Below are 1,153,433 nucleotides of genomic sequence, written 5' to 3' on the forward strand. Positions count from 1 at the left end.
ATCACACACATACTCAGGGAAGTGAAGGCCCTGCCTCAGGTTAGCAGCATGAGTTGGAATGACCTGGGTTCTGGCCCTAACTGCCGCCTCATCAGTGAATGACTGACCTTAACTTCAGTTTCCTCAGCCAGCAAGTAAAAAGAAGCCTACTTCCCACCTCAGAGTGGTGACGATTATTTTAGGAATTCACTGAAGCCCTCAGTTTAGCACTCGGCATGTTAATTACCAGTGTTCATTAAATGATGACCATTAGACATACCTACATAATTACATCTAACAAGGAAGTAAACTTAGAGTCATACCAATGACTTTTATTTAAGATTATTTGCAAGGTGGCATGGAAGAAGGGTTGGTGAAGATGTGTGGGTGGCTCATTAAATATCTTCCTTCACATTTTCGAGAATTACTTTATTCTATTAAAATATCTTTTATTCTTTGTGTTTCCATAAAAAGGCAACAGAACAAATCGCACTCTCAACCAAGATTCCAGCAGCAGTTGGAGTATGATACAGGTGTCCTGGGGAGCAGCTGAACCACCCATCTGCTTCAAGTCACTCGGTGTCTGCAGGCACATTTATAGCCACCCTCCCTCGGTACGATGTGCTGGGCCTCAAAAACACCAGCACAGCAGTGGTGATGTGGCAACAAAGTACTATTTGGGCTCTTTTTCAAACAGCAGGGCTGTGGATGCTTCCCCATGTTTCTCCTTCCTAGAGCTCCTTCTTTCCGCCACTTTCTTGTGAGATCTCATCTCCATCCTCAGGCCTATTCTTTCATTTCTCTCCTTTCTGCTCTCAGGTCCCTGAAAGAAGAAGGTCAGAAAAGGGTAGAAATGTGCAGGTTGCTGACAACATTCCACATTTCTCCTAACAATCAAAAGGAATAAAGCCCTGATCGTTTAGTAGACTTCCACATCTGAGTCCCTAGTAATAAATCAGCATAAGCCTAAGGGTGTTGCTAATGGTTTCAGCTAGAAATAAAAGAAAATAGGGGGCTTAGTCATGAGGAGATGGTCTGTGGAGGAAACGCAAGTTGCACATGACTCTTGACTCTTTGATGCTGATGAACAGAGGGATATGGTTTCACAGCACTATAAAATTAATAGTCTCTTGGTGCTTTTAGAAAAGGAATGTGGTGAGTGAATCATACATGGAATGATTCTAACCTCCCTGTGTCCACAACCTTAAATTACATTAATAGTAGGCTTTGCACTAAGTTTTAGTGTGAAGAATGAAGTGTGGAATGAGATCCAACCACAATAACATTCCCTGATAGGTTGCCCAGGGGTCCAATTCACAGATTTATTGAACACTGTGTGTTCTAGGAACTATGTGTTTTAGGGTCAGAAGATATTGCACTAACTAGAGAGACCTTATTTCCTAGATATTACATCTAGTCGAGGGAGACAATCAATCAATAAGCCTAAAAGGTGACAAGAAAATAACAGGTAAGTGCGATGATAACTATAAACAGAGTGATATGGTAGGGAAGTGGCGGTGGGTGGGGGACACTTCTTGTTTCCATGGTCAGGGAGAACCTTTTTAAGGAATAACTGACTAAAGAATGGCATTGATAAATGTGATGATGGTATCTGTTTAGACTTCCATTTTTAAAAATAAGCAAAATCATGACTCTCCTTCTTCTCCATTTGACCTGGAAACACTGGGAAACCTCTGAGCATCTATCAGGTGAACATACACAGTAGTGAGTGGTGGTCAGGTGAGAAAGGTCTTGACTCGGTCCTGCAGGCTTAGTCATGGAGGGTCTGGTTACTGTGGTTGTGTCAGCTGCTCTACAGTGCTAAATTGTTCTTGGATTGCTTCCTCTCTACCTATAATGGTCCATGGTTAAGGTCAGAAAGCAAAATAAATGATGAAGCTGAGATATGTTAAGAACTTACAAATTGTGCTAGCTCTGTAAATGTGCCTCCCAGATTATTTTCTTTAGAGCCAGTAGTTGTATTAGATCCATCAGTCTGAACAAAATTGATATCTAGCAGTTATGAATGTTTCTAATACTTATAAGAACAATATAAAAAAGAGAAAATATTGTGAATATTATTTCCAATTTGGCTTTGCCTTTATTGAGAATAAAGAATGCCTGAGAAATGCTTGTAAATAATGACCTGAAATATTTTTTCTTACCTCATCACTGAGAAACAAAATGTGAAAATTATCAAAAGAAGCCAAATAAGTTTTCAGTATCAAAATGAAAGACTGCAATGTTGTGGGTCATAATGAGGTCAGGAGAGTAGTGTCTGGCTCTTCTTGATGCTAAAGAATGTGAAATTTAAATCTATGGATTAGTATAAACAGATCCATTAGTATAAACAATACATTTGGCCCCCAAAGGATAATATATATCATTTTTAAATTTGCTGACAAACCACACTTCTTAATGTAGTTAGCCTTAGAAAAGTCTGTCAAGTGCTGAAGAGGAAAAAGTTTTAATGTATCTGTATATGTTCTGAATTTTTAATTTTGCATTAAGATAAACTTTATGATACACTCATTAAAAACTGATACAAAATAAAATATTTAATTTAAAATTATCATGTGATATGAAAAAATTTGAATAATTTTATAAATTCCTAGCAGGTTTCTAGTTATTATATATAAGTGAGTTCTTGAGTCAAAAAATTTGAAAATGCTGTCTTGGTCATCTTGGCATTCAAAAGAAAGAACTTCGGAAATAAATGAACAAATATATTTTATACCTAAGGGATAATGTGATGACTATCTCTTTAAATAAAAACACTGATTTCACATTTACACATTTTTAGGGCTTATTATAATATTAGCGAATCATTTCATATGACCGGTTATATAAGATTATATGTTGTTATGTGAAATTTTTTCTAAGGCCATCAGAATCAACAAAGAACTGTTCAGATTAAGATTTTTTTCAAAATATATTTATACCCTACCTTGTTCCAGTATGAATTTAAGGCAACTAAGCCTCCCAAATTAATATAATGAATGACTTGAATATGTAGTTTTAAAACAGGAATTCTTCCACTTGTATTTTATTCCCCTCAGAAGGTTCATAATCTTAATCTAATCACAAGGAAAAATCAGATAAACTCAAATGGAGCATCATTCTAAAAAATAATTGGCCTGCACTTCTCAGATGCTAGTGCCATGAAAGACCAGGAGAGACTAAGGAACTGCTCCAGAATGAGACAGATTAGAGGGGCATGAATATCAATTGCAGTTCATGATCTGAAGTCTCACTATACAGAATATTATGGGGTCAAATGACAAAATATGAATAAAGTCAATAGATTAGATGTAAAATATTGTATTGATGTTAATTTCCTGAGTTTAGTTATTGTATTGTGTTTATGTAAGAGAATGTTCTTGTGCCCTTGCTTGGGTTTGAGAAGGAGAGAGAGGGTATAGGTAACTATGGCAATGTGTCAACATTTACAGAGACTCTAAATGAAGGGTGTATTCTTTTTACTATTCTTGCAACATTGCTGAGTCTGAAACCATATTTTTTTAAAAAACAATATAAAGGAAAGACAAAATAGGAACGCTTACTAGGGTTTAGATATAGTAAGTGGAAGCTGCTCAGTATTTTTCATTCCTTAATCTTCTTATACCGGGTAAAGAGAGCAGGCAAATGCACACGGTGGCAGTCCCCACAGCCAACACAGCTAAGCAGAAAGCGCTGCTCTCAGGTGGACAATGAAGTAGGAAGCACTCACAGAGAACTTCCCATTGATTCACAGAGCATAGCTCAAGAACCAGGTCGGCAATAAACCTAGTCACTGCCTAGTCATACACCTAGTCATTCTGCCTACTACATGGCAGAAACATATCATTTTTCCTGTTTTGAAAAATAAAACAAAAAACCAAAGGCCCACAAAAAAAAAGTATTCTGCTCCAGGTCCACTTAGTGAGCGTGTTGCAGAGTTGAAAATGACCTCCAAATTAATTGATTTGTAGTACTTCATGCATCAAGGTTGGCATATATCATTGGAGTTTCTATTCTTCCCCCATTTCATGCCTGTTTCCTTTGTGTTTTACTTAGACTCCCAGGAGGCCATTGTGAGCTCTTGGGCTGCTCCTACTTTTGGATATTTACTAGATAAGATGGCATCCAAAAAAACTCCTTCTGTATACTTTTTAGAAGTACAGAAGAGCACAGTGCCATCATAGACTGTTTACTATTGGATTAAATATGAAAGGCCGGGAGTAGTAGTAAGGGCAGCTCTTCTGTTCTTCAAATACTGAAGAGAACAAGTCAAAATGATTTATAGTAAGGGTAACAAAAACAATCTTCAAGAATCAGGGGACTCAGGAACAAAAACATTCCACCTATGGTCCTCCAGGAATTCTTCGTACACCAGAAGTCTTCAATTGAAAAAAAGAAAAAGAAAATTTATACACCTGGGCTATCTGAAACTGAGTGTCACTTTTCAGAGATCTCATCACCAAGCTCTAAATGAAGAAGTTAGATTTGTTCTCTTTAAACTTGGGGAGGATGAGCCCTTTGGGTTTACTTTTCTAAAGTGGCCTAAATATTCAACAAGTCTACTTTAATAAGTGGTTTAAATATTCATACCAGAGAGACAGAGCGTTTAGTTCTAAAGCACAGTTGCTGTTCAGAGGACTCTGAAAATGTATGAATTCTGGAATGAGGTCTTCCTTTTGATTCCAGTGGCTCCCTGAAGGACCCATCCCCTGAGCATTTTCTGTAATCCCGCGTGTGGGTCTGGCATTGAAGCCCTTGGTCCTCATGAGGCTGCTTTCCAGGATGGCTGCCAGATGCTGGGATTCTGGGAAGCACAAGAAGCTGGGAATACAGAATAACATTTTTCACATTATGAAAAGACTGCACAGTATTGGCACAGAGACAGAAGAGCCATAAATCATAAACTAAACAGATGTTATGTTGAGCTGAACTTTATCTTCTGGATCCATAAGGCCTTTCTGCTACAATGAAGCAGTAGAGCCAATTAGTTAAAACGTTAACTAGAGCACCCCAAGGCCAGCTTTGTTATTCTTCTACCATTAGAGCAGTGTAATGAAGTGTTTCAAGCTTTAAGGTGAAATGTAAAAATAAATTCCAAAATTATCAAAAAAAAGATGTTTCATGTAGCCATAGATGTTTAAGAAATAATACCAAGGTGAAGGTTTATGTGATTTCAGTATGGAGAAGTAATTTCTAAGCAAAAGAATAATAGGAGAAGGCATAGGAAGAAAAGAGATTTAACTATGTAAAAATAAAGCTAATGTGCACCAAAAGCCACATAAACAAACGTAAATGGCGGATAAAGCTTCAAAATATTTAGTACATGTTTCTAATGTTTAATAGACAGCCTGAAAATAAGTATTTCTTACATATACCCAGGCAAACAAAGAGGTCGTATAGTACAGTGATATCAATGTCAAATCACAATTAGAAAATGATCAAAGGACTGGCAGTTCAGAGAAGCCAGGCTTCTTGGAAGAACTGTGACACTTGCTTTCTCCATTTCTCTCACTTCCCAACTCACTGAAATCTAGTTTTCACATCCACAACTGATTTTGGTCAGGATATTTGTCTCCACATCATCAAATCCTATACACCTTTTGGTCTTTAACCACTCAGTAGTAGTCAATATTGTTGCGCATAGGGCACTTCTGGAAACCCTTTCCCTTGCCTCCTGTCACTGCCCCCTCTCGGTTTCCCTTTGTTCTTTCTGCCACAGTTTTGTAGACGTTGCTCACTCCTCCCTCCAGCTGCCCATAACTGGTGGAGTTCTCCAAGGTCTGCTCTTCCTTCCCTTCCTTCCCCTTCTCACTTTACACTGTCCGCCTCAGTATCTCACCCTCAGGCTTCAGTTTCTAGCTATAGTCTGATTCCCTAATTTATGCTGTTACCCAGAACCCCCTCAGAGTTCCTGTCCACTCAGGTTCACTACTGGTGTCCCACAGACACCCGGCCTGACTTGTCCAAACTTGAACTCATCATCTCTCCTCCACAAACCTGCTCCTCAAGTGTCCCCTGACTCAGAAGATGGCAGGACCATTCATCAGCTGCTCAGAAGCCACCGTCCGCATCCTATTGCCCAGTCAGCAGATTCCACTTCTCAAGTGTCTCACAAAGCCATACACTCTTTTCCAGGGCCGCTGTTACTATGGTAATCCAAGTCTCCATGCCCTAAAAAGCACCTTTTTACAATATATATGCGTGCTGCCTGCACGGCCATGGTCTATCTCCCCCACTGTGATGCAGCCTCTGGCGCTGGAACAGAATCCCCCCTTTCCCACCACTGGCACACCAGCTGGGCTCTGAGCTCCCAGGCTACAAAGCCTGCAGCAGGTACGGATTTCCAGAGCAGTATTGTCCCTGCGCACTGACCCGAAAAACAAAGAGCACTCCTTGGCAGCCTAGCTGTTTCCACTGTGATCCCAGAAAACAATTCTGTCAAAGAAAAATCCTATGCACCCTCTGGCCCAAGTCATTGGTTCTCATTTGAAAAGAAATCGTGATATAATATCTTCACCCCAAGAACTTAACTTCTTGAGGTTCTATATCCCGGCTTTAATTGCAATGACCCTTTAGTTGTACCCAGCCTGCCCTCTGAGTAAACACAGCACCTGGGCCACCCATTGACAGCAAGATGAGAAGCAATGAGGAGGAAGTTCCAGGAGCTGGGATAAGAAGACCCATGCTGAGATTTAGTGCCCAGCGTATACCAGGCATGCCTGGACCATGTCCTTAATCTCTAGCCTCACAACAAATCCTACAAGGGAGTCACTCTTCCCCGTTTACAGATGAGGAAAATAAGTCTTAGTTTGGCCGAGAGACTTGCCTAAGATTTAGGAGATTCATGATTTTACTGGAGAGACAAAGTGGCAGGCCTAAACATGAGACATCCTAAACTTTCATCTTCAATAGCAGCCACTTCATTTTATTTCTATGTGAAACTGCCTATAAATGTGACTTTTAACAATATATCAGTTATAACAGAATTCTATTACAAAAATAATAACAATAATACGTAGGTCTTTAGGAATTAATCTAAAAGATTTTTAGGTGAGGAATATTTCATAACATAGTCTAATGCTATCAAAAGAGCCAAGAGGGTTGTAAATAACCACTCCGTTCTGCCGCCTTTCCAGATATTCTTCTACCTTAGAGTCTAGTAGAAGAGAGAAAAGGAGTCTGTAGAGCATTAGGGGAAAGTTCCTCTGCAGAGTCATCACTGATCCTGAAATCCTATCACTCATTTTGTTTCCTTGCATTAAGGCATTGTCTCCTGTCGAAATTAAACACAAACTTAATCAGAAAAACAAAAAACCTCTGTTAGTCCTAAAACCTTTGGGCATCCCCTCTCTGTTCAGGTTTGTGAGAAATCCTTTAAGACGCCACCCCTATAATGAGAAGCTGTGATATGTCGTCTCATTATAGTGTGAATGTGTAGCCAGCGTCAAGTGAATCAGGAATAAAAATACAAGTTAAAATATATTTTACTACTTTAAAGCGAGAAGGGGAAGAGAGAATATGAAATTGGTTAAAGATGCTAATTTTTAAAAGCAAAAAAAAAAAGAAAATCCCTTGGGAGCAGATAGGTAGAGGTTTATTTTATATCCTTTCAAATGATATCGTGACAGCAAGCACATATGGTTCCTACCTTGGAGCATAACGGAAGCACCAAGAAAGTCCCTTTGGAGTCAGCAAAGCTCTAGGCCAGGGAACTCAGTTCCTCCTTGAAGAGGTCTGTCTCTCATTTAGAATGATCTTCCCTTCCACTGAGCCCAAACTGTTATAGAACAATGTTAAGAGAACCTTTCAAAGGATATGGAGATGACTAGAAAGCTGAATAGACCAAAGTATTAAAAATCCAGTTTCAATGAGTAGAGTAAATAAGTTATATAAACTGTTTTACTTCAAGTTTGTACTCGTGTGATAATGGTGAGATCAGTTTAGTAATGAGAGATTTCACATTACTTACTTTTTTCTTTCCACCAAGGACATCAGGTCAGTAAAGTTAGATTGTTTCATTCACTTTACATCAACAATTACAGTTTGTAAAGAGTCCTATCATAAAGTAGAGTTCTCTGAGAGGACAAAGCTTTACCCCTCATCTATTGCATTGTTTCTGCCAAATCTGTATTTTCCCCTAGACTGGAAGTTCCACAGACACGGAGATCATGCATGTCTTCATTTACCCTGAAATCCTACTGGGCCTTGCCCAATGCCTGGTGCATAAATATGTTCAATGAATTAATGCTCCATCACTATGGTTTTGCAAGAATCATGAGGCTGAAAAGCCGTATCAGAAAACATGTTCAAATAGGAAAGAAGGGGAAAACTTCTCTGTGCATGTAATATTGATGGATATAGGTTATTAATAGGTTACAAGAGGAGAGCCTTAGACTGGAGCAATGTGGAGAGAGTAAAAAAGATAAGGCTAAGAGTCAGCTCTCCTTTTTAAGTTATTTTCATTGAGCTCAAAGCAAAGCACAAAAATTTTAAAAAACTGTATATTTTCATTATCTCTAACGTAAGGAAAATTCTAACACATTTTAGAGTTAGGAAAAGTTAAGTATCCAACTACAGATGCACTTCAGAAATACATGGCATTATGTGACCAGAGATGAAGGATCAGACTGCCAACTATTTGACTGTTTTCCATGTGGCCCTGGACGCCCAGGTCTGTGTTCAGTGTTTGTGCTCTCTCTACTCTCTCTGCTCTGCCCAGTCGGATTGTCATTTTTATTCCATTCTTTGTCTCCTTAAATATACACATGCTTTCTGTATGTTAGTCTGGTAAGTTTGGAATTCATTGTTGACTCAGAGAATCAAAACAGGTCAATTCAGTCAAGTGCCTGTAGTTGAGCCAAGCAGGAAAAGACATATGGATTCCATTTAGAAATGCTATACATAAATTCTGCTAGTCCCCAATAGTTTAAGGCAAAAAACATTGCAATCTAAAAGAGAATTCTCTAAATAAGGTGGATTATCTCAGTTTTTAAAGTCTAATAGATGATAAAATGTATTCAAGAAGCTGTATTTTATGTCAGACTTCATTTTCATATTTTCTGTGGCTCCAAAGAGCTGTTGTTAAATAGCAAATCATGATTTTTCCCTTTATTTCTTCCTGGTTCTCACTATCTTGAAACTGAAAACTAATCAGATTCTGTTCACACATGAGTACCTCACTTGATGTGGAACATAAATTATTAAAATGAGAGTGTGATAAACAGTTGTTTATTTTATAACAGAATTGCGGAAAATCACTTCTCAGAGATTGTCCAATACCACCTCTCTTCTTTTTCACTTAAGAACCTGAGCTCAAAGAAGTATTGAAATTTTCCCTTTGTCCCTGAGCACGCATTTGGTAAGAGATCTGTTTTCAAACATGTGTGTCTCAAAGTTGCTAATCACGGGGAGTAAAAGAGGTTGCCTTATACACTCTAATATCCCACACAGGAATTATGCATCTGGGAACTGTGGAGCTAAAAATAAAATAACATTACCCCCCAGATTACCGGTTCTGGGGTTGGCAGAAGCAGAGGATTGGGGAGGATTTCTCCGATAGCTGGAATTCCTAGTGACTTGTGAAGAAGTAAAGCTATCTTGTTTCTGTAAAACCATGAAGCAGAGGACAAACATGTCTACTTTGGAGCCATCTAGCACCCAAGTTGAGCAGAGAGAACTGCCGCCTGTACCTGCTGCCAAGTTCACACCTAGTCAGGCCCACCCACCCCTCTCACCCCTCTCAAGAGCTTTCCTGCTCATATCTTGCTCCCCAGACACGAAGGGCTCTGCCTCACCACAGGAATATAGTGCTAAGGGGAGAGAACTTTGCTTCCCTCTCCCCCAAGGAAACCAAATGGCAATCAGAAGGAAAAGTGTATCAGATTTATCAAAGGTAGCCACTTATTATGTGGAATCTCCAATTCTTTAATGGTCACCAAATAGTGGAGATATTTTCAGTATTTCAAAAAGACTATTGGAAACATGCATTGATCCACACCAGTGCCACAGACTACAACATCAAATTTCTTTCCTTTGGCTTGAATTATATTATCACTCAGGATTATCTCAGGTTTCTCAGGAGGTCTGAATAGCAGTTAAAGATATCTTAGGTTACTACAGATAAAGAAATCTTTACCAAAGAGATGAAAATCAGGTCCCTTGGAGGACAAGGTAAAATAATAAAAGGGATTTTGTGGGCACAAAAAAAGTTGGGAAGTACTGATTTTCAAACAAAGAAAATTTTATACCAAAGGACTCTTCAAAAATGATCCAGGAAAACTCCCCCCTCCCCTAGTCCAGCTCTCCCTTGGCTCCATCGTAAGAACTCACTGGGCAGGGCAGGGAGCTTTTCCTGTGTCAGGCATCTTGTGATCCGTGGCAGTCCCGGAGTCCTCTCCCTTCCTCTATCCAGCTGTAACCCCAGAAGCTGCTCATCCATTTGGCAAAAGATACATCATTGTTGTCATCATCCTCGTGCTCCATGTAAAGGTGATTCAGAATATGGAAGGCCTGTCCCTCAATCTGGCAGAGAGCAGTATCACCCAACACAGCTGACTTGGTGAAGCCCGGGGTCTCCCCGAAAGTCAAAATGAAACTGGTATTTCCAAATGACCTCCAATAATGAGATCCTTAACGGAGAGAGATTTACTAAACAACCATTTCACCGTTAGGCAGCCTCGGGTACTGTCTATTTATAAATTGTGCAGCCTACACTCCCTTCCCCTCCCCCTGTCTTTTTCAATTGAGAGGCTTGTTTTAATCCTTCCATTGCTAGGGCTTGAGCCTCGAAGCCTAAGGGCAGGAAAAGCGCAGAACACTGCCCAGTTTTGCCTGTGCTTTGCTGTGCATGGCAGGTGATGGCATCTCCAGCTGTCGGTGGTGGAGCACGACCCTCATGATGTGCCTGTCAGCTCCAGGCCGGCTCTGAAATGGGGCACTCACAAGAGACAGACTGACTGCAGCCTGCAAGATGGCAGGCTATTGGCATATCGAGAGCTAGGTCCTCTGCTAATAAATAACACTGATATTGATATAAAATCCAGCTCCTGGAACAAAGGGAGTACCCAACACCCACAGGCACATATGCACACACACATATGCACCCCCTACATATGTGCACATGCATCCACAACTGTACAAGAATTTCGGCGTGAATAATCCTGAGGATCAGGCCTGCTGCTGAAGGCAAGACCTGGGAACTCGAGGTGGGTGCTGCACACTGTCCCCCAGACAGCCTGACCTTTCACACTTCTCTCTATGGATCCCCAGGTACTCTTCTTGCTCACATGGCACCAGGGACAGATGTCACCCGACTAGAACCTTCAGTCTGTCGGGGACCCGTGCCATCTCCAAAGTATGTACACTTGTGTGTCCTATCTATGCCACACACTCTACACTCCCCATACGTGTTGCCTCTTGATTGGAATTGCCTGTGTTGCTCTTTGTCCCTTTTTACAACATTGACTTTTGAGACTCCTTGGAACATGGAGATGTCAAACCTGACCTCAGCCCTTGGGTTGAGGAATGGCTTTTGCTGTTTGTGGTTTCTCTTTCCAGCTGTCTACATTTTTCTTGTTTTTGTTTTGGCCATGGGAACAGCCAGCCATTTCCCTTCTGGCTTCTGGCTCTGGTGTCACACAGACTAAGGTCCCTACCCCAGATTGTGCACGTCCTTACTAAGAGAGCTTCACTTAGGTACCTAATCTTTAATTCACTGGGATGCCCCTTTCGAAACAGAAAAATGCTATTTTAAGTTAAGACAGAAATGAACTAGTTCCCTCATAAAATATGTGGGCAGACACAAAAGGCACCTGTTGTTTGATTCCATTGATAGGAAAGCTCCAGAATAGAGGAAGGAGCAGAGAGAGAAAACAGACTGGAGGCTGCTGGGGACCAGGGGAGGGGGATTGGGGAGCGAGTGCCCTGGGACAGGGTTTGCTTTGGAGAATGACACGCCCTGACCTGGCTGGTGGTGAGGGCTGCAGTACTGCACTTAGTACACTTAGTACCCATGATGCATTCAATTCAAAATGGGAAAGACACCATTGTAATTCATTTAAAATTTTAACTTAGAGAAAATCATTAACTATATAAAACAAAAATGGAAAATTCTACCAAAATCAAACACAAACACACACGGGTCAGGAAAAGATGCAGTAGGGAAGCAGGTGGACTGAGTGGTTGGGGAGTTGGTGCAGAGAACTGTTTTGGACCTGGCACTCCCTGCAGGGGTGGGCAGACCAACTGGGCTCTTGATGCCCTGCAGGTGCAAGGGCAAGAGCAGGGATCAGCTCTGCCTTCAGGAGTCTGGGGTCCTGACCCAGCCCAGATCCCCTGCAGGGACAGGAGCAGGTGCCCCGTCTCCCTGCCTGGGTATGTTGTTCTGTGCAGGCTCAGGGGTCCCCTGCAGAGGCAGGAGCAGGGGTCAGCTCATCCTCTAGTGGTCTGGGGTCCTGCACTGGCTCTGGGTGCCTCAGACAGGAGCAGGTGTCTTGTCTCCCTGACTGGGTGTAGTGTCCTGAGCTGGCTCTGAGTCCCCTGCAGAGGCAGGAGCAGGACTCAGCTCTTTGTGTTTGTCCCACTGGAGTTCATTTGAGCTTCTGAATGGGTAAGTTTATGTCTTTCATCAAATTCATGAAGTTTTCAACCATTATTTCTTCAAATACATCTGCTCCTTTCTCTTCTTTTGGACTCCCATTATGCATATGTTGTTACATTTGAGGATGTCTGCAAAGTCCCTCAGGGCCTGCTCATTTTCCTTCACTCTTTCCTTTCTGCTCCTCAGGTAGAATAATTCCATTGCTTTTTAATCAAGTTCACTGATTCTCTCTTCTGCCTGCTCTGATCTCCCATCAAAGTCCTCTAAGGAGTTTTCATTTTATTTGTACTTTACACCACCAGAATTTGTTTGGTTCCTGTCTTTTTATTCAGTTCCCTCTTTGTTTTTACCTCATTCTCTTGATTTCCTTTAGTTTTCTGTCCAAGTTTCCTCCAGCTCATGGGACATATTTAAGACAATGGACATAATGTTTTTGACTAGTAATTTCAATATCTGGGCTTCCTCCAGGATGGTTTCTGTCAAATTCTTTCCTATCCTATGAAAAAGCCACATTTTCCTGTTTCTTTGTAATTTGATGAGAACTGGATTCTGAATGTTATTATCTGGAAATTAGATTCTCCCCATTCTCAGGGATTGCACTTGTTGCTTGTTGAGGGCTGCAGTCCTCCATTTCTAAGGTGGCTTCTCCAAAACGTGTTTGCAAAGCCTGTATTCCTTGCTGTGTAGCCACTGAAGCTTCTGCCCATTGTCTTGGTGGTCAGTGTGTGACCTGGCAGAGGTTCCTCAGCCGGCAGTGTCCAGAGGCACTCCATCAAGTACTCCCATGGTTATCGTTCCTGATGAGGTTCCAGTGTCCCAAAAATGTTGATTCTGATAGTATATCTGTGACCCCCCCCCCACCGCTTTAGTGGCTGTTTCCATGGTGAGACTGACCTCTGGAGATTATGACTCCACCATTTTCCATCATAAGTATTAATTTTACAGACACCCAAGTCTGAGAGGTTGTTGCTATGCCCTGTGAAACCACCTCTGACCTCTGATGCCAGGGGCTCTGAGTGGCTGTCTCAAATTGTCCAGTACAGTGACACCCAGGTGACCATCTTCTCTGTAGAAGGTGAATTTGTATATTTCCTTACATGAGCCAGAGAAGGGTGGCTGGCTTTTCTTCCTTCCCCTGCATATCATAAAGTGATAGCCCTGCAAGAGATCCTATTTGAACATGGAAACATAGAATGTGAGACTCTATTCAAACCTAGCTTTTGCTATTTACAACAAATAAATACTGTGCTTCCCCAGCTGGTAGACATTTTTTCTTTTATACAAATATTCATCCCCCTGCTCCCCTTGCCCCAAATCCTCCTTTCCCACTAAGCCACATCTCATTTGGTCTTGTGAAGCCCAGGATGCAGTGGTGAATGGCACTGATAGTGTCATGAGGTTCAACATCAATGGGACTCAACTGAGAGCGTCCTACCCCTGGGGGGAAGAGTGTGGTCTGTGAAGAGGGTCTCTCTCCCCTCCCGGTGGGGGGGTGAGTGGGATGTGGGTGACACTCCCTCATCTCAGTTGGCCCTGACCATGAATCTTTGGTGCAGCCTGAGAAAACCTTGGTGGGAGGAGGGTCTAGAACCCTGGGAAAGGCCTGGGCCAGTAACTGTGAGCATGAGGAGAGTACTGCAGTGGTCAGACCTTGTAGGTGAGGGGTGCCATTGGGCAAGGTGGCAGTGACCCCCACCTGGGAAGTTGGACGGAAGAGCACAGAGGGCAGTGCCCTGGTAGCATGAGGGGCTCCAGGCCCATGGGCAGCACTGCTCAGCAAAATCAGGTGGTCCTCTGGTTCCAGAGAACAGAAGGCACCTGAGGCAGTGAGGGGTCCATGGGAGGCCAGGTCAGCCCATTGACAGGCAGGTGTCAATCCTGGCAGCAAGAGAGGTCAGGGTGAATGAGTCTGGAGGAAGCCTGGGCTGGCAGGTTGGGCAGAAGGCCTAGACGACTGGAGAGTCTGTAAGTGCTTAGCTGCTGGCCAGTAGACACTGGAAGAGCAGTCCCATGGCCAGACATGCTTGGGACTAATTAGAAGATGTCCTTGGTAGCCTCAAGTTCCTTCTACTTTATGTGAAGGAGGGTTATGCTGGCTCCACGCCTGACTTTTCTCCCTGTGCTGAAGGTCTGTTTCTTCAGGACAAAATCATAGTTGGCAGTAGAGTTCATGCCATAGAACACATTGGTGTTCTTAGGGATCTTCAGCTCTGGGGGGAAGGGGCAGAGATGGTCAGCAGTGTTTACAGGGGCCTCGTTGGGATGCTCACACTTGAGAGCCCCCAACAAGGACAGGCCTGAGCCAGAGACCTGAGACCCCCAACCCAACTCCAGCAATTTGCCAAGGACTCCTCTTGATGACACCTGCCTGAGGACAGCCTCTGCTGAGGCACTGATGACTCCAGAAGTCCCCACCTCTGACTGGAGCTGGCAAAGGGCCAACTATCCCTCCCCTGCTGCCCTTGCTGATCAGAATCTTGAGCTGGAACAGCCTTTCTAGAATCCAGAACCCATGCCCCACTCATGACAAAGGCTCTGGAGCCCAGCGAAGGGCAGGACCCAGGAGGCCTCCACACTCCCTGGGTACCAGGCACCCAGCAGTCCTTACTCTTGGCACCCATTTGTTCTGCTCTAGAGCAAACCCAAGCTGGCAAGAATTGGTGCTCAGGTCTCTATGGGGCTCTTATTCTAGTTTCTTAGCCTGTCTGTAAGCGGGGGTCCCACCTGCCCTGCCCATCTCACCAAAATGGTGCAAGAAGGTGAGAGAGGACTTAGTAACAACGTCTAGGGATTGTGGGAATAGCTACACACTGTCTGTGCTAAGGGCTGGGAGGTGGCAGCAAGCTCAGGAGAAAGAAAACAGAATGAGGATATTTACAGTTCACCAATGGCACATGTCCACCACAGGTGCTTCTAGATCTACACATTAACCACTGGTTACTAACCTAAAGGCAGAGAGCACCTTAGGAAGGTGCTGAGGGCTCCGAGTCTGTGCTTGTTCTTGAGTCCAATCCTTTCCATTTTTTAGAAAACTCAGCTGCTTCCTAGTAGCCTCTGCTTTGTCATTGGTGTTTGCTATGGTCTAATTGTTTGTGGTCCCAAAATTCATGTTGAAATCCCAATGCCCCCCACTACCATTAGGAGGGTGATGGCATTAGGAGGTGGGGCCTTTGAGTGGTGAATAGGTCATGAGAGCAGAGCCTCATGAATGGGATTAGCATTGTAGAAAAGAGCCCCCAGAGAGCTCTCGCACCCCTCCACCAAGTAGGGCACACAGAGAAGCTGGCCATCTGAACAGGGAAGAGGGCCTTCACTAAACCTGACCATGCTGGCTCCTGATGTTGGACTTCCACCCCAGAACTATGAGAAATAAATATTTATTGTTTATAAACCATCCAGGTGGTGGTATTTGTTAGAGCACCCAGGATGGACTAAAATAGTGTCAAGTGTAGAATTTTAACATATTTAGTGCTTAGGTCCACGGCAGTCAGATTCTTTCTGAGGCACACATTTCCCATCTTATCTAGAAAGCGTCCCTTTGAATGACCTGTGGACTTGATCATCTGGCTGCCTTATCTCAGGAAAAAAGCCTTTTCTCCTCATTCCTCAGTGCTGCTAGCTTTAAACTAGGACCCCAATGCCTGTTCACACCCAGGGAAGGGCACAGGATGGGAGCCCATCAGCCCCCGGGGGAGAGCAGACAGCCGCCATTCAGGGCTGCCCCAGGGCAGTCTGGGTCATACACAAGGCCTATCCCCCACCTGGTGGTCCTTTTCCTGTGCCTGGGCATGGTGCTGACCCCTGCTCCCCTCCCTACCTCCTCCCTCCCCACCCTCCACCCACCCCTCTACCTCCCTGGCTCTGACTTACTGTGATCATCAGAAAAACCTGCACCAGTTCATAGTCTCCTGGCGCATCCTCATCCAGGCTGTATTTGTCCATGGCCTTGCGGATTATGGCTGGCAGGGGACAGGCCATCAGGGCAAGGGTCCTGGAGTAGCTCCCTAAGAGTGCCGCAGCCAGGGGCTCTTGGATATGCCTCGGCTGCATACAGGGGCTCAGCCTCTGGCTGGGTGCTAGGTCCAAGGGGCCTCACAACCTTCTCAGGCCCCTGGGGAGACCTCCATGTGATGGTGAGAGGCCTCTCCCAACTGTCCCCATCCCCATTCTCCTACGAGCTTGCCCCCTCCTCCCTGCCCACCTAAGGTAACTGCCTGCCTCCAGGGTCTGCTCCCCTGACCCTACCCTCACAGGACAAGGGTATCAGTGAGCCCAGGGAACAGAGTCGAGGCCCAGTCCTAGAGTTAAGAGAAGAGGAGCGAGCCAGACACCCAGGGGCCGCCTACATAGTGGGCCTACATAGGGGCTGGAGGCTGCAGTGGTGGCCAGAGCACAGGCAGGCCTTAGGTACAGGGTCACACAGGTGACAGTTTAATGACACTGTGCTTGCTCCTGACTGTCAGCACAGGGTGGGTGTGGAATGGGGCACCTGACCCAGGGTGGGTGGACTAGAGGCAGGTGGGGCTTGCAGCTGGCTCCTCTGCAGCCTGTGTTCTGGGGGATAAGAGGAGTCCCCCCAGCTTACACGTCTACAGGCAAATCCCGTTGCCTGATCTCCGTCTTCAAATCACATCCAGTGTCTGAAACTGCTGGCCACCTGCCCAGTCACCAGCCTGGGGCAGCCACCAATTTCCTGCCTGGACTGCAAAGCAGCCTCCTACCCAGCCCCATGGGGAGAGCCAGGCCACGCTGCCTCTCCCCTGCTGCTCCACCTCCCTCTATGCTTCCCTGCCCCTTACCTTCACCCTGGTCCTCCTCACTGCTCCTCCAGCCCCCAGGCACCCTCCTGCCTCAGGCTTTGCAGCTCCCTCCTTCCTTCCCCATCTCCTCACACTTTCTCCCTAAAGCCCTTCCTGACCTTTGACCCAACCCTAAGGCTCCTGCCCTTGGTACTGATCCTCACCAACTGCACGGGCTGCTTTCTTTCCCTATCTGGCTGCCCACAGGTCCTTCCCAACCACTAGAAGGTCAGCTCCAAGAGGGGAACCTTACATGGTTCTCCTCAGATTTGCCATCAGGTAGAGTGAGGCAAGGGGCCCGCCATGCGGCTCACCAGGATGCTCTTGTACGTGTTCCCGTTGTCCACATCCAGCCTGATGCGGATGATGCAGCAGTCACCCACCTGCTGGTTGTAGAGGGTCTGCAGAGAACTGTGGTTGCAGATCCCTGAGGCGGAGCGCTGGTAGATGTGTGCAGCCGTCACAGGCAGGCCGCAGGCTGAGGACAAGGAGGAGCCGCTGGAGGCCAAGCTGATGCTGGAAGTCTCTGCGGATGACTGGGGTCAACACCCAGAGCAGTGGGGACAGGACAGCCTGATCAGCAGGAGCCCCAGGCTGGGCTGCAGCTCTGGGGGCTTCTGGGAGCTGGGGTTCCTGGCCCATGGTAGCTGTGGGATGGGGGACGCTGGCCATGGGAAGGGGGTCTGGGGACCATCAGAGAGTGGGGTGGGCAACCACCTTCTTTTCCTGGCCATCAGGGGACTCAGGGACAAGGCTCAATTTGTTCTTTTCCACGTCTGAGCTAGAGTAGCCAGCCGAGTGGACGCTGAGTGCATCAGCAACATCCCTGCTGCCCAGGTAGGTGCTGACCTGAGCTGGTCGCTGGACTTGGAGTGGGAGCTGCCACCAGTACTGAGCTCCGTGCTGGGGGCCTAGTGGCTTCATGGAAGGGCCGGCTTACCTGGGGGCCTTGCCTGTGACACACACACACCCCTGCCCCCTGCACTCTGAGCTCCAGGCCCTGGACCAAGTGTTCGGTCAATCACCAACACCCCATTTGCTCCAGACTTCTGATTGGTCACTTACCATCGCCCTGCTTCACAGGGAAGAAACAGAGGCCCGGAGAGGGGGAGCAAATGACCCCAGTCACAGGGCTGCTCAGCGGATACGCTGGGGTCCCTGTGCCCACTGTCTGCCCCTAAGGCCCTCACTCAACCCAAAGCTTCCTTGAGCCCCAAGGGAGCCCCCGCCCTCCCAGGCTCTCACTTGCTCCAGCGCTTGACGATGGCCATGTTCTTCTTGGACTTGAGGGTATTGCTGGATGACTCGCAGGGAGACTCCAGCTCACAGGACAGGTTGTAGCTACTGAACAGAGCGCCACTGTGAGCCACCAGGAGCCACAGTCACATATCCCTCCCCACAGCTGGAGTCAGTTGCCCAGCCGGAGCCAGGCAACAGAGTCCAGTGCTGGCCAGGAGCCAGGCACTCTGGAGCAAGCCCCCACAGACAGCCTGTCCATTCTGAGCTCAGCTCCTGCCTGGCCTAACCTCAGTCTCGCTGAGCAGCTGCAGCCCGGGAAGTGCTCCTCAGGTGCAATGCTGTAATTGTTGCAGGCCGACTGGAGCAGCCTGATCTGCGCAATCACTTCGATTTCCAGAGGGAAGGACAGGATGGTGACAGCTTTGGTCAGGAGGGCTGAGAGGGTGTGGCCTGCATGGGAAGCAGTCCTGAGAGGGGCCCCGTGAGACCTGGCTGTGGAGAGGGGCAGTCTCTGGGCCCCTCCTCCTCTCCTCCTGCCCAGGTCCCACCCTGTTCCCAGAGCTGGGTTCAAACACCCCTTCCCAGGAGGTCCGAAGTTCCAACCTCCTGTCCCACCTCCAGGGGAGAGGTTCCCCCTTCTTTCTGTATCCAACTTCCCCATAAACGGAGGGCGTGGAGCCAATAGTTCTTTCTGCACAGGTGGATCTCTGGTCCCTCTGCCTAAGCAGGGGCTGCAGGTACTCACCTTCCTCCTCTTCTAGAAGTTGATCAGTCTCCCCTGGAAGGCAGACAGCCAAGACCCACCCATCAGAGGCTGTCCTCTTGCCTACTGCCATCCTACCCACTCAGGCTGCACTACTCAAAACACACACCAGGGGGCAGGGCATAAACACACACCTGCTCCTCAGTGGGTCCGAGGTGCCAGGGGCAGTGGGCCTCAGCCAGAGCCCTTGGGCAGGAAGGCCCAGCTTGGCCACCACCTGCCTGACCTTGGAGGGCCGGGCCTCTCCATCCATGGCCACTGCCTGAGGGTGAGCTGTGTCCAGTGGGGCCAAGCCCTCCTGCAGCTCCAAGTGCCACCAGCCAGAGCCAAACTATTTCCTCCCTGATGAGTTGGGTGGGTGCTCCTGGCACACAGGTGAGGCTGGGGGCTCTCAGGTTGGCCTGAGGCTCAGGGGTGGGTGAGAGGGCACTCTCCACACAGGCTTCAGGACCCGGCCCCACCGCACCCCAGCCTCCGGGCTCACTCCCACACAGGTAGTCCTTCATGGTGGTGTCCAGCACCACCAGATCTCTGAGGAAAGTGCCCAGGTAGGAAACTACACGCTGGATGACACCCTAGGATATGGGGAGGGGCTGATGAGCAAGGCCCAAGGCCCCATCCATGAATACCCACCAGCCTCAGCCCCGCCGAGGCCCCCACCTGGAGCAGCCTGGGACCTGTAGCCATCTCCCCAAAACCCCCTCCTAGAGCCCATGGACACCAGCCAGCCATCAGTCACCTTGTGGGCCTGGTGTTTGGCAAATCCCCAAGGTGATAGGGTCCCTGGCCTATCTGCCCCAAGCCCACCATGAGCCACTCTTCCAAGCCCTGCCTCTGGTAACTGCAGCTAGTCACCCCAAGACACCAGCTGGTAGGGCCCAGCCCACCAGGGTGCCTGTCCTGCTCCAAGGCCAGACCCCTGCCCTTCCCTGGCTTCGTCACACTCACTATCTCCTCCGGCCAGTCCTGGGCTCTCTTGGGGTTCATCTCCAGGGTGGCAAGCTTGGAGGTCCCCTTCTGCCAGGGTTGAAGATGGGATCAGAAAGCCTTCCTCCCTCCCTGCTTTCCCTTCCAGGGGACCTGACCTTGGGCCTTGGTCACTGGTACAAACACTTGGGCCACCAGCGCCCTGCAGCTTCTCTGGGTGTGGGAACCAGGGCCAGCAGCCCGGCCTTCCTGGGCCTGGCTCCTTACCTGGAGAGGGCAGGCCAGGACGCCACTGCCTCTTGAGGTCCTGGACTCACTCTCACATGAAGATTCCCATTGCTCTCTGTGCTTGCCCTCTTTGTAATGGGTCTGTGCACAAATCTCCCATACATTCCTTTTCTCCCCCATCACCTCCCGTGAGGTAGGCACCCTGGGTCATCCCTCCTCCATTCCCCAGAGAGCGGCAGTGAAATGCCCAGGGTCCCAGACGGACTCAGAGGAGTGGCCTCCCACCACCTTCAACCCCCACCCCAATGCTGACCAGAGCCTCTCAGTGGTGCCAGGGACCCCAGCCTGGGCAAACCATGGAGAGAGGGACAGGGACCCTTGGGGGCCTGGTTGAGTGGCTCCTGCATTACTCAGTCCCACTGGGTTGTCTGTCCCCAAGACCGTGCCAAAGGCTGCACATCCCCAGAGCCCCTCAGGATGCCCTCTGCACAGACCTCATCCACTCAGGGGGGTCTCCTTGGTGCCATCTCAGGGTGGCAGGAGCTGTGGATGGTGACACTCTGCTTACCCTTTTATATGGAAGCTTCTGTGGAAGGTTCATGGATTCATTAGCCCCCTGTACTTCCCACAAGCCATGGGCTTTCATCATGGCTAACCTGGGGCCTGAGGGGAGAATGCAACAAGATTCATTGGGTTTGATGTGCAGCAGGTGCCCCCAGATCTGCCTCCTGGTCATGTGGACCCAGCCTGGCACCCCTTTGGGGTCTGGCCTCTGGGCATCCCCAGAGTACAGTGCCCCTGGGCAGGTGGGGTGCCATCCCTGTGGGGTGCAGTGCAGATGGAAGGAGCACCATGGGCCTGCCCTTGTGGGGACAGGCTAGTTGGGACGGAAGGGACCCCACCCCTGTTCCCAGTCATCACTAGCTGGGAGGAAGCTAACAGCCAGGGGGAGGGACCAGCCAGGAGGACCTGCTAGGGCTGCTGGCTCACCCACCCTGTGGAAACACCCCTGCTGCTTCCACTCCATCCACTACCATGCAGGTGAAGACATAGAACCTTTCCGGCACCCTAGCAGGCTCCCTCCTTCCCATTTCCAATCCAACCTTCCTCCACAATGTTACAATTTCACTTTAAGATGGACTTTTATTTTGCGGCTATTACTTCTGGATATATGATAAAAGAAAACTGCTGTGAATTATCATATGCTTGTAAATTCATAAATGCTAGAGGAAGCATCCCAATCAAGAAAGCTGCCCAATAAAAAGTATTAGTAGAACATGACCCCATGACTTTCTGCTACTGGTGCATGGGTTAAAATTTAAGCTCTTTGAACATTTGAGTATTGACATCTCCATAACTGATTGTTTTTGCTGATTTTTGCCTGTTGGAGTGTAAAGGAGTGCAGAGAGCATTAAGAGTCAGGAAAAAGAACTAATAAAACTTAGCGAAACCTTAACAGCAGACCATTCCGGAATAGTAAGAGATTCAATGTCTAAACTTAGAGAGAGACCAGATCAAAGGAAGAGAGAGCGAGAGGCCAGCCAAGGGCTATTTGAATCCTAGTTTACTAAATCCCCATGGTTTACAACCCTGATATCCACCCTGGCAGGGCCCTTGCTTATTTTTATACTGCTTCTCACTTTAGGTCCCTGTATCTTAAACCGGCTAATAGCCTTTGTTAGGGAAAGAGTGAGTGCTGTTCAGGTGCTAATGCTGAGACCGCAGTATCATTCACTCACACAGCAGGAAGAAACAAACATTCCATGATTGGAATGGTCAAAGGAAAGTGGGGAAATGTAGAATCTAAGCATTAGTAAGATTAGTAAATTAGCATAAGCATAGCCATCTTAGAAACCTAGAAACCATTTTCTGAGAGTGTGACTCAGAGGAAAAAAAAAAAACAAAAAAAACAAACCCTGGGCCTGGGTAAGGCCTTGAAAAACAAGTTAATCATGAGCACCGGGTGGTGGGCAGCTGTGACCCTTGGTCAGCTAACCTTGGTCAGTAAATCTTACATACCAAGCTTATCGTGCAGAACCTCCTCCCTAACCATTGAGGAGTAGTCTTACCCTGCCCTTGCTTAACCCCAGGATATATGTCTTGCAAGAATAATGTATAGTTATAGAAAATTGCTATGAGTTAAGTGCTTTGAAATTGCTATATAAACCCTTGGCTCTGAGTGCTCGGGGTCCTTGTTGAGACCCGCTGCATCGGGCTGACTTGGACCTCAGCTAGCTAGCTGAATAAAGACTTTGCTTGAATTTACATCTCTATGCCTGTGTAGTTTGTTCTCTGGGGAAGCCTCGGAAGCCTGGACCCTAATATTTGGGGGCTCGTCCGGGATTCAAGCGGCTTCCCTGAGAACAAAGGACAGCTGGAGGCAAGGTCTAATTGTCCGGACGGGGCAGTGTAATTCGAGGGTCGCCCCCTCGTGTCTGCATAAATCCATTATAAAGCGGGAGTCGCCATCCCGTGTATGGTCTCGGGTTAGTGGTCCCGAGTGAGGAAGTCCGGGCTGGTAGTCCCGGCCCCCAGGTTAGTGACCCTGGGTAAAAGTCCAGGTAACCAATCCTGGCCCTAGGGTCCGAGTGACTCGGCCTTAGGAAGGCAAATCCGATCGGCAGAAAACTGGCACCCGAGGAGGAAAAGATCGAGCTCGTCACCCTGCGGCAGTCCGAGTGGACGCCCTTCGGGAGAATTACGAGAGTTTTTGAGGACCCTAAAAGTGGTGAGTGTGGTGCGCACCAGAGTGAGAGAAGGACCGGTCCGAACGAGTGCGATCAGATATGGTGTGTATGTTTGGTGTTATCATTGATTGTTTTACTGTGTTTTGGTTTTGGTTTATATTTCTTTTTGCACTTCTCATTTTAAGTTTCCTTGTTCTAAGGTTCTCCTGCTCTCTCCGTTCCTCCTTTCTGCCACTACATCATTCCCCACGGGCACGGGTCGGGCAATTAAGAGCCATTAGGGCGCCCGCCGCTAGAAGACTCCCGTGACAGGATAAGGGGGTCACAGCCGCAAATCCCAGATAAATTCGCGTCCCCTGAGGAAGAAAAACTGTGCAATGACAGGCACTCGTTCACAAGCACATACAACAGTCATTTTGTTTGTCTGTTCCTCCTTTCTGCCACTACATCATTCCCTGCGGGCACGGGTCGGGCAATTAAGAGCCATTAGGGCGCCCGCCGCTAGAAGACTCCCGTGACAGGATAAGGGGGTCACAGCCACGAATCCCAGATAAATTCGCGTCCCCCGCGGAAGAAAAACTGTGCAACGACAGGCACTCGTTTATAAGCACATACAACAGTCATTTTGTTTGAAGTGGCATCTTCATCCTTCGCCTTTGTCTCCCTCATATTCTTTTTCCTTCTTCTTTCTCACCATGGGTCAGACTCAGGCTACTCCTAAGAGTCTGATCCTCTCCCATTTCCCCAAGGTCAAGGAACAGGCCTTAAGTATGAGCCTTGGCATCAAGAAGGGTAAGCTCGACACCTTTTGCTCAGTCGAGTGGCCTTCCTTCGGAGTAGGCTGGCCGGCCCAGGGGTCTCTTTCTTTGGACCTTATTGGCAAGATCAAAGCCATTATCTCCCAGCCAGGTCCTGAGGGCCACCCTGACCAACTTCCCTATATTCTTGTCTGGGAAAAATTGGCCGAGAATCCCCCTTCCTGGTTGGAGCCCTTTTTAGTGGAGAAACCTCATACTGACCCACAAAAGACCTCCGTCCTAGTTGCCCAGGAAAAATCAAAGCCCTCTGATCACAGGGCCAGAAATCCTGTGCGCCCAAGTGCGCCGCCTGTCCTCCCCGACAGTTCTCCTCTTTACCCCCTCCCACCGATTGAGCAGCCACCCCCGTATGCAGAGGAGAGGGGTGAAGCTGCCGGGGGGATAGAAAATGCGGCTAGGGAACCCAGCAGGAACCAGGCGGCTGCAGCTTCCCCAGATTCTTCAGCAGAGGGAGGCGGGAGGCCGGAAAGAGCTTCCTCACACTCCCCCACCCTGGCCCCACGCTGGGCGCCAGGTAGAACTGAAGGAATGCAGCTAAGGTCTCAAGGGGCCAGGGAACAAGAAGGGGAGGCTCCCTCCTCCACCTCAGAAGGAGCAGTGCCAGTTCTGCCTGTGCGTGCCATCGGTACCGGCATTGCTCAGCAATATTAATATTGGCCCTTTTCATCTAGTGACCTTTATAATTGGAGGACTCAGAATCCTCCCTTCTCAGAAGACCCCAAGTGTCTTATAGGTTTAGTGGAGTCCATTATGTTTACCCATCGTCCCACATGGGACGACTGCCAGCAATTACTCCGCACTTTCTTCACAATGGAAGAACGAGAGCGTATCCTCAATGAAGCCAGGAAAAATGTCCTCGGAGAAAATGGAAGACCCACTACCCTCCAGCCCATCATCGATGAGGCGTTCCCACTTACGCGCCCAGATTGGGACTTCGGAACTGCAGAAGGTAGGGAGCGTCTCCGGGTCTACCGCCAGACTCTGATGACCGGTCTCCGGGCGGCCGCCAGACGGCCCACTAACTTGGCTAAGGTAAAAACTATTGTTCAAGGGGAAATGGAAAGCCCAGCCGCGTATCTGGAAAGGCTGTTTGATGCTTACCGGCAGTATACCCCCATAAACCCGGAAGCAGAGGAACATAGGTCAGCTGTAGTCCTCTCATTCATCAACCAGGCAGCCCCCGATATCCGGAGAAAACTCCACAAGCGGGAGGACCTAGGGGAGATCTCTATTAGAGAGCTGCTGCAGCAGGCAGAGAAGGTCTTCAATGCTAGAGAAACTCCGGAAGATAGAGAAGAAAGGCTGAGGAAAGAGAAATGGGTAATGCAGGAGAAAAATAGGAAGGAAGACAGAGAATTTCAGAAAAGGGAGAACAAGAAGCAGAGGGAAGAGATGGCCAGGATATTCCTGGCCGGGGTGAAGGAGGGCCCTAGGCCACCTCAAGGAACAGGACCCCGTCAATCCCGACTAGGACAAGATCAGTGCGCCCTGTGTAAGAAATATGGACATTGGAAGAGGGAGTGCCCCCAAAGGAGGGAACAAGGGAGAGGGAACCCTGTTAAGACCCTGCACCTAGGAGAGGAGGATTGACGGGGACGGGGCTCAGCACCCCTCCCTGAGTACTGGGTAACCCTGTGCATGGAGGGGACTCCCATTGGGTTTATGGTAGATACTGGGGCACAGTATTCAGTTCTCAACCAGGCCCACGGCCCCCTAAACCCAGGACGCACAAGTATAGTCCAGGGAGCGACAGGGTCCAGGAAATGTGCCTGGACTACTAACAGAAAAGTGGACCTAGGAAGGCATCAGGTCTCTCACTCATTCCTGGTCATACCCAAAAGCCCCGCACCGTTGCTGGGCAGAGACTTACTAACCAAGGTCGGGGCTCGCATTCATTTTGAACCCGAAGGGATAAAAATCATGGACAAAGAAGGGCAGCCCCTACAACCGGCGCATGTGTTAACTCTTTCCCTGGCCGATGAACATCGTCTGTTTCAGGCGGATCAAGAAAAGGGGGGCCAGGGAGAGATAGACTCTTGGGTACAGAAGTTAGCTTCCGCATGGGCCGAGACCGGAGGAATTGGTCTCGCTAAACACCTATCCCCGGTTGTTGTTCAACTCAAAGCCGCAGCTCTACCCATCCGGGTCCGGCAATATCCAATGCCAGAAGAAGCTAGGAAAGGGATAGCACCCCATATCCATAGACTGTTAGAGACAGGAATCCTTAAGACCTGCCAATCTGCATGGAATATGCCTCTGCTTCCAGTGACGAAGCCTGGCAGTAAAGATTATAGGCCAGTGCAAGACTTGCGGAAAGTCAATGAGAGGGTAGAAGACATCCATCCTACAGTGCCTAACCCTTACACCTTACTCAGCCACCTGCCACCCACGCATGTGTAGTATACTACTCTGGACCTGAAAGATGCCTTCTTTAGTATTCCACTCTCTGAAGTTAGTCAGCCTTTGTTTGCCTTTGAGTGGCAAGAGCCAGGGGGAGGAAGAAAAGGGCAGCTTACCTGGACTAGACTGCCTCAGGGCTTCAAGAACTCTCCCACCTTATTCAATGAAGCCCTAAGCCAGGACTTGGAGCCCTTTCGCAGGAGCCACCCCCACATGACGTTGTTGCAGTATGTATATGACCTGTTGCTGGCCACAGAAACCCGTGAAGAGTGCGAAGAAGCCACGGGGAACTTGCTGGCTGAACTAGGTGAACTGAGATATCGAGCCAGCGCCAAGAAAGCCCACATCTGTCAGAGGTCAGTAGTCTACTTGGGGTACACAATATCTAATGGGGCCAGGTGGCTAACACAGGCCATGAAGCAAACTGTCCTGGCTATCCCCATCCCTTCCTCACCCCGGGGAGTGAGAGAATTTCTTGGCTCAGCCGGGTTTTGCAGGCTCTAGATTCCAGGGTACGCAGAAATAGCCCGACCACTATATGAAGCAACCAAAGAAGGGCCGGGCTGGCAATGGATGCAGGAACAACAAGAAGCGTTTGACAGACTAAAAGAAGCTCTCCTCCGGGCCCCCGCCCTATCTCTGCCAGACCCAGAAAAACCCTTTATCCTGTTTGTAGATGAAAAGAAGGGAGTGGCTAAAGGAGTTCTGGCTCAGCAGCTGGGCCCGTGGAAGAGACCTGTGGCTTATTTGTCCAAGCGGCTAGACCCAGTGGCCTCCGGGTGGCCACCTTGTCTGCGTATCCTAGCAGCCATCGCTCTACTAGGAAAAGAGGCAGACAAGCTGACTTTTGGCCAAAATCTGAGAATAACAGCCCCACATACCGTGGAAGGGATCCTCAGGCATCCTCCAGGAAAATGAATGACGAACGCAAGACTCACCCACTATCAAGGGCTCCTACTAGATTCTCCCCGAATCGCCTTCTCTGACCCGGTAACCCTAAATCCTGCCACCCTTCTGCCGGACCCAGATCTGACGACCCCCATCCATGACTGTAGAGATATCCTTTCCGAAATTATCCAGGTGCGAGCAGACCTGAAAGACACACCGTTACTGAACTGTGAGCTAAATTGGTATACGGATGGGAGCAGCTTTGTGCAGGAGGGGGTCAGGAGAGCAGGGGCAGCAGTAGTAACCCACGATGGGGAAGTTGTCTGGAGCACAGCTCTGCCCCCTGGCACCTCAGCACAGAAGGCAGAACTTATTGCTCTCTCTGAGGCCCTGGAAAGAGCAGAAGGAAAGCGGGCCAACATTTACACAGATAGCAGATACGCCTTTGGCACTGTCCATGTCCATGGTGCCATCTACCGAGAAAGAGGATTCCGTTCCGCGGAAGGGAAGGGACTGAAGAATCTGCAAGAAGTCCAAAGACTATTAGCTGCTGTTGAAAAACCTAAAGCGGTAGCAGTTATACATGTACCGGGCCACCAATCAAAGAAGACACCCGAGGCCATCGGCAACAGCCATGCAGATGCAGAAGCTAAAAGGGCAGCCCTCTCGGACTCTCTTGTGCTTGCGGCCCTCGAAATACCCATACCTGAACTGCCCGCACTGCCACCCAAACCTGAGTATTCCCCTCAAGATCTTGAGTGGATTAGGAAACAAGTCCCGGGGGATGTGTTTGGAGAGGGACATTGGGGTAGGGACCAGGAGGGTAGATTGATCTTGCCAGAAGCATTAGGACAGTACCTGCTTGCTAATCTGCATAAGTCCACCCATCTAGGTGGAAAAAAACTGCTCAGCCTTTTCCAGTCTGCGCAGTTGGTGTTTCCCCACCAGAATGAGGTGACTCGCCAGATCATGAAAGAATGCAGTAGCTGTGCAATGCTAAGACCAGCCCCAAGAGGGCTGCACCCAGCAGGTACCCGGGAAAGGGGGAGGGCTCCAGGGAGGAATTGGGAAATAGACTTCACCGAAATAAAACCAGGGAAGTATGGATACAGGTATTTGCTAGTTATGGTAGATACTTTCTCTGGGTGGGTGGAGGCCTTTCCAACCAAGCATGAGACTAGCCAGGTAGTAGCAAAAAGATTAATTGAAGAAATCATCCCCAGATATGGGGTCCCTGAAGCAATAGGTTCTGATAACAGCCCGGCTTTCGTTAGCAAAGTCCTGCAAGGACTAGCCCTAGCTTTGGGAGTAGATTGGAAGTTACATTGTGCTTATAACCCACAAAGCTCTGGGCAGGTAGAGAGAATGAATCAGACCTTGAAAGAGACCCTTTCTAAATTGGTATTGGAGACTGGTGGGGACTGGGTGAGTCTCCTTCCCTTAGCCATCTTCCGCGCTCGGAACTCCCCCTATGTACATGGTTTAACTCCATTTGAGATAATGTATGGGGCCCCTCCACCTATAACTCGACGAGTGCAGCTTCCCAATGCAGAGGACCCGGCCCCTGACTATCTGAATGTGTTGCAAGTTCTTGCTAAAGTGCAGCAAGAAATCTGGCCCCTGATCAGAGCATATTATGAGGGCGGGAAAATTCCGAGCCCGGAACATGGCATAGTCCCAGGGGATATAGTATGGGTCAAAAGATATCAAGTGAAGACTCTCGAGCCCAGGTGGAAAGGACCTTATGTTGTATTGTTTACCACCCCCACTGCTCTCAAGGTTGATGGTATCGCTCCCTGGGTACACCACACCCACGTTCGGAAAGTCCTGCCTCATAAAGACCCAGGGGCCCGTAAGGAAAAGTGGAAGGTGCAGCAGCATCCTGCCAATCCCCTAAAACTACACTTAAGCCGAAGATGAAAGAGATCCTGCTAATAAGCTCCTTAGTATGGATCTTCACGGGAGCCACATCTGTGGGGATCAGAGGCACCAACCCCCATCAACCAAGGAACCTGACCTGGATGCTGATTGATAGTGACAATGGGGAAGTCATCAACTCCACACAACACAGTGCGCCAATCGGAACCTGGTGGCCTGACCTGTATTTCTGCTTTCGACAGATCAACCCCGTTTACCGATCCATCCCTCCAAATTTGGCTCGCTCCCATGGGTTTTATGCTTGCCCAGGAACAGGTAAAGGAAGGCACTGTGGGGGGGGGCATGACTTCTTTTGTGCCAGCTGGGACTGTGTAACCTCGAACGATGGGGATTGGAGATGGACAGTTACAAAAATCGATTCTGTCAAATTTACTTATGTCAACAAGGGCATCCCTCATCACCAGCCTATGACCCTTTACAAAACCAAGGCTTGTGACAAAACGGACCAGGATTGGGTAAGAGTTCAATTCACCGAGACGGGCAAAAACACTGAGGTATCGCACTGGATAAATGGACTAGCGTGGGGAATAGTGTATTATAAATATGGGGGGCATGCTGGCTCGACCCTCATCATTAAATTAACCGTGTCAACTCCCACCGCTGCCGTAGGTCCCAACTCAGTTATAAATCCCCAGAAACCTTCAATCCAGGACAAGGGCCTGAGCAAAAAAGATAAGAAAATGCCGACCAGAACGCTTGCTCCAGAGCCCACGAGAGGACCGAGTCCATCGACCTCTGGGTTATGGGCCCAGCACACCCCCTCCGGGTTAGATAATCCCATGTGGGAAATGGTGCAGGCAGTTGTAGAGACTCTTAACCACACCACTTCCTCCCTCACCGATCCCTGTTGGCTATGCTACCCAGGTTCACCCCCCTTCTATGAGACAATCGGGATAAATGGCTCCTACACTATCAACAACTCCCATCCCACTTACTGGGACGGGAGACCGTGGGGACTTACAATCGCTCAAGTCTCAGTCGTTGGTACGTGTGTAGGCACAGTCCCGACGACCCAGAGCCAGTTATGCTCCTCCTATAATAACACTACGTGGGAGCAGGGAAAGTGGATTATACCCTCCTCGGGCTGGTGGCTCTGCTCAAAGACAGGCCTCACTCCGGCCCTATCCACCTCTGTGTTCAATGCTAACAGTGAGTTTTGTGTGCTGGTGGCCCTTCTACCTCGCCTAATGTATCATTCTCATGAATCTCTCCTTTCTTATTGGGAAGAAAGGCTGAGCCCCCACCGGAGCAAGAGAGAGGTTGTTACCGCCCTGACCATTGGAACCCTCTTCACCCTAGGGATGGCAGGGGCAAGCACGGGGGTTGCAGCCCTTGTAACTCGAGAAAAGGGGCTCACAGCCCTGAGGCTGGCAATCGACAGAGACCTAGAACAACTCCGACAGACAATATCAGACCTAGAGCAATCCCTCACCTCCTTGTCCGAGGTGGTCCTACAGAACCGAAGAGGCCTGGACCTCTTGTTCTTAAAGGAAGGTGGGTTATGCGCAGCCTTAAGAGAAGAGTGCTGTTTCTATGTAGACAAAACAGGTGCAGTCAGAGATTCCTTGGCCAAACTGAAAAAAGATTTAGAGAAGAGGCGTAAAGAATATGAAAGTAGCGAAGGCTGGTTTGAGTCTTAGTTCAAATACAAGCCTTAGTTTGCTACCCTTCTCTCGGCCGTTGCGGGGCCACTCGTCATCCTGCTGTTGCTGTTTACGATTAGCCCGTGCATAATTAACAGGCTTGTTAAGTTTGTGCAGGAAAGAATTGACACTGTCCAACTCTTAGTCCTTCGTCAAAGGTATCAAGACCCAGATGCCGCTGTGGAAGATTCCACAGTCTAATCAAGAAAAGGGGGGAAATGTAAAGGAGTGCAGAGAGCATTAAGAGTCAGGAAAAAGAACTAATAAAACTTAGCGAAACCTTAACAGCAGACCATTCCGGAATAGTAAGAGATTCAATGTCTAAACTTAGAGAGAGACCAGATCAAAGGAAGAGAGAGCGAGAGGCCAGCCAAGGGCTATTTGAATCCTAGTTTACTAAATCCCCATGGTTTACAACCCTGATATCCACCCTGGCAGGGCCCTTGCTTATTTTTATACTGCTTCTCACTTTAGGTCCCTGTATCTTAAACCGGCTAATAGCCTTTGTTAGGGAAAGAGTGAGTGCTGTTCAGGTGCTAATGCTGAGACCGCAGTATCATTCACTCACACAGCAGGAAGAAACAAACATTCCATGATTGGAATGGTCAAAGGAAAGTGGGGAAATGTAGAATCTAAGCATTAGTAAGATTAGTAAATTAGCATAAGCATAGCCATCTTAGAAACCTAGAAACCATTTTCTGAGAGTGTGACTCAGAGGAAAAAAAAAAAAACAAAAAAAACAAACCCTGGGCCTGGGTAAGGCCTTGAAAAACAAGTTAATCATGAGCACCGGGTGGTGGGCAGCTGTGACCCTTGGTCAGCTAACCTTGGTCAGTAAATCTTACATACCAAGCTTATCGTGCAGAACCTCCTCCCTAACCATTGAGGAGTAGTCTTACCCTGCCCTTGCTTAACCCCAGGATATATGTCTTGCAAGAATAATGTATAGTTATAGAAAATTGCTATGAGTTAAGTGCTTTGAAATTGCTATATAAACCCTTGGCTCTGAGTGCTCGGGGTCCTTGTTGAGACCCGCTGCATCGGGCTGACTTGGACCTCAGCTAGCTAGCTGAATAAAGACTTTGCTTGAATTTACATCTCTATGCCTGTGTAGTTTGTTCTCTGGGGAAGCCTCGGAAGCCTGGACCCTAACAGGAGCCTATGGGAAAAAGTAGACAACATAAAATGAGAGATAATTTCCACAGGAAAATACATTTTTTGAGTTTTAAAAAGCAGTTTCAGTTTGATAAGTTCTTATAAAATCAGATGTCTGATCATTAGAGGCTAATAATTTTTTAGTCCAATATGCATATTTTTGAGTGGGTCGATTTGGATTCCAAGACTCCAATATAAAAGGGGCTTGGATGAACTTGAAACCCCACTGTCTGGCTCTGTAGTCTCTTGTCCGTGCTACTGCTAAAGAAGAAAAGTCACTTGCTTTTTTGGATTCCTGAACTCAGGACCTGACAGTATCCTGAACTCAGGACCTGACAGTAAGCTAAAACCTGGTAATGTCTCTAACGGCTGTTCCAACCTCTGAAAGCAGACATGGGCTCAGGGGACAGAACGCAGACTCTAGGACTACTGCAAATATAAGACATCCCCTCTGGGGTCATAAATTACAAAAACATCATGGCTGCTAGCTGGACCACATGGTCACTTGCAGATGACCACAGGAAAAGGCTTGTTCTCTGATGGGACCATCTGAAAGAAGCTGCCAGTGGCTCTATGTTTCTAACGCAGGTACTAGTTGCATCTGAGATGACTGATCACGAAAAACCTACCTTGTGATTCCTGTCGAAACTGTAAGCTGCAAGTGAGCACATCACAGGGACCTCCCTACTCACTCTGGACAGATAAGACTCTCAATGCCTTCTCAGAAATGTCTCACTGCTGTCAGCCTTTATTTGGCTTTCAAGATTATTTGAAATTTTCAACAGTGGACTGATAGCCTGAGTCTACTTTACTCACTTTTCTCCTTAGTTAGGCAGTTTGATATTAAGTATAGCTGTCCCTGAACAGAGATTGATCTTTTCTAGGATGCTTACTGAATAAATGATGTGGATGAAAAGGGTAGGGATTATGTAAATACATCCTGAGAACTTGAAAATTCTGGACTGTTTCTTCAGCAGTTTCTGAACATGACATCTTTCTGGTTAAATTATATTAACAGTGTTTTTCTATGTAAATTCTTCTGTCCCTCTGTTATAAATGTGTTAACATCGGACTAAGTAGAGCAGAGTGTGTCAAATGGTGAGCTGCATTCAACAATACACCACAAAAGGAATTAAAATAGATAAGTTTATTACTCACAGGCCCTGGAGGAAGTACCTAGCATGCCTTGAGGGGTCACATAGGTAGGTCAAGCCAGAGAACAAAGAGAGGTAGGACATGTCTTTATTAAGAATCTATGGGTGGAGTGCTTTGGGGTTTCAAGGGCTAAGGCCAGACTGGTCAATTAAACCAAAAGAATAGGGTTTTGATAAGCCACACAGGTGCCTTCTTTAAGGAGCACATAAGGGGAAGGCCCTGGGAAGCAGGGAAGATTGTTGACCACAGGGACTGTTGAGGAAGTCATATCAGGAACTTACATCTGCTTGTAATTCTGTGGGCTGCTATATAGAGCACATGCTTGTATGAGGGGACTAGTGCCAGTTTAAGGTCACTGCCAGCTGCTTGGCCAAAAACAATGGCTGCCATGGCAGCAATACCATAAAATAGCTTAGCTAAATTCTCAACACCGTCTTTACACCCAATCCTTCCTGATAAAAGACTTAGAAGAAAATAAAAATAATTGGAGGAAAAATGTGAAGTTATGATTACTGAATGAGACACACTCATTTTTGTAAAAACACAGAAACCACCAAAACCTAGCACCTGGGAGATACAGGGGAAAGAGGGTATTAATGGTGTCTGTTTTTCAGAACTGCTCCTGAATGCCAGTATTGCCTTCCCAAGATGCTGAGAGGTCTTACCTTCAAACTGACTGCTGGGCCTGCAATTATGCTGGACAGCACTTAATGTAGGACAGCAGAGGGTAGTCCGAGATCCTATGTTTTCCATGAAGAACACCTCTAGATGTTATCCACATTCATGAGGCAAATGAACAGATGTCAAAGACAAGCAAAACTGGCTGAAACCGACTACCTTCTGTAAGTCTTCCACTAGATAGAGAGCAGTGGGGCAAAAGGACCCACTATGGGAAGCCACACTGGGGGCCCGGCTAACCTGTACTGCCTAGCTAATGTATGTCTTCATTGAGGTGACTTAATAATTGCAAACTTTTTGTTTCCAAGGGTATTCTCTGGGACCATACTTCCTGTGTGTGTACCTTGACTTTCATAGACTTCCTCAGTCCTGGAAGGTCAGCCTCAACTTACCAGTCAGAGTTGTGCTTTGGTTGAATTGATGAGTCAGACTAGGAAAAAGGTTAATCTAAGATTGACCTCTTTTGTTAGTGGGATTTGTTTAATTGGCTAAATCCATGAGCCCCAGAGGGCATAACAGAGGTCAGTATTGCAGGTTTCACCCAGCTGCATGAGTCCACTGAAAATAATTTTGTTCTAAAAATGTGTTGGCCAAAGAGGGTGGACTTTACAGAAGAGTTGAGAAAGCAGTCTGAGCCTATCCTTAGAAAGACCTCCTTGCAAGGTTGGCCCTTGGCTGGTACCTGAGAAGTTGGCTGGTAAACAATTCCCTACACTGACATAAAACTTCCCTTAACTGATGAATGGCCTAAAGGGCTTGTACAACCAATGCGATACTCAGTGAACAAGGACTTTTCTTCTAGAAATCTGGAATGTTGGAACAGAGAGTGCCTACATGGCCAGCATCCATTAAAAGCCTTGGGCTCTCAGTCTTCAATGAGATTCCCTGGTAAACAACCCTTTTTATGTGTTGTCAAATCTCATCACTGAAGGAATTAAGCATGTCCTGTGTGACTCCACTAAGAAAGGACTCTTGGAAGCTGAGACAGGTTTCCTGCAGTCTTCATCTATGCACCTTTTCACTTTACTGATTTTACCTTGTATCCATCCACTGTACTAGATCTTAGCTCTGAGTAGAACTACATGCTCAGCCTTGTGAGTCCCTTTAGCAAGTCACCAAAACTGGAGGTAGTCTTTGGGAACCCCCAATAGAGAAGGAAAGGGAAATTTTCACATCTTCAGCCAAAAATTTTCTCAAAGCAACAAGATATAAATTTACCCCTTGTGGGTAAAATTCTAATATTTCCAGAATATTCCACCTGACTTTAGTGCATCCTCAGGGGTGGAGAGAAGTATGGCTTTAGTACATCTGCATATCAATAGGCATGACCCAGGGGTGGATAGTTCATCTCCATATCAATGGGTAATTACCTGGGCAATTTAGGGCTTATCTGAACCTGAGAGGTTAGCGGAATGCTGGTTTTGCTTCTGCTTCTGCTTCTGCCCTGGCAGGAAAGAGAGACGGACCTGGACTGAAGTTTGTAAGCAATAAACGGATTTTAAACTTTATTTCTCCCTTTGATTCATTTCCATTTTAGAGGTGTTTTGCCCTGGGATTTCCTCTTCCCAGACTTATGTCTGGTAGTCAGCAGGATCTGTGAACCTGAAATCTGTCATAATGGGTGCAGCCTTTGGGAGGGCTGCTTCTAGAGATGATGAGGAGAAGTGGCACTTGTGCTAAGGGACGTGTGTCTGCACTCGTGTGGTCGTGGAGACGCCACCAACCCTGCTGGTTGCACTGACCCTAGCCCATGGCCTGAGTCAAAGCCTTGCTGCTGCTGCTGCTCCTGCTGCCAGCTGGAGCCTGGCCACAACTATGGAAAGGAGCAGAGGTCTGGTTCACCCTGATAGAGAAGCAATTGGCTGCTGTGTACCATGCCTTGCTGGCTACGGAACCCATCTCCAGAACAGCTCTAACCAATAATAACCACCTATCCCGTTGCAGGGTGAGTGCCAGACTGGACCCAAAGGCTATGGAGTGGCATGGCACAGACACCTACTGTATATCATGTGACTGGCCACTTGCCTTTGGCATCCCCAGGGAATGATGAAGCAGACACATTGGCCCAGGTGTGCTGGCTAAAAAAAAAGTCTGCTTCTGATGTGGCCCAATGGCTACATTAGTGTTTATTGCATGAGGGGCAAAAGACAATGTGGGCCCATTGGTGGGGCTTGCCATTGATCTTTGAAGAAGTCAGCCGAGCCCAGAAGGAGTGCCCTGCATGTTGTGCAGATCAGCAAAACACCAAGAAGGGCCTAGAGCATCTCTTTGCAGCCTATGGCCAGTCGCCAGTGATTGAGAGCGATCAAGGCACCCACTTTAATGGATATGCATTGCAAGTATGGGTGCAGCAATTAGGAATAAAATGGACGTGGCCCTGAACATTTTGACTCATGGACCAGCGATGGCTGGCTCTTCTGGCACCTGGGGGAAAAGGTCTGGAAGCTGGCCTTCTGTGTTGCTGGAATAACAGCAGAATCACCCCCCAAAATCATGGTTATTTGCTTCTACAGTCCTTGTGTCCTGGATGTGCCCCCTGGCTGCAGCTGTCACATGATGGATGAAATGGAAGAGCTTTGGACTTAATCTGCATGGGACTTTGAACCTAGCTGAATTCTCTGGCTTGAGAATTGTCATGATTGTGTTGCTGTTGTCAAGAAAAAAATGCTTAAAGAGAGTCTTGACTTTGTCTAATGTTTGGTAAAAGTTTTATGAGCAATCTAGCATGGTTGTTAGGAATGAGTAAACAAGTGTAAAAACATATTTTGTGCTTAATGAGAGATTGTGCTGTAAAGTACATTTACTTAATCTGCATAGGTTGAATCCTCTGACTTGAAGATTATCAAGATTTTATTGCTGTTGTTATTATATGTTATTAGATTGGTCAGAAGAGGGGGAATGAGTAAACTGTAAGGTGAGATTTCTGGAGGGGTGGCCTATGGGTAAAATCATAACATTTCCAGAATATCTTGCCTGGCTTTAGTACATCTGCATATCAGTAGGTGTTCAGAGGTGGAAAGAAGTATGGCTTTAGTGCATTTACATCATTCCTCCGGGGTGTGGAAAGAAGTTCATCTCCATATCAAAGGGTACTTACCTGGGCAAGGAGGACTTATCTGTATGTGAGAGGTTAGGGGAGGGCCGGTTTTGCTTCTGCTAGAGCAGGAAACAGAGAAGGGCCCGGACTGCAGTTTGTAAGCAATAAATGAATTTTAAACGTTATTTCTCTCTTTGACTGATTTCAGTTTTTAGAGGTATTTTGCCCTGTGATTTCCTCTCCCTGGACTTACACTATTGTGTCAATAGTCTGGTCACAATCCTTCAGTTTTCTCACCCAGGGACCATTGTGGAAGAGGGGGAATGAGTAGATTGAAAGACTAGATTTCTGAAGTGGTGGCCTGTGGGTAAAATTGTAATATTTCCAGAATATCTCCCCTGGCTTTAGTGCATCCTCAGAGGTGGAGAGAAATATGGCTTTAGTGCACCTATCAATAGGTGTTACTCAAGGGTAGAAAGAAGTTATCTCTATATCAGAGGGTAACTACCTGGCAACAGAGGGCTTTTCTGAACCTGAGAGGTTAGGGGGAGTACCAGTTTTGCTTCTGCTGGGGCAGAAAAGAGAGACAGCCCCGGACTGCAGTTTGTAAGCAATAAATGAGTTTAAAGCTTTATTTCTCCCTTTGACTGATTTTGGTTTTAGAGGTATTTTGCTCTGGGATTTCTTCGCCCCAGACTTACACCCCTGAAGGAAAAAGATCTGGTTTACATTGTTTAAAATTAGCCCATCCCTATTTCTCCCCTAGTAAAGCCCATTTCTTTAAAATTATGAAAGATGGCTCCCCACTTTGCCTGGACTAAGGTTCTTACAACAAACTTGGGGCAGTGAAGGAGCAGCAGCAGCAGGTGTCAAGTCCTGTCAGCTGAGGGAAAGCAGCTCTTCTGCACCCAGAAGCCCTGTCAGAAGGCCATTCCCCACCCTGGGAGCCCCACTGACAGCTTTTCCTGGCAGGGGCCTGGACACCTGCCTTGGGGAAAGGCTGTCAGTGGCAGCGGGCCAAAGGGAGCTGCCTTTTTGACCCTGTTCTAATGCTTTGCCTTGCCAAGCCCACAGGGTGCATCCAAAAGTTCAAGTTGCTGAGACAACTGCAGTTTTTTAGAGGATTTGAATGTGCATTTTCTTATCTCAATGTGAAAAAAATTACCTTGTCTTAGAGGGTAGGAAGCTTGTGTGTGTGTGTTTATGTGTGCATGCTCATAAAAAAAAGAAGAGTGAAATCCAATTACAATACTAAAGAAAACCATCAATAACAAGAGAAGAGTATAAGAGAGGAAGAAAGGAACTGGAAGGAGCTACAAAAAACAGCCATAAAACTATTAATGAAATGGCAATAAGTACATATCTATCAATAATCACCTTAAACGTAAATGGACTGAAAGCACTTATCAAAAAACATAGTGGCAGAATGGACAAGGAAACAAGACCCATCCATCTATATGCTGCCTACAAGAGACTCACTTCAGACCCAAAGATATGCACAGACTCAAAGTGAAGGGATGTAAAAAGATATTACACACAAATAATAGGGAGAAAAAAAGCAGGAGTAGCAGTACTTAGAATTGATTACAAAAACAAAGAAAGTAACAAGAGAAAAAGTAGGACAGTATATAATGAAAGGGGTCAGTCCAACAAGAGGCTATAACCATTGTAAATATCTATCCACCCAACATAGGAGCACCTAAATATGTAAAACAAATGCTAACAGAATTAAAGGGGGAAATAGATTGCAATACATTCACTTTAGGAGACTTTAACACACCATTCACATCAATAGACACATCACCCAGACAGAAAATAAATAAGGAAACAGACATAAATAATACATTAGATCAAATGCACTTAACAGACATCTACAGAACTCTCCATCCAAAAGCAGCAGGACACACATTTTCCCCACATTTAATGTTCTGCAGAATAGATCACATACTAGGCCACAAGAAGAGCCTCAATAAATTTTAAAAGATTCAAATTGTATCAAGCAGGTTCTCAGACCACAAGAGTATGAAGCTAGAAATAAATTACACAAAGAAAACAAAAAGACTTACAAACACCTGGAGGCTAAGCAACATGCTTCTAAATAATCAATGGATCAATGAACAAATTAAAACAGAAATCAAGGCAATATATGGAGACAAATGAAAACAAAAACACAACTGTCCAAAATCTTTGGTATGCGATAAAGGCAGTTCTAAGAGGAAAGTACATAGCAACACAGGCTTACCTCAAGAAACAAGAACAATCCCAAATGAACAGTCTAAACTTACAATTAATGAAACTAGAAAAAGAAGAACAAATGAGGCCCAAAATCAGTAGAAGGAGAGACATAATAAAGATCAGAGCAGAAATAAATAAAATTCAGAAGACTTAAACAATAGAAAGAATCAATGAAACCAGGACCTGGATCTTTGAGAAAATAAACAATAGGTAAACCCCTAGCCAGACTTATCAAGAAAAAAAGAGAGTGTACACACGTAAACAGAATCAGACATAAAGAAGGAATAATCACAATGGATACAATGGAAATACAAAGAATTATTAGAGGACATTATGAAAAATTATATGCCAACAAATTGGACAACCTAGGAGAAATGGACAATATTCTAGAAAAATACAACCTTCCATGACTGACCCAGGAAGAAACAGAAAATCTGAACAGACCAATTACCAGCAATGAAAATGAACTGGTAATCAAAAAACTCCCAAAAAACAAAATACCATTCCAGATGGCTTCACAGACAAATTCTACCAAACACTTAAGGAAGAGCTAATACCCATCCCTCTTAAAGTATTTCATAGATGAGAAGTAAGTACTTCCAAACTCATTCTGTGAGACCAGTATCACTCTAACACCAAAACCAGACAAAGTCACCACAAAAAAGAAAATGATACACCAATATGCCTGATGAACATAGATGCAAAAATCCTCAACAAAATATCAGCAAGGTAAATCCAAAAAGATCATTCATCATGACCAAGAGGGATTTATTCCATGGATGCAAGGGTGGTAAAATATTCATAAATCAATCAATATCATACATGACATTAACAAAAAGGATAAAAACCACATGATCATCTCAATAGATGCTGAAAAACGATTTGACAAAATTCAGCATCCATTCACAATAAAAATGCTCACCAACATGGGTATAGAGGATAAGTACCTCAACATAATAAAGGCCATATATGACAAACCCACAGCCAACATCATGCTGAAGAGCAAAAAGCTGAAAACTTTTCCTCTAAGCTTGGGACCAAGATAAGGATGCCCACTTTTCCGACTTTTACTCAACATAGTACTGGAGGTCTTAGCCACGACAATCAGACAACACAAAGAAATAAAAGACATCCAAATTTGTAAGGAAGAAATTAAACTGTCACTATTTGCAGATGACATGATATTGTACACAGAAAATCCTAAAGACTCCACCAAAGAACTATTAGAACTAATAACTGAATTCAGCAAAGTTGCAGGATGCAAAATTAAATCACAATAATCTGTTGCAGTCCTATATACTAACAATGAACTAGCAGAAAGAGAAATAAAAAAAACAACTTCATTTCTAATTGCATCAAAAAGAATAAAATACCTAGGAATAAACCTAACCAAGGAGGTGAAAGTCCTTTACTCAGAAAACTATAAGACACTCATGAGAGAAACTAAAGAAGACACCAATAAATGAAAATCTATCCCATGCTCATAGATGGGAAGAATTAATATTGTCATAATGGTTATCCTGCAGAAAGCAATCTACAGATTCAATGTAATCCCTATAAAAATACCAGGAGCATTCTTCGATGAACTGGAATAGTTCTAAAATTCAAACTAAACCATGAAAGATCCAGAATAGCCTAATGCCATCCTGAGAAAAAAAACAAAGCTGGGGGGATTATGCTCTCTGACTACAAGCTCTACTACAAAGCTACAGTAATCAAAACAGTTTGGTAGTGGCACAAGAAGAGATGCACAGACCAATGGAACAGAATAGAGAGCCCAGCTATAAACCCACAAATATATGGTAAATTAATATATGATAAAGGAGCCATGCATATACAATAGGGAAAAGACAACCTCTTTAACAACTGGTGTTGGAATAACTGTACAGCTACATGTAAGAGAAAGGAACTGGATTATTATCTAACTCTATACACAAAAGTAAACTTGAAATGGATCGAAGACCTGAATGTAAGTCATGAAACCACATAACTCTTAGAAGAAAACATAGGCAAACATTTCTTTAATATAAGTATGAGCGATTTTTTCCCTGAGCAAGGAAACCAAAATAAAAAATGAACAAGTGGAACTACATCAAACTAAAAACCTTCTGTACAGCAAAGGACACCATCAGCAGAACAAAAAGGCATCCTACAGAATGGGAGAATATATTTAAAAGTGACTCATTTAATAAGGGGTTAACACCCATAATATATGAAGAACTCATACACCTCAACATCCAAAAAACAGAAACCTGATTAAAAAATGGGCAGGGGACCTGAACAGACATTTCTCCAAAGAAGAAATACAAATGGCCAACAGGCACATGAAAAGATGCTTCACATCGCTAATCATCAGGGAAATACAAGTCAAAACCAAAATAAGGTATCACCTCACACTAGTTAGAATGGTCATATCCAAAACACAAGAAATAACAAATGTTGGCGAGGATACAGAGAAATGGGAACCCTCCTACCTGTTGGTGGGAATGTAAATTGGTGCAACTGCTGCGGAAAGCATTGTAGAAGTTTCCTAAAACAAAACTAAAAATAGAAATACCATTTGATCCAGTAGTTTCACTCCTAGGAATTTACCTGAAGAAAACAAAATCCCCAATTAAAAAAATATATGCACCCCTATGTTTATCACTGCACTATTTGCAGTAGCCAATATATGGTATCCATCAATAGATGAATGGATGAAGAAGATGTAGTACATATACACAATGCAATATTATTCAGCCATAGAAAGAAAATAATTCCTGTCATTTGCAACAAATGGATGGATCTATTGGATATTCTGCTCATTGAAATAAGTCAGGTGGAGAACAACAAATACCATATGATTTCACTTATTTGTGGAGTATAAAAACAAAGCAAAACAGAAGGAACAAAACAGCATTAGACTGATAGACACTGAGAAGTGACTAGTGGTTACTGAGGGGGAGTGGTTGTAGTGCTGGGAACATGAGGGGCATAAAGGGGTACAATAATTTGCAGTCACACTATAAATTGGTCACGGGGACAGTGATATAGCATGGCGAATCTTGTCGATGATTTTGTAACATCTTTCTATGGTGATAGATAGTAACCACACTAGAAGGGATGAGGATTTAATAACATGGGTAACTGTTGAACCACTGTGCTGTACATTTGAAGTCATCATAAGATTGTGTATCACAATACTTTAATATTAATAAATAAATGTACAGTAAAACTATAAGCAAAAAAAACTCCCCACAATCAGATATCACTATACACCTCTCAGAATGGATAAAAAAAGTTTTAAATAGTGTTAAACATCAAATATTGGAGAAGAAGCAAAGAAGCTGAATTGCTCATACAATAGTGGTGGGCATGAAACATGGTACACTTTGGAAAATAGTTTGCCAGTTTCTTTTAAAACTAATAATGCAACTACCACATGATCTGGCAATTTCACTCTTGGGCATTTAACCTAGAAAAATGAAAACCTATATTCATGCAAAACCTGCACATGAAGTACAGATTTGATACAATTTAGATTGATGTTGAGAATGATGCAATCACAAAAGGATACATACTATGTGATCTTAATTATATAACATTCTTTAAATAACGCAATCCTAGAGATAAAGAACAGATTAGTAGTTGCCAAGGGTTACAGACTAGGGACATGGGGTGTTGTGACTCTAAAGTTTAGTATGAAGGAACCACTCTATATTTCAATTGCAGTAGTAGTTATACAAAGCTATATATGTGTTCAACTGTACAGAACTACCACACACACACACACACACACACACACACACACACACACACACACAAATGAGTGCATGTACAGTTTGTGAAATTTGATCTCTGTGGATTGTATTAATGTCAGCTTCCTGGTTTTCATAATGTTCTATAGTTATGCAAGTTGTCAATATTGGGAGAGGTCACGTAAAGGTTACACGGGACCTCTATGTACATTTATTTGCAACTTCCTGTGAATCCATAATTATTTCATAATAAAAGTGAAAACAAAAATGACACTACAAAAAGAAATGTCTCTTAAAGGATATCTATAGGATCAAAATGCTATTGAGCTAGAGGTATTCTGGGAAAATAATAATGAAGGCAGCATGTTTTCAATCTCTGTTAATTCCCACATAAATAACCAAGATTGACTGTAGAGGAAAATACCCAAGGACAACTCTACCACAAATCGATATGACAAGAATGTCCTCCACTCCCAATTGAAGGGTGTGGGGTCAAACCACCAACAGCTACATCAGGGTAGCTGTCCATGCAGGAGGGAAAAAAAAGAAGCAATATGGCACCTACCAGACCTAAGAACAGGAGAACCACAAAATAGCTAATAGCTTGGAAAGCACAAGGGAACAATTTGAGAATAGTAGTAATCTTTTATCCAGCAACACTGCTGAAATATTTTCTCAGTTCTAGTGGATTATAAATCTGCTTGGATTTTCTATGGAGGCAGCCATATTGTCTATAAATAATGAAAAGTTACTTCTTCCTTTTCCAGTATCTTTCAATTTCCTTCTTGGCCTTATTTGTTTGGCTAATACCTCCAGTTCCAAGTTCAAGAGACTGGTTCTTGCATTTGAAAGGGCAAGCTCCCAGATTCTATTTCAGCCAATTGGGACCTGGATCCTATTTTAGCCAATCGGGACCTGGATCCTATTTCACCTAATCAGAGCTTAGTCCCTCTCTCCCCTCCAGTCAGCAAGAACACCCACCACCCCTGGACCCTGCCAACTGACCAAAGCCATGACTCATCACCCCCCAACTACCCCCAGGCCCAGCCAATCAGCCAAGGCCATGGCCATCACCCCCCCAAACCGCCCTGTAAACCCATAAAACCTTTGTTCTGGGGAAAACGCGCTCTCTTTCTCTGGCATCTTGCCACTGCGTTGGTGTAGATGAGAGATTGAGCTCGAGCTAGCTTGAATAAAGGCTCTTTGCTTTTGCATCAGTGTTGGCTCCTTGGTGGTCTTCTGGGATTCATGACTTTGGACACAACACATTCAAAGAGAAACTACTAATATTTCACTGTGAGGTATGATTTAGTTAGACTTTCAGATGATCTTTATCAAGGTTCTATAATAAAATGTTTTCCTAATTGGTCACAAGCAAATATGGCAAAATACTAATATTGGTTAAACCTTGGTAGAAGATTATGATACATTAAAAATAATTGCAAATCTTTTGCTACTTGTCCTATTGAGTGTTGGAGTCTAATTTAACTCTTCGTGAATCCATGCTGACCTTAGTAAAACGCTTGACCTGCAGAATGTAGTAGAAGTGATGTTTTGGAACAGCTTTGCAGCTTCTGCTTAGGGTCCTTGGGACACTCTCTCTAGGAACCCGGAGCTGCCACATAAGTCTGACTACCCTGACTACCATGCTGGAAAGGCCACAGAAAGGCGCTCCAGTGGATAGTTTCATTAGAGTCTAGTCTTCAAGCCATTGGATGTCAGATGCTGAGTGAAGCCGTCTTGGACCCTCCAGACCAGCCAATCCATCAGGAGAATAAACTCTGTTGACACCAGCAGAAGGGAAGAATTCATCAAGCCTTGCCCAAATTCCTGAGCAACAAAATTATAAGATATAAAAAAATAGTTGTTTGAAGCCACGACCACTTGGGATAGTTTGGTAAGTGGCAAGAGATAACTGAAACATAGATACAGAAAAAAAATTTTTTTTCATGATTTCAAAAAATTGAGTCTCCTCCATATGGTTGGAGTGAGGTTATTTTCCACTGCTTAGGAAAAACAACAGAAGGTAGAGATAGAGGAGCACAGCCTAGAGGACCTCAGGTTCAATGCTAGATTAGATCTGCATAACCAAGGCCATTAGTCTAATAGAAGTGAATTAGAAAACGGTGCCCTTTAGGGAACCATCACTTAATGATGGACCAACATCTTCACACAAATTGTCAAAAGAATGTGTCTTCAGGCAGACACAGCCTGACACCAGACTGTGATGAACAAAATGCAGGCTGGACCTCAGCCACCACTTACCTCAGCTTCCTTGTGCAGGGTACAACTAGTGTAACCTAATATGTAATATCCTTATAAATTAAAGTGCAAGGTAACATTTGCAAATGACACTAACTTTCATGGGCAATGGAACTAAGTTGATGATTAAGATGTAACTAAATGTAAATCTGTGAGTGGGCAGGAAGGTGGCAAATGAATGCATAAAGTGTACACATGAGCTATCAGTCACAGCTAAGAGGGAACTAGGGTTACTGCAGATTGTTCCCTGAAGGTAAATGCAGAGGCTCCTTCTGACAGCAAAAAGAACAGCCACTTGATTGAATTTATAAAGTGACATTCCCCTTGAGATGCTAAAAGAGTACCACCCACTCAAGGATGCTTTGGCGGAAGTTGACTAAGGTAGGAACCATCAGGAGAGACTGGAGAAAAATTCACAGTGCGATGACTCAGAGGAAACAGGGACTGCTGTATCTCACAAGTAGGATATGAGGGACAAACCAACAGGTCCCAACAGAGGCAGCTGCAGTGGGGGAGGTGGCACGGGGACTAGAGCATAGCCTAGTGGCTATGATGATGTTGGTGACGGAAGCATACTATTTCTGGAGGGTGCAGCAGTAGCAGCGATTGAGTTGGTTTTCCAGCTAAGACCAATGGTGCTGACAGCAGGGGTGCCATCAGACCATAATGCTCGCCAAAGTGATGGAAATGGAGCAGCAACAGGACACTTGAAGTGTCCAACAAACACTTGGTCAACTCTTCACTCAGCACTGACCATGTTTTGGGCATCAGACAGATGGACAAATAAGTTAATAAAAATCCATTACATGCCTAGCCCAGTGAGATATGCAGAAGTACAAAGGTGATTAGAACATGGTTCCCACCCTTCAGGGACTCAGAATTGAGTATGGGTAGCACACGTGAGAACAAATAATTATGGCACTGCAGAACTTGTGGGGAAGAAATACAGACTGATGTATGGTCCATTACAGAAAGAGAAAATATATTCCTTTGGGCTGACATATATTAGAGGAGACATTGTGTCAGGCACTGTACAAGATACAAGGTAAGTCAGACATGGCTCCTGATCTGGGATGCTTATTATCCAGCAGATGAGGCAGGACAAGTATAATTCTATAAAGCAAGGTAGAAAAGTGGTATGTTTTAAGAAAGTTCCGGAAAAGTATCTTTAGGAATTTAGAGAAAGGCTTGTATATAGCAGGCACTCAATATTAAGTAAATGAACATTCTAATTATTCCATCTTGAATGTCATTTCTTCCTTTTTCAATACTTTTCAATATCATTTACTTAAAACAGTATCTATTGAGTACCTACTATTTGCTACAAACTGAATATTTTGTGTGATCCCCAAATTCACATGCTGAAGTCATAAGCCCAGTGTGATGATGTTTATAAATAGGGCCTTTGGAAAGTAATTAAGGTTATATTAGGTAATGAGGAGGGGACTCTGGTCCCATGGGATCACTGCCCTTCTAAGAAGAGACACTAAAGAGCTTCCTTCCTCCCATCCCTCTGACTCCTTGATCTCGGACTTCCCAGCCTTCAGAATTGTGAGAAATAAATTTCAGTTGTTTAAGTCACTCAGTCTATCATGTTGGCAGAAAATCCAATCTGAGATCTCCCTGCATGCTAGGGACCTGAACCTGGGAGAGGGCTCTTGTTCCTGTTGAAAAGGAGTTCATGAGCAGGTCGAGCAGGTACAAGCAAAGAGTGTAATTAAAGCAAAGTACACACAAAAAGAGGGAGTGAAGGCATGCTCCAGAGATGAGCAGCATGGTGGGAGGCGGGGCTGGGTTGTCTTATAGCTAGAATTTAAACAGGGAGTGGAATACTCATCTGGATAGGTGGGGTTTTTTTGGAATAGGGAGGTGATTTCTGCATAATAGAGTGACAGCCTCTTTTTGTCCTTATATGGTCTGCCTCAGAACTGTCATGGTGCCAAGGAGTGTGACTTTCAGTACTCCAAGGAGCCTGTGTTTTTCTCCTCCCCCCTGCCCTGCTCATATCTGGCTATCTACCTACTGTACCAGTGGTATTTAATTATAGCAATCCTAACAGATTAATACAGATTTTTGGTAGAAGGAGTGGGGCTCTTGGTCTCCCAAAATTCATGTCCACACATACAAAATACATTAATTTCATCCCCCAAAGTCTTAATTCACTCCTGCATCCACTCTAAAATCTAAGGCTCAAAGTATCACTTAAGTGTCTAAATCAAGTATGGGTGAGACTTGAGATATAATTCATCCTGGGGCAAAATTCCTGTCTAGCTGTGAACCTGTGAAACCAGACATATCATGTGCTTCCAAATTACAATGTTGTGACAGGCATATAGCAGACATTCCTATTCTAAATGGGAGAAATGAAAGGGTATCTCTCCGTGACCCTCCTTATCCCAGAACGACTCAGGAGACACGGGCCCACGCAAGAGATATTATTACCTGAAAGAGAAAATGACTGCCCCCAGAGAGAGGGAGCAGCAGCTCGTGGGTGAGGAAGTGCGTTTTTAAGGAGTAGGGGTAGGGTGTGTTCTGTGTTGATGATTGAATCTTAGGGGGTGAGCAACCATCTGGTTGGTGGTGATTGGATCTTAAGGGGTGGGGGGGTCTTAGCGCCCCAGAATTTGCCTTCATTCCCATGTTTTTCTTTTCTTAATTGGGTCTCTGGGGAATTGGGCATAGAATCTCTTTCTCTAGCTTCCTGCTGGAAGGGGGTGCAGATTCTGGGGCTAGTGAGGCCATTGCTGTAGAGTTGGGGAAGGGCGGGCATCTTGAGATGATTTGTGATGTCATCTAGCTGGTTTCGTTATTCTTCATGAGAAGGCCTTGATAGCCCTGGAGGAGTAACTGGTTGACAGTATGGTTAGAAATTTTCAAAAGTTGATTTTGAATGAATTTTTTGAATAGATTAATGAAACAGGGAAGGAAAAGGAGAATAATAATAATAATAATAAAGGTAATAGGGGCTAGGAGGGGCAGGAGCCAATTGAAGGGGTAAGGGAATGGATTGTTAGGGGAGTTTTCTAGGCGTTTGGAGGCTTGTTCATGGAGGTGTTTTGCATCATCCTGGATGAGACTGGATTTGTTGGTGTAGAAGCAGCATTGTTCTTGGAGTAGGGCACATATGCCACCTTATGCAGCTATAAGGAGGTCCTGTTTGGGTTGTAGAGTAGATTACTGGAGGATTTGTAGCCTGTGGAGTTGAAGGTATAAGGGGTAGATTACTGGAGGATTTGTAGTCTGTGGAATTGAAGGTGGTCCCATTGGGATGGAGAATCATGAAGAATGCAATTTTTAGGTCAAGGACAGAAAAGTGAGTGGTGGAAGCAGGAATGGTAGACAATAAAGTATAGGGGCTAGAGGCTACTGGATGGATTGGAATAACAGTTGCACTAGTAATTCTTAAATCTTGAACTAGCCTATAAGAGCCATTAGGTTTTTTGATAGCCAGTATCAGGATGCTGCAAGGGGAATTGGCTGGTTTCAAAAGGCCCTTTCACAGAAGGGGTATTGAGATTGTGAGAAGGAGGTAGGGTCTTTGAGTTTGATGGTTATGGATGGCAAGTGGCGATAGAGGAGGTAGAGGTGTCCCAGACTGTGGGGTTTACTTGCCAAGGGGGTAAGGGAAAAGGGGAGGGAGGTGCATCTGGAATGGTTTGGAGAGCAAGTAGAAAAGGGATCGAAGGTGAGTCAGGGTTGAGGAGTGGGCCAAAGGTAAAGGAGATAAGAGCCCCTAGCTTGGGTAAAAGGTCTCTTCCCATAAGGGGAACCAGACAACAGGGAATCACTAAAAAGGAATGAGAGAGAGTAATGCCCTTAAAGAGGCAGGGAAGCATGGGAGTTTGTGAAGATTGATAAGGTGTGCCCTATACCCCAACTATAGAGGACTGTTGAGAGGGAGGTAGGTCTCCAAAACTCCTTCAGGACTGAGTAGGTGGCCCCAGTGTCCAAAAGGAAAAAGATGGGCCTACCCACTACCACAATGGTTACCCTGGGCTCCTGTACAGTGATGGTAGTGGTTGGGTGGAGGAGTCCCAGGCCCCCTCAATCATCAGTTGCTAGACCCAGAAGGTCTATGTGTGGAGTGTTAGAGCTGGATGGCCTGGCACCTCTCAGTGTGCGAGGACAGTCAACAACCCAGTGTCCCTCCTGATGGCACTTAGGGCATGGACCAGTGGGCTTCCGGGGATTTGGGCAGGCTTAGCCCAATGATCTGTTTGACCACATTTGAAGCATGGACCAGGAGGTCCTCCTGGCTGCTTCTTAGGAAGTGAGAATACCCGAGCACCACTGGTTCGGATAAGTTGAAAGGCCTTAGCCAGCATTTGATATTTTTGTTTACGGGCCTTTTCATCTCTTCCATTATATACTTTGAAGGCCACTGCCAGGACTTCTGCCTGAGGAGTTAAGGGTCCCTTCTCTAGACATTTAAGATTAGCTTTAATGTCGGGGAAACTCTGGGTGAAGAAGTAGGTCATTTAAAATTGTCTCCCATCTGGGGTCTCAGGGTCTAGGTTTGTATACTGTAAAAGAGCTTTGGTGAGGCGGTCTAGGAACATAGAGGGATTCTCATTTTTATTCTGAATAACCTCTTGGAGTTTTTCATAGTTAATGGCTTTATTGGCTGACTTCCTAAGACCCACCATGAGGCAGGTGATGAATTGATCTCGACTGGTGACTCCCCCTGCCATATTATAGTCCCAATTAGGGTCTCGGTCAGGAATCGCCTCAGCACCAATTGGATGAGCTGGAGTAGTTTGGTGAACCTCATCGGCATGAGTTCTAGCCTGTTCCCAGACTCGCCTACGCTCCTCAGGCAAAAGTGTGTTGGATAGGATCATGTGAATATCATGAAAAGTAAGATCATATGACTAAGTTAGGTATTGAAACTCTTTTATGTAAGTAGCTGGGTTGGAGGTGAAAGAGCCTAATCTTTTCTCAATTTGAGATAGGTTGGAGAGAAAGGGACATGGACCTGGATGACGCCCTCTGTACCCGCTACTTCCTGTAATGGGGTTAGGATCTGGGTTCAAGAGCGAATGACTGGAGGACTTGGCGTGGGACTGGGTGAGGGAAGGGGAACTGGTTGTAGAGGAGGAGGAGGTGCTGTGGCTCTTGCAATGGCACTAGGGGAGCTGGGAGGATTGGGATTTTGATCTTGCAGAGAAGGAGGCTGGGGTGGGAGAGGAACTGGTGGTGAGGGGGAGCTGTAGGGCTTGGAGATCAGTAAGGAGATTCATTAGCAGGGTCAAAGTCAGAGGACGTGGTGGGAATTGGTGGGTGGCGTGGTGAAGTTTTTTAGAGCAAGGAGAAGATGTTTAGGATTGCAAGGGAGACAGAGAGCGGGCTTGGTTCGGAGGTAGGAGAAAGCCTGGATATATGGGATCTCTTTCCATTTGCCCGTGCACTCACAGAAGCTGTGTAAGTCATGGAGAATTTTAGGATCTAAAGAGCCATTGGGAGGTCATTTAGACGGACTGTCCAAGGAATATTGTGGTCAAATCTCACTACAGTAGTGAATAAGCTTAAAAGGTTTGAGGTCTGGAGTGAGGTGGAGGGGTTTTAGATTACTGAGTAAGCACTAAGCACCCTAGCAGTGAATCTGCAGGAATGGAGGGGCCAGATTCCATGGTGAGAATGAGACCGTTCACAAGTTGCTGAGGTGTCCCAGAGTGATTGAGAAGGTTGCAGAGAAGACCAGACACAGTTTGGGGGTCGTCACAACCTCTAACCTAGCGGTCGAGGCAAAAATGCCGAGTAGGTTTGATATCTGGTACCAGGATTTTGTTAGATGAGAAGGATGTCAAACCCCAAGGGGTAGAGATTCTCACCATGGGAAAAGGCAGAAGGTGAGGAAAGGTCAACTATGGGGATCAACAGTGACTCTGAAAGTCGTGGTTGCAGGTGCCCCTGTCCCAGAGGAGCCCTTGGGGGTGCCAGACACTCAATGGTCACTTCCCAGGCTCCAAAGGGAGATTTAAGTTGACCATGAAGGGGAGACTCACCAAATTGAAGGCCAGTGTTGGGCAAGAAGATGAGCAACCAGGGAAATGGATGGTGAGCCCGTGGAGGAGGATCGGGCAGTGAGGGTTCCCAAAGCAGCTCAGATTCACGGAGGAAGAGCAAAGTCAACGGGAGAACCTCATCTGAGTCACGGCACCAATGAAAAGCTATCTCGCCGTGAACTTCCTTACCCCAGAATGACTCAGGAGACATGGGCCCATGCAAGAGATTTTATTATCTGAAAGAGAAAGTGGCTGCCCCCAGAGAGAGGGAGCAGCAGCTCGTGGGTGAGGAAGTGCATTTTTAAGGAGTAGGGGTAGGGTGTGTTCTGCGTTGGTGATTGGATCTTAAGGGGTGGGGGTCTTAGTGTGCCAGAATTTGCCTTCAAAAAACAGGAAAAAAGTAAGGGTGATGGATCATAAGCAAGTCCAGATTTTAGCAATTCCACTAGATCTTAAGGCTCAGGAATAATTCTCTGTGGTTCTACACTCTACCCTTCAGGCCCATTGTGGTGGTAGTGTCACCTTGGTAGATGCAGCTCTTTGAAGGGTGGCCCTGCCCCTGAGGCACTGGATGGAACCATCCTGGTGGGACCCACCCTTTCAAACAGAAGAGGAACAAGCCCTGACCCTTGAGTCAGTGGTGGAAATGTCAGCCCTGATTTCTGAATAGCCTCCAGGGTCATTCTTCCCGCTTCTTAAAGGAAAAAAGCATGTTCGTAGCCAAATAGCTCTATGTTCCATCCTGTAAAATCCAGTAAGTCCAACAGTCTCCATTCTGTCCTATTTTATTAGTCCTCTTTAGTCCCAGCTGGCATTGTATCTGCTGGTATAATCCCGTCTCTATTCCTGTCTTCTGCTGAGATGGCTGATTAAAGTCCAGGAGCTGCACTCAAGGTTGTTCAGCCACACCCTTCATATTCTCTTCAGAACAAGCTTTCTCTCCTTTTTTTTCCCCCAAATGGGTTAAGAATTTTCCACTTTCCAAGTTCTAGCTCCTTTTTTACTTAACAGTTCCTCCTCACCTTTCTCCTCTTGCATTTTACTATAAGCAGTAAGGATGACCCAACAGCACCTTCAATACTTTGCTTAGAAATCTACTAAATATCCAATTTCATCCCTTGCAAGTTCTCAAAAAACACTAGAACACAATTCAGCCAAGTTCTTTGCCACTTTTTAACAAGGCCCACTTTCCTCCAGTTTCCAAGAACCTGTTCCTCATTTCCATCCAAGCCCTCACTGCAATGGCCTTTAACATACATAGCTCTACCAACATTTCTGTTTGTTACTATTTATGCATTTCTATAAGAAGACAGAAGCCTTGTTTCCATCTCTACTCATTCTTTCTGAGTCCTCACCAGAATTGCCTTTAATGTCCTTATGCCTACCAACAGTTCCTCCAAAGCAATCTTGGCTTTTTCTAGCATGTGCCTCACAACTCTTCAAGACTCTACCCATCACACAGCTCCAAAGGCACTTCCATATTTTTAGGTATTCTTTGAGCAGCACTCCAACTTCTGTTACAAAAATCTGTATTACTCAAGTTTCTCCAGAGAAAGAGAACCAATAGGATACATATACATATACATATATCTCCTGTTGGACTTATATTTATAAAAAAAGATTTATTCTAAGGAATGGACTCATGAGAAGTCCCACAAGCTGCAGCTGGCAAACTGAAGACCCAGGAGAGTTGAGGGTATAAGTTCCAGTCTGAAAGCTGGCAACCTTAAGACCCAAGAGCAAATGCCTCATTCAAGTCCAAAGGCAAGAAAAACTCAATGTTGCTGCTCAATGCAGTCAGGCAGTTTGATTTCCCTCTTACTCAAGAGAGTGCCTTTCATGTGGCAATGACAATTGAGGGGACAGAATATTACAATTTTAAAGTTATAAGGACACTTAAGCAGAGGTACCCATGGTTACACACACAGTTCAGTAGTATTAAAATCTAGAACAAAAACTCAGGCCTTCTGTATCCAGTCCCACAGATATTCTATTCTTCCTCATTCAACTACCTCCTAATGCAGACCAGAGAAGACTGAAGAAACCTTCATCTACTGTGTTCCACTAATCTAGGAAGAAAAAGAAAATGTCTGGGTTAATGTAACTCCAGGGAGAGGAAATCCCAGGGCAAAATACCTCTAAAATCAAAATCAGTCAAAGGGAGAAATAAAGTTTAAAACCCATTTATTGCTTACAAACTATAGTCCAGGGCCATCTCTTGCCTGCTCTGGCAGAAGCAAGCAAGACCTCCCCCTAACCTCTCAAGTTCAGATAAGCCCGTGGTGGCCCAGGTAATTACCCACTGATATGGAGATGAACTACCATTCTCCACCCCTGAGGAACACCTGTTGATATGCAGATGCACTAAAGCCAGATATTCTGGAAATATTACAATTTTACCCAAAGTTAGCATATACAATATTTCATTTTTTTAAGAATGGAAACATTTTTTTAACTTCTCTCCTTTCAAATTTAGAAAAACAGAATTATGCATAGTGTCTACTATTTTAACAAACATTACACTAAAAATACCTTAAATATTATTTTAAATCTTTCATATAAAGATGTGAGAGGTGTGTGTTTCATTATCTCACAGGACAGAAATTTATGCATCAAGTCAGTAAGGTCACGGAGCTAGTGAAATTCTTTCATACTCAGTTTTACACTATCATCAGTCAGGAAAGGATGGAGAAAATACAAGAGGGTGAATAGGTCAGAGAATGGAAATAAGATTTTTAACAAAGTATAAAAGGAACAAGAATTAATTCATTTACTGATACACAGTCTTAAAAATAAAACCAAAGCAACACTTTAAATATAAGTTAATTAAACAAAATGTTTCAAGAAACTCTCACATTGATTGCCTTTGGAGAGAGGAACTGTTTGGCTGGGGCCAGGGTTTCAAGGGGACTTTTCACAGTAACTTTTAGATTGTGACCCTTTGTAACGTTTAGATTGCAACAGTAACAATCTATTACCTACTCCAATAAAGAATTTTTTAATTGAAATTTATCAGTTCCTACCAATAGTTTTGTACTTACTAGCATTCTACAGTCCCCTATGAGGCTGCAGAAAAAAAGAAATTTCAGGGAAGAAAAATCCTAACTGTTCTGAAAAGGGAAGGGAGACATTACGCTAAGGGAGAGGAGTTTCTTTTGGGGATGGGAATCAGGAAGGGGAGAGAAGCAGATTGCCAAAAAAAAAAATCACTATTTGATTAACTCAGTTCTGTTGCTATTATTTTTAGTTCACCATTTTAGTCCGTTGCTAAGGAACCCTATTGCTTAAAAGCAATTTACTAATAGGAACCTACATAAAGAAAGAAAAAAAGCAACGATCATGAAAATTACAATAGTCATTCTAATTAAATCAGTCTATTTTGGTTCCACTTATTTTTCAGTCTCTGTGTATCGTTATGCTAAAAATCCTGTTGTACCCCGAAGCAAAATGAGCATTTGTAAATTATTAATGTAAGGGTTTGCAAATCAGTTTACCCGAAATGGGGAGCTACAGTTCTAGATCCTGATTCTCTATTAATACTTGTCACTTTTTCTTGAAAATACTATATATTCCTTGCAGAGGAAATTTCTGTATTTTAAAAGTCTGGGTGCGGAGCATGAGGAAAGGACTTGATAAAGCTTTTAGATATATAAAAGCCATGAATTAAATATTTGACTTGGGGATGAGGCACGAGAGCCCAGATGACAGTGCAAAAGAAGCAGTGGGCGGATCAGAACATTAAGGTGGGCGCGGGTGCTCCGGGAGCATGAATGTGTCAGACGGAGTCCAGTACAAGGCATAAATACGTAGAGGAAAGCCGCAAGCAGGTGGATCTCTGCCTTTCCACCCACTCAAACGTCATCGCTTTCGTAATCGGTGCATTAGGTGGGGCACAGGGACCCCGTTCAGGCCAACCTAGATTTGTCCGTTTCCAGTCTGAATTCTGCCATCTGCTGTTGCCCTCAGTAACCCGATTCGTCCAAACTAAAATCTGCCCTTAGCAAAGAGAATCGGTGATACAACAAGTTCTCTTCAGCTTTGAACTCTTTCCTCGCATATCTTTAAAAGGCCTGCTAATCCGCTAGTTTCCAGAACACGCGGAGAGAAAACCGAACCCAACCCGGGCACCCTAAAAGCCAACGTGGCCATAAGCAGAAAACGAAGGTCCAAATTCCACCAATAATTTGGGCCGCTACCCCGCCCACCAATCCTGCCAGCCAATAATCTTCACCACTTTTCCGCCACACCCGTCCCTTCTTTCGGACGCTACCGAGGCTCTGGTCGCCTCCGCGCCGTACCACCGCTGTATATGCGCCCCTCCTACGCTCCGCTAGAGGAGAAGGCCTTCTGCCCTTTTTTCCTGAAGGCTGAGGGAACGACATCGGCTACCACTGGAAGCCCGAGACCCCAAAAGTTCGTCTCACAAATAGCGGGGCGGGGGGAAGGAAAGAGAAAGGGCTGCCCAGGACTCCCACTGATTTCGTTTTCCTTAACCCGGAAATGGTTCTCCTCTGTCTCCCCCTCTGCTGTTGAAAAGGGAAGAGAATGACGGCCAGGTCTGGCCCGTCATGCCCTGGGCTTCCGGTGACCTCTGGCCCTTTTCTGTCGTCCGCTCTCGCTTCCTAGTGTGCTCGCTAGCTCACTGTCTTCCTGCTCTCCCTCCGTTTTCTTTCGCACGCCGCCTGGTGACTGTGGCGCCCGCGACCAGGAGAGAGACGGTGGCGTAGGACACTCGTGATGGCCGCCTCTAAGCCTGTGGAGGCGGCGGTGGTCGCAGCGGCTGTGCCCGGCTCCGGGAGTGGGGTGGGCGGTGGCGGCGGCGCGACTGTGGGCCCGGGCACCGGGGGCCTGCCGCGGTGGCAGCTAGCGCTGGCTGTCGGGGCGCCCCTTCTGCTGGGCGCGGGTGCCATGTATCTATGGAGTCGGCAGCGGCGGCGCCGGGAAGCCGGGGGCCGAGGCGACGTCGGCGGCCGGAAGCGCAACAGTGAACGAAAGACCCCCGAGGGCAGGGCCAGTCCCGCCCCGGGCACCGGACACCCCGAAGGCCCCGGTACTCACTTGGAAATGGTGAGAAGCAGCCCCGGGCAATGGAGGTGGAACCCGGCGGGTGCAGCCTTTCCTGGGCTGGATGAGTTTCCTATCGGACGGAAGCTGCCAGGGTGCAGCCCATGGGTTTAGGGAAGCTAATCTCTGGCTGCCTTTATGGGGAATGGAGAACCCCGAGGGCACAGGTTGGCGATATTCTTCGACAGTTCACTTTTGGTTTCAGAAAAATAATTTGCTTTTCTTAGTGACACAGCGTTTATCCTTAGTGTTTGTGGGTACGGGGATCATTTGCAAGGTGATCATTGTGTTTAGTGAAGGAATCTAGTTCTATTAACGATTGGTACATTGTGATTGATACAACTGACTTTCATTATTTACAAAGTGTAGAACTGAATCGGCAAGAACTTTATAATAAGGAGCCACCCCATTTTTTAAAATGTTTTAGGGTGGGTGTTAGGTAAATAGAGTGACTGTTGGTTGACAGTAAAATGGTGTTCAAGTAGCATCTGTTTTTTCTTTTTTTAAATTTTTTATTAAGGTATGATTGATATACACTCTTTTGAAGGTTTCACATGAAAAAACAATGTGGTTACTACATTTACCCATATTATCAAGTCCCCACCCATACCCCAATAGCATCTGTTTTTTCATCTGTGTGAGCTCTTAAACTTTTTGGGTAGAAACATCTTATATTCATTTTTATGTTTTACCTGGACACTTATATGACCAAGACTGACAAGCATGACACAGATTCTCTGACTTGTTAGGCCAAGCATCAGAGTATCTGGTGAACTGCTTTGTATGGTTTTGTTGAACTGGCTTATTAAATCCTTTTGGTATCTGACAACTGTACCGGGAATTAGCCTGGCTGCATTAAATAATAGTGGGATAGGGTGGGGTGCAGGATTTTCTCATATTTGGGTTTGTACATTGGTAGTTTCAGAGTAAATCACAGTTCAGAGAAACCTTTAGTCAAATAACTGACAGTTATATATATTTACAAGTCATTTCCACATTATACTACTTAAGTTGAAGACATGTTTTTACCAAGTGGTGACATAAGCTTTAATGGAAGTTTCGATGTGGGAAGTGCCTACTGTATGTCAGGCATTGTGCTATGCCATGAGAGCCAGATAATCTTTCTAATGGGAGAGTAAAATATTGCCCTTTTAAGTATAGAAAAGATGCAGTACAGTATGCTGGAGGAACCCATGGACTGAGAACTAGGAGATGTGCACTGTATATTGGGCTTTCTAGCATAGTTATCATGGGAAAGTCATTTCATCTCTTTGACCTTAGTGTTATCACTGTAAGATAAGAGAATTAAAATATCAGATCTCTTATATTTCTTTCAGCCCTAAAAATTGTGATTCTGTGTGCTGCTGATGGAAATGGTAATCAGGGAGATCTTTGAATTAGTAAATCATCACTTATCTTACGTCATTTTCACATGTCTGAAATTCTGTGGTCATTTCCTATTTCATTTGTTTAATTTTAATCGCAGAAGAATAGTAGATGAATGAAAAATACATAAAAGTTCTCAGTTCCATAATAATCACCAAAAATAAGCATAATTTTTATATATGAAACTCAGTTTTGATATTTAATTGCCTTTTCAAATATCCCACATCCTCCTGTTTGGCATTTGACAGAATTTGTCAAACAGATTTTAAATTTCCTAAAATTCTGTTTTCAGTTTTTCAGCATTGTCAGGGTCAACAGTGTGATGATTTTTAAATTTCATGGTGTTTTGTAGTTTTATCAAAACAACTTTTTTATTTGCCTGACTGCCATTAAAAATTAGGCTTTAAGATTGACTTCTTTGTGTAATGTCAGCTGCTTTAAAATGATTTATTTGGCCCCAAAATAAACCAAAACACTTGTATATACTGCTGTTTATCTTGTGGAGGTTGTGGGCTTATACCTGTAATCTCCCTTTCAAATTACTAGATGATTCTTAGGTAACACAATAGTAACATTGTCTTTGCCATTTTTAGTGGAAACTGGCATTTTAACTGATTGTAACCAGTAAATGCTGAAAGACTATTTTTTATTTTCTAGGCAGCCCTTAGAATTATTATTGTACTATAAATATAACTGACCACTGATTGTAATTGACTTACTATCTATGGTTGGAGAATATGCTTTTTATTTGAATAGTACCTTTAAATTGTCAACTTAAGTGTGTTTGGTAAATAAGGGATATTTGTTTCAAGTGATAGAAAAGCTGGCACACTCCTGATGCCCTAACTGTTTTTTCTGCACCCAGGCAATAGTTATAATTTGTAAGGGAAAGGACAGACTCTGTTCAGAGTTTGATACCATTGTATAAAGTGGAAAATCAGTGGTTTTGTATGTTGGCTTATATTTGCCTTAATATAAAATGAACTAATAAAACCACTAGGCTTCTATCAAGTTTGAGATTTTCATGTGCAATGTAGACTATATCCAATTATCTTTTTTCTGTAATAGCAAACACTTGTAAAGCAAAAACAAAAAACTCATTTTTTTTTAAATTAATGGGAATTTTAGGATTTCACTAAAGAAAATCTACATTTTACAGCATTTGAGATTGAGGTACTTGAACTTTAAATCCTATTCCATTTGGGGCCATTATTTTTAAAAAATCTACCATTTTGCTTCTGGTACCTTTTAAAAAAACTTGAAGAATTACAGATTTTCAAAATTGGAAAAGTTCTTTGAACATCATCTTATCCAGAGGGCTTCTTAGTCTCTGGGCCTGAGTTATCATAAAGGCCCCCACCACCACCACCACATAACCGCTAAGCATGGTATCGAGGCTGTACAAAAGTCTCAAGTGTTCCTTTTTTTAAAATAACCTGTTTTTTTTTCTTAATGTGTGTTTATTTAAAAGTATTATTGACTTTATAGTAGCTTCTTGTCCAGTTTTTTAATCTGATTTTTTAAAATATTTATTCTAGAATTCAAATATTTTTAGGAGTTGCACAGGAGTTATACCACATGAAATATTTAGAAACCATTAATGTAAGCCTTCTAGAATGAGAATGGAGAAATATATGTAAACATTTTAATAAAGGGAATCAAAGACTGAGCAACCTGCTGCTATCAGTCATGTTTGAAATGAGATAATGCTGTCCTCCCAAATGATCGGTTTCTAGTCATTTTTAAAAATCGGGGTCATCAATGACGTTTCTATATAATTAAGTGCAATGAACACCTCATTTTTTATTTTATCCTTGGCAGTATTTCACATTGCCTTCTTTTAATTTCATAACTTTTCCTGTGGCTACTGAGACTACTTTGAATTTCTTTGCTTTTTAAGAACTTGCTGATACCTCCCCTTCTGATTCTTGTCAGTCTCCTTTCCAGGCCCTTTTCTCTGCCTCTTCTTTTTGGTGACTGTGGTTCTCATCATAGGCATTCTTATGCTCTGTACCTGCACTGGATGCTTGCTAACCGTGCGGCAGCCTTTCTTATCACTTATATACTGATGGTCCACTATCTTATTGATAGCCCAGACCTCTCAAAAGGCCCAAATTTGAAGGGGATCTTCACTTCATTGACTGCCTCACAACTATTTTATACTCAGACTCCTGTTTTTCCTGAGACTACCCCTTACCAATTATTGTGCCTCATCTAACTGATTTCTAAGCCAGAAACTTAGATATCATACTTTTTGCTCCTCTCATGTTCTCCACATCCAATCTAGAAGAATATCCAGAAAATTTTTGCCTTAAATATCTGGCCACCACATTCCTACTGCCCTTAATTCTTGACTAAATAACTGCTACTCTCATTATTGTCTTCCTTCAATTTATTTGTCACTACCAGCGTAAATTCTGACTATCACATGCTTAAAACCTTTAAGTGCTGTTCCATTCACTGCCCACAATATAAAGTTCAAACTCATCAAGACTTAAAACCCTTCACAAACTTGATCCTGCTTACCTCTTCAGCTTCATCTGTTGCCACTTGTTGTTTCTCCCTTTGGATGTTCTTTGAACAGGTGCACAATACCCCTACCTTCTCATCCTTCAAGTCACAATGTGTAGGTCATTTAGCCTTTCCTGGAACCTTTCTCAGCCTATGCACACCATTATGTGATTACATAACAATTGAACTTTCTCCTCCCATAGTAGTAATTACGTGGTACTCTTCATATTTTTCCCACTGTACTCGAATCTATGAAGTCTGGGATTGGCTGGCTCTATCTTTCTCACCACTGTATTTTTAGAACCTAATACAGTGCCTGCCACATAGCAGGTAGAGTGAATGAGCCAGTGAACCTTTATTCTTTAACATCAGGTAAGTTTATATGTGTATGTATTTTGATTTCACAAGTTGGGTATTTTTTCAAAATACTCAGTTTTTTTTTTATTCTACCAGTTGATCCTAGAAATTGGTTTGCCTCATTTAGGCATTCTTTTTATAAATCACTTGGTCTTCCATGAACTACAACCATATTACTACAGAAGCAGTATTCTTAAAAGAGAGTTCTTAGGTAAAAAGTGTTCTGTATTCTGATTTAGTAGGTGGGGCTGGTTGTAGATATAAAATCTTTCAGAACATAACATGGGAAAGGACTTTCTTACTAGGTATTTTCTTACCATTCTAGGTTTGATTCATATAAATTTAACAGTTGGTCAATTAAGTATTAAAAGATATTTCTCACTCAGTATAGGTGTTCCAGAGTTGATTGTTACTTTTATAAAGCTGGGATTCAAATTTGAAAATAAAGCTTTTGGAATTTGGTAAACTTGAGTGAATAAACTCATTTAAGAGGAACATTATTGCACCATCTTGTATATTTTTTAAGTTTTCTAAATGCAATTGTGATAATGTTAATAACTATTTTATTTTCTCATACACAGATTAATGTACCTAATTGTAGCTAATTTTCTTTCACAGTGATCATCTGAAAAATCTTTTATAAATACTTGCTAAGAATTTGTAATAATACCTTATTGCCAAATGTTTATCCTTGAAAGCTTTCTTCTGTAATGTAGGCATGTTACATTGTAGGACTTGTTTTAGAGCTCCTTTGCTGGTATCCTGAACTTCTGCGTGCTAAGCTCTGTTAGGGTTGTTTTCCTCCTTGGGGTATATTCCTGACTATCCTTTGTTAGTCATCTTTTTTCTAGAGCAGATTTTTCTAAGTAACCTTCACTGATTATCAAACCCTGATTGTTCTCCTACTTTGTATTCCACTAAATTTACTGTTATTATGCCGTAATACCTGTCATTTTGGCCTTTTAAAACTTGTTTTCCAGAGTAAATTAGCCTCTATGAGACATGGGAGGCACATGCCTAGGTTTTGCTTATTTGGCAAGTTTCAGCAGTGTTTGTTGAAGAGAGGAAGGATATGTATTTACTGTGTTTCTTACTGTTTCCTTTTAGATACATTACCTGACTTACTGTTTTGAAACCCTTGTATCTTATCCAAATAGTTTTGGATATCTGTGTGAGTGTGTGCAGTTCCTATCTTTGGACTAGTAATTTTCTAGTTATTAGCTATACAATTTGCTGATCACCTAGTGTACATTTTCTTAATGTGAACTACGGTTTCTATGCTTTGATCAGTGGTAGTTCTTTTGAGAGGCTTCCAGTTTACTTGTTTGTTTCCTATGCTGCCTCCAGTGTTTCCTTCAGGATGAAGACTCCTTTAAGTCAGTGTAGAGTGGAGTCACATCAAATATGCTTTTAACTAAAATGAATTCAAGTATATTGATTGGCAAAAAGAAAGAAAAAGATCTTATTTTGTTGATGAACTTTTGTCTTTTCACTAAATGACCTTTGCCCTGGATTCAGTAATAAGCAAGGTATTATACCTGAATCTGTTTCCTTTGTTTCAGTTCCATTGTGAATCTGGGTATGATTCTGGTGAGACTCATATTCTTCATAAAACATGGTTGACAATCCATGCAGTATAGAGATAAAATTTACAGCAATTTGGAGTTAAGATTTCTTGAATTTGAACCATGCCTTGGGCGGCAAGTTTCTCAATCTCTCTAGGCTTAAGTTGTATGTAAAATGGGGATGATAATAGTACCTACCTTGTATCTCCAGTGTGGTGCTCCTCTAACAAATTTTCAGAAATAATTTTGACAAATTTCAGGATTCCTTATAAGATTTGGTGCCAAATATTTGTTGAATTCATTGAGCACAATTACACAGAGTCATGGAATTATATGAAGAGATGGGAAGTTATTCAAATCCCGGATGAAAAAAAACTAAGTTTTCTAGTAGATGATTCTAAGTGTGTGACAGGCAGAAATGAATGTCTTTCCTAATGAATGAATTCCCTTTTTTTTTTTTTTTGGTATCATTAATGTACAATCACATGAGCAACATTATGGTTACTAAACTCCCCCCATCATCAAGTCCCCACCGCATACCCCATTACAGTCACTGTCCATCAGCATAGTAAGATGCTGTAGAATCACTACTTGTCTTCTCTGTGTTGTACAGCCCTACCGGTGACCCTACAGTATGTCTACTAATGGTAATGTCCGTTTTTCCCCCTTGTCTCTCCCTTCCCACCCATCCTCCCCAGTCCCTTTCCCTTTGGTAACTGTTAGTTCATTCGTGGGTTCTGTGATTCTGCTGCTGTTTTGTTCCTTCAGTTTTTTTCTTTGTTTTATACCCCACATATGAGTGAAGTCATTTGATACTTGTCTTTTTCCACCTGGCTTATTTCACTGAGCATAATACACTCTAGCTCCATCCATGTTGTTGTGAATGGTAGGATTTGTTTTCTTCTTATGGCTGAATAATATTCCATTGTGTATATGTACCACATCTTCTTTATCCATTCATCTACTGATGGACATTTAGGTTGCTTCCATGTCTTGGCTATTGTAAATAGTGCTGCAGTAAACATAGGGGTGCATATGTCTTTTTCAAACTGGAGTGCTGCATTCTTAGGGTAAATTCCTTGGAGTGGAATTCCTGGGTCAAATGGTATTTCTATTTTTAGTTCTTTGAGGAACCTCCATACTGCTTTCCACAATGGTTGAACTAATTTACATTCCCACTAGCAGTGTAGGAGGGTTCCCCTTTCTCCTCGCCAACGTTTGTAGTTGTCTATCTTTTGGATGGTGGCCATCCTTACTGGTATAAGGTGATATCTCATTGTGGTTTTAATTTGCATTTCTCTGATGACTAGTGATGTGGAGCATCTTTTCATATGCCTGGTGGCCATCTGAATTTCTTCTTTGGAGAAGTGTCTGTTCAGATCTTGTGCCCATTTTTTTATTGGATTATTTGCTTTTTGTTTGTTGAGGTGCATGAGCTCTATATATTTTGGATGTCAATCCTTTATTGGATGTGTCATTTATGAAAATATTCTCCCATACTGTAGGATGTCTTTTTGTTCTATTGATGGTGTCCTTTGCTGTATGGAAGCTTTTCAGCTTGATGTAGTCCCACTTGTTCATTTTTGCTTTTGTTTCCCTTGCCCAGGGAGATATTTTCATGAATATGTTGCTCATGTTTATGTCTAAGAGATTTTTGTCTATGTTTTTTTCTAAGAGTTTCATGGTTTCATGACTTACATTCAGGTCTTTGATACATTTTGAATTTACTTTTGTGTATGGAGTTAAACAATGACCCAGTTTCATTCTCTTCCATGTAGCTGTCCAGTTTTGCCAACACCAGCTGTTGAAGAGGCTGTCCTTTCCCCATTGTATATCCATGGCTCCCTTATTGTGTATTAATTGACTGTATATGTTTGGATTAATATCTGGAGTCTCTACTCTGTTCCACTGGTCTGTGGCTCTGTGCTTGTGCCAGTACCAAATTGTCTTGATTACTGTGGCTTTGTAGTAGAGCTTGAAGTTGGGAAGCAAGATCCTCCTGGCTTTATTCTTCCTTCTCAGGATTGCTTTGGCTATTCAGGGTCTTTTGTGGTTCCATATGAATTTTAGAACTATTTGTTCCAGTTCATTGAAGAATGCTGTTGGTATTTTGATACGGATTGCATTGAATCTGTAGATTGCTTTAGGCAGGATGGCCGTTTTGACAATATTAATTCTTCCTACCCAAGAGCATGGGATGAATTTCCATTTGTTAGTGTACTCTTTAATTTCTCTTAAGAGTGTCTTGTAGTTTTCAGCATATAAGTCTTTCATTCTGTTGGTTAGGTTTATTCCTAGGTATTTTATTCTTTTAGATGCAATTGTGAATGGAATTGTTCTCCTGATTTCTTTATCTGTTAGCTCATCATTAGTGTATAGGAAAACAGATTTCTGTGTATTAATTTGGTATCCTGCAACTTTGCTGAATTCAGGTATTAGTTCTAGTAGTTTTGGAGTGGATTCTTTAGGGTTTTTTATGTACAATATCATGTCATCTGCAAATAGTGACAGTTTGACTTCTTCTTTATCAATCTGGATGCCTTTAATTTCTTTGTGTTGTCTGATTGCTGTGGCTAGGACCTCCAGTACTATGTTGAATAACAGTGGGTAAAATGGGCATCACTGTCTTGTTCCTGATCTTAGGTGAAAAGCTTTCAGCTTCTTGCTGTTAAGTATGATGTTGGCTGTGGGTTTGTCATATATAGCCTTTATTATGTTGAGGTACTTGCCCTCTATAGCCATTTTGTTGAGAGTTTTTATCATGAATGGATGTTGAATTTTGTCGAATGCTTTTTCAGCATTTATGGAGATGATCATGTGGTTTTTGTCCTTCTTTTTGTTGATGTGGTGGATGATGTTGATCGATTTTCAAATGTTGTACCATCCTTGCATCCCTGAGATGAATCCCACTTGATTCTTGATGTATTTTTTAATTCAGTTTGCTAATATTTTGTTGAATATTTTTGCATCTATGTTCATCAAGGATATTGGTCTGTAATTTTCTTTTTTGATGGGGTCTTTGCCTGGTTTTGGTATTAGAGTGATGCCGGCTTCACAGAATGAGTTTGTAAGTATTCCCTCCTCTTCTATTTTTTGGAACTTTAAGGACAATGGGTATAACGTCTGATAAAATTCAGCGGTGACTCCGTCTGTCCCAGCAGTTTTGTTCTTGGGTAGTTTTTATGTTACCAATTCAATTTTGTTGCTGGTAATTGGTCTGTTTAGATTTTCTGTTCCTTCCTTGGTCAGTCTTGGAAGGTTGTATTTTTCTAGGAAGTTGTCCATTTCTTCTAGGTTTTCCAGCTTGTTAGCATATAGATTTTCATAGTATTCTCTAATAATTCTTTGTATTTCTGTGGGGTCAGTCATGATTTTTCCTTTCTCATTTCTGATTCTGTTTATGTGTGTAGATTCTCTTTTTCTCTTAATAAGTCTGGCTAGGGGTTTATCTATTTTGTTTATTTTCTCAAAGAATCAGCTCTTGGTTTCATTGATTTTTTTCTACTGCTTTATTCTTCTCAATTTTATTTATTTCTTCTCTGATCTTTATTATGTCCCTCCTTCTGCTGACTTTGGGCCTCATTTGTTCTTCTTTTTCCAGTTTCAATAATTGTAACTTTAGACTTCATTTGGGATTGTTCTTCCTTCTTTAAATAGGCCTGGATTGCAATATACTTTCCTCTTAGAACTGCCTTCACTGCATCCCACAGAAGTTGGGGCTTTATGATGTTGTTGTCATTTATCTCCATATATTGCTTGATCTCTTTTAATTTGGTCATTGATCCATTGATTATTTAGGAGCATGTTGTTAAGCCTCCATGTGTTTGTGAGCCTTTTTGCTTTCTTTGTACAATTTATTTCTAGTTTTATACCTTTGTGGTCTGAAAAGTTGGTTGGTAGGATTTCAGTCTTTTTGAATTTACTGAGGCTCTTTTTGTGGCCTAGTATGTGGTCTGTTCTGGAAAATGTTCCATGTGCACTTGAGAAGAATGTGTATCCTGCTGTTTTGGGGTGTAGCGTTCTGTAGATGTCTTTTAGGTCATCTAAAACCTGTGCCAGTTACATTAGTGTGTTGTTCAGTGCCTCTGTGTCCTTACTTATTTTCTGTCTGGTGGATCTGTCCTTTGGAGTGAGTGGTGTGTTGAAGTCCCCAAAAAGGAATGCATTGCATTCTATTTCCTCCTTTAGTTCTGTTAGTATTTGTTTCACATATGCTGGTGCTCCTGTGTTGGGTGCATATATATTTATAATGGTTATATCCTCTTGTTGGACTGCACCCTTTATCATTATGTAATGTCCTTCTTTATCTCTTGTTACTTTCCTTGTTTTGAAGTCTGTTTTGTCTGATACTAGTGCAACATCTGCTTTTTTCTCCCTGTTGTTTGCATGAAATATCTTTTTCCATCCCTTCACTTTTAGTCTGTGTATGTCTTTGGGTTTGAGGTGAGTCTCTTGTCAGCAGCATATAGATGGATCTTGCTTTTTTTTTTTTTTTAGAGGGCATCTCTCATATTTATTGATCAAATGGTTGTTAACAACAATAAAATTCAGTATAGGGGGGTTAACACTCAATGTACAATCATTAATCCATCTCAAGCCTAATTCTCGTCAGTCTCCAATCTTCTGAAGCATAACGAACTAGTTCTTACATGGTGAACGAATTCTTACATAGTGAATAAATTCTTACATGGTGAACAGTACAAGGGCATTCATCACAGAAATTTTCGGTTTTGATCATGCAATATGACCTATAAACAATCAGGTCAAATATGAATATTCGTTTGATTTTTGTACTTGATTTATATGTTGATCCCACATTTCTCCTATTGTTATTATTATTTTTATTTTTAATAAAATGCTGAAGTGGTAGGTAGATGCAAGATAAAGGTAGAAAACATAGTTTAGTGCTGTAAGAAGGCAAATGTAGATGATCAGATGATCAGGTGTGTGCCTATGGACTAAGTATTAATCCAGGCTAGACAAGGGCAGCAAGACATCCACGGATGCAGAAGATTTCTCTCAAAGCAGGGGGGGTGAGGTTCTGAGCCTCACCTCTGTTGATCCCCAAATTCTCACCTGATGGCCCCCCTGCGACTGTGCCTGTCTTAGGTTGTTCCTCCCTTGAGGAATCTTACCCGTCTCTGGCTAACCAGTCATCTTCCGGGGCCATACAGGGAAATGTAAAGTTGGTAAGTGAGAGAGAAGCCATATTGTTTGCAAAGGTTAGCTTTTTTACTTCTTTGCAGATTTATGCCTTGTGGCTTCTATGCCCAGCACTTGTCTCGAGGTATCTTTACCACCTGCAGGAATTATGATACTCGGTAAATTCGATATGAGGCACGAATTCTATTTAAGGGTTGTAATTAGGAAGGAAGAAGAAAAGCTATAGATGTAGCATATGAAGGAAACATGGGAGGATTGATTATTTCTTTGACATATCTTCTTGTATAGTACCTTAAGTATGTATAGGTTTTAAACTACTAACTAATTTGCACACACATATTAACATAATAGGAATACGGTGACATAAACAAAGCAAATCTATAATTACCATCCATCTCCAGTGAAGCCAAGAAAACCATTTAGGCACCCTAGGCATTTGTGAAAATTTATGTATGATATGATGGATATTGTCCAACTGTACTTGAACCATCAGACAAATTAAAGCAGCCCATTTCTGGGATCTGTTCACATCCCATATGTTCTTTGAACCATAGATAGTCTATAGTCATGAGATTTTGGAGTGCTACAACTTGCACCCCTCCCAACTCCTGGTTGAGTTCCAACAGTACAGATCCGGTCAAATTCGTTGTCTCACTGTATGCACATGCCAGCCTAGACATCTCCCTCCTCATTCCTATGGCAAGTCCAGGAGACGGTGGGCTGGATGCAGCCACAACCGCAGCATCGTCCGGATCCCTGTAGAGGCTTTTTGATGATCATCCCCCAGCACAAGTCCTCCAGAGAGTGCTGATGCTGGAAGCTCCTCCTCATATTGTATCTTAGTTCATTTTCTGGGTATCCAAGCTAGGCCTTGATCTTCTGCATAGAAACAAACAGACCCTTTGCCCACACTTTGACATGCCCTCTATACCACTGTGCAGAACTCATTGGAGGTCAGCACACAGTAACTGCTTTTTTTTTTTTTTTTTAATTAAGAGAAAGGAATATTATCAGAAAAGAGTACCTCTATAGCTGATAATCTGACACCCTTTAAGTGATCAACATTAAGGATATTTAAAGCATGCATTGATCTTTGATTTACCAATAGTTTTATCCTGTTAAGGAGTAATCCCCCTTTTCTTTCTTTCTTTCTTTTTTTTTTTTTTTATTTTTAATCTACACTTACATGAAGAATACTATGTTTACTATGCTCTCCCCTATATCAGGTCCCCCCTAACAACCACATTACGGTTACTGTCCATCAGCTTAGCAAAATGTGGTAGAGTCACTACTTGTCCTCTCTCTGTTGTGCAGCCCACCCTCCCCTTTCTCCCTCCCCCCCATGCATGCTAATCTTAATACCCCCCTTCTTCTTCCCCCCCCTTATCCCTCCCTGCCCACCCATCCTCCCCAGTTCCTTTCCCTTTGGTACCTGTTAGTCCATTTTTGGGTTCTGTAATTCTGCTGCTGTTTTGTTCCTTCAGTTTTTCCTTTGTTCCTATACTCCTCGGATGAGTGAAATCATTTGGTATTTCTCTTTCTCCGCTTGGCTTATTTCACTGAGCATAATACTCTCCAGCTCCATCCATGTTGCTGCAAGTGGTTGGATTTTTCCACTTCTTATGGCTGAGTAGTATTCCATTGTGTATATGTACCACATCTTCTTTATCCATTCATCTACCGATGGACATTTAGGTTGCTTCCAATTCTTGGCTATTGTAAATAGTGCTGCGATAAACATAGGAGTGCATCTGTCTTTCTCAAACTTGATTGCTGCGTTCTTAGGGTAAATTCCTAGGAGTGGAATTCCTGGGTCAAATGGTAGGTCTGTTTTGAGCATTTTGATGAACCTCCATACTGCTTTCCACAATGGTTGAACTAATTTACATTCCCACCAGCAGTGTAGGAGGGTTCCCCTTTCTCCACAGCCTCGCCAACATTTGTTGTTGTTTGTCTTTTGGATGGCAGCTATCCTTACTGGTGTGAGGTGATACCTCATTGTAGTTTTAATTTGCATTTCTCTGATAATTAGCGATGTGGAGCATCTTTTCATGTGTCTCTTGGCCATCTGTATTTCTTTTTTGGAGAACTGTCTGTTCAGTTCCTCTGCCCATTTTTTAATTGGGTTATTTGTTTTTTGTTTGTTGAGGCGTGTGAGCTCTTTATGTATTCTGGACGTCAAGCCTTTATCGGATCTGTCATTTTCAAATATATTCTCCCATACTGTAGGGTTCCTTTTTGTTCTATTGATGGTGTCTTTTGCTGTACAGAAGCTTTTCAGCTTAATGTAGTCCCACTTGCTCATTTTTGCTGTTGTTTTCCTTGCCCGGGGAGATATGTTCAAGAAGAGATCACTCATGTTTCTGTCTAAGAGGTTTTTGCCTATGTTTTTTTCCAAGAGTTTAATGGTTTCATGACTTACATTCAGGTCTTTGATCCATTTTGAGTTTATCTTTGTATATGGGGTTAGACAATGGTCCAGTTTCATTCTCCTACATGTAGCTGTCCAGTTTTGCCAGCACCATCTGTTGAAGAGACTGTCATTTTGCCATTGTATGTCCATGGCTCCTTTATCAAATATTAATTGACCATATATGTTTGGGTTAATTTCTGGGGTCTCTAATCTGTTCCACTGGTCTGTGGCTCTGTTCTTGTGCCAGTACCAAATTGTCTTGATTACTATGGCTTTGTAGTAGAGCTTGAAGTTGGGGAGTGAGATCCCCCCTACTTTATTCTTCTTTTTCAGGATTGCTTTGGCTATTCGGGGTCTTTGGTGTTTCCATATGAATTTTTGAATTATTTGTTCCAATTCATTGAAGAATGTTGCTGGTAATTTGATAGGGATTGCATCAAATCTGTATATTGCTTTGGGCAGGATGGCCATTTTGACGATATTAATTCTTCCTAGCCATGAGCATGGGATGAGTTTCCATTTATTAGTGTCCCCTTTAATTTCTCTTAAGAGTGACTTGTAGTTTTCAGAGTATAAGTCTTTCACTTATTTGGTTAGGTTTATTCCTAGGTATTTTATTCTTTTTGATGCAATGGTGAATGGAATTGTTTTCCTGATTTCTCTTTCTATTGGTTCCTCGTTAGTGTATAGGAAAGCCACAGATTTCTGTGTGTTAATTTTGTATCCTGCAACTTTGCTGTATTCCGATATCAGTTCTAGTAGTTTTGGAGTGGAGTCTTTAGGGTTTTTTATGTACAGTATCATATCATCTGCAAATAGTGACAGTTTAACTTCTTCTTTACCAATCTGGATTCCTTGTATTTCTTTGTTTTGTCTGATTGCTGTGGCTAGGACCTCCAGTACTATGTTAAATAACAATGGGGAGAGTGGGCATCCCTGTCTGGTTCCCGATCTCAGAGGAAATGCTTTCAGCTTCTCGCTGTTCAGTATAATGCTGGCTGTGGGTTTATCATATATGGCCTTTATTATGTTGAGGTACTTGCCCTCTATTCCCATTTTGCTGAGAGTTTTTATCATGAATGGATGTTGAATTTTGTCAAATGCTTTTTCAGCATCTATGGAGATGATCATGTGGTTTTTGTCTTTCTTTTTGTTGATGTGGTGGATGATGTTGATGGATTTTCGAATGTTGTACCATCCTTGCATCCCTGGGATGAATCCCACTTGGTCATGGTGTATGATCCTTTTGATATACTGTTGAATTCTGTTTGCTAATATTTTGTTGAGTATTTTTGCATCTACATTCATCAGGGATATTGGTCTGTAATTTTCTTTTTTGGTGGGGTCTTTGCCTGGTTTTGGTATTAGGGTGATGTTGGCCTCATAGAATGAGTTTGGGAGTATTCCCTCTTCTTCTATTTTGTGGAACACTTTAAGGAGAATGGGTATTATGTCTTCTCTGTGTGTCTGATAAAATTCCGAGGTAAATCCGTCCGGCCCCGGGGTTTTGTTCTTGGGTAGTTTTTTGATTACTGTTTCAATTTCTTTGCTTGTAATTGGTTTGTTTAACTTTTGTGTTTCTTCCTTGGTCAGTCTTGGGAGGTTGTATTTTTCTAGGAAGTTGTCCATTTCTTCTAGGTTTTCCAGCTTGTTGGCATATAGGTTTTCATAGTAGTCTTTAATAATTTTTTGTATTTCTGTGGAGTCTGTCATGATTTTTCCATTCTCATTTCTGATTATGTTGATTTGTGTTGACTCTCTTTTTCTCTTAATAAGTTGGGCGAGAGGCTTATCTATTTTGTTTATTTTCTCAAAGAACCAGCTCTTGGTTTCGTTGATTTTTGCTATTGTTTTATTCTTCTCAATTTTGTTTATTTCTTCTCTGATCTTTATTATGTCCCTCCTTCTGCTGACTTTAGGCCTCCTTTGTTCTTCTTTTTCCAGTTTTAATAATTGTGATGTTAGACTATTCATTTGGGATTGTTCTTCCTTCTTCAAGTGTGCCTGGATTGCTATATACTTTCCTCTTAAGACTGCTTTCGCTGCATCCCACAGAAGTTGGGGCTTAGTGTTGTTGTTGTCATCTGTTTCTATATATTCCTTGATCTCTATTTTGATTTGTTCATTGATCCATTGATTATTTAGTAGCATGTTGTTAAGCCTCCATGTGTTTGTGAGCCTTTTTGTTTTCTTTGTAGAATTTATTTCTACTTTCATACCTTTGTGGTCTGAAAAATTGGTTGGTAGAATTTCAATATTTTGGAATTTACTGAGGCTCTTTTTGTGAGCTAGTATGTGGTCTATTCTGGAGAATGTTCCATGTGCACTTGAGAAGAATGTATATCCTGTTGCTTTTGGATGTAGAGTTCTATAGATGTCTATTAGGTCCATCTGTTCTAGTGTGTTGTTCAGTGCCTGTGTGTCTTTACTTATTTTCTGCCCGGTGGATCTATCCTTTGGGGTGAGTGGTGTGTTGAAGTCTCCTACAATGAATGCATTGCAGTCTATTTCCCTCTTTAGTTCTGTTAGTATTTGCTTCACATATGCTGGTGCTCCTATATTAGGTGCATATATATTTAGAATGGTTATATCCTCTTGTTGGACTGAGCCCTTTATCATTATGTAGTGGCCTTCTTTATCTCTTGTTACTTTCTTTGTTTTGAAGTCTATTTTGTCTGATATTAGTACTGCAACCCCTGCTTTCTTCTCACTGTTGTTTGCCTGAAATATGTTTTTCCATCCCTTGACTTTTAGTCTATGCTTATCTTTGGGTTTAAGGTGAGTTTCTTGTAAGCAGCATATAGATGGGTCTTGCTTTTTTATCCATTCTATTACTCTGTGTCTTTTGATTGGTGCATTAAGTCCATTTACATTTAGGGTGACTATTGAGAGATATGTACTTATTGCCATTGCAGGCTGTAGATTTGTGGTTACCAAAGGTTCAAGGTTAGCCTCTTTAGTATCTTACTGCCTAACTTAGCTCGCTTATTGAGCTGTTCTATACACTGTCTGGAGATTCTTTTCTTCTCTCCCTTCTTATTCCTCCTCCTCCATTCTTCATATGTTGTGTGTTTTGTTCTGTGCTCTTTTTAGGGGTGCTCCCATCTAGAGCAGTCCCTGTAGGATGCCCTGTAGAGGTGGTTTGTGGGAGGCAAATTCCCTCAGCTTTTGCTTGTCTGGGAATTGTTTAATCCCACCATCATATTTAAATGATAGTCGTGCTGGATACAGTATCCTTGGTTCAAGGCCCTTCTGTTTCATTGCATTAAGTATATCATGCCATTCTCTTCTGGCCTGTAGGGTTTCTGTTGAGAAGTCTGATGTTAGCCTGATTGGTTTTCCTTTATAGGTGACCTTTTTCTCTCTAGCTGCCTTTAAAACTCTTTCCTTGTCCTTGATCCTTGCCATTTTAATTACTATGTGTCTTGGTGTTGTCCTCCTTGGATCCTTTCTGTTGGGTGTTCTGTATAATTCCATGGTCTGTTCGATTATTTCCTCCCCCAGTTTGGGGAAGTTTTCAGCAATTATTTCTTCAAAGACACTTTCTGTCCCTTTTCCTCTTTCTTCCTCTTCTGGTATCCCTATAATACGAATGTTATTCCTTTTGTATTGGTCACATATTTCTCTTAGTGTTGTTTCATTCCTGGAGATCCTTTTATCTCTCTCTATGTCAGCTTCTATACGTTCCTGTTCTCTGGCTTCTATTCCTTCAATGGCCTCTTGCATCTTATCCATTCTGCTTATAAATCCTTCCAGGGATTGTTTCACTTCTGTGATCTCTTTCCTGACATCTGTGATCTCCTTCCGGACTTCATCCCACTGCTCTTGCATTTTTCTCTGCATCTCATCCCACTGCTCTTGCATTTTTCTCTGCATCTCTGTCAGCATGTTCATGATTTTTATTTTGAATTCTTTTTCAGGAGGACTAGTTAGGTCTGTCTCCTCAGGTGTTGTCTCTGTGATCTTTGTCTGCCTGTAGTTTTGCCTTTTCATGGTGATAGATATAGTTTGCAGAGCTGGTACAAGTGACCGCTGGAAGAGCTTCCCTTCTTGTTGGTTTGTAGCCTTTTCCTGGGAGAATAGCGACCTCTAGTTGCTTGTGCTGGGCAGCTGTGCGCAGACAGGGCTTCTGCTTCCTGCCCAGTTGCTTTGGGGTTTATCTCCGCTGTTGCTGTGGGCTTGGCCTGGCTGGGGCTGTTCCTCCAAAATGGTGGAGCCCCGTTGGAGGGGGAGCGGCCAGGAGGCTATTTATCTCCGTAAGGGGTCTCTGTGCTCCCTGCTGCCCAGGGGGTTAGAGTGCCCAGAGATCCCCAGATTCCCTGCCTCTGGTCTAAGTGACCTGTCCTGCCCCTTTAAGACTTCCAAAAAGCACTCTCCAAACCAAAACAACAACAGCAACAATGAGAGAGGGAACAGAAAGAAAGAAAGAAAAAAAAAGGAAAAAAACAAGCGATTTTTTTTTTCTTTTTTTTTGTCCTCAGGTGCCGGTCCCAGGCACCCGCTCACTGGTCCTGCTGCCCTGTCTCCCTAGCACCAGGGTCCCTGTCCTTTCAAGGCTTCCAAAAAGCACCCACCCACCGGTCCCGCAGGGAAGGAACGCTCGATATTCTTTGTCCTCAGGCACTAGTCCCAGGCACCCGCTCACCAGTCCCGCCGCCCTGCCTCCCTAGCACTGGGGTCCCTGTCCCTTTTAGGCTTCCAAAAAGCACTCGCAGGAAAGAGAAAAAAAAAAGGGAGGAAACGCGCGATTTCCTCTGTCCTCAAGTGCTGGTCTCAGGCAGCCACCCACCGGTCCCGCAGGGAAAAACGTGGGATATTCTTTGTCCTCAGGCGCCGGTCCCAGGCACCGGCTCACCAGTCCCGCCACCCTGCCTCCCTAGCACTGGGGTCCCTGTCCCTTTAAGGCTTCCAAAAAGTGCTCGCCAAAAAGAGAAAAAAAAAGGGGAAAAACGTGCGATTTCCTCTGTCCTCAGGCACCGGTCTCAGGCACCCGCCCGCCGGTCCCGCAGGGAGAAACGCGGGATATTCTTTGTCCTCAGGCGCCGGTCCCAGGCACCTGCTCACCGGTCCCGCCACCCTGCCTCCCTAGCAACGGGGGTCCGTCCCTTTAAGGCTTCCAAAAAGCGCTTGCCAAAAAAAAAAAAACCGCTGCGGTTTCTTTCCACCCGCCGGGAGCCGGGGGGAGGGGCGCTCGGGTCCCACCGGGCCGGGGCTTGTATCTTACCCCCTTCGCAAGGCGCTGGGTTCTTGCAGGTGTGGATGTGGTCTGGATGTTGTCCTGTGTCCTGTGGTCTCTATTTTAGGAAGATTTTTCTTTGTTATATTTTCATAGCTCTATGTGTTTTTGGGAGGAGATTTCCACTGCTCTACTCACGCCGCCATCCTGGCTCCGCCCCGGATCTTGCTTTTTTATCCATTCCATTACTCTTGTGTGTTTTGATTGTTGCATTCAGTCCATTTACATTTAGGGTGGTTATCGATAGATAATTACTTATTGCCATTACAGGCTTTGGATTCATAGTTACCAAAGATTCAAGGGTAGCTTCTTTGCTATCTAACCATCTAACTTAACTCTCTTATTAAGCTATTTGTAAACTCAGTCTGATGATTCTTTATTTCTCTCCCTTGTTATTCTTCCTCCTCCATTCTTTATATGTTAGGTGTTATATTCTGTACTCTTTTGTGTTTCCTTTGACTGCTTTTGTGGATAGTTGATTTTATTTTTTGCCTTTAGTATTTGATTAGTCTGCTTTCTTTGGTGTGATTTTATTTTCTCTGGTGACATGTATTTAGTCTTAGGAGTGCTTCCATCTAGAGTATTCCCTTTAAAATATCCTGTAGAGGTGGTTTGTGGGATGCAAATTCCCTCAACTTTTGCTTGTCTGGGAATTGTTTAATCCCTCCTTCAAATTTAAATGATAATCATGGTAGATACAGTATTCTTGGTTCAAGCCCTTCTGTTCATTACATTAAATATATCATGCCATTCTCTTCTGGCCTGTAAGGTTTCTGTTGTGAAGTCTGATGATAGGCTGATAGGTTTTCCTTTGTAGGTGATCTTTTTTCTCTCTCTGGCTGCCTTTAATACTCTGTCCTTGTCTTTTGATCTTTGCCATTTTAATTATTATATGTCTTGGTGTTGTCCTTCTTGAGTCCCTTGTGTTGGGAGATCTGTGGACTTCCATGGTCTGAGAGACTATTTCCTTCCCCAGCTTGGGAAAGTGTTCAGCAATTATTTCTTCAAAGACACTTTCTATCCCTTTTTCTTTCTCTTCTTTTTCTGGTACTCCTACAATGCTGATATTCTTCCGTTTGGATTGGCCACACAGTTCTCTTAATATTCTTCCATTCCTAGAGATCCTTTTATCGCTCTCTGCCCAAGCATCTCTATTCCTTTTCTCTGATTTCTATTCCATTAACAGTCTCTTGCACGTCATCCAGTCTGCTCTTAAGACCTTCTATCGATTGTTTTATTTCTGTTATCTCCTTCCAGATTTCATCCCTTAGCTCTTGCATATTTCTCTGCAGGTCCATCAGCATGGTTACGACTTTTATTTTGAATTCTTTTTCAGAAAGATTGGTTATATCTATCTCACCAATCCCTCTCTCTTGCGCTGTCTGAGTGATTTTTGACTGGACCAGATTCTTTTGCCTTTTCATGGCGACAGAAGTGGTTGCAGGCAGGTAGCATGTGTGTAAGCTGGGAGTACAAAGCCCCTTCCTGCCTGTTGGTCACCTTGCCTTTCTCTGCTGCCTGTGTCGGTTACCTGCACACTGTGAGCATTCTCTGGGACAATCTCCTGAGCTACCGTGGGTGGGGCCGTGCTCAGGCTAGCGTATTGCACTGCGGGGGGTCGCTGCTGCACTGGGTGTGTTCTCCTGTGAGAACAGCGCTTCTTCATGCCTTCCGGACCTTGCTTCGGCTTCTGCTGCCTGTGCTAATTACCCGCACAGTAGGAGGCAGTCTCAGGGACAATCTCCTGAGATGCCATGGGTGGGGCCACCCTCAGGCTAGCCTAGAGCTCCGCGGAGGGTCACAGCTGTGCCAGGTGTGTTCTCTGGGGAGAACGGCGCCCCTTTGTGCCTTCCAGACCTTGCTCCGGCTTCTGCTGCCTGTGCCAGTTACCCGCACACCATGAGCAGACTCTGGGACAATCTCCTGAGCTGCCGTGGGCAGGGCAGCCCTCAGGATAGTCCAGCGCACTGTGGCTTTGGCAGACATGCCAGGTGTGTTCTCCTGTGAGAACGGTGCCCCTTCATGCTTTCTGGACCTTGCTCTGGCTTACTCCATCTGTCCCGGTTAGCTGCGTGCTGGGAGGAGACTCTGTGTGGTTGCTGTGGGCAGGGCTGTTCCCTGGCTGCTTGCAGTGCTGGCCTGGGTGAACAAATGGCAGGCTGCTTATTGCCTTGAGGAGCTTCGAGCCTGCTTTACCCCCCAGGGGGCTAGGGGGCCTGAAGTGCCTCAAGATTCCCAGCCTGCTGGGCTGAGTGTGCAGGGATGACTTTGTCCGGCTGTTGAGCCCTTGTCCCTCCAAGACTTTCAAAAAGTGCCCACTTTTCTTTTGTCCCAGGGGAGCCGGCTGTGGGGAACCGCTCGCAGTCTCCATCTCGGATTTTACTTTTCTGTTTCTCTAATATCCAATACACCATGCAATGTGTGTCTGTGCTCCGAGTGCAGATTACTAGGGCTGGATATTTAGCAGTTCTGTGCTTCCACTCCCTCCCCACTTTGACTCTTTTCCTCATGCCAGTGAGCTGGGGTGGGGGGAGTGCTCACAGATGTAGATGTAGCCTGGCTGTTGTACTGTATCTTCTGGTCTCTCTTTTAGGAATAGTTGTATTTTCAAAAATATATATGGTTTTGGGAGGAGATTTCTGTCGCCCCACTCACACCGCCATCTTGAGCCCCCTCTGTGCTTTGAATGCCCTTTTTTTTTCATAATTCATGTGTATTCTTACCAGCAGTCACAAAGTTTAAATTTATGCCCATGTGTTGTTTGTGGAAATTGAATACATAGTACCTTATCTTTTCAAACTTTTTTTTTAAGGAAGAAATTTAGTATTTTTGACCTGCTAGAGTAGCAAGAGTGGCTAGAGTGGCTTAAAGGAAGTATGAAGTTATGAGTTTGGAAGTTGGAGGATTTTGACCAGGGAATGACATAATTCAGCTTGTTAAAAAGATCTTTCAGATCATGAGAAACTAATTTGTTGTAAGAAATGTAGGGGAAAGATGCATTTCACAGAATTTTAATGTAAAGTATTATGGAGTGTTCAGAACCGTAGAAAGACTAACAAAACTAAAAGTGATTTCCAGTAACAAAAATGGCTTTGTAGTTTTTTTAATCTTCTTAGTAGATTTGAGATATGCAAATAGACCACATGAAAAGGTAACTAGCATTTCAGGCTGTTCTCCTTGTATTTTAGATTCTAGTGTCTTAATTTCTCATCTTTAAAATATGCTTTCAAAACTGTCCTTCGTCCTGTTTTCCAATTTCAACCTTTAATTCTTGAGAAAGTAGACTGAGGCTGGTGAAGTAAGTGAAAAGCAATGCAAAGGATTCTTGAAGGGTGGAATTAAAATCCCTTATAAAGAATTGATAGTTGTGTATTTTCTAATTTAAACTTTTTCTTCTAATGCATTTAATTTCTGCCTGGTCTTGGCCTCAAAGCTTGTGAAAATAGGGTCTAGTTTATGATATAGCAGAAAGCTGTTGCGGATTGACAAGCTGGTATGCTAAACAGCTTTTTGTCCTAAATTTCATCAGTTGGCCAAAATAATTAACTTTTCTATATTGCCTCTTTAGTGATGGTATTCATTCTCTGCATTTTTATTAATGAAGGGAAGTGGTTGGACCAAAAGTAATGGAGGCATGGAGAGCAGTGAGTAAAGGTGGTAAGGATATTAATTGAACATGCTGTCTGAAAATAGAGTTTGCTTACTTTCTGGAGTGGCAGTGAAGGAGCAATGGCAGAACATTTGGAATTTGGTGATTTGCCTGTGTAATTTGATCCTTTTCCGCACAGTGTCAGTCAGAGCATCATTTTTTTTTCCCATAGTACAATAACAAGGAAATTAACCAGACTCTGATTTGGCCTTGGAGTTAAAGAATTTGTAATTTTTAAAAGGAAGCCATTATAAAACTTGACTAAGTGGAGGAAAATAGCATATTTCAAGGTTCAGTTGGTTTTAGGTTGATTTATACTTTGCTGAATAAAATTAACAAATATCCATCTTTCTTCGGAGAGGAAGCCTTGTGTTCTTTATCTCCAGATTTCTCTCTGTTCTTTTACCTTGTCTGCCCGCAATGATTGCCTCTCCTTTTGTATTTTGTGTGATAATCATTTAGCCTTAAACTGCTAGTAGATAGGAAAATGTTCATTGCCTGTTGTGCTAATGAAGCAAGGTTGTTACTCTGCCCAGATAATGTTCTTTTATTTAATCTGCAAATCTTCAGTAAAAATACTAAATAAATCTTAAGTGTTTGTAGTCAAACATATTTCTCCCATGCATTTAATATGCCAGAGTATTTTTTATATAAACAGTCATTGGCATTTCATGGTATTTATTAGTCTTAATCTCAGTGATTTAGAAACATTGTAAACTTTTTGCAAAAAAGCAAAAGAATGTTTTTCTTTTCTTTATATTTAATGTAAAAATAATAGGGTTTTATCATCTTGAAGTTTTATTAGACACATGAAGCTTTGTAATAATGTTTTCTTGATGGATTGCAACTTTTATCTATAAAATTGTCCTGTGTACTGAGGCTTTTAATGATACTTTGTCTGATACTGACTTCTTTTTGTTAGTATTTTCCTTCTGTAACTCTTTTACATTCTTTTTTTAACCTGTGATTTTAAGTCATGCCCTATAGGCGGTGTGTAATTTTTTCTTTAAATAGTTTGAAAATTTCTTAATATGGAGGTTTATGCCACATTTATTGTTGTTATTGACATGTTTGATGATTCCTGCCATATGTACCCTGCTTTTTTGTTTCCTTTACCTTCTTCCTGCTTGTTGTTTTGATTTCTGCCCTGCTTCAGGATTTATTTTTAGTAGTAAGTTGTACCATCTACATTGCTGCTCTTGTGTTCAAGCTTAAAAGCTAGTTTGGCTAGGTATAAGATTTTACATTCAAGATAATCTTTCTAAAGAACTTTTAGATTGCTACTTGTTTTTTTAATACATAATGTTGGTGACAGTCTGATCCCAGTTTAATTGCTTTTCCATAAAAACTTGCAGGATTTTTGTTGTGAAATTCCAGGATATGTCAAAAAATATGCGGCATTTTTCTTCAACTCCAAGAATTTCTAATATTTCCTTAGACACTCCTTTCTGTGCCTTTCCTTCTAAACTTCAGATAGATAGATGGATGCTGGAACTTCAGGATTTTTACTCCGTGTCATTTAACTTTTCCTCCAAACTTATCTGCCTATTCTGTTTTCATTGCGCTTCATTGACAGACTTATTTGGCTCCACCTTCTACTTGTTAATTTGTCAGTAATGCCCATTCTAATATACAGTATATTATACTGTATATATAATATACAGTATATTCTAATATACAGTATATGTCAGTAATGCCCATTCTAATATACAGTCCATCCATTGAATTAATTATAATAACCCTTTTTAATTTTCAAGATGTTTGTTGGTGCTCTTTAAAAGCAGCCTTTAAAAAAAAAAAGATAGCCTGTCATTCCTCTGATGTTAAATTTTCTGTTTGGTTTATCCTACTTTTTCAAATACTAGTTTTCTATTTGGAGGCCTCTAATGGTATTAATTCTCCTTTATGCTAGGAATTTTTGACAATGTGTCTTGGAAGACAGTCAAGGTATGCCTGTCATTTGTCTCTTTGGTGTAGGGGGATCTTCACTTCTTCTGGATGACACAGCCCTACTCCAGTCTGACTTCTTCTCTCAGTGGAGTAGTAGGACTGTTGAGGTTGCTTCAACTGCAGTTTTCCAGCAGTCAACTTGACAGTCTCACCCACCACCCCAATCCACAGCTGCATAAGAGATTCTTAGTTGTCTTCTTTTATGGATGTTTTATGCCAAGAGTTTTCACTGTCAAAGTTTTTGGAAGATGATTCAAGCTGTTGACAAGTGGAAGATTTTATGTTCATCTGTTAATTTTTTTGTGCTTTATTTGGGTTCTTTCGTTCTTCCACATCCTAGTTTTACAATATGCATGTGCCTTGTTGACAATGTGTGGCTTAAATTATTCGATATTCTGAACTTGGAGTTTCCTACAAGTCCTCCTTTATACTCTGTATTTTATAAAAATAGCTATGGCTACTTGTGTGGCTTGGATTAGTGCTTGGTCTGTGGGCACACACCTGATCATCTACATTTGCCCTCTTACAGCACTGAACTATGTTTTCTGCCTTTATCTTGCATCTGCCTACCACTTCAGCATTTTGTTAAAAATAATAATAATGATAATAATAATAATGGGGGAGAAATGTGGGATTCACATATAAATCAAGTATAAAAATCAAACGAATATTCATATTTGACCTGATTGTTTATAGTTCATAATGCGTGATCGGGACCGAAAGTTTCTGTGATGACTGCCCTTGCACTGTTCACCATGTAAGAACTTATTCACTATGTAAGAATTTGTTCACCATGTAAGAGCTTGTTTGTTGTGCTTCAGAAGATTGGAGACTGTTGAGAGTTGGGCTTGGGGTTGATTAATGATTGTGCATTGAGTCCCCTATACAGAATTTTATTGTTGTTAACAACCATTTGATCAATAAATATGAGAGATGCCCTCTCAAAAAAAAAAATAGCTATGGAAAAGGAAAAGAGATAAATAAGAAGGAAAAAGGAGCAAAGAAAAATGAAGAGTAAGGGAGAAAAGAGCCAATAGAAAAAGTGTTGTCGTCTCATCTCTTTGTGACTGAGGTGCCCTGGGTCCTAATTAACTTAGCTTAAACTATTTGTGGGGGTACTTCTTCTGCTTTGCCAGTGCTTACCTGTTGGAGATACATGGATTCTTTCATAATCACATGTTTGTTAAAGCTGGATGGTGTTGACAATAAAGTTTTGGGCTAGAACATGCCACAAAGCTCTTGGACCTAGTAGCTAGAACCTGGATAACCAGATTTGTCTACAAAGTTGCCTTTTAAATATTAATTGAAATATTCACAACTGTCCCCAGTGGGTTTTAACTACCAGCTCTTCCATATTGTACACATGAAATGTGTAAGTTGGGTCTTCCACGAGGCAGGCTCTGAGACAAAGATAAGAGTGCAAAAAACACTTACCTTTATTGATGAGCAAGGAGTAATTTTGGATAACAGTTCTAATGGAGATGGCGAAGTGCTTCTAGTATCTATCCTGCATGTTCACTAACAGCCTAATAGAAAAATCGCAACACCCATGGATAAGTAGTTTTTCAGAACAAGGAAGCCACAGGGCCAGTAAACATGAAAAGATTTTCTAATTTCATTAATAGAAAAATGCAAAGTATAATAATATTGAATATTACTTTCTACCAGGGTTTTTCAGCCTTGGCACTATTGACATTTTGGATCTGAAAATTCTTTATTTTGGGGAAGGCTGTCCTGTGCATTGTAGAATGTTAGCAGCATTCCTGGTGTTTACCCACTAGACACCAGTAGCACCCCCTTCCCCACCCCCAGTTCTGACAATCAAAAATTTCTCTAGACATTGAAAAATGTACCCTAGCAGGAAAAATCACCCAATTGAGAACTATTGTGTTATACCCATTAGACTGACAAAAATTTAAACACCACCGTCCTATCTCTTGCTGGCAGGAATGGTGGGAAAGTGGTGCTTTAAAGCACTAGTTTTTTTTTTAAAGTCTTGAGTGTTTTTAAAATTAAAACTATATAAACCCTTTGGTTTAGCAATCCTCCTGATGAAGACACTTACATGAAACGACTTGCCTTGTACATAGCCATTCTACCTTCCCATCTTTGTCAGTTAATCATTTAATCACTTCAATCTGAGTATATTCCTGAGTATCAACAAGTGTTTAATAATTGTCTCCTCTCATTTCAGAACTCCCTTGATAGAGCCCAAGCAGCCAAGAACAAAGGCAACAAATATTTTAAAGCGGGAAAATATGAACAAGCTATTCAGTGCTATACTGAGGCTATCAGTTTGTGCCCCATAGAGAAGAATGCTGACCTTTCTACATTTTATCAAAACAGAGCTGCAGCCTTTGAACAGTTGGTATGTATCCTAGGTTTTTTCTGTTCTTTTTGTTTCTCTTTATTTGCATAATGTTTCAGTTAATGCCACTCAAATAAGTAATAATTATTTTGAATGTAATTACAGGAATTATTGCTTTGTTTTTATATCCTTTAATTACATAACTAACTTTCCAAGAAGAAATTTTAATTCTGGTTGTTAAAAGTATAATCCAAAGTTATATGTATAATAAAATAATCCAGATAAAGTTTCTGGTGATGCCATCCTCCTCAACAGTTTGAAGCAAATGCTTCCATTTTTTGTCTCTATATATGTAATAGTGGCATATATGGAGGGAAGAAGGCCATAGATGAATTCCTATTAAACATATTGTTTGCACCATATTTTTTCAGTTGCCACTATATCTTGGACAGCTTTTAATAGCACACACAGATCTGTTTCATTCTTTCAAAAGGCTGTATGTAGTAACTGTTGTAAAGTTGTATAATGGAAAACATATTCCTATTGATAAACATTTGGACTATTTCCTATTTTCTCTAATGCATTCAGTGTTGCAGTAAATATTTTTAAGTATTTTTTTATATACTTTTGTGGGGGGATAAAATATTACAATAAAATTCTAGAAATGGAAATACAGAGAGATAGTATCAGTACATATACCCAATTATAATATATAGAGTATGATTGTCTTCCAGTATTCTCAGGACTACTACCAGTATGAATAATAGCTGCCACTCTAGTAGGAGAAAAATACTCTCTCTTATTGTTTTAGCTTGCATTTTTTGAGATGTTAGCTAAGTTGACCATCATTTTCTATGATTATTGGACATTTGTATTCTCTGCATTTATTCAGCCAAATTTTACTGACTTTCATATGTGGAGGGTTACTATGGTAGGAGCCGGCTTTATAAAAGCAAACGGTTGTGCATAGAACTCAAGGATAGCAAAACTGAACTATTAAAAGACATTTTTGATAAATGCTTTGAAGAAGCACATGATTCTGTAATAGAGGAATTACTGGAGATGGAGTTGGTGCATAAAATAGTGAGTATTAAAGAGAGTATTAAATGGAGGACATGGTAGGTATAATTTTTTTGAGGCAGGAAAGAGTTTGGTGTGTTTAAAAATGTATAAAGAATACTGGGGTATAGAGAGATAAAATTGAAGCAGTATCAGAAACCAAATGACACAAAGCCTTGCAGTGGTAAGGAGTATGGATTTAATTCTGAGTGTAATGGGAAATACTTAAGGGTTTTAAGTAGGGCAGGAACACATCTAATACTGCTCTCACTGTTCTGTAAAGAATATATTTGAAGGAGGCAAGAGTGGAGGTAGACAAAATGAAGGGTATTGTAATGGACTTGGTGAGACATGAAGGAAAGCTTCTCTTCTGAAAACAGCTTTCTGTTGCTCTAGAAATGAAGGATAAAGAAGAACAAGAGTTTTAATATCAGTGGGGTAAGGAAGGGGTAGGCAGCTAAGTAGAAGTTGAATTGAAAAGTATCTCTTTTAAGAGAGTAGTTTAGGTTAAAGAGATAAATTTGGGAGTCATCAGATTTTAGATGTTCTATCATGTCAGGACAATAGATGTGATCACCTCGGGAGAGAGAAGAGAGAAGGCCTTGGAGGTTCCAGTGCAAGATGGGGTTAGAGAGGCAGAATTCAGTGAAGGAAACTGGGAAGTAGCAGCCAGTGAGGTAAGTGGAAATCAAGTTGCATGGCAACTCTTCGGAGGTTTGGCAATAAAGAGGAGCTGAGAAATGGGGTAGTAGCTGCAGAGAATTAAGGTATCAAAGGAGGGTTTTTAAAAGATGGAAAATACTAGAGCATGCATTTCTATGCTTATGGGTATGAATCAGTAGAGAAATAGATTGATGCAGAATGAGGAGAGCTAACAGAGTGAAGTCAAGTCGGGAGAGTGTGGATCTAGATCACAAACGGAGGGTTGGCTTTTGATGGAGAGAGGCACCTCCTTAGTTTGAATAGGAGAAAAAGAGATTATATAGACTTAGGTAGGTTTGTAGATTTGGTGGTAGAAAGGTGGCCTAAGTATGTCCTTTGCCAATTAAAAAAAAATCAGGTTGCTTACTGTTATTACAGATATTTACATAAACTATTTTAATGTATAGTGGGTATTAACTCTTTGTATGTATTGGTGATATTTTTTTTTCTACTGTGGGATTCTTAATAGTCCATGAAGTTTGGAAAACTGATTTCTGTTAAAAACAGTGCTTCCTTTAGTTTGACTTCTTTTAATACTTTCATTTACAGCAAAAATGGAAAGAGGTGGCACAAGATTGTACAAAGGCTGTTGAACTTAATCCCAAATATGTGAAAGCTCTGTTTAGACGTGCAAAAGCCCACGAGAAACTAGACAATAAGAAGGAATGTTTAGAAGGTGAGGGTATTTTTGTGTTTACATATGAAAATAACTAAAGGCTTTGTAGTTACTGGTAAATTAAACTCTGTGAGTAGAAAAATCAGTTGTATTTAAAATTTTGACTCTTCCCTAATCAACAGTTTGTTTTTTAATTTAAATGGAGATTACTAATATTTCAGTATTGTCTCTATTCCCAACTATGGAATTAAATTAGTATTAAGATTTGGAAATTAATGAGCATCTGTGTAAGTCAATGAATAAGAAATCAGAAGAGGCTTTACTAATGATAATATTTCTAAGATTCTACATATTTTCAGTTAATATCCCTTGTAAGTATGAAATAATTTTGAGATGAATCATTGAAGAAAACATTTGTTTTTTGCCCTTGGGATTTTCATACATTAGAAATTATTTAATTGGTATAAGGCACCAAGTGAATTTGTCATTCTCAGTAAAAACTATAAATATTCTATAGCCTCTAGTTGACCCTATCTGTTGCCAAAACTTCAGTTAGACTATAGGCCACTGGCTTTTAAAGTACATTCTTCTAGGTCATATGGAACAAAAGCTAAGTGTAATTTCTACAATCTAAAAGTGCCTTCCACTACAATTTTTTTCATATTACTTCCTTTCTTTATTATTAAACTTTGTTAAAACCAACTTTAGTTTTTAATTAAAAATTTCTCTTTATATTGAGGTACATGCTATAAAATGCACAAATCTTAAGTGTACAGCTTGATGAATTTTGGTGTATGTAATGTAATCATCACCCAGATCAAGGTACCAAACATTCTCACTACTTTTTTTCCCCCTCACCTATTTCCCTCATTCCCTCTGCCATCCCCCTATAGTAACCACCACTACATATTTAAATCTGCTTTAAAAGCATCAATAATCAGAAGATTTAGTCATAATCATTTTTTAAAATTTATTTTATTAAGGTATTATTGTTATACACTCTTATGAAGGTTTCACATGAAAAAACAATATGGTTACTACATTCACCTCTGTTACTGTGTTCCCCTATACCCCATTGCTGTCACTGCCCATCAGTATGGTAAGATGCCGCAGAATCACTATTTCCCTTCTCTGTGCTACACTGTCTTCCCCTTGCATAATCATTTTTTAAAAGTAACATTATTATTTAAAAGGAAAAAGCTGTTTTATTTTTTAAATCTGGATTACCAAGTAAGAGTGGTTTAGAGAACATTTTAGAAAAATTTGAGGTTTTGTGAGTCATATACTTTGGTGGTAGGTGGAAGTAGTGTTGCTTTGGAAAAGAGAATTCTGAGTTTTGAACCAGGCCTTGAACAGATCATTGTAGAGAGGAGATTAAGTGGATTTTAGATAGGCAAAGTGGGATAGGAAAAGACACTGACATTGGCACTAGCCAGGTTAACAGGGAGCATACAAATTGACTAGTTTATAGGAGCAGGGAGCTGGAATTGTGGGAAACAGAGTTCAGAAAAAAGGAATAGCCATTGTTTGACTACTTTGAATAACAGGTTGAGAAGTTAAGGGAGTACTGATCTTTTAATTTCAAACCGTTGTGCCTTGAGCTGTGGCATAACCAGATTAAATGGCTTTTTTGAAGCAGATTTAATTGCGAGATATGTGGCAAAATAGCTTTTCAGACAAAGAAGAACTCTTGAGGCCCATAAAAAAGACTGGACATGAGAGAGCCACATTATGTCAGTTTGGCCAGAAGAGAAAATTCCTGGATTCCTTACTTGCTATGTAGAATGTTAGAGTGATATAAGACATTACAAATCACAAATCATGCAGTACAGTCCCTTTCATTTCACAGGTGAGGAAAGTAAATCCCAGAGAAGTGGGGTAACTTTCTGAGATTTTAGTTTGGTCACAGAGTATAGAAAACTAAAGTGTTAAGAATCAATTTATTAGAAATGAAATTGATAGCCACATGAGGCATCAGGGTAATAAGATGCTGTGAATTCTTTTGGTAACATGCTCATTCTATGCTGGTAATCATCTTGGCAATAATGTCATCCTTACTCTTGCTTTTTCCATCATTTCTAGATGTCACTGCTGTGTGTATATTAGAAGGGTTCCAAAATCAACAAAGCATGCTGTTAGCTGATAAAGTTCTTAAACTTCTTGGAAAAGAGAAAGCCAAAGAAAAATACAAGGTAAATTAATCTGATTTGGTTAATAGAGGGAGTATACATTGTGAAAGGTCATTTCTGATTTATATTGCTTAAATTTGGGCATGATCACAATGGTAACAACTGAAATCAGATCTGGATTGTACTTCTTTTTCCTGTAATTTCTTGGGCTTTTTTGACTTATCTTTCCAAAATAAGAATGTAGGCTATGCCCAATATTGTACCTGGAGAATACTGGAAGAATATTCATCTATATAAGGGATTGCCAAACAAGTGGCCTGTGGGCCAAATCTAGTCTGCCTATTTTTATAAATTATATTTTATTGGAATGCAGCCACTCATACGTTGTATTGGGCTGCTTTTTAAGCTAAAACAGCGGAGTTGAGTGATGGTGACAGACTGGTCCATAAAGCCTGAAATATTTACTACCTAACTTTTTACAGAAAAAATATGCTAACCCCTGTTCTATATCACTGGTTTTTTTGTTTTTTGTTTTTTGTTTTTTATATCGTATACAGTCACATGAGCAACATTGTGATTACTAGATCCCCTCCATTATCAAGTCCCCACCACATACCCCATTACAGTCATTGTCCATCAGGGTAGTAAGATGCTATAGAGTCACTACTTGTCTTCTTTGTGCTATACTGCCTTCCCCATCTATCATTAGTTTTGAAAGGTATACTGTATAAATTGGCATGGGTTTTGGGCAGTTAGTAGCAGATGGTTTTAATTTAAGAAATATTTATTGAACAGTGCTCCATAGTGGGCATTTTAGAAGGCAAAGTACAACGACATGGTTCTTGCCCTTATAGATTACAATTTAGTCAGACCATTAATAGGTATAAAAGGTGAAATATGGTGAAGTGTCATGGGATATGAGTGCCCTGAGAGTACCACAGGCATCACTAAACATTCCTGTAGATTTTCTGCTAAATTTCAGAAATATGGAGGCAGTTGTTCCTTTTTTCTTTAGTAATAATTTATTCTTCTCTTAGGTTGATTTTAATAAGCTGCATGTATGTTTTATTTTGCATTTCTGAATATTAGCAGAGTTAAAACAGGTTTCTTCACTGTAGGATTTTTGTGTGCTAGGATGTGTTGTGAAACTTCAGGAGAAGTATAGCTCAGGAGTGGTTCTCAGTCCTTTTTTATTTTCCTCCTTCAAATACAAAGACATTCAATCTACCAGAGTAACATGTGACGTTCTTAAATGACATTCTTAACCTTTTTTATTTGCCTTGAGCATCTCATAGAACTGGTGTTCCTGAAAACACTTGTAAAATGTCTCACAAATTGAACCTCAACAGAACCTATTGTTTCTTGTTATTGTTGAGCTGGTTGGACTACAGCGTAGTAAGAAACTATAAGATAACCTACATTTACAAAGGTTCCAAGTCAGTTTGTATCTATATTTTCTTATCTGTTTGTATGCCACTTTGTAAATCCCCAAATTACTTTTCATATTGTTTTTATTTTTACAACAACCATGTAAGATAAATAAGGGGAGTATTTTTATTTGTCATTGTAGAGGTGAGAAAACTTCATGACCTGTGCAAGGTCACATAGTTAATAAGTGGCAGAGCTGGAATTTGTATCTTGTTCCTTTGATACTTTAGTCCATTCTTGTAACATTGTTTTCCTTTTAAATTTGTGACTGCTTGTCCAAGACAGGGAGAGATGATAGCTTCATTTTAAACTGAAATAGGAAACTAAAAGACAGTAATGAATTACTCAGCCTCCTCTAAGTGCTATTTAAATTTTTATTTATGCCTTTCCTGTAAATTGGTAAAATGATTGCCACTATCTCTTCCTACTCAGTCTTTAGTGAAATACTGAATTCAGGCATGTTTGTCATGTGATTGGTGACCATGTGATTTAAAATACTTATTTATGTAATCCTAAATTAAGACATTCAATCTCTCCCCAGAAAGAGCAAAAAATAAATAAATAATGGGTTTTCCTTAGATTTCCTCTTCGGTTTTCTTCGTTCCCAGTCTCATCTATCCTAGATTAGATCATTTATGAAGCCCGGGTTGTTTTTTTTCCCTCCTTCAAGACATTAAATCTACCAAAGCAATAGAAATTACATTTGTTATACATAAAATTGAGAATATGTATTTCCATCTTTAAATCTTTGGGTTGAATTTTGTAGATAACGGATCCACCATATATTATGAGAGTCCTTTGGCTGTGCTATTCCATCTTCCCTCTTTCAAAACTTCATCATCTTAATTGTTCTATGAGGAGAAACAAAATACTGCTATAATTATGGATTGGGTTGCCAAGACAGAAAGTAATAATTAAAACAGGAAATGTGATTTCATTCTGACTTTTAATGGCACTTACTATAATGGAGGTCTGCAGATGTAATACAACTGGAGGACAGATGAAAACCCACGGTAAATGGACTTGACGTTTCAGTACCCATGAAAGATTGGGCTTGAGTGGTAAATTAGATGCTAATCTTCTGGGATAGACACCAGAAGGAGATAATTTTAACTCAGCAGTTAACTTGCCTCCTGTGTTCCAGATTTCACTGTTTATTTTACTTTTAAGTACATCTTTGGGGAGGGGAAAGGCTCTCATTTAAACCCTGCTTTGCGCAGCTGAGACTGGCAACTTTACCATTTCTTCTCTCTCTTGTTCTGTGGTTTGGAATCTAATATTCTTCAGTTATTTGAAAATGAAATTTCAATTTTTTAAACAGTTGTTCTCAGTATTTTACAAATGTACCTGCTTCTTTGGTCAGTGTTTTCTCATTTTGGTGTGTTTAAACATGGTTAAATTTCAGAATCGTGAGCCTCTGATGCCATCTCCACAGTTCATCAAATCTTATTTCAGTTCTTTCACGGATGATATAATTTCACAGCCCATGCTTAAAGGAGAGAAGTCTGATGAAGACAAAGACAAGGAAGGGGAAGCCTCAGAAGTGAAAGAAAAGTAAGTGTGCCAGGAATGGTATCTGCTCAGTGTTTTGGGAGAGACTTTTTGGGTTATTTTTTTTGCTGCCATAGAGCCCAAGTGGGGCTCTGAGTCATCTCAAAAACAAAACTACCTATCTACAGATGAACATAAAAAATAAATGTTACATAATATTATTGTAACAAAAATACATCTCTTCTCACATGTACCTGTTACACCCTGAGAGTTAATTCTCTTGTGATTCAAGTTTTTATTGCTAGGGATCTGCCCTTCCTTTATGGTCCTGTATGATGCTCTAGAGGCTCCCATTGAGTCGAGTCTTTGACCATACTTGAATAGAGGTACTAACTTAGAAATAATTGTGTAGCTCAATCCAAATATTTTAGTGCGGGGAAGTTTATAAATTATAAAACTATGAGATATTTAGGAGTGCCTGGAAGAAGGACTTTTTAAAGTTTTCTGCTAGCCTAGGAAAATACCATATTTTGGGCTTCTTGTGTTTGCTCCTGTGGAGAGCTGAAACCAAAGTACAAGATGCTGCATTTACAACCAGAGACCAAGTGATACAATGTAGTGCAGAAGCCATCTAGTTTGCTTTTCTGTTTAAATTGATCAGTATTGTGGTTTGCTGTGAAGGCTAGCTCTCCTCTGTAAGAGAAGGTACATTATTATTACCAACATGACATTTTTGAAAGAGTTTGAAGAAAAGGGAATATTGTTCCTGTAGCAGAGCATAGTTTTACATCTATAGCATATTGAAGGTTTGGACTGCTTTTGATTTTTATGTCCCAATTTTTCTGCCATTGTTGGCCATCTTTTAAGGGAAGTACTATTCATGATTGTACCAAGATTTACAAATTTTAGTTAGTTGATGCTCAATATTTTCACAAAATTGTAGTTGGGATGTAAATATTTAAGATGATGCCAGTAATTTCTTCTGATTAGTAGATAGTCCTTGTCCCAGAAAAACTACTGTAAAAGTTAATGCCACTATTCTAAAACTTTATTGAGGAATAAGACATGGCTACTGTTCACAAGGACGCTAAGTGGAAATGGACTCAAGTTTTTGAACTCCATTTTACTCTGAGCCTTAGTTTAATCAGTTTTTTAAATGACGCTAATTATACCTTTGAGGGTTATTGTGAGATTTAGAGGTCATGTTTGTGAGCATCTTAGCATGTAAGTTCTCAGTAAGTAGGAACCTTCATTTCCGATCTGATTTAATAATATTTTTTTAGCCTGGTGAGCTGAGGAATAAAACTGGAGTGCAGAGAATATTAGAATGTGATTGTGATAAAGGTTAGCACAGAGGTCATAAGGTTTTGACCAACATAATTTTTAAGTCACTTGCTGGTTTTCTTTATCTATATTATGTAACAAATGAAATAAGAAAATATATTTTAATTTATAGTGCCTGATATTTGTAAGACCCCTTAAAGGTCATCTACTGCAAATTTTTTCCCAGTTCAAAAAAATCCCCTTCTATGAGCATCCTCAATAAAAGTCATCATCTTAGAAAAATAATATTGTGGTCACCACATTTTAAGTAGGGAAGGGTGCTTTCTTTAAAATCTTATTTGATGGAAGAATTCCTTTAAATTTGCTTTGATATTTCCACCTATTCTCTCTAAGTCTGTTCTTTTAGGTAAAACAACACAATTTCTCAGGAGAGCCCTTCAGATATTTCCCTGCCTCCAGTCTTGCTCCTTTATACTCCATTTTCCACAAGGCAGCCAGAGTGATATTTACAAAGCAGAACTCAAGTCACACCTCTTCCCTTGGCTCCTGTGACCCTAAATTTTCTTGAGTATTTCCTATTTCTCTCTTCTTTCTGTTAGTCATAAAATAACTACTGGGTGATACGAGTGTGCCATAGATAATGAAGGTGAATAAGATAGGATCTTTGCCTGTGTTACAGATCAGTATGTCGTTAGCTCATCTTTTCACATATTTGAGTAACCAAGGTTCCTGCCATTGACTCTGCTGTTTCCTTTTTTAAACTAACTCTCTGTAAGGCATTAAAAGAGCCCAGTCAAAATAAAAAATCCTAAACTGTTACCTCCCTGTCCTACTCCAGTTCCACACTAGCTGACTAACCAGTTAAGGGGAAATGGATAGTTGCTTAACCTGAGGTATACTAAATGTGGGAACTTTTAGCATTTGGTCCTTTCTTAGTAAATAAAGTCCTGTGTTCATTTTTATTTTCAGTTCTGGGTATTTAAAGGCCAAACAGTATATGGAAGAAGAAAACTATGATAAAATCATAAGTGAATGTTCAAAAGAAATAGATGCTCAAGGCAAATACATGGCAGAAGCATTGTTACTACGAGCCACCTTCTACTTGCTTATTGGCAACGCCAATGCAGCCAAACCAGATTTAGATAAGGTGATCAGTTTGAAAGAAGCTAACGTGAAGGTACATTTAAAAGTTTTGTGTGTGTGTGTGTGTGTGCATAAAAATAAAAATGAAACTTCTAAGATATGTTTTGCTAGATTTTTTTCATTTCAGTTGCCATTCTCCAAAAGGTTGCTTTTGCTTTGGAAGAAACTACACCTAATGGTGACTGAGTTGGTACAGTGAAACTGAAACATAAATATCAATGGTAGTCATCTTTAGCTATAAAAGAATTTTTTCCTAAAGCATCTAGTAGCTTAAGCTTCCCTTTATATAATCTACTGTATTACCTATGTGTGGTGAGAGCAGTGTTATAGGTAATACTGTAGCATGCAATATGGAGTACAGGATTATAGAATGCATTTAATGAAAGTAAACACACTTGATATATTCTGAAAGATTTTGTGTTATATCAAATAAAAGACAGGTTCTAAAAATAATGATATGGAAAGATATTGAAGTACACAAAAAGTTTTTGCGGTTGTATGGTTGGAACAGCTTTTCATTTTCCAAGTGTTCTTATGTGTATGTAATTATTTTCATAATTAATTAGGGGGAATCTGTTGAATTATATGGGCCTTCTACACAGTGTAACAAGAAAACAGCTTAGCCACATCCATGTATTCTGTGGAATTGAATGTTGTTTTCAAGGTTTAAGTATAAACAAATTATCTTAACTTCTTGTAAATAAAAAGATAACAATTAACTCCGTTCAAATGTTCCTTTCAAAATGAGGTTTAAAACTGAAAATACCATAGTAATATTATCTTTAATTTTATTTCCTGCTGCTTTCTTGATGATTACAAATACATACTATTATGTGTTATTGTTATAATTATGGGGACATTACTGTTCGTTTCATTAAGGAAAACATTTATATCTACTTTTGCCTTAGAAAAAGAATTCTGGAGAAGGTATTTCTTGCTTCATGATCACAACTTTTTGTTTTATGGCAAGTAGTAATGATGCATATCATATGCCCTGTACAAAAAAATTAACTCAGAATGTATCAGAGGGCTAAATGTAAGAGCTAAAACTCTTAGAAGAAAATACAGGAAGAAATTTTTATTCCTTAGTTTAGGCAGTGGTTCCTTAGATATGCCACTAAAAGTGTAATCACTCCAAAAGAAAAGATTCATCAAAATTAAAAACTTTTGTGATAGAAAGGGCATCATCAAGAGAAAATAGATTCCACAGAATGGGAGAAAATATTAATAAATTACATACTTGTTAAGGGGCTTATATCCAGAATATATGAAGAGCTTCTAACAATTCAGTAATAAAAGGACAAACCAGTTTAAAAAGAGGCCAAATACCTGAAAGACATTTCTCCAAATATATACAGTGGTCAATAACATGAAAAGTTGCTCAGCTTCATTAGCTGTTAGGGAAATACAAATCAAAATCACAGTGAGATAATCACTTTACACACACTAGGATGGCTATAATTAGAAAGATGGACAGTTGAAAGTATTGGTGAGGATGTGGAGAAATTGGAACTCTTGTATATTGCAGGTAGGAATGTAAAATGGTAAAGTCCTTTTGGAAAGTAGTTTGAGAGTCCCTTAAAAATGTTAAACATAGGGTTATCATATGACCCAGCAATTCCCCTCTTAGGTATAAGGCTAAAAGATTTGATTACACATGTCAGCATGAGAACTTGTACATGAATATCCGTAGCAGCATTATTCATAATAGCCAAAAAGTGGAAGCACTCAAATGCTGATCAAGAATGGATACATAAAAGTGGTGTATCTCTACAATGGAATATTATTCAGCCATTAAAAAGAATGATGGACCGACAAATGCTACAAAATAGATGCATCTTGAGAATGTTATGCTAAGCGAAAAAAGCAAAACACAAAAAGACCACATATGATTCCATTTATATGAAATGTCCAGAATATACGAATTCATAGATTGATGGTTTCCAGAGGCTGAGGGTTAGTGGGGGAAATGGGGAGTGACTGCTAATGTATGTCAGGTTTCTTCTGGGGATGATGAAAATGTTCTGGAATTAGGTAATAATAATGGTTGCACAACTCTGTGAATATACTAAAAGTGACTGGTACACTTTAAAAGGGTGAGTTTTATGTTAATTATAAATCAATGGAACTGTTATTTTTTTTAATTGAAATAAAAAGTAGTAATGATGAACCTTTTCTCATTTTGGGTATTCAGCTTCAAGCAAATGCTCTCATCAAAAGGGGTAGCATGTACATGCAACAGCAGCAGCCTTTGCTGTCGACGCAGGATTTTAACATGGCTGCTGACATCGATCCTCAGAATGCAGATGTTTACCATCACCGGGGACAGGTAAAGTGCTGACCCTGGATCGAGGAAGTTGCTACCAGTTTTGAGACTGTCTTAAGATTTCCTGTATCACTTCTGATAGCTGTGAACAACATATTGCAGTGGTTTACAGTTTGGGTTGTCATTTACTTAATCCCTTCTTAAACATTTGTTCAAAATCTTATAATTTTGGCATTTACTTATTAAAAAAGGAAGGCTATAAAAATGGGCTTGCCAGTTCATGTTTGTTTTTCAGATGTTTCTGGCTCATAGGTTTTCAGTGAGTAAAATATTAAAAACATTAGTGAGCATTTTGAGTTAATGGTAGAATCAACAGAATTTTTGTAGGCTTCTTGCTTAAGGAAATAATTAGCCTGGACTAGCCAAACAGTACAAAAAAAAAAAAGCAGTCCCCAATTTCATTCTCATTTGGGGCAAACATGGCTTTTTAATCTGCTTGTTTAACATGGCTTCTTGGAATGCATTTGGATAGAAAGTGTAAGCTGTCCATATACTAGCAGAAAGGCTGCAGATCTTTTTATTGAAGAGTTTTACCTAATATTTCTGTCTGAAGGGTGTTACGAAGTGTTGAGATAACCTCATAAAATCATTGACATTTTGATCTTAACTGGTCGTATCTTAAGATTAATTAGAAAGGTAATTATTTGATGCCTGATCTGCTTTGAAATCTAAAGGTACAGAGGAGCTGTTTAGTTTTCTAGAAGCAGTTTCTTAAGAGTGATCAAATTTCAGTGCGAAACTGGTGAGTTCATAGTGCTTTTTAAAAAATTGGACACTAGTTTTAAGGTTTAGAATCTTCCCTTTAAAATTGTAAGATTTTCTTCATTCAGTTTCTAGAAGGTAACTCTATATTGAGTAACTACTATATGCTTAGCATTCTGAGCTGTGATAAGGGCCACAGTGTGTACTGAACTGGTGCACCTATTATTCTGAGTTGTGTTTATGTATGTATTTTTTTCCTCAGCTGAAAATACTGCTTGATCAAGTTGAAGAAGCAGTGGCAGATTTTGATGAATGTATTAGGTTAAGACCTGAGTCTGCTTTGGCACAAGCCCAGAAATGTTTTGCATTGGTAGGTTCCACTTTCTTTTTTTATTTTCCTAGAAATCACTTTTATTTACATTGCTAACAAAGATAAATAAATCGCTGTCTACAGAAGTTATTATCCCTCCAAAGGAAGACTGCAGGAGGAAAATGTATTAGTTCAGAGAAACAAGTATATATGCTAATTGAGGTACTACTCCTATATGTCTCTAGGTCTTTTATTTGAGTTCATCTTGATAATGTTTGTCCCTGATTGAACAGCACTGTTTTTCCTGCTTCTCTATCATAAACTAGTACAAACAACAAAAGCATTTTGAGGAAATACTCAGTGATCATGGTATCACATACCTGCTCTCTCACCATCTACAAATAGCCTTTGTACAGCTATTGATATTCAGAAACAGAGCTAAAAAACAGGTGAAATAAGTCCATTTCTAGTGAACTGAGGTACTTCCAGTCAGTCCCATAGCCTGAGGCCTGAAACCACTTCCTTTTAAAGAAAGAAATTGGGTCACAAACACATTTATATTATAGATGAAAAATGTTTTTGGATGAAGGAGCTTTGTAAACACTTTCAGTAAAGTGATACGGTTTTATTAGATTTAATTTTCCCCCATTTATATGCAAAGTTAACTTCATACATGTTAGTATGCTTTCTTCTTAAGTACTGAACATCCTGAAATTGTATAGTGGCAACAAAGGTCCTAATTGTACATAGCATTTGGGTCCCTGCTCTGGAGATGTTCCTTTGGAACTCTTCCATCTGAAGCAAATTATGTTAGCAAGTCACTGCTTTTATAGAAAGATTTATGTAATTGTGTGTGACTTTTGTAATATATTAACATTCTATGGGTTTTTGAGTTCTTGATTTTACAGATCTGTTCTGATTTTTAAAATAGTATCGACAAGCATATACGGGAAATAATTCTTCACAAATCCAAGCAGCTATGAAAGGTTTTGAAGAAGTCATAAAGAAATTTCCAAAGTGTGCTGAAGGCTTTGCACTATATGCCCAGGTAAATGTGATTTTGTATATTTTATCAGTTGCCATTCCTTTTTTAATAAGCTGCATTCATATGCTGAATACCAGTAAGAAAATCAGAAAACAGTGCTTCTCTGGTTACAGCTTCTGTGGAAGTAGATGATTTCATTTCTGCTTTGATTCTCCTGACTTCCAGGATCGTCTTCAGTCAACTCAGGAGGGGCTCCTATGGTACAATAATTGAAAACCATGGCCCTAAATTCATAACAGAGAAGCTTAAGTGGATTATTTCCCTTATGTTTTCATTTGGATTCTATTTGCAAAATTTAATTATCTTAAGAAAATGCAGTTGGAGGGGAAGATGTCCATAGAAAGGGTTTTCTATTTGATCATTATCTTTTTAATGGTTAGATGTATGACAGCTCCTTTTAATTTCTAAATGGTTTGTCTAAAATTCTTGAAGTGTTTTTAGGATCGAAGCTAAGGAAAACAATTTAAGTATGAATTACTTTAACTTTTTAATTGTAGTCTGAAGTCTTTGAAAACATTAATTTTCAATCAATTTCAAAGAAAACGATTAGCTTCTTATAGCCACAGTTGTACTTCTTTCTCCAACTAAATAACGTCTGAAAGTTGCTTTCGGTATCTACATAAACTAGCCATCTCAGTATCTTTTCTGTGTATTTTTTTTTATTCCAAATGTTTTTCCCACCCAAACATCACAGAAATGCTAAATATTTGAAAATGACCATTTGTGTGGACTAACATCTCCAAACCATCCTTAAGGCTGCTTGTATTGTTTTTAATTTCCTTCATGCTCTCTTTAGTCAAGTTATAAGAAGTTCCACAGGGAGAAACTTTTTTGAGGGCTTACTGAGAAGGAACTATGAGAAGATTGGTTTGTGTTGGATCTATTCTTGAAAACCCTAAATATCATTGCATTGTTAGGGATTGAGATTCTAGGATATGAAGTACAACCCAGAAATTCTTTAACTTCAGTTTGAAATCATCTGATCTATTCAGTCTTTGTTCTTAGGACTGTGACAATAAAGAAATGAAAACTGGTTGCTGATTATACACACTAATTGTGAAACATAGACCAAATAGAAAAATTTATAGTATATATAGAAGATACAACAAATGAACATTATAACTTTATGACATTTGTACTGAATAGGCACACCCAGCTTTATGCCTTATATTAGGAATAAACCAGAAGGGTGACAACATCCTTATCACTAAAATGAAATTCTGAAGGGCTTTTTGGGGCAGAGGCAGCTAAAAGAACAAAGGCCACTGAATAGCTTTTAAAGAACCTAATACTAGGTACAATCTTGCAGAGGCTTTGTAATTGCAGTTATTTCCCTCTCACTGTGCTGCCTTCAAAATAGGTTTGAACTTACTTGACCTGTCTTCTCATTAGCACTAACATTATTAACAATCTGCACTAAAATTACTGTCTTCTGGTCTCTCTCCTGATTGATTGATTGATTGATTGATTTACTTATTTATTTATCTCTCCTGATTTTTGCTTCACTATTAGGTAGTTATATATTTACACACACACACACACACACACACACACACACACACACACACACACACACACACACACACACACACACACACACACACACACACACACACACACACACACACACACACACACACACACACACACACACACACACACACACACAGCTGTACTTAGTGACATAACTTTTCAACTCTCAAGCTTAAGCTTAGATGCTGGCCAACTCTCAGAGTTACAGTTGGAGCCTGATCTGGTATCCACACTGCCATGGGATTTGTCTTAAAATAGTTGATTGTAGCTGTTTTTTTTTTCTCTCACCACTCATTTTGAAGGAATGACTCTGGTAACAGTTAACATACTTACTTGAAATTATCATTCTAAATGAGTATTGTTTTTAAAGTTATTCCCTTAGGATGTATTATGATAAACTCTGAGTAAGTGAGAATCTAGAACTGACAGGCGTGGGATTTTTCTGTATTCTATAGTTCAGTAAATAGCTGTTGTTGCATATAACTACTTAGCAAAAAGAAACAGCGTAGCATTATTTATAATAATGCTACATAGAAAAGAAACAATTAAGGGGCAACATTTTAAATAAGTTTGTAACCCAAAAATACCACAATCTGTTAATGAATGGATAGTTTTAATAATTGATAAGCAATGTACTTTTAACTGTGTAGGTTAGCAGTTACCTTAATATAACTGAATTATATCTTCACAGGCATTAACAGATCAACAGCAGTTTGGTAAAGCTGATGAAATGTATGATAAATGTATTGATTTGGAACCAGATAATGCCACAACATATGTTCATAAAGGGTATGTATTTTTGTGGTTCTGTTTGTTCCAGTAAGAAACTGAATTTCTTAAGATGGATTCCTTTGGTCATTTAGGAAGGGGGCTGTGGCATAGTATTAGTAAGTTTTTTTTAATGCTGTGGAGCTTTTCTGTTAATTTTGTAAGTTTTACTTGTGTTTCATTCTTACACAGCAATTAGTAAGTATACTATTTTCATTCTAACTGACGGATTTTGGTCCTGAACACTCTGTTACTTGTATCGTAACAGGAAACTTGTGAAATAAGTTTTTTCTGTCCTTGTATACTTAAAATACCATTTAAAAAAAAACCTTTGCTTAAATTTATACAAAGTAAAAAATTAAGCTATGTAAGTTAGTAACAGAGTCTAGACTTTTTGGACATTTTTTTTCACCATAAGGAATTGAGACTACAAAACCAAATTGAGGGAAAAAAAGTTCTTATGTTGATTATATACTGTTTTAGATTTCATTTTTCCTTGTAAATTATGAATTCACTGAGGGCAGAAGTTGAGTCATCACTTTTATTCCTGTTGATACTGGACTGTGGTCACATCTGACTGCCTTTCTGCATTTGCAGTTTACTTCAACTTCAGTGGAAGCAAGATCTCGATAGAGGTTTGGAGCTTATCAGCAAGGCTATTGAAATTGACAATAAATGTGATTTTGCATATGAAACCATGGGAACTATTGAAGTACAAAGGTAAGTTCCAAAGTCTGTTCTTTAAAAAATTAAGGTACCTCCATAGATGATAATTTTTTCATTCTTACTATAGTATGTTATTACAGAATATCCACTAAATTTCATGTTAATGTTATGCCTTTTGAGGCAAACTTTCATCAAAACCACACAACTTTGATGTTCCTTGTTTGATTTTTCCAATTTAAAAATCATACTGACAAAAATCAAGTCAACCATATGCATTGGAAAGGGAAACTTGATCTAATACCTGTTGTCTGTGTTTCTCTTTTCACCTGCAAAGTATTGATAGCCAGTTTGCCAGCAGATCTGGATCCTGTACAAAGAAGTAACCAGTCAAGTGACAATGCAAGTTGCAGCAGCATCTCTTAGCTCCCAAGTTTTCTTAAAAGGGAGTTGAATAAGATATTTTGTGACTGATTTAACTGTAACTTTTTGTTTTGTGTAAATGTTTATCCAGAGTAACAGTTGAGATCTACCATTAACAGGTGTATGCCATAGAATTTAGTGTAGTGTACCATCTTAATACTGGCATTGTTGTCCAGTACATATACTAGGCCAAGTACTTAACTTTAGGTATCTCCCAAATATTATTTCAATTGATCTTTATCCCAGTCTTTATAGAAGTAGAGATTATATGATTCTCAGTTTAATTGAAGGGTGTAGAAACTAATGCCCAGACTGGTTAACAAGGGTACATGGTAAGCCATTAGTAGAAACAAGGTTGAGCCCATTATTTCAGATGCCAAAGCAACTGTTCTTCTCACTATCCCTTGTCAGGAGCCAGTAGGACTTGCCTTAATTCTCTGTAATGCAGCCAATCCTGGGGTCCTCTCTCTTTGCTGCCCACTAGGCAGACTATACATAGGTTGTTGATTTCTGTGATTCTTTTGAACCATTCTATATTGACAATTGCATGTAAATATTAAATTATTTAATTGCCAAATTGTTAATGTGAATAAAATGTTCTCATACTAGAATGGGATGGGATGGTAGTTTTTTTTTTTAGCAAAGCTGTGTGTTTTTCTTAGAATAATGTATGTATAAAAATACTTAGGCTATTGAAATTGACAATAATGTGATTTTGTATATGACTTCTCATGCATTTAATTTCTCATAGGACCCCTGGATTAAGGACCCCTGATCTATGGGATTTGATGGATTTTGTGTTGAATGTACTCTTAAGAAATCCATTCTAAATCCTGCCATACAAACACATAAATGAATGTGAATGAACGATACTGCCTATTATCCTAGGATTTAGCAAACCTACTGTCCAATATCTGAATGTGCACTTTGAAAGAAGTTACTATTTAAGAACAATAAGTCTGTCATGTAGCCATATATTGTATTAGGAGGTTAAATAGTTATGCCAGAGACTTACTGTAGAGTCTAATTGGCATATGTATAGTGGGGAATTGATAAATATTTAAGATTACATGCATGTATGCACATATACATAATACTGGTTATGTAACATAGTTCTTGGTTCTTAGCAAATATAAAAAGTCCAACCACCCTTATACTGTAAGAAATAAATTTTTTTGACCAAACATATTCATTCATTTACTTTAAAAAAAGGTACTAATTACAGGCATTGTGCTAGATTCTGGAGAATTGAGAGATGTCCATTAAGGATCTAATAAGACTGTGGTATAAACATATATATATATATATATATTCATTGGATTGTGCACAGAATAACAGTAGAACTATGGGAACATTGGGAGGGGGGCGGCCAATTCCCATAGGGAAGAAGGGGAAAATACATTCATGAGGATATTACATTTGAACTGGACTTTAGAAAACTGAGGATTTGACTAGAATCAGGCAGAGAGGTAACAAATAATCTGAGCATTATGTACAAGTGTGATGTATGGCATAGTCAAGGAACCTCAGACCTGTATGACTGGAGTGGAGGTATATGGCGGTAAGAGATGAGGAAAGAAGAGGGACGTATGCAGATGTGTGGAGGGAAAGCCCGAGTACTGTTAATGTTCTCTGAGGCTGTCACTACTTTCTCAGAGCCCCGTCATAGAGTAGAAACACCAGGACTTAGGAACTAGACAAGATTATGATTTTAAATAAGGCGTTTAATTTCTGTGGTCTTATATTCTTATTAGAACAAATCACTAGAGGTATAATGTAAGGAAATAATATAATGTATTTGTAGTTGTAACTAACATTCATTGAATGCTATTTTATAAAGAGTGGTCAGACTCCATGTAGCACAATTTAAAGACTTCATCACATTCTGTGAGGTGCTTATTGAAACAGACATTGAAATATTTTGTTCTTTTAGAGGAAACATGGAAAAAGCCATTGACATGTTCAACAAAGCTATTAACCTGGCCAAATCAGAAACGGAGATGGCTCATCTGTATTCACTCTGTGATGCTGCCCATGCCCAGACAGAAGTTGCAAAGAAGTACGGATTAAAACCACCAACATTATAAAATGGGGGGGTAGGTTTACCCCCTCTTCAACTGAACCCTAAGGACATTGTCATGAACTGTGTTGAATGGTGGAACTTAGTATTTCTGTTTGTGCTGTTGTCATTCGTTACATCTGTTGAAGTATTTAGGTGTTGTAGGAGTGGCTGTTGAAGGAAGTACACAGTGTTGCAGCTTTTATTCCTGTGCAACAAAAGCTTAGAACTTATTAAAGGGACATTAAAATTAAGTTGCAAAGAGTACAAATGATAATTGGCCATGCAAATAAAAACTGGTTAGTTGACTTGGCTTTTTTTTTTTTGGTGATGGGGAGATAATTTTGGCTGTGTGTGTGTGTGTGTGTGTAATATCTAAGTATTTTACAGCATGTTGGTTTTTAAATTAACATAGTAAGTGCTGTAACATAGGTTTCTTTTAGATTCAGTTTAATCCCTTTCAGCTGATTTTTTTTTAAGTGAATTGCTTAAATGGGGATTTTATTTTTAAGGCATCAAAATTAGACCCATTAAACCAGGACATGTACAATGCCTCTGACTATGCAGAATGTTAGAAAGACTCAGTGGTAACTCTTAAGCCTTTTGACACCTTTCAACTCTAATGGATAATGTACATTGTTCTTAAAGTCCACAACAGCTGATTATGCAGAAGCACAATATTTTGATACATGTGCTGGAAGGTTTGAGTATTAATGGGAGAGTGGACCAGTCAAGAGGTAAGATGAAATGGAAGTATGTTTATGATTGTTTGTGGCTAGTTTCTGTAATAGGTACTGTTTAATAGTATATGTTTTCAAAAAAGTATAGGTTGGTCCTGTGTAAAAAGATGAAATGTGGTAAGTGGAAATATTTGTTTCAAATTTCTAGTGAAGAAAATGTGGCTGAAGGTTCCAAAAGCAAGATAGTCTTGGATCTAGAAATAACATTTCCTGAAGTGACAAGTTTAGTGCCTCAACCATGCTTAAACTTTTTTGGGTAGTCTCAAAGATGCTGAGGACACATGGAGTGCTTTTTAGTGTTGAAGTAACCTTGGTTTCTAAGGCCTGACTGACTGCCCATTTCTTAGTCTTCACTAGGGATACTGAAAGCAGATTTGTTGTTTTGTCCATTTTATCTTTACCTCACTCTTTTACTTAGAAATCACTTTTTATGGTTTTCTTCCAACTGTCATTTTATAGACCATCCTTTTGCTTATATGATGTATTTTTCTGGTTGGGGGACAGGTTGTGTTCTCAAGCAGTCTTTTGAGATATATGGGGTTGGTAAAGGTTTATTTAAATCTGAGGTATAATAAAAGTACAAGTTTTCAGTTATACTTTTAAATTAAATCTAATTAAAGGAGCATTTTACCCCTCTTTAAAAGGGTGCTTTATCCTACTGAAACCAAAAATATTGTCTACAAATATTATTTTTTAGAAACTCTTAGAAGATTCCCTTCCAAAGTCAGAGACTGGAAGATATGAAGGGGCAGTTGATATAATTTAAGATGACTTGGATAATGGTAATTTTGAGAGCTCTGCATTTCAGTTTTTAAATTATATACCTACTATCATGGTCCCTGAATACAGAAATGTTCTACATCTCTGAATAACCTCTGATGTAAAGTTTTTATTTGCATGGCTGTATTTACATTAACACTGATATTTCCTTCTACTCCTCTTCCTTCCTACCCTTTAAGGTTGGGTAGAAAAACACACAAAGGAAACTGAAGCATGCGCCATTCAATACTGTCATTCCAAATCCTCATGGACTATTGCCTGTTCAAAACATATTTGAAACTGCACTGAAAGCTGCATTTGTCTGTATCGTTTCTTTTGTAAATGACCTCATGTAAATTCATCAAATAAATACTACATTCAGGCTTTCCTATCTGTTCTTTAAATAGAAAGATAGGTAGTTTATTCATTTATTGTAGTATTGGGTGAATTATAGTCATTCTCTTATGAGCTCAAACTAACTTTGAAAATAGGGACATTCTGGATATATTAGTATAAAAAGGAAACAATTTCTGGTATGAATGGTGGAGTTTGCTGAGAGCATATATTTTCCTACTAGTGAAACAAAGTTGTAAGAAAAGCTACTAGAGCTAACTTAACTTTCTAAGCCTTACCCATACTTGTGTGGCAACCTGAACCTTGTGACCTGCCTGCCAGTCAGATCCAAACCTTGTGACTAAGTTTATCTTCAACAGAGTTCATCAGTGAGTCTTGATCAGTTTTCAGTCATTCTGGAGTCTTACTGAAAGGATGCTGGAAGTAATCTATCCTTGAATAATTATGCTATAAATAGGGAATAGATCCCAAAACATCAGTAAAAAGCTTTGGTTTTAAAATACAATTCAAATAGGCTAATACTTATCCTTCTTGAAGTGTTCCAAACATTGGAGATGGAGGAATGCTTCTAAATTCATTCTATGAGAACAGCATTAACCCTGTTACAAAAACCAGAAAAAGGCACTGTAAAAAAGAAAGTTACAGACCAATATCCCTGGTGAAACACAGATAAAAATTCCTCAACAAAATATTAGCAAACCAAATTAAAAAATACATTAAAAAGATCATTTGCCATGACCAAGTGAGATTTATTCCAGGGATAAAGGATGGTTCAATATCCACAAATCAGTCAATATGATACACTACTTTAACAGGAGAAAGGAATAAAAACCATATAATCATCCTAAAAGATGATGAAAATGCATTTGACAAAACTCAGCATTCATTCCTGATAAAAACTCAACAAAGTGGGTATAGAGGGAACACAGAACATACTAAAGGCCACTTATGGCAACCCACACTTAACATCATATTTGATGGTGAAAAGCTGAAAGCTTTTCCTTTAAGATCAGGAACAAGACAAGGATGCCCATTCTCACCACTTGCATTCAACATAGTACTAGAAGTCCTAGCTATAGAAATCAGATAAAAAGAAAAGACATCCCAGTTGGCAAGAAGTAAAATTGTCACTATTTGGAGATGACTTGATACTATACATAGAAAACCCTAAACACTCCTTCAAAAAACTTTTAAGAATAAATGACCTCAGTAAAGTCACAGAATACAAAAATCAGTATACAGAAGTTTGTTGCATTTCTATATACAAATAAATTAAATCAATTGTTTTGATGTACAATTGCATCAAAAGAATAAAATACCTAGGAATAAATGTAATCAAGGAGGTGAAAGACCTGTACTCTGAAAAGCATACGACATTGATAAAATAAATAAGGCAACACAAGTAAATGGAAAAATATTCCATGCTCACAGATAGGAAGAATTAATACTGTTAAGGTGGCCATTCTATCCAAAGAAGTAAACAAATGCAATCTCTATCAACACACCTATAGCATTTTTAACTGAAGTAAAACAAATACTAAAATTTGTATGAAACCACAAAAGTTCCTAGATATCCAAAGTAATCATGAGAAAGAAGAATGAAGCTGGTGGTATCACATTCCCTGGTTTTAAACTATACTGCAAAGTTATAGTAATCAAAACAATATGGCATTAGCAGAAGAATGGACAGAGATAAATGGAACAGAATGGAGAGTCCAGAAATCCACACTTACATGGTCAGTTAACATGCCAAAGAGGACAAGAATATACAGTGGGGAAAAAATAGTCTCCTCAATATTTGGTGCTGGGAAAACTGGACCACTTCTTACACCATACACAAAAATAAACACAAAACCTGAAACCATGAAACTCCTAAGAAGAAAACAGAGGCAGTACATTTGAACACTGGCATTAACAATTTTTTTCTTGGTGTGTCTCCCCAGAAAAGGAAAACAAAAGCAAAAGTATGTGGACTACATCAAGCTAAAAAACTTACGTACAGCAAAACAAACCATCAACAAAGTGAAAAGGCAACCTATTGAATGGGAATATATTTGCAGATGATATATCCAACAAGGGGTTAATATCCAAAATATATAAAGCCATCAACACCAATGAAACAAGTAATTGATTAAAACTGGCAGAGGATCTGAACAGACATTTTTCTAAAGAAGAGTCTTATACAGATGGCCAACAGGTACATGAAAAGATGCTCAATATCACTAATCATCAGGGAAATGCAAATGAAAACCACACTGAGATACTCAGACCAGTCAGAGTAGCTACTATCAACAAGATGACAAGTGTTGGCAAGGATATGGAGAAAAGGGGAACCCTCGTGCACTGCAGATGGGACTGTAAATTGGTGCAGCCACTATGGAAAGCAGTATGGAGGTTCCTCAAAAAACAAAATAGAAATACTATTTATCCCAGCAATTCCACTGTTGGGAATTTATGCAAAGAAAAGATACATGTACTTCTATGCTTATCATGTCATTACTTGCTATAGTCAAAATATGGGAGCAACCTAAATGTTCATCAATAGATGAACAGATAAAGAGCTTGTGGCTCATATATACAATGGAATATTACTCAGCCATAAAAGAAAATGAAACCTTGCCACTTGTAACATGGATGAAGCTGAATAATATGCTAAGTGAAATAAGTCAGAGCAAGACAAATATCATGTGATTTCACTTGTGTGGAATCTAAAGGTGAACAAACAAAACAGAAACAGACTCAAACAGAGAACAGACCAGTGGTTGCCATAGGAAAGAGGGTATGGGGATGGGTGAAATAGGTGAAGGGGAGCAAAAATTATTAAGAATGTTATCTTGATCTGGATAATGGTTACTGTACCATTAGTGTACATATCAAAATTCATCTAGCTGTATATTAAGATTTGTACATATAAATATATATATACACACACACACACACACACACACATATATATATTTACAACATCAGTAAAGAAATGGAAAAGAAAGACTATCTGATAGTATTTTAAATTTGGTGAAAAGTATAAACCCAAGGACACAAGAATCACAAAGAACTCCCAAGCACAAGACACAAGAAAACATTAAAGTACATCATAAATTCTGTAAAATAAGTGATGATGAGAAAATCTTAAAAGTACATGGGAAAAATAAGACATTATAAAGAGAATTAAGGGATAAGAATGACAATACACTTTACCTCTGAGTGCAAGCCAGAAGACAGTGATGCAGCATATTGAAAGTAATATGCTGTTCAAAGGGAAAAAAATGATGAACCTAGAATTCTATAATCAGTAAAAATGTTTTTAAAAAGTAAAAACTTTCCAGATATTCAAAAGCTGAAAGACTTAATCACCAGCAGACCTGTTACCAGAAATGTTAAAGTCCTTCAAGCAGCGGGAAAATGGATCTACTCTAAATGAGGAGTACTAGAGATGGTAAATATGTTGGTAAACATAAAAGACTTTTATCTACTTTTTAAATCTCTTTAAAAGATTACTACATATAGGCACACGCCTGATCATCTACATTTGCCCTCTTAAAGCACTAAACTATGTTTTCTACCTTTATCTTGCATCTACCTACCACTTCAGCATTTTATTAATAACAATAATAATAAGGGAGAAATGTGGAAATCACATATAAATCAAGTATAAAAATCAAACAAATAATCATATTTGACCTGATTGTTTACAGTTCATGATGCTTGATCAAAACCGAAAGTTTCTGTGATATGACTGCCCTTGCACTGTTCATGTTCACCATCTAAGAATTTATTCACTATTTAAGAACTTGTTCACCATGTAAGAACTTGTTCGTTATGTTTCAGAAGATTAGAGACTTGAGAATTAGGCTTGGGGTTGATTAATGATTGCGCATTGAGTCACCTATACAGAATTTTATTGTTGTTAACAACCACTGGATCAATAAATATGAGAGATGCCCTCTCAAAAAAAAAAAGAGAGATCACTACATATTTCAAAACAAAAATAGCCATGTATGATGGGGTTCATATTTATGCTGGAGTACAATGCATGACACTACAAAGGGAGGGTCAAATATGCTGCCATAAGCCTCTTAAATGCTGAGTGATGAATTGCTTGAAGGTAGAGTGTGATATATTAAGGATGTATACTATAAACCTTAAAACAATTAAAATAGCACAGGAAAGAATTACAGTTTATAGTCCAACAAAGGAGATAGAGTCACAGAACAATATTCAGTTAATCAAAAGGAGAAAACAAGGAAAAAAGATGGTAGATTTAAATCCAACAATAACAGTTGTCATGTTAAGCATAAATGGCTTCAACATCCTAATTAAAAGGCAGAGAATGTCAAATTGGATAAAAATGCATGACACAGCTGTATGCTCTGTAATCAAAACAAATATTAAATAAAGACACAAATAGGTTTAAATTAAAAAGAATGATAGAAAAAGATCTATTATGGTAATAATCAACAGAAAGCTGCCAGTATCAGAAGGTTGCTTTAGAGCAAAAAATAACAGGTAAGGATTATTTCATAATGGAAAAAGGGTCAGTTCATCAAAATGATATATGAGAGTCCTAAATATTTAGGCATGTAATGAGAGAGCTTCAAAATACAGGAAGCAAAAACTGACAGAATGGTAATAAGAAATCCACAAATCCACAATTATACTCGGAGATATTAATACGCCTCTTATAACAATAGAAAAACGACAAAATCAGTATAGAGAAGACAAAAATACTTTAAAAAATCAGATAGAGAAGACTTAAAAATACTATCACGCAATGTGGCCTAATTGACATGTACAGAACACTCTACCTAACAACAGCAGAATACACATTCCTTTCAACCACATATGGAAGATTCACAAGATAGAGGACACTCTGGACCACAAAACAAGCCTCAACAAATTCAGAGGATTCAAATTACACAAGCTGTGTAATCTGGCCAAAATAGAATTATGCTAGAAATTAATAATGGAAAGATTTGAAAAAACCCCAAATTTTCAAAAACTAACATTAATAAATGGATCAAAAAAAGATGTCAAAATGGGACAGTATTTTACCTTGAGTGAAAATGAAAACAGCATATCAAAAATTGGGGGTGCAATTAAAGCAATATTTAGAGGGAAATTTATAGCACTGAACACCAATGTTGGAAAGGAAAAAAAGTTTTCGATCAATGACCACTAGCGCACTTCAAGGAACTGGAAAAATAAGAGAAAATGAAACTCAAAGTAGAGGAAAATAACACCAGACAACCCTAAAAAATAGATAAAATCTGCAGAATCAAAAGCTGGTTCTATGAAAAGATGAATAAAATTGATAAACCTCCAACCACAATAATCAAAATTAAGAGACAAGCTACAAGTTACCATGCAATTCTCTTAAACCACTGAAGAGAAGGAACTACTGTCCGAGTCATTTTAGAAGCCAGCAGACCCTAATACCAAAACCAGACAGGTGGTATAAGAAATCTATGGACCAATATGCCTTATGAACGAAGATGCAAAAATTCTTAAAGTGTTAGAAAATCAAATCCAAAAATGTATAAAAAAGGACTCTAATACATCATGGTCAAAGTTTACCCCAGGAACAAAAGGTTGGTTTACCATTCCAAAATCAATCAATAAAATTCACAATATAAATAGAAGAAAAAAGATACATTTATTTCAATAAAGACAAAAGACATCTAAAAAAAATACAGCATCCTTTCCTGACAACTCTCAGCACACTAGGAATATAAGGGAATTTCTCCAACCTGATAGAAGTCATCTAAAAAACAATGTTTTCTCTATGATTCAGACCAATGCAAATATGTCGTCTCAATTGTATTCAACCTTGTACAGCTGCTAGCCAGTGCCACAGGTCAGGAAAAATAAAGGAATCAGATTGGAAAGGAAGACATTTATTTTATAAGCTAATTTTATTTGCAGACATGATCTATTTAAAAAATCATAAGGATCTGCAAAAAAAAAAAGCTGCTAGAATAAGTGACATTAGCAGGGTTGGATGTAAGATCAAATACAGAAATTATATTTTGTATACTAGCAATGAGAAATTAGAGATTGAAGTTTACAAAATCAATACTACAGCACAGTCTTTGGGGATAACTTTGACAAAAGATTTGTATTACCATTACACCAAAACTAACAAACATTGCCAAGAGAAAGTCATGAAGGCCTAAATAACTGAGAAGACATCTTACGTTCATGAGTCAGTGGTTCAGTATTGTTAAGATGTCAGCTTTCCACCAAAATGCTCTATACATTCAATCAATCCCCCAAAAAATCCCATGGGCTTTTTTTCCTGTAGATATTGGCTGGCTACACAGCTCTAAGGCCCCTAACTGTGATAAACAGCCCACCGTGTCTTCCTCCCAGCTAGCCTGGACCTGGCACATAAACTGGCAGCCCCTGCTCTGGCACTAGGACAGCCACAGGGAAGCCCCGCCTACAACAGCTACAAACACAAAGCATAGAGGCTTACACCTGTGTGTTTCTGGAGATAGGCATAACAGCTGGGAAGCAGGAAACAGCTTTTTCCTCCTCCCCAGGCACCACCACTCCCCTGCAACCCCAACATCACTCCAGGGGCTGAGCAGCTCCAGAGAGTAGAGCTTCTGGGCACTAGAGGCACCACATACAAATATGAAATGTCAAAGGAACCTGGTTCACAGCAAAATCTCAACACCAGAGAAAGGACCAAATGGTACTGAATTGAGAGAGATTTCAAAATAAAAATCATAAACATGCTCCTGGAGGTAAAGAAAAATATTCAAGAAATCAGTAATGAACTTAGGATGGAGATCCAATTGTTCAAGAGCAGAATGGAGGGTATTAAAAGCAGATTAGATATATGGTGGAGAAGATAAATGAAATAGAAGTAGGAAAGAGGAATACAAAGAAGCTGAGGCAGAGAGAAAAAAGGATCTCTAGGAATGAAAGAATAGTAAGAGAACTGTGTGACCAATCTGAATGGAACAATATTTGTATTATAGGGATACCAGAAGAAAAGAGAGAAAAGGGGGATAGAAAGTGTCTTTGATGAAGTAATTGCTGAAAACTTCCCCAATATGGGGAAAGAGATAGTCTCTCAGGCCATGGGGGTGCACAAGTCTCCCAACACAAGGGGCCCAAGGAGGACAAGACATATAAAAATTAAAATGGCAAAGATCAAGGATAAGGACAGACTATTAAAAGCAGCAAGAGAGGGAGATTCTCAAGATGGCAGCATGAGTAGGGTGGTAGAAATCTCCTCCCAAAACCACATATATTTTGAAAATACAGCAAATATAACTTTTCCTAAAAGAGTTACCAGAAGGTACAGTACACCAGCCAGGCTACATCTACATCTGCGAGAATGCAACATCTCATGAAATGGGTAAGATACAAAGCGGTGACCTGGTGGAACCCGAGTATTCCCCACAGCCCAACTCACTGGCTGGAGGAAAACAGAGTGGGGAGGGAGTGGAAGCACAGGACTGCTAAATAACCAGCCCTAGTAATCTGCACTGGGAGCACAGACACACATTGCATGGTGTATTGGATATTAGAGGAATGGAAAAGCAAAATCTGAGACTAAGATTGCAAACAGGTTCCCACAGCTGACTGCCCTGGAACAAAGGAAAAGCTGGTGCTTTAAAAGTCTTAAAGGGATAAGGGTTTAACAGGTGGACAAAATCATCCTGGCACACTCAGCCCAACAGGCTGTGAACTTGACGGAACTTCAGGTGCCCTAGCCCCCTGGGTGGTAATGCACTGAAGCCCCTCATGGTGATAAGCAGCCTGCCATTCATTTCTCCCACCGGCACTGCAAGTGAACCAGCTGACCTGCCATTGCTGTGGAGCAACCAGGGAGCAGCCCTGCCCACAGCAACCACACAAAGGCTTCTCCAAGCACGTGGCTAACTGGGTCAGACCCAGAAGCTGCACCCTGTCCACAATCAGTTGACACAGACAGCAGAAACTGGTGCAGAATCCAGAAGGCACAAAGGGGCTTTATTCTCATGGAGAACATGCACTGCTCGCCTGCAAACCCGCCAGTGCCCTAGGCCATACCAAGGGCTGCCCCACCCATGGCAGCTCAGAATTAACCCAGAGGCTCCCCCCTGTGCATGGCCGACTGGGACAGGCAGAGCAAGCTGGCACAGAGTCCAGGAAGCACATAGGCCTCTGTTCTTGCAGTAAACACACACTGCTCACCTGCAACGACTGCCAGCACCCTAGGCCATCGCAAGGACCGCCCTGCCCACGGCACCTCAGGGAATTTAAGCCAGAGACTGCTCCTTGCACCCGCCTGACTTGCACAGGCAGAGGAAGCTGGCATGGAGTCCATGAAGCACATAGGGACTCTGGTCTTGGGGTGAACATGCACTAATAACCTGCAACCACTGCCAATGTCCTAGGCCATCCAGAGGGCTGCTCTGCCCACAGCAGCTCAGGGGATTAACCCAGAGGCTGCCCCCTGCAGCTGCCTGACCAGCACAGGCACAAGAAACTGGCGTGGAATCCGCAAAGCATGTAGGAGCTCTGTTCTCACGGCGGACATGTGCTGATCATGTGCAACCACATCCAGTGCCCTAGCCCTAGGCCATCCCGAGGGCTGCCCCACCAATGGCAGTTCAACGGATTAACCCGGATGCTGCCCCCTGTGTGCGGCTGATCAGCACAGGCAGAGGAAACCAGAGTGGAGTCCAGAAAGCATGTAAGGTCTCTGTTTTCCCAGTGAATATGCACTGATTGCCTGCAACCACTGCCAGTGCCAAGGCCATCCTGAGGGTCACCCCGCCCATGGCGGTTCAGGGGATCAAGCCAGGGCTTCTCCCTTTCTGCTGTTGCCTGGCACAAGCAGTGGAGACTGGCACAGAGTACTGAAAGCACAAAGGGGCACCATTCTCACTGGAGAACACAGGCAATTCGCCTGCGACCCCCACCAGTGCCCTAGGTCATCCCAAGGACTGCCCTGCCCATGGCAGTTCAAGGGATTAACCCAGAGGCTACTCCCTGTGTGCAGTTGACCAGCACAGGCAGTGGACACAGGCAACGTGACCAGCAAGCAGGAAGGGACTGTGTTCTCCCAGCTGACACATGCACCACTAGCAAGTGATCACTTCCATCACCATGAAAAAGCAGAAGAACCTGGTTCAGCCCAAAATCCCTCAAACACCAGAGAGAGGGCCTAGTGAGACTGAAATCACCAATCTTCCTGAAAAAGAATTCAAAATAAAAGTCCTAAGAATGCTGATGGACCTACAGAGAAATAGGCAAGAGCTAACAAATGAATTCTGGAGGGAGATAACAGAAATGAAACAAACAATGGAAGGACTTAAGAGCAGACTAGATGAGGTGCAAGAGACTATTATTGAAATAGAAATCAGAGAACAGCAATACAGAGAAGGTGAGGAAGAGAGAAATAAAAGGATCTCTAGAAATGAAAGAATATTAAGAGAACTGTGTGACCAATCCAAACAGAACAATATTCACATTATAGGGGTACTAGAAGAACAAGAGAGACAAAAAGGGATAACCTCAAGACAAATGCTGGGCATAGAAGCCACAGGGCATAAATCTGCAAAGAAATAAAAAGCTAACCTTTTCAAACAATATGGCTTCTCTCTCACTAGATGACTGGTTAGCCAGAGACAGGTAAGATTCCTCAAGGGAGGAACAACCTAAGACAGGCACAGTCGCAGGGGGGCCATCAGGTGAGAAATTGGGGATCAACAGTGGTGAGGCTTAGAACCTCACCCCCCCTGTTTTGAGAGAAATCTTCTGCATCCGTGGATGTTTTAATGCCCTTGTTTAGCTCGGATTAACACATACTCTACAGGCACACACCTGATCATCTACATTTGCTCTCTTACAACACTAAACTATGTTTTCTACCTTTATCTTGCATCTACCTACCACTTCAGCATTTTATTTAAAAAAAAAAAAAATAATAATAATAATAAAGGGAGAAATGTGGGATCCACATATAAATCAAGTATAAAAATCAAACAAATATTCATATTTGACCTGATTGTTTATAGTTCATAATGTGTGATCAAAACCGAAAGTTTCTGTGATGACTGCCCTTGTACTGTTCACCATGTAAGAACTTATTCACTATGTAAGAATTCGTTCACCATGTAAGAACTTGTTCGTTATGCTTCAGAAGATTGGAGACTGACGAGAATTAGGCTTGGGGTGGATTAATGATTGTGCATTGAGCATTGACTCCCCTATACAGAATTTTACTGTTGTTAACAACCATTTGATCAATAAATATGAGAGATGCCCTCTCAAAAAAAAAAAAAGGGATAGAGAGTGTCTTTGAAGAAATAATGGCTGAAAACTTCCCCAAATTGGGGGAGGAAATAATCGATCAGACCATGAAGTACACAGAACTTGCAACAGAAAGGACTCAAGGAGGACAACACCAAGACACATAATAATTAAAATGGCAAAGATCAAGGACAAGGACAGAGTTTTAAAGGCAGCTAGAGAGAGGAAAAAGGTCACCTACAAAGGAAAACCCATCAGGCTATCATCAGACTTCTCAACAGAAACCTTACAGGCCAGAAGAGAATGGCATGATATATTTAACGCAATAAAACAGAAGGGCTTTAGCTTGGACACCCAGAAAATGAACTAAGATACGATATGAGGAGGAGCTTCCGGCATCAGCACTCTCTGGAGGACTTGTGCCGGGGGATGATCATCAAAAAGCCTCCACAGGGATTTGGACGATGCTGCGGTTGTGGCTGCATCCAGCCCACCATCTCCTGGACTTGCCATAGGAATGAGGAGGGAGATGTCTAGGCTGGCATGTGCATACAGTGAGACAACGAATTTGACCGGATCTGTACTGTTGGAACTCAACCAGGAGGTGGGAGGGGTGCAAGGTGTAGCACTCCAAAATCTTATGACTATAGACTATCTACGGTTAAAAGAACATATGGGATGTGAACAGATCCCAGAAATGGGCTGCTTTAATTTGTCTGATTTCTCTCAGACTGTTCAAGCACAGTTGGACAATATCCATCATATCATAGACAAATTTTCACAAATGCCTAGGGTGCCTAAATGGTTTTCTTGGCTTCACTAGAGATGGATGGTAATTATAGATTTGCTTTGTTTATGTCACCGTATTCCTATTATGTTAATATGTGTGTGCAAATTAGTTAGTAGTTTAAAACCTATACATACTTAAGGTACTCTACAAGAAGATATGTCAAAGAAATAATCAATCCTCCCATGTTTCCTTCCATATGCTACATCTGTAGCTTTTCTTCTTTCTTCCTAATTACAACCCTTAAATAGAATTCGTGCCTCATATCGAATTTACCGAGTATCATAATTCCTCCAGGTGGTAAAGATACCTCGAGACAAGTGCTGGGCATAGTAGCCACAGGGCATAAATCTGCAAAGAAGTAAAAAGCTAACCTTTGCAAACAATATGGCTTCTCTCTCACTTACCAACTTTACATTTCCCTGTATGGCCCCGGAAGATGACTGGTTAGGCAGAGACGGGTAAGATTCCTCAAGGGAGGAACAACCTAAGACAGGCACAGTCGCAGGGGGGCCATCAGGAGAGAATTTGGGGATCAACAGAGGTGAGGCTCAGAACCTCACCCCCCCTGCTTTGAGAGAAATCTTCTGCATCCGTGGATGTTTTGCTGCCCTTGTCTAGCCTGGATTAATACTTAGTCCATAGGCACACACCTGATGATCTGATCATCTACATTTGCCCTCTTACAGCACTAAACTATGTTTTCTACCTTTATCTTGCATCTACCTACCACTTCAGCATTTTATTAAAAATAAAAATAATAATAATAATAAAGGGAGAAATGTGGGATCAACATATAAATCAAGTACAAAAATCAAACGAATATTCATATTTGACCTGATTGTTTATAGGTCATAATGCGTGATCAAAACCGAAAGTTTCTGTGATGAATGCCTTTGTACTGTTCACCATGTAAGACTTTATTCACTATGTAAGAATTCGTTCACCATGTAAGAACTTGTTCGTTATGCTTTAGACGATTGGAGACTGACGAGAATTAGGCTTGAGATGGATTAATGATTGTACATTGAGCATTGACCCCCCTATACTGAATTTTATTGTTGTTAACAACCATTTGATCAATAAATATAAGAGATGCCCTCTCAAAAAAAAAAAACAAAAAACAGAAGGGCCTTGAACCAATAATACTGTATCCAGCACGATTATCATTTAAATTTGAAGGAGGGATTAAACAATTTCCAGATAAGTAAAAGTTGAGGGAATTTACCTCCCACAAACCATCTCTACAGTATATTTTAAAGGGACTGCTCTAGATGGAAGTGCTCGTAAGGCTAACTAGATGTCACCAGAGAAAATAAAACCATAGCAAAGAAAGTAGACCAATTAAATGCAAAATGAAATCAGCTATCCACAAAATCAGTCAAAGGAAACACAAAAGAGTACAGAATAAAACACCTAACATATAAAGAGTGGAGGAGGAAGAAAAAGAAGGGAGAGCAATAAAGAATCATCAGACTGTGTTTACAATAGCATAATAAGTGAGTTAAGTTAGATGGTTAGATAGCAAAGAAGCTACCCTTAAATCTTTTGTAACCAGGAATCTAAAGCCTGCGATGGCAATATCTATCGATAATCACCATAAATGTAAATGGACTGAATGCAACAATCAAAAGACACAGAGTAATAGAATGGATAAAAAAGCAAGATCCATCCTGCCTAAAAGAGACTCATCTCAAACCCAAAGACATACACAGACTAAAAGTAAAGGGATGGAAAAAAATATTTCATGCAAACAATGGGAAGAAAAAAGGTGTTGCAGCACTTGGATCAGACAAAATAGACTTCAAAACAAAGAAAGTAACAAGAGATAAAAAGGACATTACATAATGATAAGGGGGTCAGTACAAGAGGATATAACCATTATAAATATCTATGCACCCAACAGGATAACTTACATATCTGAAACAAATACAGAATTAAAGGAAGAAATAGAATGCAATGCATTCATTTTAGGAGAGTTTAAAACACCACTCACTCCAAAGGACAGATCAACCAGACAAAAATAACAAGGGCCACAGAGGCACTGAACAACACACTAGAACAGATGGACCTAACAGACATCTACAGAACTCTACACCCAAAAGCAGCAGAATACCCATTCTTTTCAAGTGCACATGGAGCATTCTCCAGAATAGAGCACATACTAGGCCACAGAAAGAGCCTCAGTAAATTCAAAAAGATTGAAATTATACCAACCAATTTCTCAGATCACAAAGGAATAAAACTAGAAATAAATTGTACAAAGAAAACAGAAAGGCTCACAAACACATGGAGGCCTAACAACATGCTCCTAAATAATCAATGGATCAATGACCAAATTAAAACAGAGATCAAGCAACATATGGAGACAAATGAAAGCAGCAGCCCCAACTTCTGTGGGACACAGCAAAGGCAGTTCTAAGAGGAAAGTATATAGTGATCCAGGCATATTTAAGGAAGGAAGAACAATTCCAAATGAATAAAGTCACAATTATTGAAACTGGAAAAAGAACAAATGAGGCCCAAAGTCAGCAGAAGGAGGGACATAATAAAGATCAGAGAAGAAATAAATAGAATTGAGAAGAATAAAACAATAGAAAAAAATCAATGAAACCAAGAGCTGATTCTTTGAGAAAATAAACAAAATAGATAAACCCATACCCAGACTTCTTAACAGAAAAAGAGTACACACACAAACAGAATCAGAAACAACAAAGGAAAAATTACTAAGGACACCACAGAAATACAAAGAATTATTAGAGAATACTATGAAAATCTATATGCTAACAAACTGGATAACCTAGAAGAAATGGACAACTTTCTAGAAAAATAAAACCTTCCAAAACTGACCAAGGAAGAAACAGAAAATCTAAACAGACCAGTTACCAGCAGCGAAGTTGAATCAGTAATCAAAAAACTACCCAAGAACAAAACTCCTGGACCAGATGGATTCACCACTGAATTTTATCAGACATTTAGAGAAGACAAAATACCCATTCTCCTTAAAGTTTTCCAAAAAATAGAAGAGGAAGGAATATTCCGAATCTCATTCTATGAAGCCAGCATCACCCTAATACCAAAACCAGGCAAAGCACCACAAAAAAAGAAAACTATAGACCAATATCCCTGATGAACATGGATGCAAAAATACTCAACAAACAGCTACATGTAAGAGAATGAAACTGGAATATTGTCTAACCCCATACACAAAAGTAAACTCAAAATGGATCAAAGACCTGAATGTAAGTCATGAAACCATAAAACTCTTAGAAAAAAATATAGGCAAAAATCTCTTGGACATAAACATGAACAACTTCATGAACATATCTCCACGGGCAAGGGAAACAAAAGTAAAAATGAACAAGTGGGACTATATCAAACTAAAAAGCTTCTGTACAGCAAAGGATACCATCAGTAGAACAAAAAGGTATCCTACAGTGTGGGAGAATATATTCATAAATGATAGATCCGATAAAGGGTTGACATCCAAGATATATAAAAAACACACACCTCAACAAACAAAAAGCAAATAATCCAATTAAAAAATGGGCACATGATCTGAACAGACACTTCTCCAAAGTAGAAATTCAGATGGCCAACAGACACGTGAAAAGATGCTCCACATCGCCAATCATCAGGGAAATGCAAATTAAAACCACAATGAGGTATCACCTCACACCAGTTAGGATGGCCAACATTCAAGACAAACAACAAATGTTGGTGAGGATGTGGAGAAAGGGGAACCTACACTGCTGGTGGGTATGTAAACTAGTTCAACCATTGTGGAAAGCAGTATGGAGGTTCCTCAAAAAACTCAAAATAGAAATACCATTTGACCCAGGAATTCCACTCTTATGAATTTACCCTAAGAATACAGCAGGCCAGTTTGAAAAAGACGTATGTATTCCTATGTTTATTGCAACACTATTTACAATAGCCAAGAAATGGAAGCAACCTAAGTGTCCATCAGTAGATGAATGGGTAAAGAAGATATCATACATATACACAATGGAATACTACTCAGCCATAAGAAAGAAACAAATTCTACAATTTGCAGCGACATGGATTGAGCTGGAGAATATTATGCTCAGTGAAATAAGGCAGGCTGAGAAAGACAAGTACCAAATGATTTCCCTCATTTGTGGAGTATAACAACGAAACAAAACTGAAGGAACAAAACAGCAACAGACTCACAGACTCCAAGAAGGGACTGGAGGTTACCAAAAGGGAGAGTTGGGAGGAGTGGGTGGGGAGGGAGGAACAAGGGGATTCAGGGGTGTTATGATTGGCACACATGGTGTGGGGGTATCAGAGGAAGACAGTGTAGCACAGAGAAGGCAAATAGTAACTGTGGCATCTTACTACACTGATGGGCAGTGACTGCAGTGGGGTATGGGGGGGACACAATAGCAGGGGTGAATGTAGTAACCACATTGATTTTTCATGTAAAACATTCATAAGAGTGTATATCAATAATACTTTAATAAAAAAAATAGACCAATGAAATAGAAGAGTCCAGAAGTAGATTGATATGTATTTGGCCAATTCATTTTTTCACAAAGTTGTCAAGGGAATTTAATGGGAATAAGAAAATATTTTCAGCAAATGGTGCTGGATATCCATGGGGGTGGAGAGGGAAGTGGGGTGTGATTCTTACCTCACACCATATACAGAAACATTAATAATTCAAAATGGATCAAAGACCTGAATATAAGAGCTAAAACTGGAAGATTCCCAAAAGAAAACAGTGGTGACTTTGGGTTTGGCAATTTCTTAAATTCATTAAAAAGACTAATTCATTCAATTAGTCTTCATGAAAATTAAATGCTTTTCCATTTAAACAATACTTACAAGAAAATGAAAGACCTTTTTCCCCAGACTTGGAGAACATTTTTACAAAACATAATGCCTGACAAAGACTTCTTTCTAGGGTATGTAAAGAACTCTTACTTACCATGAAGAGGATAAATAACAAAAATATGAGGAAAAGTTCAACAGACACTTCACCAGAGGCTATACCATACGATGAAAAAGTACATGAAAGGATGTTCATCATTAGTTGTTAGGGAAATGCAAATTATGATACAGTGAAGTAACACACATTATGTGCACATTAAAATGGCTAAAATTAAAAGATTCATCATACCAGTGTTGGTAAGGATGTAGACAACTGGGCCTCTCACAGACTGCTGTTAATAAAGTAGAATGACACAATCACTTTGGAAAACATTTTGCAGTGAAACATAGATATAACTCCAGCATTCTAATTCTAGATATTTACTCAAGAGAAATTAACAACTTGTACACAATGTTTTTAGCACCTTTATTTGTAATAGCCAAAAACTGGAAACTCAAATTTCCAGGTGTATGGATAAATTATGGTACATCTATACATAAATTAATACTCAGGAATAAAAAAGTAATGAATTACTAATGCACACACGGACAAATCTCCAAATAATTATGATCAGTGTAAGAAGACAAAAAAGTATATGATCTGATTCCATTTTTAAGTAATTCTAAAAAATTCTAACTAGTGTAGAGCGGCAAAGCGGATCAGTGATTGCCTGGGGACAAGAGCAGCTAGAGAGGTTATAAAAGAGCACAAGAAAATTCTGTGACAAGGGGAGAGGTATGTTCATTATTTTGATTGGAGTGGTTTCATAGATGTATACATGTGTCAAATTTTATCAAACTATACATTAATTTTAAAAGGTCATTTGGCTTTTTCACTCTTGTACTCTGCTGTTTTCCAAAGATGAAATGACATGATGATGTCATCATTCTTACAGCTAATGGAATGTGTGGTCATGTATTCTTCTGCTTAAAATTTTCCTATTTTCCAATATGGTAAGTATCTATATACATGTAAACAGTGTTGTGCTAGATCAGGGATGCCGCATCTCACAAGAGCTAAGTGTGCATCTATTCCCAACTGTGTGTTTAGAGGTGTCATTGATAGCTTGAATTTGGCCATGGTGGAAGTATTTATAGCATGGAAATCGGCAAACACTAAAACAAAATCAGGGTTTTTTTCTTGGACAGGTCATTGTTAAGCATTTACTAGCCTACTACTAGCTGTAACATACATAAACAAAAGCTCACTAGAATTCTAATTTTTAATTGTGCAAAAGGATTCTGAGAACCACCAGGCCGAAAACTTGCCTTTTTCAAGCTAAAAAATGTTACTCGAGAGAAAAGAAAAAAGAAAAAGAGACTTTCTGACTCACCCTTATCCAGAAAATCTTTTGCACAGACTCACACTTCAGTTGCCTTGACCAAATGCCACCACCTGCCATTCTCACACAGACCTTACTGCTGACCCATCCTCTCCCCTACACCTACTCTGGGCTGAATAATTAGCTCCTTGAATGTGAAGGGCCTGGAGGCTGCTGGGAAGGGTGGGGCTGCCATCTCTTCTAGCAAACGCCAAGGACCCATCATCTTGCTTCCCAAAGATACACAGACCCAAAATGTAACTAAGGTACTGTACAGAAAAGCACCAGACCAAGGTTTCTACATAATGGATTCCTTCTCTGTAATAAGGGGTTCGTGACACAAATATATTCAAATCAGGTAAATCAACCACCAGGATACCAAAAGCTGATAAGTTTACCAATTGCTTTGAAGCAACTTAAATATAGATTTATTATAACCATTCCCTCTTATGCTCTGCAGTGCTAGCCTGAGCCCTCTTTGATTATTTAGTATGACATGGATAATATCGTGTGCTGATGCTCCATCGTCTCAATAAAGAGTTCCCAGGAAAGGAAAAGGCTGAAATTATTAAAACAAACAAACAAAAACTCTATTGAAGAATTTAGCAGGGAGTTGATTATGTTCTAAAAACTTATCCTGTTTCATGACACATTGGAAACATAAAGCTTAGGGCTTTTTGGCCTCCACTGCATAGAGGTCTGATCGCTTCTGGCTAAAAATGGGGATCTGCTGGCGTATTTCAGTCAACTTCTTCAGGTCTGCAAAAACAGGAAAGTGTACTATTAATAAGATGTAACTCCTCACTAACCAGTAGGAATTTCTTTCCCAAACACAGCAGGGTCTCATCAACGAATTCAGTAATACAGGCTTTGTCAAAGCACAGATGGCCTTGCATGGCCCCTGGAGTCATTTCAAACTAAACCAAGAAAACTCAACTGAGCCCCAGGGCTTGGCCAGAGAACCAAAGGAAAATTAGAAGGGGACACAAAGGAGCTCCTCCAGGTGACAGGGCTTCCCAGCTACGAAACTTGGCCTCAGAGCAGTGGGGACACCAGAGACAAACTGTGCGGGGCAAGTCTTACCTATGTCTGAATACACGATGGTTTCCTCAGTGCCTGCTTTGGCAAGGACCTCCCCCCTGAAAAAGATTCAGGAGAGAGTGAGTGAGTTCACTTATGTTTGCTGGTATTTAACCTCTCTTTCTGTTTTTTTCCTCCACAGCTCATAGACAAAAGGGAACAGAGTCTGAGATTTAAGAGAGGAAGGGCTTAAATTCCTGTTCTGCCATTTATAGCTGTGTGGCCTTGTGCCAAGTCATTTGGAATGTCCATTTCCTAAACAGTAGAAATAAGACTGTGAGGACCTAGTGAGAAAATTATGGAGTATGTTTTGTAAACTGAAAACTGATAGGAAGTTATTCTATAATTTCAAAAATCTGGGAATAGAACTACTATAACCAGCAGGACACTCCATCTGCCCCCTCCTGAATGCATGTCAGCAAGGACCGTTTGCGAGGGTGGTCAGTTTCTTCATGCCTCCTTGGACTGCTAACAACCCCTGGGGACAGCAAGCCTGGGCCTGGGCAGGGCCCAGATCTGCTGGGATCTCTGGTCTCATGCCTGTAATCCCTGCATCCCTATTTTAATGAGTTTCAGTTTTTAAAGGAAAGGTTTCAGCCTGTAAGGTCTGGGTAGAAGTGATGGGGAAACCCCACTCTTGAAAAGAGCAATAGCTCCTTCATGTATCTGGAGAAAGGCTCATCTGGGAAACAATTTCTAGTACTATGTGTCTTGGCACAAAGCAAGGCTTCGAAAACATGCCAAGTGAAATGAAATTTCTCCAAAGTAAAAAACAAAGTATTAGACATAACAAACAATCTGCCATATAACCGGGTCCATTTACCAGATGGCCACAAACACATTTTTGGCACAAATGAGCTATAAACACCATCATTAATGCCATTTAACTGAATCCTTTTCCATTCTTTTCTGTTTCCTCCCCATTTGCCCTGGGATTCAAAGATCTCTTTTTGTTTTAACCCCAAGCACTCATCCAACATCAGTATAAGCCAGAGGGCCAGAAGTCCTACAGATGGAATTCTGAAAAGGGAGAAACAGAGGTAAATCTTACACAACTACTTCATGTCAGAGGCAGCCAGCCTGATCAGCAACAAAGTTCATCAGGAGAACCAGCAGGGGAGCCGTGCTGCCCAAAGGCCAGGAAGCCTGTCACCAGCATCGGGACAGAACTTGAACCAAGGCTGAGGAAGTTTCCAAGCCAACTTAATCCTTCTAGTCTTCCAAGGTCCCCACCCCAAATCTTAACGTACAGGCTCACTGGCAATCTCTCCCTGGTCCTGTTTCACAAGGCCTCCCCCATCACACACACACTTTAAGTTTTGGGTCCTGTAAGGTCAGGAAGTCAAGAGAGCCTTTCGTGACCCCACAATGATATATAACCCTATCCAGTTTTGTCACTGGTATACTGATCCTGAAATTGTAGAAATACACATCTGTGGGTGTCTATGTGTGTAATCACAGAGATGTATGAGGAACAGTATGGAATTAATCCAAGTTCTGAGGTCAAAAGTGCTGGATCCAAACACCAATTCTAGCTACTTTAATCTGTGAACTTCAATTTCATCATCTCTAAACTGGTCTTAACATAGGCTAAGTACCTGAGCGATCAAATTGTATGAAAGTGCTATGTAAACTACAAATGCAGAACATAAGATACACAGATTAACATGACTGCACGTCTGTCTGGACTTTGGTGTTGGCTTCACTGAGTAATAAAATGCTTCCCACCCTCACAGAGGACAAATTCGTCGTTTCCCTTAATCGAATGCATTATCCCCCTCTTCTAATCATTACACAGTGGGAGCAAAATCCTCACCCTGTAACTCACTCCTGCCTAGGACCAATCACCTAGTCTAAATTTTAACCAAAAGCCAAGAATTTGGGAGCCTCTTCTACTAAAACCAGCCGCCCACCACTGCTGCTTTATTTCCCCTGTGCAATCCAAAGTCTGTCGGTTAGCGAAAGCTGCTCAGAAACTCAGGAGAGTTAAGCACAAACGCTCCAGGGCAAAATCATTTCTTCCTCACATGGCTTTCAAGTGGAAGCTGATCCCTGAGAGGCAGAGACCTGGGGGCATGTGGGGATAAGGGGTTGAGGAGGGGTAGGGCCAGTCAGGAATCAGGCAACCACAGGCCAGAGTGCCATTTCTCTCAAGCTCCCAGTGAGACTGTCCCTGCTTAACCAACTCACCAAGGAGTCACAATAGTGCTGTGTCCCCAGGCAACATAAGAGGCTTTGTCATCCCGGGCAGGAGATGCTGTGGCCACATAAACCTGATTATCAACAGCCCTATAATCAGTGGACAGAAAAGAGGTAAATCATATATTACAGATGTGTGACATTTTTCCACCCCATGTACAGATCCTTCTTTCAAAAAAAACTAGGGTAGGACATGCTGGCTTAGATGTGGATGGACACTGCCGGATCATGAGGGTAAACAACTGATACACTGACCACCATTCTGTACCTGTATGACCATTCTGTTTTCACTTTCAGTACAGTACCCAATAAATTACGTGAGATATTCAACACTTTATTATGAAACAGGTTTTGTGGTAGATGATTTTGCTCAACTATAGACATGTCCTGAGCACATTTAAGGTAGGCTAGGCTAAGCTACAATGTTCGGTAGGTTGGCTGTATTAAGTGCATTTTCAGCTTACAGGTTTGCTGGGACATAACCCCATCGTAAGTCAAGGAAGATCTGCACTGTCAGTTCAGAGACTCTGGTCTGAGCCAACCTATTACATGTAAAAGAGCAGAGCTTCTCTGGTTAGTGCAAGTCAACACAGCCAGAGAATGGAGAGGCCTTGCTGGGCCATACACTGTGAAGGCTGCATGGTACTTCCACACTGACGGTGGCAGGCCCATCACCTCAAATTAAGTAGAAATTTCAGGTGGCAGCCTGGCTACATCAAGCCACTTCATCTGGGAGCTCTCTGGGCTCAATCCACAGATCCATGCCAGGTCATCCCAGTATCTCCCTGGCTTTTCTTGTTCTCAACAAGACTATTTATTCACTCCACCTTCTACCAAGCAACCAGCCAAACACCTCTACTTTCTCCTCCAGTAAAAATCACCGTCCAATCACCGTCCTCTCTAGAAGTGAGAATAGCAGCTAGCTCTGAGTGGAGAGTGAAGAGGACTGACTGGGAAGGGGCAAAAGGAGAGTTCTGGAGGCTGGAGACATTCCACGCTGATCCAGTCAGAGGTGAACACGTGCATGAAAATTCACTGACCTACAATCAGTGCGCTTTTTAAATATATTAATACTTCAGTGAACAAAACTGTAATGAAGAAAACCATCTCCAACTAGTATTTCATGGTTTGCAGAGCACGTTACACAGACATAGTCACACCCCTTTTCCCTTCCATGTACATCACCCCTCAGCCTTAGGAGACTTAGGGGACTAAGGCAACAGCAACTGTGACAGGCCAAAGATTTTGTGCCATGCCTAGGACCTGTATGTTAGAAGAACAGGAGCTTATTCCAAGTCTGTTGCCAGAGCATCACCAGAAATAGGATGGTGTGGTGGATGGAGTAGGATAAGCACCCCAATCTAAGAAGCCCAGAGTCAGTTGGGTGATTCATCTTTTCCAGTTGCTCGTGGTTACCAGGGCCTCCTGAGTCAGGGGCAGCATTCTGTACTGGGAAGGTCTGCTGGCGATGCTTTCTTACCGGCCTCGCTGAAGCAACTCCCAGTGGGCTGGTCCAGTTGTCAGATTAAAAGCTCCAGGATATACCAAGAGCTGGCAGCCTTGAAAGAAAGGTCAGAGTGGATACAGGTGAAAGCCAGTCACATTGGACTCTCTGTTAATTCCTTACCCAGTGGGGACCAAACTCAAACTTTCCCAAGCATAAAGAGATGTCAACCAAGTCAGGCAGGGGCAGCAACATTACATTATGGCTCTGAATTACTTAGAGGCACATACATGAAACATGTACAGATGCATAAGAAAAGAGGTATTGATGACTGAAACTGTAATTTATGACTTCACTTAAAAAAGTGGAGAATGGGGGTGGGAAGTGGAGAACTGTCATTCGTATTTCTCAGCACTGCATGGTCAGCTCTGCATGCCAAGGACCTTGTCTTGTAGTGCTTTTCAAATGAAATGGAAGGCAGAGTAGGTGCTCTACTGCTTAGTGCTAAGACAACAGAGTGGGTGCCAACCCACAGCTCATGGGCCTCCATCTTCTGCTCGGAAAGCAGGCAAACTGTTTGCACCCACTTCAAGTGACAGCTGAATTGGAATCGGAGTAGTTTTGTCAGTCTGGTAGGGATGCTAATTGTTGGGAACCATATGAAGAACTCTCTAAATTCTGTCTCCTTAATGCTCACCCCATTCCTAGGGGAAAACTGAGATCCACACAGCTTCCATGATTAAGTAATTTACCCAAAGTATCGTGCCAATTAAGAGGAAGAGTTGGAACCAGAACCCAGATCTTCTGACTTGGCTCAATGCTCTTCTAGGACAGGAAGATGCTTTTATAGACCAAAATTCACTGATATCTACTGTACTGACCAGCTGGACTACCGAGTGGTAAAATCCACGAGGGCACAGAACCCATCTTCATTTCTGTTGGGCTCCAAGTGACTCCTTCTAAATACAGTGGCAGGAAGGGCTCAAAGGGTAGAGCAGATTTAGAAGTACATACCTTAGCTACAGTGTGTTAAATTACAAACAAAAACCTGTATTGCCCATACATAGCCAAAGTGGAAGAGGTCAAATGGGGGTGGAGAGATTAAGACCTTAAGACCTCTTCTCCAGTTTTTCTGCTAAGGGCTCCCTCTATCCACGAAGACCAGCACAGAATCCAACCTCCAAGCACCTACACAACTGTGTCTCACCTCTCTGTGCGTAGATTTGTGCAAGCTCTGCAAAGCGGATGTCGTAGCAGATGCCCAGGCCCACTCTGCAGTAAGCTGTTTCCCAAACAGAAAATGCATAAATGGGAAGTTAATCTCCAGCAGCAAGGTGTGGCAGGGTAAAGCCTCCCTGATCTAATGACCACAAAACACTGACAGGGACACATGAACGCAGGGCCCATGGATGGAGAAAACTTAGTAACTTGGATTTCACCTCATAAAGACATCATTTATATCAGCAAAGTGGAGATGAGAAATTCATTATAATTGAATGCCTATTATCTAAGTGGGAGGTGTTCAATCGCATCCTAATAGGTACAATCTGAATGCTATCATACTAATAGGAGGGTGTGACCAAATGGAAGAGCAAAAGCACATCAAACCCTAGTTCTCCTTTCAGCCCATGCTTTCCAGACCTTTGACCATTCTCTGTTCCTTCTCACTTCTGGTCTTTCAGTCAGGTTATGTAAAGAAGGGAGGGAAGTAAGAGAAAAGCAAAGGAATGCCTGATCCTCTTCTACTGGGACTGCTGAAAGAGGTGAACTTATCTGGTACATACGTGTATCAAACATGGAGAAACTATCACCAGGACTCAATGTTTCAGATTCTTGAAAAGTAATTTTCCCAGGAACATCAATATCAAACAGATGGAGCTGCATCACAAATAATGGATTTGGTTACCTCTTCCAAGCAGGGTTATAACAGTAATACCAAATGTCTTTCCACTGCCAGAAATGGGGGGAGCTCTAAGAACTGCACAGACAGCATCCCCAATCTACCCACAACCCACCCCACACTCTGACACCTCACCAAAACGAGTTCTAATAGCAGAAACTGAATAAATAATACTGCAGGTTTTATGATCCATCTTTCCTAGACAGTCTGCACATCAATGTCTATCTAGGTTTCTTATGGGAAGCAATTAATATGACTCCTCAGAATCAGAGGACAAGGCAGGATAGGTGGGGAGTGGGTGAGCAACGAAAAATACCTAAAACTTTGCAAACCAATTGCAGCTACAAAAAAATAGCATATCACTTCCAAATTGGATTTATTCAAGGAAAGCAAATGTGGTTAGCTTTAGAAAATCAATCAATATAATTTACAACACTAACAAAAGAGAAGTCATATGATCATCTTAAGAGGTACATGAGCATTTGGTAACCTTCTATATCCATTCTTATTTTTAAAACAAAAGAGAAAAACTCTTCCAGGAGGGAAACTTCCTTAATGTGATAAAGTGTATCTAAAAGAAAAAACAAAAACAAAAACCTAACTGAAGAAACATTGTACTTAATGGTGAATCAGTAAAAGCTTCCTATTGAGATCAGGAATAGGATGAGGACAGCAGCTCTTCAACACTGTACCAGGGGTTGCTGATGGTGTCCTTTGCTGTACAAAGTGACAAGGCAAAAGAAAGGAATAAAAAGTATAAGGATGAGAGAAAAAAAATTAAATTGGTCATTATTTTCAATGATAGAACTGCATATCTAGAAACTCTACAGGAAATCTACAGATAAACTATTAGAATTAATAAGTGAATTTAGAAAGGTTACTATGGACATCAATATTTTTTAAATTAGCTGTACTTCTATATGCTAGCAAAAAACACCAATTAGGAATAGACCCAGAAAAGGATATACAGAACTATAACCAAAAAACTACAAAAACAATTTGAGAGACATTTAAGAAAGTCTAAATAAACGGAAGGATATACACCATATTTATGGACCAGAAAACTCAATACTGAAAATACATATTTCAAAGAGTGGGGTTAATAGCTCAATGCTGGCTCCTCTTCCAGTAGTGGTAGAGTGGCTCCTATCAGACTAGCTTTCTCATAATATCAATGAACTCTGGACAAAACAAAAAGTACAAGTACTTAGAAGCACCAGAGATTGATCAAAACAAAATCAGGCAAAAACTGAAGGGAAGTCACACTGGGAAGAAGGGAATAGCTTGGGTGGGTTTCCCATTTGTTCACAGCTTTTAGTTGGAAGCAAGGCCCCAGCTGTTGCTGCAAGGGTGGTAGAACTACGCCTGATCATATTTGTTTGATGTACAGGGGATGTTTCACAGCAGCTGGAAAGTGAGGGGGAAATCCTGAAAAGGAGAAGCCAAAGAGCAAGAGCCTTAAGTTCGATATATAAAATCTGCCCAAATCTCTGGCTAACCATGAAATTAAACATATGTGGGGAAGACTCCAAGCAGCCTAGCTAAAACTAAACAACTTTATATAGAACAGAATAGCTGAAATTGTTGCCCATCTCACCAAAGAGAGTTTGGTGTTTGAGTACAGCCAAGTACTTGCTAAAACAAAAATATTCAACACTTTTCAGAGAAATACAATAGAAGGTAGAATCTCAACAACATATAATCCAAAATTACCAAACATGCAAAGAAACAAGAAAATGAGACTCAAACTCTAAGGCAGTAAATGGATCCGACACCAACAAGATCCTGATATAATTACCAGACTTTGAAGTAGCTACTGAAAGTAAGCTCAAGGGTGTAAAGAAAAATTTTCTCTTAAAGAATAAGCAAATAGGAAATAACAGTAGATAAATACAAGTGATTTTTTAAAAAATCAAAATTTTAGAACTAGAAAATTAAATATCTGAAATTTTTAAAAACTTCACTGGATTGGCTTGCATGAGACTAGATTAACAGAAGAAAGACTCAGTGAACTTGAAGATATATCAATGTAAACTTTCCAATCTGAAGAAGAGAGAAAAAAGGTTGGAAAAACAAATAACCAGAGCCTTGGTGACCTGGTTTGGTGGGATGGTGTCAAAACTGGAGCCCCATGAAAAGAGAATAGGACAGAAAAATATTTAACAAAATAATGACCCAAATTTCCCAAACAAAGACTTAAGTATACAGATTCAAGAAGTACAAAGCAGTAAAAATACAAATATCCTGGGCACATCAGAGTCAAAATACTCAGAACTACAAATTATGAAAAAAATCTTGAAGAAAGGCAGAGAAAAACACAAATTACATACAGGAAACAAGAATTAAAAATTGCCACTGACTTCTTACCAAAAAAAGAAAGAAAGAATAAAGAAGTTAGAAGATAAAGTAAATATCATCTCTCAAACTGCTGCAGGAAAAAAGAAAATTGTCAATTCAGAATTCTATTACACCAAAAATATCCTTTAAGAATGAAGGCAAAATAAAGATACACTCATGAACAAAAACTAAGAAAACTAATAGCTAGCAGATCCTCACTATAAAAATGCTTAAGGAGGTCGTTCTATTTGAAGGTAATGATACCTGATAGAATTAGGATCTTAAGGAAAAAAAGAAAATACCAGAAATGGCAAATACTTGAGTAAATTTAAAATATTTTCTCTTAATTAAAATATACTACTTAAATAAAAAACTGGTGTTTTGTGGAATTTATAACATATGCAGATGCAATATATCTGGCAACCACCATATAAAGAATGAGAAGGAGGTAGGAACTGGACCTAAATGATTGAAATGTTCTTAAATTTCATATGAAGTAGTATAATATAAACTCTAAGTAGACCATGACAAGATAAAGGGGCATACTGTAATCCCTAGGGCAACAACTTTAAAAAAAAGAAAATTCAATGCAAAAGAATGCAGAGAAAAGGAATAAAGGATAAAAATAGTAACATGTCTCTGTGCTTAAATCCAATCTCATCAATAATTACATTAAGTATAAACACTCTAGTTAAAAGGCAAAGATTATCAGCATGAATAAAAAAGCAACAAAACCTAACTGTATTCTGCCTACAAGTCAATCATTTTAGTTTTCTATTTATTGATAGTAGTTGATACACAGTATTATATTGATTTCAAATCTACAACACAGTGGTTCAACAGTTACCCATTATTATTAAATCTTCATCCCAACCAGTGCAGTTACTGTCATCAGAAAGATGAAAGAGAACTACTGGCTATTTTCTCCATGCTGTACTACCATCCCTGTGACCAACTTACATTATGATTGAGAATTTTTTGGCCCCTATATCTCCCTCATCTTCACCCACTCAAACCGCTCTCCAATGGTAACCACCAGTCACTTTTCACTGTCTATAAGTCTACTGGTCTTTTGTTCATTTTTTGTTTTTGAGATGCCACAAATAAGTGAAATTATATGGCATTTGTCTTTCTCTACCTGGCTTATTTCACTTGGCATAATACCCTCTAGGTCCATCCGTCGCAAATTGCAGGATTTGTTTTTTATGGCTGAATAATATGCCACTGTGTATACGTGCCACTTCTCTACCCTTTCATCTATTAATGGACACTTTGGTTGCTTCCATATCTATTGTAAATAATGCAGTGATAAACATAGGGGTACATATATCTTTTCAAATCATGGATTTTTGTTTTATTCAGGTAAATTCCTAGAAGTAGAATTACTGGTTCAAATGGTATTTCTATTTTTAGTTTTTTGAGGAATCTCCATACTGCTTTCCACAGTGGCTGCACCAATTCACATTCCCACCAAAAGTGTAGGAGGGTTCCCTTCTCTCCACATCCTCACCAACACTTGTTGTCTTTTGGATAGTGACCATTCTAATTGGTGTGAGCTGGTATCCCACTGTGGTTTTGATTTGCAATTCCCAGATGATTAGGGATATGGAGCACCTTTTCATGTGCCTGCTGCCATCTGAATTTCTTCTTTGGAAAAATGATCATGTCCTCCACCCATTTTTTTTAATTGGGTCATTTTTTTCTGGTGTTGAATGAGTTCTTTGTATCTTTTGAATGTTAACCCCTTATCAAATAAATCACTTAGACATATATTCTCCCATACTGTAGGTTGCCTGTTTGTCCTGTTGATGGTGTCCTTTGCTGTACAAAAGCTTTTTAGGTTGATATAGTCCACCTTGTCCATTTTTTGTTTCCCTTGCCTAAGAAGATATATCCAGGAGAAAACTGCTCATACTTATGTTCATGATATTTTTGCCTATGTTTTCTTCTAAGAGGTTTATGGTTTCACGTTGCACATGTAGGTCTTTAATCTATTCTGAATTCATTTTTTGTACAGAGTTAGACAGTAATCCAGTTTCATTCTCTTGCATGTAGCTGTCCAGTTTTCCCAACACCAGTTATTGAAGACACTGTCTTTTCCTTATTGTATATTCATGGATCTTTTATCATATATTAATTGACCATATATGTGTGGGTTTATACCTGGGCTCTCTATTCTGTTCCCTTGATCTATAGGTCTGTTCTTGTGCCAGAACCATATTGATTGCTATAGCTTTGTAGTATAGCTTGAAGTCAGGAAGCATACCACCAGCTTTGTTCTTCTTTCTCAGAATTGCTTTGGCTATTCAGGGTCTTTTGTGGTTCCATATGAATTTTAGGATTATTTGCTCTAGTTCATTGCAAAATACTGTTGGTATTTTGATAGTGATTGCATTGAATCTGTAAATTGATTTGGGCAGGATGGCCATTTTGACAATATTAATTCTTCCTATCCATGAGCACAGGATCGATTTCTACTTATTTGTATCTTCTCTCTCAGGAGTGTCTTGTTGTTTGCAGAGTACAGGTCTTCATTCCTTAATCACATTAATTCCTAGGTATTTTATTCTTCTTGATGCAATTTTGAATGAAATTATTATCCTGATTTCTCTTTCTGCTAGTTTGTTGTTAGTATATAGGAACACAATAGATTTCTGTGTATTAATTTTGTATCCTGCAGCTTTGCTGAATCCAATTATTAGGTCTATTAGTTTTTTGGTGGAGTCTTTATGGTTTTTATATATATAGTATCATATCATCTGCAAATAGTGACAGTTTTACTTCTTCCTTACCAGTTTGGATACCTTTTATCTCTGTTTTGTTTGATTGCTCTGGTGAGGATCTCCAGTACTATGTTGAATAAAAGTGGTGAGAGTGGGCAACCTTGTCTTGCTCCTATCTAAGAGGAAAAGCTTTCAGCTTTTCACCACTGAGTATGATGCTAGCTGTGGGTCTGTCATATACAGTCTTTATTATGTTGAAGTGTGGTCCCTTTAACCCCATTTTGTTGAGAGTTTTAATCATGATTGGATGTTGAATTTTGTAAAACATTTTTTATCTACTGAGATGATCATGTTTTTAGTATTCTTTTTGTTAATGTGGTGTATTGCATTGATTGATTTACAAATATTGTACCATCCTTGCATCCCTGGAAGAAATCCCACTTGGTCATGATGGATGATATTTTGATGTCATTTTTAATTTGGTTTGCTAATATTTTGTTGAGAATTTTTGCATCTATGTTCATCAGAGATATTGATTTATAGTTTTCTTTTTTTGTAGTGTCTCTCTGGTTTACGTATTAGTGATACTGGCCTCACAGAATGAGTGTGGAAGTATTCCCTCCTTTTTCTACTTTTTGTAACACTTTGAAAAGGTTGGGTATTATCTCTTCTTTAAATGTTTGGTAGAATTTGGCTGTGAAGCCATTTGGTCCTGGATTTTTGTTTGTTGGAAGTTTTTTGATTACCAATTCAATTTTGTTACTGGTAATTGGTCTGTTCAGATTTTCTGTTTCTTTCTGGGTCAGTCCTGGAAGGTTGTACTTTTCTAGAAATTTTTCCATTTCTTCTAGGTTGTCCTATTTACTGGCATATAATTTTTCATAGAATTCTCTAATAATTCTTTGAATTTCTGTGGTAAGACAATCATTTTAAATATAAAGACAAATATGGGTTGAAATTTTTGATTAGAAAAAGATGTTTCACACAAATAGTAAGTACAAGAAGCCTAGAGTGGCTATAGTAATGTCAGAGATCAACTTCAAGACAAAGAGTATTACAAGAAAAAAGACATTTCATAATGGTAAAAAGATTGATTTACCAGGAAGACTAACAAACCCCAAACATATATGCACTTACTACTGCCCAGATGTCCACTCTCCCCAAAGTGATTACAAAACCAATGCAATCTTAATGAAAAGTCCTATAGGTTTTTCCTTAGCTGAAATTGACAGGCTGACTCTAAAATTTATATGAAAATACCAACTGTCATGAAGAGCCACTTGTTCCAACTGTGAATGCCTGATATGTGCACAACATGAGGAGGAATAGGGGACTTTGTAGCATGTTCTCAAGAGGCAATGAGATGTATATTCCCTACTTACCTTTCTGTGCTTTACTAGTAAAGTTCCATCAGGCCCAAACACCGCACAGGTGTTATACAATTTTCCAGCATCTTCTTCAGGAATGGAACCTTTCATTGAGAGGAAAACACACAGGCACAGAAAACATTCTGAATAAAGCATCCTTTTATGATTAACTGGACAAAGGCTTGATAAACTGTCACTTGGGTCCAACAATGTTTACTATCTTCTAAGGGTTATCAGGTTTGTTTTTTCTTGTTGAATATAATCTTTCAGAGATAAACTCCAGAATGTAAATGAAATATAATGAGGTCAGATGTCAAAGATAGGTTTCACAAATAACCATCTGCTTCTTAATTCAGCTTTGAACTCAAGCAACACCTAATCTGTACTTTGGAGCAAAGTTGGGAATTCAGTGTTGCTCAATCTGAATTCACCAGGTCCTGCACATAAATATATCCAAAAAGGCCTTAAGATGGGAACATAAGCTGCAGGACTTTCCATCAGTAAATGCAGTTCCTGCAGTTCTCTCTCTTCTTGCCTTTTCTCCACCTCTTATTCATTTTTAATTCTTAATATGTCATAAAACAGAAATAATTTTGCTATATTTAGTAAACAGTTTTACTGTTCTGATTTATTTAAGCAAATAGAACATTTGAAAGTTAATTTCAAAACCCCACGAAGTTATCTTGATGTATGTGGCCTCTTTATTTTAAAAAAATTCTTAACCCTGCATTAGTACAATGAAAGACACCCAGATATGTTTCCTCCCCTGAGCCTCACCCCGGACTTCTACCTGCCCCTATATTCATACTCCTTTCTCCAGGGAAAATCATCATTATCAGTTTGGTATTTGTCCTTCTACAATATTTACTGCCTTACATACATAACTATAAATAGAAGTTATAACTTTTTCTGTAGGAGATTTATCTGAATGGGAACACCTGTTCATATCATATGGAACTTACTCATTTTCCATATAACATTGTGTCTTGAAAATGTTTCCACATAACTACATATAGATCTACCTCATTCTTTTCAATGGCTAATTTGTATTCCAAGGTTTAAAAATAACACCAAAAATTAGTCACATGTTTTAAATGCATAGGCCATTTCTACCTTGAGGGTAGGAAGTTACCTCCAATGAGATACAAGCTGCATTCCTTTGCTACTTCAGAAAGTTTCTGTGTTGATTCACCAGGAATATTTTCTGCATATTCAGGAAAGTATTTCGTGCCATATGGAGAATTAAAGCATTCCTAGAATAAAGTTGGCAAAGAAAAAAGGGAAAAAACACCAAAACACCCACCACATTTTAGAGTTCTGCTGTAAGAAGAAATAGCTGCTTTTTCCAGCTCTGCTCTCAGAGGGGAAAAACACAGCTGATAAGAAAAACACTGACACCCCAGGGGTACAGAGCCTGTAGCCACAGGCAAGACTCAGCAGCTGGGGCTAGAGGAAAAAAGTGTGTGTGCCCCCAGATCCTACCATTTTGGCAGAAGGCCAAACCTGCCTCTCTCCATGAGTTCCCAACCTTGGGCACCCAGGCCCCACTATAACTGGGCAAAATCACAGGACTGTGGCTTTTAGAATGAACTCACAGGTGCAAAACTATATTAGTGACTATGTAAAGCAAAAAAACCTGTGCTTGAAAAACCAGAAACTTTGAAAACCTCAGAGGTTAAGACATTTCTTCATCTGTAAAATGATCTGTGTCTAAGCTCCCTTCTAGCACTATCATTCTGATCCTGCCAAATCTCTCATTCCCCAGGATATGTTTGTCCTCTATAGCTGTCATAGAAGAAAAACAGAAACTACTAGACTTCAATTCTAATTCATTTGTTTCCCATTGAGACTGCCTGTGTACCAGGCACTGGGCTGGAACACTCAAGCCCAAGGATCACCAGCTTGTACAGGACTCATGTTATAATGAAAAGGCACATGCAGAATTCGAGGGTTTGCACTCCTGGTCTTTAGACTCTGACTCCCAGCAATTTAAACCACCAAGAAACCATGATGGGGTACAAGTACAGGTGAGCCCTGTGACTGGAGCTGCAAGGAAAACTAGATTAACATTCAGATCTGGAGCTCCCTTGGCAAAGAGTCCTATTCACTGGCCACACCTGTGATGGCTAGGAGCCTAAAACACAAGGTGGCCCCCAAAATTCTTCAGTCAGCCTAAGCAGGGTTTTGCAAAGGGTTGCCTACTACCTGTAGTGGGAAAGAGAGTGGAGGAGGGGGACTGTCTGGAATAGTTCTACCACTGACCTCAGCAGGCTTTTGCTAGTAGATACATGTCCTGACACGTGCAGGACCCTTCTCTGGGGCTAATCTCATACTTGCTGACAAACAAATGTGGTGCAGCCTTCAATTGGTTTTCTCAAAGAAATCACCAGGGAAAAAGAGGCAGCATTCCACTAGCTTACTACAGGCTATTGCATTTGGATAGATACCCCAGGCTTCCCAAAAGTTTGTAACAATTTTCAGTTTTCAACAATTTTTTGAAAATGCTGGAGGTTTAACACTAAGATCAGTTTGTCCTGGTCCTGTAAAGACTTATTACACAAGGAAAGAAGGTAAGTATACAATGTGCTGAGTATTTTAGCTTGTTCATATCATATGGAACTTAACTCATTTTCTATATAACATTGTGTCTTGAAAATGTTTCCACATAACTACATATAGATCCCTGTGGAGAAAATGGAAGTGCCTAGGGCCAGGATCCTGACCCTAAACTACTTGATATTATAACTGGCCTACTGCTAGGCTAATGTTCCCACGCCCACTGGCAATGAGCTATTATTGACTGAGTCACTCCATCAAATGCTTTGGGTGGAGGCAGAGACAGAGGTGGATTACGGACCTGCAGGCTGCTGTATCCAGATGTGTTTCTAGTACTCGACCTACTGTCATGAGAATAAAGCCAGGAATAACCCTTTTACCCCAAGAATGTTCCATTGTCATTTTTCAGTCTCACAGAATCCACAGTGAACCTGCCCAGGGCTGAAACCCGAGGGCAAGACAGTCTCTCACCTACCAGGATTCTGAACAGAGTAGATGATCCTAAAGACAAAGACCTGTAACCATGTTGGCACACATCCTGTCACAAAGAGCCTTGCTAGAGTCATCTTCCAGACAAACAGAACAATCCTGGAGTCCCACAGGGCTGTGCTGGACCCCGGGACACAAGCGGGCAACCAGGGCTAGCAGATGCAATTCTGCTGAGTCAACAGCTCCCAGAAGGGAGCAGCTGCCTCCATACTTACCGGAAGAGAAATTATTTTGGCTCCTTGCTTTGCTGCCTCCCGGACAAGGCCACAAGCTCGAGTGAGGTTATCTGATTTGATGGAAGAAACCCGAAGCTGGATGAGGGCCAGGCGGAAAGCTGAGGATGAAGATAAAAGAACACAGCTGTCCGAAGATCTGACTAAGGAATCTGAGCAGCAGCTCTCCGCGGGAGGGTCACTGGCCCCCAGGACATCCCGCACGCCTGCAGCACTGACCTTCATAACCTGTGGGCCACCACTGGCATCTGCTTAGCAGGCAGGGGCACCGCTAAACATGCCCCAACGAGGACAGTCCCTCACAACAAAGAGTTATCCAGTTCAAAGTGCCAAAAAGGCTGAGGCTGAGAGACCTGGAGCCCTGCGCCAGGCACAAAGATCTGAAGTGAACCCTGCAAAAGGTGTTCTGAGCACTAAGCCCTCTGTCCACTGCAGCTTATTTGGGACAGCCAAACCCAGAAACAGCCTTCAGCCTGTCCTTGGACAGGTGACTGGCTCACAAACTTCACACGGAAAAAAAAAAAAAGAATCTGAAGTGAAGTAGGCACGACCAGCTTCTTACATACGAATGAGAACATGGCCTGAAGACTGGGTCTGAATGTGGAACTATCCTTTCCTATTTGGTCGTGAGCCTCCACCTTCCCCGGATCCAGGTACTGGGTGCTTCTCAGCGCAGAAGTGAAATCCCTTGGAAGTCACTAACCCACCTTGAGTTGGGGCAGCTGACCCGGGGGAAGGGGAGATGCCTGTCTCAGCTTTCCCATCACCAGCTGGGACACTGTGCATTGGTCCAGATGCTGGCAGGAGGGGGAGCCTGCCAACCGGTGGGCTGTACATGTGCCTGCTCACAGGCCAGGGCCCCTGGTCTGTGCTCACCCCATGAATACCCTGTGCCCCAAGGAGCACAAAATTAAGTGCCAAATAAAAAAACAACATGAGAGGTTGAAAGAGACACTGCGGGGAAAAGCTAACACTGCTTTTTCTTGCAATCTGAATAAGAGGCTTTACATTTTCACTGGGGACTGGGTCCCACAAATTATGTAGCAGCCCCACCAACAGATAAGTTGTCAGCCACGGGACAAGGAGGTGAGGCTCTTCTAGGCTAAATCCCTCCTGGAGGTAGCAGCTACACATTACATTTGCTTTTCCTATATTTTTTAGAGTTCTCTTTTAGCTCTTGGAGTAATCACCTTTTACTGGTTGATAATTCTTTATATATACATTTCTCCTGTTCAAGTGACTGGCGTGGTTTCTGTGCCCTGCCAGGACTCTGACACATAGTTTCTGCTCATAGTCTTATGGAGGGCTGCATTAAAGGATCTAAAGCATGTCACAACTACAAAACTTGGCCAGACTTCAGGACTTATCAGTAATAGCCTGTCCTAGCTTCCCTCCCTAACCTCTGCTCTAGAGTCTAAAAACCCCACCATTAGTTTTCTCTCTGGGCATCTCCTGGACCAGTGCAGGCATCCCCAGAAGGCAACACTGATGGACCTGGCCTTTGATGAAGGCTGGTTTGGTTCAGAGTTAACTCTAAAAGCAGGAAAAGCAGATGATCCATTCCTTGGTTTATCCTAAATAAAGTGAGAAGAGCTAAATTTAACTCTGAATGCAGCTTGTTAAATAGTTTCAGAATCTGAATGAAAACAAAGGGAAGTAAAACAGGAAACAAAAGTGGAAATTATTTTGGGGCAAACAGATACCTTGAGCAGTCACCAGAACATCACACACACACCCTAAAGGTATCCACTGTCAGAAGTTGGGTTTTGTCTCTGCTCCTGAGGGAGGGACAAATGAAGTCCGCCATGGCTGTGTGATGGCTTCCCCTCTCCCATAACCTATCCAGAAAGGCAGCTGTCCTGAACCAGGCTTGGAAGTGCCTGACATTCTGCACAGAGGGGCTAAGGTAGGGAAATCGGACCACAGGGGAGTTCTTGATGCTGAAGACGAGATACTAGCTGTTAAATGAGAATACAGTGACCTCTAAGGTCCCTGGCTGCCTTATAGTCATTGTCATCAGTGAAGGACTTACCAATGGAAATAAGGAGTAAAATACCTTGAGTGAAAGGACCAACACTGAAACAGCATAAGGAACATGCCAGGTGCTTTACACGTGTTAGCATCTGTGATGTATCAGTAACACTATTTTGTAGATGAGAAAGTTAAGAGGTTTGCAGGGGGCAAGTTGTACAGAGTCACTGAACAAAGTAAGTGGCACAGCAACAGCTGATGCCAAAACCTGGAACCGTAAGGCAGGACATGAACCTTGTTTGTGTCACCTGTTTTTTTGGTGGTTTGGAGGGAGGGTCATGTAACTTGAAAACTGTCCTCAAGGGAGTCAGATTGGTAACACCTTACAGCTCTCAAGTGCATCAGCCTGTCATGGCCTGCCTCTTCAAAGATACCATTCACAGCCAGAGGGAGATGTGTAAAAGGGCTTCTATACCGCGATCCTGAACATTCCTTCAGCCATCAACTTGCCCTGCACTCCAGTAGGTTGATATGAAAAACAGAGAGCTCTCCCACAAACCTTATCATCTCACGGGAGCTTCACAAGACCCCGGAGGGGCAGTTTGTGTCTATTTTACAGGAAACCCCTGGACCAGTGCAGACGTCCCCAGAAGAGGCAACACTGATGGACCCGGCCTTTGATGAAGGCTGGTTTGGTTCAGAGAGATTAGATGACTATTGACATGGGCTATGCCAAGATTGTAATAACCCAGGTTTTCAGACTATGAGTCCAGAACACTCCACTGCCCCATATAAAAGAACTTGGCAAAGACGTGGGGACGAACACAGCTAGAAACACTCCTGGTGCTGATCCAAGAGGGGGATGTGCAGGTAACACGTAATACCTAACCTGAAAGCTCAATGTCCAGATGCAGAAACAACCTGTCCAGTTTTTTTGTTCAGATTGAGAGGGCATTTTCCAGTGAGTGTGAACAGGTTCAAATTAACCAGTCTTTTTTACCATAAAGCCCAAATCAAAGAAAACAGGAGCTTCGTTTTCTTGTGACAGGTCTCAAACCACAAATAAGTACGGTTGATGCCCGCGCAGAACCCAAGCACAAAAATGAGTGTTAAGGTGCAGACTGTGAAAAGAACCCCGCTGGACAGTCCCGCCTCTGATGCAAAACTCTAAGCGTCTCCGAGAATCCCACAGGTCGGAGGCTCCCACACTTTAATCCCTGAAGGCTTCCTCACGGCAAGTTCAGTCCTGGTCGGCGGGAGGGAAGGCGTGCAGGCGGGTGAGGAACCTGCGTTTAAAATGACCACCCCTCCCCCACCCCTCCTCGCGCCCAGGCGGATTTGGAGTGCGTGGCCTCGGAATCCAGCTTTAAGCACAGCCTCGCGGGCCTCAGGCGGGGCCCGGAGGCCGCCGGAAGCCCGAATCCCGGGGCTGTTCCGGGACGCGCTCTCCGCCTCCTTCCCGCCCCCGTCCGCCCCAGCCCCGCGAGCACCGGGTCACGGAAGACCACAGGCGCTGCGACGCGCGAGGCCGAGGCGGCGAGACCCTCCGCCGGCCCCGCCCGCGCCGCCCGGCCTCCGGCCGGAGCTCGGCCCGCCGCGTACTCACTGGCCATAGCTCTCCCGGGCAGCGGCGGCATGGCCGGCGGCGGCGGAGCGCCGGGCTGGGCCGCGCGGGGGGCGTGGCCCTGCCCCGGCTCCGCCCTCCCCGCCCGCCAGGCCCGCGGCTAGGCGGGCGGGTGCCTGCGTGTGCAGGACGGGCTCAGTAGGAGCTGCTGGTCGCTGCACAGTCCAGAGGAAGAACGCCCCGAAAGCCGAAGGAACAGGGACCGGGCGGCCGCCATCGGGGTGGTGTGCTGTCACTGCTTAACACCCCGCCTCTCCGATTCTCGGCTCGAGGACTGAACTTCTTGCTGGCGGCATCACCTTTGTGGCGGTGTTGTCACCACCTGTTGACTCCCTTGGGCTATTTGAACAAGTCGCTGTGACCGGGATGGAATTATACAGGTTGGCCTAGGCACTCAAGACTTCACTGGGCTCTGACCTCAAAGCCGCTACGTAATGGGGGAGGTGGAGAAAACAGTTCAAACTCAGTATCTTCAACAATTCAGGCCTCTAATACACTGAAATCTGTTCATTTCGCTTTAGGATTTTATGTTTATTAAGATTGCTTTTTGATTTTTGTGTTTTGTGTGCTTGTGCTTTTGTCAAGTTTGGAGATGAAAAATCAAAAAGCTTGCTACCATTTTGAATGCTCTGGAATAGCCTATGTTGAAATGGATCTTAGTTTTTAAAAGAATATTATAAAAAACATTTTGGGGACAATTAGGGATGTTTAAATATGACGTGGATATTTGATGATTTAATGAATTTTGTGTGATAATGATATTTTATGCCAATCAAGGTCTTTACTACTGAGGAGATAAATGCTGAAGGATTTAGGGGGGATGTCGGAATGTCTGACTTGAAAATGGCCAGCAAAAAGAAAATATGTGCCTAATGATAAAGCAAATATGGAAAAAAGTCAATTAAATCTAGGAGGAGGATTGTTCATGGTTCTTATTTTAAGACTTAAAAAAAGTTTTTCACATTTAAAAATTTTAATAATAAAAAGTTAGGGGGAAATGCATAACAATTATGGCATTTCCTAAGCTTTAACAGACTCTCTGGACCTGGCTGTGTAGCAGGAAGATCATGAATAACCTTTTAATTTCTGCTATGCTTATTAACCTGCTGAGGTTCCTGAGTCAATACTGGCCACATACAATTTGTAAACAAAACAACAAAACAAAACAGAAAAAGCTACCCATTTCATGTAGATTTATTTGCCAGTTTGACCCTACAACTAACAGTGTTCTAAACATGGCTGCACATGGTATTGGCACATGCAGGTGGAGATGCCCAGGGGGCAGTTAGAAGCCTCAAGCTCAGATGTCCAAGCTGGAGATTGACTTAGGAGTCATCAGTAGTTTAAGATGACGCTTTGAATGCAGATGACAATGCATGAGTGGAGTGTGAAGGGCACAGGCAGAGAAGGGGCCTGTGAAGCCTGGGAAAGAGCCATCCGGACGAACCAGGAGAAGGCCAGCAAGACCAAGAACCTGTGAGTGTTCCCCACGGTGTATATAGGGAAGCTGCTGCTTTGGATTCTAGAGAAGCAAAAGGAAATAAACATGAAAACTGTTCCTGAACTTTCCTTTAGAACTTCTGGGCAAAATGGAAAAAAGCTAGTCACTGGGTTCCACTTCTGGCTCTGTCACCAATTTGATCTTAATATGTAGGGCAAATCACCTTACTCTCAGGACCTTTTTCATTGCCTGGAACACAAAAGGATTCAGAGGCAGGGTGCTGAGTTTGTGTAGCCTCCCTGCTACCACTCCACTCCCTGCCCCTTTAACTGCAGCAGCTCTGCCTTCATGTTTCCACGTTTCCTTTCATCTGACATTCAAGAAGTAGCCAAAGAATAAAACTTTATACTAAATGGATTTCTAAGCTAAAAATCTGGTATTGCCAACCATGTCTCACAGCTTTAATGACCATTTCCAGGCTGGTACCGGTCAGGTTTCTATTTTTACTCCAGCGAGGCTTATTCCAGCATCTCCAGCTGCCTGTGAACCATCTCTGTTTAAATGTTTTGACATCAGTTCAAACTCATCTGAAACTGAATTGGTCATCTGTAAAAGAGCTTCTCCTCCCAGCTTTCCTTTTTCACTCATAGGCACCATCATTTGTGCCATTTTCTAATTCTTCCCAAATACCTAAGCTGGCAACTTGAAGGAAAAAAAGTGAATAGTGAACTGAAAAAGTCCCCTAGCTCTGGCCTACTGTTTCCAGGCGAGCATACATCAAAGTGATGGGGCCTAGTGTATCACTTATGAGCATGAACTCTGGAATTAGAATGTCTGTTTTTAAATCCTGCTCTCCCACTTATTTGCTGTATAATCTTAGAAGTCATTTATCCTCTTTGTGCTTTTATTCTTCCATCCATAATATAGGGATGATTCCACACACAGCGTAAGATTATTGTGGGGATCACAAAATACTGTAAGTGCTTAGAAACAACTTGGCAGAATAACAGCTGCATAAATGTTATCCATTAGAAGCCAAATGTCCAAATAATGCAGATCTCCTGATTTTTAAATATTGCCGCCGAGTTCAATGTCAGAAATGATGTGGGCCACACAAAATGTCATATTCTGCTTTAAGCAGCCAGCGTGCAACTTGTGCTATTCTTGTTTCCATTCATTTGCTCAGCAAATAAAGGTTGATCACCACTGCCTGTCAGGCACTAATGTAAGCATGGGGATATGATAGATACTTCACATGCACAAAAGTAAGTCTAAATTTCTTTAATCTGCTTCTTCACAAATTAGTTGGAAAGATGAAATAAGAAATGTGAAAATTCTAAGAAAATACATTTATGTTGCACTTTGAAAACAGAATCTGTTGAATTGATTTATGAGCTATTAATTTAAAAAGTTTTTTTCCATACAGTTAAACTGATCATCTTGGGGTAGTTCTATGAGTTTTAGTATGTTACAGATTTGTGTAACTAGACAACAATCAAGATACAGAACAGTTCCAGCACCCTACAAATTCCCTTGTTCTGCTTCTTCATAATCAAACCCTCTCCTTACTGGTGGCAGCCACTGATCAATTCTAATTTTGCCTTTTCCAGAATATAATATAAATGGAATCATGCAGGATTTATTTTGAGAGTGACTTCTTTCATATGGTGTTCCGCCTTTGGGATTCAGCCATATATTGATAATTCATTCCTTTTATTGCTGAGGAGCATTACACAGGATGGAAGGACTGATCTGCTTATCCATGACCTCCTGGAGGACATTTGGGTTGTTGCCTGCTTTGGGCAACTATAGGGCCTCTATAAACATTCTTGTCCAGGTTTCTGTGTGAACATGTTCTAATGTCTTTAGGGTAAATACCTAGGAGTGGGATTGCTGGGTTATTAGTTAATGTATGTTTGACTGTATAAGAAACTTGTCTAAAGTGGCTGTACTATTTTGCATTCTCATAAGTAATGTATAAATGTTGTAGCTGTTCCACATCTTCAGCAGCACTTGGTGTTGTCAGCTTTTGTTTTCAATGTTAGCCACCCAAACTAGGTATTCAGTGGCATCATTGTGGTTTTGATTTGCCTTTCCCTAGTGGTTAATGAGGTTGATTATCATTTTATGGGCTATTTGTCATTCATATATCTTTTTTGATGTGTTTGTGTTCAAATCTTTTGCCCATTTTTTAATGGGGCTTTTTAAAAATTGAATTGTAGTTGATATACATTGTCAATATTATATTGGTGTCTAATTGGGTTGTTTCTTACTGTTGAACTCTGAAGTCTTTATATATCCTCAATATGAATCCTTTGTTGGATATGCTTTCCAAGTATTTTTTCCCAGTAGGTAGCTAGTCTTTCCATTCTGTGAAAAGTGTCTTTGGCAGAGCAAAATGTTTTGATTTTGATAAGATTTAAAAAAATTTTTTTATGGATTATACTTTTCATATTTTATCTAAGAACTCAAGGTCATAAAATTCTCCATCTTCATCTACTAGGGTAATTAGGTGTAAATTTTACATTTAGCTATATGATCCATTTTGAGTTAATTTTTTATATAAGGTATGAGGTACAGGCTGAGGCTTATTTTTTTGTATGTGGATATCCACTTGTTCCATATGTTGAAAAGACAATCCTTCCTCAATTTTACCACTTTTGAACCTGTCAGAAAAAAACCCATTATTTATATGGGTTTACTTCTGAACTATATATATTGTGTTGATTTATGTACCTATCCTTTTTACCCGTACCTGTATTAATTACTGTAGCTTTATAGTAAGTCATAAAATTGGGTAGTGAGTCCTCTTTGTTCTAACTTTTCAAAATTGCTTTGGCTATTCTAGTTCCTTTTTCTTCCCATGTGAATTTTAGAATCAACTTGCCTACATTAACAAAAAATCTTGCTGGGATTTTAATTGGAATTACACCTATAGTTCATCTGGGGAGAACTTGGACCCTATATTATATTCCAATCCATGAACATGGTAGGTTCTCCATTTATTAGGTCTTTTGATTTCTTCCACAAGCATTTTGTAGTTTGCAGTATAGAGATCCTGCATGTTTTGTTAGGTTTATACATACATAGCTATTTTGTTTTGAACTACTGTAAATGGTATTTTTAAAAAAGCTTTTCATTTCCAATTGTTCACTGCTAGTATACAGATATCTTAAAAGCTTTTGTATGTTGAACATTTACCTTGTAATCTTACTAAAATGATTCAGACAGTAACATTATCTGTGAATAGGGACAATTTTATTTCTTCCTTTCCGATCTCTAATTTCTTTTCCTTGCCTTATTGCACTGGCTAGGACTTCTAGGGCAATGTTAAGGAGTAAATAGTGAAAGTAGACATCATTAAATGTTACCAATCTTTATGGGAAAGTATTCAGTATTTAATCATTAAGTCGGATGTGAGCTATAGGTTTTCAATGGACAACCTTTATCAGGTTAATGAAGTTTCCTTCTAGCCTACAAAGTAATTTAAGTTTTTGTATCATGAATTAACACATTTACAAACTCTTCCAAAATACATAAGAGGAGGGAACAATTCCCAACTCATTCTGTAAGACCTGTATTACCCTGACACCAAAGCCAAAGACATCACAAGAAAACTACAGATCAATATCCCTTATGAACAAAAAGGCAAAAATCCTCAATAAAATAATAGCAAAAGAATCTAGCAACACACAAAAAGGACTGCACACCATGACCAACTGGGATTTATCCCTAGTAATAGAAGGTTGGTTTAATATATAAAAACCAATCAATCTAATAAAGCTTATTAATACAGGAAAACACCATGTGACCATCTCTACAAATACAAATAACAAAACATCTTTTTACAAAATCTAACACCATTCATGATAAAAATGAACATTTTTGTTTTGGACAATGTTGTTCGCCCTTAAAATTTGTTGTAGCCCTAACCACTAATGTGATGATATTTGGAAATGAAGCCTTTGGGAGGTAATTAGACTGAATCATGAGAATAGAGTGAATCACGATGGGATTAACACTCATATAAGTGGGGAAGAGGGAGGGAGAGAGGGAGGGGGAGAAAGCACACAGGAACAAGCAGTCATGCATGAGCAAGCTCTGCAGGAGAACAAAAGGCAGGCTATGTGAGTCACAGTGCAAAGGTGGCCATCTGCAATCCAGGAAGAGAGCTCTCACCAGACCCTGACCAGGCTGGCACCCTTATCTTGGACTTCCAGCCTCTAGAACTGTGGGAAAATACATTTTTTGTTGTTTAAGCCCCCCAGTCTATGGTATTCTGTTATGGCAGCCTGAGCTAAAATACTCAATAAACTAGAAATAGAACTTCCTCAGCCTAATAAAGGCCATCTATGGAAAACTCGGAGCTAATATATTCACACTTAATGGTTAAATTCTAGATGCTTTCCCCCTAAGATCAGGACAAGGATGTCTGCTCTTGCCACTTCTATTTAACAGTGTACTTGAAGTTTTAGCTTAGGGCCATTATGTAAGAAAATGAAATAAAGGTACCCAGATTGGAGAGAAAGAGGTAAAACTCTGTTCATAGATTATAGGATTCTGACTGTAGAAAATCCTAGTGAATCCACACACAAAAAAACTGTTAGAACTAATTAAAAAATTCACCAAGGTTGGAGAATACAAAATCTTATACAGTAATTATATTCTCTACATTTGCAATGAACAATCTGAAAATGAAATCAAGAAAACAGTTCCATTTATAATAGCATCAAAAGGAATACTTAGGAATGTACTTAATAAAAAAAGTGCAAGACTTGTACACTGAAACACTATAACATTGAAAGAAATTTTAAAAGACTTAGAAATGGAAAGACATCCTATGTTCATAGACTAGAAGGCAGTGTTGGTGTTGTTAAGATGGCAATCCCTATCAAAATCTCTTGAAAAAGATCATAGCTGGAGGCCTCACACTTCCCAATTTCAAAAGTTACTACAAAGCTACAGTAGTCAAGACAGTGTGGTCCTGGCATAAGAAAAGATTTATAGACAATGGGATAGAAATGAGAGTACAGAAATAGAACCTCAAAGTTATGGTTCACTTGTTTTCAACATGGGTGCCAGACTGTTCAAAGTGGAAAAAAATCTTTTTAACAGATAATGCTAGGACAACTGGATATCCACATGAAAAGAATGATGTTGAACCCCTACCCTCATATTATATACAAAAATAAACTCAAAATGGATCAGTGATCTAATTTTAAAAATTAAAACTATAAAACTCTTAGAAGAAAACATAGGAATAAACCTTCATTATCTTCAATTAAATAACGGATTCCTTAGCTATATTAAAAGTACTAAGTGATAAAAGAAACAAATAAGCTGAACATCACCAAAATTATAAACTTTTATGGTTCAAAGGGCACCATCAAGAACGTGAAAAGACAACCCACAGAATGGGAGAAAATGTTAGCAAATCATGTATCTGATAAGAAATTTGTATCCAGAATACATAAAAAAAACTCCTACAACTCAGCAATAAAAAGACAAATAACTCAACTTAAAAAAGTAGGCAAGGAATCTGAATCAACAGTTCCCCAAAAAATATATACAAATGGCCAATAAACACATGAAAAGATACTCAACACCATTAGTCATTAGGGAAATTCAAATGAAAACCAGAATGAGATACCACTTCGCATCCTAGAATACCTGTAATAAAAAAAAATAATAGTAAGTGTTGGTGAGGAAGTAGAGAAATTAGAGCACTCATACATTGCCAGTGTGAATGTAAAATTATAAAGCCCATCTGGAAAATAGTTTGGAAGTTCCTTGAAAAGTTAAATGCAGAATTAACACATGACAGAGTAATTCCACTCCTAGGTAAATACCCAAGAGAACTGAAAACTTGTCAACACAAAAACTTTATTTTTGTACATTAATTTCAAAGCAGTGTTATTCATAATACCCAAAAAGTGGAAGCAACCCAAATGTCCATCAACTACTTAATGGATAAATAAAATGTGATATATCCATACTATGGAATATTATTCAGCTGAAAAAAGAGGAATAAAGTTCAGATACATGTTACATGCAATAAGCTTGAAAACATTATGCTAAGTGAAAGAAGCCAGACTTTATGATTACTTTTATCATGAAATGTCCAGAACAGGCAAATTCATAGAGACAGAAAATTAGTGGTTGCCAAGGGCTAGAGGAGGGTGGGTAAGGAGAATGACTGCTGTTAGTATGGGGTTTCTTTTTGGAGTGATGAAATATTCTGGAATTCTATAGTGGTAATGGTAGCACAACCTGTGAATATACTAAAAACCACTGAACTGTGCTCTTTAAAAAAGGTGATCCTTATGGTATGTGGATCACATTTCAATAAAAATGTAATTTAAAAAAATTCAAGATGTTAATGGCAAAGCTGGGGTATTACTTTTATAACACATTCAACCTGTGTACTTGGGTTTCCCCTCAGGTCAAACTGTCATTTTTAAATAGAACTGTCAATCTGGCTGGTTAATCTACCATGTTAGAATATCACACTAAGGAGTTAAAGGTCCTGTGTGGAATGTACCAGTGGCAAAAATGGTTGAGTATTTATCAGTACAAATTTATCATCCCTACTAGAAAACATGTTTTATTGATGGTAGGCAAGTGGCATCAAATCTATATGGAGAATTAATTTTATACCTTAATAAGCAATTACAATTCCTGGGGAGTGAGGAGAGAAAATGTAGATACTTTCCATTTTCACTCACTCAATTTCTTTGAGCCCTGGATTTCTCATCTTGAAAATACAGAAAATAATACCAATCTTACAGTGTTGAAAACTCTACAATCCTTGGGAGTCTGTGAGAGGTGGACAGTGAATTCTAGTTCTGTGGGCCGGTGAAGGGAGGATGAGATACGTAAGTCCCTAATAAAATGCATTTTCATCCTCAATATTCGTGACTAATAATGTGGTGTAATTTCAGATAAGGAAACTGAAGTTCAAGGAAGTAATTCAAGATAGTAATTTATTACATGTTGAATTTAATATTTAATTTAAAAACTTTAAACCACTTCTTTCCCCCTCTCTATCCAGATAAGCAAATAGAAATCTAACGTTCAAACCTGAAATCTAGAATTTAAATTCCATTGAAAAGCTAGCCCTTAATTTTCTAACTTTGTGGTATCTATAGATATTTACAAATGGGGCAGAAGGGTGAAAGAGAGAGAAAAACATTGTCATTAAGAACAAAGCTTTGAGCAAACTGTACTCATTTATTTACAATTGTAATTTATAAACAGTAACACAATTTCACATTAATATTATGAAAAAAGTCCCATGGCTGAAATAGGCAAAAAAAAATGAGGCTTCAGGACATTTCTAAAGGAAGTGCCAAAAAAAGGAAAAAATGCAATACAACAGTTGTGGGGAGAGTCATAAATACCAACTATTGCATCAGGTGCAATTTCATGCAAATGTCTTTAACCACTCAAGTAAATGCTTTATTTAGGTATTAGAATAAATATCTTGAACTATGTTGCCTTTTACTCACTTGATTTGCATTACGTAAGTTAAAGTAACTGTCTGTAAACAGGGTACATATAAATATTTCTCTTATCAACCCCTTAGTGATAATCCATTACATTTTAGGACATAGCAGACTGTGAGGATTTGCTACTTCCCAAACAGATTTTATAAGAAATAATTGCATGGCCCAGACTGTGTTCCTGGGTTTCTCTCACCAAATATATCTAATGTAGACCTCAATAAGTTAAACTGAGGAAGCTGTAAAAAAAAAAAAAAAGCAGATCACTTTTCAGTTTTGTCATATTGAAAATAAACATAGTTTCAAACTACTGGGACTTTAGTAAAAGACAAAACCAAAGAAGAGAAATAAAGTTCATAAAGTGATGATAAAAACAACTGTAGTTTGTACATCTCTCTGATTATTTGGCTTTTATTTAAGTGAGTATTAGTGCAGTCACCGACCATAATATCACTGGGCACTAAACAATGTGAGCTCAACACCTGTTCTGATATACCCCAAATCATATATTCAACTTGCAACAAAGACCAATGCTATTTTTTCATATATAATTCTGTCCCCAAAATATTAATTTTAATCTTAACACATCTACCTACTTAATACATTGCTTTTAACTGCTCCTTAGAAACCATTAAGATAAAGTTTAGTATCTGAAGTACTCTATTCCAATTATTAGCTGAAGGTGTAAAGATGATTTAGAAACTAATGTTTCAACATTTTACTAGTGGAACTGCATTTCTGAGTTGGCTGGAATCTTCATCCAGCACATTAAAAAGATTTTACTCTTTTTAAGAACAGAAACAGCAAGCTAATTATTAATCTATGTAGTATTTTTTAGTTTCTGATATTCAGTGGGTAAAACTAAAGGTAGTGATGAAAGGGGTCTTTTCAATTAATTCTCTTTCTAATTTTCATTGAAGACATTGCAGATCTATATGTGGGTGGGTTGTTTTTAAATCTGAAAGTGATGCATGTTCCCTTAAAACAGCTCTTCAAAACAGAACTGCATTTTGCACCCTTAGTTGAAAAGGGCACAGGGTCAGTTACTTCAAACTCATTTTAATAACTGACCTTTATAAATCATTTTACAAAACTGAAAATGCAAAAGAAAATTTTAAAAAATTTAACTTTCCAGAGATTGATTATAATAATTTACAATTTCTTAGACCTGCTATTCAAGCACCCCCATGAGTAATGAAAATTATCCGGTTAGTATTCAGTCAGGAAAATACGTTCATGTTTTTCTTGGTTGCCTTAATTTCTTGTGAAATAATTTCCTTTTGTATTAACTTTCCAAAGCATCCAAAACTTTCATGATCTGTTGTTTTATGGCTTTGGTAGCATCTCCTGCATTTGGAATCAAGTACCTATGAGGGAAAAATATATACGTATTAATATAGTGCTTTCCCTTAAGGACTCAGCTTAGATGCCACTTCCAATGGGAAGCTTTCCCTAATCTACAAAGCCAGCATAGATGCCTTCCTACATATTCCCCATAACATATCTCAACATATTTTCAAAAGTACATCTTGAAAGAAAGAAAATCTGGATGTAAAAAGCAAGGTGATTTTTTTGTACAGTGGAAGAACTGTAGATCATTAGTCGGGAAGGCTATATTTGGTTCAATCACAAGCTAGGTATGAAACTCTGGAAGTCATTCAACCCCTCTGGCCTTCACAATTTTATCTATCACATTAAAGATGGTTTAGTTTTTAGATCACTGTGATCTATGGCCCTTGGGCCAGTCCACAAACTCTTTATTAATGGTCCTCAATGAGATAAAGAGGAGCTTATATCAAATTGTAAATTAATTACATCACTCAGCACACTGCTTAGTTTACTGACACTTTCAAAACAAAAATTTTTTGATGAAGGAAAAAAACACTGGCTTACATTCTGAGACAAGCTTCTCATTTGACTGCAAACCAACATTTAGTGTGGCACTAATGTCAATTATTTTTAAAGCTGCTGTCAAAAAGTTTATAAAATTAGCTATGGCACTGCACCCATGTGCTAATGGCTAAGCACATATGTCTAAGGATTTGGAAGAAGAAAGAGAGCAAAGGATACATATAAAAGTGGTTCAATTACCCTGTTCTACCATTCATCCCCCCAAACAGAGAAACAACTGTTATTGAACTAATTCAATAGTTCAAATCACCTTATCCTAAGAAAAATCTTACCTTTCGATTGCCAAGATTTCTATTCCTGAAGTGCTGCTGTTTCCATACTTGAAGGTAATCAGCTCAGGATGTTTTTTTTTGGAAGTAATTTTAACCACAGAATTTAGTGCTTGTCGAGATTGTATGTAAGCCAGTCCTTTCCGTGAAAGAATCTCCCTTAAACAGTACATATGTGTTGCAGTAACCAACAGGTAACTTGAAAGAAGAAAAAGCATTAAAAAACAATTTTAAAGAAATGTTATTCAAAAGAACTTACGTAAACAGCCCCAGTTATAAAAAATGTTCAACTCCAGATGAAATTACTTTGGAATTAAAAAATATAGCAAAAGGATTTTCTATAAACAAGCTACCTAATAAAAGCTCTTAATTTTGCTTTAACTAAAGGAAAATCGTATTTTGCAAAATTAATGTTTTATTGACAAATAATTCTATAATGTTTAAGAGGAAAGTTTTTATTTTATGAAATAAAATGTATAATTAGAAATCATTAATAGATTTTTAGAATCTACTCTATATGGCATATGAACTATACTACCTTTCAGACTTTGAACAGTATTGTCTGTATGTCTACATTAATAAACCATTCTCATTCAACATACCATAGTATATAATTAATATCAAAGACCATTAAGCAAGAGTTGGCTGACTGACATATTTTATAATACCCTGTAACTGGATCCTGAAGGCAAATGCGCACAGAATTATTACCACCACCCCTTGTGTCTCAGCTCACTTTTATTATGTGGTAATACTCATACATTTTAAGTCACAAGTATCAAAGAAGTCCACAATGTAGGATACCTGGCAGAATAATAGGCCTACACTCAAAACACGCATTCACAATGAAGGGGGGCAGTGGTGGTGAGGGGTGTAATACTGCTGCACACAGGGTGAGGCTATAGAGAGAGATAACAAAGGCAATTTGTGAACCATGACTGGATCTGGATCAGACAGAGAAAGATAAAGACTGTAAAATACATTTTAGGGGCATGCTGAAAAAACATTTGAGTGTGGTCATTTATGTTGAACAATGTTCATTTTTAATGTTTTTTAAAATGTGATAATGCTATTGAAGTTGTGTAGGAGAATACTCATATTCTTGGGAGATTTATGGGGAAGCATTTAGGTTAAAGTGTCATGTCTGTAAGCTTCTGAATGGTCTGACAAAAAGAAAGTGAGTGTATGTGTAAATGTATATATACACACATAAATAGAGAGATGGGGTAGTGTGAAAAGAAGTGAAAAGCTGGTGAATCTAAGGCTTACCAAAATGTTCAATATACTTTTTCTCCAACTTTTCTGTTTAAAATTTTCAAAATAAACAAATGACATGAGAAATATTTTTAAAGGTCAAGGCAATTACTGCAAGTTGACAGAGGGAAATATCTTACTGTACTTGAATAAGTAAAATTTCTTCTGGAGTTCACTTTTATATTATATATATTAACATCTCTAACATATATATTAACATATATATTAACATATATATATATATATATTAACATCTCTAAATTTTATTTTACTTCTCAAGAAGCCTTTTTAAAAAGTACCTAGGAAACATGTGTCCACTTTCTTTCACTTCTTTACAAGGAAAATGATGCTTGACATCTGGCTTGTTTATCCAAGTCTGAATGTTTACAACCTCTTTTCTATCATCGTCTGACATTGACGAACTGTCAATTTCATCTGTAAAGAATTTAAAGTGTTAAAAGTGAGTATTACCAACTTTAAAATTTACACATTTCTTAACAGCCTGAAAAAAAATTCTAATTCTGCTACTGTATTTCCTTATGCTACTTTTACTAACAAAGAAATATTATTAGAAAACATCACTCAACATGGTAAGAAAATCAGGTGAAAATACTGAAAATACACTTAAGAAATGGAGTAATTTGAACTTTTTAATTTATATTACATAACTCTCATCTATGACTATCTGTAGAGAGATGGCTCAATTGTCCAGTAAGAAATACCCATCTTGAGGACAAAGATGACAATTCTTTTCTCTTGTTGGTTTCTGATTTTTAAGGAAAATAACAAAAAATCCATCCTGGGATCAATAAGTAAAAATCTATTTAGTATTTTTTTTAAGTATGTGTGAGAGAAATATAAGACATTCTAATTATTTTGTTCTTGTAATTTAAGAAAGGGGAATTACAGTCTCTAAGGTTAATAATTATATTATTCTCTTTGCTTTTTAAGAAATACTTCAAAATATAGAGACATAATAAAAAAAGGAAATCTTATGTATCTATATACTTCCAGCCTACATAAAAAAGTAAAGCCTTCATATATCTCTCCCCAACCACATTCCTCTTTCTTTTCCACTAAGAAATAGTTGACTATCTGAATTTGGTGTTACCAATTCCATATACATGTTTACTTTAATCATATATGAATATCCCTAAATAATATACAGTAGTGTTTTGCATTTTAAGTAAAATTTACAGAAATAGTAGACTGTTCAATTGTATTCTGCAATTGTTATCCAACTCCAACACTGTAAAGCTTACCCATGTTGATACACATAGCTCTAGTTTTTTAAAATTATTGTGCAGTTTTCCAGTGTAAATATATGTGTGTGTGTGTATGAATTCACCATTAAAATTTATTCATCTCTATGCCTACCTCCTTTGCTAAGTAGCTGAAATATTCAAGGAGAGATAGAGACTGATATATTACAGGAAGATGGCAATGGGGAGGGCAGAGGGAGGAAGGAAATAAATTAGAAATAGCACACAGAAAATTGCATTTACCTCAATGCAAATTTGGGAGGGTGACTTCGTAATATCTATTAAAATGTCAAATGTAATCCCTTATAATTTACTCTCTGGATATACCTGCAATATGTATGAAAATATCCATTCCATTTGAAACAGAAAAAAACTACGAGTGTCAATTGGGAAAAGAAATGATTAAATAGATTACAGTACATTTATATGATAGACAATTGAGGAGGTATATGGGCTGAGATGGGAAATACATAAAATGTATGAATATACTAAGTGGAAAAAAGCAAGGTGAAATTTAGGAGGTTTTTTTCTTATTTTGTATATTTATATACTATTTCATTTTTTACAGACTTAATAAGCATATTAATTATCATTACTTGACTAGGGTAATCTGGGAAGTTGGATTTGGAACTAAAGAAATGAATTATTTTTTAATAGTATTAAAAGACAGACAACCACAGAGGATGACAATTTTCCTGGCTAATTATCCCCATCTTGTGGCCCATTAGGATATTGCCTTAAATTTTCAAAGCCTTTTTTCAAATGTCTTAATTTTGGAATTCTCTGGCCTTTAATCTCACAACTCTCAATCTCCTAGGTGGGTGATCCTAAGGGATTTAAATCCAATCCTATGGATTTAAATACTTTTTATACACTGGTAATTCCCCATTATCACTAGCTTAGACTTCTCTCAAAGACTCATATATCAATTGCCTACTTAGTTAGCATTTCTGCTTGGATATTTAATAGGCATATTGTACGATGTTTAAAACCAAACTCAATAGAAAAACCATAGACTCTCCAATCTCCTCTACACAGTCTCTTTGTGTCCTTTTTAAAAGAAGTTACTCGGTTAGTCCCAGCATGATCTTTATAATCACTCCTGGTACCTGAGGAAAGTCTACATAGATAATGTACTACTACACCTGTGTCGTATTCTTCTTCATCCCCAATGCTGAAAACAGGCTTTACACCACGGTAAGGCTTGCCCACTCTGTCACTGCTGCTCACGTGCCTATATCAAAGAATTTTGAATCATCACTTAAGAAGTTTATCCAAGATATTCTCAAAGTGTCGTTAGAATATTCTAACAAAATGAAAATGTTCTTGTGTCTCCTCAACCCCTGTTTCACCAGTTTTAGGATAGCTTTGTTAAGGAAATTGAAACAAGATAAGGAAATTAGGTTAGCAAAAGTAGCAAAAGGTCTTCGTAGGTTAAATGCTTTCAAATCTGTAAAAACTAAATTTTAAACAATTTTAATATTCATATTAAAACCAATGCTTAGATCTGTATAGTTTCAGGGAAGTTATTTCACTTCTTTGTGCATCTGATCCCTTATTTGTAAAATAGGATAACAACATCTATCCTTCGTGGTTATTGTGAGAATTTAACCAGCTACTATTTTGTAAAGCTCTTAAACCAATGCCTAGCATAAAAAGCAAGTGCCACACACATTTGTTAAGCCAAAACAGATTATGGAACCGAATATTCAAGTTCCACTACCATAAGCCTTCTCATGGGTGCAAGCAATAGTTCTTAAAATTTTTTCTCCCATCTTTAATTACTGTTATTTTTAATAGAAACTAAGTGCTAATTCTTTTACATAAATGTAAATACACCATGAAAATTAATCTGCCATTGTTTTTCAAGTGACAAAAGCATGAACAACATATAAACACAAACTTGATTAGCTGTGCAGTAAGACCCTTCTCTTTTTAATATGAAAATGTATATACCTCATTATTTTTCACATAATCTCAAATGAAAACGTAAAATTAAAGCATTTCAACAAAATACTACTACATGTTTCTGGGGAAAAGCACTGCATTATTTGTAAGGTAAGGTTCAATTAAGATTATTTGCAATGAAGAAAAACTGTGGCTTTTTTTTTCTTTGTTACATATTGAGAGATAGTCTGACACAAAAAAATCAAGTTATACATCTTTACTTAGTCTTAGAATTCAGTTTTTCCAAAAGACAGAGATCAAATCTGTATTTTAAATAATTTCTTAATATGTATCATCAATAAATATCTTAACATGACCTAACTTTGTTGAAATAGGCTTAAATCTTTACTTCTCCCAAAACATTACTCAATAGAAAACCAGTGAGAGCTGAGTATATAACAAGTCAATCTTTGGAAATTATGAGTTAGATTAGTCAATACATAGGTTACAGTTTGATGAAGTTAAAACCATAAAATTATTTGCTTCTATGTTAAAACATATCTAATGTGTAATTATCCTGTAAATCATCAAACCTTGCTCATTAGGAACAGAAAATGAAAGAAACAATTCGAACATCTATGCAACTCAGATTCAGCTTTCTTACAAAGAAATCCAGCTTTCTTATAAAGACAAAGATAACTTTATCTAAAAATATTTTAGTGCCATCTAAATTGTAAAATCATATGAGATTAAACTACTGGTTCTCTCCTGGTTTAAAGTATAATTAAACTACTATAACATAGAAGTAACAAAGATAATGTTTATAGTAAATGCTTGAACCAGAATGCATGTGTGAATAAAGTAACAGTCCAAAAAAAATCAAGCTATCCATACTGATCTAGATTTATAATACAGTACAGTTTCTGTAAGGCTGCTAAAGATTACTGAGATATTTCTTAAAAAATCGGCTAGAAATGAATTAAATTCAAAGGCTGAACTCTTTTTAAAAAGCAGTATATATCTATACTTTTTTTTAGCCAAAGTAATAGAAACACCTACAAAACAGTTTGACCAGATTTTAACTTATTCTACTGATCTCAGAAAGAAATCCAATTCACTCTAGCTTTTCACAACATTCTATTTTCAAAATACATATATCTACCTGTGGACCAGAGAAAATAATTTAAATGTGAATTTGGGAGAAAACCTGGGAGTTAAAAATTAGACTAATTCAATGGTCCTTTAACAAGAGAAAGTAGAAAGATGATTCACAAATAGATTATATTTTTAAAAGAAGCTATTTCCTTTAAAACAGTTTATAATAGAAGCCCTATAACTGGCATTGTGCAGGAACATAGTAAGCAAAAATGTTTCTCAGCAAATTGAGAGTGAACTATTTGTTTTTAAAAATGCTCCTTCTAAGTTACTGAAAATATTGAAATGACCTGAGAAAAAGTCAGCTCCATTATCCCAAAGCTTAACTTACACTCAGAGTATGACTAGAATTTCTTTCAAAATGTTCATAAATAGATATTGCTATATTAATATTTTAATTTAAATTACAGAAAAATTCTGTGTGTAAAAACTGTAAAGTCATATAGAAATATTAAGTCAGTAAAGTTTTTTGCTCATCTTAATCGAAAAACCAGTAGATGTTGAAACTTTAAACTTATGGAATCTAATGAAAAGTACCCATCTAATTTGGGACAGAGAAGAGATGGATTACACATCGGCATGGCCACCATGACTTCATTTCTTTCAAAGAAAAGGTACAACTCTAGAACTGTGGTTCTTTGGAATTGATTTATATGTTAGCTCACCAGACTAAATACATACACCCTATCAAGAAAAATTAAAAAATATTATACATAATGTACATGAATTAACAAAAAATTTGAACCATAAACTGCACCTGTTTTCAGGTGCTGCAATTATCTCTATTGTTACGGCAGAAAACAGAAGTATAATGATCTCCAAAGCCAACTCTAACTCCGAGTCTACATATTTTCTTTGTTTCACCTTCCTCTGTCTCAGAATAAGACTGTAGGTTTTATGAAGTTCTTGAATTTTAATATACTTGATTTTTGTCTGAGGAATGGGAGATGAAAAGATGCATGCAAGAGGAAAAATTAAAATGATCAAGTGAAAAACAAAAACAAAAAGAGATCAAACAACATCACACTCTGAAAAGCAGAATGAGAAAAGTTTAGTATTTGAAATAGCTGCATGAAATTTTAGCCAAGACAACAGAAAGTGATAATAGCATGAGGCATGCTAAAGGAAAAAGATGGTCCAATAAAGCTCCTCTATTCATTGGCTTACCGCTCTGTACATGTTCTGTCTGGCCAAGGAAGATTGAAAGACATTCTATAGCAAATTGAGGCAGAGGACAAAATTATTATTAAAAAATGCAACAGCTTTAAAGCAAAAATATAGAATAATCAGTTTTTCTAACTCAGAGTGTACATTATAAAGAAAATACTTCAGTCATCCCAAGTACAAAGAAAAATGAAGCCGGTTTCAAGTGATTCTTTAACAAAGACAGATTCTTCAACTTATCATTTGTTCATTTTAAAATAAAATGAATACATTTTAAAATAAATGTAGCAATAATAGTAGCCTAATTCAGAATGCACTAAGACTGGGCTTTTGAGAGCAGACAATCTTAGTGAGAAAAAAATCTTTCAGACTTGATCAAACACTTTAATATTATTTATCAGTTGACCATTTTAGACAAGGTACAACTTCCTGGATTAGTGAGAATAACCTATTCTCTCCTTCGGTATTTAAAAATCTGGAAAAGTATACTCTTATCTGCACATGTAATATACCTAATAAAGTGACAAATATTAAATTCCTGGCATTCAGTTCTTGAAGTCAAATATTTCAATTTTCCCAGGATACTGCAAGTAAGATATGAGAGTGAAATTAAATACTGTAACATATTTAATTTCTTAGAAACAAATTTCATGATGAAATTACTAGGGTAGCTTTGACTTCTAGAACAAGAAAGATCAATTAAACTACTATATGGAGAAAAGAACATACTATGCACTCATAATCACAGTAAGAAACAATTGAATAGACATTCTTAAAACTTGCTTATCATTTGTTACCCATGTCCTTCATTGGTAATTCATGGGTTTGCTTATATTCTGTGAATGAAATTCTATAAGGATCTAAACCCTGAAAACAAGAAAATGAGTTTCTGCTTTATTTAGCATGACTATATATTCTAGGTTTTAAAATACTGGAGCAGCACTACTGCATTTAGTAGATGGTTCCCATATGGGAAGAAACTACTATTGAAGTGTGATACATATAAATGACATTTCAAAATTTCTTTTAATGAAAGGCAAGAAGAGGCAGAGTCACTATTTGTGTCTTATTCTGTGAAGTAAAACAGAGGAATCTTTGTAGTCAAATTATATGGCAATAAGGGACATCTCTGCAATTACAATAAAAACTGGAATCTAATTAAAAACTGTATGGTCCTTATCTGGAATATATTCACTTTAACTAACATTTACTGCAAGACAGTTTTCTTTAGTTTTAATTACTCAAAATAAAATGCATACTGTATAAGCAACTCACCGGTCCACAGGAGTTGATGTATTCTCAATAAAACTAATAACTTTTTCCCTGACATTAACAGATTTTGTCTTCAAAGCAACAGTCATTTTATTTACTAGTGATTTCATTCCTCTATCATTTGAGCCATTAGAAGATTCACCCTGAAAAAAAAAATAACAACTTAATCATGAATTAACTGCTCTCCAAATAATTAGCAGAGGTTACCTAGATATTATGGACTGAGTATCTGCTGCTAAAAGTTACCTAGATATTATGGACTAAATTGTGTCCCACCCTCCCAACACACACAAATTCGTATGTTAAAGTTCTAACTCCCAACACACCTGAGAAAGTGATTACGCCTTGACAATTTCTCAAGGGAAGATATCCTTTTAGGTACCTAATGTAATAGATGTGAACATAATCCCTTTTTTCATTGAAATATAGTTGATATATGATATTATAATGGTTTCAGATGTACAACATAGTGATTCCACAAGTATATACATTACTTAATGCTTACCACAGTAAGTGTAGTTACCATCTGTCACCATACAAAGGGATTACAGTATTATTGGCTATATTTCCTATGTTGTACTTCCATCCCTGTGACTAATTCATTTTATAATTTGAGTTTGTACCTCTCTATCTCCTTCACCTATTTCACCCATTCCTCTCCCTCCCTCATGGCAACCAATAGTCCATCTCTGTGTGTATCAGTCTATATATTGTTTGTTCATTTGTTTTGTGTTTTAGATTCCACATATAAGTGAAATCATATGGTATCTGTCCTTCTCTGTCTCTTATTTCACTAAGCATTATATTATCTAGCTCTATCCATGTTTTGCAAATGGCAAGATTTCATTCTTTTTTTACAGCCAAGTAATACTCCATTGTATATATGTACACCTTCTTCATCCATTCATCTATCAATGAAAACTTAGGTTGCTTATCTTGGCTATTGGAAAGAATGCTGTAAAAAACAAAAGGTGCATCTATCTTTTCAAACTGGTGATTTTGTTTTATCTGGGTAAATTCCCAGAAGTAGAAATGATGCGTTGTAAGGTATTTTTATTTTTCATTTTCTGAGAAACCTCCAAATTGCTTTCCATAGTGGCTGGGCCAATTTACATTCCCACCAGCAGTATATGAAGGTTCTCTTTTCTTCACATCTTCATCAGGTGTGAGTATCGTTCTTACACTGTTTCATGGGATCGCTCTAATATACTTTAGAGGACAAGCTGGTGCTAGATGTCATAAGTTTTAAAGTATTATGCCTTCTATCCATTAATTCCTCTTTAGAATTTATGGTAAGGAAATAATCAGAAAGTGCCGTAGCATTTAGGCATGATTTGATGGAAATTATACAGACATTAAATAAACAAAATACAAGTCTTAAAAAAAATTTTAATACTAGAAAATACTCATATGTGCAGTGAATAAGAAAACTACATGTACACTCTGATCACTATTTTAAATAAAGTATTAAAAATGCATGCATTAAAAATTATTTGAAGAAAGTATTTTAAAATATGAACAACAGTTATCTCTGAGAGGGTTACAGGAGATTTTTCTTTATACATTTCATACGTACATATGATTCTATAGTGAACATGTATTATTTTTATTTTAGAGATAAGTTATTAAATAACAAAAAATCATGTTTCTATTTCCATGTCTAATTTCAAATCCAAATTAAACCGCATATGGAAATTCTCTGAAATTTTTCAATGTAACACATCTTTAAGAGTTTCCTTAATAGCCTCAATCATTTTTTTAAAACCTGAAGATAAAAACTTTAGCAGCAAGACTATCCAATGCTGTGTGTAGGAATGAATATAAATTAGAATAATGTTTTTGGAGGGCTTTTTGATAATGCAGGATTCTAAGAATCTCTTGATCAAGTTATTCCACTTCTAGTATAATCATGGCATATGCAAACATATTACTACAAAAATTAACTGCAAAAGAAACAAATCCTACCATTTGCAACAATACAGATGGAGCTGGAGGATATTATGCTCAGTGAAATAAGCCAGGTGGAGAAAGAAAAGTGCCAAATGATTTCCCTCATTTGTGGAGTATAACAACGAAGGAAAACTGAAGGAACAAAATAGCAGCAGACTCACAGACTCCAAGGGTGGTTACCAAAGGGTAGAGGTATGGGATGGCAGGTGTGTAGGGAGGGAGAAGGGGATTGAGGGGTATTATGTTTAGTACACGTGGTGTGGGGGGTCACGGGGAAAAGAGTGTAGCACAGAGAAGGCAAACAGTGAATCTGTGGCATCTTACTACACTGATGGACAGTGACTGCATTGGGGTATGGGTGGGGACTTGATAATATGGGTAAATGTAGTAACCACATTGTTTTTTCATGTGAAACCTTCATAAGAAAGTATATCAATAACACCTTAATAAAAAGTTAAAAACTAACTGCAGTGGTGTTTATAATAGAAAATGACTGGAAGCAATGTAAATATTCAACAATAGGGGACTAACTGAATAATTTGTAATACATCCATGCAATGGAATACTACTTATTCAAAATGAAAACAGCAAATGTTTATTGCATAAATGATCTCACACAGAAAGCTTAGATACCTAGAGCTCTGATCAAGTTGCAAACATAATCAAATAAGCCTTATTTGCTGATAATTTGAAAATAATTTGCTTTAACTTACATGCCTGAAGATAAGCCTCAATCATCTAATGAATTACAATTTTTTAATAACTACTATTAAGTATGTGACAAGTATTATACTATATATTCACTTGTACATTTAATCCTCACATCATCCTATGAGAAGGTTCTGTTACTATCATCTCTACTGCACAGACAGAGAAACCCAAGCTGAAAAGATCTTGCTGAAGATCATAAATTAAGTTGTAGAGATAAAACCTGAAAATCCAGTCAGACCAGTAAACCCAAGCTAGTAACTATGACCTTGTAAACTCCAGGTTTTCCTTCTATTTTTGTTTTAAAGAATGATCATTAGGTAGATAAGGACTATAACTTGTGAGGAAATGATTTAATGACATCTACTCAACATGAAATATTTTAAAAAGCACAAAAGACTTATTGCTCAAATATTTCCAAAGTAGAACCAAAAATTAGATTTACCCACTATAGCAAAACCCTATAAAAATGTACATCTCAATAACTAAAAATCAAATATAGAGGCATACCTCAGAAAGAATGTAGGTTCAGTTACAACCTCTACAATAAAGTGAGTCAAGTGAATTTTTTTGGTTTCCCAGTGCATGTAAAAGTTTTGTTTATCATATACTGTAATCCATGAAGTGTGCAATGGCATTGTCTAAAAAACAATGTATATACCTTAATTTAAGAATACTTTATTGCTAGAAAATGCTAACCATCATCTGAGCTTTCAGCAAGTCATAATCACTGATCACAGATCACCATGACAAATATAACAGTGAAAAAGTCTGAAATATTCTAAGAATTACTAGATGTGACACAATCTGAAGTGAGCAAATGATGTTGGAAAAATGGACTTGATACAGAGTTGCCACAAACCTTCCATTTGCAAAAAAATGCAGTTATCTGCAAAGTGTAATAAATCAAAGCACAATAAAACAAGGTATGCCTGTATTGGAATTGGCAATTGGTTCCTGTCTTCCTCTGCCTGACCCATTCTCAAATATGGGTGGACTGAAGTTCTAATCATGTAAGTTTGTGGTGGGGAGTGGTACAAACCTGGCATGCAGAAGATGTGAACATGAGCCTCAGTATTCTTCCGGCCCAAACTAACTGGAAGATTCCTAGAACCAGATTACTTGAGAGTCCCAGCTAGTCATAGTACTCAGAATTTTCTCCACTATTTAAGCTGGAGCAGAAAACTGTCACTATGTAGTACCAAAGTGCAGCTGGATAGGAAAAAAGCTAATAAATTCAGCAGGTGGATCTCCAGAATTCCTGGCTAGTTTAGCTAGTAATAATGATGACCTGCTCCATCATTACTGATGGCCTGCTCCATCAGTATTAAACTTGGCAATAATGACTCCCTCATTGTCTATGAGCTTGAAATATTTTGACCCATGGTGGGGGTTTAGTAATCAATCACCCTTTCTGGGTATTTTTCCAAATTTGATGACATATTCTACACATACACTTACATCAACAGCAGAATTGATACTGCTCCTTGAGCCTGAGGTACTAGCAATCCAATGGCCATATCCGTTTTCTGGTCCATCCACATTAATGTCTGCCAAGTGCTGCTGCAGTGCTTAGGGAAAACAAGAAGGGGAAAAAAAGACACTTGTCATATCAGCCCCCTTTAGAAAGACTCATAGACTTCATAGAGAAACATAATAAACATGTCACAGCTGAAATGAAAAAGGATCCAAGGACAGAATCACAGGTATTTATTTGTACCTCTGCAAAGGGTTAGTCCAGGCTACAGAAAGCTCTCCTCTTCTTACTGTCCTTCCCTCTAAAGCCAGCTGTACACACAGAACTTTTTTTAATTGACCCTAAGAGTGACAATAATTGTATATATAGGCTTGATGTTTTCCTCTTTGAATGGTCATCTTTCAAGTATTAATAGATAATCTCAGAAACATTTTAATGACATAAAGGATTAATGGAAAACCTATGCTGGCTTTTGTTTTATCATAAGGAGACATCAATTAATCTTTCCCATAATAAAGAAGCAGTCTTTGGCATTAACTGCTATGGAAAGCGATGTTATGCTTTGAAAAGAAATAATTCATAAAAGTTTCTAAGCCTGACTATTTACAATTGCCAAGATATGGAAGCAACCTAAGTGTCCATCAGTAGATGAATGGACAAAGAAGATGTGATAAATATACACAATGGAATACTATTCAGCCATAAGAAGAAAACAAATCCTACCATTTGCAACAACATGGATGGAGCTGGAGGATATTACACTTGGTGAAATAAGCCAGGTGGTGAAAGACAAGTACCAAATGATTTCCCTCATTTGTGGAGTATAACAATGAAGCCAAACTGAAGGAACAAAATAGCAGCAGACTCACAGACTCCAAGAAGGGACTAAGTGGTTACCAAAGGGGAGAGGTGGGGGAAGGTGGGTACAGAGGGAGGGAGGGAGAAGGGGATTGAGGGGTATTATGATCGGTACACATGGTGTGGGGGGGTTCAGAGGGAAGACAGTGTAGCACAGAGAAGACAAGTAGTGACTCTGTGGCATCTTATTACACTGATGGTCAGTGACTTCAATGGGTTGTGGGGGGAACTTGATAATATGGGTGAATGTAATAACCACAATGTTTTTCATGTGAAATCTTCATAAGAATGTATATCAATGATACCTTAATAAAAACTAATTTCTAAGCCTGGACTATATATAAAAGGGTACTTTTCACTCTTGAGAGCAAGCTTAATAACCAAGAACAATATCATATTGACAGAATTCCTATACATAACATTCAGCCTAAGGCTACTGCTTGCTTAGCACCACTTATTAAAATAATCCCTTTTGTAGAGGTCTGGGTATAAGACTCAAAGAGTTTTAGCTATCAGGCCATGATACACAGAAACTAATCATAATCTTTGCTAGTATCAACAAAGACCAAGAGGAAATAGATCCTAATTTAGCAAAAATTTTAAGTAATAAAATAAGAAAATTGTATTAAGTCAGAACTTAATCTTTATAAGACTCCCATGATTTAAATTCAAGATTCTATTACCTTCAACAAATATTAATTTTATTTTATTATTATTTTTTCCCCAGTATTTACAGTTCTGTATTTTTGTAACTCTTTTCCTAATGTAAGACAGACTATTTCTTAATTGAAATACATTTTACATATAACATTGAATAAATTTAAGGGATACATGCTGACTTGATACATTTATATATTTTATATGATTTCGATTGTAGTATTAGACCTTTATCACCTCTCATAATTACCATGTCTTTTTTGTGGTGGGTAAATCTAGTCTCTTTACAAGTTTCATGATTATAATACAATATTGCCTACATTCACTGAACTGTGCATTAGTACTCTAGGGCTTATTTATTTATATTAGTTGCAAGTTTGAACCCTTAAATAACATCATTTGTAAAAAAAAAAAATTCAGGCTCTTTTATAATCTTAACTTAATCATTCATAAATTCTTGAATATTTGCCTGCAAAGATTTTGTCAATTTTACTATCCTAGATTACCAGATATTAGTCTGTACATTTGAAAACATCGGCTTATTTGTTTTATTCTATCCAGCCAAATGTTTTTAATACCTTAGAGTAGCTCAAAAGAACATGAAAATAAACGAAAAGCAAACAGTACAACAAAGGGTCTGTCATGAAAAATAGTCCTACTCTTTTTTCTAGTCCCACCTACTTCTCCATAGAGTCAAATCATGTGGACAATTTTTCACACATATTTTTTTTACAAATACAAGCTAATTAAACACTTCAATTCATATAATTCTCCATTAAATATATTCACTCATTTCAATGCCTGTTATGTTTGCCTGCTATCTGTATGTGTTGTTGGCCTTGCCTCTCCTAAAAATACTAAATGAAGAGAGAGTATAATAATTAATTGGTCACTCCAGATCAGCTCTGATGGTAATTTCCTCTGAAAAGTGCAGGCAAAGATATTATTAAATTAAAACCTTACCCATAAATCCTCCACTAGCAATGCTCACATATTCTTTGTTTTTCTGTAACAGACAATAAAATTCTAATTATTCCAAAATGTAATTTAATTAAAACCTCTGATAGCTCTGTAAACATTGATAAATGTATTATAAGGTTACATAGTACATTTCTGGACATTTTCTTTGACATTTTAGACTCTGGCACAGAGAAGTACATATATCTGCCTTATGTATTGCAAGGTCTGGTAATTGGGCAGGAAAAGGGGTTAACTTTACAGCTACCAACAAAGACTGTGATTTTCTTTGTATTATAGTTCCAGTAGTACAATAGCCAAATGAAAATCAATTGCATTTTTGGATGTAACTAGAGTTGTTTTTAGAAACCTTCAGAAAGTTTCAAAAAACCTTCATGTTGTGTCCTTTATGAAGAGGAGTTATAAAAGCAAATAATACAGCTAGTTATGAAGAAAAATGACACAATATTACTATTTTATAAACTCCTAAAAATTAAAGGCTCTATAAGCAATGATTGAAAAGAGAGAGAGAGAGACATAAAAATGAGAGATCTGGGCAGTATTTACCTCCAAATTAAAGTATACACCACAAAGAACTTCCTGCCACCCCACCCCTCCCAACCCCAAGTAATCTGATCAAGTCTCTAGATCTAATTAAAAGCTACAGGAAATACTAAACTACACCATGTGAATGTAATCAGTAAAATCCAGAATGTAGGAAATTCTATAATACAAAATAACCAGTTTTCCCAACAAATACAACAGAAAAAATTAGGAAAGGAAACCTATAAAAAACTAAAATAGAAATACCAAACAACCCAGTAATTCTACTTGTAGGAATTTACCCAAAGAAAACCAAATCCCTGATTTAAAAAGATAGATGCACCCCTTTGTTCACTGCTGCATTATTTACAATAGCCAAGATATGGAAGCAACAAAAGTGTCCATCAATAGATGAAAGCATAGAGAAGATGTGGTACATATACTCAATGGAATATTATTCAGCCATAAAAAAGAAAGGAATCCTGCCATTTGAGACAACATGAATGGACCTAGAGTGTATTACATTAAGTGAAGCCAGGGAGAGAAAGAAAAATACCATATGATTTCACTTATTTGTGGAATCTAAAAACAAAACAAAATGAACAAAATAGCAGTAGACTCAAAAAGACACTGAGGCAGGGGCAGAGCCAAGATGGCGGCATCAGTAGTTCAGTGGAAATCTCCTCCCAAAAACATATATATTTATGAAAATACAATAAATACAACTATTCCTAAAAGAGACACCAGTGGATACAGTACAACAGCTAGGATACATCTACATCTGCAAGAACTCAAGATCACATGAAGAGGGTAAGATAAAAGCCCTGGCCCAGCAGGACCCGAACGCCTCCCCGCCCCAGAACCCAGCAGGAAGAAAGGAGTCGGAACGGGGAGGGACTGAAAGCCCAGGACTGCTAAGCAAACAGCTCTAGAAATCCGCACCTGAAGCGCAGACACAAGGTGCACGGGGGGCTGGATATTAGAGAAACAGAAAAGCAAAACCTGCAGGCAGGCCCCCCGCAACCGGCACCCCTGAGACAAAAGAAAAGCGAGTGCTTTTTGCAAGTCCTAAAGAGACAGGGACCCCACAGCTGGTCGAAGTCATCCCGGCACACGTAGCCAGCAGCTGGGAATCCTGGGGAACTTCAGGCGCCCTAACCCCCTGGGTGGCAGCACAGCTCTGAAGCCCCTCACGGCACTAAGCAGCCTGACAGTCATTCCCCCAACTGGTGCGGACCCCGACAGACTGGCCCAGTAGTGGGAGAGCGGCAGCACACACCGGGGGCGGTGGCACCAGAGGGGACGGGGAATGGCCCGTGCAAGCCCACCATGGCAGTGACCGAGCGGCCTGGGAGTGGCCTGCACGCGCCAGCAGCCGTGGAGCAAGAGGGGCCTGGTAGAGGTCCATGCGAGCCCACGGTGGTGGCGTGAGAGGGGCATGGAAGAGGCCCGCGCACACCTGCAGCGGTGCCAGAGGGGCCCAAGTGTGGCCCATGAGAACCGGCGGGGGCGGCGCCAGAGGGGCCCTGGAGCGGCCCGCGGGAGCCGGCAGCGGTGGCAGAGGAGCAGCCCAGGAGCAGCCGTGCTTCCAGCAGCTGATCAGAATCCCAGCCCGACGCACAGCTGCCCGGGCGAGACCCAAAGGCTGCTGTTGGTACACAGCTGCCCGGCAGGGATGCCACTATTGCGGAGGAGCACACTCAGCGTGCCTGCCACTCCCCGCAGGGTGCTGTGCTGCTCTGACAGAGATGCCACCCACGGCAGCTTAGGGGATTAACCCGGTGGCTGCTCGAGGAGTGCGGGTAAATGACACAGGCAGCGGAGAAGGGCAAGGAGTCCATCAAGCAGGAAAGAACTTTCTTCTCCCAGCTGAAACACCTGCAACTTGCCTACAGCCACCACTATCACCATGAAAAGGCAGAAAAATTTAGTCCAGTCCAAAATAGTCCAGACAACCCCTGAGAGAGGATCTGCAGAGACAAACCTAACCAGTCTCCCTGAAAAAGAATTCAAAATAAAAATCATAAACATGCTGATGGATCTGCAGAGAAATATGCAATAGCTGAAAGAGCAAGTCAGAGGGAGACTACAGAAATAAAACAATCTCTGGAAGGACTTAAAAGCAGAATGGAGGGGATGCAAGAGGACATTAATTGAATAGAAACCAGAGAACAGGAAGGCATAGAGGCCGATGCAGAGAGAGATAAAAGGATCTCCAAGAATGAAACAATATTAAGAGAACAGTGTGACCAATCCAAAAGGAACAATATCCACATTATAGGGGTACCAGAAGAAGGGAGAGAAAAAGGGATAGAAAGTGTCTTTGAAGAAATAATTGCTGAAAATTTCCCCAAATTGGGGGAGGAAATAGTTGCTCAGACCATGAAGCACACAAAACTCCCAACAGAAGGGACCCAAAGAGGACAACACCAAGACACATCATAATTAAAATGGCAAAGATCAAGGACAAGGACAGAGTATTACAGGCAACCAGAGAGAGAAAAAAGGTCACCTACAAAGGAAAACCCATCAGGCTCTCATCAGACTTCTCAGCAGAAACCTTACAGGCCAGAAGAGAATAGCATGATATATTTAATGCAATGAAACAGAAGGGCCTTGAACCAAGGATACTGTATCCAGCATGATTATCATTTAAATATGAAGGAGGGATTAAACAATTCCCAGACAAGCAAAAGTTGAGGAATTTGCCTCCCACAAACCACCTCTACAGGGTATTTTAGAGGGACTGCTCTAGATGGGAGCACTCCTAAAAAGAGCACAGAACAAAACACCCAACATATGAAGAAAGGAGGAGGAGGAATAAGAAGGGAGAGAAATAAGGAATCGTCAGACTGTGTTTATAATAGCTCAATAAGTGAGTTACATTAGACAGTAAGGTAGTAAAGAAGCTAACCCTGAACCTTTGGTAACCGCAAACTTAAAGCCTGCAATGGAAATAAGTACATATCTTTCAACAATCATCCTAAATGTAAATGGACTGAATGCACCAATCAAAAGACACAGAGTAATAGAATGGATAAAAAAGCAAGACCCATCTATATGCTGCTTACAAGAGATTCACCTCAAACCCAAAGACATGCACAGATTAAAAGTCAAGGAATGGAAAAAGATATTTCATACAAACAACAGGGAGAAAAAGCAGGTGTTGCAGTACTAGCATCAGACAAAATAGACTTCAAAACAAAGAAAGTAACAAGAGATAAAGAAGGACATGACATAATGATAAAGGGATCAGTCGAACAGGAGGATATAACCATTATAAATATATATGCACCCAATACAGGAGCACCAACATATGTGAAACAAATACTAACAGAATTAAAGGAGGAAATAGAATGAAATGCATTCATTTTGGGAGACTTTAACACACCACTCACTCCAAAGGACAGATCCACCAGATAGAAAATAAGTAAGGACACAGAGGCACTGAACAACACACTAGAACAGGTGGACTTAACAGACATCTGTAGAACACTACATCCAAAAGCAACAGGATACACACTGTTCTCAAGTGCACATGAACATTCTCCAGAATAGACCACATACTAGGCCACAAAAAGAGCCTCAGTAAATTCAAAAAGACTGAAATCCTACCAACCAACTTTTCAGACCACAAAGGTATAAAACTAGAAATAAATTGTACAAAGAAAGCAAAAAGGCTCACAAATACATGGAGGGCTTAACAACATGCTCCTAAATAATCAATGGATCAACAACCAAATTAAAACGGAGATCCAGCAATATATGGAAACAAATGACAACAACAACACAAAGCCCCAACTTCTGTAGGACGCAGCAAAAGCAGTCTTAAGAGGAAAGTATATAGCAATCCAGGCATACTTAAAGAAGGAAGAACAATCCCAAATGAATAGTCTAATGTCACAATTATCGAAACTGGAAAAAGAAGAACAAATGAGGCCTAAGATCAGCAGATGGAGGGACATAATAAAGATCAGAGAAGAAATAAACAAAATTGAGAAGAATAAAACAATAGAAAAAATCTATGAAACCAAGAGCTGGTTCCTCAAGAAAATAAACAAAATAGATAAGCCTCTAGCCAGACTTATTAAGAGAAAAAGAGAGTCAACACACATCAACAGAATCAGAAACAAGAAAGGAAAAATCACGATGGACCCCGCAGAAATACAAAGAATTATTAGAGAGTACTATTAAAACCTATATGCTAACAAGCTGGAAAACCTAGGAGAAATGGACAACCTCCTAGAAAAATACAACCTTCCAAGACTGACCCAGAAAAAAACAGAAAATCTGAACAGACCAATTACCAGCAATGAAATTGAAGCAGTAATCAAAAAACTACCCAAGAACAAAACCCCTGGGCCAGATGGATTTACCTCAGAATTTTATCAGACATACAGAGAAGACATAATACCCATTCTCCTTAAAGTTTTCCAAAAAATAGAAGAGGAGGGAATACTCTCAAACTCATTCTATGAAGCCAACATCACCCTAATACCAAAACCAGGCAAAGACCCCACCAAAAGAGAAAACTACAGACCAATATCCCTGATGAATGTAGATGCAAAAATACTTAACAAAATATTAGCAAACCGAATTCAAAAATACATCAAAAGGATCATACACCATGACCAAATGGGATTCATCCCAGGGATGCAAGGATGGTACAACATTCAAAAATCCATCAACATCATCCACCACATCAACAAAAAGAAGGACAAAAACCACATGATCATCTCCATAGACGCTGAAAATGGCATTCAACAAAATTCAACATCCCTTCATGATAAAAACTCTCAACAAAATGTGCATAGAGGGCAAGTACCTCAACATAATAAAGGCCATATGTGATAAACCCACAGCTAACATCATACTGAACAGCGAGAGGCTGAAAGCTTTTCCTCTGAGATTGGAAACGAGACAGGGATGCCCACTCTCCCCACTGTAATTCAACATAGTACTGGAGGTTCTAGCCACAGCAATTAGACAAAACAAAGAAATACAAGGAATCCAGATTGGTAAAGAAGAAGTCAAACTGTCACTATTTGCAGATGACATGATATTGTACATAAAAAACCCTAAAGACTCCACTGCAAAACTACTAGAACTAATATTGGAATTGAGCAAAGTTGCAGGATACAAAATTAACACACAGAAATCTGTGGCTTTCCTATACATTAACAATGAACTAATAGAAAGAGAAATCAGGAAAACAATTCCATTCACAATAGCATCAAAAAGAATAAAATACCTTGGAATAAACCTAACCAAGGAATTGAAAGACCTATACCCTGAAAACTATAAGACACTCTCAAGAGAAATTAAAGAGGACACTAACAAATGGAAACTCATCCCATGCTCCTGGCTTGGAAAAATTAATATCGTCAAAATGGCCATCCTGCCCAAAGCAATATACAGATTCGATGCAATCCCTATCAAATTAACAACAGCATTCTTCAATGAACTGGAACAAATAGTTCAAAAATTCATATGGAAACACCAAAGACTGAATAGCCAAAGCAATTCTGAGAAGGAAAAATAAAGTGGGGGGGGATCTCACTTCCCAACTTTAAGCTCTACTACAAAGCCACAGTAATCAAGACAATTTGGTACTGGCACAAGAACAGAGCCACAGACCAGTGGAACAGAATAGAGACTCCAAACATATATGGTCAATTAATATACGATGAAGGAGCCATGGACATACAATGGGGAAATGACAGTCTCTTCAACAGATGGTGCTGGCAAAACTGGACAGCTACATGTAAGAGGATGAAACTGAATCACTCTCTAACCCCATACACAAAAGTAAATTCGAAATGGATCAAAGACCTAAATGTAAGCCATGAAACCATAAAACTCTTAGAAAAAAGCATAGGCAAAAATGTCTTAGACATAAACATGAGTGACTTCTTCATGAACATATCTCCCTGGGCAAGGGAAACAAAAGCAAAAATGAACAGGTGGGACTATATCAAGCTGAAAAGCTTCTGTACAGCAAAGGATACCATCAATAAAACAAAAAGGTATCCTACAGTATCGGAGAATATTTTCAAAAATGACAGATCTGATAAAGGGTTGACATTCAAAATATTTAAAGAGCTCACACACCTCAACAAACAAAAAGCAAATAATCCAATTAAAAAATGGGCAGAGGAGCTGAATAAACAGTTCTCTAAAGAAGAAATTCAGATGGCCAACAGGCACATGAAAAGATGCTCCACATCGCTTGTCATAAGAGAAATGCAAATTAAAATCACAATGAGATATCACCTCACACCAGTAAGGTTCACCACTGTCCAAAAGACAAACAACAACAAATGTTGGCGAGGTTGTGGAGAAAGGGGAACCCTCCTACACTGCTGGTGGGAATGTAAATTAGTTCAACCGTTGTGGAAAGCAGTATGGAGGTTCCTCAAAATGCTTAAAATAGAAGCACCATTTGACCCAGGAATTCCACTTCTAGGAATTTACTGTAAGAATGCAGCAGCCCAGTTTGAAAAAGACAGATGTACCCCTATGTTTATCGCAGCACTATTTACAATGGCCAAGAAATGGAAGCAATCTAAGTGTCCATCAGTAAATGAATGGATAAAGAAGATGTGGTACATATACTCAATGGAATATTATTCAGCCATAACAAGAAAACAAATCCTACCATTTGCAACAACATGGATGGAGCTAGAGGGTATTATGCTCAGTGAAATAAGCCAGGCAGAGATAGACAAATACCAAATGATTTCACCCATATGTGGAGTATAAGAACAAAGAAAAACTGAAGGAACAAAACAGCAGCAGAATCAGAACCCAAGAATGGACTAACAGTTACCAAAGGGAAATGGATTGGGGAGGATGGGTGGGAAGGGAGGGATAAGGGCAGGAAAAAGAAAGGGGGCATTACAATTAGCATGTATAATGTGGGGGGTATGGGGCGGGCTCTACAACACAGAGAGACAAATAGTGTTTTACAGCATCTTACTACGCTGATGGACAGTGACTGTGAAGGGGTATGTAGGGGGGACTTGGTGAAGGGGGGAGCCTAGTAAACATAATGTTCTTCATGTAACTGTAGATTAATGATACCAAAATAAAAACAAAAACAGAAACAACAACAAAAAAGCTAATGGTGCATGATGGTCATAATGAAAAAAAAAAAAGACACTGAGAAGTGACTGGTGGTTACTATCAGGGAAGAGTTGGGATGGCTGGATGGGAAGGGGGAGGGGGAAAGGGGCACAAAAATTCTGTCATAACTTAGGTTGATCCTGGGGATGGTAGTAGAGCATGGAGAATATAGCCAATGATAATGTAACATCTTTCTATGTTGACAGACATTAACTGTACTGGCTGGGGTGAGGATTTAATAGTTTGGGTACACTGTGTTGTATACCTAAAACCAATGTAAGATTGTGTAACAACTATTCTTCAATTTAAAAAAAAGAAACATATAAATTAAAAGACACTTCAAAGATATCAACAAAGCACAATGTCTTGTTTTGAATCCTGGGCAAATGAAGGAAACTTGAACACCAGATTTAAAAAAAATAAAGTTTGGTAATGATAATATGGTTGTATTTTATAAAGTTTACAGGGTTCAATTCTCCCTACTTTTGGGTTTGTTTGAAATTTTCCATGATAGAAACTGAGGAAAAAATTTCTGTAGCCACATCAAGAACCCAAATTACAAATGGAAAGCAAAATTTCACAATATTCCAAATTCTTGCCATCTGACAACCCTCACAATACATAGCTTATACAAGAGCATTTTTAGAGTAGTCCAATTAAATTTATAAGTAAAATGCATTTGAGTCTCCATTTTTGTTATTCTGTATGTTTCTAAAATATTTCTTTTAGTAAGGCATAAAAATTGTCTTACAATCTCTCCCCCAAACACCTTGTCCCTTTCTCCAATTTGTCTTTCAAGGATTCTGTCCTTTAGACTAATTTTCTCAATCCAGATTCCCAGTAAAACACAACATTAATGGAATGGATCCAAATTAAGTGGCAGGAAAACTATGCCTACTGTTTTCCTGATAACACAGTTCAGGGTCATAAAAAATGAGTACTTTAACGTATAAACTACTGAAAAATACCTAGTAGACAACTATTTTTATAAAGAAAGAGATATCACTGAGTGAGGCTTTGTAGAGAAGGTAAAGGAAAAGGTTGCATAAAATCATGAATACAAATTAGTTGTGCTGAAGACAACATTCAAACATGAAAGGGTGGCTAAGTGTCAATTTCATGAAGTATTATAATGAACTGTATAGCTACATAAAAAGTACTAGGGCATGAATAGGCATAAAGAGCAATGCAACAGAATAATCCAAAAACAGACCCTGATGCCTTGAGGAATTCAGTATATTAAAGAGGTGGTATTTCAGGGGGAGGAAGATGGCGGTATGAGATGTGAGGCTGAAACCTCCTCCCATAACCACATATAACATGATAATACAGCAAATACAACTAATCCTGAAAGAGCAACCCAAAGACTGCAAAACAGACTTCCTACATCTGGGGAAAAGAGAAGACCTCATAGAAAAGGGAAAAGTAGCAAAGCTGTGATCCAGCAGGACCCAAGCCCTTCCCACACTCCAGCTCATGGGTGGGAGGAAGAGAAACAGAGTGGGGAAGGAGTAGAAGTCCAGGAAACTAAACACTCAGCCCTGGAAATCTGCTCTGGGAGCACAAACCCACATTACATGGTGCTCTGGAGATTAACGGGGTTGGAAAGACAGGCAGAATATTTGGAGAGACTGAGATCCCAGCAGCTTATGGAGAACAGGTACCCACAACAGGCTGCTACAGGACAAAAGAAAGGCAGGAATTTTTAAAGACTTCTCAACAGTGAGAGGGGTGCTAAAGGGACAAGGATTACGCAGAGCTTGCTGCTCAGGAGAAAGGACAGCAGCTTGGGAACTTTCAGTAGCTTCAGATGCTCCATCACCCTGGCTGGCAGTGCATCACTGAGGCCCCCTACTGCAATACGCAGCCTGCCACTACTTCCTCCTGGCAGGCACCGGTCCACATATCCGCTGCCCCTGCCACTGTGCCAGACCAGCCGAAGGGCGGCCCTGCCTATGGCAACTACAAGAGCATAAAGAAGAGGCTCCTCCCTGTGTGCTTGGCCCACTGGACCTGGCAGTGGAGACAGATATAGCCAGGAAGCAGGAAAGAGCTCTTTCCTCCTAGCAGGCACTGGTGCCATGTGCCTGCAACCCCCACTATTGCCCCAGGTGCTGGGCAGCTCCAGAGAGTAGAGCTTCTGGGCACTACACAAAGTTATTATTTCATAGTAATCATTAGAAATATGAAACAGCAAAAATACTTTGTACAAACAAGAATCTAACAAACAAGAAAGAGGGCTAAGTGAAACTGAAGCCACCAATCTTCTTGATAAAGATTTCAAAATAAAAATCATAAACATGCTCATGGAAATACAGAAAAATATTCAAGATCTCAGGGAAGACTTCAAGAAAGACACAGAAACTTTGAAAAGTACGGTATCTGAAATGAAACATACAATGGAGAGATTTAAAAGTAGATTAGATGAGGTAGAGGAGATGGTAAATGGAATAGAAATTAGGGAACAGGAAAACAAAGAAGCTGAGGCACAGAGGGAAAAAAGGATCTCTAGGAATTAAATTATAGTAAGAGAACTGTGTGATCAATCCAAATGGAACAATACTTGCATTATAGGAGTACCAGAAGAAGAAGAGAGAGAAAAAAGGATAGAAAGTCTCTTTGAGGAAATAATTGCTGAAAACGTCCCCAACCTGGGGAAAGAAATAGTCTCTAAGGTCATGGAAGTGCAGAGATCTCCCAACACAAGAGACCCAAGGAAGACAATAAGACATATAATAATGAAAATGGCAAAGATCAAGGACAAGGAGAAAGTATTGAAAGCAGCCAGAGAAAAAAAAGATCACATACAAAGGAAAGCCCATAGAGCTATTGTGAGACTTCTCAGCAGAAACCTTACAGGCCAGAAGGGAGTGGCATGATACAGTAAATGCAATGAAACAGAAGGGCCTCCAACCAAGAACACTCTACCCAGCAAAATTATCATTTAATTTGAAGCAGGGATTAAACAATTTCCACATAAGCAAAAGATGAGGGAATTTACCAGCCACAAACTGTTTCTACAGCGTATTTTAAAGGGACTGCTATAGATGGAAGTGCTTCTAAGGCTAAATAGCTGTCACCAGAGAAAATAAAACCAAAGTAAAGGAGACCAATTAATTAATAAGCAAATACAAAATTAAATCAACTACCCACAAAGTCAGTCAAAGGATACACAAAGAGTACAGATCATGACATTTAATATATGAGTGGAAGAGGGAGAAAAAAAAAACCTTTAGATGGTGTTTGAACTAGCATAATAAGTGAGTTAAGTTAGACTGTTAGATAGTAAAAAAGCTGCCCTTGAACCTTTGGTAACCATGAATCTAAAGCCTGCAATGGCAATAAGTACATACCTATCGATAATCACCCTAAATGTAAATGGACTGAATGCACCAACCAAAAGAGAGAGTTACAGAATGGATAAAAAAGCAAGACCCATCTATATGCTGCCTATAAGAGACTCACTTCAAACCCAAAGACATACACAGACTAAAAGTGAAGGGATGGAAAAAGATTATTTCATGCAAATATTAGGGAGAAAAAAGCAGATGCTGCAGTATTAGTATCAGACAAAATAGATTTCTAAACAAAGAAAGTAACAAGAGACAAAGAAGGACATTACATAATGATAAAAGGTTCAGTCCAACAAGAGGATATAACCATTATAAATATCTATGCACCCAACACAGGAGTACCTACATGTGAAACAAATGCTAACAGAATTAAAGGGGGAAATAGAATGCAATGTAATCATTTTAGAAGACTTCAACACACCACTCACTGCAAGGGATAGATCAACGAGACAGAAAATAAGTAAGGAGACAGAGGCACTGAACAAGAGGTGGTATTTCAAATTCATAGCACAGTTGGTTATCTGGAAAAAATTTTTCTTGATTTCTACCTCACTTCTTACATGAAAAATAAATTCTAGATGGTTCAAGACTTACAAGTTTCAAAAAATTATAAGCATGTGAGAAAAATCTGGGGGAGAAGAAGACTTATCTTGGCAAGAGACAAATAAGCTGTAAAGCAAAAAATACAGACAAATTTGGCAATGTAGATAAGAGCACAAAATTACCAATAAGAATTTTTTAAAGGTAATAGCAGCAACAAAGCAAAACTGATATATGTTAGCATACCTGTAAAAAGTGTGCCAGGACCATGTTCATATACATGTCTTCTTCCTCTCTGCCACTGCCCATGAAACACAGGTGCTCTCCACCAGCAATGGAGCCAGACTCAATGGACTGCTTCTGTGCTTCCAGCAAGGATTTTACAGACTGGGCAAACTCAGAAGGATTCTGGAGCATCTAGATAATTTTTAAAAAATTTAAAACATGGCAAGCCTGTGTTTCACATGCATTTGCAAAACCTGAAATATTTTTCCAGGACAAAAACAAATATTAAATAGTCACAATGAAAACAAAGGAAAAAGAAAGAGCTCTTATAAATAAAATTCCTGGCATAAGAGAAAACAAATGTATATAAATGCAGCTATAATATATTAGAAACAAAGTTGAAAATTCACATAAAGATTAAATTATGCAAAGAAAATTCTGTACCAGAAAAAAAAAATTGCTTTTGTTACTTGTTTCTTAAACAAACTACAGTGTCCTTAGGTATCATGCCAAGAAAAGTTTAACACTGAGTAGAAAAGTCCATGACTAAAAACAGTACACCAAAACAAGCTGTATTTTTTAGTTTCTAGTCACATGGCAAACCAAGTTATTTCTTAGAAGACAGTCAGAAATAGGAGACATTTACTTATCAGGACTACTCTAGGTACTAGAGATAATAAGGATGAAAAAATTAATTTCTTACCCTGAAGAAAATAAGTATGCCAATAACTAAAAAAAATTGTTAAAACTGCTATAATGGGGCTACATACAAAGCACAGTGAAAATCCAATAGAAAAATGGACAAACCATAAACCATAGAAAAGCAAGTTTAAAAATTATATAAACAGCACACTCAAAAAAAGATGCTCAACATCACTAGTAATTACCACTATTTTTCACCTGTTTTTCTCATAAAATATAAAACTGATAATATCCAGTAATGCTGATGGTATGAAACAATCATTTTCATTTACAGATGTGAAGTGTTAGTGAATGCAGCCTTTTTAAAGGTCAATACTTAATATGGCAGTCTCTAATAACATTTTATATGTCCATGCCCCTCAACCCAACAATTCTACTTTTAGGAGTCTATTTTACAGAAATAAAAGCACAAGTTCATAAAGCATATTTAAGGATGTTAACTGCAGCATTGTTTATCATAATAAAACTGAAAACAGCCTAAATGTATACCAATTGAACAAAAAAATCATAGTATATCTATACTATGGACCACTACAGAGCCATTAAAAAGAATGTATTTAAATGGAAAGATCACTAAGAAACTGTTAAGTGAGAAAAGGTGAACAAGAAATATGTAATATATATATTAAAGGTCTGGAATATTAAACAAGCTGATAACTGGAATATCTTTGAGTTTTTTTAAAAAATCAAGTATTGATAAATCACTTGAGCAATTTTTAAGGAAGCATAAAAGAAGGACCATCTAAGTATTCCTACACAAATCAAGAAAGAAAAAGATGCAGCGTTCAATTTCAGGATGCAAACAAGTGAGGATCACCTTGCTCATCGCTCATCTAAAGCACCCCAAGCTCTCTGGGTGGTCTCATCTCCATTTTCTATGTTTCCTTCCAACACCATCAAGGCTTTCTACATGCCCTTTTAGCCTCAGCATCACCTGACAAGTTGGGAAGAAGGGCACACTGCAAGGTCAGCAAAAGGGGTTACTCCTCTTTCTGTCTTCCCATCCCTGGAGCTCTAATAACCTCAGAATGCTGTAAGAGATGTCAGTCCCAGTTCTACCAACTACTCTAGCCTCTCTGACAATATTTAATTATTTACTTCATTCACTCTTTCAATTAAAGCAACCCTAGCATAACAAACTTAAGAACTGACCACCTTTTATGCCAGACACTACCCTTATTATTAGTTTATTATACACATAAATATTCATGATAAAAAAAGGCTTATAGTAAAAACTTTTAGAATAATTACTCAATTATAAGAACTAATATGTTTAGAGTACTTACTAGGTACAAGGCACTATGCTAATAAGTGCTACATCAGATAGCTTGTAATAAGTTTAGAATTAACTGTCATAACAATGGTAAGCAACAGTAAGCCATACTTAACGGTTTTCAGCTATCCTTTATGATGCCAAAAGGGTAATGTATCCTAAGTGAAAAGGAAACCTGAGAGCAACACTTGTCTTCCAAAGGCAGAGACTCCCTCTTTAACCAGAAAGAAAAATATCCCCAGTCTAGTACATGCATATTTACTTATGGGCTAAAGAAAAACAATTTCTTCTCTTTCATTAAAAAAATCTTTAATCAGCATTTATACTAACCAGATCTGAATCTAAGTGAAAAGCAGTTGATAAATGCCCAGCATTATACTGTTCTGCAGGACGGCAATCCACCACAAAGAACCGGACTCCTTCCTAAGAGGGAAACAACATTTGACATACTGAAGTTTGCCATGAGGATCACATTTTATACACTATAATACTGACAACCAGAGGAGGGGGAACAGGTTTAGAAGACAATGGATCTCACATAGAATTAGGAGGTCTCAATCAATACACATACAAGAAAAATAACCTCAGGTTCTTACAATAATTTTATTCATTTTAAACAGTTAAGACATTTTGTAAATGTCTAGTTCTTAACTAGAAAGTCTTAAAATACGTAGCAGGAGAATGCTATAAAATACTGAGTTTGAGCTATAAAACTAATTGTATTGGAATTAAAAAACTTAAAGGGTATCATGTTAAACACTTTAAAAACTGTACAGTTATAAACAAATCTACATGCAATTCTTATTTCTGCATGTAGTTCAAATAAGGCTACAAATTTATCAACAATTCAATTCACATAAAGACTAAACATCTTTTGGGATGAGAGGTAGTTCTGCAATGCCAGTTTGAACTGAAGAAGTTCTTAAGGGTCTCTTAAACTGGATTACATGTTTTCATTTATTTTTAAATAATAGTTCTAAAACTAAAAACATATGAAATGATTACTTAAAAAATATATATTGTAAAAGGCCTGTCTTTTCATGTCCATTTCTCTTCCCTCCATCTTGGATATACACCCCACCTTCTAAATACACACAACCATTGTTAACTGTTGCCTACTAGTAATAAAGACATATACTGAAAATAAAACTGGGTCATTACATTTTTATGAAGACAGTAAAAGACAGAAAACTATGCTGTATGTTCAATTCTCCTTTGCTTTAAGTTTCATGGAATTAAACCATGTAATTCAATTAGCTGTATAACTACCCAGAATTTAACTGTTAAATACTAAATTCTCCCTCTTAAGTACTGTATACAACACTGTTGCTCTGCTAAAATAGGAAAACAGATTTGGCAATTTATAACAATTGGTGTCAAAAGTAACGGTTGACAAATAACACACACAAGCTCGTAGTTTAAAATGAGCATCTGGACAGAAGATTTAACACATTAATCATTCAAAAGAAAAACAAAAACAAAAACAAAATAGCCATGTTGTTGTAGTACATTAATTCTGTGGGAATCAGCAAACAGGGAGGAAATGTTGGTTCCTTGCATTTAAAGATGCCAAGTTCCTGACATGCTGGGTTTTCTTTACTTACCCCCTGAAGCTGATTTGCTTGAAGGATCTCTGACACTGAGATGGCCAGACAGAGAGCCTGACTCAGATCAGCATCATCATCCTTAATTCCCAACAAAGTACTTCCAAACAGATGGTGATTATCCTGTTTGAAGAGAAATTTTAAAAACATTTTGAAGGAAAAAAAATCAAACTTTCTTTCTAAAAATACTCTTGATAAACCAGGATAAAAGACACAATAATTATATAATATTCTTGATTCATATGATTTTTTTAATGTAGTAATATATCATATCTCACATCTCATGCTAAACGCTACAAAAAGGTTACAAAGTCCTTGTCAGAGTTCACAAAAAATGAAAGACTAAGAAAAAACCCATATTTTACACAGCTATTTTCTATACTACCACCTATAGTTAAAATATTAAATTTTAGGAATGATTACTCACAACTTTTCAAATTTTAATATAACAACAAAAATATGGCATCAATTCTATAATACACTGATCTATGGCCTGCTCTCATTAGCAACTGCTAGTGCAGATTATTTGCTACATATATACACACATATATATATAGTACTATATAATATATATTAAAATACACATTATATATAAAAATATGTAATTATTATACTCTGGAGAATAAAAGCTGTTTTTCTTAAAAGACTGAAAATAAAACTTCTTTTTCATTATTCTACACGACTATCCCACCATCTGACTTACTCAACATTGCTGGGAGCTGAGGTAGTCTATATAAGGCAATTATTAAAACAGCTGAAATTAGTCCCTAGAAACAAATCTCTTTTGATTAGTTTCATGGGAAAAGTTCTTAAAAGGTTTCCCTTACCTGCCTTCTGAAACAAACTGTAGTGAATATGATTTAACCTCCTCTTGATGAGTCAGTGACACCATGAGACACTATGAGAGACTACTAACAAGCAATTATGTCTTAAAAAAAAAGATAATGTTCTCATGAGCACCTAAGTCACCAAGAAACCTGTGTACTTTGTAAGTGATAGTTCTGTGCTTCCTGTTTTGCTTGAAGTTTTACTTTCTAGGAGCTCACACCTCTTATGCTTCTAATCTGGTACCCTTACTCCTAAAAGCACCATCTGGTTTGAGAAAGGTTCTACGTTTCTATAGAATTATGTGACCCCTTTCTGTTTACAAGACAGCTCTGTATCATTAAAGTTGTACAAAACTGAACTCCAGATAAAAGAGGCATAATTATACATTCTCCATCAGATTTATGTAATATTTTTAAAGTGAAGAAGGCACTAATTTAAGAAGTATCTCATAGTCAATTTCCTCTTAACCAGAAATAACTAGTAATCAACAGCAGAGGTAAAAATGATTCCTAGCATATTCGTATACTGTCTTTTTTAATCTGTCTATTCCTCCACTTGGGAGAGCATCACAGTGAGAGACCACACAAAACTAAAACACATAAAAAGACAGAAAAGAATGACAACCTAGAGTATTTTAACTGGAGTGGATATAACATAAGCAATAAAAAATGTACAAAATGTGAAATTCTGAGTTTGATCACTTGTCTTATACCTTCCTAAATGAGGTCGGTGTTTTACTGCAGTAATACTGAGCCAGAGAGAAAAGGTCTTCTATATCTTCCATATTCAAACTGGATGGAGTATTTTCCAAGAACTCTGAAACAAGAATGTAGATATGATGACTTTTTAAAAATTGTTTGTGAAGAATTAAATAATGAACATTACTTATATATCAAAGCTGGAATACCTTCCACATAATAAAAATGATATAAAGGGGGTGTCAATACTGACACCTTTAAAGCTGCTTAAGGAGAAGTAGATTTCCCCAAAGGAGCTGAAACTGTAAATCCAATTCTGCTGTTGGTGAATGATGGTGTCAGGCAATCACATTAAAGTCATTAGCCTTGGTCAGAATACTGTGATTCATTTAACAAACACATATTAAGTGCCAGGGCCCCTGGAAATGACTAAGAAATAGTTCTTGACTTAAGGAACTTTGTCCTGTATGAGAAGTGTAAAGATAACTCATTATAATGCAATGAGATAAAAACTGTAACACAGATAGCAGAAAGTGCCAGGCAACAGAAAAGAGGAAGTAACTACATCTCTGTGGGGGCTAGAGTGGGAGGAAACCAAAAGGAGAACCAAGGTTTCACAATGGAAATACTTATGAAAGCTGAGTACTCAAAGATACAGGTGTATTAAGGCTTAGAAGGAAGGAAAGGGGAAAGGGAAAGAAAGAGGAGGGCATTGTATTTGAATATAGAAACCAAACAGTACATGTAAAGGAATTGAAAGAGTGGGGGGTTTGAGGGGGGTAAGAGTGGAATAATGAATGAGGATGGCAGTATTGGGGGAAAATAGTCTTCAAGTTAGGTTTGTACCTGGAGAATATATAAGAGTTGAATGGAACTGCAGAGCTCTTCTAGACTAACCTCCTAAATTTATAGATGAGGAAACTGAGTTTTAGAAAATTAAGTAACTTGAAATGCTTTCTCTACATTAAATGATACTTACGGATAACTTCTTCTTTGCTGTCAGACTCCCGTGCTAAAATAATTTCTCTGTAAGAGAATCAAATGAAATTGAGTTAAATATTAACAAAGCACCCTAAGAATAGAGAGAGAATAATCTAACTAATTTGATACTTACTTTGCATTAACAAGGATTATTAACATTAAGAAATAAATAAAAAATGGATCTGCTTGTTGTAGATATCCATCCCATATTGCCTGCGTGGCTTCAGTGGAACAGTAACATGCAAAAAGGCTTCCAAGCTGAAATCAGGAAATGAAAAGAGACATAAACCACTGGAAATGACTTATTCTCTTAAAAGTATTTAAGTAAATGCATAAGTAACTTTACATTAAATTATCTGCACCTGATAGTTTATGTGTACCTTAATTTCACTGTTTGTAATCCAAAGGCAGAACGTGTGGATTGATTCAAGGCACAATGAAGCCACTTACTAGCTGCGTGATTTAGGGCATGACACTTAACCTCTAAAGCTTCCATTTCTACTGCTGTAAAAAAAAAAAAAGGAATACTGCTACCCATCTTTCACCATTGTTGTGAAGAGATATAATCAACCTATAATATCTAAAGTAACTAGCACATACCTGCCATAGCACAATAGTTAATCTAATTACCCTGCCATAGCATAATAGCTAATCACCCATGAGCTTTAAAAGGGTAACTAGCATAATTATTTCAGTACTTAATTCATAAGGTAATGTGAAGATCAAACATGGTAACTTAAGAGCATCTACTAAAATTTTAATGACAATATAAAGGTGAACTGCTCCCAAAGCTTAATTGTACATCATATGAAATAGATGAGATGACATTCATATGCCTCAATAGGCTTCAGGAGCTTTACGGTTTTCTATTTCAAATAAAGAGTTGTTAGTGTATACCTTTCTCTAGAGCCCAACTGTGTTTTAAATTGCATAAATTCAGTGAGATTTTCAGATCACTCAATTTTCATGATATATAAAAACAATTCCACCTAGGGGTTTAAATTTTAAACATTTTTAATGGCTAAAGGGAGCTAATGGAACACAGACATTTGGTGCATATTTTGTGCCAGATACGACTACCACATATCTTTTACTAAGTATCTCTTATCTCAAATATTCTCACAACAGGCCTTCAAAGTACACACTTTCCTCACCATCTTATAGGTGAGGAAAAGACTTGTATTAATACTCATTCCAGGCTCACAGAGCTATTATTGGTGTCTGCAGTAGAAAAAAGGCTTGAGACTCCACAGCCCATGTAACTGCCATTATACTTGAACACAAAGCTTTTTAAGTACATTAGCACATGGTACCAATTTTTGTTGTTTCAAAGTTACTTTGATAAACACAGAAGATGCAAATACAAACAGAACAGCAACATATGGTCATCATTAAACTCACTTAGCTAAAGTGAGCTTATTATTACCATCGCAATGCTCACAATTATGGGTCCTCAACATATATAGGAATTAGTTTAAATTGTTTCATCTCATGATTGAAAAAAATACTCCACTCCACAGACCTGATACTAATAGTAAGAATAAACTATTTGGGCATCGACTGAAGAAAAACCAGTTACTTTAGTATTTAGTTAAAATCTGCCATTCAGAGTTCCAGTAAAAAAAAAAAAAAAATCGCATCTCTTAGGCATCATGTGATCAGAGAGACCTCAATTAAGTATTAGAATGCTTAAAAGAAATTGTTTCTTACTTCAACACAAGTAGATTTAATGGTAACATATGAATCTCAGAGAAAGTATAATTTTATAGTATTTTGTTATCTTAACTCAAATATGACAAGACTGTAGCCAAGAGGGAACGAACAAGTAGGTTACTGCAGTTTGATTTAACATGCACGAGTTGAAACCAGTTAGGATTCTCTTACCATTTCCTCATTTTTTACTTATCCCATCATCCTCTTAGATAAGCACTAGTATTATCCCCATTTTACAAATGAAGAAATTGAAGCTCAGAAGCTAATTGTCTTAAATCACTTAATTTAATAAGTAGAAGCTATGGGACTGTATCTGAAGAAAAGTTAGGTAAGACATGATCAAGGAATATGCTTAATTTTTGAATATACACTCTTCGAGCACCCAATCATAATTTTAGAAAGATCTTCAAGTTAACCTAGAAGAGCACTCAACGTGTAGTCTGAGAAGCCTGGAAGTATCCAAGAGTATTTACAGAGGAGTTCATGTGGTTAAAACTATCCTCATAGTAAGACTTAGACTTTATTTGCCTTTTTCATACTCATTCTCTCACAAACGAACAATAGAATTTTCCAAAGGCTACATGAATTGTGCTATCATCACAAAATGAATAAACAAACATGAGAACTACCCAAATATTAATAAGATTTGAAAAAATATAAAACACCACTATTCTAATTTTCTTTTGGAAAATAGGCATTTTTCATTTAAAAAATAGGCTATTTATGTTAACACATAATTGATTTATCATTATTTCTAAATGAATTAATATATGAAGATTTAAAATTTCTTAGTTTTAATTTCTAAGCAATATAATCCATGTAAGCTACGGGACCTCAATAAATGTGTGTAAGAGGTCCTGAAGCCAAAAGGTTTGAAAACCACTGACCTAAAATAATAAAACTTCCTACTTGAAAACATAAATACAGAATATCAAGAGCACTGAGATGTACTTTATATTCTCTTATGTTCATTATTTGATAATCTCACATCATTTTCTTTGTGATTGGATATCAGTTCTTCTACATACCATCAAAAATGTAATCACATAGTTTTAAAGTGAACTGATACATGTATTTACATATATACATACATATGTAAGCATGTTATATATTTTTTTATATATATAAAACAAAAAAAGGCTAAACTTCATATTAAATAATCTAAACTAATATAAGTGAAAAGCAAAACCTATTTTTGAAGTGCCAATAATTTTACTTCTTTGGTTTAAGCAGGAATGGTTTATAATTTAGTACTTTTTTTCCTCCTTGGGGGAAAAAAACCTAATTATAGTTTTATAGAAAGCTATTTTTCATTAAGTGTTCCTACTTTCACTTTATTACCCAGTTGAGTGCATAGGAGTCTGGAGTAATTTTCTTTGTATCAAGAAAAGAACAAAGCTCAGGCTCATGGTATTGGATGAGTAATCGGAAAAGATGAAATGGTCTCCCCTTCAGTGAACAATCCCTAAAAGAGAAGCAAAGTTTCTTGCATTAATGTATCAGAAGTGATTGCATCAGTAACCGATTCCCCCCGCAAGACCCACCTCTTCTCCCCAAGCCCCCGAACCTGAACCACACAGCATTCCCAGCAAGCCTACCTGATACAACCAGGCAGAGACACCTAGTACACCTGACCTGACACAAAGTTTGTAGGAACAGCAGATCCTACAGCCAACAATAGGGAGATTCTCTCCAGGTGAACCCAGGTAGCATTTAACACAAAGGACTACAGGGACCACTGAAAATAGCAGCCCCACTTAGGTAATCTGGTCAGTTTTGGTTCCCAAAAGGAGATCTGAAGAATCCTGAAGACATTTAGCCCTTTCTCTAACAAATAAGAGGAAACTCCTAGGAAGGCTTCAGGTTAGCTCCAAAGTTACTGTGCCCAATTAGGAACATTCTTCAGCAAAGGTGCATGTCTGAAATGGCCACAGATGAGCATTTCAAAATAGTGGACCCAGAGCCTTAGAAGCTTTTGAAGTAGGCTGGGTGTAAGAATGAATTCTAGGAAGTGTGACACACACACCTTACTAAGTAACTGTACTACTTTTTGCTTTGTTTCCTTGGGTCTAATGATTTGATAAAAACATGAGCAGCTGAAAGAACAGGCCATCATAAGAAAAGTCAATATTTACTGAGGAAATACACGGTAATAGGCATTTTTTACAAAGTTACCTCATTTTACCTTTACAAGCAACACTATGAAGTAGATACTATGATCATCCTCATTTTACAAATGAGAAGAGTTAATCTTAGTAGTGGTCAATTAGCTCGCCCAAGGTCACACAGCTGAGAAGTGATGGGGCTTGTACATAGAAACTGGGCATTAAACCATTATGCCATACTACTCTCCCATATATATATATAGATATTTCAACCACATATTTTGGAAGGGGTACAGTCTCAAAGCAAACTGTAAATGAATTGAAATAAGGTAAAAAAGTTAATGAAATGAATGTCAAAGCTTTATCATAAAAGTACTGATAAACAATATTTTAAATGCTATTTCAAGTGGAAATAAACAAAAATAATTTGTACAAAACCAAGATTTGATTGAGATCAATGCCAGGATTTGGTATAATTCTCTATCTACCATTTTTTTGATACTGCAGATGACAGAGAAGTTTTGTGGAGAAGGCGGCAGGTTGGTAATTCAGATGCCCAGAGACAGAACTGGATTCAGATGGCAAGGTTACCTCCTTAGTCTGACTACTTTCCCCACTCTATAGATGCAAGACAATAGATTGCTAAGGCAAAGCACAGACACAGGCAGTGAAGCAAAGTGGGGACATTAATTGTAGAAGCAATTGCCTAGGTTGTGGTCTCATTTTCAGAAAAGTAGGACATCTCAGGGAGTCAGACACTGCAAAAGCATGTGTTCATTTAAGAGCTGTAGATAGCAGTCACTCTCCACTGCAAGGCACTGTGCTTGATGGAATTCTACCCATGTTATATATGAATCCCTAATAAGAAGATATATCGTAATGGGTTTCTTTTAGCAATACACTGTGGGGTGGTGTGCAGGGGCATTAATGCTGACCCTGGCTGATACTGTGTTACATGCAGAACTCACAGAAACAGTAACTGGAAGAATCTGACAAGACACTGTTATACAGCTCAGTGTAAAACCCCCTCCCCGTCTACTCTGACCTACCATTGCCAGTATTCTCTAGAGAGAGAGCTGGAACATCATGTCCCTTGTTTTTACTAGTTCTGTTACACTGACTCCCAAATATGAGTTCCAATCTCAGCTCTATCATGACCTTAGCTCTGTCTCTTGGCATCTCTGGGTCTGTTTTCCTTACATGAAGCACTATTGCTTCAGAGTAACATAGAGGTTCACCACCCATGTGTACACTGGAATTACCTGTGGAATTTTAAAAAAACATCTATGTCTAGGTTCTACCCAGTCTACTTATACTTGAAACTTCAAGGGCCAGTATATTTTACAAGTTCTTTGGCTGAACAGCCATTTCTCTAAAGTAGATATACAAGTTGCCACTGAGCACATGAAAAGATGCTCAGTATCATTAGCTGTTATGAAATGCAAATCAAAAACCATGAGTTACTTCACACTCACTACTCTAGCTATAATTTTAAAAAAAATTTGATGAGGATGTGGAGGAACTAGGATCTTCACTCACTGCTGGTGGGAATGTAAAATGTTGCAGCTGCTGAAAAGTCTGGCACTTCCTCAAAAGGTTAAACATAGAGTTACCGTATTATCCAGCAATTCCACTACTACGTACAAACAGAAGAGAAATGAAATGCATTTCTACACAAAAACTTGTCACAAACGTTCTTTGCAACATTATTGATAATAGCCAAAAAGTGAAAGCAATCCAAATGTCCACCAACTGTTGAATGAGTAAATAAAATGTGGTATATGCATACAATGAAATATTACCTAGCAATAAGAATAATTAAATTAAGGATATATGGTACAATATGGATGAATCTTTAAGGCATTTTGCTAAGTCAAAGACGACAGTCACAAAAGACCATGTATTCTATGATTCCATTAACATGAAATATCCGGAACAGGTAAATCCATAAGGACAGAAAAATTAGTGGTTGCCTAGGGCTGAGAGTGTTGGGGAAAAACAGAGTTGACTACTAAATGGATATGGCGTTTCTTTTTGGGGGTGATGAAAGTGTTCTAAAAATGATTGTGGTTATGGCTACACATCTCTGTGACTAGACTAAAAACCACTAAATCGTATGTACAAAAAGGATGGATTTTATGATACATGAATGATATCTTAAGCTACTGAAGAAAAAGGAAAAAAAGAAGTTCTTTATTTGATTCTGACAAGCAATCAGGTGGAGAACCATGTAGGTTAAAGTACAGGTGTCCATCCACACTTAGGTTCAAATCCTGACACAGTCACATACCAGAAGTGAATCCTGGATAAATCATTTAATCTCTCTTTCCTTCAGTGTCCGTGATTGTAAATCAGAGATCCCTATCTTATAGTGGTCATTTATACTGTTCAAAAGAGAAAATGCACCAAGCATCTACACCTAATAACTGTGTGTTATCACATAGGAAGTAGTAAAACATGCTAGTCATTTAAATACCATGCTCCAGAATAGTAGTTCTCTAGCTTGGCTGCAATTGTGTAGCTCTAAACAAACAGTGATGCCTTGGTGCCTTCCTTAGAGATTGATTTATTTAGTCAGGTATGCAAACAGGCATCAGGATTTTTAAGAGCTTCCCCAGTGATTTCAATGTACAACCAAGGCTCACTGTGCAGCCAAACCACTGATTTAGATTATGTCAAAAGTTCCTTTTGGCTCTAAAATCCTGATTTTCTGAATTCTTTCAGGCCTCATGAGTGCAGCCTCTGCTACTTGGTCTCCCACCTCCACCACAAACACCTACACATCTGTTAGTCTCAAATTAAATGTCACCTGCCCAGGGAAGCTGCCCCCGACCTCCAAAGCAAGTCAGGTTGCCCCCATCTCCACTCCCACAGCGCTCTACATTTCACCTTCCTAATACTCAGCACACTTCTAATTACTTGTTCAATGCCAGTATTCCCAGGACTATGTTCCAAGCTGTTTATCCCAGCACCTCACTTAAGGTAGCACTCCAAAAATTTTTTCACTTAGATACTATAATGTTATTTTTATTTTACAAATAAAGCAATTAGAATAGAGATACCATCGAAAATGTATGAAGAGTTATGCTGCATATATAAACTCTAAAAGGATAAATTCTTAACTACATCCTTTAAAAGATGTTTATAACCACAAGAAATAAATGCCCAAATACCAATTTTGGTTTAAACAACCTTAAAAGTTATTTGAACCTTTTACTTTACCACCAAAGTAAATCTAACGACTTCAGTGCAAAGCCAACTAGAACTTTATTTTTTAAACTATAACTAAGTCATATTTTACCTGGGAATGTATTTATTCATGATAGCATAAAAGCAGTTGTATAAATCGCTGCGTGGCAGTTGAAGATGCACCAATGGTTTGAGTAGATGTATCCAGCTAAGGGATGGGCTATATTTAATGTTACGTGATTTACAATAAAAAGTGATTACAGACTCAATATCCAAAAGTAATTCTGCTGCTTTCTCTTCTGGCACTGAGAGCTGGTCTAGAAAATAAATAACAAAATAAAGTTACAAGGGGTCTGTTAGAGGTTCAATTATTGGACATAACACTTGTTTACAAGCATACAATACTATTTTAGTGCATTTATAGCATGACAAGGGTAAAATAAAACTACATGGAAGCCCTTTTTCATTATACTTATTCATTATTTACTAGCTATTCTGTATTTACTACCTTAATATAATAATACTTACTTATACATATATATGTTAAACATAAGAATGAATAATCTGAAATAAAGGGGTATGAAAAGTAGGCATAACCTATAATCCTGGAAGGCAGAAAAGTGTTTCCTAAACAATAGATTATTATCTACCCCATGATGGGCAGCTGCAACTGTAGACTTGTCAAAGGGAGGGAAAGTGATTGATTCTCCACCACCAAATCGCCCTTCCTGTGCCCACACCAGCAATAATGTTTGTTGTGCTGAGTACACAAAAGCCGATTTAATGATTAATTTAATTAAAATATGATAGGAGGAATAAAAGGACACCAACAGACTATAGACTGTTAAAAAAAAAAGAGAGAAATATAAACTAAATTAGTTTAATCTTAAAAAAAACCTTGTCAGGTGATTAGAAACCTAGTAACCCATAATTTACAATAGTTTTTCTACAGCAGATCATAAACTATCATAGGGATCATATAGCCCCCTATAATTTGAGGACTGTATACAAGAGTATAGATCTGTAATTATACAAAAAACAGTATTAAAACTGCAAGGAAACTGTAAATATTCTTGAAAAATTGAACATATAATGCAAAAGAAACACTAACATTGGGCTTTCTTAAAATATTAGACATTATTTTGTAAGAATTTCAAAAGTTCTAAAAATATTTACTAGCCCTTTAGCAATTCAACATATCCCAAATCATAGCAAAGATAATTCTATTGAAGAGTGACTCTTCCACCCCAAAATTATTATTTTCAAGTTTTTCATTGTTTGAAAACAATTATTAAACTTACCAATAAACTCTAGACAATCTTTGTGAATAGTGTTCTGTTCTGGCAGGTCTAAAATACCATCCCATGATGCCAAACTATCGCCTTTTCCTGCAACATTTAGAGCAATCTGTACGAAAGATTAAAAAAAAGGCAACTCGCTTCATATGTTATTTTTCATTCTTAGAAAATATGCAGTGATAATGAAAGAGCCTGATCAATTCCTAAGTGGGATAATCATTCAAAGATTACAAACTAATATATTTATACTCCACTAAATGCTGAGCCCTTAGTCATATCACAATGAACACAGGAATTTTAAATCTTCATACATTAAATTTTACTACTTCATGTCATCCAGTGAATAGAATGGATTACACAAATATCTACATAATCACATGTGTAAGTTCATTTCAAGCAAACATCATTAATGCTACAGACTAAATGTGTTCCCCTCACTCCCTCCCCACACAAAATTCTTATATTGAAACCTAATTCCCAGTGTGATGGGTATTTGGAGGTGGGGCCTTTAGGAGGCAATTAGGTCATGAGGGTGGAGCCCTCATAAATAGGATTACTGACCTTATAAAAAAAATATCTTAAGAGAGCTCCCTTGCCCCCTCAGCCATGTGAGGACATATTAAGGAATTACTATTCTTTTAAGTTTTATGGGGTTATGTTTATTTAAAAAGTCTTTATCTTTTAGACTTTCATATTAAAGTACTTTAGTGTGCTAGCAAGGATTTGCTCTAGAATAATCTGGTGGTGGGGTAGGGAGAAAAGGATAGGGATACTAATAAAATGAGATTGGCCAAATGTTGATAACAGCTGAAGATGGGTACATGGGAGTTCATTACAAAAGTCTCTCTTCTTGTGCGTGTTTTGAATTTCTATTATAAAACATTCAGAATACTATCTACAGTTACATTTTACATTACAATTTTATTTCTGTTACATACATGTGAAGGGGGAAAAAATAAAAAGATATAAACTAAGACATTATTATCTGTTTTATCTATAGGTGGTAGATGACAGGTGATTTTTATGTTACACTTTAGTATGTATGTTTTAACAAAGGTAAGTATTTCTTTTGTAGTCGTGACAAATTCTCAATTCCAGATTAAGAAATGATAATATACATGCACTGGAGAACAGTGGATGAGGAAAATAAGGCAAAGGTAAATCTCCTGTAATTACAATACCTAGAGACTTATTCCCCCCCTTTTCTTAACATAGCTGAGATCATTCCATGTTCATAATTATATATCCTATTTTACTATTGGTTGCATTTTCCCATTTCATTAAACAATCTTCATAAACATCATTTTTAATGCCTACAAAAGAAAACATTGCCTTTCAAAATCTAAATTATTAAATATACCAAACACTACAAAAATACATATTTTAGTAAGTTGCTGTTTGATAAATTTTCTACATGTGGCATGCTCATAAAATAATAAATTCTTCTGAAGTGAGGCAACTGAAAATAAAAAATCTCAAATACTATTCTTAAGTGATTGCAGTTTATTTGTTTTAGTTTTCAGTTACCTTCCAAACTTTGGCCCTCAGCTTAGCAGGCAGTGGTCTCCCTTGAATTATATTTCTCAAAGTTTCAAGATCACAACCTCCTGCTTCCAGAGCTTCTTCAAGGTCTTTTTCCCTAAAAAACAATGTTTTTTATTAAGGTAAATTTTACTTCTTGTTTTTTCTTTTCGAGATTCATTTTACCATGACCTGTTAAAGGTTATGTCTAAGAAAAAAAAGGTTCTCAGCAGCCAAGATGTAATGTGAAGGCATACTCAGCACTTTTTCTTGAAAGAGAATCTCAGGTTCCTACAATCAATTAACTCTTGTTTTACATTTAGTTCTAACAAGTTTAGTTATTGGTTTTCAAAGATTAAAGAAGTTTAAAAGAAGATAGGGCAAGCAAGCTGACAGCACTGAGAATTCATAGTAACAGTAGTATTCATGGTAGTAGTAATGACTGACATTTTATACAGCACTAACTTTGTACCAGGCACTACTCCATACAGCTTATGTGTGTTTTTTTAAGTCTCACAGTAGCCCTATGAAGTAGGTTACATCATTGGCCCTAGTTTACAGATGCAAACATGGAGGCAAAGAGGGGGTTATGTAGCTTATTGTCACATGTCTAGTAGGTAGTAGAGTCAAGATTCAAATTTAAGTCTGGTTTCAGAATTTATAATCTTAACATACAATGGAAAGAGGAGAAACCATAAAATTAAGCCAAGAATTCAGAGCACTGGAAATACGTAGTGTACGTAACTATACAAATGACATGCTACAGCAGCACCTGGCTTACAGTAAGTCTAAGTGGGGAACAAAATAAGCTCTAATGGCATCATTGAACTGTATATTAAAGCAAACTAATGCCACAGGATCAAGTAAATCATCAAGCAGTTATGTTTAAGGAGAAAAGTAGGAAATTAATTTTATTTTCATTGGCATATGGTTAAAATAATAATTGCTTAAAACTTTCACAAAGGTATGAGTTGTTTTTTAGAGCAGGAAATAACCACTTAAAATTACTAATTCCCTCAGAATTCTCAAAAGCTGAGGTTTCAGTCACTGTTCATAATTTTGACATACAATATATATGAAATCTGTACAAATAAAAATCCATAACTCAGCCAGAAAATTTCTAAAATTCTTTGAAGCATCCTGAAAGACAGAGCATTCCACCAGGATCAGGAAACCAGGATTTTGTTACATTACTGTGGCTTTGAGGAAAATAAATCACTCCCATTCAACAGTCTCTCAGTAAGATAATGTAAATATTCCCTATTGATAGTATTACAAGAATATTAGTATAAGAGTATAAATTCCCCTAATTATTGCTCCCTTAAGGGAAAGGAATTAAGTGAAAATGTAATCACTTGGGATCATATTCAACAGAAAAGCAGCAAAGTTGAAAAATTTCTTAACAAAGCTACACAAATCCACATGAAGATAACTAGTAACCACATAAGAAATATCTTGTTCTTTTGGTATATAGTCACCAAAGTGCTGGACATGAAAACAAAGGAAAGAGATTTCAAGTCTACTGTTGAGAAACAGTTCAGGTCTAGAGTTGATAAAGACAGAATTATCTATTCGATTCTGTCCAAAATGTACAAGACAGCCTGTTAGAATTTGAAGGATTATTTGTAACCATGGAACAAAGAAAGTTTAATGGAATCACTGATAAACAAATGCCATATTTTTTAATGAACATATGTGTAAATGAATTGAAAACACCATCTAATGAGATGGAATGTTTACCAAATAAATTAAAAAGTAGAATTTTTCCATTTATCAGTGTAAAACCCTTGGTTTCTTTTTGAAGTAACTTTGCCAAATCCCTTACTTTTACAGACAACAAAGCTAGTATTTTGTGGCAAAACGCCAATCTTCAATGGACTTTTTAAATCATACTAATAGACAAGCACATCTTTGTTGCTACAGCTGTTGTTGGATTCTTTGATGATGTCCCAAGGGAACCACAAATAAGGTCTCTAGCAATACAACCATGAGCATGAAACCAGAAAATGCTCCACCTTAAACAGTAAAAGGTACTTCTCACAAACTAAATAATTAAAAGTAATGTTATCTTCTGACCAAGGTGTTCAAAGGCACAGTTATCAAAACTTCAACATTACAAATGTGCTTGTGAAAGTAGTAAAAGACCTGAAAAGAAGTTCTTATCAAGACATAGACACCCTTATAGCATTTAGCTCTCAAATAGAATTTTCCTCTCTCTAAACCAAATTTCTTTCTACTTCTGAACAAGCAATACCTAACAATACCTAACATTCAAAAGCAAAATGCATGTCTGGTGGGGTATGATTGGGTGGTTTGTGGTTTTTAAGTCTTCTTTGGTTACACAGGCTTCTCACTGACCTTAACAAGCTGAAGGTTGACAGAAATGTACTGGACCTTCAGACAGGTCTTAAAATAGAAAAGTACATATCCATTATCAGCTATTCTCTATTCCTCCCCACCCTGCTCTTAGCCCCTGGCCACCCCTGATTTTACTTTGTCTCTACACATTTACCTGTTCTGGACATTTTATAAATGTAAGCACATACATGTGGTCTTTGTGTCTCATTTCTTTCATTTAGAATGTTTTCAAGGTCTACCTATGTTGTAGATGGCATTCCTAATAATATTCCATTGTATGTATATACTATATTTTATGTATCTGTTCATCAGTTAATGGACATTTGAGTTGTTTTAACTTTTTGGCTATTACAACTGTTTCTTAATTTTTAACATAAAGATCAATAGTTCAATCAGTTAAAAGTATAATGCATATATATTATTTCTTTATTAATTATTTATTCTTCCTAAGAAGGTCTGGAAGAATTTAAATATCAAGTCTATTGAAACTTCACACCCATTAGGATGGCTATTATAAAAAAAAAAGAAACAAAAACAAAATAAATGTTGGCAAGGATGTGAGAAATTAGAACCCTGTTACTATTACTGGAAATGTAAAATGGTACAGCCACTATGGAAAACAATATGGCTATTTCTCAAAAAATTTAAAAAAATAGAATTACCGCTACATCTATAGCTTTTCTTCTTCCTTCCTAATTACAACCCTTAAATAGAATTCGTGCCTCATATCGAATTTACCGAGTATCATAATTCCTCCAGGTGGTAAAGATACCTCGAGACAAGTGCTGGGCATAGAAGCCACAGGGCATAAATCTGCAAAGAAGTAAAAAGCTAACCTTTGCAAACAATATGGTTTCTCTCTCACTTACCAACTTTACATTTCCCTGTATGGCCCCGGAAGATGACTGGTTAGCCAGAGACGGGTAAGATTCCTCAAGGGAGGAACAACCTAAGACAGGCACAGTCGCAGGGGGGCCATCAGGTGAGAATCTGGGGATCAACAGAGGTGAGGCTCAGAACCTCACCCCCCCTGCTTTGAGAGAAATCTTCTGCATCCGTGGATGTCTTGCTGCCCTTGTCTAGCCTGGATTAATACTTAGTCCATAGGCACACACCTGATCATCTGATCATCTACATTTGCCCTCTTACAGCACTAAACTATGTTTTCTACCTTTATCTTGCATCTACCTACCACTTCAGCATTTTATTAAAAATAAAAATAATAATAATAGGAGAAATGTGGGATCAACATATAAACCAAGTACAAAAATCAAACGAATATTCATATTTGACCTGATTGTTTATAGGTCATAATGCATGATCAAAACCAAAAGTTTCTGTGATGAATGCCCTTGTACTGTTCACCATGTAAGAATTCATTCACTATGTAAGAATTCGTTCACCTTGTAAGAACTTGTTCGTTACGCTTCAGAAGATTGGAGACTGACGAGAATTAGGTTTGAGATGGATTAATGATTGTACATTGAGCGTTGACCCCCCTATACTGAATTTTATGTTGTTAACAACCATTTGATCAATAAATATGAGAGATGCCCTCTCAAAAAAAAAAAAAATAGAATTACCATACGATCCAGCAATTTCACCTCTGGGTATATATCTAAAAGAACTTAAGCAGGAACTCAAACAAGTGTTTGCACACCATGTTTATGACAGCATTATTTACAATAACCAAAGGTGCAAGTAACCTAAATATCCTTTGATGGATGAATGGATAAACAAAATGGGTATATACATATGCAATGGAATATTCTTCAGCCTTAGAAAGAAAGGAAATTCTGACACATGCTACAACATGGGTGGAATGTTGAGAACATTATGCTAAGTGAAATTAGCCAGTCACAAAAGGAAAAAAACCATACAATTCCACTTCTGTTAGGTACCTAGAATAGTTCAATTCATAAGAGACAGAAAGTAAAATCGTGGATGCCAGGAACTGCAGGCAGGCAGGGGAATGAAGACTCAGTGTGTAATGGGCTTAAGAGTTTCAGTTTTACAATATGAGAAGAGTTCTGGAGATCAGTTGCACAACAATGGGAATATATTTAACACTGCTGAACTTATACTTAAAAATGGTTAGGATGGTAAGTTTTATATGTATTTTACCACAAATTAAAACTATCAACTCTAATCAATATATCATAGAAGGTCATGAATTTGAGCTCTATAGTCAGACCTGAGACCCAATTCAACAGCCATGTAATCTTAAGCAAGCAACATATATAGAAACACTGTGCCTACCTGATAGAGTCAGTTAACAAGTGTTGGCAATGTGTTACAGAGAAAATAGTATAAAATTTAAAATCAGAAAATGTGACATCAGACTCTACATATTTAACAGCTGTCTGACCTAGGTAGGATACAAATTCAGTTTCTTTACCTATAAAATGGAGATAGTACCAGATACCACCTAACAAAAGAGGTAGGGAATAGTCATACAGCATATGAATTAACCTCTGCTCTACCAGAATATCCCTCCCACATGTCTTTTCATTCCATCTTAATGCTTACAGCTTGTCTGAATCTGTCCTTTCCAACTTTGTCTTTCAGGACAGCTCCCATGCAAGACTCCAAAGGCAAGGAAGCCTTCACTCTTTTCCAAAGGAGGGGAGTGTCAGTTGCTGTTAACATGAACCAGTTTGGGGTGTGTGTGACACAAATCCCAAGAGACAAATGAAACAATAGTAAAATGTGGATAAAAACTAAAATTAGAGAACAAGAGAAAACATGGTATAGGAATACAAAGTCACTCTTCATTTAGTCAAGAGTGAACCTTTAAAGAGAAAATAAGCACTCAATAATTTTTTTAAGAAAGAAAGCATCTGTATGAAATAATGATGTAGCCCCAGATTTAAGTATCAGCAATCATTCCCAGCCAACTTATTAGATGGCCTGTATGATTTCCTATAGTCTATTCAACTTCAGAATAGTACTGTCACCTGTGCATACTAAGACAAATTTCTTAAACTCTCAATGATAGGATGTTTTCTGGATTAGAAAATTTTAAAAATTCATTAAGCCTTTCAGTCTATCAAGTAAGATAAATCAACTTCACTGGTTTTCAAAATTCTTAAAATCTAATCCTTTTCCATAATTATTTTAAAAAGTGAAAGATTAGTTTTAAAAGGCCACTTAAGACCTAGAACATATGTAACTGCCTAAACTTAAATGCAGAGTACAGAGAAACTAGAGAGAAAACCCAATTATTCAACTTAAAAAAATTAATTTTGTGTCTAAGAGTTGTCAAGGCCTAAGGTATATTACTGTTTGATTAAAATAAAAATTCAAAGGCTGTATTACTGGGGAAATCAATAAATGTCCAAAGCCTGCTATGTAAACATCTTAAACATGTTATTTCTACTGCATAGGGTATTGCTCAAACCTGAGTCCATGAGCAGTATTAAACAGAGCCAAGAGATAAAATGGACTCAGAAATCCTCACTGAAAGTAGTTCAAGCATTCAAAAATATAAAGAACAATATAGCTATGATTACTATTCTCCTTTCCTCAAATATTTCCATATTTGCTTATTTGAAAGGTCCTATACATGCCTACTCCCTTTCCGAAAGTCATCTCCTCTTTGCAGTTCAACTCCCTAAACAGTCGTTTCCAAGGCCTCACTCTTCATTCAAACGCTCCATTGCTCTACAAAAACTGCTCCAAGAAATCATTAATCATTTTTCTCAGTCCTCGTCCTCTTTACATACTCTGCTTAGTTAGACTCTCTCCTTAAAAACTCTGCTTCAGTTTCCAGTAATTCTCCTATACCCTCTCTAACCCATACTCTGAAGTCATTCTTTCCCTGACAAAAGTATTCTCTCATTCAAACCGTCAATAAATACATATTAAGCACCCAGTGCACTAGCCACTGCATGAAAAGCTGGAGATCTAGCAGTGAAAGAAAACGCCATGCTCTCATGTAGCTTACACTCTAGATGGCTATTCCAAGGTTTCAGCTAAAGTCATATTTTCTAAAACCCACTGAACAGGTGGGAGCAGCTTTCTAGCTGTAGTTCATTCAGATGTGTTTGGAATGTAAACCACTTTGAGCACAGATTAAACCACGACAGGCCCATGTATATATTATATACGAAGGCACAGTCTCTGATCAGTTATTTGGAAACTTGAAAATAATCAGCTAAGTAGTTGTAAGCACGTAAGCAACAGCAATTGTGTAGCAGTGAGTCATGTGGCAAGCTGCACGTGTTGAGCTGTGGTTTCACGACTTATTTGTGGCACCCTATTTCTGTACCCAGGTCATAAGACATTAGCAACAAAGCGTTGTCTGAATTTATTTTGCTACTATATTGGCATGCTGGTTACAAATTACTACTATGCCAAACTCCTTAATTAGTTCTGAGTATTTTCTGTGACATTTGGTAGAAACAGAAACAGGACAACTTTGCTACAGACTCATTTGCACAGCGGATGCTCAATGACCATAATAGGTACTATGCAACTTATTTTTAAATACCAGTTTCAAGCCAGCAAAACTTTCTAACACTGAATGGTATGATGGCACACTCATAAATGGCCATGACACCTTACAGACTGTGACAGCACAATCTGGTAATGTAAAATCTTGAAGTTATCTGGATTTTTACCAGAATCAGACGCACTCGTTACAGCATTTTAACAAGTTGTATATTTGAATGTTGAAGGGGAAACACTTCATTTCAGAGCTTTTAAAAAATACTGAAACTACAGATCCACAAAAGCTGCACTGAGAGGTTCCTTAATAAAACAATGTAATCCTCTCTAGAATTTGTGTTTAATGAAGATCTTGTGCCAAGAAGGTGTTAAAAACCTAGTCTCCTTGGCTTGATAAGCCAAACATGATAGCTAAAGCACTTCAATACTGTACACTAGGCAAGGAATACAGAGATCACAGAATGTTGCTCTGTAAACTACTAAAATTAACTACAAATGAAACAGATGCTCTAAGTCCTCATAGACTTATTTTTGATGCACAATCCATGTAGATCAAATTGCACCAGTGGTACAAATGGTGCCTGTTCCTCTGCTAGGAAAACACCCAGGAATTTCTGCTCAAGCTAAAAAACAAATGAAAAAAAAAAAAGCTTCTCATAACTCTACTGTATATGTAATGTTGCAATGCATTGTTGTAAGCCTTTATTTACAAAAGGGAAGAATATCTTCTCTACTAATGAGAAGTTAACTTTAAACAGTGCTGTAAATCCTCTTCTCTTCCATGTTTCCTCAAAATAAAAAGTCATGAACATACCATTCTTTTCTACACATATGAGAAGACTTTCCAGCACTTTTAATGCATGAAGAATTGCATCAGGTTTTCTTTTCCCCCACCAAAGTAGCTTATTTGGAAACTGAAAATAGAGTTTATTTTTTTCTCTAAGAGAAAGAATGGGATGAAAACAGGACGACTCAACACTACTACGAATTCTTGCTTTATCCAGAATGTAATGAGAAATACTACCAAATTCTTTTTCTTGAAATCATCATTTTGGAAAATAAGAAAGGAACAACTACTGCAAATGAGGTGACAACACTTTGTAATATTTAGGCAATTCTTTCCAAGGGTACTTTGGTGATCATAATTTGGCAAAGAAATACATGTAACAGATTTTTTAAAATTCCACCATTTAATCCATTTCTGGATTCTGGCCATTAATGATAATTAATTTGATAAGACAGAATCTTACTTATTTTCATGTCAGTGGTTAAATCTAAATGGAATCTACAAAGTAAAGTTCAAGAATTTCTGGTATTCAATTACACATCCATATGAGATGAATACATTCTTCTACGTGTCACTTTTATATTTCAAAACAAAGGCTAAAAACTCTTTAAAGGGGAAAATAATCACAAGGGAGTTGTTTTAAATGCAAGTTTCTTACTTTTCCAACATCAATGAATAAAAACAACAAAGTACTGAGCTGATAAAGTTACAAAAACTGTGTAATTGCTTACATATTCAAATTAAATATTACTACTGTGCTCCCATAATTTGTACATAAGTGAATGAAAATAATAATTCCATTTTTATATGATATATACACAGTATATCTTTTATTATATATTATTTTATATATTATGTATTTTATTATATATTACATATTATAAATTAATATTTTATATTTACATATGCTTAAAATTTACCAAATACATTTAGTTAAATACATAACATATATAAGGTATATATATTATCTAGATGATAGAAGTAAGCATATCTTAAGATCAAAAAATTCATTTATTTAAGTGATTTTTTTTAGCAAGATATAGGAGAATACATTATGAAAACCAGAGGTCTGAAGTTACATACAGAATATAATGCTCTCTATCACATCCTATCATATCAATATTGAATTGCCTCTTCTCAAGAATGAGAGACAATGTGGTACACAGTATACACATATCTTTCTAGCCTTTAGGTGTCAAATATACACAAAAGTTCAACATGCACACCTTTGAATATTGTGTCTTCTAAAACATATGGCTGATCAAGTATAAGTTTAGCATATTTTTAGTTGGGATCTCTTTAGGTGTCTACTAAGGTATATATATGTAAGACATATAATGTATATGCAATCAACTTTAGAAAGAGCACCATGCTTAAAGAGACATGAACTTAAAGCCCAGATTTTCCACTAACTAAGTTTGTCATCTGACATCTGACCCCTCTATGCTTGTCCTCTCATCTCTGACAAGGCAACAAGAATAATTCCTAACTTTCTTTTTTCACAGTACTGTTGTAAGAATCAAATGAGACAGCATATGTAAGCATTATATAAAGGATAAAGATCTATGCAAATACATGGTATATTCTTACATCTTCTTGCTGAAATTATTAAATACCGCCATAGTAATTAGTTCTATGTAATGGCTGCTGTAAAGTAAGAAAAACACACACTACAGCATTCCCACCCAACTACAAAATGCTATGTCAGCTTAAGGATAAGAAAAAACTCCTTTAACCCTCAAGTAAAAGGAAGACCGGAAACAAATGATTTAAGTAATCATCCTCTTCTCAGCTCAAGTGAAAAGGTTAGACAAACCCATAAAAACAAATATAAACTTAAGGAAATAGGTTTTCTTTTATTTGGCACTGAACTAACTGCTCTTGCATTTCCACAAAGAACATTTTGCTCTTGTGAGCCTAACATAAGGGACTGATTTGTTTTCCATTTGTAATTCTCGATATCTAAATAAGTCACTTCAAGCACTGCCCCTACTCAAGCTGTATAAGCCTATTCTATTCTGCTAGAGCATGTAATTTCCCAAAGCACCAATATTTAGATATCTCTGCATATTATTTATAGGGCTCAAATGTTGAAAAAATTGAAATGTCCAAGCAAGACAGAACAATTCAGTTCTGGTTTTAAATCTGTTTCAAATTTTTTCTAAATCACTACATAGCAGTTTGAATATAACCAGTATTGAATGTTTGCTGAGTGAATTATGAATGCTTTGCTAAACTCTGTTTTGCTTTTAGATACATGAAGGAGGGCTTTGTCTTTGGTTTACACCAAATAGAATGCACATTTCAGCATAAGCGGCAGAAATGATTTGCCAAGCACATTTTATCAATTCTGTTAAAAAAACACCTACTCATAAGTTGGCTGTGTATCACAGTACACTCAACTGGGTGCTCCAGAACTGCCTCAATATATAGTTAGATAGAATATGCACCTGTACTCTCTGCAGGGAGTACAAATAAATGGAAATAAATTAATTGAATACATTTCTTTAGCAATTATTAACTCATACTTGTGAATATTAAAATATTCACAGAAACTAAATCCTGGAAGTGAATTATTATTCAGGAATTACCTTTAAAAACAGTAAAATCTGAGTTATAATAAAAAACATTAATGTAAATAGTATAAATAAAATGTCTCATTTTCTTCTCTTTTCCCTCTACTTATAGTTTACAAAAATCAAACAGTTGTCACATAAAAACCCCTAATTCAAGGTTCATTTTCTCTTAATTTTTTTGTAGGGTAATATCTAATCTTCCCAGAACCACACACTGTCACAATTATTCTTAAACAACAGGTTTCTTTCACATTAAATGTATTTCATATTAAATGTGTTTCTTTATTAATTATATCATCTTAAAATAACAGTCTGAAACTGCAATCACCTAATGTCTCCTTAAATGACTAAATCTCTCCTCATATTTTGATGTTTATGAAATGGGAAGCACTGAGAGTACTAATTACAAAGTGCACAAAAATTTGAGAAAGACCCTATTAGTCTCAAAACAATTTCTATTCACTTCTCAAATTAACAATAGAAGCTTCTTGAGGACACTGATACTCTCACAATTTTAAGAAAAGTTTAAGGAAAGTTTAGCTATAAATTTTAAAGTTAAGCAATAAATTAAAATCATGACTCTAAAGTGAATATTGTACAAAAATTTTAAACAAATGCAGAATACCAACAGCTCTAACAAGATCCCCAGGTAATCCCAATGCATATTTACATTTTGAGAAGCACGGATCTAGAACATACCTGAATAACAGTGAAGTGACATCTTGTGCTCTTAAGATCTTCAAGACCCAAACTGAGCCTTTTTACAAATGTATACACAATTTTAACAAGTTTAGGTACCTAGTTTGAGAGATGAAGAACAAACTGGGAGATGCCACTAACAACAAAGAAATAAAATGGGAAAAAACGAATAAAAAGCAATCTCTAAAAGGGATGGCTGTATGGGGCCATTTACCACAGCAACAATCTAACCTATCTGCCTAGATAGGTCTCACTGTATTACAAAAGCATAACAGTAACTGATGCTCTTAAATGTGCCTTCTCTAACTAGACCACAGATTCCTTGAGGACAGGGACCTAGTTTTATTCTTATACACTTACATTTGTAAACTGAATAACGATGTCACTAAGATGAGTTAAGGTTAGGCAATGAGATGTATGACACACTTCTGGAAAATTTCCATCTGTAAAAGTTAATAAAAACATGAATGTATTTTTTAAGAAAATAATAAGCCTCCCCATTCTGTAACAACCCATTCGGCAGGCACTCTAAGAGCAGGGGCTTTACTGAATCTGTGGCTTCAAACTTGAATATCTTTCCTAACTTTGTTCAAACTCACTTCTAGGAGACCAGTCAGTGTGAAGAGAAAAGGGAGAAAGATTAGAAGAGAATGGAGAATAGAAATCACAGTACACCTCACGGTTCCTTTAATCATAAAAGTAAAAACACCAAAAATGGAAAGCCATACAAAGATACAGCAACCCTAGAAGAGAACAAATGCTACTTCTAGCAAGGATTCCATGTTCATGCACATACGTAATTTAAATTTTTCTAGTAGCTACATTAAAAACTAAAAAAGAAATGGGGAATTAATTTTAATTACCTTTTATTTAGTCATATATCCAAAATATTATTTCCACAAGTAAGTATTGTTAAAAAACGATTAGATAATTTTACATCTCTTCTTGTACCAAGTCTTCAAAATCCAATTTGTATTTTACATTTACCCTACATCTTAGTTCCATCTAGCCACATTTCAAATGTTAAATAGCCACATATGACTAGTGGCTAATGTATTGGATAGTACACTTCATGTTCCTTGCTCTTGTGGACCAGACACATGCTCACATCCTCCTAAGAACTCCTCAAAGACAGCTTAACTCTAGAAACATTTCCTCTCATGGACTTCAATAAGCTGACTACAGCCAGTTTATGACACAATTCACCCTTCCAAAACAGCAAACTTCATCAAGCTGTAGTTATTACTGTACAAGCATATCATTAGTTTTCTTGCCTATGTCCTAGCTCATGCTATTACTTCGATCCAAAGCCTTTCCTATTTGTTAATCTGACCGTACTATCCAATACATAAGCCACTAGTCATATGTGGCTATTTAACATCTGGGTAAGATGTAGGGTAAATGTAAAATACATATTAGATTTTGAAGACTTGGTACAAATAGAGATGTAAAATTATCTAATCGTTTTTTTAACAATGCTTACATGTGGAACTAATATTTTGGATATATGACTAAATAAAAGATAATTAAAATTAATTCCCCATTCCTTTTTAGTTTTTAATGTGACTACTAGAAAATTTTAAATTACGTATGTGCCTCACAATACTTCTTTTAGACACTGCTGGTCTAAATTATACTCATTTTCAAGGCCTAATTTAAACACATCTGCTTCCATGAAGCTTCCTCAGTGACTCGAAGTGGAAGTGGTTTCTGCTCCCCTGAACTCTCATAACTTTTATTCACACTCCCAAAGAATGGGATCAATTTTATGTTGTTATTGAGTGTACCTGTCACAGCTCCTCAACTCCAATACAAGGAAACTGAAGAAATTAACTAAGTAACCATAGTTTTCCTCCTACATCTCGGACAGTAAATGCACTAAGGTGATGCTTGACATCTGCTGAGAGCTGAATTCCTCAATTACTGTATTATCTATCCCTTTTATCAATTTCCATTTTTTTCTTAGGAATTAAAGTCCACGTCTACAAATGTCCTGTGTTATTTTAAAGCAAACGGCATGTCAGTGAGCTGTATAAATGTAATACTATGAAAAAGCAAATATAAAACTAGTACATATGGACAATTCGCTTAGATCTACTGCAAAAACCTCTAAAAGTTCCAATTTTTTAAATGAAGTTCCTAAAAGAGCACTGTGAAGATCAATTATTTCAAAAGTAGAAGACCTTCCCAAAGATTAACGACACTGGGTGACGAAAGTCTATCAAAAAAATTACTGGAGGTCCTACGCACACCACCAAGTACAAATCAGGTAAGCATGCAAAATGCTCAGGAGCAGCAAAAGCAAAGTCCCACATCGCATCCATAGCTGTGAAGATAGAGCGGTGGGGAAAGTGACGGGAAGGAAAAAGACGACGTGCGTGAAAGAGACGAATGGTGGAAACGTTGGAACGCAAAACGAGAAATAAAAACTAGGCTAAAAAATACCTTAACGATGTGGGTGGGATCCCCCCGGAGTTATTCTCTCAACATCTGAACCTTCAGGGAAAGGTCGCAGTGGTTACTTTCAAGTGATCTTTTCTTCAAATGGTATTCTAGTGCCTCAGATCCACAGCAACGAAACTTCCTTCCTAACTAGGCTGCCCCAACTCCCGGGACACGGACTCCGGCCAAACCCAGCCCTGAAGCCACCCTCTCCCGCACATTTTGAAAACCGGTAGACACGGTGGGAGAATCGGACTGAAACCCAGCGGCTGGCGACACCTCTCTCCCTTCGAGTCCGGCCTCGGCCACTTGCGCGGGCCGGGGGGCCGAGGGGACCGGTGTGCTGACGGGACCGGGCAGGCGGGGGGCGGGGCAGGGCGCGGGGCAGGGCGCTGGACCTCGTTGCGGACAGGTCTTCCCGTTCCACGCCCGCGCCTGCTGGTGCCTCAAGGACGGGCAGGGTGGTGAAGACGGAGGAATAAACGAGCAGTGAAAATCAGCCCCGGGTTTTCACTCACCAGCCGTCGTCGCTCGACGTTGGCAGTGGCAAGACCTCTTCTCCTTCCGCCATTGCTGTTGACGTCCACGTCACTTTGCCGAAAAGTGGACCGGGTAACGAGACAGACTCTGAGACCTAATGTCGTAAAAGATCCTCAGAAGTCTGGGCCTCAGCTTCTGAGGAACTTGGGAGGGAAAGAAAGAGGGACGAGGCAAGGGACGCGAGGAACGCAACGTCACGGCGTCCCGCGGGCGAAAAGCAGCTTGGGGGAGGAGACTTGGGTGGAGGCCGCTGCCCCTCCAAGGACTACATATCCCAAGATGCCGCAGGGCCTCAGGCGGTGTGGAGTGGGCGTAGCTTGGGGAGGAAGCGGGTCCCAGTTGGAGGTTCTTCTGAGCGCCGCGTCTGAGCGTCCAGTCAGCGTCTTCGTTCTGTAGGCGCCGTAGTAAACAAAAATAGAATAGAAAGTCCTAACTAGTGCAGAGAGGAGGGGAGGTGGGAGTTCCACTGTGAAGGTGGAGGTTGGAGGATGGCTACTTTTCAGTCATTTCCTACTCTGACAACCGAGTTAGAAGACAGAGTGGGGTGTAAGGAAAGGGCATACCCAATCCCTATCTTTTGGGTGCGGTCAAAAGTACAAATGGATGCCACATACTTAATGTCTAAATACTTAAAAGTTGTTTCAAAAAAAAAAACTGAACAGTGAAGGAACTATGTTCTGGCATCCCACCTATATAAATGTATTTTCCTAACAACCTGGAAGGTCAAGTACAAATTTAGAGTTCAGAGCTCTCAGAGTTCCAAGTGCAGAGAGCTGCCACGTTTTTGTCTTCCCACACTACTTCCCTTCCACTCCAAATGGATGTACACCTGGGCCTCCATATCCAAGCTCGGTCCACATCGCTACCACCAAAGCATGGGTCTCTTGTCTCCCCTTGACCAAGCCTGGGCCTAGGGGGTAATCACAGGCCCGGAACGATGGACCTAGAGAATAAAGAAATACTTTTTTTAACCAACACTGATGAAGTAGAGCTACATGTAACAGTATGGATAATTCTGAAAAATAATGTTAAATGAACACAATATTGCAGGGGTATAGGTAAAACTATGGTGTCGTTTACATTTGGTGTTAAAAATAGGTGAGACAATATATTTTTTATGAATAGATGCAAATGAACTTTTAAAAAATGCAGGGGAATGATATATAGAAAAATCAGAATGGCAGTTCTCAAAGATAAACATACAGACATTAGTTAAAGTAGTAAAAACAGTTTTTATTCAGAAACTACTGAAAGTAGGGGTAAGAGCTGAGCTCCCTACTGATTGGTGCACAGGTGATTAGGGGTTTTACAGGGAGAATGAGAGAGGGGAAGGAGAGTTTAAAGATGGTGGCATGAGAGATGAGACAGAGGCTTCCTCCTAAAACCGCATATAATACGAAAATATAATTAATACAACTAATCCTGAGAGAACAACAGGAAAGAGGACTGCTCCAGACTGCATACACCTGGAGAAAAGAGCAGACCTCATGGAACAGGGTAATGTACCAAAGCTGTGTCCAGGGGGACCCAAGCCCCTCCCCTATCCCAACACAGTGGCCGGAGGAAGAGAAACTGAGCAGGGAGGGAGTGGAGGCCTGGGACTGCTGAATACCTAACTCCGGAGATCTGCTCTGAGAGCACAAACATACATTTCATGGTGCTTTCATGATACTCTCGTGATTACAGGATTGGAAAGCTAACAGAGGCAGAATTCCTGGAGAGACTGAGATTCCAGCCTCTTGAAGAAAGCAGGGATCCATATCTGGCTTCTCTGGGACAAAAGCTTATACCTGTGTGACTGGCCCACTGGCTCAGGCAGTGGAGACAGGCACAGCAGCCAGGAAGCAGGAAACAGCTCTTTCCTTCCCCCAGGCACCAATCCCACTCCCCTACGACCCCCAACATTGCTTCAGCGGCTGAGCAGCTCCAGAGAGTAGAGCTTCTGGACACTAGAGAGTGCCATATACAAATGAAACGCCAAAGGAACCTGGTACAGAGTAAAATTAATATAACCCCTGAGAAAGATGATGTGGACCTCATGACTCTTCCTGAAAGGAAGTTCAAAATAAAAATCATTAACATGCTAATGGAAGTACGGAAAGATATTTAAGAACTCAGGAATGAATTCCAATCGGAGATTCAATTGTTGAAGAGCACAATGGAGGGAATTAAAAGCAGATTGGATATGGTGGAGTAGACGATAAATGAAACAGAAACTAGAGAAGAGGAATACAAAGAAACTGAGGCACAGAGAGAAAAAAGGATCTCTAAGAATGAAAGAATATTGAGAGAACTGTGTGACCAATCCAAATGAAACAACATCACATTATATGGGTACCAGAAGAAGAAGAAGAGAGAGAAAGGGATAGAAAGTGTCTTTGAGGAGGTAATTGCTGAGAACTTCCCCAATCTGGGGAAGGAGATAGTCTCTCAGGCCATGGAGATCCACAGATCTTCCAACACAAGGGACCCAAGAGAGAGGGGAAAAGAGCTCATTAGAGACAGAGAAGTGAAAAACTGCAAAGGGTTGGTCAGTGTAGTTGTGATTAGGCTAGCTGTGTGTGCTAGCTGGCAATTTTTGAAGTTAAGATTCTATACTCCCACAGAGCCTGGAAAACAGAGGCCCTATCATTCCAGATGATTACATTTCAAAGAAATGCATCTCAGGTCCTTGAGGAAGACACCTCTTAAGAGTTACATATTCAAGATTATAAGCCTGTTCTAGTAAGTGCTACAGGAAAGGGAGCTCAGGAGCCTATCACGTGTTGGCTGGAACAAACAGTAAATTGTCCTGCTAGCACTGAGCTTTCTCAGTCAGGCATTTTAATGGGGAGCTGGGGTTCACTGAGGGGGTTGAGGTCATCCTACAGACACAGCCTTATGTTGTAGAAACCATGCTAGAGATGGGTCATGTTATTTAGTGCAAGGGTATGGACAAAGCTATCATGTGCAGGAAATTCTGCAGTTCTCACATTTACGTTTGGGGGAGGGTAGAAAATAGCTTCAATTGTATTTTTTAATGCTTTGTTTTTTAAGAGCTGAGAAGTGGCTAAATAGGTGTTTAGTATTCTTTATGGAGTCAATACTTTGCTATCTAAATTGTTTCATAATTTTAAAAACTGTATGATTAAAATAAGGACAAAGCATAGTACAGCTATCTCATTTCCAACAAAAGAATACATACATTCACTCTCTTTGGGGAATAATACAGAGCCGTGTATTAATGCACCCACTCCAAGCCCAGTATCTCTGCATGATGGTCAATCCTTCTATGGGGAAATTCTTTTAACATAAAAGAATAAAAGGCATGAATCTAGGTTAAATTATCATCCGAACATTTAGGACCTCCACTGGGTCCCTTCAATTGTTGTCAGTGTGTTTTCACAAGCTTTTCTAAAATGGTTTTAAAAACTGTATGTCACTGACTTTTTAAAAACTGTAAAGTCAGTGACATGACAAGCAGTTGTTCATTGGTTAAGGTGATTCTAGTCCTCAATTGTAATTCATTTTGAGTGTAATTAAATCAGTGGTTTATACTCTGTATGGCAAAAATACTATTCTATTAAAAATATCACTTGACATTTTCAAGCAGCTCTTCATTCTTTGGGAGTAAAGTTGAAACTTCTGACCTAGATTCTCTTTAATAGGGCCAGAGTCAGCTTCACAGGTATGCAACCTGTGCTATAGGACTATCTCATGCTTAGAAGGGCCTTAGAAGGGCACTTGGTTTAGTGCCCTGCCATTCCATCTTGAAATTCTTAATAATTTTGGAACAAGGGGCCCTTTGTTTTCATTTTGCATGAAGCGCTCCACAAATTATGTAGTTAGTCCTAGAAAGGGTCATATGATATTGATATATAACCCACTGGGGACAAGATTTTAATTGAAATTGTTTAGTGATGATATCTTCTGGAGTATTTATATCATCTGTTCTTTACTCATCATCTGTTCTTTACTCAGTTCTAGATACTACTGAGTATTTACTCTGAGGTCATTCTGTTTACCTTTTCCTCCAGTGGTGATTCTAGGAATCTGATTATTAGGTCCCATTCTTGAAACTTGGAATGCCTTTGATTTCTCTTGAACTGGTTCTATTGGTTCATTCTCTACAGTGTTTGCTTAGGATTGGCTTGTTGATATCTAGGCTGCTGAGTCACTGAAGACCTCAGCGGTAAGTGAGTCTTCTGCTCATAGGCCATTTCTCCTCTTTCTCTTGCTCTGGCTCAGAGTCATCTACACTTCCCCTGACCCTGCCTCATCTTCTGCAGGGACAAATACGACAATGGCTTGTTGGTCTCCAGGCTGCTGAGTTAGTGCAGACCCCCGGTTGATGAGTTTTCTGACCATAAGCCCTTCCTCTTGCTCTGGATCTGGTTTGTCCACATTTTCCCCAACATGTCTCACTTCCTGAGATGACAAGGACCGCACTGCGCCCACAGAGCATGTTTAGTTGGCCACAAATTTTTATGAGTGTAACTTTGTATTTTTGTGCTTTAAAAATATCTCAAAGTCTTGCCATTTACCTGGATTGTTGTGTATTTTAAAATATATAAGCATGGGATTGCAAGTGGAATTATTAAATTCCAGTAGTGAATCTCTTCTTTAAGGAAAGAAAAAGAAAAATCAGCCCTTTTCAAGAGCTAGAAACTATTTTATATGAAATCACTGCCTGTATTTTCTTCTATTACTCATCTTCTAATTGTAAGAAGATTGCATCAGTGATACTAGGTACTCTCTCTGCTTTTATATTTCTTTATATCCCTCTGGAGCCGAGGGAGTTGGAATCTCTTTTTTGATAAACCTGGTGCTGTGCTAGGGTGATTACTAATAGATGCAACCATCTGGATTTGTGACTAATGCAGCCATTCCAAGATGTGTCTCCAAGAAAGTCACACCCAATCATCCATATGGCATTCCCTGCCTGAATTTGTGTAGCTAATTGTATCTCCACACGCAAACAGAAAGGTGTGGTATAATTCCATATGACCCTTAGATAAAATCAAATTGTATTTTTTATAAAGGGAAAATTGAAGTTTCTTGGTTTTGAATGAAACCATAAAAAACAAATATTTTACCTATTATTTGGTTTTCTGTGCCATATAATTATGTAATTTGTATAGTATTGTATGTACTTAATTCATATTATAAGACATAATTTATTCTCAATAAATATTTGTTAAATGAACTGAGGGATTTTTTAAAGGTATTTTAGATGAAGTCATTCACCTATATAGATAGAAATGGCTGGTTGAGATCAGGGACAGGGAGGAACTATGAACTTAACTGTGTGGTCAGTTGTTATGTTTATATGTAGTCAGTTTATTTCATTTTTCATTATAATATTATAGCATCTCTTTAAAATATGGAGAGAAATGATCAAAGCTCTTGATCTTTTTTTCACATTCAAGCAATCTTTTCTTGACTTTCATGCATTCTTGGGTGAAGATGAAGACCTCATAAGACGTAGTGATGTACATAATTAACCCAAAACATAGTTTAGTTTCTTAAAACAGTAAACATTCATTATCTCACAATTTCTGTGGGTCAGAAATTCAGAAGCAGCTTAGTTATACATTGTGGCTCAGGGTCTCTTGAGATTAAGGTCACAATATTGGCCAGGGTTGTAGTCATGCAATTGGTTGAAGGCTTCATCGGGCTGAAGGATCCCCTTCCATGTGGCTCACGCATAACAAGTTGGTGCAGGCTGTTGGCAAGAGGCCTCTGGTCCTCTCCAAATAATTCTATGCATGGGGCCTGAATGCCTTCTTATCATGGAGGCTGGCTTCCCCTAGAGTGAGAGTTCAAGAGAGGCCAAGATTGAAGCCACAGTGTTTTTTATGGTCTAGCCTCAAAAGTCATGCTCTGTCCAAGTAGTGATTCTACAGCATCTTACTACGCTGATGGACAGTGACTGTAATGGGGTGTGGGGGGGGGGACTAAGGTGAAGAGGGGAGCCCAGTAAACATAATGTTCTTCAGTGTAATTGTAGATTAATGGTAACAAAACAAAACAAAACAAAAAAGTCATGCTCTGTCATTTCTGCAATATTCTATTTCTTACGTAGATCAGCTCTATTCAGCATGAGGGAGGACTACACAAAGACTTGAATACCCAAAGGCAAGACTCACTAAGGGCCATCTTACAGGCTGACTGACATTTGAGGCAGTAGTATTTGTAGTTTCCACTATACCAAATTCAGGGCTAAAAGGACAGATGGTGCCCAAAGGTGCTTATTGAATGACAAAATATTTTTGTTTCCTCAGATATCATGGAAGAGTTTCAGAATTTTAAGCTTTCCCAGGAATTTTCCTTATAAGGACAAATGTATTCACAATTATCAAAATTACTTTAGTTACTTGTAACTTTAAGATCCCATCAGGACCTGCTTTCCAAGACTCTTTAAACTACTGAAGCCTAACATTTAATTTAATGGTGAATAAAACCAAGTTAATTCCCATTCTCGGATGACAAGTGAACGGTTGGCAGCAATTTGAACATCTGCTTTTAGTTCATTTAAAAGTGTTGAGCAAACAGTGATAAAAAGAGCTGTAAACTATAATATCTCTCCATTATCTTTCTAGCAGTTGTCTTTGTTAATTAAAGTTGACTCTTAATAGGTTATGTAGAGGGACCCAAAGTAAACATTTAGATAAGGGTTGACCCATACTTGGTTTGGGGATGGTTATGCTTTAATGTGGGAGCCCATTTCACCCTTTCCTCATTCCAAATTTGTTCCCAACTGTTTCAGACAAAAGGCTCTTATTAGGATTGAGTCACTGCTGGCTGGAAACGGATAGAGAACAGTATGTTAGCTGGAACTTAGCTTTTGCTTTGAAAACTTAAGTTTTTGCTTTTTGTGAGTACACATACACAGTCTGTAAACAGTATCCTTTAACAATTGCTGTGACATTCTTTATGTATAATCTGTCTCCATTCACCTTATACACTTGTATTCACCCTTCCTTTTAGGTATGCCTTGCCAAATAAAATAGTTAGGAACCATCTAAGGTAATTGGATGGAATCACATGATATATGCTTTTCACAATCTGTGTAAAAAATGTAGGTATGTATGACAATTTCTGTGAATATGTTATTTACAGGCTGGTTTCTCTAATACCAGTTGCTAAGTTATATAGCTTATCACTGTCATTTCACATGCTAAATCACCTAAGAATACAAAACAAAATAAAAATAATTCTTAGGATATAATGAATATGAAAATGACCACAAAAATATTTTTAAAATTGAGGTAAGGAATTTTTTCTCTGTAATGTTGCTCACACTTTTTTTTCAACCATGTCTGAAGTTTCAACCATAACTTCCACCTGTAACCTCATAAATCCTATATCTGTATTTCCAACCCTAGCCTTTCTTCTGTGCTTCACATTTGTAAACCTAGCCATCTACTGGGAGCCTGAACTTGATGACCCACAAACACTCCAAACTCAACATTTCTAAAACCAAGCTCAGTATGTTCACCTGCTCCTCAGTCCTTACCATTTCTACAGAGGTGAATGGTTTTTATCAAATATACAGTCATCTAACCCAGAAGCTTGGGAGTTATTCTAGCTTCTTTCCTTCTTCCTTCCCATAGGTCATTGGGGCCTATGGATTTTTTTCCTCACCAAATATTTTTCAAGTCAGTTCCTTCTCCACCCCTGCAGCTTTTTTTCTTTTTTCTCCTCATAGGTTTCCATGAAGGAATTTCTAATTTGTCTCTGTCTTCCACTCTCTTCCCCAAGCAGTGGGGGTTTACACAAGGTGTTCAAACTGGGAGCATTCATCCTGCATTTACTTAGCAGCCTTTATTTTGTTGTTGTTAATCACTTGGATGTTATTATACTCTTTCAGTTTTTCTCCCCATCATTTTAGATCAGCCTTCAATTTACGTATTTGTTAACTTGCTTCATCCTCAGAGGTATCAGAATTTGTGCCTCTTGCTGAGTGTTTTCTAAAATGGTAGTCTACCTAAAGTCCTTCAATTACTTGCCATCCTCTATAAAGGATGTGCAAGTTCCTTATCACTGGTGCAATATTCTCATAATCTCAAGTATTATCCCTTCTTCCATTATAGCATATACCTCAGCTATTCTGTATTTACAGAAGATATGCTCTGGTACTCCATAACTTTACATCTTTGTTAAAGTTTATTTCCTTTGCTTTGTTAAAGTGTACTAATTTCCCTCAACTGCTTACAGCCTAGCCAATGGCTTGAGCAACATTTTCTCTGTAACTCTCTCAAGTAGAATTATTCTCTTCTGACTTTGCAGCCACTTCCCCTTAAATGTACTTCAACTATTGCTTTTATCACACTTTAATTATGTGTTTATTTAGTTGTTTTCTCTGTTAGCCATGAGATCCTTGGGACTAGCTTAATGAGTCTTTACATTTCCAGTGCCTGGCATAGTACTTGGTATATAGCTATAATTTGCTATATAAATAAGTGATTCGATGGATAGTGTATATTCATATGACATTATTACTGCAAACACTTATGGAACATTTACTATGTGCTAGGCATTGTTCTAAGCATTTCTGTTATCTCATTTAATCCAACAACCCTATGAATCAGCAATGAATGAATATGGAATCTGAATTCAAGTTAAATCCAATAGGCAGGTAGTTTTCTATATTCATAACTCAATAAGCACTTCGGTGGAAGTAGAAATGATTGTTATATTTGTATTGAACAAGAAAAATAAAAAGGACACGCAAAAGATGAAGAAGAGGGAGGACGTTACTTCAGGGTCCTTATTTAGTTATCACAAGCAGGTGCGCTTGCTCAATTGGATGTTTCTACTTCAGCTTAATGAAATACTTCCTGGGAGAGGAAATGTCATCATTTTTAGCCTGAAACAAAAGAATTTCTTCCTGACTTAAAATATTATTTTAAAAATACTGTTTAGTAGCAAAGCATTTGATGATGATCTATTAGCAGAAATAAAGCCTATGACTCCTATATAATGATAATGCTTAAATTTTGCCTAGTCATAGTCTTCACAATGTCCTATGAGGCTCTTATAATCTGCAACCCCAACATTCCCTCCATCTGGGAAGCTCTTTCCCCAGATATCTTATGTCTCACTTGGCCAGGTAGTGCTCAGGTGGGCAGTGATACGGGAGGGAGCTCCAGGGAGGGACTGACATGATCAAATGCAGAAAAGCCTCGGTCATGTTAGTGGTTGGGAGAGACAGCTCAGCTAGCATTTCTCAGGGAATGGAGAGCCATTGAAAGTTTTCAAATAAGAGATGACCATATGATCCAAGGAGAGCTTTACAAAGATGAGTGTGGAAGTGAGTTCGGGTTGGATTGAAGGTGGAAGAGATCAGAGACAGGATGGTCAGGCAGGAGGCAGTACTGGGATATTAGCCACAGAGATGGAACAGAAAATGAAAGTGAGAAAGATTGTGGGAAAGCAAAGATTAAGAATGAGAGAGAGAGTTCCTGATTAGATATGAGACATAAGAAAGGGGAGGGAGCTAGTCCAAGTGACGGGGGCCACAGCAGGACCAGACCCCTCAGGAAGAAGATCTGCTGTGGATGGATGTTTGATGGCAGTGAGGTGTATTAGGCAGTTGGAAACAGTGCCCAGAAAACCAATTAGATCTAAGGATCAAATAACGTAAAGTTCTGATTCTGGTTGTTTTTATAAGATGAGAGGTAGTCAAATAGGAATGGGCACTCTCATATGTCACAATGGGAGGTAAATTGGGGCAACATTTTTTGGATGGGAATTTGGAAATACTCTTCAACATTTGCAACATGCATACTCTTTGGAACATTCTCTTTGGAATTTATCTCAAAGAGATAACTGCACAATTGAGCAAGAATATATACAAAGATGCTCATTGATACACTGGTTTGTAATGGCAAAAAAATTGGAGTCAACCCAATTGCTTGTCATTGAATGGTATATCTATATAATGAACTACCATGTCACTGCTAAAATAGAATGAGGTAAAACTTTGTATATTGACATAGAAAGACATATATATATATATAAAAGGTAAAAAAAAGCACTGCAGGACATATTAAGCAGAGGGAGGAATCCTTTAACAATGTATATGTATATCAAATCATCACCATGTATGCTTTAAATATCTTCCAAATTTTATTTGTCAGTTATGTTTCAATATAGCTAAAAAAAATTAAAAATTAAAGGATGAAACTCTTAAACAGCCCCTCCCCCCCAAACAACAAACAGCATATTTCATTGGTGTATACTCTGGTTCTACTTAGCCTTAAAAAGCTGGGTACAACAGCAAGTCTATTCCCCTCCTTGGGAATTGTGTTAAACATTTATTTATTTATTTTAAAATAAAACAACAGACTTGAAAAAAGCAAGTTGCAAGAACACTGTGTCTGCTGATTCCACCTATTCCAAAAACTTGAGACATATATTTGGACAGGCACATAAAAAGGTCTAAAATAATATGTGGAATTGTTAACTGATAGTTTTTGGTGGGTAGGTTTCTGCTGGTCTAGGGTCAGACCCAAGCACAGCAGTGTTCTAGAAGCTGGGTGATGCTACTGTGGAGGAAGCATTAGGGACCACTGGCCTTATGCCTCTATAAATTGTTGTGTATTTTTCCACTGAGCATGTGTTATATTTGTAATAGTAACAATTTGAAATTTTAGAAAAAGCATTTACAGATTTTCTTAAGGAGGTCATTCAGTCACTCCTACCAAAGGTGAGATGGTAAAAGCAGTTCAAAGCAGAAAAACTTGAGATGGACTTAATGTGTGAAAGAAAATGGTATGTGGTGTGTATGTATATGAAAACGAGTGGATAAGGCCTGCCTGGTTTGACACCTCCTCAACATTCCAGTCACCTCTCACACCGCATTCCTCACATTGGCCTCCTCTGAGGTCCTTGAATAAGCTTCTCAACTCAGGTCTCTGCACATGCGGCCTCTGCCATGAAACCCTCCTCCCCCCACAACACACACACAGACCCCAGCATGTATAAACTCTATTTGCACTTCACATAGTAGCTCAATTGTCACTTACTTGGAGAAGTGATAAGGCCCCTTTCAGAATATGATAGGTCCCTTTATTATATGTGTTTTTAGATACACTACATGTGACTTGCATGGGGGAAGCAAGAAATTAAAAATAGGAAAAGAGAAGGAAAGCAGAGAGTGAAGTATACTTTAATGGTATGTTTTAAACATTTCTTCTTGATCTATATTGTCTTGCCTACCTGCTTCTCCTGTTTTTAAGTTTACCTGTGGTTCTTTGTAGAAGTTCCCTATGCAGGGCAAAAATCATGAGTAGACTGAACTCCTTCAGTAGCATACCATTTCTGTTTGGACAATTTCCTTCAGCAGGCATTTATTGAGCATTTTAGTATATACCAAGTTCTGTCTGAGACCCTGAGTGGAATGACGCTACTACCTCTCACCTTTCCTACTTCTACCTCTTCTACTCTTATTCAGTGCAAGCTCTGCCCATTACTGTGACTTTCAATCTTCTGAGCATTGGAATAAACTGGGGAACTTTAAAAAAACCCAACAGTGTGAGAACTTTATCCCTAGGAATTCTGACTTGCTGGTCTAGGGTCAGACCCAAACACAGGGGTGTTCTAGAAGCTGGGTGACGCTACTGGGCAGGCAGCATTAGAGACCACTGGCCTAGACTGATACTGAAACAAAACTGTAATAGGAGAATTGGAGAACACTTGACTTCTAGAGATCAAAGCCTGAATGGTTCCAGTGGCACTGGTCTCCTAGATAGTTTCAGACCTGCTTTGTTCAAAAGGGTAGAGGCTGAGGGATGAACGCCTAAAAAAGGGAACAACTGAGTATTCACCCCTGATTAAGGCTGATGATTGGACCAGAACACTTGCTTGTAGGAAATAATTTGATTATTTGCACAGCTGGATTAGGAGCAGTCATTCATGGAGGAGAGGAGCAGATTACTAACTTTCAGATTCTGTTCTCTGTCACTTATATGTCTTATAGACTTTAAGAACAGGCAAATATTATTTTAGAAGTCTAAAGCTTCGAGCATAGGCCTTGGAAGGTTTATGCTTTATTCTTTGGCACAGTCCAGCTATCAGGACTTCTGGGCTCCCAAATTCCAGAGCTTACTACCAGTCAAGGAGACTGTGAAGGAGGATATCTGATTCCTAGTCTTGGCTTGGCTTCTAATCAGATAGATGTGGCCTTCTTAAGTGACCACTGTTTTCAGGGCCTCTGTTTCCTCAGATGAACTAAACTGCACTAGATGGTCTATCTAAGCCTTCTTCAGCTTTAACAAGTGACACTAGGTGGCACTCATGTAACTCCAAAGGCAAGCAGCCCGGGCACATTGGCTGCCGGGCTCCTTCTGACCCTTAAAGGACTGAGGGACTTGCTAGTGAAAACTGGGGAAATAATGCAGTTTTAGGAAGGCTGGGTCTCCTTTTTTCAAGAAGAGCTTTAGAATCTGTGAATGCCTGCTATATTTTATCAGCTACTTTGACCAATTATGTATTCTGATCTCATATTCTTCTCTTTTGTCCTCTTAAATTTTAAAATATTGTATAGAAAACTATTTCTATGGTTTAGCTACATGGGTAACATTGTCCAGACAATGTGCTTATATAACATAAAAGCATATAGCATTACCTTAGCAAGTACTAAGTTCTCCCAGTAACATGCCCCTGCACAGGCTTTGGAAGGTTTATGCTTTATTTCCAAACAAAACTGGATTAGGGGCAGTCATTCATGGAGGAGAGGAGCAGATTACTAACTTTCAGATTCTGTTCTCTGTCACTTATATGTCTCATAGACTTTAAGAACAGGCAAGTATTATTTTAAGAGTTTAAATCAGGATAGAGCCACTATCACAATACTGAACTTCAAGCAAATGAAATTCCTCCCTGCAATGAGTCACTCCTGGACAGGGTCACCGAGACATGGAAGAATCCAGTCTGGCTCAACCTGGCTTCAGAACTTGACCTCAAAGGTGGGGAAGGTAAGAGGCTCCATGATCAGGATATCCCAAAGTGAGACTTTCCTCATCAGCAAAAGTCACCCAAGTCACCTTTCAGATGCTTTTCTTTCAATCAAGAACCACAGTGGTAGGATACAAGGATTTAGCAACAAAAACAAACATGGAAGAACTGAGTTTAGGGTATAACTCTGTGACATCTGAGAAAAGATTTAAGAAATTTCATATTGTTAATTCATTCTGGGAGTAAAGGTGGATTTTAGCAACTTGATCACCTGACAACATAGGGTGCCTAGGGATTACAGGCATTTCTTGGGTTTAAGTATAGTCACAACTTTCAGACCTAGGGGTGGGGTGGGATGTGGTGTTATAGGTCAGAGTAAGGAAGTGAATGTACACATGTGTGCACATTGGTAGAAGACTAAAGATCTAAAGCCAAAATACTAATAGCAGTGGCATTATGGGTGCCCTGTATGGTCAGCTGTATACTTTTCCATATTTCTCAAATTTTATTCAATGATCATGAATTTGTTTTATTTTAAAATTCAAAAGAAAAAAGGAAGAAGGGAAAAAATAATCAGCAGGTTTGAGCAAAAATAGCCCAGTTATTTGTAAATTACTTTACTTATGGTAAAATAGCTAATGTGATGTTAAAAGGGGATTGTACTACTGCCCTTAGATGTGGAAATTACTTGACTCTGGTCTGACCCACTGAAGGCAAAGGAACATACCTGTAAGACTCTTGTTAATACTAAGATTGCCCTAAACAAAGATACAAGGAACCCTTAAAATGGGATTGGGATACAGAAAAAAATTTTAAATAATTAATAATTCTCCTCTTTCATTAAACTGTACTACTTTAAATAAGGGGTTGCTTTTCTCTACTGTGACATTTTACTTTTCAATCTCATGTTATTTCTGCAAAGTTTGACAGATACTCAGTTGTGGCTTCCTTTAGTGCTTTTTGTTGTCACTCACTAACTATACCTCTTAGCATCTCCAAGGCAAGAGCCAGGCTTGGAAAAGACTTGGAGGAAAGGTTCTGACCAACTGTGGCACCACCCAGTATCGTAAGTTGCTTAAGTGTTCTGGATTTCTGTTTCTGGGTGCTCCTATATCTCTACTGCCTTGGTTATTCCAAAGATAAAACAAGATAATGTATGTGATAGGACTCAAAATTCTATAGGTAGGTTCTTTTGGAAACAGATGATGGGATGAAGTTAGGAATACGAAAGGTTTTCTGGGGGAGTGATGGATATAAGGAAAAGGGGAGTAAGCAGGGCTGAACAGGGGAGTGACTAGACTGCCAGGCTTCCTCTGCTAGCCCAGCAGGGGGCCCCAGAACCATGGAGCCCAGTTCAAGGAGTCTGTGCTGGACTGGATGGGAATGGCTAGTTCCTCACACCACTGCCTTGCTCAGCCGTAGGTTGGGAGACACTCATGAAGAGTGTGACCTCAGCTCCACCGCAAGGCAGAGCTTGAAGGAGCTAAAGGCTAACCACACTTTTTGAACCTAAGTAGCAAGTCCTGTCTTGAAAAGGGGGATCTAAGTGGCATGTCTTGTGGCTGCCACAACTGACCCCTAAAACAACTTCACTTGGGGCTACCACGAGACAGTTATAGGTTTCATCTATAAATTATGAATTCCTGTTCTCTGACCAAAAACTTTGATATTATCCATTCCCTCTCTGAGCACGGAGCATGCTCCTCTCACCCTCTGGGACCCTTGTCCTTCTACCCCTCTCTATCTTGACAGTCACCTCTTGATTTATCTTGCCTCTCTAGCAAGTTTCATCAGCTTGGGCTTGAGTCTGGCATTTTAATGCTGGCTTCTCTTTCTCCTGTCGATTCTTTGACTACTTTTCATGTTTGTCAGACTGATTTCTAATTTCGAGTCATCCCACAATCTGCTTCCCTCCAAAATATGTGTGATAAGCCTTACTGGAGAAATTCATGTAAATCTATTGAATGGTAAACTATGCTTCCAGGACAGCCAGTGTCATCAAGGCATTTTCTATAACAATTCTCTTATCCAGTTCTTATTGTCTTCCTGTTTTACTTACATTGCATCTAACTTTTGGAGACAACTGACATTTATCCAGTACTGCCTTGTGCCAGAGAGATCTATGTACCACTAGCTTCCACTCTCCTCCTCCAACTTTTTTTTTTTGGTATCATTAATCTGCAATTACATGAAGAACATTATGTTTACTAGGCTCTCCCCTTCACTAAGTCCCCCCCCCACAAACCCCATTACAGTCACTGTCCATCAGCGTAGTAAGATGCTGTAGAATCACTATTTGTCTTCTCTGTGTTGCACAGCCCTCCCTGTGGCCCCCCCAGCATTATACATGCTAATCGTAAGGCCCCCTTTCTTTTTCCCCACCCTTATCCCTCCCTTCCCACCCATCCTCCCCAGTCCCTTTCCCTTTGGTAACTGTTAGTCCATTCTTGGGTTCTGTGATTCTGCTGCTATTTTGTTTCTTCAGTTTTGCTTTGTTCTTATTCTCCACATATGAGTGAAATCATTTGGTACTTGTCTTTCTCCGCCTGGCTTATTTCACTGAGCATTATACCCCCTAGCTCCATCCATGTTGTTGCAAATGGTAGGATTTGTTTTCTTCTTATGGCTGAATAATATTCCATTGTATACATATACCACATCTACCACATCTTCTTTATCCATTCATCTACTGATGGACACTTAGGTTGCTTCAGTTTCTTGGCTATTGTAAATAGTGCTGTGATAAACATAGGGGTGCATCTGTCTTTTTCAAACTGGGCTGCTGTATTCTTATCTCCTCCTCCAACTTTTATATGACTTGTACTACCCTGACTCTTGTTCAATACCAAGAATAGTGCCATGAACTTGTTTGACACTAAAAAAATTATTGAATAAGTAGTTGAATGAGGAAGAACTAAATTTTGTTTTATGCCTTCTGCAGCCCAAAGACAGTCAATATTTTTTATGTCATCTCATTTAATCCTTATAACAGTCCCATTTTGCAGGTTTTAATAGTCCTATATTATAGATTTATTTGTTGCCTATCTCTTGACATTAAATATTAGTTCCTTGAGGTTAAAAATCATGTCTCATTTGTTTCTGTAGCTTTGTAGCTCTATTTCCACATACAAGCTCCATTTGTATGCCTGACACATAGATGATGCTCAATAAAAGTTAGATGAGGGATCAGAGAAGTGACAGAACCAACAAAGGAGGGGTCCTTGTCAAGACTCAAACTCAAGTATATTCAAACCTGTACACTTTGTGCTATGTCATGTGACTCTTTTGTGTGGTCAACTGGCTAAAGCCTTACAACAGTTTAACGATCAAATTCAAGAGAACAAAATGATCTTGCATGCCATATTTCAATCAAAATGGTGACAAATGATAGTTGTCATTTGTTTTGTTTACTAAAGAATGTACTTAATATAGGAAGGATAATTGGCGAGTCGATGACTTTTATTTTCTCTTCAAATATCTGACTGTAATTGTTTCTTTAGCATAAGCTGAGGTCACCCAGGACTCAATAAATAGTATTGTATCTGGGTACCATTTGGGAGCCATTTGAACTCCATAAGCCTTCTATTTCTTACCACAGGAAGAAGATTAGGAATATTTGCAACTGCTCACTCTGGTGACAGAATTGTAAAGTATGAGTTAGACAAAATGCCATAGAGCAGAAAATGCTAATTAAGCTCTTAATTAATCTTCCTTTATGCTAGAATTTGGCTTGTGGTCAACTGATATTATTTCATGGTAGCATACATGGTGGCAAGCACCAAAAAGAAGCTTGTAGACAGCTTCTGGGTCCCAAAAGTATGCATATCTTTGAGCAATATATTGCAATAGAACAATAGAGTTGAGGTTCTAGAATTTCCATTTTCACTGCTCCTTACACTGGAACCAAACAACTGTGAATGCATTTTAGAGATTAATGAGGCCTTCATTCATAAAGCATTTTATGAACCTTTCAGTGTAAATGACAGTTATTTTTAAATTTTCTGATTCCATAATGAAAATTTTTCCTAGACAATTTGGACTGCTCCATAATTATTCTAATGTTTTCCCTACTTATATACCTTTCAAAAATAGTCAGGACATGTCTTTTAAAAATAGGTGAGTATTAATCAAACAGAAGCATATCTTGAAAGTTTCTGCTAAAGCAATGAAACCAAAGTAGTCTGTAAAATGAAGGAGTGAACTAAATGATCTCTAAGGTTGCTTTCAGTCATAGGGAAAAATAAATCTATGGCTCTGACCCTGTAAAAGTTTAGCCAGTGCCCAAACCTGAATACAATTCACATGTCCTGTCATTCATGCCTTACATGATAAATTCTTGCCCATTAATGTAACTTAAACCTGGACGGAAGCTAGAAACTCTATGTGAATTCCTTAATTTGTTTTTATTAACTCATCATCCCATCTACATGTATAATAAAATGGTCATAATCTAACAAGACCTTCCAGCTAAAGAGATACTTCAGAAATGTTTTTTCCTTATGTTTTTTTGCAAAGGTGATGAAAGAACTTCAAAATCCAATTTTATATCCCAGTTGTACTTTTGTGTCATATTTATATATAAAAAAAGAGCTGCTATTACAGCTCCTCTCCTGCTTATAATAATATCTTTACTTTCATATCATGCTTTACAGCCTAATAAATTTATATTCTCAGTTTTTAAATTTGCTATCACAGTTACCTCATTGGCCCCTCTAAACCTTCTCATCATTTTTTAAGTACCTGGTCTCCTTTTCCCATCATTCTTCATCTTGACCCCTCAGTGACCCTTAGGAGAGAGTTTGACAGATATTCTTATTCAAAGATAAGCAAACCAAAGCTCAGGGAAATGGAGAACCTAGTTGGTGGATGAGATGCCTCGGATTACAATTTACATTGTGTCTGTAAAGTTAATTTGACTTCAGTTTTTGAATGAAAATGGATTATTTGGGTAACTGAAAAAGGCTGAAACCATTTCAGGAAAGTGGATAATTTGATCCATTTGAAGACCATTTGCCCACCTATAAGGATCTGCGATGACTTCTGAACAGAAATTGCTCTCTTGCCATGCACTCTTGTTGCCATGACATAGACAGATCACTCAGACGGGTTTGCATTAAGCACTGTTGATTCCCTGTGTGACATGTTGGATAGATATACTGCCAGGTAGAGAGCTCAACAAATATTTGTTGAGTTAATAAATGGACTTAAAAATTTTAATAGGGCCCCATTTTTTATAAGCTATTTCTTTGGCACAATTCTTTTGGAAAACAATAAGGCAACATACAGCAAGAACCATAGGAATGTCTGGGTGATACTCTTTGATCCGGGAATTTCACTCCAAAGAATTCTTCATATAGAAAAAATCCTATTGGAGTAACATCCTTGAGGATGTTCTCAAGTTATCAATCACAGCCAAATACCGGAACAATGTCAAAGCCCAGGACTCAGGGTCTGTGAACGGTACTCCGTACTTTTGGCTGCGCAGCACTTTTTCCCTACCGCTTCTGTCACCTCTCTTGACCGGCAGGGTAGGCACGTGACCCAAGGTGACCAACCAGATTGTCCCATCTCCACAGCCAAAGCGATTACTTTAGGGACGAGCCAATGAAAGTCCTTGCCTAGGACTTTTCTTTAGAATTATTTAAGACCTCCTCTTGCTTCTACGGTCCAGGAGTAGAGAAACAGAAGCCTTCGACCGCCAGCCACACGGGGGCAGCCTGGCGGCAGTGAGACCAGGAGAGGCCAGCGCTCGCGCAGAGACTGGAGACGGAGAGCGGTGGGAGCGCTGTGCGCCCTGGACCAGCGGCCCCCGACATCCCTTCCACCCGTGCCCGCTGCAGTTCCTCGAGCTGTTCAGTCTCTATTTCTCTTAACTTAGTTTACTTTGGGTCTCTGACACTTAAAGTAAGAGCCTTGCTTACTACAGCCCCAGCAAGGATGTTATGGAGCCTTTAAAATAGTTACGCAGAGTTGTGGGAAAATGTTTACAACAAAATGTTAAGCAGTAGTAACAGAAAACAAAATAGTAGTATATGTATCAGTATAGAGGGTGGACGTTTTAACATGCTTACTCCTGGGAGGGAGTGGAAAGGTAGAACTTTTCCTTTTTCTTTATATACTTCTATTACTTGAAAATATTTCAGGGAGCATGAAATAATATTGCTATTGTCATTTAAAAAGAAATGTCACTAAACTCCCCCCCCCCCACATACTTTAGGATTTCCATGATATAAATTTACTTAGTCCCTTGGAAGATAAAATTGTTATTGTGCTAAAAGGGCAATATTTGTTTAAATATTTTTCAGAAACATCTTGAGATGATTTTACTTGTTTATTGACTTTCAGTAAGAAAAGACATTTTAAAGAATGAAATGCATAAACTCTGCCAAGTGATAATTTAAAAGATTAGAACTAACAAAGGATAACAGTAATCTCATTACTGGGAGTTTGCTTGTAAATTATAATTCCATTTCAGATTAACATTTTACTTGAACTTCACAGTACTTGTGAGGGATTCTGTGCTAGATTGTTGGCTTTCCTGGTCTTTTTTTTTTTTTTTTAACTTTATATTAGTTTTTTAACTGTATATTAGCCCTGGCAGTTAATTCCACATAAACTATTCAGCTCTCTCCTACTCAAGTTTCCTCACACAGAAGATGAGAACTTCAGATATACAATTTTGCATATAAAATGTAGATCTTACCCAAAAGATGTGATTGGTTGTTTGGTTTGGTTTATTTGGCTTTGTTTAGAAAAAAAAATACTAGTGAATAATTTTAAATGATTACCTCTTTTGGTAAATATAGAATAACAAATTCCCATATATTCCATATTTATATCTACAAAGTGAAATATACCTGTACTCCATTCTTTCTACCTATATATTGGGGTGTATGAGATAGTATAAGTAGTAACTCAGGATTCTAAAGCACTACTTCCTACAAAGAGGAAGAGCACAATTAATACCAGGCACATTTCTTTGCCTTCAATATGATAAAGCATTGTTTTAGCTCTTGCCAACGATGTGACAAGTACTTGAAAAAGTCATTTATCTTCTCCTCTTTCCCTCATTTTTTAATTTAAAAAACAAACATAATAGCTTCCTTGACAACCTTCTAGTATTTGTGTATCAACTGAGATAAAAAACATAACATTATTGGAGCATACTATAGAAAAAGTGCACATATTAAAAGTGTACAGAGTGAATTTTTACAAATGCATCATGCTCATGCAATAAACATGCAAGACAAGAAGAAGAATGTCACTATACCCCAGAAATATTCCTCATACCTTCAAGTGACTACTACATTGCCAAGAGTATTCACTGTTTTGATCTCTAATGCTATAGATTTTGCCTGTGCTTAAACTTTATATACAAGGACCCACACAGTATGTACACTTTTATTCCCACCTTGTTTCATTCAACATTATGTTTTGGGGATTCATCCATATTGGGTGCAGTTATGGATCATTCCTTTCCTTGCTGTATAGGATTCAGTTTTATAAAAATGCCACAGTTTATTTATACATTCCTCTGTTGATGGGCACTTGGATTGTTTTTGCTTCTGGCTTTATGAATTGGAGAACAAATATATTTATTTTTGGGTATAGCATAAAATTGCGATTGCTCGGTCATGTCATGTTTGGCTTCAGTAGTTACTGCCTAACAATTTTTCACAATAGTTGATGCAGTTAACACTCCCACAAGTGATGTGTGAAGGCATCTGGTTGCTACACATCATTGCTAACACTTTTCTCTGTTGAGATTAATATACATAAAATAATTTCATAAACCATAAGTCTCCTTCAAATGCAAGATGTTTCCCAGTTTTATTTTACTAGTTCGTTTGTCTTGTGATTGAAGGTGACTCGAAGGTAACGCCGAATGCGATTTCATTCCTCACAGCTTCTCTTCAGACTGTCACTGCCCTCTGGGGCAGCCTTAATGAAGCTCTGCTTTGTGAGTCCAATAAATGTAAGACCAATTACCAAACTGTATTAAATTTTCCTAATTTTACTTGAGTGTTTCTCAGAAATGCTAATTATGTCCTTTAGTTTTACAGAAATAGAAACTAATTCCTCCCAATTTCTAGAACACGGAGGAGCTCGACTTTACACACAGGCCAGGAAAACTTAGCGCACACTTGAAATGTAAATACACTCACTTGAAAAGCGAGTCTAATTTCCTATGCAAAGTTAGCAACCCAAACACTAAGAACAGACTTCAGCCAATTTCTTTTGTGCCTACTGCCTGACTTTACTTCCAACTTAGTGGGCTTTTTGGAGCAGTTCTACTAGTTTCTTTTGGAGAAAAAGAGAAATGTTGGATAGAGTAGAAGAAGGGAAAAGCTTATAGTTAACAAGGCTGTGGGTCTGAACAGACCAAGCACAATTGTTGGTCTGTTCTGTGATCTGACAAAAACAAACACTTGGGAGCCTTATTGATCAGTTGTCATCTTTCTCCTGATTTTCTGCAGTTGCTGATGCTAACCTTCCTTATTGCCTCTGTCTTCCCTTCCATTTGCTTTAAATTGATGAGGTTTTGCTCTGTTACCCACATTTATACAACACCATAGAGTGTGTGTGACTCTATCTTAAAGTGCTGTTTTAAATAGTTAATTAAAAAAACATATATTTACAAAATACCTTCTATGTGCCTGACACTGAGAACCCAGAGGTAAACAGGAGCCTTTAAATAGTTCACAGCCCAGTGAAAGAGACAGACAGACTGGCTATCAGTGTGACAGCAGCAATAATAAACAAAGCTTATGTAAACCTAAAGGACCTTACTTTGGTACACAGTGGATGCAGGACAAATGAGAAAGATAATTTATTCTCCCTCCCACTGCACTTTCTTTTACTTTGTTACATAGTCTCATGTTACAGTCACAGTAATTTATTTGAGTAGTAAAAAAACAACAACCTGGCAAATAGATGAAAGTAACATCTATGATATAAAATGCTCATATTTCATATTCTTGTTTCTCTGTTTGTGGCTTTTAGTTTTGTTTTTGGGTTTTGTTTGTTTTTCGGTTTTTGGCATCCTTTCATGGTTCTTCCTGGAAATCACTGATGACTCTTAGACTCTGAGCTCATGAGCCATTTTTCACCGGGTCATTTCTGATTGACACAGGCTAGAAGCTTCTCCAAACAAGTTGTTCATTAGCTTCACCTTGTGTCTATCCCCCCCACTCTTTCCATTTCCAGGCCCCCTCTTTGTAGGCTTGTTAAATATATATTTGCTAAGAATTTAGTGGACATTTTCTCTTTATTCCTCCATATATGCAAAAGTAAAATAAAATAGAAGACCAACAATTTAGTAGATTGGTACAGTATATACTAATGGGTCCAAACCTTAATGTGCATAGAATCACATGCATAGAATCACTGGCATGTCCTAAATGCAGACTTCCAGGTTTCATGCCAGGAGACTTTGATTCAATAGTTTGGCTCAGGGCTCAGGAATCTGCATTTAAAAGTCAACCCAGTTGATTCTGATGGAAGTGGTTCTTGGATCTCATTTTGAGAAACCTCACTTTGGTTCCCATTTAACAATCTCTACATGATTTTAGGATGCAAATCTCTGCCTGACCCCTGTCTTTATGCGTACAACCATTACTAGCCCTCTCATCAGCAGCTTTTAAAAAAAATTAATAGACTATTTTTTAGAGAAGATTTATATTTACAGAAAAATTGAGGAGGAAGTACACAGTTCCCACAGATCTCCTAAAAATCACATGCTGCACCTTGTCAACCTTTCTTCCCTTTCCCAAATCCCTGGCAACCAGTGATCTTTTCACTGTCAGCATTTGGTGGTGTCAACTGTTTTGATATGAGACATTCCAAGAGGCAGATAGTGGCATCTCATTGTTATTTTAATTTGCAATTCCCTAATGACATATGATGTTGAGCAGCCTTTCATATACTTACTTGCCATCTATATATGGAATTGACAATATCATTTAACTCCCAAGTGTTTGAATATCTCCACTGGGCCCCTAATTCCAATGTGCTGTTGGCTTCAGGCTGTCCCCAGTAGACATCTTGTTCTTTAACGTCCTCTTTATTCCTACACTTCATAGGAACTGAGGGCCCTGGAATTTTCAAACAATACACCAGTTCCTCTAGAGGCTTTGACTTGGGCTGCTGACAGAGAAATCTTTATTAAATTCTTGAAAATGAAATTCAAGAGACAAACAGGAGAAATGAGTGATGAGAAGAGGAGGTACTATTCTGAAAGTGGCCCCAGGACATTAGGTTTATCACAAAATCATTTCCGTGAGTCAGTTCATCTTTTCCACTTTAATTTCAGGGAGGATATTTGACCCCGTGGAATTAGCAGTTCTTTCCTACTTTTGCCAAACTGCTAAAGCCAATGAATATTCAACTGAAATGTTATCCAAATTTGGGGCTCTGCTGACCACAGAGGACCCTCTGTCTGAGTTATTGCTCCTGAAACTTTCACATAGCTGTCTCTGGAGAGCGCAGGATGGAGGCCAAGTTTTTTGGATGAGCTGCAGTCAGTTTTCCAAGGATGTGGTTGATCCCAGAAAGCACACAGCTAATTTATAAGAGACAAGGAAGAAGGCAGCTGCCTTGAGGATAACATACTAAGGATTCCAGAGGTCAGGAACTGACCTCAGTCCATATGGGAAATTCTCACTGGTGTGAACCAAGGAAGCCCGCATGAAGCTATAGGCTATCTAAAACCCCCGGTGATGCTATTTTATGTTTTAGACAGAAGGAGGTCATAGATGACAATCTGGAAATATAGACTCTCTCTGACTGATGGTGTCTGAGCCTGGCTGAGAGGAGGCTGGGGAGCTGGAAACTCTTTCCTGATGCTCATCCTGATCCTAGGATTTAACTATTATTTTCAGTTTAAAAGAATCCAATATATCTATATATTTTAATATATTCTTACAGGAGAGTTTTTCCAGTCTTTGAGTCTTTAGAAGCTAATAAATCACATTAAAAGAGGCCCAGATTATCTGTTTTCTTTCTTCTTAATGCCTTTGCAAGATCATGCATTATCTCATAGGATTGGTATGTGACATATTCTATTTTGGGTCTTCCAATGATTCCTTCATTTAGCCTTTCTTGAGAACCAGAGTTTAGAAGAATCTGTGCAACTGGAAGTCACCCGCCCCCCCAGTTCCATGGATCTTGCAGTCCTTATTTCAAAGAGGTCAGTGTCTTCTTAAGGGCCATGTGGAGGCTCCAGTGTTTCCCAGGAGAATGCATTCCTTGTGCTAAGAAGTTATCTACAGAGCATCTTAGAGTTCTGTTTGGTGATGTAGTGACATTAGATGTCTGTGGCTGAAGAACTTTTTGAATGGTTAAATAAAAGGACTGTTTTAGTGAACCCAATAAACCCTAGTTAAAAAAACTCCCCATTGATGCGTAGAGTATTCATTTCCAGTGAAACTAGGAAGACAGGAATCTCACACAACAAGCATGCTGTCCTAACTTGTTAGAAGGTACTGCAGCTGCAAGGCCCAGCCGCTCCACTTCGTCTTCTGTGCCGGTGTTTGGCCTGTTGCGCTTCGTACACATGTAAAACCGCTCAGAATGGCTGTTTGGTATCTCCTATTCTAAATTCCAGGCATGGCACACTGATCCTGAGAATTTCTTTTTTGTTGTGTTGGTAAAATATATATAACATAAAGTATACCTTTTTAACAATTTTCTGAGTATACAGTTCAGTGGTATTAAGCACATTCATATTGTTGTGCAACCATCACCACCATCCATTTCCATAACTTATTCATCTTCCCAAAATGAAACTCTGTACCCACTAAACAATAACTTCCCATGTTCTCCTATCCCCAGTCCCTGGAAACTACCATTCTACTTTCTGTGTCTATTAGCTTGATGACCCCAGATATTTCATGTAAGTGGAATCATACAATATTTGTCCTTTTGTGACTGGCTTGTTTAACATAAAATGTTTTTGAGGTTCACCCATGTTGTAGCATGTGTTAGAATTTCGTTGCTTTTTAAGGCTCAGTGATATACTATCGTATATAAATGATACATTTGGTTTATCCATTCATCCACTGGTGAACACTGGAGTCGCTTCCACTCTTTGGCTATTGTGAATAATGCTGCTAAACATGGATGTACAAATATCTGTACAAGTTCCTCCTTAGTTCTTCTGGTTATATACCCAGAGATGGAATTGTTGGATCATATTCTATTTTTATATTTTTGACAAGTCACTCTATCACTTCCCACAGCAATTGTAGCATTTTACATTCCAACCAGCAATGGGTTCCACTTTCTTCACATCCTTGCCAAAACTTGTTATTTATTTTTTATAATAGCCATCCTAATGGGTGTGAGGTGGAATCTTATTGTGGTTTTGATTTGAATTTCCATAATGATTAGCTACTGAGCATCTTTTCATGTACTTAGTGGCCATTTGCATCCTTTGCCCATTTTAAATCGGATTCTTTATTGTTGAGCTATAGTTTTAAAAAATACATTCTGGATATTAATTCCTTATCAGACATATGATTTGTGAATATTTTCTGCCATTCTGGGGGTTACCTTCGCTCTATTGAGAGTGTTTTTTGATGCACAGAAGCTCTTAATTTTAATGAAGTCCAATTTATTTTTCTTTTATTGCTTGTGCTTTTGGTGTCATATGCAAGAAATCATTGTCAAATCCAATGTTATGATGCTTTCCTCCTATGTTTTCTTCTAAAAGTTTTATAGTTTTAGCTCTTATCTAAGTCTTTGATCCACTTTAATTTGATCAAAAAAGTTGATCCACTTTAATGTTGTAAGGCTCCAACTTCGTTTTTTGTATGTGGAGATCCGGTTTCCTGACACCGTTTGTTGAAAAGATGTCTTTTCCCCATTGAATGGTTTTGGCACCCTTACTGAAAATCATTTGGCTATATATATGAGGGTTTATTTTTGGGTTCTCTATTCTATTGTTCTATACATTTGTCTTTATTCCAGTACCAATCTGTTTTGATTGCCATAGCTTTATAGGAAGTTTTGACATCAGGAATATGGAGCATCCAACTTTGTTTTCTTCAAGGCTGTTTTGACTATTTGGGGTCTCTTGAAATATTAATTTTAGGATGTTTTTCTGTTTCTTCAAAAAATGCTGAGATTCAGTGCAATTAGGTATTGCATTGAATCTGTGATCACTTTGGATAGTATTGACATCTTAATATTATTAAGCCTTCTAATGAACATGAGACATCTTTCCATTTATTGGTGTCTTCAATTCTTTCAACACTGCTTTGTAGTTTTCAGTATTTAAGTCTTTCACCTTCTTGGTTAAGTTTATTCTTAAGTATTTTATTCTTTTTGATGCTAATGTAGATTGAATTGTTTTCTTAATCTCCTTTTGGATGGTTTATTGTATTATATAGAAACAGAACTGATCTTTGTATGTTGATTTTGTATCCTGCAATTTTGCTGAATTCTCTTAGTAGGTCTAACAGGTATTTTTTGTGAAATCTTTAGGGTTTCCTTACATATAAGATCTTGTCCTTTGTGCAGAGAGATAATTTTACTTCTTCCTTTCCAATTTAGATGCCTTTTACTTTTTTTCTTGCCTCATTGCTCTACCTAGAACTTCTAGTACTATGTTGAATGGAAGCGGTAAAAGTGGGCATCCTTGTCAACTCCTGATCTTAGAGGAAAAGCTTTCAGTCTTTCACCAATGAGTGTGATGTTAGCTGTGGGTTTTTCATATATGGCCTTTAATACTTTGAGGTAGTTTGTTTTTATTCCTAGTTTGTTGAGTGTTTTTATTATGAAAAGCGTTGAATTTTGTGAAATGCTTTTCCTGTATCAGTTCAGACCACAGATCCTGAGATTTTATTGCCAGGGAAATAGTTCTGATGCTCAATACAGATGATATTGTGGGAAGGCTCACCAATTAAGAAATTACAGGAGGGCGGAGCCAGGATGGCGGCATGAGTAGAGCAGTGGAAATCTCCTCCCAAAAACACATAGATCTATGAAAATACAACAAAGAAAACTCTTCCTAAAATAGAGACCAGAGGACACAGGACAACATCCAGACCACATCCACACCTGCAAGAACCCAGCGCCTTGCGAAGGGGGTAAGATACAAGCCCCGGCCCGGCGGGACCTGAGTGCCCCTCCCACTGGCTCCCAGCGGGTAGAAAGAAACTGGAGCGGTTTTTTTTTTTGGCGAGTGCTTTTTGGAAGCCATAAAGGGACAGGGACCCCGGTGCTAGGGAGGCAGGGCAGCGGGACCGGTGAGCGGGTGCCTGGGACTGGTGCCTGAGGACAAAGAATATCGCGCGTTTTTCCCTGCGGGACTGGAGGGCGGGTGCCTGAGACCGGTGCCTGAGGACAGAGGAAATCGCTCGTTTTTCCCCTTTTTTTTTCTCTTTTTGGCGAGTGCTTTTTGGAAGCCTTAAAGGGACAGGGACCCCAATACCAGCGAAACAGGGCAGCAAGACTGGTGAGCGGGAGCCTGAGACCGGCGCCTGGGGACAAAGAAAATCACACGTTTTTCCTTTTTTTTTTTTTTTTTGCGAGTGCTTTTTGGAAGCCTTGGAGGGACAGGGACCCCAATACCAGGGAGGCAGGGCAGCAAGACTGGTGGGCGGGTGCCTGGGACCAGTGCCTGAGGACAAAGAAAATCGTGCATTTCTCCCATTTTTTTCTTTTTGGCAAGTGCTTTTTGGAGGCCCTAGGAGGACAGGGACCCCAGTGCCAGGGAGGCAGGGCGGCAGGGCAGCAGGACTGGTGAGCAGGTGCCTGGGACTGGCGCCTGGGGACGGAGAGGGTCGCGCGTTTCTCCCTTTTTTTTTGGCGAGTGTTTTTTGGAGGCCTTGGAGGGACGGGGACCCCAGTGCTAGGGAGGCAGGGCGGCAGGACCGGTGGGCGGGTGCCTGGGACCAGCGCCTGAGGACAATGTCCCTTTTTTTTTTTTTGGCGGGTGCTTTTTGGAAGCCTTGAAGGGACAGGAACCCCGGTGCTAGGGAGGCAGGGCAGCAGGACCAGTGAGCAGGTGCCTGGGACCGGCGCCTGAGGGACCGGCGCCTGAGGACAAAAAAAATTGCGTTTTTTCTTTTTTTTTTTTCGTTTCCTCTCTCATTGTTGCTGTTGTTGTTTTGGTTTGGAGAGTGCTTTTTGGAAGTCTTAAAGGGGCAGGACAGGACACTTAGACCAGAGGCAGGGAATCTGGGGATCTCTGGGCACTCTAACCCCTTGGGCAACAGGGAGCACAGAGGCTCCTTACAGAGATAAATAGCCTCCTGGCCGCTCCCCCTCCAACGGGACTCAACCATTTTGGAGGAGCAGCCCCAGCCAGGCCACGCCCACAGCAACAGCGGAGATAAACTCCATAGCAAACCGGCAGGTAGCAGAAGCCCTGTCTGCGCACAGCTGACAAGCATAAGCCACTAGAGGTCGCTATTCTTCCAGGAGAGGAAGGCCACAAACCAACAAGAAGGGAAGCTCTTCCAGCAGTCACTGGTACCAGCTCTGCAAACTATCTCTATCACCATGAAAAGGCAAAACTACAGGCAGACAAAGATCACAGAGACAACACCTGAGAAGGAGACAGACCTAACCAGTCTTCCTGAAAAAGAATTCAAAATAAAAATCATGAACATGCTGACACAGATGCAGAGAAAAATGCAAGACCAATGGGATGGGATGCAGAGAAAAATGCAAGAGCAATGGGATGAAGTCCGGAGGGAGATCACAGATGTCAGGAAGGAGATCACAGAAGTGACACAATCCCTGGAAAGATTTATAAGCAGAATGGATAAGATGCAAGAGGCCATTGAAGGAATGGAAGCCAGAGAACAGGAAAGTATAGAAGCTGACATAGAGAGAGATAAAAGGATCTCCAGGAATGAAACAACACTAAGAGAACTATGTGACCAATCCAAAAGGAATAATATTTGTATTATAGGGGTACCAGAAGAAGAAGAAAGAGGAAAAGGGATAGAAAGTCTTTTTGAAGAAGTAATTGCTGAAAACTTCCCCAAACTGGGGGAGGAAATAATCAAACAGACCATGGAATTACACAGAACCCCCAACAGAAAGGATCCAAGGAGGACAACACCAAGACACATAGTAATTAAAATGGCAAGGATCAAGGACAAGGCAAGAGTTTTAAAGGCAGCTAGAGAGAAAAAGGTCACCTATAAAGGAAAACCCATCAGGCTAACATCAGACTTCTCGACAGAAACCCTACAGGCCAGAAGAGAATGGCATGATATATTTAATGCAATGAAACAGAAGGGCCTTGAACCAAGGATACTGTATCCAGCATGACTATCATTTAAATAGGATGGTGGGATTAAACAATTCCCAGACAAGCAAAAGCTGAGGGAATTTGCTTCCCACAAACCACCTCTACAGGGCATCCTACAGGGACTGCTCTAGATGGGAGCACTCCTAAAAAGAGCACAGAACAAAACACACAACATATGAAGAATGGAGGAGGAGGAATAAGAAGGGAGAGAAATAAGGAATCGTCAGACTGTGTTTATAATAGCTCAATAAGCGAGTTACATTAGACAGTAAGGTAGTAAAGAAGCTAACCCTGAACCTTAGGTAATTGCAAACTTAAAGCCTGCAATGGAAATAAGTACATATCTTTCAACAATCATCCTAAATGTAAATGGACTGAATGCACCAATCAAAAGACACAGAGTAATAGAATGGATAAAAAAGCAAGACCCATCTATATGCTGCTTACAAGAGATTCACCTCAAACCCAAAGACATGCACAGATTAAAAGTCAAGGAATGGAAAAAGATATTTCATACAAACAACAGGGAGAAAAAGCAGGTGTTGCAGTACTAGCATCAGACAAAATAGACTTCAAAACAAAGAAAGTAACAAGAGATAAAGAAGGACATGACATAATGATAAAGGGATCAGCCGAACAAGAGGATATAACCATTATAAATATATATGCACCCAATACAGGAGCACCAACATATGTGAAACAAATACTAACAGAACTAAAGAGGGAAATAGACTGCAATGCATTCATTTTAGGAGACTTCAACACACCACTCACCCCAAAGGATAGATCCACTGGGCAGAAAATAAGTAAGGACACACAGGCACTGAACAACACACTAGAACAGATGGACCTAACAGACATCTATAGAACTCTACATCCAAAAGCAACAGGATATACATTCTTCTCAAGTGCACATGGAACATTCTCCAGAATAGACCACATACTAGCTCACAAAAAGAGCCTCAGTAAATTCCAAAATATTGAAATTCTACCAACCAACTTTTCAGACCACAAAGGTATAAAAGTAGAAATAAATTCTACAAAGAAAAAAAAAAGGCTAACAAACACATGGAGGCTTAATAACATGCTACTAAATAATCAATGGATCAATGAACAAATCAAAATAGAGATCAAGGAATATATAGAAACAAATGACAACAACAACGCAAAGCCCCAACTTCTGTGGGACACAGTGAAAGCAGTCTTAAGAGGAAAGTATATAGCAATCCAGGCACACTTGAAGAAGGAAGAACAATCCCAAATGAATAGTCTAACATCACAATTATCAAAACTGGAAAAAGAAGAACAAATGAGGCCTAAAGTCAGCAGAAGGAGGGACATAATAAAGATCAGAGAAGAAATAAACAAAATTGAGCAGAATAAAACAATAGCAAAAATCAACGAAACCAAGAGCTGGTTCTTTGAGAAAATAAACAAAATAGATAAGCCTCTAGCCAAACTTATTAAGAGAAAAAGAGAATCAACAGAAATCAACATAATCAGAAATGAGAATGGAAAAATCACGACAGACTCTACAGAAATACAAAGAATTATTAAAGACTACTATGAAAACCTATATGCCAACAAGCTGGAAAACCTAGAAGAAATGGACAACTTCCTAGAAAAATACAACCTCCCAAGACTGACCAAGGAAGAAACACAAAAGTTAAACAAACCAATTATGAGCAAAGAAATTGTAACGGTAATCAAAAAACTACCCAAGAACAAAACCCCGGGGCCGGACGGATTTACCTCGGAATTTTATCAGACACACAGAGAAGACATAATACCCATTCTCCTTAAAGTTTTCCAAAAAATAGAAGAAGAGGGAATACTCCCAAACTCATTCCATGAAGTCAACATCACCCTAATACCAAAACCAGGCAAAGACCCCACCAAAAAAGAAAATTACAGACCAATATCCCTGATGAATGTAGATGTAAAAATACTCAATAAAATATTAGCAAACAGAATTCAACAGTATATCAAAAGGATCATACACCATGACCAAGTGGGATTCATCCCAGGGATGCAAGGATGGTACAACATTCGAAAATCCATCAACATCATCCACCACATCAACAAAAAGAAAGACAAAAACCACATGATCATCTCCACAGATGCTGAAAAAGCATTTGACAAAATTCAACATCCATTCATGATAAAAACTCTCAGCAAAATGGGAATAGAGGGCAAGTACCTCAACATAATAAAGGCCATATATGATAAACCCACAGCCAGCATTATACTGAACAGCGAGAAGCTGAAAGCATTTCCTCTGAGATCGGGAACCAGACAGGGATGCCCACTCTCCCCACTGTTATTTAACACAGTACTGGAGGTCCTAGTCACGGCAATCATACAAAACAAAGAAATACAAGGAATCCAGATTGGTAAAGAAGAAGTTAAACTGTCACTATTTGCAGATGATATGATACTGTACATAAAAAACCCTAAAGACTCCACTCCAAAACTACTAGAACTGATATCGGAATACAGCAAAGTTGCAGGATACAAAATTAACACACAGAAATCTGTGGCTTTCCTATACACTAATGAGGAACCAATAGAAAGAGAAATCAGGAAAACAATTCCATTCACCATTGCATCAAAAAGAATAAAATACCTAGGAATAAACCTAACCAAATAAGTGAAAGACTTATACTCTGAAAACTACAAGTCACTCTTAAGAGAAATTAAAGGGGACACTAATAAATGGAAACTCATCCCATGCTCATGGCTAGGAAGAATTAATATCATCAAAATGGCCATCCTGCCCAAAGCAATATACAGATTTGATGCAATCCCTCTCAAATTACCAGCAACATTCTTCAATGAACTGGAACAAATAATTCAAAAATTCATATGGAAACACCAAAGACCCTGAATAGCCAAAGCAGTCCTGAGAAAGAAGAATAAAGTAGGGGGGATCTCACTCCCCAACTTCAAGCTCTACTACAAAGCCATAGTAATCAAGACAATTTGGTACTGGCACAAGAACAGAGCCACAGACCAGTGGAACAGATTAGAGACTCCAGAAATTAACCCAAACATATATGGTCAATTAATATTTGATAACAGAGCCATGGACATACAATGGCGAAATGACAGTCTCTTCAACAGATGGTGCTGGCAAAACTGGACAGCTACATGTAGGAGAATGAAACTGGACCATTGTCTAACCCCATATACAAAGGTAAACTCAAAATGGATCAAAGACCTGAATGTAAGTCATGAAACCATTAAACTCCTGGAAAAAAACATAGGCAAAAACCTCTTAGACATAATCATGAGTGACCTCTTCTTGAACATATCTCCTCAGGCAAGGAAAACAACAGCAAAAATGAGAAAGTGGGACTACATTAAGCTGAAAAGTTTCGGTACAGCGAAGGACACCATCAATAGAACAAAAAGGAACCCTACAGTATGGGAGAATATATTTGAAAATGACAGATCCGATAAAGGCTTGACGTCCAGAATATATAAAGAGCTCACACGCCTCAACAAACAAAAAACAAATAACCCAATTAAAAAATGGGCAGAGGAACTGAACAGACAGTTCTCTAAAAAAGAAATACAGATGGCCAACAGACACATGAAAAGATGCACCACATCGCTAATTATCAGAGAAATGCAAATTAAAACTACAATGAGGTATCACCTCACACTAGTAAGGATGGCTGCCATCCAAAAGACAAACAACAACAAATGTTGGCGAGGCTGTGGAGAAAGGGGAACCCTCCCACACTGCTAGTGGGAATATAAATTAGTTCAACCATTGTGGAAAGCAGTATGGAGGTTCATCAAAATGCTCAAAACAGACCTACCATTTGACCCGATTCCACTTCTAGGAATTTACCCTAAGAACGCAGCAATCAAGTTTGAGAAAGACAGGTGCACCCCTATGTTTATTGCAGCACTATTTACAATAGCCAAGAATTGGAAGCAACCTAAATGTCCATCGGTAGATGAATGGATAAAGAAGATGTGGTACATATACACAATGGAATACTACTCAGCCATAAGAAGCGGAAAAATCCTACCATTTGCAGCAACATGGATGGAGCTGGAGAGTATTATGCTCAGTGAAATAAGCCAAGCGGTGAAAGAGAAATACCAAATGATTTCACTCATCTGAGGAGTACAAGAACAAAGGAAAAACTGAAGGAACAAAACAGCAGTGGAATTACAGAACCCAAAAATGGACTAACAGGTACCAAAGGGAAAGGAACTGGGGAGAATGGGTGGGCAGGGAGGGATAAGGGGGGGGAAGAAGAAGGGGGGTATTAAGATTAGCATGCATGGGGGGGAGGGAGAAAGGGGAGGGTGGGCTGTACAACACAGAGAGGACAAGTAGTGATTCTACAACATTTTGCTATGCTGATGGACAGTAACCGTAATGTTGTTTTTAGGGGGGACGTGATATAGGGGAGAGCATAGTAAAGATAGTATTCTTCATGTAAGCGTAGATTAAAGATTAAAAAAAAAAAGAAAGAAAGAAAGAAAAGGGGGATTACTCCTTGATAGGATAAAACTATTGGTAAATCAAAGATTAACACATGCTTTAAATATCCTTAATGTTGATCACTTTAAGGGTGTCAGATGATCAGCTATGGAGGTAATCTTTTCTGATAATATGCCTTTCTCTTAATTAAAAAAAAAAAAAGCAGTTCCTGTGTGCTGACCTCCAATGAGTTCTACACAGTGGTATAGAGGGCATGTCAAAGTGTGGGCAAAGGGTCTGTTTGTTTCTATGCAGAAGATCAAGGCCTAGCTTGGATACCCAGAAAATGAACTAAGATACGATATGAGGAGGAGCTTCCGGCATCATCACTCTCTGGAGGACTCGTGCCGGGGGATGATCATCAAAAAGCCTCCACAGGGATCCGGGCGATGCTGCGGTTGTGGCTGCGTCCATCCCACCGTTTCCTGGACTTGCCATAGGAATGAGGAGGGAGATGTCTAGGCTGGCATGTGCATACAGTGAGACAACGAATTTGACCAGATCTGTACTGTTGGAACTCAACCACGAGTTGGGAGGGGTGCAAGTTGTAGCACTCCAAAATCTTATGACTATAGACTATCTACGGTTAAAAGCACATAAGGGATGTGCACAGATCCCAGAAATGGGTTGCTTTAATTTGTCTGATTTCTCTCAGACTGTTCAAGTACAGTTGGACAATATCCATCATATCATAGACAAATTTTCACAAATGCCTAGGGTGCCTAAATGGTTTTCTTGGCTTCACTGGAGATGGCTGGTAATTATAGATTTGCTTTGTTTGTCACCATATTCCTATTATGTTAATATGTGTGTGCAAGTTGGTTAGTAGTTTAAAACCTATACATGCTTAAGGTACTCTACAAGAAGATATGTCAAAGAAATAATCAATCCTCCCATGTTTTCTTCCATATGCTACCTCTATAGCTTTTCTTCTTCCTTCCTAATTACAACCCTTAAATAGAATTCGTGCCTCATATCGAATTTACCGAGTATCATAATTCCTCCAGGTGGTAAAGATACCTCGAGACAAGTGCTGGGCATAGAAGCCACAGGGCATAAATCTGCAAAGAAGTAAAAAGCTAACCTTTGCAAACAATATGGCTTCTCTCTCACTTACCAACTTTACATTTCCCTGTATGGCCCCAGAAGATGACTGGTTAGCCAGAGACGGGTAAGATTCCTCAAGGGAGGAACAACCTAAGACAGGCACAGTCGCAGGGGGGCCATCAGGTGAGAAATCGGGGAACAACAGTGGTGAAGCTTAGAACCTCACCACCCCCCCCTGTTTTGAGAGAAAGCTTCTGCATCCGTGGATGTTTTATTTCCCTTGTCTAGCTCAGATTAGCACATAGTCTACAGGCACACACATGATCATCTACAATTGCTCTCTTACAACACGAAACTATGTTTTCTACCTTTATCTTGCATCTACCTATCACTTCAGCATTTTATTAAAAATAAAAATAATAATAATAATAAAGGGAGAAATGTGGGATCCACATATAAATCAAGTATAAAAATCAAACGAATATTCATATTTGACCTGATTGTTTATAGTTCATAATGTGATCAAAACCGAAAGTTTCTGTGATGAATGCCCTTGTACGGTTCACCATGTAAGAATTTATTCACTATGTAAGAATCCGTTCACCATGTAAGAACTTGTTCGTTATGCTTCAGAAGATTGGAGACTGACGAGAATTAGGCTTGAGATGGATTAATGACTGTGCATTGAGCATTGACCCCCCTATACAGAATTTTATTGTTGTTAACAACCATTTGATCAATAAATATGAGAGATGCTCTCTCAAAAAAAAAAAAAAGAAATTACAATGTTATTTTATGAAACTCTGTTATCTGCCATATCTCTTCGTGAAGCCAGTCACTGTTGTCAATTGCAAGGGTCAGATATAGAGATTCCCCTTCCCCAATCTAGCTACTATTTTCTTAAGACCAGCAATAGCTAACTGTAGCACCCCCTTCTTTCTTGTTAATGATTAGAAAAGTCAATTAATTTGGACTTATCAATGGATGACTGGCTAGGAACCTGTTCTATGAGTAAAAAAGGATATAGATTTTTGTAACTACCACCACAATCAGGATTCAGAGTCCCAATACCCTAAAAAACTCCTGCATTCTATCCCTTGTCACAGCTTCTCCCTACCTTGAATTCATGGCAACCACTAATCTTTATCATTATTGTTTTGTCTTTTGAAAATGTCATATAGTATATAAATGTTATCTGTGAGTAGAAGCTTAAGTGTGACCGATGATTTTGCTAGCAACCACTCTGAACAACAGAACTGTCCTAAATCATTCTCATGGTAGGAGATCCCAGTCATAGAGTCGTGTGTTTTATCAGCCTCAGAATTTCTATCAGTCTGCTGGGAAGAGTGTTAGTCAAATTATAAGACTAATGGCTGAGAGTTGAGACCAGTCTCTTAGCAGCTGGATCACAAGAAATAATAGGAAGTAAGCCTACCATGGTCTGTGTGGTACATGGTCATTTCATGAACTGCTAAGTGCTACCATCCATACATGACGGACAGTAAGGAGGGAACGTATTAAGGGGAAAAGTACAGAACTGCACAAGAGTTGATTTCCAAAATATTATAAAGCAATTGTTTTGTTCAACTGCAATATTCAGTGAATTAATTTCCTGGTCTGTTAGATGAAAGACATCTTGGAGAATAAAATGGGAATACTCATATTTTATCTATTACAGTGCTTTTGGCCACAAGTAATGGAATAGCTAGCTAAAGTGGCTGATATAATAAGATGGGGGTTCTTATTCACATAAAATGTTCTCTGGAGGTATAGGTGGTTCTGAATCAGTGGTCTCAACAATGTCATGGAGAATCTAGCTGTTTTCATCCTTCATTCTATTCTCCACAGCATGGAAACTTTTGGCCTTCAGTTTTTTTTGTCTCTTAATTGCAAGATGGCTGCTGTGGCCTGAGGCATCATGTCCTCATACAACTGTTTTCATATGTAGGAAGCAGGGAGCAGGTAAGGTGACAAGTAAACTCTTCTCATGTGTACTTTTTTGTCTTGAAGGGAAATCTTTTCCCAGATCCCCCCAATAGACTTTCTTATGTTTCATAGTCAGAATGGGGTCCCTTGGCTGCTCCTACCTGAAGATAAAGTATGTATGTAGCATTTTGACATTTATCATGTGAAGTGGGCTTTGATAGAAGGGAAGAAGGATAAGGGAAGTGGCTCCTGGGAGGGTAACAGGTCTATCTCACCCTATAGTTGTGAGGATTAAATATACTAGGTAGGGCACGTCTAACTGGGCTGGGCATATAAAGGGCTCCATCTTCATTTCTGTTTCCTTTCTCCCTTTTCCCATTCAGGTTTCCTCCCTCATTTTCAGCTTTAGAAGAAAGATGGAAATCCAAAACTTTGGCTTACCCTTAACAAAGGCACTGGTTGTCTCTTCCACACCAACCTACTTTTTAGAGGTCTTCAGCTTTCATTTCCACAAAGTATTTGGAGTCTCCTTGAACTCTAAAGATAGTTCCTGACCTCAGACTGAAGAAAATATTTTTATGATCAGTCCTCAGAAAAAAGAAATTGAAAAACTTTAATAAACAAAAAAGAAAAATATAAATGGATTCTAAGTTATTTCTACAGTGGTAGTTAGCCTGCACTAAAAATAATCCGTTTCAGTGGAGTGAAGGTCCTTTCCTACAGAAAAGGAGCCAGAGGCGCCCCCAAGCCTGTCTGCTTTGTGAGTGCCACAAGATGTTTCTTGCCATCAGAGCAATGACTTCAGTTTTTCCGTTCCAACTGTGGTGAAAATGAGTAAGAACTGTATCCTGACTCTGGAAGCAGGATAAAGGCTCTACACTAATCAAAAAAGGAAGACTCATTATAAGACAGTATTTCATTCCTCAGACTTTGAAGAGTTCCTACATTTGTCAGAGTGGCTCTGACTCATTTCATAGGCCACCACAGGATTAGAATGGGGATATTGTACAAGCCTGACCCTTTGCAGGGAAGTTTCTTTTTTCCTCTTTCCTGAATGAGCTCCTCTTGCTGCTCTCTGAGTCACTGCACTCTAAATCTCAGCAGTTTACCTTCTTTTCTAATCATTTCACCAGATACAATTTTAAGCAGGCAAAGGGGATGGCAGAAGTGAAAAAGGGGTTGTGGTTCACCCAAAAATGCATTTAACTAAGCAGTACCAATGGAATGCTGATATGGTGAACAGGTGACAGGAGAACGCAGTTTTTAGAAACCTGGTTAATGGCGATAAAGGGATGCATTCTATCTGCCAACCCAAGGCTGATTTAGCAATGGACTCGTGAGCCAGTCCTGATGAGAGGGACCTAGAGATGAGTACCTGAGTGACTCTCCTCGCTCTGGAAAGCAGAAATGGGCTTCACTTTGTCACACTAGAAGGAGAAGCCAAAAGAAATGTCCTCTGCAGTCCTATCATTTCTGAACACCCAGAGACAAAAATGATGACAAGCAGAGGCCATGGCGTTGTGGGATTCTGTTGGACACACTGCAAAGGGAAACCATCAGCAGCTGTCTGGTGCTGGTTTTCTTTTATTAACATTTGGTTAATAAAGCCTCTATAATGAAACAAACCAGATGAGAAACAGAGCTCCATTAGGAAGACCTTAGTGCAGGCTGGGAAGGATTATGTTGTGTGTCCAAGTCAGGAGGGTTTCACCAACTTCAACACCCATCTGTGCCCGGAATGACTTAGGTGATCTTGGATTACACAGAAGCAGTTGGGAGCCTGGTGCTGCCCTGTGGGAACATACTTTCTCTTCTACTGAGGAGGCCAGGTTGACACTCAGGAAACTGAGAGAAACCTACACAAGGTGAGTGTGGCGCAAATGTGCCAGGGTTTGGAAGAACACAAGGATATGTAAGAGACGAGTCCCTTGAGAGCAGAGGCCCCCACTGTCTCATTTTGGAATCCTCAACATTGTGAATTTGTCACACAAGGTAGGTAGGGGCTTAATAGAATTAATTTCAAATAAAGATCAACCCTAACTTTTATTCACCCATGATTTCATCCTGCCCAATTTTATACCTGCTGGCCCATGTACTTAGAATAGACACCTAAATGAAAGCACCTCAAAACTCCAATATGGTTTCTAAACAGTCACATTCACAGTCACACATTCACACCCATGTGCAAATATACTCACACACTGGCCAGCTCTCACTGATTCTCATTTCTGCTCTTGTCTCTCTTGATCTCATGCTTTTTCTCATTCTATATTTTATGCCAGGAGGTGGTAAGAGTAGAGTAGCATCTAGTTTTTCCAAGCCTCTACCAACATGTACATAAAGGCACAGGAATGACGAATTAGACAAGTGGAGGAAAAAGACAAGAGCAAGATGATGAGGGAGGGTAGAGAAAGAAAAGCAGAAAAATCAAGTTTACTGTTGTGGGTGGGGAGTTACTTGTGAATGCTGATGCTCGTCCCCTAACAAGGATGAGGAGAATGGTCCCCCAATTTTATAGCAGGGTGAGTCTTGGAAAGATGAACTACTTTGTACTCGTTGACTTGTGGAGAAACAGAAAAAAGGAACTACACAGCTCCATTCTATCATAAATGCCAGCCACTTATTCTTGAATAGTGTAGCTTCTTGAGGATTGACTTATGTTTTGTGTAGGTCCTTTCCTTCGAGCCAAGTCTAGCACAAAGTGAAATGAGGAGTACTTTTTTGGAAAGTCTTGATGACTTGGTGAATGCCTCCTGTGATGGTTAATTTATGTGTATTTGATTGGGCCATGGTGCCCAGATTTTTGATAAAATGTGTTTCTATACAGGTATTTTTGGATGAGACTTACATTTAAATTGGTAAGTGGAGTAAAGCCGATTACCCTCTGCACTGCAAGGTGCGTCTCATCCAATCGGCTGAAAGCCTGAAGGAACAGAAGACTACCCTCCATGAGTGGGAGGGAGCTCTCTAGCAGACACACTCCAGGCTTCATCAGCAGCACTGACTTTCTAGCTTCCCAGCAGACTGCCTTTTGGCATGAGTGGCAACCCTTTTGTGAACCTCCAGCTAGCCAGGTGCCCCAGTTAGATTTTGGAACTTGCCAAGACTCCAGAATCTCCTGAGACAGTTACTTAAAATAAATCTGCACACATGTGCACACACACACACATGCATGCACTCATACACAATTGGTTCTGTTTCTCTGGAGAACCCTGACTGATACAGCATCCTATAAACTGGCAGAACAGGTTGAGATGTAACAAATGTGTCTGTGCCTTTTTCCAGCAGCACATTATCTGAGGAGCATGGACTTGAAGGATGAGAGCCCAGGATCTGAAGGCAGTGGCCCTGATTCATGTGTGAGCTCTGTTCCTTCTAAGCCCTCTGCCTAGGATAGGGCTCCTGTGCTTGAGGAGAAGATGCTCAGATGACTAGAGCATTGCCAACCCCCAGCATTTTAGTTTCTGTTGCTACTGCAGCAAATTATCACACATTCAGGGCTTAAAACAAGATAAATATATGCTCTTACAGTTCTGAATGTCAGAAGTCTCAAACTGAGATGCCAGGAAGGTTTCTGGAGGCTTTAGGGGAGGATCTATTTCTTGTTTTTCTTAGCTTTTAGAGGCCACCTCATTCTTTGGATCATGACCCTCCCCCACTTCCTTGCTTCACTCTAACCTCTTGCTTCCATTGCCACATCTCCTATTACTCTTCTGATCCCCTGCCTGGCTCTCTTAAAAGGATGCTTATGATTACACTGGGCCCAACCAGGTAATCCAAGATGATCTCCCCGTATCGATATCTTTAACTTAATCACACTGGTAAAGTCTCCTTTGACATTATCATGTGACATTCACAGGTTCTGTGAATTAGGACATGCATATCTTTTGGGGGAGGATGGGGCATTATTCAGCCTACCACACCTGGTCACCAGAGATTACTGGATACAGATAGAAGGGGAGATAGGGGAGAGATGCCAAGATTTCAGAGTTGGAACTTAAAAAACTATTTTACTATTTTGTTTCTTTTTTTTTTTTAAAAGTACTCAACCATTTGCTGAATGTAGAAAGTTGCAACAAAGAAATGCTTTCTTGGCTGCTGAAGAGACAAATATGTGTTGGTACTGTTATTTTTCTTCAACAATGCAAATTTTGCTCCTACAATCATCACAGAGTAAAGCTCCTCCACCTGAAAATTAAAATAACAAAAAACATGTTTTCAAAAGCATAATATTCTAGTCATTAGGTACACAAATCTAAGGAGACTCTTGTTGGCAGCTTTACCAAATATTTCATTCAGTCTCTTTTAAGTGACTTCTAGAAGGAATTCAAACCTTTGAAGATGGACCCATCAGCTCCTTGGATGCTGCCTTGATTCATCTGCCTGTTTTCTCCCTCCCTCAGTTCCATCAGGAGGATTTTTCTTTACACAGAGACCATCTCACTTTGGAAGTGGAGGGCATTTTGTGCAGCCCAGGTTCAGTTTTTGCATGTTAGCCAGGCCATGAGGCTGGTTGTCCTGATATTCACACCAGGGCTCGACATGGGTAGTACACATCAAGACTGAAGCCCAGGATTGAGGTTCTGCTTGGGAGATTCAGATTTGAGGGTCATCAGCATTAAAATACCCAAGAACTTGTACAATTCAAGTACTGCAAGTCCATATCATTTTCATTCTAGAATATGTCATCACAATATAAATTTTAGAATGGTTCTGTGCCCTCAAAGGCTGACTGTCATTTTTGAGAGAATCAGACACTTACAGGGCTTTTTTCTTGGCTGGATAGTGTTAGTGAACTTTCTCACCTCTTATTTTTTTTTTTGGTATATTGCTGTATCTCAGTTACTGTCATTTTTGCTTGGTTGATTCATAGCAGAGAAAACTTGGTTTTGACTCCATAGAAACAAAAGGACATTGAATAAAAAGCTTTTCAAAAATCTGAATGTTCAATTCAATGTTCAATAATTGTTGGGAAGTCTGTAATAATTTCTTTTTTTAGTGAAGTGTATTGATATACAATATTATATTGGTTTCAAGTATACAGCATAGTGATTTGGGAAGTCTGTAATAACTTCAACCAGCTAGCGAAGACTCATGGTTTGAGCCTGATTGATAGTTAAAAGTATTCACCCAATCTTCGGGACCTCAGACTCACTCGCTCCTGTCTGGGGATGGCACTCTCCTAGGCCCCAGCTGCCTTCAGGCACAGGGCTTCAAATAAATACTGGAGACTTGGTTTAGACCTTAAGGAGGTTTATCTTCCCCGTTCCAAGGACACTTTACTATACGTAATTATGCCTTTGCTCCTCTTCAGTCTTCCTGGCACCCTCTTTTTCACTCTGAAGCTCTCATTATTTATCTACTTGGGGTTGTCCTTGGTCAGTCAGTCCGGGGCCCCTTGATGAAATATCCCAGTCAGTTCGAGCCTTGTCGGAGATCTTCAGCTCTGTTACTTCACTGTCCATTTCTGTGTTTTCTTTTCTTTTTAAAGCTCGACTTGACTGCTGGAGGAATACTTCCCTTTCTTTCAGCATCAAGTGAACTGCCATCATGCAAAAGGAGGCCAGCCATGTCACAGCCCCTGTCATGGTGCAGGTAAGACCTAAGAAAAGGCTGCTGCCTCCACTCCATGTCAGGATGGAAAGCACAACTGATTTTTCTCCTTTGAACCTGGTTTCTGGGAAGTCTAAGAAGACTTGTTAAGGATCGGTCTCAGCACTTCTCAGCTCTACCCCTGTATATCCTAAATACATTAGGTTGACACATATAAAATTGCTGTTTTTGCAGGTCAAAAAATAGTTGACTATTCAACTTCCTATGATCTAATCTTTATCAAGCTGTACTTTGCATCTTGCTGGAATGACATTAAGAAAAAACAAGCCTACCCTCTATATTATTGTAATCTATAAAAGAAGTCTGACAAAAATGGATTTGAATGACTTACAGACAACTAAATAATTGTCAAATGTATTTAATTTCCTTGGGCAAACCTAAGGAAATGAAAAGAATACAGATAGGTTTTAAAGCAAACCTAAATTTTTGTTTATGAATCAGGAGACCCAGGGAAGGCTAAAGTCCTTCATAGGTTAATGTTTGAATTCCTACCTCTTGAAAATCTTCAAGAGAAATGAAGAATGAAAAAATAATTAGGTGGCAAAACATTTTGGTGGGAAAACTAAAGGTGATAAATTTATTTGGGTTTTGAAAAGGCCAGCATCCCTTACTGCTGGGGAGAAAGTGTTTGAAGTGGGTTTGGTATTGTTAGCATTTTAATGATGTCATTTTGATTATGCATGTAGCCTGGGGTTTTTAAACATCTGGTGCCTTTTGTAAACCAAACTAATAAACAAATAAAAGCTTCTCATAGCAACGGCACAGGACAGCGGCATTTCCCAGCAAAGCTTTTAAAAGGCCTCAAATAGCTTGGCAACATACTATTTAAAGGCACGAGAAAACTTGTTGGGAAACTAGGTTTCCCTAGTTTCTTTGACATTAAAATTCCTCATTGCCATCAGCTCCTTGGATGCTGCCTTGATTCATCTGCCTGTTTTCTCCCTCCCTCAGTTTCATCAGGAGGATTTTTCTTTACACAGAGAACGTCTCACTTTGGAAGTGGAGGGCATTTTGTGCAGCCCAGGCTCAGTTTTTGCATGTTAGCCAGGCCATGAGGCTGGTTGTCCTGATATTCACACCAGGGCTCGACATGGGTAGTACACATCAGGACTGAAGCCCAGGATTGAGGTTCTGCTTGGGAGATTCAGATTTGAGGGTCATCAGCATTAAAATACTCAAGAAGAACATGTCTCAGGAGGAGAAATAATGCATCCTTTTTTGGGAACATGCACTACCTTCCTCTATCCATCAATTCCAAACTACTGTCATACACGGTGAGGACAGTTTTATTTTTCTTTCTTGATTGCAACTATAACTGCTTTACTGGTAAGGTTATCACAGACCAAGTAGATGGGATCAGAAGGTCCAACTTGAGAGAGAATTTTCAAGCAACTTTCAATGTCAAATTTTTGTGTGGGGAGAGAGGAATTGCTAAAGTCCTACTTAAAAGTTAGTATTCTATGGCTTATTTTTTGGTCTGGATATAATGCTGCATAAGAGAACAGTTTGTGATTTTCATTTTCATAGAATGGAATCAGAGATCATGCTAAGGAATAGACTAAAGGCAAACCACTCCTGGTCAGTAAAGAGGACACAATAAGCTGAGAGGTAGAGTTAGTGTCACATCAGTAAGGGCATCTCTGCCTGAGGCCCATCTCCTCCCCTGCGGAACGGAGGTGGCCACACTCTGTGACAGCAAAGCAAAGAAGGAAAGACGGAGCCGGGAACTGGAGCACAGACAAGTCATTCTCTGATTCCCAAGAATGTCTCAAGCCCCCTGAGAGGTGAAGGAGCTAAGGAGGTAGACTGTTCTGTGTTAAGATCCTCTGGCCTGCTGGGGGTTCCATGGGTAGCAACAAGCCAGTAGCCCTGAGATGCCATAGGGACACTGACTACCTCAGAGTTGTGGACAAGCCCTGGAAAGATTCTGCCTCGGGGAGAATCAGGAAGAGACTCTAAATTTAAATCTGAAGACCAAGTTAGTGTAATTTTGAATTAAGGAAAGCATATGTGTCTTGGCCTGGAGCTCACATCCATAACCAAGGCACCAACTCCTACCAGCTGGTATCACACCCGACACGGAAGAGCACAGCCTCTTCGGGGCAGAGCTTGTGGCACCTCTCGCATGGACTGGATGCACTGCCCCTTGAGCCCAGGGCTCTGTGGTCCGGGATACTTTTGCCTAGAATAAAAGGTTCTACAGTCTCCCTCAGTTTTAGTTATTTTCAGCCCATATTCCAAATTTACTTATCAAGTCTCTCTCCCTATTTCCATGGTCCTCTATCATATTCCATCCTCCCATCCATTCCAGCCTACTGAAGTTGCAGGCTTCTCCCCACTGTTTTAGATCTCTAGGCCTAGTGCTAGTTAATCTTCCTTGGGCAACGGAAACAGTCCTTCCTTACTTATCCATACTTATTTACTGATACTGCTATCAACTGTTATTCCTTTAAAAAAGTACACTTTTGATTATATGCAGTGGAGACAAACAGCTATATGTGATAGAGTGACAGTATTGTCTGTAAGAGAACTATATTTCTTTTATAGAGAGATTAGATTGGGGAACAGAAAAAGTATTGAATGAAATAACTCAACAAGTGCCCAGATGGACTCTGATTTTCCTTCATTCCCAAAAAACACAAGTGATGTAAAAGGATACTGTAAGTTATGTTGAAACTATAGTTACCAGCAGGCAAGCCATCAATAAAATGCTGTATTCAATTGAGTCGACGGTACAGTTTCTTGAAAGTGGGAAAGGCGGCTGTCCGCATCCACACAATGAAGTCATCATTGATGAAGCCGTTGCTGCCTGGATCCTCTTCGTCCAGTTCATAGGCTTAGGCCTGGATGGGGGCTTGGTGGTTCCTGCGGGAAGAAAACAATGGATGTGGTTGAGAAAAATGATCTACCCCCCCCTCAGTCTTCCTTAGAATGTAGAGAATGAAGTAACTTCTGCATTCTTAAGGAAAGATAAATAAAAATTAGACTTTTTAAAAAAGTGTGTGTATGTGTGTAAGCTACCTGAGTATAAAAACAATGGTTATGAAGACTCTAAGGAACTGTGGGGGTGGGAGGAATGCTGACGATATTGACATAGGGCTAAAAAAAGCAGAATACTAAACTATATGTATATTTTGTGTTCAACTGTATTAAGTGCATATAAAGCACTGGAAAAATAGTCGGGCAAAATGAAAATAGTGGCTGTATTCAGTGATAGCATCACAGGGAATGTATTTTCTTTAACTTCACTAGTAGTCTAAAGAAAGGAAATTAAAGCCAGATACCAATTCATCTAAAACTTGGTTAATATTCAAAGAAGAAAAGAGTGACGACCATCAGTGATGCAGTGGAAGTGGGAACTCCCGTGGAGAGCCAGTGGGTGTGTGGATTAATAACCTCTCTGGCAATTTAGGAACATGCACCAAGAGTGTTAAAGTATTTTGCGTACCAGGAGTTCTGCTCCTAGGAATGCATTCTAAGGAAATACTCATGCGCGTGATGAAGACTGTGTTACATAGAGAGTCTCTGTAGCACTGTGCCAAAGGGCTCAGAGCTGGAAGCAGGGAGGAGGACATGGTTAGTGGGAGAGGCCTGCTCTGAAGCCAGGCCGTCTGGTAGGTGTGGGTGCTGTAGGAATGGTGGAAGCACGAGGCGGCTGGCCAGTCCCAGGAGAGGAGTCCTGTGTTTCCTCCAGTTCTCAAGCTTGATGCTTTACCGCAGTGCGCATGCCTGTCTCACTCTACAGCAGATTCTTGCTACAGTGTCTTCCCTCATCTGTTTCTCACTGGCATTTAACACAGTGCCTGGTACATAGTAGGGGGTTCAATAAATGCTTGATAGAGGGATAAGTGATTCCAATTAAAGCTGACAGAAGTTGATAATAAAAACTTCATTAAATTTTAAAGAGACAACAATAGAGAAAATTGCTTAATGAACTTTTTACTTTTATAAAACTGGTTCTACTATTTGTAGGATCCAAAATGCTAAATAGGGAATTACTTTTTCTCAACTCTGACAACCGATTAAACTATTTTCTTCTAAAAGAAACCGGTCCTGTTTTCTAAGCTTGGGCTAAGGCACTTGTAAAAGCATGTGCTAGGTTTGGGTGGATTAATCTGCTGATGTATGCATATACACTTCAACTTTTTCTGGAAATAATCCTTTGTTGGAGAAACTTCTATGCAAATACCATGCAGCTCACCTATTTGGCCTTTCCCAAGACTTCAATCACTGTTAGAATATTTTAATAAAAATTGAAATTACCTTTGATGCCTGCACTGTGAACCTTAGTTCTTCTCTACTTTAGCCAGAGCTTATGCCCCAGAGTGTCTTATGGGCCACTGGCATCCAAATCATCCAGTGAGCTGCTTAAAAATGCAGGTTCAAACATGCCCTCCCCTCCCCACCCCTGATTGCACCCCATCCCATGTCTCCAGAGAGTATGAGAAGACTGTTCTAAAGGCACCAACTTTTTTCATTCTCCAAGTTCAGCTGCATCATTTGTATTCATCCATCCATTAAACAATAAGTATTTCTTGATTGCTCACTATGCATCGAGCACCATGTATCATTTATACAAAACTGCATAAGATCTAATCCCTTTCCTGAAGGAATTCAGACTAAAGTGGAGATGCCAGGTATTCAAACAGCTAATGACAGCATAATGTCGCAGTGCTTACCATACCAGTAAGAACAGAGTGCAGAAGTAGATGAAAGCCAGGGATACCCTTTGTGTTGTTATAGGCCTGTGGTTATGTGTTAAGACGAAACAACAGAATATTACCAAATTGATTTTTAAAATTAGGAATTCAGTTTTACAGTGACCATACATGCCAGTTTGCCTAAGACAGCCCCTGTTTATGTCGATTTTCTGTCATTCCATCTGATTTAGCATTTATCCCAAACAAATAATGTACATATAAGCTCATCCTTCCAGCTTCTAGCCATGGTCTTGGCTAGTCATGTGTGAGATACCCATATGCAGTAAACGGAGGGCTTGCTTTAACATGTAAATAATGAAAGAGCAGAGACCCTTTCAGCCTAAACACCATATCCCTGTGACCCCTGCCAGCTGCTTGACACTCTGGCCAGGCCACAGCTGCTGTCCTGGCCTGTGAGATGCATGAAGCTGCCAGGCTACACGTCAGTAGGATCAGTGGGAAACATTGGAAATTATAGGTTATGCTATACGTACATGCCCTGGTGTGGGAAATAGATGCTGAGCAGTCTTGCTGAGAGTATTTGGAAATCTCTTCCAATGGTAGTTTTGTTATTTATTATATAGTATAAATATACAACTATATTATTTTTTGGTATCAATTCTTTACTTGGTAGTAAGTCCTTTTAGCTGTGAAGAGCTAAAAAATGGAACATGTGTGTTTAAAGCAAAATTAAGTACAGTTTCACAAGGAAGTTGATGAATGTGAACTTGCAATATTGGTTGACATTTACCCTCCACTGTGGGAACCATCGTGATGTCAATGACCGCATGCAAATCAAAAGACATAAATCTGCTGAAAAACTTCAGAATCTACTTCAAAAGATTGTGGCTATTTTAAAAAGAGTATATCCAAAGACAATGCTTTACCTCATGTAGTTACAGAAGGGCCACTTTTAAACCATTATGTGAGCATGACTTTTCACTTAGCTCAAACGAGTTTCCTTCTACTTTAACTTTTTTACCAGAAAGTTATTTTTGTAATCAAAGGAACATTTAATGTATTAACTCCATTAGCACAAAAGGAATTTTGTAAACAGTCAAGTGAGGCCAGTTTTATATCAGTGTCTTTGATGATTCAAATAGAAAAATCACGTAAATTAATTGTATAATGGCTTGGTTTTTTTTTTGTGTGTGTTTGATTCTTTATGGAATCAAAGTAAAGCTTTTGAATACTCAATCTTAAGAGTATTAAAACTCTGATATTATAATAAATATTATAAATTCAATTAAAAATTCAGCAATCAAGTATAAATTTCTTGGTTTTGTAGTGACAACATAAATGTAAATTTGGTAAAGTATCAGAGTAAAGATAGCTTTCTTAGTAAACTGAGAACTTTACAGAGAAATGTACTTAAAATTGGTTGTGGTACATAGATAATTCATAATTGTATCCAAACAAGCTACAATATTTTATTAATGAAAAGAAGAGCTGTAGTTGTCAAATTTAAATATTTTTGTATGTTCACAGTTAGAGAAACTGAACAGCAAAATTTTTATAACATGGATGTTAAGTTAAAGAAATGTTTCAGCCGGGTAACATATGTGATCTGTCTTTGCTAGGCATCATAAACCAGAATTTTAGAAATGTTTGAGCCTTTAAGGGACTATTTTGCATATCAAATGATATGTCCTACAGTGATTCTGAACTAGTTTTGGTAAGTGAGCCTTCTAACTTTTGGCTAAATTTTGTTTGAAATAGTTGAACATTTTTTTATGAAGTGTATGTCAATATAGAGTGCCAAAGAACTTTAGCTTTTGAAGATTCAGTGAATTGTAATTACTGAAAACCAAACTTGCAAACAAGAAAATACTGAAATTGACCCATGTAAAAGTAAGAGAATAATTGAACATATTACATAATGAGAGTTCAAAATGTGTACAAGGTTTCACTTATTTGTGGAATATAAAAACAAAATAAACAAAAAAGCAATAGACTCATAGACACTGAGAAACCAACTAGTGGCTACCATAGGGGAGGGGTTGGGTTGGGTGGGGAGGGAGAGGGGATAAAGGGGCACAAAAATTCTCAGTCATAATATAAGTTGGTCACAGCCATACCAGTACAGCACAGAGAATATAGTCAATGATTCTGTAACATCTTCCTGTGTTGACATATAGTAACTGCACTAGTTGGGGTGAGGATTTAATAATAAAGGGTAACTGGTGAACCACTGCATTGTATCCCTGAAACCAATATAAGATTGTACATCAACTTCAATAAAAAAAATTAATTTAGTAATACATTCAAAAGAATCATAGATAGAAAAAATGTAAAGTAAAAAAGTGTTTATGAAAATACTTGGGTTATACAATACTAGCATATTTCAATACAAAAAAATTGAAAATGAGAATATTCTCTATTTAATAAAATTGGCTGTGAGCGCATAGGTATACCTTCACACCTACATTTTCTCAATTAAAAGGAACATTAGAGCCAAAAGGGAATAATCTAAACGAGTCAACAATTTCAAATTGATTAACCATAAAACACAACTTTAAAAATGACTGTAGATAATTTTGTGAAAAAATTAAAAATAGTACTGTAATAAAATTTTTAAAATAATAAAAAGAATACATTCATTAGAAAAATACAGGGACATGTAATGAAGACAGATGTGGCCAAGAAACTCATTAAAGTATGTGACTATGTATCCAGAATAATTATTCTTCTTATGTTATCTTTTAATGGTTTTTTGAAAAGTTGGTTCAATGTACACAGATAAATTATTTTAATTTTTGAAAGAATTAGATTTTTTAAATAATTTGTAACAAAATTATTTTATAGGCCCACCAACATGGGAATATCTATTTATTGATCTATAAATAACAATTTCAAATAACGATATAACTAGTTATTCTAGTGCCCCTTTCACTTTCAAAAGTGCACCAGTTTGGACAATGAATCACATGGTCACCCTGATTACAGATGAAACCACAAATTTCTTAAAACACTGCCTTTTTCCTAATGGTAAACTGGAAGGAACCTGGGTACCAATCATGTTTGTTTCATGTTTCTGACAGGTATGAAATGGAGGTACCCACAGGTAGGGAAAGTTAGAACAAATGTAGGTCAACAAAGAAGTAAAGAAGAAGGAATCATAAACAACTCCCTATACATAAAACCCAAAGTTTCTATAAAAAGATAATAATATTGAGCTAATGTATGGATCTTACCTGCAAATTCACTAGAAAGATTAATGGAATTTGGATTCTGAAACTTGACATACTTATCTGTCCACCATGTAATTCCACTCCTTAGCATTGGGAATTTGATATGTATAGATGAATTAAGGTTGTATGAAAGGATAATGGTATCTGTAAGGAAATTAAAAATTGTGTGAGAGATGCAAGCAAGGAACTTTACCTTGCTGGTTGTGCTAAGTATCACACTAAGTAAATACTGGAATACATTTTAAAAACATTTTTTTGAGGGTAATTTATATTCTGAAATGTACTCAAATTGTGAGTCTACAGCTTAATGAATTGTCACAGGGGATCCATCCACCTAACTACCAGAATATATTTTTAAAAGTGTTTGCTAAAGATCATTTGGTTATCACTTTCATATAGTAATGTCAGTATGGAAAAGGCTTCTTTTTAGGTTTTCTTGCTAGCATGCTTAATATCATCTATTAAGAGTAAAATTTTGTGATCCTAGAACTGAAAGGGTATTCAATTATACCACAGCCTTTATTCAATCAAGCAGAGCCTTAAACTTGGCAATGGTCATAGACATAGAGGGAGCCAGACTGAGACAACCACTCGAGGGTTACTGTCAGAATGGTCAGTGCGTGAGGAAGAGTAACCATTTAGTTGGACCAGATTCACACCACGGCTCTGAAGAGGGAAAGTGCTCCTTTCCAACCGCAGTTATCCTGAATTCCCCGTCCCTTCAATTAATGCAGGAATGAAATGAACATTCCTATCTTGTAAATTTGAGTTTACTTTGGGCTTATTTTCCCTCTTTTAGACTGGAAGATTCGCCTAGTTTAAAAAAAAAAGAAGAGTATTTTTCCAAATTAAGGCCTTACCTTTATATCTGTACCCACTAGTTGGCTATTACTTCTGGATAAAATCTATCAATAGAGGTGCTGATGGAAGCCATATAATTTGTAGTACATGTAAACATCATCCTGTAAAGGAGGAAAGCAAGAAGAGTAAAGAAAATTAATTAGGATCTTAATAAATGTGGACAGGAGTTTTTAAATAAAAAGTGCTACAGAAAAAACTGAGAACTAAATGTTTCTTTATACAAAATGGCAAACCAAGAAATCATTTGGAATGTTGGGAATTCCTGGTCTATACAAAATAAGTAAAATAACTAAATAACTTGAAATAATGTTTTGTAAGGGCTATTGTGGTGCTGCCTTGAAATTTTTTATAATTGGGCTTTGGGTTCATAAAATCTAATCTTACAGATACTATTTCCCTGCAGTGCTATGATGCCTAGGGGATGCGTTGGGCAGCAAAAGTCACATGTCTCCTAAGCAAACCCATGAAACCTAATTTAAAATTGGAGCCACATGTAATGTTTATGTGCATGTGCATCCTGAGCATGCAAAAGGCATGAGACTCACTCCTTGAGGCTTGGCTCCAGGTGTTCTTTTTATTTCTAGGACCTGGCAGAGTACCTGACACCTAGTACTTGCTCAAGAAATGGTGATTCACTTGTTATGGACAAGAAGATAGAATAATTTGCTGATTTTCACCTTAGCCATAAGTAAGCTTGTTGCCATGAGAGAGATGCCTTTTCATGTAGCTGCCATCATGATGCTGTCCTGTCACAGGCCCATCATGCTTGTATCACTATGGTGACACACAAACGCCTGGAAAGTCTCCAGGAGGACTTGATATAGATGTTACTAACAGTGCACATGATGCACATGGAAATGTCCACTGTGACCATTTATAATTAATATACTACCTACCTCCAAAATATTTAAGGCCTGCATCAAAAAATTTGAAGGCCTTTTATTAAGTTCCTCCCATCAGTTTGGTGCTGTATGCAGTGCTAGAAATAACTATGCTTTTACAATTCCGAGTCAACCGATTGTCTTATGCAATGCAAAAACAGCATTTTGGAAAGGCTCTTGGCCTCACCCCAAGGACCTTTAAGAGGATGGGTATGGAAAATGGGAGCTAGTGTCCAGGGCAGGCTGGAAATAAAGGTGAGTGTGGCCAGTTACAGAAAACAGGAAGGGCTGAAGAGGTCAGTTTCTTGCGAAAGAAAGTCTCTGGAGCATTGAGAAGGGGAGATGCTGGGCCGTGACAAAGAGGCAGGCTGCCACATCACAAACGGAGCATGGGCGTGAAGGCGAACGAGCCAGGTCTAGCAGGAATGACTGATTACGTTTCCTCACCCAAAGAGGGAGCCCCTATTGTTGACCCATAACTTTATTGTTGACCCAGAATGGAATTTACCATACATTTTCTTGGAGCTAAAAAGAGAAATCTCTGTATCCAAAGTCATACATTCTTAGAAATGACAAAATAAACAAGCCAAGAATACTTGCACGGGGGACAGGAGGGTTTCAATAACGTTTTCTGGTGATTTTTTTTTGTCCAAGATTTCACTTAACGTGGCATCAAAGACCATCGTCTTTTTGATCGGTCCTGAGGCACAGCACACTTTTATGGTGTTTCTTGTCTTAAATTCAGTGGCACTTTGTGCAGGATTCCTAGTTTACGGTAGAGTCTCTGGATTTGCTGCCTAGTGTGTGTAACATGTGCTAACTGCTGAGCTGAAGGCCCTGTGGTTGCCCTAAGTAGTTAGGTTGGAGTTTTAGGAGAAAGCCTTTGTTTGAAAGGAATGGCTAGCAGATGATAACACTTATTTGCCTTTAGGGTTTCAAAGGACACAAACAGATGGGAACTAAAGCCCTTGAAGGTTTTATCTCTTGGATTTTTTCCCCCAAGAATTTAAGCACTCTGAGCCCTCAAGAAGGAACCAACCCGGCTGACACTTTGCCTTCAGATTTCCATCTTCCAGAACTGTTTCAGGCCAAAAAAAATATTAAGCAACACTAACTTTTACTTTGGGGAGCAGTGTGGTGAGTTGAGAAAGGCAAGAAAGAGCATAGCTGTAGAGAACTAGAGTTTCAACCTACAAAGGAAGAACACATATATAACACGTCCCCCTCTCCCGACTTTATGCAGATTTCCCTTGTAACTCAAGTACAACTCAGTAATTTTCTTACCACTTATATCTGACTTACAAAAATGATAAGAGCTGGCCATCATCTATACAAATGTATTCAGAATATCACTAAAACTAACATGCTTTCATGTGGGATCAAGGCTGAAATAAGAAAGGGACACATACAACCAAAGCTTCCCAGAGCACAAAGCCATATAATTTAGCACTTTATCTTTCCTCCATTCACTTATTCTTACAGTAAACATTTTCTGAGCATCTGCCATGTAAAATATACTATGCTATGTTTTGTGGAGGAAGCAAAGATTTTTATGTTCATTTAATAGACATTAATTGAGCACCTACAGAGTGCCAAGGATGATTATAAGTGCTTGAGATACAACAGTGAGAGACAGATAATTAACAGTACACATAATAAACTGTTAATTTATGTAGAATATTAGAAGGTGACAAGTACTATAGGAAACATTGAAATTATAGCAAGGTAACAAGGATTAGGGGCATTACTGGGGCAGGGTAGGTAGGCAGGTTGCAGTATAAAATAGGATGGCCAGTGTAGGCTTCTTTGAGGTGAGGATTGAGCCAAGGCCTCAAGGAGACAGGGAGCAAGTGGATGTCAGGTACAGGGAGCCCAGTGTGGCTGGAGTGGAGATAGGGGCGGAGAGTGGGGTATCAGGTCACAGAGGAAACAAGAAGCCAGATAGTGGAAGACCTTGTAAGGAAGTAGGCTTCTTCACTGATTGGAAAGAGGAGCCATTGTGAGGAGTTTTAAACAAAGGAATGTCAACAGGATGTGACTTATGTTTTAAAAAGTTCACTCTGGTTGCTCTGTTGAGACACAGATATAAGCAGGGAGACTGTTAGGAGGCTGTTTCCGAAAGCCAGGTGAGAGGCGCACATGGCATGGAGCTGGCAGTAGCAGCAGAGGTGGGGAGAAGTGGGCAGACTCTGGATATATCCTGAAGGCAGAGCCAAGAGGATGGATTGGATGTAAGGTGTGTGAGAATGAAAGGAATCAAGAATGGGTTTCAACTTGAGCACCAGAAGGTTGGAGTTGTTTTCAACTGAGACTGAGAAGTCTGCAGGTGGAATAGGGCTTTCGGGGACTGGGAGGAAAAGGGGGAAAAGTGGGTATTAAGAGTTTTAGAAAAGTTGAGCTTCAGATATCTACTAGACACCCAGATGGTGACATAGTAAGGCAGCTGGAAATACAAGTGTGGCTATTGGAAGGGGGGTTTGGCTGGAGATATAGAACAGTGTTGGCAATAGGCAGCATTTAAAGCCAGGAGGTAGAGGAAGTTTCCAAGGAAGCAAGCCCTCGCAGAGAAGGGAAGACTGACGACTAGGACTAAAGCCCTGTGGGTCTCAGCATTAAGTGTCTGAGAAAAACAGGAGGAACGGCAAAGGAACCCAAAGAAGGGCAGCCTGAAGGTGAGAAAGAACTCCGAGAGAGCAGGCTACCCTGAAAGCCGAGAGGTGTGCCCAGGACAAGAGGGTGATCGCCTGAGTCCAGTGGGTGACCCAGTGCAACAGACTAACTGCGGGATCTATCCACGTGGAAGTCACTGGTTTCCCTGAAATTCCACTGAGTGTTGGGGCCAAAAACCTGACTGGAGTGGGTTTCAGAGAGATTGAGAAGACAGGCTTTGGGAATAACTGACACAGACAACTCTTTTGAGGAGTTTTCATGCTGATGAGAGGAGAGAAATGGCAAATAGGTGATGGGGAAACTGGCAGAAGTGTTTTTTTTTTTAAGTCGGTGAAATATGCTGGTGGGAATGATCCACTGGAGAGAAAAATTGATGATATGCAAAGATAACAGATGGGAAGGTTGAGTGTGTAGTGCAAATAGTTGAGGGTGGGTAGTTGTGATGTGGTTTATAAAGCATGCTCCCTACTCTCAGAGAGGCTCCTGCTCAGTAAGTAGAGGAAATGAGTCTGCAGGATATTACTTAAGCGATTTTAAGTTAATCAGAAAAGTGGAAACATGCTTCCAGAATTAACCATCCCTCAGAGATACTGCGGGTTTGGTTCCAGACCACTGCAATGAAGTGACTCAAATGAATTTTTTGGTTCCCTAGTGTATATAAAAGGTATGTTTACACTATACCATTATCTATTAAGTGAGCCTAAGTATTATGTCTAAAAATGTATATACCTTAATTGAAAAATACATTTTTGTTAAAAATGCTAACCATCCTTAGTAACTGTTCACAGATCACCATGACAAATATAATAATGAAAAAGCATAAAATATTGCAAGATTTGCAAAATGTGACACAGAGACATGGTGTGAGCAAATGCTACAGGAAAGATGGTACAAAAAGACTTGCTTATTCTTCAACAAACTATAGAAAATCATTCTAAAATTCATATGGAACCACAAAAGACCCTGAATAGCCAAAGCAATCCTGAGAAGGAAGAATAAAGCTGGGGGGATTATGCTCCCAAACTTCAAGGTCTACTACAAAGCCACAGTAATCAAGACAATTTGGTAGTGGCACAAGAACAGACCCATAGACCAATGGAACAGACTAGAGAGCCCAGATATAAACCCAAGCATATATGGTCAATTAATATATGATAAAGGAGCATACAATGGGGAAATGACAGCCTCTTCAACAGCTGGTGTTGGCAAAACTGGCCAACTACATGCAAGAGAATGAAACTGGATTATTGTTTAACCCCATACACAAAAGTAAACTTGAAATGGATCAAAGACCTGAATGTAAGTCATGAAACCATAAAACTCTTAGAAGACAACATAGGCAAAAATCACCTGAATATAAGGGTGAGCAACCTCTTCCTGAATGCATCTCCTCGAGCAAGGGAAATGAAGCAAAAATGAACTCATGGGACTACATCAAACTAAAAAGTTTCTGTATGGCAAAGGACACCATCGACAGAACAAAAAGGCATCCTACAGTATGGGAGAATATATTTGTAAATGACATATCTGACAAGGGGTTAACATTCAAAATATATAAAGAACTCACACACCTCAATGCCCAAAAAGCAAATAAACTGATTAACAAATGGGCAGAGGACATGAAGAGACAGTTCTCCAAAGAAGAAATTCAGATGGCCACACATGAAAAGATGCTCCACATCACTAACCATCAGGGAAATGCAAATTAAAACCACAATGAGATAATCACCTCACGCCAGTAAGGATGGCCAGCATTGCAAAGACTAAGAACAACAAATGCTGGCGAGGATGCAGAGAAAGGGGAATTCTGCTACACTGCTGGTGGGAATGTAAGCTAGTTCAACTATTGTGGAAAGCAATATGGAGGTTCCTCAAAAAACTAAAAATAGAAATATCTTTTGACCCGGGAATCCCACTCCTTGGAATTTACCCAAATAATACAACTTCTCTGACTCAAAAAGACATATGCACCCCTATGTTTATCACAGCACTTTTTATAATACCCAAGATACGGAAGCAATCTAAGTGTCCATCAGTAGATGAATGGATAAAGAAGAGGTGGTACATATACACAATGGAATAGTATTCAGCCATAAGAAAGAAACAAATCTTACCATTTGCAACAACATGGATGGAACTGGAGGATATTATGCTCAGTGAAATAAGCCAGGCAGAGAAAGACAAGTGCCAAATGATATCCCTCATTTGTTGAGTATAACAACGAAGCAAAACTGAAGGAACAAAGTAGCAGCAGACTCAGAGACTTCAAGAAGGAACTAGTGCTTCCCAAAGGAGAGGAGTGTGGGAGGGCGGGTGGGGAGGGAGGGAGAGGGGATTGAGGGGTACTATGTTTAGTACACATGGTATGGGGGATCACGGGGAAAACAGTATAGCACAGAGAAGGCAAATATTGAATCTGTGGCATCTTACTACATGGATGGACAGTGATTGCACTGGGGTATGGGTGGGGACTTGATAATATGGGTAAGTCTAGGAACCACATTGTTTTTTCATGTGAAACCTTCATAAGAGTGTATATCAATAATATCAATAAACAAAAAAAAACTTGCTTAATGCAGGGTTGTCACATATCGGCAATTTGTAAAAAATTCATTATCTTTGAAGCACAATAAAATGAGGTATGCCTGTATAAATGTGGGTAAATTCTTGCTGGAGACATGAGTGGAAAGGAGGCTCAAGAAATGCTTAGGGACATTAGGGGCTTAAAATAAGTGAGATCTTACAGGTGGCAGTGGGAGGGGAGATTTTCTGGGCAAAAGAACAGCAGGAACATAGAGTTGTATCATGGAAAAGCAAGTTGGTCTGTTTCACAGGAGAACAAGTTCTCCTGTGCAGATAAGGTGAAAAAGTAGCAGGGCTTCGAGTGGTTGAAGAGCAATCCAAAAGAGTACTTTTTTGGGGGTTGGGGGCTGGGGCTTGGGGAGGTGAACTTATTTTGCAAATAACAGTAGGCTTAAAGTAGGAGAAATCAGACTATCAGTGCAATTAGTAGCTCTGATACTAGGCCAGGAGCGCCTGAACTGGGGTGATGCCAAGATAATGGAGGGGAGAGGGCAGTTGGAGAGAGAGGGATTGGAGAACACTGCCCACACATCAGAGGCCTGGATGAGAAAGGAGGGCAAGGCAAAGTCAGGAAAGAATGTTGAGAGTCTGTCTTGGTGAGGAGATCTCTACTGGGGGGTTTTTCAGGAGTTGATGAGTCTGGTTTGGGACCAGCTGGGCGTGAGGTGGCAGCAGGGCCTGGGGGCGGGATGCTCAGCGGGTCGCTCCAGAGAGCCTGCCCACGCTTAGAATCATAACATGCAGTCATCTTGAAATGGAAGAAGGGGGCCAACCCAGTCAGGGAGGAGGATGCTGTGGGCAGAGGGCCCTGGACAGAGGACAGGTCAGGACCTTTGAGGGGTTGAAGGAAACACATTTTCCACATAAGTCTGATTACCAAGTAAGACTGTGGAGGCCCTGAAAGGCTCCTCTGAGATCTCCTCCTGCAAGGAGCATAATTGAGAGATGGCCCACCTGTGTGCTCTGCCATCTTCCTGTGTTGTACCCAGGCCACCTTCCAGCCAGAGGCTGAGCACAGTGGGGTTCTGAGGCAGGCTACTTCTGGGCTTGGCTGAAACTTTCTTGAGAACATACTGCAGCCTGAGGATCCCTTTCCTTCTGCCCTTCCTTCCTGCCTCCTCACTCCTTTCTCCCCTTCCTTCCCACCTCCCCTCCCGCCCTCTCCTTCACAGAGGTGGGGCTGTGGTCTGACACCTCTCCTGGCCTCCTCTGGCTCCCTCCCAATTTCCCTCACAGGCAGTTCCCCCAATAAATCTCTTACATGCCTAACCCTGTCTTGGCATCTGCTTCTTGAGGACCTGGACTAACACAAGACTTTAATCAGCCCAAGAGCAAGGACTTCTCTTAGTGTGTCTTTGGCATTTCTCACAGAGCCTGACAACACGGCCAAGAGTCACCTTGGGGATCAAGCAGTTCCAAGTGTGGAATGATTTGGGGGGACCCAAGGGGAGTCCCACCAGGTGTGTGACTGCAGATGAAATCACTGTGTGACCTTGGCCAAGTCACTAAACTTCTCAGTCCATCAATTTTCTCACTGTAAAATGGGACAGTCAATGATCTCTACAGTGCTGACACTTAAGTAAAGTCTGCTTGATTGATGTTAAAAATTATGTTACAGAGTTCAGTAGGTAAAGAATCTCAAAATGTAGATGCAAAGGAGAATAAAATTCTCAAGGAAAACGAAAAAGAGAGAGTTGTGCATGAACTCAACACTTTGTAAGATCCCCTATCCTACCCTGCCTTATTGTTATTTTTTTAGTTTTGGAAAGCATTTGGTAGAAATCATGAACTTACTGCTAACTGTGAAAAAGGAGTAGATCAGTATATGGCCTAATTGAAGGCTCTTGAATTTCACATACCTGCATTGTCTCTGGAAGGTAAAAAGGAATAGAACAGGTGCATTCTTTGTCAAAATTAATGGCACTTTCCCATAGTTTTGCACAATTCACACATATTTTTGTGTAATTAATCTGTCAGGCAGGGAAAAGAACAATTATTAATTAAAAAGTTGCATGAGTACATATCTGAAAATTCAAGCCCTGAGTCCGCCGGTCTTCAAGCTCTCTGGGTCAAGGGCTTGGAGTTTGGGACAGTCTCCCACTGTGCAGAGTATTCCTGTGGGTGTTCAGGGAAGTGGGCCCTCTTACAGTTGTTTTTAGGGACCTGACAGCATTTTGCCACTGACCTGGAATTCAGTGTTTCTATTGTATATTTATGTAAACTGTTGTGATGAAGCCTTGTGCTATGATCATAAAAAGATGTCATTAGGAGAGTATTAGTCAGTGTCTCATGAGAACTGGGCCTAGAGCCCGAGTTTATTCAGTTTTATGAGGAAGTCACTGTTTTTCCATTTTATTGCATGGAAAATATTTATACTAATGAATTCTTCTACATGGCATCCAGAGGAAGTTATAAAAATGACTGAACATAGAAAAAGAATGTTTCTAAAATGTAGGATCATTGATGTATGTGGAATAATTCTAATTTTAAAACATTGTATTCTGTTATTTAAAAGTTAAATCCTTTGAAAAATGGTATAGTGGGCCCTTTAAAAATGGCTAGTATGTCCCAAATGAGCAAATCCTGTGACCTCTGGCCGAGGGACCAAGCGAGGTGAAGATGCGGCTGGATGGGGTGAGGGAGGGAAGCTCAGGGAGACGCCCCAGAGGCTGTGCGTTTCCCTACTGCTTTTTCCTCATTGTGTTGAGGAGTAATTAGAAAATTATGGGAATGGGGGAGGAGCGGGGAAGCAAGGGAGTGGCTTTCTCCTTGGTAAACTGCCAATGGGATTTAGGATTTTTTGGGAGAGAAGACTAACAGGAAAGACAAAAGGGATTTTAAATCCTTGCAAAGCCACTGGGAGTTTTGAAGCCAAATAGGCAAAGTGTTCGTACTATATTAAAGATTAGTCAAAAGGCCACTTAATTGTACTTAGATGCTTAAATTCACTTAATCATTCTTTAAGTATAAAGCAAGGCTTGAACTATTATTTTGGAAAATATCGATACCTTTTCTGTTGGTGAAACTGCATTCTAATTTTTAAAAAAGCATTAAGGAACAGGGCTGTATTGTACCAGAGTTGGCACTGTGGACTGTGACTGAGGAAACTGGGGTCTCTAGTTCAGCTCGTCTCTGACGGTGAGTTAAATACGTGACCTCCAGGGCTCACATACTGTTCATCAGTATCATTTCCTCTAGCAGTTAATTGACCTGTGAGGTCACTGTACTGGTATATATTCTACGCCATGGATTCTTGTTGGAGTTCTATCAATGCAGACTTAGCAGAAAGAAATGTTTCATGATCAAATGATTTTCAAGTAAATGATATCTAAGGTGCTTTCCAGAGCTAAAAAATTTATGAAAACATCTCTCTGATTTGCTGTCTTATGTGCTGCCTGAGTGACCTTATAAACCTAAGCTCTACAATAACAGCAGAGATTACGGTCTGTTGCCCAGAGAATTTTGGAGAGGCATGGATGACCATTCTCGCTTAACGTGAAGTGCTAAAAAGGGCCCTTCCTTGTTGTGCCCCAGGGCTCAGTAGAGGAAAGCCAGCTCAGAAGTAAGAAATCTGTGTTTGATCACACTGGCCTGGGGTATGCACTTCATCTTATCACCCAATATAATGAAACACTTCTATGTTCAAAGGAGGACTCCCTGTCTGGGTAGTTTCTGGCTTTCTTGCATAAAAGCAAGTGTTAGAAACAGTCCTGTCTAAAGTGACTAAAAAAATAGTCAGTTGGAAAAACTGCCTAACATTGAGGTAAGTGCATTCAGTTGAAAGCTGTTTGCAGAGTGGCCTTAGCTAACCATGGTGTGAGCTCCCCATCATATGCATGAGGTGACAATATCATCTAGCAATGGCTGCCTTTTAATGGAGGCTGAACTCACAGTGGGTGGGGATGGGTAACCAGAGGGGAGGACATGGTAAAGGGGGAAGAACTAGAAAGAAAGGGACTGGAAAGAAAGGAGATGATGAAGAAGAAAAGTAAATAGGATACTGTTTGCAGAAATGATTATCAACCTTGTAAGCCATTACTTTGCTATTCCCTTCAACAAGGCAGGTTTAATTTTCTTTTGCCATTTTGCCTCTGCCACCTGGTGGGGACTGGTGGTTTACCTGTCACAATGAGGGACTCAAAAGGACTTAGGGGCATTTAATGCCTGGGGAGATAAGTTGCTGGGAGCTGGGGGAAGGGGCAAAAAATTTAAGCAAAAGGCAATAGAGCAGTATGGGTTGGTAAGAGTGGATCTGAAATGACACTTTCTTCTTTGAAGTCCTATTTGCCCTAATTTATTCTTTTAATAAGTGTGTGTCTATTACATCCCAGACAATGTGCAAGGAAGGAGTGTGGATATGGTGAACAGGCAACCATGGCTGAGCTCTCTGTTCTTAGCACACCACTAGCTCATTGAGGGCAGAAATCAACTCTTACCTTACTCATCTGCATATCCAACAGAACGCTTTGCCCCTTCAGACACTCATAAATGTTAAATATGTGTTGACAGACTTGGCCTTCGTCCTAACTTTACCACTAGCCTCATGGGGAAAGAGAGCAGATCAGCTTTCCAGGGCTGCCTTCAGAGAGGAGGGTGCATGGTCTGGGATGGCCGGTGGTGAGCTCAGAGCCGATCTGAAAGAAACATTTACCTAATTCGTTAGACTCAAAGTGGGTATGGCTGCTCTGGCCTTAGAACAGCTCTTACAACTCCTCCCCAGACCAGTTTCTGAGATTCTCACCCTCCAACAGCTTGTTAATCAAATAAGGCAAAAGCCTGTGACTGAGAGGGTGTGCCCTTAGCTTAGCTTTTCTAAGTACTACTCGGCCTATTTTGCTAAGTATCCTTAAGAGGCCAGAAAGATTTGGGTTCTTGCCTCTCCTAGATTAGTTATGGTCTCAAAAGGAGTTCATTTGCAAAAGGAAACGGCTCCATGCTGGGAAGTGAAACAGAACTGAAGACCTCTATCTTTAGCTCTTCACTTTTCATCCATTTGATTCACGGGTGGGTGTCTGGCAGCCATTGGGCCTTGATTCTCCTGCCACCTCAATTTCCCACTCAGTCCCCTGCCAGCATTTAGGAAGCTTCTGACTTTGCCAGGACCCTGTGTGGAGGGCTGAGCGGACAGAGAGTGACAGATGGTCTTCAAGAGGGAAGAGGGATGAATAAAGCCAGCACACAGAGGGTGTCACCATCTTTACCTGCTGGCTGAAAAGAGGTGTTCCACTCTCATCTAGTTCCCTGTGCAGGGGCTGTGTTTTCAAACTGACCACTCATTTATAGTCCCCAAACTGAACATGCTTAGAATTTGCATTAAAAATATAAGATGGGACAAATCTCTATTTCCTTGATGCTCTTTGCAGACAATAGAAAGATGATGCCCATGCCAACACAGAACAGTCCTGTGACAGAAAGCCAGAGAGGATTCTGGTGGCTGAGAGCTGAGCTGGGAGGTGGGCAGGTGCTGCTGCTTCAAGGCAGTGTTTGCAGTCTGGAAGGGCAGGACTGGGATGGCCTCTTCATTTTGGTCCTGCAGGTGACTGAGATACCCTTTAGAGGCTTTTAATAACACTCCTCATAGTGACACCACATAATGGTAATATTAAGGTAAGAATTATGTGAACCTTCCTTTGTAGTTGCAAATTCTTCCTTTGCCTGGAATTATTCCTTAATCAAACCTGATATTCACAGGAGCACAGATCTCTTCAACCAACCAGTGTGAGGTTTATTTCACTTAGGCTGGCTCAAAAAACTTGTGCTAAATGCGATGCCCAGGAAGAACAGTTCCCAGCAGGGTCTGGTTTGCATAAACCAACATCTGGTGGCACAGGGAAGAAGTTACAATGGGCTGTTTCCGGGAGGAGGTGACTAATTCAAGGCAAGCCCATTCTGATAGGGGGAAAGTGGATTTATCTTCAAGAAACTTGTCTAAATCCTTGGAGATTAATACAGAAAATAAGTTATGGCTGTCAGCTTTTTTCCAAATGTGGCTGTCACCTAACATGAATATAAACTAAATTGGAAAAATGCTCTCAGTTTACAGCTAACTTTGCCATTTGTGGTAATGAGGAAGGAGAAGCAAACAGGGATTACAGAACACAAATGTCTAAACAGTTTCCAATTTTTTTCACATGTAAGGAAAACTTTTGCAGAAAATGTACATTAAAAACATCTCTAAATGTTTCCCAAGCACATGCTTTGGAGTAGCCCAAATGAGGCAAGAGAAAGGAAGAGGAATATGGTAATTGATTAAATTCAATATGGTATTATTGGTTTGGTTTTGAATTTTTTTTCACTTATTAGAAAAACACTAACATTAATTAGGCTGTTAATAATTATTTCCCCTTCTTCAGGATTCATTTCAGATGTAGAATTAGGATTTTTAAAAAATTAGGGGAGTTTCTAATCTTCCTTTTTTGTTAACATTAGGCAGAGAAGCCATGCTGGAGTATTCTTATGTTAAAGAAAGCAATGACTTTGGCAAATGTACCAAGTTAAAAGAATACAGAATAAATGCAAATACTTACACAAGAAGTTTCCAATTCAGAATCAAAGCTTCCTTCTTGCAAAATGGGGGGCGGGAAAAGCACAATACCAACAGGAACTTTTCAGCACGTCATTTGAATCTGGCTTGGAGGTGGGGATGAGTATGGCTGGTATTAGACAACCTTGTGTGAGACATGGCAGTGAACACTTCTGGTTCGTATTTGCTATATATTTTACTAAATAAACATGGCCAAGAACTTGGGCTTAAAAGGCAGGAACAGCCTATGAGATTAGATTATATGTGCAGGGTTGGCCTACAAAATATCAGGTCCGTTTGTAATCTAGGAACTTGTTCCAACATTGGATGGGATTATATTATATTGATAACACCAAGCAAAAGGGTCATTACAGTAACAAATCAATAAGAAGAGTATTTCCTAGGCTTTTTGTAAAATGACAAAACCAAACTAACCAAAATTCCAAACTAAAAGGAGCTTCACAGCTAGTATGCAGGGAAACTGAACCAATAGGAGATATATATATGTTTACATACATAGAAAAAGAGATTTGTTTTAAGAAATTAGCTCACATAATTATGGAGAAGGTGGCAAATCCAGTCTTAAGAGCTGATGTCCCAGTTTGAGTCCAAAGGCCTAAGCTGCTGTAGAATCATGAGGAGCTGATGTCCCAGTTTGGAGAAGATTGGGCAGGAAGAGCCCACATTTCAGTTGGAAGGCAGAATTCTCTCTTACTTGTTGGGGGAGGGTTGGCGGTGGGGTGTGAACCTTTTGTTTTACTTAGGGTTTCAACTGACAGGATGAGGCCTACCCACATTAAGGAAGGTAGTCTGTTTACACAAATCCAATATCCAAATGTTAATCTCATTGAAAAATACCGTCACAGAGACACCCAGAATTTTAGATCTGGCAACGTGTGGCCCAGTCAAGTTGACAAATAAATTAATCATCACAGGTAGTAAGGGAAAACATTTCTGGAGCAATATTCTTAAGAGGTAGCCAGATACACATTTTACAGGTACTTCTATGTTCACATTTTTTTCTCTAAAAAAACCTTCTTGAAGGGGATAAGGAGGCACAAAATCTCAGTCACTATAAATCTCAGTCAATGGGGATGGAAGTGCAGCATAGAGAATATAGTCAATAGTTTTGTAACATTTTTCTATGTTGGTGGATAGTAGCTATACTGCTGGGGTGAGGATTTAATAATGTTTATAGCTGCCAAATCACTGTTGTATGTTTGTGACCAATATAATATTGTTTATCAACTATAGTTCAATAAACAAAATATATACCCCCCCAAATATATATATGAAAGGAAACCTACTTAAACTATACAGATATACTTCATATGTTCCACTTTCCAAATTTCTACAGCTGGGGTCCTCAGCCTCAGCACTACCAACATTTTGGCCCAGATACCTCTCTGCTGTGGGGGCTGTCCTGTAGGACTGCAGAACATTGGGCGGCATCTGGGGCCTCTACCCACTAAATGCCTGTTACAACCCCCATTGGATGCCAGTAGCAGCCTCCCAGTTGTGACAACCAAATGTCCCCAGACATAGTAAATGGCCCCTGGGAGGAAGACTATCCCTGGGAGAACCATAACATGGTTATGGCAGTTTGTTAGTGGTTGTTGTATTGAGGTATTATTACAAATTTCAGAAAGTGATTTTTTAAGTTCTTGCTTTCATTTCTCTTTAACTGCTGTGTAGACAGCCTCCTCAGACATAATTAGACATTGTATAATACATAGGTTGCCTCATATTTCACTATTAACTTTTCCTATTAACTGCTGGGATGAAAATGTATTAAATATAAGTATAGATTCAGAAGTGGTTATATATGTGGAGTACACTTACACACACATATACTTGTATGCACACATAATATTCATTGTTTTGGCTTCAGTTTTTGGTTTTAGCAAGTCAGTAGCAGCTTGGTGGATCACTATTGAATTCTAAATTCTGACAGAGCAGACTGCATGCCTCAATTTGCAAATCTGTCTTCTTATATAATCATGCTTTTTATTTTCTTCCAGATTAATCTAAGGTTATATCATTTGACAGGGAGTTAAATGACTATATTGGGAAGACACATGATCCATGGTTTTTCTTACCAGTGCTCAAGAACATCTCACATGTCAGGACTGAAAGGATGAAAATACGGGCTAAGTTTAGCTATAGCTTGAGTGATTTTTCATTTTGTAGTGGCTTCTTTCTATTCCCTCTGACTTGTTGGCTAGAGTCAGCGTCCTGCAGAATGGAACTTGCTCCTCTTCCTTCTAGTCCCTGTGTGTGGCTTCCAGACCACAGAGGTGCACTCGGAGCAAGTCGCTGGTGTTCAAAAGCATGTGATTTGCTGGAGTCTGAGATGGTAAACGGCCAGGCTCACTTAAAATTTCACAATATTCAAAGGTGGAATTTTATCTAAGAGTGATGTTATCTTTTTGTTTTATTATCTCTGTTTCATATGCCTGATTCTGCAAACAGGTATCATGGTATCCTAAAGTGAACATGGGAGATATGGGTTTTACTTCTGGTTCTGCTACTTAAGAGTAGTGTGTGTCCTTTCTGAGATTCAGTTTCATCATCTATAAAATGTAATAACACTTTTCATTCAGGATTATTTCAATGATTAAACATGATAGATTATGTGCAAGTCAAAGTCCTAAATACAATGCTTGACACAGATGGGTAGTCAATAAACATTATTTAAATGAGTAAAAAAAGAAGTGAAGTTGAACAACAAAATAAAAACCAGTGGCATTCAATTACAACCCATAGAACAAAATAAATATCACAAGTCCATACTGATATAAATAAACAATTGAATGAACAAGTAAATGGGAAAAAGGCATAGTGTTTCTTACAGAAGAGTTCTGATTAGTAAATGTTGAAGCAATGAGGGAAACAGATCCCTACAGTAGTAACTATTTTAGGCAAGAACTACTTATGCTGCTGAAATTAGTAGGCAGAAGATGAAGAAAAACAGGATATTTACATAGCCTCAAAATATTTCCCCCAAGATAGATCTTAGTTACAAAGGGAAAATCAGCAGACACTATACTAACCAAATCATCAAGGCGGACATCACCAGTAATAAGACACATCAACATTACGTAGCCTCTGATACGATGCAACAAGAAGGACATATCACTTCTATAGTATTTTGCCAGAAAATGCAGACTCTCAATTCAATCATAAGAAAATAATAGAAAAACCCAAATTGAGGGACATTTTATTAAAACCTGATTAGTATTCTCCAAAAGTGTCAAGGTCATGGAAGACAAGTAAAAGTAAAGTCGGAGGAACTGTCATGGATCTGAGGAATCTGAGGAAACACACCCATGCAATGTGGGACCCTTGACTGGATCCTGGAATAGAAAAGGGACCATCGGTGGTTAGACTAGTGAAATCTGAGTAAAGTTTGTAGTGTAGTTAATTGTATTGTACCAATGCTTTTTTCTCAGTTTTGATAATTGTTCTATGGTATATAAGATGTTAACATTAGGGAAAGAGGATATAGGAATTCTCTATACCATTTTTGCAACTCTTCAGTAAGTCTGACATTCTTTCAAAACGAAAAGTTAAAAAAAAATGAGTAAGACAGTTGTAGTTATATTGTTGCCTTTTACACATTTACAAAGCCTGTATCCTTGTAGCTCTTTCTACCACCACCACCATCCTCCACACTGGGACCATGTTTCGGTTCCCAAATCTGTTCCACATGTACATCACAGGAAATTGCCAACAATCCTGCATGATATCTCCATTTCACAGGTGATGAAACTGCGGCTGAGAAAAGCAAGGGGCTTGTTTAAGGTTGCCCAGCTGCTCTTTCCCTTTTGCCCAGTCACATCAGAGGCTGGTTGGTGAGAGAAGAATTCAATCTGCTCAACAAAAATCACACATAAACCAGTGATATTTTATTATACAAGGGAGTTGGTGAAGGACGGCTTCATTTTTGTCAGTCTCCATCACACATTCCCAGTGATCCATCTGGTGATGCAGTTAACACAATAAAACAATACCTGGTATTCACTGAGTGCTTGCAATGTACCAGAGCCATTAAACTACATGCAAAGCCCGCCATGAAAATGGATTTTCATTAGGACCCAGATTTAGAAAAGGCCCAGCTTCAAAGATTTTGACTTGCACAGACTAAGGACTCCCATTTCCAGAAGTTCAAAAACCTCCTTTCTTATCTACATGAGAGAAGAGAAGAGAAAAAAAGGTTAAGGCTAAGAAAAGATGGTCTTGGTGAACAAATTCAGCCATCCAGACTTCCTGGTACTTATTCAGCTATTGTGGCCTGTGTTTTATTGAGTTGAAATATTTACGAAAGTCAAGGTAAGAGGCACTATATAAAATATCAGTTCCATTAAAGTGCCTTTTTATTTGTAGCCATTTAAAATAAAATCTCATAAAAAAGAATCATATACAAAGGTGTTTCAAGATATCAAAAGTATGCCTAGATTATACACAGTATTTCAATATAAGATAACTGCTAATAATGATATCAACATAATAAAAATAAGTATGTATGTCAAGGATTTTTATTGGACACCGTTTCCCCTCATTATTACAATTAGAAAACCAGTAGTGGATTACTCAGATTTAACATTACAACTGAGATAATCAAATATGGCCTCATGTACCTAATACCAAATTGGTTAACCCAGTTTTAAAAAACAAGTCAGTTCAGGGGACAGGGTGTGTGTGTATGTGTGTGTGTATATGACTAGGGAGCTGAGAGATTGTCTTTTAACCTGAAGGAATATCTGATACAACTCACTGATCAATTATAATCAGGTTTGGTCATTCTGGCAATAGTTTTACATGGTAAATTAATTCATTCAGCAGGTTTGAAGGAGTAATTTCAAGCCTCTTCGATAGTTACTGCCATGAGTCATTTCTGTGGGTGACTGGCAGCCGTTTATTACTGTGTAAACTCTTTTCTCTCCAAGAGCTACTTCTAAGCATCTAGATTAAAAAACTAGCCCCTTGGTAGGTAGCAGTTTTTCACGTTATGATAACGGATTATTTTCATAAATACATAGTGAGCTAATTCTGTGCTCACAAAGGCATTCAGGTTTAATCTGCTGAGATAGTAGGAAATGTGCCTATCCCCCAAACCCAAAATGGTCCTCTAAATTAAGTAAGTGGGTGTTTAGGGATACGCAGATGCAAGCAACAAGGCAAGTGTGTGCCCCGCCTCCAGGTGCACTTATAAAGTTGAAAGGCAAAGACGATCCTGTCTCTACAGCGAGGTACAGGGAGATGTGCCAAGTCCTCCAGATCTTCCTGTTCCTCCAAGGTACAGTACACATGTGGTCCCCAGAGGGGCAGAGGCCACTGGTCATTTAATGAAGAAACAAAGCTGATTCCTATAAAGCACATGGAAAGGATACAGTTGTGTGTACGGGGTGAGATGGCCTCTGTAATTGCCGTTACTTCAGAGTGAAAAGAGAGAAATCATTTCAAAGGCCAGAATGTGCTGGCTCCCCGTGTCAAAGACTTTATAACTGTGTTTGAACTTAAGTTCAAATAAAAAAAGAAAAGATTAAAGGCAATTGCTGGTTACATGGTACCTCGGGAATGTCCACCATCCTCCTCAACTTCTGATCTCTCCAGTTCCAGTCAAAAACCAGAAACTTTAAGGGGTTCAAATTAAGGCCACCTGAAGGAGACAGAGAGAGAACTGCTGCAGTAAAGACCTCATGACATAACCTTATAAAAATGATTTTTCATTCTCCTGCTCGCTTTTTGCCTCATTTGCTGTCCTCTCCCTTGCCAACTTGTCTCTGCCGTGAAGCGCCGCCCCTGTCTGGTGGAAACAAAGGCGGCGCTCTGAGACTCTCTCCCTTGTCATCTTCTCCCTGGTTCTGAGGGAAGCCGGGAAGCTGCTCTTGGTGAACTCGTCAAATACTCAAGCTGGCAAAGAATCAATTCCAAGCCTTCATGTCATGAAGGCCCAGAGGGTGAAGTCTCATTACTGACCGGGATTTGATAAAATGTATTCTGCAGTTTGGGACAACGGTCCATGACTCTGAGGAGGGGAGAGGACAGCAGAGTGAAGGTTGGGGGGTTAATCTTAGGCAGAAAAGGAATTAAAGACAAATGGGCTATATTCAAAGTCTGCTATCCTTTGAGGAGACTGGTAAACCACTTACGGATTCCATCCCTTCTGCCTTCTTGACTCCTTAGAGACGATTACGGAATGTGGGGCTGGGGCAGAGCGGCTCAGCGACTGTCCGCTCCTCAGAGGTCTGAGTTGGACACAGTTAGTTTTTCCCACTGCCCACGCCCTTCCCGCCTGCCAAGCTGTACAAGCCGCATGTGGGACATGACTGAAGCCTTCCTTTACTCTGCAGCACTTCTCCTCAACTTTTCTGTGTGGTTATTTCAATATTTTCCTCTCTGCCCTAAAGACTTTTCATTCTTCTTATACTTACAATGCCTCTTATTTAAAGCTCTCTGTGCAAAATTAAAAGTGATAAATTGAGAAAGACAATGGATTGGTAGTCAGTCTTAAAAATAACTTACTGCTTATGAGAGAACACTTATGGCCTCTCTGGAAGGCAGTTGGGCATTATATAATGGGAGTTTTAAAATGCTTATTATTTAATAAAATAATTTTCAAAGATATATCCCAACAACAATGCCAGAAATATAAACATAGTTACCTGCAGATATGATCATTGCAGTAATATTTACAATAGCAAAAAATTAGAAACAATCCAGATATACTACCATAATAGAATTGCTAAAAAACAATATAACTTGGAATTAATATCCAGCATATATAAAGAATTCATACAACTCAGTGGCAAAAATCCAAACAATATGACTAAAAAGCAAACAAAGGAACTGAAAAGATATTTTTTCCAAAGAAGACATCCAAATGGCCAACAAGTACATGAAAAGGTGCTCAAGATCACTAAACATTGAGGAAATGCAAGTCAAAACCACAATGAGATATTACTTCAGTTCCAGTTAGAATGACTATTATCAAAAAGACAAGCAATAACAAGTGCTGGAGAAGATGTGAAAAAAAGGGAATCCTGTACCCTTCTGGTGGGAATGCAAATTTGTGCAGCTGCTGCAGAAAACAGTATGGAGGTTCCTCAAGAAATTATAAATGAAACTACCAATAGACCCAACAATTCCACTTCTGGGTGTATACCAAAGGAAATGAAAATACTACCTTGAAAAGATATGTCCAGCCCCATGTTCACTGCAGCATTACTTAAAATATCCAAGACATGGAAACCACCTTAGTGTCCATCAATAGATGAATGGATAAAGAAAATGTGATATACACACACACAAATATTGTTCAATCATTTAAAAAAGAGGGAAATCCTTCCATTTGCAGCAACATGGATGGACCTTGAGGGCATTATGCTTACTGAAATAAATTAGAGAAAGATAAATACTGTATGATCTCACTTATATGTAGAATTAAAAAAAACAGAGAATAGACTGGTATTTGTCAGAAGATGGGGAGGAGGGAAATGGGTGAAAGTATTCAAAAGGTAGAAACTTCCAGTTACAATAAAAGTAAGTTCTGGGACCTAATGTACAGCATAGTGACTACAGTTAATTATACTGTACTGTATGCCTTAAAGTTGTTAAGAAAGAAGATCTTAAAAGTTCTCATTTCAAGAAAAAAACTGTAATTATGTGAGGTGATTGATTAACTAAACTTATTGTGATTAACTAAACTTATATCTCATCATTTTGAGATATATGTGTGTATATGCGTATGTATACATAAAATCATTATGTTATACACCTTGGACTAATATTATATGTCAATTGTATCTCAATAAAACTGGAAAAAATCAATATAACTTTACAATAGAATGTTATGTAGCCATTAAAAATGAAAAATTAGAACAAGGAAAGTGTTCATGATATATGTTAAGTAGAAAAGACTTTGTTAAGTAGATATATGTTAAGTAGAAAAGGTTATAAAATTATGATATACAGTATGATCTTCACTTATAAAAAAGCATACAAATACATAGGGAAAAGATCAAAAGGAAATATATCCAATATAACTAATAAGAGATTCACTTTAAAGTAACTTTTCTTTTTTGTAGCTTTTTGCCTTTTTCAAAAGCTGGTCAGAAAATCGCCTTCATTATTAAACTAAAACAGTATGATTCTGTCTATAACTGCATAGATTCCAATGTCATGGGCTATTTTTCAATGTCTAGAAACTCTCCTTAATATCATGTATATGTAAACATCTTAAGTCATAACCAGCTACATAAAATGAGTTATGTGTCATTTGTCTTGCTTTGTTAAGATTTTCAGTTTCTAGAGTGCTGTTAATTGTTCTCTTTAAACACTTTGTATACAGACTAACACCTGTGGCTAATGAATTTCAAACCATTCATCCAATCAGAATCAGAAGGAAGTTATTTTCATTAGTATAACTATTAGCACAAATATTATTAAAAAATCAACAGTTTCTTAAATTATTTTTCCACTTCTTAAATGAAAGAAGCTTTCAAATCTCTGAAGAAATCTAATTTCAACCATCTGTACAGCTCCATTCTCTCTCTCTCCCTCTCTCTTAGATATGGATGAGAATGGCTCTCTTGTATGGGGAGGCCTGGACATACAAAAATCCATCTGTATTCCAGAAAGGAGAGAAGTGTATCTGGCTAAGAGCTATGGGGGAGTCTCTGGCCATCCCTGGGCTCTCTGGCTGCCTAGGCAATCTGTCCCAATTTTGTGTCTCAGAGATGGACTACGAGCACCTCTTACCTGTTCTCCACTTCAGTGTTGTCCAGTGTCCACAAGACAAAAGCCTAGACTCTTGGTCTTACTGTTTGAGGTCCTCCCTCCACAATCTAACTTTCTTTCCAACTGAATCACTGGCTACTACAGGCCATGAAGTCTCCAACCAAGAAAGGTGGTCTCTTTAATACAACTAATAACCAGCATTTGTTGAGTTCTAAGGGCATGATACTCACTGTGCTGAGCTCTTTATTGGCATTTTCACTTGTACAACAATCCTTTGAGGAGGTACCGTTGGTCTCCTTGTCATTCAGATAAAGAAACAGGCTTAGGAAGGTTAAATAACTTGTCAAGGTCGCAGAGTAGGTAAGTTGCTGGACCAGGGATTTGAATCTGGAGGCCTGAATCCATAACAGGGAGTCTTAACCTCTACACTGTATTGCCTACTTATCACCTCCTCTAGATATACTGTGTGTATCTGCCTGTCCTCCTCTAAATCTGCTCTTTGCTTATTCCTGATTGCTTTTCTCACATCCACACTTCAAAGACCCTATTTTAATTATCCTCATACTTCAAAATCAGTTAAAGACCTTTTCCTCTATAAAGCCTTCCATACAGATCTGGCCGCCCTAACAATTTTGCCATTTCAACTCTTATAGGACTTAGGCGTGCTCATTTGGCCCTTGGCATTTACTGCCTTATGCTGTCAATCTTATTCTTCGTACATTTACCTCTTCAACTGGATCAGGATCGATCTCCTAGAGGGGGAAAGGCTCTGAACTAGGAACACCTAGACTGAGAGACCTTCAGAGGGACACTTAATCCTTCAGAACTTGAGTTTTCTCTTATAAGAAATAAGAAAAATAAGAATGCTAGCCTGCAAGGATGTCCTGAATACCAAATGAGGCACGTAAGAGCGTTTAGTAGCACTAAGTCCAAGTAGGAACTTAAAAATATTTGGTTCCCTTCCTTGTCTGGGGCTGCCATGTTTGTCACTTCACTGTAATTATATAGACTTCTGTATGTAGTGGGCTCATTTAACCCTGGATGATTTTCATTTGGACAGAAACACCAGCATTTTAAGCTTTTGTTTGTTTCCTGGCAAATGACTATTTCTATACTGAGTTACTATATTGATGAACAGATTACTTCTAGGTATATAAAAAAAAATCAACGAGTAGCTCCGCAGTTATATAACAAAGTTCTATTACTACATTAAATAAGTAATTTGGAAATGAGCATTGAGAAGAAAGCTTTAATCTGTCTAGCAGGTAAAACAGGTAATAAGGTCATCAGCAGGTTTGCAGGCTTAAGAGGTACTGGCTTTGTGAAAGTCAACAAACTCTAAAAACCCATCAGTGGATGCTGTCTGGAATGCTTTTCTGGGTAAAGCACTGAAAGAGAAATGTATTCAGAAGAAATATTCTAAACAAATCTATATGTCATCCATAGAACTGAATTTTTGTTTCAACATGTTTTATATACCAGCCCTCAACTAATGGGAGTTTTGTACCAAGTAAGAGTCTTACTTGAGATAGAAATACACAACACATCCAGCTCTACAAATTCCAGATGTTGCAAATTGGTGGAATGAATTGAGGATCCACTAACCTGCTTAAAGCAATTGGTACTTGAATGTGTTGAGGTGGGCGCATGACTGCATATTGTGCCACATCCTCACCAGTCCCTACTGCATCACTCCCACCGCTGGCTCTGGAGACTGAAGGCTGTCTCCACTTCCTGATGTAACAGAGAAGTCTGGTTTCACTACATCACAAATGTGGTTTCCCAAACACATGGCAGGGTAAGGCAAATTCCCACCTCTATGTAGGTGTATCACTGCTTCTTTTCATACCTTGTTGAACAAGCTCTTTAATCCTCCCTGGAGTTCCTACACCCAGGTGCATGACACGCTTCTCCAGCAGCTTTACCTGCTCCTGGACCTATTCCAAGATAGAAGAAAGAGAAAAGAAGAGTCATTAGAAAGAGCAATCATGGGCCAATTTTGAGTATTTTATCTAGGAAATTTAGTTAAGAAAGTGTAAAAGCCTATACTTAAGCAAATTTAATTAAGAAAGTATAGAAGCCTATACTTGTATACTTGTTTGAGGTCAATGTCCAGGGCAAAGAAGGTTAACATCAAGATAGAAGAGCATCTCCCTATAAACTGCTAAATCTTCAAAGAATCAGCAGTCAAACTTCAGCTTCTATACAGGAATCTCAGGGCATCGAGGGATAGTAGTGACTGTTGTGAAGGCAGGTGGGTATGCAGAGGCAGAGAATGCAAAGTTGATCAGAGTGGCTGTTACCTATGTTAGAGAAGGAGGTAGCAGAGAAAACATTTGCTAAGGAGAAAAGGAGAAGATGAAGGGGAAAAGTTCAAGTTTGGGAGTGGTTCTTAAGGATCACTTACAACCTCCACCAGGAACCACAGTCTCTTGCCTACCTTTATGTGTTTTGCAAATAATTTCATAACTTTGCTGTCTCCTCTGAATGCTGTCATTGACCTAATGAAAAGGAACAGGTTAATGCATATGAAAATTCAACTCATTCCAGGCTACACTGACTACATAAGTATTATGCAGTGCTTTATTTAGAAAAATATGTGCATTTATATGTGTATATATGAGCATATGTATGTGTGTGTGTGTGTGCATATATATACACACACACACACACATACAAAAAATTCTGATATTTTCTGGTTACACTGTCTCTGGAATGAAAGTGGGGTGACCTTTTACTTAGGCATGTATCTGGGTTGGCTTCTCTCAAAGACAAGGTTAACTTTACTTAGGTTTCCTTGATTATTGAAACATATGGATCTGCCTTTCACCTTTCACTTGTAATACAACATTTCTGTATTTCAGGTTCCTGGCAGAGAATTTATTTTCAAACTGTACAGTATAGTTCTCATATAAAATTTGGTTGTGAGAAATATCTTAGAGCATTGATGCCAGCTTGCACTCCGTGGAGCCCAAGGGCATTTACAAAGGTCTGTTGCTGCCATTAGGAGGAGCTAGGAATGAGCTTACAAGGAGAAGGGGCTTATTATGTCTTTCCATCAGAGCAGCCCCCTACTTTTATCTACTTTGCAGAGTGAGCTTTTCTGTAAAATGTTACATGTAGAAATGCTTTGGGTATAAATGGGTATAAAAGAACAAACAATCTTTTAGTTGATGTTTGTGGGTAGAACTAACATAGGAATACTGCTCAGGAGTATTACTTTTCTTTACATATTATTATAATGTTTTGAGAAATCCTGATGAGGAGGAACATATGAGTTTGCGAAACAGTAAACAGTAAATCACTCTATGCAAGATCTGTGCTCCAGTTTTTCCTTACAACATAAGCTTTCTTCATGACGAGGTTAACTAGGAAGACAATTTAGGGGACATATTCCATATAACTCATGGTTCTCAATAGAGCAGATATTCTTACCAGTTAGTATTATTCAACATTGGTCTTTATGAATAGGGTTCATTGTGCCTGCTCAGAGATCACCTTTTGCAGATCAGCCTAACCTTGAAATGGATCATAATGTTACTGAAGACACAGAAAAACACTGATAATTGGTAAATGAATTGTGACAATATAGTGCTTTTACGTCCCTCAGAAAGGTATTTATGTGCAGTGAAAGCTCAAATCAATGTGACAGCTTGTTTTTAAAAGGCCACCTCCAGGCTAACCTCTTTGCCATTAGCATCTGAATCTCAATGCCTTCCCTGGTGGTAGTTCTAAAAACACTGAAAAGTCAATGTGAATGCCTGTTATTTCAGAACCAGCAAGTACAGCTGCCCAGAAACAATTGGTGTCTTGAAGGTCAATTATGTTTAGAGCAGAAATATTTGGAAGAAACACTTTCATTTTACTTAGACTGTGTGTGATACTATTTATTGTGTGTACCTAGTGAGGAAAGGAGGGTTTGAAGAACTATTAACAGAGTTTAAAAACTACTTTTCTAAATTAGAAAACCAGATGCTAAATAAGTACTGAGAATCTACATTTGCACCTTGGTCTATTTGATCACATTCCTTTTTCCTCAGGACTTGGATTTTCCTTTGTTTTTCCTTCTGTCAAAGTCTGGCACAGTGCCTGGCCCCAGCAGAGGGCTAGTCCCAGTAAATCCCATTCTACTCTGATGGCCCTTTGAAAGCTGAATGTAACCATTGATCGAGTGGGAAGCCTTTTTGTTTATTCTACAAAAACTACAGTAAATGAAGAGGTATGTGAAAGCACTGACAAATTATCTTTAAAATGTAATTTTTATATTAAAATTTTTGTTTCATTTGGAATTTATATCTTGGTATAAGAAGATATGGATCCAACTTAGTTTTTCCAGATGGCTGCCCAGTTATTCTAATATCATTTATTAATAATCCATCTTTCCCTATTGATTTGTCACCTTTGCCATATGCTACATTTTCATATGCATATGGCTCTGTTTCTGACCTTTCAATTCTGTTCCACTCATCTGATCTATCTTTCATGCACTGGCCAGTTCCCTACTGTTTACTGGGACTTTGTAATAATTCTTTTTTTCCAGAACTTTCTCAGCTATTTTTCTTATGTATTTTCTCATATGAACTTAGAAGTAGTTTATCTCATTTAAAAACAATTCTGTTGGACTCCCACCGTGAAGCTGTGGAATGTGTAGATCATTCTAGGTGAAACAGACATCTTCACGACACTGATTCTCCCCATCCAACAATATGCTATTCCTTTTTGGTCGTTCAAGATCTTTTGCATCCCTTATGTAATATTTTCTTTGTATAGATTTTGGTAAGCTTATTCCTTGGTGTCCTGTTTTTTCTTTGCTACTATTTTAAATTAGATCTCTTCTTCCCTTATTTCTTCAAACTGTTTATAGCTTATATGATCTCCCTGCTTTTATTCATGTCCTCTACAATGTACATTCTCCACACAGCAGCTAAAGTGATCCTTTAGGATGATTATTCAGATTGTGTAACACATCCAGTGGCATCCTAACTCAGAGCCTTTATTGCTTCCTGTCTCTTCTGCCTGGAGTGCTCTTTTCTAGGTAATTGCTTGGCTTTCTCCTTCATTTTGTTCAGGACTGCTCAAATGTCAGTCTCCTTAGAAAAGCTTTCTAGGATCATCCTTTTAGAAGTACCCCCATCCTCCCCTCTATCCCTATGCATGCTTTATTTTTTCTGACGTATCTTATCACTTATCTGACATTATAATGTATATATTTCTATTTATTGTCTGTCTCCCTCTCTGGAAAGTAACTTCCATGAGAGAGGGGAGAGAGGGGACTCTGCCTGTTTTGTTCATTGCTACATCTCCAGCATATAGAACATATCAGCTTGGCACGTATCAGTTACTCAGAAACATTTACAAAGCAGAACAGGTGAAGCCTCTGACCTCATGAGCTCCAGGGCTCGGATGGCAGAGCTGCAGATGATCAGCATCAGGACCGATTTCTTCTCACTATGGTTTTTCCAAAGTTTTACCCACTTAGGGCAGACTAAAAAGAAAGATCATGAGAAAAATATTACTCTAAATATAGCAAATTAGGGCATCCAAAGTTGAGCATTCTCCAACTATTTCTGTGTTAGTGTTTAAGCCAAATAAATTATTATGAGTACTGTTTAGATTCTATTCTCAGGTCATTCTGGATATTAGATTAAAATGAACTATCTTTAGTTTACAATACAAAACACCTAACCTGCCAAGTAATTAAATGTAACTAGTTTTAGGACTAAAAACAAAAAAAAGTTTGGAACAATACATTTTTATTAACTTACGTTTGATGCTTGAAGGCAATATTGACTAAATAGGAAAAGAACTCTAATTCAATAATGTCAAATTTTAAAGACATTTGACTTAAAATGTAAATGGAGATGACATTAAAATAATAGCAAACATTTATTAAATACTGACACTATGCTAAGTGCTTTACATAATTCTCTCTTTTTAGTACTCATAATCCAGTGGGTAGATTCTATTATTACCTATATTTGCTGCATTTGGGGCTGAGAAAGGTTTATGAACTCAAGGTGAGTGTCATCAGATTAGAGTTTGAAAGAAGAATGTTAAATATCTACATCTAAACTATTGTCATTTTAGCCACAAATAAATGACTATCTAATTATACTGGCTACACACAACACATACTGAAGAGATCCAATTAGACTGACTAAGCAATAGCCATGGGCTGTGATACAAACATGTGAAGAGATTTAAGAACATCGTTGTTGGGAATAGAGATCACATAACCCAACTTCCTTATCTTTTGATAACAAACCAAGTTGTAGAGGAGTACTCGGTGACTTGTCCCAGGCCCAACAGCAAATTAGAGGGGAACCTGGGACTGGAACATTAATTATTCTCTGGATTCATAGACCAATGCTTCTAATGTCTAAAAGTACAGAACAAGACCAAAATCCAAATTTCCAAAGCCAGAGCAAAACAAGAATGAATGTAAATAAATGTTCATATCAAGATGGGCCTAAAAAAACCTCCAGTTAAAATCCATGTAACCTGGACACTCCTGATTTTTTTTTGATATCATTAATGTACAATTACTTGAAAAACATTATGGTTACTAGACTCCCCCTATTATCAAGACCCCCCACATACCCCATTACAGTCACTGTCCATCAGCATAGTAAGATGCTATAGAATCATTACTTGTCTTCTCTGTATATACTGCCTTTCCCATGCCCCCTGCTACATTATGTGGACACTCCTGATTTTAAATGTAGTTTTTAATGTTTTTATTTTAAAGAGTGAAACCTTATGTATTAATGGAATAATAACTTGGCAAATAATTTTTTAAAAATCAGAGTTTACTTACTTTCTTTTAGGTATGAGGAAAGACTATGAGTCAAATCATTAGCCTTGAGGAAACAGGAGTCTAGAAATATGAGAAACAAGCTTTGTAGAGAATTTTGCAAACACACATATCATCAAAACAGATAAAATGTGCATGGTGTATTTTTGAAAAAAGTTGTAAAATGTCAGTGAACTGCAGGCTCCTTATGTAACTTAAACTGCTGTCTAATACTTAAAACAGCAGCAGTAAGTAACGTTTTGACTGACTCTGATTTCTCAGAGCAGTGGAATAGAAGCCTGTTGTCATCAATAGACTAAGGAAGCATCTTTATTTTTCAAATCCCTGGAATAGGCAATATACAGATGTAGAGCTGAAATAGCTAACACATCTATGAAGAGATGCACAAACTCACTAGTCATCATAGAAGTGCAAAATAAAACAATGGAGAGATAACACTTTATACACACATTAGAATGGCATCTGTTAGAAAGACGTATAATACCAAGTGTTGAGAATGTAGGGTGATGAAAATTCTTGTGAACTGTAGGTGGAGGTATAGTAAACTGGTACAGCTGCTGTGGAAAGTAGAAGAATTAAGATGTTTATTATAGCCTGTGGCCCCATGATTTCCTTCCTGGGTAAATAATGGAAAGAAATTCTTATACAATCTATAAAGAGACATATACAAGTATATTATCCTAGCATTATTTGTAATAATGGGGAGCTAGAAACAACCTGTGTGTCCATATCTGAGAAAATAGGTGAGCAATTTGTGTAGATGAAATCTTTGGAATACTATGTAGCATTTAGAAGCAATGAATGTACATAAAGCCATGTAGACATAGCTCAAGAAGTGTTAAGGGAGGAAAGAAACAGAATGAGAAGTTCAGCACATCACTTAGATAAATTATAAAATGTACATCCACACAACCACATGACATTTTATAGGAACATACACATACTTAAAAACATTCTAACATCTTGGAGTGAATGCACTGGGAAAGAAAATGGAGTGTGGATTGGGGAATTGTGGGAATAAGGCATCGAAATACAACATAACACAACACAATACAACATCACAAAAAATAAAAGATAATATAACACACTAAGATAAAACATAGGGGTCTTGTTCAACTAATGACAAGCATGGCCTAGCAATTACATAGTATTATCAACTCTGTACTTGAGATGCATAAAAAAGCAGTATCATGTTTATCATGCTAATTCTTCCTACAAGAAAAGGTTTGCCTATGAACAGAGCACAGTGCTGGGGAGTAAAAGATTACTAAATTAAATGACACTTAAGTTGTGACTCAGCATATATATCGCACATTATGTGAGAAACTAACTTCAAAGATGTTGCCTCTTATACTATTGTAGATAGGGCCTTTGATGGTTTTTAAAATTGTAATTTCCCAAGCCTGGATATCATGAGACTCAGGGAGAGAGCTTTAAAAAGATGCAGATGGACACTTTTTGCATAGTGAGTCAGAATTCCTTGGGAGCGGGCCTAGAAATTTGCTTTTTACGTTCCCGGGATCTTCAGTTGCAGCATGTAGCAGAGCTCTAAGCCACACTGCAGCTCTCAGGAGGACTGAGTTAGCTCCAAGCAGCTCCTGCCTCAACACTCCAAGTGCCCATGTATATGACATTAACAATGTACAATGCACAGCATTAACTGAAAGACGTGCTCCTGTGTTGCAGACACAAACAACTTCTACTCAAAATTAAGTTAGAATCTCGGCAAACCAAAGAGGCACAGGATGTTGTCACTGACATGCACTCCCATCCATGCCCCTTCCTGGGAGGCTGCCCCAGATAGCCCGCGGCAGGCCTCTTCTCACCTGGTGGGGGCCTCTTCTCACCTGGTGGGGACTTCCTCTCTGCCCTCGGTCACATCAGTGTAGTGACTGGAATCTTTTCCTAAACCCTCCCGTGGGGCCTTCATTCACAGTGTGTCACAATACCCTAATTTTTTGACTAAAAATCTCTTTTTGGCTATAATAGTATTTTAAACACATTTTTAACATATTCCTTCCTAAACCAAGCCATGACACACACTCTTGTCTTAACTATATTTCTGAACTAAAGTTACATAGCAATAGCATAATGTAAACTCACTATAAAACTCAAACGACTCCTTAAAGGGTTTGTCTCAAGTTTGACTCTGCAATTTTAGAAAATTAAGGTTTATGATGCTCTATGCGGTTACAGAGTAGCAGCATTCCCATTTTCTCACAAATACTTCCAAAGTTGAAGTTATTCCTTAACAAGGAACTGGAAGGGAAAAGCGACCATTGAGTCACAGCGAATCCAAACTTCAGTTAAACCTTGAATGGAGGCTTTGTTAACAACACCTGACAGAGCAGTGGGGGCAGAGCTCCGAGGAACTGTGTGTTGAGAAGAGTGGCTGTAACTGCTGTTGGAGCTGCCTGGGCTGAGTCTAAACTCCAGATCTCGCTCACGTGGAAATGCACTCCCTACAGGGTATTCCTTTTGGAAAAGAAACAGGGGCACTCACTTCTCCAAACTCAAATGTGAATTTTTTTTAAAGAACATCACAAAGGAATTATAAAAATTCAGGGAACAGGCTGTTTTTCAGCTTCTCAAGCCTCGAGAAAGAAAAAGTTGTAATGGAAAAAGGAAATTAAGTTACCTTTGACTTTTTCCAAAAGCAGTAGTAAATATTCCGAGTAGTCTATAAATAGCTCATCTGAAGAACTGGTAACCCAAACCTTTTGTGGTTTGACTTTATGACAACACCTCTTTTCTTCTATCTGCCTTAAAGAGGTATAGGCTATATTATAATTTTAAAATTAATTAAAACTCGTTGTTTTATGAATTTTTTGCAATATCTTTTCAACTTAATTACAAATACTCTGAGGCAGTAGCTCTCACTTATAAATACTTAATTTTAAATACTCTGAGGCGTAGACCTGGGGTGAGGTATCAGCCTTGCTAAAAAAGCAGAATTTTGTCCCTGTCTTTACACAGTTTGCTTGAAAAAAGTCTGGGCTGGGACCCAAAACATTACCTAAAAACACACCTTACCCTAAAAACAAACTAGAAAACCGGAAGGGCAAGAAGAAAACTAAGATGCTTATTAAAGTAAAAGTTTTTGTCTCTAAAGAATGAGTACATGAATGTTTCATACCTATATTTTTAAACACGTGTCTTATCTTTATTTAACCTCTTACCCTCATTAGAGATATCTTACTCCTTGAAGAATCTTCAAAAAAAAAAGGCACATCCAATAATTAGCCTTTTGAATAAGAAATACAATTACAAATCTTTCTATTAGACGGAACAAATACCATTTAGCATCTTAATGAAGAAACCATCCAGCAGGCAGAACTATTAGGTCGAGGAAAGGAGTCAAAGGGATCACTGGCTGAGACCCCAGCGTGACATATCGTGGAGGCAAGATGCGCTGGTGTTGTTCCTCATCATCAGGACTGAAAACAGTTAACAATGGAGTCTGTGAAATGACTAACCGCAGGAGGGTAAGGAAAGAGAAAAAAGGAAGGAAAAACCCAAGCAAGCCCGGCTGTACCTGGCAGGTTTAGTTCCTCTAATTCAATCACTGAGCGAGTGCGGCTGTAATAGTCCTTCATCAGCTTCTGTAGGTCCTCAGGTGTCCCTGGTTTGGGCTCTGATTTTGTAAGAACATCAGTAATTTTTTTCTAAGATAAGAAGGAAGAAAAAAAATGGGAAGATAGATTTTAGACCGGGATTTGGTTTCCTCTGGCATTTAAACTTCACACAAGTTTTGGTACTAGCTGAGTGTGAATGTGGAGTGCAAAAAAATGCACTTCAGAAAACTTAATAAAAATTTCTTCGATATAACTACTGCTTTAAAAAAGGGAATGGATGATCTAAAAGGCTCCTTGTAACTCTTGGTCTATAATGTTTAGGAGAACAGAAATTTCTGCAGGAGTCTCCATAATAGGGCATTGTTTTCTGTTAAAAGTCAAGAAATCTTGTTGCTATGGAAAGATCCCTTAAGCCTTAGAAGATTTATATTTCTGGGAGAGTAGAATTTTGAGAATTTCTTGCCTAACCTGATTTTTAAGGCACTGAATCTCGAATTTGGATTTCTGGGATAAAAGCAAAACCTGTAGGAGTAATCTGAGCATAAAAGCCCACTGAAAAGGAGGACTGTAGGCCCTCAATTCTTAAGTCTTGTGAGAAACAGTCTTCAAGTGGCCTCATGGAAAGCAGAACAGGAAATACTTTACAGTATCTATTTTGATTGGGACTCATCAGCATAGCATTTGCTGAATGGCTGCAATGTTCTAGGAGCATACAATCGGTCATTCAATTTTCATTATAAACTTCCCTTCTCATTTCCTTCTAATGTTTTATCGAAGATCCAGAAAAAGTATTCCATGCCCCACCCCCACCAGCCTTTTCCCCTCCTCCCACAATATCCTCATTTTTATACCACTCCCAAGAGTGGTCAGAGTTCTGTCAGATGAATTAACTTTCAAAAATATGTCACCAGTGGGCACATTTTAGCATGACCTCAGCCAAGGCTAAACTATCTAGCTAGAGCTCTGACCTTGAGCCACCAAGAACTTAACACTCCTGGAGGCCATTAGTGTACAAACTATCGAAGAGAAGTGAAAGTCAGTGCTTTAAGGACTTGCCAAACCTCAGCCAATTTGGCATCTGCCATCTTCCTAGTTGGCCATTTGTGAGCAAAGAAAACATATGCACACATGCTCTCAGTTTTTTAAAAGCTTGCTGTTAAGTAACTGGTTCGTCTATCTTCTTTCCTCTAATCCCAATCGTATTTCCTCGGCTGCCTTCAGCAGCAGACCCTTTTTGACAGGCAGAGAATTACACTGTTTTCGCAACTGTGGTGGAAGGTCAAAGCTAACCACACTTTCTCCAAAGCTGAGCCATAGACAGTTTGTATAGGAGCAACAGAATCTTTCATATGCTCACAGCTAAGTATTAAAACACATGGGAAGCCTTTTTCTTTAAATTATGTTCTAAATTACAGTCAAATGCCTTATACTACCTTCATCTGCTTATTATTTTCTTTTTATTAATACCTAAGAGATAAGATTTTAAATATTTAAGATAAAGGATTTAAAAAATTGAAATGGGTAAGAAAAGAAATGGGTACATTTCTTTCCTTGAACAGAGCCAGAAGGCCCAGAGGGCAGGATAGCTCTGGGTCCCTTCGAGAATTAGAAATCCATGTCTGACTTCTAACCACTAGGAAAATACAGGGTGGATTACAAAGATGTATGGTACACCACAAGACTGAAATGGGAATCAGAAGAATTTATTTTTAGCTCCAACAGAAACACTTATTACTAGTGACCTTAGGAGAGTCACCAAACCTCAATGAATCTTATAATCTCTGCCATCTCTAAAGTGAGGATTACAATAATTGTCTTACCAGAGTACATGATATACAAATGGCAAAGAAACCACATGGGGCCACCCCACTGTAAGACATTATTACCTTCCTCCTCTTTCTGGTCTTGGTGGCATCTTCTTTTGTTTCCTTTGGTTGTATCAAGAAACATTCTGTAGGCTATAAATAAATACAGATGAGAAAAATTTCACCTTAGCATGATGTAGTGTCAACAGTGGTATGGATCCCAAAGTACCTACTGCCATGCATATATTCATCAGAGTACCTTGGTAATATTCTACAGAGAGATGCTGGAAGATCCATTGTTTTCTATTATGCAGGGGCTGGGCTGAAGAATTTGAGAAAGCCAGAAAGTATAGGTGGCTTAAGACTGGAAAACTTTTGAACAAAAGTCAAAATGTGAGTGTGTGTATACGTGTGTTTGGGGATGGTGGTACACGGTACGAAAGAAAGTCTTTGACTAGTGTGACTAGTGTTTTCGATGAACTACAAATGTGTGAGCCTGTATTTCCAAGTCACTTGTTTATTACTTTGTTTATTATGTTGTTATATTCCTTTCTTCTTCTCAATAAGTATAGGAAATCTTAAGTAGGATATATTTACTTATATTTTTACAAAACCAGCTGCACCAAATGCTTTATCTATAGTGACTACAAAATTAATATTTCTGCTGATGGTCTGACAAAAGTCTCAGCACCATGGCATACTAAGTAATTGACTTTGTTGCCTTGACCCCGTATATACAGTTTGGTGCTATTTTTACCCTGAGGGTTTTTTTAATGTAGAAAAACAGGAAATTTGGACTAAGATCTTGATTTATAAAATAGAATGTCTCAGATTCCATATTTATTAATCATAAGCAGGAATATAAAATGTTTCCTGTGCTGGATCTTTTATGCAACATTTTCAAACAAGTTGCCAAGTAAGATATAAAATGTAAGTGAAAACTTATTCTAAGTTTTTCCTTGATTAACTTTTCATTCCAACTAGAGAGTGCTCGGTTTAAGCTGGTAAACTACTAACTAAAGCAATCTTGTCTCCACTGGCTCTGCTTAAAAGGATTACAGATGAAGCTCTCTATTAAAATTTGCAGAGAGCTTGCATATTAAGAACGCCAATGGACTGAAGCCATAGAGAGAGAGATAAAATACCATGCAATTTCTTCAAGACATAGAGGCCAGGACCAGGAGTTTCTAGACTGTTTCAGTTAATACAGAAGTAGACTAAAAAAATTCATTATTAAAGTAACATGGGAATCTTGAAATTTTAGCTTCTTTTTGGTTAAAATAAAAAACCTGCCAAGAGCAATTACATCATAGCTAAAGAAAATAAAGATATTATGGCCTCTCTTATTTATAAAGCTAAGCTGTCTTATGGATGCAGATACATGCCTATTTGCTGCTGGTATGTGCCAATGAGAAAGTAGGTCAAGGACACTAATATGTTATAGAAGCTGCCAGATGGTAATAAGAGTCCAATTACAGATGAGGCCAACACTCAGCTCATGCTCCTAAGGCAAAGGCCTGGGTATGATTAGCAGATCTCTCAAGGTATACTGCAGTATCTTGTCACCAAGACCAAGGGTTTGGAAACTGATGTCGAAACCTGTTCCATTTTCATATTTAGCAACTGGGGGTGCTCTCTTAAGAGTATGGTCAACGTGCTGGGTTGTATTTAAGAGAGGTTTACAAAGCCAATTAATTTACGACATACATTAAATCTGGAAATGAGCTCAGTTATAAAGATATGAACTCTCCAATTCTGGAAGAAAAATAAAAATGTAATTCCAAACTATGCATAGGAGAAAGGGAACATGATGAACTATAGTTAAAACACTGCAGCAGTTTTAATTGTTAGGTTCAAAGTCTTATTTGGACCATCCTAAAGGAAAGATAGTATAAGAGTTATTTTCTGGGAGCAGTCACCCTAGCTGGCTGAGGGAGAGTGCTAATGAAGAAGCCAAGTTCATGGGGTCAATGTCTATGGAGGAGAGATGGCTTTATAAAAGAATATAAATCCATAGTATCGAAAATTCCTTAACTTAGTCAGCTGCCTTGCAAATATTGATGTTTACCCTCAAAGAGACTAGGTAAGAAGATGTGAAAGATTCAGGCAGGCCAACTGACCATTTTTAGAAACCAGTTTCCACAATATGTGTTTTTAACAATTGACAAATAATGTTATTTCTTTATATGAAATGTATTGATTTTAGATATGCAGCCTAAATCTATAGCTTAAACATTTAGGAGAATCATACTTGCCCAAAAATGTACGAAAAAAAAGTTATGCTTTTAAGTGAGGCAACTGGGACATGCTCTCAGTATCTCAGAGAGTCAAAAATTATATCCTTTAAGAGTGATTCTTCTGGTTAAGTGTGGCAGATCAATGTGAACATGCCTCAAAACTGAAAATAAAGGAAACTGAAAAGATATAAATCTATAAGGACCAAGAAACTAGGAGAGAGGACCACAGTAGTGGAGTGATTTCAACAGTGTTTTAGAAAATGCAAAGTGTTGAGACTGGATAGAAGAGATTTAGCAGACAGCTAGCACCTAGGTTTGTTTCTAGCAAGGTGGAAACTAACAATAAGTGATTGTTTGATCTTCTGGACTTTGAAAAGTTTCAATAGTTGGAGGCACAGCATACTACAGAGAGTAAAGGGTTTAAAAGAAGGAGATTGGTTGAAACTTTATATTTAGAATGATTAATCTCCCTCTCTCAACCCACCAGGTTGTACCTTCTGTGAAGGCAGCCAAGCCAACTATCCTATTACTGCTTCCTCTCATCTGGCTCTTCCTGCCAGCAGACTGGAGGTTTATTCTCTGACGAGAACAAGAGGACTAAGAAGTCCAATACATGGGAGACAGGTCAATGGTTGAGGCTCATGTTCCTTTTCTTGTCCCTGTTTCAGCAAGTCTTGATCCAGGCTTGTATACTGCATTCAGGAAACTACTGAATTCTTCTCTGGAAAAATGAAATGGCCTAAGAGAAAGAAATGCCACAAGAGAGTGGCATTTGGGTGCCCCATAATAAAAATCTAGATGTTATCCTATCACTCTACTACAAAGTCCACTAACCAACAAGCCTCACTTATACATAAAAATATATTAACTTTTTAGTGTATCTCTTCTTAATATGAATAGACAGCTAAGGAAAGTGTACAGCATGAGCAAAAAAACAACAAAAAGAAAGAAGATTCAAAACAATTACAAAATGCTACAAAAAGGAACAATCAGAAAATATTTAAACAAATAAGAAAACTGTAATAAAAATGTAGGAGGAAGGCTTGAAGATGAAGTAAAGGGAATTTTCTCAGAAAGTTAAAAAAAGGTAAGAAAAAAGATAAAATCAGAGAATTAGCTCATGAGATTCAACATTACAATAAAAGCTATTACAAGTCATACAAAACTGTGGGGAAGGAGCGATCAAAGAAATAATACAAGAAAAACTTTGCAGAACTAAAGGAAACTTTCTAGAACATGAAACTCCAAAATGAAAGCCCATTAGGTATACATTACAATGACTAAAAAAAATACCTACACTGAGATCACTGTGGAATTTCAGAACAATGCACAAACGAGTTTCTAAATATTTCCAAAAAGTAAAACAATAACATACAAAATACAAAGGGTTAGGAAACAGAATGGTGTCAGACCTCACAACAGCAAAAATTGGTGCTAGAGCTCAATGGAACAATGCTTTCAAAATCATGAGGAAAATGTATTCACAAATTAGTCTTTTAAACCCAGCCAAACTATCAATCAAGTTGAGTAAAAAAAAAAAAAAAAAAAGAGATTTTCAGATATTTAGGGTCTCAAAAGATTTACTTCCTACCTACACATACCGAAGGCTATAATCCAGCAAAATAAAAGGCTTAACAAAAAAAAAGAGGAAGATATGGAGTTCAGCAAATAAGGAGACTAATCCAAAAGAGTGTGGAAGGGTGGTGAAGAGAAGTCTCAGTTGCTCAGCAGGTCAACAGAAAAACCATTTCAGAGTGGAATAGGAGTATGGAGATCTGCAGGAAAGAACAATAACTGATCTATTTGAGCATATGAAAAATATTATTCATGGGCATGTGGAAGAGATGTTAGAACATGTGGAAACAATCAACAGTAGGAACACAGCAAGCTAGACAAATGAAGAAACAAAGTATTAATGCCATGAAAATAAAGAGTTGTGAAAGGAGGGATGATTATAGCTCTTTTTTCCTCAGCATTGAACATATTTTCTTTGTCACTGTAATGAGATAGTAATAACTGTTTAGCCAAAATGTGATATTGTGTTGGCAGGGAGGTAGCAGTTGGAGAGGAAATAGGGTGTAAATGGGAGAGCTATGTCCTCATATGCTATCTCAGGAAGTTTATAGACCAAGTCAGAAACTGATAAATTAAGAAACAGCAGTATCAACTATAAGGTAACCAACTAGAAAAATAGCTAAAGGTGAGGGTGGCTGACTCTGAAGAAAGACCTAAGATACAAGTAGGGAAGGGGACTTCTGCTTTTTCGTTAAAAATCTGTAACAGTGATTGATTATTTCTTCGGTTAAGAAAAATTAAATGGCCATTTTATAACAAAAACAAGCATGTTCATTGAAAAAATGAAAGCAACTTAGAACTGGCTTTTTAGTTTCTTTAGGGATTGGTCAAAAGTTACTCAAGGCACACCAAACAAAAGGTCTAAAACTAAAACACCAATAACTTTGACCGAAAAAAAAAAAAAAAGAGAAAGAAAGCAACCAAGAAGCTCATACATGTATGGTGGGATGCAAAAACGGTACATTTGTTTTGGAAAAAAAGTCTGTCAGTTTTTATAAAAGTAAACATGACTCAGCAATTTACTCCTATGTATTTACACAAGAGAAATAAAAGTACATGTTCACAAAAAGACTTGTATATGAATATTCATGGCAGATTCATTTAGAGCCCCAAACAGAAAACAGCCCCAGGTATCCATCAATAGATGAAAAGATAAATAACCTGAAGTATATGCACACAACTGAATATTACTCAGTCTTGTGAAGTGTACTGTGCATCCCCTGCCCCAAATTCCTATGTTAAAAGCCCTGACCCCCATTAGGACTTTAAAGAGGTAATTAAGGTCAAACGAGGTCATAAAGGTAGGGTCCTGATGTACCAGGACTAGTGTCCTTATATGAGGAGAGAGAGAGAGACACCAGGGAGACACACACAGAGGACAGGATCATTGAGGATGCAGATAGGAGGTGAATATCTGCAAACCAAGGAGAAAAGTCTCAGGAGAAACCAAACCTGCTGACACTGATCTTGTACTTCAGCTTCCAGGACTATGAGAAATAAATTTCTGTTGTTTTAGTCACCCAGCCTTGCTATGGCAGCTTAGCAGACCAATACACTCAGCAATGAAAAAAAATAAACCACTATACATCAACAGGGATGAAGCTGAATACCACTGTGCTGAATGAAAGAAGCTTTGAACAAAAAAGGATATCTTATGTTATTATTGTATTAAATTCTAGAACAGGCAAAACGAATATGTTTTTGGAAAAACACCAGAACAGTGGTTGTCTCTGGAACAAGGAGTTTGGAATAGTGATTGACTTGAAAGTGGCATGAAAGGATTCTTAAGTGATGGTAACATTCTTTATCTTGCAGGTATTTGTGTGTGTTACAGAATTGTATAAATCATTGAAAGATACATTTGATATTTGTGCATTTTATTCTACGTTAATTTTACCTCAGAAGGAAAGAAAAGCATTAAATATTGAACTTTTGTTAATGATATACATGCTGAAGTGTCTGGGGGAAGTATACTGATTTTGCAAATTACTTTGAAATGTGTCAAAAATAAGGTGATTGACAGATGGACAGTGTGTTTGAACACACTGTTCATAAACCTTTGGACTCTGAGGACACTGAAGATGAGGGCTTGAAGAAAGTGAGGACAATCTTACTGGAAACTGGAGGAAAGGGAATCTTTGTTATATAGTGGCCAAAAGTTTAGCAATACTGTTGTCTGCACCTATGTGGAAAGCAGAAAATGTGTCTAATGTTATGGGTAATTGAGCAAATGAGATGCAAATAGTGGTGAAGGTGTCACCTGATTTCTTCTTGTGGCTTGTAGTAAAATGCAAAAGGTGGGAATTAAATTGAGAGAAAGACTATCAAAGAAGTCAAGGGTATGACTGAAAATTCATTAGTTAAGACCTTAGAACAGAGGTGATAACCTCAGAATACTATTTTTTCAGTCATATAAGAGCTCTTTAAATTAAGTTAAAGGCATGTCTAAGATTCTCTCAAACATGTCTCTAAGGAGTTAAGGAGTTCTGTCCCTCAGTTGTCTCAGCAGGGGCCCAAGGCAGAATTTATCTGGAGATCTGAGAGTATAACTTCTGCCTAATGGAGTGAACCCCCAGAAGAATCACAGGAGATCAACAAAATTCTGAAAGGAGTTATATATTCAGAAACATCTCTAGTTTGGGCTTGGAGTCAGAGCTGCAATAAAATGAAGAGAGGCCTTTGAACACTTAGAATTCTGTCAAGAAGCAGGCTGAAAGAGCTGCTTAGTTGCAAACACGCACTACCTATCACTAAAAAAAAGGGAGGATGATTCCGAGGGCAGAACCAAGAACCCCCAAGGCAGAGCTGAGAACCATGGCCTTTAAGAACCTTAAGACTTGATCAAGAAACTCTCAACATTTTCTGAATTCCGTGCACCAATGACTCCTTGTGCCTCCTATTTGAATAGAAACATCTACAGAGGTTATTCCATACCTGTCCCACCTGTCTGTTGGGATTGCAGGGAGAGATAACTTGCTTCTTTGGTTTCACAGGTTAAGAAATGTACCCAAACGCTAGAGTTAAGGAACTAAACCTGAGCACCCACAACTGCACATGGACCTGGTGTAGACAATAAAACTGGGCACTGAGCTTCTGCTGTAATGGGAAGAGACTTCTGCATTCCTTGGGAATATATTCTGCAAATGGGAGGGATGTAAATCACTGGGGGCCAGAGGGCAGACTGTGGTAGCCAGATTCTAGGATAGCTACTAATGATCACTATTTTCTGGTATTCATCTCCACCTCTTGAATGTGGACTGGATTTACTGACTTACTTCTAACATAACACAGCAGAAATGAGATGGCAGTACTAGGTAATAAAAGCCTGTGGTTTCTGCCTTAAGTGCTCCGGCTTGCTCCCTCTTGGGTCTCTCGGCCTGGGCGAAGCCAGAGGCAGTGTTGGGAGGCAACACTGTGGAGGGGCTAACATGGTGAGCGACTGAGGCTTGCCAACAAGGAGCTCAAGCCCTCTGACTCCAGCCCACAACTTGACTGCTGCTGATGAGATGTAGAGCCAGATAGACCAAACTAAGCCATGCCTGTGAGATAATAGAAACTCTAAGATAAAAAACTGCTTCTGTTTCAAGCTACTAACTTGGGGCAACTTGTTATGCAACAGTAGATTAATACAAAGAGGAACAGAATAGAGACACCAGCATGGAAAGGAAGAAGATAAATCAGAAGGCAGATGGGACATAGTGCTCTTTTCTCTTAAAATAGTTAATAACAATCTTGAAGATGAAGAGTGGGAGAGATATGAAATGATCAATGCTCAAATAAACAGTATGGAAATACAATAGCAGAGAAAGGTGAGTAAGAAGGGAAAGGGTAAGCAGGCTAGCTGAAGACTGCTTTATGATCCAAAGAAATAAACAAAAGGCTAGTGTAAGAAAAAAGATGTCTGGTGTGGTCTGTGACAGGGAGAAGACAGGTTATGGGCCACTGAAAGGCTACTGACATCATGGGGGCATCAGTATTTTAAAAGTCAGAAAATCCCTCATAAGGGATAATACTCTGGGAACCATAATTACAAAGTCACTAGGGCTGGCTCTGAAATGACTACGCTGAGGAGGGCAGAGGGTGATGCAATCTCTAGGAGTGGAGGAACTCATCATTTATTCTGGAAGCAATATCTGGAAAAAAAAAAAAAGACCTGTTGGCAAATCTTTATACTCACATCATTAAGGAGGCCAAGGATGATTATGTAGATGAGAAATGGTTGCTAGAGATGATATAGTTGCATGCATAAAAAAACTTTTATGAAGTAATAAATATGCTGCTTGAAATACTGGACAGATGGGAGGCACGGACTCAGTAATAGAAAAGTGAGGCCCAGCTACGGCAAAGGAAGGAGCATTATCTAACTCGGCAGATATTCTCACCTGGTAATATCAAAGATGCAGTGCATATTTCAGCTGGCAGCATTAATGCCAGCTTGTTTCTATGCAAGCATTAAATAACCTTGAAGGAGAGCTTAAAGCAACTAAGTAAATGTGAGAAAAATTCATAAGTTAAATATAGTTTCAAAAATTTTTTTCCTTCCCCCCTCCCTCCCCTCCCTTCCTATTCCCTCCCTTCCTCCTTTCTTCCTTTTTTTGTAGGAAAAAATGTAATTACTATAAAAAACAAATGTCCAGTCATATCTGCCAAATGAGTCAAGTGCCTAACACTGTTCTAGGGACTGGAGTGAACACAGGAGAAACTCTGGCCCCCAAGGCACTTATGAACTAGTTGGAGACTCAAGCTCTATGTGCACAACAACTACAGGAGGATTCAAGGAAAGGCAGCCTGACAAGGAGGTCATCCTTGAGGTGGTGAAATGAGGTCCACAGGGAGAACTGCAGCTAGACAGAGGCTGTGTGGAGTCAGGGATGGAGGAGGAGAAGCCTCAATTCTGAATGTCATGGTGGGAGAGCCTTTCAAGGAGGGGACTTGAGGAGGACACGGGCATCTAAGACACCTCTGCAGGCAGCTGATGCTCACAAGTGGGGACACACAGGGTTGAGCTGGGAGGAGTGGAGAGAAAACTGGGATACTGGCCCAGTCCTCATTCCTTCATTCACAAACAATAAGCGCCGATTTGGGGCATGGTTCCATGCTAGGTGCTGTGGAGACGCACAGGTAGACTGTTCTGGCGGCATACAGCCCGGTGAGAAGACCAGGGAACTACACGCAAAACACTCAGATGAGGCAGAGGGGCACAGAGAGATTCTCACGTGATGTCTCTGCCCAGGGGAAATGACAACAGGCTTGGAGAAAGGGGTTAGAGCATCTTGTGTATGTAGGACTTGGATTCTCTAAAGCAGTTTGGTAATGAAAGAAATTACAGCAAGAGGAAAATGATTCAAATGAGCAGTAAAGTCTTAATCTCTTTCTTTTTCTTAGCAGAAAACAGTAACAGCATGTGACCAATAAAGCACATGAAGACATTGTGAATCCAATTTGCCCAAGTTGGACAAGAAACAAAGGGAAGAGGGAAGTGGAAGCTGCGGCATCCTCAGAGCCTGACTCACAGCCGGCCAGGTGGGCCACAACTCCCTGAACCCGTCTCTCTGGACCTCGGCTAGTCAGTACAATGGGGAACCCCTTATCTTACAGGGTGGCTGTGAGGACTGTGCAGGACATGGGGCCTTGCACAGTGCCTGAGTGAGCACTCGGTAAACCTGATTTATTGTTGTTGAAGCCTGGGCTGCTGAAAGATAGATGAATGCTCACAAAAATGAAGGATGTACTTAACCTTCTCCTCTTCCACTTTCCCCTCTTCTTACACATGGTTCCCTGTCATTTATTTAAATTGATGGTTGTGGAAAAAGAAGAGCTAAAGAGGAAGAAGCTAAAAAACAGGTGTGGATTTAACAGTGTAGATGGCTTCACCAATAAAAACATAGTAAAGATGCCGGCTTGGGTAAGTTTATTAATGCAAATTTTTTCTCTTACCAATGAGTCCTTGGACTCTTACCAATGGGTCCAAGAAGAACATCAAGGGAGAAAGAAAGGAAAAAGAAAGCTAGTGGAGTCCAAAGAAGAATATTTGGAAGTAAGTTCTGCAGGCAGGCACTGATTAGAGGCAAGACAGAGAAGGCATGACTATGGTGGTTGGCAGGATAGGTTAAAGTAAAATTAAACTCTATCCTGGTGAAATAAATAAAAAAGCTGAGGATGTGTAACCTATAGGTCTTTGAAAGAATGGTTAAAACTAAAACTGATAAAGGGCCTTGGAGCAAAATATTTAATGGCTGGAGAGAAACCAAAATGATTACATGTTAAATATGAATATATATCTGCATTCTCCAGCCCAGAAAGGAAAAATAATAAAATAAAAGACTTGAAGTATATTTCACTATGATAATTACCACTTTAGTGCTTACTATTTGACAACATCTGTTCGAAGTGCTTAACAAATATTAATCATTTAATTCCCATTGCAACTCTGTGAAGACAATACACTTATTATCACCATTTTACTGATGAGGAGACAGGCACAGCGAGTTTAATTTGCCTAAGGTCTCACACTGTGCTAAACTGCTTCTCACAATTATGCTGAGCTGGGACACAGGCGGAGTGAAGTCCCCCCTCCAGTGGAATGAGTTTAGGCCCACTACAGCAAGAACAGGACCACAAACTGTTACTATAAAGAAGATGATAACTTTGGACTGACAGTGAGATAGTTCTTTAAAAGTCATACATGGTTACCAATCAGTTTGAAGGGCACATAATATGAAAAAACTACAAATGGATGTGATTGGCCAGTAGGCACATTAAAAAAAGAAAAGGACCAGGAAACAAAGTTTATCAAAGGGCCACTGTGGTGATACAAAGGCAGCAAATTTCCTGATAAGAATTCATAAAACAGACCATAATGCTGGGTGGACATGAGGCCCTGGGAGCACTGTACTCCTGCACTGATGTGGGACATTACCTTGCAAATCTTTACCATATTTGTCTTCTCCTAGGAAATATACCCAAAAGAATAAGCTGGGATCTTTGGTGAGATGTGATACAAGATTCTAAGGTATCATTATTGTGGAATACATTTAAAAAATACATTGCAAAAAAAAATTAGGAGGACTGTTCATTTACAATTAATGAAGCATGGCTTTTTCAAAAGCAGAGAAGGTAAAAGCTTCATTCAAATCCCACCATCAACTGATATTGAGGCACAGGGAATGCTGGAGAGGGGCAGAAAGGCTGATTTCAGAATCCAACAGTTGTGACTCCCACAGTGATTGTCACCTGTTTGGTTTTCTTCAACAGAGAAGGAACTGGAGTTGTTTCCTGTGGCAGCATTTCTGTGTCTCCTCTTCCTTCACCATCTGACACTTCTAGAAAATAGAAAGTTTAAAAATTAGGAAGGCATGTTTCCCTGTCTTTCCCTTTCTCCCATTGCTAAGGCAATCTTGGTATCACCCTTCTAGACGGTTCTATCCCTTGACTCAGTAGTTTCCACACCTAAGAAGCTGAATTTAAGGAAACTATTCAAAATGAAGATAGAGATTTAAGCACTAAGATGTCTGTCTTATTTATAAAACTGTAAAACTGAAGGTTATCCAGTTGTTTAACATTTGAGAATGTTTAATTATGGTATACTCATATTGATTTTACAGATATTAAATGCCATGTTTTTAGATAAGAAACTTGCTGCAATTTGCCCAGGTCACATACCTGGGAACCCAGATCTATATGAGTCCATAGTCTTCCTCACAAGCATACTGTTGTACTGAGAACCAGCCAGTTCTGGATACCTGGGTGCTGGCCCCAGAGGGAATGTTAAAAGATTATGACTAAAGGATTATCAATATGAGAAATGATATTTTGATTCTTTAAAATCTTTCAAAAATGGAAAAAAAAATTCTTACTCTAAGAATCAGGAAAAGTAAGTTTTAATCGCTTTCCTGTTTATAAAACTCTCGCAAAGAAACATGGCAACTCTAAGTTTCTTACTTTCCATTATGCCATACTGCCTTACAGATTTTAGTGGTTGCTTTCTTTAAATGCATTTTTGAACTCTGAAAGTCTTTACCTATTCCCTTTGAATTTCTTCATATATCTCAAATCCAGCCCAAAATGCAAATTTGTAGGGAACCTTGGTCAGAATGCATATTTAGGTCCCAATTAGCCAATTTGATAGTCCTGAACTTTTAAATGTTTGCATACTGTGATGGTTAATTTTATGTGTCAACTTGATTGAGCCACAAGATGCCATATATTTGGTTAACCATTATTCTGGGTATTTCTGCCAGGATGTGTTTGGATGAGATTAACATTTACATGGGTAAACTGAATAAAACCAACTGCCTTCCTTAATGTGGGTAGGCCTTATTCAATCTGATGAAGTCCTGAATAAAACAAAAAGGCTAATGACCCAGAACAAAATGACTGACCCTCCATGAGTAAAAGAATTTTTCCTGCCTTTGGACTTGAACTGAAACATCAGTTCTTCCTGGTTCTGGACCAGCCTTAAGACTGGAACTATACCATTTGCTCTCCTGGATCTCAGGCCTGCTGACTAGGATTGGAACTAAACAATGGCTCTCTTAGATTTCCAACTTGCCTATTCACACTTCAGATCCTGGGGCTTGCCAACTCCATAAGAGCATGAGCTAATAGTTTTAAAGCTATATATAACTATCTCCTATTGGTTCTGTTTTTCTGGAGAACCCTGATTAATACAAATACTTTTAATTGGGTAGCATGAAAAAAAGGACTCTACCCAAGCAGTAGTAGCAGGTAGGAGATTAACAAGGTTTTTAAATAAGCAATTAAGTTGGCATTTATAGAACTGCTTCTAGGAAGATAGTAGTAGTAGTCATATTTTCCCCAATTTTTCTTCCTAAGTACAGCTAAAAATCCTGGACATTATATATAAAACAAACACAGGAAATCTCTGAAAGGTAGAACAAAGAAGACAGACCTATTAGGGACTTTGGGGCCCAAGGAACAATAGAGCAGTGAGTTCCCTGAGTTTTCTTTCTACTGCATTATCTCAGACTTAGAGCTAAGGAAGCCAGCAACCTGGAAACACCAATGAGACAGACAAAAAAAGCTCCAACAAACATCTGCTCTATTTAACAAGATTACTGGGAAAGGAGAGCCCAGTAAGACCTAAAACTTTTAGACCATAATAACTTGACTTCAGTCAAACACCACAGAATAACTGTGGCCCCATCCCCACCAGCAAAGGCTGACTGGGGAGCTAAGACTTCCACTCCTGACAGGCTGTAAGGAGGAATTCCAACTCCTTCTCCAACTCCAACCACAGTAGTGTCAGAGATGATCGAGTAGGGATTGATCCCCTGAGGGGATTTTTATCCTTGAAGGGTGGTAATGAACGCCTATTCCCTCATTACACCATCACCACCACCACTCTAGTATTAATGGAGGCAACATGGTGAACCTGGACACTCACCTCCTTCTGACAGTAGCAAAGTGCACCTCACCTTCCCCATTTGGAAAGTGTCAGAGGAGGCGAAGTAGAGGGTCAGGACTTACCCTATTGTTAATGAGGCCACACTCACACTACAAAGGCATACAAAGAGATACACTCAAAAGCACCAGATAAATAAAAGTAGAATCCTAAAAATGTTCAAGTAACCCAAAGGAAAGCAGGAAAGAGAAAACAGAGAAACAAAAACAGCAAACATAAAAGATGAAATAAAATGGCAGATTTAACTCCCAACATGCAACTACATTAATGTAAATGGCCTAAACATACCAATTTAAAAACAGAGATTGACAGAGTGGATTAAAAACAACGACCTAGCTATATGCTGTTTATAAGAAGCTTAGCTCAAGTAACAATATAGGCAAATTGAAAGCAAAATGATGGGAAATATTGATGAAAAGAAAGCAGGAGTACCTATATTAATATCAGATAAAATAGACTTCAGAATAAAGGAAATGACTAGAGAAAGAGAAGGACATTATATAATGGTAAAAAGGTGAACCTGTTAAGAAGACATAGCAATCCTAAATATGTATGCACCACAAAATATGGGAAGCAAAAACTGATAGAAATGAAAGAAGAAATAGACAATTAAGTTGCAAATATCAATAGTCCTCTCTCAGAAACTGAGAATGATTAGAAAGATGATCAGCAAGGATACTGAACTGAGTGACACCATTAATCAATAGGATCTGATCAACATTTGTAGAACATTCCACTCAAAAACAGCAAAATACATATTCTTTCAAGTATTATGGAACATATACAAAAATAGACCATATTCTAGGACATGATATATCAAATTTAAAGAGCTGGAATTGGTAAATGGCATGCATAGAAACCTACAGCAAGCATTACACTTAGTAATGAAAGACCAAATGTTTTCTTCCTGATTGGGGACAAGGCAAGGTTATCTTCTCTGACCAGTATTATTGTTACATGATTTTAGAATATTAGAAATTAACATTATGCTAGAATTTTTAACTAGTATAATAAGGCAAGAAAAGGAAATAAAACATGCATCAGAAAGGAAAAAATCAAACTGCCCCCATTTGTAGATGACATGATTACTTACATAGAAAATTCCAAGAAATCTTAAAAAGAAATAACAAAAAACTGCTAGAACTAATAAGTGGGTTTGGCAAACTTGAAGAATAAGATAAACATGCAAAAATCAATTTCATTTCTGAACATGTGAACACAAAAATTTTAAATGCATTGCCATTTACAATTGCTGAAAAAGATCCTTCAATATTTAGGTGTACATTTAACACAACATGTAGTAATTTCATGCTGAAAACTTAAAAAAAACACTGATAAAAAAATCAGGGAAGACCTAAATAAATGGTGGGGCATATTATGTTCATGCATTGAAAGACTAATCATAGTAAAGATGTCAGTTCTCCCTGAATGGGTATACAGGTTTAACATAGTTTCTATCAAAATCCCAGCAAGATTTTCTCTAGACATATACAGTTTATTCTAAAATTTATGTAGAATGGCAAAGGAACTAGAGTAGTTAAAACAATTTTGAAAGAGAATAATCAAGTGGGAGGAATTAGTTTACACAATTTCAAGACTTGTTATAGTAATCAAGTAGTTTTGGTGTGGGGTAGACCCATAGATGAATGGAATAGAATACAGACCCAGAAAGAGATGCACACAAATATGTCCAACTGATTTTTGATCAAAGTACAAAAGCAATTCAAGTGAGAAAAGATATTTCTTCAACAGATGGGGAAAAATCCATTGGCAAAAAATGAACCCCTACCTAAGCTTCACACCTTACACAGAACTTAACTTGAAATGGCTCATATACTTAAATGTAAAATGTAAAACTATAAAACTGTCTGGAAAAAAGTAAAAAGAAACCTTTAGGATCTAGAGCTAAGCAAAGAGTTCTTAATTGACACCAAAAAGTACAATCAATAAAAGGAGTAATTGATAAGTTAAACTTTATAAAAAATGAAACTTTTGCTTTGCAAAGACCTTGTTACCAGGATGAAAAAACAAACTACAGAGTGAGAGAGATACTTGCAAACCCCGTATCTAACTAAGTATAGACTAGTGTCAAGACAGTATAAACAGTTCTTAAAATTCAATACTAATACAACAGATAATCAAATTAGGAAATGGCAATAGACACATGAACAGACATTTCACTGAGAAGGATATACTGGCAAATAGTACATGAAAATACGTTTCACATCATTAGCCAAGAGTGAAATGCAAATTAAGACTGTGTCATCACTACAAACCCATCAATGGCTAACTTTAAAAAAAAAGCACTAGCACCAGATGCTGGTGAGGATGTGGAGAAACTGGATCACTCATACATTGCCAAGTGGGAATGGAAAATGGTACAGCTACTTCCATTCCACAAGTAGAAAACAGTTTGCAGGTAACTAAAATTATATATAGTTTTTAAAGTTGTTTCTACTGGGGGAATGTGGGTAAAGGGTACATGTGATCTCTCGGTATTTTTTTTTACAACTGCATGAGAATTCACAATGATTTCAAAATTAAAATTTAATCTAAAAAAAGTCTTTAAAGGAAATCTATCATCTCCTTCAGGAAGTGACAAATTATTATGCTGGAAAAGTCAACAGGTGTGTGGTTGGCTGTGGACCAGTCTGAACAGCATCCTGCTGCTGGGGCATCCTTGCCAGCGTCACTGATGTTCTGAATCAGAGAGCCAGGGGGCAGCTGGGTTCAGAGAACCTCAGTCAACCCAGGGAGGCTATGATGAGGTCTTCAAAAATAAAAGCCCTGGAGCTGAGGATGCCAGATAAAATACAGGATGCCCCATTACATTTTAATTGCAGATAATTTTTATTAAAGCTATGTCCCAAATACCGCACGGGGTATATCTATATGGTATTAAAAACTGTTTATTGTTTATATGAAATTTGAATTTAAGGAAATGTCATGTGTTTTGATTTGCTGAATCTGGACCCTTCCTGGGGAATATCCATCCTCAGAAAAAGCTACCTTTAGTCATGTGAAATTTCTCATTTGGCTTCTATTTATGGGGCTTCCTTTCTTTTCACATCTCCCAACCTATATTTACCTGGGATCCTTGAGGGAAGCCTTGGCTGATTAACAGCTCCTTCTTCCTGTGGCCTCTGGCCTTCTACACTTACTGTACTTTGGAATCCAGCACATAATTTTATCCTTCCTCACACTGTGTGCCAGTTTGGCATAAATGTTAGGTCTTCTCAAAAAAGCAGGAGTTGCAGTGCTTGTATCAGACAAAATAGATTCAAAAACAAAGAAAGTAACAAGAGGCAAAGAAGGACATTACATAATGATAAAGGGGTCAGTCCAGCAAGAGGATATAACCATTATAAATATCTATGCACCCAACAGAGGAGCACCAGCATATGTGAAATAAATACTAACAGAATTAAAGGAGGAAATAGAATGCAATGCATTCATTCTAGGAGATTTCAGCACACCACTCACTACAAAGGACAGATCAACTAGAAAGAAAATAAGGAGGAGACAGAAGCACTGAACAACACATTAGAGCAGATGGACTTAACACACATCTACAGAACACTCCACCCAAAAGCAGCAGGATACACATTCTTTGCAAGTGCACATGGAACATTTCCCAGAATAGATCACATACTACACCACAAAAAGAGCCTCAGTCAATTCACAAGGATTGAAATTGTTCCAACCAGCTTCTCAGACCACAAAGGTATGAAACTAGAAACAAATTATGCAAAGAAAACAAAAAAGCCTACAAACACATAGAGGCTTAACAACATGCTTGTAAATAATCAATGGATCAATGACCAAATAAAAACAGAAATCAAGCAATATATGGAGACAAATGAAAGCAACAACTCAAAACCTCAAAATTTGTGGGACACAGAGAAGGCTTTGCTAAGAGGAAGTATATTGCAATTAAGGCTTATTTTAAGACAGAAGGACAATCCCAAATGAACAGTCTAAATTCACAATTAATGAAACTGGAAAAAGAAAAACAAGTGCGGCCCAAAGTCAGTAGAAGGAGGGACATAATAAAGATTAGAGCAGAAATAAATAAAATTGAGAAGAATAAAACAACAGAAAGAGTGAATGAAACCAGGAGCTGCTTCTTCAAGAAAATAAACAAAATAGATAAACCCCTCACCAGACTTACTAAGAAAAAAGTGTACACACATAAACATAATCAGAAATGAAAAAGGAAAAATCACAACACCACAAAAATACAAAGAATTATTAGAGAATATTATGAAAAATTATATGCTAACAAATTGGATAACTTAGAAGAAATGGACAACTTTCTAGAAAAATACAACCTTCCAAGACTGATCTAGGAAGAAATAGAAAATCTGAACAGGCCAATTACCAGCAATGAAATTGAATTGGTAGTCAAAAACTACCTAAGAACAAAACCCCTGGAAGAGATGGCTTCACCACTGAATTTTGATCAAACATTTAGCGAAGAACTAATACCCATTCTCCTTAAAGTTTTCCAAAAGTAGAAGAGGAGGGAATACTTCCAAACTCATTCTATGAGGCCAGTATCATGCTAATACCAAAACCAGACAAATACCCCACAAAAATAGCAAATTACAGACCAATATCCTTGACAAACATAGATGCAAAAATCCTCAACAAAATATTAGCAAACCAAACTAAAAAATACATCAAAAAGATTATCCATCATGATCAAGTAGGATTTATTCCAGGGATGCAAGGATGGTACAATATTAAAAAATCCATCAATATCGTACACCACATCAACAAATTGAAGGACAAAAACCGCATGATCATCTCCATAGATGCTGAAAAAGCATTTGACAAAATTAAACATCCATTCATGATAAAAATTCTCAACAAAATGGGTATAGAGGGCAGGTACCTCAACATAATAAAGGCCATATATGAAAAACCCACAGCCAACATCATAATTAAGAGCAAAAAGCTGAAAGCTTTTCCTCTAAGATCAGGAATAAGACAAGGATGCCCACTCTCCCCACTTTTATTCAACATAGTGCTGGAAATCCTAGCCATGGCAATCATACAACACAAAGAAATAAAAGGCATCCAAATTGGTAAGGAAGAAGTTAACTGTCACTGTTTGTAGATGACATGATATTGTACATAAAAACCCTAAAGAATCCACCCCAAAATTACTAGAACTAATAACTGAATTTAGAAAAGTTGTAGGATACAAAATCAATACACAGAAATCAATTCAACTTATAATTGCATCAAAAAGAATAAAATATCTAGGAATAAACTTGACCAAGGATGTGAAAGACTATACCCTGAAAACTACAAGACACTCATGAGAGAAATTAAAGAAGACACCTATTAATGAAAATACATCCCATGCTCATGGATAGGAAGATTTAATATTGTCAAAATGGCCATCCTGCATAAAGCAATCTATAGATTTAATGTGATCCCTATCAAAATACCAACGGCATTCTTCAACGAACTGGAACAAATAGTTCTAAAATTCATATGGAACCACAAAAGGCTCTGAATAGCCAAAGCAATCTTGAGAAGGAAGAATAAAGCAGGGGGCATCTTGCTTCCCAACTTCAAGCTCTATTACAAAGCCACCGTAATCAAGACAATTTGGTACTGGCACAAGCACAGACCCATAGACCAGCCAAACAGAATAGAGAGCCCCCCCAGATATTAACCCAAGCATATATGGTCAATTAATATACAATAAAGGAGCCATGGATATACAATGGGGAAATGACCACCTCTTCAATGGCTGGTGTTGGCAAAACTGAACAACTACATGTAAGAGAATGAAACTGGATTACTGTCTAACTCCATACACAAAAGAAAACTCGAAATGGATCAAAGACCTGAATGTAAGTTATGAAATCATAAAACTCTTAGAAGAAAATATAGGCAAAACTCTCTTGAATATAAACATGAACTTCTTCATGAACATATCTCCATGGGCAAGGGAAACAAAAGCAAAAATGAACAAGTGGGATTATATCAAACTAAAAAGCTTCTGTACAGCAAAGGATACCATCAGAATAACAAAAAGGCATCCTATGGCATGGGAGACTATATTAATAAATGACATATCTGATATGGGTTTGACATCCAAAATATACAAAGAGCTCACATACCTCAACAAACAAAAAGCAAATAATCCAATTAAAAAATGGGCAGAGGATCTGAACTGATACTTCTCCAAAGAAGAAATTCAGATGGCCAACAGGCACACGAAAAGATGCTCCACATTGCTAATCACCAGAGAAATGCATATTAAAACCACAATGAGATATCACCCCACACCAGTAAGGATCGTCACCATCCAAAAGATAAACAATAACGAATGTTGGCAAAGATGTGGAGAAAGGGGTGCTGATGAGAATGTAAATTAGTTCAACCATTGTGGAAAGCAGTATGGAGGTTCCTCAAAAAACTCCAAATAGAAATACCATTTGACCCAGGAACTCTACTCCTAGGAATTTACCCTAAGAATTCAGTTTCTCAGTCTCAAAAAGACATATGCAACCCTATGTTTATTGCAGCCGTATTTACAATGGCCAAGAAATGGAAGGAACCTAAGTGTCCATCAGTAGATGAATGGATAAAGAAGAGGTAGTACATATACACAACGGAATATTATTCAGCCATAAGAAGAAAACAAATCCTACCATTTGCAACAACATGGATGGAGCTAGAGGGTATTATGCTCAGTGAAATAAACCAGGTGGAGAAAGACAAATATCGAATGATTTCACTCATTTGTGGAGTATAAGAACAAAGAAAAAACTGAAGGAACAAAACAGCAGCAGACTCACAGAACTCAAGAATGGACTAACAGTTACCAAAGGGAAAGGGACTGGGGAGGATGGGTGTGAAGGGAGGGATAAGAGGAATAAGGGGCATTACAATTAGCACACATAAAGTGGGTGTGGGGGCACGGGGAAGGCAGTATAGCATAGAGAAGACAAGTAGTGATTCTATGGCATCTTACTATGCTGATGGACAGTGATTGTAATGGGGTATGTGGTGGGGACTTGGTAACAGCAGGAATCTTGTAACCACAATGTTGCTCATGTAAGTGTATATTAATGATACCAAAAAAAAAGTAATATATATTCTCTGTGTAAAACACTAAACCCCCATACACAAATCCATACCTTTATTAGCTTTAAAAGCCACTTTAAGATGAAATGGATAAAACACAAATAACTACATACCAGGATGAAACCCATAAATATTTAAAACTCAAGTAACGTTTAGAATTTTTTCCTCAATTCTATATTCCTCCATTGCCCAGAATCTGATAACTGAAGAGTACATTCTATATTTAAGCAATCTAGTTGAAGAGAACACATTTTTAAGGGTATGTGACTCTTATGCAACAAAACTCATGAGACATATTTAAAATACCTTGTTAACCAAATGCTCTAAGTTACTTTTTGTGCCAAAAATGATTTCACCTGAAACATTTTAACATATAAGATGAGTTCATCTCATATCACCATAGGTTGAATAAATTAGCTGTTTCTCTAGTCTGTGTTTTTTGGTTCCAAAGAGAAAATTGCTTTTCTGAGTAGGGATGCTAGTTCTGTGATCTCCAGTAAGAGAGTATTAGAAGTATGGGGACCCAACCCACTCTGCCTGGCTCCAGCACCAAGGTTCCTCTACGACTACTGGCATTTGAAGGTTAAGCCAGGACTGTGCCACTCAGTCCCAGGGACTGATTCAGCCCATGTAGTGAGTCACCAAGACAGTGGTGCCTCATCTTCAACTCCTTGAGAGTCTTAAAAAAAAAATCACCAGATGGAATTAGTTGACTTCTTCCGAATGAGAAGTCAAGTACATTGTCCTTTCTAAACATAAGGCAAAAGAGCATGCTAAAATAAAGACTTGCACATGTCCTCTCTTTCCCTCAATTGTTGCCTTCGACCTCCTTATGAGAAGTATTAAAAGACCAATTTCCGGGCAATTTCCTTAAGCTTCAAAGTACTTGCTTTCATGAATTCCTTTTAGATCCTGGGAAGGACTCTTGCAATAGATTTTATAGTTAATTCTTTGAAAATTTGCAAAAGAAAGATATATTGTGGTTAAAATAAATAGGCCACTATTTCCACTCAGAATTCCTCTGTCACATATCCCCCAGTGAATAGTGCTGGAATCGGGGCAAGCCTTTTGGGAATCCAATTAAAGGAAGTTGGTTGGACATATGTTACTTAGTGTTTAATGGGATATTATATGGTTCACAATCATAGTCTAAAGTGAATTATTACTAGCTGTCCTAGTGTAGCAGTTTTCCCAGGAATATTCCTACAACCTTGTGCCAACTCACCAGACATCCTGACACAAAGTGTGCAGGGCTAGAGGTTGTAGATCACGACACAAACACATTTGTAGAACCCTTCCCTAGAGCTATGTAGGAGGTAGAGGAGAAACCAAGTTTGGAGTGTATGAAACTAAAAACTAATCAGTGAAAATTCTTCCAATCATCAAAAATGTAGAACTGTAAGCAGAGAATTACATTCCCATTTTTGCCTATTCGAACTGGAAGTTCCCTTTGGTAGGTAAATACAGTAGAAGGTACATCTTACATAGCTTTAAAGAAACCATACAAATAAATTTTCTTATTTGGTGGGGATGGCCAAAGTAAAATTTTTCAGAATTCCTGTGTTTGTTGTAGTACTGTTATGATTTCTTATTTAAACAACTTCCACACTTAATTTTGTATCAGGAATTTTGTATTCTTTTTCTAAGAGAGGATCCTTTGAATTGTATAAACTGAGGTCTCCAAAAACAAAAACCTAGATCTGCCCTATTGAATTCTCTTATTAGTTCTTGTAATTTCTCAACAAAACTAACTACTAAGACACACAACACAGATAAGTTTCAAAAGTATGATACTAAGGAGAAGCAGCCAGATTCAAGAGTCTATGTGATGTGTGATTCCAGTTATTTAACATTGTGGGAAAGGTAAAACTACAGGGATGAAGGATAAATCAATAGTTACTGGGGACTGGAGATGGGAGACTTTCAGAGGGGTGATGGAAATGATCTACATTTTAATTGAGGTTGCTTTACAACCGTATGCATTAGTCAAAATTTATAGAAATGTACACAAAAAAGGGTTAATTTTACAATATGTAAATTACTCAATAAACCTGACTTAAACAAATAATGACAGAGCTTTCATTAAACAATTTGTAACACTTGCCCAATGTCACACAACCAATATTCAGTAGAGCTGGGATTTGAATCCCAGATATTTAATCCCAGAATTCATGATCTTAACCCCACACCCTCCCATTTCATGAAAAGATGCTGCTTATAGCTTAAGGATGTTTCCTTCTATTCCTTCTTTGCTAAGAGGTTTGTCTTTTATTTTTTAAAATCATGAATAGGTGTTACATTTAATGCAATGCCTTTTTGTTCTTCATTTATTGAGATGATCATATAGGTTTTCACCTGAAATGTTAATACAGTGAACTGTAAAAATAAATTGTCTAACATTAAACCTCTTGTTATTCTGTTTTGACCAATTGTTAATCCCAATTAGTCATGATGCACTTCTCATTTGATAATGTTAACATTTTATTTAGACTTTTTTCCCATCAATGTTCAAAAGTCAGATTGAATAATTTTCCTTTCTACTACTGTTCTTGTCTGGTTTAGGTATTGAGGTTACATTAGCTTCATAAGAGATTGGAAATGTGTCCTTATTTTCTATCATCTGAAATCATTGTGTACACAGGCATAACTCATTTACTGTGCTTCATTTCATTGTCCTTTGCAGATACTGGGTTTTCACAAATTGAAGGCTTGTGGCAACCCTGAGTTGAGCAAGTCATACAGCACCATTTCTCCAACAGCAGTTGCTTACTTCATGCCTCTGTGTCACATTTTGGTTCTTCTTGCAAAATTTCAAACTTTTCATTATTATTATATTTGTTATAGTGATTTTTGATCAGTGATCTTTGATGTTACTATTGTAATTGTTTGGGGGCACCATGGACCACACTCATATAAGATGGCAAACTTAATTGATAAATGCTGTGTTTGTTCTGACTGCTTTACTGACCAACTGTTCCTCCTTCTCTCTCCTCGGGTCTCCCTATTCCCTGAGAACGGAACAATACTGAAATTAGGCCAATTAAGAAACCTGTAATAGCCTCTAAATATTCAAGTGAAGGGAAGCATCACATATGTCTCAGGTTAATCAGAAGCTAGAAGTAAGCAAGGCATGTTGAAAGCTGAGTTTGGCCAAAAGCTAGGCCTCTTGTGCCAAACAGCCAAATTGGGAATGCAAAGGAAAAGTTCTTCAAAGAAATCAGAAGTTCCACTCTAGTGAACACATGAATGATAAGAAATCCAAACAGCACTATTGCTGATGTAGAAAAAGTTTCAGTGGTCTGGAAAGAAGCTCAAACCAGCCACAACATTCTGTTAAGCCAAGACCTAATACAAAGCAAGGCCCTAACTCTTTTCAACTCTCTGAAGGCTGAGAGAAGTGTAGTAGTTGCAGAAGTCTGAAGCTAGCTAAGGTTACTTCATAAGGTTTAAGAAAGAGGCCACCTCCATAACATGAAAGTGCAAGGTGAAGCCCCAAGTGCTGATGTAGAAACTGCAGGAAGTTATCCAGAAGCTCTAGCTAAAATCATTAATGAAGGTGGCTACAATAAAGAACAGATTTTCAGTGTAGATGAAACAGCCTCTGTTCAAAGAGGCCATCTGAAACTTGCATAGCTAGAGAGGAGAAGTCAGTGTCTGACTTCAGAGCTTCAAAGGACAGGCTGACTCTCGTTAGATGCTGACATAATTGATGACACTAAATTGAAGCCAATGTTCATTTAACATTCTGAAAATTCTAGAGCTCTTAAAATTAATCTATTCTGACAGTGGTCTAGAACTGGAACAAAAAAGTCTAGCTGGCAGCACATCTATTTACACCATGGTTTGCTGAATATTGGAAGCTCACTGTTGAGATCTACTGCTCAGAAAAAAAGTCTTTTAAAATATTACTGCTCATTGACAATGTTCATGGTCAATAACTCTGATGGAGATGCACAGAGTGATGAATGCCGTTTTCATGACTGCTAACACAACATTCATTCTGCAGCCCCTGGATCAAGTAGTAATGATGATTTTCAAGTCTCATTATTTAAGAAATACAATTTGTAAGGCTATAGCTGCCACAGATAGTGATTCCTCTGATGGATCTGGGCAAAGTAAACTGATAATCTTCTAGAAAGGCTTCACCATTCTAGATGTCATTAAAGACATTTGTGATTCAGGAGAAGAGGTCAAAACATCAACATTCACGAATTTGGAAGAAGTTGTTTTCAACCTTCATGGGTGACTTTGACTTCAGTGGAGGAAGTAACTGCAGATGTTGTGGAAATAATAAGAGAACTAGGATTAGAAATGGAGCCTGAAGAAGATATGGCTGAATTGCTGCAATCTCATGATAAAACTTGAATGGATGAGGATTTACTTCTTATGAGATGGAATCTACTGGTGGTGAAGACTGCTGAAATAACAAGATTTAAAATATTACATTAACTAGTTGATAAAGCAGAGGAAGGGATTGAGAGACTCCAATTTTAAAAGACATTCTACTAATGGGTTAAATGCTATTAAATAGCACTGTTGTTTGAAAATTGTTCATGAAAGGAAGAGCTCATTGATGAGGCAAACTTCATTGTTGTCTTATTAAAAAAATTGTCACCACCACTGTGATTAGTCAACACTGAGGGAAGACCCTTCACCAGCAAAAAGATTATGACTTGATGAAAGTTCAGATGATGATTAGCATTTTTTAGCAATAAAGTATTTTTTAATTAAGGTATGTGCATTTTTTAGGCATAATACTACTGCACGCATAATAGACTATTGCGTAGTGTAAATGCAACTTTTATATGTACCGAGAAAGCAAAAAATTCATTTGACTTGCTTTATCATGATAGTTGCTTCACTGTGGTGGTCTGGAACCAAACCTGCAGCATTTCCAAGATAAGCCTATAGTTGAGATGATCTGTTCCTTGATACTTGGTGAAATCTGTCAGTAAAACAAGTAGAGTGTAGTGTTCTTTTTGTGGGTATTTTTTAAACAAATGCTTCCATTTCTAATGGTTATATTATGACACAGGTTGTCTCCTTGTTCATTTCTTTATTGTTTATTTGTAGCTTATTTCTTCTTGACAACCCTGGAGAGGTCTTCCTTTAAACACACACACACGCACACGTTCTCTCTCTCTCTATATATTTATAGATGCTTTCTATTGCATCTTTGACTTCTATTGCACTAATTAACATCCTTTACTTTCCTTAGGTTTACTCTACTGATTTTCTAATTTTTGTAGTTGGATATTTAGCCCACTAAATTTTTCTTTTACTGATGTAAGCATTAAAGCTATACGTTTGGTCTCAATGTAACTTAAGCTGAATACCACATATTTCAATAGTATAGCATTGCCATTATTTAAGTCTCAAGATTTTAGGTTTCCATAAAGATTTTTTTTTGTCTGATTAGTTATTTAGAAGAGTATTAAAAAATTTCCCAACAGATTTTTTAAAGTTATCTTTTTGTTTGTATTGTGATTAGAGAAAAAGGCCTGGATACCAATTCCTGAAATTTGTTAACACTTGCTTTATTTTCTAGCACAGAGATCAGCAAAATTCTTAGGTAAAGGACAATATAGAAAACAGATGTAGGGTTTGCAGAGCAATAAAGTCTCTGTCAGTGACTACTGAACTCTGCTGGTGTGCAGAAACAACTCTAGGCAATATGTAAATGACTGGGCATGGTTGTGTTCTGATAAACTATTTACAGAAATACATTCTGGCTGATTTGGTCCATGGGTTACAGTTTGCCAGCCTCTGACCTGGTATATAATCAATTTTAAAAAATGTTTCAAAGTGTTTTTGGTTAGGATATATAGTTTCTAATTGTTAGGTGCAGAGTTCTCTCTGTGTTCATAAAAAAACTTAATTACTATGTTTTTCAAATCTGTTACAGGTTTATGAATTTTTATGCTTTATCTATCAATTACTGACATGTGCATTAACATCTCCCACTTTTATTTTGACTTTGTCCATGTTTTCTAGTAATTTTATCAATTTTTATTAACACACCTCATAAGTATATTAGGTACATGCAAATTACTACTTCCTGTTGGTTGACCTGTTCCTTTTATCATTATGTTGTGACCCGGTTTTTAAAAATCCACCTTGATTAATCAAGTTCAATTTCACTTATTTGTGAGGGGTGTTCTTGTATTTCTAGAAGTGGTCAGCTGTTCTCTGGGAAATCTAACTATACACACTGAAAACTAATGCTGGAGACACAGCTGTACTTCAACAGTCTAAAGTGTTTTGCTAAAATTACTCATCCCTAAGAGCCATAATGTTTTATTTGGCTGGATAAGCAGGGCTGGGAACTACTCTTCAAGAACCATGTTCCCAGCTCATTAAGGGACTCCCACCAGCATGACTGAGAAAGAACACTCCCACATCCACCCTGTGGAGAGTGAACTCAGTGAGGGCCCTAAGGCCATGTCAGCAAAACGAACACAGGGACAGGAGGCAAGAGGAAGGGCAGCAAACTCAAGGCCTAGTCTGTCATGCCCAACCCAGGGCATTTGGTTGCTTTGAGGGGGCTGCTTAGAGAAGCTTAGGGAGCCTCAATCTTCGGTTTCCTGGTGTCTTCCAGTCACACCGTCCCAGGTCCAGGTGTGGGACACTGGCCCACTCAAAGTCCTCTATAGGCTTGTGGTGCTCCATCAGCTTCATGTCTAACCTGGCATGTGCTTCTCCAGTGTTTTTCCTAGGTACCATCTTTGCCTTTTTTGCCTTTTCACTCTCACATACAGTGAGGAATTGGGAATGAGCTACCGTTTCCATTGCTCAGGTTCCTTAAGATCTCTTCTCCCCGTCTCCAAAAGATACGGCAAAACAATACTTCTGAATGGAAGATCATTGACTGGTTCTCTTAGAAGTTTTCTTGTCATTCGCAACTGGAATGGGGAATGGGGGAGGGGTCCCTTTTCCCCTTTAATCTTGCCATCTCTAGTGGCAATTGCTCCAGTCTAGTGTACATTCCCATAATGATCTTACTTTCATAGCTGAAGATGTCCCTAGCAACAGAGCCAGACTTTGCTTATAAAATATGCTGTCAGTTCCCACAGAAAACTAAAGTTAGAAAATTTGGAATAGGATGGCAAAACTTTGAACTGGAGTCATTTTATGGATCCTGAAACTCTGAAGGAAGGCAAAGTACTAACACCAGTAAGATCATCTAAAAAATACATGATGGAAGAAAAGTGTTTCACCATCTTCCTGTGGGGAACTTAAATGCTACAAAATTTCTATGGCCAGTTATATGTCAGTGGAGTTAATTCTCAGATGTTATTTTCAAAAACTTTAACTATTTTGGGTTAGTAATGCTTTTTTTATCTTTAAAAATGCATACAGGACAGGACAGGCTCCTCAGGAATAACCAGAGCACATCAGGGGCAAAGCACTTAGAGCCACAGGAACCTGACCTTTTGTGTGAATGTCACCCTGAAGCCTAGCCACAGAGACAGTGGAAGGGACCTTAAATGTAAAAAATCAGGGTGTTTTTTACCTTTTCTACCTTTATGTTGCAAAAATGCAGTGGGTATCATGCAGATATCAGAGGATAACTCTCCAGGAAGAACAGATATCTGTCTGCTGAATCTCCTGCAATAGGGGATTTTAAAATATATGTATTTTTCTTTTTAATTGAAGTATAGTTGACATGTGTGTATATTATCTGTAAGCATGTAACAAAGTGATTTGACAATTATATAATTAAAAATGCTCGACATGATAAGTGCAGTTTTACCATATAGGTCACTATGGTATCATTGACTACATTCCCTATGCTGTACTTTTCATCCCTGTGACTTATTTTGTAACTAGAACTTTGTACCTCTTAATCCCCTTCACCTATATCCTTATTTCCTCCAACCCTTTCCCTGCTGGCAACTATCAGTTTGTTCTCTATATTTATGAGTCTGTTCCTGTTTTTCATTTGTTTTGTTTTTTAGTTACACATATAAGCAAAATCTAATGGCATTTATGTTTCTCTGACTTACTTCACTCAGCACCACACCCTGTAGGCCCACCCATGTTGTTACACATGGCTAGATTTCATCCTTTTTGTGGCTGAGTAATATTCTTTTGTGTATATTTACCACATCTTCTTTATCCATTCACCTATTAGTTTGCTTCCATACCTTGGATATTGTAAACAATGCTGCAATAAGCATATGTGTACATTTATTTTTTCAAATTAGTGATTTCATTTTCCTTGGATAAATACCCAGAAGTGGGATTGTTGGAACCTATGACATGTCCATTTTTAATTTTTTGAGGTACCTCCATACTGTTTTTCCACAGTGGCTATACTAGTTTACATTCCTACCAACAGTGCATAAAGATTCTCTTTTCCCCACTTGTTATTTCTTGTCTTTGGCAGCAGCCATTCTGCCTGGCGTGAGGTGATTCCTCACTGTGGCTGGTGACTTGCATCCCCTGCTGACCAGTGAGGCTGAGCACCTCTTCATCGGTCTGTTGGCTATCTGTATGTATTATTTGGAAAAAATGTCTATTCAGGTCCTCTGTCCATTTTTAAATCAGATTGTTTGCTTTCTTGGTATTGAGTTATATGCATTCTTTATATGTATTATTTTGGATATTAACCCCTTATCAGAGACATCATTTACAAATTATTTTCTCCCATCAGTAGTTGCCTTTTTGTTTTGTTCATCATTTGCTGTGCAAAAGCTTTTCAGTGTGATGTAGTTCCACTTGTTTATTTTGCTTTTGTTTTCCTTGCCTGAGGAGGCATATCCAGTAAACCATTGCTAAGACCAGTGTCCAAGAGTTTACTACCTGTGTTTTCTTCTAGGAGTTTTATGGTTTTCAGGTCTTACATTTGGGTCTTTAATACATTGAGTTTATTTTTGTGTATTTAATACATTGAGTTTATTTTGTGTATGGTGTAAAATTTTATTTTCTTTTTAGCTTAAGGAAAAAAAATAGGTAAGTTAGCTTGGGCAAAATGACCTCAGCTTTAATCTTGCATGTCAGAGATTCACCATTCTTCTTTTCTAGTTTATTTTAAATGTTGGAACATTTACATATTTGAGGAGAGTTTCCAAACTGTGAGTAATTTCAGTGTAACTTTTTCTGGTCAATCTTTGCAGCCAGAATTGATGAACAGAGCCAGTGAGGCCAGCAGTGGCATCTGGGGCCTTAACAGAATTATGTTTATTGAATGAGCGTATTTGATACATTTGGAAGCATTGCTATCTAAATTCTCTATTCTTGGAATGGCAACAAGTAATAATGAGAATAACTCTTACATAGTCCTTATTTTGTGCAAGACATGGTTCTAAATACTGTACCTACATTAACTCATCTAATTCCCATATCACTTTTATGAGATGGGTACTGTTACTACCATCTCTGTTTTACAGAGCTGGTGACCCCATAAGGCAGCAGCCCAAGGTTAATGAGAGAGCCAGGGTGTGGATCCAGGCAGTCCTGATTTAGTCTGCTCTTAATCACTATGCAGTGCTGCCCCTCTAACTGAAAAAGCAAACTAAGTTGCTCTCTAGTGGTGCTGGCCTCTAAGCAGGATACTGGGATCCATGGGGCTTTGGGGTAGAGCCTAGTTTAACAAAATAATGTATGTTCTTATATTTGAATACACTCATCTCATTAGGGCAGAGGCTGTTGCATATGGTCTGCAAACAGCCTTTCTCCCAAACAAAACCAAAACAAAAATACCCAATTAGTACAGATTTCTGTCAGTAACTCTCCCAACATCCCAGTGTCCACCCTATATTTTAGGCTGGGGAAGAAATACATCCTGGTTTGCCTAAGCTAGTCGTGGTCTATGCTTGTCATTCCCACATCCCATCTGGTTAGTATGCATTTTATTGCAGGGATTCTTTACTATGTCAATATGCATTATGACTTTCCAAGAGTGGGAATAGAGATGAGGTCATCCTCAGGCTTATTTGACCCCTGAACTCTGCTCTTTGCAGCACAACTGTTAATAAGATTCCAGGACAGAGCTTTGTGTACACATTTTGGGAAGTACCAGTGCAGAGGAGTGATGAAAGAGGCCCTAGAAGGCTTAGATTCTAGTTTCAACTTTTGTGATCTCAGGAAAATCACTTACTTTATGCCAGAGTTTTCTCATTTGTGGACTGATTAAGTCATACTGCTGTGATTTATGATTCTCTTTTGGTTTAGGCCAATTTCTGTTAAGAATGGTGGATGGTGGGCATGTCAAAATTTCCAGAGTGAGGTAGAACATTGAAGTACAGAGGGATAAGGTAACACTAAAAAAAATATTGGTGAACATGGCCTGTTAAATGGGTATGTGAGTTACATCATTTCTCCTTTACAGAAATTTCATAGGAAAAAGCCCATGAGGCTATAGTTAGACCTGCTACCCACTCACCCTTGTTTTAAAGTGTGATCCTAAGGAGGACAAATGTTACAATGTAAAAGCACACTGTTTCTGTTAAGTCTGCCCTATAGCCTTCACAGAGACTTCAACTAGTTACTCGATTCCTTAGTGTATGCCCTTGGTGTACATCCTGTGAATTGTTAAAGGTGTATGTAATGTTCACATGTCCTGTTTCAAATGTTTAACTTTCTTACCCAGCTTCTGAATGGAAAGAGCCTGATTTAGCTACCTTTTTGTGTAGCTTAGGACAAGCTTTTAAAAGTTTCCTACTGGTAAACTAGGCTTAATGATATTAACCTATCAACTAATTACAAACTACATGGGAAACATACAGAGAAGGATTTGTGTTTGGGATGATGTTTAAGAACTACAGCTCTGAGGTCTTGCTTGATGGTGTGGGATAAAGATGAGATATAACAGTCTAATGAGGTAAAAAAATAAGAGAGACTAAAACAAAACTTGATTAGTCAGTCAATACTATACTACCAATAAGATGAGGTCATCAATAAAAAAAAATTGTTTTAGCCTTCCCCCTGACGTAAAACTAATACATACTAATTGTGGAAGTTTCAGAAAACAAAAATTTGGTACTACTATAAAATGATGGTTCCCTATAACAAGACATCCACTTTATAATTTTGACACATTTACTTCTACCTTCTGTTCTGTCTCTGTGTGTATATGACTATATGCATGTACATATACACATATGCACACAATTTTAACACCTGGAATTACATATCATATACAAATATTGTATCTTAATATATCATGAGCACTTTCTCCTGTCAGTAGTCTTGAAAAATATTTTTAATAGCCAATAACAAAATTGTTACCTACACTATATTTGTTCTACCATTATTTCCAAAATTTTGCCTTTGTAAATACATTGTAATAGATATCTCTATGATTTTCTAGAAGAGAAATTGAACTATAAAAAGGTATACATGTTTTTAAAGGGATTTAATTTCTAAACTGTTTTTGAAAAGGTTTTGGGTCAATTTTTAAGTCATCAACAAGTATAAAAAAACCTGTTTCATTATACTCCAGTCTATTTTTGTGCCAGTATTATACTCTTTTGATTACATATATATGTTATATTATTTATACTCTTTTGTTTATATATATATGTATGTTATATTATAACTATAGTTTTATAGCATACTTTGAAATCTGGGAGCTTGATACCTTCAACTTTGTTCTTCTTTCTCCAGATTGTTTTGGTTATTAGGAGTCTTTGTGATTCCATAAAAATTTCAGGATTGCTTGTTCTAGTTTTGTGCAAAATGCTACTAGTATTTTGATAGGGATTGCATTGACTCTGTAGATTACCTTAGGTAGTATGGACATTTTAACAACATAAATTATTCCAATCCATGAGTACAGTATATGTTTAGTTTTGTTTGTATCATCTTTCTTTCATCTAAGTTTTCAGGATACAGGTCTTTCACTTCCTGGGTTAAACTTATTCCTAGGTATTTTATTCTTCTTGATGCAGTTAAATGGGATTGTTTTCTTGATTTCTCTTCCTAATAGTTTGTTATTAGTGTATTGAAATGGAACGGATTACTCTAGATTGAGTTTGTATCCTGCAAATTTACTGAATTCATTTATTAGTTCTAATAGTTTTTTGGTGGAATCATTAGGGTTTTTACATATAGTATCATGTTATGTGCAAACAGTGACAGTTTAACTTCTTCCTTACTAAGGTGGATGCCTTTTATTTCTTTTTCTTGTCTGACTGCTGTGGCTAGGACTTCCAGTACTGTGTTGAATCAAAGTGGTGAGAGTGGGCATCCTTGTTATGTAGCTTCCATGTGTGTGTGTGTGTTTTTAATTTTTTATTAAGGTATTATTGATATACACTCTTACGAAGGTTTCACATGAAAAAACAATGTGGTTACTACATTTACCCATATTATCAAGTCCCAACCCACACCTCAATGCAGTCACTGTCCATCAGTGTAGTAAGATGCAACAGATTCACTACTTGCCTTCTCTGTACTACACTGTTTTCCCCATGATCCCCCATCCCGTGTGTACCAAACATAATACCCCTCAAGCCCCTTCTCCCTCCCTCCCCACCCGCCCTCCCACACCTCTCCCCTTTGGTAACCACTAGTTTCTTCTTGGAGTCTGTGAGTCTGCTGCTATTTTGTTCCTTCAGTTTTGCTTTGTTGTTATACTCCCCATGTGTGTGTTTTTTCCAGTTTTTTTTTCTTATAATTCATTACTAGTTTCAAAGTGTTGTGGTTAGAAAATATGCTTGATATGATTTCAGTCTTCTTTAATTTATTGATACTTATTTTGTGGCTTAACATGTCATCTATCTTATAGAATATTTCATATGCACTTGAATAAAAAGGTGTATTCTGCTGTTTTTGGATGGAATGTTCTGTACGTATCTATTAAGTCTGATGCAATGTGTCATTTAAAGCCACTGTTTTCTTATTGACTTTCTGTCTGGATGGCCCATCTATTGATGAGGTGGGTTGTTAAAGTCCCTTACTGTTATTATATAACTGTCAACTTCTTCCTTTATGTCTGCTCGTATTTGCTTTATATATTCAGGTGTACCTCTGTTGGGAGCATAGATATTTACAGTTGTTATATCCTTTTGTTGGATTTATACATTTATTATTATGTAATGCCCCTCTCTGTATCTTGTTACAGTCTCTGTTTTAAAGTCTATTTTGTCTGATATAAGTATTGGTACCCCAGCTGTCTTTCTGTTTCCATTTGCATGGAATATATTTTTCCATTCCTTCACTTTCATTCTGTATTGTCTTTGGGTCTAAAGTGAATATCTTGTAGGCAGCATATAGATTGGTCTTGTTATTTTATCCCCTCAGTCATCCTATATTTTTAGATTGGAGCATTTAGTCCATTTATGTTTAAAGTGATTATTGATAGGTATGTACTTATTGCCATTTTGCTAATTGTTTTCTGGTTGTTTTTATAGTTTTATTATATAATATAAAGTGAAGCTCTAATTTTATTATCTTTTCATCAGTTTAATCAATTATCCTAATATTTAATCAATTACCTTAACCTCATCCCAGATGATTCTTCCCTTCCTTACTGTCTTGTTATGACACTTTGATTTAATCAAAACACAAATTATACATTTATTAGGATGTGGTTCCACTGATCTTCCCGCGAGTCTTCTATGTGTAAGATACCATAATATTATGTAACAGAACTTACTCAGCTTCTTCTATTTCATTTTCCTAAATTAGGATGCAGGGAGTAGTAGCAAGAGAAGGAGCATCAGATTCAGGTCAAAATCTCTGAGAGAGCTAGGAAAATAGCCAGAGATGGACGGAGGTCAGTAAGGACGCAGGGATTGAGGTTACGCTGTTTCTCTCCAGAATCTCACATCACATTTCTATCCCTCAATAGCTCTTTGGCTTTGGACAACTTAATTCATCTTTCTGTGCCATGGTTTTCTTCATATAAAATGAGATTGTTGGGAGGATTAAACGAGTTAATAAAAAACACGTAGAACAATGCACAGACCATGGTAAATATCATTCTCACTTATTTGAAACTATCTTTCACCTCCACCATGCCACTGAAATTACTCTTGCTAAGGACAGAAAGGATTTTCTAACTGTCTAATCAATATGGTAAGCACATGGATTAAAATTGCAGGCTTTCTAGAATTAGGCTGCCTGGATTAGAATCCCACATCTGCCATTTAAAGCTGTGTAGCTTTGGAAAAGTGACTTGTGCATTCTGTGCCTGGGGTTCCTCATCTATAAAATGGGGATGTTAATAGTGCTTACCTTATATGGTTGTTACATGGAGTCCTGACATAATGAATTTAAACTGCTTAGTATACAGTCTGACATAAAAGCAAATTCTCAGAAAATGGCCATCATAACCATCATCTTACTTTGATTGCCCTGGGGTTTTTCATACTGATGTTGATTCTTAACTTTTGACAAACTCTCTCCCTTTGTTTTCTGACACACCCTGATTTGATCCTCAACCCATCATTTTCTGTGCCCTCTTCTTTTACCGGTCTCTTAAAATGCTGGCATTCTCCCAGGTGTTCTCTGCTAGCCTATTCTCTGGTGACCATACCCTTGCTTGGTGTTCCTTCTTCTAAAACAGGAGTTGGCAAGTTTTTTATTAGTGTACCAGATAGTACTTTAGGCTGTGGGCCACATGACCTCTGTCACAACTACATTTTGAGTTATAAAAGCATCCATTGAAAGTATGTAAATGAGGAGGTGTGGTTATGTTATAGCAAAACTATAAATAAAATCAGGCAGCCAGCTCATGGGCCATACATAGTTTATCAACCCCTCCTCTAGGTATTTGTTACAGCTCAGGTATCCCTTGATTAAAACAGTCATTGCAGTGCATCTGTCCTCCCTAACGGACTGTGGGCTACCTGAGAGGAGAGTGTCCTTTCATCCTGGTATGCTCTGCATTTAACATAGAATATTCTACATGGCAGATATATTCAATCAACATCTGTTGAAACAATGAATGAGATGACCAAATAATATCAATCTTAAGAGTTTAGAATTTTGTTGTGCTATAAGGAAGAAGGCATTTCTTTTACAAACCCTTTGGTAGCTACCAAAATAAATTATAAAGAAGGCCTCATGGTCTGTATAACATACTGAAACTCTAGAAGAATTAATCTTTCTTTTCCAAATGTGAGAGGGAAATTCAGATCCAGGAAATGCATAATTTCAAGGACCAAGTAATATTGCAGACATCAAAATAGATCCAACATGATCTATAAAGCAGGACACTTTATAGGAATTGAGAAACAGCTGTTTCCCCATTTTTGTTTTAAAAGAGGGAATAGGCTACTGGGCTCAGGGGTATATACTAAGCATATGGAGAACATTTATTTGCTTAAAGAAATGTGACAGAGCTGGCAAAGCACTAAGTTTGTAAGAGATAATGTCCTGGTGGATGAAATTAAGAGGATAAGGAGGATATACACAAAGTCATTTCAGTATTGTGATTAATGAAAAAGGAAACACCAATAAACACTGAAGGGGAAGAAAGAAAAGTAAAATTGAAGTTGAAAAGAACTGAATTTACTCTAGGGAAGGCACTAGCTATAAGAATTAAGTATCATATGCAATATTAATTGCTTTAGTAAAACAAATTTTATATAAAGATGACACTGTGTTTAGGGGAGAATATGGAAAATGAAACCAAGTAAGAAACAACAGCATGAATATTGAGTTTCTATAAATAGAGTCTAGAGGATGCTTATAGATGCAGGAATACCTGGAAAATATGCTAAAGACTATGGGGGAGAATTTTTAGACTTCTGGAATATAGAAATAGGTAATAGACAAAGAAGCATGTTTAACTTTTTCCTTTTAATTTCCATGTTCAAACTTAACCAGCAGTACTATTTTTAGTACAGTTAAACATTTGCTGAACTTCTTTTACGGGAGATTACTCAGTTTGTGTGACTCAACATATTCTCTGAAGTCAGAATTACCTGAAGCATTCCTTAGAATTTCTTAAAATCATAAAATCATTATTGTGAAAAAAGGACCTAAGATTTTCTTAAAAAGAACAAGGTTAATGTTGGTTTCTTTAAGCTTCCTACGTCCTCTTCACTCCTAAGATTATGAAAGGATTCATTATGTGGCCACATGGACGTTAAACTGATTCATCTTTCAAATATGTAATGAGTACCTGTTATGTGCCAGGTACTGTACTAAGCCTGGCAGAGGCAAGGTAAGTAAGACATGATCCTTACTCTGAGAAGCTGACGATACAGTGAGAATAACAGACATACATAAAGCAATGAAATTGCAATGTGATGCTAAAGTGATGGAGAACAGATATGAAGTGGGTAGAATCTTAGGGTGGGGGGAGGGTGGGTCCATAAAGGAACAGCAAGGGAGTTTTCTGACATGATGGAACCATCTGCATACTGACATTGTGGTGGTGGTCACACAAATCTATGTGTGTGTTAAAATTTATAGATGTGTATGCCCAGAAGAAAAAAGGCTGATTTTACTGTCTGATAATTTAAAAATTAAAATAAAAAAATGTAATGTTAGATGTCCATTAATAGAACAAATAAATAAACTAAGGTATATTTGTATAAGGGAATACTGCTGACCAGTGAAAGGAATGGACTACTTATAAATGCAACAACATGGCTGAGTCTCAAGAACATTACTGAATGAAAGAAGCAGGATACAAATAAGTACATCCCTTACATAGGATGGCAGAATGTGGATCAATGGTTCCTTCTGTGTGGGAAGACGGGGGTGGGGGACTGACTCGGAAGGTTGATCAGGGAACTTTCAGGTATGGCTGAAATGTTCTGGGTCTTGGACAAACTGATTAAACAGTACACTTAGGAAAAGGGTGCCTCTAAAGGTGTAAATTATACCTCAGCGAAAAATATGCATTTAGCTATCTTGGCTTGTCTTTCACAGCATAGAATTTGTAATGGTGCTTAAAGTAGGAAAAAACATCAGCAGCCTCTCTACCATATGCTATCATTTTCTTTTTCAGACAAATTGGAATTTCTTTTGGCTTTTTAAATGAAGTAAACATAATATCCATTAATAAGTGTATTACAAACAAAACTAAATAGCAATGTGCAGAGTATGCAGTCGTAGGGGTCGAGGAGGATAGAACTCTACATTCTGTTGGGGTGAGGATCTGTTGGGAAGGGATTCAGAAAGAGAGAAATCTCGCCTGGATACTGAAGAAGTAGTAGGGGTTCAATGCAGACTAGAAAAGGGAGAGCATTCCAGAACAACAGGTGAAAGTCACAGACATGAGAAGGCTGCAGAAATCCTTCTGGGTGTGATGCACACTTGGGAGCTGTGCTGAGGAAAATTATGATCTAAAGAAGGGCTGGGCCTGGACTATAAAGATCGTCTCCTTCCCTCTCCCACCTCCAGGGCCCCAGGGCTAAGCACTTATGGGTACAGTTTAATTTAATCTTCAGCATCATCTCCATTTTTCAGAGTTGGGACTTGTAAGGTGCAGGGCCTTGCCCAGGCCCCTTGGCTGTCATGCAGGGTGCCACGCATTCTCATAAGAGGTTTTGGCTTTTCCTCTCAACCTCAACAGTATGCTGCCTTCTACCTGCCATATGGGGGAACCTGGGCTTGATTATGGTGCTGCTGGGACCTACGGGAAGCTTTATCTGACCAGAATCTAAGGAGATAACTGGCCTCTGATAAGAATGGGTTACTTGGACTATGGGTGTCAGTCTTTTTTTCTGCCTCAGTTCACTCGAGGGCAGAACTATTTCTAGTATGATCATGAATAACAATGGCTGAGCAGGGATCATCAAGAGCTGTGTCTATGCCCCCCATTCCACAAATCTCCCCCAGCTAAGAGGGAAGATTTTGGAATTGACCTAATTCTGGAATTAGGTCTGTAAAATTCTAAGAGATGATGGTTCTGTAAATTTCTAAGTGGAAGATGGGGTATTTTGGGGTCCCCAAATCTGAATCAGCCATGTATGGAGTAGAGAGGTCTGTACTGGAGAATTTTGTCAGGTGTCCTCACCAAATATCCCAGAGGATGCTGGGATGCTGAGGCAAACAGCAGGTGCTGATCAGCTGTTTCCCAGGTCTTGGTGATGATCTGGACTTGCCGGCCCCTGGACTGGCTCAGGTGTGGAACTCTGTCAGGCTTAGAGGTTTCAGAGCTGTTCATGAAGAGAGGGCATGGCCTCTGTGGCACTGTAAGGATTAAGGTTCTCTGCTGGAGGGGACCCAAGAGGGCTCTCAGAAAAGCCTGGGCCCTGCTCTCGCAATAAACATTTATTGGGGGAAGCTCCTTCTACTGGATGGAGATGAATATTAAGTCGAGGGCTTGGCACTGCAGAATTGCCTTAATTAATACTGACTTTAAAAGAAACACAACAAAGCTGCAGAGAACTCTGTACTTTATAAAGTGTGTTCTCATTCATTACCTAAAAATCATTTGAGCTCCACAAAAATTTTGTGAGGTTGTCATTTTAGGAGGAAACTGAGGCTTAGCAAAGTTAAGTTGCTGACACCTGCATAGTATGCCTGTGCTTAGTTCCCTCTTTTCCTCTCTGGATAACTTTCTTATTTCAGTTTAAAAAATATCTAGCTGTTAGTTAACTATGGGTCATCTTATTCTAGAAAGGATTTAAGGCAGCTTACAAGGTTACAAAAAAATAAGATGACAGAATAAATTAAAAGGAGTGAATATAAAAGAAAAACAAGAATTAGACCTGAAATCAATCCAAGAGTTAATGAACAGATGTTATAATGACCTATATATATCTGCTACTGATTGGGCATGAATTTGATTCTAAGTTTCTAGGAACCAATGTGAAAAGGAAATCTTGTCAGCATTCAGAGTAGCTGCAGGCTGGAACTACAACAAGAAAATGATCAATTCCTCAGGTGAATAGATGGTTTCAGATTCTAAATCATCACCACACAGATCATACATAATGCACAGCAACTTCCTTTGATTACTAACAGCTTTGAAGTAGGCCTTAAAAGGTGATTTTGGTTTTCACTCTGTCTTTTTAGTATACAGAGAACCTACCATGTTATGTCTTAAAGAACATGAGAAGCATGCCACCTCTCTGAGCTCACATAGCAAATTCTATTTGCTAAACTAATAGATTAACAAACAGAAATCAAAGCAAGTGTACCCCAGTGAAAAACTCATTGGTTGTTGAAACAGTTTCAGAACCCAGAGAGGTGAGCAGAATGACTATCCCACATTTGCTATGAGGGAAGAGACAAAAACCCAGCCACCATGGTACAGGAATAAATGAGTCTTCATCAGGATGTTTATCTTGTTTTGTAAGCTGTTTCACCTTCATCAGAACTTGGTGGTAAATTCTAACATGACTTTTTACATCTGACGTTCCTCATGAAGACTGTTTTTAGTATAGGAAAGCACTATTACTGAGTGCCATTTTCTATGTTGTACATCTTGTTGCATTCAGGCTCCAGGACCTGGGTTTATTTATATTGGGTATTTCATACTTTCCTTTCTCAACCCTCCAGATTCCCTTACTTTTATGCCAAGGAAGGGACACAGAGTTTTTCCTTTTCATAATTTATATATGCAGAAAATATATCCAAGCCAGGAATGTCCCTTTCATCCACAGGAAGAGTCTGGGGCCACCTGACTCATTGACACAACAAGCCCAGAAATAGAAAATGCAACCTGGCTGAAAGGGAGAGACAAGTGGAAACTTCCAAGCCAGCACCCAGCTAAAGTGCTATGTCATATGAAATTAATTCTCTGAGGTCAGCGATTAGAGTGAGGTTATAGTCCAAACACAATTCTGTCTTCTAATTACTTGAACCATTACAATATTTATTCATTGACAGAGATGCCCAGCCATTACTTCCAAGGGTGGGCTTGGGGCAGATGGAAGCAAGCAGCCAGCCAGAGAAACAGTCACCCCTTTTGCCAACAGACGTGTTGCCAAGGCCCCTAACCGAAACAATTATTTCCTGCCTCTCTAAGGGATTTCATGTGTCATGCTCCTCCCTTTCCAGCAAAACGAGGCACCTGAGATCACAGAGGGCTTTGGCAAAGCACAAAAGATGACTGAAGACATTAACTGAGTTTAGTCATGAGGAGCCCTGAAGTGAGATGGTAACAAAACCACCATTGGTACGGGAAAGCAGAAGAAGTCGGGGCATGAATGGTGTGGAGATAATGGCGTATGTATGTATCTTCGGACTTCTGAAGAGGTATCACCCCCACTAAAGACTTTGAGAGTGGCAAAAAGAAGGACCGACAATTGCCATATGGAGATGTTGGAATAATGAGAGTCCCCTGGACAGGAGGACTCTAAAATACAGGGGTAAATTAGGACAGCCGCCCTTACTTACCGGGGGTGTCAAGCAGTGCCTGAGGGGTTGGTGGGCTGAGCAACAGAGTGGAAACAGGTGGACCTGAGAGCTGGTTTCTGGAAATGTGAAACTCAAAGGTACCCAATTAATTTATAAACCCCTACCATCAATAATAAAAACAAAGGCAGCATCAGCAGCAGTCGCCATACACTGAGTGCCTACTCTGTGCCAGGCACTGCACCAAGAGCTTTATGTCCATGGCCTCACTGAGTTTATGTCCCCTGCTTTCCCACATGGCTTCCAGATGGCTTTTTGCCATTCAGAATGTATTTTCCCTTCTGGGATGTCCTTGATGTTCAGGCAAGCAAATGGCACCCGAGTAACAATGCTGGGTGGTGAGGACTGTGAGGACTGTGAGGGACCCATCCTAGATCTGGTCTGCTGCAGGCCCTGAATCACAAGAGGCTGCTGAAAAGTTCAGGACCACCAGCTGTGTCCTGGGGTTCAGTGGGAAGACAAGAGCTCTTCAATTCTTTGCTTTGTCCCATCATTTTCTCTTCTGCCTCTAAACTGACAAATGGTTGAAAGAAGAGAAGGGGAAGACTGATGCTTATAGCTGAAGTGTGCAGTTTAATGGCCAGAAACCAGACTTGTCACATGTAATTAGATCATCATAGTGCTGGTGACAGAGTTAAGACAGTTGAAAAAACAATTGCTATTCCAACTTCTACTTTTCAAGTTATTGTTTGGGCTGAAATTTCTCTCACCTCAAGAGTTTTTATTTTGGAAAATCTCCAAAGCATACTTTAAGCCACATTCAAGTAATTGAAACATGAAAGAAATAGTGATGTTTCTCAGCCACATTAAACTTTAACCAGATGCTCTTAGAAAACTATTTGCATGTACACACAGTACCTTTTGATCTAGTGGATAGTCATTTTATTTGCCCTTCAACTGTATCCACCATAGACTGAGAATACTACCTTTTTAAGAACCACAGTGACCTACCACATTCTGTCTCCAGAGAGGAAGTGAAGAGGATGCCACTGACCTGTCTAATTCTCCCTCCCTTCTCACTTCCCTGGGAATTCCAGCTAAACCCATTACAAACATTTACTGAATACCTTCTGTGTACCAGAAACAAACTGAAGAACAGTGGGAAGTTGGCATGAGTTTAACCAACTTGGAAAGTGAAGATGACATCTAGGATTCCAACAAAAATGTGATGGCCAGGACTCTATGTGAATGGCTCACCTGACTGCTTACCTAAACGACAGTGCTTCTGCACCATTTCTTCTATTAACCACCAGACAAAAGGAGAAATGGTTTGGGTGTTCAGAGGAAAAGTAGTGGAGAAAAATTACTGACAGGTTTCCTAGAGTCCATGCATTCCCAGGTCACCACCCTTGGGTCAGCCCCAGAGTACAGCTTGGCAGAACCTTGCTCAGGTTGTGTTTGGTCCCCCTGTGACCACCTGGATCCCCTCCACTCTCCACGAGAGCCAGAAAGATCTTTTCAACATGTTGATAGGATTATATAACTTTCCAGAAAAGTCCACAGTATTTGCATTTATACTTTGGAAAAAATAACACCCACACTCCCCACCACAAACCACAAAGTTCCCCATGACTGGGCCTTCACTTACCCTTTCTGGTTTCCCCTGTTCTCCTTGGCCCACTGCACTCCCCCCACGCTGACCTCCTGAGGTTCCTAGAACATGCCAAATCCTTTCTGTTGAAGCCTTTGCACTTATTGTTCTCATACCTGGGCTTCAACTTCTGGTCTGGCTCCCTCACATCCCTCAGGTCTCAGCTTAAACCTCAGCTCTTCTGAGGCCTCCTCTGCTATCTAAAATAGGCCCTCCCCTCCCTCTCCATTCTCTGTCATGATTTTCTCTTACTTCCTACCATAACACCATCACAACTTGTAATTACCTGACTTGTTAACTTGTTTTTATTTGACTCCTCCCACAGACATTAAATTCCAAGATGTCAGAGCCAATAACATCTGCTTTTTTAAAGTCATATCCCTAGAGTTCAGGATAGTGGCTGGACATAGCAGATATGCAATAAATTGTTGAATGGATGAATGAAGTGAATATAATTTCAAGTTGTAAATTAAAAAACAATAGAAGGGGGACATCATTTTATGTTTTTACTACCATGAATACTATTATACTACTATAAATCTTGGATTTCTGTCAGAGGTTTTTCATGTATTCGTTTTAACCAGGACCACCCTGACTGAACTTCAGAGGCTGAAAGAATGGAGACCTAACTTATGGCCACAATTAGAGAGTTTTAAAATGATTGCTTTAAAACACTAGGTTTGGCAACAATGCATCTTGAACAAGTGGTGATCAACATTTTCTCATTTAAAGATATCTGTGGTTGAAAGCAGAGTTGCTATTATATATGCAGTGTGGTGTTCTTTAACTGAAGAAAAATTACAAAGATCCAGAACACTGAGGACGGGCAGCACAGCACAGTGATGTATTCCTGGGCAGCCACTGTGAAGCGGGTCTGAGCAGAACATTCTTGTCACCCTGCATTTGGCTCTGGCCTGAGATGCCAAACCACGGAGTTGCCTGGAATCTCAGAAGTGCCAGGGGTGCCACCTCCTGCACCCCTACCTTGCAGGACTGAAAGGGAAGATCTGGAGTCTTCAGACTGGGTCCTGTCTGGTTCTTTGGCCAATGGAACCAAGTCTGGTAGGTTACTAGAAAGGTCATACCAGAAAGGGAGGCTAGAACTGTTATCCTGACTAGGGATGCTCTCTGGAGGGCCTGGGGTGGTGCAAGGTACTTGCCTACCAGATGATGGTAGCCTTTCTCAGTCACCTCCTGACCTACTCAGCCTTTAGCCTAATCTTTTTCCTTGGTTTCCATAGGGTATGCAACTTCCCTGCTAGGACTATAGATCTGCCCAGCACCTTGTTTGTTTGGATGGGGTTCAGCTTCCTTTGCATAATTCTTGTCTTTTCATGTCTCCTGCTCCCCACTCCCTAGCTGCTCATTGGGATCTGGCTCCAACTGAATCAGCCCACTGGAATCGTGCTGTGGCCACCTGTCCAGGTTCTCCCTGCAGGGTTGAAATACCCCATTGTAATGTTGCTACTGGTCCTGAGTCAGGGGATCCATTGCTTATCCCCTCTTCAAGGCTGGCCTCTGAGGTCCCAGGATCCTTCATCAGAAAAGTACATACAGGTGACCCTAGTGGCCCCTTAGGGCATTGGGATAACCTTGCTTAAACCCAGGGATCATCTGGGGAAGCTGTGACAGAGCGGCTTCTCCAAGGCTTTATGTCAAGTACAGGGTACCCAGAGGTGTGAAATTTAAAGCTGGGTCACACAATCTTCATGAGTAAAACAAGAGGCTAAAATTAGATAAGCTCCAAGTTCCTTTCCAGGTGAAACATTCCAAAGTTCCAGAAAAAGGCCTTCTGGTTACAAATTCTGTGGGTTTCCCACTACACCTCCCTGCCTATAATTTTCTGCTAAAATGCCCCTAATGACTCCCCACTGTCTACACAATATAGTTATATAAATATTTAGCATCAAAGGCCTTAACATTCTGGGCCCAAATAAAATTTCACATTACCTAGTGCAAAGCTGGACACCATATCCCTGTCCTGCAGGCATGGGAGCAGCTTAACATTGCTGAGCACATCATTTGCTTTCCTGCCAGCATGATTATGCTGACATTATATTCTCTTCCTCCAGTGTCCTTTTTACCTTTCCCCTGGCTGAAACCTACTGCTCCTTCTCCAAGGTGTCCAGTTCAAATAAATACTCTCACCTCCTACCCCCAGTCAGGCAGCTTTCCTGACCTCCAATTTAGGAAGACTCAGACAGCATTATGTTTAGCCCTATGCTATACTGCTTAGCCCAATAAAATTAGAGTTTTGAGTTGTGCCTCTCCTCCTAGACTAAGAGTTTTTGAGGGACAGGGACAGGGCAACATTTTATCTTTGTAGCACCAAGACCTAGTACAGTGCCTAGCATATTGTGGGCACCCAGGAAATATCTTTTGAAGTGAAACTGAAAATTGTGCTTATGGACACATACACCTGTCCTTTAGGATATCAGAGATAATGGTTACAAAGGCAAGATTTGAGCTGAAAGATCAAACAAGTTCTCTGCTGATCCAACATATCTTTATAAGATGTTCAATTTGTAAGGAACATAAGACTAGAATGAAATAATTTTTAAAGAGAAGAAGGGCTGAGAGGGGAGAAAGACTTCCAATTCATGTATTTTCCCATTCAGAAAGGAACTTTCTAGCCAAGGAGAAAACACTGGTTCAACTTGAGATATTGCTTGGACTATTAGCTCTCTCCTTCTTCCTCTAGTTTTCAGAGGACCACTGCTCATTTGGAAAAGTAATATGGATGCAAAAGTGAAGAGAGCTATGCAGTGATACACAGCAACAAGGTTGCAGAGTGATGAGAGCTATGCCAAGAGAAAAGCATTACATAATGACATCAAAACAGGACACCTGAGGAATGTCTTAGAGCTGAAACAGCTGTCACCTGGTAGTTGGCATTCTTGAAGTATATGAAGAAATAGCCCCTGGAAACCAAGAGTATAAATTATTTGCAACACGACTCTGAGGTCAAGAATATGTTTTCCTCATCTTTAATTTTTTAAAAAAGTTAACCTACTAGTATCATTTTCACTTTAGAAAAATGTGAAATGCTAAAATATGTATAATTCCAAAACACTGCCCACAGGTGAGTTTCAAAGGAAGCACGAGGCACCCCTCATTACACTAGGTTTTCCCAAACAGACCAGACTTGTTTGCTTGGAGATACTTTTCTATTTTTTGGATTATCCAGACCTTTTATTTTCATATATAAATCATTAATCCTACACTTAGGGAACATGAATTAAGAGGATAATATGTGATGTTCAAATCCATCAATTTTTCTGCTGTTAAAATGTCTGTTAGGGAAAAAGCTTAAAGTCCTGGAATCTAAAAATGACTGATGGGTTCAATATGTGTGCTTTTCTTACTTCTTTACCTTCCAACTCAATGAGATACTGTTCTAAACTTGCTTTATTCTAGAGCTGCTTCTCTCCTTTGTCCACTTTGCTTCCTCCACTCAATACATAGTATTGTCAACTGACTGTGTGCGAGGGGTGGGGCCATAACATTGGAAAGAGTGATCTTCACTCCACAAACTCCCAGTCTAGCAAGGGAGAGACAAATGTACTGGCAATTATACTATGTGGGATTCAAGGTAAGGTGTAGGTAAGATGAGTGTCTGGAGGGCACTATGGAGGAACATAATCCACCTGGGGCAGGAAGAGGATGGTGGGAAGGATGGGATCTGGAATCTAAGTTAAGAAAAAGTGAGGTATGTCCAGGGAATACTGTTTCTCATGTCCTGTGAGCCAGCTTTGCTACAAAGAACTCCATGTTTCTTTTTACAATGCATAGAACCAACAAAAAATGAATAAGCAAATTAGTTTCAACCTCACCATATTTTTAAGAACTAGTACTATCTACCTCAACGCTTGGCATACATCTGCAGTAATACTTGTTAAGAGTGTAGCAAAGGCATAGTGTTAGGTTTTTGGGATTATTTTCAAGTCATCAGTTGACAGACTCACAGAATGCTGGTGCTAGAACAGCAGGAAGATACCATTTTTTTGTGCAGAACCTTCAAAGAGGAGGAAACTGATGCTCACAGACAATAAGAAAATGACCATTCAAGGATTAGGAATATTTTCTTCTTGCTACTTCCCATCTTAGTTGCTTTGTCACCCAGGAGTATGAGGGAATATGAACCTTGAGAGAATCTGTTCTACTTACATACACTTGTACTCACAATCCCCTCAGTTATCTGTTCAGACAGAGTTAGCCCAAAATACTGTCCACTTCCTCCCCATGCAGATACCCACTTTCAGTAAACACCGTGACATGAAGGGAGGGGTGAGTGTCTGTCCCTGGAGCTCAATTTTTGAAAATGAATTGACAGACTAATATCAATTCCATGGACCCAGGAAAATTTTAACTGGGATGGAATTTATGATAACTAGGATATACATTAAGCAGAGGCAATTACTTTAGTGGTGGCATAGATGCCCAATGATACTGTGCAAATGGTATACTAAGAGTTATTACAACAAATGGCTATTGTTTCATAAAGGTACTTACATTTGAAAGGTGTATGTTACCAATAAAATATTAAATTGAAAGCTGTCCTTCCTTAATGAACTATTTCAAAGCTGACTGAAAAAGGCTAATTTAGGTCCATTACGGTATGTCAGAATCTCTTAAATATGCCATGTAAAACAGGACAGTTTGATAACTTATTTTTCCGTATTAATGTAATACTATAGCACTGCTGCCTCACAGAGATCTAATACAAGTCACATTTGTAATGTTACATTTTATAATAGCCACATTAAAAGAGAAAAAGGTAGAAATAATTTTTAAAAATTGTGGTAAAATATATATAACACAAAATTTACCATCTTAACCATTTTTAAAGGGAGATATAATTGTCTTCATCATCTGAGTACAGTTCAGTGGCATTAAGTAGAATCACACTGTTGTACAACCATCTGCATGTCCATCTCTAGGATTTTTCTGTCATCCCAAACAGAAACTCTGTACCCATGAAATAATAACTTCCTATTCTCCCCTCTGCTCAGCCCTTGGTATCCCTGTTCTGTTTTCTCTCTATGAATTTCACTATTCTAGGTACCTCATAAAAGTGGAGCCATGCAGTACTTGTTCCCTTGTGATGGGTTTATTTCACTTAACATGCATCTTCAAGGTTCATCACGGTGTGGCATGTACCAGGCTTCCAAACCTCTTTAAGGCTGAATATCATCATATTGTATGTATATACTACATCTTGCTTATCTCTTCATCTGTTGATGGATATTTGGGTTTTGTTTCTACCTTTAGGCTACTGTGAAGATAAAAATATTGTAGCATATTCTGTTTAATTCAATATATCTAAAGTATTAACATTTCAGCATATAATCAATACAAAAATAATTGAGATATTTTACTTTTTTTGTAACAAGTCTTTGAAGTTCATTGTGTATTTCACAACTATAGCACATCTCAGATCACATTAGCCACATTTCTTGTGCTTACTAGCCACATGTGGCTAGTGGCTAATGTACTGGGTAGTACAGCTCTACAGGAAACTATAGGTTTGCATTCAAGATTGGGTAAATCATGATTTTTTCTCATTTAAATCCATCATGAAGGGTAATTCTTCTTTATTGGCTCTCCTACAGCCCAAATGTTTAGAGCTATGCATCTGGAGTCAGAACAATCCAAATTCAAATTCCAGATCTCCCACTAAATAGCTCACAGTCTTAAAAAATTCACTTAATCTTTCAAAATCTCAGTTCCTTCATCTGTAAGGTGGGGGAAAGAACCCCACTACTTCTCCCATAGGGTTGTTGTATGAATTAAAATTAAGTAATATAAATAAAATGCTTAACATAGTGCTGCCACAAAGTATCAACAATAAATAATAACTATAAAAAAAACAATCCACTAGATTACACACTCACAAGGGCAAGGGCCGTGTCTGTTCTTCACATTGTGCCTGACATATACTGGGCACAAAATTAAGTGAGTAAATAATTGAAGTCTTCCCTCAGCCATTCTAAACCTTAACTTGTTTCCATGACATCTCCACAGAGACAGCATGATGACTTGCCATGAACATACAGATGCCTAGAGGTATGGAAAGAGTATGGTACCGTTATCCTCTTCCTTTCCCTTCCTTCTTATTTAAGGAATATTATTTCCCTTCCCTTTCCTTGAGGGATTAGGGTTGATGGGGCTGAAAAGACTCTGAGGACCAAGGAAGTAGCTAACAGGGTCTGAAGACTGGTTATCCACAGGGCAATGAGCAAATAAGCAAGCTGTTTGAGGATAACAGAAACCAGCCATCCTCACCGTTGGGAAGGGAATTATAAACATGGGAAGAGTAAAAGCTAAATGTCCCTAAAGTGTTAGATTGGAACTGGAGCTTTCAATGTGATCTCATGATATTTAATACAGATAGATACAGCAATAGACGTGTGTATGCATTTGTGTGTTGTGTGTCTATTTTTCATAAGGGACCCAGGTCTCCTTGAAGACATGGCTAATGCCAAGTCTGGGTAGAGAAAGTACAAGATACACATGGGACCTTTTTTTTTAGCCAGAAAGTAAGGAGGTACTCAGAAAATGATGAGGACTTCTCAAAAGAACAAAGAAAGCCATCTTGAAAGGACTTCCACTAGCCAAATCTGAAATCATGTGGGAAAATAAATAATGATATTAATGGAGTACAACCCATTGAATAAAAGAGGAATCTGTACATACATCGTGGTATAAATGAATACAAAAATAAATAGTGAAGAAGGGAAGGCTCTTCCTTACAGTAGAAAGTTTAGTTAGGAGCAATATATTTATATATTATCACAGTAACTTCCCACAAGATACTCATTAATTGAAAAGGAAAAAACTGTAACTTTACGTGTAGATACCACCTTAATCAAGTGGGACCGGTAGGGACCAACTCCATTTATGTGTCTCTTGATATGATTAACTAAGAAAAGCATTGCTTCTAGGTTATTCCTGCCAAAAAATGCACAAACAGTCTTATAATGAGGAAAAATCACCCAAATCCGAATTGAAGAACATTTTACAAAATGTACTCTTCAAAAATGTCACACTACAAAAGACAAAGACTGAAGAACTGTTTGTATCGAAGGAAAGACTTGCCAACTAAGTGCTACATATAATCATGGACCAAAAGAAAAAAATTTTTTTCCCCCTATAAGGGATATTATTGAGAAGTCTGCTGAAAAGTTGAATAAGAACTATGAATTAGAAAGTAATATTATATCAGTGTTAATTTACTGAAGTTAATTTTACACTGTGGTTATATAAAAGAGTGTACTTGAATCATTACAACGTACACTGAAACTAATACAATGTTATATGTCAATTATATCTCAATAAACAAAGAGTGTACCTGGCTTATGATAATCACACTGAAATATGAATGAATTCAGAAAACAATATACACACATATAAACATACAGAGGCAGGAGGAAGAGGAGGGGCCGAGGGGAAGAACAGGAGAGGGAGAAAGCAAATATGGTAAAGGTAAAAGGTTAAAAATTGGAGAACCTGAGTGAAAGAGTGTAAGTGAATTCTTTATTATTCTTGTATTTTTTCTGTAAGTTTGAAATAATCTCAATATTAAAGTTGAAAATAAAGAGCATGGGCTTTGGAGTGACTCAGATCCAATCCCTGGTCTGGTATTTATCATCATGAGACTCTGCGGAAGTTATTTAGCTGTTCTGAGCTTTGGTCTTCTGGGTGGGTCAGCAACAGAGGGCTAACTTAAAGGAATGTTGCGAGGACCAGGTAAGGTAACATGCAGACTGAGCACCTGGTTGGTGGTGGGATTGTCTGGTAGAGGACCTGATACCTAACTGGAGACACAACACATACTTGCTGAAGAAATGAACAAGCTCCTTCTCCTGGCCCTTCCCCTCCAGTCAGAACAAGTGACACCACTTAGATTCTTCAAGTGTTAGCAATGTAAGGCATGAGATTTTTCTTAAGTCCTGAATAATATAAAACAAAAAAACCTCCTGGTTAATTTTAACAAACAACATCATGCATTTGGATGTTGCTCTAGTTTCCTCAGCACTTTGCTCTCACATCTCATATGACACTGAATGGAACAGGCAGGCATGCAAGTTAAAGTTCAACACAGCGTTAATAATAGCGAATCTCTACAGTGCCTTGGGTTATAACTGTCAAGGAAGAGGTCATACCCTTGTCACTTAAATCTCAAACAAGGCTTGCATCAATTCACATTTGCAGAGTACAAAATGGGGGCGATTTAATGTCTGTGTGGGCATCTGTTCCTAAGATGCTGGCACTGCTGTTTGTTGGTGGGTAACAGAGTATTTGGGGCAGTGACAAGGCAGAGAAGGGGGCCCAGGTTGTGCCATGGAGGCTTCTTCTCTCAGCCAAGATGTGCACATGAACTTGAAATTACCCAAGAGGGTGTTTCAGAGCTGCCTGCCAAAGAGTGGTGTCTTCTAATCTGGAGAGCAGCTGCTGGGCACAGGCATGCAAACCCACACCAACACACACACAGACACATACACACACAGAGCCTATACCTGCCTCTACTTGTCTGCTCTGGGCAGATGGCTCCCGGCTTTTGAGTGGCCTCATCCTGCAGGCCGGTCCAGTTAGACCCTTTCTTCTGTGGAGACTGGCAAGCCGTGAGAGATTCAGCAAGGTCGCCTGTCTTCAGAGTATGAAGGACGCTGCCCACAGGGGACAGAGGGTTATATTTAGTGTTTGGGCCCAATCAGTACTGGGCTCCCCACTGCCTCTCCTTTGCAGAACTGTCAGTGGCCCGTGGCTGCAAACTCTCTGTGGCTTTGAAGCCCACAAAACAAAAACTGAAAGAGTGTTCAAAAAGAAAAGAAGAAAACGTTGTTGGTTCCTGGATTCTGCTACTGGATTTTGGCAGGGATGAGAAGAGAGAACTCCCAGGAGTGATACAGCAAAGGTACCTGCACGGTAAGGTAAGTGTGCTATTGTGGCTGAGAAGAGGCTTTGGGGGATGTTTCTGTGTTACCCAACATCAGGAAACTGCCATCACTGCTGCCCAGGAGCAGAATCTTCTGGATATTACACAAGGGGATGGAGTAAACCTCAGGTATGATTAAGAGCTAATGACAAATGATGACTTTTAGGCTACTATGAGAAAGAGCCATTTGCAAAATAGAAGAACTATCCTGACAGTGGTAAGTTTTGCTAAATTGGTAGGTATGAAAGAAAACCAAAATGAAGTTTTAAATTGTTATCTTCTTAAGAGTAATACCAATGGTCAAAAATAAAACAGGTTTGGGTAAATGACTTTCCTTGTCATACTTGATTTTGTAAGTTGAGATGAATCATCGAAAATTTGATAATTTCAAAGTCATCACAATATGATGATAATGGAGAAGTATATTGGATTGGAGAGGAGAAATTCTCTTTTCATGGAAAGACAGAAAAATCTAGCACTTTAAAAAGGCAACTAGATTGCCTTTTTTTTTTTTAATGAATAGGGGCCAGAGAACAGAAGCAGATTTGTGGGTAGGGTTTTTGGTAGGTCTTGGAAAATACCTGTCATCCCCCAAAATATGACTAGTCACCAGCATTTAATCACTTAATAACCATTCACACTGAACACTGAATTCTTTTTTGTTTCACTATAATTAGGGGAAATCATTTTATAGTAAAGGGCGTAATTTGTTTATTCATTTGTTCATTCATTTAGCAAATATTTTAGAGTGCCTTCTATGAACTGGGTTCCTGGGGATAAAGCAGTGAAAGAGGCAAATATGGTTTCCACACACTCTGGGTGTAGGAATCTTCAGAGGCCCGCCATGATTACTAGTGATTTGAACGTGTATATTATGCATGCTGTTTACCATGGCAAGTATTTTCTCCCTCATTTCTGATTAAAAGTTAAGGACCAGAACAAAATTTTCCCTACTTTAAAAAGGGTCATTTATTGTCAGCAAGATATGGAGACAATTCCAGAGACCAACTCAGCATGAAATAACCAGGGTGGAGTATACATTTTAGTACGATTACTTGAGTCTTCTTTGAGGGATGCTGGCATTTTTGTTCTAAGCTAATGATATTAGACAAAAGGTTCACATACTGATTCCGTTTGTTCCTTCAGAATTGGGTCAGACAGGAAGTCCCTAATGAAGACAACAGGACAAAATCTGCATTATAGGCTCATAGTTATCTGGGGTTCAAATCTGATGGAGGTTCAAGATGTTTCTGTCTAATCTGTTTGACAGAGACAGTGAGTCACTGGAAGCTACATCTGAAAGAGCAACTGTACTGAATTTCTCACCTTTAGAGTTTGAATAATGGCCTTAATCAAAATAGTATCATTTTACACCTATGTAGTGTTTCACACTGTTTATAGAATCCAAATATCAGTCACTCACTTGATACTCTGGTGAACCCGTGTGATTGGAAAGGCAGGTATTAGTGCCTGTTCAACAGATGGAAAAACTAGGTTTTACATATTTAAGGGACTAGCCCAGCTAATTTTCTCTTTAAGGCACAGTCTAATATTTCAAATAAAGGACTTGAAAAAGCCTGAGTTTTCAACATGAGTTCTCTGACCTACTGTTTGAAGGTGGTAGCGGCCAACTGGAAACTATGCTGATGGAGGAGAGTTTCAGGCCTCCTCCCACACCTTATCCTCTTCTGCCTCTATTTTCCTTCTAGATACTTCCTCTATAGTTCCTTCCTCTGGCTCTCGAAAAATCAGTTTAGTTACTAAAAAGGATAGAAGCTACTGTTTTTTTCTTCTTTTTACAACAGAAACAGAATAGTATATTAGCATATCCACGTACATGTGAATGCAAACGTAATTTTAAATTGCTGGTTTGTACCACCAGTCTGGCAACAGAAAACACTGTCTCATCAGATCAGATCACTGTCCACCCATTTTGGATGGAAATATAAGTGGGCCCTCGAGAGCAGCAGTTTATCATGGGTAGGAGAGAACATCACAGGAAAATATTCTCTATGTGGAAAAAGATTCAGTGTGGTTAACTGAGAGCTCTATCAAGAGAGGTGGTGCTGAACAGAGCAGTCTTAAGTGAATGAAGGTCTTTCTGATGGATTTTGAAGAGTGTGCTCACTGACTGGCTGATAACTGAGCTACTGAGGTTATAGTAGGAAACCATATACACCTAGTTCTGTCTGCTACTAGCTGTGACAAAACACCTGAGACTTCATTTCTTTCTTTAGTTTTTCCCGGAATTTTTGTGGACCTATTTAAAGTTTGTTATAATTGTTTGGAGGCTTTTAGCTACTTTACTCTTGAGTTTGTGGCTTGGAATGAATGTTGTAGATCTTTGTGATGGATGTAGCGACAATGCCTGGACTAGGAAGTAGAACTGAGGGGTGGATAGCAATGTGCATAAAGCAGAGGCTGCCTCTGTGCCTCCCTTTAGAGCTGCTGCTCCTAGCCCTGCGACAGAAAGTAGACGCAGCTGCCTCTAAGGCATGGTCTTAAACTGCCAGGTTGTGACTAGAGATACCAACATCTTCGTTTTCAGCTGCTCCAAACATCTTCACATGAAGCTATTTTAAGAAACTTTGCATTTGATCAGGGAGCATGTGGGGTTAAGCCTTGTGTTTTCCATTTCAGTTTTAGATCCTAAGCAGGTGCAGTTTGCAGTTCAGATTTTTAAATCTTATTATTGTATTTCTCTTCCCCCCAACCAATGCAAAAATAACTTTATATTGGGGAGAAAAGCTTATGATGGAGATGGGGATTTATTTCTTAAAAAATTAAATTAGTTCTTGAATTAAAAAGTTACATACATTTGCTATCATAATTCTTGTAGCAAATCTTGGTTAAAAACATGAAAGAATATATAAAAATTTTGGGGGTAGAGTTAAAACAATATATACCTATTTGTGCTAAGGTTCACTAACATAAGTCTATATTCTACTTTTATGCTTAGGATATTAATGACAAGGATACCACTGTATATTAGGGACTTTTAGGGTTGTCTAACAATATTGAACTGTGATTTACCACTTGAATTTAGAGAATCTATAACTCATCCCAATCCCTGAAGGTACATAGAGTTGAAACAAAAGTAAAAGCAATACAAAACAAAAATTCTTTCTGTTAAAAATGTTTTAAGCCTTGATTTTGCATATTCCTCTACAATTTATATAGGTCTTCCCTGGTCTGTTGAAACTATATTCCTAATAGTCCACCACACACTCATGAATCTGAATTAGAATTGTCTGTTCTTAATTTAAAAGACACATTTACCCCCTTGTTTTGAGAGAAATCTTCTCCATCCGTGGATGTTTTGTTGCCCTTGTCTAGCTTGGATTAATACTTAGTCTATAGGCACAGACCTGATCATCTACATTTGCCCTCTTATAGCACTAAATTATGTTTTCTACCTTTATCTTGCATCTACCTACCACTTCAGCATTTTATTTAAAAATAATAATAATAATAATAATAATAAGGGAGAAATGTGGGATTCACATATAAATCAAGTATAAAAATCAAATGAATAATCATATCTGACTTGTTTATAGTTCATGATGCGTGATCAAAACTGAAAGTTTCTGTGATGACTGCCCTTGCACTGTTCACCATGTAAGAACTTGTTCACCATGTAAGAACTTGTTCGTTATGCTTCAGAAGATTAGAGACTGTTGAGAATTAGGCTTGGAGTTGATTAATGATTGTGCATTGAGTCCCCTATACAGAATTTTATTGTTGTTAACAACCATCTGATCAACAAATATGAGAGATGCCCTCTCAAAAAAGAAAAAAGAAAGATACATTTATATGGTTTAGGAGATTCAACAAAGCAGGGGTGCTGGAATCTGCCACTCGGTTCCAACTGTAAGCATAGAGGAGGTAGGGTAACCAATTGTTCAGGTGTACTGGGATTGAGGGGTGTCCAGGGAGCAGGACACTCAGTGTTAAAACCAACTGTGCCAGGAAAACCAGGGCGGTGTGTCACTCTACATGGAGAAGGAACACTCATCTGAAATGACCAAATTACAGAGTTCTATTGCTGTACAGGAATGGGGTATGAGAAACATTAGGTGCCCTAATCCTCACCCTGGCACACTGTACACACAGCAGACTCCTTGTTTAGGGAAATAACAGGGGGAAGGGAGAGGGATTTGGTCACAATAGTCATCTGTTTATGGACTCTCAAGTGTCATGTTGAAGCTTGGGACATTTAAGCTTTCCAGTGTATTGGTCCAGGTTACCACTGAAACCAACCAAAAGCAAGACTGCAAGATTAGAGATTCCACTGTCATATTTTTTATTTAAAACTTTAACAAGGGGAACATGTGTGTTTAAACCAAGTCAAGGAGAAACAGTGCAGAAGCCTACAAGTGCACCAAATCCTTGCTCCTTAAAGTTGGGTTGGGGAATGTCAGAATGCAGAATCTCAGGCTCCATCCTAGTCTCTGAATCTGCATTTGGAGATGGCATCCTATGTAAGACTCTGAGAACAGCACACTAAATCAGGGCCTTCCAGCTACCTGTGATGTGGGACAAAATGTTGTTACAGTCAACCTATCATGGACTGCAATAAAAATGAATCACTTGAATAATGGTCATGCACTGGGATGCTGCACCAATGTAAAATTGCTATCAAAGTTCCTAAATGCTTACTCTCGGTTCTGACTTATCTCACAGCAGACAAGTAACAGTTTACAGATCAACACAGGTGTGCAGACCACACTGTGAACAGCACCATACTAAGTGATATAGCAGAGTCACACTATGGGGAAACACCTAAAGAGACCAATGAACACTGCCTACACTTCACATGGTTCAGATGATCTGTGCATGGTGGAGCCAATTCCTATAAAACGGGTCATATTTCAGTGTGCTTTTTGTAGGGAGCCCTTCCCCCTAATAGCACTTTTGTATGGGCAGAATTCCACTAAATATTGATCAAAGGCTTTGATATTGGTGGGAAGTAGGGATGTGAGACCATGTCTGAATTATGAGTGAGGAGGAGCAACCTTTATTGCTATAGCCTAGATGGAAGATGTTTTATTTTTTTCTTTTTTGAAGGGGACTGTGCAAGAAATGGGAATGCAGGGTGTGAGATGCTGTAGCTCCAGTCTTCAATTTCCCAATGCTACCAGAGGTCCACTGGTGACTTTATTTGTTTTACTTTGGCACTGGCTCCACTTCAGATGACATGTCCTAATCTTCCCTCTCCAAACGAGTAAAAATGGCTACTGCTATGGTCTGAATGTGTTCCTCCCAAATCTGTATGTTGAAACCCTAACCCTCAAAGGTGGTGGTATTAACAGGTGAGGCCTAGGGAGGTATGTAAGTCATGAAGGTGGAGCCCTTATGAATGAAAAAGGAGGCCTAGAAAACTCCCAGCCCCTTCCACATGTGAGGATACAATTAAGTTGGCCACCTAGAAGAGGACCCTCATCTGACCATGCTGGCTCCCTGATCTCAGGCTTCTAGCCTTCAGATCAGTGAGCAATAAATTTCTGCTATTTAGAAATTACCTGTGGCTAAGACAGCTGATCTATGCCTTAGCTGTGGCTGTTATCAATATTTTGAAAGGTGGGTGTGGGTAGAGAAGGTCCTATGGACTTCATCTAAAATTTTATACAAACATATTTATGCAAATATGCAAACATATTTGTAGATGCAGATTGTGGTGTCTCTCTCTTCCCTCAATGATTCTTAAATATGATGTTTTCTAATATAATTTAACAACTAACTGACATATCACTAACCTTAAAATGTTAACCAACAATATTCATAGTGGCTTCATTTGTAATTGCCAAAAACTGGGGACAGTCCAAATGCCCTTCAACTGGTGAATGGATAATCATATTACCCATTGTATAGTACATTCACACAGTGAGTGACTACTCAGTAATACTAATGATTATACACAATATGGATGACCTTAAAATGCATTGTGCTAAGTAAAAGAACCCAGACTCAAAAAACTAAATATTGAATGAATTCATTTATATGACACCAAGGAAAATGAAAAACTAAAGGGACACAAAACAGATCAGTGGTTTCTAGAAGCTGGGCCTGAAGGGAGGGTTGCCTACAAAGGGGTGAGGGGGAACATTTTGGGTGATGGAACTGCTCTGTCTTGACTGTAATGGTGGTTGCATGATTGTTTGAGTTGTCTAAATTTGCAGAATTCTACACTCTAAAGGGTAAATTTAACTGCATGTAAATCATACCTTAATAAAATAAATGAAAAAAAGATAATAGGAATCCCCATCTGTGTGGGTGTATATTAGGAATATACATTGGGTGTATGTTAGGAATACATTAGGTGTATGTTAGAATCAACATCTGTATGAAAGCTTTCCGCTCCAAACTTCAACCAGCATATTCTGCTTGGTGTTCATGTATTGGAGTTCTTGCATAGACTTTCAGTGGGGAAAAAAAAAGAAATTTTAGGATCCTAAAATAAAGGAAAAAGAATCCTTGAAAAATAACTGATATAGTCCACCTCTCCCACCTCAGTTTACAGATGAAGAATTTAAGGCGTGAGGAAATTCTCTCAAGAAAAACTAGCTAGTAGCAGAGAAATACGCAATTTTTTCCTAGAGATAATTAAAAATATTCTACCTACAGAAATTCAACTCTCTATTCTTGTGTAACACTGACTGTCAAAATTGCACTGTCTATTGAGAAAAGCCATGGGGCAAAAAACTATGAGAAAACCTTCAAGTAGCCACCTTCCAAAGTTGTGGAGAAACTGGCCAAAGACTGCTGTCTTCAATAAAATGTACAATTACAGGGGAGTATCAGCTGACTTTAGTGGTCAGTAGACATTCCTGCATGTCCAGTATCCATCAGACAAACAGTTACTAGCCCCATCACTGGGATTATCACCACCGCCTGGATTCATTACAAGGGTATCCCAAAGGGAGATGCCCCAGGCATGTTGGGAGGGGCATACATGTGTTTCTTTACTTACTTATCTATGTAACAAACAAATGCCAGACACTCTCCTGGGTTCTCTGCTTTAGTATTGAACTAGCATCTACATAAGGAGCAATGCCCAGTCACTAGAATGGAGTAAGGACTGTTTGAATTGAATGTATCAAACAAAAATCCCAGTTAGAACTAAACCAATAAATGGGTGTGCTCATCAGCATTATGCATAATGCCTAAGAGCATGCATTGTCTCAGACAGCATCATGAGTTCCAATTGCCATTGTGTGTAATCTTCAACAAGTTATTTAACCCCTCAAAGTCTTAAGTTTCCTCGGTCATAAAATGGATATAACAACTGTACTTGCCTTGTTGGGGGTAATAAATGAGATAAGTGAGAATTATAGTGTTAAGTACAGTTAGTGGCACATTATAAGTGCTCAATCATCAGGAGCCATTATTATCATTATTATTAATAAAACTCCCATCATGGTATTATAGATTGGCTCTAAAAAAATTCAGTCTTGGAAATATGGTATGCCAGGTACTTCTGAGAAGTTGACAAGTGCTACAAGACCCAGAATACACACAGACACAAAACTTAGGATCCCTCAGACCAAATTAAGAAGATGGGCTAGAAACATCATCTAGAAACCAAGGGAACTGGCATTTGAATGATGTGTTTTCTCTGGGGCCCTAAGAACCACTGCTCTTGACACTGCACACTGACAGGTATGAATTTAAAATGCCAAATTTTGTCATTTAGGTACCTTTTAAAAACCCCAGACAGTTGATTATTAAAAGCTAACCATAAATTTCCTTGATCTGTGTTAAAGAAATAGCAATATCTTTTCCCTTCCCTGAGATTCTCTAGCCATAAGCAAGTAACCACTTTTTTTTTCCTTTCAATTCTCTCGCTCTCTTCTCCCATAAAATTTAGGTTATGTAATGGAAGTTCCACACTCAAAATGTGATAATTTATGAGCCCCTAGTCCAGTGGATTCTGAGGAGACATTGAAATTCCTAAACACATGCAAATTATTCCAGAATGGGAAACGACTCTTCCTCTGTAGCAGTAATTACTTATGTAACATTACCTTTAGGACAATGTTAATGTGAGAGCATTACATTAGTCCTTTTAAAAGAAAGCATTTCTGCAGGGTTTTATTTGTTCTTTCCTAATTGAGAGAGACGGCATTAGTACACACACAGCAAGTTTTATTATCCTATTGTTAAGTGGTTAGGTCAGGTTTCAGAAAGACTGTATTAAATGTATTAAACACCGGCCAAATGTGTGGAAGGAAGGTTCCAGTTCAAACCATGACACAGTTGTGGATTGTTCACTCTTACAGTAAGCAAAGTGACCAGGAAATTCCACTATGAACAAAGTGCCAAAAGGGACCATAGTATAGTGCCTACTGAAGGGAGAAAAACTTTGGTTTACCTCAAATATACATGCACTTACTAAGTTTTCCAGATGTTATCATAAAACTGCAATCATGCCTAAATAATCTAGTTACAATTCTATTATTATGTTCCCTTCCACATCTGGATAGCTCATTTGTACAAGGCAATTACAGCTGAAAAGAGAACTCGAAAGGTCCAGCTAGGTCTAGCAGAACTAATCTGTATATAAACAAGGATTTTTTTAAGACAGTATGGAAGAACATAAAGATTTTCACCTGTACTTGCAGTACTAAAACAGTAGTTTTCAGTTTAAACTGGTAGCTACAAATTTGCATCTCTTGGCTCTGTCACAAAATCCATAGGATTTAATGCTTTCAGAGTTAGATCAGATATATATTAGTGGCAAAATTCCAGTCACCATTTGAATGGGGCTTTTGCATTTGTAACTTTGGCCCTACTAACCAGAAAAGTTTTCTGCAGTTTCCTTTAGCACACTTCTGCTATTTTACTAATTTTCAGTACATTTTTTTTTTTAAGCAGCAAAACAACAGCTGGTATTTAAACATTTCCCAACATGTGAAACATACTACAGGGATCAGAATATCGGCTTGGGATTTGTGGAACAATCATTCAGACACTACTTGAGTGAAAAAGATGGGGTTTAACTCATCTGAAGGATTCCAAAGGAAGCCTGTGTTCCCAGCTGGAAGGTGAACAATATGCTCTACCATAGGCATGGGTGCAAGCTTCTGCAGCCTAACCTTTACCAGGGAAATAGAGTTACAAAGAAAATGCCCATACTTGAAGGCAGATCTCCTTTTTCAACTAAGAATCATTCTTCAGCTATCAAATGTTCTTGAGGTAAAGGGCCAAAGGGGGGCTTCTTGGTACTGTCCTTCCACAGGTGGCTCCAGTTCCTCTGACATCATTTCCTGCTATCTCAGAGTCCTTCTTGCTCCAGAGGTCTATTTTATCTTGCATAATCCTGAGATTAATGAATCCAGCCAGATGGGAGGGTCCCTGGAACAGAGCTAGGTTAGCCAGCATGTGGAATGGATGTAGCCTAGGCTGCTCTGGAGGAGGACTGAACTTCCACAATCTGGTATCATCACGTGCGAGTGTCCATCTCCATGGTATTCCATATTCCACAGTCTGGAAGCTTATACTTCTGCTCATAATGGTATCCTGACTGTATCAAATTGTTTCTGTGTCCTTCCAATAAGGCAATCTCTTTTGATTTACTGAAATGGTGCCTAGGACTGATTGTTCCATCAATCCCAGCTTATCACTAACAGTAATCTTATATCTCCTGCATATCTTATGCATAGCACATATAGATGTTTTATCTAATCAAAACGCCGAAAGGGTATATTCTGACTGCCTTGGCTTCTAGACTCACCAGCATAACTCTGTCCAAATCAATAAAATGCATCTGATGGTAATAAGCCAGTGAAATGAACGGACTTTCAAGATGGGTTTTAAGTGAGACAGAGAGAGAAGAGGAAGAAATATATTGATAAAAAGGGTTTTGTTTGGGGAGAGAGAGATTACAAGCTACTTTCAAAAGCTTAATTGCATCTCAAGGGACTGAAAATCAGAGTCTGAGGTTTGCCATGTGGAGAAGAGATGAGAACAGTAGCTGTAGGGCTTCTGAAAAGGGAACTAATCTTTTGAAGCATCTCCTGGGACTGCATCAGCTTGACCTACCAGTTGTTTTTCATTTCTACTTTCCAAACTACCTGTGTGGAAGGATTAATGACTTTCCCCAGCCCATTAACTCAGACTGTCATTAATCTCTAGGAAATACCTTGTCAGTACTGCTTGCAGGGCACATAAGAAATGCTGTGCTTTAGGTTAAAAATGGTTAATCTTACAGCCTTTTAACCACCTTTATCAATGATTTCTGATTCTTCTTGTAATTCTTCTTTGCCCCAAAATTAGTTAACATTTTAATCATAGTCTTACTCAGAAGCTATGAAATTGTTAGATAGGAGCTGTATTTGATCCAAAAGAAATATCTTGCTGGAGGGTAAACTGAGTTTTCAAAAGCATGACAAAAAGGATGTTACTAGTCGAAATTCCTATAATTTGTATGTATTTCATGTACTTGCCATCCCCCAAATCAGTATTATTGGCCAACTTCAATTATAGACTATTTCAATTTTACTCTTTGGTAGGAGAACACATTATCTACTAAATCACCTTTGTAAATAGTTTAGAAAAATTGACATAGGCTAAGTATTTGTATGTTTTTAGAAAAATGTTTATTATAAGACTTAAAACAATACTTCTGTTGAGTGTTCTTGTGAACACTGTGTCCAAGACAATGCTAAATGAACAATAACCACTGCTAACTATAGTAGAAGAAGCAACTCATAAATGAAGTTTCCCATAAATGTAAACTGCATTGTGAAGAGAACGTTAGATAAAGGTAGACATGTCACAGAGAGAAGTAACACAGAGGTAGAAAATGTTGAAGGGAAGAAACAAGTATGGCAACGGCCAGACAGTGAACCAGCTACACTAAAAATGGTGGTTCTAGGCCAGTGTTTGGGGTAAGGTAAGATAAGAGGTGACTGGTTTCATCCTCACTCTTCTGGAATTTCTCTTCTATTTGAGGAGAGCTAGCACTGGTTTACATCATGAAAGCAACAGGGTCAAATTCCCTGCTCCTCCTGCAAAACGGGAAGAGGCCCTCAACCCTAACCTTTTAGCAAAAGCAGGCTTTGGTCAGCCAGCTCTGCACACTGGATTCTACTCTGCCTTGGTCACTGTCCTCCAGGTCCTGAGAAGACAGGCCTGTGCACCAAGCTATTGTTCTTTAAACAAAGTTGTGAACTGCTAACAGTTTTGTTTAAAAGTTTATAAAATGGTAACCACATTGCTACATCTCTCTGGAGGATCTCAAACAAAATGTGGTTCAAATTTCTTGTTAAAAAAATAAAAAGCGCCTGGAGTTCTTGAATAAAGACAGACAGCCAATGCAGTTACGAGGCTGAGTGTAACAGAACTACAACTATGTCATTTGGTCTTTCGCTTCTTGCTTTGGGCAGGTCAGAGTGAGCCATTCAGTGAAGGGCCTCCAGCCAGTCTCTCTGGATGCTCGGCAAAGCATTCTGTGCATTCTCTGCAGCCTCCAGTCGGCAACTTGGCATGACTGGTGGCATGGGTTGGGTAGAAAGGCTACTTTCACTACAGCCTGCCCTCTCCAACCCCAATTCACACAATAGCAGTTAGTCTCATTTCAGAGAGGTGGGAAGCCACCTCTCCTCAAAGGATCTCCTCAATATGGTGACCTGGCCTCTGGGCCTATAAGCAAATAAGGGGTGCAAATGGACACTTCTAGTAATTGAAAACTTCTGCATTAATGCAGCTGATTAAACAGGCTATCAGGCATCTGGGCAGGGCTATGCTCATGGTTCATATTAAAAAGGGTTGATCTTTATGTAAGGATCAGCTAGCTCTTCATTGATAATGTCTCCAACATTCAGGGTACTTAAGGCTCTTCTTTAGTGTGGAAGAGACAAAATCAAATTAATGCAACAATTATTCAAACAAACATATATACTGCAAAGACAGTCAGGCCAAACCCAAATGTTTTGCTGTTTAACTATCCCAGGGGGCCATTTGGAATAGCCACTGGAAGTGACCACTTAGGGCATCTAATAGAGTCCATGCAAGCAGCCAGCATGCACCACCCCATCCCTACTTTGATCCTTCACTGCCCATGCCTGCTTTTTGCTGGACACTCAGAATGATTGTCATTACCTGCCTGATCAGAGCTTTCAACTTTCCCAGAAAAATAAGATTCAAGATTTGAAGAACAAACCCCTGAGGAGTCTAGATCCTCAGTCTCACAGAGGGACTCACAATTAGAGTAGCTTTTGCAAAAATTAAAATGGCTATCCTGTCACTGGTTTGGTTCCATGCCCATATGGTACGTACAAGTCCTCAAAGGAGCAACAACAGCCATCAGAATTGGGCTGCTCTGCTCAGGCCTTGGGGTTGACGTGTGTCTTTCTGACCATCTCTCACCATTCCTGTTGCTCTTGCTGCCATTCTTAGCCGCTGCCTTCTCCATGGTCTGAGCGGCCCTTCTCAAAGGGCTGCTCTGCTTATGTGGTGAGACTTCTCACCCCAGTTCTCTTTTAAAGATTCCTACTCTAGGATCACAGAGTGCACAGGAATACACAAAAGTCAGGGAAGATACTTCACAGAATCTAGATCTATGCACCCTCAGTAAGTGGTTGGCTCCATTTTCACAGCCCTTAGCATCCCAAGCCTTAAGCACATCCATTTTCCAACTCCACGGGCACCTGCAGGGCCATGAGGAAAAGGCATGGCATTGCTCTTCCTTTGAACTACCCTTGCCAATCTGCTCTGCCCTGACAGAGCTTGTAGGTAGATGGAAAGGCTATTTTTGATGAGAGGGCTTAGCAATATTCCCTAAACAGAAACAATCTCTCCTACAAGATTCAGAGTATTATAAAACACTTTTAATATAATTTAGTCCATGATCCCAGAAAAAGGAGAAAGCTGGCTTTGCAAAGTGTCTTCTTTAGTAGCCAGATAAAGGGCTAACAGATTCAGAGGCATCACAGTGTTCTTGGTTTATTCTTCTGGCCCAAGACTGAGTAGCTACTGAATGCAAAGCATTGTGGGGGATACAGAATGGAATCAGTACTATCTTGTCCCTTGAGAGATTATCAGTTTAGTAGAAAAGTTAGGAAAAACATGAAAGCTATAAAACTGCACAATATGAAAAGTTCACAAAAGAACTAAAGATAAAGTGCTGGCATGATTGGAAGGAAAAAGAGAACTCCCACCTGTGGAGAAGCAGAAATCACATTTACAAGGATCTAATTTCTTTCCCAAGCATCCAACACAAAGTAAAGGCTTTTAAGGTTACTTTTGCTTCTCTTTCTTTATCCCTTTTCTGAGGATATTTATTAATCCTCTCACTGCCCTAACCTCTCCTGTGATGGACTGGATCAGATAGCACATATGTTACTTTGAAGGGTACATTTTTCACCGCAGTCAAGATTTCCAATGCAAGTATTTTACTAAAAGTAAGGTTGTGAGAGTCAGAACTTTTCTTCAGTTGATCACCCTCTGCCTTTTCTTGGCTTCTTCTAACCGAATACCCTTTACTTGAGGACACTATTACCTGGCTACAGAGCTGGACTGCTCCTACTATCAAAGCTTGCTTCCAGAAAAGTCTTTGGTCCTGATCTGTGCCCACAGTCAACACATAACTCTCTTCATGGGCCATGGGAAGCTGCCATTTCAGCAGTAGCATTAACTGTCCCTGAGTAAAGGCAAGTAGGACATTAGATGTGCCTGGATGGTGGGGAAGGAAAAAATATTTCCTTCCCTAGTCTCTGTTATAAAGCTGTCTTGGACAGTAACTGATAACTGCCACCCGGGAAGGGCTGATACCTGTGTTTGCTTTTCACCATAGTCTGATGACAATTCCAATCTGTACTACACAGTTCCAGAGGTAACCAAGGACAAAGTGGACAAGGAAGCCCAAAATCTGATTGGCTCCCAGACTACATACAAGTGAGTGTTAGCATCATCCCATACTTTCTTCTCTGTTCTCCATTACCTGTGCTAAAATACTGAGCACTGACACCCCATCAGGGATGGAAGAGTCAGGGAAGGCTGATCCCCTTTGCAAACTGACTGGGAGGATTCTCTTCAAAAGACATCAGGACACCTCACAGCAGTGCTCCACCCGAACCTGCAGAAAGGCAGTCACTAACCTCACCAGGCCTCAGACTCCACTGGATAGTCTCAGTCCTCACAGCCCCGGACACGCTCAGCCACCAGCCCAAACGCAAGCATTTCTAGTCAACAGTCCTCTCATCCATTGTATTTTTATTCCCATACAACTCTGTTCCCACCTTGGGTTCTTCCCTTTCTCTCTAACTTTCCTCAAAAGCCTTCCCATGGTGCTCTCTGAGTCTCCTAAGACATGTGGAGCAGAGAAAAAACATGGCTTTGCAGTCAGGTGGTTATAGGAGCAAAGATTCTAGTGTAGACTCACTGTGAGATCCTAACTGACACATGTGGCCTCTCTGTGCCCTATGCCCACATCTTTAAATCCAGATGATGGTAATTAGTTTTCAGGGTCCAGTGAGGACTACATGTATAAAGCAGCCAAGTAAAGTACCTGGCACATTCTAGGTGCTCAATAAATGACAGATATTGCTGTTCCTGGAACCCCCACATTCTTACTCTTCTCACAATTGTTCCTCTCTCCTCCTGGTCTACCTCCTGTCCAGACTGTTCTCAGCCTCTGAAAAGACTGTTCATGTTCCCACAGCTCAAGCAGGAAGTCCGGGGTAGTACTGTTCTCCAGGGCCCACAGTGCTGCTTCTAGGCCATTCTTTTTCCACTTCCAGATCAAAACCCTTCTCTCTCAAGGCTCATGCTATTACCTATGCCACACTTGTCTGTTCTGCCATCTACTGACCTCTCCTCATCATTCCACCTATTTAATATGGCAACTAAGTCAAACAATTTTTTCCTCCTAATTTCCTCTCCATTTGAGTGGCCTCAACTTAAACATGATCTTTACAACAATGTGGATTCAGAGTTTCTCAACTCCAAAATCCTTTGTGTATTCTGCTCTAGCAATCCAGTCCCTCAGCTATCCCTGGAATGTTCTACCTTTGCACACTTATGGGACTTTACTGTTGTTAAGTGGTTCACAAGTCTGCCCCTCCTTGGTGAACTGTCTGTTTCTTACTGCTAGACACCATGCCTTCTTATTTGACTCTTTATCCTTATCCCTAAGTCAGAGTCTGGCATAGAGTGGGTATTTAATAAATATTTATGAATGAATAACAAAGTACATTTTTTTTAGAGCTAATAACATTGTATAGTTTTTTAGAGTTTACAATATGCTTCTCTGCTGTCTTATTTGATTATCACTTTAGGAAATGAAACGTTATTACAACTCCCCTATACAAATATGGAAATGAGGCTGAGAAAAGTTAATTGACTTTCTCAAGGTTACATGGTTAGATCACAATAAACACCTATGTTATATTACCTAGAGGCCAGTTGGGGCTTTTCCTACCATCCTAGCTACAAGAAGAGCCCTCTTCTTCCCCTACCTTCCTTACCTTGGTATACTTGTTTTTTGTGAAAACTAGGAAGAAAATTTGGAAAGATGACGGTTTAGTCAGTTTCTGTACATATGAACAGTTCTAGAAGATTATGCATCTCTGTGCTCCCAAGGGTCTCCTACCATCAGTCTGTACATTAAAGTCTCTGGATCTTCTTAAAGGAATTATATAACGTTATATTTCATGGCCCCCAGTGTGAACACTAACATGATGAATGTTCAGTCCATTATCCACATTAAGCAGGTTTCAAAACTGGAAAATACAGAAACCCAATCTTGTGTTCTCTGACTAATTCAATCCCAGATTTAAGCTTCCCGATAAAGCCCACAAAATGACAATTCAGAACTCCTCTGGGTTGCCAATGAAAGATGATCATTGGCAGAAATTTGAAAACTCCATTTTAATGTATAAGGAAGAGTTCTGCAACTGGAACAGCAAAAACTGCTTCCTGAACCGCTCTATGCTACATCCCATAATGGCTGAATCCAGTACGTTCTTAACGTGACTCTGATTTACAATCCCAAACTGTTAAGTATATAGTTTCAAGCAGTGAATGAAAAGTCTGTCTTATCTGGGTCATTTATGACTTTTAAAATGTTTTCCTAGTTAAAGGAAGCCATTTAAAAAAAGTCATTTTTATAAGAAGCCATTTATAAATCCATTATAGCTAATGGTTTCTTTTCATGTAAGTTTCAACCCCTGTATATGGCTATGATTTTTGTGAAACTCAAAATTCTTTAGGAAAGTACTGCCGTGCTAGATACTGAAGGATACAAAGTGTGGCAGTTAAACTCCTGTAGCGAAAGACACGCACAAAAACATACATACTATGGGAAAGCTTCCTTTGCACGTATTAACATCTACTGGCACCAAGAGCCAAAGTTCAATTATTACTAATAAGAATAAATGACAATAATAGCCAACATCTACTAAGTGCTTGCTATATGCCTGGTACTATGCTAAATGCTTTAATAGAGTAACTTAATTAATTCTAAGAATGTTTTGAGGTAGGTATTACAATTACCATGTTACAGATGAGGAACCTTAGCATTCAGTCTGAGACTGAGAGATTCAGTCACTTGCCTAAGGTCAAAGAGTTGGTTAAATGGTAGAACTAGGATTCAAAAACAGAATTTTTGACTTAAAACACAGTTGTTTGTTCCATTCCATCTCATTATCTCTTTCTACTGAAGCCTCTCATCACTAACACAAAAAATATAGAAAAATGATTTTTCTTATTGACTGTCTGTGTTAATCTGCTATGTGCTGAGTGTCACACAGGTAGATTTTCAACTGGCTGTGCTGCAACCAGCACAGAAGAGGCCAATGGTTTGGCAATAACAAATTATAGCACAGCCAAGACTCAAGTAGTCACTGAACTATAGTCTTATTGCTATTTTTATTTTATTAGATTATTCAAGTAACAATGTAGCATGATGATCATGGCACCTAGCTAAACATTTAAAATTATTATTACATGGCCAGATATACTACTGCTGATAAAATTTTAAAAAATCAACAAATTAACTGATAAAAGTTTCCACTGAGTAAAAATATTTCACACAGCTCCTCAGAAAAATATGCAATAAACTCACTGCAACTTAGAAGGCAGCAATCATGCTAGCTGAATATTTTGTTGGAATGGGGAACCAATCCTGGGTTAGGGAAAATTTAAAAACCAACCAATAAGTCTTTGTGATATTAGCTAATTAGTATGAATATTCAAATCCAGGACTAATTATTAGAGTCACTTAAAAATGTTGAAAATATTGATTTGGAAAATGGTTATGATATACATGTTCATGAAGAAGTGGGCTTGCAAGAGTGTGATCCCGCTTTTAGATAGAAATCCAACAAAACATGTAGTATTTGTATGTTGAAAACTACAAAATGCTGATGAAAAACATCAAAGATCTAAGTAAGTGGAGAAACGTATTGTGCTCATGGATTGGAATATTCAACATAGCAAATATGTCAATTTGCCCTAGATTGATATACAGATTAATGTAATTCCAATCAAAAGTCCAGCAAAATTTTTTATATAGACAAGATAATTTTAATATGGGAGGGCAAAGGAACTAGAATAGCTAAAACAATATTGAAAAAGAAGAAAAAAGTGGGAGGAATCAGTGTATCTAATTTCAAGGTTTCTGTAAGTACAGTAATCAAGAATGTGTCTACTGGTGGAGGAACAGACACATAGTTCAATGGAACAGAAAAGAGAATGCAGAAATAGACTCATGCAAATAGCCTGACTGGTTTTTGAGAAAGGTGCAAAAGCTATTCAAAAAAAGAAAAAAAAAAACATAAACCTTTTCAATAAATGGTTGGAAGAACTGGATATCCAGAGGAAAAAAAAGAAACTCAACCTAAGTCTACCACCTTACACAAAACATTAACTCAAAATGGGCCATGGACATAAATGTAAAATATAAAATTGTAGAACACTTAGAAAAAAAACTAGGAGAAAATCTTTGGGTTCTGGGCTAGGCAAAGGGTTCTTACTCTTAACACCAAAAGCACAGTCCATAGAATAAAAAAATAGATACATTAGATCTAATCAAAATGAAAAGCTTGCTTTGTGAAAAACTTTAGGATGATGAAAAGACAATCTTGATTGGGAGAAAATATTGTGTACCATGTATCTGACAAAGGACAATTGCCTAGAATATATAATGAAACCTCAAACTTTAACGGTAGAAAACCAAATAATCCAACTGGAAAATGGGCAAAAAACATGGATAGACATTTCACCAAAGTGGATATACAATAGCAGACAGACATACAGAAAGATATTCCATGTCATTAACCAGTAGAGGAAGGCAAACTGAAACCAAAATGAGATATCACTACACACTTACCACAGTGGTGAAAATTAAAAAAAGGTGACACCACCAAATGCTGGTGAGGATTCAGAGAAACTAGACCACTCACACATTGCTTTGGGAATGTAAACTGGTGTAGCCATTCTGGAAAACACTTGGGCAGTTCCTTAAAAAACTAAATATGACCTAGCCATTGTACTTCTGGACATTCATCTCAGAGATGTGAAAACCTGTGTTCATATAATAACCTGTACACAACTGTTTATGACAGTTTTATTTGTAACAGCCCCAAACTGGAAACAATCCAGATGTTCTTTAATGGTGAATGTTATGATTATACTCATACTGTGGAATATTACACAGTAAATAAAAGGAACTACTGATACATAAAACAACCTAGATGAATCTCCAGAGACTATGTTAAGTGGAAAAAGTCAATCCCAAAAGGTTATATACCATATGACAACATTTAAAAAATATTCCTGAAATAATAAAATTATAGATAGAGAACAGAATAATGCCTGCAAGGGTTTAAGGAGGTAGTGGAATTGGGAGGGAAATGGTAGTGTCTATAAAAGGTCATCATGCTTGCAGTGATGGAAATGTTGCATCAATGTTAATATCCTAGTTGTGGTGTTGCACCATACTTTTGCAAGATGTAACCACTGGAAGTAACTCAGCAAAGGATACATGGAATCTCTCTGTATTATTTCTTATAACATGCATGTGAATCTATAATTATCCTGAAGTAAAAAGTTTACTTAAAAAAATCAAAAGTATGTACTTGGGTTTTTACATAAGAAAAAGAGAAGGTATGTATCAGAACTTTTACCCCTAGGTGGTAATAAATCAGTGACTTTTATTTTCATCTTTTGGATTATCTGACATTTTCTACAATGAGCACACAGTTTTGGTAATTAAAAAGTTAAGGAAGACACTAGCTGTAAGCACAGAACTAAATTCTAATGAATTAATCTGCCCAACTCAGGATATCTGGTAACATGTAAGGCTAGAGGTCTCTGTCTTGATTTTGAGATTTTTAAAGGGTTTAAAATGAGCTATTCTTTCCTTTTTAAAACTTCACATTTCATTTTTTTTCCACTCTGTATTCTATTTCTTCAGTTATACAGTAACTTCTACTCTCTTAAGGTGCTTATGAAATCACACAGGTTCCCCAAATATAGGAACTTCATCATCAGGCTGGATCTATACACATAGAGAAAGTAATGTATTTCCAGGAGACTTTCACATTTATGGACAGCCAAACTAAACAGAAATTTGACCAGAAAGTTCTAGCAGTTAAGCTTGGAGTTAGTTTCATGAGAAGAATGTGATTCTAATACTGATATTGATGTTACAGATTTTAAGATTAGATTCTAACATCTAATCCTGATGTTATAAATTTTTCTGATAGTCACTTAATTCTAATGGATGCTGAATGCAGGCAGATTAGTCCTGGGGACAAGGTAGGAGCTCAAATTAGGTATGCATGATTCTTTCTGAAAGGCAAGTCTAAAAATAATAATAGCAATAATAACTTTTTTTTTGAGGATTAAGGCTGTTTTTTTTATTTTAAAAAATTTTGGTGTCATTAATACACAATTACATGAGCAACATTGTGGTTACTAGATTCCCACTATTATCAAGTCCCCACCACATATCCCATTATAGTCACTGTCCATCAGTGTAGTAAGATGCTACAGAGTCACTACTTGTCTTCTCTGTGCTATACTGCCTTCCCACCTTATGTGTGCTAATTGTAATGCCCCGTATTCCACTTATCCCTCCCTTCCCACCCATCCTTCCCAGTCCCTTTCCCTTTGGTAACTGTTAGTCCATTCTTGGGTTCTGTGATTCTGCTGCTGTTTTGTTCCTTCAGTATTTCCTTTGTTCTTAGACTCCACAGATGAGTGAAATCATTCATTTGGTATTTGTCTTTCTCCACTTGGCTTATTTCACTGAGCATAATACCCTCTAACTCCATCCACGTTGTGGCAAATTGAAGGATTTGTTTTCTTCTTATGGCTGAATAATATTCCATTGTGTGTATGTACCACCTCTTCATTATCCATTCATCTACTGATGGACACTTAGGTTGCTTCCATTTCTTGGCTATTGTAAATAGTGCTGTGATAAACATAGGGGTGCATATATCTTTTTCAAACTTGGGTAAATTCCTAGGAGTAGAATGCCTGAGTCAAATGGTATTTCTATTTTGAGTTTTTTGAGGAACCTCCATACTGCTTTCCACAATGGTTGAACTAATTTACATTCCCACCAGCAGTGTAGGAGGGTTCCCCTTTCTCCACATCTTTGCCAACATTTGTTGTTGTTTGTCTTTTGGATGGTGGGCATCCTAACTGGTGTGAGGCGATATCTCATTGTGGTTTTAATTTGCATTTCTCTGATGACTAGCGTTGTGGAGCATCTTTTCATGTGCCTGTTGGCCATCTGAATTTCTTCTTTGGAGAACTGTCTGTTCAGATCCTCTGCCCATTTCTTAATTGGATTATTTGCTTTTTGTTTGTTGAGGTGCGTGAGCTCTCTTGCATATTTTGAATGTCAACCCCTTATCAGATATTTTATTCATGAATATATTCTCTCTTGTAGTAATAACTTACTTTGCTTGGTGCTTACTAGCTACCAGGACTTGTTCTAAGAGCTTAACATCTTTTGACTCATTTAATCCTCATAACTAGTGGTATTCAAACTGAGGTATGCATTCTATTTATGCAAATATTTTGCAAGATGTACACATTCAAGGCTATTAAGGATGTTTAGTCTCCAGGCCTTAATTTTCATCTGTATTCTATTTTTTAACTGCCTGAGAACCCACCTGCATTCATATCAGCCCTTTCACTTTACTAAAAGGCCAGCTCCTCATCTAGGACAAATCTTGTTTTAGTTCCTTGTCTTGTATCCTGTTGCCTTTGGGTTATACGAACTTCCTGGAATCCAAAACATGCTAATAGAAATACTACTGATTTTATAATTAGTGTTGAGATGTTCTGAATTCTTAGCAACAGCTAAAGTACAATAGATTAAAGATGCTGAATCTTCTATATATTATGTGCATGTTTTCTGGGAATGCTATATTACTCAAAATATACACCTAAACATATGGATAACTTTTTTTCATGATTTCTTTCCTATCTTAAACTTATTTTTTCAAACCACATCAACTGGTTCAGCCACAATCAACTATCTTATTTCATACATCCTATTTACTCCTTTCTACCTCTTATTATGAAAAATAAACTTTGAAATCTATGATGAAAAGTTTTAGAGTCCAACTCAAAAATGTTTGAGGAAGTACACAGTTTTTCTAAAGTTTTTCTAAAGTATTTCAGGAGTACATTAAAAGATTTTTTTATTAAGGTATGATTGATATACACTCTTATGAAGATTTCATATGAAAAAAACAATGTGGTTACTACATTTACCCATATTATCAAGTCCCCACCCATACCCCAATGCAGTCACTGTCCATCAGTGTAGTAAGGTGCCACAGATTCACTATGTGCCTTCTCTGTGCTACACTGTTTTCCCTGTGATCCCCACACCATGTGTACTAAACATAATACCCCTCAATCCCTTCTCCCTTCCTCTCCACTCACCCTCCCACACCCCTCCCCTTTGGTAACCACTAGTTCCTTCTTGGAGTCTCTGAGTCTGCTGCTATTTTGTTTCTTCAGTTTTGTTTCATTGATATACTCCACAAATGAGGGAAATCACTTGGTATTGGTCTTTCTCCGCCTGGCTTATTTCACTGAGCATAATGTCCTCCAGCTCCATCCATGTTGTTGCAAATGGTTGGATTTGTTTCTTTCTTATGGCCGAATGGCAGGAGTACATTTTTGAAGACCACTGCCCATAACAATCTGATGATGATGTAGATATTAATATCTTCATCCCCATTTTACAAATGTGCCCAAATTAGACCCAGAGAGGTTAAGCAACTTGCCCTAGCATATACAGCTATAAAGGTGAAAGTAGAGATTCTAATCTAAGGAATCTGGCCCCAGAGCCTGAGCTCTTAACCACCACACTATACTGCCTTTAGAATTTCAGTTAATATTCACTGAAGCCTAACAGAATCAGAACAATGTACCTCTGAAACATGAGAGAAAGACACTGAACAAAGGATTCTTGGGGAAATGTTGGAAAATGTCTACAAAGAGAAGTTTAGCTTGTGCCTGATGATACTGGAAGAAAACTGTTAGTATTCCAGTATTATTTTGTCTTCTAGAAATGGTAGGAACAGGAATTTGGGATGCTTGAATGGGTTCAAATACAAGAATTCTCTGGAAAACGGAGAGGCCAGTATACTTTTTAACCACTTATGTCCGAACATGTTTATACTTCAAGTAACAGAATAACATTATTATGTTTGGTACTTGGAATTATGGTAGAAGACATGTACTGCTAAGTATCTTTTAAATAGGATTCTTTTTCCTTGTTACATTATTTCTCACACTGTACTTCTTCCCTTACAAAACACTGGATCTTTCCAATTAATTACCCCATAAAGTTCACTTATTAAAGCATTTTGTTTTTGGGGAGAAGGACACACTTGGACATACACATGCACACATACATCCATGCACAACATACCCTTTATAGGTAGGGTTCCAATATGTCATTTTCCAAGTGATCTCAGGTTAAAATTACTTGTAAGCCCAAGTTCCTTTGCAAATGCTTAACGTCTACAGTAAGCTCAAGTTTTCTTATAATATATATTAGACTGCATAGGATGGAATGAAGCAGGCAAGCACTGGGAAGGACTGGAGACATCTCTTGGGGTGAGCCTGGCCTGTCACACTAGCACACACACCTGCAAAGCTTCTCAGAGAGTGGTGGTGAGACAAGTTGTGCATTTCTCTTGGAGAAGTTTTCCTTAGCATTCAGATGGGCTAATTATGAAGATTCCATTGTTCTCTTCCATGAAACTCATGCTCAAATTGAGGCAGAGAAGACAATGGGAAATGCTGAAGAGAATATGACTGCAATCCCAATGTAGGGAAATGGAAGTTCCATGGCCAGGATGCTCACCTAACCCTGTGTTCTTGCCCACTGTGCACATGTAATGCTCACAGCCACAGGCTTGCACACATGTTGGCAGTGAGCTATTACTGACTCTTTAAGAAAAGAGCTCTTCCCAGGGCTCTGGGGCTGTGAGGCAGTGGAGAGGTCCAGAGGCAGAGGCCTGCTTGCTGCATGTGGACTGTCTCAGAGGTAGATAGGATGCTAGCACTTGACCTGCCACAAGGATAATAAAGCTGGGTATAAACTCTTTACTCCAAGAATATTCTGTTGTCATTTTTTGGTTTCACTGAATCCAGAGCGAACTTGCTTGGGGCTGAAACCCTCTGGTGAGACACCTGTGATATCAGTAGGATTCACTTGAGACAGGAAAAAAAACGAAAAAGCTGCCCTCATGGGAGGGATACTTCAGCAGGTTGCCCCTAGGAATGGGGAGACACTCGGGTATCCCTCAGTGGGCATGTGGTCCAAGATGGCTTGCCTCCTAGAGGACTGGGGGAGGTGGAGGAGAAGCCTGAGGCAGCAGAAGAGGTCTTATGCAAAACAGGGAATTCCTTAAATAAACAGAGTGCCCGTGAGGTGGCAGGAACCCTGGGTTGGCTTTTTCTCACAGTGTTATGAAAAGGTCATAAAGGAGAGGGACATACTCCTTGTAGAAGAAAGAAAACAGGTACCCTGAGAACATGAGTTGCAAGGTGCTGTAGAGGAGGCAAAATTTGTTGATGGCTGAGACAGTGTCACTACAAGATGCTGTGGAAATGGTAAAGGATGTAATGGCAGACTGAGAAGAGGCAGCATGACAACGCAGGCTGTGAGGTGCTGTGAAGGATGTAGTGTGCCATCAGCTCTGGAAGCAGTAGAGGATAAGTCAGAAAAGGACAAGGGGGTGGGGGTGGTCCCAGTTGAAAGCCGGTTGAAAGGCTGCAGGGTTGCAGTGAAGAAAATAAAGATGCAGCAACCATGGGTTCCTCTGGGAGAGGTGCAGCCCCCTCCCCAGGTTGTGGAGCACTCTATGCTCCACCACTATATGCAGGCTGAGCTGGTGGATTTAGGCTCCCAGGTTGGCAGAAGCCTTTGGAGTTGGTATCAGCTTGGTTCCTTTGTCTTTAGGATGTAAGGATGGATGAGATTATTCTGTCTGGATCAGAGATTAGAAAGCCGGCTTCCCTGACAGTTCAGCCTGCCTTGTGGCCTTGACTGCAAAATGCACATCAGACCTCAGAAAAGCACTCACTCCTTGATTGGTTCATGGCCATACTTCTCTCTGTGTGGCCCAGTCAGGGTGACTTATCACCTTCACCCCTTTAGACGGCAGGCATGTGCTGAGCGCCAACAGATGTTAGAGGAGTTAGGTATGAAAAATGCCACTTATAGCCCAGTGAATTATGGCTTGGATGAGGAGCTGTTTACTGTGGGAATGAGGAATGTGGCGCTTCAAACGACTCCCCCGTCCCTCTTTGGGCCCCTAGTGGCCATTCTTGCTCCAAACTTGGGATAGCCTGTAAGTGAGGTTACCTGTAAGGTAGCAGACTTGGGAGTGGCTGAAGCAATGCTAGCATGGGAGGAAATATGATATGCCTCTCAGAGGAAGAGTTTAAAGGACCATGAAAGTCATGAGGACTTAGATGTGGGTTGATTTGATAAAGGCAGGAGCAGACAGAGAGAAATTGGATGGAAAGTCAAATAAAATCTTACTGGAGCTGTGGCAACAATTAAACCTGGCAGCAATTTCAGCAGTTAGCTAAAGCAAGGTTCAAGATATGAAAGCCAGAGACAAAGCCCAGCCTGTGTGCCTGTAGGACTTTCTGCTGGAGAGTGAGCCGACCTCACCTGAACCCTCTACAGGAAGACAATTGGGCGATACAGTCTGACTGAGGAGAGGGTCAAGGCATTTACCTTGGTGGACCAGAGGCCACATGCTGAAATATCAATTCACTGGTCTCCAGTGAATGTGCAACATGCCCTGGCTCTGGTGGACACAGGAGCTGAATGCTCATTGATTTATGGTGAACCTGAGCAGTTTCCTGGGACCCCTGCAGTTATAGATTTATACAAGGGTGGGGCTGCCAGAGTGAAGCAAGTCCAAATCCTGTTGGGAATAGGGTATCTAATACTGCTTATGACGTTATGCTTATTTCTGATTCTCTTATAGACAAATGTGGCATTATTGCAAGAGGTTTTGGGTCTTTTAGGCTACTGAGAGTATTTATCCTATGCTTGGCACAAATTCTGAAGCCCTAATGCCATTTTGTATGAAAGGGTATCAGATGAGGCTGATTGAAACATATGAAATTTCCTTTGCTGCTACAAAGTGGGCATCAAGGCTGTTCAGACTTTGAGTGTGATAGACCTATCAAGGCCTTGTGAGCTGGATGTTCATGTGACTGTAGGATAGCTATGGTTGGAGTACCTAGCAGTAGCTTGAATGAACTTGCCAACCCACTAGATTCTGGTCACAACTCTGAGAAGTAGCACAGGCCATTTGCCACTGGCATCCCTAGGAAATGATGAAGCAGACGAATTAGCTCAGGGCAGAAAAAAATGTGGGCTGTAGCCCATTGGTGGGGCCTGCCTTTGACCTTTGAAGAAGTCAGCAGAGCCCAGCAAGAGTGCACTGTGTGCTCTAAAAGGGACCTACACCAAGTCCCACAGCAAACTGGAGACTCTGTTCAATGGATGTGGCCTTGGATGTTTCAACACATGGACCAGTGTGATGGCTGGCCCTCCTAGCACCTTGGGGACAAGGCCTGGAAGCTGGCCTCCTGTGTATTCCTGGCCCCCAAAGATCCTGGTAGTATACCCTAAATTGCTGGAAGGTAAAAGCATCTTACCAGGGAGTTTTATCTTTATGACCAGTGCATATTCTTCCAGTAGCATTATATATAGACCCCTCAGTAATCCCCACAGAGAGAGGTAAAGGCATGGTACACTAGACCTGGAGAGGACCCCCTTTCTGTCACTTTCCTATCACAGGACTACTTTCTTGCATGCATCCTACCTGATGGACAAGATCTGCCTATGTTGGTGTCACTACAACATGAGTCTTACCACCCTTAAGGTTCATCTTCTCTAATGTTGATGTGAATTGGGCACACACCCTAGCAAAAACTGAGGCTTGCTGGGTGAGCACGGAAAATGCAAGTCATGAACTCATCTGAGTAGAACTGGTTTGAATACAGCTGGAATGATCACTTGCTGGCAATCAGCCTCCTCAAAATTGAGGATTATCATAATTTCTGTTGTTATCTGTACTATAATTTTCATTGTTATCAGTATACTGTTGTAGCCTCTGTTGCTGTTGTGGAATCTGGTTGCAGTGCTCCAGCTTTCTCACACAGGGTCCATCGCAGAAGACTGAGGGAGTGTAGATTGTGAGGCGAGAATCCTGGAGGGGTGGAGTGTAAGGAAAATGGAAGTTCCTATGGCCAGGATCCTCACCTAACCCTGATACACTTGCCCACTGTGCACATGCAGTGCTCGCAGGTGCAGGCTTGTGCACATGTTGCAGTGAGCTATTACTGACTCCATATAAAGAGCTCAGCGCAGTGCTCTGGGGAGTTCTGCAAGTTCTGTGGAGAGGCCCGGAGGCAGAGACCAGGATATCCCAGATGTGGATGAGATTCTAGTACTTGACTTGCCACTAGGAGAATAAAGTCAGGTATAAACCCTTTGACCCCAAGAACATTCTGCTACAATTTTTTGTCTCACTGAATCCAGAGTGAAGTTGCCCAGGGCTGAAACCCTCAGGCAAGACACCCAGGATGGTCTGCAAGGCTTTGGAAAGACAAGCTGGTAATGCAGAGAAAGAGTCAAGGCAGGGGATCATGGAATAGCTTTAAAACCTACCATCCTTAGAGGCCTTGGGCAAGTCATGCATCTCTGTGGCCTGTCTTGCTCTGAAAAGCTATGACTCAGAAAATCAGAGGTGGAACAGCTGTTTCCAAATTGATTTAAAAATGTTACAAGGTAGAGAAATAACCTTCCTTGAAAAACCACGATCAGCATGACTGAATCGCATGCTTACATTTCCAGCTGCACTCTTCCAAAAAGGTGTTTTCAATTATTTTCAGTGAGCTAATGCTCCCTTGACTATCTTAAAGACTTAAAAGAGCAGGACAATTAAATTTGAATCTTGAAGAAACAATAGCTAACAGCTGAACACTGGACTCAGGCTGACAAAGATGCCTGGAGCTTTATTAGAAGTGGTACTTACAGAGGGCTCCACAGGCCAGGGAGTCACTGCCTGGAGCAAGTCCTCCTTGGGAGGAGCTCCACTGGGGCCACTATGAGACAGAATAGTGGAGCAAAGAGCTCAAAGAAAATGTGAATGATGTGGCTACAGGAATGCCTACCTCTATTAAGAGAAAAACTGGCTGGTTTGGAGTAGCGTGAGGTAAGGGAGATACGTGTGACTTCTATTCTCCCTGGATTTTGTTTACAATTGGGAGATTTTAGAGGTCACTGAATTCAATTCCTACATTTCATGGTTGAGGAAGCATAAAATGAAAGACTAGCTGACTTGTCCTAGGTCAGCTAGCCAGCTAGTAAGTAGGTGGCAAGATGGAGACTGGACCCCAGCTGTTTTTACTGCACATACTACTTAAAAAGCCTGTCCAAATCTTCCTCAATTATGCACTAGACATCTTCTCTTCCAGATTACTAAGTAACAATGAATTCTTTATATGGATGCTTAATGAAATTGGTATTTATATTACTTCTGTAAAGAAGTATTTTTTTCCCTCAAAGGTAAGATATAAATGAATGATTTGGCCATACAATACCATATAAACAACCATAGTGAAGAATGCTTAATTCCACTCTGTTAAACTAAAGCATGATGATTTTAGAAATGTTTCCTGCTTTTTCTGCTTCTTGCATGGTGTAAGACTTTGACCTAAAGGTAAATGCAGGAAAAATCTTTATAACTCCATTTCTACTTTTAGTTAAGTTAAACTAAAGTTGAGTAAATTTCCTGGATGGTTAAGATTATGGGTATGCATGTTAACAGTATTAGGACAATGTGACTGAAGCCTAATAAATAAAATATTTCCTGTATGGCAAATACAGATAGAAAACTGGAAAGCAAATCAATAAAATCATTAAATTTCTTTAAGCCACTGAAAATGAGGGTTAGATATTAGAATTATTAACAAAGTAGCTATGTCTAGATGCCTAACATTAACTATATTAAATTTTTAAATCTGGGATATTTTAGTGGCAGGAAATGGATAAAATAGTCCTTGATGGTGCTTTCTAATACTGATGCTTTACAGAGCAGAGGTGAGAAACTACCTTATTTCATCAAAGGTTATTTTCACTCAAGAGTGTCAACCATGATTGATTTATGCACATGTGAACAGTGATGTACTGGTGTTTTTAAAAAGTCTGAGTTAGAGGCAATCAATCAGTCAATCAAGTTTAAATAAAAAATGGAGGAAAAAGACCGAGTTTAATAACTACTACCTAGAGAAAAGAAACTGGTTCTACATTGGAATGAATTAAGGCATTTAAAAAGCAGATGAAGAAGCACATGGAGAAGACAGAGAAAAATAGGAAGAACAAGAAATTGTAGGACAAAAGGACAGGAAGACAAGCCAGGATTACAAAGAGAAACAGGAGACTAGTGGGAACAATGAGGAAAGAAAGAGAAGAGAAAACACTAGAGGGAGAGAGAAAGAGAAGCACAAGATATCCACGTAAGACTTTGGGGGAAATGCTGTATTTCAACTGTTGTGAAAATATAACCATTTTTGCAGCTCTTTATTATGAATTACCAATGTATAAAATACTTATTTTCCTCAAATGTTAATATTTTTGGTATGTGTAAGGGGATGGATTAGGTTTTAAAAATCTAATTTGAAACCAAAAAGGTACCTGCTTGTGTATGAGCTTTGCCTTGATATATTTCCTTTGATAATAAGAACTTACTTCACTGCATTATTTTTAATTTTGGGGCCCTCATTCCACAAGGTCTGAAGGGTGTACTGAAAACCTATGCTAATTTCAGATATGAAACTATTTTTCCATATCAAATCAAGCTTTTAATTTAATTAAGAGATATTCAAGGAACATATATAGTGAAAACCTCTCTTCACTGCCTATTCCATCTGAACAAGCTCTCAAATTTAACTTTACGAACCTATAGGAAAACTTTTCAAAATTTCCAGTTGACAACAGGAGAAAATCTTTGTGATATTGGGTTTGGTAAAGATTTCTTAGATAGATACCAAACGCACAATCCATAAAAAAACACTGATAAACTGGACTTCATCAAAATTAAAAACCTCTTCATAAGAGACATTGTTAGGAGCAGGAAAAGGCAAGCCACAGACTGGGGAAAAATATATTTGCAAATCATGTATCTGAAAAAGACTTCTATTCAGAATATATAAAAAAATCCCAAAACTCAAAAATAGGAAAACAATGCAATTTAAAAAACAGGCAAAAGATATGAACAGATATTTCACTAAAGGAATGGATGGATAACATAGATAACAAGTAAGTACATGAAAAGATGCTCTACACATCATTAATCATTAGGGAAATGCAAATTAAAACCACAATGAGATAAGGATAAGAATAGCTAAAAGAATGGCTAAAAAAACAAAAACCAATCAAAAAAATACTGACAATATCAAGTGTTGATGAAGATATGGAACAACTGGCATTCTCATGCACTGCCTGTGGGAATGCAAAATAGTACAGCAGCTTTGGAAAACAGTTTGGAAAATGTTAACTATACAGTTAAAATAAAATGTAGTCATCTCACTCCTAGAGAAACACCCCAGATAAATAAAGTTCTATTTACTTAAAAATCTGCCTATGAACATTTACAGTAGTTTTACGGGAAACAACCCAAATATCCTTTAACTGGTGAGTGGATCAGCAAACTGTGGTACATCTATATGATGGAATATTACACAGCAGCAGAAAGGAGTAAACTATCGGTACACACAACAATTTGGATGGCTTTCAAGTACACTATGCTAGTTGGAAGAAACCGGAATAAACATGCTATTCATATGACATACAGGAAATGGTGCAATTAGAGGAGGAGAAAACAAAGTAATTGCCAGGGGCTGAAAATAAGGAGAGGGATTAATTTTAAAAAGCCAGCATGAGGGAATTTCTGGGGGTGATGGGAATGTTCTATATTTTAATTGTGATAGTTACACAACTGTATGCAGTGGTCTAAACAGAACTCAACACAAAAAATGAATTTTACTGTATGTAAATTTTTTAAACTGAGGAAAAAAGGGTTGGTCATTGCAAATGCCATTGCTCTCAACTCTCCAATGATTTTTATTAAAAAATTTAAGAGGTTTTACACTAAATGGTTGCAATGATCCATGGGAATAGACATTATATTTTGGACTTTAGCCTGGTAGGTAATAATTTTTTAAAAAAATTTAGAAGTTAAATTTTTAAAGATGTATCGTCTGTGTCCCTTTCACTGATGGTGCTGACAGTGACTTCAAATTATTTTGCTAATTAGTTGAAGAGGTTAACTTCTTGAGACAGAATAAAATGAAGCAGCTTGTGGCAGGTCAAAGATTTCCTACCACTGCCAATAAGGAAATGCAACTATGCTATGTGCTTTATGCAGGTTTGCTGTAGTGTACTTTTATTACCTGGGGAAACCAAACGTCAAGTTTAGCTCTCTAACACAAATCATATTTTATCCAAATGCAGTTGTACTTTTGAACTATAGCAGCCATTTGATTAACTTGTCCAATGACTAAACTGATGACCCTCTACATTAAATGTGTAACCTTTATACCAAAGAATCTAACCTACAGGCAAATTATCCATTAAAATCCAACTAGGGAGTACGTTACTGTTCATGAAAACGTAACCACATTTGCTCCAGGTGGTGGAGGTCTCCAGAGAAGCACTGAATGAATAAAAGACATATGTAATTTATTTGACCACTTAGGAAGGGGGTCATCAACATGCATAGCTCTGCTTCTCAGGCGACAGACAAAAATGACAGAACACTAAGGTGGCTGAAGAATACTTGAGAAACATTTCAGTTGGAGGAAAAGTACTTAGTTCCCTCATGAGAGTTGGAAAGCTTGTTTGAAGATGTTATATGCTCATATCTTAGGACTGTGCTGACATGAAGGATGGAAAAGCGGTTTTGGTGATATGAGAGGAAGAAATAAGAACATTTTGCTACTGAGACAAAAGGGGAGAGAAATTGTGGATTGGCATGCATTTTCAAGAAATTACAAGGAGCTGAGAAAAAGCATAGCCACAAATGGGCAACATATGTATAAAAAGACTGCTATATGGTAGAAATCAGTCATTTTTCCCTAAATGAGGAAACATTGTAAGAAATGAATTCTTACAGGAAGAGGGAAGACACAAAACACCGGCCATGTTGGTGTGAAATACTCTCATTAATTTATAGTCGCACAGTGTAGTAAAATAAGCTGTCCCAAAATATCAGTGTTCTCTTTAGGCACATGGTTATCAACTCTGCCTGCACAGTAGAAATTACCTTAAACACTTTTAAAGCATTTCCATGCCCCATGATTTAGTTCCATTAATCAGGGTTGTGTCCAGGCATCAGTAGTTTTAAAGTTCCTCTTGTGATTCTACTGGGTAACCAGGGCTATGAACTACTGCTGTAGAGAATGATTTGGTTAGGAGGATCAGCTGTTACCTTCAACCACACATATACATTTAGAAGTGTGCCACAAAAAGTGTGCCAACAAACTCAACAGAAAAATCTGTAGCTAAAGAGATGGACATGGAATGAATTTCTACATTATGAAATAATTCCTGGATTAATCCCTTGAAAGTAGTCCTTTAAATAGTGGCTACCTTATAATTTGCTAATTTGATGCTAAACTGGGGTTAACTGAGGCTAGGTATTTTAGCAGTCATACTCCACCTAGATTATCAAAAGGGAAGAGAAAGCACTCCTGAGATGGTAATATGAGCCTACTGTAAACTATTATTTGCTTTATAAATATTCAGCTTTCATCTGACATTTTAGGAACATATCTGAGTGAGAAAAATGAAGTCCACCTGTATATCCACATGCTTTGCTTATATGTGAAGATTTCTCTAACTTGTGATTTTATGGTCAAATCCCTTGCACATATAGAGTGAAACCACAGCAGTTTCTGTTTGTGAAGCTCTCCCGAACAGACAAAGCTACCATAAAGTTCTTACTTCCTATAATATCATGTTGTCTTCCAGTTTTTAGTGGGTGCTTCCTTTAAAGAAATCTTTGGAAAGCTTCACTAACTCTGAGTTTTTCTATATATCTCAAAGTGAGCCCAAAATGTGCATCTGTGCACACACTGTATCAAAATTCATATTTAGATTAAATTAACAAGTTAGGTCGACCTGGGCTTATAAATATTTGCCTACTTTTAAGTGTGTACCATGAAAAAAATCTCTATCCAATGTGGTAGTGAAAAATAGCAGGTAGGAACCTATTAGGGCCTTTTTAGATAAGCCATTGTCTTGACAATGGATTTCAGCCCTGGGCAAGTTTGCTATGGATTCAATGTGACCAAAGAAATTGACAGCAAAACATTCTTGGGGTGAAAGGGTTATACTCAACTTTATTTCCAGGTGGCAGGTCAGTCACTAAAATCCCGTTCACTCAGAGCGAGTCTGCATGCAGCAAGCTGGTCTCTGCCTCTGGGCCTCTCTGTCTGCACAGCTGTCCTCTGGGCCCCTCTGTCCGCACAGCCGTCCTCCAGGCCTCTCTGCCTGCACAGTCGTCCCACACAGCCGTCCTCTGGGCCTCTCTGCACAGTCGTCCCACACAGCTGTCCTCTGGGCCTCTCTGCACAGTCATCCCGCACAGCCATCCTCTGGGCTTCCCTACACAGTTGTCCCGCACAGCCGTCCTCTGGGCCTCTCTGCAGTCGTCCCGCACAGCCGTCCTCTGGGCCTCCCTGCACAGTTGTCCCGCACAGCTGTCCTCTGGGCCTCTCTGCACAGTCATCCTGCACAGCTGTCCTCTGGGCCTCTGTCCTCAGTGCTGCCACCACTCCAGCCTCTGCTCTGCTCTCCTGCAGCCTTGCAGCCCTGCCACCGTGTTGCGTGCAGAGCACTGGTTAGAGCTCTTTATATAGAGCCAACAGCAATGTATTGCCCACAGGTGTGCAGTGAGCTAGTCACCCAAGGCCAGGTGAGAATCCTGGCCACAGGAACTCTCATTTTATCCATAGCCATTTAAAGGGTTGGCATTAAAACTACTTATACATGTGCATGAAATAACAATATGAAGCTTTTGGTTATCTGGGGTACACATGCAAAATCTAGAAGCCTAGATATGTAGCAAACGAGGTGGGTCTCACATTCCAAGGTTTTGCTTTAAAATTGAGTACCTTTCTGTTGGTGTGAAGGTAGTAGGCTAGAGTCCTAATGCAAGCATTATTATTATTATTATTTTATGAAAAGAAGAAATAATACAAATTACCAATGAATTGGTGAGATGATCTTTCTAAAAACAGTTGTCAACTTTGGACTATTTAATTTTTACTTTTATGATTATGCTCATGACCCTAATAGTCTAATCAAAAGCTACTGTTAAACATCTATGGCAAGAATAAAAATTGAAAACATAATTCAGTTAAGACCAATTATTCTAGGGCTTTTTAAAATACGACAGTAAATGTAGATCTCATATTTCAAAGGAGATAAAGAAGCATGCTTTTAAGCAAATAATACTTTCTTAGCAAAATCAAATCAGGCAGGGAATAAAGGTCACTGTGATTATGATCGTCTAAAACAATGATTTTCAAATTCTGTGTGTGTCAGAATCACCTGGAGAGCTTGTTAAAATATTGATTTCCGGGTCTCACCCTCAGAATTTCTGGGATTGAAGCCACAAATGTTCATCTTTGAAAGGTTCTCAGGTGGCACTAATGTTGTGCTCAAGGCAACCTACTTGGAAGAAACATACTTTGAGAACTGCTCACTTAAATGCTGGCAATTAACTAGTTGGTAAGGATTAGAAACAAAGTTGCTACAGGTTCAAGCACTCCTGAGATTCAATAACATTTCTTTCTGTGAACTCATTTTCTAGATGACTTTGACCCTGTCAGGTGCTGACTGCCAACATGTCTGACTCTGAACAATAAAATCCACGCATAACTTTTTAGAGTTTTAAATTGCTTCTAAAGAATTGAAATCTCATAAATACAGCTAGTCAAATGTATATGTTATAAATTACTAGATTAAATTTGAACTTTTCTAGACATTAAATAAAACCACAAGAGCAAAACTTCTCCATTTATTCTTCTTTCAAAATCACAGCAAGCCAATTCTATAGATCACGGAATGCACAATAGGTCATTTTCACAAAATAAACCACAGGGGATGAATTATCTCTTCATCCTAGATGGTCTCTTAAGTCAACAAGGGTTAAGTCTATCATGCTGACAAGCAGATTTTGTGATATTTATGGACCTCACAGAACAGAAACATGTAACAAATTTAAGCAAGGGTCTAAGAAAATGGGTATGTTTGTGTGGTATTTATGAAGTCTCTCTAAAGAAAACTTGTTGGAGTTTGACTATAACTAAAGAGTGGCTACCCTGGGGGACTCTGTTTCCCAGTGCATCCTTCTTCTGACCGGACACATGGATGCCATGCTGCTGTAAAGGGCCTTCATAGCTGGCTAATGCTTCACCCAGATACTATGGGCCATTTTCTCCAACACATTTCTGGAAATGAGTAATATCTTACTGAGAGAAGAAAATAAAACCCACTATCTAATTACCAGCTTTAAACTATCAGTTTAATTAATGAGTTCTCTCATTTGCAATGATAAAAAAATATTTTCCCCCCTAACAGTACAGAAGAGTTCCTTTCAGTTTTTGCTATATTTGTAAATTCTTGTCTATGAGTTAAGTAGTACTTACTTTTCACATGTTCAATTTCAGTCAAACTGAATAAATTCTATTCTATGAATTCTACTTTATGCAGCATACTTTATTCTATATGACTCCTTAGTTTAACAATGTTTTTGGCTTGTTGTAAACAACAATGAAAAATTAAAAAGCTCTTGTATTTTGCAACCCCATTCCAATGATTCAGTATAACTGTCTACAAGTATGCCATCCCTGTATAATCACATTTACAGAACATTCATAGTGTTTTCTCAAAGATGGAGGGGAATATTACAAGATATTGGCAGTTCTCTTTATGCCATGCCTCCTACTCTAAAATAGTGGCTCTGAACTGGAGGCTCTGAATGTCTCTGGGGGACATTTGGCAACATTTGGAGACATTTTCAATTGTCAAAGTGGGAGGGTGTTACTGGCATCTGGTGGACAGAGGCCAGCGATGCTGCTAAACATAGTACATTGCATAGAACAGCCCCCTTCCCCCCAATAAGATCTATCCAGCACAAACTGTCATTAGTGTGGCTGCTTAGAGACAATATTTGTAATAAATAAAAAGATGTGACATAACATAGTAACATATTGAGTTTGACCATCCTGGTAAACATTCTATGGTTTTCTTGTGTTATTGTATATAAAAAAACCACTTTTTAGAGAACTTTTTGTGATGGTCATGCAAGTAAAATCAAACTACACTGGCATGTAGGCTTCAAGGAGGCAACAATTAGGGTACAGAGCTACAAAAAGATCTCAGCCCCAAACTAAGGGAACTTCATGAGAGCTGTTAATTGCTAGGCTACCAATAGAGAGATCTTTCTACATAAATATCATAGAAAATAAGGGGTGCAGAGTATAATCAGACTCTTTTAGGAGGCTGGCATTGAGAAATAAGATTGAAGTCTGCCCAAGGGTATGACATTGGGCTTTCAAAGAATATTGTTAGGTTTCCAAGGACATAAATTAACCATTAGTATATCTGCTGGATAATAATAACAAATGGTGATACATAACCTGTTTTACATGAAAGGTGACCCACTATTCTCAATCTTTATTGCTGACAAAAAAGAGAAAGTCTTGAATTATATCAGTGTAGATTAAGATTAGGTAGAAGACAGGCAGAGATTATGAAAAATATCCAATTGTAAACTGTACTAAAGAATCTTCATCTCTTGAAATGTTAAGATCTGGAGATGGACTCTTGGGTAGCTTAGGGGAGAGAAGATTATGGACCATGGGAATGGTCTGGAGTCCTGCATGTTTTTTCTAAAATTAGGGAGCACCAACTGAGGGGCTAGAATATAAGCAAGATTAATGGATATAACATTGCTTATTGACAGTGCCTAGAACAATGTCTTCCTCACACAAGATGCTGGATAGACATTTTTTAAATAAATAAGTGAAGAATGGCAGAAATATTTGACTCTATCTTTTACAAACAAAGACCTAAACCAATTTATATTCTGAACTCATACTTTAGGACAGCAGTACGAGCCAGTTTCAAATGGATTGCTTTGGTAACCATAGTAGGAAAGCATACATTCGTGTCCCAAAATAGGACCAAGCAAGAAAATTCAGTCCATGCCTTATTTGGCTAATAAGCTGAAAAGTGATAACATTCCATATCTAATCTCAGGCCTTCAGCTCCAAAACAAATAAAGAACTGGCTGATATTGCCCAAGAAATGACATTGATTCTAATTATTCATGAACCCATATACTGTCTCCCTGCCATCTCAACTGCTTCTTGCTAATGGGGAAACAGGACATGGCACTTACCTTTCAAACCTTACCAGTTTCAGCCTTTCTAGGATGGTATTACAAGATCTAAATTGGATTTCTCAAAATGTGGTCCACAAATTGCCTCTATCTGTATTATGCACAGTACGAAATTCAGATTTCCTGAGCTCCACCCCTCTCACTACAGAACTGGAATTGTCCAGCGGTACTTCCAGGAAACTGCATTCTAACACGTTCCCTGGGGGATTGTGAGGAAACCTTTAAAGGAATAGTCTGCTCAGGGAGAGTTAGAACCCTAGAGTTATAAAAACGTTTTTTTCCCCTCTCTTTTATGACAGCGTTAGGAATAGTGGCTAGCTTATTTCAGCAAAAGGATGTGATAAAGTTAAAAATGGCTGTGCAAGACCAAGGTTGATACTGTTAATTTTTTGATGCATTTAATTTCCTACTCAGTGAATTCTAAGCAAGAGATAGTGTAAAATGGCAATAGCCCTCCCAATCTGGACTTTACGATGGAATTAATTTTTTTCTGAAATGTGAATATAGGTTATCAATGTTTTGGGAATTCATATACCATATAAAATAACAACCCACAATGAAGGGAAAAATCACTAGGATTTGCAAGACTGCTCTCATTCTACACCCTTAAAAGAGTTTTAATAACCATAAGTGATGTTGGCTGTATTTATTAAAAAATAAAAAATCTCCCTTTTGCTGACAATGATTAAATAGTTTTTGTGATTCTTCATGAATTACAAAATAAATTCTTCTACAAAGTGAATACATAAATATCACTTCGACTGCAACCAAAGACACAAAGAACTTCAAATGAACTATTCATACGATCAGTCAGTCAACAAGTCTTACCTAAGCAGCTATGTGGTAAATTAAAAATGACCACACCTTTTTTGCCATCCATCCTGTCACGTGGTGTTGGCTATTTCCTCTCCCTTTGGATCTAAGCTGGCCTTGTAACTGCTTTGACCAACAGAAATTGTCAGAAATGACCCTGTGCCACTTCATGGTGTAACTCAGCCTTAAAATGGCCTCAGCCTTTCACTTTTGCATTCTGGGAAGCCAGTTACCATGCTGTATAGTTCGCTTTAGGCTGCTGGATGCTGAGAGGACCACGGAGAGAGGCCTTGGAAGATGAGGGGCCATTCAGTACATTTCATCCTCGATGGCCTCTCAGCTGAATGCTGACATGAGAAACTGTGGCCACACCATGTGGAGGAGAAGAGCCTCTTAGCTGAGCCCAGTCAATAAATAATAAATTGTTGTTTTAAAGCACTATGTTCTGGAGTGGTTTGTTATACAGCAACAGAGAGCTAGAACTGCTATATATTTTATTAATCTCTGTTCTAAGTCTTACAACTAAGACAGAGAAAAATGTAGACAGAGTTTCTATATTTGCTCTTGATTTGATTGACTGTTGACTAAAATACAAGTAGACTGATATTAAAGATTGTATTTTTGGAGGGCATTTCATTTCAATAAGAACTGTTATTTTCACTCATATACTTGGAATCTTTGAAAAGGTAATTTATCTTCTCTTTCTTTAGTTGTTGCAAATGAGAAGTAGGACTAAATATATAACCACCAATAAAATGTTTGTATCCTAAAATAATGAGATGAAATTGTTATTAAACCAGTATGTATTGTTATTTTTTTAAAAAGCCCAATTCTAAGTTATAAATAGAATAACAACACTGTTAGTTTAATTAAAATCTTTTAGCTGGTTCTTCCACTATTGACATTCTATCTTACAGTTTGAATAAATAAAATCAGGTCTCCCCAATCCCTATTTTAATGATTCCTTATTATTATTATTATTAAAAAAAATCCTTAGTATTCTTAATGAGCTTACTTCATTCTGAGTTATTTACATTCCAAGTCAACTCTTGGGGATGAAGGTTATCTTGCAATTCTTTTATCTGGAATGTTCTTCTTCTTTCTTCTCCACTTACCCAAGTCCTCTTTATCTTAAATACACACTGCCTTGCATTAACGTTTTGTGCTATAAACTCCTTGAAGGCTGAATCCAGCCATGCCCTAGTAGCTGTACTACTTGCTGTTTAACGGCTTCTATTTTTCAATTTGGTTGCTGTACTGAAACACTCTAAGAGAGGTGCAAATATTTCTGCTTCTCAGACTGTGAGAGAGAGAGAGACAACTCTGGGCTTCTTCTCAGTCTCCTTCTTAAAAATACTATACTTCACGTTTGGGAGTTCACACAGACAACGGCAGAGTGCCTTTGCATGATGGTGTATGGTTACTTGGAACCTACAAACAATGTGTGAATGTCTGGTCTTCCCAAGATCTTTGCATGTCAAGTAAAAGCTATCCCAGCATCCACTCTTCTTTCAAAGGATAAAAACTTCAAAACACAGCTGTCTATGACCTTGAGACCTAACCAGAATTTGCAAACAAGCTTATGAAAGTGTTCCCTGGACAGCCTTGTACTGAAAGGCCTAAGTAAATGAGTTTTGATTTCTCCTGGAGAACAGCAAAGGGCCTTCTGGGAAGAGGAGTCTCCTGTCTGCACCATAATGAAAAGCACCCTTGCCTGTATTATATCCCTAACTGTACAGGACACAATGCAGGGCAAGAAACAACAGCAGAGCTGTAAAACAGTAAGTCTGCATAATGCCTCAGCTGCATAATGATCTCATTAAACAACTTTATTAATGATCTTAAGACTTGAGTAGACATTACATTAGTAAGTTCCTCAGATGGCACTAAATGTGGAAATAGGAGGGACAGAGGCGAGGCCAAATAATATTAAGGGATCTGTGGAGACTAGAAATATGAATAGTAAAGTACATCATTGGTACAGCCTGGCAAAATAGAATGAAATACAAGCATCCAAGAAACAAGTAAAAAACTCCGAAGATTGACATTCACTAGATATAACTGGAAAAGCATTCAAAAGTAACTGGATAGATACTGTAACCCACAGAATAGATAGGATTTTTCAATGTAAAAGAAGAGCAAAGCATAAAGTCTATGTAAGTCAAGCTGCCCTTCAGACATTTTGATCAAATGCTGACACTGGTTTAAAAAATATAAAAAAGGTGAGTAGAAACAACTCAGTTCTTGGTTCCAAGAGTGTGAACATGTGGACTTTTGCTTTGGACTTAAACAGTCTTTTAGAAAGACAAAATGTACCTGAGAGCAGATGAAAAGTGAATTTACAGGAAAATCAGACTGCAGAAAGCCACGGAGTTGAAAGAAGACTAATGTTCACAGAATTTTAGACGAGGGATCTTAGAGATAATTTAGTTTGGGGTCTAAGTGGGGTTTGAGAGCCACTTAACCTAGAACCGCCTGGAGAAATGAAGATTTCTGAACTCCTCCTCAGCCCCCCAGGATCCCAATATCCAAGAAGGAGTGGCCTGAGAAGCCTGCAGAGTTTAAGGGCCTCTTTCTATAGATAAGGAAACTGAGGCCCAGAGAGATAAAATGCCCAAGGTCAGGCACTAATAAGTCCCAGTTCCTGGTCTGAGGCTATTACCACTCTGGGATGAATGTCTCCCCAAATCTATAAATTGCCCTTATTATGATACTGCATAATTTTTCCAAGAATTTAATTCAGATTCTAGGTGTTGATTCATTTAATTTTGGGGTAATAAGGGAAGATGAAAGAAAACAGAGAACAAAGATTGGGGTAGGAAGTAGGAAGGGAGTACTCAGGCAGGCAGGAGCAGGAGTCAGAAATGACTGACTAGCCTCTGATTAAGATGACGTATTATCTACTTAGGTAAAGTTAAGATATCATCTGAACAGAAAGGCCTTTAGTCCACTCCACTGCTCCTCCACCTCATCCCTAAAAAAACATATTCTTAGAAGAAAAAAGACTGAGAGAAACTGGCCCTGAAAGGAACCTGAGGTTAGTGAGTGGGCTTAGCTTCATCCCATGGGCCATGTCCAAGTTCATCTTGAAAGAGGGGCCAGGAGGTTTGACGAATGGCTACGCCTACTTCTGAATTTGCCATCTTGGAAGAGATGTATGTAAGGTGACTAAATGGAAATGTCCCCTCTGGGCCACCACATAGGGATGGCACTGTGGTGATCCACACTCCAAATCCTGAATTATTTCTAAATACACAGTGCCACGTAAAGTAGAGGAAGAACCGCAAGACAAGATATTTTCCTATAGTTTCTCATCTCTCACCAACTTATCTTTTTAACAACTCAAGAACTGCTGGCCAGGGTTTTAAAGAAATTAAACCAAACCTCTCATCTTCCTACACCCATAATCATGTGAGAGTTTTAAAATTCCACCACTTTTTAGATTCCTTGATTCATAATGGCTTTTAACTTCTGTTTTCTTTCATTTTTGACTATCAGGAAAATAAATGATTTTAAAAAGTATAATAAAACTTCCATAAAAATGGAACTTAGAAAGGAAGAGAAGTTCAAAGAATAAAGTTTGGTCCTTCCAACACATAATCTTAATAAAAAATGTGGTATCTCTGCCTCATTATCCAAGCCTTGTGCTCCTATAGGATGAAGCACATAGGGATGAGAAGCAGGTTGTGGCGTGTCTCTTCACCTGTTTCCCTGGCAGTGATTTTCATCTTCCGGATAGTTATTTCTTATCAATAGAAGCCTGTTATTTGAAAGGCAATCATGTAGCATTGATAAGGCCTCTTTTAGCAAGAGTTGGCCTCGGAGTGTTGCAGGCTGGCCATTTCCCGTTTGAACACTTCCTAGTCCTGTAATGGGAATCTGGGTTTGCCCCAAAGGCAAGCCAAAACAAAGGAAAACTCACATGGGTCATACAATAAGCCATGAAAAAATATAATAGGTTAAAATAGTCTTATTAAGTACAGCTTTATTAAAAAAATCATTATTATGAAAGAGAATCTATGTTTGACATGCATAGAAACTCAGGTAATTTTTTGAAAAAGGAATTGGGAACTGAACTTCAGAAAAGGGTATTTCTAAAGCACAGTTTTTACTGGCTTTCAGAATAAAGAAAGCTCATTTCATTACATTTACCAAACTTACTGGCTATAGAATGGACTTGCAAGAGGATTTCTGGGACATGATAAAAGATCCATAAAGAAGAGTGGAAGGAAGATTATGCATTTAAGTTACATTTAGAGTACAAAAGGCCTCTGGAAAACAGATTCCAAACAGCAAGTCAACACAATGGAAGAAGGCCCCTAATTCCTTACAAAGTCACAACACAGACATCTCGTCTGTTCTGGGGGCAGGGAGCATATTTCAGTAGCAGAAATCTCTGCTTTGCATTTCGGAGCAGCCTTGGGAAAGCAGAAAAGAGCTCTCCACAGTCTGCCTGGAGGGCCCAGGGGGGCTTTCCAATTTAGAGCTCTGGTACTCTTCTGCAGGATAAACAGCTCTGGATTCTTCTTTAATGACAACAGCGTATCAGCTCCTTTTGAGGTTACAGCATACATAAACAGGATCTGCCTCATATTTTCCACTTGCGGAGAGGGAATGCATAAAAAGAAAAGCCCCCACAAACCTTTCCCTACAGTTAACTGTGGAAGACTATTGCTTACAAGACTGTAAAAAGGAAAGGAGAACCAGTGTGCAAAATGTCCCCAAAAGGAAACAGGATAACCATTGCTTCCTCTGTGTAAGAGAACATTAGCAGGCAACCCAGGAGGAGGAAGGTAATGCTGAACTCCAGGGTTTTAAAAGAAAAAGGTCACAGACTTCAGAAGAGTGAGTGAGTAGAAAGGGTTCTTAATAAAGTCTTCCTGGTGCCAAAACCTACAGAGGTATCCAAAGGGAGGTCTTGCCCAACATATGCCCTGGTCTTTGAATGTTAAAGTGGATGTTGGCTGTCAAATTATTAGGGAGACCAGCAGGCTCTATCCAAGGATTGGGGTAGGAAGTAGGAAGGGAGTACTCAGGCAGGCAGGAGCAGGAGTCAGAAATGACTGACTAGCCTCTGATTAAGATGACGTATTATCTACTTAGGTAAAGTTAAGATATCATCTGAACAGAAAGGCCTTTAGTCCACTCCACTGCTCCTCCACCTCATCCCTAAAAAAACATATTCTTAGAAGAAAAAAGACTGAGAGAAACTGGCCCTGAAAGGAACCTGAGGTTAGTGAGTGGGCTTAAATCCCTTGATGGATTTAAAATGATTAAGATTTTAAATGGTTAAGATTGGGGACCTTTAATTCAGAGTTTAATGCCACTGCTTTGTCCTAAAATATGGTCCATGCAACTCTCAAGACAGCGTTAAGTCCAATTTGCTAATCTGGAAGGGTGACAATCCTAAGGCCACCAGAGATGACAGTCTTATGGGGGCATGTGCTATTAGCTTGCCACAAGGGAAGACTGGTCCTATAAACCTCTGCAGTTAAGAGTTCTCTGTATTTCACTTCCAGTCTGTTGATCAAGATACCAAATTATCAAAATGTAATTAACTGATATGCAAAGACTCCCTGAATTCCCCTGATTGATAGGTCATTGGTTGGGTGCCTAGTGTGAACCGTAGGAGCTTTAATCCCCACTGCAGGTTGAAAGCTGTCATGGAGACTCTTCAGGAGGAAAACTGAGAGCTGGCGGCAGCTAACAGGAAAAGAGAACAGGGCAGGAAGAAATGACAAGAGTTCAAGTCAGGAGGGAAAGCAAGACATAGATAGGGGAGGAATAGCCTTGGCCAGGAAAAGGCAGTTTTGAAGCAGGGTGAGAGAAAGGCATGAGCAAGGACCAAGAGAGATCTGTCTGGGGTCGGACTCCAGGACACAGATGGGAGCTGGCTCTCACTGGAATCAGGAGTACAGGAGACTCATAACCTTGGTCTTCTCTTGTATCATGTCTTCCAACTAAGTTTTAGGGGGCGGATTTGGGAAGAGGACACAGTGCCCCCTTGGACTACTTTTCTCGGGTGGGGGCCAGGCTACAGCAAGATGGAAGAGGCTGACAGTCTTAGTGAGGAAGGAACATCTACTGAGGAAGTTCCCCACAGGAAACAGGAGGTCAGAACAGATCTTCTTGATCTGTAAGTTTTGCCATCATATCTAGCTAGTTGTATATCCAAATGCAGGCTTTCATTAAAAGATGGAGTGGGTGAGAGAAAATCAGGATAAAATCTTATTTTTTCCTCCTACTACCCCAACATAAATTGATAGTGATGTCTGAAAGAACGGCAATTACAGGGACTTGACCAAAAAATGAAGTTTGGAAATGCCAGTGCAACCAATAAAAAGAGTAACTTCTCTTTAAAAATAAAGCTTTTTTTAATTAAAAAAGTATTACATGGGAGAGAGTTTAATAAAGAAAATCACACACAGAGAAAACCATAATATTGCTGATGTGAAATCTTTACTCATAGGCAACTTTTGATGGGTATGGGGCAGCATCTTATTATAACCCCATAGACTCTCTTAACTTGGCACAAAGTTAATCTGTAAATTGCATACCTTGCAATGAACTTAGGCTGAAGCTTAAACTGATTATGAGAGTAGAGCAACATTAGTTAAAACTCTAGTCCTAAGAAAAAACAGAGTATTCAAAATCAGCCTTAGTGTGAAAATGTGTTTTTCATTCACTGGTTAGAAGCCAGAGTACAATCATTTCCAAAGTCTCTTAGCTGTTCTACTCTTTACTATATTGTTTTAGTATCAGGGTGATCAGCTTCCCTCAAAAACCACAAGGGAGAAACAGTGAGTGGGAACCTTGGGAGTTTCATCACACACCTCTCCGCATCTCCCCGATGCAAAAATTAATTTCAGTCAATGTCCTAGAGCAATATTCACTGCTTCTCACATTAATGGGATGCAGATCCACACTCTGGCCATAAAAGGGGTGAGCAAACAGAGCATCTAGTGTTAGCCGTTTGGTAACAATTATCCAAAGTCATGGCCTCTCTTCTGTATAGCTTACGGTAATGCCATGTGTGCATCCATAATGAAATGCCATTAATTTTTAATGTGTGAGTTTTCTATTTGAGGATCAGGAGTTAAGAATTGTGTTATTAGGACTTCAGAAGTGAGAAGGAAAAAAAATGAGAAAAATCTCTCATGTACCATACACTTGAATTTCTCTACCAAATCAGATTTTTTTTTAAGTTTGATGAAATGAGCTGAATTCCTTTACAGTATTAGAGCCTTCTGTATCTCATGCCCAGGGCAGATATCACCTCTCTTTCTTACGGCAAATCCACAATTTCTCCTTATACCCTCACAAATGGGCTGGTTCCCCCACTCTCCTTTGCCAATTCTGAAATGTCTGGCAGAAAAGAGATCTGTCAAAACAGGTTACTTGTATTTTTATTGGTTCCTCCAGACCATGACGACATTTCCTGAAAGGCAGTGCCAGGAAACTATTAATGTCTGTGAAAAAGAAGTGAAAGTTCTATGGGCATAAACTGTCTGATGCCCCAGGAGACTGAAGCCTGAAGGAACCACTAGTCTTTAGACTGTAACACTGATTCAATTGGCTGCAATATCAGAGCTCCAAAAGGCTGCTATCAGAGAAGAAAGTGTTTTTCCAAAAAGAAAGGTCTAAGAGACACAAAGGCAATTTCCTCCCTTTCTCTTAATCACTTGCTTGCCCAGAGTAGCTGAATAGGCAGCTAATGGCTGGCTCACTTAAGGCTGTCATAAATTAATTAATTCATTCAAGTAATTAATGAATCCTTTCCCAGCTAGGAGGGGTAGTAAGGCCTACCTGGAAGAGGAGAGTGTAGCCTGCCCCACAAATGGGAAGAAAGAATCCATTCTAACATCCAGGTGCAGAAACACAACTGCACCTTTAAAGGACCTCAGTGATTCTGCTCATGCTAGAGTCACGCTGTGGGAGCACTTGCCACAGCTGACCTTACAGGAAGCAGGAGCTTTACAGAAGACTCGAAACTAAATTAAATAAAACTTGGTTGAGGCACTGACCTTTAGGGGACTTTTAAGTTTTTCAACTGATACATTACTAAGTGCCAGAATCATGTGGGTACTTGCTAAGGTTATGACTGGGTTTGTGGAGCAGAAAGGCCGTGCACGACAAGGTCAGATCCCTTTATTTCACAGCGCCACCTGCTGGGTGAGGGCGTTGAGTGCTGAGCTTTGTGGATTGATACAAAAACTATGGATTCACAGTAAGAACCATTTTTACTCTTTCCATATTCACAGAACCCTGGGAAACAGTGCTCTCTATGGTGGCAAGTTCACAAGGAAGGGGGCTGCCCTGCTCATCTTTGCTGCTGTCCCAGCCCGCCACAGTCCGGTGAGGAGTCCTTCCTTCTTTGAAATGTCCAACAGGAAACTGGAGCATTAAAACCAAGAACATAAAATATGGTTCTTGCATTTTGACTTAATAGCGCATCTTAATAGCCATGTGATTCAAGTCATGACCTTTAAAAGCTGGATGGTTTTCTTATTATCTTAAGAGAGCACTGTAAGGGTCCTTTCTAGAGGAAGTTAATTCTGTTCTCATAGGTAATGCTCTTCTGGATATTTAATATCCAGCCCTAACATAGTGAACACCTAAAACTCAGGGCAGCTAAGAAAAAAGTGTGGTTAAAGAAACATTCACTGTCACATAAAGCACTAGTTTCCATCCTGGAGTGTTAAAAATAAATTAAGCCATATCCTCATATCCTACATGCTTGCATTCAATCTTGAACAGATACGCTGATTTCTCTTTGCTGGAGAAGCTATAGGCCCACAATGCCTCATCAGAAACTCCTGGGCCATATGTGTTTCAAATATTTCAGATTTTAGAAAGGTAAAATGGTGCATATGTTATGTCTTATATAACACTTCCAGGTTTCTTGGGCAGCACCCATTGATCAAACATTAATATTCCTGCATTAAGATCTATGACTATTCACACTAAATCATTAAGAATCTAAACAGACCTGTGTCAGTTCAGATCAGGTTTTACTGGCAATTGAGTTTCCACTTACCCATCCAACCATTCATCCATTCAGCTTTATAACACTGAAAATTGTCTTAAAGGAAATTTACACTCCTAACAGTACTATGCAAGAGCACCTACTATTTACTGGTACCTCTATCAACATCAAGTGTGATCATTAACAATATTTGCCGATTTGATATGTCGAAAATGGTATCTCTTCAACTAAATGTGCCTTTCTCTGATTGCCTTGGGATTTTACATTGGCTTCATTTAATTATCCACAATTTTATGAAGTAGTTACTCTAAAATTCCCCTCATTAGTGATAGATCAAGGTCTGTTTGACTTTAGGGCTCCTCCGCCCTCCAGGTTCCCCTGTGAGTCTTCGGGTGTGTTAGCTATGGCGGGGCTTGAAAGGATCCTGGGTGGTGTCCTGGGTCTTCAGATAGGGAGTGACACAAAGGCACAAATGAGTTACGGGTGTGCGGACAGCGTTGGTTGTATCTGTTTATTCTACTGGGCTTCTATACAGTGTTTCTCTGTTGTGCTAAATTTACAGCCTCCTATGTGGCCACCATAGCCTGCCTTGAAGAGCAGCCCATTCGGCCTAAAGTTTGGGTAGAGGCCATGGGGACTGTATTTTTCACCACCTGTTGAGCTTGCAGTGCACAGTTTTTAAACTACTTAATAATTAATCAGTTTATTACCCAAGCCTGTATACTGCTAACTTGGCCTAGATAACCTGGTGAATTCCAGGTGTTTCTCCTTCCCTGAAAGGGCTTATATTGGCACTAAATAAATCTGTACTTGAATAACGTATATGTAAATTAAGATGATCTGACAGCATTTTAGATGAAGTGACTTTAGGTGCAATCATTCACTATTCTCAGTCACATATACCAATGGAGGAATGGGACAAATCAGACCTTGGGAGACAACAAACCTTCCCAAAGCACCCACTTTTCTTAAACATCAAACTCTCCCTGGGTGCTTAGCTATTAGTTTTTCAAGGTAGGATTGTCACATTCTCTCTAAACTTTTACTAACCCACAGGAGATGCCCAGTAACTTGTAAAAATGTTAAAAAGGGCAAGAAGAGAAAGGGTCAGTATAATTCAGACTGAATAGGAATCCCCTATTTTAGGTCAACTGTAACACTGGAGGTTTCCCCATTCACAAATGAGATTTGGAAATGTATGCAGAATCACTGAAGTGCCACGCTCTTGTAGCCTATGTGACTGGTGCCCCTGGAGTGCGCATCCTGGTGGCCCTGTGATGGAGAACTGAATCACAGTCCAGGCAGACTCTTCTGTATACAAAGTGCACTTGAGTGGGAAATCTGCGTGGAATACACATTTTCAGGTGTCTCTCTGAAGAAGACAAACAGATTTCTCTTGAAACAGAATAATGTGAGAGAAAACAAGGAATAATTGGCTGTAAGTACCATCACACAAAAATCTTATAACTGTGGCCCCTTGGCAGGAGCTGGTCCTGTCTTGGGCTGGTTAAGAAGCAGAGCCTTTTACATTATCCTTATTTTAATCACCACTCTCCATGACATGATCATCAAAACCATTTATTTAGTCTGTTTTCAAGCTTACCACGTGGCAAATGACTGCCTACATAAACAAAATAATTCAGTTCTACCAGAGTTCTTTGCAACTGAGACCACTGGAGAGGAAAACAAGTGTAATTGCCATCTAAGATATAATGAAATTTCTGTAAGTGGTTTTCTATATGAGTGATTGACTCTCATTTAAAGGAAGAAGGAAAAAAAACAAACTCCACAAACCACTGCAGGAAGCATTTCAAAATCAGACACAGTAAGTGAAATCATGACACCTGCATTAGCTCTTAGATATCAAAAACCCCAGTTTGAATTTGGCCAGTGATAGGTTGGTAACATAAAATAGGTAATCTCTTTAAGAGTAAAGACCATGTCTCTAGCTTCTCATAGCTCTTATAGCAAGTGGTTCTCAAACTTTAGTATGTGTAAGAATCTTCTGGAAGTCTTTTGAAAACAGACTACTGGGTCCTATCCCCAGAATTTCTGACTCAGAAAGTCCAGGGTGGAACCATAATGTGCATATCTAGTAAGTTCCCAGGGGATCTGGCTAGTCCAAGAACCACATTTTGAGCACCACTGACTTATAGCCCAGGGCACAGTATTAAGCAAACTGTAGCTGGACAATAAACAAACAAACAAACAAACAAACAAATAAATAAATAGAATTCATCTTCAAAAGTAACACTTTCTTCTCCACTCCAAATCTGAATACACACTGGCATGCTGATGGACTGATAAGGCGTAAGACCATAGTTGGTACTATCAACTGACCATCCGATGCTGAGGTGGCCAGATAAACCAGAAGTGTCATCTGCTCCTCAGCATCACAATGGTGACTGTGACACACTGGCAGTGGTAAAATTATTCAAGTGAGTGCCTTTATAGGGGCAAAGAGTAACATGGAAAGTGGAAAACCGAAATGGAAATCTTTAGGAAAATGGCTTTCATGGTTTATAATAATTTCTAGAGTGAGACAGCAGGGGGTAGGAGAAGGAGTATAGATTTTATGATACGGTTCAACAGAACTGGGATGGAATCTAGACCGTTATAATATTAGCAATATGACTTGGTAAAATTAATCTCTTTGACTCTCCACTTCCTCATCTGTGGCTAGGATAAAAATGTCTGCGTTGAGGACTGGAGTCACCTGGACACTATGGTTTAGAGCAATGGTTCTCAAACTTTAGTGGATGCTGGCCACCACATGGCCTCGGTGGGTCAACCAGATTTTTAAGACACACGCTCCTCCTGAGTTTCCTCACATCCCCTCAACATGTGCAGCACAGCTAAGGCCACAGCACCTGCAGCCCCTCACCTTTCCATCTCCCCAGTCCTCCTCCTTCTCCCTTCTCTGAACAGCTCTAGCAGGAATTGTCTGTGTCACTCATTAGGGTTCTTAGTCACATGGGCTGCATTTTAAATTAATGATTTCATACATGTGTGATTTACCTCCCTAACCAGACCAGAACTCCCCTAACTGGAGGCCCGTGGGTTGAATTCAGCCGACATATGTGTTTTGCTTGGCCCACACAATGTTTTTGAAGAAACTGAATTAGTTGCCAGCATTTTTAAAAGATCAGGAGATGGCACATAATAAAAACATGGATTGCTGACTTCTTTCAACAAACTGGAAGCTCTGACAATGCTGGGCCAGCGTTCCAGGATGGCTTCAATCAGCTGGGGCTGCATAATGACTGATCCCGTCAGAAGTGATGTGTCTTTTGCACTTCGGCATAGTCCCCATCACTACTCTGTCCTGTGCTGGGCCCCTTCCCACTCCCTCACAGACATTCCTGTCTCCTGCAACCTCTGAACTCCACCCTAAGTCCATGGAGGACATGACGTTTATCTTCACCTTCTCACCTCCTCAGTGCCTAGCACACTAGTTACATAATGGAGCCTGAAAAAATACTTCATGAATGGAAACAGGCAGTAGAGTGGAGAGGGGTCAGAACACAGACTCTGGAATCAGACAGACTTAGATCGGAGTCTTGGCTCTGCCAGTCAGTGGATTTGGGACCCCAGGAAGAAAGGCCAGAGAGAAGGAGGAGATGATAGTGACGTATCAGGGAGATGAGGATAAAAGGAAGCCAAGGGTAAGGACAAATGAGTGAACAGTTTATCAGTGCCTCAGAAAGGATGTGGAATGGAAGACCTTGTTCTTTTATAGCTTCAAATGGCAGTGATTTATAAAGCTCTTTTAGAAAATTAGAAGAGGTATTTTGTTTTAAAGATGGTAGCTTCCCAGAAGCTGGACAACAGAAACAGCTTAGATGATCTAATGAGGCTCTTCAACTCCAAGTATACTTTACTGTGTCAATAGTGAAGTGAGTCACTCTGTCCTTTTTTAAAGGAAATCACGAAGCTTTAAGCCCTACTTTGTACTGCTGACTAGGTAAAAGAAATTACCCTAAAGGCAGCTTTTGCTTTATGTTCTTCCAAATCTCAAAAGAAATGTAAGAGATGTGAGAAACAAAGAGATGTAAGAAACTGTCCCGGATGGGGCCTGATTCCATAGTCTTGGATTTCAAATGAGCAAACTGGTAACAGATAACAAAATGCATGCTACTAAGGACCTGTTCCTGAACTTGCACCAAAACCCTTCTGCATGCCATCTAAATAAGCTGCCCCTTTCTATTCAAGTGTGAGTGAGGTTCAGGTCAGGAAGAACAGGGTTTCTGAACACTACACACATCAATGATGAAACTTTAAGTTAAACTTCACAGATGAAAGTGTGGCTCCAGAGGAGACATCAAGGCTTAACTCAGTGTTCTAAGAGGGGAGTTTTTACAGCTTCGCCCTTCTACTAAAAAGCCTCTGCAATTTGACTGCTGAGCAGAACACTCAGGAAAAACTTGTCTGGCTGATCTGCTGATGCCTCTGGGTTTGAGGGTATAAAGTGAATTGTGTTGGTGAGGTGCTAGGGGATTCAGGGAAGAAGAGAAGTAGAGACTTTTCACTTATCTACTATGGGAGTTTCTGTTTGAACTAGATGTTTGAGGCACTAAAGCTGAGTCAAGCTTTAGATTTGGGGTGAGAGTATCTTAAGCTGCTGGGACAGAGAGGAAGTCACTAATGGGGAACTTGTAGAGGCATCCAAGAACAGACATCTGCCCCACTGAACTATTTAAGTTTTCTTTGCCTGCCTGAAGAGGTGACCTAATTTTTCATTTTGAGAAATTACAACTTAAAATCCACACCTACTTATAAGCATCTGTGGAAAAGCTTCATTCTATAGGGGCAGAAGCTTATCACACTTTCTAAAATCCCAAACTGTGTAGTGCTCTGAGGGAGGCAGTAGAGTGGGAGTGGGGGGTGTCAGAGTACAGGCTCTGGTCAGACGGACTTAGACCAGAGTCCTGGCTCTGCCAGTCAGTGAGTGGATCTGGGACCCTAGGAAAGTCAGATAACTTCTTCCAGCCACATCGTTCTCACTTGCAAAAGGAGAATAAAAATAGGCCATACTGCATGGGGTTACTCTGCGGTATGAGGGGTTATATACAGAACACTTAGCATAGCAGCCGGCAGGGAGTCAGCCTCCAATAACAAGTTATTTTCATCAGAGTCTCTCACCAGGTAGAAATATTTAGATGGTCAGTTGGGTGAAAGGTCATCAAGATCTTTAAGGAATACATAAATGGGCTTGGCACTGTGCTCACATTTGTTAATTCTAAACAAGGTTGAGGTCAGTGTCCTCTGTTAGAAGAACATGAGCTGTGAGTGATTTTTCCAGTAGGAGGGATAGGTTATGCTGAGCCAGCCATGCTCACACCTCTGCCCTATGTGATCAAATGCATGCATTTCCGAACCAGCCAAGCAAGTAGGGGCTGCTTTGCATGAAGCTAATTGTCCCACATGGGGCCTGATCCCACAGCCTTGGATTTTAACCAAGATAACTGGTAACAGATAACTAAATACACGTTCCCTGCTTGCAGGAGGCCAGCAGACTTTTATAGGGACACATCACGAAACTTTAACAAGATGCAGCACATAAACTGCATTTTAATAATACCCAAGAACATGTAATGTTTCAGAGTTTGGAAAAATCATAGCTACTCTGTCCATTTCAATTTATAAGCAGATTCTATAGCTTGAGAGGTCTGGGCTTTTACTGGCCTCTTTCCCTGATGATGTAATGAGTATCTGAAACTGACAAGCCTAAAGCTGGACTAGAAGCTCAGAACTAGAGATCACGTCATCTTTCCTTAAAGTAACATTCCACGGCATTCTTGGTTTCTTCAGAAAGATTAGACACTTGGAGAACACAGTTACAGATTATTAGAACGGAAAGAGTCTTCAGAGTTTATCCAGGCCTCTACAGGAGCAAAGAAACCATATGATATACAAAGATAGAGCTAAATGCTGGCTCTGCCAGCATCAGACTTTCCCTGACTTCAGGTCCAGAACTTTCCATTACAATCTGCCTCCCTGAGCCACCCTCTCATCGCTTCCTCTTATAGAGCTTCCCCAGAGTTGTGGACAAACGACTTGCTTGTTTTTTTAATAGTGCAGGGGTGTCACCTGCTTGTAAGGATGTCCAACGCGAGACGTTTGCTCACAGCTGCCTATAAACTCAACATTAGCTGTGTTAGTTATATTATGACATACTCAAAAGCCAGCAACAGCTGGAGGCCCTTCTTATCTAGATGCTAAAATACTAGGCTGATATCTCTATTTGGTTCACCTAGAATATTGAATTACTTATGTTTAAAATATTATGTTAAAATATTTCTAGGTTATTAAATAAAAATTTCTAAAAAGGCTCTCATAAAATTTAATAAAGTAAATGAGAGGTATAGAATATTTAACAATATTTAAGGAATCTTGTATCAGAGATTAGTCAGTTAATCAGCTGAAAATGTTGTGAGGGAATCCCAGAGCTGAGTCAGACTTGGTTTCCAGCCAGGGTCATGCCACACTTAGCCAGTAACAATTTTTGATAACCTAACATTTCTCTATTGTAAAATGCACCTAAATAGCTTTTCTCTCTATTCCCCATTTTTCCCTCCTGTCAAGCCCTAGCTTAAGATACTGGTCTTACCATAGTTGGCACGCAAGACCTACCATTCACCTAGTACCTACATGTGACATGTCAGGTAAGAATCTTCCTGTATCTTTGTCTTATATTCACAACCAGATCAGCAGCATCTTCTTTCTTGAATGCTGTCTTGGTTCAGGCTCCTATAACAGAATATCATAGACCAACTGGCTTATAAACCACAGAAATGTATTTCTCACAGTTTGAAGCTGGAAGTATGAGAGCAGGTGTCAGCATGAAGTTTTGGTGAGAGCCTTCTTCCAGACTGCACACTAACAATTCCTATCTTCACATGGCTAAAAGCAGATAGAGGAAGCAATCTCTCTCATGATTCCTATAAGAGCAATAATCTCATTTGTGAGGACTCGTCCCTCATGACCTCATCTGATCCTAATTACCTCTTAAAGGCCCCACCTCCTAACACCATCTCAGAGATGGGAGAAGGTTTCAAGATATGAATCTGGGGTGTGGGATACACAATGCAGTCCATAACATGCTTAAGACTAAGCCAGGGAGGGCTCTGCACCACGTGGGTCACCAACGATACATGGTGACCTAACAGAAAAATGAGAGGACTGTACAGATGATCTTTGGACTCCTTGGAAGTAGTCATGAAAAACCTAATATTCATCATATTGTGGAAGGTTAAAATAATTTAACATAAACCAAGCAATCATGTGTACAATGGTACAACATTCTGAAATGTTAAGGCTAGAATTTTCTTAAGTTACATAACTTGTTTTACTTACTTTTTGGGATAAGTACAAAGAGTACCCTTCTCTTAAGAGTGAAGACCAAAGAACTGGGAAAGGAAGAGATTAAAATGTAATCGTGAAAATAAACATATCAAAATCCTAGCAGTGGTTATCTCTAGGTGGTGCAGGTATGGGTTATTTTTATTTTTATCTTTGCATCTTTGTGTATTTTCCACATTCTCTGCAGTGACCATGTTGCTCTTACACTCAGAAAGAGACTCCAAGAAGCTTTAAAATAAGGGTAAAGATGGGTTCTTTATAATTTCCAACTATTTGAGGAGAGAGAGAGACTAGGGTTTTTCTAGCATCAGTTGGTGAGTTCCATAACATAATAATATGTCCTGTGAATTTCCGAGAAGAGCATGTGGCTACATGAATCATATAGTAAATATGATTTTCCATGGGCTGAATGGGTCAGCTGTGCCAATGGTGTTGGGGAAAATGAAGAACTAAGTGAGTGTTTTAGTTATACTGATGATTCTAAGGAAAGCTGGGAGAGGAATTGTTCAGGATCCTGAGACCAGCGCTTGAGGTAATAGCACTCTACTGAAATGCTGTGAGTATAAGATGACATGGAAAAGAACAGGACAGGGAGAATTGGGAGACCCTAAACCCAGGATAGGCTGCCCAGAGATGTTCTTTAGGGTAATTAATACCAGTGCCCATGGGGAAGACACTGGTAAGAACCTGAGGCTCCAGACTTCCAAAAAAATAGCTCTAATTTGAAGTCAAGAAACTGTGGGCCAAATAGTAAAAGATGGACATAGAAGCAGAAAAGATAAGAAGGGCCAAAAGAGGCTACACAGGCTAGGAAAGGCATTCAAAAGTTTCTGGAGGAGCATGCTTCCAAGCCCTTAATATAAAATCCAAGCTTGATGGAGTAACATGAGACTGAATTTCAAATTACTTCCCACTTCTGAAAATTTTACTTCTTGCATTTGAATTCAACTCTCTAGAGATGGTGAGAAAAAAGGGGGAAAAGGCTACAGAATCCAGAGGCACTGTGACAGGAGGGATGCACTGCAACCCTGAGTTTGGGGATGTGGGAGTACTGTGCTGCTACAAGAGCGCAGACCAGAAGGAAGCAAAATCAGAGATCCGCCCTCCTTTACTGAAGTGTGTTCAAAACAATTTATTTGAAACATTTTGGGAAGAAAATTAAGGTTGAATTCCTAAGTCTTGGACCAGGGTACACAGCTCAAATACCAACAAGAGCCACGCAGGTAACATAATGAGTGAAGTGGTCTAATCCAATCCAGACTGGCCCACAGTGCAGATGAGAGTCTACACTCTCGTGTGAAGGGACAGCTGCAGAATTGTGGGACCAGAGTTGCCAGATCTTCTGAGTTTTCAGAAATCTGCTGCTAGCAACTAATTCAAATTCTTTAAAAAACCATCATGCAGGTCAAAGAAAATATAGTGAGGAGGAAGGTGGGCCTGGGCCACTTCATGATCTTTGCTTTGGACCCCCTCCTCAGTACAACTGCAACTTTGGTTAAGGAAGGGATTTAAACACTACAAGCTCTCTTGAAAGCATGCAAATATTTCATCTTTGGCCAGACCTCAGAAAACTACGGAAGCTCAAGTGGTAAAAGAATCTGGGATAATGTAGCTCTTCATGGCTAATGCCTTGGGGAGAATATTACATAAGTTTAAGTAAACCTAATGTCCAGATGTACAAAGAACAAAGTTTAGAACTTGGGAAAAAGTTAAGTGTAGGCCAGAGTTAATGCGTGAAACCACTTGCATGCAATTAAGTTTGATTCTAGTCGGAAGTTGCATATGAATATTGAAGAACAAAACCTGGCCCTGAGGGACAATTTTATAAAATGATACAGACTCAACATGTGTTACAGCAGTGACCAGAGAATTGGTTAGTTAGGGATTCTGGGGCTTTGGATAGGCTTCCAGGTAAAAGAGGTATTGTAGGGAAAAGAAATACCCACATCTCAAGTAGATGGAAAGCCAAAGGATGCTTTGTTTGAGATGAGATAAATAAAAGTGCTCAAGTACAGACTCCTAAATACTCAGGGAAGTAAGAGAATTTAACAAGATTCTTACTGCCTGTACCAGCTGGAATAGTGTGCCTACCCTGCTCCCACTTTCATGTTCACTGGGAACCTGTGAATGTGACTTTATTTCGAAGGATAGCCTTTGTAGATGTAAACAAGTGAAGATTAATTAGGTCATACTGGGTAAGGGTAGGCACTAATCCAGTGACTGGTGTCCTTGTAAGAGGCAATTTTGACTCAGACACACACTGAAGGAGGAAAACCATGTGAAGACAGAGGCAGATTTTGGAGTTACCACTCCCACTCCCACTCCCACCGCCCCCAAAGGGCTCCAAGGACAGCGGACAGGTGCCAGACACAGAGGCAAAGGGTTCTTTTCCAGAGCATTTGGAGGAAGCTGGCAGCCTGGTTTCAGCCCTCTAGGTTCTAGAAGTGTGAGCGAATAAATTTTTGTTGTGATAAGCCACCCAGTTTGTGGTAATTTGTTATGGCAGCCCTAGAAAACTCTGTCTTTTCAAGCCACTTTTGGGATGGAACCTTGCTATGGTGAATTATACAATGACTTACAATTATGCTCCAAATTGGAGCAATACATAGGGTGTAAGAGATAAAGGCACAGGATGTATACTGTCAACAGAGCATGAAAACCTTCATTCTCGAGAGACTAGAAATGAGGAATAATGACTGGCAACCAAATGTAGAGCCAGAGGAGTCCAACTTCAGTAGTGTTACACAGTATTTATCCCAGAATTGAACCACATTTAATTTTATTTAGGGAAAATGATATACATTGCAGATTTAAAAAATGCCAGTCATCCCAAACTTGTTGGTTTCTTTTTTCTGAAAAAAACTAAGAACTAGAAAACAACTACAAAGCATTTTAGGTTCTTTGCATGTCTAAAGAACAAGATTAAATATCAACTTATTTACAACTTTGTCCCATTCCATATGCAAAAAGTTTTCCTTACACAATTTACCTGTGTATATTGAAAGGGGTGCCTTTGTAAAATTTTAAAATATATTTTTGAATTTGGTTATAGAAAGAAACATAGCGTTAATTTATCCAGAGGATCTCAGTGTTAATACTTTCTCTTTGGTTTTGTATCTTCATGTCTTTTTTCTCATACCGGCTTGGAATTGCTGATTTAAGCACAGAGAAAGGGAGAGAGGCTTCATCCATCTCACCTATAGGTTTAGCTAAGAAAGCACAAATTAAGCCACAGCAATGCCATGAGGCCCATCCTCCAGCTGGGTGCACTCGGTCCTGGAAAGAAACATGCACACAGCCATACATCACACCGACCACCATAGCCACCACCACCACCACCACCCAGATTTTGAACCAACTCCCTCTGCAGTTTGGATGGACCCAAATGAATCTTGTTTAAAAGTATCATTCATCAAGGAGGGTATTGCTCTGTATCAATCTCTGATTTCTCGACTGTAGCTCACATAAAACCCCAATGGATTAGATTAGTACAGCATACATGTGCCATGCTAAATTACATGTCAAGAAAAGTTTGAACACGTCTGCTCTTTACAACCGTATATCATAGGATCCTGGTCAGCTCTATGGGAGCTGAACTCCCAGATCGTAAATTATGTGCACTGACAGCCTAAATAATGTAACAAATAACATGTATGTCATGATAATGTTAGAGATAATTTAAGGGTGTACTGGTAAGTTGTGTGTGCCTCCTGTGTGATATATTTTGTACTTATTATAGATTTATAATATATATTTATCAAATTTCAGTCTTATGGAAAGGGTTTCATTGGTCTCAACAACTGTCCTGATAAAACTAGATAGGTAACAATTAAAAAAGAAACTTATGCTTATAAAATACCACTTACACGTGTTTTTTTTCTATTCGTGGTGAGCAAAGATTATTTGCAAGAAGGGATCTTGCTGCCTAAAACATTTGAGAAAAATGAGTTTTGTAAAAGGCATCCCAGAGCTGCCTTTGGACCAAATTCTGACTCTGAAGACTTTCATCCACAAGGAGTCACTTCCATGCTCCAAGAAATGTGTCTCAGAGGCATTTCCTGGCCTCAGAGATTTCATGGAAAAGCTAGATAAACAATGGCCTAACCTCTAATCTTTGTTGGGTCTGCATGTCCCTCAAAAGAGGTGATACTTTTCTGAGGCAGTAATAACTGAAACAAGAGGTTGGTCTGTTTGCTGCCACGGCTTACAAGTGCTACATTTCTACAATGCAGAGAAGCCACATGTTCCCAAAGTCTTAACTTCAAATAGTAGGGTGAGAAGATAAAGGAGACAAAGTTCTACAGCTCCTTCCAGCTGAATTTAGACATGGACTTTGTTTTGGCCTAACAAATTAATGCCTGATTTTTTTTCTGTTCTTTTATTCCCTTTAAGACGTAATTCATTTAGGATTGAAAATAGACTATTGTGTATGTGGTAATTTTCATTCCATGACACAAACAAAAGTGCTTTTCAACAATTGTTCAAGTCCATATTTAAGCAATTAGTTTAGACCATCATGTCAAGCCTTCTACAATTCTGCCCAACAGATTTTCTTTAAAGAGTAAAGTACAATTTAAGAAGTTGAAAGTAATTTTAACCACGAGAAAAACCCAGGGCTAGGCAGGAAATGCTGGAACCCCAATCTTCGTCCATGTACAGGAGCTGAGAATCACAAAACCCACCTGGACTTGACTGCTTCCTTCAGCTGAGGAGTCAACAGAGTGGATTTTGTTTTCCTCTCTAAACGGCAGTATAGAAAAAGGAGAGCAAGCATCATCTGGCTCCTCCATTGCCACACGCAATTTCTCCCCTCACACCCCATGTGTCACAGTAACTTTGTACCCACAGATATTGGCTGCAGGGAAGAGTGGGCTCCATCTCCTTGCCCCCTCTCCCCCGCCACCCACCCGCACCTACCAAGGCTTCAAGCAGTTGCCATGCTTCAGTGACAAGGGCCACCCAAGGCTCTGAGGGTAAGGGAAGGGGAGAAATATTGGGATTTCTGTGACCCAATGCACAGACGAACAAGTGAGCTGGTTTAACTCTGCTGTTAGCTTTCCTGGTAGAATAAAGACTATGGAAGAAGGTACGTGGCCCAGACTTTTCTGTACCTTTCCATGAGGGCTATGCAGCAGAGCTGTGGATCTTGTCATTTTTAAAGAGGACAGAGCAAGAATGCAGGGTGACAATGGAAGCAAAAGTGGGCTTGGACTGTGGCTAGGTGGTCTCCAAATTCCAGTTTGACCGAGACACTCCCATATTATTAATTGTATCCCTTTTCACACTGAAAAGCTCTGGCCCAGGGTTTCTTAGGAGCACATATTTATGTTGTAAGAGGACAGTTTTCCTTTCAAGAGACTGCTTTGCTCACTGTTGAAAATCTAGCAGACCTACCTCTACCCACTGAATGCCAGCAATGTAACCTCACCTATCATTTTTGCCCACCCTGACATTCTGACAACCAAACATGCTCTTCCTGTTTCCACCCCCCTTCTGGGGAGAGCCAACAAGCCCTGATGCACAGCCACCAAAGGCGCTCAATTGAGAAAAGAGGAAACTGAGGTTAAGAGAGGTGAGGTGACTTGATTAAGGCCACAGCTAGAGTGGAGAAGGCCCTGCTTCCTAACTTCATATACAGCACTCTCCCAGGACAGTGTTGTCTCCCTGCTGTCCTGGGACAGACACCTGCAGCTGAATAACTGTTAGCTGTGGCGCAAACCTCAGGGAAAGAACTTATGTGTGGTAATGCCAGTGTTTTATTTGTGACCACTTCATCAGATGTAGTCAGTAGCTTCATAACTCTTGCTGGTTTCAGAGGTTATTAATAATAATGGTCTTTTTCAAGGCGGATCTGATACTTAAGATTTTTAAACACATAAAATTTGGAGCTAAGTCATAAAAGCTTTCCAGAAAGGGAAAGATAGGCTGTCATTTTTTTTTTAAATGAAGCTTAAAGAGGGATTAACAACAATAGTGCCAATAAATATGCTTTTGAAGAACCTTTTCTTCAAGGAATTACAAATAAGTATTCTAAAAAATACTTAAGGACATAGTATTCTCAAAAGAAACCAATAACAACACTTAACCTCCTGTAATTCTTACTAGTGTCACTTCTCTAATCAGTTTGAATCCTGAAAATGAGCCGGGTGGTAGGCAGAGAGTATTATTCCTGTTTTACTGATGATGAAAATAAGGTTAAGAAATTTCAGTGTCTTGCTGGTAGGTTAGGTTTTAGACTTCCAAACCAGTATTCTTTATGTTATATCTTGAAAACTTTAGTTAGGAGTACTGTTGAGAGTCAACTATTATGCTTGCTTAAATAATTCAGCTTCTAGGAAAAGCATTTAGGAAAAAAGATGATTTTTCCTCCACATAAGTCCTCATGGAATTTGTGCTTGCTAAGAGCAGAAGTCCTGAACCACGGGAAACGTGCACACCAGGTCACCCTGACACTCACCACTCACTGAGCACCCACTTCATGTTGGGCTCTGGCTGTGGCGCTGAGGATGCAAAGGCATACCAGATCTGGCCTTGTGTTTGAAAGGTTCAGAAACATCTGAAGAGCATCTTTAGTATTTCCTCAAACTGATCAGAGCTAACTCTATCAACTTGGGCAGACATGGCCAAGCAGTTGATTATGACTGGCTGGTTATGACAAAGTGACCCCGTTTTCACTAAGCCCTCCCCTCAAAAAAAACCCTCAATAACAACCAACTGTACCAACCCCAAACCCTGGGGAAACACAGTCTTTTTGTACACAAGTTCTAGGAATAAACCTATTGGTGTATCAATTAGACGACTGCTGGTAAACTAAAAAATGGCTGTTTGTTTATGGCAGTATTGAGAAGTAGATGAAGAACGTTCTGATGCTTTTAACTACATTGCCAAAGGAGTAATAATTCTTAATTTCTATTTTTCAGACACATTTCAGGCAGGAGGAAGAGAGGACTGTCTAGAATTAGGTTTTTATACAACTCTAAAGTAGTTACTGGGATCTAAATTGCTGGAATATCCTGTTCTGAGCAGTTTCAAATATTCTAGAGATTAGGTTCATAGGGTTATCAGTGCCCTGGATATATGATTAGATTGTTGCTGTGAATACTGATAACTATGCAGCTTTGGGGGAAACCAAGCTGTCATCATGCTACAGTTCCTCACCATCCCCTCTTCTTAAAAAAAATAATAAACCAAGTATGTGGCAAATATGTTCCTATTTTTCCACAAAGGATGCAGACATGACAGCTTCTTCCCCTTCTCTTCTCTCATCCTCCTCAGCTCGGTCTTCCCCCTTCCCCACCAAATGACCTCATCCCTACACAGAAAGGACACCAGCTGCAGGGAGGGTCTGCCTCCACTGAGCGGATCACTATCATCATTAGTGATGCCAAGAAGCCCAGACGGCCCTGTCGACATGTGCAGTGTGTTACAGCTCTGTGGTCTCCCCACACTCCCAACCAAGCTGCTGTCTGGAAATGTAAAGGCTCTGCCTTCCTAAAAATTATGTTACCAAAAGAACAGCTAGAATATTTCTTAACAAATCCATCAATGGCCATGGCAACAAAATGACAAGAACCTGCCAAGATGATTAACCTGGTGGCACCCTCACACATCATTTGGGTACAAAAGTCCCATTTAAGAAAAATAAAGACCCCTGATTTTTCAGGGGAGAACTATAGGAGCTTGTTTGCAAAAGGAGGGCTGCCTAGAAAATAAAAATGAGGAAAAAAATCTAAAACACTGGTACAATAAAAGCTAGTTTGTGTCTTTTTATAGCCATATCCCGTATACTTGTGTTTACATCTTTGTGCATTCATTCACTCTTCTGCCTCTCCTCTCTGTCAATCAGTGCCAACTCAATCCAGAGAATGAGGCTAAGATTTTAACAGACATAGTGACAATAGCAATTCCCAAATGTAAATACCTACTATGATCTGGACACGGGGGTATGTGCTGTATGTAGGCCTCTCAAACTTCTTGCACAGAAAGGTCAGTGCTTCCATGTTATAGATGAGATAGGTGAGGCTCAGAAAGGCATCCTGGGCCCTATTCTGGAAACATGAATCTTCCTAGGTGATTCTGTCCATACTTTTGGCTTTAAATATCATCTATAAGCTATTACCCAATTTATATCTCCAGCCTGGACAACCCCTCTGAGCTCCAAATCAGTTTTTACAATTACCTGCATGACATTTCTACTTGGATGAATCACAAGCATCTCAGATCAAACATGCCCAAAATTGAACTTGGGATCTACTTCCCCACCCCAAGGTAGGTTCTCCTCCAAAGGCTCTTGTGGCAGGAAATAGCACCTCATGTCAGAAAAGTGGAAGTCATCAGTGATACTTTCCTCTTCTGCAATGCTACCAGGGAGCTACTGAGTCCTGTAAACTACCTCCTCAATCTGTCTTGAAGTCATCCCATTTCTCCACTGACTCACCTGGAGAATAGCATCAGCCTCACTGGTTTCCTTTTCCACTCCTGTCCTCCACTGTGTGATGAGATAATCAGAGTAATTCAAACATAAATATGATCATGTTTTGCCCCCACAAAAAAAATTTCAATGGCTACTCACTGCTATTTGAAAAGACAGAATTCTTGTCAGTGCCAACAAGGCCCTGCTTAATCTTTGCTTCCCTCCTTCTATATTTTTCCACTTTCCTCTCAGTCACTGGGATCCAGTCTAGCTTGTCTTCTCTCCTTCTTCTTTTGTACCAAATTCTTTCCTAACTTTGGGCTTGGAACAGACTTCCCTTCAGCTTGTGATGGTCTTATACTCCCTCTTTGCTTGGCTAACTCCTACTTATTATTTGAGCCTTAGCTTAAATATTATTTCACAAAATAGCCTTCTCTGCTCCTTTGACTCAGATTCCCCCAGTGTTTCTTCTTTATATTTACTACAGTTGAAATATGTATTTAAGTGTTTGTTCTCCTTTGGCTTCCCCAGTTGGAGTATAAACTTGATGAGGTGAAAGAACATATCTGTCTTATAAACAACTGTATGCATCCACAATACCTGGCTCATAGAAGATGCTCAATCAATATTTGTTAAATGAATACATGAAGCAAATAACTTGTCAAGGTCACAGGATTTCAACTCAAATTATCTTGTTCTAAAGCACATTCTTTTTCAAAGTCTTGCAAAGCAGGAAAAGAGTTCATTAAAGCCAGCATATCACAATTAGCTTCAGGAATGTAAATTTCTCAAGTCTCAAAGTCTTTATTGACTCAAATGGATGGACAGGTGGATAGATCATCTGGATGGATGGTTAGATGGTTGGAAGTAATGGGGTCTGGAAGCATGATGGGATTGAGGGGACCCCATCTCCCATAGCATATATGATATTAGAAACATCTACTGGCTTGCATGAGTAGTAATAATAAAGAAGTAAGAGTATGGATGGGAGAAAGGAGAAATTAGAGATTGATAGGCTGCTGTAAGACTGAACAAAATGAGATTTAAAAACCAAGGGAACAAATTTTTAATATAGTGGAAAAGAACAAATGCAGCATGATCTTGAAAAGACAAAATCTTTTAGTGGGAAGACAACTTACTGGATGTGGTTTTCTGCATGTGTCTTCCCACCGCTCTCCACCCGCCTCGGTGTGAGTATATGTATATTCAGAGGGTAGAGTGCATACAAGGTAGGAAGGGGTAAAGAATGGGCTATTGAAAATGCTTGGAAGAAGCCTTTCTGAGCTTTGGGATTCCATCTGAGACCTAGAATGTTTGCCTCCAGCAATATTACTTTATAAACATTGTCTGCTGGGTGGCCTGTCAGTGGCCCCCGGATGGCGGTGAGGAGAGATGAGCACAGAAGGGTCTGACCAGCACAGGTCCTTGTCTCACTAGTTCTGTTCATGCAGTCGAATTTTCTTCTAAGTGCAGGACTTCACATTTTTCCACAATTAATGTGAACTTGTTACATTTGCCCTAGTTGTCAAGGTCTGGGAACTTTGGCTTTCGTCTTCTTTTTCAATCCATTTCTTTTCTTGAACTGTCCTGGCTTCTCACAAGAAACACTCAATTACTAGGAACTTTAAAAAGCTTATTTCTCATGTTGCTGTCCCTTTGTGGGGATGAAATGGTAATAACAATTTGGTTATCAGCTTCTTGGCCAAAGGGGGAAAAAAAAAATTCTGTTCTCCATTTCCCCCTCATGTTCTCCATAAACAGCAACAAAAATCTTCAGTAAATTCAATATCATCTAACATGGTTGGAATTGTTTTGATTAACTACATATTCTGGTTAATAGTGTCGGGATTACAAAAGGAGTGCCAACTTTCAAAGAATTAAAATAAAATACACTTAGTAACATGATATAGGACTTAAGCAGTATCTTTTTTTGATGAGTCAGAAGGTGAATAAGGATCTTGTACTCTGGGTCACTGTTTTGAACATTTTATTGTATGATAGTACTTATGGGCCAGCTAATAAAACATTAGATAACAGAGTCATGGTATATATACTATAAGCTGGTCACAGAGCCAACTATTTATTACTGGCTTGTTTTATCACTAGAATACAAACTAGTGAAGCTTCACATTAAACTTGACATTCGTGGTACTAAGTTCTGTGCCCAGGTAATTGTTTAGGAGCTTGGGCTCTCTTTTTAATTTCAGTGATAATTTTTTACCTTCAATGCTGTAATTTTTGCCCTTTGCAGCAACTTTAATATTTAACTTCAAAGACAAAAGTTTAGCATTTCTATTCATCTGACAATGCTTTGGGAGGAACCAGGATTCTGCATTTATGGCAAGAAAGAGAAAGGGATGCAGAAGGGCACCTATATGAGAGGAAGAGAGAGTGACAAAGACCGCGTGACAGAGAGCAGGGAGGCAGGCATGGCCCCTCGCCTCACCATTCCGGAGCTGCGGGCTGTGCCTTTCCAGTGCACCTTTCACATGCCATTAATTGTTAAGTCAGATTGTAGCTGGGGTCAGCATATGATAGACTTTCACTTTGAAAGAAGAAAAAGTTGAGAGAAAGAAAGGCACAATATGAGTTATTTCTTCCCTTGAATTTTACAGTCAAAAGATCCCTAGTAGATCTAAAACTATGCTATATAGATATGACATACTTCAAAGCTGGCCTGTCTGTACTCATTCTCCACTCCTCAAACCAAATACATACAACTCATTCTATTTTTTTGGTACGGCAATTGTTGATTAATGAATCATCTTTCCTGTAATTTTTATTTTTTGTAGACTTAGTTTGGCTAGGTTCCCTGGCATTCCTGTTGAGGTATGTAATGGAAAATTTGACCTCACACTCGGCCTTTTTGTAACATCACAAAACACTGATATAACAAGGCTACAAAAAAGTAGCTTAAAGATGAAGGGATGCAAAGAAAGAAAAAGCTCAGTGTGGAAAGGAACAAAGATACACTAAATCATCTGGTAAGTAAATATTTAGTTTCACAGACGTGAAGGTACATTTATCTTTAGGAACAGCTCATTTGCTACAGTTTAGGATGTAACAGTATTTCCATCATAATTTTGTTTTTCTAAAGAGACTATAAACCAGACATAAAAAGCCATTCTCAAAATTAACTTGGAACACAGGCAAGCCGTTTTGCAGATCCTTAAATTTCCCCCCAAAATGGTGATTTAGGGTGGGGCAGACAGAATAAAGGTGTCAGTAAGTGATTTCTTGCATTTAGTTACAACTGAGTTGAAATAAAACCTTGGCAATCAGCCCTCTGTGATCACATCCAACCGTCTACGGAAAATGTAACAGGTCATACACAGTCAGCTTTGGTAACTGTGCAACTTGGGATCTGGCAGTAGAGACATGCTTTAGGACAGATCTTTCAGCAAAATTCACAGCAGAATGGTTGAAATAGGATTAAAACTGCCTTTTTACTTTTTAAGATAGACTATACTCTCCTCCCTAAGACAAAGATATCACTTCTTTAAGTGCCTAATCCAGACTTGAGGGGACACCTACCCAGCCACTGCCTCTATGAACTGAAAAAATACCAACTTGACTATGACAGGAAGAGTCCCATACAGCTCCCAGCACCAACATCTCAAAATGTCACAGCCCCCCAGATATAGGGCATCCAATAAGGTCTTTTATGATAACAACGTGGGGTGAAGTGTGTATTGTCAACCCTCACAGTCCCCAGGGTTGTCAGAATGCAAGTAAAGAGTGTTCAGTTTATTAATCATTTAGATGTGCTGGAAAAAGTAAGGGGGGAAAGAATAGATGCAGAGAAGGCTGTACAAATCACTACTTAGTTACTCAGGCTGCTGGAAAAATGTGCAGATGTTTCTTAACACTACTCAAGTTGTTTCCAAGACCACTATCACATCTGTGTACTCTTCCTTATAAAAATGCAGTATTATGAAGTGGAATGATGCAAATAATTCTCAGAAGAGAGAATTTTCTGTACTATTTATGGGCTGGATGAGTCATCTTTATTTGAATAATAATTATCTTTTTTTTTAAAGGAGGGAGTTACATGGGAGAACCATGAAATATGCAAATAAGCTGAAAGAGAAGAGTTTCTCTTTGTTGAATTTTATGTTGTAAGAGGTAAGAAAGGGTTACCTGTTCCAGAGTTTGTCTTGGGTATGTACTTCTCATTGACTTTAGCACATGCATGAAGAAAAAGGGAGTATTCATTCAGTTTGGAATGATTTTATCTATCTTATCCATTTATAAGATGCATGTGGACTGACAGAGAAAGTTGTTAACTACAAAGAGAACCATAAGGGGAAAAAATTAGTATGTGCCATTTAGTATTCCTGTTGAAGTGAAGCTTGAGACCTTGACTGAAAAAAAATATATTAGTGATATATTAAAATATCAAGTCCAGGGTGGATGCTCTTCTAGATTCCACTGGATTCCTAAAAATTCCCTATATCTTATTTGGTTTCGGACTTTCCTAAGATACTCCTGGTATTGCACATATTGTAAGAATACTGAATTGTACACTATCTAATCTGAAATAAGTTTTACCCTTCTTCTTTCTAGGGAGTATTAAACTGAACTGGTATTTTGGTAGAACTCCACTGAAATCAGCTTTATACTTTTTAACTCTTTAGTACCTGTAGCAGGTGATTCTTGTATTCATTCATAGTAGATATTCCTGTGACCAAGAACATTTAAGACAAATACTGATCGGTTTTTTGAGGTCAAGTTAATAAGTGAATCAGAGAAAGTGAAATCAGATAAAATGCATAGTGGTTTTCCTTATTACAGTGAATGGTCTGGGACTGTCTCTGTGTTTGAGGAATTATCATTATTGGATAGTAGTTTCTGTAGCAATAAAACTGGGATGCAAAGTACAATTTCTTATTTTCTTCTGTAAGTATTAGATTTAGGAATTTTTTTAAAGCATCTATTCACACTGAAATTAATGATGTTTATTACCCTAACACCAAATTCTTATCTCCTTAGGCAAACAATTCTGTGTGCATGTGTATCTTTTCAGAGACATTTTTATACACATGCCAGCAAATCTGTATATGTACATCCTTTCCTCCTTTTCTAATATGCAAATGGTAGCAATCAATAGAGATGGTTTTGTACTGAGCTTTTTGGACTTAGCAAAACACCTTGGATATCTTCCCATCTCAATACATAAAGACCTTCCAGTCTTTGTTTTTGAAAGTATTAACCAGTCCTTACAGAAGTACATTTAGGTTATTTCCAATCTTTTGCGATCACAGTATCCATTAATTTGAAAAGCAAAGCAAATTGGTTATAAGAAATTATTTGACTGACTAGTTTTGATGCAAGAAGTTCAAATATGTAGAAGGTACAAAAAATTTTAGCTTATGTTTATATTCTAATTTATTCCCACATACCGGTGGCTTGACAGCCTTGCCCTAGTTCTATGTAGGATTTTCTTAGATACCCTGGGCTTCATGCAGAAAGGAAAGCTAATGAACATAATGCTGTGCTGTTTAAAGATCTCTGTTCATAGGAAGTCCAGTCCTCCAGTTACTTTTTCTGGAATTCCAATAGGATGATGCCATATATAATCTGGAATTCTAATTCCTGGGTACACTGTTCTAAATATGCAGGACAGGAATAGGGCAATGCTGTCATTCCCATAAATATATACCATAATTCCTCTGCATCCTGTATTAGCTAATGAAGTGAGAAAAATGTCCAACCAATTCACATTTATTCAGCACAATTAAGAAATTAATAGATGTTTAGCTCCTGAGTAAAAGGTATGCATGCTTTTTGTAGAAAAGTCTCAATATTTCCCTAAAATTTAGGAGCAGTCACTAAAAATTATTCTGAAGAATATGGTCATGATCTTCCCTTAGCATTTTATTTGTTTTTGGTTACCCAAAATTCAAGAAATTTAGTTTAGTCCCATAAACGTAATTGAGGCTTTACAAATGTTAATCATATGAAAATACTCTTAGATTTGTCATTTGGTTTTAAGGGTGTTAGAACAAATAATTTTCTGATTTGTTTAGATTTAGTTCTATAAACTAAGATTTAGTTCTGTTTTTCTGAGAGAAGCTGGTAGCAGCGAAGGTCCACGATCCTCCCACACTGCTCAGACTATCATGTTCTAGAGCTGTGCCATTCCACAGCACAGCCTTTGGTTACAGGTGGTACTGAGCCCTTGAAATGTTGCTACTTTATATGAAGATATTCTCTAAGTATAAAAACCAGCAGATTCCAAAGAATTACTGGAAAGATAATGTGAAATATGTCACTAATAGTTATTTTAAACTGACTACAGGTTGAAATTACAATATTTTGATATAATGGATTAAATAAATAAAATACTAAAATGAAGAAAAAAGGAATGATGATACAAAATATTTTATCCAAAAGCTAGTATGACAATGATCTACATAAACAAACAAACAAACAAACACATAATGAAACAATTTCAAGGCAATCAAGAAATACTCCCTTAACCAAATGGAATAAATTTCTGCCTCCTTTGTGGCTCAATTTCTTTTACCAGTTTGGTGGGATGAAAAAAGTCAAGGCATTTGGATTATCGGGAACAGAGGGCAGTATAAGGCTCATGTGAATGCCTCTTCATTTAAAATTTAAGGAAAAGAGGCTTACAGAATATTCAATAATTTATGAATCTATTTTTTTCAATACATTTGGTGTAAGGGATTTAAAAATGTCCATGGATTTCACTGTCAAATCACTGTCTAGTCACCTTGAAAAGCACTGACTTGAAACACAAATAATTTGGATAGTCATTATGAATATACATTTATTATATCAGATCAACCCCTAAAAAGTAAAATAAGTAGGCCTTAGAGCTCTATGAAGAAAGACAAACCATCATTTTACTGAAGAAATATATGAAGATGGCCTTTCTTGACATCCAAGTTCTTTTTTGATAGTCAAACTACTAAAATGGGAAAGTAAAAAATTGCAGTCACTGAAATACCTACTCTGGGGGAAAAAATACCTTAAACAGATATATTTGTATGTATATACTGTGTACTGATGAGAGTGGACATTCTCCTGAGGCTGTTTATTTAACAGAAAGTCTTGACTTATAAAGCATGCCTCTCCTTCCCATTAGGCAAACTAACACTGATATTCTTTATCAACATTATTTCAAGAAAGTCTCTTTTGAATTATGAGAGTTTCCCCAACATAAATCTGAGCTCACTGTCTTACCTAAATAGTAGATATTTTCCATGAGATTTAAAAAAATGTGTCTGCTCTGTTTTCCTGATAAGGAAATATGTAAGTGACCAAGAGCAATCAATTCAGATGGGATTTGAGGCTTCAAATCATTTTCTCCAACAGAAAGAATCTGGTAACAGAAAGAATGTTTTGGGGTTACTGGAACTAAATGACAACCTTTTAATCAATGTTGATTTACCATTCCTTACTAAAGCAAGTGTGAAGATGCTAGTGAATTCTTTCCATTATGTCTGGACATAATCAGAATGGTAACATTTTAGAGCCTGCACTTGTAAACAAGTACAGACCAAATAACTTCCAACTGCTGCCATGAGCATTTATTTTCTCCAGACAATAAGTGGTGCATTAGCACATAACTTGTCTCCTGGCTACAGCTTTTTTACCCTCTGAATTTCTGGACATACTTGTGGGATAGTCTAGAAAAATCAATGTTGTGACATACACAGATTAGGAAATCATCTCTTCATGGAGTCTTGTGTTTGTAATCACCGCATCTAGTCTTGCCAATTTCAATGGATGATAATGCAAATTCACTTTTTTTAAGTGTATTAATGGGTCATTAATGTAGGCAAAATAAAGCATGGCAGGGTGAACAATAGCAACCATATTTCTTCAATCAAATATCCATACTGTATGTCTGGTTGTGGTTTCAAAGAAATCTGGGTTAAATAACATGATTCACATAGAAAAAGGCTGCTAAAAATGGGATTTTGGTATCACTCAGTCATACATAAAACAGCCACTTTTGTACTACATTTCCACATTTAGGAGAAATGAAATTGTTTCCTCTGAGCCAGGTATAAATTGGATACCTGACCTCTGACTCCTAAAAACAACTCATGGAAGGAATAAAACTTAGAGGGACAAGAACAGGGCCGAGTTACCTTTTATTCCCAATATAGTAGGGATTTTTATTCAATTCTGCTCTGTCAAAAAGACACTTCCTGAAATTCATTAAGCTTTCCAGTTTTCATACTACTTAAAATGCTCCTATAATATTTGCTTTCCAGGTTACAAGGCAAGAATTTAGGATAGAACAGTTGAGGGGCAGTAAATATCTTGGTGTAGGTACGTTAGCACAGAGCTCAAGTTAAGGAATTTGGGTCTTGCAGACAGCATGTGTAGAAGTTTTACAACGTTACAAGCACTAGTCATGACCTTCAAGAAGATAACAGCAAGCTCTAAAAACCGTGATTTTCAAAGGGGATGTGGGAATGACAGTTTTGATGGAAGCTTTCCAGAGCTGCAGCTGCCGGGCTTGTGGGTTTTTCATTGGTTGTCACTTGATAGAGGGGGGGGGGAGGAAGAAGTCTTTGAGGGCAAGTTCAGACAGTGAATAGTTCAAGGCTGCAGCCTGCCTAGAAACTGGGAGCAATTAATGCACACACAAACCAGAAATGTTAAAAGACACAATTGGTTTGATTTTTCAAGGTTTTATGGGGCTGAAATCATTCTATTACTGTATAATAACCATACAAAATAAAACTAACATCAATGATAGCTAGCAATATAGTTGAGGGTAGTCTGTCCAAATTCTGTTTTTTTGGACCATTTCTCATCATGCTAATAGTACAGTGGAAATAGCATGAACTTTTATTTCAGGGAGTTAGAGATGTGGTCCTACTACTTTGTGCGTGTGCGACTGGGCCTCAATTTCATCTTCAGGAGGAGACTAATACCTACCTTGTAGGGCTGCTGTGGGAATCAATGAGATGATGTATGTTACACAGCAGCAGAGAGCAGCTGCTCAAAAAACAGTAATTATATTATCATCAGCATGATAATTAATTACCCTTTCTTATAAAAACCACACTACCATTTATGCAATTGTTACAGGTGAGCTGACAACAAAGCTGTATTCGACTGCATGTAAATTATTCATACTGTTTTAAAAAATGATCCTCTATGGTTTTGAGTTTATGGGATTTTAATTTAAAGTTTATCAATACAGCTTTTAGGTCATAGAAAGAGATTTTTATGGGTTCTTTCAGTGTGGCAGCAGACATACTCTGTGAGAGCCTTACGATGTCAGGACTGGTTTCTGCTGAAGAGGAATATGGCCTCCTCCCTGCCTGAGACAGACTTCACAGTGATTCACTGATAACGAAACCCACCAGCTGCCACTCCTCATAAAATGTTCTCTTGGTGCTGCATATTTTACGGCAAACTCTAAGCCACATGTCCTCTTCTTACTTCTGCTTTTCTTCTCTAAGGCCAGTTAAAACCTACCTTTTATAAACTGTAAGAGAGTAAATAACCAACCTGGAAATTGACAGAGTCCCAACCAAGATTACCTAAAACAGAGGTCGCGACATCTGCTGACTCTCCCTGCAGACGCATACCTACCCATAGCTTCCCCTGGCTTTCTTCATGTTTTAACACCTATAGTCATCCTCACATCTCATTATTTATTCCCCTGGGGCAGGGGTTAGCAAACCTTGGGCCAGTGGGCTAAAACTGGTCCACAATCTGTTTTTGTATAGCCTGCAGGAGTGATTTTTGTATTTTTAAATGGAAAAAATAAAAATTAGAATAATTTTTTATGACATGCATGTGAAAAAGATAAAATTGAAATTCAGTGACCACAAATAAAGTTTTATTGGAGCACAGCCATGCTCATTCATTCCTGTTTGGTGGTAGCTGCTTTTACATTAGAATAATAGACTTGAATAGTTGCTGTAGAGACTGTATGGCTGGGAAAGCCTAAAATATTTTCCTATCTAACACTTTACGGGAGAAGTTTGACATTGCCGGGGGTCTTCCTCTTGGGAGAAAGAGGCAAATACATGTAAGATACACTACCTGATGTCCCTGTCCAGTCAGCCATGGAAAGGAACTAGAGCCTAGCTTGACTTTTCAGAAGAGGTAGAATGGGTTAGTAGAAGAAGAACTGACACAGGAGATAGGAGACATGAGTCTCAGGTTTTATTTTTATGTTGGTTCTGGGCAATTATGTATTCAGCTTCTCTAGTCCTGTAACATGGATTCTCCCTTGTGGGGCTCTCAGTTTCCTTTATGTTTTCAAAAAAGAGTCAGTCCTTCACTGCTTTGCTGAATTACCATAATATGGGAAACCCTACCACCATGTTCTCCCTCACCTCACCTCCCAACATCAATCCAGGATCAGTGGAAGTGAGGATATTGGAAACCTTCCCACAGGACTGCAGGATGGAAATTTTAAAACTCAGTTTTAATTTACAGAGATGGTCTTCAATGTGACCACATGGAGCTACGATGGTCTCCAATGTAGAAGGGGGGTACTTGGGGCATATGAGACTAAATTACTTGTTTTCTGGAAATTCCTGATTATAAAAAATGACAGTTAAGCATAGTCTAAAAATGTTGATGGCTGGGAAAATACCTTCTAAATTGTAGTGGAAAAATATGGACCAGCTGAACAAGTAGATAGAGATCGGATGGGCTGAGATAATTTTACATTCAGAATAGAGCATGAGGCAGAGATTTTCAATTCACACAGACATTATCAGTGGGCAAATACATGTCTAATCAAGTTCACATCTCATTAATTTCATATTGTAATGCAAATCTATACATTCTTATTATTTTTTACAGTTTCTGTATTTTTATTTTTTAATTTTTAAAATTATTTATTTTTAAAATTAAGGTATTAATGATATACATTCTTATGAAGATTTCATATGAAAAAACTATGTGGTAACTGAATTTACCCATATTATCAAGTCCACACCCATATCCCATTGCAGTCACGGTGCATCAGTGTAGTAAGATGCCACATATTCACTATGTGCCTTCTCTGTGCTACACTCTCTTCCCCGTGACCCCCCATACCATGTGTACTAAACATAATACTTCTCAATCCACTTCTCCCGCTCTCCTCACCCACCTTCCTTTTGGTAACCTCTAGTCCCTTCTTGGAGTTTGTGAGTCTGCTGCTATTTTGTTCCTTCAGTTTTGCTTCGTTGTTATACTCCACAAATGAGTAACATCATTTGGCACTTGTCTTTTTCCACCTGGCTTATTTCACTGAGCATAATGTCCTCTAGCTCCATCCATGTTGTTGCAAATGGTAGGATTTGTTTCTTTCTTATGGCTGAATAGTATTCCATTGTGTATATGTACCACCTCTTCTTTATCCATTCATCTACTGATGGACACTTAGGTTGCTTCCATATATTGGCTATTGTAAATAGTGCTGTGATAAACATAGGGGTGCATATGTCTTTTTGAATCTGAGAACTTGTATTCTTTGGGTAAATTTCAAGCAGTGGAATTCCTGGGTCAAATGGTATTTCTATTTTTAGTTTTTGAGGAACCTCCATATTGTTTTCCACATTGGTTGAAATAGCTTACATTCCCACCAGCAGTGTAGCAGGGTTCCCCTTTCTTCACATCCTCACCATGCTTTGTTCTTCTTAGTCTTTTCGATGCTGGCCATCCTAACTGCTGTGAGGTGATATCTCATTGTGGTTTTAATTTGTATTTCCCTGATAATCAGCGATGTGGAGCATTTTCTCATGTCTGTTGGCCATCTGAATTTCTTCTCTGGAGAACTGTCTCTTCATATCCTCTGCCCATTTTTTAATTGGGTTATTTGCTTTTTGGGTGTTGAGGCGTGTGAGTTCTTTATATATTTTGGATGTTAACTCCTTGTCAGATATGTCATTTACAAATATATTCACCCACACTGTAGGATGACTTTTTGTTCTGTTGATGGTGTCCTTTGCCACACAGAAGCTTTTTAATTTGATGTAGTCCCATGTGTTCATATTTGCATTCATTTCCCTTGCTTGAGGAGATGCATTCAGGAAGAAGTTGCTCATGTTTATATTCAAGAGATTTTTGCCTATGTTGTCTTCTCAGAGTTTTATGGTTTCATGACTTACATTCAAGTCTTTGATCCATTTCAAGTTTACTTTGGTCTATGGGGTTAAACAATAATCCAGTTTCATTCTCTTGCATGTAGCTGTCCAGTTTTGCCAACACCAGTTATTGAACAGGCTGTCATTTCCCCATTGTATGTCCATAGCTTCTTTATCATATATTAATTGACCATATCAGGTTCGGTTTATATCTGGGCTCTCTATCTGTTCCATTGGTCTATTGTTCTGTTCTTGTGCCAGTACCAAATTGTCTTGATTATTGTGCCTTTGTAGTAGGGCTTGACGTTGGGGAGCATAATCCCCCCAGCTTTATTCTTTCTTCTCAGGATTGCTAAGGCTATTCGAGGTATTTTCTGGTTCCATATGAATTTTGGCACTATTTGGTCTAGTTCTTTGAAGAATGCTGTTGGTATTTTGATAGGAATTGCATTGAATCTGTAGATTGCTTTAGGCAGGATGGCCATTTTAACAATATTAATTCTTCCTATCCATGAGCACAGGATGTGTTTCCATTTATTGGTATCTTCTTTAATTTCTCTCATGAGTGTCTTCTGGTTTTCAGAGTACAGGTCTTTCACTTCTTTGATTAGGTTTATTCCTAGGTATTTTATTGTTTTTGATGAAACTATGAATGGAATTGTTTTTCTGATTACTCTTTCTGCTAGTTCATCGTTAGTGTATAGGAATGCAACAGATTTCTGTTTATTAATTTTGTATCCTGCAACTTTGCTGAATTCAGACATTAGGTGTAGTAGTTTTGGAGTGGATTCTTTACGGTTTTTTATGTATAATATCATGTCATCTGGAAACAGGGACAGTTTAACTTCTTCCTTACCAATCTGGATGCCTTTTATTTCTTCGTGTTGTCTGATTGCCGTGACTAGGACCTCCAGTGCTATGTTGAATAAAAGTGGGGAGAATGAGCATCCTTGTCTTATTCCCAATCTTAAAAGAAAGGCTTTCAGCTTCTCACTGTTAAATATGATGTTGGCTCTGGGTTTTTCATTTATGGCCTTTATTATGCTGAGGTACTTGCCCTCTATACCCATTTTGTTGAGATTTTTTATCTTGAATAGATGTTGAATCTTGTCAAATGCTTTTTCAGCATCTATGGAGATCATCACATGGTTTTTGTCCTCTTTTTGTTGATGTGGTGAATTTTCTAATGTTGTATCATCCTTGCATCCGTGGGATAAATCCTACTTGATCATGGTGGACGATCTTTTTGATACATTTTTGTGTTCGGTTTGCTAATATTTTGTTGAGTATTTTTCATCTATGTTCATTAGGGATATTGGTCTGTAATTTTGTTTTTTTTGTGGATTCTTTGCCTGGTTTTGGTATTACAGTGATGCTGGCCTCATAGAATGAGTTTGGAAATATACCCTCTTCTTCTACTTTTTGGAAAACATTAAGGAGGATGAATATTAAGTCTTCACTAAATGTTTGATAAAATGCAGTGGAGAAGCCATTGGGTCCAGGGATTTTGTTCTTAGATAGTTTTTTGATTACCAATTCAATTTCATTGCTGGTAATTGGTCTGTTCAGATCTGCTGTTTCTTTCTGGGTTATCCTTGGAAGGTTGTATTTTTCTAGAAAGTTGTTAATTTCTTCTAGGTTATTCAGTTTGTTAGCATGTAATTTTTCATAGTGTTCTCTAATAATTCTTTGTATTTCTGTGGTTTCCGTAGTGATTTTTCTTTTCTCATTTCAGATTCTGTTTATGTGTGAAGACTCTTTTATTCTTGATAATTTTGACTAGGGGTTTATCTATTTTGCTTATTTTCTCAAAGAACCAGCTCTTGCTTTTATTGATTTTTTTTCTATTCTTTTATTCTTTTTGATATTATTTATTTCTGCTCTAGTCTTTATTATGTCTCTCCTTCTATGACTTTGAGCCTCATTTGTTCTTCTTTTTCTAGTTTGGTTAATTGTGAGTTTAGACTTTCCTGAGGTAGGACTGTATTGCAGTATACTTTCCTCTTAGCATGGCCTTGGCTGCATCCCACAGATTTTGTGGTGTTGAATTATTGTTCTCATTTGTCTCCATATATTGCTTGATCTCTGTTTTTATTTGGTCATTGATCCATTGGTTATTTAGGAGCATGCTGTTCAGCTTCCATGTTTTTCTGGGATTTCATTTTCTTTTCATAATTGTTTTCTAGTTTCATACTTTTGTGGTCTGAGAAATGGGTTGGTACAATTTCAATCTTTTTGAAGTTACCGAGGCTCTTTCGGTGGCCTAATATATGACCTGTTCTTGAAAATGTTCCATGTGCATTTGAGAAGAATGTGTATCCTGCTGCTTTTGGGTGTAGAATTCTGTAGATGTCTGTTAGTTCCATCTGTTCTAATGTGTTGTTCAATGTCCCTGTGCCCTTTCTTATTTCCTGTCTGGTTGATCTGTCCTTTGGAGTGAGTGGAGTGTTGAAGTCTCCTAGAATGAATGCACTGCATTCTATTTCCCCTTTTAAATCTGTTAGTATTTGTTTCACACACGTAGGTGCTTCTGTGTTGGGTGCATGGATATTTATAATGGTTATATGTTCTTGTTGGATTGACCCCTTTATCATTATGTAATGTCCTTCTTTGTCTCTTGTGACTTTCTTTGAAGTCTATTTTGTCTGCTTCAAGTACTGCAACTCCTGCTTTTTTCTCCCTAGTAGTTGTATGAAATATCTTTTTCCATCCCTTCATTTTTAGTCTGTGTATGTTCTTGGGTTTAAAGTGAGTTTCTTGTAGGCAGCACAGAGATGGGTCTTGTTTTTTTATCCATTCAGTGACTCTATGTCTTTTGATTGGTGCATTCGGACCCTTTACATTTAGGGTGATTATTGGTAGGCATGTACTTATTGCCATTGCAGGCTTTAGATTCATGGTTACCACAAGTTCAAGGTTCCTTTCTATCTAAGAGTCTAAACTTAACTCAGTAGGCTACTACAAACACAATCTAAAGGTTCTTTTCTTTTCTCCTTTTTCTTTCTCCTCCAATCTTTATATATTAGGTATCATATTCAGTACTCTTTGTCTATCCCTTGACTGACTTTGGGTATAGTTGATTTAATTTTGTATTTGCTTAGTAATTAACTGCTCTACTTTCTTTGCTGTGGTTTTATTATCTCTGGTGAGAGCTATTCAATCTTAGGAAAACTTCCATCTATAGCAGTCCCTCCAAAATACACCGTAGAGATGGTTTGTGGGAGGTAAATTATCTCAGCTTTTGCTTATCTGGAAATTGTTTAATCCCTCCTCTAAATTTAAATGATAATCTTGCTGGATAAAGTATTCTTGGTTTGTGACCCTTCTTCATTGCATTAAATATATCGTGCCACTCCCTCCTGGCCTGTAAGGTTTCTGCTGAGAATTCTGATGATAGCCTGATGGGCTTTCCTTTGTTTGTGATCTTATTTCTCTCTCTGGCTACTTTTAATAGTTGGTCCTTATCCTTGATCTATGTCTTTTTATTTATTATATGTCCTGGTGTTGTCTTCCTTGGGTCCCTTGCATTGGAAGATCTGTGCACCTCCATGGCCTGAGAGACTATCTGTTTCCCAGATTGGGAAAGTTTTCAGCAATTACCTCCTCAAAGACACTTTATATCCCTTTTTTTCTCTCTCCTTCTTCTGGTACCCCTATAATATGAATGTTGTGCTGTTTGGATTGGTCACACAGTTCTCTCAATATTCTTTCTTTCTTAGAGATCCTTTTTCTGTCTGTGCCTCAGCTACTTTGTATTTCTCTTCTCTGATTTCTATTTCATTTATCATCTTCTCCACCATATCTAATCTGCTTTTAAAACCTTCTACTGTATGTTTCATTTCTGATACTGTGTTCCGTAATGATTGGATCTCTGGCTGAAATTCATTCCTGAGTTCTTGAATATTTTTCTATACATCCATGAGCATGGTTATGATTTTTATTTTGAAATCTCTTTCAGGAAGATTCATGAGATTGGTTACATTTGATAGTTTTTCTGGTGTATGTATGATTTTGCTTTGAACCAAGTTCCTTTGACATTTCATATTTGTATGTGGTGCCCTGTAGTGCCCAGAAGCTTTCCTGTCTGGAGCTGCTCAGCCCCTGGAGCAATGTCAGGTTTGCAGCAGAGCTGTGTTGGTGCCTGGAGGAAAGAGCTGTTTCTTGGTTCCTGGCTGCTATGCCTGTCTCCACTGCCAGAACCAGTGGGCCGAGCACACAGGTATCAGCCTCTATGCTCTGTGTTTGTAGCTGGTGTAGGCGGGGCTTCCCTCTGCCTGGCCTGATGCCAGGGCAGCATTTGCCAGTCTGCGAGCCAGGTGTGGGCTGGCCGGGAGGAAGGTGCAGCAGGCTGCATATCATGGTGGGGGACCTTAGAGCTGTGTAGCCAGCCAGGGGGCTGCAGCACCTGAAGATCATGAAAGTTTCCAACCTGCCGGGCAGAGTGCACCCAGAGAATTTTGTCTACCTGTCCTTTCTCCTGAGCCATAAGCTCTGTGCAATCCTTGCCCCTTTAGCAGCCTTCTCGCTGTTTGGAAGTCTCTCAGACTGCTCGCCTTTCTTTTGTCTCAGAGCAGCCAGATATCGATCCGTTTTCCACAAGTGGCTGGAATCTCAGTCTCTCCAGGTATTCTGCCTGTCTTGCTTTCCAGCCCCCATAATCACCAGAGCACCATGCAATGTAGGTTTGTGCTCCCAGAACTAGTTGCAGTCCCAGGCTCCACTCCCTCCCTGCTCCGTTTCTCTTCCTCCCACTGGTGAGCTGGGGTGGGGGAAGGGCTTGGGTCCTGCTGGGTCATGGTTTTGGTACATTACCCTGTTCCGTAAGGTCTGTTGTTTTCTCCAGGTGTATGCAGTCTGGCTCAGCCTTCTCTCCTGTTGCTCTTTTAGGATTATTTGTATCAATTATATTTTTGTATCATATGTGGTTTTAGGAGGAGGCCTCTGTCTCACCTCTCACACCACCATCTTTAATCCTCTCCAAATCTATACATTCTTAAGCTGAGAATAGACTATATAGTTGCACAGTAAAGAAATGTTGGACAGTCCACTTTAAAAACCACTTACTCCTTTTGGGTTATGGACTGACCAAAACTTTTACCATTCTAAGTCCTTGTTGAAGGATAGGAAAGCTGACTGAGTTTATTGCCATGGATCACCCTTTTGCTAACTATGTAACTAATTTTTATTTGTGCAGTAGGGGAATATCATCAGTTGTGGGACACTGGTTAAATTAGTTAAGGGTATACAGTGATTACTCATCATTCCAAGTGGTGAAGATTGGAGTCTTGGCCAGGTTTTTGGTCACACTGCATTATTTATGCAACTTTGGAACAGGTGTTCTCAAAGGGAAAACAGGTTTCTGAGAAAAAACTAGAGTGGGTGAAACATGCAGGAATGAGACTGAACAATAATTTTTGTCAATAAGGAGAACAAATAATTATGTGATTATAAGTATGAGGAAAATTATCTACCCCATTAAAATCAGAGTTGGAAAAGCCCTTAAAACTTTGAGTACAAGTTTCCATGACCAACATGCATATCAGGTAGCCACTGTCCACCTTCTACCCAATCATTCACTTCTCATGGGCAGAGAGAGCTCTTTTCAAAACCCATGCCACCTCACTCTCTTCTGGTACAACTCCAATGACTATACAGTAAAAAAAAAAAAGCACAAGAAAGTAAAGACTATTGAGCTAAAAAACGGGAGTTCCAAATCTCAAGTTCAGTCCTACATTACCTTCAGCTGTGTGACACTGGGCAAGTCTTTGGTGGTCTCAGGGCCTCATTTTCCTCTTTTGTAAAATAGGGTTTCTGTGGTCTTTTCCAGATCTGAATTTTCCCTACATCTGTAATTTCTATTTCATGCTATTGAAATGAAATTCAGTTGTGATAAAGCTACAAAGAACTATAAAGTTCTTTTTTCTTAACAATTTTCACTTGTCACATCTGGGTCACCTCTGAATGTTCCAAGACTTTCTCAACTTCATTCTAACACTTGGTCTTTACACCTTAGCTTTCCAGTTACCTATAGCTTGATTTTTCTATTACTGATGATATCTTAAATGTTATCATGACTCAGAATCTGCCTTTTTAGTCACTAGATAGTAAAGGCTAAGCTACAAAATCTCTCAAGTGGCTCAGTTTGGCTTGGGGAATTCTCAAGTTTAAAAAAAAATGAGTAATGTTTCATGGTTCTCATATATTAAACTAAAAATCTTGTTCTATCTTCTGTGAAAGTGAGTAAACTGCTTAATGCATGAATCTTTTTTAAGATTAAAACATAGGCTAAAATAAGCCTTGAACTCAAGGAAAAGCTATACTTTTTATAAAAATTGCAATTAATATATACTTGGTATAGTGTAAGTATATATATAATTAATTTTCAGTAACAAAAATGTTATACATTTCAATGTGATAGTAACCTGGCAAAGGTCACAAATGCAACAGTAAAACATATGACTAGACTTTTACTTATGTACTTAAGTGGATACAATTAAAAAGATTGAAAGTATCTGGGAACCTTACTTTATTAAACAATCATCCTAAGCAAAATCTGTAGCATTATGTAACTAAAACAAAGCTTACTTTCTATGCAAATACATTGTTATTTTAGTATTTTAAAATAAGCCTGTAATCTTTTAGTTACAAATGTGAAAATAAACAATATATATTTTTCAGCCAATTAAGTCCAAAAAATGTTTTTAAGCAAAAAGAAGAGAGTCCAGGCTCTGAAATAACTGCTAATAATTGATTCACTTCCGTTAAAAACATTCAGGATGTATATATAGCAGGTTTCAGTAAAAAGTTGTATTTAGTCTTCCCATTGGACTTAATAATATTCAAACTCCTTACCATGGCCTGGAAGATTTGGCTCTGCCTACTTCTCCAATATCTTTTCCTTTCACTTCTTACATAGTTTCACTTGCGCTCTTCCCAAGCATCAAGGATTTTTCCACCTGAGTGTCTTTACAAATACTTTTCCCTCTGTTTGTAGTGCTCTTCCTCTTTCTCACTGTTTGCCTAAACTCACAAAACATTCTCCATATTCTAAACAGCAATGCACTGGGAAAAACAGTGTTGAGGCCTAAAACCATGAGCATCGAAGTTCAGTAGGGTGGAAGTAGGAGGGCACAATGTGTAGGGCTGGAGTGGAAGAGCTTTTCCATGGTTCCTGAGCAGGATGGGTATATGATGTAGTCATGAAGTTCCCGAGCTACTAAGTGCAGCTGGAGAAATGCTCACTCTTCTTTTTCATACTACATTGAAAGGCTGGGTGTGATGCACTGAAGAGTTTTGTTTGGCCCATAGTTGAAAAAATTGTTGTGCTTTTTAAAAAAAGATTCACATATTCATCAAATATTTACTGGGACAGAGGTATACTCCTTCTTCTTAGCGAAAAGAGCAGCTTTTGAAGAAACCCCTCTTCCACATATTTTGACTTCATCAAGTCCAAATTCCACTCCCTTGACTGTTTATGTCCCAATACTCAGGGAAGCATGATGCTGGATCATACTGGGTCCAGTGCCACATCTCACTATACTGTGATTTCTAAACAAGGGTGTTCTATGGTCCAGGCTGGTACGAGGGACACTGGCTCCAGCCTGGTGCTTTCACCAACACTGGCAACTGGCAAATTACTTATCTTTTCTGGACTTCTGTTCCCCATCAACAAAGAACAGAGATGGATTCTAGTAGGGCTACTTAAACTCTAATGTCTGATGAATTTCCTGCTCTAGGTGGTTATTCAGCTTCACTTACATGAGGGTCCCTGACTCTGAATAAAGTGCCTGGTAACAATGTCTCCATGGAAGACATGATATGTTTCTCTCTCACAAATAAAAATAATATGAACCCAAGTGTCTTGTTTTATCTACCAGGAAGCTCAGAGCTAAATACAGTGTTCAATAATAACGAAACCATTTTCCCTCAGTAATTTGAGTACATTTCCTCCCTTCCTTCAAATCCATCCTATTGGTATTGATTTTATTTTTAAAGCCCAGTTGTAGGTACATTCTGACTCCAGGCAACATCAAATCTTTTCTGAAAGGGGGTGGGACAGGAGGGAAGCACTGGAAGGAAGGGGCAGGAAAAGGAAAGTGATTAAAAAAAAAATCTTTCACACATGGCTTATGAAAGAGCAAATAAATATAAACCTTACAGACCTGCCTCAACCCCAGAGCAGCTTTGTCTCAGAGGCCTATGCCCTTTAAAAATTGCCTATGGACTGACAAAAGCAGCCATGAATGGTATGGAGCTCTAGATTGGTGGGTGAGGAGGACAAATCTGGCTAGGGAATTCTCCCATGCAGCCTCTCTCTCTCTCTCTCACAATTATGGTCACTTAGAGACAGAAGTGATAAATCACACGACCTGGGTTAATACCTGATAATAAAGAAGATATGAAGAATTTAAAGAAAAATGTGTGTTAATTAGTACTAAATTACTAATTTAGTAATTAGTAACACAAAAATTATGGGTAAAATAAGCATCAAGAAAGATACTTTGTGGTAATAGATCAAAGTACACTATAAACCTGCATTCAGCCAGCAGTCAGACAAACACAACAAAGGGCCAGGACAGCAGTCCTCCTCTAGTGCCACTGGAAAACACTGGCTTGGGAGTTAGGACACCTGGCTTAGCCATCAACTAGTTTCATTTTGGGCAAGTCATGTAACCACCCAGGTGTCATCTGTGAAATGGAGAGAATGTGGGGAGAACAGATGCAGAACTTCCCATAACTGAGCTCCACTTACCCAATTCTGTGCCTTTGTTTAACTCAGGACTGATCCCACACATACTGAATGGTGGAGGCTAGGAGGTTATTTTCTAGAATGCTATGCCCCATGCACTTCTTCCAATCATTTAAAGTTTGTGTTTGTTCTCAAACCTGTTTATACCTGCTGGACTTGTTATTATAATCATATAACTTAATCAAGTATTATGAAAACTGATGAAATATGACAGTTAAAGGCAAAGTACATTGAATAGCTTGAGAAGACATGATAAAGGCAAATTACTTAAAATAGTTATCATGGCAGATGTAGGCTAGACAATTCTAAAAGAATGGAAAACATTGTGAAAATCTAGGATTCCTTTTAGAGTCTAATTCTATTTTAACAAAATTGAAATGGGAAACCACCAAAAATACAATTGTTAAGGTATAATTAATGCAAGAAAAATGTTAGGAAATTATAATCAGCATACCTATAATCAAAGAAAGGGCCTTGGCCCTACCTACATCAAGGCTTGTACTGCAATGGGAGAGGGACTAAGAACCATGATGAAATGCTGAAAGGCTCCATGTTCTTCTTTAAAACCAGGTGAAATAAGCGCTGATGACACTGAACCAGCTTTCCAGGAAGTGGCTGGGAGGGGAGAGGGAAAGTGGGAGCTGGGGTCAGGGTTGTGGGAGGCAAGGGCAGACAGACACACAGACACTACTTCTGACAGTCTGGCATGTCCTTGCCAGTGTGTCAGCTGGAGGGAGAGAGAATTCACTTCTGCAGAGGATCACAGGTTAACCTCTACATTCCCAAGAAGTAAAAGTAAAGATTTCATTAACTACTAGAGTTAGTAGTGAAACTCAGCCCCTGCCTCCTGTGTGTGTGTTTTTTTAAAATATATATTTGACAAACGACTTAATGAGTAATAACGCACACTGAATTTACCTGGGTAATGAGCACTGAGAATGAGAACACTGGATGCTCTGGTTTTGTGAGAGTAAGACATGCAGAGTTTGAGTAGTCCTAGGCAGAAATAATAGTTTTCACCGGCAAGACCAGGCCTGTAATTTTCTGCAGCACACCATGACATCATGGTTTATATGAGGCCAACTCCATAAATCAAGCTTTACCTAATTAAAGATTCTTCTTGCAGATCTACATTATTAGAACAAATAATTAAAACAAATAATACAAGCCAGATCTGTTTACAAAAATGGTCTTTTCTCCCCTCAAGCTCTTTTAGTCTCCCTACCATTTACAGATCTTTCACATTTAGTAAATTATAGACTTAGAGCATTTCTTTTAGTCTGACTTCACTTTCAAGGAATTCTTCAATTAACTTTACATTGCTTTAAGCTGTTCATCCGACGAGAAAACAATCTGTGGTTTCTGACTCCTCTGTGTGCCAATGGCTGCCATCCATGTTTGACTTTCAGACATACTGTCTCTGGAGAGCCAGGCTGTGTTTGCATAAAACCAGCCAGTTGTCATAGCATTTTGACAAGCACCATAGAAAAACAGGGAACAATACTCTGTGGTGGCTAAATGGGGAGAATTACTGCTGTAAGGGTGACTGCACTGGGGACACACATGACATCTACACCTGACCACCTGGCCTGAGCCAGAAGGTAACACATTCTCTGCTTTCACCCGTGGCCTTTCCATTTTCAGGCACCAGCCCTTTGCCATCATTCCCTTTCTCTTCTCTTCCCCTCTTCTTCCAAAATGGCTAGAACACTTCAAAATGATATAAAGGTGCAGCTACTCTAACAAGAGGCAAAAATGCCTGTGGAAATCTAGGAAGCAAGAGACTACACTGCCTTTGCAATGGTTACAGTGCATCTGGTGTCAGATCTTCAGCCAAATACAGTGTAATAAAAAAGAATGAGCTCAGAGGTGGAACCTCAGTCCAAAACTTAGCATTTTCTGACTCTGGGATAGCACCTCAGTTCTCTTTGCCTTTTAAGGCTCACTCACTGATGTTTCTAAATAAGTGCTAATAACAACTGGGTAGGGGAAAATAACCATGGAAACTAATGATGAAAACAAATTATGATCACTGAAGAAAAAGATTCTTAGTTTTCTACCTATTACAGCTGAGTCAGGCAGAATGGAATCTCTCTTACTTTCCTTTCCCCTGTACTTGGCGAGTTTCTGGTGTCTCTCCCCTAAGTCCTTCCTATGGAAGCACCTGCAAAGCCAACACAACAGAAGACTCAGAATGGTATTTTCAAGGTCTCTTGAATACTCAAGCCCAGGATAAGAAACATATGTGATTTTTCAAAAGTCATCATCAGTGTGGCTCCTCAAATCATGTGCAATTGTTGGAATGGCAGGCCTTTCCAAAGTGATGAAATGAACACTGTCAGAGCCATGCTGCAGCAGGCATGTAGGTAAAGCCAGAGGAACTAGGATGCACAGGCCAGCGGAAGCCCAAAGGCTGGCAGTGGACTTGGCACTGGTTCAAAGTGGGCTGGCAATGGATGGAAGGCCCTATGGAAGGTTTGCTTTTCTCTTCAGAAAAGAACTGTGCCTTGATTCCCCTCTGAATGCTACTGCTTACTGCACCTACATAAAAAAATCTGTCAGATTCATCAGAGACCCAAAGTTATTCTAATACTCATTCTTTTCCCCTGGTCTTGTCCATTTTTACTTAAAATCCCTATGTGAATTTTATTATGTGTTTCATTTCTAAGCTACTGCAAATAATTGTGGAAAAAGGAGATGATTATAACTATGCCTGTCTTATGTCTTCTCCTCTTTTTTTTTCTCTCTCTCAGAAAGACACACACACACACACACACACACTAGTACTTAGCATCCACGCTATTCTTCTTTCTCCATTAAAAAGATCAGAGTTTCATAAAGTATCACATACTCTTTCTTTAAATTGCAAAGCATTCTTTCTATTGTATTATTTTTATGTCTATTCTGAGCTTTAAAAAATATGAGCAACTAAGAAACTGGATGTAAAACTCACTAATCTGTTCACAGCATTACTTACAGAAGGCTGCTCCTTTTCTAAAATGGCATCACAATGCAGATCTTGCTTCAGACTCAAGAGCTCAAGTTAGCCCCTCTCCTGCCTCTTTATTCCTCTGACACCTATATTCTCTAACTGAAACAAAATGGTATAGCAATTTTCTAATGAGGCAATCTGAAGTTCTGGGAAGGGTTCCTTCTGTCCTGAATCTTCTTGCTTAATCCTGTGTACCACTAGGTTATTTCATGGAGTAAAGATAGTCAGGAGGCCTAACTTGGAAGGAAGCAATGAACCAAGAGGGATACAGTGAACGTCACAAAAAGTTAAGTCTCATTTCTTAGCAAGTCCAAAGAAGAACAAACTTACTATACATAAGGAGAGTCCTAGAGAGTGTATCACCAGAATTCCAAGTACTTTAAACAGTTTTGTTTGATGGTTAGAACAGCAGTGATACTGGGATGACCGTATTCTCTAGTGTTCTAGGTGAGAACAGGAAGCTGGGGGATTGTGCACTGGGATTTGTGGTTTAGGTAATTGACAAGCCTTGAAAAGTAGAGCACCTTAACGTGAAGAAAACTCAAGATTATTCATTACCTTCTAATATTCTTAGTAAGTAAAGAGAACATGTATACTGGCTTTGTAAATTTTAAATTAAATCATTAAAAATAGATACTTAAAAAAACTGTACAACTATTTGAAAAAAAATGTTATCAATCATTCATTTTTAACCTGCTGCTCCTTTGGTAAGACTAGGGAGAGAAAAGCTACTTTCCTGGCTAATCCGTATTTTAATTCTTTTAGTCCTTGGCAAAAGATAGCACCCCATATTTGGTCTCCAGAAAGAATGACCATAACAATGTTGGGTCTCAGGTGCTCTATTTCAGGCCTTCAAAATACCCAGAGCTTAATGAATCGATTCTGTTCTTTGCTGATGGCATCTCTCTTCTTTTGGAAGTTCTTTGATTACAGAGGGAATATTTTGGCTTCCTATTGTAAACTTGTACAGATTTTGAGTTTAGGAAACTTATAGTTCTGGCTGTAAACGTGTCTCCTATACTAGACTGTAAGTGAGATGATCTAGCTTTTAAAATCTTCAAATGATTTATTAGCAGAAAAGCAAAGCGAATTGCAAAGAATTATCTGAAATAGAAAAAGGGTGTGGGTGCAATAAAATAAATGAAGGTACAATGGTTTTAAAAGGTTGCATGGGGAAATGAAGACATTAAATGCCACATAATTTTAGAAAATAAAATTGCAACATACATGATAAGCAAAGTTCTCAATTACAGTAAGGCTTTCCAGAGAATAAGAAAAGTTACACGGCTACTAGCCAGGGTGATTACTGAATCAGAAATATTTTTCAGAAAATAAAATTGCATATAATATACAGAGGTTTCAAGCCAGTTTCCCTATGCCACACTTCCCCTGCCTTCAATCTCATGTTAGCTACTTCCTCTAAAAAACAAACAATTGCTTTGTGGAATTTTTTTGATAAATGTCAAGTGAATAAAAAAAAATTAAATGAAAAAATAAGCCATGAAGTTACATGATAATATGATGAAATTCCCTTACTCCTTTATGTGAGAATAGCTTGAAAGATTATAATCCTGTAGAATCACACTCTTACACAAACATGTATCAGCTTACACTTAAACGGTTTAAAAAAGGAAGACTTCAAACAGACAAGTAATGGAAAGACAGTCAATAGCTATATTCAAGAAATGTAGAAATACTTTAAGAGAAAAAAGGATCTGCTACTGTCTTTAAGCATACCCAAATACCGTAATTTAACTTTAAATGGCAGATAATTCAAGGATACTCAAGTTTCAATAACTGGCTCTTCAAAAAGATCTCCGTATACATGTTGCTGGCAATATAAAGCACATACAGAAGCATTTCATTCTTTGGTTAGTAGGGTGCTTTTTCTTGTTCTCATTTGGTAAGGTGGGTGCCAGGTACATTTGTGCACATAAATAGGGCAGAGGGTAAAAGAGGATAAAAAGGTGTTGAACGGAAGTGATGAGCTGACTATTACTCATAACAGGAGAGGTAACTGCAATACAGGTCTGATTAACATGGTCATTGGGAGGTGCTAAAAACCTCACATGCCTTTCCTTCTCCAATCTGTATCAGAGCCTTTGTTGATTTAACACTTGAGTTCTTGCAGCTCTGTAATATGTGAGACTGCGTTGGACTTCTTTACAGCACTCAATTCATTTTCAGCTTACTAGGTAATCAGACAAAGCCCGATTTGTAATACACATACACACATATAATTTAACAAATATTTCATAAATACTGGTTTTTAGTGATAGGCATTTGCAGGAAACATCATTTTGGTAAAGGAGACTGTGGAAATGATCCTGCTACAGAACTCTTCATTAAGAATTCTATGGCATAAGTATAATATTACAAACTGTGAAAATACACATACATTCATGTGTGTGAGTATATGTGTGTGTGTGTGTGTGTTCACAAACTGTGGATTTGAAAAACTAATAAAAATACAGGCTCTAATTTTGGTTCAAAATTAAACCAAACCTCAGGCAAATATGAAAATGGTTCATTTGGTGGCTGTGGACTATAATTAGATGGAAATAATCTGATTCATATTTTAAACACAACTAATTCTCACTTGATCATTGGACAATATAGACTGAGGTGTTGTAAAATCTGAATCTGTTCCTAAAAGCACTGTTAAGAAAAAGGATAAAGGAAATGTTGGCTTCATAAATTTATAGCAGAATTTCATGTAAATGTTAGAACAATTTAAGAAATTTAAAAAATAAGCAGAAGGATAAAAAGGACTCTTATGTGCCATTCTTAAGTCTATGTGATGGACTTTACATATTCAAGAACTCTCTAGTGTGCTCTTATTCTAATGCATATTCATATGGTCGGTTATTTCAGCTTTATGCTCACAGAAGATTAAAAGCATCACATTAGGGAGGGAGGTTTAGCAAAGCACCCTCATGCGAGTCTGCCAGTCTTCACAGCCAGGAATCAGAAAAGCTATAAAAAGCTGGTCCTACAGTCCCAAAGCCCGGCATTTAAAAGCCGCTTAGCTCAGTGGTAAACAGACTGAAGCATCCAAAAGGATCACGGCACACTGGAGGTACTAAACAAACACTTGCTGAAATGAAATGAACTCAATGGTGACCTTGGGCCATCAAAAACAGTTTGAATTATGGTCAGTGCATGTTCTTTTAGAACAAACAAATGGAAATATTATAGAAAAATTTTCATCTAAAATAATATATGTTTTAAAAGTCTTGGAGTTTATGGTGGTTGGGGGAGCAGCATCCAAGTATTGAGAAATTTTTATTTTCTGATTGCAATCTGTATCAGAACTTTAGAAACTTTTGCTGATCTAACATGTTAGTTCTTTCAGCTCTTTTATTATCCCAAATCACCACAGATTCTTGAGAGTAGTTTTCCTATAGTACAGATATCTTATCTATAGTACAAATATAGTACAAACTTTCCTATAGTACACATTTCCTATAGTACAAAAAAACCCCTTGTTTTCCTGATAAAATCTTTAAACTTAAACTTAATAACTTACAGTGAAACTATGATAGAAACAATAGCAATTTGTATACATAAAGTAAAAAAAACAGTTCTTCCAATATAGATTTTAACTGGAGGACATACTTTCTCAGGTAATCATTTTTCATTCGTTACAGAATCAAAATAAAGATATTACGTAGTTAAGTACATAATATAACATAATAAAGTAGCTTTAAACATTAATACATTTTATCATGTTAGTATAAACTAGAGTTTTAAAGGACACAAGGACTACATAATGAATCTGCATAGACAAAAAAAACCAAGACTGCTGATGATAATACACATACACACATCCCTTTCCTTCCTTCCTACTTCCCCTTTCATCCATCCATTTTTCTTATCAGGGGTTGGGGACAGTATGGAGGAAGAACAGAACATAATGATTAAGAATTATTAATTTCACAGAGTCTAGACAGAGGAAATGGAAATAGAATTAAAAATAATAGAACGAGTGAATTACAAGCTTCTAAAGGTGTCATTGGTATTCTTAGTTTCCTCCAAAGTGTATTCCCAGTTAAATTAGTTCAGCAAACCTAAACTTGTTTCTCTGCGTAGGACATTTTAGGTTTTATCAGATTTATCTTATTTGCACTTTGACTCTTCAGGAGTATTGGTTGCTACTTCTCTTAATTTTACTTGACTTTTCGGGGTATATCCCACAGGACCCTTTTGCGAAACACTGATGGACATCATGGAAGAGTTTTCAAAGGCTTTAAAAAAAAATCTCTCACTCTCATCCTTCTTGTTCTGGGGATTGAGTTCTAGAACATAGGAAAAAATTATGATTTCAGTTTTATAATTCTCAAATGGTCAAGATTCATGTTATTGTTGAATCACAATCCAGAATGCCCACACACTGGGCATTAAATATATTTATTGGAATGGACAATACTGAGAAAGTATCACATATCTTTATATTGGAGACTGCTGTACTGTTTTTCCATAAAACAAGAGACACTGGCAGAAAGTGCAAAGGGACTTCCAGGCCAAAACAGGGAGTGAGATCAGAAAAGATTACAAATCAAACAAACCTGAGGCTGTTTGGGAGGTTTTTGATGTAGTAAAAAGATGAGTATAGGTGGTACTTCCTAATCTAATTAAGGTGGTCCATGTGATATATTTGGAGGAAAATAAGTGTTCAAAAACTTAGATAATGACTGGCTTGAGGTGTTAGGGCCCTCACAGATTAAGAGAAAGCAAACTGGGTTATAAAATCTTGTTAGTTTATCTAGAATTATCAAAGGGAGGTATGGTCCTAATTTAGAAACCTTAGAATGCAAATAGGGAATTATCAGCCTGTTTTAATTTATACCTTTTATTATTATGTCATGCTCAGTTTCTGTGTTGTAATTAGTTAGCTTACATAGATATAATTAATAACATGAAGGGACTAAGAAATATAAGCAATCCAAGCTCTCAAATCAAATATATCATCCAAATTAACAGGGGCAGGTTTGAAAGGTAGTCAGCTTTATGTGAATTTGGCTAGCACAAGTCAGATTGAAAACAAACAAACAAACAAACATTTTTGACCACTTATTTTTCAGAGATATATATAAGATATGTATGTATTTATATATATATATATATATATATATATATATACATATATATATATATAAATAAAACAGCTGACCCTTTAATAACACAGGGTTTAAATTGTGCAGGTGCACTTATACATGTGGATGTTTTTTCAATAAATACTGTACAGTACTTTTTCTCTACTTCTCTAAGTGTAATTTCTTTTCTTTATGATTTTCTTAAGAACACTTTTTTCTCAAGCTTACTTTATTGTAAGAATATAGTATATAATGAATATAACATACAAAATATATATTAATTAATTGTTTATGTTATTGGTAAGGATTCTGATCAACAGTAAGTATTTGTAGTTATATTTCTGGTGAATCAAAAGTTACACATGGTTTTTTGACTGTACAGGGGGCCAATGCCCATAACCCCAGTGTTGGTCAAGGGTCAACTGTGCATATGTATATGTATGTATGTATGTGTGTGTGTACACACACACACCCACACCCATATCACCTCATTATTCCTCACAATTCTCATGGGTGGTTGAGATAATTGTACATTTGATAGTACCTTCTTCATTTATCAGATATTAAGTGAATACCTACCTACTGTGTATCAGGAAGTATGTATGGCAAGCACTACAAAAAATGAGCAAAAGCAGACATGGTTCCTAAATTCATGGGGCTTTCAGCTCAGTAAAAGCAAGTAAATGAGGACACTGAGGAAGAGAAAATTTTAAGAGCTAGTTTCTCTTCTGAAGTCTCAGTCATAGCTGTTCCAACTTTTACTTCAATAATCTCAGCATTCAGTTTCAAGGACTGTAAGAATTATAGAAGCAATGAACTTGACATTGAAAATATTTTTAAAATATTGCTCAATTGTTTAGAAGGAATATATTTTAGAAAAGAAACAAAAACAATATGATCATTCCATTTTCTGTTAAATTTAATTTCAAAAATTTTCTGTATACTTTATCTAATACATTTTATTGGTCTTGAAATGGGACTCTTGCCAAAATATGCTTAATGGATCCAGAAATTAGTTTATTACTGGTGTCTTAGTTTTTATATCAGCTCATTTTATAACTGGGGAAACCACATGTATCTGCATTTTCAGATGACAGTTTAGTTGAGTTGAAACTGAACTGAGTATATGAAATACTTAACCTGGCATGGGGTAGGGAATTTTAATTCCTCCTAAAGCTTCAGAACTTCTCCCAATTTTCACAGTATTAGGAAAGATTCTTATTCCAAGATGACCCCATACTTCACTAAGTGACATTATTCTTTAAAAGACTCCTAATTTTTTCCAAAGTTATAAATTCTACACTAGAATATTGTGGGTTTCTCTGGATAACCAATTGTTGGGAAAAGCAAAGAGTATTTGTTTGGTTTGGGGTTTTTAATGACAATGAGAAAACTAGAGCGATTCTCAGGGTAGAAGAAGGGAAAACTTGAAAATTATTTTTATACAACTCATATCTAGCAGACCTTATGAATGGTTCACAAGATATTAATTCTACCAATTTATTTTCTGGTGTAAAGATATAAAAGGACCAGAACCCAGAAAGAATTTTAGGTATTTTATCCTTTGGGAATATGAAAGACAGATCAAAGTGTTAAAAATCCAACTCAAGTATAGAATCAACCAATATTTAATTTTTTTAAAAATTGTTTTCTGAATACTTTGAGTTAACAGATATTATTCATCCCTTGTCCCCATCTACCACTCCCCTCACAAAAGTTTTCAAAATGTGCCAAATTTAGATATATGATTATTGATACAGAAATTCTCAGAATCTCAATATGAAAAAGCAACCATTCAATTTATTGTATGTTGCCAAACATAAGTAACTATAACTACTTTGGGAGGTTCTCTTTTTTTAAAAATATCTGATAGTAAAATAATAAAACTGACTTTAAAAGTCTAACATGAATATATATGTATTCATCCATTCATCTGTCTATTCATTCAGTCAACCAAAAGCACAATGCTTTGAAGAGCACAAACTGTCTTCACCCTATGTGCTCTTGGACCTCAGGGGTAGAGCATATCTCTGGGCAGAGACAGGGTAGCCTTCTGATCTAGAAGTAACTTTTCTTCAACCAGTAAACTTTTTAAATAGACTGTCAGTGTCAGCTTATTACTATTTCCATCAATATCCAAGTATTGGGACTTGTCTCAATGAGCAACAATAAATGCCAGTGTTACACGGTCTCAACAGGATTTATAACTACCAATTATCATATATTTAGTTTAAAAAAATTAAAACTGGGGAGAGGGAAGAGATAATAGAGTAGCAGAGTTGAAGGAATATTGCATCCAAATGTTCTCTGGGTTATTAAGCTCTATCATTTTATCAAATAAATCTCAAGAAGAAAATATAAAATGAAATTCCTCATCAAGAAACACTGGGAAGGCATCATGCTGGGTGGCTTGTTATTCAGAATAGATCATGTGCCAAGTTCTACAGAAAGAGAAACATTTCACCAAGGGAAAAAAGAACTGATAGGATTCATAATTCACCTGCCTTTGCAGAAAGCGTACCAATACAGACACCCTTTTTATTATGAAAAGACCCTAAATATCAGGGAAAAGCCATTTGGTGTTACGATATACCCCTTTGTCCCTTTCAGTATGCTCACTCTTGGAGGCATCAATCTTTTATTCACAAGCACTGGTACCATTTCAGAATCTGGGTTTTGTATTTTCAAAATTCTGTATTTTCTTTCTTCCATTCAATAACTGTGTTTCAAAATAAACAAATATCTGAAGACTTAAAACTATGATTCAAAAGAAAACCTATATAGAATGCTTTTCCCAAGATTTAGAGAAACATATTGAGGAATGGAAGATTTTCACTAAATATAATTCAAAGTCACTGCTCTAAACTTGGATGAAATCTCTGAAGTAAGCCCAAACCTTTCTAAATGAAATTAAATATACAGTAGTTCCCCCTTATCCACAGGCAGTATGTTCCAAGATCCTCAGTGGATGCTTGAAACCGCAGAATCTACCAAACCCTAAGTATACTGTGCTTTTCTCTATACTTACATACCTATGATAAAGTTTAATTTATAAATTAGGCACAGTAAGAGATTAACAACAATAACTAATAAAAAAATAGAACAATTATAGCAATATACCATAACAAAAGTTACATGAATGTGGTCTGTATCCTCTCAATCTATCTCAAAATATCTTACTGTGCTGTACTCACTCATCATCTTTTGATGATGTGAGATGATAAAATGCCTACATAATGAGAGTAAGTGAGGTGAATTAGTAGGCACTGATATATCATTAGGTTACTGTTGACTTTCTGATGATAGGACAGAAGGAAAATCATCTTCCTCTAGACTATGGCTGACGGCAGGTAACTGAAACATGGAAATCAAAATTGCAGAATAAGGGGGGATTGCTGCAATAACTCTTCCACTTCCTGAAGTTCTAAAAGGCAAAATTGATGAAAATAGCTAGGAAAAGATAGGGTTCTTTCAACAGTGTTGTTTTGGACATATAAATATATTTAGTTACATGTCTTTTGCCTTGCTTGCCATCTCTCTTTCTCTCTCTCATTCTCTCTTTTTTTTTGCCTTGGAGACAGAGGATACTATGAAGACAACGCTGTGAGAAAATACAGATTGAGAACTCACAAGATAAAAGTTTACATTATTTGATAAAAAAGGTATTACTTCACCAAATGGCAAATTCCATCAGATGAAATGTCACTCCAATTAGATGGCTTACCTAAAAACAAGAGAAAGAAGAAAGTGAGAAGTTAGTATTGTACTTAACCCTTGATATTCTAGATTCCAAAACACATGGCAGGTATCTTAACAACTGATGGGCTATCCAAAACAAACAGAAACTATACCAGCTCAGGAAACACCAAGTCCTTTGGAAATGGTAATTAATGTTAGAAAGGAAATGGCAGACAGGGAGAAAAAGTAATGGGGAAAGGAAGTGGTATTTACTTTCAAATCACTTGACTCTCATATATATTTTAAGAGACCAGTTTTGAAAATGTGGACACATATATGTATAAAAGCCACAGTTAAACTGTGGTAGCATATGCATGCCATTTTCTCCCCCAAGACCTCTGGTTACTGTCTAAAGACAGACTGTCAAAGCTGCAAACTTTCAAATATCTTCACCTCATCTGACTCAAGAAAAAGGTGCCACTGCAGCAAGTGCTACTGTAATTTCCTCTGTTGATGTTCTTTCCCTCTTAACACTTAGATGTTTTGGCTGTTTGCTTTTTATTTTCCAAAGTGAACACTGATGTTCATGAAAGGTGCCAGATTAACAACCTAGGGAAATTCTGAGCTTGCTCTATCAAGAGAAAAGGCTCAGTGTAGTAGAGGTGATGAAAGTTTCTCCTATGCTGTGCTTGCCTATGTACGTTAGCTCTGACCCATGGTCACCCCCGCTCTCCAGTTTTCATGGTCCATTAATGCCTTTGACTGCTTAGGCTGCTAACGTGGCAAGCAATTTTGTTGCTGCTTTTCATGCTATCATTATTATTTCTACTACTACTGCAAGCTCTGACTTCCAACTACTACTCCAAGCTTCTAAACTTGGATGAAATCTCTGAAGTAAGCCCAAACCTTTCTAAATGAAATTAAATATACAGTAGTTCCCCCTTATCCACAGGCAGTATGTTCCCCAGTGGATGCTGGAAACCGCAGAATCTACCAAACCCTAAGTATACTGTGCTTTTCTATGTGAATTGTGTGGAAGTTTATGTTAGCTGTCATTTAATTTCAGAACATCGGGAAAATAAACTGAACTGAAGATGAATCTCATATTCTTAAGTAATATTGCAGGTTTGGTTAAAATCCAGTAATTTCTTCAAATAGGAGGCAAAGTTTCGAGGGGTGGGTTGAAGCAGGAGTCATTAAATTCAGTCACCTGCACTCGATCTGAATTCTCATTCAGGGACAATCTAATATCTCATGGCCATAGACCGTCTGTTTTTCCTTTTAAGTCTACCCAAAACAAGTCAATTTTATTATTCATTAACAGCTACGGTAAAGGTCTGGGGGATGTTAAGGCTAAAACTATGATATATGAAGTTTGAAAATCAGTCAGTTAAATACAGAAATATCTCTTTCCTGTATTTATATAGGTGTTCCAGGCTTCTGAGATGTCTGAGCACTTTGTAATTATTAATCATTAACTAATGTCTCTTATGTTCAGGGAACTCTGAAATAATTTGGGTTCACCTAGTCAGATGCCCAACAACTATTTAGTGTTGACACTTCCTGGGCTATGCTAGTTCTCCATGCAAAATACAAGAGCCAGAGCAAGACAATAATCCTTTTCTGTCTGGAGTTTACAAAAATAAGGGAGGTAAAGCTAGCAAACACATGCAACAAAAAATAATTGAACAATAAAGTATAACACTGAATGCTGCTAACAGACCAATCATTAGTTAGGAATTATTTGGAAAGATCATAGTATTAATGTCACAGTTGTTCCCTATCTTTGCCATTGTACTTTTTTTTGTCAAAGACCAAATTCTCTACAGCTACAGTAAATTTCCATGGCTAGCACTTCCTGTAATTTCTAATCTCTAGAAGTGCAGGGTACCAAGGACTATAGCAAATACATGGTAACAGTTAAATGAAGGGTGCCCTGGTTGCATCTCACATGAAAATCTTGGAAAATTGTCCTTTGGGAACTTCAGCTGTGTTTTGTTTGCCACGCATAGCCTTTATCAAGTGAGTCCTTACGGTATTAAAGCATTTGGCAGTGGCTCAAGTCTATGCTATTGCTGGCAGGGGATCTGATTGGGAAGGAGGGGTGAATTACCTTTATCAGTAAAGACCTAACTTTATGGAAAGGTTCTTTCCTCCTCCTTAAGTAGCTTTGCTGAAAAACTTAAACCCAGATGTGAGAAAAGGAATTATCTCAAGAGCTGCAATTTACTGTAATTATGTTAGTACAAAGATCAGGAAGGTGGAAAAAAGGCTAGATGAGAAGGACAACACCCTGTGTATAGGTCCCACAGCAAGGCTGTGCTGGGGAAAGCAACTCCAACCCCCTAATCCTCAGGGGAAGGCCTTAGTTTCCCAAACTGCAAGAAAATTAGAACCTAACTACTTAACAAAACTAATAACCCATGCTATGCAATAATCAGTGGGTGAGAGGCCATGAATCTGCTCACCAAAAAATGCCAACAGGTATCTGCCCCTACTGCCTCAGTGGCCGACTCTTGACAATTTCCTGTTGCTACCAGCTGACTACTGTATCTTTATCAGTGATTCCTACCAGTCCTGTTATAATTTGCAACAGTGGCAGTGGAAGCTACAAGCTATATTTTGCCTATACAAAGTGAAGCATTTGTCTCATTTAAAGCACTTTGGAGATTGGCCTTGAATTATAACTAGAGCAAAACCTGTACACATTCTGGGCCAATTCAGGTTTCTCTGTGCCTTAGCAACCCAATTGAGAGTAAGTTTTGTCCCTAACTCCCTTCTTTATTGCATAATGGCTTAGTTACTGTTTTCTTCTGATTGGACTCTCACATCCTTCATGATTTGGTTTTTTTCATTGCACTACCTTTCTGTGGTGGGAAATGTACTGGCAAAAATCATTTTTGTGGACATACCAGTAAGGCTCTGCTCTACATGGTCTTCTAGCCAAATGAAAATTTTAGGCAGCAAGATTATTTTGATTTCAGTGAGTAAAAAATACAAGAGTTATATCTGATACTCAGACTACTGACTCTCATGATCATTAAGATAAAATAGGAATAGTAATAAAGACCGTCAGAGCAGAAAATCACAAGTGATTTCTTCTTTCTCCCCATTTCAAACATCTGACAAAAGGATAATCAATGCCAAGGACAGAGGAAACAGAGAAAATCAAAGGCCACAAGATAGTATAAACCTCAGATGAAAAATATCAGCAAAGGCACTAAGAAAGCCAGTAAATACTGAAAGAGTTAGGAAGATGGAATATGCTTAGGTTTTGGACAAACAGTACATAAAACAAGACCAAACAAAAATACTTTAAAAACCAGTTTGTTTTAGAAAATCCCTCACAATGCACATTAGAGATAGCTTAATTTTAAGAGCTTGCAGTGGTTTAATAATTAAAGATTTCAAAACAATGCATGATGGTTCTACCTACCAAGAATGCTTGCTTACTTTGGCAGACATGCTGCAATTATTAATTTGGTTATCTGATTCAAAACAGAGTCAGGAATATTTGCTCTTAGCTTCAATTCCTTAACTTAAGAAGCAAATTCCAGAAGTTACTATGTTAAGGGCTGAGTGCATCCCAAGTTGGAATTCTCTTACAGGAAGAGAAGATATAAAATAAACAAGCTGGATTCTCATCATTCCAAAGCTGAGTGTTAATATAAAATAAAAAGGCTAAAACTAAAGCTTCTGGGATTTGAATGATGGATTCCATGACTACGTAGGAGAAATATTTTTTTATTGAAGTATAGTTGATATACAATCTTATATTAGTTTCAAGTATACAACACAGTGGTTCAACAGTTACCCACATTATTAAATTCTCATCCCAACTAGTGTCGTTACTATCCGTCAACATTGCAGAATGTTACAGAATTACTGGCTACATTCTCCATGCTGCACTACTATCTCCGTGGCCAACTTATATTATGATTGGGAATTTTTGTGTCCCTTTATCCCCCTCACCATCCCTACCCACCCACCCTACCCCTCTCCCATGGTAACCACCAGTCACTTCTCAGTGTCTATGAATCTAGTGCTATTTTGTCCATTTTGTTTTGTTTTGTTTTAGATTCTACAAATAAGTGAAATCATATGGTATTTGTCTAACCTATCTGGTTTATTTCACTTAGCATAATACTCTCTATGTCCATCCATGTTGTTGCAAATGGCGGGATTTCTTTATTTTTTATGACTGAACGAGAGTCCATTGTATGTACCACATCTTCTTTTATTCATTTATCTATTGATGGGCATTTTAATTGCTTTATCTTGACTATTGTAAATTATATGGCAATAAACATACAGGTGCATTTATCTTTTTGAATCAGGGATTTTGTTTTCTTCTGGTAAATTCCCACAAGTGGAATTACTAGGTTCTATGGTATTTTTATTTTTAGTTTTTGGAGGAACCTCCATACTGCTTTCCACAGTGGCTGCACCAATTTACATTCCCATCAACAGTGTAGGAGGATTCTCTTCTCTCCACATCCCCACCAACACTTATTCTTTTCTTCTGGGTAGTGGCTATTCTAACTCATGTGAGGTGATATCTTATTGTTTTGACTTACGTTTTCCTGACGATTAGTGATATGGAACATCTTTTCATGTGCCTATTGGCCATCTGTATTTTTTCTTGGAAAAATGTTCAGGACCTCTATTCATTTTTTAATCAGTTTTTTTTTTTTGGCATTGAGTCAGATGATTTCTTTATATATTTTTGATGTTAATCTTTTATTGGATAAATAATTTATGAATATATTCTCCCATACTGTAGGTTGTCTTTTTGTTCTGTTGATGGTGTCCATGGCCATGCAGAAGCTTTTTAGTGTGATACAGTCTCACTTGTTCATTTTTTATTTTGTTTCCCTCGCCCAGACATGTGTCCAGAAAAAAATTGCTCATGCTTATGTTCAAGAGATTTCTTCTTATATTTTCTTCTAAGATGGTTTCGTGTCTTACCTTTAGGTCTTTAATCCATTTCAAGTTTACTTTTGTGTATGGAGTTAGTAATCGAGTAAGAAATATTTTTTTAAAAGGAGACTTTAGAGTAGAAAATTACAGATGATCACCTCATGAAAAAGGGTGAAATATGGGACTGAAATTTAACCATATGTGGGTAGTAGTGATGATGATTATGGGGAAGGAGGAAAGGAGTGAGGGTGAATGTACCCCAAGGATCTGTGTAATAGTTTTGATTATGAAGAAATTTAGAGATTTAAGAAAATGACTTATACAAAGGAAACAATTAAAAGAAAACAAATATAAAATTTAAATAAAAGCCAAAGAACAGATGAGGGCTAGGGGAGAGATTAGTTTGGGTTCGTTTCTGAGGTTATCTCAATAGGGGCAGTGGAAGTGGAGCCAGTTTCTCTTACTGTCCCTACCTATAATGCTCCCCAAATGGACCTATTCCCACACAGTTTGTAACTACAACAAATGGTTTTACCCAGACAGCTATGGCTAAGGGCTTTCTGGTCTGAGGCTTTAGGACTTTTTAGAACCCAGATACCTTGCCTTCCTCTTCTCTATAAATCTTCAATTTTATTTCCTATCAAATTGCTTTTCTCTTTTCTACGATTCTCCATTCTCATTCTGGTGTGTGAAAAAGCAGTAGTGGAGGTGGGAATGAATGGGACCCAGCTGGCCTGTGGCAAAGGGGCTGTGAGTAGGACGCAGCTGCATTTTGGAGGCAAGCAGAACAAAGGACTAGGATCTTCAAAGCCAAGAAAAGCTTCTCTGTGTTCTTCCCTCCTTTCACCTCTTCCCTTTCTTGGGAAACGACAAAAATCTCACAAAACACACAAACTTTCTGAACTGAAGCAATCTCCTTTTCCTCATACCCAGGAGTGTTTAAGTTATTACTACTGCTAACATTTTGCATGTATCTTGTATTTAAATATTTCTCCTAAGAGTTTCAAAGATTTATAAATTTATATATTTTCACTTAAATAAATATGCCTGGCCATACTTTATATTAATAAAATTTAACTTCAGAATGATGAGAATTTGGTTTGTTAAAAGATCACTTTTCTAAAATTTCACTTATGTCACACACAGTTTCCAGACTGGTGGTTCTTAAATTGTAGACTTAATGAGACTCCTCAAAGGAGCTTATTAATACGCATATTCTTGAGTCACATCCAATCATGGATTTATTTATTTAGTTGGCCTAGGACGGGGCCCTATATCCTACATTTTTAATAAGCACCGAAGGGGATTCTTATACACAAGCAGTGGGGGTAGAGAGGCCCCATCCTGTGAGACCCTGTCTTAACCTGAACACCCTAGCCTCCGGCTTCAATTTTTCCAAGGCAGCCTGTTTCTTAGTGACAACAGTCAAGCAGTCTCCTGTAGTTCACACTTTACAGTGAGTCAAAAATACAAAGTGAGCAATCTGAGTGAAAGATATCACCAACAGGATTTCAGTTTTAACAATGCAAGGTGCTATTCGCTACACAAATATAGGAAGGAAAGGGAGTTGCCCTGGTTCAGCTCCACTTCCTTGAATACGATGAGGTTTTGGCATTATGAATGAGTTGGTTTTTGTGTTGTGAGACTTGAACCCTTACTGGCTTTCCAGGTAAATATGCTGACTGCTGGTGCCCTCTTTCCCGACTAAAGGGCAGCCTTGCAGAGCCAGCCTTGATTTTGCAAATTACAAGCAAATAAGAACCTAACTACTTAGAAAAGTAGTAACTGCATGAAATCCAATATGCAGTCGGTGAGAGACTATGAGAAGCTGCTTGCCAATAGACACCAATGATTCCCCTACCTCTACACCTCAGAGGTCAGATCTGTCCCAGCAGCACCCTAGGAGAACCTCAGATAAGCTCAGAAGCCAGAGCTCTTGATGACACCATATGCTTCTGCTTTTAACATCCAAATCCTACCTTTTATGTCCTATCATTACCCAGTCCTGGTCCTCAGACATCAATTCCCAGCCCCTGTGCCCTCTCTTACTGCTGCCCCTTTCTTGGATTCATGATATCCTGCTGACTACTCTGATCTCGTATTAATAATGTTTAACTCCTTGTGTCTTGCTTTTGACCTCTTGAGTGATCACAACTATTCTCTCAAAGGTCACCAGTGGCTATATTCAACGTGGTTTTCTTCATCTCCTCTCTCTTTCTACCACTCAGTGGGTGGCCCTGTCACACTTTGCCTTCGTTGGTTCTCCTCCTTGGTTTCAGTGATGACACAGCTCTCTCATGGACATGGTGGGTGTTCGATCTGCTTGGCACTGGTCCTTCCAACCTGGCATGGCTAACATGAAATGGAAGATATGTTTACCCACCATTACACACAATGCTGTTGAGCCCAAGAGAGTTTCAGTTCAACCTAAACAAAGATTCCCTGCCTGATTATATGCAAGCCAATATCAATCTTCAGGAGCTGCATTTTAATTGGAGTTTAGGTGTTCAAAAGAATATGTAAGAAAAAAAAAATTAAGTTCTGTCAAAATTACTTTGAACATCCTCTAGGAAGTTCCCACACTGGAAGCCAATATACTATCTCTCAGTAGGCCCAACCCAGGTAAGCTTTTTCTCCAGCATTGGTATAGATTACTATATTTTTGGCTGAATACAAGATGGAATAAGTGGCTTGTATTTAGGATGCATGTTGTACAAAACAGCACACTGAGCTAAGTAAGATGCTCACCATAAGAGAGAACATGGAACAGACACCGACTGAGTTAGATCATATACATCTATCTCAGATTCACTCCTAGGCACTGACTCACTGCATATAACCTGAATAGACTGGTCTACATAATATAAATTATTATTCCTGCTCTTTTTATATTCATTTGCTGAGCAGGTGTAGTTGAATTCATGCAAATTTAAGGTTTGTATAATACAACTCTACCACAGAACTTGAGTGGTTACTGTTCAGTAAATATACTTATGCCTATTCTCTTGACTTTCAGTATCCCAAGGATAAACAAAGAACAGAAGCAAATACTGTATCAAGTATGATCTAGATTACTGTGAGAAAACTGGACATTTTCCTTGCAAAAATTAGTTGAGTACATAAATCAAAGACATTTGTGATGTAATGGAAAGAGTACTGTACTTGTTGTCAAAAGACATGGATTCCAATCCCAATTCTGACTCATATTAGCAAAGTGAACCAGGCCAGTGTTGTCACTTCTAAAATAGGTACAAGTAGTAACTGCTTTGCGGTTTACAAGGAAAAGTACATGGCAAAAACCACAGTCACTGGCACAGGCAGGTACCTGCTATAGGTTTGTTTGCTGCCAATTCATTGAACAGAAGCTGAGACACAAAACAGTCTTGTAAGGAAGAAAACTATCAGCATCAACAACACAGGACACAGAATAGGGACTATGTAAGTATTTACTGAACTGAGCTAAGAGAGACAACAAGCTGATTTAACAAAGTCAGTATGTAATTTGCTTGCCCTAACATTATTTTACCACATGGTCATTGGTACAAAGTCCACTTATGGCTTCATAAATACGGGCTTAAAACAAAAGTGCTTCTAATCAGATTTGGCAAGAAAAGGAGAGAAACATAGGGTGAGGTAAGTGTGAGGCTAGCGTGCTGAAGAGCAGTGATGGCAGTGTCACACAGACCCTGAGCAGTACACAGTTAGAGATAGTTCGCAGGTAAACTCTGCAAGAGCCATTACATCATCTCATCTCTCCTCTGCCCTTTCTTCATCAATCATGTTGCTTGGAATCTGATGCAACCCAGCAGGAATGTCTGATTTACAGACAGCAGAGAGAGCCTCAGAACACACACACACACTCATCAAAGAAAGCAATATGAACCCCAACTGAAATTTCTGGTATTTCCTTTTGTTTAGCTCATGCTTTAGAGGGGAACGTCTTACAAGTAGGATGTACAGCTAAGATGAAGCCATCTGGTCTGAAGGCCGAAAGGACGAGGCTTCATCAGTTTGGATGAGTCACTCCAGGTCTATAGCCCTTCCTACCTCTGTACAAAATGCTCAGCAGGGGGGATAACACTGTACACCTATTTTCTGTAGGGGCAGTGGTTTGAACACCAAGGAGTTGGAAGGGTTGCAAAAAAGAAAGGGGTTGGAGAGAAGGAGGGCACACCAACCTCCAAATAATTCATAACTTAAGAGGGATTCTGTGCCCCTAATTTTTTTAAAACTAAATTCAGGGCCAGTCTGTACATGATTTAGTGAAGAGATAGCCTGTGAGTTTACACACCACCAGATCCACAGGAAGGAGGCACTCATTTAAGACCCATATAGAGCAAAGAGGAGGTGGTCAGTCCCGGCAAGCCTGTCTGGCCATAGTGCTTTCCAGCTACCACAGCACCACCTTTGCAAAGTGCAGACATTTGCAGACCTATCACTGGAAGATCTGCAAAGGAATCTCCAGACAGGGGCATTCCCAACAAAACTTGGGACTTGGGAAAAATACACAAGCCCAGTGGAGATGAAACCCAATGCCTTGTAGTGACTGCCTCATAGCGTACACTGTGCAGGGTCCCCTACCTTGCATGCTGAGCAGCTGTGGGGGAAGGGGGGTTACCCCACTGCACCTGGAGTAGAATTCAACAAGGCACCCAGCCCTTTAATTGTTCATCCAAATGATTTATGAAGCTTGGCAGCAAAGACAGGGCAGACTGGTTTAAATTCAAAGGATACAACCTACGTGTATTCTGAAAATTTTGGCCACATCTGTAATGAGCACTGTTCCCTTTGGGAGGGTAGAGAATAGAAAGGGAGAAGACGTGACACGCCTGACAAGAAGATGGGACCCAACTAGATGGAACATGCCTCTCCACTCCTTCCCCACCCCATCACTTACCAATGCTCTGGCAGATTTCCTTCCTAAGAAATGCATCAGACATGTATAGTCCACTCTTTCTTCAGCCAGACATGCAAAACCCCACAACTATCAACAAATTCCCATATACTGGGCTCAGTTGGTTTGTTCTGATTGTTTACTGACAGCATAACCTACATGATCAACTAAAATAGGAGTCAGCCAGCTTTTCACCCTAAACAACCATATAGTGAATATTTTAGGCTATATGGTGTCTGTTGCAACTACTCACTTCTACCACTACAGCACAGCAGCAGCTATACACAATATGTAAACAAATGAGCATAGCTATGTTGCAATAAAACTTTATTCAAAAAAACAGGTGAAAGGTTAGATTTGGCCTGCATGGTTTGCTGATTCCTGAACTAGGGTGTTTCCAAATAGCTGAACTGTGATAAAGTGAGAGGGTATTGCCAAATTTATCACCTTTTAAAACAATGTAAATTCTAAGCCTCAATTTTGGGAGGGGACCTAATTTCTAAAATAACCAACCTTTGTTAATAGTAGGTACATTAAGAACTTATTTGGGGGAAGTGTGTGTGTGTGTGTGTGTGTGTGTGCGCAAAATGCAGAGTGATTCAAAAGAAACTGAACATTTCCAAACATCTACTACTCAGTAATCAAGTTATTTAAGAAAATATAGTTTGTACTAAATCATCAAGTTATCTTTACAGATGTCTTGCCATAGGCAACTCCAAGCTTTGACTGACTACATGTTTATATACACAGTTTCTGAGTAATACATTTTTTAAAGTGTTCAATTCTGTTTTAACTAGCCTGTATATTATTTGTGTACACATTATAAAACACTGTAAATGATAAACACTAAACTATAAACAATGGTTACCCCTGGATAATGGGTTAGAAGTTTCACTTTCAGCTGGGTTGTTTGAATCTTTATGAGCATATATTACTTAGAATAAAAAGGCAGTTTGTTTTTCTTTTGTAAATAAGTGGTAGAGGTAAGAAATTGTTGGCACTGCACTGTAGAACTCTTTTTCATTTGAATCATCCACTTAGGTTATTCTGTGACTCTCTTCTAAGTACAGCATTTCTTGCCTTCAAATTTCACCTCTTTTTACTCTTCCAGCTCTACTGATTCAGCCTAGTGCAGTCACCCACATTCTTAGATCTAGAGCTTACAGTCACTCAAAAGTAGATGTTAATAAATACCTTACAAAGTTCCTGACCTAGTAAGAGGTACAGGTAATAAACAAGAACAACACGTAAGAACACAAGTTGTTTCAGATTGTGGGAAATGCTCTTAGTAACAGGGTGGTAGCTGAGGTCCCACTGAGAAGGTTACATTGCGGTAGAGACCTAAAGGATAAGGAGGAGGTAGGCAGTCTTGGAAACTGAAATCCAGGCTAAGTGTAAAGTCTTCTGGTCTTGACTCTAAGCCAGTGTTTTTCAAATCCTGGTTACACATTAAAATCAACTGGGGCACTTTCAAAAAAATACTGATGCCTGGGTGCTGTTAGGCCAGTAAGTATCTGGGCGTAGAATGTGGTATTGCCTGCCCTCCCCACCCTTTTTTTAAAAGCCAGGACTGAGAACACTCTTTCAGAGTCTAGACACTTGTATTAGCATGAAGAGAGGTCTTCAGAGATTACAGGGAATGGAAATATGGGTGAAACTGAACTATAAAGTTTTAGAATGGTGTGAGGCTTTTTTTTGTTTTAATCTGTAAGATTAACTGGATGCATTGTTCAGTGAAGTGATGAAGCCCTGGGGATTCTCTCCTCACCACAGAGCAAGAGACCACAGAAACACACAGATCTTTTAATTGGGGCCTTTAGCCTGAGCCTCTGGCAAGCTGTAAAGCAAATGAACCATCAAGTGACAGACCTCTTTGATGTATTTAGCAGAGGGCTGCCTGAAAAGGCTAGGCCCCGAGTTCCTCCCTGAAGGCTAACAGATTCAAAACTGGCTGAAGCACAAAGAGAAGTTGCCAGGGCAAAGATTTAGCCTATACACTATAAGGTTATACATATTTTCATACTCAGACACCCTCATTCACCCACTCTAAATACAGATGGCAACAGATGACAAAGAAAGTAAGAATGACTGGAATTTGCTGATAATCTTCTAAATAATTTTAGGCAGTTGTTGCAACTTCCTTTCATTCACCCACCCACCCATCCACCCATCCATCCAACATAACCTGCCACTCCCCACCTACTCTGTACTTCCCACTGTTGTACCTGGGACATACATGTGTCCTATTCCAGTGGGAGAGAACACAAGTAGGAATCACACAGAAGGTGCTCTGTGCTAGAGACGGCGCTCCTCTTCTTCCTGCCTGTTATCTCTGTACCTTGCACTCTCTTCAACAGTGTAGAGCTTATCACACTTTCTCTGATTTGTTGAAATGTTTCTCAACTAGAGGTCCTTAAAACAACAAGGGCTGTCTTACTTTATATCTTCAATACCCAAAACAATTCATGGTATAAAGTAGGCATTCAACAATTGTAAATTGAATCAAATAACAGATACATATGAGGGAGACAGATACACAGTGGAAGATGTACCTATGTGAGTCAGGGAAGGCTTCACAGAGCATTAATAATTTGAGATAAATCTAATAGGATGAGCCAAAAATCTTCCAGTAGAGGTCTCTGGGTGTGTATTTGGACTTTGTCCCAAAGGCAGTGGAGAACTACTGAAAGTTTCTAAGCTGAAGGGAAAGACAGTGTGACAGAATCAGTTTTGAATTTAGGTATCATGTCTCTGGAAGCACTGTGGGAAGTGACTGGGAGGGCAGGAAAGCAGTAAGTCTGGGGTCAGTGAGGGTGGGTAGGGAGGCTGTGATACCGCACTGTCAGCAAAGATGAATCCAGAGCAATTTAAGTTGTTGAATTAGCTGGAGAATTAAGCTGACTGGACTTTATGGCCTATGTCTTGTGTACCCATCTGTCAGTCCGGGGAAAGGAAATCCCGGGGCAAAATACCCCTAAAAACCAAAATCAGTCAAAGGGAGAAATAAAGTTTAAAAAACATTTATTGCTCACAAACTGCAGTCCCAGGCCGTCTTTCTTTGCTCAAGCAGCAACCACCAGCCCTCCCCCTCACCTCTCAGGTACAGATAAGCCCTCTGTTGTCCTGGTAATCACCCACTGGTATGGAGATGAATTTCTCCACCCCTGAGGAAAGATGCAAATACACTAAAGCCATACTTCTTTCCACCTCTGAACACCTATTGATATGCAGATATACTAAAGCCAGGCAGATATTCTGGAAATGTTACAATTTTACCCACACCATCTCACTTGGGTTCATCTATTTTTCTTGTGCTTACTTCTCTTTTGCCCAGATCTCATCCTTTATTACCACTGTAAGAGAAATTCTTTCCTGTCCTATTATACACACTGTTGAGCTAATTTGTATCTTCCTGAAACAAGGTGGAGACATACACATACCAATCAGTTAGTTACAGTGGTCTAGGAAGAGAGATGTTTTGGCTTTCTATAAGGATGACAGGAAAATGGTGGGGCCATTAGCCAAAACATGGCCAAGTGTAAGAGAGGGCTGGTTTGGGAGAAGGTAATGAATTCCTTTTGGTCATTCAAGAAGACCTGGCCAGCAATCAGCTGGAAATAATGGCTGGAGCTCAGAAAGTGTGAGACACAGGTTTGGGAATTGGCAGCATATTTGTCATTGTTGAAGCCAGTGGTTCAACTAGCTCTCAGAATATACAAGTGTTTTTTAAACTAGCTCTCAGAAAACAGAAGGAAAAAATCTCCACGATGACCCCTGTGGGTAAAATTGAAACATTTCCAGAATATCTCTCCTGGCTTTGGTACATCTGCATATCAACAGGCGTTCAGAAGTGGAAAGAAGTATGGCTTTAGTGCATTTGCATCTTTCCTCAGGGGTGGAGAAGTTCATCTCCATACCAACGGGTGATTAAGGGCGATTACCTGGGCAACAGAGGGCTTATCTGTACCTGAGAGGTGACGGGGAGGGCTCGTGTGGTTGCTGCTTGAGCAGAGAAGAAAGACGGCCTGGGACTGCAGTTTGTGAGCAATAAACGGGTTTTAAACTTTATTTCTCCCTTTGACTGATTTTGGTTTTTAGAGGTATTTTGCCCCTGAATTTCCTTTTCCCGGACTTACAACCCCTCCCCCCTGCTTGTGGCATTTGCTGATTTCTGTGGCATTAAATACTCCCACTGCAGCCAATTTCAAGCTACCAACATAATGGTCACTGGATAAAGAGTTGAGAAGAGATGGGCACACCTCCAGCTCCAATATACCACGGGCTTAAGTCAGATGAAAAAATTATCTAGGGATAAAATGAAGAGCAAGAGAGCTGGGAATAAAACCCTAGATAAAGTTTGTACATTTAGGAGATGGACAGAAGATGAACCAGCAAAGTGGCTTGAGAAAGGGTAGTCACAGTAGTAGGAAGAAAACAGGGTCACAGAAGGCAAAGGAAGAAACAATTCAAGATGGATAGAGTGGTCTATAGTATTAAATGTTGAAAATTGAATTAAGATGAGGACAGAAAATGTCCACTGGTTTTAACTCTGAGGATGTTGGAGGTGACCTTCGCTGGGGAAGCCCAGGCATGGGTTGAAGAATGAATGGGAGGTGGACAAGGGGCAGACACTGCTGGAGGAAGCGAACAGCAGACACAGGAAAGGGGCTAGAGGAGAAATTGGGTGTACGGAGGTAGGAGGTGGAGGGAAATTTCCTCTCATTCCCACCCTTGTGAAGATAAAAGTCTGGGCATGTTTTTAGGTTAGTTGGAAGGAGATGGTGGGGAGGAAAGGGGAGGCTGAAATATACAAGAGGAGGGCCAACTTAAAGGTGTCTGTTCTAGAATAAATCAGTAGTTAATGAAATTAATAACAGATTATAGATGAAGTACACTCACCTTGGGTAGGAGAAGGAAGCTTTTTTCTCTGGAAATGGATATTAAGTGTTTATTAGGAAGATTAACAGCTTTGAGTTCCATCTCTGTTTAATTAGCCCAAAGAAATCAGTAAGTTATGAATCAAAAGGTATCTAGGAGATAAGAGGAATAGGAGAATGACTAATGGTCTACGCAAACTACAAAAGAACTAAGCTCTACAAACTTGGGCATAGGCTGTATTTATTTCCTAGAAAAATAGAAGGACCCACAAATCCCACTTCCCTTGGTAACTGAATGTGTTTGGTAAATGTGTAATCCAAAAATGCACATTCTTTGAATATATGTTTATAAATACAGCTCTTCCCTCCCATTCACAAAATGTGTTGGTACACATGGATTTAAACACATGCAAAATGGATTAACACTCATCCTATTTAAAGATGTTTTCAATGGGCTACCCTATAGTTAGAAAACATTACAAGAAAATACTTTTGAGATCTAAACAGAGATATCTAGGATAGATTTATCCTTTATAAATGGATATTATTTTATGAAATGGAATAATTTTTCAGATGGCAACAGATCTTGGCTACATTTAAACACTCTTGGATGGATCAAATGTTATCCCCAAATTATAAAAGACAGCACACAGTTCTACAATAGAAAGACATTGAAAAAACAAAAAAACAAAAAGCAACTCCTTCAGTAGTACACCATGATTATGAATTTCCACATAAGACTGACCGGTTTCAACTTTATGGTCTAGCAGGAACCTGGAATGACTCTTCTGAAAAATTTTATTCAAATTGATCTTGACTCTTGAGGTGGAAAGCCTGTGCCCATATTTTCAAAGTAATTTTCTTCAAATACATTATATTGAATTTCATATTTTAATAAGGTTTGTATAGTAAGAGAGTGACTTTTGACTTAGTTGCCAGATATTTGGTATTTATGGAATATCAAAACTCTTGTTACCTCATGCCATTCTTATTTTCTCTTTTCAAAGCTATGTACAAAGTTTTTAATTGTTAACAAGTCTACTCTCTAATATTTGCTTCAGAGGAGGTGACAGTAAAGATCACTGAGATATTCTTTTCTGGGGGAAAGCACCTGTGTTATTCCCCTGTCACCTCCACTTCATCTCCCCCTTTTGCCTCTATCTATTGGAAGGCTATGTATGAGCTGGTCTGGAAATTCTGAAAAAGCTCTGTAGTTAAGACTGAGAACAACTAGAATATTAGAAAGAGCAATGAACTTGGAAGACTTAATCTCAAAACCTGGATTTACCACTTAAAAGTGATATGTGATTCATTTCCTCAATAATACAATTGTGAAGATTAAGTAACATATGAAATCACTTCATATATTTTTGCTAATGGAGATATTTCTTGGAACAATTATTATAATAATTGTAAATGTATCCCTATTTGATGTTATTATATTCCCCCCCAAAATTATTATCTATACCTAAAAACCTCAATGGGGACATTCATTGACTATCCTAAATCTTTGGGAAGGTGTGTGCCCCTGCAAGTACACATCACAATTCACAAATTGGTGGATCAGCCATTAGAAGTCGTCATACTTATTTCTAATGAGAACATACTCTCCTTGAATAAGAAATGCTTATTTGCAAATGAACAGGAGGTTTCTGCTGTAAAACTACTTAGTATATTAACTATTTTACTGAGTGTTAACACAGGGGTGAATGATTATCTTGGTTTTGTATCAGAAAAGCTCTTGACTCTCAAGTGTCTTCTGGCTGTATATCAGAATCACACCAGGGAGCTTCAGAAAAATACTGATGCCAAGATACCAGGCCCAAAATTCCAATTTAATTGGTTTTAAGGGAAGCATAAGCATTGATACTTTTAAAAGGCTCTCCAGTATTCTAATAGTAGACTGTTGATTGAACTATAGCCTGTAGATAGAGCCTATTGATAAAAATAGCACATAACAGGTGTTTAATAAATATCTGTTGATTTGAATTTAAGTTGAGGGGAGGTGTGGTCAGGATTAGGGAGTTAAACACTTACTATTCACCTTGTTATCTCCCCAGCTCTTAGCAAGTGCCCAATGTTAAGAGATGCTCAGTCAGTGTAAGTCTAGGGGGATGGTGAGTGGGTGGGTGAATAGATCAATGTTAAGTTCTCTGATGTTCCATGCATGGTTCTGCTGTAGTTTCTGGTTCAAGGCCTGATGTGGAAACACAATGTCAAAATCTGTCTTTGCCTTTCTTTCCTCTCTTGACCACCCTCCCCTCCTCACAACAGAAATGCTGTTAGGGCTGGCACTTTCCATATTTGTAGGGCTAAAAGCAGTATCCAGTATATAATAGTTGCTCAGAAAAATATGAGTTCAATATATTTCTCTTTCTCCCTCATATACAAACACACAAATGCAAATAGAGAATTGCAAAAATAATCATATGGGATTTTAAGACTCAGGCTTCTTAATACCACATTCAAAAGTAAAACAGTGGTATTATTGCTCTTGGTGGATATAATTCACTCTTCCACTGGTAAACAGGTGCCAAGTGCCTTAGAACCAAGGGAAGAACTATAGTTTCTTTATCCACCTGAAATCTTAACAACAACTTTGTTTTGTAGTTAAGTTTTAATGAAACCAGTTTGAATACGTGCAAGTTTATTTCTAGTTTCCGTTCTTCACATTAATGCCTAATTTTAATATTAACATATCAGTAACACATTACCATATTGAAACACAACTACATTTCTATTTGTATCTTAGGTGTTTTTCTGTAGAAAAAGATACTAAGGCGTCTAAATTGATGAATATTTCTTAAAAACCGCTTCGAATGTAACACTTCCACCATTTAAAAGTATTTCATTATGAAGACAAAGTAGTTGCGGAAGCAGTGGAACGGGGACCAGGAGGACTAAGAGAACAGGGTCCCAGTTTGAACCAAGGAATGGACTCAAGAGCTCAAGTCAACTGGGAACATGGGCCAAGATAGAAATGCTGTGTTATATAGTACCGGGGATTCAGAAAAATGGAGGGAGAAATGGTAAATGGGTTATTAGATGGGAAGAGATGGCTTTGTCTGGGGGCTTTCCTGTCTCCCAGCCTGGGACCTCCCACCACTCCCACCTTTATTACCTGGAGTCCTAGAGTTAGGAGTCCCTGAGGAAGCACAGCGGAACTCAGAAATGGAGCATATAAGGCAGGAATCAGAATATCTGGCTGGTAATTTGCAGAAGCTCATTTTGGACTTTGTGAGCTTTGGAGTGATAAACCTCGCTTAAATTCACAGTTCACTTATCTCCAAGAAGAGTATAATAATAATTCTCACTTCTTACAGTTGTTGATAGCTCTAAACAAGATAATGTATATGAAAATGCTGTATGAAATGTGAATCACTAGATAAATGTTAACTTAGTTTACTCTATTAGACTGAAGAATTTGAGAAAAAAATTACCTTAAAATTTTCCTTTGTGGGTCTGTGAAAAAGTGTACCTGCTCTAAAGGTATAAACATAGTTACACCACACTTCTAACAATTCCATACAGAAATTTGGAAACACAAGAAAGCTCACAATTACTTGGAACTCTGAAACAAGTTTTAATAGGAACCAAGACAGAAGCCAGGAGAATAAAGGTACTTGTCAGATTTAGGGAAAGGCACAAATTACAAAATGGAAGAAGTGGTCCCAAGAATAATTGTCCAATGGTGGGATTACTGTGTTATCGTAACAGGTATTTCTATAAAAAATACAGACGCAATCCAGACAATTCCACTTTTCTATGTTTAGAGGAAGCAAAGAAAAAGGGTTATTTTCTTTGTCAGTTTGTACCTTCTAGGTAGCTGCCAGTCAACTAAAAAATATGCAATAGGACTTTAGAAATGGCTTTTAACAAAGCTGTTCTTTTTTTCTATTGAAGTATAGTTGATACACCATCTTATATTGGTTTCAAGCATACAACACAGTGGTTGAACAGTTACCCATATTTTTAAATTCTCACCCCTACCAGTGCAGTTACTATCTGTCAACACAGGAAGACGTTACAAGAATCACTGGCTATATTCTCCATGCTGTACTACCATCCCCATGACCAACTTATATTATGACTGGGAATTTTTGTGCCCCTTCAGCGCTTCACCCTCTCTATTCACCCACCCTAACCCCTCCCCCTTTGGTAACCACCAGTCACTTCTCAGAGTCTATGAGTCTATGGCTGTTTTGTTCATTTTGTTAAAACAAAGCTGTTTTTATAAGAGAAATTGAGAATATTGAAATTTTAGATTTCCTAAAAAAAATCAGTATGGTTTGTTATTAAAATGAAAGAGCTCACCATAATTCTCCTAATTTTTGTTCATTACTATAAAATTAAAAAGCAGTTGAAATAGAACAATGGTAAAAACAAGCTTAATAGGAAGAATATTGACAAACAAATCACAGCTCATCTTTGCATTCTGGTGTGCCAGTTCTTCTTTACTTTGACTTGATTAGCAAAATAAAGCAATTCCTCAGAAACAAATAATGGCCTGAAGGAGAATACTACCTTTGATATCTTCTAAGAATCCAACAGGATGAGAGACTGGCAGCTATGTGTTAAGACTATGTACATTATTGTTTGTCAGATTGAGTTAATGAAATGTTTACTGCTAGAGTGTTATTTTTAAGTTAACAGAAACATTTTTGCTGACTTGCTTATTGGACATATGTATGCAATTTAAATGGAATTTCAAAAATACTTTTATTACATGCACCCATGAAGAAAATAACTGAGGTCTCAAGGTTGTGCTAAAATAATTCTGACTTTTGGTTCATGTTAATAACAGAACTGTTAAAATTGTCAGATGTGGCTTTCTATTACAAGATTAAAACCATAGAGTTAGAGCTTTTTTAGTTTAAATCTCTCACACCTAAATACTTCTTTGCACTGTTCCCCAATATATTCTTGTTCTCTCAACCAGATCAGAGTTTCTCCTCAGCACCACAGACTTTTTGGACTAGGTAATTCTCTGTCATGGGGGCTGTCCTGGGAATTATAGAATCCTTGGCCTCTACTAACCAGATGTCGTACCACCACCCAATTCTAGTTATGACAACCAAGACTATGGCTAGACATTGCAGAAAGTACCCTGGAAGGCCAAAGTGTCACCTCTTGACAACGACTTAACTAGACAAAGAACCATTCTCCCCCTACTACTTGAATGCTTGGGCACATGCCTGTCATCACCTCATGTTATCTCAATCTTTCCTTCTCTCCCTTTCTTTCTCTCTTCCTCTCTCTGTGTCCCTCTCCTCATCTTCAATCTGTGACTCTGCTTTTTGATAAACATCTCAGTTTTACCCATTAAAACATTAATCAATTAATCTTAAGTAAGTTCTACAGCTCATGTAGCTACAACTTTTTTCCACTAGGAACTTTTGGAAAGATTAACCTTTACCAGCACATCTCAAACTGTGCTGTTAAAAATAATTTATGCTAGTGATAGACTTTTAATTTTTTTTAAAGTTACAAAAACTACCAAGAACACATATTTCATTATGGTCTTTATTTAATAATGGTATATTTTTATGGCTGTATATTTAACACAGCAACTTTCATGAAAGTCCACCTAAGATACATCACAATCAGTTTATATTCTGATGCATGAGCACCATCTATCAACCATCCAGTTGATGTAAGCTATCTTTACAATTATAATTTCAGTTTATTTGGGTATTTGGTCCTTAATAAAATAACAATGATTTAAATTTCCTACCTAGTGTGCTCTTTTACAACTTAAAAACACATATGAAAGAAATTTTAATACCTGATAACAATTAATTCAACTGTGAATACATTTCTTGCTGTTGATTTCACTCCATGTACAAACTTCATCTCATGAGGTCCTACCAGTATCAAAACATCTTGATACACATGTATTTTATGGTTACACTGGCTTTAGCCTTCAATACGCTTTATGGATATATGCAGGAGAACTTTAGAAATGGCCTTTGAAAGGAGCTTTTCTTTTTCTTTCCTTTTTTTTTGAGAGGGTATCTCTCATATTTATTGATCAAATGGTTGTTAACAACAATAAAATTCTGTATAGGGGGGTCAATGCTCAGTGCACAATCATTAATCCATCTCAAGCCTAATTCTCATCAGTCTCCAATCTCCTGAAGCATAACAAACAAGTTCTTACATGGTGAACGAATTCTTACATAGTGAATAAGTTCTTACATGGTGAACAGTACAAGGGCATTCATCACAGAAACTTTCGGTTTTGATCACGCATTATGAATTATAAACAATCAGGTCAAATATGAATATTCGTTTGATTTTTATACTTGATTTATATGTGGATCCCACATTTCTCCCATTATTATTATTATTAATAAAATGCTGAAGTGGTAGGTAGATGCAAGATAAAGGTAGAAAACATAGTTTAGTGTTGTAAGAGAGCAACTGTAGATGATCAGGTGTGTGCCTGTAGACTATGTGTTAATCCAAGCTAGACAAGGGCAATAAAACATCCACAGATGCAGAAGATTTCTCTCAAAACAGGGGGGGTGAGGCTCTAAGCCTCATCACTGTTGATCCCCAATTTCTCACCTGATGGCCCCCCTGTGACTGTGCCTGTCTTAGGTTGTTCCTCCCTTGAGGAATCTTACCCGTCTCTGGCTAACCAGTCATCTTCCAGGGCCATACAGGGAGATGTAAAGTTGCTAAGTGAGAGAGAAGCCATATTGTTTGAAAAGGTTAGCTTTTTACTTCTTTGAAGATTTATGCCCTGTGGGTTCTATGCCCAGCACTTGTCTCGAGGTATCTTTACCACCTGGAGGAATTATGATGCTTGGTAAATTCGGTATGAGGCACGAATTCCATTTAAGGGTTGTAATTAGGAAGGAAGAAGAAAAGCTATAGAGGTAGCATATGGAAGAAAACATAGGAGGATTGATTATTTCTTTGACATATCTTCTTGTAGAGTACCTTAAGCATGTATAGGTTTTAAACTACTAACTAACTTGCACACACATATTAACATAATAGGAATACGGTGACATAAACTAAGCAAATCTATAATTACCAGCCATCTCCAGTGAAGCCAAGAAAACCAGTTAGGCACCCTAGACATTTGTGAGAATTTGTCTATGATATGATGGATATTGTCCAACTGTACTTGAACAGTCTGAGAGAAATCAGACAAATTAAAGCAACCCATTTCTGGGATCTGTTCACATCCCATATGTTCTTTTAACCGTAGATAGTCTATAGTCGTAAGATTTTGGAGCACTACAGCTTACACTCCTCCCAACTCCTGGTTGAGTTCCAACAGTACAGATCCACTCAAATTCGTTGTCTCACTCTATGCACATGCCAGCCTAGACATCTCCCTCCTCATTCCAGTGGCAAGTCCAGGAAATGGTGGGATGGACGCAGCCACAACCGCAGCATCGCCCGGATCCCTGTGGAGGCTTTTTGATGATCATCCCCCGGCACGAGTCCTCCAGAGAGTGCTGGTGCCGGACACTGAAAGGAGCTTTTCTTATAAGAGAAACTCAGAAGGTTGAAATGAAAATTCAGACTTATTTTAAAAAGTATTATTTGAGAAAAGGAATAAAGATGGCGGTGTAAGAGGAGAGACAGGGGCTTCCTCCTAAAACTGGATACAATTAGAAAATACACTTGGCGCAACGAATCCTGAGGGAGCAACAGGAAAGAGGATGGTGTCAGATTGCACACACCTGGAGAAAAGAGCAGACCTCAGCGAACTGGGTAGTGTACCAGTGCTGTGGCTCCGCGGGACCCGAGCCCTCCCCCGCCCCAGCTCACCAGTGGGAGGAAGAGAAATGGAGCAGGGAAGGAGTGGAAGGCTTGGGACTGCTGAATACCTAGCTCCAGAGATCTGCGCTGGGAGCACAAACCTACATTTCATGGTGCTTTCATGAGACTCGCATGACTACTGGGTTGGAAAGTTAATACAGGCAGAGTTCCTGGGGAGACTGGGATTTCGGCCGCTTGTGGAACGCAGGGATCTATCCGGCTGCTCTGGGACTAAAGCTTATATCTGTGTGCCAGGTCCACTGGCTCAGGCAGTGGAGACAGGCACAGAAGCTGGGAGGCGGGGAACAGCTCTTTCCTCCCCCCCAGGCACCAGTACCGCTCCCCTGGGACCCGCGACATTACTTCAGGGGCTGAGCAGCTCCAGAGACTACAGCTTCTGGACACTAGAGGCTGCCATGTACAAACATGAAACGCCAAAGGAACCTTGTCCAGAGTAAAATTATTAATACAACTCCTGAGAAAGATTTAAATGATATGGACCTCGTGACTCTTCCTGAAAGAGAGTTCAAAATAAAAATCATCAACATTCTAATGGAGGTACGGAAAAACATCCAGGAACTCAGGAATGAATTCCGGTCGGAGATCCAATCCTTGAAGAGCACGATGGTGGGTATTAAAATCAGATTGGATATGGTGAAGGAGACAATAAATGAAATAGAAACTAGAGAAGAGGAATACAAAGAAGCTGAGCCACAGAGAGAAAAAAGGATCTCTAAGAATGGAAGAATCTTGAGAGAACTGTGTGACCAATCCAAGAGGAACAATATTCGAATTATAGGGATACCAGAAGAAGAAAAGAGAGAGAAAGGGGTGGAAAGTGTCTTTGAGGAGGTAGTTGCTGAAAACTTCCCCAATCTGGGGAAGGACACAGTCTCTAAGGCCATGGAGATCCACAGATCTCCCAACACAAGGGACCCAATGAAGACAACACCAAGACACATAGTAATTAAAATGGGAAAGATCAAGGATAAGGACAGATAGTTAAAAGCAGCCAGAGAGAGAAATAAGATCACATACGAAGGAAAGCCCATCAGGCTAACATCAGACTTCTCAACAGAAACCTTACAGGCCAGGAGCGAGTGGCATGATGTATTTAATGCCATGAAGCAGAAGGGCCTGGAACCAAGATTACTTTATCTGGCAAGATTATCTTTTAAATTTGAAGGAGGGATTAAACAATTTCCAGATAAGCAAAAGCTGAGAGAATTTACCTCCCACAAACCATCTCTACAGTCTATGTTGGAGGGACTGCTATAGATGGAAGTGTTCCTAAGGTTGAATAACTGTCACCAGAGGTAATAAAACCATAGTAAAGAAAGTATAACAGCTAATTTTGAAGCAAATGCACAATTAAATTAACTATCCTCAAAGTCAATCAAGGGATAGACAAAAAGTAAAGAATTTGATACCTAATATATAAAGAATGAAGGAGGAAGAAAAAGGAGAAGAAATAGAAAAGAACATTTAGATTGTGTTTGTAACAGCATACTCAGTGAGTTAAGTTAGACTCTTAGATAGTAAGGAAAGTAACCTGGAACCTTTGGTAACCACGAATCTAAAACCTGACATGGCAATAAGTACATACCTATCGATAATCACCCAAAATGTAAATGGACTGAATGCATTAATCAAAACACATAGAGTCACTGAATGGATAAAAGAACAAGACCCATCTATATGCTGCTTACAAGAAACTCACCTCAAACCCAAAGACATGCACAGACTAAAAGTCAAGGGATGGAAAAGATATTTCATGCAAATGATAGGGAGAAAAAAGCAGGTGTTGCAGTACTAGGATCAGACAAAACAGACTTCAAACAAAGAAAGTAACAAGAGATAAAGGACATTACATAATGATAAAGGACTCAGTCCAGCAAGAGGATATAACCATTATAAATATATACCCCCAACACAGGAGCAACAGCATACAGCACATATGAAACAAATACTAACAGAACTAAAGGAGGAAATAGAATGCAATGCATTCATTTTAGGAGACTTCAACACACCATTCACTCCAAAGGACAGATCCACCAGACAGAAAATAAGTAAGGACACAGAGACACTGAACAACACAATAGAACAGATGGACCTAATAGACATCTATAGAACTCTACATCCAAAAGCAACAGGATACACATTCTTCTCAAGTGCACATGGAACATTCTCCAGAATAGACCACATACTAGGCCACAAAAAGAGCCTCAGTAAATTCCAAAACATTGAAATCCTACAAACCAACTTTTCAGAACACAAAGGTATAAAACTAGAAATAGATTGTACAAAGAAAGCAAAAAGGCTCACAAACACATGGAGGCTTAACAACATGCTCCTAGTCAATGGATCAACAACCAAATTAAAATGGAGATCGAGCAATATATGGAAACAAATGACAACAACAACACAAAGCCCCAACTTCTGTGGGATGCAGCGAAAGCAGTCTTCAGCAATCCAGGCATATTTAAAGAAGGAATAACAAACCCAAATGAATAGTCTAATGTCACAATTATCAAAATTGGAAAAAGAAGAACAAAGGAGGCCTAAAGTGAGCAGAAGGAGGGACATAATAAAGATCAGAGAAGAAATAAATAAAATTGAGAAGAATAAAACAATAGAAAAAATCAATGAAACCAAGAGCTGGTTCTTCAAGAAAATAAACAAAATAGATAAGCCTCTAGCTAGACTTATTAAGAGAAAAAGAGAACGAACACACATCAAGAGAATCAGGAACGAGAAAGGAAACATCACGACGGACTGAACAGAAATACAAAGAATTATTAAAGACTACTATGAAAAACTATATGCTAACAAGCTGGAAAACCTAGAAGAAATGGGCAACTTCCTAGAAAAATACAACCTTCCAAGACTGACCAAGGAAGAAACACAAAATCTAAACAAACCAATTACCAGCAAGGAAATTGAAGCGGTAATCAAAAAACTACCAAAGAACAAAACTCCCGGGCCAGATGGATTTACCACAGAATTTTATCAGACATATAGACAAGATATAATTCCCATTCTCCTTAATGTTTTACAAAAAATAGAAGAGGGAATACTCCCAAACTCATTCTATGAAACCAACATCACCCTAATACCAAAACCAGGCAAAGACCCGACCAAAAAAGAAAATTACAGACCAATATCCCTGATGAACATAGATGCAAAATTAGTCAACAAAATATTAGCAAACTGAATTCAAAAATACATAAAAAAGATCATACACCATGACCAAGTGGATTCATCCCAGGGATGCAAGGATGCTACAACGTCCGAAAATCCATCAACATCATCCACCACATAAACAAAAAGAAGGACAAAAACCACATGATCATCTCCATAGATACTGAAAAAAGCATTTGACAAAATTCAACATCCATTCGTGATAAAAACTCTCAACAAAATGGGTATAGAGGACAGGTACCTCAACATAATAAAGGCCATATATGATAAACCCACAGCCAACATCATGCTGAACAGTGAAAAGCTGAAAGTTTTTCCTCTGAGATCCGGAGCAAGACAGGGATACCCACTCTCCCCACTATTATTCAACATAGTACTGGAGGTCCTAGCCGCGGCAATTAGACAAAACAAAGAAATACAAGGAATCCAAATTGGTAAAGAAGAAGTCAAACTGTCACTATTTGCAGATGACATGATATTGTACATAAAAAACCCCTAAAGACTCCACTCCAAAACTACTAGAACTGATATTGGAATACAGCAAAGTTGCAGGATACAAAATTAACACAGATATCTGTGGCTTTCCTATACACTAACAATGAACTAATAGAAAGAGAAATCAGAAAAACAATTCCATTCACAATTGCATCAAAAAGAATAAAATACCTAGGAATAAACCTAACCAAGGAAGGGAAAGACCTATACCCTGAAAACTATAAGACACTCTTAAGAGAAATTAAAGAGGACACTAACAAATGGAAACTCATCCCATGCTCTTGGCTATAAAGAATTAATATCGTCAAAATGGCCATCCTGCCCAAAGCAATATACAGATTTGATGCAATCCCTATCAAATTACCAACAACATTCTTCAATGAACTGGAACAAATAGTTCAAAAATTCATATGGAAACACCAAAGACCCTAAATAGCCAAAGCAATCCTGAGAAGGAAGAATAAAGTTGGGGGGATCTCACTCCACAACTTCAAGCTCTACTGCAAAGCCACAGTAATCAAGACAGTTTGGTACTGGCACAAGAACAGAGCCACAGACCAGTGGAACAGAATAGAGACTCCAGATATTAACCCAAACATTTATGGTCAATTAATATATGATAAAGGAGCCATGGAAATACAATGGGGAAATGACAGTCTCTTCAACAGATGGTACTGGCAAAACTGGACAGCTAGATGTAAGAGAATGAAACTGGATCACTGTCTAACCCCATACACAAAAGTAAATTCGAAATGGATCAAAGACCTGAATGTAAGTCATGAAACCATAAAACTCAGAAAAAACATAGGCAAAAATCTCTTGGACATAAACATGAGCAACTTCTTCATGAACATATCTCCCCGGGCAAGGGAAACAAAAACAAAAATGAACAAGTGGGACTACAGCAAGCTGAAAAGCTTCTATATAGCAAAGGACACCATCAATAGAACAAAAAGGTATCCTACAGTATGGGAGAATATATTCATAAATGACAGATCCGATAAAGGGTTGACATCCAAAATATATAAAGAGCTCATGCACCTCAACAAACAAAAAGCAAATAATCCAATTAAAAAATGGGCAGAGGAGCTGAACAGACAGTTCTCCAAAGTAGAAATTCGGATGGCCAACAGACACATGGAAAGATGCTCCACATCACTTGTCATCAGAGAATGCAAATTAAAACCACAATGAGATATCACCTCACACCAGTAATGATCGCCACCATCCAAAAGACAAACAACAACAAATGTTGGTGAGGTTGCAGAGAAAGGGAACCCTCCTACACTGCTGGTGGGAATGCAAATTAGTTCTACCATTGTGGAAAGCAGTATGGAGGTTCCTCAAAAAGCTCAAAATAGAAATACCATTTGACCCAGGACTTTCACTTCTAGGAATTTACCCTAAGAATGCAGCACTTCAGTTTGAAAAAGACAGTGCACCCCTATGTTTATCACAGCTCTATTTACAATAGCCAAGAAATGGAAGCAACCTAAGTGTCCATCAGTAGATGAATGGCTAAAGAAGATGTGGTACATATACACAATGGAATATTACTCAGCCATAAGAAAAAAACAGACCCTACCATTTGCAACATCATGGATGGAGCTAGAGGGTATTATGCTCAGTGAAATAAGCCAGGTGGAGAAAGACAAGTACCAAATGATTTTACTCATATGTGGAGTATAAGAACAAATAAAAACTGAAGGAACAAAACAGCAGCAGAATCACAGAACCCAAGAATGGACTAATGCTTACCAAAGGGAAAGGGACTGGGCAGGACGGGTGGGAAGGGAGGGATAAGGGCAGGGAAAAAGAAAGGGGGCCTTACGATTAGCATGTATAGTGTGGGGGGAGCATAGTGAGGGATGTGCAACACAGAGAAGACAAGTAGTGAGTCTACAGCATTTTACTACGCTGATGGACAGTGACTGCAATGGGGTTTGTGGGTGGGGACTTGGTGAAGGGGGGAGTCTAGTAACCATAATGTTCTTCATGTAATTGTAGATTAATGATAATAAAATGAATTAAAAAAAGTATGATTTGCATGGGGAGGGCTGTGTAACACAGAGAAGACAAGTAGTGATTTTACAGCATCTTACTATGTTGATGGACAGTGACTGTGAACGGGGATGTGGGGGGGGACTTGGTGAAGGGGGGAGCCTAGTAAACATAATGTCCTTTGTGTAACTGTAGATTAATGATACCAAAATAAAATTAAAAACAAAAACAAAAACTATGAAACAACAAAATTAGATTATCATAAGGGTACAAAATGAATTACTGTATCAGTCATGTAGCATGTACATTGTAAATGTCTCACTAAAGTTAATTTTTACTAAAAGTACCCTTTGGCCACACACACACACACACACACACAAAGTATGATTTGGCTAGCTCACTTTCTTGAGACTTATTATCTTACTAGACATCCATTTCCATTTTTGGAGCTCTTTAAATGTAGCAGTGTTTGTCAACCTTTTTTTTTAGAAATTATGATCTCTCCTAGGATAATTTCTCACTCAATGTTCTCTCTACTTCAACTAAACCAGTCTTAGTGAGCTTTACTTTTGATGGCCCATGTTTTATAGAGAAAAAGATATACTGAATATGCTATTTCTAACTACATATGTTCTGGACCCCAGCCCCCTACAACTTCCTTATAGAAATCCTTTAAATATTTATATTTAACAAGATGTATCTTGTCCTCACTAAATATTTTCTTCCAAGAGCAATATCCTTAGTTTATTTAACCCTGGAATCCTAGTTGTCCAAATTCCTAGTTGTCCAAATTCAGAATTTGTTTGTTAATATCTCTTAAAAAATATGGCACCCAGACCTAAATGCACTGTTTCATAAGTGCATAAATCATGGGATTATTTCAACTTTATTCTGTATACTGTGCTTTGGACTGTTGTTTGGCAACACAGAATGTCCTCGATAAATATTACTTGTATACATGATTCTTGATTTTATCAGATAGCTTCTCAATCAGGCAGAATTTTGAGTGAAAAAAAAAAGGTTTTCTAACCTTACTACACAATTCTTTCCGTTCTACATGCTGGGAACCTTCTCCCATAGTGGTTAAAGTGGTTGGCTAGAGAGGAGGCTTAGTTTATTTGGCAAAGGTGCTCACTCTGTCTAAAATGCTCCCAAAGAAGAAAATTCTTGGCAAAGATCCTCTGAGAATAGAAGCCCCTTGGCAGCATGCAGAATGACTTGCAGTGACCAGGGATAGGGGACAAATAACCACATCAGAAATTTATCAGAAAGTTAATGCAAGTGATAGAATTTCACAAACCTTCAGAGTTCACTAAAAAGTTAGCCAGGGCTCATGAGCTAATGTAGACTAACTGGTGCCTTCTGTTTCTGCTCTGCCATTATCTATCAGTAATAAATGGTTTAATGCTAAAAATATATTATGTGGTTTTCATTCTTGGCTCTACATTACTTGTGGAGAAAACAAAATATAACCTTTAATTTGGTATGAAAAGATATCTACATAATAAATAAGTGAATTGTTACTAGTAAAATTGTACTCAAAGAATGAATTTTTGGCTCCCAAACAATCACATTCCAATTTCACTTAAAAAAAAAAAAAGTGCTTAACCAGTTGGTGATATATTTCCAGAAATATGGATCAATTATTTCATACGTGAACATTTAGTGGAACTCAGTTTTATTTTACCCCACACTTTACACCTGAACACATACATAGACATATAAACATATCTTATATATCCATTTTTCATGCTGATCAACATATCACAGAAGTAAAGAGAGCAGCCAACAAAACAGAAGGAAATCTATTAGGTAACTGATTTACATTATGTAGTAATAGGACTTTTCTTCTCCTGGCCTTCCTCCAGTCTGTGTGCTGACTAAATCTGTGTTCTCAGTCCTTTTGGCAAGTCATGCTACATTCTGTCAGCTGTTCTCTGCTCCTTGGCTTTCATTCTCCGGATCTACTTTTCTCAGGACCTACTGTAGAGTCATACAGAACATCGGTCTGATCGGCTGAGGATGGAGATTCTAGATGAACCATGTGGTACGTCTATTTCTCTGTCCAGTACTAGAAATACCCTTCTTGGCTACTTCAGTAATTCAGAGAACTTAAAGAATAATGTCCTTGAGAAATTCTTCTCAAAAGACTCTGAAGGCAAGTGAGATAATGGCTGTGAAAAGGCCTTGAACCCTCTGAAAGAGGTATTTTGATATCTTTGTTCATTATTGTGTTTATCATTCCTGATGGACACAGAACAATGACTTCCCTCATACTCGCAGAGTGGGTACAAAAGCACAGCTAGTTTGAGGGCACTTCAAAGAGGTCTGCCCCGCACATTCTCATACAGCACTGTATATATTACTTTGATGTGAGAGACTAAAAACCATGCTTAACACAGCTGACTTCAGCTGCAAGCCCACATTACATGGATTTATTTATTTTTTTATTGCTGCATAAATTACCATGTCACAGGGTTGGAGTGCTCAATTGTCATCACAAAGTTTTATAAGCACAGTTTTGAAAAATGTGGGATGATCATTCTATGAAATACTACATATGGCATTAACAGTCATGCAAATGAATGGTGGTCTGGTTGCTTTCATAATTAAATATTTCAATGATTCAAAAATGGTTTTTAAAATTACCTGAACAAAAATCTGCATTCATTCATAAACACACAGCCTCAGGTTAAATTGGTGGATATGTCAAATGTATAATAAGCAATGACTGGCATAAGCAGATATTATATAATAAAGAAATGGAAAAATACATACTTACATATAATAGGATTAAAGAGCATATACTTAAGTACATATACAGAAAAACTTCTATGGAGTTCTACCCCAAATTTCTACATGTTTTCATGAGAATAGAATCGTTACAACTAGAAAATTATTGTCAAATAGTACTAGAATACAACATGGAAAATGAACTGTTCTTTAGATGCCATTAGCCTGAGCACTCGTCTCTGAATTCTGATAAGGTATGAAGTGCCCTGGATTCTAGAAAGAATTAAATGTCTACAGAACAAAAGCCTTAATTTTCTATGAGGCATTTTAGTGCATGATACTATACATTCAGATATGAAATGCATTTATTTCATGTATTTTCAGCCAAACTCTTTAGCTTCTATGTAAGTTTTTCTAACAGTAGCAGGTTCAGAAACATACAGGAATAGCCAGGGCAATTCAGTTGTCTTCCCAGTAAAAAATGGAATTTATCTGTAGCTCTAATGAATTACTGAGTCCACTAAACAATAAAAATGTATTAGTTCATATAAATTTACAAAACAAGGGGATGACCAAGCCTCAATTAACCAGCTCCAAAACTGTACTCAGAACTCTTTGTTCTGTAATACTTTCATTCATTCAACAAATATTTATTGAATTCTTATGTGCTGGGTACTGCTCTAGGTGCACTGTGTACATATTCAAGGACATCATGAACAACATGTACAAGAGGCAAAAGGGATATATCAGTGAGCAAAAGGGATAACATCCCCCTTTTAGGGAGCTGATATTCTAGTGAGACAGACAGACAATAATATGATAAGCAACTATATGATATTGCAGGTTAAAAGGTGTTAAGTGTTGTGGGAAAAATGGAAGAGAAAAGCAGTCTAGAAAGAACTGGAACTGTGGGGTTTGGGTAGTCAGCTGGACCTCACTGAATCGGTCAGCTCTGAGCAAAGCTGGAAGGAGTGTAGAATATTAGCTGAGTGACTCTCTAGGGGACAGCATTCTAGGCAGAGTGTTGAGCACCTGGTACAGAGGCCCGAAAGCGGGAATAGACCTGGCATGTCTGAGGTTTTTTAAGGTAAGAAGACTATACAGAATTATTGAAGGTAAAAATCTCCCTCTTTTAGTTCTAGAAACACCATCATATCCTACTTTTGTAAATTACAAACATAGGTCTATAGTACATGGAGAAATGTCTAGGAGGAAGCTCACTAACATCTTATTGGAGGCTATTTCTGGGTAGTAGATCTTGGGTGATTTTTACCAACTTCTTTTCGTTTCTCTATACTGTTTTAGTGTTTTAAACTAATGACACATTAGAATTACAGAAACAATAAGACTATGGAAAACCATCCCTGAAGTGGTATAAACTTCTGTTTATATATTTATAAATGATTAAAACAGTATATTGCATTTGTAGGAAAAATACAGTACAAACATCATTATGCTTGGCTTTGTAATTTCTTCTCATGGATTTTTAATAGTATTTATACCCCATGCATATGTGAAAAAAGCTCTATACATATTTTTTCCTTTTTTAGGTAAAAATGAGAAACTTTAACAGGGACTTTGGAATCAGGTAGACCTGGTTTAATCCCCAACTCCAACTAAACTGCACAATGTTGGACAAGTTACTGAAACACTCAATTTCCCACTTGCAACAGACATTCACATACTCAGTAAATCTGTATTAAATGCTGACTCTATCATGTGGCTGCTGGGGATACAAATGAGAATGACTTGCGAGAAAGGACATGGATGAAGAAGTGCAGCACATGCTGGGACAGATGCGGGGGCCACAAACGCCTGGAGAAAGGGGGGTTTGACACTTTCTTATGAATTTAAGGAAGGCTTCATTGAAGAACTATCATTTGACTTAGTCCTGAGGATTAAGCAGGAGTTTGCCAGGAGTCACGTGTAGAGTTAGGGTTGGGGCAGTGGAGGCAACACAGTTGAATGTAAGGAGTCTTAAAGAACTAGGGTGAGGTGTCAAAAACCAGAAGTACCACCCCTCTGCACAGGGTGCTGTGAGGCTCATTGAGGCAACCCACACGGACAGGGGACAGTGCTCTGACAGTGTGGGGATTATGTACCCACACAAATTCAAGAGGCCATTTGTTCCCAAGCCCCTCGGGTCATGCCCTCCCTCACCACTCTGAGATAGCTCTACAGTACTGTGAGTCTCTCTTCATTACTCTACTGCTTCAACTGAAATTACTTCTAAGGCATATCCCCTACTTTGCAACTTCTAAGGAATCTTTGCTCGTATTTCCTGTCATCCAATGCTGCTTTAACAATTCCTACCCTCCCTTTAAGGCTCAACTTAAATGCTTAAATGTCAAGTTCTTCCAGATCATGTTCTGAATTCCCTTAACCACAATAAATGTTCTACCTCACCCTTTGATTTTGTATCTCTTTTTTAAAAAATAAAGGTATCATACAATCTTATGAAGGTTTCACATGAGCAATATTGTGGTTTCAACATTCACCCATATTATTAAAGTCCCCCCTAACCCTATCGCAATCTCTGTCCATCAGTGTAGTAAAATGCTAGTCATTACTTGTCTTTGTGCCATACTGCCTTCCCCGTGACCTACCTATATTGGGTGTGCTAATCACAATGCCTCTCAATCCCTTCCTCCTCCCTCCCACCCTCTCCAACCCCGTATCTCTTTTTTTTAGGGCACTAAACAAATTCAAGCTTATATTACAGCTATTTGTGAATTTATCTCCCAACAAAATTATGCCCTTCTTTTAGAGTGGGGAGGGACTATGCCCATTCATCTTTATATCCCCACAGCATTAGGTCAATGCAATGAATATTGTCATTGTTTCATAAATGTTAGTTGCAAGAATAAAAAGCTAACAATATTTTAGTGATTTTTGTTTTGCTAAATAGGTGATTAACACTTACACAATGACAAGTTTAATCTTTCTCTTTTTAAAATATCACCTTTTCAAGAGGAATTTTCATAAAGAAAGGATTTTGTCTTGTTCTCATGAGATTGAGCCTTAAAAAAAAAAACAGGGAAAAAAAACCTATCCCCACTTATGAACAGCAAGACTTCAGTGCTGGCTCATCACCTTCAACTTTAGTTCCCACACAGATACTATCCTGTTAGAAAAATAAACATGATATACATCTTTAGAATCTTTCCAGTCTGATAAATTTGGTTAGCATCTTCTAACTTTAATCCATATATCCAGATAAGCTTTTTATCTGTTTAGAATTACCCCAAAAGATGACTATAGAAAGAGAACATAGTGGAATTTTAAGTAGAGTCTTTCTTATTTTCTTCTAATCTTTGATAGTTTCTAGGAAATGATTAAGTTTGAGAATTTTTATTTTGTTTCCATGAGGGAACTACTGAAGATGACATTTTATATTTATATAATATTCTGAATATGTAATTCTAAATGCTTTACTATTAAGAATTTACTTCTAATATTTTCCAGAGGCAGGGCTAAAAAAAAAAGGGTTCTTTTGAAATGTACATTTGTTATTTTATGTGAAGGATGACTTTAGGTGGAATTATGAGGGACTTCAAAATGGAATATTAATCTTAAAGAGGACCACCTTGACATAATCTGCACATGGAAGTTTTGGACTATTTCTGTTTTTCTTGTGTCTTTTTTCTTTTAGGTTAATGATGTATATATGCATATTATATGCTTTGAACTGCTTTCTAGTAATGGTAATATATTCTTCCTATTCCATCCACATTTGTAAATGACTGGATAGGATTAGGCCATCAAACAAAGTAAGTGAACTGGTCCATAAAGAAACCTACCCAACAGTCCAGATATCAGCATGGTCATGCTCCAGTCAAAATATTCTGATTTTTCTGATAAAATTTGGAAATTAAATAAGCTTACTTATGATATTGTACTTTTTGTGCTATGCATTTTAGATTCTCTATGCTAAAATCAACTGTTTTTTTTTTGTTGGAATGTATTTCATGGAGACGCCAAAGAATTTTATTCCTTTTAAAAGCAAAATTCCATGAAAACAAGCCATTTAGGTATATTTCTTATCTTCTTTAACATATCTCATATTCAATCCATTCACGTCCTCTCCAACTCCTCTTCTGTTGCCTACAGGCACCCGTCATATCATGCTGAGCCATTGCAATATGCCTTTAATTTGCTTCCCCTGCCTCAGATCTCTCTGTCCTCCTAATTTGCCTTCCACTCAGCTGCTAGAACAATCTTTCTAAAGTGTAAAGCCATCAATGTTATTTTGTGGCTGAAACTCTTCCCTGGCTTCTCATTGTCTCTGGCATGGTCAGCTACATTGTGTGGTGGCTTTCTTTACATGCTATGCCACCTGCCTGTCCTCCAGTCCTATATTCCTTACAGTGTAACTGTGTATAGTTTACGGCAGGTTGCTTCATCCCTCCATGCCAGTGCCCATGCATAAAGCAAGAAATTGCAGCAAATCTCAACATTTAGCTACCTTTGTTGATTTGTTGGTTGGGGTAAGGTGTGGAGCATCTGGGAAATATTTAATCACAACTCAGGAGGTCCAGTCTTTGGCTTCTCTGGATACAGGCCATCATGGCAATTTCTCTTGGTCCCCAGTTTATCTGAAAATTTAATAGGATCACTTTCATTGATTAGAATATGACTTTTAGGAGGTACCCACCACAAAATAAAGATCCTATGTATACTCTCTATCTAAAACTGACACTGATTTTAGTATTTAGCACTAGTAATTCTGAATTGCTCTACAGTAACAATCACACTATCATAAAAATATTCAAGTTTTTCACTCATTTAACAAGGCTGCACAATGCAAGTAGGTCTCTATCAATATTTAAAGAAAAAAATTTCAGCCAAATTTTCCAGTGGAATATGTTAGCCAACAAAGAGGCATACTCTATAGGGGAAAGAAATTGTCAAATTATGAATGAAGTTTCTTAAATATGTATAGAGAGTGTCTTCAATTTCTGTTGCATATGCCAAAAATGAGGGCCAGTCTTGGAAAGAAATACGATTTTTCTAAGTATATATTTATGTTTAATATTACCATCTAATCCTTATGAACTTCAAGCTTATAAATCTCTTAAAATAGGAAATTTCAAATGTGCTTTATGCAAAATACAACTTTCTAGGAAAGCGTCCAGTTTTTGACTAGTTTGTGATGTTTTATATCTAGGATAGGCTACCAGCTAACTTTCAGAATGAAGATATCTGGAACTACAAGGAGAATACATGACAGCATTAGATGCAATGTGGCTTTGCCTCCTTTCCCTTCTACCACGTTTAGCAAAAATAAAGCCAACAGACATACTTCAAAAGTGACTAACTGTAAAGTCCTTTCAAGTTCCAGTCAGCCAAGGTTTGATTTAATATGATTCTCAATGACTTGACTTTTCTAAAATGCTGCTTTATAAAGCAAATGATTTCACTCATAGAGTATAAGAACAAAGAAAAAAATAAATAAAAGCACTTTAATTTCTTCATTCTAGAAATATTATTTTTCCATTTAAAAAAGCCTAACCTCTAAATGATAAACATTAAAATTAAATGCTATTTCTTAGGGACTTTTCTTCCACAGCAAAGATTTCAACTGTCACTTAAGCACATAGAGCACCTCAACTGTGACCAGGCAGGGAATTCCTGCAAGTAAGGGGCTCTATCTTAAGCGGCTTGACCTTCCAAGTCCTTGCTGCTCAGCACCTCTGGCACCCAGCAGGTGCTCAGTGAGGATCTGTTCAGTAAGAATGAATGAAAATGCCCACAGTGGCAAGCAGAGGTAGTGGAATGAATGAGGCTGTTGATATATACAGTATCCTAAAGTCACTCGGAAAGAACAGAACAGACCAAAATCCAGCTGCTTTCAACATTTATGCTACAGTTGCTTGGCCTTTACTTTCTGACTGTTAAAGCTCTTTAAAGTAATTAACTTATTAAGTCTCACTGCATCCTGAAGGGTAATTAACATAATTATCACTTAACCTATCAGTGGAAAAATAGGACTATAGCTAGAGAAACAGATTACAAGAGAGTTGGAGAGGGAAACACACACACATACATTTTTTAGGAAAAAAATAAAATTTCACACTCAATTCAGACTTCCACTTTAACATTCTATGTACCAATATAGTTAGAAAACTCCCACTCTGGAACCAGACTGCCTAGGTTTGACCCCTCGGTTCTGCTAGGTACTAGCTGTGTGATCTCCCATACACTATGTGTCTGTTTCCCTCATCTGATTAATGCAGAAGCTGACAGTATGTACTTCACTGGGTTGATATAAGGATTAAATTAAATAATATACCTGTAAAATGCTTGGAAAAGTATGTGACTCATTGTAAATTCTAGTTAAGCGTTTGCCATTATTATTATTCTTTCCACCAGACCAGTGAAAATTAAATTTCTTTGTGGGTCTAGGGTGGGTTAGGCATACTTTGTAATGGAATTCTTTTTTGAAAATCAAAAATTATGCGAAGTCCCAATAAATAAGAAGATAAAAGCAGTTTTGACTTGAAAAAATTACCTCAGACATTTAAATGTATGATGTAGTTTTAAGATAATCAGTGTTAACAATGAGGATGTTTTTACACAAAAATTTATAATTTGGGAGATGATAGTTACAGGCTTCATTTATCATTAACCTCTATCTTACTAATTTCTGTCTTTCATTTTTTTTTGCACAGTATTAAGAAAATGTTGAGGTATACAGATAAGTAATTACAAAAGTTTCCCCCCTCAAAGACTTGAATGAAATTAATCCAAAGGCTTGCCACAAAAATAGCAAAAACTCTTTGCCTCAAAGTAAAATCATTAGAAATATTTAAGAAGTGCTTACATTCCTTATGATAAATGTGTGTCAGGATAAGAATGATATGTGTTAATACCATAATGTCATTGATGCAGTCACTGTTACTGCATAAGCAACCGGCGAGCAGTGCATCACTGACACTGCCTGGCATTTAACTGACTTCTGTGTATATGCGCTTGCCACAGTGACTCCTGCTTTTACAATTTTACATGTATAGACATGCACAAGACTGAATTTGGGTATGCAGATCCACTCCCTTCCTAACCAATGCCATGGTACCAGAAATTTTAAAATAATGTGTGGTGATGGCAGAAGACTTCACAGGTATAAACAAAACAGTTAACAGAGCAACGGAATTATTTAAGTTGGTAGTCTTCCAGTGTGATGGCCTTGGTATATATTTTGGTAGATATTTTAGTGTGATTTATTTTATTACAATTTTTAGACAGAATATTGAAAAAATAAAATTTGAACTGCATGTTTGTAGACTCCTGAAACAATTTAAAAATCACTGGCCTGTGAATCTGATTCCACCTAGTGTCAGAAAGCTGAAAAGTGTCACACTCTCCCTGAAAAGAAGAAAAAGCTGAAAAAATATAGAAACATAACTTTACCTGAGCCAGAGAGCTGAGGTCACAGGGTTAAACTGCCTGAAATCCAAGAAGGGACAGGTTCCTTCTCCAAGAAAATCTGGAACCTATAGCCTGGCACTCCTGTGGGAGACCGTAAAGCAAGAGGCACTACACACTACAAGCAGTTTAGAAGAATTCAACTAAATATTTAAGGAATTGCTAAACGACAAGTACGGGCTAGAGTGAGTACACAGGATTCCTGGGAGCTGCAATCACTAGAGTGTTCAAACCCACTCCCAGACTTTTCTCTTGAGACCTGTACCAGCTCTGCTCATGAGAGAGATGGGGGCAGGGTGGGAAACCAAAGAAAACCTCTGAACAGGAAAGAGCAAAACAGAAGAAATATTTAAAGGGGCAATAGTCAAAATTGTTCTAAAAAATAATTAAAGACATTGAACCACAGGTCCAAGAAACCCAGAGAACCCTGAGTAGGATAAATAACAACTATAAAATTATATCATATAGAAACTACTGAAAACTAAAAATAGAGAGGAAATCTTGAACACAGCAAGAAAAAGAAAAGACACATTGTATACAAAGAGGAACAAAGATAAGAATTACAGCAAATTTGTCACAAATGATGTAAGCCCAAAGACAAAGAAGTGACATCTTTAAAATGCTGAAAGAAAACCACAGGACTAAAACTGGACTGTTAGTTCTTAGAGTAAAGCCTAGATCCAGCAAGGTAGGATCTGGCTGGAAACTGGAGATCTGGCTGCAGCTCCCTTGTGGAGTTTCGAACTGTTACCAAGTTGATGGTGTCCATATATTTGTTGTGGACATACTTAATTCACCTAAAACAACCGATAAAATGATCACATAACATTACCACCCAATTCTATCCTGTATGTATGACTTCTATATGATTGTGTACTTATAAACAGAATAGGCATTATGTAGGTCACAGTATTTTTCTACTTTCTTCAAACAGACTCATGATAGCACACACTTACATAGCCTCAGTATGCTCTACTTTTTAAGTGGTTTCTATCTATTAAAAGAGACACTATTTTACTATTTGCTTGCTTGCCCAAAGAAAATATGCAATAATGTATGTTACTGACTTTTAAAAACTTTCTTTCTACAACTCATTGCATATTTGACTTCCACATCTAAGTAAGAATGTTACTTTTGGAATGGCCATAAAATAAGTATACTCAGAATTGCTGAAAGGTCTCTTTCCCTAGACTCTTCGGTCTAAAACAGAAATCTCTCTTCCTCCATGTCTCCTGGTACTGTGGTCACTTTCTATCTGCTTACCCTTGCTTATTATTTTTTTCATAGCACTTATTATTACATGAAGTATTATATTTTTTATTCATTTCCCTGTCTTTTGTCAGTTTCCTGGACTAGAGTGTACAGCAGTAGAGATTTTATCTCTCTTGGTCCCTCACTGCTGTTATCTCCAGCACTTAGAATAGTTCCTGGAACTAGGGTTCATTATGTATTTGCTGAATTGATGCACAAATGAATGGGTGAAGTAATACACGAACAAATAAGAGGAATCCCTCTCACCTACAGAATCTGGTAAATTTGGGATAAGGAAGAAGTTGAACACCTGCTTTTTGAAAGGTACATCACTGGCTTAATCTGAGATCATCTAATGTTCACCACAGTCCCTGAAACATTAGCAGCCACTCAATAGTATTGATTGTCATTACAGACTGCTCTTCCTATCTCATGAACTTGTCAATCTGCGAAGATGCTACCATTTGTCAGTACTCCAAATTCGAAAAGATCAAATAACAGACCTACACTTACAGAGTTAGGCTGTGAAACTGAATGCACCCAGGTGTGGCAGACACTAGAGCCCATGCCCCGAGAAGGGAAAGAAAACACTAAAATCCTCGCTGTTTGTCTCCTTGAAGCACTTGACGCACTCATTATTAGGTTCATCTTGCCTCCTAAGGGCTAAAATGTGATCTTTAGTTAAATAAAATTGAGTGAATTCTAATTATATATCATAAGACAATAGACTCTTTCCTCCACATTGGTTTTTATTTTTGCTTTCTAACTTGTTTGACCTAACAGTAATAGCCTTAAAGTCAACAAAGTGAAAAATGGGCTTTATTAAAGTTACAAAGAAATATCCAGTTTTATGAAGCCCTCTAAAAACTGCAGATCCACACCATAATAAATCAACTTGTGCTTGAAAGCACAAACTGTATATACTGGCACCCGATTCAGCTAAGATAAAAATGACAAGTCCTTCAATGATAAATTGTCCTCTCCATATTATCCAATGGAAATATTCATATTGTCCAATACCTACAAGCAATTAGAAGGATTGAGTTTAACTTTCAAATTAAAAGGCCATTAAAATGGAGTACAGTCTCCAATCTGTTTCTAAAAAATATTCAGAGAATCCTTGGTCTTAAGCTTGGAAGGAATATGGTACATAGTTTCACATTTCCTTTTATCACAGAGCAATTCAGCCAGCTATTTGGAACCGCAGACTACAAGAAACTGTGGGATAAAATACAATTGAAAACTATGCAAGATCTTTTTAAAGTTACTTACCAATTATATATTATCAGTCAAGGCCAGATAAACTTTAGAGCATATCCAGCCCAAGACCCAAAACACCAAGCCTAAGAGACGAGGTGCTAAATATCTGACAGGATGCCTGCATCACAAGTCTCTGCCTTCCTCAGTGCTACCTAAACTGCTAACTAAGCACTCTGTACTTAAACAGGGTATAATTGCATGTCTATTTATCTCTCATCAAGTGTGTGGTGTATCCATCGTTCCCCTTACCATGGTGGAGGGGTTTGACTTTCAGTCTGTTTTTTACCTACAGGATGTGATTATGAATTATATAAGATTGGAGAGGAGATCTTGCTAATAAGTTCGTATTATAAAACAGCCATTAGATATCTACTAGTATATCTGGCAATACAATTTAAAATGTCAAAGTGAACAAGAAAAAAAAGAATTTGCATATGTATTTTAGATTTCTGCTTATATGAATATGTGATTTAACATGTAAAACAAGACTGAGTTAACATTCATACTGAGACGGAATTTGCAGAATTAAAGTATTAAAGTTTTTGAAATGAATTACTTTGCAGACAAAAATAATCAGTTTTCACCTACTGGCCTCTTATTAAAAATGAATTCTCAAACCAGTTTTTAGAAGTTTTTAATACATCCATTAATTCCTTGCTCACAGAGAGGGAGAGAAACATTTTTATTCATTTCTTTTATGCTGTGTCTACATAATGCTCTTAATTACTCACAGAATTCACTGAGTTCTAAAACAGATCCTGAAATCCAAACTTCAGCTTTTATCATTCAGGTGGCCTCATTTTGCCCTTCATCTTTCTTTAATTGTCATTCCATCCATTATGCCTATAGTTCTGCACCTAATTTTGTGAATAGATAAAAGGGAAGCATTTAGTGGTTTCTGCCCCAAATTTTCTGGTCTGTTTCTGGCTCCCAGCTTTTACTGCCATAGGCGTGAAGATCAAAAGATGCTCTTTGCTGAAGTGTTTACTGGTTTGTAACATACCCTCTCACAACAAAGGAGTTCATTATTTACATCTAACATGAAAGGAAAAGTTCCAGAGTAAAAGGTCTGCCTCAGACAGATGCAAGTGATAGAATTTTCTTGCCCCACACTCATGGAAATTCACATCATTAACACCCAGTCAATCTAAATGTCCTCAGGAGCAGAACACTATCTTAGGGAGTGCTGCTCTGGCTTTCTTATGCAGTTCCTTGGCTTCACTCAGACCTTCAATCTTCCCCAACAGGGTGGTGACATGGCCTCTTTCACAGGCACAGACAGATCTCGCGACAGCCCATGGAAACATGAACTGTTATTTACACTGGAAAGAATGACTGGAGGCAGCTGTGCCCAGCAGTAGACAGCACCAGAGGCACAAAATGGGGCTGTGTCGCCAATCTGTTGTTATTGTAATAACTAATGAAGAGGAATAAAATGGATTACCAGTGCTAAATCAAACTGGGAGGTTTCTGATGCTGCTGTGAGACATTGGCTTCTCACGGTTTATGATATCATCAGACTCCTTGATGAATTAACAGTCTGGTAATCCTGCCATGGCATTAGTTTTCCATATGCAAATCCCTGGAATCTAAGTAAATTTGGCATATGAACAGGACTAGTGTCAAGTTTATTTCAACCTAAGGGAAAGCAAAGACTGGTTTTCTTACTATTCCTCATCAAATTTACTAGGCCATTAAAAGATTTGTTTGAATGACATCTTTTCCCATGATTTCTTTGCATATGAGTATCTGTACCTTTTTATGTCTCTGCAATACTATTATCCTGCTTCTGTCAGAAACAGGTTCCTCTCATTGATAACATGCATACTGATTCACTTACTGCTTAGCCAGACTATATTATTGATAATTAACCATTTTACCCACCAGTTGAATATCCCCTTGTCAATGTGCTAATCATATGCCTAAACATTTTTTATCTAGGCTACATATACTTAGGTCAAAAGCTAGGTCTATATAATTCTACCTGTACAAGGCCCACCAAAATATTGTACAGGTGGCTTTTTAGGATGACCTAAATCTGGAGGCCCCAATGTGATTGACTGATCATTCATTCATGCTGGGAAGCTACTGTGCTCCCTTTTAAGGGAATGATGTTGCAGGCAAAGGGCTGCTGTCAGCAGCTGGAGAGTCAGTGAGTACCCAAGACCCTACCCTTAGACCTTCCCCTGATTCCATAGTGTGAGGCCCTGATGGAGACACCTGGCCCAAAGCTACAACTCACTCAGGTCTCTGTTCCCATACCCAGATAAAGGAGTGGACACGGGACAGATACTGATGACAGAAGTGGCCATGTTAGAAGGGAGGCTCAGAGAGATCAAAGGAGGCTGACGTATTTTCATCTGCATCTTCTGTGAGAGCTGGTTCCTGAATTCCAGACCTGTATTTCTACTTGGATTCTATAGACATCTCATACCTAACATATAGAAAAAGAGGACTCCTCATGTCTCTTTCCAAATCAATTTATTTTCTTGTGTGATGATGTCAGTTACTGATTCCAGTAACCCACACTCTTTTAGACACCCAAACCTGCCAATTTCTGTTGTTAAATACCTCATGGATACACGCACTCCTCTTTAGTTACATAGCTAGGACCGTTGTGAGCCCTGTACCTTCACATGGATAACTGCAACAGCTTCCTAACATCTTTCTGCTTCTAATCTTTTCCCCTTTAGCTGCATCCCGGCTGATATTAATTTATCATTTGTTCATGGCATTTTGCTGCTTAAAATCTTTCAATGCCTGGCTATATAGCACAGAGGATAATCTCGATGTTCTTTAAAATGGTAAAAAGTCCTTTACAACCCACCCAGCTTCTGATTTTACCTCTATCACTCTTAAAACTCTGCTTCTCCCACCATCCTGACTCATGTCCCATGTACAGAATGTCTTGTCATTAATGAACTGTGTCCTTGCTCTTTCCCAGTCTCCTGTGTCTCTGCATGTTAGAATTTCCTTCCCTTCTTGTCTATTAGTAAACTACAAGCAAACCAGGGACATACTAGGTTTCAGTTAGGGAAGGAGGTAGAGAAAGTATTCTGCCTTTAGAAAGTTTGGGAGTGAAGGAAAATGCAAATAGAAAGGGATGGGGAAGCACATATGATTTTAAGAATAACTAGGGAACCATGTTATTTCCTTTACAGCATTTATCTCAGTTTATTATATACAGAAGAGGAATTCAGTCTCACATACCTCATACACCTCAAGGCTTACAGGGTGGTGGGACTAAGGTAGGTACTCCCTACTCAGAGACAGACTAGCCTCTGAAGCCAGATTGCCAAGGTCTGAAAACTGGGCTCTACTACTTGTCAGATGACCTTGGGCAAGTTAATTACTATTTCTGTGCTTCTGCTTCCTTAGCTGCTCAATGGCAATCTACTTCAGAAGGCAGTTGTGAAAATGAATGAGTTAATACATGCAAAGTATGAAGTTGAACAATATGAAGTTACCATTTTTATAGCTCAAATACTAGCAAGTTCATGTCTCAACCAAATATTTTTTTAAATGCCTAATGAATAGCAGACAATCAAAAAGTGCTATTGTATCTTCTCCCAAAGCTTCTATACCATTACTCCTTAATGCCTCAGGTGTAACAGCCCCTCAGTTGTCGAAGTTTATATCACACAATTATCTTTTCCCACTGATGTCCCCTTACTAATTGTTTGGAATCCTTGACAACATTTATTCAAGACTAGAGCATCTGGCTAAAACGTTTAATATATTCCATGTCCTCTCACTATCCTGGGTCACGTGCTTCTGTAACCATCTAGAAACCCATCCAATTCCTCACCTCCATCACCACCAGGGTCACTCACATCCAAGGTCACACACTTGAAGTGGTCATCAAGTGGAGCTGCTTCCCATCCAATATCCAAAGATGGCCAGTCTCTGATCCTTCCAGTAAGCTTACACCTTTGCCCTCACCACCTCTGCTCTTCAATCCGAGGAACGCCATAGTTTTTTTATTTCTCTCCTGGCCTCATTGCTGTACCCAGCAGGGATAGCATGGCTCACCACCTAAACCACTCTCTTAGCAGTATCTTCAATTATATGGGACCTCTGTCCTTTTGCCTCACTTGTTTAACCAAACCTCAATACAGGATTAATCAAAACCTATACTTTCTACATTTGTATGACCTAGCTGTTGAGCACAGTTAGAGAAAAATCAGTTTTTAGACTGGTGCCACTATAAATCAGCATCTGTCTTAGGCAGGCCATCAACTATGCTTGACCTCTCACTCATCCTTGTTTAGTTTGCTCTTACTTTTTTACTCAGTTACATTTTCAAACTGTCATTATGCTCAAGACCCCAACTAAAGCCACATCTTTGTCAGCAAATGACATCATCTTCTACCTCATTGAGACAATTACACATACATTATCTCAACATCATTCCTCTTTACTTCCTAGATATTTCTGGACCTATCTTTGCACTGTTTCTTCCATACAGAGCATAAGGCATTCTTCCTCTGGGTTCAAGGCTCTGCTCTCTACACATGGCCCCAGTCTTCCTTCATCTCTCCTAAGACCTTGTTCCATCAATTATCCCCTTTATTTCCTATATATTTAACCCCTCACTGCCTATTAGCTCTTTCCCTTAAGCCCAGAAGCCTATTTAATTCTTTCATCCTGTTAAAAACAAAATCATTTTTTTTTTTGCTTCTTGAACCGGAGTCTAGGAACCATCTTCCTTCTTTTCAAAGCTAAACAACCTGAAAGAGAGGTCTGTGCTATTTCAGTGTCCTCACCCTTGCCCCTACTTACTCTCTAACATGCCACTGCACTGAGACCATCCATCCCTCTTGAGGCCAATGGACCAGAAAATGCCCTACCTGATGGGCACACATCAAATTTCTCTTCTATTTTTTTCTTATTTCTCTGACTTTTCCTTTCTCCCAGACTCCCTCATGGGCTTCTCTTCTTTTGCTTGCCCCTTAAATATTTGTTTGTATTCCTCAAGCATTCACCCTTGGTACCTCACTCGGCTTTTATCTCTACTACCCCCAATTAAACTTTAGGCTATAATAATACCTACCAATCTTTCTGTAGTTTGCCAAATTATGTTGAAAGAAGACTAAACATTGAGGGCTTTTGAATATGCTAATCTTCCAGCCTGGAAGGCATGTTCTTTTCAATTTTTAAGACTTGTAGGAGAAATCTCACTCTCCAAGAAACCTTCTCTAAATTCCCATGCAGGGCTAAGTGCTCTTGATCACTGCCTTGCCTAGGATGGACTAAAATGATTTATTTGTGCATGTCTTTTTCATTGAATTTACAGACTAGGTGAATGTCAGCCTGCTTGGTACACAGGTTATAACAGATGCAATCTTTCCCCTCTTTAAACACCTGAAATACTGTGATGCTTTTCTGCCTCTCCCCAGTACTGCAGCATAAATCCACTTTAAGTCTCACTTCCCTCTCCTTGCTAATGACAGTTTAAATTTCTGTGCATGCTGTGCCTCTTTCATTCACCCTTTCCCTCAAAATCATGTACATTAACAGGCACTCAAGAAATGTTGTTTGAACTGAGCTGAAATGAAAAGAGAAATCACTCCCATATTTACACCTTTTATCTCTATAATCCTTTAGCATACTTTTATAGTTCAGGGCTAAGATTTCCCACATGTCTTTCTGCCACAATTGAGGTCCAAAAGAGTGTTATCAAAGATGTTCTGACTGTTCAAACTCTGGATGTGTCATGAGAGACTACTCTGATCACATATGTGGGATCTCCCATCTATGCATATGGACTCACTGTATTCCTCAATTCATAAAACAAGGGGGCAAGATGGGACTCCAAGTGAAATAAAAAAATTGATTTAACTAATTGGATCCACTATGTACCACATGCCCTCCTGCGATGTGTGAAATTCAGCCTCTTATGGCTTAAGTTCATTTACAAAAAATAAATACTTGTATTCATTTCTCATAAGAAGCTTCACTCTCAATGTAAACAAAATGCTGAGCTCTCTGTAAAAGGAATTATGTAAACACAAGACATTATTACTAACATTATCCTCTGGATAACTTCATGAGGTAAATATTAATGTCAGAGGGAATATGATTTTACAGGCAAGTAAGTCAGCTGATTTGCTCAAAGTCAGAGGTAGTAGTAAGAGCCAAGAATATACTCCAAGAGTCCTGTGCTTGTATCCATTGCCAGACTTAATCCAAGCTTTTCAAGAAGTCTTTCTTAGGGTGTGAAGAGAGTCTGAAAACTTTATCCTTTCTTTCTTGGCCTGTTCTTGTCCCATCCCTCTTTCCCTCATCAATCTTTCTTTCTCAAAAGACAATCAAGAGAATGCACTGGTCACCTAGCAGCCTTCTAATCCCTCACCTGTGCAGCATCTGGGAGTAGTTCAGATGCTCAGTCAGGCATACTCTATCTTCTATCCAGGCTCTCAATCAAGGTAGCTCAGAGCTCTGCCAGCTTAAGTTAATTCCAAGTAAATTGCTGTGTCCTCCAAGTACGGCATGCTCCACTGAATTCATTCTCTTCAGTTATGTGTCATACAGGTGGCCCATATAACTTAACAGAGATCCTACTCTCCAAATAGTCTTTCAAATCAGACACACTACATTTATTAGGACTATTTATTTATCTGACTAAGTCTCCAAACTATTTTGATGGGCCCTGCACAATAGCAATCATTTTTGGAGAAGTAGAAATCTGCTAGACTGAATTATATCTAGTTCCATGCCCTAAAACTTTACAAATGCCCTGCACCCCACCCAAATCACATTTACGTGGAACAATTCAGGCCTTAGGCTGAGAAAAAAAGGAAGGAGAAGGAGAGCAAGGAAGTGAAGAAAATACCGCAGAGAACAAAAATGAGGGGGAGTGAAACTTTTCTTTGTAAAAAAACCCTAGCAACTTGTTTCTTAAATTTAAAGTTTGTTAGAGTGTTACAGATGACCTCTGATATATTTAGAGTCTATGGGAAGGGCATATCACATCGTTTATTAATAACTGAGCAAGGACTGACTGTACACTATGCACTAGGGATACAAAGGTGAATATAAATTCACTGAGATAACAGCTTTAATTGCTAGGAAGAATATATATGACATGGAAACTGGGTGGAAGGAACCCAAAAAGTCATTAGGCCTTCATTTTGTGTTTCTTAACCTCAGTTCACACAGGAAACACAGTTTATGATGAAGATTTGTAACCTAGAGATTATAGACTGAGTTTCACTGAGATAAAGACAACATCCCTCTTTCCCACTGGTTGGCACATAATCATAACATCCAGTGGTGTGCAACTGGTTAACAACTGGTGAAATGGTTAACAACTGGCTCTTTGGGGAAAAAAAAAATCCTGATTTGTAGCATTTGTCAATTTCCATGGTACAAAAATTCCCATGATGGCTGATTTCAAGTTACCAACATGACATCACTGAACACAAAACTGGGAAAAGAACAGATATAAACAACCTTAAGAGCACAGCATAGTAAAATAATTGGGAAGCAATGAGTTTTGAGCACTTATCTTTGTTTTCAATAATTTGTTCATTTAATAGCAATTAAAATAATTTAATTTTAAATAATGACTATTTAGCAAACAGCTTACAAGTTCTTGAAAATTTAAGTCACAAGACAGAAAGGACCAGCTACAGCATACCAGTGGATTCATACCCTAGTCATGCCAGGGAACAGGGGAACTAATCAGACTTACGTTTATTTAATAAACTGTTCCTCAGTTCACTCCCTGCTGTCCTCTCTCTCTCCTACCCCAAACCAAGATCAGAAACAACTATGCAGGTTCATTGTGCTCCTGTCTTTGTTCTCAATGACCTTTGATAATTTACACCTCCCATGCAGCCTAGTGAAATCAAATAGAGTGGGTTTGCTGGTTACTATTAACTTTATAAATAAACATTTGACAAATAGGGCTACTATTATCAGTGTTACTCAGTTCCCTGCCTTATATATCACAGTTTGGTTGATGATGCCACCATATTTAAGTGTCATTTTCAAGCTTCAAAGTATTCTTTGTATCAGCAGGTTTTCAGGCTAGGCCAGATGAGAAGTGCAGAAAGGAAAGGCCACAGGCCGGGAAGCCTACTTTACCTGGGGAAATCTGGCCAGAGTGGAACATTTCAACTCCCAGATGTTTCAAGGGGCAAGGTTCAACCTATGCAGTCTGCTTAGGTGTCTTCCCAATCTACTCCCAAGTTAAGAAACATTTTCCTATTTACCTTTAAATTGTTAAATTTTTATTTACCTGTCATAGAGATATTGTGAGAGATATCCCTGTATATAACAATTTCTCTTTTAAAACAGAAACAAATCCAGACAAGTGTCTGGGAGAAATTCAGACCTACAAATTATTTATTTATCTCAATTCTAAAGGTCTGGAAAATCAGTCATGACCTTGAGAGAACATTGTGCTACATTCTCAGAGAACACAATGCTGGAAGAAGCACATGCCACAGCACTGATACACTTATTTCAGCCTTTCATCCTTGATAAAAAATTGGAAAGCTCCCATATAGATGAAGAACACAAGAAAGAAGGTCATGATTGGTTAGCCTTGAAAGAAAATTACCTTGTTTCACAATTTAATAAGTTCATAACCTTTATCTCACAGGGGGCACTAAGTGATGTTTGCCTAGTTCGATGAAAATTTCTTTAGAAAATATATTTTCCTGGATCAATGTGATCTTTCAGGGTAATTACTAGAAAACACATTTCTTTATAAACTTACTTTTTAAATTTATAATTTATCATAATTCACTTACAGATATATCAGATTTTTCTAAATATATTAGGTACTCCAGTAAATACAATAAAAATGGTCATGTTTCTTTTCTGTGTGAAGAAAAGCTGCCATACACAAAGTCTTTTAAAGCCTGGGAAGTTACTGTGTCTGTGTAATATGGGACTGGTATCTGAGAGATCTAAGGTTAACTTAGGGAAGTGTTTTCCAACTCTTGCAGAAAACACAGAGGTGGATGAGAGGTGTATGAAGATGTGATCCCCCTCGGATGCCAGGCAGTGACCAGGCAGTCTGTTTCCCTGGGGACTCTTTGCTTCCATTGCCCTCCAAAAGCCTCCTGTGTTTACCCTAATGTCCTATATAAGTATCACCATTTCTCTGTGAGCCATGTTGGGAAACAGGTTGGGGAGCATGAGCTTGGGGAGCACCAACTTCCTTTTGTCTCCTCGCATACACACAGAGGATCACTACAAGAATTAGATTCAGAGAGCTGCACTGGCATGATATGGTGCAAAGAGCAGAGGTGGGAATTTGGGCTATGGCTCATGTTTCCTCACAACAAGCTCAGAATCCTGTGCAGACCACTTTACCTGTCAGGACTTCCTCAGCTGTCTCACCTGAAGAAATATGAGTGGACTGGACATGATATTCTTTAAGAACTGGTCCAACTGGAGACTCTGATGTATGTGAGCACCATATGCCTCATACTGAGCTAGGATACAGAGGAAACTTAGAGTAGACACAGACACTGGCCCTAGTCTCAAGAACTAGTTAGAGGTAAAATCATTCATGAAGATAAATAGTAACAAGTAAATATAAAATCTAATAGAATTGTAATTAGTTTAAGAGGACTGAGAATTATCATTGTTTACAATACCTCAATGTCATGTCCTACTGGGTATAAAAATCTATAGTGTATTTGCTTCACAGAACTAGTCTATGACCTCTGCTTTTATTTGTTTATGCAACAGAATCATCATCATGTTCAAATATTCAAACATGGGCTTGAAGATTATAAAGTCATGGGAAATAAAGAGGTCAGCCTCACCTTGCTTGTACCTAAAAGCTTTGGCCTGGCCTATTTAACATTTTCATTGTGACAAAATTAAATCACTAAAGAACTGATTTATGTTCAGATAACACTGACCAAGGCAAGGAGGAGTACAAGTAGTCCTCTAAAAATAAAAAAATTCAAACACCCCATTCATTCAATATTCTTTGCTACCTTTCCAATGCTTTCAAGCAGTTGCTTCCACCTCTTTTCTTCTTGGACTCAGAGACCCTAATCCCTTTACTGCTTTGCTAGATCTGTATGCATATGCCCACTCTTAATTTTACTTCATTTCTTATGCAGCACAGGCTCATCACATGGTCATCACTTTAACCTCTCTCTTAATTATCTTTATTCCTTCTGTCCCCAAGAAATACTTGCTTACATATACTCAACATGGGATCAGTCAACCTTAGAGAAAAATTACATGTATAAAAGCTGCGGCAACTGCACATTCATGTTTGCCAGCATTAACTGGTCTGTCTCTGGGAATGCTGCTAGACAATTATGTTTCCCTAGAAGTAAGGGTACTTCCAACCTTCTGATTCACTGTTACCCTAATTTTCCTACCCTCTCTAAGAAGGCTAGACTTTCTTTGGCAGTGGCAGGAGGCAGAGCAATGAACTGAAGCTGCAGGCACCGACAACTGCTAGTAAAACCCAGGCCAACTCCTGAAAGCCATCAGAAGAATGATCTCCTCCAAAGAGTAATCCCTGTGGGTAAGGTATGAAGTGTGGATTTGTGAACATTTGCTTTATTTACACTGGTCATGACTACACCAGTGGATGTCTGGTTGTGACCATCAACACCAGGCAGGAGCCATTTCTAAAGACATCTGATTTTGCAGTCTCATTGCATTTCCTTTATCTATAACTTAAATCTTTCTCCACATGTTCTTAGGGCCTAAAATAAAATCCTAGCTCTGCTTATTCTAGTTAGCTTTCTAACCTCTGTTAAGTTATTTAAACTCTATCTAGGGACAATACTTACTTCATAGAGTTCATGTGAGCATTAAATTTATTAGTATAACAGGGCCAGCCTGCTATACAAGTGTTTGCTATCATTATTACTACTTTTATTCTCTGTTTAGAAGTCATCCAGTTTCTCATAGTCATAAGAATGTTAAAAGCATATTATCTCTTTCTGCCTCTTGCTTCTCTAAATATATTGTTGGAGAAATAGTCTTGTTATGGAGTGAGCCATATTTATCTAATCCTAATGATCAAATACATTCTTTCTCTAACAACAAAATATAATGTGCCAAATATTACCAAGTTTTGTGTAACCAAGAGGATAATAAACATCTTTCCTGATCAGGACTAACCATCATTGTACACTCTCCTATAATGTCTGACCTCATCTCCCCACCCCACCACCTGTCAGTCCTGTTTTTTGCTCCTGCACTTCTGCATCTTAATCCCCATTCACCACCTCCCCATTAGTGCCTCCCTCAGACTGAACTACTACCCTCCCATCCCTGAACTCCCCATGTACTTCTTACTTGCAGCCTCTCCAATAATCTGGCTCTCCTAGCTAGAACACCCTACTCCCCTAATTTATCCTGCTTCCTTGGGTAACTCACAGTACTCTTCTGGACCTCAATACTACGGTGCATCCTCCAGAAAGCTTTCCTTGACACCCTCAACCCCAATCACCAAATTCAACCTTCTGTAGCCCTTATTACTCTATTATTAATTAGACCATGAGTTCCCTGAGGGCAGGGATCACTTTGTCCTCACTGCTTCCCTAATTTCTAGTTATGTATAATATATACATACTTTGTATGCTACAAATTGACAAATGAACTATGACATAAGAAAACAGTTTGACAGGCTTAGGGATGTTTGACATCTAAAAAGGGAACAAGGCAAGATTACTGCAACTCTCTTCAAACATCTATAAATCTCATGCAAGGAGAATATTCTATATTGCTTTAGAAAGAGGTGCCAGAACCAAAGTGTATGCTCTGGGAGCCACATTTCAGAACAATACAGTGAAGAACTTTCTAAAATGTAGAGCATGTGATATGCTGGCTAGTATTTAGCTACACACAACTGGAGGGGTTCAGAAGGGCTGGCAAAAATGAACTGGGTGATGCCTAGTCTCCTTGCAAAGTTAAGATTCTGTGACTAATAAATTCTACTTTTGTGCACCTGGGTATGCATATGTAGGATAAGAGTCATCCTGTATATATAAGAGAGAAGATGAAAGGTTATATATTAATGCTACTATGGCAGCCATACCATGGAGTATCGGGGCAAAAGAGGAGTCAGGTGATTTTAAATTAAACAAACAAACAAAGCAACCCAACCCTAAACCCAACATTCTAACACAGGGGACAAGACCAGCAAAAGGAAAATCCAGAGCCCCTGGGGCATTCTCCACATTACCACCCTCATCCTGAAGGAGGCAATTTAACTTTACAACTTTTGAGAAACTTCCCATTAAATTGGTTTCAACTTTAGATTTATTGCATTTTCCAAGGTTATGTCACTTGGGCTGTGCATAATTCAGAGAGACTCAAGGGGCCTCACTGTAAACTGTTACAACAAATACCAATGAATACTGTGCCTGATAAAGCCTGTAATTTGCACAAACACACACATGCACTCACACACAAAAAAGGGACTTTAACCTTATATGGTTACTTTAAAAAAATCGACTGTTTTTACATTTCATTTTGTTGCTCAGCCAAACACGCAGAGGGTGTCTACTTTAAAAACACCAATTGAAAATATTAACACAAAAAACATATAAACGGTGGTTCAGAGCCATAAGGGCACATAAATTGACATGGATTCAGACAGTCAGTAAACATAAAATGACTAACAGAAACCACTGCATCATCCAAACGGAAGAATGAACAGGCACCCTAAATGTGAAAGGGATCCTCCCCACCTTCATCCCTGTACCCCCACTCCCCCACCCCAGAGGATGAAGAGGCAGGCAAAGAGACTGAAAGAGGGAGGGATAGAGGAAGTGGCCCAAGAATGATTTGGGCAAGACCTGCAGGAGATTGGGGAGGAAAGAGGAGGCAATTTCATTTCATAGGGTAACCTGGGCAGGCCCATGAACTCTTAGATTCCTTATCAGAAATTCTGCATCAACAAATGTTCAAAGATCTCAAACACCTGGGCTGCATGACTGAGAAGCAGCTGTGGAAAAAAGGGCAGGGCTGGGCTGGGATTTAGTCTTTGGACTGACATTAGTATTATTATCCATGTCTTGCACTTAACTTTCCTGAAAAGGGTGAATAACTAGGTGTGCAAAGATGACTAATGCAGGTAGAAAACCACACAGTGGTTTTGTTTGTTCACCGAGAACAGAATGACTTGCCTCTCTGGTGCCTCACCCCACTATTTTTTTGATGCTGAATTTGGCCCACATCACTGTGGAGCCCATCATTCTAATACTGAGGGGCATGGTATTGTACACAGCATACATAATGCGTGAAGGAAGGAGGGAGGCAGAAAAAGATGAAAGGTGGAAGAATGAGGCATAATCCTAACACTTCTTTCTGTAAGAGGGACAGACATGCACTCTCTGTGCCATTTTCTGCACCTCCTGAGGGTGGCAGTGAGTTATTTCTACCACAGTGCATGAGCTTGGGGTCTCAGCCAGAGAACCATGTTCATAATCTTATTGTTGAGTAATTCTAAAAAATTATGTAACTGTAAACCTTTCCTTTAATTGTTCTCTACACAATTATTCCATACCCTCTGGGAATTGATTTGATAATTCACTTGGAGACCCACTATTTCTCTACTTTCGGAGTCTGTTAGAGATAAAGTGGTTTTTTTTACAACTACTTTGTTTCTTCCTTCTCTACACTCCCATTATGGGTTGTAGCATTTGTCTATGGATTACTAAATTAATTCATCAGTTTGCAAAAGACATTTTACACATGGAAATGAAGGCTCAGGAAAGTCCAGAGAACTGAGGCAACGCATATAATTAATTAAAAACAGACAAAAATCAAGTAAACTAATCCCTCTTCATCTTTTTTATCTTTCACAGAATCTAGAATATTTAGTTAAGGGAAAACAGAAACTCCCTTATACAATGATATTTTTAAAAAGTTATATCCTAACATGCTTTCTAATTCTACTAGATCTGTTGGGAAGAAAAGGATCAAATATTCATCAAAGGATGACAATTTGCTATTACTCTTAGGCCTCAGTAATGCAGAATTCATTGTCCCCCCTTACAGATAAAAACGACTTTCTCAGAAACATCTGATGGCTTCCCACTGTGTTAAGCATAAAGAAAAAACTCCTTATGATGCTAGATGAGTTCCAGTATGGCTCTCTATTCAGGTCATTCTCATGTCTTCACTTGTTCCTTCTCTGCCTACTCCACTGCATCACAGTCCTCCCCACACTATGATCTGCTTCGTAATTCCCTGAACAAGATCTACCGGTTCATGCCGCTATGCTTCATAATACCCACTCTGCCCAGCTCTCGCCTTCCCTTGCATGAACACTGAGATTCAAATCTAGCTTCATTTCACGTATTTTCTGAAATGCTATCTAAGTCTTTTAATTGTAGAGCCCTGCCCAGAGCCCCTTCAACTCCTCTGTGGCACATACAACATGGCACAGTTCTTGGGTTTCAAACATAGCCTTGTGATGTGTTCTGAGAAGGCAGGACTGAGTCCTATGCGAGTACTCTTCCTGCTGGGTCTCAGTAACACACTGCTTCTTCATGGCCAGTGTGACAAACCCTAGCTCTTTATCTTCATGGCTCTGCCCAAGACGGGGCAGTAGAAAGAGACCCTGTGTAGCTGATTATTATTTTCCCTTTCTGTTATTATTCTCTTATATTCAAATTAAACTTTTATCATTCTACTTAAAAAAAAAAAATAAAGCCAAACCCATAGGGGCAGATGGCTCAGTTTTGTAAAAGGAAGAGGGAGAGTGAGAGGCAGACTGACTACAGTAGCTCAACTTCCAATCTGAGAGCTGGACCACTCTGCAGAGGCTCACAGGAGGCCCCAGATGGAGAAAATTCCAATTACATATTGTATTTAAGAAGTGATTAAAAGTGCTGTTTTGCTCCTTAAAAGACTTATGATGATATCATCATACAGAAATATAAAGAGGATCTTGTTATTTATATGTAAAAACATAAATTTTGTGTTAGCATTTCAAAAAAATGTCACAATCATTTATGAAAAACCAGAACATTCTGGCTCCAAGTCTTGGTTGGGTTGGCCTTTCTTCAACTAGATACTTTCTGTTCATGCTTAGAATGTGTGGAAATCAGAACTTTTCAGAATAGGCCACTATGCATACAATGCATGTGGTTCATTCACCACTTTTAATACTTTCCATGCTTTTTTGCTGGCTTGGTCTTTTGCTCGTACCAATGAGAAACTGCCAAATAAGAATGCCCTAATGAATGTCTGACAGTCACTCTGCTGCTTTACACAGCATCTCTTGTTGTACACTGCACAAACTTACAAATATAAACATAAGTATTTTTCTTCTTACAGAGGGGAATATGTTAAGAAGGGAGGCAGAAGTGGAAAACAGCACCAAGATTTCTAGCTTGGATAGCTAGGAAAAAGATTTACTGAATCCAGCTAGAAGCCTGGGCAGGAATATAAAGACTAAGAAGAGGTTACTGGATTTGTAAATTAGGAAGCAGTGGTGAGGGGGCAGAAGCTGGTCTACAAGTATGAGGTGGGAAGTTAAGAGACTAACAGAATGAGTTCAGGTAAATGTGAAGATGAGAGAGAAATTGGCAGTTAGAGAGGGGAGCAGTGAAATCAAAGACTTTATTGGAAAATAGGGCAACTGGATATGTTATGAAGTTATATTAAAAGAATCTGCAGTGAGAAAGAAACTATAGGTACATAAGGGAAAGCAGGTATCTGTCTGATGGGGCAAGATTACAGAGGAGATGCCTATGATCCGAAGCTTAGATGAGGAAAAATACTTGCAACCAAGACAAACATTCCTTTAAGACAAGAAAAGAAGAAAACCGAGTTACGAAGGGGAGAGGTTTTTGGGATTGAGGGAGAGGAGGAACAAAGGGTGGTTATTTGCGAAGGTGAGAGCGGGTAGGGAGGGGTGAGAAGAGTGGGAAAGGCTTGCAATCACAGTTTAGGAGTGAGACAGAGGCAACAAGTACTGAATAGGACTTTTATTGATAGTAAGGGCCCATCTGAAGCTCAAAACTTAAAGACATGTTCTTTCAGTCAGTCAGTTGGTCAATGAACATTTATTGAGGAACTCCAAAGTTCCAGGCATTGGGCAGTTCTAGGCAAGAAAGACTCCAGGGTCTAGTCAAGAAGTCTCATAAGTAAACAAAGCATAACGTAATGTAGCAGGCTCCATGATAGCAGAAGGGTACTTGGGAGAAGAGAGAAGGTGCATTTAATTCATGGGTTGGAGGGATACATTTCTCCAGTAGGGGAGTTGCTTGAGTTATTAACAGTCCTATCTATAAACTGAGAGAATGAAGAATGGGCCATTAGGAGCTCCATCTCTTTACCTCCAGGATACACTAATGAAGAAGGTATATAACCATATCCCACGTGGGATCAAGTTATTCCACACATCTGCATTGAGGGATCTTGACCATCAACGCTTGAAGATGTACTTTTCATGATCACTAATGCAGGAAAAACTAGCAGAGCTCCAAGAAAATGTGATAGAAACAAAAACTTTCACAGATTTTCACAAGGAACAAACTCAAGCATAGCTGGGAACAATTCTGGGGAACTGGCTTCCAGATTCAGCATGGGCCACTAAATTGTTTTAATGATTACGTGTACTCTATTATCCCCCAACACTAAGCACAAAACAAATATGTTCTTAAATGCCTTTGCTAAAAAATCAATTATCTGGGCTTTGATTCCATCTTAAAAATGCTGTGGGTGTCTTATCTTTCCATGAGAAATAAATACTCCAAAGGCCTCACTGTTTATACTCCTTGTCATTTACAACTTGAAAAATCAAAGTTTGCACTCAGCTTTGCTAATGGGCTCCGTTCTGTCCTCTCTGTGAGAGTATCATTTCATTACTGGAGAGAGGACATGAGTTGTGACCTAGAACTTCTTAATAGGAAAAACAGCTCTCCATCGTTAGAATGGTACATTTATAGAATTGGAAGGAAATCTCAAAACCACTTGCATAATAGCTTAGGTGATGAACGACAAATTACCCAGCTCTTGATCTAACTTTTTAAGTGGGACAAGACACCCTTTTGTCTACCACTAATATAACTGAATCTTTGTTATAGCCAAACAGACAGTGGAACCATAGGATTTTCTATTCAAAGTGATTCTGCCTTTGCTATGCTGTACTAAATATAGCTAACACATATTGAGGGCTTATGATTTGCCAAGCAACTGTGCTAAGCACTTTGTAAGGATTATCTTATTATGTCCTTAAAATACTCCTATGAGATTATTGCTATTACTATTCTTATTTTATAAGGAGAAAATCAAGGCTTAGAGAAACTGAGAGCCAAGTAGAGTCTGAGTTTCTGTTCTGATTTTGTCCTTAGCTGATGTGTGACCATTATCCGGTTAAGTAATCTCACATATATGTGTGTAAACTGGGGACAATTACAATCCCTAGTTCACAGGGTGAATGGGAGGATTTCATGGGATACTGGACCAGAGTACATCTGCCATGAAATCTGCTTTTCCTTGTTGGAGGTACTAGAAAGAATTTGAGCTGTGGAATCAGATGACCTGGGAGCAAAGCTCAGCTCTGTTATTTGTTAGCTATGTGATGTCAGGCATATGCTTCATCACTCTGTGCCTCAGTTTCCTCACCTATAAAATATGAAGACCAATATTTACACCTCACAGAGTTACTGAGGGTTTGAGTGAAATGATCCCTCATCAAGAGTTTACTTAGTCTATGGCTGCTACAAACTGAGATGACATCTTTTCCTCTTTGACAGTCTCATAGTAACTCTCTCAAGAGTACAACAAAACTAAGGAATGGGATTGCTAAGACTTTGAGGAGGTTTAAGAGGCCTATTATGTGTGGAAAGGGAGGCACTGGTCAACCACAGAGCAAGTCAATGTGGGAGGTGTGCCTTGATGCCTTCTCGTTTGTTTACTATCTAAATATGGGAAGATTATTTGGACATCAAGGAAAAGAGAAGTCTATAAAAGGGTGTAACTGAACAACTGGCTAATTGCTTTTGTGGACTGCTTGAGGCAGTTCTCTATCACTACCAACTGAATACCTAGGAAGACTATCCCTGTGGTTTCCTATCAATGGAAAGTATCCTTCAGTAGGAATGATGGGTAAAAAGGTGTTTCAGAGATATTTATAGCATCTTCTTAAGAGCAGGGCAATGGGGACAGCTCTAACAAAGATACTAGTAAAGCCACCTTAGAAGAGATGGGTTGGATTTATTTTTTTTAATGTGTAAATTTAGGACCTCACTCAAAGGTAAAATGGTCCATTGTGCCAAGAAATGGAGACACAGATCAATCACTTTTCTGGAACACAATTTTCATACAACTCCAATTCAGAGAAAAGGATATAAAAGCATTTATATGTCAGTGGATCTCTCAAAACTTGTGCACCAACACCACTACTTTATACCTTAGAACCTTGTTTGTTACCTGATTTCTCAGTCCATGGCAGATCTAAAGGCAAAAACTAGAAATAAGGTAGAAGGTAGAGGCAGGTAAGAGGAGCAAATAAATGATTGGTTATCATTTGACACAGAGGTAGAAACCAAAATACAAAACAAAACAAAAAAACCCCCACCAAAATACAAAAAATATTTAACATCTCAAAGGTGTTCATATATATATAACACTGCACTTTAAGTAAGCAGGGCATATGGATTACCTTTAAAAATATCCATTGAAATGGTTATTAAAAAAAAAAAAAGTTCTGGCACTTGATAGGGAAAATAGCAATTGTTGGAAAATTTACCTTCATAGGTCACCCGGTTCAATAACAAAAAACCAAATCAACAAAATGTTATTCTGGATTCTCTCCAAATCTGTCTACAGTTCTTTTGTCAATTTTGGGAATACACTTCTATGTGCTCACTTCATGAGTATGCAGCAGAAAAACAATTCAAAATAGAAAGATTAACATCCTCAACCACCTCAAAAGATTCAAGTTAAATAGATAGGAAAGTTTTGTGTTTTCTCTTAGGAATATTATTGAGTAGTTTAATAAAAAACCTCTGTTTTCCTTCTTCACTCAAAACTAGGAAACATAGACATTATAAGGAAACTGGGGTGGGAAAAGGAAACATGTGCTTCCTTTATAGCTCTACATGTTTATATTTATTTAAAAGCTGTGTATCTATTTTTATAAGAACTGTAGCACAGTGTCTTCTAGCACCAGAGGTTTAATACACTGAGAATATAAATGATCCATGCACCTTTTACTCCACAATGACTTGGCCAACCAGGATCCAAAGAGATCCCGAATTCTTTATACAGGTTCTACAGTTGGAAATTTCTAGTTTGGGGGATAAAATCAGCCAGAAAATTCTATTTCCTGGATTTGAACAGGCAAAATGACTGCTGAAGAACAGCTGAGGAAGATGTCTGAATTCTTAAGTATAATACTAAAATTTGCTCATTAGGACAATTATTTAGACATATAGCTAAAGCCCAAAATAATCCCATTGAAATTGCCCTAGTTTTATTTAGGACACACTTTGCTGTCAGAGACTACATCAGCTCTCAAACAGGAATTGCTCCTTATTAAATCAATGAAGAAATCACATCTACAGGAGCCAATAGTCTATGAAACATCACAGCTCTCATAGTTCCTGATAGCGCCTGTGCCACATCTACATTGTCTACTTCACAGCTTCAGTCGACCCTAGATCTTATGCATAGTTACACATATCCCACTGGAATAAACAATGACTTTGCAAACAAATTTCATCTAAGGGGGTGGGAACCATTCTTTCAGACTGACTGACTCGTAGGATTCCTCACATTGCTTCAGAATATCATCTAAGGTAGGGTCAGCAAAATAAGGCTGTTTTGGTAAATAAAATTTTACTGGAACACAGCCATGGCCATTCATTTGTGCACTGTTCTACATCTGCTTTCTGGCAAGACTGAATAATTGTGGCAGAAACTGAGTGGCACAAAGCCTAAAATATTTATTATCTGTCCCTTTCCTGTAAAAGTTGCCTGGCTTCTGATCTAAGGGTACCTGTTGGACCCATTAGTCACTGAATGTCACTAAGAAAGAGATGTCATGTAGTTAAGCTACAAGGTGGGGTATGCGTGGGGAGTGGGGATCAGGCAGCACAATGCCACATAAGCACGTGCTTCATTGCTATTTCCCATTCTTCTCTCTCTAATACTTAACAACTTTGTAAACACACAAGTTCTGCTGGGCTAAGTTAGTGCAATTTTTGCCAGGGAGACTGGACTAAAACAAAATGTGGCCATTTCATGACGGGACAAACTTGTTCATTCATTCACTCATACTCAAAGTAATGGTGAACAAATAGATTACACCTGTACTCATGGAACCAACAGTCTAGCAGGGGAGGCTAAAATTCTTATATAAGATTGCTATAGTAATTGGTATAAGAAAGAGGTCATGGTGTCACTAGAGTGTGTAACAGGGTTATGACCTAGTCAAAAAGGTCAGGGAGGACTTATTGAGGAAGTCAACTACAGCTGAGGGTTGAGCGGGAGGAGTTAAACAGATAAAGGGCAGAGGAAAGAGGCCCAAGCATAGGCCCAGGAGTGGGTTGGAGGGGGAACGGTGGGCTACTAAAGGAAGCTAAACGGCGGCCAGTACATTTGGAGCAGAAAGAGTAAAGAAGGGACAGGTATGAGGTGACATTGTGGGCCAGATCAAGTAAAGCCTTGGAAGTCCTATTAGGAATTCCTTGGAATTATTCTAAGGGCAGAGTTAAACCTGGTAATCCCTGGGTGAGAGTCTTGCCATCTTGGGCCATTACTGTCATCATGATCAGTTTTTTTTTCTTTCTTTTTTAAATCTTGAGCTCAGTACAGCCCTATTCTGAATATTCACCTGTCTTGATTATCATATTCAATAAGCAAAAGCCAAAGGAAAACAAGATAATAATTTATTTGTACATCTTAAACTAATTGATATGCTATATTTCAATTATATCTAAAAGAAAAAATAATAAAATAACCCAAGTTGGAAAGTATAAAACAAACAAAAATGAATTTACTAAGTAGCACTTTGTGAATGCATTGAACATATCAAGAGATTTATGCATGGCGCCTCTATCCCTCTTTCTCTCTGGAGGGGTACCAGGACTGGTGAATAGGTAGGAATAGTCACTAGCCACAGGCTGCTTCGTGTTAGGAACAGTATTTTTTAAACTTTAATTATGCTATTTGATAAGTAGCATTTTGTACCTGGGGCACCAGGGTAGACTAGTGAAAACAGGAGGTAATACTAGAACTGAAAAGAATACCAAGAAAAGGACATGTGAACCATTGCTTAGCTATTTATTAACTGCGTGACCTTGGGCAAATTACTTAACTTTCTGAGTTCTGATTTTCTCACTTGTAAAACTGGGAATAATCAGGCATCTATCAAAGTGTTGTCATGAGAATTAGTAAAATGATGTTAAAGATTCTAACATCTAGCAGGAGCTCTGATATTGCTTTTTCCTTTTTTAATAATATAGTCTACTTCTGATTTATATATGGGAAGGGAAACCAAGGCCAGTGGCAAGAGAAGACACAAATATGGAAGTAAAGATGGAAAAAGCCTTATCTGCAGTCAGAGGAAGTGGCTTCTTGTTGGTCACAGCACTTTGTAAACTTTACCAACTTTTGTTCTCTAACCTGATGCAAAGTGACTAACGCCTTTAAAATAACCTTAATCCCAATTCCCCTAAGCAGGTAACAAAAATACATAAAATCAATATACCTTTGATTATGGAATTTACAGTTAATCTGGATACTTAGTGATATAATGGAGAATATTTATAAATTAAGAAACAGCACTGCTACCACAAGTCAGCCCGACACCTCCCCTTTCCAACCTGAGCATGTGCATGCTCCACACCCAGCTGCTAAGAATGTCATTGGTAATCACTGTGATTGGCTTTAATGGGAAGATTAGCAATATAAAAGGAAAGTTATTTCTACATATGAAGTCAGTTTCACTCTGATTCTCAGGACACAGAAGAACTAAAAAGTAAAAATTATACTTTAGACAGAATGGCTTAAAGACCCACCACACAGGTATTGTGCAAGTCTAATCACCTTTTAAGTGTGCTACACCTTTTAGATAAGGAAATGCCAACATAAGCACCATGTACTTCTTTGTACCTTTTAGGAAGAATTTAGTACTGTGAAATGTAACCCTGCTAGTGCCGGGAGAAGGAGACCAAGGTTGTTACTGGACAGTTTGTTTTTCCTTCTTTCACCCGATAAGAATGAGCTGAGAGCCAAGTGGCCTATTTAAAGCAGTATTATAGGTGGAAAGCACATCATGGATTCCTGGCTTTTCCTGGCTTCCCCAAACGATGAATCAAATTATGCTATACAACAACTAAGCGTTTAGGCAAAGCTAAAGGACAAAAATCTAAAGCATATTTAAGTAACTGATCACAAAGCCAAGAGCCAGTTACCAATTATGGAAGATTTTATTTTAAAGTTATCTTTTTTTTTTCACATAGAAAAGGGAATTTTATTCTATGTAAATTATACTTCAATAAAGCTAAATTTTTTTTTTTTGACAGGGCATCTCTCATATTTATTGATCAAATGGTTGTTAACAACAATAAATTTCTGTATAGGGGACTCAATGCACAATCATTAATCAACCTCAAGCCTAGTTCTCAACAGTCTCCAATCTTCTGAAGCATAACGAACAAGTTCTTACATGGTGAACAGTGCAAGGGCAGTCATCACAGAAACTTTCAGTTTTGATCACACATTATGAACTATAAACAATCAGGTCAAATATGAATATTCGTTTGATTTTTATACTTGATTTATATGTGAGTCCCACATTTCTCCCTTATTATTATTGTTATTATCATTATTATTATTTTTAATAAAATGCTGAAGTGGTAGGTAGATTCAAGATAAAGGTAGAAAACATAGTCCAGTGCTGTAAGAGGGCAAATGTAGATGATCAGGTGTGTGCCTATAGACTAAGTATTAATCCAAGCTAGACAAGGGCAACAAAACATCCACAGATGCAGAAGATTTCTCTCAAAACAGGGGGGGTGGGGTTCTATAAAGTTATCTTAATAAGATAAATTGAATAGTACTAAGACATCAAAATAGAATTTGGGAAAACAAGTTTCTTTGTAGGTCTAGCCTCAGAATTTGGGAACACAGGTTTCTTTGTAGGTCTAGCCTCAGCATTTTTAGAATTAGGTGCTTATAATGAGAAAATTTTCTTTAGTTATACTAAATGATAAATCACTCTGGTTATTTGCTTAGTTTGGGGGGGAAGTTTTCCCTGCTTTGGTTGAGGAAACATTCCCCTCAACTCTTGAAATTTACTCATTGTAATTTATCAGGTGATATTCAATTAATAACAGCATCATCGGAAATAAAATGGCAAAAAAAATTCTGGACACAGCTTGACCTAACTGGACACATTTTTAGGACTACACAGTTACGAACAGTAAGTCCTCACAGAGCAGATGTGTCTGAGAGGTTGTAGAGAGAGTGCACCCCCTTCTCAGTGCCTGCTCGGAAGGAGCTAGGCAAACCCATCTCCAGATTCTTCCAACTCCAATGAAGTTTTATGACTCTGAGACTCTTTTCTAAGCCAGTTTGGTCTGTTTCTGCAGGACTTAGGCCATCTAACAACTTAATTTTTGACATACAATTACTGTCTTTTGGTAACAAAGGAATATTAAAATGATGACACACTTACTCTGGAGATCAGAAACAGAATGCTGCCACTTTCAAAGGAAAAATATTTTTGGTTTACTACCCCAATGTCTACAAAGCTTTGCTTTCACTTTTGTTTGAAATATACTCCCCAAGCCTGATTCTCATCTTTTGAATTCAGGTCTACATAATGAGATAATCTGTAAATATAATAGCAGCCTTTTCCATGAAGGGAAAACATTTGTGAAAATAAACATCCTTTTACTGTTAAAGATGAATTACCTGGATGCATATTCCAATTTACATTTCACTTCCAAATTTCCACTTTTAGGGACCACAATAACAGTATCTTATGATTTCTATGTTTATATTTTTTTTACCACCCCTTTCCCCCCAACTCCCATTTTACTAAGAAGTAATTGACACACATCACTGTGCAAATTTCAGACATAAAACATGATGGTCTGGTTTACAGATATTGTGCAATTTTTTACCTTCTTAAAAGTGTTCAAAACAATTATATATTTTTAGCTTGGTAAAGGGGCAAGAATTCAGAGGAGAGGCAAAATAACAACTATGAGTTGTGATTAAATTCTGCAGAAGCCAAGATGATGACTTTAAAACAACAAGGAGACATTTTTCTGGGTCAAGGAAAGCTCTCATGGACCCTGGCTAGTTAAGTCCAGACAAGTGATCAAGGTTCCTTGTTAGCTCTGGATCCCTTATGGATCCATAGGTTACAGACCTTTAAGATGAAAGCAGGGGGAGAGGGTAAGACAGACCCCAACAGAGAATGGTTAATTAAATATCCAGTGATAGGAGAATTATTACACCAATAAAGGTACCTCCATATAATGAAATACTATGCAGCCATTAAAAATTGTGGTATGGAAGAATGATTATGGATAATGTTCCCAACCAACATGCACATTATAATAGACACAGGAAAGATGAAAGCTGTACAAAAAGATGAGTAAAAATCTCATTATGGTGGGATTAAGGATAACTTTCTTTTATTCATTATGCTTGCTTCTCCATTTTCAGCAATTAACACATAGTATTTTTTAATTATTAATTTTTTTTAATTAAAAAAAGGGAAATATTGACAGAATAGGGAGAAGAAAACAATAATAAAGCACTCACAGCAGAAGGCAAGCAAGTACTAGCACCTGTGCATTGACCATACTGCACTCTTGATGGCAATTTGGTGCTTTGTATCACAGAGCCAGCAAACTTCTCTTTTGAAAACTACATTCAACTTGCTGGAAGTAGCAGTCTCTTCTAAAGGCTAAGAATAAGAATACTCTGGATCCAGGCCTCAGCATGTAGCCACCGCCAAGTTAAGCTGCAATCATTTCTCACCTGAAAGTAATTACGGTGTATGGTAACTTGTTCTGAAGAGAGTAAGATGGATGCATAAAGTCTCCTATGAGACTAATAAAAAAATGCATCCTTTAATTTTTAAGATCAATAAGGCCACATGCCTTCAACCCACTCCTCAGCTTCAACTGCTACCAAGAGAGGTTCTAATCCAGACATGAAACCATGTGGATCAGGAAAATCACAGTACTTAAAGGTTCAATAACAAGAAAACAGGAGCCTAACTTTTAGTTGCTACAAAGAGACCTTCGGACACTGTCTGCCCATCCTGTCCAGGATGAGAACTCCTTTTCCATAATAAATAGTTTCCTAATTCCCCATTGACAGTAGTTGTAGCTTTTCCTATCTATGTACTGAAAAAAAGATATAATCACAAAAGCCTACAACAAATTCAGAAAACATTTAAATGGTTTGTATGCTATTAGTCACAACAATATCCATGGCTATTCTGGAAACATGTTACATACTCAGTTTCTCACAGCACTTCTCAAATATGGATCAGAGGGTCCCTTTGACAACTCTGGAGGCTCCCAGGGTTTCTGGGTTCACAGGATGAGAACCACACCACAAAGCATGTATTACATAATGGACCAAGGACATAATTTCCAGAACTTGCTCTTTCCAGAAATACATCACCAGAAATACAACCACCAACCACCGGCATGGTACACACTCACAACAGAAATACACAATTTCATGTGTGAGGTGCCAGGCAGAAGAAATAAAAACAGATATGAATGAGTTACACACTATGGGCACTGAAACTGGCTCTGCAACAGAGGTTTAGCATAGGAGATAGGGATGTTAGAACCCTGATTGGGGCAGGGGGTGTTCTTTACTAAAAAGTATGAGGTGAGGTTGCCTTCTATTTCCTAATAAAGCTTTCCTGTGTCAACAGGCTGGCAGCTCCCAACCCCAGGGAAAACAGGGGTGGCCCCTAAATGCCAAAAGAATAATCGTCTGGGCTTTGCATGGTGAAATTGACTTGGCAAGCTCTTCACCTTGCAAAGAGCACAAAGAGTTTAGTTTAGTCTGTGTGTAAATGCTTCACAATCGTTACCAAAACATCCAAAGCAACATGCTCAAGGGAGGGTACCAATTCTCGGTTTTCCCCCTTAATTGTAAGCTTTTGACAACAATGTATTTACTTATAGCTCCTAGCAGCTTGGTCAACATGCACTTCTGGCTGCCTTGAGCATTTTCTAACAAAGGGCTATATAGACCCACATACAGTGAGTAGAACCCTCAAACTCTATCCAAGTCCCATGGGCCCTGAAGTCCAGATCTATGTAACAGGCTGGCAAGAGGTCTCCCCTAATTAAAGAGCACTGGAAAAATATTACTTTAAAGAGACAAATGGGTCTAGGGCTTCAGCATGGGCTTGGTCAACCTTTCTCAGAGGAGGAGAGGAGAGCACTAGTATCAGTCTGAAGAACCCTGAAATCAGTTTGACCTAATCTCACAGGTATGGCCGCTCTGAGCTTCAGTACCTATGGCAAATGTTCATCCTGCTACATGTGGTGTTCTTGATGCTTTTTGATTCTCCTTGGTACTTTTGACTTAAGCAGATCTCCTGCTTTATAATAATTCCCTCTCCACCACCTAGGATATGTTGACTAATGGAGAGCAGGAAGGGAGCATGACCCTAGTTCACACTGTGCCTCGGTCAGATTTGACCAAGCCCAGATAATTTTTCTTTCTCCCTGGGGACTGACTCTCTGTTCTCTTCTCCTCTCATCATTTTGTGATGCAGGTCTTTGGTGAAAGGGCACTGGCCATTCCGATTTTGCTAATGTAGTCAGAGCTGTACCATGATTGCTGAGATGTCTCTTCCATCTTTGACAGGTCAGAACAGGTCATTACTCCTAAAGAGAAAGAATTCAGCAATACAATGTAGGCTTGCAAAGCCTGGGTGGGCTCTGAAGTCAGCTGCAATTCCTGCTCTGCCACTTAACGGTTCTGTGGCTCCAGGTAGATGGATTTAACCTCTTTAAACTCCGGTCTCCCATAAAGTGCAGATTAACAGTATCTCCCTGTGAGTGGGTATAAAAAAGGGAATAGCACATGTAAAGTGCCTTAACACAGTGCCTGGCTGGGAAGACAATAAGTGTTGCTGTTGTGTTGTAGAAGATTTAAAAGGCTCTGGCTGATGGAAGAGGCATGCCAGTGAGAACTGGGTCAGCACAGTTCTTTCAATCAATGGCCTCTGTCATCTGGTTCAGAACAGTTACGGCTGGTTTAGACCAAGAAGCCAGTCACTGCATGTAAAGTCCCCCCAGACTCACAGAATCATAATTCCCTATCATTTTTCTGCTAAAAAACAGGCACTCGGTCCCAGCCAAATCCCAATTTCCTTAGTTTGCCAGTCTCTATCTTGGCAAGGTACAAAATCACTCACTCTGAAATACAGGTTTACACAACTCACTCTTAAATACAGGTTTACACTGACTAAAAGAACTGTCCCCCTTCAGCAAAAAAAGGCTGAGTATAAACTCTCATTGTGAGGCTAAAAGCCATTAGTTACTTTATCATCTCATTTCCCATGTATATCCCATATATCCATCGTGTCCCAAGAGGGAAGGCATGTCTGATGAACCAAGAGGTCAAGTTACATCACTCCATAGCCACCCGGATGTTACGTGTCCTACCACATCCCAGGCACTAGGCACAGTACCACACACAAAGAACCTCAAACCCTCCCAACAACATTGCAAGACATGGGAGTCCTGAAGAAATGAAGTAAAATGCCCCAAATTGGACAGCATGTATTGAAGGAGCAAGGTTCAAAGTAGGCCTGGCCAACTCTGGAGCCTGGCACTCTTCCCCCAACCAAACATCATGCTCTTTCCCACTTTGCTTACACTGGGATTCTAGAAAACATCCAGAGGCTCTAAGACACCAAAGATTTGGTATGTAACTAAAGTAAATGGAATATTAAAAACAAAACAAAAGCCCTAAATTATAAGTGTTATTTTGTCAAAGTTTTTCCCTTAAGAAGTTTATTCTGAAAAAGGATCATGGCTGACCCACTTTGGAAATGTCTTCAAACCCCTTCAAAGACCACATACAAAAGCCAACCCCATTATTTTAAGGTCACGATTGGTTCTGGAACCAAAAACAGTATTAGCTGACCCAAACTCTACCTTGATTCACTAGATTGATTCCAATAACTTTTCCCTGTTGTCAGAAGTCACATTCATCTTCAATGGATCAGATTTTGCCATGGCTGAGGGACAGTCCAGAACAGACATTTCCAAAAGTGGTATTCCAAAAATGTTCTGAGCAGTGGCAATGCTGTCGAAATGAGGTCACAGCAGCTTTCTGCTCTTTGAAATAATTTTCTCTCTTGGTTCCTAGGACACGGCTCAATCTTCGCTTCTCTATCTCTGCCTGACACCCAAAAATTGGTCCTTTTTTCTCTTTACCTCCATCTTGAACTTATTTTTTCTTTTAAGAGAACCATTTCTTAAAATGTTTTTGTACCTAATACAATGTGTCCCTAGTGCTTTCTTTCTGAATCTTTTATTATGAACATCTCCAAATATACAGGGTGGAAAGAAGACTATAACAAACCCATGAACCCATCACCCGCCTTCAACAACCATCAATTCTTTGCCATATTTATTTAATTTTTACCCCCTGCCTTTATTTTTTCTGACATATTTAAAAGTAAAGCCAAGGACATCATGTCATTTCACGCTTAGACAATTCATTATATATCCATAAAAATAAAAAGGATGTTATCTCACATAAGCACAATGCCATTAACACATGTAACAAAATTAACAATATCTCTTAATATCATCTAGTACACAGTCCACATTCAAATTTCCTTGGTCGTCTTTTTTCATACTCCACGAACAATCACACCAGCTGCTACCAAGGCAACCTTCTATTGTCTTGATGGTCTTCAAGCCTTATCTCATTTATCCCTTTCTCTCCTCTAAAAAAGGGCCCCAAATGTGGAAGCAATGTGATTGAATAAATTAGTGTAATTTCTTTTTCTAAAAGTTTTAAATTTATCATAGTATGTTAAAAATACTTCATCTTATGATTTATTATTCTTTGAAAGCTTGACTTCTATGGGCTGTCTTATTGGCCAGTACTATATACAGATATACCATGATTTATTTGATAATCCCTTACTATCTGTTGGACACTTGGTTGTTTCATCTTCACTATTATGAACAGTCTGTGATGAGCAGCATTACTTGTACACATGGTTTACCTTCTACCCTTATCTTTCACCACTGAATATCTCCTTTGCTTCAGCCATGGGATGTTTTGATATTTAACACATGCTGTGATTTTCATCCACCTTCAACCTGTATATATGACTTGGACACTCTTATCCTCCAAGGCCCAATTTGTCTCTGAGGTGCTTTCACTAAGTTTCTTTGGCAGAGTTAGTCATTTCCTCTGAAATGCTCCCAAAACATTTGTACACTGGATATTATTTATAGTATTTATTAGTATTTTGTATTTAGTCTTGACCTTATATTTCTACTAAATTGTGAGTTTCTCAACATCTCAGTTTTTTCATCAGTAAAATAATGCCAACACCAGGTGTCTGAATTTAAAAAAGATATAAAGAACAGAAAGTATGAATCATATTATCTGGCAGATATTTGGAGATTTTAAAAAGTTAGTTTCCTTCTTTTCCCCTATGAAGAAACTGTGTATGTGTAAGACTAGACTTACAAGCTTGGGAGGCAAGGAGTGAAACTTTCCCCCAGTTAAAGGAAGATGAACTGGGCACAGGGAAAATGCTGAAAAAGACTAAAATGATGGTAAGGTTGAGTACTACACAGTACTTCGCCAATTGCAACATCTCTACACCTGTTCTCTCTATTCTAGTCACAGTCCTTAGATAACAGAAGAGAAAGGAGAGATGTCATGGTCAAATCTATAGATGGGAACTGTTGACCTCCAAATCTCTCGTTAGTCTCTGAGGTCTTTATTATGCTGCGTTTATCTACCTAAGAGGAGGCCTGAAGGCACTCAGGTGACCTAATGGGTGAGGAAGAAGCTGAGGAAGATAAAAATTTGTGTGAGACTTTGGATACTCTGAAAGGTACACTTTTATCTTTTAAGATACACATTTTCTAGAGCTGGAAGGTGGTGAGCTATGAAATGAACTGTTGCTGTGGAAACAGAAACAGCACTCCAGGCAAGATCTGGGTTGTGGTGCTGGCTCCTGGCATGACCGTGGGAACATCAGCTAACCTTGCTGGGCTTCTGCTGCAGAGTAAGGGGATTTGACAAACTGGCTCCAAGAGCCAAAGGGACAAAAAAATCAAAAAGAACAAAAAGGTTAAGTGACTGGCTCAATATTACCATACTTCTAAGAAAAACCAGAGAGCAAAGTTGGAAGAAATATGAAAAATGATGTAGTTCGAAAACTGTTAAAAAAAACACAAAAACATGATTTTCAAAAGCTCTGACCTAACGCTGGGAGTGTGGCTTTTAAAGGTACATAAATGCATTTAAAGCTAATTTGGATGATGTGCAATAATTTTCCTCTTCTGTTCTATTCCACAAAGATCTGGAAAACATTCCCAGCCATGTGTCAACCTTAAATGAGAAAAGAATCTTTACAGAGCCCCTGATTTGTAATGGAAAACTTGGATAAATCAACTATTTATACTCTGAGAATTTTATATTTCTTTTTGTCCTTTCTTCAGAACACATAGCTAAGAAAAGCCATGACGTTAAGTCTACCCTACTAGACCTCATTGGCAGGCTGTTTATTCTGTATCTACAGCCTAGCAGCTTCTCTGACTACAGCACTTAGTGGACAAGCAACCAAAGAACACATTCGAGCTAACAAAAAGTGCAAGTTCTGATTAGTCTAGCATGAGCCTGGAAGGAAAGGGGCATCAGGATACCTAACTTTTCATCTCTGGTTCAAGGTTTATTAGCCAAAGTTATTTAAGCTTTTTGAATGTCAAATTCCTCACCTTGCAAAATAGGGGAAATAATTATATATCTACCAATATATAAAGCAATGTACACATGAATGTTATTATTATAAGAACTTACCTAATAAGCTAAACTTCATTAAATGCTTACTATCAAATTTCTGGATCTACAGTTAAAATTCCAACTGAGATACAACATCAGAACTATTGAGATCTACCTAAGTAACATACTCTTACCAATTCACTGCTTTAGCCATGTTTAATATCTGGGAAATCATGCCCAACTCCATACATGTCTTTTAGAAACACCTGGACTAATGAACAGTAGGTCTAAAGAGTTATAATAAAAATGTGTGTGAGAGATTGTGTGCTGGGACAGTGACACTAAATTACTTGGGATGAGGAGTGATTGAAGAAACTGAGAGGTTTCGTCTGGACAAAGAACCCTTCAAGAGTCCTACACTGTGGAGGAGGAGTAGCCTGGCTTGACTTAGCTCTAGAGGGAGAAGCAGAACAAATCTGAAGTTCGTGGGAGTTCGATTTCAGCTCACAAGAAGCACTTTCAGACACTTAGAGCTCTGTAACAGCTGAGCAGGTGGTCACAGAAAATACTGAGTACCTGGTACTGGGGAGAAGGGATGAAACAACTACTACACAGCGTTTTAACCTCTTATTTGATTCTTCTCTTTCTGTAACTTTGTCTTTCTCTTAGGACTCAGAATCCTTGGGAATGTGGACCTGAATCACACATCCCCAAGCTCCATTCCCCTCTCTGAAGCCCTGTCCATGCCCTCCCTATAAGAAAAAATACCATTAGGGCAATGTTTCAATGATTTTTACTGAAAATGGAAGAAAAAGATAAAGGGGGACATTGCTAAATTAGGTTATTTGGTTTTTACTGTGTCCATTTTTAGCCATCAGATAGCTTTACTGCAGCTGGCTGAATTTAGTGTCTTCAAATGGGGGTGACTACGGCAATAAAAGGAAACACATTTTTAAAATTTCTTTGTTTTAAGAGAAGCTAAATAAAATAGTCAACAGGATTTTTTTCCCTAATGTGGCCATGCAAGAACAACCTGGCTGTTTTGCAAATGACCACTATTAACATCTATTTATAGCCAGCATTTTCATAGATGAATCACATTTACCAGGAGACAGTTAATATTAAGGGCTCAACCAGCTCTGTTGAGAACCCCATAATCTTATTACATCTCTTTCCATTCCCCTTCAAGGGAACTAAGTTATAGCTTAATGATTCCATGCAGGGAGAGGAGGAAATACAAGTGGAATGTAAAGTTAGCAGACAGCCTGCTCCCTAAATTCAGCAAGGTATGGAATGTTTAACACATTCAAATGTAAGGCCCTGGATCACTCCCAGCTTTGTCCCTTGGTGATGAGCATCCTACACTTGGCATAGAGTTGCTCTGCAATATGCAGCCATCTTGCCTTCAAAATAATGCACCCCGGAAACTTGCTACCAAACCAAATTTAAATGACACTGCTTTATAAAATGTCATAAATATAAAAACAAGAGTAATGATGTTAAGGATACTGTCAAAAAGGAGGAGTATAGTGGATGGTCAGCTCATTTTATGCAAGTATGAGTGTATGTGAAGAGGTAGGGGTAAGGTAGAGTGGAAGGTCAGGGTATATATAATCAAAAGTTTTCAAAATTTGGTTACATTAACTGGAGATTTCTGGTTAAGTCTTGGGGACCTAAGGTCACTTCTCCACCCAGCACACACCTACACCTACACATGCATACACACACACACCCTCTCTCTCTGAACTTTGTTTAGTAAGTACCAGTGGTACCCTAATACCGATATTAATTTCTTTGTCTTTTGTATCTCCTATGAGAGTTTCCACCCTTAATTTATCTTTACCAAGCCCTTTCTAATAGTCTTTGCTTCAGGCTAAAACTCTTTAAAATTAAATAGGATAATACACACAAAGCACTTAAGACAGAGCCTGGTATGTGGTGAGAAGCCTATACATATCAGCTACATTATTACTAGATTCTCAGTACAGGCACAGCTCAGAGATACTGAGGGTTCAGTTTCAAAACACCACAGTAAAGCAAATGCTATGATAAAGTGAGTCCAATGAATTTTTTGGTTCCCAGTGCACGTAAAAGTTGTTTACATATACTATATAGTCTATTGAGTGTGCAATAGCATTGTCTTAAAAAACAATGAACATACCTTAATAAAAAACTTTTTATTGCTATAAAATGCTAACCATCACATATGTTTTCATTGATTGTAATCTTCTTTTGTTGATGAAGGAGCTTGCTTTGATTTGATGGTTGCTGACTGATCACAGGAGTGGTTGCTAAAGGCTGGGTGGCTATGGCAATTTATTGAAACAGGACAATGAGGTTGACTGGCTCTCCTTTCATGAAGATTTCTCTGCAGCACTTGATGCTATCAGATGGCATTTTACCCACAGTAGAACTTTCAGAATTGAAGTCAACTCTCTCAAACCCCACCTGTTTTATCAACTAATTTTATGTAATTTTCTAAATCCTTTTTTGTCATTTCAAAAATCTTCAGCATCTTTGCCAGGAGTAGATTCCATCTCAAGAATCCATTTTCTTTGTTCATCTATACTTACGAAGTAACTCCTCATCCATTCAATTACCATAGGATTGCAGCAATTCAGTCACATTTTCAGGCTCTATTTCTATTTTTTTCTTTTGCTCTACTCTAGTTCTAGTTCTCTTGCTATCTCTACCACACCTGTAGCTACTTCCTCCACTGAAGTCTTGAACCCCTTGAAATCGTCTGTGAGGTGTGGAATTGACTTCCTTCAAACTCCAGTTTGCATTAATATTCTGACCTCTTCTCCTGAACCACACATGTTCTTAATGGTATCTAGAATAATGGATCTTTTCCAGAAGGTTTTCAATTTAGTTTGCCTAGATCCATCAGAGGAAACACTATCTATGGCAGCTATAGCCTTACAAAATGTATTTCTTAAATTATAAAATTTGAAAGCCAGACTTACTCCTTGATCCATGGGCTGCAGAATGGATGTGTGTCAGCAGGCATAAAAACAACATTAAACTCGTTTACATCTTCATCAGAGCTCTTGGGCAAGCAGGTGCACTGTTAATGAACAGTAGTATTTTGAAAGGAATCCTTTTTTCTAGGAAGTAGGTCTCAATAGTAGGCTTAAAATACTCAGTAAACCATGTTGTAAGCAAATGAGTTATCATCCACGATTTGCTGTTCCATTTTTTGAGCATAGGTATATAGAGTAGAGTTAGCGTAATTCTTAAGGGCCCTAGGATTTTTGGATGGTAAATGAACATTGGCTCCAACTGAAGGTCACCAGCTGCATTAGCCCCTAAGAAGAGAGTCAGCCCATCCTTTGAAACTTTGAAGCTAGGCACTGACTTCTCCTCTCTTGCTTTGAAAGGCTCTTTTGTCTATGTGAAAATCCACTGCTTATTGAAGCCTTTAATTCATTATCTTAGCCAGATCTTCTGGATAACTTGATGCAGTTACTATATTAGCACTTGCTGCCTCACCATGTACTTTTATGTTATGGCAAGAGCTTCTTTCACTCAACCTCATGAACTAACCTCTGCAAACTTCAACCTTTTCTTCTGCAGCTTCCTCACCTCACTCAGAACTGAAGAAAGTTAGAGCCTTGCTCTGGATTAGGCTTTGGTTTAAGGGAACATTGTGACTAGTTAGACCTTTATCCAGGCCACTAAAACTGTATCCATACCAGCAATAAGGTTGTTTCACTTCCTTATTATTTGTGTGTCCACTGGAGTAGCACTTTTAATTTCCTTTAAGAACTTTGCCTTTGCATTCATAACTTCGCTGTTTGGCACAAGAGGCCTAGCTTTTAGCCCATCTCAGTTTTCAGTATGCCTTCTTCACTGAACTTAATAATTTCTGGCTTTTGATTTAAAGTGAGAGATGCACAACTCTTCCATTCACTTGAAACCATTATAGGGTTATTAACTGGCCTAATTTCAGTACCGTTGTATTTCAGCAAATAGAGTGGCCCAAGGAGAGGAGGGCAGACGGGAGAACAGCTGGTCACTGGAGGAGTCAGAACACATTCAACATTTATCAATTAAGTTGCTGTCTTACATGGGTGCAGTTTGTGATGCCCTAAAACAATTACAATAGTAACATCATAGATCACCACAAACATAATAATAATGAAAAAGCTGGAAATATTCTGAGAATTTACTAAACTGTGACACAGAGACATGAAGTGAGTGGTTGGAAAGATGGAGCAGATAGACTTGCTTAACACTGGGTTTTCACAAACCTTCAATTTCTAAAAAATGCACTATCTGCAAAGCACAACAAAACAAGGTATGCCTGTACCATTTTTCTAAATTTCTAGCCAGTGGTTTATAAATGAATCATTGTTACGATGAGGCAGTTCCTACTCAGAGCCAACCAGCTCTACTGAGGACGGCATGATTCAATCACTCAAACGAATGCTTGATGAGGTCCAAGTCTGTTGGACACTGGGGATATAGACATGAACAACAGGAGTCCTGTGCTCAGATGTGAATAAAAACCCATTACCAGGTTCCACTATCTCCATTTACATTTGAAGGCTCAGTAAGATTTAGTAACTTGTCTTTCTAAGGCCACAGAGCTAACATATTGGAGCTGTGACTTAAGCCCAGATCAGATTTCACAATCTCATACTCTACTATGCTATGCACTCTGCTATCCCCAAGATACCAGCAAATTTGTTGAGACAAGTACACTGAAGTTTAAGAATAAAAATGCATTCAAGTAAGTTTCTGTACATAAATAATATATGAAAATAGAACACCTTTACTGAATAGACCAATTGCTCAAAGGGCCAAGGAGTTGTGAATTCATGTTATTCAGATTTTTGTGTACTCTGGGTACACAGAGTTAATTGTACTCAAATAAGCAAATGGGACACTAGACCAGACATAAAAAATAAGTTGGCACAAATTGCCCAGCACAGTTTGATACAGTAGGTACTTCATAAATGTTTGTTGAATAACTTAATATTGAAAGAGGATTTTTTCCTTTACTATGTATACCTTCTAATAAGACCATAAGTAGATACAGCATAGTTGATTTGCTAGACTCTAGCCAGAATACCCAAGTTAAGAACAGGCTCTGCTACTTTCTGGCAGGATTTGACATGTTAATAGCTACATGCCTCAGTTTCCTCCTCTGCAAAATGGACATAAAAGTTTTTGTGTAAACTAAATTAAGTTAATCAAAAGAAAGCATTTAGAATAGGCCTATATTTACCTAAGTATTGAATAAATGTAAGCTATCATTATTAGCATGTTTTTCCTCTGAATTGGAATTGTTTTGATTGTCTACCTGAATATCATTGTAAATGATCAAAACAAATTCTTTCATTGACTCTTTTTCAAGTTCCTTTACACAAGCAAAATATCCTCTTTTCCACCATTCAAACATGAAAATAAATAGTACGTGGAGACTAAATTGTGTCTAAACAGTATCCAATCATGTATAATAAGCAGTGTTTGATATATGAGATTAATAAAGAATGATTAAGAAAATTTTGTTTTTTAGTAAGGAGCTGACGAGGGATGTGTGTGTGTTGGAGGGAGGTGGTAGGCAGAACAGGCCTCTGTATTTGGTCATTCCTGTAACTAAATTAAGTAAGTAAATGTAAATTCTTCACTTGTCCTTCTATATGGACATATCCTTATCAAAATCCACTATGATTTCAACCAGCTTAAAATCAAGAAAAGGTGACTGAGGTCACCATATAGAAAAACAAAGAGGAATCTGCTTCTCAGGGCCAACTGCACTGTATTTGTATCCATAGATACAACAGAGAACCATAGAATTCTAAAGTGGGAAGCCCCAGGACCTCAGAGATATGGTCTCAAGCCCAAATACTGCTGTCAGGAGATCTGTTAGTGAGTGAGGAACAGGGTAGAGGTCAAGGGAAAATACCCCTTGTCCTTGTTCCATCCTCAGTGACCTCTTGGGGTCAACCTAGCCCAATATTCTCATTTTATAAATGACAACCCAGAGCCTGCCTAATAAAAGAAGAGCTGGGATCAGAAGCCAGGTTTCGTGATTCCCAGTCTATTTGCTCTCTCACACTTCTAAAGGCTATCATTCTATGGCTATGACAGTCTTAGATAACAACACATTAGGTTGTGTTAAACTGACAAGCAAGCAAGTTTTCTCCTTGCAAAACCATCACGCATTATGTCACTGCCAACATTTCATGAAAAGAGCGAGGCATCATTGTTTGGTATAAAAAAAAAACTTTCCACGCCTTTTTTTTTTTCTTGGTAAGCTGAAAATCCCAAACCACTGTTGGTATTACAAAATTTTCTTTTCCTCAGTACACACCCCTGGGCCAAGCACAGACGCATTAAAAAGTTGCCAAAGGAAACAATGAAGTCACTGATAACACCAAGCATGAGAGTATCATGAAATTCATGCCTTTGTTTTCTTCCTCTTGATACTTAATTACTTCTCATTACTGATCATTTTGTGGTTGTTGGCAGAAGGGCAAGGAAACTCCACCACTGCAAACACATGGAGACACACAGCTCTTCTGGTCTTCAGTAGACCAGAAGTCCTCACATGAGTCTGTTCACAAATCTATGTATATGCCAGCAAGAATGCTGATGCTACTATCCCTGACACCCCAAGAGAGGACTGAATCACCTTCAAAGAGGATTAGAAAAACACCTAATCACTTCAAAAAGGAAAAGCACAGTGTAAAAATGTTTCAGAGCATTTTTTTTTATCGCTTATAAATATCATAGTTGGCAAATGATCATGCTTTCCTGGCAGGTTTCACAACCAACCCATTTTCAAAGCAAAGGGATGAAAGCTAGGATATACAGAGTTCCATCAGTTTTCTGGAGCAGTTCAGGGTTGCAATAAACTCAAAAGATACTGGTTATGAGCAATCCTTAGCAAACTACACTGATAAACAAAGCTTACATTATCTTGGAATTCTTGAAGGCATACATTGGATAAAATTAATGGTGGAAGAGGAATCCTTATTGATAGGCAGCAGAATACAAGTTGATTCTTATCAGTAGACTATTGTTCCACATATGACTGTGTGTGTAAGAAGAAAGCACAGAAAGACATCATAGAAATCACAAAAATAACCTTACGCTTCCAGGAAACTAAAAGAAGTAAAGAATCACATATATTTTACCTCTTTTTAAACTGGACACCTATATGATTTTCATAGAAATCTGAATCTCTAAGTGTTATAGACCCACTTTGAAAATGGCTATAGTTAACTCTTCCTATTCCTCTGCAATGTGGCCTTGCAGCTCCTTCAAACAAGAGGAGGAATCTATTTTCTCACTTCTTGAATTGGGGCTGACCTTATGACATTCTTTCACCTTTATAAAAATGAAACCTAGGGGTTTCAGCTCTCACACTCTTGGAATGCTGCCCAAAGACTACGATAGGGGGAAGCCTGGTATACCTACCAGATGTCAAGAGCCTATGTGGAGCAGACATGAGACAATCTAGCTGAGGTCTCCTGGCCTAAGTAGTCTGACAGTCAGTTATGTAAATAAGCCCACCTAAGACCACTCAGGCCCAGCTGAGCTGGAAGACAAATGAAGCTGCAGAGTGACCCACAGAATTCTGAGCCATTTTTGAGGTAGGCCACAAAGTAGAAGGGTTTCGAGGTAGGATGTAAAGTGGCTGGAGCAAACTGGGCACTTTGTTAATACCCATTATGTAGAAAGCCAGGTCAGATACCCAATGGGAGACATGAATGGAGATTAATAATATTGGAAAGAAGAGGAGGATTAAAGATGGTGGCATGAGAGGTGAGACAGAGGCCTTCTCCTAAAACCACATATAATATGAAAATACAATTAATACAACTAATCATGAAAGAGCAACCGGAAAGAAGGCTGTGCCAGACTGCATACACATGAAGAAAAGAACAGACCTCATGGAACATGGTAACATACCAAAGCTGTGACCCAGTGGGACCAAAGCCCTTCCCCCACACCAGCTTACAGGTGTGAGGAAGAGAAACAGCGGGGAGGGAGTAGAGGCCTGGGACTGCTGAACAACTAGCTCTGGAGATCTGCTCTGGGAGCACAAACCTACACTGCATGGTGCTCTGATGATTACAGGGGTTGGGAAACTAAGACAGGCAGAATACCTGGAGAGACTGAGATTCCAGCCACTTGTGGAAAACAGGGATTCATATCTGGCTGCTCTGGGATGAAAGAAAGGTGAGTAGTCTGAGAGACTTCCTAACAGCAAGTGGGCTGCTAAAGGGGCAAGGATTGCACAGAGCTTACTGCTCAGGAGAAAGGACAGGTAGACAAAATTGTCTGGGTGCATTATGCCAGCAGGTTGGGGACTTTCACGATCTTAAGGCACTCCAGCCCCCTGGATGGCTACACAGCTCCAAGGACCCCCACCATGATATGCAGTCGGCTGCGCCTTCCTCCCGGCCAGACCCACCTGGCTCATAAACTGGCAAACCCTACCCTGGCATTAGGACAGCCAGAGGGAAGCTCCGCCTACAGCAACTTCAAACACAAAGCATAGAGGATGATACCTTGTGCTCAGCCCACTGGTTCTGGCAGTGGAGACAGGTGTAGCAGCTGGGAGGCAGAAAACAGCTCTTTCCTCCCCCCAGGCACAAATGAAGCTCTCCTGTGACCCCCAACATTGCTCCAGGGTCTGAGATTCTGGGCATTACAGGGTGCCAGATACAGATATGAATTGTCAAAGGAACCTGGTTAAAGTAAAATCATACATATACCAGAAAAAGAGTCAAATGAAACTGATCTCATGAATCTTCCTGAAAGAGATTTCAAAATAAAAATCATAAACATGCTCATGGAGGCACAGAAATATATTCAAAAACTCAAGGATGAAGTCCTGTTGGAGATCCAATCATTACAGAACACAGTATCAGTAATGAAACATACAATAGAAGGTTTTAAAAGCAGATTAGATAAGGTGGAGAAGACAATAAATGATATAGAAATTAGAGAAAAGGAATACAAAGAAGCTGAGGCACAGAGAGAAAGAAAGATTTCTAAGAATGAAGGATACTGAGAGAACTGTATGACTAATCCAAACAGAACAATATTCATATTATAGAGGTACCAGAAGAAGAAGAGAGAGAAAAAGGGATAGAAAGTGTCACTGAGGAGGTAATTGCTGAAAACTTCCCCAATCTGGGGAAGGAGATAGTCTCTCAGGCTGGGAGGGGCACAGATCTCCCAACAAAGGGACACAAGGAAGACAACATCAAGACATCTAATAATTAAAATGGCAAAGACCGGGATAAAGACAGACTATTAAAGGGAGCCAGAGAGAGAAATAAGATCACATACAAAGGAAAGCCCATCAGGCTATCATCAGACTTCTCAGCAGAAATCTTACAGGCCAGGAGGGAGTGGCATAATATATTTAATAGAATGAAACAAAAGGGCCTTGAACAAAGAATACTCTATCCGGCAAGATTATCTTTTTAAATTTGAAGGAGGGATTAAACAATTTCCAGATAAGCAAAAGCTGAGAGAATTTACCTCCCACAACCCAACTCTACAGTGTATTTTGAAGGGATTGCTATAGATGAAGTGTTCCTAAGGTTTAATAGCTGTCACCAGAGGTAATAAAACCACAGTAAAGAAAGTAGAACAGTTAAATACTAAGCAAATGCAAAATTAAATCAACTACCCCCAAAGAAATCAAGGGATAGAGAAAGAGTACAGAATATGATACCTAATATATAAAGAATGGAGGAGGAAGAAGAGGAAGAAAAAGGAGGAGAAAAAAGAACCTTTAGATTATATTTATAATAGCACACCAAGTGACTTAAGTTAGACTATTAGATAGTAAGGAAGTTAACCTTGAACCTTTGGTAACCATGAATCTAAATTCTGCAAAGGCAGTAAGTACATACCTATCAATAATCACCCTAAATGTAAATGGACTGAATGTACCAATCAAAAGACATAGAGTCACTGAATGGATAAAAAACAAGACCCATCTATATGCTGCCTACAAGAGACTCACTTTAAACCCAAAGATATACACAGACTAAAAGTGAAAGAATGGAAAAAGACATTTCATGTAACTAATAGGGAGAAAAAAGCAGGAGTTGCAGTACTTGTATGAGACAAAATAGACTTCAAAACAAAGAAATTCACAAGAGACAGAGAAGGACATTACATAATGATAGAGGGGTCAGTCCAACAAGAAGATATAACCACTATCAATATCTATGTACCCAACACAGGAGCACCTACATATGTAAAACAAACAGTAACAGAATTTAAAGGGGAAACAGAATGCAATACATTCATTCTAGGAGAATTCAACACTCCACTCACTCTGAAGGACAGATCAACCAGACAGAAGATAAGTAAGGAGACAGAGACACTGAACAACACAATAGAACAGATGGACCTAACAGAAATCTACAGAACTCTACACCCAAAAGCAACAGAATACACATTCTTCTAGTGCACATGGAACATTTTGAAGAATAGATCATATACTAGGCCACAAAAAGAGCCTCAGTAAATTCAAAAAGATTGAAATTGTACTAACCAATTTCTCAGACCACAAAGGTATGAAACTAGAAATAAATTACGCAAGGAAAATGAAAAATCCCACAAACACATGGAGGCTTCACAACATGCTCCTAAATAACCAATGGATCAATGACCAAATAAAAACACAGATCAAGCAACATATGGAGACAAATGACAACAATAATTCACATTGCAAAATCTGTTGTATGCAGCCAAGGCCGTGCTCAGAGGAAAGTACATTGCAATACAGGCCTACCTCAGGAAAGAAGAATAATCCCATATAAGCAGTCTAAACTCATAATTAATGAAACCAGAAAAAGAACAAATGAGGCCCAAAGTCAGGAGAAGGAGGGACATAATAAAGATTAGAGCAGAAATAAATAAAATTGAGAAGAATAAAACAATAGCAAAAATCAATGAAACCAAGAGCTGGTTCTTCGAGAAAATAAACAAAATAGATAAACCCCTGGCCAAACTTATCAAGAAAAAAAAAGAGATTCCACACACATAAACAGAATCCGAAATGAGAAAGGAAAAATCACTACAGACACCACAGAAATACAAAGAATTATTAGAGAATACTATGAAAAATTATATGCTAACTGGATAACCTTGAAGAAATGGACAACTTCCTACAAAAATACAACCTTCCAAAGATGACCCAGAAAGAAATAATACCTGAACAGACCAATTACCAGCAATGAAATTGAACTAATGAACAAAAAACTATCTAAGAACAAAATGCCTGGACCAGATGGCATCACCACTGAATTTTATCAAACATTTACTGAAGATCTAATACCCATCCTCCACAAAGTTTCCCAAAAAGTAGAAGAGGAGGGAATACTTCAAACTCATTCTATGAAGCCAGCATCACTCTTAATACCAAAACCAGGAAAGACACCACAAAAAAAAGAAAATTACAGACCAATATCCCTGATGAACATAGATGCAAAAATACTCAATAAAATATTAGGAAACTGAATTCAAAATATATTGAAAAGATCATCCGCCATGATCAAGTAGGATTTATTCCAGGGAAGCAAGGATGATGCAATATTAGAAAATTCATCAACACCATCCACCACATCAACAAAAAGGACAAAAACCACATGATCATCTATCTCCATAGATGCCAAGAAAGCATTTGACAAAATTCAGCATCCATGAATGATAAAAACTCTCAATAAAATGGGTATAGAGGGCCAAGTACTGCAACATAACAAAGGCCATATATGACAAACACAGAAAACATCATTCTTAACAGCGAGAAGCTGAAAGCCTTTCCTTCAAGATCAGGAACAAGACAACGATGCCCACTCTCTCCACTTTTATTCAACATAGTTCTGGAGGTCCTCGCCACAAAACTTAGACAACCCAAAGAAATAGAGGGCATCCAGATTGGTAAGGAAGATGTTAAACTGACATTGTTTGCATATGACATGATATTGCACATAAAAACCCCTAAAGAATCCACTCCAAAACTACTAGGTCTAATATCTAATTTCAGCAAAGTTGCAGGATACAAAATTAATACACAGAAATCTGTTGCATTCCTATACACTAACAATGAACTAGCAGAAAGAGAAATCAGAAAAACAATACCATTCACAATTGTATTCAAAACAATAAAATACCTAGGAATAAACTTAACAAAGGAAGTGAAAGACCCATTCTCTGAAAATCGCAAGACACTAATGAGAGAAATTAAAGATACCAATAAATGGAAACATGTCCCGTGCTCATGGATAGGAGGAATTAATATTGTCAAAATGGCCATCCTGCCTAAAGCAATCTACAGATTCAATGCAATTCCTATCAAAGTACTAACAGCATTCTTCAATGAACTAGAAGAAATAGTTCTAAAATTCATATGGAATGACAAAAGACTCCAAATAGCCAAAGCAATCCTGAGAAGGAAGAATAAAACTGGGGGGATTACACTGGCCAGCTTCAAGCTCTACAACAAAGCAACAGTGATCAAGACAATTTGGTACTGGCACAAGAACAGAACAATAGACCAATGGAATAGACTAGAGAGCCCAAATATAAACCCAACCACATATGGTCAATTAATATAAGACAAAGGAGCTATGGATATACAATGGGGAAATGACAGCCTCTTCAACAACTGGTTTTTGCAAAACTGAACAGCTACATACAAGAGAATGAAACTGGATTATTGTTTAACCCCATACACAAAAGTAAACTTGAAATGGATCAAAGACTTGAATGTAAGTTATTGAACCATACAACTCTTAGAAGACAGCATAGGAAAAAATCTCCTGAATAAAAACATGAGCAACTTCTTCCTGAACACATCTCCTCGAGCAAGGGAAACAAAAACAAAAATGAACACAGGGGACTACATCAAAGTAAAAAGCTTCTGTATGGCAAAGGGCACCATCAACAGAACAAAAAGGCATCCTTCAGTATGGGAGAATATATTTGTAAATGACATATCTGACAAGAGGTTAACATCCAAAATATATAAAGAACTCACACGTCTCAACACCCAAAAAGCAAATAAACCAATTAAAAAATGGACAGATGATATAAAGAGACAAGTCTCTGAAGAAGAAATTCAGATGGCCAACAGATGCATGAAAAGACGCTCCACAGCATTCATCATCAGGGAAATGCAAATTAAACCACAATGAGATATCACCTCACACCAGTTAATATGGCCAGCATCGAAAAAACTAAGAACAACAAATGCTGGCAAGCATTCAGAGAAAGGGGAGCCCTCCTACACTGGTGATGGGAATGTAAACTAGTTCAACCATTGTGGAAAGCAATATGGAGGTTCCTCAGAAAATTAAAAATAGAAATACCATTTGACCTAGGAATCCCACTCCTTGGAATTTACCCAAAGAATACAACTTCTCAGATTCAAAAAGACATATGCACTCTGATGTTTATTGCAGCACTATTTACAATAGCCAAGATATGGAAGCAACCTAAGTGTCCATCAGTAGCTGAATAAAGAAAGGTAGTACATATACAGAATGGAATACTATTCAGCCATAAGAAACAAATCCTACCATTTGCAACAACATGGATGGAGCTGAAGGATATTATGTCAGTGAAAATAAGCCACGCAGAGAAAGACAAGTGCCAAATGATTTCCCTCATTTGTGGAATATAACAATGAAGCAAAACTCAAGGAATAAAACAGCAGCAGACTCAAAGACTCCAGGAAGGGACTAGAGGTTACCAAAGGGGAGGGTTATGGCTGGGAAGGGAGGGAGAAGGGGATTGAGGAGTATTATGTTTAGTATACATGGTGTGGGGGGTCACGGGGAAGACAGTGTAGCACAGAGAAGGCAAATAGCAAATCTGTAAGTGTATATTAATAATACCTTAATAAAAAAAATTGGACAGAAGACATGGACAGCCTTGCCCTTCATGTGCATACATATCTGTAAATAGAGTGGCATATAATATTTATTTGTCTTGATTACAGTTGACCCTTGACTAATACAGGTTTCAATGGTACAGGTCCACTTTTACACAGATTTTTGTCAATATATAGTGGAAAATAATTTAGAAATTTGAGACAATTTGAAAAACATTTTCTTTTCTCTAGTTTAACTTTATTGTAAGAATACAGTATATAATATATATAACATACTAAATAAGTTTTAATTAATTATTTATGTAATTAGTAACACTTCCAGTCAACAGGAGGCGATTAGTAGTAGTTAAGTTTTGAGGCAGTCAAAAGTTTTATGTGAATTTTCAATTCTATGGGGTCAGTGTCCCTAAACCCCATGTTATTCAAAAGTCAACAGTTTATCTAATCTATATTAACAACATTTCATGCCCCTATAGGTCAGAGCAAGGATCTTCCTGCAGTATTCAAGAAAATCCAATGGGGAGGGAGAAAAATAATTAGAGGGTTTATTATTTTTGATTAATACTTTTCCTTTTTATTTTTTCAATCTGTTTTCATAAGGTACATCATATTATGTATATTTTTTGAAAGGTACATAGCGTATATTAATATGCTAGTATGTGAACATTATTTAAAATACATAAATACACACATAATAGGGTTTTCTACAGTCCTGTCTACCATACATCCTCAACCTTCCATCCCTACATAAAAAGATACTTCTAACATCTTTGCTTTTTTCAAATACATGAATCCTTCCCTGGCTACCTAGGGAACAGTCTGTGATAATAATTGCCACAGATCATTATTTTTCTGTACTGTAATTATTCAGCAAGGCTATAAGCAATTCAGACAGGGTGTCTATATCCATTTCAGACAGTGTGTCTGTAAGCATTCGTCTTTGGCAACACAGCAATATGGCATTATGGCATGATTTTTAAGAATGCAGGTTGCAAGCCAGGTTGCCTGGATTCAAATCACAATTCTGTTACTGATTAGATGTGCAATCTTCATTAAGATGTCTGTGCTTCTATTTCTTTGCTGTAAATGGAAGTAATAATATTCTCTCCATTAGAGGGAATATTATAATATTACATAATAGGGTTTTTGAATGAGTTCATCTATGGAAAATGCTTAGAAGAATGCCTGGCACATAGTAAGTGCTCAGTAAGTATCACTATCTTTCTAGCTCCAATGTCTAATAGAGCAAATACAATGGAGGGAAGTGAGAAAAATGAGTTGTAGAGAAACATATTATATTACTTGTTAAAATTTTGAAAGTGATTGTTTTCATTTAAACTTTCCCAGAAAGATACTGTAACTTCAAGGCAAAGTGATTCACTAGTGCCAACTAACAGTTGGTTTGTTATTGACAAATAAAATATATAAATTACAAACATGTAAGACAATAAACACCTTCAAGTTCTGCTCTTACAGCCTGATACGGTGAGGCTATAAGACAATTCTTAGCTAAACATTATTACTGGGATTATTTCTTTAAGAATAGCCTTTTAACTTTAATTTCTCCCCTGGTGGACATCATCAGACACAGGTTCACTGTGTACTGCAAGCAGAGATTCTAGGTTTCTGTAGATAATCTGTAAGATGTAGACCCACAAATCCACCTCTTCTAAACATACTATTGATAATCTATGCTAGAAGAAAGGTACAGTGGCAAGAATTGTTACATTTCATAAGGGGAGAGGGGTTACAGAGATTATTTCCCCAGCCCCCACACTTCACAGATCAAGATACTGGGCCCAGGGAGGGTCAGTGTGTCACCTAAGTCCCATAAACGATTTGTGACAGAATTCTTCTCATTTGATTTCTTAGTTTAATGCACAAAAGTGTATTATTTGTATTAAGGGAAGTAAGGGAGCTACACTGTAAATAACCAGCTTAGTGCATGACACACAGGGGCCTTCAATAAATGCTTGCTGAAGGATGGGTGGAGGGATTGAAGCCTAGTTGGCTGGCTGTGAGGTACATGGTTTCTAAACTAGCTCGACACTCGGGTCTCTCAAGTGGTGCCAGTAAGGTGGAGCTGGTGAGAATCACTTCTTTAACAATACCCAGCAAAAGACTTAAAGGCATTCTTTTAATCTTGTTTTTTCCCCCTGTATTCATGCTTGGTATTTCATTAAATGAAGAAGGATAATCAAATATAAAAAAAAATTTTCCTTTTGAAATTTTTTCCCAATTCTAAAGGTAATACAGTAAATATATAGTAAGTGTAGCAAATACTGTAAAATTTTGGGGAATAAAGTGAATAATAATTTTAATAATAAAAGCTGAATTTTGAGATCTACTTTCATGCCAGGCATATTGCAAACATTTGACATGTGTTTTGGCATTTAATCCTCACAGCAACTTTCGGTTACAAACATACTGCTACTATCATCCCCATTTTACAGATGAGAAAACTGAAGCAAAGAGGTATTAAGGAATTTGCTCAAAGTTTTACAGGCAGTAAGTAATGGATTAGGGATCTGAAACTAGACAGTGTGGTTCCAGAGTCCATGGTCTTAACTAATCTTTTATACTGCCACTATTCAAATTTTGGATTCCTGTACAAATTATAAAGAAAATAAACTGATTTAAAAATTGACAAATTTGACTACATTGAAATTTTAAACTTCTACATCATGAAAGACACAATAAAGAACGTGAAAATGCAAGCTACAGATGAGAAAAGATAATAGCAAAACATAATCAACCAAACAGTAATTTATACAATATGTAATGAATTCCTACAAATCCATAAGAAAAAGACAACCAATACACAAAAGAAAAATGGACAAAAACTATAAACAAGCAATTTATGAAGAAACCCAAGCGACCTCTCAATACATTAAAGGATGCCCATCTTACTAATAATTATGGGATGCAAATTAAAAAGTCAGATACCATTTCACTCATCAAATTGGAAAAAAATGTAAATTCAATAATAGCAAGTGTTGATGTAGATATGGAGCAATGAGAACTCTCCTATTCTGCTATAAATTAGTATTCCATTTACGAGAACAATAATTCCAAGTAATGTTGAGGACACATATATTCCACAGTCCAAATATTCCACTCCTATGCCCATTTCTCCCTGGAGAAATGCATGTACATGGGAGAAAATAAATGTACAGGGATATTCATAGCAGTATTTGTGCTAATATTCAAAAAATGTAAACTAAATATCCATCAACAGTAAAATAGGTAAGTAAATGGTGGATTACTCATATGTGAAATACTAAACAGCAATCAAGATATATTAGCTAAAATGTAACAAAGAAAAATTTTTAAAATAACACATTTCAGAAAAATACATTCAATATGCTATTTACATAAATTTTAAAAATATGGAAAGCAATACTACATTTAGGTGTGTTTAAAAAGTATAAAACATGCATGGGAATGATACCTACCAAATTCAGGACAGTTACCTCTGGGGCAGGAAGGATAGAGTAAGATTAAGGAAAAGACACATAGGGGTTTCAATTGTATCTATAATATTTTACTTAAAATTTTTCTAATGTATGTAGTGAATTAAGATTTTACAAATTTGTGTGGCAGCATGTAATGGTTCATTATCTTTTCCATACTTTTCCGTATGCTTGAGATTTTTTCAGATTTTAAAGAAATACTATTAACACACAGAAAGCAAAGCACCAATAATGAAGAGTTTCATGATTTTAGGGACAAGGAAGATTAATAATCTGCTTGCACACCGATGAATTAAATCATAAACTCAACTGATATTTTTCTCTTTTCATTAGAAACATCAAAGGCAGAAAATTCTTTCTTGCTATTATAAATTAATTTGGATAATTATATAAGTATAATTATATAACCAAGATGTGGAGCTAATGTGACCCTCATATATTATTTTTTATTTTCCATAATGGCTAACTATTACAGGCAGTAATGTCCCCTATTTTGGTGGAGATGAGGGTCCTGAATATAAATCCTTGACTTATCCAAGGATAGATCTAGATAAGTCAAGGATTTATATGTTTAAAGGAATGAATGGTTAAAGGAATGAGTCATTCTTTTAATTAGACTTTAATATTAGACTTTGTGGTCATAATAAAGTAACCCAAAGTATTTTGAAGCAGTAATTCTGATGCTTTTATTTTAATGTGCCAAAGGCTGAGGAATTTAAAACATTTTTAAAATTTCTAAAGGAAATACTATAATGTGAATCTGTAGAAAGTTAGAACAATTAGTAAATTTACCACTTAGGCTGTGGTTGGAGGTATGACCTGGGTCCCTGAGGTGGAATGCTTTGTGGGTGAAGATCAAATACAGTCTGTTTACCCATAGACATTAAATGGCCTTAATCAAAGCAAAACATTTTTTTTTAAATGTTGATTTTAAAAACAGGAGTGTAAATAAGACTGTGATTTATGAATCTATTAATGTTGTTCTCTGCTGTAGACTTCAGAAAGATTGAGTGTTTGGCTACAGCACATATAACAAGAGTGCAGACCTGTTAAAGCAGTAATAGGTGCCCTTACTAAAACTTCACTTCCATTAAGAATTACAAATTGTTTTCCTTACTTTCAGGCCTTAAAGAATGCGATCCAGAAGCAGTGTCACAGAGGGCTCAGCCCCAAAGCAATTTCCAAGACATAGTAAAGACCGCAGGTTCCAAGGGTCTGAGGACATGAAGCAGAGACAGCAAGACAAAGACCCCACCAGTGAGTCAGATGCAATCCTTCCCTGTCCTAAGCCACACAGTGGTAATGGTCACCAAGGAGAGGACCTCTCAAGAGACGACTTATTATTTCTTCTGAGCATTTTGGAGGGAGAACTGCAGGTCAGCTGGGTTAAAATTATGCTCACCATGCTTCAAAGGGAAGGCTGCTTGTGAATTTGCTGTGTATGCTGCCACAGAAATAGTTATCTGTGGCTCATGCTTGTAAGAAAGTGTAAGTGTACATACACAGAATCCTCTTCTGCCAGTTCCAAGGGCAATTAATTACATCTAAAAGACCTCTAATTATGACATGCAACTGGCATGTATGTTGTGAAAGGTCAGATCCTTTGCCCATGCTGCTCCTGAGTTTCAGGGCACAGACACATAAGGGTAACAATAGTAACAGATAACTTCCGGGTTTGTTTAAATAACAGTAGGCACTTCTGTACCCATGGTAACTGTCTTCTAGACTTGCCCTGGTATTATTAACCTACATTAAAAAACTAAAAACTGCTGCTACACATATAGGAGAATCTATTTTCTACCCCCTAAAATGAAAATGCCAGTTCATTGAGAGTATCAAGTAATCTGCTTGTCAAACAGTAAAAAAATGTAGGGTCCCCCAATGTTGTATAGTGATCACTTTTTAAAACATTATTAATGTGTAATTTAGTTGGAAGAAGGATGAAGGGACATAGTTTAGCGACTTTTTCTAATAAGTTCTATAACTACAATTTGTTTATATTTGAAAGAGAAGATAAAAAATAACTCTCACAATAAATCACTTTCGGAGACTGCTGGTAGATAGAGCAGGCTTTCTGAAATGCCTTTTGTTCCTACAGGCTAGAGATGAAGTCATCAGCATTTTAAAGGCTGAAAAAATGGACTTGGCTTTGCTGGAAGCTCAGTATGGGTTTGTCACTCCAAAAAAGGTGTTAGAGGCTCTCCAGCGAGATGCTTTTCAAGCAAAATCTGCCCCTTGGCAGGAGGACATCTATGAGAAACCAATGAATGAGGTATGTATCTCATCAGGGGTTGTGCACCTGGGAGGTGGAAGAAGCTTACCTGACAGCCAAGCACAAGGCCTGGCAGGGAAGCATGACAAACATATAACTCCTTTTGATTATTTACAGTTTTATATCCTAAGGCACTTAAAATCTACCCAAGGTAGACAAATACTACATTCTCTACAGGAAAGAAAAGAATAAATCGTGGACAGGATGTTTCCACTAGGTTTGTTTCTTGACATCAGGCTGAAAACTAACAAATGCAAGAGAATTCCCCACCCCCTTCACTCTCTCTCTCTCTCTCTCTCTCTCTCTCTCTCTCTCTCTCTCTCTCACACACACACACACACACCTGTTCTTTTGGGGATTTTAAGGCTATTCAGGCTATAATAGAAAACAGATAAAGTTCAACCATAGAGGTTAATTTCTTTGAAAACACTGAGGTACTATGTCACAGAAATTTTTGAATGGAATGGAAATAGCCTGAAGAACTGTTCAAAAAAAAGCATTTTAGAAAGCATATTTTCTAGATGAACGCATATCCTCTTTTTCCTTCGAAAGTGCCATGACAGTGAAGTCCTCTCCCCAGCAATGGCAAGTGTGCCCAGCAACACCAACAGCAAAGATGCACGGTCCCAGCGCAGCCACTGCTGCACACAGATGTGGTGCTGCCTGCTCTTTTACTTGCTGACATTTCTGAAACTTTTTGGCACTCTTATTTTATTCTTCTATTTTCCTCAGAGACCTCAATGGAAAATTTCATAATTTTCACTTTTTTATAAAAAGGAAACAACTAGGAGCATGAATTAAGGCTGGAGAGAGTGAAAGCAAGTTTTGGACAAATTTCCCTCACATAAGCTCTGGCAACCTCCTTCAGGACTGACCTCTAATGTCCTTGCTATTCTCGTCTTGGGTGCCTCCTGAGAGAAGACTACAGTCTTGCCAAATTGTGAACGAGTTTGGTCATATGTATCTGTTTCACTGAGGGGTGAGGTTGAGACCACCCAAAGTCTGTTGACTTGTGCTTTAATCCAAATTTTAAACAAGAGGAACTGAAGCTGCATTCAAGTCAATAATGTTAAAACTGCTTGCTGGCTCCCAATATGGTAATTATGAAACAGCATTAGGCACAAATTCCCCAACTCATATAAGCACAAATGCAAATGAATGATCCCTAAACATATACTAACAAAACTCCACAAATGGCACAAGCCCCAGCACTTCAGTGTGAAATGAAACAATGATTCCAAACTTATGCTGCAATCCTTAGGAAAAAGTTTTAGTTACAAAATAATTCTACTGCACACATGCAAAACTGGAAATACCCTCTCTACAAATGTTTGTCCCTGAAAGTTACCCATAATTTAGCAGTGCTTTATAAATCCAACCTTCTGTGATTATTTCCCCCAACTGATACCCCTATGAATACACACTTACCACGTTCCTGCTTCCACGATTTGCCCGCTTTCTTCTCTTGCCTTCTATTTTCCCCTTAACAGATTTCTCTATCCTCAGCTATTAGTCTATTAATTCCTTGAAGCTCACATAACCGCACCTACCCAACAACCCAATTGTCTACCCCCTTCATCTATCTCAGAAGTAATGGGTAAGAACCAGATAGCCAGAGAATAAACAGTAAAGGGGAATTCTGACTAGGAGTTCCTAAATAGGGCTGAAGAAAAGCAAGAGAGGGCAATGTTCCCTCTTAAACTATCCATGGCTGCACTCTAGTTATATCAGAATAAGGATGTGCATGCTAAAAAAAAATTATTTTGCCTTCCATCCTGGGGTGTGAACATCCCCCAACTTTTTATTCTCTTCACAATGTTCTTTCTGAAAAGACAAAAATATAAACCTTGTCTAGGATAAACTAAAGGGGATTTATCTATTCTTAAGGCACATAACTTAAAAGAACAAACTGCTCTTAGTTACATCACATGGTAGGAACACTCACTGAAGATGAAAAACTGGTAAAGACCTGTGAGTTAGAACAAAGGATGCAAATGGAGAGAGGAAGAGGGAGTAGCTTGTTGTCAAGAGGGAGGGAAGACACAAGAACTCAGAGTCCACAATAGTTTTAACCTCCTATTCCTTTACAACCTGGGGTAGTGTTAGCAGTTACCTTAAAAGAAGATAATTGAGTTAATCACCTAAAATATTCTTAATCCTTCCAAAAAAGATATCCAGGAAAATAAAACAACATTTTGAATGTATCAGGGTACTGTAATAAAAGAATCTACATACCTTATTGGCATTACTTTAGGGCAATTCTTAAAAAGTTATTTTAAACAGCTGTATATTTTAGCATTTAAATTTCATTTTATGTATTTAGTATTTATTCAAGAGTTGATGCATAAAAATAGTTGAGGTTCCCATCTTCAGGGTATTTAATGAGAAGGGGTTAGTCAGGTAGAATATAAATGAATTCCATTTCCAGCAGCAGAATGTAGAACACATGTCCATTGAAATCATATCACTAAAAAATCACATATAAACATTGGATAAACTATCTAACACATTCTCCACTGCATAGATGAACTTACAAAGATACAAGAGAAATCCAGAAGCCAGAAACTTAAAGGGAAATTTCCATAGACTAGCTTTTGGCTCCATATATTTTGAACCTTTCTCCTCTCAGTCCACAAACTTCCAGTGCTGGCAATGAAAGGACATATTCATTTTGGAATATAGCCTCTGGCTTTTCACCTTTATTTGACAATGGCTGGGTGAGCTGGCACAGTGGCCAATAAAAGAATTTTTGGAAGCCTTTCCTACACTAAGATGACTAGCAGTAACATCTATACAGGGAAGTGACTGTGAAACCAACTGAACTTCCCTTTAGCAGGACCCTCAAAATGTTCATAGCCTCTCCAAAACTACCTGATATGAAAGGAAGTGTGATGGAGGTAAGTACAAATAGGAAAAAGACAAAGATCATAACTGCTTACAATTACAATGCATTATTTTTTTAAATTTTACAAAGCATACAACTAAGTGAATACATTGCTGGGGCCTTGGCAGGGCCTTGGAAGTTACCTATGCAAATGAAGACCCCTAAAACTAAGCTTCATGATAAATCCTCCTCCTCTCTCTTTCTGTGTGTGAGCCTATGTGTGCATTTTTTATAAGAGGAAGGCTTGACTATGTTTGTAGGCACACCTGAGGGGAAAGAGGTAGAATCAAGGATATATGAAAGAGTGAATTATAGGTGAAACAAGGGCTGGAAGGAGACAAAAAGGGATGGAGCAAGGAAGTACATACAGATGAAGGGGTTAAGAATGTAGAAGGATATAGGAAAGTTAAGAGGAGCAATAGTAGAAGGAAAGAGATTACTTATGCTTGATGGACCCTACTCAGTCAAATAGGTGATAAAGTCAGAAGATAAGGATGAATTGAGGGCTTGGAGAGAATAGCTTGGGCTTCAATAGGTGCCTTAAGGAAAAAGAAAGTTACAAGGAAGAGACCAAATTGAGAACCACTGGCATATTTTCTAAGAAGCACTCTGGGCCTGGAGAAATGAAGGCACAGAATAAAACTTTAAGTATAAGCTCAAACACCTCTAGAATCAGTAACTCTTCCTTTGGGAGCTTTCCCTCTGCAAGGGAAATATGAGAGTTTTCAAATTACTGTTGTTGACAAACATTATCTCCTTGGTGGTTGAACCAAAAAACAGGTAGTAAGTTTGAATGATCCTTCAAGAGGCATGAAATGTGGCAGAAGGAAAACCCAGAAAATTAGGCATCTCACTAATATGAAGGAACAAACAAATCTACCCAGGAGTGATCAGAGAAAGCTACAAAGCAGAAACAGGAAAAGTTCTGTATGGAAGGCAAGAAAGGTTTCTAAGGGCTCAGCACTGAAGAAAAAAGCCAAACAAACCAGCCTTGAAGCACTGTGGTGTGTTGTAAGAGTGGCCCGTAGTCCAGTGTGGCTAAAGGTTGGGTAAGAAAGATGTCAAAGTGGAATGAGAAGGCCAGTTGGTGAAAGACCATTTGGCTCTGACAGGAGAGTGGAGTAATCCCACTGGCAGAAGATGATGCTGTCACTGATGACAGGCTGGCAGGGGGTGAGCCTGAAGGAAGGGAGACCAGTTAAAAGGTCAGGTGATAAATGAAGGGAAATAATTCTTTCCAAACACAATGTAAAACAACAGTGGGTTAAATAGGCCTTCTATTTTCTCTCTTTGGGTTGAACAAAGTTTAATATCCATGTCCATACAATTATAAGAAGCTATCTAAAAAAAGACCTTTTCCCTGCACTGAAGAGCTTTCTCTTAGTCATTTATCTACAATTTACTAATCAATTTTACTAATTAAATTAGTTATTATTCATTTATTGATTCTAGGTGAGATCCTGTGAAAAGTTAAATTGAATGTTTTTCATAAGTCAACTGACAGCCTTGCTAAATTAAGGCTGATCCTATATCGAATTACAAAAGCAGTAAATTTGAATTTCCCTTACTGTGCACTCTAATGTTTGGGCCACTATGAGTTTTCAAAGTGTTATTATACCTTGACACACAGGACAATTAACACTACAATCTCACTCTCAGAAGATAGCCATAATTTAACAGTGACTCTGCCAGCAGATAATACAACTTTGCAATTTCAGCTTCCACAAAAGTACTGGTTACATTTATCAAAAATCATTAACACCTGTATGGCACAATGAAGTATTTGTGAGTGTGTGTTAAAACACCATTTATAAACTCATACTACAAAACTAGAGACCCAGCCTACTCCTCTAGAGGTCTAAGCGATTAAAGTTGGATTCTGTATGTTGGGGTACTTTTATTTTATTCTTTTTCAAAAATGACTTGTCCATTTTGTGCTTTGAATTTCTTGTCAAGTATGTGCTTTTTAAGGATGTATGATTTAAACTGTATTCAGATCCACAGTCACAAATTTTCTATCTTTTACAATAAAAGCAAAGGGCAAAATCACTATAATCAGTTACAGCACATAGTACTTAAATAATCTAGAAAGCCACATGTTTTGAAAACCATGTTGTTAACTGAATCTTAATTTATCATTGATCAAAGATTCTGAGCCACTTTTGTTTTAATCAATCTCTATCCCTCTTTTTGTTCTTGATTCCTTGCCTGCTTATTTTGTTTTCAATCTGTAAACATACACTGGCACCTACTATAAGCAAGGCATTCTGTTAGATGCCAAGAATTTCAGAAGTAGAATTTTGGACGTTTACAGTCTAGCAGGGGAGACAAACACATAAACCAGTGTAGGGTAATCATTACATAATGGAGAGATAAGTAGGCCACAGAAACCAGAAAGGACTTGTTGCTTGCATTTGATCACATGCACAGAAGTCATTAACAAGAATTTTGAAAATATGCAAACATCTTGATTCATATTACAATGAAAAAAAGACCACAGGATCCTCAAGGCATAGCCTGGTAGGGTACTTCAGGGAAGGCTGGGCCAGAAGAGATCAGTGAGGGTAGCCACAGAATCAAACTTATGCAGGCATCCTTCGCTTTCCATCATTCGTCCAGCATGGTCTCTCTGTCAGAAAGGGATATGGTGAAATTGTTCTGACATTTACGAACTTACCAAGCATTCTCTCTGGGAAAAAAAAAAAAAAATCTTTTACAAAGATTACATTTGTGTTGCAATGCATCAAAAAATATCAACAAGAGTAACAAAAAATAAACAAGGAGATCAGAAACACATTGCTGAATTAGTAAAAACTGGACATTTCTAGAGTCAAAGACAGCAGTATTGTGAATGATTTGCAGTTAACAGACTATAAATGTACTTTCTTTGCAGCTGGACAAAGTCGTGGAAAAACATAAAGAATCTCACAGACGAATCCTGGAACAGCTTTTAATGGTAGAAAAATCTCATAGGCAAACCATACTGGAGTTAGAAGAAGAAAAGAGAAAACATAAAGAATACATGGAGAAGAGTGATGAGTTCATAAGCTTACTAGAACAGGAATGTGAAAGGTAAGGCTACTTTGGGCAAGACAATAACCCATTCTGCAAATTCTAACTCACCTCTCACTATGGGCTGGGCATTCACTGTACCAGGAACACAAGGATGAATACAAAACAGCCTCTGATCTCAAAGGTCTCATGGTTCAAAGCGAGGACAAGGATATATTTAAAGACAATATCAATACAATGGAAGAATAAATGGGTGTGATCAGGACTGTGGGAACATAAATGCCGGGCACCTGATTCTACAAAGGAGTGCCCTGTGAAAGCTGCACAGAGGAGGTGCCAGGGGTCTAGTCACTATGCAAACAAAAGTGGAATTATATACAAGGCAGGGGCAGCAATAAGTGTTGCAGCATAGAGTTAGAAAATAGCCTGGGCACTGAGGGAACTCAAGTTTTCTACATGGCCACAGTGCTATAATTGCAGGATGAAAAAAATGAAAGGCTAGCTAAAAGCAGTTGGATTTATATTGCTGGCAAGAAGGAGCAAATGACAAATTATGAGAAGAGGAATGGGTTATCAGGTATGTTTCTTAAAGAAACATTAAGGTAAAATGGAGTAAAGACAGGAGAAGCTTGAGATGGGTTCCAGTGACTGTAGGGTCAGAGAGGATAGGTGTGAACAAATAAAATCTGTGATGCAGAGTCAATGTGAATTAGTGACCAGTAAGACTGGAGAGCAGAGCAAGAAAAACAGACTTACTGAGAAGTATTCCTGAATATTTGCCAGGTACAAAGCACAGGAATGGGGCACAACTTTTTGTTGTTGCAGGATTGTGGTAGGGGAGATGATTCAAAAGGGGAAGGGCTTCTATTTTAGGCACGTTGAGTATGAGGTGCTTGGTGTATTCAATGCCCAGTGGGGAGAATGATATGTCCAAACAGACAACCCACAGTTGAACATACAGGTCTGGAGGAGGTGGGTGTGTGATGTGGATTTGCAGCTGGTGATAGCTGAAGCGGTGGATGTCGGTGTGCTGTCAAGAGAGAATTCTGAGAAGGGAACACTAGAAAACATCAATCCTTAGAGGTTTTCTGGAGGAAAAAAGGTCAAGAAAGGAATCTGAAAAAGAATGGTAAAGGGCGGGAAGAACCAAAAGACAAAGAAAGCAAAAAAAAAAAAACAAGCAAGGAAAGACCTTCAGGAAAGAGTAAGCTGCCAAAGAGCACCAGATAACACAGAAAAAATGAGAAAATGTTCTGGGATAAGGAAGACACTGGGGAACTCAATGAGCTCTTTCAGTAAGACAGCTAGGGCAGAAACCAAGCTGCAATGTTTTGAAGAATAAATAAGAAATGAGAACATAGACTCTTGACATGTGAACTAGTATTTTGAGAAGCTTGGCTGCAAAAAAGGGAAAGATTGGCTGGTAAACATTTTATAACCATATGGAGGGCAGGTTATTTTTTTTGCTCCACTTTGACCCTCCGTTCTAAATCACTTTAGAAAGTATGAGCATCCATGTAAAATGTAAAGGACAATTAACCCTCTCTACTGATACTGCAGAGAAAATAACCAAGTTCTCCAATGTCAAATTTTTACTGGATCTTCATTTCACTCTTGTTTTTACATGTGTACTTCCTTGATGAGTTACAGAGCTAATAATGCTGGATTTTAATACTCACAGAAAAATGCAGGAAAAAAATTACATGTGAGCTCCCTTTTCTAAAATACCACTAATCTCAACAGCTTTATTTTACTTATAATACATTACTTTAGCTAGGTAACCAAAGTTACATGGTAGCTAGGCTACTGGCAAACTTTCATTTCTTTTCAGTGTACTTCACAGTAGACCCTTGATTAAACAGAATCCCAGAGAATCCATGGCTTTCAAATCCAGTTTGGTTTTTCCAGATTTATCAGGAAGCTTTTCTACTCATTACATAGAGAGGGGTCTTGCTACCTTGCTCCTCATGAATTTGACTTATCTTAAGGGGAAGATTAAAGGAACACAAGAAGTCTGGCACCAAGGGAATATTTGACTGATATTACAATATGAGATTTATTATTCAATGAGACATTACATTAAATATTCTTTTGAACCTTTGTGGTCTGGCGCCAATGGCCTCATTTGGCCCCCACACACCTGCTGAACACAGACACTTCCTTTCATCTCTCATTTCTATGAGCACTTACTGACCATGGTTAGAGTGTGGCATGCCATGGAACAATGAGGTACTGGCCATCCCTGGGGGCCCACCACATACAGAGTTAGGCAAGACAATACAGATTTAGGGTGGGAATGTGGAGGGCTGTTGGCGGTAAAGTTCTAATATCCACTGTTGTTCTCTATTGTCTTTCGGAGGAAGGCTGAGGAGGACTACCCAGGAGTTAACACTGTAGTACGGGGAGGCCAGTGATGAAGAGCATTTAAACCAAGAGAGAGCAAAGAGGAACAACACTGAGAAAATGGGAATAAGGCCATGGGCTAGAGAAAAAAGGAAACAGTGGGATGAATATAAATTGTGCACTGTGGAATCAACATACTATGCATTGTTTTTCTACATTTATCCAACAGGAAGAATTTAAAAGATCATGGTTTTTAGCTTTATAGGACACAAGGTTTAATGAACGTGAACATCCATTACCTTACCAAAAAAATAGGAAAAAGCTACTGGAGTGTTATTCCCTGTTTACCCATTCCGGAAGATTTGAGAATATTCACCTATTTCTGTTTGCCAGGGAACAGCTTTCAGATGGAATTCTTTGGGTGCGAGAATGTTAAGCCTATTCTCAACTCACATTAGGTACAGAGGTAATTCTTCCCCCACTCCACTCGTACAACATCACAGTTCCTGTATGTTGGCATTGTTGGTGCCCTGGCCCTCTTTGTACCCCTGCCTCCTGCAGGGAGACTGTGGGCCTTCTGAGGCATAACTGACTTCCACCTGCTTTCAGGCCATGCGCTTCAAAGCATTAAACAAATAACACCTAACAGAATAGGAGGTGGGGGAAACTCTAATAAATTTCTGGTAAATATACACAGAGGAGGTGCTTATACCAGAGTGAAATACCATTCACATGTGTCATTGTAAGATGACAAATGACAAAACACACACCTTGGCTGAGTCCTAACTTTAGTGAGAGTAATTCCTCTCAAGCACACAGCCACCCCTCACAAAAACAAGATTAACTTGTCCTTAGGATTCAAAGAACAATGTTTACTTCCTTCCTCAAACAAAGTGATGTAAGCCACTCCCAAATCAGTGACCCTCAGTACAGAGAAACAAAGAAAGATATCATAATCCCCATAAAAAGGGGTTGGGTGAGAGTAGCTTTAAAGGACTATCTGATTGAAACTCTGAAAAAACACTGTGGAAGTTTAACGCTCGTATTTTAACTATTGGATAATATCTACTTGGAAATACAATAAAAATTAAGAAATGTATGATGAAGATAGTTAATGAGACCTTAGAGGGTGTAAAAATGGATTTCAAATTAAGGCTTAGTTTTTGTGTTTTCTTTGAAGAATTCTTTTTATGTGGAAAACCCTAAAAGACTGATGTCACACATTGAGTTTAGGCCAAAATGTTTGCCAAGTGATGTCCTTGTCGTAATCAGTAAACAACTGGCTCTCCCACTTTGGGAGGGAGGGAGCAGGGATCAGCAGGTTAACACAGTTTCCTCTGCTGTAATCTATGCCGTTTAGTCTGTTCATAAGGTAATATTGTATCTCATTTCATGACAACTTTCTGTTCACTGACCAGCTCCAATATGTGGATGTGTGTGTCACTGATGACCTGAATTATGTACTTGGCTGAATTACAAGTGGAGTCTATGTGAAAGGTTTTATACAAAAGCAATGCCAGTAATTTTTGGCCTTTCTGGATGGCTTCACAGGAAAGCCAAAACAAAAATCACTTTTAGAGCAGTTTTGCAAAATTTTCCCATAAGTCAAATTCCAATTTTGTCTGTACTTTCAAAAAAGCTTGCATAATTTTTTTCCTTTTTCAGTTTCAATGGGGAAAAAGGCTGTGAAGAAAAAGAAAAGTTTTTCTTGAAACCATACATTTTTTTTTGAGAGTACAAAAACAAACCATGTATACTAATCATCTATATTACTGCCTTTCTGCCCTTGAAATACCCACTAAAATGAGAAACAAAATTGTTATGGCAACTGTGCATAAAAATGTGACTCCAAGAATGGATTTTTTTAAAGCCTTAAATTACTTTTCATAATATCTTGGCCAAGTAGATCAGCACTGATATTCTGATTTTTATAAAGCAGGAGTTCAAATGGTAGCTTCTTAAGAGCCACAGGGGGAGGAAGGAGTCACAGGTGGAATTAATCTCTAGTTCCTGCCTGGCCCAGGCGTGACAGATGCAACAGTGGCTAAGGGAGCATAGGGGTTGCCGGAGGAGTTGTAGGGACCCAGCTACAAAGGCTGTTGCACTGGCCACACCTTGGCCTAGTCCTCTGGTGATTAGGTTTTAATAAAGAACAAACACTTCTACCTCTCCCTTGGACTGAAGCAACTTCATAAAGAAATATTTCCATCATCAATCCTTCTCTACTATGATAGTCTTACTTTCCAGATTGACATCTGGAAAGGTGACTGAAACCCTAGAGCCACATTTGACCTTCCTGTTAACTGACTGCACAGGACTACTTTCAAAGGCTTCTCTAGAAGCATCAACTCTTCTTTCTAGAGACTTTGAGTATTCCTTTGAAATATACATAAATGAATGAGTATATTAGTTTACCTAGTTTTTTAGTTAGCCTGACTGACTAGTTAGTGAACTAGTTAGTACTGCTTGCCATTCATTCATTCATTCATTCACTCAAAAAAATCCAATTAATTAAATGCCTGCTAATTAAATGCCAGGTTCTGTACTAGATACTATGTGGAGGAGATAGGTATGGTCTCTACTTATATAAAACCCCAACTGATTTGCATATCTCTAAAAGAGAGACACCACTGTGAATTTCAGGACTTGATATTGATGTTTCCAAAGCACTCTGAAAGCATTATGGTTAGGAAAAAGGCATCTTTATGGTAAAATAACAAAATAACATGAAATGCTCATGAAAACAGAAAATGAGAAATCAATAAACACATGAAACTAGGGTACTTTACAAAATAATTCAATGTCTTGCAACTATCCTATGAGGATTTTCTGTTTCTTTGGTCTTAAATCTCAACTTTTAAGAATATTCCATGAAGCCTAACACAGTGGGTATAATGTTCTAGAAAATCAACTAAGTCTCCTTAAAATCATACTTGGAAAGCCAGCCGTTTTAAATTTCATGTGCACTATACTATTGTTGTAGAATACATTATACTCAAATGCAATCATTTCCTTTCAGTTTTTTGGCAAGGAGTTCTACGTATTACATATTCTCAAGACTATGTCTTACAAGTAGTGAAACTGGTGCCAGATCTCCATTTGACCTTTGTCATGGGTATTCAGTTCTTTGTCAGAACAAAACAAAGACCTACCACAAACACATATTTTGGCATTGTAATTCTATAGAGTATCACAATGTGATCAGCCTAGTGTTCCTACAACCCAGACCTAACACAGAATCTGGGCAGGGATGCAGAGAGACTAATTACCTCACAAGGGTACCAAAAACTATTTCGGTCTATACATGACTTATCTTTCAGGAGATGTCACAAAACCATATCCTTGTAACTGCACAATTCAGCAATTTCCATACAACACCATTTAATTATACAGGACAAAATTTGGATACAGGGATGATGCTATTTGATCTATTTTCTTTCCCAAATAGCTGAGTTGAATTTTACAAATAATTTTGGGTGTGCATTTGGAAGTATAATGATAAGTTGATTTATTGCTCACAGAAGAATACTACAAACATTAAAAAACAGTCTTAAAGAGAAACATAACAAACATAGTGAAGGATGAACTGGGAACTTGGAGATCTGAGACTTTGGTCTGCTGACCAGAACTGCAGTTAGTGTATAACTTTGGGCCAATTGCATTACTCTGATATTGTGTATAAAGCAAATGGAATAGGTTATATGATTTCTATGTCTCTTTCAGGTCCAAAAACCTGTGATTATGTGATTGTTATGAACAAGTACTTTTTATTTCAAGCCTATGCTTCTAACCCACACTATCCAAAGAGGTCAGTGAGAATGACAGGAACTCTACCACCAACTTCAAATCCAAGTGTATATTTTCATTCTTAAAGGATATCTAGGTACACCCTACTGCTTCTCAAATGTCATATTCAGAACTGAACTTATTAATATCATCTTTGCAAACTCAGGTCAATTTACAACCGTTCTATTCCTGTGCCACCATTCACTGATGGATCAATCTATCAATGAATCAATCCAACACTACAAAAAATTACAGAGCTCTCTGAATCTCAAATTTAAACCAAAAAAGACCCTGCAATTTATACCAACTCTCTGATTTTTGAACTGAGAAAAGCAAGGCCCATGTCTCAAGCTAAGACATCTCAAAATCTTGCTGCAACATAGTAATAGAGCCAGACCAGAAACTAGCTCTCCTGATAACATATTCAGTGCTGTTCTCCCTAGAATCATTACTAGACATTCCAGCATTATGCTTGGTGTTGTGGGAGGTCCATAGAAATTTAAGACATAATTATAATACAGCTGAAAAGATAAGACTCTGATAAAATAATGTGTAGATGATTCAGAGAGGATTCAAGTGTTAATTCTGTGGTCCTGATAATACTGTTGCAACATTATGGAAAGTAAAGAAGAAAGGATACAAGGACTATGATTATCTAACAGTCAGCACAGCCCTAAGAGAATGCAGGACATACAATAAGCACTGGATAAATACACCTAACTGGCTCAGAGCTATTAGTGTAACAGCCCTGTAACAGTTCCTATAAACAGGAAGCCATGGACTGAATGTGGAAAGGCAGCCTCAAGCTTCTGTTCCATGTGACTATAAAATATAAAGAGGAAGAAGAATCATTAAGCTCTATCAAAATGGAAATTTTTGTCTCACAAATGGAAATCTAGATGGAACATTAGATTTAAACTGCATCCTGAATCTGCAACTTTCAGGTAAACTTTCATGGCAAGTGTATTATTTCATTATGAGAAGAAGCAGCCAAACAGCTTTGGCCAGCCATGAGGATGCAGATGTATGGCACAAATGATGATTAAATGAGGACTAAATATCATTATAGAGAAAGTGCTTCCCTTGTTAGGGTGTAGGGTATTGAGATTAAAAGCACGACTCTGGAGTTAGAACAAGAGTGTGAACAATGGCCTCATCCTCTCACCTGGTCCCACCAGCAACTGACCTTGAACAAAGCACTTAAATCTCTTTAAGTCTCAATTTCACCATCAGTTAAAAAAAAATGATATGGATCTCATAGGCTCTTTCCTGTGATTTCAAATTTATATAATGCATAGAAAATGCTCAGTATGGTGTTTGACACATGGGATACAGTGAGCATACTATCTACCTTCAAAGTTGTTTTTCTTCAAAGCAGTCTATTTACATACTCCGTGCTATACCACTGGGCATTTTGGGGTTGTCACAAAAACATATAATTAGACCATGTGCTGGGTGCTCAAGATGAATGATAAGGGTTTGCAAGGGGCATACCTTTCAGATTGGGGGAGACAGACACAAAAACCAGTACAATGTCCTTCCTGTGAGAGGTATGATGACAACACAAAATACAGAGGAGGCACAAATGAGGGATAATTCTCTTGACCTGGTTGTATTTTATTTCCTTCAGAGCATGGGTATTACCAATGTCCTAATGACCTAGCACTGTAAAACTGAGCTGGGCAGGATAAGGCTCAATGAACTTTTTTTTAAACCATGGAGACTTATTTCCCTCTTTTGGAAAACATTCTCTTTAGTAAACATAAATGTTAATGCAATGGTATTATAAAGCACAGTCTACCACATATGCAAAATCAAGACTTACACAATGTGACAGTTCTTAAGTGCACCAAAAGACTCCACTGCTCCTTTGGCCTGTCACTATCACAAGATCCCCACACTAGTCCTATCTTCTCGCCAAAAGTGATTCTGAAAAATCAAGTGTTCTCAAACTGTAAGGTAAGTGGGCCTACTTTTTATTTGTGTTGTTCAACAGTTCCTTCTGCAGAGCTGAGAGCACAGAGAAATACAATAAATATTTGTTGAATAAGCGACTGAAATGTAGGAAAAGTTGTTACATTTTAATCTATTTTCTATTAATACCTTATCATAAATTAGCTTATGGATTAGGTCTCTTCACTTAGCCTCACTTTGGATAACAGCATATGAAGTCAGTCAGTTTTGACAGGGGAAGCACAGTAAGCTTGGAAGCTTTGGGATCATCCACACAGAGAAAGCAGATAGAAAGTGTGCATCCTTTATCAAGGCATCAGAGGAAAGAATGATCTTAAAAAGGGATTTTAAAATTCAAACATCAGAAACATTAACTAACAAAAGGTAAAGAGAACTCAATTCACACTTTGCCTACCTTGTGATTAGTAAAGGAGATACCACTGTTGCTGTTGTACCTTCTCTAACATGCATTAATTTGTGATTTTTGTATCCTATTTTTTTCAATAACAAAAGGATCATGAACATTTTCCTAAATCACCAACTACTCTTCTACATCATAATTTTTAAGTATATGAATACTAAATCATACAGATATAATTTACTTAACAAATTCCCTATAGTGGGCATTTAAGTTTCTTCTACTTTTTCACTTTTATAAAGAACACTATGATGAATAGCCTCACACTCCAATTAATTTTTATGCTTTCCTAATTGTTGTCTTGGAATAAATTCTTAGATGTGGAATTGCTGGGTCAAAAGTTATGAACCTGTTAAGGATTTTGAAAACTGTAGCTAAATTGTGCTCTATAAAGAGAACAGTTATACTATTACCAGAAATGAAGAAGAATACCCATTTCTTACTTTATAATTTTGCCTGGGACTAATCTAGAATCTGACCTCATTTTAAACATGGTATGGCACGTTAAAGTATTAAAGTGAATGTTACGAACATGAATCTGACTTTCCCACTGACTTGGACTTTGATTTTAGAGATGTGATACTTCTGAAGAAAAAACTCTAACATATCATAAAAAATATACTTAAACATAACAGCTTCTTAAAAGAGTATTTTGCTGTTGTCAATATAATTTCAGTAAATTTCCCCTTCCCCATCAAAGTCAGGTTCTTATGTTCAGCATCACTGTTCTTAAAAAACACTGCTTCTGTTGCTCCTTCTAGAAAAGGTCGGTAACCTCCTCCCTCTGTACAATTCCACACCAAGCCTTTGAGTCCAAATCTAGGATCCTGGCCTACCTTTCCCACCACATGTTCGATTTGGCAATAGTTCACAGCTCTTACAGTACTGGCTTTGCATGGTCCTGACAAGTGTGATTTGTTTAACATTGTGGAATCCATAGTTCAACTCCGTTTCAAATTCCCCCTCTAATAATTTAGTTGGTTTGGAGTGTGTGAGATTTCCATACCAATTTCTTCTGTTTAATTTCTACTTGCCAACTCTCATTTCCTCCCTATTTACTATGCACATATATTGATGCCCATAGTATTTTCCCATTTATTTCCTTAAATTTCCCAGTAACAGCATGAAATATCTGAGATGCCTGGTGAACAGGTAATTTATATTTTCAGAAGATGTTTCAGAAGAAACATATTAGCAGGATTTATGGAGTACATATTTCCTTAAAATTGCTAATTTCTAATTCACAGTTTTGTCACTTTATATCATGTATTTTCTGTTCTGAGTAAATATGACATTCAAGGAATTTCATGCCCTAATAAGCACTGCACTATATATGAGTAAAGCAAAAATGTGGAAAAAAAAGAATCACATGTGGCTGTCACAACACTGTTTAGTAAACATTTCTTTCAAAGATATCAGAGAGATCTCAAAATTGAGTATCTACCAGTAGTGCCAATAGTGAGGCCCAAATACAAGTGGCAATCATAAAGAAAGAACATTTCCCTTTGGGGCAAATCTGTCATTTCCTTTGTGTCAAATCACTACTACTCTAAACAGATTTGTTGATTAATCAAAACTCCAGCTAATTATCTGCTGAAGAACTCTCCAGCTGTCCTAGAGCCATACTTTCAGACATGATAGTATTAAGCCATTAGGATAGCATTGAGATGAAATGAATGGTCTTTTTTATGTGTTTATTTGTGGAGATACAGATGGGAAACTCCCAGAGCTTCATGCAGAAGAATTCAGTGGCTTATTTGCATCATTCTTTTGAGGGCTAAGATTTTTATCAATAAACAAAGTAAGAGGCACAGAATAACAAAAATGTTGGAAGGGGAAAAAAAATCACTACTTTCCTCTGTGCTGAATACTAAGTGAGGCATGCCTCAATAAATATCAGAGCACAGCAAATCAGATAAAACTTTATCCTGCAAAACCTTTGGATGGTAGGAATTGAGTTCTAGACTCAAAGAGTTTAATCTTGAAACATGCCTCCCTTTCTCCTCTAAATAGGCCTATATATTTTCAGATTGATTTTATTTTGTTTGCTAAAGAAACATGTGGGGCAGTTACTTAATTCCCACTTCTGGTTCCAGAAAGAAACCTCAGGAATCCAGAGATTTGTGGTTTCTAAATGAACTTTTCTTGTACCATGGCTGAGCCCTTAAAACCCATCAAATAATGCAAAGGACCCAAAGAAAGTCGTTTCTTTCTTTGGACTTCAGATATACCATACAAGGATGGGAGATGCGAGGGTGTGGAGTAGGGGGAGTGTAAAAAAAAAAAAAAAGTACAAACATAAACAATCCAGATGAACCCACATTCCAAAATGTTTCAGAAAAAGTGTTCAGATTCTGCTTTTAGTAAATGATGGTAGCCAATTCAAATTTTCTCACCAATGCTATATTCATTAATAATTATTTTAATTGAAAATATATCTGAAATATAAAAGGGTATTGAGATGGGAGGGGCTCAACCTCAAATGTTTTCAGGGGCCCGCATGGTAAGGTAAATGATAGGAGCAGGCTGGATGTATACAATAGGGAATGGTGGATACCTTGAAAAACTGCAAAGCTGAAGCCCATCTAGTCAGCTATCTGAATAATTACTTCAGTATCACCAACAAATAAGAAATAGGCCCCATGACACAAGTGATCCAGAAACAGAGACAGCAGACTTGAGGAATCTAGCTTTGGAGAACAGGTTATGTGTGGTGAGCAAAGAGGACAAACGTCCTTTGGAAACTTGTAAAAGAAGATGTGTACTGAATCAGAAGATAACCACTGGACACCTGTACCAGAAAGGGGAGAAGGACAAGCCTGTTTATCATGGTTTCTGGGTCTTCCTTCTCTTCTCCACTCATGTGTCAACTGTGGGAGAGCAGGGACATCTTGTTTATCTCTGTATCTCTAGCCTCTTGCAGAGAGTGCCCAACAGACATTTATAGAATAAATAGATGTAATTCTCTCTCCAAACATAGTCACTAACATGAGCACTATAATTAATAGCAGCAGCTACAGGACTTCAAAGGAGCTGTTGGTTTTAGTGGAGACCCCTCCCCAAAGGTCCCTTGCTCTTTGGTGGCAAAAATAGAAATGTGTTATTCTTCATTTGTACTTCTGGATGTTTTTATACTGACCCATAGATATGAACTTCCACTTTTTCTATATTATTGAATGAATGTAGAAACATTACATTTCTTCACATTCAAATATATATATTTTTATTATATATACATAAATACATATATGTGTATATATACACATACACAAAACAAAGCAAACAATGACTACACAGGAGTGCAGCTAGCAAAATCAATAATGTGAGAATTCTAAATAACCACCTGGATTCACTAACAAATAATGTGCAGAGGGAAAATACAGAGGGGAAAATTTTTAAGTTAAAAGAAATTTAGATATTTCTATAAAGTGCAGTGCATATAAGGGAAATTTGAATACTGGGATATTTAACGATATGAAGGATTTATTCCTTATGTTGAGGTGATATGTATTTTAAAAAAGATCTTTATCTTTGAAAGATATAGTCTGAAAATATTCAAAAATGGAATGACAAGATGCTTGGGATTTGCTTCAAAATAATACTGTGCAGGAACACTGTGTAGAGGAGAAAAAATAATTTTCCCCTCTACCTCTCTAAGTTCTTATCTGAAACCCCCTGGTTAAGAGGAGAGAAACAAACAGAAGTTTATTAACTTGCATACCTCACCTGTATTTGGGAGATACCCAGAGAAAATGAGTAACTCTATTAGATGACCTATGCTAGCACCTTAAATACCATCTTCAATTAAAGACAAAAGAAAGAAGGGGAAGGAGGGCAGCCAGTTACTGGGAAGTTACTAGGAAAAGCAAGGGGAAAGTGTGTTACGCAGACTTAACTTGCTGCCTTCTCTGCTGATAAGATTCTTTGTGATTTAGGCATCCTTCTCTTCTTGCTACTGGGAGGGAGACACCCTTTCAAATAAAGATTTCCTTCATAAGTGTAAATTTCCTTTATAAAAGGGCAACTCTACTCTTGTTTTTAGAGCTTCTTCTGCATCTGCTGTTTGTCAAAATAATCAGCTCATTATTATTGAGCCTTATTAAGTTAAAAGAAATTTAGGCATTTCTATAAAGTGCAGTGAATATCAGGGAAATGATCCTATGTCAGAGGCATATTTTGGGATAGTGTATTCTGCTGTCCTTCTGTAGGGTTGCAGAGAAAAGACAAGATTGGCCAAGGGTTCATAATTTACTGAAGCTGTAAGAGGGACACATGGGGGTTTATTATTTTACTTATATAAGTGTTCTAAATAATAAACAAAAAAGTGAATAAATAATAGCACATGGAATAGAAAGTTTAAATGAAAGGAAAAGTGTAAAATGAAGATTAAAGCTTTCTTCTCACTTCACACACTTCCTACTCCCCAAAAGTAACCCATAGTTAATAGTCTCCCATGTATTTCTCTTCTTTTAAATTGGAATTAAGTGGATATGCAATATTATATTGGTTTCAGATGTACAACATGGTGATTCATTAAATATATACATTACTAAGTGCTAACCATGGTAAGTGTAGTTACCCCCCGCTACCATACCAAGATATTATAACATTATTTGTTATATTTCTCTATGCTGTATTTCCACTCCTTTGACTAATTTCTGTGTATATTTCTAAAAAACTGTTGTAAGCAGGTATCAGCAATTCATGAAGGAGATCATACTATACTCTTTCTGACCTTTTTTTTTAAGTGGTTGCATGTTATTTCATTTTATAGATGCAATTAATTTAGCTAGGCCCCATATATGGGCTTTAGATTGCATTCTTTTTTGCTATTAAACATTGTACAGTGAATTGACTCTCAATGATTTCAGATGCCTCTTAATTAGAATTTTCATTCAGAAACAGGTTAATCACTGGTAATTATGTTTTCTGAATAATGAGGAACTAAAATTCACAAGAAAAGAAACATTATACAGGATCCTGAAGACATCACAGAAGACTAGTGGAGAGAGGAGGGCAGGAGCAGGGAGGCAGAACTGGGGTGACACTTCCAGAGTCAGGTCCACAGGTCCCACCCATTTGCTGGTTAGCACCTTTCCCAGAGGTCTTCAGATCTCTGAGCAGGAGAGGGCTGTAAATGCAACAGAAGCAGGGATTTGATCCAAGAGTAACAACCCTGCAGTTCAAAAAAAATTTGTACTTATCTGCAGCAGTTGCATGATGAAGTGAGCAAAATGTCCTCCAAAGAATCAAAGGTAGAAGAATTCTAAAAGGAAAGCCACAGACTTTTTCTTTCTGCTTTTCCAAATATAAGGGATGCTGGTTATTTGGACTGGGCATTGCCACTGAAGTGAACAGGATGTGATTCATGAACTCCAAATTGTCCCTATATATTTTCTGGAGAATCAGAAATAAAGAAAAGTAAGAGGTAAAACTATTGTGGACCCGTGTGTCATTGCCATCTACAGCTACTTTCTTCTTTCAGACAAAATGATTATAGGTGATAATTTTTTTCTTTTCTAAACTACTCTGTTTTAGAATAAGACTACAAACATTAACAGATAATAGTTTTAACATACACATACAGCTTAGAGGCAAAATAATGTTTATCTTCAAAATACAAAAATAAGATGATATTTACTTATAAAATAGCACATAAAATTATCATAAAACCTTAGATGTAGGCACAGATAAAACAGCTCATTTAATATCCTACAAAATGAAATAAAGCCATTGCTTCCCCTTTTAGGAAACATGAACAATCTCAGAACATTTCTTTTACTTTGAAGTTAAACTAATACAATGGTAATACTAGCAATAATAATTAGGTCCTAAGAAATTGACTAAAAAGCTAGTAGAACTCTAACAATGAACTTGAAGAAAGAGAAATCAGGAAAACAATTCCATTCATAATTGCATCAAAAAGAATAAAACACCTAGGAATAAACCTAAACAAGGAAGTGAAAGACTATACCCTGAAAACTATAAGACACTCATGAAAGAAATTAAGGAAGACACCAATAAATGGAAATACATCACATACTCATGGATAGGAAGATTTAATATTCTCAAAATGGCCATCCTGCCTAAAGCCATTACAGATTCAATGCAATCTCTAACAAAATACCAACAGCATTCTGCAACAAACTAGAACAAATCATTGTAAAATTCATATGAAACCAAAGAAGCCCCTGAACGGCCAAAGCAATCCTGATAAGAAAGAATAAAGCAGGGGGAATTATGCTTCCCAACTTCAGGCTCTACTACAAAGCCACAGTAATCAAGACAATTTGGTACTGGCACAAGAACAGACCCATAGACCAATGGAACAGAATAGAGAGTCCAGATATTAATTAAGCATAGACGGTCAATTCATATATAATAAAGGAGCCATGGATATACAGTGGGGAAATGGCAGCTCTTCAACAGCTGGTGTTGGCAAAACTGGACAGCTACATGCAAGAGAATGAAACTAGATTACTGTCTAACTCCATACACAAAGTAAACTCGAAATGGATCAAAGACCTGAATGTAAGTCATGAAACCATAAAACTCTTAGATGAAAACATAGGCAAAAATCTCCTGAATACAAACATAAGCAACTTTTTCCTGAATGCATCTCCCCAGGCAAGGGAAGCAAAAGCAAAAATGTACAAGTGGGACTATATCAAACTGAAAAGCTTCTGTACAGCAAAGGGTACCATTAGTAGAACAAAAAGCCATCCTACAGTATGGGAGAACATATTCATAAATGACATATCCAATAAGGGGTTGACATCCAAAATGTATAAAGAGCTCATGTGCCTCAACAACCAAGAAGCAAATAATCCGTTTAAAAAATGGGCAGAGGATCTGAACAGATACTTCTCCAAAGAAGAAATTCAGATGGTCAACAGGCACATGAAAAGATGCTCCACATAGCTAATCATCAGGGAAATGCAAATTAAAACCACAATGAGATATCACCTCACACCAGTTAGGATGGCCACCATCCAAAAGACAAATGAAAACAAATGCTGGTGAGGATGCAGAGAAAGGGGAACCCTCCTACACTGCTGGTGGGAATGTAAATTAGTTCAACCATTGTGGAAAGCAATATGGAGGTTCCTCAAAAGACTAAAAATAGAAATATCATTTGACCCAGAAATTCCACTCCTAGGAATTTACCCTAAGAATGCAGGAGCCCAGATTCAAAAAGACATATGCACCTCTGTTTATTCCAGCACTACTTACAATAGCCAAGAAATGAAAGCAGGCTAAGTGTCCATCAGTAGATGAATGGATAAAGAAGATGTGGTACATATACACAGTGGAATATTATTCAACCGTAAGAAGAAAACAAATCCTACCATCTGTAACAACATGGATGGAGCTAGAGGGTATTATGCTCAGTGAAATAAGCCAGGCACAGAAAGACAAGTACCAGATGATTTCACTCATCTGTGGAGTTTAACAACAAAGCAAAAACTGGAAGAACAAAACAGCAGCAGACTAACAAAACCCAAGAATGGACTAACAGTTACCAAAGGAAAAGGGACTGGGGAGGGTGGCGGGGAAGAGAAGGATAAGAGGATTGAGGGGCAATATGACTAGCACACATAAAGTAGTGGGGGGGAATATGGGGAAAGCATTACAGCACAGAGAAGACAAGTAGTGGCTCTACAGCATCTTACTATGCTGATGGACAGTGACTGTAGTGGGGTATGTGGTGAGGACTTGATAATCGGGGGAATCTAGTAACCACAATGTTGCTCATGTGATTGTACATTAATGATAGCATAATAAAAAAAAAAGCTACTAGAACTAATAAGTGAGCTCTGCAAGTCAGCAAAGTTGCATGATATAAGATCAATATACAACTATGTTTTTATATGGTAGCAATGAGCAAACCACAAATGAGATTAAGAAAATAATTCCATTTGTGATGGTATCAAAAAGAAAACATCTAGAAATAAATTGAACAAAAGAAGCATAAGACTTATACTCTGAAAATGACAAAACAATGTTGACAGAAATTAAAGACCTAATAAATAGCAAGACATCCCATGTTCATGGATCAAAAGATTTAATATTGTTAAGATGGGGATACTCCCCAAATTTACCTAGAGATTCAACAAAATCCCTATCAAAATCTCAGATGATTTCTTTGCAGAAATTAATATGCTGGTCCAATTCATATGGAAATTCAAGGGCCCAGGATAGACACAACAGTTTTGAAAAAGAACTTTTTGGATTGCTATTTCCCAATTTCAAAACTTTCTACAGCTATAGTAATCAAGACAGTGTGGTACTGGCAAAGGATACATAAATAGATTGACAGAATAGAATGAAGAGTCTGGAAATAAACTTATGTTGATGGTCAACTGGTTGTCAGCAAGTGTGCCAAGACAATTCTTATGGGAAGGAACGGTCTTTTCAATAAATGGTGCTGGGACAACTGGCTATTCACAAGCAAAAGAAGGAAGTTGGGCCCCTACAACTCACATCACATTCAAAATTTAACTCAAAATGGATCATAGACTTAATACATAAAATTATAAAGCTCTTAGAAGAAAACATGGGCTTAAATCTTCATGACCATGATTAAACAGTGATTTCTTAGATATGACACCAAAAGCACAAGCAACAAAAATAAGTTAATAAACTGGACAGACATCATCAAAATGAAAAATATTTGTGCTTCTAAAAGTCATCATCAAGAAAAGGAAAATCCAGCCCCCAGAATGGCTGAAAATATTTGCAAATCCTGTATCTGACAAGGGGCTTGCATCCAGAATAAATAAATATCTTTTATAACTCAACATAAAAAGACAAAAAATCCAATTTAAAAATTGGCAAATGATTTACATAGACAGTTTTCCAAAGAAGATATACAAATGGGCAAAGAAGATACACAAGAAAAGATGCTTAATATTAATAGCCATCAGGAAAATACGAATCAAAACTACAATGAAATACAACTTTACACCCACAAGGATGAGTATAATAGAAAAGACAGATCATAGCAAGTGCTAGTGAGGATGTGAGGATACAGAATCCTCATACATTGTTGGGTAATGTAAAATGATGTCGCTGCTCTGGAAATAATCTGGCAATTCCTCAAACAGTTAAACATAAAGTTACCATAAGACCCAGCAAGTCCATTTCTAGGTATATATCTAAGAGAAATGAAAACATATGTCCACACAAAAACATACATTAATGTTCACAGCTTATAGTTCACAACCCAAGTGGAAACAACCCAAGTAATCATCAATTGATGCATAAACAAAACTTTGGTATATCTATGCAATGGATATTTGGCAATAAAAAGAAACCTTGTGAAACCTGTGTCCATTAAGCAGCCATTCTCCAATTTCTCTTCCCCCAGACACAGGAAACCATTAATCTGTTTTCTGTTACTATGGAATCACCCATTCTGGACATTTTCTAAAAATGGAATCATATACTATATAGCCTTTAGTGTCTGGTTTCTTTCACTTAGCATAATGTTTTCAAGGTTCATCTATATTGTAGCATGTATCATCACTTCATTTTTTTCATGCTGAACAAAACTGAAAGGGTCATGTGGATTATAACTTGACTGATCTAAGTGATTAGTATGATGGATATAAAACTATATATGATAATGGGTATTTCTCATGAGATGAAGTTTAACTATTTTCTTAAAATTTTACAAGGAAGGCCTTTTAATACCAGAACAAAAGGAGAGGGACTTGGAAATAGGCTAATAGGTATATCCTGAAGAGAAACGACCAAAGGCAAATGATTATTTGCTGGGAAGAAAAGGAAAAGAGCATTTTTTTTCTAAATGAAAAAAAGAAGAAATGGGAATATTCATTCATTCCCTCATCTGACATCCATTTAACCTAACACAATGGATGGAACTATACACTAGGGGGAAAAAAAGAGTAAGATACAGATTTTGTCTTTGAGGTCCCAGTAGAAAACATAAGTAGTGTGAAGAATTAATGTGGGCTGCAATGGGGGCATGTACAGAGTGCTCAGGGATCACCCTTGAGGGATATTCTGTGTGGAGGGCAATGGGAAGAGATCCCAGCAAGGAGCAATTAGCTGGAAGTACACAGACTCTTACCAGGTGGAGAAGAGCGGAAAGGGTATTCCAGGTAAAATACTGCACTTATAGTACAAATGAATGAAAAAGATGAGTTTGTGGAATTAAATCTCTGTTGAGGATGAGTAGGTTAGGGCCAGTGTGTGCACATGCTGTGTACCATTTTTCCAGGTTTCCCCTTTATCCTGAGCCTAAGGGAAATTTGTCATAAAGAAAAATCTTAACCCACATTGGTAATTTGTCAGAGCATCCACAGCATCCACAAAGCATTGTGTCGGGTCTGTCTAGGGTCAAATTCAGAAAGAACATAACAATAATAATATTAACAACAACAACCAGATCTACTATTATAAGCAAAATGTCAAAAAAGAGCAAGACTCTTCAGAAATGGATTGCATATTACCCATTACTGTACAACTTCTTGATAAAGACTTAGCTTTACAGCAAAATGGCACTGGAGAAGTATGTGTTCATTTGGCTAAAGTAAATGGAAAAATATATCTCATTTCATCCTAAATCCCAGAAAGGGAGGTGTGAGTCTGTAATATACTACCTAATTCCCTTTGCCTGGCCTAAAATCGGTTAATTACAGCAAGATGTGAACAAATAACATATGAGATATAACTTATTGGAAGAGAAAGGAACAAGAGCACCTATCTCACTGTACCCTGAGTGAGCTCTGTCAAGAAGACATTACAATCTCCATATTTACATCCTTGAGAAGAACTACTCAGCTCACCTTACTTAAAGAGTATCACTGTCTTTGGCCATCTTTTGAGTTTGGTCCCTGATATGCTGAGCAAACTTAATAAAAAAATAACTTGAATTCTGTGATGTTTCCATCTGTACAATGGGCAGAAATATCCTTGTCATCTACCTTCCTTGAACAAGGACCAATTGAGAAAAATATGGGTAAGATTTGGACAAAGAATTTGAGACCTCTGGGTCAAAAGTGAAATATAAACCCAGTAAAATGTTTTTTTTACATATGGGGATAATATCTACTAATACTTCCCAGATTACCTTTAAAAATTATTTCCTTTAAGAATGGCAAGGGGTACCATTTGTGACACATGGGTGGACCTTGATGGTTTTATGCTAAGTAAAATAAGTCAGAGAAAGACAAATACTGCATGATTTAACTTACATGTGGAATATAAAAATTTAAAAAAAAAGAGAAAACAAAACAGACTCACAGATACAGAGAACAGATTGGTGGTGGCCAGAAGGGCTTGAGGGGTCAGGGTGGTAAAATAGAGGTAAGGAATCAAGTACAAACTTCCAGTTATAAAATGAACAAGTCATGGGGATACAATGTACAGCATGGGGACTACAGTCAATAATATTGTATTAACTTTGTATAGTGAGAAATGGTAACTAGACTTACTGAGATAATCACTTCACAATGTATACAAAGGTTGAATCACTACAGTATCCACTGAAACTAATATAATATTTATATTATATTAACCTAAATATTTATATTAACCCTAAGACTCAATCTTGCCCTCACCCTAACATTAAACCCTGACCCCAATCCTAACCCTAGCTTCCCTGTATACTTTACTAAAAACCTAACCCTAACCCTAACCCTGGCCCCTGAACCTAACCCCTCACTGTCACTATCAACGTCAAAAATTATACTTCAATTATGAAAAAAAAAAGTAAATAGGCAGATTAGGGAAGAAGACCAAGGTTCAAAGAAAAAAAAAGAAAAAGAAAATGAAAAAAGAGTGTCAAGGGGTATTGGGTACAGTAGTAAGCTTATGCCATTTCACCCAGCACCTAACAACTGTGAAGATTATTGTTTGTTTATTTTGAAAGCTTTTAGTGATAGGAAGATTTATTAGAGAAATGAAACACTTCACCTCCAAAAGTTCACAGAACTCTTGTTTTTGTTGCATTAGTCTCGCCAGGAGAATTCTGAATGTGTTTGCATTCTATCACTCGACAGTGTGAGTCAGCCTGTCCCAAACTGGTTTTCTAACCAGAAAACTGAGAAGTTTGATGACACATTTAGGTAAACATGCTCACTGGATGAAATTATTTAAAATTTTATAGCTTTTTGATCCTCTTTAAGACTCTGAAATCCATACAGGTTTTTAGACAAGATTTAAGTCGTATGAGTCAAAGAGCAGAAATTACACGTGAACCAACTCTAGTAAGAATTTCATGGGTTCTGGATAACTAAGAATGTTAATACTGGAAAGAGCAATGAGGGTAATCTGACCCCAAAATGAAGCCCTTAATCAACTTATTTAAAATTTCAGTTCTAAATATGCTTGCCCCAAGAACTAAAACTTCTCATCCATTCTAATGAGATGACAACAGATATTTGTTGACAATGATAAATGAACTCTTAACTGATGGGTTTACTAAAGTGAAAAAGTTATATACCATGACTCTCATCACCTACTTTCCAGGCAATCTGATAGTTCAATGGGCAGTGGAATGCAAATGGAATCAAACTGTGGCAAAATATAAGTCAAAGTTATCTAAATAAACTAGAACTGATAGCAACTATAAGTTGTTATAAGAATAAATTAAAATTTGCAGTGTGATAGATTTTTTAATCCATCTAAGATTAAAGGTATATAATGCATGAACCCAAAGATTATATATATTCTTTTTCTGACAACCTGTACTTAACAGTAGTATTACTTCTTTAGGCAAAGAAGACTCTTAGGTGATTTCTCCTATTCTCTTGCCCTGGAGAGTTTCTCCTTTACCTAAAAGAAATCTTCTTGACCCTGCAATGAAAGAGTGTTTCTGTTCCAAAATTTAACTTTCCATTGTTCACTGTTACTCTTGGGCGTAAATTCCTAACAAATAACTAGGTGCAAGGGAGTGGCCCTAAAACCTTTTGATACCATGACTTTCCCCATTCTCAGTCCCTCCCTCCTGCCCCAAGGGTTCCAGATCACTCCTCCATATGAAACACACACACACACACACATCAAGACTCAGTTTATTTTGTAGATAGCACCACCAAGCCCTAGCACAGATTACCTCTGCTCCATTCTCTCATTTTGAACAGATAGAAAATTTTATAAGAAGCCAGAACTTAAAATCGGTGGGTCTCTGCTTTTCTCTAACTCAGTCTTAACTTCTAGTCTCCCAAATCATAAAACGTTAATGATCTACTTGTTTGAGAAATGCTGCAATAGAACATTCAGCATTCAATTCTTAAATTTTCCACGTAAGCATATCTTTGTAATACACACACACACACACAGTAATAGCCCCTCAATAATTAAAAAAAAAAGCACGGAGTGACTAATCGGTAAATTATTCATGAAGAGGAACTGGGGTTAGAACTTTAATTAAATGTCTGAAACAAAGAATAATAGAAAAGACCATGCATACTCACATACAACATGAATCCTTTGTATGTAGAGATAGATTTTATTTTGTACATTCTATACAAAATCATTAGAAAGATCCGTTATAAAGAAACCGATAATTAGTGATAGTACTAGTAACAACAGTTATATTTTACTGAATATTTACTGTTACTGTGCTGAACATCTGAGAAGGATTATCTCATTTAATCCTCCTACTAATCCTTTAAAGTCAAAATATTTTCACAGTTCTTGTCCACATAACATTCAGGTATCAAACTGAAGCTTTAAAGATACTATGTAACTTTCCCCAAATTACATACTAGTACTTGTAGAGAATTAGGACTCAGATCTTTCTGACTCCCAGATCTGAGCTCTTAACACACTACTTCCAGTGGTTCCCAAAATTAAGTAAGTGATCATCAGAGTTGCCAGGGGAACGGTTTAAAACTGCAGATTTCTGGGCCCAACCCTCAACATACTGAATCAGAATCTCTAATTGTGGCATTTGGAGGTAGGAACACAATGGCATCTCAAATATGGTTCATATGTTCTTCTAAGATGCCAAAGAGAACATGAGCAAAGCCAGCTGTTACATAGTTGTCTAAATCAAATCATCTGCTTCAGATAGAAAATAGCATCTCTATTTCCATGTGAACCTCTTCTCACTACATAGCAATCAGAAAGGTCTTGTTTGCTGAAGGGTCAAATAAGGTCATGGTCACACTGTGTCAGCAATTAGTATGAAGATACCCAGCTGCATGGGCTGTGTTATGGAAGACAAAAATGGTACAGCACAGCAAATCTGCTGATTTAGAACTGCTGAATCAGAACCTCACAGTAGAGAAGACACAGAATTAATGTGGAGAGAGAACTTAAGTTCCCAACTAAACTACACTCATTGTATGACCACATCAATTTTAAATATACAGTTTTAGCTCCTAAAAAATTTGCTTATAATTAGTTTATTTATTCTCTTATTTCTAAATACTGAGTGCTTACCATGTGCAAGGCACTAGACCAAACAAATGTTCCCTGTCCTGGGCAGCAGAAAAGTATTCAGGTGGTAGAAAGAGAGGAGCATTAATAAGGGATCAGGAATGGCTTCAAGGAAAAGGTAGCATTTGAGCTACCTTTATTATTAAATAATTAAAAAATTATTTAAACTTAAATGAGTTCTGCTCCATGAGATCACTCTAAGTGTCCTTCATCTACATGATAAAGGTGGAAAATCATACTATGTCTTTGTTACAGTGCATGGGGGGTTAGGGAGAAGGTGGAGAAGGGTGAAATACATGAATGGTATATTGCTTCCAAGTTGGAGATGACCATCTCTTCTATTAACAGTCCACTGATCCAATCCAAGGTTACATACCCACATCTCAGTACAGGGAAAACCAGCCATATGCGCAAGAAGAAAGAGCCAACTGATATTTCAAAGACAATTAACAGTCTGCCACAATCATATTACAAACCACTTAACTGCTCTGTGCCTCAGTTTATCTTATCGTGAAGAAGGTAAAGTTTCTCAAAAAGGATAAAAAAAGACTTTTATGATTTACCAATCATAACAGATTAATAAACTACACTTCATTAAAATTAGTGACTTCTGTTAATCAAAATACAGTAACAATCATATTTTTGAAAAGGCAAGCCACAGAACAGGAGAAAAGATCTGCATATGTGTAACAAAAGACTAACATCCAAAATATATAAAGAACTACAAATCAAAAAAGAAAAAAGGACTGATAACCCAATGTAAAAAAGGGAAAGATTTAAGAGAACTTCATGAAAGAGGATATCCAAATAAGCACATGAAAAGGCAGTTCAACATTATCCATCATCAGGGAAATGCATATTGTAACTATAATGAGATACTACTACAGCCCTTACAGAAAGGCTAAAATTAAAAGGACAACATCAATTGTTGATGAGGAAGTAGAGCAACCAGAACTTGCATATTTTTCTAGTGGAATGTAAATTCCATTTATATGAAGTTGAATTTCCATTAATATTAGAGTCCATTTACATGAAGTTCAAAATAGACAACATTAATTTATGATAATAGAGATAAAAATGGTGTTTACCTTTCGGGAAGAAAGGAGATAGCTCAAAGGTGGCACAAAGGAGACCTGCTACAGAGTTAGACATAGTCTATATTTGGTTTAAATAGAGTTTACACAGGTATATACATATGTAAAAACTCATCAATCTGTACATTTAATATTTGTGCACATTACTAAATATAGATTACACCTCCATAAGAGAGAAAAATAACGCTCTTAAGTTGTGAAATAAGTTATGTTACAGATTCTGAAGATGCAAGACGCAGAAATGACTGGACTCAGCAACTTTTATGAGCCTTAGTAACAAGAAGATTGTTCTTAATAACAGCAATTGGAAGACTGAGAAAGGCAGATAAGTTTGGCTTTGGAATGTTGTGCTTGAGAAACTGGCAAGACATCTAGGAGGTAACCGTATCAATGGGACTACCTAGAACTCCGAGGCTAAAGATAAAGATTTGGGAACTTGAGCTCAGAAGGGAAAGTTAAAACAGTAGGAGTAGATTTGAGTACCACTGAGTAAGTAGTATAGAAAGCAAAGGGCAAATGCAAACCTTCAGAGGGTAAAAAAAAGGAGGACAAACTATCAAGGAAGGTAGAAAAGAAGCAGTCTATGCAACAGGAAGAGGATTTGGTGAGCCCAATGTCTTGGAAGCCAAAGGGAGAACTTCAAGGAGTGGGTAGTTAGTTTACAGTAGGGAAATAGCAGAGGATGAAGCATTTGGTTGATGAAGTCACCAATGACCTCGGAGAGAATAGTTTCACCAGAATGGAAGGTGCTGGACCCAAATTTCAAGGATCCAAAGAGGGTGGTGAAATACAGACACACACAGTGTGGTAACGTCTTTTCAGGAAGTTTGTCAGGGACTAGAAGGGAAGAGAGAGGCTGGTCACTTGTAGAAACAATGTAATTGAGAGAAAAGGGCCAACTGAGACTGAAGATGCTGGAACAAGAGATGACAAATAGAGCCAAAGCCAGAGCCTTGGGCATGGGCAGCAAGGAGGGAGTCAGTGCAGATTGTGACTGGGAGTTAAAATAAGAATGAGTCTCAGGTTGACTAAGAAGCAATAAGCAACCATAAAGAAAAGGGGAAAAAAATGTAAAAGTAAGGAAACCTCTAGGCTTCCTAGATTTGGAATAGGAAGATGTCACACTAGCAAAAATTTATGCTTGGAAGGCTCTTTGACTTTATTTTAATGAAATATCATATTTAAAGAAGCATATTAAGTATATTTTTAAAAGGTCCTATTTTAATTTGGTCATTGAACCATACCAAAGTGCCCACAAAACTGCCTTGATAGAAACTGAATAAATTTATACCAGGCAGGTTATACTACTAAAGTGGTTATAAATACTTAATTGGAAAGCAATGTTTTCTCTCGCTATTGAAAGATCTATCCACGATTAGGAACAAAACTACTAGCAATTGATTGTAGTAACAAGATAAGCGCATTTTAACAGTAAAACAGTCTGGCTATGGTTCTTAAAGACCTTTGTTTATAGTGAGAATAAAAAATCACATACTTATCATTAAGAGCAACAATAACAAAAGCATTCAGCACACTTACTGCTGCCAGAAATGTAAAGCACTTGTCTGAAAACTGGGCAATGGGCAAGCTAGGTAAGCGGATTAAGGCCCACTCAGATTCTCCAAGAAGGAGCATTTGCTTGGAAAAACAGATGTGTATCTCAATAGTTACTTTTCCTGGCCAAAGATCTTGCTTAACTCAGTTAGCTTAGGCTTTTTACTATTACTTGAAGCCATACTTGTCTATTACCAAATAAAGAGTTTTTCATTTAGGACAAATTAGTACTAGTAAATGAAGCAGTAGGGGACAATAGTTTTAGCATTTCAGTCTGGGAATAAGAAAGGGAACATTATATAGTGCTTCTTTGTGAATAATCTTAGTAAAAACAGAAACTATTCTGGGACTGGTCACTGATCCAGCCAGCCCAGGGTCACCATCTCTGTTGGTGGCTGCCAAGGAAGCATGTAGGAGTCTGTGAAGATGTAAACTTAAAGGATGAAGTACTCTTAATAGCCAATTTTGGATTTCTTCCCTAAGTCTACCAAATTCTCTAAACCTACAAAATTTTTTTAGCCCATCCAATAAGGCAAATGTTTTAAAATAAACACATGCATACACACACACACACACACACACACACAGTGTTTCCTATATGTCTGTTTAAAGTGCTTTTCACTTGACCCTTAATCCCCTTAACAGTGCTACGAATAGATAATATTATTAGTAGCATACTACAGATGAAGAAACAGGCCTGGGAAGATTAACAGGGTGTCTAAAAACACAGAACTAGAAAAATGCAGAGAGTTGACGTGAATCCAGCAGTTGGACTATTTGTTTATATTAACCATGAGGCGATTACAGCCTCTAGTTGCACTGCTCTTTGAGTAAAGGCACGTACTTCTTCAAGACTCTGATTCTAACAGTTTTAGGTTTGAGTGAACAAGAGCATATTTGCCCTGCCAGAGAGCCTATGATTTCATAGATTTTAATCATGTCCTTTTTCCATTTCAATCTTTTCAATTTGCAATCTAAAATTTTGTTGTATTCACTTGGAAGTCACCTTATTACCATTTTGTTTGCACTTGTGTGAAACCTCCAAACTTGGTTAAACCTTTTTCAGGACAGGTAACTAGAATGGTGGAGAACATATGAATATGCTGTATTTTTAATAAAAAATAAGACCATGCTATTGATTTGTGTGAGTCCCCTCCTAACAAGCATTTTGCTGATTTGCTAACCCTTCTGGCAGTCCAATGTCTACTGGTAACAACTGCCTATATTACAAGGTTTCTTCCCTGGATCAAAACTATAGTTTTCAGATGCAATTTGAATTACCACTCTTCACACCACTTGCCCTCTTATAATGGGCTGATAGCTACATACCCTTATGTATCAAGATAATTTCCTTAAGAATGATTATCATCATGTTATATAATCACCCTGAGATATTTGATGTTCACTACCTTTTCCATGACCTCTGATGGAACTGCATCTGAAGAAATTGATTCTTATCACATAAGAGACAGATGACTATGAGTAGAACATTTATTCAATTCAACAAGTATCTATTGAGCACCTACTCTTTGCTAGGTGCTGGGTGTGAGACAAACTGTCATGAGGCACCCCATATTTATGGTTGTCAGGTGACCATGCTCCCAACTGTTTACTCAAAAAATGCTGCAGGGTACTAAGAACGTCTGGGTTACTAATATTAAGAGTTAATTAAACTGATAAAAGTGTTTCTTAAAAATGTTTAACATTGAAAATATCTTTTTCACTTAGGAGGTTGGTGAAAGTAAGCCAATCGTTTAAATATTTTGCTTCTAAGAAATAAAATGTAGTTAGCTTCACACTGATTCTTAAAAGACCTCATATAGCATCTCCAAAACATAGGAAATAATGAAAAGCCTCTCTTTATATTTTATCGGTATCATTATCATCAGCTGCCAGTATATTTTATGTAGCAACTACATGCAAAACATATGCTAAGCTCTACTGGGGATGAAATATGTGCTACTACTTACACAGAAACAAATAGACATATCTTAAAAAATATACACATATATAGGTTAACTATTCTTAAGCTTGTTGAAATTTGTGCTAATTATCAAAAGGATAATTTATCAATACACAGAGGAAAATACCTTATCCATTAAGTATATCCTGTCCAGAGTTTAACAAAGAAAAAAATCACTTGGCTGAGAGTAGAGTTACACAAATTGTTTATGCAAAAAGACTGAGCTTTGTTTGACTATTTAAATTTAGAATACACACCACTGATATTTATGCATCATAAAATGTATAGTATCACTGTCAGAGCAAATCACAGGCCTTGATGTACATTGAGCTCTCCCAAACATTTGGCTAATAGCCAAGAAAAGTACCTAATTTAAAACACTCAGTCAGTTTCATTCTGAGGCATTTTGTTTAGTGTTTAATAGCTTCCCCAGGGACAGGAAAATTACAAAAGTGCATTGTTCTGACATGAGCTAAAATGAGTAATCACTTGTCACTACAATTTTGAGGATTTGGAATTAATCTTCTGAGACGACAAACTAAACATTTGAAATAAATATCAATTTTCCTAAACACTTTAGTGAAGTCAGGCTGCTTTTCTCATTGGAGCAATAAGTTGGTAACCGTAAAGGAAGGCATGATCCTATTTCTACTTGTAGCCATTTTGGTTTTTTTAAAAAATAAGTTTCCTGAAAATTTTCAATGGCTGCATAAAGTCCCATGACTGAAGCAATGCAAAGCTTACTTGGATTTTTTTTTTTTTACAACAAAGTAAAAGCACAGTATATACAACTTAATCCCTGTTAAATTCTGAACCCACTGTTGCTAGTATTTCCATGCAGAATTGCTTGCATGCAAAGGACGCAGTTCTCAACAAGAAGCAATGTAAACTGGCTTGTTTCAACTCCTGATGCTCCAGGGTCCAGGTCCTACAGCTTTCATGCTCCTCCTCCTCAGGCATGCTCTATGGCCTAAACCAATTTATTTTCCTTTAGACCAGTGAAACTTTACTAGATACTGGAAACACCAGAGGAGCTTTTAAAAATCTCAGTGCCTAGGGCACACCAACTAAGTCAGAATCTCCAAGATCTAAGCATTAAAAGGGCTGGTAATTCTAGTGTACAGCCCAGTTGAGTATCAGTGCTTTAGACTTGCATGGGACAGCAGAAAAAGGTAGGGCTAGGCAATGATCAGCACCTTTGGTACTTTACTGGTGTTCTGATGAACATTAAGTGGAAAAAATAAAGTTGCATTAAACAGCTGTTATGAAATTATAGCTTATTTATAACACAGAGTTAAGAGCATGGATTCTGGATCCAAACTTCCTACATTTGAATTCAGTTCTTTAAAACCTCTCAGACTCAGTTTTTCACCTATCCAGTGGGATAATAGTAGCACCAACCTTATAGTTTGCTGTGAAGATTAAATGAACTAATCTAAGTAAATATAAAGTGTTTAGAATAGTATTCTACACCCAGTAAGCACCTGGTGTATATATTAGTTGCTATTCATATCCTCATCATCACCATCTTTGCTATGTATACTTTATTAACATGGATGGGAGCTGAATGATCTTTCCTAAACCTAAGAGAGTTTAATGGCTTTCATTTCCAGAATTCATTCTGAATTTTAAAAATGTTACCACTATTATATATGGATAATATTTTTAATTTTTAGCTCATTAATTTTATAAATATCTACTGAAACCCTATATGCCAAACACTGTTCTAGATGTGTGTATTATTCTAACGTTTCAAAAAGCTTTCATGCATTTATATTTATTTCATCCTAAAACACTGCCAATTTGGATCTTACCTTAGAATTACAGGATTTCAAAGATCTAATGCAGCCAGACCACCACAGATGGCATCTCAGGAATACATAAGAGCTAACTAGTTAAATCCTAGTTAAACTAGTGTAGGTGCTACTCTATGCACATACAGCTGTAATGCAGTTAATACCACAACCCTATGAGGAAAGTACTCTCACTATCCCTGTTTTATAGATGAGGAAACAGAAGCACAGATACGTTATACAATTGCTAAATGGAGAACTCAAGACCAAATGTAGAGTCTGGCTCCAGAGCCCTGCTAATGTGCACCGAGTAGAGATGTTAATGTGCACTGAGGAAAGACGCCCGTAAGGTGGACTACCATGGAAGAGTCACAGTCAAGATGGAGGTGGGAGTCTTCCACTATAACAATTTCAGGAATAGTGTACCTTATATGTTATTCCTCAGGCTTTATCTAAGAAACATTTTGTTGAACAATGCAATAGAGGCTAGAAAATTGCTGGAAAAAAAGCAACAGCAGTAATCATAACAGCTGCCACCAGATTTCACAAAAACCTAAAACCTTTATATACCATAACTTTTGATTAGTTTAATTATATAGTCAACTTAATTCAGGGAGAATTTCCTTATAGATAGAATTAAGTGGAATATTTCCTATATGATCTTAAAATATGATTTCCCTTTTTAACTCTAGTGCATTAGTAATGGTCGTTAAGGCTAAGAGGATGTATCATGGTAAGAAATTACCAAAACACCTGCAAATAACTTAGTATTGGAAAATTATAATGTGCTTCTGAAAACTATAACCAAATGTCTGCTAAAAATAAAACTGAACAGACTTTTTATGTGATGCAAAATAACTATCAGCGAACACCAGAAACTACTTTCTTTTAGAAGATATTTTTAGATGACAAGAACAAGCTCCTAGTTTAAGCCTCTAAATAAATGCACACATTAAATATCCACCTAACATAATCAAAGCACATCTATTGCAGCCATCTGTAAAGCCCTAATAAAAAAGAGTGGTTATATCTTTTTCTATGTTTTCGGCCCTTCTCAGGTAATTTGAAATACGAACAGAAATCTGATTTGTATTAATACTATATTAATATTCACCTAATAGTAGAGTAGCTTGAAATGTACCTAAACTTCTATGAGAGCTTTGGACTCAGATTCAGTGTGCATGGAATATATCTCATTTAATTGTATCTTCTGCTATTTTGGTGTGGTAGTCCAAATCACATTAGAACAAAACAAAACTACTAGGATGGTAAGAAAAATACACATACATTTTTATGTTGTGAGTGAATGCATGTCAGAAGTCCATCTATTAGATATTTGTCACTGCAACAGAAAAATTTTGTTTAGCTGTTTTTAGGTTTCTATTTTTAAAGTTACAGATTTAGGAGAGAATAAGATTAGACATAAGGAATCAGAGCAAAACAGACCCTGGCATTGGGTAATTCCATGTAGAACAACCTATTTGAAGTGCCTTTCATTCCATATAATTACAACACAGCTCTAAAAATAATGCTATCTACAATATAGAAATACAGCTTCTTTTTCCTAACAACCTTTAAAAATGTCAACAAAAATAATAATGTATTACATCTAAACCCTTAAATAAGCAACTTGAAAACAAGGTTTCTTTCAAATGTTTCTTTTTTTTTGAGCATCTGATAAGTTAATTAAGTCTATTTAGAAATACATTTTATTGGCTAATTTAAGGAACTAAAAAAAAAAAGCTAAAATATAAAATCTAATTATCAGTATGAGGAACCCAACTGGAGGTAGTATATCTTAATAGTCAATCCTTAGTAATTCATGGTGATCAGAGATAAGGAAAAGTTCATTTAGTCATGAGCACTGGATACTTCCATGGTGGTTTGTTTTGTCATATACATTTCAGCACAAAGCTTTGACACATTATTGGGTGAGGGTAATCTCCTACAGAATCCCATTATAATTCCTATTATCCATCCTGGACATCACCTTCTTGGGCAATGTAAAATGAGAAAGTGTTATGAGAGGAGAATAGGAAACTAAATGTAACCTGATTAGAATCTCATTGCTTCCCATTAGAAGCAAAACTGGTTTTCTACTTGAACTATTCTAGATTTCACCTCAAATACACATCACTTAGATATTTCACCAAAAGGCATCCATTGTCTTGGCAATAATATTAATGGTCAGAGAATATAAACTATTCAAACTATTCAAGATTTTAAAAAGAACTAGTACAGAAAATTCAAGTTGGTGTTAGGCAAATATACAAAATTTGTTGATATTTATAAAACCAAACTTTAAGTTGCCTTGTTTATTTACTTATTTTTTTATTAAGGTATGATTGATATACACTCTTATGAAGGCTTCACATGAAAAAACAATGTGGTTACTAGAGTTACCCATATAATCAAGTCCCCACCCAAAAACCAATGCAGTCACTGTTCATCAGTGCAGCAAGATGCCACAGATTCACTATGTGCCTTCTCTGTGCTACACTGTTCTCCCCATGATCCTCCATACCATGTGTACTAAACATAATACCCCTCAATCCCCTTCTCCCTCCCTCCCCACCCACCCTCCCACACCACTCCCTTTTGGTAACCACTACTTCCTTCTTGGAGTCTCTGAGTCTGTTGCTATTTTGTTCCTTCAGTTTTGCTTCATTGTTATACTCCACAAATGAGGGAAATCATTTGGCATTTGTCTTTCTCCGCCTGGCTTATTTCACTGAGCATAATGCCCTCCAGCTCCATGTTGTTGCAAATGGTAGGATTTGTTTTTTTGTTATGGCTGAATAGTAAGTACTCCATTCTGTGTATGTACCACCTCTTCTTTATCCATTCATCTACTGATGGACACTTAGGTTGCTTCCATATCTTGGCTATTGTAAATAGTGCTGCAATAAACACAGGAGTGCAAATGTCTTTTTGAATCTGAGAAGTTGTATTCTTTGGGTAAATTCCAAGAATGGGATTCCTGGGTCAAATGGTATTTTTATTTTTAGTTTTTTGAGGAACCTCCATATTGTTTTCCACAATGGTTGAACTAGCTTACATTCCCACCAGCAGTGTAGGAGGGTTCCCCTTTCTCCACATCCTTGCCAGCATTTGTTGTTCTTAGTTTTTTCGATGCAGGCCATACTAACTGGTGTGAGGTGATATCTCATTGTGGTTTTAATTTGCATTTCCCTGATGATTACTGATGTGGAGCATCTTTTCATGTGTCTGTTGGCCATCTGAATTTCTTCTTTGGAGAATTGTCTCTTCATATTCTCTGCCCATTTGTTACTTCGGTTATTTGCTTTTTGGGTGTTGAGGTGTGTAAGTTCTTTATATACTTTGGATGTTAACCCCTTGTCAGGTATGTCATTTACGAATATATTCTCCCATACTGTAGGATGCCTTTTTGCTCTGTTCACGGTGTCCTTTGTCATACTGAAACTTTTTAGTTTGATGTAGTCCCATTGGTTCATTTTTGCTTTTCTTTCCTTTGCTCGAGGAGATGCATTCAGGAAGAAGTTGCTCATGCTTATAATGAGGAGATGTTTGCCTGTGCTGTCTTCTAAGAGTTTTATGGTTTCATGACTTACATTCAAGTCTTTAATCGATTTTGAGTTTACTTTTCTGTATGGGGTTAAACAATAATACAGTTTCATTCTCTTGAATGTAGCTGCCCAGTTTTGCCAACACCAGCTGTTGAAGAGGCTGTCATTTCCCCATTGTATGTCCATGGCTCCTTTATCATATATTAATTGATCATATATGCTTGGGTTTATATCAGGGCTCTCTACTCTGTTCCATTGGTCTATGGGTCTGTTCTTCTGCCAGTACCAAATTGTCTTGACTACAGTGGCTTTGTAGTAGAGGTTGAAGTTGGTGAGTGTAATTTCCCCTGCTTTATTCTTTCTTCCCAGGATTGCTTTGGCTATTTGGGGTCTCTTGTGGTTCCATAAGAATTTTAGGACGATTTTCTCTAGTTTGTTGAAGAATGCTGTTGGTATTTTGACAGGAATTGCATTGAACCTATAGATTGCTTTAGGCAGGATGGCCATTTTGACTATATTAATTCTTCCTATCCATTATGTGTTTCCACTTATTGGTATCTTCTTTAATTTCTCTCATGAGTGTCTTGTAGTTTCAGAGTATAGGTCTTTCACTTCTTTGGTTAGGTTTATTCCTAGGTATTTTATTCTTTTTCATGCAATTGGGAATGGAATAGTTTTCCTGATTTCTGTCTTTGCTAGTGCATTGTTAGTGTATAGGGATGCCACAGATTTCTGTGTACTAATTTTGTATCCTGCAACTTTGCTAAATTCAGATGTTAGATCCAGCAGTTCTGGAGTGGATTCTTTAGGGTTTTTATGTACAATATCATGTCATCTGTAAACAGGGACAGTTTAACTTCTTCCTTGTCAATCTGGATGCCTTTTATTTCTTTGTGTTGTCTGATTGCCATGGCTCGGACCTTCAGTACTAAGTTGAACAGAAGTGGGGAGAGTTGGCATCCTTGTCTTGTTCCCGATCTTAAAGGAAAAGCTTTTAGCTTCTCGCTGTTAAGTATAATTTTGGCTGTGGGTTTGTCATATATGGCCTTTATTATGTTAAGGTACTTGGCCCTCTTTACCCATTCTGTTGACAGTTTTTATCATGAATGGATGTTGAATTTTTTCAAATGCTTTTTCAGCATGTACGGAGATGACCATGTAGTTTTTGTCCTTCTTTTTGTTGATATGGTGGATGAAGTTGATGGGTTTTCAAGTGTTGTACCATCCTTGCATCCCAGGAATAAATCCTACTTGATCATGATGGATGATCTTTTTGATGTATTTTTGAATTTGGTTTGCTATTATTTTGTTGAGTATTTTTGCATCGATGTTCATTAGGGACATTGGTCTGTAATTTTTTTGTGTGTGGTGTCTTTCCCAGGTTTTGATATTAGAGTGATGCTGGCTTCATAGAATGAGTTTGGAAGTACTCCCTCCTCTTCTGTTTTTTGGAAAACTTTAAGAATGGGTACTAGGTCTTCACTAAAAGTCTGATAAAATTCAGCGGTGAAGCCATCTGGTCCAGGTGTTTTGTTCTTAGGTAGTTTTTTGATTACCAGTTCAATTTTGTTGCTGGTAATTGGTCTTTCAGATTTTCTGGTTCTTTCTTGTCCATTTCTTCTAGGTTATCCAGTTAGTTAGCATATAATTTTTCATAGTATTCTCTAATAATTCTTTGTATTTCTGCGGTGTCTGTAGCGATTTTTCCTTTCTCACTGCTGATTCTGTTTGTGTGTGTAGATTCTCTTTTTTTCTTGATAAGTCTGGTTAGGGGTTTATATTTTCTCAAAGAACCAGCTCTTGCTTTCATTGATTCTTCCTATTGTTTTATTCTTCTCAATTTTATTTATTTCTACTCATATTCTTTATTATGTCCCTCCTTCTACTGACTTTGGGCCTCATTTGTTCTTCTTTTCCTAGTTTCATTAATTGTGAGTTTTGACTGCTCATATGGGATTGTTCTTCTTTCCTGAGATAGACCTGTATTGCAATATACTTACTCTTAGAACAGCCTTGGCTGCGTTCCACAGATTTTGCAATGTGAATGATTGTTGTCATTTGTCTCCATATGTTGCTTGATCTCTGTTTTTATTTGGTCATTGATTCATTGGTTATTTAGGAGCATGTTGTGAAGCCTCCATGTGTTTGTGGGATTTTTCATTTTCTTGGAGTACTTTATTTCTAGTTTCATGCCTTTGTGGTTTAAGAAACGGGTTGGTACAATTTCAGTCTTTTTGAATTTACTGAGGCTCTTTTTCTGGTCTAGTATATGATCTGTTCTTGAAAATGTTCCATGTGCACGTAAGAAGAATGTGTATTCTGCTGCTTTTGGGTGTAGAGTTCTGTAGATGTTTGTCAGGTCCATCTGTTCTAATGTGTTATTCAGTGCCTGTGTGTCCTTACTTATTTTCTGTCTGGTTGATCTGTCCTTCAGAGTGAGTGGAGTGTTGAAGTCTCCTAGAATGAATGCACTGCATTCTATTTCCCCTTTTAATTCAGTTGGTATTTGTTTCACACATGTAGGTGCTCCTGTGTTGGGAGCATAGATATTTATAATCATTGTATCTTCTTGTTGGATTGACCCCTTTATCATTATGTAATGTCCTTCTTTGTCTCTTGTGACTTTCTTTGTTTTGAAGTCTATTTTGTCTGATACAAGTACTGCAACTCCTGCTTTTTTCTCCCTGTTGTTTGCATGAAATATCTTTTTCCATTCTTTCACTTTTAGTTTGTGTATGTCTTTGGATTTAAAGTGAGTCTCTTGTAGGCAGCATATAGACGGGTCTTGTTTTTTATCCATTCAGTGACTCTATGTCTTTTGATTGGTGCATTCAGTCCATGTATATTTAGGGTGATTATTGATAGGTATGTACTTATTACCATTGCAGACTTTAGATTCATGGTTACCTAAAGGTTCAAGGTTAGGTATCTAAGAGTCTAACTTAACTCACTTAATATGCTATTACAAACACAATCCAAAGGTTCTTTTCCTTTTCTCCTCCTTTTTCTTCCTCCTCCATTTTTTATATATTAGGTATCATATCCTGTATTCTTTGTCTATCCCTTGATTGACTGGGGATAGTTAATTTAATTTAGCATTTGCTTCATAACTAGCTGTTCTACTTTCTTTACTGTGGTTTTATTACCTCTGGTGACAGCTATTAAACCTTAGGAACACCTCCATCTATAGCAATCCTTCCAAGATAGACTGTAGAGATGGTTTGTGGGAGGTAAATTCTCTCAGCTTTTGTTTATCTGGAAATTGTTTAATCCCTCTTTCAAATGTAAATGATAATCTTGCCGGATAAAGTAATCTTGGTTCCAGGCCCTTCTGCTTCATTTCATTAAATACATCATGCCACTCCCTTCTGGCCTGTAAGGTTTCTGCTGGGAAGTCTGATGTTAGCTTGATGGGCTTTCCTTTGTATGTGATCTTATTTCTTTCTCTGGATGCTTTTAATAGCCTGTCCTTATCCTTGATCTTTGCCATTTTATTACTATATTTCTTGGTGTTGTCTTCCTTGGGTCCCTTGTGTTGGGAGATCTGTGCATCTCCATGGCCTGAGAGACTATCTCCTTCCCCAGATTGGGGAAGTTTTCAGCAATTACCTCCTCAAAGACATTTTCTATCTCTTTTTCTCTCTCTTCTTCTCTGGTACCACTCTAATGCGAATATTGTTCTGTTTGGATTGGTCACACAGTATTCTCTCAATATTCCTTCATTCTTAGAGATCCTTTTTTCTCTGTGTGCCTGGGCTTCTTTGTATTCCTCTTCTCTACTTTCTATTTCATTTATCGTGTCCTCCATTGTGTCCCATCTGTTTTTAATTCCCTCCATTGTGCTCTTCAGCGATGAGATCTCCAACTGGAAATCATTCCTGAGTTCTTGAATATCTTTCCGTACCTCCATTAGCATGTTAATGATTTTTATTTTGAACTCCCTTTCAGGAAGAGTCATGAGGTCCATGTCATCTTTCTCAGGAGTTATATTAATTTTACTCTGTACTAGGTTCCTTTGGCGTTTCATATTTGTATATGGTGCTCTCTAGTGTCCAGAAGCTCTACTCTCTGGAGCTGTTCAGCCCCTGAAGCAATGATGGGGGTTGCAGTGGAGTGGTAATGGTGCCTGTGGGGAGGAAAGAGCTGTTTCCTGCTTTCCGGCCGCTATCCCTGTCTCCACTGCCTGAACCAGTGGGCTGAGCACACAAGCATAAGCCTCTATGCCTTGTGTTTGCAGTTGCTGTAGACAGATCTTCCTTCTGGCTGGCTAACCAGGGTTTACCGGTTTGTGAGCCAGGTTGGGCTGGCTGGGAGAAAGGCGCAGTAGGCTGCCTATCATGGAGGGGAGCTGTATAGCCAGCCAGGGAGCTGGAGCACCTGGAAATTGTGAAAGCTCCCAACCTGTTGGGCAGAGTGCACCCAGACAATTTTGTCTATCTGTCCTTTCTCCTGAGCAGTAAGCTCTGTGCAATCCTTGCCCCTTTAGCAGTCCTCCTGCTAAGGGTTTCCTTGTTAGGAAGTCTCTCAGACCGCCCACCCTTCCTTTGTCCCAGAGCAGCCGGATATGGATCCCTGCTTTCCCCAAGCAGCTGGAATTGCAGTCTCTCCAGCAATTCTGCCTGTCCTAGCTTCCAATCCCCCAATCAGGAGAGGATCATGAAATCACCATGAAATATAGGTTTGTAATCCCAGAGCAGATCTCCAGAGTTAGGTGTTCAGCAGTCTCAGGCCTCCACTCTCTCCCCACTCCATTTCTCTTCCTCCACCTGCTGAGCTGGTGTAGGGGAAGGGTTTGGGTCCCGCCAGGTCTCAGCTTTGGTATGTTACCCTGTTCCATGAGGTCTGCTCTTTTCTCCAGGTATATGGAGTCTGGCACAGTCCTCCTTCCTGGTGCTCTTTCAGGATTAGTTGTATTAATGATATTTTCGTATTATATGTGGTTTTAGGAGGAAGCCTCTGTCTCACCTCTCACGCCGCCATATTTAATCCTTCTAGTTGCCTTATTTTTGCTTTGTTTTAAACTATATTTATTGTCAAAGCTACAGGACTTTACAGAAAGTCAGCAAACTTTCTGTAACAGGTCAGGCAGTAAATATTTTAAGCTTTGTGGACCAGATGTCTTGTTGCAACTACTCAAGTCTGCTGTTGTAACAGAAAAGCAGTCACAGATAATATGTAAGCAGAAGGGTATGATTGTATTCCAATAAAACTTTATAGAGACTAAAATTTGAATTTCATATAATGTTCACATATCATAGAATAGAATATTATTCTTATATTGATAACTTCCAACTATTTAAAAGTGTAAAAACTATTTGTAGCTTGTGGGCAGTACAAAAATCAGTAGTGGGCAGGCCTTATAAAGCTTAGTCACATCTTCTCTCTGCCATATACTGATTTATTACAGATGTAAATAAATACAGAAATCTCTGACTACAAATAAAACATTTATTTAGATTACGTTCCCAGGTATATCCATTTTTAAAGCATGGGACTAGATGTAAAAAAAGAAAATCACACCAATTATGCCAATGATGACAAGGCAGGATACTGGGAGGGAAGGTACAGAATGTTTTGTGTTTTACAGCTTTGACATATGTTTAAATCTATTTACAGATATATACATATTACTAAGTCCTTTAGTCATGCTAATGCTAGTATTATTCATTGTCCAAGCCCAAATTAATAACAGCAACTTTTTCCCAAAATCTGAACAGCTAAAGTTATGTCTTATTAAGCAGTTAATTAAATCTTAGAAGCATAAAGGTTAATAATATCCTATCATAATCATTTCTGAGCAAACAAAGCAAAAAAAAAAAATTGTTCTAAGAAACAAACTATGCCTGTCTCTAGTATTTTTCTCCAGGATAACAATAGACTATATAATTAAATTTTAGAGGCTTAAAACATATTTCCTGTTTATTAGCTTTGTATATACAACTAAAAATTAGCTTCAGTGCTCTTACTATACATGGGTTTTTTTCTCTTAAGAAAATTATTTTTCCAAACTAAATTACTGTGCTTTCATTTTATTACAACACAAATATTGATTAATGCAGTTAGCGGAACAAAAACATCAAACCCTTGCCCTTTAAGGTCACTTGTGGAATCTCAGCCATTGAACAAAGATTTAGTTGCTATGCAACAAATAAATCATAAACATTGTTATTATAGAATGATCATTCAAAATAAAAACATGCCTGAAGACAGTAATTTGGCACCTAGACCTTTTTACTAAGCTCTTTAAAATGATTATTCTCAAGTGCTTCTCCACTTTATGCTTTTACTACTTTAATAAAGCATCCTATTTTCTGGCTTTCTCCTTTGGGAATCTTTCTCTCATTACCTCTGTATGTACCGACAACAGCTTAAGGTGGCAGCCATGCATGAAAAAACAAAATATATACCTTCTACACACAGAAATGCTGTACTAATGGAGCATGAAGACTTCTAAAAGTATAACAACCCTTCTATGGAAGAGCATACCAATTATGCGGCTAACATTAGGTCAACAAATTCTCCCTTGCCTTCCTATTGCCATATGCCTGTCATTTTCTCCCTATACTTTCCACTCACTGTTTCAAACATATGTTGCCACTTATTTGCCAGGAAAGGAATTGCTGAACTACCCCCTTTATGTATGACGAAATGGCAGACGGAATGGAGCCAGAGAAAGCACCATTAGCAGTCATTCACACTTCTGTTTTCTCTTAACTTCCTTTTCTCTAAAGTTTATTCCTCATATGCTAGAAGGGATGTGTAATCATAAAGACATCCGTGACTCATGCTTTAGAATATGGAACCACAATTCCCTATAGAAGCAAAAGGTTCTCTTCCACTGCCTCCTTTACAGAAAGCCTATCTTTACAGTTTAGAGCTTGATCAAACATAGGTGAGGGGCTCCCCTCTCAAGCCCTCACCAAATATCAACATACTTTTCTTATCCAGCAATCACTGCTAGTTTACCCAACATTCAACCACAGTCTTTTAATGAAGCACCTGTTCCATGGATTCAGGTTGCTAGGAGACTGATTTCTCTCAGTCAAGAGAGGGAAACACAATGTAGATTAGTTAAGAGAAAGGGGTTTTCCACCAAAGATGAAGGGGATTTATTAAGAGAAAATGTGGAAGCCAGTGTGTACATTCAGTAACAAGAAATTAATTCTTATTTCAGTCTCCATTGATTATCCTCTTTTGGCTTACTGAAACCAATCTATACATCAAGAAACACTGGTATAGATTAATAATTTATGCTATTTTGAAATAAATTCTTTAAACTATATCTGGCTAATATTACCAGGAAGTTGGCCTCTTCTGGAAAAGTAAAGAGGCCAAAAAATAAGCTCTTGTCCATGAGCAGAAAGGAAATACAGTACCTTGAAAAACCCACAATTATTACCATTCACATGTTACAGGATAGGGTAAAAAATAAAACACAGTCCTACTGAGCAACAGCTCGCTAAATCTATGCAGCCAACTGCAAAGCTAGATGAATTATGAATCATCCATTAAAACGGGATATTTTCAGCTTTTCCAGTCATGAACTTAGGTGACTGTAAGTTGTCTAAAAGAACATGCTATCATGCTCAGAATAAAATATGTTAAGTTTAACCATTCTGGCCATACAAAATACATGCTAACATTCTCTGGGTTATGAACATCTGACTTGTGAATGGTCCCTCTATATGAGAAGCCAGCCTACACTCTGCTCAAAAGGATGACACCTGGAGGACAAGAGCATTTCCAGAGCTACTTGATTGCCATCAGGCTAGTTGGCTAAGGGGCTGCCATGGACATGGCAGGGAGGTATTCACCTGGAATTCTAAGTGGGAAACTGAAACACATTTGCTAATAAGTATCACAGGCTCTCAGTAAGTCCATAAAAAACTAGTAGAGCTGAAATACAGTTTAAATTCTATACATTTGCAAGAGTATTTTTCTCCACTACATGTTGTAATAATCACATTATGTATAAATCTTGTGAGCTATGACATTATTGTGCTGCAATATCACCATGCTATTGCAGTTACATAAATATAGGTTCTCAACTTTATTATGGGTTTATTAGTAAGCCCTCTCGTGCTAGTCTGAGAATCAACTCTCTCAGGAACATTGTTTCAAGGGGGAAGTATTTTACAAATGAACTTCTGAAAAAGCCTTCTTTGCAAGATAGGGAACTTCCTGTATTTTGAAGATTTAAGCATACACTTTCCTCTCATTGTAGGAATGAAAATTGCCCTAGGATCTATATAAATTCTGCATTATCCCATGTTTCTTCCATGGTCAAAAGAAACTATAAGCAATCACACTTTAGAAGGATAAAAAACAAACACAAGAAATGGTTATTCATAGAAAGAAGAGAAAAAATAGCACCAGCACACAGAATAATGTGGCCAGTGAATTCCTCTCTGCACTGGCCAGATCTGGCACCAAACCAGCTCCTCCTTAGTGACTATGTACTTATACACGTATATCAGTGGCATAAATGGGGCAGAACTTCATCTGAACTCCTAAGTGCCACTTTAATACCTTTCCTGACGCAGAACTTCTTCATCTACATGGAAAGGGCACTTTATTTATGTATCTTGTATAATTCAGATAGTTTTAACCAGTCTACTCCTCTTTCATATTAACACCTCTTCAAACAACTCCAAGTTATAAATTTCTTGAAGCAGACTATTTGTCTTGCTGTCCACTAGACAGCACAAAACTTTGGATATAATAGCACAGAGGAAGGAACTAAGCCTACTTATCATATGCTGGTTGTATGTTAAATAGCTTTCTTCCCCTCAAATTTGTCTCTTAACATAGTAGGTATTTCATAAGTGAACAATGAATATATAGTTACCCAACTTCAATAAGAAATCTATAAAGAAATTAATGGAAACATTTGTGGATTCAGCAAACTTTTGAGTCAAGATTCTTTACCTTTAAAATGCTTTTGGGGTTGGAGCATTTAATCATTTAAATATCCATGTGTTCTATGAAGGAATGCTGATAAACAAAGATAATGATCTCAATCAGCAAAAAAAACCCCAAAGTATTTCTATTTAAGTATTAATCAATTATCTATATAGAGCAAAAAGGTTGTGGAGATTAAAACAGAGTTACTTCATGAAAACAGCCAAGTTTGATAATTTATAATAAAAGAATTAAATATCTGTTTTCATCAAACTACGTAATTCTTAGATGATTACTCTGATAGAGAATAAATCCACAAAATCTCATACCTTAAACAGCTATAATTTAGTCAGATTGGAGAGAAGATATGAAATTCTATAAAATGGACAATATTTTTGAGCTTTCCATTTAAAAACACCTAGATTGTAAGACTGTTGCTCCTGGAGATGGAGACACCTGAGAGAGGAAGGATGTGTCCTCACGGCCCACAGGTTTCCTCACAGGAACACCTTAAGAGAACAAACACATACAACACCTTGCATTCATCTAAGCAAGGTGCAACTCCAAGTCCACAGTCACCACGGCAGCCCACACCTCTTCTTTAGAACAGCCTGTAGGCTTTGTTATCTGAAAGCTGACCAAGACCCTGAAACATGAAGATCTGACTTGGTTGGCATGGGCGATGCAGACCTATTCACCCAACTGTTAAGGACTTCAAATCATTCCCTCCCTCCTGAAAATCATCTTCAGTATCTCACTCCTCCAACTCCTAAGCTGTGTATAAAGCAACTGCAATACAGTGATAAGGAAAACACACCCATGAACATGCACAAGCAATTTCTATAACACTTGCACACATATGTATGCACTCACATTTACATAAGACAACACATTTACCTAAGAAAGATGAAAATGAAGAAAAATATGCAAACAGAAATCATGGTTTCTAAACTTAAAAACGGATTCAGTTACCAAATTATATCAAGAAAGCAATGATCTGAGAATAAAATATGGTAACATCCCAGTATGTTGCCTTAGGTGCATGACTTGTTTCTTCCAACTAGAAAGTTTAGCCTTTAGCAAAATCAGAAAGCACTGTCAGCAGAACTCTTAATAATATTTCTATACATTGAGCCTCTTTAATGTTATTACTACTCTGTTTCTATTATACAGCTAGTTTCCATTTCTTTAGGGCAAAAAAATATAGTGAATAAGAGCAAGGGAACAATCTGTGAAGACAGGAAATAAGTAAGCTTATTACACAAACATTTTCTAAATCAGAACTATACCATATAGAAACAAGCTACCATATAGGTCAGCATATGATGAATTTCATTATTACGTGGAGCTGAGATTCTTTTTTTTTTTAATTGAGGTATCATTGATATACAATCTTATGAAGATTTCACATGATCAACATTGTGGTTTCAACATTCACCCCTGTTATCAAGTCCCCCGGACACACCCCACTGCAGTCACTGTCCATAGGCATAGTAAGATGCTATAGAATCACTACTTGTCTTCTCTGTGCTATACTGCCTTCCCATGACCCCATACATTATGTGTGCTAATCATAATGCCTCTTAATCCCATTTACATTCAAGAGATTTTTGCCTATGTGTTCTTCTAAAAGTTTATGGTTTCATGACTCCATTCAGGTATTTGACCCATTTCGAGTTTACTTTTGTGTACGGAGTTAGACAATAATCCCGTTTCATTCTCTTACATGTAGCTGTCTAGTTTTGCCAACACCAGTTGTTGAAGAGACTGTCATTTCCCCCATTGCATGTCCATGGCTCCTTTACTGAATATTAATTGACCATATATGCTTGGGTTTATATCTGGGCTTTCTTATTCTATTCCATTGATCTATGGGTCTGTTCTTGTGCCAGTTATCAAACTATCTTGATTACTGTGGCTTTGTAGTAGAGTTTGAAGTCGGGCACCATAATCCCCCCAGCTTTATTCTTCCTTCTCAGGATTGCTATGGCTATTTAAGGTCTTTTCTAGTTCCATATGAATTTTAGAACTATTTGTTCTAGTTCATTGAAGAATGCTGTTGATATTTTGATAGGGACTACATTGACTCTGAAGTCGGGCACCATAATCCCCCCAGCTTTATTCTTCCTTCTCAGAATTGCTATGGCTATTTAAGGTCTTCTCTAGTTCCATATGAATTTTAGAACTATTTGTTCTAGTTCATTGAAGAATGCTGTTGATATTTTGATAGGGATTACATTGACTCTGGAGATGGTTTTAGGCAGGATGGCCATTTTGACTATATTAATTCTTCCTATCCATGAGCATGGGATGTATTTCCATTTATTCATGTCTTCTTTAATTTCTCTCATGAGTGTCTTGTAGTTTTCAGGTATAGGTCTTTCACCTCCTTGGTTAGGTTTATTCCTAGGTATTTAATTCTTTTTGATGCCATTTTGAATGGAATTGTTTTCCTGATTTCTCTTTCTGCTAGTTCATCATTAGTATATAGAATGCAACAGATTTCTGTGTATTAATTTTGTATCCTGGATTTTTTCTGAATTCAGTTATTAGTTCTAAGGAGCTGAGATTCTTAAGAAGCACTAACACTATATCCTGCAAGAAATTACATGAAACATTACATTGACCCTAAAATTAGAAATGTTTTTCACATGAGCTAAATGATTTTCTACATGTAGTATTTATGGAGTCAGCAGAGCTAGAAGCCCAAATTTGCTTTGTCAAACTGATGTAATATTCTATGAGAATAAGCCAAATGAATTTAGCCCACAAAAAAAGTGCTATATTATGTCTAGAAAAAAGATCAATAATGGCATGATATTAACATTCACTTTCTACAGGAAAAAATAAATTTCTAATTTTACCAATAAAGCATTACATCTGTTGCTTCTATTTCCTAGGTACTGAAGGATAAGGACAAGGATGAGTCAACAAAATAATGGCAAGGATTAGAAAATCAGTGGGGATTTTTCCTCCCCAAAACTATAGTAATGTTTTAGTTTGAAGATTGATGGATTTAAATGTCATAGAGTTTAATCCTGAAGACCTCCAATTTTGGGGGCAGAAAAAATGATTATCATACATTCGTGGGACTAAAGAGAATTTCAAATATGACAGCTTCCTAACTTCCAATTTTGGCCTTAAAATTCACTTCATAGAACAATGGGCCACTCACTTACTCAAAACCATGTGTAAGTCATGTAGCAATTTAAAGAAAGCAATATGAACGTCCAGAACAACTAGTTTGTTCATGCAATTCATCCAGTCTGTGAGTATTGCTGAAATGTGCTGAGCATAGCATCTCTGCAGCAATCTTTGTAGCAGTCAGCATTAGTAGGGGTCTCCATACTTTTTATGGAGAAAATTACAGGCCATTAGCATACTTGGAATTTATACAAAAGAGAACTTAGAATAATAATCTACTTAGTCCTTATGAGTTACATGAGCATGACCCTAAGGGTGAGACTTTGGGGGGTGGGATTGGGGAGGTGGAGGGCGGTTAAGGGAAAGGTCTCCTGGCTCCTTAGAAGACCCTAGAAAAAAATGGTCCTTATTCTGTCTTTGGGTGTTGCATGTCTGGATGTGATGCCTCGAACTACTGAGGGCATCTTGCTACCAGGGTAAAGCCATTGAGGGAAGAGGCCAAGCCACAAGAAACCAGAGAAGCAGAGGCAACATGTCACAGCTGGAGCATGCGGCAAGTTTGGATTTCTGTTGTGAAATTACATACTTCTCCATTGTTTGCACCAAAGGATAGTCCAGGTTTTCTGTTCACTGCAGCCAGAAGCATCCAAGCTAATGTGTCATTTCTTTTTGGTTCCTCACATTCTAGACTACTTGAAGGACCTCGGTACTGTTGTCAGGACAGTTCTCACAGAAGGCAGACAAGCTCCTATATCCTGGGAGCTCTTTCAAAATGGGAAGCCATCTTACATTACATGGTAGTCTATACAAAATTAGAGACTTCCCTAGTGTTGGTGCAAAACGTTCCTGATTTCAAGTAACAGCTACCTTCCTGAAAGTGGCATCACTACCTTGAGAATAGTTTCCCTCTGAAGTTCCTGAAATGAGACTTCAGTGATATTGGATTTCTCACACTGGTTCAGTGAAAGTATAGAGGAAGCTTCCTTTAACTCTCTTAGACCATCTCTCTTTACACTGGGCTCTACTAAATGTTTGACTAAACTAAGGAGTAACAACTGTGAAAAATCAGGAAAATAATTACATTTAATATAAATGTAACTAATTAAGTGGAAGTGTATCATGCTATCTTAGACAGACCTATATTCCTATTAACATGTAGACATAACAAAGACTAAAACTTATAAAGTTTTGCTAAAATAATTGAGCTTATATTTGAGACAACGGCTATATTATTTGGCAGTTGAAAGATTGCTGGCAGCTAATTAGTGCACTAAACATTGAGTGGAAATACTGAGATGTTAAACCCCAAAAGATTAACCTAAAACTCCATTTCTTAGCATAAAGAACCAAACAATTAGTTATATCATATTAATTTGAAATATATCCTTTTAGATATTTCCTCCATAATTTTCAGTATTAGACTATACTGTACTATGTCATTTCTGATGGTGAAATTGATTAGCTACTCTGAACTATTGTCTCACTAGAAAAAACACCCCCAACAAACAAAATCTTCAACTACTAAATAAAATGTATAAGCTATTTAAAAATATACATCCCTTAGATGGCAAGTTATTACTGAATATTCAAAATCCAAATAGCGAATAAAAATGGAAACCCAGCAAGGTAAGCAAAGCACTGAAGGTGGCTTTTGCTTTGACAGAATGTTTTTTAACTCTGGTGAACTTAAATTTTTGTTTTATGGCATCCCAGGGCACAGGGGACAGAGAACAAAGCCCAGGGTCCTCCATCCCCCATAAAGCGGAGGCTGCAAAAAGCTAACTCATCAGCATGAAGGTGACTTAGAAACAAAACCAACCTGTAGGAACTGCAGGAAAACCTTCTTTCCTTTAACTATGCCACTGGGACTAAGAGGAAAAATAAACTTCACTGAGAATTTATAATAACAACTTAGCCCACATGAGAATTTTCAGCCCAAATTCATACTAACTGGGTTGTCTAAAAACAAAAGTAAAAAATCCCTGGGCCTAGAGATCCTGGGCTAAAAATACTCCCTGGCATCTGGCAAAAACAAATGTAAATCCTTGTTAGAGAAAGCTACCTTCAACCCAGTGTTCAAAGAATTCCCACATATAGTTATTTTTTTTTTATTAAGGTATTATTGATGTACACTCTTATGAAGGTTTCACATGAGAAACAGTGTGGTTACTACATTTACCCATATTGTGAAGTCCCCAACCATACCCTATTGCAGTCACTGTCCATCAGTGCAGCAAAATGCCACAGATCCACTATGTGCCTTCTCTGTGCTACATTGTTCTCCCCATGATCCCCCACACAATGTGTACTAAACATAATACAACTCAATCCCCTTTTCCCTCCCTCCTCACCGCCCTCCCACACCCCTTCCCTTTGGTAACCACTAGTTCCTTCTTGGAGTCTCTGAGTCTGCTGCTATTTTGTTTCTTCAGTTTTGCTTCTTTGTTATACTCCACAAATGAGGGAAATCAATTGGTACTTGTCTTTCTCCACCTAGCTTATTTCAGTGAGCATAATGTCCTCCAGTTCCATCCATGTTGTTGCAAATGGTAGGATGTTTCTTTCTTATGGCTGAATAGTATTTCATTCTGTATATGTAACAACATTTTCTTTATCCATTCATCTACTGATGGACACTTAGGTTGCTTCCATATCTTGGCTATTGTAAAAAGTGCTGTGATAAACACAGGGGTGCATATGTCTTTTTGAATTTGAGAAGTTATATTCTTTGAGTAAATTCCAAGGAGTGGGATTCCCTGGGTCAAATGGTATTTCTATTTTGAGTTTTTTTAAGGAGCATCCATATTGCTTTCCACAGTAGCTGACTAGCTTACATTCCCACCACAGTGTAGGAGGGTTCCCCTTTCTCCACATCCTCACCAGCATTCTTATTCCTTTCGATGCTGGCCGTCCTTACTGGTGTGAGGTGATATCTCATTGTGGTTTTATTTGCGTTTCTCTGATGATTAGTGATGTGGAGCATCTTTTCATGTGTCTGTTGGCCATCTGAATTTCTTCTTTGGAGAACTTTCTCTTCATATCCTCTGACCATTTGTTAATTGGATTATTTGCTTTTTGGGTGTTGAGGTGTGTAAGTTCTTTATATATTTTGGATGTTAACCTCTTGTCAGATACGTCATTTACAAATATATTCTTCCATACTGTAGGATGCCTTTTTGTTCTGTTGATGGTGTCCTTTGCCATACAGAAACTGTTTAGTTTGATGTAGTCCCATGAGTTCATTTTTTATTGTGTTTCCCTTACTCAAGGAGATGCGTTCAGGAAGAAGTTGCTCATGCTGAAATTCATGATATTTTTGCCTATGTTGTCTTCTAAGAGTTTTATGGTTTCATGACTTACATTCAGGTCTTTGATCCATTTCGAGTTTACTTTTGTTTATGGGGTTAAACAATAATACAGTTTCATTCTCTTGAATGTAACTGCCCAGTTTTGCCAACACCAGCTGTTGAAGAGGCTGTCATTTCCCCATTGTATGTCCATGGCTCCTTTATCATATATTAATTGATCATATATGCTTGGGTTTATATCAGGGCTCTCTACTCTGTTCCATTGGTCTATGGGTCTGTTCTTTTGCCATTGTCTTGACTACAGTGGCTTTGTAGTAGAGCTTGACATTGGGGAGCATAATCCCCCCTGCTTTATTCTTCCTGCTCAGGATTGCTTTGGCTATTTGGGGTCTTTTGGGGTTCCAAATGAATTTTAGAATGATTTGCTCTAGTTCTTTGAAGAATGCTGTTGATATTTTGATAGGAATTGCACTGAATCTGTACATTGCTTTAGGCAGGATGGCCATTTTGACTATATTAATTCTTCCTATCCATGAGCATGGGATGTGTTTCCATCTTATTGGTATCTTCTTTAATTTCCGTCATGAGTGTCTTGTAGTTTAAAGAGTATAGGTCTTTCACTTCCTTGGTTAGGTTTATTCCTAGGTATTTTATTCTTTTTCATGCAATTGTGAATGGAATTCTTTTTCTGATTTCTCTCTCTGCTAGTTCATTGTTAGTATATAGGAATCCCACATATTTCTGTGTATTAATTTTCTATCCTGCAACTTTGCTGAATTCAGATATTAGATCTAGTAGTATTGGAGTGGATTCTTTATGTTTTTTTATGTATAATATCATGTCATCTGTCAGCAGGGACAGTTTAACTTCTTCCTTACCAATATGGATGTCTTTTATTTCTTTGTGTTGTCTGATTGCCATGGCTAGGACCTCCAGTACTATGTTGAATAGAAGTGGGGAGAGTTGGCATTCTTGTCTTGTTCTCGATCTTAAAGGAAAAGCTTTCAGCCTCTTGCTGTTAAGTATAATGTTGGCTGTGGGTCTGTCATATATGGCCTTTATTATGTTGAGGTACATGTCCTCTGTACCCATTTTGTTGAGAGATTTTATCATCAATGCCACATACAGTTTTAAGATGTATGAGTTCATATTTTAAAAATTGAAAATAATGCACACTAGAAAATAATGCACAATGATTGAATGAAAGAGAAATGAGAGAATAAGAGTTGCTGATATTTAGAGACCTCAGATATTTAAATTATCACAGTATTTAAAACATACCTAATATGTTAAAGACAAAAAAAGGATTGAAATTTCTAGTTAAAAGTGCAACAGACTATAAAAGGCCAAACAAATAAAAGGCATTTTTGGAAATGAAAAACATAATTGCAGATTAGCAATGAGAATTAATGAACTGTGAGAAAAATATGAAGAAATTATAAAATGGAGCCTGAAGAGCTGAAGAGATTGAACAACTGAAAGCATAGTTTAGGGATATAAATAACAGGAATAAGACCTAACATGTGTTTTTGTTTTAAAAGGTAAGGACAGAAAAAGTTATTCCAGAAACCATATTTGATGATTAATACTAGCTAAGAATTATCTAGAATTGAAGAAAGAACCAAAGCACACATTCAGTAATGTTAATGAAACCCAGAAAGAATAAAAGAAATCTGTACTTGAGCATATAATAATAAAATTGCAGAATATCAAAGACAAAAGGAAAGTCATAAAAGCAGCCTGAGAAAAAAAGAATGACAATTAGACTGATTGGGTTTTCAACAGTAACACGGGAAGCCAGCAGTAAGTGGAATAATATCTTCAATATGTTGACATAAAACAATGTCAAATCTAGAAGTCTATAGTCAGTAAAAAGTCTTCCTAACAACAAGACTAAAATAAAGACATGTTCAAACAAATAAAATGAGAGAGTGTGCAAGGAGCAGAGTTTCACTAAAGAAACTTGGAAAGTATGCATTTTGGACTGAAGGAAAGTGATCCCAGATGAAAGTGTGGAATAATGGAATAATAAGCAAAGAAAGAGGTAAATATGTTGGTACATCTAACCCAACATGATGAAAAGAACACTAATAGGTCATGATGAAGTCTTTTGGAATTTCAAAAAAGAAATATACGACAACAATAATGCATATAAATTGAGAGGATACACTCAGAATTAAAGTGTTCTGAAGGCCTTAAAGTCTTTAAGGAAGATTAAAATAATGATCATCTTAAGAATTTCATAATTTCAATTGTGGGGTTAAATTTATAAGCTAATTTGGGATTAAAGATGCTGGCATGAAGGAGAGACAGAGGCCTCCTCTTAAAACCGTATACAGTATGAAAATATAATTAATACAACTAATCCTGAAAGACCAACAAGAAAGAAGGCTGTGCCAGACTCCATACACCCGGAGAAAAGAATAGACCTCACATAAGAGGGCACGAACATCACTGCCCTGTGGCCCCTGACATTGTTCCAGGGGATGAGCAGCTCCAGTGAGGAGAGCTTCTGGGCACTACACGGCACCACATACAAATATGAAACGTCAAAGGAACCTGGTTCAAAGCAAAATCATACATACACAAGAGAAAGAAACAAATGAAACTGATCTCATGAATCTTTCTGAAAGAGATTTCAAAATAAAAATCATAAACATGCTCATGGAGGTACAGAAAAATATTCAAGAACTCAGGAATGAATTCCGGTCGGAGATCCAAGCATTACGGAACATAGTATCAGAAATGAAACATTCAATAGAAAGTTTTAAAAGCAGATTAGATATGGTGGAGGAGACGATAAAGGAAATAGAAACTAGAGAAGAGGAATACAAAGAAGCTGAGGCAAAGAGAGAAAAAAGGATCTCTAAGAATGAAAGAATATTGAGAGAACAGTATGACCAATCAAAACACAACAATATTCATATTATAGGGGTACCAGAAGAAGAAGAGAGAGAATAAGGGATAGAACGTGTCACTGAGGAGGTAATTGCTGAAAACTTCCCCAATCTGGGGAAGGAGATAGTCTTTCAGGCCATGGAGGTGCACAGATCTCCCAACACAAGGGACCCAAGGAAGACAACAACAAAATATATAATAATTAAAATGGCAAAGATCAGTGATAAGGACAGACTATTAAAAGGAGCCAGAGAGAGAAATAAGATCACATACAAAAGAAAACCCATCAGGTTATCATCAGACTTCTCAGCAGAAACCTTACAGGCCAGAAGGGAGAGGCATAATACATTTAATGTGATGAAGTAGAAGGGCCTTGAACCAAGAATACTTTATCTGGCAAGATTATCTTTTAAAGTTGAAGGAGGGATTAAACAATGTCCAGATGAGCAAAAGCTGAGAGAATTTACCTCCCACAACCCAACTCTACAGTGTATTTTGGAGGGACTGATATAAATGAAGTGTTCCTAAGATTTAATAGCTGTCACAAGAGGTAATAAAACCACACTAAAGAAAGTAGCACAGTTAATCACTAAGCAAATGGAAAATTAAATCAACTACCCCAAAAGTCAATCAAGAGATAGACAAACAGTACAGAATATGATACCGAATATATAAAGAATGGAAGAGGCAGAAAAAGGAGGAGAAAAAAAGAACCTTTAGATTGTGTTTGTAATAGCATGGTAATTGAGTTAAGTTAGACTCTTAGATAGTACAGAAGTTAACCTTGAACCTTTGGTAACCACAAATCTAAAGCCTGCAATGGCAATAAATAGATATATATCGAAAATCACCCTAAATATACATGGACTGAATGCACCAATCAAAAGATACAGAGTCACTGAATGGATAAAAAACAAGACCTGTCTATATGTTGCCTAGAAGAGACTCACTTTAAATCCAAAGACATACACAAACTAAAAGTGAAAGAATGGAAAAAGATATTTCATGCAAACAACAGGGAGAAAAAAGCAGGAGTTGCAGTACTTGTATCAGACAAAATAGACTTCAAAACAAAGAAAGTCACAAGAGACAAAGAAGGACATTACATAATGATAAAGGGGTCAACCCAACAAGACGATATAATGATTATAAATATCTATGCTCCCAACACAGGAGCACCTACATGTGTGAAACAAATACCAACTGAATTAAAAGGGGAAATAGAATGCAATGCATTCATTCTAGGAGACTTCAACACTCCACTCACTCTGAAGGACAGATCAACCAGACAGAAAATAAGTAAGGACACACAGGCACTGAATAACACATTAGAACAGATGGACCTGACAAACATCTACAGAACTCTACACCCAAAAGCAGCAGAATACACATTCTTCTTACGTGCACACGGAACATTTTCAAGAACAGATCATATACTAGACCAGAAAAAGAGCCTCAGTAAATTCAAAAAGACTCAAATTGTACCAACCCGTTTCTTAAACCACAAAGGTATGAAACTAGAAATAAAGTACTCCAAGAAAATGAAAAATCCCACAAACACATGGAGGCTTCACAACATGCTCCTAAATAACCAATGAATCAATGACCAAATAAAAACAGAGATCAAGCAACATATGGAGACAAATGACAACAATCATTCACATTGCAAAATCTGTGGAACGCAGCCAAGGCTGTTCTAAGAGTAAGTATATTGCAATACAGGTCTATCTCAGGAAAGAAGAACAATCCCATATGAGCAGTCAAAACTCACAATTAATGAAACTAGGAAAAGAAGAACAAATGAGGCCCAAAGTCAGTAGAAGGAGGGACATAATAAAGAATATGAGTAGAAATAAATAAAATTGAGAAGAATAAAACAATAGGAAGAATCAATGAAAGCAAGAGCTGGTTCTTTGAGAAAATATAAACCCCTAACCAGACTTATCAAGAAAAAAAGAGAATCTACACACACAAACAGAATCAGCAGTGAGAAAGGAAAAATCACTACAGACACCGCAGAAATACAAAGAATTATTAGAGAATACTATGAAAAATTATATGCTAACTAACTGGATAACCTAGAAGAAATGGACAATGTTCTAGAAAAATACATCCTTCCAAGGATACCCAGAAAGAACCAGAAAATCTGAAAGACCAATTACCAGCAATGAAATTGAACTGGTAATCAAAAAACTACCTAAGAACAAAACACCTGAACCAGATGGCATCACCAGTGAATTTCATCAAACATTTAGTGAGGACCTAATGCCCAACCTCCTTAAAGTTTTCCAAAAAGTAGAAGAAGAGGGAATAGTTCAAACTCAATTCTATGAGACCAGCATCACTGTAATACCAAAACCAGGCACAGACACCACAAAAAAAGAAAATTACAGACCAATATCCCTGATGAACATAGATGCAAAAATATTCAAATTATTGGCACTTAAGAAGAATATGTATTCTGCTGCTTTGGGTTGTATAGTTCTGTAGATGTCTGTTAGGTACATCTGTTCTAATGTGTTGTTCAGTGCCTGTGTGTCCTTACTTATTTTCTGTCTGGTTGATGTGTCCTTCAGAGTGAGTGGAGTGTTGGAGTCTCCTAGAATGCATTGTATTCCATTTCCCCTTTTAATTCTGTTCATATTTGTTTCACATATGTAGGTGTTCCCATGTTGGGGGCATAGATATTTATAATGGCTATGTCTTCTTGTTGGATCGACCCTTTTATCATTATATTATGTCCTAATTTGTTTCTTGTGACTTTCTTTGTTTTAAGTCTATTTTGTCTGATACAAGTACTGCAACTCCTGCTTTTTTTCTCCCTATTAGTTTCCGGAAATGTCTTTTCCCATTCTTTCACTTTTAGTTTGTGTATGTCTTTGGGTTTAAAGGGAGTCTCTTGTAGGCAGCATGTAGATGGGTCTTGTTTTTTTATCCATTCAGTGACTCTATGTCTTTTGATTGGTGCATTCGGTCCATTTACGTTGAGGGTGATTTTCGATATGTATCTACTTATTGCCATTGCATGCTTTAGATTTGTGGTTACCAAAGGTTTCAAGATTAACTTCCTTACTATCTAAGAGTCTAACTTAACTCACTTAGATAACTAACGCAATCTAAAGGTTCTTTTTTTTTCTCCTCCTTTTTCTTCCTCCTCCATTCTTTATATATTAGATATCATATTCTGTACTTTTTCTCTCTCTTGATTGACTTTGGGGATAGTTAATTTAATTTTGCATTTGCTTAGTAATTCGCTGTTCTATTTTCTTTACTGTGGTTTTATTACCTCTTGTGACAGGTATTAAACCACAGAAACACTTCCATCTATAGCAGTCCCTCCAAAATACACTGTAGCGATGGTTTGTGGGAGGTAAATTCTCTCAGCTTTTGCTTATCTGGAAATTGTTTAATCCCTCCTTCAAATTTAAATGCTAATCTTGCTACACAGAGTAATCTTGATTCAAGGCTTTTCTGCTTCATTGCATTAAATACATCATGCCACTCCTTTCTGGCCTGTAAGGTTTCTGCTGAGAAGTCTGATGATAGCCTGAAGGGTTTTCCTTTGTATGTGATGTTATTTTTCTCTGTGGCTGCTTTTAATAGTGTGTCCTTATCCTTGATCTTTGCCATTTTAATTACTATATGTCTTGGTGTTGTCTTCCTTGGGACCCTTGTGGTGGGAGATCTGTGTACCTATACAGCCTGAGAGACTATCTCCTTCCCCACAGTGGCAGTTTTCAGCAACTACCTCCTCAAAGACACTTTCTATTCCTTTTTCTTCTTCTTCTTCTGGAACCCCTATAATGTGAATATTGTTCCCTTTGGATTGGTCACACAGTTCTGTCAATATTCTTTCATTCTTAGAGATCCTTTTTTCTCTCTGTGCCTCAGCTTCTTTGTATTCCTTTTCTCTAGTTTCTATTTCATTTATCATCTCCTCCCGTATCTAATTTGCTTTTAATACCTTCCACTGTGCTCTTCAACGATTGGATCTCCGACCAGAATTCATTCCTGGGTTCTTGAATATATTTCTATATCTCCATGAGCATATTAATGATTTTTATTTTGATTTCCCTTTCAGGAAGATTCATTTAAATCTTTCTCAGGAGTTGTATTCATAATTTTACTTTGAATCACGTTCCTTTGGCCTTTCATATTTGTATATGGTGCCATCTAGAGCCCAGAAGCTCTACTCTCTGGAGCTGCTCAGCCCCTGAAGCAATGTTGGGGGTCACAGTGGAGGGTATTGGTGCCTGGGGGGAGGAAAGAGCTGTTTCCTGCTTCCCGGCTCCTATGCCTGTCTCCAGGGCCAGAACCAGTGGGCTGAGTACACAGGGATAAGCCTCTATGCTTTGCGTTTGCAGTTGCTGTACACGGGGTTTCCCTCTGGCTGGCATAATGCCAGGGTAGGGTTTGCCAGTTTTCGAGCCAGGTGGGGGTGGCCTGGAGACAGGCAGCAGTAGGCTGCACATCACGGAGGGGGGTCCTAGGAGCTGTGTAGCCAGCCGGGCAGCTGGTGTGCCTGAAGATTGTGAAAGCTCCCAACCTGCTGGGCAGAGGGCACCTAGACATTTTTTTCTACCTGTCCTTTCTCCTGAGCAGTAAGCTCTGTGCAATCCTTGCCCCTTTAGTAGCCCACTTGCTATTAGGAAGTCTCTTGGACTGCTCACCTTTCTTTTGTCCTAGAGCAGCTGGATATGGATCCCTGCCTCCCACAAGTGGCTGGGGTCTCAGTCTCTCCAGGAATTCTGCCTGTCTTAGCTTCCCAACCCCCATAATCATAACACCATGCAATGTAGGTTTGTGCTCCCAGAGCAGATCTCCAGAGCTAGTTGTTCAGCAGTCCCAGGCCTCCACTCCCTTCCTGCTCAGTTTCTCATCCTTCCGTCAGTGAGCTAGGGTGGGGTAAGGGCTTGGGTCCCGCCAGTCCACGGCTTTGGTACATTACTCTGTTCCATGAGGTTTATTCTTTTCTCCATGTGTATGCAATTTGGCACAGTCTTCTTTCCTGTTGCTCTTTCAGGATTAGTTGTATTAATTATATTTTCATATTATGTGCAGTATTAGGAGGAAGCCTCTGTCTTACCTCTCATGCTGCCATCTTCAATCCTCTCTCTAAAGCAAATCTTATAACAAACTTCGAAGTGTAGATAACACACTGACTATATTTTCTGACTATTATGTAATTAGTGGCAAAAAGATACCTTCCCTCACCCCAAAATTCATGTTTAAAAATTAAAAAGCACAATTCTAAATAATTCATGAACCCAAGTCAGAGATGGAAGCTCAGTAAGATCATTGGGAAAAAACTGGAGTTCTTAGAGCAACTTTTTATAATGAAGTTTATGTAATATCATCACAACTGATCCAATGAAGACAATCAGAATCTTTCTAAGAGCCTCCCTCCATTTTCAATAGATCAAATAGGCACCTCTGCAAAGAATATCATAAAAACAAACAAATAAGCAAACAAACCAATTCACTGATTCACTATCAGTCATTCATATTCAGAGTTTGTGCGTGCGTGTGCAGGGGTGTGTGTGTGTGTATGTGATGTAAGCAGCCTTGGAAGACCTTTACCCACCTACCAACTTTTTCTCTGGGGAGGATCTTTGATGAATCATAATTACTTGTCATGTAAGTGGCTCAAGAGAGCCATTCTTTGAGCAGCCATTCAATATTTAATAAGACTAAAAGAAATTCTCCTACTTAATTAAACATCATAGATCTATTTTATTTTGATTCTCAGAGAAGACGTTTAAAAATTTTCAGTACAGGCTGCTCCACACCCTCACCTGTCCAAAGATGGTACCTAAAAGATGCATTATTACATTACAAGGTTGGAGTACTAATTCTACGTCATATATAAATGATATATATTCTCTTAGAAGAACACAGTAGATGCAGACTAGGCCTAACTCTCATATACTATAAATCATCACACACACAAACACACACAGTATTTTATCCTTTCAGGCGCATAAACATTTTGAATGTTGTGCATGTGAAAGCCATCCATCAGCTCCCAATCACCCTCCCATCCATCTTACTACTAACACTGGCATAAATGACTGCTGATAATCTGCGTGCACAAAAAGTGCTACCTACTACTTGTTGAAGGTCACCATTGACTAGATGAAATGATACGGCATTTAGTCTTTGGGAAGTGGATTTCCACTCCTGACCTAAAGAGCTGAATCCTATTGTTCTTCATTTCCTCTTATAGTCGTAGTGAGTGCACGTTAAAGCTTGCATGTGTAAATGTGTAGTATGTAGCATGTGTGTGTTTTGACCAGAGAGGAGGGAAGAAACAGTTACACATCTGTTCTACAAGTTGTCAGCAAATGATAGCCATAGATACAGGATGGATGGATGGATGGATGGATGGATGGATGGATGGATGGATGGATAGATGGAGATTGTTTTTAACCAAAAGTCAGTCAGCACCTTTCAGATGTGAAGTGAGACTTAAGCCACTTTCATATTTTGAATCTCCTGGTATGTTTAAAAAAGGAAATAAAGAAATGCCAATGCAAATTTATGAACATGTGCTAAATTTTAAAGCCCTGAATTAACAAAAAAGTAAGAATAATGAAGTATAAATGGGCTATTCATATGATAATTGAGTTATTGAAAAACTATAGCACACTCTAAGTGGCACAGTCTACTAATGAGACAAATCAGCACATATGCTAAATCTGTACTTCTGTCTATCTTACCAGAGTGTATCAGCATTTTGAGATAAATCTCAGATTCGAGATTTGAAGTCACTGAGAGTCAACACCGGTAACTCTCCAGTGCCCCAGTGCAAGTAAATGGGCCAGGACATGGCCATTCTGCCACCACTATGGCAGTAGCCATTCATGGTAACTGAAAGTTAATTCTATGTTTCAATACTCAACAGGAGAAGTTTTCATTAGAACTGATTATGTTTAAAAAGAAATCAGCACTATTTTAAGTTACGTTTTGCCAAGAAGCAGTTAGGCCATCATTGGCTGCTTGAAAGGAAACTTTGTTCCTGGAGTTTTATTCCTCAAATCCTCAGGTTGTCAGAGCAGTATCATGACAGAATTTTCCCCACTTGCATGGTTAAATATACCCTGAAAGGGAAATTTCCTTAGCAAAAATAATACTTATGCTCATTCTGAGCACCAAACCTTTAGACACAGGGTATGAAAGGACTCAAATTATATCAAATAGAGCAGCTGAAGATTCAGGTGAACTATCTTCAAGTATTTAAAAAGCTGTCAGGTTAAAGCAATGTTTTTGTTTAACATGGTTCCATGGAAAGACCAGGAAGAGTCTGTGGAAGTTAGAGGAAACCAATTTTCAGTTCAGAATGGAATGGATTTGCTGGGGAAGTACCAAGTCCCTGGAGCTGTTCAGCATTGACTAATGACACCAACTTGGGAAAATAAAATTGAAGTTTTCATTAGAGAGAGAATTCATTCTAAGGGGAGGACACAAGATTTTTGACATCCTGTCCAAACCTGTACTTCATTATGTAGATTGGATGCCTAGTGACATAAATTATAATACAATTTCTCATGTTCAGATGACCATTTGGCAAGCATGCAGGACAACGGTGTTAAAGGACAGCACAGAATAATATTAAAAATTCAGATCTCTCCATTAAATTTTTGGTTGTCCTCCCATAGCCAATCTTAGTGGCCTGAGTATATTAATAGTTATAAACTGATCTTCAATTTAAAAGAAATACAACAAAAATACTGCATTTCTAATCCCTAAAATGGATAACTAATTCACTAATGCTCCAAATTAGTTCTCTAGTTAGTATAAACCTGGGTAAATTACTCTAATACTAATTAGGATTTCAGATACATATTTCTGATGGTTCTAATGACACTGTTTAAGTAAACTATTTTTGATTTTTCATGTTTCCAAATGGAGACATGCAAACCTATAAAACACAGGGGCTGGGTGACCAATTTACTGTTGACATTGGGGCAAGTCCTTTAACCTCTCTGAGCTCTAATTATCTCATCTATTTAAAAATAGGGAACAAGATGGCATTAAGTACAGTAGAGGTTTTCTAAGGCCTTTTACACTCTAAAATGTAGTTTTACAAAACGATCATCCTTCTTAACAAAGTTCAAAGTACTTTTCTTATGTCTTAATTTGTTCATCATTTTTCCCAGTGAAGACATCTTTAGCCATAATATAGGGAATTAAAGTAATTAGTCTGTAACAACATCACTGACTGCCCTATGAGACAGTTTTATTCTGTCCTTCTGAGGTTTGGAAGAAGTTGCCTGGCTGAGGGAAAGGATATAACGACTAAAAGCCACCTGAATTCATATCAACTAAGTTCACAATAACTGACTGTAAATAATGGACAAAGCAAAACTGGGGACAAGAGGGACATTATAAAATGGACAGACATTATATTATGTCTCTTTCATAAAAATAATCTTAGAATGAACCACTTACTTTACTTCCTAAATATTTCCTCAGGCCTTCTAGACCCATTTTAATAAATAAATACTTTATTTCCTCAGGCCTTCTAGACCCATTTTAATAAGTTTAAATGATTAAAAGTTTATCCTCATGCTTTGTTATATTTGAGTTTCCAATGATAAAAAAGAACATATAAATTCAACCTGCCCAACTGTTTTACCTTTAATTGGCCAACTATTATAATGACATTCTAAGTGTTCCAATGACTTCCTACTAATAAAAACCTGTTCAATTATATTTTAAACTCACAGGCTTTCTCTGTCAGTATTTAACCTGGAATAAAGGTGCACAATTATACAGAAAAATCTATCAGAGTGGTATCTTTAAAAATGCATTACTTAAAAAAGATATGTTAAATGCTGATAAATTTGTAAGTAGTTTCCATGAACATATGTGACCTTGTTCATAGCTATTCTTATTACTGTCACTTTAGGTTTTGTTTTCTAATGTTCGTATTTTGTCTGTCAAGATTAGTTTCCATTTAAAATAGGCTCAACCAGAAAATAGAATGAATTAGCAGTGGAACTGAAGTTGTTATATGTATTAGAGGACTAGAAAAAACTAATGGAAAATAGTTTCAATATATGTGAAATAAATATGTTATTATATTGAAGGAATGACCACAATTCTATACTTCTCTCAAAAGACCAACTTTATGGGACCTAAGAAATAAAAATCCCCACACATAAATTATAAAAAAAAGATACGGGGTACAAACTACTTGACCAGATCTCTTTAAAAATGGACTGGACCAAAAGCATTGAGAACAATCTGTGCTGGCAAGGGACAAGGAAGATGACCTAATAGGTCTTTTCCGACTCTAATTTCTGTGATTTGAAGATTTTTTTTACCCCTGCAGTAATACTTGTGAGTTCAACATTTCTCAAAACTATTATTAGTTACCAAGGAGACATAAAATGTTTGCAGGAATAAATAGGCAAATGGACTGGTCTTAAATAGCAGGCTTTTCCAGCTGCCCATTTAATAATCTTATGGGGCACCATATTATCAGTTCTTCATTCTCTCCAAGTTATTCTACTTATCTACTGGCAGACTCACTAGAATTGCATAGACAACTCAGAGCATCCCATGTAAACCAAGAACAGGAGGTCTCTGATCAACAGAAGAGTCTTTATTAAATACAGACTTTACTGCTTCACTTAGTGAAGAATAAAAGCCATGGCAATGTCAGTAGGATAGCAGGCAGTGGTTGGATTTGTGACCACTATTTCTAGGGAAAATATGCAAATACATGCTTATAAATGACCCAATGTCTACAGAAAAGTCATGAACACACTATTAAAATATATATAATAAAGGTAAATAGAAACAGTACACACATATGGCCCACAGTATGAAAACAATTATGGTTTATAATAACTGCTTAGAAAAAGACTAAAAGGAAACACAGTACACTGAATTATTACAAATAAGCAGTATTTGTGTGCTAGAAGTAGGTGTAAAATGTCTTTTCTACTTTTTGCATTTTCCAAATTATGATGGGCAATGAACTATTTTTAAATTAATTTTTAAGGCCACAAAATATCATTGATTTTAATGTATATAAAGGGCTTCCTATTCCCTAGTATCACCACTGATACTGCTATAATCAGCCCAAGTTAGCTTTCAAGGGTATTAATTCCTGTTGTAAAAATCAAAAAGTCAGCTAAGGAATAGGAATAGTTGAAGGAATAGGAATAGTTGAAGAGCCTCTGGGAAGTTTGAGGACTACGGAAGTCTGAGACAGGAGATCTGGGATAAAGTAGGAGTGAGACGGTTTCACTGCAGCCCATTACCAGCTGGTGAAAGGCTCTCAGTGCACAGTGTGTCATGCCACATGGGGATGTAGTATATTTTGTCTGGGCATTTATGTGTACCAAGCAAGGCAGATGGTACCCGAGGAACAGAAAGAAGAGTGAAAGGAAGAGGTTAGTTAGAAAACAGATTGTGCCTGGCTTTCACCCTCAGCCTTCCCTTTTGGCTCCATGTTCCACACTTGCCCACCTGTGCTGCTCAGTCCCTTTAGCCTTCCTCCTGAGTCGTGTAGCAGCAGAGCAGTGGTCAGCACCAGATCCATGGCTTGCTTACTCAATGCTCAAAGGCAAAGCTGCTTTGCAAGAAGGCTGTCAGCGAGGTGCTAGAATGTTCTTTGAGGCGGAATATCTTCGCACTAAAGGCTTACACACTGGCCAATCCATTTGCAGCCTAGTGCAGCACAGGATCACAGAATTCTGCCTCTCTTCAGGCCATCCTGGATCTGTCCCCACTCTGTTTAGACTCTCTTATGCACCAGGCCCATAAGAAAATTATTTTCTTTATACATCATAGGGTTTCCACATATACCATTTGATAGTGGCAAGAGAGCAAGCACTTCATATTCAAAGCCAGTGTTACCCTCCCATAGCTTTCAGCAGAGCTTCCAGGAAGCAGTGCACGTCATCCCTTAACTGATGAAAGAACCAGTAGTGGAAATTGTGGGCAGCTGCAAGAAAGGTTAATTATGAATACTGCTTCTCTGGCACTTATTTGGATGACTAAAAGACTCCCCTTGCCACAAAAAGAAACAAAGGCAGGGAAACAGGACATGGAAGAAAGAGCAGTAAGTTCACAAAAAGAAACTGGCTTTGCATGCTCAGTAACATGTAATAGTATTTTAAAACAGTTAAATAATGACATTGTGGACATTACTAATATCACCAGTTACTGTGGTCATTGTAATAACCTCCTGCCATTAGCTTAAATCAGGGGAAATTACTGATATTCAACTGTTTTTGACTATGTAACAAAAGTAACTTCACAGAATTCAAAAGAATTGATATATCCTAGTTTCCAGCCATGTCACCTACAATCATTCTTCTACATTAGAAACTAGTTAGTTTGGTAGAAAAATTCCTCTGTGCCATTTCCAAATAACAAGTTAAAGCTGTTACTGATTTAGATCATAAATTCAGATTTGCAGTTACATATACATAATTTGTAATTGTAGAAAGGACTTTAATTTGTAGGTATACTTATTTGCAGGAAATTTCTGATTATAAATGAGAAGTCATATAGCAATTAGACAGTGAAATATTCAGTAAAAAAAGGAAGTAAAACTTTCTCAGCCAAGACTGAATGAAGCACAGTGGTCATAACTATATTCTTTACATAATATATATATGCCAGAAGCCAAGAGAACAAAAATTGTACCTCAAAGAGGATACTGGTAGGAAGAGGGAAGGAAATAAAAGTCAACTTGTTGTCTCATGTGGCCAATGGAGCACAATGCCAAAGGCTGGATGGAGTTTATGAAATGGGACCCAGGGTACTTTTGTGTCAGATAGAGATCCCACTTCCTCAAGACCCTTGATTTTCAGCTGTAGGAAAACTGTCATAATATTTTAATTTTATTAGAACAAGACATGTTTGCCAATATCCTCAAGAAAACCACTGTAGTAAATATACAAATCCATGTCTCCAATATGAATGACACTCCCTAAGGTTTTTCAATGCACAATCAGGGTGGCTCTGGTGTGTGGCCTATGAAGAGGATGTCTGGTTTTCCTAGTTTAGCATTTAGCCTGAAAAATAAGGATATAGACTTCTCAATTAAATCAGAACATTTATCAACAACACTTCTGAGAGGTTCCTAGAAAACCATTAAGAGAAGACAAGATTAAGGCTATACATAAACAATGGTTCCAATCCCGGCATTCGCTAATTTACTAATACTGAGAATTTGGTCCAGCCATTACCCTTCCAAATGTTTCTTCGACTAAAAAGTATGGATAATCTTACCTCAAACTGTGTTGTGCAGATTAAACAATGGACCGTGTGTAGAGTACTAAGCACAGGGAATGAGATGAACTGAAAGCTCAATAAATTAGAGTTATTATTGGTTCCTGAAGAGAATGGTAACATACCATGACCTCAGTTGGAATGTTGAGTCATGGCTGGGTCAGAGACCAGTGAGTGCTTCGGAGAGTACACAGCACCACGCAAGCACACAAGCAGTAGGAGCTCTAATCATCTTTTCCTCTAAGAACCCTAAACAACGCTTGTACCCCCTTAACTTCTTTATTCTTCAATTACTCCAGCTAAAGAAAAGGAAGAAATTATACTGCCATTTTTTACAGGGCAACTGGGATGTCAAAAAGCATGAAAATAAATTCAAAGTGTTGAGTACAAAAATGTGAGAAAGAAATAAAAGGCAGTGTCCAAAGTTAGGAAATCTCTGTACCCATCAGAGGGGAAAGGAGACAAAACAAGTTACAAAAATGCTAGCTTTCGGTAAAGGGACTTTATGTTACCAGTTTGGAGCTGGGATTCAGGTGTTCATGCTTCATGAAACTTTCATAACACGTATCTCATTTGTGAGAAATAAAATTTAGCATAAAAGTCTCAACAACAACAAAAAGGCAAGCATAGGAGACTAAAAAGATTCAAATAAGCATAGGAAACTAAAAAGATTCAAATACACTTTCACAAATATAGGATGGGATAACAAAACTAACAAACCAACATCTAAAATATTAATACAAAACTGCCAAACAAGTATTAAATTTTAAGTTCAGCTGAAGGGTCTGGTCATTTACTTCTCTTAAAACAGTACATATGAAAAGCAGGGGTTAGTTTAATAGGCTTCTCAGTATACAGGTAGAGTGATCTAGACCTGTTAAAGAGAGCCCACAGTTTAGCAAAATGCCACACATTTATTTTTGTGCCCAGTACCTTTCTTCCACCATTTTCACTAACTATACATTCTGCAACCAGCCTTTCTTCAATTCACATTAAGTAAAAGAAACAAGCAGACTATTTTCATTATTCCTGTTTGACAAAAAAACATAAAATGTAATTTTAAAAGAATTAAATAGACTCAAGTTATTTGAAGTACTTAATTCATTTGAAAGTTGCAAATCAGGCAGCCACCTCCCTAGTTTACTTAGCAGGTTCATGTAGTTGTCTAGAACTTTAGAGATTACTTACTTCTCTTACTGAATTGCAAAGTAATTAGGAGGCTAATTCTCATTTACCAGAACAAGGATTTATGCAAGTAAATCTACCCCACTGGGTGGGAACAGGCTTTATTCGGTCATATTTGGTCAGCTTCTTCTCTCTTCACATGTCTTTCTTTCTTTTTTTTTAAAATTTTTTATTAAGGTATGATTGATATACACTCTTATGAAGGTTTCACAAGAAAAAACAATGTGGTTACTACATTTACCCAGATTATCAAGTCCCCACCCATACCCCAATGCAGTCACTGTACATCAGTGCAGCAAGTTGCCAGAGATCTACTGTCCCTTCTCTGTGATACACTGTTCTCCCCGTCTTCACATGTCTTTCTGATTTTGTTTTACTGTGCTTGCTGGCAGTAAATGAATTAAAACTGCTGAAGTTCTATTTTTATACTTTGTCTTAAAAGTACAGCACAAAACATTTAAATTTTTCAATAAACATTTTTCCTGCCAAATAAATTGATTCAACTTAAATACTTTAAAACACAGGCATGGAGAAATGAGGAACGAGGTTATTTCAGGAAAAACACTGAAAAAATAAGATTTCATCTGGCCTTCCCATCATCACTTGAAGAATTGTTTGGTAGTGACATCATCAGGAAATAAAATACTATCCTCTGAGGACCCTTACTCTTTACAAAGAGCAAAGAGAAGGTTTGAAGTCTAAATCACCCCCGGATTTGTCTAAAAAAAAAAACCCTTCTGGTTTTCCTCTCCCGCCAAAAAACAAATGTAACAAAAACCTATTTACGAATATTTAAGAATAACAGGATGTGTACTTAAGAATCCGGAGCAATAACATAAGCTTTAGAGCCCCAGAGGGAAAAAAGCTACAAGCGAATCAACCTTGACCCCCACTGCCTTCTTAGCCCGGCAGGAGGGCGCCGGTGTCCCCAGCCAGCCACCCATGCCCGTCCGCTGGGAGTCGGGGACCCACGGTCGGTTCACACGGTCCGAGCGTCGGCGGAGGCAGGGCGCAAGGCTGCGCCCCCGCGGCTCGGCTGTCACCGGCGCCCCCGGCGCCCGCGCCGCACACGCGGAGCGCCTTATAAGGCAGCGCAGTGACGTAACGCCCTTAGGCCGGGCGCGCTCGGCGCCCCGCTCGCATTGTTCGGGCGACTCCCGGAGAGCGCACAGCCGGCTAGGAGCGCCGTGCGACTGCGGTCCCCGCCCGGTCCCCGGCGCAGGCAGCTCAGGTAAGCGCGGGAGAGCCGCTCCGCTCCAGCAAGGGGCATGGCTGTCAGCCAGCCAGGCAGTCTGTAAGTGGCTTTTAAAGTTACCAGCATCACCAACTGCAGACAGGTTTCGAAAAGCGCGTCCAATGAACTCTAGGTTTAAAACCTTTTCCAACTCAAACAAAACTTACAGGTTTTCTCCAACGGAGAAAACAGATTTGGGATTTAATTTTAAATGTTGAGAGGTGGGAGAACGACTATATATTACCTACGTTTTCCAAGTGGGTTACACAGTTGAATCCTGCCTGTATTGAAAAAACTTTGGCGGGTGGGTGGGGAGGCGATATATTGTAATACAACAACTCGATCACTTGATCTCTCTCTTTGAACTTAAACCCCCTTAGGTTTTACAAGACCAAACTGGGAAACACTGCCACATAGTAATGGATTTGTTAGTGCCATCCCTCTCCCCCTTTTCTCCCCCAACCTTTGTAAATCTTCATGTAAGACTAGAAAACCGCTGTTAGGAATTTATCTTGAAATTAGGATGAATCTAACTTAAAAAGTCAAACACTTTTTAAGCTTCAAAAAAATCTCACAAATGCTATTCTGTCTTAAAAGCCTATGTCAGTTTGTACAAGGAAGTAACTATCACAGTTTGAGTTCCAACTTTTACTTCAACTCCAGTCAATGAATAAATAACAAACTGCACTGAAAATTAAAACAAGATAAAGCTAGTTTATCTAGAGTTATTATTTCAGACAATACTTTATTATGTAGAAATAAATAGTAACTTGAAAGGTAAAGTTTATAGCAGAATTTTGTTTGATCAGTGACATTTTAAACATAATTAGTTACATCTAAACTGAGTAGGCTATTGCTATAAATTAATTTTTGCAATACGATTATTAAACTTTGGGCAGATGCTGAAAATCTACATATTTTACTTTAATTTTTAGAATAAAAGTCAGCAGAGGAATTAAAATATGCTATGTCAAGTTTACAACATTGGAACAGGAGGTAAAAAAAGATTTATCACTAAAACTTTATTTGGTCTGAATACATGTTGTAAAACAAAACTTAAGAAATGTATGACAGCATTATTTTCCTTTTTAAATAACCTCTATGCTTTACTTGTCATTTGAAACACAGCATTTTTTTAAATATGCTTAAAATTTGGGATTTACTTGTGTTTCTAGTAATTCCTGTGGTTGTTCTTTCATGTATATGACAGACACTAGTACCTACCATTTTTGCTTCATAGGAGTTTTGTTTTGTTTGCTAATTTTGTTTGGAGCAAGACATCGGTTTTAGTATTCTAGAAGAAAAATTACATGTTATTTGGCCTGAAGATAGGCTATACAAACTGCAGGTCAGTACTAGCAAGGAGGATTTCCCCAAAACTATTATTTCAATCTAGGGAAGCCTCTCATAATGAGAAGAGAGAGGGGCCAACACCCACATCACTGTGGAGAAGTATGGAATATGCCAGAGAAAAGTAGTTATTTGATATAGGCTGTAATTGGAAACTGCAAAATTCCTGGGTTGCGAAAAAAGGTATTCCACTCTTTTAAATCTAATAGAGGGAAACAGAAACCACCAATTATTGTTTCAGCTATACCCAAAGTATCATCTGTACCATAAACTATAGCTCAATTGTTGAAAATCATAACTTCTATCAAAGCTCTAGCAGCTGTTTCCCAGAGTATGCATTTTATTTTTTTAAACAAGTATCAATTTATGTTTATTTTTAAATGACACACTTCCAATACTCTACACTTTTTCCCATTTATAGCAACTTTAAAGCATGGTTAAAAGAACAGTCACTCATTAAGATCCCTTTAAAAACTGAAAGTCAAACAAGATTTTTCATGGATACTTTATCTCACAGAGGGCTCTCTGAGCATTTCTTAGTTCTTAATCTATATGATGGAAAAAATGTTTGAATGAATGTAAATTTTTATATTTTCAAATAAAATACATACTAATTTTATGTTCAATAAGTTCATTTGCTCTTCTGTGGTGATTAACCATAATTGTTAAGAACTGATATTTTTCCTAATGCTGTGTTGCAGTCCATAGTAACAGCTAATATGAAAACACGCATCAAGCTTTGAGCTTCCTGATTTTCAAGTCCACTTGCAATTCCCATTAATTTGCTTTCTCAAAAGGCTGTAAATTTTGTTTTAGGGTTCTCTGTTGCCCCTTCCAAAAAAGTGCCTTTGATAATAAATGGATTTTGAGGTAGAGAAGTAAAAATAAGGGAGAAAATAAAATCCCATTAATTCTTCTTAGGTAATGTTCTGTCTGTATGTAGTACTTCAGAGCAAAGTGAACATTTTTCAAGGTCGAATAAAGAAAAAAATACAGACTCCCATATAAGGGAAAAAGGAAGGAAGCAGGAAAAGAACTGTTTATAAAAGACAGGATATTGTGGCGTGATAATCAGAAGATGCAAAGTAATATTGGTCTCAATCTGCTTCAGGAGTTGAAATCTGTTGTCCATATAGCCAGTCATTATCTCTGAAAAATCCATCATATCTTGCCTTATCCTCTTAGGCATATCATTAATTTTAAATGGGTTTTTAGAGTTTATTTAATTGGTATTTGACTATGAGTTTAGCTTTAATATAAACTTTGTTAGGTTTCTGTAAATTATATTTAAATAAAGATTTAAAGATGAAGACACACACATATGCAGCCAGCATCACAAACTTTCAAAGTAGTGGTTGCTTCTGCCATCACTACAATGTATGTGCTGGTCAGTTTCTACTTTGAAAGTCAGGTGTACTAATTCCTAGTGGATAGTCACCAGCACTGTTGTAAACCCTCCTACCTCCCTCGTTTTCTTAAAGAGTTGAGATTCTTTCTCCCTGTTTTTTTCCTGCACTGGGAAAGCTGAGCAAACAGAAGTGGGAAGGCTCTCCAAGGAAAGCCTCTTAGTTCCTTTTCAGATATGGGAGAAGTACTCCCTCTTCATGTTTGTTTTCAGGTGCTTTTTAGCAGATTGATAGGGTAGCAGTAGTTTTTAACTCTGAGTCCAAGAACAGAGAATAACATATTCAGTTTTCTTTCTCCAGTCTGACCATCCTCACATTTCTATGCCCTACTGGTTCCAAAGAAAGAATAACTCTGGAAGATACACTGTTTTTTAATGACAATTAAAGGCTTGGGGAATAACAGGTTTTTGTGTTGGAGGGGTAAGGAGGTATGTAGAGGAGGAGGTAGGTAAGCGCATCACTGGGACAAGTAGGGGTGCAGACAAATAATATACCCAATTCCTTGCTTCTTTTTGTAACTACTGATTCTAGCCTAAAGGGCAGGGAAAGAGAGTATATATTACATCAGAATAACAAACACTCAACTCCACAGATGTGAGTCTGAGAAGTACCTTAAGTTCTTCTATGTGGACAATGGGATGCCCCAGAGAGTGTACACATATACACGTGTTCACACACACAAACACATACACACACCTGGCAGGGAGTGTCCACTGAAGTTTGTATCTGGAAGAGGCCTGGAAGGCCATCTGTGCCAAATGCCTCACATTACAGAAAGGTGTGACTTGCCTTAGAGACACTGAGCCACTCAGAGGCAGGGTCAGGGCTCCCTGAATTCTTGGGCTGTAGCCTTGGTTTCTCCTTAAATAGTGGTAGGAAGAGATGAGAACAGAAACCCAGAAGTGCTTGGTGCTGGAGGTATTAAATTGGATATAAAACCCATTAAAAAAAGAAAGTAGAAAGATTCAAAATTCCTATTCATAATAAGAAGGTAAAGGGGAAGGAGGGAGGTAAAAATCAATACAGGTCAGCCAGGCTACAACAATGGAAGGGAGGTGATAAAAAGAGGAGAAAGAAAACAAATAATAAATTACTCAAAGGTCCTCTGTGTGGTAAAGCTCTTTTTCTACTTGGAAGCTGAGAGGTACTCTGGAAAGAGTGTATGCTCTACAGTCAAACACACTGAGGTCTGAACCACTAGCTGGACAAATGGCCATCTTCCAACTAGACAGTCTGCACACCGAGGTCTCCCCGGCCAGCAAGTTCCCCTCACCACTCAGAGCAACTCAGTGCTTTCAGAACAACCTCTTCAATTGTACAGAAGTCACCAATGTGGTGCCTGGTGCTCAAACTTACACTGCTTTGCTTTCCTTCGCACCATGCATTGCTATGACATTAAAGTACACATTAACTGTTTATTGTCTGGCTCCTTGACTGTAAACTCCTTGAGGATCAATTTTGCAACCAGCTTTATGTTTAGTGCCCAGAAAACTACCTGCCTATACAACTGGTGTGTCACTGGGAGAAGGGTGTTGGATATATGTATGAACAAATAGATAACAACCTAGAAGCCTCTTATTTGGTAAGAAAGAGTGTATCTGGCAGCAGTCGGCTTGGAAGGGTCCCTTCTAGCTTTGTTTAGGAGTTCAAAACAAACCTTTGCTGCTATTTGAAGTAATCATGGAGAACTTATTTACAAACACAAAAACCAGAAAACAAATTGGGCTCAGATGAAGTCAAGGCAGTGAAATCTACTCTGTACTGTTCAGTATGTGTTGTGTAGGCCGACTAGGTAAGATGCTTCTTTGCTCTCTGCCCACTTCCATCTACCTTGCTTTAACTTCCTCTTCCAAATAATGAGAATAAAGGTGGTGAAGGAGTACCAGCTGAATCACCCTGGGGCATAGAATGGATGGGAAGCTAAATATGAAAGAGCAGAGTGTAGAGGTTTTGCCCTTAAGGCAGAGTAGATACCTGTTTTTCTCTAATCTCTGTGCCTCAGCTGAAGGCCTAGAAGATGTAGTCATTGGGCCTAAACAGTTTATCTTTGCAATGACTAGAAACCAGCATATTGCCTTTTCCCAAGCATACACTTCAATTCCCAAGTATCTGGGGAATCAATTGTATCTGCCAGGAGTTACAGAAAAGAAATGATTTTTCAATTCTTTCAAAGTTAGGTAACTACAAAGTCAACCTGTGAAACCAGTTTAGGGTGCATAACTTCTCACAAGCAGCAAACATTTTCTGAGTGTCTAACAGGCACTGTACTATTAAGCGCAAGGCAGGACAGCAGGCCCAGCAGGAACTAAGTCCTCTACACACCACAGTACGGCACTCACCAGCTACTCTACTAGCACTGACTGGACTAAGATCCTCAGCAGTTCTGCAACAATGGCTCAGTCATCGTCCCTGCTTCTTTTTTGATGGCATGATAAAACACTATAGATATGGTCAGTGTAAATAAGACTGGTCAACTGTACAGAAAAATTGAGTAAAGATAAACGTGTGGGACTTTAAAAAAATGACTATAGTTAACCTTCAGACTTGTTTACTAGTATCAGTAAATTGACATGGACAAATAGTGTTATCTCAATGATAAGACTGAAGAGTAGAAATAATGGTCCATAAATCTGAATTCTCCCTTCTTAGCTTTGCCATCCATTCACTGGGAAAGCTTCCCATAGCCATGGCTTCTACAAACCTCACAAAGGAAACCTTGTCATCCATCACAAGTATCTCCCAGTACTGGGTAAGGACAGAATAGTGGGCAGTAACCCCTAAGGTAACTCTGATGAAGCAGTCAAAGACTATATAAAAATATAAGCTATGGATTACATAATAAAAGAGACAAATCAGCTAAAAGAAATAGAATATGAGGGGAAAAGTAATACACACAGAGAAAAGGTGACCAGAACTGCAGCACTTGAGCCTGTGACAGCTCCATATCACTATACCATGAGCGGCCTCAACGATGAGGTCAGCCCTTCAAGCTGGGCGGTTCTGACAGGAGCAAATCTGCCAGATGATCTATCTCATGGCCCACCAGTCTTGGAACAAAAGTTTAAAGGTGAACTAGGTTTTTCTCTCATTCTTTTTAAAATTCTTTCTAAGGTGGATCAAAACAAAGACAAATCTCTGAGGAGAAATCATAAGAGGAATGTAAAACATTTCATCATGTTTGGTCTGACAATATTTTAGTGACTGGTGCTGTTACAGCTGAAGAAAAGGAAGATGCTGCTTGGCCTAGGAGCTTGGGAGCAGCGTGAGAAAGTTCTTGCTGAAGACAAGGGGCCATGAAGTGAGATACCATGCACGCCCCTTAGCCTGTTAGTCTGTTAATTGGGAATCAGAGAGGTGAATCACTCTGTGAGGTTTTGTGACAAGTAATCTAACTGCTGTAGGGAAGATTAGTCTTTAAAAATATTATCAATCCATTTTTATCAAGACAGTTAAACACTCACAATATTATATATTTGAGACTGCTTATTATCCTTCAGGCATTCATACAATTGGCTATACTGTGCAGATTGAGATCTGTCAGATGAAGGTGAGAACAACTTTGTTAAGTGATTTGGTGTTCCACTCATCTCCCCTAAGATTATGCCTTACAAAATTCTTCTTACAGTCCCATAAAATTCAGTGGGCTGAGCAAAGATGCAAAGAATCACAGGCAAGCTGAAGATTCTCTGGCTGGATTTCCCCTATCTGGTCTTTATTTAAATTTGTCTCCAAGTGAATTCCTCACTTCATTGAATGTTTCTTCCTGCTCAGAAGTGACAGGAACAAGAAAAACAAAACTCTATTTCTTCTGCTCTAATAATACGAGTAAATTCTGAGGACTTTAGGCATCATTCATCCTAAGAGGGGGCCATAACTCCCTAGGAAATGGTTCTTTTCACCTCTCAATCACTTGTCTGTGCATCAGGTATGTACTGAGTCAAACCCATGTGGGGGATACGAAGGTATTATATCCTGCCAAGAGCTTACAGTAAATTCAAGAGGAAAAATAATTTACCAAAACAAACTGGAAAGTGGTATAAAACAATATAGAGTATTTGTGTCACAAAACTGTAGGGGCTGTGGGGACTCAGGGAATCAGCCTCGGTTAGACAAGTTAGGAGTATTCATGGAAAAGATGGGAACTGAAATGCAAATGGAGACTACTGAATGGAGCATTCCAGAAAGGATAGCAGATCATTCCTTGGAAATGTTTTAAGAAAGAGAAATCTGAGGTAAAAAGAGAAAGAGGGCTTGAACTAGGATCCTAACACCAAAACTCTGATTTTAAATCCACTATTTAGTCTTCAGAACAACCTGAGTTTCTACAGAAAGGAAGGCTTCTTAAGTGATTCCAATCTTTAAAGTAAAGATTAAATATGATAATGCAGTTGGCATAATGCCAGATCCACAGCTGGCACTCCGTAAATGGTACCTATGACTCTTCTAGTTATGCCAGTGTGCCCACAAGGAGGGTGTTCCATCATCACTAAGGCTCTAGGATTCTGCTAGGCTGAGGCACAAGGGGTTGCCTCAGGGCCAGAGAGGGGATACATTGTAGGATGCACTCTCAAAGAGCTCATTTCTCTTAAACCAGCAATAAAGTGAAAGGATTAAGTTTGTTGGAGAAAATCCATGTCTCTAGTGCCTAACCTCAGCCATTATGAAAAGCGCAGTTATCCTTTATCCTGATTTCCCTGCTAGAAGAGAATCCCTCTTATGAGAAACCCACATGAACTTTTGTACAGATGTCTTAGTTACCTGATATAAGAAACAAGTTGCTGAGTAGTAAAGGGCAAAAGAGAACAAAAGCCTTAAAAGTAGTCTGGAATCCCCATTTTACCTTAAAAGTCCTTCCATGCCTGAGATGCACACTTGTAAAACAACTCTTACAGCATGGACTAAATAGTTTATATCAGATGCTAACCACAGATGATAAAGATTCCTTTCACAAACAGTCTAAATACATCTTCCTAGGTGTTAAATTTTCAGGTTAATGGTACTTTCAATTTAGCATAACATTTTAAGTGTCAGACACAAAAAAGATTTACTTCTTTACTTTTACAGCACACTTATAACCCGGAATTACAACAAATGCTTGACATATAAAGAAGTAAAAATAAATATGAATCCCATGAAATTCCAATTACGGTTCCCATATAGTTATGAACTGAAACTTGATGAGTCATAAAATCCTTTTCCAATGGAACAAAACATAGATTTTTGATATGTGAATTCATACATAATACTATATAGGAAAGAATGGAGGAAAGGATTCCCAAGGCTGGTGGGGATTTTTATTCTCTGCAACTGAGATTTGAGGATCATCAAAGGCTTTGAAACCTTAGGGATGAAATTATACTGCTTTCCCCATGTTGCAGCTGGGTGACAGGCAGATGAGGCAAGATCACAGAGTTAAGTCACTAGCATATTTTGGTCCAACATTCTCTGACCACCAGATACATGGCTCTTCTGAAAGGGGCTTTTCCACTGTTTTTCAACCTGGGTTTTACTTTTATCTTTGTTTATAGCTGTGAAACAGTGAACCTTAAAAGTGAGTGATAGTGAAGCTAATGCTTTTTTTCAGAAATACTTTTGCTACTACTGCAAACCTGCAATAATTTGCCCTCTGAGAATTCAAATCACAGGGTAAGATATGGGAAGTGCAAAAATGGATGGGTCTTTATATAGCACATACACAAGGTATACTGTAGCTGTTTCTTTAATTCTGCTACAAATAGAAAATCTCACAGAGATAAACATAACTAAATGGATGAAACTCTTGCTCAGGTACAAAATGAGCAGCAGACCTAACACCAGGGGAAGTAGAGTGTAAAGTCAATGCTGTCACCTCTGCTAGGTCTGCTCCTAACTACTGTAACATCTTGGTGGAACTGCCCCTTACTACACAAGCTTAACATTCTCTAGAACATGTTCATCTTAAAAGAACCCAATTTAGAGAAGAGGAAATATCAAACTCTGTGTTCATGCATTCTGTCTTCACAATGCTCAGGAGTGGCAGAAAAGGACAATGTAAGCCAAATGCTCTGAACTGTCAGGAAAAATGAAATAAAGCTAAGAACCAAAATAATTTTAATATTTACAATGCATGCAAGAGGACATACAAAACATAGACTACAAGAAAAATGGTCATTTACATTCCAACAGATTCTAGAATAAAACTTTTCCACCTGTCTGTAATTAAACTTTACATATGGCCTAAACTCTAGCTCTCCAAAGTACCATGGAGGAGACAGAAACCAATCATCCTCAGGAACTAGGAAAAGTAGGTAAGAGCAGACAGAGGATGTTCACTGTGGTTCATGACATAATTGCTCGGTATCAAGTCAAGCCAAGCATCAGTCTTCATACTCCAACTGCAATGACCTCTAAACACTATTGTATGTTTTTAGTTCCCTTGCCCCTTATTTACAGATTTACTGTAGCTAAAATGGGTGTGGTGGGGGAAGTTTTCTAGGCACCAAAATGTTTCACATTTTATACCCTTTGAGCTCCTATCAGGACTGTTTTTCATGGTAAACTGTGACTTCACTAGTCACAATAAAACATAAGCCTTTATGTTGTGGTTTCTAAATTTCTGAAGTTTGAATTTCCCACTAACAAGCTAGGAAACGTTTGGTTTCCTAAGCATACCGCGTTAGCCCACTGCCTCTGCACAGGCAGCGAGACTACAAGGAGGTGAAAACCAGCGAACTCATCCCCTCTGGCACATGACTGCTTCCTGTTTTGGCTTTTTTATGTTAAATCTGACAAACTGAACACCAGTGAATTAACATATGAAAGCCAAATAAAAAAGGAAAGCCCCCCCCTTTTTTTAAAGACTTAAAGGAACCAAGGGCTTAAAAGAATTTTTTTTTGGCTCAAAGTAAGATTTGGAAAAGATACATAGTCTTTGCAATTTTTTAAAACAGAGAGAATAAAAGAAAAGCGACCTACCAAATATTACGTGTTAAGAGAAAGGAAATATGAGTCCTTCAAAATACCTATTTGCAAAATCTGAATGAAAATAACAAGTAGAAATTAAAAACAAAACAAAAAAATTCTGCAGCTACATTAGAATGCTTTCTGAAGAATCTGTTTCTGTGCTCTTCAATCCACTAAGATACAAAAGCAAAGTCTATATATAACTGGATTTTGAACAGTGAAGGGAAATACATATAAATGTTCTTAATAAGATCACACACATACACTTTTAAGGGTATACAGTATTATGCCCTTGAAGTCTATCTGAGAAAAGGCTGCCTGTTAAAAATATTTTCCCAGAACTTTAAGTTCCTTGAAATGCTCTACAGAAATGGCATTTATGACAAACCCATCTCCTCTGGGGATCACAAGATGTTATTACTGGCAAAGTCACAATTTTTTAAACCATCCAAAAATAATTATGAATTTATTTCAAGTGACTAAACTTGCTTTATTATTACAATGATTAAGAGAATATTTGCTAATGTCTCCTAATCAAGGCTCAAAGTAGCCATGAACCTACAGAAAATACTGTGACAAAACAGTGGATTGCCAAGTGGTAATGATTCTATGTGCCTTTGACAGGCAAAATATTACAACACACAAATTCACTGGAGAGGATGGTGCATGAGACATGAAAAAGGAGGTGTGGATGTATGTCACGGTACTAAGAAAGGATTTGTAGTAAAAACTATATTATCATTCTGTTTCTGACAATTACTAGCAGGACCTCTGGCAAATTATTTAACTTTTCTGAGCCTCAGCTGCTTTTTTGTAAAATGAGGACAATAGTACTTGCTCTATGACTGTTGCCAGGACTAGCATGGCATATAATAATTGCTCAATAAATGGTGACTTGTTATTCACAGACTGTAGAGGGAAGGAACTATTTACTATGTGTCTTGTTTACAGTTACACCTTTACTCTCTAACAGTGTCTAGTTCAAAAGCAGAATTAGATAATTGTTCAGATATTTAACAAATATTTATTGAGTACTAATTAAGTACTAGGTACTGTTCTTCAGCTAGAAATCTTTAGCATTGGATAAAACATTCCAATAAATTGATGTGTCATTGAATCACATACACACTCAATTTGTGTGAAGTTTACATTCTAGTAGGAGAGACAGACAATGATCAAATAAGTAAAATACAGTAGCCAGACAGTACAGCAGGAGATGAGGGAGAGAGTTGAGTGGCTCCCTGCAGAGGCAGCCAGTACAAAAGTCACAAGCCCTGTGGTGTTCACTGAATAACAAAGAAGCTGGTGTGGCTGGAGCAAGGAGAGCAAAGGTAGAAGGATCAGGGAGCCAAGGGGGTAGGGGCAGAGAGCGCAGGAATAAACCAACAGACACTAAAAACATGCAACGAGAGAAAGAGGAAACTTTTGAGGTTAGTACTCTGTCTGGGCTTTCTAGCATGTGGCCTGCTTAAGTGGAAAGAACATATGCTTTGCCATCAGTGAATTTTTATTCTGGTTTGATTATCTGTGCTGTTTGGTAATTAGTTAACCTCTCCAAATTTTGAGTTTTTTGGTTCCTACACCTCTGTAAAATGGGAGTAATACTTACCTCACAAGGTTGTTGTAAGTATTAAGACCAAGTGGCACAAAGTAAACCCTCAGTATGCTTGTTTCTTTCTCTCTATAAATTAAATCCCACACTGGATAGCAGCTGGGAATTGCCATGGGTTCCAGCTCCAGGGACCCTATAACAATGTCCCTGCATGTTATTTAATGTGCCTAGGCCTTAGTTTCTTGACTAACAAGATACAGATATACACAGAGAAGTTGTAAAGACAGATACACAACAATCAAGGTGCTGTTATAAAATCAGAATCAAGTAATATCACTATTACAGTTTATCTAATATTAAGTTTCAAAACAGCAAAAGTATATGACTCCCATTCTTGGTACTCAATAAAAAAATCCTATGAATTTTCATTTTTCTAGCATGAAGTTGTAAAGATTTATTTGGCAGTCATGTTGATTTTGTTCCCTTTTCTTGCCCCTGTTTAAGAATACTGATCTAAAGGACAGATGGCCAAGACAGTGTTTAACTGCAAAAATCAAGGTGACAGTGTTTATATTTAGTTACTTTTTGCATAAAAAAGGGCATGAATAAGAAACTTTATTATTTTACTTGTTTTCTCATAAAAACACTTTAGAGTACATATAAAAAACTGGTATCAGTGGTTACATTTTAGGAAAGGGGATTGACAGATGAAGAATGAGGTGGGAAGCAGACACTTCACAGTATACTTTTTAGTGTACATATTTTGAAATACATATTATATATTTAGGAATGCTAATCTAAAATCCAAGAAATTCACTTACTTGAAGGGTTAAAACTGAGCAAAATAAACTTTGTATAATTACAAGGCTAATTATACAACAATATGAAAACCTCAAATGAACTATTTCTCAAGAAAATTTGGGTATCCGTTAACCTGTTAACTTGGTATTTTTTTTCTGATGTGCTCAAAAAACATTATGAAGTATTCTTAATAGTGTTCCCCACATTTGTCACTATTGAAATCAAGCCCAGCAGTAAGTAGCACATACAGAAAAAGACTGTTTACCCAGGACTGTGCCAAATCAGTCAGTCCACCCAAGTAGACAAATCTGGGAGTTGTCTGATCCCAGCAGAAAAAGTGTATCTTCACACTCAAGGAAGAAAGAATGGGTAAGATGAGCAGAAGTCAGAGAGCTTTTGGAAAGCCAGCTATAACATCCAGAGTGATACGGTGGCATTTTACTGGATAATGCACATTCAATGCATCATTCTCTTCCAGGAAGGGAGAAGAGCTGTGGTGTAGATCTGTGAACACACAAGAAATGGAAAATAGAGGCAGTCTCCAAATACACTTGAGCAGCAGATAATGGAAAAGAGTTATGAATGTCAGTGACAACTAATACAGGAAGATCTAACCTAAGTTTTCCAAACAATCAACTCTGCCCTAAAATGGCTATTCTCAACCAGAGGGGATTTTTGTTCCCAGGTTTTCTGCTGTGTTGGGAACATTACTTGGTTGCCACAACTAAGTGGGGGTCCTGGGTTACTCCTGGCACTCAGTACAAAGAGGCCAGGGATGCTGCTGAACACGCTACAATACCCTGAACAGCCTTCACGACAAGGAGTCATTCAGTCTGCATATCAGTCACAGAGGCTGAAAGCCCCTGGCCTAACAGTGTGCATGGCTGAAAAGATCCATGAATAGCTGAAGGCAGGTCACAGTAAACAGATTATGTTTAATAGATTAACATTAAGAAATTATACCTTTTCACTCTAGTGTGAATTGACTCTCTCTCCCCCAGCTGACCCCTACTTGAGGACAGCCCATTATGCCTGGGGTGTTCTTCCGCATATTCTCATTCAGTAGTTTCCTACTTCTAATGCTAACTGATATGTGTTAGGCAGTATGCTAGGTGCTTTTGTATGGATTGATTTACTTAATCCCTGAATAACACTACTATAAGAGAGGTTCCAATATTATTCCCTTTCTACAGATGAAGAGAATGAGACTCAGAAAGGTTAAATTTCTGGCCCAGTCTGAATTCAGCAAAGTTGCAGGATACAAAATTAATACACAGAAATATGTTGCATTCCTATATATTAATGATGAACTAGCAGAAAGAGAAATCAGGAAAACTATTTCATTCACAATTGCATGAAAAAGAATAAAATACCTAGGAGTAAACTTAACCAAGGAAGTGAAAGACCTATACTCTGAAAACTACAAGACACTCATGAGAGAAATTAAAGAAGATACCAATAAATAGAAACACATCCCGTGCTCATGGATAGGAAGAATTAGTATTGTCAAAATAGCCATCCTACTTAAAGCATGTACAGATTCAATGTAATCCCTATCAAAATACCAACAGCATTCTGCAACGAACTAGAGCAAATTGTTCTAAAATTCATATGGAACCACAAAAGACCCTGAATAGCCAAAGCAATCCTGAGAAGAAAGAATAAAGCGGGGGAGATTACACTCCCCACCTTCAAGCTCTACTACAAAGCCACAGTAATCAAGACAATTTGGTACTGGCACAAGAACAGACCTATAGACCAATGGAACAGACTGGAGAGCCCAGATATAAATCCAAGCATATACGGTCAATTAATTTATGATAAAGGAGCCATGGACATATAATGGGGAAATGACAGCCTCTTCAACAGCTGGTGTTGGCAAAACTGGACAGCTACATGCAAGAGAATGAAACTGGATTATTGTTTAACCCAATACACAAGAGTAAACTAAAAATGGATCAAAGACCTAAATCTAAGTCATGAAACCATAAAACTCTTAGAAGACAACATAGGCAAAAATCGCTTGAATATAAACATGAGCAACTTTTTCCTGAACGCATCTCCTCAGGCAAGGGTAACAAAATGAAAAATGAACAAATGGGACTACATCATGCTAAAAAGCTTCTGTACAGCAAAAAACACTATCAGCAGAACAAAAAGGCATTCTACAGTATGGGAGAATATATTTGTAAATGACATATCTAACAAGGGGTTAACATCCAAGATATATAAAGAACTCACAAGCCTCAACACCCTAAAAGCAAATAACCCTATTAAAAAATGGGCAGAGGATATGAACAGACAATTCTCCAAAGAAGAAATTCAGATGGCCAACAGGAACATGAAAGATGCTCCTCATCACTAATTATCAGGGAAATGCAAATTAAAACCACAATGAGATATCACCTCACACCAGTAAGGATGGCCAACATAGAAAAGACTAGGAACAACAAATGCTGGCAAGGATGCGGAGAAAGGGGAACCCTCCTACACTGCTGGTGGGAATGTAAATTAGTTCAACCATTGTGGAAAGCAGTATGGAGGTTCCTCAAAAAACTCAAAGTAGAAATAACATTTGACCCAGAAATTCCACTCCTAGGAATTTACCCTAAGAATACAGCATCCCAGTTTCAACAAGACATAATCACCCTATGTTTATCGCAGCACTATTTACAATAGCCAAGAAATGGAAGCAACCTAAGTGTCCATCAGTAGATGAATGGATAAAGAACATGTGGTACATATACACAATGGAGTATTATTCAGCCATAAAAAGAAAACAAATCCTACCATTTGCAACAACATGGATGCAGCTAGAGGGTATTATGCTCAGTGAAATAAGCCAGGTGGAGAAAGACAAATACCAAATGATTTCACTCATCTGTGGAGCATAAGAACAAAGCAAAAGCTGATGGAACAAAACAGCAGCAGACTCACAGAACCCAAGAATGGACTATAACAGTTGCCAAAGGGAAAGAAAGGAACTGGGGGTGGGGGACTGAAGGGAGGGAGAAGGGGAATAAGGGGCATTATGATTAGCACACATAATGTAGTGGGGGGCACAGGGAAGGCAGTATAGCACAGAGAAAACAGGTAGTAACTTTTAACATCTTACTACGCTGATGGACAGTGACTGTAACAGGTTATGTGGTAGGGACTTGATAATGGGGGAAATCTAATAACCACAATGTTGTTCATGTAATTGTATATTAATGATACCAAATTAAAAAAAGAAATTTAAAAATAAAACAGGCTAAGGCAAAAAGTAAAAAAAATTAAATAAATTCTTGCTCAGTCACACTTGGTAGAAGTGGGAAAACCAAGATTCAACTCTAAAAGTTGACATCCTGAATCTGAATTGTCCCTGCACTACCCTGCCTCCCATGGTATTCCACTGTCACTGTTCCACTGGTGCTTCAGGGCTGACAAGTGTACCTGGTCCCTGTCCATCATCCTGCCTGACCCTGGCCATTGGGCCACCTGCACTGTTTAATGCCATCGGCTGCTGGGACAGTAGGGAGGACTCAGCCCATCCTACAGAAGGATACCCTGGGGCAAACATACAAGATATAGAAAAACAGATCACAATGAGTACAATATCAATCAGAGAAAGAGGGACGAGGAAATGGGAAGAATGGTAACACTGAAAGTTAGGAACCTGGGGACAAGCCCAGTATCACCATCACCAACTTAAACCTAAGTGTGTTCTGCATGCTGTGTTGCATGCAAGGCATTCCTCTCAGACATAGCAGGGCATACACACATCTGTGACAATCCAAGGCATCACGTGCTGACTGGCTTTCTGAATGCTGCTCCCTAGGGAAGAACAAGGCAGCTGGGGAAGCCATTGCGGCTATGGTAGGCCCAGGCAGGCCTTGAAGAATCAGGGAGAGGCCCACCTGAAATGGTCAGTGTGGCAAGGACCTGAATTCTCAGTCTGGTGAAAGACAAACTGGTTTTTATTTGTCTCTTTGCTTTTAGTTTTTTTGTTGTTGTTGTTGTTGTTTGTGTTTTGGTGTAGCAGCAGTCAAAATGGAAAGTCTGGAAAAGGAAAAATACCAAAATGTTGATCTGAGGGATTGTTTTTAATAATTAAGAACCTCAATTCAGAGTGTGTGGGGGTGGGTGGAGAAGACCACAACAAAAGTGAGTAGGCTCTTTAGCACAGTAGTGCAGTCGCAGTAACTGGTTTGTTACAAGCTCCTTCTTCATAGTTATAATATATTCAAAGCGAGGGAAAAAAAATCCATTTCAGTAAATGGCAAAAAGAAAAACCCATTTGAGTTGTTATTTTTTTAATATGAAAAATTAAAAGAGGAGATGGGGAGGCCACAAGCTTAGTGGAAATAAATGAACATCCATCACCCAATTGTTCTTTATTGAAAGCTCCTTAACTGACAGCACAGCACTGAAGAAGTGACAACACATAATTCAGGCTCTACAGTTAAACTACTAAGTCTAAACTGTCCTTACTGTGAGTTGTCCTTACCTGGTACAAGCTTACATATGCTGTCCTTAGTTCCTGTTTCCTCTTGCAGGCTTTGATTGAGTGAACGCCTTCTCCGGCTTTCTCAAGTCTCCACTTGGCCCTTTGATCAGGGTATGGTGATTCTTTCCTGGCCCAGATTCCATAGTCTCAAAATGAAAATATCTTCTTTGTAGCCTTACTACCCAAGTCTGTGGCTGTAAGCTCTCAGACTGACTTGTTTCTGAAGACTTCTGAAACCTTGACTTTTAGCACTTTTTCTTTCTTGTAGACCCCTTAGCCTCACTTTATTTGCTCTTTTTTCTGCTTTTAAAAAGGAATGAGATTTGCCCTGATCCCTGTCCCTCTATTCAATTTGAGGATTTCATAAGCTTCTCTAAGGATTTTCTTTCTCTGCTAAAAGCTCCTAAGCTCCTTATAATTAATAGGTCATTTGGCTATTTGCATCTTATTATTTCACTTCCCCTGATCCTTGGGGAACCAAACAAGATTGTTCAGATAATGAAGAGTCCTGACTCATAGTGCTCTAATTTTACCAGATATTTCTCTGATACTAGCTAAAGCCTCCTCCATCACTTCATGCCCTAATTCTTATTTCACAGTAAAGAAAAATAGTAACCCAGCTTGCTGGATTTAGACCCATTTATGGCATCTCCAAATGATCTCAATGATGATGACAGGATTTTCAGTAATAAGGACATAAAGCAGACACAGATGTATACTCATACTCAGCTAGCAGATGCCAAAAAAAGTGTTACTGTTCTTCTAGATCTTGCTGACCATGTCAAATGAATTGAGCATTACATTATGACTATGGTATGCTATAGCTGTAATTTTTAGAAAACCTTTGACTTGTGAAAGAAATAAAAGGAAGCAGCATACATAGAATAAAAAAAGACTGGTCCTAGCTATTTTTATGAGTGCTCCTAAAAATTAGACTAAACAGTGAAAAGTCCCATTGAAAAAGCAGGGAGTAGTAGATAAAGGAAACATACATTATAAGCCTGATTACTAAAAACTTACCTCAGCCTAAGGAAGCTTTCCAATAAATTCCATGTAAATGCTCTGCAAACTGCTTAGAACTCTGTGGTTATTTAACAATGAACATAGCTGCCATCAATGCAATGCAGCAATTAAAGTTATATATTAGATAAGAATTGCTAAAAGCTATAGTGGGATCTAATAATAACCAGACTACCAAAGTCTAGCCATGAGAGCAGATAGAAAAATGAATATAGCAGTGTGATGTATGAAGTTTTCTGCTTAGTAACTAACATGTTAAATCAGGAACAAATAATATATTAAACTAGCTCTGGAAGAATGAAAGCAAATATAGGAATTGAGGCCCAAAAAGTTGTTACACTCTTAGGACTAAATAAGAGATACACTGTTTTGTATATCTTAAGACCAAACAGGTTTTGGTATCACCATTGCTATTTGTTTTTTGATGGCAAACTATTATAAGTTTCATCAGAATGATCTATGCAAGTATACAGGCGTATTTTGACAGAAACAGGTAACACAACAAGCAAAGTACCTGGTACATAGTAGGTACTCATTAAAGTTTGAAATGAATTAAATGTCAGGTCATCTGCACCTCACTGGGGATGGAACCATTTTAAAAACCAAGTAACTCAGTTTCCGTGCCTTTATTTCAAATTGTGGTTTCAAACAAAATACAATGTCTTATGAAGACAGTTTTGTCATTTAGGATTTTTCTAAGAACTAGGAGAGAGGTATCTGAACACAGAATCTTCCACCTAAGGTGGGGAGCAAATACTAGTTTTATTAATGATGGAAACAAGTACTGACTAGGACAGTGAATCTTGAGACGTCATCAGGATGAAACAAAGGACTTACTTGGTAACAGCCTAAAGAAGGTAAGAGGCCAAACCAGAGACTTTTCCAGAGAAAAACACCTTTGCCATCTATGCTTCAACTGTCTATTCTCACAAGTAATCGCTCTCAAAGTGTGGACTCTTTCAAGCAATTTTCATAAGACTAACTTTTTTGCTCTTATTCTCTCACAAATGCACAAGGAGTTTTCCAGAGGCTACATGACATGTAGTGATGTCATTGCTCTGACAGCTAATGGAATGTGTGAAACACATTTGAGAAAAGAGCTGTCTTTAATTAAACCTGACATCAGAGTTTGCAGAAATAGAAAAAATACAATTCTTCCTACTGTTTTTTATTTGAAAAAGTTATTTTTCATAAAAACATGTTAACTATGTTTATTATTTTTAATGACTACATGGATATTTTAAAATACCTTAGTTGAATTCCTAATACAGTAAATATTAATAGATACAACCTACACAATCAAAAAAACTCTAAATTTAGAGTCCACAATAATTCTTAAGAGGGTAAAGGAGTTGTGAGAACAAAAAGTTTGAGAGCTACTGCTCTGGAGTCTTAACTGAACTGCATTGTAACTATCCCTACAAACACTTTAAGAACAGGAACCTTCCCCTGTTCACCTCAGTACAGCCCCATCTGACTATAGTCCTTCGATGTTTGCAAAGTAATAGAACACAAGTCTTGCCATATTCAAAACACCAGAAGTTTTAAATTCAAGATCCACATAATGAATACAGCAGAGTATTTGTCTCCTAAAAATGACAGATGAGAAGCTAAGCTGAACTCAAGTCGCTCACTACTTACAGGTTGATTTCTATAGCTAATAAAAACAACCCAATGCCATTAATGGCTTGTGGAGTTGGTTTTATTGCTTGATACATACCCTAACTTTATTTATGTGGGCCAGTTGTCTGAAAAACTAGAAAAGTAGAAACATAATGGATGTATTAGGGTGGTCAAATTACAGATGAATATTTCCTTTTCAGTTTCATCTGCTGTTGATGTAATGCTGCTTGTGTAATAAACATATTTGTCCAAAGAACCACTCCTTTGTTTGCAGAGATGAAATAACCAGAGAGTGAGGGGCTAGGATGTGAACATTTACCACACATCTCTCTTCTCCTTACGCAAATAAGCACATATATTTCTAATGCAGGAAAATCTGAAGAAGAGGAAGAGTTCCAACGGTCTTGATTCTTTCTAGAGGGAGTAATGTACTTGGAAAAACTATTTACACCGCTTTTCCTTAAATACCTAAAATTATGCACATGGTAAACATTAGGACATCTTTAAAAATTCTATATAATTACTTAGGACAATGCCTCAGTATTTTCCACAGGAAGGCATATTTGTTCATTCTTTCATTCATTCTAAAAACATTGATTTGGTAACCTTCACATGTAAGAGCTTTATGATAGACCCATTTGTTGAAGATACAAATGAGTGAGACATGTTTGTATTCTTAAGAAACTTATATTTAAGTAGGTTTAATGGTAATGTACACAAATAGGACAAAAATAAAAAAATGGTAAAAATTATATAAGCTATTATGGGTGTCATTGGTATGACAGCATCTACACACCATATGTGTTATATGATGCATATTACAACACATGTCTCATACAGAGATGGTGTGTAAATAAAAACTAAAAAGACCTTCTGGATGTATAATGTGTAATAAAGGACTAGCATTGCAGTTAGCATCAAAAAACATTCAAGATGACAGATACATTTTTGAAAAAACAGTAACTGGTATTGCACATAAGAGTGATAAACCGCAGTAAGTTATAACAGCTCTGAGCCGTAACTGAAATTCTAAAGAAAAGCTGTAATAAGACACTGCTTTAAGCCAGTCTGGATTTAACTACCTCAATTTGTGTCCATAAAACCAGCTTCCACAACCTGTTTTTACTGGACAGGATTCAATGAATATTCCTATAATCCTGTGGTGTCAATACATGAACATGAATAAGAGGAATCCAAGTCAGTAGTCTTCAAACTGGAGTACACACATCCCTGAGGATCACAAAGACTTTCCATGGGTACAAGCATGGAGAATTTTAAGGAAATCAGTGTCTGCATCTGTAATTCTTATACATACATTTTCCAAAACTGGTATTTCAGAAAAAGTGCTTCTGCTCTCTATGAGTTCACCCTCTCCAACAACACTTTAAAAAAGTTTTTTTCTTTTTACTTAACAAATCTTATCAAATGCATCTTCCCGGGTTATAAACCTCTTTGGGGCACAAAGGGACAACTGCAGATAGACATTCCTGAGAGAGTCCCATGAGAGCAGAGCAGCAGCAACTTCAGAACCAACCACGGAATAGAGCAGTTCTTGTTTCTTCATCTGGGGACAAGGCAGGGAAAGCCACTGTGCTTGTCTCTTTTAGAAGCGAAATGGTTGTCAGAGGCTTGTGTAGTCACACATTCACTAAAAGTTGAAAAATTTAGTCAGGCTTTTCCTGAATGTCTGATTTGACAGACTGGTTTGCCAATGATGACTTTGTAAGTTCTACAACAGATGTTAATATATATCTTTTGCAATTATTTAAATCTTGAATTAAAAAAAATCTAGATGCCTGCTTTAAAATGTGGGAAGGGATATTTAGTTTTTAGAAATTATATTAGAACTATCAGAGAGAGAACTTAAGAAAACATTTAATAGCTTCAAAAGAGTAAAATACTTAGGAATAAATTTAATTAAGGAGGTAAAGCTCCATACAGTGAAAACTGTAAAACATTGATGAAATAAACTGAAGTATACACAAATGGAAAGATACTCTCTGTTCCCAGACTGGAAGGATTAATATTGTTAAGATTTCCATATTATCCAAAACAATCTACAAATTCAATGCAGTCCCTACCAAAATGCCAAAAGCATTTTTCACAAAACTATAAGAAATAATCTTAAAATGTATATGAACTCACAGAAGACACCAAATAGCCAAAGCAATCTGAAAAAGAACAAAGCTGGAGGCATCACACTTCCTGATTTCAAACTTATTACAAAGGTATAGTAATCAAGACAGTCAGTATTTGTATAAAAACAGACATAGATCAAGGGAACAGAAAAGAGAGCCCAGAAATAAACTCATCCATATATGGTCAATTAATTTTCAAAAAAGGAGCCAGGAATATACAACAGGGAAAGGAGAGTCATTCACTAAATGGTGCTGGGAAAACTGGATATTCATCTGCGAAATAATGCGCTGGACCCCTATCTTACCTCAAACATCAACTCAAAATGGATTAAAGGTTTAAGTGTGAGACCTGAAAACTATAAAACTTCTGGAAGAAAACACAAGAGGTAAGCTCCCTGACATTGGTTGTGGCATTTATTTTGGGGTGTGATACCAGGAGCAAAGGCAACAAGTTCTTACATAAAACTGAAAGCTTCTGGACAGCAAAGGACACCTTCAGCAGATGACAAGGTAACTTATAGAATGGGGGAAATACTGGCTGCACATATACAGCCAAATATACAAGCAACTCATATAACTTGATGGCAAAAAATACGCAAAAATAAAAATAAAAAAGCAAATAACCCAGTTAAAAAATGAGCAAGGGACCTTAATCACATTTTTCCAAAGATACACAAATGGCCAACAGGTACATGAAGAAGGTGCTCCACATCACTCATCAGGAAATGTAAATCATGGCCACAATGAACTATCACCTCACACCATTAGCATGCCTACTCTCAGAAAGGGGTGACAGATGCTGGTGAGAATATGGAGAAACGGGAACTCCTGTACACTGTTGGTGGAAATGTAAACTGGGACAGTTACTACGGAAAACAGTATGGCGGTTCCTCAAGAAATTAAAAACAGAAATACTGTATGACCCAGCAATCCCCCTTCTGGGTATACATCCAAAGGATATGAAATCACCCTCTCAGAGATATAGCTATACTCCCATGTTCACTGCAGCATTATTGGCAACAGCCAAGGTATGGTAACAATCTAAGTGTCTGACAAAAGATAACTGGATAAAAAAAATGTTATGTATATGTATGATTTCATATGTATATATATGATACATGTAAATAAAATATAATGGAATATTACTAACCCTTAAAAAGAAAGAAATCCTACTATGTGCAACAACATGGATGAACCTGGAGGGCATAAACTAAGTGAAATAAGCCAGATAGAGAAAGACAAATACTGCACAGTATCACTTATATGTGGAATCTTTAAAAAAAAAGGCTGAATTCACAGAAACAGAGTAGAGTGGTTTGTCAGGGGCTTGTCAGGGGCTGGCAGGGGTGGGGTGGCAAGAGGGGTAAAGAGTGAGGTTGGTAGACGGGCACAAACTTCCAGTTTTAAATTGAGTTAGGTCTGTGGGTCTAAGCTGTAGTATGTTGACTACAGTTAATACTGTATTATGTAACTGAAATTTGCTGAGAGAGCAGAACTTACCACACAAAAAATGAACATGCGAGGTGAGGTGGTGTGTTAATTTGGTGGGAATCTTTTCATAACTCTCATATAAATCAAACTATTATGTTATTGACTTAAGGTATCTTAGTTTTGTCAATATACCTCAATAAGCTGAAAAAAGTAGGTAACATTTGCTAAGGGAAGTGCTATGATTATTCTTTATATGAACAAACTAGCTGAACCTAATAAAAATTACTTTAGGAGATAGAAGAGCAAATATTTGAAAACCCTTCTCTATGAGATGTGAGCTGAAAAGAGTGCAGCACAATGATAAATGATCATTTTTCTTTATGTTGATAGTTTATTACAGAGAGTGTCCCTTGAGAAAGACACTGTAGGTGGACCAATTCCATCCAATAGTTTGGTGGCAGTGTGGAATAGAAAATCATTACAGGCTTTACCCCTTCCTGACCTTTCTGAGCTTCAATTTTCATGGCTAAAAGAGAAGTAATAATCCCAAACCCTGTAAATTTACCATGAATATAGGACTAGCAGGTATGTAGACTGAGCTCAGGGCTTGGCAGAACATCATTGACATTAGATAAAAAATGCCACTTATTATATAACTCCTATGCTTTAGTCTTTGGGTTGTGTGAGGAAAATCACAAATTGGAATTAAAATTACTTACTGCCTTTTTTAGGTGAAAATTTTGCTAGCTGATCTACCACTTACGATATGCACTCTGAGTTATTTTTTCCAGTAATGCAGATGGATTTTAGCTAATAGTCATAGTCTCCTATATGATGTTCTCTTTGAAAAAATGGATGGCCCTGTAGGTCAGGAATATAGCCTGTGCCACAGATTGGGGTACAATCAATATTCAGCCAAAATACCACTTGTAGAAACCATCTGATGTGTAAATAATAAAGCCTTGCTACACACAGTCAGTCTTAGCATCACCTAGGAGCTTGTTATAAAGCAAAGATTGAGGTCCATCCCCATGTACTGAATTGTAATCTGCAATTTAACAGATTCCTAGGTGATTCAAATACATCTTAAACTGCAAGAAGCACTGATAAATAAGAGGCCATTTGCAGGGATGATAGAATTACCAGGTGTATATGTAACTTACGTGGGAACTTCCCTTTGTATCTGCTTACTTAAAGCTAAGTAAGGCAGGACAGTGGAGAGTCTAACTTCTAATGATAGACTGACATATACACACAGGCACAGATCAGTTCTCCAGTGGGGGCAATTTCCCCCCACTCCACGAGACATTGGGCAATGTCTGGAGGAGACAGATTTGGTTGTCACAACTGGGGAGAAGAGGGTTGCTACTGGTGCCTAGTGAGTAGAAATCAAGAACACAGCTAAATGCCTTACAGTGCCCAGGACAGCCCCCACAATAAAGAATCACTTAGCTGAAAACATTAATACTGCTGAAGGTAGAGAAACTGGTAGCATATATTACACAAATATCTCTGCATAAAGGTTTTAATTAGAAATATTCCTGGAAAATGGAGCAGTAATTTGACTATACAGCTCTGAGGTGATGAATTTCATATCTGGACATTCGGTGTATCAAGGTCTATGCTACTTTCATGATTATGAGTACACTGGGTTAAATACTCTCAAAATCATTTATCTGTTTTTAACACCTAACCTAGAGGTAATGATAATCAATATTAGCATATAAAATCAGTCAGCATCAATGCCTAAAATCTGTTAATATGAAAAGAAATATAATGGAGACAGAAAATTAAGCTGCTGTTGGGTTTAAAACCCAAATCCTACTAGAGAAGAAACAGGCTGAGAGCCCTTAACCCCACATTATCCTTATTCAAAAGACACCAGTCATCTGTACCTTCACTGTACACATCCACCATCCCTTGTATGCAATTTAGAAAATCTAAAAACCAAACAAAGTTTTTGCTAAATTGTGGCAGCAAAACTTCTTATCAGAACTTATTTGGTAGTAAAACCTGAATAGATGTGAGACTACTTATTATCTTAATTATTCCACTTTGTGTGACTATTCACACAATTCACTGCAGAAGCATTCAGAGGTTACCTAGGAGGTGGTGCCATAGGCCAACTGGAGCTGTTATATATGGTGCACACACCTTAGTGCCTTTATAAAATATGAAAAACTCTAGAATTTTGAAGTCATTTGTCTTCAAAAGTTTTAGATAAGTGATTGTGAACCTCAAACAACTAAAATACTCAATATTCAGCAAATGTTTGCTGAAAGCATTCATATGTACTTGAAAAAAAACCCACACACATTATTTACATATATACACACACATATACAGATCCCTGCATTAGCAATTAGCAATGTGACAATCAGCTTCCTTATTTAGGAGACTGTGTACAAAAGGCCAGGTTTGAAGCTTCAAACTTTCTGAGGACCAGCTAACTTTGCAAACAAATGGTTTTTCTTCAGACCATAAACTAACTTCAAACTTCAACCTTCAAATACTCCAGACATGGTTGCTGGCCTGAAGCTCCTCCTTGATGGTTAAGAGTATAACTCTTTTTGCACATAAACTCCTGTTTCCCTCCCTGACAGGCTTTACCTGACTAGCTTGTTGAATGTCCTGTGGTGTGCTCATGGGACTGGCCCAGAGTAGTAAGGAAACAAGTAGTAAGGAAATGATGGACATGAATGTGTTCAAATGACCAGTTTTATGTACTTATCTTGTAAGATGGGGTTTGGGAACAAATGAGGACGCCAGCTGATTTCCAGAAACTGTGAAAAAGACACTTGAGCTTGCACTGTGATGAAAAAGGTGCCTCATACTTGCTGCCACAAAACACTGAACACAATGGAAACAATGACACTTCTTGAAAATCTTTTTGGCTGACTATGGCACTGCCAAGATTCACTAGTAACCTTCAATTTTAATGCCCTTTTCATTATACTGGCAAAAAAACTTCCCTCCTTTATATCCTAAGCAAACACACCTCCTTCTCATGAAAATGAAATAGCACATGGCATTATTTAATAAGTTGAAAAGAAATCCTGAAAAGTTTTTGTGAAACTGTTCTCTAACAAACTCTAAGAACTGTGATATGAAGAGGGGAAAATATTTCACTGCAGTTATACCCAGCACATTGTTAAATGGAATTCTAATGTAAAGGTGGGAGGGAGAAGCACTTTACCAAAGTTTCTGTAACAATTTCACCAACAAAACAGTTTACCCATAGAATCTGCCAGTGGCTTGTGAAGTCTCATGACCACTCAGGAAAGAGACACCATGTTGTTCTTCTCAGGCTCCTAGGTGTCTCAAATAGGGAGTGGGACAGGGCCAGAAGCCATGGGGAAGCCTTCTGCCAAGACTGTGGATGAGATCATCAACCACCCCTCCCCAGCACCCAGCCCAGCTTCTTCAGAGTTTCACAGGCCGCAGCCCTTGGGCCAGCCTCTGTCAGGTTCTCAAAACAGGAAAAACAAAAAGTGGATCCTCCCCATAAAAATGTTTAAGAGTTCTTACATTACATAATTATTTTAAACATGTTCCCCTCTGTGTAGTATAATTACAGAAAAAAAGCAGATTAGGACCTCAAAAAGGACTCTATTTCCAAGGAGACTGCCCCAAATTAATTTCCTTTTAAAATGTCCTCTCAAATCCTTAAACTTTCAAAAACAAAGTTTTATAGCATGGATTAAAGACATGCATTGGATAATTGATCATTCCTAATAGAAAAGATATATTAAAACATTATGAACTCTTTATGCTTGATCAGAAAACAAATGTGGGACAAGTCCTTTAGTTTAATTTTTCAGGGATTCCATTGTTTTAGCTTCTGTATAAGAACATTGCAAAGCTATAATTACATCCTCTATAATCAGCTCACCACTAGTGTAATTAAGAGTGCCACAAATTTAAACTGTGACCTTACTCCTGAGGAAAAATGTGCATGTTAAATGCCCTCCTGTTATGCTGATACATTTAAAACATAAAAGAAAAAAAATAACATGTTGTAACAAAATTATCATTTAAGAGGTAATCGTTACATTCCTGACAATAGAGTTTTTTCCTCCATCATTTCTAGCATGTGACTCCCATCAATAGGCTCTTTCCTGTCAAACCCCATGTCCTTCCATCTATTACGAAAAGTCTAAACCCCCTTAGATGCCTCTCAGCTCCCCACATGGATCTACCAGCCACCATGGGGATAAAGATAAATGAGAAGTGAGTGACTGCCGGCACAATGTCTTGCTAGTGTAAACCAAGTTTTAATTGGTAGAGAGATCCATCAGTAAAGTGAGTAACTAACCAATGTGAATAAAACCTTAACCATGAATCAAGAAGTTGAGCACCAAACATTAATGTACCACTCAAGCAAACTGTCTGATAAATGTAATAACCATATTAATAAAAAAGAACAGCAACAATACTCACCAGGTGCTAACTATGTGCTAGCACTGTGAAAATCTTAGATGAATTATCTCATTTAATTTTCACACATGTCCAAGATAATACAATTATTGCCTCCATTTCTCATATGAGGGAACTGAAGCTCAGAGATGTTAAATAAGTGCCCAGGTTAATTAACCAGTTAATTAAAGCCAGGTCCAACTGAGCCTCAAACTCATGCCTGTTTTTACAGCCCTCAGACTACACTGCCTACTGATTATGTTATCACACAGCAATTCAAACTGAACATTCTTTCCCTTAGCTCCTCTACCAAGGCTCCTGGGAAACTGCATCTCTTACCAATCCATAAAGGGTGGAGAGAGTGGGTAGTGAAAAGAAAAACCAAGATACCTGTTCATTGAAGCTCTCCTCCCCTCAAACTCGGGAATTTCCTTCCATATTCTGTATGAGCTGATTCCATCTTTCTAAACTACATAAATGTTTAGTCATAGCTGGCAAGCTACTAAGGCACCAATCACACTCTTGTTATTTTTCAGACTGAAGAGGCTGACGGACCGGGAAACAAGGACCCAGGAGGAGGAGGAGCGAGAAAGGGAGAAGAGGGTCGCTGCCCTGAAACAGGAGCTGAGCAAACTCAAGTCTTTTGCTTTGATGGTAGTGGATGAACAACAAAGGCTGACGGCACAGCTTGCCCTACACAGGCAGAAAGTCCAAGACCTAACCACAAGTGCAAAAGAAACTCAAGCTAAACTAGCCCTTGCTGAAGCCAGGGTCCAGGAGGAAGAGCAGAAGGCAGCCAGACTAGAGAAAGAACTGCATGCGCAGACCACAAAGCTTCATCAGAACCAAGAAGTAATTATGGCAAAGCTCACCAACGAGGACAGCCAGAATCGCCAGCTTCGACAAAAGCTGGCGGCGCTCAGTCGGCAAATTGATGAGTTAGAAGAGACAAACAGATCTCTACGAAAAGCAGAAGAAGAGCTACAAGATATCAAAGAAAAGATCAACATGGGGGAATATGGAAACTCTGGTATAATGGCTGAGGTGGAGGAGCTCAGGAAACGTGTGCTAGAAATGGAAGGCAAGGATGAAGAGCTCATAAAAATGGAGGAGCAGTGCAGAGATCTTAATAAGAGGCTCGAAAAGGAAACATCACAGAGTAGAGACTTTAAACTTGAGGTTGAAAAACTCAATAAAAGGATTATGGCTCTTGAAAAATTAGAAGATGCTTTCAACAAAAGCAAACAAGAATGTTACTCTCTGAAATGCAGTTTAGAAAAAGAAAAGATGACGACAAAGCAGTTGTCTCAAGAACTGGAGAGTTTAAAAGTAAGGATCAAAGAGCTAGAAGCCATTGAAAGTCAGCTGGAAAAGACGGAGTTGACACTAAAAGAGGATTTAACTAAACTGAAAACATTAACTGTCATGCTGGTAGATGAAAGGAAAACAATGAGTGAAAAATTAAAGCAAACTGAAGATAAGTTACAAGCTGTTGCTTCTCAGCTTCAAGTTGAGCAAAATAAAGTGACAACGGTTACTGAGAAGTTAATTGAGGAAACTAAAAGGGCACTTAAGTCCAAAACCGATGTGGAAGAAAAAATGTACACTGTAACCAAGGAGAGAGATGATCTAAAAAACAAACTAAAAGCAGAAGAAGAAAAAGGAAATGAACTCCTGTCCAAAGTTAGTATGTTGAAAAATAGACTTCAATCACTGGAAGCAATTGAGAAAGACTTTCTAAAAAACAAATTAAATCAAGATTCTAGTAAGTCCACAGCAGCATTACACCAAGAAAACAGTAAGATTAAAGAGCTCTCTCAAGAAGTGGAAGGACTGAGACTCAAGTTAAAGGATATGAAAGCCATTGAGGATGACCTCATGAAAACAGAAGATGAGTACGAGACTCTAGAACGGAGGTATGCTAATGAACGAGACAAAGCTCAGTTTTTGTCTGAAGAGCTGGAACATGTTAAAATAGAACTTGCCAAGTACAAGTTAGCAGTAAAGACAGAATCTAGCCACGAACAATGGCTTTTTAAAAGGCTTCAAGAAGAAGAAGCGAAATCAGGGCACCTCTCAAGAGAAGTGGATGCACTCAAAGAAAAAATTCATGAATATATGGCAACTGAGGACCTGATATGTCACCTCCAGGGAGAGCATTCAGTTCTGCAAAAGAAACTCAATCAACAAGAAAACAGGAACAGAGATTTAGGAAGAGAGATTGAAAACCTCACCAAAGAGTTAGGGCGGTACCGGCATTTCAGTAAGAGCCTCCGGCCTAGTCTCAATGGAAGAATCATCTCTGAACCTCAAGTATTTTCTAAAGAAGTTCAAACGGAAGCAGTAGACAATGAGCCACCCGATTATAAGAGTCTCATTCCTCTGGAACGGGCAGTCATCAATGGTCAGTTGTATGAGGAAAGTGAGGACCAGAATGAGGACCCTAATGATGAGGAATCCATGCTGTCCGTCAAATGCAACTCATCTACTCCCTGTCCTGTTAACAGGAAGTTATGGATTCCTTGGATGAAGTCCAAGGAGGGACATCCTCAGAATGGAAAAATACAAACTAAACCTAATGGCAACTTTGTGCAACCTGGAGATCTAGTTCTGAGCCACACTCCTGGGCAGCCACTTCACATAAAGGTTACTCCAGACCATGTACAGAACACTGCCACTCTTGAAATTACAAGTCCGACCACAGAAAGTCCTCACTCTTACACAAGCACTGCAGTGATACCAAACTGTGGCACTCCAAAGCAAAGGATAACTATCCTCCAAAATGCCTCCATAACACCAGTGAAATCCAAAAGCTCTGCCGAAGGCCTCGTGAATTTAGAGCAAAGCATGTCCCCAATTACTATGGCAACCTTTGCCAGAGCACAGACCCCAGAGTCTTGTGGTTCCATAACTCCAGAAAGGACAATGTCGCCTATTCAGGTGTTGGCTGTGACTGGTTCAGCTAGCTCTCCTGAGCAGGGACGCTCCCCAGAGCCTATAGAAATCAGTGCCAAGCATGCAATTTTCAGAGTCTCCCCTGACCGGCAATCATCATGGCAGTTTCAACGTTCAAACAGTAATAGTTCAAGTGTGATAACTACTGAGGATAATAAAATCCACATTCACTTAGGAAATCCTTACATGCAAGCTGTAACCAGCCCCATGAGACCTGCCAGCCCTTCCACACCATTGCAGGATAACCGAACTCAAGGCTTACCTAATGGGGCACTAAACAAAACAACCAGTAAAGTCACCAGCAGTATTACTATCACACCAACTGCCACACCTCTTCCTCGACAATCACAAATTACAGTAAGTAATATATATAACTGATGACCCTCACCCTCATCCAGTCTATACTGATATTATTGCGAGGAACTCAGTCCTTTTTAATTATCCCTCCACATCCCCAAAAAGACTCACAGAACTTGTACTTTGGGAAGGTTTGTGCATGAACTATTCGAAAGTATCTGAAACTAACTGTTGCCTGCATAGTCATATCAAGTGTGCACTTACTGTATATCTTTTCATTTACATACCCATATGGAAAATATTTAGTCTGCACTTGTATAAATACATCTTTATGTATTTCATTTTCCATAACTCACATTAATTTGACTGCAACTTGTCTTGAAATACCTTAACATTTTAAAGCAGTAAATAATTTGTTATTTTTATCATTGCTTGCTGAATTTTCTTTTGGTCATTTTGTGTTACACTTTTGCATGTACAATACAATTTTATTTCCTGTTCATAGTGTCTTTTAATTCTTCCTTAAGAACAAACAGGACCTACTTCCCTTTTACAATTCAACTTCTGATCACAGAGGAAGAAGAGGTTCAAATAAATAAATAAATATCTATGTATATTTGATTTATAAGTGAACTAAAGGATCTCTCAGAAGCAAATTTCATGTCATGCTTGAGATGTATCTCAATATCTCTGCTTAGCACAAGCTAGGAACTTAGGAACTTAATAAATGTTTACTGATAATAACTGGATAAAATAATATTACATAATTTGCTTTTGTGAGCACATATGAGCTGATAGTGACAGTAAAAAGCTTTGAAATATGATAGGAAGCCAGAAAAGGCACACTTAGAAACACAAGTTACAGTAACAATCAAGAGTCTATATTAGACAAAACTCCCATTAAACAAAACATATATGTCTATATCCAAACCTGGAATCAGCCACTGTGACATATGCTCTTGAACTTCACATATGCTCTGTTTCAAAGCAAAAATTCTATTCTTGTTTGTTTTTCCTATTTGGCCCTCAAAATACTTTGGATTACTTAAGGAAGGTACTTCCTACTTTGCTTGTAAGTGGGCAACATTCAGAAGCTTACAACTTAAAATCATGCGTTTTTTGTTTGTTTCTTAACCTCTCAACAAGCAAATAAAAACCAAAGATAGTTACAAACACAAGTTATAAAAAAGGTACATTTTTTTAAAAAGTCATCCAGTATGTTAGTTGAGGGAACTTTCTTCTGGATTACTGTTATGCCATTTGCAACGTAGGTGAGAAACACTCAGCCAAAGCACCTTAAGAATTCTGATACCAGTTCATAGGACTCTGAGCATGATCCATACTTACGTAGCAAGAAACAACAGCTTTCAGAGGAACATTTTAAATTACAAATCTGGTCCCCAAGTCAGATTCAAAAAGATGATTTCAGACAAAGTAGCTCATTGCCATTTTCCCTTTTCCAACCTAACAAATGTTAATTTAGTGTGGTCAATTTTATTGCCAGTTATTGATTTTAAACACAATTCATTTAGACACCCAAACTGTGAAGATCTCTAGAAGTAAAAGGAATCTTTCACAATTATTCTCCTTTTCCCTGCAAAATCAATTTTATGATAGCAAAGCAAGGATTTGTTGACAGAAACACTTCCATGGTGATGAACCGCAACACCAATGCTGTGGGCTTGCATCATCATTAAATAAATTTGGATGAAATCTGAGGCTGGCGATGAATGAGAAAGCTTCTGTTTAAACACATTTATCTTGGGATTTCGTCAGTGACCCAACTGTATTATAAAATATATGATGGTATAAATGTTTTTCAAAACTACTTTTCTTTTTAAGTCACCTTGGCTTAGAACTTTAGAAGGAAGTACATACTTGATTTTACATCTTTCTAAGTAGTTACTGATAATGCTGCTGCATGAGATGTTTTTCTAGACAATAATCAATAGAGGGTACATGTAACATTTTGGAGGGTAGTGATGAACTGATCATAAAATTGTAAACAATTAAGGAACAAAGTCTTTCCAGTGTTTCCCATCCTTTGTCATACAATGGCACAAACAGAAAACATGTTTCCATGGCACTGGAGACAATGGATGAAGAGGCAGAGATGACCAGCCAAGGCGCTCATGTCACCCACAGGCTCTTCCTGGCTGTCCAGAGTGTTGAAGGCAAGATCCATTCTTAGCTCACTCAAAACTAACAGGGCTCGAGAAGGTCCGGGCTATCCATTAGTACATCCATTTTGTAAGGATTCAATTTCTTATCTTATGTAAGCCAGGGAATTCTCTACAGTAAATTTAGCACCACAAGTCCTGTGCTCCATGATAATAATGCAGAAATTCTTATTTCATCATTTTCTCTAGACATTAACTATAAATAGGCTTCCCAAGTGATTAACATTACTGGAAGGTTACTGGGCTTTCAAGGAATAGAACCTTTAAAGAGGTTCCTCTATTAGGAGGACTACCTCAGTATCGTAATTCATATCAGCATCAAAATTTAGGAACACTGTCATATACCAACATATATAGATTACTAAAAGTAGTACTAATTAAGGCTTATAATAAAGAAAGACACCATAATTTCTGAAAAAAAGCAACTTTCCTTTTCTCTAAAATCACACAAAATGAGTCTAGATTTTTGGCTTTTAATTTCAAAATTAATTTTTTATATCCACATGTACATATGTTTGGGAGGTTACAGAACTTACTCTTTCATTCACATGTAATGACAGAAGAGCCTTAAAAACTGGAAAACCTTCATACGAGATATGTGAGGGTGGATGGTTGCATTCTTGGAAGAAGGTCCATGAGGGGCTCATAGGAGAGAGACTTATTTTATATATATCTGAAAAAATAATGTCTCCCTTTCATTTCATTTCATCTGAAGCCCCACCTTCAGAACCAAGTTTCATTTTACTCAGTCCCCCATCTCCTTAACATTTTGAGCTACAGCACCTATCATAGATTTGAATGATTTTACCACATTTTTCTTTCTTTCAAGAGTAGTGGCAAAACTTTCCCCACAAGGATGCCACTGCTCTCTGGGGCACTGGCAATAATAAAATCGTCACCCTTACCAGAATGAAAATGTGTATTACTACAATCTATGTATGTTCAAGATGATGACAGCAATACATATACTGTACTCAGAGGTCACCACAACTACTTGTCACAATGCCAAGGCATTATGAATGGGGTCTTTACTGACACCCAAAGGATTAAATTAGTTTGCACTGTGATATAGTCATAAAAGGAATATTTTAAGTTCTTAGACTTGTAGCCTAAGGATTTCATGACTGCTATTGACCGAAGTATAACTCCACAAAAAAACATGTTTTTAGTAGCTTCTTTGATGCTAAGTCTTTGCAAAGTAAGTCTCCTTTAAACTTGTTAGACAAAGGCATGGAAAAGGTCTTTAACATTCTAGTTCTATACCTTTGTATTCTTGTTAAGTCTTTTCCCTCCAAAATAATCGTTTTGCTTTGCGATCCTAAAAGAAAAGATAATCAGGCAAAAAATTCTTGCCCAGAACATTAAAATTAGTGTTTCTCAAAGTAAATCCAAGATACATGTTTGAGAATCCCATGATATTCCAAATCCAAAGCTATCAAATCAGAATCTCTGAGGTTAGGGTCCAGGAAGCTGCATTTTTAACAAGTTCCTCTTCTGATCAGTATGCACCCTAAAGGAGGAATACCATTGTTTTATATATTCCACCATTGATAAACATTAGCAAATGTGTTCTATCCTCCCACTCTTTTATCAGAATGAATTATACCTGTCCCAGGAAATGTGATTATTCCGCCCTCTAGTGGCTGGCATGAAAAATACAAAGCTTTTTTACCAGATTTCTTTTTATTCGAAAGAAAAGCTCAATAAAAATTACCATTTTATAGGGTGGTGATGTTTCCAGTTTAATAACTTGTAGCAAAGCAGATTCCTGAATCTTTTAACTGCACAGGAACAGGCTCTCTGACACCTACAAGCTCTGTTTCTCCCTCAGATCACAGAATATCATCATAATCCTACAGCATTTCTTGAGAATGATTTAAAACATGTATTAAAGAGAGCAGTTTGGATGAACCAAAACAAGGCACTCCATTCACCTTAGGCCACAGTGTAGCAAATGTAAGAAAGACCAAGGAAGATAAGTGGTTCAATAAATCCCCAAACCTTAAATCCATTTAAAATTAATTTCATTTAGATTAAATTCCAAGTCCTTTCCTTCCCAACTAATGGACTCTTTCACTGTGCAAACATATTAGAGCAGTCATTCCCCCAAAGGCAGCTTTTTAGGGTAAGGAATCCTTATGGAGTCCAGCAAGCTAAGTGGCCAATACTTTATCTTTTGGTAATGAATTAACACTGTTCATATGGAAACACATACAAATGTGTGTACATTCCATCAGGATACCAGATTTTACACTTAGAATGGTGCCATAAAAATGTACTCTGGGCTAACCTTTGGCAATGCAGTAAGCTATCCTAGGAATAATTTTCTTGTGGTTTCATTTTCAAGTTTCACTTTTTTCTTCACAAAATTATTGGCCAAAAGAAATAAAATTTATCTGAAATTTTTTGGTAATTTTTTTAAAGCCTAAAATTAGTTTTCTTATTTTAATGAGTCCCTTTTTTCCCCACAGCCAAATGGTCTTATATAATATTTCTGTAAGGTTACCTATGACAGACTTTTTTTTTGCCTCTGGCTTTTGTTTTTTAAAGGCTAGTCAACTTTGGATAATTAACAATGTTTGTAGGCCTTACAGACCTAAAAGGTGGTCTCCTCTGCCATTCTTTAGACCTCTGGAAAGACAGAAAGTGTTAACAAATTGACATAGCACTCTTGTCTCAGTGACATGCACAATGTCTCAGCATGCAGCGTCTCCTCTTCAAAGCACCACAAGGATGCGCTCAGTCCACTGATCATGATATACTTAACTGCCTACCTCCTACCCAACACGGGCAATATTATGGAGACAAGAGATTTTACTATGCTTCAATTTCAGCAAGGAAAGGAGAGAAGAAAAAAAGAGTATCAGACAACATTTAATCAAGTGACAAAGTAAATTTTGTAGAATAAATTAAAGACTAAGGGGGACTACAGTAGATTAACAAGATTTCATAGAGCAATTGAGACTTGAAACTGTACAAGGAAACTTAGATAAGTGGAGTGATTTGAGGGAGGGAGTACTTGAAGTAGGAATACAGAAAATTTAACAGTTCAAGTCTTTTCCAGTCAGCTACGGCGCTCTGGACAAGTCATTTAATCTCTGTGAAATAAAGACGGCTGGACTTGGTGATCTCTAAGATCACATCTAGTTCTAACTTCCAAAGATTGCCAAATTCTTTCCAAGTCTTACCACTCTCCTTTGTTTTAAATTCCTTACGGAAATAAAGATGGGCATAAATAAACAAACCAATTATGTGCATGAGTTTCCTTTCAGAAATTAAATCTCTCCTTCCTCATTTTCCCACTTGTAGGTGTCCTAAGTACTAGATGGGCTCTAAAGATTTGTTTTCTTCTCTAAGAGTCTATGTTAATGTCTTTGAATCTTCACCATATCTCAGCTTTTCTCATTAGAGCAGTTTCTCAACTTCACGGCTATTAACAGTTTGGGTCCAAAGATTCTTTGTTGCGGAAGGTCCTGTGCCTTGTACGACATTCAGGAGCATTCTTGCCTTCCACCCACTAGATGCCAAGTAGCATCCCCTAACCATGAGGAACAAAAATGTCTCCTGATAGACAAATGTTGTCTGGGGCGCAAAAATCACCCCAGTTGAGAAACACTACATTAAAGAGAATCAACTGACTTTATAAGCCAGTTACTCTTTTATATTACTTGGTGTGGGAAAATTTAACAGCTCATTTGAAAACTTCTGCCTGTGTATAGAGGTAAGAATCTTGAATCTGACTAAACCTAAGTCTCAAAGCAAATTAAAAAATCTGCCCTGAACAGTTTCACTGCAAAAGGATTGTTTCCACTAACTTGACAGATTGACCCTGAGCATGTGCATATTTGAACATTTTTAAAATATTTGTATTAATAGCTTATACCTTAGTCTCTTTCAAAGATACCATATTATAAACTTAAGTTTCAAATGAGCTTTCCACTTCTCACATGCCTTTGGGAGAGATAAAGAGAAGTCTAGACAACCAACCACATTTGCCTTATGGGGGGAAAAATGGGTTTCAGTAGGATTTCTAAGAACTTTAGAGAACTTTTTACTACTTAGACCTTTCTAAAGAGTCCTCCCAAGGAGTTTCAGTTCCCTCTGTATTTGCTTATAACTGCCAGAGGCACAAATATCTTCTCTTAGGATACAAGCTTGCTTCATTTCTTAACAAATCACCTACAAGAACAAACTGACAAATATTTTTGAAGCTCCTAATATTATTCACTGCTGTGCTAGGCAGCTAGGTAACTATAAGATTAGATTTAAGGTGGGAGTTGGGGACTGCCTTAAAAGGTAATTAACAGAGAAAGGATTCTATATATAGTTAAGTACCATAGGAGTTTGGAAGAGGAGCAGGTTACTCTGGGGCAGGGTTGGGGTTAGGTTTCAGACACAGATGACTTTTGAGCAGGGACTGGGAGATAAGGAAGACTAGGATAAAGAGAGGACAACAGATGTTTCAGGAAGGTGCTCACAAGAGCAGAGGTGTGGGAGCAGGTAGGAGAACAGAAAACCAATGTTTAAGAAAATGAGTGTAATGTGACTGAAGTTCAGACAGGTGGGGCAGGGGTAGGGTTCGAGGTCCTGTCAGGCTGTGAAGGGCCTTGAATAAAATGCTAGGGAGCACTCTGTGTCCTCAGAGAAGGCTTCTGGGTGGTGAGATAATGGAGCAAATGAATCCTTTATGCACTGCTATTTCACTTCACAACTACTATAGAAAGTGGGTATCATCACAATTGTAGAGAGATAAAGATTTTAATTCTGAGAGTTAAGGAAAATTGCTCCATGGCCTTTCTGCTGGTATGTAACAGAACTGAGACTTAAACAGAAGCATAACTGCCCCATTCTCTTCCCATGGCAACATACTGAGTTGCTATTTCAGGGCAAGGGGGAAGCATAATAAATTGCATTTGATCCTCTCCGTTACCTACGTGTATAGACAGACTTTCTAACATTACCTCCCTGCATTCTGCCACTACCCAGAACACTCGGAATGCTCCTGTAAATACACAGGGCTTTTCTCTTCCTTCTCCCCACTGCTCTTCATGGATAGAATTCTCTTCTCTCATCAAGGTCTCACACTGAAGTCTGGCTCGAGTCTCATGTCTTCTATGATCTTTTCTCATAGAAATCTATAATCACCACAGCCAAGAATGATCCTCCTCCCTTCCAACTCTTCCAGTCTCCCTGAAGCTTCTATTAGGGTAATGGGGTCAAGCCCCACACAAATAGGCTGGCCTAGGGAAGACTAGACAGGAGATGGGAGAAAGCAAAGCCAAAGAGAAGCACAAGTCCTCATGGTCAGGAGACTGTACTCAGCAATGGAGCTGCAGTCCAAGTACATCTATCCTACAGCAGGATTCCCTAAGAGAGGCATGAATACCAGGATGAAGAACAAGCTCGGACAGGCTATCAATATGCACAGAGATGGAGGTACCTGGTAGGCCTCAGAAGTGGCTAGACAGAAAAGTATCAGAAGTGAATGAAAAGGATCCATAGAAAGAGCATCACAACCATGCAAAACAACGCTTTTAAGTAGGTGACAGTCTTGAAAGTGAGGACCTCTAGAAAAGGCAATCAAGGGATCAAGGCCTAGCCACTGTAAAGATAAGCACAACCAACTTAGCCCTGAGGTGGTCAGATTTCTGCCTTTGCAGATGCACAGAAAATCTTCCTAGATGGTATATCTTAATTCACGGTTTCCATTTCTCAAGCAACATCGTAACTTACAGGCTGGTGATCCCAAAATCACTTAAAAAAAAAAAAGCATTGTGTATTTTCCCAGTTGAGGTGGAGAAGTGTCAGGGTTCAACCTTATCAGTCCCTAAATTCTGCTTCTGATTCAGGATTAAATAACTTTAAAGCAAGGAAGCATCACAAAGAAAACTGCCATTTTAGAGGAAAGTCTTCAAGTTGGTCTCCATGCATCTCTCATAACAATTAATTTCATATAAAAATTTGCTTCAATGTAGCTACTCTTCAAACAACACAAAGTAACTCCACAAGAAGGATTTACTATCCTTCACTACTACTAAGTGGCTGTTTTTTTTCTTCTCTTAAAAAAAAAATTAGAGCTATTCCTTTTCAGTTTTGTCTTTCAATGGTGTTCTTGCCTGAATCCACAGCAGTTTTGAGCTTCAGAAAAGTACAGTTTTACAGAAATAGAACAAAAAGCTGCACAGATTCCCAGAGTCCATGTAACATGAGAAACATTTAAACACCTGACAGTCTCTTCAGAGTAACAGTTAGGGTCAATGGGTAGGGACAATACTGAGAAGGATGACATCTCTCACAGTGACAGATATAAGCAGTATAATTTTTTTATATATAAAACTTTTTTCTGATTATAAGAAAAATAAATATTTATTATATAATTTTCTGGAAAATATAAATGCTGCTGGAGCCACTGATTTTATCTTCTAAGAAGAGTAATGAGAGGACTTAAGGAGAACAATAGATACTTATTACTATTTTTTTTTAGACCAACCTATCAACTATGGCCCTATTCCAGGTTTTCTCAGACTGCCAATGAGGAAGGAAATGTACTTTGGGGGGGCCATCCTGTAATTACTGAATGCTCCCACACCAAAGAGTGGCAGATCCCCATACAGAATGCAAGTTCACATAATCTGTCTGCTCAGCCCAGACACAATAGCTGAGGGGCCAGCCTGGACAGGATTTCCTTTCCCCCAGCTAGCGAATGAGTGCCTGCATAATGGTTGAATCACTGTGCATTGTTTGAGTACTGGGAAGAAATGCCTCCTTAGGGGGCTGCTCTCTAGTAGGACCATTGGCCTTGTAGAAGGGATGTGGTTACATCCAAACAAAACTCACCTCTCAGGCTCTAGGAAAAGGATGTAGAAGTACCTAAGGTGGGATGGGAAAAGAGTGTCAGGTGACGACAGTTTAAGTCACTTGAATGATATTAACAATTTCTCTATGATGATTCTCAAAGTAAAATCTCCAAATTTCCAATACCTACTGAACAGCTCCAAATGGAAGAAGGTCCAACTATACTTCAAACTTTGCATGTGCCCACACCCTGGTTCACTGTCACTCTTGGGTTACTTTTTGTTTCATGTCTGATGATGGTCCACCACCTTCCCTGTTGCTCAGGTTCAACATCTGGGAGCCATTCTTCACTTTTCTGTTCATTCCCCAGATGCAGTTAGCCACTCTACCCTGGTATTTCCTTCTCTGCCCTCCCCCTTTTACTTGCGCTACTACTCTCCAAGTCTAGACCTCAGACAGATGGTTCTGTTAAGATAGATCATCTACTACATTTAAATTCTCACCTCTGTAATCCAACCTTCACTCACGCTGCTAGTGATATTTCTATAACACTGTCCTGATCCTGGCAATTCTCCAGCCCCCATTCCCAAACAGCACTTACTTAGCACTTATATTACTGAGCACCCAAAGTCCATATCTCCATCTCTTGCTTTGTCTCCCTTTGAAACTCTGGACCGCATCCTCCACCCTCACCAGAATATGGCAGTGACGATCCTCCCACGTACCATCAGGCCTCCTTACCCTGTACCTTTGCTCATGCTGTTCCTAGGGCTGAAACAGGGCTGCCCTTCTCTTTGTGCATTGTATTGAAATCTTACTCCTACCTCAAATACCAATTCACCTAGAAAACCTTCCTTATTTTTCACAATCTTCCTCCTGAGTTTTCAAAACATTTCTGTTTGTACCTCTATTATAGCACTTCATTTTGTCTCTTGTCATAATTATTTATTACCCTTTTAGACTACAATCTCTTGAAAGCAAGAATCAGCTATCACTTATTTTTTTAACTCTTTCTTCAATATTTCTCAAATGCAGTCACAGATCATGTTTATCAAAATCACTTAGGACTGCACAGATTTCCATATGCCCAGATCTGTGAAATCTGATGCAGGGAATCCGCATATCGACAATCTGTCTTGGTCATTCTTGGGCTTATAAAGTTTAAGAACCACCATACTCTGTTACTCAGGACTTAAATACTGCTGGTAGTAGGTGCTCAACAAAGGCTCACAAGGCTAACAACATACCTGGTGGCCAAAGTTAGCTTGCAGTTGTTCTTTTCATAGAATCACAGAATCTCAGGATCAAAGGACTTTATAGATAGTATAACTGCTTCATTTTTTGAACAATTAAAAGATTAGGAAATGACAAGAAAGAGAAGAAAATAACTTGTTATCAGGTGAACTCTAAAAATGAAAGACTCAACAACCAGACCAAACAGGATAAGGTGGAAAAAGGATGTATGAAGAGATCCTTTCCCATGCCAGAGGTGGTTAGAAACACAGCCCAGTAATCAGCACCGCCTGGTCGGCTGCCTGGACTCCTGTGCTTAGTAACATGTCTTCAATAGTTAACTGCAGGGGATAACAAGGGATGGATGAAACAGTTAACAATATAATAACCAAAGAATATGAGTTATAATTATGATCAAGAAACAGGCATCTTAAGAACATATAAGAAAAAAGACAAAGATGATAACGTTGACATTAGTAACAACACCTGGCACTTTGCATGTGCCAGGGACTTTCCTATACAGTATCTCTACTCCCCAAAAGAACAAGTGCCAATAAGTATTCTAAGCCCCAGAGAAGAGTTACAGACAAGGAAACTGAGGTGTGCAGAGGCTAACTGGCCTGTTTGAGGGCACACAGCTAGTTGGTGCCAGGACCAGAATAGAGACATCCATCTGTTTGGCTCCACAGCCTGAGCTCTAGCCACTAGGGTGTTGTAAAATGTAAGTCTATGAACAATTTTTAAAAATGAAATGGGTACAAATGAAGAACTGAGAAAGAAGGGGAAAAAGGTATCAAAAAAGAAAAAAAAAAGATGAGGGATTACCAAGGAAGACAAAGTTCAAGGTTAGTATATTTTATTTTGACATATTATTTCTACATGGGATGCTGTGTGTCTGGGCACAAAATGGAAGCAACTGGGTAGGAAGGATTTTTGAAAACTCTTTTCAGTGCTTACTCTTGGATTGCCTTCACTACTCACAGTGTAATTGCAGAGAGACTGGGAGATGACTAGGTATAACCACAAAGCATGCCACATTATAATATAAATGCATCTATTGTCTCTAAACTTCACCTCTACACTGGACAGCTCTTTAATAACCATAGCACTGTAACTCAAAACCAAATATTTTCTCATAGGACGTTAATGGAAACAAGCTAATGAAACTACAGTTACCTTTTGAAGGCCCTTTTGCTATATAAGACTATAAAATCTTTAGTAACAAAGTTTTATTGTATAATGAGGAAGTTCTGAAAAAAGTCATGAGAAAAAAAGCTAAAGTAGCATATGAAACTCTGGGCTACCTGCCAGATTAATTATGTTATTTTTTTTCTTCTTTTGTTCCCTTTTTTTTTTTTAAGAAATGAGCACTGGTTTACCAAACAATACGAAAGTCAAAAGGCAACATTTCAGAGATATTTTTTCTCCAGCTTAGCATTTCCTCCTTTTTACCACCATGTTCATCATCATTACTTATGCACTTTCCCCTTGAACAAAAATGAAAATACAAAACACTGTCACTCCAATAACACATGGCCCTGACCAAGTCTTCCACAGTTGGATCCCTGAGAGAGTCAGGCAGTCCAGAACCCGCCCCCTCCTTACACTACCACAAATCAAAATGATCAAAGTCTTTGGGAGTCTTCTTGAGCCTTTAAAACTACAACTAAAGGTGTAATGAGGGGGCCTGCAGTCCCTGGAGTCAAGAACACTCCTGAGGGAACACTGCTTTCTTACACAATATGTTGCCAATACATCTCTAAAGTTCAAAGCACTTACAAAGTTAATTTTATTCAGAGAAAAAGAAACATCCTGACTCCAGCTGTCTTACTATGATCTGATAACTTCCCCGTATAGGCTGATTTTATTCTAGTATGTTTTCAGATGTTTGCCCTCCATGATAATGTAAAAGAGCACAAGGATCAAGTAGAAATTGGCCTACAGAATTAAGACTTCGAATAAAACTGAAACCATTTTCACCTTTCTGTACTTCTGGTCACTAAGGCCACTGTCATCTAATGACTTACTGTAACAGGAATCTTGCACATCGCCCAATTTCTTTTAAGAACCCATCTACCAAATAAGCCAGCATTTTAAGAATTTAATGAATGCATTCCACAAATATAGTCCTTTTCTTTGTATTGCTCCTCAGATAAAACCAGTGCCTGTGCCTCACTGAACTTGGCATCCTTCAGACTGTAATCCATTTCAAATCCCAATCTCCATGTTGAACTAAGTTAAACATTTTTAAAAAATGAGTTAAACATTAAAAAAAAAATTATTTTCTTCTATGAATGAGCTTTCCAACTTGCTTAATCTCCCAAAAGACATCTGCTTTCTGATGAAATCCAGGAACCTCCAACTCTGAGTAGAACATTCATTGTGTGGTCTTAAAAGAGCCATGTGTATGGATTACCCTTGCAATATACACTCCAAATTTGGATAAAACCTTCTTGCAGCTATTTGACATAATGTTCTATAAAACTGCTCCAAGAGATGACACATTTTAAAACTCCACACCGCATTTACTGAAACATGTCTAAATATAAAATTCATACAGAAAAAAAAAAAACAGGCAAACCCACAGCACTATTTTTAAAAGATTTGAGAATGACAGGGTTTTCCTAAAAAAAAAAAAAAATCAGCCTTTGCTGCCATCTAGAGGCAAAAACTTTTTAGTGAAACCAGAGTTACCAAGAAAACAAAATTAACTTGCAGCATCAGGGGTGTGGGAACAATGGGAACCCGTTAGGGCAGCTAGCCCTCCCACTGAGCTCCATTCCAAGCCGCACAGTCTTCACCAGCACATAACCACACAGCTTCATGGGAACAAGCCCCACCAATACTGTGCTCTGTCCTCAGCAGGTTTATTGGACAGATTTTGGTTCTAAATAACCTGTGGTACTCATTAAAAATTCATGTGCCCATACGCCACTCCAAGACAACCCAAGTCAGTAGATTCTGAGATGGGATCTGGGCAACTGCAGTGTTTTTAGAAGACCCATAGGTGGTTCTGATGAGCATCTAGGGAATCACTGGGGCATGCAGCCCTGGCTTTTCACAGCATTGAACCTCCCACACCCAGGCAAGCCAGAGTTCCAGATGAAAGAAAACTTAAAGCTTACATCTAAAGGAGGTTCAACTATGGCAGTGTTTCTCAAAGTGTGGTAGGCTGATAAACTGCGTTGGATGAATCACCCTCAGAGTTTATTAAACAATGTGGATTCCTGCACACATCTATATAAAATGAGTTACAAAATTTAGGTATAAGGTCCAGGAATCTATTTAAATAGATCCCAACACAGATTTTTGTATACTAAATAGGAGAATCACATCTCGACAAAGTTAAAGGCCATCACAGAAACCTATCTCGGAAAGGCTCTTGTTAATGCCATGTTCACAAGATCAGCCAAATTGCTTTAGTCTGTCACTGATTTCAACTGCAGCTGCTACTGCTCATGGTTTGGACGGTAAGGGTGATGCTCACAGAAACATCCTGATCCCTGAAGTGTCTCCTTTCTTTTTTATCCCTCAATATAAGTTGGTGTTGCTTTTTCTAACTGTATATTTATTATTAAAAATGTAGAAAATATAAGAAAAATAAAAAGTACCTATAACTCTACTAACCACAGTGAACTACTGATAGCACTGGTATATTTTCTCCTAGTATTTTCTCTTCAAACTTACATTGTGCAAGCATGTGTATAGTTTTACATCCTGCTTTTAACATTTCGGAACAAACATTTTCCTCTATGTTCAAAAGTATCATTATTTAAAGACAGCATAATATTTTTATGTGATTACAGTAATTCATTTACTCCATCCTGATCTTAAACTGTAAGATACCTTGCCTGCATCTCTGATTATTTCCAAGAAAAGACTCCTAGCAACAAAATGAATGAGTCACAGGGTGTGAATTTTAGGGATCTTGATACATGCTACCGAACTACTCTCCTAATCATTACTGAGGCTGCCTATCTCATGAAACCCTTACTGGGAACTGAATTTAATTTTAATTTTTTAAAAAGCTCTATCTATTTGAGAGCTAAAAACGTTGAGTGAGCATTTCACCACTGACAATGAGACTATGAGGACAGACTGAAAAGTAGGATAAGGTTTAAATAAGGAGGAGACTGATATCGGAGTACCAACATCCCATTTGCCATGGTTAGTATAAGTACAAAAGTACTCACAATCAGTAAGAACACTACAGTCCAAAACCTCTTCTAACACCTACACATAAAGAAGACTGACTACATGTACAAAAGAAAGCATACTCCCCATATAGCTTATCCTTAACTGAAGGACTCATATTTTTAGCCAAGTCTGTAGTGTTCATTTGAAAATCTAAATATGGTTGCTATAAAAGTCAGGGAGCATTTTAAATAAGTGAATGTTTACATAAAGGGATAAAGGGACTTCACTCTATCAATACAGTAAGTGGAAACAAATTTCTATAGAATGAAAAACAACACAAGAAGGGTTCCCATGAACACAGTACTAGAAATCTGTGATGAAAACTACAATGCATTTTTTAAAGACATATTTTTTAGCTCACAGCAAGAAAAGGATAATGCAACCACAGAGGGGGGAAAATCATGATCAGCAGCAGCAGCAGCAGCTATAGATTATAATGGGAGAACTACAGTTTGCTGAGACCTCTCTCCCATCTCATTGCCAACAAGTGTTCTCATTCAAGAGTATCTTTCCTTAATAAATGAAAACAAAAGTAATAGTTCTAGGTAAATAAGAACTTAATCAAGCCTTCAATCTTTTTACACTCCACAACCTACTCTCCCAGTTCAGAACACTGTAAGTCTTCCTTCACCACCCATATGTTAACAATGCATATTAATACAATCCTGCCTCCACAATGTGTCTCCCTTCAACCTATGTGCTCCCTATTCCCTGTCCCCCACCCCCACACACAGTCTATAGAATCAGAAACAATTTTTCCTATCTAGCCCCAGCCTACATTCCCATTTCTCCTCTACAATACAACTTAATTTGAAGTCACTGCTTTTCTCAACTGTGTCCAATGTCCTACCTCATGGACACTGCTAAAGTATTCCTTTATTCTAGAATGCCCTTCCATTCCTGCTATTAAAAACCCTCAAAGTTTTGGAGGCCCAAGCCAAATGCTACTTTCTTTATCAATCCCTATTAGATCCCTCAGTTGAAATTAACCTTTCTCTGGTAATCTCATGACCCTCTGAGATTAAGTTGGGACACTACTCTTGTTTATCTCCCATTATACTAACAATTGCCAAAAAGCAAGAAACATAAGCTATTTATCTCTGTATCTAGTACTATCTGCTGTTTAGGGCCTTGCACACAACACATGGTCAAGACATGTTGGAAGAATTGCTTTTTGAAATTTTTATCTTCAACCTGATAACCTTAAATCTGATGAGTCTCCACAACCTAGTACTTTCAAAGAAGCCAACTCCTCCAAGTTCACTCTATGTCCTGAGTAATGTCTGCTTCTCCACCAACTGTACCATTAATTACTTTCTGTTCTTCTGTTTAATTCAAGATCAAGGATGTATGCAAGCAGAGAATCCCAACACGGATCCCTAAATCAAAATCTACAGCCACCACTAAGCTTTCCCCTAAAGCTCCCCCAGGGCCTATGGATAAGCCTATTTACCACCCTGGCTGTGGGAAGCTACACATCATAAGGACTATCACCTCTAACACTTTCCTCCACATTGGAGGGAAAAGGTAAGTCATACCAGTACAGTGCCTGCATACAGAAATATCTGGAAAGCTGATATTATCAGTGCAGAAGGCCTAAGAAGAGCTCTCTCTCCAGAAAATGGTGAAGCAGCAGAATTACAGATGGTTCCTTCATAAGTTGCCAGACATGAAAGAGCAGTGCATCTACAATTATTTTACCTGTTTACGTGCATATACTTATATACACAATCACAGGCCCAAATACACACCTCAAATCCTCCCAATTTCTCATCCTACTGTAATCCAACTCACAACTGGACTATCATTAGCCTGGGATAGAACTGAATTCATTAAAACAGTGCAAGTTTTCTGATGAACTCAGAAGTAACCGTTCATTCCACAGAACTTTACTGAATACTTTACTGAATCATAGTTTGCTAAGAAGATGTGTTAGTGAGAATGCCTAATCCGCTTCAATAAAGTCAGATTATTTCCATTAAAATGACAGGACAATTAATCACATCTCTTCCCTGAATCAACCATATAAAAAAAATCAGTTGATTCAACAAAAACTTGGGATCAGGAGACTCAAATTCCAATCCTAGCTTTTCACTTGTTTGACACTGAACTTAATTTTCATCAGTCTAGGCCTCAAGTTTCTCATATGTAAAACAGGAACACTGAATAATTCTTGAGGTCTCTTTCAGTTCTGATAAACCAGAAGTATGTCCAACTACAGAGTGTTGAATTCAACCAGTCACCTCTAAGGCAGGACTTGGATCCCTGGAAGTAACCTAAAATAATTCTTTTCATCGCACTAAAAGCTCTCTGACTGAATTAAGAGAAAGGTATGTCTGTAATTTAGTGTGGACAGAGAAATACAATGATGTTTTAAGACAAATACGGCATTTTTGACATGGGAGACAGGTATATTAGACAAAGCTTCAGTCAGGAAAAAAAAATCCATGACGAGCATGACCCAACATTCTTTGTGATCCTGTACCAAGAACTGGAGGCCTGATCTTTGAAGACATCCTCATGGCTAAGGACAGTGCTTTAGCCAGCTACCCTGGGATGGAGTCAGCAGAGCAAGAGCAAAGGAAGGACCAGTCTTCACCCTCATCTAGCCACGTCTGTTTCAGCACACTGATGTCACTATACAAATATTCCTGGGCCCACTCCAATTTCAAGAAGGAGGAGAAGGAGCTGGAAGCTCGATCAACATTGGGCTGTGCAAGCCAAAGAGAGGGACAATGTGCAGCAGTCCCAGCAGGCATGTGGAGGAGGAGAAGGTGGGGAGGTTGGGTAAATTAAAGGTCTGAAGTGGAAAAGTCTAAGTTAAAGGAGAGCTGTAAAAGAACAGTGGAAGGAAGTGGACTACAAAAGAAAGTGATGAAACTCTGACACAAACATAATACAAGAGACAGTTCAGAGTGAAGTACAGGGCAGAAGCAGGCGGCTGGTGCAGTGAGAAAATGTGTAGCGTGCTTAGGGCTGTGCCTGACATAGGCAGGTAATGTTAAGAGAACAGAGGATGAGTGAATGAGCTAACTAAGGACCATTCAGTCAAGACATTAAGTGGAATAATGTGCTAAGAGATAGCAATGGACAGGGTCAGGAAAAGTAGTTATGCCAGGTGACATTCACCATGGTTAATTATGCTAACAGAAAAGAAAACACTGGAGCTCCTACAGTGAAAAACAAACAGACTGAAAAGAAGCATAAAACAGGAATATAAGCACCAACAATACTCCCACAAAAACAAAATACCTGGGAACATTTTACCTTAAAGAGAAACACAAAATTTGTATGTTGGAGATTCCAAAATTGGTTTCACCTAAGTCAGGAGACTCTCTAAAGTACATTCTCATGCCAAGATGGCATAGTTCAAGAGCAAACAAGAAAATGGGGACAAGATACTGTACAAAGTATTAAAAAAAAAACAGTAGGAATATAGACAAAAGCCTTTAAAATAACAAAGTCTATTTTAACAAAAGGATTAACAACCAAAATCTATGCTTCCTTTAAAGCAATACATACTACAATAAAAAAATGCATAAAAAGCTTAGAACAGGGAATACTATTTGGAGTTCAACAGTGTTTGACCTACAACACAACCGAAACATAAAGAATCCTGCCTCTTGAGCATAATCCTGTTTCTGCAGAAATGTGGCCCCTCTGAAGCACCATGAAAATAAAAGAAACTATCCTAATTAAATCCAGAGTGACTTCATTGATTTTTTTAAAAAGCAGCAGGTAAAAATCCAAGTGAATGAAAACAAATCCACTTTAAAAAAATATTTTAATAACCTGATACTTCTATGCTGGAGTCTTTCCTCAACCCTTCATTTACTTAGCTTCAATGATTTTTGTCATTTTTGGGGATAAAGTATTTGATTTTAATAGGAATGTGAGTGATCTAATATACAACTGATAATTATGGACTGAGTAATGGAGTAACTGATGTAAAATTGCACAACTTTCTCTGGGGTATATTTCAAATTCCTGCTGTTAGGGACATGTAACATACAACTCGTGGTCTGACACTGAGTTTGGGACAGGGGTCTGCAAATTGCAGTCTGAAGCCCACATTCAGCCCACCATCTGTTTTTGTAAGGCTTGCAAGCTCAGACTGTTTTTACATTTTTAAGTAGCATAAAAAAAATCAAAAGAAGTATACTTTATGAGATGTGAAAATTACATGAAGTTCAAATTTCACTGCCCATAGATAAGGTTTTATTGGAACAGAGCCACACTCACTTGCTCACAGATTGTTTTTGACTGCTTTTATGCTATAGTGGCTGTGTTGAGTAGTGATTGCAACTAGACAGCAAAACCTAAAATATTTACTATCTGGCCTTTTACAAAAAAGTATGCTGACCTCTGGCCTAGTGTGAACTACACTAACAAGGAACCAGGAACGAGAGCTTAAGAAGAACTTAATCAACTAATTCTGAAAAGCAATACTAGCAATTTAAGAATTCAATTAAGAATTGTAGACCGCTGATGAAAATAGGTAAACTACATGCAAGCTGTTTGTGATATATTTAGTAAAATAAATAATTTCATGAATACACTAGTATTCAACTAAGGACATCAGATAAGAACGGGTCAAAGGATTTCTGCCACAAAATAATGTAATGGGTCACTGTTGGATATGAGGGGGGAAATGGAAGTATTTCTGGGCCTTCCAAATTCCTGGTATCTTTCAAGAGATTAATAACATTTAGCAAAATTACTGTGCAAGTTATTAAAAGAAAGATGTGTAAATTTGTAACCTTAAACATTCATAGTTATTTCCAAGAACCACTTGTTTAATCACTTGTAAGAATCATGGCAATTGTATACAGTAAAACTAGCCCATAAAGGTTATGTTTGGGCCCACTTGTTACACAGTCCTCAAGTACTGAATAATGACTAATAACAGTGTTCTCTCTCTTCGGTTTCCTTCCCCTAGCCTTTAAAAATTTATCCTGCCCCCTGTTTTTGGTCCTTGAACATTTCTCTTAAAACATTGCTTGCATTTTGACTGAACTACATCGATGTATAAATTCCACAATATAAGCAAAATATGTTTTTTCCCTCCAACTTCATTACAGTGTCTAAAATAGGGCCAAGTATGAGAACTCAATAAATGATTTTGAAAAAGATATGCCCTGAAGTTGACCTTCTTTGTGCATCATGAACATCTACTGTAAATATTTCAAGCCTGAATTTTCTATGTAGACGTAATGCTTTACAACATTTACCATACATGGCTGCCTATAGGTAAAATTAAAACTGTAAAGACCTAACTCCAGTTTGAGAAAAAGAATAAAGAGCCAAAAACCAATTATTCAGGTTTAAAAGATCCAAGGGGTTACCCTATTTCATCATTTCCAGAAGGAATTCTGAATAAAGCAGTGTGATGTGAAGGAGGTAGTATAAAATATTACAACAAAAAAAATTTACAATGCTCATTTCAGCAGTCTCAAACAAAATAAGCAATCACATTGATTCTAGGTGACAAAAACTGTCACCAGTAGGAATTACTGGCTCATTTACAAAAGCAAAAGTCTGTTGTCCCCTTTCAAGACATAATTTATAAAACTAAATCTGAATACTGTTAGAATACGTCAGGGGACACAGTAGTACAATTAGGACTTCTAACATATTTTTAGAAAGAGAAAGGCAGCATCTCCAAATCTTTCAAAAGCCTGGGCAGGATTTTGAGAATTTTTCCAGAGGACCAAGTTGTTTTAGATGTGGAACTCTTATGTCAAAGTCTCAGAAATGTGGCTATGAAATATTAACAGTTAACTACTTAAGGAACAAAGTCTAAACGAGCGCCTTCTAAGTACCCAGATACTACTACTCTAGGACCTAAGGATACAACAAAGAATGAGATAAACAAATCCCTGCTCACATGGAGCTTTACATTCCAGTGTGGTGAGACTAATAATCTTAACAAGGAGAATAACATTGATGCTAAGTGTTCTACTGCATAATGTGAAAATATAATAGGACAACCAGATAGCCGCTCTAGACTGGCTGACCAGGAACTCCCTTTTTGGTGATGTCTGAATGGAGGTCTTAATGTTAAGAGAAGAACAACCCCCATCTGAAAAATTCAGAAGGATAGCCCAGAAAGGAAAAGGAACAGTTACTGCAAAGGGCTAAGACCAGATGAGGTTGGCCTGTTGAGGTACAGAATGAAGGCTGGCGTGGCTGGGACAGCATAAACTAGAGCAGAGTAAGTAGTAGAAGATCTGAGAGATACCAGCTATGGCAAATAATCTAGGATTTTTTTCCTGGCATCCTGGGGAAGCCATTTATGGTCTAAACAGGCATGTGATCTAATCACTCTGGCTGTTGAGTGAATAATAGCCCAAAGAGGGACAAGATATAAACTGGAAGCCTTATTAAGAGTTCACTGCAGTGGTTAAGGCAAATAAGGATGGAGATAACAAAGAAGAAAAATGAGAAAAAAGGTTCAGGTAAGTTTTGGAGGTAGAGACAAGACTTGATGGATCAGGAGTGAGGGGTGAAGGAAATAAGTGAATATATCAGGCCTTTATTGTGAAATTGGGTAGCTGGTGAGGGAAGGCAGGTTTGGGTGATAATTTAGTATTTGGGTCTCAATTGCAATTGACATTCCTATTAAATAAGTAAAGACGTCAAGAAAATAGCCAGGTGTGTGAGCTTTGAGCTCCACGATCAAGTTTGAATTCCTGGCAAAGACTGTTTTCAAAGCCCAATGGTATAACCTACTTATTTGTATCTCCAAGTTATCAATGTTCTTTAGAAGAGTAAGCTTTGGGATATTAAGGTTTAATAGACATACTCTAATAACAATGATATATATAAACAAAATGATTTATAAACTATGAGCCTCTTTAAATTGATAAAGAATTGTTACTTTAGACATAAAATCCTTACCATTGATAATGAGGATAATTATCTATGAGAAATTTAAGTGCACAAGACTGATTTCAGATTGCCTGCCTATGAATCACAGTCTCCCTTACTTATCTACTGAATAACACTGGCCGAATCACTTAACCACTTATGCCTCCATTTCCTCATCTATAAAAATGGGGATAACAATAACTAGTCATGGTGCACTTGGGAATATTAAATGAGCGAGTACACATAAAACAATCAAAACTGGACATGGCACACAGTAACCCTCAAAAAATTCAAGTTAGTATTATTATCTGTAGTCTCCTTACACTGTGCATAGAAGTATCTTCACACTTCAGTTTTCTAGTTAGATGCTTGATAGGAGACGGACATATGAAAAACCCTCCTCAAAAAGAGTACAGGCTAAGAGTTTTGCAGACTGCTAAAAACATCCTCTTTAAAAGTAAACTATGTGCCAGTCATTCCTCAATCTGAATCTCTAGCCCTGACTCAACTTGGAAGCTCCAGACTCATATCAGCTGCCTACTGGACACTCTAGTAATTTAATAGACATATTATTGAATTATATGCATAGGCATATTACTGGAATAAAAAGGGAAAAAAATCAGTGTTCTCTTTTCAGTAAGTGAATGATGAAGGGACCAACTTCAACTGCAGAAACTCAGCTCTGCTAAGTAAGTCACAAAATCCATGTGGCTTCGTACTTAGAAAGTGCCCAGTTTGGTAAACTACATGAAATCTCAGGCATCATACCTGCTTCACTTTAGCATTAATGTTTTGCAACCATGATTCTACTGCATGTATTGTTTACTATAAATCACTTCAAATAATTTCTAAGGTAGGCAGGGAATGAAGAAACAAGTGAAATGAAATGAAACAAAGTATTAGATGCCATTAGACAACTCCTAGGCTCTGTTGCCTTAGGGAGACTGGGCTTCACATTCTTCAGCAGAGGCAACTCTCAGCTGTCTTCGCCTGGGCCATGATTCCAATTACTACCAATGATGTCACCAGATGTCATAGAGCAACCAGACATTCCATGTAGACCAGGATATCCCCTGCAAAATTTTAAAAGCACAGCTGTCCACTCTCAAATAAAAGTGTCTGTATTGGATGAGAAATTATATGTGTACCTGTGTGGATCACCAAGAGCTCTGTAGAATCTAGCATGCATGCATTCATTCATTCAGGTAATAGCTGCCAAACACAAGCTAAGTGCCAGGTCCCATGCTGGGCTCCAGTACAGTGCAGGATTCTAGTACAAAAATGACAGGTCTTGAAGAATATTAAGAAGTATGCAAAAAGGGTCATCTGTAGATCAAGAGCTTCATTAAGAGTTTCTGAGTTATATACAACATTAAAGACCATGAGAGCAGCAACAACATAGTACATTTCTTTAGACAATAAACAGATTGCTGGATGCATTAGACAGGTGCTGTACACCATGTGTATCAGTGTTTGGGTATGTGTGTGTTTGTATAGTTTGTTCTTAGAAAACATGAACAAGAATTCATGACCATGAATGTTAGTCCTTTGTTGTAGATACAGATTCTGAATAAATGACTAAAATGCTTCATCATCTTGCCACCATTAAGTGTGAACTGGTTAACAGGTGATGTTTACTTTTATAGGCAAACAGCATAGCCTACAACAGGAATAAAGGTATCATTAATTTTCCCTTTCTCTGACTTAAAGCATTTGTCCTTTGAATTTCAAAACAAAATGTAATTCACACATTTTAGGCTGATCTTTTCCCATTGATAAAGGTAGAATCAGGAAATATGAATTGGTTTGGCTGTGAGTCCTTCAGAATTAGAAATGCTATACAAATTAGACAAATCACCAGTAAATAACCAATCAAGTAGTGCTCAAGGAAGCTTATACACTCACTTATAAGCAGTCAACAAAGCAGAGGCCCCTGATAAACTAAATGTTAGCAACTTTCAAAACAGTCTTACAGCTAGCAGGAACCTAAGAAGTAAGGTGACTCTGAGGATGTCAACTCAGATGAAGGAGGCTGTAGCACTTTAAAGTTCTAACTAAATTCCACGTTTAGAACTGTTGGTAAAACCCTTAGAAAGATGACCGTAAGGACCCCTCGTTTTATAGATCATAATACTGAGGCTCAGAGAAGCCACATGGTAATAGTGGGAAAAGTGAAAGCCACACTTGACTAATCTCTTCCTAGATCTCTTCCTTGTGGTGTGTTCCTAAAAACATTACTTTTCAGTTTCTCATCTATAAAAATTAAGGTAACATTTACCTATGTTACGCAGATTAAATGAATTCATATTTATGAAAACATCAGGCACATAATAGATGCTCAATGTGTTAATCTCCTTCCTTCCAAAGAGTGACTAACTTGAGAGACACATAACTGGTGAGGGGCAAGAGAAGGACTAGAAGGAAGACCTAGGCCCTTTCACCACTCAGAAGAAATTCATTTATTAAATGGCCTATATCCTTGAATCAGCCTACAAATATAGCTTTTAACACCTTAGTGGAGGGGAGGAGAGGTTAGTAAAGAAAATGTAGAACACCACAGCCCCCAAGGAAAGGTATTTGTGCCTTCAAGCACAGAGATACATTTGTTAGAAACAAAGATGCAAATGAGTCAGGAAGTCTAAAGGAGGAAGTATTATATTGGCTACCTTTCAAAAAACGACAACTGCTCAATTTGTACCTGAAGCCTGCCCTGCTGGAAAAAGTGCAGTAGCAGAATTTAGTTGTTTTAATGAGTATTTCACAACTCACATTTCAAGATTAGTATTTGCAGCAAATATGTATCGAGTGTCAATCATGTGCAGGGTCCTGTGGACTATACAGACATGAATCAAACTTTGGCTTTATCTTAAAGTCTTAGAATCTAGTAGAGAAATGAGGCAGACTTTAAACGGTGACCTAACTGTATATTAAGCCTTATGGGACTTGAAAAGTTCAAGGTAAGCCTGTGGTGATGGATCATTTAATGCTATCTACTCAAGGATAAACGTCCACTGCGTTGGCATCAGGTACGCATAGCACAATGCACGGGTTTGAACTGTTAACTGAATTTTAGCCTTGCTTCTGATATCAACCAGCTATGGTAACTCCTCAGATTACTTGACATCTTTAACTCATGCGCATCATCTGAAAAATGGGTGAATTCAAAGGGACTATCGCTAGGCCTCCTTTAGTCTCTAATAGTCCAAATTACATGACAATGATGAGAGCGAGAAAAACTATGTATTTACAGCGCACATATTATGTGGCAAGCACTCTGTGGTAAAGCGCGTCACTTGTAATATCTTCATTTAATTTTCACAATAATCTATGAAGCTAGCATTACTGTCTTTATTTTACAGATGAGAAAAAGGAGGAGAAAAGGTATTAGAGACTGCGATTTGAACGCAGGCAGTCTGAGTCAAATACAGGAGTTACCTTGAACCACTATGCCCACACTCCCCATCTTCATGGAATCTGCCTTAGCCCTTAAGAAATAAGAAAACGAAAAGCAGCGTGGAAAAGGGTCCTTTCCTGACTGGCGGGCGCGGTTGAGTTCATGTCACATTAGGTCCGTTTCACGTGTTCTAAGTCTCTGGCACCACCTCCAACGCGATGGCGCGCACCACAGCGGGACCGAAGGCGGAGACGGCCGTGGCGGGCCCGGGCGGAGGCGCACGGAAGGGTTAGCGGGCGAGAAGGCCCCACAGGAGCGCGGACAGAGTGGGTACCTGGGCTGCTGGGTGCTTCTGCGGGCTGGTTCGCCCACCACTCGTCTCCAAGATCGTCTGCCATCTCCACGCGGGACTCCACGTAGGCGGAGCACAGGGAAGCGCAAGCGGCGGATTGCACTCACTCTGCCTCCCAGCGCTTCAGCCGGCGTTGGCAACACGCGGACCTCTCCCTAGACACGGTCGCCCCGCCCCGCGGCGATGACGACACAATCGCCACGCCTCCCAGGCCGCCGTGCGCGACTCCTCGCAGTTTCCACACAGTTGCTGATGGGCATGATCGTGAGGAGACTCGGAATAAAAACTCAGAAAAGCATAAAGAAAAGAAGACGCATAAACAAAAAATACTATCGTATTTTAAAATAAATTCTTTTAAAACATTTTGTTTAGTCTAGTTCCCCCTCCCCCCCCCCGCCCCCCGAAAAGATATTGACGAAAGTATGAAACAGGATACTAAGACAATTTCCTCTGTTGGGTTTGAAGAACCGGCACCGCGGGAGAAGATCCGAGCACGTGGGTGTTTTTGTTCGTGTGGTCCTGTTTGGACGTCCTTGTATTCATATAATTTGCTCTTAGAAAACATGCACAAGAACTCGTGACCATGAATGTTGTCCCTTTGTTGTAGATGGTACTGCTATTTTTATGTGGTATGAGTACTGAAAATGATTGGTCCCTAAGGGCTCGTTCAGGGAAAGACCTAAGTGGTCCGCCGAGTTGAGTCCACTCCGCGACAACCCCTTCGCTTATGTTATTCCCCGTTTTGTGATACTAAGTGGGAGGGAGTCCATTGCTGCTTAACAATAGGTAAGAGATATAGATACAATGTTTCTTGTCTCACCCCCAAGATAAAGTAGTAGAAATAAAGTAGGCTCTGAGTTATGAGGCCTGTTCTAAGAGTTGACGGTATTTTTCAGGACAATCTTCATACACAAGAGGTAAAAACATACAAAGACGTATTAAATATACACAATATGCCTGGCACTGCACTTGGGTTAGTGGTTAAAGATGAATAGGATACGATCCTGCTTTCCCGATGTCACCAACTAGAGTAGGGGAGCCGGAACTTGGCAAGAGTAAAGGTCTGAAGTAATGCTAGGATACATCCTTGGAAATGACAAGGGCAGAGAATCTTAATCTTAACCTGCCCAGATAATAGGTGGCTTATAAATGCACAACTGATTGGATTTTTATCAGTATGCCTTAAAAGTCCTGAAAGGGGAGATATTAGGTATAAATGTGGTAAATGTAAAATCATTTATAATCATCAAAAGTAGTGTATCTTTCATGAGGCAGTGTAGATGACAGAAGATTTTGATGGTTGACATAATTGAAAAGGAAAGTTAGGTAAGAAATAACAGAGTGAGAAAGGAATGCCATGACTAATAAACATATGAAAAGATGTCTGCTTGATTAGTTATCTGTGAAATACAAAAAAGACTGTAATGAGATACTGTTTTTCACACAGCAAACTGGTAAAATTAAGAAGTCTAGAATTACCAAATTCTGGAGAGTATGTGCAACATTGGGAATTCTCACACATCACTTTTTTTTTTTTGAGAGGGCATCTCTCATATTTATTGATCAAATGGTTGTTAACAACAATAAAATTCTGTATAGGAGAGTCAATGCTCAATGAACAATCATTAATCCACCCCAAGCTTAATTCTCAAGTCTCCAATCTTCTGAAGCATAATGAACAAGTTCTTACATGGTGAACAAATTCTTACATAGTGAATAAGTTCTTACATGGTGAACAGTACAAGGGCAGTCATCACAGAAACCTTCGATTTTGATCATGCATTATGAACTATAAACAATCAGATCAAATATGAATATTCATTTGATTTTTATACTTGATTTATATGTGGATCCCACATTTCTCCCTTTATTATTAATATTTTCATTTTTAATAAAATGCTGAAGTGGTAGGTAGATGCGAGATAAAGTTAGAAAACATAGTTTAGTGTTGTAAGAGAGCAATTGTAGATGATCAGGTGTGTGCCTGTAGACTATGTGCTAATCTGAGCTAGACAAGGGCAATAAAACATTCACGGATGCAGAAGATTTCTCTCAAAATGGCGGGGTGAGGTTCTAAGCCTCACCACTGTTGATCCCCAATTTCTCACCTGATGGCCCCCCTGCGACTGTGCCTGTCTTAGGTTGTTCCTCCCTTGAGGAATCTTGCCCGTCTCTGGCTAACCAGTCATCTTCCGGGGCCATACAGGGAGATGTAAAGTTGCTAAGTGAGAGAGAAGCCATATTGTTTGAGAAGGTTAGCTATTTACTTCTTTGCAGATTTATGCCCTGTGGCTTCTATGACCAGCATTTGTCTTGAGGTATCTTTACCACTTGGAGGAATTATGATACTCGGTAAATTCGATATGAGGCACGAATTCTATTTAAGGGTTGTAATTAGGAACGAAGAAGAAAAGCTATAGAGGTACAGACGGAAAAAAACATGGGAGGATTATTTCTTTGACATACCTTCTTGTAGAGTAACTTAAGCATGTATAGGTTTTAAACTACTAATTAAATTGTGCACACACATTAACATAATATGAATACAGTTACATAACCAAAGCAGATCTATAATTACCAGCCATCTCCAGTGAAGCCAAGAAAACCAGTTAGGCACCCTAGGCATTTGTGAAAATTTGTCTATGATACGATGGATATTGTCCAACTGTACATGAACAGTCTGAGAGAAATCAGACAAATTAAAACAACCAATTCCTGGGAACTGTTCACATGCCATATGTTCTTTTAACAGTAGATAATCTGTAGTTGTAAGATTTTGGAGCACTACAACTTGCACTTCTCCTAATTCTTGGTTGAGTTCCAACAGTATAGATCCAGTCAAATTTGTTGTTTTACTGAAAGCACAGGCCAGCTTAGATATCTCCTTATTCATTCCAATGGCAAGTCCAGGAACCGGTGGGATGGATGCAGCTACAACTGCAGCATCGACTGGATCTTTGTTGAGGTTTTTTGATGATCATCTTCTGGTATGACTCTTCCAGAGAGTGCTGATGTTGGAAGTTCTTCTTCATATTGTATCTTAGTTCATTTTCTGGGTAGCCAAATTAGGCTTTGATCCTCTGTATAAACACAAACAGACCCTTCACCCACACTTTGATATGCCCTTTATACCATTGTGTAGAACTCATTGGAGGTCACCACACAGGAACTGTTTTTTTTTTTTTTAAGAGAAAGGAATATTATCAGAAAAGAGTACCTTCATAGCTGATCATCTGACACCCTTTAAGTGATCAAAATTAAGGATATTTAAAGCATGCATTAATTGTTGATTTACACTTAGTTTTATCCCATTAGGGAGTAATCCCCCTTCTCTTTCTTTCTTTTTTTTTCTTTTCTGTTATCTTTAATCTACACTTACATGAAGAATATTGTGTTTACTAGGCTCTCCCCTATACCAGGTCCCCCCTATAAACCACTTTACAGTCACTGTCCATCAGCATAGCAAAATGTTGTAGAATCACTACTTGTCTTCTCTGTGTTGTAGAGCCCTCCCCTTTCTCCCTCCCCCCCATGCATGTTAATCTTAATACCCTCTTTCTTCTTCCCCCCCTTATCCCTCCCTACCAACCCATCCTCCCCAGTCCCTTTCCCTTTGGTACCTGTTAGTCCATTTTTGAGTTCTGTAATTCCGCTGCTGTTTTGTTCCTTCAGTTTTTCCTTTGTTCTTATATTCCACAGATGAGTGAAATCATTTGGTATTTCTCTTTCTCTGCTTGGCTTATTTCACAGAGCATAATACCTTCCAGCTCCATCCATGTTGCTGCAAATGGTAGGATTTTCCCTCTTCTTATGGCTGAGTAGTATTCCATTGTGTATATGTACCACATCTTCTTTATCCATTCATCTACCGATGGACATTTAGGTTGCTTCCAATTCTTGGCTATTGTAAATAGTGCTGCGATAAACATAGGGGTGCAGCTGTCTTTCTCAAACTTGATTGCTGCGTTCTTAGGGTAAATTCCTAGGAGTGGAATTCCTGGGTCAAATGGTAGGTCTGTTTTGAGCATTTTGATGAACCTCCATACTGCTTTCCACAATGGTTGAACTAATTTACATTCCCACCAGCAGTGTAGGAGGGTTCCCCTTTCTCCACAGCCTCGCCAACATTTGTTGTTGCTTGTCTTTTGGATGGCAGCCATCCTTACTGGTGTGAGGTGATACCTCATTGTAGTTTTAATTTGCATTTCTCTGATAATTAGCGATGTGGAGCATCTTTTCATGTGTCTGTTGGTCATCTGTATTTCTTTTTTGGAGAACTGTCTGTTCAGTTCCTCTGCCCATTTTTTAATTGGATTATTTGTTTTTTGTTTGTTGAAGCGTGTGAGCTTATATTCTGGACGTCAAGCCTTTATCAGATCTGTCATTTACAAATATATTCTCCCATACTGTAGGGTTCCTTTTTGTTCTATTGATGGTGTCTTTTGCTGTACAGAAGCTTTTCAGCTTAATATAGTCCCACTTGTTCATTTTTGCTGTTGTTTTCCTTGCCCGGGGAGATATGTTCAAGAAGAGGTCACTCATGTTTATGTCTAAAAGGTTTTTGCCTATGTTTTTTTCTAAGAGTTTTATGGTTTCATGACTTACATTCAGGTCTTTGATCCATTTTGAATTTACTTTTGTGTATGGGGTTAGACAGTGGTTCAGTTTCATTCTCCTACATGTAGCTGTCCAGTTTTGCCAGCACCATCTGTTGAAGAGACTGTCATTTTGCCATTGTATGTCCATGGCTCCTTTATCAAATTTTAATTGACCATATATGTTTGGGTTAATGTCTGGAGTGTCTAATCTGTTCCACTGGTCTGTGACTCTGTTCTTGTGCCAGTACCAAATTGTCTTGATTACTATGGCTTTATAGTAGAGCTTGAAGTTGGGGAGTGAGATCCCCCCTACTTTATTCTTCTTTCTCAGGACTGCTTTGGCTATTTGGGGTCTTTGGTGTTCCATATGAATTTTTGAATTATTTGTTCCAGTTCATTGAAGAATGTTGCTGGTAATTTGATAGGGATTGCATCAAATCTGTATATTGCTTTGGGCAGGATGGCCATTTTGATGATATTAATTCTTCCTAGCCAAGAGCATGGGATGAGTTTCCATTTGTTAGTGTCCCCTTTAATTTCTCTTAAGAGTGACTTGTAGTTTTCAGGGTATAGGTCTTTCACTTCTTTGGTTAGGTTTATTCCTAGGTATTTTAATCTTTTTGATGCAATTGTGAATGGAATTGTTCTCCTGATTTCTCTTTCTATTGGTTCATTGTTAGTGTATAGGAAAGCTACAGATTTCTGTGTGTTAATTTTGTATCCTGCAACTTTGCTGTATTCTGATATCAGTTCTAGTAGTTTTGGAGTGGAGTCTTTAGGGTTTTTTATGTACAATATCATATCATCTGCAAATAGTGACAGTTTAACTTCTTCTTTACCAATCTGGTTTCCTTGTATTTCTTTGTTTTGTCTGATTGCCGTGGCTAGGACCTCTAGTACTATGTTAAATAACACTGAGGAGAGTGGGCATCCCTGTCTAGTTCCCGATCTCAGAGGAAATGCTTTCAGCTTCTCGCTGTTCAGTATAATGTGGGCTGTGGGTTTATCATATATGGCCTTTATTATGTTGAGGTACTTGCCCTCTATTCCCATTTTGCTGAGAGTTTTTATCATGAATGGATGTTGAATTTTGTCAAATGCTTTTTCAGCATCTATGGAGATGATCATGTGGTTTTTGTCCTTCTTTTCGTTGATGTGGTGGATGATGTTGATGGATTTTCGAATGTTGTACCGTCCTTGCATCCCTGGGATGAATCCCACTTGGTCATGGTGTATGATGCTTTTGATATGCTGTTGAATTCTGTTTGCTAATATTTTATTAAGTATTTTTGCATCTACATTCATCAGGGATATTGGTCTGTAATTTTCTTTTTTGGTGGGGTCTTTGCCTGGTTTTGGTATTAGGGTGATGTTGGCTTCATAAAATGAGTTTGGGAGTATTCCCTCCTCTTCTATTTTTTGGAAAACTTTAAGGAGAATGGGTATTATGTCTTCTCTGTGTGTCTGATAAAATTCCGAGGTAAATCCATCCAGTCCCGGGGTTTTGTTCTTGGGTAGTTTTTTGATTACCGTTTCAATTTCTTTGCTCATAATTGGTTTGTTTAACTTTTGTGTTTCTTCCTTGGTCAGTCTTGGGAGGTTGTATTTTTCTAGGAAGTTGTCCATTTCTTCTAGGTTTTCCAGCTTGTTGGCATATAGGTTTTCATAGTAGTCTTTAATAATTCTTTGTATTTCTGTGGAATCTGTCGTGACTTTTCCATTCTCATTTCTGATTCTGTTGATTTGTGTTGATTCTCTTTTTCTCTTAATAAGTTTGGCTAGAGGCTTATCTATTTTGTTTTTTTTCTCAAAGAACCAGCTCTTGGTTTCGTTGATTTTTGCTATTGTTTTATTCTTCTCAATTTTGTTTATTTCTTCTCTGATCTTTATTATGTCTCTCCTTCTGCTGATTTAGGCCTCATTTGTTCTTCTTTTTCCAGTTTCAATAATTGTGATGTTAGACTATTCATTTGGGATTGTTCTTCCTTCTTCAAGTGTGCCTGGATCGCTATATACTTTCCTCTTAAGACTGCTTTCGCTGCGTCCCACAGAAGTTGGGGCTTTGTGTTGTTCTTGTCATTTGTTTCTATATATTCCTTGATCTCTATTTTGATTTGTTCATTGATCCATTGATTATTTAGAAGCATGTTGTTAAGCCTCCATGTGTTTGTGAGCCTTTTTGTTTTGTTTGTAGAATTTATTTCTAGTTTTGTACCTTTGTGGTCTGAAAAATTGGTTGGTAGAATTTCAATATTTTGGAATTTACTGAGGCTCTTTTTGTGAGCTAGTATGTAGTCTATTCTGGAGAATGTTCCATGTGCACTTGAGAAGAATGTATATCCTGTTGCTTTTGGATGTAGAGTTCTATAGATGTCTATTAGGTCCATCTGTTCTAGTGTGTTGTTCAGTGCCTGTGTGTCCTTACTTATTTTCTGCCCAGTGGATCTATCCTTTGGGGTGAGTAGTGTGTTGAAGTCTCCTAAAATGAATGCATTGCAGTCTATTTCCCTCTTTAGTTCTATTAGTATTTGTTTCACATATGCTGGTGCTCCTGTGTTGGGTGCATATATATTTAGAATGCTTATATCCTCTTGTTGGACTGAGCCCTTTATCATTATGTAGTGTCCTTCTTTATCTCTTCTTACTTTCTTTGTTTTGAAGTCTATTTTGTCTGATATTAGTACTGCAACCCCTGCTTTCTTCTCACTGTTGTTTGCCTGAAATATGTTTTTCCATCCCTTGACTTTTAGTCTGTGCATGTCTTTGGGTTTGAGATGAGTGTCTTGTAAGCAGCATAGAGATGGGTCTTGCTTTTTTATCCATTCTATTACTCTGTGTCTTTTGATTGGTGCATTAAGTCCATTTACATTTAGGGTGACTATTGAGAGATATGTACTTATTGCCATTGCAGGCTTTAGATTCGTGGTTACCAAAGGTTCAAGGTTAGCTTCTTTAGTATCTTACTGCCTAACTTAGCTCACTTATTGAGCTGTTATATACACTGTCTGGACATTCTTTTCTTCTCTCCCTTCTTATTCCTCCTCCTCCATTCTTCATATGTTGGGTGTTTTGTTCTGTGCTCTTTTTAGGAGTGCTCCCATCTAGAGCAGTTCCCGTAGGATGCCCTGTAGAGGTGGTTTGTGGGAAGCAAATTCCCTCAGCTTTTGCTTGTCTGGGAATTGTTTAATCCCGCCATCATATTTAAATGTTAGTCGTGCTGGATACAGTATCCTTGGTTCAAGGCCCTTCTGTTTCATTGCATTAAGTATATCATGCCATTCTCTTCTGGCCTGTAGGGTTTCTGTCGAGAAGTCTGATGTTAGCCTGATGGGTTTTCCTTTATAGGTGACCTTTTTCTCTCTAGCTGCCTTTAAAACTCTTTCCTTGTCCGTGATCCTTGCCATTTTAATTATTATGTGTCTTGGTGTTGTCCTCCTTGTATCCTTTCTGTTGGGGGTTCTGTGTATTTCCGTGGTCTGTTCGATTATTTCCTCCCCCAGTTTGGGGAAGTTTTCAGCAATTATTTCTTCAAAGAGACTTTCTATCCCTTTTCCTCTTTCTTCTTCTTTTGGTACCCCTATAATACGAATATTATTCCTTTTGGATTTGTCACATAATTCTCTTAGTGTTGTTTCGTTCCTGGAGATCCTTTTATCTCTCTCTATGTCAGCTTCTATACGTTCCTGTTCTCTGGTTTCTATTCCTTCAATGGCCTCTTACATCTTATCCATTCTGCTTATAAATCCTTCCAGGGTTTGTTTCACTTCTGTGATCTCCTTCCTGACATCTGTGATATCCCTCTGGACTTCATCCCATTGCTCTTGCATTTTTCTCTGCACCTCCGTCAGCATGTTCATGATTTTTATTTTGAATTCTTTTTCAGGAAGACTGGTTAGGTCTGTCTCCTTCTCAGGTGTTGACTCTGGGATCTTTGTCTGCCTGTAGTTTTGCCTTTTCATGGTGATAGAGATAATTTGCAGAGCTGGTACAAGTGACAACTGGAAGAGCTTTGTTTATGGCCTTCCTCTCCTGGGAGAATAGCGACCTCTAGTGGCTTGTGCTGGGCAGCTGTGCACAGACAGGGCTTCTGCTTCCTGCCCGGCTGCTATGGAGTTTATCTCCTTTGTTGCTGTGGGCTTGGCCTGGCTTGGGCTGCTGCTCCAAAATGGTGAGCCCCATTGGAGGGGGAGCGGCTGGGAGGCTGTTTATCTCCGTAAGGGGCCTCTGTTCTCCCTGCTGCCCAGGAGGTTAGAGTGCCCAGAGATCCCCAGATTCCCTGCCTCTGGACTAGGTGTCCTGTCATGTCCCTTTAAGACTTCCAAAAAGCACTCTCCAAACCAAAACAACAATAGCAACAAAAAAAAAAAAGAAAGAAAGAAAGGAAAACGCACGATTTTGTTTGTCCTCAGGCACCAGTCTCAGGCACCTGTTCACTGGTCTTGCTTCCCTGTTTCCCTAGTATTGGGGCCCCTGTCCCTTTAAGACTTCCAAAAAGCACTCACCAAAAAAAATAAATAAATATGAGGAAAAAGGAAAAAAAAAAGGCTGCTCCCGTTTCTTTGTTCTCCAGCGTCAGCCTCAGGTACCTGCTCACCAGTCCTGCCACCCTCTTTACCTAGTATCCAGGACCCCACATGTGCACTGTGTCTGCGCTCTGTTCTGGATGGTTGGGGCTGGGTGTTCAGCAGTCCTGGGCTCCTTCTCCTTCCCTGCTCCGACTCCTCTCCTCCTGCCAGGAGCTGGGGTGAGGGGCGCTCGGGACCCGCTGGGCCGGGGCTTGTATCTTACCCCCTTCACGAGGCGCTGGGTTCTCACAGGTGTGGATGTGGTCTGGATGTTGTCCTGTGTCCTCTTGTCTCTATTTGAGGAAGAGTTGTCTTTTTTATATTTTCATAGATATATGTGGTTTTGGGAGGAGATTTCTGCTGCTCTACTCATGGCGCCATCTTGGCTCTGCCCTTGGTCTTGGTGTTTTTAACAAGTCATGTGAAATGTAGGTCTCCACAGGATTCATAAACTTTAATTTAGAAGTAAAAATTAATTTAAAAAAAAATCTATTTTTACTTTTAGTAAGATAGCAAAGAAGAAGTCTCCAGAAAGGTTCCGAATGCCTTAAAGGAAAATTGGATTTGATGGTTCTGTTTCGGTAATATACAAGAAATTTCTAAATAACTTATTAAAATGGAATGATATGCCCCACTTTTTTTTATATTTTGGTGTCATTAATCTACAATTACATGAGGAACATTATGTTTACTATGCCCCACTTTTGATTTAAAATCCATTATACTTATCTCCAGGAAATAGCAAAAAAAAATTTTTTAATAATACAAATCTTTAAGAGCCACTTGACATCATGAGAATAACTTGTTTGAGGATAAATCTTATCTTGATACAAATATCTGTTTGGAAAGTGAAAAAAAGCATCAGAAATTCTGTGTAAATCTTTGCTAAAAGAAAGATAACCTATAACTTATTCTATAGATACTTTTCTTCATGATATGGTGTCTCACTAGATGGGTTTCAGCCTCAACCAAGTTCATTCTTGATTCAGGAGACCGAAAAACGACAATGGAACATTCTTGGGGGTGAAAGGGTTCATGCCCAACTTTATTCCCACGGTGTCAGGCCAAGTGCTAGAATCTCATCTGCCTCCAGGGAAAGCCTGCATGCAGCAAGCCAGTCTCTGCCTCTGCGCCTGTCTGCCCCTGCAGTCATCTCAGCCTCTGTCATCTTTGCCACCACCACTCCAGCCTCTGCTTTCCTGCAGCCAAGCAGCCCAGAGCACCGGGCAGAGCTCTTTATGTAGAGTCAATAATGACACATTGCCCACACGTGTATAGTGAGCGAGCCGACCAGGGTCAGGTGAGAATTCAGGCCATAGAAACTTATTTTCTCTACATATGGAATATTCATGAACATTTGAATTTTTAGTCACAAGGACCATTATGGAGAAAACTTCCAAAACTATGTAAACATGATTGATTTGACTCTTTGCTGGCCCTGTATATTTGGAATTCATTGTAATTCCATATGGATAGGAATGATATTTACCTTTGCTATATCAATGATGAAGGGCTTGTTAAATAAATTCTGCAGTAGTGAAGAAGGAGATTTTAAAGTAATTGAATAATTTTTGTCCACAAATGGCACTAGTAATTCCAGGTCAGTCTTTTTACTCCCTCTTACTCCTATAGTCCACTGGGTCTCTCCCCAAGCTCATCAAATCTGACAAATCTATAAATAAACTGAGCATCCTCTCCATTCCCTGCCTGAATTGACTCGTTAGTGGACTACCCATTTCTGTCAGTGGCCCCATCCCTGTCTTCCAAGTGTTACCAATGAGAGGAAACCACATCAGGGTTAAACTTCCTTCTCCCTCATAAGGCCATCCTGGGATTGTCTGCAAGTTCAGTTTGGTCTATCATTGTCTCTCCAGTTTTCCGTTCTTTTTCGTTCCCTTTTGTAGCCCTTGAAACAGCTCTGTTGTTATGCAGAGCTTAAACTCTGACACCTGATCTGACATCTGACTTTCACTGTGAGACTTGGTTAAGGCCATCACCCCATCATCCTATTTCTGGGCTGACACTATTTTGTTCTCCTCATTAGTTTTACTACTTGTATCTTACCTTCTTCATTGAATCATCAAAGTAATTTTTTTTTATTGGTGCTTGGAGAAAGAAGTATGTCCCTGGGGAATAAAAAAAAGATGTTGTTATCCTAAAGAGTAGCATGTGAACACCAATCGTTTTAAGTGGAAGTGTCTAGTGTTAATGTGTTTCAAAACCATAACTGCTATTGTGGAGATAGATAAAAGTAAACTGGGGCCTAGCCTTTTTATACAGTTTTTTTATTGATATACACTCTTATGAAGGTTTCACATGAAAAACAATGTAGTTACTAGATTCACCTATATTATGGGGTCCCCCCATACCCCATTGCAGTCACTGCTTTTTTTTCATCAAAGTAATTTTTATAAAATACTTATTTAATGCCATTTTCCCTGCTTAAGTACCTACAGTGTTTTCTTATTGGATGTTATATAAAATATAAATATCTCTTCCCTATATATAAAGCCCTGTATCACTTGATTTCCCTCTGGTCATTGAATCAGTTTCCTTTACTAGTCCTTGAGTAGATCCTCTGATCTAGTCAAATCATTTCCTTATCTCAGTCTCTCCTCCCCCTCCTGCCCACCCGACACACACACACACACACACACAAACACACTACCAGTTTCCTCCGCTGTCTGCTAGAGGAAGTGAGCCTCTACCTCTTGGGAAGCCCTATGTTCCATCCATCCAAATTCTATCCAATTAACAATGATTTCCTTGAAAATCCTCTTCAAAAAACTGAGGTTAGGTTTCATCTCACAGAGAGCCTCTAAATAACGTCAGAATATATATAATCTTCTGTAGAATCTTGGAATCCCAGAGCCAGATTCAGTTACTACCCCATGTTGAGTTTAGCGCTGCCTCCCACAGCAGCCTTGAGAGATTCACTCTTCCCTCCAGCCTGGTAGTAGCCCAGCACTCTGTGATGGACAGGGAATGCAGAGATGAAACGAGGTGCCTGCTCTCAGGAAGCTTACACTGTCTTGAAGAGGGGAGACAGAAGCGACTCAGTTACAGAGCAGGAAAGGTGAAGGGACAGACAGACACTGTACTGGCAGGGTGATCAAATGGTGGGAGTAAGTGACTAAATCTGAGCAGTTGGGAAGGGAGGTGATGCCTGACCTGTGTTCTGAGGGGTGAGGAGGAACTATGCACAGACAAATTGGAGCATTTCCAGGAAGGGAGCAGCATGGAATGGACTTTCTCTTTCTGAAATTCGCTAGTGTGCACTTAGTCTAGTCAGCCTTCAGTCAGCACCATATCACCCTGCACTTGCTTGTGTATGACCTGGAAATCAATTTCTTGTTTAACAAACATCTTGATATCGTTCAAACAGAAGATGCTTTTTTTTTTTTAGGTAAAGGGTCATGTTTTCAGTTGCTTTTGTATCCTTTACATTGCCTAGTAGCAGCACATGCAAAGTAGGGCTAGTCTGGGTTTTGTTTAATGTAAAGGTATATTGTAGACTCATTGTAATGATGGATTTGCCCTGCTTGTCCAGTATTCTGGATTCCAACCATTCACTTCTCCTTACCAATGTCTCCTGTATCCATTTTTTTTCCCATTTCCTTTGTGACCAAAAGTGTGCATACAAGATGACTTGTTTGTGTTGTGGAAGAGTCTTTGACCATGGAATGAAATAGAACAAATTGCACTATATGGGAATGGAAGCTGTGGTCTTGAGCTTCAGATTGGTGGTTTAAGCAAGTGAGTCAGCCACAGACTGGTGCTACATACTTGTTCATTGAATGATTTGAACAATCTCTTTATAATATTCTAGACATGATCATTCTGAGCTTGATAAGTCTTCACAAAGGAATTCTTTCCTTATCAGAATCTACCCTTAGATTCTTGAAACAGGTCTGCTGCTGCTCTGTAGCTCCACTCACCACTATCTGCCCTCAAACTATCTGGTGTCATTGTCGCAGAGTGAAGTAGAATAGGATATTTGAAGATGCTTTCTTATGGGAGAAGAGAGATCTGTGGCAGTTTTTTTCTTTGAAGATGGATGTGACAGACCCAATGAATTGTCCCCTAGTATCCCCTTCTTCCATGTTAAGAGCGCCTGTGATTTTTAGCTGGGCACATGGTTACCCTGAACAAATACTCAATTTTCCATACTCTCTTGCAACTTGCTGTGGCAGAGTGACTAAATTCAGCCCTATGGAATGTGGGAGGTGGGGATCTAAACGACTGCAGGGTTGAATCTCTCTGAAGAAGGGATCCTGCCCTTCCCTTCCTGATATTTTCACCTCCCTGCTGGCTGGAATGTGGCTGTGGTGTTTAGCTGTCCTGGACCTTGGAGATGAGGGAAACACCTTTAGGGTGGAAGAGGAACAAGATAGAAGGAATCTGAGGCCCTGACTGGAGCTACTATATGAGCCTTAGACTGCTTATATGCAGAGCTGTTATGTCAAAGAGAAATCATTACCTTGATTAGGCTATGTTTGTTTTAGGTCTCTGTTTCAGCAGCTCATTTGTATGTTGGGGGATAAAAAAAGTTATGAGGCTCAGTGTCAGCTGAGTGATATGAACAAGATGAGAAACATACTTTTAAAGATATTTAATAAGACTTTTTTTCAAATAGGTACAAAAATTTAAATACAAAAATGATTTGCTATTGACAATTCTCAAATCTATCATGGAAACTCAAAAAGGTTACCAGTCTGTTCACCGTTCATGGTCTTCTGTAAAATATTTGAGAGCAGTCACCCACTACAGATGCTCTTTTCCCCTGTGGGATGTCGTACTGCATTAAAACTCTGTATTTAAATGTCAATAATGCCAGTTTAATCCATTTCACGTGGAATAGTTCTAGATAATTTTGAATTAAATAGGGTTATCTAGAATTTCAAAACATGGGGTTGTTTCATTTGCTTTTACAACTAGTGTGTTAGCATGATGCGCAACAATCAAAAGGGAACACACAGACACATAGATAATTATTTAAAACTCTTTTTTAAATTAAATGGAGTAATTTATATCGCTCTGAGATTAGCACCATTGTAGAATACACAGTTTATGGCATAGATTTTGCTCCTCCCCTATCTGAAAGTTAGAAGCATATGCCTGATAATACACACACATACGTATACACACACACACACACACACACACACATATATATATCTGTATGTATATATATATATATATATATATATGAAATTGAGTAACAACCAATAAATAAGTTGGAAGGTATTTTGAAAAGTGAAATTTTAACTAAAGAGGTACTTTCTCTCTTACTTGGTGGAAATAAGGAGCCCATACATGTACAGATAAACAGTTTTACAAATGAGCTGATCTGACTTGCTTCCAAGCCATGTCAATGCAGCTATGCAGCAGCAGGAGCCCAGTGGATTCCTGTTGTCCCCATAGCCATCAGCCCTCCACCAGCATCTTTAAGGCCAACCTGTTGGATATTTGGCCACATAAATGCTATCTGCTTTGAAAATGAAAGGTAGGACATCTTTTTCATGGGAAAAGTTTGTTATGTAATTAGCAGTGAATAAGAAACCCTGTAAGAATGAACTCATTTCTCTTTTTAAGAAATTGAGAAGAAATACAGTACTTGTAAACCATACATGGGAAAAGAGATATTAGGTTGAGAATTTTCTTGATGGCTGAAATGACTCAGATTTCACTTAGATACATTTCCACGTGCGTTTATACCGTATTTATTTGTGTATTTCCCCCTGTGTATGTATTTCCTCAGCGTCTCTTAATTTTGAGGAAAAGATACAAGATTCTACAGCCATAACCCACATTATTTCCCCCAGGGGCTTATATTGTCAGCAGCGGACTCACAGCTGACTTGAAATGCTTTGTCTGTATTTTGAGACCAGATTTGAATGCCCCCAAAGCAGTTAGTATGTACTTAAGTAAAAACCTGGAAATATGTTTATTTTTCCCATAAACTTGTATTGACTTTTGACTTGTGCTGAGTATGAGGTGACATAAAAAGCACGGGCTGTCATTGCCCTTTGACATTAGCTCTTCCACAGGCTGCTTCTGAAGAAAGTTCTTTCTCGACAATTTTAATATCTATACCAGGAAGTAGTGCTTCTACTACTAATAGTGCCACTGTTTTAAACTTTAAAACTTCAGAAATTACTTTTTCAAAAATTTTATTTTCCTATGTAATTCTGAAACTCCTCCCTTGCCCCCTCCCCCCAATAAAGGATGGTTTGGGTTTTGGAAATTGACTTTGGAACATCAGATGACGCAACAATTTGCACTTGTACTACACAGGGACATTTCTTCAAAATTCAACAGCTATTTAAAAAATTAGTATCTTCTTCATGGGTGAAACCTCATTGTAATAATTTGTTTAGGCAAAAAAGGAGGATTTTTATATGCGTGCAAATATAATTACTAACTGCTATTGCTAGTGAACATTCCACAAACCGGGAAACTTATGGGTGAGATGGTTACTACCTTTTTCTTATGACTTCCAGGTGTTTATATTAGTTGGGTCATAGCAGAAATTACAAGGAGGGAAGAAAAAAATTCCCCCCCCAAAAACCAAAAGAACCCTTGAGGAATAAGTGAACTAATTTCTGCTCATGTCTTCTAGCTAGTTTCTTAGCTCTTTGTGGGTACTGTCTGAGCCCCACAAAAAAGTGCCTCATCCAGTGCCAGGCAGAGAGAAGCACTGAATAGTAAATACACAACAGTCGACTGGTTCACCGGTTCTTCTAGAGACACAAGACCCACAATTCTGAGTAGGACTCTTGTTAAAAGACACAGCCTCCGCTCCGATAGGGTTCCTGGCTCCCTCCTGCCGGGGCAGTAACACTGCAGCACTCCTCCCCCATGTGCATGACAAAATATCTGCACAAACACAGAAGAAACTATGCAAGTAAATACGGTATGTAATTGTTATAACTGACATTTCTTTAAGCCACATTTATAAATCTTTTAGCGTAATCAGTGTGAATGAGTGACTTTCACTAGCTATGATCTTTCGTACTGACATATTTCGCCTGATCTGAATAAGTAGGTCATCATGGAAGCATGTAACATACATCAGCTAAAATGATTCCAGTGGGTACCACACAAGTGTCAGTACTAGGAAGCATGTAACATACATCAGTTAAAATGATTCCAGTGGGTACCACACAAGTGTCAGTACTAGATACATAAATCTATCCCATCATTTTCAGTTACAAGCTGCTGTGCAGAGCATTAAACATGCATCTTAGTCTTTAATTGTACACAATGGTTCAAATTTTCACTTAAATATAACTTTCCAACTATATAAATGTTTTGAAGCAATTATGTTTCATTTGGAATTTTTTTGGCATGTCATTTTCTTTTCTTCTGTTAAATCTCTCTTTCGTTTCTTTTTTACATGGGATACAATAAATATCCTGAAAAGGAGGAATGGACGTACTGGCCGGCGTACAGTCCTGCCGCCTGTTCAGAGGGCATCTGGAGGAACACGCGGTCTCCGGGCCTGAGCAGAAGCACGGCGCTGCCAGACGCCTGGTCCAGAAAGCCCTTCTTATACTCGTCGTACGTGTACATCATGGGCTCGTTGTTCTTGAACAGAGCAACCCACACGTTGCCGCCCTTGCAGTGAACATGATATGCGAAGTAGTAGACCCCGGGGACCTCGCAGGTGAAGACGCCCGTCTGCGGGTTGTAGTTCTGTCTGCCGTTATAGAGCAGTTTGTCGAACTTAACGGGGGCCCCCACGGGCGGGAAAGGCGCAGTCAGCTCCGCAGTAAATGCAGGCATCTCGTAGGTGGGCCCTCCGTTCTTGCCTTTCTTAGCTCCATAGGCATGGGGGGGTTTCACCCCTTCAATTCCCAGCCCCATATCCGGCAGATACTCTCCGTGGGGTGGTGGTGTAGGGGGCATCACGGCTGGGGGTCCTGGGGGCCCTGGAGGGCCTGGGGGCCCAGGAAGGCCAGGCTGACCTTGAGGACCCAGGGCACCAGGCTTCCCTGGGGGGCCATGAAGTCCTGCCACTCCCGGCTTCCCTACTCCAGGGAACCCAGGGGGCCCTGGGAGGCCTGGTTCCCCTTTGGGACCTGGGATGCCAGGTGGTCCAATAGGGCCACTAGGGCCTGCAATCCCTGGGATGCCTGGGGGGCCCTGCAAGCCCTGACCTCCTGGGATTCCTGGTTCTCCCTTTGGTCCAAGCAGCCCTGGCACACCCGGGAGCCCTGGCAAACCTTTGAGCCCCGCTTCCCCCTTTGGCCCTATAGGACCTGGCAAACCCCTCATGCCAGGGGGTCCCACTTCCCCAAGGAAGCCTGGCTTTCCTGGGAAGCCTTGAAGCCCTGGCTCACCCTTGGGACCTGGTGGTCCCTGTGGCCCCACAACTCCACCTTCTCCTTTGGGTCCAGGAAAACCAATAGCACCTGGAGGACCCATAGGACCTGGGATTCCAGGCAGGCCTGACTCTCCTGGGGGACCCCCCATTCCAGGAGCACCTACTGGTCCTTTCTCCCCTCTTGGTCCCAGAGCTCCAGGAAGACCCCCTACCCCCCTGTCACCTTTGGGTCCAGGGAAGCCTGGTTTCCCAACCCCTGGAAGGCCGGGGGGTCCTGGCAGCCCTGGCAGTCCTTGCTCCCCTTTACCACCTGGAAATCCTGGCTGGCCAGGGATCCCATCCTGGCCTGGTTTTCCAACTCCAGGCATCCCTGGAGGCCCTTGAACCCCTGGGATCCCAATAGGGCCTTGTGGCCCTCGTTCGCCTGGAGGACCTGGCTTACCCAGGGGACCCTGGGGCCCAGGGAAGCCTGTCACTCCTGGTTTGCCTACTCCTGGAAGTCCAACAGGTCCAGGAGGGCCATGCAGCCCTGGAGGACCCTTCAGGCCTGGCAAACCTGGCATCCCGAAGCCCTTCTCTCCTTTAGGACCCTGAAGGCCTGGAGGTCCTGGTAGTCCTTTGGGTCCTCGCTCACCCTTTGCACCTGGTTGTCCTGGTAACCCTGGCCCACCTGGCTTCCCAATGCCAGGAAGTCCATGAGGTCCTGGAGGCCCTTGGGGTCCTGGGATCCCCATAAGCCCAATCTCTCCTTTGGGTCCAATTTCACCTTTTGCCCCAGGCATTCCCATGGCTCCTGGCTTTCCTGGCATTCCAGGCATACCTGGCTTTCCAATTCCTGGATATCCTTGTGGCCCTGGTTTTCCTTTGGTCCCAGGTATCCCATGACCTGGTAAACCGGGGGGCCCCGGTGGTCCTCTGGGGCCAGGTTCTCCACGGGGACCTTGCTCCCCTCGTAAACTGGCTAATGGTATTTCTACTGGGAAAGAGTTAAGAGAGAAAGAGGGAGGGAGAGAGAGAGAGGTTAACATTGATTATCCCTCATGTCAAGCAAGTCATGATAATCATTGTTTAGTTCTGACACATTTGCCTATTACTTAATGAGAGAAAAGACTGGGAATAATGTTCTCATCTTCTGGGCTATGTATTATCAGTACTTAAAGGACAAGCCAGCTGATAATTTGGTTGTTGTATGTGAGATACCGTTTTGAGAACTGGTATCTGCAGCTGCTTTTCTCAACACTGGTTAAGTAAAGAGGCTAAAACGTAATGAAGAATCATTTTTCAAGTATAAAAGTTGGAGATATTCTGGTGTTTTTATTATAGAGAATGTGGAAAATTCAGAGAAGGATAGTGAAAAACCAAAGTTGCTTATAAACCCACTACTCAGAGATAATTATTTGACATTTACATGTATTTCCATCTTGTGTATTCTAGGTGTATGTGTGAATGTGTGTGTATTTTAAACAATGTGGGGGTCACTTTTCATTTTTATTTTTTCTACTTAACATTGTATTTTTCCATGTCCTTGATTTTTTTATATAATAATTTATGACTAATATTTCCTCTTGTGCTGAAATACAGCATAAAGTATATAATGAAAGTCATTATCACGTGGGTTCAGAGAAGAAAAGCATTTTCTTTGTGATTTAATAACATCTTTCACACCTGTCTGTCCTGTAGAGTCAAATAGATTTACTTGATTTCTTTAATGTGCTGTAGGATTTCCTAAGCTTCAGATATGAATTCTTTAATTGAATACATTACTTATCACTTGCAAATTATGCTATGTCTTTCAGAGAAACACAACTCTGGATGACCTCCCACACTGCTGAAATGAAACATAAAGAAATGAAACTGATGGTCCCAAAGTCATTTTTACCAATAGTCTTGTCTTAATCCCAACCATCATATTTTCCACTGAGCTACTGTCAGGAAACAGTATAGAACCTCTCATTCTTTCCAAATTCCCCAACTGCAATCTATAGGAAGTTCCAAAAGCCAGACAGGCCATTCAAGGAAGGAAGGAAAACAAGTGGCTGAGATAATGTCCTACGTGGAGTATCAACTCCTACAGAAAAGAAAATTGGTAATCCTTCTTTTATGCTGATAGATATTATTATAGCACTATTAAAGCATGTCATTTCTAAGCAGTGAATTGTATAGCTACTATATCAAGAGAACATCTGAGGCAGGGTCACATCTTATTCATCAGGAATCCCTAGTGTCCAGCACAGTGCCTGGAACATACTCTGCTCTTACCTAGGGCTCCTTGAACAAGCAGCTGTAGCAACTCAATTCTATTCTAATGTTGCTTTAGTGTTCACCTAGCTCTTTCACTTACCTTATGTCATTGATTCTATCAACAATCTTACTTTAAAGATTAAGAAAAATATTCTCAGAGGGCTTAAATGACCAGGTCTCTCCCATTTCTGGCCTACCGGCATCTTGGCCTCGTAGAGCCAAATCCACTAGTTCCCTGGAAGTGGAGCCCCCTGCCCTTGCAGAGACCAAAGGGAATGGCCTCTACTTCCTCAAAGGAAATTACTACTATGATGCTGTTCTTACATTTGCTAGCTTTCCTAAAACTCCAGAGAAACCAACTGAATTTATAAGAAAGTCTCTCACAGTCATAGGCATTTTGTAGGTGTTGAATAACTAGTGAATGTGCATGAAAAGTAATGGGAGAGATTTTCAGGTATCATCTCCAGCTGCAGTCTATACTCTTCAGTCTCTTTCTGTTGATTTATTCATCGATTTAAGTAGTACTTTAATTAGAGTAGTCTTAACAAACACTCACATTTATCGAGCACCTTGTTTACAAAATGCTTTCATATATATATATTTTAACACAGCAGGTCCTTACAGCATTTCTTTCCTAGTTCAGAAGACTGACTTGTACCTTTCCTTTTTTTCACTGCTTTCTCCCCAGCGTCTGGCCCAGAGCCTGACACAAAAATAGATGCTGATTAAATAGGTGCCAAGTGTTTGAATAAATAAATAATGAATAAGGAAATAATAAACTTTTTAATGGAATATGTTTTATATCATTTTATGCTGTTAAAATAATAAAGCACAAATGATAAATAGTAATTTTGTCTGTTCCTTTAAGAGTTGAACTTTCTCGAGGATAGAGTTTAGAGGACATTCAATGAACATCAGTAACACATTCTAAAATAAAATATTCTAAAACATAGCTTTCCCCCTTATATCATAGTTCACGATTTTGAGAAGCTGTTGTTTTATGACAGCACAGGAGAATGACATTACCTTTGCCTTTCTTGGGTGCTGCTTCCTTGTTCACTCTTGGGACCTGCTGAATCTCCTTCATGTATTGGGGTAGGTGTGGATACTCTTTGCCATAATGCATGTGGGGCAGCTCCTTGCCCAAGGTAAGGCCATCTTTGCCCAAAGGCATGTGAGGTACTTGCTGGCCCAAGGGCTGGTATTGCGGAATTTGTGGTGGGATCTGAGGAGGAATTTGAGGTGGCAGTGGCTTGATTCCATAGTAGGCACCAGCCTGGATGAGCCGGACAGAGCCCAGAGAAAGGGTAAGCAGCACTCCCAGCAGCTGTGGAGGGGCAGGCGGCGCAGCCATCACCTGTGGAAGGAAGGGATGACCAGGGTGGTGAACAACAGAGACCATGCCACAAGAGGTCTTGTCAGTAAAAAAGGTGTACAACCACGACAGCAAAGGAAACAGTCTATCCTTACAGCTTCACAAGTGGAAGACAAATGAGGAGGAAGATGTTACCTTTCAATAGAAAATAAATAGAAAACAGAGGAGGATCTGTCAAAAGAAGGCCATTGTGGGGTTATAAACTATAGGAAAGGCTGCTAGTTGTCTCTCAAAAGAAATTCTGACTTCTTCCAGAGTCCTGGAACAGAGCAGCCTAGAATGAAGACATTTCAGTCAGGTGTGGCCATGTGACAGAGATCTGAAAAGTTGGAAGTAGTTGTAGTGGGAACAACTTCCAAGAAGGATCCTAGAAGGAAGTGGGCGTGTTCTCCCTCTTCCTCCTCCTTGCTGGCTGAAATGTGCTACACTGAAATGAACTGACCGGACACCTTGGACCCTGCAGTGAAGGCTGTGCACTGAGGGTGGTAGAGCAGCAAGCCAGAGGACACCTCAGCCTGGGTGAACATGGAAGCACCATATTAATCCTTAATTTTGGAATTTGTGCAAGAAAGAAAGAAATAGAAGTTTGTCCTCTTTAAACCACTATTATTTTGGGTGTCACTCCTAAGGAATAGGGTAGATTGTCTAAAAGGAGGCAAAAGTGAGGCAATTCAGGCTTTGTTAGTAAGTGTTAAATTCTATTCTAAAAAGAAACAATTTATAGGCTTTATGACAGGGGCTGAGATTTTTTCATCTGCCAGATGCCCTTTGGCTGCTTTGGTGTGGTTACAAATAAATTCACAAAAGAGCAAACAGCAACAGCAATAAAAACTGCAGAAGTCTTCTGAATTAGAAAGAAGGTAGGTACTTCATGAGACAGTTCCCAAATGTCAACTGAAAAATCACTGTCATAATTATGCACATACAGGGATGCCATTCCTTTTCTCTATTTAATGGCTATGAAGTCATTAGTTTAGAATTTGGCTAATTGGACCTGGAGTCCATTAAAGTTTATCTTTGTACTGTTACAAAAGAAAGGAGTTTACAAAACAAATTAGTTTCATAAATAAGATAAAGATGTTTATTCACAAGAATAAACTGTTTTTAATCCTTTTAATAGCACTCTTTTCAAATTAGCAGTTAATGGAATAAATATAAGTGGGGCATAAATGTTTATAAAAACCCGCTCGAAAAGACCTCTTCTGGAAACATGCAGAGCTGAAGACCTAAGTCAGGGAACTGAAGTGCTCACAAATGCCCACTAGAGGGCAAGTGTGACACATATTGAAGTCTTCCGTTATTCCCTGCTTCTGACAGGACAATGGCTTGGCTCTCACCCCTTAAAGGACCTAATGAAGATCTCAGTTCTAAGTGGAGTGTCATCGTTATGATGGAGAAAGAGAAGTGGCAACTTTCTCATAATTTTTAATGTAAGTATCTTCTGGAAAACTTAATAAACTGTAAGTAATTTAGTTTCCATTCTCCAGAGAGTTTTTCTTTGCTTCTGCCTTACTTAATTTCGAATCATAGTTTTTCCACTTCTTATAAAATGTGTGTTGACTTTGCAACATCCTATTCAAGAGTAATGCCAATAGTGTGAACAGGCTACAGAAAAATTGGTTAATAAAAAGCACCTAAGAAAATATTTAATAAGAATCTCTACCGCAAAATGCACTGTTTCACAATTTTTCTAAATGTACTAACTAATCATTTTTTTCTCCTTTGGTGGGAAAAATGAAGAAACATCTGTCAGCAAATTGATTTGTAAAACTCTCTCCATTTCATAAATCAGGATAGTCTCAAGAACTTTTTTGTTTCAAGTGTACTCTAAATAGTGTATGTACCTGTAAATGGGAGAGGATAGAAAGCTGTTATTTTCAGTCCCTCTAAGGCTGATAAATTGTTATAAACCATTTGGAGAGAGCCAAAAATTAATACTGATTTACACTCAATAATAGTCAAATTTATTTTAAATGGAAAAAGAACATCTATTGCAAATATTGAATGATAATTTATTAACTACTTACCAGACAAAGTTAGACGCATTGAGGGATTACAAAAATGAATATAAAATGGTCAATGGGCCCTGCCCTTAAGGAGCTTATACTTTATTAGTGAGAGTGACAGATATGTAAACTATTAACAAGTAGCAAAGGATATCAGAAAAGAGGAAATTTCCCTCCCACTTTTCTTTGCAGTATTTAAGTCCCTTCCCTTTGAAGCAATAGTTTTTCCTATTTCCCCCACATCTTTCCAGAAATATTCTATGAATATTCACACACTCCTTTACAAAACAAATTACAGCATACTATATACACTACTATTTTCTTTTGTTTTCACTCAGAAGACTAGAACTTCAGACCTTATTTCTCATCTTACTTTGTGTTTTTGAAGAGATCCCCTCAACTTCTTCACTTGGACTTTAAAAATAGTCCTCGATTGCACTCTAAAGTCCTCTGACATTCAACTGCAATTCTAAGGCAGTCAGTAGAGGGCTGAGAGTGTCCATCTGCACCAGACATATGTGGGGAGACCTGGTGACGTGTAAGCTGGGACTCAATTCTACCTTTGGGAATGAATGAATTTAATTATTAAACCCTAAACATGGTAATGTCTTTAATAACAAGCTAGCATGCTTGGCCTTTCACCCTTCCATCAATTCAGTGGACATGTTGGATTATATTTAATAATCTTTGAACCAGGACAATCTAATAAAACGCTGGAAAACTGGAAGGAAGCAAAATTCCTGGAAGAAGACCAGTTGAAAACCAAAAACCCAGTGGGATCCTGCTTTGCCACAATTTTTTCCTTTTGTAGGCTCGGCCTTTCTCTCCTGAAAACTACCTCCTATGGCCTGCCATCTGCCATTTCTCTGGCTTTTTATTTAAATAAACTTTGCTCAGTTTTAACTTGAATATTCATGTAGAGGTTCTGCTTAGAATTTACCACCTGACTTATGCTAAATAACTTTCCTCTTGTCCCTGAGGATGTTTTTGGTGGTCAAAGTGGTGTGGTGGCTCTGCTCAAATCACTCAAAAGAACATCAGAGTCGTGTAACACACAAACACCTGGTGTGGCAAACAGCCTCGGAATCCTTGCTGGGAGAAATGGTGGTGGTGGGTTTTCTTGCCTTGTTTTTCTTTTCTGAGGATGGAGAACACAATAATGTTGTGAATTCTAGTGGATGTTTTGTTGGATTTCTATTTGATAACTGGTGTGTGTGTGTGTGTGTGTGTGTGTGTGTGTGTGTGTGTGTGTGCGCGCGCGCATGCGCGCGCTTGAGTGTACACAGACGCATATATCAATGTGTGTGGGCGCTGGTCTTCACCACTCAGGTCAGTTTGGTGGCAGGTGTTACATCATAGGGGAGATGCATCACAGAAGGAGCCAAAGACCTGGAGTTGTGTTGTGGCTCTGCCATTCTCCAAGTTTGTGACCTTGAGCAAGTCCCTGATCTTCACTAAGCCTCAGTTTCCTTCCCTACAAAACAGAAATGTTAATCTCGGCCTCTCCCACAGAGCTGTGCAAGGATACAAGTGCTAATATGAATTCTTTGTAAGCTGGAAAGCACTATTCAAATTGATGGTATTATTAGTGGAGTGTGACCAAAATGACATCAAAACCAACTGAAATGTCAAAGACTTTCACAGACAGATACTGGCCACAGTAAATGTGGGGTCAACTGCAGTGGTGATAAACAATGTGAATAAAACAATGATGGCCGTTAAACTGTACTTGATAAAAATGGCAAAAAAAAGAGCAGCTGAAACCAGGCAGTTATTCATTCTGGTATCAGAGTCGCCCATCCTACTCATTTTAAACAGCCCTAAGCAGTTCCCTATGTTGGGCAGGGTAGGGCAGAGTTTCAGTTTTCTCATGTGACCCATAATGTATGTAACAGAACAACGTGATATATATTATTTGAGATGCTCCTTAGCATTTTATTTGTACATGTATCCTCATGAAACTGGCTTGCTGTCCAAAAGAATGTTTAAGTATTTAAACTTTGAGTCCTTGCCCTGAGTCCAACTCTCCATCTCCTGTGGAGCTAACACAGCATATGTGTGTACGTGTGTGCATGCGCCTGGGGTTGTGCTGTTTGTAATGTGCACAAGCCTCTCTCATCTGCTCCTCTGTGGCCCCTACTTGCCCCTTGCATGGGGTTTATAGTTTCTCAAGGCCTCAGATTTATCACTCCTGAAGCAAGAGAAGCGCAGAATCCTACTCCTCCAGTATTCACCAGAATTGTCTTCCTGGCTTTTCCATGCCTCTCAAAGGAAATTCTCTTTTGATTGCATTTCTCAGGGCTATTCATTAAATAGCCTATTAAATGTCACAAGTTGTTCTGGTATGAGGCCAGAGTGATGAATTAGAGAGATGAAGTCCCCGATCTTACTGTACTCTCACTCTAGTGTGGGGAGAAGGCATAAACAAGGTAAAAATAAATTCTGTAATTTTAGATTTGAGGGCTGTGAACAAAGCAAAGCAGGGTGAAGTGCTTGAGAAGGACCTGGGATGGAAGACATTGTTTTGGGAAGGGAGGGAGAAGACATATTTGAGAAAGTGAATTTTGGATAATGGTTTATTTATCTTTCTGAAGGTATAGTATAGAAAAAAAGAGTCTTATTTATTACAGCGTTCATGGTGAGTACCTTTCAGTAATGTAAATCCCTCTTTCAAAACTGTTTTCCTCATTTATGTCAGTTCTCATTTCCCCTCTTTGTTCACTGTATTCTTTTTACCTGGGGGATTTTTTTTTTTATCCTTTTCCAGATTTCAACACGACTGTATTAGTCTGCCATGGCGGCCATAACAAAGTATGTCAGACTGGGCAGCTTAAACAGCAGAAATTTCTTTTCTCACAACTCTGGACACAAGAAGTTGAGATCAAGATGTTGGAAGGGTTGGTTTCTTCTGAAGCCTTTCTCCTTGGCTTGCAAAGGGCCATCTTCTCCCTGTGTCTTCACTTAGTCTTTCCTCTGAGGATGTGTGCTTTATAAGGACATCAGATTAAATTAAGGCCCACTCTAATTACCTCATTTTAATTGAATTTCCTCTCTAAGACACTATCTCCAAATATACTGGAGATATTCAGAGGTACTGGGGGTTAGGACTTCAACATATGAAATTTAGGGGGGACACAAGTCAGTCCATAATGCCACCATTTTTCTAGACCAGCTCAATTCCCACCTTCTCTGCAAAGTCTCCCCTACCTTCTCAGCAATCATTTTTGTCCTGTTTCTATTGAAGCTTAACACAAAATTAAATGCATTGCTGATCAATCTCAGTTTTCTTACTGTTTTTTGTCCATCAGACCTCAATATGATTGTAAGCTTCCTGAGAACAAGGAAAATGTGTTTTTGATTTTCTTTTGACTTTCTCAAATACATTGGTGTATCCTCACAATCGCAGCTCTTAGTATTCATAGGGGCTTTGGGAAATATCGAATACAGCCTCACTCCCCATTTAAAATCCTGCCTATAACAGTTGCTGACAGAAAGCCCTCATATTTCCTACTTGAATATTAATGATGACAGAAATAGTCATAAGGCAATCTCTTACCTCATCATACAACTTTTCCTGTTATTTTTATTATCTGAACAGCTTGTTGGGGTATAGAATCACATTTTTAAATTCATAAATGGCAGTGAGCATGCATGCAGCTTACTTCTACTCGGGGGTGGGGATATTAAGAAATGTATCCCCAAATTGGCTAAGGCAAATGATGAATGGTCTCCTGACCTTTTACTGTCATGCAAATAAGCCCACAGTAGCATAATCTAACTAGGGATATTAACTTTGTTGCATAACTGTTTAGCATTATAGATATTAACAACTCTGTAATCTATGCTGATTAACCCAGGTAGGTTATAGCTTTATTGTTTTTTACGATGTTAACCAGTGTTGTTTCTAATTTAGCATTATCTCAGCATGCTTTTCTATCTATTCATTATAAAAAAGAAACTAGGTTTTTAATATTTAATTTCAAAATGACTTTGTCATCATGTTAGAGAAAACTCTGTCCCTTATAAATGAGAATTGCGCTTTTAGCATTTTGAGAATTATGCTTTGATGAGGGCACAAAAATAAACAAAAACATACATATATGTTGTGTTGAATGATACAGAGAGAAACAAAGCAGGAAAGGGTGGGGTGAATGGTTAAAATTGTTGAGATGATGATGTTTGAAACCCATTTTACTGTGGGAAATGAACCTTCTGTGCTTCGAGGGCCTGGAATCTGGGTTTTAAAGGAAGACAGAAGTAGCTCTAAGTAATAGAGCACAGAGAAATTTGGGGATTTTAGGGAGGAGATTGAGTGTGAGCAGAGTTGGTTGAATGAATGGGAGAGTCAGAGAAAAGGAGGTCTCCAGGGGAGGGGCAGTCAAGAAAGGAAAAACTCATTTCAGATGGGCTGTTTGTGTTTATTATAAGATATGTATTATAAGCTCTCTTGTTCATCTCTCCAGATAGGAAGAAACCCTAATCCTTCTGGAGAAAACTTCAGAAAACCTAATGCTTTTATGGGAAAGGATCTTTCAGGGTAGGTGAAGAATGGTTTAAAGCTGTTCCAGATTGCCATAGGACAAAATCAGTGTTGGTGTAAGAGAAAACCAGAACCAGAGGATGTCTAGGGGAGGAAGAGCAATGAACACCAAAGTCATGACACTATTAGCTGCACTTGAGCACTTACTTCATGCCAGCACCATGAACATACTTGAAATACATTATATCATTAATTCTACATCCACTTACTAGGGCCTTTTGTTCTTAGCATTAAGCTCTTTCAAATGATACCTACCCATCCTGTATTTATATACACATAATTGGTTATTTTACTGAAATTCAAAATTGCTACATTCCAAGTTAGAAATTTAAAATTCTTATTGATTACTTTTAGGAGCTGTCATCCAAAACATTAGTTAACAGTCTTTCTACTTTGTTTTGTAAGTTACAAATCTAACTATACTGTCAGTTTTCCTCATCGGGTCCTCCAAATGCCAAGACAGTATTTTTAGTTGGAATAAAGAGTTTCCCTGTTATGCAGGATGGGATCCTAGACTGGACCTCTTATTTGTTGCTTTTTGGACTAGGGACATAAGCTTGGAAGATATTTGTGGAGAAAGAAAGCCACTGGCAAGGAGAATTTGCTGAGATGGAGCCCAAAGAGAGAAACCTGTCAGATGCTGGGCAAGCAACCATTGAAGGTCATGGGCAAGACCATCTAGTTACCATTCTTTAGTTTTAGTCAGTCTGTTCATTTGCATCTATCAGGACTGATATAAACAGAAAATGGAGCTTGATTTATATGCTTCACTGATGAATACTGAATTCTGCTATGATTAAGAGCAGCCAGCAGCCCTACCTACTATCGGTAGGTGGAGTATGGTCTCATGGGACCGACACACTTGAGATGTCAGTTAGGTTGTGTCCCCAACTCTGGAAATGAGCCAACTACATAACCCCTCTGAAACGGATGGCCAACCGCCACATTCCAAAAGTTCTCCAGAGGAGGAGATTTCATGACCTTCTCCAGTAACCAACTGCAGGATATCACAGACCTACATTTCCTAATATCTAATCTGAATCTTTCTTGCTGAACTTTAAGCTCATTTCCTCTTTTCTAGTCTCAAAGGAGGTGGGAAACATCTGGAGAATATTTTTCTTAAAATAATAGTCTACATACTTGAAGTCTACAATTAACTCCTTTTTCCCCCTCTAACTGGAACCATGTCAGCTGCCAAATAGTTTATAAAACACTTGAGAGAACCCTTTAAAAAGAAAGTTCTAAAGTGAAATTCTTTTTTGGTTTTGTTTTGTTTTTCTTCTCTTAATATGAAGACATCATTGTTCTCAGCATAGAGCACCTAAATTCCAGTTCTGACAAGCAAGTCCCCTATCCTGACTGGCACCAGTTTCCTCATTTGCAAATGGGGACACTGGCTACATGACTTCCAGGCCCCCTTTAGTTCTAAAATTTTATGGCAGCTGTGAACATGAATAACATATACACACTTCATTGATACATGATTTCATGAATGTACATGCTCAAGCCTTTTGGGTGTCTAAAAGTTAGATCAGCTTCACAATTCACTTACTTTTCACTATTTCCCTTTCCCTTCTTACAGTTGGGGATGGGGTAGGAAGAGTTCGGACAGCCCCCTGTAAGTACTTCTATGATGAAGTAAGCTGTGCCTGACCAGAAGCCAGAGGAAGAACCTAAATAAGAGATAAAGTTTAGGGACAGAAAAGTGATTTCTAACTTTCTTTTTTTTACCACACTAAAAGACTGAATAAATATTGTAATTTCTTGAGAAATCTTTGAAAAGTGACTACAAATGATACAAACTTCCTTGCAAAGTCTAGGCTCAAAAACCCAGCAAGTATTGATGATGCATTCTATCATAGGAATGATAAATTAACACAAAATATGCATCCTGAGAAGGAGAAGTGGATGGTGAACAATAGGTGTGGCCTAGTCATGGTTTTAGAAGCTACAATGTTCATTTTGTAAGAAATCTGAAGGTCCAAAATTTAAAGGCAGCTCAATATTAAAGTAGGTGATGGTGAGGGCTTCCCAAGAATAAGTGGTTCTCATGTCATGGGCTTGGTGACATGCAAAATGGTAATTCCCTTCTTGGTGTGGCTCAAGAAAGACTGGAGAACACCTTGCCATTCACTCTCTTCTCTGCACTAGTACAGTCTGTGTAAATGACACAATGTAAAATAAAGGTGTTTTCAGGCCTTTGTAAGGGAGAGATGTGTGGGAAAGTTTCATCTAATGTAATCTGTTGAACTGAGCATTGTAAGAACATTTATTTAGGGCAAACAACTACATTGTATTACGTAAAATATAAACTTCATAGAACATTTGTTGCTGCAAACACTTTCATCTTATCCTGAATTCTTGTTTTATAAGTGAATTTCAGCCAAACAGAACTCAGCAATGTCCTTGTCATTTGCATAGTTGAAACTTGGTAGTTGTGGCTGAAGAAGTCCCTTGTAAGTAACATGAATGAACTGAATAAAGTAAAATGATAAAATTATATCCCTTCCCAAAATATCTCAAGTTGTAGAGATTAGAAAATTTAAACTAAGGTAAAAAATGCAAGCACATAACTTGTTTCCCAAATGACCTTCTTGTAGGTCCTGAACTTTAAGAAGTTGGAGTCCTCACGCAGCCTCTAGATGAGGGAGGGAGGGACGGGCAGGAGGGCATGGCTTGCTTGAGGACTCCAGCTTTTCTTGAGTAAGACTGTCATATTATAAGCTCTTGCCTTTTCTCCTTTTCTGTAGTTCTGTATGCCTTCTACTTGCTTCACTATTGCTCAGCAACTTAAGAAAAGTTGAGAGAGTAGGTGAAACTCAAATGAGTTAGTAGTGTTTCTCACTACCAGGAGTTCTGGTAAAAGTTTTGAAAACTGAGAAAGTTGAAATAGCAAGTTCTCAGCCAGCATGGGCTTTTACTGGAAACACAGGAAGAGCCTTTACCTCCACGGAGGTTTCTCCCACTGCTTTCCTAGCTGGGTGGTAAGGAAGGACTGAAAAGCGCGGGAAGGTCTCTTTTCTGTGCCTCATTCTGATTGGCACTTAGTCCTCATTCTGTCAGTATATCCAGAAGATTAAGTGAGCAAGCCAACTTCCTGTGCTAGCATTTTCTTTGTATTAGTAGGCTATTATGGCACTAGACTGTTCATTTGGTATTTTAATAGGAAATTGTGAAACAAACAAAAATTCCCTGAACCAAAGAACAAATCCTAGCCTTTTCCATTTACCATAATGCTAACATATTTATTAATTAAATTACTGTGTGGGTGCACATGTGTCTCTGCAGGTTTTAAGGAAAGAGATATGGGGCATGAGCAGTCAGTTGTAATTTTTTTTTTTTTTTGCTTTTGAGCTGGTTATTTTGGGGGTTCAATTGTTGAAGTTTTTTTTAAACTGAGATTTACTCTGACCCACATAACCTTGAATGACTTGGTATTAAAAGTCAAGCCCTAGAGTTTCTAGCACACATGGGCAAAACATTAAATCAAATCAACAGCACTTGGAAATAAAAATAATCAATTTCTTTGAAAATTGACTCCCAGCTCCCCACCCTGCCCACACATACACACAGAGCTAATCTCTAGTCAGAAGAGTAATCCTACTAAAGTTGCAATGTTTAGGCCTGGAAATTTCTGAATTACAAAAGACATTGTAAAAAATCTCGACAATTTTTTGGTCAGTAAAAATGTGGATTTGTTCTTTCTCTGTTGTACGGTTCAAGAATAGCAGATATTCCACCATACCTAAATTTAAAAAAATGTAGTTCTCAAGCTGGAGCTGAGCCTGAAATGCCAAATCGTGATAAATTGTTAGCCTCAGAGAGGGCAGTGTCTACAATCCACCCTTCCCAACCACAGCTCCACTACCTGGTTAGCCTGCATGGTGACATCCTGCCCTTTGAACACAGGCAAATCCCTGAAAGCAAACAAACCACAGCTATCCTGGTCCTGGGAATTCCTTTTCTTTAAGAATTCCTTTCTTTAAGATGGATGTGCTGTCTGGGAGGAAAAATCTTTTTTCACAGTTAATCCACAGAATGTCTTTCAGAGAATAATGGAAGTGGAGAGAGAAAAGGACAAATAATGATGTAATGGAATGCCAGTTCTGGAGATCATCTGTTAAGGAAGTGGGGTGCTTTTCTTTTGAGGACCAGAGCTCACTACAAGGTGCAAGAATTCACAAAAACATGCAATTCCACTGATAAACGTGCCTCACAAATGTCCTTTTATAGGATGTAGAACGGAAATAAGACCTGAATTGGAGACAAGAGACTTTCGTATGGTCCTTCTCTGTCACAGTGCCCTTGCAGGACTTCCAGGGCCTCTTCCGAAGCTGTGAACTGATGGCTGGGGAGCCCAGAGGCCCGGAGGAAGCAGGAAGGTGGCAAGTCTGTGGTGAGCTGGGGACCTGCCCCCTCTGGCCGGGGCAGCAGTGAACCACTTACTCACCTGGGTGCTTAGTGTAGGCAGGTCTTTCAGTTTTTCAAAAGAAGCCACAAATTAGTACATTTTGTGAGACTTTTCACTACAATTTTTTGGCTACTTATTTTTTTAGCACTGACTGATAGAAAAGAATCCCTCTGTAGGCAGGATCTAGCCTTTAAGCTGCTGGGTGCCCTTGTCCTGGCTGCTTTCTGACATTGCTTTTGCTCTGTGGAGGATTCCTGTGTCTTTATTTGCCTAAATGTCTAGGTGTTGATATTGTTTCTCTCCACTGTGTCAGTTGCTTAGTTTAATCACTAGATTCAACAATCTCATATTGAATTTTTAGGTGCTGCTATGCTAGTGGGTGGAAATACAAAAATAAGTGAAAATAAACCAAGGACCTACTCTCCAGAAGTTTCTATTCAACTGTTGAAAATTAGATCTTAACCTAGTATAAGTGCTTCAATAAAGGCAAAATGGACTTTAACGTGGATGGGGTGGGTGGCTGTGTAGGATTGGTCAGATAAAAGATCCTGAGAGACAGTGTTAGAACTAATGGTTGAAGAATAAATGGGAATTGCCTGGCAGAGGAAGGAGGGAAGTGGAGGGTATTTCTTGCCTTTCTTTAGAAGCATCCAAGAGCAGACTGGCAACTAAAGCAGTTAAAGAGCTGCTGTAGGGGGTAATGATGAAGAGCAGCGACTCTGAGCTATCCTGTCTGAATTAAATCCTGATTCTGTCACTTACTAACTCAGTGATCTTAGAATAGTTACTTAACCTCTCTGTGCCTCCATTTCCTCATGGTAAACTGGGGATGAAGATAACATTATCTGTTTCATAAGTTTGTTGAAGAGATTAAGGGAATTAATACAAGTAAAAAACTTAGAACAGAGCCTAGATAGAGTGAATGCTCTATAAATGTTAGCTTATTTAAAAAAAGAGGAGGGGGAGTGGTAAGGGGATCACAGCACGTATTCCAGGACACTTTGCTTTACTGCAGTCTTGTGTTTAGAGCATTATGGTCTCTAAACACTAGCTGATGTCAATCTCTCTACCAGCTATTTTCATTCTCACTATCCTGATTTTCAAGTTACTGCAGAACTTGAAAAGAAGTGGTTTTCTGCTCCAGCCTATTATGAAAATTGGCTGAGATTCCAAGGGCAGGCAAGGTAACAGTGGTTTCTCCGAAGTGGGTTACATGCACTGTGTCTTTGTCTCCATCTCCCGTTGCAGCCTGTGCCCCTGCTGCTGGTCTGATACGAACACTAGTTTGAGTGCTGGATCTCGGCCCACTTCCCTTCCCTCGGTGAACTGGCGGCTGAGCATTCTGTTACTGTATTCACTGAAAAGGGCTTTGGCTCTAAATTCAGAGAACTGGAGACACTTCTGGGAGGTGACAGCCTTGTAGGAGAAGCTGCAGGAGGGCAGGCTATGTATTCCTGCAGAAGGAAATAAAACTCACAAGTCTAATAGCTACAAACTTTTGGCTCAGAAAAATAATCGGCTTACAATCACTTTTTTAAAAACTTGATCTTTGTGTGCTGTTTTTGGGGGCTTTAATAATAATAATAACTATATTGCTATAGTCTATACTTATTTAGTGTCTACCATATCCCAAGACTTGCAACCCTTACCATAAAGCCCTACTTATTTCAAAACTACATTGAGTTTTGTATCCAAAAGAACTCAGACTCAATATATTCTTCTTTTTAGTTAGTGCAAAGTAACAACCTCAAATCCAAATACCAAATGAAGCCCAAACCCTATTTAGCCAGAAGTACTTACTTAAATAGAAAACATTAATTTCCCCCCAAATGAAGCAAATCTGTAATATGGTTTATTTTGAACAATGAATTTTGGTTCTAAATTCTAGGAAATGGTTATGGGGAGGGAGGCTCTAGACAGGAGTTCTCTGAAGTATCTGGAGGACGATCAGACTTTTATCTTTGGGAATTCTCTTTGCACCCATTTCATAGCTGTGTACAAAGTAGACTTTAGAGATGCTGGTTGAATGAATATATAAATGGCACCATATTTCCATCCTGTCCCCTCCTTCCTTTTCTAAATATTAAGATAAGATCTTGGGTGGTAGAAAGGCTGAGAGAGCATTATGGTCTCTAAACACTAGCTATGTCAATCTCTCTACCAGCTATTTTCATTCTCACTATCCTGATTTTGTGTCCTGGTGTCTGCTGTTAGCTCACAAGAAGGGAAAATCCTACATAGTAGCCATTTTCCTCATAAAGTAATAAAGAGTGCTCTTTTTTGATAAAAAAACAACAAAAAAAAACAACTTGTAAAGAATCAGGAAGAGTTGGTTGAAGATAAAATAATCTTGAGATTGGTGATAATTTTCACTCATGGCAGGATGCTTGTAAGTCTTCTATGGCTGCTCTAAGGTCTTAGACTTGACTTAAGCTTGAATGACAGGATCATGGAGGCATTTTTTCCAATTTTAGGTAAAAATCTCTGAAGTTCTTTCCCTCTGAAAGTAATCTTGGAGACTCCATTTCCTTGTTTGTCAAACGGAGTTTTGAACCAAATGATCCTTCATGTTATTACTTTCAGGCCTAAAATCTCACTCTCTCTGGCCCTCCCCAGTCTAGTCCTTTTTTGTTCTGTCCTAATCATGCCAGAGGCTGGCAAGAGTCAGGAAATAGATAGGGAAGTCAAGTATGAACATGGAATCGGATGGGAGGTTAGCAGGAGGAGAAGAGCTGAGCATCTTATTATTTCACGGTCATGTGAATGCTTCCACAGCACTTTGCTAAGTTCCGTGGTTCTCTTTCCTGCGACTGCCTGTTTTGTGGGCCATATCCTTGCCGTGCATTCTGTCTCCTTGCTGTGGAAACCAGCCAAAAACACATTACTAACCACCTGCTCACTTTCTTAAACAAGATGACTCCCCAAACTTATTTTCTTTGCTTTCTCCTCCTGCTGGTTTATGGCTTTCCCTTATGTAGCAATAAAACTCTTGGAAAGTCCTCTTAGGGATGAATTAATGCCACTTAAGTATATTTCCGTTAGCCGCCCTTTGATGGTTCTGTTTAAAAATAATGGGTGAGTTGGGACAGCTTGGTTCTTATTGAAATTTTCCTTCCCTTTGCTTTAAAGTTACCACTCCTCAGAAACTCTTAGTTACACTCCAAGAGAGCTTTGCTAACGATAAAAAAATGTCTGGGAAATATTGTCAAAAGACAAATTCACCATCTTTCAGTAATGTTTCTCCCATTGGAAAAGTATTTACATTATAAAGAGGCCCAGCCCGACCTGGGTGAACTTTCCTTGTATTCGTTTAAGTATTTAAATTTATAAATAATAAATAGAAAGTATGTCTGAATTCCAGAAGAGGAGAACATGATCGTGTTCTCCACCCTAATAGCAAACAGATAAAGGATCGGGTATCATGATCCCATTTCAGCCTTGTGTAGTCTGAAATTTGTTTTTACTTTCTCCACATTTTATATTTTATTAATTCATCTGAATCTTATATTTAATCTGTGCCTGCTCTGGGCAGAACATCCTATGAGGTTCAGTTCCCTCTTCTCACAGTCTCAGCCCTGAGAGTTAGAAAATATGAGTGTCCTGAGCTTGCCATCTGCCTCTGTGTGGCCTTGGGTAAGCCACACAGTTTCTCTAGGCTTCTAGTTTCTCTGTTCTGAGAATAATAGAATCTGGGTATTGAGGGAAAGAAGAATTCCCAAAGATGGGGTTTCAGCAGCTGTCGTGGAAATGACCACAAGAACAAATGATTTACATCTATTCCTTCGTACTGGAGTACTGTTACTGAGACCCATTCCCCTGAGCTCATAACCACATACACTGCTGTTTTCTTATTTATCCCATTCAACAGTTTTTGAACCACCACACTAAGAACTGTAGAGGATTCAGCACAACTAAGATGTCCCTTCTGCCTCAATGTAATCCAAGGCAAAGACAAACAGGTATGAAAAAAATACAAACTGGTCCTTTCTTTTTTGGATCCAGCTTTCTGTTTCCCCCTTTTCTCTTGTACCTGCTTCTTCTCTTTCTCTTGTCCTTTCCCAACTCTATCCCTAACTCCTTTGCTCTTTCCTGGGTTTCTGATTCCCCCCTGGTGTTTACAACTTCATCAGTTCATTTTGAACCTAAGCCTGAATGAAAATGTTTTTGAAAGCCACAGTGGGCCACATGAATCAAATCATCTTTCTTCCTCATTGGGCTCAAGGGCAGACTTCCTGTAATCAAGGGGGAGTGCTAACATGGTATGGTTAGGGTAACATCAAAAAGTGTGCATTTCTACCTAGAACTGAAATCCTTCCTCCACAGGTCTGCTAAATGCCTGAAATTCCTGTTAGAGTTCCAGAATCTGGGAAAGCTAACACATTCCAGAGGTTTTTTTGGCAGACAGTTGATCATTAATGGAGAACAGGGCCTGAAGAACTAGGACTCAGAATTTAGAAGAATGGGGCCTAGGGCAGTCCAAGGGGTCTGCCTGGGGTGTCCTGGATTAGAATTGGTAGAGAGTCATTGGAGGTGCAAGGTAACAGGTATTTTAGGAAGTCAGAGGCATGAGACGGAGTCAGGAAGAGTAGCCTTGTCACCAAGCAATTCTAGCAGTTCCTGGGGAGTACAGCTGGTCATGAGAGCATGATTAATTCGTGTCTACCACATTACCACTGGGAGGCTAGAGTTAATGTATTCAAGAAGAATTCCCTGCAGTTGGGACTCTGAGGAAAGGAACTGACTTCTAGAGAAGCTCCATGTAAGCTGGTTACAGCCTAGCCCTAAATTTGTACTGAAGATAGCAGTCCCGATCATTTGCAAGGCTTGGACCCTGTCTCCCAGATAGGAAGAGAAAGGATAGCACTCCCTTTAGCCATGATTGATGAGTGGCCAGGGAAGGGCTAGAGCCAAAGTTCTCCCACATCACAGTGTTATTAGATCTTAGCCTCTGATCACACCAGGGGAAGGGCTGGCACTTCCCTAGTCTTACAGTTTAAATGCCTCGCAGGCCAAGAGGCAAGCTCCCTCTCCTGGAGTCTGACTTCCAGGCCTGCTAGATCTTTGCGCATGACCCCAGCCTGGAATGTGCCAAGGACAACAGGGGACTCTCATGCCTACTACTGCTTCTCTTTCTGTAAATCTTTCCCAGTAAACACTGCTTGGCCATTTGTCTTTGTTTGCATAGCCTCCTCCAAATCCTACCCCAGTGCTCTATTTGGGGACAGGAGTTCTAAGACATTGAAAATCAGTGGAAAGCTCTTTTAATTCATTGATCCATCCATTCAACATTGCTCAGTACTCTGCAAGTGCCAGGTGCCGTAGACACAACAATGAATGGAGAATGTGGTCCCTCTCCTGGAATGACTCACAGTCTGGAGGGGTTGGCTAGCTGAAGAGCTGAATGCTCCTTCCCTGTGTCAGTTTCCATCTTAGTGAAATTAGTCACAAGGAGACATTCAACTCCTGTTCATGTGTGTGGGGCTGACCGACTCACTTGGATGATAATTGCCAACATTTTTACAATCTCACTCTGGCTTCCCTCCATCTTCCAGCATGCGATTAGGTTTTTTTTTTCTCTGCTCTCTAGTCCTTGATGTGTATCCACAAAAAACAAAGTTATTTTAATATCAGTCTCAACAAGACTTGGGGAGAATGCAAATAGAAGACGTCGCATAGCAAACATAAATACCTTTTGAATGATCTTTATGAGCATCTCTTATACAGAATCACATTAAAAAATAATGAGTTACCCATGAGTCTGAGGTAGGCAGAGAATGATTTAACCTGCCTATTATTTAGCAGACAATGATATTTTGGATTTTAGAGGAACCATATTAGATTCTTACTGCTGAATTCTATTTGTTCTAGCTTCTACCCAAATCAAATGATGACATAACTTATGAAAAAATTCCTTCTTACATGTATCTACCATTTGCTCACCTACCTATCTATCTTTCAATCTATCATTTATCTCCCCATATACTGTAATTATCAGTGTGAGCATAGTGGTACAGAGATACAAAAGTTGGCTATTTGCTTGGTTCTGAGTTCTGCTTGCGCATAGAAATAGGTATTTCTGCATCTGTTAAAGCATCTTTTAGATTTAACACAAATATTATGTATGTATTACAATTTACTTGAATCTTTTCCTTCAAAGAGCTCAAGTTTCTAAAGAGTTACTTTTAAAATAAAGATCCTCAAAACAAAGGCCTTTTGTGAATGGAAATTAAAGCAGCCTGAATTTTAAATTATTGTGCATCCTGTCAGATTTAGGAAACATACAGGTATAGACAACAATCAGAGCAGAAACATCATATTAAAGTGCAGCAGAATTTTGTTAGAGGAAGGCTTGACTCACTTCTGGCTACCACTGTCCTTAACATCTGGAATAGCCTCCCTGTGATATGGAATCCAGGCACTATCTTCTGCTCCTAACACTGGCAGGACGTCTTGTCATTATTAATTTATTGAACACATATTTTGTGAGGGCTTAGAATGTTTTAAGCACTGCTAGACTCTATTAATAATAACAACATTAAGAGTAACAAACTTTGAACAAATGTTTACCAAGTACTAGGCACTGTGTTATCTCAGATCCTACCCCAGTGCTCTACTTGGGGACAGGAGTTCTAAGACATTGAAAACCAGTGGAAAGCTCAGATAAATTATCTCGTTTAAAACAACTCTAACAACTCCAGGAGGCTAGTGCTATTATGTTCATATTACAGACAAGAAGATGAGGTCCCAAAGAGTTTAGTAGCCTGCCTGAGGTCGTCACACAGCTGGTAGGTAGCATAGCAGGCTCCATATCTCATGGTCTACCTCCAGTGGTCTTGTTCTTCAGGTCTGCTGTGGGTTAAGGCTACTGGAAGAATTCATGGCATCAGTGAATGTCTCAGGAAAGCTGTTCAGCCAAGTTAAAAAGTCCCCGTAAGTCACTGTTATGTGAGAGCTGTTTGTTTCCATCAGTGCAAATATTGCCAGGAAGGCTGGTGACACAGCTCTCCACATCCCCAGCCCTGCTGCACACAGAGCGAATGCCCAGGAGAACTCAAGGCGAGGGGGTTTGTGTTCAGTGGTTCCTTCTCCCCTCTGGTGACCCCTGGTCCTCTCGGCAATCCCCATCCTGCAGCCCAGGATTGGTCACTGAGACCCTCCACATAAACCTTCTTCCCCTCTACTTTTTAAGAAATGTCATCTAATTTCACTTTATTTTGCCTTTATTGTACCTTCAGAAAGATAAATAAACCTTTATCCAAAATTTATTTAATTTTTTAAAGAATAGACTACTTTTTAGAGCAGTTTGAGATTTACAATAAAATTGAGGGAAAAGTATATAAAGTTCCCAGATCCTCCCCTCTCCCCTGCACATATAAGGCCTCCCCCACTATTGACATTCTACATCAGTGGGGAGTTTGTTACATTTGGTGAACCACATTGACACATGAGAGTCACCCAGTGTCAATAGCTTACTGTGGGGTTCACTCTATCACACTGCCTCATTCATAACACTTCTCAATGGCTGAAACTATCTGGCCTATATAATTGACTCACTTTCTATCTTCTCTGCTATGTCTGTAAACTGTGTGAGAGAAGGGACCTGGCCTGTCTTATTCACCATGCTGTCTCCCCAGTGGTTGGCAAATAATATGTGCTCAATAAAAATTTGGAGTATGAATAATAGAATGAGTGACCCCATGGATGGCAATCATTGTTCTCTGAGTGTGATTCTGTGTCTTGTGATTGTATATGTCTGTGTGTGCACACCATCTAGAAGGAAGCACTTTTTTAAAAATTGAAGTACTGCTGATACACAATCTTATATTGGTTTCAAATGTACAACACAGTGGTTCAACAGTTACCCATATTATTAAATCCTCACCCCCTCTAGGGCAGTTACTCTCTATCAACATAGAAAGATGTTAGAGAATTATTGGCTAAATTCTCCATGCTGTACCACCATCCCCATGACCAACTTACACTGTGACTGAGAATTATTGAGAAGCACCTTCTTCTCTTCTCTCTTTTGTCATTATCTCAGCTCTCAGGGGGTGCATGGCAGTTTATTGGCTACCTTTACTTCTATGTTCCCTAGGGCTTAGCAAAACATTTGGTACATGATCAGTGAATACGTGTTTGAATGAATGGATAAATTTGAGGCACTGTTTATGAATCTCTTTAAAAACCAGGCTATGTATATAATCCAACAGATGCCAACACTGGTCTCTAGTGAAGCTGCAGTCTCCCCAGTCTCCCAAAGACCCTGCTGCTCATTGTCCTTTCTCAGCAAGCACGCAGATGGAGGGCAGACTGCCAAGGAGGCAGATAGCAGAATGCCTGACTTACTGAAAACAAGAATCTTTGTTAATCTGCTCTCCTGGTAAAATGATGGCAGTCTATGTCAAGGGTTAGCCGTAGTTCCAGCGCTTTGGGAGGTGCTGGGAGAATTGATAAGAACTCACATTTATTTAATGTCCATCTTGTGCTGGGCAGTATGTTAGTGGCTAGTCATACAGCATCTTATTTAATTATGACAGTATTGTTATGATGAGTTATTGCCTTTCCTTTTTTTAAGTAGATGAAGAACCAGAGACTCAGAAGATTGAGTTACTTGCCCAACTTGACACAGCTGATATTGGCAGAACCAGGCCTTCAGCTTCATTGTGAAACTCCAAATGCTGTGTTCTTTATGCCGTCAGCACCACAAAGGCGACCAGATAGCAACAAAATCCCCTCCAGTGTAAGTCTTTTGGGCTAATCAAACCTTCTCCTGAAATGCATATACTCTCTGATGGAGTTCTCCTACTAAGTCATCCACACATTAATATTTAACAATTTGATAGGATTACCTTTTATCTATTCTCTAATGGAGATTGTTATGTTATGGAAAAGTACAGTTTGGAATGGAGGGCTGGGCACAAGGAAAGTTTCTGAGGGTGTGGCCCCCCTGGAAGAGGACCTGGGTGGGAGAAGGGGCTCTGGGAAATGAGTGGGTGAGATCGGTCATCTGAGGACTGCACCAGGCTAGGTCCATGCTAATATTTTGTATCAGGTGTTCAGAAGTCTGACTGGTAGGCTGACTGGAAGGATGGTGTAAGACACAGCACAGCAGGGCAATTACATGCATGGGATCTAAACCAGACACTTAGGTTTAACTATTGTCTCTGACACTCACAGCCTGTGTGACTTTGGCAAAGTTATTTATCTCTCTGCATATTATACTTTCAAAGTGCATGGGATTTTCCAAATACAGTGCTCTGAACAGGGCCTGGTAGCTAGTGATTCATAACTGTGAGCCCAGGTGTGCACTTATGCATACCTCCTGAAGGTCCTGCAGATTATAAACTGTGAGTTTGGTGGTCATTTGGGTACATGTAGAATCAGGCTGGATGTTTTGATGCTTGATTGTGAGGACAATCGTGCAAAAAAGAGAAAAAAGAACTCTCTTTTGGAGTTGTTCAGTTTTCTACTAGAGTTTGGGTTTGTGGGGCTCCCATACCCAGGGTCATAGGGAATTTTTGACTAAAAGAATAATTCTGCTGTTAATTTACCTTAATGCCACCAATTGCTTTTTTAGTTTGAAAAAGATAAATTTTTTAACTGTTTGAAATAGTTAATCTCATCTGAAATATAATTAGTTATGTGCCAATCTCAATCAAATTTTAGTTATGTGCTGATGCGTCTCATTGTAGTTGACGATTTTTGAAGACCTTCTTCCATCACAGTCAAAAGGAGAATGTAGCAGCATTGCTTCACAGGTCCTGGATTTTGCAATCATTCTGGTGTTGGCTTCTCATGCTAATAGGCAAGATGTCTTAGAATTATCATTAGTATTAACCCTATTTTCCTTTGGGACATTTGCTTTATCTTTTGTAATGCATGCACTTCCATGCTTTGCACACCATGATCCAGAGGCCCAGTGGCAGAATGCATTGCAGGGTGACCTACTCTTTGGTAATCAGCTGAAACAGTGATGACAGGCTGCAGTGTGTATGAGTTGGAATGAGATGTTCACCCTTATGAAGTGTGACTTTAAGAGAGAAGCGCTCCGAACCCTTTCTGGGGCTGAGCCAGGCCAGCACGGGTAAATGGGAGGTATTTGAGGTTTCTTTCTTTTTTTTTTTTTTTTTTATTTCCATAAAAACATGCTGCGTCCACCAACTGTTACCAAGTGCGTTACTAAAAATATTGTCAGCTCAGAGTTATCGCTGTTCCTGAAGAAAAGATAAACATATGTATTTTTAAATCTGGATATATGAAGGTTTAAAAAAGTATTGTTGTAGAGTTCTTCTGGCTACTTTTCCTTAGCACTTTTCCAGGTTTTGGGCTGGAGAAACTTAAAACTGTGCCAAAGTTAAATATTAAATGAAAACTGGTGTCTGAGAAACTCCAGGATTAATAAACTGTGGCAAAATAGGTAAGATCCGAAATCATCAGAGAAAGAAATCTCTAAAGGGAATGGGTTTGTACTGTAAACAGTGTCACATTCTGAGCAGTGGGCAAGAGGGACCACGGCATGTTTTGGGTTCAGAAGAGGCGCCATCTCTGAAGCATTGTGGTTCTGCGCTAATTGTTGAACTAGTACACAAAAAATAAATTTGAAGGAACCAGAGGAATTAATGCCTTACACACATGTACAGTGTGATGTTCTCCCAGAGGACATCATCTTTATCAGTAGCACTGGCTTCCAAAAGTCAAGTCCAGCTATTCTGGTGAATATTAATTTTAGTAGTACCATATTTTCCCTTGGGATCTATTCTCTTCTTTCTCAAGGAAAACACTAGGGGAAAATGAAGTATTGTTGAAGGATTATACAATAAACCAGGAATATAAAAGTTTAGTTTTCATTTCCAGGTTAATTCTAGTGATACTATACTTCCTAGTCTTGAATGCATGGATTTGTTGAGCGGTTTGAGTTCTGGTTCTTCCCTAGTGTGCTGCTTCGTGCTGAGAAGCAGCCTGCCAAGTAGAGAGAGCCTCTGGCTGGGGAGTCTGAGCCACCTGGACTTGGATCCTGGCCCTGCCATTTACCAGCTGTGTAAGCTTAGGAACCCCCATTTCTTAGCCTGGAAAATGGGAATAATAAGTTATATCAGGATCTTATTTGAGAACAAATGTCTGCTAGTTGCCTGGCAGCTCAGTAAAGAGTGACTATTAGGATAAGCATTATGGAGTTTTGCATTCTTGCTATGACTGAAGTTCCAGGATCTGATTAGATATTGATATATCTTTTACCAACCAATTCTTGCACCTTAGTCATATCTATAAACAAAACATCCTTAAAAGAAATAATCTTTCCTGGGGTTGTTGTGCTAGCATCTGATATATATATATGCTAGCACTGGATGATGTTTGGAACACTTTCTGGAAATAAAAATCTGATTTTGATGCTTTCAAGTAGGGATCAGAAAAGAAATCTGTGGTGTGGAAGAAGAGGAACGTATTGAGGATACCATTAGAAATAAAATGAGATGTTAATAAACTCAGGAAAAACTGTAACAGGCCAATGAGACTATACAGAGAAATAAGCAAAAGAAATAGGGGGAAACTATTAAATGTTAACATTCTTAGACTGGAAGCCAAGAACATGGATGCGACCAAAAGGAGCTAAAAGGGCCAGCTGCACATTACTCTGGTTACCTAGCCAGCAGGAACCCCTGACTTACGCTAATGATATTATAATGAGGAAACACATGCCGACGGAGTAAACAGTGATTAGATGTAGTAAAGTAAGTGCTCCAAGTTTCATCTTGAAGGATGGTCTGGAGAGGAGTTTGGCAGGGTTTATACAGCAAAGGTTAAAATCACGAAGGAAGGAATTTGGGCTCCAAAGAGGATTTAAACTGGTGTGTTTGCTTTGGAACATCTTGGATACTGCAGTCCTGCCATAATTCCCTCTGGCTTCATTGCAGAGAATGCAAACAAAGCAATACATGCTTGTGGATTCCCATTGCCTTACCTGTTCCACTAGATACCCTTTGCTGAATGAACGGGATGTGGTTCTGGTAATGGTGGCGTTTACTCCCTTGGTGTCTGTTGGTGTGAGTTTGAGCAATGGGTGGAGCCGGCGCAGAGAAGAGAGGAGGTAATCATCTGACTCTGTGACAGCTGTGAGTCATATTTTTAAGACATAACTTATTATACTGTCTATGCTTGGTCTAACACAGCAGGTACTATATTCTGCTATTCCTGGTTGTATCCTATTAACTATTACTACTATTAATTATTCTCTAATAACCATAAAGAGAAAATTCAGTTAATTACTTTACCAATTCCTTAAAAGTACAACTACTTTATGTGCTAAAAGGTATTATATTTGGGCTTAAATTATGGGATGGTTTGGCATGACAGCTAACATTCAAGGAGAACTTACATTTGCCAGGCAGTACTAAAAACACTTTATATTGATGAATTCATTTAATGACCTTGCATTGATTAACTCATTTCATCCTTAGAAAAATCTCCTTGAGATGGAAGCTATTATCATAACCACTTCTATTTACCTATGAGGAAACTGAGGCATAGAGGATTTAAATAACATGTCAAAAGTCTCACAACTAGTAAGTAGCAGGATTATAATTTGAACTCAAAGAGGCTGCTTCCAGTTCTAGGTACTTAACTACTACACCATTTCACCTGTCTGAATAGGAACTCTGAATATGGAATAGACTCTGGTGCACATATACGGTTTTTATATTTATGCCCACTCACAGTGATTGAATTAGGAATTTGTAGCAAATGTTTCTTTATAGTCATTGAGCTGCCAGATTAAAACTCAAGGTTATAGAAGAATACAGAAAAACTTGATTTATTAAAAAATTTCTGAATACCTGAATACCTCTTATGTGTGAAGAACTCTAAGAGGAATTGGAACTAAGGAAAAGTAAGACATAACCCTGAATCTTTTGTGAACCTTAACAGACAAGACAATCAGTATATTCTCATACATGAAGCTTCTCTTTAAAAACGTCCAGTTAGATGTTGAGAAAATTTGGGGCTGTTATGGTTCCCTTGGCCTCTGGTGGGTGATTGGGCCTGAGAAGGGGGAGGCTGTTTTCATCCCACAGGAAACAGAAGGTCCCAGTCAGCCAAAGGGACAACCTCTCTCCAGGTCAAATCTCCAACTATTAGAGGCAAATGCATGGTTACCTGGGGAGGCAGGGCAGGTGGAGGGTGACCGGTGGCTGAGTGGGTGGGTTCCTGGGGGGTTGGTCAATGCAAGAAGCAGTAGAACATGTTGCTGAGGGCAGAGACTCTAACGCCACACTGAGGGTTCAAATCCCGGCTTTGGATCTTATCACCTACATGACCGTGGGCAAGGTTTGTTTTCTTTTTCAGAAATCTTTTTATCCTTCAACTTCTTCCTCTCTAAAATAAGGATAATAATAATAATACCTACCTCATAGGGCTTTTGTCCAGATTAAATAATAGGTAAAGTGCTTAGAATGATGTCTAGCACAGAATCGGCACGAATCAAGTAGCAGCTGTTTTTATTGTCTTCATCACTGGTAGAGGCAGAAGCAGGTCCCGGGGATTAGGCCATCACGAGAAGTACAGACTACCTCACTTCAACAAATCTGAACCTAGGGACCCATTCCTCCCTCCTCCCATCTTCCAGAGTACGTTTCTCTGACTCCTGCTTGCTTCCTCTTATAAAGAAATTTATGACAATGAAATATGTGTTTCTACTCTCCCCTGTTAAATTTATTTCCATGTTAGATAGTAATTCATTGCTCATGAGGTCGCCTTTCAGGTATTTAACAGATTCTGTTCCTTCCTTGACTTTGGACCATGGAAACTGGAGCAGGAAATGAGATGACTGCATTGGCAAACCACAAGAAGCATATCGCATAATCCTCAGTGACCTTGGTGGTATGTTGTGGGTGCCATACCTTGTGTGAAACTGTGGGTCTTGAGCCTCCAGTTCTCAATCTTCTGAGATACATTTCATAGCTGTTTGGAAGCTATGGATGAAAACTACCCTATAAATAAAGCTAACACTCACTTAGCTTACACAAAGGGCACATTAACTCTAAATGTCTGCCACTCATATCAGGCCAAGAGGGGCCTCTGCTCTGACCTTTCTGGACCTGTGCCTTCTCCTGCTGCTGTGGGGTGAGGGCCATGAGATTGTGCTGTCCAGAGCCCACCCTCTTCTAGACCATGCTCTTGATACACAACACCATAAGATCCTTCACCCAGATGATTTTGGGCTCTTTCCAGTGACTGTGCAAGCTCTTTCCCAGGGTTCAGCCTTCTGCAATGAACTGTCCCCTGGAGTGTACACCCTTGTGTCCAATGTGGGGCCAGGAAGCAGCTGTTTGTTAGGGGTTGTGGGTAAAGTTTGTTGTGAAGCTGGGTGTTCCCACGTGTGGTGGTGAAAACTGCTGTGGTCTGTGGCTGTGCTGAAGACGGGACCAAATGGACCAAGGTAGGCTGATCTTCCCACACCTCTGCATTCTGGTGCTGTGCTCCAAGGAGTCTGAGAATTCTAAATTTGCATGTGACCTTCCAGTTTGTTATGAATGTATACTTGCCAAGGCAGAGGGATAGAATAGAACTTTATTTAACAGTTTGCTAGTTTGATTCACAACTTTTAAATATATAAGTACATGCTATGTGGACTTCCTCTTGCACTTTGGAACAAAACATCACAGAAGTTAGTTGTAGGTCTGAATGACATAAAATACCCATGATTTTCTTTGCTGACACAGGCATGACCAAGAAACAGAGCTAATGGTTCAAAAGTGGAATTTGAAGGGAACTAACAATGCCAGAGATGACTATCCATTACCATTTTTATTCTTGGAAATGAGATTTCTGGAAAGGGAAACATGATCATAATTAATAAATAAAACCCAATAATGGGACAGTTTCATTGGAAGAAAAAAGCGGAATAAAGTTGAGGGAAAAGCCCCAGATGTCAGTTGTACCAAACACGGTATATATCTGCTCTGTTTGCCAAAGCATGGTGTCTGAAAATGACTGCTGGGCTATCTGGATTTATTCATAAAAATTCCAGGAGACCTTGGGGCTTTTAGGCAGCATATGTGAAGAGGAAAGAAATATTTCATCTTTTGTGAAAATCACAAGTACAAAGAACAAGGTGTTAATAAGGTAGAGGCTAGGTGTGGCAGGGTGGGTCTGACTTTTTTTTTCCTATTTCTTATTTTTTCTCTAAATATCTGAAGCCAAAACTTACTGGTGAGAGGCACTACCCATTCTTTCTGCCCTTAGAGTTTCTGGGAGAAAATTGCATGTGCCTACTGGGTGTGATGGTGTTCCTGGCATGCACACAACTGCTAACTACTCCTGACCTGGTAGTCCTTCAAAACAGGCTGTCAGTTTGTTCTGGTACCACGTGCAAGGAGGTGAGAAATAGCAATAGCTAGCATAGAAGAAACTTAGTCCTAGAAATCAGATTCTTTCCACTTGTCTTTTAATCCTGAGGATCAACTAGGTACTCCTTTGATAAGTCAATTTCAGCCTCTCTGTTTGCAATCATTGTGGCCTCTGGCAAATCACTGAATCTCAATAAGCCTCAGTTTCTTTGGGTGTACCATGAGAATAATAATTACCTACTTCAGAAAGTCATTGTGGAAATTGCCAGCACAGAGACTGGTTTACAACAGATGCTTCTTAAAATGTTTTGGAGCCTCTTCCAAATAATATCATATTTAAAATTGGCATACACTTATATAAGACACATACTGTTTCTTTTTTAGTATAAATAATATTACTATTTAAATACATTTCTGCTTGGACCCCTCCCCAGTTTTATTCAATCATTATCTCTATGTACTTGTAGGAGGTATAGTTCTGGAGACTAAGTCTAGGGAAAGGCCAAAATAAAACTAGGGGATGTTGTTTGATTATTTTCTGCCTGTCTTCTAGGGAACTCCTGAGTTAAAAATGCATCTGGCTCCCATTTCCTGCAGAATTTTGCTTATTTGAAAGGTTCAAGAAATCAATTGATCCAACTTCAAACAGACTAGGTTTTGCTGGCCATGCAAAAGCCCCAACCCTTGTTTGTGTGACTCCCAAGTCTGGACTTCACAGGCAGCCAGGTCCTTTCATACCTTAGTAAAGGACTTCTTTTTGGCTGCTGATCTTTTGTGCAGAGCTGAGTGTCAGGCTGGGAATTGAGGCAATAAATCTCTGTGATTCTTCATATTTGGAATTTCTCCTGTTGCTTCTGATAAGGAAATGAGAGAGTCTCCCAACTCTGTGCATGAATCTCAGGGAAATTTGTAATTCAAATCCTGTTTTGCTCGCAAAAAATGGAAAAGAAAATGTGCTAAACCTGGCTTTGAGTTAACCCAGATGATTTTGAGGGCTTGGGTAGTGAAAGTAGAAAAGATTTTTGTTCTTGACTGGATTGCAGTTGGAAATTTTTAGAATGAAAACAAATTCTTCTCTGTCTTTTAAAATGTTCTCATTAAATATTTCTCAATGGGGGTTGGGGGTGCATGGCAGCAAAATTCTTGCTAGGTGAAGGTCTTTGCAAAGGGTTTTCACTTTCTGTAGTGAGAAAAGAACCTCTGTTGGTTACACTCCTTCCTCTGCCCTTTTCCCACATTTATTTTGCTACTTCCGAGTTTCATAGGAAGCCTCAATGACTGACTGAAAGGAATGGGATTGCGGATCAACAATTCCTCAAAAATGGAAAGAATTTTGCGTGATCTATCCACATTCTCTGAGATGACTAATGAAGCCAACTCAAGTCTGGCTAGCTCCCTGTGTGATCATAACAGAAAGATAGTCCCAAAATAAAACAAGGAAAACATTTAAAAATATTTTCAAGTTGGTTTTGAGTATATGCTAGCCAACAACATCACTGACAGCACTTACTGTCTGGCATTTTAGTGGAAGTGGTAAAAAAATTGCTTGAAACAAAAAGATTCATTTAGCAGCAGTTCCTGGGCCCTAGCTCTTGTTTGCCTGAGACCTACAGCCGTAAATGAAGTGGAGGTGAGCGATTTGATTGTCCATGGTCAGAATCCTGCAGTGGTGAGGTTAGCTTTGGTAGGATGTTAACTAGAGAGTGGTCCTTTCAAAGGAATCCTGGTTCTGATAAACCCACACTGTACGAGAACCCATCTGAAATGAGTTTCTTTCTCTCTTCTGAGTCTGTAGTCAGTTCCTGTTTTTTTATTTTGTTGGCATAAAGTAAAATCACTTATTCTGGTATGTTTACCTTTTGGAATGAGTTGGTCTGTCCATTCTTTTTGTTAGTGAAATAATTGGCTTTAGTTTCGTTGCTTTAACTAGCTCTTGTGGTGTCATGTAGACACAGCTTTCTGAACCAGTAACAGAGTCATTGTGTGGCTAATAAAAATCATATACATTTGATATCTGACCTAAAATCATATACATTTGATCTTGGCATGTGTTTTTTACTTATGTTTGAGCATGCGTGTGTGATGTCCTAAGAGTTCATTTCAAACAAAATATTGAAGCCATAGAGGGACAGATCTATCCAGACTTCCCATTTTAACCCTTACTTAATTCTCTTTTCTTCATGTCCGTTCTATGACTTGGGACAGGGAAGATTAGGAAATTATTTTGAAGACATTTTGGGGGTTAGAAGTCTTACTTTTGCTTTTTACATTTACTATAATACATCTGGGGAAGCTCTGAGAGAACTGAGACATCATTTAGCAAACACAACTCCTTTACACTGCAGTTACTGTGCATTTTTAATGAATGCATTTAACAACTGTTTTCTTGATGTCTACTGTGAGTCACGCATTGGAGATAGAGTGAGAAATAAGACCTGTAAGTTTCCTGTTCTCATGGAACTTACATTTTAGTGGAGGGAGCCAGACAATAAACCAAACCACATAATTTTAGATGGAGGCAAGGGCTATTGAGAAAAGGGTAAAATAGGAGTGGGATTTATGCTACTTTAGATAGGCAGTGAGGGAGGGTTTCCTTGCGGTGGCGGCAGCTGAGTGTAACAAAGGAATCAGCCATGTCACACTCTGGACATTGTGCAGGTTGAGTGCCTTGCAAGTATCAAGTCCTTTATTGAGAGGATTAAGTGAGCTAATATGTGCTGAGCGCTTAGAACAGTGCTTGGCATCCTATGTTACCTGCTTTTCATTCATTAAATATTTGTTGAGTATCTACCAGGTTCCAATCTCAGTGCAAGGTGCGGGGAATCAAGAGCTGCATGGAGAAAGTTATGATTTTAGGGAGCTCACTCCAGCCTCCAGGGCAGTGATTCTTAGTGTGTGGTTTACAGACCATCTGCATCTCATTAGCCTTTCTTCTTCCCAATCTCCTCCCCTATGGAGTCTGACTCAATAGGCTTGGGGGGTGGACCAAAAATCTGTATTTTCTACAAGCTTGCTCAAGTTGATTCTTAGGTCCACCAAAGGTTGCGAACCACAGTGCTAATGGACAGATGGTGACTGACCTGTGGTTCCCTGCAATACAGCATCTGCAGAGACTACTTCCAAATACTCAAGAGTAGGCTCTGCCCAGTTTATGGGGCCATAAATATCACGGAATTATGTTTCACAATTAACATCCTGTAATCCTCAGGCCTAATTTTTTTGTGGATCTTAAACTGGCTGAAGATTTGTGTGTTTTGGATTAACCTGCTTTTGGCTATGGTTTGAAGGGTTTGCCTGACCCTCTGAAGTGTCATTTAAAATCTGCCAAAAAATAAAAGGCTTTTACCTTTTAGGAAGAATGTGCCAACCAATGTTTGCCAAAGGCTCTTGTATCCTGGAAGGAATTCTACTTGTAAATAGATTAGCCTAACTGAAATTCCTCCCTTGGGCTCCTCCTTATACCTATTTTTAAAGTGTAATATCACCAAAAAGGGAGATGGGAAAGACTTATTTTGTTACTTCTCCTTCTCTTTCTACTAGAATGTATCCTATTCATTTCTCATTTTAAAATGACTTATATACATTTCTAAAAGTTCTTAGATTCAAGGCACTCAAAGAACATTGGATACTAGGTCAGACTCATAATCTACTCTAGGTTGAATGATAACATCCTCTAAAATTCAGACTGTATTCCAGGCCAGCCTATGAAGCACAAGAGGCTTTTGTTTTCTCATCAAATACTTTCCCAAAAAGGGTCTGGTCTGGGAATGGATGTATCCTTTTCAATTCCTTTTTCATTTCATGTTTTTCTCTCTTTATTAGTTTCCATCCATAGCTACTTAATAGCTATGGCCAGATAGAATGATGGCAATGGGGAAAACACTGCCTCTGAACATGAGGTAAGAATTGGTAAGCATGAACGAACTGATGTAAGCTTAAGGCAAGTTAGAATCTTAGATGTGGATCTGAGAATCTTATAATTAAGAGGGTGGTAGAAACAAATCAGGTTTTGGGGCTGCCAGTCAGCCTGTCAATTATTCAATTTTTTGTTTAACACTTCAGGTTGGTAATGACCCCCTGAACAAAGAATGAAGAATGGGTGAGAAATGTAGACCACATACAAATTGGTGGAACCCAAGATAAAGATCTTCTCATGCTCAGTCAGTGTCAGTGCATGATACAAATATGGAGAGCAATGAGAATATACTCAACTGCTCCCCCAGACAGAGAGGTTTCTCTTGTAATTTTTATGAGGTTTCACTTGATGACATGGCTTTTTGTATAAATACAAACAGAAAAGATTCCTCTCTTCACTTGGATTTAGCAATTTATTCAAGTATTTTTTTTCGTTCATTCAACAAAGATTTGCTAAGTGTGTGCCAGGTACCGTTTTAAATGCTGGGGACACAGGTCTCCAAAGAACCAAAAAAAGGTCTCTGTCTATAGAGTTTAAATGCCATTAGAATTTCATTTCTTCTTCATCTATAAAAGTGATCCTAGCTAACTAGGATCCACCAGACAAGCTAAAATGTTCAAAAGGAGCTGCTCTCTGTAAAAATGGAGGCCTAACTGAGAAACGACATTCCCTTGGGATTTGATGTCTCTTCAGTTTTCTCTGCATATGAGTCAAATCATTTTTGTGTCCATTTTAAAACCACTCTTTCCTTGGTTTTGGCTTTATCCTGGATTTACTGGTGATCTTGGTGAAGTCCTTGTGCCTCCGTGCTCATATTGATTATGCATGGGTGACATGATGGCATTGTCTACAAATCTCTGAAGCTGATCTCAGTACCACATAGCTGCCTGAAAGCTGATCTGGTTCCCACAAAAGACCCACTGGCTCACACACCCAGCATATTTCTCCTCCTTTTTCCACTGTAACATTTCTTTCTCAAGAGTGTAATTCTCAGGCTGATATTTAACTATTTAACATTCCATTGAACTGAATTGTGGAGTTTTGCCTTGTACTTCTTGAGAGAGTGGAGAGCTAAGCTTCTATTATTCATATTTATAAACATGTCCTAAACAGAAGGCACGATTTCATAATTCTCTAGTCATGGGGCTCTGAAACTATTTCACAAAAGGACATTTAGAAACATCGCACCAGATCAGACTGATCGGTTCAGGATTCTACCTCAGAGCAGGGTTCCATGTGGTGGCAGAATAGCATTGATTGCTACCTGTGGCTCATTCTTAAAAAGGTGGTGACATGGCCTAATTAAAAATTCTGAAATCAGATTAATTATTACAATTAGAGGGTTACAAGTACTGGAAAGTGAATTCTACCACAGTCTTCCGTGTTTCTGCAAACTGTGCTCCTCGATACCTAGTTGTGTGAGCTCAGACTTGAGGAAACGTTCTTTTTTTTATCAAAAATTCTGAAAGTTTATGTAACCCTTTAAAAATTTAACATTATGATAAATGTACAGTAACATTTCAAATTTAAGTTTTGAGGAGTACTATGATTAAATGCCATTGCATAGTTCACAAAAAAAGGTTGAAAAATCATCTTATTTCCCTAAAATATAGTTTCTTTAAGTTACTGCAGTGTTTAGTCTGAACTTGCTTGAAGAGCAACAAACCTCTTTCTCTTCCTCCCTCCCTCTTTCCCCCCTCTGTCTCTCCCTCCCTTTCCTTCTGTTTCTCTCTCTCTCTCTCTCTCTCCCTCTCTCTCTCTCTCTCTCCCTCTCTCTCTCTCTCTCTCTTTCTCTCTGTAATAACAGAAAACATGAGACCTACCCTTCTCTCCTCCCTAACCCATTCTGAAGGGCGTAGCAGAGCATGGCTAACAGTAAGCACCATGCTGTCCGGCAGCTCGCTAGAATGTATTCATTGGCATAACTGACACTTCATACCCACTAACAGCAACGCCCTGTTCCCCTCCACAAAACCCTGGCAGCCACCATTCTGTTTCTGCTTCTATAGTTCTGACTATTATAGATGCTTAGGGGATGTTCTGGATATCTCTTTCTCTCACACATTCAGTCCTTCAACAAGTTTTAGGATTTCTCCATAAAAACGTACCCCAGGTCTTTAGTCCTAAAGCAGTACCGTGTTTTACCTTGACCGCAGTGATACCCCTTGAGTCCCTGCCTGCATTCCTGCCCAGTCCAATCTCCCCAGAGAAACCAGAGTAATGACTTCAAGATTTACAGACCAGGCCCTGTCACTTCCCTGTTCAAACCCCCCCCATGTCCCGCCAACCCAGTTCCTTCAAACTCTGAGCTCCCTCTGCAGCCTGCAAGGCCTGCAGGATCTGACCCTGCTGTCTCTCCAGACACCATCTCCTTAGGCACTGTGCTCCAGCCAGGCATCACCTTCCTGCTCTGGTACAAGCCAAGCTGTCTCCCAACCCTGGAACTTCTACCTGCTGCTCCCTCTACCTGAGCAGCCTTGCAGATCTTTGCCCCATGCCACCTCCTCTGAGAGGCCTGCCCTGATCACCCAGGTGAAATCAATGCCCTGGTTCTTCTATCCCTTTGCCTGGTTTTTCTTCATTGTCAGATACTCTTTTCTATCCCTTTGCCTGGTTTTTCTTCATTGTCAGATACTCTTTTATATATTTGTTTGTTTTCTTATGTATTGTCTTCTTTCCCACTGAACAGAATGTAAGCTCTGAAGGTGGAATGTCATTTTTGACCTCATTCGCTGCTAGATCCTCAAAACTTAAAATAGTGCCAGACACATAGATTTTTAACACAGGTTTGTTGAATGAATTCATAAAGACTTTTTACTATACCTAAGGTCTGATTAATCCTTTGCTTCTACTATATTTGTACAAAGAACCTCCTTTTAAATTAAGTGTCAGAGTGTAGTCATCTTATGTCAGCATTATGTTGTTAAGATAAACTATAGTTGTGGGGTGAGCGTAGACCTCATAATTAGTGTATGTGGATGCTCAACTATTCACTTAGTTTTTTCAAGCTATTTAAAATTTCTATGCTTCACTTTCCTTTATTTCTCAAATGAGGTTGATAATAACATTTTTCTAGCCTAATTCTGAGTTTGCTGTGATGATTAAATATATGCAAATAATTGGAATGACATAAAGAAATCTATTAAAGTGAGATACTGATATTTTATTCTACTCTATTCTTTAAGCTCTGTCTACATATCAATTTTCCTATTATCACGAATCTTTCTATCAGCATACCTTAGCATGTTATACATACACAAGTGCAAAGAACCTACTGGTACTTTAATTTAATAACCATCCTGTAGTATTTGATTTATTTAGGTAAGACATGGTTTGGTAACTGCAAAGTCTTAGATAAGAAGTTAAATGGATTGACAGGGATCAGATTTTTTGATCTAAGGAAATCTCTGATAAAAGAGGCTGGAGTTAGGGGGGCAGAGGCTTGGACCTCAATCCAATAGCAAAGATGTAACTTTTCCTGAGGGGCAGGAACAGGCAGGGGTGCAGAGCTCAGGTGCACAGGCCATGTGCAGCATCCAGGGAGGGACGTGAAGCATACAACTCCCTGGCTGAGCTCTTTACTTCTCTGCAAGTGCTATCAGGTTATTATTTCCTGCTAGCACTTCTGGAGAATAGACCAGATCAAATCTGCTTCCTGGTTCCTTTCCTATGTGCAGAACAATTGAGAAAAACTGATGTGGTTACTGTCCCTCATCCCCCTATTTGCTCTTGTGATCACATTCACTGGATAACTTGAACAGTTACTCTGAAATTTAATCTGGTTTTAAAGAACTCCCAAGCCATGTAAACTGCATATTTACTTTTTCTACTTTGTAGATGGAGAAAGTGGAGTCCAGAGAGGTAAAGTGATTTGTGCAAGGTTGCACAGCAAGCTGGAAGTTGATTCCAAGTTAGTATCCTTTCTGTTGCATTGCAGTGTCTTTTTGTATAGGTAGAAACATTTAAAAAAGTAGTCATTCGAGCTGATTTCACTTAGAAGAATTGGAAAAAATTCATTGCTTCATATGCATTTTATCAAAATTTTCAGACCCATATCTGAAACTGACAACTATAGGTACCAATTGTTTCAGTAACTACTTTAAATTGCTAATATATGAGAGACTGGCCTGAGGACTCTTTCCCCAGCAGCTGTCTAGGTTCCATCCCAGCTCTGCTACTTTACTGGCTGGGCAACCTCAGGTGAGCTTTTGAATTTCTTTGTACATATGTAGTTATATTTCCTGTCTGTAAAATGGGGCTAATAATTGTATCTGTCTCATTGGGTTGCTGTGGATAACTGAACCTATATGAAGTATTAGAACAATGCCTAGCACACTGTAAGTGCTATGTTTTTATTGTTACGACACGTAGATACAAATGTAGACAAAGACCAGTGTACATTAGAACTTACTGTTAGGGATTCTCATCTTGAACATAGTTTTGTAAAAAACGAGTTTCCAAATGAAAGCGTCATTTCATTCGGTAGTCTCTATATGCAGTGATTCAAAGTCGTCACTAGATGGCAATTGCGATCCATTGTGGCTTAAGCTGCAACAAGTTTTAACAGATGGGTCAAATGGGGAATTTGTTTTCTGTGCCCTGCAGCATTGTGAACTCAGGATGTCCCTTCCACACAAAGTAGGCCTTTCACAGTCAGCAAAGTCTGTGGCCACCCTTGGAACTCAGCCACAAGGCACCCAGTCCTCCAGAAGGCGGCCTCACAGAAGCCTGGGTTTACCTGCTTCCATCCTATAGTGAATTTGCTTGTCAGGAGAGCTCTTGGCCAGGTGATAACAGGACAGTGTCAGGCTCCTGTGTTAAGATTAATCAGTCGTTTTCAAAGTGTGGTCCCTTCACCAGCAGCCTCAGCATCACCTGGGAACTTGTTAAAGGCAAACTCTTGGGGTACATCTCAGTTTTAATAAGCCCTCCTTACCAGGAATCAGTTTAAATAAGCCCTTCTGATGATTCTGATGCCTGTGAAAGTTTGAGAACTACCGAGATGAAACAATGTTTAGTGTCTATGAATGTTGGCTCTTTGCCCAATCTGCTCAGTTTTCTGACAAGGCAACGGAATTCAGAGCTGTTAATGACCGGGTGAAGACCACAGGGTCAGGCTTGGGCAGAGTTGGGTTCGAGGGAACCAAGGTGCACCCCCCAGTTCCTCTCACCACACCCTTCATCTCATTTCTCTTTCAAAATTGAGGCTACTAGCCTGATACCTACACAGTCTAGTGTGATACCTACTCATAAACAAAAAGAGTTCCACTTACTTATTTATGCATGTGGATGAAATGAAGATTCCTGTGGCCAGGATTCTCACCTGGCCCTGGTCGGCTTACTCGCTATACACGTGTGGGCAATATGTTGTTACTGACTCCATATAAAGAGCTCCACCCAGTGCTCTGGGTGACACGGTGGCACAGCTGCAAGACTGCAGGAGAGCAGAGCAGAGGCTGGAGTGGTGGCAGCACTGAGGACAGAGGCCCAGAGGATGGCTGTGTGGGACGACTGTGCTGACAGAGGGGCCCAGAGGCAGAGACCGGCTTGCTGCATGAAGACTTGCTCTGAGTGAACGGGATTTTAGTGATTGACCTGCCAATGTGGAAATAAAGTTGGGTATAACCCTTTCACCCCAAGAACATTTTACCGACATTTCTTTGGTCAAACTGAATCCATCGCGAACTTGCCCGGGGCTGAAACCCATTGGCAAAACAATGCATGACTTGGTTCATTCATTTCAATTGACATTTCTATAGGGATACAAGAATTGAGTGTGATACCTTTTCAGCCTTGGGGGGAGGGAATCAAGTTAAAAAAGGCATGTCTCAATTGCTGGAAGAGACTTTTGTGCAGGGTAGTGTGGGAAATGGGTAAGTGCAAATAAGTCAGGTAAAGAAATTAGAGCAGACAGGTGAGAAGAAGCTTCAGCACTGAACTTTGGGTAAAGTATAGGATTTCACTAGGAGAGGTCAGGAAAGGACATTTGAAAAGACGAATCAGCATGTTCAAGGGCATGGAACCATGAAACTGTGGGGAATCACAAGATTTTGGTTTGATAGAGGGGAAGGATGTATGTGGGGGGGTTATCATGTTATAAATAATAATATTACTACTACTGATAGTTGACACTTACTGTATATTAACTGCACCAAGCACTGTACTTAGCATTTTATATTTATTTTAATTGAATTTGATCCTTAAACAACTCTGCTAGAGTCACTCTTACTCCTATTTTATAGTTAACAATAGAAATGTATGTACTGTTCTGTTTTCCTTAAAATCAGGTGTTACTATTTTTATTTCTTAGACAGTGATCTAGGAAAAAGCCTTAATATTTACTTGTTCCTAGACAATCTCCATAATTGGTAGTATGTATGTATTTTGGGGAATGAGGAATATGTTTTTAATACATATAATTTTATTTTAAACATATTTTCAAAAATGCATAACTTTAGAAGGATTTTGACATCCTTTCTTTTACAACTCAAAGAATAAATGTATTGTTATTATTTGGTCTGTCAGCAACTCTGGAAGTAGCCAGTTTCTCAAGATAATAGACGATTTGTGTCTGAAAAGTGGCACAGAAAGCTCATTGCAATTATTTGACTCACAGAAGAAAGGAAGCTGAGTAATAAGTGAGTGGTCTGGTCTGAAATCATCGGCTTTGTTATATTTTTGTTTTTTATTTTACAGATCACTGTGAATGTGCTTTTCATATGTTATGTAGCAGTCAATATTAGCATCTTTTCATCCTAGCACAAAAGGATACACAACCAAATTAAAAATTCAAATTATAAAGTTTTGGTAGGATTTGAAATGTGCAATTTTACGTTTTTTAATCTCTCCTTTCAAAGGTAGCATATAATTATTACTGTATAAAAAGTTATAAAACTCTTAGGTTTCACTGTTTTGTGATCTTCAGTGCCATTTTGATTTAGGTCCCTTTTTTGTTTGTTTTTCATCCTTCTTTTTTTCCAGAAAAGATTTTAAGATAATTTCAGCCTGCTTTCTGTCAGAGGAGGAAATGTATAGAAGAGAGCAAACCTCTGAAATTCATACTACATGGTTGTTTGTTTGTTTACATGAGTCCTTTTTTAAAATAAACAATAGGTAAGTTTTAATACCCTGGAGAACAGTGTTATAAAGATTTCTATTGAGGTACTAAAAAATCCTTTAGAAAGTGGAGAGTAACTACTCCTTTACATAATCTTACTTATAAGTGTGTATTTTTTAATACACTACCAGCTTCTGTACTTGTTGAAGGCAGAGCTCTGGCCTTATTGCCCAATATCCTCTCTGTGCCTAAAACTGTCCCTGATCCATTGTATTTGCTAGACAAACACTTAAGGAGTCGAAAAGAATAAAATGGAATCAATTCCAAATATTCTAATACTGTTGTGGTAGGTTGTACTGTGATTTCAAATAGCATTGAAAAAAGAGGCAGTAATGGTGGAAAGCTCTGGTTCTGCTCCCTGTTGTTAATTTTCAAATCCCTTAATGAGAAAATCTTGGTCTAAGCCCACAGAACAAAGGCCAAATAGTTCTTAGCTTTCAATTATTTCAGCTATTTTTTTCCTGTAAATATTTTTTCTCTTAAATAAGAACCTAATTTTTTTCCTAAAGACTTTCAGGTAGACTTTTCAAAACAAGAATAAGCTACTTCTTCAGGGATTTTATATAAAATATCTTAAAGTCTCGGTTGGGGGAATCAAATATACTATATTTTGCAATAAATTTATATGTAATTAGTGTTTTACATTGCCTGTGTCACCCAAAAGTCTAATGTCTCACTCACTAATAATGTTTAATGGGAACACATTTTAAAACAAGGTGTGCTGCAGAGTCATAAATATAATTTATAGTTCTTTCCATGGTATATTTACTTTAAGTCTTTCAAGCATTCAGAAAGTACAAGATGAGCCTTTTTAAACAAATGAGCAATTTGAAGCAGCAATGAATGGAATCTGACTTTTTCCTTAAATGTGGAAGATTGTGGGAATGGCTGAATCATTGCTGCCAATCCATGCTGCTCTATGTTTGACAGAATTTTTGGAAATCTGTCTCAGCTTCATCAAAACAGGTGCACAAGCAAGTCCAGTACTGTGAAATCTGTACTGTGGCTCTGAACAGTGGAATCATCTAGTCAGGCTCTAACAGAAACAATGTGAGCCACGTAAATGACTTCATATTTTTTAGTAACCACAGTACAAAAGTTCAAAGAAACAGGGGAAGTGATTCTTAATAGTGTATTTAACTCAAGATATCCAAAATATTACCATTTAATTGTGCAATCAATCTGAAAAGTATTAATGAGATATTTTATATTCTGTTTTCATTAGAAGTCTTAGAAATCCCACATGGATTTTGCATTTGCAGGACATCTTAGCTGGGACTAGCTACCTTTTAAGGGCTCAGTTACCACATGTGGCTCGTGGTTACCATTTTGGATAGCACAGCTCTAACCATTTCAGCTTTGGAGGCTCCAGAGGGTGGCAGTTGTGATGTAGAGGAAAGAAGACAAAGGACCAGCTTAGAGTCATCCTATACGTCTGTTCCCCCTGCTTTGACATTTGATTTTGACATGATTTAGTGTCTCTGGGTCTCAAATTCCTACTGTCTATCATGGAGGTTGTTAATAACTGCCATGCTCTTCTTAGGAGGCTGTGGGGAAGATTAAATAATATATTGTATGTGAAAGTGCTCTGTTAGATCATGAAACACCACACATATGTAAGACATTATTACCCTCTTTATTGTAGATTTACTCTCATGATTTGCCCAAGGCCACATTCCCAGCAGTAGGAGCCTCAAGGATAGAATCTGGGGCTTCTGACTTCCAGCCATCTGCTTCAACTAAAGGCTGTTCATACCAAAGTAGCTTAAAAAACAAACAAACAAACCCCAAAACCTTTTTATTAAAAAAAAAATGAGGAAGGAAGAGAGTGTCAGTAAGAAGTAAATTCCATATTAAATAGTTAGGGTCTTCTTGGCCACTGTCATAATGTTCTGTAATAAAATTATAAATACAGGATATTTATGTACTTAAATATCAGAATTACAACCATCAAGGATTAGACTTTACTGCTGTCATATAATATAAAACTTCACATTCTTCAATGTTTCAAACAACTTCTAAATTGAACTGTGGTTTCCCCACTCTGTTTATCTCCAAAATATAGTACAACCACAAAAAGTCCTTCCGTAGTGGGTTTGATTAATAAAACAGATATGGATCAATTCAGCAGGTTTCCCATGGACTATTTCTGGTTACAGATGTACCTTATTAATTCTCATGTGCAAGACACCACATTTCTCATGTGAATCCAAGAGACATATTAATCTCTAAACAGAAAGTGAGAATAATTCAGTTCCACCCATGTTATTAGTGCTAATAGTGTGTTTGGCACATTAAATATTTTAATGAACAAAAGGAGTTTGTTCCTATAATTGTCACTTAAAGATATGTGTTATTTAACTTGAGGAAGATATGCAATCTGTCTACCCTGATGTCTATGGTATATGTATGATTCAGGAATCTATATTTTCAGAAGGTAAATTATCAGAAAGGAAATGCTAGAGTATTAAAAATAATTTTAAAAGTTACATTCTTTACTTTTGGGGAGCACACAGGGGATTAGTTTTTCATTTCCCCTTAGGCAGCCTATCATGTTTTTCATATTTAAAATTTTTTCTAATTTGCTACATTTGTTTCAGATGATTTTCATCATAAAACTTAAAAACCACATAAAATATTTAGTTTTATACTATGTGAAATTAAACACAAGCCAAGTTCATTTTCACCAAAAAGAAGACATACATTCAAAAAGTTCTTTATTCTTTTTTCAGTCAAAATTCCTTCTTAAAAATGACTTTCAGCTGGTTATTTTTACTAGAAAACTCTCACATATAAGCTTCAGGCCTGCCTGAATTGATGACCATGTTGAATAAATGTAATTTTTATTTTCATTTGCTGACTCATTGCTCTTGACCATTGAACAGTTGACTGAGTAACCTTTACATTTTACTGCTTTTGCACCTTACTTTAAAAACAAAGCTGAATTTTTAAAAAGTCCAGTAAAATGTATTTTTGATATCTCTATCATAACTTTACTAGCAATTCCTCTTCTTTGCCCGCTAATAATCACCTTCTGCATTTTTATGATTTAGTTTAACATTATTATCATAATTTTTACTGGGTTAGCCCATCAATGCCCTTGGCAGCAAGATTTTGTTACAAGAAATTCAGAAGCTGAGACTGTAGTTGGTCGCAACAATTACCGAATGTCTCTGGATTGAGTTCAAAACCTTACCCTGACATTATGAACACATAACCTGAGTTACACTTCCTTCATCAACTTCTCTAAAATATGTGATCAGTTTGAGTCCTGTAACCTGTTGCTTAAATGAGCATGTATTTTTTATTCAACGTTTTTTGTATAAATATTTCATTTGTATCTGGCCTTGATGAAATCCAGCCAAAATAATTAGTGGTACCTGCAGTAAAAATGTTATACCTTAGGAAAATCATTAACATATTTATATTTCTCCAGGAATGCTGAATGGATTCATTCTAGAGAGGATGTGGTCATGTGGCCTTAATGACACTGCTAGATGAGGTGCTTTTCTTTTTGTTCAAGTGCACCTCCAGCAAGAATGCAAGAATCTGAGGAATCTTAACCATTCATTATTTAAATTACTAAATAAATTTAAATAGACTATAAAAATCCATTGTACCATTAAATATTATAAAATACTGAGTTGTGTCTCCAAAAGTCACACTTAAGAGCAGGCAATGGTAATAAGCTACGGATACTATGAGATAATTTCTACTCATCAGAAATGGACGGCATTTTTTTTTTCATCAAACTTTGAAAGTTAATGACATAGTTTATATTTTAATTGCTTCTCTGAGAGATGAATTAAGAAATAAAAGAGATTCTGGCTTGCCATGATTATTTTTCACTGTGGATATATTCAATAGTGCATGGGAATAAAAGTGTAGTTGTTACACTACGCTCTGTTTCATACATTCTAAAATTTAGTACACATCACTTAAGTCATCTGAAAGGAATCATTTCTTCACTTCATCTCATAACTTAAAACTATAAAATATCAGCCAGAAAAAAACACTGGTTCAATTAAGAGAAATTTGATAAGGGTAGAAAAGCACACATAGACATGACTGGGAGATGATAAGATTATTTTAATTTTTCCATTAGCCCTAGAATTATTTATTTTACAAATCTCCAGATCTTTTATTACTTAAAACCCTCTGCTGAATCATGAAAAGAAGCTTAAGTTAGCAATTTTCCTTTGCAAAACCTAGCTGCTAGCATCTGGTGAACACTTGGATACCTAGTCAGGTCCTGTGGAAATGATTATTTTAAGACTCTATTCAACATGCCTGGGCTTAAAAATCAGCTAGAATCACACTCTCCACATGTATTTTACCCCTGGGGGATTTAAAAACCTGGCAATGGTAGTGTAGTGATGGTCTCAAGGCTTTGGCAGCGGTGGAGACGGGGATGGGAGATAGAACCTGCAGGCAAGACATTATCACAGTGTCTGAGAGTTGCCTGGGCCCCCCGGCAGCGATTTCCGCCTCTGCCGGGCCTGTGGACCAGCGGCCGAACCGCCTCCCACACCGTTCTCGTCGCTTCCCTTACCTTCAGGCTTGGCTGGCCTGCGGAATCTACGACCTGTGTCCTTGTTCTTTCGTGTGACACGACTGGGGTTGATTTCTGTCTCTTCACCAGTGGCTGTTTCACTTTCAGAACAGCTTCTGAGATAGAAAAAAAGAGGATATTTTTACTCAGTTGGAAAGACAAGATGCTGCATCATTATCAAAGTTTGGGGATCACAGGAGAAATTACACATAGGAATGTATAAATACACACTTCAATTAAAAATGCTACTACATACCCAAATGTAAATGTACGTTTAGGAGATATTAGAATCCTTGTATGCTGATTAAGAGAATAATTTTTTTTGTTTCTATGTATGCAAACTTATTTTTATATGCATATATAGTTTCTGTCCAATTTATTATACATCTTTATTGCTTTTCATAGTAATGTTATATGCTAAACTCATTAATTTAATTCTCATTAATACAGATTTGAGATAATTTAGAAAGCATTTACCTTTCTAAAAAAGCATATAGCATTTGCTATAGAAGAAGCAAATTTATGAGGAAGTAATACCTCAGGGAGAAAAGTTAGGTTTATTCAAGAAAAGTGAACAATTTCAGTGACACATTTCCAACCAATTTGCATAGAACAGTATTTGAGTTAGAAATTATTCTTTGTTATTTATCATATCAGGTCTAATCGAGTTTTACTTGGCAACACTTTTAGGTTTTTATTTGTGCCTTTGGTACAACTTAATCAGTTGAATATACTTTATTAATGACCTGTAATTTTGACTTTTTACAAATTACATGGGACTCCTCTCCACTTAAACCAACGTTCAGAAATTTAACTCTGTATTTTAGATACTAGATACTCTTTATTTTGCTTTGGTATATTTCAGAGACCTTAGGAAATATTATCTACACTTGTTCAAAAAAGATTTAAACAAGAACAATTTTAGACATTTTAAATAAATAAAAAGATTAGAAAGTCAGGATAGTTTGATTAGGATGTAAGTGCAGAATTGGGGTATCCAAATTAGAATTTTTTCGGTGTGATATGTGACATATTCTAGAGCAATACTATACAATAAATCTTTCTGTACTAATGGAAATACTCTATATTTGCACCATTCAATATAGTAGCCACTAGCCACATATGGCTACTGAGCACTTGAAATTTGGCCAGTATGTTTGCAGAACTGACTTTTTACTTTTATTTAATTTTAACGAACTTGAATTTAATTGGAATAAATTGGAATTAAATTAATTTACTTTGAATTTTAACTAATTGAATTTGAGGCTAGTGACTACTGTTTTGGAGAGTATAGTTCTAGAGTGTATCTTTATTCTGAATTCAAAACAAAATGAAGTGCTTGACTGTCTTCTAGCTGCTGAATGTCTATAAAACATGCATGTCTGCAAAACAAAAGGCCCGGCCTCTGACATGTACTCGAGCCTGGTGGGTGGATATAGCAGCATTCTGAACTTTGTCTCACTTGTGGGTATTCAGACACACAAAATGTTTGGTTTAATCATAGGTGATTTGAGGAAATTCTGTCTCTGAAGCCATAGGATCTCAAATTATCTCTCTAATAATAAAGTTCGATGATGGTACATGGATTCAGGGGCTTGACTTTTCCAGTCCAACTTGTGTGGTATGACTGGCAGGTAATAGAGACAGTTATGAAGGAGATATTCCATAGACACAGATGCCTCCATAAGGAACAAATGCTTCAGATTCAGACTGGATTAAAGGAACAGGGTGATAAACACTTTTGTGACTCTTCCCAAATCATTCTTCAATAGATATTCATTGAGCATTATATGTCTCCCAGTCATGTCTATGTGTGCTTTTATGCCCTCCCATTTGTAGATCTCAATGAGACATACTGAAGAGAACTGTTGAAAAAAGAAAAATATATAGATAGAGTGCCTGTGCTCTCATGGTGATTACGTTAGATAGTAAGACTTTTTCCAATGTCGTCATCTTCCAAAATTCATTTTTTTGCCTGGATATGGTGAATATAAAACAAGAGAAAGATATATATGATAAACAGAAATGTTGAAGATCACTATTATGTATATGTCATACAACTTATTCAATTGACATTTCTCTGCAAAGCTTTCTCGCTTCCACATGCAGCTAGATGACAAAACTGGCTTTTGAAATGCAATATTGGAAGCAGAGAAAATAACAGAAAAGATCTCAATTGACATTTTTAGAACATGAGATAGGCATAATCATTTAGCATTTATTGATGGTTTGTAACATATATTAAAAGGTGTTCTTTCGTCTCTATTAGCCAGAAGAATGCCTTTCAAACTAATTACAAATTGAAAGACTTCTTTGCTGCTATTATGGGATGACAGTTTTTTTTTCTTTGCCAGTAAAAACTGGGAAAGAGGGCTACAGTGACCATTTATGAAATGAATCAGATTATTCAGTATTTAAGGATCACTGCAAGACCTGATGGTAATTATGAGCTACACAGGCCAAATGTAGCTCATTGTACTTGAGTTAATTTTGCAAGATTGAGCCAGAAATGCAGCAAAGCACTGGGCAAGAACTATTTAGTCAAACTTCTTTTTTTTCTCCACACAGCAACTGTGTAATTAAATGTATGGTTCAACCTGCATTTTCAGATGAATTTTCAAGGGTGTCATTGATAGGAATTTAAGGATAAAAAGGATTAAGAATTATATGAAAGGAATGCAACCACAATACATAGTACTTTAAGTATCTAAAAACTGTAAAGTCATTTCTTCAAATGTATTGATAGTTGTCCTTAATTTTATAGACAAACACTTCAAAAATAATGTATAAAATGAATTACAAAACAATGGAAGAAATCATAAAGAAAAATAGATGATTTTATATAAATGCTTAAAAACTAGTTTCATATAAAAATGTTACAAATGGAATTAAAAGGTGAGGGGGATTTTGCTTCATTTTAAAGAAATTTTATACCCTATGGAGGTTTGAAAACATGGCCACACATTCCTTGATCCTCCTCTGTGTCCCTCCCACTGACTCTGGAAGGCTTGTGATTGCTTTGACCAACAGAGCACAGTGAGGTGGCACTATCTAACTTCTGAAGCCGGGTCATAAAAGGCCACAAAGCTGCTGCCCTGTTTCTGGAATACTGTCTTTCGGAGTCCTGAGCCTCCAAGTAAGAAGTCTGAGTACCCTGAGACCACGGTGCAGGAACAGCCCCAAGTAGGTGGTCCAGTAGGCAGTGCCAGAGCTCACCCTCCTTCCTTCCTGTCCCTGCCAGGGCAATAAACATGTGAATAAAGTCATTTGGGGCCCTTCAGATCAGCCATTCCACAAGGTGAGCAAGCCATGAGAGCAGATAAAGCTCCCAGGTGAGACCTATAAAGTGACATAAACTGTTTGTTAAGATGCCATAAAATGTTTGTTGCCTTAAGCCACTAAATTTTGACATGGTTTGTTTTAAGCATAGGTAGCTGGAGCATACTGTCTTGTATGTATGACATTTTCATAATGAAAAGTAAAAAATTGAATGCAAAAGACAATCTGGGTAGTTATCCGCAAATAGTGACAGCCTTAATATCCTTTCTCTATAAAGAGCACTTAAAAGTCACTAAGAAAAAGAGACACCATGTAGGAAAATGGGCAATTAAATGAACATAAAATTCACAAAAGAGAAATAAAAAGGCCAAAAAATAGTGTAGAAAATGTTCATCAGCCTCATTAGTCAGTATAAGAAACTTGAACAGTGAAATTAAAATTTTGGCTATTAGATTGACAAAGATAAAAAAATAAGATTTAATGTTGTTTTGGGTAGTGTAATGGCACAACTTTTCTGAAAAATAAATTGATATTACATGTTTAGAGTTTAAAAAATATCCTATTCAATGACATTGCTAAGGAATCTAAGAATTCAGGTAAGGAATTAATGAGAAATGAAATAAAATAATATGTAAAATATTTATTACAGTTCTATTTATATGAGCAAAAATACAGAAATGAATTAAATGTCAATCATATAGTTAAAGAAATTGTATTACAGAATGTTATTTTACTATTTAGAAGGAAATTTTAAATATATTTTGTTAATTCTGACCTGGGGACACCATAGTAGAGCAGAAAAAAACTAGAGCTTTAAGTCACATAGACCAGGCTTTGAATCCTGGATTTGCCTTTTATTTTTTCTGCATATTTGGAAATTTCATTTATCGCTCTGAATTTCAGTCTTCATATAAGGAAGATGGGGCTAAGTACCTATTCCATTTGTTGTAGTGAAAATTAAATGAAATTAATTGTATAAAAATAGGCCTAATCGTTTCTCAGTAAGCTGCTTCTTTTCTTACAATCTAAGGACACTATCTGAGTTTCACACTTAAATTCACTAAAAGTTCTTCCACTCTGGCTTTCTCTATAAACATCTATCCACCTAAGTCCAGTTTCTACACCATAGTCAAGGAGATCTTAAAAACAAAACCAGGAATAAGAGTCAATTTTCTTGCTTACTATTCTTCAGTGGTTCCAATGTTACTAAAAATGTATATCCTCCTGCTCCATTCTCCATAGAGAAGATGGGGTGCACTTTGAAAAATAAATCACAACCAGCCATTCTTCTGCTTAACACTCTGACCCTTAACACCCAATAGCTCCCCATAGCATTTAGAGCACACCAAAATTTTTCTTCTGGCTTCCATATTATTCCTATTTTGCTTATCTCCCTGTTTTGCCACCTCTCCTCCTGGTCCTTTACTCTCCAGCCACACTAAGCCTTTCCCTTATAGAAAATATCATGTTCATCCCCACTTCCAAGCCTTTGCTTGGAACATTGCATGTCTGGGCCTGCCACCATTTAAATCTCAAATTGATTAACACTTCCTCAGAGAGGGTTTTTTTGACCATCTAATCTAAGGCTCATATATCATAATCTAATTCTCTTTAATTGTACAGTAGCAGTTGTATCTTCCCTTACTTAATTACACATTTTATTCATCGGTAGTCTGCCTCAACACCAATCTTTCCTCTCTCCCCACCCAGCCATGAAAACAGGAAACTTGTTTTGTTTATTGTGACATCCTTGGGACCAGAGGTAGGCCTCGCACATGGTAGGTATTTCACAAATGTTTGCTAGATGCCTTGCAAATACTTTCTGTACTTCTGAAACACAGAACTTAGCAGTGCCAAAGAAACATTTGAAATCATTAAAAAAACCTGAAATTGTAAATTATATGGGCATTTTAAAAAGCTTTGATGGTTCTGACCAGAGTTAAATACAGTGCTTCAATTTTGAAAAATGAAAACCCACAAACAAAATTGCAACAGTGTAAAACAGAGCTCCCCTGTTTAATCAGATACTTTTAAAACTAGACCACCTCTCTCAACTACCTCCTTGCTTTGAAACGAAAACCTAACCAGGGTTTAGTTTCAAGTTTTTCAAAGGACACTGAATTTTACTTTGCTGATTCATGGCACTTGCCTGGACGATGCCAGATGCTCATTAACAATTATTAAATTGGGCACAAGATTTCTCTAGAAACTGTGCATTTCAGTTGTTAGAAAAAGGCAATTGTCTAAGGCACTGACGATTGAGGTTCCTGGAAATTATTCTTATCTTCCCATGGAGCAGTACATCTGATGTGGTTTCATTAATAATGTTTGAAGGGCTGGAGGAAAGGGTGGGAGGGCACATTTCCCTTTCTCCACCCATCTGAAGGAACTCCTTCAACCTTCAGCTGAATTATAAAAAATTTAAGGCTGTACCATGTCAGATAAAACTAGGATTGTGAATTCTTTTTCTATGGAAACAGGATCAATTCCAAATTAAAAACTAAGTCCTGATAAATTAGAAGAGAGGGAAAAATCTCCTAACTTTATATTAAGCCACCATTGAAAGTCTGGATTGTTGGATCACTGGTCTTCTATTAAGTACATTATGGATAGAAAGACATTATTTCTCCTTTATTTATAAAACGCACATTATGGTCACACAGGTCAAAGAAGCCAGGTCTAAATGATCTGGTAGAAGGACTGAAAAGATCTGAATAAATAAAGAATATCTAAATCTTTGGATTCTATTAGTTTGGAATAAGGAAGTTAGAAGTGAGAAAATAATGAACTTCAATATGTGAATAAATTTGAGAAATGGTGGCTTCAGTTCAGAGAACTGGAGAACAGAAGCTTCAATGATTGGAATCTAAAATCAGGCCCTCACAATAAACTAAAGATATGATATTTGACAGAAAATAGTCCATGAGATTTTGATTTCGGGTGAATCCTTGTGATACTTTTGCAAGAGACAGAAATAAATCAAATGTTTCCTGGAAGTTCTGCATCCTTGCTGAGAAACCATAACTGTTTTCAAATGAAACCCATTGGATGAACCTTCAGACAGAATAAAATAATGAGAATATAATGGTGATTGAAGGCATGGTCAGAGTCTTCGAAGTAATAGGGATCAGGAAAAAGACTAAGACTGTATCTCTGTAGGATAAATATTCATGGAGAATTTAGTGTGAAGGCTCCTTTCAGTTATTCAGATACTTGGCAGGATAGAGTAATGCTTAGATTGAAACAAAAAGTACAAAGTAAGTGGGTTCCTTTGTTTGGGCTAATTATATTATGAAATCCTTGCATTCAATATTGTCATTTGCATTGTCATTGTGGTCCACTTTTATATTCAGCTATACAATTAATTAATTTACTAACCGATTAATTAAACATTATATCTCATCTAAGAAAACTTGTGAAGCCATTTGTTTTGGTTAAGTTTAAAACAAATGCCTTGGGTGAGAAAAATTTGACTTTGTTTTACCTCCAGTTCAAAGTTGGCTTATTATTGTTTAAGACTAATTGATGATACTGATTCAGTAATAGCTAACAAATTTAAATGATGCCCTGAAATAATTATTTTAGGTACTTTAGAAATAGATGTGAAAAAAATTCAAGTGTGTCTTTGTAGTCACTTATAGAAAACTATGATCCAGACCATGGCAAAAGGAGGCAGGAAGGAGAAAAAAAATGTGCTGTGCATGTTCGGGTTATGATAAAAATTCTGAAATACTCCAGGATAATCATAGGAAGTGTAGGATGAGAACTAGACTCTCTTGGGATATTAGTACTAGGCTGAGCTCCATTTTTGGTGGGATATTGACTTTAATGTGCTAGATGAGTTTTCTGTTGTGCTTAAATGTGATGGTTTCCCTTAAAACATAGCAATCAAACTATATTGATCATAGCTCAAGGCCAAAATTAATTTCCAGAGAGAACTCTCTAAAAAAAAAAATTGCTCTGAATGAAGTCACAACTCAGTAGTAATATTAATTCTTATTGAGTTATTACTTATTGAGGATGTCCCCTGTGGCAGGCTCTGGGCTAAGTTTATTTTACAAGTATATCATGTAAGTTTCACCACAATCTTACAATTCAATCTTCTATTTGGTTGTTTAGTAAAACTTTAAATTAGCTCATTAAACACACATACACACATTTTGAAGAGAAAGCTTATATTTTACTCCTCTTTCTCTCCCCAGCACATAGTGAGTGTGCCTAGAAATAATGGGTGCCTAGAAAATATTTGTTGAATTAAATGAATCCATTTCCTATGCTTCCTTTCAGGGAAAGCTTTCATCAATCATTTTGTCCTTTGATGTAACTTAAAGACTCTTAGGAATGAATAGGCATTGGAAAATTTTAACCCAACTAAGGAACATGGATTGACTTGTCTGTGTTCTCTTTGGTCAGCAGGGAAGACAGGCATAAAGGAAGTGGGAGGGGATTGTATGAGGGCTGGTGGGAGGAAAAAATATTAATTCTATGAAAATGACTCTTGTTCCTTCTGGGCTGTGAATATAAAGAAATAAAAAAGCCAAGATAGTGTGAATTTGCCAGTCTTCCATGGAGTACCTGAAATATAACCACCTCCTATAGCAGAGGGCTCTTACAGATTATTCTCTGAGCTGAGAACTACAGACAGACTGGGTGTATCCATACAAGAAAGGAGGAACAAGGGAAAGGGCAAACTCACAAATAAATACAGTCTTGTTTTCTGTTCTTTTCAGGCTCTGGTTTATTAGATTTTCTAGTTGTTGATTAGACCATTGTCTACACTGCTGAATTCCTGGTGGTTCCTGACACCCATTGTGGCATTGGTGTGCTGCACAGAGGACCTTGGGATGACACAGACTCCACAAGCTGAGTCCTTCTTTCCCTCCAGCTTTGGTTAATCCAGGGAGGGCTTTTTTTTTTTTTTTTTTTTTAGCATCCTGTCATGTCAAGCATGGTCACAAGCCCACCTGCGTGTGCACATGCAGTGTGTGCAAAGCAAATTAAACAGACTCCATTCCTTGCCTGCAGGAGCTTACAATAAAAACCAGATAATAGATGTGGTTAACACAATGGGGCAAACAGACACACAGCTGTACAAACAGAGAACTATAACAAATTAGAGAATTTTGGTATGAACTGTGGTGCAAGTGCTGTTTCTGTGCTGGCAATGAGGATAAATTCTATAAATTGCAGAGAACTTGCTGGAGTCTGCATTAGGGTAAGGAAGGAGAAGATGATGACAGTAGGGGAAAGAAGTTTTCCTTTGGAGTGGGGAAGGGGAGAGGTTTCTTCCTTCACAGGTCTTTACACTGAGGGCACATGTATTGCTACTTAGTTCTATGTTCTTCCAAGAGATTTGATTGTAACCAGCCTAAAGAAGGAAAATAAAAATGTATTAAGCAGGACATAGCCTGCCAGAGAGATTTCACAAGACTTCTTTCCACTGGAAACCAGGCTAAAAAAGAAAATAAAACCCAGAATGTATTATAATGGTACATTCCACTTATAACCAACTATCATATGCCAATTGATTTTCCAAGGAAATGATTAATTGGTTGAATTTTTTTTTTAAGGGGCAACATTCTTGCCATTGTCTAGCATTTACTGTCTTTGACATCTTGAACATTGTCAGGAATTAATCTGGATTTACAGAATTCAGCTGAAAGCAAATTCCAGCCAGGTCTCTCCCTCAACCACCCTGCCTGATAGGTATCTCTCTTCTCTTAAATATATCCAGATAGGGAATTTGAAAACCTCCCCAGGAATCTTTTCCAGGGTGTATAAAACGTTCACTGCCAGTAAGATCTTTCCATCTAACTTAAATTCCTTTGGTTGTAATTTAAATTAATTTCCTCCTCTTCTTTTCTCATTAGAAAGAAGAATATTACTCCCAACCAATAGCCATTCTTCTACATACAGCTGTTAAACATACTCCTCAGGCTTCTTTACTGGACACAAAGGAGTTCTATTTCAAATGTCATCTATTTTTAATTAAAAAAAAATTTTTTGCTTCTGGCTTTTCCTCAAGATAATTTGCTAAGATCCCTTTAAAATTGTAAATTTCCATAATTGACTTCATGAGGTTCAGTCTACAAATATTGACATGTCAAGATGTCCCATTTCTTTGTTCCAATCAGATCTAATATATTAAGTCATGAAAATTTAAAAGAGCATTGGAATTTATACTTTGTGCTTTCTTGTATGGCTGACATGCTAGTCTCTACCTATTAATGGCTACTTCCTAGCTCTTAGTACCTTGGGCAACCAATTCATCCAATTACATATCACAGTGGGAAGAATGCCTTGATTTTCAAAACTATAAAATGTGGAGATGAATAAAATAATTTTAAGGTTTTATACATCTTTAACATTCAACATTTTATGAATATGTTCAAAGTGGTTCTTTGGCCAAAAGAGCAGCTATTTTCCCTTAATTACCATTACTTTTAAGTGTAACAATCAATATGTCATTTTATCGCTGATTTCTCAAGGAAGAACCTATAAACTCTATTTAAATTTTTTTACTGAGTATAAATTACTTACTTTAATGTAAGTCCTCTTGGGTACCTACTTCTGGTTTTATGTTATGCTAATGTCAAAGGTTATGATTTTTTGCATATATTAATCATTTTTCAGTTTATTATTGCCTGAATGTTTTTTGCAAGGCCACTGGTATCACATATGAGTATTTTTATTAAGCAGTTTTTAGTTCACTGGAAAGGAGTCTATAATTCTCCATGTTTTCCATTTTTTATGCCCTGGAATGTTTTAAAGCACAACTAACAAAAGGAGCATTTTGAGAGCATGACCCATTTCAAACACTGAAGTCACATGGAATGTAAAAAATTATATTATTGAGAGAAGTCTCAAAAGTAGGACATTGAAAAAAGTTCATGGCAGAAATATTTTGGGGGTGGGATCTCTTTTTCCAGTGATTATATATTAGGTGATCAATTTCTACTTCATTTCCTTTTAAACTTCTGCTGAACTTTGAATTAAGCATCAAAAGGCACCTCAGGTTTAGCCACATCACCTCCTTCACTTAGAAACCCCAGTGTCTGCTGAAATATTCTCAGGGCTTTTATAATAAAGGTGATTGTATTTTCTGTACATCAGCCTGGCCTCCCCTTGCCCCTTCTTTCGGAAACAGACCTTACTGCTAAGTAATTTTCTGCTTGACTTGAAAAACGTTCTTCAGCAAATCTAATGGCTAATTAAACAGGGTTAATTAAACATTACTGAATGTACTCATACTCCAGTAATCAAAATGGGATGAATAATCATATACACTTGAGCCACTCTTCTTCTATTACCAGGTTGTCAGCAATTTATTTTCTGCTTCAAGCAACATACTGTCTGAGCCGTAAGCCACTTCCTTGGCCCTCCTGTGGGCATGGCCACTCCCCACTCCTGTCTCTCAGCCCTGTCCACCCAGCCTGTGCCGGCAGCTTTGGCACCAACAGAACACACAAAAAAGCAAGTGTTCTGGACTCACTGGCTGGCTGCTCTGCTGAGCAATCACCTGACATTCCCAATGGTTCTTCTCCTGTTTCTGTCTTGTCTTGCACCTCATAGCTCACATTACACGTCCCTGAATAACATCTGCACTTTTCAACCAGTAGGCGTGCCTCCTGGCTTGCTACTGGAGTTGGTGGTGAGCAAGGGGGATGGCATGCATGCTCTCCCCTATCTTTAATGCTACTCCCTAAATTCTGAATGGCGCAGAGAATGCTCTCTGCCACTCCTTTCATCTTTCCATCACTTCCTTTTCTTCCAGTTCAGCACTCCTCCTCTCCAGCCCCTTGATTGCCTGTCTCTTTCCTCTCACCATGCTGAAATCATACACAAAACAGACAGGGCAAAGTGGGGCTAAGGGAATCATTTTGAGGCTCTTTCTCCCTTTTTTGGTTCTCCAAAACTTATCCTTCTAAGGTCTTGACCTGAATGATTTTTTTCTCCCAGTCTTAATTCCAAAAACAAAGATTGCCTTTTCTCAGCTCATAGCCGTGTTAGCTCCCAGTTTTGAACACATGGCCTGTTTTTTCATTTTCCTGATACACTAATCACTGCTCAGTGCTCACTCAGCAATGATAAACCAATTCACATGTGGCTCAGAGTGATGGAAAAGATGTTTTAATTTAGGTTCTCTGATGTATTTATGCCAAATTAAGGATACATTTATATGAGAGGCTGCTTTTTGGTGAATATAATTCCCTTAAAATCCCCTGCTGAAGATCTATGTATTATTATTATCCTTATGTAATGTTATCACCTTGAATTCTGAGACAGAAACAGTGCCTGACACATAGTGCATATTAAATAATAGTAAGAGTAATGATAAATAGAGAATATTTACTAATGCTTACTATGGGCTACACACTTATTTAGGGGTTTTTTCCATGTATTATCTCATTTTAATTTTTACAAGTCTCTGACTTAGTACTATTACTATTTCTACTTAATAGGTGGGAAAAGTGAGGCACAGAAATGTTAAAGAACTTGCCTACACAGCTACCAAGTTACAGACCCAGAATTCTTACACAAACTGTTTGACTCTTGAACTTGGACTCTTAACTTCTTATTTCATTTATTTACTATTTAACATTCTATTGATATTCTCATGATTATTATTGTCATGAGGCACTCAATAAATACATACAAAAAAAAGCTGAAATAAGAGGTCTTTTCTTAAGATCTTCCCAGTACAATTTCATGCTTATATAATGAAGCTATGACATTTGATATGAATAAAAAATGCAACTGTCTTTTCATTTTTTTTTAAAAAAAAACAATTGTGGCTCACAGAGCTCCATATTATTCATTTTTCATCACTGTCTTGCCTGAGGGTTTCAGCCCCAGGCAAGTTCACTGTGGATTCGGTGAGACCAAGAAATGACAATGGAACATTTTGGGGGAAAAAGGGTTTATACCTGGCTTTACTCTCACAGCAGCAGCACAAGCACTAGGATCACATCTGCATCCAGAAGTCCGCAGGTCTATAACCCACCTCCATTTCTGCTTCCCCCCCAGCGCACTGGGCAGAGCTCTTTATAGAGTGACTCAGTCAATAATAGCTTATTGCCTGCAGGTGTGGGAGCAGTAATCTAACAGTAGGACAATTACACCATCAAGTAGTTGAGGCTCAGGTGAGGATCCTAGTCATAGGAACTTCAATTTTCCCCACAATTGCATAGGTTCAATAAAGGTTTTTTTACCCTAGAAAAAGATGTACACGCATAAGGACAATACTTATTGCTAGAAACTGATGCTGCAAAAGGAGAAACCTCATTCAGAAACAACTTTAACCTGAGCAGTCTCAAGTGGACTTCCTTTACGTTTCAAAGAAAGGATTGTAGGATATGATTTGAAGCACCTACCTGCTGTCCTTCCCTGCCTTCCCTAAATTGTTCTAGTTAGTTTAAAACCTCAGTCAAACTTGCCAGTTTTAAGTTTTTGTGTTAGCTTTTGTGGATTCTCATAAGTTAATCACAAATGGTTAGAAACATGTTTGATTTCCTCTCGGCAACCATGATCTTACGATGAGCTTATCCATCACAGTGTTCTGCACCACTGCAATTAGATAAACCTGAGCCAGGGCACTTGTCTTCAGGGAGTCGTCAGTCTAATTGGAAAGGTAAGACACACACAAGAAGCAATGGGGAGAACATCATACCCAGTGGACAGTTGTGTTCTTAGCTATGTGGACTTGCCTTGGGGACCACAAGAGTTCAGAAGAGAGGAAGATTCATGAAGGTCAGAGAAGGGAGAAAAGATATCATGGGAAACTGGGTCTTGCAGAGTGAATAGGAGTTGGATAAACAGAGAAGAGAGGGGAAATCCTTGAACATGGGGAAAGAACTGGCAATGGAATAAAAGTTTATGGGATCATAAAGACACTGATCTGGCTATCAGAAATATATTGGAAATTGATAAACAATAGGTGTCCATTAGCGAAGGGTATCTTTGAATAACAAGAACAATCAGAAAATATTTAGAGCTAGATGAACCCTTTGAGAGTATCTGAATTGAGCAATTCCACTCATAACAAATGATCTCGCCCCACATTTGTCTCTGGTTTATAATACTAGCCAAATCAAGCTCTCTGAAAGATCACTTTAGTTAGTTAAAAAGTTTTGGTTTTAAATTCTAAACCTGATTGGGACTTGGTCTTCTTCTGATGTTAGCTCATTACTAAGTTGCAAGACCTTGTAAAAGTTACTTACCCTAGTTGGGCCTCAGTTTCCACACCTGTAAAATAATCTAAGCTGAACCATTTGATTTTTAATGGTACTTTGAGCTCTAAGATTTGTTTACGATTCTTTCAGTAATTTTTGCTCCCACGTGGTATTTTATGATGTATGAACTCAGATGGATTTTCAGATTAAACTAACAGCCTGCGTTTCTCTTGATAGGATTTTTCTAAGTGGTATGCTAATGCATCATACCTTTGTGTGGCCCTGAACTATCAAATCATAAGAGCAAAGATTTTAAGGCTAAAATAAACCTTGCCAGATATAGGCTGAAATGGAAAATAGTGCTCAATCAGTTCCTGTCTTTACATAAATGGGATGATGTTGATGATGATAATAATGAAGAACATATGCTATTTCCTGAAGGCTTATTTTGTGCCAGGAATTTGGCATATATTATGTATCATTTATACAATAACACTCATGTAAGTTTATCTTCTAGTTATTGTACAAAATACAGACCTTCGGTGATTTTCCCAGTTACCAAATTCACCAATAGCAATGATGAGATTTAGTTTCAGGGCTGTCCACACACAAACCTGTGCAGTTTTTATTAGAAAATGGAGGATTTAGTGAAGGATTCAGGGGCAAACACTGCTAAAACTTAACATAGGTCCTGGTTTCATATGGAACTGGGAAAATTTGAAGGACATAGGAAAGACAGAAGAATTAGGCTTCTTAGAAATAATTAGGATTTTGAATTGTCTATTATGTTTAGGCCAGAAAGTCAAATACTATGGTTGGAATTTAAAAGGGACTGAGCAATCTTATGACTAATAATAGCATTTGTAGTCATGAGGATTGAGACAAAAAAGGAGTAAACAAGCTTTAAGGTCAAACATCCAGGACCAAGGGGTTAGCAAAATACTTGTTTCCCTCAAGTTCAAATGTCATGCAAAGTGATGCTGAGGACTGACTGCAGTTGTAGCTTATACCAATAAGAAGTTTTCTGAGGATGGGTGTCATGAATCATCTGACATGACAGGAAGGCCACCTACCACTTTCTATCTGGGTTTCTATTTTATTCCATCATTGTTGATAAGGTGTGTTGGTTGAAATTCTTACTAGTTTATAAGCTTTCTTGTGGCACATTTTAGAGCAAGCATATAAAAATTCTCCTGTCTGTATTATTAAACAGATCTATGTATTATCTTCAGAGAGTCAGTAAATTTGCATTTAGGCTGTAATCACTCTGACAGAATGTTTGTCTTAGAAGTAATTTTTTCCAGTGCAGCTCCCTGGGTACTTATTCAGGACTGTGGTCTGATGGATGAACTGCCGCAGACTGAAGGAATTCAGATAAACAGGGTGCTTCCTAACCAGTATGAGAATTGGAAAGCTCAGTGGAGTTTTGCATATGTTCACACACCAACTATTAGTTACAACTGATTAGTGCATGTTGCTGATTGTAAATTCTTCTCCCCTTAGATGGAAAGTGTTATGCCAGTGCAAGGTATAATTATTTTAGTAAGGCAATCTAAAAAGTGCATCAGAGTGAAGTTATGGATCTTTAATATTCTCTCCTAGACTCCATGAAATATGCAAATATAGTAGACTGTTAAGAGAAGCAATCTCCAGGAGTCCACCAGGCTTTGCAAATTGGTCTAAAGAGTCAATATCTTAGGTTCCCACCCGAATGCCATTTTTAGCATTCCCACTTACTAATGACTCATTCAAGTTGCACCTTTCAAGGAGCAAAGGAGGACTATCTAAAATCAGAATGCTTGCCTTTGTTTATTCTCTCACTTTTCTCAGATCCTGAGAAGAATTATTTTCTCTTCATTTATATAGCTCTGGTCCCAACAAATTTTTGTTTGTTCTGAGGTACATGCAGAAAAGGATTGCACTGGCAGGCTGTCATTATGGATACCAAGTGCTGGAAGCACACATAGCCTCTTGTATCTCAAGAAAACATGGAATAAAATGGAGAACAGTCATTAACAGGACTCACTCTACCTACCTGGCTAGGATTATTCATGAGGAGCTAGCTCAGGAAATGGCATTACCACCTACCCAATGGTGTAAACCCGGTACTTCAGAATCATTCTTGATTATCTTCTTTCCCTCATTTTCCATACCTAAGCCATCATAAGACATCAGGCTCTATTTTTAAAATATATTACTAGTATATTCTCCTCTCACTGTCTCTACTACTAGTCCAATCCAGCATTATTGCTCATTTGTTTACTGTGACAGTCTCTTAAGTGTTCTTCCTGGGGCCAATCTTATACCCCCATCCCACCTGACATCTCATTCTTCACCTGGCAGCCATATGGATTCATCAAAATTGTAAACCAGATCATGTCACCCCTCTGTCTCCAAACCCTGCAATAGCTTTTTGATGCACTTAGGATAAAACACAAACTCCTTTTAACCCCAAAAGCCCCACATGAACCTCCAACTCTATCTGAAAACCAGCTCAACTGTGCTCATTTTTCTGTGACCAAAATGACTTTCCTGTAACTCATCAAGCTTATTGCTCCATGTACTTTGCATTTACAATTTATTTGGCCTGGAATATTCTTTAAAAATTTAAATGAGTCAGCTCTGAGCCCAAGTGTAATTTCCCCAGAGAGCTCCTCCCTATGTAAAGGGGCTACTTCTCTCCCACATCATTCTTTATAGCATTCCACATTTATCTTTATGGCCTTGACATTATTTGAAAATATTTTGTGTATTTATTTGTTTTCTTATTTATTGTCTGTCTCTCTACTGGACTATGAACTCCTTCAGAGAAGGAACTTTGTCTTTTCTTTGCTGTATTCCCGGAGCCTAAAATCATGCCTCAAATATTTGTTGAATGAATAAATGGATGGATGGTTGGATAGATGAGTGATGGATAGACAGATAGAAACAGATCCCTGAGACTATTGCCAAGGAGCATGAAGGGAGTTGCTGACAGGTGGTCAGTAGGATGCAGAAATGTATTTAAGATGTAATAGCCCAAGAACAAAGGTCAGTTCCTCACATAGATTACATTTCATCATGTCTGTAGAGATTTTGGGAAGCACTAGATACCTACATTAAGAGCTCCATGAGTACTTTGTTTCCTTGAGAATCTGGAAACTTTCTGGGATTGGCTTTAGAAGGTGCTTCCTTTTCACCAGCTGGTCCTAAGGCTTATGCTTTACTTTCATAGCAGAGGGTGCCCTTGGGGAAAATAAAAAGAGTCATGACTTTGAGGTGGGTCAAGTTTTAGGAAGTCCACTAGAGCTCCTAATCAAAAACAGATGGTCTGGATACAAAAATAGCTAGAACTACTTGCATTACAGCCACAGTTGTGTAGTGGTGGTCTCTGGCCCCCTAGTCATAAATATACAAGTTTTTAAACACGTCCAGGAAGAGATATGTCAGGGGGTCTCTTTTAAAATGTGGAAATCTGAATCTGTCATTCTAATGTATCTATGGTTAGACTCTCCGTTGGATGTGTTTTCCATTTGCTGGATTTTAAGTGTTAACCCGGAGATACCTATGGACTGCCTTTTTTTCCTTTCCCCATCAGAACCACAATCTCCTGGCATTCTGTTTTTAAGCAGGAAGCCAGATTAAGTAAAACAGCTTCTCTCTGTAAAATAAATCCTCCAGTGGCCAGTCTGAGGCAAGTTGTCTCCTGTGCAGTGATACACTCACTCTGTATTTCGATGGAACACTGTGAATATTTCTCCTAATTTTATTTCCTTTACAAATCTACTCCCAGAGCCTGTAATGCTCTTAAACAGTAAGCAAAGCAATTACAGTGGCAACTTTATTCAAACAATACCACGGCTCCTTGAGAGAAGGATTAAACAGTTCCCAGGCAGCCATCGGCAGGTACTTAGCTCGTAGGAGGTTTCCCAGTGCCCGGGATCAACAACTGAAAGAAGGCTTTGGAGAGAAGGCACTGAAGGTCTTGACAAGTATGGAATTCTAGTATTTGCTGTAGGTTTACAGCTATATTCCACAGAAATTTGTGGATTCCGTTCTTGAGGGAGCATCTGGCGTCTGACAAGTTCCTGGGATAGCACAAAAAGAAGAGACTTTCTAGAAGTGTTTTCAGAAATGTTCTGTTCTAGTTTCCTCTTAAAACTTAAATAGGCTGTACATGGGACATGAAAAGACTGAGTGGTGGAAAGTGAAAAGGATCACTCTTGGTTAAGTTCGATGTACTGCATGGTATCCATGCTGACCCTGTCCTTACTGTTTGTGTGAACCAGGGCAAATTACTTGAATTTCTCTGTTCCTCAGTTTCCTTATCTGTAAAATGGGGACAATAAGAAGTGATTCTCAAGGTTGTAATCAAGGTTAACTGAAATAATGTTTGCAGAGCACACAGCAGATGCCTGGCACAACACAAGGACTCTATGAATGTTCAGTTTTTATCTCTATTTTCTCCCTTTCTCAGGTTGGACAAACTGTTCTCAGCATTGCTCTGACTTTTATTTCCCAAACTTGAGACAGAAAGGCATCCAACGTCTCCTATTGGGGTGCCCAACTGTCCCAGTTTGCTTGGGCCTGAGTGGTGTCCAGGAATGCCAAGCCTTTAGTGCTAAAACGAGGAGATACCTGGGCAAACAGGGCTGGGGAGTCACTCTGCCTTTGGAAAGGTACCATGCTAGGTACCATGTGAGGTCTTTCTTAGGCTAGGAAACCCTTCAAAAAACAGTCGCTTCTGATGCTCTTTGAAATCCACCTTGTTTCTGGGAAATCTTTGGGTCTTTTCACTTACATCATCTCTGTAGACATGGGGCAAAGGCAGAGTTGTGTTTCACTTGCCAAGAGTAAGTGGGATACTCTAGACGCCTTCAGCTGCTCAGTTTTCAACTCAGAGCTTATAAATCATGGGCCCGGATGTCCGGCAGGCTGGGAGGTGGACCAAGGAAAGAAATCAGGATAAACTGAAATGACTTTTGCCATTGGCTTGGCCAGCACACCTTGCCAAGAGGTTTTTCCCTCAATTTTAAACAGATCAGCGTTATAAGGGGAAATGTACTCCGTATGTTGCTCATGCATTTTTCCTCATTTTGCAAAACTGCTTCTATTAAAGTGACCCACTTTCCCTGCATTTTCAGCCTATAATTCCATTTTTATGTAACTATTGAATGATTATCACAATTTATTTTCTTTGCTTCCTCTTTTTTGTTGTTGTTTCTCAAAGTCAGAAGGCTTTCAAATCATCTCTTTACTCCCAAACCAGAAATGGAAGTGACTTCAGAAGTGAGATAATGAAGTGAACAAGCAGGGCCCCATCAATGCTGAAGATTTGTAGTTGGAAAAAAAAATGTCTAGGAAAGTCTTGGAATTGTCATCTTCAATTGCCCAGGGCAGCCAAATTTCTCAGGATGCTTAGCCTCACCATTTCTGGTTTGAGGACAGATTTGCCTTTTGGTACCCAGGTAGGGTTCCAAAATGTTGAATTTTATCTCCTATAGGTAAGGCCCTGGGGGAAGGTCCCAGAAATTATATGAGAAAACATAAGAATTTTTTTCTACCTTACATTCGCCCAATTCAAGAAATGATGACTTAATGGCAGATGCTATCAGATTCTTAACAGTAGGCAGGATAGGCCCTGGACACTTACAGCCAGGATGGTAACTTTACCACTTTCCATTTATAAGACTGTGAGCTCATGCTAGTAACTTAATGTCTCTAACTCTATCAGCTCCCCATGAAATAGGAATAATAATAATACCTGTGCCTGGCACAAGCATCATTATTAAAAATCAACAGACTGACTGTTCCTCCTGACTGTAGCTGACCAAGTGGATTAAACTCTTGGAAGTTCGGTGAAAGACTGTGTTTTACACTTGTATTTCATTAGTGAAATTCATTCAGTGTTTTTGGAATCTTGTTTATGGGGCACTGGCAACTTCGCTTAGTTTCACAATGTCCCTTTTATGCAGACAGAACTGGCATTCCTTAAAATACTTATAATTTTATTATTTTTCTGTATTAATCTCCTATTGGTGCTTGGAGAACACATGGAGATAACAGAGCTGTTCTGTTTTATATGTACGATGGCTTTCCCTTCGTCACAACCTGCTTCTCCCTGATGGATGCCACTTCTCCATGGGGTAAGGAGAGAGAATATTTGAGGAGTGGTCCAGCTGAAGTCTGGGAAATATCCTGGTTTCATACATGACAGTGTTTTGCTCCAGGATGCCTAGGTCATCTTTTCCTAGTTTAACATATAATCCAGAATTTTTTTTCTGGGATATAACCTTTTTAGAGAGTTCAACAGCCAGGCTCTACTTACACATGAGAAAGGAGTTGGGTGTGTGACTAAATGGAATTTCCTTATGTACCACGATCTCTCTTCAACTGAATTTTGACATAAATATTCCTTGTGTTTTCAGTTTGTTCTTAAATATCTTTCAAAAACAGCAATAGGCTCACCTGGGCAAAAATAAATATTTAATCACTAACAAAGTGTTTGTCATTACTCAGAACATTGATGGTGATCTCACAGGTCAGAGAGAACAGATATAAGGTCAGATTCCATATGGAAAGACACATGAGGCCTCTGCAAGTTCTGGGTTTTGACTAGATTCTTCATATAAACTTGTTTTAATGGCTTTATCTCTTTCTGTTAAAAATGGAAGTAGATTGACTCCTGAAATTAAGGATTCTTTAAAATAAAATAGCTCTGAAAAATTGATTTGCTTCAATTCAGTTCAACAAATATTTATTGAGCATCTACTAGAAGCTAGGAAGTGCCAAGGTCTTAAAACTCAGCAATGTCCCTATCCTGATGGAGCTTCTGGTCTGATGTAGGGGATAGGTGTTAAGTCAATCAGCAGTATGACGCTGCGGTTCTCGGGAGCTGCGGGAGGTCAGAGCCAGGGATGAAGTCACAGCATACAGCAGAAGTTCTCACACTTTCACGTGTACATGAATCTTCTGGGAATCTGTTAACATTCAGTTTTCTGGGCCCTTATTCTGATGCAGGTGGTCTATGACTCATACTTTAGGAACACTAATCTAGTGTGTCATGAAAGGCTGCCTTGAGAATTGAAGCTCAACCAATATCTAAAGGGTAAGAAGGCGCTGCCTTTCTAACTGGTGGTTTGAGGAAGAGCTAGCTGTCCAGGCAGATAAGAGCAGGATACGTTAGAGATGGGGCAAAAGGGACACAGAATGATGGGCTTCATTCCATGGGGGGGTCCTAAACCTGGCGAGTGCAGGGAAAGAGTCCTAGTTACATTGCCTCCAGGCATGGGTCTGAGGAAAATAACCTTTCCTTAGGGTCCCATTCACAGGTAAGCATTTGGAAAGCAAGGCCTAGTTTTCCAGGCAATACTTCCTAACACCAAAAGGGACAAAAAAAACAATTAGGAGAAAGGAAGGGAAAGTATGCACCCTGGGTCTAATTTCACCTTCAGACTATTCCCACCACTGGGGAAGGAGTGGTTGGAAAATGCCTTCCAAAGCAGAATTCGGTGATATAGTTAGAAAATTATCTCTTCCTAGAACATTTTGTGAAATTCTGCTGTGAGGTGTCAACAGGTCTTTGTGGAGCTCTCTCCAGCCGAGATCGACTGACATGTAAAATACAGCAGAGTTCCAAAAAAGCCACTGTAAAATCTCAAGTATGTGGAAGAAGTTTGGTGTACTTGCCAGTATGGTTTTTCCAAAAAAGAAAAATTCTGCAGTGATCAAAGAAGGGTAGAGGAAGTAGGCTCTATACTCTGGTGGAAAGTTTTATCATCAGAATAATTCAAGCTGGTGATTTTCTGCAAGGCAAGTCAATAGGTCAAGTGAGAGGTGTGAGTATCTGAGCTTTTAATGTGAGGCAAAGGAGAATGGAGACCCGGTGATAAAGGAGAGATGAGGAATTAGGGGCAGACAGACCACAGACTGTCTTGAGCCTGTTGCTGGCGTCTTGTTTAGTTTCCAGTTCTAGGATAGAAGGTGCTTGAGGCTTCCTCAGATGCCTGCTCGCCATGTCTTTGCAGCAGCCTTGTCTGTCAGAGGAAGATCGGGAACAATGTCTGGGCAGCACAAGTAACACTCTGGGCTTCCCTGAACACTTCTTTTAAATGGAGGCTGACCCAAGGAGGAAAGAAGTCTGAAATGGTAGTTCCAGGAATGTGTGTTGGAGGTGAAAGATGAGGTGAGGGGGGTGTTGGAATTTTTATAGACAGGAAGCCCTCTGGAGTGAGACTCTTAGGTTCAAGTCCTGACTGCACCACTCAGAATCTCTGCGATCTGCGGAGAGTGCCTAACCCATCTGCATCTCTGTTTCTATATTTGCAAGACATTCAAGAGTGTCTAATTCATAGGGTTGTTGGGGGGATTAAAAGAATGAAAGGTAAAGTTCTCATAGCAGTATCTGCACATAGTAAGTGCTTAATAATGCCAATTATGATTTTATTAAACATGTATACACAGTTGTAGACTAGCAGGCTTTTATTTTTATTATTTATTTTTATTTATCTTATATTTTTCTTACTTGATGATGCTTTGTCCAATTTTCTCTCTGGGGATTATGCCCCAAGTTAGGTGGGGCCTGGGTCCAATCATGTAGATTCTCTGACTTTTCTACACCCCTACCTAATGGGTCAGGACCAAAATGGAATAGAAATGACGGACAGCCCAGTGACTACTTCCTGAACACACCTGCTGGGCTTCCTGGGGTATGCCTTGTCCTCCTGAAGAAATGATGGGTCATTACAGGCTGAAGCAAGGAAGATAATGTTCAGCTTTCTGAGGTTTTGAAGCTGTTTGGTTTCACCACTAAGAAAAACTGGGAGGTGCTTTCCAGATAGATGTGAAATTGAACACCTGGTGCTGTTGCAGGGCCTGAGGGCCTGGTTATGTTGCCCAGGCTTCTCCTCAGACCAGCACAGCCCTGCCCCTCAGTGCCAGCAGTGGTGTAAGTGGGTTAATTGCGTGTGTTAAGTTTCATAACTGATCATGTTTCTCTTTTCACATGGCCCGCTAGGAAGATCCAGGCCCTATCTGTGGCTTGCTTCTTGCAACTATAGAGCAAGTCATGGCGCATGGCTGGTGTGCCCCCTTTCTCTATACTCCATTTCACTTTTCTACCCTTAGCTCCTCTTTGCCTCATCTTCTTCACTTTTCTTTAATCTAGGTTATCTTACTACATTGTCTGCATCATTATAAACTGACCCAAATCCTTTTGGAACAAGGAAAATTAAACATTTAAATAACACATATTATATAAATCAATCCAAGGCATTCATCATTCAACAAAATTCATGTGGATCCTGATAGCTCCTTTACATAAATTTAGCTCTCTTCCTGAGTTCTTTATATGAGAACAACCCTCTTGCAATGATTCCAAGAAAACCCAATATTACTTATAAACAGCCAAGTGTATATAATTTTCTTAAGTAGCTACCACATTTACCATTACAGAGATGTAAAGGTCAGGTCTGAATTAATTAATTATTTAGAAATGACATGAAAATACGCACATGAAGGTGGCTGAATTGATGTAACTTGTGCTCTTTGGAGAAGGTAGCTGACATATTCCAGACTTCCCAGTCCTAACCAGCCGAGGAGTCTGAACTGTTTATTGTGGTCAAATATAAAGGATATTTGGTAAGAACACAAGGCCATCAGTCTGAAAATGTGTTCAGAGTGTTGGAATTCTAACCCTGGAATTCTATCCAGGGTTCAGCAATTTCTCTCCATTTTTTTGTGGGGTGGGGGTGACTCCAACATCAGATATGGTTGAGCACCTTGCATTTTAGAAAATGACCCTGAACTTCCAACTTTCCTTAGCTGGGTTCTAGGTAGGGAAAAAAAATGAAAAGAAAAAAAAACACTCAGGAAAAAAATTGATTTTCATTGAGAAAATTTCCCCTGTTCTTTCAAGTAAGATTATGTTAGGAAAATAGAGGACCTGAGCTGGAGATGAACATCCTTTCCAACTATCAAGAGTTCACACTGTCACTGTTTTTCCAGTATTGAGGAGGGCAAGTGCAAACACAAACCCATGTGGTTTTTCTGGTGGGGCCATGGGGAGAATAAGACTAAGTTGCCCTTTGCTTTTCTGAGGTGTATACACAGGCTACATATTTTTCCTCACCTAACAGTAATTTATTTAGTTCACTATAGTTATGATTAAGGACCATATGATTTAGACTTCTTCCTAAAATACCTAAGATGTTTATAAAAACATAAAATATGAAGAGATAGAAGAAATAATGTGTGCTGAGAAAAAAATATGTTGGCATTTTAAAACAGGTATTATTATTTCTTTTAATATTTGTTCTATGTTGTTAAGATGTTGAAGTTTGGTGAATTGGATAAATAAATGATTCTTCAGCTTTTAATTTTTTCATCATGCTCCCAAAAGGATCCTAGTTGGGGGGCAGGAGTTCATTCAACCCCTAAATTAGAATGAAGTTCCCCTGCTTCTTTAAAAAATGAGCTTTTGGCTTCTCCCAATTTTTGAAACATAAACCATGTTCTTTATGTGCAGACTGTTACGTAAATCAAGTGATCTGCCTTATATTATAGTTTTCTCAATCACTACTGTGATAAATATTTCTCTTGGGGCCTTTATAAAAATGCCATCACATAAGCTTTTCCCAGTCCGCAAATAATTCAATTACAAAGAAAGGGAGAGAAATAAGTAAAATCAAATGTTATGTAGTCTCTTCTTCTGGATGTTCATGCTGTCCTTAAATTAAGGAGAAGGCAGCATGCAAATTCTAATAGAGGAAGAATACAAGAAACTGTCTATATACTACTGGGAAGAGTTCCCAATGGCATAAATCAGTAGTCAGGAACTCAGAACATAGATTGCCTATAGAAATTATGGAGGTTGGGCTCTAGGATGGTCCTCAGAGGCCCACTTAATTCAGAACAGAGACCCCATAAATTTGTTAAATGAATAAAACTCTTGCAGTGAGTTAGCATATCAGAACTACTGGGAATTCTAATGGGAAACCAGGTTTGAGAATCAAATAACTCTATTAGCTTATTTTGGGGGTTGGAGGAGAAGCAGAATAGCATGTAGATGAAGTTGTCATATGTTTCCCATAGAGGGGCATAGAGTCCTGCCTGTCAAATCTGAAAGATAGCACCCTCCTACATGCCTTGCTGGGCAGCTCTTCCACGTTTTAATATCTTCTTCCCCAAACTCCCTCCTCAGATGTCTAGTACCTTCTTATCTTACTGTCCTTAGCTGCCTCCTGGGTAGCTTGCCTTGGACTGTCACCCCATTCATGTGATCTATGTTCAAAATTGGCTGGCTCAGCCTTTCTCCTCTCAAATCAATCAAAACTTTGGCTCTGTGAATGTAGGGGCGCTCCAGCTGGGTGAGAGGACAGAGCCCCTTCACACTCCTCGAGGTGTATGTATGCGGTTGGCAAGAAGCGGATGGGTAGCACAGAAGTGTGCTAAGTACAGTAAAATGACTCAGGTCACTCACAGTCTGGAGGGCTCGGAGAGACAATGGGAGAAATCTGGCTGGTAGAAAGGAGTGAGCGCTGAGGCCAGTCAGAGCTGCCTTGAAACAAAGCTCAAGATTGCTCTGAGAAGTAGGGGAAGCGGCCTGAGGACTCGGTGCTGTTATCAGCTACTGTATTTGCATTTCTTTCCTACTTTTTAATATGAAATATATAAGCCTTGTTCTCTGACAAGGTTGTAAATTCCCTGAGTGTAGGAAAACCTTATATGTAATACTTCTTTAGCTTTCCCTTCAAAGCGTTAAGGCATTCAGTAGATTCTTTTTGAGCTGAATTGGGTTTTATTATCTGGTGAGAATCATTTACTTAACAACAATTTCTAAAAAATAAATGAAAAAAAACCCAATATGCTTGAAGTACAATTTTGATTACATAATTAATGTATAGTCACTAATTTTAACCTAATTATTTATGTAAACATCTTATATGATCATTTATGTAAGAAACTGGCTGTTTACTAATACTACAAATTCTAATTTTGAGAGTTCTAAAACTTTGGCATATCACAGAAGAAACTAATTATGGTATTTTTTGGATGTTCAAAGATGGTGTTGAAAAGATTTAATGGTAATAACTCCATCTTCCAACTTTTGGAGTTTAATTTTTTAAAGAGTTGTAGAGGAGAATTGACATGATTATAAAGAAATTTTGTGGAGAATTTCTTTACAAGTTTTAAGTAATTGGAGAAACCTGAGTTGTCTAGGAATGATGGTTGAGAATCACTGGTGAGTGATTGACAGAGTGACCACTGAAAGGGAATCTCAGTCCTTTCCATGTTTCCCTTAACTTTGCACCATTCAGGCAAAGAAATGTGTAAGGCTCCCTTCGAGTATTGCAGTTGGGAGTTTCAGTACCTGCTACAATGTTATTAGGTTCTGCTAATAACTCTTATATTCCTGACTTGTAATAGACCTTCCCTTTTTTTTAAACAATGTGACAAAGCCAGTATTTCTGACTCATGTCTACAAAGTGCAATACAGTCCATGAAATAATGGAAATGGAATGAAGCAAAATGATGCTTCTTCCTGCAATTAGAGCTACCCTAGATTTCCATCCAATGATATTTGCATACATTTTCCTTGCCTCAACCTTTGGCATCTTTTCTTGAAAAGTGGTAGAGTCTAGAGGTTAATACATGACCTCTGTGCCAGGTTGCCTGGGCTATAATCCTGGTTCTGCTATTTATCATCTGTATGACTTCTCTGTCTCAGTTTCGCCATGTGCAATATGGTTACTAGTACGAATCACATCATTCACAATCCCCAAGTGAGTTAATACAACATCTGTTCCTTCCTCTTTAAAGTCTAATCTAAACAGCAGCCAGAGTAATTCTTTTAAAACATGAGTCAGGTCGTATCACCCTCCTCAATGCTCCCACTGAATCCCATCTCCATCAGTGTGAAAGCAGAGGTCCTGGCGATGGTTCACAAGGATCTGCACGGACTTCTCTTGCCTCAATTCTGTCATTCTTCCTTTTGCTTACAAAACTTCAATCCCACTGGCTTACTTGCCATTCTTCAAACCTAGCAGGCATACTCCCTGCCAGGACATTTGTACCTGCTGTTCCCTCTGTTTGAAACACTCTTCCGTAGAAATCTTCATAGTCCCTTCCCTTATTTCCTTTAGGTCTTTGCTCAAGTGTGAACTTAACAGAGGGCTTTCTTCACTATATCTATAGGAAAGCAACTCCAGGTTCAGGTTCAAGGTGGTATGTAGGAAGACCCTGAACTCACTTCCTCCCACAGATACACAGAGTCTACTGCTACATATGGAACAATTTCCTCCTAAGAAAACCTAAGTCTGGCTGAGTGATGACTAGATACTAGGTAAATAAGAAGAAAACCATATCAAACTGGATACAAGAGGCTGGGACACAATCTCACCATAAACCACACCCCAGGTGTGGTGATCCACAACAAGGAGGCAACTCAAAATCCAGAGTTCTTCCTGAGGAGCAAAGGGTTCAACCCCCACAGTAGACACCTCAGGGTTTAAAACATGCACTTCAGGGATGAGCTGCCAAAACTAATTTTGAAAACCCTTGGGGCTCACATCCCAAGGCCCAGAAGATGGAATGAATCTTTCTGGGAGGGAGCTCTTCAGCGGCCTGTGTGCTCAGATTTAATTTACATGCCCAAGGGCCCACTCAGAGGTTGCTGATCACACCCAGAGTTAAAGCATAGAAGGCTCACTTGCTTATATTAAAATCTTAGCCTGAGGGGCAGGCATAAAATTTGGTGTACACATCTGGGAACCTTCTAGAACACTCTCCCTGGACAGAGACTGGTGGGTGCCATTTTTACACTTTCTCTTTGATATGCTCCAAAGCACCAGCATCTCCCACAAGGGAGCCTTTACACATGTCTAATGTCCTGATTTTTGTGACAGATACCCAGGGGACACCTGCAGGTTGTTTGGCTCTGGCAGCCAGTGGGGCTTATGCTTGCAGCCCCACAAGTCTGTAGATTTGTGTACTTTCAAAAGCTACTGAGGGTCTGGCTTCCAGTCAGCCTGAATCTAGGTGCTAGGTCCCTTTGGAACACTGACAGGTCTTAACACATCCTCCCAACTACTAGCAAGTATTAAAAATATATTAACTGCTTGGACAAGCACAGATGTTTGACAGACCAATAGCTGAGGCAGGGCTGAATGAAAAGTTTCATCTCCTACATCAGACCACTCTCTTCAAGCCTGGGAGAGGTAGCTATTTCATCTACTGTGTAGAAACCAACAGGAGTCTGTTTCAAATGAAAGAACCAGATAAAATCTCAGAAAAAAACCTTAATGGTAAGTAATTTACCTGATAAGGAGTTCAGAGTAATGGTCATACCGATGCTCAACAAACTTGAGAGGACAGTGTACAAACACACTGCGAACTTCAACAGAGAGATGGAAAACATAAAAAACACCATATGGAAGTCACAGAGATAAATGATACAATAACTGGATAGAAAAACACACTAGGGGGATTCCATAGCACACGAGATGAAGCAGAAAAAAGGATCAGGCAACTCAAAGACAAGGCAGTACAACTCATCCAATCAGTGCAGCAAAAAGAAAAAAGATTGAAAAAAGTGAAGATAGCTTGAGGAACTTACAGCACAATATGACTTTCACATTATAGGGCTTCCAGAAGCAGAAGAGAGAGAGAAAGGAGCAGAAACCTTATTTGAAGAAACAATGGCTGAAAACATCCCTGACTTGGGGAAAAGAAACAGACATCCAGATTACAAAAGTCTGGAGAGTTCTGAGTAAGACACTCACATTAAGACACATTATTATTGAACTGTCAAATGTTAAAGACAAGAAAAAAAATCTTAAAGGCAGCAAGAGAAAAACAACTTGTTATATATAAGGGAAACCCTATAAGTCTTTCAACAGATTTTTCAGCAAAAAATTTGCAGGGAGTGGCATGATTCAAATTGGTAAGAGAAAAATCTTCCAACAAAGAATACTCTACTTGGTTATTATTCAGAATTGAAGGAGAGATAAAGAGTTTTCCAGACAAGCAAAAGCTAAAGGAGTTCATCCCCACTGAACAGGTCCTTCAAGACATATTAAAGGGACTTCTTAAAGCTGAAAAGAAAGGGCACTAATTATAACAAGAACATGAAAGAATAAATCTCACTGGAAAACTAAATATATAGTAAAGGTAGTGGATTAATTACTTATAAAGCTACTATAAATGTTAAATGACAAAAGTAGTAAAAGAAATAACTATTTTTTTTTACTACTTAGTAATTAGTAGTAAAATTAGTAAAAAGATGCACATGATAAAAAGACATAAAATGAGACATGAAAAACAAAGTGGGGAGGGAGAGTAAAGATATTGGGCTTTAGTACATCAAACTTAAGCTGTTATCAACTTAAAATAGACTGCCATAGATACAAGTTATTATATGTAAGCCTCATAGTAACCATGAAGCAACACCCTGAGGTAAATACACATAAACCTATAAATACATAAAAGATAAAGACAAAGGAATATAAGCACACCACTAAAGAAAGCTGTCAAGTCACAAAGGAATAGAGCAAAAGGAGAAAGGAACAGAGAGCAATTATAAAAATAGCTAGAGAATAATTAATAAAATGACAATACACTGTTTTGATTGTTACACAGCTTTGTAATTTGGATGCCTTTTATTTCTTCTTCTTGCCTAATTGCTCTGGTTAACTTCTAATACCTCCATACACAAAATTAACTCAAAATGGATTAAAGACTTGAATATAAGACTTGAATCCATAAAACTCTTAGAAGAAAACATAGACGGTAAGCCCCTTGACATAAGTCTTGGTGATGATTTTTTTTGAATCTGATACCAAAGGCAAAGGCACATACATATCAATAATTGCTTTAAATCTAAAGGATTAATTTCTCCAGTCAAAAGATGTAGAGGGTTGAATGGATAAAAAAACAAAAACCACTTATATGGTGCCTACAAGAGACACACTTCAGGTGTAAATACACACACAGGCTGAAAAGTGAAAGGATGGAAAAAGATATCCCATGCAGACAGAAACCCAGAGCAAGCTGGGACAGCTACACTTACACCACACAAGAGACTTTAAAACAAAGACCATATGATCACCTCAATAGATGCTGAAAAAGCTTTTGCAAAGTTCAATGTCCATTCATGATAAAAACTCTCAGCAAAGTGGGTATAGAGGGAACATAACTCAACATAATAAAGGTCATATATAACAAGCCCACAGCTAACATACTTACTGGTGAAAAACTGAAATCTTTTCTTGTAGATTAGGATCAAGACAAGGACCCTACTTTCACCATTTTTATTAAACACTGTATATTCTTGGCTCCTTTGTTGTCAATTAATTGACCACATATGCATGGGTTTATTTCTAGGCTCTCTATACTGTTCCATTGATCTGTGTGTCTGTTATTATGCCAATACATTGTTTTGATTGTTACACAGCTTTGTAATTTGGATGCCTTTTATTTCTTCTTCTTGCTTAATTGCTCTGGTTAACTTCTAATACCTCCATACACAAAATTAACTCAAAATGGATTAAAGACTTGAATATAAGAATTGAACCCATAAAACTCTTAGAAGAAAACATAGACGGTAAGCCCCTTGACATAAGTCTTGGTGATGATTTTTTTTGAATCTGATACCAAAGGCAAAGGCAACAAAAGCAAATACAAATGAGCAGGAGCACTTCAAACTAAAGAGCTTCTGTACAACAAAGGAAGCCATCAACATGGCTGAAAAAGCAACCCACTGAATGGGAGAAAACCTTTTCTAATCATATATCTGATCATATACCCCAAATACATAAAAAACTCATACAACTCAATAGCAAAAAACCAAACAATCTGATTTAAAAAATGGGCAGAAGATCTGAACAGGCATTTTTCCAAAGAAGGCATACAAATGGCAACAGGTACATGAAAAGAAGCTCAACTTTGTTGATCATCAGGAAAATGCAAATCAAAACCACAATGAGCTATCACCTCACACCTGTTAGAGTGGCTATTATCAAAAAGACAAGAAATAACAAGTGTTGGTGAGTATGTGGAGGAAAGTGAACCTTTGTGCATTGTTAGTGGGAATGCAAATCAGTGCAACTATGAAGTGTGAAGGTTCCTCAAAAAATTGAAAATAGAACTACCATATGCCCCAGCAATTCCACTTTTGGGTATTTATCTGAAGAAAATGGAAACACTAATTCAAAAAGATATATGCACCCCCATGCTCAATGAAGCATTATTTACAATAGCCAAGATATGGAAACAACTTAGAAGTCCATTGATGGATGAATGGATAAAGCAATTGTAGTTACATGTATACAATGGAATATAATATTATCCAGCCATAAAAAGAAGGAAATCTCACAAGTCTTGACAACATGAATGAACCTTGAGGGCATTATGCTAAGAGAAGTAAGTCAGAAAGAGAAAGACAAACACTGTATGACCTCCTTATATGCGGAATCTTCCCTTCACCCATCCCTCCCCCCACCAAAAAAACCTATCTCATAGATACACAGAACAGATTGGTGGTTGCAAGAAGTGGGAATAGAGGGCAGGAGAAATGGGTGAACTGTTTTTTTTTGCCTTAAATTAATTGAATAAAACATTCAAAAATCCCTCTGCCCCGCAATAGTACTTAACCAAATTTAAGACTCAGTATATTTGCCAATTATCAGTTTTGTTTCCATAGCTATCCAACACATCAATTAATTTAACAAACCAGAAAAACAACTCTACCTGGAAACACCTCTTTTCTTCCCTTTCATTTTTCCATAGCACTTTACCACCTGACATGTATGCATCTACATGTTTGCTTATTATCTGCTTCCCCACTAGAATGCAAGCTTCATGAAAGTAGGAGCATTTTCTTTCACTACTGAATCTTCAGCATCTAGAACAGTGCTGCATGAGTGTTTGTTGAATGAATGAATGCACTTAGGACAGTAGCTGCTACACCTGAAATTACCTGTTGTTGCCCTCATCATCGTTGTCATCATCACCATCATCTTTATTTATTTCACGTGAATTGCAGTCACCCCTGGATTGTCTCCAAAACATTAGGGGCCAAAAAACTCTTTTTTCAGTGGAAATGATAACTGATCTTTATATTCTCTCAGGGCAGTAGTCATTCCTTAGCTGTAATTACTACAGGCAAGTAGACTTTACATGGATTTGCCCCTTGTATATTATGGCATGCCAATGATGCTTTTAATATGGGTAAGGCCTGGTTTATGCAACACTGTGAAGCAGATTAAGTTTGGCATACATCTCTCCTTTCTGTACTTATCTCTCTTTTCTCAGCTTTCTGTCACTTAGATCAAGGCTTTATTTCTTCCAATTCAGAGTTAACTGTTAGTAACTTAAACTATCTTCTCTCCTAGCATGTTTGAATTTTAAGATGGGACACTACAAATATAGTAATCCTTAATCTGATGCTCAGAATCGCTAATGTAGGAAGATATTGATGAGTGGTAGGGCCCAGGGAGGCAGACGGGAGGTCTTTCCATCAAACCGGAAATGACATTGTGGGGGAGACTTGCATGGCTCATGCATAGTTAGTAGCTTGGATCACCTCAGTCACTTACAGGCTCACTCCTTCTGAATAAAAAAAGTATGAGAGGGAAGAGGACAATAACACCAAGTGCTTTCCAGTGAATCCTTTCATTTTTTTAAAGTAATAACTGGTGCAGTGAAAAGAGCATGGGGTCATGAATTACAAGTCCTGGCCTGCCTCTAATTAAGAAATACTAGTATTTCACTGCAAAAGGCCTCAGTCACATGGGGTATAATTGCTAATGACCTCCCAGATCTAAAACTGATGATTTCTAGAGTTCCATAATTAAATGCAAATTCATAGCTGAGGTTTTTTTTTTAGGAGGGAAGCTGAAGGTGGACATAAATTTTCATAAATGCCATGGGTTATAGTGCCATGGTATTCAGAGGCAGACGAGAAAGGATCCGGCAATTCAAGAATAATTATTAAGTTCAACTTTAAAGAGGACAAAATTAGAAGGCTAATATGTCTCAGTTAGTGACGCTTCTACTTCCTCAATGTGTCTAAGTTCCTTTTTCTGTACCACAGAGGGTGAGTTTCCTAGAAGTTAAGGAGAATAAATAACTCTGGTACAGGGTTGTATCCTACTGACAGTGAAATGCTCTGCTACTAAAGGACATGCTTCTCTTTTTCTGTTAAGGAAAAAATGTCACCCATGAAGTCCAGGGGTAAAGCTTTCTAAGGGAAAGTTTGTACTTTGTCCACCCATATCATATTGTTTGGTTCTAGTCAATGCCATTATTTTTTTTTATTGTTTTAAATGGGACAAATATTTTAGGCAGAAAGGAAAGCACAAGCATGAGATCTTTCACTATATTGTATATGTGTTTTGTGAAAGGTAAATTGAAACCAAGTACATTCAAGGCTGATATTTTGCTAAACAGATGAAATTAAATATGAGTTTTCTGTTTCCCAGTTTCCTCTGCAGGGGTGTTGCTATGGCTTCAGGAGCTCTCCAGTGAGCTTGTCCACTGGTCCTGACAAGAGGAAAATAAACTTGTACTATTGTCTAAATATTCCTCTTGTTTTGCCTTTTCTTATGAACAGGTTCCTTCTGAACTTGGGAACCCAGTGCAAAATCATGAAGCTATGGGGAGAATAGTGGGGAGCCTACACACAGGAGGCTACTGAAACTACTGAAACTTTCTAAGTGAAAGTCAGACAACCTGCATGTCTGTAGACATGCAACTTCTCCTAAGTAAACAAAATGTGGTCCAGATGCCCAGCACACACACCACCAGATGAGTGTGTGTGTATCCATATGTACCTGCATGCAACACAACACAACTCAAAGGATGCTTCAGCAATGTGGCTTGGGAGTGACAGTGTGTCTGAGTGTGGGTCTCACAGATTCCCTAATGAGCTGGTTTGAGAAAACTAAAAAACAAGTACCGTTTTCTCTCAAGGTTTTGGAAAAGCTTTGGTAAAAATGGAGAAGAGGCAGCCTGATTGATTTAGCAGAGTTAGGACTATTCCTCCTCATTCTGTCTTTGATGAGCTGGAGGTTAAGGCTAGAAAGTGAGGAAGATGAGATGTGAGGATTCATCTTGTCTGACAGTAGAAGATGGTGAGAAAATTGCTGCTCTTTCAAGTGAGACCTCTCGCCCTGTGAGGGTCAGATGAGAGTCAGGTGCACAGCTGTGCCCTGCGTGGCAGCCTGGCATTGGCAACCTGCAAGCCTGAGCTGGGAGCTCTGAGTATCGGTGCTGGACCTCTTCTGCCTGCACTGGCTTTAGGGCCTGGAGCGTGCTCTTCAACAATCTGGGCCTCAACTTCCCTGTTAAAAGGAAGTTCGATAGGACGCTCTCTGAGGTTCCCCTGTGCTCCTGTACCTTGTTGCTGGCAGCTTGGCTCCCAGAGCAGCAGCATCTACTTCACTTGCGAGTTTGTCCTTAATGAGGGCAGAGTCCTCACCCCAGACTAAGTGCGTCAGAATCTGTCTTTTTATGACATGGCAGCTGGTTCATGTTCATGTGCATATTAACTTTTGGGAGGCATTTCTCTAACATTCTTTTTTACTCATCTAATTATTTCATCCACAATCATGAATTTCAACAAACATTATAAGCATGAATTTATATTGTTTATGACTAGATTATTTAATCTGCACTTGAAAGAAGTAAGAAAGAATGTGTATGTGTATGTGAGAAAGAGAGACAGGAGGGTGAGAGGGGGGAGGGAAGAGATTTTTTGCTTAGAATGGGGAATTAACTAGATTTTTACAAATAGATTTTTAAACTTTCTCAACTTGACTTTTTGTTTAGAATGGAAGCTTAACTATACTTATGCTTAGAATGGAGAAAGCCTTGTGATCACAGTGAAAACTTATTGATAAAGTAAAATAAAGCCTAGGAGAGAATTACCTTTAAAGGTTCTTCAATTTGAAGCTCTCAGATACTTTTTCAACAGCATTATCTGGAAAGTACTACTCAATTATGTTAAAATAAAATAACTGTTGTGTATTCTTTCTGTCCAAACACAGTGCTAGTGCAGAGGACAGAGATGACATATTATTCCAAGAGTCTAAAATATGAGTAGGAAGGGAAAGTGGAGATGATATAGCCTATCTCAGTAAAAGTAAGCACAGAGAGATTTGCAAGCTCTGTCCAGTGTCACACAGGTAACCCAGAGGCAGAGCTAGGACAAGAAAAAAGGCCTTGGAAGGTAAATAGGGGGTTTTGAAGTTCAGAGTCTGTTGCAATAGTTGAAGTAAATGTTACTGAGTGTTGGTCACGATGTTGGCAGCGTGAATGGAGGAGAGGATATAGATGAAGTAGAAATGGCTGAAGTAGAGTCTTTAGGACTTGGACACTTGGCTGCAGGAGTGAATGAGGGACAGGAACCTTAGGTGGCTGTAAAATTGTGAGCACATGTGATGGAGAGAACAGCATTTTTAATGAAGAGAGTGATGTGGCAAAGGGAGGTTTTAGTATTGAATGTCAATTACATGGAAAAATTCAGAAGTTAGCCTATGTGGCTATCCTGCCAGTGGTACTTGTTTCTGTTTCTCACAGCCTTCCTCACTTTTGCCATGGTCCTTCGCTTCTTCAAATTTGACTTCAGTGGCATCTGCTTCTTCTACAGAGCCTTTCATGACAGTAAAACCTTACTCTTCCTCTGAATGTTTGAAGCACTTGTTACCTGTCTCACTTATCAAGTACTTAATGATATAGAGCTGTAGGTGATCTCTTTTATTCATTATTAATATGCTTGTTCAATGAATGTTCTGTTCTAGGCACTGGGAACACAGACTGAGTCCCTCCTTGCTCAGAGCTTATATTCTAGTAGGAGAGACACATCATAAACTATAAATAAACATACAGAACGATTTCAGATAGTGACAGTAAAGCAGAGTGACGTGATAGAGTCGGGGGGTTACTGTTGTTTTAATCTTTTTAATGGTATGCATTAGCCTCTATTGATGTTTTCTCTCTCCAACTTTAAGTTCCACAAGACCAGGCCAATCTTAGGTTACTCTTGCATCCTTTATAACACAAAGTGGCCTACTGATGACAGTAAGATCTTAACAAATTTGTTTTTGAACAAATAAGTGACTGTTAAATGCTTTGTTCTAGATCCTTTTCCATCATCAATTCTGGCATTTCTGTTACACTAACATTTGTATTCTGAGCAGGCCAGGTAGCAATAGTGCTATTAGTATGGCAGGAAAATACAGTTTGGTATGAAGAGGGGTTGTGTGTTAGAAAGTAAAGAAGAAATGCACAGATCTGTATCCACAAATCCTCCTCAAGAGATTGGCCTTCCAGATGTAAGCAGAGGCACGAATTTATAACCCTCATTGTTAGAATTGTGTATTTTTCAAGTTAGCATCACTCCTAGGTGCTGAAAGTTTCTCAAACCATCTCTCTTGTGCCAAAGTATTTTCAGTTAACTCCCTAAATCATATTTTTATCTCAGCTTTCCTGATCTCTTCAGGGAATGCCAGCATTTTAAACCATTTGGTTTAACTTTTTAACTTCCTAATGTGACAAGTTTAATTCTGAGTCATAAACCCATGAAGTTTATTAGCAGGTCTAATCATCCCAAATGTTTCTTCAGAGCAGCAGCTCCTTTAATGTCTTGTGTACTTAACAGAAAACATTTCATACCTCAAAATAGGCACTCAGGTTTCTGTGTGTAATTTTACATTTTTGTATATTTCAGGCAGGGATTAAACATACTGACTAAATTACTCCATAGCGAATTTTGAAAATGAAAAACCTCAAGAAAAAAGTGGGTTTAAGAGAAGGACAGTGAAAGTATCACAAAATAGATCTCCATCAGTTATGCTTGAACCTGTCATATAAATTCCAAGGTAAATACCCCTATTTCTACCTTGGTTACCACCATGAGGTCTGGTAGTCATAACTCGCGTGAGCCTGGCAAGTTTTAGTTTCTGTTGTGATAGTGCAGTAACCGTGCCACCCAGGAACCTGAGAAAAGGCTGCTTGGTGTCTGTCCAGAGGGGTCATGGCAGTTCTAGTGTCCATGAGCTGATAGCCACATGCAAACAGACCTCCAACCCCTCCAGATTCTGTGCCTTCTGCCTCTTCCCTCAGAGGGATATTATGATATTGACTCAGCCTTGAGTATCAGTTTTGGTGTCCATTGTCAATTTCCCTCTTTGACCCTGTTCAGAGGTCTCTCCCTCACTGAGAGCTGCTGTTGGCTGCTCTGGGTGAGTGTGTCCCAACACTCAGAATCTCACTCCTTGGTCCAGGCTTCTCAAGGTAGGTGTCCCTGGCAAGATCCTTCTTAGCCTTGGGAGTGGGACCCAGACATGTTTTAAATCTTGTTAATCTTGACAGTTAGAAGAAGAAGTTATTCTTAAACGCCCAGGAATGTGCTACAGAAGTTGAAAACTTTAATTTGTTTACTCTTTCTACTTTGTTCAGTTCAGGAGTTAGGTTAAAAAATATTTAGAATTCTAGTGAGTATTATTAATGAAAAAAGACCTTTACCTTTATTCTGACCTAGCTGATAATCCTTAAGTAGTATTTAGAAAAAATCCTTTTAACAAATATTAAGTGATGCTCATGGGACAAGTAGGAAGGCAGGTACTCTGCATATAACGCTGAACATGACCTACAGTTCCTGCTCTAATGGAGGTTATATTCTACAGGATACACATGAAAAAAAAAACAACAACAAATAAATGAAAAAATTACAAATTGTGTCATGCTCTGAAGGGAAGAAATAAAAGAATGAGTGGGTATGGGGAGAAAGGGAGAGAAAACATCTAGTTGGTCTTATATTTTAAATTATTTTTATTTTTAATTTTTCATGGAGAAACGACTACTAACTGCAAATCTTACTCATAGAGTAACTAGTGATAAGAAAAATCTTCAGTTTTTAAAAAATATTTATGGATATAAAAAACAAGAGGCCATTGCAATTCAATTATCTTAGGGCTTATGCTGGTTTATTATTGGGAATGGCTTTTTTAATTGCTTAAAAACAGTTCACGCTTTTCTCTAAATTCTAATCATTTTCTCCTAATCTTTTAAGGTTAACATGCTGTGTGGAGACTACTATGACTAATGTAAAATACCTTGTTAGTAATATTTAAATTTGATTACATTTATGTTTTAGACATATTGAGCTAAAAAAATCACTAAAATTAATTTTAGCTGTTTCACTTTACTTTTTAATGTGGCTGCCAGAAATTTTATAATTACATATGTGGCTGTATTTCTATTGGACAGACTGCTTTAGAATCTCAGTATGAAAATTTGTTCATTATTTGGAAGGATTGTGTATGTATCCTTAACAATTATTACTAAAAAAAGATATAATTTGGTTGGAAAACATGTTAATTATATTCCCTAACATCTGTTTTATATAAGGATCCACTGCAGTTTTTACTTTTGCCAATAGTAAAAAATGTCTTGAGAAGAGGGAGTATGCATTCTGATCTATTCTTTGCTTCCCATCCACATACTAGATATTTGTGCTATTTGGCTAAACTTTGTAAATCACCTAATCTTGTCACACTGAATGCTGCTGGGCTGTCAAAAAAGCCTTAAAATTTTGTATAAGAAAAAGGGATTAAGAACAAAAATTTCCCACATTTACAAAAATTTACAGATAGCAAAGGGTTGAAGAATGAAGAAGACATTTTATATTTATCAAGTATAAAAGGTACCGAAATTAACTATTGGTTTGACAATTCTTGGATGATAATGCTATGAGGGCGAAGAAAAAGAAAAGACCATTTTAAAGGGTAAACACTGCACCATGCAATGTTTTTTACATTTGTTTTAAAAATAGTACCTGGGGCTTTTATTCCACTCAAAACCCAGAACTGTCTGGAGGCAAACAATAAAGTATCTGTATTAGGAGGGCTGAATTCAGTAAACTCTATCGTTCATTCAGATGGTTTTGTTACTCTTCCTAGCTTTGGTAGTACTGATCGCCCTTGTTTCTACGTCACCGTTCAGTGAGAATAGTGAAAAGAGGAGTGAGCACAAAACGGAAAAGAAAAGACTGCCCCAAGGTGAAAGGAGACGCTTGTCACTGAGGGATTATACAAATGCCCGTGCAGTAGGTCTCCCCTTAGCTGAGGTTTCGCTTTCCGCAGTTTCAGTTACAAACTCAACCGCGTTCTGGGGGCAGATCACCTGCCTTCTGACGAATCTTCAAAAGGTCAGTAGTAGCCTAACACTGCGTCACATTGCCTACGCCATGACATCACCTCACGTAGTAGCACCTAACTACGACATCTCCCACGTAGGCATTCTTACCATCTCACGTCACCAGGAGAAAGGTCAGTACAGCACATAAAGATATTTTGAAAGAGAGACTACATTCACTTAACTCTTGTTGCAGTATATCGTAAAGTTTGTTCTATTTTATTATTAGCTATTGTTGTTAAATCTCTCACTGTGTCTAATTTATAAATTATGTATATATTGGAAAAAACAGTCCATACAGGGTTCAGTGTTATTTGCAGTTTCAGGGATCCACCGGGGACCTTAGAGACTACTGTGTACTCAAAAGTGTACAATACTTTTAAAAAGAAATTTGTTTAAACTTTGAAATTTATTTAAAGGTAACCACAATATTAGCTGCTCAAGCTATATATCCAGCCATTTCTTTTCTTTGTGGTTGAAATATATTTGATTTTCAAGCTATAGAAGATTTCAGTTGTTTTAGACAAGGCAGAATGCTGGTTGCTAAAGAGGTTATTGATTAAAACTGGACTTGATAGCTTCCTGGATCGTGGATTCATGTGGTTTCTGCTGTTATTCCAAATTGAATATTACACATCGTCCATGGTAGTGGGGTAAGCGTGCATGTGTGGGGGGTGTCAGTGGGGAGAGAGGGAAGAAAGGGGAGAGTGAGCACCTGGCCTGAGTATAGATGCCTTCTTACCGCCTGAAAGAGGAATGAGACACCCTGTAACTCGATTCTCCTCTAAGTACCTCCAGGAATAACATAATTTCATTGAAAAGCAGTCATTTTTAAATTGGAAAAAAAAAAGTCTTTTCCAGGAGAAGAAGAACATTGCTGTTCATTTGTTGTAACATTAACACTTGCAATTTAATCCCACCATTTTGGTAACGTTCTTGTGAAATAGTACAGTCAATAGCACTGGAAAAACTAGTAATAAACTCTTTTCTGCTACTGCTACTAATTAGTTGTGTAGCTTCAGGAAGTCTGCTTTACCTTTCTGGGACTCAGTTTCCTTATCTATCAAAAGAGAGGGCTTGGATTACAGAGCTTTTACAAAAGTGAATCCTTAACTGCTATTACTGCCCTTTGGTTCTCTGCCCATGAGGGTGATCAGGTGGTGGTAGGTAGTAGGGTGGTCTGAGGTGTCAGGAACAGAGTCAGAAGCCAAGTATCTTATTTTCATCTGGGGATCTTGTTAATAATATATAATATTAAGTAATATATATATAGTATTAATATAATTATATTATACTACATATTATATAAAATATAGTATTAGTATAATACAATAATAATAAAATGGACAGTCTGACTCAGTAGGTCTGGGGTGAGGCCTGAGTTTCTACATTTCTAACAAGATCCTAGGTGATGCTGATGCTGTTGATTCACGCACCACACTGAGTAGCAAGGTGCTGGATGATTTTTTTCTCCAGCCTTCTCATTCAAGAGAGCAAAGTGGGTCCTAAACAGGCAAAGTGATTTGCCCAAGTTCACTTGACAATTGAGATGTGCACCCCATACAAGAATCCTGGTATTGTGACTATGGGTTTGAAGACAATGTCACTTTCTACATCTGTCACATTGCTTCTGATGCTAAAACTGATTATTTTGTGGGGTTTTTTTTTTAGGAGTCACTCTGGACTCATTGTTTTGACCACACTATCTCATTCACTTTCGTAATTTCATGTTAAAGCATATGCAGTTGTTGTTAGAAAAATTAACTTTGACAAATTAACTGATTTTCAGTTAATGGACTTAATCCAATTAAAACGACCCTTGCATGTTTATGTACCATACTGGAGAGGAAGTAAGAGTCTACTAGAGAAAATACACTCTGCTGATTCCACGAATTTGAACAGCTATTCATTCATGCTCTTCAAGTGATACCAGCTTTGGCAAGGATTGTTTTCAGATTATCAGGGTCCACTTCTGTGGAGCTTTATTAGTTAAGAAACAGAAAAGTTAATTACTTCTCAAAGCCAACAAGTAGTCAGTATAAACCATGTAATAAATAGCCAGTTAAGAATTTCCATATTGTGTTTTATGCTCAAAGTCACTCACATGCAGTGATGTGTTTTGAGTCCCTAGGGGTGGTAGGGACTGATTAAAAAGTTAATCCAGAAAAAAAGTTAATACAGTATGCACCTCTAGGTACTTAAAAAAAGTAAGATAGCAGGCATTTGAAAATACCCATTACCCTAGAGTTTGTTCTTCTTAATTCCAGGAAAATAAATTTTTCTCTAATCTAGATACATCAGCATTTCCCAAAATATATTTCTTAAAACACTAGTCCCTTGAAAAGTTCTTAAAAAAGGATTTTTGTCATTAAATAAATTTATGACTGCTTGCTTAATACCCATTTGCATTAAATTTTGCACAGCATAGTTGAATGTGAAAGTCTCTCAGAAGTTTACAGTTACAGAAATTATTTTAGTTAAAATTATTTTAACAGCATTTCCAAAAATTACTTGATTATTACTCCTACCCACCTTTTTCCTCCATGTAATACCTATTAAGATCCTGTAGGACTAATGTTCTATAGGGAACAGTTTGGGAACTGCTTATTAGGATTATTTTCCCCAGAATTTTAGTTTGCTTTTTCTGTGGTTATCTGGCTAATGTCTTACCTTAAAATTATCAGTACAAACTCCCTGGTAATACAATTTTTGTAAGGGCATGCATTTTAACTATTATATATTTTAAATAAAAATATAGAGAAGAGTTTTTGGAAAAAGTATGTAAACAGTAGCCTGAGATTTTCTCTCTAGTTGTGAGAGCTGTCAGCATCTCTTTGAGCATGTTGGTTTGTTCTCCTTTGATGGTTCTCTCCTCTGTGAGGAACTTGAATAACATGGAAAAAAATCTTCAAAGTTAGAAGTAAATGTCAGGCTGATGTTGGTCACCTCCAGGACAATGTTTCTTAAGGTATTATATGTGTATCTAATGGTGAGTTACTTTTAAATGGCACAGTTAAATGGCACACATACATTAAACATTTTGTAGTTATGTATTTCATTTAATGCATTTTAGAAAAATTATAATAGCATTCTAAAACATATGATGATTTCCTATATATTATTGCCAAAGTAGTGTCTCTGTTTAAAATATATAAGTCAGTTTAAAGTCACATATGAAGTAAAAGATGGCCAAAAGAAATTGTGAAAGAGGTGTACAAATGACTAAAGTTTGGGATTCAGTGTCTGGGGGATTAGGCAAAAGCAAGTTCTAGGGCCTGGCCTCTATCTTTTCAGAAAGACCATCGCCCCTCTGTTTGAGAAGCATCATAGTATAATGAAAAGATTGCTGGATGTAGGTTGATGACATTATGCTCTGTGGAAAGAAAGATAACAGGACATGCTTCCTGTCACTGAAGGGCTCCCAGCCTTTGCAAGACTTTGCATACTATGGCACCCTCTCAGCCTGATACCCAAAGAATTGAAGGCCTTATATGTAATCCATACTGGGAATGTCACAGAGATAATTAATGCCAATGAATAAGACTTTGATTTTTTTGTCTTTTGGACAAATAAAATTAGTAGAAAATTTAACCTACAATGCTCACATAGATGACTCACATTTGCCCCCTTAAGGTTAGCCATCAATTAATGACACCTGATTTTTTTTGCCTTCTGTGATGGCCTTTAAAGAGGCCACTATAAAAATTTGGCTGCTTTCTGGTAGATGACTGGTTCTCCATTGAAGGTGGTTTTTTCCACCCAGGGGATACTTATCTATGTATGGACACATTTTTAGTTGTCACAACTGTGGGGGCAATGCTACTGGCATCTAGTGGTTAAAGGCCAAGGATATTTCTAAAGTTCCCTCAATGCACAGAATAGCTTACACAGCAAAGGAATATCTGGCCCAAAATGTCAGTAGTGCTGAGGGTGAGAAACCTTGCGTTAGAGTCACTAAGGCAGAAAGAACTGGACATAATCATGGCTGAGCTCCATCATATAGGCTCACTGGACATAGGTGGACAAATTTCTTATGCTCCCATCACATTGTTTTTCTTAAGAGGAAGAAGTAATGATAACAGAGTAAACTATTTGTGGTATACTGAATACTGCCCCTCACCCCCAGTGTCCATGTCTCAATTCCTGGAACCTGTGAATATATTATTTTACATAGCAAAAAGACTTTGAAGATACAATTAAATGAAGAATCTTGAGATGGGGAGATTATCTTGGATTGTCTGGGTGGCCCAATCTAAGGACAAAGGTCCTTTTAAAAGGGAGGTAGGAGGGTTAGAGTGAGAAAAGGGGACATGATGAGGAAAGCAGAGGTTGGAGTGATATGCTCTGAGAACAGAAGAAGAGGCCATGAGCCCAGGAATGCAAGCAGCCTCTAGAAGTAGAAAAGGCAATGGATTTTTCCCTGGAGCCTCTGGACGGAATGTAGTCCAGCTGACACCTTGAATTTTGGCCCGTAAGATTTCCTTGACCTTCTGACCACCAGAACTGTAAGACATTAAATTTGTGTTGTTCTATGCCACTAAGTTTGTGATAATTTGTTCCAGCAGCAATATGGAGCATATACTATTATTTGGCATGGTTTGAGAATGGATATGTATGTCCACATATAGCATAAATAGACTACAGATTTTTACTGTATTAGAACACAAAATACAGTTAAATCTATAGCTTTTGGAACCTTTTTTTCTCTAAGGGTATGGGAGGCACTTTGGGGTTTTCATGTGCATCAGTGATCATACTGGTGAAGAAGGCTGATATGCGTAAGAGCTGGTGGATAGAATCTTAAATAAGTTAACTTTCTCCATTCTGCCATTTTTCACAGGCAATTTATGGGTAAAATAATTCATCAAGTATGTTGGAGAATATAAAGTGTTGTGACAGGGGCTGTACAATTGTTCATGGAATCTTCCAAATTACTGACATTTGTATGTTTCACTTAAATGATTTCATTAATTTTTAAAACAACCATATTTAATTAGCTGTTATAAGATTATCATTACAAATTTTTCACTGAAGCTTCACTGAAATGCTGCTTTTCAGTTTGAACCCTGAATACAGATAGTATTGTTTTTTCTGATCCATGTCAAGTATGTTTGTAAGCAATTAGACGGCACCCAGAGCGCAGCATGGAATCTTACAGTTGTCAACACCTTGTGTATATTTTCACTGGTGTGTCTGTGTGCACAGCTGCAGCTTCCTGCCCGGGCACTGCTCCCCACACCCAGCCTCATCACATGGAATGCAATTCCCTCACTTATCTCTCCATTTGTGAAATTTAAAAGTTTTAGAATCATATGGTCCACAATAGGAAACACACACACACACACACACACACACACACACACACACACACACACGTACATGGACAGGTAAGGTTAACCAACATTTGTACAGTGCCTAGTAGCCCCAAAGTGTTTTTACCTCCAGTCTTACAGTCTAAATATTTTCCAGATTAAGAAATGGGGACTAAAAGAATTCCAGTGATCTGTCTAGTGTCAAAAAGGCAGTGGATGCAGGTAGGACTTGAGTTTATTTCTGCATTGGCAATCACTGATCCACCTGCTGTTGGGTGGCTCCATTGCACTTGGACTTACAGAGAGGCACTGTTATAGAGCTTGGCCAATATTATTGTGATGGTCACATTGAAGCATTTATAGCAGGAGTGCCTCACTACGTGGCCCAGCCAGTTGGTCCCTAATGTTCTGCTTTTCAGACTTTATTTCACTGCCTCTGAACTTCTTGAACCTTCACTCTGCTCCTTAGTTTAGGCCAAGGAAGGTATTTCTCTGGCTTCTGGCTTTAGTACAGCCCTCTTCCCATGATCTCCTGGGTCCTTTGTGAACCCTTTTAATGCCAAACCCTCCAAAATCCATTAAGTAAACCAACATGAAGTGAAATGAATGATTATCTACTTCATTGTTCTCTTTTCTTCATTTTCATGTATTGTAAAAAAGGTTTATACCAAATTGAATAATATGTATCACTAATATTATATGGTATTGTGTAAATTCTATTAAAAGTTGAGTGTATATCTTTAGTAAAAAATGTAACTTGATTGTATCATTTTGAGGATGCAAAATAATTGTTTAAGTTCATTTTACATTGTCTAGAATTATAGGATCAATTGAGGGCTATATGATTCATTCTAATGAAGTGATGCTATGAAATTCTCAAAAGTAGCTACCTTTGGGGGATTTCTGTTCCAGCATTTGATGAAAAAGAAAGAGAGTAAGATATTTATTAGAAGCAAAATTATTTTATGAAATGCTGAAAGCAGAAAAGATGAAAATAAAAACCTCTGTATGGTTGCAAAGGTTGCCAAGTCCCCAGCTGAGTACCTTACATTGATAAGGTAGCCTATTATATTCATGTTTTTTTAATCACAGAAAACTACCATGGTGGATGAATTAGCACTCTTACTGGGAACTTACTTTATTTTTTACCATATGACAGACTTAAGTAAGCAAAATCATGACTTAGCCATAGGCTTAGTACCCAGAGATAAGTTCTACATGTTTGGATTGAAAACAAAATCTTTTACTCTATGTGGAAAGCCATCAGGAGAATTATATGGAAAATCAACATAGAAAAATTTTTGAAAAGATTCCAAAATTCTACAGCATAGAGAAAAGGGGACAAAAAACATGTTGATATAGGGTATGGTATAGGTTGTGCAGAGAAATGTAAGCGTCATTTCTTCACATTGACAAAAAAATATTTGGCAAAGTTTTAAGGTCATGAGGAAACTGATAAGGAAAGATTAGCAAGGATAGAAACAATGGTATACTAATTTTATTATCCAGTAGAATGTGAGTAAATTAATATTATTTCATGGTTATGTATATAAAGTAAAATTTAAAATAAAAAATCAAGATGCATGGCATTTGGAATATATTAATATTTTGGGCATACCAAGGATATACAAATTCTTATTCCTTCTCCTTGACACTTTTGGTGATAGTAAGACAGTGTTAAGTAGTATCTCTTTCCATCACCTTTTAATGCCATATTTTGCATTATTTGCATTTGTCTCCTTACTGCCTGAGCTTTCATTTTAGTTAATTAACATAAATTTTTTCTTAGGGTCTTTAGTACATTAAGAATAAATTTTTCATTCCTTAGAGTAAGGCATTAAACTACTATATTAACATTTTTTAGGAGATGGTAAAATTTGCAAATTATTCAGAGATAATTTCTATGAATAGCATAATTCAGCTATAGGTATCACTGGAGAAAGTGGGGAGGAAAGCAGTGCTTTTTATTCTCCCCTTCTAGCTGTGGTTACACCAACAAATAGGATAACAATCCAGTCCAAAAATATTTCAATTTCTTTTAAGAGCAAGACCTTGAGGTCCACTTGAGTTCTTGCACTGTCTCCCTTTCCCAGAGTCTTTTTAAATGTTGGCAACTTTTTGCAATTAGGTAATGGAAGCACAATCCTGTTCAGAAAATTATTCTATGAGGTGCCAAATTCAGACATTATAAAGAGAACACACAATTCTTCCTTAAGAAATGACTCTATCATAAAATAATACTGACAGTTTGCACATAGCAATGGGAAACAGTTATTGAGATTTGACAGCTTTTCATTTCAGTAGGAAAATGATGTACAACTAGTTTGAACCAAACAACCAATTCTTTTTAAAGAATAGCATCTACTCATTCTAAAATGCTTTGTGTCTCTACTGGTTTGTTTTTTCACAGCTTTCAGGAGCTAATGCTTATAAATGATCCAACACTCTGCCAACCCTCCCACTTTAGGAAGGCAAGCAGAGAGATGTATTTGAATCTGAATCCCAACCCTAACGTCCGAGCCCCATTTCTGCCAATATAAAATGGACTAATAACCCCTGCCTTCTAGGATTGCTTTAGTGTTATAGTGAATGAATATTAAATGTCTAGTACAGTTCCAGGCATCTAGGAGGTGCTTGATACACAGTGATTAAACTTGAAAAGAGAGCCCTTCTTATAAATTCATGCTCTAAGTGTGGTCCCTGTGGCGTATTTGGCTTGTGTATCATGAACCACTGAAAGGTGTGAGTGAATGCAGGATGCTATGGGATTTCACACCTGGTGACATCAATACAGTGTCCCAGAACCTGAACCTGTGTGACTATTCTGAAGAGTTAACTGCCAATTCACTTAAAAAAATTAGCTAATTTCAGGTGTTGGCCCCCAACTATGGCTTCATGAAATGTTCAGTTTTTCAGCCTGTTTAGGTGTAATAGAGACAATGTCACAGTCTCTACTAGCCCATACTCACAGCACTTCTGCTTGTAAAAACAGAAAGAATCTGCTGATGTAAAAACAATATTTGCAACATGACAATGTTGGATTAAATACTTGGGCTCCTATTTTAATGTGAGCTTGTTGGATGCACAGTCAGAGTAACTGGAAAGAATCATTTGATTGGAAGGTTTCCCAAGCGTTCATTTGGAATCACTGAGTCACTGAAGCTCAGGCTGGAAGAAATGTGGTCCCAACCACCTGTTTCCAGGCAGGACCACCCACTCCTTTCACAAACTAAAAGTTATCTTGTTCCTCAAGAGCTGCTGAGAAGCAAGTTATGGAGGTTTTAAAGAATCATGAAAGACGCTTACATATTGTGCCTAGTTGCAGCTCTTCCTAGAGCTAAATAAAGCAACAAAACACCCAAAAAACAACAATAACAAAATAACTGAACAGCCTATCAGTGTTAGTATGTGAAATAGGTTTCATTTACATTTGCTCTCCTGTAATTTTATTCTCTTTTCTTCCAATCAGGAACCTTCACTTATTTATTTATTCATTCATCCAACAAAGATTTAATGAGTGCCTACTGTGTGCCAGGCCCAAGGCTTGGTATTATTTTGGTAAATACAGAAAGGAGCAAATGATAGACTTTGTCTTCTAAAATCCAGAGTCTCAGTGGGGAGAAAGACATGTAAAAAAATAATTAATATATGATAAGCACTGTATTAGAAATACGAAAAAATTCTATGCAAAAGAATTCTGTACTTTCTCTGAAAGAAGCATCTTCCCTTCAGAAGATAATTATCTATTCTTCCTGTTTGCACTTAGAAGCATATTTCACAACACTTAAGTGTCAGAAAGTTCCTCCTTCTGTAACATAAATCCCTTGTGCAGAAGGAAAAGTTGGAAGAAGTAGTGCTTAATAGGTGACAGAGAAAACTGAGCATCAGAGAGGTTAAATGCTGTGTGTGTGTGGTCACAGAGCTAGTAAGTTCTTACATGTTCTGGGTCTTCACACAACTGGAAGCCACTTACAGCTTTTCTAATGATTTTGGAGTTGGTGGAAATGGAGAATGTCAGATTATACTTTCTTGTATAAAATGTCTTTCCAAAGTCAAATCCTTCCTTGAAGGTCAAATCAAAGAGCTTCAAATAAAACTGCAGCTAAGTAGGTGAGATTCAGTCCATTGCAGAGAGGCAGTAGAGCCTAAAGGTGAGGAGAGCTGGCTCTGGGGTCCCACTCTCTAGTTCAAATCCCAGCTTGATGACTTTTATTAAGCCAGACACACTTCAGAGTTTTTGTTTCTAGACTAAAAGCACTCCCAAGTCAGAAACTCTTTTTACGTTTTTTTTTCTCCCTCTTATATTTTAATCTCCTGTGGACCCTTAAGGAACAAGGCCATTGGTGTAAAAATCTTGCAGATGGGAAATACAAGAAATTTTTCTTAGAAAATAGTTTACAGTTGCTGACCTAGTATTTTTGGAAAATCTCAGCCAGGGTTAGATGAATTAATAGTTGCTAATGAAGTAACTCAGGGATGGAAATTTCTCTGAATATTAATAATATACCCTAATCCATATTTATGTATATTTTAGCACAGTAATTCATCTTGTGCATGTGTTGGCCTATTTTTCTTACTATCTTAAATAGTGATTCTGACTTGGCTATTGTCATGTCAGAGACAGATTGGACCTTTTTTGCAAACATCAACTGATTTGCAAGAAGAATAAGAATAATTCTGGAAAGACATGTGGAGGTAATTTATTTCCTTTCTTTCATTTGACAGATGGCCAAGCAAGGCTTAAGGATGTTAAGTGACTTGCTAAAGATCATACATCAAGTTAGTAAAAATAAAATATTCTGACTTCCATTTAAAGGCTCTTTACTTGATAACAGAAACTACCTTTTATGTGGTTGATTTCAATAAACTAGTAGACTACTAGTGATATAGCAAATGAAATTGCTTAACAATGAACTGAAGCTATGTTATAGAAAGACAGGGAGGTTTTCCATACTATATTGAACAGGTATAATTTTCCCATTTTCTGGGGATTAGAGAGAGCAGATAGTAATGAAATCCTACAAAGAGAACATAGGTGAGAAGGTTGCTCCCTCCTTTTCTTTGCTGTTCTACAAATATCACTTTCTACGTGTCCAACTTTCATCTGGATTGAACATAGAAAAGGACAGTTGTTAGTAATATTATTTCATATTCTTAAACTGATCTCCCTTGGCTTTTACAATTACCTAATGACTGTTTTCAAGCACATCTTGGACTTAGAAGATTGCAGCCTGGGCTCAGAAAGGAGTAATCTCATTCCTCGGGCTGTTTTCTTAAGCTCTGAAAGCTTTAGTGAAATACTGCATTATTATGTCACATATGGTGCTCGTCTCAGATGACTGCTAGAAGCTGCTGAGTTCTATTTCTATATTCCTAAGACATATCCATATGTGGGAAGAGTATGTGTATCAGCATTTACATGGAGAATGATCTGTGCTTTTCATCCCTATTTGGAACATTTTTATTGCAGTAGGAGAAAGAAAAATCCAGTCATACAGTTAAAGTATAGGAGACCCAAACATGAGTCCTAAAGAGTTGGTTTTTGAATATATTTCCTTACATAAAAATACTATCCAATAAATTTTTGTTACACTGTTCTCTTTCAAATGACCTCTTCTCAATATTATAATTACTAGTAACTGTTAAATGGAGAATTTTAACAATTCTACCACAGCTTTTTAAGGAAGGACTGAAACAAGTCTTCAGAGTCAACATGTTTGTAGAACAAAACCAACAAGAGAAAAATGGAGAGAGACCTAATGTACTGTCTCGGAGAACTAGATGCCTAATGTGCTTGCTTTTCCTGGTCCCAGGTCTTATCTTCTGTTTGAGCATAGTGCTAGCAACCTGTCTTTCTAGTGTAAAAGTATAAAATACCTCTCTTTCCATATTTACTATTGTCTTCCCTTTCTTAAAAGTCTCTTCCAGGCCAATGAGGAAAATGTCATCCCAGCCATTTACATGACATGGTGTATTGAGTCCAAGTCAGCATGGCCAAACGGTGGTTGAGAAACAAACCAGCAGTTGTTTGACAATTATCACTGGCCAGTGACTCAGTCCTCAACATTTCAGACAAGTTGTTTTGGGAATTGTGTGGCCTCAAGCAGTGAAAGGCAAACTTGTTCACCCACATGTTGAGGGGTCAGAAGGCAAGGAAGATGGTAATTTGTTCTCCTGTATAAGTATGTTCCACCCACTCCTAGCCACAAGTGGGAGTGAAGGATGGAGCTTTTGTCTTAAAGGGTGGAGTCACACTCATCCCCCTCATTTCCTTGTAGGCATGTTGGGGAGACCAGTGAGATCATGTCTATAAAGTGGATTGACTAGAATGTGCTCATGTTGTCCAATGTAAATTATGCCAACTTTTTTTTAAATTTTCCTTTTCTTTTCTCATAACTCTCATAAACCACTGTGCAACCTGTGCAGATTGTCCTCTGTCCTTAAGTTCAAGTCCCTCTGCCAGCACACCCTGGGTAATTCAATTTGTGGTCTATCTTAAAACAGCCAAATCTTAATTCTTTGTTTTGCAGAGCCTTCCCATAGACAGCTGGAGCTGTTCTGAGTGAGGAACTGTATGGAAAAGTACAAAAGATGACTGGTAGTTGGCCTCTGTGTCTAGCAATTAAGTTATATAATATTTGAGTACTTTAGATCTTGCCTGAGATGATACTTGGAAGTTCTCTATTAGTTCAAAAGTGCTTCTCTAGACACCTTGTATACTTTCATGTGATACACTCTAAGATACTTGGCATGAAGAAGCTATCTGATTCCAAGGAGGACTATGCTTCTTAGCCACACAGATCTTTGACTGTCATGTACTAATTTAATCTCTTTTGGTACTCTCCCTCTAGGACATAAAACCAATTTAAATTAGTGGCTTCGATGAAGTTTCTTGAAGTCCATTTCTATTTTCTCATGCTATTAGAGACTCATTGGTGAATCTTCAAATAGCTGTGATATATTTTGCTTTCAAAACATGTAGCAACTAACAAAAAGAAAGGAGAAGAAAGGCAGGCTTGGGTATTGGTTTTAGAAAATGATTATTAAAAAATAGTTACATTTACATGGATTTTGTATCTATTAAGTATTTGTCCCATCAGATTATTATTACTCTTAAATCAGTCATTTTTTTTATGTTTAGTCTTTAAATTCCTTTGCACTTATCTGCTAAGCTGATGTTTTTAATGCCATTGTGAATGGTATTTTTTAAAAAGTTTCACTTTCTATTTGTTTAATGTTTGTATCAGGCATACCTTGGAGATATACCAGACCACCACAATGAAGTGAATGTTAGAATAAAATGAGTCCAATGACTTTTTGGCTTCCCAGTGCATATAAGCTATGTTTATACTAGACTCCAGTCTGTTTAGTGTGCAGTAGCATTATATCTAAAAAAATGTATCTATGTTAATTTAAAAATATTTTATTGCTTAAGGTTGCTAAGCATCATTTGAGCTTTCGTCGAGTAATACTTTGTTTGCTGGTTGGGGGTTCTTGTCTCCATGTTGATAGCTGCTGTCGGATCAAGGTGGTGTTGCTGAACGTTGGGGTAGCTATAGGCAATTTCTTCCTTTTTTTTTTAGGATATACATATATATATTTCTTTTTTAAAATTAAAGTGTCATTGGCAATTTCTTAAAAAGAGGGCAACGATGAAGTTTGCTGCATAAGTTGACTCATCCTTCCATGAACGATTTCTCTGCAGCATCAGATGCTATTTGATAGCATTTTGCCCACAGTAGAACTTCTTTTAAAATTGGAGTCATTGCTCTCAAACCCTGCTGCTACTTGATCAATTCAGTTTAGGTAATATTCTAAATATGTTGTCACTTCAACAATCTTCCCAGCATCCTCACAATGAGTAGATTCCATCTTATAAACCACTTTCTTTGCTCATCCATAAGAAGCAACTCCTCAATTCATTCAAGTTTTATCATGAGATGGCAGCAATTCAGTCACATCTTCAGGCTCTAGTTCTAACTCTAGTACTCTTGCTATTTCCATCACATATGCAGTGACTTCTTCCACTTAAGTCTTGAACCCCTTACAGTCACCCATGAGGGGTAGAATCAGCTTCTTCTAAAATTCTTTTAGTGTTCATATTTGGACTTCTTTCCATGAATCACAAATGTTATTTGCATCTAGAATGGTGAATCTTTTCGAGAAGGTTTTCGGTTTACTTTTCTCAGATCCATCAGAGGATCACTATCTATGGCAGCTATAGCCTTATGAACTGTATTTCTTAAATAAGACTGGAAAGTTGAAATTACTTCTTGATCTGTGAGCTGCAGAGTGGATGTTGTGTTACAGGCATGAAGCATTAATCTCATTGTGCATCTCTATCAGAGTTCTTGGGTGACCAGGTGCATTGCAAATGAGCAGTACTTTCTCCTTTTTTATGTTAATGTGGTGAATTACACTGATTGGTTTTTGAATCATAAACTACCTCGCATTCCTGAAATAAAGCCCTCTTAGTCATGCTAATATTGGTTATGATTTTTGTATCTGTGTATCTGCTATTTTTCTTTCTTGTAATGTCCTTGTCAGGCTTTGGCATCAAGATTATGCTGGACTGATAAATAATAGAGAAGTATTCCTTATCCCTTTTTTCTAGTCTCTGGAAGTGTTTGTGTTAGACTGCTGTTATTTCTTGTTTAAATTCTGGAATAAATTGACTAGTGAAATTATCTGGATGTGGAGGTTTTTTTGTGGGAAAGTTTATAAAAATAAGTTCAATTTCTTTAATGAAATTGGACCATTCACATTTTCTATTTTTTTTCTGTGTCAGTGGTAATAATTTCCTATAAATCATCATATTTCCTGGTATAAAGTATTATGTAATATCTTCTAATTATCTTTTTGATGTTAGCTGATAGTTTACAATGCTGTTATTCCTACAACCAGTAATAATGCCAACTTTGATTATAGTTCTTTGAAGTTTCCCAAGCCATCCCATATTGATGACCAAATTTATTTATGTCATTAAATGAGATGAAGTAATACTGACATGAATCACACACTCTGTTTTATCTCTATGACTTCAGATGTGTCCACTATTTGGAAGTACTTAATCAGCCACAGGTGTTTAAAATGCTAGTTACATTTTTGTTTGGAAACTTGTGGCTTGGAGGACTGAGGTATACCACCAATATCTCATTGATGTTTGAAATATCTTTCAGCTGCCTTCTATTCCTGAGATTATTTCAGAGTGAGTTGGTGAATGTATGAACTCTGTGGATGAAGAATGTGATGTTCAGTGAGGAAAATAGGGCCAGTTACTGAAATACTTCTGGTGTCAGAAATCTCAACTTCAAACAGCATAGCTTGGTAATTCTGTCACAAAATTAAGTATCTTTAGCTTCATTAATAACCAGCTGAGTGACTTGAGCAAATAACCTAACTACGTTAGGGAACTTTTTTCCAGTCTCTGAAGTGGAGTTAATACGATTTTCCCTCTGTGCATCACTGGTGCTCATAGCAGATAATGAAATATTGTATGTAGTACCTTGTGCTCCAGGGAACATCCAGAAAGAAGGTCCTAACCTATGACATAAAGGTGCTCCTGATCTCTTATAATGCTTTTTCCCTTGGCTAAAATCATAGCAGGAGAGGTAGCCACAGAAAGAGATCTCTGAGGGAGCATCTGAAGGTTCATTTACTTTAGCTCTAGCTCTCTAAACCATGTGTACGAGGCAGTCAGGCTGTCCCCACTGTGACCTGTCAAATGGAGATGTTTGAGAAACTGATAATGTAAGCATGATGTACGCACATGCTCCCTCAGACTGTGGATAGAATGATAAAGTCAGAGAGAAAGACCAAACAAAAGATCATTTCTTGAATTATTCCTAGACTGCCTTAGCCAGTGAACTTTGAGCTGGAAGAGACCACAGAGGCCACTGAGTCTTGTGCCTCAGTTTTCCACTAAGGAAAACTAAACACCCAAAAGAAAGATTAAATAACACCTGCAGTGGAGAAATGAATGCTACAGGTGTGTCTTGCTTTAAGGAAAACCAGATTCTGAAATTCTAAACATGGAAAAAGACAAACTGAAGGGTCATTATTACTTTACAAAGGAATTTTATTATTTAGTAAATAGCCCTCTGCAGCATTTATTAAGCAGCAGACTCACAATGCATTTAAGAAATGATTCAACTTGCAAACTTTTGCTTTTCTTCCACTTTCAGAAACACATTTGTTGAGGAAAGCAAGGTGTGCTAATGTTCTCCTGACTGGCCGTTGTGAACTCAGTCACATACTTGGGAGTCTTCCAGAGCACACATGACCAGGGACAATTTATGGCATTTTCCCAGGTGGTGAGGTAGGTGAATGTGGTTACTTTTATTGAACAAAATGTGGAGCCTGAGCTGTACAGCCAGAATTGAGAGGGTGGGCCATGAGCTGCGTCTGGAGGGCTTTTCATGTCTGAGGCAGTGGCAGGATATTGCTTTCCTTCTTGTCAGCCACACCTTCAAGACTTTTAAAAGTGGATACAATACATTTTATCACAAAGGTATATTAAAAATGGAACAGAATTTGGGTGGAGTAGCAATACCACAGTCCAAAAACTTCACTTCGGAGTTGACAGGGTGGAGTGAGCAAGGCATTTATTGCCAGGCATGTTTATCTTGGCCCACAGCACCAGCAAGCGGGTGGGAGGGCCTCTCTGGCCACAAAACTGAAGGGTTCTTCTTTTGCCTCGATTCCCTCCATTCCCATGATGTTTCCTAGAAATATTCTCAACAAAGAGTTTTGATTGATAAAGGAAGAGTTATTTGGATTCATTATCTTTGAGGCATCCATTCATGAAAAAAAGCAAGTGATCATGAGAAGTGATAGCATAGGATTGTTTCCAGATGCCTTAAGATAATGTGCCTTGAGATTTTCCTATAAAATCATGAAATCATTAAGCTAGGCTATGGTTAGGAACACTTTTTTAGAGATGCCTGTGCGAAAAGCCTTGTAAAAATTTGAGCTATAATAATAACATGTATTGAGGGCTGTTCTAAATGCTTTATGTGTATTAGTCCTTATACCAGCCTTGTGTAGTAGGCACTATTATCTTCATCATCATCCCTATAGTCCAGATATGGAAACTGAGATACACAGAAGTTAAGAAACTTGTTTGAATTCACACAATTAGTAGAAAGTGGTGGAAGCTGAATTAAAATCCAGGTAGTCTGACTTTAGAACTGGGACTCTTAACACATGTGCTCTGCTACTTCTTTTAAAATGGTATATAAAATGAGATTTCTAAAAGGAATACCCAAAACCTAACAATTCCCTCAGAGTGAAACAAAGGCAAGAAAATAAAATAATAATAAAAAACAAGACAAAATAGTTTCTCCCAAAATACTGTTCTTCAAAATTTACTTTAATATAAATGTTAAAGACTAATAGTAGGGAAATTGATTAATGCAGTGAATAATAAACTCATGTCATTCACACCAAAGGCAAAAGTCTGTTTTAATATATAAAGATATATACAATGATTTAGACAAATTCATGTGTGGTTGTCTTATAATGGATTTTGAAAGGAAGGAAGATGTCTCTAATACCTGAGTTTGAAAATTCACTCTAAATACTTTTTTAGTTGAAATTCAAGGACTTTTACTTTTAATCAAGGAGGGCAACCAAGCCCTTCTCTGTCATATTTTGGTGCCAGAGTAAGTGATACTAAACTGTGTGTTGCCCATTGACCGAGCGCACATGTAGTAACTCAGGACCCAGCTCATGCACCACCTTGCACATTTTGGCAAGGCAGCAGTCCAGTTGGGGAATCCATGTAGCAAGGGGTTGAGGGTAGCCCTTAGACAATAGCCAGTGAGGAGAAGCTGAGGATCTCAGTCTAAGAGGCTGCAAGGAACTCAATACTGCCAAAAGCCACAAGAGCTTGAAAGTTAATCCTTGTCCAGTTGAGCTTTCAGATGAGACATCAGCCCTTTCAGATGCCTTGATTGCAGCCTTGTGAGAGACCCTCATGCAGAAGTCTCAGCTAAACCATGTCCAATCCCTGACCCACTGAAGCTTTGAGATAATAAATGCATATTGTTTTAAACTGCTAAGACTGTTAAGTCATTTCTTACATAAAAATTTACTTATTGTCAATTTATTCATTTTACTGTTCCATTGGATTTTAAACTTCAGACTGGTTACCCTGTCCCTGTGTTATTCGTTTTGTTTTATCAGAACCTAATACTGTGTGTGCCTGGTACATAGTAGTTTCTCAGTATTTTTTACACAGTGTGGTAGTGAAGCAGGCTCACAAGCTTTGCAGAAGAGAACTCAGCTTTCTGTCACCAACTTTATGACCTTCATTTTATTCAAGTTCTGAGTCTCAGATTTTTTAATGTGAAAAATTAGAGGGTTAGACCATATAGCTCAACTCAGTTCAAGCAGTTTCCAGATCCCAGTTCTTCTCTTCAGAAGTAAATATTAATGATATGTGTGAGGCTGTTACATTTTAGTAGACAACTTGATCTTCAATGTATTACTATATTCTGCTTTATTTTCAACTCTGATATGCATAAAAAGTAGTTATGGCAAGAATAGTGTATCTTTGACTTTTAGGAATGATGACTACTTAAGACAAATCCCTAAAGGATTAAATAGCAAGAACACAAAAACTGGAATGAGCTCATGAAAAATTGAAATCAGTTTTTAAAAGGGCATTTGATGACATGAAGCATGACATTTAACAGCTTTCTTAATTAAGTCGACTAAAAACCAGATAACACAATTCTAGACAGGAATTTATTTTTCCATTCTGACAGGAAACATTTGTTTTGTTTTAGTTAGACGGTTTTAAAAAATACTATTTATAATAGCTTTGCCAAAGTAGAAAAACAAGGTCTACAAATTTTCATTCATTTCTAATTTTTAAAAATTTTGCTCTTAATATCTTTTCAATGTTTCTTCCCTTTTACTGAGCATTTAGCTGATAGGAAACTCATGATTCATTCCTTCAAAGACAGGACATTTTTCATTTTTGTGCCAGCACATATGGAGAAGATAATTCTTATTAGGCACATTAGATAATTCTTGATGAAATCAGTAAACTATCAGTTTGAGCTACCTTTCCTTCCTCTCCACCCTCTTCCTTAAGTGTTATTTCACCAAGAGCAAAAACCCTCAGTACAGATGATACTGAATATTTGTTATTTAAAACAAGATTGAACATAGATACAGAGAACAGATTGGTGGTTGCCGGAGGCAGGGGGTGGGGAGATGGTGGAATGTGTGAAGAGGGTCAAAAGGTACAAAATTCCAGTTTTAAAATAAATAAGTCATGGGATGTAATGTACAGCATGGTGACTATGGTTAATACTATATTGTATATTTGAAAGTTGCTAAGAAAGTAGCTCTCATCATAAAGTTATCACAAGAAAAAAAATTGAAAAATAAGAGATGATGAACACTTTCATAGAAAACTTGGGCCCTTTATCTATCTGTCTATGGACATTTCATTCTTTCTATTTTTAATTTGTACAGAAAACCCTGAAACACTGATTGCAAGAAGGTATTAGCCTTCCTTATTGTGTCTCGATAACAATATTTTTGTATCTCTCCTTAAGCACATCTTTTCTTATTATTTCCCATCATAAGAAAGGGAGAGGAAACAGTGATCAAATTCACTCTAAAGCGCTGACATACATTAGAATAGAAGGGAGCCACAGACAGAGAACTTTTCCTCCCAACAGAAAGCAATAAATGGTCTTTGGAGGGAGGCTGTATAATCTCCATTTGGGGGAATCTTTAAAATAAGAAGAAAACCATTTGCTTAGTTAGAATATTTTTGGAAGAAAAGTATAAGAAGATGAAGCTTCCTGATACTTGTTTTTTCTCCACTATTCACAGCAAAAAAGTAGTTATAAAATATTAAGTACACTATTTATTATTATGTACAGAACAGCAATAATAATTTAACAGTGATGCCCCTTGCAATGAAATGAAATAGTTCCATGGCTCAGAACATGGAACCTAAAGAGAGTTTAGGGGACTCAGAGCTCATTTGGGAGGTAGCATATTGCAGCAATTAGAACTAGGACTTTAGAATTAAATAAATGAGGATTTGGATTCAGGTTCTGCCATTGACTAGTCAAGCCACCTGCTGTGCAAGTTATTTAACCTTCCTGCACCTGTTTCTTCATGGACGAAATGCAAATTCCTTTCATATAGAATTACTGTGAATATGATATAAAATAATAACACATGGTAAATGCTCTCCATAGAACTTCATATGAAATAAGCAATAAACTGAGAATAAATTAGCCTAGCTTTATGTTGACAGATGAGGAAAATGAAGACTAGAAGTTAAGATTTGCCAGGGACATGTGCTTACTTTCAGAACTTTTGATGAAATAAAGAGGATTTCTTCCACAAACTCAAAAGTTTTGTTTTACAACTAATTTTCTATTTTATTGCTACAGCGTTTGTTTGAGAAAAGTAGATGTGGTGGTTCCTTATTACTGAGAGTGAGAAAAGTAGAGAGGGAAATTGGTTTATAAAGGATGTGACTCACGTTTCAATGGAAGTCACTATCAACAAAATTAGATGAATCTACCCCTCCCCATAACTTTCTGCACTAAATTGAAGTTTTGTTTCCCTAAAAGCATATACTACAGAGGGATGTATCTAATGTGTTCAGTGAGGATCCAGAAAAGCTGACTGAACTGTGGACGTGAATGCAAAACCACACAGACTGCCCCGCTTCATTTATCTGAAGGGTGGTAGAGAGGAAACCCAGTGGCAAGGCCTGCACTATGGACTGCATCCCAAGGAGGGGGTTTAAACATCTGTCAACTGTGGCAAAATGTTTCTGGCTTGGAACTCTGGTGACATTATATTCTAGGAGCTAATGAGACATTTTGAAGTCCAAGGAGTTTGCAGCAAACAGAGATAAAAGGCTGTCTCATTATCAAGTGTTTCTGTTTTTAATTTTCTCCTAAGCATGCATTTCATTTTTAGAATATTGTCACTGTTCTTTCCTCATATGGGAGGTTTTCTGATGATTGGTGTGTTTGGAGAACTCTAGCCCTCAATCCTGTGAAGGTTCAAAGTGAGGCTTAGAAACTCCCACACAGGTCTGAAGTGTCTATGATTTCATCTGGATTCCTGACATGATACCCACAAGCTTCTATCAGCAGATTTCAGGCTGAAGTCCAGAATTTCGGGTCAACATCTCAAGGGTCTAATCCTGTATCAAGAATGTAATAAGTACCTACTGAGTGTCTCCATCACTGTTTACAGAACAAAGGACTATGCTAGGCCCCTAGAGTGATGTGAATACAAAAGACAACTTTTTTGTAGCATAAATAAGAGGATGTTGATGGGACTTTTCTTGTTGCACTGAAACTGATGTGTAGGGTCCCAGGTGAAAACAGAGATGTGGTAAATCTAAAAAGATTCACCAGTTGCCCCTCACACCCCACTGTCACCTCACTGAAACCCCAGAAATACCAGCTGTGTGGCAATCAAACTTAATGTTCCTTCTCTTCCCCACCACTTGACCCTGACTTTGTCTGTGGAACGCAAGAAGAAGGCTGGGAACATCAGCCTGAGGAGAGTCCACATTCATGGTGAGAAGCTTCCCTTGTGGAAGGGAGGGAGGTGGTGGTCGCTTTCCATTTCCTGAAGCCAAGTAAGCGCCTGGAGCCAGAGGCTCCAAGAACCTCATACAAAAGTTGATAATGCCTGCAAGGAGGAGAGCCTGGCACCTGCTTCTGGGTTTCCAATCTGAGAAACTGAAATACCAAGGAGCATGAGGGGGTATGGGGAAGCTCCCATTTCCACTTTGGGATGTGGTGAGGATATATTAGTTTCTTGGGAGTCAGGTGAGCTTCATAGAAGGTAACTGGTATCCAGTGAAGATGATTCAGTCAATGAAAAAAGTACTTCAACTGTAACAGGTTAAGCAAAACAAAAATAGGTGATTCATTTCTTCTCCCTCCTCCACCCCCAAACACTTGAGGAGCTAGGTGTTTGTAGAGGGGGGTGAGAAAAGGGGTGTTAAAACCAGAGCTGGGGCACACCCAGCATCCACAACAGGTGCTAAGCTGGGAAGAGGAGTGAAAGCCAAACAAAAATATAGCCATTGGTGGGAGAGGAAAAATGGTTATATTGGGTTTGAGGTTGAAATTTTGAACTGGATAGATCCTTTACTTACTGAAAGTGACCAGGAAGTTATGGAATCTGCCCAAGATGTCATTCAAGGACAGCCAAGCATGATTCAGTAGGGCTGCAGAAAGCCACCTTTGCAGAACAGTAATCTTGTCACATTTTGTAATAGTAGTTGAGGGCCTCCAGTGAGCCTGGCTCTGCTCCAGGCCTTGGGCATGCAGCACACAGGCCAGGAGAATACAAAGTCCCTGCTCTTTAGAGCTTACACTTGAACAGGGAAAGACAAACCGAAGACAACTGTATGGTTGCACACTGAATTCTAAATAACTGTGTCCTTTGTATGGTGGAAGTGTACACTTAAAACATTTTTTTAATGTAATAGAATTCTACATAGGCCCCAAGGATGGACTCAGCTCTGAGGCTGCTGCTATACACAGTGAATATTTGGTAACTAGGGGTAGGTTCTTTTTATTTCGGACCTCCACATCAATGAACTTTGAATGTCACAATGAATGTCATCAATGAATGTCCACTGTATGAAGAAAATTGTGGTATTGGAATTTATACAATTGGAGAAGGATTGGGACAAAACTTAAAGTAATTGTTTTTTCAGGATGTATAGTGAAATTAAAAAAAAAATTCTAGATTTTTAAAAATTCCAAAGAAACCTGGCTTCTGTAAGAGAGCCAGGTATATCCCTTTCTGTGGGCAAAAAGTCTTACCATCTTCATCCCTTTCCACCAAGCTTGTTCCCTCCAGTATAGATTTTTCATGATTTCAGAAGTCAATTATAGGTAAAAACTGACAGTGGGAATTTCTGGAAAATAACATTTAAAGGTCAAAGAGTCAGACATCAGCTCACATTGGGACTTGGAAAATCCGTAGAGCATATTGCAGTGAAAAGAAGAAACAAAACACAGCCAACACTTTGATCAGAATCCCTTTAAATGTAAAAAAACAACAGCAGCAGTGTATTTATTTGAGCTCTGCAGCCCATGTTAGGAAACACTGAGGACAAGAAACAAGAATTCTGAGGGGATTTAGAGAAAACAGAAAAGGGACAAGAGCCCTGTCCCTTCGGCATGTGCCCATGTCTGAAGGAACTGACATGCACCCTGAGGACTTCCAAGGGGTGCTTTGTCTTTGGTGTAATGGTCACTATAGGTGAGGAGTGGGCTGTGGTAGGTACTGACTTTGCTGAGGAATGAATAAGTATTCCTCATTCTCAGGATTTGCGATCAAATATCTGAAATCCTCCTAACATGGACTCGGCAGAGTGGATTCTCCTACCTAGAGTGAAAACATGGTGCCACCCAGGAAGTTGAAGGAATGCCCCCTGTAAGAATGCCATGGTTCCTCTTCCTTGAGCGGCTGAACTTCAGGGGCTTGGTTGCTCTTGCTGCCCAAGCCATGCTCCTTCCCGGAAGCCACAGACACAACTGAAAGAGTTCTTGGAAAGCCAGTGGGTAGTGGGAAAAATTACCCAACTTATTTCAAAACTTCAAAGCTAAGTTGATGTCATTTTGTGAAGACAAGCCTTTGGAAAACCTTTCAGGTCCCCCCCAGCACCTCCCAGCACACTATAATTCCTTTACCAAAACACATTCACAATGTCTTGTAATTGCTTGTTTTCTTAACCTCTTTGAACTCAACAGGGACCTTTTTATTTTGCTGATCAATGAATCCCTGGAGTCTGGTATAGTCCTGGCTCTTAATGGGTACTCTGATTATCCTCTAAGTAAATGCAGAAATGGAGAGACATTCTGGAGAAGTGACACAGGTTTGTGGGGTTCAGCTCTTGTCTGTTCTGTGAATTTTGGGGGAAGTTGCCCTTCTCATACAGATAGTGGAGAATGGCACAGACACTCTGCAGAGGCAGAGTGGAAGAATCCGGCTGTGACCATATGCGTCTGTATGCTGTCCTTCAAGAAGCACACAGCTTAGATCAATAGCTTTTGTGTTATGATCTTTGTCTTGGAAGTGATAGCTGGCTATTTCTGGGCTCAGCCAAATTTTGTTGTGATGCACAACATACATGCATGTGACCTTTTTTTGGAAGTAAATTTGCTACAGATGTAACTAGTTAAGATGAGGTCATATTGGAGTAGGGTGGGCGCCTACTCCAGTATGACTGGTGTTCTTATAAAAAAGGAGAAATGACACCGAGATAAACATGCATGTGGAGAGAATGCCGTGTGAAGATGAAGGCAGAGATTGGGGTGATGCACCATCTATAGAAGAGGAACTCTAAAAACTGTAGTAAGCCGTCAGGCTGGGAAAGAGGCATGTCTCTTCCTCACGGCCTTCTGGAAGAACTAACTCTTTGGACATCTTGGTCTTGGCATTCAGGCCTCTAGAACTGTGAGACAAATCTCCACTGTTCAGAGTCACCCAGTGTGTGGTACTTTGCTTTGGCAGCCCTAACAGTCAAATTGCTTTTTGTGTCTTAAAGCATGTTGCTCTAAAAATTGCTCTTTGACTCAAAACATAGAGCCTGCACATCTTTCTAAGTTGATACATGTATATATATAAAATCTTTTCAATGGTTGCATCAAATTCCATACAATGGCTGTTTCCCATTTGAAGGATTTGCATGCTTTATTTATTTTTCACTATTACACTATTATTCTTTTTAAAAAAATTGTGGTAAAATACACATAACAAATTTATCTTCTTACCCATTTTTAATTGTACAGTTTAGTAGTGTTAAGCACATTCATGTTATTGTGCAGTCAATCCCCAGAACTTTAATTCTCTACCGATTAAACAATAATTCTCCATTCCCCTCTCTCTGCTTAGCTCCTGGCAACAACAATTTTGCTTTCTGTCTGTGAATTTGACTGTTCTAGGTACCTCATATAAGTAGAATCATACAATATTTTTTGTGTGTGACTATCTTGCTTCCCTTGGCATAATGTCCTCAGGTTTCACCCATGTTGTAGCATGTGCCAAATTTACTTACTTTTTAATACTGAGTAGTGTTCCATTGTATGTGTGTAACATATTTTTTTTATCCATGCACCCGTCTGTCAATGGACACCAGGGTTGCTCCACTTTTTGGCTGTTGTGAGTAGTGTTGCTATGTAGCAAACATAGATGTACAAATATATCTTTGAGACCATGGTTTCAGTTATTTTTGGTATATACTCAGAAGTCGAATTTCTGGATCATATAGTAATTTTATTTTTAAATTTTTTAGGATCCATCATCCTATTTCCTACAGTGGCTGCACCATTTTACAGCCTCACCAATAGTGTTTCCAGTTTCTCCACATCCTTGCCAACATTTATTTTTTCTTTTTTTTTGTTTTATAGTAGCTATGCTAATGGGTAAGAGGTGGTATCTCATTGAGGTTTTGATTTGGATTTCCTAATGATTAGTAGTATTGAAGATCTTTTCATGCACAACTTGGCCATTTGTGTATCTTCTTTGGAGAAATGTCTATAGTCCTTGCCCATTTTTAAACTGGGTTGTATATTTTGTTTTGAATTGTAGGAGTTCTCTGGATATTAATACCTTATCAGATATATGATTTGCAAATATTTTCTCCCATTTTATAACTTGACTTTTCTTTCTGTTGATTGTGTGCTGTGATGAACAGCGGTGTTCTTATATCCTAAGACAAACATTGGAATATTTCTGTAGGATTGTTTCTTGGGGTGGAATTACTAGTTCAGCTTCCAAAGACTCTACCAATTTAGACTCTTTTCTATAGTGTATGGCCACTTCCCCATACTCATTCCCTTGTCAGCACTGTGTAAGAGATATGTTTTAAAAATTGACATGGACATTGTAAAGGATATTTTTATACATAGCTACTTTGTTCCTCAAACAATAAAAGTCTGTTACAACATGGCTAACTATTAAACAAATTTGGATCAAATCGTGTCTCCTGTAACTTTAACACACATACATGTAATAAAACCTATAACTCAGAAATTGGTTCTGCCCCCAGCCCCAGGGTAAAAAGCTTTTACTTTATTTTTATTAAAAATCCTATAATTAGTTCTTTTACCTCAAGTGAATGGTACCATTTTATAAATTGAGTAAATAAATCCTCTCCAGTTCATAGCTAGAGAAATTATAGGAGAAGCCAGTATGCCAGAATGATTGAGTGCATGCCACGGATTCAGTCTCTTAGCCCAGAATCCTTCCCATTGCCAGGTCCATTGAGCCATCAGAGACTTCCAGTTTTAGGGCCTAGAAAGGCCAAGCTGACTGAAATATCTGACACTGAGATGAATGGTGGTGATGTCTCACAAGTTTGGTGGTGGGAGTTATATAATTGCAAGTGAGAAAAGGACCTGGTCCAGGAGGCTATTTCCTTTGTAGTTATATTTTTAAAAATAATAACTATAGGAAGATAATCATGGTTTCAGATCGTGGGACCAGTGGGACAAAGGCAGTGAGGTTCCCCCCCTTAAATCATACCTCCTATGTAAAGGCATATGAGGTTCCCACAGTGACATGAGGGAACTTCTACAGAGCCATGGTGTCCTTGCAAATTTCCTTTCCTTTCCCTGCTGGGACTTTTAGAGCACTTGTGACAGATGGACCACACTTGCAGACAAGCTTTTGTCCTCATGGGTATTTCTGTATTGGAACACAAGTGTCTCACTCTTCCTAAGATCCTCTACTGCAGTTTATTAAAACCCGGGGAAGTGGAGCCTGGTGCTTCCATATGGTTTTTCTAGTTTATTGGCACTATCTGCTTGTAAAAATATGTTTTCAATTACACTTAAAACATTTAATTCAAATGACCTTGGGAAAGTCAAGATATATTGTTTTTCCTGCCCACATCATATACATTCTGGTTTGTTGGGGACTTGAACTGCAGTGCACTGACGTCAAAGTCCAGTGATAGAACAGTGTCTTGGGAGGAAGGTGAAGAGTAATCTTAAGCTATAAGTACTAGAATAGTAACAAAAATCAATGTTTATTCTGGACTTGTGAGCATGACAGATTACAGGCATAACCATAAATGACAAAACTATATGTAAAACCCAAAGGAAAAAATGAGACTGCTTGGAACACAAGATCAAAACAGGAAATGTTGGTTTGAGGTGAACCTCTTTTCCTCAGATAGAACTTTCTAGATTTTTTTTTTTTTTTGGTCAGCCATATCTAATTATTTTTCTTTGACAATAATGCAAAATTGGAAAGGGCTTTAAAACCACAGATTTAGTGGGGCTAAAGGGGACATTTTTGTTTTCCTCAGAGGAGTAATAGCTTACAATGAATTCTTCATAGTTATTATTAGTCCTTTATCCACGTCATGGACAAGGGACTATTGTTTTATTGAATGTTCATTAAACATTCACAATCCAGACATAATAGGTAGATGGATTATCTTGGGCCATGCCCCAAACAGGAGAAGGGTGGCCAGAGTAAGAAGTGAAGTGGGAGCCGCCCTGTCCCCATAACTTCTGGAACTTCAAGGGCCAGTGATGAGTCAGCAGTTCATTAGCGCAACATGCAGAGCAACTGGAGGCTCCCAATACTGAGCAAGTCACCACCAGGGAAGCGTGTTTGCTTTCCACTCTTATTCTCCCTACTCAAGCAGCTATTGTAATCTCCCCACTTCCAATCTCGGACCTTAAGGTGTTTAAATATTCCCTGGGATTCTTGTTAAAAATGCAGATTTTTAACCTATGAGTTAAAAATGGCCCTAACCTATGAAACTGTGAATTGGTAGGGCTAGTTGGAGATGTGGAATCATGATGCACGTAGTTCGTGGACCATGCTCTGACACACTGGGAAACTTTGCCCAGGCTGGGGGTGCCAGGAATTGACTAGGTGTTGTATGATCAGTTTTTGTGTGCTGTCATCGCTAAGGGCCTGTCTTAGAACTTTCTGCCTTGCATTATTTGTGGCTAAAAAGACTTCTTGATTTCTGACTTCTTTGACCAGACTTTTGACCACTCATATTTTCTAGAACTCTGGTTGAGCCTTGAATCTGCCACTCTGTCTCTTATATCTGATTATCACTTCTGTCTCCTTCATTCAACAAATTCTGAGTGTCTGCGCTTGGTTTCAGGCACTTTGCTGGGGACACACTGCTTAGTAAGATAGACTCAGGCCATAATGGAGTTTGTAGAGCAGCAGGAGAAATAGTCAGTTGATTAAAAGGTTACAGTGAGAGTGTTTGATGCCATAGAGGGAAATAGAGCAATATGAGAGTGTATAGCAGGTCACCTAATCTAGTCCAAGGATGTCAAGGAAGGCTCCTGGGAGTGCAAAAGGAGTTCGGAGGTGATGAGAAGGCAAAAAGACAGAGCAGCATGAGAAAACCTTAAAAGATAAAGAGATATGGCATTTTCAAAAACTGTGACTATAGTATAGAGTGGCGGTTCCTGGTGACAGCAAGTGGCATGGCTAGGAATGGAGCTAAAACGATGCTCAGGCCTAGACCATGGAAGACCTTGTAAATCCTGTGATGGAGCTGTGATGGAGTTTGGACTCTTAACTTGAGGGCCATGAAATCTCTCTAAGAGATTTTAAACAGGGGTGAGTCACGACCCGGTCTGTGCTAGACAGGATGCTATAGCTGCAATGGGCAGATGGTACAAATAATTCAGAGTGAACTCCCCAGAAGGCTGGAGGGGTGGAATAAGAGGCACCCAGAGAATGTGAGGGAAGAGACTTAATAAAATATCTCTTCCATTGTAATAGGAGGGAAAGAGCTAGGGACAAAATGACCTACAGGTAGCAGTAAGTTGAGAGTGTTTTTAAAGAAATTTCCTTTCAGGGAGAACAGAGTGAAATCACTTTTGAAATGTCCTTAGAGCACTTCAGGTATGAGATTTTAAGCACCGAGATAAATTCAATTGGGTGAAATGTAGGACAAGCCAGCTGCTCAGTCTTATCAGCCAAAGAATGACACTAGCTATTAGAAATACAGCAAAACGAATATATGTATTTTTCAGATTGTGACTATCTTTAAGAATTAAAACAACTATAAAACATTAAGAGGTCAGGGGCATACTAGGTTTCACAAATGAAATAATGTATGTGAAAGCCCTCCATACATTATAAAGTCAATGACTCTATTAGATTGTGACAGAGTTTAAGAAAGCAACCTCTAAGAAAACAAAAAGCATGCCATCTGATCAACCTTGGGATGTAAGAAACAATTTCTTGGTGAAAACTCTCAGTGCATCTTCAGCTTTCAACCATGTAGAACTTTTCTTCCTGAAGAAGAATGGAGCCAGTTTTTCTAGGTACAAAGGTACACCAATTTTCATTTTGTCCTAAAAGTGAATTCAAACTGAAAAAAACATCTTAAGGCTTGGATAAGTGAGCTCTGGAAAAAAAAAATGCAGCTCAAAATTTCATTGAAAGGCAGAGTTCAGCCTCATCTTCTGCAGAAAGTTCTGACAACAGAATAGGGTTTCAGTGGGGATGGCATGCCTGAGTGGACTTTTTTCACAAATGCATAACACTGGACAGATTTAGATAGATTTAGAATGTGTCATTCTTACTGCTAAAGATATTTTTCTACAATTGGCCTTTTCAAACCCAGAGTTCAAGCTTCACTACTACTTTTTTATGCAGGAGCAAACTGACCACAACACTATTAGAAAGAGACGTGGGTCAGTGTGTTTGGCTCTTTGTTTCTTTGTGGCGTTCTCTGGAAAGGAAAGATTGCATGGAAACAAAAGCAGGGAAAGGACTAGTTCCTTTGCATCTTTTCCTTGAGGAGAGTTTGCTTAAAAAATAATAACCTCACACCAGGTTATTATTGGGATTTATATTAAGCATTTCCAAATTTTGAAACAGGAGCAAAGTCCACCAGACCCTTGTGAAGTAAGCTTTTGTTTTTCTCATTATACAGATAGATAAATTGAGTCACCGAGCAGTGAGGTAATTTCCCTGATCATGGTTGCATTAGAGCAAAAGAAAGCATGAACTCAAGGTTTTAAATTCCAGGTAACCACTTTGATCATGCTTTTATTGGAAGCTGACAACCAAAAAGTTAATAATCCTTTATACTGCATGTTAGGGAGTTTTCTAGCTTAACAAGAATTCTACTTAGTGTAATTTATAGGTGGATGTATGCATGTGTGGGCATGCAGTTATACATATTAGAATAACCTCAACTTTTCTGAATCTTTAGAGAATGACACATTTTGGATAATTAAAAGTTTCCCAGTAGCTGATATTTTACCCCTGTAAGGACCAAAATATGCTCATTTTAATATGTTTAAAATGTATAATATCCTTAGTTCTTAAAAGATGCTGCTAAATGTGTCAATATTTATATTCAGCTATCATTCAGTGATTCCTGTAGGAACTTTGTAAAGCAATACAGATGTCTGTCTCCTCAGTGAAGGTCATCATGTTTTAAAAATTCTTATCTTTTTATAGGTCCTTTCTCTCTTCCTTTTTTTGCTAGGCTAACGTACTTCCGTTTCTTCCTGCTGTCAGTGCATTTACTTTTTGCAGTACCTTTCCGTTTTCTAATTAGGTATTTCAACTCTGCTACATTTTTAGGACTCAGAGAACCAAGTTTGTTAGAATTACTTGTAAAGTAAAAGTAAATAGGTTTGAAATAATGACTTCATGTGATTGCTTAGAACGTGAACCTTAATGATCCTTGTCTTTTAACCTCTAAGCACTTTTGACTTACTTTTTGTTCTCAGTTGTGTTCTATAGGGTCAGATTTTTTAGAAATTAGAATTCTAGAGAAATGAAAGATTACTTTAAATATATTTTAATCCTAAAACTCAACTTGGAATAATTTAATTTTTTCTCCAATGATTCAGATAGTATTTGTCCAACAACCATTTATTAGAAGCAGTGTCTGGCTTAATTCCAAGGTCAGGATCTCTCAGTGTCTCATCCCTGGGACCACTGGTATTCTTTGTGTCTTACTGGCAACAAAATTAAGACTATTTCACAATAATTTTAGTTAAAAGACTACCAGATAAAAGATAGTTTACTGTTTTGTACATTTTTATGCGTGTGTTGAATGTCTGTCTTTTAAGGTGCTGACTTTTGGCCCCTACAGAGTGGGATGGGGCTCAAATTTATTATCCTTGACAGTCATTGAGTGAGAACGTTTTGCTGAGTGGGGATGGTCATGTGAGAGGACACTGGCCCCAGAGAGGCTCAGAACACCTTGACTAACATGAAAAATGCACAAAAAGTGGTCTCGTCTTTGAAGAGAAAGAAGAAAAGATATTCTCATGTTCCCTGTGCATTTATGATCCAAGTAGCTTTTTACTGGTGTCTGTGCCTTTCAGCTGCAAATCATGGGTGCAGGTGAAACAGCCCTTGATTGAGTTTAGCACAGGGCTTGGCAGGTGGCAGTTTCCCAACAGCTGCATATTGAATGAATGCATAGTAGGTTGAGATTGGCACTCTAAACATGTAACATACAACTAGGGTGACTGAACTGAGGGATGGAGTCTTTTAAAATTCTCAATGGTCCTTCTTCCTTTGTCTTTGTGAGCTAAAACACCTTCCACTATAGCTTGCAATTTTTCTTATTCTCACATTGGGCTTCCTAAAACCGTTTTTTTTTTAGGGAGTTTGGATTGAATGATTTCTGGATAATTAAAGCATAGGGTAAAAAGTTTAGGGCATTTTTAACAAGAAAATGGAATTCATGTAAGGAAGAATTCTGATGTGTTGACAATGAATATTGTAGGAAGTATGTGGCTGGCTTGAGAAGGTATATTACTCCATCAAAGAAAAGGGTTCAGGATGCATTTGGTATGTAGGCAGCCTCAAGGTGAGTAAAACTCCCCAAGCCACCTGGGATGAGCTGGGACCTTAGTTGAGATGCCCAGGACAGCCATTTTCCCTGGTGGTGCCACAACTGCTCAGACATGATGTGCTCTGCTATGGTAAAGGGAGGGAGGGAGGGGGCCTTGAACCAGGAAGGAACTGTGCAATCATGGAATTTCCTCCTTTGGAGAATTGGTGGGGAGACTGACATAGTGTCATTTAGTGCAAGCAAACTAGTAACAACAACAAAATGAAAAACGGCCCTCCTACTCTGTGAGAAACAAAGAACCTCCAAAAGACTAGGAATATAAAACAGAGCCTAAACAGCCCATATTGCAACCATGACAAACTCGTGCACCCTGGAGTGGGAGTTCAGAGTTTAACAGGTGAACTACATGGCAAAGAGATCCTTAATGCTCTTATTTTCAGTATGTAGAAAGCAGCACTTGAAGTTTCTACTCACCTACATGACCACTGCAGGCACTTCTGTAAGCATTCAATGACTGGTAGTCATTACTGTCAAATAACTGATTGAGCACCTTCTGAGTGTCAGATGCTTTTTCATATATTATCTTCTTTAACATTCACAACAATGCTGAGAGGCAGACTTATTTTAGAGCAGAGGAAATGAAGACTCAGTGAGACTCACTGTCTTGCCCAGAATGGCTGTGTTGCTAGATGGCAGAAGCAAGACTTGACCCCATGACTTCTTATTACCAAATTCAGTATTTTTACTTACAACACTGCAGTAGCTTCTCACAGATGATTTAAGTTGTTTGGGTTTTCCCCATAAACAACATGCATTTTGACATTAATTAAAAGGGGGATTTAAAAATACCCTTAGAAAATTATAGACAGATTCATAATGGATTGTGTGTTCTTTCAAATCATAAACTGTATAAAAGACAACCTACATAAGTATTTCTGCCGATTATCAGTGGCATTTCTTATGTTGCTGATCCTTCTACCACTACAAATCTGTTTGTTTTATTATTAATGTGAATGGTTCTTCAGTGATAAAATGTCAATAATGTAGCAGTTAAAGAGAAGAGCTCAGGAATCTGATCTACTGGTTTTATTTTCTGGTTCCTTTACTTACAGCTGTGTGACTTTGAGGAAATTATTTAACCACTTTCACACAGTTTCCTGCCTCATAGGAAAGTGATCAGGATAAAATGAAATAATATAAACAAAAGCTTTCAGCATTCTGCTTAGCATAGAACCTTTGATACACATCAACTATTGTTACTCTTGAAAGTTTGGGTTTTGTTGTCTTGAAAAGCACATCCTCAAGCACTAATCTGTTTTACTAAGGGACCCTTACAGATCATTCTGCTTTCGTTTGCTGTAGTTTCTCATTTATGGTGCCAGGGTGCTCTGGACTATTCCTAGATGTGATTTTGTTGCTTAGTCTGTTTTATTAAACTGGATTAGCCTGAGTTTATAGAAAGGACTTCAGGAATGGGATGATTCAGGTTCATAGTCTACCTTCAACACTCACTATCTGAATGATGTAAAATATTCTTGATCTTTCTAAACCTCTGCTGCCTCATGTGTAAAATGTAGATAAAATCTCTAACTCACATGTAGTAACACATATAAAATACATGTGATAAACTGTAAAATTCTCTGTTGATTATCATCCTCATTGCTATCTTCATGCTTAAAATTTCCCAAATTTAGATACTCTTTTGATGATGTGGTGATAATGAATTCTATTTTATAAAAACAAGATACCAAATCTCTCCAGCATTCTTTCTCTGTTGAAAAAGAGTCAAGAGTTCTTTTGTTTCTTTTGTTAGCCATTGGTTCATGTCTGTAGATGAGTATTCAAATGTGATTTAATCACATGGTGATTTTTTTTTTATGGCTAAATATAAAAAATTTACAAGTTAAATGTTATTGCTATCTTTACCATTTACTCTGGAACTTGCTTATGCTATTATTCGTAAATATTTTACAAGGCAGGGGAAAATGCAAAATGCACACCCATAATTATTTCTTAATGTTGTCTGGCTCATGATAGCAGGGTAGGTTCTTTTATTTTATTATTGTAAAAAAGTTTTCATTGAAAGTTTTTCCAGTCACTCCAAGTAAACTTAGCTGTGAATGGAAAAGATACAGCTGATTGCCCTGGCTTCTTGAGCAGCTCTTCTGCCCTTGTCCCACACTTCACTGAGTCAGAAGGAAGGCATGTGGTGTTGCTGACCTCTGAAATCATTAAACATCTCCTGTAAATTGTTGCTGTTAGAGACTTGCTCTGGTTTGTTTTCTGAAGGCATATTAATAAGTCAGAATATAATCTACAGCCAGACTGATCTGTCACGCTTTGCCAGGCACAGGATTTATTATATGGCTGGCCTGCTGGCGTGATAATTCCTAAAGGCCTGTTGGTAAGCCAGCAAGTGCCAGGGGCACATCATTGTCAAATTCCAAAGACATTTGACTTCTCCTGACCTGCTTGTGAAGAGTTTAATCTTCTTCCAAGAGCCTCAGATTGCTCACTAGAAATAGAGACAAAATTGCTCTGGGAAAATTAATGATAAAGAATTACCTTCCTTCAGAAATTGATAGGGTTTCAGGGGAGAGAAAAGCAAATACCTGTTAGCTGAATTTGTTTCAGATGCCCATGAACAGGCTTTCTCTGTAGGAGTGGTCATATTAAAATTGAAGCAATTCTCTATCTCAGTAAGTTTTTAAAACATGTTTTTCCTCCAAAAGGGAAAAGGGAAGGATGGTAATGAATAATGGAACTTTCTTTTTCAGAGATTCAATTCAAATAATTACTTATCTCATTTTGTTTTTTATATAGTGATAAAAGATCCAGGTAGCAATATAGCAACATTCTGAGTGAGTTACAGACATTTAAGAAAGAAAATACCACATGTACTATTTTATTAAAATGATATATGTAGGGGAAAGGACCTCTCTGAGATAATGTAACAACTAGAGGCAGATCCAGTAGTCAAGCAATGCAATGAACACATTTAGTAAACACTACTGTGGACATGGCATTCACTGGAGATAAGAAACGCATCTTACTCAATTTTTCAGTAGTTTATATGCTTATCAAGGAATACAAGATATAGCACATGAAAATAAAATGCTCTGTGTTGCCCAATGCAGTAGTCACTAGCCACATATGTCTATTTAGTTTTAAATTTAAAGAGATTACAATAAATTTAGTACTTCACTTGCACTAGCTGCATTTCAAGTGCTCAGTTGTCACATGTGGCTGGTGGTTGTCATATTGGCCAGCTCAGATACAGCACATTTCCATCATTGCCGGAAGTTCTAGTAGACAGCTTAGACTTCTTCAGTACACTGTACAGGCAACGTGTAAATGACATTTACAGGAACTGTTTGTCAGTTGAGAATAAAGAAGGATAAATGCAGTTGCAATATTAAGGATGATTTTACTAGGGCCTTGAATTTGTGTTTATTTTGACAAGTGTAATGGACAACGAGGGACATTCAGTAGAGAAAAGAAAAAAGAATGTTTTGGGGACTAACGGCCCATCAGGCTTAGATCAAATTACTGTTGTAGACTGCAGAGGTATGAAGATGGGAAAGTGAATTCAGGTGAGAGATTTTGGGGGATTTGTCTGGTAAGCTGAAGTGTTTGTTGTGTCTCACAATGCCACTGAATATTTTTGAGCAGAGTACTGACAGTTCTGGGACAGTGGCACCCTCAGCCAGAAAATAATCCTTCCTTATGTAATTTAGTATACAGAAGGCCAACATTTAGTATTAGCATACCAATGGGAGGTCACTTTCTCTGTGCCCCACAGTTAGCTCCAGGGTTGAGCCCAGTAATACTGCTTGTATCCAGTACCCACACACAGACTCAGGTAATACTGTGTCTTCCTGGAACTGTCCATGCAGATAGAGAAAAGCATACTTAGAGGCTTCTCATTCACCACCACTGCATTTTATTCCCTCATCCCTTTCTTTTTCTTGCCTCATTTTCATATTTATTAGGCTCCTATTAATGTGCTATGTATTGAGGATGCAGAGATAAATAAGACATGAAATCTTCTGCAAGGTGTTCACAGTCTTGTACACAAAATGGGCCAATGCCATTACAGAGAGGACATGGCCATGACAGGCCAGGTACCCAGAGTACTAGGGAGCGGCTGTGCAATGCATTCTGGCTCAGGCTGGCTGTAGGCTTGTCTTCTCAGAGCAGGGGATGCTAATCTGAGTCTTGGAGGCGTACAAATTAATTCAGAAGATTAACTGGGAAATACTAAATACAGAGAGGGAAGATCAAGTACAAAAAAATGTATAGCAGAATCTGACCATATGGAAAAAACTAGACCTTGTTTCCTCTTTTGTCTTTGGTATAGCACAAAAGAAGGGCTCGAGGTTCTATATAACCTCAATGCAGGTTAAGCAGGAGGAGTAGACAACATAGACTTTTTTCTAGGTGGCTCACACGGGTTGGGGAAATGACTTAAGTTGTCTTGACTCTCATCATCTGGTTGTGGATTATAGTAAAAGTAACACCAAAGAGAATGATCCAACAAATCAGGTTCAAGTTTGTTTAATATGCTGTGCTGCCTTTCTTTTGTCTGTTTCTCATATAATCATGGGAATTTCTACTGCCTTTGGAATGCCATGCTAGGTTGTCATGCTCTTTCCCAGACTGATGCCAAGCAACTTGGGATTACTTGGGGAGAATTTATGATGAAAATTTAGCCCTTACAAATTACCCAAGGGAGAAATGATAGCTTTTTTTCCCCCTAGTTACATAGCCCTTACTTTTTTGGCTCTGAAATGACAGCATGCTTTTAGGAAAAAATACAAAAAAGAAAAAGAAATTAAAATCACAGTATTAAACAAGAAACAGAACCAGTCAGCAGTGTCTAGGAACAGAGCCACTGGAATTCTTTCACTTTTTCTATGAGTCAGAGGCATTGTCATAGAGAATTGATGTTTTTTTCTACCTTTTACGACATGGCAAGGCATCATGAAAGGCAGCATGGAGGAGAAGGAAGACTATGGGCTTCAGAGCGTGACCTCAGTGGGCATAATGGTTTTGCCATTCGCTGGCTGTGTGACTTGGGCAAGTTGCTTGACTCAAGCAGAGGCTCCATTTTTCTCATCTTTAAATTGAAATGATAATACCACCCTTGTAGGACTGATAAAAGGAATAGAGATAATGAGACCAGCACAATGTCTGGTCCTATCAGACACTTAATAGATATATCTATTATTATAACTACTAATAGTTTGAATTTCTCCCTTGGATGACTAAGAGCCACTTACTTTCTTAAGGAGAGGGCATTTTCTTAAAGGAGAGTCGTGCCGCCTTTGGAATACTAGCCTACAGGTGACAGGGAAAGAGAATCCTCAGTGCAGGGGTCTAAGAGGAAATAGGGAATTTGATGGGAGTGGAAGGTCTGTGTGTCATAGATAAACCAAGTAATCCCTGATGTAGCAAGATATAATAGCATATCAGTGTGTTCCTATTGTAGGAATTAGTTCCCTATTGATGGTGAGAAAGTAAATAGTCAAGGAAAATGTTTGGTTAATGATCTTGGTTATTAATGGTTAAGGGTGAAACAATTACCAGCTCAGAGATTGTTGAACTAATTCACAGAATTATATGGCCTCCTTGTTTACTGAACTTACTGCTTATTGAAGGCTGTTTCTGTATTTATAGTACAATATCCAGACAGTGGGAAAGAAGAGGGAAGGAAGAGATCATTTCAATCTGTCCAGTCTTCCTGTCTATCTACCTGTCATCTGTCTATGAGCCATATAACCAAGACATGTTCATCTGCTTCTTTTATTCTTTTTTTCATCTGGATTTGGAAATCACACTGGGATTGTTTCTTATTTTGTGGTTTTACATAGTACAAATTCTATACTGACATGCTAAGTGTATTGTATAACCAGCAACACTGAAAGTACCATGTCCCAGTAGATCTTAAAATAATGAAGTAGGACATTGATTTCTAAACTCTTCCTAAGCTGTTCCATAAAATACCAGTCTCAAGAGAGGCTCTCAAGTTAGGAAATTTGTCATTAGGTATGTTTAGGGCACACTATTTACTGTAACTTTTTTGAAGAATGGAAATATACATAGCATATTAAGGTCTTTGTGAAGTCTTGCAGTGGAATCGATCTTACTGTTTCACTGAGTGTTTCTAAAATTTATTTGACCACAGAACCTTTTCCTGTATAAACACATATTAATATTCCAGTTACTACTGTTTTTGAAACATATTTTGGAAAATGTTGAAGAAGTGGCATTCAGAGATTTTACTCAATCTAACAGTCATTATTAAAAATACCTTTCTCCAGTTAACATAGAACTTTAGAATCACAAAACCATTTTTTTTGGTCTGTGTGGAATTATCTTTTGACCAGTGTCAAATATGGACAGTTGAACATACAGACCTTGTGAGGCTCAAGCCATAATTTACTTACTGTTTACCAGTGACCTTGTTGGGCCCTTTGAGACATATGGAATTGTCCTCTGTATTCTAATGAAAAAAATTTTGCTACATCTTGGAAGGTTATGTGCTTATTTAGAATTTCATTCAATTTTGATTTGGTTCTACATACATGACAGGAGCCATTCCCAGGTGTGGTTAGTATAATCCATTCACCATACTGAGTAACAATAACAAAGCATGTTTAAGTAGCATCATTCTGTCAAATACTTGGCAAGAGCTTACGTGTCTCTAAATGGTAAAGAAAGTGGCTATTTGAGAACTGTTCTCTATTTAAGATAAATAAGGCATAGAGATGATCAATGACTTGCAAAAGCTCCAGAAAGAGTCAACGTATCTTTTAGATTAAAACACTAAAGATTTTATGGAATGGGGGGATCTCAGGCCACATGCAAACCAGCTCCATAGCTTCATCTCTGTTGCCATCAGAAAAACCGTACAGAAAGGACTGCTCTATTTTCCTGTGAATGTCATAGTTTTTACAAAGCAAGCAACCCTTCTCTGGTGTGCCAGGGATTTTTTTTTATGATTCTAATTGATCTCTGTCCCCCAAAGGGTTCTGAATTATGCAAGTATCTCAAGTTTTAACAAGCCATCTATACACAGCTGTGCAATGGAAATGTTCAACGGAAAGGTATTCGCTTTGGTCTAGGCAAGGCCCTGGCTGCTTTCTGGACAGACCAGACCCAGGAGTACAGGTCTGAGCTTTCTTGATTGGTGAAGCCTGTTTGGCCCATTTCTGTGTTTTTCTGTCTCTTGCAGTTTCTTCCCTCTTCTCCTGTTGACAAGAGGGAATCATGGCAGGGCACCAGGAATTCCCTTTAAAACTCATGAGATCCCAGTGCCTGCCCCTCTCTGTGCTTGTCTCTTACTGACCCCCAGATACTAGGGTTTGTTTATTACTGAATTGAGAATTTAGTTTTGGGTACTAGGCTCAAGTGTTGGCTGCTGGTGACCTTGGAAAGAACATTTTCTAAGATAGCTTTGGTTTTCTTTCAAATAAACTTCTACAAGCCTAGACATTTCTGACATGGCTGAAATGTAGGTGATCTATTCCTAGAGGCTTAAACTGGGATTTCTTAAAAAAAGAGAACAAACAATGTGATAAACTCTTGTGCTGCACTTCAGCCTCTGGTTGCAAAGGACACGTTGCTCTGTAATTTATGAGAAAAACTTCAATCGAAAGGCCCCTCTGGGATCAAATGAGCTTCTATTTTGAGACACCCTGGCTCCCTCTACTGGTCAACGACCTCCTTCCCACTCATTTGAACAGAAGGTGATGGGAAAAAACTGGGAGCTACAAGGGGAGACACAGTGTTGTTAAACTATGAATGGTGGATCCAAAGCATGTTTTTCTTCCCTTATTCTTCCAATCTCAACAATCTTGGTCACTTAAGCCACAAATTCTTAGCTCCACCTAGTGTCTCCTTCATGTACTTCTGGGCCTTACCTTGTGTCTGCCTTTTAACCGGAGGCCACTTGTTTAGATTTATAGCACTGATGAATACCATGACCCCTGGACTTTAAGACCAGACAATCACTAAGTAGAGATCTTTAAGGAGATACAGTAATGTACAGTTATCACTCTGAACTTATGAACCACGTTTAGGCTTATCTTTATAGTGCATATGGCATGATAGTTGGAGGAACATACTAAATGGGATGGTAGCTGCCAGAATGTCTCCTAGCTGCTGTCCCAGGAAAATGCTCTTCAGCTGGCTCTGAAGATTTGCTATCTCCCTATTGAAGGTAGCTATGGCTTACCTACTGTGCTGCTGGATAGAGGAATTTCTTGATAAACCAGTCATAGTTGCCCTAATACATGAAGCCTTAACTATGGAGGCCATTGGCCCAGACTTTCAGAAAAACAGCTGTTTTATCTAGCTAACAGAGGGGACTTGAGAAGCTCCCCAACAGACTGGACACATTGTATTTCCTAGAGAAGCCAACAGCTGACACCCACACCCAGGCCTATTCAGTTAGAGTTGGAAAAGTAGCACATGAAGTGATTGTCTTTAATCTCAGCATATCAAATGATGCCAGTGCTTAAATATCCTGTGATGTAAACACATCAATAGAAAGCTTAAGAGAGGCAGTCTTCAAGAAATACTTAAAAGAATGTTTTCACAGTGATGCTTAGTCATAGGCTATGTAAATTTTAACATACAATAAATCAATTTCAGAAACACAAGTACTGTTTCAAAGATATGCAAACAATTGTTAGGCATGCTTTGGAGGAAAGTGAAGCATCTGGGGTAACATCTGTCCACTTATTCAGGGTAAATTGTTTCCAGAAATGATACAAAAATACTCTTTTCTACCTTCATAATTTTCTATATTGGAGTAACTTAATGTGTTACCAGAACTGTTATCTTAGCAGATAATATTTTGATGACTTGACATCCATGCAGTTAGTATGCTGGGCCAGACTCAAGTCTAAAATGAGGTCACATGAGGCTGTCTTCCCGGTTGAAGTTCAGTCAGGGGTTAAGAAAAATTTTAATAGCTGTAGTCCTTATAAAACTTTTCCCATATGAAACAGTCCTCAAATAGCATACCAAAAGAAGCCTGATCCAAATAGGATTTCATCTCCCAAACATTTGAGAGGGTCTTTGTTCAGATAATCATATTAAAAATATCTTCTGCAGGACCTCACAACTCTCTGTGTTAGAGGAATAATCTGTCTTAGCTGTACCATCCTGTTACACTCTTGTCCCCTTGATGACCTCTTCCTTTTGTCACAACACATCTCATGCTTACAACCCTCAACATGATGTCCCCTAAGCTTTCCTCTGTCTGTTGGGCATATTTTGCCCCCTTTCTCACTAAAGACCTGAAAGTGGAAGGGGCTAATGAAAGGACGGCAGGCAGGGAAATGGCTTAGCTGTTTGTAAGGCTAAATGAGCTCTCCATTTCCTAAAGCAAGGAGAAAACTTAAATTTGATTTATTTGAGAATTGAGTTCCTGTGAGTCCCTATAGACTCCTTATAAGAAGACAAAAAAATGGATATTTTATACCTAGCTTTTTTTTTTCATTCACTCACCCACTCAACACAGATTAATCAAGCAGCTACTACATACCAGATCCTGGAATGGAGAAAACATACAAGGGCCCTGTGATTGTGACAATTAGTGATTTCACTCTTCACAAGGGTTTATATGTGTTTCTATACATTCTGTAGTAGAGGTACAGCTGCAGCCCAAAACATCTACCAGGCTATGATTTCTGTGAACCCTATATGTTAAATTCAAACAAAATTCTTAGTATAGTCAGGGACATCTTAGATATATACTGTATGGGGAAGACACATTATAGTTATTCAAAAAAGAGTGTTGACTGGAGAGTTTGGTCCATGAACTCTAGCCCTAGTTCTGCTACACATATCTGGGTGACCCTGAGCAAGACATCAGTCTCTGAACGTTTCTTTCTCATCTGTAAAACGGACTTAAGATAAGCTCTAAAGATTCTTCCATCATTTATATTCTGTGGTTCTCTAAATAAGTTTTTTAATCCCTAAAAAATTAGAATAGGGACTAGATAAATAGGAGTGCTTAGAAACTTCATTTCAGAGTATCTGTTGGAGGCAAGTAGCAATTTTAAATTCCTTTTCTTCTAGGTGTATGAATTACAGCTTAGAAAAATAGAAAAACTTTTTATTTGTTGAAGTGAAAATTTACATCCTGTTTAAGAGAAGTATGAGACTTTGGTAGTGAGAAAAGCCACAAGTATGAGTGGTACTCCCAAAACTTGATCTATATAATTGAAAGATTTCTTTTGCTGAAAGAAAAAAAGGGGGTGGCATGGAGGGACTGTGAGTGCATTTACAAATCCCACGCTGAGGGAGAGAAGGCAGCTTTTGCTTCCCAGCAAGAAAAATGGAAGTGAGTCCCAAATAGAGGAGACTGAAAGTGAACCATCAGGTGTATTTTAATATTTCATATGATCAGCTACAGGTGTTGTGAGTTGCCTTCACTATTATGCAACATTGAGAAGTCAGAATTCATTATTATTTTAGCTGATTACTCTAATCAGTTTGGGGGAACATTTTCGCTTTAGTTACTTCACTTTGATTCCATGAGTTTTGATGGTTTTGTGGATTTGCATACCAAGGGCTCTCAGCTTATAGGTATTATGACCCTATGTGACTTCTTTTAATCACGTTCCTGCAAATCTATTTGCTTGTAAAGATCCTCCTTCCTCAAACAGTAAACCTAGTTACCAAAGCTATAGTGGAATGTTTGATTAGTGGCTTCTCTGTTGTTGTTGAAATGTTGGTGCTAATTTTGTTTCCCACTCTTCATTCCTTTTCTCTCTGGAAAGGGGAAGTTTAGTAGAGCTCTAATTTAATACTGAGGTGTGTAAACTGTTGTTAATGAATGCCAGGTCATGGGGAAGATGTTTTTCATTATATCATCAGGATTTTGTAATAGCTTGAGAATCGATCCTTTTTTTTATTTCTCAATTTCTATTGGGTAGTAAAGTGTCCTTTTCACACAATGCTAAAGTGAAAGATTCTCTAAATTCCAAAGGGTATTCATTCTGCCCTTAACCTCCTTCTCTTCTCTCCTTTTGTTTTTCTTTTTACTCAATAGTTAGAACAATGCACCTCTCAGAAGCCTGCTCTCTAGACTCAAGGTCTGTATCTTCTTTAAATTATGCATATGGATGTTTATGGGGACCTGGTGGATGAGAAGGAAACCAATGCATGAAGAAAGCCCTAGTTTTCAGAGGGTTGCTTGGAGGACCAGAGATTAGCAAGTATGGCTGGGTCTCAGTCACTCTGCAAGATGCCTTACCAAAGTGGACGACAATGAGTCAGAAGGAGTAAATTGTTGCTTCTAACTTCCAACTTGCAAATATTACACTACATTGGGTCCTTTGGGAGAGTTAGGGGTGGATTTGTTGATGTGAACCACCATTAGTTAAAAATATGTTCTGAGGGATTTTATACTCATAATAAAGCTTTTAAAATTGTAACTGGCAAAGTCCTCTGGGGACGACTTGACATTCTGTTGGTCTTTAGAACTGAGCTGTTCTCTTCTGTTAGAGAAGGGAATAGTAGAGATGGATCTTAACTTATTAGTGGAAGTATTTTCACTGATATAAGAAAAAAAAAAGAGCAGATATGTATTTTTGCCCTTCTGCCTTTCCTCATGTTCCACTTAAATAAGGGCAAAAAGAAGCTGCATTTATAACAGAGACTCTAATCTTTCTCTTCTAGGATACTTCTTAGAGGCACTTCCTCCCAGTTTTCCTCTCAGTTGTCCACTCATTCCCATTCTTCTCTCCTTGATTTTTTTGTTCACAAGTGACAGTAAAGTGGAATATACTTTCTGATCATGGAAAGAATATTGTTTCATAATTTTGAGAGAGTAGAAAATCTAAAATGTGTTTCCCTAGGTGTAGAGGTCCTCAAAATCAGCATAGCACTCCCACCCCATGTCTCTTGTAAGATGTTTAGCTGCTCATGTTTTCTTTTTTGAGAAACATTAAAAGACTCATTCAAAGCCTGCTGGAATAGTGTAGGATAGGCATGGCCCTGATCCAATCCAGGGGCAGCTGTATAATAATAGCACAGAGGAGACTCATGCTGTGTCTCTACATCTTGTGCAAGGGGGAAATATTGGGGTAACTACATGTAACCCCACTGCTGATTTTTCTAAAAACTTAAGAAGGGAAGTGTCTTCTTGCCTTACCACCATGTTCCCTATGGAGAAAGAAACACTCTAAGTGTCTGGTAAAGGCCCATGGGAAAGTTAGAGCATGAGCAATTTACGTCACCTCACCCAGTTATTTAGGGTATTGAACTTGCTGGCGGCATGGTGTGGGGGGGCCGGGAGGCAGTTACTCTGAAATGGTCCATAGCTGGCAGAGTGGATGGACTGCCAGGAAAAGCAGAAGCAAGTCCTGGGAGAACACTTTTCATCCCTAGATTTAGGAATAACAGGGAGCTGTTTTACACTGGGGGCCTTTTTTTTTCCTCCCAGAAAAGATAACTTCCCTCAAGGGGATCTGGTGAATGAACCAGTGTATTTTGCCCCTTCTGATGATAGGTCGGAGTCCCGGCACACCTACAAAAGAGGAATTAGCTTGGACGCCCCACACACTGAGTTTGGCCTTGTCCCATACCTGTGCTCTTGTCGTTGTCGATTGCCCGCTTACATCAGTCAGTAAGCAAGCAGTCTGCACTGTGGTTTGAGATGAAAGGTATTTTAATATGCTCAGGTCACATATTATCTTTGCCAATAGTAATTTTATATCATTTTCTTAAAAGAAACCACACTCCCTGCAATAATTCTTTCCAATGAAGCAAAATTTCACAAAACAGAAAGCTTTACTTATAATTCTTTCATTTGAATAATTGTATTGAATTCCCTCCTTGCCAAAAAGAATGTTAAAATATCTTTTATTATTTCTTTTGATATGCAAATAATGCGGAGAAAAAGTTTGGAAGACCCTCAGTTAAACTTCGAAAGATTTTTCCTTTCTTTAATAGTGGAGAATTTTCAGTAGCTTTGGTAAGTTTCTCCTTTCAAATGAAACAATATAAACAAACCAAAAAAAAAAAAGTACTTTAAGAACTTTAAGGACTGAAATAGTGCTTTGGTTTCCTGACTGCCAGCTTCAGTTAGCCATCTCTAAGCGGTCCTGTGCAATTCCCCAGAGGAAACGTTTGAAGAAGGTTTTTCGGCCACATGAGAGAATTTCATCCCATACAGCCCACAGATTTTGATGGCAAACTAATGGACCAAGTGTCTGGTTTTACAGAAGTAGCTGTAGAATATGTTTTTCCTTTCACAGGTGCACACCACTCATTCTCAGACTTCAGAAATAAGAATTTACCAGCTTTTAAAAAGGGGATAACTTAAACACTGGATATTTCTGTGAGAATTGGGTGTCAAATCAGGTCGCTTTTAATTTACTAAATGAAGGAAAAAAGTGTCAAGCACGGTTCAAACTTCCAAAGCAAAGGATCTTTCTTTACAACTGTCTGGTGTACACAGAAGTATTTTATAATCTGGCCTGTATTTTTTTCTTTCTGTGAAACATTGAACCACTTTTATGTTTAGGTGTGTGTATAGAAATTCATGAAGTTCTTTTATACCCTTACTTAGTTCCTTCCAACACAATTCTCATTTTAAGACGTCTTGAAAAGATAGTTTTTTGAAAGCACATTTTGCCCCAGCTTGCTAATTTGGGTTTGTTCTTTCATATCTACCAGCCACCTGATTACTGTCCCTGTGCAAAGGGCACTCATTCACATCATTTTTTCCAAGCACTTAAACCTGGAAAGATATTTTTTAAAGGACTCACAGAAGCTGTCTTGGGGGTTTGGAAAACATGGCAAAATTGTTAGCAGACCTTTTGACTGTGCTATATTTAGTAAACTAATTATGTTCTTTTAAAGTGCATTTTTGACAATGGGACAAAGTTTTCTTGCTCCCACTAATATGTGAAATATTCACAATGAAAAACGTTAGTAAAACACCCCAGATACATTTTAACCACAGCAACAGTAAAGTGATTTAAAAGGAGAAAGGGTTTTTGTAATATTTATGCTGCCCTTTCTGCCCAAAATGAACTTTTATTTTACCGTTCTAACAGAAGTTTGTTTTCAAACCAGTTGCTAGTTAAAGGAGCAGCTGATCTTGGCACCCATAAGAATAAACTCTAACCACACAGTAAGCCTGTGGACCAGAGGATTGTGTATTCCCCTCCACAACAACCCATAGTAGGTGCGATGCCTGCAGAAGTGTTATCTTACCTTGAGCACGTAAGGTCCAGGAGAGGCTCGGGGCTCCCGCAGGAGAGGGCCGGGGAAGTGCTCGGCTCCCGCTGCCGGTAACATGCACTTGGCTTTTATGGGCAGGTGGGAGGAGCTGCCTCTCACAGTAGGTGGGCAGGGAAGGAGCGGGGGCCGGGAGCCCCGCGAGGAGCGAGACACTCTTCTCTGGGGAGGGACAGAGGGCAGCACAGGAGCCCCAGAGAGGGAGGAGAGACGGCGGGGGGTGGGGGTGGGGTAGGAGCGGAGGAAGGAGTGAGAACGCGAGAGGGAGGAAGAGAAAGGAAAGGAGAGCGAAGAGGAGTAGAGAAAGAGAAAGGGGCGCAGACCACAGATGGGGAAATGGTCGGGGGGAAAATGAACTGGAGACCGGGAGAGACGCCGAAACACGGCGAGATCTGAAAGGAAAGAGGAATTGGATTATTTTCCGTTTCTGTATAACTTTTTTTCTGAGACGGGGAGTTGTGGGTGAATGTTACACTAAAGGTGTTTTCTGTGAATTTGAAAACCTGAGGGATTCGTAAGTGAGGCGCAGGAGGGGAAGCTGGCGCCCGAGCAGCAAAGCCCCGGCGCTGGGTGCACGTGGCCGGGCAGCGCGCAGAGCGGACCCCGCCCGCCGCCCGCGCGCCTGCCCCCGGCCTCCCGTGCCCGCGGGGAAAGCGGCCCCTTCGCCCCTCACTCCCGGCGCTGCCTCGGGGGCGGGAAGTTCTCGTGCTGCCGGTAGTGTGCAGCATCGCAAGGTCCCTCTTCAGACGTGTGGAGCATTAAGGTAAACCCAGCCAACGTCGGGAAGACCAGCGGAGGCTGCCTTGTGCAGAAGGAAGCCTCAAATCCAGCCTCGGTCCTCCAACAACTTCTTACGTAACTGGATTTCAGGGCACTCTGCCCTCTGGTTATTTTCGGTATTTAAAAAACTCTTTCCTGACAATTGGAAAACGTCTTGGTGCCATAGGTCTGTGTGTGTCTTAAACATTAAGTAGAAGATTCAACTAACAAGAGGCTGAAGGATCAGGCTGAAATTCTTAAGAAATACATTTAGAGAAAGAAAAACAAGCTCCTTTAGCTGCTGAGTGGTGACTAATTTCCTAGCCCAAACTCAATTTTGCCACCAAAGAAATGTAAGCATTTTAAAAGAGAGAACCTGAGCCTTTGGGGTGAGGGTACTGAGAGGGGGAAGGGAGGAGCCTGTGTGTGGTGGTGGGCTGGGAAGAATAAGGGGTCGAACTGTTACTGCATGGATGTATAATATATGTAACTATAAATAACAATATATGTGTATAAAACTTGAATCAGTGTTCACTGAATTATGTCATGAAGGTGTTTTTTTTTTTAAAGAAAAGTCTCAAAGGGATGAAGCTACTAACGCAAGCTCACAGTCTTGGGAGGGGGCCACAGCTAGAGAGCTTGCAAAGTACCAGGCCACCAGATAGAATACCTAGCCTGGTCACAGGTTAAATCCTGATGTCTCTGGGGTTACCAGGCTCCAAGAGAAGGAAAAATGCTGGCCTAGAGCAGTGTTGCTTGAACTGGGTCCTGTTGACACCTTGGGCTAGGTAATTTCTTGTTGTGGGGGCCTCTCTTGTGCCATGAAGAATGTTGAACAGCATCTCTGGCGTCTCCCCACCAGATGCCAGCAACACCCTCACCCTGCCATTGTGAAAATCAAACATATCACTACACTTAGATAAATATCTCTGGGGAGGGGAGAAAATCTCCTCCGGGTCTAAAGAAGGCCTACAACTATAAACAAGCATTTTAAAGAAAACCGTTAAGAGAATATTTAATAGTAGCATTTGTATAATAATAATACTAGTTGCCATATGTGCTAAGTCTGCACTGAGTTTAGCTTTTTACATTCTCATATTACCATCTGTTTGCTGCCTCTAGAGCCCCAAATCTCAATTGCCTCCTTTGTAACTAAGCTTATTTTCAATTGGATATACCTGGGAGTCCATGAAGCAGAATCGCATGTGCTTGGGGTATGAAGGAAGATTAGTGATATATGAGGTGAAAAATTTAAGATCTCTATCATAAACAAGTTTGACATTAGTACAGTTATCCAATTGTTATTCATGATATTTTTGACTGTCTAAATATTGATACTTTTTCATCGTTAAGCTCCCTGTTCAAATTGTATTCAGTAACTTTTTGGTTGTGAAGAAGTTATGCCTAGTGGTTAACTAGCTAGCAGAAAATAAGTACTCAATAGGTATGTATAGTCTAATTGAATAAATGACACTAGTGAACACCGACACTTAGAGAATGGCCAGTATTTATTAGTTTAATGAATGAATAAAAGAATTAATGAATGCTTAGAAAAGCTAGAACTTTCACATTAAATTTCCCCATTTGCTATTTGGTTTTACTCTCTACTGACCTTCCATAACTCAGATTTTTCTCTTTCCAAATAGTATGCTTGTCTTTTGAGGAAGTGGCTAAATCCATTAAAAAGAATATGAAATGAATAACCCTTGTTACTCGGCCTAGAAATAGGACTGCATTAACTATTCTGGGTCTGACCCCTGAAATCAGATGTGATTTTGTAGGCATGGTACCACATCTGGCACTTTTTAATTTAGCAAAGAAACATGTTCTGGACAAACTAAACAAGAACCAGTTAGAGGAAAAACTGGATAATAAACATGTTAGTAGATATCCTCCACAGATTAGCAAATGATCTTTTCAATCCTGATCTAATGCCTTCCAAACATTCCAGTTCTATCACATGGTTGTGAAAAATAGAAACAGAAAAGGCAAGAAAAGCACATGCAAAGAGAAGGCAATCGATGGCTTTATTTTTCTTCTTTTTTCTCCTTCATTTTGTCCTTTCAAACCTGAATATCCAGCCAATGTAACAAAAGAGTTCCTTTCATTTTGTTTGGATCGTCCGAATGAGTAGTTCATTTCTCCAGTTCACACTTGCCTGAATCTGATTCAGTAGCAGATCTGGACAACAAGTTAGGAACCCAGGAATGTGATTTCTTTGGTGACTCTCAGCGTGCCCTTCCTAGAATCTCTCTGAAGGTGACCGAGGTTTGAAATGACCTACTTTGGTCTTCTGTGGAAAGAAAGGAATCCAATGACAACATACTTGATGCTCTGAAGTTTCCATTGTGTGGATATAATAATAGCTACAGATGATTACTTTATTAAAGAGCTTTGAAAATGGAAACTTTTTTTTTGGCTTAGTTAGAATTAACAGATATTTATTAAGAATGGATACCAGACAGTGTAGTATTCAAAGTGGAGGAAAATGAGAATCTAGATCTAGTCCCATGGAGGAAAACAAGCATTAAATCCTGTAATTTGGGTTGCAAAGAGACTTCAGGGAGGAGGTGGAATTTGAGCTGAGCCATAGAAAATAGCTTTTGGATGATGGGTGATGAACAGTAGGGCCAGAGAAGGAATATATTAAGCTGGGTAAAGCACAGGAATATTTGGGGGATGGTGAATTGGTTAGCATGACTGAAGGGAAGGGTCAATGTAGTAGAACAACAAAGCTAAGAAACAGGAAAGGAGAGGTGGGATCAGCATGTGGAAAACCTTAAATTACACCTCAATATCTGAACTGTATACTGTAGGCACTGAGGAGTCACTGAAGACTTTTGACCAGTAGAATGGCTTGATAGAAATGGCATATCATTAAGATTGCACTTTTCTTTGAATTGGGTCTTTGTAGTAGATCCTTTATAATAGACCCAAAGCATTTTCTTTTCAGAATGTCAGAATGTCTAGGGCAATTAGCATACTTAGAAAAAACTGCATGTCTTTGTCCTGCAAAGTTGGAGGTCTGTAAGAGGTGGCAAAAGTAGTGGAGGCTCTAGCCCAGTGTCCCTGTGTGGTTGTAAGGAGACAGAAAGCAGGATTCTCCCAGGGTGTGGCCAGGATGACTGATAGGATAAATGTGGAGGGTGGTGTCTGCTCTGGTGTCAGAGGAACCAGGCTTTTCACCTGTTGTAGCTTTAAGGTTATCTGAAAGTATCTATCCCCAGGTAATAGGTCTGATGTATGAGATCCTTGAGTTTTCAAGGGTTTTTGGTTTAGCAAACAATAGAAACTGGCATTAAAAGCTATACCTTCACATTTATGTTTTCAAATAGCTAACTTTCATTTATTTCATGTGTGTTGGCAATTTCAACCTCCAAGTTTCTTGCTCCTCCTAAGGGCTTCAGAATGCAAATGAAGATGGCTTTTGGTCTAAGCAAAAATCACTGATTTGAGGTTCAATATGCAGAAATTTGCTCTCAAATGACCCATCAGTCAGTCAGCCTAGGTTTTGTGCTATCACCAAATACGATCTTGGCCTGCAAGGCACTTACAAATGCCAGCTCTCCTTGGGCATTTAAAATAAGGTTTTATTTACAAAGATTGAAAGGCTCACAGCACACAAGAAAGACACACCTCTCCCACATTCCAGAGGAACATTGGATTCTGTGAGTCAGCTTCCCTGTTGACCCGGATGGTGGAGAGCTGACTGACTCGGGTGAGCCCACAGATGATTGCCTCACAGTTCCTACTGGCTTTATAATAGAGCACTGCATGAAGAGTCAGGAAATCTGGGGGCTAGTCCCAGTTCGACCCATGAAAACTCAGGGCTGATGCTTGATCCTTTTTGGATTCGGTGTCCAGTGTAAAATAGGAGGCTTAACCAATCTCTAAAGTTATTTCACCTTTCAGATGCTTGCTCTGTACCAGTCAGTAGAGGCTCCTCTTACTCAACATCCCCTCGAGTCAACCCAACATTCAGTTATACACATACTGAGCTTCAGGAATGCAAGTTAGAGCTCATAAGTGTTAGTCCAGTGTTTGCTGCAAGGGCATTACACCCCAACATTAAACATTGTCTGTATTCTAGACACAGAATCCCAAAAGTAGGGTGTACCATTGTCACAATAGCTGTTAACTGCAACCACTGTCACTCTTAAATCTCAGGACTTGGCAGAAGTCTTCCAGAATGAGCCATCAGCCTCTAAATCTTGAAGCCTTTTAACTTTCTTCCTCTTAATCCAGTAGTAACTCTCCTTCCAATTGATGGAAATGGAACCACACAATACAGATTCCTGGTTTCTGAAAATTCTATCCATTGTGCTAGGTTTACTTGATGTCCAAATTAACTCATTTGATTTTCTAAGAAGCTCTTTAGTCTACTTCTAGTCTCAATTCCTTCCTGTCCCTAGTGCACTACCTCTTTATTTCTTCAGTTAGGAAATGTTTGGTTCTCCTTTCAATATAGACTAAATTACTGTAGCTCTTTTTAGATTCCCAAACTATTAGAATTTACCAGAGTCTCTGAATCTTTCTCTAGCTCTCTCCCTTCCCATAACCAATGACACTTAGAGACACTCCATTCTTTCTCTATACTTTAAAAAATTTCATTGTAGGTGTTCTTGCATGAGAGCAATGCAATGAAGAGGGAAAAATACAGTCCAGGGATTTTTTTTTTCTTACTCAGGTGTGGAAAAGTAGATGCCTTCCAGGGTACTCCAGAAATATAGTCCACCTTTCCCTGATTTCATCTTTTTTTTTTGTATCATTAATATACAGTTACAGGAGCAACATTATGGTTACTAGACTCCCCCTATTATCAAGTCCCCCCCACATACCCCATTACAGTCACTGTCCATCAGCGTAGGAAGATGCTATAGAATCATTACTTGTCTTCTCTGTGTTATACTGCCTTCCCCATGTCTCCACCCCCCTACATTATGTGTGCTAATCCTAATGCCCCTTTTTCCCCCTTATCCCTCCCTTCCCATCCATCCTCCCCAGTCCCTTTCCCTTTGGTAACTGTTAGTCCATTCTTGGGTTCTGTGAGTCTGCTGCTGTTTGTTCCTTCAGTTTTCTTTTTGTTCTTATACTCCACAGATGAGTGAAATCACTTGATACTTGTCTTTCTCTGCCTGGCTTATTTCACTGAGCATAATACCTTCTAGCTCCATCCATGTGGTTGCAAATGGTAGGATTTGTTTTCTTCTTATGGCTGAATAATATTGCATTGTGTATATGTACCACATCTTCTTTATCCATTCATCTACTGATGGACACTTACGTTGATTCCATTTCTTGGCTATTGTCAATAGTGCTGCGATAAACATAGGGGTGCATCTGTCTTTTTCAAACTGGGCTGCTGTATTCTTAGGGTAAATTCCTAGGAGTGGAATTCCTGGGTCAAATGGTATTTCTATTTTGAGTGTTTTGAGGAACCTCCATACTGCTTTCCAATATGGTTGAACTAATTTACATTCCCACTAGCAGTGTAGGAGGGTTCCCCTTTCTCTACATCCTCACCAACATTTGTTGTTGTTTGTCTTTTGGATGTTGGCCATCCTAACTGGTGTGAGGTGATATCTCATTGTGGTTTTAATTTGCATTTCCCTGGTGATTAGCGATGTGGAGCATCTTTTCATGTGCCTGTTGGCGATCTGAAATTCTTTGGAGAAGTGTCTGTTCAGATCCTCCACCCATTTTTTAAATTGGATTATTTGCTTTTTGTTTGTTGAGGTGCATGAGCTCTCTATATATTTTGGATGTCAATCCCTTATTGGATATGTCATTTATGAATATATTCTCCCATACTGTAGGATGCCTTTTTGCTCCACTTATGGTGTCCTTTGCTGTACAGAAGCTTTTTTGTTTAATATAGTCCCACTTGTTCATTTTTGCTTTTGCTCCCCTTGCCCGGGGAGATATGTTCATGAAGAAGTTGCTCATGGTTATATCCAAGAGATTTTTGCCTATGTTTTCTTCTAAGAGTTTTATGGTTTCAAGACTTACATTCAGGTCATTGATCTATTTTGAGTTTATTTTTGTGTATGGGGTTAGACAATAATCTGGTTTCATTCTCTTGCATGTAGCTGTCCATTTTTGCCAACAGCAGCTGTTGAAGAGGCTGTCATTTCCCCATTGTATGTCCATGGCTCCTTTATCATATATTAATTGACCATACATGTTTGGGTTAATATCTGGACTCTCTGTTCTGTTCCATTGGTCTCTATGGGTCTGTTCTTGTGCACCTAATTGTCTTGATTACTGTGGCTTTGTAATAGATCTTGAAGTTGGGAAGCAAGATTCCCCCTGCTTTATTCTTCCTTCTCAGAATTGCTTTGGCTGTTGGAGGTCTTTTGTGGTTCCATATTAATTTTAGAACTATTTGTTCCAGTCTGTTGAAGAATGCTGTTGGTATTTTGATAGGGATTTCATTGAATCTCTAGATTGCTTTGGGCAGGATGGCCATTTTGACAATATTAGTTCTATTAGTTCTTCCTACCCAAGAGCATGGGGTGAATTTCCATTTATTAGTGTTCTCTTTAATTTCTCTTAAGAGTGTCTTGTAGTTTTCAGGGTATAGGTTTTTAACTTCCTTGGTTAGGTTTATTCCTAGGTATTTTATTCTTTTTAATGCAATTGTGAATGGAATTGTTTTCCTGATTTCTCTTTCTGCTAGGTCATCATTAGTCTATAGTAATGCAACAGACTTCTATGTATTAATTGTGTATCCTGCAACTTTGCTGAATTCAGATATAAGTTTTAGTATTTTTGGGAGTGGATTCTTCAGGGTTTTTTATGTACAATATCATGTCATATGCAAACAGAGACAGTTTGGCTTCTTCCTTACCAATCTGGATGCCTTTTATTTCTTTGTGTTGTCTGATTGCCGTGGCTAGGACCTCCAGAACTATGTTGAATAAAAGCATGGAGAGTGGGCATCCTTGTTTTTTTCCTGATCTTAGGGGAAAAGCTTTCAGCTTCTTGCTGTTAAGTATGATGTTAGCTGTGGGTTTTTCATATATGGCCTTTATTATATTGAGGTACTTGCCCTCTATGCCCATTTTATTGAGAGTTTTTATCATGAATGGATGTTGAATTTTGTCAAATGCTTTTTCAGCATGTATGGAGATGATCATGTGGTTTTTGTCCTTTTTATTGATGTGGTCCCTGATTCCTTCTTATATCCTATTGATGATATGGGAATTGTCTTGATCCTAGACTTCCCTTGCTAGATAATTTTAATCCTGCTTTATGTTCTATTTCCCATTCTTTCTAATTGTGGTTTATTCTCTATGTTCTTATTAATATTTACGTGATGTTCAATTTTAATAAATTCCATATTTCTTGCTCAGAGTTACATTTTGTACAACTTAAAATTTTCATGAAAAATATCAATCCAAGAGGGAAAAATGTTTATCTGAGATGAGAGACCCGACAATGTCCTGGTCTTAGACTGGCACGTCCTGTCCCCAGAGAACCTTGCATGCTGTACCCCACCCCAGCAATGATTATGTCACACCTTCATTCAGATGCTTTCTATGATTCTGCATTATTTATCTAAGAAATCCAAATTTATATTCAGGCATTCAAAGCCCTCCTTCAAGATTCAAGTCCAGTCTTGATTTCCAATCTCATTTATAAACCCTATTCTCAGTTAGGGGAATCAATTTGATTTTCACAATGTGCCCTCAACTCTTATCTTCTGTGTGATGGTGGATACAACTCCTGTTGCCAGATCCATCTATGGAAACATGCTCAAATCCTTTATTTTTAGTTTAGTTCAATGCCACCCTCTTTCGATAATGCTTTTTATTCCTTTTTCTGAAGCCCCCTGGAAAATTGGTACTTACTCATATGATATTTTTCACTGTCCACTCTTTATATATATGCTCACCTCTTTCCTCCTCAACGTCACTGCTCTTTTTTTAAATTATTTTTTTAATTAAGGTATTATTGATATGCACTCTTATGAAGGTTTCACATGAAAAAACAATGTGGTTACTACATTCACCCATGTTATCATCTCCCCCCCATACCCCTTTGCAGTCACTGCCCAACGTATAGTGAGATGCCACAGAGTCACTATTGGCCTTCTCTGTGCTACACTGTTTTCCCCATGATACCCCCCACACCATGTATGCCAGTCATAATCCCCTCAGTTCCCTTCTCCCTCCCTCCCTCCCCACCTGCCCTTTCCCACCCCTTCTCTTTGGTAATCGCTAGTCCTTTCTTGGAGTCTGTGAGTCTGCTGCTGTTTTGTTCGTTCAGTTTTGCTTCGTTGTTATACTCCACAAATGAGGGAAATCGTTTGGTATTTGTCTTTCTCCGCCTGGCTTATTTCACTGAGCATAATGTCCTCCAGCTCCATCTATGTTGTTGCAAATGGCAGGATTTATTTCTTACGGCTGAATAGTATTCCATTGTGTATATGTACCACCTCTTCTTTATCTATTCATCTACTGATGGACCCTTAGGTTGCTTTCATATCTTGGCTATTGTAAATAGTGCTGCAGTAAACATAGGCACTGCTGTCTTCTTAAAGGCTTAACTCCTTGTCTGACTTTAGGCCCCATGTGGAATATATGGTCAATATATATTTGTGAATTGTAGAGCTTATTTTGAAAACTAATCATTAAATCCTCTCCTACTTTTCTCTATTCCTATCTCCTTTTATCCCATTTGGCTCAAAAAGCCATTTAGAGCTGCTGATATGTTTCTGGCATGATCATAGAGACTGGAGTTCCAAATATCAATATGGCTTGGTTCCCATTTTTGAGGAATTTAAACAATCTTGTGGGGAAGACATAGATACATAGTTTCCATGCAACATGGTAAATTCTATGGGCAAGTTAAGTTCTGGGCACTATGGGAGCTCAGAAAACGTTCTTGCTCCTTAGGGGGTCATTGAGGTGGTTACTCAGAATATAAGTCATTGGATGGTATTAAGAAACACATAAAAGGGAAGCTTGGGCCTTCTTTGTGTCTGATGGGGGGAAAAATAGAATGATATGCTTTTTTTTTTTTTTTTGATGGGGATCCGGAGGGTCAGTCTGCATTTTGGCCTGCGAACTGAGTCTTCCTGCCTGGTGAGTCAGTCAAGGTCCAAGGGTTATTTGAGAAGGTATGTTTCAATATCGCTTTGAAATAAAAAGGGTCTGAATAACTCTTCTGGTGTACACCTGCATACACTAAGAATTTTGACTGACTAAAGGAATTAAAATAGGCTGTACCCAATGCTGAATGTGCTTAAGAATTTAAGCCACTTATTTTTTTTACCTTGTTTGACAATTGGATGTCATCTCATGGTGTCTGGCTCTCATTTATTTCCTTTAAAGGGAAACACCTTCTAGGATATCCTTAGCCTCCATGACAACAAGGAGCACAATTTAGAGTCCTACATGCCTTGGCTTCTATATTATTCATGAATTTATTTTCTAAATGTGGACATATAATGGTTAGCTTTTATCACTTCTGCTGGAGCTGCCATCTCGTTTTGTGAGCACACTCAATATGCCAATAGCAGATCCCTTCATCTCTGGCAGCACACTTATTTTCCTAGAAGGAAAGTCATCTTCTTGGAGTTTCACTTTATGCATAAGAATATGGGTAAGTCTATTTGCAAGGTAACTTCAAAAACATCAAAGCTGTGAACATGTGATTAAATGGGCTTTAGATCACTAAGTAAGGAGTACAAAGAGAAATGACCTGTTAAGAAGTGGGACTTAAACTGCTGTGCAAAAAGTGCTGGATTCCCTGAAACTCTTGTAGTTGTTACTCAAGTTTTGGTCTCATTGGATTTTAGTGGTTAATTATTTTCTTTGTTTTATACTAACATGAGGCTACTTTCTGTGGGTGGGTGTATAAAGTAAGTTGTGGGCAAGCAAAAATTAAACAAATTATCTGAGCCTATGGACTTAGTTTAGTAACCAAAGGTTCTTTTTTTTATATATAATTTTCCTTTGTAGGGTCATTTGGAGAGAGACAGAGAGGACAGATTTATGGAACTGAGTCTTCCAGACAACATTCATCTAAAAAGGCATTTCTTTCTATACCTAAACCCATTTTTTCCCATGTACATCCCTCTTCCCTTGCAGCAGAAGCTATTAGTATTGCACAAAGAAAGTGAGTGGTACCAAAGAGATTCATTTCCTGATGTCCCTGAATGACCCAGATTTATTCAAAGCCATTAAAAGCAAGAAAAAATACAAAGTAAAAAAATAAGTAAGAGCAACCATAATTGAGGTGTTGACCTTTGAGTAACTGTAGGCCGAGGGACTAGAAATACTTTGTAGCATCTGCCCTGACACCAAAAAGAGAATAGTGTGGGATGCTGATGTGCCGGTCTAGAGCAGAGGCCCTGACATTGTACAGATTTCTTCTGTACCTCCGCTGGAGGCTTGGGGTCTTTTTGGTTGGGATGTTTGCCTAATGAGCAGTGCCAGGGTAGTGGGCCACAGGGTCCTCTTGGGGCACTGAGCTATTCATGACTGAGAGGGCATAGCTGGAGGAATCAGGCTAAGACTTGATTGGCCATGGAAGGTTGAGAGTTAAACATCTGTGTCTGTTCTCCAGTACATTTTCAGTACCTACCATGGTGCTTGAAACACCTAGTCATATTCGGTAAATATTTTTGGAAAAATATGGAATGAAGAATAAAAGTGATAGGGGCACCAAGTATGAATACCAAGTTTAATGGGGACAGACAGGATGGAAGTCAAGGCATTGTGCTAAGAGTCTGAGAGGACATCAAAGATGAAAAAAATGAACCCTCATAGTGCCAGGTTTTGTCTGGATTAGAAGTGACTTAGTGTTGCAAACAGAAACAAGAAAACCAACAGTGTGTTGAGAGTGTGACTTTACCACCCTTGTTAAAGGCTGAATGGATTGGTGGTGAACTCTAGATATACACTCTCATGTTTATATGTCACGCATATTATATACTGGCATATACTCTGCCATTCCATAGCATGTGATCAGTTCTTCTTGATTAATCTTTACAAATTCCCTAACTATACAAACTCTTTTAGATACTGGTAAAGCAGGAATACCCAGTGGGAATTTAAAATCTTGTTTTGTCTTCTACATAGGTAAGCAGCAGTCTTGTACACAGATGTACAGTAAACCAGAATGTATTGCATGGCAGGGAAAACCAGCATAAGTTAAAGTTTAACCAGAGACAATCTACATTAATAGCATAATTAACATGGATAGCTGGAAGAACTCATACTTCAAGTGGCAGGCCAAATCAATTCTTTCTGGTCCTTGTTTATCAATGTTTGTTAAGTCCCTGGAGTAAGCTTCAAGAAACAAGAAGTTTAAGACTTGTGTCGTTCTCATCAACTATCATATTGCATTAACAGTAGTAATAGCTCTGGTTTCTGTTTATACCATGGGACTGTTTTTAGCAGATTCAACTTGTGGCAGCTTGCCCATTATTTACATGTTGCTCTAAAGCACACTAGTAATGAAGAATGAGTGGCTCACTTTTCCAGGAATGAGAATAGAAATGTCTGGGTTATCATGGAACTGACCATGTACACACTTCACTTGTCACCATCTTATTAAATTCATTTCCAAAAGGAATTGCCAAACTTCTTGGCATGCATGTCTGTCATCCATATATGGGAATCATCAGGCTATATAAATGCAGCCTTTTTGTAGTCATCTGTGCTTTATGTTCACTGGGTGGAATTACTCAGAAATATAAGTAAGTCACAAAGTCTTAGACAAAAAGTTCTTTAGACTGGGGAATAATAATAAATTTTATAAAAAATGTGTTTGTTGTTTCCATATGAGTTTTGTTTATGTTCTGGATTATAGCCATTGCCACCATTGTGCAAAAGCCAGAAAGAAATTTAATCGGCTGTTGCCCACAGGGGTTGTGATTTATTATAGTTTTCAGTTTTCACTATATCTTACTGAATCAATGGACTCAGATGCAGCATACCTCAACTGGAGAGATAGATCTAAGGCCACATGTTCAAAAACATTGTTTCATAATTAAAACATGGTCCTATCTCTTTCTATTTCTTTAAAGATAAAATCTCCTTTAAAAATGATCCTACTCTCCTCATTTGAATTTCCCTTAGGTCTTTTTCATAAATAGTATGTCTAGTTTTGGGTTTCCTGAAAAACATCTGCCCAATAATCCTTTTCTAAGCATATAACTAATATACTTTCTTACTTTTCTCTAGCTTCCATGTGCTTGTCAATATACTCACTCCTTCAGCTTTATAAAATAAATTCTGGAAAACAATGAAATTTTCAGAGCACAGTTAGGAAGAAATTTCATGTAACCTTCTTCCGTGTTACTTCACTGTCTAGCCTCATACCTCTCCTAGCTGCTTCATTGGCTGTCAGAGTTTTTTATTCTTCTTTCTTTTTTGCCTTCTGTATCCAGACTGTTGTCAAGCCCTGTGTATTTAATCAACCTCTCATACACCCATTCCTTCAGCCTGTATTTATTGAGCCTCTATGTTGTTGCATGCCAATGGTGAATCTCAGGGCATAGTGGGCACTGCTGTTGCATTACACTGTTTCCTATCACTAGTGAAGTACAGACCTAATCACATCTCATTTAGCCCATTGAGCTTTCTCTTTAGGGCCCTCAGAACAAGAACCACCATACACACGGCTGGCCTGCTGTATCTTAGAATACATTAAAATGGAGTGGTTCTCTCCTGTCTGGTACCACACTCTTGGTTCTTGATACCTTGATTCTTCCTCATTCTTAATACTTTACTACTGGGGTAGGCAGAATAATGGCCTCCCCCAAATGGCCATGTCCTAACCCCCAGGTTCCATAACTGTGCTACCTCAGGTGGTACAACAGACTTGCCAGATGTAATTAAGTTAAGGATGTTGAGATGCTGTTATCTTGGATTCTCTGAATGGGTCAATCTAATCACATTTATCCTTCAAAAACAGAGAATTTTCCTAGCTGTTTTCAGAGAAGGAGATGTGACAAAAGAGGACAGGTCAGAAAGATGCTACCTTGTTGACTTTGAAGACAGAGGAGTGAGGCCACATGCCAAGTAATGCAGGTGGCCTCTGGAAGCTGGGCAAGGCAAGGAAATGGATTATCCCTTGGAGCATCTAGAAAGCCATGCAGACTTGCTGATAACTTGATTTTAGACAGTGAGATTCAGGTCAGACTTCTAATCTACAGAGCTGAAAGATAATAAATATGTGTTGTTTTAAGGCAGAAAATCTGTGGTAACTTGACATGGCAGCAACAGAACACTTGTACACTTCCCTTCCCAGCCTTAGGCTTTTGTACTTCTTGGACTGACTTTTGGCATCACCTGCCTGGTGGCCTCTCTACATTTACCCCAGTTGTCCACCTTCAGCCCTTCATGGATCTCAAAGTGAAGACATCATCCATGCCTTGATATCTGCTACTGACTGTGTATCCCTCTGCTTTTAGTTTCTCTTCTGCCAGTGGTTTCTCTGGGCTTAACATAACATTTTCCACCCCGTAATACTTTCCTCCTTCAGTATACCTTTTGCACAAGTCTGGGTTTCGAGGCTTGGTGCTGTCTGGCCCCATCAAATCAAATCTTTCTGATTTCCTCTAGTTTCTTATGGTCAAGCATGTTCCAGTTAAATTGTACTTCTCCCTCACACATAATCTTGACTAGGACTAGGTCAGGCTAGATCATACTATAGGAACAAAACAACCTCAACATTTTAATGACTTATGCAACCTCCACGTGGGTCTGTTGAGGGCTCTGTTCCATAGTTGCCTCACGTGCCTGATGGAACAGCTACCATCTCAGCAGTTGCTGGTCACTTTGTAGTGGAAAAGAGCTGTGTCTAAGATTAGCAATTATGACTGTGTTAACTTTGAAGTTAGAGGATGGGGACCACATGCCAAATAACATCTATTCCTTTGGCTTGCAACCCATCATCCAGAACTAGCCACATGGTTCCCTTCCATCCAGGACTAGAGTATAAGTCTATTGTTATCCTTCTATAACCCTCTACAAGAGAGATTGGGGAATAGCTTCACATTTACCAAGTCTATCCACAGTTACACTCTCCTGCAAAAGGGGTTTCTTAGGGTGCACCTGGTCATGAAATCCCAAAATGGTTAATTTTACTGTATCCTCAATTTACCTTCCTCATGGATTAAGACAATTTTAGGGGAAGAAAATGTTTGTTAACTCAGTGATCACAATCATGAATTGAACTCCTACTGAGTACAAAGTACAGTCAAGTGCTTGGAAACTTAATGATGAAGCAGACATCTTGCAGGGATACAGTGTCCACCAGGCATAGGCAGGGACTTTGGTGTGAACTGTCATCCCTAACTTCAGCAGAAGTGACAGAGCTCAGGAAGGAAGGTGTGACAAGTAAAGGAGTGCATTTGGCTTATCAGTTTTGTTCAACACTTGCCTGGGCTTTTGAGGATACATTTGTTTTAGTTTACTTCACAACTTCTGGTGAATTTTGCAAGAACTGAATTTTACAGAATTTGAAAACTAAGAAAGCATTGTACTAGAGTAGAAAGAACACACTTTGAAATTAGGGACATCTGAACTGAAATTCCCAGGTCTGTCCTACATTACTGTCTGAACTTGGGAAAGTTAGTTATCCTCTTTGAGACTTGGTTTTCTCATTCATAAATGACCGATAGATTCTTCAAAAGATTAATAAGAAAACACAGAAAAAGCACTTGTCCTAGGATCTGGCACAGCCATGCTCTAAATAAATGGGTTTCCTTCAGTTTCCCTTATGAGACACTGCAAGTACTAAATAGGTTCTAATATTTCATTTCACTTTGTACCAGATTCTATACAGCACCATTAAAAAATTGTTTTATAAAGACATTTATTTTGTGTAAGTTTGGCCATGGTATGTAGTTTCCTTTTTTTGCATTTTTTATTGAGATATAATTTACATGCCATAATATTCATGCTCAAAAGGTGTACAATTCAATGATTGTTATTGTATTAGCACAGTTTTGTAACCACTTCCACTATTTAATTCCATAACATTTTATCACCCCTGAAAGACCACTAGCAGTCACTTCCTAGTCTGCCCTTCTCTCCAAGCCCTTGGTAACCACTCATCTACTTTCTGTCTCTGTGGATTTGCTTTTTCTACACATTTGGTATAAACAGAATCATACAATATGTGGTCTTTTGTGTCCGGATTCTTTCACTTATACCATAATGTTTTCAGGTTTATCCCTGTTGTAGCATGTACAAGTACTTCATACTACTTTTTCATTGCCAAATACTATTCCATTGCATGAGGGCACATACTACCTTTTTGTTTATCCATTCATCAGTTGATGTACATTTGGGTTGTTCCCACACCTGTGTCTCTCATGAATAATGCTGCAATGAACATTGATGTATGAATTTTGTGTGGTCATATATTTTCTTTTCTGTTGTGTATATCCTAGGAGTGGAGTTTCTGGGTCATACAGTAACTATATTCACTATTTGAGGAACCTCCAGATTGTTTTCCAAAGTGGCTGCACTACTTTATGTTCCCAGCAGCAATGCTGGTTCTGATTTCTCCAGATCCTTGTCAACACTTGTTACTGCCCATTTTTTTTATTGTAACCTAATTATTTGTCTTTCTGATGAGACATCCTAGTAGGTGTGAAGTGGTATCTCATTGTGGTTTTGATTTGCCTTTCCTCAAGACTAATGATGTTGAACATTTTTTTCATATGCTATTGGCCTTTTGTGTATCTTCTTGGGAGAAATGTCTATCAAATTAATTTCCTTTCTTTTTATACCATCTCCTCTTGTTTTAAATTTAGCTTTTTTCTTTATACTGCTAGACTTTCTGATTATTCCCAAGAGGACACAAAATTGGGATTTGAGTGACGTACCAATTCCTTACCTAACAGCTATTGAAGGTAAGAACACTGAATGATAAGCCCAAGATCTGGGCCTAGCCCTGCCTTTGCCACACCTGTCTGTGAGACCATGGACAAGTGGCCATGAACTTCAACATCCTCATCCACTGAACCAGGTTTATTCTTCTTACTCCATAAAACATAGTATTGAGCACCAGCTATCTCCTGGATATGATGCAAGGTCCTGGGAAGCATAGATGAATAGGACTTGGTACCTATGCCTGACACATCTTGATATCTAGACGTATTTAAGTGGACATTGCAGTGTAACAAGAGGCTGTCACAGGGAAGAGAATCAAATACTGTGGGAGCTCCAGCAAGGGAGCAGCTTGCTGTCCCTGAAGCCATCTGAAGTGACTTCAGGGAAAAGGGTCTCCGAAGTGTCTTCCCAGATTAAAATTCCCTGAATCTAGGATATCCTTCCCTTTTCAGATACATATTTTTATATTAAAAAGAAAGGTTATATTGCACATCAAAATATGCAGATGTACAGTTTTTATAATTTGTTAGAATATCTAATAGGGTTTTTGACTCCCAGGGTTGGAACCAGGATTTATTTGTCTTTGTATCTCAGTCTCTTGTGTATGCTGGATGAATGAATCACTTCAGGTACAAGGGGAAATTACAAACTACATTTTAGAGGCCTCAACTATAATTTTTCCTTTCACACCTGAGCCCCAAATAATAAGATGATTCACTTTTAGGATACTTTAATCCTTAATAGGAAAAATTCAACTTCCTTATGGAGAATTCTATAATGCTCTTTGTTAGATAGTACTGTTGAACATCGTTGGGGTTAGGAATGCTGACCTCATGCAGCCCAAAATCCATGTATAACTTTGGACTGCACAGAACTTAACTATTAATAGTCTACTGTTGACTGGAACCAATAACATAAACAGTTGATGAATATATACAATATCATATGTATTATGTACTGTATTGTTAAAATAAGTGAGCTGGAGAAAAGAAAATGTTTTTTCAAATTGTTGCAAATCTCCCCCAAATTTTCCAATGATAGTTATTGAAGAAAAATCTGGACATAAGTAAACCCACACAGTTCAAACCCCTGTTGTTCAAGGGTCAACTGTAGTTATCATTCCCTCTTATGTGGTTCCAAAATTCTTTATATGTTTAGCCAGTTGACTACAAACAACTTTTTTCCTCCAGTATTACAAGGTCCTTTTAGATTTAAAATTTAGAGTCTATAGATGGAGGGAAGCTTTGGGATGAATTAAAAATTCCACTGTTAATTTTATTAAAGAAGAAATAAACGTCACTTATATCAAATGATTTTAGCAAGTGCATGCCCAGAATCCTGGCATTCAGTCTCCCCTTTAACAAGTTTCCTTTTTCTTCTACATCCTCTTTGCTCTCTTTCAAAATGCATCATCAAGTTAAGACTAAATAAGTGGTCTGAAGAAAAATTAGTCTTTAATGTTTACATTGGCTTTAGGTAGGCAAGAAAGCATTTTGAGCTCCCAAATTCCTTGATGGATTTCAAAGTCTTCCTAAGACTATATGTATTAGTGAGCTAGGGTTGCCATAACAAAATACTGTAGACTGGGTGGTTTGAACAAGAGAAATTTATTGTCTTACATTTCTGAAGGCTGGAAGTCTGAGATTAGTGTGCCAACCTGGTCAGGTTCTGGGAGGGCCCTCTTCTTGGCTTGTAGAGGGCTGCCTTCCTTCTGTGTCCTCATAAAGTGGAGAGAGATTGCTCTCCCATTCCTCTTCTTATAATCTTATCAGATTAGGAACCCTTCCTTATGAACTCATTTAATCTTAGTTACCTCCCAAAAGCCCTATTTCCAAATTCAATCACTTTGAGGATAAGGGCTTCAACATATGAAATTTGTGGGGACACAATTCAGTACATAGCACTAATGGATTTACTCTTGAATATAGCATATCTGTCCCTCCTTCTCTCCCTCCCTCCCTTTCTCCTTTCTCTACCCTTCCTCTCTGACTTATAAGGAGTATTGGAGGTGAAGTATTTTATAACATAACATTTTGGAAGGATCTTTTTTGTCTAAGAAATATTGTGTGTATGTATGTATGTGTGTAATAACTGAAATACATAATATTCCCTAACCAAAGTTTAAATAGTTTCCAATTACCTGGCAGAGCATCTGTTTGAACTGCTAACATGGAAAAGAGCTAACCAGGGGACCATAAAGTTTATTATTGAAGTAACTTGAGCATTGGCTCTGTTACTATTCAAAATGTAGAAGGAGGATCTGGCTTGGGTGACTATTTGTCAGGGATAGGCTAGAGGAGATTCCAGCACTGGGCAGTTGTTGGAATAGATAACCTTGGATATTATTTCCAATTTTAAGATTTTATGATTCTCAGCAGAATATTGAATGGGTTTGAGTTTTTGCCTCCACTCTCTTTCTGAAGATCTTTGATGGGGGTGCTAATAAGCAGTGAAGTGACCCCAAATGCAGGTAGCAGGAGGGTGCAAGGATCAAAGCCAGGTGTCTGGAAAATCCACTATTAAAATTGAGAATTGGCAGCATTATTAGTGATGGCCAATAAGTAATGATGATTTTGGAATATTAATACACTAGTGTTGAAAGGGGAAGATAGAGTTGCCACTAAAAGAGCAATGATTAACAAAGTGAGAGTAACACAAAAATAGTTATAGAGGAAAGAGGGCTTTATGAAAAAGTGACTTGTAATATCATTTACTATATTCAATATTTTCATGGAAAGTAAATGTGAAGAACATTAATTACCATATTTAAAACAAAAATCATAGCTTACCTTTTCCTAAGCTAGGTGTCTATTATTTCACAAATCTGTGAAGTCCTTGGGATGGGGTGTCATATTCTAGAAATTTTTCTGCTCCCAACTTCTAGCACAATGTCCAGCACTTGGGAGCAATATGGTAACTATTGAATGAATGAATTAGTGACTGTATCTGAATAATATGGGACTTATTTCCTATATTTACTTAATTTTTTTCTTCTTCTGAGTGTATTTTTGAGAGTTCTATTGAGTTATAATTAACAATAATCTGCACATAATTATAGTGTATAATTTGGTAAGTTGTCATGTGCACTCATGAAACTCATCACAATCAAGATAGGGAACATATACATCACCCCAAAAGTTTCCTCTTGTGCCTTTGTAATCCCTTTCTCCTGCCCGTCCACATATATTCTCCTCAAATTTTAGATAAAAGAAACTATACAATGTGTACTCTATTGAATATGGCTTCTTTCACTTGGCATAATTATTTTGAGATTCATTCATATTGTCATGTTGTTGTATGTATCAATAGTTCATTCCTTTTAAAAAAGTTCACTAATTGTTGCTGAGTAGTACACTGTTGTATGGTATGCCATAATTTATTTATTCACATGTTGATGACTCACTTGGGCTGTTCCTAGTTTTTAACTATTAAAAATAAAGCTACTGTGAACATTCATATACAAGTCTGTGTAGGGATATATGCTTTCTTTTCTATTAGGTACATATTGATGAGTAGAATGACTGTATCATACAGTTTAATGTTTAAATATGGTAATTTTTGAAGTTTTAAGAAACTGCGAAACTATTTTCTGACATGATTGCAGTATTTTACATTCTTACCAGCAGTTTTTGGATGTTCCAGTTTCTCAACATTCTCGCCAAACTTGGTATGGACAATCTTTTAATTTTAAACATTGTAATAGGTACATAGTGGTATCTCATTGTGGTTCTTTTTTACTTCCCTAATAGTTAATTATGGTGAGCATCTTTATATGTACTTATTCCATCCATATAGCTCCTTGTTTGAAGTGTCTGTTCAAATCTATTGCCTGTTAAAAAATTGTATAATTCATTTTCTTACTGAATTTTTGGAATTCTCTCCATATTCCGTATACAAGTCTTTTATCAGATATATGCTTTATAAATATTATGTGCGCTTTGATTTTTAAAGGTATGAATATAGTCTGAAGTACTCTATAAATACATAAAAACAGTACTTAGTTAATAATACTTCAAACCGAGTTTATAAGATTAATGCTGAACACAAATAAAGATAAGTGCTACTTAAGCACGGGATCAATAGGGTGTCAAGCTAGTCTTTCAGGTTCTCATTTGGTTTATCTTTGGTTTTTCTACTTGATAAACATTTTGCTCATATGATGCTTCTTAGCATGTCAAGAATTATCTGTCTTTCCTATATAGGGCAGTTAGAAATGTGAAACACATTTTTGTTATTGCAGATTATCCCATTTTCTTAATATATAAATTTTTATCAGGATAATCTATATATACATGTATTTATAAATACAAATATTTATAAATGAGGGTTCTAAATAAAATAATCAATTCTTTGATCTTTCCCTTACTATCCTCAAAGATAAACAGTTTCAACTCTTTTAGCAGTTTCTTCTGGTAAATGCCTCCCATATTTCTAAGTAGTGGTCCTTATATGTGGTTACCCATTTTAGACTTTATCTGTTCATTGACTTGCTCTTATAATAAAGAAGATTTGATCATTTACATGCCTCTATCCATACAAACCTTCAATTTTAGTTAAATCAGTAGACAGTAGTCATAACAACAATGCACATATTTCCACTTTTCTTTTACAGTGCATTGTGGTTCCATTTCTTTTCTTGTCTATCTTTTAATTTTTCCTGGAGTTAATTATTTATTTTTATTTTATGGTACACAGTTTTCTTTTATGTGTTCTTTCTATTTTTCATTTGCTCTATCAGATTGGTCATATGCTGTCACTATTTTTTTCCCAAATTCTCAAGCATTTTGGTTAATACATTAACTTTTTTCTCACATGGTACCTTTCTCCTTGAGGTTCCTGTCTGCTCCATACCAGACTGGTACCTTTTAAGTCTTCTGCATAGCTAGCTGTATGCTGGGATTCACTTTCATATTTGTTTTCCTATGCTAAATGTCCTGTGTCCTGCATCTTGTCTTTTTCTCTTTGGCTAGAGCACATCCTGTAGCATTTTCCCAAAGAAGAATGTAAAGAAAGACGGACTTACTTGTCCCTTATACTTGACTGACAGTTTAGCTAGATATGGAACTCTAGGTTGAAAATAATCTTCCCTCAGAACTCTGAATTCATTTTCTCACTGTTCTCTTAAAAATTAGAATAGAATTCAAATCCTTTTGTATGTACCCCTTCCCTGCCTTTTCCCTCTTTGGAAACTTCTGCACTCTTATCCTAAATGCTTGTGGATATTCATGATGTGTGCTTTATAGGTCTTTTCACTGTGTAGCATGTAGTGGATTTTCTTAATCTCTGGAGGCATGTCCTGATTGGGGAAATTTCCTTGAATTATTTCACTGATAAATTTTCCTCCCATTTCTTATGTTCTGTGTTTCTGGAACTCTCATTTGTCAAGTTTTAGAATATCCTCAAGTTGTCATCCTCTCTATTCTATTTTTCATTTTTAATCGATTTATTCTTTTTAATTGAGGTATAATTGTTATACACTATTATATTAGTTTCAGGTGTACAATAAATGATTCAATATTTATATGTATTGCAAAATGATCACTACAATAAATCAAGTTAACATCTGTTACCATACATAGTTACAGAATATTTTTTTCTTGTGATACAACTTTTAAGATTTACTCTCTTAGCAATTTTCAATTATACAGTACAGTGTTACTATCTATAACCAACATGCTATACATTACATCCCCAGTATTTAATTATTTTATAACTGAAAGTTTGTCCCCTTTAATTATTTTATAACTGAAAGTTTGTCCCCTTTGACCCCTTTCAACCATTTCACCTATTTAATCTTTTTATTCTATTTTTGAGAGATATTCTTGATTTATCTTCTAATCCTTCCACTGAATTTAAAATTTTGCCACATTTCTACTTTCTAAGAGCTCTTTATTATTTTTGGATTGTTCCTTTCTCAAAGTTCCCCTTCTGGTTTGATTAATGCCACTTCTTTCTTACCTTTTTGAAAATTTACACTTTATAATATTTTTTTTGTTCCCTGCATTACCCCTGTTTCTTTGGAGTCCTCAGCATTTGGGTGGTTCTGAAATATGAATCAGCTTAATTTTCAATTATTGTTGATCTTCCTATAAGAAATGCTGTAGGTACCATGCCAGATTCCCCTTAATAAGTTGGTGCATGCATTCCCCCCTTTAGGAGGTGTTAGTTTGCTGATGGCTTACATCTGCAACCTTCTCTGGAAGCTGCTAGCCTGATGGAGCATTGGAATGATCTCTTGATGGTGTGATGGAGGGACCTGTTAACACCTGCAGATGTTGAGCACTGTCCTTCAAGATCTCTCATTTCCTAAACTAGTGACCTTTATATGTAACACTTCCCCTAGCAGCTAGACTACATGCATCTGGGACCTAAGGATGTAACAATGACCAACTCATCACTCTGCAATTCTTTGTTCTGTGGATCTAGAGATCCTGATTCCCAGAAGGGGGAGTTTGAGTTAACTTAAGGCTAGGAAGACCAGTTGCCATTCTGGGGTTCGAATTCTAGCATATACCAAGCAAAGGAAGGAATTGCCATCATAGCAGGGGTAATTGTGATCCTGATCATCACTGAGGTGGTAAAGTTGCTAGTATATTATAAGGAAATGGTGGAATATGTTTGGCACTCAGATGATCCCTGGGAGATCTGTTGGTATTCCCATGCACAATTTTAATTGTAAAATTATTAGCAAATAAAGCCATAAAACCTTGATAACCAGGGGCTTATAGATTACTTCAGAATAAGGGTCTGAGTCATCCCATTAGATGAGTGATTCAATATTTATATGTATTGCAAAATGATCACTGCAATAGAGAAAACTAGAAAGAGGAGTGAAAACTAGAAAGGCTAGAGGAGGGAGGTGTTGAATGCCAGTTATGGTCTTGGGACCAACTTAAGTAGAGGGACAATAGCTCATTCTACTAATTCTCCTGTAAATTGTACTGGAAATTGCAACCAACTAGAATCCTGGGGAGCAGGGACCAGATGGAATGAACTTAATGTGAAAAGCAAGTGGACTAAGCTGTGCAGGGAATGAACTATAGAAGATGCTGGTGGTTTCCTGCCCAGATCCCCTTTACTAAGAGCATACTGCTAGTCCCCAGCTGCCGCAGATGCTGGCTGCTAATGTCTCATACCTGTACATACTTACTTGAAAGATTGTTCTTGGGTAAGGGGAGCCTCATTGTCTAGAAACAAATGGGAGATTATACTTTTCTCCTTCTGCCAGGGGCAGCCCCATGGTCAGAAAGTAGCTGATTTAGGGTGTAACAACCCAGATTTCTTCTGTCTGGATGGGATAAATTCTATTTTTAAAAAATTTTTTATTGAAATACAGTTGACATACAATATTATATTGGTTTCAGATGAACAACATAATGATTCCACAATTACATACATCATTAAATTCTCATCATGACAAGTATAGTTACCATCTGTCACCATACAAAAATATTGCAATATTATTAGTTCCATTCCCTATGCTGTACTTCCATCCATGTGACTAATTTATTTTCTAATTTGAAGTTTGTGTCTCTTTATCCTTTCACCTATTTCAGCCATTCCCTCTTTCCACTATGGTAAAGAACAGTCCATTTTCTGTTTATGAGTTTCTGTTTTCTTTGTTCATTTTTTATTGTTTTTGAGATTCCACATTGTCTTGCCAATGGGTTTCAGCCCGAGGCAAGTTCACTATGGATTCAGTGTGACCAAAGAAATTGACAGCAAAACGCTCTTTGGGGTGAAAGGGTTTATTACCTGGCTTGTTCTCCGGTGGTAGGTCAAGCTTTAGCGTCTCTGCCTCTGCCCAGAGTACTGGGCAGAGCTCTCTATGTAGTGCAATAATAGCTTATCGCCTAAAGGTGTGGAAGCTGCAGCCCAGCAACAGGCCAGTTACATCATCAGGTGGCTTAAGTTCAGTGAGGATCCTGGCCATAGGAACCCCAACTTCCCCACACACATGTAAGTGAAAACGCATGGTATTTATCTTTCTCTGACTGACATTTTATTCAGAGTAATACCCTCATGGTCTATCCATGTTGTCACAAATGGCAAGATTTCATTCTTTTTCTTTTATAGCTGAGTAATATTCCATTGTATGTATGTACTAACTCTTCCTTATCCATCTATTAATGGACACTTTGATTGCTTCCATATCTTGGCTATTATAAATAATACTGCAGTAAACATAAGAGTGCATATATTTTTTCAAAAAAGGGACTTTTTTTCCTTTAGGTACATTCCCAGAAGTAAAATTTCTGGATCATATGATATTTCTATTTTTAATTTTTGAGAAAACTCTGTACTGCTTTCCATAATAGCTGCCCCAATTCAAAATCTCACCAGCATTGTACAAGGGGTTCCTTCTTCTCTACATCCTTGCCAACACATGCTATTTCTTGTCTTGTTGATATTAGTCATTCTGACTGGTGTGAGGTGTATCTCATGGTGGTTTTGATTTGCATTTTCCTGATGATCAGTGATTCAGCATCTTTTCATTAGTCTGTTGGCCATCTGTATGTCTTCTTCAGAAAAATCTCTTCAGGTTCTCTGTGCATTTTTAAATCAGATTATTTGTGCTTTTGGTGTTGAGTTGAGAGAGTTCTTTATATATTTTGAATCTTATCCCCTTATCAAATATATCATTTGCAAATATATTCTCCCATTAAATAAGTTGTATTTTCATTTTGTTTATGTTTGCTTTGCTGTACAGAAACTAGTTTGATGTAGTCCCACTTGTTTATTTTTTCTTTGGTTTCTTTGTTTATGGATATATCCAGAAAAAATTACTAATGCTGCTGTTCAAGAGTTTACTATATTTTCCTCTAAGGGCTTCATGATTTGGGGTCTTATATTTAGGTCTTTAGTCCATTTTGAGTTTATTTTTTGTGGCTGGTGTAAGACATTGATCTGCATTCATACTTTTGCAGGTTGCTACTCAGTTTTCCCAACATCATTTGTTGAAGACACTGTCTTTTTCCCATTGCATATTCTTACCTCCTTTGTCATATATTAATTGACCATATACATATGGGTTCATTTCTGGGCCTATTCTGTTCCATTGCTTTATGTATCTTGTGCCAGTACTATATTGTTTTTATTACTATAGCTTTATAGTACAGTTTGAATTCAGGGAGTGTGATACTCCTAGCTTTGTTCTTCCTTCCTAGGATTGCTTGGGCTACCCAGGATCTTTTCTATTCTATATAAGTTTTAGGATTGTTTGTTCTAGGTCATTGAAAAATGCTATTGCTATTTTGATAGGGATTGCATTGAAACTGTAAGTTTCCACTGCTTTGGGCAGTATGGCCATTTAAAAAATAATTAATTCATCTTCTCAATGAGCATGGAATAGCTTTCCATTTATTTGTACCATCTTCAATTTTTATCATCAATGTCTAATGATTTTCAAAGTATAGGTATTTCACCTCTTTGGTTAGATTAATTGCTAGGTATTTTATTCTTTTTGATGCAATTCTAAATGGGATTGTTTTCTTATTTTCTTTTTCTGCTAGCTTATCTTTTCTATGTAGAAATGCAACAGATTTATGTACATTGATTTTATATTATGTGACTTTACTGAATGCATTTATTCTCATTGGTTTTGATTGGGTTTTAGGGTTTTCTCTATGTAATATGTCATCTGGAAATAATAACAGTTTTGTTTCTTTCTTAAAAATTTGAATGCCTTTTATTTCTTTATCTTGTCTGATTGCTGTGGCTAGGTCTTCTAATATTATGTTGGGTAAAAACTGTGAATGGTCATCTTTGTTTGTTCCTGTTCTTGGAGAGGAAACTTTCAGCTTCCTACCATTGAGTATTATGTGGGTTTTTCATATATGGCCTTTATTTTCTTGAGATATGTGCCCTCTACACCCACTTTGTTGAGCGTTTTTATCATGAATGGATGTTGAACTTTGTCAAATGGTTTTTTTAGCATCTATTCAGGTAATCATATGGTTTTAAGCCTCCCTTTTGTTATGTGGTATATCACATCAATTGATTTATGGATACTGAACTATCCTTGCTTTCCCAGAATAAATCCTACTTGATTTTTGTGAAGAATATTCTTAATATATTTTTTAATTTGGCTGGCTAATATTTTGTTGAGGATTTTTGTGCCTATGTTCATCAGGGATATAGGTCTGTAATTTTTTTTTTTTGCAAGGTCTTTGTCTGATTTTGGTATTAGGGTGATGCTGGCCTTATAGAATGAATTTACGAACTTTCTTCAATTCCATGAAAAAGTTTGCATAGGAGATGCATTAACTCTTCTTTAAATGTTTGGTAGAATTCATGTGTGAAGCTATCTGGACCTGAATTTTGTTTGTTGGGACTTCTTTTTATTATCAATTCAGTTTCATTACTGGTAATTGGTCTGTTGAGATTTTCTATTTCTTCCTGAAATTCTTGAAAGATTGTATGCTTTTAAATTGTGTTTCTAAAAATCAATCCATTTCTTCTAAGCTGTCCAATTTGTTGTCATATAATTTTTCATAGTAATCTCATTTAATCCTTTGTATTACTGTGGTATCAGTTGTAACTTCTCTTTCATGTCTGATTTTATTTGAGTGCTCTTTTTTTTAAATGAGTCTAGCTAAAGGATGATCAGTTTTGTTTATCTTTTCAAAGAATCAGCTCTTAGTTTCACTGATCTTTGTATTTTTTAAATCTCCATTTCATTTATTTCCACTCTCATCTTTGTTATTTCCCTCCTACTAACTTTGGGCTTTGTCTGTTCTTTTTCTAGTTCCTTTAAGTTTTAGGTTAGATGGTTTATTTGAGATGATTTTTGCTTCCTGAGGTATGCCTCTATGGCTATAAACATCCCTCTTAGAGTTGCTTTTCTTGCAAAACCTATATATTCCTGAACCATTATATTTCTGCTTTCATTATTCTCCAATAGTTTTTTAAATTTTCATTTTCATTTTTTGATGACCCATTGGTTGTTTAGTACCATGGTGTTTAGCATCCACCTGTTTGTGTTTTTCCCATTTTTTTCTTGTAATTGATAGCCGGTTTCATAGTATTGTCATCAGAAAAGATGTTTGATATGATTTCAGTCTTTTTAAATTTGTTGAGATCTATTTTGTTTTAAATTTATTGGGAAAAATTTATTGAGACTTGTAACATGATCTGTCCTCAATAATGTTCCATGTGCACTTGAAAAGAATGTGCATTCTACTGTTTTTGGATGTAACATCCTGTATATATGTGTTAATTCCATTTGGTCTATTGTATCTTTCAAATTACTGTTTCCTTGATATTCTCTCTGGATGATCCATTGATGTAAGTGAGATGTTAAAGTCCCTTACTATTTTTACATTACTGCCAATTTCTGCCTTTATGTCTGTTAATATTTGCTTTTTACATTTAGGTGCTTCTCTGTTGGGTGCATAGATATTCGCAGTTGCTGTATCTTCTTGTTGGATTATGTCTTTAATCATTATATAATGTCCTTCTTTGTCTTTTGTTAAAACAGTCTTTGTTTTAAAGTCTGTTTTGTCTAAGTATTGTTATTCCAGCTTTTCTTTCCTTTTGTATTTGCAAGGAATATCTTTTTTAATTCCTTCAGTTTCAGTCTGTGTGTGTGTCCTTAGGTCTAAAGTGAGTCTGTTGTAGGCAGCAAATAGATGGGTCTTGTTTTTATATCCAGTCACTCTATACCTTTTGATTGGAGCATTTCATCCATTTATACTTATTTATGTATTGAACCAATATAATATTGGGCATGTAACTGTATTTCAGTAAAATTTTTAGAAACTAAAAATGGAAGAAAAGTAATTCATTTGCATATGAAGTAACTTGATAGGTATGTATTTACTGCCATTTTGTTAAATGTTTCCTGGTTGTTTTTTGTCATTCTGTTCTGACCCTTTCCTCCTCTCTTGTTCTCCTCTGCTATGCATTATGACTTTCTTTAGTGTTATGAGTGGATTCCCTTTTCTTTTTTTCCTGTTATCTATTATGGGTTTTTGGCTTTTGGTTACCATGGGGTTCTTATATGACATTCTACATATGTAGCAATCTATGGTAAGTTGACTTACTTGAGTTCAAACACATTTCAACAGTGCTGTGATTTTTACTACCCCTCCTCCACATTTTATGTATTTGATGCCTTCTTTTGTACCTTTTTATCTAGTGGTGCAATTATGTCTAATTTTTAGACATAATTGATTTTACTATTATCTTTTTGACCTTCATACTAGCTTTTAAGCAGTTGATCTACTACCTCTGCTATATATTTCCTTTTATCAGTGAAATTTTTCCTTTCATATTTTTCTTCTAGTTAGGGTCTTTTCTTTTCCTCTTAAGGAAGTCCCTTTAATATTACTTGTAAGGCTGGTGAACTCTTTTAACTTACATTTATCTGTGAAGCTCTTGGTCTCCCCTTCCATTCTGAATGATAACCTTGCTGGGTAGGGTATTCTTGGTTGGTGGTTTTTTTTTTTTTTTTTTTTTTTCTTTTGGCACTTTGAATATATTGTGCCACTGCCTTCTGGCCTGTAGAGTATCTGCTGAAAGATCAGCTGATAGACTTATGGTGTTTCCATTGTGGGTAACTCACTGTTTTTCTGTTGCTACTTTTGATTTTCTGTTTTTTAACTTTGATGTTTTAAGTATTACGTGTTGTGGTGTGAACCTCCTTGGGTTTATCTTGTTTGGGACTCTCTCTGCTTATTGGACTTAGATGTTTGTTTCCTTCTGTAGGTTACGGAAGTTTTCAGCTATTTTTTCATCAAGGATGGGACAACCTTTTAATGTACTTTATCCTAAAAGTTCTCTGTGGGATCAGGCTGAGGCTAGATTTCCTCTAAAACTACTTTTACCTAACCTTTTCTTCTGCTCCAGCCCATTTCCCTTATTGCCTTAATAAGTTTCTCCTGAGAGCACTCCATCAATAAATAACTCATGCAGAAATTCCTATTTCAGTCTCTGCTACTCAGGAACCTGATTTATGGCCCCCTTTTGGTGGCATTTGTGATTGTGGTTAATTTAGTTATGACTCCTTTATCAGTTAAGTTAGTTACTTTTGCACCATCAGTGTTCCAAAAAGTTGTTGAAATCTCTCATACTTTGTTTTCACTTTCATTAATTTTTTTCTTCTAAGATTTATACCTTTTTAATTCCTCTACTGATATTTTAGCACATTTTTGGAGAGAGAAGTTATATGCATGTGGCTAATCTTGTAAGAAGCTTAAATTTATAGAAATTAAGGTTTATTGTGCATTTTCTGTTAAACAGAGCATTTCCATTAAAGATATTAAATAGTCCAATAAAGACTGTTTAGATGAAAAGACAATGAAAATTAGAAATTTTAATTGCTTTAAGTTTCAAACAAAATTATCAGAAATTTTAAGAAATACTATATTGGGGTGAAGTCATACATTTTCCAAGAAATATTTCATTTAACCCAGGGACATGTATAGTATGTCTGTCTACTTTGAACAGACTTATTAATCTAAAACAACAAATGCCAACAACTTTATTAATTAGAAAAGCAAGGTCATTAAAGTTATAATTTCATGACTCACTGAATTTTCTCTACTTTTATCCAATTCATTATTGTTTTCTTAAAAGTTTCAATTATGAGGGTCATACTTCTTTGTAACAAATGTGTATGTGTGTATGTCTATACATACCATTTATGTCTATGTGATATATGTCACATTGACTTGGTTGTAATTAATCAAAAACATGTTTTTACCAAAACCTATTTTTAGCTAAAAACCCAAGTTCTTAGAGAATATTATATCAGTTATTTGTGAGTCATTCCATACTGTACTGAGCTGTATCTATTTGTGTATGCCTTATCTCCCCTACAGAACTGAAGGCAAGAGCTATGCCTTATTTGTCTTTCTATCCCTACAGAGTCTGGTACATAGTAGATGCTCAACTGGATGTTAACTTAAAATAAAACAAACTAGAAAAACCCAGCAAATATTTCTTTTTGAGAAATTTTATATAGTTACCAATGCCTTGCAGGTTAGTTGTGGTAGCTCTCAATCTCTAATCCCCTGCAGGCATATAGTCTTCCTTGTATCTCTTTAATACTTCCTTGTTGCAAATAAAATTGGATCAGAGATTGTAGCATGGCTGGTTTGAATACCAGGACCAAAGAATAGCTCAGGTGAAGTCACTTTTGGTACAGCTGGCTGGTTCATAGTCATTCAGTTTCACTTCTCAGAGGCACAGCATTTATGTTCTTCCACATCTGTGGAACTCTTTTAGAGTCAATAAGGATTACAGGCTTTTAGCACATTCAAGACATCATATGAGACTATTCTGTACTTACTCTTTCCTTCTTATTATCAGAGGACAGGATTAATAGTCCTGTGATAGACAAATAGTGTTATAGGAGCCACATATGCAAATAACATCACAGTTGGAAGAGACTTTAGCTATTACTTAGTTGAGCACTTACTACCCTATTTTACACATGACAGAACTGAGGCTTAAAGACTTTAAAATTAAAATATAGTTCTGATAGATGCAGCATTAGTGATATTTCAATGCAGGTATATTTTAGGGAACTGACACTCAGTACTTGGATATACAAGTCATTTAACAAAGCAGGTTACAATAGATTTCCATTGTACTCAATTAAAAAATCTCCATATTAACTGGAGTGAATATTAGAAGTTTAATGTCTATTTAATTAGTTTTTCCTGAAAAAATTAAGGGATTGAACTTTTGATAATGAAAATTATTCCAATATGCGTCAATGTCTGCTACTACTTTATGTCTGCATAAGGCCATGGACCATTTTAATCTCAAATCAATGAATAAAAGACTATCATTGCTCCAGGATCACTGGAGTGAGATTCTGGAATTAATTGAATATATAGAATGCAGGAGATCATTGTGAATATATACTAACCCCAGGGATATATACCAAAATTTTTATGTCAAATTCCTTATTTAAATGTCTTTTAAATTTTCTGAAGAAAAAGTTGAAAATGTCAAACAATTTTTGGATTATTTGAAAGTCAGAGTTAAGTAGGTACTCTTAATTTACCAGCTGTTCTAAATCTTAATTAATGACTGGATCATACTGGTATCCCAGAGAGTTTTATCCACAGCCTGATACTCTTTAAGACCTCACTCACATGTCTTCCGTTTTTCAACATTAATCTCTTTCTCAAACATCAGACACAGGAGACACTGGAAAGTCAGAAATGTACTAGCAATTACTATATCAAGGGCAGCATAGGTCAAGTCCAGAGACAGCAGGTAAGTGTTTTGGGTTAAAGTCAGTAAGCAATGGGTAGGGACAGTGAACTCAGGTCAGGAAACTGAGGGATGTTTGAGGACTCCAGGTCTAGATAGTATCAGAAACTGCAGCATCCATAATTCAAGCTGGTCTGGGCAACCAGCAGTTAAGGATTTTAAAAAATGAACTACACACACCAGAAGCAAAAATGAACTTCAGCATAGGATAACTATTGAAAGGAGAAATTTAAAGTAAAGGTGCTCTTAATATGTTTCGTTCCTAACACCTGGGATGTATCTAGTTGAAGTCAAAAGATAACATACCTGAATGAAGGCAGGTGCATTTGAGGGCTAAGCAAGATGGCTTCTCATACAGGAACTGTGAGCTCATTTCTTCTTGAAGGCCCTTTATTCTGCACATTGTAGTTATTCCAAAAATTCTCACTAGCCTAGGTGAAAGTTGTATAGATGAAATAAACACACAAACACATCCATGTGTGTGTGTGTGCTTGCTGTGGAGGGACTCTGGACTAGATTTTGAGACACATGTGTTTAGCAGTGAATGGATTAGTTTGGATTAAAGATTTGGACAAAATTGCATGCTTTTTGCTAAGATTAATTTACCAGAATTGTTACTGGTCAGAATGAGAGTTAACATCTTTGAATTCTTATGTACAGTTGTGAGGCTTCCCTCTCACTGATTTCCTCTATATTCACTGAGTTCACTGTTAACTTGTGTGTTACATTATGACTCTTCTAGGACTGTTGATAGGAAAGATTTCCTAGGTCCAATGAGGTCAGTGAGAATTTGAACAATGGAGAGAATAAAGAATTTATTAGCTTTCTGTGGATAAAGTGAAGATTCCTGTGGCCAGGATTCTCATCTGGCCCTGGTCAGCTAGCTCATCACACACATGTGGGCAATACATTGTGACTGACTCTGTATAAAGAGTTCCACTCAGTGCTCTGGGCAAAACAGTGGTATGGCTACAAGGCTGCAGGAGAGCAGAGACAAGGCTGGAGTGGTGGCAGCACCGAGGACAGAGACTGAGATGGCTGCGTGAGTAGAGAGATCCAGAGAACAGAAACTGAGATGGCTGCACAGGTAGAGAGGCCCAGAGGCAGAGACCAGCTTGCTGCATGCAGACTTGCTCTGAGTGGATGAGATTCTAGTGACTGACCTGCCACTGTGGAAAGAAAATTGGATATAACCCTTTCACCCCAAGAACATTCTACTGTCATTTCTTTGGTCACAATGAATCCATAGTGAACTTGCCCAGGGCTGAAACCCATTGGCAAGACAATTGGCTTAGTTGGCAGGATTCATTGTTGACCAAGGGAAAGAAAAGGCTGCCCTCATGGGAGGAGTGTTTCAATGGGCTGCACCTATGGATGGGGAGACATTTGAGTGTCCCCCTGTGGACATGTGGTACTGGGAATGGGTGGAGGACTGGGGTCCACCCCAAGAGAAAGAAAGTTTGTTGCTGACTGAAATGGCATCACTATGAAATGCTGTGGAAATAGTAAAGGATGTCATAGAGCCCGAGAGGAAGCAGCACGAGAAGGAGCAGTGGCCTGAGAAGGAGGGGCACAAGAAGAAGTAGTAGGGGAGTGCAGGCTGCCAGGTGCCATGGGGCAGGTGAAGGATGTAGTGGAGCCGTCAGTCCCAGAAATGGAGGAGCAGAGGTTTGAGGAACAGGTTGGGGTGGAGGCCTTGCCAGTGCTGGAGGCATCGGCCCCTCCTTGGTGGAGACCCCACCTGGTTGAAAGCTGGTGGAAAGCCAGAAGGACTTGGCAACTGTGGATTCTTACAGGAGAGGTGCAGCCCCCTCCTTGGGTCGTGGAGCGCTCCATGCTCTGCTTCTATCCTCAGGCTCAAACGCAAAAGAAAATGTGGTCCGCTTCTCCAAGGAAGAATTTAAAGGGTCCCATGAAGGTCATGAGGACCCAGATGTGGGTTGGTTTGAAAAGGCAGGAGCAGACAGATGACTGGAGCTGTGGCAACAACTGAGACTGCAGCAGTGGTTCTGGCTGCTGAGATGAAGCAGAAGGCAGAGATAGAGCAATAAGATCGGCCTGTGTGTCTGCAAGACTTTTTTTTTTTTGGAGAGGCTGGAAAAGGTGGGTTGTGTAAGGCCCACCTGTGGTTCTTTTACAGTGTTCCAGCTTCCTTGCGCAGGGGCCATTGACAAGGATTGAGGGCACATAGATTGAGAGGCAAGAATCCTGGAGGGTGGAGTGTGGATAAAGTGAAGGTTCCTGTGGGCAGGATTCTCACCTGGCCCTGGCTGGCTAGCTCACTACACATGTGTGGGCAATATGTTGCTATTGACTGTATATGAAGAGCTCCGCCCAGTGCTCTGGGTGACACGGTGGCATGGCTGCAAGTCTGCAGGAGAGCAGAGATGAGACTAGAGTGGTGGCAGCACCGAGGACAGAGACTGAGATGGCTGTGCGGGTAGAGAGGCCCAGAGGACAGAGACTGAGATGGCTGCACAAGTAGTGAGACCCAGAGGCAGAGATCAGCTTGCTGCGTGCAGACTCACTCTAAGTGGATAAGATTCTAGTGACTGACCTGCCAACGTGGGAATAAAGTTGGGTATAACTCTGTCACCCCAAGAATATTCTACTGTCATTTCTTTGGTCTCATTGAATCCATAGTGAACCTGCCAGGGGCTGCAACCCATTGGCAAGACACTTTCTTTTTAGAATTTGCTTTTGTGGAAAACATTAAGAAGATGAGGCATCAACAAGGATTTTCAAACAGCATATAATTTTTTAATTAGCTGGGACTGTGTAAGTTTATAAAGGACTGTTTTAGGGTTATGAAATTAGAGAAATTAAGTTGTCATTACAACTTAATTTCAATTGGAAGCCGCTTGAATATGTGAAAGCTCTGCAGTTATGGTGAGAACTGTTTTCTTGTTCTAGTCCCACCATTGTATTGTAGGATGACTTAAGAAATTTACCTTTCTGGATCTCAATTTCTTTGTCTGAGACATGACACTTTTGGACTAAAGCTGTGGGGCCCTTTTAGCTCTGCCCATAATGTATACTTTGCTTCTTTCACAAAGTTTTAGTAAATACAGGGTGCTCATTTGATAAATACTGAGTGATCCTGGCCCTCACAAACCCATGTGGTTCTAAGAGAATTTGGGTTGGGTGAACAAGAGGGGAAGGATATGGACGAATAACCTCCATATCCTTCATCTCAGGAAATTTATCACAGAGATGATCTGCTGGGCCCTGGACACCTGATAGCACACACCACTGCTTTTGATAAGTAACTGCTGGTGACAAAAGCAATGTCAACATGTGAGTGAGGTGTAGGCTAGCAGTACCTCACTTAAGGAGGGCTGATAAGTGAGACACAAGGAAAATAAGCCAACAGAAAGGGTGTCCAAGCAAACTGGAATAAAGTCCAGAATGTTCCCAGCAGAGGTATAAGAGATTCAGTTGTAGTTGGCAGAGAAACTATTTGCTCTCCACACAAGAAGACTCAGCAAGAACAATGGAAGGGACCTGACAAAAGAAATGAGACATTTCAAAAAGATGGAAAGACTGATATAGTTATGAATCACAAACAGACCTCCTTCTATTACATTTTTGCTATCTCACCTCCCCATTTCTCAAAAACAGATTCTTTTTTTTTTTCTTCCTTTTGTTTTCCTGCCACCTCTTGAAAGACTGGAGATTTAGATTCTAGCCCCGGTATACCAGTGAAAATTTGTACTTGAGCGATTAAGTTGAAAGATGCTTACTCAGAGACCCCTGAGAGATTCTCATAGCAGAACTGCTCTGGGGACTTGGGAAATGCCCAGTCTCTTTGATTTCCTGGGGAAAGCCACCACAACAAAGTCTTCGAGGTCAAAGCTCAGCTTTACACCGAACAAGAAATTGCAAATTTTGACTTTTTGGTGGGTTCACAGAGAGGTCACCAGGACTAGTTCCTACACACATTGCCAGTAACAACAGACTTGTCCATAATGAAAAAAATCTCTGAAATATTGTTGCAAAGTCTCTGTGGATGAATTTAAGAATTTGATGAAATGGTCGATCAATAGGCTATAAAATCTGATTAAGTGGATCAGAGTGGCTTGGAGTATAACAGCAAACACATAAACTTCAATGCAGTAAGGCAAGATTATTGATTTCTGCCATATTAAACTCATAGTCTTGTCTCAGCCCTCTCCCTGTGTCCCCTTGGCCCCCAAATGTGATTGGATGTTCTCTGTTCTTGTTAATCTTTCACTTTTCCCTGCTATTTTAGGTAATAGTCTGGAAACTAGGTCTAAGCCTGCACAGACAGATTGTCTGCAAAGCTCAATAGTGTTGCACCAGGTCCAGGTCATCACTGTTAAGCACAGGGCTCTCTTGATCTGGAAAATCATCACAACTATCTCCATGTTTGGAAAATCCAGGTTGTCTGAAAGGAAGCATTGTTCATTTTCAGCACCCTGTCCAAAGCATCCTACTTGGAAAGATTGTACCAGAGGTCACTAGACCCTTCCCAACTACAATTCCCAGGCAGGAGAGTAAATATTTTATAGGTAAGAAAGTTAAAGTTTTCATCCAAGAAGAAATTTATTCTTCTAAAAATAAGGGGGCACATCTGAAACAGAAGAGACTTAATTAAATACAATTGGTAAATACAGTTTTATAGTAGTGAAGAGAACTTTCCAACGTAAAACTTAGTTGAAAGGCTCTCTTGTATTGGAAAGTGAAGCTTGTGCTTTTCTAACGGCCTGTCCCCATTGGATGAAAAGCTCTTAATATCTCCCAGTCACTTTAATGTAAGTTACTGGCAGAAAAAGTCTGCTTTCGATCTTAGTTTTCAGGCTAGGTGTTTTAATATATCGTTTTAATGCAAACATTTCCAAAAAGTTTAAAACCTGTTTGAGTCCCTGGAGCTGTAAGCTCATTTTGTCTCAATTAGGGACTGAGGACTGTGAGCCCTTGGTTTTGTTTTTCCTTTTGATGGAGTTGTAATACACTGTTCTCTGTAGTTTGGACTTGGGGTGTTGGCCCACTGTGCCCAGTGGCGGTTCCCCACTTGCTTTCTTGGGAAGCACCGGCAGATAACACTGCTGTGGAATGCACAGCACCACTGAGAACTCCGGGACAGCCTGCTGAGAAAGCCCTGCTGAGGGTCAGCTTGCAAAGAGCCACAAGTAAAAAAGGGTGAGGGTTAATGACTCCCTTTGTGAGGCTGCTGGCAGTTGTACTTTACCTCTAATGGAAATTTCAGAAGTTTCTGTATTGCTCACAGGAGCATTCCTGGAGTTGAGTAGTAGAAAGTTAGGCCAAGCATAATGTAGTGACTCTGCTAAGCACAGCTCTGTCTCCGGGGCTTATCATCATCATCAAACAGCATTTATTAAAGGCCCACATGCACATGGTGCAGAACAGACCCCATGAAACAAGTACAGTTGGGATGCTGGTCCTGGAGGGGGATTTTAAACACTACAAGACCAACTCTTGCTTCTGTTAGGTTGTGTTCTGACAACCCAAGAACACAGAGAAAGACTATTTACACAGTGACTAATAATACAAATAATAAATAATCAGCATGCTAAATACAGTATTAACTAATATAGTGTCACTAATTAAGGACTTTGTCAGTGCTATGTCCAGTGTTTTTTGCTTATGCTATTACAAATGAAGCACAATTTGCTTATGCTTACTGCAATTTAATGATGTAGGTATCATTAATGTATCTATTTATTTGAGAGGTAACTAAAGTTTAGACAAGTTAGATAATTTGCTCCTGAAAACAAAGCTAGGAGATTGCAAGAGCCAGAGCTTGAACTGAGGTTTATTTAAATCCAAAGACCATGCTAGGCCCTGTTGCAAGTTCTAATTACCATTGAAAGTTGGCCTTAGGTGGGTTAGTAGGATATTTATATTTATAATATGAAAACTTGTATATTTTTAGAGCAATGATAATTAATCTATGATTTTAATAAAATCTAAAAACCACTCATTTGGCTCCCTTATTTAAAATTGGGTTGTTCCTACCATTGATGGGGTTAAGAATTTGTCATGGCAACAAAGAGAAGTGGAACTAGTCAGTCCCAAGAGTCTCTAATTAGAGTAGTTTGCACACCAAACTGAATGAAGACCGATCTAGGTAGCTCGTCAGAATCATCTAGGCTGCAGAATTTTAAAATTCATCCTTCCTATCATAATCCATGCTGATTTAATAATAACTCTTAGGTTGGAGGGAGGAGAACTCAAGTAATTTCAGTCTCTTTTCTTTGACATTTATCCTGCTTGGTGTTCTCTGAGCTTTCTGGATCTGTGGATTGGTATCTGACATTAATTTGGGAAAATGCTCAGTCATTGTTTTGAACGTTTCTTCTATTCCTTTCTCTCTTTTCCTTCTGGTATTCATTCCCATCACACATATGTTATGCCTTCTGTATTTGTCCCATAGTCTTTGGACATTCTGTTTTGCTTAAGTTTGTGCTTTTTGCTTTTCAGGTTTGGAGGTTCCTGTTAAGATAGCCTCAAGCTTAGAGGTCCCTTCCTCAGCTGTGTCCAGTCTACTAATAAACCTGCCAAGGCATATATTTCTTTTCTGTTAGCATGACTTTGATCTCTAGCATATTCTGTTTGGTTCTTTCTAGGATTTCCATCTGTGGGCTTATACTGCTCATCTGTTGTTATATTGTCTACCTTATTAATTAGAACCCTTAGCATATTAGCTGTAGTTTTATCAAATTTCCCAGTCTGGTCAATATCCCTGCTATGTATGGTTCTGATGCTTGCTCTGTCTCCTTAAATTGTGTGTTTTGCTGTTTCGTATGCCTTGTAATTTTTTCCTGATAGCTGGATCTGATGCACCAGGTAAAAAGATCTGCTCTAAATAAGCCTTTAGTAATGTGGTGGTAAGGTGTGGGAAAAGGGTAAATGTTCTATAGCCCTATGGTTAGGTCTGAATTTTTTAATGAGGCTGTGTCTCTGGACTGTGAACTTTACAAGAGTTTCTCTGTTTTTTTGTGTTTTTTTTTTCCTCTGCCCTGTTTTGCCAGTGGGTTTCAGTCCCGGGCAAGTTCACTGTGAATTCAGTGTGACCAAGGAAATGACAGTAGAATGTTCTTGGGATGAAAGGGTTAAACCCAACTTCATTTCCACGGTGGCAGGTCAATAACTAAAATCCTGTTTACTCAGAGTAAGTCTGCAAGCAGCAAGCCAGTCTCTGCCTCTGGGCCCCTCTGTCCACACAGCTTTCCTGTGGCAGCCTTGTAGCCATTCTACTGCATGGCCCAGAGCATTGGAAAGAGCTCTTCATATAGAGTTAATAACAATGTATTGCCCACACATGTGTAGTGAGCAAGCCAACTAGGGCCAGGTGAGAATCCTGCCCACAGGAACCTTCATTATATCCACACTCTACCTCTCCAGGATTTTTGCCTCTCAATCTGTGTGCCCTCAGTCCTCTGCAATGATCCCTGTGCAAGGAAGCTGGAACATTGTAACTAAATTTCATAATCTATGACAATATACAAGTAACAAAAATTATAACAAATTATAATAACCCTCAAACCTGAGGAGATCCATTGCCACCAAGTGGTCATCCTGGTTGTATTCAGACCAGTTCTACTCAAATGAGTTAACCAAAAGGACCATGGGTGGGCCTTACAGTACCCACCTTCTCCAGCCTCTCCAGCAAAAAGTCTTGCAGACACACAGGCCGATCTTGTTGCTTTATCTTTGCCTTCTGCTTTGTCCTCAGCAGCCAGAACTGCTGCTCTGGTTTCAGTTATTGCCACAGCCCCAGTCATCCAGTTTCTTTCTGTTTGCTCCTGTCTTTTCAAACTAACCCACATCTGGGTCCTTGTGACCTTCATGGTGCCCTTTAAATTCTTCCTTGGAGAAGCAGACCGTATTTCCTTTTGCGCTTGAGCCTGAGGATAGAAGGAGAGCATGGAATGCTATACAGCCTAGGAGGGGGCTGCACCTCTCCTGAAAGAACCCCAGTTGTCAAGTACTTCTGGCTTTCCACCAGCTTTCAACCAGTGGGGTCTCAACTGAGGAGGGACCGACGCCTCTGGCACTGGCAGGGCCTCCACCCCCACCTGTTCCTCAAACCTCTGCTCCTCCATTTCTGGGGCTGATGGCTCCACTGCATCCTTCTCTTGCCCCATGGCACCTGGCAGCCTGTGTACTGCTGCTTCTTGGGCCTCTTCCTTCACCTGCCCCATGGCACCTGGCAGTCTGCACTCCCACACTGCTTCTTAGGCTGCTGCTCCTTCTCATGCTGCTTCCTCTTGGGCTACCGTGACATCCTTTACTATTGATACAGCACTTTGTAGTGACACCATTTCAGTCACCAAATTTTCTTTCTCTTGGGGTGGACCCCAGTCCTCCACCCCTTCACAGCACCCCATGTCCACAGGGGACAGTCAAGTGTCTCCTGTCCGTAGGTGCAGCCCATTGAAACACTCCTCCCATGAGGGCAGCCTGTTCTTTATCCTTGGTCACCAATGAACCCTGCCAACTGTCGCCAATTGTCTTGCCAATGGATTTCAGCCCTGGGCAAGTTCACTATGGATTCAGTGTGACAAAGAAATGACAGTAGAACGTTCTTGGGGTGAAAGGGTTATACCCAACTTTATTTCCCCCGTGGCAGGTCGATCACTAAAATCCTGTTCACTCAGAGCAAGTCTGCATGCAGCAAGCTGGTCTCTGCCTTTGGGCCTCTGCCCCCACAGCTGTCCTCTGGGCCTCTGCTCTGCTCTCCTGTAGCCTTGCAGCTGTGCCACCGTGTTGCCCAGAGCACTGGGCAGAACTCTTTATATAGAGTCAATAACAATGTATTGCCCACATGTGTGTAGTGAGCAAGCCGACCAGGGCCTGGTGAGGATCCTGGCCACAGGAACCTTCATTTTATCCACACCCCGTTGTGTGGGACAGAATGCTGGAGTGGGCTGGAGGTAGGCATTTTTCTTCTTCCATGTGGAAGGCTAGAGTTAACTGGAGTTGGGAATTTCCCTTATATGGCAGTTAGCCTAACTGGGTCAGTTAGGCTCTGGTAGTAGCTGGCAAGTGTGTCTCTGGTTAACTGGTTTCTCCTGCATGCAGACCTTGTTAAGAACAGAGTGCTCTGGGATATTTCAAAATGCTGCCTTTTTCCCCTTCCTCTGCCAGAAGCAGGAGGGGATTCTTTTCTGATAGTTTTCAAGGGAATCTGGTCAGGTTCCTGGAGATAAATATCACAAAATTGTGGGGTGCCCCTGTGACTGGGTCTCTGTGGACTTTTTAACTCAGATGTGTCTGCGCTGAGCCTCTAGCCCTGCAGTTGTTTCCCAAAGTGAGCCTCTACTCTGAGGGAGCCAGGTCCCTGAGCTCTCCTGCCTGTTTCTCTGATCTCGTTGACAGCAATTTGTTGTCTTCTATTGTGGATATGAAATGAGTTACTGTTTTTTTTCGGTCTGTTCAGCTTTTTACTTGTTAGGACTGAGTGGCAACTTCTAAGCTCCATACACAAGGAATCAGAAAACAGACCCCTGCCCCCCATACTTTCTCTACTAATTTTTCTCAATTAAAGCAGAGAGCTGACTGAATAATAGTTGGTGTGCAATTGCATGAAACAATATCCATTTTGGAAACTGACACCTTCCACCATTACTGCTGTCTCTGCCCTGAAGTGGAACATAGGCAGAAGAAAATCTGTTTAGACTCACGTAGTGCACCAACTTAAAGATGGAGATTGTGGATAAAATGAGAGTTCCTGTGGCCGGGATTCTCACCTGGCCCTGGTTGACTAAAGCACTGCACACCTGTGGGCAATACATGGCTCTTGACTCTATATAAGGAGCTCCGCCCAGTACTTCACATGCAAAATGATGGCATGGCTGCAAGGCTGCAGGAGAGCAGAGCAGAGGACAGAGGCCCAGAGGATGGCTGTGTGGGACAACTGTGCAGAGAGGCCCAGAGGATGGCTGTGTGGGATGGCTGTGCAGGCAGAGAGGCCTAGAGGATGGCTGTGTGGGATGGCTATGCAGGCAGAGAGGCCCAGAGGATGGCTGTAGAGACAGAGGGTCCCAGAGGCAGAGACTGGCTTGCTGCATGCAGACTTGATCTGAGTGAATGGGATTTTAGTGACTGACCTGCCACCTGGAAATAAAGTTGGGTATAACCCTTTCACGCCAAGAGCATTTTGTGGTCAATTTCTTTGGTTACAATGAATCCGTAGTGAACCTGCCTGGGGCTGAAACCCATTGGTACGACAGAGATGGATTCAGGTATGTGGAGGCAGTGAGGCTGACAGAACACATCTTATGCTATGAGAGTTTGTCTCTTAGCTAGAGTTTGTTTGACTCGTCCCTATTTTTACTAGTGGCTATGTTGTGTTAGCTTCTCCATTTATATTATAGTTTTATTCTCTTGTTCATTATGCTGACTTTTATGAACATCTTGCAAATTTCACTTGTGCTTGAGCATATCGACTTCCCCACTTATAATATCACTTATTCTCCTATTTGATCATTATTCTGATTTATGAATATCTTTTCCAACTATTTTGTTGTGGAAGTGTACAGTGGGTGCTTCATTGTGTCATCCAGATTCTCTCTGCAGGTCTGCAGCACCCATTCCCACACCTGCTGGGAAGTAATGGCTGTGGACACTTCACAGCTGAGTGTCTGAAATTTCTCTACAGTAAAGATAGCTTGTTGCTGTAGTTTCTCAGCATGTATCTTGCTTTCCTTGCAGAAGCTGTACAGGGTCCAAGTTGACGTTAATACCAAGGACCTGGCACATTATCATGGTACCCTTGTCTGAATGGGGTCACATGGGAGTCAGGTAAGAGATGGAGTCCAGCTCACTTGTATTCACTAGAGCTATGGACTCACCTCCTGTCATTTTCTCATTTCCCTAAGGTGTAATTCCAATAGACATGGTAGGTGGCGGAATATACATACTGGGTTCTGAGCCAGTGAAGTGATTGCTGTTATAATTTCCACTGGTGAGGATTTAGTGGGGACCTTTGAATTGGCCTCCACTCTGTCATCAAAATAGTGAACCAAAGCAATACACATTTCAGGTAGAAAAGTGGTGACAAATATAAATGGCACTCTTGGAGATTTAAAGGATGAAGGGCAGGAATCCTTGTCTTGGGTTCATTTAATTCACATGGATCCTACAAAATCAGATTGGATCCCAGAGGATGACAGCAAATTCAACCAAGATAGTTCCAATTATAGCTTCTATATCTTTGGTAGAACATATTAACCTATGCTTAGGTACAAAGCATGCAAACACTGATCTGAAAAATGAATTATTTTCCATAACTATTAAGGAGGATTAGAAGCAGGCCTTATTCACATGAGATAACAGGAGTGTACATTGTGGCCTCACCCCAAGGCCCTGTTAACCCTTCCACCTTATGTCATAATATGGCCCAAAAGGCCCTGGGCCACCTGGACTTCCCCTAAAACATCACACTGATCTATTATATTGATGATACTGTGTTTATTGGGTCAAACAAGTATGTTAGAGTTCTTCATGAGATACAAGGTGGGAGTCACACTTGGAAGATTCAGTGACTCTGCACATTAGTGAGGTGACCAGAACATCCCTTCTCATGTGAAAAAAACACCTGCCATTAAGAACGGAGGACACTGCCAGGATGGCCTCTTGTTCTGGAGACAGCCTATTCTACACTTGAGTATTGCTCTGACCCATCTACCAGTAGACCAGCTTTGTCAAATTACCAGCTTTGAGTTAGGCCCAGAGCAGAAAGGCCTCTGTGACAGCCCAGGCTCCAGATAAGCAGTCTTGCCAACTGGTCCTGCAGTCCAGCATACCTTTTGATAATAAAAGTATCTGTGATAGGAAAGAATGGCCATGTATGATATGAAAAGCTCCGGTAGGGGAATCACAAAGTAAATCTCTTCAGTTTTTTAAAACAGGCTCTACCATCTGCAATTAGTATAATGAAGCAGATAAAGTAATGCCTCTGCAGCAGAAAACTATAAACTGACTGGAGAATGGCTTTTTGCTTGGTGCTGGGGTTGAGCAGAGATGGTGTGCCTTGAGACACAGAGTGATGTTGCAGCTAGAACTGCTCATTGTGAGCCGAGTTTGTCATCACCAAGGTATGAGATCAGGTAGCAAATGAGGGAGTGACACATCTAGAGGGCACAGTTTAGGCTATATAAGTGGGTGGTCCACACTCAGAAGCCATCTAAAACTTGTGCAATGGAGCCTGTCACTCAGTTTACAATCATGGGGCTTCCTTGTAAACAGCTGATGAAGGAAGAAAAAAAGCAGAGCTTATTTCATGTATGTGTAGGCTTGATATTGAAGGGTAAGCCCTAAAGGGATTACGGCTGCCCTGCAGCCTTCACCTGGGATAATCTGACAGGTAACAAGGGAAGATTCTCCTGAGGAGCAGAGCTTTGGTCATCCACTTTGTGCAGAAAGAGAAACAGCCTGAGTAGCTGATGGTGTGGGGGTAGGGGTGGCAAAAGGAGAACTATTGAAATATTGGAGAGAAAAAAGGCAGGGCACATGGATAAATCAATGGGTAGGGAAAACAACTTGAAAGTCTTTTAATCAGATGTTAACTCTTACCAGAGAGTATCAACCTTGAAATAAGTACTAAATACCAAGTAGAGTAACACCCTGGCCAATTGCTGACAGCTAGTCTTTGCCTTCAGTCTCTGCAGTACTGGCACAATGAGCTATAGGGGCAGGGACGGATGTTACCCATGAGCCTAAGGTGCACTGAGGGTAACCATAGCAACAACAAGCCTCTGAGCACACTATTCTCCAAAGAAGATACACAGGTGGTGAATTAGCACATGAAAATATGTTCAACTTCATTAGTCATTAGGGAGATGCAAATTAAAACCAGAATGATCACTATTGGAACAAATGGAAACTACCAGCAACTGCTGGTAGATACATAAAAATCTAGTCACTTGGAAAGCAGTTTTGCAATTTCTTGTAAAATTAAACATAAACTTACCATAAGATCCAGAAATCCTTCCACGCATTTATCCAAGAGAAATGAAAACTTATGTTTACATGAAAATATTCATGAAAATGTTTCTAGTGGCTTCATTGGTAATTACCCCAACCAATAAACAACTGAGATGTCCTTTATCTAATTAATGGATAAACTAAGTGTCTCGCATTCATACCATGAGCTACCACTCAGCGATGAAAAGAATGAACTGACTCGTACGAGAATGAATCTCAGACTTGCTAAGTGAAAGCAGCCAGACCCCAAATGTTACATGTTGTATGATTTCATCAAATGATGTTCTGGGAAAGGCAACACTCTCTGCATGGAAAGCAGATCAGTGGTTGCCGGGAATTAGGGCTCAGGGGTCGGGGAGGGAAGCATGAGGGAATTTTTGCTGTAATGGGATTGTTCTCTGTCATAATTGTGGTAGTGATATAGGCTCCATCTATTTTTCAATACCCATAAACCTGTACATGACCAAGAGTGAATATTACTGTATGTAAGTAGAAAAATAAAAAGGAACCCTCAAATTGCAAACAAATTGAAGTAGCCTAAAGAAGAGTTTGATAAATCTAAACAGATTAAAATGTAAAACTTTAGTAAAACTTCTATAGTATAAAAAAATCCTCAAAAATAAAAGGATGAAAAATAGACTTAAAATATTTCCAGTCAAAACAATAAAGGATTAATATGATTAATAATAATATTGAATATATCTCAAATTAAGAGACATGAGATAGAATCTGAAAATTTTCAGAAGAGAATAAATGGTAACAATTAAACACAATAAAATATTTTCTTACAAATCAGTCAGAAATGTAAATTAAAAGGAAGTGTACTACTTTGAATGTCAAATTAGGATAGTTTTACAAAAGATAATGTTGAATTCCAGTTAAGCTGCATCTGTGAAGCTAAAAATTGGTGTAACATTTTTGAACAGGAATTTGCAAAATATGTCAGTAGCCTTAAACTTATTCTTATGTTAATCTGAAAATTCCCCTTCTTAGAAACTACTTTAGAGAAATAATTATATATGTAATTTATATCTATGTGAAATATCTCATATACATGTATGATCTATGTATATATGTAATTTTCAATTAAAATAAATTGTGTATGAAATAAGTATATATGTTTCTATACATGCAGAAATGCCAAAAGAGGAGATACTTATAATAGAATACATTTGAAAATGTAATTATAACAACAGAAAAATATTTAGATAAATTGTGGTATATTGTAAAATGGGGTATTATGCAGGTATACAGTATTAATATGAAGCACCTTAATGATATTGACATAAAATAGTCAAGATAAAACTATAAATACATAATATCAAAGCACAAAGACTTTGCCAATATATTAAAAATGGTTATTTCCACCTGGTGGAGTTATAAATGAAAACGATTTTCCCTCTTTTTTTATATATTTTTTCCCAAACAGAATTAAAAAACTTTTATAATCTGACAAATTTAAGAAGTACCTTGGGGTCTGAAAAATCTGTTTCTGGACCTGAGCTAAATAGACAGAGGTGAAGGCAAGTAAGTCAGAGTTGCTTTGCTTCCTAATTTTCCCAGAAAATGCCTAGTCCTGTAAACTAGCTGGCTTTGGCTAGTATAAATCAGGGTCCAGGGTACTTGGAAATCTCCAGTCTCACAATTATCTCAAACTGGGAAAACAATGGGGTGATGGGGTGTAGGGTGTGGTACTGAATTGTTTTCTCTGAGGATGTGAAAATAGAAAATACTTTAAAATTGTTAAAACCGTTTGGAATGTAATTTAGCAATATCTAAATCAAAACAAAACAAAAAACATGGACACAGATTTTCAACCAGTCAGTCTCTATCCTGGAAATCATTCACAGGAATGAAAGCATTGGCATCTAAAGGTACATATGCAGGCACTTTTTTTATAATGCTTTACTTTGAAAATGTGAATTTGTTACGGTGCAATTAGTGAACACTCTGAGTATAACATTAATTTCACTTTAGCTTATGCACAACTTCCTTTGCAAGAAATGCTAAGGGATGGCAGGAAACTGCACCCAGCTGAACCAAGCTGCCTGGGAAAACAGAAAACACAGACACCTTTTATAGCTCCAGCTACCTCCATTCATTGTGTTAGGAACCACACCCATCCCCATCTGTTATAACTTTCTGATTCCAGATAACCCTCTTTCCGCCACCTCATAGTAACTCCCATGCTATAACCCTTCTGACGGCCTCAGGCAAATTGCAGGTCTTTTTCAGGGTTGAGTGTCATCTATTGTAGTATTTATATGTTTCTTAACTTTTTATCATGTGTAAGATTGTGTTACCATTTTCTTAGGGCTCTACCTTTTTTTTCAATGCTTTGCCTTCTGGGGGAAGGTTTTTGTTTATTGTGCCCCCTAACCCATACTTTCTAGAAGCCCTGTAGATTTATTGCACATTTTGTATAGCTGTGTGATATTTTAGGGATGCATATTCTTTATTAAAGCAGAATCTAGTATAGAAAGCTGTTTATTGCAGCTTTGTTTTGTATTGGCCAAAAACTGTAAACAAAGTAAATTTCCTTAATGAGTATGTGATTGGGTAAAGTGAGTTTATTCATGGTACAGAATATTGCATAACCTTTAAAAAGAGTGGATTAATGTTATAATAGCATTTTAGAGAGATTTCCGTGGTATGGTGTAGCTGTATTTCTTGAGCATCTACTGTATGCGAGGAATGGTGTTGTTATTTCAGTATTTAGTTTCCCTAAGTGTAGGATACAAAAATAAATAAGTACAAGAAGTTTTTTAAAAACAGACAAATATAATCCTACATAATCTGGGCTTCCTAATTTGTTGCAGGATCCAGATCCATAAATCATTCGTCATAATACAGATCAGATTGTGAATTCACATGGGGATGATGGGCTTCTCCAAAAGACAAACAGCAAGATGGTCTCAGCGTTAGGGTTCTGCAGTTCCTTGATAGATAAGCTTCCAGTTTGTTTACAAAGATTTGCAGGAATTATGCTGTTTTGTATCTGCCCTTCAAATTTACTGAAATATGGGCTTTTAAGATCTGGATTTTTTTGGCATAAAAAGATAGTTGTTGAACAGAATGTCTGGTTGAAAGGTGATCCATGAGCTGGCACATTCTAATATGTTGGCTTACAACCAAAAATTCAGGACATTTTCTTTGAAGGAAGAAAATACAACCAGTTGGTGTGACTTATTATACATTGACTATAACTTCAGAAATTTTGGGGCTTTTTTTCCATTGTAGTGTCACAATGATTTCAACAGTGAAAATTCATTCCATACAGCCATGAATACGAATTCTTGCTCTCTTCCAACGGCTACAGAGAGACATCTACTCAGGTTTCCTTTGTGCTCATGATATTTCTTAAAAACACACAAATGCATGCACACATTTCCCACACAAAATTTGAAAAATATCTTAAGCAATAAGAAAATGCAAAAATGTATGAAAATCAGAATTATAACAAACTTGCTGTGTGTATACATGGCTTCTTAGCTTTAGGAGGCAAGATATAAGCTATCAAATCTGACTTCTTTTGTCTTTTGGAGTTAGAAAGAATTGGAACAAACCATTAATGGAAGAGCAAAATCCTGCAATATGGTTTAAAAAGTTATTAGCAGCTTTATAATGCATTTATTTTTTATTTGAAACTGTCATGTGGAAAGTTAGGATTTGCTTTTTAACCGAGTCTCCGTTTCTGTTGAGGGGATTATAATAGGTGGTCTCCAAATCTCTATCTTTTAAAGATTATGATTCTGTGATTGTTATGGACAGTTTTCTTTCAAAAAGTCAGGACTTTGCAGCAGATTGAACACTAGGATATACATGAACAATTTCTTTGAATGGCTCTCAATTTAGGAATAATAAAATAATTTGCTCTGAATTTTTGAATGAACCAGATACATTTTGCCATTCAAGACATTTTCAAAATGACTCATCAACTGAGGAAGAACTTGTCATGCAATGCATTACAGAGTAAACATAAAATTATACCTATCCTGTAACATTGTTGAGGGGAGGGAGTAGAGTCTCTGAGTTGGTGAGTTAGAATTTTTATTTCTATTGATGTTATTTTTGCTGACTGAAAACTGACTGTTGCAATGTTGTTACTTATATCTTTTTCTAATTCTCACTTTATAGGATAATTTTGGAGACAGAAAGTCTCAATATTGAAATTAAAAGGTGGCCAATTCCTGACTGTGCCTTGCTGCCAGTGGTGCTATAAGAATTTATAAGTAATTTTTGAATCAAAATATAGGGTTACTTAGTAGCCACAAACCAAAGAACCTCATAATTCGATCTTGTCATTATTCCATCTTCTCACCTAGAGTTAGGAGAATGCTGAGGTAGCCTGCTTTCTGCTGTGATTTATAGGCCCCTTTTTTTCTTGTGCTTTTCCTCAATACAGAAAATATCTGCTTGAATACCTTTTGACTTGTTTTATTTAAATGGAGGTTGTATCCAGTACATGAAGCAGCAGTCCTTTTACAGACTGAGTCAGGTGGCTACCCAGGTGGAAGAACTGGAGGGGAAGGACATGTTCCACTGGGGTGCGCCGCCCACTTCCGACAAGAGGGCTTCTCAATTATTTTATACTGCCAACCTAGTCATTTGCTTTGTCCTGGCTAGTTTGGAAGCATCATGAGTCTATTACTGTTTCTTTTGATTTATGTTGGATTGAGAGACATGGTGAGCTTTTTATTTTTTCTGCTGAACGGCTGCATGTTTGATGCATTTTCGTGTTTTGCTGTCAGAATTGTCATGCAGCCTGAGCCAAATTATTTGGTCCTTTTGGCTTTAGATTCCACTCAAGCCAGTTAGAGGGAGTTCCAGCAGTAATTTCTTGTTTTTCAGAGCAGTTAGTTGTTTGTTAGAGTTCTGATCATGCCTGGAAGAGGATCATTTTAGGCAGCTCCAGAAAACTAGGATAGTAAAAGGAATTTGGAAACATGAGTTCTGTTGCTGGACTCAGTTACTGAGTATTTTAAATCAAAGTCTCCTGTTTCTGCCTCAATTTCTCCATCTGAGATATGGGAATGTAGTACAATGTAGGGTGGCATTACAGGCCATACATTTAAATCGTTATAAGGCCTTAGCAAACCTTCATGGTCTTTTTAGAAAGATGCACATTTGCAGGAAGCAAAAATTATTTAAGAAGTTATGTTGGAAAAGCACCATAGAAATATATAAACCAGTAACCTGAAACATTATCTAAAAAAGCCAGCAGCAAAATGTATAGAAAACATAGTCGAGTTTATGCACATGGAGAGTTCTTGTTAGACAACTGAATTAGATGACAGATGGACATGTAAAATCTTGGTATGTGGTGATATTTAAAATTTAGGTGTTCACATTTATTAATTCTAAGGCAGATATTTTGTGGTTAAATTTTCCACTGATTTGGATTAGTGCAAACACATAATACCTACATTACTCTGCTTTTCCTATGTTTCTAATAAAGATATTTTGTCTCTAATATGTGTGAAAGGAAGTATATTAAGTTTGGGGCTAAAAATTTGGGCCTTGTGTTATACTGAATTCTTTAGAGAAGTCATAATACTCTTTGGCTGTTTCTTTTGCATGTGCTTTGGTTTCATGAGCCTTCCTGCTTCTTGATCTGACCTTTTCAGTTCACATTAAACTGTCAGTTTCTACTGCTTTCTTGGAACATTTCCAGAGGGAACATATGGATTTTATAGTAAGTCTTTATAACACCATTTTGATTCCTTGGTAACTTTTTCTCATCACAATATTATTTGCATTATGTTGAATCATGTATATTTTGCTGGGCCAGCATGAGATTAGGATGTAATAAAGAGAATGTTTTTTAAAGGCATTTTTATAAAAATGAGAATCTGGATGAATGCCACTGAAGTCTAGCTATTGACTGGCAGGATGTGTAATGTACGCTAGTGGCATGGAACATAATATAAAATGATAGGAAGAATAGAACATCTTTACTGAAATCTAAGGGGCAAAGGACTACTTTTCACAAGTTTTCTAGAACTTGAGCAAAGAGCATGAATATTTATGTATATTCTTATGGAATACATAAACTTATTTAATTTGAGCACTCCATAAATAATAGCATACATGAAAAATTGCAATTATGATTTCTCTCCCAATTCTTATTCTTGAAAATGACTCTGGAATGCTAACTACCAGGTCTGTAGGGAACAAGAAGGACACAGATAAGATCTGATTTAGATTCCTTCATGCTCCCCTCATTGCTGGGTTCATGCAATGGAAGGTCTGCCCAGAGACTGGATGGTGTCAGGGCAGGACCACCCAAATGTTGTATGGTTAGTGGGACTCAAGCAGAGATCATCAGAGGACCCCCATCAAGGGACCCCTACAAATTCCACTTAATACACTCTTCTTGCACAGTGAATATAATTTGTAAAATAGTGTCACATCCTTTTCCCCTTTTGAGCCTCCCAAAACCTCTTTTGTCTAAGGCAGATAAGAATATTCCAGTTTTGTAGGTGGGGGAATTCACATTTAGTGAGACTAAGTAACTTGACCAAAGTCACAAAGAAGTAAGTGGTACTGGGGCTCAGTTACATTTCTCGGGACTCTAAGACCAGTTGCTCAGCCTCCAGGGGATATGAGTAAGATAAGGCAGGGAATGTATCTGCAAACTGTGGAAATCACTTGTGTTTTGGTCAGTGCTTACTAACAGACTGAAGTATTCTGGGCCACCTTAACTACTGAAATATCCAGATGATCAACATTCCCTTTAGAGCTGTGTTACTGATACAGCCATTTCATTTTTTGTTTGAGGGATTGGAAAAATCTTTCAATATTCCAGACCATTAGTAAAACCAAATGTGCTAGGAAAAGCACATGATAGATTTCTTATAGAGTGGATTCATGCAATGGAAGGTTCCATTCATCTCCCTCAGAGGAGAGGTCAGCTTCCTGAGTCCAAGCATATTTCACCTACCAGAAGGTGAAAATGGCCCCTGTTATATTCGTCTTAAATAAGGATTATGGCTTGTTGCTAAGTTAAGAGAACAAATAAGGAAAAGTCACTGGTATGGCAAGCACTTTCCCTCTTTCTGCACTGCCTCTCCTCTTATCAACTCCCCTACAAAAATTATGAGAAGGAAACAAAAAGGGTAGACTGAAAATGCTGGTTGTGAACTCAGAATTGCTTCCCAGATGGCTCCTTGGGTCTTGACTAGTCCTGCCTCAGCTTTTGAATGCTTTAACCTTCCTCCTCCGATCTTGATTCCTTCCCACCACTGCAGTTCTAACTTAACTACCTTTAAATGCCATTTATATGCCCTGGGGAATGCCTCTTAAAGCTCAACTATTCCTCAGAGGAATCTTATCTCTACCCCTCCTGGTTGGTTCCTCAGTGTTTTCCTCCTGTGGACTGTCTCACAGAAAGAAGGAAATCAACAACTTTTGACCCAATCTAAAAGGGAAATTTCCCAGGAAGATTTAATGAAGGAAAGTGATCCAGGAAAGAGAAAGGAATAAAAAATGGATCCAAAGGGCAAAAGTGGCCACTTAAAATTCTGTGGCCACATAGATAGTTGTGGTCACAGAAATTCAAAGATAAATGCTGTACATTTTACAAATGCATATAATTTTTTTTAATATAAAAGATCTTTATAAATTTTTACAGTCCTTCCCCTAATAAGTTGTTCGTCACTCAGATGTCTGAAAAGTTAAGTTATACATGAAGGCAAATTAATTGATCTCTTTTTCCCAGGGCATCCACTTTCATTACCTATGCATTGGTCCAGTAAGTGCAAACCACCATGTATTTTGCTGGGTGGGATGATTTAGGGAGAGGAAGGATATATGCTGACTTTTACCCTCGAGGAGTGACATTAAAGGAAAATAAGAATAGCACATTTAAAATGGATTGGGACTGAATTACAGTAGTCCCCTTATTCGTGGTTTCACAATTTCTGCAGTTTCAGTTACCAGAAGTCAACAGCTGAGGTCCAAAAGCAGATGCTGCTTATCACCCTCATGTATTGTCAGAAGTTCAGTAGTAACCTAATGCTACATCACAAGGCCTATGTCATTCACCTCACTTCTCATCACACAGGCATTTTATCATCTCATACATCACAAGAAGGGTGGGTACAGTACAATAAGCTATTTTGAGAGACCACATTCACATAACTTTTATTACAGTATATTGTTATAATTGTTCTATTTTATTATTGTTAATCTCAATTTATAAATTAAACTATCATTGGTATGTATGTATAGGAAAAAACATGATGTATGTAAGTTTTGGTACTATTTGTGGTTTCAGGCATGCACTGGGTACGTATCCCCTGTGGATAAAGGGGAACAACCATACATGCTAAGACTGAAATATTACAGACCACAGAGAAGAGAGACAAGGTTCTGTAGAAAGAATAGGCTTTTCTGGAGCCCTAATAACATAGATAAAAGTGAGCAGAGATGGCCATTTTACTCATTGCATTGAGTTTTGAACATTCCCTGATATTTCTTTCACTTCTGTCAAGAATTATTTTCAAATAAAGATAATTATCAGGAGAGTCTGAAAGATGAGGTAGATAGGATTTTGCCCTGTCAGCTGAATAGGTGTCCTGCATGCCAGTCAACCAACTGAGGCCTCCAGTAGGGTAAGCTGCTGAAAAATCACTGTGAGCACAGTTAAGAAAATAATAGCTTGGGACCCATGTTTCAGCAAGTTCTTGTTGGAACTCGTGCTGGGATTCTCAGAATCAGCCCAGATGCCACAAGTACAGTAACTGAAGACACCTGGCCAAGTAATTTTAAGACCCTTTAAGAGAAGCAGAGACTTCCTCCGTTAACTTCTTGCTTACATTTCATAGACTATTTTTGATACAAACAGGGACATCCTAGCAGTTGAGAAGACATCTTAAAATTTTGGAGGCTTCCTGTTTCTTCAGGCAATACTTTTTGTTTGTTTGTACTAAGCATAAGTGGAACTTACTAAAATGATCCTTGTATAGATTCTTCATCCTGTCTCTAGCATGATTAGGTATAGACTCCATGCTTGCTAAAAAGGTGGTTGTTATTTTTAAGGACTTCAGGGGTGTTTTTTTTCTTCAACAAAAAGCCTATGACTTCCCTTATACAAGAAAATGAAAAAAAGTCAGAATTGTCTTTCTTTGACTTGCACAAGATATACATTTCAGAACCCAAAGGCAATTAGAATTCTCTTTCTCTCTCCCTGTCTCTCTTTTGTGTATGTTGCCCCAAAATTATGAGAAAGGAAAAGAATACTGGTCAAATATCTACATAAGAAAATTTCAGGGAAAGATTTCCTCTTTTTTTTTTTTTGGTAGGCATGGAGGCACATACTAGCCTGTTTATATAAATAAAAAGAAAACTTTGACCAGTGACTTTTTGCTACCTTCATCTCCCTCAGAGGAGAGGTCAGCTTCCTGAGTACAAGCATATTTTGTTGGGTCTTTGTTGAAGAAAAAAAAAATAGTGGAAAGAACGGGATATTTGGAAAATACATATTTTAAACGGTTGGACAAAAACAGCTGGTTCATTTTTTTTCTTCTTGCCAAGCCCTTTCCATTTAGGATTCAAAAACCACAGTTTTATATTGGATTTAGAACCAAATTTTCAAAGAAACACATTGCCAGGGAACATGCATGGAATTCCCAGTGATAATAGCATAAAACACAAAAGGATGGACTCTGACTGCCAAGTATGGCTTCTCCTCTGGCATATCAGGTAACCGGCTAATAGCGTACTTTTGTAGAAACTACACATGTTGCTAGATTGAAAGCTACTGTGGATAGGTACTTGATTTCTCTTTTTATCTTTTATATAACTTGGTAAAAAACATGCTCAGCAATCATCTGCAAAACACTGTATTTAAGACTACAATTTCAGTGAGGATGCTATGGTCTGTATTAGTAGGGTCTGCTGAGCAGCAGATCTACCAAAAAAGTAGATACCCAGACAGAATTAAACTTTCATTAAAATTTTAGGGGAAATGTCTGTGAGCAAATATGGGGAGGAAGCCAGAAAGGTTGGGAGAGATGTCAGGCTGTAATGTAAGTCTGACCCCAAACCAGGGGAGAGGGAAGGGAGAAGGAAGGTTGGGTGGAAACATCTTAGGCTGAAGTGCAGTTTTAAGAACAGTTTGGTGAGGCCACTGAGGGGTCCTCAAGCCAATGTTGCCTATCAAGGGAATCCCACCTCTCCCAGGAAAGGGCCTGAATTGGTGTCTTTGCTGTGCTCAGTCACTGACTGGGAATTGCTGATGAAAAGTGTGACCTTAGAGCAAAGGCAGTGATGAGATTTCAGAGTACAGCCTCTGGGGCTCTTAATTATGTCCCCTGCAGGTGCCGATCCAAGAGACATATTCTTATGGTCACCACATTGTCCTTGATCAAAATTTGAGCATCTCTCAAATTTCAAGGGAAATTTTTCTTTTTGGATAAGATCTGCTAGTGGCTATGTAGTTTAACTGAGATGATGTATATAAAGGGCTTAGCACAACTCATATGATTGCATAATAAGAGGCAGTTCTTTTCTTATCATTAAGGGTATTATCTGCCAAGCTCCCATTTACTGAACCTCATGATGTACTAAACACAATCATGGATACTTTATACACAGTGGGGCATACTAGAAAGAACACTAGCTTTGGTGGTGCTGAATAGAGTTCAGCACTGGCATGGACACTTAGCAGCTGTGTAACCAAATTGGACAAGTTACAGAAAGTCTCTGAGCATCAACTTCCACATCTGTAACACAGAGGTAAAATACCCACAATTGGAAGAAATGAAGTATAGTGCTTGACACATACCAGGAATGCCATATATGGTTCTTGTTATTATCTTTTCTAAACAGTACAAGAAACCAGAATTACTGGCCCTGAGAGGCTGTCCTGTGTGGATGACTTCACCAGGGCTTTCCCAACCCCAAGTTTTCTTTTGGGTTTGGCCTAAGGAAAGCCCTTGCAGGATGCCATCAGAAGGTGACTACAGTGAGTCCAGAGATTTGTTCCCTTCTCCCCCTTTCTGTGAGGCCTGGCTGTGTCCCTTTACCAAAGGTCATTGTTCTTCACAAAGTAATGGACTGCACCCATCTTGCACTCATTCTGGTAACTGTTTCCTCCTTTTTCTCTTCAGGACCACTGATGGTAAGACTTTGGCTGTCACTGTCTACAAGTTACTGCTCTTGATTTTGTAGCTTAAACCCACACAGGTATGAATCTCCCCCTGAAAAACCCCCTAGATCTGAATGACCCTACTTTGAGTAGGTCTTTACTTGTCAGAACTGCCAATGATTTTAGTCCTCATGTTCTCAACCCCACATCTTTTCTCCATGAAATATATGAGGATTAGACATTATGTCAGTTCAAAATAATAATCTAAATACGGATGATAAAGGCAAAATGGATAGTAAAGTGGTCCTATATTTTGAATCTGGCACCAAGATATGGTTTGATTTAAGATACGGTTTGCAAGGTTTTTCAAAGAAAATGATATTTGTAAACAACCATGCTAAGCCCTAGGGAGAGGTGTGTGGACAAGAAACTCCACTCTTGACTCTCTTACCCTGAAGTCTGAATGTAGGCAAATATGTGGCCAAACCATTTTGGTTGTAACAATACACACCAACAAAATACTGTCGATGGAGGGAGATTTCATTTTTCAGTTCTTGAAAAGGTGCTTTAAAATTCTTGGCCAAAGGATAAATGTATTAGGGCAGACGATTTTGTCTTGAGTATATGCTTGCATTGTACTTGGGAGGCTCTCTGGCTGACATCGAGGACGCTGCCGGGCATCATTGGAGTGACTCCTATTGAGCCCAGAGGGTGGTGGGCGGGCAGGGGAAGACTGGCGTCCAGGAAAGGTTTTTCTGTTTTTCCAGCTGGTAGGAAGCCTAACAGCCCTGGAATAAAATAGCTCGAAATTGATGGACACAGGTAGAAAAACATTATTAAAGAAAAGAATGGAAAATCAGACACCATCAGTGTGAATGTGAAAGTTCCAGCCAAAAGACAATTTCAAACAGATTTGCAGAGAATTTTTCAAGAGCTGGGATTCTGTGTTTTCTTGGACCTCAAAGACCAAACATGGGGCCCATGTGATACCTATGGATTCAAGACAGAATACCTGTTTTCACTCTCTGCTTTTTGGCATTAAGAACTAGGAAGAGGACCTCACACTCTGAGAGAGAGGTTCTCCTAATGGTTCAAGGAATATTTTTGGCTCTTGGTTTGAAAGTGGCCACATACCACTCTGATTAATTATGTTTTAAAGGATGTTAATGAAACTATATAATTGAAGAGAAATTAGATTGGTTTTGCTTTTTCTTGCGGAAGAAACTTAAAGTGATTAACAGCTGAAACAATAGATGCCAAGAGTTAGAGGAGTATAATAGTAAGCCCACTGAGAGCTCTGGATGGGGCAAGGTACTCCTTACTTCTACCTACCCGTCGCCTGCTTCATGCCCTTGCTGTCTTTCTCTCATTATTTAAGCACCCTCGGTGGCTTTACTTCATGCTGCTATTAACCTTCTTTTTGAAAAAATGACAGACTGCAGAGCACCACCCACTTTCTCATCATAACATTCCAGTAACTGTTTAATCTCAGGTGCTGAGAACACCAAGCATGAGGTCCTTTCTGGATAAATGCAAGACCGAGTATGGGTGGGGAGGTGATCCTTTTGCCAGGGAGGTCCTACTTAGTAGAGGAAGAATAAAGGATTTGGCAGATGTTCTTGTTCAATGCTTACTAGCTATGCTGTTTGGGGGAGGTCTCTATCTCTCTGAGGCTCATTGGTAAAATGGGGCTATTGTTGAAATTTACCTTGTATGATCACTTAATGAGTAAATAAAATGATGTATGTAGACATACTTTGTAAACTGCAATTATTAGTTGTAATATGACCCGTGTAAGAAAAACACTTTGATTCCTTTTCAGTTTGTCTGTTTCTACAGTGTCTTTTGATAGCTGTCAATCACTTTGGGGAATCTGCCTTTGCAAAATTGATCCGTTCATACTTATTAAACATCTGCTTTGTGCAAGGCCTTTTGTTACATGCTGTGGAAGATATAAAAGTGACCAGCACATGGTTCACTCCACTTGGATCACACAAACTAGTCAGGGATGTAAGACACTCAAAAAATTGCTAATCCCATCGCAACCTGTTTTTTGACTCCATGTGGTCCTAGTGGGGTTGTGATCATAGAGCACTTTCCTCTTTCCTCCATTTCTCTGTTCTCAGAATGTTAGTCGGAATTCTTTGATTTTAAGCAACAGAATGAGCTCTGGCTGAGTTGAGCAAAAATGGAACTTTGGGTGGGACATTAAGGCCATTAGGATTAAGAAGTGTTTTAGGTAGTTTTCTAACAGCAGAAACTGAGACAGGGTTTGGGGTGCCTAGAGGTTAATTGAGGGTTTGCTCTTCAGGAAAACTTGTGATGAAGTGAGGGAAGGTGATATAGGTAAGGAACTAACAAAGATATGGTCTTAGGTAAGTCTACTGTTAGCTTGGGGGTATATATCTTAGTTAAGGAGGCTAGACTTTGTATCTCCCTGTCAGTCAGTCATTGGCTGCCTTAGGGTGGGAGATGCTGAAACCTCCCAGGCATCTCTGAGTCAGGTGTTCCAGTAAGCCAAGGCCAATGCTCTGGAGAAAGTTGGAGGTATAAACTGATAGATGTAGTACACATAGCAGCTGGATAACAGATACACTGACTGGTAAAGGGTGGGGCACCATTATATCTACTAAAAGAGGGCAAGAAAGTTAGATTCAGAAAAGGTCAAGACCCAGAGTGCTTTGAGGAATACAGTGGATCTCAGTATAAAGATTAATTATTATCGAATTAGAATGAGCACCAACCACTTCCCCATTACCAAGACACCTTGCTTAAATTCAAAGTCCAGAAAGAGGGGTTCTGATTGGACATTGGAATAGAGAAATTCCCTTTTTCTGTGGGTTACTAATATGGGAACATAAAAATTAGAATTAAAGGAAATCAATCTGCAGTAGGAGAGAATAAAGTAATATCAAGTAGGGACTGAGCTGAGAGATGGAGTCTGAGATATAAATTTTTAAATTATGGTTCCATCCATGATGGAGGTAGCATCCCTCCTTAACTTCCTAGCTAGCCAGTAAATTTCTTTTTGGCTTAAACTGCCATTCATATCACTTGTAATGAAATGAGTTGTAGAATGAAGAATTTTGGCCCTCTAATGCTACCTTTTTTTTTTGGTTATATTCTCCTTTACCTTTTTACTATTGATTAGAACAGTCCACTGATATACATTGGAACTTGGTAACAGTTTATGTTCTCCCAAAAGGTAATACATGGATTGCTTTTTATTTTATTTTATTTTTTTTTTGAGAGGGCATCTCTCATATTTATTGATCAAAAGGTTGTATTACATGGCACAGGAACTTTGCAGATACAATTAAGGTTACTAATCAGCTGACCTTAAAGAGATTATCCTGGATTATCTGGGCAGGCCTAATCCAATCAAGAGAGCTCTGAAATGCAGAGATCTTTCTCTGTCAGGTAGCAGAAAGGGAAGTCAGAGATTTGAGGTGTTATTATTGGCTTGAAGGGCCCATATATCAGGGACATAGGGATCTCTGTCCTACAACAGAAGGGAACTAGATTCTACCTCAAAGTGGAATATTCCCCAGAGCTTCCAGATAAGATTAAAGCCCAGCTAACACCTTGATTTCCACCTTGTGATCCCTGAGAAGAGATACTTAGAGATAAATTTTTCCTGAACTTCTGACCCACAAAATTGGGAGATAGTAAGTTGGTATTGTTCTAAGCCAGTAAGTTTGTGGTTATTTGTTATGGCAGCAATAGAAAACTAATACATGAACCAAATGAGTGTTTGTATATGACCACACGGATACAAATATTAAATAAATACTAAAAATAACTAATTATACAAGGCTCCCCTTGGAGGCTTTATTGCTTCTTTATAAAGAATGTTTGTTCCAATGGCAAGGGCCATACCTTATTGCTTGTCTCATGAAACCTGCCTGACACGCAATAGGAATCAACTACTCTTTGTTCTATTCAACTGAACAACTTTACAATACATTTGTCTCAACAGTGCAATGCTAGAGAGTAAAGAGCTAAGGACTTTAGTGTGGGTTGGAAGTTACATGTTAGAGAATACTTCCTGATTCCTGGTTTAGCTTTCAATTTATATTATAGGTGAAGACAAAAATAAAAATCCTTTAAATGCTTAGGTTATCCTCCCCCTTAAAATAATAGGATTCTTCTTTTGGTTCTGAAACTAAGATTAATTGTGAGTCTTTATAGCTTATTGTTCAAATACCCCAACCATCAGCATATGCTCCAGGTGTAAGGCTGGGAGCAGATTCAGAAAAGATCAAACTCAGCTACTATCTTACATCTGCTTCTTAAAAATTTAATGTAATTATGCTCAGCTAGTGCTTTTCTCTTAGTGACTCATATTAGCATCAAATCTGTTACCAATATTTGTCCCCTGGAACTGTTCCAGATTATACAGGGTATCTGAGTTCTGCCTTTGCACTTCAATATTCTAGGGTAAAGGTCCTGCTATGCTAAGCAGGTGTCCTGAAGCCTGCCTCCTCCTCCCTTTGATCGCCACCAGTCCCAGTTATTAGTTTCTTTCTTGGGGCTGGTTCTGGGGACTTGCAAACAACTGGGCCTGTAGACTTTCCACTGACTCCAAACTGTCTCCTGACTAGCTGGCTACCCCTCCGTTTACTGCCTACTTCTAAATTGGAAATGGAGATGCACCTTAAATGACCCAAAGCTTCACTTCTAATTCATGTGCTTATGAGGAAATATACAAGTACTTTTATTAAATTTTGATATCCTTCTGTAGGATAGCTAATGATACTTTCTCATTTCAGAGCTCTCAGAGTTTAGGGGGTCAGTAACTTTAACCCATATAACATATCTGGTAAAAAATCAAACAAACAAATAAAAAAACTATTCTATCATGATTGATTCTGTTTTTACAGATGTGCCATTATTCAAATACTGCTGTCCTTGGAATCTGCTTCACATCTGAAAAGGGGCAACAGTATTAAGTAATAGTTTGGGTCTCTCTTTGACATCTTCCCTTGAGAAGTGTTGAATGTTGCCATTATCTTGACAGTTCAAACGCTAGTCATATGGTTGATATTTTACCAATGAGATAAATGTGGAAAATGTCACTTTTCCTTTAATTGGTTCTGTCAGTACAAGCCTGGCAAGAGATAATAGTAATAAGATATTGGCATTTAGGCATGTTCATATTTACTTTTGTGATTTAGGATTATGATTTTCATGTATCCTTACAGTGACCCTGTCTGGTTTAGAAGTTCTGAAATTATAGTATCAAACCACTTTCCCATTCCTGCAGAGACAGCAACATTCACCAAACACGAGTTTTGATCAGATGTGACCACGCAGCCATGATAAGTATTTTATATTAACCAATTGACTATTTATGACTTATGTGGAAGAATAGGCCTTTCATTTTCTGGAAAAGTTAACTGCATGATTTGATCTGTGTTTTGTTTTTTGTTTTGTTTTGTTTTGTTTTTTCAACTCTTTACTGTGTTTGGATGATCAAAGGTATTGTTTTTGAACCTGAAAAAAAGGAGCTGGTTCTCTTTTCCTGTCTTATTACTAGAGAGCTTTGGAACACATGTATGACCAGAGCTTTTTATTTTTCTGGTTCAAATTACCCGAATTCAGAACTTAGCCTTGGCATTCTATTAATAGAAAAAAAACAAAGAAGAATTAGTTCCTTACTGATTTAAAAACATCTAATTTTTTTTCATGTAGTATGATTCCATGAGGGAAAGAAGGTAACAGACATGCTGGTTAGGCTAGGGGAATAAACTTTTAACAATAATAATAGCTACTGTTTATTGAATGTCTAGTCTGTACCTTAAATTTTACATGAATAATTTCACCTTCTGTCCTGTGGGCCAGGTATCAGACAAATCCTCCCAATGAAAACTATTAAAAATGCTATATAGTGGTGCTTAAGAACATCCATAAGCAGGCAATAAAATGAGGAATTATCAGGCTGAAATGTAGGTAGGTGAAGATAGAAATACTGAGAGCTAAGCTACCTCTAAATTTTACTTTCATTCGGAGGACATTTACTAACTAACACTAATAAATTTCGGCTTCAGTTTTCTCATAGTTAGGAGACAGGAAACAAAACTTAGGTGTGGAGTCTAAAGGAGCCTCCTTCAGAGAGCTGAGACAAAAGTACTTTCCTTCAACCTAAAGGGAACTGGAAATGCTGTCCTCCCCTCCCTCAGAGAGACAAAGACACAGAACATATGAAGAAGGGATTAAGAGACACAAAGGAGAACAAGACATCTAACATAAGAGTAATTTGTTTCATAAAGAGATAATAAAGAAATGGGAAACAATATCCAAATAGATGATGGCTAAGAAATTTCCAGAATTATTGAAAGATATAAATCCTCAATACATAAACCCCAGTGAAACCAAAGCAAATAGTAAAATAGAGATCTCACAAAAACATATTAGCTTGAAACTAGAGGACATGAAAAACAAAGTATTTTTAAAACTGTCAGAAGGAATAAACTGACCACCTAGAAAGGAATGGTTGACAGCTGGTTTCTTACAGCAATAATGGAAGCCAGGAGCCAGTGAAACAATATCTAAGAGAAAATAATTGCCAATTAGGAACTCTTTTAACACAGCAAAACTGTCATATAAAATAAAATGCAAAATAACATTTTCAGGCAACCCCAAACTGTGATTACTCCCAAAAGATTATTATTAGAGTAAATTCTAAAGGATACATTTCTACAGGGTATGTTTTAAGAATGATGAAAATGGTCTAGATGGAAAAATCTTGGATGAAATAAATGGTGAACAAAGCAATGGTAAATTTAAATAAAGATGGGTATGAGAAGTAGTTTAAAAGTAAAATACTGAAATACAGAACAAAACTAAAATACTGAAAAGCATAGAACTTGGGAAGGAAGTGGCTGAAAAATTGTGTGTGTTGATAGGCAGGTAAAGACATTGATTTTTATGTCATATATGCTATAATTTTTAGGAAGACCAAAAACAGCACACAACATCAACACTAGTAAAGGAAAAGAAATGTGAGAAAAAATAATTTTAGGAAGGTAAGAAATGAGAGGGATAAGGGATACGGGAAAGCAGAATAAAGAGAAAACAGCAATTAAGATAAATACAGGTAAAAATGTCAGTTAAAAATATAAATGAAATAAATGCTTCAGCTAAAATGTGAAGATTTTTTAGACTGGATGACAAAACAAAAAGATGAAAAAATGTATCAGGCAAAGTCTAGCTAAAAAAAAGATGCTGAAGCTATTTTTATATCAGACAAAATATACTTTAAAGTAGAAAGCATTATTAGGTAATCTCTTCTTAGGGGTAGGATATTTAATTCACCAGGAAAATACACTTTAAACTCTGTGTGAATCTAAATACATATCTCAAAGTGAATAAAACAAAAATTGACAGAAGTAAAGGAGAAATACATAAATCTACAATTATTGAAGGTTTTAATATACCTGTTGGAAATTGATGGGACAGACAGGAGATCAGTAAGGCAAAATGAAGATTTAACCAATATGATTAACAATCATATCCTAATAGACATGTACAAAAAATGCTCCCGCAATGCCAAATATGCATTCAGTACAAAAACACAAAGGACATTTGCAAAAATTAACCATGTAGTAAGTCTCTATAATTTTCAAAGTCCTGTATCATTCTTTCAACACAGTGCTGTTATGCTAGAAATCAGTAGCCAAAAGATAACCAATGAAACTCCATGTATTGAGAAATTAAGAAACATGTTTCATGTTTCTAAGTAAATCATGACTCAAAGTAAATGTCATAATGAAATCAGAAAACATTTAGAATAGACTGATAGTGAAAATACTATCAAAACTTTAGAGATGTGGACACACTAGCAGTTAGAAAATTTAGCTTTTAATGATTATATCAAATACAAAGATTGAAAATCAATGAGTGATATGTTTCTTTTAAGAGAATAGGAAAAGAACAGAAAATTAAAATCAAGAATCTGGAAGAAAGGAAATAAGACCTGAGCTGAAATCAGTGTAATAAAAAAATAGGCATTGAATTAAAAGGATGAACAAAAACAAAACTTTGTTGTTTGGAAAGACTAATAAAATTGACAAATCTTTGGCAAGATTGGTTAATAAAAAAAGACCTGTCCCAACTACACAATATGAGGAATGAAAAAGGGGCTTTAACTTCCAGCATTCAGGAGATAAAAGAATAGTATGAACAACTTCATGCCAGTCAGTTTGAAAATTTATATGAAATGGATAAATCCCTAGAGAAATGTAACTTACCAAAACTGAGTCAAGAAGAAATAGAACACATGAAAAATCATCTATACATTAAGGAAGTTGACAGTTAAAGATCTCACAGAGAAACTCCAAGCCTTAGATGGTTTTCCAATGGAGTCCAACTAAACATCCAAACAGCAGATACTTTCAATTTTACAAAAATGATTCCAAAGTAAAGAGAAAGAGAACATTTCCCAGCTCATTTCATGAGACAAGTACAACCTTGATATCCAAAATGTGGTGTAGATTATACAAGAAAGGAGAGTTGTGGGTGCATCTCATGCAAGAGCATATATACAGTGATCTAAACATGATACGAGCAAAGCCAATCAAGAATAACTAAAGCAAATAATACAGCATACCTAAATTGTGTTTATCTGAGCAACGTTAGGCTTTGAAGAAACATTTAAAAAAGCAGTGTTATTATCCACATTCACAGATTAAAGGAAAAAATACTGTATCCATAGATGCTGAAAATAGTGAGAGAGAACTCAATATCCATTCATGAAAAAAGCACTTAGTACACTAGAAATAAAAGGGAGTTTATTAATCTGATAAAAAGCAACTGAAGTCTATAGCAGATGTCATATATAATGGTGAAACACTGAAAGCTTTCCTTTTAATATTAGGAGTAAGACAGTTGTGCCTATTTTCATAATTCTATTCAATGCTGTCCAGAAGGCTCGTGCACAGAAAATGAAGATGAAAAAAAAAAAAAAAAGGCATTAAGATTGAAAAGTAATAAGGGAAAGTATCATTAACAGATGATACTTTTTATAGATAACATTTATAGAGTAAAAAAGTAGATAAAATATTAGAATTAAAATCTTAGCAAGTTTGCTGTATATAAATTTAACTGAATTAATTAACAAAACATAAAGATACCATTTAGAGTGGCATCAAGAACAAACTAGGAATAAATCTAATAAAAGACGTGAAAGGCCCTTTTTGGAGGAAATCCTATATTACATCTAGTTTTTATACCAGCTCTTCAAGGATATTAATATTATCCATCAAAGCAGTAAAACAGCTCCCACAGATATTCCATATGTGGAAGATGGAAGGCTATGAACTTAGGACTGTCCAGCTTCAAGATCTGTACTTTCCCCAGTATACTGGCCCTGGTTTGGGGGTTTCCCTAGACATGCTCAGATCTATGTGACCTTTGGGCCTTGGCTGCTTGTCCCACTGACTGGCTAGAGAACAGTGACAAATTGTGTCATCTCCAGGATCTTAATTACTGTCTGCTGTGACTATTCCTTCATCTCAGGTTGTCTCAGCCTTCCTTGTGGGTGAGATCTGGGTGTCAGCATTCCCTTTTATGGGCAGGTGGTGACCCAGCACCCTTAGTGCCTGGTCTGATCTTACTGGAAGAGATTTCACCTAAATGAAATGGGTGACATACTCCAGAAGTGTAGGGGGAATTGAAATGGGGCAAATTTTGACCAAAGAGACACTATGCACAAGCTAGCAGTCAATAGCTTGCCTTCCTCTTCCACCCTCTACAAAGTGCTTTTCTAAGAGTTAGACCCTGTGGAGATGTAACTCCTTCGTGACTAAGCATCCAGCAGAGTTTTCCTATGAGTCTGTGGCAGGCTCCATAGTGCACCATTTTATATGTGTTCTTTTTTCCCTGACTCACTTCCTTTACCCCTCACTCTTGCTTTCCTGAGATAAAACTCCCAAAGCATTAAAGCCTTGCCTTGGGGTCTGATTTCCAGGGAACCTGGGCCTTGACATTCATAAAGGCTCAACTTCCCCCAAATTCAAACAGGTGTTACAACCAGTTAGTAGGGTATGAAATCATTTTTAGTGCATTGCTATCAACATTTGAAAACATAATGACACGAGAAAAATATCAGAGTGCATCATCTGTAATGAGGGTAGGTACCATTTCTTGAAACTGTATGTCAGCCACGTGTGTGTGTGTGTGTGAGGATGTGAGTATGTATGTATTGAGTTGTGATATTGCATGTATGTTTTAATGTGTATCATGGTCAAAAAAATGTGAAAGCGACTGGTCTGGCAGTGGGTACAGGGAGTGATGAATTCATGTTAGAACTGTGACTTCTGGTTGCATAGTCACAAATGTCCTATCTGGAAATTTTTGGTGGCCTAACCCCTTGAACAAGTATTAAAATGTCTGAAGAGCCTTCATGTGTTTACCATACACAATTACCTTACATTTGTTATTTGCCATGTTAGAGAAGAGTATTTTGAAATATTACTTGTTTCCTTGAAGCTAGATGGCCTAAGTTATTTAGAAAAATAAAGGGGATTATCTAGTGAATGAAATCTTATTTAATAATATTTAGATGTGTTTATTTCTATGCCTTTGTAAGGCTATGGTTCTCTAGGCAGATCCATTTTTTTAGTAACGCTTATTGATAATCCAGTCAATCAACATAACAGATGTCATAATTTTCCTTAATAATGTTTATGTCTTTAAAAAATATACCCACTCTTATAAGTGCAATGACTTATTTGAACTCTGTGGAACATCCTGATTTGGAGAATGTTGGAGGGAAAATACAAATTTCCAAGCTGTGTATGCACTTACTGACTTTAAAAACAAATACCCATACAGGTTTTAGTTTGCAGTGTGTGTACTGATTCAACCTGAAGGTACCAACTGAGAACAGCTGCTGAGTTGTACTTGGTTAAATGTTCTGAGATAAAATACTCTGGCAAGATACAAAAAAGAGAAAAACAAGTAAAGTTTATGAAGACACAGAAAAATCTTTAAGGTATGATCCAAAAATCAAAGAAATGCCAAGTGTTTTAATTCCTCTATTACAAAATCATACTAGAGAAAAGCAATTTAAAGCATTCATACATTGTTCAAAATTCAAGGAGATAGTTAAGACCCCAGTGATTTGCCTTTAATTTTATAATTTTATAATAATTCCTAAGTAGCCAAATGATAGACCTAGCCTTCTCACTTGGTAGTCATAACACAAATATTTCTGCACTTATTGCCAAGCCTACTGAGAATTAAATGCATTTGGAAAGCTCTGAAGAGAAATTTCAAAGTTCATTTTCACCACACCCAGATGGTCAGATCATTAAAGCCTGGTGAAGACAGAGAGATTGTTTATTCCTTCTCCATGTAATTATTATACAATAACTAGTAAGCACCACTTTGTGTCCACATAATAAATGATTTGTAAGTTATTTGGAACAGTTTGACTTACTTACATATATTAGTGATATGCTAATTGAATTAAAAAAATAATGTTTAAAGAGAAGAATTCCTGTGGAGCTATTTTAGAAGGTATGCAGGAGAAACTGCTTTTAGTACATATTCTTTCTGGAATCACCAAGGAGTTTCTTGATAAAATCTAGGATCATAATCACTGTACTGTACAGCCCCTACCTTGTAACAGGTTCATGATTTCTCACAGAAAGAACTCACATCTCAAATGTGCCATATCTTACCCAGTCACAGATATGAGTAAAAGTGCCTGGAAAGGGAGGTGTCTTGCCAGTGGGTTTCAGCCCTGGACAAGTTCACTGTGGATTCAATGAGCCCAAAGAAATGACAGTAGAACATTCTTGGGGTGAAGGCTTTATACCCAACTTTATTCCCATGGTGGCAGGTCAGTCACTAGAATCCCGTTCACTCAGAACGAGTCTGCATGCAGCAAGCTGGTCTTTGCCTCTGGGCTCTCTACCTGCGCAGCAGTCTCAGTCTGTCCTCGGTGCTGCCACCACTCCAGCCTCGTCTCTGCTCTCCTGCAGCCTTGCAGCCATGCCACTGTGTATTCCAGAGCACCGGGCGGAGCTCTTTATATAGAGTCAGTAACAATGTATTGCCCACACGTGTGTAGTGAGCAAGCCAACCAGGGACAGGTGAGAATCCTGGCCACAGGAACCTTCACTTTATCCACAGGAGGTCTTTCTCCATGTCCTAGGATCTCTGTAGCTGCCAGACTACTCTTTACATTTTCTAGAACATATTTCACGGCTGCTCATCAATCAAAGGTGAGTGAGTTTAGTGGTGGGATGGAATATGTCCTGGAATCATAATGGTATCTCTTGAATACTTGTGGAACATCTATAACTCAGTTAATTTGATATATTGGAGCCCAGACCAAGCTCTTACCATTAAGAGATGGTATATATATGAAATGAATAATTATGGATGCCTGGAAATTCTAGAGAAATTTGGCCCTGAGACTCAGAATGGAAGAGGCACTTTTACATTTATCCCAATCCAGAAGACTGCCTTGAGACTGACATAAAAAACCACATTTCCTATCTTAAGCATGCTCTTGAACACAGGTTCTCTAAGTTCTTTGATTGAGGTCCGAAAGGCTTCTGGGTATTCTCAGGGGAAGAAGCTATTCTCAGGATGGCCCAGAGACAGCTAAAGCAGTACCGATGGAGATCAATTCAATCATGCCCCTAGTCCTAGGACCAGAGACCAGCTCAGTTTGATCTTTGGAAGTTTTAGTGCAGTAGTTCTCAAACAACAGACTTCTTCAGATTTGCCTCCTATGGTGCTTGATAGAAAGAAGTTCTAATATCCCACTCTAGGAGATACATTGAATCAGAATCTTTGGATAGAAGCTCCAGAATATTTTAACAAGCTCCTAGAATGAAAATTGACACACAGAAAATACCCTGAGAAATAGGCCATATCTATCTGGCTGTCCTGAAGGGTTAAGCTTTCTTTGACCCTATCTGTCGAGCTTTCAAGACCTTTGAATTGTGTTTGGGATTGCTACACCAATCAGCCAACAAACATTCCTGAGCATTTACTATGTTCCCTACATGTTCTAGGATCCAGTGATCCAAGACAAGGTCCTCTTTTAAAGAATTTAGAGTTGAACATGTACTGTTTCTGCAAAATGCCTTGACCCGTCAGCAACAGTAACTCTTTCTAAATCCAGATTTACCCTGGCCAGCAAATCCAGCTCCAGAAGTTCTGTAGAGCTACTGCATTTGCTAAAATGTGTTTCCTCCCTCAACCTAGAGATGGCCAGACAAGGCCCATTCTTATAGCTGGCCTCATTCCACTGAATTCTTAAACCTGTAACTACAAACTCACTTAATGCTCTTGAGTTGATGGATGTATCTTTCATTTACTGAATTCCTGTAAACATGCTCACTTAACTGAATCCCCTAGTACTTGAGGGCAAGTGTTGATCCACCACCTTAGTGCTGTTTGGCATAGTCTCAGCTGAATGCATTGAATCTGAGAACACCGTTGTTGTAGAAAGAGTTTTTAGCCTAGGAAATCCGTACCAGCTGAGCTCTTGCTTATTTCCCCCTAAAAATATATACAAAGAGATGCTAGACCCAACATGAGAATCTGAAAAGGGTTTTCAAGTGTTTTGTTTTCTTATAACAAAGGAGAAATATGTGCTTGAAATTCTATTAAGATAGTTTACAAATTTCTCTGTGGGGCAGGACAGGTAGATTGGAGCTGAACTGTGTATCCTCCTTTAGCAGGAAACTTAGCACATGCTGGGGCATCAGTAGACCTAACTATTTTTTCTCAAAGTTGCTCTTTAACAACTCAATGCTCTGCATTATACCTGGAGAAACCAGTGTTCCCAAGCCAGAGTATCTTTTAGAATACTTTCTAGTACTTAGAGAGTCTTAACTAGCTCCAATGCTCATTCCCCAAAATGTAACATTCATTTCTTATCGGCTACATCCAACTGCAGACCCTGTGGTTGCCCAGAGGACGTACAAGCTTGACCTAGGAAATCCCAGAAACAATCTAAAATATCCCTGAGAACGTGAGGTATGTCCTGACACATGCTCAAATGAGTCTAAAATTGCCAGCTCAAGCTTCTAATGTCTGTTGAGACAATGCTAGAATAGTCAGCATGTCTTCTTGGAAGTTTATGGAAGCATCTTGTTGAGGCCCCAGAGGCAGTGAGGTAGGTATTCCAGGAGCCTGGCCTGGGATAAGGTCAGGATAAACTCTGAAGTACTGATGCAGGGGTTATTTCATTCCCACTTCTTTCGCAATTCCAAGTATACCCAAGCACGCATCTGTGATTTATTAGATCACCAAATGCCTGTGCGTTGTCTTTGAATCGTGAATGCTGACTTAAGACTGGATCAAATGTCTCCTGCCTCTACTGACTCCATTTATCAACCACCAGATCTTGAGAGCTCTGAAAATACTACAGTAAATAAACTTAATGGTTCATTCTGACACTGATATTAAAAGCTACATTGAGAATGGGAGATTAGAGAACTGCCTAGCTACTAAGTACAGCCCTGAAGTAAAACCACAATTGGGAACTTGACTAGGAAGCCCCAGGGAAAGGAGCTGTCCCTAGTTTTGGTGCTGACTGCCCACAACTTGTTTGCCCTTCAGGAAACAGAAAGAGGTGTGTGTTAAAAGGTTGGTGCTCTTGGTGAGTCCCATCTAGAGACCTCCAAGTAGAGAAGAAAACAGGAGATGAGAAGGAAAGAAGGAGTGGAGAGGAGAGCACAGATACAAATCTGAACTTCTTAAAGATGTTCACTTTGGCTGCTGTTTTTCTCCAAGGTAATCAAGGGAGAATCTCAATACCACGTTGAATACATGAGGGAATGCAGATACAGCCTGATCCTGGGATTATTTTGCCATATAGCCAATAGCTCAATGAAAGAAACAACCTTTTGAGATGTTAGAACCACAGTAAAAGTTTAGTTAAACTCTACAATCTCAAGTGATTGTCCAAGAAGAGGGGGTAGAGGTATAGAAGAGTATGGGCATTCAGACGTTTAGAAAAAAGAAGCTGCTGGGGGGCTTTCTTGTCCCCTCCTGGCTTGAGCTAGGAGCTCTGTCCTCTTGCTTTCTCTCTAAATAAAAGCCTCTGCCTTGCTCTCCTAAAAAATAAATAAAAAAGAAGCTGCTAGCATAATCTTATGTGTTTCATCTGTTTGTCATGTTTCTGTTAAGCGAAGTCAGCCATTACTCAATAATCCTGACTAACATTCTATGTTGGTAACCATTATCAAGTACTAATCAATGGAAAGTATAAAATCTGGTGGAATGGGGGATGTCTCAATAAATCCTACCATCCAGTGGGTGGTGCCTTGGAGTGGATGGTGCCAGTCTTTGCTTTGATTTCTCTTTAAGGTCTATAGCTATCTTATGTGCACCAAGTCATTTCCTCCACCAGTCATAATTAGGATTCAAGACAATAAATGGGGGATCTCTTCCCTCATATCTTGTAGTTGAAGCATTACCTGCATGTCTATACCCTGCTTAGAAGCTTCATCCTATAGGTTTCTGGACACCAGATGGAGGTTCATACCCCCAAAGATTCTTTAAGTCTTTCCTGACTCTCAGGCTATGGCCTGATGTTCATCCTTGTATGAGCATGTCATCCGTAACAGCAAGTGCTGCCTGTTAGGGTCCTAATGTTAGCTTCTCAGCCTACAGCCTGATGTTCATCCTTGTATGAGCATACCATCTGTAACAGCAAGTGCTGCCTGTTAGTCTCCTAATGTTAGTTTCTGCCTTGCCTCATTGTTGCTTGGTCCTCCTCTTTTCTACTAAGTGACAGATTCTAATAACAGTTTTAACTCCCATTTCAACCTTTCAGAACAAAGAACTATGAGACACACTTTTGTGTGGTGTTCAGGAGAACAGACTCCAGAGATGTACTGCCTGCGTTTAGATTTTGTCTCTAGCTCTGACTTGTTGTGTGTCCTTGAACAAGTTACTCTGTGTTTCCATGTGTTGTCTATAAAATGGAGATGGTAGTAATAGAGCCTACCTCATAGGACTGTTTTGAGTATTAACTGAGATCTATTCTCTTCTTTAGAAACTGGGCTAATGAATGCATAACGCATGCCTTATATGCCAGCTGTCTGTCATATAACATCTTTTTTGATCCTCACAACTCTCTGAAGTAGGGTGATTATTATTTCCATTTTATAGTTAAGGCCTGAGAAATTGAATAACATTTTAAAGATTAAATATCCACCAAATTTTGTGGCCAGGACTTGAACATAGGCCTGACTCCAAACACTGAGCTTCTGACATTATATTTTATAACCTTGGGTTGACTAATTGTCCCAATCCAGGTCTGTTTTTGCAATTCAGTGGGACTTCTAAGCCTTTATCTCACCTAGTCCTGGTCCTCTCAGATTCCTGATCAGCCTGCAGATTGTACAATTTACTTGCTTACAACAGCATAGCTACAAGGCATTGATTATAGCATTAGTGAACACTGTAGCATGAAAATCCTTTGGTTTTTCTTTCCTGCTGAGTTCAGCTTATTCAAAAAAGTAGCCACCTAGCTGTGGTTTCAGTTGTGTGAGATAATAGAGCCTCTACTTTCTTCTACAAAGAAATCCAAATGGGTGCACGAAGGCACCATCTTGTGTGCAGAGAAATTACTCCAGAAATCTAGTGTTCCTGTGGATCAGCAAAAAAGGTAAAAGAAATGCAAGAGTGGAAATGAAGGAGGCATTTTCTTCTGAAAGTCAGAAAAGAGTTTTAACTTAGTAAAATATATTGAACCCCTTTGAGAACATTCTGTTAAGACCTGAGTTAGCATAATACAAGATGTTTCAAATGAAAACCTCATTTTAAATTCTGAATAAAAACAAAATTAATTATGAGGACACTTCCTTGCAACAAAATCTATAGGATAGGTAAAGACTTGTTCTAAATACATTTGAGTTTAGAAAACTGCAAGACTTGTGTGTATGTTATGGACTGAATGTTTGTGTCCTCCCAAATTATTGTGGTGAAAGTCTACCCTCCAGTGGGGCCTTTAAGAAATAATTAGGGCTAATGATTAGGTCCTGAGGGTAGATCCCTCATGAATGGGATTAGTGACCTTATAAAAGAGGCCCTGGAGTGCTCCCTTGGCCCTCCACTGTGTGCGGACCCAGCGTGAGTCGCTAGTCTGCACCAGAACCTGGCCATGCTGCACCCTGATCTGAGACTTTCAGCTTCCAGAACTCTGAGGAATACAATTTGTTGTTTAAGCCTCTCAGTTTATAGTATTTTTGCTGTAGCAGCCTGAAAGAACTACCGCAGTATGTGTGTGTGTGATTTGTTTTTTAATCCCCTCCCTCACAAAGTGGTCTGAAAAGCCAGTTTGAAAATGGCAATGTTATGTTTCCTTTAACCCAAAGAAGGCCCAAAGTTGCTTAGCTATTTATATTGCTTTTTTTGGATCTCTCACATTGGAACTTGAGTGCTTTAAAAGTGTTGAAGGAAAAAGGAAACCATCAAACTCTACAAAAATTTGAATCACAGTGTTATCTAAAACTGTACTTAAGAGAGAGATTTATAAAATAATACAAGGAATTAATTGAAACCCTCCATAAAAAGAAGCAGGCAGCTAAAAATAAAAACTATCACAGAAAATAAGTAATAGAACCCTTCAGATTAAATAAATCTTCCTGGTTCCTCACTCCCAGTCCTCTGGTGGAACATAATATTCTGTCATTGTTACTATTATTATTATTAGATAATTGCTTCAGTTTAACAAGTTATTAATCATTTGTCCTGTACAAGGTGTATGACTATATAATTAAATTTCGTAATATTCACTTGTCTCCACGGTTGCTGGTTCAGAGTATGGCTCTATATTACTTCATTATGACTTAATAAAATGAAAGAATGAATACTTTTGGGTGACACTGTTTTCCTCCTGAATTCAGAAAAGATAATTTATTACTTTTTAATATTTACATCTCCATGAAGAGCAACATTGATCTATATTCCATCTTGATGTTCTCTTTGAAACTTATAGAGAATCTATTATATTATCTAAAATAACTCCTGCCACCTCTTTCTGTACCTTTCTTACTTGGAGCCACCCTCTTCCCCCATAACTGCCCACGCTTAGCTCTGCAAGTGTTCCTCATTTTGGGGCAACTCAGTGATTGTTTGATACTCTGGTGCCATTTCCCTCTATGCTTGTGTTCTGTAGACTATCTTGCTGGGTATAAGTCTCTCTTGGTCCCTCATATTCTCCTCTTTAAAATTTTAGACATTCTTTCCTTCTCCATGTTCTCAGCTGATGACTTTGTTGTTTCACTGGGAAAAAAGAAACAGTCAGAACAGGACTTCCTTTCTCTTCTGCCACCAGATCATGTCTGCGCCAGCGAATTCTGTCTTTCCTCCCTTCCATAGTAAACTACTCCTCCTCTGTTCTGAAGTTAAGTCCTCCATTTCCTCAATGGATCCCATTTTCTTTTGTGTAACTTAAGTCTGTTCTCTTTCAAGCATCCCTTATCTGTCCTACATGAATGCCTCCATTTTTACTGGATCTTTATATCAACATACAAGCTTCCTGTAATGACTCACCTGAAAAACTCGAACCCTCACTTGAGCCCCTCATCCTCGTCCAAATCCTTCCCCATTTCTTTACTCTCTTTACAGCATTATTTCCTAGAAAAATTGTCTATTTGTGTTGTGTCCCCTTCATTTCTCTCCTTTCCTCTTGAACTCACTCCAGTGAGGGTTTTGTCCCCATCATGCCGGTGAAACTGCACTTGGTCTTGTCGCCAGTGATCTCAGAGTGGACAGATCCCATGGCTGGTTCTCCATCTTCACCTTGACTTTTCAGGAATAACTGAAATAGTTTGTAATTTCTTCCTTTTGAAACACAGTTAAATTGCTTGGTTTCTTGGATGCCACAATTTTTTGGTTTTCCTCTTCTCAGGCTGGTTTGTCTATAGTGGTGTTAGGCAAAAATCCTTCACTGGTTCTCCTTCTGCTACCCACATGGAAACATTGGGATGCCCCGGTGCTCTTTGGGCTCATCAGTTCCCCATCTACACTTATTCTGTGGGGGACCATTTGGTGTTTAGTGGTTTAAACACTTATGTCTCCAATCCTAACCTCTTCTCTGAGCTCCAGACACTTCTATTCAACTGTTTACCCAGTATTTCCATTTGGAAGATCAATATACAGCTCAACCATCACACACACGGTCAAGGCAATTCTTGATTTTCCCCCACTTTATCCCAGGGGAGTTACCAGTATTCACCTGGAGGTCTTAAGCCAAAAACCTAGGAGTCATTCTTGAGTTCTTTCTTACAAAGTATACATATGCAATCCTGACCCTTTTCTTGTCATTTCTACTTTCAAAACATTACCCCAATGCATCCATATCTTACTGTGTTTGCTGCTATTATCCTAGTCCAAGCCACTGTCAACTTTCTCCTTTGTCTTTCCTCTGAGGATCCAGTCTTTGACAAATACCCCAACAGTGTGCCGGCACTATTCTTGATGCTGCTTTTGGAGCAGTAAACAAACCAAACCAAAATCCCTGCTCTCAAGGAACTCAAAAATCTGCCTTTGGGAAATGCTTCCTTATTGGCCTCCCTGATCTCTTTCTCTCTCCCCTCTTTTCAGTATGTTGACATAACAGCCAGAATAATCCATCAAAAGTTTTAAAGATCAAGTTGTTTCCTGTGTAAGCCTTCTACTGGCCTGTCTGACCTCACCTCCACTATTCCTGTCACTTAATCGATGCATGCCATCCCCACCCCACAAGCACACTAAGCTCATTACAGCTTTCTGGACTTTGTATACACTGCTCTCTCTGCCTGGTAAGTTCTTCTTTCAGCTGTCCGTGTGCTTTGCACCCTTTCTTCATTCAGACTCTGATCAAATAGCACCCAGAAAGATGTTTCCTCACTACCCTCTCTTAAATAGCTCCCCCTCATCACTCTATCCCTTGACCTTTCTTTATTTTCTCTGAAGCATTTACAACTACCTGATGTAATATGTTTATTTGTTTATCTGATTTTTTTTTCTTTACTAGAATGTAAGCTGATGTAAAAGATTTTGTCTGTCTTGTTCCCTGTTTATTTTCTAGCAGTTAGAAAATCGCTTTCCATATAGTGGGCATTAAATAACTATTTGATGTATACATGAATTAATAAATGAAAAAAATTTAAATGTCATGATGGGGAAAAGCCCACTAAACTTGGGATTAAGAAAAGTGGGTTTAATCCTTGTTTTGTCTTTGACTCAGTATGAGACATTTGGTAAGTTATTTTGATCTTTCTGGGTGTCAGCCTCTGTATAATGAGAAGATTGGACTGTGAGCCTTAGGATCCCAATTCTGACCTTCTCAGATTCTGTGCACGTGTTGTCTTCACACTAGAGACCAACTCTTATGCCTCATTTAGCCCCAGTAGGACAGATAGCATTTTTTTCTAGAGCTGCAGGGAAGTGGATGCAGGATTTTTCTTTTGTTTGTATCCTGTCAGGGTTGAGATCTTGCCAGGAGGGAAGTCACACCATTTGCATCTGCACAAACAGTCAAGAACCTCACCAAGCTGCTTACTGAAGGGAAGAAGCTGGAGTGGTGGATATCACAAGGGAAGAGATTCAATGGTGCTTTGATCAGAAGGTTCATTACATTTGCTTTCAGTCACAATGCATACTCACTCGGGTCTGCTTTCACTTACTGTTAGGCAAAAATCCTAGTGGGAAAAGTAGCATGTGCACACGACTCCATCTGTGTGAGCCCCTGCCAGAAACATTTATGAATCACTCGTCTCCTGATAGACAACTTGCTTTTCTAGTTTGCAATCATATTTCCCACAGATGTTGCCTTTGAATTAGCCATTGTCTCATTTAGTTTTGAATGTTTTCTCCTGTTTAAGACTATAATATGGCAAACCCCACCTACCCTCAAAGCTGGCAGAACTTGCTCAACGTTAAAGGAAGGAGACATTTGAGGCAAGCCAGGGAACTGGAATCTAGGATCAGGCATAGATGCTTCTATGTAAGTTTGGAGTTTGAGATTTCTCAAGTCCTGGCATCAGGGATGTTTACTCTCAGGTTATGCAAAATCTCAGCTTGGGTTTGGAAAAAATGACCTGAAAACTTTGCCTGAAAGGAATTTCTTGCTAATTCCTGAGGACATCTTGCTTTTATTAGTCTACAGCTATTATCATATTGTCTATCCTGAGCAAGGAGGGTGTCACTCACTGTACAGAACCCATATCTACTGTGGCCTTTATTGTCTGGCAATTTCTACTCTACATCAAAGCTGCTTATAGCCATATTGTCTGGATTTTAGATGTTACTTTGAAACTTTGGAAGGTAGATTTTCTTTCGGGCACATTTAGACATTAACATACTGTATTTAGGGAAATACAGTATCTTTTGAGTTGCTCTAACATTAAACCTCTGATGCTCCATTAACTTCCATTAGATCTTCCTTCTCTTTTCCTTTAGAGCTAAATTTGGTTTATAGGGCTTTAATATTTTTATTCCCTTATAAATACCATATTTGGATGTGCCAGTAGTGTATACAATTTCAGATACATGAACTCAAAGTTAAATGCAAATTTTAATTTCCTTCATAAAGGAGCTAATGAAAATCCATTGTGAAAAGGTTTTGAGAAAAAGCTTATCTTATAATTGCAGCCAAGATTCAAGCCATTATTTAAGACATGAAGCATTTGGCAACAAAAAGATTGTTGTCATTAAAAAGGAAGCCCAACACATTACTTAAAGGCTGAGAAAAAATAATTTAGCTGTCATTGTTACTTAAGGAACAACACAGGAAGATGGCAGAAATTAAAATAATCAGCTTTACCTTGAACTGTGTAATATATATTTTTTCATCTAAGAAGAGAGATACTTTATAACATTTGGTGATTGGTTTAAACTTTATCAGAGAGAGAGAGATTCACTTATTGGTTAGTACCTGATGTTTAGCTAAATTTGTGTTCTTTAGTACATATAACTGAGAGGAAGCCTGTAGAACTTTACTACAGCCATAGCAAAGAGATAAGAAGTTCCTTTATCAGTATAGTATTAGCAACTTGAGATCTATGTAATTTAATGATATTGTTGCCAAATTGGTAGTCTTATGAATCTTCATTTTTGGAAAGAATGTTTAGAGTGAGACCACCGAGGTCATCCTGGCTGGGCTTACCTTAGAAAGGGCAATGTACATAGGTAAGTATTTGGAAGGCTCTGTTATTTTTGGAGGCTACAGAAAAGTCCAGTGTACTTATATAATCAACTCCTCCAAATAGTTTCTCCTGATGTCCCATCCCTCAGGGGTTATCCTGAATCACTGTCCAAAATGGTTCTGGCTGTCTCTTTTCTCATTCCCCCTTAGGTAGTGTTATTTCTGTCACTTCCTGATATGGGAGGAAAATCTATGGACATACTCCAGAGGTGTTTTCAAATGGGTTTCTTGTTCTAAGATAGTGTCTCATAAATACACCTTTTCCTTGTCAATCATGCTTGTCCCAAACTTGTATTGCACTTCTGTGTAACTAGGGTGTTTTTTTTCCATTTTGAAGGGCAAGGAAAGAGATGGCACATTTACCTTAGACCATTAAGGAGTAGGTAATGAAGGGGCCATATCAAGGTGGTGAGGACGGCTGATGGGAACCAACCAGGGACGGGAAAGCACATCAGTTTCATTGGTCTTCCATCCTCTGATCTCCTGTGAATGCCACCCATTGACCACACTCTTTTGAAAGCCCAGGGGAACTCCCTGAGGGAGTTCAATCTCTGGAGCATGGAGCAGAGTGGAAAACATTGAGGTGTGTATCTGGATGACAAATAAAGAATATTTAGCACGTGAATTGCTTCTGGAAAATAATCATTTTCCTCCTTTCCTAGCACTCTTTGAGTGCTTTCTTATTCTGTCAGTTGGTGTCCGTAGACTAATGCTTATGTGCATGTTAAAATGAACTGGGAAACTGACAGACAAAATAAAGGAAAAGAATCAAGGGTTCTAGTGTATCTGCTCCTCATCCACAGACTTACCAAAACTAAGCAGAACATAGGAAAGTGAATCTGCTGCACTGTGTAGTCTTTCCTTGTCCCCAGTGCAGTGCAAATGATTCTGGAATAAGGCCACAGCTAGGTAACTGAAATCTCATCAAATCAAACATTTTTATTTTCAATACTGTGGTTGTATGTCATTTAGAGGTTCCTTCTTTTTCTCCATTTACATCCCTACCCCAGTCATCATTCCTTTTCTGTCTCCATTTTATCTTCTTATATCTTTGTAAATGAATACCCCATTTTTTTTTTCTTCTGACATCTATGAAACCTCTGTTGTATAAGAAACTATCAGTGTGTTTTCTTCACTCACCTTCCAGAGTCAGGGGTTTATAGGCTAGTTTCTTAGGAGTGTGGGACTTCTTGGCTGAGTAAGAAAAGTCTTTTAAAGATGGACTTCCTGTATAACTTGTTTTTCTTTGAACTGCCAACCTGCAGTAGACTATGGGAACATCCCTCATCTCATGGAGGATGTAGATATCCTCCCAAGTTCATGAATGCTGCTGTTTCTGCTCCTCACATTCTCTCTTCCCCGAGTCCTCATGCCACCTCTGCATCACTGACTGCTGGCATTCCTTCAGGTTTCATCTAAATGTCATCTTTTTAGGGAGGCTTCCTTGGATTCCCAAGACCAGATTAAAATCCTGTTGTGGATTTTACTAACTCTAAGTAATCTCTTAAATCTTTCTTTGCCATTAGTTCATAATGAACTTAAGAAGAGCAAGAAAATACCAAACATAAAGTAAGCACTTGTTATATACACTGAGTGGAAATTGAATCTGATATAGCCAAAGACAAACTAAACTGTAAGCAGGGTGGTTTGGAAATAAGAGCTTTATCAGTCACAGTAGGCTACTTCACACTGTCTGGCTTTTTAGCAAAGTCTTCTTTATTTTCTTTTTTAAAGTCTCTGTTTGTTTGTTTTTGGTCAGCATGTTTAAAAGTAGAATTTTGCAGTTAGTTGCTAGTACAGTAGAATTGCAACCATACTGCAATTTACAAACGCTCCAGAAAATTCAGCAAATATTTTTGCCTGCTGCGTTTTCATTAAGTATTTATTTTGGGAAGAGGCTGCAAATTTAACTTTCTTTTCATGGTCCCTTTCTTGCTTTATTTCTGTCTGAAGGGAACTGATATGAAATGAACTGGAAACTTTGGTATTCTCTTGGTTCTTTTTTAACTCTTATTATTAAAGCAATGTGGAGGAAACACTGGATTTGGACTCATAAGCCCCAGATTCCAGGCCCCAATCAACCATGTTTTCTCATCTGTAAAACAGAGATAATAATAATGCAATTGCATAGGATAGTTGTGAGGAAATGAGATGATGCACATAAACCATTTAGAGTAGGGCTTGGCAAAGAGTAAGTGCTCAGTAGCTGGTGATGGTAGAGATGGTGGTGGTAGTGGTGATGATGGTGATGATAATGATTGATAGATACTAAATTATTTAATATATTTGAATACTTATTTCATCTATATCACAGGATTGGGAGGGGCATGTAAAAATGAGAAAAAATATGCACAAGCACTTTGTAAACTATGATGTTCAACATTAATAACAGTAATCATGGCAATAGTAAATAATGGTAAAAATAAATATTATATATGTATTTAACCCCTATTCCAAGTAGCAGTCATTTCTGTTCTGAACATACTATGCTCTTTTTCTTTCTGTTTCCTTATTTGAAATCAAGAGATATGACTGGGAATGGAGTTTAAATGAGCTAGCAAAACAGTCATCAAATGGGCCATTTTTCTAAACTTGATGTATCAGTTTCAAAAACTTAATTCCAAAGCATATATGGTCAATTAATATATGATAAAGGAGCCATGGATTTACAATGGGGAAATGACAGCCTCTTCAACAGTTGGTGTTGGCAAAACTGGACAGCTACATGTAAGAGAATGAAACTGGATTATTGTCTAACCCCATACACAAAAGTAAACTCAAAGTGGGTCAAAGACCTGAATGTAAGTCATGAAACCATAAAACTCTTAGAAAAAAAATATATGCAAAAATCTCTTGGACATAAACATGAGCAACTGCTTCATGAACATATCTCACTGGGCAAGGGAAACAAAAGCAAAAATGAACAAGTGGTACTATATCAAACTAAAAAGCTTCTGTACAGCAAAGGATACTATCAGCAGAACAGAAAGACATCCTACAGTATGGGAGAATATATTCTTAAATGACATATCTGATAAGGGGTTGACATCCAAATATATAAAGAGCTCACACACCTCAACAAACAAAAAGCAAATAATCCAATAAGAAAATTGGCACAGGATCTAAACAGACACTTCTCCAAAGAAGAAATTCAGATAGCCAACAGGCACATGAAAAGATGCTCTGCATCGTTAATCATCAGGGAAATGCAAATTAAAACCACAATGAGATATCACCTCACACCAGTTAGGATGGCCAACATCCAAAAGACAACAACAAATGTTGGTGAGGATGTGGAGAAAGGGGAACCCTCCTACACTGCTAGTGGGAATGTAAATTAGTTCAACCATTGTGGAAAGCAGTATGGAGGTTCCTCAAAAAACTAAAAATAGAAATACCATTTGACTCAGGAATTCTACTCCTAGGAATTTACCCTAAGAATATAGTAGCCCAGTTTGAAAAAGACAGATGCACCCTTATGTTTATTGCAGCACTATTGATAATAGCCAAGAAATGGAAGCAACATAAGTGTCCATCAGTAGATGAATGGATAAAGAAGATGTGGTACATATACACAATGGAATATTATTCAGCCATAAGAAGAAAACAAATCCTACCATTTGCAACCACATGGATGGAGCTAGAAGGTTTTATGCTCAGTGAAATAAGCCAGGCAGAGAAAGACAAGTATCAAATGATTTCACTCATCTGTGGAATATAAGAACAAAAAGAAAACTGAAGGAACAAACAGCAGCAGACTCACAGAACCCAAGAATGGACTAACAGTTACCAAAGGGAAAGGGACTGGGGAGGATGGGTGGGAAGGGAGGGATAAGGGGGAAAAAGGGGCAATAGGATTAGCACACATAATGTAGGGGGGTGGAGACATGGGGAAGGCAGTATAACACAGAGAAGACAAGTAGTGATTCTATAGCATCTTCCTACGCTGATGGACAGTGACTGTAATGGGGTATGTGGGGGGGAATTGATAATAGGGGGAGTCTAGTAACCATAATGTTGTTCAAGTAATGGTACATTAATGATATCAAAATAAATAAAATAAAAATAAAAAGCTTAGTTCCACATTTCACAGGCTCTTTTACCTATAGTATCATGAATGCCAAGAAAGTTGTTGGTTTAACTTTGTGTTTGTGAAAAGTAACACTTAGTTGGCAAACAAATACTCCTGAACTGAGAGATAAGCTTGCTATAAACTTGTAAGTCATTGCTTCTGGTTTTGTTTTGTTTTTTAAAGAAAAGACTATTGGTTGCTTTCATTCTTATCACAGACAGACTTCCAGATTGCTAGCTGTGTTGGGGTCCCTAGCAGGAGAAATTCATTTCATTCCCTGCTGGCATTTTCCTTCAGAGGCGCTTTTGCCATGAATCTTCAGGCTTGCTGCAGTTCTAACCACAGCTAACTTTCTGTTTGAATGCCACTGAAGAAAGAGGTATTTCAGTGAATTTAGGTATCTGGAAAATTCTGTGGATAATCTCAGAATTTTAACTTTCTATTCCATCACATTTGACTTAATAGAACTTCTCTTTTCCTCTTTGTTAACAGTATTGAAAAATGAGTGCATGATAAAAGGCAGGAAGAAAAAAGATAAAAACAGAATAAGGAGTATTGAGAATTGATAATCAGCCTTTGAAGGATTTTGAACTTCATCTTATTCAGTAAATACCTCCTGAAAAGTTGTTTAATAATCAGTCATAAAATATTAGATCTGGAAGGTACCTTGAGGTCCATGAGTTAACCTCTTTCCTATACCAAGGAGAAAATAGACACTTCCGTTATTGATAGGTACCCCTTAAATAAAAGTGTTCTGCTCACTGTGCTTTCCTGCACCTCTCTTGTTAGGTCTTGGGTATCACATTAACACAAGCCAGCAATCAGTACAATCAGTATTGACAAAATATAAATGTTAAGGCCTTTTAATTAGCTAGCCTTTTAGAAAACTTGGGCCAAAAGCCTGGAATAATCCTACTTAGCTCTGAAGATAAATGGTGCAACAAGTTTTAAGAATTTTCATTCTAATTAATGATGGCAATAGAAATGGCAGTCGTGTTCACAGTGACAGAAGAAACTGCAAAGTCATGTGTTATGTGGGCATGTGGGTGTGTGTGTCTTGACCACACCACATGTTTGACATTCCCAACTTTCTCATTACATTTCCTTCTAGCATCTGTATTATTTAGCAACAAGCCTGGGTGTAAGGCAGTGCCTCTGCTACCAAGTGTTACTGGAGCAAATAAATCATACTACTGTAAAAGCTGACCATTATTATTTCCTTTGCTCATGGGGAAGTGGGGCATCTATTCCGTCTGTCCTTCCTGCATGCCTATGTATGGACTGAAACTGGCCAGTTCTTTCTAAAGCCCCTCTGGCCATGGGCCTAGTGAGGTTCTTTTTCTCTCTTTTTACTACTTGTTCATAAAAAGTATGAGATTTAGTGCCCTGAGGCTTGAGAAGGTTAGGATATTTCTTTTGCTAGCAATCTAGGTCAAAATAATTGGAACCTAGGCATTTTTTTTAAAGACAGTTTAGCCACTTAGCCTTTGACTTTACAACAAATTTGTGATCAAGATAAATATTAAAATGGATTTTATTAAATGTAAAGAAAGAACTGCCTTTCAAGAACTATGTTCACCTAAAAAAAAAAAAAAGCATAGTAAGTACATTTTTGACTTTAGAGTCTCACACTGGAGTGTGATTGCCCTAAAAACTTTCCAGAGACAGAGAAAGTTCTGTGATAAAAAAAGCGCTGTAGGCACAGCGCTGTCATCTCACCCATACACTGCTGCAGGGTCTTCTCCTCATAACCTCCACAGCCTTTCTGCATGACAAGCACTGTACAAGACTGTTGTTGAGGGAAGCTCACAGTAACATGAAGAAAAGTCCATATAATGCCTTGGATGGGGAGCAGTAAACTCCAGCCATGGGTAAGCTGCCTGTGGCTGGACATTTGCAGTGTGGCCTGCAGGCAGCTGTTGACCAATGCAGTTTCCTGAGAGAGAAGAACAGTTAGTGTGACTCCTCAGCTCAGGCAACATGAGGAACTCACTCAAATGACCTTGAGATAAGAGGGGAAGTGTTGGGGTGGCCTGCAAAGGGGGGCTTTGCTCTGGCTTCAAAGAGAGTTCCCTGTGCTGGTCAAACAGGCTGGGCTTTCTAATCATGTGTCCCTTCCCCACGTTGAGTCTCTCCCCAAGGTTGCTTAATTGCTGTTCCTTGAGAAACATTTTCTGAAATTATAACCTTCCTTTTTCCATTTTTAAAATAAAATGATAGTAATAATAGAGGGTATTTCTTGTTTTTGACTGCCTGCTTGACACAGTTGGCACTTGGCAGCGTTCTACCAATTCTCCACAACGTTTTTGTGTTTAATTTACTATTTGTTGAACTCCCGACATGTGGAGTACCAGGGTGTGTAGGCCCTCAAGGGCCAGAGAGGCCAGGAGTGCTTGAGGGAGAAGGAGGATCATGCATACACTGTAGGCAGGATAGACAAGGGTTCCAAGTGCCAAAGGAAGGGAAGGGCAAGCAGGTACTCAACAGGAAAGAAGTTAAGTCAGAGGAAATAAGATTAGGTGGCAAGGAATGGCCTTGTAAAACCCAGCACATTGCACATGCAAAAGAGGCAGCCTAGAGGCAAGGTGACAACACAGGCAGATGCTGGTCTGAGTGCAGGACTCTTTCCCTGGAGCAAGTGGGTAGTCATGCACCTTGAATGGACATAATGTAGGTCAGAAGCCTGAAATCCCACTCTGCCTTGTTACGACAGAGAAGCAGCTATTGCTATGGGGTTCTGTTATGCCTAAGTCTGTGTTTCAGTAGAAAAGGACTCAGGTTCAACATCTTCTAGTTAGAAAACACAGGCGGGGGCTAGCATGGGATTCTCTGTGTCAGTAGAGTGAGGGAACTGTGATAATAGCATCCCCAGGACAAGGGGAAGCTGGCACCTCTCCCAAATTTCCTGGGAACAACAGAAAACAGGACGATTGGAGAATATGGAAAATGAGAAGTAGGTATAATTTCAGCTCACTGGACCCTCATGATCTGCATTTTAGTCTCAATGTTTTAAACAAGGATTATATGACTATGTTTTTATTGTTAAAGATATAAATACACATTGTAAAAATGTGAGAGAGAATACAGGGAAAACAGTTAAACATTAAAAAAATATTATCCTTCATACTCATGTAAATTTTTTCTTTCCATCCCAAATGTCATACGTCTTCTAAATGGAAAGTCTGTTGACTTTCCTCTAAAAAAATTCTTACCCAGTGTTAGTAACAGTTAATAGCACATGGGAGAAAAGGCCCATTTATTTGCATCTTCACCTAAACCAGATTTTGTTAATGTTTTTAACTCTTAGATCCAAAAGTAATGGTGGAAAAATAGATAATACACTGCTGCTTCAATTTGCATTTTCCTAATTACTAGAGATTAAACATGTTTTCTCATGTTCTAGGTCACTTGTATTTCTTTGGAAATTGTCTATTTGACTTCACCATTTATGTCAAGGTAGTAGTCAATATCTCATGTAGTAGTCAGCTCCTGGTAATTAAGTTTTATGAAAGGGTGGAATGTGCCTTCTTTTTTGACTTTACCTATCTATTTACCTACTCTGAGAGGTTATAAGATCTTGACCTCGGTTTCAGAGAGCTTGGATTCAACTCTTAGCTCTAATTCCTTATTGTATGACCTGTTTCTTAGAAGCCCATCATCAGAAAAATGGGGACATTAGAACTTATTCCATAGAGCGATTGTGAAAATTAAGTGAGAAATTCTATGTAAAGGACTTAGTATAAAGTTTGACACATTATATAAATGGCAGTGATGTATTTAATAAGAGGAATTTCAGATAGCAGATAGTTAATTATGAAGACCAACCCCACTCCCCATAGTTGGTGTGATTCCTCCTCTTCAACTTCAAACTCACATCAGGTGGTATAGATAACTCTGGGCCTTCTATTTGGAGTTGGCCTGAGTTAGCCGCAATTCCTTTTGAGATATTTCTGTACATGAAGGCTCACTTTGCGCTTAGGGGTTACTTCTTATAAACAGTTTAGACATTTGAAAATATACTACCAAGTTAAACTGTTTGGGAGTTGTTGCTGTATGGGATCTTGATTGAAGCAAAGTATAGAATTGACTAGAATCACAATAATTATTCTGTGTAAATTATGAGAACAATAACTAAAATGAATGAAAATCTGAGTATGTGAAAAAGAGAATGAACTTCCACAGCTTTCTGCTAGAATATTCTGGAGAATTATTTTTCTTTATTGTCAGTAATTATACTAACATGGAAATGATTACATAAATACTATCTTTATAGAATTGGTTATGGCTAAGGTCATTTCATAAAAGTAGAAATTGGTAATTTCTCCTAAAAATTCAATTAAGAAACACTACTCTGAATAATTATGCCAGAAAATACACAGTGTTTCTTCTTTTTCCTCTTACTACTGAATTATAATGTGCAAAACTATAAAACATTACATAAAGGACCTGTAAATGTCATCCAATCTCTTACCTGTAATTTTTATGAAATTAGAATTTCTATTAAAATGCAGTAGGTAGAATTAGGAATTTACAATAATAATCTTGATAGCTCCATGCTTCAGAGGGCTTTTTCCCACTGATCTCCAATATTTTTGTGGGATTTTTAAGAGAAACAGATGTTATGTCCACTTGGTAGATATCCAATGTATGTGACCAAAGAATATTCTTTGATATCTGGGATATCTGGGACTTGCTGTATGAAAGCATGCTAGAAACCAAGCTGGTATCATAATCTAAGCCCCTCAGTTCCCAGAACTGGACCTCTGGAGCTCAAACAAAATCAAGGTTGAGGCAATTAGGTTGCTGATTACGTCAAGTGTCCAGCCTCTTGCATCTCTAAATCGTGTCTGTATCCGACAGTTCTAGGAAAATGAATAATTATAAATCAGTGTTGGGATTCACTTCTAACTCTTGGGGGCTTTTCCTTATTGTCACATATGTTGTTGTAAATTGTTCAATATCTATTAATCTTCAGATTAGTACAGAATGAAAGAGATCAAGTAGGTTAGTACAATTCTTTATTCTAGAAGGAGTTTACTTGCTAGATGGGAATGCAGCTGTGGTGATACACATGGACATGCCTGGGCCATCACTGAGGAAAAGCAGACACCTGAAGGCTAGGTGGACAGGAAGACCAGTGAGAACAACAGTTATCTTAGTGGCTTGGCCTTCCTGGCTCAGGAACTGATGCTTCAGTTTGGATCACAGGATGAGGAGCACCATGGAAATCAACACACACCTTTACCAGCTCCTTTATTATACCAGAGTTCTATCCTTCTAAATCTCATATGTGCTGCTCTATTATAGATATCATAAGCTCTATGAAAATTAGATGAGATATTAAGAAGAAAGAAGAAAGAAGGACACAGGAAAAGTATATGGAGGGGAGTTTGTGAAGATAGGTTTCCTTTCAGACCCTGGGAAAATATAGTGAATTTGGCTATTCAGAATAAAACAACACAGGAAGTTGAAACAATTTTAATTGAAATGTGCCTTTGGGTAAGTGACTTGGAGAGCTCTTTCTGTTGTACAATGGCACAAAATTAACATGGTGATTATGTGCTTCTACAAGATTTGGGTCTTAATTTCAGCTTTGTCTATAAGTGGCTGTGAGATTATGGGTAAATCATTCACCTTTTAGTTTTCCAGTTTCTTTGCTTATGAAACCAAAGGATAGGACTAGATTATTTCTAGTGTCCCCTTTTAGCTCTAAAAATGTTAATGATTTGCTAGTTTTGACCTACCATAATTCCCCTTTTCTTTTTTTTTTAGGAAAGACATCTATGTTCATTTTTTAAGTGAAGGTTTTGAATATATAATATTTTCTGTTGGTTTCTTCATACGTGCTTTTATGTCAGCAAATGAAGAAACACAACTGGCATTTAAATAAAACATTGCAGATGTGGTATCCATCTTTCTTGAGGCTATAGTTCTGTAGGAATAAAGAATATTCTTTGATATCTGAGATATGACCAAAATTCCACAGAAATAGGACAAAACTGTACTTAGCCTAGTTGCCAGAAGATTGGCTTTCATTAAATGCATACTATTTCTTGTGTTTTTTTATCTCAAACTCCACCCTGCTGCAAAAATGAAATTTGGGCCAAATACCACATTCAGGGATGAAATAAATTTAACCTCTTTTCATTCTGGATGAAATACAACTGATACATTTTTTTCACTATTTTGGTGTAATCTTCGATAGGAATTGTTATCCTATTTAATTGAATGTATTTTTCAAAATTGTGTTGGCAATAAAGATGGTATCATAAAAATGATATCTACCAATGTAAATCTTTCTAACAAATAGTTGGCAGATATAAATTATAATGAAAGCTTCTAATTTATTTTGTGCCCCTAATTTATTAAAGGTGCTTTAAAGAAGTATCTACATTATATTTTACCAATTTCCATTAAAAATGCAATGTATGTTAAGCTTATTTCAGTTAGATTTAAGCAGACATTCCTTCTTCCTTTAAAAATGTAGTGTTCATAATCTTGTTTGCTCCCATTTAGGCATTTCACCCACTTGATGTTCATCTTCTCTGTGAACTCACTCTCATTTAAAACCAACTCCATAATAGAATATATGTATATGCATGATATAGTTATATATAATCATATATGGCATCCATGTGATACATAAACACACATGACTGAATTCACCCACTTACCAAATAGTGACTGAATGTCTAGAGATACAGCAGCTGTGATGGTTAATTTTATGTATCATCTTGACTGTGCCACAGGCTGCCCAGGTTAAACATTATTTCTTGATGTGTTTCTGAGGGTTTTTCTGAATGGGATTAGCATTTAAATTGGTGGACTCTGTAAAGTAGCTTTCCCTCCCCAGTGTGGGTTGGAATCATCCAATCTGTTGCTGAGGATCTGAATAAAACAAAAAGGCAGAGGAAGGAGGAATTCACCTCTTTTGCTTCCTGCTTGCTTGCTTGAGCTGGGATATCGCCAGCCCTTTGAATCTACACCACTGGCTGCCCTGGTTCTCACACCTTTGTATTTGGCCTGGAATTATATCACCAGCTTTCCTAGATCTCCAGCTTGCAGAAGACAGATTGTGGGACTTTGCAGTTTCCATAATTATGGGACCCAATTCCCCATGATTAATTTCCCTATATACATACGTATATACATATTTTAAGAGGAGATATCTTTATAAGCATATACATTCATAAATGTATACATGTATTATTTGTAATATACATATATATGTAATATAGATATATCTATATATCCTTTATTTTTTGTTTCTCTGGAGAACCAAAATAATAGTTTTCTTTATATTCCTATTACACTAAATTATTTTGGAGTCTTTTTTCCCTTTTGGTGTTCAGAGGAACCTTTGTCAAGGATGAAAAATATGATCTAATTTTGGTATATACTAAGATGGAGGCTCTGTTTTGGGTGCTTCTCTCCCTGAAGACTCTCCATGGCTCAGTTCCCAGCCTATCGCTTTTGTTCTGAGAGCCTCAGGTTCCCTCTGCAACAAAAATACAGAACAGATGTTATGAGGCTGAGATAATGGTGGCCCATAGCACCAAGCGCCTTGACTGATGGGTTCAAAAGGGTTTCTCTCAGTAGTTCAAGAGTGCCAGGAGTGAGTGAGCCAAGAAGGAGAGTTATGGCTCTTTGTAATCCCAGAAGGAGTAGCTCTCAGTCTGAACTTGACAAGTCTGAGGGTTTAGAAGACTGTTTTGTGGTGAGGATGAATCCCTAGTGCACTGCGTTCCTAGGGAAGAAAACCAATAACAACAGATCCCACAACTCATACCATTTGCTAAATAGGCTTCCTTGCAAGTGCTCTGGGAGGAATCTCACAATTTCCTGCCTCTTTGTCTCTGAAGGGAAAACAAGGAGAATTGTTCTCATTTCAGGTACTTTCATTTCTTGTGACTGTGGAGAGTGTGGAAATGACTGTTCATTTTTATTTCCATTCCAGTGCTTTTATCAGCTTTATCTTTTTGTTGACCAACAACCCTGAAACTTGACATAAAATTCAAGTCACACTTCTGTGTTTCACCGGTTTGGGGTTTTTGCATAGAAAATTTTTCTAACTACCTTTCTGTCTCTAAGAAGATAGAATAGTGGATGGGACATGATGACAATGACTAAAATGAGGCAAGACACCTCAACCAGCCTGTGTGTTACAGAAATATTGCAGACTCATGTGGTTTACACCAGTCTCCAAAGAACCATTTGTTATCTGATTTTAGTAACACTATTTTTTTCCCCACAGAAATGTACTTTTATGTGACTCTAGATTTTTTTTTTTTTTTTTTGAGAGGCATCTCTCATATTTATTGTGACTCTAGATTTTTAAACAGAATTTAATGGTTCTCTAGAGACCAGATTCTGGTTTTTGGCAGAATTTTGTGCTCAAGTCCTTGAATTCTATCTCACAAACACTGGTATTCTAAAGACCTAACTTACCACATTGTGAAGATTTGAAAACAGCTCATTTTCATCACCCAAGATGCAGAAGTTCATATTCAATAAGTCTTTAACCCTAACCAGGTGATCATTGATGTTTTAATATTTTTAAGTCCCACTCATCATTTGAATGGATCCCTTTTTTCTTGTCATCTTACCTAGCAGGGAAAAGACATGGTGTCTGAAAGGCTTGAGCTGATCATTATCTTGGCCTTGGGAGTAAAATATCATGATTGGAGTGTCCTCACCTTTTAGATACCTAGTATTCTTTCTGAATTCATTAAGATGTGACTGAGTCATACTTCTAAGAAATCCCAGCCATAATGTATTGTTAAAACTTAGCTTTAGGAGAATCACGTTTTAAAATATATTTGAAATATATGTATTTTGAAATTTATTTGACAGTATATAAATTTAAGATGTATAACATGTTAATATGTTAGTGATAATTAGTATTTTTATCATGTTACATCATTATCCTTTCTTTTTAATGGTTGGAATGATTAAGTTCTATTATCCTAGAAACATTAATGATTCTAATATAAAATAATATTTTTATTGCTTATATTCAGTATACTCTGCATTAGGTCTCTAGGGAATATTTAGTACTCACTGAAAGTTTGTATCCTTAAACAGCATCTGTCCTATCCACCTGTACCCCTATCCCTTGGCAACCACCATTTTACTGTCTGCTTTCATGAGTTGACTTTAGATTTGACATATAAGTGATATAATATATATTTGGTCTTCCTCTTTCTGAGTTAACTCACTTGGCATAGTGTACTCAAGGTCTATCTATGTTGTCATAAATGGCAAGATGTCTTCCTTTTTGTGGCTGAATAATATTCCAGTGTGTGTGTGACTTAGGTTGTTTCTATATCTTGGCTATTGTGAATAATGCTGCAATAAACATTGGAGTGAATATATCTTTTTGATAGCCTGTTTTCATTTCCTTTGGGTAATTACCCAGAAATGAAAGTGCTCAATCAGATGGTCAATCTATTTGTAATGTTCTGAGGAGCTTCCATTTTATTTTCTGTAGTAGTTGAATCAATTTATTGGTTCAAACCAAGTGTTCAGGGGTTGCCTTTTTTTCATTTCCTTACCAGCTCTTATTATCTCGTCTTCTTGTTCATAGCCATTCTAAAAGATGTGAGGTGATCTCTTGTTGGGACCTTTTGCCTCTTTTGGGCTTCTGACCATGAGGCGGCCACAGGCTGGAGGTTTCCACCCTCCCTCATTACTTCCGCATTCATGGCCCAAGTGAGTTCCCGTGTGCTCGCTCTTAGCCCTAACTCCGCCTCCCCACCTAACCTAAAACCTGCCTAAGACCCTAGTGACAGATGAGAAAATCAATTCCCATTGGTTTCTGTTACTTCCTTATCTTCCCCTATATAACTAAGCCTCTGATGCAATAAAGCTGAGTTTTGCTGTGCCTCCAAGGCTGACACATCTCCCGGCTTGGTGTGGTTTTGTTTTCCCCAGATCTCTGGGGAGGGTGACCGAGCCGTTGACACTTGCCCTCTTGCTCAGCCCCCAGGGATAACAGGCCGGTCCTGCTTGTTCCCCCCCCACCTTCTTGTTGCAGAGGAGCAACAACTGGTGCCCCGTGTGAGGAACGCTTCACTGACGAGCTAATCGGACCACGGGTAAGTGTATTCTCATAAACTATGGGACAAACTTCCTCAAAGACTGATCCTTCCCTTGAGTCCCTTAGGGTCCTTCTCAAAAGCAGGGGCTTAGAGCTTTCTGATAGTCAGGCTATCAAGACCTGGAAGATTTTAGTTAAGGTAGCCCCATGGTTACCGGACAGTAATTTGTTTGACTGGGAGACTTGGGATCCGGTAGAGCAGCTCGTGCTCAAGGCCCAGGTTAACAGGGGTGAGATCCCCCCTCTAGGGACTTTCCCCACTTTGGCAGCCTTGAAGAGTTCCTTCCCTCCCTGGCTTCCCAAACCACCTGCTAAGGATTCAGGAGATAAGGAGGCCACTGGAGCAAGGGCCCCCTCTCGGGGAAAATTGGGTCCTCTTCCCCCACCCGAAACCACTCCTTCAGGCCAGGAGAGTGATAAAGAGCCTGAGAAGGATCGAAGCGGCCGCACCACCGACCTATTTGATGCCACTCCCTGGCCCCCAAAATCCAGACTCCCTTATATCCTCCACTTCCTGGTGTTAGTTCCCCTTCTAACCCTTTCAAATCACCATCAGCCCCCCTCCCCCATACCAACAGGCAGGGGTTTCAGCTCCTCTCCCATATAAGGACTTATGCCCTCCTATTGGTTGTCAACCTCAAGAAAATCCAGGGCTCCACCCACAACTCGACCCAGGGTCATGTCAGCTATTTCCTGTCAATGTTAATCCCGGAGGTAACCGCTCTGCCTCCTGGTACCCTTGGGAGCCAGGTGACCTTAAGGAGTTAAAGAAGGCCATTCTTGACGATGGCCCCAATGCTCCTTGGACTGAGACCATCCTCCAGGGACTTGCTCACCATCTGTGCACTGCCACAGATTGGAGGGCTCTTGCCCGGGCGATTCTCCCTGGCCCCCTTTATATTAAGTGGTGTGCTTTGTATAAAGAGTAATACCAGCAACAAGCTGAGAGGAATCTGACATACTCTTTTACATATATATATGGATGATATTATCTTGGGGGCCACTTGTTCCTGCAAATTAGACCTCTTTAAAAGATGCCTTTCCCTGCTCAAAAACTACAACTTTCAAATGGCCCCAGATAAAGTTCAACAGATAGCCCCTTTTAAAATTTTGGGGACTACTTTAACATTAGATGTTATTTCCCCTGTTAAGCCCCAGTTATGTATTCAGGATGTGTATACACTACCACAGCTCCAGAAACTGCTGGGGGAAATCAATTGGATGAGGCCCTGGATTCCTATAACCACAGCTGATCTTATCCCTCTTTTCGACCTATTAAAAGGCCTTAACCTAGCTTCAACAGTGACTTTAACCCTTATACATAGAGACACATTGACAAATGTTCAACATGCCATTGATAACGCTGCCTTAAAAAGATATAATCCAAACTTGACACTAATCCTCTATATTATGGCGGGAGAGACCCTCCTCACTGCCCTTTTAGCTCAGGAGGGAGATCCCATACATTGGATACATCTGTCTGTGGGAGGGGCACCCTGAGTGTACTCTATAGTGGATCAAATGGCCTACTGCATTGTCAAGGGACGAGATCTTTCTGTCCGTCTTTTTGGGTGTGAACCCTACTCTTTGATCATCCCTTTTTGGGTCAATGATTTCTCGTGGCTACAGAGAAATAATTCCAGATTGGCAATGGCCATGGAGGGCTCTCTGGGGATAGTGGACTGTCACTATGGTCCCTATAAGTGGATGAGTTCTTTTGGCCAATTGGTGTGGCAGCTGCCTAAAATGTTCCTCTCTGAGGCAGACCCCTCTTTCCCCTCTGTTTTTACCGACAGGTGTAAGTGGGGAGCCTCTGTGGTAATGTTCCCCCCCACCCCCGGGCACAAGTGAATGCCCTCCGGCCGTAACCCTCTTTCATGAGGTGCAGGGCTCCGCCCAGTTTAAAGAGCTTTATGCTGTCATTTTAGCTCTGTCTGAGATCCAAGGCCCTCTTGATCTGTTTTCTGATAGCCTTTACGTTGTCAATCTACTGCCCAACCTTGTGGGCGCACACATCAGACTTGACAATAATCCCATCACTCCTTTGATGATCCAAGCTCGCAATTTGTTAAAACAGAGACTAGTTCCCCTTTTTGTACAACATTTAAGGGGACATCAAAACTTGCCAAGCTTTTTGTCGAGGGGCAATGCTCTTGCAGACTGACTAGCTTCAGCCTACATGGTACAGGAGGCCACCTCTTTTCATCAACTTACACACGCTAATTGGAGGGGACTACACCATTAGTTCCCTCAAGTCCCCGTCAGAGACTTAAAAAAGATCATTTGAACATGTAAATCATGCCAGCCCTTTCTACAGGTTCCTCCGCTTCGAAAGGGTGGAGTGAACCCTCGAAGCCTGAGACCCAATAACCTTTGGCAGACTGATGTCACACATTTTGCCCCTTTTGGGAAGCTTAGATACATATTTCTAACAGTTGATACCTTCTCCCATGCTTGTTGGGCTACAGCCCATATGAGAGAAAAATCCAACATGCCATAAGCCATTTTCTCTAGTGCTTTGCCATTCTTGGCCTGCCAGATCAAATCAAAACTGATAATGGTCCCTGCTTATCAGTAGATCTTTTACTGAATTCTTGAGTAAATGACAAATCTCTCATGCTACTGGAATTCCTTATAACCCCAAAGGACAAGCAATCGTGGAAAAACACAATGATATCCTCAAATGTCAATTAATAAAACAAAAAGGAGGAACACTCCCCCCCCCATGATCATCTAAAGATGGCATTATTTACTCTGAATATTTTAAATTTTGCCAAAGGTGAACACTTCTCGCCTTTTCAAAAGCACTGGACAATAACCGTTACTTATCGGACATTAGAGCCTGATGGAAGGACCCCCTTACTGGAGAATGGAGGGGCCCAGACCCCCTCATTACAGCTGGAAGGGGATTCGGCTATGTCTTTCCGACCAATGAGGAAAAAGGCCGATTTGGGTCCCCGCAAGGAATCTCAAGTATTACCCCCCTATGGAGGGGGAGTTCACTGATGTCAATGATGACCCAGAAGGCCCCTTGCCTCCTGAGGATATCTCTCTTCTCTCTCTCTTTCAGAGTCCACAATGAACCCAATGATGCTGGTCTTCCTGTTAATAGCGATGAATCTCCCATTAGCTAAGACAGGATTTGGAGATCCCGGTCAAGCAAGGCCCATACTATGAAAGACCATCAGAGACCCCTGCACGGCCTGTGCTTTCACCAAGTCCCCTGCCCCCGTAACCTGTTATACTTCTACCAAAACCTGCCCTAATGGGCAATGGGCAGCTACTCTTACGAAAGGGAGAGAAAATGGATGCCCTGGAAGGGTTCTTGATCACAAATGTTGGCAAGGCCCCAAAGTATCCTCACCTGCCCCAGGGAAACCCCCCTCTAATTGTCCTTGCACCACTTTCCAAACCTCCATTCATACTACATGCTATCAGGAGGTTAGCTCCTGCACTCACCATAACAAAACATACTGGTATGTGATTCTGACAAAAGGCAAGGCTGAATATGCTGACTGTCGAAAGAATAGGGGACAGCAAGTCTGTTGGAAGACATATGCCCCTATAGGCATCTCTGATGGGGGTGGAGTCCAAGATCAGACTCGACAGCACAAAATTTAAAAACTGGTAGACAGGCTGATTGAAGACCAAAATCCCTCTATTTAGCACCCTCGTAGCCTCCTGGAGATCAGGGGAGAATTGCTTCTTGATCCTGAAACACAATCAATCATACAGGCTGCCTTTACCTTACTCAATAGAACCAATCCTGATTTAGCAAAGGATTGCTGGCTGTGCCTGAAGCTGGGACCATTATGGACCAATGCTCTTCTTGTTAACCTGTCACAGGCCAAGCCCCAGTGCCAGCTGCTACCCCCAAGTTCTAGAGTCTATCTAGAACCTCTTCCCCTTAAAGGCCCATGCTTCAAAGCTGACCCCAGTTCTGATAATATTAGTGAGACAGATGTGGGCCAAATCCACTATTCTTTTTGTCAACAAAATATTATTGTGAATAATACCTTTCTCTGTCCCCCTAATGGAACAGTCTTCATTTGCGGGGAAGACGTGTTTAGCTTTCTCCTGACAAACTGGATGGGGCTTTGCGCTCCAGCTGTCATTTTCTCTGACATTGGGATAGTCCCTAATAATCTGAGCCTCCCTATTCCTGCTTTAGAGCACATCGGAGGTAGATCAAAGAGAGCCATTCAGGTTATCCCCCTGCTTCTGGGCCTTGGGGTGGCCACCGGGGCTGCCACATGGGCAGCCGGATTGGGGACCTCTCTGCATTATTATAAAGCCGTTTCTTGACAGATGATCGATGACATACAAGCTGTGGTCAGCACAATTCTTGGCCTTCAAGCACAGTTAGATTCCCTCGCGGCAGTAGTCCTACAGAACTGTAGGGGGTTGACCTCCTCACTGCTGAAAAAGGAGGCTTATGTGTCTTTTTACAAGAAGAGTGCTGCTTTTATGCGAACCTCTCCGGCATAGTCCAAAATAAGATCAAACAACTTCAAGAAGACCTTGAGAGACGCAGACAAGAATTACAAGCCAGTTTTCTTTGGACTGAGTTACATGGGTGGTTGCCCTATATTCTGCCCCTCTTTGGTCCTATCCTTCTTTTGCTCCTACTGTTCACTTTTGGGCCCTGCCTTGTTAACAAGATTATCCAGTTTGTCCAAAAAAGAATTGAATCAATTCTGTTGATGAGCGTGCAAGTACAATACCAGAGACTTGCCACAGAAGCCAGTGACCCCTACAGTCGCTGTGAGCCTTACGATGCAGCAGTGTCCATTGATTCCCCCTAAATATCTCCCCGTGTGCCCATGACGGGTAAGATCTCCAAGGTGGAGACAACCTAAGACAGGCCTCGGAGAATGAGTAAGCTTGGGATAACCGAGGAGCTGGAAGGTACCCAGTGACGGGTAAGATCCCCAGAGGGGGACAACCTAAGACAGGGGCCTTGCCTGCCGGGACATCCCAGAGCATTTATAAAACAAAAAGGGGGACTTGTTGGGACCTTTTGCCTCTTTTGGGCTTGTGACCATGAGGCAGCTGCAGGCTGGAGGTTTCCACCCTCCCTCATTACTTCTGCATTCGTGGCCCAACTCAGTTCCCGCACACACGCGCTCTTAGCCCTAACTCCGCCTCCCCACCTAACCTAAAACCTGCCTAACACCCTAGTGACAGATGAGATAATCAATTCCCATTGGTTTCTGTTACTTCCTTATCTTCCCCTGTATAACTAAGCCTCTGATGCAATAAAGCTGAGTTTTGCTGCGCCTCCAAGGCTGACACATCTCCTGGCTTGGTGTGGTTTTGTTTTCCCTGGATCTCTGAGGAGGGTGACCGAGCCATTGTATTCTCTCACTCAGCCCCTGGGGATAACAGGCTGGTCCTGCTTGTCCATGCCCCCTCCAGCCTTCTTGTTGCTGAGGAGCAACAATCTCTCATTGTAGTTTTGATCTGTATTTTCCTGTTGATTAGTGATGTGGGACATCTTTTCTTGTACCTGTTGGCCATTTGGATATCTTCTTTGGCAAAATGTCTATTTAGTTCTTCTGTTCATTTTTTAATTTGGATTATGTGGTTTTTGGTGGGATTTTTTTTTTGGTATATTTTTGATATTTCTTTATCTAGTTTGGACATTAACCCTTTATCAGGTCTGTGTTTTCATCTAGGGCTTATAAAGCACCAGGTCTTATGTTTAAGTCTTAATCCATTTACAGTTAATTTTTATGAGTGGTATAAGCTGGGGGTTCAATTTTATTGTTCTGCATATGTTTATCCAGTTTTCCCAGCACCATTTGTTGAGGAGACTATCCTTTCCCATTTAAGTGTTCTTGCCTCTCTTGTTGAATATTAGTTGACCATATATGTGGTGGTGTAATTCTGGTCTCTTTATACTGTTCCATTGATCTGTATGTCTAGTTTTATGCCAATACCATACTACTTTTATTACTATAGTTTTATAGTATAGTTTGAAGTCAGTAAGTATAATACCTCTGACTTTGTTCTTTTTCCTCAGGATTGCTTTGTTATATGGGGTCTTTCCTGGTTCCATCCATATTTTAGAATTGTCTGTTCTGTTTTTGTGAAGAATGCCTTTGGTATTTTCATGGGATTGTGTTGAATCTGTAGATAGCTTTAGGGTAGTATAGATATTTTAACAATATTAATTCTTCTGATTCATGAGCACAGGATGTCTTCCCATTTGCTTGTGTCTTCTTTGATTTCTTTCAGCAAAATCTTGTAGTTTTCAGTGCAGAGATCTTTCACCTTTGTTAAATTTATTCCTAGGTATTTTATTGTTTTTGATGGTATTGTGAATAGGCTAATTTTCTTTATTTCTTTTTCAGATGTTTCATTTTTAGTACATAGAAATGCAGCTGATTTCTGTATATTGATTTTGGATCCTGTAACTTTACTAAAATCATTGATTAGTTTCAACAGTTTTTTGGTTGAGTCTTTGGGATTTTCTATACGTAAGATCAAATACATATGATTTCACTTTTTTGTGGAATATAAAACAAAGCAAAACAGAATGAACAAAAGAGCAGTAGACTCGTAGGGACTGAGAAGTGACTAGTGATTACCATGGGGACAGGGTTGGGGTGAGTGGGTGGGGAGAATGAGAGGGATAAAGGGGCACAAAAATTCTCATAAGTGCATCAAAAAGCCACGGGGATAGTAGTACAGCATGGAGAATATAGTCAATGAGCCTGTAACACCTTTCTATATTGACAGATAGTAAATGCACTAAAGGGCATGAGGATTTAACAATATGCTTAACTGTTGGAACAGTGTGTTGTACATTTGAAACCAGTATAAGATTATATATCAAATACTTCAGAAAAAGGAAATTAAAAAATCATATCATCTGTAATAGTGACAGTTTTACTTATTCCTGATTTGGATGCCTTTTCTTTGTCTTACCAAAAATTCTTATCATTCATTACCAAATATCTGAGAAGGGTTAGAGAGATCCTGAAAAATTTTCCTTTTGTTAGGTGAGAGAACTGTGTCAGAAGAGCCTTTTATAATAATGACAATGATGCTTTTCAAAAATAAAATCTTAATTTTAATAATAATTTTTAGGGCTTTGAGCTTATAGGGAAAAGTTTGTGTTCAGTAAGGGATAAAGAATGTTGGAAGAAAAATTGTTATGGACTAAATAAAGAAACAAGGATATTGATAAGTGCAGTGAAAAATTAATAGGTAGGATAGAGAAGAAAGAGGACAGGGCTGCTTACAACTGAAATCAATGAAGAGAAAAGTGGTAGGCATTTGAGTCTAGACTTTAGAGCACTGATAGTTCTTGATATAAGATTACATAAAATTAATAATCAGAATAATATTCCTTACTCTTAATAAAAAAAAAAAAAGCAGTCCCTGTGTGCTGATCTCCAATGAGTTCTGCACAGTGGTATGGAGGGCATGTCAAAGTGTGGGCAAAAGGTCTGTTTGTTTCTATGCAGAAGATCAAGGCCTAGCTTGGATACCCAGACAGTGAACTAAGATACGATATGAGGAGGAGCTTCCGGCATCAGCACTCTCTGGAGGACTCGTGCCAGGGGATGATCATCAAAAAGCCTCCACAGGGATCCGGGCGATGCTGCGGTTGTAGCTGCGTCCACCCCACCATTTCCTGGACTTGCCATTGGAATGAGGAGGGAGATGTCTAGGCTGGCATGTGCATACAGTGAGACAACGAATTTGACCGGATCTGTACTGTTGGAACTCAACCAGGAGTTGGGAGGGGTGCAAGTTGTAGCACTCCAAAATCTTATGACTATAGACTGTCTACGGTTAAAAGAACATACGGGAGGTGAGCAGATCCCAGAAATGGGCTGCTTTAATTTGTCTGATCTTTCTCAGACTGTTCAAGTACAGTTGGACAATATCCATCATATCATAGACAAATTTTCACAAATGCCTAGGGTGCCTAAATGGTTTTCTTGGCTTCACTGGAGATGGATGGTAATTATAGATTTGCTTTGTTTATGTCACCGTATTCCTATTATGTTAATATGTGAGTGCAAATTAGTTAGTAGTTTAAAACCTATACATACTTAAGGTACTCTACAAGAAGATATGTCAAAGAAATAATCAATCCTCCCATGTTTTCTTCCATATGCTACCTCTATAGCTTTTCTTCTTCCTTCCTAATTACAACCCTTAAATAGAATTCATGCCTCATATCGAAGTTACCGAGTATCATAATTCCTCCAGGTGGTAAAGATACCTCGAGACAAGTGCTGGGCATAGAAGCCACAGGGCATTAAATCTGCAAAGAAGTAAAAAGCTAACCTTTTCAAACAATATGGCTTCTCTCTCACTTACCAACTTTACATTTCCCTGTATGGCCCTGGAAGATGACTGGTTAGCCAGAGATGGGTAAGATTCCTCAAGGGAGGAACAACCTAAGACAGGCACAGTTGCAGGGGGGCTATCAGGTGAGAAATTGGGGATCAACAGAGGTGAGGCTCAGAACCTCATCCCCCCTGCTTTGAGAGAAATCTGCATTGGTGGATGTTTTATTGCCCTTGTCTAGCTCGGATTAGCACATAGTCTACAGGCACACACCTGATCATCTACAATTGCTCTCTTACAACACTAAACTATGTTTCCTACCTTTATCTTGCATCTGCCTACCACTTCAGCATTTTATTAAAAATAAAAATAATAATAATAATAAAGGGAGAAATGTGGGATCAACATATAAATCAAGTATGAAAATCAAACGAATATTCATATTTGACCTGATTGTTTGTAGTTCATAATGCGTGATCAAAACTGAAAGTTTCTGCGATGACTGCCCTTGTACTGTTCACCATGTAAGAATTTATTCACTATGTAAGAATTTGTTCACCATCTAAGAACTTGTTCGTTATGCCTCAGAAGATTGGAGACTGACGAGAGTTAGGCTTGAGATGGATTAATGATTGTACATTGAGCATTGACCCCCCTATACAGAATTTTATTGTTGTTAACAACCATTTGATCAATAAATATGAGAGATGCCCTCTCAAAAAAAAAATTAATAATCAGAAACTCTTCCCAGGGATTGGTATGTTCTAGGTGTTCAGTATATATTTGCCCCATTCTCTTGTTTTACCACCACCATATGCCATCAAACACATTTCTTATTAATGACCAGCAATGCTTGAACTGGATGAAAAGGAATAGGTACAATCTGAATGGGCAGATTAGATGAGGAGTGTTGAGAATGGTATGAGCGTAGAATTTGGCAAAAGTCAGGATATGCATGCATCAGAGTAAATACCAGCAGAGTAGTAAAGGGGAAATACAACTGGAAAAACTACATAAATTCTAAAAGAAGTCAAAGCTGCTTTTGGTTTCAGAAAATCAGAAGCCCTGGAACCTTAAGAGCTATGAAGTTCTGTAAATACTATGTTATCGCCATATTTCAAGGATGCACTTCCATTAACCATTGTAAAGATGTAGGACTCTCCAAGACACGGATTTGCAACACCACTTTTATCCCATTATTTTTTTACCCTTGAGCTGGTGTTTTTTTAAAATGTTGGGACAGGTGGCCTTCTGCTTATTTTACTATGATGTAAAGAAAGTATACTCTCAAGTGTCATCTTGCATGCTGGTTCTGAAATAGAGAATGTTTGAGTCACTGCCATAGCCGATGGTTATTTTCCAGTTTCCTCTATAACATGTGGTCATTTGTGTTCTGTGATAAAACATATGGCTTTATAGTTTAGAATGGCTGCTGTCATTTAAGAAGTCAGGGTGTTTGAGCATACGTCAAACTCCACAGTACATTATGGTCCCACCCTACATTCCTGCCTCTTCTCCTCCTGTCATACATAAACACTGTGTTTTAGAAATCATAGTAAACTTTTCCTTTTTCTTCAAACATGCCTCCATGCCTTTGGCACCCATCATTCTCTCTTCCTGGAGTGCCCTTCCCTTTTCTATGACAAATTTTATTTGTCAAAATTTATTTAAAATTACGCGTATTATATAAAACTTTACCTGACTCTACTGGCCTGAATTAATGAACAGCTCCTTTGGGATTACAATTCATTGTCCTTAAAGTATTTTTCTAGTCTTACCAGCTCAAAAATATGCCATGATAAAATAGCTAATTGTCATATTTCCTTAATGCAAATATTTACTTAATGTGATCTAAGAAAAACACTATATTTAATGTACATACAATTTTTAAAACAATAGTATCTTATTGTGAAATCAAATCTGCATACTACTTCAGTATCCCAAAGTTGAATCTGTGTATTTTTCACATTCCTAGTCTAAAGATAATTTAGGATTACCTTTGGCCTTTGTCAGTGGTGTTTAAGGCCATGATGATATTGTTTTTCATAATCCATGCTAGTAATTTAGGCAGTTTTATCTTTAGAACTGATAGAGTAATTTTGAGATGTGTTGAAGAATACCAAAATTTTATCCTAACTTCCTATTTGATTAAATTATTGGTTTTGTTTTTTTCTTGATTGAATTATATGTCTTTGGAAATGAAACAGCTTCCTTCAGAAATTGTCTGAAAGTTTTAATTGGTTAAATGTTCAAAATTTACCTGATAATGTTTTGTGATCTGTGTATTCCCACCAACCTCTTGGAAAGTTCGACGATTTTTCTGAAATTTGGCAATTTCTACTTCCTTAATTGCATAGCTTGTCATGTGATTGCTGTTGGCTGCATATAGAGTTATTATTTTAAGACTGCATTATGGTTTATTATTTTTGAAGACAGTAAAAGGAACAACAATCCAAATTTGTAATAGTGTTCAACAGTTTCACCCTCATGCTCTCTCCAACATTTAATTTTTAAAATTTCCTTTCTGGGAGGAGATAGAAAGAACCTCTAATGCTTCACTAGGATCAAGGGGAGAATATAGGATTACAGAGAGAGGCCAAACATAAAAATCCTAAAATATTAAGGAAAGAGTTTGTTCCTTTAACTCTGAAACTTAACTCACCAAAAAAAAAAAAAAAAAGAAGTGGGGAGTATATTGCTTTTCTTTCTTTGCTCCTGAAAATGTAACAGCAAGAGGTGAGAGGAATAGAATTACTGAATTTTTAGGAGTGGGATAGGCAACGTAATTTTAATAAAAAGGAGACCTAGGGCCACTGAGGTTAACGCCTTGTCTAAGGTCACCCAGCCAAGCTGTCTCAAAAACCTGAACATTTTCAGAGACAAGCGCATTGGTTTGGCCAAAACAGAGGGGAATCAGGTTTTATTTAGTTTTGGGAGTATAAGAACATTGGTATGAAATGGCTTGGGATAAAGGTGCACATATTGGTTATATCTGTATGTCCTTCTAAACACACCTATACATATGGGTATGAACCACAAGTAACATTGATTGTGAGATACATATGAAATGTTCCAGTGACTTAATTTTAAATCCCACTTAATTCTACTTTCAGTTGTATTGCCCATGGCACTACACATGCTAACTGAAATAATTCAGATACCAGACATGTAAAGACAAGAGCCAAGCAGTTTTATCAGTATTCTTTCAATTTTGTGATATATTGTTTGTAACAACAAAAGCCTGGAAACAGCCCATTTATTCATGAAATGGAGATTTAAAAAATTGAATTATAATAAGCCCTCCAATGTATATTATTAAATGAAAAAGAAACCAGAGGAAGAATAACATGTTTATTGTGGGCATTTAAAAATATTCATGTGTATGTATGGAAATTTTCCACAAGTATGTGGAAAGGGAACCACCCTTTTCCACAAGCGGCCACCTCTGTGCAGAGACTGCAGGTACAGGGTAAGAGAACTCACTTTTATTACATGTCATTTGTATATAATATGCCTTTTTTCATTTTTTAAAAATTTTGCTATCATTAATCTATAATTACATGAGGAACATTATGTTTACTAAACTGTCCCCATCACCAAGTTCCCCCTACATACTCCATTGCAGTCACTGTCCATCAGCGTAGTATGATGCTGTAGAATCACTACTTATCTTCTCTGTGTTGTACAGCCTTCCCCATGCCCCCCCCACCACATTATGCATGCTAATTGTAATGTCCCCTTTCTTCCCCCGCACCTCCCTTATCCCTCCCTTCCCACCCATCCTCTCCTGTCCCTTACCCTTTGGTAACTGTTAGTCCATTCTTGGGTTCTGTGAGTCTGCGGCTATTTTGCTCCTTCAGTTTTTGCTTTGTTCTTATACTCCACAGATGAGTGAAATCATTTGATACTTGTCTTTCTCCACCTGGCTTATTTCACTGAGCATAATACCCTCTAGCTCCATCCATGTTGTTGCAAATGGTAGGATTTGTTTTCTTCTTATAGCTGAATAATATTCCATTGTGTATATGTACCACATCTTCTTAATCCATTTATCTACTGATGGACACTTAGGTTGCTTCCATTTCTTGGCTATTGTAAATAGTGCTGCAATAAACATAGGGATGCATATGTCTTTTTCAAACTGGGAAACTGCATTCTTAGGGTAAATTGCTAGGAGTGGAATTCCTGGGTCAAATTATATTTCTATTTTGAGTTTTTGGAGGAACCTCCATACTGCTTTCCACAGTGGTTGAACTAGTTTACATTCCCACCAGCAGTGTAGGAGGGTTCCCGTTTCTCCACAACCTCGCCAACATTTGTTGTTGTTTGTTTTTTGGATGCTGGCCATCCTAACAGGTGTGAGGTGATATCTCATTGTGGTTTTAATTTGCATTTCCCTGATGATTAACAATGTGGAGCATCTTTTCATGTGCCTGTTGGTGATCTGAATTTCTTCTTTGGAGAAGTGTCTGTTCAGCTCCTCTGCCCATTTTTTAATTGGCTTATTTGCTTTTTGTTTGTTGAGGTGTATGAGCTCTTTATATAATTTGGATGTCAATCCCTTATTGGATATGTCATTTATGAATATATTCTCCCATACTGTAGGATGTCTTTTTGTTCTACTGATGGTATCCTTTGCTATACAGAAGCTTTTTAGTTTGATATAGTCCCACTTGTTCATTTTTGCTTTTGTTTCTCTTGCCCAGTGAGATATGTTCATAAAGCAGTTGCTCATGTTTATGTCCAAGAGATTTTTGCATATATTTTTTTCTAAGAGTTTTATGGTTTCATGCCTTACATTCAGGTCTTTGATCCATTTTGAGTTTACTTTTGTATATGGGGTTAGACAATAATCCAGTTTCATTCTCTTACATCTAGCTGACCAGTTTTGCCAACACCAGCTGTTGAAGAGGCTGTCATTTCCCCATTGTATATCCATAGCTCCTTTATCATATATTAATTGACTGTATATGTTTGGGTTAATATCTGGACTGTCTGTTCTGCTCCACTAGTCTGTGGGTCTGTTCTTATGCCAGTACCAAATTGTCTTGATTACTGTGGCTTTGTAGTAGAGCTTGAAGTTGGGAGGTGAGATCCCCCCTGCTTTATTCTTCCTTCTCAGGGTCTTTTGTCATTCCATATGAATTTTAGAACTATTTGCTGTAGTTCATTGAAGAATGCTGTTGGTATTTTGATAGGGATTGCATTGAATCTGTAGATTGCTTTAGGCAAGAAGGCCATTTTGACCATTCTCAAACCACTCAAAACCAAAATAAAATATTAATTTTTCCTAGCCAAGAGTATGAGATGACTTTCCATTTATTAGTGTCCTCTTTAATTTCTCTTAAGAGTGTCTTGTAGTTTTCAGGGTATAGGTCTTTCATTTGCTTGGTTATGTTTATTCCTAGATATTTTATTCTTTTTGATGCAATTGTGAATGGAATTGTTTTCCTGATTTCTCTTTCTGCTAGTTCATCATTAGTGTATAGGAATGCAACAGATTTCTGTGTATTAATTTTGTATTCCTCAAGTTTGCTGAATTCAGATAATAGATCTAGTACTTTTGGAGTGGAGTCTTTAGTTTTTTATGTACAATATCATGTCATCTGCAAACAGGGACAGTTTGACTTCTTCCTTGCCAATCTGCATGCCTTTTATTTCTTTGTGTTATCTGATTGCCATGGCTAGGACCTCCAGAACTATGTTGAATAAAAGTGGGGAGAGTGGGCTTTCTTGTCTTGTTTCCGATCTTAGGTGAAAAGCTTTCAGCTTCTTGTTGTTAAGTATAATGTTTGCTGTGGGTTTGTCATATATGGCCTTTATTATGTTGAGATACTTGCCTTCTATACCCATTTTGTTGAGAGTTTTATCATGAATGGATGTTGAATTTTGTCAAATGCTTTTTCAGCATCTATGGAAATGATCATGTGGTTTTTGTCCTTTTTGTTGATGTAGTGGATGATGTTGATGGATTTTCTAATGTTGTACCATCCTTGCATCCCTAGGATGAATCCCACTTGATCATGATGGGTGATATTTTTTATGTATTTTTGAATTCGGTTTGCTAATATTTTGTTGAGTATTTTTGCATCTATGTTCATTAGAGATATTGGTCTGTAATTTTCTTTTTTTTGTGGTGTCTTTGCGTGGTTTTGGTATTAGAGTGATGTTGGTCTTTTAGAATGAATTTGAGAGTATTCCCTCCTTTTCTACTTTTTGGAGAACTTTAAGGAGGATGGGTATTAGGTCTTCACTAAATGTTTGATAAGATTTAGTGGTGAAGCCAGCTGATCCAGGGATTTTGTTCTTAGGTAGTTTTTTGATTACCAATTCCCTTATTTTATTTTTGAAGCTATTTCTAAAGGCTTAAACTTGGTGGCTTTGCCTGGGAAGTAGAACTAAGAACTGTCAAGATCTCAGTCTCCTGATCTGGCTATTTCCATTTTAATTTCCTGTTTTACTCAAGAGTTATTTAGAGTGTGTCATTTCTGGATGTGTTAGCCTAATTTTTTTTATTATTACTATTATTTTGAGATATAATTAGTATATAACATTGTATAAATTCAAGGTGTACAACATATGGACTAATTTTTATTATATATCTCTAATGTCATGGCACTGTGATTAGAAAACATTACCTATCCTATTTCACTTTTGGGGACTTGATATTTTCTTAAGGGCTATTACATTGCCAACTTAAGTATATTTTCCATTTGTCTTTAAAAGTTATTTCCTCTGTCTTATTTATGTGTATTTATATTGTATCTACATTGTTAATTGTGTTTCTTAGTTTTTTCTGTATTGGTATGTTTTTATAATCTGTATCATCTGCTCAGGACTGGGTACACATTTTCTATTAATATTCATTCATGTGTATTTATTATTATTATTATTTTTAGTTTGTGCTTTAAGTGTTTTCATGATATATTGTTTGGTGCTTAGAGATTTAAGATAGTTTGATCTTCATTATAGACTATGCACTTCATCATTCTGAAATTCCCTTAATAGACTAATTTAACACTCTTTATCTCAATTCAAACTTCCTTCTTTATTAACATGACCTGGGAATGTTTTCCTTTAGTATAACCAAATTGAAAAAAACCTTTTTTAAAAATTTATTTTCTTTTTCTTCATGGAGAACATCATATATGTGTATGTGGAAACTTATTTGTTTGTTTTCCATATCTATATTCATTTCTCTTTAATTATCTTCTCTAATGAGTTATAATATTTATTCTTTTTTTATTGAGGTATATACAACAAAGGGAACAAATCTTAGTGTACAGCTCAATGAATTTTACTATGCATATACAGTCATGTAACCATTACCCAGATCAAAATATCAAACTTGTTAAAATTCTCACTCATTTTTTTCCACTTAATTTATTTCACCCATCCCCCCACCCCGCTCACCTATGGCAACCACCACTTTGTTTTCTGTGTTTATGAGTCTAGTTCTGATTTGTTTGTTTGTTTTGATTTTTAGATTCCACATACAAGTGAAATTACATGGTATTTTTGTCTTTCTTTGGCTGACTTATTTCACTTAGCATAATACCATCTAGGTCCATCTGTGTTGCAAATGGCAATACTTCATCCTTTTTTAAGGCTGGATAATAGTCATTGTATATATGTTCCACCTCTTAATCCATTCATCTATTGATGGACACTTAGGTGCTTCCATAACTTGGCTTTTGTCAGTAATGCAGTGATAAACATAGGAGTGCACGTATCTTTTTGAATTGGTGATCTTGTTTTCTTCAAGTAAATTCCCTAAACTGGAATTGATGAGTCATATGGTATTTCTGTTTTTAGTTTCATGAGGAACCTCCTGCTTTCCATAGTGGCTGCACCAGTTTACATTGCCACTAACAGTGTAGGAGGATTCCTTTTTCTCCACATCCTCGCCAACACTTGTTATTTCTTGTGTTTTGGATAGTTGCTGGTGTGAGGTGATATCTCATTGTGGTTTTGATTTTCATTTCCCTGATGATAGTGATGTAGAGCACCTTTTCATGTGCCTGTTGGCCATATGTATGTCTTTGTATTCTGTTCCATTGATTTATGTGTCTATATTCTTTTTTCTCAAGATTGTTTTGGCTATTTGGGGTCTTTTATAGTTCTGTGCAAATTTTAGGATTATTTGTTCTGGTTTTATGGAATATGCCATTGGTATTTTGATAGGGATTGTATTGAATTGTAGATTATTATGTGTAGTATGGCCATTTTAACAATATTAATTCATACTTTCAATGAGCATGAAATAGATTTCCATTTATTTGTGTTGTCCTTAGTTTTTTCATCAGTCTTACCATTTTCACGGTACAGATCTTTCACCTCTTTGGTTAGATTTTGTCCCAGGTTTTTATTTTTTGATAATGTCAGTAGGATTATTTTCTTAATTTCACCTTTTGTTAGTTTGTTATTTGTATATAGAAATGCAATAGATTTCTGTGTATTGATTTTTTTCTATGACTTCACTCAATTCATTTATTAAGTCTAATGGATTTTTGGTGTAGCCTTTAGAGTTTTCTTTAAAAAGTATCAGGTCATCTGCAAATAGTGACAGTTTCACTTCTTCCTTATCAATTTCAATACCTTTTATTTCTTTTTCTTTATTGCTGTGGCAATTACTTCTGGTACTATGTTGAATTAAAGTGGTGAGAATGGGCATCTTTGTTCCTCATCATACAGGAAACATAATTATTTATTCTTGTCTGTTAATTTTACTTAATTTTCTCTAGTTTGACTTCCATAAGTCAGTCATAGTTTTGATGGTATCCATTATAAAAAATTTTCCTTCTAAAATGGATTTTATTTCTGAAAGTCACATTTCTTTCTTCTATTTCCTTGCTGAATTCTGCTAACTCATTTTTAATATCCTTCTATTGCCTTATCTTTACTTACTTGAGCCATTCTCTTACTCTAAATTTTTTCAAAAAGACTATTTTCATTTTTTAATATCTTTTAATGTTTTTTTATATTCACTATTTTAAAAAAGTATTTGAGAAAACCATCTATTTCTTCTATAACTGCTACATGTGGTTTTTCTATGCCTCTTTTATGTTACATTTTTCAGTTTTTCCTCATAGTATTTATATATGTTGGTCTTATGTGAGTTCCTTTCTGATATTTTTCTCCCCTTCCTCATCTTTCTTTGAGGGGTAGCTATTTTCTGAATAACAAGCAATTGAGAAGGGCTGTTGGAGTAAGCTGGGCAGAAGATAGCTTCATTTTGCTTATGCTGTCTCAATTTTCCTAAAATTTCTGCCAGGAGAGTTTGCATACTTTCCTCAGGGATGTGCCCATTCAGTTTGCTTATCTCACAATGGAGCAATGTGTTGGGAATTCATATTTATTAATTTTACTTGGCCAGTTTTACAGCAACTACAAAACAGCAGCTAATTGTTCCCTACCATCTCTCTTTATTATATTGCTAACTTACTAGTTGCAAAGATGGTATGTTTGCCTAATTCCTCATTTGGTCCCTCATTAACTCTCACTCTCCACAAATTGCTGTTCCAAGTAAGAAATCACTGGTCAGTGTCTTCTTTGTAAATCCTATGCCCTTCCTGAAGTCTGTTAAGGCATGTATCTGTTATACTTAATTGAATCCAAATCTTACTGTATTCCTCATGGTTTTTTAATTTAGTATTATAGTAGCTATTATCATTTAAGATGGAATTTCCTTCTCTTTGTTCTTTATTGTTCTTTTAAGCTAGCTTCAGAGAAGAAAATACAAGTAGAAACACCCTTACTTTGCAATCTTTAACTGTGTCTGTAGGCTAGTGGTTGCCAAACTTCTTGTAATACAAAATGTTGAGCCCACCCCCGGCCTTCTTATTCAGTAGGTCCAGTAAGGGGGTCCTAGAAATTGCATTTCTAAGTAGCTCCCAGGCGATGCTGATGCTGCTTGGACCATGTATCACACTTTAAGAACCCCAGCTATAAGCTATTTATTTAATAGAATCATCTCTGAGATTACCTAAAAAATACATTTGAGTCCCATGCATAAATGTTAGGTGGAATTATGCTTCATTTTTATGTAAAAAGGAAAATATATATATGTTTGGTGATATTGCTGTGTAAAGATTTTCTGGAAGTTCAGTGAAAATGTTTATAGCTGTTGACTCAGTGGGAAAAGTTCTGTTCATCTTTTTCCCTTAAATACCATTCAGTTTTACTCAAGATGGAAGTCTTTTTTCAGTTGTCCTCATGTTTTCTAAGTATAATTAAGGTATAGTCTTATGTGTTCATATTATAAATGTTACTTTTTTTTTTTTTATCTATAGTTTTTAGCCGTGACCCTACCCAGTTGATCTCTGACATACTGAACTGAGTTTTACTGTGTAGTTAAAAATATTCAGTCTGAATGCTTTTCACTCTGGCCAATATATTTTCAGGTTTGACATTTTGATGGCTTTTCATCTCTATTTCAATTCCCCTTCCTTTCCCAGCATAGAACAGAGATTGGCCTAGTAAATGCCATATTTCATGCATCAGAAAGTCCAAACACATTTGAATCTATGATTCAGGGTCATCTGGAGAAAACTCTAAGTTTGACATTGAAAAATGAAACTTTTTATTATATATTAAAAATGAAACCTCTGTAGTTGTAATAAAGCTTAGGTGAATGATTCATTTAAAACTTTAAAATTCAGAAGCTGCCTCTGGGGAAATAATGTTTGTTGTCCATGGTCACCTCTTTCAATGATGTCATTTCTGCTGCCTACCGATTGTAAGCTGCTGTACATAGCATTCAGTCATGAACCTACTCTGGGAGCCGAAAGATTATTATGGCATTTGTTAATCTATACTAGAAATGTTGCTCTTTAATAATGAGAAACTTTGATAACCAGAAGTATTTTAATCCCTTTCAAAAAAATTGTAATGCTGTTGATTAGAGGAGGGCAGATTGGGTCCTTAATTTCAGCAGAGGTTCCAGAAGCATTTAGTGAGTTTAAACTGAGTTCAGAGCCATGTGCCTGGGAAAACTGTTTGAAGATATGTACAGCTTTGAGGAAAGCCAAAAGAGCAAGATTGTCACAGCACTTTCACACTTGTTTTCTTGTGCAATCTTTGCCTAATCAACATGTCCCACTACTGTATACATAACAGTAAATGATTTACAGAAATACTCAGTAACATCATGAAGAAAAAGAATTAAAAATAAAGTAGGAGGGTCGTTTTAAAAATCAATGAAAACAAATTTAAAAGGTATTGGCTAAACAACAAGAGGAAAACTGTCAATCCTTCCAAAATATTGTTCTTATGGAGCCTGATCTTTTTTGTTTCTGATGTAAGAAACAAAATTTGGTGATGGTCTGGAATAAGAGTGCTACTGTGTGTCCTGCAGACATTCTCCACACCCTGGCCAGCCATTATACCCTCCATCACTAGCATGGGAAAGATTCTTTTCCTCTCTTATTCAGTGAAAAATTTGCTGTTGCACTTGATAAAATTGGAGACCAGAAGTGCACAGTTACATGATGTTAACACCTTCTTCAACTACAGAATCTTCCTAATGTGTCATTTCAACAGTATGTCAACATTTCCAGGGAGGGCTATAGACTTCACAAAGCATGGTCATAGAATTTCTGCTGGTACCTGGGAGAAGCTTGGGCATTGAGATATGTCTGTGTTCCCACCTGTGTATTTTTCTTAGTTGTGCTGTTGTCTAATAGAGTTCTATTTATATTCTCACTCAAAATGCATCACTATTAATAATAGCAACTGTTTTACTAATTATTTATCCTAGTTATTCTAACTCTTATAACAATTTTAGTAGTACAGGTCTTAATATGGAGAATGGGCTTACTCAGAGTTCCAAAATTGGCCCTGGTATAATTTTTCAAACACTCCAATCCAAGCCTTCTGATGGAGATCAAACCCACAAAAGCCCACCTGACAGAAAACTGCAGGTGGCCAACTTTGTACAAGTGAATTGACTTAGAACTTGGGATAGAAACATCTGACTCTGTAAAGGGGCTGACAAGTTGAAAAAGTTCACTGTCCTTACAAATCTGGGAGATTTGACCAGAGAAGTAGAAAGCGGATTTAGCTTGGCATGTGAAGCTGCCGATTGAAAACATTTCAAGTATGCAACCTAGACTTGTTTTTCCCCCCAAGAAAAGGACTAATATGGAAATCTAGGCTCATAGAGACCCCACCGGAAGTTCCTCACATTACTAGGAGTATCATTCTTTCTCATAAGCTAAATGTTCATGCAGCTAAGGAATAAAGCATTCTAGCTATGTGTTTGTTAAAGAGTTTGCCTTCACTGGAATTTTACATCATCAGTGGGAACAATAATAACAAAGAATTCATTGGATCAAAGTGCAGATAGTAGCCTGTAAGCACTGAATCTCAACTGACTGATTAGTTAAAAACCGGGACAGACTAGACTTACAAGGCCTGGATATCCATGCTATTGTACTTAATTAACACAACCAGGACTTATAAATACTGATGCCTTCATTAAAGGAAAATAGTGGGAAAAATCTGCCAGGAAAAAGAAAAGCAGAGCATTTCACTGAAGCCTTGCAAAATATAAAAGTAATTTTGGCCCATGAAGCCAGAATTAGTTTCTCTTGTACTAGATTTTTGTACTTTGTAGTGTTTCTCACAGCAAGAAAATCTGGCAATAAGAACATTTGTCCACAGTAAATATACTCAAAATGTTTCCACAGAGCTCAGGTTTTGATGCACAGTGAACAAAGATAACAACAAAAACCCAAAAGGGAACTAACATAAGAGCAATTGAATTATTTTAATCTCTATGGCTAAAGTAAACATAATTTTTAAGTGAATATCAGATATGCTGATATTGTCTGAACTCTCAGAGTTTGCTACAAGTCAGATGGAGCAGGTGTGAGAACAGAGGCCCAACCTCCTTGCCTCCCCAGATGACCTAGCTTCTTCTTTCCATGTCAGCCCACAGCACTCTGTACAAAGAGCTGTACTGACATTTACCAGTTCTACTTACATGTTCATCTCTCTCAGAAATATATGGAGATCAAAGGCTGGATCTTACATAGCTTCTCAGAGTGTCTCCCTTCTCCTTGATTACTCAGTGCTGCTAAGAAACTTTTGACATCTTTTGATGACTCATCATTTTTGTTTTATTTTGGAGTTGGGAAAAGATGAGGTAGAGCTGAACAAGGGAAGTTGAGGAGCAGAGGGAGGTTGATCTACTTTGATTTGGTTTAGGGGACTGCTTGCAATTCCTACTTTTAGAAACGCGAGTACCAAAGTACTGGCAATTCAAGGAAATTTTGGAGATTCCAACAGGCAGAGCTTCCTTAGAGCCCAGGTGGAGAGTCAGGTGCAGAAATGGGGAGGAATCCTCTTGCACCCTGCAGCCAGAGGCATGTTGGAGTTCTTACGGTTAGCAGTGCCAGATGTGGGGCTTTTCAGGCATGGGAATGTACTTCCCCGGATATCGTGCTGCAGCTTTAAGCAACTGAACTTGCCCTTGAAATTCTTGGCCACTCCAGGCTCTTCTCCATGAGAAGGGACAGAGTAGGGATAGCTTCTGACTTAGAACCTCAGATGGATTAGACAACTGTGACAAGTGACATTCTTGGGGAAGCCTGTTGGAAGCTGGATTGTTCTGATTACTGAAGAGTAAAGTGAATCTGCAGGGGAGGTGGGGGATGTCATGGCCAATATCATCAAGAGTTAATTCCATTTTGGAGAAAATGATGAAGAAACAAAAAGACCAGATAACAGTCCCTCCAGGGAATGGAGTAGTCTCTTCCATTAAGGATGGAACCCTGTGGAGGCACATGGGAAGAGAGCTACCTCTTACACTCCCCTTCCCTCCTCTTTTTTCTCCTCCTCAGTCTTTCCTTCTCTAACTTCCTCTCTTCTTCTTACTTCTCCCGGGTACTTGGTTTCTATGAAGCCTATGTGATGGGTAGTAGAAAACAGTGAGTTATAATCTTTGTCAGCTTTGATTTAAACTCTATCTATTACTGTCCAACTAGGAAAACAGAAATTACTCTAAGTATTTAAAGTAGTGGGAATTTAATAGGGTACCTTAGTTATATATGTTGGAAACTCTGAAAAACTAAATGGTAGGGTGGCAACCCAGAGAACAAAGGGAGCCATAAGAAGAGAGAAAGGGAGAGTATTTTCTTACTGAGATATTACTGACATACAATATCATCTAAGTTTAAGATGTACAATCTGTTGATTTGATATGTGTATTGCAATATGATTTTTATGGGATCCAAGGATTGGGGCCATGCAGTGGTATTTAGAAAGGCAGCTGGCCTTTCCTGTCATGGAAAGCCATGAGGGAGAGGCAGCCTCAGGTAGAATTGCCCAGGCTTTTCCTTTCCTCCTGCTCTCCAGTCTCATCACAAATTGCCTCTTGGCTCAAGCCATGTACAGCTGAGAACTCAGGGAATGTAGCCTGCAGGGGGCAGCACTGCCTTTTTACAGAGCAGCCTAGGAGGCAGGAGAGGAATAAATCTGAGAGCCAACAGACGAGCGCTCAGCCCACTATTCTAGGAGACTGCTGGGTAATATGGAGGAAGAGGAGTGTGTGTGAGTGTGTGCGTGTTGTTGGGTGGGGATATGGGATGGGATGGTTTGAAATTGAGAAGAATTATTAACTTTTCTGCCAGAAGCCTTGAAGTTTATGCTGGCTTGATATTCAACTTTCAGACCAAAGGATCATTTTCAGTGTGAATTCATTTCACAGACTTTAATAAACATTAGATTTTTGCCACCAGTTCAAATGAGCTAATCTAAGACTGTTTTCCAAATGAGTAGTAGCAGATAGAATTTTATCCTAAAATCACAGCCAAACAATTCAGTCAAGTGGTGTTCAGTCTTTATACCAAATTGATAATATTCATTTCTCATTACCATTATCATGGAGGAATTAAAATTAAAGCAGGAAGATGTACTTATTTTAATTTATTCATGATGTCATCACCAGGGATTGGTAAACTTGTGTGGATAAAATACAAATTGACTTAAAGGTTTAATATAAAAATCTACTAGTTAATGGCTGCACATTTTAAATTAACATTTCTTTCTTTTTGATTTTTATGTGTCTCTTGCTTTTTCTGTTTTCAGCCAAGAGAGACAGCACTGAAATATCATTAAAAGAAATGTTGACTTTGCAGTATTTCTCTGCCCTTGGGAATAGGAAATACCTAGAATTCTGCTGTAAGATGGTTCTTAGGATATTTCCCATGTAATTTTTATAATGAAGGGGATTAAATATGTTTGGATGAGTGTCCAGCATTGGGAATTTTGTCACTCTGATACTCTGGACCAATTGATGTTTTCCCAAAATGTTCACTCTTCCAAATGTTAGATAATTACTTTTAAGAAATCAAGTAATGAGTATAATTGAGTCTGGTTTTCATATTCCTTATGAATGTGAAATAGATTAAATAGAGGACACTGGGGAAGTAATGAATTCCAACAATAATATCAACTAGTGTAATGAAGGGGCTGAACAAGTGACTCTTCAACAGCATTAAAGTGGTATCAGCATTTTCTTCAGCAGGAGAAAAGTTGGTGCTAGGCAATAAGAATCAGTCAGATATCTGAAGGCCTCCTGGGCTATCTAGATAGCTCTTTGGCCTACATGGTGAACTCCTAGTCATGTGAGGCATGGAAATGATTTAGGGAGTGGAGGCCTGGGACTGCTGGACACCTAGCTCTGCAGATCTGCTCTGGGAGCACAAACCTATATTTCATGGTGCTCTCATGATTAGGGGGATTGAAAGCTAAGACAAGCAGAATACCTGGAGAGACTGAGATTCCAGATACTTTTGGAAAGCAGGGATCCTTACCCAGCTGCTCTGGGACAAAAGAAAGGCAAGCAGCCTGAGAGACTTCCTAACAGTCAGTGGGCTGCTAAAGGGGCAAGGATTGCACAGAGCTTACTACTCAGGAGAAAGGACAGGTAGACAAAATTGTTCGGGTGCACTCTGCCCAGCAGACACTCCAACCCCTTGGACAGCTATGCAGCTCCAAAGCCCCCCACCGTGATACTTCCGGCTGGCCCGCATGTGGCTCGCAAACTGGCAAACCCTGCCCTGGCGTCAGGCCAGGCAGAGGGAAGCCCTGCCTATAGCAGCTACAAATGCGAAGCATAGAGGCTTATACCTGTGTGCTCCGCCCACTGGTTCTGGCAGTGGAGACAGGCATAGCAGCCAGGAAGCAGGTTACAGCTCTTTCCTCCTAGCAGGCACAAACACTGCTCCCCTGCGACCCCCAACATTGCTTCAGGGGCTGAACAGCTCCAGAGAGTAGAGCTTCTGGTGCTAGAGGGTGCCACATACAAATATGAAATGTCAGAGGAACCTGGTTCAAAGCAAAATCATACATACACCAGACAAAGAGTCAAATGAAACTGATCGCATGAATCTTCCTGAAAGAGATTTCAAAATAAAAATCATAAACATGCTCATGGAGGTACAGAAAAATATTCAAGAACTCAGGGATGAATTCTGGTCATAGATCCAATCATTATGGAACACAGTATCAGAGAGGAAACATACAATGGAAGGTTTTAAAAGCAGATTAGATATGGTGGGGGAGATGATAAATGAAATAGAAATTAGAGAAGAGGAATACAAAGAAGCTGAGGCACAGAGAGAAAAAAGGATCTCTAAGAATGAAAGAATATTGAGAGAACTATGTGACCAATCCAAACAGAACAATATTTGTATTATAGGGGTACCAGAAGAAGAAGAAGAGAGAGAAAAAGAGATGGAAAGTGTCATTGAGGAGGTAATTGCTGAAAACTTCCCCAGTCTGGGGAAGGAGATAATGTCTCTCAGGCCATGGAGGTGCACAGATCTCCCAACACAAGGGACCCAAGGAAGACAACACCAAGACATATAGTAATTAAAATGGCAAAGATCAAGGATAAAGACAGACTATTAAAAGCAGCCAGAGAGAGAAATATGATCACTTACGAAGGAAAGTCCATCAGGCTAACATCAGACTTCTCAGCAGAAACCTTACAGGTCAGAAGGGAGTAGCATGATGTATTTAATGCAATGAAGCAGAAGGGCCTCGAACCAAGAATGCTTTATCTGGCAAGATTATCATTTAAACTTGAAGGAGAGATTAAACAATTTCCAGATAAGCAGAAGCTGAGAGAATTTACTTCCCACAAACCATCTCTACAATGTATTTTGGAGAGACTGCTATAGATGAAAGTGTTCCTAAGGTTGAATAGCTGTCACCAGAGGTAATAAAACCACAGTAAAGAAAGTATAATAGTTAAATAGTAAGCAAATGCAAAATTAAATCAACTACCCCCAAAATCAATCAAGGGATAGACAAAGAGTACAGAATATGTTACCTAATATATAAAGAATGGAGGAGGAAGAAAAAGGAGGAGAAAAAAAGAACCTTTAGATTGTGTTTGTAAGAGCATGCTAAGTGAGTTAAGTTAGACTCTTAGATCATAAGGAAGTTAACCTTGAATCTTTGGTAACCATGAATCTAAAGCCTGCAATGGCAAAAAGTAAGTACCTATTGATAATCACCTAAATGTAAATGGTCTGAATGCACCAGTCAAAAGATATAGTGTCAATGAATGGATAAAAAACAAGACCCATGTGTATGCAGCCTACAAGAGACTCACTTTAATTCCAAATACATATGCAGACTAAAAGTGAAGGGATGGAAAAAGATATTTCAATAGGGAGAAAAAAGCAGAAGTTGCAGTACTTGTATCAGATAAAATAGACTTCAAAACAAAGAAAGTCACAAGAGACAAGGAAGGACGTTACATAACGATAAAGGGGTCAATTCAACAAGAAGATATAACCATTATAAATATCTATGCACCCAACACAGAAGTACTTACATACGTGAAACAAATACTAACAGAATTAAAAGGGGAAATAGAATGCAATGCATTCATTCTAGGATACTTCAACACTCCACTCACTCCAAAGGATAGAGTAACCAGACAGAAAATAAGGAGACAGGCACTGAACAACACATTAGAACAGATGGACCTAACAGATATCTACAGAACTCTACACTCAAAAGCAGCAGAATATATATTCTTCTCAAGTGCACATGGAACATTTTCAAGAACAGATCATATACTAGGCCCAAAGAGAGCTTTGGTAAATTCAAAAAGATTGAAATTGTACCAGTACCAGTTTCTCAGACAACAAAGGTATGAAACTAGAAATAAATTATGCAAAGAAAATGAAAAATCCCACAAACACATGGAGGCTTCACAACATGCTCCTAAATAACCAATGGATCAACGAAAAAAAGAAATGATGAAGCAACAAAGTTTATATAATGTCACATAAAGGCCAAAAATGAAAAATGATGTTCTTCTCCTGTCTTCCTTGAATCATGGGAAAGGATGACCTCTCTTCTTAGTATTTAGTTACTTGAGATCCATATCTTATGTTTATCCTACCATAACTATAGATAATTTGGATTGCCTTAGTCAACATCTTAGAGAAAAAAGAAAAGCAGTCTAACAGTCACTGAGTGCCCGCTGTGTTCTAGGTGCTATTGGAGGTGCTTGGCAATGTTTAGGAAGAAGGACAGGCATTATTTAATGACAAGTGGATTGCTTGTCTATTATAGCCACCTGCTGCATTTGGTTGTCAATACTGTATGCATATGAAAGAGGCCAGAAGTTGTATCTTAGTGAAGTTAGAATGGATTTTGGAGACAGGTGGACTATTGCCTGTGTATTCTCAAATCCATTTCCTGTCTTTATCTTGCTCCCCTCTGGGCATTTCAGAGGATCTATCCTTGTTATTTCCAAGACTTTACCAGTCAGCTTTTCCCTAGAAGTGGCACAGGGGATACTGCCAGGAGAGTGGAGTTGTAGAGGAAGGAATAATCCAGGATGCTTATCTCTACTTCTCTCTGCTTCAGGGGTACTTCAGTAGTGACTGTCTCTCCGGGAGTTCCAGCTTCTGCCAGACAGCTTGTTCCTCCATGGCTCCAACTCCAACTGTCTAAGCCTGTTTGGTTCTAGCTTCTACCATGTCTTGAACTCCTTAGCTCTGATGACATCCCTTCCTGCCTCTGTCCATCCAACTTTGGGGATGGCAGCAGCCTCTTATAGTTGGAAATTCCTGGTTGCTTCCCTTCCAATATTTGCTCTTTGTTCTCTTCTTACACCTTTGTGACAAATACTCATGGTAAACTCCCTCTGTTAAATTGCCAGGTACACAGATTGGATTTCTGGAAGTACCATGAATGATGGAAAGTTTGAGAGATCAGGTTAAAGTATACATTTGGCTCACCATAAGTAGGCCATTCTGGAAAGTTGTTTAACTGTCTTAGGATGTTTCCTCATCCATTTTGTGGGGTTAATACAAACGTCTGAAAATTGTAATGGAGCTTAAGTGAGATTACTGTTATGGCACCTGGCACAACACACGTATCCAATAAATCTTAGCTCTTAAGCCTATGATTTAAAAACTAGGACACTGCTCTCTAAGCTCCCTAATACAGAGACTCCTAGGGCAACAAAGGCAACATGATTGTGTGAGTAAAACATTTATTTCAGAGGGTGTGTGGGTTGTTGGAAAGGTCATGGAATATAAATTGGAGTTGTTTGGACATACTGTCTATGGAGAAGAGCAGATTATCTGGGAGAAAAGGATGAGACCAGGGTGTATTCCAGGGAAAGGGTCAACTGGGAGACAAAAGTTGGCTAAAAGTCTTTAAGGCGTGTCTGTGGAACAAGAAGATTGGGTAGCAAGTAGTTACAAAAGCTGAGGGCACGTAAGGATAGCTTCCGGCTGCAGCAACTATCTGCAGATGAATGCAAACCCAAAGTACTGGGAAAATACTCCCTTGTGAAAAAGAAAGCAATGTTGCTATAGAGTTTTGCTAATCTACATTGAACATGACATCAGAGATCTTCTATGACATATTTGATGATTAGAAATGCACAGCTGCTTTACTTAGAAAAAGCTTGTAAGCTTACCCTAATTTAGAGAAACACAGCCAAAGAAAATCTTAGTCATCCAAAGTTTCGTTAACATTCTTAACCTCCTTTCTTTTACTGAAATTTTATATAGGAAAGTATAGTTTATTAATGTGACAGACATGAGATTTATGATATAATGGATCCATTTGTCAAATATTGATATAGAAAAACATTTTGGTTAATGTTAGTAAATATGATTAGAATGTGACATAAGCTTGGAAGATAGGTGCTCAATTAGTGCTTATTGAATTAAACCTGTATTAAATAAAAATACTGGCAACTTGAAATTACACATTTTCCAAAAATTTAACAGATAATCACACAGAAACAACATGCTGTATTATGAAGTAATGAATGTGGAACTATAAGAATGTGATGAAAGTGTAAGGTATTGTTACTCTTGAAATACGTTATGTAACAGTAAGAGTTGTTGGCACTAAATCTGAAATCAATCATAACTTTATGTTGTAAAGAAGGGAGTGTCAGGTATTTGTATCTCTGATTTGTGTATCAGTAAATTATGGCACAATGTAGTGGACCTGGAATATCCACATCCAAAGCAGACTTAAGCCTGCTTTTGATGATACTGTATTTGGCTGGAGTGAAAGCAAACTAGCTTAAAGGTGTAGTGACAGACTGTATTACTACACAGGACTGTATTGTCTACTCCACAGAGGTGGAATTTTGCTTTCTAGAGGGCCTGACATTTTCCTGGCTACTGAGAGCACGAGCATCACCCTGGCCCTCCCCTGAGCTGATTGCAATATCTTAAGGCAGAATCTATGCTCAGGCTAAATCTGGAACTGAGGAGACTGTACATGCAGTTGCTTTGGGTCCAGTGCTTAATAAGGGAAACTTTGTTGTTTGTGTATAGGGACAGGTAGTTCTTCTCTCAAATACCAGGAGGGACACCTGTTACCTTTGCTGTCAGGGAATACTGGAAGAAACTTCTTTCAGTATAGTAATCACCATGAATACATATATTTCTTCAAAAATATTAGAAATACTTAGAAAACTGATTTAGGAATAAAGACATGGAAATTTGAAGTTGGAAGAAAAATTCCTATGGTTCAGTCTTATTTACACTGTGGTTGCAGTTAATAACAGTTAGTTACCAACACCTCATATAATCTTCCTTTAAATGAACTTAAACTTTTTCATAGGACTTTTTTGCTAATTCTCCCTACCTTACTTTTTTCAATATTCCAAATAAACTTTCCTTTAAAGGGGGCATAATTTAATATGCTGCCTAGATTCAGCTGTTATATTGGAGAAAACAGCACACAGTTCTAAGTGAAAACAGAATGGTGTTCATTTTGAGTATACCAATATGCTTCAGTTTTTACTTTCAATAAGACTGCCCTGAAAAATAAATACAGTTTCAAATAGCCATTCTGAATATCCTAAAATGCTCTAAGACATTTTGGCACCATTGATAGAAAATTAATTTGTGGTTTATTCAAATTACTCAACATGAGTAGGAAATAGCTCAGTAATGAATAGAAACTAATTTCTTAAAGTTTCTCATTTGCCTAATTGTTTTCGTAAGGAATAAATAATAAACAATCAAATAAAAAGTTCATGAAAGATATAAGACATGCTTATACCCACAGGGCTTGCTTCCATGCTCTCATAGCTTTACAGTTTCTATTTTGAACCCATCACCTCTACTGCTTCATCATTATTGACATTAGCAAAACACAGTAGTCATCCATTCCCAGTTGTTTTCATCTTCTCCTCCTCCTCCTCCTTTTCTTCTTCCTTCCTCTAATCTCCTCCTCTGCCTTCTCTAATTCAACAAAAGAATCTTTATTAAGCATTTTCAAGACACAGGATACTGTGGATTCAAAGGTAGGCTGTAAACAGCACAGTGAAAGAATAAAGTGAGTTTTAGAAAATAGAGGTCATTGAAGAAAGCCTTTGTGGGGGAGGAATAGTGGAATAATATTCTAGAAGCAGTCCATCAGTCTGGCTGGAGAGCAAAGGAGTAGTGGGAATAGTGAGGAGAAAGTTGGTGGGGACCAGACTGTGAAAGCCCTTGAGTGCCAGGTTTGGATGTCATGCTGTAAGCAGTGGAGAACTGTGGATGATTTCTAAATACAACATGCTACAGAGTGATTTGGCAGGATAAACATATTAAAACATAGGTTCAGTTGGTCAGGACATGACAATAAGGGCGGCTTAAATAAAAATAAACAGTTTAGGCATAAGCATTGCAGACTGGCATCTGGTTCCACAAAGTCCGGGCTCCAGAGCCCTTCTAGCTTGGTGCTTCCTTGTCTCCACGGCTTGTCGCTGCCCACGTGGTACACGGCAGCTTGCCTTCGCTTTCATCTACAGGAAAGGAGAACGGGGACTGCAGGTGCCCAGCTGAAACACAAATGTTCTATTAGTATAAAAAGAATACCAGGGAGCAAATGTCAAAACTGGTAGGCAACAGTATGCAGATGTGCTAGAATAGGGTGTCTAGCTTTGTCCCTTTCAATTCCCTAGCTCCTAGTGCTGGCATACATATCCAGAGTTTTGAAATGCATGTTTCTTGGCACCTTGGGGGAAAAGTAGGCCATTCCTCGTAGAGATTCTGGTAATGAGGAGAGGCAAAATGGTGCATGGAAGAAGTAGCAGACTCGGTGGCAAGGGAGTTAGGTTTAAGTCATGGCTTACTACTTATAATTGACTTTGGGCAGGTTACCTAAACTTATTGGATCTCCATTTCTTGGTCTATATATGAAGTTAATAAATCCTTTCTGTTCCTGTCACAATGTTTGTAATAAGAATTAAATAGCAAGGTACTATATCATTGCCTTGCTGTTAATATAGGATATAAATATAGATATATTTATGTTTGTGTGTCTGAGATAGTTAAAAAAGAAGATAGCGCTATCAGGGAACAAGCATGAAAATGACTGTGACTACGACTGTGATCTTTATCCATTGTTTTGTCTCCAGTGCCTGGCACATGGCAGGTGCTACATGTGTTGGCTGGGTTTGTTTCTTAAATTACAAGTTTTATTTTAAAACATCACACCCAAATTCTTTTAGGGAAATTATTTAAATTTATTTGAAGTTTGTCAAGCCTTTATTTGTCTTCTCTTTATCAGCTCTGTAGAGTAGCTGAGAGTGAGGGCATGATTTAATATAAAACTTCTGCTGTTTCTCAGAGTATCAGGGAGACATCTTAAAGTATATCAATATTTTGAGAATATGTAACAGTTGTATTTTTCATTCTTTTAAAAATCATCTTCTCCTCTAGTCCTCCTGTCATTAAGACTAAGCCATAAAGTTTTTTGTCCTGAAAATGAGTCTCAAAGATGACTTTTTGAGTCCATAGTAATAAAATGGTTTTGAAACCTGATTTTCTTGAGAATGAAAAGGATTTATTAAGTTTCTAACTCTCCTTCACTATAAATATAAAAAACCATGTCTAGCACAATCGTTTCACAGAGTTTATTATAAATCATATAGAAATGTTGGAGTCTGTTGTAAGGAAAGTTTCCATCGGGCTTTTTGATGTTTTTTGTTTTTTGTTTTGTTTTCTTATGAAAATAAGAAAGTTGAAGGAAGAGAAACAAAAAGTCAGATGTTATTGTCCTAGTGTGGGATTCACATATAAAGTATAAAAATCAAGTGAATAATCATATCTGACTTGATTGTTTATAGTTCATGATTTGTGATCAAAACAAACAGTTTCTGTGATATGACTGCCCTTGCATTTTTCACCATGTAAGAACTTGTTCATTATCTTCAGAAGATTGGAGACTGTTGAGAGTTAGGCTTGGGGTTGATTAATGATTGTGTATTGAGTCCCCTATACAGAATTTTATTGTTGTTAACAACCATTTGATCAATAAATATGAGAGGTGCCCTCTCAGCAGCACTCTTGTGCAGTTAAGCCTTGAGTCCCCTGGCTGGTCCTTTCAGATCTTTGATAACTCATCACATCTCCTCCCTTATCTGCGGGTCAGAGGCAGGGAGGAACCAACACCTAGTCTAGAGAAAACCCCTGAAGCAGAAGTGAGAAGCAGAAACACCCAGATAGTTTTGGGGAGCTCCTGGTGCAAGGGGGCTTTCTCCTTACTTCTCAAAGAATATTGAAGCTAGCCTCTTGGAGAATCTGATTCTTGCTGCATGTGTTGGTGCACCATGGTACCAACCAGGTAAGTACTTTGAAATGGTTTTATGTCAAGGCAGATAGGCTAATATGTGGTAACCTGTAGGTTTTTAGGGGTCCAAATATTTCCATATACTTTGGGGAGAAGATACCTAAGCACTAAATCAGGACAATGACTCGGCACAAGTTGTTAAGCTGGTCTCATGCTGGGGTGGTCAACAGATATCATGAAAGGATTCCTAGAGGCAAGACCAAAGCAACCACAATGTCCTGGAGAGGGAAGGAAACAGCAGTGAAGAATATGTGAGCCTTCCAGTACCTAGATGCCGTCTTTGGAAGGTGGAGTGGTGGGGAGATCCCTAAAGAAGTAAGAAACATGCATTTGACTGAATTAACCCAAAGAAAATAATTTTAATTTGGAGAAGAAGGATTACCCACCCTGCCTTAATAGGGGTGCTAGAGAGGGATGAGATATGTTATAGATAACGGCAAAGGGTGTAAGGTATAAGCAGGTTGTAGTGTACACATTTCAGCCCTACTACAGGTACTTAAAATACCCAGTACTATCACAAAGTGAGCATTGACATTGACTGGTGCTTCAAGTATATGCTACTTTGGTCAGTGGCTGCATAGTAAGATATTCTCTTTATAAAAAAGAAGCCATTGATCCCAGAACTTTCATAACTTAGCACTTCTTCATGACTAGGTGGTAGGGTGGAAAATTTATATCCTTCAAGAGAACTCCAGTTGGCCTCCAGGAGTACTTGTCAAAGAACTTGGAACTTCTACAGTAGGTCAGTGAGCATTCTGTGGAAGATGTAGGAAGGAGGGAGAAAATGCCTATTGCTAATCAAAGGTGGGACCTGGAGTCAGAGCCCACTCCATTAGCTTTTGTGCCTGCAATTTGGTTTGGCACAGGCAGGCTACTTTGCAGGAGGGAATGTTTCTGTGTTGGTCTGTAGACTAAGATGATGTGAACTCCAAAGAAAGGAAGACTGAATTGTTTGGACTAAAAAGGTTTGGTTAATTTTCCCGGACCTCTCCAAGCACACTGATATTTTCACAAGAATGAAATGAAGCCAGTGATGACAAAGAAGACATTATAACTGCTGCCTGAATTGCCAGTTAGTATAATATTTGTTAGTACTTCTGAAATGTTTTAGTGAAGAAGGAAAATTCCAAATAAATCATTTACCCTATCTTCCTGGTAGTACAGCATCACCACTTACTATTTATTAAGGGTTAGGTAAGAGATTTTAAATATTCTAAGTTATAAGGGAAAAATAATTCCATATAAGCCAAAGAAGATATTTTGAAGAGAGGGTCACTGTTGGGCAGTCTTGTCTTATAATTAAACATATTGCCAAGAAGCCCATAGTCTAATGATATAGTCAGGGAACATGCATTCATAATGTAACAAGTGTTTTGGTATTTGGTCATTCATGTGTCAGAGTGTCATCAAATGCCATCATTGTGCCAGTATTGGGCTAAATGCTGGGAATGTAAAAAAGTTTGCTATCTAATGGGGGTCATGAATTTAGATGATTCATTACAGTGAAAGAAGTGCTAAGAGAAGGGCTTACAGTGCCTTAGAGAAGCTTGAAGAGTGATGACTAGGGAAGAGGGTTAGAAAATCAGAGAAGGCTTCATGGAGGAGATGGAATTTGCGAGACTCTTAAACAAAGCACATGGAGTAATTTCTGTAATACAGCAGGTGCTTTGATGAATAGACAATTTTTTTTATTTTTTCATTAAAAAACAGCTAACTATTCAATAGGAGGGTATTTCTTTAGTATGCTCTTTAAGGCAACCTGAAATGGAGATCAAGCCATTTAATGACTTTTTGATTTGAACATCAAGGTAAAATGAGCCCTACCATGCCGCACTGTGCTCCTTGACTTGGGGATGATCATTAGGAAAGCCAGGGTCTGCTGGAGCAGAGGTGGGAGGACAAGTGGGGTTTGTCAGAAGTGTTTTCTAACCTTTTCACCTTGTACCCTTCTTTCTTGGACCTTTCTCCTCTTCCCCTTGATAATTGTGATTTACATCTGGGGTTCTCCCATTCTTCTTGCCCTTGTTGGGTAGGAAAGACATTGACAAACTCACTGGCAAGTAGCATTTAGAGCTTAATGGTTTACCTCTTCTTTGGGAACTTTGGTTGTTGAAGAAATTTATAGGAAGAAGACAACACCTACTCAAAAAGAATGATAAAACTGCTGATATGAAGATACTTGGATAGTAAAGAGATATTTTTACCATTGTCCTTCCAAACCTTACAAAAAATGCCATAATGGCAACCACCTTTTCTGCCTAGGTATCAGGTTAACTCTGATTTTAGCAAAAAAAAAAAAAAAACTTCCCCCAAAGGAATTTTAGGAGATGTAGTTGAGCAGTAAAAACAGAGCTCACATGACTACAAAATCCTAGTCATGGTATGATTTACGCTTTAAAAATTAATGAATGAATCCCATTATTTGAGACATATATGTGTGTGAATACACATGCACATACAAGTTCTATAGTTTTATTCCTTATATAGACTTGAGCGATAAGAGGAAAGGAAAAGGGAATGGAAAAGGATGAAAAAAGATGTCTTTATGTATATTCATGTTTATAATACATATGTGTATGTGTGTGTTTTATAAATCACACAAGATACTATTATAATAAATGGTGGTGATTGTGTTGCCAACAATCATAGAGAAAGTCTGGAAATTTTTAATTCAGTTCAATTCATTATTATCTTCTCTTTGTGTCTGGCACTGTCATTTTCCACCTCCAGAGGATGTGAACATTTTAGCTTCTGAATTGATAATTGTTTTTAGGCATTTAACCTGTTGAACTATGAACCCAGAGCAAAACGATTCTGGGATGATTTTATGATGGTACTTGGTGCTGACCCTTTTTCAGGGAAGGCCTGCAGTTGTTACTGACAGGATTTTGGTGGTTTTGTTTCCCTACAGGCAGTTCTTTAGGTGTTTCTGCTGCTCAGTTATACTCTTATATATTTCCCTTTGTTTTTTAAGCTTATTATTATTTTGTATTATATGTAGCCTATTACACCATTTAAGACAATTCTTGTTCATCTTAACTCCTCACTGATTTTTCTGGAGAATTAATACTTTATTTTTCAATACTGAACCCAGCTATGCAGTATACTGTATTTTCCTTCCTCATGTTAATTTATTGTATTTTTTAAAAATTTCACCAAAACTCTAGAAGGCTTCCACTGTGTCTAATGAAAAATTCTTGCTTTATTTAACTTGCCTTATTTGTTTATTACTTTCATTTCAGTTGCTTGTGATTTCTTATGAATGTCGAATGGAAGAAACAATGTAAAAAATTTAATATCTCTGCAACTCGTAAAATCTTAAAATCTAATTTTTAGTTTGACACAGATTTCAAAAACAACCCAAATTCTCCAAAGAATTTGGAAATATTTCCAAATTGATTCCAAATATTCTTCTCTAGTTATTGGTCCCATTTCCCTCTACTATTTGTAAATTTTCCTTTTATTTTTTTTTTGGAGTTTCAGAGAAATGAGAGTTCAGACAAGTTCCCTATGATTGTTGAAATACATTAGTTTGGATAAGATCTTCGTGGTTATTTTATTCATATACTGAATGTATTTTAAAATATTCTTTATATATAACTTACCTAAGAGGTGATCTGGCTTACTCTTGAATGCTTTCCTTTAAAAAAGGAACAGTACTGACTTTCAGAGCAATATATTCTGTATTTGAAGAACTAGTTAGAAATTTTCTTCTTCCAGGACTTTCCTTCCCTTGGTCTTCCAGAGTTACCGAGTTAAACCTCTTTGGTGTTATTTTGAGTGTATCTGGTTCTTCTGTCGCTTGTAAACCTTTCTCTGTTTTATATCTACAACTACAGGCTCCAAAGTCCTTTTTCCTTCCCTCAGAGGTCCGTCCTTTATATTGTCTTGTCATTGCTTATGATATATACTCTGGTTTGCAGCTTTCCTGGAGAGCAGCACCCAGATTGGACATGAACTCCAAGTGTGCCAGATAGAATTATCATCCTTTCCTGTTCTAAAATGATAAACTTTCACCAATATATATCTGAAGGTTGCATTTTAGGCATTTCGGACACCATATTTCATTGTTGACTCATATTAGGCTTACTGTTGACTTAACCATAGTTATGTTCTCACTTCTTTGTGCTAAGCCTTGTGTCCTTCACTACCCATTTCTCAAATTGTGTTTTGGGCTTCAGTGTAGGACTTTTAAGTTTATCTCCTTTAAACTCATTTTGGTTCCAGTTCAAGATGGTGCCATGGGAAGAATCTGAATTTACCTCCTCCTACAGACACACCAAATCTGCAGCTATCTTTGGAACAGTTTGCTCTGGAAAAAAAATGAAAAACTAGCAGAGTGAGCCCTTCATATCAGGTAAAAAGGAGAGAAACCATGTTGAAGCAAGTATGAAAGGCTAAGACACAACCTTGCCATAAACCCCATCTCTGTGTGGTAGCCCCTAATTGGGAGAGAACTCAAAACCTGTAGCTTCAATCTGAGGATTGAAGAGTTAATACCTACATCAGGTACCCCAACTTTCAAAACCAGTATTTAAGAGGTGACCTCCCAAAACATCTTGCTTTGAAGACCAACAGGGCTCTTGGCTACTTGAGGAATGTCTCTTAAAGGGCCTGCACACAGATTCTTTTTCTCTGCCTCTGCCACAATCCAGAGAACAGTTATTTAACAGAGGGGAGCTTCTACACACTTCTTTTACCCAAGGTTTTATGTCTTGGGGCCTGGTTTTTATGGCTGCCACCCAGGGGATGCCCCATGATTGCCTGGCTCTGGAAGCCAAGGGTGCTTTGTTCCTGGGTCCCGTGGGACTATGACAGTAGGAGACACAGCTCTTGGCATACTGCCACTCCTAGGACACTGCATAGATGGCAGCCTGAAACACTCACCAGACTTTCTGAGGAACAGGCCTATATGCTTGTCCAGATTTGAGGGGCAGGTTTCAGTCTGGCACATTCATAGGGGCCTTCTTAGGGGATTTCAGAGAATGGAGGCTGGTGAGTGGAATTGTTGCACACTCCTTATGCCTCAGTCCAGTTCACCAGTATCTTATAGAAAGCAGTTTATACTCTTCTCTAGTACCCTGATTTTTGCAGTTATGCCAGAAGACACCTCTATATTGCCTGGCTCTGATGGCAAGTGGCTATTAAGTTTGTGGGTCCCATAGAACTATAACTAATAGAGAAAGAATTTTTTAAACAGCTACTACTCCCAGGGCACAGCAAGAGAGAGCAGCCTCAGGAGCTCAGTGTTTCTGTAAAGAAGGCTATTAGCTTATTATCATAGCTGCAGCTGAGGGGCAGACCTCTAATCAAACACATGTCTATGGGCTGACTATAAACCTTTCCTGAGACCTCTGAGGGTGGACATTATCTTCCTACTCTCTTTCTGCCATGCTCCAGAGCACCCATATCTCTTGGAGGGGAGCTCTTATATATGTCTTGTACCCCAGTTTTTACATCTGGTGCCCTGGTTTTTACAGCAGCTGTCCAGAGGTTACCCCTTCATCTCCTGGCTCTCATGGCCATAAAGCCTTGTGTTTCTAGGTTCCACAGAGCTGTAATGATGAGAAAGGCAGTTCTGGGCAGGCTACCACCCTCAGGGCACTGTACAGACAGCAGACTAAAACACACCCCCAACTTTTCCATGAAAGAGGCCTTAATGACAGGCCTCAGGTTTGACACACATCTAGAGGTAGTGAAAGTGCCCTCAGTGAACACCTTAAGAGCATATTTATGAATGCATTCTTAATGTTTTCCCTCTGCCTCTTATCAATTCACTGGTATATCCCAGAGAGGAACTTGTACACTTGTCTGGAGTTCCAGCTTCTGTGACTGCTGCCCAAGGGACATCTCCAGATTGCCTGACTTTGGGGGTCAGCAGGGCTTCTGGTTATGGTCTCATAGAACTGTATGTATTTGCATTCTTTACAAGCTGTTCCATGAGGGTCTAGCTTCCAGTCAGCCTGAATTTAGGTGCTGACTAATCCTCCTCTTTGGGACACTAACTGTCTTGGCATACCCTCAACTATTGTGAGCTAGACCAATCTATAGTGAGCTAGGCTCCTTAGACCAACCACAAAGGTTTATAAGACAATCAAGAGCTAGGGCAGGTTCAATGATAATGTTCATCTCCTATACAAAGCCAACCTGTTCAAGACTGGGAGAGGTAGCTGTTTCATTTAATGCATAGAATCCTACACAGAGTCAAGAAAAATGAAGCAACAGAGAAATATGTTCCAAATGAAGGAACCTCAGAAAAGAACCTGAATGAAGCAGAGTTAAGTAATTTACCTGGTAAAGAGTTCAAAGTAATAATCATAAAGGTGCTCAACGAACTCAGGAGAAGAATGTCCAACAAACAGATGGAAACCATAAAAAAATATGTAATAGGAATCATGGAGCTAAAAAGTATACAATAACTGAACTGAAAAACACACTAGAGTTGTTCAACACCAAACTAGATGAAGCAGTCAGTCAACAAAAAATAAGGCAGTGGACCTTACCGAATCAGAGCAACAAAAGGAAAAGAAAGAATGAAAACAGTGAAGATAGTTTAAGGAACTTATGGGACAAATCACATTCACATTTTAGGGCTCCCAGAAGGAGAAGAGAGAAAAGGGGGCAGAAATACTATTTGAAGAAATAATGGCTGAAAACAGACATTCTTGCAGCAGCACAGAAGTTCCAAATAAAACGAACCCAAAGAGAACCACACCAATACACATCATAATAAAGTGTCAAATGTTAGAAGACAAGGAAAGAATCTCAAAAGCAGATGAAGAAGACAACTTGTTACATTCAAGGGAATCATAACTCTGTCAGCAGATTTTTCATCAGAAACTTTGCAAGCCAGAAGAGTGGCACAATATATTCAAAGTACTGAAAGAAAACAATTTCCAACCAAGAATACTCTATCCAGCAAAGTTAGATAGAGTTGAAGTAGAGATAAAGAACTTCAGTAGAGACAAACAATTTTCCAGACAAACAAAAGTCAAAGGAGTTAACACTATTAAACCAGCCTTACAAGAAATGTTAAAGGGACTCTCTAACCTGAAAAGAAAGGGAGTTAATTACTAACAAGAAAACATATAAAAGTATATATAAATGTCAATGACAAGGGTAGTAAAGTGGTAGATTAATCACTTATAAAGCTGGATGAAGATTAAAAGACAAAAGTAGTAAGAATAACTGTAATTACAATAGTTAGTTAAGAGGTATACAAGATAAAAATATGTAAATAAAATGTGATATCAAAAACATAAAACCTTGTTTGGGAGGAAAGTAAAAGTATAGTGCTTTTAGGATGCTTTCAGACTTAAGTGTTACCATAAAATAGACTGTCATAGATATAAGTTATTCAATGTAAACTTCATGGTAACCACCAAGCAAAAACCTCTAACACAACAAAAGATGAGAAAGGAATCTAAGTATACCACTTAAGAAAGTTGTCTAACCACAAGGGAAGAGAGCAAAAGAAGAAAGGAACAAAGGAACTACAGAACAACCAGAAAGCAGTTAACACAATGACAATAAGAACATAACCTATCAATAATTACTTTAAATTTAAATGGACTAAATTCTCCAATCAAAAGACAAAGTGGCTGAGTGGGTAAAAAAACAAGACTTCTCTATTCTGTCTGTAGGAGAATCACTTCAAATGTAAAGGACATACAAGACTGAAAGTGAAGGGATATAAAAACATACTCCATGCAAATGGACATCAAAAGGAAGCTGGGGCAGCTATACTTATAACAGACAAAAATAGCTTTAAAACAAAGACTAATAAGAGACACAGAAGAACATTACCTATTGAAGATATAGCATTTGCATATATTTGTGCACCCAAAATAGGAGTAACTAAACATATAAAACAAATATTAACAGATCTAAAGGGGATACAGACTGCAATACAATAATAATAGGGGACTTCAATACTCTGAAGGGTTAAAATCAGATGATCATCTCAATAGATGCTGAAAAAGTAATTGTCAAAAATTCAACATCCATTTTTGTTAAAAACTCTCAGCAAAGTGGGTACAGATGGAACATAATGCAGTATAACAGAGACCACATATGACCCACAGCCAACATCATACCTGGTGTACAGCTGAAAGGTGTTTTTCTAATATCAAAAACAAGAGAAGGATGCTCACTCTTGCCACTTTTATTCAACATTGTATTGGAAGTCCTAGCCACAACAATTAGGAAAGAAAATGCGTCCAGATTGGAAAGGAAGAAATAAAACTGTCACTACTTTTAGATGACATGATATATATAGAAAACCCTAAAGATTCCACCAATCTATTGGTGGAAAAACTATTACATCTAATAAATGTAATCAGTAAAGTTGTAGGGTACAATTAATAAGCAGAAATCTGCTGCATTTATGTATACTAATAACAGAAAGAGAAATTCAAGTAATCCTGTTTATAATTTATCAAAGAGAATAAAATACCTAGGCATAAACCTAACCAAGGAGGTGAGATACCTGTACACTGAAAACTGTAAGACATTGATGAAAGAAATTGAAAAGGACACAAATAAACAAAGATATTCTGTGCTGTGGATTGGAAGAATTACTATTGTTAAAATGTCCATATTACCCAAAGAAAGCTACAGATTCAATGCAATCCTTATCAAAATTCCAATGGCATTTTTCACAGAAATAGAATGACCCTAAATTTGTATGGAACCACAGAAGAACTCTAATAGCTAAAACAATATTGAAAAAGAAGAATAAAGGAGAGGCATTATGCTCCTTGATTACAAACTCTATTACAAAGCTATAGTAATCAAAACAGTATAATACTTGCATAAAAAACAGACACATAAATCAATGGAACAGAACAGAGAATCCAGAAATAAACCCACACATGCATGGTCAATTAATTCAAAACAAAGGAGCCAAGAATATATAGTGGGGAAAGGACAATCTCTTCCATAAATGGTTTTTGGAAAACTGAACAGCCACATGCAAAAACAGGACCAGTCTTATATACAAAAATTAACTCAAAATGGATTAAAGACTTGAATGTAATAGCTGAAACCATAAAACTCCTAAAGAAAACATAGGCAATAGGCTACTTGACATTGGTCTTGGCAGTAATTTTTTTGGATTAACACCAAAAACAGAGGCAGTAAAATCAAAGATAAACACATGGTTTTACATCACCCTATAAAGCTTTTGCACAGCAAAATAAACTGTCAACAAAATGAAAATGCAACTTAATACAACTCAATAACAACAACAAAATAATCTGATTAAAAAATGGGCAAAGGACCTGAATAAGCATTTTCTAAAAAAGACATACAGGTAGCAAACAGTACATGAAAAGATGTTTAACATCACTAATAAGCAGGGAAATGCAAGTAAAAAACAGAATGATATAACCTCACACATATTATAATGGCTACTGTCAAAAAGATGAGGAGTAACACATTTTGGTGAGGATGTGAAGAAAAGAGGAGCCCTCACGCTCTGCTAGTTGGAATGTAAATGGTGCAGCCACTATGGAAAACAATATGGAAGTTCCACAAAAAATTAAAAGTAGGACTACCATATGACCCAGCAATTTCACAACTGAGTCTTTGTCTGAAGAAAATGAGAACATTAACTCAAAAATATACATGTACCCCCAATATTCATTGCAATATTGTTTACAATATTGTTTCCAATTGTTACCAAGATATGGAAACACCTACATGTCTATCAATTAATGAATGGATAAATACACATAATATTTCCCTTTTTGGGAGTCTTGTTGGCACTGATACTCAGTTCATTCACTTTTTGTGTGTGCTATTTCCATTTTCTCCTCTGTTTTTGAATGAATACTTTTGGTGGGTCTGCAATGAGTCTTTCTGTTTCCTCAGTCACTCACCTCACATTTGCACTTCTTGTAACCACAGAGTAGAGGTCCCCTCTAACAGAATTATATGTTCTTGTTTAGAGAAAACGATGTTCCATTAAAATTTATTCAAATGTTAGAAATTTCAGTCTCCTCTCACTAGTGTTTTAGAACAACATTCATTCTGGAGAACATTCTCAACAGAGAAGTTCAAGGTCAAATAAGATCTGTCTCTCCAATATCTATCAAACCTAAATTGTGGGCTCCCAAGTAGGCTTATAGCTCTTCAAAATTCACTATTAGGAAAACAAAAAGAGAAGCTGGGTGAAAATATTTTCAAATCACATATCTCATAAGGGATTTATATCCAGAACATAAAAGAACACTAAAAAGGCAATAAGAAAATAATCCAATAAGATATGGGCAAAAGATGTGAACAACATTTCACCAAAGAAATACATAGATGGCAAATAAACATTTGAAATGATGCTCAACATCATTAGTCATTATGGAAAAGTAAATTAAAACCACATGGGATATCACTGCATATATGTTAGAAATGATTTAAGAAAAAAATTAATATATCAAGTGTGGGCAAGGATGTAGAGAAACTTGAACTCTAGTACGTTACTGGTGAATGAATGCCTAGTGGTTCAGCCACTTTGGAAAAGAGTTTGGTACTTTCTTATAAAGTTGAATATACACTTAGCATCAAACCTAGCAATCTTACTCCCTAAGTACTTATACTAGAGAATGAAAACCTATATCCACAAAAAAACTTGTATGGTGATGTTTATAGTGGCTTTATTTGTAATTGCCAAAGGCTGAAAACAACCCAAATGGGTTTCAACTGTGATATAATCATACAAGGGAATTCTACACAGCAATAAAAAAGAAATAGCCATACATGCATGGATGAATCTCAGAGGTACTGTGCTAGTGAAAAGAAAAAAGACTCCTACATAATTCCATGTATGGACATGCTTTCAAAGGCAAAAATCATGAGGACAGAGAACTAACAGGCAGCTGCCAGTGGGTGGGTAAGGAGGGAGGAATACAAAGAGGCATTGGAGAATTTTTTTAGGTGATGGAACTGTTCTATAACTTGATGGTGGTGATAGTGACACATAATCATATGTGTCAACTCACAGAACTGTACCTAACAGGTGAATTTTACTGTATGTAAACTAAAGTTTAATGTTTAGAATGGGTGTATAACTTACTGTCCTTATCCAAATCCATTTTATTTTTGAAAAAAAAGTTTATTTTTCCTAGCGTATAGTAAGCCTCAGCCAAAAAAATCACTAATAATAGGGGATAAAACTTCCAGACTGACCAGTCTGAGCCCTCTTTCCAGGCTTTTCCCTCAGTGCTTCCCTCTGCTCATAGTTTTCCAGTGTGGATATAATTGTAATCCTTAGGATTATAATAACCTGCTAAGAATCTCAGAATCTTTATTGTTTTTCCCATAGGTTAATATAACTCAAACCCAGCTGACAGAATCTTTCTGTGATTTTTTTTTTTCCAAATGCCCCTGAACCCTAGCCCCCGTTGAATGTTTGGGAAGGGCTCAGCAATGATGAAATACATGCAAATTAAATATGTCTGGTATGACCACATTTGCCTAGTGCTTTATGGAATGAGGTTTCAGAAACCACTAGTCCAGATCAGATTTTCCTTCTTTGTCTATGAATATGGAATGTGGGGTGGGATCATAGAATCACAGAATGTTCGAGCTGGAACACTCTTAGAGTTCATCTGGTCCAGTTCTTTATTTTACAGAATCAAAAGCTTCATTGCCTGTTGGCCATTGTCTGGTAACTTCAGGCTCTCTGATCTTGGATTCCTTGGGTTCCATCCACACCCAGGTCTGAGATATGCTGTGCTTCTAGGGAAATGCATTCCACTTGGATAAAGCAAAACAAAAGCCCAGCCACCTATTCTGCCAACAGACAGGACTATAAATATGCCATCCTGAAGGTGCATCAGTGATCAGTCCTACTGTGATTCATTAAAATTAGGCTTCTTTAAATAGCCCTTGGGTTTTCCCTAAGGTCATGCATTTGAGTTACTTCAGGGTTTCTGTTAGTCCATTAAAAAGATTCTTATCTTATTTTGTATATTTGTTCATTGAAATTTAACTGCAGTTCAGGCTGAATATCCTGGGTGTAGGGAAGTCTGATTTTTTAAAAACACCTATCTGAAAGCCTGCTTTACCTTGTTTGTCCTTAGAAAGTTTCTGTGAAGGAAGTTGAAGGAGCTTTCAAAAAAAGAAAATGTTCAGTTAGGTTTTCTGCTGCTCTTGGCTTCTCAAGAATAAAGTCTGTGGCAAAACTACAGAACCACCAAGGTCTGGAGTTCTCGCTACTCAGGATGAGTGGGTGATATTTGAGTAGGTAGTCTCAGCTGCAGGAAAACAAGACTCCTCAGCTCAGTTGTTTATTTCCCTTCTGAGCAAGTTTATTAGGAAAGGTTTCTGGGCTCTCAGGGTATTTGCCCTTTTGATTAATGTCCTTGCAATGACTTCTCCCAAACAAAATTGTGGCTTGTAATTTTCACCTCTATACAGCCAAATGCAGAAGGTTAGTCTTGTTTATACTTCCCTGTCTCTCTTTTTGGGGACAAGCTAAGTCACTATCCTTGGGGGTATGAATTTTCTCTTGAATTGAACTGGCTGAAGTTCTGGTGTTTGAGACCTCTGGTTGCAGAAGAAAAATGTGTATTTTTGTTGTCATTCTCTAAAATCTCTTCTTGCTTGCCTCCAGGGTACATACATGGGAGAGCTAAATAGTGAAAGTGATTTAGGTTTACTGTTTTCCCTGTTTTCTTTCTTTTTTCTTCTTCTTTTAAGAGTGTGGATAACTTCTGGTTTGACTAGAAAAATCATGTGTGGGGGTCCTGAGCAGGGCTTGCTGGGACAGCATAAGTATTTCTGTATAACACTCTTATCAGCAGTTTGTAAAGCCGGCTACTCATGTTACTCTTCAGAGCCCCCTTTTGGAATTCTTTGACACCCTTTGCTAACTCCTGCTCTTCTGTGCTGGTTAGTCAGGTGCTGAAGAATGTGTGTGTCCTGCAGGCAGCCCTGCACATAGTCCCTCCCATTCTCTATCACCCAGGTCCTGTGAAGGACCCATCTCACTCTCTGTAATTCTGTTCTGTAGGTATGGTCTCTTTTTTTCAGTTCTTTCAAGGGGACAGAACTGAATCTGAATTTATAATTAAATGCAGATTTTAACAGAATCAGAATTTAATCTGACAGGTAAATGTGAAGTGAGGAACAGTTATAGACTTCACAGCAGCTGCCTACAGACAATGAATCTGTTATTACTGTCTCATCTAAACAAGAGTCTCTAAGGGCAATGTAAGGAAACCTCAGAGGTCATCCCACATGGCAGTAGGCTCGCTTGCCCAGACTGACTTTGAGCTTGCCCATAGCCTGGTACCACAGCAGTGAAACACACCATGCTCTTGGGCTGCACACGTTTTTTTGTGTGTGTTTATTCAAGCTTCTAATGTCCTGGGAAAACCCAATATCCTGGGAACCCTGAGGGCATCAGCAGTTCTGGGGCACTTCTGGTTAATGTTGTTTGTGAATAAGCCTCCCAATTAACCGAACAGGACAAAATCCCATTAAGAGAACAAGTTTTGTAATATTTACTCAGTTCCTGAAGCCACTTGTTCTATATGTTGACTTAGCCTAAGGAAAAATAAAAGAAGTTATTTATTAAACATTAAAATTAAGAAGTGAAAAAGTAGCTGTTTATTCACATTTCATTGTCCTTTCCGACTCCCCAGGAGGAAAAGAGCAACATTTATACTGCAGTGGCAATTGCCTGGATGCAAGGAACTCCATCTAATGAAAATCCCAGGCTTCAGGCTGAGCTAGAGGGAGCATTTTGAGTGGCTCAGACCCAGGCCTTCCAGGCAGGGGATGGCCACTGTGGTACTTGGTTTGTGGTGGAATATCTGGAAAAAGCATTGGTTAAATATTTGTAACCCTTGGCTAATGAGCCTCAGTCGGCAGAAGCTGAGCTGAACGCTGCAGGCAGCAGACCATCAGCCCACTTCTGGATGCAAACGTCAGTGGAATTGGACCTTGTTTTTCATGTAACCTGGCAGCTATTTCCCCCTTAATGAGTTACAACACTATTAACCCAAAACAAAGGATTTTGTTACTTTCTTAAACAAAATGGTGCAAGAATCCTAGAATTGATTTTCTAAGTGTGTCAATAAGCATATTTTTTTTCAAACAAGCTCAAAGGTCAGAATGTTCAGAGATATTCCAGTGGAGACTGTTATGTTACCCGTGCTCTCAGGATTTATTGAAAGAGAGTGTGATGACAGAAGGATATGATCCATTTCCTGCAGGTCCTGCCTCTGTGTTATAATAACTAACATTTATTTGGTATTTTGAAGTTTGAAAAGAGTTGGATATGTGGAATCTTCAATGGAGGTCCTTACTGGGATTAAAGCGGAAAAAAAGAGGCTTAGGGTTAAATTTCAGAATCTTACTGCTTGGAAGGACTTGGGAAGTCTTTTAGTTTAGCAGCTTCTAAATTGTGTGCAGTAGAATACTAGGGCTGAGAAAGGATATTTGAAAATAGGATTCCAAGGTCAAATCAGTTTGGGAAACATGGGAATCTTTATTTTTCCTCCTGGAGATTCAAAGTGCATGTAACATGTTATATAGTCCCTGAGGAGTCCTAAAATGAAAAAAATTTATCTTGTTTACTGCAGAATTTCCCACTTTTATTTGATTATGCAGTATCTCAATATATTGCCTCTTTTTTAAAAAAATTAATTTAATTTTTATTTTATTTATTTATTTATTTATTTTTTATTTTGTATCATTAATCTACAATTACATGAAGAACATTATGTTTAACATATATTACCTCTTTTTTAACACTTATGGAAATCAAAGTGTAACTCCAGGGGGAAAATCCAGGGCAAAATACCTTTGAAACTGAAACCAGTCAAAGGGAGAAATACAGTGGAAGAAACACATTTATTTCTTAAAAGCAGTTGTCCACTTCTGCTTGCCCACATCTCATGACCCGGCTGCAGAAGAAAGGCCCCACCCAACTTCTCCAGTCCAGATATGCCCTAGCTTGCCCTTGTAATCACCTATTGATATGGAGATGGCTACTTCTCTCCATGTCTAGGAAACACCTATTTATTGATATGCAGATGCACTAAGGCCAGGCAAGAGATTTTGGAAATATTGGTTTTATCCACACAAAGCCTTAAAGTTACATAGCTAATTGGTGGCAAGCCCCAGTCTCATGATTCCCAGGCTCTGGATTGTTACATAACTTGCTAGGGTTTATGACTTAACTTCCTCTGTGACTCACAATTTAGGATGTGTGGAGTTGTGACCCAGCCTCTTAAGATTTTGGTTTGCCAAATCATTATCATGGCTTTTGCCCTCAAGTAGTTTTACCTTTGAGAGAGGAGAGTAATGCATTCATGTAACAGATAATGATAATTTGGTAATTTTTATAATGGACATACATACTAGCAATGGTGGGCATTTATCTTCAGGGCAAGGTCTTTTGAGCTCTTGTGGGTAAAACTGCAGTATTTCCAGAATCTCTTGCCTGGCCTTAGTGCATCTCCATATCAATAGGTGTTTCCAAGGGGTGGAGAGAAGTAGCCCTCTCCATATCAATAGGTGATTACTAGGGGGAGCAAGGGCATTTCTGGACTGGAGAGGTTGGGTGGGGTCCCTTTTTGCAGCCCAGTCATGAGACACATGGACAAGCAGAAGTGGATGACTGCTTGTAAGCAGTAAGTGGATTTCCCCCACTTTATTTCTCCCTTTGACTGATTTGGGTTTCAAAGGTAATTTGCCCTGGGCTGGGAACTTATTTTCCCCCTAGGGTTACAGCTCTTATAAACTCAATTCTCTCAGGTAAGCACATCTACAGAACTCCAATTTTGTGCTATTCTTCAAGCCCCTAATTTCGGCAAGATGTGGTGTGTGAGGTAAAAAGCACCCCTTGCCATCATAAATGACACTTTTTAAGGTTATGTTTATAGTTAGGTTGTTCTTAAGTCTTTTGTTATTGGAGAGAGGCAACACATTAACTTCGGGAAAACTACGGATTTGAGAAATATTAAAAATTACCTAGAGAACCAACAATTTCTTAGTAACATGCATTAGGAAAGAAAGGCTTTGATAAAAACATTTATTTTAGCTGAAGGATAGCATTTAGTGTGGTCATTAGGCCACATCATCTCAATTATCTTCTTTTAAGCTAATTCATGCAACTAAAGGAGTACAATAATTTAGATATATTAGTGAAATATATCATGAAAAATTGACAGGGGAGGAGTTTCAGCAGAGTTCTGTGGAGTATCTCAATTATGCAAAATCCTGAATGGAGATATGGGTAGTGTAAGCCCAGGGAGTGTAAAATCCTGGGGCAAAATACCTCTAAAACCAAAATCAGTCAAAGGGAGAAATAAAGTTTAAAATCCGTTTATTGCTTACAAACTGCAGTTTGGGGCCATCTCTCTCTCTCTCTCTCTCTCTCTCTCTCTCTCTCTCTCTCTCTCTCCTTCTTCTCAGGCAGAAGCAAACAAGGCCCCCCCACCCCCAATAAGTCCTCAGTTGCCCAGGTAATTACCCATTGATATGGAGATGAACTTCTCTCCACCCCTGAGGATATGCAAATGCACTAAAGCCAGGTGAGACATTCTGGAAATATTACAGTTTTACGCACGGGTGGTGACTAGTGATCCTGGGAGTTATGCAATGTGGAGACAGTACCCTACCCAAACCTTCTACTACTTCTCACTCTTAGGCCATGACATACCTTTCACCTACATTTCAATAGTTTTGGCATGGGACTTTGAACTCCTAGCCTTTATATTCTGTTTTTCAAAGCCTGTTGTCCATAGAGCTAAACCCACAGTGGATTGTGCTGCCACTCGGCCTAGATTCTCTGGAATTCCTTTTAATGACTGTGAGCTACCATCTTCTGTGTATTGAATTTTCTTCCACACCTGCCCCCTCTTCTTCTTCCTCTTCTACTCTTTATATATTAGGTGTCATATTCTGTACTTTTTGTGTATCCCTTGACTAGTTTCGTGAATAGTTGATTTGATTTTGCATTTAGTAATTAATTGGTCTACACTCTTAACTGTGGGTTTATTTTCTCTAGTGACAGCTATTTAGCCTTAGGAGCACTTCCTTTTAGAGCATTCCCTTTAAAATACACTGTAGACATGGTTTGTGGAAGGTGAATTCCCTCAACTTTTGCTTATCTGGAAATTGTTTAATCCCTGCCTCAAATTCAAATGATAATCTTGCCAGGTAGCATATTCTTGGTTGGAGGCTGTTTTGTTTCATTGCATTGAATATATCGTGCCATTCTCTTCTGGACTCTAAGGTTTCTGCTGAGAGGTCTGCTAATAGCCTGATGGACTTCCCTTTATATATGATCTTTTTTCTCTCTCTGGCCTCTTTTAATACTCTCTCCTTGCCCTTGATCTTTGCCATTTTAATTATGATATGTCTTGGTGTTGTCTTCCTTGGGTCCCTTATGTTGGGAGATCTTTGTACTTCCATAACTTGAGAGACTATTTCCTTCCCCAGACTGGGGAAGTTTTCAGCAATTATTTCCTCAAAGAGACTTTCTATCCCTTTTTATCTCTCTTCTTCTTCTGATGCCCCTATAATGCAAATATTGTTCTATTTGGATTGGTCACACAGTTCTCTCAATATTCTTTCATTTTTAGAGATCCTTTTTTCTGTCTGTGCCTCAGCTTCTTTGTTTTCCTGTTTTCTAGTTTCTTTTTCATTTACTGTCTCTTCTACCTCATCTAATCTACTTTTAATTAATCTGTTCATTGTATGTTTAATTTCAGATAATGTACTTTTCAGAGTTTCTACCTCTTTCTTAAAGTCTTCCCTGAGATCTTGAATATTTTTCTGTAGCTCCATGAGCATGTTTATAGTTTTTATTTTGAAATCTTTATCAAGGAGATTGGTGATTTCAGTTTCACTAAGCCCTCTTTCTGGAGTTTTTTCTTCAATTTTTGTTTGGACAAAATTCCTCTCTCTCTTCATTTTTTTTTTTCTTATGGGATAATAGATTGGTGTAGGAGGTGCCCTCTAGTGCCAGAAGCTCTACTCTCTGGGGCTTCCTAGCACCTGGAGTGACAGTGGGGGTTGCAGGTGAGTGAAACCAGCACCTGCTGGAAGGAAGAAGCTGTTGCCTTCCTGGCTGTAGTGCCTGTCTCCACTGCCAGGTCCAGTGGGTCAAGCACACAAAGAGGAGCCTCTGTGCTGCTCCGCTGTGGCTTCCCTAGGTAGTGACACACTCCAGCTGGCCTGGCACCATTGTGGGGGCAGCAGGTGTGCAGGACTGGTGCGTGCCAGGAGGACAGAGCAACAGGCTGCATATCACAGTGGGGGGACTCAGGGCTGCATTGCCAGCCAGGGGTATGGAGTGTCTGAAGCTCCTGAGAGTTCCCAACCTCCTGGGCTTGAGTGTCCTGGAATGATTTTATCCACCTGCCCTTTCTCCTGAGCAGTGAGCTCTGTGTAATCTTTGCCCCTTTAGCATCCCTCTTGTTGTTGGCAAATCTTTCAAAGTGTCTGCTTTTCTTTTGTCCCAGAGGGGCCGGTTGTGCATACCTGTTCTCCACAAGTGGCTGGAATCTCAGTCTCTCTGAGTACTCTGCCTGTCTTTTGCTTTCCAACCCTACTAATCTCCAAGGCATCATGTAATATGGGTTCATGCTCCCAGAGCAGATCTCCAGGGGTGGGTGTATAGTAGTCCTGGACTTCTACTCCCTCCCTGCTCAGTTTCTTTTCCTTCCACCTGTGAGCTGGGATTTGGGGAGGGATTGGGTCCTGCTGGATTGCAGTTTTTGCTACTTTACCCTTTTCGGTGAGGTCTCTTTTCCCCAGATGTAGGCAATCTGTTCTGCAGGCTTCAGGTCACTCTTTCAGGATTAGCTGTATTTGTTGTATTTTTCTTTTATATGTAGTTTTGGGAGGAGGTTTCTGCCTCACTTCTCACACCACCATCTTTTTCCCACATCTGGATTTCTTTTAACAGTCCTCAGTTGCAACTCTCCTCTGGAGCCGCATATGTGCAGACAGCTGGCAGTGCCTGGGATTTATGCTCCCTGTCCCCTCCATTTCCCTGAACCCTTGGCCAGTAAGTACATGTGCAGGAATATGAAAGCCCAACCCTGTGCCTCTGGTTGGGACAAACTCTGAAGCATAATTTATATTCCAGAGTGCCCTTGGGATCAGGCTGATGCCTTACTTTGCCTGAATTCCCATCTTTGGCTGCTTCCAGTCCCTAGCTTGCCTACTTATATATGGGATTCCTGACTGAGGAACCCCATGCCTAAGACATCTAGGCATGCTTTTGCTGACCTACTGTCAACAAAAAAGTCTTGTTTAAGAACAAACCATCTTCTGTTTTACATATACATTTTCTCATTCTAAACACTGTTCAGAGTGGATTGACTTGCTTTTCAATGAGACTGCTTATGCAAAAAGCTCCATGTTCACTATAGGAGTTATAGAAATGTGAGTTATCGCTGAAACTTGATTCCCTTTGCTGTAATTTTAAGTTAGGGAAGAGATACCTGAGCTGCATGGTGCATATCACAGTTTCCTTTGTTCAGCTTTCAGTTGCATGGGAAGTTTCTGTTTCCATTTCTAAAACTTTTGTTCCTCTGATGACCCCACCTTGCCACTGATTGTATCAGGCTAGGGAGTAGTGTCCTTAGAAAAAGGATAGCAGGACTGGGATGTTGCACCTAAGATTAGGTGTACGGTGTGTCATATGAAGGTTTCAGGTTATACTTTTTACTTAGCACATACTATGTCTTTATTCTTTAACTTGTGATAGGTTTTAATATATCAAAGTATATAAAAATATATATTTCTTTATAATTGTCAGTTGTTTTACTCATCTATTTCCCCTCACATTCAGGAGAAACAGACAAGGAAAAACAAGCCTACTACAAAGATGAATGTTCTTTTGTTACATGTATAGATGCAAAACTTTATCCATCTATTCTTCCTAATGCCCTCATTTAATGATTACAGTAGCAAATACTGCATATTAAAAAGCCCAAAAGAAATTACACTCATTTTCCCCCATAGAGTCTCTGTGGTTTCTGTAGCACCACAAAACCTTTTGTCATTGCATTTATAGTGGTTTCATTAGGTTTCACAGGAACTGAGATTGTCTCCCAAGGGGTAGGCTAGAAGTGCTCCACTTGCAGGTATTGCTGGGCCAGCATATGTCCTCTGTTCCCACAACCCACTCTGTTTTTTGGGGTAATACATGTGTTCTTTAGTAGCCTTCACAGAAGTGGATGCTGAAAACCCAAATCAGTCATTTGCTTCTGTATGATATTGATTCTATAACTTGAAACCAGTGAAAGAGCTTAAGGGAGGGCCCTCCACCCCAACTCACCACCCCACTGTTCTCTGACCACAGCCAAGAGCTCCAGGTTGTAGAGGTGCTGATGAGTGGATTTGAGGGTAGCCACTTCTTTACCCACAAGGTGCACTTCAGGATTTACCTCTGGTTTAGAGTTGGTTGAAAGAGATTTGCAAACTACAACAAAGCCAGGGAACTGTGACAACATGCCATTGCTCTGGAGGTCCCAGATACATCCTGAGGAATAACTGGCCACGTGGACTTAGGTTGAGGTCCCTGGACTACTAGTGACACTGAACACATGATAGACTCCCAGCCCAGTGCAATAGGTTTTTCTTTTATTCTTCCTGTGTTTATCCATTTATAAACTCTATACTCTTATTTGAATAATTGTTACAGTTCTCAGTAAAACAAAATGAGAAGTTCCTGAGCAATCCATATGGTACCAATTAAAAAAAATCATTGTTGAAATGTATGACTGTTATTTTGGTAAAAATATGAAGGATAAGATGATTCTATTTCTCACAGCCCTAATTAATATTTTTTTCATTTTGAGCTTGTAATTAATTCTCTCTTTAAATCTCCAATGCCTGAATAGCTCAGAATAGATTTTCAGTCTCTGTGCCTGAAGAGCTCAGAATAGTTTTTCAGTATAAAGAATTCCCTTTTTCCATCCAAAGGATCATAAGACCTCAGAATGTATCTTGATTCAGAGCTTGAACTTGTTATAAAAGCCAGTCTGGTTTGCTGTGACTTATCTGAGGTTTTCCACTACATCCAACTCCACCCTTCCTTTGTACACATTCTCAGAAATGAATGTTTTAGGGGAGTGCACATGCCATGAACACTACTTGGATGGGCTTGTCTCCCAGCCCCTGGGCATCCTGAATCCTCAGAGAAGACTATTTTTGAATTGCACGAACAGATTTTATTGAATTAGGTTCTGATTTCTTGATGTAGAACCTCATCTGTATTGTATTTGCCATAAGCAATGCAACCAATACCCTTTGGACACATCCACAGGCTGTAGGCTATGTGATATTGGCTTTTAGGTAAGTTGGGATCAAAGTATCACAATTCCCCATTGAGGAATACCTGACTCCCAGTCTCGGCACACAGATTAATCAGTTAAAGAAGTACTGATCAGGGGACTGAAGTCACTTCTGGATCACTGTGGGCAAACTGAAGCCATAAGCCAGAATGCAGCCACTTCATCCTTGTTTGCAGTTTCTCGTCTGAGTTTATAGAAATTCATTACATACTTCATCTATTGGTCCAAAGCCACATACATACATACATCATATGCCTTAACTATTCTTCATGTTGAGTCTACTGGCATCAAAGAATGCTGCTTGAATGAAGTCAATAGAATTTTCTGCTCATACATTTATGTCTGGATTTGGGACATTCTGCTGAGGTAGGCTTCAGATGGGCCTGATGTATTCTGGCTCCTTCTCCTTCTCTATAGGTGTATCATGGATCCTTGAGAGAAAGCCAGCTTTCAATAAGCCTTTCCACATGCTCAGCAACACCTGTGTGTGTTCAACTCTCTCTGCTTCTAAGAAGTATTGAAGGAGGTAGAGAGTAATGATGAAAGGGTGTCTTTGCAGAGAAGATGCCCAATATCTAATTGGAATCCTTATGCGACCTCCTAGCACTGGAGTTTCCCTTGAGTAAAATGAAAGTGCTGGAAACCCTCATGCAGGAGGCAAGAGTGACAGTGGAGGAAGATAAATTATAATTGTGTTCACACTCTGATTCCACCATTTGCAGCTCTTAGACCTTGTGCCACCTTCCCAGCATCTTTAAAATGAGTCACGTAATACTTACGTTGTAAAGATAGTAGGGTTAGAAGTAGCATATATTGACCATGAAACTTTTCATAGTGGTAGCTATTGTTATTAGCTACCCAATTGTCTTTGTATTGGAAATTGTGTGCATCCCAAGTGCATCATATACTCATTCCTCTATTGACTATCTTTTGGATGACTGACATTTCTCTTACACCAGTATGTCCTGTTATTTTAGAAGGAGAAGTGCATGCAAAAATGAATCTAAATGCGATTCTTTTGCTTCTCTATTATTTGGAGTTTGGTTCAGCCAATGTTTTTTTGATCTTAAGTTATGTTTATTAAGTCTATTTTGTGCCAGGCAGTTTGCCATATGCTGGGAATACAAGGATGGCTGGGTGCCTCTGTCTGCCAGGCACCATTAATTGTCGTGGAAGGGGAGACAGAGACAGAAAGAGAACATTTCAATGCAGTTTGATCAGAGCATGGCAGGCACTGTTGGTTGCCTCCCCAGTAACTGTTCTTTCTTTGTAGTAGACAGAACCCGGATTTCATTCAGGCTGGCAGGGCATCCAGTCAAATTCTCACATCCTTAGGCTTCTTTCACGCTAGGCATGGCTGTGTCAGAGAGATCTGATGAGTGGGACACACACAGGTCTGATGGGGATTTTGATGGAGTTGCTGTCCTGATAAATGAGGATTATCACAGGAGACACTGTCCTTCTCCCTTTTTCCTTTAACATAATGCAATAATGCAGAAGCCATCTTTTTAAAAATTCTGTGAGGATTATCACAGAAGACACTGCCCTTCTCCCTTTTTTAAAAAAATGTGTCTATTTGAGGTATACGACATGATGTTTTGATATATATACATATGCACACGTGCGCACACACATGGTAAAGTGATTTAAACTAATTAACATATCCAGCTCCTCACATAGGTACCATAATATTTTTGTGGTCAGAGCACCTGAAATCTCCCTTGGCAAATTTCCAGTATACAACACAGTATTAGTAACTATAGTCTTCATGCTGGACATTAGATATATAGACTTGTTCACCATACATAACTGCAATTTTGTGCCCTATGACCAACATCTCCCCATTTCCACACCTCCCACACCCCTGGTAACTACTGTTCTCACTGCTTCTATGTATGTATAGATATTCCATATATAGGTGAGTTTATGCAGTATTTTTCTGTGTCTGGCTTACTTTACTTAGCATAATAGCCTCCAGGTTCATCTATGTAGCTGCAAATGGCAGGATTTCCTCCTTTTTAAGGCTGAATAGTATTTGTATGTATGTGTATGTATCACAATTTCTTTATCCATTTTTCCATTGATCAGTAGTGATCTTGTGATCATGAACGAGACAAACATGAAGGAAAAGGTAAGAGAATTCCGGAGATGCTAGCCCCTATATTGTTGAGCTCCTGAACTGACACCAGCTGGCATCTAGATCTGAAATCTTGTTATGTGAGAAAAATACATCTGTATTTGTTTGAACTACTACAAGGCAAGTTTTCTGCTACTTCTAACCAAAGACATTCCTGAACAAGACACCTCATGAAGGAAAGAGATGGTATTTCTTACAGAATACCAAGAAGCTGAGAGGAAGCACTGTGACTCCAGACAGAAAAGCTTTGTTGTATGGGACGAGTACTTGGCAAAACACCTATTGCCTGGTAATAAGAACACTCTCATCTATCACCTCTACTTCAGAACACCTTTCAGGCTGCAAAAGAAGACAGAAATCTTGGATGGATCTGTCTCTAGGGAGGACCAGTCCAATTTGAGACATGTTCCCCTAGAGTCATCCATGAACTAAATACAGTCTGTAAGACAAGGCCAAACTAGGCATGAAGTCACGTGAGTGACTCCATGTGCTAAGGGACCGAGGTCAAGAGCTCACAGTTCCCTCTGACTTAGATCACACCAGAGCTATCCACAGTCCACATTTCAGGTTAAGCCCTTGCCACATTTTCCAGAGGCAGGGCCTTACACATCCTGACTGTGGCCAGAATCACAGATATGCAGCAGCCAAGACTAACAGACTGGTAGACAGTCTTTTTGCTGCCCTCACAACTCCCAAAGAGATACCTGCTTTTTCCAGTACTTCACTTTTCTCTCTGTCTCACCTTTTTCTTTCTCAGGCATAAGTTGAAAGTCTCACAGATGACTTTGGGGAAAACTGCTTCTTTTCACACATGCTGTTTGGAGACACTTTCCTGCTCCTTCTCTTCCTTTTGCATACTTCTTGGCCTGCCTTGGCCCGGCCTCCAGGACATCATGACACTGCTCCCTCATTGCAAGTCCCCATACCTTCCAACAATCCTGCTGGCAGTCTGGACTGTTGGCGTTTATATTCTTCTTCTAAGTGGCTTGGCAAATAGCAGCCTTTGCCTCTCTGTTCTGAAGCCTGACTTTTAATTTCTGGGCTGAAGGAAGCATTTAGTGTTGTGCCTCTGAGTCCACAGACCTCAGGCAGCACTTCCATCCCTTTGCCCCACAGCCACCTATAATTTCTGAGGTGTAACTCAAGGTGCAAAACAAATCACTGGAGCAAGATCATTTGGACTGGAGCCCTATTTGGAGAAAGGTGGGACAGGATAAATTGGACATTCACAGAGTATGTGTTATCATTGAGGACTGGAAGAGAAGCTGTGTGGGATCCACAAGAATTTTGTCTCTGTGGTGCAAAATAAGGATAAGCACTGTCTGAGTTTCCAGGTTGAGTTTGGTGGATTGGAGGTAGGTTAAGAGACCAGGGGCTTTCAAGCAATTACTTAGGTAAAGCTAATCAAGATGTCAAAAATGAAGGTAACCATTGGGATGAAAGGCAGGTGACACCTGACATTCAAAAAAAATCAGGTGTGTGTTAAACATGATCTTGTCTTGGGGCCTCCATTTCCATTGAAATTAATAAAAATTGCCCCTGAGTAAGACTTATTTATGCTTTTTCCCTAAATTTGCTTTATGTATCCTTCTGAGTTTGTTTTTTCACTGGTAACTTGGAGATACATTATATATATATATACACATATATATGTTCTTCTAAGGGTTGTTTTGAAGATCATATAAATTGATGTCTTTGAAAGAATTTATAATCCCACAAATTAATTTTTTCCTTTCTTTTTTCTTTGCCTTTCTTCCTTTTCTACAGTCTCTACCCAGAAAGCAAATAAGAAAATTCCAAAAACAAAAACGTCAGTCATGAAGGAGTGGTATGTGAGGCCAAGACAGTGGCATAGAAAGAGCCTGAACTCACCTCTTCCCACAGACACTTTAAATCTACAGCTACATATGGATTCTTTCCCTCTGAAAAATATGAACCTGAAAACTAAATGAACTGCTTTCCACAACAAAGGATAGAAGATGGGTAGGAGAGACAGAGACACAGTCTCACAAAAAAACCCACCCACAGCAACACACTATTGGGAGGGATTTCGCCAGACAGATGCTACTTCAAGAAAAGTAAGGGGTTGGTGCCCTGCATTGAGGCATGGCCCCTGGGATCTTCACTGGAAAGACAAGCCCCCAGAACATCTGGCTTAGAAAACCAATGGAACTGATGTCTGCAGGGTCCCAAAGTGCTATAGAAATCTGAGATTCCCATCTTTGAGATCTGTGTGTGGTCTCAGTTACCCTGAGACTCAGCAAAAAAACAGCAGTTTGAAAAGTGCTTGGATTATATTTGAGGGGAATTCATTTGTTGGTGTGGGGGCATTGGTTAGAGGGGTGGTGAACAGTTGAGATGTTCTCCAGAGACAGAAGAGCTGGCAGATGCCAACGTTGCACTCTCCACACAGCTTGATGCTTAGGCAGTGAGCTTGGGTATGATCCCCTCCCACTGCCTTGCTGGGACAGGTGGAGGCAAGTGGCTGTAGCACTTGCTGAGACTGGAGAACATGGGCAGTTGTAGCTCTCCCTTACTCACTGGCTCTAGCTGGCAAGTGCAAGTGGTCACAGATTTTTGCACTCCCAGACTAAAATTGGTGCATCCACACAGATAAGGTTCTTTCTCACTGCATTGTCGGACCCCACAGGTGCATGCAGTCCAGACATTTTCCGGCTGCCTTTCTGAAGCTAATGTGCTCTATCTACTACACCCTCTAGCTTCCTTGCCAAAGCCAGTGGGCATATGCAATCCACACAGGGAACACAATTTGATTGAGTGGCCTTGGTGGCCAAGAAGGCTGGCTTTCCAAAGCTCCATGGGAATGTAACAATCAGAAAGACAGCTCTTGGAAGGCCACTGCATCCAGAGCACTGTACAGACAGCAAACTAAAAAAATAACCCCAATCTTCCTGTGAAAAATGTCCATTGTTTTAGCCTGGAGCTTTAGCCTGAGGGACAAATTTCAGGTCTTTCACACATCTGGAGGCTAAGGAGAGCATAAGCAGGGAGTCACCATGCTTGGGCATCCCCTTGGACTAACAATAGCTGAATGAGACTTCCCAGAAAGGGGCATATACACTTAAAGCCCCAGTTTTTGCAACTGTCACCCATGGGGACATCTCTAGACTCTTGGTCTAGAGGCCAACACATTACAGCTGTGGCCCCACAGAACTGTATGTATTTGCAGTCTTTAAAAACTGCTGCCTGAGGGTATGGTTTCTAATCAGCCTGAAACTATGTGCCAAATGAGATTCCTCCCTCCCCTTAGATCACTGACAGGTCTTGGCACAACCTCAACAGTGGGGGCATATCAAGAATAAATCAAGCAGTTTAGATAATCACAAAGGTTTGAAAGAAAAAAGAGCTAGTGAAATATTGAATGAGGGGGATCATCACCTACACAAGAGCACTTCTTCAAGACTGAGGACTAAGGGAGGTAGTTCTTTTACTTAATACATAGAAACAAACTCAGAGAGTCAGGAAAAATGAGGAAACAGACAAATATGTTCCAAGTGAAAGAACAAGGTAAAATTTCAGAAAAAGACAATGATATAGAGATAATCTACTTGATAAAGAATTCAAAGTAATGGTCATAAAGTTGCTCACCACTCAGAAGAAGCATGAATGAATGCAGTGAGAACTTTAACACAGAGATAGAAAACATAAGAAAGTACTAAACAAAAGTCCCAGAGCTGAAGAGTACAATAACTAAACCGAAAAATGCACTGGTAAGGTTCAACAGCATACATCAGAACAGATCAGTGAGCTGGAAGAAAAAGCAGTGGAACTTACCCAGACAAAGCAGCAAAAAAAAAAAACAAAAAAGAAAAAAGGAATTTATTGAAATGAATATAAAGGATGTCTAGGACAACATCAAGTGTACTAACATTTGCATTATAGGGGTCCCTGAAGGAGAAGAGAGAGAGCAAGGGGCAGAAAACTTATTTCTGAATCATGGCTGAAAACTTCCCTAGCCTGGGAAAGGAAACAGACATCCAGGTCCAGGAAACCCAGAGTTCCAAATACATAGAACCCAAAGATAGCCACACCAAGACACATTATAATAAAAATGTCAGAAGTTAAAGAGAGAGTCTTAAAAGCAGCAGGAGAAGAGCAAATGGTTACAAATGAGGAAAACCCCATAATGCTATCAGCAGATTTTTCAGCAGGAACTTTACAGGCCAAAAGGGAGTGGCAAGACATGTTCTAAGTGCTGAAGGAAAAAAAATTTCTAACCAAGAATACTCTACCTGGCAAAATTATTCAGAGTTGAAGGAGTAATAGTCTTCCAGACAAGCAAAATCCAAAGTTTATCAATTAAACTGGCCTTACAAGAAGTATTAAAGGGATTTCTTTAAGCTGAAATGAAAGGCTTCTAATTAATAAAATATGAACATATGAAAATAAAAATATCACTAGAAAAGATAAATATATAGTAAAGGTTGTGGGTTACTTATGAAGCAATGAAGGTTAAAAGACAAAAGCACTTAAATTAACTAATGTTACAATAATTAAAGAACATATAAAGTAAAAAGAAGAAAAAAGTATCAAAAACAAAATGTGGGGGTTATAAAATGTAGTTTTGGAATGTGTCCAAATTTAAGTCTCTGTTAACTTAAAGTAGACTATTGTATACATAAGGTGATACATGTGAACCTCATAGTAACCACAAAGCAAAAAGTTATAATATGTACACAAAATAAAATAAGAAGGAATCTAACATAACACTAAAGAAAGTCATCAAACCATAAGGAAAGAGAGAAAGAAGAAAGCAACAAAGAGGAGCTACAAATACAGCCAGGAAACAATTAATAAAATGGCAATAAATACATACCTATTAATAATTAAGTGTAAATGGAGTAACTGCTCCAGTCAAAAGACATAGAGTAGGGGGCACCATGATTAGCATGTATAATGTGTGTGGGGGCACAGGGAAGGTTGTACAACACAGAGAAGACACGTAGTGATTCTACAGCATCTTACTATGCTGATGGACAGTGACTATAATGGGGTATGTGGGGGGGACTTGGTGATGGGGGGAGTCTAGTAAACTTAATGTTCCTGTTTCACATGTAATTGTAGATTAATGATACCAAAAAAAAAAAAGACATAGAGTAGCTGAATGGATAAAAAATCTATAGACACATCTATATATTGCCTACAAGAGACTCACTTTACAAGTAATGACATACACAGACTGAAAGTGAAAGGATGGAGGAAGATATTCCATGCAAATATAAATGAAAAGGATATAGTTATACTCATATCAGACCAAACAAACTTTAAAACAAAGACTGTAATAAAAGACAAAGAGAGATGCTATGCAGTGATAAAGGAATCAATCTAGTAAAAAGATATAGGTATATGCATATGCATCCAACATAAGTGCACCAAAATATATAAAGTAAATAATAACATATAAAGGGAGAAATTCACAGCAATATAATAATAGTAGGGGATATTGACTCCTGACTTACATCAATGGATATATCACACAGACAGAAAATCAGTAAGAAAACATCACCTAAAGTGACACATTAGATTAGATGATTTTAATGGATAAATACAAAATATTCCATCCCAAAGTGGCAAAATATACATTTTTCTCAAATTCACATGGAACATTCTTCAGGATACATCACATGTTAGCCCACAAAACAGTCTTAAAAAATTGAAGATGACTGAAATCATATCAAGCATCCTTTTCCAACTATAATAGCATGAAACTAGAAATCCATTTTAAGAAGAAAAGTGAAAAAACTACAAATACATAGAGATTAAACAACATGTTATTGAATCCACTGGATGGAATAAATCAAAGGAGAAATAAAAAATACCCAGAGACAAATGAAAATAGAAATATGACATACCAAAATCTATGGGATGCAGCAAAACAACTGTAGGAGGGAAGTTCATAGCAATACAGCTCTACCTCAAGTAACAAGAGAAATCTCAAATTAACTCGACTCCTGAAAGAATTAGAAAAAGAACAAACTAAGCCCAAAGTTAGTAGAAGGAAATAATGAAGATCAGAAAGGAAATAAATTGAAATAGAGACTAAAAAATAATAGAAAAGATGAATGATACAAAGAGCTAGTTCTTTGAAAAGATAAACGTAATTGCTAAACTTTTAGGAATATTCAAGAAAAAAGAAGACTCAAAAAATCAGAAATGTAAAAGGACAAGCTACATCAAATACAGCACATAAATACAAAGGATTTAAGAGACCACTATGAACAATTATATACCAATAAATTGGACAACCTAGATGAAATGGATAAATTCCAGGAAATTTACAATCTTCTAAGACTAAACCATAAAGAAATAGAAAATCTGAATAGAGTGATTACCACTAAAGAGATTGATTCAGTAATCAAAACCCTCCCAACAACCAAAAATTCAGAACCAGAATACCCCACCAAATAATTCTATCAAATATTCAAAGAAGATTTAATGCCTAATCTTTCTCAAACCCCTTTAAAAAAATTCAAGAGACAGGAAATACAAGGCCAACATACCCTGATACCAAAAACAAAAGATAACACACAAAAAGAAAGTTACAGGCCAATATCACTGATGAACACAGATGCAAACATCCTCAACAAAATATTAGCAAAATGAATTCAGTACATTAAAAAGATCACACATCATGATCTAGTTGGATTTATTTCAGGGATGCAAGGATGTTTCAGCATCTTCAAATCAATGTGATAAACCACATTAGTAAAACGGAGGATAAAAATCATGGTCATCTCAATAGATGCTGAAAACCATTTGATAGGATTCAACATCCATTTATGATAAAAATTCTCAAAAAAGTGGGTATAAAGGGAACATACCTCAACATAATAAAAGCCATATATGACAAACCCGCAACTAATATCATACTCAGTGGTGAAAAGCTGGAAGCTTGTCCTCTAAGATCAGGCACAAAACAAAGATGCACGCTATCCCCACTTTTATTCAGCATAGTGTTGGAAGCCCTAGCCATAACAGTTAGGCAATAAAAAGGGAAAAAATGCATACAAATTGGAAAGGAAGAAGTAAAACTGTCACTGTTTGCAGATAATATTGTATTATATATAGAAAACCCTAAAGACACTGTCAAAAAAACTTAGGACTAATAAACGAGTTCAGTAAAGTTGCAGAATACAAAATTAATATACAAAAACCTATTGCACTTCTATACACCAATTATGAACTATCAGAAAGAGAATTTAAGAAAACAATCCAAATTACAATTATATCAAAAACAATAAAATACTAGGAATAAATCTAACCAGGGAAGTGAAATACCTGTACACTAAAAACTATAAGACATTGATGAAATAAATTAAGTTTAGGAAAAGTAGTCTGTGCTCATGGATTGGAAGAATTAATATTGTTAGAAGTCCATACTACTAAAAGCAGTCTCACAGTCAGTGTAATCCCTGTCAGTTCCAATGTTATTTTACACAGACTTACAATAAATAAATCTAACATTTGTATGGAACCACAAAAGAATCTTAATAACTAAGGCAATCTTGAGATAGAAGAACAAAGCCGGAGATACCATCTCCTGTACTTAAAACTATACTATAAAGCTACAGTAATCAAAACAGTATAGTATTGGCATAAAACCAGACACATAGATCAATAGAACCAAATAGCCCAGAAATAAACCCACACTTTTATGGTCCATTTATGACAAAAGAGGCAAGAATATATAATGGGAAAAGGGTAGTCTCTTCAAGAAATGGTGTTGGGAAAACTGAACAGCCACATGCAAAAGAATGAAATTGACCACTATCTTATAACATAAACAAAAATCAAGTCAAAATGGATTAAAGAATTGAATGTATGACCTAAAACATTAAACTCCTAGAAGAAAATATAGGCAGAAAGCTCCTTGATGTTGGTTTTAGAGATCATTTTTGAGCCTGACTCCAGAGGTAAGGGAAACACAAGCAAAAATGGGACTACATCAAACTATAAAACTTTTGCATAATAAAGGAAACCATCAACAAAATGAAAAGATAACCTACTGAATGGGAGAAAATAATTTCAAGTCATATATCCAATAAGGGGTTAATATCTATAATATAGAACTCATGGAACACCATAACAACAAAAAAACCCCAAAATCTGATTGAACAATGGGCAAACGACCTGAAAAGACATTTTTCCAAAGAAGACATACAAATGGCCAACAGACATGAAAAGTTACTCAACATCACTAATTATCATAGAAATACAAATCAAAACCATGATGAAATATCACCTTATATCTTTCATAATGGCTATTATCAAAAAGTCAAGAAATACGTATTGGCAAGGATATGGAGAAAAGGGATTCTAGTGCACTATTGATGGGAATGTAAATTGGTGCATCCACTATAGAAAACAGTATGGAGATTTCTTAGAAAATTAAAAATAGAGCTACCATATGATACACCAGTTTCAGAATATGAGAACACTAATTTGTAAAGATACATACACAATTATGTTTATTGCAGCACTATTTACAATAGCCAAGATGGGGAATCCATTGTCGATGAATGGATAGAGAAGAGGTGGTACATACGTGCAATGGAATATTATTCAGCCATAAGAAAGAAAGAAATTCTTCCATTTGCAACAACATGGAAGATTTAGGGGATTCAATATGGAAGTCAAATAAACCAAGCAGAGAAAGACAAATACCATATGGTTTGACTTATATGTGGAATCTAAGAGCAAAACTAAATGAAGAAAACAACAGTGGACTCTTATTAGACATTGAAAGTGACCATTGGTTACCAAGGGGTTGGATTGGGTGGTGAAGGGAATAAAGAGGCATAAAATCTCGATCATAATATAAAACATGGAGATGAAAGTACAGCATAAAAAATATAGTCAACAGTTATCTAACATCTTTCTATATTGATAGGTAGTAACTACACTAGTTGGGATGAGGATTTAATGTATATAACTTAAATCATTATGTTGTATACTTGAAACCAATATAATTATGTATATCAACTATACTTCAATAAAAGAATAAATGTTGAATGTTTGAATGTTTCAATAATAGTATTAACTTTATAAATGACAGATGTTAAACTAGATTTATTGTGATGACCAATTTGCAGCATATAAAATGTCAAATCAGTATGTTGTACATCTGAAACTAATATTGTATGTCAATTACATGCCAGTAAGTAAAAAATAGGTTTTTAAAAAAATCATAAAGGCAAAGCCCAGAGAGACACAAGTCAGTCCCTTCTTCCAGGCATTCCTAGCTATCGTGGTGAATAGGGACAGAGCTGTTTAAAACTGTTAGCCTGTTAAAAGTGTTAGCCGTGATACATATTTGGTTACTTTTGTTTCTATCAACTTTTAGGAAACCAGCTGTCTGCTTTCAGAATCCACAGGTCGGCATGCTCTATTTTCCTCCTCTCTTCCCTTTGGAAGGAGACAACTGGATACCACAGCATGGGGAGGCTGCATATAACTAGACTTTAATTTTAGGGCTTCAGAGGATGAGTACATGGTTTTAAAATTCATCAGTATCTGCTTCCAGACACACAGAAGCTGCAGTCCTATGCTCTTTGAAGTCAGTCCGAGAGGTGCCTAGAGTTGGCCAATGAAAGGTAAGCAGGAGTGACTTGTATCTCTTACAGTCCCAGTGACTGGAGTGGGATTCTTTCCCACTACCATGCTGACCAAAGGGCTGTGTGTTTAGCTTGTGTAGCCAGGGAGGAGCAGAGATTTTGGAAGTCTGAATTGCAGAGTCACCACAGGAGGGCCGGTTGTCCTTGAGAGTATCATGGACTGGAGAGTTTTTTGTGAGTGAGAAGTCAACCTTTGTGATTTTGGGTGGGCTGACATAGCAGCCTCTGCTAAACAGTACAGGGCATATGGAGAGATGACTTGCTCTTCTGGTGGCTCTCCTTACAGTCTGCCCACTTTTAAGCAGTCAAACCACTACAGAGTGTTCCACTTCTCTTTTGTTTTTCCTCTCTCCCAATCCCAGAGTAGCAGCTGTGTGGAGGGTTGCAGCTGTTGGAATTGACAGGAGGGAAATGGCTGTTCTTCTTCCCTTCATAATTAATCTTCTCACATAAGTGGTTTATACTCTTGTGGTCTCCACAGATGCCAGGCATGTGTTCTCAGGTGCTTCCCCTATTCTGCAGGCACCCTTCCCCATCCCAATGCATGGACTGGAGCCGTGGACCCACCACAGAGCCAGGAGGCATTGTAGCACTTCAGGAGGCCCAGGTTGCTCTTTGGAAACTAGCAGACCTGATGTGCGCCACCCACACACCCAGCTGTTGCAGAACTGCTGTAGCCACAAGCAAAGAGAATCTGCAGAGATATTTCCTGGCAACGGATAATGGATGTGGTTTGGTCATTTTTTTTTTCTCCAGAGTCTGAAAATCATATATCTCAAGTGACTTAGAAAGGGATAGTGCAGTTTAAGTTGTTTCTGTCGGTTTTCTTACTATGTGTTCATTCTGTTTTCTTCAAGTATACTCTGTTCCTGAGGCTTTTAGAATTTATATCACAATCTCTGTATGGATCTCATTTTGGTTTATTAAGTGTAATCATAGTTTAATGTAATTTTCTATAGCATTCATTAAAAAATCAATTGCCATATTTAAAACAAAATATAATAATTAAATTTTGTAGATAATTAAAAGATGTTGGCATTTTTTTAAGAAGTCCAAATCTAAAAATGGACCTTTTAAAATATGTTACACAAAGATACCTTCTCAGGAAAGGTCTGGCCCTATATTACTTGTTTTTTTCTTTGTCTTTACGTAAACAGTAGGGCTAATGATTAGAAGTGTTACAGTATGCCAACACATCTAAGCCATTGGCTGTTAGGAAATGTTGGTGATTATTAATATAATGAGATTAATATAGACAGAACCTACTGAAATCATCTTCAATTTTGTATTTATATTAATCCAAGAAATGGGAAAATTTTGTCAAGTTTATTTGAACTCTATTTAATAAGTTTTAAAGATTTTTGTACCCTCCTACTAACTAAATTGTATTTATTTCTGAAACAAAATCTTAGCTCCACATTTCTGACCTGGGATATGGTCAGAATCTAACTGGAAATCAAAGGACAGTGACCAATTCTGGACTTGATCATAATTATGTTTCTATTATATGTGACAACCAATTACTGATTGTGGGGATGAGCACAACCACTTAGAAGGTTTGAATGAATCCTCATTTATGTTGACTGGGGAGACATAGATACACATCTCTGTGTCCAGTCTTCGTTTACTCAAATTTCATCTTTGGAAAATCAATCCTGACTCCTTAGGGTAAATTCCAGATGAAAGTTGTAATGCAGACATTGAGTTAAAACACAGATTTTTGCCAAACTCTACCCATAGCTGTGCTTAAACAGCTTATGTGGCTGTGATAGGAAATCTTGCCAGCACATATGTGGACATGATTTGGCCTGAGGTGGTTGGATAAGAGTGGTTGTCGTGTACAGAACTGGAAATGGCTTAGTACATTAATGAATACAAAATTCTCTGCAAGCATCTTTTTGCCTGGGCTGCCAGTTGAGACTAAGAAAGCCCAAAGGGACTTTGAAATCTGTGAAATGAAGCACCCAACCTCTTAGTCTGGATGAGAGTCAAGGTGCAATAACAGAGTATGTCTCAACCTCTGTTTACTCTTAGAGTGCTTGCCAAGATCAGTACTTGTCTGAAGTCTTTAAAGGAAGGATTGTCTAGCTTGTCTCAACAGGAAGAATTAGTCTTAAAACTGTGACCTTTGAAGGCTGTTGAGACTGGGGGAGGAGAGGAAAATTAGAAGGTTCTCATAAATGCAGCCATTCCTACCCTCCTCTTAGATCTCACACAGATGGCTATCCATGAAACTGTTTCTTCCACTGGTTTATTTTTCAGTGTCACAGACTGAAATATTTGTTGAAAAGCTTATTAGCAATAAGCTACCAACAAACTTTTGAATGTTTCAATAATAGTATTAAGGAAAATTCTTAATTAAGAGAAGTCCACTATAATTTCATAGATTCAGAAAGACTTTATTGACCTATTCCACTGAGCATTACTACTGGATTGGAATAACATTTAAAGTCAGTGTACCAGTGAAAATAGGCTCTTAATGCTTGGTAACAACTCAAAAATTTTACAAGTTTATAACATTTGTTCATATTACATTTAGGTTGGTTTCTGCAAGGGTTTGGGGTGAGGTGAGAGAAGATCAGTTCATTGTCTTCCAAGGATGCAAAGGGTAGAGATAGTAATGAGGAGGCTGTAATTCATGTATGAATGGAATACTACAAGAGCAAATAAAAGAAAATATCTAAATATGTTTAGGGAGGTCAGGAAAAGATTCATGGAGAAGGTGATATTTGAATTGGGTTCACTGTGTAAGAAAGAAAGGCAGGGAAAGAAATTATAGGGACAAGAAACAGCATATGTTACATAAAGTACGATGAGAAATAGCATTATGTATCTTGAACATCAAGTGATTTGAAGTTGCTGAAATGCAGGATGTTTGTGGAGAGGTGAGATCACAAAGATAGGCAGGAGCTTGTCCATAGTGGCTTTGTGGGCCATGGTCAAGGAGTTTGTGGTGCATCCAAAGTAGACTTTAAATGGGCTGATTAAAAAAAGGCTAACATTTTTATTTACAGAATATTCACATCGCCCATGAATAGAAAATATACTGTTTACTTTCATGTTTATGAATTTGTGAATTAATATATTAATTTATATATTTGTGTGTAAAATTAACTCTGTCTTATCTACATGATTAAGATAACCTTCAGTAGCAAGTCTCCTTTCCGGATTTTCAAGTCATTTCATAAACATACTAGCCCCTATTAGGGGGCTTAGTCCACATACTCAGTATTTTAACTCCAAGATATTTGAGTACAGCTCATTCCTTGGAATTGTGCTTGACTTTCGTGTAATCATTACAAACACAGTCACAGAATTGTCCTTGAAATTTTTCCATTGTGTAACCCAGTGTTGAAAGCTTTCAAAATGAATGGAGCAGGCATGCAATCTCTTTCCCTTTCTTATGCCATCTCAGTATTGCCAAAACCCAAGTGCTGAACAGCCTAATTTTTGATAGTCAACAATTCAAAGTTACTGTGGTCTTAACTTTTCAGAGTGATTTCAGTTTGTCACATGTTATAATAATAAATACCTTTGGAAAAAACAAGCATAAACTAATGACCATGTTCCAGTATGTTTAGCAAGCTGGAAACATTATGGTCATTGTAGATAGATGCTTTAAAAGAAAATTCAGTAATATTGGATCTCTTTTCTATAACTGTATCATTTACATAGGCTTTAGAGGCTAGATGTGCTTATGGTATATCTAAATTTAAGCTATAGTAATGGTGTATTTTGTTTGGATATGCAGCCATAATTTTGATTAACTATGACTAAGACTGTAATCTGTACTCTATGTTTTCATTAAAAATGGAGAAGACCAATAAGATAGGTAGTGCCTCCTAAGTAAAATAACTAATGATTGGCCTTAGATTCTGATGTCTTTGGGACATTTTATCAGGTTATGTAGAAGAGTAAGTAAAAATCAAAGCTTGAAAAATGGTCATTAGATTTAGTGAATAGAGAGGAAACGTTTCAAAGTGAAGTTTTAGTTGAGTATAGGCAGGAGCCAGTTAATAATGCTGTCAGATAGTGAGGAAAGAATTAACCTAATTACATATCTTAACCTAATTACATATCTCACAAACACTTTGTTTACTTTATCCTTACCCTATTCATATTAAACCATGGTGTCTATTGGCCACAGCTGAAAAATGATTAATTCTTAGCATTTGAAATTCCAAGGACTTGGATTCTTGTTTACATAATAGACTTGGAAAATACTTGGCTAGTCAGTTCATTTGCACCCCTCCCCTTACCTAGCAATGAACAAAGAAGATAAATTCTCTAGAATGAGGGGAGAACTTCTGAGGTGACCTAATTTTTTTCCCTTAGGAACATTTCCTGGATCCTGAAAATTTTTTCCTTGGGAAAATTTAACTGATTCAAGGCATGGTTTGCAGATTGGGCTTGATTTAGACATAGCACCAGTTCCAGGAAAAAAGAGTACCAGAAAAGTGTTGTTTTAGCAGTGTTGGAGGTAGGAGAGACAAACTGGAACGTTAGGGGCTTCTTCAAGTGGACTACCAGTTTACCCCATGTGACACTGGCTCAGTTGTAGAGATCTGCAGCATTACTAGAGGTAGGGAAGGGTGTCCAAAGCTTCAAAAAGGCCAAGTAAAATCTAAGACAAAACAGGAGAAGTGGGCCTGCCTTAGCACTCCATTAATCTCTTAAACAAGACATTTTCTAGATTATTAAGATGCCTAGAGTGAGAGGCTGGGCTGGAAGCTTATGAATGACAGAAACTGGAAATCCTAAAGAATTTCAGGGTTGAGGAGAAAGAGAACTATGCAACTCTCTATCGGTAAGCTTGTGACAGCGTTCTTGAGGAAGTAAGCTGAAACAAATGTGAATTGAGACTTACTCCACAACCCAGCTCTGACCCTGGTCAATTACTGTTTGGCTAGTATGATCAACCTCTTACCTCAACTGCATAACAGAAGGGACCCTCTCTAGTGAAAGATTACATCATTAGAACCTCTTCATTTTTTTAATACTCAATGTATGTCACACAATAAAATATTACTATACAAGCAAAAAGACATGAAAATATGATGATCAAGAGAAAAAAGATAGAAACTATAGAAGACCAATAGATAGTCCAGATATCAGAGTTATTAACCAAGGTCTTTGAAATAACTATGATTGAATAAATTAGAGATGGAAAGAATAGATTCAAGTATGGACAATTTAGAAAAAAATACATTATCTAAAATTAACTTGGTATATTTAAGAGTAGATTGGAGAGAGAAGTATACAGCAAAAGTGAATTCAAAGATAAGTCAATAAAAATATACAAAGTTAAGCATATAGAAAAATTAAGGAAAAAGGTGAATGGAGATATGTAGGATGATACAAAACTCTAGTATACATATAATGGAAGCTGCAGAAAGACAAATAAAAAAATGGGTTAAGTACATTTTTTACAACTGATAAAAGATGTCAACTGAGAAACTCAGAAAACTCTAGGAATCCCAGGTTGAAGATAAAGACAACTATACCTAAATATAAAATCTTCTGAACACCAAATTCAAGGAGGAAAAACAAAATCAATGTCTTAAAAAGAAATCACAGACTGATATTGGACTTCTCAACAGAAATACTGGAACTTAGAAGATAAGTGACATCTTTAAAATATTGAAAGAAAATAACTGCCAACTTCTAATTTTATACAAAAAATTATCCTTCAGAAATGAATATGTAGTTTTAGTCGAAGAAAAAATGAGGGAATTTGTCGCTAACACTGTGTTTGTCACTAACAGCAAAACTAAGTGGACTTTCTTCAGGTAGAAAAATGATTCTAGATGGAACATGGAAATACAGAAGGAAATCATAAACTCCAGAGGAGTAAATATGTGGGCAAATAAGAATGACTATCAACTGTATATGTAAAACAATAATTGTAGTATCATATAAGGTATAACTCAACTGAATTATAATGGAAATATAAGATGCCAAAAATTATATTGCAGCTAATGCAGTGATTAGAAATTGCAGCAATACAATTTTTGTATGTTTCCATTATAATTTAGTTCAAAATGGTTTCTATTTTCTAGCTTAGTTCCACTGCAGTCAGAGAATAGACTGTATATATCTTGGAAAAGGACAGACTGAAAATCAGTTCATTTAAACTTACAACTTAAGAAACTAGAGAACAAAAAGCAAATTAAAATTAAGGAAAACATAAAGAAATAATAAATTTTAAATAGAAAAAGTCAGCAAAGTTAAGGGTTGATATGTTGATAAAATTCATAAAATTGGTAAGCTTGCAAGATTGATCAAGGAAAAAAGCAACAAATTTTCAGAAATGTACAGAAATTTTGAGAAAAATGTAGATTATAGTACATCAAATAAGATAACACTTTGTCTAATAAATTTGAAGATTTGGATGAGAGGATTAATAACTCAAAAACCCAGCAACTCATTAAATTTGCCATAGAAGATAGAGAAAAATGTAAATAATCAGAAATATATTTTTAAATTGGATTCTTAATTAAAACATTTTCATAGTCAAATTATAGGCCAAGACAGTTTTACTAGTGAATTCTTCAAAATGCTCAAGAAAGACACAATAGAAATATTATACTGAGAAAGTAAAATTCTCTCAGAGAAAGAAAAATCCTAACGATTTTTAAGAGGCACCATAATGGATTACAAAACTGAGAAAAACATAATAATAAGGGAAAACTATAAATCAGATTTTTTTCATTAACGTTAATGCAGCGGTAAGAAAATATTAACAAAGTTAACCCAGCAATACATAAAAGGGATGGTATATCACCCCAAAGAAGAATTTACTTCAGACATGCAGGGGTGGTTTGACATTAGAAAACTATTCAATTCATCATGTCAATAGGCTACAGGAGAACAAGAATTTATAAGTAGATTTAGTAATAGTCCTGAATACAAAGTTAGCATGCATAATATATAAATACTTCTATATATCAGAAGCAAATGAAAAACAAATTAAAAATTTTATCATTTTTAATAGCATCAAAAAATTAAACCTAGCAACTAATGTAGTGAGATGTGCTAACACTTCTACAAACTGAAAAACATTAGTAAGAGACATTAAAGAGGATCTAAATAAATGGAGAGAGATTCCATGTTTATGGATGGAAGATACAGTATTGTTAAAGTATTATTTCTGCCCAGATGAGTTTACTGAGTTAGGGTAATCCTAATTAAAAATATCAGGATACTAATTAAAAATATCAGGAATACTATTTGCATTCCTATTGGAAATGCAAATAGTCAAGGATACGAAAGCATTCTTGGAGAGGGACATAGCTGGGGGGCTTACTTTACCAGAAAACAAAGCTTGTTATAAAATCATAGTGACTGAGAGAGTGTGGCTTTGGTAATAGGAGAGAAAAACTGATCATTTGAATAAAATAGACTCACATGTGTAGTCACATGACTTATAAAAACGTGCAGTGAAGAAAGGATAGTCTTTTCAATAAATAATGCTAAGTTGATTGGATATTCATATGAAAAATTACCTATCTAAATGTAAAAGGCAAGCAATACAGCTTTTAGAGAAAAGTAAGGTGATCATCTTTATGATCTTGGAACAGGCAAAGACTTAAACAGGGCACAGAAAGAACTGTTTGTAAAACAAAAGTAATAAAGTATAAATCAAAATTAGCCTCTCTAAGAACCTCAAAGTACATGTATCTGGAATACAAAAAGAATTCCTATAAATCAATAAGAAAAAGACATATCCATAGAAAAATGGACAATGTTTGAGCAGACTGTTTGCAATAAAATATATTTCAGATAGCCAATAAACTTACAAGTAGTATTAGCCTCACTAGATATTAACGAATTGCAAATTAGAAACCACCATATCACAATGCTATGTATCTACCAGCATGGCTAAAATGGAAGGATGGAGAACATGAATGCTAGTGAGGATGTGAAACAGCAGGAGTTGATGCTGCAAGGCATGGTTTGGGGGAGTCCAGATTTGTGTAAGCACACTGAAAACCAGCTTGCAATACATACTAGGCCCTGTCATACCTAGGTATTAACTAACAGAAATGTGTATATAGTTTTATCAAAATCCATGTGCCAAATGATCTCAGTAATATTATTCATCATAGTACAAAGCTGAAAACTTGAGTTGCCTGCCAAGAGTAGAGTGGACTAATAAATTGTGGTATTTTCTCAAAATGGAATATTATATAGCACTATTACTGACAAGTCCTCATTTCAGAATGTCGTTCAGAAAAGTGTAGTTGCTTCCATAGTGTGTCTAGTTGGAGCATATATTTCAGAAAGAAACGAGAGGCCCAGGGTGGGAAACTCCAGGAAGGGCTCCGTGCACCTCTCTGGTGAGGGGTTTGCCTGTCAGAGGTGATGTACTTGCCATTTGCCTGTTCTGCCTTCAATATTCCCATGTAGCTCACTGGCAACTGAACAGTTAGACTGTGTCAGCAGAGAATTGGTTAGTGCCAGAGTTGACCCAAAATGATCAGTTCCTCCTGCCACCTTAATGGTGTTTACCCAGTGGTTTTTATCCAGTTGGGTAAAATGAAAGTACACTTAGATCCTGAAACTTTCCTTTTGTTTTTGAATGTGGAGATAGGACTAGAAAACTGAAAAACTGGGGGTCCAGATGTTTGAAGAAAGCAATCTGGTCTGAGGAGTCTTGCATTAAAAATCTGTCCCTGAGGCTGAGATTGCTATTTTGGTATGCTTTAATGTGGCATCTAACATGCAGCGAGAAAACAAAAAAGAAAAAGAGGGAGGGTTGGTTTTTTTCTGTGACAATGAATTAGACACAAAACCTTGATTGTTAACTTCATCTGCAGTCAAACCAAATATTGTAGTGTCTTTTTAAGGGCCAGGCAATTCTACCACCAAATAAAATATTTTTCTTTTATCCACATTACCATACTACTGACAAGTCTTCACCTCAGAACTCATCATTCAGAAATGTGTAGCTGCTTCCAAAGTGTGTCTAATGCTGTTGGAACATGCGTTTCAGAAAGAAATGAGAGGCCCAGTCTGGGTAACTCTATGCAGAGTGTGGTACACCTCTCTGTTGAGAGGTTTGGCCTTGTAAGAAGCAATGTTTCTGTCATTTGCCAATTCTGTCATTGTTATTCCCACGTGGCTCAGCAGTATCTGAGCAGTCTGGCCTTGTGTCAGTTGGGGACTTGGGTAGTGAATCTCTTTAGCCACTTTAATGAAAAAACCCAACCAGTTTTTAAGAACATTAATCATATTAACTCATATTTTTAAAGCATATTTTTTCACAGTCCCTGGCCTAGAATGGAAATGTCACCACCAGCAGTCACAGACTGGGCTATTTTAGCAAAGTTGGGAGAAAACAGTGCTTGGTGGCCAAGCAAGTTGCCCGAATCATTAGGAGCTAGAGACTTGATACCGTCAGGGTTAGGTTCCTGTTACTCACCACTGTTCCTGGCAGCGCCGCTAGTCATGACTGCAGCAGGGGGCCTCTGGGAGTCAGGAATCAGACTGTACTGGGAGAGGGGAAGTCCAGGTCCTCCCAGAAAGGAGATGTCTTAGAGTAACCTCATGTGGCCTGCATGTGCCTGGCTCAGGTGCCAGTCTGCACTCGGCTGGAGTGCTGGTTAATCCTTCCCATGACTGCATGGAGTCTCTTGGCCTCCAACAGGGAGGTGCACTCAGGACACTGGGACTATTTATGGTTTCAGAGCAGGCTCAGCTGTCTTCATTTCCCACTTATTATGTAACTCCTACAGAAGAAGTGGATAGTTTCTCCAAATGGAGTAGGGGGTAGGGGAGATAACAGAGGAGAAACAGTGTGGTCCCAGGTAGGGTACTATTGGCTGAGAATCACAGGATGTAAAGGAATTTTAGAGATGGGAAGATCTTAGATATAAAATCATCTTAATCTTTTAGTTTATATGTGTAGAAACAAAGGCTCAAATAACTTAAGTGACTTAACCAGGGTCATAGAGATATTTAGCAATGTCAGGATTCTGATTTTCTTCAAAGGTTAAAATTTCTGTTTTTCTTTCACTCTCTATCTGTAATTACAACACACACCTACCTTGGGGTTTCAGTTAAGAAAATCACATTATTCACAAAATCCCATTCTGTACTCATACTACTGAAATTATGTAATATTGAGTAACCTCTTTTTCCACACTTACTTGTTAGGTCCAAGGATTGTTTCCTCTTGGCTACAGCAAAGCCATCCTTCTTGAGTTTCTCCACCTTAAAAATTGAGGAATTCTCTTCTCCTTCCCTGTGTTTGCCTGGCAGCATCCTCAGTCAAAAACAAACAAGCTGTTAATCGGTGAGAAAAGGAGAGAAAAATCTTCAGAAATTGTGTGGCTGCATCTGGCCTTAGAAAAAACATTGGAATTGGTGATCAAGTACATTCAGCAGGATGGCTGCCTTTCAAGGGAAACAATATCTGGATATTTCTATGTCTAGACCACAGAGGAAAAATGCTTCCTTGGTAATTAACCCATTGAAAGCAGAGCAGGCCCACATGGCTCTGAGAAACAGAAGAGTTAGAGAGCTGCAGTCACCCAAGATTCAGCCTACAGATGCCATTGTTCATGATACATTTATAAAAGCTTGTTCACTACTCTGTATTTCTGCATTTTAGATGCAGAATTTATAGAGAGTGATGAATGAATAGGGGATGGTATGAAGTTATTTCTTAACTAGCCAATGGCATTTTCCATTCTGCTGTTCCTATTTCATTCCCCATTTGCATGCCACTGCTAAGGATCTTGTGAGAAGCCTTCCTCCTAGAGTACAAAGCAGTGACCTACAGTCCAGGCCTTAAGGGCATTTTCACTGAGAGTTAAAATATGAGAAGGTTACTTAGACAAGTGGTTTTTCTGGGTCCTAGAGGGAAGTTTATATAAACCCTGGTAGGACTGATTAGATGTACTAGTTCCAGTATTTGAGTTTTGCCTCACCATTTGCAAAACTGAATGTGAGTTGATGTGCATCACTACCCAACTAAATATTTTTTAAAATATTTTTCAGGCACATGTCTGAGTATCCCAGATTGCAATATTTTGAACTTCTTGTGTGCACATGACACGTTTATCATAGAAAAGGAAGGGGTTGATTTTACATTCAAGTTTCCTCAATATGATCTCTCATATTTCTTCCGTAAGTATTGATTAAGGGCTGGTGCACACTTACGGAGGTATTTAAAATCATGGGCATCTGAAGAGATAAAAAAACAGCGCCTACTTTTGAAACGTCTGTATAAAGAAATATAAAAAACAAATGTGTATATTATAATCAAGTAAATGATACAGTAGTTCTGAGAAATATACAATAGAAGAATGGCCAGTTTGTGTTGAAGATAGTTGAAAAGGATTTTACAAACTTCCCTTAGTTGATGAAGTAATGGTACAAGAAATGCTCAAACAGCTATGAAAAAAAGAAAAAATGAAATCACTCAAACTAATCTACTTTCATTTTGTTTTCACATTCCTTTCCAAGCCCTTTCTATATGCAGGCATAATTTTAGGACTCTCCAGTGGAGTACAAGTCCATCCATTATTCAGCTTTTGCCTTCTTTTCTAGCTTCTTTCTCATTTTGTACATTCTCTCCTGACTACCTCTTGTGGAAACCCCCCCTTTCTATCCCATGTATGCTATGGGACCTTTCACATTTGCCTAGAATCCACTTTTTTTGTAACATCCCCCATCTGCACTCTTTTCACCTGTCAAACTCCTGCTCACACTTTTAAGTGTTGGCATTGCATCTTCCAAGAATTCCTAATGAAACTTTCATTACTCCTTCCCTTTCCTTTTTCTCTGCCTTTCCAAAGTCCCACCTCCTGCCTGCTCCCACACATTATATTAGATGCTCCTCCTTGGTAAACTAATAAGAACCCATGACAATTTTTATCAGTGTATATCCATATTAGATTTTAATGATCTATTTCTATGTCTCGCCCAGTAAGATGCAAGCACTTTGAGAGGAGGAATCACATCTTATTGATGTTACATTCTTTATTGCCTGCATCAGTGTCTGCCACAGAGTTCCATGAAGTTTGTTGAATGAACCAACAAAGGAACCTCATATATAGTACTGAATGAAAAATACAGAGGCTCTGCCCTCACGGAGTTTGTAGTCTAGTAGAGAAGATAGACAACACACACACACACAAACACAATTACAAGTTGTGCTAATGCAATGAAGGAAACAAAATTAGTTTTAAGATACAGAATAATAGAGATGTACCTTAGATGGGAGCTTCTAAATGTTACATTTTAGTTATGAACAGTGGAATCTGCTGAAGTTGCTTTTAGTAGAAAGTGAACTCATCAACATATAAAAGATGGCTCACAGAGTCTTTGGGAAAATTAGGGAGCAAGGAGCAATATCCAGCCACACTATGGGGTTGCTCGAGCAAAACCTACTAGGGACCATCACTCAGCTCCCAAACTACAACTTTAAGAAACTTTCATCCTCACCATGATGCTCAGTATGGGTTATCAGAATGTTCATAGTTATTGCCCTGAAAAGCTTGTCACTTCTGTCACCTGCTTTCTGAAAGGTAACTCATTGTGAGACTTGTTCTTCATGTTGGCCTCTTCTTGGTGGAAGACTAAATCTGGTGCAAGTGATTGGCAGATTCTGGGCCACAGACCTGCCACCCAGCTGCCATAACAGCTGGGAAGTTGAATTCTGTTATCTTCCTTGGGAGGACAGGATTCATAGTGTGGGAATCACCTACCTTATGGAGGTATATATTATATATATTCACTGTAGGTCAAGGAAGAGCTCTCTGAGAAGATAGCATTAAGTTTGATAACCTGAGGAATGACAAAGAACTCATCAGCTAAAAATAAAATGAAGAAAATGGAAAATGTTTTTTGTATGGCAAGGAAATGCCTACCTGCTTCCAGAAACAGAAGGAATTCCATATGGTTAAAGAGTGGTGAGTAATGGAGAGAGGGGCCTGATATCACTCAAAGCCTGGTGAGCGATGTGAAGGAGTTGATCCAATTTATACTTCACAAAGTTTATACTGATTTGCATGTGGAGAATAGACTGGAAAAGGCAAGAAATGGAAGAGGAAAATTAGTAAGGGGGCTCTAAGGATTGTTTAGATGAAAAATGATTGTGGTGTAGACTGGGGAGGTGGAAGTGACTATAGAGACAAATGGGGAGATTTTGATAGAATTTGGAGGTAAAAATGTCTACACTTAATGCTAATATATCCACTGGGTTGCTGGTGATAAAGAAGATATTAGGTTTCTAATTTTAGAACTGCTGGATGGATTCCTGAAATGGGGAAGACTGGAGAAGGATCACATTTTAGGGAGAAGGGTATTGGCTAAATTTTAAGAGTTTGGTCTGGGACATTTTTGTGGGTACTGTGAGAAAGTAGATATAGAAGAAATGGGCTCAGAACTGATCTTTAGAGAAAGTCAAACTTTAAAGGCAAATAGAGAAAGAAAATCTTGAAAAGAAGGACCAAAGAGATCTAAAGAAAACTGGGGAATGTGTATCATGGATACAGAAATAAGAGAAGCTTTCAAAAAATATAAAAAGGGAAGTGAAAAAATATATGTAATGCTGCTAAAAGCTGAATCTCAAATACACTTAGCTAAGCGAAAAAAAAATCATGCTCAAAAGGCTATATACTTTTTGATTCCATTATATGTCATTCTCGACAAGATCAAACTACAGGGATAAAAAACAGATTAGTGATTGCCAGAGGGTGATGGTGAGTTTAATACAAAGTGGTGTAAGGAATTTGGGGGGATGATAAAATTATTCACTACCATAAGAGTGTTACTGTGTATTGTTTCTCAAGACTTCCAGAATTCTGCTACAACCTCTGTCACCTGCTTCCTGAAAGGTGAGTCTTGGACTTAGTTGTGTATCAGTAGTTTGGTAACATTTTAGTGCTGTGTTGTATTCCATTGTATGACTATATTAGAGTTTGTGTTCCATTCTCTAGTTGAGGGATATTTGGGTTGTTTCAAGTTGTTGGTGATTATGAATAAAATTATTTTTGTATAAGTTTTTGGGTAAACATAAGGAGGTTATGTGTCATATGATAATTACACATCAACTTTCCAATAAATACCTAGACTGTTTTTCATTCTGAACTATTTGCATTCCCACCAAAGTATGATATTTTCAGGTGCCTTGAATCCTTATCAATACTTGATATTGTCAGATTTTAAAAATATATAGCCAAGAAATGTGTAGTGTTATCTTATTGTGGTTTGCATTTCCCAAAAATGGAATAATTTCATGTGCTTATTTGCCACAAATTTACCTTCCTTGGTGTGTCTGTTTTGCTATTTTTTTATTGGATTGTATTTTCTTAACAATGAGTTTTTGAGAGTCCCTTATACATCTAGACATAAATCATCTATCAGATATGTGATTTACAAATATTTTCTTCCATTCTATAGTTAGCTGTTTCTTTCTCTTAACTGTGAACTCTGAGGAGTAGAAGTTTGTGGTTTTGATGATATTTACCCTCTGTATAAAATTCTTTATAAACAATTTTTCTTGTGTGCATTTTAAAGATGTCACCTCATTGTTTCTGGCATATATATATATATATATATATATATATATATATATATATATATATATATATATATATATATATTTTCTTTTTACAAATAAGCCTGTTGCAGTTTTATTTGCAGTTCTTCTGTATGTAGTGTTTCTTTTTCTCTGACTTCCTTCAAGGTTTCCTCTGTGTTTGGTTTTCAGCCAAAATCATGCTGTGTCGATTTCTTCTTAAAAAATTCTCTTTGGTGTGTTTGAGTTTCTTGGATATATAGTTTGGTAGTTGTCAATAATTTTAGAAAAATTTTAGTATAATCTCTTTAAATATTTGTTTTTCTATTCCCTCTGTGTTTTCTTTCTGACATTTCAAATACCTTTTTTTAGATTTTTTGATCTGTACCACATTTCTGGAGTGCTCTGTCCTTTTTTTTTCTTTCTTAATTCTCTCCTCTTTTTATTTATGCTTTAGTCTGGGTATTCTTATTGACTTATCTTCATGATCATTGATTCTTTACTGAGTTGTGTGAGGTTGACTGATGAGCCTTTCAAAGGTATTCTTATAGTGATCAGGCAGATTTTTATTAACTGGCATATTGAATGTAGGAATCTTTTAATGTATATTAAAAATAAGATTATTCTTGTGTTTTCTTGTACTGTCCCATTTGTGATTTGTTATTAAGCTTTTCTTAGCCTTGTAAAATAAAATGGCAGTTTCCCTTCTTATTCAATGAAGCAGTTTGTATTATATGGGTATTACTCATTACATGGAGTTTTTCTAAAGCTTTCTTGTAAAGTTATCTTGCTCTAATGTTATTGTGGGGAAGATTTTTTGAAGTGAGATTCATATAATACAATTAATCATTTTAAAGTTTACTACTCAGAGGTACTTAGGGTAAATTCAGTAGTGTTTAGTATATTCACAGTGTTGTACACCTACCAAGCTCTTTTCAGTTTCAAAACTTTTTCATCACCCCATAAAAATACTTCATATTCATTAAGTAACCACTCTCCATTCCGCTCTCTAATGCCCTATTAACTTTTAATGGGCCTTCTTTATTTATTAATTTGTCTATTCTGGATATATCATATAAAAGGAATCATATAGTATGTGATATTTGTGTCTGACTTGCACTTACCATGTTTTTGAGGTTGATTCAAATTGTAGCATGCATCAGTACTTAGTTTCTTTTTAAGGTTGAACAATGTTCCATTGTTTGTGTATATCACAATTTGTCTAGCCATTTGTCCATTGAAGAATATTTGGATTGTTTTTACTTTTTATTCATTATGAATAATGCTGCTATAAAAAATTGTATAGAAGTTTCTGTGTGGACATGTTTTAATTTCTCTTGAAATATATCTAGAAGTAGAATGATTGGTTCATATGGTAATTCTGTGTTTACCTTTTTGAGGAACAGCCAGATTTTTCCAAAATGGCTGCACTGTTACACATTCCCACCAACAATCTATGAGTTTTTCAATTTCTCCACATCCTTGCCAGTACTTGTTATTTTCCATTTTCTTGATTGAAACCATTTTAGTAGGTGTGAAGTGGTATCTCATTGTGGTTTTGGTTTGTATTTCCTTAACAAAAATTGATGCCAAATACCTTTTCATGTGCTTATTGGCCATTTATAGATCTTTGGAGAAATATTTATTCAAGTCCTTTGCTGATTTTTAAATTGTGTTGCTTATCTTTCTGTTGTTGAGTTATAAGAGTTCTTTATAATAGAATCTAGATATTAAGCCATCATCAGATACATGATTTGCAAATATTTTCTCTCATTCTGTATGTCATGGCAAAGACTTTTGATAAACAACAGTTAATTTTCTTTAATATTATAAGTAATTCCAAGTTTTCTGTTTCTTCTTGAATGAACTATTTTTCTACAATAATGTATTTTTATAAGTTTAATTTAATATGTCCATGAGTTTCATATTATGCTCTGGTAATAGTTTCAATATCTGCTCTATCTGTTGCAACACCTTATCATTCTTAATATTTTCTATTTGTGCATTTTTCCTTGAGTAACACATTTTTGTAATAGTTTCAATATCTGCTCTGTTACAACACCTTATCATTCTTAATATTTTCTATTTGTGCATTTTTCCTTGAGTAACACATTTTTGATTTTATAAATCTTCTCTTATGTCTTTCTTTTCCATTTCATTTTTCTCTGCTCTTAATTATATCTTCCCTCCTACTTTCTTTACTCTGTTTTTCTTCTAGTCTCTTAATTTGAATATTTAACCTATTATTTTCAAACACTATTGTTTTACAGTAAATGTATTTCAAGGCTTAACATTTATCTATGTGTACTACTTTAGCAGCATCCTGAAAATTTTAATGTAGTACTTGTAATGCCTTAGTCAAAATATTTTGTCACTTTCAATGTGATTTCCCCTTAAGCCCATGAATAACTTAGGACTACAGTTCTTAGTACACAAATGTTGGAGTTTTAAAAATTGTTTTGCTTTCTTACCGTTGATTACTAATTTCTTCTAATTGGGTTCAGAGTATGTAGTCTGTACAGCATAAGTTATTTAATAGTTGTTGAAACATCTTTTGTGACATAGTGTAGAGACAATTTTGGAAAACATTCAGTGTTAAAAAGACGGCATATCCTCTATTCATTAGGTGCAGAGCTTTTCAGGTCGTCAGTTAGATCACATATTTCATCTTTCAAAAATTCCATAACTTGGGAGGCGGAGCCAGGATGGCGGCTTGAGTAGAGCAGCGGAAATCTCCTCCCTAAACCACATGTATCTATGAAAATATAACAAAGATAACTCTTCCTAGAATAAAGACCAGAGGACACAGGACAACATCCAGACCACATCAACACCTGTGAGAACCCAGCGCCTCGCAAAAGGGGTAAGATACAAACACCGGCCTGGTGAGTCCCGAGCGCCCCTCTCCCCAGCTCCCAGTGGGAGGAGAGAGGTCTGAGCGGGAGGGAGAAGGAGCCCAGGACTGCTGAACACCCAGCCCCAGACATCTGGACCAGAGCACAGACATAGTGCATGCGTGGGGCCCTGGATACTAGGGAAACAGGGCAGCAAGAATGGTGAGCGGGTACCGGAGGCTGGCGCCGGAGGACAAAAGAAAAGCGAGTGGCCATCTTTTTTTTTGTTGTTGTTGTTGTTGTTTTCTTGTGGTGAGTGATTTTTGGACGTCTTAAAGGGACAGGGATCCCAATACTAGGGAAACAAGGCAGCAAGACCAGCGAGTGGGTATCGGAGACCGGCACCGGAAAACAAAAGAAAAGCGAGCAGCCATATTTTTTTTGTTGTTGTTTTTGTTTTGTTTTGGTGAGCTCTTTTTGGAAGTCTTAAAGAGATAGGGAACCCAATACTAGGGAAACAGGTCAGTAAGTCTGGTAAGTGGGTGCCCGAGGCTGGCGCTGGAGAATAAAGAAAAACAAACAGCCATTTTTTTTTTTTTTTTTGTGATCATTGTTTTGTTTTGGCGGGTGCTTTTTGGAAGTTTTAAAGAGTCAGGGCAGGAAACTTAGTCCAGAGGTAGGGAATCCGGGGATCTCTGGGCACTCTAATCCCCTGGGCTGCAGGGAGCATGGAGGCCCCTTAGGGAGATAAATAGCCTCCCGGCCACTCCCCCTCCAACAAAATTCCACTATTATGGAGCAGCAGCCCGAGCCAGGCCACGCTCACTGCAACAGCAGAGATAAACTCCATAGCAGCCGGGCAGGAAGCAGAAGCCCTGTCTGCGCGCAACTACCCAGCACAAGCCACTAGAGGTCGCTATTATCCCAGGAGAGGAAGGCCACAAACCAACAAGAAGGGAAGTTCTTCCAGCCGTCACTAGTCCCAGCTCTGCAAACTATTCCTATCACCATGAAAAGACAAAATTACTGGCAAACCAAGATCACAGAGACACCAGAGAAGGAGACAGACCAGTCTTCCTGACAAAGACTTCAAAATAAAAATCATAAACATGCTGACAGAGATGCAGAGAAATACGCAAGAGAAATGGGATGAAGTCCAGAGGGAGATCACAGATGCCAGAAAGGAGATCACAGAAATGAAACAAACTCTGGAAGGATTTATAAGCAGAATGGATAAGATGCAAGAGGCCATTGATGGAATTGAAATCAGAGAACAGGAACGCATAGAAGCTGACATAGAGAGAGATAAAAGGATCTCCAGGAATGAAACAATATTAAGAGAACTGTGTGACCAATCCAAAAGGAACAATATCTGTATTATAGGGGTAGCAGAAGAAGAAGAGAGAGGAAAAGGGACAGAAAGTATCTTGGAAGAAATAATTGCTGAAAACTTCCCCAAACTGGGGGAGGAAATAATCAAACAGACCATGGAAATACACAGAACCCCCAACAGAAAGGATCCAAGGAGGACAACACCAAGACACATAATAATTAAAATGGCAAAGATCAAGGACAAGGAAAGAGTTTTAAAGGCAGCTAGAGAGAAAAAGGTCACCTATAAAGGAAAACCCATCAGGCTAACATCAGACTTCTCAACAGAAACCCTACAGGCCAGAAGAGAATGGCATGATATATTTAATGCAATGAAACAGAAGGGCCTTGAACCAAGGATACTGTATCCAGCACGACTATCATTTAAATATGATGACAGGATTAAATTCCCAGACAAGCAAAAGCTGAGGGAATTTGCTTCCCACAAACCACCTCTACAAGGCATCTTACAGGGACTGCTCTAGATGGGAGCACTCCTAGAAAGAGCACAGAACAAAACACCCAACATATGAAGAATGGAGGAGGAGGAATAAGAAGGGAGAGAAGAAAAGAATCTCCAGACAGTGTATATAATAGCTCAATAAGCGAGCTAAGTTAGGCAGTAAGATACTAAAGAGGCTAACCTTGAACCTTTGGTAACCACGAATTTAAAGCCTGCAATGGCAATAAGTACATATCTTTCAATAGTCACCCTAAATGTAAATGGACTGAATGCACCAATCAAAAGACACAGAATAATGGAATGGATAAAAAAGCAAGACCCATCTATATGCTGCTTACAAGAAACTCACCTCAAACCCAAAGAAATGTACAGACTAAAAGTCAAGGGATGGAAAAACATATTTCAGGCAAACAACAGCGAGAAGAAAGCAAGGGTTGCAGTACTAATATCAGACAAAATAGAGTTCAAAAAAAAGAAAGTTACAAGAGATAAAGAAGGACACTACAAAATGATAAAGGGCTCAGTCCAACAAGAGGACATAACCATTCTAAATATATATGCACCCAACACAGGAGCACCATCGTATGTGAAACAAATACTAACAGAACTAAAGGGGGAAATAGACTGCAATGCATTCATTTTAGGAGACTTCAACACACCACTCACCCCAAAGGATAGATCCACTGGGCAGAAAATAAGTAAGGACATGGAAGCACTGAACAACACAGTAGAGCAGATGGACCTAATAGACATCTATAGAAATCTACATCCAAAAGCAACAGGATATACATTCTTCTCAAGTGCACATGGAACATTCTCCAGAATAGACCACATACTAGCCCACAAAAAGAGCCTCATCAAAATCCAAAATATTGAAATTCTACCAACCAATTTTTCAGAGCACAAAGGTATAAAAGTAGAAATAAATTCTACAAAGAAAACAAAAAGGTTCACAAACACATGGAGGCTTAAAAACATGCCCCTAAATAATCAATGGATCAATGAACAAATTAAAATACAGATCAAGGAATATATAGAAACAAATGACAACAACAACACAAAGCCGCAACTTCTGTGAGATGCAGTGAAAGCAGTCCTAAGAGGAAAGTATATAGCGATCCAGGCACACTTGAAGAAGGAAGAAGAGTCCCAAATGAATAGTCTAACATCACAATTATTGAAATTGGAAAAAGAAGAACAAATGAGGCCTAAAGTCAGCAGAAGGAGGGACATAATAAAGATCAGAGAAGAAATAAACAAAATTGAGAAGAATAAAACAATAGCAAAAATCAATGAAACCAAGAGCTGGTTCTTTGAGAAAATACACAAAATAGATAAGCCTGTAGCCAAACTTATTAAGAGAAAAAGAGAATCAACACAAATCAACAGAATCAGAAATGAGAACGGAAAAATCACGACAGACTCCACAGAAATAGAAAGAATTATTAAAGACTACTATGAAAACCTATATGCCAACAAGCTGGAAAACCTAGAAGAAATGGACAACTTCCTAGAAAAATGCAACCTTCCAAGACTGACCAAGGAAGAAACACAAAAGTTAAACAAACCAATTACGAGCAAAGAAATTGAAACGGTAATCAAAAAACTACCCAACAACAAAGCACCCGGGCCGGACGAATTTACCTCGGAATTTTATCAGACACACAGAGAAGACATAATACCCATTTTCCTTAAAGTTTTCCAAAAAATAGAAGAAGAGGGAATACTCCCAAACTCATTCTATGAAGCCAACATCACCCTAATACCAAAACCAGGCAAAGACCCCAAGAAAAAAGAAAATTACAGACAGATATCCCTGATGAATGTAGATGCAAAAATACTTAATAAAATATTAGCAAACAGAATTCAACAGCATATCAAAAGCATCATACACCATGACCAAGTGGGATTCATCCCAGGGATGGAAGGATGGTACAACATTCGAAAACCCATCAACATCATCCACCACATCAACAAAAAGAAAGACAAACACCACATGATCATCTCCATAGATGCTGAAAAAACATTTGACAAAATTCAACATCCATTCATGATAAAAACTCTCAGCAAAATGGGAATAGAAGGCAAGTACCTCAACATAATAAAGGCCATATATCATAAACCCACAGCCAACATTATACTGAACAGCGAGAAGCTGAAAGCTTTTCCTCTGGGATAGGGTACTAGACAGGGATGCCCACTCTCCCCACTGCTATTTAACATAGTACTGGAGGTCCTAGCCACAGCAATCAGACAAAACATAGAAATACAAGGAATCCAGATTGGTAAAGAAGAAGTTAAACTGTCACTATTTGCAGATGACATGATATTGTACATAAAAAACCCTAAAGACTCCACCCCAAAACTACTAGAACTGATATTGGAATACAGCAAAGTTGCAGGATACAAAATTAACACACAGAAATCTGTAGCTTTCCTATACACTAACAATGAACCAATAGAAAGAGAAATCAGGAAACAATTCATTTCACCATTGCATCAAAAAGAATAAAATACCTAGGAATAAATCTAACCAAAGAAGTGAATGACCTATACTCTGAAAACTACAAGTCACTCTTAAGAGAAATTAAAGGGGACACTAACAAATGGAAACTCATCCAATGCTAGTGGTTAGGAAAAATCAATATAGTCAAAATGGCCATCCTGCCCAAAGCAATATACAGATTTGATGCCATCCCTATCAAATTACCAGCAACATTCTTCAATGAACTGGATAAAATGTTTCAAAAATTCATATGGAAACACCAAAGACCCCGAATAGCCAAAGCAATCCTGAGAAAGAAGAATAAAGTAGGGGGGATCTCACTCCCCAGCTTCAAGCTCTACTATAAAGCCATAGTAATCAAGACAATTTGGTTCTGGCACAAGAACAGAGCCACAGACCAGTGGAACAGATTAGAGACTCCAGACATTAACCCAAACATATATGGTCAATTAATATTTGATAAAGGAGCCATGAACATACAATGGTGAAATGACAGTCTCTTCAACAGATGGTGCTGGCAAAACTGGACAGCTACATGTAGGAGAATGAAACTGGACCATTGTCTAACCCCATATACAAAGGTAAACTCAAAATGGATCAAAGACCTGAATGTAAGTCATGAAACCATTAAACTCTTAGAAAAAAACATAGGCAAAAACCTCTTAGACATAAACATGAGTTACCTCTTCTTGAACATATCTCCCCGGGCAAGGAAAGCAACAGCAAAAATGAACAAGTGGGACTATATTAAGCTGAAAAGCTTCTGTACAGCAAAAGACACTATCAATAGAGCAAAAAGGAACCCTACAGTATGGAAGAATATATTTGTAAATGACAGATCCAATAAAGGCTTGACGTCCAAAGTATATAAAGAGCTCACATGCCTCAACAAACAAAAGTCAAATAATCCAATTAAAAAATGGGCAGAGGAACTGAACAGACACTTCTCCAAAAAAGAAATACAGATGGCCAACAGACACATGAAAAGATGCTCCACATCACTAATTATCAGATAAATGCAAATTAAAACTGCAATGAGATATCACCTCACACCAGTAAGGATGGCTGCCATCCAAAAGACAAACAACAACAAATGTTGGCGAGGCTGTGGAGAAAGGGGAACCCTCCTACGCTGCTGGTTGGAATGTAAATTAGTTCAACCATTGTGGAAAGCAGTATGGAGGTTCATCAAAATGTTCAAAACAGACTTACCATTTGACCCAGGAATTCCACTCGTAGGAATTTACCCTAAGAATGTAGCAATCGAGTTTGAGAAAGACAGATGCACCCCTATGTTTATCGCAGCACTATTTACAATAGCCAAGAATTGGAAGCAACCTAAATGTCCATTGGTAGATGAATGGATAAAGAAGATGTGGTACATATACACAATGGAATACTACTCAGCCATAAGAAGAGGGCAAATCCTACCATTTGCAGCAACATGGATGGACCTGGAGGGTATTATGCTCAGTGAAATAAGCCAAGCGGAGAAAGAGAAATACCAAATTATTTCACTCATCTGTGGAGTATAAGAACAAAGGAAAAACTGAAAGAACAAAACAGCAGCAGAATCACAGAACCCAAGAATGGACTAACAGGTACCAAAGGGAAAGGGACTGGGGAGGATGGGTGGGTAGGGAGGGATATCGGGGGAAAGAAGAAGAGGGCTATTAAGATTAGCATGCATGAGGGGGTGGGAGAAAGGGGAGGGCTGTATAAGACAGAGAAGACAAGTAGTGATTCTACCACATTTTGCTATGCTGATGGACAGTTACTGTAAAGGGGTTTATAGGGGGGACCTGGTATAGGGGAGAGCCTGGTAAACATAATATTCTTCCTGTAAGTGTAGATTAAAGATAACAAAAAAAAAAAAAGAAAAGAAAGAAAGAGAAGTGGGATTACTCCCTGATGGGATAAAACTAACTGTAAATCAATGATTAATGCATGCTTTAAATATCCTTAATTTTGTTCACTTAAAGGGTGTCAGATGATCAGCTATGGAGGTACACTTTTCAGATAATATTCCTTTCTCTTACAAAAAAAACAGTTCCTGTGTGGTGACCTCCAATGAGTTCTACACAATGGTATAAAGGGCATATCAAAGTGTGGGCGAAGGGTCTGTTTGTGTTTATACAGAAGATCAAAGCCTAATTTGGCTACCCAGAAAATGAACTAAGATATGATATGAAGAAGGACTTCGAACATCAGCACTCTCTGCAAGAGTCATACCAGAAGATGATCATCAAAAAATCTCAACAAAGATCCAGGCGATGCTGCAGTTGTAGCTGCATTCATCCCAACAGTTCCTGGACTTGCCATTGGAATGAAGAAGGAGATATCTAAGCTGGCCTGTGCACACAGTAAAACAACAAATTTGACTGGATCTATACTGTTGGAACTCAACCAAGAATTAGGAGAAGTGCAAGTTGTAGAGCTCCAAAATCTTACAACTACAGACTATCTACTGTTAAAAGAACATATGGGATGTGAACAGTTCCCAGGAATGGGTTGTTCTAATTTGTCTGATTTCTCTCAGAGTGTTCATGTACAGTTGGACAATATCCATTATATCATAGACAAATTTTCACAAATGCCTAGGTTGCCTAACTGGTTTTCTTGGCTTCACTGGAGATGGCTGGTAATTATAGATCTTCTTTGGTTATGTAACTGTATTCCTATTATGTTAATGTGTGTGCACAATTTAATTAGTAGTTTAAAACCTATACATGCTTAAGTTACTCTACAAAGATATGTCAAAGAAATAATCAATCTTCCCATGTTTTCTTCTGTCTGCTCCCTATATAGCTTTTCTTCTTCCTTCCTGATTACAACCCTTAAATAGAATTCGTGCCTCATATCGAATTTACCAAGTATCATAACTCCTCCAAGTGGTAAAGATACCTCAAGACAAATGCTGGTCATAGAAGCCATAGGGCATAAATCTGCAAAGAAGTAGAAAGCTAACCTTTTCAAACAATATGGCTTCTCTCTCACTTACCAACTTTACATTTCCCTGTATGGCCCCGGAAGATGACTGGTTACCTAGAGATGGGTAAGATTCCTCAAGGGAGGAACAACCTAAGACAGGCACAGTTGCTGGGGGGCCATCAGGTGAGAAATTGGGGATCAACAGAGGTGAGGCTTAGAACCTCACACCCCCTGTTTTGAGAGAAATCTTCTGCATCCGTGGATGTATTATTGCCCTTGTCTAGCTTGGATTAACACATAGTCTACAGGCACACACCTGATCATCTACATTTGCTCTCTTACAACACTAAACTATGTTTTTTACCTTTATCTTGCATCTACCTACCACTTCAGCATTTTATTAAAAAAATAATAATAGTATTAATAAAGGGAGAAATGTGGGATTCACATATAAATCAAGTATAAAAATCAAACGAATATTCATATTTGACCTGATTGTTTATTGTTCATAATGAGTGATCAAAACTGAAAGTTTTTGTGATGACTGCCCTTGTACTGTTCACCATGTAAGAACTTATTCACTGTGCAAGGATTTGGTCACCATGCAAGAACTTGTTCATTATGCTTCAGAAGATTGGAGACTGACAAGAATTAGGCTTGGGGTGGATTAATGATTGTGCATTGAGCATTGACTTCCCTATACAGAATTTTATTGTTGTTAACAACCATTTGATCAATAAATATGAGAGATGCCCTCTCAAAAAAAAAATTCCATAAGTTTACTAATTTTTTACATGCCTGATATATCAATTTTTGACACTTAAAATTATCTGATAATTTTAGATTTGTAAAATTTGCCTTTAATTCTGACTTTTAAAAATTACTATTTATTTTATTGAGGTACATATAATAAAATGCAGAAATCTTAGTGTACAGCTTGATGAATTTTGACATGTTTATGCTCATGTAACCATTGCCCAGATCAAGATAGGAAACATTCCAATTTTTCTCCCTTCACTTAGTTCACTATTTCAATCTTTTTCTTATTGCTTAGTCATACCCTATTGTAATATCTTAATTCCATAATGATTAAGGGGAGGTGGGGAATAAACACTTAATTTTTGTATTTCTGAATGAAACAGCCTTTATTTTTCCTTATAATTGAGGGTACAGGTGAGGCCTTTTGTCAATCTAAATATTTTTCATGATCTCCAGTTAAAAAATGTGTTCAAGCCTCTCAATTTATCCTTCATGTATCTTAACAACTCTCATGTTTTCAAAGTCTCTTTGTCTTTCTACTGTGTATTCTAGATGAATTTCTCAGTATAATCTACAATTTTAATTAATTCTCTATTTGTGTTCAGTCTAGAATTTACTCCATTTGTTGAGATGTAAAAAATCTTTATTTTTCATTTTTCAAGTATTTAATTTGTGGTTTTCCAAAGCCATTCATTTTAGTCAAACTGTTTTGTAATGTTATTTTATTCACAGTGAATTCATAATGACTTTTTGCTTATATTCCTTTTTCATTAATAATCATGTGTTTTGCAACTTTGTTTTATAGGTCCCTTTTGAATGAGAGTCTTTTTTCTTTTTCTCTCTCTAATAGTTTTCAATTTTCACCACCTGGTTTCTTGAACCCTTTTTGAGAACTAAGTCTTTTTTTCTTTAATTTTGGTATCATTTATGTACAATTACATAAGGAACAGTATGGTTACTAGACTCCCCCCATTATCAAGTCCCCATCACATACCCCATTACAGTCACTGTCCATCAGCATAGTAAGATGCTATGGAATCACTACTTGTCTTCTGTGTTATACAACCCTCCCCGTGCCCCACCCCCTACATTATATCTGCTAGTAGTAATGCCCCTTTTTCCCCCTTATCCCTTCCTTCCCACCCATCCTCCCCAGTCCCTTTCCCTTTGGAAACTGTTAGTCCATTCTTGGGTTCTGTGAGTCTGCTGCTGTTTTGTTCTTTCATTTTTTTCTTTGTTTTTATGCTCTACAGATGAGTGAAATCATCTGGTACTTGTTTTTCTCTGCCTGGCTTATTTCACTGAGCATAATACCCTCTAGCTCCATCCATGTTGTTGCAAATGGTAGGATTTGTTTTCTTCTTATGGATGAATAATATTCCATTGTGTGTATGTACCACATCTTCTTTATCCATTCATCTACTGCTGGACACTTAGGTTGCTTCCATTTCTTGGCTATTGTAAATCGTGCTGTGATAAACATAGGGGTGCATATATCTTTTTGAAACTGGGCTCCTGCACTCTTAGGGTAAATTCCTAGGAGTGGAATTCCTGGGTCAAATGGTATTTCTATTTTGAGTTTTTAAAGGAACCTCCATACTGCTTTTGTGTTTCCATATGAATTTTAGAACTATTTGTTACAGTTCGTTGAAGAATGCTGTTTGTACTTTGATAGGGATTGCACTGAATCTGTAGATTTCTTTGGGCAGGATGGCCATTTTGATGCTGACTTTGTGCTGGCTTCCTCTGTCTGTGGCAGGCAGCTGTACTTAGGGGGCAGCCTCTGGGTCTGGCTTGGTTACCTGCACACTGGGAGAAGACTCTGTGTGGTTGCTGTGGGCAGGTCTACTCCCTGTCTGGTCCACAGGATTGACTCATCAACTGGGTTTTTACTTGCAGTGCCAGTGGCGAGGAATGAAGGGCAGGCTGGTTATTGCCATGAGGGGCTTCAGAGCTGTGTTGCCACCCAGGGGGTTAGGTTGCCTGAAGTTCCTTAAGATTCCCAGCCTGCCGGGCTGAGAATCCCGGGACGATTTTGTCCATCTGTTAAACCCTTGTCCTTTTAAGACTTTTAAAACACCCACTCTTCTTTTGTCCCAAGGGAGCTGGCTGTGGGGACCTGCTCGCGGTCTCCATCTTGGATTTTACTTTTCCATCTCCTTAATATCCAGTCCACCATGCAATGTGTGCCTGTGCTCCTGGTGCTGATTACGAGGGCTGGTTATTTAGCAGTCTTGTGCTTCCACCCCCTCCCCACTCTGATTCTTTTCTTCCCACTGGTGAGCTGGCGTGGGGGGAGTGCTAGGTCATGGGTCACAGCTTTGTATCTTACCCTTTTCATGAGATGTTGAGTTCTTGCTGATGTGGATGTAGCCTGGCTGTTGTACTGTATCTTCTGGTAATTTGTACTGTATCTTATGTAATTTGGATAATTACATAAGTTTACATAATTTACATAAGTTTTAGGAATAGTTGTATTTTCTGTATTTTCAAAATATATATATGGCTTAGAGGAGATTTCTGCCCCCCTACTCATCTTGAGCACCCCACACCCCAGAACTATGTCTTATAATGGCATGTTGGCTTTTATTTTTTTGTGATTAGGATTGCAATATAATTTGTGATTTTGTTATTATGGCTATAACCCCAGCAATCCATAGACTTGCAACTTCATTTAGGATATAGCCTTAGATTTCCACTGAACAACATTATTTTCAGCCTCCTATTACACATAGAGCAGCCTCTCCCTACTCCCTGGCATCAAGTAGCAAACCTGGCTCTGGTTTACTATAATTTTGTGTGGGACATTTTTTGTTCCTGTACCTTGCATGGCCAGATGCCTCATTCCTGTTGCTTGCTTCCCATCACACTATCCAGCAGTCCTTTGGCTTGAATCCTTCTCAGTGCTTTATAGAAGGTTTTGGCTTGAATCCTTCTCAGTGCTTTATAGAAGGTAGCTTCTGTTTCTGATCAGCAGAGATATTTATTTATTTATTTATGTGTGTGTGTGTGTATGTATGTATATATTTAAAATATGCATACATATAATATTTTGTGTTTATATTATATGTATACAGATATACATATACATGAATATGTATATTTTCAGATAAGTAATTTTAATAAATAAATACGTTAAAAATCTCTTATTTAATGTATTTTAAATTAAAAAGATTTTACAAATAGTTTATATCTTAAATTTACTTTATTATCAATAATTTGAAGTATAAACATACAGAAAAATACAAAAATTAGCTTATAATTATGACTTGACCCCTTTATAATATTTCTGTTACATTTTTTTTGTTTGAAGTATAAATGTAGTCTTTAACCATAACTTGACCCCTATATCATATTTGTTACATTTTTTAAAAGTAAGCATTACAGATAAAGCTAATACCTGCTTAAATTATGACACCAGGCTGATTTTTTTCCTTTATTAACTCTAACAGTAGCCACTATCATGAATTTGGTATGTGTCCACTCAGTCCACATATATGTAGATTCATAATGAAATATAATATTATTTTCCATCTTAAATGTATTTAAGTGGTACTACAACTGGCTGCTTTGCTTCTTGCTTTTTCCCACTTAATTTTGTTTCTGATAGTCATCCTTACTGTTTCTTATCAACATAAATACTTTTACATTCATTATTCTATTCCACTATATAAATTTTTTCTTTTTAATTTACATAAATTTGTTTTTAATGTTTTTATTACAATATCATAATTAATAATCTTGTAGTTGTTTCCTTATGTGGATATTTCTAGCTTCTCTAGGGTATAAACTTTGAAGTAGAATATCTGGATTGTGGAGTATACATACTTGTAATTTTATGATGAGCCGTCTTCTCCAAAATGGTAATAAAATTTTACCCTCTTGTTAGTGGTATATGAGTACAGCATATTCCCAATATTTTCCCTGAAATAGTGCTGTCAGACTTTAAAATTTTGCCTCTCCTATTGTGGAAAAAAGTTGCTTGTTTTTGTTTGCCTTTCTCTAATTAAAATTAAATTAGCTTTTTTTTCCACAATGTGATTATCCATTTAGATTTTCTCTTCTGTAATTACCTGTTGATAGTCTTTGGCTAATTTCTGTTGGATTATTTACTTTGCCTATTCATATTCATCTGTGTGTGTGTATTTGTGTACATATTTGCATTGTATGCAATATGTGTGCAATATATATGCAAATATATGTATAATATATTATCTTTATATATTATATTTTCCCCTAACTATTCCTGAAGCTAAATCTTTATTCTATATCTTACAAATATTTTGTCCCTGTGTTTTACTTGGTAACACCTTTGTGTGCTTAGCACAATGCTGAACCCAAAATTGTATTTATATTTTTTTTAGTTAAGAATTGATATGATAAATGTTATTGATGAGATATGTATCCAAGCTAGGCACGGAGGAACCAGTAAGGTGATTGCTAACTAATTCAGGCATGAATTGATGAAGTTATACATGTGGGTGGTGGTAACAGGTGTAAAGAAGGGTCAAATTCAAAAACCTTTTAGAAGAGTGGAAACCATGGAAAACAGCTATATTATGTAACACTTCACACTGTGTGTGTTATGGGTCTTGTACACATACTGACAATAAGAGCAGATAGTTATTGACACTTCATACTTCCCTAGTCCAAAAATATTTACATGAAAATATCCCACTTAAAACTAGAATGTGTGCAGACCTTATATCCAATGTCCCTCAAAAAATTCTATGCCTTCCCTTTCCTCAGCTTATAATTAAATTACCTGAGAGAAACATTTTGGCAGAAGGACTGGGAAACTCACTATGGAATACACTTGCTATTATATTGCACTGACCTTCCTCAAGGTAACTGGCCCCTCTTTCTTTCTTTTTTTTTTTTTCAAATAGCATGCATCTTCCTCACCAAATACTGTAAGACTAGCTGTGTTCATTCCCCTTCAGTGTTACAGCTTTTTAATTCCCCTGTGGTACAAAACATGAAAATATTAACATTTTAAATTTGTCTTAAAGATCTTGCCCATAAGGCATATTTTATACTTTTTAAAGAGAAATTAGATTAACGCATAAATACAAATGACTGAATTTTCACTTCATGATGTTGAACTTTATGAGTTCCTATTTTACATTACGTTTTAGGCCTTTCTAATGAGAGTTGAAAAACATAATTTGCATTTGCCGTTCTGCTTTCTGTAACTGTATTCATGCTCTTTCCTTCTTCCTCATTTTTCATTTTATGAATATAAGAGCACCAAATATACACTGACTATAGGCTAAGCACTGTGCTAGATTTAAGGAACACTGGTAGGCCCTGGATGTTGACACACATCTGGACAAAAAAATTATTTTCCATGAGTTCAGCAGGTTGGCAATACATTTTTTGCAGTGAACACTTGGATGAACAGAATCTCTGAAAGGAGCGAGGACCAATGTTTAAGAGACCAATGATGCTTTAGACAAGATATGTAAAGTTTAGCTATTTTGTTTGCTTTATTGCCTAATGTATGGCAGTTTTACAGTCAACCAACAAAGAGGAGAACAAACTGTGAAAGGACATTTTATAAACAACCTTCATACTACTGTATATATACTTAAGTGTAGGCTAACACAAAGAGAACAATTCCATAATTGTTCAAACCTGGATCCAGAAATAAGCCAACCAGAACTGCAGAAGGAAAACAAAGAGAATAAAAATATAGGAAATATTTTAAGCTTGTTCCTCTGTTTTTGGCCAGAGGAAGTAAATTAATAAACAATCCAAAATGTATACTTTTTATCAATCTATAGGTTTCTCTCTGCACCTGAAAATGAATGTACAAGAAACTGTTTAAAACTGTAATTTTGAATTGGCATTGTGGTAGGGAGATGGGTGGCTCCCCAAAATGACCAGGTCTTTATCTCCAGAACCTGTAAGTATGTTTGTTATATTACATGTCAAATGGGACTTTGCAGATGTGATGAGATTGTAGACCATAAAATAATGAGATGATCCTGGTTTATCCAGGTAGCCCCAATGTAATCAGATGAGTCCTTAAAACAGACAACTTTTTCTGGTTGGAAGCAGAAGAAACACGCAGCACAAGAGGCAGAAGCAATAGGTGGCAGAGAGAGGAATCAGAATAGAATCCAAATGTGAGAAGGATTCAACATGCTTTTTGCTGACTTTAACGAGCAAGGGCCACATGCTAGGCCTAGAGAGAAGCTTCTACAAGCTAAGTGTGAGGGCCAGTCCTCTGAGAGCCAGCAGAAGAGTGAAGGCTGTAGTCCTAATCGGCAAGAAGCTGAATTCTGCCTACAACCTGGATGAGTTTGGAAGGGGTTACTTCCTGGAGTCTTTTGATAACAGCCCGCTGGCCAGCACCTTGATTTTGACCTTGGAAACATGGAGCAGAGAGAGACTAGTGGGGTAACAAGTTTCTGTTTGTTGTTTTAAGCTGCCACTATAGATACCCATCCATCGGTATTTCCAAGGCATCTAGTTTGATTTAGTTCCAAAAATACAATTTTATGTCAATTTTTTGACATAATCCATTTTAATATACTTACAAATCCATTTGCTGTAGAGGTAAATGCTTACTGAATGTCTGTGTCCCTAGACAAACTCATAATGCCTCAATTTAACCTATATTATGCCATAATTGCAGCACTCCTATTTTAACCATATCTAATCATTCTATATATCATTATTTCTGTCAATAAATTCATACCAAGTCTCAATATGTCTTTTTCTTTCAGGAGTCATAAGTTCTTTTGAAAGAGGCTTTGGAGACCATGGATCTCTGTGAGGAGTCTGCCGGGGGAATGAAAGGACAATAAAGGAGGTATTTACTTTTGCATGATAAATTTATTCCCTTCATAGTTATTAATCAGGCGTTTATTGATCAAGTACCTATTGTGTGCTAGGAATTATCTTCGGGACTGCAGAAACAAACAGGTAATAAATATACTGTTCACAGTCACTGCCCTCATGGAAGTTATAGTCTGGATAAGAGACAAAGAATAAAAGCCTAGGAGAAGGAATTTATGAGTCTTTTGGGATTGCTCAAGGTTTCTCAGAGGAGGTGGCTATTGAATTTATAGTGAAGGTTGGAAGAGGAATGACTCATGGATAAAGAATACTTGGATTTGTTCCAATTAAAGTGTAGTTTATGTTCAAAGACAAGCAGGGGAGAGGTGCTACAAGTAGCTCAAGGCTTACAGCCTGCAGGTTAGTGTTTGTATGCCAGGAGGAAGTGGTGGAGAAAAGAATGGATTAATAGAAAGATGCCAAATCATGAAGAGTTTTGTGTGCTATGGAAAAGGCCTGGTAGGAGTTTTGAAATTTATAAGCTGAGTTCTCATAAATTAAAGATTCTTTATTTTCTTATGTATGCACATATACTTATGTTTGTGTATAGTCATATGCATGTGTTAGTGTGCAGAGTATATGCTCAGTACATTTTGAATGAATGATTGGAACAAAAATAAAACAAAGTATAAAAGCAGGGAGGGAAAAGGAAGAGGACAAAGTTAAGAACTGGAACTTGGATCTGAAAGGAAGATATATTTCCTGAACTAGAGAGGCAATTCAGAGAGAAATGAGATTAGAAGCTGACTTTGATTATGTAGACTCAGTACAAACCAAAAGAGAGGAAAGATCTGAAGTGAATCATAAGAACTGGTTCTCTATTTATTGGTTCCTGACATGGACACAATAATGTATGTAATCTCAGGGAATGAAAGCTGCTTGTGACCATACTCAGTAAATTTATAAAGGTATATTAAGTATTCATATTAAATTCATTTAAATTTTTTTTGTTTTTTTTTTTTGGAATTTTGCATCGATGTACATTGCTATTCTGTAGGAAACAATAGAAAATGAAGTCAATACTCAATCTTTTTAAACTGGTAGGCAACCACCTCATTTGCAAATATGGTAAAGTTTTATGACTTTCTTTGAATGGACAGCTTGGCTCCAATTTATTTTAACACTTAAGTTAGATTTAGTATGCCAGAAAATTAAACTGTAGCTGAACAAAGTTAAACTGTCCAAACATGATGATTTATACCATCTGACCTAAAAGAGCAAACTAAAAACAAAAATTATGGCCTATCAGGACAGACAGCTTATGCAAAACTAACTTCTCTTCTTATCATTCCAAAAGCAATTATTTCTTAGTGGAAAACCTGCCATTTTCCCCCTTGGGGAGGGTTCTATAAATGTGGTGTATTACGTCTGTCTAACATTCCTGGAAAACAAAGGAGTGTTTTGTTCTCTGAACCCAAATGTGACTACCTCGTTTTTGCATCAAGCCCTAAAACAGCTAGAATCGAGACAATGGGCAGAGCAGACACAGTTACCTTGCTTTAGTGACTTGCATGTTTAGTTTTGAAAGAGTCCATGGAAAGGTTTTGGTATTAAAAAATTTATTGATTTTGCTTCCCAATGTGTCCATCTGTAGAAAGGTAGAGGTGATCTTTACCCGCTGTTGCTCCAGCATTTCCTAAAGATAGCTCCTGCCCGCTCATCTTAGTGCTGTCCCTGCCACCAAGGGTGGGTGCTGATCTCAACAAGTAACTAAGTTGCCTCAGGCTCAGCAACTGAAAGCCATCCCATACCACTCTTCTTTTTTAAAAAGTACATCATTTATAAAAACACTCTCTTTTAAATTTGGAGTGAAGTTGAGAGTGAGTAGAGGACTAGTAAGGAGAGCTATTGGGGTTTGGTTGATTGGTGAAGTTGTAACATTCAAGGAAATGGGGCTACCAACCATCTCCTCTATAAAGCTACTTTGCTGATATTATGATGCCAACATGCCTTTGGGCATTCTGACTTTCTAATGACCATACTTACGGAAATTGCATGGCATTTCTTTCTGAGTTTTTTATCCATGCTTCATTTGTAAAGTTGGATTCTTGGCTTTCTTTTATTTTAAGTGAACTTGGAGCTTCACCTCTCTCAGCCTCCATTTCTTTAATTGAAAAAAAATGGAAAAAAGAAATGTCTCAGATGTTTTCCAGCTCTGTGAGTTTTTATCTAACTGTAATCCTTATAAATGAGTAAAAGTCTGGGGAAAGGAAATCCCAGGGCAAAATACCTCTAAAAACTGAAATCAGTCAAAGGGAGAAATAAAGTTTAAAATCCGTTTATTGCTTACAAACTGCAGTCGGGGCCCTTCTCTCTTTCCTGCTCCAGCAGAAGCAAAACTGGCCCTCCCCTCTCCTCTCAGGTACAGATAAGCCCTTCATTGACCAGGTAATTACCCATTGATAGGGAGATGAACTTCTCTCCACCCCTGAGGAATGAAGCAAATGCACTAAAGCCATACTTCTTTCCACCTCTGAATACCTATTGATATGCAAATGTCCTAAAGCCAGGTGAGATATTCTGCAAATATTACAATTTTACCCACACTGAGATTCAAGTACTGAATAAAAAATTTTTAGAACATGATCAAACTTCTTACTTTCCTGCCTGCCTGTTCTCCTAATGGCATATATTTACTAGGTGTCAGACATTGTATAGTTTCTTTCCTTCTCCTGCTTTAATTTTTTTTAATTGAAATATCATTGATGTACAATCTTACATTGGTTTCAAGGATACAACACAGTGGTTCAAGAGTTTCTCATATAGTAAGTCCTCACCCCCACCAGTGCAGTTACTACCTGTCAACATAGGAAGATGTTACAGAATCACTGACTATGTTCTCTATCCTGTGACCACTTATATTATGATTGAGGATTTTTGTGCTTCTTTATCTCCCTCACCCTTCCCACCCACTCACCCTCCCCACCCACTCACCCTAACCCCTTCTACATGGTAACCATCAGTCACTTCTCAGTGTCTGTGAGTCTACTGCTGTTTTGTTCATTCTCTTTTGCTTTTTTTTAAAAATTAAAGTGTTATTGATGTACAATCTTATGGAGGTTTCACATGAACAACATTGTGGTTTCAACATTCACCCATATTATCAAGTCCTCACCTACGGCAGTCATTGTCCATCAGCATAGTAAGATGCTATAGAGTCATTACTTGCCTTCTCAATGCTTCCCTGTGACCTACCTATATAGTGATTGGGAATTATAGTGCCCCTTAATCCCCTTCTCCCTTCTTCCCCTCCTCCCTCCCCAACTCCTTCCCTTTGGTAACCACTAGTCCCTTCTTGGAGTCTGTGAGTCTGCTGCTACTTTGTTCCTCCAGTTTTGCTTTGTTTTTATACTCCACAAATGAGTGAAATCATTTGGTACTTGTCCTTTTCCAGCTGGCTTATTTCACTGAGAATAATAACCTCCAGGTCCATCCATGTTGCTGCAAATGGTAGGATTTCTTTTTTTTATGGCTGAATAATATTCCATTGTGTATATGTACCACCTCTTCTTTATCCATTCATCTATTGGTGGACACTTAGGTTGCTTCCTTATCTTGGCTATTGTAAACAGTGCTATGATAAACATAGGGGTGCATATGTCTTTTTGAATCTGGGATCTTGTTTTCTTTGGATAAATTCCTAGGAGTGGAATTCCTGGGTCAAGTGGTATTTTTATTTTTAGTTTTTTGAGGAACCTCCACATTGCTTTAGACAATGGTTGAGCCAATTTACTTTCCCAATAACAGTGTAGGAGGGTCCCCTTTCTCCACATCCTTGCCAGCATTTGTTATTTATTGTCTTTTGGATATTGGCGATCCTGACTGGTGTGAGGTGATACCTCACTGTGGTTTTAATTTGCATTTCCTTAATGATTAGCAATGTGGAGCATCTTTGCATGCGCCTGTTGGCCATCTGAGTTTTTTCTTTGGAGAAGTGTCTGTTCAGATCCTCCACCATTTTTTAATTGGGTTAATTTTTGGGAGGTGTTGAGGCATGTGAATTATTTATATATTTTGGATGTTAATCCTTATCAGATAAGTAGTTTACAAATATATTCTTTCATACTGTAGGATGACTTTTTGTTCTGCTGATGGTGTCTTTTGCTGTACAGAAGCTTTTAAGTTTGTTGTAGTCCCACTTGTTCATTTTTGCTTTTGTTTCCCTTGCCCCAGGAGATGTGTTCAGGAAAAAGTTGCTCATATTTATATTCAAGAGATTTGTGCCTATGTTTTCTTCTAAGAGTTTTATGGTTTCATGACTTACATTCAGGTCGTTGATCCATTTTGAGTCTACCTTTATGTATGGGGTTAGACAATAATATAGTTTCATTCTCTTACATACAGCTGTCCAGTTTTGCTGACACCAGTTGTTGAAGAGGCTGTCTTTTCCCCATTGTATATCCATGGCTCCTTTATCATATATTAACATAGCATATATTTGTGGGTTTATGTCTAGGCTCTCTATTCTGTTCCACTGATCTATGGGTCTGTTTTTGTGTCAGTATCAAATTGTCTTGATTACTGTGGCTTTGTAGTAGAGCTTGATGTTGGGGAGTGAGATTCCCAGCTTTATTCTTCCTGCTCAGGATTGCTTTGGCTATTTGGGGCCTTTTGTGTTTCCATATGAATTTTACACCCATTTGTTCTATTTCATTGAAGAGTGTTGTTGGTATTTTGATAGGCATTGCATTGAATCTGTAGATTGCTTTAGGCAGGATGGCCATTTTGACAATATTAATTCTTCCTATCCATGAGCATGGGATGTATTTCCATTTATTGGTTTCTTATTTAATTTCTCTCATGAGTATCTTGTAGTTGCTTTGTTTTTATATTCCACAAATAAGTGAAATCATATGATATTTGTCTTTCTCTGCCTGGCCTATTTCACTTAGCATAATACCCTCTAGCTCCATCCATGTTGTCACAAATGGCAGGATTTCTTTGTTTTTTATAGCTGAGTACGATTGTGTATATGTGCCACATCTTCTTTAACCATTCATCTACTGATGGACACTTTGGTTGCTCCATATCTTGGTGATCATAAATAATGCAGCAATAAACATAGGGGTGCATATATCATTTTGAGTCTGAGGTTTTGTTTTCTTCTGGTAAATTCCTGGAAGTGGAATTACTGGGTCAAATGGTATTATTTTTAATTTTAGTTTTTGAGGAACCTCCATATGGCTTTCCACAGTGGCTGTACCAATTTATAATCCCACCAGCAGTGTAGGAGGGTTCCCATTTCTCCCGCTTTAAATTTTATGCCACATGTATTTTTAGTTTGCTAGAACTGCTATAACAAAATACCACCAACTGGGTGGCTTAAGCAGTGGAAACTGAGTTTCTTACTGCTGCAAACTCTAGAAATCTGAGGTCAAGGAATTGGTAGAATTGTTTTCTTCTGAGGCTTCTCTCCTTGGCTTGTAGGTGGCCATCTTTTCCCATGTCTTCACATGGTTTTTCCTCTGGACATGTTGGTGTCCTACTTTCCTCGTCTTATAAAGATACCATCCATACTGGATTAGAGCCTATCCTAATTACCTCACTTAATTATCTCTTTAAAGACTTTATCCCCAAATATGGTCATATTCTGAGGTTCTAGTAAAACTTCAATATAAGTATTGGGAATATGTAGTTCAGCCGTTAATGCCACAAATAGATTCTATACCTTGTTTCTTTTTATATATATTGAAGTGTCTTACCTGGGTCCAAACTGAAAAGTATTCATAAAAATAGTTGAGCTGTCAACTCCTGGAAAAATTTTCTTGAATGTGATATATATAGGGACTTTTGTAAATAGTGCTGATGTAGAACATGTGTACAGGAATGTCTAAGAAGGAGAAAGGTAGATAAAAAAGAAACAGTGGGAAAAGATAAACTTTGTCTTTACCCTATCCTCAGTCCTGATCAACTATTCTTGAGCCTATAATAAGGAAGTTATGGGCTAAAACTGTTGTAAGCATTAGATAACTTCATCTTTTTTTGAAATCATGGAGACAAAAATGCAACATATTCCTGGAGAAGTAGTGTTTCTTCTTCACAGCATCCCCTACATGCAACCTGACCTCTCTGTCATGGAGCATCGGACAGCTTTGGTAAACCCGAGGCTTTGTGTAGCACCATCAGCAGATCGCTATGCATTGTTGAGATGGAGAGGCAGAACTGGAAGAAGAGGCAATTTTAAGGCTACTGCATGAAGAGAACACAGTGCAAAAAAATGGAAACAGTCTAAAATCTGAGGCAGATTTCCCTATAAGGGAATGGGGTTGAAGTCATTTTTTAAAAACTGTCTATGAAGAAGCATGGAGTGTTGAGCATTTATGTAAGAGAACCATCATTTATACTCATCAATTGATAAACTGGCCATTTGGGTCACAGTTATTAATAATCTTCTGCTTCAACTATTTTACCCCTTTTCTTTCACATTGAAAATTAGATGAAACATCTGTTATCTCCAATTTCTATGGAGATTCCAACAAATAGACAATACATTTGGGTAATTTAAGATATTTGGGTAATTCTACTCATTCAATGCTTTCCTTCAGGTATTCATTACAGAAGAATAAATTGAAATCCTATCACATGGTAGAGTCTCTGCTTCCTAGTTTTTAAAATGTATAGATACATTTTGATGTTAGTAGTTTCCTTTAGAATATTTAGATATTTGAGAATTTCTAGAAACTATCTTTAAATTGATTACAATAAAAGAAAAAGTCTTAGTTACTTCATTTCTAGTCACTAAAAATCAGGAGGTGGTATCATAAATCATAGCATTTGTCATGACATCTTAACCATCAACTAAACAGCAGCAGATCAAGACTTAGACATAGTATTTCCTGTCAGATTTCATGATTGGCGATTACTTTATGATGTAACAGATGCATTTTTAGTCCACACACATAGATTAAAACTCAGAGTTGGACAATTCTATGAAGGAAGACTTATGGGTTGAAGAAATTTTACTACATCTTCATGTTAAATATCCTGTAGTGCTCTCAAATGAATATCAGATGAAGGATAACTTTTCTTCCATGTTCTGTGGTTTGTAATGGTTTTGTGTTCACCAGACACCAGTGGAAAGTAAATGAAAGTTGTTAAATTTTAAATAGATAGGGCTTGATGTTGTTTTGAATGTTACAAATACATTATTGAGTAGTATGACGTTAGAAATATGATGAGGGAAGATATTTTCTGCAAAATAATAAGAGTTCTGTTATTGGAGATGTTAGCCTAAGTGTCATTTTTCAAAATAAGAAAATATGGAATATCTTTTCATCTTTCATACCTTTTTGTAATAATATACCAAAGGAATTGACTAAATATATATAATCTGCATATACAGTCCATCTGAAGAAAGGTTCAGATTTTTCTCAAGAAATGAGAGTTTTAACAAAGTGAGTGATTTCAGAAGTCAGTTTGATGACTTTGGAAGTTGTAAGAACTTTTCAAGATTGAATATGTAACCACAGATTAGGATATTTTAAAATTTGACAACTAATTTGTGTTAGAGTGAGTTATGGATGCCAGACTTAAATAAGTAGAATAAATTTTAGTATTTGTTTTGAGTGAGATTGAGTACATTGGACAGGGAGACCAGTATTGTCTGGAATGGTTGTAGAGTCAGCTCCTTATTACAGAGTAAGAACTAGAGAGAACTAGAGATATTGAACCATTAGGGTGAATTAAGAAATCATAATTAATGAAAAAAGTATTTCAGATAAAAGAGGTTTCATTAGGAACAATACAGTTTTGAGAAGTAGATGCTCAAGTAACTGACACTTTCATTAGCTAGACCATAATGGACTACTATGTATGCTAGAATTTTTCCAGATTTTTTTTTTAGTGTAGTTCTTTCCATATTTACTGTTCTGAACATACTTAAATTCTTTAATCTTTAGTTTTATGTCCTTCAATTCTGGATATTTTCTTCTTTTGTTTCTGATCATTTACATCTGATCATTTTCTCTTTCAATTTCTATTAGTTGCATGCTAACCCTCTAATTTTCATATCTTTTATATTCTAATATTCCTCTTTGCATTTTACTACTACTTTCTGGGTAATCCTTTTATCTTATTTTACTACATATTTTACTTTTTAAAAAAAGTTTCAGCTGTTTGACTTTATTTTGAGAGTTCTATCTTGTTTTACTTTTTCCTCTTTTTGTAACATATGTCTTTAATTATATTAACTCTGAAGGTATTAAATAACAACTTACTGAAATACTGTTTCTCAGTGCTGTCTCTATTTCATCTAGGCCCCTTTTGTTAGATTTGTTTCATTTTCTTTGACCTTTCTCTTCCTTTCTGTTGGCTTTCCTTGAATATGTGTATCTTTGTCTTCAAAAGAGTGAGGAACTGACTGGAGCTCTGCATGCCTGGGCATGGCATGCCAACTGGGGAGCTTCCTTTAAAACATCTATCTGCATGAAAAACTGATATTGTCATTTCAGATGCTACTGCTGTTAGTGTCTGCTTATCAATTTTCTGGCTTCTCTAACCTGCCTGGGACCTATGAGCTTCACTGCTGATGCTCAGGAGGCAAGTTTGACAAAGAGGTTGGGGTCTCACCAGTTAATATGCCGATTTACACTTCATCTCTTCATCTTTAGTCTAGGGTCTCTTCCTGCCCTTTGTGCTTGGGTCAGTTTCAGGAGCCTCACTGGCTTTATTTCTGTGAAAAAAATCCTCCTGGCTCCCAGAATTGCAGAAGGGAGGTAGCCCTCTAATGCTGCTACTTAGAGTGGAAACCTGAGGCCTAGTAACTCCATAAATGGGCTTTCAGATCCCTGTATTCAGCCTCCTGCCTGACCTCCACTTTTTGCTGTTCTCCATGCTCCTACTGTTGAGCTTCCCTTGAAACCCTATGAGGTGAATTGGTTTACTTTTCATCATTATCTCTACCTCCTCCACCACACACAGGTACTTGAATTTGATCTTTTCTCTCTCTGTTAAGATTTTCATAAATCCTCTATTTTCTTTCTTTAAAAATAATATTTTAGGATTGTAAATATCTTAGAGTTTGATTACACCTGGGGTTTATATATCTGTTTCTTTAACATTTGTTTAGTTATGATTTTCAGCAGAAGAACAGAATGGAAAGATCTCTATTTCACTTTCTTGAAACTGGAAATCTAATGCAATTCTTCATAATTCTGGAGATAAAATAATAGAGATATTTGGGGAAAGTATATATGACTTTTAGAGGTTATTTTAATGTAGCCAGCTCATTTTATTGGTGATTAAATAAAAAGTTAATGTATTTAAATTGTTCTGAAAATCAAGACTTGATTTTTGATTTTTGACCTGGGTGTCATATTTCTCTGTTCTTTGATTTTATATTAAAAATGGAAATATTCTGAGTCCTAATATCAGAGCTTCCGTATTTCACTAATCGCATCACAAACATGTCCTATTCTTCACAAACTTCTGCTCTGTGTGAGCTCTGGGTCTGCCTCTCCTCACGTATCCTCAGCAGGTGATGTCATGCTCCTTTCATCTTATTTTAGCGAGAGAAGGATCCTTTCTCCTATCTGGGACTCATGCCTCTGCCTGGATTCTGGATTTCATCCTTTTCTGCTTCCTCACAGCTCTGTTCCTTTTGTATTCCTCTTTTTCTACTGTCACCCTCTATTACCTCCTTCTTATTGACATTTTAATATGCTGTAAGTCTCTGTCTTGGAGGAAAACCACCTCTCAGAATTCCACATTTCCCTCCAATGAGGGAACTCACGGTTTTCCTCACCTTCACAAAAAAAAAAAACCTTTGGGTTTTCTACCTTCATTCCACTTACTCACTTCTCACTTACTCCTGAACATAATGCAGTCTGGCTTCATACTTACCACTGTTATAGAAACTATTCTTACTGAAATTAAAAAATTTAAAAAACAGTTTCCCTGTGGCAGAACACAGTGGACCTTCTTCAGCCCTTACGGTAGTTAACTACTCTTCAACATTAAGCATTGTCGATCAATCCTCTATTCCAGAAATACTCTTCCTTTGCTCATGATAACACAGCATATTCAAGATAGGTCAGCTTATGCTACAATAAAAACATCCTCTATGTCCATAGCGTGAACTTGGGTCTCCGATCTGCCCTGCCCTCCCTCTTGGACAGTGTGACAGAGCAGACATTATCTGGAACATGACCAATCGCTATAGCAAAGGGAGAAGGAGAGCGCGGCGCATCAGCTACCAGCCCTTACACCCTCAGTAAGCGATTGACATTGTGTTTCATTGGCCAAGTTATATGAACTCGTTTATCTCCAAGGGAGCAGAGAAATGCAAGCTCACTAAGTGCTTATGGGAAGTAATTTGGGAAAAGAACTATAGAGAACCATTACCAGTTTTTACCACTAAACTGCCTAAAATGTCCAAATCTAGGAAAGCAATGTAAACCAAACTACACAATATTTGGAAATTACAGCTGTTTTACCAACTGAATGAATCAATCATGATTGAATGATAGCCACATATATGTCAGGAATAACTGTGGTTAAAATAAGTACATAGATTGTACTGAAATCTAAATATATAAACCCATTCATGTATTCAACAAATACCAAGTATTTATTGTATTTTCACTAAGTAGTTACTTTTATAGTTGGCACATTGCTCAGTGATGGAAATTTAACATATCGTAGATATGAGGAAACACTCTCTTAAGTTAGGATTCTTGGTTCTGCACTCTATTCATCAATTAATTCCTTTACATTAGTAAAAAGTGAATCTGAAAATATATTGTTGCCTACAAGATAGAAATTTGAATGTTGGCAGGCCTGAAAAACAGCTTTAAGAAAAGAAAATAGAGTCTTTTAGTTCAACTGCTTCATAGACTATACCTGTACATTAAATACATTCTAGCTCTTAGAGATGAGTAGGATATTTCTCACAGTTGTGACCTAGATCAAAATCTTCCTTTAAATTAGAAACCATATAGTCTCAAACAAAACAACACAAAACAGTTGGCAATTTTCAGCAGGACTACAATTTTCAGTTGGAAAGAACTTTCTGGTGAAGTTCCTGATATTTTTTAATCATCTAATTTAATCATTTAATAATTTTTAATGATAATTTTGATCATTAAAAAAATGTAACCAGGTAAACATTTATAAGAATGGGGCTTCAGAATGGCCAGACTTGCGTTACAGCTGATCTATGTTTGGAGCAGCTACCTGACATTTTACACGAATTCCAAGTAATAGATAGTATCTGGAACTGTAAACACAAATGCTGAGATGCCAACTCCACTTCTACTTCTTTTATATACTTGCTCTTTTTCTAACAGGAAGGGGTGTGTGAAATGTGAAGCCCCAACCATCAGGAGCAGAGAGCACTCCAATTGTAAAAGTTGTTAAAAGTTCCTATTTTTTTTCAAGAAAATCACAAAACTTTTCAGGTTCTTCTTGAGAACATGCTGAGATGGAAAGAAAGTTAGATGAAAGATAGTGATTGCAAGCAGACATTAACTCAGAAGCCTGGTTAAAAAGTACTCTTGAAGGTGGAAAAAAACATGCTAGCGCTTCCCAAATCTGGCCAAATTCATTTTAGCTTATGCAGCTGTTTCCTACTGAGTCAGTGCACTATAGAAGGCAAAGACATCCAACACTTCTGTAATAGGTCAAGGAAAAGAATGTGGACTGGAGGAAAAGAGTGTGAGGCTCACCATGGCCGGTCAGGGCTGCTTCAAGGATCACTATACATGGATACCTTAAAGGGTAACTGGGTTTTTATCTCAAGTGTAGGATAAATAGGACTCAATTTACATGGATATGAATTCATTTAAACAGGTCTGCATTTGGTTACTTTCTGAAGGTTCATGATTATTTAAGTTGGATCTTTGGTACTACAGGTGCTCTTGAAATGCAGGACATTTTTAAAAAGCACAGCATTGACACTTATTAAATCTAAAGGATAAACTGTGTTATAAGACACATATACATCATCAAGAAATGCAATTGCAATCAAGGTATTGTGTGATTGTGATGCTAAACTGGCATATGTTCATCAGCGTGCCATATAATTTGCTTTGGCTGAGATTTTCTGAGAAGTCCCATATAGACATTCTAAGCCAAAAATGCTAGTCAGCTAGGTCGAAGAAGGGGAGGTCTGGCTAACTTCTCCTGCCAAGGGAAGTCCATGATCTCACATCTGTCCTTTATTCACATCTATCCTATAGCTCTTTCATAGACCATCAGAGTTGATTCGAGGGTACCCGAGGAAAGTAGCAAATGTCCCACCGAGACCTACTTCCTTGATTATTCATGTTTTTGGGGAAAGTGCAAAGCATGATCTCCTGCTGAGACTTGGCCCATGATAAGTAGAAGAAAACATCCATATTAAGAAAGGAGAGTCGTTGCAAAATCCAAGTTAAATATGGTGGGTGCCCTTCCTCTCCTTAGGTTCCATATGTGGATATGTATGCTCGATAGGAAGAGTAAAACATCCTTGGTTTCATTGGCTTAATTTGGCACATGTGAATACAGTTTCTCTTCTTGATGTGATTGCTTCTCCGGCCAGATTACAATGATCTTGTAGTGGAAATTTTCAACATTAAATTGTGCATGTATAAAATATTTGAGATTTGAATATTTTTGTGTAAGGAAAAAATATGAACATGAAATAAAATACTAGCAATTCTATTAACAATTTGAGCTGAATCATACATATAATGTACATGATATAGAATTTCATTGAATACAGCCTCTATCAGAGAGTTTACATTCCATACCAATTTGTGCACCCAAGAGGGCATTCCTATAGAGTGGACATTTAAAATGTAACTGGCCATACATTCTGTCTACAAACTGAATGTTCAGACAAAGTGAATTCAAGATATATTTCCAATGGTTCAAGTAAAAAAAGGTTTCCAATTTTTCAATTCAATAAAAACACATTATGTACTTTAAGAATGTGGACAACTTTGGGTTAAAGAAGAGAGACTGCTACTGCTAACTACTTCTGAAACTTGAGGCAAGTTATTTTGCCTTCTCTGCCTTGTTTTCCTCTTCTATATAGAGGGATAATGAATGTACATCTACAGATGTACTGCAAGGACCAAATGAGTTAACGAACATAAGAGGTGCTTACAGCAAGGGTCTAGCACAGTTCAGCCTCCACAGGTTTTGGCTTTTGCTGCTATTGGCCTATTGAAAGCACCACCCCAGTTGCTGTAGGGCAAACGAAGGTGGACAGGCAATGGTCCTTACCTTCAAGGTGCAGAAAGCTGAGAGGTACACAGTGAATTGTAATTCAACTCTGGCTGAAGGAAGAACTCTCACAGACATAAAATGCAGCTGCAGTGCACAGGAAGGGCAGGTTTATGACAAAGGCTGCATTTGATTTGGGACTTAAATGGTGGATAAGATTCTGACAGAGAAAAAGGGAACCATCAAACCTTCTAGACAGAGGAAACAGATAAACTTACTAAGATAGGAGATAGAGGGACAGAACCCATTTCAAGTTGCCTAGGCTGTAGCATACAGTCCCAACGCAGCTGACACTCTTTCCGGTGCCCAGGGGCAGTCATTACTAATCTATTTCAGTGTTCTTTCCTGCTGAGCCTGATTTGCCTCAGAATCCTTAACACTGGGCTCAAGAAACAACTTCACCAATTTCTAGCTCTTAACCATTTTGGCTTGGGTAATGAATCTGTTAGCCACCACAGGTTCGTGAAAGCTTAGCAGTGGGGGGTGAGTATAGTAATAGATAAAGTTGAAAAAATAAAAATAATGATTACCATAAATTGAGTATTCATATGTGTTATCTAATTAAATTACCACATCAAATATGTAAGGCAGGTATTTTTCTTTCCATTTTACAGGTAAAGAATCTGAGACTGAGGAAGTTTAAGAACGATTTCCAAGGTCAATAATCTAGAAATTAGTAGAGTCAGAACTTAAACCAGGGGTTTTAAAATCTAAAAGCTGCATTTTTTGTCACATTTCAATGTGGATATCCTTTAAATAACAAGGAGTTAAGCTGAAGTTAATTTGAGTCAGCCCTTCATTTCATGTTAAAATTTTAAGAAATCTGTTCTGCATGTAGAGGGAAGCTATTGAACACTTCTCAAAAGAGGAATAGCTTGATTGGCTTTGTACTTTAGAAATAAAACTCTTGTGGCAGGATGAGAAATATATTGGAAACAAGGATATTACAGATGGAATGATCAATTTGTTAGGAGAAGAATGGGGATATGAATGTAAAAGAGGTAGTGAATCAAATTATAGCTTCAAAATAAAATTTGTAAGACAATGCACAGAAAGAGGTAACATTTCTGGAATTTTGAGTATGGCAATTTGACAACTGATAATGTGAATTAAGCCTGAGATATTGTTGAAATATATAAATGGGGATTTTCTATATGACTTATTCTTCCTTTCTCTCTTCTTTTTCTCTTTCTTTCTTGGTATAGATAACATTTAATGTGTTAAGTTTTATTCTGCTAGCCAAAATATTATGGGCATCTGGACTAATGAAACTAAATATCTTAGACTATGTCAAGAATGGGCACATTTATCAATAATATAATATAATAGAGAGAGAGAGAGTGTGTGTGTGTGTGAGAGAGAGAGAGAGAGAGAGGGAGGGAAAGAGAAGGAATGGAGTTATAGGACTTAGTTAAAAGAACTATTTCATATTATCAAAGAAAGACCCCAAATTTCTCATTAAATCACTTCTTTATAAGCAGAAAGGTAGATTTATTATGTCGTTGTCATTCTTCCATGGCAGAGAATCCTTGCCCAGTCAGAAATAAACTCAGTGCCAGGGCTCTCAGCAGTCTGACCTACTTAGCTAGGTTTTTTTATTCAGTTTGTAGTTGGAGGATTCTGCTGAGAAGGTGTCAAAATATAGCTCTTGAGGCCTACAGGCAGTAGAATGCTAATGTATTTGTAAGCATGCAGGTTAGTGAAGCTCAATTCCCCTTTTCATTTAACCATATCGAAATCCCTTTAGCTCATAAAAGCATGGAAATGTGTGAAAGGTGTTTATTTCTGTTTTCATTCCACCTTTAAACATCAATTAGTGTTTGTATTGTAGTGGCACCCAGGAACTTTATCATTCTAAATATTTCTAAAATTTATGTTGTCTTCAGTTGTTAGGAATTCTAGCATTTAGTAAAGCATAAAAACATTACATAACACAGAGAGTTCATAGCTGGTAGAGAGTACATGGATAGTCTTATAGCAATTTACTTTAGTAAAGTAGTCAACACAGATAAGGAAACATTAAAATGAGAGCAATCATATGCTACAACCAAAAGTGGCATACAGATATGAAATAGCCGATGGTGAGAAAAAGTACCCATCAATTCTTATACTAAAATTAAAACATAGTCATTAATAAACTTAGTTTTTATGTTTCAAATGCTTGAATTCCTAACAACTGAAGACAACATTTTGTATTAAAATAATGACAATCTTTTATAATTCAGTGAGAATAAAAAATGATTTGTCTTCCTCACAGGTAGCTGTTAAACAGCCCAAAGACCTTGGGGTAAAATACTTACAAAAGGTTTAACATGTTTATAGGCACTTATGGCTAACAGTAAGGAACATGCCCACTATTCTTAAGGAATTTAGAAAGTGATAAATTCATGGGATATATACAGTAATCATGAATACATTCACATAGAGCAGTAGTTAAAGGGATTTGGAGATAGAGGCAAATTGCTTATTTAAAGGTGATGAAAGTATTCACTAGAAAGAAAAAGCTCTCCTGAAAAGAGCAGGTCCTGATCTTTAAGCTAAAGGAGAGTTAGAGAAAGGGGTTAGCAGTTCACCTCATGAAGGACCAAGGTCTGGAAATCGACAAGTGCTCTTAATGTTCTGAATGTCTGTGTAATATCACCATAACTTTCACAGAAATGTCCTCAGTTTTGAAAATTTAAGCAAATTAATGGCTGAAGATTGAGAAAAATGTGTTTGGCAATAGTTTTATGAACATCTGTCTTCAGAAGAATATGATTACTGATTCAAAATTGCAGGGAAAAAGTGACAAATAATCAGGCTTTTGGCTGTAACTTTCACACTTGGGTTGAGAGCCAGCTTCCTCAGAAACCCGCCTGGCTGTTCCCTCTCCCTCCACGTCCTTGGCACACAGAGCAGCTGCTTGTCTCAGGAGTCCAGCTGTGAGGAATCTAAGGGAGCCTTCTCCAGGGGTGCCAGCCCCAGGAATGTTCTCCTTGCAGATTTATCCCAGAATCTCAATGTGGCAAAGCTCACCATGGAACCATCTTTTTATATAGACTTTGCAGCAAATGTAAAAATATTTGGCATACTCCTGCCACCTTTGCTGCTATTCATTTAGTCTTTGCTTCTGAAAAGTATTGCCAAGAGGAAAGTTTTCTGTGTTTATTTTATTTCTAGCATGATATCTTGCTTGAAAACTTTGAGTATGTATATAGGCAGGGAAAGAAAAAAATAGGCTCCATTTTTTCCCTCTTTGCATTAATACACAGTCATAAGAGGAAATGCAGGATAAACAATGAAAGTCATGGGCTTAAAAGATCTCCTGGAGAGAGTTTATATGCTATCCTGATGAGACATTTCATTGCATTTTCAAAGACACCTGGACTACAAATAACCTCTGAGAAAGCTTTAGTAAAACAACACACCCAGAACAGCAACGAACTAAAACTGAAGTTTGAGTTCCTTCTTTATTCAGAAATTGGAAGGAAGATTTGTATGTATTTTTTTTTTCATTGGTTGGAGTAGATGGGAAGTGGTAAGAGGTGTCAGAGACTTTTTGTTTGTTTGTGTTTAATTTTGGTACCCAAGAGGCTATATTTAATTTTAGTTAGCAAAAGAAAGCGTCCGGCTAAAGGCTGGGTAATCATGTGTGGATAGGGACCTGGGTATCTTGGACTGGGGTAAAGAGAGGATGTTATGGGCAGCTGACTTACCCCTAGAGTTTGCCATAATAAATGTCAGAAAAGTGGAGAGACATTTAAACCTGGTGAAAAAAAGCAATAATAAGCCTTCCAAATACCACTTTAAATTGCCCCTTGGTGACCCAGGAGTGTTACATAAAAGAAATGCTATGACCTCACTAATTGTAAAATCTACACTTTTGGAAAACTAGTGGGTTTTAGTGCAGAGAAACTTATAGTTTAAGAATGTGACAACCATGATAAGGTACTGAAAGGTCAATTTCTCTAAAGCAGTTAGTGTGGACTCTGTAATGAACTAAATACTGGGAAATTTAATTTGAATTTTCCGAACTGTGTGCCCAGATATGTATGACTGAAACACATTTTCAGAAGGCTACAAAGCAACCATATTTCATGATGAGAACTGATAGTCTGCTCACACAAAGAACTTTTATTTTAATCTGATGACTTCAAAGGATATGTATAGAGTTAACTATCATATCTCCATTAACAATTAGGGAGAATGAGTTGGTGGTGGGGAAAAGATTGATCTGAAAGTTACTGAGTCAAGGTTCATAGCTTCTTCTATTTTAATCTAGGATTACTGTACTTTGTTTTTTTAAAGCTAAAACAATTTCAATTATATTTATCAAAGAATATGCCAAGATTTAGAGTGCTTGATATTTTATTTCAAATAATGAAAACATTACCAAATTGTATTTATTTTGAAAGATACTTGAAATAATAAAATTCCAAGACAGAAAAATGACTCTGCTCACTTTCTGGACATCAAGTCTGTGATCCCTTTTTACTGAAAGATCTTGTCAATAGAATAAGGAAAGAGAACAGAACTTAGCCTCAGAGCACTGATTGATTTATAGGCCTAATATCTTCAAAGAGAACCTGGGGAAAGTGGAAGACAGGTTCACCAAAGGAGTGAAGACTCAGAGAGGGTTGGATGGGCCCCGCGACATGAAGGCTCAGTATCAGAATGAAGGCATGGAAAACGGGGTTCTGGAAAGGAAAGCTGATTTTGGAAGGAGCAGGACAAGAACAGGAAGGACAAGTATTGTCCACTTTGGAATTCTGTCTGGTTCCAGTGTGTTTGGTGTGCTTAAGTTCACACTGCAGGAAGCCAGGCTAGACTAGTCACAGCATTCATTATCCACGACATGGCTCCATGCAGAGATTCAAAAGAAAGACATTAACCCTTGCTCTTCCTTAGCACGGGAGAGCATGGACAGCTGAGCCCTGATAGAACTATCAGACATGGTGATGAACCTTTAATCCTCAAGCTAAGTCGATCTTCACACCAGCCTAAAAACTGTGAATAATGTATTCCCTCAACCATTTTTTTTTAAACAGAAGATGCCAAGACTGATTGGCTAAATGACTAAAAAATCCAAAGAAAAAAAACTAAAACTAGGGTTTAACCCTCAAGCTTTCTTACTCCAAAACCCTCGCTTTATCCCAGGGTCTTGAGACACATTTCCTATCAGAGAAATGCCAGGAGGTCTTGATGCTATTTGATCTCCAGGCGTTGCTCTCAACCAGAGCAGCAGCCCTTTCTAGCTAGGGCAGGAACTGAAGGAACATTCCTGGGATGTTAGCACTTCCTGCCAGCCAATCTCAGGTCTCTCCCTTCTGTTTTCCCTCATCAGATTCTGAGATCCAAATATCCTACTTCTGCTCCTAAAGGGGAAAATGGGATTTGGAAGGGAAATGTTAGTCTTAAAAGAGGCAAGAGAATGAATCCCTGTCTAGTTTCTCCATTTCTCCAGCCTCACCCACTTCCTATTCCCACCATCAGGGAACTAAGGACAGGGGTTCTTCACCCCCTGCTTTGTTCTGTATATCCCTAGTTCCCCTTGAAATTCACTGTGCCTTTCTTTAGCTGTGACAAAGCCCTTTAAAAATAGACTACTTGAAATTTTGCAGGAAGGCAAGACTTCATTTTTAGGTGAGTTAATATATATACTGTAAGGATGTCTTGATTGTGGCATTTACTGCTTATTAAGTAAGGTTTAATATTTTTTAAATCAATCCCCTGAAATTCCTTAGGGCAAAGATAGTTTATAAATGACACTAATTGGAATGAAGCTACTTATAAAACACGTCTCAACACAGAAGGATTTTTCTTTTTCTAGAGCATCCAGAGCTTTACCCCAGATAAGATAGTTAATGCCCCTCCTCTTATTTCTCTCCCGCCCTGTCTGTGAACACACTGACTAACCTTTCCCTGGGGCCTTGGCACACTCCGCAAGTAGAGGCGGTGATGTGGAAGCATTAAAACATTACTCAGACACACTTTTGAAAGTTTCTAGCAGTTGGCAATACTCAGTCTGACCTTTATGCTGAATTTTGCCATTGTTTTAATCACTTTACCATCACTTGCAGGAGAGAAGGGTGTCTTTTAAAGTTCCCTATTTAGGGAAAGCTTCAGAGCCAAGACTAAGTGTACATTCTCATTGTTTCACATGTTGTCAAAGTAACCAGCACAGTGAAATGTCAGCATTTTGAAGAAAATAGGTTTGTTCAAAGCTCTGAATTAAGGTAGAAGGGCATTTTATTACAATTATTTATATTTAATGTTAATCTTTTAATTGAAATTTTTATGTTTATGCAGCAACAAATAGAATATATATTAATTTATAGCATCCAAAATTTTATTTTTAATTTCCTATGACTGCTTGCCAAACCCTTGTACATTTCTATGTTTTTTGCAAGAGATTTTCACCAAAGAATTTTAGGCTTTCTACTGTATTTGTTATGCTTCTGTGTATTTGGCTGACTACTGTAACTTGGGTCTAATCTGCAAAATATGAATTCACATATAGCATGCTTAAAGAATTTTCAGTGTATTTATTGATCAAAGGTAACATTTTCTCTGTATGATGTCTAACACCCACAAGGATAAAGCATTTAATTTTATACTGATTATTACTACTATCATTCATTTTACTTACTTTCTCATTTTCTCATTTTGAAAATATCAAGCCTACAGAAAGGATGCAATCAGATTCATTAGTTGTTCACATTTAGCCACTTGAGAATTAATTGTGGATATGACAGTCTAAAAATGCAACATTTCACTTCTAAAATGAGGACATTCTTCTACAAACCACAATATAATTACCACAAGAAAACTTAACATTGATGTAATGCTTTTATCTAAACACAGTCCATATTCAAACTTCCAAGTTTGCCCCAATAAAATCTTTTATCCCCCTCCTTCCAGGATCCAATGACAAATCATGCATTGCATTTAGTTATCCAATCTCTTTTTCTTCCTTTAATCTAAAATGCTTCCCAGCTATTTTTACTTTCATGACATTAACATTTTTAAAGAGACTGGATCATTGTTTTGAAAAATATACCTAAAATGAGTATTTTCTCATACTTACATTTGGATAAAGAGCATTTTTGGCAGGACTACAACTAATGTGATGATGTTCCCTTCACAGATCATCACATCAGGAAGTGCATAGTGTCAGTGTATTCTGGTTTGGGAAATTAAGTTTGGTTACTTGGTTAAGGTGGTGTCTGTTGGATTTCTTCATTATACAGATACCCTCCTTCTTTTGTGGTTAATACAGTTCTTTTGTAGGGTGCTGTTTTGGACTGCATCTCGCTTTCTGGTGTTCCTTTCCCGAAGAGTTTTGGAATCCATTAATACATATTGCTTGAATCACTACTCTGGTGTCAGCAAAATGGTGTTTTTCCAATTTTATCATTTCTTCTACATTATCACCTTTCTGTAAAGAAGAGCTTTTCATTCTCCCTCTCCCCAACATTTGAAATTATTATTTTTGGGTATCATTATGAGCTCATGGATTCCTTTTTTTTTCAATGTGTTATAATTTATTCCAATCATTAGTTGTCATAATGCACAAATTGTTCCAAATTTGGCCAGCAGAAGCCCTGCTAAACTCTGTTATCCATTTCAATTGTCCTATTCACTTAACTTCATTATTTGAAATAAGGTTGAAAGTTAATTAAAAATAATTTCTAGTCCAATTATTTGTAGCAATACTTCAACTCCCTTATCACATTTATTTTTACCTGTGAGAAATTGTATAATGGCTCAGCTTCGACATGTAAGAGCTTGGAGGTTGCCACTCCTAACTTCACAGGAGGAAAAGCCGATTATATTGAAAACCAATGACCTTTTTTAGCCACAGCAGAGAACTGAGGTCTCAGGTCATACTGCTCTCCTAAAGCCAGGCAAATTCCAAAAGTCAGAACCAAGATCTGCCTACCTGGAATAGAAGTCATTGGACCATAAACCTACAGCAACAGTTAAATGGTAATTTTAATAAAGTTTTGGATGCTGAGTATGGACTGGGATGAGAATGCGAAACTTATGGAGGACTGTGCAGTGGACCCCCACACTTTCATGATGTTTACCTCAAGAAACTTCACCAGATCTTCTTGGTGGAAAGCCAAGAAATATCGCCTGTGCCTCAGGTAGGGGAAAAGCAAAAGTAACAATTTTAAAATTCACTCAGAGCATTTGCCATAACACAGGCCCATTTTCCAGGGTATGAGACTTTACCAGAAGCTTATCCCACCTGGGAGAAGGTCATGCACCTAAATCTGATGCTTCCTAGCCATGATGTTTCACCTAAGGAAGAGAGTAAAGAAATATTGGTGAAGGTCACACGACATTGACACTGGCCCACTTAAAGACTGCTATTTCCTTATAAGCTTAGAGAGTGCTCCTTTTCCAACAGCACACTTAGGACAGGGCTCCAGGATAATAACAGTGGGTTCCAGCTGAAAGGGCTGCAAGATACAGACTTGAAGGAGGAGTTTCTAGGGGAACTCAGAGACAATAAAGGAGACAAAAGCAAGGGCAATAGAAATATTTGAAGACCCTAGTATGTATAGCTACATAAAATGTTGAACACAGCCCTATTTTCAGACAGATTAACATAAAACCTCACACTAAATTCCTGTTTACTTCAGTTCCTATTACCCAATGCATCATGCCTAACTTTCAACAAAAAATTACGAGGCATGCTAAATGAAAGAAGGAATATAAGGAAAATGTCCTCTCTTTATGAAAACATTTTCACCTTCAGATGCCCAGTAAATTCCTTTGTTATGTTTGTGTTGTGAAATTCCATATGTAGTATCTGATTTCTGCCTATAAAAATCAGTATGGTGACTCATATAACATGAAGAGAAACTTAATTATTAATTTAGTACTTCAGCAAATAAGAAGTACAATTAAAAAGACTTATCAATAGACCAAAAGCCAACTGTTTTTCTTAGAAACAGAGAAACCAAAGTGAAATATTTGCATTGAAGGGACCTGCTGGTTTTATGGTCACATCTGCTAACCAGTCTGCATCTTTGGCTCAGATACATTCCCATGACTGCTGAAAAAAGGGATTCTTTCAGAAACATTTCCCCTTCGTGTAGCCTAGCATATTTCAGGAGTCTGTGTTCCCAAAACTCGTGGTTGAAAAACACTCAGCCTCATGCCTACATTTCCTGAAAGGATGATCAGCCCAGAGGTGATTCAGTAACACATGAAGCTTGCTCTGCAGACATAAATCAGAAACAACACTGGCCTAAAAATGACAGAAACCTCATCATATTGAGTTGGGAAGTCAATCTTATTTTTTAATAGAGATTGAGTGCTTGTTGGCATTTGGTGGTGCCAACAATGGGTAGGAGCTGTAGAGAACATAGAATTAGACAAGGTTCTTGCCCAGGGGGCTCATAATCAAATTAGACAATCCAGACAATAACACAGTCCAGCAGTCTGGAGTGGGGAAAGTTGAGTTTTTATGGGGAACCTAAGGTCACTCTGTCCATGAGGATATTTGGTTTCCCTCCAACAACTTGTTCTCTTGTGCTAAGTTGGGAGAACATCTTAACATACTTCATTGTGATTTCCATTTCAACATCACCAAAGAAGTCTGTTTTGCAAGAGAGCGCAGTTGGGTTTTCATTGTCGTGTGACAGGGTTCAGGGTAGAGTCTATGAAACACATGGTCTGGTTAACTACAGAAGAAACAAAAACTTCACAAGCCAGAGTCACTAGAAGGAAAAGCAGAGTTATGTAGGAGAACGTCCCACAGAGAGACTCATGGGACCAGGTTTCCTCTGAGCCTGTAGTATGTATCGGCTATTTAGTGATGGTCTATTCTCACCTCTACTCTGTCATGAGCAGTGAAGGTTTCATGAGCAACAAGTGAGAGAAGCTGCTTGGAACCAAGTATTCTGGATTTGAATGATCAGTTTTTTTTGTTATTTATTTATTTATTTCTGGGTGTCCCAGTAGGCCAGCAATTGGAAACCTTTGGATCTGTGGGTTATTCCCAGTGTGAGCAGTGGCTGTCCCTGTACACGTAGGATTCTGAGTTTAAAAAGCAAAAGCATGCATGTGAAAACTCAAACTCAAGTTTGGGTTAGATAATTTTCTCTGTCCTCTACTGGCACTTAGTACTTAACCTTGTCAGACAACACTGTATGCTAAATTTTTGCCTATTTGTCTTTAAACCATCCTTCAGCATCTAGATGTATGGGGCACACAGTAGGGCTCCAGTAACATTTTGCAAATTAGTAAATGTCAAATGTCATAAAGGATATAAACCAGCTCTAGCTTGGCATGTTCTTTGAACTCCCAAGGAGAACTCAAGTGAGACACCTTTCAAAACTCTTCACACAGTCCCCAAAACCCTGTGAAGTTCTTTTTTTAAACAGCCTCGGATCCCAGAATTATATTTAAACATACAGGATGATTTCCATAGTTAATTAGTTAGAATCATGAGTGGGAACTCCCAAACTGTCATCTATTTCATAGTTTTATGTAGTGTCACAACTACATTATACACACCGAATTATGTTACTCTATTATTTTGTGTATATATCAGTACCAATGTAGTTTGAACTCAAAATAATAGTATAATTGTTTTAAGAAAACCCTTTGTGAATTTGAAAGCCATGTTTTTTAAATAATAATTTTGCTTCTTTAAAGTTCCTTGAAGACCTCCTAGAGTTTTAATAGATGAAATAACTTTTTAAAAACCATTGTATGAGTATAGTATATTACAGACTAGCTTCTATCAAGAGCAATGGATTCCTACCCAGACTGTCTTGGAATCCATCATCTGCTAACAGACCAAAAGAAACATGACCAAAATGTCAGGTAGACATGTTAATCCTGTAACTAAGCTAAACCCAACACTAGATGCTAAAGTGAGTTAAAGATCTGCCACTTGTATGTTGATTATCTCCCTTCCCCATGAAACAGCCTTTGGAAAGATTGGCTCTCTGAAAAAAACTAAACATTGCTAGAATGAAAATACTTCTTTGGTCTTCTGACAGACTGAGAAGATAGACTTTCTAATTTCATCTTAAACTAGTTTCTTATCTCTAACATTATGGGGAAATCCTATCTTGGGCTGGGTTCAGGACACTGTTTAGAGATTTGCCCATTAATGAGCAAGCAGACTGATCTTTTCCAAGTACAGGATCTCCACACTTAGGGTGTGCCTGTTCCCAGATTTTAGATAATCCCCATGCACTCCATTTCAGTGGTGTAGGGAATGGTTTATTTTAAGATACTCCTTTCTAGGAAATAAAAACCTGTCAAAGAATCATATAACTGGAACTTGATTTCAGAAATCAATTTATCTAATCTGTATTTTTAAAATTAGGAACTATGGTTCTGAATGTTGAAGTGACTTACTGAAAGTCCAAAGTTCATGAGTGGTAATACTGGACAAAAAACCTTTCCTGAGTCTAGTGCTGTATTAATTCTTTTAAAAGAATACTGTTTTCTAAGCTTTTTTTAATGATACTTATAGATTCACATGGTAGTTGTAAAAATTACATAGGGAGATCTAATATACTCTTTATTTAGATTTCTCCAATGATTACATCTTGCAAAACTATCATATGGTATCACAACCAGGATATTGAATTTGATACAATCAAGGTATAGAATGTTTACATCATAACACATATTCCTCAAGTTGCCCTTTTGTAGCCACATTCATTCCTCTCTCATTCCCATCTCCTCCTTAACCCCCAGCAAAGACTTAATTTGTTCTTTGTTTCTATAGCTTTGTCATTTCAAGAATGTTATATGAATGGAATCATGTATGTAACCTTTTTGGGAGCTGATTTTTTTCACTTAGTGTAATTCTCTGGAGATTCATTGAGATTGTTTTGTGTTTAAATACTGTGTTCCTTCTTTTTGTCCTGAGTATTCCATGGTCTATGATTGTACCACTTGTTTACTTAACTATTCACCTATTGAAGGACATACAGGTTGTTTACAGATTTTGGTTAACATAAATATATCTGCCATAAACATTGATGCAGATATTTTTGTAGATGTAAGTCTTCTTTTCTCTAGGGTAAATGCCCAAGGATGCAACTGTTGGGTTGTATTGTAGGTGTGTTTTTAGTTTTAGAAGAAACTGCCAACTGTTTTTCATAGTGGCTGTACAATTTTGCATTCCTATCAGCAATCCATGAGTGATCCAATTCTCTGTATCCTTACCAGTATTTGGTGTTGTCATTGTTCTTTTATTTTAGCTATTCTAATAGGTGTGTAATGATATCTCACTATGGCTTTAGTTTTCATTTCCCTAATGAATAATGATGTTGAATATATTTTATTTGCTTATTAGCCATCTCTACATCTTCAGCAAATGTGTATTCACCTCTTTTGCCCATGTTCTAACTGGATTATTTGGGTTGACTTTTTTTCTTTTTACCATTGAGTTTTGAAGTTCTTTAATGTATTGAAGATACTAGTCCTTTGCCAGATATATTGTTTGCAAATATTTTCTCCCAATACGTAGTTTCATTTTATCCTCTTCACAAGATTTTTCACAGAACGAAAGTTAACTTTGATAAGGTCCAATTATCACTTTTTCCTTTTATGAATTGTTCTTTTGGCATGAACATGTCCATGAACTCACATATTTAGCATTTTATATGCATGTGATGAAACTACTTAAGATCTACTCTGATGGCACATTTCAAGTATGCAATGTAGTGTTACTAACAATAGTCACCATATTACAAATTAGGTCTCCAGAACTTATTCATCTTTCATATAGCACTTTGTATCCTTTGACCAACATTTCCTGTTTTCCCCCACCCCCAGCCTTTGACAACTGCTATTCTACTTTCTGCTTTTAATAGTTAGATTTTTTAGATTCTACATATAAGTGAGATAATGCAGTGTTTGCCTTGAATAACATAGTGTCCTCCAGGTTCATCCATATTGATGAAAGTGATAGGATTCCCTTTTTATTTATGGCTGAATCATATTCTATTATATATTTACAACATTTTCTTTATCCTTTCATCCATTGGTGAACACTTAGGTTGTTCCTGTACCTTGGCTATTGTGAATAGTGCTGCAGTGAACATGGGAGTGCAGGTATCTTTTTGAGATACTGATTTCATTTCTTTTGGATATATATCCATAGTGAGATTGCTGAATAATAAGGTGGTTCTATTTTCAATTTTTTAAGGAACTTCCATACTATTTTCCATAATGGTTGTATCAATTTACATTCCCACCATCATGGTACCAGAGTTCCCTTTTCTGCACATCCTCACCAACGCGTGTTATTTTTTGTTTTTCATTTTTCAAATAATTGACAACCTAGTAAGTTTGAAGTGATATTATATTGTGATTTTGATTCACATTACCCTGATAGTTAGTGCTACTGAGTACCTTTCTGTATACCTTATGGCCATTGTGTGTTTTCTTTTGAGAAATGTCTATTCAAGTTCTTTGCCCATGTTTTAATCAAGCTATATTTTATTTTACTTTTTTTGCTTTTGAGCTATAGGAGTTTATTACATATTTTGGATATTAATCCCTTACCAGATATGTGATTTGCAAATGTTTCTTGCCATTCTGTAGGTTTTCTTTTCACTCTGTTGTTTCCATTGCTGTGCAGAAACTTTTCAGTTAGATGCAAGTCCACTTGTTTTTGCTTTTTTTGTTTGTGCTTTTGGGAGCATATCTAAAAATAATCATTCCACAGACTAATGTCAAGAAGCTTTTCCGCTATATTTTCTCCTGAGAGTTCAACAGTATCAGGTCTTAATATTTAAGTTTTGAATCCATTTTTAATTGATTTTGTATATGGTGTGAGATAAAAGTCCAATTTCATTCTTTTGCATGTGGATATACAATTTTCCATGAACATTTGTTGAAGAGATTATCCTTTCCCCCTTGGTATTCTTGTCACTGTTGTTGAAGATCCGTTGACCATAAATGTGTGGATTTATTTCTAGGCAGTCTATTCTGTTTCATTGGTCTATGTGTCTGTTTTATGCCAATACCATACTGTTTTGATTACTATAGCTTTGCAATATATTTTGAAATCAGGATGGATGATGTATACAGAGTTGTTGTTCTTGTTCATGATTGCTTTGGCTATTTGTGGTTATTTATAGATCCATATGCACTTTAGGATTGTTTTCTCTGTTTCTATGAAAAATGCTATTGGAATTTTGAAAGGGATCATATTGAATCTGTAGATAACTTTGAATAGTATGCTATTTTAATAATATTTACTATTTCAATCCATGAACACAGGATATTTCTTCCATTTATTTGTGCCTTCTTAATTTTTGCATCAGTGTTTTATAATTTTCAGGTTACACAGCTTTCTCCTCTTTGGTTAAGTTTATTCCTAAGTATTTTATCCCTTTTGGTGCTATTGCAACTTGGATTTTCTTCTTTTACAGGTATTTCATTGTTAATGTAATGATACAACTTTTGCAGAATTTGTTTAGTAGTTCTATGAGCTTTTTTGATGGAGTGTTCAGGGTTTTCTATATATAGGGTTATGTCATCTGCAAACATAATTTTACTTCCTCCTTTCTAATTTGGGTTCCTTTTATTTTGTTTGTCTAATCACTCAGGTGAGGAATTCCAGTACTATGTTAAAATGAGAGTGAGCACCCTTGTCATCTTCCTGATCTTAGAGGAAAAACTTTCAACTTTTCACCATTGAGTCAGATGTTAGCTGGGGGTTGTCATATATCACCTTTATTATGTAGAGATACATTCCTTCTTTACCTAATTATTTGAGAGTTTTTATCACAAATGAATATTAAACTTTGTAAAATTCATTTCTGTATTTGTTGAGATGATTATATAATTTTTATACTTCATTCTGTTAACATAGTGTAAAACACTGATGTTCTACTGTTTTTTGCTTCCTTCAGTTCTCTTTCTTGCTGCCAGATTTCTGTTTGAGCCAGTCACTCAGGGCACAGTGTTTTGTGTGAGCGCTGATACTCTTCTTTTCCCATGGGCACCCATCCATCCCTGTTCTGTTTCTCTTCATCTCATCTCAGGGTAATATGTCCTCAGCCAGATGTAACTCATTACTCACCCTGGGGTCTGTGTATCTGCCAGAAGTCGGAGTGCGGTCCTTAGTGGTTACGTGGTCCTTGGTCTCTGCCCTATGGGAGCTGAGAGTGAGAGAGCCTTGCATTGTGAATCGTTAGTCCTGCTATCCCTTAAGCCACCAGTCCTGCTGTATTAGACCACAAGCTGGGTTTTCTCCCCACTCTGTAGAAAGCAGGAGCATACCAGCCAGGATGTGGTGTGGGTGCCTTCTGATTGTTTATTGACTCACATAGCCCATGGAATGGGTGCATAACTGTCCACAAATATCTCCAAATATTTCTCACAATTTAAGCTTTGTTTTCCTTTATGGTAGTGAGTTTTCCAGTGTGCGGGTCTGGATCTCTAGCAACACTTACAGAGAAATGTGCATCCCCCCTCATATTTTCCCATCTTTAAGCCTAGCACAGAATGGAAATTCTATATGGCCAGAATTATATTGATTTACACAACAAGAGGGACTTTGTTCATTTGCTCATTTAACAAATATTCAATGAGAGCTGAATGTATACCAGACACAACCAAGGCATTGAGGATTAGATTCCCCTGTCATGGGATGGCATTGGGGTAAGGAGGCTGCAATAAACAACCAACCAAATTAATGAGATTAGTGATGTGTGCTATGAAATAAATAAAAATAGAAGGTTATAATGGAAAGTACTGGGTTAAGGTGGTGGGGAAGCGCCTCTTGCAAGCGAATGTCAGTGAGGAGATAACATGAGCTAAGACTGAGTGACCAGAAGGGGCCAGCTATGCAGAGTGAGGGAACAATGAAGGCAAAGGCCCCGAGGAGAGAAAGGTTCTGGTTTATTCTAGAAGCACGAAGGGCAACAGAGAGTGAGGGGTAAGGGAGGGAGAAATCACAGACATGTGAGGGTGAAATCATGTAGGACTGAATGGGCCGTGGAATTTTGGTTTTATTCTAAATGCAGTAGGAGGCTACTGAAGAGTTTGATGCAAGAATTTGAAAAATGTCAGTTTCATGTTTTTAAAGTACCAGTGTGACTTTTGTGTGGCTTGTAGAGGAGCACAAGTGGAAGGGAGACAACCAGCTGGCAGACTTTTGCAGTGATCAAAGCTGGAGATGAAAGTGACTTAGACCAGGGGAAAAAAGGTAGAAATAAAGAGAAGTAAACAGTTGCGAGAAATATTTTTCAGGTGGAGTTCAAGGCATTTGTTGATGGACTGAGTGGTAGTAGTGAGGAAATAGAAGGATCAAGGATGACTCCAGAGCTTTCAGCTGAGCAGTTGGGTAGATGGTGATGACATTTACTGAGATGAGGAAGATTCAGGAGAGAACAATTGTCAGGGAGTGTAAGACCTCTACTAGGCAGAATCAGAATGGATATGCCTTTTATATATCCAAGTAAGACTATCAGTCATGTAGTTGGATTAAGTAGAATTTAAGTTAAGATTAAAGTTAGGAAATCATCTTATAAATAATTGAATCTGAAATAGAGTCTCAAATGAAAATACGTATGGTTGTTTTGTAAGAGAGAAAAAATCTTTATCTAGTATCTTTATTTCTGTCAAGGATGTCATTTTTTTCTCATTTTCTAATGTCTTAGTCCACTCAGGCTGCTATAACAAAATGCCACAGCCTCTGTGGCTTATAAACAACAGACATTTATTTCTAACAGTTCTGGAGGCTGGAAAATCTGAGACCAAGGAGATTATATATTAAAAATACCTCTTATAGAACAAATCAAATCAAATAAAGCAGAGGTGAGGATTGAATGCAAGAAAGCATGGGCTTTGGAAACAGAAAGTTCATGGGGGTTTTGTGAGTTTTCACAAAGAAAATGTGTATAAAAATCCTTTCTACCCTATAAAGTACCATCATAAATCATTCTAGCATCAGCAATTTATGAAATGAAACACTGTGGGTCTCCATACTGCAAATTTTAATGGCTTGGCCATCACTATACCTTTGTCTCTGGCCACATTTTTCTTTCAAGGACATTTTCCTCAAACTCTGAAATCCTTTCACTTCTAATCAGAATGTTTAGAATTAAAAAGCTGAAGTTTATCATTGTTATATTATTGTTTCATACTATGCATTTGGATTGTTTTGTTCACCCTTTTTGAATTGGAAAAAAGACATAAATGTGATTTAGTGGTGAGCATGTTCAGTCTACTCTGAAGTATGCATCCTTAGACTCCTCTGAATCAGTCTACTGTCTTAAAGAAGACTGATTGAAATAATGACATGCTGCACCCCTTGAATCATGACAATTTATATGTCAGCTCAGCCTCTTTGAAGTTTGCTGCAGAAACCAGAAAAAAAAAGAATCGCACTTGGTACTTGGTTGTTTATTCACAAGAAATGAAACATTTAAGAATTCAGCTAATATGTATACAGGCTGCCTTGAGTTTATGCTGACAATTTACATGGGGTAAAAGCAAAATAGACAGCAGCTATGTGAAGAATATACTGCACTGGTACTTGGGCAGTGTGAACCAAACAGAGCTCGATAGTGTGGCCAGATGAGCCAGTCCTGCAGGAAGCCCTCAGATCTACTGCTCCAAGTGTATTTATTTCATGTTCACTCTGCAGCTGCTGGACTAAACAATCTCTTACAAGTTTATGGCCTTCATCAGAACTGGCAGAGAAATTGCTGGTATTGTAAAGGGTAATTTTTTAAAAAAGTCGTTTCAGTACACACCATAGTCTATTTCAGGTTTTCAGTCCTGTGCCTAAGGGATAGAGGGAGTTTTTAACAAAATGAAATCACACGTACAAATAAACAATGATTTTCAGTTTATGGATATTCTGAGTGTGTTAAGTAAAACACTTCGTACATATTTTGGTGAGACGTTTCTTCCCAGGGGCTCATACCCACCCTACTTCCCACCCCAGGAGGAGGAATCAGTATTGCTCTCCTCAAACTGAGGAGAAGAGTTAAGTTCTTCACTATTGATTTTAACTGGTTCCACATATGAAGATTATCTTCTAATTCCTATCACAAATGTTCTGTTTTAGCCATGGGGAGAAGAGGGCCTACAAAGAGACCAAATACAATTAACAGCTTTTCTGCAATTGTTCCAGATTCCAAAGAGAAATAGTCCCAATTAGACCAAGTAGTTAAAGACAAAAAAATTATTTATATGAAAGTATCCTATTTACTAAAAAAAAAGTAATAACAGTTATTACATCATGTTTTTACAACTTTTAGTAAATTGACAGATCTAGATAATGATCACCAATGACTAGTCACATCATAAAAATGGGGGAAAACTATTTAAGTTTACAATATCTTTGAGGTGTTTTGCCAAAAAATTAAAAATTTTTAACTAAAAAAATAAAAATCTCATGCCTGTACATCTAAATAATAATATACAGAAAATATACAGAGCAGAGGAGCACATTAAATGACATTGAGGAGATGTAATCAGCAAAATCTAAACTATAAAAACTGTACAGAAAAACAATTTATTCTTTTCAACAAATAAATGGAAAGAGAAACAATGGGGAACTTACAGATTTAAAGGGACTTACATTGTGACATATAGACCTTATTTTATTTAGATTCTGTTTTAAGCAAGCAAATTATAAAAAATAAAATAATTGCAAAATAGGAGAAATTTGAATAATGACAGGAGTATTTCATGACCTGATGAGGTTATTGTTACTTTTTACTGAGAAAGCAGTACTTATATGACACCACTAATTCTCAGACTTTTTGATCACAGACTATCTTATACTTTTAAAAATTATTGAAGACCCTATAGTTATTTTGTTCAAGTAGGTTATATCTATTGATATATACATATATAAATTGAAACTCAAACATTAATACAAAATATTAACTCATTTAAAATAAAAATAATCCAGTTGCATATTAACATATTTTTTTGTTTAAAAAAACTTCTTTAAAACAAAAAAATATAGTGAGAAATGTGACATTATTTAAAATTTTTCAATTTTCTGGGCTTTGTTTTTCTTATAATAGGAGTAAATAGTTAACTGTTGGTGAGAAAGTCTTCCCACAGAGGAAACACCATTCCTAACTGGTTTTACACATTAGTTCTAACAAGCTTTCAATGAATAGATCATTTAGTCTGATATAAAATCTTTTTAAGTGTCAAGGAATACTGAAAGAGTCTATAGTTCATTCTACCGGCATTATAAACTTGATATCAAAACCAGACAAGGGCAGAAGAAATAAAAGGCATTGGCTTATTATGCTTCTGGGTGTAGATGCAAAAATCCGAATAGAAAATTAGCAAACCGTATTTCTAATTGTGTATAAAACATGTAACATATAAGATAAAGAAGTTAAGGTTTATCTCTGGAACTTAAGCAAGATTTAATATAACAAAAATCTTTAAACATCATTCATCCTATCAATAGATTAAAAGAGAAAACCTGTAAGATCACCTTAATAGATAAAGAAAAAAATGATAAAATCCTTATTAAGTTAAGATTGGTCATGATGTCAGCAAGATGAAAGAAGAGGAGGTTCTAGCACTCATACCTCTCATAGAAAAGCAATTATAACCATCCTCAGATGAGAAAACCTTTACAGGAGCCTGGGAGAACACCCAAGAAGTTGTAGCACTTTGGTGGAGCAAAAAAAAAAACAATCTGAGAATAGATGCATTGAAGAGGGCAAGATGAGCAATTTCACTTTACCCATGTCTCTCCTTCACCAAGGCAGCACAGATCAGAGCCAAGAGAAATCCCTTTAGTCCTTGATTTCTCCATGGGGAAAACCAAGAACAGTGTGCACCCAGATTCCCCAGTCTTCTAGGCTGTGGCTCAAGAAGTCCATTTCTGTCTCTTCCCACCCAGAACACTGAAGAGATTGGCATGGCTGAGAAATCTAAGGACAGCTCGGAGTAGAGAAAAGAGTGGGGCTCCCACACTCAGTGGATCTTAGCAACAGGCCCCAGCCCTGTAGGACCATCATCTGAGGACCCCACAGCAAGTCCTTATAACATCCAGTGCTATGTGTGCCCCTATGACCAGAAACCAGCACTCCCCTGCAGACTGACCATATAGGAGCCTCCACAGACTCCCCTGGGAGCTTCCCCCTACAACACACAAACAACACTGGGTTCAGCTCTGCAGGATTTGGAGGTGGCACACAACCTTAAACCCTTCAGGGCGCTGCCCTGGGGAAAACAAACAAGAGGCTCTCAGCAACCAGCATGTCTGTGCAGGATTGACGGAAGGCACATGATTCCAAATCTTCCCTCCAAAGAGGGAATAAGAGGAGAGAAGCAGGTGTACCATTAGAAAAGTTGTGAGGGAGCCCCAGAATCTCTAACCAGTCTGACTGTGAAGGTCTTTGTTCCCTGAAGCTAGTCGGTAAAAACTGGAGGAGGTGACTGCTTCTCCAAATGTGAAGACAACAATACAGGGCTTTAAGGACCTAAGATAGTATACCAACAATCAGTATTGAATCATGAAGAAATAGAAAAATCTAACAGACCAATAATGAATAAAGAGATTGATTCAGCAATCCAAAACCTCCCAGTACGGAAAAGCCCAGGATCAGATGGTTTCACAGGTGACTCAACAAAAAACATAAGAAGAATTAATGCCAATTCTCTCAAAGTCTTTCAAAATTTTGTAGAGGAGGAAACACTTCCAAACTCATTGTATGAGGCCAGTACTACCATGATACCAAAGCTCTACTAGAACAACACGAGAAACAAGACCAGTGTGTCTGATGAATATAGATGCAAAAATCCTCAACAAAATACTAGCAAGCCAAATTCAGTAGTGGCTGAAAATAGTCATATACTATGATCCCTGAATCAAGGGATTTAGCCTTAGCTTCAAGGATTGTTCAACATACACAAACCAATCAGTGTGATGCAGTACATTCACAGATTGGATGATAAAATCATATGATCATCTGAATAGATACAGAAAAAGTATGTGACAAAATTCAGTATCTTGTCATGATAAAAATTGTCAACAAATTAGGTATAGAAGGGCTGTACTTCAATTTAATAAAGGCCATATGTGACAAGTCCACAGCTAATATCATAGTCAATTTTTAAATGCTGAAAGCTTTGCCTATAAGATAAGGAACATGACAAGGATGCCCACTGTCACTACTTCTACCCAATATTGTCCTGGAAGTCCTAGCCAGAACAATTAGATGAGAAAAAGAAATAAAAGCCATCCAAATTAGAAAAAAAGAAATAAAATATCTCTATTGGCAGGTGACATCATTCTATATACAGAAAACCCTAAAGACTCCACCAAAAATCTCTTAGAATTAATAAGCAAATTCAAGAAATATGCAGGATACAAAATCAACATACAAAAATCTGTTGCATTTTTATACTCAAACAAGAAACTATCTGAAAGAGAAATTTAAAAAACAATCCCATTTACAATAGCACCAGAAAGAATAAAAAACTTAGGAAAAAAATAAACCATGGAGGTAAAAGATTTATTGACTGAAGACTATAAAACATTGATGAAAGAAATTAAAGAAAACACAACAAAGATATCTTATGATCATAGATTAGAAGAATTAATGTTAAAACGTCAATGCTATTCAAAAGAGATCTTCCAACTCAATGAAATCCCTATAAAAATTCCAAGGTTATTTTTCATAAAAATGGAAAATAATCCTGAAATTCATGTGGAACCACTGAAGACTTCAAATAGCCTAAGTAATTCTGCATAAAAAGAAAAAAGCTGGAGGCATCCTATTGCCTGGTTTCAAATTGTATCACAAAACCCATAGTAATCAAAACAGTGTTGTACTGGCATAAAAACAAACATACAGGCCAATGAACAGAATAGAGGGCCCAGCATTAAACTCACCCATAGGTATTCATCTGATTTTAACAAGGGCACTAAGAATACTAAATGGAGAAAAGATAGTCTCTTCATTCAGAGGTGTTGGGAAAATTGGATATCCACATGCAAAAGAATGAAATTGGACTCATATTACACCATATGCAAAAACAAATCAAAATGGATTAAAGGCTTAAATGTATCACTTAAAACTCCTAAAACAAAACAGAGCAAAAGCTCACTGAAATAGGTTTTGCCAATATTTTCTCAGATATGACCCTAAAAAACATAGCCAACAAAAGCAAAGTTAGAAAAGTGGGATTGAATCTAACCTAAAAGCTCTGTTCAGCAAAGAAAACATTCAACAAAATTAAAAGGCCACCTACAGGGTGGGAGAAAATATTTGTAAACCATACATCTGATAAGGAATTAGTATCCAAAATATGTAAGCTACTCCTATAACTCAAAAGCAAAACAAAAGAAAACAAAACAAATAACCTGATTAAAATATAGACAAAGGACCTGAAGAGACATTTTTCAAAAGAAGACACACAAATGGCCATGAGGTTTACAAAAAAGTGCTCAACATCACTAATCATCAAGGAAATGCAAATCAAAACCACAATGAAATATCAGCTCTATCTATTAGAATGGATTTCATCAAAAAAACAAGAGATAACAAGTGTTGGCATGGATGTGAAGAAAAGGGAACCCTTGTGCACTGTTGCTGCAAAACCATTATGGAAAACAGTATGGAGATTCCTTAAAAAATTAAAACTAGAACTGTCTTATGATCCAGCAATCTCATTTCTGGGTATTTACCCAAAGAAATTGAAATCAAGACCTTGAAGAAACAACCTGCATCCCCACGTTCATTGCAGCATTATTTGCAATAGCTAAGATGTGGAAACAATCTAAGTATCTATTGATGGATGAAAGGATAAAGCAAACTTGGTATATACATACAAGGAATATTTTTCAGCCATAAAAAGAAGGAAATCCTGTCATTTGTGATAGCATGATAAGCCTGGAGTACATTATGCTAAGTGAAATAAGCCAGACATAGAGAGACAAATGCTGTATGATCTTACTTATATATGGAATCTAAAAGAGTGAAACTCTTAGAAGCAGAGAGTAGAACAGTAGTTTCCAGTAGTTAGGGGGAGTGAGAAGTGGAGAGGTGATGTTCAGAGGTTATAGTTTCAAGTATGCAAGATCAATAAGTTCTGGAGATCTCCTATATAGCATACATAATACCTATAGCTAAAAATATGGTATTATATATTCAAATTTTGTTAATAGAGTAGGTTGTATGTTATACCAAGTTTTCTTGCAATAACAGTAGTAGTAGTAGTAGTAGTAGTAGTAGTAGTAGTAGTAGTAGTAGTAGTAATAATAATAGGAGGAGTAGGAAATTACTCTGGGAAGTGATTGATATGTTTATGGCCTTGGTGGTGGAGATAACTTCATGGATATTTACTTGTCTCCAAATTCACTGAGTTGTATACATAAATATGTACAGCTTTTTACATGTCAATCATACCTTAATAGGGTGGTTTAAAAAAATGCTAAACCAAGAAAAAGTTAAAAAAACAAAAAGGTAAGTACTTACATGGCTTTTGAACAGGGAACAACATTGCTTAAAATCAATGGAAGAAATTAAAGCAGTAAGATTAAGGCACTGTAAAACCTGAGATTCTCAAAATACTAGAAAATTATACATAAAATTAATTGGAAATGGAAAATTAGGAAAATACATTTGCAACAATGCTCTTTTCTAGATATTTATTTTATGGAAATTATCTAAATTGTTAAAACTTTGCACTTTGACTTCAGAATTGTTTTTCATAACAAAAAAATCTACTGAAAATTCAAGAGGATAAAGGTCCAATAGAGATGAATTGTTCAAGATGGAACATTTATAATCATTAATACTTAAGTTTGTGATGATGTTTATAAGTCACTTAAATATATATAACATGTTGAGGGAAACACATACATTAAAATACTCCATATGTAACAGAAAAGACCAAAAAAAATCCATAATCAAAGTTTTTAGATTAGGACTATATCTAGGGTATATTTTTATTTTAATGATTCCTAGGTCTAAAAAAAGGTATTCTGACCTTGAGGAGCACATAAAGTGAAAGTAATCAGAATAACAAAAGCAAAACTACAATTGAAAATATTGCCTAATCCTGATAAATAGTATCCATAAAAAACCCTAAATTAACATAATCTAAAGTTGGAAAGTATCAGAAGCATTCCCTTTCCAACCAACAACCATATAAAAATACCATGAACTATGAAAAATTGGACATGGGCTCCTAGTTAGTACAATAAGCAAATCATAGTCATTAGAAGTAGGAAATAAAACTATCTTTTGCAAGTGATATCAATGTTTATATAAAAATCAGATCAGATCTATGGATAAGTTTTCTTTCTTTTTATTTTTTTTGTTAAGGTATCATTGATATACAGTCTTATGAAGGTTTCACATGAGCAACATTGTAGTTACTACCTTCACCCATATGTTCAAGTCCCTACAACATACCTCATTACAGTCATTGTCCATCAGTGTAGTAAGATGCTATAGAGTCACTGCTTGTCTTCTCTGTGCTATATTGCCTTCCCCATGACCCCCCTACATTATGTTTGCAAATCATAATTCCCCTTAATCCCCTTTTCTTTCCCTTCCCCACATCCTCTTCACCCCCTTTCCCTTTGGTAACTGCTAGTCCATTCTTGGGTTCTGTGAGTCTGCTGCTGTTTTGTTCCTTCACTTTTTTCTTTGTTCTTATACTCCACATATGAGTGAAATCATTTGGTACTTGTCTCTTTCCACCTGGTTTATTTCACTGAGCATAATACCCTCTACTTCAATCCATGTTGTTGCAAATGGTAGGATTGGTTTTCTTTTTATGGCTGAATAATATTCCATTGTGTATATGTACCACCTCTTCTTTATGCATTCATCTACTGATGGACACTTAGGTTGCTTCCTAAACATAGGGGTGTTTAGGCTTGGCTGCAATAAACATAGGGGTGCATATGTCTTTTTGAATCTGGGATCTTATTTTCTTTGGGTAAATTCCTAGGAGTTGAATTCCTGGGTCAAATGGTATTTCTATTTTTAGTTTTTTGAGGAACCTCCATATTGCTTTCCACAATGGTTGAACCAATTTACATTCCCACCAACAGTGTAGGAGAGTACCCCTTTCTCCGCATCCTCGCCAGCATTTATGGTTCCTTGTCTTTTTGATGTTGGCCATCCTAACAGGTGTGAGGTGATATCTCATTGTGGTTTTAATTTGCATTTCCCTGATGATTAATCATGTGGGGCATCTTTTCATGTGCCTGTTGGCCATCTGAATTTCTTCTTTGGAGAAGTATCTGTTCATATCCTCCACCCATTTTTTAATTGGGTCATTTGCTTTTTGGGTGTTGAGGCTTGTGATCTCTTTATATATTTTGGATGTTAACCCCTTATCAGATATGTCGTTTACAAATATATTCTTCCATACTGTCGGATGCCTTGTTCTACTGATGGTGTCCTTTGCCATACAGAAGCTTTTTAGTTTGATGAAGTCCCACTTGTTCATTTTTGTTCTTGCTTCCCTTGCCCTAGGAGATGTGTTAAGGAAAAAGTTGCTCATGTTTATATTCAAGAGATTTTTGCCTGTGTTTTCTTCTAAGAGTTTTATGGTTTCATGACTTACATTCAGATCTTTGACCTATTTTGAGTTTACTTTTGTCTATGGAGTTAGACAGTAATCCAGTTTCATTCTCTTGCATGTAGCTGTCCAGTTTTGCCAACACCAGTTGTTGAAGAGGTTGTCATTTCTTCATTGTATATCCATGGCTCCTTTATTATATATTAATTGGCCAATATGTGGGCTTAAATCTGGACTCTCTATTCTGTGCCATTGATCTATGAGTCTATTCTGTGCCAGTACCAAACTGTTTTGATTACTGTGGCTTTGTAGTAAGCTTCAAATTGGGAAGCATAATCCCCACTGCTTTATTCTTCCTTCTCAGGATTGCTTTGGCTATTTAGCATCTTTTGTAGTTCCATATGAATTTTAGAACTATTTGATCTAGTTTGTTGAAGAATGCTGTCAGTACTTTGAGAGGGATTGCACTGAATCTGTAGATTGCTTTAGGCAGGATGGCCATTTTGACAATATTAATTCTTCCTATCCATGAGCATGGGATTTCCTTTTTTTGGTATCTTCTTTAATTTCTCTAAAGAGTGTTTTGTAATTTTCAGGGTATAGGTCTTTTACCTCCTTGGTTAGGTTTATTCCTAGGTGTTTTATTCTTTTAGATGTAATTATAAATGGAATTGTTTTCCTGATGTCTCTTTCTGCCAGTTCATCATTAGTATATAGGAATGCAACAGATTTCTGTGTCTTAATTTTGTATCTAGCAACTTTGCTGACTTCAGATATTAGGTCTAGTAGTTTTGAAGTGGATTCTTTAGGGTTTTTTTATGTGCCATATCATGTCATCTGCAAAAGTGATAGTTTAACTTGTTTCTTATCAATCTTGATGCCTTTTATTTCTTTGTGTTGTCTGATTCCTGTGGCTAGGACCTCCAGTACTATGTTGAATAAAAGTGCAGAGAATGGGTATCTGTGTCTTGTTCCCAATCTTAGAAGAAAAGCTTTCAGCTTCTTGCTGTTAAGTATAATGTTGGATGCAGGTTTGCCATATACAGCCCTTATTATGTTGAGGTACTTACCCTCTATACCCATTTTTTTTAGAGTTTTTATCATGAATGGATGTTGAATTTTGTCAAATGATTTTTCAGCATCTATGGAGATGATCCTGTGATTTTTGTGCTTCAGATAAGTTTTTTGTTTTAAATCATAAGGTAATTTAATTAGGTAATTATATATAAATTGAATATTCAAAAATAATTGCACTACTACATGCTAGAAATAATACTTAGAAAATGAAGTTTAAAAAGGCAATATTTATAATAGCAATAAGACTTTTAAAGAAGTTAAGAATTAACCCAATAAAAATTTTCTTGATTTATATGCATAAATTAATAAAACTTTACTGATCAATACTAAGGAAGATACAAATAAATTGAGATATATCCTGTATACATACATAGAAATATTAAATGTTGTCAGAATCTTATTTTTCCCCAAATTATTTATGCATTCAAGATAATTCTAATCAAAATTCCAACAAAGTTTTTATAGCACATGACAAACATTCTGAATTTTTCATAGAATAACAAATGGCCAAATACATATCTAAATAAGAATGGTCAGGAGTGGTAGGTAACCTTATGTATTTAAATAAGAAAAGTAGGGAATGGGAAATAACCAGATATCAATACTTAATCATAGAGTTACAGCAATAAAGGTACTGGAATATCACTGCAGAAATAGAAAAATTAACCAAAAGAATGGTATACAGAGCCCATAAAATGCATGAATGGTCTTTCATCTAAGACAGAAGTGGAATGCAAAGTCACTGGCAGAAGTAGAGACCATCCAATATGTGAAGAGTGAAGAATCAGTTATCCAAATGGAGAAAATGAATATTAAATCTCAATTCAAACCACATGAATACACATGCACACACCCACACACACACGTATACCCCAGTTAGATCAAGAAATTAAATACAAAAATGAAAAGTTCAAAACTTGTAGATGAAAATATGGGTGAAAATTTTTCTATGTAAGATAAGTATGTAAATTATGAAAAGATTAATAAATTGGATTAAAATTTAAAATTTGTTTATTAGAAGAGTTCTTGAAGTGAAGAAACAGGATACAAACTGGTAGTAGGTAACTATAATGCATATAAAGGACAAACAATTACCCTTAAAAAATATCAAGAATGCTTATAAACCAATTATAAAAGAAAAAGCCCAATAGAAAAATAGGTAAAAGATATGAACATAGAGGAGGAAACACATGTGAAGATATGTTCAAACTTAAGAAAGCAAATCAAGAAAATAATATGAAATGATACCCAAATGAGATACCATTTATCCTGATGTATTTGGCAGAAAGTAAGAAAATCTGACAGTACTAAGTTGGAGAAAAAGTGAATCAGTGGAGACTCTTTTACATTGCTGAAGAATGCAAATTGTTACAATGACTTTTGCCAGCTGTGTGACATTTCCTGGATGAATGTATTGTATATCCCATAAATTCTAACTAATATTGTATCTACTTAAGATAAGTTCCTGAAAATATACAGAAGACATATACAAGAAGCTTTACAATAAACTGTAATAATAGAAAATTTTTAATCAAATTCTTGATAAGATAAATGCTTATTGATAAAGTTTAATTATGGCATATTCCTGTAATGGTACATTACACAAAAGTAAAAATGAATGAATTGAATTATACCCAATCATGTGGATTAATCTTGACAAAATGCTGGGTAAAAAAATGAGTGACAGAAGACTACAAAAGTATAATGCACTTTTTTATGAAGTTCAAAAATAAGTAATATATACATATGTTTGGTTACATTTATATTAGTATAAATATATATATGCATGTTTACACATGAATATTTATAGATGCATCTATAGTTATATGCTTTTATATATGTATATACTTATATACAGTTACATTTAATAAGTATTCATTATTTATGAATATATATTGATTTTGCATACAGACACACATATATGCATAATTAAAGTTCTTTTCAAAAAGCAAGAAATTATGAATATACGGTTCAAAATAGTATATTTTTGTGAAGATGTCTTGAAAGGTAATGAAGATTCAAAATTCATTATATTATTTAGCAATGAAGAATGAATATAGGTGAGCTGTGCATGGACCAAGGATGATTAATGTATCATGAAACAAGGATTGTGATTAATCCAGCTCTGTTCACTTAAATTCCAAAAATAACAGTAAGAAAACATAATAAAGAATAAAGCCTTAGAAAACTAGAAAAATGTTACTATAAACTGATGTTGGGATAATAAATGCCTTCCTTTTCAAGCATTAAAGTATTAAGAAATCATTAGAAAATTACTGGTAAATTTTATTACACAAAATTTAATATTTACAAATACCAAAATTACTATAAACACAGTTTAAGAGCAATAATTGATCCAGAGAAAAATATCTACAAATGAAAAGATGTGATTAATTCTCATAAGGCACTCATGAATCAACATCATAATGGAAATGTGAATAATGATCACATAGAAGATTCCGAGAAAAACTACAAATGACTAATGTGAATTTGAAAAACATGTTTTCTTTAAACGAATGCAAATAAAATAGTGATACAGTATTTCATTTATATCAATTCAAGATTTGTTGTAAAAGGTAATATTTAATTTTATAAAGAGCACTGTGATATAAATGCTTGACTAATTGACCTTATTATATAGGGAAGATATAGGTGTCAAATATACACAATTACAAAATGCAGTCATTACTATGAATGAAATATACACAATGCCATGAGGGCATATATCAAGGCATATGAATTCTGGACAATCAGAGAACATTTTCCTTGAAAAGTGATAACTGACCTGAAGCTTGAGGAATGATTAAGGATTAATTAAGTGAAGAAGGTGGATTCTAAGAGGAAACAACCTTATCAAGGATCCTGTGGTGAGGGCCCAGGGAATAAAATGGAAGATGGTTAGGACAAGACTAGTGGTGGAGGTAGCAACCAGACCATTTAGGGATTTGTAGGTCATTTTAAAGTCTCTTGTCTTTATTCCAAGAGCAATCATTTAATTTTGCAAATGGTGTAGGCTGTAGTGTGAAGCTTAGCCGGAGGGAATTAAAGAAATTGCAGGGGCTCATTGAAGCGCTGGTATCTGGGAAATTGGTGATGGTAATTTGACAAAGGAAATAAACAGAGAAGTCTGTTATAGTTTTACTTTTCAAAAAAGAAAATTTCAGAATTTTCTTTTAAGTTGCATTCATATAATATGATATTATCCAATCAGCCACTTTGCTTTTGAAGAATATTTAATGATTTAGGCATTATGCAATGATAAAAGCAGAATGGAAAGCCATACTTATAGGATGTACACTAGTTGTATAGATGAAGAATAACGAAATGAAGGAGGAGTAGGAGAAAGAGAAAGAAGGAAAAGTAGGAGGCAGGAGAAAAATCTGTGAAAATGTCACCATTGCCTTTGTCAGACAGGAATATAAATAAATTTAATTTTTAATTATATAGCTTTCATCATTCATATTTTTTTACATAAAATGCATATTGTTTTTTAAATTAGAAAAACTATAATTTTGTTCACACTTCCACTTAGAAAAATAAAGTCAAGAAAAATGAATTAAGGAAGCTCAAGAATGATATCTGATTGAATTGTGTGAGTAGTTCATTTAGTAGATTAATTAGCTGGCAAAGCAAATATGCCACCTGGATAACTCAGAGATTTGAAAGGATTGGACTTGGTAACAGTATTTCCTACAACACTAGAAAAATTATCTATCCAGTTCTCTTTCAGTGTCTGAAACATTTGCTGTCCACTGAGTCATGATTCTGATGAAGACTGAAGATCAAATGCAGATGCCTTACTGGATGAGAAACTAGTATCAAGTGGGGTAATTAGCTTCCTCTGTATGATTCATATATTTTTCACTCCTGATTTTTCTTCTTAAATATTACTTGTTTTATGAATATTGTTAACAAATAATATGGGCAGAAGTCAGCATTGCCAAGTAATTAAAGCCCCAAGTTCTGCAAACAAACTGCTTGCAACTGAATGATGTCTCCATTCTTACTATCTTTGTGGCTTGGGGCAAGATATTTAATATCTCTCTGTCTCGGAATCTTTATTTGTAAAATGGGAATAATAGTATCTCCTTCATAGGATTTTAGCAGTGGTATGTATGACTTGCGTTTTGATTTTCAACAGGGTTCTAAAGCCTGGAAGATTCTCAGTGCCTCTTCCATACAGAAGGAAGCCAGGCAGCCCCATCTCCAGGTTACTTTGTGTCCAGGAAAGGTTGAAACTTCTGCATAGTCTCAAATGTTTCCTTCAATGTGGAATCCAGAAAAAAAGTCTGAGGCATTGGCATAAAGCAGCTCACTGACTTCCCAGCTGTAATACATTTTTGTTTCCCTAATGCATGGTAAGCATCAGGGGAAAAATGAGCTATATATAAAACCAATCTTCCTGAGGTGTTCATTATTTATGAACAATTTAATGTGAACTCACATACTTATTTCCTTAGGTGTGTTTTATATTAATTGGCTTATTTAAATAGTGTTCGAATTAAGTCATCAAATTTAACATTCTGGAAAGTACTTAAATATTGCTGACAGCTACAAAGTTTGGTTCTCTGCTCAATCCTTTGACCAGTTCTCATGGTTTGCTGATTAACAGCAATATATGATTGCTTTCTTCTTCTTTCACATGTAAATCTGTCCTATAAGTATCATGAGAAATGGAGAATGGAAGAATATGGTGCCTCTAAATATCAGGGACTCACTAGTTCTCTCTGAAGACTTTTTCAGGGATTTGGATCTAACTTGAACTGAATTCAGATGCTGAAGTTAGACTGAGGAATTTGCTCTGAGCCTTATTAATTCTTTAGTTCTGGTAAGTTTATGTGTCAGTGTTTACTACTATAAAAGTTTTTATTGATTTTAAAAAATGCACAGTGAAAAATCAGAAAAGATACATTCAGCTCATTAAATATTGATGAACAAAACTGCATACTTTATTTTTGGGAGTCACGGATATTGCATTAGCTCAATATCTTATTCTCTTTGTCATAGGTACACAGGAGTTAAACAAGAATTTGGATTGACTGGATGACGTCTTGATTATAAAGCATTAACAGAAATTCCTATTCTGAAAAGTTACATTGTGCAGACTCAGAGATCATACTCAGAAGATGGTGAGAGGGATTTTGGCTCTGCTGGCCATTCACCCACAGAAGTACATGTTTAAGATGAAGTTCAAGCTTTACTGGAAGCATACTAACTCATTCTATTATTCTAAGTATTATGACATTCCTTCCTCATTTGTAAAATTGGAAGACATTTTCTTGGGAAGAAATAACTGAGTGATTATTTTTGGATCTTAAGAAATAATTGTGCGTTATACTGAAGGCAGCCGCACTGATGTCAAACTCATGGGCACTTGAGCCGTTTCTTGTATGGATACCATTTTTTGGAAGTGCCAGCTTGATGACATTCAAGAGCTCTTTTGGCTCAAGGTCCTTTGCCACCGGAGTCATTCTGAAAGTTACAGAGAGGTTTAACTCCACCAAAAGTAGGTCCAGTGGTGATGGAGTGGATGCTCGGCTGTGCGATCTGAACACTGCCCTTCAGAGCCACGGCACTCCCTGCCTCAGGTTATAGAACTATCGGTTATTAATAGCTCTTACCTGAGCCTTTCTCTGGAAATTACTCTTGGCTTAATTTGCCTCATCCCTAGAGCATCCTGCATCCAATAATCGATTGCTTAGAAAGGTATGAAGACCCAATTTCATTGCCTCCTTTTGGGACTACTCTGAAGGGCCATTCTCCACTCCAGAACTAGAGAACTGGATACCCGTTCAGCTGGTCCCTCTGCCTGATACTGCTCTACCTTCACCAGTAAGTATTATTCCCAAACCCACTTTCTCCCCAAATCTCTTGCATGCAAATTTTCATCTCAAAGTCTCTCCCACAGTGAACATATCCTCTAACAGTTGATGTCAGGAGTGGTTCCAGGGGGTGGACTAAAGAGTGAGATCATGGTGTTGGGTCTCACTCTGGCCAGCTGTGATGAGGGCCTACCTCATCATTGTTTGTGGGTACAGTACCCATAGACCTCATCAGATTGCAGTGATATATGGTTAAAACATTCACAAATGGGGAACTGATATGGGATGGGGCTGAAAGGAAATGCCTCAGTTGGAGAGTATCTTGGGCATTTGAAAGGTTATGGAGATAAAGTAATTATAAAGACAATGGAATAAGACAGCCTTTGCTGGATGCTATTGGTACATTTAATGAAGACATTAAAATACTAAATGTAATTGATAATTAATTAAATGTGACCTTTGAAAGCCAGAGGGCCTTCTTGTTATCACAAAAAGAAACTCTCAATTTCTGCTGCTAAAAGGGAAGAAAAGAACTTTATGAAAAGTGGTAGAGCTCTAGAGGAGGTCAACTTCCCCACTGTGGCAAATCTGATATGCCAAGGTCAGAAGCCTATTGGGAAGGTATAGAATTCTGTGTCTAGGGGTGGGCCATCCAGGTCAAAGTATCAAATATCTTGAATTCCTAGATCCTCTGAGCCCACAGAAGTGGCCCATGCATCCCTGTTAAAAGGCTAGCGCTTCCCCCTTGCTTTGCAAGAAAATACATATTACTCTCAGGATCTGTTTCCACCTCTTCTCCTGAACACCAGACTGGTATCTAGGGTCAATTTACAATGTAGCCCAGCCAGGGAAGTGCTAGGAAGTACTAAAGAAATAGAAGAAATATATACCAAAGGATAATTGAGACCTGGTTAATATATACCACCAGGGACCTGGAGAGCTTTTATAGGATTTGTTCCTGAGGTGCTGGATTAGGGGGACAGAACATAAAGGTGGATAAATGAGAGTTTATTTGGCAGGATATAGGATTTAACTTCCTGGTAACTGTTTGGAAAAACAAGTTAACATACTGCTAGAATGTAAATGAAGTGGAAATTCTAGAACTACTGTGATGAACAGCTGAGGCAGGGATCATAGAAGTGAACAGACTAGAAGGATTATGTTATGTGCACCTGGAAACCCCATCAGCTGACAGTATTTTGTTGGGGGGCAGGGATTATGCTGGTGAGAGGGACATCTTTGCCACTGGGAGTTTCAATGATGGCTTTCTCCTGTGAGCAAGGAATGATAGAAGAGAAGCTGTTACAGAACTGGAAATACGTATGATAGAGGCCAGGTGCTTAATCATCAGAAGCAAGCTATGTACAATTACTGTAATGAGAAACAAGACTGGAATGGAACTCAGTGTCTGATCTGCAAAGGGCTAAATGATGAATGGTGCACAATATTCCTATTGTGGAAGGATAAATGGGCAACCAATCAGGTTATACAACAAGAACAAAAAAGAAAGAACAATGAGTAGGAGGCTGAGGGCACCAGCTCCAGTAAAATGTTACAATCCCTTGTCCAGTTTCCAGACCTGAGCCAAGTTGCAAGCCTAGAACCTACTGGCTGAAGGAGATGCTGGATCCACAGGAGAAAGGATTTGAAAACCACGGTAAATGCATATGTCAATAATTCTCCCAGTTATTTCTCCAAAAGAACTTAGAGCCATTTATTCAGGTAACCATACACTGAGGAAGAGGAATATCCACACATTTAAAGGACTCTTGAATATAGGGTCTAAGTTTACACTGATACCCTGGAATCTGAAGCATCATCGTGGATCCCCCTATTGGAATGGGGATTATGAAGTAATAACTGAAGCTCTGGCCCAGGGATGGTTCACATGCATTCTTACCCCTATCTCAAAACATGTAATTGGCAGTTGATAAACTCCAACATTGGTTCCTTAGCCTGTGGAGTAAATGTGATCACAGTAAGGACAGTTAGGTGGAAGCACCTGGAACTGCCCACTCCAGCCCCAGTCAAGCTGATAAATAAAAACAATATTCCATTCTAGCAGGAATGGTAGAGATTAAGACCTAAAGGAGGCAGAAATGATTGTTCCTGTCACTTAATTTACCAGTCTTTCCTCTGTAAAAACTTTTGGATCTTGTTGGATGACAGTATACAACTGCAAACTCAACAAAATATTAGCCCCAGTTGTAGCTGCTGTTGGGTGTGTCATTGCTAGAGCACATTAACATAGACTCAGGTATATGCAGTCACTGAGCTGGCAAATGTGTTATTTTCCATCTCTGTCAAGGAAGGACTAAAACCAGTTTGCATTCAGGTGGAATGAAATATGTATGGTCTTGATTCAGGCTGCATTCATTCTCCAGCCCTCTCTTACAATATAGTTCTAAGAGACCTCAACCATCTGTATACTCTGCAGTATATCACATTGGTCCCCTGCATTGATGACTCATGTTAAGTGACACAAATAAGCAAGAAGTGGCAAATATATTGCAGACCTTGATAAGATATATGTGCTCCTTGAGAAGACAAGTATGCTGCAGAGGGTGGGAGATGTACTCTCTGAAGATTCTCAGGCTGCCACGTTGGTGAATTTCATAGTGGTCAAGAGCATGTCTGTGTATCACCTCCTTAGTTAGAAATTATTTCAACTCATACTTCCCACCACTAGGAAGGTATCATGATGCCTTGTGAACCTCTTTAAGGACAGAGAAGTAAAACATCATACACTTGGAAATGTTTGTTGTACCTATTTACTGTGAAACAAAAAATGCCACCTGTTTTTCGTGAGGCTCAGAGCAGGTAAGAGGTCGCTAGCAGGTTCAGTACAATACAAACAGTTCTAATATATAGCTCATGAGGCCCTTATGTTACTAAGGGTTTTCTGTGGTGAGAAAAAATATCATGGTGAACTTAAGGGCCAGCTGGTGTGAGATGGCATCTGTCATACTCTACCTCAGTGTTGGGACAATGGGCTCATGAAGGAATAGCCAGAACGGCAAGGATAGAGGCTGTACCAGGGCCCAACCCATCTGTTTCCACTTGCCATAACTTGTCTCCTTCTGCCAGCTATGCCCCTTCTGCCAGCAAGGAAAACTAGCAATGAGCCCCCATTACAGTAACACCATCCTTTGAGAAGGGTTACCCACCAGCTGATAGTAAAGTGGTTGCACAGGATCACTTTTACCTTGGAGAAGACTAGTATCCATTCTGTCATTCCTGCTGACATGGTCTTGGCTGGCACTATCTGAGGGCTGCAGAATATTTAATCTGCTGACCAGATAACCAAATATCTCACATAACATCAAATCAGACCCTAAATCCCACCTACAATAAAGTGGGTGTGGTGGTAGGTATTTGTCACATGGCAGCCCACAGCCCAGACACTGCTGGCCTGATGGGTCTGGCCATTAGTCTTGTGATGCATTAGTCTTTTGAATATGCAGCCCTGGCACCAGCTAGGATATGTAACCCCACAAGGATGGAATGCCATCCTCCAGGATTCATTGTACACTCTAAATCAGGGATTAACAGACTATAGTCCAAGCATGGTATCTGGCCTTCACCTTTGTTGTAAATGGAGTTTTATTAGAACATAGTCACTCTTTCATTTGTATATTGCCTATGGCTGCTTTCATACTATAAGCACAGGGTTGAGCAGTTGCAAGAAAAACCCTGTGGCTCACAAATAGCTAAAATATATGCTATTTGGCCCTTTGTCAAAATAGTGTACTAATACCTGCTTCAAATCAATGACAGTAATATAGTGTTATGTCCCCAAGACATTGAATATGTTGGTCCATGAACTAAGGCATGGGAATCAAATTAGCCCCATATATGAATACTTCCAGTTACCCACAGGGGGAAATATGTACCTTCGAATCCAACAGATTTATGCTCTGTGATGCTAGAGGCTAAAAGGTAAAAATCCAATTAAATTCTAAGGTATGACTGCCATCCTTAACTGCTATCTATCCATTTACTTTGGGCTCCCATGCAAAGAGATCAGCAGTAGAGCATAAGTAGCCCTCAATACTAGGGAGAAGTAGAATGGCTATTACACAGTGGGAACAGGGTAGAATATATTTGGCAACTAGATGATCCAATGTGGCATCTTTTGATATGCTTCTGCAGCCCTACTCAGTTTTGATGGCAATAGCAAAGAACAGCAGTCATGGCCTGAGAATGACATGGTTACCAGGAACTTAGATTCCCTCATGAATGAGGGTCTGGGTCACCCCACCAAGTAAGCCACTTAGATCACCGGAAGTGCTAACTGATGTTCAGAGGAATCTAGAATGGTTAGTAAAGAGACCATAAGCATAGGTTGCAGTCTTAGACAACATTATGGTAGGGCCTATGTTTTATCTCACTAACCTTCTCATGTATGGTTCCCCAGAAAAAGAGAGCACCTATAATCCTGGAAAAGCTGTTTCAAGATGCAGAGAAAATACAGTAGGAAGAAAATGGATCTGAGTGGTGTAAGGGGAAACTTACATTCTTTTTTCTCCAACATTTCCAGTATCATTTCATCCCATTTTTCTCTCCCACTACCTCCCAGTTACATTGGTCTCCTTTATCAATATGTTTCCAGGCTGTTGGATTGTTTTACTCTTTCTGCCTGGAATGTTCTTCCCCTAGCTTTCTCCATAATGGTCTCAATTTCCTCCTCCAAGTCTCAATTCAGATGTCAACTCCGCTGAACAGCTTTACCAAATCACCCAACCTCAAACGGGCTTTCCACAGTATGTTCTGTCATCAGCCTTTTTCATTTATAACACTTAACAGTCTGTTGATTGTGTTGTTTATTTACTTGTGTCTTCCTATAAGGGCAGGGAAGTTGTCTGTCTTATTCATCACTGTTTTTCCAATGCCAGACAGTGACAGGCATATACTAAGTGTGCAGAAATATTTGTTGATTCATTCAATAGATAAATGAGTTTAGAAAATTAAATAGATCTGGGTGGGAGCCAGAAATGAACACTTTAAACAAGCACCCCACACTGTGATGTTCCTCATACAGCATGGGGATGGCTGTACAAATTTTCCTCATACCACATTTTCAGAACAAGTAATTTCGTGGTTAGACAGTTTAAAAGAAAAAACTTTTATTTATTTTTTAGAAAATACTTTGATGATACTAATTGTAATTTTGACTTGCCTGCCATATGTCAATGCTGTGCTTACCATTATATATATATATTACTACACTTAATCTTTCAACAATCCTATTGTTCCAGTTCTAATGCTGAGGAAGCTGAGGCTCAGAGTAGTTACAGACTTGGTCAGAGTTTGTACGAAAGAGATTTGGAAACCAAACACAGGTCTGCCTGACAGCAGAATCCAATGTTCTCTTATTTTTCTGCTATCACACAAGTACACAAACAGCTCCTCATAAATGACATATACGTCCTAATGTTTAAATTACCTCTTCAACATAGTGCCGGTTAAACTGCAGGGGAAGTGATTGAATTTTTCGGAAATAGTCATAAATCCCTTAGTGTGGAAAGGTTTGAAGCATTCAAAAATGGAAAGGATATTTTAGGCTGTTTGATATCTTGCTTCAGTCTGCTGGTTGAAAGTTGACATCTCAGAAAAGGTGGGCTTGAGTAGTCTTAGATGATATTTCAAGAACTCATGATACAAATTGAATTGGGAACTTTGTCAAAGCAGCATTTACCCAAGACAGGTTAATTTTCATTTTTCTATTCATCACCATGAATTGACTCTGTAAATACACCTGTAGTGGATACTTTCTAATAAGGATGACTATCTAATTCCCAAATAACATTCTATTTTGTTCTTAGAGCTTTTTCCTCTCTATCTGTTGGACTCCTCTTTAGCATGAACAACTGTCCCATTAGAGAACATTGGATAACATGTCTTTGTAGCCTGGATTTTCACCAAAAGCAAAATAAGGAGTTGTAGAAGTATTAATTGAATTTAGGACTTAAACACAAAACAGCATCCTTTGCTGGCTTTTAGTGCTGTTGTAGTAACAGAAACCAGAGAAGGAGAGATGGGAATTGATTGTTAACTCTACTGCTTAGAAGTGAAAGTAGACGCAATGGACCAAGGAGGCTTCTATTTAATAAGATGTAAAGGAAGAATTATAAATGAAATAACTTTTGTTATTTGCGTTCTGTGAACCTAAGAACTTAGTCCTGTTAAAAGGCTAAGTGAAGTTACTTCAACAGGGACCAGAATTTCAAATTTAACAGTGAACAAAAGGTTTGTTGAGTTTGATATTGAAAAGTAAAACAAAGTATATTTATTAAACTGAGTAATATAATTAGGTTATTTAATTAAATATACTTCAACTATGTGTTAATATTAAGAAGAAATAAAGTATAAATCAAGTTCTCTTTTTTTTGGTAGGGAAATCAGACAAAATCATTTGATATAATGTCAAGGCATCCTTCATTTTACATTTGACAAATTACAGAACATGAAGGGTCATTTTTACAAAGAAATATGGAAGCTTCATCAATTTTTCCTAATGGCATTTTGTAATTTTTTATTCAAAACCATTCTCTTCTAGAGTGTTTTTTTTTTCCGGCATCATCCCTGCCATTATTTTCATCTTCAATTTCAAACTGTGCTAAGTCTTTCAGTTTATGATTTCTCAATAGCTTTTCCTGTGATATACCAGGCCTGTTTCTTATACTTACAAGATTGGATAATCACCCATAAACTGATAAAGGTAGTTTTGAAGAATTAATATAATTTATAAACAGATAAAGATGTCTGAGTAGGAACTACTCTTTAAGTGAATATTTTTGTGCTTTGACTTTTGCTTTCCTAAAGAATAACCTGTCTTCTGAATCTTAGTGGTTAAGAATTCACTTAGATGCTCCACATTGCTAATCATCAGAGAAATGCAAATTAAAACCACAATGAGATATCACCTCACACCAGTTAGGATGTACCATCCAAAAGACAAACAACAACAAATGCTGGTGAGGATGTGGAGAAAGGGGAACCCTCCTATACTGCTGGTGGGAATGTAAACTAGTTCAACCATTGTGGAAAGCAGTATGGAGGTTCCTCAAAATACTAGAAATAGACATAACATTTGACCCGGAATTCCACTCCAAAGAATTTACCTTAAGAATGCAGCAGCCCAGTTTGAAAAGACATATGCACACCTATGTTTATTGCAGCACTATTTACAATAGCCAAGAAATGGAGGCAACCTAAATGTCCATCAGTAGATGAATGGATAAAGAAGATGTGGTACATATACACAATGGAATGTTATTCAGCCATAAGAAGAAAACAAATCCTACTATTTGCAACAACATGGATGGAGCTAGAGGATATTATGCTCAGTGAAATAAGCCAGGCGGAAAAAGACAAGTATCAAATGATTTCACTCATATGTGGAGTATAAGAACAAGGAAAAAACTGAAGGAACAAAACAGCAGCAGACTCACAGAACCCAAGAATGAACTAACAGTTACCAAAGGGAAAGGGACTGGGGAGGATAGGTGGGAAGGGAGGGACAAGGGGGGTAAAAGGTGCCTTATGATTAGCAGACATAATGTGGGGAGGGCATGGGGATGGCTGTACAACACAGAGAACACAGGTAGTGATTCTATAGCATCTTACTACTATGATGGACAGTGACTGTAATGGGGTATGTGGTGGGGACTTGATGGTGGGGGGAGTCTAGTAACCATAATGTCACTCATGTAATTGTAGATTAATGATACCAAAATAAAAAAGAAAAGAAAAAAGAAAACAATTCACTTACATAAGTAATAAGAATAAGAAATAGTGGAAGTGCTTTAAAGGAAAGACTGTGGACTGAGATAACATGTATTAGTCTGCTCAGGTTGCCTTAACAAAATACCACAGGCTGGGTGCCTTAAACACAAAAATTTATTTTCTTACAGTTCTGTTGGCTGGAAGTCTAAGATCAAGATGCCCTCAGGATTGACTTCTGGGGAGGCCTCTCTCCCTGGTTTGTAGATGACCCCCTTCTCACTGTGGACTCACATGGCCTCTCCTCTCTGTGTACAGACAGACACACACATCTCTGACATTTCTTCCTTTTCTTATAAGGACAGGAATCCTGTCAGAGTAGGGACTCTCCTTATGATCCTTATTTAATCTTAGTTACCTCCCTAAAGAGCTTCGTCTCCAAATGCAGTCACACTGGGGATTTGGACTCCAACATATGGATTTTGGGGGACACAATTTAGTCCCTAGTAACATGCACTGATATCATACATAGCTCCATTGCTTTCTTCCTGTTTGACCTTGGACAAGTTATAAACATCCCTTAGCCTTGATTTGAGAATCTATGTGATATGGATAATTAACTTACAGGATTTTTACTTATATCAAAAGTAATAGTGAATTTTAAGGACTCAACAGAGTACCTGGCATAAAACAAGTGCTCAATAATTACTGGTTGTTATTTTTTAACTGTTATTATTGGTTCCTGTTGACACCCAGTTGTGATTAAATCTAAAAAATGAAAGGGAATTGACTCCTTTTCTTCATTGCAGGAAGAAATGGAGAAGCTGGTGTTTGTGGAGAGGATAGAGTGGGAGGAAATAGCTGTTAAGGAAAGAGAAAAGCAGGCTGAGTCCCTGAGCCTTTGAGCAGGAGTAAGGAGTACCTCTGTCCAGGGAACTTTGGTGCTTAGTTACCCAAAGACCTGTGAAGTTTCCCAATCTGTCTGTCTGTCCCAGTAGATTTAAGCTAGCTGAGATCCTAGAGGAACACAACCGTCTTACTCTCAGAGAGAATCATGACAGCCCCTTAATTACTCGAGAGAAAGATTAGATTACTTTGATTTTTATTGTGAACAGAAAACAAAAATCCTTAAATAAATACCCAGCCTCTCTTTGACATCATTTCTTCCTTAGCCTTGCTTTAAATTTTTACATATTTATTGAAATGGGTGTGTTTTATGGGTTTTTCACTCTCATTTTTTCACTTCTCATCATTGGTATTCTATAGTTTCTAGATTTTTAAAAAATTTTTCTTCAAGTCTTCAAGTTATTCCACCAGGTTGTTCCCTTATTTAGTTTTTCTCTTCTTTCTTTCATTTCCAAAACTAGAAATTAAAGATGCAAAAGACACAGTGCTCATCAAGTCCCTCTTCTTCCAGGGCTGGACAGCCCTGTAATAGAGCGATTTTTCCACTTAGTCGAAAACGATTCAAGTGATGGGATTTATGTGGTCATTTTCTCCCTCATGCTCTGCCTAAATTTCTTTGTTCAATTAAATCCTGTTTGTCTTAGTTATACCCCTTTAGGTAACTCAAAAGAACTTCCTCTCCCCTTCTTGATCCATATTTCCCTCAAATATTTGCAGATTATTATTTCTCCTTAGTCATTATTTGGCCCAGCCACTTGAATGAAGTTTTTCATTTTTTCCCCATTTTCCAGTGCCTCTAACTTTTTCAAAGCTATGGTATTTGTGCTCAAAACTTGTCATTAAAAAAATTTTTTTTCTAGGTGCTTTGGAATCGAAGTTCCAAATTTCAACATGAGATTTTTCTCTCAGAAACTTCAAAGTGACATCCGCACACATTATAGGACAGAAATAGTTCAGGACCTCATGTACTCGTACCTTCCATTGCTTCTTCCTGGTTCAAAGGCTCCTTGGTCAAGTCCTGTCTGTTTCATGAAACCTCATCATAGCACTTGGCACTGTTATGGCAAGGAGCAATACCACACTAAGAGAAAAGAATATTCTGTCACAAAACATTTAGAAATATCCTAAAATATCCCACCATTCTTCTGAAATAGGATATAATTTTTCAAAAAATAAAATTTTAACCTAAAAAAGAGAATTTTCCTTCAAACTTCTTTGCAAACCTGATTTACTCTCTCAATGGCTCAGATCTCCAGGTTCATTTTTGGAAGTGTTCCCTTCTAGCCAGTGCTAGAAATTTGAACATGATATTCTAAGAAACAGATAATTTCTTTAGAACTGCCATTTAGCTGGTATTTTATTAACAGCGTAAGTACGGATGGTGTGAAAAAGTATATAGAGCAACTATCAAAGGGCCAAAGGTTGGAGTATTCCTGGACACCACAAATTTACTGAGTTTCTTCCTTCTTGATCTCCTGGGTGGGCACTGAATGAGTCAAATGTCCTTTTCTCATACATAATGCATTTTTCCTTTTGTCAATGACCATTACCATGAAATATTATTCCTGTTTCTTTTCCCTTTATTCTCATTGCTATCACTCCTGATACTTTCAGTGTCAATTGAAGCTACAAGGGTAAGTTGTTAACATTTGCTTTGTTCTCCAATCTTGAAAATGATAGAAATGTAAGATAGATGCTTGTTAACTTGGAATATCTTCAGTAAAGGCCTGTTGGGAACCGCAGATAAAGTCCAAATAATAGTGTAGAAGTACATGGGCTTTGGAACCAAATGGACCTATTTTAGACATTTATCTCTGCCTTGACGTGAAATCTAAAGCAAGTACCTTTTTGCATTCTCTTTCAAATATTCCTTTTTTCTCCTTCTGAATTGAAAAGTGTGACTAGGGTTTGCTTTCTTATCTTTAAAAACTTATTTGTAATAGTTATTTCTACAGTGTATCAAAATTAAATAATGTTATAATTGCACCCCTTGTACTTATTTGGCCAATGCTGCCCATTATCCTCACAGAAACCATAGCTTTGGGATGATTACACCTTCCAAATAAATCCTTCACCTGCCTGCCTTCTCCTGCATTTGCTGAAATTGTGTTTTGCTTCCTTGTTAATATATTTTTCTGCTCATAGAATGCCTGTTTTATGGCATAAATTATTGCTTATTACCTTGATTACAATTTTAAATTACATTAAAACCATTTATTCAGATTTCACTATGACTATTATCAGATTCATTGCCCACCATTGTCTTCTATAAATACTCGTTCTGTTTGTGGTCACACATCATTTTCTTGGTTAGAGTACTTTCTCAGGCAATACATGGAAAGAGAGGGCATATACTTTTTGAATCCTTGTGAGATCTAAAAATGAAGGGTAAATTGCAAAAGGATAAGAATATAACAATACTTTTTTTCTAGTTAGCAAATCTCTCTCTTTTCTTTCCCATTGTTGTAGATGGGAAATCTGATGCAAGAGGGGTGGCTTCCCCGAAGTGTACCATCCAGAGGAGAGTCAGACGGAACCCCCCATGTGCTTTATGACCTGCACAGGGTCAGGCTCGCGTGGGCCAACTTGGGGGCTGGCAGCCACCGTAGTTTACCTTTTCTGTTTAATTCAGATTTTTTTTGAGATAATTGTAGATTTATATGCAGTTGTAAATGACTATACAGAGAGATCCAGTGAAAACTTTACCAGCTTTCCCCCAGTGGCAACATTTTGCAGAACTATGGTATAATCGTATGACAAGAATAATGACATTGATATAATCCACCAGTTTTATTCAGTGCTCCCAGTTTTATTCCTGCTCATTTCTGTGTGTGTGTGTGTGTGTGTATTAAGTTCTATGCAATTAAATCACGTTGGTTCCTGTATCCAACACCTCAGTTAAGATACTGAAAGGTTCCAACACCACAAGAATTCTTCCTGTTGCCTTTCCATAACCGCAGCTTCCTCTCTCTTGTTCCAACTCCTGTCCCCAAATCTAAATCCTGGTAATTACAAATCAATCCTCATTTCTATCGGCAAATGGTTAAACTGTAGTATAGACATACCATAACATGCTACTCAGCCAAAAAAAGGGAATGAGCAATTGATATAAACAACGTGGATGCTTCTTTAAGGAATAATGTTGATTGAGAAAAAAGCAAGATTACTCAACCATCTTTCCTACTTCCTTCTCTCCCTTTCCTCCTTTCTGTTTATTTCTCTTCTGTCTGAAGAATTGCCTTTAGATAATCTTTAAGAGTTTGTTTGCTAGTGACAAATTCTTTTAGTTCTTCTTCACTTGAGAACTTTTTGATTTCTCCTTAATTCCTAAACAATATAGAATTCACACTTGATGATTCTTTTCTTTTAGCACTTGAAAATTATTGTGTCACATCCTTATGGCCTCCATGATTTCCAATGGCAAATTTGCTGTTATTTGAATTGAGATTCCCCTATAGATAATGTTTAGTTTCTGTCTGGTTGCTTCAAAGATATTTCTCTTTGTCATTAGTTTTCAAAAGTTTCTAATATGTCTTGGTGTGGATTTCGTATAATTTATACTTTTGGGGATTTGCTCAGATTCTTAGATCTATAGATCTGTGTCTTTCACTAAATTTGGAAATTTTTCAGACATTATTTCCTCAAACACTCTTTCAGTCCCACTTTGTTTTTCCTCTTCTTCTGGAGTGCCAATGACATGAATGTTGGTTTTGTCATTGTCCCCCAGGTCCCTGAGATCCTTTTCTTTGGACTCTTTCCTCTCTGTTGGTCAGATGAGGTAAACAATCAATCTACTGTTTTATCCTCAGATTCACTGATTCTGTTCTTTGTCATCACTATTATTAAGTCCATTCAGTGAGTTTCTATTTCTGTCATCACATTTTTCATCTCTGTAATTTCCATTTGATCATTTTTTAATTCATTCTATTTCTTTTCTAATATTTACTATTTTTTTCATGTCCTGAAAGAGAATTTGTAATGGACTGTTGCATTTTAATGAAATTTTTGAAATCATTCCTCAGATAATTCCAACATTATCTTTATCTTTCTTTAGTAGTATTAGTTGATTGTCTTTCTTATTCAAGTTGTGATTTTCCTGGTTCTTGGTATGGTGGGTATTTTTTTATTACAGTCTTAAAATTATGCCTGTCATGTTTGGGGGCACTGGACAGTATTTGAATCTTTTATGTTTGCAAGCAATATCCTGTTTAGATTTATCACATGAGGTCTGACCTACTTTGTGGGCTGCCGTTCCCATGGAGGTTGTTTGCAGAGCCTTGTGGTCTGCTTGGTCGGCCCGGTAATGCCAGAGCACCTGTTACTCCTGCTGGTGTTGCCGGACAGTAGAGAAGGCATCCGAGATGAGCCTGCGAGCATCTCTGAGTGGGGAAGGGCTAATGCCTCTGATTGTTCTGATATCTCTGGGCAGGGGTAGGAGAGTCTCAGACTCCTGAGACAACAAGCTTCCCAGACAAAGCTGCCTCTTCTGACAGTTCCACCTCATCTCTATGGTGGAAAACAGGAGTCTCAGGATCTGTAGGGAAGGACAGTGCTTCCCCAGTCTCCTTATTTTTGGTGGGGCTCCTGATCTGTCCTCCTTACCTGTGGAGGCTGATTCACCTGATGTTGTCAGAGGACTCCTGTTTAATCCAGGGAAGGGGTGAGCCCACCTCAGCTGCCTTTTTTTGCTAGGTTAGGGGTCAGGAAACCTTGGGCTTAGCAGACCTTCCTCTGTTGGGTAAGGATATACAAGACGTCCTGGCACTGGGCAGTTCTCATCTTGAGCTCCCAAATTAGCTCATCTTCTTTTCTCCATCTTTTTAAGTTCTTTCTTCTTTGTTCCTTGTATCATTTCCAGGGTTTCTAGTTGTACTTGTCAGAGAGGAACAAGGAATAATGAGTCTACTTCATCTAGTTGTATACCTTTTAAGTTTCCAGCTTAGGTAAATTTTATTCTATTCATTTATTCATTCATTCATTCTTTGAGCACCTACTGTGGGTTTGGTACATTATGGGTATTCACAATAGTAAAGAAGTACAAGATTACTATATGCATAGAGTTTACCTTCTGATATTTTTTGATCATTACTCAACACATCGATTTCTTTTTCTTTATATCTCTTGTGTTTTCATCTGTGATTTTCCTTTATTAGCACTTTGTGATATATATTTTAAAGTATATAACCTAATTTTCAGTGGTCACCAACTTACTTTCAGCTTCTTTGTTTGTATTTTTTTTTTGGTTCCCAGACTTCATGTGTGTGTGCTCTAATTTATCTCCTTAATAATATTTTGATTAGAATTTCCTGTTTCTGCCATCATTTATGATCCCACTCTTCTGTTTATTTGATGCCACCATCCTCCCATAAGTAATCAGGTCCCCTTAAATGGTATAATTAACTGCTCTTATCAGTAGGTGTGAGTGGGACCATAAATAATGGCATAAAGAGTTTTACTACGAGTAATTGGTGCTGATATGTTTGGCAAATTGAAGTATGTTTCCAAGTTGAAGAATTTTTGAGGGAGGAAACCTTTTTCTATTAGGTAAAATTGGAAATGGCTTTCAGTTTCTCTCTGGAGCAATGGCATTGAGAAAATGGCTTGTTTTACCCAGTGCTACACAGAGCAAGCCATATTTCCCCACTCCAATAGATTTACCTTATGGCTGGCCAGATACTTTTACAATTCCAACCAAAGATACTGGGAATTGGTGTTTGGTTTTTGCAGAGCAGCAGCCCTCCTTCCAAGACACTGGGTTCTCAGTTGTACTCTAAACACACACCTCATTCATGAGGACATATGTCTGCTTCTCTCGGCTGTGACCGTTTTTGTGGTTATATCCTCTAATGGAGTTGTCAGGGAGAGTTCCATCTAGTTTATTGCCTCTGCCGACTGGAGGAAGAGAGGAAAGAAGTGGAGCATCTGTAGATGATGGCTGAATTCACATTGGAGTGGACAGAGTTACCAGCAGGAAAAAATGAAGGTTACAGTAAAACTAAATGAAGGAGTATGGGTGCTTATAGGACAGGCTGAGGGCATTTGTGTTCAGAGTGTCCGAAGAGGAGAGACTTGGGAAAGAACTTCCAAGCATGGGGGTTACTGAGATCAAAAGAGGGGGGGAAAGGGATATAAAGCTTTACCCTGAAATATATTTGAAACCTCTCCAACCCTGGAATTTTATTGAGAAACAATAATACATATTTAATCTTTGAAAAATCATGTTTGAAAGTTGGATCAAAGTTTCTTTGAAAAAAAAGCACTTGTTCAAGATAAGGCCACCCAGTGGCTAAGTTTTATGTGGATTAGAAGAGAGGCCATAAATTAAAGGATAAAAGTCATAGAATTTGGAGATAGTACTTGTTTAAAAATCTGGCTTGACCAGTTACTTCCTGGCAAATAGGAACATACTTAACCTCTCTAAGCCAGTTCCCTTATCTGTTAAATGAGGATAATACTACCTATTTAATGTGGGCTTAGGATAAATTCTGAAGTCCTAAATGTACTTTACATGGATTGGCCTCTGCTTCCAACCTCTTCTCGTTGCAGACACCAGGTCAAAGAAACCAGGATTCCTTTCAGTTCCTTGAATATGCTTAATCTTTATTTTGGTCTGTAATCTTCCCAAAGGCTCTTTCCTTAAATCATTATAAATCACTCCTCCTCTCTTTCTTCTCCTGCATGGCTCCTGTTCATTCTTCAGGTCTGAGCTTAAACATAATTTTTTTCTGTCTTCATGACCCTCAGTCTCTTCTATTCTCCTAGATTACCCTGTTTCTTTATTATAACATTCAAAACATTTTCTTGTGATTATCAGTTTGTTTTCTGTGTGGGTTCTATTTCCCCCACTGGTTAGGGACTGCCTAAGTCTTGCCCTTATAGCCCCAGTACTTAGCAGGGTGCCCATACCATATTAAGTACTCAAATATTTGTTAAATGTATAAACAAGTGAGCAAATGATGAAATGCCTGAAATGAAATGTGTCCAATGAATAGCATCATTATAGGATCCTTTCAACTTTATAATTTGCATGACTATATTAGCCATAAAAATGGCTATAAAAAAGGAGAATGCTAGAGTTCCCTTAATCTCAGTATATCTTTTTTTATAGACTTTTAATTATACAAAGTAAAATAAAAACACAGTATTCTTTCATTTGACACAGATAATAACCCACATGTCATGTAGGAAGTAAGCAGCCCTTTGGCTAAAATTTATCCCATGTGTCATATCAACAGTAAGTAACACACAAATACTTTCTAATATACTTAAAAGAAAACCTAGCAGTTACTTCTGAACACCATGAAATTGATAATGTGGAGGGAAAAGCACTGCCTGTAATACTTGAAATCCCCAGAGTTAATCAGATTCATTGTTACCATGTAATTTTTCCTTCACAATCCTTCCTGTCTACAGAGCCCACACATACAAAAGATTTCTCTTTTATAACAGTGTACAAAATAACCATAGAAAATTCTGCTGTTTCCCACAAACCAGAACTAAGGTAGCTAAGTCACATTTATCAGACTACTGGGTAAGTTGCCAGGAGCTAAACTACTTTCCAACAATTTAGCTCAAGGGGCAAGTTCAAGAGCCCACCAGATCCCCTTGAGATACAGAAAAAATAATAGATGAGGACAATTCCTGTCAAGGTTACTTTTGTTCCAGCTCATCACTTTCACAGCTGAATTAGAAAAGAGATTAAATAGCTCCTCAGAAGTCTCATGTAAGGAACACTATTCTCTCAGGACCATTAATCTTTGAATAATGTTCTGGCCAAAAAAATAGATCTGGACATTCCAGACAAATTCAAATTAAGAGATAATTGCTTAAATAAAAAGAGTAAGGGCCTGGGCATACTGTAAGTAGCTTATTTGAGCAAGGTATTTCATTTTTCCTGCAGACAGAGGAATTGGGAAAGACTTTTAAATTAGATGATAAGAGCCAATGAACTACAGATTCCATGTAACCAGGCTCTGACATCCAGATGATTCAAAGGTTTATTTCAGTGAGACTACTTAAATCTCAGACTCAAAAATATCTTTTGTAAATTCTGCTTGTTTTCTGTCTTCCCCACTGCTCTGTGAGCTCTGTGAGATCATGGGCTATCCGTGCCGTGTTTGCAGTGCAGCCTTGCAGGCCTGTCAGGTCTGTGTCGTGATGTGAAACTCTGGTGTCCTCATGTTGTCCTTGGCTGGCCAGCCGGGGGCTCAAGGCACTAGTGCGCCTCTCACGCTATCATGTAAAAACTATTTTTGCACTCCACAGTGGTTATAAAGGAACGCTTCAAGTCTTCCCACTAAATTAAAGCACTGGCTATCCCTCCAAATGGAGGGCATGCTATGTCCTCTCCGGTGGAGATACAAACCACATCTCCGTGCTGTTTTCAAACTCTTATAGCAAAGGGATCACAATCAGTCTGTTTTAAGAACTGGATTTGATTTGTGAAATGCCCTTCCTTGAACTATCTTCCTTTTTTTTTGTAGATCTTACTGTTAATAGAGGTGAATGTTATTTTAAAATAACATGTTCTTCAAGAACAATGCCAAGAGCTGGGGGCAATGTGGGAATATAGACGGAATCCTACACAAGTGGAATTTATGTAGTTCTGCTGAGCAGAACTCAGTTCAAACAAGTATAGGATCACCATACGGCCTAGAAAATTACACTTCTGGCTATATACCCTAGAAAGAGTCTGTTAGCCTGCAGAGGGATGGTGTTGCCTGTGGCCTTGAAGTGTTGCAGCCAAACTTGGTATCTGCCGTGGAGGGATGCGCTTCAGTGCATACTATGGAATATATACAATAAGAGAAGAGATACTTGAAGTATACAGAGTAACACAAGTAGATTTGTAAAAATTAATACTGAGTGAAAAAGGTTGGAAACATGTTATTCACCATACCATGCATTCATACATGTTCACACACACACCAATCCCATATGGCTATTCTAACAATACAAGCAAGTAAGGAATAAACCAAAAACACATTAGGATAGGGGCCCATGGAAGGGCAAGAGCAATAGAAGTGGGAAATTATAGTAAGTGGGAATTAAAAAATTAAAGTGAGATATGACATGGATTTTACCTAAACCAATGGAGACAATATACTATGAAGGAATAAATGAATTCAAACTGAATCCTCTCTCTACCTAAACAATACACATGCAAACACAGCACACACCACAAATATACATAGATACAGGAGTTTAATAATTGCTCAAGGGTCTCAGCCTCCTAAAGATGATCTTCGTGAGTGAGTCAGAAACCTTCATGGAAACTATAGACATCTAATGAGGGAGGGGGAGGGAGGTAGTCCAAGAAAATTACACAAATAAGGGTTGTCTCAAATCTATTTTTTAATCTTTGTTTAGTACTTCATCTATTAAAATCCCTAGGTCTCAATGTTCTCACCTACAAAAATGAGCATCTTAAAGCCAGTTGCATGGGTAAATATTAATGAGATAGCATTTATAAAGCACTTAAAATAGAGTTTGGCACATAGTTGGCATTTAAATAATAGGGATTTTATTTCTTCTCTTTCCTTCTCTCCTTCTTTTCCCTTTTTTTTCTGTTTTAGTTACCATCTAAAATGAAAACATGACCTATTTTTTTCAATTGGGAATAATAATGATCAACTTTCAAACACTTCCATATTGCATCCACTGTGCTTCATAAACAGTATTTCATAAATGAAATATCCTAACATTCCTGCAAAAGAAAAGATGCTAATAGTATCTTTTTCTAGATTAGAAGATAGAGGCTCAGAAAAACTAAGAAACTCAGCCAAAGTTTACACGGATATTACTTAGAAGAATTCAACCATATTTTCTCATCTTCACAGAGAAACAATGTTTGAGCACATGATTCTGTTGAGGTATAATCCTCAAGCTTCAGCTGCTCTTTGAATGGTTAAACGAGTGCCACTGAAGCAGATATGGTGCAACCTTGAGTTTTTTTTCTGTACTTTTAAGAGAGCTAAAAGTGGCCATACACTGAAACAGGCCTGAGATGAGAGAGAGAAAAGGAAGGGAAGAAATTACTATACCTTTGTATTTTTGTGTAAAATATTGACTCAACTGTGAGAAATTATGAGGCTGTTTTGAATATATTCCTACTCCTTTCATTGATTTAGACTGTACAATCTCTGAGAATAATTTATCTCTGGAAATCATGCTAATATGACTCAACGTTACTTGTTGGCCAATTCAAGGAGGGAACAGGTTCATCTGAAACCCACATTGGTGGAAGATCTTAAAGAGCGCTGTGTGAGAAGGGCCCACGCTCTCCCCGAGCAGGTGGTGGGTGGAGCCCGCAGCAGCAGGCATCTCTCCAGGCCATTCGGTGGAAGCTGGCATGTGACGGGCATTGCTGTCTAGCAGAATCTCTCAGATCATTGCTCTAGAGCTAGTTTTCAACCTTGGTTGCTCACTGGAATGTCTAGGGAGCTTTAAAAAGTGCTATGTTTGGGTTCTCCCCTGTAGAGATTCTGAATCAATGGTCTGAGCAGCAGGAGTTTAGAAGGTCCCTATTCCAATGTGCTGTCTAGTTTGATTTGAAGACAGTTGCCTTAAGCCTGTTGTGCCTGTACAGCTTTTCTAGTGACATTATGGACAAAAGAAAGAGTCAGAGCATTAAACTACATCTTGCACAGCAAGCCTCTCACCAGGTGAAAAGAGGCCGTGGTTTTTCAGGGGAGAGGGCCTGACAATCCCAGGTGGTAACGTGCATCAGGTAGAGGGACAATGGTCCTAGGCCAGAGGCAAAAGTAGTTTGGTGAAGCACAGGGGCTGTGGGTCAGTATTCAAGCAGAGATAAGTTAGGAGTCATTTTCAAATATAGAAATCTAAAATATCTGCTTTTTCAACACATATTAGATGGAAGCTGAGGTTATAGAGGCAAAAGCAGAATTCATTCTCAAAACCTGGACTCACTCATTCCACTACACCAGAGTTTTTCTTAATGGCTTATGCCCCAAATCTTAAATATATATGTTCCAAGCCCAATGGTCAAACAAATATCTTCATTTCTTTGTACCCTCTGAGCTTTCTACTGCCTCTGAGCTCATTTCACACTCTCTCACTTAATGTCTCACACCTCCATTCCATTAGTCAGGGACTAGATCAAGCCCAATTTCCTTCTGGGGACTTCCCCCAAATATTTTAGCCCACAGCTCCCTCCCATTCCAGAAATCACATTATGCTTCCAATTGACATCACATAGACAATTGTTATTTAATATCTGCAGGTGCATGAGTTCTGTTTCTACAGTCAGATTTTAAGTTTCATATGAGTAGATACCATGTTTTACTTTTTTTGTGGTTCTTACATTCCTTGGCTAGTGGGTATCAGGCATATAGTGGTTACCCCAAAAATATATGATCAAATGATGGATAACATCTTTTAATAATTCTCAGTCTTTTAAGGAAGGAATATAAAAAGTAAGCAATACAGACTCTAAGGAGGGAACATGATAAATACTTTTCATGTTAAACTTGATAAATGAGACTTTTTAATGGCAGTGGCATCCTTTCAGGGCACCTGTGTTCAACAATGTATAATTGGATTATAAGCACAAGACACCCACCTCCAATTTAACATTTAGACATGATATCATTCTTTCCTATGATTCAGTTACATTATTTGACTTTTCAATTTTCTAAGACTATTTGTTCCAGTTTTCCCTTCTTTTTTTAGCCATCTCCTTGACCTTCCCACTTGTTTGAAATCTGCAGCTTTGATATATTCTCTTCTTTACTGGAAATTCTAACTTTAAAAGTCCCACTGCAAATTCTGGGATTTTTGAGATAATTTTCCCCTCCTTTCCATGAGCCAAATTTCTTCCCCCATATTTTCCCAAATGACAGCCAATTACAACCAGAATACTTCAATGAATTCCAAGGAAAAATGCCACTTTGCTTGACTTACCTCATCATTGGGATCATCTTGTGAAATGGCTACTTGAACATTTGCTTGTCTCCTTTTGAGCAAATTCTACCATTAGAATGTTGAAAATAATTTGTTATTACTCCAATTCCATTTAGCTACAATTTCAAAAGTTTTTTTTTTTGGTATAATATTACCCTTCCTAGATTTCACCAGTCCCTTTTTTTTTATTGAGGAGAACTGAAAAGAGTGGCTTCATTAAGACAATGAAGGGTGTTGTGGATTTAAGATTCACACCCATCCTATGATGGATCAGTGAAAGGTTGGCTATGTGGGGATTAAGGTTTTTTTTTTTTTAGGAGAGCAAGGTACAAGCTTTTATTTAGAAATAAAGTGAGAGAATAGAGCTCCTGGCTCACACCAGGAGGGGACAAGAAAGCCCGGATTTAGGTTTTGACTGCCAAACGTTGGTCATCAATTCTTGTGTGCATCCAAATGACCTATGAACCTCTTTCAAAACTGTGTGTCTGGCCCATCCTCCTGACATAGACTTACAAGAACCCTGCGCACCATCAGGTAATAATTTTGCCCATTTAAGAAAACAGATGGGATCAATACACTGTGACCACTGTTCTTAACTCACCTACATCTCTATGCCTCTTTTGCTGCAAATAAGCTACATGCTATAACAAGGGAGAATGTAAAATGTTTGCAGAGTTCCCTCTCAAACTCCAGCTTTACTTAGAATTATGGTGTTCATTGTTTTAGGTTTCTATTAAATAATAAAGAAAAACAAGACCCTTATAGTAAAGAATGAGGTTATAGCATAATATTCTCATGAACTTTCAAATTCTGGCTATGTGTACAAGCATACAGACTTTCCAGTATAACAAGAACAGTTTTTCAGTTGCCCATTGTTCTACCTTTACTAACAGTTTGATTGTCAAATATGATCAAAACTCCTCTGGGTATACCCCATTAAAAGGAAACCAGGTATTCACTTATGTCAGAAGACTAAAAAGTTCTAACTATCACTTTTTATTACTTGTTTAATAGAAGTATCTTTTATAATAGAAAAAGAGGATAAACAACATTGGGCCTCTCCTCTGCCAATGTCCTGAAATCTGTATTTCAATGGAACTTAATAGGTCATAGTAAGATCTAATGCAAAGAGGGCCTATCACAGTCTCCTATAGTAGGGGTCCTACAATAGTAAGTCTAGATGCTAGAATATGGGCAAGGTGTCTGAGTACTCTTTATTGAAGAATAATTGACATACACTGTCATATTAGTTTTAGATGTGCAATATCATGATTCAGTATTTATATATACTACAAAATGGCCACCACGGTAAGTCAGGTTACATCTGTGGCCATACAAACTAATTACAATATTATTGACTATATTCCCTGTGCTGCACTTCATATTCCCATGTCTTATTTATTTTATAACTGGAAATTTGTACTCTTAATCCACTTGACCTGCTGCTGTGTCCACCCTCTCAACCCCTTCACTCTGGCAAACATCAGTTTGGTTTGGTCTCTGCATCTATGAGCTTTTCTGTTTTGTTTGTTTTGTTTTTTAGATTCCATGTATATAAGTGAAATCATACAGTATTTGTCTTTCTCTCTCTGACTTGTATTACTTAGCATAAGACCCTGTAAGTCTATTCTTGTTGTTGCAAATGACAAATTTCCTTCTTTTTTATGGCTGAGTAATACTCCATTATGTGTATCACATCTTTTTTAGCCATTCATCTGTCAATGGACATTTAGATTGCTTCCATATCTTGGCTTTATAAATAATGTTGTGATGAGCATAAGGGGTACATATGTCTTTTTCAAGTAGTGTTTTTGTTTTCTTTGAAAAAATACCTACAAATGGAATAGCTGGATCATAATGTAATTCTATTTTTAATTTTTTTAGGAAACTTTATAATGTTTTCCAAAGTGCCTGCACCAATTTACATGCTCACCAACAGTGCATGAGTGTTCACTTTCCTTAACATCCTTGCCAACACTTATTATATCTTGTCTTTTTGGTAATACCCATTCTGACAGGTGTGAAGAGATTCCTCATTGTGGATTTGATTTACATTTCCCTGATGGTTAATAATTTTGAACATTTTTCATGTACCTGTAGGCCATATGTATACCTTCTTTGGAAAAATGTAAATTCAGGTCCTCTGCCTATTTTTTAATTAGATTATTTTTTTGATATTTAACTTTATGAGTTTTTTTATGTATTTTGGGTATTAACATCTTATCAGATAAATCATTTGTAAATATCTTCTCTTATTCAATAGGTTGCCTTTTCATTTTGTTGATGGTTTCCTTTGTTGTGCAAAAGTTTTTAGTTTGATGAAGTCCAGTTTGTTAATTCTTGCTTTTGTTGTCCTTGCCTGAGGAGACAGATCCTAGAAAATATCTCTAAGACCAGTAACAAGGAGCTTATTACCTGTTTCTTCTAGGGTTTTGTGGGTTCAGGTCTTATATCTAAGTCTTTATTCCATTTTGAGTTTAATTTCATATACAGAGTAAGAAAGTGGTCTTGTTTCATTCTTTTGCATGTACCTGTCCAGTTTTCTCAACACCATTTATTGAAGAGACTGTCTTTTTCTCATTCTATATTCTTGCTTCCCTTGTCATAGATTAATTGACCATATAAGACTGGTCCTGTTTCTGGCCTCTCTATTCTGTTCTATCAATTTACATGTCTGTTTATGTGCCAGTACCATATTATTTTGATTACTATAGCTTTGTAATATAGCTTGAAGTCATGGAGTATATCTCCAGCTCTGTTCTTCTTTATCAAGATTGCTCTGGCTATTTGGGGTCTTTTTTGGTTCAATACAGATTTTAAGATTATTTGTTCTAGTTCTGTGAAAAATGTCAGTGGTATTTTGATGAGGATTGCTTTGGATCTGCAGATTGCCTTTACATACTATAATCTGTAGTATATGGACGTTATAACAATATTAATTCTTCCAACCCATTGGCATGGTATATCTTCCCATTTATTTGTGTTACTGTCAAATTCTTTGATCAGTGTCTCACAGTTTTCAGAGTACATGTCTTTCATATCCTTAGTTAAATGTGTTCCTTGGTATTTTATTATTTTTGGTGAAATTGTAAGTGGTCTTTTTTTTCTTAAGTTCTCTTTCTGATAGTTTGGTATTAGTATATAGAAATGCAACAGACCTCTGTATATTGATTTTGTATCCTACTTTTTACTGAAGTCATTTATTAATTCAAATAGTTTTTGGGTGAAGCCTTAAGATTTTCTATATATAGTATCATGTCATCTACAAATAATGACAGTTTTACTTTTTCCTTAAAAATATGGATGTCTTTTCTTTTTCTTGCCTAATTGTTGGGACTAGGACTTCTAATACTATTTTGAATAAAAGTGGGGATAATGGATATCCTTGTCTTATTCCTGTTCTTAGAGGAAAAGTTTTCAATTTCTCACCATTGAGTATGATATTAGGTATGGTTGTGTCATATATGGCCTTTATTGTGTTGATGTACATTCCCTCTATACCCACTTTGTTGAGTTTTTATCAGAAATCGATACTGAATTTTGCCAAATGCTTTTTCTGTGTCTATTGAGATGATTATATGATTTTTATCTTTCTTTTTGTTAATGTGGTACACGACATTGATTGTTTTGTGGATACAAAATAATACCTATTACGTTGGAATGAATCCCACTTGATGTTTGATCCTTAGAATGTATCATTGAATTCTGTTAATATTTTGTTGAGGACTTTTACATCTATGTTCATCAGCGATATTAGCCTGTAATTTCCTTTTATTCATAGTGTTTTTTTCTGGTTTAGGTATATTGGTAATGGTGACCTTATGAATGAACTTGAAAGCATTCCTTTCTCATCAAATTTTGGAATAGTTTGAGAAGAATAGGTATTAATTCTTATTTAAACATTTGGTTGAATTTAACTGTAAATCTGTCTGGTCCTGAACTTTTATTTATTGGGAGTTTTCTGATTACTGATTCAATTTTATTACTGGTAATTAGTCTGTTCAAATTTTCTATTTCTTCTTGATTCAGTGTTGGAAGATTGTATTTTTCTAGGAATTTATCAATTTCTTCTAGTTTCTTTTTGAAATATAATTTTTTTGAAATATAATTGTTCATAATACTCTCTTATGATCCTTTGTATTTCTGTGGTATTGTCTATAACTTAACTTCTCTTTCATTTATGATTTTCTTTATTTGGGCCCTTTCCTCTTTTTTTCTTGATGAGTCTTGCTATAGGTTTGTCAATTTTGATTATCTTTTTAAAGAATCAGCTGTTAGTTTCATTAATCTCTTTTTTTAGTGTTATTTCATTTATTTCTACTCTGTTATTATTTCCTCTCCTCTACTAAATTTGGGCTTTATTTGTTCTTCTTTTTCTTGTTGCTTTAGGTGTAGAGTTAGGTCATTTGAGATTTTATTGTCTTGAAGTGGCCTGTATTGATAATAAACATCTGCTTGGTACTGCTCTTTCTGTATCCCATATATGGGATGTTTGTAATGTGTTTTCATTTTCATTTGTCTCAAGGTATTTTTTGATTTCCTCATTGATGCATTGGTTGTTTAGTGGCATGTTGTTTAGTTTCCACATATTTGTGTTTTTGCCAGTTTTCATTGTAGTTGATTTCTAGTTTCATACCATTGTGGTCAGAAAAGATGTTTGATATAATTTCAGTCTTCTTAAATTCTGTGGCCTAACTTGTGCTCTGTCCTGGAGAATGTTCCATGCACACTTGAGAAGAATGTGTGTTCTGCTATTTTGGATGCAGTGTTCTGTATATATCTATTAAATCCATCTGGTTTGAAGTATTGTTCAAAGTCACTGTTTCCTTTTGATTTCTGTCTATATAATCTATCCATTGATATAGTGGGGTGTTAAAGTCCTACACTATTATTGTGTTAGTGTCAATTCGCCCTTTGTGTCAGTTAATATTTGCTTTATATATTTAGGTGCTCCTTTGTTGGATACATAAATATTTACAAGTGGTATAGCTTCCTGTTGGATTGATCCCTTTATCATTATGTGATGACTTTCTGTCTCTTGTTACAATCTTTGTTTTAAAGTCTATTTTGACTGATAAAAGTATTGCTATCCCAGCTTTCTTTTTGTTCTATCTGCATGGAATATCTTTTTATGACCTTTTACTTTCAGTCTTTGTGTGTCTTTAGATCAGAAGTGATTGTCTTGTAGGCAGCATGTAGATGGGTCTTGTTTTTTTTTATCCATCAGGGTTCCACATGTGATTTAGATATGTCTGACAGGTTAAAACTTCTGCCTAGAATCACTTGAGGACTTTTTCAAGATGCATACTATCTTGTGTTTTTGTTGAGAGCTGCTTGGTGATGGAGCATACCGTGAGAATGACAGTCCTTCATTTCACAATCAGTTTTGATGCTCTTCCCTGTGCAGACATTATATTAAATGCTGGGCATGTAGTAGTGTTGTTAGCATCCAAGAGCCTTGTATCCCTCCAAGGGCCTAGTATCTTTCTCTTGGATGGTATTAGCAAAAAAGAGATACAGATTTCAGGTTTCTCCTTGGCTTAAGTCTGGCCACTGCTTCTTAGTAACAAGTCATTGAACCTCTGGGACCTCAGTTTACACATCAATAAAGCAAAGATAATAAGACCATCACAGAATTATTATAATATTAAGTGTGATTGTGTATAAATATGCATGCACAAATATAAGGTATTATTTTATTGACTCTCACTGAGATTCTATTGTTTTTCTCCTTTTGTTTTTGCTTATCTTCTCCATTTAGTCAGAGACATTTTAGCAATTCCAATTACATCCTTGACACTCACCATGCAGACTAAAGCAAAGGAGTTAATATTTGGACCTAGTGTCTTTGTCTTGCTAAACTGAGTATCAGACTTCAGGAATGCTATAAGAATAATTTTTTAAATGAAAACCAGGTTTTAGATAGTGTGGCATTCAACATTAGTAGGATTCTGTCATGAATGTATCATTGTGATCGCAGAAACTTACTTTTGACTACATTAATCATGTCTTTGGAAACTTCTTCCTGGGTGTGATCTCTTTCAGTTTAGTGTTACCAAGTTTTGCCAGTTTCCCATCTTGTAAAAACCACTCACCCCTTTTGCATGGTCTCTTAGCCTTGTGTTGCAGAGTTCCCAGGAAGATGGGGAAGACATTATGGTGCTATTTTTATATGGATGTTATTTGTTACAAATCTGAAAGGAATATAGTCTGTAGTCAAGAATGACAGGGGTGAGAGAGAACATAAACACAGTAAATTTTCTTATGATAATCTTCCTCTAACATCTTATCATTTTATATCTATTCTGTAGCAATTGGCACTTTCTATCTTGTATTAAAATATGTATTGTATTAGTTTTCTATTGCTACTATAAGAAATTATCACAAATTTAGTGACTAAAAACATTTTCTAGCTTTCAATTTTGGAAGTCAGGAATCTTACATGACTGTCACTTAGCTAATATCAAGTTATGGGAAGAACTCTTCCTTTTTGGAGGCTCTAAAGGAGAATTCATTTCCTTGCCTCTTCCAGCTTCTAGAGGCCACCCACATTCTTTGGCTTCCATCTTCAAAGCCAGAAACACTCTGATCTGACTGAGGAGTTACATCTCCTTCTGACTATAGATGGGAAAGATTCTCTGATTTTTAAGGAATCATATAATTAGGTTGACCCTGTTAAATAATCCAAGATAATCTCCCCCATCACATCTCAAAGTCCCCTTTGTCATTTAACCTTAATCACATCTGAAAAGTCCCCTTTGACATTTAAGGTAACATATTCACAGGTTTCAGAGATTAGAGAGTGGATATCTTCAAGTGGCTATTAATCTGCCTACCACATGTATTTATGTCTTACTTTACTGGATTGTGAGCTACTTGGGCCCAAAATGTATATCTGGTATGTTGTATTCTCCACAGAATTTATCCAAGTGTATAGCATATAACAAAGGGTTCCTAGCATTTGTTGAATGATCCAATAGAGCTTTAAAAAAAATTTCAGATATTCATTGGAGCAAATGGCAAATATGTGTGTTTCAAGAATTCCTGAAAGAATTACTATCCAGATATTTCCAAATCCACTGGAAAATTCATGAACACTTAAATAATTTTGTTAAGTATAGGATTACAAAAATTATTTTCTATCATCAGTGCTTATACATGACTAAAATTATGTGACCTTATTACATATTCCTGAATGCTTTGATAGTGTTACTTTCCAACTGGATTCCTGTCTTTCAGTACAACTTATGCCTTACTGTATTGCAGTGATGATAAGCACAAGTCAACAACTAGAAATCAGGTGCCACAGGAAAGACTCAGTATTGCTTACCAGCTGTCAGCCATAGAAGGGTCGGCAGAAATCAAGTATTAAGGCTGGCTTACATTCTTATCCTTTGCAATTAACTTGTTGATAATTTGCAATGTTCATTTCTCATAGAATTAAATGTGATATGTTGCTAGACTCCCCAAAGGAGCAGCTTTTAAGAAACATAACATTTATGGTTTGCATCACACAGAGTTCTTCAAGTTGTGCAAGGCAGCTGCAGGCTCTGGAATCTATAGCTGGCAAGGGAAATAAATATTTCCTTATTACATTTAGCAGTTGCTATGTATTAAGCAGTTGCTTAAAAATTATTAATGACTTTGTAGCACAAAGACTCTGTTAAATTACGGAGGATGGATTTAGTGAGTAGGGTAGACTGGGGGGATATTACATATGCAAGCACAGATGGTCTTGATTGACTGATGAACACACCAGAGCCAAGTGGGAAATGTGTTTGTGTGGTTACATATGTTGTAAAGAAAATTGCCCCTGGTTCTTCCCTGTAAAAAAGTACAAGGAGGAAAGAGAAGGGGAGAGAACAGTATCATGCAGGGGAAGGTGAAGCATATACAAGAGCATCATATGTAGCAGATGTTTGGTAAAGAAAGGAACAAAGAGAGTGTGGGAAGCAGTAGAGACAAATCCCTTCCCTAGAATGTGAGTGACTGGTGAGGGGAGGGACCATTTATGCCAAAGATCAAGAGCACTGAGAGGATATCTGTTCTGTGGATTAGCTGCCTTCGAATCTAGGTAAAACTCCAAACCACTCTGCCTGGTTTGGCATACACAGTGTTTTCCCATGAGGAATAGGGTCATGCAGAGTTGCTTCTAATCCATGCAAATCCTTCCCTTTCCACAGGACCTCAGATACCTGGGAAGGGCGTGGGGAACCTCAGTTATTCTGAACTCTGTTTATAGACCTTGCCTCATATAATCCTGCCAGGAACACTCTGAGGTAGGTTTTAGAGTGCTGCCCTGTTTTATAGATGAGGAAACCTAGGTACAAAGAGGTTAAGCAACAGACCCAGGGTCATACAGCTAGTTGATATTGGGGCAGGATTTGCAGCAGGCAGCCTGACTCCAGAGTGCCCACCTTGAACCCTCACTGCTTCCATTAACACTCTTGGTCTTATCTCTTTAAACCAGTGAGCCTCTTGGGAGTAATAATTATAAGTTTTCATCTTTATAGTCCTCATAGAACCTGTCAGAATATTTATTCACAAAATAGATGTTTCATTTCATAGTAAATGAATTATTTGCTTAAGATTCTAATATCATTTGTCAGAAACTGGAAAAAGCTTACCTCTTGTATCCCTGTTGGTGGAGATGTGTTGTAAAGACAGGACCCAATCTCGGCAACTCAAGAGCCAAACTGATAAAGAGCTGCAGACATGGTGAGAATGTAGCGGCATCTTTAATCACCCACAGCTCAGTGGAACGTGAGCCCCAGTGATGCTCTGTCATGCTTGTGGCTCAGTTTCCCTTGGGCCTTATTCTTTACCTATTTCTTGCTGCCTTCAGACTTCTACTCCTTTGGTTGTGCCTTGTACCTTCTTTCACTTATCTCTCAAATCCCTGTCCCACTGTTGACTCTGACTCTGTACATCTCCTGGTCAAATTCCAAGTGAGAGACCTGCTGGGAGAGTCAGTCATTTATTGAGTAGAGTTCCCCAGCTGGAACCCTTCTTGGCCCTCCCCAGTTTATGCGTGGATGCCTTTGTGTTGGGCACAATTTCTTTGGCTGGAGAAGCTGCAGCCAGGGGTGCAGGGAGGGTAGCAACCACAGGCTATAATGCACAGCAAGCTGTGATGGAGAACCGTGGTGAAGGGAGCCATGGGCTAGGCAGGGACTTCAGGGCTGCTCAGAAGGGAGCATTATTTGGCTTGTCTAATAAAGACATATTCATGAAAATGGGTGAAGTTACAGCCCCAAGAGTTTAAAATCTAAGAAAATTATGTATCCCCAAGGTACAGAATGGAACAATGAGGTAAACTAAGAACAACTTCGCAAACAGTGCTCAGAGTCCTAGACATTAAAATTGCTCAAAATTTGCTTTGAAAGTGTTGAAATGAAAGTTGGATGATTTATCCTTCTTCAGGACTCATTTATGGAATCAGTCAATCAAACTTCAAAACATAGCAAAATGTAAAAACCAAAAGCCCTACAGTATACCATACATACAGTTATTCTAGTTGCCAAGGGAAAATTTCTTTTTTAAATCACAGTCCTAATGATAAACGTGGTATTCTGTCTCGGCCCAATATAAGTCAAACTCATTTATGAAGTTTAGAAAGTACGAAAATAGTTGGAAAGAGCATTCTTTTTTGTTACAATCTTAAATTTGTAATCCCCTTTTCCCTTTCAGAATGCCACATGGAAAAGAAACAACATTTTAAATGGGTTTCTGAAGAGCTGCAGTTGACATGAATACCAAAAAGCTTCACAAAACCACTAAATATTTGGCTAGTGTGGAGTCTACTGGAGGTTTAGAAAGTCTAAAGACAAATTGTTATGTTAAGAGAAAAAGTCCTCAGACCATGGTTGACCTATCAACTGACCAATAACTTTCCCACCAAACATTTAAATCACTCAGGGTTCAAAACTAGAGACTTCCCTAATTAAGCAGCTTTCGCCCAGTGGTTTGGAGTGGGTCACTGTATTGCTTTGGCTCCCCTGTCCCCTGGCATGAGCATACACAATGTCTGGTCTGGCCAGCCATCCAAACTACTTTCCCGTATATCAAGGATCCAAAATAATTTCACCAAACACTCTAAAAATGCGACTGCAATTTGCCAATTTTCATCTCATGTATCTTCCTAGAAAACAGAGATCTACACACAGTCCATGATATTTTTTACTCATGGACTGAGACCTAGTTCTTGACAGATGCCTCAGAAACCTGGGAATAAATATACTAACTCTAGTGCTAAATGAAGCATCTTTTATATTTGGGCATTGGTGCACAATTACAAAGTGAATAATAAAAAAAAATAAATTCATATCTGGGATTAGAGTTTGAACCTTTTGAAAGGGTTTCTAGAACACAGTGAATTCAATCAGTAGGCAATATGGCATTATAGCAATAGGTGTATAAAGGTCTTTACTGAGGCCATAGTCCTTGTAGAATTTTCAGTTAAAACATCTTTTCATTTCAAATTTCAAGTCACTAGTTTCAGTAAAATTGTGTATGTCAAAAGAAAATATGTCAATGGTGGGTTCATATTTTGATTTTCTTGGATTTTGCAGTGGTTCTCTTTGGAATGCTAACCAAGGCTGAAAAATACTTATTACAGAATTTCAGATGATAAGAAGACCAGTCTCATTTATTCAAGACAAGTGCTGTGAAAATTGAAGACATACCAATTTAACTGAATGGAGAAAGGTGGGACATCTTTCTGAACATCAGTGGAGAAATTTGCAAATACTTAGCTAATCTGAGGTCACATGTATGCCTTTTTTTGTGAAAAGAACCTTTTGTCTTTTGGGCATAGAAGAAACAAGCTTTCCTACACCCCGCACAGATTCTCTTTTTCAGAGCCAGAGTAATATCTGCTGGTCACTCTTCTCCTCTGACTTCACAGTGGCTGCCCAGACCGGAGCCTCCCTTATGCTCATGTGTCCCTTGATGGAAGCTCAGGCCCAGCGGCTGCCAGAGAACAGGAAGGTCAAGACCATTGTCAGATCCTGCCTCTGCTCAGCTACTTAAGCACCAGCCTTGCCCCACATAGATCATTGTCTTCTCAGTTTCTGGGTGTTGAAAGTACCAGGTTTTATTGACCTCCTGTGTATTTGTCATTTCTGGCATTGTCGTCTTTTGGAATCTGTAGTTCATTTGGTTAAGAATTTTCATGGTATGAAAAGACTGTCTAAAAGCTGAAGCTAGTACCTAATAAATAATAGGGCTCCACAAGAATTTGTGGATGAGTAACATGAAGTTTAAGTGATAGCTACTACTTTTGTAAACTAGAAGGAAATGAAGCTTGTTTCTTGGGGGAAGACATTCCTTGTCATTTAAGGCAATAATGTGCAGCCTTAATAATCACGGATAGCATAAAGACACTTAGTGAATATCTAAAAGATAGTGCGTGGGAAGGACAGCTGGGCAGTGAAGTGTGTATAGTGAGAAAATAGGAATGGATGGAAAGTTTACAGAAATAAATTTTACCCTATCTCACAGCCATTTCTGTTGTCCCAATCAACCCCTTATACTGGATTGAGCAAAGAGCTCAGAGAAAAGAGGAGCAGTGGAAGCAGATCAGTGAATCCTTTCCATCTGTGTGACAACGCATTCTGGAGATACAAGTACATGTGCATGCAAATCTCTAAGAGCAACTGAGGTGGAGGAGTATAATTCACCTTTTCTATATTTCAAAGCTAGATTACCTGTTAAGGCCTCTTTTCAGCTCTCAATCCATGACTTTATAGTTCTTCATGCCTATAGCACTCAATTTAGTTTGTTCGCTTGTATTCCTCCTAGCATCCTGGTGATCAGTACTGTTATTTCTGTTTGACAGATGAAAGTTGGGCTTGGGGAAACTATATGACTCAGGCTATTCATCCCAATAAACAGAAATTGGACCAGGCAACAAGTTAAGTTTTGGAATGCATGCTGTTGTATGAAGTACTAGACCCCAGAACATCCTCCTCCCTCTGTCCCTACTTGTTTCATTTGCATTCACTCAAGATCTTTCTGCTGTGTGGCCCCACTGACCTGTGGTCATTCTAAAGTGGAAGGTCTTAAGCCTTGTTGATATTTTTGAGCATGGCAAAGTGTCTCTGGGGAGTTTTTTAAGAGAATAAAGTATACTCTGTCATGTAATTGGTGGTGGAGAAGAGGCACAAGACTCCAAGCCAGGAGTTCCTTACCATACATTAGCTCTAAGACCTGAATGAACCCTCATGGTGCCTTAGCTTCTCCATCCATATTCTCTGCCTCTTCCAAACTGGACAATATATGCCTAAGTGAAAGGTAATTATCTTGACCTTCTTGAATTTGATGAGCTCTAAGTTCTCTTCCAGTTCTGAAGTGCTATCGCTCTTTACAGTGGGTGGAGAAGTTGAAAAAGGTATCCAGAAAGAGATTTTTAGATGATGGTTTTTATTTCTACTAGTAACCCAGTGATGACAGTTTTTAGCTCCTATCTCATCCTTGTCAGTAACAGTTATTCAAATGTAGGAATTTTATCTCTGGAGGTATTAATTGGGATGCAAATTATTAGTCTTCTCAGTCCAGTTCTCAATGCTGTAGTTTCCAATGATGGTACATGCTTTGGTTGAGTATTTGAAGCAGTAATTTGGGCAATTCCACACTTTCTACAGGGAAAATGCAGTTGTTTCTGTTTCTCAGTGTTAGTTTCTTCTTTTCTTTTTTTTTATTCCCTTTTTCCCAGTGAAGTATCTTTGTTCTCTCTCTTTGTGTAAATAGCTCAGTAGAGCTCTTTCCACTTGAGTTCAGTTCACCTATGAGATCCACTGTCTAAAAATCATTGGCCTTTTAGTTCATATTCTTATCCAGTGAAATCTGGATAGCTTAATCAAGTATTTGGATATTTTTCCCTCTTAGGTTATGGGTCCAGCCTGGTTGGAATCAGCTGTAGGAGAAATGGGGACATGGACAAAAACACAAATGTGGACTTCTACTCAGAGGCCACAAGCAGTGCAGGCTGTCATAGGTGGATCTACTTTGGTTTGCAATCTACAATAAAAGAACTCCTCCACAAAACATCAGTATCCACCTCTGGTTATATATGATAAATGTCACATTTTGAACACAGGCTGTTTTTGGGTCAAGAAGTCTTTGTTCTTAATTCTGGCTCTGCATCTTACAAACTATGGGAATTTCTCACAACAGGTTTACTATCTGTAAAAAGTAGGTAGGAAAATACTAATGTCTTTTATCCACTCACAGAATTGTTGTGAAGAAAATATGCCAAACATGTTCATAAGTTTGTGAATTTACAGAATGTCATGCATTTTTTAAATTTTATTGAGATGTAATTGACATATAACACTGTTATAATTTTAGGTGTACAACATGACTTGGTATATGTATATATTATGACATGATTACCAAAGTTTTGTTAACATCCATCACTTCACATACTTACAACTTTTTTCTTGTGATGAGAACTTTTAAGATCTACTCTTTTAGCCACTTTCAAATATAAAATACAGTATTGTTATCTATAGTCACCATGCTGTACATTAGAACCCAGTACTTATTTATCTTATAACTGGAAGTTTGTACCTTTTGGCCACTCATTTATATTTTAAACATTTTTATATTTTTATAATTTATGCTATCTTCTATTACAAAATCATACTCCATATTCTTAACCCTCATTTGATTATATGATTGTTCAGATTACTTCTCCCACACATCCAGAGCAGGGAAACTTCCTCTAACAACACATCTAAAGAGCACTGGCATTATAGTTTCTTCCTCTGTCTTATTATTCTCTTCAGCATTTACACGGTATACCATTTTATCATATATTTATGTGTTTGTTGATTTATGTTCCTATTTTTAGAATTTGAGCTCTCTGAGAATGGGTCCTTACTTATCCTCTTCATTTCCGTATCTTCAGTGCATAGTACTTTCTCTGGCATAGAGCAGATGCTCAATAAATATTTGTGAGCACATATTTATGTATGTGAATGAGTATTCAATAAATAATAATAGTTACTAACATCTCTGCTTCTGGTTCTAGGGCTCTCATGAACTATTTTTTACAGAAATATCAGCATGGACTGAAACAGCAAACCATTTTATGGTCAGTCTAAATTCATTTAGAGACAGAAAAGGAAACACATTTTTATGTAGGTGGAATGCCATTTAAAATTTTGTTGTGGCCTAGATTTTGAGAAATTGATCCTCTGTCTCCAAGTTTTACTACAAGGGTCAAATTCTGCCATGGTAAAACTTGGCCAGGTTATCTCCACCTACAAAGTATATAGTTATTATTCACTCTTCATATGAACACAGAAGTCTCATGGTCTGGTGGCAAGCAATTGAAATTCGTGTCCCACACAATAGTGTGCCACATGATTTCCCTTTCCACCAAAGCAAATGCCCAGAGGAGAAGGAGCAGGCACAATTCTTTGTTCATGGCATGAGTATTTTCTTTTCTAGTTTTGGAAAGTATATGCAAATAGAAGAATGTGAAGGGAAAATCAAAATCATGTTGTCTCATATAGGCTGCTCTAGAAGCAAAGCAAAGCAAATACCTTTCCTGCCTTGAGAAGTTGCCATTGTTAGAATCTGACTCTTTGCCATCTGGGACCAGGTATCTTAGAAGATGGATGCTATGGAAATCACTCATAAATAGAAGTAAAACGGAAAAATCTAAACTCCATGAGGTGAGATGTGTCCAGAGAACACAAGGAATGCCAGACTTATTTATCCATGATAGTTTTTCCTTCTGAGTCAGAATAAGTGCCCATCATATTCTATGAGGTTCTGTGACATGTCTCAATAACGGACAATACTAAAACATTTTCCAAAACATTAAGTAAGAAAGTTGTTTCCCTGTAAAAGAAACAAAAAATCCCTTCATTGCATACAGAAGAGTAGGACTTTCTGTGCTCCTGTCCTCACCTTCCTTCTATAATTCCATTTTCTCTACCTATTGAAAGCTGGATTCCTGAAGGTCATAGAGATTTCAATAAACAGCTACGTGGAACTATTAGTCTCTGCTCTGGATGGAGAGTTTACTCCAGAGCATATCTAGTTTTGAGCTTGTCCCTGCTGCTCAGTCCCCAAGTGGAGTGACTGTCACCTTGCATGCTTAGTACCATGCTTCATGATTTATCTCGCTGTCATTCCTTACACATTATATAACAGGTTTGTGAAGTTAGAGAGTCCAGAGTTGATGGTGCATGAGGCAAGGGGTCTGTGCCTTGCAGTGGCTGTGGCTGAAAGCTGAAAGCATTGTTACCTGAGTACTAGGAAGAGTAAAAGAGGCTAGGAAGAGTCCAGAAGTACATGGAGATTTCTTCTTGGTTGTATTGCAGATCTCTTCAGCATTAGTGAACTTGGGGAGGTCCCAGGAGGCCAGGGTTTCCCCCTGTCTTCTCCCCAGCTCAAGAACAGGAAGCCTCACATGAGTGGGTCAGGAGTGCTAGGTTTCCCAAGGAATTCTTACTTGCCAATGGGCAGTCCCTGTTTGCTGAAGGCCATTCTCCTTGATAGTTACATTAAAGCATATAGGCTTCATATGGTTATTGATTTTACTATAAACAGTTCCCAGGAGATCCTCCTTGCTGATGAGTCCCACTGCTTGGGAAGATGGTGCTATAACAGCAGGATTGCTCTATGAAATATCCAGCTTGGAGCAAACAATACCACTTAACAAGGGCTGCTTTTCTTATTAGTACACATAACTGATATGGAGGTGATTCTAGGGATGTTATTTGAAATATATAAAAATCGGAATGGCAGAAGCACTTCATCAGAATGAAGGTCTGACCAATCAGAGTGGACAGCCCTTCACCCCTAAGAAAAACCTGTGGGTCATTCCCAGATGGGGAAATGGACAAGTTTATTTCCCTCCAGCAGTTCAGGCTCTTCTAAGCTTCTAAATTCCATCTTAATGTAATCATCCTGTACTAGAGGCCTCTGGTCAGTAATTGGAGACAGATTATATTACAAAAATATTTAATCACTTCTATTCTTAAATTGCTCACATTAAAAATTTAACTGACAGAGGTAACTGAGTGCTTTTGTCTAGTTCTCTCCCTGTTCCCCAGATACTCTAATTAAAGATGAACTGTTTCTAGGAAAGATAAACTACTTGGACATCTCATACTAACTTCCCCTTATGGGTCTGTAGGTATGGCCTCAGCTGGCTGCTCCCCTAGGCTTCTGAACACAGCCCCACTCCTGCTTTGAGACTGAGACTCCTTGGAATCCCTCTTACATACACTTTGCGCTAACAGATGCATTCCTTTCCCATTCATTATCCTTCCTCTCTTCAGTCCTGTCAGCTCTGTACTCCAGCTGATAGTCTTTGTCACAGTGTTCAGGTTGTAAGTATAATTTTAAAACTACTGAAGCCATGTATTTATTCATGGGCTTATTTATTATTTATTAATTGTCATTGGGTATATCAGAACTGAATTAGATTTAGACTTCTTTGTTTCGATTTTTTTTTTGTATCTCTGTTAAAAGTCCAATTTGGAGAAGATGTCAGCATGCTTCAGAAATAAAAAAGAAAAAGAAAGAAGAAAGAAATACCCCAAGAGAACAAAAGAAAGACAAAATCTTATCAACAGAAAAGCAAGCAAATCTTGTTTATCTGTACTGAGTTTCTAAAATTCATTCTTGCTTCCTGAAAGGCTTAAAATATTTGCTCAGGAGAAAAGAACTGACAAAAATAGTACTTTGCCCCTTTTCCTTTCTGTTTGTGTCTGTCTTCCTCTCTGCTGCCCTTGACCAGGGCCCCATCTCTCTCTCTTTGTATACTTTTCCTGATCACCAGGGTTACTGAGTTCTGCAGAACGTCTCCATTGAGTCTGTAAATGTTTGTGGGGCTGAAGGAAGTAGTGAGCCTGTGTACAGACTTGTCCCAGTCACTCCTTCCCAGAACACCAAAGCGGAAGATGGATGGGACCTTTCTCCGCCATCCATTTACTTCAAGGGGGCTTCCTGTATATTTCTTTCTCTTCAAAGTGGTCTTAATGCTGATATCATCTATATGAAAACATCTTTGGATGGGGGGAGAGGAGCATCAACTCTTCCCAGTCCCCATTTTTCTACTTTGTCCTCTGACAACTTGCTGGTCCTGGTGGCATTTCAATGGAAACAGATGTTTCCTCTTCCTCAAATGTTTAGTGTTGCTACAATATTTGGGTCTTTTGTATATTATGTCACTCCCCAGGAAGCCTTCCTTAGATATCTCAGAGAATTTACCATATAGCATTATAATATCACATTACAATTGACATCTCTCACTGGACATAAGCTTTTTGAAATTAGGCTTATTTCATTAATTTTATTTTATTTACGTTACTTCATTTTATTTTATTGTGATCTTTTAAATCTGTTTTCCTAGCACCTATTCCAGAGCTTAGTTCATCATAGGTTTTTAGTAAATATTTTGTTGAATGTATGAATAAGTGAATCACTCAATAAGAGGATGGAGTATGAATATTTTCTACCAGTTCAGAGAAACTCTTGATACTTGCTCCTTGATTCTGGGGATTTTTTTTTCCTTGTCTGGAAGATGGCAAGGAACTGGGGTAGGGCAGGGATTAGATAGTGTTGTCTGTAGCCAGGTTGGATTAATTAGGATCCTAGAAGTAACAAAAAAGAAATTCATGGTGACAGATAATATTTGAAGTTGTGTATTCATTGATTGAACCCTGGGATTCTCCCTTATGGAACTGGGCCAAAAATACTTGGGAGAAAGACAGAGTAAGTAATTCTTTTTCGTTCTCCTTGGATACACACATAACCTGGTAAAATGTTAATCAGTGAGAGTCAGGTTAAGACCTTTTCTCTGAGTTATTAAATCTCTGTTCTTTGCATTTTTATCAGAAGTTGTGGAAATTCAAGATTTCATTCATGAAGATTAGAAAGTGAATGGGAGTGAGGGTCAGCTGAACTGGAATTAATATTATTTTTGGTGTGAAAAGGTGACTGGATAAAACATTTTATGTCTTTAAGCTACAATTTCCTCATCAAAAATGAGGATAAAGGCAACTACTTTTTCTAGCTTATTAAGATTTTGTGAAGATAACATGCAAATAATATATATAAAAATGACCTTAAAAAAGCATTGCAAAACATTACAGAAACATAAAATATGTTATGGCATGAGACCATGTCTTCTGTTTCAAGTCTAACTGGGTACTTGTTTTTCAGCTGCAGATGTAGGTGTGAACTTTTTGACTTCTTATCAGGAGAAAAGGGACTACAAAATTTCTCTGTGAAGAAAAGCTAAACTAATAGCTGAATGATTTAAGGAAACATGGTTATCAAGTCTAATTTCCGACTGCTTTCTGGCAGTGCTGCACTGACGATTAGCTCTGTAAATCTCCGTATACCGAGCAAATTCATCCTCATGACACCTTCAGGGAGGAAGTAGCAGTGACACACACAGGCCTCCCCTGGCTCAAGATATAAAAGCAGCTAGCCATAAAAATAGCACACTGAGACATAGTTGCAATATTTTGACCCAACTTGTCAGTGGATGTGAAATCATCTTAACTTTCTCAGATAACCATTGCCTCATTCAAAGAAATGGGAGCACCAGGCCAATTTTTTCACATCCTTCTACTGCCTTCTGGGTACCCTCAAGCTATCTGTACCCTGCTTGCCTTGGACTCTTTTATTCAGCAATTGTGGATTTCCAGTTGCCAGGTACTGAGCTAGTTTATCTTTCCCACATTATATTGATATCTTGGGGAAAGCCAGCTATGCAGTGGTAGAAACCAGAAATAACAGCAAATATATAATGCTTGCCACCAGGCATTGTATTAGAAATAATAGTAAATATTTACTTGGAGCATAGCAGCAGGCACTGTACTAAAAAGGATACAACTTTATTTAATCTTCACCATGATCCTTTGAGGAACACTTTAGAAATACCTCACTTTACAAATATGGAAAATGAGGCACAGAGAGGTCAAGTAACTTGCCAAAGGCCACATAGAGTCAAAATATGAATACAAGTGGCCCAGCTCCAGAGTTTGGCTGATAACTTTAGTTTTAGCTCTACTGAGAAGGGCTTAGCTCTGGCAGTTTGGATAAGTAAGATGGTTTCTTATTATGATTGACACTTGAATGACATGGTTTTGAACTGCATAGGTTCCCTTACATGCAGATTTTTTCAGTAAATATGTTGATGATTTTTTTGGAGATGTGCAATAATTTGAAAAAAACATTTTCTTTTCTCTAGCTTACTTTATTGAAAGAATATAATCTATTCTTTCAATACATAAACATACAAACATACATAAAAGAATACATAAAACATACAAAATATGTGTTGACTGTTTATGTTATCAGTAAGGCTTCCAGTCCACAGTAGGCTATTAGTAGTTAAGTTTTTGGGGAGCCCAAAGTTATATGCCAGCATGTTGTTCAAAGGTCAACTGTATGTATGTGTTTCACTTGTTCTTTTATACTGTGCACAGGGCAGAGCACATGGTAACTGCCTATAAACAATATTGATTAGTTCAGTCACATTGTTTTTCCTTCTCTTTTCACAGTTATTTTCTGTCTTCTCACTTTGAGAGTACTGACAGGATATGAAGATGTAAAGAACAGTCTCCACTGCATTCTGTATTCACCCTTTTGAGCAGCATTCTCTTCCAACTAAAGTGAGGCTTATCAGCTGCCTTCAGGAACTGCACTACCCAGAAGAGAAGGAACTGAAAGACAACCTTGGGATGTGGAGGTAGACTAGTCTGGACAAACCACGATGACATATGTTTCTCAAGTATAAGGGGATCAAATAATGACAGATAAACAGCCCCCTACCCCTAGCACTCTATGAAAGTCATTGGTAGTCAGGATTAATGTCTGAGTTATATGGGGTCTCCCTTTACCTGAATCATTAGTGCAGTTGGTGTGGCTTATAGAAACCTGACTATTCCAGATGTTAATTGTAAATATGGAAAAGAGTAAATTCACATGGGATCTGAGATTAAAATGATTCCTAAAACTACTATGTTTTTCCTCCAAGCACAGCATGTCTATGCTCCAATTTAGGTGGGCTGCCAAAGAGAAATGTACTCACACATAACACAGGCATGTCCAAAGGTATTTTTTTAGGAAATCATGGAGAAATTTCCTTTGATTTCCTAGGTTTTTATAAAGAAAAAAGAAGGGGTTTTCATGAAGGAATTTTAAGAGGTAGAAGATTAAAATGGAAACTATATTCTGCCTTATAGGGATTTCTTTACCTTACTAGTGAAATATTAAAAAACAACTTTTTCTAGCAATACAGGAATGGTTGATCAACATATCAGAGAAGTATAGAAAGTTTAGCTTTAATTTTCTATAGTAATCTAGTTGTCATAGATGGTAGAGTACAACTGAGAGATGGAATGTAAATTCTTGTAAACTTTTAATTTGTTTAAGACATTAGATTCACTTATTAAACAGACATAGGCATTGTGCTAGGCAGTGAGAATACAGCAATGAATATATCCTAAGCTACCAATTAAATTAACCAAAGGAGAGTTAAGTTGAGGAGTAGAGTCACTAGAAATACAGGTTTCTCCCGGCCTGTGTTAATACTTTATATTCCTTATAACTTCCATTTGTGAAAGTCATTTGATTCAGCTGAGGCTACTGTAGACCACAAGGTTATATGAGAGGAAGAAACACCAGGCTGGTGTGTAAGGGCTCACCTACCACTTGAGCACAAACATGGTCAGTGGGGAGGGTGTGACCTACACTGCTTGAAAGCCTTAAGATGGGAACAGAGGAGTAGGTTTTAATCCTCATGACTTCAAAATAAGCCAGACTGAGCCAGAACTCTCACAGGCATATCCAGCATACCATATGTGAGCCAGTGCTCTCCAGCAGGGCAGAGATGTGTGACTTTTATGTATGTTAAATGTTGTATCTAGGGAACTATAATAATGTGATCGCTTTGGTGACTGAAACAAGATTTATTTCATTGCCGAAGATATACTGGATCTAGATCAAGAAAGCCTGTCAATGGATTATTAGGGAGAACGGAATGCTGTGGAAGTACTTAGCTAACGTTTTAAAACCAACTCCTAATTAAAAGCAGTTGTGATGTGCCTTAATACTGGTATTTGTTCTTGGATTAATTCTTTACTGCAGCTCTAACCAAGTAGCAAAGTAAGTGTTATAAATATATATTTGTAGGAAACACAGTCTCATGCATATATTGGGTGTTAGATTTTATTGATTAGTTTTCATTGTTTCCATTCATCCAGTCTTAGGAACCAAAGAAAGGGGATTAACACTGCACAGATGTCTGTTCTTCCCTTAGCTGTGCTGCAAACTCTTGGTCATTACAGAAACAGACCAAGCAAAGGTTTAAAATGGATGCCCATCTCTTTGCTGTGAGTTTTTTTCATCACAGAAACTAACTGGATACTTTTTAAAAAGTGTGTATCATCTGGATTACCATGATCATGATCTACTTTTGTTCATCTTCTGTGTGCATAGACATGGAGGATTTGGGGTTTTCATACTGAATAGCTTAATAGCAAAAAGAAGGCAAATCTACAGATAACATTTCTTAGTAGATCCTCCAAATACTTTCATTTAAATTTCTTATTCACTTACTCTTCCAGAATGAATGCAAATATTAGACAATGTAAACAAGGTGGTTTGGTCCTTCAAGTCCTATACTTTGAGCAATCTTTTGAATTAGAATAAAGAAATTGGAGAGCAAGGTCAGTAAACAGTGACCCATGGGCCAAATCCAAGTTAGTGCTTTTTTTGTAAATATAGTTTTATTGGAACATAGCCACACCCCTGTGCATATGTATTATATGACTATTTTCACACTGAAACAGCAGGGTTGAATATTTAAATAGAGACCCTCTACCCTGAAAAGCCTAAAATATTTACTATTTGGCCTTTTACAGACAATGTTGGTAAACTCCGTACAACATAGAAAAAGAGAGGACCTTCCAGTCAAGAGCATAAACCTGTATATATCAAACATGAAAACATTCAGATAATCAAGGAAAAATTTGTTGATCACTTTGAGATTAATTCCTAGGACCATTGATCTGAATAATAATTAGTATCTGGAATAGACTTCTGAGAAGAAAAATAAAGCCCAAATGATTCTTGAATTCTGAATAGAATGGGTCAGAGAATCTAGAAGCTGAGAAGTATTAAGAAATTTCAGATGGAACTTACTTAATACCAGTTATCATTATAACCTAGTATTTGTTCATTTTTATGGTTACCACCTATAGGTAATTGATTAACAAGAAATGACATTTTATTTTTGATTCTCCCAATTTCAGGTGTTAGTGGTTTTATTAAATGGAGTGATATTATCACATGGTGTTACCAATTCCAGACATGGAAACTAGCATTCCATGGATACAGGAAAGACTCTAGTCTTAATGCAGCTTATTATCAAAAGAAGAGGAGCTATTTTTTTAATTCTTTTTTTATCATGAGTGGGTACTGAATTCTATCAAATGTCTTTCTTTCCTATATCTGTTGAAATGACTATATGATTTTCTCCTCATTCTGTTAATATGGTGAGTTACTGATTAATTTTCAAATATGAAATCATATTGCTTTCCTAAGATAAGGCCTACTTGATCACACTGTATTGTGCTTTTTATATATTCCTATAAATGATATTTTAATATGTTTAAGGATTTTTTGAATGTATGCTCATAAGAGACATTGTTCTATGCTTTTTATTTCCTTATAATTTCTTTGTGTGAGTTGGCAGACATTCCACTCTCCTCTATTTTCAGAAAAAGTTTGTGTGGTATTGGGTGTATTTCTTCCTTTATAACTGGTAGAATTCACCAATATAATAATCTTCCTACCAGTTTTCTCCTTCTGAAAACTTGGAATTACAAATTCAGTATCTTTCACTTGGTTCTTTCTTTTGGTTTTACTTTGCATCTATCAAAGAATTTTTCCATTTTACCCAGGTGGTTGAACTTTTTAGCATTAAATTGTCTAGAATATTTTTTCATTATACTTCCAATATCTGTAGTATTTGTAGTGTTGTTCCTTCTTTCAATTCTGTTGTTAGTAATTAGTATCTTTTCTCTTTCTCTTGAAAGTAGAATTCGTGAATTTTATTTTTTTAAAAAACTCTTTATCGCTAATAATATTCCTTAATCTGAAATCTGCTTTGTCTGATATTAATATAACCTCCCCAGTTTTCTTTTGATTAGTGCTTTCATTGTATTTTTATATCTTTTTTACTATTAATCTGTATTTGTATTAAAGGTAGATTATTATAGACAGTTTTATCACTGGATATTGCTTTTTTAAATCAAGTTTGACAGTCTGTGCCATTTAATTAATGTTTAGGCTATTTGCATTTAATGTAATTATTGGTACTTTGGGTTTAAATCCACCATGTGGTATTTGTTTTCTAGTTATTACATTTGTTTTCTTTGTTTATTTTTCTCTTTTCTTACTTTTTACACTTTGAGTGAATATGCTGTTTTATTTCCACTCTTGGCTTATTAACTGTACCACTTTTGCAATATATTTTCTATAAACAGTTAATTGTCTTTTAAGGAAATTTACAAATTAGAGCAACATTTTTCATTAATTTATTTGGATTTCTGATGCTCTACCAAACAGTTTATTTTGTTTGGTCTTGCAAGCAATTACCTTCACTGAACTTACACTGCAAGTCATGCCTTTTGGTTTATAGCTTAATCTTCAGTTCAATTCTTTAATTCTCAGGTGGCTTAAAGTCAGCTCCATGTATTCATAGATCGTGGGTCACCTAGAGATTTTGGCAGTGTGTGAACAGAATCTGTGGCTCTCCCTCTCTAGTGCTCTCTTTTGCTAGATATCTACTCACTTTCTAGCAGTTGTACTCTGTAATTTATAGGCCTGAAAGACAGTGTTTTCTACAGAGTTTTAGGGACCCACAAGTGCCAAGTATAGTTACTCTCAAGCTAAAAGCTGTATACAAAATTCTTCCAAATTCCAGAATTTACCTACTGTTTTGCACTATCCAGTTATTTCCGGTAATTTCTTTTACATTTTGTCCAGAGTTTATGGTTATTATCTGCAGGTAAGTCAACATAGTAAGAACTTAACAAGCAGAACTACTTCTATGTGAGACCTAGTATTCAGCAAACACCTAAGGGGACACCTTACGCAGACCTTTTTCATTCATGGCTGCCTACTTTCAGAAACTTTGTTCCAAAATTTCCAACTGCCCCAGCCTCCCCAAATTTGATCCCCATCTCTTCTCCTCAGCGAGGCCAACTGAACTCCCTTTGCCCTCCCCTGCCCCATATTATGTTTTGGTAACTGGCTCCAGGCAGAAAGCTAGTATAAGTAAAAGCTCTCTTCAGTTTTTCCCCTTCTCTTAGGAATCTCAGTCCTGTATTTATTATTTTCAACCGCCTGAAAACAGTTATTTCATGTTTTTCCCATTGTTTACAGCAGGAGGTTATGCTCAGTTTTTGTTATTTTTATCATGGCTGGAAGAAGTTTTGTGGATTTATTTTTAAAATAATATTTCAGGACACAATACATTATCATATGCATTTATACTTATTTTAAGGTACTGTTCCTAACTTTTGAAAGAATAAATCCTTATTGTAGAATATTTGGAAAATGTAGAAGAGAAAAAAATCATTCTCTAATCTAACCAACAGACAATTGCTGTTATAGATATATTTCTTCACAGTTCTTGCAGTCTTTCTTAGACTTTTTTAACATTATAAGTGTGTGTGCATGCATGTGTGTATATAATATAAATATAAATATTCATAATTGTTACATGTTATATATAACATTTTAATAATCTTAATATGTATAATTTACATAATATGTAAAAATTCAAACAGTTATTGAGTGATAATTTACATATTCTAGATAGAGGATAATGGATCCAGGACATAACAACTGCTAATATTTGCCCCTGGGTGGTTTATTGGTCTCTCTGAATTCAACAAAATTGCTCAGGTCATTTAATATGACTTTGACCATGCAAAAAAATATTTACTCAAGATATTTGGCAAGGTTTTGCTCAGTGTGGCTTTATTTTATGGAGATGGGGTGAGGAAAGTTTCTCTTGGCAAAATGTCTCATGTAAATAGTTTTGATACTTGTTGTAAATGCTAAATAAAAATAGCAGAAACATTGTGTTTCGTTATTACAAAAAATAATAAAAGATTCCAGCTCCACTCTGGGATAAATTATTTGGTAGTAGACCCAGTATCTGGGCCTGACCAGGGAGTGGAATCCCAAGGGAAAGCTAGGAGAGGGCACCGCCAGGACAAGCTTTCCTCTTGGGCTGTGGAATCCATTCAGCGATACACAAGAATAGGTGGGAGTTCAAGATGTATTGCAGGAGAGCTTTCCATGTCTTTCCTTCAATTGCTGATTCATCTGCCCCCGTTTAAATTTTATTCCTTCCCACTTTTGATGCTGTATTTTAGTCTTCTTTCCCTCTTCCATTTCCTTTCCCACCCCTCTTTCTTCTCTCCTCATCTCATCTCATTTCACAAAGTCACTCAGATATTTCTCTTCTGACTTTCTGCATCTACTAAAAAGAAAACATGTTTTCTTACATTTTCAAAAGGAAACTAAAAATGTTATAAAATTTTCTTTCTCTTTCTGTAGTGTGGCTTTCAGAGATTCATTCTTCTCTTCACTATCTAGGGAAATTTGTCCTTTCAAAATTTGTGTTGTTTTTCCATGAATCCCATGGTGTTATCTTACTACTTACTTCTTAATAAAGGAAAAATATCCAGACCTAGTGTTTGCTGAAAGACCAACAGGTAAGTGACTTTCCTTTGGCTCTGGACTTTCTCTGCTTAGATGTTGGCCTCTTCTCAGATCTATAGCCCAAGACAGGTGGTAAATATGAATCACAGTCCAATTCCCAGTGTCTTTCGGTTTTGCTGAACTGATTGGGGACTTTTTTCAATGCATAATGTATGGCAAAATGAATATAGTACAAAGAAGAAAAAACTACACTTCTCCATTTGCATTGTTACAAGGGCTCTTCTTAATGGAGCTTAAATGACAGTGTGGTTTTAAAACTGTAGTTATGAAGTAATTAGCATCAGAAGGCAGAGCCTTGTACCTAATTCCAGACCCCTTGTATCATGGTCTTTAGTGTCAGGAAGAGGAAGGCCTGAAAATCTTTATTTTTAACAAGATCCTTAGGTGAGTCCTATATACACTAAGACATCTAACACCATGCTCCCCTTGGTGGGAACTCTACAAACTGGAATGTGACTTAGTGCTGCTTGCCCATCCCTGCTTCTCACTCAGTGGGGGCTCTCAATAGGTGAGATGTAGACCAAGAAATACTGTTGGTTGCAGGTGTAAAGAGGGCCATCTCAAAGACAGCATTACAAGGGGAGACAGAGGCTGCCAAGAGATCTGTCTGGTGAGGTCGTTTGTCCACTCCTTAGACCAATGAACAGAGTACAGGGAGGGCTAAAGGGATTATTTACTTTTTGGTGAATAGATCTGCTTTATTTCAGTTCCACTTCATAAACAGTCCACAGATTATAATTTTCCCCCTTCAATTCCTTTGGTCTGAAAATTAGAGGAAATTCTGCCCAGGTTTTCACTGTGTTGCAGGGAGCATTTATATCTATATATCTATATATGTATATATCTATATATCATCTATATATCTATATATCTATATAGAGAGAGAGAGCATATATATCTATATATCTAACTGCTGTCTATAACCCCAGTGTTCATGAGAGTTAGAAGTGGCTCTGTTAGGGCTTGTTGGCTAGATGACATTTTACAGAAACTGTGATAGGTATATAAAAACACTTGCATTTCATAGAGTAGTGTAACAAATTCACTTGTACTTCTTGCAATTTTATCTGTGTTTAAAGATCTTTCTAAAAACACAGGAAAACACAAAAAATGATACAATGGAGTTATATTCATTAAATGAAACTGACATTTACTAACATTCTTCCATGTTTATTCAATCAATTTTGTATGAAGTAAATAAAACATTAAGGACAAAGTTGAAGTTACTTTTACTGCCTATATACAGTTTTCATCCCCCTCCACACTCATTATATACAACCAATATTACACTTTTCATAAAGGTTGTTCTAATCTATTTTAAAACTATTTTATACATCCACAAATATTCATATGTAAATAATAACATAATATTGTTTTATGTGATATTTTTATTAACATTATTTTTATATTCTCTGTATTTTTACTTGCACTTTTTTTCCCTCATATTTATGGTTTGAGATCTACCCATGTTGATCTGTTTAATTTCTTTTACCTGCTTTACAATATTCCTTCCTTTGTATCTACCTCATTTTTATCAATTCTGATTGCTTCCAATTTTTAAAATATTACATAAATGTTATACTACACATTATTATGTTTCCTTATGTACATGTGTAAAATCCTTTTAGGCACTGTACTTAGAAGTAGGATTTCTGGGGTAATAGTATATGCATATTTAATACCACAAGATATTAAGGTTTTCCCCCTGCATTTTTGAATTAGTTTTTACACCTAGCAAGGCATGAAATTTTCTGCTCTTCTAAATTTTTGCCAACATCTGATAAAAGCAAACATTTAATTCTTGTCAATATGATGGGTGCTAAAGAAATGCTTTCTTGTAATCATTTTACCTCCATATGCACAAATGTCCGTATTTAGTACACTTATATGTATGTCTTGCCCAAACACCTAAAATAGTGCCTGACTCATAGCAGAGGTTCAATAAATAGGTATTAAATATATTTACTAGTGAAATCAGGCATCTTCTCACATTTTTACTTGCCATTCAAATTTCTTTTTCCGTGTATTGCCTGGTTTATTTCCTTTGCCCAATTTCTATTAGATTGCCCAACACCTAAAATAGTGCCTGACTCATAGCAGAGGTTCAATAAATAGGTATTAAATATATTTACTAGTGAAATCAGGCATCTTCTCACATTTTTACTTGCCATTCAAATTTCTTTTTCCGTGTATTGCCTGGTTTATTTCCTTTGCCCAATTTCTATTAGATTGCCCAGCACCTAAAATAGTGCCTGACCCATAGCAGAGGTTCAATAAATAGGTATTAAATATATTTACTAGTGAAATCAGGCATCTTCTCACATTTTTACTTGCCATTCAAATTTCTTTTTCCATGTATTGCCTGGTTTATTTCCTTTGCCCAATTTCTATTAGATTGTATGTCTTTTTCTTACTGATTTGAGGAAGTTCTTCATATTTTCCAGGTACCATTCTCTTGCTCTATATCTGCAAACATTTTTAGCCTATTGTCCCTTATATTTTTTATTTAATAGATTTAATTTTAGAATAGTTTTAGGCTTATAGAGAAATGAATGAAAAGTACAGAGTTTTCACATACCCCCTTACTCCTCCTCACTTATAGTTTCCCCTGTCATTAGCATTTTGCATTCATGTGGTACATACGTTATGCATGATGAACCAACATAGGTACATTATTACTAACTAAAGCTCATAGTTTACATTAGAGTTCACTCTTTGTGTTGTACCTTCTATGGGTATTGACAAATTTATAATGATTGTATTCTACAGAGTAGTTTCACAACCCTAAAAATTTCCTTTGCTCCACCTATTCCTCCCTCCTAACCACCTCAAATCTCTGGCAACCACTGGTCTTTACTATCTCCATCGTTTCACTCTTTCCAGAAGAAATATAGTTGGAATCACACAGCATGTAGCATATTCAGGTTGGTTTCTTCCACTTAACAATATACATTCTTTCAAGTCTTTTTATGCTTTGGTAGCTCATTTATTTTATTACTGAAGTTTTTCTGTTGTATAGATATACTAGTTTGTTTATCTATTCTTTAGTTGAAGGACATCTTCACTGCTTTCAAGTTTTGGCAATTATGAATAAACCATTTATTTGGCACTTATGAATAAAACATGCATGTGCAGGTTTTTGTGTGAATATAAGTTTTCAACTAATTTTGGTAAATACCAAGGAGTACAATTGCTAGGTCATTAGGCAAGAATATGTTTAGTTTTGTAAGAAGTTTCAAACTATCTTTCAAGGAGTTGTACCATTTCTTATCTTTTCATTCATATCATATAGAAGTTTTAGATTTTGACTTAGTCAAATGTATTGTATTATGGTTTATAATTTTTTTTCAAATCCTACTATAAAATCATAAGAAGTGTTCTGTGAAATCTCTGTGACTAATGGTTTTAATTTTATTTTTATATTAATTTCTTAAACCTGGCATTTTGGACCTTCTACGTTCTATCTTACATCTAATTCTCTCTCTTATCTTCAACATAATGCCTTTATTCAGGCCACATCAATCTGCTTGTTGGTCGCACAAAGAATCATGAGCAGTTCCACTTCTATGACTTTGATTATGATGGTTCCTCAGTCTGATGAGTTCATCTTTGTCTTGTCTAAATTTAAATTCTACTCTTTCTTCAAACTCAAATAGGTTCAACTTCCCCACTGTGGCTCCTTATGACCTCCCTTCCTTGCTTTTAAGACTTTTTTCTTATTTTTCAGACCAAGGATACAATATTAACATGTTGGTCAATAATTTGAGTATCTTTTTAAAGCAGTCTATCAGAAAGGACCAGTCATGGAGGAAAATGAGCATCTTAGGGGTTTTCTAGATGGTATTTCATTTGTTTATATATTATAGGACCTCTTGATTTCTCACCCCTCTTCTAATTTATTCCTCTGCTATAAGTCATGTGGTGTTCTGCCTATCTTGCAAAAGCAAAGTCCACATTTTATTTCTTATTAAAAGTCATGCTTGATTTGGACATTCATAAGATGAAATGATAATGCATTGTGGTTACAGAATATCTTCCATTTAATATCCATCACTATAGTGTTCTGTGGATAGTAGATTCAAATATCAATATATATTTTTCTTTCCCACATCAATAGTATTTAATATAGAGTTTGAGAATCTATGGCCCAGATGAGCCACAATAGAACAACACTCAACATTCCAACATTCGTGTTCTAGAGAAGCTCATATTCTTGGCCCGGGTGTGGATTGCTATTTTCAATTTAGATCTGGTCTATTCACATATTCCAATAGATTTCCTAGGTTCAGTTCTTCAGACTTTCTCTGCCATGATCTCCCTATACCAAGACTCTACCTTATACATTGAAGAGATTCTGAGCCATGCTATCCATTAAGTATTTATCTAGATGGAGAAAAAGATGATTCAGTAATATCTGTATGCTTGATATTCAGTTGATTTTCTCAGCTGTGATAGGCTTTTCTACAGAAATGTATCACTGTAAAACTTTTACAAATATTTATCAAAACTATCCTGTTGTCTCTAAAATTGAAAGGTTGGTGCTCCACCTCCTTCCCACAAGACCCTGCCAACAGAATGTCATGGCCTGGCTAAACTATTAAGTCTTCCCTTAAAAGACTGGACACCTTCAGGATGAAAGCATCTAATAGGCCACTGTCAGAATGGCATGAACAACACCATTCCTTTTGGTCAATTACAGAAGTATTACAGAACAAACTTTACCTTCTCCAAGTTTTGTCATCATTCTATTGCTTTTCTCCTGAAAAATGCATGCCTGATGATGATGTTGTTATTGATGATGATGATGATGATGCTTTTTAGAGAAGGGATATCACAAGAATTACAAATATTCAATAATATTAAAATAATGCTTCATGTTGATAGAATTATTATAGCATCATTGACTTTCATTTTCTGAAAGTTTAATATTTAGCTATTGGAATTAAAAGAAAAACATAAACAAAATACCATGGAGTTACATCTTTCACCCAAGTTAGGATCCAACATGGGGAATGCAGAGATGAAATGTGTGTAAAATCAAAATTATTCTAAGTCTCTTTGAAAGGTGCACACTGGGGATGAGCATAGCATCTCTTAACTAGTCCAGTGCAGCTCGTTTTTCTCCGACATTGAAATAGGTCATTTGTATTTGGGTAGAGCACCAGGAAAAGGAGATGACTTGCAACTAGATTGTGTAAAGATTATGTTTTAGAAATATATATATTTGACAAATTCTAAATCTAGTAAAGATGTATATGGAATCTGATAAAGACACTCATTTCTTTTCACAATCTTAATCTAGTAAGGAGAGATACTCATACTGTAAGAGATGCTCTAGAACTGAAATCAACAGAGGAAATAACAGAGCTAAGACTCTCATAACATGTTCATGCTCTAACATTATTATTAAGTGGAAGAATGGATGGAAGTGATAAGTTTGGGTTTTGGTTGTATTTGTTTGACTTGTTTTGGCTTCATGTAAAGCCTGCATGGTAAACTTTTATTTGCAGACGTCAAATATATGACCTCATCATAAAATGAATATAATTGTCACCAACAATGTAGGAGAATATCAATGTCTTTGTTTGATGTTCAGTGTCTACTGTTGACATCTCATAACAATATATGTCTGTATGTCATAAAATGGCTTGAAATAGCTACCTATGACCTCTTCAACTTATGCTACCATCTTCCTATCATGCCTTAAGCTTTAAATATACCAGATTACTTTCTGCAGTTGTCCATGGCTTTCTAGTTCTATGTGCCTTTGTATGCACTGTTTCTAATACTCAGAGTCCTAGTTATGTTACATATTCTTAAACACCCCAAGCCCACCTGGAGAAATGCTACTCATCATTTTAGAGCTAGATCAAGCATTGCTGACTCAGTGAAATCCTCCCTGATTCTGCATTATCACTGCACTTAAAACATCTTCAGTTAGTGCATTTGTGCCATGTTTACTTTTATGTCTGTCTCTCCTATTTGATCATCTCCATAAAGATAATGAAGACATGCATTATCTTCAGAGAATATGTGTATAAATCAAGTTGACTGAAGTTAGAACCGGTATTGGTGTCTAGCCAAAGAAAAATTACTATCAAAATTACAGATGTTTGTAATATCTGTCTTTACATTCCCTACATTAACATGACTCAATAGCTACTCCAAATATGATTATTCAATGAATAAATAACTCATAGATACTTATAGGAATAGGGGATGCTGATTCAGTCTAGGTAATCCAAGCCCAAATACCTTTTCCTTGCAGCTTCTGCTGGCTCTCTCCATCCTTTTACATATACACACCCAAATGCAAGCCTGGCTAGAAAGTCTGCAAGCCTGGCTAGAAAGTCTGCACAGGCTCTGATGTCTCTAAAAGAAGAGAAACCACCACATGCTTTCCAGGAATATTCCCTGGAGAGTTCTTGGTGCTTTTGCTGCAAATCCTACACATTGTTTGGGTGCCAGCAGCCTGGCAATCATCTTCCCTATCAGTTGAAACCATGCAGTTTAACTCACAATTCAATAAAACACTAATTTCCCACTCAAACTGGGATGTAAGCCCAGAACCAGTAGGAAATCTGGAGTGGAGTGAGAAGCTGTGCTCTCTGCTGATGTCTCAGGAATGTGAGGTGGACCCCAATGGGCCTGCTGAATTTTAGAGGTAGAATGTTGCATGATGCAGGGAAGTGTCATCCCTACTCCTACCCCATATCTTTTGATATCTCCCATCACTTTATGAATTTGGGATTATGAAGTTAATATGCTAGAGATGGCTTAATTTCTTCTTAGGCATTTCTATAAGTATTTAATATTACATGTACTTTTCTTATTCTCTTGAATTAAAAAAAATAATTAATGCCAAAACAAGAGCATACACATAACTAGTATTGAAAGAATCCATTCTAAATGTAGAGTATTCTAATTGAGGGTGGTTTCAGAAATCATATTCTTTAAAGCCTTTTTGACATCTAAGGAAAAAGAGCAGGCCTGAAGAGATGATGTGACTTTCCTCAAAGTCACCTAGCCATAGTTTAATTCCTGGACTTCAACCAGTTCTTTTGAGTTTCAGATCAGATTCCTTATTTTAAAAGGTGATGAAATTTAGGGTGAGATTGAAATAAGTACCAATAATATGGTATGATAGAGGATTATTCAAAATAATTTGGGGCTGTAAATTAGAATGACATGCATTATCTTCAGAAAATAAGTGTATAAATCAAGTTGACTGAAGTTAGAACTGGTATTGGTGTCTAGCCAAAGAAAAATTACTATCAAATGTAGAGAGATGAAAGTGAAACAAAAGAAAACAGTTAAGATGTCTAGATCTTCAAATGGCCCAGTGCCTGTTACCACTTTTTAAATCATTTTTATTACCTGCTTAATTGGTAAGTGATGCATAAAGAGAAATGGCCAAGATGAAAAAGAGATGAAAGTAATTTTCTTATGAAGATACTATTTTTCCCCCCCCAGGAAATAACTATTGTTGCTAACACCCAAAAATTCTTTGCATGTTTAAGTCATGTGGAATCTCCCTACCCCAGGGACTTAAAACCCTAGACTACCTAAAATTATAATTTAGGGCCACGATGTTTTATTTCCTTGACTTATACTCTTAAGAGAATTTCATGCTAAAATTGCCAACTAAGTCAGATATTAATATATGCCTTAGCAATTGTTCTGTAACCAGGGAGTACTCTGTTGATTCTGTTCCAACAGCTGGAGTCACCACATAAAATGTGACCAAAGGAAACAGTTCATGTCTAAAAAATGTATACAAAAATATTGTATTTATTAATTTCTTTTAAAAGTATGTATAAACTAGACCTCAGTTAAAATCATCAGTGGAAATTTCTTTTTATGCTGGGCCAGTCTAAAAAAAATTAATGACCAGGAGTCTTTTGTCTGCCTTCTTGTACTCTTCCCCATCTCAAACACTTCAGGCCATCCAAAGGTTTCTAGAAGTTTGAATTATGGATGGAAATTTACTGGAGCCTATAATTTCCTGCTTTGATTCTCTTACCTAGGTTTCTATATCCCACATCAGAATATACTTCCTTGTATCTCATCCTCTCAAACGTTTGATAGTACAATCTCATAATAAAGGTGCATATAATGAAAATTTCATGGAGGTATAATCCCTTAATCCAAAGCAGTATAGTCAGTGTCAATGATTTCTGACAGGCCAGAGAGGGTGAGATATATTTGGGATATCAGTTGCTCACAAATCAAACTACTACCTGATGGGTGTCATGCTGTGTTAGTTAGGGTTCTCCAGAGAAAAGGAACCAAGAGAATATATATTTATAACAAGAACTATTATAAAGAATTTATTTGTGTGGGTGTAAAGGCTGAGGAGTCCCAAGAACTGCAGACAATAAGCTGGTGGCCCAGGAGAGTTGATGATACAGTTCCAGTCTGAAATCCTGCAGTCTTGAGACCCAAGAAGAGCTGGTTTTTCTTTTTATGTCTGAAAAAAATAATGTCCCAGTTCAAGTAGTCAAGGAAGAGGAGTTCTCTCTTACTCAGCCTTTTTGTTCTACTCAGGTCTTTAATGAACTGGATCAGACCTACACATATTAGGGAGGAAAATCTGCTTTACTCAGTCTACTGAATTACATATTAATCTCATCTAGAAAGAGCCTCATAGACATACCCAGAGCAATATTTGCTCAAATGTCTGGTCACCCTATGGTCCATTCAAGTTGACATATAAAGTTAATCACACATGGACAAAGGATTAGTTTTAATCCATAAGATTCTAGAAGGGGAGCTAGGAACAATGGGCAAAATTCATGGGAGGCCCATTTGGGCTCATGATATGATGACTTTTGTAGTAGTTGCAACCATATGACAAAAAATGGACTGTTTTACAGAAAAGTGAGCATCCGGATCTTCAAGCTGAAGCTAATCTGTATTGGATGTGTCAGGAGGATTTCCTTCTTTGAGTGAAAGTTGGACTACATGCCCTCCCTGAGATGTTTGTACTCCAGAGAACTGTGATATGCTCAACAGTTAGGGAGCCAGTCTTATTTTCATGTAATCCCAGCCAACCCTCTCTTTTCCATATCACAGCCAGAGGCATCTCTTCAAAATACTTATCTGGTGGTGCAGCTGATTTGTTAATTCCTTCCAGGAGTAGGGAGGAGAAGACAAGCCAAATACCAATCTCAGTCTGACCCCAGGGTAGGCTAGAACAGAAATTACATCCCAGAGCTGATCACACTAACTCCAAGCTGCCCTGACAACTCAGGCACTCTCAGCAATCTGCACCTATGGGTAGAGCAGTTCCAGTCACCCAAGAGCAGACCCCTGAAGCAAGGTTTGGAGTGAGCCTTTGGGAACATAGTACAGAGAAGCTGGAGAATGGGCAGTGTACTCAGTTATGCTCCCAAATGTCAATTGTGCTGACATGGAGAAATCCTGCAGATAGCATGAATGAATCAATCAGTGAAACAAGCAACCACTCAAAATCATACTACAAAAGACAATTTCCGTATTATATTTTACAGGAAAAAAATTCTTCCCTGGTATATTAGGCTCTTTCTATGAAGAATTCACTTGTTTATTCTTAAAATAAGTATCAGTTACAGTACCCAAGCTATAAGGATTCTATGTTGCTAAGTTTTTGAGTTTTTTTTTCCCCCAAATGTGAAAACACTTGGGAAGTGAGAAAATGAGCTCCCATTCAGTTCTATGTTTTTCCGGAGCAAAGCAGTGAGAGTGTGAGTGACATCTTGCTGACTATTTAGCTGCCAGCATTGCCACCTGCTATCTGGAGGCAACAAGCAGTCTCTTTGGCACCTTTGTGCTTGGTGGGAAAATCAAGGGATGATGAATAGCCAGTCCCCAAAGTCAAACTGGGCCCACAGAAGTGGCTGGCACAAGATGAAGTGCTTGCTAAGGAAATAGAGTGGTGATGTGAAGTTCCTAGACCATTGATCAAACTTGTTTGTAGCCAACAGTCTGTGTTTTGCTTTTGGCTGCTAGACTTTTACTACCCTTTCTGGTTCAAAAGGAAGCCAAGGACCCTTCATCTGTTTATACAGACCATGTGTAACTATAAACAGAACTGTACAAATTCATTCCTTTGGAGTCCAGGCATCCATGTACTTTACTTCCCCCACATATAAGCCAAGAAATGAATGAATTCAGTTTTTTATTGCCTTGTGGGATCTTACTACAAGATTTATTAGTTAACCTATATTTCCAACCTATATTTTCTTCAGATGGAAGAAAATTTTAAATCAGGAGTTCCTATTATTATTATTAGAAACTGGGACTTTTCTGACCCCATTCATGAATGTAGAAAGACCTCCCCATTGACTCACCAATTTCACTTTACAGACAACTGAAAAACTGATCAGCCCTTGGAGTGAGCAGCCACACCTTGCAGGGTGTTCCTCAGTAGATGCGGGAACACTTGGCTTTCATAGTTGTTAAACAGAAACAGGCCAACATCAGTATAGAAGGATGTGTCTCCATTGTAACTCCTTCCATGAAAGTCTCAAAATAAATGCTATTCATTCAGAAGGGTTTGAGTCTATCTGTGGATATAGTAGGTATTTCATAATTGTCACCATGTTATCTGGCCCTTCAAGATGATTGATCATTCCTTCTGGGCCAAACCTGTATGTTCACATACTTCTTTTCTTGCAGTTACCATGCTCTTTCATTACCTTTATTTATTGGAATGCCTTTTTTAGATTTTTAGACCATTGAAGGTGGTGGCTTCTGATTTACTTAGCTGTAGCACCTAGTGTAGGACACATATAATAATACTCAGTAAACATATGTTAGATGAGTGAATTGATGAGCAAAAAATATAAAGCAAAAGACTAGAAGAAGTGAGTCTTCCAGCTCCTTTACTGCCTGTGGTAGATAGAATTCTAAGATGGTCCCCAATGTCTCACCCTTACATAATCTCCTTCCTCTGAGTGTGAATGGAACCTAGGAAAATGATGAAATATCATTCCTATAATTGTTGTAGCAAAAGGATTTCTGAAGTTGTAAGGAAATGATTGAATTTAATTACACATCTAAGTGCTGTATGTTTTTATTTTAATTACTGGGAAGGGTACAGATGTATTTAAAGTTGCTGCACAGCTGACACTGGGTTAATCAAAACATGATCTGGGTGGCCCTGATAGTCACATGAGCCCTATCAATGTTATTCTAGAGATCAGAGACTGGAAGTAGTGGTGACCTCCTCTGGATGGCCTTGAATGATCAATTGCCATGTTATACAGAGGGCCATGTGTTAGGGAGTGATGAGCATCCTCTAGGAGCTGAGACAGGCTCCCCTTGACATCAGTCAAGAACACAATAACTTTAGTAAATTGTAAGAAACTGAATTCTGCATGACGGTTGGGCATTTGCATGTTTTATTTATGTATCCCCAGGGCCAAGAATAATGCCTGGCAGGTAGACTTTTCATAAATATTTGCTGATTGAATCAATGGTTTTTAAAATTAAATTGCTTGCTATAGGTTACTGCTGTACTGACTGTAGTTGCAGGAGGCAGTAAAAGTATAAAGTAGCATTGTTTTCATTAAGGAATTTACCTTCTGTTATTTTTCTTCTAAAATACAGATTAATACAGAAAAAGACAATCTGAACAAGCCAGCTTTCCTTCCCCTAATAGAATATTGACTGCCCTAGAGGGAGAATCATGAGCATTCAAGGTAGACAAATTTGAGATTATACTCAGGTTCAGTGATATACTGGCTGGCATTACTTTGACAATCCCAGTTCTTCATTTGTTGATAGGACTTAATAATACCTACCTTGCAGGGCTGTTGCAAGGATTTGAAGCAATATATATGCATGTGGGGTCTTCAGTAAACAATTAACATTATTTTTGGAGTTACTTAATTATTTAATATTCTTCATATTTCCCTTGAAGTAAAATCAGTTTTTAATTTGAATAGGCATTGATTGATTCCTCTTGGAAATGTTTGTGTGTGTTGTTTTAGATCTATAGCCAAAAGGTATTCTTTACAGTAGATTCCCATAAAAGCTAATTTAGAGTTCAATCAGGGTGAAGCACATATCTTTAAAGGTAATAATAGGTGCAGTGTGGAGTAACGGAGAATATATTGAACTAGAGATGTGGAAATGTGGATTCCATGTTCAGCAACGTGACCTTAGACAAATGATGCCACGCTCCTCTGCAAAACTCAAATGGCTCCCAGATGGCCTCAGAATAAAATAAAAATTCCTACACGAGGGCAAGAGGGGCTCTACCCTTGGCCCTGAGCTTTAGAAGACAATATTAAAATGTAAAATATAAGACACTGCTAGAAACCATGAGACTAGGGAAGAGGGAATCAGGTAGGAATTCCACCTCCAACATCCTGGAGGGATTATCACCCATCCTGATTTGAATACATCCAGCAATAAGGAGTTCACCAGTTGTATGTCAGCATTTTACTTTGTTTCTCCTTGAAATGTGAATGATGGGAAAGTCTTTCTTTATATGGAGATTAATGCAAGTATTCTTTTATCTAAACCAAACATTTCCAGTTTTGTGTTCCTGCTGTGACCTGGCATCCAGGCACCTTCCCTTCCTTGTGATCAACTGAGCACATTTCTGACCATGAATTCTACCTTCCAAATGTTGTATGACCAGTACTATAGACAAGGGAGTTAGGAATGCTCCTGTCTAGGATCTTTGTCATCTGTGGAAACATCCCAGTGAACAGTTTTACTATGTTGTTTTTGTTTTCAAGGGCAACACACTGTTGGCTCATACTGAGTGTGTAGTCGAGTAAACTCTCCAGATTTTCTTCATAGAAATTGCTTTTAAGCCAGGTGTCTCCTATATTGTGAGATGGTCTTGGAGCCTAATAATGTCTTGTGAGGACGAGCTCAATATTCCAAGCTGTCATAATATTTTTGAAACTTGATCCAGTCGTCCATCATATTGACCTCTCCCAGCTTCGTCTTTGGCTGTAAATGTGATTAAGCCCTCGTGTCTTCATTTAAGTTATTAGTAAAAGTGTTGAATGCAAGAAACCTAGGTAAAGAATGAAACCAGAACACTGTTTCCCAAATTATATTCTTCAAGATAGTATAGTTCCATGAGATGGTAAAAGAAAAAAAAAACACAGGAAAAATTTTCTGTGAACAGGTAAGTTTGAGAAGCACCACATTCTATATGCCCTTTCTTGAGAAGGCCCAGTGCATATTGCACATTATAAACAGGATTCCTGCAGTAATAAGTCTTTTTTAACTTCAGTTAACCCAACATTTCCCAAGCTTATTCGTGTAAGGAAACCTGGTTGGTAATTGTTGTTTTGGTTTGTTTGTTTAAACATCCTGCCATATTGCTGGGTCGTGGAGTACACTGAGTCCCTTACAACCCCAATAACATATGTTAAGAATTTTACCATGAAGGACCCAAATTAATGGGTATGTAGCTTCAAAGATTCATTTTACCCTTTGTGAGCTTTAAGATGAGGTTTTGCCCCACTCTATGCTATTCAATATGGTTCCTTAAAGATTATATGTTTAAAGTCATTTTAACACTCTGGACCACAGTGCTCTTGGCATTAATTTATTTGTCTTGCTCTATCTTGTGCCTTGGTTTCCTTTTCTCCATGTTTCTTCTTTTTTCATTTTGAAAATAATTTCTCTTGATAAGAGAGTTGGAAGTAAAATAATAATTTAGAGTTCAGACTTTTACTAACATTACTGTGTCTCACCCAGGTGTATTCAGCTCTTCATGTTCTTCTTACTCTGGAGAGTGCTAATTGTAATTTTTTAAAAAGTCATTTAAGCTCTATGTTCTATTTCTTGTACTGCACAACCCATTTTGGACTTTGGCTTAGAGTTCTTATGGGTTTCCAGCGCTCTTCTTTTCAGTTTTGGTTGTTCGTGTTTATTCTGCCTTTTGTACATGTCTTTTTAAGATATGACCTCATTTTTTGTTTTAAAAAATATGATTACTGACTGCATTGTTAGGATGTCATTGTTATTCTTCCATCTCTCTGAAGCAATCTTCCCTTTGAGAATATCTGCTCATGCGGTCATACCTAATTTGTCTTCTACTTTTTGAGATGTGCTTTCCTAAAGTCCTGGATAGATGTATGGCTGTTCCACAGCATTCCTTTCCACAACTTTATTATTAATTCCAAGAACATTGTTCATGTTCTCCAAAGTTACTATCACTCCTGTTGACTCAACAAGCTTTTTCTTGTTGCAAAGGATTAAGTTCAAAGTAGCAGTTCCTCTTGCTTATTTCTGGGCTGATTGAAAGCTGAAATTATTGGCAAAGCAATATCAAGTTAGTAAGATAAGACTGATTTCCTTGTTAAATATTTAATGAGTGCTTACAATGTACCAGGCAAAGTTTTTGCTGGAGGGAATATGGCAGAGAACAGGACAGAAAGAGAGGGAGAAGGCATAGCAAACAAAGAAATCAGTGATTGGTTATATTAAGGAAAATAAAATACCATAACACAATACAGAGTAATGGGTCAGTGATGTGCTAATTTAAATTAGATGTTAAGGAAAGGCCTCGCTGAGAAAGCAACATTTGAGCTGAGATCTGAATGCCAGGAGGGACCCAGCATAAAATATTCCTGGGTAGAATATTCCGCATTGAGGCATAGTGAGTACACTAGTCCTAAAGTGGAGGTATTCTTGGCCTATGCTAGGAAGAGAAAGAAAGCTGAGCATAAGGAATAGGAAAAATGGAGTGGTGGGAAACGAGGTGCATGAAGTAATCAGGAGTTGGACAGGCAAGTAGAGATCAGATCATCTTCCTTTATAGATGTAACATGATCTGGTTTATATTAAAAAACAAAAACAGAACTCTGACTAGAGGATATAGAACAAACTTGAGCTTGACTGAACAAGATGGGAATCAAGAGACCAGCAAGGAACCCTAGGAGACCCCAGGAATAGGGAGCTGGGGCTCCCCTCACCGCTATAGGTCATCTCAGTCATGTTTGTCATCTTAGGGGTAAATATAATATATGTCTCCCCTAATTGACTGAGCAGTGTTTTGCATGCTCCCCAAACATCTCTCTCTTTTTTGTTCTCATTAATGTGCTCTTTTTCATGTCTCTCTCACTGGGTGAAGCCTTTTTACATAGTCCATGCTTTCTTGACATATGATAACACCCCAGCACCCCATCTCTCAGAATTGTTTGTTTTCTTTGAATCAGACTAATAGTGTGGATGCTCCATTTATGTCAAAAAAAAAAGTTTTAAATGATGCCCCTGGAGTTAGGCCATACAGAGGCCCTGAACACTGGCTGAACATATTTCAGTCATGAGTCATGTACCATGTCCTACTCATATTTTATACTTTGAAGGGGTTCTTTTGAGTTCTCAAAATTATTAAGATGTTCCCATGTTAATAGTTGTGTTTGGATATGAGAAAGGAAAGAAACTGTTATTGAGAGAAATCTGGGGAAGAAATAATATATCTGGGTTCCTTATTCAAATTAGCTAAATGATTTGGAATGGCAAAACACTTCAAGTGAATCATACAACGTCAATAAGAAAACTCTAGTCACTAGGCAATAAATAACACTTGCTTCAGATCATACAGTGCTTTGAACTAGCCAAAGCTAATCAGGTTTTCTATGAAAACATTAGTTAAGCACCAAACAATTCCAGGCCCATCCTTTCTTGCTCCATTGCTCCATTGTCCGTGCTTATTTGACTCCAGAGACGAGCCAAAACATAAATGGGGGGCATGTTCGTTTGCTTTTCTCTACTGTGTCTGGCTCCAGGGACATTGTGTCAGTGAGTCTTGCCTGCAACCAACTGCTTTAATTTCTCACCAGACATTATTGCTTCTATTACTAAATGAAGGCAGTGGTAATTCTCCAGGTAACTCTACCTGGATCAGTTTTACTGGATGGGATTTCACAACTATAATGGGGAATAGAAGAAAGTGTTCTATGCTGTTACCCATAACATAAAAAAATAATAACTTTACATGTCTGTAAAATAAGCAATCCTAAGACTGTCATCTCAATGGTGTATGAATAAAAGAATTAACAGCACTGTACCACCACACACAATATTTATGTAGAAAATAGAGGGATTATGAGTTCTTAGGGTATAGCCCAAACTTTTCTGTGATTTAGACCAATCCAGTAATATTATAGATTAAGAAATAAAAATGTTGATATACTGTTAGTTTCTTTCTGGCTATTCTCTGGTATTTCCTGACTCAGCTACAACACAAAAATAATGGCACTGAGACTTTGGTCCCTTTCAAGTTCTGTCATTAGAAGCTATGAGAGCTTGGGCAGGTTACTTACCTCTCTGGGCTTTAGTTTCCTTATTTATAAGGAAAACCTACCATTTCTGACAACACGGATGGAACTTGAGGGCATTATGCTAAGTGAAGTGTCAGATAGATAAGAGCAAATACTTGATCTCACTTACATGTGGTTGCTAGGGACTGCGAGGTGGGGGAAAGGGGAAGATGTTGGTCAAAGAGTATAGTCTTTCAGTTTTAAAATGAATAGGTTCTGTGGATTTAATGTAAGCAGGGTGACTATAGTTAACAATACTATATTGTATACTTGAAAGTTGCTAAGAGAGTAGATCTTAAGTGCACCACACACAGACACACACACAGACACACACACACACACACACACAGGATAACCACATGAGGTGATAAATGTGTTAACTAACCTTACATTTGGTAATCATTTCACAATGTACATATATCAAATCATCATATTGTACACCTTAAATTTATACAAATTTATTTGTCAATTTTATCTTAATAAAGCAGGAAAAAATTAAAAATAAGTAATATAAAGGAGTTGCATCAGAAAATGAGCCCAAATATCTTTTACATTCTAAAGTCACACTTCCTTTTAAGATTTTTCATTAAGACAAAAAAGAGAAGCAGTTTTGTGTAAATTTTCTCCCTTTTTTCTAGCACAGTGGAAGCCCCACAGCATGAAATGAAAACCTTGGATTCTATTGTGTTTCTTTCTTTAAAATTAGAATTTGGTCCCTTTTTACATGTTCAGTTCTATTTCCTTGTCTGACAAAAATACTCTTCTTTCTCCAGCATTCCAGCATGTCTAGGGTGTGTACGTGTGTGTGCACATGCATGTGGCTCATGCATGTGGCACATGCATGCACGAGGTAGGGGAGTGGAGATGAAAAACATCTGGAAAAGGGAGAAAGGGATAGGTGATTACTTGTGGTTCATGCAGGAAAAGTTACATTTAGATATTCCTCTGTGTCCAGCCCTTCAGATGTCAATCCTAAACTAGAAAAAGAAAGAATGTTGCTTTTGAGTTCAGATTGAGGGAATAAAACACAGGTGAACACTTAGGGCAGTGGATTTTCCATCATTATCAAATATTCAGGAGATCATCTTCTGAGAATGTAACTACGAAATTAATCAGTAAAAAGAAAAGAGCAAATGAGTAGTAGACAGAAACTTTGTTCACACCTAAGAGTTTGGGGAATTGACCAGTCTATTTACCGTGTTCAACTCTAATCAACCAGTCATCTTTGCCATGCTCTAATGTGATCATTTATGTGATCATGTACATTTCAGTGTGACGTAGCTTTATTAAATTCATGTAACATGTAGGAAATCGATTTCCCATCATGTCTTTACTGGAAAACAATTCCCCCTTTAAAAGGTTAACTGTGAATAAAATAATTTGTGAGTGACATGGACAGTTGAGAAACAGCTTACTCAGATATGGTATTAATAGTCTCTCCATAAAGTGGCTCTCATAGTTTTTCACATATTTTAATGCATTTTATACTGTAATAGCACAAATAGAAGCAGGACTGATATTTCATAGTTTTTATTGGTGATTTTTTATAATATGTCATCTTTTAGATGTGACTGGGTGTGTGTTTGTGTATGTAAACATATATATTTGGAAGTTAGGCCAAATCGGGATATTAGGTTGAGATATATACAGTTGATTTTCATTTTATGGTAGTTATTTTCTATAAAGTAGCCACGCACCCTGAATTTGTGATTATTGAACCATTGTTTGTAAGGGAAATATAAGATGAGGTTCCTGTGATCCTCTGATCACAACATTTGTGTCAAACAATCAATACATAAACTTGTTTAATATGTATTTCTATTTAAAGACATCTTATTTAATGTATATTGTTTCATTTGCATTAAACTCAAGCCAACAGCATTATGGGTCATGTCTGGAAAGAGTTTATCTGACACACATGTTTTCTCTGTAAGGCACATTGTAGTCTTCTTGCACTTGGGAACACTACATAACACTTCAAAATGACACTCAGGGGTCATTTTAAACAACAAAATCACCAACAAAAAACACAAAACTGTGAAAAGTGTTACAAGAAATGGACCACAGAAAGGGCACTTGTTTACACTAGGAGGACTGAAACAAGTATTGCCTTATTTAATGGCAGCTTGGAATGTATATGTTGAGTGACTCAAATTTTCACCACCATGCATGTCCATGAATGACCATTAAAGTGCTGTGAGTGTTGGTTTAGGGCTTATAAATAATGTACAAATTTAATGAGTAGAAAGATCTGCTGTTAAATGACTCACTCTTCTGACTGAGAAGTTGGTGCTGACTTTCCACTTGCAACTCCACAAAGCTGTGGCCCAAAGCATATGACTTCTGACATATTCTGTTGCTTAAGTTACAGAGTCTTGACAAAGGGAATGGATAGATCCCAAAATGAGAGTGTCAAAAGAATTTGGGGACCATGTTTTAAAACCACCACAATGCTATTCATGTCACCATTAAGCCTAAACAACAAGCCATTCTAACCTATGAAAATATTCATTCCTAATGACTATTTCCATTATCTTTCCCTTAACTATTTTCCTTTATCTGCTTGTTATTATAATTTATATAGCATATACCCTAATGTCAAATTGACTGAAAGTAAGCCTTTTAGCAAGCCACCCCATCTCTAAACAGTTATGGCAGATTTGGAAATATCTCCAGCTTGGTCAGAGAGAGACATTGAACCCTAATTCTGTACAGATATACTGCTTTTCTATAGAAATGTTGAGAGAGAAATAGTTATGTTCTACTCTCTCATTTTAAGACATATGAATTTAATGAAGATTTTTGGCATGCTTAAGTTCCAGATGAGTTACATAACCACAACCTGCCCACTTTAAAATATAATCTTTGATATTCTTCCAGGGACTCTGAAACTACTAGGCTAAGGGGGAGAAATGGGAGGTTGATAGAAAGTCCAGCTGAAAGGCCTTGAGGTTTGAGAGAAATTAGCTCAGAATAAGCCAGTCAAGATTGGAGAGTACCAGTGAAGAAATAAATCACAGAAGAAAGAGAATCAGGGAAACAGAGCAAAAGCTGATCAGAACTTAGAATACAATAGGAAGAGGAGAAGAGAAGAGAAAAACATTGAGAACTTTCTCTAAACCATGTCTGCTTTAAATATGTTATTTAATCCTAGATGATACCTCTGTACATATTACTACAACCTTATTATGAATGAGCACACTGAAATGAAGTTAAAAAATTACTGAAGGCTATTTAAATTAAATTAGTAAGTATTAGAACTTAAGAAGGTGCAAATGAGGAAAGTCCATGAATATGACGGGCTTGGTCTTTGTAAGGGAATTCTCTTCTTTGGTTTTGTTTAGTAAGGGAATAATACACACAGGTATAGAGTAGGAGAGATCTATTAGGACTAGCTTGGGGATTTGCCCCTTAACTAATAAAGCACACTCCTGATCAGAGAACATTTTGTTGGTTTACTTTCATTTAGAGTCAAATTAACCTAAATGGGAATCTTAAATAAGCTAATGTGTGCATCTGAAATTTGGAAATGCTATTGTCATTTATTATACTAATCGTTCAACTCTTCACACATACACTTTAAGTACTCAAGGTAAATGCTTGCCCAAGGCATGCTTGACCAACAAGAGGAAAAGAGAAAGCACATGCAAAACAGAAATTAGTCTCAAGCTACTTACCCTCTAGTTAGATGAGGAATGGATTAAAAAGTTTCTAATGCCTATCATAGTAACTGCAGTGAAAGTGTTCAACGTTGACAAAGGCAAATTGGTGGGAGAAGTAAAACTTTGGGAAGAGCTCTAAGGATATACTCACAGGCTGAGAAAGACTGGGATTTAAAGAACAGAGGAGGGATCCTTTAAAACAACGGACCCTTCAAGTGGTGGAAAATATGAAGACCTTGGAGTTATATATGAAGACAGGTTCATGTCCTACCCCACTGTTATCTGTGTCTACTCCAATTAATTATTTAACTGAGTCTGTTTCTTCTTCTGCAAATGTTGACATTTACATATTCCTCAGAGTGCTTGGGAGAAAGATTAAGTGACATAATATTTGTGAAGAACCTGCACATAAGCCCTGACCAGATTTTATTTTACTTTGACAGCATATCTAGGCTGCTTGATGCTGGCTTCTGAATAACAAATATCCTGTTTCTGAGGCTTCCTTTCTATGACTAGACTAGTTTCATTGAGAAACAGATTTTCTTTCCAAATTTACAGCTTCCATGTGTGCTCATCCTTAATTGTGTATGCATAGGGTACACCCTTTATGGTTTTCCCCCTGAGGTTTAGTCGGAATGCCACAGAATTAAAAAACAGATATTGCATATATGAAAAATGTAGCAACATTCTCATTCTTCTCTTACGTTGGGCTGTCCTCACTCTTGTTTATGTATGGAAATGTGTAAGCAAATTTTAAAGGGGAATATTTTGGAATTCATTTCTGCACAGTAAATCTTTGGGTACACAGACATCTGTGATGTAAAATTGCCTGGGTTTGTTGCAGAAAAAACATTACTGTTTAAAGGCTTTCATTTGGAATTCAATTTAAAAATTTATTTTCAACAGCTATAAAATTATACACAGATTCTGAATAAAAACATGTAAAATAGATACAGGATACTTATCTTTCCACACATCTATAATAAAGTAATCATTTAATAGTTAAATCTAGAAGTAAAGTGTTTTATGTGTCTTAATTTCATGTTTTCACTTTTGAATATTTCTTTCTCTGACTCATAGCCTGTTTATTATTACTGTTATTCTAAACTTCCTTCTACAAATCTCTCATTTTAAAATTATGAACACAGGTGTTCAATATTTTCCTTATAGCAGGAATTCTTACATTTAATCATTTAACAGGTAATTACTGAGGGTCAACTATGTGCCTGCACTCTGTCAAGTTCTTTGAATATAATGGGGCAAAACAAATAGGGTCCCTACTTTCAAGGAGCTTAAAAGTACTAGTAGAAATAGAAATTATTGAAATAATTCTCAGATATAATTACACCAGTGATAAGTAATATAAATAATAATTGCAGAGTGCTCTTAAAAGCATAGCAAAGGGAAGTGATCTAGTCAGTTGTTGAGCTACGGTTCAGAGTGGATGTCTGAAAGATGAATACAAGTTGGGTGAGGAGAGGATGGAAGAACATTCTAGGCAGAGGCATTGACGTAAAGGCATCAGAGCATTGCTAAGAACAGAATGCCCAGCAAGAGGCTGGGACTGTAGGGTTGCGTTAAGGATTTGATCTTTATCTAGAAAGCTAACGGAAGCCTTGGAAAAGTTTTTTTCAAAAAGGAATGGCATGAGCTTTGGATTTTTAAAGGCCACTGTGTCCAAGGTGGCAAAAATGGAGAGGAGGAAAGTAAAAGAAGATGGAGGGAAATCAGAATGTTTCTGAAGTGAGGGGGTTTTAGATTCCTGGTCACGGAGAGAAGTAGACAGATTGGAAAGGGAGGAAAGAGTTTTTTTTACTTATTTTTCCCCACTGTTTCAATCCACATAGTCTACTACCTTTCTCTGTTCTACTATAGGCAGTCATTCAAATTGTTTAATGCCTATCTTTTTGCTTCTTATGGTCTAGCAAATTATGAAATAATTGCTTTATATGCATATACTCTTAATTTATGAAATACTGTATTTTAGCCATATGCATCTAACCCATCATTCCATCACTTTTGCTTTACACATTTTGAATCCATGTTATTAAAACTTGGAATTATTTTATCTTCCTGCTGGATTGACTATTTTATCATGATAAAATGCCCCTTTTTATTGCTAACAATGCTTCTTGCCTTAAAACTTTGTTTGCTTTTTACCTGATTTATGTTTTCATAGTATTTCTTCTGTTATTTGATTTACTTGTTTCTTATAAGCAGATAGAATTGGATTTGTACCTTTATCCAGTCTGAGAATTTTAACCATTTAATTAAACGTTTAATTAAATTTATATATACCTTAATTATTAACATAGTTTATTTTGTCTTTGTAATCTTCAGTATTTTTTTTGTCATAATATTTAGGAGTTTTTCCCTCTTTCTTGTATTATTTCGGGTAATGAATACTTTTTGTTATTTTTCCCCCTTTATTTACTTGCAATACACACACACACACACACACACACACACACACACACACATATACTGCAGCTTGAATATAATGATGAAGTACAGTTTTGTCATTAAAACTTTAATCTGCTCTCAATTTCTAAAATCCTGCTTTTGATTGGGATTGTGTTGACTCTATAAATTAATTTGGAGAGAAGTAACATATTCAACAAATTGAAGTATTCTGATACATGGTCACAGAATGTCTCCCAGTTTGTTTAGATCTTCCTTAATTTCTCTTGAAAAATATTAAAACTTATTCTGCAGGTTTTGCAACAGTTTGACAATGATATGCCTAGGTATATTTTCTTTTGTATTATTCTACTTGAGGATCTTGAATTTGTGATTTGTTTTTTTGTTACTTTGAGAATTTTCTTGGCCATTATATATTCAAACATTTCTTCCTCTCTGTCCTTACTCTTTCTAATTTTAAATGTTGAAAAATCTGATATTGCCCTAGTGCTCTTTAATACCTCTTCTTATTTGTCACTTTTTCCCTTTTGCCATTCACTTTGGATAATTTCTAGTTATATTCTTCAAATTCATTGACTCTCTTCCAATACATTACTGATTAGTCCATCAAAAAATTTTAATCTCATATTGTGCTTTTAGTTTCCACCATTTTCACTTGACACTTTATTCTAGCTTTCTACTGGTGTTCTCCACCTGTTTCTGCATTTATCCACCTTTTCCACTGTATCACATTTATCTACCTTTAGCATATTAAAGGATTATTTTTAAAGTCCTTGTCTGATAGTTGCAAAATCCAGGCCATTTCTGTGTTTCATCCTATTGACCATTTTATTGGTCAATAAAAAAATGGAACATAATTTTCATGCTTGTTTATATAGCTCATGATTTTTAACTGAAAGCTGAACACTGTAAAAATAAAAGAGTAGAACCTAAGGTAAATAATATTTATGCCAGAAACCTGGAAATCATCTTCTCTGTCAGGCCCTTAGAGTTGGGACTGAATAAATCTAATCAGTAACTCAGCTAGGTTTGGGTTTAGTTGTCTCAGTTCTTGTTGAAGGGACATCAGTGCACCACAGGCTTCAAATTCCTTTGGGAATGGACCTGCTACCTTGTGCTTAGTGTGAGTCTGGAATCCTAGAGGGTCTTTCTCAGTGTTCCTGCTCCAGCCTCAGCTTGCAGTAAGTCTAGCTGGTCTAGGCAGCTGAAGGTTTTTCTTCATGCTCCTGTTGCTTGTTTTTGGTGGAAAGTTCATAGTGTGTTTTCTTAATTCTTTTGCTCTATTTTTAGTCTTAAGCAAGCCCCTTGTGCCAGAACTCCAGGGGCAAGATTTGTCCTTCTCTGCCTCTGCCAGTGACAGACAGCCTCTGTGTCTTACTTTTTGTAAGGGTTACTGCACAGGCAAGGTTTTCTTTCCATCCTCCAATTAGCATTCAAACCCTGCCTTTTATCATTAGGTATCTTGGGTGCAAGTGGGTTACCTGCTGCTTCTCGCATGGCAGCAGACTTGTGCTTTATTCCACCAGAAGCAGATCTCTTTGGCTAATTATCAGGGCAGGGTGTTCTAGGCAAATTTGCTAACCTCTCCTCAGTGTGACCTGATCTTTCCTGGGACGGGATGAATGAGAGGGGTACTTGCCCTTTCCCTTGAGGCTATTAACTTTCCCCTCACTTTAAAGCATATCAAGGTGGGGGTTAAGTTTTAGCCCCTTCCCCTTTTGCAAATGGCTTTTGCTTTTATCAGAGAAGTGTCAAGGATGTGGTGAGTTTTGTGCCTGCCTCCTTACAGAGGCTGATCACTCCTTCATACTCAGGCAGGGCCTGGAGCATAGAGGAGCTTTGCCAAGGACTCCTATTCCACCCTCAAACTCTGGTGGTCTTGGATGTCTGCTGCTTTAAGAGTGGCTCTCTCAAGTTTTTTCTCCTGCCTTAATCTTTCATAAGCACCCAGCAGAGGTCTGTGTATAAAACCAGCACTTGTTTGCAGAATCCTCTTGTTTCTAGGGTCTCAGAGATTCCACACTATCACACCAGCCCACTCATGAAATTTAAGAATTTGTTAAAATGTTAGTTGTAAACCTGATTTTAATCTAATCTATTGAATTCTTGACTTTAAATGTATTTTTTACATTTCTAGAATTTCCTTTTTTTATTTCTGTATATTCTACCTGTCTAGTGAAATTTTCCACATGTTCATGTATTTCTCCATCTTTTATTCTCTATTCCTGAACATATTAATCATAGGTATATTAAACTCCTTGTCACTGAACTCTGATATCTGGATCACCTGTGTCTGTTTCTGTCATCTATTTATTCTTCTGGTTTTGGGTCATATTATCCTGTGTCTTTACATACCAGCAATGTTTTTCATTGAATTCCAAACATCTTATATATCAAATTATAGAGGCTTCAAATGATGCTCTTTTCCTTTAGACAAAGCTCACCATTTCCTCTGGCAGACAAAGGGGGGACTAATTACTTTGACAGGGATTGAATTTGGTAGAGACTGGACACAATTTTGATAAAACTGAGTTTGCTTCTGATAGTGACATAGCCCAATTAAGAGTGCCCTATTAATTGGGCATGACTCTCCAATGTTTTCAATTAGCCTATTCAACTGAAAGTGTGTTTACCTAATTGCCTTCCATAGTGGGTCCTTAATGCAAATTGTTGTCTCTCTGGATCCATGAGTTTGCCAGCATTGCTGTTTTGCTTCCCACAGGTGTTTTTGTGTTAGCTTCTTTGCCTCCCACTTCACGAAGCTTCAGAAATTAGCAAATAATGTCTTGAGGGAACACTGAATGCAAAACATCCTTCAAGTGTTTTAAACATTGTCACTCCAGTGTGGAAGACTGTACGGTAAAGCTTCTGCAAGTTTCTGTTCACTAACAGTGACTTTCTCTTAGGGCAAAGCTGAAATTCTTAGTCTCTTGCCCACACCCAGATTGACATGTACCCCCATGAAAAAAGCTGCTGAAAATTGTCAGTTCATCTGTCCTTAGTTCACTCCTCTCTAGAATCCTAGTCACTCTTATCTTTATTGCTTCAACAGCTCTCTTGATACTGTAAAACAGTTATTTTAAATTTTATCCAATTCTTCTGTTAGTCCTCAGTGAAAACACTGAGAAATGTAAGATGCTCCATTATATGCTGCATATCAAAATTAAATTATATGCTAGATCATGATTTAACATCTCTTAAGATATTTTAAATAACATTTAACAATCTAAGCATGAGGTGATATGATGATTAATTGAATTCTTGTACTATAAAGAACAGATTATTTTTATTATTAGGCAAATTTATTATTAAACATAACAAATAATATTCCTGATAACAATTTAATGATTTATGATAGAAATAATATACTATTAAAAATGTGTTTTACCTTTCAGTGGAGGAAATATGGTTTTGCTGATAGCTAGACCCACCACTTTTTAGTCTTGTTTTAATATTTTTGGAAGTTCAATTAATTACAATGTTCTATCTTAGTAGAATAAGATTCAGTAGAGTTTGTTCTTTATGGCATTCTCACTGACCTTGATTTCTTTCCCCTGTACAACTCATCCCTAAACTTTTAATTTTCAGTTTATATTGTCTGTTTTTCCTAATAGTTCTTCAAATGTCTTGAAATGAATTAGAATATGATTCAACATTCACCCAAACCCTATTCAAGTTCCTATTAGTGATCATGTGATTACTGCATATCTTTAATCTAAAACAGTGATGGCAAATGGATTTCATCTTGTATTGCAATTATAATCAAATGGAAAAAATACCTTAATCTGTTTGAAATGAAAAGATTCTAAAGGCACATCCAAGCCCAATCAAAAATGTATGAAAATAATTTAATGAGGTCTGTCATGCACTGGAAGGAGGAATTGTAATATGCAAAATTGTTAACTTAAATACTTAAATTTGGAAACTTAAAAATGCAGAAAGATCTGTTAATTGACTAATAGGACTTTACTGAAAACTCATGAACAACGTAACTAAGAAACACTCCTGGCTTTAAAATATCTATTCTATTTAAAAAGGGATTGTTCCATATGAGCAGTTCATTGAACTTCTCTCTTGACCTCATGTCTTATTTATCTTTATATCTCACTCTAGGACATGTCAATGTGTCTGATGGTAAATGCTCATTGAGTTATTTTTTACTGAACTTAATTGATTATAAAGTATAAATAACCTGAATCTTCTGAAATGTTTATTATTAATGTTTTCCAACAATCTTCTGTATATTTGACAAAGAATAAAAATGTAGACTTAACTGTGGAGAAAACATTTTCATTGGTGTAATGTAGAAGAAATTGGCATTAGTGGAAATAGATGTAAAACATTTACTGTTTACAATGTATTTTGAATGATTATTAGGTCCTTTCTAATCTATTGGGGAAAAATAATTGCTAATTGAAATCCTTAAAAGTTTTAAACCATAAAAGCAGTTACCAGCACAACTCTTATTAGGAAATATCTTTGAACCAGACTCCTGAGAGAGAGAAGCTTTGGGAATTTGTTGTAATTACTGGGTTTGTTTTTTACCTTGGTTTCTAACTTCCTCCACAGAGCAATCACCCAAATATTCCAGGTAGTGACCTTATCCTGGAAGTGAGTAAGAGAGTAATTATGAATATCCTGGATAATTTGATTTCATTCAACTAGTTTTCAAAAACTTAATTGAGTCCCTAAGGGAGTATACAGTGGAATATAAGGGTCTTGCAATCTTAATACCCCAAATCTACAAAACAGATGTACACAAGCTACAAATTAGTTCATTATTGGAAAATGTTTTATGAGAAAGGCTACAAAACATGGAGTTCTGTTTTCTAACATTACCTCTTATATTTAACAATCAATTCTTTACTAAAAGGAGTATCAGAGTTACCTGCCATTTTTTCAAACACATGTATCCAAAGTCTCTATGGGAGCACTTACTCCCTCTTTTTTGTCTTCTCTGTTTTTTTTTTTCTAAATGCAAACATGTGTGTTCTTTATTTTTTTTATTCATTTAAACTTCTGTTAACTGGGAATATTTTTTTTTTGAGAGGGCATCTCTCATATTTATTGATCAAATGGTTGTTAACAACAATAAAATTCTGTATAGGGGAGTCAATGCTCAATGCACAATCATTAATCCATCTCAAGCCTAATTCTCGTCAGTCTCCAATCTTCTGAAGCATAAGGAACAAGTTCTTACATGGTGAACAAATTCTTACATAGTGAATAAGTTCTTCATAGTGAACAGTACAAGGGCAGTCATCACAGAAACTTCTGGTTTTGATCACTCATTATGAACTATAAACAATCAGGTCAAATATGAATATTCGTTTGATTTTATACTTGATTTATATGTGGATCCCACATTTCTCCCTTTATTATTATTATTTTTTTTATTTTTAATAAAATGCTGAAGTGGTAGGTAGATGCAAGATAAAGGTAGAAAGCATAGTTTAGTGTTGTAAGAGAGCAATTGTAGATGATCAGGTGTGTGCCTGTAGACTATGTGTTAATCCAAGCTAGACAAGGGCATTAAAACATCCACGGATGCAGAAGATTTCTCTCAAAACAGGGGGGGTGAGGTTCTAAGCTTCACCACTGTTGATCCCCAATTTCTCACCTGATGGCCCCCCTGCGACTGTGCCTGTCTTAGGTTGTTCCTCCCTTGAGGAATCTTACCCGTCTCTGGCTAACCAGTCATCTTCCGGGGTCATTCAGGGAGATGTAAAGTTGGTAAGTGAGAGAGAACCCATATTGTTTGAAAAGGTTAGCTTTTTACTTCTTTGCAGATTTATGCCCTGTGGCTTCTATGCCCAGCATTTGTCTTGAGGTATCTTTGCCACTTGGAGGAATTATGGTACTCGGTAAATTCTATATGAGGCACAAATTCTATTTAAGGGTTGTAATTAGGAAGGAAGAAGAAAAGCTATAGAGGTAGCAGATGGAAGAAAACATGGGAGGATTGATTATTTCTTTGACATATCTTCTTGTAGAGTAACTTAAGCATGTATAGGTTTTAAACTACTAACTAAATTGCGCACACACATTAACATAATAGGAATACAGTTACATAAACAAAGCAGATCTATAGTTACCAGCCATCTCCAGTGAAGCCAAGAAAACCAGTTAGGCATCCTAGACATTTGTGAAAATTTGTCTATGATATGATGGATGTTGTCCAACTGTACTTGAACAGTCTGAGAGAAATCAGACATATTAAAACAACCCATTCCTGGGAACTGTTCACATCCCATATGTTCTTTTAACAGTAGATAGTCTGTAGTCGTAAGATTTTGGAGTGCTACAACTTGCACTTCTCCTAATTCTTGGTTGAGTTCCAACAGTATAGATCCAGTCAAATTTGTTGTTTTACTGTGTGCACAGGCCAGCTTAAATATCTCCTTCTTCATTCCAATGGCAAGTCCAGGAAATGGTGGGATGAATGCAGCTACAACTGCAGCATCGCCTGGATCTTTGTTGAGGTTTTTTGATGATCATCTTCTGGTATGACTCTTCCAGAGAGTGCTGATGTTGGAAGTTCTTCTTCATATCATATCTTAGTTCATTTTCTGGGTAGCCAAATTAGGCTTTGATCTTCTGTATAAACACAAACAGACCCTTTGCCCACACTTTGATATGCCCTTTATACCATTGTGTAGAACTCATTGGAGGTCACCACACAGGAACTGCTTTTTTTTTTTTTTTAAGAGAAAGGAATATTATCAGAAAAGTGTACCTCCATAGCCGATCATCTGACACCCTTTAAGTGATCAAAATTAAGGATATTTAAAGCATGCATTAATCATTGATTTACAGTTAGTTTTATACTATCAAGGAGTAATCCCCCTTTCTTTCTTTCTTTCTTTTTTTTTTAATCTTTAATCTACACTTACATGAAGAATATTATGTTTACTAGGCTCTCCCCTATACCAGGTCCCCCCTATAAACCACTTTACAGTCACTGTCCATCAGCATAGCAAAATGTTGTAGAATCACTGCTTGTCTTCTCTGTGTTGTACAGCCTCTCCTTTCTCCCTCCCCCCTATGCATGCTAATCTTAATACCCCCTTTCTTATTCCCCCCCCTTATCCCTCCCTACCCACCAATCCTCCCCAGTCCCTTTCCCTTTGGTACCTGTTAGTCCATTTTTGGGTTCTGTAATTCTGCTGCTGTTTTGTTCTTTCAGTTTTTCCTTTGTTCTTATACTCCACAGATGAGTGAAATCATTTGGTATTTCTCTTTCTCCACTTGGCTTATTTCACTGACCATAATACCCTCCAGCTCCATCCATGTTGCTGCAAATGGTAGGATTTTCCCTCTTCTTATGGCTGAGTAGTATTCCATTGTGTATATGTACCACATCTTCTTTATCCATTCATCTACTGATGGACATTTAGGTTGCTTCCAATTCTTGGCTATTGTAAATAGTGCTGCGATAAACATAGGGGTGCATCTGTCTTTCTCAAACTTGATTGCTGCATTCTTAGGGTAAATTCCTAGGAGTGGAATTCCTGGGTCAAATGGTAGGTCTGTTTTGAGCATTTTGATGAACCTCCATACTGCTTTCCACAACGGTTGAACTAATTTACATTCCTACCAGCAGTGTAGGACGGTTCCCCTTTCTCCACAGCCTCGCCAACATTTGTTGTTGTTTGTCTTTTGGATGGCAGCCATCCTTACTGGTGTGAGGTGATATCTCATTGTAGTTTTAATTTGCATTTCTCTGATAATTAGCGATGTGGAGCATTTTTACATGTGTCTGTTGGCCATCTGTATTTCTTCTTTGGAGAAGTGTCTGTTCAGCTCTTTTGCCCATTTTTTAATTGGATTATTTGTTTTTTGTTTGTTGAGGCATGTGAGCTCTTTATATATTTTGGATGTCAAGCCTTTATCGGATCTGTCATTTACAAATATATTCTCCCATACTGTAGGGTTCCTTTTTGTTCTATTGATGGTGTCTTTTGCTGTACAGAAGCTTTTCAGCTTAATGTAGTCTCACTTGTTCATTTTTGCTGTTGTTTTCCTTGCCCGCGGAGATATGTTCAAGAAGAGGTCACTCATGTTTATGTCTAAAAGGTTTTTGCCTATGTTTTTTTCTAAGAGTTTTATGGTTTCATGACTTACATTCAGGTCTTTGATCCATTTTGAATTTACTTTTGTGTATGTGGTTAGACAATGGTCCAGTTTCATTCTCCTACATGTAGCTGTCCAGTTTTGCCAGCACCATCTGTTGAAGAGACTGTCATTTCACCATTGTATGTCCATGGCTCCTTTATCAAATATTAATTGACCATATATGTTTGGGTTAATGTCTGGAGTCTCTAATCTGTTCCACTAGTCTGTGGCTCTGTTCTTGTGCCAGTACCAAATTGTCTTGATTACTATGGCTTTGTAGTAGAGCTTGAAGTTGGGGAGTGAGATCCCCCCTACTTTATTCTTCTTTTTCAGGATTGCTTTGGCTATTCGGGGTTTTTGGTGTTTCCATATGAATTTTTGAATTATTTGCTCCAGTTCATTGAAGAATGTTGTGGGTAATTTGAGAGGAATTGCATCAAACCTGTATATTACTTTGGGCAGGATGGCCATTTTGACGATATTAATTCTTCCTAGCCATGAGCATGGGATGAGTTTCCATTTGTTAGTGTCCCCTTTAATTTCTCTTAAGAGTGACTTGTAGTTTTCAGAGTATAAGTCTTTCACTTCTTTGGTTAGATTTATTCCTAGGTATTTTATTCTTTTTGATGCAATGGTGAATGGAATTATTTTCCTGATTTCTCTTTCTATTGATTCATTGTTAGTGTATAGGAAAGTTACAGATTTCTGTGTGTTAATTTTGTATCCTGCAACTTTGCTGTATTCTGATATCAGTTCTAGTAGTTTTGGAGTGGAGTCTTTAGGGTTTTTTATGTACAATATCATATCATCTGCAAATAGTGACAGTTTAACTTCTTTTTTACCAATCTGGATTCCTTGTATTTCTTTGTTTTGTCCGATTGCCGTGACTAGGACCTCCAGTACTATGTTAAATAACAGTGGGGAGAGTGGGCATCCCTGTCTGGTTCCCAATCTCAGAGGAAATGCTTTCAGCTTCTCGCTGTTCAGTATAAGGTTGGCTGTGGGTTTATCATATATGGCTTTTATTATGTTGAGGTACTTGCCCTCTATTCCCATTTTGCTGAGAGTTTTTATCATGAATGGATGTTGAATTTTGTCAAATGGTTTTTCAGCATCTATGGAGATGATCATGTGGTTTTTGTCTTTCTTTTTGTTGATGTGGTGGATAGTGCTGATGGATTTTCAAATGTTGTACCATCCTTGCATCCCTGGAATGAATCCCACTTGTTCATGGTGCATGATCCTTTTGATATACTGTTGAATTTTGTTTGCTAATATTTTATTGAGTATTTTTGCATCTACATTCATCAGGGATATTGGTCTGTGATTTTCTTTTTTGGTGGGGTCTTTGCCTGGTTTTGGTATTAGGGGGATGTTGGCTTCATAGAATGAGTTTGGGAGTATTCCCTCCTCTTTGTCTTCTCTGTTTTTAATTGAGCATTTTTTATGATCCATTTGTTACCTAGATTAGCATATCAGTTATACTTTTAACATGTTAGTGGTTGCTGTAGAGTTTGCAATACATATTTTAAATTAACCTAAGTCCATCTTTAAATAACACTGTACTGCTGTCTTATAACAAAGTAAGCCTGTTTCCTCACTCCCATCTATTATTACATTGCTGTCCTTCATTTCACTTATTCATGTGCTATAATCAGCTGATACATTGTTACTATTGATACACACTAAGTGGTTATCTTTTAGATCAATTAAGAATAAGAAAAATAGAGGACTTTATTTTATCTTATTTCTTACCTGATGTTTATCCTTTCTTTATGTAGATCTGAGTTTCTAACTATTATTATTTACCTTTTCTCTAAAGAACTTTTAACATTTCTTACAGGGTAGGTATAATAGTGGTAAATTCCTTTAGCTTTTGTTTGCGAACATATTTCTTTCTCCTTCATTTTTGAAAGATGATTTCACTGAATATAATATGCTCGGTTAGTGGGGGTTTTTCTATAAACACTTTATTTTATTCCACTTTCTTCTTATTTGTAGGATTTCTGACAAGAAATTCACAGTATTTCTAATCTCTATTTTTTTTACCTCTGTAGGAAAATAAAAGTGTTAATTCTTCCTCTCACTTCTTTCAAGATTTTCTCTTTGTCTTTCATTTTTTACATCTTGAACATGATATAGTAAAGATAATTGTTTCATCACATTTTTATTTGTTTGTTTGATATTTGTGCATAGTGCTCTCGGAGCTGCTTGGGTCTGTGGTTTAACCACTGTATTAATTTTGAAAGGCCTTGACCATTAGTACTTCAAATAATCCTTCTGCTCCATTCTCTCTTTCTTCTCTAGTAATCCAGTTATGCATATACTATACTTTTTGAAATAACCCCACAGTTCTTGAATACTCTGCTCTGATTTTATCACTATCTTTTCTCTTTGTATTTAAGTTTGGGTAGTAGTTCCTGTTTACCTATATTCAAGCTCACTGATTAGTTCCTAGACAATGTCCAGTCTATTGGTGAGCTCAAAGGCATTCTTCATTTCTTACAGTGCTTTTGATTCTTTTGATACTTTCTTAGATTTTCCATCTCTTTGCTTACATTACCCATCTGTTATTTCTCATTGCCTGACTTTTCCACTAGAGTCCCTAACATATTAATCATAGCTATTTAAAAATTTTTATCTGATAATTCCAAAACCTGTCATATATATCTGAAATGATATTTATGATATATCCAAATATGTATTTCCAACACCATGTCATATAATTCTGATACTTGCTTTGTCTCTTGGTACTGTGGTGTGTCTTCTGTTTTAGCACGCAGTATAATTTTTTGTTGAAAGCTGGACTTATGGGAACTGAGGTAAAGAAGCCTTTAATGTGAGCATTTATGTTGACCTGCCTAGGAGTTGGGCTCTATGTAGTGTCTGCTGTAACTGTATGTGCCACAGGCTTCAGATTCCTCTGGCATCCTTTTCTGGGTCTGCTGACATGAGCTTCCTTATGTATTCTTCCTTAGTCTGTGTCCTGCAGCTTTCTTATCTGAAATCCACTCTTATTGCACTGAACCTTGTTGGTATGGTAGTAACATGCAGGAGTGTAAGTATTCTTTAATGTTATGATTAAATCTGTCTTTTTAATGGGTCTTTGTCCTTCACTGTGTTATTGACTGTGTCCTTAATGTATTTCTTAGCTTTCTCCTGTACATGAAAGAATAAGGCTAGAGGAGGCTGGAATGGGAGCAGTGCTTTTACCTCAGATAGCAAAAAATTCTGGTAGAATCTTTTCCCCTAAAAATAGGTCTTTGTTATAAAATCCCTCTGGATCTATTTCATAATGATTTTTCTTCCCATACTTCTGCCAAATTTAGGAGGATATTTTTCTTGGCTCTTCTTCTAGTGGGGTTCCTGAAAGTAAAGCCCCAAATTGTCTTCCCACCCTCACCCAAGAGGTTTCCCACAGTCATGCTGGTCCACACTCAGCCTCTAGCAGTTCAGTACAACTGCCATATAAATGTTCCTACCAGTTTATGGCTCCAGTGGCTTCTGCTCCAAGGAGGCAAGTCTTGGCTGTGACCCTCTGTATTCACTTATCTTTTCAGATTTCAAGATGGAGATTTTCCTGGTAGTACAGTTCTCAGATGGGTCCAAGAAAAGCTATTTATTTTTAGTTTTTTCACCTTTTTGTTGTTGCAAGGACAGGGTGAATATTTCCAAGATTTTTTCATGTAGAAGACAAAACCAAAGTCTTGGGGCAAAAATAATACATGTATTCATAAAAAGTAAAGTAAGTAAAAGATATATTGACCTGGAGAGAATAGGAATAGAAATAAAAATAAATTCAGGATATTTTCCATCCTTTCTTTCTATGTATCTTTGATTGCAGTATGCATTATAACTTAAAATATTAATATGTATGCTATATATATTGAGCAGATGTGATATTGGCTGGTATGAGAAAACTTACCTGACCTTTTCAGCATTATTAGGACAAGGAAAAATAAACTAGAGAAAGAAAAATGTTTTGGGGTGTGAACTCAAATTCTGGTTATAAATTGAAATAAAGGTCCATATACTTACAAATACTTGGCATATAACACATAATTTTGCTTGAAATTTGAGTAAGTATATAAGTATGATTTTTCCAGAGCCAGTACATACCAAGTCATGTTGGACTATTTTATGTACAAAGGCTTAGCCATTCATCTATAGCTATTTTTAATATAATCTTTAAATATAAAAACCAAAAAAATCATATTCTTCTTTTAAAAGTTATCTGTATTTAGATCTAACAGAGTTATACTTACCATGCAATAAGTATTCTATATATGGCCAATGAATTGATCATTCTTATTCTGTATCCAGTTTTTCAACATTAGATTCAACTTTCCTCCTAAATGAATAACTTTCATTTTCCAGCTCACTTTATACCTGAAAAATGTAGGAGTCTCTCCTGAGACCCCCAATATCACCTAATATCAGGTATCCTCTGCTTGTCCTCTTCTGAATGCATTTCTTCCTCATAGTTTGATTTTATGAGAACCAGTGCCAGAAAGTATTTGCTTCCTTTATTCTGAGTGGCAGATCAAAAACTTATTCAACAGGGATTGATCTACTCAGAATTTTTTAAATGACCAAATTCATCTTTGTCAACATTTCAGTATTCTTTCTGAAGCACTTCTTACTGGCTTCATCTCCTCTAACTAGCATCTTAAGATCAAGGACTTTTATTTGGTCCTAATTTAGGTTTGATCTGAAATTAGTACTAATATATTTTTTTCTCAAGCAGAGGGTTTGTTTTTATTCATGTGACTCATCTCAATTAGGTATTGGTAGAAAGGAAATAGTTCTAATTCACACTGACATATAAAGGATGGACAGTTTTTCAAGGTCTATTTCATCTAGAGGAATAGGTGGTTAAGAAAAAAAAATGATAACAACAAAATGAGATGTAAGACCTTTATACTAAATCTTCAAAACACTGCAGAGAGAAATTAACAGTGATCTGAATAAATGTAAAGATACACCATCTTCATGGATTAAACTGTCCAATATTATTAAGATGTCCATTTTCCCAAGCTTGAAATGTAGATGCAATACAATGAAAATCTCAGAAGGGGCTCCACTTATGCTTTAGATAGAGAAAGCCATGAGATAATTTGCTCTATCCTAACAATGAGGAAAAAGGCACACAATCTACAAAATCATAGCTTTTATTAAATTCATCATAGAGCTGAGTCAAGGTAACCACGTGAACTGAATTCTTAGTAACAAGTACCCCCCAAAACAGATGAGACACACAAACAACTTCAAGTTTGGAAGAGGCTAGGAGGAAAAGAAAGCCACAATAGTAGCAAGAAAGAAGAAGTCAGCTCAAATTTTAACAAATTTAATTAAAAATGTAGCTTATCATCTCACTTTAGAATAACCAGGAGTCACAAACATAAGAACAGTTCAACTAGTTCATATTTGCTTACAAGCTTTTTTTTTCTCAAATGGGCCTTCATAAGTTGCTTACCTGAGAAGATTTGGGGACAGATCAGGCACCTGGAGAGAGCTTCCTTGGCGGGATGAACATGCAGGTAAGTGACATCTTGTGAACACCGCTGGGAGACAGGCATGAAACCCTATACATGTCTTTGAATCCTTCTCTCATATGAAACAAAAACCTTAAGATACTGGAGAAAAGGCAGGAAATACTCCTGCCCATTTGGCCCAGAAAAATATCTGCTCCTGCAGGGAAGAATTAGAAACAGAAAAACATTTGCCTCTGTGGAAAGGGCAGAAAATGTTCAGATTTCGAGGAAAAATCCATTTCTTCTGGAGTATGTATGCCTGACAAAAGACATATATGAATAATATATAGAGAACCCTCCAAAACTTCAGTAAAAACACAAATACCACTGTTAAATGACAAGAGTCTTCAAAGGCACTTCAGAAAGGAAAATAGTTCATGAAAACTCAATACCATTTTTATTTTATTTTATTTTATTTTTTATTTTTTATTTTTTTTTTGCAGTCTAGTTTCCCACATTTGGGGAAATCGCAGGGGTCAGCGAACCCAAAGTGCAATGGATAAGCCTCACCCTGGGAAAACCACCTTTGTGATCATGGTGTTTCCCCTGCTAAGTAAGTATCAATACCATTTTTAATCAGTGAAATACTAATTAAAACCATAATGGAATATAATTTTATAACAGTGTACTGGATAAAATCAGGAGGACTGGAAATGTCAAATGCTGGCATTTGACAAAACTCAACATCCATTCATGATAAAAACTCTCAACAAAATGTGGGTATAGAGGGAAAATGCCTCAACATAATAAAGGCCATATATGACAAACCCACACTAATGTTATACTCAGTGGCAAAAAGCTGAAAGTTTTTCCTCTAACATCAGGAATAAAACAAGGATGTCCACTCTCACCCCTTTATTCAGTATGGTACTGGAAGTCCTAGCCACAGCAATCAGATAAGAAAAAGAGGTAAAAGGGATCCACGTTGGTAAGGAAGAAGTAAAACCATTTCCAAATGACATGATACTCTACACAGAAAATCCTAAACACTCCACAAAAAAAACTATTAAATTGACAAATGAATTTAGTAAAGTTGCAGGATAAAAAATCAATATTCAGAAATCAGTTGCATTCCTATATATTAAAACTAGCAGAAAGAGAAATTTTTTTAAATTACATTTACAATTACATCAAAAAGAATAAAATACCAAGAAATAAACTTAACCAGGGAAGTAAAAGACCTGTACTCTGAAAACTACAAGACACTGATAACACACTTGGAGGTGGGGAAAAGATGGTAGAATAGGAAGGCAGAAAACTCCTCCCATGTACACACCTACAAAGCAACTACAGCACATACTGCTAATCTGAAAAAGGAACTGAAGACTACGGAATAGACCATATACACCTGGTGAAGAAAGGCCACACAGAGAAAGGTAAAGTGGTAGAACAGCAATTGAGCAGAACCCAAGCCCTTCCTCTATCCCAGGCCACAAGCAGGAGGGAAAGGAACAAAGTGGGGAAGGGATAAAAACTCAGGAATCCTATACACCTGGCCCTGGTGATATGCTCTGGGAACACAAGTCCACATTGCATTGAGCTTTGGTGATTAACAGGGCTGGATACTAGGGAGAGTTGGAACACACTGGAAAGCTGAGATTCCTGCCACTTGTGAAGGACAGGCATGCTCTATTGCTCCCACTGAGAGCCAACAGAGAGACTACAGTTTGAAAGATTTACCAGCAGTGGCAAGTATGCCTGCTCAGCCCAGCAGTGATCAGACTTTGCTGCTTGGTGGGTGGAGGAAGTCTTTCCAAGATTTCCTGGCCTTCTCTCAGTCCAACTGGGGAGACTCCTATAGAAGCCAACTCCAAACACTCCTTGCCCCTTCGGCAACTCAAGTCTGTACCATGCTCCTGGCCCAGCAGTACCACTATTGCTGCCTGGCAGGTAGAAGACAATCCCACCCACAACAATCCAAGCAGAGCACCACTCTCAAAAGACATGGAGAGAGCTGTTTGTCTCTGCTGGCAGATATCAGGCGCTGTCAGCAAACATACAGAAATGTGGCCCTGACTATTGCCCACCAAGAGCAACTGTGGGTCCACCTCAAAGGAAAACCAGGCACTGATGAAAAAGAGTCTTGAGCTTCTGGGAACCACAGGATGACCACTTCATAAAGCCATTATTTTCTAGACAAGGAGATAAAGCTAATCTATCTAATACAAAGGGAAAAAAAAACAAACCCAGACAAAATAAAGAGGCAGAAGAACATATTCCAAACAAAAGAACAGGATAAGACACCAGAAAGAGGACTAAATGAAATGGAGACTAACAATCTTCTTGATAAAGATTTCAAAGTAACAGTCAAATGATGCTCATTGACCTGCAGTAAAGAATTGATGATCTCAGTGGCAACTTCAACAATGAGACAGAAGATTTGAAAAGGAGCCACTCAAAGTTGAAGAATACAGTAACTGAAATGAAAAATACAATGTAGGAAATGAATAATAGATTGCTACAAGTAGAGGAGAAAGTCAGTGACATGGAAATTAGAGAAGAGGAACACAAGGAATTTGAGGAACAGTGATAAAAGAATCTCTATAATGAAAGGATGCTTAGAGAGCTGTGTGGCAACCACAAATGAAACAATATTCATTAGGGCCCCAGAAGGAGAGAGAGAGAGACAAAGGAGTAGAAAGTCACTTTGAAGAAATAATTGCTGAAGTCTTCTCCAAATCTTGGAAGGAAATAGACACCCAGGTCCTGGAATTGAAGAGTCCCTAACAAAAGGAACCCCAGGAAGACAACATCAAGACATATAGTAATTAAAATGGCACAGAAAAAAGATAAAATTTTAAAAGCAGGAGGGGCTCAAGATGGTGGAGTGAGTAGGGTGGTGGAAATCTCCTCCCAAAACCATATATATTTTTGAAAATACAACAAATACAACTATTCCTAAAGAGAGACCAGAAAATACAGTACAACAGCCAGGCTACATCTACATCTGTGAGAACACAGCATCTCATGAAAAGGGCAAGATACAAAGCCGTGACCTGGCGGGACCCGAGCACTGCCCCCACTCCAGCTCACTGGTGGGAGGAAAGGAGTCAGAGTGCGGAGGGGGTGGAAGCACAGGACTGCTAAATAACCAGCCCTAGTAATCTACACCAGGATCACAGACACACACTGCATGGTGTACTGGATGTCTCCCCAGGCAAGGGAAACAAAAGCAAAAATGAACAAGTGGGACTCTATCAAGCTGAAAAGCTTCTGTACAGCAAAGGACACCATCAATAGAACAAAAAGGCATCCACAGTATGAGAGAATAGATTCATAAATGACAGATCCGATAAAGGGTTGACATCCAAAAATGTAAAGAGCTCATGCACCTCAACAAACAAAAAGCAAATAATACAATTAAAAAATGGGCAAAAGAGCTGAACAGATACTTCTCCAAAGAAGAAATTCAGACGGCCAACAGACACATGAAAAGATGCTCCACATCGCTTGTCATCAGAGAAATGCAAATTAAAGCCACAATGAGATATCACCTCACACCTGTTAGGATGGCCACCATCCAAAAGACAAACAACAACAAATGTTGTCGAGGTTGTGGAGAAAGGTGAACCCTCCTACACTGCTGGTGGGAATGTAAATTAGTTCAACCATTGTGGAAAGCAGTATGGAGGTTCCTCAAAAAGCTCAAAATAGAAATATCATTTGACCCAGGAATCTCACTTTTACGAATTTACCCTAAGAATGCAGCAACCCAGTTTGAAAATGACAGATGCACCCCTATGTTTATCACAGCACTATTTACAATAGCTAAGAAATGGAAACAACCTATGTGTCCATCAGTAGATGAATGGATGAAGAAGATGTGGTACATATACACAATGGAATATTATTCAGCCATAAGAAGAAAACAAATCCTACCATTTGCAACAACATGGATGGTGCTAGAGGGTATTATGCTCAGTGAAATAAGCCAGGCAGAGAAAGACAAGTACCAAACGATTTCACTCATCTGTGAAATATAAGAACAAAGGAAAAACTGAAGGAACAAAACAGCAGCAGAATCACAGAACCCAAGAATGGACTAACAGTTACCAAAGGGATAGGGACTGGGGAAGATGGGTGGGAAGGGAGGGAGAAGGTGGGGGGAGAAGAAATGGGGCCTTACGATTAGCATGTATAATGTGGGGGGGGCGCGGAGAGGGCTGTGCAACACAGAGAAGACAAGTAGTGATTTTGCAGCATCTTACTACACTGATGGACAGTGACTAATGGGGTATGTGTGGGGGACTTTGTGAAGGGGAGAACCTAGTAAACATAATGTTCCTCATGTAATTGTAGATTAATGATACCAAAAAAAAAGTAAGAATGTAAACAAGTAGAAATATGTCAAACTAAAAACTTCTATATAGCAAAAGATACCATCAACAGAACAGAAAGGCAGCCTATAGTATGGGAGAATATATTTATAAATGATTCATCTATATAAAGGACTCATATGCCTCATCCCCAAACAAGTAAATAAATAAATAACCCAATAAAAAATGGGGAGAGAACCTGAATAGACATTTCTCCAATGAAAAAAATATAGTCAACAGTCACATCACTAATAAGGAAATACAAATCAAAACCACAATGAGGTATCACCTCAAACATAAGAATGACTACTATCAAAAAGAAAGAAATAACAAGTGTGGGCCAGGATGTGGAGAAAAGGAAACCCTCCTACACTGCTGGTGGAAACGTAAATTAGTGTAGCCACTATGCAAAGCAGTATAAAGGTTCCTCAAAAACTATAAATAGAAACATCATACAACCCAGTAATTCTACTTCTAGGAATTTATCTGAAGAAAACAAAATCACTGATTGAAAAGGATATGTGCACTCCTATGTTTATTGCTGCATTATTTACAATAGTCAAGACTTGGAATCAACCAAAGCATCTATCAATAGATGAATGGATAAAGTTACACACATGTGTGTGTGCATGCACAGACACAGACACACACACATACACACACTGAAACATTACTTAGTCATAAAAAAGAAATCTTGCCATTTGCAACATGGATGTACCTAAGGATATTATGATAAGTGAATAAGTCAGGCAGGGAAGACAAATACCATATGATTTCAGTTATGCATGGAATCTAAACAGAACAAAATGAAATGAACAAAACATCAATAAACTTAGTGAGAAGTGACTGGTGGTTAGCTTGGGGGAGGGATTGGGGTGCGTGGGTGAAGGTGAAGGGAATAGAGAGGCAGAAAATCTCAATCATATAGGGATGAAAAGTACAGTGTAAAGAATATAGTCAACAGTTCTGTAACATCATTGTATGTTGACAGATAGTAACGAAAGTAGTTGGAGTGAGCAATTAACAATGTATGTAATTGTTGAATCACTATGTTGTATATTGAAACCAATATAATATTGAATATCAACTATACTTCACTAAAAATGTTTACCAAAGTTTGGCAAGTATGTGGAGAAACTGCAAGTGTAAAATGTGGAAACATAAAATATTTTTAATATCAAATATACAGAACAAACATTACTAAATCCAATCAAGCAATGTGTTAAAGCAATGTATTAAAATAAAATTCTAACATGTAGAGATTATCACAAATGTTCAAGAAGGATTTAACTTCAGAAAATTTAGCACTATAATTTACTGCATTACCAAATACAAGAACTATAATACCATCTCAGATGCAAAATGAAACACTCAGTAAAATTTAAAATCCATTTCTAGTGAAAATACATAGCAAACTAGGAAGAGAAAGAAATTTCCTAAACCTGATATTGACAAAACTCTACAACACATATTATTAGTTAGAAATAAGGATTCTCTTTATTATTGTTTCTATTTAACGTATTTTTTAAATATTTGAGCCATCACAAGGAAGATAAATGCAGTGTATGAACAAAAAAGGAATACCAATATTATCATTGACAGCTAATCTTATCAAATACATGAACTAAGAAAATACACAACCAATTAGCACTAATAAGAGAATTTAGGGAGATACTGGATATTTTTCTATTTTTTACCAAAAACAGTTTAAAGTGAGGATACTTACATTTTACATTCAAGTAAAAAGAAAAGCAAACAATAACCTTGGTGGTAGAAGTATAATATATATTCTTGAAATGCATAAAAGAAGGCTGAAATAAATTAAAATCATATACCATCTTTATGGCTGGGAATCAACAATATCATAATGGTATCAATTCAACCAAAATTAATCTATAAATTCTCAAACTTACTGAAATGAAAAATGGTAAGAATGGTTGGAAGACTAGGCAATGATGATTGGAAATATCTTTTTTGAAGTGGGAGATTGATAATTCAGGGGAAAGTGTAGGAAATGAAACGTGGCAGAATAAACAGGAGTACATCAGAGCCCAGAATGAAGAAATGCTTTAGGTCAGACACTACCTCCTCCAGTAGCACAGAGAGGAATAGGAGTTGCTTGCAGATTCAGGTAAATGTCTGGGTAGGGTTAGATGGCCAAGAATTCAGTAGATTCTTTTAGGTAGGTTTTCTTTTTCTCTGTGAAGTATGTGGTAATGTCATCAGCTAAAAATACATAACTACAGTGTGAGGTTGAGAGAGACATTGCAGTTTGAGGGTAGAAGAGAAAGTTTGAAATAATGTTTGGAGAAAGCAGGAAGGCAAGCTAACCAGAGGAAAAGCTAAGGTTTGTGAGACTTGCTTCCCAAAGCAGGTGGTTGCCTTGCAACAGATAAAGTGGGAAAAAATTCAAGGTTTTATCAAATAATTACTGAAATCCTGGATCATGTAATCTGACCTGAAGGGGGAGAGAAAAAGGTAGTAAGAAGACAGAAATGGAGAAGTCAATGAGCTGAAAAGGGTAGAATAATGCCCATTTCTAAGTAAACTAGAAAGATTAGAGGTTGTGACAGGAATGAGGACTTTGAATTAGTGATTTTTAGAATTGGAGCAATTTGTGTGGTGACATATAGGATGTAACAGAGGGAAAAAGTTGTTGATCAGAGATATTTGGGGTTTAGATAACTTGTCCATATGGACATTCAATGGGTTGGGGAACAATACCATGAACCTGTGGTCAAATTCTCAAAGAATATGGGGAAATAACTAGGAGATAGGTAGAATAACAGGAAAGTGGAGAGAATTATACAACATCTCAATACTATCTTCTAAAATAGAGAATTGTGAGATCTAAAAATATATATATATGAACGATTCACTTCCATGGGTCTTTGGGAATATGTATATAATTGTAAACTGTATTCTGAAATATCATATGTACAGAAACAATAAAACCAGCAGAGAACTTAAAATACAAAAATTCCCCATAGCCTTATAAGAATGTAGATTCAGAGACTGAGAACAAGAATCTAATATGCTCTTCTTTTAGTTATTAAAATTACTTGACGAGCCCAATATCCAGCTAGAATCTTCTACTGGCTTGAAGTGAGCAAAGTTCTGAGTATTTTTTTGTCAAGAACTTGGCTTGAGATAATTTTTGGCTGTGCTCAAAATTGAGTAACTGGGACATAAAAGTAGAGCTGCTCAAAAGAGAGCCAGTGAGCCCAGCCTTCTGCCTTAGGCAATGTGTGTCCTAGTCAGAATCCTGTTCAAGAATTCATGTCATCAGAAGTAGGTGGTTTGTTCTTATAAGAGAAGACATTGCTTGCAAAGACATGCCAAGTAATGTCCAAAGAAATGAATCAAGAAATAAAGTCTGGGCAGTCCACAGAGTTGGTTTTGCACATAGGACAAAAGAACCATTTGTGAGGTGGCATGGCATCTGTGAAGGGAATTCTTTCGGCAGTCTGGAGGCCACTTTGGCATAGGCAAGGAGATCACTCATCAGCACTGGCACTTGTATGACCATATTTTTTTGCCAGGAAATATTTACCCCATAGTCTAACACTGACTGTTCCTAAATTAGGACAGGCAGTTACCATAATTCTATGGCATTAATAGGTTTATTTTGGGGAATAGGTGTTCTGGAGATGCACTGTAACAGCTCACCATTGAGCATATTCCCCAAAGAGATCAAATGAATGAGGAACTGACTTTGGTTCTATGAGGGCCACAAAGGACAGGGCTACATATTCAATTCCACCTTTCATTTTATTGCTCATTGGTTCTCATAGCTGCCAGGGAGCCATATTAGCCCAAAAAGACTGGCAGGAGGTAGTTTTAAGCCCAAAACAGGGATTATGGATGGTGTGTGCATGTGTGTGTGTACAAGCTCCTTGAACATGATTGCCAATCTCAAGAAGATACACTTTATCAAACCACCCATATATTAGTGGCAATATATCATAGTATACATAAAAGCCATCAAATAGACTATCATGGTTATAACAGATCTAGAGTGCTTTGATTAAATGTCATCACTTTTGAGACGGGGAACTCAGATCTGATTGTGTTCAGGAATGTGCTCAGTCACAGAGCCAGTGATACAGCCATGACGACAACCCAGATCTCTTGGTTTCAGTCTCGAGGTCTTTTCTTTTTTATATATAACAGTATCAACCTAGGCTTAACTCTTGTTTTCATGTTTTTAGTGTTTGCTCCTGCCATGGGATGCCTTCATTCAGTTCGGTGCCTTTACCCCAAAGCCTACCAATTCTTATTATAAAATACTTTAAGCATTAAAAAAGCCTAGAGACCATTTTAAGGAGAACACCTGTGCCTGCCTAGCTTTATTTAACAAGTGTAAGCATGCCTTGCTCGTGTCTTTCATTTCCCCTCATTTTCCAGAGAAAACCATTAAACCGACTTTTGAGTTTACTATGAAATTCATAGTGTTATATTCTCTCTCTATACACACATATTTCTGCATCTTTATTTTGTTCAATATTATGTTTTTAAGATTTAACTATGCAATATTCCATTGTGTGGACAGACCAATATTATTTATCCATTTTCCTATTGATAAACACAATTTGAAAAATTTGTTTTAAATATACACAATATTTCAATGAACATATCTGTGAATATCTCTGAGCACATTTGCAAACAGCTCCAAGTCTCAGACATAGAATTGCTAGTTCAAGGAGTGCCTACACATGTGACAGGTACAATAATGGCTCCCTCAAAGATGTCCTTGTAACTTATGAATATATTATCTTACAAGGCAAAAAGGGCTTTACAAATATGGTTGAGGTTAAGGGTCTTCAGAAGGCAAGATTATTTTGGATCACTCGAGGGCTCAATCTAATAATATGAGTCCTTGAAATCAGAAGAGGCAGAATAGAGCGTCACAGGCTACCACCTGAAAATAATTCAACCAGCTGTTCCTGGTTTTGAAGGTGAAGGAAAGAGACCATAAGCCAAGGAGTAGATGACCCCTAGAAGGTGGAAAAAAGGCAAGGAAAATAGATGCTCCCCTAGATCTTCCAGAAAGGAAGGCAGCCCTGTGGACAGACACCTTGATTTCAGCCCAGTGAAACCGGTGAGAGACTTCTGACTTCCAGAACTGTAAGTTAACAAATTTGCATTGTTTTAAGCTGTGAAGTTTGTAGCAATTTGTTTTAACAGCAATAGAAAATGAATACAGCATATTAAATTTATTGTTGCCAAATTTCCCTCCTAACTTCCCTTCCAAAGTGGCTATTCTGTGCTATAAGTGTTAGAATGACCCCTTAATCTTTATAAGCTTAAAGTATCATCAGACTTCTTTTGTCTGCTGACTTTGAAAAGATATGTGATTTTAATTTGCAGATGGCTTTAACTTTGATTTTGCTATTTGTGGGGTTGAGCGTTTTCTATGTTTTTGGTCATTTGAACACTTCTTGAATATCCTGCTCATGTATATTTCCCTTTATTCATATTAGGCTGTTATTTTCTTATTTACCTGTAATCATTTACATATTATGAATACAAAATCTTGATTGGTAAAGGCGCATGCCAGTAGAAATATCCATTCTGTGGCTTCCTTTAACTGTGTTTGTGGTGCTGTATTAAATAGGAAGTTTTAATGGTAAAGTACACAACTGTAACATAGTTTTTACTTTAGTAGTTCATAAACATACTCTATATTTCCTTTAAAAAGTTTTAAAATGTTCCTTTTCATTTTAGGGCTTTCAAGTATTTGGAATTAATTGCTTTTTTGTCAGATATCCAGTTCTAATGCTGTTTATGAAAAATTTATCCTTTTCTCACTGATTTGTTATGCTGCTTGTCTTGCCAATGGGTTTCAGCCCCCGGCAAGTTCGCTATGGATTAAATGTGACCAAAGAAAATGACAGCAAACGTTCTTCAGGGTGAAAGGGTTTATTACCCGGCTTGTTCTCCCGGGGTAGGTCAAGCACTAGGGTCTTTGCCTCCACCCAGAGCACTGGGCCAGCTCTCTATATAGTTCAATAATAGCTTATTGCCTAAATGTGTGGAAGCGGTAGCCTAGCAACAGGCCAGTTACATCTTCAGGTGGTTTAAGTTCAGTGAGGATTCTGGCCATAGGAACTGCAACTCCCCCACATTGCTTCTTTCTCATACATCAGTACATGTGCAGATCTGTTTCTGGGCTCTCTTTTCTGACCCTTTGTCTATTATTTTATTTCAGTTCCTGCTCTACACAATATTAATTACTCCAGCATTAAATAAATCTTGACAACCTCTTTTCTTATTTTTCTTGTAGACTTCTTATTGTTGGACCCCAATTTTATTCACTAGTATGAATTTTAGGGTAAGCTGGGCAAGTTCCATTAAACACACACACATTCTTTCTTGGATTATTCTTGAAATTGGATAAAAAACGTACACATGAGATGAGCTGAGACTACACAACAAACTGTACTAACTCATCCTTATTTACCATACATTTCCTAGCCCCCTTCCCACAACTTACTAAATCCCCCCTTTTCCTTTGTCTAGTTTCTTCTGCACAATTTATCATTCTTTTTAAAAATGGTGTATAAACCCCTGCAAGCCTAACCACTTCTCTAGGTTTTCATTTTTCTGGGATTCTCCATATGCACACAAAATAAACTTTTTCTTCTATTAAAAAAATGTAGAATGATATAGAATATCTTTTGGATATTAGGTCTTCCATCTATTACTATAGCATGATTTCCATTTATTCAGTGCTCTAAAAATATTCATATTTATAGTTTTCTCTATGGAAACTTACTATATGCCTTCTGCTAGGTTTATTGCTAGATACTTTACTGTTTTTGTTGCCATTGTTTTACTAGCTGTTTTGCTTATGATCTGTAGTATCATTGAATGATAATCATATGTAGGGATGCCACTGACTTTCATGCATTGATTTCATATCTAGCAAGCTTGCTAAATAGTCTCTTATTAGTCCTAATTATAAATTTTCTTTGATTTTATAATTAATGTTTTTGCAAAAAAAGATAATTTTGCTAGTTTCATACCTCTTGTATCTCTTATTTTTATTCTTTATCTTATTATCAGGGTTGAATTTCCAGTGCAATGTTTGTTAGAGGAATTCATAGGAGGCATCCTCATGTTGTTCCTGAGTTTAATTGGAATGCTTCTGAAGTTTCACGTTTAAGTATGGTGTTTGTTGTAGATTAACAGTCAGGAATTCTCCTTCTATAGCTATCTGCTAAAAATTTTCATTAATGAGTCTTGAAATTCACTGAGTTTTTTGTATTTTTCTATAGGATTTTATTTCTTTTACTGTTCATGTATGCTTTGGGTGTAAAGATATATTTGCCTTATAAAGCTAGTTAGGTATTTGGTAACTTCCCCTCATGTTCTATTCCCTAGAACATTTTTATTTGAATTATTTGTTCCTAAAAGCCTTGGCATTTTTGAGGTAAGGCATGATGATAGAACTTACTAAACTTATTTAAGGATTTATTTTTTGTCAAGTAATCTTGCTAATACATTTGTCTGGAAAGTTGTCAATTTTATCTAAATTTAGAAGTTTATTGGCATTAATTTCCTTAGAATGGTTTTATGATATAAGAAAATTTCATGGTAGCATGGTCATTTCTCTTTGCCATTTCCATTCCCTTTTCTTATTATTATGTTTGATGCTCTTTTTTATTGATCAAGTCAGTCTATGGTATTTCTTTCTTTAAAAGAAATAGTCTTTGTTTTCTGCCTTTATCATAATTTTCTATTGCTCTCTTTGGTTTTTATTTGCTTCTCTTTTTTACTTAGTTTATTCTCATTTGGTTTAGTCCTACTTTACTGGTTTGAATAATGTATTCCTAGCTTACTCAGTTAAACTATTGTCTTGGGTATTTTCAGTGTTTTTACTAAATACATTTATGTCTATAAATTCTCCTCTAATTATGCTGTGCCAGAACTTTACAGTTTTTACTATGTAAACTTTTATTTTTTATTCAATTATAAATATTCTTTCATCTCTACTCTGATCTTTTCATTTACTCTTACCTTTACATATGAGAATATATTAACTTTCCTAAACCAACTGTATTTTACATTTAATTAAGTAGTTAATGCATTGTGGTAAGAAGATACTGTTTTTGTAATATAAATTATTTGAAAATTGTTGAAACATTACATGTGACCTAGTTTGTGATGAATTTTATAATGTTCCAGTAACTTGAAAAACACATATTCTTTATTTGTTGGAAGTGAGGTTCAATATATATTGTCTGTTAAAGAAAAATTATTGAGAGAAATCCTCTGCACTTGATTATCAGTTTTCACATTATGGAGAATCAATTCTTATAATTCAATTACTAAAAATTAGTGCATATATTTTACTATGTGTTGAGTACCATATGTGTCCTCTACATACAATTATTTTATCCTTACAACAACTATATAAGGTATTGCATTATTTCAACAGTTTACAAAAGAAATTTCAGGACAAAGAAGTTACAAATGAAGAAAATGGTAAAGCTAGTAATTGGTAGAGCTAATATTTTAAACCCAGTCTGATTCCATTGTCCACATGTTTAATTCTGTCACCATGCAGCTAGCTGCTGCTGGTTTTTCTTTATGTATTTTAAGGATATATATTATCATTTTTATATGATAATACATATTAACATATAAGAATATTAATATTAATATATGTTAAGAATTTATTATTAGATCTGTACTTTATACAAGTTATGATTTGTTATAGAATTATTCCTTGTATTATGCATTGACCCTCTTAGTTACTATCAATGCTTTTTATTTTGTATGATATTTTTTATTTGTATAATATTATTATTACCATACCAGTTTATTTTTGGTTAGGATTTGACTAGAATTTTTTTCCCCTTTTTTAAAGCCATTCTATTTCATTTTTCTCCTGTGCTGGTTGGTTTGGATTATAGTTTGGATCTTGCCAAGTTTGGACCATGCACTATATCTCTTTTTTTTTTTCATTTGTTACCCTTACTCATTTAATATATATATTTAACTATCACTTTTTCTAACAAAGTTGACTATTTTATTTCCCTCCACAACATATGAGCCTTAATTCACTTTAAATATTAAAGTCTTGTAATTCACATTAAAATCTCAGTATATTTTTCTTTTGGCAAAGAAAAAAACCACTTAGATATTTTTGAAACAATTACGTTTATCAGTGCATTTAGGAGAAGCCACGTTAACATTGGACTAACATGGCTTAGCAGTTGGTTTTGCTACCTCTTTCTTTCCAGATAAGTTTACTTTTCTCCTTCCTGAAAAATCTCTTTTGTGCCTTTTTTTCTAGTCAAGGATCTGTCTGTGATAAGTTTTTAAAGTTCTGTATATTTCAATATGCCTCTGTTTTGTTCTCACTATTGAAAAATAGCTAAGCTGGTCACTTAGTTTTGGACTGAGTTATTGTCTCTCAGCATTTTGAAGATATTGCTCCAAATTTTACCAGCCTTTCCTGTTTCTGGTAAGAAATATGAAGTCGGTCCAATGATTATTCAGTTGTAAATAATCTCTTTTCTCCATGGTCACTTTTAAGATTTTCTGTTTATCTTTGATGCTTTGAAGTTTCATTAAAACACAGCTAGGTCTGCAATTTAAAAAAATCCTGCTTTCTATTCAGATACACTTTGGTTTGATGACTCATGTCTTTCTTTAATTTGGAAAACTCTGGAGAAAACTTCATATAATGAAAGAAACCTGAAGACAGAAGACAAAAGTAAGGATCTGATTCCTGGAAACTCGAGGCTATGTGGTCCTTGTAAAAGCACCTAATTTCCATGAAACTTAGAGTTCTCTTCTCCATCCCAGGTTTGTGCTGACACTCAAATGAGGAAATAGAGAATAATAATAATGGTTGACATTGACCAAGAGTTTTCAGTATGCCAGGCATTGTGGTAATCTATGAACACATACACTTATAGCTGTACACACATGCTCTCAGACACATACACATTCTCTATTAACCCTCAGAGCAATGCTATTTTATTGATGAGAAAACTGAGGTGAGTAAAATTAAATATCTCCCCAATAAATGTGAAAGCATGATATAAAGTAGAAAGATTTGAACAAAGTTATTTGTGTTTTATCTTTCCTACTCTGTTGAAAACTTGAGAACACTCTGTCATTTAGATAACAGAGACTTAGTAAATGTTTGAATGAATGGCCTTCCATTTCCACCAATTATAATGCATAGAAAAAATAATAACTTAAATAACTTAACAATTTCATGATTTGTTCATAATAATGAATTTATATTCTTTTTCTGACTGCTATACATTCAAGGGAAGAACATCTCATTTGTTTTTTGTATCTTTAGTACTTTTGCAGTGCCTGATAAATGTGCCTTTTACATTGTAAAAAAAAATGATGTAATTTTGGTATAAATACTTCATATGTAATTCAAAAAATATATATCTAAACTGTATAAAGATTTAATTTTTACTTCTAATCATGTTAGGATTCTTCATGACTAATATATCTGAATTTTTGTCATTTTTCTTAACGGTGGTATAAAACACAAAATTTGCCATCTTAAGCATTTTTAAGTATACAACTCATAGTATGAACATATTTGTATTGTTCTGCAATAGATCTCTAGAGCTTTTTCATCTTATGAAATTTAAACTCTATAGCTATTAAATAGCAACTCTTCATTTCCGCCTCCCTCTTGGCCCTGGAAACTACCATTTTACTTTTCTTTTTTAAGAATTTGACTACTTTAGATGTTTCATTATCATTATTTTTGACTGCTCAATATTTATTAAATGTTTCAGGTAGTTTGGTAGGAAAAATACTTTACAGGACATATGCTTTATGATGAAAATATGCAAATCTCACTTTCACATACATGAGAAAGTGAGAAAGTGCACACACCCACATACATGAGAGAAAGAGGGATAATGATTTCTTATTGAAATCTGCCACCTAATTTCAAGCTAATAGGAACCCTTTGTTGGGCAACAGTTAAAAAGTAGTCTCCTCTTGGGAACATAAATCACTACCTAAAGGGCTGTGTGAGAGAATTTCTGTATTTTCTCTCTTCCTACTTTTTTTATTTTTAATTTCTAGTGGAAAGAGGTTGAAAACAGAAGTGTTGTTGGAATATTAAGTCTTTCCCCCTTGGGGATCCTTTTTAAAAGACAAGTTTGGGAAAACTTCAAACTTTCCCTAATAGCTGAGTGAATGCCAAATGAAACATAAATGAATTCCTTTTTTTAATTGCTCCATTTGTATTTTTTGAGGTTAAAACGGCTTTCCTTAGTCATAAGCAGATTCTACTTTGCAAACCTGAATTTAAATTTCTAAGTACTCTAAAAAGTTTCGCACTGTGGATTAAGAAAATATACAGGTGGCTCAGAGGGGCCATAAAAGGATTTAAGTTTAAAAGTCAAAATATTAGCTTCTGAGAACCTCTATATCACATGTGGAAAAAACCTCCCTACTGACTTGGCTCGACCTCTCCAAAGAGTGTTAGACTTTCTAGAAATCTACATGCATTTCTAGAAATCTAAATCTATATATATACACACACACTCATACAAACATAAATATGTATATAAAATAAGCTTAACCCATCTTGAGATCTTTCATTTTCAAAGTAAGAAAGTCAGTACTTTTTAAATTAACTTTTCTAAGAAATGCATATACCAAGTATTTATTTCATATTACCTATTTCATTTACCCACATCCCACCCTTCCAGAAATCCCGCCTTACAATCTACTCTCTAGATGAAAATGTAACTATTTAATTGAAGTACAATTTACGTGTTTTGCTATAATACATCTCAAGATAACACAACATCCAAATTGGGACTTCCATATTATTAGAAGATAAACTGAGGTATGTTAAAAATGTTCAGAGTTTATTTGAGCAGAAATCAGCTCCAACTGAGATAGCACCTAACTGCAGTGGTTGGTTAGGAGCAGCTGACTGGAGCCAGGGGAAAGCCTATGGTGAAGGTGCAGACCCAGGTAAGCCTCCTTGGCTCTTTGTGACTGGCTGTCGTTAGGTTTTAACTTTGTAACCTGAGGCATTTATAGGCTTAGATTTTGGTTTGCTTACATAGGCCACTATGGCATGAAAGACACCTCAGTCTGGCCTTCTTATTTAATTAATATAGTAATATATTGTTTCCCTATTTATAATGCTTCATATCGATTTCTAGATCTAGTACATAAAATGGTCAACTTTGTATTATCAATCCTAAATTGAATCAATGAATATTCTAGGTACAAAATTTTTCTAGATCATTTACACAACACTGTTACTTTTTTAAACGAGGGAATGGGCCCCCAGAGAGATTAAGTAGGTGGTTCCAGATCACATATGTTGAATTAAAACTAAAACCTGTTTATTATCTTCATCCTCAGTCCCCTGTTCTTTTCACTATATCTCCATATTTTTCTCTGGAATTCAAGACTTTTCTGGCTTAAATTTGAAGTATACAAATATGTTAAGAAGTGACAAAGGGCAAAGGTGAAAATTCTTACATTCCTTGTTTTTATATTAGCATTTAAACAAGCAGTTAAAAAGTTTTCATTAACATTGTTTTTCTTTTTAATTCATATAACGGAATTAAGGGAAGCATTTACTTTCTTACAAAGTGGAAATACTTATTTTTTTAATCATCTTGAACATTGCCTAAATGGCTGTCATGAGGTGAGAACAATGCAGGTTCTCAATTTGATATGCTGCTAGAGTTACCAATTGAGTTTCCTCTGGAAAGTCTGAGAATAAGATGTCTAGACTGATTTTCAATCCAGAAGCTCAGACTTCAGGAAACTTGGGGCAGTCACAGTAGCCTGAGGAGATGGAGTAAACCCAGCTGAGGCGTGCATAGTCATGCTGTGTCCATCAAATTATACACCAATTCCAGCTTTTCCTTTCTCCTGCCAGAATAAAAATCAGCTCATTTTCCCCATGCTACCTTCTCACCAAAACCTCTTTCTTTAAAAAAATCTTTCATGTCCAGTCTTGGTTAGAGTTTCAACCAAATTCCTTCCCTTTTCCTCTCACTGAATTTTTGGTTAGATTTCAGAGTATCACTATTCTTTATGATATCATTTTCTTTTTAACTGTAAATGGGCAAATCAGACCATATACTTATCTATGATTAATTCTTAGACATGTACTAAGCACTCACTGCACATAATATACAAAACAACTGTTGTACAGCCTCAGCCAGCCCAACTCACATTGTAACTCCAGGGGGAAAATATATTCCCAGACAGGGGCAAAATACCTTTGAAACCAGTATCAGTCAAAGGGAGAAATAAAGTGGGAGAAACCTATTTATTACTTATAAGCAGTTGTCCACTTCTGTTCACATGTCTCTCACAACCCAGCTGCAAAAAGGGACCCCACCAAACCTCTCTGGTCCAGATATGCCCTTACTCCCCTTTTGTAATTACCTATTGACATGGAGATACAGTAAGGCCAGGTGAGAAATTCTGGGAATACTGCAAATTTACCCACATCCCACCCCTCCAGAAATCCCGCCTTACAATCTACTCACTGCCCATCTTCCGCAATGGCCCCTGTGCAAGAAAACTGGAGCACTGTAACCAGACTAATAACATACAGAAACAACAGCAATAAAATCATGATAATCCTCAAGCCGGATGATTTAGCTAAATTCAAAGTCTTCTGCAGATTAAATCCATAGCTCTCCCATTCCACAGGCAGTCGGTAGCTGAATGGGTAGGGATTTCAGAGCAATCATCATGTAGTAGCTGCAGCCGTGGGGTGGGTACAGGCCATAAGGATTGTAGAAGAAAATAACCTTAAGGGTGATAAGATACACGTTTTAGCGACACCAGCATAGGCAAATCTTGTCCATCAGGTAGGATGCATGCAGGACAGTGGTAGGAATGGGATCTCATCTTGGTTTACTATATCAGACTTTCACCCCCCTCCCTGTGGGAGTTACAGATGGGTCAATATATAGGGCTATGGGAGGTATATGCACTGACCATAAAGATAAAACAAAACGTCCCTGTAAGATGCTCTTACCTCCCAGATGTTTTGGGTACCTTACCATGATCTTTGAGGGCCACTCTACTGTTGCTCCAGGAACGCACAGGAGGCCAGCTTCCAGGCCTTTTCCTCAATGTGCCAGAAGGGCCAGCCATCACTGGTCCATGTGTCAAAATTTCCAGGGCCACATCCACTGAACAGAGTTCTCCAGGGTTTAATGCAGTTGGGTCTGGCAGCAGGATGTTTCCCTGCTGGCCATATCCTGGCTTCAATGACTCCTCTTTAGTTTGCGCACACAGTTGTATAGGAGAAGCAACAAGGTGTGTTAGCATGTCCACAGGGCTCAAGGCTCCTTTTCAGGGCTTCTCATTCTAAAACTGTAGCACTGTCCGTAAGAGAACTGACCAGCTCTGTAGACTACTGGTGTCTAACTGCAGGCCAGATTTCAACAAATCGTTGTACCTCTCTATCATGCCTGCCCCAATAGGGTTATGGTACATGAGACTTCCACTTTATTCCTAATTGCTACACCCATCCTTGTAAGACATGTCCGGTAAAGTGGATGTCTTGATGGCTCTCAATCATCTGTGGCTGGCCATAGGTTGCAAAGAGATGCTCTAGGCCCCTCTTGGTGGTTTGCTGAAAACAACCAATAGGCCTGTAGCTGTATCCATGCAAGTCATGTCATACCGATATTGTTCTGATATGGGCAGAGACCCAATATAGTCTATCTGCCACCTGACAAGGGCTATCGGCCCCTTTGCTATTGTCCCATGTTGCTGCAGAACTTGGTTTAAGTCCCTCTTAGAGCACACAAGGTTCTGCTGACTTCTTCAAAGGACAATGGCAAGCCCCACTAATGGGCTACAGCCCACATTGTCTTTTGCTCCACGTGCAACAAATGCTGATGTAACCATTGGGCTACATCAGAGGCAGCCTTTCCTTGTAGCCAACGCACCTGGGCCAATGTGTCTGCTTCACCATTCCCTGGGGATGCCAAAGGCAAATGGCCAGTCACATGATATATGGTAACAGTCTTAGTCTGATCAGAGGCCCATAGGTCTTGCCACAACTCCTGTCCCCAAAGGAGCTGGTGACCAACCATCCAGTTGGCATAGTATGATGTCAGTAGCCACAGGATCAAGCCCCAATAAATGGCCCACCTGACAGTGCAGACAACTATAGGGGAGGGCTCCAGCGTGATCATGAGCCATACTGTCTGCAACTCAGCCCATTGGCTGCTCTTCTCCTCTCCATCCTCCATCCATATTGTCTCAGTCTTAGGATGGAAAGCCACAGCCCTCCACTTCAGGGGTTGCCCATGACTGGAGCCATCTGTATACCAAGCATATTCAGGTATAGGAGCATTTCCCTCCTGATAAGGACTCTTGGCTGCCAATGGCTCAAAAGTAAGTTCTTCCTGCTTTCCACTGGTATAGGTCACTGGTCTCAATAAGTGTTGGAGTTTTTCACTTAAGGGACTATTGGACAGGGTGCTATGCTGCTGTAAGTGCCCCATTTGGCCCATGTGGGCATCTGTGCCATGCCACTCTGGCCTTTGGGACCAGTCTCACACCCACCCTGCAATGGGATAGGTGGTTACTACCTTGGTTGGAGGTGTTCCCATGATGGGCTCCGTACCAGACCTCTACTCCTTTCCACAGTTGTGACCAGAATCCAATAGGTTGGTGTGTCCATTCAAGCTGCTGCCAAAGACCCCATCCATAACAGTCTTCAGTTACATGAACATCTGGCTCACAGGGCATTGATGAGTCCATTACACTCAAGGCCTGTGTGGCCTTGATTGCTCACTTAGTAGCAGTAAAAGCAGCTGTGTGTGTTTCTTCCCGATCCTACCTGATGCCCTTTAGTATCACCTGGTATAAGGGCTTCAGAATTGGTGCCAAGTGCAGGACAAACACTCTCCAGTAATCCAAAAGACACAAAAACTCTTGTAATACTGCCACAGTGGTAGGGGTAGGGAAAGCCTGGACTTTGTCTATGACTGCTTTTGGGATAACTTTAGTTTTACCTGACCAGACAACCCCCAAGAACTTTACTGACAAACCGGGTCCCTGAACCTTGGTGCTGTTCACAGGCTATCTTCTCCTGTAGATGTTGCAGCAGTCTAGGAAATGCCCCTTTTAAATTCATAAGGGAATCAGACGTGAGCATGATATCATCAGTGTAGTTACACAGCAGCACTGTTTGTGGTTTCTTCCATGTGGCCGAGTCCTGGGCTACAAGTCCCTGACAAAAAGTGGAACTGTAGAGAAATCTTTGTGGAAGGACAGTGAATGTCTATTGCCGGCCTTCCCACATGAAGGCAAACTGTTCCTGACTTTTCTGTACTATGTCAATAGAGAAGAAAGTATTAGCAAGATCCACAACATAATGATACGTCCCTAGTTCAACCCTGAGGGTGTCTATAAAGGCTACTATACATGGGACAGCAACATGCAAAGGAGGTGCAACTTTATTCAATTCCCTATAGTCCAGTGTCATATGCCAGGAGCTGTTTGGCATTTTCACTGGTCACACTGGGAAATTAAAAAGACTATAAGTGGGCTTTATGAGGCCCACCTTCTCTAGCTCCTGTACAGTTTCTCCAGTTTCCTTAGGTATAAGCAGAGCTATAGGTGGGTGCTGAGCATGTCACCTCAGTAGTGCCTTTTCACATGTAACCTCAGTCTGAACTCACCTGCAGTGGTCTGTAACCACAGGCCCTACAGGATATCCACCCCCAAAATATATTCGGGGAAGGGAGGAATTAACACAGTATACTACTTTTGGGGATAAACACCCTATCCCCAATAGGATTTGGGCTTTTGTCACTCTAATTGCCTTACCCCCATAGCCATCTGTCACAGCAGGGGTCCCAGGAAAACACTCAGGGTTGCCATAAGTCAGAGAACACTCAGCTCCTGTGTCCACCAGCACCAGGACACATTGTACATTCACAGGGGACCAGTGAATTGTTAATTCTACATGTGGCCTCTGGTCTCCACCATATCCCACAAGGTGGGGGCCTTGACCCCCCCTTAGTCAAACTGTGATGTCCAATCATCATCCTGAGGGGGTGAGGGCCCAGGAAGAGCTTGAGTACTGTCCCCCAGGAAGTTTTGCAGGAAAACAGGCTAGACATGGGGCTTTGTCTCCAGTTTCTGTGTCCTGGACCTCAGTGGCTGTAACTGCTGCTCTGGCTTTAATCTGTGCCACAGTTCTAACAAGATCCTACTGGGCTGCCCATCAAATCTTTCTTTCACTACCCCAGCCTTTATCAGTTCAACCCACATCTGGGTCCTTGAGACCTTCATGGGACCCTTTGCTCCTCTCCTTTCAGTCATAGCCTGTACTTCCTTCTGGGCTCTTATTGTTTCAACCTCCCCCAGATCTGCTAAAGTACAAGTAGCTTCACTTATGGGATGCCCTATGTGGGGGGCAAGAATAGTCACTATGAACTCAAAGAGAAATGGGAAGCTGTATGGAGCACCAGATCTCTCATTCCTACAGTGAACAACTCCTCATCAGGGCCCTAGGGGTCCATAGTATAGATGATATTTTTCATGCTCAACACCTGTAACATCTGCTTGAGCTCTGCATATATTTTAAAGCTAGTGGGCAAGTATCATAAATCACTCTGATTAGGCCAAACTGCCCTGATGGCTGCTGTCAGCCAATCCAGAAACACCTGATTTCCTGAGGTATGACAGGAACTTTGCAACGGCTGCCAGAGGCAAGGGTGAGTTGTCAGGGAAGATAGTCTACCCATTTAGAACCCAACTTTACAATGTTTTCTACTTCCATATCCCAAAGAAGCAAAAGCCATGTAGGCTAAGGTTCCAAAGGTTTTTTCCAAAACCAGATGCTCATATCCACCAGCTCATCCTGGGTGTAGAGGCAGAGCATGGAATGCTCCACAAACTGGGGAGGGGGCATCTCCTCTCCCTGAGGAGCCTGTGGTTGTTGGACTTTTATTTTCTTAATTACAGCCAGTCGGGCCCTTAATACAGGAGAGGTGGATGCCTTGGGTGGTGGCCTCAACAACAGATCGGTGCTCAGCCCCACCCCGTCATCCTCTCCCAGCATCTCCTCTACCATTTCCGAGGCTGAAGACACCACTCTTTCCTCCCCTCCCCCACAGCTTCCTGCACTGTGGATTCTCCTGCTGTCTTCTCCCTTGCTGCTAATGTATCTTCCAGAAGCGTGACCCATCTTCTCAGTAACTCTCTTTCCTAAGGGCATCCCATAGGTCATTGCCCAGCTCCTCCAAGTATCACTGAAGTGGTGTCTCTCTCCTCGAAAACCCTTTCCACTATCTCGAGAAACAGACATCCCACAATCCCTGCTGCTACATGGCCACTCAGGGCCTCTAAGCAGTCTTCTATCTCAGAGAGGGCCAGTTCTACAGCTTCTGGTGTTTCCACCCTTCTCCAGTTCTGGGGTAGGCCCCACCCCTCTAGGTGATGCTTTACCCTTGACCAACTTCCCACTAAGGGCCCCCCAATTAGAAGCTCCATGGGTAGGGGGCCTCCAGGTGAAGCCACACCCTCTACTGTTCTAGCCACTGGGGTCTACCCACCATCCACAGGTAGGTTTTTGTGTATCTCCCCTCCATCTATAGGGGTAGCCCACCCAAGGTTTATACCCATAGAGATAGATTTCAGGGTCATATGTCTTGCTGACTACCACCAGATGTAACTCTGGGAGGAAAATATTTCTCATCCCTGGGAAAAATATATTTGAAACCAAAATCAATCAAAGGGAGAAATAAAGTGGGAGAAACCCATTCATTGCTGATGAGCAATTGTCCACTTCTGCTTGCCTGTGTCTTGTATTATCCAGTTTTGAAAAGGACCCCGCCAAACCTCTTTGGTCCATATATGCCCTTGCTCCCCCTTCTAATTACCTATTGACATGGAGATGCACTAAAACCAGGGAAGAGTTTCTGGAAATCTTGCAAATTTATCCACACACATATAATGATCCTTCTAGAAGTCAGTGGTGAAAACTTAGGTATCTGTTCTCCTGAAGTAAGCTTTGATTTTCCTGCTCTCCTAGTACTAAGTCAGGGAACCTTGCTCTTATTCAATAGAGCATTATTAAGTAACCCTGGTTGTTAGGTGGCCAAAATGGGGCCTTTACATTTTATAGGGGCTACCCTGTTTAGGAACCAGCTTAATATGGACGTAGATACTACCTCTGGCCTTAGAGCTATATTCATAATGCCCTGGGTGACAGTTTGTGGCAATAAAGCAAGCAGCCTACATCAGGGACCATGAAGCATAAACCACAGAGAAAGGCAGATTAATTTAATGAGAGTGAAATCCAAGCATGAGGCTGAAGGGTTCCTCTGGTGGAGAATGGGGAACCAAGGAAAATCTACTGACCTGGAGTCATGTAAAGACAAAGACAGAGACATCTGGGGCTACCAAACATTTCAAGGGAGATTCCTAAATCTCTTAATTCCCTCTACTTCTATTTTTACCACCTCTTCAGTAGTCTCAGCCACCATGATCTCTGGACTCTAGCAATATAATCCTAGTTGGTCTCTTTTTCTCCACCTTCAGTCTTTTCTCCATCTTGTAGCCAAAGTGATTCCTGAAAAAAAAAAAAAAAACAATAGCACACAAGTTAATCATGTGACACAGACTCCTCACTCTCCTTCAGTATCTTCCCATTTTAAGGTAATGCAAAATTCATATGTGTCCTTCATGGTGGGACTTATAAAACTACACTTTAAGCTTCATTCTCACTGATACTCCCATGTTCTCCCCAGTCTCACCCCAAAATGGCCTTCTTTCAGGCCATACTACTTACCCTACTTCCTCCTGACACAGAGAATTCACATAAATGGTTCCGTTGGCTGGAATGTTTCTTCCTCCCATCTTGACTAGTCAACTCCTCCTCAACCACCAGTTCTAGCTCAAGTTTACATTTCTTAGGGGAGCCTTTCACAACTCCTTGACTAGGTCAAATTCCCTATTCAGTGTTTCCATGCACCTCTCCTTGATAGCATTTACCATGACTATGTTATTTCTCTGTGTGTGATCATTTGATAAATGTCTATTACTCCTACTAGACTGCAATGTTCATGAGAGCAGGAACTGTCTTTTGGGGAACTCTTTGGTGTTCCAGGTGTCCCACACAAGACATGGTACATAGTGGTCACTATATTGATTGAATGAGTGCAACTTTAAGAAGTGGGATCTGTCTGCTTCTAGTTGTTTCTTTTAATGGACTTTGGTTCTGTTCTCAGTACTTGGAACTCAGAAGCTCTTGTGTCTCCAGGTTTTTGTGTAAGGGATCAAGACAAAATTAGTTGGGGACTCTGAAGTATAGGGTTCTGTACACCAAGTGACTAACCACAAAATGATGACAAAAGTGGCCAACCTTCCTACCATTATAGTTTTCCCCACAGACTTCAGGTTTGAAAAGATTTCTGTATGCCACCAGCCTACCACGTGTATTAATTCATTTTTATTCCTGTTTTTCCAAAGACAGAAACAATAGTCACCTGAAACTTTTAGTTAGCATAAGATTATAATGTTACTATATTATGTTGATATTCTTGAAAATCAAAATAATGATATGAAAATATCTAATTCATGTGAGACTTCAAACTGTATAAGAAATAACTATGGGCTTTTATATTTGTTTGGAGTACTTCTAGAAATCTAGGGCCCTCAGGCTGGGAACCACTGCGCTAAATCTAATAAAGACAGGGACAGTAGAACTGAGGTGGGGAGACCTTCCTCTCCAATCTGCTATGTCTCTGTCCCTCTGATAGGATTGTGACATGGTATATTGGGTAAAAGAGACTCCAGTTAGTCAAGTCATTAGTGTAAGCCTGTAAATTGACATGTTTTAGGCAGAACGACCCAGATGAGGATGAGGCAGACAGCTGGTACATTCCTTCAGTAAGAAGACAATCGCAAAACTTCAGCATAGCCAAGCTTACACTTTTCTTAGTTGTAAACTGGTATTGCAGTCTGAGGGTTGGTAACATTTAGTAATAATTCCAGACATACATGGCTGGTTTCTTAAAGCCAAGTAAGTATTTAGATAATAGAAGGAACAAAAGGTCAGGCACAGGCCTGCCAAAGCTTGACGGTGATTCATGTTTTCAGGAAAAGAAACTGATTTCCTTTATTCTACTTTGAGATGGTATCTTTGAAGTCTTCACTTACCATAAAATAATTACTTATCATCTGCACAGAACATGAGAAAATAATTAAAACCTGACCCAACTTGCATGATAGCAGTTGGGTGACAACAAATGAATTTTTATATATAAAAATGCTTTGAGCTTCTAGAAGAAATTCTCTAATGAAAACACCCAAAGAATGCTCACTCTCGGTGTTTCTGTATGTATATTGCATTTAAATCACATATACTCCCTTTTCATGAAATCTGAAGCTGATTCTAGCTGGAAATTGAACAGATTCAATGCAATCAGGGAAAGGCTGCTGTAAGTACTTTCTGAGTGCTGGTGTGACAGGTAGGCATAAAAATCTTGTGCTGACTGCAATGAAAATTGAGATCGTGGCTAAGAGGTTCATTTAAGGTGAGTCAACAGTAGAATTCCTCTGCTCAAGTCCTGTTTGAATTAACTTGAAAAATAGTGCTATTATACTTGTCTTCAAAATGACCTCTAATATCATTCTCCTGCACCATTCAAGCTACACCACCACTAAATTGCTCTTTAAACCGCTAAACTGAAGTCCTGTCTAAAGGTTAATGATGCAAACCTATAATATAACATTCACAGTTTCAGAAAGAGAAAGATCAGTCTTAACTAGGAAGTAGACATCTTAATCAGTAAGTATAAAATTTACAATATTACTGTAATATAAAGCCCAAGTAATAAAGGATCACCCTTCAATTTTTATAAGACCAGTTGAGGAAGAGCTGTGTTATGATTCAGAGCTGACTTTTCCTTTAATTTGATACTTAGACATTGGTGATGGTGCAGCATAGGTTTGCCTCCCTATAGCTATGGATGGAGTGTCTTGAAATAGCCCCTCCTTAGTTTTTGGGAAATGGAAATGGAGAGAGTGGGTGGGTTGGGAAGAGACCCCCTCACTTCAGATCACATAAAACCTGGATTTCCAGTACAGGATCCAATGCAGGATCTAATTCTGGCCAATGGATTGATGAGCCAATAGTAATATGAGAAGCTCGAGGGAGGCTGCAGTTTCTGGAATCTGTGTCAGCTCTCTCCAACCACAGTGTTTTCAGTGGTTGGGGTGCCTGGGCTCTATTGTTCTGGGATCTACAATGAAGAGTTACCATCCTAGTTGCAGCTCCTTAAGAATATTTTTGGTTGGACTTCCTGACGATTGATGACAGAAAGTGATCAGATAGAAGGTCTTTCTGAAAGCATGTGCCACTTTCCAAACAGTGTGAGGCTTTAATGGCCAAAACTAAAGACATTTTTCTTCTTGGTTTCTACCTGGCAAAGACAGGGATCATGGAAGTTCATGAGCAAGAGGCTATGTGAACACCTTTTTTTCCCTATTTTATATGAAAGTCCTTATAGTGTAGGAATGAGGATGGAAAGGAGCTAAGAAATGGGAAGGTGATCTTGACGATTTTTTTATGGGAAGTGAAAATATGTATTAATGTAAGTGATCAGAGAAAAAAATGCAGGAAAAAATGGAATCTGTTATGATCAGGTAGAATGTATTTCCCGGGGCTTAAGCAGTGGTCCTGCCCACATACAACCTTTTAGGGTGTGTACATAAGTGAGGGTTAGTTTAGGAAGAAAAAAGAAGCTTACCTGTTCCCCAGTGATTTGCATGAATGCATAACCCAAAACAAACTAGCAATTAAAAAGATAGCCAAAAGCCACATCCACATTTGTCTGGGAATTCATGATGAAGAATGGCCTTTTGGAATTGTAACAATGAAATGCTAACGTTTTGATCATTTAATCATCATTCATAAATCTCAAAAGTTTTGCCAAAGTAAATATGTTTGCTTTGGGTTAAAATGAACCAATTTTGTACTTTGAAATACTGTTGTCCTTTTTTCAAAAAGCCATATAATCACTACACAGGAATTTGAACACAACAAAGTGTACCCTGGGCTTCAGATCCAAAACTATTTGGTATTTCAAGTGATAGATTTCATTTTGCCTCCCAGATTTAACAAATGTTAACATATTACCATATTTGCTTCTTTATGTGAAGAAATAAAATGTGTAGCTGTTGCTGAGGCCTCCTTCCACATGTCATCACCCTTCCTCTTTTTCTAAAGGAAACCACGAGGCCATGGAATCTGGCACACTGCTAAGGGGTGCAAGCTGTGTGGCACAGAACTCCAGTTGTGCAAGGGGGCAATCCAATAACCACTATATAAAGTGACCACTTTTGTTTTTGACCATTCACTACAGGTGTCTCTTTACACAATATTTAGTATGCTTCAGTGCTTTAAAAATATTTACAAAGACACAAAACTATATATCCTTCTACATTTTGCATTATTTTTAATCACAGTGGAGTTGGTGATTACCTTCCCATTTATTGTCTACTTCCTTTTCCTTGCTAACAGTTCCAATTTTGTTGAGATTTCCATTCCTTAGGAAAGGAAAACCTATCCCCCAAGTCAAGGGTAAATACCAGTTAGATAAGCAAACATGATAATCTTATTCCTTTCCAGTGAGTGGACTAAATAGGGCCATGTGACATAATTCTGGTCAGTGAAACAAGCAGAATCCTGCTGTCAGAGGTGTCTGGGAAAAGTATTTTACTCTCAAAAGCACCTAAAGAAATGGCTTCATTTTCTGCTGACTGCTGTTGTATCTCAAAGTGAGACCTGGAACTGTGCAGCCATCTTACTACTTTGAGGAAGCCTGAGAGAGAAGCATTATTAACCAATCTTAGGGCTATCCTGTCTCAGGTTTATTTTTATATGAGGTAACACATTTCTCTTTTATAAGCCATATTGATATTTTTTATTACTCTTTCAATGTTGGGGAATACAAACTTTCTCTAAACTTTCAAATCACTGAATATTTCTACTGTATGAATATCTTTTTCATTGTTAATGGACATTTAAGTCATTTTAAGGTTTTTGCTGTTGCTAGCAATGTTGCAACAAACATCCTAGCTTGTGTCTCTTTATGCATATTCTGTAAGTGAAATTCTTGAGTCATGTACAGAAGCTATGTACATCTTCACTTCTATTGGCTATTTCCAAATTGTTCTCCAAAGAACTTGAAACACATTATGCTCCTTAGCATTGAAGAACATTGCTTTTCCACTTTTGTACCTTTTCAGACTTTTACATTTTACCTTTAAATTTTGCCTTCATGATGAAATGGTGTTGTCTTGTTGCTTTTATTTGCATTTCCATATTTACAAATGAGGTATAGAAACTTTTAATATATTTGCTTACCACTGAGGCTTCCTTTTTTCATTGACTGTCCTTTCAAATCATATATATTTTCTCCACTGGGTTGTCTGTTTATTTGTTGGTTTTTAGTTTAGTCAGGACTTAATGCTTTATCAGTTATATGCCTTATAAATTTATTTTCCCAGTGAATTGTTCTTTATTTATGGTATCTCTTGTAACACAGGCATTTTATACTTCAGTGTAGTCAAATGTATCAAATTTTTCATATGTGAGTTGTGATTTTTATGTTTTATTTTAAAATTCTTTCCTAATTCTAGGTCATAATGATATGACCCTAAATTTTCTTTAAAAAATGTTGTTTTGCTTTTCACATTTAGATTTCCAATGTATCTAGTCATCTTTGTTTTGCTCCTGTCTTTATTAAGGTGGAGACTTCCAAGGTTGCTTGCTGTCTAAATCAGCTGTTTTAGTTAAGGTATAATCAGAAAACAGAAAGCATGCAAGCTATTTCAAGAAAGGGAGTTTAATACAGAAAACTGGTTACACAGGTGTTGAAATAATGAAAGGACAAGATGAGGCACACTTTTTTCAATCCAGAGAAACTTAAGCAGATACCAGCGTTAGGACTGGGAGAATAGAAGGGACTACCAGATCCTAGAAACTCAGAGTGGTCCCCTGTAAAGTGTGTGCTTAGAACTTAAGAAGGAACCCCACCAGGCTCTTGCTGAGACTTTTGATGGGCTGCTGAGGTTGGCTGTGGGAGCTCTGTAAGACCTAGAAAACTGGAGTGAATTACCCCTGCTGGACTGAACTGCTGCTGCCTGGGTGAATTGCAATGGTAGGGCAATGCTAATAGAAAAACAAGAAAAAAGAATGAAGTTCTCTCCTCTTCCTGCATTCCAGTCTGCCTCTATTCCTTCATTTTGGCAGAGCCTAAGGGGAATCCAGGTAGCAAAGGAATCTGGAAAATGTAGATCATATTTTCTTACTTGCAGCTTTAATGAGCAGAGTGTAGACGGATGGATATGAATCTAAGAGACAGCATAATCAAATAAATAGCCCATTAGTGGTATCCACAGCAGGCTACATGTACCTAAGGGAATATGGATTAATTGGTGTGAGGAGAAAGAAATTTGATTTTGCTGATATGCAACAAGACTGTTTAATTTAGAATTTTTGCACAGGTGCCCCCACTCAATCTCCATGAGCATTGTTGAATTTAATGATAAGTTAAATGCTTTTACCAAGAGGCCTGTGTTCCAAAACTGACCTTTGCTAACATAACAACTTACTGTTGGTAGTATGCTACCTAGAGGATATTTTCTTAAAAACGAACGACATTAATTTTTTAAATTTTTTATTGAAATATAGTTGATATGCAACATTTTATTGGTTTTGAGTATACAACAGTGATTTGACAATTATATAAATTACTAAATGCTCACCATGATAACTCTACTAAATATATATCAACATACAAAGACATTACAATGTTATTGACTATATTCCC

At 38.2% G+C, this 1,153,433-nt stretch overlaps 8 protein-coding genes, 3 long non-coding RNA genes and 3 pseudogenes across 31 annotated transcripts; 5 read left to right on the forward strand and 9 right to left on the reverse strand.

The window, feature by feature from the left end:
• Positions 1 to 343: 343 nt before the first annotated feature.
• Positions 344 to 10,847, reverse strand: LNP1 (leukemia NUP98 fusion partner 1). The gene is given in 3 exon segments (XM_017653512.3): positions 344 to 802; positions 4,570 to 4,800; positions 10,309 to 10,847. Coding segments are annotated over 3 exon segments (534 nt in total). The 5' UTR covers positions 10,462 to 10,847; the 3' UTR covers positions 344 to 652.
• Positions 10,848 to 14,644: 3,797 nt separating this feature from the next.
• Positions 14,645 to 21,182, reverse strand: LOC108392951 (ral guanine nucleotide dissociation stimulator-like; annotated as a pseudogene).
• Positions 21,183 to 27,356: 6,174 nt separating this feature from the next.
• On the forward strand, positions 27,357 to 29,889 carry LOC140848269 (uncharacterized). Its single transcript, XM_073230464.1, has 2 exons — positions 27,357 to 28,356; positions 29,106 to 29,889. The coding sequence occupies exons 1-2, from the start codon at positions 27,357 to 27,359 to the stop codon at positions 29,108 to 29,110; spliced, it is 1,005 nt and encodes a 334-aa protein (XP_073086565.1). The 3' UTR covers positions 29,111 to 29,889.
• A 25,719-nt stretch (positions 29,890 to 55,608) lies between these two features.
• TOMM70 (translocase of outer mitochondrial membrane 70) lies at positions 55,609 to 104,337 on the forward strand. Its single transcript, XM_036998627.2, has 12 exons — positions 55,609 to 56,238; positions 82,660 to 82,833; positions 85,084 to 85,210; positions 87,233 to 87,342; positions 90,113 to 90,261; positions 92,452 to 92,659; positions 94,820 to 94,954; positions 95,916 to 96,023; positions 96,895 to 97,011; positions 99,233 to 99,330; positions 99,907 to 100,029; positions 102,329 to 104,337. Exons 1-12 carry the CDS (start codon positions 55,909 to 55,911, stop codon positions 102,480 to 102,482), a joined length of 1,833 nt encoding a protein of 610 aa, XP_036854522.1. The 5' UTR covers positions 55,609 to 55,908; the 3' UTR covers positions 102,483 to 104,337.
• LOC140848406 (uncharacterized) lies at positions 87,782 to 94,813 on the reverse strand. 2 transcript variants are annotated; one of them, XR_012129230.1, is made up of 2 exons: positions 93,955 to 94,813; positions 87,782 to 89,558 (listed from the first exon to the last, which is right to left on the reverse strand). It is a non-coding gene; the product is annotated as an uncharacterized lncRNA (long non-coding RNA). The 2 variants fall into 2 exon arrangements; XR_012129231.1 differs by lacking the exon at positions 93,955 to 94,813 and adding an exon at positions 90,055 to 90,187.
• A 16,310-nt stretch (positions 104,338 to 120,647) lies between the features above and the next one.
• On the reverse strand, positions 120,648 to 141,638 carry NIT2 (nitrilase family member 2). Its single transcript, XM_017675122.3, has 10 exons — positions 141,472 to 141,638; positions 137,877 to 137,995; positions 135,749 to 135,869; positions 134,632 to 134,720; positions 128,074 to 128,167; positions 127,497 to 127,571; positions 126,326 to 126,404; positions 124,837 to 124,935; positions 122,650 to 122,705; positions 120,648 to 122,325 (listed from the first exon to the last, which is right to left on the reverse strand). Exons 1-10 carry the CDS (start codon positions 141,500 to 141,502, stop codon positions 122,234 to 122,236), a joined length of 855 nt encoding a protein of 284 aa, XP_017530611.2. The 5' UTR covers positions 141,503 to 141,638; the 3' UTR covers positions 120,648 to 122,233.
• Positions 141,639 to 150,140: 8,502 nt separating this feature from the next.
• Positions 150,141 to 208,993, reverse strand: TBC1D23 (TBC1 domain family member 23). 5 transcript variants are annotated; one of them, XM_073231765.1, is made up of 21 exons: positions 208,741 to 208,991; positions 208,226 to 208,276; positions 206,141 to 206,223; positions 194,918 to 195,029; positions 193,394 to 193,499; positions 192,205 to 192,409; positions 188,140 to 188,263; positions 185,219 to 185,343; positions 185,084 to 185,130; positions 184,119 to 184,222; positions 182,579 to 182,701; positions 181,305 to 181,397; positions 179,021 to 179,191; positions 167,220 to 167,262; positions 164,726 to 164,835; positions 160,610 to 160,749; positions 159,338 to 159,382; positions 156,274 to 156,362; positions 154,166 to 154,301; positions 152,616 to 152,810; positions 150,141 to 151,799 (listed from the first exon to the last, which is right to left on the reverse strand). In XM_073231765.1, coding segments are annotated over exons 3-21 (2,052 nt in total). In that variant the 5' UTR covers positions 206,143 to 206,223; positions 208,226 to 208,276; positions 208,741 to 208,991; the 3' UTR covers positions 150,141 to 151,717. The 5 variants fall into 5 exon arrangements, with proteins under 5 accessions (XP_073087866.1, XP_073087865.1, XP_073087867.1 ...); XM_073231764.1 differs by lacking the exon at positions 208,226 to 208,276; XM_073231766.1 differs by lacking the exons at positions 206,141 to 206,223; positions 208,226 to 208,276 and having other exon boundaries at positions 150,141 to 150,671; positions 208,741 to 208,993.
• Positions 208,994 to 243,805: 34,812 nt separating this feature from the next.
• LOC108392855 (cell cycle control protein 50C-like) lies at positions 243,806 to 276,170 on the reverse strand (annotated as a pseudogene).
• Positions 276,171 to 276,356: 186 nt separating this feature from the next.
• On the reverse strand, positions 276,357 to 658,434 carry CMSS1 (cms1 ribosomal small subunit homolog). Of its 9 annotated transcripts, none has more exons than XM_036998641.2 (11): positions 658,230 to 658,369; positions 475,082 to 475,211; positions 304,452 to 304,540; positions 293,488 to 293,559; positions 291,562 to 291,691; positions 288,030 to 288,089; positions 286,595 to 286,697; positions 283,653 to 283,713; positions 283,062 to 283,149; positions 278,044 to 278,132; positions 276,357 to 276,657 (listed from the first exon to the last, which is right to left on the reverse strand). In XM_036998641.2, exons 3-11 carry the CDS (start codon positions 304,503 to 304,505, stop codon positions 276,574 to 276,576), a joined length of 741 nt encoding a protein of 246 aa, XP_036854536.1. In that variant the 5' UTR covers positions 304,506 to 304,540; positions 475,082 to 475,211; positions 658,230 to 658,369; the 3' UTR covers positions 276,357 to 276,573. The 9 variants fall into 9 exon arrangements, with proteins under 9 accessions (XP_036854536.1, XP_073087871.1, XP_073087870.1 ...); XM_073231770.1 differs by lacking the exon at positions 475,082 to 475,211 and adding an exon at positions 642,244 to 642,276 and having other exon boundaries at positions 658,230 to 658,364; XM_073231769.1 differs by lacking the exon at positions 475,082 to 475,211 and adding an exon at positions 327,356 to 327,447 and having other exon boundaries at positions 658,230 to 658,350.
• FILIP1L (filamin A interacting protein 1 like) lies at positions 344,409 to 649,177 on the forward strand. Of its 6 annotated transcripts, XM_036998633.2 has the most exons (7): positions 344,409 to 344,547; positions 390,616 to 390,709; positions 529,970 to 530,222; positions 530,945 to 531,118; positions 536,896 to 537,074; positions 630,511 to 633,286; positions 648,971 to 649,177. In XM_036998633.2, exons 3-7 carry the CDS (start codon positions 529,980 to 529,982, stop codon positions 649,160 to 649,162), a joined length of 3,564 nt encoding a protein of 1,187 aa, XP_036854528.2. In that variant the 5' UTR covers positions 344,409 to 344,547; positions 390,616 to 390,709; positions 529,970 to 529,979; the 3' UTR covers positions 649,163 to 649,177. The 6 variants fall into 6 exon arrangements, with proteins under 6 accessions (XP_036854528.2, XP_073087869.1, XP_036854530.2 ...); XM_073231768.1 differs by lacking the exon at positions 648,971 to 649,177 and having other exon boundaries at positions 630,511 to 634,433; XM_036998635.2 differs by lacking the exons at positions 344,409 to 344,547; positions 390,616 to 390,709; positions 648,971 to 649,177 and adding an exon at positions 405,996 to 411,240 and having other exon boundaries at positions 630,511 to 634,433.
• A 13,573-nt stretch (positions 658,435 to 672,007) lies between the features above and the next one.
• COL8A1 (collagen type VIII alpha 1 chain) lies at positions 672,008 to 805,476 on the reverse strand. 3 transcript variants are annotated; one of them, XM_017657509.3, is made up of 4 exons: positions 805,253 to 805,476; positions 721,239 to 721,354; positions 679,007 to 679,337; positions 672,008 to 676,715 (listed from the first exon to the last, which is right to left on the reverse strand). In XM_017657509.3, exons 3-4 carry the CDS (start codon positions 679,332 to 679,334, stop codon positions 674,806 to 674,808), a joined length of 2,238 nt encoding a protein of 745 aa, XP_017512998.2. In that variant the 5' UTR covers positions 679,335 to 679,337; positions 721,239 to 721,354; positions 805,253 to 805,476; the 3' UTR covers positions 672,008 to 674,805. The 3 variants fall into 3 exon arrangements, with proteins under 3 accessions (XP_017512998.2, XP_017512999.2, XP_073087873.1); XM_017657510.3 differs by having other exon boundaries at positions 672,008 to 676,712; positions 805,253 to 805,474; XM_073231772.1 differs by lacking the exon at positions 805,253 to 805,476 and adding an exon at positions 737,787 to 737,939.
• A 188,142-nt stretch (positions 805,477 to 993,618) lies between these two features.
• On the forward strand, positions 993,619 to 1,039,447 carry LOC140848166 (uncharacterized). The gene is made up of 3 exons (XR_012128719.1): positions 993,619 to 995,277; positions 1,038,815 to 1,038,922; positions 1,039,237 to 1,039,447. It is a non-coding gene; the product is annotated as an uncharacterized lncRNA (long non-coding RNA).
• A 208-nt stretch (positions 1,039,448 to 1,039,655) lies between these two features.
• LOC140848167 (uncharacterized) lies at positions 1,039,656 to 1,082,507 on the forward strand. The gene is made up of 3 exons (XR_012128720.1): positions 1,039,656 to 1,039,923; positions 1,040,103 to 1,040,927; positions 1,081,009 to 1,082,507. It is a non-coding gene; the product is annotated as an uncharacterized lncRNA (long non-coding RNA).
• Positions 1,082,508 to 1,123,694: 41,187 nt separating this feature from the next.
• Positions 1,123,695 to 1,123,822, reverse strand: LOC118968446 (U1 spliceosomal RNA; annotated as a pseudogene).
• Between the last annotated feature and the right edge of the window lie 29,611 nt (positions 1,123,823 to 1,153,433).

This window comes from Manis javanica, chromosome 3, assembly GCF_040802235.1.
Source record: "Manis javanica isolate MJ-LG chromosome 3, MJ_LKY, whole genome shotgun sequence".
NCBI classification, from domain to species: domain Eukaryota; kingdom Metazoa; phylum Chordata; class Mammalia; order Pholidota; family Manidae; genus Manis; species Manis javanica.

Excerpts from the sequence above, each read along its gene's own strand:
- LOC140848269 (XM_073230464.1), top strand. The coding sequence starts at position 27,357 with ATGACGAACGCAAGACTCACCCACTATCAAGGGCTCCTACTAGATTCT.
- TOMM70 (XM_036998627.2), top strand. The coding sequence starts at position 55,909 with ATGGCCGCCTCTAAGCCTGTGGAGGCGGCGGTGGTCGCAGCGGCTGTG. Across the intron at positions 87,343-90,112 it reads AAGCCAAAGAAAAATACAAG|AATCGTGAGCCTCTGATGCC; the intron begins GTAAATTAATCT and ends GTTAAATTTCAG. Across the intron at positions 94,955-95,915 it reads TTTACCATCACCGGGGACAG|CTGAAAATACTGCTTGATCA; the intron begins GTAAAGTGCTGA and ends TTTTTTCCTCAG.
- NIT2 (XM_017675122.3), bottom strand. The coding sequence starts at position 141,502 with ATGCCGCCGCTGCCCGGGAGAGCTATGGCCA. Across the intron at positions 124,936-126,325 it reads GAGTTGCTTCAGCGAGGCCG|GGCTGTTGATAATCAGGTTT; the intron begins GTAAGAAAGCAT and ends CACTGATTATAG. Across the intron at positions 122,706-124,836 it reads AGCACTATTGTGACTCCTTG|GGGGGAGGTCCTTGCCAAAG; the intron begins GTGAGTTGGTTA and ends AATCTTTTTCAG.
- TBC1D23 (XM_017675123.3), bottom strand. The coding sequence starts at position 208,793 with ATGGCGGAAGGAGAAGAGGTCTTGCCACTGCCAACGTCGAGCGACGAC. Across the intron at positions 185,131-185,218 it reads ATAATCCTTGTTAATGCAAA|AGAAATTATTTTAGCACGGG; the intron begins GTAAGTATCAAA and ends ATTCTCTTACAG. Across the intron at positions 181,398-182,578 it reads AAGCAAATCAGCTTCAGGGG|GAAGGAGTCCGGTTCTTTGT; the intron begins GTAAGTAAAGAA and ends TTTCCCTCTTAG.
- FILIP1L (XM_036998633.2), top strand. The coding sequence starts at position 529,980 with ATGCGATCCAGAAGCAGTGTCACAGAGGGCTCAGCCCCAAAGCAATTT. Across the intron at positions 530,223-530,944 it reads TTTTGGAGGGAGAACTGCAG|GCTAGAGATGAAGTCATCAG; the intron begins GTCAGCTGGGTT and ends TTGTTCCTACAG. Across the intron at positions 633,287-648,970 it reads CTCGACAATCACAAATTACA|ATCAAGGATGTATGCAAGCA; the intron begins GTAAGTAATATA and ends GTTTAATTCAAG.
- CMSS1 (XM_036998638.2), bottom strand. The coding sequence starts at position 658,293 with ATGGCAGACGATCTTGGAGACGAGTGGTGGGCGAACCAGCCCGCAGAA. Across the intron at positions 278,133-283,061 it reads TAAAGAGCTTGTTCAACAAG|GTGGCCTTAATTTGAACCCC; the intron begins GTATGAAAAGAA and ends TGTCTCCTTCAG. Across the intron at positions 276,658-278,043 it reads GGATGGTGGACATTCCCGAG|ATAAGAAAGGAGGTTTTTGA; the intron begins GTACCATGTAAC and ends TCTCTCATGTAG.
- COL8A1 (XM_017657509.3), bottom strand. The coding sequence starts at position 679,334 with ATGGCTGCGCCGCCTGCCCCTCCACAGCTGCTGGGAGTGCTGCTTACC. Across the intron at positions 676,716-679,006 it reads AGCACCCAAGAAAGGCAAAG|TAGAAATACCATTAGCCAGT; the intron begins GTAATGTCATTC and ends ACTCTTTCCCAG.